This window comes from Ambystoma mexicanum, chromosome 5p (assembly GCF_040938575.1).
Source record: "Ambystoma mexicanum isolate Mex_15411 chromosome 5p, UKY_AmexF1_1, whole genome shotgun sequence".
In the NCBI taxonomy this organism is placed as follows: Eukaryota; Metazoa; Chordata; class Amphibia; order Caudata; family Ambystomatidae; genus Ambystoma; species Ambystoma mexicanum.
The window spans coordinates 836,910,814-837,925,216 of record NC_090930.1 but is presented as its reverse complement, the minus strand read 5'-3'; the positions used below and the strand labels follow the sequence as shown (position 1 = coordinate 837,925,216).

General features: G+C 47.1%; 1 protein-coding gene, 1 long non-coding RNA gene and 1 other non-coding gene across 6 annotated transcripts; 1 reads left to right on the top strand and 2 right to left on the bottom strand.

Moving 5' to 3' along the window:
- Positions 1-106,819: 106,819 nt before the first annotated feature.
- Positions 106,820-109,904, bottom strand: LOC138481234 (uncharacterized). The gene is made up of 2 exons (XR_011274207.1): positions 109,620-109,904; positions 106,820-108,375 (listed from the first exon to the last, which is right to left on the bottom strand). It is a non-coding gene; the product is annotated as an uncharacterized lncRNA (long non-coding RNA).
- A 24,763-nt stretch (positions 109,905-134,667) lies between these two features.
- Positions 134,668-863,076, bottom strand: ANLN (anillin, actin binding protein). Of its 4 annotated transcripts, none has more exons than XM_069613260.1 (24): positions 862,913-863,076; positions 779,383-779,536; positions 739,583-739,870; positions 738,545-738,903; positions 720,108-720,372; positions 694,746-694,930; positions 694,508-694,615; positions 681,473-681,569; positions 638,574-638,696; positions 602,397-602,683; positions 565,480-565,631; positions 527,437-527,578; positions 509,846-509,981; positions 502,374-502,562; positions 464,025-464,151; positions 458,476-458,524; positions 458,336-458,392; positions 351,339-351,374; positions 300,717-300,738; positions 230,900-231,012; positions 222,139-222,225; positions 206,301-206,408; positions 136,184-136,356; positions 134,668-134,939 (listed from the first exon to the last, which is right to left on the bottom strand). In XM_069613260.1, the coding sequence occupies exons 1-24, from the start codon at positions 862,928-862,930 to the stop codon at positions 134,816-134,818; spliced, it is 3,399 nt and encodes a 1,132-aa protein (XP_069469361.1). In that variant the 5' UTR covers positions 862,931-863,076; the 3' UTR covers positions 134,668-134,815. The 4 variants fall into 4 exon arrangements, with proteins under 4 accessions (XP_069469361.1, XP_069469360.1, XP_069469363.1 ...); XM_069613259.1 differs by lacking the exons at positions 134,668-134,939; positions 136,184-136,356 and adding exons at positions 161,417-161,677; positions 162,922-163,094; XM_069613262.1 differs by lacking the exons at positions 134,668-134,939; positions 136,184-136,356; positions 862,913-863,076 and adding exons at positions 161,417-161,677; positions 162,922-163,094; positions 861,823-861,841.
- LOC138481820 (U1 spliceosomal RNA) lies at positions 756,456-756,622 on the top strand. The gene has a single exon (XR_011274430.1). It is a non-coding gene; the product is annotated as a U1 spliceosomal RNA (small nuclear RNA).
- Positions 863,077-1,014,403: the final 151,327 nt, after the last annotated feature.

The following is a 1,014,403-nucleotide window of genomic DNA, read 5'->3' as shown; positions in this document are numbered from 1 at the left end:
CCTCGATCCCAGGCCCCTTCTGCCCGCTCGCTGTCACCTCCTCAGATCCGGAAAGCCCCTGCCGCCCTGTCACCCCAGCCGGCTCGGAAACCTCCCCCGACTCGCTCTCCTTCACCACCGCCGGGCCGAAAGGCCCCTGCCGCCCCGCAGTCAGCAGCCCCCCCAAAGGGCTCGTCGCTGCTGGATCTAGGCACACAGCGAGATCGCTGGCACAACTTCCAGAAGCAGCAGAAACGGAGCCCTGAAGCAGCCGCCAAGCTCTGCTGGATGCCTAGTGAGTATGGGAGGGAGTAGAGGACTGCACCTGCTGACTTGTCCCCACCTCTGTTTAACTTAATGGCCCCTACCAGCCGAACAGTTCCGCCATACCCATACTACTTGCTTGTATGTGCCATTTGCTCAACATTCTTATGTTCCCAGCCCAGAGCAATAGTTTGTCGCCTTTGGCGAAAGTGATACTTTGCGTCCCCAGGTACAGTTAGTTAACATCCCCTATCGAGCATGGCACCTCTTCAATCACCTGTGTTGATGGCTAGCTCACCTTTAGCCATAGGTGCTTATGGCTAGAAGTCCAGCCTGACCTCTTAACCTACACTGGATACTTGCTGCAAAAAAAGTAATAGTGGGCCATGTGCCATCCTTGTTGACATGCCAAAGTTTGCTCCCTGGGTTGGACACCTTTTACTTGGACGTGCCCATTTGTCTTGGGTTTTCCTTTGAGCTCCCACAATTTCTCACTGTAAAGCTTGATTTTTTCCTAAACGTTTCACTTGACGCCATCACTGCTCGGGTCGATTTCTGAGGGTCCAGCATTTCGCGTGTAACATTGTTATTGGCTTTGCTTGTTCGCTTCCAATCTTACTGTTGATTCTCCCCCTTGGCCCCCTTCTCATTTACTCCATGGTGGGTTTCCTAGGTGTCTTCTGTTCACCATATGTTCTGATGTTCTTTCACTTGAACCTGTTAGTATACGTACTTCCTTCATCTTTTGGTCCCATTTGTATGGGCGTTTATATTGCAACATGTATCGCAGGGACTCAGCTACTGTGTTTAGCATCCTAGTCCGAATAATTGCCCTGTTCCACTGTTAGTTGTGTGCTCCGAGGCCTTCTTCGGCTGCCTGTTCAAGTCTGGTTAACGTGCTGCTGCACTCTGGGTTTTGTTTACGAGGGATTTTTTTTGTTTAATAGCACGACCATTAAGAGAGAACGAGGAGGGGGGCACATTAAATAAGGGGTTTGTATTTACACTTGACCTTGCACCTTATCCTGCTATTTCCACCTCCTCCGTGCTGTCTTTAGTACCGGAAACCCCGGGGGGATGCTTTAATCACTGGCTTCCACCCGTCTGTTCTGCCTGCTCAGGCCCGAAGCTCTATGGCTCGGGAATGCTGGCTTATGGCGTGCTTCCTATGGAGAATTCGTTGTACGGTGAGCATAGTTTGACCACAGAAAGACCACAGGAGTGGTCTTACGAGCAAATGTGAAACCCCAAAATTGTTTCAGTAAAGAAATCTGTAGGTCGATTGTGTTTCGATATAATCTGCTCATTCATGTGGACAGTCCAGAAGGGGGCAGACCATCGATTTTGGAGTCCCCTTTGAACACCATACATTGCCAGTATCATACTGTTATTCTGGAGTAGCTTGAAGCTGCACAGGATGATCCAAAACAGCTGCGCAAACCCACTTGTGGACTAGTGACTGCGAAGGGGCATATGTCCTCTTTAAGCCCAGCAACCAGAAATATGAATTCGCGTAAAATGATATAGTCTATGCGAGATGTTACGTAGATATAAAGCTGTTTTTGCAGTGCAGTACACATGCTTGAGGAATCCTGAGGCACAACTGGAGACCGCTGATTTAGGCAGCTAGGGGATACAATGTGGCAAGGCTTCTACGGTTGTCTTTAAAGTGATGTTATATACTCTCCAGTGTCTTCTATGGCACCTACACTGGAAGGTGGAACACTATCTCATCACCCATTAGGGGGTGTCTTTCGTCCCTTCCCACACACAGACGCACTACTCAGCGCCGTTCTAAACCACAAAGCAGTGACCCTTTCCTGGCCTTTATATATTTCCCATGTCAATATATTTACCTGCAGAACCAAGAGTATTACAAGAACACGAAGACCAGTATGCTGTGCGGGTGAAGGCATAAATTAGGTAACACTAGCTACTCTGCAATCGGATTCCCTCCAAGAGCTCTGTTTGAACGGATGTGTCTCAAGTTGAACCAAAACAATGCCATCTATTTCCACAAGAAGCACAGTTGGTAAGATAAAGGCCAAGGGAGAGCAAAAAGCACATAGTGGGGCATGTTTCTTCGTTCCCTGCCTGTTGTGCACCAAAAATCGTGTGTTCATGTGCATTGCTGGATGACCAATCGCCTCCCAACAAAGGTCAACGGCACTACAAACATCTAGGCAGGAACTACATCATTCACCACACATCGCGCTGATTGGAACGCAGCCTAGCCGTTGGAAGGGGTGCGTTATAAACAGGGCAGACCCCTCCCCCGCCAGCATCCTCTGGTTACCAAACAAAGGAGAGGGCTCTCGTCAACCGAGCTTCCCCTGTTTACTTTCGAGACAAAGAGGGTTGAAGGTAGCTTGCTTGTTAAAAAAAGTGAATAGGACAGGATATTGTAACCATTTTTTTCTTTGTGCACTGATGGATTATGCTTTATGAGGCCACTTCCTGTGATGCCATGGTGGGGGGGTGTGGTCAAATGACATCACTTCTGGTGGGGTGTGGTCTAATGACATCACTTCCTGTGATGTCAGTCTTGGGGGCGTGGCACTGTGATGTCACTTCCGATACCTCTGGCATTTTGGTGAAATGACGTCCCTGGCGCAACTTAACCATAACGTCCCTTTAACAACGTTTTTTTGAGTGAATTTTACAGGTTTTTGGTACGTCATTTTATGTATAACGTCTTGTTAATAAAAAAATGTGTACTGAATGTCACTGCTGTAATGAAGAAGCATAACAAACAGTGCCGCTGCCTTGCAAATAAGAAACACACATTTGTCGCTGTACATCTACCGACCCATTTTACCGTTTGTCTCTTTGTTCATTGCGTTTGCAAATTGCCTTATTATCTAATGTACCAAAAAGCAAAGCCACCCGTACACAAAGTATACATTGCGTTAATCGCAACCTTTCACAGTGTAAATAAATGTATACATTTTTTTTCTCATACACTCCAAGTACTGCATATTTCTCAGTAAAATACATAGACGCAATAATATTTGCCCGTAATAGTCTAAATTTGCAAAGCAGTAACGTGTGCTACTAAAAAGGTGGGTTACTGCTTATAAGCCGGGGCAGCTTTGTCGGGTCGGATTAAAAAACAAAATTCTTTTTCAAGATGGCCACCATAGAAAGGGAAGGCGGTTATTTCATACATAGTCCCTCTTCCCTTTCCATGGTAGGCTGCAAAAAGCACAAGTACATGACGTGACGCAGAACCTGTAAATAAACATACAGCGACGTACAACCTAATATCTTACATTTGGAAACAATAGACTGGATTGTAAAAGAAAACAAACATTTTAGAGGTCGTAAAGTAGGTTTATTTAACAACAAACTGTCAGAGATCTTCGGATTAATCCCATTTTCAATGCAATGATAACAATGGTTCAAAGGGCGGCATTACAAATGTTAAAGATGAGGAATACGTTGGTTTTTCCCATACAAATATTATGAGTTCTTGGTTAAAGCAGCCGCTTTGTTTCCACAGTGATTTCCAAGAATGCGTCATAACCTTGAGCCTACATCACCATAAATGATGGGATGTTGCTCCGAGTAACGAGTTCAGCGTACGGACAAAGCGGGCTTAGGGTATCATCCCACATAATTTTTATGGACAGGCAACCGCTCACGAGGAGTTGTATTTGACGTCCGAAAAAGCCCTCACTCGGCATCTGAAAGCCATGGCACGGACAATACGGCAATATGTACCTGGGGGGCATACGTAAAAGAAAGCACGTGTCAGTAACCAACCTCTACCAAAAATATTTTTAAAAAAGACACAAAAAAATTGCCAAAGTAATACAGAAATGTAAGTGTTCAAACATGACATTTTAGTGAAATGTTACTAATGACCATGTGTAACTATAGTAACAGTCTACAAACGCAGAGAATCTGCATGCGCCGTAAGAAAAAAAAAATGGCAACTACACAGAAAGACGTGTGCAGTTATGAAAGCAAAATGAATGGACAATGTAAAAAAAATGACGTCTCGGGATTTGAAACAAGACCACAAGAACGTGCAAACTGATGCAGAAACCTATGAACACAAACATAACGTTGCAAACAATAAACAGTAATGCTAAACAAGGATGAGTGTACTCATACCCTACAAATGCGGAACAAGTGGACTTGGCAATATTACAGGAAAAATGTAACAGCGCAGAAACATAATACGTCAGTTATATTGGCACAATTACATTTTCTGTAATGTAAAAATGAAGCCTGGTTCGCTGCAGAGTGGGCAAAAGTAAACTTACATAATATTTACTGCTTCCATTCTTTTTCAGCGAGTCAGACACCAATGTATTTGCATCAAAGAATCTGCGTAGACTGATATTGCATGTCCCTGACAAACATTTTAAAACATAACCTTATCAATTGCTATTTTTTTCGACCCTTTCATTCCTTGAATTTCTTCTAAGGTTTCCATTTCGCTCAAGGTCAAAAAACAATTGCCCCTTATCCAATCACGCAGGGTGTATTGAGGGTCCAACCAAAAAAGCAACTCATGTGACCTTCACTCAGATGGCACAAAAATTCCTAGTTTGCAACAACATATTGAAATCCAATTATGAGAACCGCTACTCCCATACACCTCCAGAGTTGCTGTTTCCATCAAACAGTGCAGATGGTGGCCTTAGTTTTCAAAACTTAGGACACCAGTCTGACGGCAATATTATTTCAAAAACATTTTAACCCATGCACACTAATTGGTAGTGGAACACTGAACACGAACTTGCATTTAAACGTATGACTTTGGTGACAGGAAAACTCCACTTTTTCAGTTTGTGCTCCCACATTCCATCCCAAACCCCTCAAAGGTGTAACGCTCACCTGACTCCCACGGGGGCGCTGGCCTGGTTCGCGCTGCTGTGACCTTGTCTAAGGTGATGCGCAGGATTCGGAAGACGGACTGGACCGGGCCCTAGATCTGGCTTGTCTGACTCGCAGAAGTATCCTTCTGTAGGTGAGAATAGGGGGTTAACTGTCTGCGGGGTAATGCAATCGGCCTCCCACTTACCCCTCTCACCCTCCTCAAAACCCTTCTGTGCTTCCCCGTAGCGTCTCACCTTGGGGTCTGGAAGGACGAGCTCTCCATCCTGCTTCTGATGCAGGGGTGCATTGGTATCCAGTTACGTCACTGGATTTTCGGATGGGTGAGAACCAAACTTGCTTGGCTTCCAGGTAAGTTTTTCTATAAGTGGTTCCCCTTGTGTCCATGCATTAATGTTCTAATGCTAGTGTCTTTTTCCCCATAGGGGCCGGGGTACGGAATGCTGGGGAACAGGCACCGACCCGAGGTGAGCAGTGAAATCCTTGTGGAAATCAGGTAAGTCTTTAATGAGTGTTTTGGTAATGTCTTTTCATTCACTCATTAACGCTGATGTCTTTTTCCCCTTAGGGGCCGGGGTCCGAAAATGCCTGGATGCGGCGCGGACCCGAAATGAAAAGGGAATGACCCAACAGGTAAGTCTTGACATGGAGTTTTAGCTTCCCTTTTCCCTTCTTTCTCTCACCTTCGTTCTTGTCTTTTTCTCCCTAGACGCGGGGGCGCGACTGCGAATCCGGATGGTCGCTGCTGAACATGGAGGCGCCCTGTAAAGGTGAGTAGAATGCGGCGCTGCAGCGATCGATGCGATGTGCTTTTAAAAATAAATGTCTTCCTTTTCAGGATTGTCGGCGAAATGTCTCTGGGATGCAGATTTAGCAGGTGAGGCCTTTTCCTTCTTCGGTTCTCTTGTTCCCTTCCTTTGCAGGTGATTCAGGATGCTGGCAGGTGTGGCAGAAGTCAAGATGCAGGAGCAGACACGGTGAGCGTCCAGCTGCTAGATGCAGAACAACGTGAAGCACGTGTGGCTGATCGGGTGTGGTTTAAATAGCCTTGGAAGAAGTTCCTAGAATGTGTCCTTCCTCCAATCTGGTATGTATCCTTCCCCGACCACGCCCGGGTGGTAAATGAGTCCCACAGGTAAAGTAGTTCCTTTCAGGCCTCAAGGAGGCCGGGGTTCTGCAGCATGGTCTGCATCAGGTAAGTGCACCCAAACACTTTCATAATGAGCCTGGCGCCCATGGCGCCAGGACTGACGTTTTCTATGAGCCTGGTGCCATAGGCGCCAGGACGCTGTCCAAAGGGCCCCTATAAGGGGTTGCTGGGACCTTCCCCGGGGACTTGATGTCCGCTTTCGGGGACGCAGGGCCTGAGCCGGCTCCCCGGGAGCGGGCATCGTGACAGCACTCCCCCCCAAGGCCCCTCCCAAGGTTGTTCCCTCCGGGGGTTTTGGTTTGTTTGTGAAGAGTCGGTGGAATTTCCTGACTAATCGAGGTGCATGCACATGGTCACTGGGTTCCCACGACCTCTCCTGAGGTCCGTACCCCTTCCAATCAATTAGGTAGAAAAGCTTTGACCTAAACATTTTTGAATCTAAAATGTTCTTCACTTCGAATTCGGGTTCCCCATCTATTTGAATAGGTTCTGGAGGTTTGAGTAGTCGGGTTCCGGGGACCACTGGTTTCAGAAGTGACACATGAAAAACAGGGTGAATTCGCATATTAGCTGGTAAATCAAGTTTAACCGCTACTGGGTTAATTATTTCCGTAATAGAATAAGGTCCCAGATATTTTGGGTTAAAAGTTCGAGGCCCTTTGAGCGGTAAATGTCTGGTAGCTAACCACACTTGATCCCCAATCTGATACGGAGGTGCGTCACTCCGATGTAGGTCAGCATTCTCCTTGTATTTTCTCTTGGCTTGTTCTGAATGCGTGGTTGCCTCTCTGAAGGCTCGGGTAATGGTAGAATGCAGATGTTCTACTGCGGGCACTCCGAGGTTCTGAGGTGAGTCGAGGTTTGAGGTTCGAGGGTGATGTCCAAACAAGGTATAAAAAGGACTATGGCCAGTTCCAGAGTGTACCGAATTATTATATGCGTATTCGGCTATCCAAAGAATGTCTTTCCAGTTGCTTTCAGATTGCTGTAACATACACCGTAAGTACTGCTCAAGGGTCTGATTTGTCCTCTCGGTCTGACCATCGGTCTGAGGGTGGTGACTGGTCGATAATCTTACGTCGATTTGTGCCATTTGACAACATGTGCGCCAGAAGTGGGAAATGAATTGGCTTCCCCGGTCAGAGATTAGTATAGATGGGAATCCATGTAGCCGAACAATATTTTCGAGGAATTCTTTGGCTAGGACAGAAGCTGAAGGTAAACCTTTCAAAGGAATTAAGTGGGCCATTTTGGAAAACAAATCCACAATTACCAGAATGGTATTGTATCCCGAACAAGGAGGCAAGTCCGTAATAAAATCCATTGATAGGGTGTGCCAGGGTGCTGGCGGTATGTCTAGAGGTTGAAGGAGACCGGCTGGTCTTTTCTTTTGACCTTTATTTTGGGCGCAAACACCACAGGACATCACAAAAGATTTAACATCTTTTCGCCAAGAGGGCCACCAGAATTGTCGTTTCACCTTTTCCATTGTCTTGGCAATACCGGGGTGTCCCTCTATTAATGTATCATGATAACCTGAAATAACTAGTTTGTGTAAATCCTTGTGCGGCAGGAATAAGCGTCCTTGGTAATAAGGTAAACCATTATCTATGGTAAAGTCTGATCCCTTTTGTATCCAATCCTGTAGGACTGTAGGGTCCAGGAGTTGTTTCACTCTGACTTGAATGTCTTCAAGCGTCTGTAACGAAGTCATGCCTAGAATTCTCTGTTCGGGAATTATTGGTACTGGTTCTGAGTTTGTATCAGATTCTCCCATTCCAATTCGGGATAAGGCGTCTGCTTTGCCGTTCTTGCAGCCAGGTCGATAGGTAATCACGAAATCAAATTCAGCGAAAAACAAAGTCCATCGGAGCTGCCGTGATGACTGAGCCTTGGCGGTTTTCAAATACTGTAAATTCCGGTGATCAGTGATCACCGTGATGGCATGTCGAGCGCCAAGCAGGTAATGCCGCCAGGCTTTAAAAGCGGGCTTTATGGCTAACAGTTCTTTGTCAGTGATTGCGTAATTAATCTCTGGTGCCGAAAATTTTCTGGACCAAAATGCTACGGGATGCAGTTGGTTGGTTTCAGGATCTCTTTGAGACAGAACTGCTCCCATGGCTAGGCTGGATGCGTCAGTTTCGACGACATACGGGAGATCTGGACGTGGGTGTTTCAATATAGGTGCGGAGGTAAACTTAGCTTTTAAATCCTGGAAGGCCTGCTCGGCTTCTTCAGACCATTCAAAACGTTTATTTTTCCTCAAGAGTGCAGTAATGGGTTGTACTATGCGTGAAAATCCTGGGATAAACCTGCGATAGAAATTGGCAAGGCCGAGCATGCTTTGAACCCCTTTTACAGAGCTAGGTGATGGCCATTTGAGGATGGCATCCACTTTTCTTGAGTCCATTCGGACTCCTTTGGGTGTCAGGATGAAACCAAGAAACTCAACTTCTGTGGTATGGAAAACACATTTCTCCAGTTTAGCAAATAGTTTGTGTTGGCGCAGTTTTTCCAGAACTGCCCTAACGTGTTTTCTGTGATCAGATTCCGAAGAGGAGTACACTAGAATGTCATCGATATAGACGACAACACAAACATCGATGAGTTCCCGAAGGACATCATTCATGAAGAATTGGAAGGCAGCAGGCGCATTGCACAACCCGAAAGGCATTACCTGGTATTCGAATAATCCATATTTTGTACGGAAGGCTGTTTTCCATTCGTCGCCTTCTTTTACTCGCACCAGATGATATGCCCCCCGGAGATCTAACTTGGTGTATATGCAAGCGTCCTTCATCTGGTCAAGGAGTTCAGGAATCAAAGGCAGAGGATAACGGTTTTTAACCGTTATCTGGTTCAATGAGCGGTAATCGATACAAGTTCTAAGGTCGCCTTCTTTTTTAGGCACGAAGAACAAAGCCGAGGATGCCGGGGACTTTGACGGGCGAATAAAACCATTGGCGAGGTATTGATCCAAATATTGTCTCAAATGCAGGTTCTCAGGTTCGGTAAGGGCATAAATCCTGCTACAAGGGGGTTGTGCACCGGGCACCAGATCGATTTGGCAATCGTACGATCGGTGAGGAGGTAACGTGTTGGCCTGTTCCTTTTGGAAGACGTCCTGAAAGTCCTGGTATTCCGGAGGTAATTGCATGGAGGCAGAGGTTACAGATGCTAGATTAATCTTCAGGTTTTCTGGGTAGCATGTTTGTGCACAATCCAGGAAGGTTATTCTCTTAGCTCGCCAATCAATTCGAGGATTATGTGTCTCTAACTAAGGAATTCCAAGAATAACCTGAAACTGTCGAGCCTTGATTACATCAAACACAACTGCCTCCCGATGGCCGTCAGGACCAATAAGAGTCACCCCAGTAGTGGAATGTGTTACCGGTCCAGAGGCAATTTCAGTTCCATCGACTGTGGTGATGACATCTTTGCTGGTTTTAGGACGGAGAGGGAGGTTAATCCTAGAGGCCAATTCATGATCCACACAGTTTCCAATAGCCCCACTATCGATGCATGCCTTTATTGCATGCAACCGCTTAGGCTTTTCTGGATCTACGAGAACCATTGGCACAATGAAATGCGAGGTCTGAGAGTTAGTTTTCAAGCTCGGCAAGCGGACCCCTACGCTTGTCGGGCTGAGTCGTTTCCCGAAACAGAGTCTTCATGGTTTTTATCAGCGGCTCCTACCGCTTTTCGGGGCGGTTTTGCCGGGCAATCTCGTAGAAAGTGTCCAGAGTTCCCACAATAAAGACATAATTTTAACTGCCGCCTCCTTTCACGTTCCTTTTGAGTTAAGGGTTCTTTAACCCCTCCAATTTGCATAGGCTCAGAGACATCAACTCCCTTGGGGTTAGCGTGGGTCTTGACCAACACCCGGGTCTCAAACCTGGACCGATCTGTTTTTCTGTTTTGAAGTCTGTGATCCAATTGGACCACTAAGTCTATATATTCTGTGCATTCTTGGGGCGGATTTACAACTTGGGCCAAGACATCTTTAAGTTCTCCGCGTAGACCTCGATAAAATAACGTGACACTTTTATCCTCTGGCCATCCCGTTTCCACAATTAGTCTATTAAAGGTTGCAATATAGGATAGGAGGTCCTGATTGCCCTGTCGCAGGGATAGAAGTTCGTCATCCAGAGCCTGCCCCTGAGAGTGTCGAGCAAATAACCTTTCCATGCTTGCTTGAAATCCTTGAAAATCACGGAGAATCGGGTCATCTTGAGTAACCAGTGGAACTGACCAATCGGCAGCGCAGCCGCTGAGATATGACAATACAAAGGCTACTTTGGTCTGATCATTAGGGAAGGCCCCAGGTCTGCATAGGAAGTGCAAACGACACTGATTCATGAATAAGGCGAATAGTTTGGGGTCCCCAGCAAAGCGTTCAGGTGGGGCCAGCGGCATGTTTCCAGGTAGATTGATCTGCACAGGGTTACTGGGAACCACAGGAGCGGGGTTCCCTCTGGAACAGGGTAGAGGAGTTTGTCCAGCTTGACCTTGCAAAAGCTGTCTGGCCAGGTCATTAGTTCTTTCCTTTGATATTATTAATTCCCTCTTGAGGGCATTAGTCTCTTGACGAGCGGCATGTACTTCGGCCCGTAATTCCCCCAGTAATTGGGCCAACTGATCAGTCTCAGAAGTTTCCATAGCGCCTGGGTGGGAATTTGTAGGAAGGCTTTGCGTTCTGTAACGCTCACCTAACTCCCACGGGGGCGCTGGCCTGGTTCGCGCTGCTGTGACCTCGTCTAAGGTGATGCGCAGGATTCGGAAGACGGACTGGACCGGGCCCCAGATCTGGCTTGTCTGACTCGCAGAAGTATCCTTCTGTAGGTGAGAATAGGGGGTTAACTGTCTGCGGGGTAATGCAATCGGCCTCCCACTTACCCCTCTCACCCTCCTCAAAACCATTCTGTGCTTCCCCGTAGCGTCTCACCTTAGGGTCTGGAAGGACGAGCTCTCCATCCTGCTTCTGATGCAGGGGTGCGTTGGTATCCAGTTACGTCACTGGATTTTCGGATGGGTGAGAACCAAACTTGCTTGGCTTCCAGGTAAGTTTTTCTATAAGTGGTTCCCCTTGTGTCCATGCATTAATGTTCTAATGCTAGTGTCTTTTTCCCCATAGGGGCCGGGGTACGGAATGCCGGGGAACAGGCACCGACCCGAGGTGAGCAGTGAAATCCTTGTGGAAATCAGGTAAGTCTTTAATGAGTGTTTTGGTAATGTCTTTTCATTCACTCATTAACGCTGATGTCTTTTTCCCCTTAGGGGCCGGGGTCCGAAAATGCCTGGATGCGGCGCAGACCCGAAATGAAAAGGGAATGACCCAACAGGTAAGTCTTGACATGGAGTTTTAGCTTCCCTTTTCCCTTCTTTCTCTCACCTTCGTTGTTGTCTTTTTCTCCCTAGGCGCGGGGCGCGACTGCGAATCCGGATGGTCGCTGCTGAACATGGAGGCGCCCTGTAAAGGTGAGTAGAATGCGGCGCTGCAGCGATCGATGCGATGTGCTTTTAAAAATAAATGTCTTCCTTTTCAGGATTGTCGGCGAAATGTCTCTGGGATGCAGATTTAGCAGGTGAGGCCTTTTCCTTCTTCGGTTCTCTTGTTCCCTTCCTTTGCAGGTGATTCAGGATGCTGGCAGGTGTGGCAGAAGTCAAGATGCAGGAGCAGACACGGTGAGCGTCCAGCTGCTAGATGCAGAACAACGCGAAGCACGTGTGGCTGATCGGGTGTGGTTTAAATAGCCTTGGAAGAAGTTCCTAGAATGTGTCCTTCCTCCAATCTGGTATGTATCCTTCCCCGACCACGCCCGGGTGGTAAATGAGTCCCACAGGTAAAGTAGTTCCTTTCAAGGAGGCCGGGGTTCTGCAGCATGGTCTGCATCAGGTAAGTGCACCCAAACACTTTCATAATGAGCCTGGCGCCCATGGCGCCAGGACTGACGTTTTCTATGAGCCTGGCGCCATAGGCGCCAGGACGCTGTCCAAAGGGACCCTATAAGGGGTTGCTGGGACCTTCCCCGGGGGCTTGATGTCCGCTTTCGGGGACGCAGGGCCTGAGCCGGCTCCCCGGGAGCGGGCATCGTGACAAAAGGTCAGCTTCTGAAGTAGTATTACATAAGTGTGACAAGTGCAATGCTGTCTTGTTTTGTATGTGGTTTTGGCGATGTCCGCGTACACCAAAACATTAATAAAAGATAGCGGGGGACCGAACAAAGCTGACGTACTTGACGCTGTTCCACAACCAAGCATGGAAAGTGCCACATGTTTGCGGGCACAAACTTTTTCCCCTATTCAGTCTAAGGGGAAAAGAGACGTTTTCAGAACCCCCCACCCTTATAATTCACCCCCCGGATTAAAGATCACCAAACATTCCAAAGAACCTTAAAGTGTTCGATATATTTTTTTTGCAAACTTTGATGAGGATTCGTCCAAGGGGAGTACAGTTGTAAGGCACCCAAAAAGTGCTCTTCCTATGGAAACAGCAACTTCACCATAACAACACAGCCACTAATGTGCCTGTGTGATATGCTGCAGTGGTTGTGGGCAGGACCTAGAGATTTGAATATATGTCCATAGATATTTGAATGTATGGGTGTACATTGGCTTATAACTGCACTGCATATAAAGTTGTTTCTGGGTGCATGCCCTTCGCCCATGCACCCAAGACTGTACACCCTCCCCAGAACCATCAGACTACTAAGCTATAGTATGGGTGAATGCATTCCTGTAATATGATGTGGTGATTCTGGGCAGGGCCTAGAGTTTTAGGAGTAAGGCGTACGGCCTGCAGCCATGCACCCAAAACTCTACATCCTGCCCACAACCACCTGAGTGATGTGTGGTAGTACAGTTGTATCCATAGGTGTCGTATGCCTCACTTGTTCTGACCACAGGCTAGACTCCTAGTTGTATGTTCATCGATATTACAATGTGTGGGTGTGCAGTGGCTTTTACCTCCAGTGCTTATAACCTAGTTCTTGGGTGCATGGCCTTAGGCCATGCAACCAAGACTGTACACACTCCCCACAACCATGTAATCGACAATCAATACTACAGGTGTATCCATAGGTATGACATGCTGCGGTGGTTGTGGCCAGGGCCTACAGTCTTGGAAGTATGGCCTTCGGCCTACGGCCATGCATCCAAGACTCTAGGCCCTGGCCACAACCACCGCAGCATGTCACACCCATGGCGGCGTACTTATCAATAACACACCCATAGGCAAAAGAAATGTACTAACATGTACTCAATTTCAATGTTCGCTAACACCACGCGTGTCCTTGGAACAGTTTCAAGGTGCCTGTACAGAGCATGGACTGAAATACTACCCTTATTAGACCCCTCATTTTCTGCAGGTACGAACATCCCGAACAAGGTGGGCATAGAGAATACATAATTAACACCTGCCGCCCAAACAAGTACATTATTTCACACATCTCTTACTCTCTGAACTTTGCCAAGCACTGTAGGACATCAAAGTAGTTTCCGAACAAGCATTTCGCTTGACGAATACATCATTAGCACCTGCCGCCCAAACAAGCACACTATTTAACCCATCTCTTACTCTCTGAACTTTGCCAAGCACTGTAGGACATCAAAGTAGTTTCCGAACCAGCATTTCGCTTGATGAATATATCATTAACACCTGCCGCCCAAACAAGCACACTATTTAACCCATCTCTTACTCTGTGAACCACCCCAACCACTGTAGGAGAGCAAAACAGTTTCCGAAACAGCATTTTGCCTCTGGTGGCGACCGTGCTGTCTTCGGATCCAAGATGTCGGGCGCATCCACACATTCTGATGCACATCAGGCTTGCTGCAGCCAATCGGCGAAGACGTTGCGTGTCCGCGGTCATGACGCCACCCCCTGGCCAATCGGTATCTTGTCCAGGGAGCGAACAGGGAAGTGTGACCGCGGAGCGGACATAGATATCACTAATTTTTTTAGACATATTCTTTGGTCGTTTTAAAGGAAACTACTGGACGGATTGTCACCAAATTTACAAAAGCACACTTTCGGGACCAAGCCCCTGCCGCAAATTTGGTGAAAATCCGTCCAACGGTTTGACCTGTAGGCGTGCGCAAAGTTTTTCACCCATTCAGTCTATGGGAAAAAAGATGTTTTGGGACCCCCCCTATAACTTTTCTCCCCCTGGACCAAACATCACCAAACTTTGCAAGAAAATTCAGAGTGGCACATATACTCTTTCTGCAAGGTTTGGTGAGGATTCGTCCAGGGGGAGCGGAGCTATAAGCCGCCCAAAAAGTGCTCCATACTTTGAGGTGATTTACTTCAGCAGAATGACCCCGTGGGGAAGTAAATGTGTGGATTATTTTAAATATTAGCGGTGCATGAGGGATGGGGAATAGGGGTGGCAGTGAGAGGGGTGGGAGGCCATGGGTGGGTTTGAGGGGGACATCAAAAAATGAAAACAATGCGAAGAAATGCTGACAACGTAAATTACCAGGAAGTAACTGACTTCATTAAAATCACACAGAACCATCCTGACTTCATTATTATTGTTCACAATGCATATAAAGTATGCACAATGAAAGGCTTCCCAAAAAATGTAACCCTCCTTTGTTTCCCTGAATTGGAAGACCAGCCCAGAGCAAGTTATTATTCCCAAGAAGTAAAACTGTAATTAAACATAAGTATGCATCTTTTCCCTTCACTTAAAATCAGCTTTGGAATGCTTTAGTGTGGGGATGTATAGTAATCTACACATAGCTTCTGTTCTGTCAGTAGAATGTTAAAAAGATTACATAGCCCTGCATTCCTTCTCAAGCCTAATGTATGTGTGCTAATTTATTCTAAAGAAAAGATGTACCATGTGCCCATTGGTACTGTGTGGGAAAGCCCTATAATAAGGGCTTCTGATTTCACAAACAAATGTTCAAGACAAGACTATACATTTTTTCAGCCAGGCGGTCATCTGTTACAAGAAAATATTTGTAAATACAGATAATTATTGCATTGTCTGGTGTCCAAATTGTCTGGAGAATGCTTCGGAAAATTACCAGTGATTTCTCTTTGTATTTCAGTTAAATGGCATCTGATCAAATGACATACATTGAGCCCCAAGCTATTTTATCCTCTAATCTCAAGTGATGGGAACTCTTCAATATGTGTCACTAGGGTAGAGAAGGATTAGTTACTACTGCCAGATAAATAACTGGCTTTGTTTTCTACAGAGAAGCTGATTGCTAGCTCCTGTTTCTTAAGTGCATTCCAGCTAGAAGCTTATGTGTGTGCTTAAAAGAGACGTGTTTTAAACTGTTGCACTTAGTAATTTCTATTGTCCATGACTGTATTCATTATTTTTGCATCATTGATTGCTATAGACTCTATAGAAATCAATGATGCAAAAATAATGAATACATTGGAGTGAAGGGGTGAATGTCGACTTTCAGAAAATATACTTAAGTGAAATAGAACATATGTCTGCATACTCGGGTGATTTATGAAACCTAGAATTCCAAGCTGCGCAGGAAATCCATATCCATGTCTATTTAAATCTCTGAGTGATCAGCAATTTTCACAGATAAGCAGTGTGAATCTTAGATCTGATGCTCCATAACGCCTTTAATTAAATGCAAGCCCTTGAAGACTATCGAACATTCCATCCCTGTAGAATCCAAAATATAGTGCAGGGGATAGGTACCTCTTATAATTAGACATGAATACATACGTCTTTAGACCACTGAGCAAGCAGGAGGGCCAAGCTGTCAGGAATGCGGATGGCACGCCAGGTTCGCTAATTCTTCCTGGTTCATACTGACGTTCCGCCCCTTCAGATTCCCATCGTAATATCCACACTCTTGCCCTGCCAAAGATCAGACCTTCTATAACGAAGGTGGCAGTTGCCATGGAAACTAGGGCAGGCACGATAGCTTCTGCACGCACACGTTACATCCCAATCATGTGATCTGTGCTTTCCTTTTTTAACTCCTCCCGAACATTCATTCAATGCTTCTGAATTGTTGAAGTATGTTCTTTTCCTTGCTCTTGTTACCTGACCTAACCTGTGTTATTGAACTACTGCCTGATTTTCTGGACTCCTTTTGCCCGTTACCTTGTTTGGATTTGCTGACTTCCTGGTTGCCCGACTCGGACTGCTTCCCTGGATTTGTTTTTGCTTCCCGTTTATCACCGCACTAAGGAATACTGTTACCGGCTTGCATCATATTAAAACAGACTCCCAGTCAGTTTCCCTGGACCCCGCACTCCTGTTTACATCTCATCCACATTTCACGGAACAGACTTACTGTGGGCTGGATCTACGCTACCTTCTTGTAGCACTACCATCAACATCCACTTGGGCAAACCCAGAAGCTTTCTCCTTGTGTGTGCCCCGTACGACTAGAGACTTCCGCGTACTGTTTGGGTATACCAGGAGCATCCTTGTACTATTGGGTAAAGAAAAGGACTTCCTGCCCTTAGACGTACTCGTGCCGTCGGGAATAGTTCCTGGTCCCATATTGCTTCTGGGGTTTTTGCCATAAGTGGACTATTCTGTAGTGCATCAAGATACTCCCTCCTCAAAACACGGTAAGACCCCCCCAACAAAACCTAACTCAATGCACATCTTGTATATCTGCTAGAATCTGTATCATTTAGTTAATTGTATCCTTGCCTTAGATTTTCCAGATCCATCTCGAGTTCGATTCGATTGCCTTGACTCCCCATCTTAATCCCTGCTGTTCCAGGACTTAACTTTATCTGTTACACAGGCTCCTGTTTGCAAACTCTGTTTTCAGTGTTTAGCTAATTTGCTCGTTTCCTTTCCGGTTCTCTTAGATGATCTGCTGATCGCGTTAGGTCCATTCTTCCAAATAATAGATCCCTTGGTATCGGTTATTTTATCCATACACAGGGTTATATTGTTAGGTAGAATTCGTCGGCTACACTTTGTGGGCAAAACCAAGGCAGATTCTGACACAAGCTAAATGTTTGGACTTTGAATTATCTTATTTTTGTACAGTACATAATAGAGCTGAAAGGGGGGAATTGATTAAGTGCAAATAGCATATCCCTAACCAGTGAGTGAGTCAGATCCCCCTTTCAAGTGTTCCCGAGAAATTAACTGTAATTTTAATACTACAACAAATAAGGTACTGACCATTGCTTGCCATCCATCCTAACTCAAAAGTGAGTGATTTTCAGATTCTTTTCTATTCTGACTTGTCATAAGAACTTGGTTTTAACAACTTGACAAGAATCATTAATAGGCATCCATTTCAAAATTTTGAATGAATATTTTTAAATGCTAGCATAATTATTGCATTTGCCATTTTTTTAGCGAGTGAACATAATTAAACATTTTATTCTGAACAAACGTTTACCTGTACAGCAAGGGGGGGGGGGTTTGTACATGATGATTAACTAGAAAGTTATTTGTCATTTTTATGTGGTGTTGTTTCTGTCTTCCTTACTTTAGTTTCCCTGTATGTGCCGCTTATTTGTATGTATTGTGCATTTTTATATGCATTTTTTCTACTAACACAAGTGTGTGGTACGTTTTCAATTGTTACCTATTTATTCCCTGTTTAACATTACACAAAACTCTCATAAGGTAGCATTCATTATTTTACTATCGGAAATGACCAGATAAAAAATATTTTACTTCTATGGTGCATGCTGCAACCATTGCCTATATGTATGTATGTATGTATGTATGTATGATTAGGTTCCTCTACATACAACACTACAATATAATGAGTTGTTTACAAGAGAACATTCTTTAATACATTAAGTAGTTCATGATAGTTCTCCCATTCACCCCAACATCTTGTTTCCAACATTATAAACTCAATCCCTTGTAAAGGCTGTTTATAAAAATGTATTTCACATGTGATGTCATCAGTGATGTCATCAATGACATTTGTGATGTCATCTTTCATGTCCTGGGTGTTAGTCTTAGCAGTGCACGGTGGTGGCGCGAGTAATGTTTGTTTACTTGTAACCATAACGTACCTTTAACCAAGTTTTTTCAGTAAATTTCATAGGGTTTTATTAGTGCAACTTAACCATAACATCCGTTTAACAAAGTTTTTTCATTGAATTTCACAGGTTTTTACCAGTGCATGCTAATTTCCTACAGCTTACTAATATCATACTTACCCCAATATAACAACATTCTTGTCCAATGTACTAAGTATCACCTTAAAACTCTGCCATTCCCCATCTTCTAGCATCATTTTTAGTACTCTCTACACTTTTGCATCTTATTCTACTGTTTTTGTGTTCGTCGATATACGCGAACGTCTGATGTCATCGCAGACCTTCGCGGCATGATGACGTGTTCGCAAATGCGTCTGCACTTCACGAACAGTCCGTGCTTCGTGAACAGTTCAGAACTGCCTTTTCTACTGATCTAGAAACTTTCAAGCTCAAATTTTACCCTTGCACAGCTCCTATACCTATTCTTACTCAATATCCATTAACAATGTAGCACAGAACACATACTTGGAAGAATATTAGCAAAACTGCTATTCATCTTAAAAATGGCATCAGCTATTGCCATCCCTCCTCCCCAAGAGCCACCACCACCACCAGCTGGAGGACATGGACAACAAAAAAAAAGCATAGTACTTTCAAAGACAATGAAGAGGACCAAGAAGATGAGGTAGAGGAAGTGCCTACCTTTAGCACCCAGAGAGAATCATGGGTGTGGCAGTACTTTAGCACTGTTGGGAATGTACAAAAGGCTACAGCTACCAAAGTGAAATATACCGAGTGCAACACTGTACTCAGCCGCGGACTACCTGGACAGTACTATTATGGGACCACCCACATGCGCTGCCACACCAAATCCAACCACTCCAATGCTCTCAGAAAGGTTGTTCCTTTCTTAGCAAGTAGCAGGCTGACTTCCTCCACTTCATCTTCCTCAACCAATACTGTAACTACACAGCCTACTTCTGTGAGACACAAAATCCCACCAGCTACCTTGCAAGCGATAACAGAGGCTGTTGATCCATATATTTCGAAGACAACAGTACTCTGTATATATTGCAACACCACTCTGCTGGGGGGAGCAATTTCTAAGTGCTTTTGAAGCTGTAATCAAGGAGCATGGGAAACACTTCCCCCCTACCTTGGATGTAACACACACGCAACATATTCCCTTGTCCACCCGCCCCTCGATTTTAGTGGTTGGTGCCTCTTCCCTCATTTCCCTCCCCACCTTAATTTCTGATCTCTCCTGCAAAAAAAAAAGAAAAAGCAAAAGGTTCCTCTAGAAACCACCTTTCAGAGTTAAAAAATAGAACTAAAAGAAATAATCTTATAGACCCCGTCTACTTTACATTTCTCAATAAAGTAGATAGACTCAATAAGATTCTCCAACATTTCCATTAGCACTTTGTGTTATGCTAATGGTAATAATGTGGCATTCATCCCCTGTTGCATATGCTGGAACAGGGAATAACGTCCCAGCAGCTCAATTTATCAGCACAAGTGAAGTGAGGGCGGATAACGAGGGCTCCAGGCGGTTCAAGCCCATGTTCCTAGCCACCTGATTGGCTGGCTACCCCACCCAGGGTGCTAATGGATAATTGTATACTAGAGAAAAATATAAAAGGACAGACTTTTTTTCTGTCACAAATACTTTTCTCTAGCATACAATAAGGACCATGATTGATGGCCCTTTATAACTATCCACAGTCTTCACAGTCCCCTTTCTAGGCCGTGGGTCATTAAAAGACCCGGATGGCACGTGCACACTATTGCACAGGGCAGCCCTTCTACCCTTTTTAATTTTATATTTGTAACACTCCCTCAATGCTTGCTTTCAAACAGTCACACATCCGTCCACCAATCCTTTTCAAAAACTATACATATACCTATATGACAATATTAAGCTTCCACACACCAATTGCCACTTAACAATCTTCTACAAATCGTTTGCATCTGCATTTCAGATGCCAGGGTGGGACGCCACTGGCTAACTACTGGAGGAGAGGAGTCCCAAGTGTGGCATACATTTTATTCATAACATCCCTTTAACAAAGATTTTTCTGTCAATTTAATAGGTTTTTATAAGTGAAAATGTTTCATGATGTTACATCACTGTATATAAGTTATTAATAATTCCTCTTTTCATATATATGAAAGAACTATAAACCTCCTTTAAGAAAAATATTTTTTGCAACACATACTCATGACTGTCCTTATCAGCAGCGCGTGCCGAGGATGGAAATCATTGTTCAATTGCCTACGGCATAAGGCTCCACCAGAATACCTTCCCACTCAAGCTCTTCGCTCCTTCACCTCCAACTCCCTCAGGGTCAGTCGCTTCTCCAAGCAATAAGTTGGGGGGAGAGATCTCTCCTCGGCTGGGGCGTCCCTTTGGAACAGCCTCCATGCCACTCTGAAATTTGAGGAGAACTATCTCTGGTTCCAGCACACCTCAAGACCTTCCTCTTTGCTTCTGCCTTTGCTCTTCCTCTCCCCTATTGATCTGTCTGCTCTGGCACTGTGCACCTGGTTATCCTCGGATTCCGGGCCAAGGTCCCTGTGCACCCACCCACACACCTGCACTGCACCTGACAACCACTGCACTTGGGTATGTATTCTATAACCCTACAGTCCCCTTACTTGCACTTATCAGATACCCCCTGTCTGCGCTTTAAACCGTGCACTTGCCACCTGATGGCTGCACTACCATTTGTTTTGTTTTATTTTATCCCTTGCTCAGCACTTTCTACCTCTTTCCTCCCCCTTGCACTTCCCCCCTTCCCACTCCCCTGCACTTGCCCGTTCTCAACATCACTGGGCCTAGTAAGATTGTTGTTTTGTCCTCCCTTGTTCCCCTCCCCTGCCTTGTCACGCTCTGAAACACTTGTGTATGAGTGCGATACAAATAAAATATCATATCATATCATGATCCCAAACAACCCCTATTATTCACTGCACCTACCTTGCATCCGAGCTCAGTGTCGCTAATAATGTAACCAATGGCCAGTGCTCATAGCTTGCAGCCATGGCCAGTCTCCAAATCCATGGGCATAGGCTTTGGCCATGTCGCATTCCCCAATAAGCAAATCAAAGTACACATTTGCAGAGGGCCAGGCCCATTACCCAGACACCAAATGTATATCACTAGTTGTTCGACTTACAGTCTTACACTTTCGAAAAATAAAACACAATGGGCCTCATTACGACCCTGGCGGAAAGGGGTTTACGCCAGCGCTAACAGCGCCGACCCCTTCCGCCTTACTACGAGGTCCCTTAGCGCCATGGTGATTTTAACGCCTGCTTTTTGCAGGCGTTAAAATCCATGGCGCTAAGGGACCATGGAGTTAATTACGCCACCGTAATTTACGGTGGCGTAATTAACGCCTTCCCCACTCCCATTATGCCCTATGGGGCAAGAATGGGAATGGGGAAGGGTAAAATGGGGATTGGGGACTTACCGCCCCGCCAAGGTCGGAATGGGGCGGTAAGTCCGCCAACCACCATGGCGGAGTTGGCAGCTTAGCGCCATGGACCATGGTGCTTATAGCACCATGGTCCTCCGCCATGGTCGTAATGAGGCCCAATACATATTTACAAAAACATGCTTTCAGGTCCTTGCTTATGCTCGTTGTGCAAGTTTGTTGTTATCTAGCCCACCACTTCAGCTGAAACTGCAAGCAGAATATTTTTTCCATTCAAACATGATGCTTTGGCCATGCCACATGTCCCAATAAGCAAATTACATGTCTCCTTGTTGATGGCCAGGCCCATTGCCCAGACACCAATGTTATGTCACTGTGTTGTGCACTTACATTTTACACTTTTGAAAAAAAATAAAGCACAGGACATATTTGCAAAACCATGCTTTCAAGTTCTTGCTGACCCTCCTTATGCATATTTGCTTCAATCCCATCCAGCACATCAAACTGTACGCACAAGCAGATTTGTTTTGCCATTCAAACCTATCCCAATTTCGAAAAACGTGATCATATACCTGGTTCCTGGTGGCCATGGCCATTTTAACCCCAATGCTTGTCCCTCGTGGTCACGGGCAGTAGCCAGATTGTCCGGGTCATGACCCAGTAAATCTGGCTACTGCCCATGGCGACACCTCAGTCACCCAAGGTATATCCCTTTTTTGGACTTACATTATGATACTTTTCAAAAAATAAAACACAGACATATTTGCAAAATCATGATTTCAGGTCCTTGCCAGTGCTCCTTACACGAGTTTGCTGCAAATCCACACATGTTTTATTTTTTCAAACATGTCAAAAGAGACGTAAATACAATAGTCACATAACTTAGCCCCTACCTGACAAAATCCATTGTACAAACATTCAAGGTTGGGTCTAAAATCTTTCTGAAAACATTTATCCACATTTGTCAAAAGGCAACAAAGTTATAAGCCATCCAAACATGTTGACACCCCGCTCTTGACAAACCCACCAAACTTATTTAGATCTACAATATTTTTGGAAACATCTGTGAAGATTCGTCAAATGGCACCACAGTTATAAGCCTTTAAAATTGTTTGGGACCCCCTCTCTAATTTTGTTCCCTCTTGACAAAACAGCACCACACTTTGCCGAACTATTTGGAGTCAGGTCTAGAATGAAATTCCATAATTTCATGCACTTTCATTGAGTGGCACCAAAGTAAGTTAGAAGCCATCCAAAAACTGCTTTTCACCCACCCTGCAATGCAGAAAGAAGCATACATGCCCCCGAACATCTCAGATGCTCGCGAACATCACAGGACTGCCCCGGAGCCTGTTTGCGGACATCGGAGTTGAAAAGCTACCCATTTTCTGTTTTTTTTTAAGGCCATATCCCATCCCATCCTCATCACCCCTCACCTCTCCAGAGATTATTTTATTAGTTTGACAAGTGCAATGTGTTTTCTAATATATTTTTACCGCAATGTACCCGGACTATTGGTGCAGTCCGCGAATCCAACATGGCAGGCGTTTCCAAAAATCTGTCGCACCTCACGCTTTTCACCATCCAATCAGCGGGCGCATCCAACGTCTGCAACGAAAATGCTAGCATGCCCAGAGTCCCGCCATTAGCTTAGCCCCTGATCTTTTCCAGACCCAGCAACACCCCTGGGAGAAAGTAAAAGCAAGGCATAATTTCCACTGTGAATAAGGATGCCTACAGAAGGGGAGACAAAACTAAATAGAAACACTGGCCTTAAGAAACAAAACACTTTAATCTTGTGAGGTCATCTTATTGAACGCAGAGAGCAGTTCAATTTAGTATTTCCTCAGTTTAGTGGATCTGTTATTTCTGGTCTCAGTCAAAATATAGAGGACAAGAGGTGACTTCCCTTTCAGGAACAATGAGAAGGTCACTTAGTGTATCAGGAATAGTCAGGAGGAGAAATTAGAGTATTCCCAAGCAGTGAATCAGTAAAGAAATGTATCAAAATGAGTTAAGGGAACAAGAGTTACAACACATGATCCAACAGAGACACCACTTAACTCGCATTTATAAACTCTTCAAAGGGATTCGGGATTGATGAACCAGAAGAGCACAGGATAAAAGTCAAAATAGAGGATGCCTCACACCAGGCACTTAAGATGCCTTCTGTTATTTAACATAACAGGGAGACTACATAAGCATGGAAGGGTGTTGTTGGGAAGGAAATTAATATTTCACATCCTCCTAGGTGCTTTAGAATGAGGCGAGTCGCAGATGGACGTGCAATGTACCGGGGGGGGAGAGGGCCATGCTAAGAACCCCTGCACGAACACAATATAGCATGAATTGCAGTTGTATAGACTTAGTGCACGCATATAAAGAGACACCAGTTTGTAGTTATGGTAGACACATTCAGTCCTGTATGGCCGTGTGGTAAACGTAGGCTCGATGGAGAAGCCTGAACAGACCCAAAGCGCTGATGGTAGAAGGACGTGCGCTGCTAATTCCCATAAAAGCTTCCCTTTGTTCCTTAACTTGTTATCCCAAAAAGGAATGTGCCCTGTAAGGCCACGAGACAGCACCAGGCTCCTCGCTGTGAACATTCATCATAGCCAGGCCACCAGCAGACCCCCAACCCCCACCCAACCCACCAGGAGTAATAGCACCCACAGCGGATCCAGTCCAAGACCCCTGAATCCTGTGATAGTAGGTGACCTCAGACTACCAACCATAAAACCAGTGGTCATAAAAGATCTGAACGAACACGTTTATCCCATAATGACACACTTGGTAGTACGAGGTACAGGGAGGAATACATTATAGTATAAAGTGAGGGTGGACGCCTTGGGTGCAGAGTGATATGAACTGAGCAAAGAATGTGTGGGTCAGCATGATCATGTTCCTCCCCCTGTGCCAGTCCCCGAGTTTCCCTGGTGCATGCCATAATGATAGAGTAGCATTATTTTGTAATAGTAACTCTGTAATAGCAACTTACGAGGAGCACGACCTTCAGTCCCTGGTGAGATGAGCCCAGCTGGCCCCACGTGATGGAAGACAGACGGACGAGGCTGGGACCAATCACAGCCTGGCATCCCCTATGGAGCAGGCCCATGTATAGGATCTCACCAACCAGCCATGCAAGTTTTTACTGTAAAGTGATGACGATGTGCTGCTTTATAAGCTTCTGCTTGTACTAATTTTTGGCAGAAAGTCTTGCGCCGCAGAGTTCTTTGCTTGCATTCTTATTTTTGTGCGATTAAAACTTGTTGGGCCTCATTACGACCCAGGCGGTAAGTTACCGCCTGGGCCGTGACTTTACCACCATGGCGTAAACTACGTTTACGCCATGGTGGTTGGCGGACTTACCGCCCCATTCCGACCTTGGCGGGGCGGTAAGTCCCCAATCCCCATTTACCCTTCCCCATTCCCATTTTTGCCCCATAGGGCATAATGGGAGTGGGGAAGGCGTTAATTACGCCACCGTAAATTACGGTGGCGTAATTAACTCCATGGTCACTTAGCGCCATGGTTTTTAACACCTGCTAAAAGCAGGTGTTAAAAGCGCCATGGCGCTAAGGGACCTCGTAATTGGCGGTAAGGGGTCGGCGCAGCTAACGCTGGCGTAAACCCCTTACCGCCAGGGTCGTAATGAGGCCCGTTATCCTTGCAAGAAATCTCTTAGACTTTTTTCCCTAGCAGGTTGTATTCTGTCTGGCATGAGCGTACAGGGACGTGCCTTCAATTGGTGACACCGATCTGATCCCAGCGCCCACATACCTGCAGAGGTGTCCAGGCAGCCTCTCCGGAAGGGCCGTGCCCACCAACATCAACCAGTCCCATAAATGCATACTTCCCAGTGGCTTTACAGGAGCCGTCTTTGCAGTATCCTGTCTGTTCTTTGGAGAGGGGTGCGGCCCCAAGAAGAAGTGCAGACCGGTGTTGTTGGAACCCTGTGAACTGAGGAGTTTCGGGTGAACGCGCACACGTGATTATAGCCTTGCAAGGGATAACAAGTAGGGGACAGATTTATGGGGAAGTGTGAACAAGCAGAGATTGAAATTGGGAGTGTGGCATGCATGTGGCTTGTTTTGTTTTTTGTTTTTATTAATTATTTTTAAGAAGAATAATAAGGAAAGGAAAGATAAGTATGCTCCCCAAGTGAGGGGAGAAGGTGGCACCACAAACATTGTTTAACGAAGAAGAAAAGAGGAAATACATAGGAGCCCTGTATAATTAGAGGGCTCATGCATAGAAGTGATTGTTATTTTAGCTTGTCATTTTAGTTTGTTTTTTCTGTGTATTTTATTGTGTAGTGAAGAAGGCCCAGAAGGGGCATTGTGTGGCGTGTAGTGTGTGTGAGGAGTGTGGTTTGTGTGAGTAAGAGACCAAAAGGAAGAAAGTGATGGGAAAAAGGTGTTCCATTGAGGGAGGGCGTGAAAAGTGAATGCCTCATTACGAGTTTACTGCTACAGTAACAACGGTACCGGTAAGCTTGCCGGTACCGTTGTTAGCGTACCGGTAAACTACGAGTTCTACTCGCAGGTGCCTGTGCAGCCACCAGGTCACCCACTAGCAGAGCATGGCGGTAGCACCGGTACCGTAATTAATGGTACCGGTGCCATCACCTTCCCCATTCCCATTGAGGCCCATTGGGCTCGAATGGGGAAGAATTTTTTCCAGAGCCCAGAAAAGGGCAATTACCGGGTCTGGCAAGGTCATAATGACTCGGTAATTGCCCTTTTCTGGGCTCTGGAAAAAAATGAATACCAGCGGCAGCCGTGCCTGTACTACCACCAGCCTTGTAATGAGGCCCAATGTGTTTTTGACAATACATGAACCTGTGTGGCGCATTAGCACAGGCATAGTACCACCAGTTAGCACACCACAGACGCGACTATGAGGGGAGTAACGCCCATAGAGTGCATGTTTAAGGCCCTGCCGTTGCACTGCGACAAGATCAAAAAATATCCCAACCAGTGAGTGACCAAGACTAGGGGATGGGGATGCCTCGCTCCTGGCCAGAGCATGGCTCCTATGACAGAATAATGCTGGAACACATGTCCATCTTTCTGACAGCAAAGTACAAAGGGAAACAATTACAAAACAGAAGGGAAATATTGAGGGAGAGGGAGAGGTGCGCAATGATAGCAAAGGCGCAGGCCCCAGCAAAGATGGGAAGGCATCGACGGGACATCAGGGAATATATCCTTTAGTAGCCTGTCCCGCAGTAGGATACACAAACCCAACGTATTTGTCAACAAGTTCCAATGTATCAACTCCTGGCGACAGCCCCACTGCCCCATGTGTCTCCCCTCCAGATGTTGCAGCACACGCAGCTGTTAATCCAAGAGACCTAGAAACAGCACTGGCGTTGACACGCACAGAACTGGCCAGACTGCCGGCGGCATGTAACGTAACCAAGGCAGACACGCCAGCGCAGCAGGGGACAGATGAGTGGAAATCAGGAGATTTTTTATTCAGGATAGACAAAGTGCCCTTTAGAAACATACACGTAGAACTTGACGGTGACGCAGACAGCCTGGACTACGAGAATGTTGGTTCCCGGAGGGGAGACGAAGATGAGTGGAGCACATTCGATGAGGTTGAGGACGATGGGGAGGCAGAGTAAGTGCCTCAACGCACCCCTAGAGTAGAGAGCTTATGGGATGGCAGGTTAAGAGAGAGGTTTGGCAGGATGGCAGTAGCAAGGAAAAAGGGAAGTGCGAGGAACGCCAGGAGGAGCAAACTGGAAATGCAAATACCCCAATACACAAGGGCACCAGGAGACCGCACTATGTACCGTGGGCACAGATGGACCAAAACATCCTAATAAAGGCACTTCTGGTCCTTACGGCGGGCACAGAGAAATGGATATACGATTTCAAAAATCAAACAGCAGGAGTATCCCCTAGCAATAGGAGACATGAAAAGCTTGTTGGTGGCTGCTGTCGATCAGGCTGCTGATGTATGGGTTAAGGCAGATTACCCAGGAGTAAACCTGAGCAACGATGCTCATGATGGAGCATCCTTCAATAAAATTAGAGCGAAAGTGTGGGATGCACTGCAGCGAGCATTCCCGAACATGCCAGATTTGCAATCCATTATGCAATGTACAATGGGTGATGATGAAGATGTCGCTCAGTTCATTCTTAAGGTCCAAGATATGTGGAGGGCAGAAACAGGGAATGCATGGGACCAGTCAATACCCTTTTTCTATTTTATAGTTAAACAAGAGCTGCCCAAAGAGGTGCAAAAGGTGCTAGACAAAAATGTGGGGGCCAAGGCGAAATCCAGAGCATAATAGTGCATAATTGTAGAAGAATAAAAGAGCGCAAGAAGGAAATGCTTCAGAGGCGACAGGCAGAGGAAGTGAAACTGGTACATAACAAATTAGCTAAAGTAGCTGTGGTGGCGTCGGGACCAACGTCAACAAAGATAGAGGGAGGATATACCCCTAACTTTACAAACGCCACAATAGCCGCAGTGTGGGCTCAAGGAGGACAAGGACAGTGGGATGAAAACCTGCAAAACCCTGGGCCACAGTGGCAAGGAGGACAACAGTGAGGCAGAGGTGGGTTCAGAGAATCCACGGGAGGAGAATTCAGAGGAATGGGACCCAGAGGAGGAGGAATGGGGTAATGTTGGAACTGTGGGAAGTAGGGGCATTTCTCAAGGGATGCAGGAGCAGACAAGGAATGAGATATAGTTATGGGCAACAGAACTATGCTGCAACACCCCAAACGGCCCCTCAAGGGCGACTCCCAGAATGACCCCAATACCATATGAGATTCACCAGGCTTACACTCAGTTTCCCCCGCACATCCCACGCCCTCTCCCCCTGCGACACCCCCAGCAGGCGATGAAACACTACCCACCTCACACCAACTACCAGCAGGAAGGGAATGTGAAGACCTTCAGCGGTGTGCCCAATGGCACAGTGGCCCCGTTCCAAAGCGCTACAGTGGTGGGGGGTAACCCTTTCTCATTCCCGGGGACAGAGACATATCCTGACTAGGACAGCAATTACAGAGAGCACTTGCGTGTCCAGTACTGTCAATGACCCTCAGTACAGAAGGGGAACCCTTGATGGAGGCAGAGAAACAAACAATTCACCTTTATGGTAGATTCAGGCGATGAGAAATCATGCATCAGTGAAGGTGACTTCCCGCTATCTGGCAAAACTCTGGACATGCAGGGATTCTGTGGGGCTATTTTAACGGTTCCCTATACAAAAGACTTCGATGTAAAGGTGGGAGGAAGGGTAGTACGCATTCCCCTACTACACCGAGAGCTCTCCTGTCAACTTGCTCAGCAGGGATCTGCTTAGCAAGTTGAACATGACAATCTCATTCACAGACAATGGCATTGTCTGCCCCCTGCCAGGTATGTGCGCAATGAGGGCGATGCTCACAATACATACCATGGCACATGATGTAGTGGTGCGAGGCATTCCCGTTGACTCAGGTATGATAATCTATGGCATAACAGTGCTGGTGCAAGCAGTGCCGCAAATTACCAAAGGCTGCAGGAGAGTGCCAACTGATTTCATTTTCAGCCCTGTAGTGTCCCCAGAGTTAGTAGCAGGCACCATAGTGTCCCTAGATCTACGACGACTGTTGGTATCTGCCAAATGAATTGTTGTTCTTGGCACAGACAGGCAGGGGTGCCAGTGGCACACTGTATTGTGCATTTATAACACCGTACCCCTCAAGGAATTGACAGATGCAGATCGTTTTGAATACTATGACAACAATGGGGAGATAATATTTGAGATTTGCATCCCCTGCGAGATTATGGTACAGTACAGAAGAGTGCAGAGTCCCCGGATGGCAATTGTCATGCCACATCCCTTCATCCAGGCTGACTTGGAGTATGTACCAACACAATTGTGGACAACTAACCCACATGACGTAGGACTACTCAATGAAGTGACCGCAGTACGCATTCCTCTAAAGAACGGAGCAGTATTACCCTGAGTGAAACAATACCCAAGGGAGGCAGAAGAAGACACAATACAGGCCTTACTGCACCAAGGGATAATAGTGCTCTCTACCACACCATGCAACACGGTCATATACCCTGTCAAAAAGGCGACGGAGAGTAATTGGAGAATGATACAGGATCTCTGCCCACTTAATGACGTAGTACAAAAAGAATTTCCTTTAGTTCCCAACCCTGCCTCCATTTTGTGCAGCATCCCCAAAGAAGCGGCACACTTCACAGTGGTCAATTTAAAGAACGCTTCTTTTCAATACCATTGCACCCAGACTCACAGTACCTCACAGCATTCATACATGGCGGAAAGCGCTAGGAGCACACTCGGTTGTCCCAAGGGTATTGCGAGAGCCCGAGCATATTCAACAGGATACTGCACAAAAACATAGGTAACATCCATGTGCCCAGCACGGTCATCCAGTATGTGGATGACTTGTTAGTTTGCAGTGACATTGAGCAAAACTGTTGAAAAGACTATTACCCTACTGCAACCGTTAGCTCTCAAGGGGTACAAGGTTGACAAGGCCAAGTTCCAATACTGCCAGCTTGAGGTACTGTACTTAGGACAGCTCATTTCAGCAGATGACAAAAGAATCATATCAGACAGATTAGCGACGGTGCGCTCCACACCCAAGCCAGTGAAAGTAAAGGACATGCATACATTCCTGGGATTATGCAACTACTGCAGGGCATGGATTCTGGACTATGTTGCGTACACAAAACCGCTCTTCGAGGGCTTCAAGGAAGCACAAAAAGGCAACCATAAACTAGAATGGACAGCAGACATGGTACAACATTTCAATGACTACAAAGAAGTGATCTCCACAGCCCCAGTTCTCACCACCCCAGATTACACACAGGAATTTTACATATTTTCACATTCAAATGGCACCCTCATGACTTCGGTGCTGACACAGAAGAGCAAAATAGGCCACAAGCCACTAGCCTACTACAGCAGTATACTAGACTCAGTGATGCAAGGACAGTTCGCATGAGAACAAGCTCTCACTGCAGCTGCCTTCGCCATCGAGAAAAGCTCCACAATTGTAATGGGATGCTCAGTAACATTGTACGTGGAGAACGCAGTGTTTGCGATCTTAGACAGATCAAAGTCCACCCTGACCAGCCAGAGGGCATCGGCATATGAGATTATCATCTCAAGCCTGAACATCCATGTAATGCGATGTAGAACTGTAAAGCGTGCACAAAGACTTGCAACAACATGACTGCGTCACGTATGAGGGCGAAGAGGATGACATCCCCAAAGCAAAAGACAGTGTGCTAGAGGAGGTTGAGGTTCTCTTTGTTGACGGGTCAGTGACAATTGACCAGGACACAGGCCAAAGACATACTGGGGCGGCAGTGGTGTGCTTGGAAGCAGGGGAATATCAAACACTAGTAATGAAAAGACTGCCTATGCACTACTCAGCAGAAGAACTCATAGCACGCATAGAAGAACTTTGTGTATCAAAAGACTGTCATGTGACATCTACTCAGACTCAGCATACATCACCACAATGGTGCATGCTGGTCTCTCGCGTGGAAAAGAAAGGGGCTTCTGACGGGAAGACTGTTCCTCTTTGCAACATGCAGCGTTATTAAACACCCTGATTTCTGCATTAACGGAGTCATCTGTAGTGGCATTCATTTAATTTGCGGCCCATACCAACAATATTGATGAAATCTCTTTAGCCAAAGCAGCAGCATATCTCCCAGTGCCCACACCTGCTGAATACATTCATAATACCCCTTCCACACGAGCAGAAAAGGACCCATACACAGCACTGCCCACAACACAAATAATAGATCTTCAATGTAAAGCACCCCAGGAAGAGAAGGACATTTGGCTCAAATAAGGGTGCACACAATCACCCACTGATCTCCTATGGAGGCAACAATGCACAGACAAAGTAGTAATGCCCATTGAGTTATTACAGATGGCCTTTGAGAAACTACACTACCCCTCTCACAGCTCATAGCATAAAACAACACATTGCAGCAGACATCCAAGAGGACTGGTTTATACCAAACCTCCAGGAATACCTCGCAAAAATTGTCATACAGTGCAGCACATGTCAATTGTTCAGCACTGGAATGACACTATGCATGTTGCGAGGTACTCTGCCCGGCCCCATCGGAACATTCTGTGAGCTCCATATCGACTACGTGGACATGGGTGAGAGATGTAACGGACCACAATATCTCATGTTTGTAGTATGCCCCTTCTCCTGTTGGGTTGAGGCTGGTCCTTGTGCATGCCCGGGTGCCAAATGTGCTGCCAACTTTCTTGTCCATGAGGTATTCCCTCGATGGGGTGGTGTGATGGTTTGAGGTCCAATAATGGCACCCACTTTTTCAATGAGCTCTTCAAAGAGATCACAACACTACCTGGCATTAAACACCGGATGTGCTCAATTTACCACCCCCAAGCAAATAGTATTGTGGAATGAATCAACGGCCCCCTCAAGAGTAAGCTTCCCAAACTTTGCACCACCCTAAAAAAGGACTGGTGCATTGTTTGCCCCTAGCACTGTTCAACTTGCGCACTCAACCAAGTAAAGACCATCACCTCTCACCACACGAAATAGTAACAGGCAGGCGCATGCACACATCATTCGCCCCAGTAAGGAGGACATCAGATGCCCACAGAGCTGCAGCAGTTCTGGGTGAGGAATTCAAGGATTACTTAACAAAGCTAACACGTGCAATCAAATGCGTCTCACAACAAATGGCGCCACCTTGCCCAGACACTACACTAGACACTGCAGAGCAACCTGCTGCAGACGCCTCACCCATCCAACCATTGGTGCCGGGTGAGCTAGCATACGTCAGGAGTTTTGTATGCAAGTGGAGCAACCCTAGGTTCCATGGCCCTTATGAAGTGGTGTTGTCCACCCCTCTCGCAGTAAAGGTGAAAGGGCATCGATATTGGATATACCTCTCAGATGTTTGTAGGGTACCCCCAAACTTCTCCCCAGTATCCTAAACTGAAGAAATGTCTACCTCACACTAATAATGTAACTGCTACCTGAAAATAAACATGCATTGCTGCTAAAAGCATAAGCACTTTAAATCAAAATGAAACACACCTCTTTCTCTCTCTCGTAAGAACATGGAGTGCTCCACATCGAATCATTCATTGCATAGAGATAAAAGTGTTATTAGCTCTAGAAGATTATATTCCTATAATTGTGGCCTGCACTTCACTTCCATACTGTACACCCTACGTATGTTAGGAATTTATTGGGGCTCAGCTTTTATCTGGGCAAGCCATCTAAAAGAGGGAGGGAGGGGGAACATGAATGCAAGTGCATTACTAAACCCAACTGTACTGTCCAATGAAACCAGCAATACAACTGTACATATGTAAAATACTTCCCAAATGAGTAATAATAGTGTCCACAGTGTGTGCATGAGCTGAAAGTTAGAAATACTATTCCCCACGATAAAACATCTTTTTGTAGCACAAATGTTTGGTAACAGTTACATTGTTAGCAGTAGCACATTAACAAGGAGATATGCATCATGCCATGATAGAAAGACAAGACAAGCATGCCCAAATACGACGTTTTTACTCGGAGGCGGCCTCAATCGCTGTTTGTCTTGGCACGATTGTAAGAGGTGCGGCTTGAGTTGAGGACGCGAGGACGCGAGGACGCGAGGACGCGGCACGGAAGACCGTTCTTTGGGTCCTTTCCTCGATAGGAAGTGAGCCCGCCTGCGCTGGTCTCTGTTGCCCTGCGTCCCTCGTTCGAACGTCGCGTTAGCCTGCCTCGGAGGGGTGTGCAGCGGCTGCGGCGGCACAGCATCGCCCACAGGAGGAGGAACGGCTGAACGCACGGGAGGCGCTGGACCCACGGAGCGTCTTGTGTGTGCAGGCTTTGGTGATCTGGACGCATTCCAAACGCGCCGCTGGTCGGGGCCGCAGGCCGCAGGAAGGAAGAGCGACTCCTTATGTAGTGGAGCTGCGGTGGGTAATTTGAGTAGGAGTGAGGTCGCGGAGGTCGCTGAGGGAGTCACATCGTTTATAGTAATTATATTACTAAGCTTACTAAGTGACATTTATTTATTTTAAGCAAACCCTTCCTCTTTTTACCCCCCCTCCCCCCCCCTGTTTTTCGACTCCTCTTACTTTTACACCTAGTTTCCCTCTCTCGGCTCAACCCCACGGTGTTCCCACCACTTGGCGAGGAGTGAGGAGTTTTATAGGGGAGGCTATATCCTGCGTGCTTAACTACTGCCTGAGGGCTTTTCTGAGGGGGGCCACGTATTTGATGCGCCTTGCCAGATTGCTAAAACCAGTTCAGGGCACCTGCTGTAATCTGGCTTTGATTGGGGTGCAGTCGCAACCCGGATTTGATTCGGGGGTAGCCAAATTTAGAATATTGTTCAGTTTATAGGCACCTCGACTTTTGTAATAATCTGAATGGCGCCAGAGAAGAAAACAACACAAAGTAAATACAATCTCCGTAAGGCAAAGAAACATGTGGAGAAGTCACCCCTGACGAATGATGTGATGATAAAAGCCAAAACAAAGAGCAAGGGGAAATCCTCTTCATCTATCCCTATGGGACAGGGAGCCATAACTGGTTTCTTCGTCCCTCTTCCTCCATTAGAAAGCAACTCCACGACCATCGAAGATCCTGTCACAACAGATGATAAGGGAGGCGATCTTATGAGTTCCACTAACTTTGACGATATAGACAATAACTCATTGCTAGACCTGTGTTTAAGTATCCAGCGTGGGATGACTCCCCACATTCTTAGGCCATTGGAAAACACAGGTATGCGACCGGAGAATATCTCTATGACGTCTGTTGATAACTTCATAGGACATGAGGTACCTCTGGGCCGACTGTCAGCCTCCCCTAATTTAGTGATGGTGTCTATGGAAGACGGCCCAGAGGTCGATGAAGGAAATCTCTCTACCTTGTTCCCTGGAGCTAAGGAACTGGCCGAGATCCAATCCTCAGTGGCCTCCCTGCAATTTGCACTTAAAATTCTGCTCCAAATGACGGGTCGAATACTTACAAACACTAATCCATTGCCCAAACCACAAACTGAAGAAAAGAATTATGAAGAAGAAGCGGAGATTAACCTATCGGAGGCCATAGGTATCGCTGTGGAAATAAATACGATACCTGATAAAGACTTGGGAAATGAGGACTTGAATGAGTCAGTCTTCTATTCCCGTAAACAACGTAAGATGGCTAAGAAAGCACAAAAAAACAAGGTAAATATGCCCCAAGGAACTAAAGAAGACAAGATGTCGCATACTGGGGGGCGCTCAAAAAAGGCAAAAAAAAGGGCAGCCAGAGCTAATAAAAAGCTGAGCTCTGGTGAAGGTCGCCTCTGCAGTTGGCTTATCCCTCAACAAGACCCGTACCCAGTCTCACCGTCCAAACATGATCAATCGGTGACGGTGGATTTAACAGATGAAGCAGAAAGAATCCCGACTGTAGAGGAAGTTGAGGACCAGGTAGATGTATGGGAACGATTCGAGGCTGACCTCCATGAGGTAGAGGAAACTCGGCCCAGGCATCCCGACTTGGTACTTCAACCTGTACCAGCCCCGTCTAGCCCGAGCACCTCTACTGGTAGACCTACTAAGGAAGGACTAGAACTCGCAGGGAACAGAATCTGTCTGATCAAAAATCTGTATAAATCCTGGGAACATGGATGGCTGCCACGTTCAGAATTTTTAATTCGGCTGCATTCGGTCCCCGAACTACGCGTTTTGAAGTCAGAGGATTTTCTGTTTGTGGAACCTTTAAAAGGCCCTAACTCCTGTGTGTCTGCAATCCACTGCAAATTTCTATCCACCGCACTGATGCTCAGGAAACATCGTGAAGATCTGAGGGCTGTCGACATCGAGGTGGATGCAGTCTTGGACGAAGCCGACCCAAGTATCGAACTTGCAGTTATAAACGGGCCGGATACATCAGTAGAGTGTCCTTGGATACCTAAAGGAAGGAAAGTGGAGGTTGCTGACGTCCAGCTGGTCTTAAAATGGCTCGCTGAATCTATACCTGAGGTCATACCTAAACATTGAATGCTAACTTTGTTATCTTGGAACACGAGAGGTTTTGCGCATTTATTGTCTCTTGAGGGGTCGGTCAATTTTATAGTAAAACACAGTTTGATATGCCTACAGGAGACTTGGGCAATGGATATCTTATTACTTGATGGTTATGTGAATTATCAATCTTATGCTAAGAAGGGAGACAAAGGTAGACCGTTTGGAGGGCTCTTGATAGGTGTGATCAGCTCTCTGCCCTCGAGGCAGATACACTGTAATGAGTGTGATAACATGCTGGCAGTGGAGGTCGAATATGGAGCACAAGTAGACAAGGGGAGGGTTTTGTTAATAAATATATACAATCCCCCGCGCATGGGAGCTAGTGAATCTATCCAAGACGCACTGCATGAATTACTGGCTTCTTGGTCTGTCTTGCCAGGTAATCAAGCAGTGATAGTCGTGGGCGACTTTAATTGTCGTATCCCTGCTGTGACAGGAAAAAACCCCCAAAATCCCAAGTTAAGAGAGAAACATCTATTAATCCATAATAAAACAGACAGTGAAGGACCTCGTTGGTGTAGGCTGTTCAACGAATGGGATTTGGAAATGTTGAATGGATACACGAATAGTGATTTCCCAGGGAAACACACTTGGTCCAATGGGCTATATAGTAGCACCCTGGATTACATTTTCATGTGCCCTAATATGCTCCTTTTGGTAGAAGACATGTTCGTATCCCCAAATAAATGGAGTGATCATTCAGCTCTCCACTGTACACTAAACTTACAACTGAGAGCTCCCGACAAGTGCAATATGGGCATAGTTCATGTGAACAAATCAGGCTCGTGTATTAGATGGTCGATTAAAAATATTAATCAGGCTGCAATGGCACTCGAATGGGACAAATGGTCAAATCTACCTAGCTTCCAATCCATGTCTATTGAATCCATCGAAAATTGGATAAAAGCCTTCTCTCATACACATGCTTCGGTCCTGCCCAGTAGCATGTATAGACCGGAGGGCGGCCCCTGCTCCTATAATAATAAGATCAGAGATGCTAAAAGGGATTTGAGACGGGAACTACGTATGACCAAAAAAAAGCTAGGACCGTCGGATATATTACGAGTTGCAGCTAGGAAAATTAAAAATAAATATCGATCTATTATCAAAAACATTAAATCGACTGCTAATACCCGGGCTTACCAGAGATTAGTCCATACGATCTGTTCAAAAGACTCCCGTAGTATATGGGCACTGCTGGGGGAAACTAGGGAGTCCCAGAAGAAGCAAATGGTCAATCCAATTAAAGCTGAGTCATGGGTGGAGTTTTTACTTGCCCGTAACTCAAAATTATTCCATGACAAACCGGGCCCTCAGATAACTTTGGCCCCCCTTCCGGCTTTTGATATTTCTTATACGGCCATAATCTCCAAGATAAAGATGCTTAAATCATCCAGAGCCCCAGGACCGAATGGCTTAGCCAATATAGTTATGAAAAAACAACCCGAGTTTTGGGCAAGCCTATTAGCAATACTATTTAAAAAGATAATGGCACAGGGGCAAATTCCAAGTTCATGGCAAACTGCAGTACTGATACCTGTGTTTAAAAAAGGTAATCGCCTAGATCCCACTAATTATCGGCTCCTTTCCATGCTGGACACAACGGGCAAACTGTTTGCCTCTTTACTACTTGATGAATTACAAGCATGGGTAGAGAGGGCAAACATTTTGTCCATTTTCCAGTGTGGATTTAGGAAAGGCTACTCAACGAGTCACAACTTAATGGTCATGAACCTGTTGAGAACCAAAGCGCGCAGCAAAGGTGCACCACCTCTTTATGCCTTATATATTGATTTCAAAGCAGCGTTTGACACCATTCCTAGGGATCTTCTGTGGATTAAACTTAATGGTCTAGGGTGCCCTGTAGGCATCCTGTATTATCTTAAATTGCTCCATCACAACACGTCAGTCAGACTGAAACTAGATCAGGAAGGACACCTGACCGACAAAGTGCTCCAGAACAGGGGGGTGAAACAGGGTTGTGTCACGGCCCCCCTGGTATATAACTTGTATGTCTATGACATACCAGCGGCCATAAAGGCCGCCTCAAATTGCCCACCTAAAATAGGAGAATTGTCATGTACTGTTCTGGCCTACGCAGATGATTTGGTCATTTTTGACCATACAATCAGTGGCCTACGTAGATCGGCTACTGCTCTGTGGGATTATGTGAAACAAAATGGTCTAGTCATCAATTTAGACAAGACTAGGGTATTGCGTTTCACCAACAAAAGAGTATCACGTGTTAGCCTCATGGTGGGTAAGAACATAATTCCCTATGCCCCTCATTATCGTTATATGGGCATCGACTTCGAAGTGAGTGGGGACTATTCCATGTGTAAACATATTCGGACGACGCGAGCAGCTCAGGTTACATCGCTGGTCGCGAACTTTACGAACAAGCAAGGAGGTTTCACTCTATGGGGCACTCGTCAACTATATGTGCAGGTTTTTACTCCCATGATAACTTACGGTCTAGAGGCTCTATTTGACCTTGATCTCAGTTGGCTACAAGTTCTAGAAGGTAAATTCTGGCGGAGGGTCTTGGGGTTGTCCCCTGGAATTCCAATGGCCATCTTGCGACTAGAACTGGGCATACCATCACTAAAAGCCACTGTGATGAAAAAGAGACTAGGGTTCTTTATCAAAATGTGTTGTGGTACAACAAATTCCATACTAACTGCTGTGGACAAGGAATTGTATATAAAACAAAATACTCTATCCCCTGCTTATATAATGTTAAAATATCTTACTGACATAGGATGGAATCATTGTGCAGGGGATTACACCCGGCAAGTCCAGAGAGCCTTGGACAAGCGTATCGATATGTGGGATTGGTTGGAAAATTTTGCCCACCTTAGCACACTGAAAAGCTATGAATTCGTTAAATTCAGGCTGTATACCTATATGAGACCACAAGAATACCTTAATCTGTGCCCGGGCAGAAGATTGCGACGTTTTGTACTACTTCTAAGATTGGGCCAACTCCCGACCCTTTGGGTCACGGGCAGGAGAGACCGATTGCCATTGACATCAAGGACCTGCAGATTGTGCAAAATTAATAAGGTACCTGAGACTGCAAGACATGTCCTGACCCAATGTAGAAGTATGACAAATACAATACATTATCATATGGGAAAATATATACACGATTTTGCTACAATCCCTAAGGCATTATTTTGGCACCACTGCATAAATGCTGAAAATATTCACATTTTTACTGCTTTATATAATACCTGGCTGGTCATAGAGGGAAAGCTGGGTATTAGGATTTGAATTAGCGGTATTTCCGTCTTAGTACGGAGATTGGATCCATATCTCCGGTTCATTGTTAATATTGCCAATTATGGTGAAGCTATGATGCGATTCCCAATAGGGTTGTTGCAGGATGACCTTGGTCGTTTTATAGATCCTTTAGGATATTGGGTTTTTGGGTATGTGTGTCTGGATTAACTATGAGGTATTAGAATGATTGACTGTGCTTAGTCTAGATAGATAGATAGACTTAATAATTCATCATCTATGTATTTATTTATTCACTTATAGATATTTATATTTATAGATATTTTATTTTATTAAGAATGTTAAATTTTAGCTGTGTAACGTTAATCTTATTAATGAATTCTATTGCTATTCATGTGTAAAGTTTATTAGTTAAACTGTAACGCATTAAATAAATAAATAAAAAATACGACGCCTACCATGGCCTAGGCCTGGACGCTATCCAAGACATAAGGCATCTCGAACATTCAAATGCCTGGTATGCTGACATGAGTGCGGTAGGGAGACAAACAACAAACACTAGCTGCTATGTATGTTCATTGATACCGCACACATCAGGGGCACCCAAGTATTTAGTACCACAGGAAGTTCCAGTTATAAAAGGCACAATGCCTAGTTTATCTTGCTCTATGTAGACTAAAAGGCATATTGCAGGCACAAAGCGTGCAACCAGAGCTTGTCGATCCAGATGCCTTGAAATGCAAAACCAACCTGAAGAACCTCAACTGCTCATAACAGCCATATTTAGTGATTGACGGAGAGAAATATGTAAACAAAAGGCAGGAAATGACGTTCAGCTGCCAAGCTGAAGGCTTCCTGCGGTATGAAGAGAAAACAGTGGCATTCATGGGAAGAACATGTGCACAACTATGGACAGAGCACGTCACAAAATTGACATGGATTGCAGGGATGGAAAAGCCAGTGAAAGTGCACAGATAGGAGAACTATGACCTGTGCTTCCACAGCGAAGGAACTGTCTATGTCGGCTCCAACGAGCGATGCAACAGAACATTGCTGATTCCAGACATAAAGAGAGGGACGACAGCACTAATGGAATAGTACTGGGTTTGTGACCAACAAGCGTACTTGCACTCACCACCATCATGGAGGGGCTATTGTTCACCTGCCACCCTACAATCAGCACTAGTAGTCCCAGAAGAACACCTTAAAGGGGGGGCAATTCCTGATGAAGCACCAACAGTTTCCCCAGCAGTAGAAGAACAAAATCCACTGCCACTGCCAGAATTTCGTGTTTCACCCGGCAAGAGCCAATATGACAGACTACGAAAAAAAAAGAGAGCATCGAACTACCTATCAAAAGACTCATCCACACTGCTTGAAGAAATACCCAAAGAATATCGACTGTTTAGCTCTGCAGAGACTTTCTTTGCATTGCTCTTGTTACCCGCATACAGGCATGAGTCAATGCTAAGTGGCTGCAGATCGTACGATGGAAACTGGTCTGGCTGGCGAATGACACAGAGCAAGGGTTCAACGTCATCAAGTCGAGCTGCGTGCCCCAAGGCTGATGACGATGCAGAACCGCTACTTTCTGGATATGCTGACGGTGATGGAAGGAGGCATGTGCAAAAAGATTGGGGATTCAAGTTGCACAAAATCGAGGAAGTGTAGTCACGCATGAGGGCCCCTTGAAGTGGGGTAGGGAGCTGGTAGAGCCCCCACCATAAAAGCAAGAGGTCTGGCTAAGGTGAAATCCCCCACGCGCAAGTAATGGAGGAGTCCAGAAATGTGACAAAATCAGTGCTTTAATAATGACATTTCAGAAAAGTAGGGATGCACACAGACATTTCAAGATTTCCAATGCTCTCAACTGGTTACAGGATTGTCATGGAGTTTTGCTCAGCTGTGACCTCATAAACAAATGATACATTTCACAAACCTAAGGTGGAATAGGATTGGTTAGTATAGTAGGCTGCATATAGAAGATCTATAGGTTTAGTAGTTCCATTGGCTAAACAGTGTATGGTGGCTCCTCCTATGACCACTTCCTAAATGTTGCAAATACTGGGATATCAGGCTAGCGCATTACTATTGGGTCTTGCAACAAAGTGTGAACTAGCGTAGAAGGTGGGTAGCAGTTGGCAAGTGTGGGCTTTCTCAGCCTTGATGCCTTGGAAGGTTACCAGCACATGAGCACAAAGGGGGTGGGGGTGAGAAGGGCCTCAAAGGGCTGCCTTGACCCAATAAGGTTACCACTCTCCGACTCCCCTGGCCACCAGCAAGGACATTCTAGCTTTTAACTTCATGCTTTATTGTGTCTTTTTGTCCCACTGAAATGGATTCTCTGAATAGGCCTTCTCTGCCACTGCAAGTCACGTGTGTAGGGACCGCATTTCGGATTATACTGTTCAGTAATTTACGAGGGTTTTAGTTGGTGGGGACTTGTTCAGGCTGTCTCCTCCTCTATGTCAGGTGTAAGCCGATGAGAACCTGAAAGTTCTGCAACATTTGTTTCTTTGTTTATTCAGATAGAGTTATGTCTCTTGACTGGGATTTGCTTACTGTCTGTACTTTTCCAATGCTGGCTCAAACCTGCCTTTTCATAATGACCTTGGCAATGTGCACTTGGTGTCTGAGCTGCGACTCTTTTGCTGGCTCAGCAAGACTGGATCTTTCTCCCCACAGATGGCTCCCATTCATCTACCATGGCTGTGTCTTCCATCTTTTTTTACATGGCCACTCAGTTTAGTTGCGTTCTACATCAAGCAAGCAGTTATAGGGATTCTTGTGTGATTGGCTTTTCTGCATAAGAGAGATAGGGTTCATGTAACATCTATCTTAGGGATTGTAAGCCTGTTCTTCGTGTCTAAGAGCAGTTTGGCCCAAGTGTCTCAGTAGCTTTGGGCAGGGATGCATGTGTTTCATGTCTAATGCGTGCATGTGTGCGTGTGTTTTCAGTCATGTCGCCACTTCATGATTGTTCCGGTGATGTTCCGGGGTCATCTTCGACTCCACACTCTCCTTCTCTCCTCATATTTCCGACGTCTCTAAGAAGTCACATTACCAGCTGCACCTCCTCAGAGGTATTCTTCCCTTCCTCTCCTTCCCCCAGAAGCTCACTGTCTCCCGAGCCCTGGTTCTCTCAAGGCTGGACTACTGTAATAGCCTCTATCTTAATCTGCCTGCCTCCACTCTCCGCCCTCTGCAACTTATCCAGAACAGAACTGCGAGACTTGTCCTTGGCCTCAAGCCCAGGGACCGTATCTCTCCAGGACTGAAATCTCTTCACTGGCTCCCAGTGGCTGCGAGGATTAAGTTCAAAACCCTCTGCATTGTCCACAAGGCCTTCTGGGGCCTGGGGCCACAATACCTTCAACTCTCTCTTCCTAAATATCTGCCTTCACGAGCCCTTCGCTCATCCGTCTCCAACTCTCTCATGGTCAGCCGCTTCTCGAAGCAACGAGCTGGGGGCAGATCTCTCTCCGCAGCAGGGGCCTCCCTCTGGAACAGCCTTCCTGCCTCCCTGAAACTTGAGGAGAACCATCTCCGGTTCCGGAAGCACCTCAAAACCTTCCTCTTCGCTTCTGCCTTCTCTCTCCCTCTCCCCTGCTAAACCTCCTTAACTCCCCTTCGAAGTCTGCACTTAACCTGCATCTGGGCCACTCTGTGACCTCGGCCCAGGGCCCAGCCACTCTCCACTTGCACTGCCTCCCTGGCTCCCCCTGCACTTCGGGACTGTCACTGCATCCCTACAGCCGCCTTCCCAGCACTTGCTCTGCACTTACCTCGCACTTGCCACCAGCTGGCCCTTTTATTTATTATTTATTATTTTATTACGCTACTTACCCTGTATTGCACTTTCCCCTCCACCTCCTCCCCCTGCACTTCTCCTTTTTCCCATTACCTCTGCACTTGCGCGATCTGAATGACACCTGGCCTAGTAGGATCGTTTGTCTGTCTTCCCCTTGTTTCCCCCCCTCCCTGCCTCGTCGCGCCTTGAAACACTCGTGTATAGGCGCGTTACAAATACCATATCATATCATATCATGTCATCTGGATATGATCTGTACGTCTGTCACCTTGGTGGTATACTGGTGGGCGTGTAGATGCCAGTAGCGATTTACACCGTTCATGTCTGTCACGCCAATGCGGGGGGCCTGGTGGGTTCATACACTCCACCTCTCTAAACCCTCACACCCTGTGTATTGGCAAAAACACAGATTTTTGCCTCTGCATGCCTCTTACAATGTGCTGCCATAATCGGAATTGCCTCCCCCTCTTAGGACCGCTTCATAGCCCTCTAACAGGGTGATTGGACTGTCCACCGTCCCCTCATTGGTCTGAAAGTATTCTGCCCTAGTATTGGACAAGCCGTCCATGAATTCAGGGAAACCCAAATAATATGCGTTGATTCACCACATCGCCATGGGCTTCATCCGTTGGCTTTTGAGATCAATAAGCAGAGGTGAACGGTCCGCAATCCCTCTGACCAAACATTTCACAGAGAGGAGCCTATGGGTCAAGCAGAGTAGGATGACAAAATTATCGATCTGTAACATTGAGGCATTTACCCCAGAGAAAAAGAAAAAAAAAAAAAAGAGTACCCCCGGTCTGATACATGCAACAACCTCCACGTATCCACCAACCAGGTGGCTGCGGTGAAAGATTGCAGCTTTCTGAGGAGAATCGGGTTCCTCATGCCCATGTAGGTCTAATCCAGTCTCAAGTCCATTACCTCATTAAAGTCCCCCCTTACCACCCAAGTATCAGATTGGTCCTGCAGTTTCAATGGCTGAAGGCCATTTAGCAATTCAAGCGTGAGAGGGGGAGGTGTGTAAACCACCACTATGCCCCAGGTCTCCCCCCATAGTTCTCCCTTAAGCAAGATAAAGGACCTGCACTGGTTGGCCGCACTTCTATGAGCCGGAATGGAATCCTCTTGTGTATCAGTATTAATGTGCCCTGTGCCCCCCTCGAGAAGCCCATGTGAAAGGCAGATCTGTAATTAGATCTTCGAAAAAACTTGCTTTCCATTCCCGCCAGTTGAGTTTCAGTAAGGAGTGCAACACCTGGTGTCTGCCTGTTGAGGAACTGTAGTACCAGCCTCTGCTAAATGCCAGAGCACAACCCATTCACATTCCAAATTAGCAAGGAAACTACTCCCTCATGAGTCGTCAAACCAGAGAATTTGCTTCAAGCTTCGCGTAATGCATAGGTTTCTCCCTCCCACCGCGAGCAATCCAGAATACCTTTTCCCTCCGCCCCATCCCATGGAAATACCAAGCAAGGCAACCAAACCAAGTACAACCATCGTAAAAACTTCCCCAACAATCCTCCCATCCTCTATGTCCCACAAAACTACAAGCACCTGTCTCCCCAATGCTGCATCAACCGGATACAGGAAAACCTCTTCAACCATGTGTGGGGTGACCATCATTGAAGCCGATGCAAGCCCCAATCTCCTCCTAGGCACACCAATAGACAGACACCCTCCAGTGTTAAAAAGGAATTAATGTCTCTGGGCTGGTACCATCGCAGTACTGGTGATGCCCCCAATTCCAATTCAGGCCGTGGCCGTTCCCCAGGTGGCTTAGGCCCAGTTGCAGACAAGATCTGTATTTTAAGCCAGATCTGTCCTTGGGGTTGTGAAAAAGGTCCCATGTGCGGGGAAGAGGAGAGGATATTTAACACCCAACAAGATAAGCTTTTTCTTTACTTAGTCAAAACATTGACAAGCCTTCTGGACCTCCCCAGTATAGTCTGGGGAAAACCCTACCCTGCAACACATTGTTAGTGATTAGGACAATGGCCCTTGCCATTTGCAGCAGAGTGTCATGATCCCTGTAATTCAAGAGTCTTGCAATTATTCTGCTGGGGGTGCACCCGGTATTTGCCGGCCAATCGGGACCCTATGAGCCCTTTCTATAGAGAAGAATTTTTAAAGCTTCTTTGGGGTAACCAGGTCCGCCAACCTTTGCTCCAGAAAGAGCTCCATGCTAGTCCCTTACTCTTTTTCCGACATCCCAAGAATGCAGAGGTTGTTGCACCGCAACCTTCCCTCACTGTCTTCTGCTCTTTTTTCCAGGTGAGTAAGCTTCTGCGAAACTGCTGTCAGTTGCTTTTCCACACGCCTTATGGTGTCTTCGGAGTCTGAGATGTGCTGCTTAGCTTCCCCCCACTCTTGAGGCCAATTTCCGCAGGTCATGCCGTAAGAGGGACACCTCTGATGCCAGGCTCTCGATCATCCCTTCCACAGAGTATCTGGATGTGCCAGTGGTGCTTATGATGTCTGTGCGGACAAGTTGCATGTCCGGCACCTCGCCACCTGTGTCTCTCATCAGGGTGTGAGGCGTAGAGGGCATGGGTCTACCTTGTTCTGTAGCCCTGCTTTCTTCACTTTGTCTTTCACCATGTCGTTGTTCCCAACCAACTTGTGGCAGCCTCCCGGCCCTGGTGACTCCTGGCCCCTGTGTCTCTGGCTGTGTCGCAGCGGTGCTGCATGCTGCGTTCATCTGTGGCACTAGGGAGCTACGGCATGCAGCCCTGCCCTTCAACTCTGCTATGCTGATGCCCCACCAGTTTTCTGCCCAACCAGCCCCCAATTGTCAGGAGGGAACTGCGGTATAGTGTGCACCAGAAGCAGGCCAAACAGCAGAGGTCCCCTCACTCAGGGAAAACCAGTGTGTCAGTGCAACTTGTCTGCCATTGGGGACAGGGGGGGGCTTCCACCACCCCAAAAAAGAGTCTGCGCCAGCTAATGCCCTCCAGTGGTGTGTGCTTTACTGTCCTCCTGACTGCACTGCCTTTACTTTGCCGGGGTACTGGTATCTCAGCAAGGGACCCTCCAAAAGCAGCTACACCACACACCAGGCCTCCCCCTGTGCCAGCTGCGCTACCTCCGTCTCTCCAGCATTCTTCAGCTTCATCACCGCAAGTCAGGAGCCGCTATCCACGTTGTTAGACCCCACCGCTGGGAGCGTCTCCCGAGCGCCTGCCGGGTGTCTGTTGTTGGATAAGGCTTCCGCACCCCACAGCCTCTGGAGTTCCCCAGGCTGCTGACACTGCCCACCAGGCACCCTGCACCTCTGTCGTTCCCGCTGTCACTGCTGCGGGCCCGGTTTGTGCCCTTTCTGTCTCTTTGACGCCTGCCATCGAAACAGCTCTGTAGGCACACCGCCAGCCTTGGGCACTTACCAGACTGTCACTGGGCACCTGGTTTGCCAACCTAGCCACAGCGCTGTTGCAGCCCACTCTGGCCACCAATGCCAGCTGCAGTGGCCCACCACCCCCACTGGTCGCACTGTCAAGATGGCGCCCGGCCCAGGTGCTGATCACAGATGTCATTTCAGGGCCTCTGGACCTCGATTCCCGCCGGGATCAGAGTGAAATATAGCCCACACTCTCTGGTTAACGAAAATGTGAAACCAACACCAGGATATGCTGTGGGAGCAGGATTTTAACTGGAGGATAGCAGCGGCTTCAGAGGAGCTGCAGAGATCCGTGTCTATGTCGGCTCCTTGTGCAACAGCACCCTGACAAAACAACCCTTAAAGGAGGTGAGGGGTGGGTTGACAAAAAGAAACAGGCAGACCTAGCAGAATTGTCAAAGATGCTTCTAAAATTATAGTAGCAACATGTGAACCAGGTATTGCTAATAGGTAATGCAGTGACCGTGTGGATTCAAGATGTTACCAATAAAACCCCAACATCCATCAAAGCCGCAGGCAGTTTAGTGGTAATGAACTCATTATTGGAGAAACAATATTTTCCTCCACAACCAGTCCATGTAGCACTCCTATTTTAACCATAAAGAACCCAGTAAGGGATGTATGTAGATTTGTACAAGACTTACAAACAGTAAATGTGGTGGTTCTACCTACATTCCCAATAGTTCCCAACCTGACAGCCGATTGCCATATATTCCTCCATCCACAACGTGTTTCAGAGTGGATGATATATGTTCTGCATTCTTTACTGTACCTGTACACCCAGAAAGTCAATATTCTTTTGCCTTTACTTGAGGTGGTCTCCAGTATACATGTCACCATTCACATGGGTGCACACGAGAGCCACACCCTCTTCCAACACATTTTCAAAAAGGATCTACATGATATTCAAATCCTGGGAGGCCTGGTACTGGTACAATATGTGGGTTATTTACTAACCTCATCGCCTTCTTACAATGCATTTCAGCAGAACATATTAGTAGTATGGCAGAAAAGGTGCATCCAAACTACATTTAGGGTTATACAAAGTGTATTATCTGGGACAAAATGGAGCATCAGGTAGCAGAAGTATGACAGACTCACAAATACAAACATTTTAAAATTTCCCAAGCTGACTACTCTTAGTCAGATGAGGTCCTTTTTGGGGCAAAGCTGTATTACAACCAGGGGATATTAGGTTATGCTACAATGAATCCATTACAAGAAATTACATATCTGCATATGCAAGAAGCCTAACGATTGTCAGAGGCAGCAGAGAACGCTGTTGTAGAAAAAAAAGAAAGACCTGTCAGTGCCCCAGCACTTGGGTTGCCCAATTACCCAAAGCCAATCATTGTATATTGTCAAGAAATGGAGGAATATGCACAGGCGGTAATAATGCAAAATCATAGTGTTAAGTATCGACATATTACTATAGTACAGCATTAGATCCTGAGGCGGCAAGGTTTCCACATTGCCTACAGTCAGTGGTCTCTGCCGCACTAGTTGTGCAAAGCTCAAAGAACATAGTGCTAGGATCACCCCATATTGTGTCAGTGCCACATGCTGCTGCTCAAAACAAAGGAACATTTGTCAGCATCCAAACCCACAAAATAATAGCACATTCTGCAACAATTAACAAATATGAACCTCTCACAATGCCCAGTATTAAATCCAGCCTCACTGTTGCATGCCCGATAGATGGGGAGCCACATTGTTGTGGTAACTACAGCAACACTTACCAGACCACGTCAGAATTTGTTAGGAGTTCTGTTACCAAACTCTGATGAGAAGTATTAAATGGATAGTTCTTGTTTGAGGAATGAGAATGGAGAGCTGAAACCAGGCTATGCATTGTGTATAGCACATGCAGTAATTGAAGGTGGATAGCTCCCAGACGTATATTCGGCACAAATAGCTGAGGTCCCACCTTGACATGGGCGTGGACTAGAGCAAAGTATAAGCAGGTAACTATCTGCACCAATGCCTGCTGCTCATTTGGGATTGTGCACAATGACGGGATGCTTTGAAAAGAAAGCAGTTTCTTGACACCTGCAGACAGAATGATTAAGTCACAGAATGTTATTGCTCATCTTTAATAATTGTTTCCCCAAGAAATAGAGAAGTGCTTTGTGCACCAAGGCCACAGAGATGACGTCAGTCGAGGAAACACCCTTGCAGAGTATACAGCCAGGGAGCCTACCCTTGCCTCCTCAATCCAGGCAAAGAAATGAATCCCATAAAGACAAGTGCAGCCTATTGTTCCACCTTACACAACACTTGATGAGTTAGCAGAAATTCAGGAATCGGCTCGAAACATTGAGAAATCTGCATGGTAGAGAGCATGGTGTTCTCCCCACAATGACGAGCTTTGGCAATTGCATGCAGGTCATTTAGTTGTTCCCAACACGTTCTTGTTTTATTTCACATGCATGCACCATGGTGTGGCGAATGTTGTGAAAAGGGGGATGCTAGCCCAACTAAGTAAGAAATGGAAAGCCCTGGGTTTTTCACAATGCCACCTGTGTTTGCTCTGCCAACAGCAAAATGTGGGCAATGGTGTAAATAAATGTGAAACAGGGAGCACACCCAGCCCCATTGACAACTTTTGAACATGTATAGCATCACTCCATTCAGCTGTCAAAAGTGGCATGCAATAGGTACATTCTTGTCACAATTGATATGTTGTCAAATGTATAGAGGTGATTCCAACACGTAAAGCCACCACACAGGCTGTAGTGAAGGGACGGATACTCGATTGTATCACTCAATTTGATGTGCTAGGGAGTATTAACAGGGGCATCCTACTTCAAGGGGAAATTGATAAAGGAGCTCTTTAAGGTACTTGAAGGTACTGAATATTCAGCAGGAGATCCAGTGCCCTTATCATGGAGGGAAAACATGGGATCCTAAGAAACAAAATGTAAAAACTGGTTGAAGTGGCCAGATGTGCCGACGTTCATTCTGATGAGCATGCAAGGCCCTGTTCACTAGGTTACAGGATTGAGCCCACATGAAATTCTCACTGGCAGACTGATGCATTTTCCACAGGCTCTATCATTGCCTTTGAGCTGAGGCAATGACCAGCTAATGGATGCCTTTTTACTGCAATAATGTCAAGAGGGAATCAAAGTTGTAAAATTAATGTATTGATAGTGCGGGAGGCAGATAGATGGGAGAATGTTATTGTTGAAGGGGCTGGTGGGCGACAAGGGGGGGGTAAACATTGTCAACATTTACACCCCAAATAATGACACTCCACCGTACTTTAAAAACCTGTATACTAAGGTTAGTCTGTACGTAGATGGTACGGTTATAATGGGGGAGATTTTAACTGCACGCTAGATCCCAGGCTGGACAGATCTGATGATAAGGTAACTAGGCCAAACCCTGCAGCAAAGGCCCTAGCTACACTTACACAAGATTTCCATCTGGTGGAGATATGGAGACGGTTTCACTTGCAGCACAGAGGGTACTCTCATTGCTCAGCCCCACATGACTTGCACACCAGGCTAGATTACATATTCACGACCAGTACCTTGGTGGAGGAAATAAAAAGTGTAGAGTAGAAGGCAGCAGTCCTATCAGACCATGCGCCACTGATAGTAACGTGGCGGATCTCACCACCCCGGCCGAGGATACCAACGTGGAGGCCTAGAGCGGAGGCGCTTAAAGACACCATATTTAGAGAAGACTTGAGGAAGGCCATACAGGAATATTTTACATTAAATACTGCAAGTGTCAAGTCGGCGGGCACACTATGGGAAGCATTTAAGGTGGTGACGAGCGGGGAAGCGATCTCGAGGTCAAAAGGATTGCATGGAGGAATTGCAAAACACAGAAAGGGAGATTGAGGATAAAATGCAAGAGGGGGTGGACTCCCCAGGGAATACGGAGGCTATACGACAGCTGCAAGAAAAATGCAAAGCCCACTGGGAGAGGTTGAGCAACATAGACTATAGGAGATACATAGAAAGACAGCATGCAGAAGACGATAAACCGGGTAGACTATTGGCCTGGTTGTGTAACAGAGAGACCCTGAAACAGGTAATTCGAGAGATACACAGGGAGGATGGCGTAGTAGCAGATACCCAGGAAGGAGTGAACGAATGTTTCCATGGATACTATCAGAATTTGTATACAGATAATATTGAGGAAGAAGAAATCGACATAAGTGATGCACTAGAAGAGATAAATCTGCCTAGACTTGAGGAAACAGATAGTGAGAGGTTAGATAAACCCCTTACGCTAGAAGAATTGTAACACAGAATCCAAAATGTGCCCACTAGTAAGGTCCCAGGTGCAGATGGCCTCCCAGGCGAATTTTATAAAACATACATGACTGACCTACTCCCACCATTGTTGGCCATGTTGAATGAAGCATTCGACAGAGGTAAGCTGCCAGAGACCCTCAGGGAAGCGGTCATCATCCCGCTCCTTAAACCAGATAAACCAAGTACTGATTGTAGGTCCTATAGACCACTATCAATGTTAAATCGGGACAGTAAGATCCCTACCGCTGTGATGGCGAATAGACTGAAGCCAATGATCAACTCTTTGATACACCATGATGAAACGGGATATGTCCCCCGTAGGCGAATCTCCAGAGATTACACCATATTAGAGACCAGACAGCAGAGAGCTCTCAGGAATTAGCAATAGTCTCACTAGACGCAGTTAAAGCTTTTGATTCGGTCAAATGGCCGCGGCTGCTGGCGATCTTGGGGAAATACGGGATGGGGCCAGCATACCTGAAGCAGGTTAAATTATTGTACAGCGAGCCGATCGCTAGAGTCCAGACGGGATCGGTTGTTTCAGAATGATGGACACTGGGCAGAGGAACCAGGCAAGGTTGCCCCTGGTCCCCAATGCTATTCATTTTGGCGTTGGGACCTCTACCTGCTTACCTGAGATACCAATATGGAGAGGTGGGCATTAAAACGAAAGGAGGGCAGCACTTGATATCGCAATATGGCAATATGCAGATGACATGCTGTTGTATCTACAATATCCCGAAGAAAATTTGCGGTATTAGACCGATATGCGATACTATCAGGCATAACGGTAAACCCTCAGAAGTCCATAGTGTTTCCCCAAGGCAGATATATGGGAATATCTGCAAAAGGAGTCATCAGTGCTACAGATAGGCTGGGTTGTAGACACCTTTCGATACTTAGGAGTAGACGTCTATCATAAGGTAGAGGACAAGCATAAGAACAATACTGAGAAGGCAGTTAAGAGTATCGAACAGAGCATAGAATTCTGGAAGCGGTTGCCTTTGACCATGATGGGAAGGACGGCAATGCTCAAGATGATAGCATTACCTAGGCTGTTGCACAACTTTGCAAATGTCCCATAGTTGATTCCCAAACGTTTCTTCACTAAAGTACAAAGTATATGTAGGGGTTTCATTTGGCACAACTCCAGAAATAGGATAGCTTTGTGGAAATTACAGAACCCGTATAATCGGGCAGATTGCCTAATTTTGAGGGGAATTACCTAGCTGGTCAGCTTCAATATGTGGTAAGATGGCTATCTGAGGACACCACACCAGAGTCCAGACTGTTGGGCACGGAAAGTGCACCTCATTTCCTGAATGAGGGGATATGGGTGACCAAACCCCCAAAAGGGAGATCGGCATTGTTGGTCCTGTGAAGCAAGATCTGGCACAGAGCATGTATAATGATGGAGAGCCCATTCCCATGCTCCCCGCAAGTCCCTTTGGGACACAGAGGTGTAGATGAACAATTGAGGAAGACCATTAGAGAACATTGGGAACCTGTGGGAGTAACTATAGGAGGACGTGTGGCAGGAAGGAGAAAGGTGGGCGTTTGACAGGCTGAGGGAAGACACAGGATTACACAGTGGGCAGTATATTACATATGCTAGGCTGATCAGGTTAATGAAGACATGGTCGGAGGTAGAACTGGCCCAGCAGTAGATGCTGCTATAGAAATGTTTCAAGCAGCGTCAGAGGGTGGCCATGAGATCTCAAGAATTTATGAAATAATGTTGTCCAAGGTTGGGAAAGATGTGACTCAGATAAGGCAGGACTGGGGGAGCAAGGGGGAGAGATTATAAGTGATGGATTGTGCGAAAGGATGCAGAGATACCACAATAAAGTATCAAGGAATGTTAGATTACAGCAGATTCAGCTATATATTACCCACAGGGCATATATGACCCCCATGAAAATTGGCAAGGGGAGGAGGATGTAGGGATGGTACACATGTTCTGGGCTTGCCCAGAAATAGCGAGATACTGGGAAGACGTGGCGGGCCGGTTAGCTACCAAGGGGATTAGCTTAAAAGTGGACTCCCTATGGGCATTCATGGTGGGGGGCTTTCCAAGACCACGTAAACTTAAGCAGTTGTGGAAACCTGGTGGAGGGATCTCCTGAAATGGGCAAATGCAGAAACGGTGGCCCGGAGGGAGGCGGCATGTAGAGGAGGTGAAGAGGAAGCTGATACGCTGATGGCCTGGCTACACTTGGTTGCATCGCTTACGAGCTCAGGACCTGAAGAACTGGAAATGAACAGCTCCTTAGATAGTCAAGGTGAAGTGAAAGTCAGACCAAGTAGACTGAGGTTGCAGATGACAAGACTCTGGAGGGGAGGGTAGGGAGGGAGGGAAAGTGTAAGTTTGTAATTGTTTGGTTCATGCACCATGTAGGGGTGCACTGTATGTTTGTTGTGGAAATTAATAAAATATATATATTTTAAAAAAGAATGAAAGAAGACTGGTCATATATAGCCGAGATGACGCACCAAAAAGAGATGCCAAGGAAGATATATATAGACCCTATAGAATCTGATCACGAAGTGAAGAGTCAAGTAACATTTCATGTGCGGAATGAAGATTGCACGTGCGGAGAGCAATGAAGAAAATGCAAAACCATTTTAAAATTGTACAGATGCAGTAACGCAAGTAGACCAAGTATATAGAATCTGGATGTTCCACAACGCATTTTAACAAACTTGGACTCTGTGAATAGAAGGGCTGAAAGTGTGGCGCAGTTGAATAAAACAGCTGACGGCGAAGGAAGATTCGGGAAGGCTTGCCTGGTTCAGTGTCAAGAGTCTGGACGGTCAAGAGCCTGGTTATCTACTCGAGGAGATACAATGAACGTGAGAAGCAAGACGTGCTCCTGTTTGAGGTGTAATGGAAAAACACTAGCAGTGCCAGGTTTTATTCATTTAATAGTATTAAAAGCAACGAAGGAGCTCAAAACGTGGTCTCCTGTCACATAGTCAAAGGAAAATAGACTTTGGGATGATCTACACCGAGACCAGAAGATAAGGCCATGCTCACACTCCCTTGTATTCCCAGAGATGAGAGGCTATTGCAAGGCCAAGTTCAAAGACTAATTGACTAGCAGACAGCAGGAGTGATGATGCATGTTGGGGTAATTGGATGGGAAGGCATGGCCAAGCCAACCCTCCAGCACCTGGGTTACCAGCTTGTGTGTGGCTAGCGAGTGGAATATTCCAGAAGGGTACAAGCGTGCTAACCAATTATAGAGGGCAACGTAGCAAGGAGCCCTATAGTTTGAGAAGCCAATAGAAGAACAAGTTACTTACCAACTGGTAACATTCTTTTGACTGGATGTTCCTCCAACATATTCCACATCTTTGACATGTAATGTCCACAGCTGTGCACTTCGGAAACTTTTTCAGCAGAGGGCATCCTGCATCGTTGATGTCTCTCAAAGGCCTCCGTCGAGGGCGACGTCAACAGATGTCATAAATAGGACGCACGGCCCCCATACCTTAGTTTAAGTTTTTTCCCTCAGAACATGTGGCACCAGCCTCATGCCTGCTTGACTGGACATGGCCTTGCGGAAACGGAAGCTGCAATCGCATAGGAAATTCTCCAGAGGGGCAGGCTGGCAGGGCGATGTGGAATACGTTGGAGGAACATCCAGTCGAAGGAACGTTACCAGTTGGTAACTTGTTCTTCAAATGGATTGTATCCTCAAACGTATTCCACATCTTTGACAGACTCCCAAAGCAGTACCAGTAAATGGAGGAGGGAAAAGAATTTAGCATATCCAATCAGATTGCGGAATAAAGAACCGCCTTGCCAAAGGCCATATCCTGACCATGGATTGTATCCAGGGAACAATGCTTAACAAAGGTGTGAAGAGAAGCCCATGTAGTGGCATCGCAAATATTCCTAATAGGAACACCCAGCTAGAGGGCGGTGGAAGCAGCCACGCCTCTAGTGGAATGAGCTTGCAACCCTTCAGGAGGGTCCTTACCCACCAATCAGTAACACTCCGTAATAGTGAGGATAATCCACCTGGACAACGTCTGTTTGGTAACATCCTGGCCCAATCAGTGCCCAGCATATCCTACAAAGAGTTGATCGTCCACTCTGACCCCGGACATCCTAGAAACATAAAAGCTCAGAGCTCTCCTAGGATCCAACCGATGAAGTCGCTCCTCTTCCTTACCAGGATGAGGAGGAAGATAGAAAGATGGGAGAACCACTGTCTGACTCAAATGAAATTCAGATACTACCTTAGGTAGAAAGGAAGGACATACCCGCAGCACAACCTGGTTCTTGGGAAACACAGTAAAGGGTTGCTTAGAGGAAAGTACTTGTGATTTCCCTCACTCTGCGAGCGGAAGTAACCGCAACCAAGAACACAGTCTTGAAGGACAATAAACCCAAAGGACAAGAGTGCAAAGGTTCAAACGGAGCACCCATAAGAAATTTCAAAGCCAAATTTAAATCGGCACCTGGTAAGGAGACGGCGGAAACACCATAGTCAGTCCTGTAAGAAATTGAGAAATCAAAGGAATCTTAAAGTAAGAACATTCTTCAGACAAGCGCTTAAATATAGACAGCGCCGCCAGGTAACCCTTAATGGTACCTACTTGAAGGGCCCCTGTGGGCCACAGAAAGTAAGAAAGACAAAACCATAGGAATGGAGCACTGAAAAGGATCAACATTGTGTCCTCTGCACCAGCCGCAAAACTTACGCCAATGGCAAACCGTACAGAGATTTTGTTGCTGGCCGCCTGGCCGAAAGCAACACCTCCATCACGTCAGTCAGGAGGTCCCAATCCTTGTATCTCAACCTTTCAGATACCAAGCGTAAAGGTTGAGAGTACTGACCTCTGGATGGAGAACCTAACCCCCCCCCTCTCTCTCTCTCGAGCAGATCCTCTCAGTAGGGAAGACGGCGTGGAGGGTAGATGGACATTTCTAGAAGCTCTCCTGGCCCAATCCAGAGCAATGAGGATCATGTGGGAACCTCCATAACACTTGAGGAATGACGGGGACTGGAGGAAATGCGTACAGCAGCGGGAATGATCAATCCACTACGAACACGTCTCCTAAGGCTCCTCTCGAAGGAAATTCCCTTGAGCAGAATCACTTGCACTTCCGGTTGGTACTGGTGGCAAAGAGATCCACTTGTGGGGTTCCCCAAAGGGCGAAGATCTCCTGAAGGACTTCCTGAGCTAATTCTCACTCGTTAGAGACCGTGCTCTGACTGCTCAGAGCGTCAGCTGCCACATTTTCTTCTCTGGCCAGATGAACTGCCGAGATCAAAATTCCCTGCTGGATGGCCCAGAACCAGAGCTGCATTGCCTCTCTGCACAACAGGAGTGACCCTACTCCCCGACCCCTTTTTTTGTTGAGATAATGCATGGCCACGGTGTTGTCCGTCATGATCAGGACGTGCTTCCCCCACACAGACGGCAGAAAAGCCTTCAGAGCTAGTCTGATGGCCCTCAGCCCTAACAGGTTGATGTGGAGTTTGGACTCCGACGGAGACCAATGACCGCTGTCGGTCAAGTCGTCAGCATGAGCGCCCCATCCTGTGAGGGAAGCATCCGTCACTACAGTCACCTCCGGCCACGGTTGCCAAAACGGCTCCCCCTTCATCAAGTTCCGTTCGTTGGCCCACCACAGAAGATCCTGTGAGACCGAGAGTGGAATCTGAACGGGATCCGACATCTTGCCTGAGAACTGCGACCACTGCATCTTAAAGGACCCATTGCAGGGATCTCATACTCAGTCTGGCTTCTGGCACCAGAAAAATGCAGGATGCCATGAGGCTCAGCAACCTTAAGAATTCGAAAGTTGGGAGACCCTGGGCATGTTGAAACTTGTCCACCATCTGCACAATGTGATGAGCCCTCACCTTGGGAAGCGAGCACTTCCCCAAGGACGTGTCTAACACAGCCCGATGTACTGGAGCTGTTGGGAAGGTGTCAGATGCGACTTCTTTGAATTGAGGGAGAAGCCCAGCTTGTGGAGGGAGCCGCAGGTGAGACCGAGGTGATCCAACGTTTGCCCAGGAGAGCGCGCCCGGATCAGCCAGTCATCCAGGTAGGGGTAGACGTGAATCTCCCCCCCCCTCGCCTGAGGTAGACTGCCACCACCACCATTAGCCTGGTGAAGACCCTCGGGCGGAGGTCAATCTGAACAGCAGGACCCGAAACTGAAAGTGCAAGTCTCCAGCCGCAAACCTCAGGTACTTTATGTGCTTGGGATGAATCGGCACATGAAAGTAAGCATCCTTTAGGTCCAGAGACACCAACCAATCCTGAAGTTGAAGGGCCTGGAGGACTTGAGAAAGAGTAACCATCTTGAACTTGTCCTTCCTGAGAAGTTTGTTCAACCAATGCAAGACCAGGATGGGTCTCAATCCCCAGTCGTTCTTGGGGATCAACAAATAAGGGGAATACCATCCCTTGTTCCTCTCCACTACAGGCACCAGTTCTATAGCGCCTTTCTCCAGCAGGGTTAAGATTTCCTGTGCAAGGAGCGGATCTGGAAGCTTCAAAGAGTTTCCCTGGTGGATTGCCCTGAGGCTGCTTTAGGAAGGGAAGACACAAGCCGTGGGCTATGGTATCCAGAACCCACGCATCTGAAGTAACTGCTCGCCACTCTTCGAGATGCCGAGACAGTCTGCCCCCAACCGGCGAACCATGGGACATGGCCGTGTGACTGTTTGGAAGCGGCTGCGGCAGCGCCTGAAGGCAAAGAGGCAGCTGCCGTAGCGGCTTTGGCACCTCTATTTCCCCGACCACCACAGGTACTTTTTCGCTAGTCCTTTTGACTGGTGGCCACGCTCGATCTACCAAAGGAAGAGTAGTAACGAAAAGAACCTCCCTTCCACTGCGGTCCCCAGGGAGAAAAAAGGCACAGGTTGACGTACAGCTGCACTTAAAGATTATGCCACAGCCTTCGAGGTCTGCAACCTCTCAAGGCTCTCGTCAGCCTGGTTGCCAAACAAATGTGCGCCATCAAAGGGCATGTTCAGAAGACCGCTTTGCACATCCCCAGCAAAACCAGACTTCTGCAACCACGCAAATCTGCATAGAACGGTGCTCGCAGCCATCAGTCGGCTAACCCTGTCTGCCGTAGCCAAACCCGACTGAAGGGATTCGCACATAGCATCCTTGCCATCTTGCACAAGAGCCAGGAAGCCATCCCTTTCTTCCCCCTCGGGAATATGCTCAGCCACTAAAGAAACACAGTTCCACAGTGTGTGTGACAACCTTACTAAGGCACAAGTGGAGTTGGCCGATTTCAATGCCATGCTCCCCACAGAAAATACCTTTTGAGCCCAACCGTCGAAGCATTTGTCGTCCCTATCAGGTACGCCACCTGCCTCGAGATGGCTGTGGCCGCCTGAACCACCAAACTCTCAGGAGTGGGGTGAGTGGATAAATAGCTGGGATCACTAACGTAAGGGCGCTACTTTTTTGTCAAAGATTTATTAACAGGCAGAAGAGATTCTGGTGACTGCCAAGCAGCTGCCACCCTTTTCTGTAAGGTGAGATGAAATGGTAACACCGGGTCATAGGACGGACCTAGATCTAAGATGTCCATTAGATCATCCTGCACAAAGTCTTCAGGAAGACTGGACCAGCCGAGATACTCCAAAACCCTAGCCATGAGCCTCCTGTACGAAGACTCAGCATGAGCCCCAGGCTCAGGCCTACCAAATTCCGCTTCCGGAGAAGTGTCCAACCCACTGGCATCATGGAGGGTTTGCCTCAACTCCAACTGATTTGCTCCAGAAAAAATTGGAGCCACATCCAGTTCGCCATGGTCCTCAAAATCAGACCTTTCTTCCTCTTCATATATGTCATCCAGAGGGAGTTGAAACCCTGGCCTGGGGACAGAAGAGGGCCTGGAATCCAATACTGGCCTCACAGACTTCGCCGTAGCCTTCCTAGGAGGATCCACCACATCGGGGTACTCCAATGGCAAATTTTGGGCAAAAATCCCCAAAGGCTTTGACGCAGAGAGCAGGCTTCGGTGCCGACGGCGCCGTGGGCTGATAAGATGGCAAAGCAGCGACAGCGGCTTCGAGCCCTTAGGAGGTTGCTGTGGTCTCGCTGGGGATGAGGACCGAGACCTAGAAGAACGTCTCTTGCGACATTCCGAAACCTTGTCCGAACGGGACCTCGAAGGCTCCCGATGCGAGTCACGTCCCCGAGCCCGAAGGCGTGCGAGCCACGGTATGAGACCAATCCTGCCCGGCTTTGTTAGAAGGCACAACCAGGACCCATGGCCTGCAATTGAAATATCGCTAACATTTGCTCCTTAAAGGCAGTCCATTCCTCCGGAGTCGAGGACCTCGTCGGGCATGCCACTTTCCTCACGGCTCCATCCTCCGAGGAGGACGGGGAAGGTGACCGGTGACGTGAATGCCGCAACGAGGAAGAAGAATGGTGGGAACCACTCCAGGACCGAGAACCCCGGGCCTCCTCCCTACGCAGAGAGTCACCCCTCGAGTCGTCGGTGGACACCCCTTTGGATTTCGACTTGGATTTACGGAACATACTGGTCTTAGAGCCCCTACCTACCTGGAGCTTCCCTTTCCACTCCCGCAAGGCCTTGGCAGTTAGCGACTGGCATTTTGAACAGTCGTGGGTGTCGTGACTCTCACCCAAACACCACAAACAAATGCGATGCGGGTCAGTGATCGACATTTTCGACTTGCAGTCCCGGCAGGTCTTGAAGATAGACCGCGTAGACGGAGGGGTCGAAGAAAAAGACATCTCAACGATTAAACACACAAGGTGTGCCGAGTTTCACGAAGCAACACGTTCGCGGAAAAAACGGAACTGAGGCTACGGGCGCTGTGCATCCCATTTATAACATCCGGTGACGTCACCCTCGACGGAGGCCTTCAAGGGACATCGACCCGACGTCATCAACGCAGGACGCCCTCTGCTGAAAAAGTTTCCGAAGTGCACAGCTGTGGACATTACTTGTCAAAGATGTGGAATACGTTGGCGGACACAATCCATTCGAATGTTGTCTATTACTATGACACGGAAGATGCCTTGCAATAGGCGTGGGCATAACTGTCCACCTGACCTTAGAGATCCAATCACAATCCCATACCCCATAGAAAGTATACTTAGATGTTCCCCTTACGCATATCACATCCCCCGATAGGTTTTCTTATTTTGCTACGTAGTATGACATCAGTGATGACACATTTTTTGTATAAAGTTATGCTTTTCATGTAAATCATTGAGACGAGAGAGATTAAGTGTGCGGCATCCGTTGTACTCCCTGTTTTAAAAAATTGTTATCAAAAAAATATTCCAACTTCCTGAGTCACTCCGATTCTTCATGTATGAGTAAGATCTGCATACCGATCCATCTCAGATACTGTTACCTCGTCTTAAAGGACCCTATGGGTTCAACGATCTATCCCATGTTCGAGGAAATGCCCTAGGGGCGGGGAAATACTGTTTATTGGCGGTTCCTCGACGATCAACCAGAATTCAGGGAAGAGACACATGGGAACTGCAGTGGTAAAAGTAAAGCAGAACAGAAACTGAGATAGTGGCAAGCACACGTTTGGCTTTACAATTTTCAGCCAAGCAGCAGAATTAGTAGCGATTATTGTGGCACTTGAAATACATGAAGATGAGGAAGTAACAGTATATTCTGACTCTGCCTACATGACGTCAACAGTACACGCAGGACTATCACGCTGTAAGAGGTGGGGCTTCCTATGCACAGACAGCATGCCAGATCAACATGCACCACTATTGGACAGGCTCAGAAACTACAGCTTGCATCAGTCATCGCCATGCTAAGGTGCATAGCCCACACTAAAGGGGCAGATTTCATTTCCTGTGCAAAGAAGCCACCGACAGAGGCCAATAAAGTAGCATATTTTCCTGAAATATATGAATTTGACACAGCACCTAATAAATACACAGCAGTGCCTAGCATGTTAATGAACGGCTGCTTTAATAATAATAACCCATAGCACAGATCACTGCAGGGGCGCGCTCCTTCCAGAAGAGCAGAATTTGTGGATGCATTTGGGGTGCACATTGTCCCCCACAGATGCAATGTGGCGGCAGGACAGCACCAGCAAACCAGTTATGCTCCTTGGATTACTTAAAGTAGCATTAGACCAACTGCACTACCCAACACACACAACACGAGAGAGTCTTGCTGACCTGACATCGGAAGAATGGTTTGTGCCCAACTTAACGGAACACTTTGCTGCTTTTATTATAAACTGTACAGTTTGCCAGAAATGTACAGCAGGGCACACACTGCGAACAGTGAGAGGTGCAACCCCATCATACTGGATCCTTCTATCATTTGCATATTGATTATATAGATATGCTCCAAGATTCTAACAGCTACAGATATTTGCCAGTAGTCATGTGTCCTTTCTCTTAATGGATCAAGGCTGGTCCATGCACACATCCTGATGCTACATCTCGTGAGGATAGCTCAGGGGCAACTTGCTCAATTTGGAAGCAAGACCCCATGGAGCAATGCAGGTTCGATCCTCCGATCTGCACTTAGAAACCTCTGGGTATTAAGCGTGTTATAAATAACCAATGACAATTACAAATGCTGCGAATCTCCTTGTATGTGAGGTTTTCCCGAGGTGGGGAGTATGGGAAGTCCGTAGGTCTGACAATGGGCCGCATGTTGTAAATGAAGTTTTTGAGCACATCACAATTCTACCAGGCCTTAAGAATATATATTTCTGTGCTTATCACCCGCAGGCAAGCAGTATTTGTGGGTGCCTCAAGGGCCTTCTCAAAGAACAAATTGCAGAGCTAAAAATGACACTGAAGCAAAGGATGGCTCCATTGCCTACCCATAGCCCTATTTACAGTGCACAATCAGCCGGGCTCAGACCATCACATGATTCCTCAAGAGCGGATGATGGGACGCTGTATGCATATACCTCTTGATCCTCACACTCAAATGCAAACTGATGCCCATAATGCTTCTGATGGGCTTGGTTCTGAAATGCATGAATATCTTGCTGCTAGTGAACAGAGGACAGCACAGGGGCAACGCACTGGTCTTGGAAGCAAGACACGCAGAGCAACAGCGGTTCAAATCCTGGATCCGTGCTTAGAAACAAAACTCAGATATGTATTATGTGCATTATAAAAAAACAATTAAATAAAATAGATATGAAGGTGCGGTTCGCTTATGTCTCAACAGCTTCGAGATCGGCAGAGGCGGTCAAAGAAGAATGAGGAAGACAGCAAACAAATCAATCCATTGACTTTGCTAAAGCCCCCCCCCCGTTCGAGATAAGGTCTTAATAAAGACACTTGTCAGGCACTGGCACAAGCCGTGCTTTGACAGAACTCACTTCATTGAGGTGGTCTCGACCACTGTTGTATGAGTACAGGGCAGTCGAACCTGGCTCCATCCTGGCTCCATTAAACCCTATAAAAGAGATACCCACCGCCCCCCACGCCCCTGCAACTCACTGAATCTGAAAGTGATGAAATGGTGATGCAGACTTGATTGGCTACCAGGAACAAACAGCAACTAGCAGACAGAGAAACACAAACTGTCCTTCCCATAATCAGTAAATGAACAAAATTGAGTGAACAAATTCCCACCCCCCCTGCCGAGGATTTTACCTGCATAAATAAAAAAGATAAGCATTTTCGCAAGGAGGAAAATACAGACATTCAATGTGGTCATTAAAAGTGATACCATTTGCAATTTTCCCTTACATAATAGAGAGTTGTCGTGCTTTGAGAACGAGCAACGTAATGCTTGCCACCCTTCTGGTGGACCCAAAGACTTGTTTTATTTTTTTTTAAAGAGTTCTTCAAACTGTAATTGTGTGTTTTTCTTGTAGAAACCAGCAGCTTAGAAAGAACGTGTAAAATCCAGTGAAAAGAAAAGATGGGTCTTTTCAATTCTGTAAGATATATGCTTTTGGCACGTAAGCCACCTAATACACGTGGCCCTTTGCAACACGTGGGCACATTAGCAGTAATGCTTGCAGCTACATTTTTCGCATTCTGTTGCCCGCATTTTTTATCCTTTTGGAACTGCGAGAATTGGGTCTCTAGAATGTACCCAAGCCAGTGTATAACAAGGTGACCCCCATTCCCATGTTAGATGAAGTAAAAAAGCCAACCCTTTTCTGTTGCCACAGATGAAAAGGCTGAGAAGAAATGTTAAAGAGGACTTCCAGCATATAAACACATACATCACTGATTCTGCCCAGGTGACTAATAACATGTGGTACCAGCACATGAGCCAGGTGGGGACAGTGACATCTGATGAGATCTGCTACGTGTGCTCCTTCATTCCCTATGCCATGAGCACTTCCAGAACATTGGTGGCCACAGAAATACCTGCCCATGATGCACATTGCCTAACACACTTGGCACTCTGCACGATTAGGGGGCAATGTCAAAGAAGATGGGCCACTTTATGATGGATATCAAAATACACATTCCCCTACGAGGATAGCTATATACAAATAAAGTCTAGGAATGATGACCCAAAGATGAAAAATAAAATGATACAATATATATTAGATGGCCCAAATAAAGGAGACGCTACCACAGTAGATCGTAAAATGTTACAATTCTCAAATGTCAAAGGAGAAGAGACACCTGGGGTGCCAGGGTGCTGGGAGAGAACCCAGTTAATATATGGACAGTTATTTATTTCAGTATGATGGGTTTAAGGAATGATGGTGTGCCATCCCCTTCCTCTTGAACATCTTGGATAGAGATGCATATTTAAAAATCCAGAAGCACTTGGAGGAAAACAACTTACTAGGCCTTAGACAATCTGGCTTTAGGCCAAGACATGGAACCGACACAGCACTTCTGGACTTGAAAATCCAGATGGATGAAATGAAGGACAAAGGCAACCTGGTGATCCTGCTGCTGCTAGACTTGTCTGCAGCTTTTGATCTAGTTGACCAACTCCTAACTGGACATCTGGCAGCAGCTCTTTCCACCAACGCCTCAAATTGGATCAAATCCTTCTTATCCAATCGAACCACCAGAGTTTTCTCACACTCAGCCTCAGCAAACCCAATACCGATACTCTGCGGGGTTCCTCAGGTATCCTGCATGTCACCAACGCTATACAATATATTTACAAAGCTCCTCTGCGATCGCCTGGACAACATGGGTGTCATCTACACCAACTATGCAGATGACACTCAGGTCTTCATCTTGCTCACTGGCCGTTACGATGAGGACTCCAAGTTATTTAATGAAATCTACCTAGCAATCCAGGCCTGGATGGCTACCAACAGTCTTTGTCTCAATGACAAAAAGACAGAGCTCCTGTTGGTCAGCACCCAGGATCGCCTTAAACTAGACCAGAGGTATTCAGTCTTTAATATTGATGGGAACATGATCAAAGTCGCCAAGGAAATAAAAACCTTGCAAGTCTATCATGACCCGACTCTGTCCCTAAAGAAACAAATTAGCTCTGTGGCGTCCTCTACAGCCTACATCAACAAATTAATCTACAGTTGTAAACCCTATCTTTCCACTAGCAGCTGCCAGAGCCCTAGCATTGTCAAGAATTGACTATTGCAACACACTTTTCATAGGAACCACTGAACAGAATCTAAATAGACTCCAGGTGTTACAAAATAATTCCTTGATCGCAACACTTAACCTTCCTAGATACAGCCATATCTCAAGTATCAGACGGGAAGCCAACTGGCTGTCAGTTTGCAATAGAATTACTCTTCGCACTCTAGCATTAACACACAAATGCCTGTCTAACACTGCCCCAAATATCTGTCTGATAAATTCAGCATATACCAACCATCTCTGACCACCAGATCTGCTCACACCCATTGCCTCTCAGTACCATGGTTAAACCTAAAAACTGCGGGAGGAGCCAGTTTCCCAGCCCAAGCAGCCAAATGCTGGAACTCCTTGCCTCTCTCCCACAGACTAGAACTAGCCTTCCTTGCATTCAAAACTGGTAAAAACCTGGCTCAACGACAAGTCCCTTCAATGATGCTACTGACCTCTGACACTATGCTCTTTGCCCCCCTAGGTTGTCCCTCCTAGGATCCCCTAACTCGCATGTTTTCACTTGTAATATTTGTCCCCTTACATAACTAACTATTGGTCTCCCCTACTGCTGCTTTCATTTGCAATGCAATGTCGTCAGACCCATCTGTAACATTGGATCTTCTCAACTCGGTCATCTCTTATTTATGCCAGTAACATTTAAGTTTTCCAGCACCCAGTTACCTGAGGGTTTGGAGCAAGATACAAATAATAAACAAAAATACAAATACAAAAATACAAAGCACAAGCACTCCTGTCAGTACCAGTAGAGGTGGTGCAGATGACAAATGATGGATGTCTCACGGAATAGACTAAATATTCCAAATTGCTTGCATGGGTAGAGGATGAAGCAGACCCTCTAACCATAATACCCATGAAAAATGCCACATTATGTTTAAGGAATACAGGCACAGTTGAAAATAGGGTGCAAAGGCATTTTTGAAGTGATGCAGTATAAAAATAGGCACTGCAGTATTGATGGATCAATAATAGGCTTGTGGATCCAGAGCATATATGAAGCTGCCCCAAAACTGTGGAGGTTTATGCTAATTCATGCTGATGAGCATACCCACTCTGGTAGTACCCCCAAAGTGATATCCACATTACAGATGTCCCCAAAATTAATGCACATCTGAGAAGGAAAAGGTCCCTCACCCTCAGACAAACAAAAAGGAGTACCAATTCTCAGAAAAAATGTAAAAGGCATACAACAACATACCAGACTAGCATAAATTGTCCTCTTTACTGCCGGTTCACAAGCTAATATGAATGCCAAATGTCTGAAAATAACCCGCTGGGAGCGGTTACAAAACATTAACACATCAGTGAAAGCCTGTAATGCCATGAATGAAAAGCTGAGAGCAATAAGGCTCATGACTCTTCAAAATAGGTGTATTCTCAATTTAATAGCCATGGAGGGTGGCGTATGTGCAACAATAGGAATGACCTGATGTACATACACTCCTGCTGACAATTAGGAAAATGGGACCCTCACAGAGTCAATTACATTGTTAACAGACCTCCAGACTAAAAGGGTGGAAGAAGTTGGGGATGACTGGCTTTCTTATCAAATTTTCCTGGATCCCCTCCTGGTTGGCTAATGCACTCAAAATATTCATAGCCATACTAGTGTTAGTTCTATTGAGATTCTGCATCATGAGGATAGCCATAAGGCAATGTAACAAGACTGCTAAAAAGGCGGTAGGGATGACAATAGCGATAAACGTGGACCCTAAAATACACAAATGCACACAAACGATGATCTACCTCATATGGACAAAAGACAAAGTCCAATCACCCCTCCAGGATCAAAGTTTTGTTATCCCAGAGACCCTCGTAATTACATAGGACATTGGGTATTCTGCAAACCAGAGAGGCAGCGCTGCTATATGACCTGGAGAGAAAATGAGCATATAAAGAATTCAGGTGACCTGAGGGGGATGACCAAGATATGGACCTGCATGGTGCCTTACTGGGGGGAGGGCCCTAGAGGAGATGTGGTCGAAGACTCTACCAGAGGTGGGAATGTCAAGCGGCAGATCAATGTGTCATTCATGGCATTGGTTCTTCCCCTGCCTCCACATAGTAGAAACGAGAGGAGTACATAATTTATGCCATCTGCCCCTCCCCTGCCTCTATACCGCAAGTACAAGAAGAACAAGTTACTTACCAACTGGTAACATTCTTTCGACTGGATGTTCCTCCAACGTATTCCACATCTTTGACAAGTAATGTCCACAGCTGTGTACTTTGGAAACTTTTTTTGGCAGAGGGCCTCCTGCGTCGCTGGCGTCGGGTCGATGTCCCTCGATGGCCTCCGTCGAGGGCGACATCAACGGATGTTATAGGCCGCATGGCGCCTATAGCCTCAGTTTATGTTTTTGCCTCCATAACGTGTGACATACCCAATGCTTGCTTGACTGCACATAGCCTTGCGGGAACGTAAGCTGCAATAGCATAGGAAATTCTCCAGAAGGGCAGGCTGGGAGGGCGATGTGGAATACGTTGGAGGAACATCCAGTCAAAAGAACGTTACCAGTTGGTAAGCAACTTGTTCTTTGAATGGATTGTGTCCTCCAACGTATTCCACGTCTTTGACAGACTCCCAAAGCAGTACCAGAAAATGGAGGAGGGAAAAGAATTTAGAGTACTCAATCAGACAGCAGAAAAAAGAACCGCCTTACCAAAGGCCATATCTTGACCATGGAGCGTATCCAGGGAGTAATGCTTAAATTGTGGATAGAATCCCATGTGGCGCAATCACAAATATTCCTAATAGGAACTCCCAGCTGCAGGGCTGTGGAAGTAGCCATGCCCCTAGTGGAATAAGCTCGCAACCCTTCAGTAGGGTCCTTGCCCACCAATCAGTAACATTCAGTATGGTGAGGATAATTCACCTGAAAAAGGTCTGTTTGGTAACAGCCTGGCCCAATCGGTATCCAGCATACCCCACAAAGATTTGATCGTCCACTCTGACCCTGGACAAGCTGGAAATATAAAAGCTCAGACCTCTCCTAGGGTCCAACCTATGGAGTCGCGCCTCTTCCTTACAAGGAGGATAGAAAGAAGGAAGAACCACTTTCTGGCTTAAAAGAAACGCAGACACTACCTTAGGTAGAAAGGAAGGACATCCCTCAGTACAACCCTATCCTTGTGGAATACAGTAAAGGGTGGCTTAGATGAAAGTGCCTGCAATTCACTCACTCTACGAGCGGAAGTAACTGCAACCAAGAACACCGTCTTGAAAGACAATAGCTTCAAAGGACAAGAGCGCAAGTTTTCAAATGGAGCACACATCAGGAATTTCAAGACCAAATTTCAGATGCCAAACCGGCAGCTGGAATGGGGACGGCGGGATCACATTAGGGAGCCCTTTAAGAAATTGGGAAATCAAAAGGAATCCTAAAGTTAGAACATTTTTCAGACGAGTGCTTGAAGATTGACAGCGCCGCCAGTTAACCCTTAATGGTACCTACTTGAAGGGCCCTGTGGGCCAAAGAAAGCAAGAGAGATAAAACCATGGGACTGGAACACTGAAAAGGATCAACATTTTGTCCTCTGCACCAGTCGCAAAACATACGCCAATGGCAACGGTACAGGGATTTGGTTGCCAGCCGCCCAGCCGAAAGCAACACTTCCATCACGTCATCCGGGAGGTCCCAACCTTTCAGATACCAAGCGTGAAGGTTGAGAGTCTTGACTTTTTTATGGAGAACCCCGAACCCCCTCGTGCGAGGGTAGATCCTCTCGGTAGGGAAGACGGCATGGCGGACAGATGGACATTTCTAGAAGGTTCGGGTACCACGCTCTCCTGGCCCAATCCGGAGCAATGAGAATCATGTGGGATCCGAAGCTCCTTAACAAATGGGGTAGGACAGGGACCGGAGGAAAGGCGTACAGAAGTGTGAATGACCAATCCACTACGAATGCGTCTCCTAAGGCTCCTCTCAGAGGAAATTCCCTTGAACAATCTATTGCACATCCGGTTGGCACTGGTGGCAAAGATATCCACTTGTGGGGTTCCCCAAAGGGCGGAGATCTCCAGAAGGACTTCCTGAGCCAACTCCCACTCTGGAGAGATCGTGCTCTGCTCACTAAGAGCGTCCATCGCCGCATTGTCCTCTCCGGCCAGATGAACTGCCGAGAGTGAAATTCCCTGCTGGATGGCCCAGAACCAGAGCTGCATTGCCTCGCTGCACAATGGGAGTGACCCTAACCCCCCCTCCTTTTTTTGTTGAGGTAATACATGGCCACTGTGTTGTCTGTCATGATCAGGTCACTCCTCCCCCACAAAGATGGCAGAAAAGCCTTCAGGGCCAGCCTGATGGCCCTCAGCTCTAACAGGCTGATGTGGAGTTTGGACTCCGATGGAGGCCAACGACCGCTGTCAGTCAAGTCATTGGCATGAGCTCCCCATCCTGTGAGGGAAGCATCCGTCACTGGTCACCTCCGTCCACGGTTGCCAAAACGGCTCCCCCTTCATCAGGTTCCCCTTGTTGGCCCACCACAGAAGATCCTGGGAGACAGAGTAGAATCTGAACAGGATTCGACATCTTGCCTGAGAAGTGGGACCACTGCATCTTGAGGACCCATTGCAGGGATCTCATCCTCAGCCTGACCTCTGGCACCAGAAAAATGCAGGATGCCATGAGGTTGAGAAACCTTAAGAATTCGAAAGCCGGGAGATGCTGGGCATGTTGAAACTTGTCCACCATCTGCACAATGTGATGAGCCCTCACCTGGGAAGGTGAGCACTTCCAAGGACGTGTCCAACACAGCCTCGATGTACTGGAGCTGTTGGGAAGGTGTCGGATGCAACTTCTTGAAATTGAGGGAGAAGCCCAGCTTGTGGAGGGAGCAGCAGGTGGGACTGAGATGAACCGCTGCTTGCTTGGAAGAACGCGCACGGATCAACCAGTCATCCAGGTAGGGGTAGACCTGAATCCCCCCCTCGCCTGAGATACGCTGCCACCAACACCATGAGCGTGGTGAAGACCCTCGGGAAGAGGTCAATCCGAATGGCAGGAACCAAAACTGAAAGTGCGAGCTGCCAGCCGCAAACCTCAGGAACTTTGTGCTTTGGATGAATCGGCACATGAAAGTAAGGTATCTAGTCATTGCATTGAATGCCTTACCATAGGAAAAAAAGCATCGAAAAAAAGTTTCAAATGCATTTTTTTTTAAAGGTAAAGGTTTTAATTATAATGGATTTTAAATGTTAAAAAAGGGACCTCCCATTAAAATAAAATGCAATCAATGTTTTTTTTCCTTCGATGCATTTTTTTCTATGGTAAGACATTCAATGGTCTTGCTTTCAATGCAATGACTACAAACCGAAAGTAAGCATCCTGTAGGTCCAGAGACACCAACCAATCCTGGAGATGAAGAGCCTGGAGGACTTGAGAAAGAGTGACCATCTTGAACTTGCCCTTCCTGAGAAGTGTGTTCAACCAACGCGAGTCCAAGATGGGTCTTAATCCCCAGTCCTTCTTTGGAATCAAAAAATATGGGGAATACCATCCCTTGTTCCTCCCCGCTACAGGCACCAGTTCTATAGTGCCTTTCTCCAGCAGGGTCAGGATTTCCTGTACAAGGAGTGGGTCTGGAAGCTTCAAAGAGAGATTCCCCAGTGGATTGTCGCGAGGCCACTTTAGGAAGGGAAGGCAGTAGTCGTGGGCTATTGTATCCAGAATCCACGCATCCGAAGTAATAGTTCACCATTCTTCGAGATGCTGAGACAGTCTGCCCGCAACCAGCAAATCATGGAACATGGCCTCATGATTGTTTTGGAGTGGCTGCGGCAGTGCCTGAGCCGCTTTGGCACCCCTATTTCCCCGACCACCACGGCCTTCGAGGGACATCGACCCAACACCAGTGACGCAGGACGCCCTCTGCCAAAAAAAGTACACAGCTGTGCACATTACATGTCAAAGATGTGGAATACGTTGGAGGACACAATCCATTCTAAACACTATTTACTAAGGCAACCCAACCGACCTCTACCTGGAACAATAGAAGAGATGCATCTGCAAACTTAAAAAGAAATTAACATGCTGTAACTGAAGCTGGTGAGAGCAAGTGACCTCACTGCCTAGTTGACACATGAAGATGCAACAAACATGAAGCAAATATGCTCTCACGATGAAGCAGCACAGACATTAGGTCAAACTTGCATTTAGACATGAATATTACCTGCACCATAAAGACATGAACATAACACTCAATGTACACGCTGAAACGCAAGATGAATATATGCATATACAGCTTGCTAAATGTAAAAATGCAATGGTAACGAGTGGCCATTTTAAATAAAATGGATGGTGAAGCCACGTTTGAGTACATGGGTAGCATTGAAGAGGCCTTGAAGCTGCAACTTGCTGAATTAGCTGACAATACAGATCCGTACAGGCCAGACAGTAGCTGCACCACCCCCTCCAAGGTTACAGTGAAACAGGTGGTTTGGATAGCTCGGAAGAAGAACAGTAGATAATTCCCAAGATTGAGCATAGTTCTCTTAAATTAGGTAAAAGAATAAAGAGCCTCTCAATGCCAAGTAATTAGAAGCTTAATACTGAATGAAGAATAGCTCAAACAGGTCTCTAGTGGCCAGAGAGTGTAGACACTCTTATTAATATGAGCCAAAATCCTAATAAAAGTCAAGCAGAATAATTCAAAACATGGTCTCCTCACACATGAACTATGTTTGAAGAACAGTGTCCATTCATTAAGCTCCATACAGATTAACATCTGCCTCAACTCCCAATATATTCCGAAACGAGATGCGTCAGGCAAGGCCAAGTTCTAAGCTAGATACCCTGGCCTGTTGTCATGGTTACAGGCCAGAGGCATACTTGCAGGCCCTCCTTCTGTGTTGTTCATAGGGATAGGTGGAAGAGACAATCAGGAGTGGCATGGGTTAAGGCTCTGAGAACCCAGAGAATGTCAGTAGGGAAACCCCATCATCCAATCACTGCCAAGGGAACTTCCTGCTTCTCCCAACATGGACAAGAGTTCCCAGCACAAAGCAAGCCGCGTGGTCTAGTCTCTGGGTGTGGTTGCCTATATAAGCCACGGCCAGGGATCAACACACGCTTCGTGTGAATTCTGTTCACATGCTTACCCAGACTTCTCTGCTTACCTGCAGTCCCGTGTGGACTTCTCTGCTTACCTGCAGTCCCATGTGGACTTCACCGCTCCGCTTACCTGCAGTCCCGTGTGGACTTCTCCGTGTACCTGCAGTCCAGTGTGAACTTCTACGCTTACCAGAATTCCTGTGAGGACTTGGCGACCGTTAACCGATAGAGTTCATCTCCGGAGTTGTTTGTCTTCGTCCCACGGCTTACACAGCATACCAGCACCTGAAAAAGAAAGCAAGAACAGGTGATTAAGACCAGCCAGTGTCAGAACTTTATTTTGCTTTCTGCAGCGCGTTAAGATACCGCTCTGAGACCGCTTACAGACACTCGCCTTCAAAGTGCAGTCTTCGTCTGGAACAGCTGTTGGTCCTGCCTTTTGCTTCTTATCTTCCATTCAGTACTTCAGCACCTCCCGGAGCGGACCTAAGAAGAGAGAGAGAGAAGACCAGGTTAGTCCCAGCAAACATTCGCTCAGTACTCTCACCGCATTCAGGCTGCAAATCACGCAGCGCAAGGAACTCTGTGCAACCCAGTGAGGCAACTGGGGATTGAATTTACCTGTTAAACCAAATCCAGTGAGTTAACTGGGTTTCATAACTTACCATTGGCACAAGGAAACCTACCAGTAAGGAAACTGGTCCCGAACTTTAACTGAACTAACACATACCTGAACAACAGCCGTAATAAGCGGCCATCTCCAGCAACTCCCTCCGTATCCCAGGCATTGCACCACTGCAAGAGCAGGATGGAGAGCTCACCTAGTTAAACAGAAAAGTGAGTCATCCCCTGGTTGGGAGGTAGCAACATTCCTGGTTAGTGGGGACTGGATAGAAGGGTGGGGATTTTGGACTACTGCTCTCCGCTTCTCTAAAATATTACCTTTCTTGACAGATTCCCCTTCCAGCAGTAGTGGGCAAGTAGGAATCAAGGGAAGAGCCGGTGGACTCCATCGCTCCTGCAGAGGCTCAGGTAAGCGTGACACCTGTGGCCTAGGAAATCAGGGATGGATTCTTATTTAATTGGAAGACGCAGCTCCTTGATGTTGCTCCCCCTGCCACTAATGTTGCTCATGTGCTGATGACCTGCCAAATATTGAAGGTTGGTAAAACCAATGCCAGCCAATAACAACTCTCAATATGATGCCACTCTAACTGTTACACTAGCCAATAATCTGTTGCTAAGATTATGGGACTCATTACAAGTTCAGCAGGCTGCCGCCAAAGTTGCAAATATTTCCGGCACTCGGGAATGGGCAATTACCGTGGCATTCTGGTCCCGCTGGACCTGGTAATTGTGCATTCCCAGGTGCCAGAAAAAAATGCTCCCCATTCCCATTTGAGCCCTATAGGGCTGAATGGCTATGGGGAGGTCTGATGCACTGGCACCATTCGTGAATGGTGCTGGTGCATCCGACATGGTCTGGCCGCGGGTGCCGGTACACATGCCAGATGAGACCTGGCGGGCATGAAGGCACCCGCGAGCAGAACTCTTAGTTTGCCAGTCCAGTAGAACAAGTTACTCTTACCTCGTAACATTCTTTCGATGGGATGGTCCGACGACGTATTCCATATCTATGACATGTAATCACCATAGCTATGCTGCTTCGGAAAATGTTCGCGTCTGCGTCGAGGACGTTGATACGCTGTCCTCGAGGGCCTCCGTCAAGCCGTCGTCACCGGATGTTATAAGTAGGACGCACAACGCCTGTAGCCTCAGTTGTAGTTTTTTTCCCCAGAACGTGTGGCACCAATCATCTGCCAGTATGACCACAGAAAGCCTTGCAGAAACATAAGCTCTGTAGCGGGGCAGGTAGGGAGCGATATGGAATACGTCAGACCGTCCCATCGAAAGAACGTTACCAGGTAAGAGAGTAACTTGTTCTTCGAGGGGATTGGGTCCTCCGACGTATTCCATATCTATGAAAGACTCCCAAAGCAGTACCAACGTATGGAGGAGGGAAAAAGAATTTAGAATATAGAAATTTAGAATGCCCAATCAAATTGCAGAGTAAAGGACCGCCTTGCCAAAGGCCAGATCCTCCCCATGGATAGAATCTAGGGAGTAGTGTCGTACAAAAGTATGGATCGAAGCCCAAGTGGCTGCTTCACAGATGTTACGAATTTGAACACCCCTCTGCAGGGCAGTAGAGACAGCCATACCACTAGTAGAATGGGCCCGTAAGCCTACCGGAGGGTCCTTACCCGCCAAGCGGTAACATTCAGAATTTGCCAAGATAATCCATCTAGACAAAGTCTGGTTAGTAACAGCTTGTCCCAAACGCCTTCCAGCATAACCAATAAAGAGCTGATCGTCCACTCTGACCCGGGACATGTGTGAAATGTAGAAACTTAAAGCTCTCCTAGGATCCAACCTATAGAGCCTCTCCTCTTCCTTAACAGGATGTGGAGGAGGATGGAATGCCGGAAGAATGACCTTCTGGCTTAAATGAAATTCCGATACCACTTTCGGAAGAAACGAAGGACGGACTCTAAGGACAACCCTGTCCTTATGAAACACCGTGAAGGGTGGTTTAACAGAAAGTGCCTGCAACTCACTCACTCTGCGAGCGGAAGTAACCCCAACTAAAAATACAGTTTTAAAGGTTAACAGTCTCAAAGGACAGGAATGTAAAGGCTCAAATGGAGCACCCATTAGGCATTTCAGAACAAGGTTCAAATCCCAAGCGGGCACCTGGAAAGGTGACAGTGGAAACACATTAGTGAGCCCTTTCAGAAACTGAGAAATTAAAGGAATTTTGAAATAAGAATACTCCTCAGACGAGCGTTTAAATATGGACAGCGCCACCAGGTAACCTTTAATGGTACCCACTTGCAGGCCCTTGTGGGCTAAAGAAAGCAAAAAAGACAGAACCATAGGAATGTCACATGAGAAAGGATCCACATGCTTAACCCTGACCCAGTCACAGAACTTCCGCCAACGGCAATGGGACTTTGTTGCAGGCCGTCTGGCCGAAAGGAACACCTTCATCACGTCTTCGGGGAGGTCCCAATCCTTATACCTCAACCTTTCAGAAGTGAAGCGTGAAGGTTGAGGGATCTGACCTCTGGATGGAGAACCTGACCCCCCTCCCGTGAGAGCAGATCGTCTTGGTAGGGAAGACGACGTGGAGGGCAGATGGACAAGTCTAGAAGGTCCGGGTACCACGTCCTCCGGGCCACGCCTGAGCAATGAGGATCATCTGGGAACCGAACCTCCGCAGCACTTGCGGGATGACGGGGACTGGAGGAAACTCGTACAGCAGTGGGAAGGACCACTCCACCACGAACGCGTCCCCTAAGGCTCCTCTTGGAGGAAATTCCCGCGAGCAGAACCTTTCACACTTCCGGTTGACACTGGAGGCGAAGAGGTCCACTTGTGGGGTCCCCCAAAGGGCAAAGATCTCCAGGAGAATCTCTTGAGCCAGCTCCCACTCGTGAGAGATCGCGCTCTGCCTGCTCAGAGCGTCCGCCGTCTCATTTTCGTCTCTGGCCAGATGAACTGCCGAGATCGAAATTTCCTACTGGATGGCCCAGAACCAGAGCTGCATCGCCTCCCTGCACAGAGGAAGTGACCCTGCCCCCCCTTTTTGTTGAGGTAGTGCACGGCCACTGTGTTGTGTGTCAGAATCAGGACATTCTTCCCTTGCACAGTTGGCAGAAAAGCCTTCAGGGCAAGCCTGACGGCCCTCAGCTCCAACAGATTGATATGGAGTCTGGACTCCGACGGAGACCAACGACTGCTCACTGTCAACTCGTTGGCATGAGCTCCCCATCCCGTGAGGGATGCGTCCGTCACGATCGTCACCCCCGGCCAGGGTAGCCAAAATGGAGCCCCCTTCATCAGATTGCCTTCGACGGCCCACCACAGAAGGTCCTGGGCGACCGAGGGCGGCACCTGAACGGGGTCCGACATCCTGTCGGAGGACTGTGACTACTGCATCTTGAGAGCCCATTGCAGAGATCTCACCCGCAACCTCGCCTCTGGCACCAGAGGAATGCAGGATGCCATGAGGCCGAGCAACCTCAAGGACTCGAATGCTGGGAGACTCTGGGCATGTTGAAACTTGTGCACCATCTGCTGAATGTGATGAGCCCTCACCTGGGGAGGGAAACACTTCCGCAGGGATGTGTCAAGCACTGTTCCGATGTACTGGAGCCGCTGTGTTGGCGTCAAGAGGGACTTCTTTAAGTTGAGGGAGAAGCCCAGCTTGTGACGGGAGTGGCAGGTGACTGACAGATGATCCAGGACTTGCTCGGCAGAGCACGCCCTGATCAACCAATCGTCCAGGTAGGGGTAGATGTGAATTCCCCCTTTCCTGAGATACGCTGCCACCACCACCATGAACTTGGTGAAGACCCTCGGGGTGGGGGTCAATCCGAACAGCAGGACCCGAAACTGAAAGTGCGAGTCGCCAACCGCGAACCTCAGGTACTTCTTGTGCTTGGGATGGATCGGCACATGAAAGTAAGTGTCCTTGAGATCAAGAGACACCAACCAGTCCTGCAGTTGAAGGGCCGGGAGGACTTGAGAAAGAGTAACCATCTTGAACTTGTCCTTCCTGAGGAGCTTGTTCAAACCGCACAAGTCCATGATGGGTCTCAATCCCCAGTCTTTCTTCGAAATCAAAAATAAGGGGAATACCATCCCTTGTTCCTCTCCGCTACAGGCACCAGTTCTATGGCGCATTTCTCCTGCAGGGCTTGTATTTCCTGCGCAAGGAGCGGATCCAGACTCTTCAAAGATATTCCCTGGTGGATTGTCGTGAGGCCTTTGTCGGAAAGGAAGACAGTAGCCGTGGGCTATGATCTCCAGAACCAACACATCTGAAGTAATGGCACACCATTCTACAAGATGCTGCGCCAGCCTTCCCCCAACCGGTGAACCATGGGACATGGCCTCATGACTGAGCTGAAGCGGCTGCGGCATTGCCTGAGGGTAAAGAGGAAACTGCCAGAGTGGCCTTGGCACCTCGAGTACCTTGCCTTCCACCTGCGGTACTCCTACGGTGGCCCCTTTGACTTGCAGCTCCTCTCGATCTACTAAAGGATGAGTAATATCGAAAGGAACCTCCCCTCCATTGCTGTCCCCTAGGACAAAAAGGCGGAGGTTGGCGAACTGCAGCGCTCAACGACTTTGCTGCAGCTTTGGAGGTCTTCAACCTCTCAAGGCTCTCGTCAGCCTTGCTGCCAAAAAGATGTTCACCATCAAAGGGCATGTTGAGGAGCAGGCTTTGCAAATCAGGAGCAAAACCCGACTTCCGCAACCACGCAAATCTGCGTATGACGGTGCTTGCCGCAATGGAGTAGCTGATGCAATCTGCCATGTCCAGACCCGACCGAACGGATTCACACATGGCATCCTTGCCATCCTGAACAAGAGCAAGAAAGCCATCCCGTTCCTCCCCTTTGGGAGTATGAGTGAAACATGCTAAGGCACACACAGAGTTGGCTGCCTGTAAAGCCATACCCCCTGAAGAAAATACTTTCTTCGCCCAGCCATCAAAACTCTTGTCCCCATCAGGAGGGATGGTGGGGTACGAGGTCTGTTTTGCCAGGGCCGTAGCCGCCTGCACCAGCAAACTCTCCGGAGTAGGGTGCGTAGTCAAGTAGCTGGGGTCGCTACTGGCTGGACGATATTTCTTCGGCAAGGACTTGCTCACTGCCGGGAGACTCTCCAGAGCAGTCCAAGCCGCTGCCACCCTTCTCTGCAAGGCCATATGGAATGGCAGTACCGGGTCAGTTGGTGGACCTTGGTCAAGGATATCCGTCAGGTCATCATGCAGAAAATCCACTGGTGGCGCAGACCACCGCAAGTATTCTGTTCCCCTCGACATAAGGCACCGGCACTAGGACTCTGCGTGGGTGCCAGGCTCAGGCCTACCGAAGTCCACCTCCGGAGAGGTGTCCAAACCACTGGCATCGTGCAACGACTGACGCAGGTCTTCAAGCTGGCTATGACCAGACAAAATCTCGTCAGGTACCTCAGCAGGAACCAAACCTTCATCCTCAGACCCTTCATCCACCTCAGAAATATAATCCAGAGGCTGGAATGAGGGCACAGAAAAAGGGACAAAGACACTTTTAGCTTTGGTCAGAGCCTTTCTAGGGGGTTCCACCGTGCCACGGGGTACCTCCGACAAAACAGCCTCGAAAGGCATTGATGGAATCGGCGTCAACGTCGAGCATGGCGCCGACTGCTTCGACACAGTCCTCGAGGGCGGAGCCCCCGAGCATGTCCTTCGACAGCCTGGGCGCCGATGGCTTCCTCAGAGGCAGAGCCTCGAGAGAGTCCCTCAACGACCTCAGTGCCGAAGTCTTCTTCGAAGAGCTCACAGGCTCTGACAGTCTCGAGGGCGTGGAGGACCGGGACCTGGAACGGGCATGTCTAGAGTGACCATCCTTGTCCGACCGGGACCTCAAAAGGCGGCCAGTGATTGTGACGACCGCTCGAGCCCGAAGGCGTGTGAGTGGTGTCTCTAGCACGGTCACGGCCGGCATCTTTCGACGGCGCGGACGGACCGGGGCCCTGCAACTGGAAAATCGCCATCATCTCCTTCCGAAATGAATCCCATTCGGCAGGAGTGGAATGCTTGTTGGGACAAGCAACCCGCCGATGGGTGGAGTCCTCGGACGAGGAAGGTGACCGGTGATGGCGCTTCCGTTAGTGCCTCGAAGAGGAAGAGGAATGGCGGGACCTACTCCGGGACTCAGACCCCCCCCCGGACCTACGACAACAATGCGGAGAGTCGCCCATCGAATCGTCAGTCGAAAGCCCAGTGGATCTCGACTTCCGAGGCTTGGCCATCTTACCAACAGAAAGCTTCTTACGCTCCCGCAAGGCCTTTGACATAAGCAACTGGCAGTCTACACAATCATCCGTGTCGTGGTCCTCAGAGGCACCAGAGGCAGGCGTCGTGCGAGTCAGTCAACGACATCTTGGACCCGCAGTCCCGACACTTCTTAAAACCCGGCGGCGGGGTAGCAAAAGACGAACACATCATGAATCTTCACAAACGAACAGGTTCGAGGAACCGAAAGAACAGAACTCAGAAGAACCGAGGCGCGCCAAGATCTCCGAAGCGAACACGTTCGTGGAAAAAAACGGAACGGAGGCTACGGGTGTCGTGCGTCCTACTTATAACATCCGGTGACGGCGGCTCGACGGAGGCCCTCGAGGACAGCGTATCAACGTTATCGACGCGGGAGCCAAAAATTTTCCAAAGCAGCACAGCTGTGGTGATTACCTGTCATAGATATGGAATACGTCGGAGGACCCAATCCCCTCGAAATAACAGTACCGGCCAGCTTATTGGTACCGTTGTTACCGGACCGGCAAACTTGGAATGAGGCACAAGGTCTTTTTTACTTGTATCAATTTAGGGGTGGTCCAAGGCGGGGCCATCAGATAATTGTATCCAATGAAAAGACTAATCCATACACATTGTATATGAAGACAATTCCCCTAACCAATCTCCCAACCCTGTAGGGTTTTGCAACTAAGATTGCGATGTGGCATCAGCTATGACGCATTTCTCATTTATAACTATTTGTTCTAGATTGGAATCTTTGAGAGCTTTGGCAACCTGGGTGCTTACTGCTGTACCCGTTTTATAAGAATTGTTAATAAAACAAGCCTTTGCCATTTACCTTGACTAATCCAGTCATTGGGTGCTGAACTTGCCGGCCAGTCTGTTCTGCTGGCACAGAGACTTTCCAAGTGCCTTTTCACAGAAGCCTACCACCGCACTTTTTGGTGAGGTGTAAAAGCCTCAATGGAAGAGAACAAAAAGCTTTCTGCGTGGGACGGAAACCACATGCTGTCAGTTCTGAAGGATAACAGAACTCAAGCTCACTCATCAAGTTATGATAGTGACAAGTCAGAGAAAGCTTTATTTGTCTTGCAAGACACATACCAAAAACATCTCTCAGTAATCTGAACTGCTGGCAACAACCTAACCCGCCCTCTAAGTCTCCCACCTTTATAGGTTGCTAGTCAGCTGATTAATTGGAAACCAGACTTCAGAACATTCGAGAATCACACGTCAGGCCTTTCATTGAAGAGGCCCAGTCAACATGTACTAACAGATAATAAAATCATTGTCATGAGAGGTTGTTGATGTGAATATCTGTATGAAGTATTACATGACAAATGTTTTCATTGTGGCTCTAGGGCTATTCCACCCCTTTCATTGAGACAACTGCACTCATCTGTTCAACAGTCCCTTTGCAGGAACCAGAGCTAAACAGTTCCATCAGTTATATGATCCCAAGAGTCCTTAGCTTGCAGAGTGCTTAGATTGCATAAATGTAAGACAGCAGTTTAGAAGGGAGTGCTTTGCGCATGCCCCGAAGGGAGCTTGAAAAAAACAAGCATAGTCTAGAGCAAAATACTGTCTAATGAGAAAAAGGTCCAGTGAAACAGGGGGTTGTTACATTAAGCAAAAGATTGGCATTACAAACATCATGGAAAGAATTCTGTTAGTTATAAGCTATAGAACATTATATTGTTTCACAAGGGGGGGGGGGTCGTTCAACGTATGCTGAGTTCATCTATCAAATCAAAGCAAAGCAATGCAAGGCAGGTTTAGTAACATTAATTTAGAAAAAATTGAATTGTATTTAACTTGATGTCCCTTCATGCCACAATATTTTCCTTAGGCAAAATATTGCTGTGTTTTTAGTTTTACCTGGTGTCCAATGTGTAGGGTGCGAGGACACTTTACAGTTATGAGGAAGCATTGGAGATAGCGATGTGTTTTAACATAGGGGTTTATGAACTGAAATAATCCTGCCATTGCTTCAAGGAGAAATTGAGCCTTGGAAGACTATCATTGTCATACTCTCCCTGAACTTAATTTTGTAGCAGTGATAGGGTCAGTGAAACCAACAGACAAATAATTAAAAGTATTCACTCTCTCTAGCACCAACAAGGGTCTTTAAAGGGAGACGGCATGAAAAGCACCTACACATTTTCTTTACGTGCCCATTTGAAAATACGTGTAACTTTTGAGTATAAAATGTGTCCATTTCACTTTAAGCTGCTTGTATGTTTTTGATCGCTCACATTGGAATATGAATGACAATGATTATGGTACACTCTTACTGAGTCTGAAATCAGCTCCGCTGTAATCACTGTCGCCTCTTTTTAGCCACAGAGCATATGTTGAACATTTGTTTGTTCAGGAGAGCATACCTTTTTGGAGAAAACCCATCTTCTCTTTAAGTGACAACAATGAAAAATTCCACAGGCGAGTACAACTCTGCAGATGGCATTCTGTCACATACATCATATACAATAGAAACACCAGATTTATGGTTCTGCTTGGAAGTGTTTAGGGGTAGTTCAGCCTACAATATTGAGCTATGCACAAGTCTTCCCACTTACGCCTAGGCTCACATTCGGAGAGCTAGATTTTGTAATTGGACTGGAGCACCAGGGACACCAAATTTGCATCAACAAGGGCTCAAACTCTGAACAAGCTTCAAGGCTGGGCTGATACCCTCATATATTTAAAGTACTGATTATTAATCAGGCACACCCCTTTCCTAGTCCACATGCCTTTCACGTTGCTTTATGGACCCTCCAAATGGTTGATCCCGTTTAAAGACTTGAGTTGTCCCTTCCCCACAGGCTACTCCCAGCTCACCCACAACAGAGCTAGCAGAGCAGGTGGTAGAGCCATCCTGCACAACTCGCACCTTACACATCGAGAGACTCACAATAATGACTGAATCCCTGCTAGTTAAATTCCAATCCTCTCCTTTCTCCCTCGGCTTCCTCCTCCTTTACAGACCCCGGGGCTATAACAGCACCTGCCCAGACTCCCCGATATCTCACCCGACTCTCAACGTCCTCTGTAATCTAAACATATGGGTCAAAACCCCCTCCACTCCCATGACGTGTCATCTCATTGACAACATGGAAGCCCTCAATCTGAACCAACTCATATTAGGCCCCACACACATTGCAGGTCACACCTTAGATGTAGTGTACAGCTCGTCCAACCTGCTCACTTCCCCCCCTCTCACCCGCCCGCTTATCTGGACTGATCACTCTGCTATCCCCTTGTCAGCTCTGACTCCTGCACCCCCTTTACCTGCACACACCCCCTGCCGCCTCCCCCAAGATCCCCCTCTGGAACAAGGTAACCATCTGCCTTACTCTTCTCCCTTCCCAATCTCCCCCTCCAGAGAGGAACCCGCTCCCCAGACCTTTTTGACCAACGACTCTCAGATACTCTGTCCCACTTAACCCCCCTCAAGGCACCTGTCCCACCGCACAGGTCCTTCTCCCAGGTGGTCCAGCCCTCACCTCAAATTCCTCAAAACCCTCAACCATTGCCTGGAACGACACTGGCAGACCAACCCTTCCAACCAAAACAAAACCACTCTGGCTAGACAGACGAGAGCATACAGATTAGAAATTAGAAAAGCAAAGCATTCCTTCTACAACTCCCACATCGTCAATACAAACAACCCATGCTAAGAACTCCACAAGATTATCTCAGAGTTCAAGCCACTCCCCCCCCCTCCCTTCTTCCTCCCTGCCTCCCTCTCTCAGGCATTGTGCAACACCATTTCCAACCATTACTTTAACATAGCCATTGAAAGGAACCATACCATCTATGCTAAGCTACCATCCCTGTCCACCCCTATACCATTAGACACCCTGCCGCTGCCCCTAACTCGCACCCTCTTCAGCTCCTTCTCTGCATTCTCCCATCTAGAATTCTCAAGGCTTCTCTTCAATAGCTGCCCCTCAGGTTTCCCAGGTGATCCCTGCCCCCAGTCCTCCTGAAAAACATCATATCCTCCGCCTGTGCAAGCACCCTCACCAGATCTACAATCAACCACTCACTAACAGCTGGGATCTTCCCACCAGCATACAAAACCTCTCAAGTCAAACCACTACTAAAAATAAAAAGCCCTCTTCCCCCCTATTATCGCCCCATCCCCAACAATCGCTTCATAGCCAAATTACTAGATTGCACTGCAAACTCCCAGCAAAGTCTCTTCACCGAATCCCACGCCTTCTTGACCATGCCCAGTCTGGCTTCAGACCCTCCACAGAACTGAATCCTCCCTGGTCTCTATCTGGGACGACCCGAAAAGAGCAGCAGACAGAGCTGCACTGCTCTCATCCTCCTTGACCTCCGAGCAGCATTTGACACGATTAACCACTATTCTCACAGACAGACTCTTTGACCTAGGCATAAGGAACTCCACACTCAGATGGATCTCCTCTTTCCTATCCAACCGCTCCCAAATCACGTCTCTCATCCCTTCTATTCTGCCCCTCCCCCCGCTCAGTCCCCACTAGTGTCACCCAGGGAGCCTCCCTCTCCCCCTCTTCAACCTCTACATTTGGCCCCTCCTCAAGCTAATCCATTCACACCTGTTACAACTATGCTGACAACACTCCTCAAGATTCCCAACACCCCCTCCTCACCCCACCTAGACCTAGCTTATTGTCTCTCAGACATTGACCTATGGATGACGAACAATCATCTGATCATCGACCCTGGAAAAAATGAAAGCCTAATCTGCAGCAAAACAGCTCTCCTTCCTCAACCTATCCCTCGGCCGCATTCATTAGGACCCGTGCCCACTGCATCCCCCTCAGTCGAAAACCTAGGATGCACCTTCAGCTAGGACCTGTCCCTCTCCAGTCACATCATTGCAGTCTCCAGATCGTGCACCTTCCACCACTGCATCCTCAAGTGTATTTTGCGTTATCGCTCCCACCCCCATAGTTTCGGCAGTCATGGCCATCATCCTCTTGTGCCTAGATTACTCTAACTCCCTCTACCTAGGCGCACCTACATATCAACTCAGAAAGCTCCAATAGATTCAAACCTCTGCAGCAAGGCTCCTCTTTGCATTTTCCACCAGAGAACACATCACCCCCACACTCAGGACACTCCACTGGCTACTCATCAGCCGAAGGGCCTCCTTCAAAGTCATGTGCATTACCCACTACGCAATTCAGTAGAGCAGCCCGGAATTCCTCCAAAACAAGCTCACAATCTACCGCCCCACCAGAAGCCTCAGATCAAACTCTGCACATCTCCTGGTAGTGCCTCCTTTCAAGTTCGCCAGTTTAGGAGGTGACTGTTTCTTTGTCCTCGCACCCACTTTCTGGAACTCCCTTCCCCTTGTGCTCCTCCTCATAGAGGTTCACCTGGCCTTCAGGAAAGCCCTCAAAACCATTTCCCCCCTAATCCCCCGACTTCCTGATTACCCACCTCCCCGTATCCACTCCCCACCACTCACACAGTTCATCTTGCAGTCACCCCGCCCACTCCTTCCTCATGTCCCTCAGTCAGCTAATTGCCTCCCCTTTCCTTTCAACCGCTTTGCTCTGCCACCCAACCCTCCTTGTGGGACGGCAAGCACATATGGAGGACTCATGCAGACACTCAAGTAACTTGCACCTGGAATTCATCTAGACAGTAGGACAACTAATGTACTCAAATGGGCTTGGAGGGTGGGCAATGCATTGCACTTGCACCTCAGACCCCTCATTCGTGGTTGGCACTGCATTTAGCTCCAAAGCACAGGTTTGGGAACTTGCTTCGCGCTCTAGAAGAAACTAGGGATGGCAATCTCTCTCTCGAAGGGCGAGTATTATGCATTCTTCTAGCACTTAGATCACATGAACCGTAGCACTGCTCCATGTACATAGATGGAACCAAGAAAGTAGACTTGTTTGTACAGCTAACCCATTTCTCTTCTCGCACTCCACACCTCCTCAACTTAGGGGAAGGAATGGGCTCACTCCACACACCCTGCACTCGTATATAACAAAAACACTATTGCACATCTCCACTGCCATAAGAATGAAACTCCTTTTAATGGCATTAATTCAAAAAAATAGCTTCCCACATAAATCTCCTTAAACACAACCCCCCTGCAGTCCATACTATACCCATGCCGTGCACATACACACTCCATTTAGACATGGGTGACTAGCAGGGCTTGGCCACCCTCGCATAACTTTAATGGCTAAAATGCACACAAGCATAACAGCACCTGCCACATTTGACGACTCTGGTCCCTGAGAGGGCGTTCAACCAAAAGTAAGTTGGGACCTTAATTATGGTGAAAGGCGCTACAACAAATGACAAAATGAATTAATGAATGATTTATGGACCCACAAAATGTTTGATCCGGTATAAAGAGTCGAGTTGTGCCAACATGTCAGTGCTACTGAAAACAGAGCGAGGGCTCTGGCAGAATCTACAAAACATCCACAGTTTTATAAATTACTGTTCTCCCCAGGCCTCGCATCCTTCTGAGACAATATAGGACCGCCTTAATCCCCTTAGTCCCACGCCTCCCACCCGTCGGAGACAACAGCCGGTTGGGAGTATTTCTCTGCAGCCCAGTCCGCCTTGGGGAGGGGTGTGGGAGTATGAAAGTCACATAGGGAAAAACACATTCATAGACATTTGAAAGTTTAACAAGGCTCTCGTATTGAAATCATTGTCCACTCCACTCGCCATCCTACCGGAGACTGGGTGATCTGATCCTCAATGTTCCTCCCGGGTTGCTTGTAGACGCATTGCTGCCAAATTGCACTGCCCTCACTCTCCTCCATAGTTAGCTCCCCACTCAATTGTTTCTCTGCTTCCCTCGCCGCATTGTTCCCTGTAGTTGCTTCCCAAAGCTAGGTGTGCGCTCAATAAATACCCTAATAATCAGAATAATAAATTGAACTTTAGAAATTTATATGCGGTGCTTTGAATGCAGATGAGGTTCACTGCTGTTCTAAAAACCAATTCACTGCTTTTAGTTAAAACCAGGCTGAAATGTGCTGGACATCCTCCAAAGTAGTGTCCACTAGGGGGCTATACAAAACGTGTGCAAGGACTGATGAGGTAAGAAAAGGGGCCGAGTGCTGAGGAGACAAGAAGTAGCATATCAGAAAAGATGTAGAACAGGAACTGCTGAGTGTGGACGGTCATAAAGACGTGCATCGATTCCACTTGTCTGGATGGCCAGTCAAAGACTTGCAGAAGTCTGCAGGGACTGGGCACCTCCTCCTCCTCCTGACATGAATGTGTTTTACTACTCACAGAGAGACTGTGGCCAAATGGATTGCGCAGAACGCAGGTGCAATAAGCCAGTAAAAGCCCACCTTCTCCACAACCATCTGCCACCCTCCCTCAGGGGTTCCCCGTTATAATGTCCATGCTAGCTGCCCCCCCTACTGTGTCCTGCACATATCACCTCCCCCCTCAGTGCTACCCCCAACCACACCAACACTTAACTCTCCACATACCCTCCCCTCTCCACTGCTTCGATCCGCAGGCCATCTGTTATTTCTTTTTCTGCTTAATGAAATTTTGCATGCATGTCTTTTCACAGATGAGATCCTCTCCTCCCAACCGCCCCCCCCCACCGCCACCGACCACCCTGCACACCCACTCCCCCCCACTTTACCGGCAGCAGAACAATTTTCAAAGAGTAGTTGGGCTGGGAGATGGATATCAAAAGATGAGGAATCCGTGGGAGGAAGGAGTCCATTAGAAATATTATTCAATTACTGATCTGCAATATCTGCCTATACAAGAAACCATTTGGATTCAGCAATAAAAAAAATATGGTCGAGACCGCCGACTACGTTAAGGGACAGGAAAGACCATGGTATGCAGCAAGTTTCAATCAGCAACACATGGTTCTGGCTATGGAACACATTTAAGTTGGCAAGGAAACAATCTAGTTATGCAAGAATTGTGCCGCTAGTTTGGCTAAACTACATCAAGGCTGAAGTAAGCAACAACCACATAAAACCCGTAAACATTAAATCTGGCTATTCAACAGGCGATACAATGTATTATACAAACCGAGTGTATCCAACAAATTGGGTTGATACAGCAGCAGATTGGGCTGGCTAAGCAGCACTTTTGGCTGCCTCTGCAGCAGATCAATCTAGCCATGTACAGGTGCTCTGTTAATGCCTTGGATTAGGGATGCAGCAATAGGTCAGGCATTTCCCTACCAGGTATTGCGGATGTGTGTTGGGCATCTTGGGCAGGGGGCAAACAAACAGGTGTCACCCATTGCCTGTGCCCTATGACAGTTGCTGGGGCAAGGCTTCCTGGGGACTGTTTTAATACATTCTGCACACAGGGAATTCACTGCACTGGTCTTAAAACTCAACAACCATCACACCCGACTGATCACTAACCACACCTCATTCAATGGACCACTAAAAACCATCACATCTGCCTCTTGAACTCTGTTCTTGCCATCTGGATCATCAGCACCAAGAGACAACACTAGTGGTCAACATTGTGCTAAAAAAGAAAAAGAATTACTAACATAAATAAAGGAGCAAATATGTCATCACAGCTCCTTCTTGTGCGCCAAGGGTTACCATCTGGTGTGAAAGCCTAAACATTTATGTACCCCCACACCATTGATAAAAGGTGCAGGGACAGAGTGGTCCATGCCAGACTTGTGATTGGAAAAATGTGTCCTGGTAGGGCTGTAACAGAGATCGTCGGCTCCAAAGCCATTTAGAAGAACAAATTGGGAATGTTTTTTCAGATGAATGTTCCTCCCACGTATTCCTCATCTAGATATCTATTCTTCCTGTGGCAACAGGTCTTGGAAACCTTTGACAGCGGTGGCGCCATGTGGTATTGGTGTCAAGCATCCTCTGTGTTGTTGGACACAACCTTGGCGTCGGTACAAATCGATCACACCATGACTGGAGTAGCTCCTCCAACAAACCCTGTGCTCCTGCCACGTTGGGGAATGATTCATTTTGTGAGGTGCCTTACAATACTGAGGGGTAGGCTGGGAGGGTGATCGTAATCTGGGAGAGGAACATCCATCAGAAAGAGCATTACATTTGTTTTTTCTAATGGATTGTGTCCTCCCACAGATTCCACATCTTAGACTCCCATAGTATTGAGGATGTAGGAGGAGTGAACCCTGCAGTAGTCCAGTATGTGTTGTAGGACAGCTGTGCCAAAGCGGGCATCCTAACCAGACATGGTACCCAGGCAGTTGTGTATTGCAGAACTGTGTATGGAAGCTCAGGTTGCAGCCTGACAAATATCCTTTATAGTGATTCCTCTTTGGAGTGCTGATGTAGCAGTCATGCCCCTGTTTGCATGCGCTCTGAAGCCTTCGGGGCTATCTATACATGCCCTAGAATAGCATTTGAAGGTGTATAACATGATGCGTCTAGCGATGGATCGTTTTGTCACCATTTGCCAGTCTGTGGACCAGTGTAGCTAACAAAGAGCTGGTCTTGTAATCTGAGGGTTAATTCTCAGAATGTGTAAAAAAAAAAAGTGCCCTTCTCATATCAAGTCTATGCAGCCTTTCCACCTCCTTGGCAAGACGAGGTGGCGGGTAAATACACCAGTAAGCAAATTGTCGATGACAAACTCAGACACCACCTTAGACAGAAAGGAAGGGCATAACTGGAGCGTTACTGTGCTTTGTAAGACAAGGCCTGCAGCACTCTGACCCTAAGTGCTGTTGTAATTCGGACCAGGAAACCAGTCTTCCAGGTGGGAAGCCTTAAGGGCCATGACTGCATCAGCTCAAATGGTAATGCCATTAGGAATGTTAGCACTAGATTTAAGTGCCACGCTGACACCACAAAAGAGGTTATGGGAGGGGAGGTGTTTGTCAATCATTTTTAGGAATTGTAAAACAAATGGGATTTTGAAGAACTCCTCCAATTGAGGCATTCACTTAAAGATGGATAGCGCTGCCCGATAGCTGTGATCTGTAGTCCTTGCCTGGCCAGGTGCAACAGGAACGACAAGACCTTTGAGGGGGTCACACATAAAAGTATCAATGGTGCCAACTCTGTATCAGTTGCAAAACCTCTTCCAGCGGCAGCAATGCAGAGCCTTTGTTGCCAGCCTTTCTAGAAGGAAAGAGGGACTGACTACATCCACGTAGCAATGAAGGCTGTTCCCTGTTGCCAGGGGACACTGCAATGGAGACGGATTGTGAGGATCCACACCAGAAAATTACACAACAGTCATAGCATCTGAAGAGGGGTGGTCCCTGGAATGACCCTCATGTGCCCTATGCGAATGTCAGCCTGAAGAATGAGAAACGAAAGATGCAACTCACTGTTCAGCCAATCACCAGGCGCACCATTGTATCCCACCTATGCAAAGAAATACTCAGACAACCCTTTAAACAGTATACAATTGATGGCTTTGGGGAGACCGGTGTTGCATCGATGGATCAGGTTGACTGATGACAATGTCCAGCTGCGATGACATCACTAGTGACACCACAACATAGCAGCAATAGTCATGAAGCAAATTTGCATTCCTACACGAAGATACTCAGACATGTGTATACACGAAGAACATGCTTACACCTTCTATAGATGAGGACAGATACATATACATACTGTCAAGTACTTTTCCTTTCCTTTAGCCAAATGCAGAAAAGCAAGAAAGCCAAGCATACATGGACCAAGCTTGCAAACGCTTTAATGCAACTAACCATAAGAAAATACAGGGACGTATAAGGGACCTATAGGGCTCCATCATGACTAACCTCTAAGAAGAGGTTAGACCGCATAGGGAAACCATAGAAGGAAAGTAGAGCATACAGGTGAAACCACAGGCCTCAAATACATGGAGGGAAAAGTGCAGCCCCTGCAGCACGAAGCACAGAGATGGTGTTCGCAGACAAGGGCGGGTGGCAAATTCCTGAGGAGGTAGGCCACCTGAGAAACCGAATAAAAACCTCATAATTGTAGACAGAAAGGCTCAGGTTTTGTGGTCTTCCCACACGTTACCCAGCTGAGCCGAACAATAGCTATTTACTAACGGTGAGAAGAGGCGCTGTTCCCAGCGAAGCAGACAAGATTGATACATGCGTTTTCCACTAAAATCTGCAACCTGCAGGCACTCTCTCCGGCTAGGTGCTCAGACCAGTGGGAACAATGCATACAGTATCTCATTACTTTGAAAAGGTACACCAAGCGCTGTGAACAGAACAGGGCCCCAGGCATGGTGGACCCGCTAGAGCCAATCCAAACTGTCACATTATGGGGTGGTGTAGAATGTTGCACGGCCCAATGGTCTTTGTATGACCCAGCAACAAAGTAATAGATAATTTTGGGGGAAGCCTCAAGAGAAGCCACCTGACATGGGAAGACCAGTGAGAATCCAGATGTATATGGGTTCCATAGGTAGTATGCCCGATCTAACGAAAAGGGGGTTCTTGTAGGTTTTTGGGGATGTGTTAATGCTTGCGCATCACCACGATACAAAACGAGGTGACACAGGCTCAGGCTTTGAGATTGCTGGAGAATTTGTTTCCTGTATGATTCCGTCTATTGGAGAATAAGACAGTACAACTTACCCCATGGCAGAGTTTTCCGTTATTGCCGAGGGGAAGGTTTCGGATGGGCCCTAGATACTCTGCTAATTTGTTGTATTGTTGATGTGAACACCCTCTGTCCTCTGGCATACTATTACTCATCAGTTCGGTAGATTTTCATTTTTCTGTGAAATTCTCCCCACTGAGTCCCTCAGCATTTTTGGTCGACTAGTGGATTTGGGACTGATTCTCCAGAGTGGGAACCTTTTTCAACACACTCATTCTTTGACTCTAATCATGGGAATCCTTTTTACCTCTTTTTGATGGAGTTCAGCTTGCCTCCATCTTTTCTGGCATCTACCTTTTAGTATTGCAGCACACAGCACTCTGTGTAGTGTTGCTGGGACCTCCTTATGCTTCCCTTGTTATTTTACCTGTTCCAACAAACATGGTCTCAATTTTCCAGTAACTTTTAGTTACTGTTCCAAGTTCATCCAACAGGCTTGTGGAAGTGTACCTTTTTGCACAAATTGTTTGGCTGACTTGTCGCAGGCTGCCTTTGCACTGCAGTAAGGGACAGAATTTGCCTAAAATGGTGGCTGTACTTTAAGCCCTGTTCTTGATGACTTGTCCTTTCTTGAGCTTTCTTCTACATGCCTGGGAGGGGCGGTCTTGATGGGTCTTCTGTCTTTGGCAGGCTTCCCTTGAAAAGCCCGCCAAGACTCAGTCCCTGAAAGGATAGGAAATGGGGGAGGTGACCGAAACTCCCCTGGGTCTTTGTCCTGCAGTGTGGCTGCCTGGAACCAGTTTGTGCTGGAAGGCTGGCTTTCCCCACACCCCCAAGTTTGAATGAATGCATGTCTGGTGGGCTCAGCCAGTTTCCCTGCATAAAAGGAAAGGGTCTTAGAGCTGAAACTCTAGTTGACCACTGGAATGAAGGTCCGAAGAGGCATTCGTACCCAGCAACTTCCAGCGACTGCCTCAGCCGTTGAGTGACCACTGAAGACGAGAAGATCTCCTGAAGTCTACTCCCTCACCTGGACTGGTAGGCCTAACCATTCTTAAGACCACCTGCATTTTGCATTGTCCCTCGAAGAGCTGCTACTCTCCCCTCCACCCCCACCCCCACCCCACCCGGGGTTGCCATCTACCAATACCCTGGGACCTGTGCCATTTTACAGTGCATCATCTTGTGATGCGCAATTCCAGCAGAGCTCTTGCGGGCATCCTTCTGGGCCTACAGTGACACTTTCCCGCTTGTAGACCATACACCGAATTGAGGGCCAAGAACTCTGCCGGGCAACAACCGTTGCGCGTCCGAAGCCTGTGAAGGGCACCAAACCGTGCCATGAAGATCCTCTGCTTGGCATCACACTACAAGAGTGCAATCGTCTGATACCTCCAAAGTTCCTTCAGCCACCAAGGCCAAGAAACCCTCACCATGGGGACCAACCCGTGACACTGCATTCTTCATTGAAAAGGTACTTTCCCGCTCCTAGGTACTTAACTGGGGTTTAGTGCATTGTTATTTCATTCCTGGGGGCTGTATTCAATTAATCCTTGCAGCCCTACAGGGCCTACCTTGTGCTACATTGAGGTGGACAACCCATTGTGCTCTACCTTGCCTTGGGACACTTGTCCTTGAAGTAACCCGGCTTTGGAAACTGAATTTCCTTGCTGACTGTTACCAATCTGCAAACAGAGTTTTCTGCTGGACTCTGCTCCTTTGATCCCTGAACTCTTCTTTATTGCCTTGTCTTCCTCAGCCCTTGTCACTGGTGCCCCAGTGTCACCTCTGAGTTTGAGAGACTCACCTAAGATAGGGTTGGACTTCGTAAGATGGGTTACGCTAAAGGTATAACCAAGTTAATGTTTTATATACGTTTGCATATATGTTTTAGGAGGTTGGATTATGTAATTTGTTACCATTACTGTGATTGTGAAATATCTAGCTCTGTGAAAATAAATTGCAATTTTTCTATTATATTGTGTGATGGTACTTACCTTACTTGAATGCTACAAACCTTAGTGTATAAATACCTATGTCTTATATAAGTTCTAATATGCAACGGTTTCCTTGAACTAAGTGTGGCCTCCTCTCTCCTAGATGAAGCATGACTGGCTCAGCCATTGCCATCAAACCTTTGGGTAATTCAGGCTAAACCCAAGGTGTGTAACCCTGTTCACCAAAGGTGGGCTTTCTAAAGTCGGTTCCATGTCATTTCATCGCGGGACGTTTCTTCGCAGGTTTTTTTACCGCAAATTTTTCATCGAAAAAACCCATCAAATTGTTTTTTTTATTTTTGGGGGGTTCCCCTTAACCCCCATTCCATTTCACTTTATATCTATTACCAAAAACCCACATCCCATACACATACATTTTTAACCCGTAAAATCGCAAACAAGTTTAGATATAAATGCGAATTTTGGCAAGACGCGGCTGCATCTGGTCCAGCTGAGAGAAGGGATTGGTGCATGGAAGCTGGTATGGAGGGGACTCTATATGCAGGGCAAAGACGGCTACTTTTAAGATGGTCAACAAATGCTCTTTACTCAGTACAGATTTACCAATATCTAAAGAATCTATAAGTAGTAAGACAGCATTTACCAGTAGGAAAAGAGTTGCCCATTCTGTTTGAGTTCAGTAAATAAAAATAAAAGAAAGTTGGAGCATGAAGTTTTTCAGTCTGGATAAACACTAACCTCAGAAGGGGGCATTGTTTTTCTGGCAAAAGGCCCTGCAACATATAAATAAACAGGTGTCATGGTGCTAGAAGACAGAAGACTTCAACGAAGACCCCCAGCGTTTGGGAAAAGCTGGAAAGCCCTAGAAATTGTGCTATTTAAAATTGCTCACCTTCAAACAGAATATGACCAGCATTGGGAAGAAAAAAAAGCTCAACCTTGATTTACCTTAAAACAAAATAATTAAAAAGTATAACAGACCATGTTAAAAAATACACACACAAACAAAAATTTTAAAAAAACAATGCCATTAAAGGGTGGAGCACGAGTGCCCATTTCTTTAATTGGATAAAATGGAAAAACAAACAGTACGTGAGCTTTTGGGGATTACATTTCTTGTTTTGTTTTTGAAATACCACCAACAGAACATCTGTTCGACAGGTTTGTAAGTGGAAACATTTATAGAGCATTGAAATGTAAGAAAAATCCGCAGCATGAAAATAAAATAACACAGAAGAGCCATTGTATAAAAAGGGAAATAAGGGCATCTCTAGAAAATGTTTTATTAAATGAACACTGATCACTATAATAAGCACTTGTCTGATACAAGGTGCCATCCTGCACTTCATGTTTTAATACCAGCACAGCAGATTCACTCCTTGACCCATCCAAGGTTGCTAATTTAACTAATAACCGCTATTATCACTGTGCTTAGAAGTAAGAGAAAGCTGGCGGAATCGGGCATAAAGTGCTACACAGAAACACAATATTTCTTCATTGAGGAAACTTGGCCACCATAAAAAAGGTTTCTGCAAAACCTTTCGATTGTACGCAAGATAGCAGAAATTAAGTGTTACTCACTGGAGTGACTAACGTACTCCTAGTCCTTGGTCCCCTTTTACTCCATACTGCATCCCTCGCTAGGGACGGGAACGGAACCTTTCTCACCATAAAAATAACTTCCCTTTAAATTAATATGCGGGTGCGGCCTTGGGAGCCACACCTCAGTCTCCTTTGACGCATTGGCTGAATCAGATCGTTGCACAACCCTGCTATTTTAGAGGGAAGGATGATGGGAAGTATGGAGGAAAGAGGACTAGTCACTCCGACGAGTAACAATTACTCCTACGTCCCTTCCGGTTTCCTCCATCCTGCATAGGCGATTACCACCGACTAGAAAGCCCTGGGGAGGAGAGCGAATGTGGATTCTATGCAAACAAATTACGCAGAACCGCCTGCCAAAAGGCAGCGTCAGGCCAAGTGCTGGTATCCAGACAGTAATGCTTGCAGAAGGCTGATGGGGTGGCCCATTTGGCTGCCCTAATCACCTGCCATGGGACATGGCGTTGAAAAGCAACTGATTGCTTGAGCGTGTATATCCCTTGGGACCTCCTTGCGCTGTGCCTTGTATGCCTCGTGAATGGCTGCAACCATCTATCTGGCTATAGATGCCTTAGATGCTTGCGCACCTGGTTTTGATCCTCAGAAGGTGACAGACAAGCCTTAAAGTTCTACCTGGCCAGGACCAAGGACTTCCCTTATTTGACATCAAGACAGTGGAGCAATTTTTCCACCCCCTTTGCTGGATTAGGGAAGAAGATGTTGAGCACAATCTCCTGGTTGAGATGAAGAGAAGACATTTGGGAGGTAGCTAGGATGAGTCTGACGCACCAACTTTTCCCGATGAAATGCATTGTATAGCTCCATAGCCACTAGAGCCTTCATCTCGCTGACTCGGCGCCCCTGGTGGGGCTCACCTCAGCTCACAGTCTTGAGAGCGACTAATCTGATGTCTACTGTAGCCATGGGCTCAAAAGGTTTGTGTACCAGAGCACCGAGTACCACATTAAGGTCCCAGACCGGGTGCGGGCACCTAACCGGTGGGTAAAGTCTTGTTAGCCCCACTAGATGTCTTTTGGCCACTAGGTTGGGTGACCAAAAGGAATACCTGTCAGAGTTCCTGTATGCCCCAATAGCCGCCAGGTATGTCCGACACGTTCACCTGGACCCCTGATCTAGCGAAATAAGCAGAGAATAATGGCACCTGGTCTAGCATGCACGTCAGTGGGTCCGCTCCATTTTCCTTGGCCCAGAAGCAGAATCTGGTCCATTTGCTCTTGTACGATTTCCAGATTGTCCCGAGACTACTGAAGATGTTGAAGCGTTACCTGCTCAGGGACCAAGCTGCTAGGGCTAGTTTCTCCAGGGAGGAGTGGATCTCCGTTCCCCCTTGCTGTACCCGTAGAGCGGTCCAGTGTAAGAGGAATGGGAACCGGAGGTTGGTCCGCAAACTGCAGCAGATCTGAGAACCACGTCTTGGCTGGCCAATGGGGTGCTATTACAATGAGAAGCAGCTGGCGTACTTCCCTGATCTTGCCTAGGACTTTGTGGAGAAGGGGGGTGTTAGGCCCACATTCCATTGAATCTGTAGCGCGTGCCCCATGGAGCCCTGCACCCCCCCCTAGGAGGCGATCCCCTGGCACATCCAGTTGCTCTTCGTCGCAGGTAACTGTTGGGGTGGCCCCACCTGCTGAAAATTTCCGTAAGTACCTTCTTGTTTAACTGCCACTCCTAGTTGACCGAGCCCAGCCGGCAGAGGCGGCCAGCCTCTAGATTTGACTCTCCCGGAAGTGTACAGCAGAGATCCAGATTTCGTATGCAATAGCCCATTCCCAAATGGCTATTGCCAACCTGCAAAGAGGCAGTGATCTGGTGCACTATGCTGTTTGAGGTCATACATGCAGGTAGAGTTGTCCGTCTCAATGCACACTAATCTGCCCTTGATGATGGGAAGGCATGCCTTGAGCGCATGCCAGATAGCCATAAATGCCAACCAGTTGATATGGTTGTGCTGGTTGTCCCTAGAACATGCACAGCATGTCTGCCCAGGGTGCCCTTCCACCCCTGGAGGGAGGAGTCGGTTGTAATGGTTTGATCCGCCATGGGTGGTCTGAAGGGTCTACCCCGCCACGAGGTCAGACTCCTGCCTCCACCACTCCATGTTCTTTTGCAGGTGCGCTGGTATTGTGATCGTTGCCGCCTAAGCTCCAGATTCCTGATTCCAGGAGGCCGAATGTAGCTGTAGCCTGGTGTAGGGAACTGCCAGGAGACAGGCCGCCATCACACCCAATAGGTGCTGGTACCACCATGCCGTGGTCACAGTCCTGCCATTGAGACACCATTTGCCTCTGCTTGTTACACTTAAGACCTAATAATACCAAGGTTTGTGTCAGCTATAGCTGCAACTTCTGGAAGTTGTGCGAGAACCCCAGTTCGTAGAGTGTGCTCATAAGCCTGGCAGCCGAAAACCCGACTTGCTACGGAGACCCTGCTCGGATTAACCAGTCGTTGAGGTATAGGTATTCATGATTGCCCTCTGCCCAGAGCAGAACCCCAACTTCATTCATGAGCCTTGTGAAGACCCTGGGTGCTGAATTCAGGCTGAATGGTAGTACCTTGTATTGTAAATGCAGACTCCTGACACTTTTTTGGAAAGCAGAACCCCAAATGTAAAGTCCTTTGGCTTAAGATAGCATTGCAGTTTATGATCAAATGGTAGAGTGATTACGTGTCTTTTTTGCAGTATCTACATTTGTCATCTTTTTGATCCTGGTTTTTTCTTGTCCATCTCATTTCGTTTGTTTGTAATGCATTTAGCCGCAAACGCAGAAATTGGTCTCGATGATGGCGAGACGAGCATTTGATTAGGTAATTTGGCTGGACATTTAGTCTGTTCAGTGCGTTCCCTGACGGAAGTGTGTTTGAGTTGAATTCTTTTTTCACAGTTCAGAATCCATCCCCACTGTTGAAGGCGTTTGACAAGCTGCGGATGGTGTTGCAAGGAATCAGTTTCGATGTCAGCGCTCATGATTTGATCTACTTTGTTGCTCCATTCTCTTAGTATCTGTGAATTTGCGCTGACTGTGCCTGGATGAAGTATTCTGTAGGCTGGTTCTCCCGGTTGTTCTCTTATTTTGCAGAGGAGTGCGCATGCTTTCCAGAGTGTTGAATCGTATAGAGAATTTATCCCTAGTTCATATCGCAGGCTCATCATCGAGACATATCTTGGTAGTCTTAGGGCTTTACGCCAGAACAGCCCTTCTAGAATGGCCCATACTTTGGAGTTTAGGTTCCATGCACATTCTGCTCCGAATGTAATTGCTGGGAGTACTTTGTTTTGGTAGAATGTTAGTAGTGGACGGGCTGAGAATTTTCCGTATTCGTTATGTAATTTCAGCCCTTGTAGAGCATATGTTTTCATTCGGTTTCGCAGATCTTGATACCATGGCCACTCTCTGATGGACGTGCTGAAAATGATTCCGAGGTAGCGTATTGACATTGTTGTTTCGATTTCCTCGTTTGTCACATGCCATTTAAATTGGTTTGATTTCTGGCCCATCGTGTTATTCATTTTTATGATTTTGGCTGTGTTGATCTCAAGCATGTTTCTTGTGAGATAGGTGTTTAGTTTGGTCAATAAACACTGTAATCCTGTTACTGTCTGGTCAGCCAGAACAATATTGTCTGCGTATGGAATACAATTTAGATCTTGACCATCGATTCTTGGAGGGAAGCACCTTACTTCTTTCAGGTGGATGGGTAAGTCGGAAATGAATAGTTTAAAATAGCAGTGCAGCCAGCGGACATCCTTGTTTGACGCCCTTGGATGTTGGGATTGAGTGTGTTAGGTCTCCATTCTGGTTGGTTCGAATACGAACCGAAGTTTCTTCATGTAGTGCTCTTATCGGGTTCAGTATGTGTGGAGGGCATTTCCATTGTGTACGTTTTTGCCAAAGGAGGTTTCGATTGATTTTGTCGAAAGCTTGCCGCATGTCTACAAATGCTAAGAGGAGGGGTTTCTTGCCTTTTAACGAGCCAAGTTTTAGCAGGTTTAGTAGTAGTAGATTTACTTCAATGCCCACGCCTTTAGTAAAGCCTGTTTGTCGACAGTATGTTTTTTTTGTTTTGCCCAAGCTGACACTTTTTTTTTTGTAAAAAAAAAAAAGGCGAATCATTTCCCGATTGTATCTAGCAAAGCTATCGGTTGGTAGTTTGCAGGGTCGGCTCTTGGTCCCTTTTTGTAAATTGGCACTACCACGGCTGTTCGCCAAGAAGCAGGTATTGCTTGGTTGGTTTCTATTTTTTCAAATAGTATTTCGATAAACTGTGCCCATCGCTCTGGTTCTTTTTTGAGCATCATGTTTGAGATGTTATCAGGGCCCGGGGCTCTTGAATTCTTTAATAGCTTGATTGCATTTGTGATGTTAATACGAGACTCTGCTACATTCCATCGTTCTGTGGGTGTTCCTTGCATAGTTTCCTTTTTGTTATCACCATCGTTAAATAGATAGAAGTAGTATGATTCCCAAAGCTGATGGGGTACTTCGTTAATCACGGCTTGATTGGTCTTGGTGTTGCCAGCGTTCAGAATGGCCCAAATTTCCCTCGAGTTATGTTTTTGGAATAGTTCTAGCATTGTTTCTGCTCGTTCTTGGTCCCTTTGGGTGGAGAACGATTTGACCCAGTTTCGATAGCGTTGTCGTCGATGGCGCAACTGCTCGTCTTGGTTAGGATGATTTGCTTTCTTTTTCTGATGTCTTGTAGAAATGTTTTTTTTTCTTTTAATAACCGATTACTAAATTTATGTAGGTGATAATGGCCGGCTGTCCCTTTCGAGGTTGTTTGCACCATGAATTTGCTTAAAAGTGGTACATAGTTTGAATCTTTTCCGACTGTAAATTGATCAAACCTGGCGGTAAGCTGAGAAATCTGCTGCCCATTGATCCGGAGCCGAGTTCCAGTTGCGGTTGTCCAGACCTCGTTGTCGTATTTGGTCGATGAAGGGTGCTTGCTCATTTGCCATGTCATCTTCAATGGAGAGTGGTCGCTGTCAATGGTTTGAGTCACCTTTAGTTGTGACTTTTTCTAGTAGGTTATGAGAGATCCAGATGTAGTCTAATGTTTACTTTGATTTTGCTGCCAGGTCGTATTGGCCGGTGAATCTCCTTGCGCCTGTCCATTCAGCAGTGTGCAGTTTCGAGTCTTCATGGCCGTCTGCCATAATTTGGCCGCTGCTGATAATTTTTCGAATGTTTTGCGCTTTTGTTTTGACGTTTGGTCATCCATCTCAAACCACGTATTGTTTAGGTCGCCACATATCATTTCGAGATTATTTTCAAGGGTTAGGTGAGTGTCTATTATTGTTATTACAGAATTAATGAATTCAGCAGAGGTGATCATTGCCGAGTTCCAGTAAATGTTTATGAGCAGCATCCGTGTTTTTTTATCAGGTGAATTGTTATGCTGTTCGAGTAGTGTTCCTTGCACAAACAAGTTTGGGTTAAAGGTTTCTTTCACTTGCCAGTGTGCAGAGTGTTTGATCATCGTTAGTAATCCAGAGAAGGGTCTTCCTTTCTTGTTTTTTCCAGCTGGGTTTAATAGAATTGTATAGCCGTCTCTGGTGGGATGTTCTCGCAACCATGTTTCTTGTAGACATGTAGCAAAGTTTCCATCAAGATTTACTGGGAAAGTGTTTAACAGGTGTACAAAGCCTCTTGTGTTCCAGGATATTAAAGTCTGATCCTGAGTAAGACATTCGGTATCTAGCTAATTACGGGCAATTGTATGATATTTTCGTCTTGAGTTTTGCTGTTCTAGATGCTTTTTGTCTTTCTCTAGGCTTGACTTGGATAGATGATCCCTTAGTTGTCTTTGTTCCATTTGAGTCTCTGGGGCAAGATTTCTTTTATGTGCATGGTCGAGTTTGGTGTATTCCTGGGGTTCGATAGAGAGATCAAATCCGAATTGCAGGAGATCATCTTTTGCATCCAGTAGCGTTCTTCTTACGGCCAGAGAGTTGATGTGGAGCAGTACCTGGTCCGAGGTTCTTTCTGTTGCGTATTCCACGATCGATATATCCTCAGAGGTTACTGTGCTCAGCGCGGGAATGCATTTAAGTAGTTTCATGATGTTGCTGCGGTTTAAGTTCACTTCATCGTCTGCGTGGATTTTCTGCAGTCGTAGTTTTATTTGTGTGCAGTTTTTTGAATACTCTTTCCTATAAAATGAGTTTGGTTTTTGCTGCTGTGTTCGTGTTAATTTAGGGTTTAATTTGCAGTTCCTGTTAAATGCACTTTCATTCTGATTTGGTAGTAGTTTGACTTTTTTCGTGTTTAACAGTGGGGTTGGTCCTTGAGGTTTTTTTTTTTCTTCTTCCATTTTAGTTTTTCCGCAATGTCTTCCTTTGTTTTTATGTCTTTTAGAGTTAGATTGTGATCAAGTCCGCACATACTTGTTCCTTCAGTGATCTGATCATTTGAGTATGTGGAGAGATCGCAAAGATCAATAGACAAGGCAGAGGAGGAGAGACTTTACTGACTTTCAGAATCGAGTCGCCGACGTTTTTTTTGGTTCATGTTTTTAGTTACAATTGCAATGGCAGGGATCTTTCCTATGATTGCAGCTGCTTTTGGGCAGGTTGGAGCTTTTTCTTGGGGCTTTGCTCGTTGAAATAGAGCTGTCTTCTTTGGTGTGGTTAGATTACAGATGAAAGATTTGGCTGCTTGACGCAAAGGTTTCCTTGGATTGATTTTATGCGCGTTCGTTGATGGCTTCGTGGTTGGAATTACGGTCTCACTTGTTAGTCCTTTTACATTCCAATATCCTTTTTTTGCTGGGTCCGAAAAGATTCCAAATGAAGATGAGTTGTTTTTTTCAGAAGTATCTGTTTGGATAGCAATCTCATTTGTTTTTTTTTTTCTCGGTAAGGTTGAACTACCGTCTTTTAACCACCCCTCAATCGTGTGGTTTTTTTGAGATATTTCTTGTGGGTGAGGGGTTGGTGGTTTTTGGCAGTTTTGAAAATTTGCTACAACAGTTATTTCTGATGTGGTCGCTGTGTTACTTTGAGAGCAACTATTGGATGGGTTCTGGTCGGTGTTACTTGGAGGTTTCAGTGCTATCGTGACAGTCAGGAAAAAGCCCAGCTGATGGTCTCTGGATTGGTTCCGTGTTTTCATTTGGGCCAGCACCAGGTTTAGGGAATTGTTCTTTATAGGCACAGCTATGGCTGTAGCATTCGGTTTGGGGGTCTTTTCTAATTTCGTTTTGATGCATCCATTTGATGGATTCAAGTAAGGCCGCCATTAGGTCATCTTTAGAAGATTGGTCTTTTAATATCTGTTCTTTCTGGATTGTTTGCCACTGTGTTGATTGTTCTGTCTCCTTAACGATTTTGCAGTGTAGGAGTTGTGTGAATTCGTCAATTGCTGTTATTTTCGAAGTAAGATTTGTCATCAGAATAGTTTGTTCATAGTTTCGAGAAGAGTCTGGTAGAGATTAATGAATGGGCATAACGCCAATGTTGTCGCTGCCAAAACGTTATTGTGAATTTGCATTGCTGCTGCAGTTGAGAGGTTGGGTTTGACTCCAGCCTCGTGGTTATTTTGGCTTTCATTTTCATATGTTTTTCTTCTGTTTTGGCCGTGTTTGGTGTCATTATCGACATAATGTGATTTAGTCGGTACGTCGCAGTGTTCGATGGACCTTGATTCATTCTTTTTCAGATCGAGAGTTTGTTATTGGTGTGCTGGTAGTGGCTTGGTGTCGAGCATCTGGGTTGTGAAGCGATTTTTTCAAGTCGGATGACCATTTTTCTTCGTTCTTTATATTTGCTCTCTTTTGGAAGCTTGCCGTCAGTTTGGCTTCGACATCAAGGTAATTAGATTTTAGTTTTTCCGTCAGCCGTGTGTCTCGAGCCTCATTGGCAAGCTGCCGCTGTGATTCGGATTTTTGTAGACAGTCTTTTTTTTTTTGACCGGATCAGGGGGAGCACTTTGCTTTTTGTCTTCTGTTTTAAGTTGAGTATTGCAGAGCTTCGGTTGATTTGGCTGTTTTGTTAGGTCCTTTATGTTTCGCGCACTGGTCTCTAATTTGATTTTTTCAAGGGACTCTTCGGTGGAAGGTACTGAGTCTGCGATCATAGAGGTGCTCCTGTCTTCGATACACTGGATCTCAGTGATTGCTGGGGCATTGTCTATGGTAGTATTAGCGCCAGATAGTTTGCTGGTTTGACTGGTTGCGTTTAAAAGTTCTAAGTCCGTTACTTCAAATGGAGAATGGAACAGAGCTGTGTTTATTTCTACTGCATCTATATTGAGTGGAGAGAGTTCTGATGTGCAGAAGTCTGATGCTAAGGTTCAAATCTGTGATGGTAAGTAGTTTACATGCTTGTTTCAGGTTTGCTCGTCCTGGACGTTTTACCTTGTTTTTCGCATAAGCCCGCTGCCTTTGCTGCTAAGGTGTAGAGGGAGGGTATCTGAGTTGTCAGTTGTAATTTTCTCCCGGTTACCGGTGATACTTCTGTTTTTTGACGGTTTTTTAATGGTTCATTCTCTATCTGGGTGATGTCTTCACTCTTGAGTTGTTGGGTTACCTTTGCGTTTCTTCCTGGAGATTTAGCCAGTGTCCAGGGGTTTAGTATTCGCCTTTGTTGTAAGGTCTTGCCCCTTGTTTCTGGTCCAGCATCGGATAGTTCCGGGACTTGTGGGCAAACAAGCGCAAATATCTTCATTACAGTGCCACTCGTCGCCGCAGTTTGGTTCACAGGTTAGAGCTATCGGTTTGCACTTGGTCCTTGTACAGACGCGAGTTGAAGAAATGCCTGTTCCACTTTGTGTCGGGGGCGGGATCAAAGAGGAAACACCTCCGCAGTCTCCCGTCTGCTGGTCGCGCCAAACAGCCGCACAACAGCCAGTGGGCTTGACTCCGACGGGCTTAACGTCGCAAGGGTGGTAGCTTCTGTCCTTTCAAGGGTGCCAAAATCACGTGATGAGATCACGTCCCGCTGTGACCACGCCTCCTCCAGGAAGCACGTTGGCGTTTGATTCACGGCAAGAGCCTCAGGCAGCTCGCAGTGCCGGCAGAGGAAGAGCAGCTTCTGTGGGATGTAGCGCGATTCAAAAGTGCTCTTCCAGACAGGTAAGAAAGTGCAACCCCATGACCCGGACCCTGAGGAAGGAGCGAAGGTGCTGCACTATGGGGACATGCAAATATGCGTCTTTCAGATCCAATGAGCACGTCCAGTCTCCTCCACACAGCGTATCCGCTATAAGCGCTAGCGTCGCCATTTTGAACTTCTGCAGAGGTAGGTATAGATTGAGGAAGGAAAGATCCAGGACCACTCGCAGGCCAGCCTAATTCTTTTGAATGGCAAAGATGCCAGAGTAAAAGCTCTGCCCCTGCTGAGGGAGAGGAACCCCCTCCACCGCTTCGCTCTCTACCAGGGAACGAATCTCCGCCAAGAGTGAAGGTGTCCCCATATGTTGGAGGGGGTGGGGGGATGGGGAGTGGCCTAAAGGGAGAGGGAATGAAAGAGGGAGTCTGAAGCCAGAGGAGATTACCGAAATCACCCATAAGTCTGAACCCTGAATGCAAAGCTTGACACTGCAGGGCCAGCCTGCCCCCGATTGGGTTGCTGTGGACCCGAGACAAGCCGTCCTTGCTTTATTTTTGGGTATGAGGCAGATGACCGGGGGAACTGAAAAAAGCCCTTGTGCAAAGATTTGTTTTCGCCTATGTTGGCTGGGTGGCCTGTCCGGTTGCCTGAAACGGCGCTCCTGGAAACCCTGTAACTGCCAAAGGATCGGTCTCTGTCTGATCGAGTGGCATGTGAGAAAGTTTTGGCGGCTGACTTGACGAGAATGGCCAGGGACTTGGTTGTCTGAGCTGCTCTTTTTAAATCTAGCTTCTAGTCCACAGAGTGGACACCGCCCTCAAAGGGTAGGTCTAGGATCCTGTCCCGAACACCAGGATTGAATCTGGTTGCCTTGAGCCATGTCATCCTCCTCATGTCAGTTGCCATACAGATAGCCCTGCTCGCAGTATGTGGGCCACCGTAAACTCCATGATAACCTGTGCCACGTGTTTCACTTCTGCAAGGAGGCCCCCCCCCCTGAAAGAGGCTAGTTTGTCAGCCAGCAAGAAGTCTGCCATCGGTCTCCACAGCTGTTGGTTAGCCACTGCCAGGATGGCGCTGGCTTGCATGAGGTTCAGTCCCGCGTTAGAGTAGACCTTCCCATAGGCCTCAAGCATTTTCTCTTTCTTGCCAAGAAAAGCTGAAGTTGCATTGCTCGTGGTGGAGCTTGGCATTCATAGATGCTGCCGCGATGACTGAAGACTGTGGCTGGGGATGCACCGACAATAGAGTGACTCCCTCCACCTGCCTGAACTTGGCATCCAGCCTGTTATTTGTTGGCTGAGTGGGCTTGAGCCATCCTTCTTCGCAAGGGCCTCCACAGACTTCTGTAAAGCGATGCCCCATCTGGATTCTGCTTTGATGGTGAGCACCTCCGACAGTACCCCCGACTCCGGCAGCTCCCTCTGTGGCTGAGGAATGCCCAGGTAATCGGCTAACCAGGCAATCCTGTCATGGAATACCATCAAAGGTGTGTCCTGCTCCTCATCAGTGTCTTGGTCACCTGTGTTGGAAGGGACACCTAGGTACGCAGGTGATAATTCTGACGGTGAAGAAGGCCCAGGCACTGGGGCTGGAGGTGTAGGCACCACTACCGGAATTGACGGAGGCATGGGCAACGGTGGCAGAGGAGGTAAAGGCTGCACAGGCACCAGCTGGGATAGCAGCGTGGGAGGCAGCATCTGTTGGATTATGCCCTTGAGGATGTCCTCCCCACCCCCCATCTGTGGGGGCCGCACAAAGGTAAAAAACGTGTCCAAAAAACGATCCTTGCAAGCGGGCCGGCTGCGATCCTGCACCAGCTGTGCTAGAGTAAAGGCCTGCTGTCTGCTCCCTCCTTGCAAGTACATGCCCTCATGGTACATTGGCTGACCCGAGAATGTCGGGTATGATGTGGTCCAAGTAACCGGAGACATAGGACCCCAATCTGCCCTGGCCCCAGGCTTGCGCCTTTGCAGTTCACTGTGTTGGCGGGCGTCTGTCTAGGGCGCCATCTTGTCTGCACGTGCCGTTATTTTGGCACTGCCTTCCGCACGTGCCACTGTGGACGACGTGGGCCTGGGCTCGGTTGCATGCCTGGACGCATCAGCGTTACCCCACCCTGCACCTCAGGAGTGGGCCTGGTAGGCAACTGGTCCTCGCCAATAAGTTCTGTCTGCACTGCGTGTAGGCACCCCGTCAGGCGTGTGCCCGGTAGCAGAGCTAAGCCCCTCAGAATATGCCCCGGAACCCGAGCCCATAGCAGTGGTGGAACTGTTAGGGCCCTTAGACCCGTCAGCCATTAAGCCGGTAGCTAAGAGCCTCTGTGTCCTTGTTGCCGGTGCAAAGGTCTGATGTCAGTAGGCTTCCCAGAGAAGGAGTCGCCCCTGTGGGGGCTTTTGAGAGCCCTTACCTTCTTGGTCTTCCTGCATACATATTCCTTAATGCTCTCTGGCAAAGTCCTGGAGAACAACTCTCTCCACCGCGCCAGCCTGCTTCTGGGGGATCGGGGTGTGAGAGCGTTGCACGCTGAGCAGCCTTCCCATCCATGGTCTTCCCCGAGGCACCGGAGGCAAAGCGCGTGCAGATCCGATGTGGGGAAGGAAACGTCACACGACTGACACCTGCTGAAGCCAGCTGCGGTCGACATGCGCCAGGGACATGCGTCGACATGCGAGTGTTCCAAAATACATGAAAAATTTGAAAAGATATTAGGGAAAGAGCATGGAATTACGAGGCTTAAGGACTCACCAAGAAGCGCTGAAAGAGGCCCGTTCTGATCAAAGTAGAAGAGGACTGGGGAAGTGGCGCCAGTGGGCGGAGTTAGGGGAGCGCATGCTCCCAGGGCTGCTCCCAGGGCTGCGCCCAGAGCCTGTAAATTTAAAGAGGGTAAGTGTTCTTTTTTTCTGATAGAAACGTTCTGTTCCCGTCCCTAGAGAGGGACGCCCATACAGGATGGAGGAAAGGGGACAGGACGTAGGAGTATCATCAAAGAAATGCTCCTCGCAGGCTGGCTGGGGACATAAATACCCGTTGCCCGCCTGCACAATGCGACAAAAACGCTTCTGTGTCGCGTGCTTGTCCCATGATTGTCAGGTAAGTTGTGCACCAAGTGACCTGAGGCATAAGTACCCATTCTGACCATGCAGTGGTTTCCTGCCTTATAGGTTCGACGGATGGGCGGGCTTCTGGCTATTGAATTGGCAGGTCTCTGGTCGGGCCGCCATCTTGTCTCTGTGCGCTGCCATTTTGTCTGCACCTTCTGCACGTGGATCCGTGGATGACATGGGCCTGGGTTCAGCCTGTTTGCTGGTATGCATAGGCTCTGTCCCTCCCTGCACCTCAGGCATATGTCTGGTAGGCTGTTGGCCCTCGGCCATGAGGCCGGTAGTGCTGTCTGCATTGCGTTTTGGTGCCCCCTCAGGCCTAGACTTGGTACTAGGGCAAAGCCTCTCAGGACAAGTCCCGGTGTGCGAGCCCCTTGGTTCCTAGACAGCGGGACTGGGAGGATCCTTGGACCCCTCGGCCGAGAGGCGTGTAGCTGCTGTAGCCTCAGTACCCTTCTTGCTGCGGACAGACCCTTCCTCGGCACGTACTCCTTTATGTGCTCCAACGGTGACCCGGAGAACAGCTCCCTCCACCGTTCAAACCAGTTCTTGAGGGACCGGGGAGTGAGCGAGTTGCATGCTGAGCAGCCTTCACATCCGTGGTCTTCTCCCAGGCACTGGAAGCAGAGGGTGTGCAGGTCTGACGCGGGAAAAGAACCGTCATACGACTGGCACTTACTGAAGTCTGCCGCAGACGACATGCACCGGGGACAGGCTGGGGCACCGGTGGACGGTGTATCCCTGGAAGTATTTGTAGTATCTGAAACAGATTTAATAGAATTATTCTACTCTAAACAAAACTATGGGAAAGCACATGGAATTACAGGTCCAGAAGGACTTAACCACGAGCGCTGGTAAAACCGGTCTGCCCCAGTCAACACGGAAAAGAGGACTTCGGTGTGGCATCAATCAGTAGGTGTGGTTAAGGGAGCGCATGCTCCCTAGGCCGCGCTCACACGCGTGTATTAATTTAAAGGGAAAGTGTTATTTTTCTGGTGAAAAATTTTGCTCCCTTCCCTAGCAAGGGACACTCATGCAGGATGGAGGAAAGGGGACGGGGATTAGAATATTGGGGATGCTGGGAGCATTTTTTTAATCTTCCGTTAAAGAAACCAATCCGCATGGTTACCTCAATGTCTGGTGCACAGATGGCCTTCTGCACCAAGTGGAATGAGAAGTGGGGACCAAAGTGGTTTGCGGTTGAAGGTTAAACAAGCCACTGTTCTGTAGGTGAGCATGAAACGTCGGCTGGAGTAAGGGCAGTCAATTCCTAGCAGGTGAGTACTAAGATTGCCCTGGTTTCGGGACTGACCTGTACTCTCAGGTTGAACATGTTTGAGACCACCCTGAAAGAGCAGGATGAGCAGGAAGAATTGAAGGTTGAACTAGCATTTTCCCATCTAAGCACTGAGTTTCAGGTGTTCCCACCGAGCAGGAAGCTCATTTAACAATTTGGGGGACTCATGCTGTCTCAGATTTCAGATTCTTTTGAAACCGGAGTTGTATCCAATTATTTTCAGTAATTTGAAGGGAGCAAAGAACAAAAATGTAAACTATAAAACAAGCACTTTCAAAAGAAGTAAATGTCAACGTAATCGTGCTCCATAAAAGATGAGTGTCAAAACGTTGTGTATTGATTTTTTTTATTTTTGAAGGATACTGAATGGAGAACACTTTGCTAACCATATAAAAACATGAAAAAGACAAAATGTGATAAAGATGCAGGATGACAGGATCCAACATGAAGGCGTGAAGCAGAAGTGATGAGTTACAGTGTTTTAGTGTTCCAAAGAAGAATATAAGAAACCAACACAACATCGCCCCACAAAACTGTGCAAGTAGGAGAACACTGTCCCACCAAAAATCCAAAATGTGAATCCGAAGCAAGCGTTCCACTGCAAATGTTTAACTGGAAGAGGAAGGGTAAGATATTGCAAGTTGTTTTGCTCTTTTCAAAGTAGTTCAAGATCACCACAGACAGATACAAAAAACTCGTATTTACAAACATTTCTATGATACAAATAAAGGGCCAGTAAAGCATTAGCTGGCAATAATAAGTAGCAGCTTTGTAAAAAGAAATTGGATCAATTAAAAATACTGAAATACACATTTGTTCCTAGAGCTCAAGAAGAAATGGCTAATCCATTTCCTGCAACTGATGCAACTAGCAGAGGAATATATTTTGGGTAACAGGAATGGGTTTTGGAGTTCTAAAAATATTACCTTTGGTTGTTTATGCGGAGAAGGTACAGGAACAAAATGCATAACATAAGCAATTAAAATGTGCAACACATTGCATTCAAAAATGTAAATGAACACCTGTAAACCATAAAAAGTGGACACCATGCTTTGCCTTGTCCACAATATCTTATATACAATACTTATTTTCAGTTAAATATTTTAAGGAAAAGGGATCTACATTTATGGATAGTGGCTACTTTGCTTGCGAAACCCTCTCAATACTAGCTTAGTGTTAAGGAAGCCTTCACCGAGCATTTTGTAGCAAACAATACAACTTAATAGCACATATAGTAAAAACCGCTGATTGTTATAATTTTGAAATGAAAAAGTTAGACAAGTCAGTCTTCAACATTCATTATATGAAACAAATGTGACAAACAAGGTGCTCTTTGGAAAATTCATGGATATATATGGCTGTGTTTACGTCTGTAGCATAGAACCTATTAATTGGAAACGAGATGCAATTTGAATTCCAATCCACCATTGCGGGAGGGGGATTCAGCAGTTTCCCCCTATCTTGGACATCATGTACACAAACGTAAATGCATAAAGAAACTTTATAGTTGATGCAATTGATGCATAGGTTCATCTTGCACACCTCTGAGATAGGAAAACATTCAGTAAACAATTCTAATGTCAGGAGGGCAGCAATTACTGCATTCCATCTGGTTTAGAAGGAACTTTACATTGCAGACTCCCACCATGAACATGTACCGAACAAACGGATTGCTTATTCTGTTGCTAAGCAAACATTCGATGCAGAGCAATTTGTAAAGATAATTTCTTTTTGTGCAATAAAAAAATATGTCTCAGTTCTTTAAGGCTTTCCAATAGGTTTATAACAGGAATCCGGTTGCCACATACGAAGATCAACAAGAACTTGGTTCAATTTTTGCATCCAGAAGTTGCGCTCATCTTTTGTGTCAGCAGACAACCAATTTCTGTAAAGGAAAGAAGCACATTTTTACAAAATCATTTATCAACCATTAATAAACTAAAGTCAGTGCAAGAAGTTCAATCTGAATAAAATTCAACATTTGTTGCATTTGCTATGGAATTGTACTGACACACTAAAATGTGTCAGCACACAATGTTAAAACTCTGAAACAAAGTAATGTAACCAGACAATGAATATATCAAACATTTTAATGACACATACTAAAACGTGACAAATCTGTTGCAGTACAAGTGACCCATTCTAAAAGATTTAGCACTTCAGTAACTTGGTCAAAAGGTCTCAACACAAATTAATCAACTTAAAACTGTGGTAGGGTCCCATCAAAAAGCCCTCACCTTTGCCACAAACACCATCTGTTGACTACCTGATCTTCCCACCATTAGACTGATAACACTCAGGGTGGTGCTCCATGAAGAATCACTCTTTAGAATTCCTACACTTATCCATAAATTATTCAGGTCTTGCCACCATCTAACCTTGCTGACTGCATCACTGCACTCCTCTCAAACTGGCTCTTCATGTGCCTACAACCACTTCTCTAAACTTGACCCCATCACAGGAATGCCCATCTTTAGAATTGTTTAAGGCCAGGCTTCAGATCCACCTATTAGACTGTGTAGGGTCATCCCACAGCCCTCTCTGCCCCCAGCATATCCTTCCTAGCTAGCCCTCACACAAATATATTTAAGTATGTATATTACAATATGCCATGGCACTAGGTTTTCATTGTGAGTTATTTATATCTGTTCCTTAATCCGTGTCTCCAGTTCAAATCCCATTACAAAAACACCTTGCCAAGTAGTGACCTTTCAGATAACGAGTCCTTTGTAAAGGCAGCCTAAACAAGGAATTCCCCACTCAACTCTATGCTTAGGTCTAGTATTCCTGTTCAAAGTCACACCCCTATATTCAATAAATAGAAAATGACTATGCTAAACTGATGTAAGGTGTAATACGCTGCTCTTCAGCTGCCAACTCTGCACATTAAGTTTGAGATTTTAAACATCCTACATGTTTATTACTATATTCTGCCCTAAAATATGTTCATGGGGCTTCAAAATTGAGACAAATGCATTTACAAGCCTAAGAATAGAAGACTAGTATTCAGTCATTCGAATCTTCCACAACACTGCAGAAAAAGTATTTAAGGTCAACACTTTCAGACATTTGCAGTTAATCTTGGATATCATACATGAGCAAGTTACTTTTTCAAAGCAATGTACGTACTTGGTGACACAAAGCGTGTCTCTGCATTGACTGACTAGTGTTTCTCGGTCCTCTTCTCTTTGTGGTCGGACTGTAATTAACTCAAATGTATTTGGTCTAGCACAGAATTCTCTGTTAGCAGGTTCAATTTTCCTGTTTGTACAATTGGCTAGATTTATACGCCCAATAGGATTCTGATGGAAAAAAAAAACATTTTTATAAACTTTGAAAAAGGACATTGTTTTACAGACGGTTAAGACACAGCCTTATTCTAGTATGAATAAAACAAAAAGGAAAAATTACTTACCGATATTTTCAATGGATTCTGTTACCACAGAATCCTCACCCAGATAGTTATCCGACCGCCCCCCCCCCCCCCCCAGGCCAGCTGTTATTGGAAAACTTCACCATGGGATTTAATGAAGTTAGACAACTACACTTTCCAACAATCTGCATCTTCTACTCTGGATGAAATTTTGCAGTCTTTATATTGGACTCAATCTCCTATATGATCTTGAGCTGGTAATCTTTTGGGTGTGGTAGGTGCACCTTCAGTGATCTATCGAATAACTCCACCGTCGATACTTTATTCGGAGGATTTTCCCCTTCTGGTAGTGCCTAGATCTTGGTTTCAGGTTTCTGTCCAGAGTGTGAATAAATCTGTGCCTGTAGGTTGCTCTTGTCCTTACTTGTGCACTCCTTCGGGAACTCTGGTAGCCATCTAGCTAGCGACGCTGTCCCTACCATCAGTATGCTCCAGCCATGAAGAAGAGGAAGTAGTACAATAAAGCTACACTACGAGAGCAGAAATACCTATGTACGACAGAAATAAAAGCTTCTTTTGAAAAAGAAAAATCAATTATAGTTGATGGCAACTAATTCAGCAGGCATCATTTAGAAGAGAGCAGTAGAACTGTCCAACAATGACACATTGAAGATTCGTTTTAGCAAGTGTACAGATCCTCAACACCCTCACAAAAGGGAAATTGCATAACACAAGCTATGTTGGAACACATGAAGTGAATGTCTTATGATGCAAGCCTACACTAAGCGGCATTATGCAGCCACATTCACTGTCTCACAAAGAAACTAATGTTGAATGTGTATCTTCAATCAGTAATGTTCTCCTTGAAGGCAACTTGACAATGGGGAAAATTGAAAAGCTTTACAGGAAAATTAAAGCTAACAACGGTTTAGAAGGAGAGATGAAAACAAGAAAAGAAATCAAAAGTGTCATAGAAGAGCTTTAATATATTGGCATTATTTTTGGTAATCCCAAAAGGGTAAATGAACCATGAGTCTCACTGAAAGTAACAGCAGATGCATGCATAAGAAGGATATGGAGAAAAATAGGAAAACCCTTCTTGAAGCAGTTATGATTTTACAGAGAGCCGTACTAACTTGAGAAAAACAGAAATTCAATTGAATTTTAGAAGTGAATTTAGCTGAGATTCCAAAGGAAGTTGTTTTTTTACATGTGGTGCTGTGAAGGACAGATGGATATGAAAAGTAATTCAGAAAAGCGAGATACCACTGTAATGAACAGGGCTCATAAATTGTCAGATGTTTATATATGAAATGCTATCGCCACAGCAAGCTTCCTTCGCAAGTACTTATACCACAAAACATACCCACGACAAGCCCTTGCAAGTGGCAGTTGGACTCACAATGCACACAGCTACCCACAGCAAATTCATCATTAATTTCTGCATAGCCTGGGAGCTTCTATAGATTACGCCAGAGTCCTTCGGTTTGAGACACAGATAGCCACAGAGGTAATAAAACAAATGGATGAGTGTGGAGGATTGTGCGTTCCCTAAGAGTTAGATTGGTCTACTGTGCTGATGACATTGATTTCAAGGATACTCCATATGGTAAAGGAACTTTGCACTGTGCAGTTATGGTGGTCTATCAGTAGAAGGAGGGGTCAGATGTCCTAAACCCAATTGAAATATCAGGACCATCACTTGGATCACTGCAGAAGATTCTGCAGACACTGTCTGAGGTAATGTCTTGCAACATACCCAAAGGGTGGAGACCACAGAATCCTGTAAGACGTCAAGTCACTGATTATACACAGAGGAATAAGGTTATTTTAGATTCCAACAGGCTTCAGGACCTATTTTGGATGATGGCGGAAGTCTTGCCGCTGAGTAATTTTCAAGAATGTTTCGATGACGAGTTGCTGGATACACATTGTAATCTCACTGAAGACACTGAGGCTGATTAATGCGAGACAGTCAGAAGCACTCACTACACTTCTGATTTGGCCAGCCTACAATTCCATTATAAGTGATCCTCCAACTAAAGAAACTAGAGTCTGTACTCCCACTCAGATGCCAGCCCAACAAGCAACAAACAGCTCACATTCAAGTTGGAGAACATCTGTTACTCCAGAATCAAAAACACTTGTAGCATTGGATCTTGGCTGTTTACAAGCCCGTTTTAAAATTAGCTTTGGCCAACCATACAGATAAGGGGTGTATTGGCCACTTTTACTCCCAGAAACTGGGCAAATCCTCAAAAAGAAATATAAGAACTGGGAGTAAAAATACTCCCAACAAAAAAAAAATAGGAAAAAGACATCTAGAGTCTTGCTTCCCTGCTTTCATCCTCACAGCTCCATGGATATGTTTGGATCAGCAGTACACAGTACCACAGGACGAAACTACTAGCTTAACTGCCTGATTGGAAGAGGTAAGCATGTATCTTTTAAAGTGAATGAATAACAAGGTGCAAAGAAATTATTACAAAAACATTTCAGTTTTTCTATTAAAATGTATTTTTACTTGCTTATAGAATACTCTTATTGGGAATAGGATTTATATTTTTACTCCCTAGAAAAATCATTTTACACACAACTTTTAAAAAAATAGGGAGCAAAACACTCCCAAATGTTATCTGGGGCAATGACTATGGCTAAAAAAAAAGGCATGTCAAAGAACTGGATGCTTATACTAGGTGAGCTACACATAATGGCAATGCTTCGAGTTATTGGTTTTTTCCTGGATGGTACAGGCATTGAGGCCACCTTAACTGTACTTTATGATTGCAATGTTGTGTCGAAGATCCTATCGGGGAAGTGCTTAAGGAGAGTAGTTTAAGCACACACGTTGCACTTTTCAAATGCATCATCAATTAATTCTACAAAGAGAATGTTGAAATAAAGGAAAAGACAGAACCTGAGCTTAAGAAGTTACTTAAAAGTTTACAAGTGGATGATTCCCAAGAAACAATCAGTCCATAATTATGTTGCGACAGTTCTGACAAATTTGAATGCGATGGCTAAAATGCAATTATTTGAGGCTAAACAATCTCATGTAAAACCAAGACTCAGAGTTGGTCTTCAGTACATTCATATGGTGGACACAGCACTTTGATTTATCAGAACCGTCGGAACTGCAAACTGGGATTTAAACCTTGTATCAAGTACTTTTTTGCCCTTGTTTTGATAAGTTATGCAAGTATGATAGCATGGTACTTAGCAGAAAAGAAAGATTGAAAGCAAAAACCCAGACTAGTGGAGTGAGTTTCCGAAAGGCAATGGGGAGTAAGCAAGTCAAAAGTACCTTTTGGAGCTTTAGGTTCAGATGAAGCTCTGGATAATCAAAGCAGGGTAATAAAACTACTTGCTGTGGTTAATTTTACTCAAAAGAAATAAGCTCCAGCATGATTCTTTTTAGCCTCTCCTCAGCTGTTCAGGCAAAGAAATTGCAGGAATCACAGATTACAGTCAAAACATCACCACCTAACAGCATCCGAAGGAACACACCAAAAGGAAAATGTTCAACAGATCTAACATGACATTGACCAATCCTGTGAATTATGATGGAAAAGAACTTGATAAAGGCAGTTTTGATGAAAGAATTCAGAAGGACATCAAGAATGCCAGAAAAAGGTTGACAAATGTAGAACAGCTTTAAAGAAGGCTGGATTGAATCAGACAGTTGTAGCCTGTGGGCACCAATGATGAACGAACCTTCAGCTGTGTAAAAGGTGCACGCAGAGTTGAGACAAAAGTAGAAGATACCATAGTGCAGTTGAAAGTGGATCTTTCTTGTTCACACGTTGCCGATTGCTTCAGGAAGTGGTACTGACGTTGATGTACATGAGTAATAAATTCTCTGCAGTACCTCTTTCAATGTTCAACTTAGATGATACAATGATTTAAGCTGTAAACAAGCTGATGAAGATACCGGAAGAACATACAGAGGTTTCTAACACGACAGAGGTCTCTTCATATGTTTCTGAGGACAGATTATCTGCAGGAAAGTAAACATTCAGCAGCTGTCCTTGATGGAATGGCAAAATTGCAAGCACTGCAGAAACAGTCATATGAAGACATGCCATGATCTTGCAATTTAATTTAACAAGAAAATTTAACCTTATTTGCTCAAGTACAATGACTCATTTAGTATTAAATATCTACCTAGAAAATTCACTCAAGAAATCCACATGAAGAAAAAGAGCAGGAAAAGTAACACTGGTTTAGTACAAAATTACAGATCCTACAAATATATATTGAAAATGTTTCCATGACAACCCTCCTATTGCATTCTAAAACTAAAGATGAGTTAACAGCTTACCTCTCAAATAAAGCAATTCTGCATGCAAAGAGGAGAAAAAGAAGTCTGGTAGCCAGCTGGAGCAATGAAGCCACGTCATCAGATAGAAATGATGTTGAGACATTGAAAGCACACATCAGGAGGCAGACACAAAAATAATTCTTCACTCCAATGATGCATCATGTCCTCATGCTACTACCATCCACATGTGTTCACCCGATACCAATGTTTTTGTCCTTTCAATGTTATGGTCACTGTTTTTTTCCAATCTGACAGCATGGTTTATCACAAGAGTTGGAACCAATAGAAGATTTATAGATCTCAAACATGCATGCTCCTGGTTAGGGCCTACAAAAATGCAGGCAATACTAGGCCTTCATGCTCTTTCAGGGTGTGATGTTACCAGGTGCTCTACGAAGAAAGGAAAACTATCTTTCTGGAAATTTTAAGACTTCAGAAAAAGAAATCCTGGAAGACTTAGATGTTTAGGAGAATTTAAGAAGGAAGATGACCAAAAGATAGAGCTATTCATTTGTTAAGTCTACTCGCAAGGAACAAATATTTCGGACATTGGTCAACTGTGGTGGGTGTTCACAAAAAAAAAGATGCAAAGTGAAAATCTGCCACCAACAAGACCCTCTCTAATACCATACATAGCAAGGACTCATTAACAGGTGCTGGAGTCACAACGCGCTGATCAACAGCAGGATCTCCCAGAGCCATCACAATTGAGGTGGGAGAAGACAGATCAATATTCTCCTACTAGGTGTACATTTCCGTGTGCACCACAATCAATCATACAGCTGGTACGGTGTGCATGCGTCAATGGACGGTGTGCTGTGCAATTGAAAAATTCCGAGCTCAGTTACTAAGGTGCACAGAACTAAGTGTGGCGGCAACCAGAGCTATGTGAACGATTTTTTGTAGATGATGAAAATGAATTCCAGGACTCAGACGATGACCTGTAATACCTTAATTTCTATCTTACAGTGTAAATAGCTATTGTAGTTTTAATAAATAGTACATTTCAACAATAAAGTTGCAAATGTTCGTATTTAGTGAGCATACAGTCGAAGGTTTTCGATGAAGTAGCAATAATTTACAAGCCGATTTCTCGGAAACTGGATTTCTAAACTCTGGCCTGGTGGATAGATGTTTAGGAGGCCACCCTTGATAGATGAACAGGGGACGCTTCTGGGAAGATACCAAGACCAAGTCGTGGTAGCTTGGAGAGGAGTCAAGGCTAAATCTCAGGAGGAGTGATGGTGATCAGGGGGCTCCAATTAGCACACAGTGAAACACCAAGAATTACAATTAGAAAGTAGAATACACAAATATACCATTTATTATAGGCCCAATAACCGCACAATGAATAATGAAATGGCCAGTAAAATACCACACAAAAACACTGGATGGATTTTCACCAAATTTGCGGCATTAGCGGCGACTTGGTCCTGAAAGCGTGCTTTTGTTAATTTGGTGTAAATCTGTCCAGTAGTGTTTTTTTTAAACGACCAAAATGTAAGGCAAAAAAATTAATGATATCCATGTCCGGTCCGCAGACTCACTTCCCTGTTCGGTCTGCGGAATGGCCTCTGATTGGCTGTACTGTCCGCAGACTGGCCTCTGATTGGCCAAAAAAATTCACTGACTTTTGCGTGTCCGCGGACATTGGGACGCGGCCGCTGACTGGGTGGTGAGAAAACAAAATGCATCGGTTTTCCTGAAATGCCCGCCATCTTGGATTCAGACTTTTTTGGAGTCTGCGAACACCGCAGTAAAAACATTTTTAAAAAAGCAGCATTTCACTTGTCAAAATCAACAATCTCTGGGGATGTGGGGTGTGATGAGGATTGGATTGGGTATGGCCAAAAGAAGCCAAAAAATGGGTTGTTTCACCCCCCGAAAGGCCGGGAACACTCCAGATGTCCTGGGGCAGTCCTGTGGTGTTCGCGGACACTTCAGATGTCCTAGGACATCTGTATCTATTTCTGCATTACATGTATTTGTATTTAGTTTATTTATAAAGCGCAGCCAGGCCCTGGGGCATATGGGCGCGTAAGGTAGAGCTGGTTACAGGGTTAAACAGAGTTACGTTACAGTTACAGGAAGGATACAGTTACATAAGTATGCAATCAAAACAATACAGTCGGCCAGGTTCCAAAATAGTTACAGGTAGGAGCTGGCGTAATAAACAAGTGCATGCGCAGAAATTAAGCTGTCAGGAGTCCGTGTCATGGAGCCAACATTTCGTGCTATGTTTGAACCGGTTGAATGACGGTTCTGCGCGTAGATGTGGGGGGATGGTGTTCCATAGTTTGGATGCTTGTACCGGGAAGCTAGCTCCACCCGAGTTGAGGAGTTTAAATCTCGGTATGGTCAAGGTGTTAGTTTGGGCTGCTCTAAGAGGTCTCAAGGCGGCGTGTGGTGTGAAGTGGTTAGTGAGGTATGCTGGAGCAAGGTTAGCCCTGACTTTGTGTGTGAGGGCAAGCGTTTTCAGGGATATTCTGTGCTTGACAGGGAGCCAGCGTAGGTTACGTCTGGTCTCAGATATGTGTGCTTTTTTGGGGATGTTCAGGGCAGCTCTAATTGCATTGTTTTGGACTACTTGTAGTTTATTAATATTTTTATGGCTGGTGCCCAAGTAAAGGGCGTTGCAGTAGTCTATTTTGGAAAGGACTAGAGCTCTCGCTAGAGTGATACAGTTGGGTGCGGAGATGAATGGTCTGCATGCAGTAATAAGCTTGCAAGTGTAAGCAGCTGATGACGCTACTGCGTTGGTTTGTTTAGAGAGGGATAAGGTAGCATCAATGTAAATACCAAGGGTTTTAGTGTTATTAGAGACTGAGATGAGATTGCCATCTATGGTAAATGCTTTGAATGAGGGATTGAGATTTTTAAGTTTGGCATGAGTGCCCAAGATAATCAGCTCGGTTTTATCGTCATTGAGACACAAGCCATGGTGTGCCATCCATGCTTGTATAACTGAGTAGATTTCATTGAGGGTCGTACTGTCTATTTCGTAGTCACCCGTGATAGGAAAGAGTATCTGGGTGTCGTCCGCATAGTTGGTATACGTGACACCCAGATAGTCTAGGATATCGAAGAGGGGTTTCGTGAATATATTATAAAGTGTCGGGGACACGCATGAGCCTTGCGGGACACCACAAGGTACTGGGGCCGGCTTGGCGGAATCTGTGGGAGAGAAGACCCTCATGGTTCTGTTCGCCAGGAAGGAACTGATCCATGTCGTGGCTGCATCTGAAAAGTGGGCTGCAGATTTCAGGTGTTGGCAGAGTGTTTGATGGTTAACCAAATCAAACGCTGCTGACAGGTCAAGCAATAAAAGGAGTGCAAGTTTGCCATGGTCTTTCAAGGTTTGGATCTGGGTGGTAAGGTCAATAAGTGCAGTTTCCGTACCGTGTCTTGGTCGGAAGCCCGATTGCCTGAGTCCTAAGAGGTTGTTGGCTTCTAGATAAGCCTGTATTTCTAGGTAGGCTGCTCTGTCCAGTATTTTTAATAGGAAAGGTACAGTCGTTATTGGTCTGTAATTAGATGGGTTAGCTGGGTCAAGCGTAGGTTTTTTGAGGAGTGGAATGACCCAAGCGTCTTTAAGATTGTCAGGAACTATTCCAGATTTGAAAGAGGCATTGATGAGATTGGTAATGAATGGCGCCAGATCGTGTGCAGCTGCTTTAACAATCGGGGCAGGGCAGGCATCGCCTTGGCAGTTTGAAGGTTTCAGCTTCCTGATGATGTTTTCTACTTCCCACGTTGAAAGGGGTGAGAATCTGAAAGGTTTACAAGTCGTTTGGAAGGTTGGAGGTATGTTAGGCAGTTGTTTGTGGTTAGGGTCTACAGATAGCACAGATTTTTTTGCGTTAATTTTGGATTGTAGACAAGCTATTTTATCTAATAAGGCTTTCTGGATGTTGTGGAAAAGCAGTTTTTGGATGGCTTATAACTTTTGCGCGACTCAATGAATGAATGTAATTTTGCTAAGTTTTGTGGGATTCTGTCAAGAGGGGGTAAAATTAGAGAGGGGGTCCCAAAATATTGTAAAGGCATATAAATGTGGTGTCATTTGACGAATCTGCACAACATTTGGCAAAACAATTTTGGATCTAGATATAAATGGTTTGCTAAAGTTTGGTGGGATTTTCTCAAGAGGGGGCAAAATTATAGGGGGGGGGGTCTCAACATTTTTAGATGGCTTATAACTTTGTTGCTATTTGATGAATGTGGACAAAAGTTTTTAGAAAGATTATAGACCCAACCATCAATGTTTGTGTAAAGGCTGAATGGATTTTGTCAAGTGGAGGCCAAGTTATTTGACTATTGTATGTACATACATACATACATCTTGACACTTTTTAAAAAATAAAACATGGGCGGATTTTGAGCAATCTTTAAAAAATAAAACATGGGCGGATTTCGAGCAATCTTGTGAGGAGCATTGCCAAGGACATTAAAGCATGGTTTTGCAAATGTGCCCGTGTTTTATTTTTTGACAAGTGTAATAATGTAGGTACAGACAATAGTCATATACCTTTCGTGACTGAGGTATGGCCTGTGGCCGTGGGCAGTAGCCAGATTGTCTGGGTCATGGCATAAGGTCACGACGCGGACAATCTGGCTACTGGCCATTACCGCTAGGGACGAAAATGTCTACCTGGGACCGGCTATGTGATAGTTATTTGAAGGTAGGATAGGTTTGAAAGGGAAAAAGAGTGCTTGTGGTAATATGTTCATAGGGTTTTGCAGGCTGCCATGGCAAGGGAAGAGGGGCTGTGCACGGAGCACCGCCTTCTCTTTCCATGCTGGCTGTCTTGGAAAATGATTTTCCCTCCTACAGCAGGACACCGCAGGCGTCCCGCTATAGTAAGAAAAAAATCTAGGTTTTAGCACCCTGGGTTCCCGCTTTGGGAACCAGGGGTGCTAATGGCCTTTATCCCCCATTTCAGGGGCTGCAATGGACGATAATGGTCCGTAGCCCTCCTTATTTATTTATAACGCACCAATGCCCGCAGACATCAGGCTGTGTGGTTAAAGTATTTGTTGAGGAAGATGAGGTGGAGGAAGACCGCTTACTACTTGCTGAGAAAGGAACAACCTTTCTGAGAGCATTGCGGTCATTGGATTTGGTGTGGCGGTGCATGGATGTGGTCCCGTAGGAGTACTGTCCAGGTAGTCTGCGACTGAGTTCAAAATTGCACTCAGTGCATTTCACTTTGGTACACTCCCAACAGTAGCAAAGAACTGGCACACCCATGATTCGATATTGGTGCTAGAAGTAGGCACTTCCTCTACCTCATCTACTAGGTCCTCTTCATTGTCTTTGAAAGTACTGTGCTTTTTTTGTTGTGAAGGTCGATAGCAGAAATTAAGTGTTACTCACTGGAGTGACTAACGTACTCCTACTCCTTGGTCCCCTTTTACTCCATACTGCATCCCTCGCTAGGGACAGGAACGGAACCTTTTTCACCATAAAAATAACTTCCCTTTAAATTAATATGCGGGTGCGGCCTTGGGAGCCACACCTCAGTCTCCTTTGACGCATTGGCTGAATCAGATCGTTGCACAACCCTGCTATTTTAGAGGGAAGGGTGATGGGAAGTATGGAGGAAAGTGGACTAGTCACTCCGACGAGTAACAATTACTCCTACGTCCCTTCCGGTTTCCTCCATCCTGCATAGGCGATTACCACCGACTAGAAAGCCCTGGGGAGGAGAGCGAATGTGGATTCTATGCAAACAAATTACACAGAACCGCCTGCCAAAAGGCAGCGTCAGGCCAAGTGCTGGTATCCAGACAGTAATGCTTGCAGAAGGCTGATGGGGTGGCCCATTTGGCTGCCCTAATCACCTGCCATGGGACATGGCGTTGAAAAGCAACTGATTGCTTGAGCGTGCATATCCCTTGGGACCTCCTTGCGCTGTGCCTTGTATGCCTCGTGAATGGCTGCAACCATCTATCTGGCTATAGATGCCTTAGATGCTTGCGCCCCTGGTTTTGATCCTCAGAAGGTGACAGACAAGCCTTAAAGTTCTAGCTGGCCAGGACCAAGGACTTCCCTTATTTGACATCAAGACAGTGGAGCAATTTTTCCACCCCCTTTGCTGGATTAGGGAAGAAGATGGTGAGCACAATCTCCTGGTTGAGATGAAGAGAAGACATTTGGGAGGTACCTAGGATGAGTCTGACGCACCAACTTTTCCCGATGAAATGCATTGTATAGCTCCATAGCCACTAGAGCCTTCATCTCGCTGACTCTGCGCCCCTGGTGGGGCTCACCTCAGCTCACAGTCTTGAGAGCGACTAATCTGATGTCTACTGTAGCCATGGGCTCAAAAGGTTTGTGTACCAGAGCACCGAGTACCACATTAAGGTCCCAGACCGGGTGCGGGCACCTGACCGGTGGGTAAAGTCTTGTTAGCCCCACTAGATGTCTTTTGGCCACTAGGTTGGGTGACCAAAAGGAATACCTGTCAGAGTTCCTGTATGCCCCAATAGCCGCCAGGTATGTCCGACACGTTCACCTGGACCCCTGATCTAGCGAAATAAGCAGAGAATAATGGCACCTGGTCTAGCATGCACGTCAGTGGGTCCGCTCCATTTTCCTTGGCCCAGAAGCAGAATCTGGTCCATTTGCTCTTGTACGATTTCCAGATTGTCCCGAGACTACTGAAGATGTTGAAGCGTTACCTGCTCAGGGACCAAGCTGCTAGGGCTAGTTTCTCCAGGGAGGAGTGGATCTCCGTTCCCCCTTGCTGTACCCGTAGAGCGGTCCAGTGTAAGAGGAATGGGAACCGGAGGTTGGTCCGCAAACTGCAGCAGATCTGAGAACCACGTCTTGGCTGGCCAATGGGGTGCTATTACAATGAGAAGCAGCTGGCGTACTTCCCTGATCTTGCCTAGGACTTTGTGGAGAAGGGGGGTGTTAGGCCCACATTCCATTGAATCTGTAGCGCGTGCCCCATGGAGCCCTGCACCCCCCCTAGGAGGCGATCCCCTGGCACATCCAGTTGCTCTTCGTCGCAGGTAACTGTTGGGGTGGCCCCACCTGCTGAAAATTTCCGTAAGTACCTTCTTGTTTAACTGCCACTCCTAGTTGACCGAGCCCAGCCGGCAGAGGCGGTCAGCCTCTAGATTTGACTCTCCCGGAAGTGTACAGCAGAGATCCAGATTTCGTATGCAATAGCCCATTCCCAAATGGATATTGCCAACCTGCAAAGAGGCAGTGATCTGGTGCACTATGCTGTTTGAGGTCATACATGCAGGTAGAGTTGTCCATCTCAATGCACACTAATCTGCCCTTGATGATGGGAAGGCATGCCTTGAGCGCATGCCAGATAGCCATAAATGCCAACCAGTTGATATGGTTGTGCTGGTTGTCCCTAGAACATGCACAGCATGTCTGCCCAGGGTCCCCTTCCACCCCTGGAGGGAGGAGTCGGTTGTAATGGTTTGATCCGCCATGGGTGGTCTGAAGGGTCTACCCCGCCACGAGGTCAGACTCCTGCCTCCACCACTCCCTGTTCTTTTGCAGGTGCGCTGGTATTGTGATTGTTGCCGCCTAAGATCCAGATTCCTGATTCCAGGAGGCCGAATGTAGCTGTAGCCTGGTGTAGGGAACTGCCAGGAGACAGGCCGCCATCACACCCAATAGGTGCTGGTACCACCATGCCGTGGTCACAGTCCTGCCATTGAGACACCATTTGCCTCTGCTTGTTACACTTAAGACCTAATAATACCAAGGTTTGTGTCAGCTATAGCTGCAACTTCTGGAAGTTGTGCGAGAACCCCAGTTCGTAGAGTGTGCTCATAAGCCTGGCAGCCGAAAACCCGACTTGCTACGGAGACCCTGCTCGGATTAACCAGTCGTTGAGGTATAGGTATTCATGATTGCCCTCTGCCCAGAGCAGAACCACAACTTCATTCATGAGCCTTGTGAAGACCCTGGGTGCTGAATTCAGGCTGAATGGTAGTACCTTGTATTGTAAATGCAGACTCCTGACACTTTTTTGGAAAGCAGAAGCCCAAATGTAAAGTCCTTTGGCTTAAGATAGCATTGCAGTTTATGATCAAATGGTAGAGTGATTACGTGTCTTTTTTGCAGTATCTACATTTGTCATCTTTTTGATCCTGGTTTTTTCTTGTCCATCTCATTTCGTTTGTTTGTAATGCATTTAGCCGCAAACGCAGAAATTGGTCTCGATGATTGCGAGACGAGCATTTGATTAGGTAATTTGGCTGGACATTTAGTCTGTTCAGTGCGTTCCCTGACGGAAGTGTGTTTGAGTTGAATTCTTTTTTCACAGTTCAGAATCCATCCCCACTGTTGAAGGCGTTTGACAAGCTGCGGATGGTGTTGCAAGGAATCAGTTTCGATGTCAGCGCTCATGATTTGATCTACTTTGTTGCTCCATTCTCTTAGTATCTGTGAATTTGCGCTGACTGTGCCTGGATGAAGTATTCTGTAGGCTGGTTCTCCCGGTTGTTCTCTTATTTTGCAGAGGAGTGCGCATGCTTTCCAGAGTGTTGAATCGTATAGAGAATTTATCCCTAGTTCATATCGCAGGCTCATCATCGAGACATATCTTGGTAGTCTTAGGGCTTTACGCCAGAACAGCCCTTCTAGAACGGCCCATACTTTGGAGTTTAGGTTCCATGCACATTCTGCTCCGAATGTAATTGCTGGGAGTACTTTGTTTTGGTAGAATGTTAGTAGTGGACGGGCTGAGAATTTTCCGTATTCGTTATGTAATTTCAGCCCTTGTAGAGCATATGTTTTCATTCGGTTTCGCAGATCTTGATACCATGGCCACTCTCTGATGGACGTGCTGAAAATGATTCCGAGGTAGCGTATTGACATTGTTGTTTCGATTTCCTCGTTTGTCACATGCCATTTAAATTGGTTTGATTTCTGGCCCATCGTGTTATTCATTTTTATGATTTTGGCTGTGTTGATCTCAAGCATGTTTCTTGTGAGATAGGTGTTTAGTTTGGTCAATAAACACTGTAATCCTGTTACTGTCTGGTCAGCCAGAACAATATTGTCTGCGTATGGAATACAATTTAGATCTTGACCATCGATTCTTGGAGGGAAGCACCTTACTTCTTTCAGGTGGATGGGTAAGTCGGAAATGAATAGTTTAAAATAGCAGTGCAGCCAGCGGACATCCTTGTTTGACGCCCTTGGATGTTGGGATTGAGTGTGTTAGGTCTCCATTCTGGTTGGTTCGAATACGAACCGAAGTTTCTTCATGTAGTGCTCTTATCGGGTTCAGTATGTGTGGAGGGCATTTCCATTGTGTACGTTTTTGCCAAAGGAGGTTTCGATTGATTTTGTCGAAAGCTTGCCGCATGTCTACAAATGCTAAGAGGAGGGGTTTCTTGCCTTTTAACGAGCCAAGTTTTAGCAGGTTTAGTAGTAGTAGATTTACTTCAATGCCCACGCCTTTAGTAAAGCCTGTTTGTCGACAGTATGTTTTTTTTGTTTTGCCCAAGCTGACACTTTTTTTTTTTGTTAAAAAAAAAAAGGCGAATCATTTCCCGATTGTATCTAGCAAAGCTATCGGTTGGTAGTTTGCAGGGTCGGCTCTTGGTCCCTTTTTGTAAATTGGCACTACCACGGCTGTTCGCCAAGAAGCAGGTATTGCTTGGTTGGTTTCTATTTTTTCAAATAGTATTTCGATAAACTGTGCCCATCGCTCTGGTTCTTTTTTGAGCATCATGTTTGAGATGTTATCAGGGCCCGGGGCTCTTGAATTCTTTAATAGCTTGATTGCATTTGTGATGTTAATACGAGACTCTGCTACATTCCATCGTTCTGTGGGTGTTCCTTGCATAGTTTCCTTTTTGTTATCACCATCGTTAAATAGATAGAAGTAGTATGATTCCCAAAGCTGGGGGGGTACTTCGTTAATCACGGCTTGATTGGTCTTGGTGTTGCCAGCGTTCAGAATGGCCCAAATTTCCCTCGAGTTATGTTTTTGGAATAGTTCTAGCATTGTTTCTGCTCGTTCTTGGTCCCTTTGGGTGGAGAACGATTTGACCCAGTTTCGATAGCGTTGTCGTCGATGGCGCAACTGCTCGTCTTGGTTAGGATGATTTGCTTTCTTTTTCTGATGTCTTGTAGAAATGTTTTTTTTTCTTTTAATAACCGATTACTAAATTTATGTAGGTGATAATGGCCGGCTGTCCCTTTCGAGGTTGTTTGCACCATGAATTTGCTTAAAAGTGGTACATAGTTTGAATCTTTTCCGACTGTAAATTGATCAAACCTGGCGGTAAGCTGAGAAATCTGCTGCCCATTGATCCGGAGCCGAGTTCCAGTTGCGGTTGTCCAGACCTCGTTGTCGTATTTGGTCGATGAAGGGTGCTTGCTCATTTGCCATGTCATCTTCAATGGAGAGTGGTCGCTGTCAATGGTTTGAGTCACCTTTAGTTGTGACTTTTTCTAGTAGGTTATGAGAGATCCAGATGTAGTCTAATGTTTACTTTGATTTTGCTGCCAGGTTGTATTGGCCGGTGAATCTCCTTGCGCCTGTCCATTCAGCAGTGTGCAGTTTCGAGTCTTCATGGCCGTCTGCCATAATTTGGCCGCTGCTGATAATTTTTCGAATGTTTTGCGCTTTTGTTTTGACGTTTGGTCATCCATCTCAAACCACGTATTGTTTAGGTCGCCACATATCATTTCGAGATTATTTTCAAGGGTTAGGTGAGTGTCTATTATTGTTATTACAGAATTAATGAATTCAGCAGAGGTGATCATTGCCGAGTTCCAGTAAATGTTTATGAGCAGCATCCGTGTTTTTTTATCAGGTGAATTGTTATGCTGTTCGAGTAGTGTTCCTTGCACAAACAAGTTTGGGTTAAAGGTTTCTTTCACTTGCCAGTGTGCAGAGTGTTTGATCATCGTTAGTAATCCAGAGAAGGGTCTTCCTTTCTTGTTTTTTCCAGCTGGGTTTAATAGAATTGTATAGCCGTCTCTGGTGGGATGTTCTCGCAACCATGTTTCTTGTAGACATGTAGCAAAGTTTCCATCAAGATTTACTGGGAAAGTGTTTAACAGGTGTACAAAGCCTCTTGTGTTCCAGGATATTAAAGTCTGATCCTGAGTAAGACATTCGGTATCTAGCTAATTACGGGCAATTGTATGATATTTTCGTCTTGAGTTTTGCTGTTCTAGATGCTTTTTGTCTTTCTCTAGGCTTGACTTGGATAGATGATCCCTTAGTTGTCTTTGTTCCATTTGAGTCTCTGGGGCAAGATTTCTTTTATGTGCATGGTCGAGTTTGGTGTATTCCTGGGGTTCGATAGAGAGATCAAATCCGAATTGCAGGAGATCATCTTTTGCATCCAGTAGCGTTCTTCTTACGGCCAGAGAGTTGATGTGGAGCAGTACCTGGTCCGAGGTTCTTTCTGTTGCGTATTCCACGATCGATATATCCTCAGAGGTTACTGTGCTCAGCGCGGGAATGCATTTAAGTAGTTTCATGATGTTGCTGCGGTTTAAGTTCACTTCATCGTCTGCGTGGATTTTCTGCAGTCGTAGTTTTATTTGTGTGCAGTTTTTTGAATACTCTTTCCTATAAAATGAGTTTGGTTTTTGCTGCTGTGTTCGTGTTAATTTAGGGTTTAATTTGCAGTTCCTGTTAAATGCACTTTCATTCTGATTTGGTAGTAGTTTGACTTTTTTCGTGTTTAACAGTGGGGTTGGTCCTTGAGGTTTTTTTTTTTCTTCTTCCATTTTAGTTTTTCCGCAATGTCTTCCTTTGTTTTTATGTCTTTTAGAGTTAGATTGTGATCAAGTCCGCACATACTTGTTCCTTCAGTGATCTGATCATTTGAGTATGTGGAGAGATCGCAAAGATCAATAGACAAGGCAGAGGAGGAGAGACTTTACTGACTTTCAGAATCGAGTCGCCGACGTTTTTTTTGGTTCATGTTTTTAGTTACAATTGCAATGGCAGGGATCTTTCCTATGATTGCAGCTGCTTTTGGGCAGGTTGGAGCTTTTTCTTGGGGCTTTGCTCGTTGAAATAGAGCTGTCTTCTTTGGTGTGGTTAGATTACAGATGAAAGATTTGGCTGCTTGACGCAAAGGATTCCTTGGATTAATTTTATGCGCGTTCGTTGATGGCTTCGTGGTTGGAATTACGGTCTCACTTGTTAGTCCTTTTACATTCCAATATCCTTTTTTTGCTGGGTCCGAAAAGATTCCAAATGAAGATGAGTTGTTTTTTTCAGAAGTATCTGTTTGGATAGCAATCTCATTTGTTTTTTTTTTTTCTCGGTAAGGTTGAACTACCGTCTTTTAACCACCCCTCAATCGTGTGGTTTTTTTGAGATATTTCTTGTGGGTGAGGGGTTGGTGGTTTTTGGCAGTTTTGAAAATTTGCTACAACAGTTATTTCTGATGTGGTCGCTGTGTTACTTTGAGAGCAACTATTGGATGGGTTCTGGTCGGTGTTACTTGGAGGTTTCAGTGCTATCGTGACAGTCAGGAAAAAGCCCAGCTGATGGTCTCTGGATTGGTTCCGTGTTTTCATTTGGGCCAGCACCAGGTTTAGGGAATTGTTCTTTATAGGCACAGCTATGGCTGTAGCATTCGGTTTGGGGGTCTTTTCTAATTTCGTTTTGATGCATCCATTTGATGGATTCAAGTAAGGCCGCCATTAGGTCATCTTTAGAAGATTGGTCTTTTAATATCTGTTCTTTCTGGATTGTTTGCCACTGTGTTGATTGTTCTGTCTCCTTAACGATTTTGCAGTGTAGGAGTTGTGTGAATTCGTCAATTGCTGTTATTTTCGAAGTAAGATTTGTCATCAGAATAGTTTGTTCATAGTTTCGAGAAGAGTCTGGTAGAGATTAATGAATGGGCATAACGCCAATGTTGTCGCTGCCAAAACGTTATTGTGAATTTGCATTGCTGCTGCAGTTGAGAGGTTGGGTTTGACTCCAGCCTCGTGGTTATTTTGGCTTTCATTTTCATGTTTTTCTTCTGTTTTGGCCGTGTTTGGTGTCATTATCGACATAATGTGATTTAGTCGGTACGTCGCAGTGTTCGATGGACCTTGATTCATTCTTTTTCAGATCGAGAGTTTGTTATTGGTGTGCTGGTAGTGGCTTGGTGTCGAGCATCTGGGTTGTGAAGCGATTTTTTCAAGTCGGATGACCATTTTTCTTCGTTCTTTATATTTGCTCTCTTTTGGAAGCTTGCCGTCAGTTTGGCTTCGACATCAAGGTAATTAGATTTTAGTTTTTCCGTCAGCCGTGTGTCTCGAGCCTCATTGGCAAGCTGCCGCTGTGATTCGGATTTTTGTAGACAGTCTTTTTTTTTTTGACCGGATCAGGGGGAGCACTTTGCTTTTTGTCTTCTGTTTTAAGTTGAGTATTGCAGAGCTTCGGTTGATTTGGCTGTTTTGTTAGGTCCTTTATGTTTCGCGCACTGGTCTCTAATTTGATTTTTTCAAGGGACTCTTCGGTGGAAGGTACTGAGTCTGCGATCATAGAGGTGCTCCTGTCTTCGATACACTGGATCTCAGTGATTGCTGGGGCATTGTCTATGGTAGTATTAGCGCCAGATAGTTTGCTGGTTTGACTGGTTGCGTTTAAAAGTTCTAAGTCCGTTACTTCAAATGGAGAATGGAACAGAGCTGTGTTTATTTCTACTGCATCTATATTGAGTGGAGAGAGTTCTGATGTGCAGAAGTCTGATGCTAAGGTTCAAATCTGTGATGGTAAGTAGTTTACATGCTTGTTTCAGGTTTGCTCGTCCTGGACGTTTTACCTTGTTTTTCGCATAAGCCCGCTGCCTTTGCTGCTAAGGTGTAGAGGGAGGGTATCTGAGTTGTCAGTTGTAATTTTCTCCCGGTTACCGGTGATACTTCTGTTTTTTGACGGTTTTTTAATGGTTCATTCTCTATCTGGGTGATGTCTTCACTCTTGAGTTGTTGGGTTACCTTTGCGTTTCTTCCTGGAGATTTAGCCAGTGTCCAGGGGTTTAGTATTCGCCTTTGTTGTAAGGTCTTGCCCCTTGTTTCTGGTCCAGCATCGGATAGTTCCGGGACTTGTGGGCAAACAAGCGCAAATATCTTCATTACAGTGCCACTCGTCGCCGCAGTTTGGTTCACAGGTTAGAGCTATCGGTTTGCACTTGGTCCTTGTACAGACGCGAGTTGAAGAAATGCCTGTTCCACTTTGTGTCGGGGGCGGGATCAAAGAGGAAACACCTCCGCAGTCTCCCGTCTGCTGGTCGCGCCAAACAGCCGCACAACAGCCAGTGGGCTTGACTCCGACGGGCTTAACGTCGCAAGGGTGGTAGCTTCTGTCCTTTCAAGGGTGCCAAAATCACGTGATGAGATCACGTCCCGCTGTGACCACGCCTCCTCCAGGAAGCACGTTGGCGTTTGATTCACGGCAAGAGCCTCAGGCAGCTCGCAGTGCCGGCAGAGGAAGAGCAGCTTCTGTGGGATGTAGCGCGATTCAAAAGTGCTCTTCCAGACAGGTAAGAAAGTGCAACCCCATGACCCGGACCCTGAGGAAGGAGCGAAGGTGCTGCACTATGGGGACATGCAAATATGCGTCTTTCAGATCCAATGAGCACGTCCAGTCTCCTCCACACAGCGTATCCGCTATAAGCGCTAGCGTCGCCATTTTGAACTTCTGCAGAGGTAGGTATAGATTGAGGAAGGAAAGATCCAGGACCACTCGCAGGCCAGCCTAATTCTTTTGAATGGCAAAGATGCCAGAGTAAAAGCTCTGCCCCTGCTGAGGGAGAGGAACCCCCTCCACCGCTTCGCTCTCTACCAGGGAACGAATCTCCGCCAAGAGTGAAGGTGTCCCCATATGTTGGAGGGGGTGGGGGGATGGGGAGTGGCCTAAAGGGAGAGGGAATGAAAGAGGGAGTCTGAAGCCAGAGGAGATTACCGAAATCACCCATAAGTCTGAACCCTGAATGCAAAGCTTGACACTGCAGGGCCAGCCTGCCCCCGATTGGGTTGCTGTGGACCCGAGACAAGCCGTCCTTGCTTTATTTTTGGGTATGAGGCAGATGACCGGGGGAACTGAAAAAAGCCCTTGTGCAAAGATTTGTTTTCGCCTATGTTGGCTGGGTGGCCTGTCCGGTTGCCTGAAACGGCGCTCCTGGAAACCCTGTAACTGCCAAAGGATCGGTCTCTGTCTGATCGAGTGGCATGTGAGAAAGTTTTGGCGGCTGACTTGACGAGAATGGCCAGGGACTTGGTTGTCTGAGCTGCTCTTTTTAAATCTAGCTTCTAGTCCACAGAGTGGACACCGCCCTCAAAGGGTAGGTCTAGGATCCTGTCCCGAACACCAGGATTGAATCTGGTTGCCTTGAGCCATGTCATCCTCCTCATGTCAGTTGCCATACAGATAGCCCTGCTCGCAGTATGTGGGCCACCGTAAACTCCATGATAACCTGTGCCACGTGTTTCACTTCTGCAAGGAGGCCCCCCCCCCCTGAAAGAGGCTAGTTTGTCAGCCAGCAAGAAGTCTGCCATCGGTCTCCACAGCTGTTGGTTAGCCACTGCCAGGATGGCGCTGGCTTGCATGAGGTTCAGTCCCGCGTTAGAGTAGACCTTCCCATAGGCCTCAAGCATTTTCTCTTTCTTGCCAAGAAAAGCTGAAGTTGCATTGCTCGTGGTGGAGCTTGGCATTCATAGATGCTGCCGCGATGACTGAAGACTGTGGCTGGGGATGCACCGACAATAGAGTGACTCCCTCCACCTGCCTGAACTTGGCATCCAGCCTGTTATTTGTTGGCTGAGTGGGCTTGAGCCATCCTTCTTCGCAAGGGCCTCCACAGACTTCTGTAAAGCGATGCCCCATCTGGATTCTGCTTTGATGGTGAGCACCTCCGACAGTACCCCCGACTCCGGCAGCTCCCTCTGTGGCTGAGGAATGCCCAGGTAATCGGCTAACCAGGCAATCCTGTCATGGAATACCATCAAAGGTGTGTCCTGCTCCTCATCAGTGTCTTGGTCACCTGTGTTGGAAGGGACACCTAGGTACGCAGGTGATAATTCTGACGGTGAAGAAGGCCCAGGCACTGGGGCTGGAGGTGTAGGCACCACTACCGGAATTGACGGAGGCATGGGCAACGGTGGCAGAGGAGGTAAAGGCTGCACAGGCACCAGCTGGGATAGCAGCGTGGGAGGCAGCATCTGTTGGATTATGCCCTTGAGGATGTCCTCCCCACCCCCCATCTGTGGGGGCCGCACAAAGGTAAAAAACGTGTCCAAAAAACGATCCTTGGAAGCGGGCCGGCTGCGATCCTGCACCAGCTGTGCTAGAGTAAAGGCCTGCTGTCTGCTCCCTCCTTGCAAGTACATGCCCTCATGGTACATTGGCTGACCCGAGAATGTCGGGTATGATGTGGTCCAAGTAACCGGAGACATAGGACCCCAATCTGCCCTGGCCCCAGGCTTGCGCCTTTGCAGTTCACTGTGTTGGCGGGCGTCTGTCTAGGGCGCCATCTTGTCTGCACGTGCCGTTATTTTGGCACTGCCTTCCGCACGTGCCACTGTGGACGACGTGGGCCTGGGCTCGGTTGCATGCCTGGACGCATCAGCGTTACCCCACCCTGCACCTCAGGAGTGGGCCTGGTAGGCAACTGGTCCTCGCCAATAAGTTCTGTCTGCACTGCGTGTAGGCACCCCGTCAGGCGTGTGCCTGGTAGCAGAGCTAAGCCCCTCAGAATATGCCCCGGAACCCGAGCCCATAGCAGTGGTGGAACTGTTAGGGCCCTTAGACCCGTCAGCCATTAAGCCGGTAGCTAAGAGCCTCTGTGTCCTTGTTGCCGGTGCAAAGGTCTGATGTCAGTAGGCTTCCCAGAGAAGGAGTCGCCCCTGTGGGGGCTTTTGAGAGCCCTTACCTTCTTGGTCTTCCTGCATACATATTCCTTAATGCTCTCTGGCAAAGTCCTGGAGAACAACTCTCTCCACCGCGCCAGCCTGCTTCTGGGGGATCGGGGTGTGAGCGTTGCACGCTGAGCAGCCTTCCCATCCATGGTCTTCCCCGAGGCACCGGAGGCAAAGCGCGTGCAGATCCGATGTGGGGAAGGAAACGTCACACGACTGACACCTGCTGAAGCCAGCTGAGGTCGACATGCGCCAGGGACATGCGTCGACATGCGAGTGTTCCAAAATACATGAAAAATTTGAAAAGATATTAGGGAAAGAGCATGGAATTACGAGGCTTAAGGACTCACCAAGAAGCGCTGAAAGAGGCCCGTTCTGATCAAAGTAGAAGAGGACTGGGGAAGTGGCGCCAGTGGGCGGAGTTAGGGGAGCGCATGCTCCCAGGGCTGCTCCCAGGGCTGCGCCCAGAGCCTGTAAATTTAAAGAGGGTAAGTGTTCTTTTTTTCTGATAGAAACGTTCTGTTCCCGTCCCTAGAGAGGGACGCCCATACAGGATGGAGGAAAGGGGACAGGACGTAGGAGTATCATCAAAGAAATGCTCCTCGCAGGCTGGCTGGGGACATAAATACCCGTTGCCCGCCTGCACAATGCGACAAAAACGCTTCTGTGTCGCGTGCTTGTCCCATGATTGTCAGGTAAGTTGTGCACCAAGTGACCTGAGGCATAAGTACCCATTCTGACCATGCAGTGGTTTCCTGCCTTATAGGTTCGACGGATGGGCGGGCTTCTGGCTATTGAATTGGCAGGTCTCTGGTCGGGCCGCCATCTTGTCTCTGTGCGCTGCCATTTTGTCTGCACCTTCTGCACGTGGATCCGTGGATGACATGGGCCTGGGTTCAGCCTGTTTGCTGGTATGCATAGGCTCTGTCCCTCCCTGCACCTCAGGCATATGTCTGGTAGGCTGTTGGCCCTCGGCCATGAGGCCGGTAGTGCTGTCTGCATTGCGTTTTGGTGCCCCCTCAGGCCTAGACTTGGTACTAGGGCAAAGCCTCTCAGGACAAGTCCCGGTGTGCGAGCCCCTTGGTTCCTAGACAGCGGGACTGGGAGGATCCTTGGACCCCTCGGCCGAGAGGCGTGTAGCTGCTGTAGCCTCAGTACCCTTCTTGCTGCGGACAGACCCTTCCTCGGCACGTACTCCTTTATGTGCTCCAACGGTGACCCGGAGAACAGCTCCCTCCACCGTTCAAACCAGTTCTTGAGGGACCGGGGAGTGAGCGAGTTGCATGCTGAGCAGCCTTCACATCCGTGGTCTTCTCCCAGGCACTGGAAGCAGAGGGTGTGCAGGTCTGACGCGGGAAAAGAACCGTCATACGACTGGCACTTACTGAAGTCTGCCGCAGACGACATGCACCGGGGACAGGCTGGGGCACCGGTGGACGGTGTATCCCTGGAAGTATTTGTAGTATCTGAAACAGATTTAATAGAATTATTCTACTCTAAACAAAACTATGGGAAAGCACATGGAATTACAGGTCCAGAAGGACTTAACCACGAGCGCTGGTAAAACCGGTCTGCCCCAGTCAACACGGAAAAGAGGACTTCGGTGTGGCATCAATCAGTAGGTGTGGTTAAGGGAGCGCATGCTCCCTAGGCCGCGCTCACACGCGTGTATTAATTTAAAGGGAAAGTGTTATTTTTCTGGTGAAAAATTTTGCTCCCTTCCCTAGCAAGGGACACTCATGCAGGATGGAGGAAAGGGGACGGGGATTAGAATATTGGGGATGCTGGGAGCATTTTTTTAATCTTCCGTTAAAGAAACCAATCCGCATGGTTACCTCAATGTCTGGTGCACAGATGGCCTTCTGCACCAAGTGGAATGAGAAGTGGGGACCAAAGTGGTTTGCGGTTGAAGGTTAAACAAGCCACTGTTCTGTAGGTGAGCATGAAACGTCGGCTGGAGTAAGGGCAGTCAATTCCTAGCAGGTGAGTACTAAGATTGCCCTGGTTTCGGGACTGACCTGTACTCTCAGGTTGAACATGTTTGAGACCACCCTGAAAGAGCAGGATGAGCAGGAAGAATTGAAGGTTGAACTAGCATTTTCCCATCTAAGCACTGAGTTTCAGGTGTTCCCACCGAGCAGGAAGCTCATTTAACAATTTGGGGGACTCATGCTGTCTCAGATTTCAGATTCTTTTGAAACCGGAGTTGTATCCAATTATTTTCAGTAATTTGAAGGGAGCAAAGAACAAAAATGTAAACTATAAAACAAGCACTTTCAAAAGAAGTAAATGTCAACGTAATCGTGCTCCATAAAAGATGAGTGTCAAAACGTTGTGTATTGATTTTTTTTATTTTTGAAGGATACTGAATGGAGAACACTTTGCTAACCATATAAAAACATGAAAAAGACAAAATGTGATAAAGATGCAGGATGACAGGATCCAACATGAAGGCGTGAAGCAGAAGTGATGAGTTACAGTGTTTTAGTGTTCCAAAGAAGAATATAAGAAACCAACACAACATCGCCCCACAAAACTGTGCAAGTAGGAGAACACTGTCCCACCAAAAATCCAAAATGTGAATCCGAAGCAAGCGTTCCACTGCAAATGTTTAACTGGAAGAGGAAGGGTAAGATATTGCAAGTTGTTTTGCTCTTTTCAAAGTAGTTCAAGATCACCACAGACAGATACAAAAAACTCGTATTTACAAACATTTCTATGATACAAATAAAGGGCCAGTAAAGCATTAGCTGGCAATAATAAGTAGCAGCTTTGTAAAAAGAAATTGGATCAATTAAAAATACTGAAATACACATTTGTTCCTAGAGCTCAAGAAGAAATGGCTAATCCATTTCCTGCAACTGATGCAACTAGCAGAGGAATATATTTTGGGTAACAGGAATGGGTTTTGGAGTTCTAAAAATATTACCTTTGGTTGTTTATGCGGAGAAGGTACAGGAACAAAATGCATAACATAAGCAATTAAAATGTGCAACACATTGCATTCAAAAATGTAAATGAACACCTGTAAACCATAAAAAGTGGACACCATGCTTTGCCTTGTCCACAATATCTTATATACAATACTTATTTTCAGTTAAATATTTTAAGGAAAAGGGATCTACATTTATGGATAGTGGCTACTTTGCTTGCGAAACCCTCTCAATACTAGCTTAGTGTTAAGGAAGCCTTCACCGAGCATTTTGTAGCAAACAATACAACTTAATAGCACATATAGTAAAAACCGCTGATTGTTATAATTTTGAAATGAAAAAGTTAGACAAGTCAGTCTTCAACATTCATTATATGAAACAAATGTGACAAACAAGGTGCTCTTTGGAAAATTCATGGATATATATGGCTGTGTTTACGTCTGTAGCATAGAACCTATTAATTGGAAACGAGATGCAATTTGAATTCCAATCCACCATTGCGGGAGGGGGATTCAGCAGTTTCCCCCTATCTTGGACATCATGTACACAAACGTAAATGCATAAAGAAACTTTATAGTTGATGCAATTGATGCATAGGTTCATCTTGCACACCTCTGAGATAGGAAAACATTCAGTAAACAATTCTAATGTCAGGAGGGCAGCAATTACTGCATTCCATCTGGTTTAGAAGGAACTTTACATTGCAGACTCCCACCATGAACATGTACCGAACAAACGGATTGCTTATTCTGTTGCTAAGCAAACATTCGATGCAGAGCAATTTGTAAAGAGAATTTCTTTTTGTGCAATAAAAAAATATGTCTCAGTTCTTTAAGGCTTTCCAATAGGTTTATAACAGGAATCCGGTTGCCACATACGAAGATCAACAAGAACTTGGTTCAATTTTTGCATCCAGAAGTTGCGCTCATCTTTTGTGTCAGCAGACAACCAATTTCTGTAAAGGAAAGAAGCACATTTTTACAAAATCATTTATCAACCATTAATAAACTAAAGTCAGTGCAAGAAGTTCAATCTGAATAAAATTCAACATTTGTTGCATTTGCTATGGAATTGTACTGACACACTAAAATGTGTCAGCACACAATGTTAAAACTCTGAAACAAAGTAATGTAACCAGACAATGAATATATCAAACATTTTAATGACACATACTAAAACGTGACAAATCTGTTGCAGTACAAGTGACCCATTCTAAAAGATTTAGCACTTCAGTAACTTGGTCAAAAGGTCTCAACACAAATTAATCAACTTAAAACTGTGGTAGGGTCCCATCAAAAAGCCCTCACCTTTGCCACAAACACCATCTGTTGACTACCTGATCTTCCCACCATTAGACTGATAACACTCAGGGTGGTGCTCCATGAAGAATCACTCTTTAGAATTCCTACACTTATCCATAAATTATTCAGGTCTTGCCACCATCTAACCTTGCTGACTGCATCACTGCACTCCTCTCAAACTGGCTCTTCATGTGCCTACAACCACTTCTCTAAACTTGACCCCATCACAGGAATGCCCATCTTTAGAATTGTTTAAGGCCAGGCTTCAGATCCACCTATTAGACTGTGTAGGGTCATCTCACAGCCCTCTCTGCCCCCAGCATATCCTTCCTAGCTAGCCCTCACACAAATATATTTAAGTATGTATATTACAATATGCCATGGCACTAGGTTTTCATTGTGAGTTATTTATATCTGTTCCTTAATCCGTGTCTCCAGTTCAAATCCCATTACAAAAACACCTTGCCAAGTAGTGACCTTTCAGATAACGAGTCCTTTGTAAAGGCAGCCTAAACAAGGAATGCCCCACTCAACTCTATGCTTAGGTCTAGTATTCCTGTTCAAAGTCACACCCCTATATTCAATAAATAGAAAATGACTATGCTAAACTGATGTAAGGTGTAATACGCTGCTCTTCAGCTGCCAACTCTGCACATTAAGTTTGAGATTTTAAACATCCTACATGTTTATTACTATATTCTGCCCTAAAATATGTTCATGGGGCTTCAAAATTGAGACAAATGCATTTACAAGCCTAAGAATAGAAGACTAGTATTCAGTCATTCGAATCTTCCACAACACTGCAGAAAAAGTATTTAAGGTCAACACTTTCAGACATTTGCAGTTAATCTTGGATATCATACATGAGCAAGTTACTTTTTCAAAGCAATGTACGTACTTGGTGACACAAAGCGTGTCTCTGCATTGACTGACTAGTGTTTCTCGGTCCTCTTCTCTTTGTGGTCGGACTGTAATTAACTCAAATGTATTTGGTCTAGCACAGAATTCTCTGTTAGCAGGTTCAATTTTCCTGTTTGTACAATTGGCTAGATTTATACGCCCAATAGGATTCTGATGGAAAAAAAAAACATTTTTATAAACTTTGAAAAAGGACATTGTTTTACAGACGGTTAAGACACAGCCTTATTCTAGTATGAATAAAACAAAAAGGAAAAATTACTTACCGATATTTTCAATGGATTCTGTTACCACAGAATCCTCACCCAGATAGTTATCCGACCGCCCCCCCCCCCCCCCAGGCCAGCTGTTATTGGAAAACTTCACCATGGGATTTAATGAAGTTAGACAACTACACTTTCCAACAATCTGCATCTTCTACTCTGGATGAAATTTTGCAGTCTTTATATTGGACTCAATCTCCTATATGATCTTGAGCTGGTAATCTTTTGGGTGTGGTAGGTGCACCTTCAGTGATCTATCGAATAACTCCACCGTCGATACTTTATTCGGAGGATTTTCCCCTTCTGGTAGTGCCTAGATCTTGGTTTCAGGTTTCTGTCCAGAGTGTGAATAAATCTGTGCCTGTAGGTTGCTCTTGTCCTTACTTGTGCACTCCTTCGGGAACTCTGGTAGCCATCTAGCTAGCGACGCTGTCCCTACCATCAGTATGCTCCAGCCATGAAGAAGAGGAAGTAGTACAATAAAGCTACACTACGAGAGCAGAAATACCTATGTACGACAGAAATAAAAGCTTCTTTTGAAAAAGAAAAATCAATTATAGTTGATGGCAACTAATTCAGCAGGCATCATTTAGAAGAGAGCAGTAGAACTGTCCAACAATGACACATTGAAGATTCGTTTTAGCAAGTGTACAGATCCTCAACACCCTCACAAAAGGGAAATTGCATAACACAAGCTATGTTGGAACACATGAAGTGAATGTCTTATGATGCAAGCCTACACTAAGCGGCATTATGCAGCCACATTCACTGTCTCACAAAGAAACTAATGTTGAATGTGTATCTTCAATCAGTAATGTTCTCCTTGAAGGCAACTTGACAATGGGGAAAATTGAAAAGCTTTACAGGAAAATTAAAGCTAACAACGGTTTAGAAGGAGAGATGAAAACAAGAAAAGAAATCAAAAGTGTCATAGAAGAGCTTTAATATATTGGCATTATTTTTGGTAATCCCAAAAGGGTAAATGAACCATGAGTCTCACTGAAAGTAACAGCAGATGCATGCATAAGAAGGATATGGAGAAAAATAGGAAAACCCTTCTTGAAGCAGTTATGATTTTACAGAGAGCCGTACTAACTTGAGAAAAACAGAAATTCAATTGAATTTTAGAAGTGAATTTAGCTGAGATTCCAAAGGAAGTTGTTTTTTTACATGTGGTGCTGTGAAGGACAGATGGATATGAAAAGTAATTCAGAAAAGCGAGATACCACTGTAATGAACAGGGCTCATAAATTGTCAGATGTTTATATATGAAATGCTATCGCCACAGCAAGCTTCCTTCGCAAGTACTTATACCACAAAACATACCCACGACAAGCCCTTGCAAGTGGCAGTTGGACTCACAATGCACACAGCTACCCACAGCAAATTCATCATTAATTTCTGCATAGCCTGGGAGCTTCTATAGATTACGCCAGAGTCCTTCGGTTTGAGACACAGATAGCCACAGAGGTAATAAAACAAATGGATGAGTGTGGAGGATTGTGCGTTCCCTAAGAGTTAGATTGGTCTACTGTGCTGATGACATTGATTTCAAGGATACTCCATATGGTAAAGGAACTTTGCACTGTGCAGTTATGGTGGTCTATCAGTAGAAGGAGGGGTCAGATGTCCTAAACCCAATTGAAATATCAGGACCATCACTTGGATCACTGCAGAAGATTCTGCAGACACTGTCTGAGGTAATGTCTTGCAACATACCCAAAGGGTGGAGACCACAGAATCCTGTAAGACGTCAAGTCACTGATTATACACAGAGGAATAAGGTTATTTTAGATTCCAACAGGCTTCAGGACCTATTTTGGATGATGGCGGAAGTCTTGCCGCTGAGTAATTTTCAAGAATGTTTCGATGACGAGTTGCTGGATACACATTGTAATCTCACTGAAGACACTGAGGCTGATTAATGCGAGACAGTCAGAAGCACTCACTACACTTCTGATTTGGCCAGCCTACAATTCCATTATAAGTGATCCTCCAACTAAAGAAACTAGAGTCTGTACTCCCACTCAGATGCCAGCCCAACAAGCAACAAACAGCTCACATTCAAGTTGGAGAACATCTGTTACTCCAGAATCAAAAACACTTGTAGCATTGGATCTTGGCTGTTTACAAGCCCGTTTTAAAATTAGCTTTGGCCAACCATACAGATAAGGGGTGTATTGGCCACTTTTACTCCCAGAAACTGGGCAAATCCTCAAAAAGAAATATAAGAACTGGGAGTAAAAATACTCCCAACAAAAAAAAAATAGGAAAAAGACATCTAGAGTCTTGCTTCCCTGCTTTCATCCTCACAGCTCCATGGATATGTTTGGATCAGCAGTACACAGTACCACAGGACGAAACTACTAGCTTAACTGCCTGATTGGAAGAGGTAAGCATGTATCTTTTAAAGTGAATGAATAACAAGGTGCAAAGAAATTATTACAAAAACATTTCAGTTTTTCTATTAAAATGTATTTTTACTTGCTTATAGAATACTCTTATTGGGAATAGGATTTATATTTTTACTCCCTAGAAAAATCATTTTACACACAACTTTTAAAAAAATAGGGAGCAAAACACATCCAAATGTTATCTGGGGCAATGACTATGGCTAAAAAAAAAGGCATGTCAAAGAACTGGATGCTTATACTAAGTGAGCTACACATAATGGCAATGCTTCGAGTTATTGGTTTTTTCCTGGATGGTACAGGCATTGAGGCCACCTTAACTGTACTTTATGATTGCAATGTTGTGTCGAAGATCCTATCGGGGAAGTGCTTAAGGAGAGTAGTTTAAGCACACACGTTGCACTTTTCAAATGCATCATCAATTAATTCTACAAAGAGAATGTTGAAATAAAGGAAAAGACAGAACCTGAGCTTAAGAAGTTACTTAAAAGTTTACAAGTGGATGATTCCCAAGAAACAAATCAGTCCATAATTATGTTGCGACAGTTCTGACAAATTTGAATGCGATGGCTAAAATGCAATTATTTGAGGCTAAACAATCTCATGTAAAACCAAGACTCAGAGTTGGTCTTCAGTACATTCATATGGTGGACACAGCACTTTGATTTATCAGAACCGTCGGAACTGCAAACTGGGATTTAAACCTTGTATCAAGTACTTTTTTGCCCTTGTTTTGATAAGTTATGCAAGTATGATAGCATGGTACTTAGCAGAAAAGAAAGATTGAAAGCAAAAACCCAGACTAGTGGAGTGAGTTTCCGAAAGGCAATGGGGAGTAAGCAAGTCAAAAGTACCTTTTGGAGCTTTAGGTTCAGATGAAGCTCTGGATAATCAAAGCAGGGTAATAAAACTACTTGCTGTGGTTAATTTTACTCAAAAGAAATAAGCTCCAGCATGATTCTTTTTAGCCTCTCCTCAGCTGTTCAGGCAAAGAAATTGCAGGAATCACAGATTACAGTCAAAACATCACCACCTAACAGCATCCGAAGGAACACACCAAAAGGAAAATGTTCAACAGATCTAACATGACATTGACCAATCCTGTGAATTATGATGGAAAAGAACTTGATAAAGGCAGTTTTGATGAAAGAATTCAGAAGGACATCAAGAATGCCAGAAAAAGGTTGACAAATGTAGAACAGCTTTAAAGAAGGCTGGATTGAATCAGACAGTTGTAGCCTGTGGGCACCAATGATGAACGAACCTTCAGCTGTGTAAAAGGTGCACGCAGAGTTGAGACAAAAGTAGAAGATACCATAGTGCAGTTGAAAGTGGATCTTTCTTGTTCACACGTTGCCGATTGCTTCAGGAAGTGGTACTGACGTTGATGTACATGAGTAATAAATTCTCTGCAGTACCTCTTTCAATGTTCAACTTAGATGATACAATGATTTAAGCTGTAAACAAGCTGATGAAGATACCGGAAGAACATACAGAGGTTTCTAACACGACAGAGGTCTCTTCATATGTTTCTGAGGACAGATTATCTGCAGGAAAGTAAACATTCAGCAGCTGTCCTTGATGGAATGGCAAAATTGCAAGCACTGCAGAAACAGTCATATGAAGACATGCCATGATCTTGCAATTTAATTTAACAAGAAAATTTAACCTTATTTGCTCAAGTACAATGACTCATTTAGTATTAAATATCTACCTAGAAAATTCACTCAAGAAATCCACATGAAGAAAAAGAGCAGGAAAAGTAACACTGGTTTAGTACAAAATTACAGATCCTACAAATATATATTGAAAATGTTTCCATGACAACCCTCCTATTGCATTCTAAAACTAAAGATGAGTTAACAGCTTACCTCTCAAATAAAGCAATTCTGCATGCAAAGAGGAGAAAAAGAAGTCTGGTAGCCAGCTGGAGCAATGAAGCCACGTCATCAGATAGAAATGATGTTGAGACATTGAAAGCACACATCAGGAGGCAGACACAAAAATAATTCTTCACTCCAATGATGCATCATGTCCTCATGCTACTACCATCCACATGTGTTCACCCGATACCAATGTTTTTGTCCTTTCAATGTTATGGTCACTGTTTTTTTCCAATCTGACAGCATGGTTTATCACAAGAGTTGGAACCAATAGAAGATTTATAGATCTCAAACATGCATGCTCCTGGTTAGGGCCTACAAAAATGCAGGCAATACTAGGCCTTCATGCTCTTTCAGGGTGTGATGTTACCAGGTGCTCTACGAAGAAAGGAAAACTATCTTTCTGGAAATTTTAAGACTTCAGAAAAAGAAATCCTGGAAGACTTAGATGTTTAGGAGAATTTAAGAAGGAAGATGACCAAAAGATAGAGCTATTCATTTGTTAAGTCTACTCGCAAGGAACAAATATTTCGGACATTGGTCAACTGTGGTGGGTGTTCACAAAAAAAAAGATGCAAAGTGAAAATCTGCCACCAACAAGACCCTCTCTAATACCATACATAGCAAGGACTCATTAACAGGTGCTGGAGTCACAACGCGCTGATCAACAGCAGGATCTCCCAGAGCCATCACAATTGAGGTGGGAGAAGACAGATCAATATTCTCCTACTAGGTGTACATTTCCGTGTGCACCACAATCAATCATACAGCTGGTACGGTGTGCATGCGTCAATGGACGGTGTGCTGTGCAATTGAAAAATTCCGAGCTCAGTTACTAAGGTGCACAGAACTAAGTGTGGCGGCAACCAGAGCTATGTGAACGATTTTTTGTAGATGATGAAAATGAATTCCAGGACTCAGACGATGACCTGTAATACCTTAATTTCTATCTTACAGTGTAAATAGCTATTGTAGTTTTAATAAATAGTACATTTCAACAATAAAGTTGCAAATGTTCGTATTTAGTGAGCATACAGTCGAAGGTTTTCGATGAAGTAGCAATAATTTACAAGCCGATTTCTCGGAAACTGGATTTCTAAACTCTGGCCTGGTGGATAGATGTTTAGGAGGCCACCCTTGATAGATGAACAGGGGACGCTTCTGGGAAGATACCAAGACCAAGTCGTGGTAGCTTGGAGAGGAGTCAAGGCTAAATCTCAGGAGGAGTGATGGTGATCAGGGGGCTCCAATTAGCACACAGTGAAACACCAAGAATTACAATTAGAAAGTAGAATACACAAATATACCATTTATTATAGGCCCAATAACCGCACAATGAATAATGAAATGGCCAGTAAAATACCACACAAAAACACTGGATGGATTTTCACCAAATTTGCGGCATTAGCGGCGACTTGGTCCTGAAAGCGTGCTTTTGTTAATTTGGTGTAAATCTGTCCAGTAGTGTTTTTTTTAAACGACCAAAATGTAAGGCAAAAAAATTAATGATATCCATGTCCGGTCCGCAGACTCACTTCCCTGTTCGGTCTGCGGAATGGCCTCTGATTGGCTGTACTGTCCGCAGACTGGCCTCTGATTGGCCAAAAAAATTCACTGACTTTTGCGTGTCCGCGGACATTGGGACGCGGCCGCTGACTGGGTGGTGAGAAAACAAAATGCATCGGTTTTCCTGAAATGCCCGCCATCTTGGATTCAGACTTTTTTGGAGTCTGCGAACACCGCAGTAAAAACATTTTTAAAAAAGCAGCATTTCACTTGTCAAAATCAACAATCTCTGGGGATGTGGGGTGTGATGAGGATTGGATTGGGTATGGCCAAAAGAAGCCAAAAAATGGGTTGTTTCACCCCCCGAAAGGCCGGGAACACTCCAGATGTCCTGGGGCAGTCCTGTGGTGTTCGCGGACACTTCAGATGTCCTAGGACATCTGTATCTATTTCTGCATTACATGTATTTGTATTTAGTTTATTTATAAAGCGCAGCCAGGCCCTGGGGCATATGGGCGCGTAAGGTAGAGCTGGTTACAGGGTTAAACAGAGTTACGTTACAGTTACAGGAAGGATACAGTTACATAAGTATGCAATCAAAACAATACAGTCGGCCAGGTTCCAAAATAGTTACAGGTAGGAGCTGGCGTAATAAACAAGTGCATGCGCAGAAATTAAGCTGTCAGGAGTCCGTGTCATGGAGCCAACATTTCGTGCTATGTTTGAACCGGTTGAATGACGGTTCTGCGCGTAGATGTGGGGGGATGGTGTTCCATAGTTTGGATGCTTGTACCGGGAAGCTAGCTCCACCCGAGTTGAGGAGTTTAAATCTCGGTATGGTCAAGGTGTTAGTTTGGGCTGCTCTAAGAGGTCTCAAGGCGGCGTGTGGTGTGAAGTGGTTAGTGAGGTATGCTGGAGCAAGGTTAGCCCTGACTTTGTGTGTGAGGGCAAGCGTTTTCAGGGATATTCTGTGCTTGACAGGGAGCCAGCGTAGGTTACGTCTGGTCTCAGATATGTGTGCTTTTTTGGGGATGTTCAGGGCAGCTCTAATTGCATTGTTTTGGACTACTTGTAGTTTATTAATATTTTTATGGCTGGTGCCCAAGTAAAGGGCGTTGCAGTAGTCTATTTTGGAAAGGACTAGAGCTCTCGCTAGAGTGATACAGTTGGGTGCGGAGATGAATGGTCTGCATGCAGTAATAAGCTTGCAAGTGTAAGCAGCTGATGACGCTACTGCGTTGGTTTGTTTAGAGAGGGATAAGGTAGCATCAATGTAAATACCAAGGGTTTTAGTGTTATTAGAGACTGAGATGAGATTGCCATCTATGGTAAATGCTTTGAATGAGGGATTGAGATTTTTAAGTTTGGCATGAGTGCCCAAGATAATCAGCTCGGTTTTATCGTCATTGAGACACAAGCCATGGTGTGCCATCCATGCTTGTATAACTGAGTAGATTTCATTGAGGGTCGTACTGTCTATTTCGTAGTCACCCGTGATAGGAAAGAGTATCTGGGTGTCGTCCGCATAGTTGGTATACGTGACACCCAGATAGTCTAGGATATCGAAGAGGGGTTTCGTGAATATATTATAAAGTGTCGGGGACACGCATGAGCCTTGCGGGACACCACAAGGTACTGGGGCCGGCTTGGCGGAATCTGTGGGAGAGAAGACCCTCATGGTTCTGTTCGCCAGGAAGGAACTGATCCATGTCGTGGCTGCATCTGAAAAGTGGGCTGCAGATTTCAGGTGTTGGCAGAGTGTTTGATGGTTAACCAAATCAAACGCTGCTGACAGGTCAAGCAATAAAAGGAGTGCAAGTTTGCCATGGTCTTTCAAGGTTTGGATCTGGGTGGTAAGGTCAATAAGTGCAGTTTCCGTACCGTGTCTTGGTCGGAAGCCCGATTGCCTGAGTCCTAAGAGGTTGTTGGCTTCTAGATAAGCCTGTATTTCTAGGTAGGCTGCTCTGTCCAGTATTTTTAATAGGAAAGGTACAGTCGTTATTGGTCTGTAATTAGATGGGTTAGCTGGGTCAAGCGTAGGTTTTTTGAGGAGTGGAATGACCCAAGCGTCTTTAAGATTGTCAGGAACTATTCCAGATTTGAAAGAGGCATTGATGAGATTGGTAATGAATGGCGCCAGATCGTGTGCAGCTGCTTTAACAATCGGGGCAGGGCAGGCATCGCCTTGGCAGTTTGAAGGTTTCAGCTTCCTGATGATGTTTTCTACTTCCCACGTTGAAAGGGGTGAGAATCTGAAAGGTTTACAAGTCGTTTGGAAGGTTGGAGGTATGTTAGGCAGTTGTTTGTGGTTAGGGTCTACAGATAGCACAGATTTTTTTGCGTTAATTTTGGATTGTAGACAAGCTATTTTATCTAATAAGGCTTTCTGGATGTTGTGGAAAAGCAGTTTTTGGATGGCTTATAACTTTTGCGCGACTCAATGAATGAATGTAATTTTGCTAAGTTTTGTGGGATTCTGTCAAGAGGGGGTAAAATTAGAGAGGGGGTCCCAAAATATTGTAAAGGCATATAAATGTGGTGTCATTTGACGAATCTGCACAACATTTGGCAAAACAATTTTGGATCTAGATATAAATGGTTTGCTAAAGTTTGGTGGGATTTTCTCAAGAGGGGGCAAAATTATAGGGGGGGGGGTCTCAACATTTTTAGATGGCTTATAACTTTGTTGCTATTTGATGAATGTGGACAAAAGTTTTTAGAAAGATTATAGACCCAACCATCAATGTTTGTGTAAAGGCTGAATGGATTTTGTCAAGTGGAGGCCAAGTTATTTGACTATTGTATGTACATACATACATACATCTTGACACTTTTTAAAAAATAAAACATGGGCGGATTTTGAGCAATCTTTAAAAAATAAAACATGGGCGGATTTCGAGCAATCTTGTGAGGAGCATTGCCAAGGACATTAAAGCATGGTTTTGCAAATGTGCCCGTGTTTTATTTTTTGACAAGTGTAATAATGTAGGTACAGACAATAGTCATATACCTTTCGTGACTGAGGTATGGCCTGTGGCCGTGGGCAGTAGCCAGATTGTCTGGGTCATGGCATAAGGTCACGACGCGGACAATCTGGCTACTGGCCATTACCGCTAGGGACGAAAATGTCTACCTGGGACCGGCTATGTGATAGTTATTTGAAGGTAGGATAGGTTTGAAAGGGAAAAAGAGTGCTTGTGGTAATATGTTCATAGGGTTTTGCAGGCTGCCATGGCAAGGGAAGAGGGGCTGTGCACGGAGCACCGCCTTCTCTTTCCATGCTGGCTGTCTTGGAAAATGATTTTCCCTCCTACAGCAGGACACCGCAGGCGTCCCGCTATAGTAAGAAAAAAATCTAGGTTTTAGCACCCTGGGTTCCCGCTTTGGGAACCAGGGGTGCTAATGGCCTTTATCCCCCATTTCAGGGGCTGCAATGGACGATAATGGTCCGTAGCCCTCCTTATTTATTTATAACGCACCAATGCCCGCAGACATCAGGCTGTGTGGTTAAAGTATTTGTTGAGGAAGATGAGGTGGAGGAAGACCGCTTACTACTTGCTGAGAAAGGAACAACCTTTCTGAGAGCATTGCGGTCATTGGATTTGGTGTGGCGGTGCATGGATGTGGTCCCGTAGGAGTACTGTCCAGGTAGTCTGCGACTGAGTTCAAAATTGCACTCAGTGCATTTCACTTTGGTACACTCCCAACAGTAGCAAAGAACTGGCACACCCATGATTCGATATTGGTGCTAGAAGTAGGCACTTCCTCTACCTCATCTACTAGGTCCTCTTCATTGTCTTTGAAAGTACTGTGCTTTTTTTGTTGTGAAGGTCGATAGCAGAAATTAAGTGTTACTCACTGGAGTGACTAACGTACTCCTACTCCTTGGTCCCCTTTTACTCCATACTGCATCCCTCGCTAGGGACAGGAACGGAACCTTTTTCACCATAAAAATAACTTCCCTTTAAATTAATATGCGGGTGCGGCCTTGGGAGCCACACCTCAGTCTCCTTTGACGCATTGGCTGAATCAGATCGTTGCACAACCCTGCTATTTTAGAGGGAAGGGTGATGGGAAGTATGGAGGAAAGTGGACTAGTCACTCCGACGAGTAACAATTACTCCTACGTCCCTTCCGGTTTCCTCCATCCTGCATAGGCGATTACCACCGACTAGAAAGCCCTGGGGAGGAGAGCGAATGTGGATTCTATGCAAACAAATTACGCAGAACCGCCTGCCAAAAGGCAGCGTCAGGCCAAGTGCTGGTATCCAGACAGTAATGCTTGCAGAAGGCTGATGGGGTGGCCCATTTGGCTGCCCTAATCACCTGCCATGGGACATGGCGTTGAAAAGCAACTGATTGCTTGAGCGTGCATATCCCTTGGGACCTCCTTGCGCTGTGCCTTGTATGCCTCGTGAATGGCTGCAACCATCTATCTGGCTATAGATGCCTTAGATGCTTGCGCCCCTGGTTTTGATCCTCAGAAGGTGACAGACAAGCCTTAAAGTTCTAGCTGGCCAGGACCAAGGACTTCCCTTATTTGACATCAAGACAGTGGAGCAATTTTTCCACCCCCTTTGCTGGATTAGGGAAGAAGATGGTGAGCACAATCTCCTGGTTGAGATGAAGAGAAGACATTTGGGAGGTACCTAGGATGAGTCTGACGCACCAACTTTTCCCGATGAAATGCATTGTATAGCTCCATAGCCACTAGAGCCTTCATCTCGCTGACTCGGCGCCCCTGGTGGGGCTCACCTCAGCTCACAGTCTTGAGAGCGACTAATCTGATGTCTACTGTAGCCATGGGCTCAAAAGGTTTGTGTACCAGAGCACCGAGTACCACATTAAGGTCCCAGACCGGGTGCGGGCACCTGACCGGTGGGTAAAGTCTTGTTAGCCCCACTAGATGTCTTTTGGCCACTAGGTTGGGTGACCAAAAGGAATACCTGTCAGAGTTCCTGTATGCCCCAATAGCCGCCAGGTATGTCCGACACGTTCACCTGGACCCCTGATCTAGCGAAATAAGCAGAGAATAATGGCACCTGGTCTAGCATGCACGTCAGTGGGTCCGCTCCATTTTCCTTGGCCCAGAAGCAGAATCTGGTCCATTTGCTCTTGTACGATTTCCAGATTGTCCCGAGACTACTGAAGATGTTGAAGCGTTACCTGCTCAGGGACCAAGCTGCTAGGGCTAGTTTCTCCAGGGAGGAGTGGATCTCCGTTCCCCCTTGCTGTACCCGTAGAGCGGTCCAGTGTAAGAGGAATGGGAACCGGAGGTTGGTCCGCAAACTGCAGCAGATCTGAGAACCACGTCTTGGCTGGCCAATGGGGTGCTATTACAATGAGAAGCAGCTGGCGTACTTCCCTGATCTTGCCTAGGACTTTGTGGAGAAGGGGGGTGTTAGGCCCACATTCCATTGAATCTGTAGCGCGTGCCCCATGGAGCCCTGCACCCCCCCTAGGAGGCGATCCCCTGGCACATCCAGTTGCTCTTCGTCGCAGGTAACTGTTGGGGTGGCCCCACCTGCTGAAAATTTCCGTAAGTACCTTCTTGTTTAACTGCCACTCCTAGTTGACCGAGCCCAGCCGGCAGAGGCGGTCAGCCTCTAGATTTGACTCTCCCGGAAGTGTACAGCAGAGATCCAGATTTCGTATGCAATAGCCCATTCCCAAATGGATATTGCCAACCTGCAAAGAGGCAGTGATCTGGTGCACTATGCTGTTTGAGGTCATACATGCAGGTAGAGTTGTCCATCTCAATGCACACTAATCTGCCCTTGATGATGGGAAGGCATGCCTTGAGCGCATGCCAGATAGCCATAAATGCCAACCAGTTGATATGGTTGTGCTGGTTGTCCCTAGAACATGCACAGCATGTCTGCCCAGGGTCCCCTTCCACCCCTGGAGGGAGGAGTCGGTTGTAATGGTTTGATCCGCCATGGGTGGTCTGAAGGGTCTACCCCGCCACGAGGTCAGACTCCTGCCTCCACCACTCCCTGTTCTTTTGCAGGTGCGCTGGTATTGTGATTGTTGCCGCCTAAGATCCAGATTCCTGATTCCAGGAGGCCGAATGTAGCTGTAGCCTGGTGTAGGGAACTGCCAGGAGACAGGCCGCCATCACACCCAATAGGTGCTGGTACCACCATGCCGTGGTCACAGTCCTGCCATTGAGACACCATTTGCCTCTGCTTGTTACACTTAAGACCTAATAATACCAAGGTTTGTGTCAGCTATAGCTGCAACTTCTGGAAGTTGTGCGAGAACCCCAGTTCGTAGAGTGTGCTCATAAGCCTGGCAGCTGAAAACCCGACTTGCTACGGAGACCCTGCTCGGATTAACCAGTCGTTGAGGTATAGGTATTCATGATTGCCCTCTGCCCAGAGCAGAACCACAACTTCATTCATGAGCCTTGTGAAGACCCTGGGTGCTGAATTCAGGCTGAATGGTAGTACCTTGTATTGTAAATGCAGACTCCTGACACTTTTTTGGAAAGCAGAAGCCCAAATGTAAAGTCCTTTGGCTTAAGATAGCATTGCAGTTTATGATCAAATGGTAGAGTGATTACGTGTCTTTTTTGCAGTATCTACATTTGTCATCTTTTTGATCCTGGTTTTTTCTTGTCCATCTCATTTCGTTTGTTTGTAATGCATTTAGCCGCAAACGCAGAAATTGGTCTCGATGATTGCGAGACGAGCATTTGATTAGGTAATTTGGCTGGACATTTAGTCTGTTCAGTGCGTTCCCTGACGGAAGTGTGTTTGAGTTGAATTCTTTTTTCACAGTTCAGAATCCATCCCCACTGTTGAAGGCGTTTGACAAGCTGCGGATGGTGTTGCAAGGAATCAGTTTCGATGTCAGCGCTCATGATTTGATCTACTTTGTTGCTCCATTCTCTTAGTATCTGTGAATTTGCGCTGACTGTGCCTGGATGAAGTATTCTGTAGGCTGGTTCTCCCGGTTGTTCTCTTATTTTGCAGAGGAGTGCGCATGCTTTCCAGAGTGTTGAATCGTATAGAGAATTTATCCCTAGTTCATATCGCAGGCTCATCATCGAGACATATCTTGGTAGTCGTAGGGCTTTACGCCAGAAGAGCCCTTCTAGAACGGCCCATACTTTGGAGTTTAGGTTCCATGCACATTCTGCTCCGAATGTAATTGCTGGGAGTACTTTGTTTTGGTAGAATGTTAGTAGTGGACGGGCTGAGAATTTTCCGTATTCGTTATGTAATTTCAGCCCTTGTAGAGCATATGTTTTCATTCGGTTTCGCAGATCTTGATACCATGGCCACTCTCTGATGGACGTGCTGAAAATGATTCCGAGGTAGCGTATTGACGTTGTTGTTTCGATTTCCTCGTTTGTCACATGCCATTTAAATTGGTTTGATTTCTGGCCCATCGTGTTATTCATTTTTATGATTTTGGCTGTGTTGATCTCAAGCATGTTTCTTGTGAGATAGGTGTTTAGTTTGGTCAATAAACACTGTAATCCTGTTACTGTCTGGTCAGCCAGAACAATATTGTCTGCGTATGGAATACAATTTAGATCTTGACCATCGATTCTTGGAGGGAAGCACCTTACTTCTTTCAGGTGGATGGGTAAGTCGGAAATGAATAGTTTAAATAGCAGTGCAGCCAGCGGACATCCTTGTTTGACGCTCTTGGATGTTGGGATTGAGTGTGTTAGGTCTCCATTCTGGTTGGTTCGAATACGAAGCGAAGTTTCTTCATGAAGTGCTCTTATCGGGTTCAGTATGTGTGGAGGGCATTTCCATTGTGTACGTTTTTGCCAAAGGAGGTTTCGATTGATTTTGTCGAAAGCTTGCCGCATGTCTACAAATGCTAAGAGGAGGGGTTTCTTGCCTTTTAACGAGCCAAGTTTTAGCAGGTTTAGTAGTAGTAGATTTACTTCAATGCCCACGCCTTTAGTAAAGCCTGTTTGTCGACAGTATGTTTTTTTTGTTTTGCCCAAGCTGAGGTTTTTTTTTTTGTAAAAAAAAAGGCGAATAATTTCCCGATTGTATCTAGCAAAGCTATCGGTTGGTAGTTTGCAGGGTCGGCTCTTGGTCCCTTTTTGTAAATTGGCACTACCACGGCTGTTCGCCAAGAAGCAGGTATTGCTTGGTTGGTTTCTATTTTTTCAAATAGTATTTCGATAAACTGTGCCCATCGCTCTGGTTCTTTTTTGAGCATCATGTTTGAGATGTTATCAGGGCCCGGAGCTCTTTAATTCTTTAATAGCTTGATTGCATTTGTGATGTTAATACGAGACTCTGCTACATTCCATCGTTCTGTGGGTGTTCCTTGCATAGTTTCCTTTTTGTTATCACCATCGTTAAATAGATAGAAGAAGTATGATTCCCAAAGCTGGGGGGGTACTTCGTTAATCACGGCTTGATTGGTCTTGGTGTTGCCAGCGTTCAGAATGGCCCAAATTTCCCTCGAGTTATGTTTTTGGAATAGTTCTAGCATTGTTTCTGCTCGTTCTTGGTCCCTTTGGGTGGAGAACGATTTGACCCAGTTTCGATAGCGTTGTCGTCGATGGCGCAACTGTTCGTCTTGGTTAGGATGATTTGCTTTCTTTTTCTGATGTCTTGTAGAAATGTTTTTTTTTCTTTTAATAACTGATTACTAAATTTATGTAGGTGATAATGGCCGGCTGTCCCTTTTGAGGTTGTTTGCACCATGAATTTGCTTAAAAGTGGTACATAGTTTGAATCTTTTCCGACTGTAAATTGATCAAACCTGGCGGTAAGCTGAGAAATCTGCTGCCCATTGATCCGGAGCAGAGTTCCAGTTGCGTTTGTCCAGACCTCGTTGTCGTATTTGGTCGATGAAGGGTGCTTGCTCATTTGCCATGTCATCTTCAATGGAGAGTGGTCGCTGTCAATGGTTTGAGTCACCTTTAGTTGTGACTTTTTCTAGTAGGTTATGAGAGATCCAGATGTAGTCTAATGTTTACTTTGATTTTGCTGCCAGGTTGTATTGGCCGGTGAATCTCCTTGCGCCTGTCCATTCAGCAGTGTGCAGTTTCGAGTCTTCATGGCCGTCTGCCATAATTTGGCCGCTGCTGATAATTTTTCAAATGTTTTGCGCTTTTGTTTTGACGTTTGGTCATCCATCTCAAACCACGTATTGTTTAGGTCGCCACATATCATTTCGAGATTATTTTCAAGGGTTAGCTGAGTGTCTATTATTGTTATTACAGAATTAATGAATTCAGCAGAGGTGATCATTGCCGAGTTCCAGTAAATATTTATGAGCAGCATCCGTGTTTTTTTATCAGGTGAATTGTTATGCTGTTCGAGTAGTGTTCCTTGCACAAACAAGTTTGGGTTAAAGGTTTCTTTCACTTGCCAGTGTGCAGAGTGTTTGATCATCGTTAGTAATCCAGAGAAGGGTCTTCCTTTCTTGTTTTTTCCAGCTGGGTTTAATAGAATTGTATAGCCGTCTCTGGTGGGATGTTCTCGCAACCATGTTTCTTGTAGACATGTAGCAAAGTTTCCATCAAGATTTACTGGGAAAGTGTTTAACAGGTGTACAAAGCCTCTTGTGTTCCAGGATATTAAAGTCTGATCCTGAGTAAGACATTCGGTATCTAGCTAATTACGGGCGATTGTATGATATTTTCTTCTTGAGTTTTGCTGTTCTAGATGCTTTTTGTCTTTCTCTAGGCTTGACTTGGATAGATGATCCCTTAGTTGTCTTTGTTCCATTTGAGTCTCTGGGGCAAGATTTCTTTCATGTGCATGGGCGAGTTTGGTGTATTCCTGGGGTTCGATAGAGAGATCGAATCCGAATTGCAGGAGATCATCTTTTGCATCCAGTAGCGTTCTTCTTACGGCCAGAGAGTTGATGTGGAGCAGTACCTGGTCCGAGGTTCTTTCTGTTGCGTATTCCACGATCGATATATCCTCAGAGGTTACTGTGCGCAGCGCGGGAATGCATTTAAGTAGTTTCATGATGTTGCTGCGGTTTAAGTTCACTTCATCGTCTGCGTGGATTTTCTGCAGTCGTAGTTTTATTTGTGTGCAGTTTTTTGAATACTCTTTCCTATAAAATGAGTTTGGTTTTTGCTGCTGTGTTCGTGTTAATTTAGGGTTTAATTTGGAGTTCCTGTTAAATGCACTTTCATTCTGATTTGGTAGTAGTTTGACTTTTTTCGTGTTTAACAGTGGGGTTGGTCCTTGAGGTTTTTTTTTTCTTCTTCCATTTTAGTTTTTCCGCAATGTCTTCCTTTGTTTTTATGTCTTTTAGAGTTAGATTGTGATCAAGTCCGCACATACTTGTTCCTTCAGTGATCTGATCATTTGAGTATGTGGAGAGATCGCAAAGATCAATAGACAAGGCAGAGGAGGAGAGACTTTACTGACTTTCAGAATCGAGTCGCCGACGTTTTTTTTGGTTCATGTTTTTAATTGCAATGGCGGGGATCTTTCCTATGATTGCAGCTGCTTTTGGGCAGGTTGGAGCTTTTTCTTGGGGCTTTGCTCGTTGAAATAGAGCTGTCTTCTTTGGTGTGGTTAGATTACAGATGAAAGATTTGGCTGCTTTACGCAAAGGTTTCCTTGGATTGATTTTATGCGCGTTCGTTGATGGCTTCGTGGTTGGAATTACGGTCTCACTTGTTAGTCCTTTTACATTCCAATATCCTTTTTTTGCTGGGTCCGAAAAGATTCCAAATGAAGATGAGTTGTTTTTTTCAGAAGTATCTGTTTGGATAGCAATCTCATTTGTTTTTTTTTTCTCGGTAAGGTTGAACTACCGTCTTTTAACCGCCCCTCAATCGTGTGGTTTTTTTGAGATATTTCTTGTGGGTGAGGGGTTGGTGGTTTTTGGCAGTTTTGAAAATTTGCTAAAACAGTTATTTCTGATGTGGTTGCTGTGTTACTTTGAGAGCAACTATTGGATGGGTTCTGGTCGGTGTTACTTGGAGGTTTCAGTGCTATCGTGACAGTCAGGAAAAAGCCCAGCTGATGGTCTCTGGATTGGTTCCGTGTTTTCATTTGGGCCAGCACCAGGTTTAGGGAATTGTTCTTTATAGGCACAGCTATGGCTGTAGCATTCGGTTTGGGGGTCTTTTCTAATTTCGTTTTGATGCATCCATTTGATGGATTCAAGTAAGGCCGCCATTAGGTCATCTTTAGAAGATTGGTCTTTTAATATCTGTTCTTTCTGGATTGTTTGCCACTGTGTTGATTGTTCTGTCTCCTTAACGATTTTGCAGTGTAGGAGTTGTGTGAATTCGTCAATTGCTGTTATTTTCGAAGTAAGATTTGTCATCAGAATAGTTTGTTCATAGTTTCGAGAAGAGTCTGGTAGAGATTAATGAATGGGCATAACGCCAATGTTGTCGCTGCCAAAACGTTATTGTGAATTTGCATTGCTGCTGCAGTTGAGAGGTTGGGTTTGACTCCAGCCTCGTGGTTATTTTGGCTTTCATTTTCATATGTTTTTCTTCTGTTTTGGCCATGTTTGGTGTCATTATCGACATAATGCGATTTAGTCGGTACGTCGCAGTGTTCTATGGACCTTGATTCATTCTTTTTCAGATCGAGAGTTTGTTATTGGTGTGCTGGTAGTGGCTTGGTGTCGAGCATCTGGGTTGTGAAGCGATTTTTTCAAGTCGGATGACCAATTTTCTTCGTTCTTTATATTTGCTCTCTTTTGGAAGCTTGCCGTCAGTTTGGCTTCGACATCAAGGTAATCAGATTTTAGTTTTTCCGTCAGCCGTGTGTCTCGAGCCTCATTGGCAAGCTGCCGCTGTGATTCGGATTTTTGTAGACAGTCTTTTTTTTTTTTACCGGATCAGGGGGAGCACTTTGCTTTTTGTCTTCTGTTTTAAGTTGAGTATTGCAGAGCTTCGGTTGATTTGGCTGTTTTGTTAGGTCCTTTATGTTTCGCGCACTGGTCTCTAATTTGATTTTTTCAAGGGACTCTTCGGTGGAAGGTACTGAGTCTGCGATCATAGAGGTGCTCCTGTCTTCGATACACTGGATCTCAGTGATTGCTGGGGCATTGTCTATGGTAGTATTAGCGCCAGATAGTTTGCTGGTTTGACTGGTTGCGTTTAAAAGTTCTAAGTCCGTTACTTCAAATGGAGAATGGAACAGAGCTGTGTTTATTTCTACTGCATCTATATTGAGTGGAGAGAGTTCTGATGTGCAGAAGTCTGATGCTAAGGTTCAAATCTGTGATGGTAAGTAGTTTACATGCTTGTTTCAGGTTTGCTCGTCCTGGACGTTTTACCTTGTTTTTCGCATAAGCCCGCTGCCTTTGCTGCTAAGGTGTAGAGGGAGGGTATCTGAGTTGTCAGTTGTAATTTTCTCCCGTTTACCGGTGATACTTCTGTTTTTTGACGGTTTTTTAATGGTTCATTCTCTATCTGAGTGATGTCTTCACTCTTGAGTTGTTGGGTTACCTTTGCGTTTCTTCCTGGAGATTTAGCCAGTGTCCAGGGGTTTAGTATTCGCCTTTGTTGTAAGGTCTTGCCCCTTGTTTGTGGTCCAGCATCGGATAGTTCCGGGACTTGTGGGCAAACAAGCGCAAATATCTTCATTACAGTGCCACTCGTCGCCGCAGTTTGGCTCACAGGTTAGAGCTATCGGTTTGCACTTGGTCCTTGTACAGACGCGAGTTGAAGAAATGCCTGTTCCACTTTGTGTCGGGGGCGGGATCAAAGAGGAAACACCTCCGCAGTCTCCCGTCTGCTGGTCGCGCCAAACAGCCGCACAACAGCCAGTGGGCTTGACTCCGACGGGCTTAACGTCGCAAGGGTGGTAGCTTCTGTCCTTTCAAGGGTGCCAAAATCACGTGATGAGATCACGTCCCGCTGTGACCACGCCTCCTCCAGGAAGCACGTTGGTGTTTGATTCACGGCAAGAGCCTCAGGCAGCTCGCAGTGCCGGCAGAGGAAGAGCAGCTTCTGTGGGATGTAGCTCGATTCAAAAGTGCTCTTCCAGACAGGTAAGGACACACTAGGCGGGCGGCAGCCTCTGTCCTTTAAGGGTGCCAAAATCACGTGATGAGATCACGTGCCGCTGTGACCACGCCTCCTCCAGGAAGCGCGTTGTTGTTTGATTCACGGCAAAAGCCTCAGGCAGCTCGCAATGCCGGCAGAGAAAGAGCAGCTTCTGTGGGATGTAGCTCGATTCAAAAGTGCTCTTCCAGACAGGTATGAAAGTGCAACCCCATGACCCGGACCCTGAGGAAGGAGCGAAGGTGCTGCACTATGGGGACATGCAAATATGCGTCTTTCAGATCCAATGAGCACGTCCAGTCTCCTCCACACAGCGTATCCGCTATAAGCGCTAGCGTCGCCATTTTGAACTTCTGCAGAGGTAGGTATAGATTGAGGAAGGAAAGATCCAGGACCACTCGCAGGCCAGCCTAATTCTTTTGAATGGCAAAGATGCCAGAGTAAAAGCCCTGCCCCTGCTGAGGGAGAGGAACCCCCTCCACCGCTTCGCTCTCCACCAGGGAACGAATCTCCGCCAAGAGTGAAGGTGTCCCCATATGTTGGAGGGGGTGGGGGGGATGGGGAGTGGCCTAAAGGGAGAGGGAATGAAAGAGGGAGTCTGAAGCCAGAGGAGATTACCGAAATCACCCATAAGTCTGAACCCTGAATGCAAAGCTTGACACTGCAGGGCCAGCCTGCCCCCGATTGGGTTGCTGTGGACCCAAGACAAGCCGTCCTTGCTTTATTTTTGGGTATGAGGCAGATGACCGGGGGGAACTGAAAAAAGCCCTTGTGCAAAGATTTGTTTTCGCCTATGTTGGCTGGGTGGCCTGTCCGGTTGCCTGAAACGGCGCTCCTGGAAACCCTGTAACTGCCAAAGGATCGGTCTCTGTCTGATCGAGTGGCATGTGAGAAAGTTTTGGCGGCTGACTTGACGAGAATGGCCATGGACTTGGTTGTCTGAGCTGCTCTTTTTAAATCTAGCTTCTAGTCCACGGAGTGGACACCGCCCTCAAAGGGTAGGTCTAGGATCCTGTCCCGAACACCAGGATTGAATCTGGTTGCCTTGAGCCATGTCATCCTCCTCATGTCAGTTGCCATACAGATAGCCCTGCTCGCAGTATGTGGGCCACCGTAAACTCCATGATAACCTGTGCCACGTGTTTCACTTCTGCAAGGAGCCCCCCCCCCCCTGAAAGAGGCTAATTTGTCAGCCAGCAAGAAGTCTGCCATCGGTCTCCACAGCTGTTGGTTAGCCACTGCCAGGATGGCGCTGGCTTGCATGAGGTTCAGTCCCGCGTTAGAGTAGACCTTCCCATAGGCCTCAAGCATTTTCTCTTTCTTGCCAAGCAAAGCTGAAGTTGCATTGCTCGTGGTGGAGCTTGGCATTCATAGATGCTGCCGCGATGACTGAAGACTGTGGCTGGGGATGCACCGACAATAGAGTGACTCCCTCCACCTGCCTGAACTTGGCATCCAGCCTGTTATTTGTTGGCTGAGTGGGCTTGAGCCATCCTTCTTCGCAAGGGCCTCCACAGACTTCTGTAAAGCGATGCCCCATCTGGATTCTGCTTTGATGGTGAGCACCTCCGACAGTACCCCTGACTCCAGCAGCTCCCTCTGTGGCTGAGGAATGCCCAGGTAATCGGCTAACCAGGCAATCCTGTCATGGAATACCATCGAAGGTGTGTCCTGCTCCTCATCAGTGTCTTGGTCACCTGTGTTGGAAGGGACACCTAGGTACGCAGGTGATAATTCTGACGGTGAAGAAGGCCCAGGCACTGGGGCTGGAGGTGTAGGCACCACTACCGGAATTGACGGAGGCATGGGCAACGGTGGCAGAGGAGGTAAAGGCTGCACAGGCACCAGCTGGGATAGCAGCGTGGGAGGCAGCATCTGTTGGATTATGCCCTTGAGGATGTCCTCCCCACCCCCCATCTGTGGGGGCCGCACAAAGGTAAAAAACGTGTCCAAAAAACGATCCTTGCAAGCGGGCCGGCTGCGATCCTGCACCAGCTGTGCTGGAGTAAAGGCCTGCTGTCTGCTCCCTCCTTGCAAGTACATGCCCTCATGGTACATTGGCTGACCCGAGAATGTCGGGTATGATGTGGTCCAAGTAACCGAAGACATAGGACCCCAATCTGCCCTGGCCCCAGGCTTGCGCCTTTGCAGTTCACTGTGTTGGCGGGCGTCTGTCTAGGGTGCCATCTTGTCTGCACGTGCCGTTATTTTGGCACTGCCTTCCGCACGTGCCACTGTGGACGACGTGGGCTCGGTTGCATGCCTGGACGCATCAGCGTTACCCCACCCTGCACCTCAGGAGTGGGCCTGGTAGGCAACTGGTCCTCGCCAATAAGTTCTGTCTGCACTACATGTAGGCACCCCGTCAGGCGTGTGCCCGGTAGCAGAGCTAAGCCCCTCAGAATATGCCCCGGAACCCGAGCCCATCGGCCCATCAGTGGTGGAACTGTTAGGGCCCTTAGACCCGTCAGCCATTAAGCCGGTAGCTAAGAGCCTCTGTGTCCTTGTTGCCGGTGCAAAGGTCTGATGTCAGTAGGCTTCCCAGAGAAGGAGTCGCCCCTGGGGGGCTTTTGAGAGCCCTTACCTTCTTGGTCTTCCTGCATACATATTCCTTAATGCTCTCTGGCAAAGTCCTGGAGAACAACTCTCTCCACCGCGCCAGCCTGCTTCTGGGGGATCGGGGTGTGAGAGCGTTGCACGCTGAGCAGCCTTCCCATCCATGGTCTTCCCCGAGGCACCGGAGGCAAAGCGCGTGCAGATCCGATGTGGGGAAGGAAACGTCGCACGACTGACACCTGCTGAAGCCAGCTGCGGTCGACATGCGCCGGGGACATGCGAGTGTTCCAAAATACATGAAAAATTTGAAAAGATATTAGGGAAAGCGCATGGAATTACGAGGCTTAAGGTCTCACCAAGAAGCGCTGAAAGAGGCCCGTTCTGATCAAAGTAGAAGAGGACTGGGGAAGTGGCGCCAGTGGGCGGAGTTAGGGGAGCGCATGCTCCCAGGGCTGCGCCCAGAGCCTGTAAATTTAAAGAGGGTAAGTGTTCTTTTTTTCTGATAGAAACGTTCTGTTCCCGTCCCTAGAGAGGGACGCCCATACAGGATGGAGGAAAGGGGACAGGACGTAGGAGTATCATCAAAGAAATGCTCCTTGCAGGCTGGCTGGGGACATAAATACCCGTTGCCCGCCTGCACAATGCGACAAAAATGCTTCTGTGTCGCGTGCTTGTCCCATGATTGTCAGGTAAGTTGTGCACCAAGTGACCTGAGGCATAAGTACCCATTCTGACCATGCAGTGGTTTCCTGCCTTATAGGTTCGACGGATGGGCGGGCTTCTGGCTATTGAATTGGCAGGTTTCTGGTCGGGCCGCCATCTTGTCTCTGTGCGCTGCCATTTTGTCTGCACCTTCTGCACGTGGATCCGTGGATGACATGGGCCTGGGTTCTGCCTGTTTGCTGGTATGCATAGGCTCTGTCCCTCCCTGCACCTCAGGCATATGTCTGGTAGGCTGTTGGCCCTCGGCCATGAGGCCGGTAGTGCTGTCTGCATTGCGTTTTGGTGCCCCCTCAGGCCTAGACTTGGTACTAGGGCAAAGCCTCTCAGGACAAGTCCCGGTGTGCGAGCCCCTTGGTTCCTAGACAGCGGGACTGGGAGGATCCTTGGACCCCTCGGCCGAGAGGCATGTAGCTGCTGTAGCCTCAGTACCCTTCTTGCTGCGGACAGACCCTTCCTCGGCACGTACTCCTTTATGTGCTCCAACGGTGACCCGGAGAACAGCTCCCTCCACCGTTCAAACCAGTTCTTGAGGGACCGGGGAGTGAGCGAGTTGCATGCTGAGCAGCCTTCACATCCGTGGTCTTCTCCCAGGCACTGGAAGCAGAGGGTGTGCAGGTCTGACGCGGGAAAAGAACCGTCATACGACTGGCACTTACTGAAGTCTGCCGCAGACGACATGCACCGGGGACAGGCTGGGGCACCGGTGGACGGTGTATCCCTGGAAGTATTTGTAGTATCTGAAACAGATTTAATAGAATTATTCTACTCTAAACAAAACTATGGGAAAGCACATGGAATTACAGGTCCAGAAGGACTTAACCACGAGCGCTGGTAAAACCGGTCTGCCCCAGTCAACACGGAAAAGAGGACTTCGGTGTGGCATCAATCAGTAGGTGTGGTTAAGGGAGCGCATGCTCCCTAGGCCGCGCTCACACGCGTGTATTAATTTAAAGGGAAAGTGTTATTTTTCTGGTGAAAAATGTTGCTCCCTTCCCTAGCAAGGGACACCCATGCAGGATGGAGGAAAGGGGACGGGGATTAGAATATTGGGGATGCTGGGAGCATTTTTTTAATCTTCCGTTAAAGAAACCAATCCGCATGGTTACCTCAATGTCTGGTGCACAGATGGCCTTCTGCACCAAGTGGAATGAGAAGTGGGGACCAAAGTGGTTTGCGGTTGAAGGTTAAACAAGCCACTGTTCTGTAGGTGAGCATGAAACGTCGGCTGGAGTAAGGGCAGTCAATTCCTAGCAGGTGAGTACTAAGATTGCCCTGGTTTCGGGACTGACCTGTACTCTCAGGTTGAACATGTTTGAGACCACCCTGAAAGAGCAGGATGAGCAGGAAGAATTGAAGGTTGAACTAGCATTTTCCCATCTAAGCACTGAGTTTCAGGTGTTCCCACCGAGCAGGAAGCTCATTTAACAATTTGGGGGACTCATGCTGTCTCAGATTTCAGATTCTTTTGAAACCGGAGTTGTATCCAATTATTTTCAGTAATTTGAAGGGAGCAAAGAACAAAAATGTAAACTATAAAACAAGCACTTTCAAAAGAAGTAAATGTCAACGTAATCGTGCTCCATAAAAGATGAGTGTCAAAACGTGTATTGATTTTTTTTATTTTTGAAGGATACTGAATGGAGAACACTTTGCTAACCATATAAAAACATGAAAAAGACAAAATGTGATAAAGATGCAGGATGACAGGATCCAACATGAAGGCGTGAAGCAGAAGTGATGAGTTACAGTGTTTTAGTGTTCCAAAGAAGAATATAAGAAACCAACACAACATCGCCCCACAAAACTGTGCAAGTAGGAGAACACTGTCCCACCAAAAATCCAAAATGTGAATCCGAAGCAAGCGTTCCACTGCAAATGTTTAACTGGAAGAGGAAGGGTAAGATATTGCAAGTTGTTTTGCTCTTTTCAAAGTAGTTCAAGATCACCACAGACAGATACAAAAAACTCGTATTTACAAACATTTCTATGATACAAATAAAGGGCCAGTAAAGCATTAGCTGGCAATAATAAGTAGCAGCTTTGTAAAAAGAAATTGGATCAATTAAAAATACTGAAATACACATTTGTTCCTAGAGCTCAAGAAGAAATGGCTAATCCATTTCCTGCAACTGATGCAACTAGCAGAGGAATATATTTTGGGTAACAGGAATGGGTTTTGGAGTTCTAAAAATATTACCTTTGGTTGTTTATGCGGAGAAGGTACAGGAACAAAATGCATAACATAAGCAATTAAAATGTGCAACACATTGCATTCAAAAATGTAAATGAACACCTGTAAACCATAAAAAGTGGACACCATGCTTTGCCTTGTCCACAATATCTTATATACAATACTTATTTTCAGTTAAATATTTTAAGGAAAAGGGATCTACATTTATGGATAGTGGCTACTTTGCTTGCGAAACCCTCTCAATACTAGCTTAGTGTTAAGGAAGCCTTCACCGAGCATTTTGTAGCAAACAATACAACTTAATAGCACATATAGTAAAAACCGCTGATTGTTATAATTTTGAAATGAAAAAGTTAGACAAGTCAGTCTTCAACATTCATTATATGAAACAAATGTGACAAACAAGGTGCTCTTTGGAAAATTCATGGATATATATGGCTGTGTTTACGTCTGTAGCATAGAACCCATTAATTGGAAACGAGATGCAATTTGAATTCCAATCCACCATTGCGGGAGGGGGATTCAGCAGTTTCCCTTTATCTTGGACATCATGTACACAAACGTAAATGCATAAAGAAACTTTATAGTTGATGCAATTGATGCATAGGTTCATCTTGCACACCTCTGAGATAGGAAAACATTCAGTAAACAATTCTAATGTCAGGAGGGCAGCAATTACTGCATTCCATCTGGTTTAGAAGAAACTTTACATTGCAGACTCCCACCATGAACATGTACCGAACAAACGGATTGCTTATTCTGTTGCTAAGCAAACATTCGATGCAGAGCAATTTGTAAAGAGAATTTCTTTTTGTGCAATAAAAAAATATGTCTCAGTTCTTTAAGGCTTTCCAATAGGTTTATAACAGGAATCCGGTTGCCACATACGAAGATCAACAAGAACTTGGTTCAATTTTTGCATCCAGAAGTTGCGCTCATCTTTTGTGTCAGCAGACAACCAATTTCTGTAAAGGAAAGAAGCACATTTTTACAAAATCATTTATCAACCATTAATAAACTAAAGTCAGTGCAAGAAGTTCAATCTGAATAAAATTCAACATTTGTTGCATTTGCTATGGAATTGTACTGACGCACTAAAATGTGTCAGCACACAATGTTAAAACTCTGAAACAAAGTAATGTAACCAGACAATGAATATATCAAACATTTTAATGACACATACTAAAACGTGACAAATCTGTTGCAGTACAAGTGACCCATTCTAAAAGATTTAGCACTTCAGTAACTTGGTCAAAAGGTCTCAACACAAATTAATCAACTTAAAACTGTGGTAGGGTCCCATCAAAAAGCCCTCACCTTTGCCACAAACACCATCTGTTGACTACCTGATCTTCCCACCATTAGACTGATAACACTCAGGGTGGTGCTCCATGAAGAATCACTCTTTAGAATTCCTACACTTATCCATAAATTATTCAGGTCTTGCCACCATCTAACCTTGCTGACTGCATCACTGCACTCCTCTCAAACTGGCTCTTCATGTGCCTACAACCACTTCTCTAAACTTGACCCCATCACCGGAATGCCCATCTTTAGAATTGTTTAAGGCCAGGCTTCAGATCCACCTATTAGACTGTGTAGGGTCATCTCACAGCCCTCTCTGCCCCCAGCATATCCTTCCTAGCTAGCCCTCACACAAATATATTTAAGTATGTATATTACAATATGCCATGGCACTAGGTTTTCATTGTGAGTTATTTATATCTGTTCCTTAATCCGTGTCTCCAGTTCAAATCCCATTACAAAAACACCTTGCCAAGTAGTGACCTTTCAGATAACGAGTCCTTTGTAAAGGCAGCCTAAACAAGGAATTCCCCACTCAACTCTATGCTTAGGTCTAGTATTCCTGTTCAAAGTCACACCCCTATATTCAATAAATAGAAAATGACTATGCTAAACTGATGTAAGGTGTAATACGCTGCTCTTCAGCTGCCAACTCTGCACATTAAGTTTGAGATTTTAAACATCCTACATGTTTATTACTATATTCTGCCCTAAAATATGTTCATGGGGCTTCAAAATTGAGACAAATGCATTTACAAGCCTAAGAATAGAAGACTAGTATTCAGTCATTCGAATCTTCCACAACACTGCAGAAAAAGTATTTAAGGTCAACACTTTCAGACATTTGCAGTTAATCTTGGATATCATACATGAGCAAGTTACTTTTTCAAAGCAATGTACGTACTTGGTGACACAAAGCGTGTCTCTGCATTGACTGACTAGTGTTTCTCGGTCCTCTTCTCTTTGTGGTCGGACTGTAATTAACTCAAATGTATTTGGTCTAGCACAGAATTCTCTGTTAGCAGGTTCAATTTTCCTGTTTGTACAATTGGCTAGATTTATACGCCCAATAGGATTCTGATGGAAAAAAAAAAACATTTTTATAAACTTTGAAAAAGGACATTGTTTTACAGACGGTTAAGACACAGCCTTATTCTAGTATGAATAAAACAAAAGGGAAAAATTACTTACCGATAATATTTTCAATGGATTCTGTTACCACAGACTCCTCACCCAGATAGTTATCCGACCGCCCCCCCCCCCCCCCCCCCCCCCCAGGACAGCTGTTATTGGAAAACTTCACCATGGGATTTAATGAAGTTAGACAACTACACTTTCCAACAATCTGCATCTTCTACTCTGGATGAAATTTTGCAGTCTTTATATTGGACTCAATCCCCTATATGATCTTGAGCTGGTAATCTTTTGGGTGTGGTAGGTGCACCTTCAGTGATCTATCGAATAACTCCACCGTCAATACTTTATTCGGAGGATTTTCCCCTTCTGGTAGTGCCTAGATCTTGGTTTCAGGTTTCTGTCCAGAGTGTGAATAAATCTGTGCCTGTAGGTTGCTCTTGTCCTTACTTGTGCACTCCTTCGGGAACTCTGGTAGCCATCTAGCTAGCGACGCTGTCCCTACCATCAGTATGCTCCAGCCATGAAGAAGAGGAAGTAGTACAATAAAGCTACACTACGAGAGCAGAAATACCTATGTACGACAGAAATAAAAGCTTCTTTTGAAAAAGAAAAATCAATTATAGTTGATGGCAACTAATTCAGCAGGCATCATTTAGAAGAGAGCAGTAGAACTGTCCAACAATGACACATTGAAGATTCGTTTTAGCAAGTGTACAGATCCTCAACACCCTCACAAAAGGGAAATTGCATAACACAAGCTATGTTGGAACACATGAAGTGAATGTCTTATGATGCAAGCCTACACTAAGCGGCATTATGCAGCCACATTCACTGTCTCACAAAGAAACTAATGTTGAATGTGTATCTTCAATCAGTAATGTTCTCCTTGAAGGCAACTTGACAATGGGGGAAATTGAAAAGCTTTACAGGAAAATTAAAGCTAACAACGGTTTAGAAGGAGAGATGAAAACAAGAAAAGAAATCAAAAGTGTCATAGAAGAGCTTTAATATATTGGCATTATTTTTGGTAATCCCAAAAGGGTAAATGAACCATGAGTCTCACTGAAAGTAACAGCAGATGCATGCATAAGAAGGATATGGAGAAAAATAGGAAAACCCTTCTTGAAGCAGTTATGATTTTACAGAGAGCCGTACTAACTTGAGAAAAACAGAAATTCAATTGAATTTTAGAAGTGAATTTAGCTGAGATTCCAAAGGAAGTTGTTTTTTTACATGTGGTGCTGTCAAGGACAGATGGATATGAAAAGTAATTCAGAAAAGCGAGATACCACTGTAATGAACAGGGCTCATAAATTGTCAGATGTTTATATATGAAATGCTATCGCCACAGCAAGCTTCCTTCGCAAGTACTTCTACCACAAAACATACCCACGACAAGCCCTTGCAAGTGGCAGTTGGACTCACAATGCACACAGCTACCCACAGCAAATTCATCATTAATTTCTGCATAGCCTGGGAGCTTCTATAGATTACGCCAGAGTCCTTCGGTTTGAGACACAGATAGCCACAGAGGTAATAAAACAAATGGATGAGTGTGGAGGATTGTGCGTTCCCTAAGAGTTAGATTGGTCTACTGTGCTGATGACATTGATTTCAAGGATACTCCATATGGTAAAGGAACTTTGCACTGTGCAGTTATGGTGGTCTATCAGTAGAAGGAGGGGTCAGATGTCCTAAACCCAATTGAAATATCAGGACCATCACTTGGATCACTGCAGAAGATTCTGCAGACACTGTCTGAGGTAATGTCTTGCAACATACCCAAAGGGTGGAGACCACAGAATCCTGTAAGACGTCAAGTCACTGATTATACACAGAGGAATAAGGTTATTTTAGATTCCAACAGGCTTCAGGACCTATTTTGGATGATGGCGGAAGTCTTGCCGTTGAGTAATTTTCAACAATGTTTCGATGACGAGTTGCTGGATACACATTGTAATCTCACTGAAGACACTGAGGCTGATTAATGCGAGACAGTCAGAAGCACTCACTACACTTCTGATTTGGCCAGCCTACAATTCCATTATAAGTGATCCTCCAACTAAAGAAACTAGAGTCTGTACTCCCACTTAGATGCCAGCCCAACAAGCAACAAACAGCTCACATTCAAGTTGGAGAACATCTGTTACTCCAGAATCAAAAACACTTGTAGCATTGGATCTTGGCTGTTTACAAGCCCGTTTTAAAATTAGCTTTGGCCAACCATACAGATAAGGGGTGTATTGGCCACTTTTACTCCCAGAAACTGGGCAAATCCTCAAAAAGAAATATAAGAACTGGGAGTAAAAATACTCCCAACAAAAAAAATAGGAAAAAGACATCTAGAGTCTTGCTTCCCTGCTTTCATCCTCACAGCTCCATGGATATGTTTGGATCAGCAGTACACAGTACCACAGGACGAAACTACTAGCTTAACTGCCTGATTGGAAGAGGTAAGCATGTATCTTTTAAAGTGAATGAATAACAAGGTGCAAAGAAATAAATATTACAAAAACATTTCAGTTTTTCTATTAAAATGTATTTTTACTTGCTTATAGAATACTCTTATTGGGAATAGGATTTATATTTTTACTCCCTAGAAAAATCATTTTACACACAACTTTTAAAAAAATAGGGAGCAAAACACTCCCAAATGTTATCTGGGGCAATGACTATGGCTAAAAAAAAAGGCATGTCAAAGAACTGGATGCTTATACTAGGTGAGCTACACATAATGGCAATGCTTCGAGTTATTGGTTTTTTCCTGGATAGTACAGGCATTGAGGCCACCTTAACTGTACTTTATGATTGCAATGTTGTGTCGAAGATCCTATCGGGGAAGTGCTTAAGGAGAGTAGTTTAAGCACACACGTTGCACTTTTCAAATGCATCATCAATTAATTCTACAAAGAGAATGTTGAAATAAAGGAAAAGACAGAACCTGAGCTTAAGAAGTTACTTAAAAGTTTACAAGTGGATGATTCTCAAGAAACAATCAGTCCATAATTATGTTGCGACCGTTCTGACAAATTTGATTGCGATGGCTAAAATGCAATTATTTGAGGCTAAACAATCTCATGTAAAACCAAGACTCAGAGTTGGTCTTCAGTACATTCATATGGTGGACACAGCACTTTGATTTATCAGAACAGTCGGAACTGCAAACTGGGATTTAAACCTTGTATCAAGTACTTTTTTGCCCTTGTTTTGATAAGTTATGCAAGTATGATAGCATGGTACTTAGCAGAAAAGAAAGATTGAAAGCAAAAACCCAGACTAGTGGAGTGAGTTTCCGAAAGGCAATGGGGAGTAAGCAAGTCAAAAGTACCTTTTGGAGCTTTAGGTTCAGATGAAGCTCTGGATAATCAAAGCAGGGTAATAAAACTACTTGCTGTGGTTAATTTTACTCAAAAGAAATAAGCTCCAGCATGATTCTTTTTAGCCTCTCCTCAGCTGTTCAGGCAAAGAAATTGCAGGAATCACAGATTACAGTCAAAACATCACCACCTAACAGCATCCGAAGGAACACACCAAAAGGAAAATGTTCAACAGATCTAACATGACATTGACCAATCCTGTGAATTATGATGGAAAAGAACTTGATAAAGGCAGTTTTGATGAAAGAATTCAGAAGGACACATCAAGAATGCCAGAAAAAGGTTGACAAATGTAGAACAGCTTTAAAGAAGGCTGGATTGAATCAGACAGTTGTAGCCTGTGGGCTCCAATGAAGAACGAACCTTCAGCTGTGTAAAAGGTGCACGCAGAGTTGAGACAAAAGTAGAAGATACCATAGTGCAGTTGAAAGCGGATCTTTCTTGTTCACACGTTGCCGATTGCTTCAGGAAGTGGTACTGACGTTGATGTACATGAGTAATAAATTCTCTGCAGTACCTCTTTCAATGTTCAACTTAGATGATACAATGATTTAAGCTGTAAACAAGCTGATGAAGATACCGGAAGAACATACAGAGGTTTCTAACACGACAGAGGTCTCTTCATATGTTACTGAGGACAGATTATCTGCAGGAAAGTAAACATTCAGCAGCTGTCCTTGATGGAATGGCAAAATTGCAAGCACTGCAGAAACAGTCATGAAGACATGCCATGATCTTGCAATTTAATTTAACAAGAAAATGTAACCTTATTTGCTCAAGTACAATGACTCATTTAGTATTAAATATCTACCTAGAAAATTCACTCAAGAAATCCACATGAAGAAAAAGAGCAGGAAAAGTAACACTGGTTTAGTACAAAATTACAGATCCTACAAATATATATTGAAAATGTTTCCATGACAACCCTCCTATTGCATTCTAAAACTAAAGACGAGTTAACAGCTTACCTCTCAAATAAAGCAATTCTGCATGCAAAGAGGAGAAAAAGAAGTCTGGTAGCCAGCTGGAGCAATGAAGCCACGTCATCAGATAGAAATGATGTTGAGACATTGAAAGCACACATCAGGAGGCAGACACAAAGAATTCTTCACTCCAATGATGCATCATGTCCTCATGCTACTACCATCCACATGTGTTCACCCGATACCAATGTTTTTGTCCTTTCAATGTTATGGTCACTGTTTTTTTCCAATCTGACAGCATGGTTTATCACAAGAGTTGGAACCAATAGAAGATTTATAGATCTCAAACATGCATGCTCCTGGTTAGGGCCTACAAAAATGCAGGCAATACTAGGCCTTCATGCTCTTTCAGGGTGTGATGTTACCAGGTGCTCTACGAAGAAAGGAAAACTATCTTTCTGGAAATTTTAAGACTTCAGAAAAAGAAATCCTGGAAGACTTAGATGTTTAGGAGAATTTAAGAAGGAAGATGACCAAAAGATAGAGCTATTCATTTGTTAAGTCTACTCGCAAGGAACAAATATTTCGGACATTGGTCAACTGTGGTGGGTGTTCACAAAAAAAAAAGATGCAAAGTGAAAATCTGCCACCAACAAGACCCTCTCTAATACCATACATAGCAAGGACTCATTAACAGGTGCTGGAGTCACAACGCGCTGATCAACAGCAGGATCTCCCAGAGCCATCACAATTGAGGTGGGAGAAGACAGATCAATATTCTCCTACTAGGTGTACATTTCCGTGTGCACCACAATCAATCATACAGCTGGTACGGTGTGCATGCGTCAATGGACGGTGTGCTGTGCAATTGAAAAATTCCGAGCTCAGTTACTAAGGTGCACAGGACTAAGTGTGGCGGCAACCAAGAGCTATGTGAACGATTTTTTGTAGATGATGAAAATGAATTCCAGGACTCAGACGATGACCTGTAATACCTTAATTTCTATCTTACAGTGTAAATAGCTATTGTAGTTTTAATAAATAGTACATTTCAACAATAAAGTTGCAAATGTTCGTATTTAGTGAGCATACAGTCGAAGGTTTTCGATGAAGTAGCAATAATTTACAAGCCGATTTCTCGGAAACTGGATTTCTAAACTCTGGCCTGGTGGATAGATGTTTAGGAGGCCACCCTTGATAGATGAACAGGGGACGCTTCTGGGAAGATACCAAGACCAAGTCGTGGTAGCTTGGAGAGGAGTCAAGGCTAAATCTCAGGAGGCGTGATGGTGATCAGGGGGCTCCAATTAGCACACAGTGAAACACCAAGAATTACAATTAGAAAGTAGAATACACAAATATACCATTTATTATAGGCCCAATAACAGCACAATGAATAATGAAATGGCCAGTAAAATACCACACAAAAACACTGGATGGATTTTCACCAAATTTGCGGCATTAGCGGCGACTTGGTCCTGAAAGCGTGCTTTTGTTAATTTGGTGTAAATCTGTCCAGTAGTGTTTTTTTTAAACGACCAAAATGTAAGGCAAAAAAATTAATGATATCCATGTCCGGTCCGCAGACTCACTTCCCTGTTCGGTCTGCGGAATGGCCTCTGATTGGCTGTACTGTCCGCAGACTGGCCTCTGATTGGCCAAAAAAATTCACTGACTTTTGCGTGTCCGCGGACATTGGGACGCGGCCGCTGACTGGGTGGTGAGAAAACAAAATGCATCGGTTTTCCTGAAATGCCCGCCATCTTGGATTCAGACTTTTTTGGAGTCTGCGAACACCGCAGTAAAAACATTTTTAAAAAAGCAGCATTTCACTTGTCAAAATCAACAATCTCTGGGGATGTGGGGTGTGATGAGGATTGGATTGGGTATGGCCAAAAGAAGCCAAAAAATCGGTTGTTTCACCCCCCGAAAGGCCGGGAACACTCCAGATGTCCTGGGGCAGTCCTGTGGTGTTCGCGGACACTTCAGATGTCCTAGGACATCTGTATCTATTTCTGCATTACATGGTTGGGGAAAAGCAGTTTTTGGATGGCTTATAACTTTTGCGCGACTCAATGAATGAATGTAATTTTGCTACGTTTTGTGGGATTCTGTCAAGAGGGGGTAAAATTAGAGAGGGGGTCCCAAAATATTGTAAAGGCATATAAATGTGGTGTCATTTGACGAATCTGCACAACATTTGGCAAAACAATTTTGGATCTAGATATAAATGGTTTGCTAAAGTTTGGTGGGATTTTCTCAAGAGGGGCAAAATTATAGGGGGGGGTCTCAACATTTTTAGATGGCTTATAACTTTGTTGCTATTTGATGAATGTGGGCAAAAGTTTTTAGAAAGATTATAGACCCAACCATCAATGTTTGTGTAAAGGCTGAATGGAATTTGTCAAGTGGAGGCCAAGTTATTTGACTATTGTATGTACATACATACATCTTGACACTTTTTAAAAAATAAAACATGGGCGGATTTTGAGCAATCTTTAAAAAATAAAACATGGGCGGATTTCGAGCAATCTTGTGAGGAGCATTGCCAAGGACATTAAAGCATGGTTTTGCAAATGTGCCCGTGTTTTAATTTTTGACAAGTGTAATAATGTAGGTACAAACAATAGTCATATACCTTTCGTGACTGAGGTATGGCCTGTGGCCGTGGGCAGTAGCCAGATTGTCTGGGTCATGGCATAAGGTCACGACGCGGACAATCTGGCTACTGGCCATTACCGCTAGGGACGAAAATGTCTACCTGGGACCGGCTATGTGATTTGAAGGTAGGATAGGTTTGAAAGGGAAAAAGAGTGCTTGTGGTAATATGTTCGTAGGGTTTTGCAGGCTGCCATGACATCACAAATATCACTGATGACATTACTGACGACATCACATGTCATTTACTTTTCATACCAGGGGTTGTGAAATTAATACTGGCAAAAAAGTATCAGGGATTATCGGGAAATGTGTAATAAACTACATACTTCATTATGCAATGTAGTGTTCTAAAGAACATTCCATTGCAGTGTTCTTTCTAGTACAGGAACCTACTCATATAGAAATGTAGGTATTGGCTGCAGCATACACCATAGAGTTGCTATATTTGTAAGTTCCCAAAGTTATATATAATAAAACGGTGAATGCTTCTGTATCAGACTTTTCTGTACTGTGAAACATGTATTAAGTAGCTAATAATGCATCACTTACTACATATTTCTAATACACACAAAACAAATAGACTACAGTGCATACAAATATGGGGCTTATATATGGAGAGTAAAGTAAGCAAACAAGAGGCAGTATTATTAGCAACTGTGTATAATCTACATGATTGTATTCACGCACAAAAATGATTGCTGTGTTTCAGGCCTGCTTCCTCCTCTATATATGTACATCATAAGATGCGATTAAATTCTAAGGAAAGTAGTGTAATAACATGTGAGAATAGCAATATCTATAAATGTGATATCCTTTGAAAGATAATTTTGACTGTCAGTAAATAAAACCACCTGGCCTAAATATGGCAGTGAACAGAAAAGAAGGGGCTAGACATGTGATGTCATCAATGATATTTGTGATGTCATCTTTGATGTCCTGGGTGTTAGTCTTAGCAGTGCATGTTGGTGGCGCGAGTTATGGTTGCTTAGCTTACCATAACTGGCGAATTTCAGTGGTTTTTCGATTTTATATTACACAATCACTACTGTCACTGCAATAAAGTTAACTCCACGATACCTGAAAAGAAAGAAGGTGAGGAACTTTGTAGCACTGATAGATTTCAGATATGACAATACTAACTTTAGGAGTCCAGCCCTAAGATGGGCGGGGCCTTGTGCTCAATGCATGCACAATGTTGTGCGTAAAGTTCATAAGTACTTTTTAGGGAGCAGGAAAAAGTTAGAAGGGATGAAACAGGCTCCAAGTGTCAGGTGAGGATCTGTTACTGCAAACAGCTTTCCCGACTTTCAATGAGCTAGAGGCAGCAAGCACTACCTAAGCAAACAGGAAGGCCAGAACTTAGCCCTCAATGAACAAAGGGCCACCGGTAAGGGTCTTCACTTCTCACCACACTTAGTTTATTTTTGGTCCAGAGGTACGATTTCCCGCCCTCTCTTCGCTTTCCAGATGCATAGGCGGTGCGGGTACAGGTCTGTATGGCACAGGAGTTGCTACACTCGATTCAGACAAAAAAAAGCACCGAAGCATCAAGTCCCAGGTGTGAGACAACTAAAGGTATCTCACACGCTAGTCCCCAGGGATCCATGTGTCAGGACACATCGCTATTGGATCCAATTCCTAGGGGTGGACAGTGCAGGAGGATCACCTGGATGGGGGAGGTGCCTCGGGGAGTGGAAGTGGGATACCGACGGGTGAGACTCGGTACCCCCTTCCCTATAACACCTTTTCCCCATCCTACCCTGTAGGATATTCTGAAGTTCTGCCCCCCCCCCCCACTTTCCAACACGAACAATTTCCTACAATGACAAACGGACTAACACCAGAGCCGTTTACCTAACTTGTCCCAACACAAGGTTAGGCAGAGTCAGGCACTTGACAATAACTATGCACACCCGACGGCTCATTCCCTTCCCACAGGGGTAAAAGACAGATCATAAGAGCACAAGACCAGCAAGGCAGAACGCATGAGGAAGCAGCTATTCCGGACCGGCAGTTCAATCGGAGGAGAAAGGCGGATAGACCTGGAGGGATGACGAGGAAGGAATTGCCCTTGCCCTTTTCAACTCAGACCCACAAAGCCTCTTAACAGGAAATCATTAGACAGGAGTTCAGCTGGCGTGTGGTGCGACAGGTGTCAATGGCACACAGGGCCCTCCCGCGCTGATAAAGCGGGGAGAAGCACTTGCCGCCGTGGTGGCGTTCTTGACTCCCGAGACTAGAAACTCAAACAGTTCAGCACAGCCGGTGAGTCGGAGAAAACAGATACAAAAACCTAACGGTGCTGGGCCCAAGGTTGCAGGCGGCAACCTTGTTGAACAAAGAACTTGTGTAAATTGAACATCAAAGAAACCCTAGTAAGAGGTTCAGAAGCAGAGTGGTCAGGCGTCGGAGCGCTCATTCGAAGGACTCAGATTGAAACCCTTTTGGGTCATGTCTTTGAAACTACAAAAACCAAGAGGCCTTAGGAGAAGCTAGTGCAAATTGTTAGTGGTCCTATGAGGGTCGAGCAAAAACCCCTTGTACACTAGAAAGTCATTGATTTGAAGAGGACTCCAAGATTCATGGCTGCAGTTGAAGGAGCAGGGAGAGAACCCAAGGAGGAAGGCCAGAGAGAAGGGAAGCAAGAGGGAGCAGGGGTCCCAATGGGAAGGGATCTGTTTTACAGGCATTGAGGCAGAGATCATTGGAGGCGCAACAGGACTGGATGGAAGAAAGGCAGGCAGGGATGATGGAGGGTGCAAGAGGGTCAGCAGGGAGTCTGAAGAGCTGTGCGTCTTCTGCGTAACACTGGAAGTTGGAGAAGGAGGCGATTAAGCGTGAAAGAAGAGCAAGGTATATGTTAAAGGGCCAGGGGAGAGAATAGAACCCTGGGGGACGCCACAGGTGGAGATGGAAGCAGGAGAGGAGAATGGGCCCAGAATGGCTTGGGAAGAGCGGTTAGTGAGGAAAGAAGACAGCCAGTCCTCTGCCCGCTCCGAGATACCAAGTGTAACGTGGAGCCTTTGTATGAGGATGGAATGATTAGCTGTCAAATGCAGAGGAGAGATCAAGATAGATCAGGACCGCTGGGGAGTTGGAGTCAAGAGAGGCGAGCAGTTCTTCACAGGTGTTCAGAAGAGCAGTTTCTGTGCCTCTGGATGCTCAGAATCCAGATTGATGGTCATGGAGGCCACCAACAAGTTCAGTATGAGAGTTAAGTTAGGGTAAGGCCAGCTTCTCGAGAAGCTTCCCAAGGAAGGGGGTGATGGAAATAGGCTGGCAGGGCAGGTAGGGTCAGAGGAAAGTTCTTTCAGTAGTGGGCGCACAAGGGAGTTCTTTAGGGGAGCAGGGAAAGATCCTGTGGTAACAGAGGGTTTGCAGAACTCCGCGAGAGCAGGGGCAAGAAAGACAGTTATCCTTGATAGTCCTGGATGTGCAAGGGGAGACCTGTTTAGAAGAGACCTTCATGGAGCGGACAACTCGGGTAACTTCCTCGGGAGTGACAGGTGAGAAAGAAGGAAAGGAGGAGTCAGGGGTGTGGGATGGGAGGGAGTGTAGAAGGGGAGGTCAGAATGTCCAGTGTTTTGGTGGCAAAGTGTGAGGCCAATGCATTGTAGAGTGCCTGAGAAGGAGAGGAGACTGCAGTGGGGTTGGCTAGTCCCCTGCAGATTTTGAACAGTTCAGCTGAGTTATTGGATGAGCCGGAGACCCTTGCCTGAACGTGGGCTCTTTTCTTTGCATGGATGGGGAGTCTGTATTGCCTTTGGAGCAGGCGTCAGGCCAGTTTGTCAGAGGGTGAGTCTGAGGTTAGCCACTTCCGTTCTGCTGCCCTGTAATTTCATTTCAGGGCTGCAAGTTGAGTCATACGCTTTGAGGCAGGTTTCAGACGGATCCTCGTGAATAGGGCAAGAATGTCAAGGGTGATGGGGATGGACAGGTGTAGGTTGCTGAGGACTGAGTCAGAGATGGGAGGGTGAGGGGGTAGGTAGATGGAGGTGAAAACAGCCGCAGTCACTCGTTTCATCGGGCGGGTGTCAGGTGAACAAGGTTAGTGCGACTTTGGGGGCAGTAAGGGGGCCCAATGGGAACCAGGTGAGAGGAGAGAGTGGTCGGACCAGGATAGAGGGATTACTAATGGGGGGAGAGAGAGGGCTGAGTGTATGAGGGCATCCAGAGTTGTGTCCAGCTGTGTGGGTTGGCCTAGAAGGGAGAATGGAGAGGGAAAGTGAGGAGCAGAGAACAGTGGATAGAGTGGTTGAGGAGCCAGCAGAGTCCAATTGAACGTTGAAGTCACCCAGGAGGAGAAGGCTAGAAGTGGAAGCAAATAAAGAGCAGAAGTCAGCCCATTCAGAGGGCTATAGGGAGACAGCGCCTGGAGGACGGTAGATGGTAGCAATGGTCAGCGTGGAGGTGGGAGAGGTGACCAACTTGCAGACCTGGCTTTCAAAAGAGGAATAGACCTGGGTAGGTAAGATGAAGGCAGGTACCCACTCGGGGATAATTAAGGCAACCCCCCCTGCCAGTGTGGTGAGGTTGAGGCTTGGAGATCTTGAATCCAGGGGGGAAGCAGTCAAAGGCAGTGACTGAGCTGGCATTGAACCACGTCTTGCTAAGCGTGAGAATGTCTAGGTCAATTACTTCAAGAAGGAGCCAGATGTCGGAGGCGTGTTTGTTGGCTGAGCGGGTGTTCAGAGTCGCCAGGTGGCAGTGGTCAGTGCTTTTAAAGGTTTTCTGAGGTGTGGTACAGAGGTGTGGTAAACCATTCAGAGGGGGGAAGAGAGTAGAAGGGGGGGAGGGGAAGCAGGCGATTCAATGCATTCATTATCAATGCAGCCCAAGTAGGCATACCTTCCAATCATTTAAAATCGAAACCGACTATGTTATTGTAACAGATGCCCCTCAACTACTCCTGCTCTGTCCAGAGGCAGAGAAGGAAAAGTGGACGTTTACAGGTTGGCAGTCGCAGCCTTTACCACCAAGCTCTCAAAGAGGTATAGGTAGATAAGGAGCCAGGTGGGGTTTCTTCGACAAGTCCTGTTCAACTGCAATACAGATGCAGGCCTTTTCTACGCTTTCAGCACTGGGGGTCTCAACTGCTTGGTAAAAAGGGCAGTAAGGTCTTCTTTCGAGGACCTTCAGCCAGGATGTTTAAGCTCGAACTGAGCTTTCTGCCTGAAAGGGGCTGACAATCCAAGGGTCTTCAACACTGTGGTTATCAGTCATTGGAAAGAGGCCTGAGGCTTCCCCAGAGTCCGTTTTAGTGAAATGTCCAATTCCGGGGATGTATCCAAACCGTGGGCTTCCCACAAGTCAGAAGCCAGATCCAACAGTCCTTTACAGTCACCATAAAACTCATCCAAGAAGTTGCTGACCTCTCAAGGAAGTCGTTTTTCCATTCTGAAAGTGATAAAGTCACACTCCTAGAATAATTCTGACATTTTAAGCAACCCCCCTCCCATGGGAAACATGGCATACTCCATTCTTGGTCATTTGTGAGCGTTTAGGAACTTGGAGTTTTATCTTAAGTTACCCAGAGTAATCCAGACCTGGAACCCTTGCTCACTGTGCTTCGAGAGGCAAAGCTTCACCTCACTAATGAGGTACTCTTGTTCAGAGGAGAATTGCCTAGCATTACGGTGCTGGACTGCCAAGTTTGTGGGACCAGATTGATATGCAAATTGATAATTCTCACCTGTGAAAGGTACAGTGGGCTAAAAGGTGGTTGTAGACCCTCCTGGGGTGGGTACCTTCCAGTAGAACAGGTTAGTTGGCTCTGTAAATTCTCAGTAAATAGGCTCCCAGATGTTATTGCAAATACTCCAGAGTACTGGTACAGTTGCATTAGAGTGGGGCAGGTACGGATCCCTTGATGCACAAGTTCAGAGCATGCAGGAGCACAGTGTGACCCTCCCCCATTGGAGCCAGGGCATCTTGGCAAAGATGTCAAGCATCTTCAACCTGAAAGCCTCCTATTCCCCCAGGTTGGAGGGATGAGTGGGAAGCAGTACCTGCAGAGTTGCTTCCTGGGTGTCTCTGGGGTGGTAATTACTCTTCAAAGAGGAAGAGGAATGGTGCCAAAAGGACCTGCTTTGTGAACAAGTGTATGCTTTCGGGTGGGGACAGGTCTACTGTCAAATAGTGTGTGCCCTGCAACCTCAAAAGAGATCTCTAGTCTTCCCTTGTGGAAAAAGGAAAAAGGCCTTTGGCTGGCTGTTCCTGGAGGGACTTCAGATGCTTAGACACGACCCTCAGTTTTGGGTGTCATACTCCTCCCCCAAACAGTATAGACTGATCTTGTGGGGGTTGACCGCAGTCCTCTGCAAATGGCTTATAGCCAGAGAACTTTGCAGTAGTAGGCCTTTCCTCAAAACATAGTGGAGCCCCTGGTTGCTCCAAAGCTTTCGAAGATCAGCTGTGATGGAGATCGAATATGAGAAATCAAATGGAGGAAAATCAATTAGAATTGATGTTATTTATTATCATACTCTGTATTATACATGGGCCTTTGACAGAGTGAAGAGCTGAGCTAGCCCAACCGTGGAATCAGGCCCATGATGCACGGCATTGTTCCGTTTCAAAGCGCAGCATGCTCCCAGCTTGGAGTACGGACTAAGAAATCTTTCGTTTTATATGGATTAGGTGAAAGAAGGAAAAACAGAATATGGATTTTCTGGGACAGGTAAAAGTGTGACACGAACCTAGGAAGAAAAGTAAAGTCTCAAACTCAGTTATTTATCCTGCATAGGCGGCTAGTTAAGGAGCCTTGACAAAGTTGGGAGGTCAATCAACTGCAGTGCGAAAGTAATTGTGACCAAGAAAATCGCATGAAGGGCCATCATTCTCAAAGAGCACCAATACAAAGGCTAAAATGGAGCCTTCATTAAAATGCAGACCAAGGTTCAAATTGACTGTGGTGGAAACGTATTAGATTGCCCTCTCCAATTTAACAGTGGAGGATATTACAGGAGCATCCTACAAGGGTAGAATAGCAACCTAGAACTCAATGCTGCCCATCTGATGGCCTTCTTGGGTCAAGGAAAGGATGAAAAACAACAAGAGGTTACACATGGCAAGGGATTTAGACACTTTCCAATCACACCAACCAGAAATCTTAGATCAACTTCAGGATCAGACAGACTTACCAGCCTTCCTCCGGGTGAAACCAGGAACATCTAGGACCTCGTCAGACCGAATCCAGTACTTGTACCCCAGCTTCTCAGCATCTAAGCAGGAGAGCGCAGACTGCTCAGGCTTCGAGGGCGGACCGGGCTCCTGCCTGGGAAAGTAGCTCCAACCTCACTAGTAGGTGTTTATGAGGATAGCTTTGCATGTCCAGAAATTCCAGGAATAACATACTCCAAACGCATTCCCAGGCAATCAAGAAGAGGATCGACGAGAATCTTTGTGTGCTGAGCGACAGTGGGACCACCCCTAGCCATGGGAATGGTAGATCTGGATAATGTTGATGACAGTCTTGGACTGCAAAGACCTTGCCCCGGCATGTGTCTGGAACTGCCCCAATGAACTGAAGCAACTGAAGAGGTGAGTCGGCCACTTAAGAAGGCAATCCTTTCCCTGCCGAGACAAGTGGCCACCATAGAATAGCTTGATAAAAACCCTGGTGGTTGATGAAAGGCTGAGCAGCAGGACAGAAAACTTGTAATGGATGCTGCCAACTACATGTCTCTGGTAATTTGTGCTTCAGATGGCGCGGCGTATGAAAGTAGGTGCCTGAAGGTCCAAGGACTAAAGAATCAGGCCACGGTGACAATCTTTAGCTTATCGTCGTGCAGGTTCACCAGTTGCAGCTAGGGGAGGAGCCCCCAGAACCCCCGTCTCCATGCACAAATAAATTGCTATCTCCCTTTCCGCTCGCTTGAAGTAGACAGTATTGTATTGTTGCTTTTGCTAGATGCCTTGAAATCTGAGCAAAAGGAAAAGGAGGCTGTAGCCCTGAAAAATGTGAAAGGCTGGAGGTGGCGCTCAGCTACTCTGCGACAAACAGTGACAGGGTCCTATCATCCACAAGGAGAAGATTGAAGGGCTAAACAGGTTTCGGTCTGGAATTGCAGAGGGGAAGAAGGAGGCAGAAATGTTGCTTCTAGGCACACCCCTTTCCATACAGTGGCGAGGGCAACGAGCCTTGGTGCTTGCCTGTAGGGCATTTGACCCCTGCTGCCCTGGACAAATTAAGTCAATGAACCAAAATGACATTCCCAGTTAACCTTGCGGATGGTTGCTGGATGGCCAAACCAAGGGATTTGGCATTAATCTGAGGTACTTTTATTAATTTCTCAAAGGATTAATCAGTTATCCAAAAAGACTGGGACCAGAAGGTGAATTCCAGAAGTTTGTCCTGATAATGTACTGCAAACCGTGAAGGGCAAATAAAGGAACGGCTCTTGAAACCTTTGGGTTACACACTAAGCGTACAAAAAAACACAGTAAGTATTGTCACACAAAAACCTTCTAAAACACACTTTCACCAATCGGAAAATTGCGATGAATTAATTACCAGTGCAATACAGGCTAGTAGTCCAATGCAAGAAAAATAGGTAGAACTCTTCAGAAACAAAACATGAACAGCTTCCCTCAAACATCTAACTTCTAACCTTAAGTTGGTTTGGGGCCTTGTGCCCAAAAGTCACCAGTTCCAAAGTATAACTTCTAAACGTACGTTTAGATAGAAAGAATGCAGTGGGCTGTGGTGGCAATTACTGAAAGTTGCCAAGTGAAATAAAAGTTCAGTAAAGTTCAGGTAAGTACTCAAATCTATCCAACACACTAGGATAGGCCCAGGGAAGGATCCTTAACCCAGCTTTCTCTACCCAAGGTTAGGTCAGAGTGAGTTATGGTCAGGACTTTAAGCCAAATGTTAACCCTACGTGAACAAAGCCCTGTTGCTGTGCGGACCTTTTTCACATCGACAGAAGCTCTGGACGGAACGACTTCTCCCCTTGGGTTAGTGGGACCAACTAACCCCGAGACGAACTCTACTGGACCACCATCCATGACCTGCTGTGCCGCTATGTTGCTGGGAGCCCAATGCCTGGGGTCGAGTGTCAGTAGTCGAGTGCAATGTCTGCCGCAGAACGTATCAGGCTAGAATCTCCAGGAGACTCCCAAGGACCCTCCAGAAGCAGAACTTCCATATCCAGAGTCCCCTCACCAGAGTGCAGGACCGAGGGAGCGAACAGAGTCCAACCGGTGTCTGAGATCCGCATTGGTGCTGTTTGCTAAGCGCTGAAACCGCGAAGTACCGCTGAACTGAAAATAGCCAGTAGCTGCTGACGACCTCCCAAGTACAGAATCCATGCCAGCCCCATGCTGGAGAACAACAGTTACAGGTAAGTAACTTGTTCCTTCTCCAGCATGGGGCCTGGCATGGATTCACATGCTCATGAATACAAGAATACATAGCAGTACACACATGCACAACCACGGGAGGTGGCAAGGCTCAACATCAAGCATTACATAAACTCAACATGAAGCATCTCATACCTCCTCACCAGGCCCACCTTCAGGCGAACAGGTTGCGCAGCACTGCTTGGCCGACTCTGGACTCCTCCCTGGAAACCTGGTCGACGCAGTAGAATCTCGTGAAGGTGTGCGTCAACCTCCACGTAGCAGCCCTGCAGATGTCCAGCAGGGGCACACCAGATAGGTATGCCGTGGTAGCAGCGATCGCTCTGGTCGAATGTGCTCGGACGGCCGGGCAACTGTCTATTTGCCAACCGGTGACAGTGCGTGATGCAGCCGCAGAGCCATCTGGAAATGGAAGCCTTCGAGAGGGCCTTCCCTTAGTTCCCAGGTCCAAAGTTCACAAACAGTTGTGATGTCTTCCGGAAACTCTTTGTGCGGTCCACGTAGAACTTCAGCGCTCTAGCTACATCCAGCGAGTGCAAAGCCCTCTCGGGCGGCAACGGAAAGAAAACTGGTAACACCAAGGGCTCGTTGAGATGGAAGTCAGACGGCACCTTGGGCATGAAGGAGGGGTGCGTCCTCAGCACCATCCTCGTCTCGTGAAAAGTCAGGTATTGAGGCTTGCAGGATAGGGCTTGGATCTCTGCCACTTGTCGTGCAGAGGTGATGGCCACAAGAAAGGCTGTTTTCCACGACAGGAACTTCAATGGTGCCGAATGCAGAGGCTCGAAAGGCGCCCCCCATGACCCTGGTCAGCAGCACGTTGAGCTCCCACGCCGGGGCCGGAGCCGGAGCCTTCACCGGCGGGAATGAATGGAACAGTCCCTTCATAAATTCCTTCACCAGTCGATGAGACCACAGAGATGATCGTCCCGTAGTTCTGGTGTAGCGGGAGATCGCTGCTAGATGTATCTTGATGGAGGCATGAGCTAGCCCCGCCTTGGCCAGCGACAGCAGGTACGGCAGCACTTGAGGGGCCGTAATTCGCAGAGGGTTAATCTGCTGTACATGGCACCAGACAGAGAACCTCTTCCATTTGTGTCTATAGCACTGGAGAGCTAAGGACGCCCTGGCCTTTGCAAGCACCTCCTTGCAGTCCGCCGGGATATCGTACCCTCCAAACTCTAGTGCCGCAGGAGCCAGGCCTGCAAGTTCAGCGACCCCGGGTCGTGATGGAAGATGGCGCCTCCTTCTCTGGAGCGAAGATCTGCGTCCGTCGATAGTTTGACAGGGGGGGGGGAGGCGGGCGGCCGGGGGCTGGGTGGGGAGCTGACAAGTCCGGAAGGTCCGGGAAGCAGATCTGTCTCGGCCACGCCGGTACTACAAGGATTATCCTACCTCTCGAGTTGGTTGACGAGTCGCAGAAGCAACAGAGGGGAGGGGGGGTGTGTGGTTTGAACGCATACAGGAACAGGCCGTCCCAGGGGAACGAGAAAGCATCGCCCATGCTCCTCGGCTGGGGAAACCCGCTGGCGAACCTCTGGCACTTCGCGAACAGGTCAATCTGGGGTTTTCCCCATCGTTGGAAGAGTCGATCCGCTTGATCCTGACGCAGCTCCCACTCGTGGCACGAGCGCAGCTCCCTGCTGAGTGAGTCGGTGATGGTGTTCTTTATTCCTGCCAGATGGAAGGCCACCAGAAACATCCCCTGGGCGGCGGCCCAGTGCCACAGATCCTGGGCCTCCTTGGATGGGGGGGGGGGGGGGATCTGGTGCCTCCCTGCTTCTGGATGTAGAACATTGTGGTGGTGTGGTCGGTGAAGATCCTCACCACTCTGCCCTTGAGGGACGGGAGGAACGAGCTGAGGGCCCAGAACACGGCTTGGAGCTCCAGGATGTTGATGTGGAGTGACCTCACCTCTCCTCCGGGAGCCAAAGGCCTCTTGCGTGGAGATCTCCGGTGTGCGCTCCCCATCCTTTCAGGGAAACGTCTGTCGTCACGGTCTCCTGATGTGCCGGGGTCTGCAAGTCCTTGCCCCCCACGAGATGCGTGTGGGATCCCATCTTCGAAGCTGCCCGTCGCTTGTATCCAACGGGTGTTGAGGAACTCTTGTAGAGGAGGCATCTGCAGCCTGTACAGGCGCACCAGGTAGATGCATGAGGACATCATTCCGAGCAGGGACTTTATGGATCGCACCCTGGCCACGTCTGTGGCCAGCAGGCGCTGTTCCTTGCCCAAGATGGCCTTCGTCCTCTCCTCTGACAGAGAAACCAATCTTGCCACTGTTATCGAGCTTGGCTCCCAGAAACAGCGCGACCTGCAACGGAACCAGGTGGGATTTCCAGTAGATGGAGAATCCCAGATCCGTGAGCAGTTGGACGGCGAGTTCTCTTGTCCTTGCGCGGATGAGCCAATCGTCCAGGTAGGGGTAAACGTGGACCCCTCGCAGGCGCAGCCGCGTCGCCACCGGTGCTAGGCACTTGGTAAATACCCTAGGCGCCAACTTCAATCCGAATGGCAGGGCCTCGAATTGGTAGTGCCGCCCTTGGACTATGAATCTGAGAAACTTTGTGTCCTTTTAGAATGGGGCTGTGGAAGTAAGCATCCTCCAAGTCCAGCGACGATAGGAAGTCGCCTTCCTCCAGCTGTCCCAGTACGTGCTGGAGGGTGACCATCCTGAACTTTTGGACATTGATGTACTTGTTTAACCGATGCAGGTCCAGGATGTGGTGCCAACCGCCTGTCTTTGTGACGAGGAAGTACCTCGAGCATACTCTGGAGCCCCGGAGTCTTTTCGGGACGAGCTCGATGGCACTCTTGAGCATCGCCCTTACTTCTAACAGCAGTTGAGGGACATTATTTTCCTTCCTGGCCACGGGAGAAATGCGGGGGCACTTTAGAAATTCGAGAGTGTGCCCGTGGGCCAGGGCATCCAGCACCCAACGGTCTGTGGAGATGGACTCCCACATGCTGACTAACTTCGAAGGCGGCCTCCCACCGGGGTGCTCAGGTGGGGGCCCGACAATACAGCCGGTTCAGTCCTGCTAGGCGGCGGCCTTGCTGCCTTGGCGACGAGATCCTCCTGACTTGCCGCGTCCTCTGTAGGCCTCCTGCGACAAGTAGTGGGCCGCTTGCCGGTACGTAGAGGAGCCACCGCCGGATCCCTTGGAGTCACCCTGTCTGCCTCCGGCATTCCGAAAGGGCGGCTGTCGTTGCTACAAAACTCCCAAGGTCCGAGCCGTCTCCGTGTCGGTCTTGATGGCCTGAAGTGACTCATCCACTGTTTTTCCAAACAGGTTGTTCCCATTGAAGGGCATGTCCAAAACTCTGGTTTGCACGTCCTGGTGGAAATCTGTTGCCTTCAACAATCCCCGCCGTCTAAGGCAAACACCGTTGCCCAACTGGCGGAACCCGGTGTCAGCCACCGTTATGGCGTGGTACGACACCATCTCACCTTCCTGCAGGATCTCCAGGGCCTCCGCCCTCTTGTCCTCTGGTAGGAAGTCCAGCAGGGGGGCGATCTTGTACCACAGCTGCCTGTCGTAGCGGGCCACAATCACTAGGGTGTTGGCCGCCTTAATTGTCGCCGCAGACGAGATGACTTGTCGTCCCATGGCATCCAGTTTCTTTCCCTCGCCGTCAGGTTGAAGTAGTCGTCCCCGCTGAGACGACCGAATCCGTGGTCGGCTGTGCCCTAAGGCACTAATGCACAAAGGGGTGGAATCCGGGACCACGGTACTAACTCGTACCGATCCCTCTTGGCAGGCGTCGTGGACGGGTTCTTCAGGAGAGCAAGTCCCTCGTCCCAGATATTGTCAATCAACGGCACTGCGAGGACCGTCTTCCTCTTGGCCTCGCGCCGCTGATAAAGGAAGCATTCCTTCTTCTGTTCTTTGGGGCAGAGCTGGAAAAGCTCGGATGCCCTGGCAATCATGGCATGGAAGGAGCCAATTTCGTCGGGCAGGGAGGCCCGAGGGAGTGGTGATGGAAGGCCCATCCCGTCGTCACAACCGTCGTCATCCGTCCCCGTCGTGGCCGAATCTGTTAGTGTCATCCCTCGGATCAGGGGAAGGAGATGAAGGCTGAGCAGGCCACAAGGGCTGGAAAGGCAGGGGGGGGGGTGGAGGGGGGGGGAGGATGGACTCTCCTCCGCTTGTTTGGAGGGCTTCCCGACAGGTCCGGTTCTGCTGGGTCATCCGTTGGGAATAGAGGCAGCCTCGTCCTTATCTCCGTGCATAAGGTTTGGATTGCCATCAAAATGGCCGCCGAGTTGTCCTGAGGCTCGGGCGCTGGCTGTGACGGGCGCAATGGTTGCTCCTCCACGGAGCCTCGTCGGCGCCACCGGTGCTCTCTTCGTCCACCTCCCCGGGGTTCCTCCCGTGGGACCGGACCTCCTCAAACCTGTTAAGGCCCTTGACGACTTCAACCACCTCCGCCTTAGAGGCTGTATCCGTGTCCGTAACGGCCACCGCCCCCCCCTCTTTTTTCCCACCAGGGTCTTCACGGGGGTCTTATCGATGGGCTGAAAAGAGGATTCCCTCCGTGGTGGCAGGGAAGCTCTGGGCCCTGAGATCGCCTCCACTGGGGTAGCCTCCACAGGCTTCGCCAGTGCCGCCGCGACACCCTCTATAGAGGCCTTAGCCGAGTGAATCAAGGCATTCACCACCTTGTGCGCTTGAGGCCTTCACGTTGGGGGGGGGGGGGGTCGGAGGGTCACCGCCTCGCTAGATCGACAGGGGCCTCTCCAGAAGCTTACCCGGGTTCTTGGATTTTCTCTTCCGAGCCAGAGCGTTGGCTCGTGGTTGATTGCGTCAGTGAGAGTGTGCCCTGCCTGGCAGCCGAGGAGCCCTCACATGACTTAGAAGACCGCTCCGACTACTACTTCTCACCTGCAGGGCCCTTCTCCAGCCAGTTGGCGAGGCGGATCCGACGATACCTCAGTCCGTTCGACAAGTTCTTGCAAAATGCACAGTCCATTTCCCCGTGCGTTTTGTCTTAGTGAAGGCAGTAGACATCTCGAATGCTCATCCTCCTTGAAAACATTTTGTAATCCACATCCAGGGCAGTTCTTCAACAGCTTGGATCCTAGTGTCGAGCTTCCCTTGTCCTGGGCCAGGTCCACGAGGTAGGCCTCAGATCTTCTGGAATCCTCCAAGAAGCGTAACTTGATGAAACTTCGCCCTTGAGGGGCGTAGAAAATTCCAAAACGGGTCCCCATTGATCGGAAGTAGAAACGGTGGAGCTTGAGGCTAGATTGACTGAACAAATGAAATTAAACTCTTTGAAAAAACGCAAAATGCAGTAAAAGCTCGACTCCCAACACTTGAACGTGCAGTAAAAATCTGAGGATGGCTGGCAGGTGAGGGGCTTAGGGAGAGGGCTATCATTGGCTGGGGGCAGTATGACCCAGAGACCAGCGATTGGTTACTAAGAAAGACAGATCAGAAACAAAACTGATACTGATTTTTTCTTTACCGAGGATTCCCGGCCTGACGGGGAATATTCATGAGCATGTGAATCCATGCCAGACCCCATGCTGGAGAAGGGTGATATACGGGAGTATTTTGTGACAGGCATTTCAAATTTGTCAACGAAATAATCACGTACATCCCAGCATCGGTGTATAGGGGATATATAGGAGGGGCCCAGTTTCTACACACTTCTGTTGGACTTTGAGAAATGAAGCAGGCTTACTTACATGCTGAAAGATTTGTGCCCTTGCTGCATTTTTAGGGCTAGATAAAGCAATACTAAGTGGACCCAGTGATCTGGGCTTAGTTACGGTATGCATTTTTAGCAGCTGGATGTCCTTCCTTGTTGGGCTTTCACTTATGGGACCATTTTCTGGGCAGTATTATCCCCGCTTACTATTTTGGGGGCCCACGTTTCCTGCTTTGGTGTTGGAAGCTGCCATTGCCTCTGAGTATTTGGACGCAAACATCCTGCATCTGCTCATCTGGGCTACCCTCGGTCAGCCCCACCATCCTGGGCCGTCTGCCTTTGCTCTTCAAGGTGCCAGAACTTGTCTGGATTTTCCCGTCCTCCTTGAGCCACCTCCATAGTTGCCTCCACTTTTGGCTCGAAGGACCATTGTTCTTTTGGCATTTGGAGTCGCTGTTGGACCGGGGTTCATGCCCTTGGGTTACTGTATCCCTTAATACACTTTGCAAAAGAGGAGCTGGGATTACCTGGGTGTTTCCATCTCCCTGAACAGTCAATTCGGGAACCATCACCATGAGAACATCTCTGCAACTTGAGTTAGTTGGTTATTTCTGCTACTTATCCTCAAGGAGTTCCCCATGATCAAAATCGTCTGCAGGTGTGCTTCAACCTATTTATCCAATTGAATTGCATCAGGGTGAAATTCCTGCTTGGTGGCATCTTCTTAGGCTGCTGGGTCTTGAAGCCGGCCCTTGAGCTCCTAAATAGGACTCTTCACTGGTGTCCCCAGAGGTGGGTTACTGTCATCTCTGCAGCCAAGGGGTGGAAATGGCACATACCTTGCTGATCACAATAGCCACAGGACTGCCTTATTGACTTTGCCCTGCATTTTCTACAGAAATACAAGAACTTACCAGAAATGCTTCCAAAAAGGTACTTGTATGTGTACTTACCTGGATGACATTTCCTTGATTCCTGGTGTTATCCATTTTTTTAACAGGTTCCCTGGTTTTTAAATGCTGTTTAAAGTCTTTAACTAAACATTCGTCCATGTTGGTGCCCTCTAGATCTGGTTGCCAAGTTCTGTTTTAGGTCTGAACGTTACTATATAGTGTGCATTTGGATCATTCATGGTGCTGTGTGCTTGAGGGGCATGAAGACTAATCATTGTGTAGCATCGTGGGTACAGATAACTATATAAACCTGCCTTACTCTGTCTTCGTTAACTTGTCTTAACACCAACCTCAGACTATATGTGTAGAGCCTAGCACCAGATGAACAAATTACTGCTCTTTCAGTAATGTTTTCCACAGATTCCTCATCCATGATCTCTCCCAGCGCCCGCTGCTCTTCATAAACCATTCTGCTGCAATGGGGCTCTGTCGGCTGCGCTGATACCTCTATGCACCCTGCGCCAGACAGGATGTCTGGGCCAGTATATATATAGTCGCCGCAACCTGTGACCTTAGTTACACCCTTTTTCTCCAACACTCCAACGCTGAAGCACAGCAGAACTAACATGCACTAGCTACCTTAAGAGGGACAGTTAAGGAGGGCAATGTGGGATCCGTGGGAGGAACATCCATCAGAAAGAACATTACAGAAATGCAAGCAATTTGTTCTTGTAATGGACTCCATCTCATGGATTCCTCATCTATGATACACTCCCAAATCTGTACAATGACTTCTGAAGGACCAGTCTGCCAAAACGAGCATCCCGACCAGACAGAATCCAAGTAGTAATGCTAAGCAAACATTCAATAAGCCCACGTAGCCACTTGGCAAATATCCAGAACAGGCACTCCACGTTGCATTGGTGGCTGCTAGCCCTCTGGTGGAGTGCGCCCTGACACCCGGCAAGATCATAGCAGTCCATGATGCAGAGGAGGCAGAGTCTGCTTGGTAATACAGCCCGGCCAGTTCGTGCCCTCGCATAACCAATGAAAGTTGATCAGTCCTGTTCTCCTCTGTCCGAATGATGAAGCACTGGAGAGACCACACAGTACCACATTCACTCATTGCCAGTTAATTTTTACCATTTGTTTCTCTTGGAAAAACTCCACTGAAAAATATATGGTTTGGGGTTGGGGGTTTGGGGGTGCGGGTTGAGGGAGAAAGTATAAAAGGGGTTCTGGGGGGGGGAATAGTGTAAAATAAATGGGTAACAGGAGTTTGGGGGACCACCCCCCAATAATAAAATACACATTTTGATGAGTTTGAGAAAAAACTAATTCGGTAAACACATTGATAAAAGGTCTGGCGATGCACGAACATAGAACCCACACAGAGGATCCAGACAATGGAAACACTCCTCTGTCTTGGAAGGATGAGGTGGAGGAAAGAAGACTGGTAGATGGTTCTTTTGAGAGAGATGGAAGTCAGAAGGGCGGAGGGTCTAATGCTCAATGTCTCCTTTTCCTTGGAGAAAAGAGAGTAAGGAGAATTAAAAGACAGAGCCTGACGCTCACTCACTAGTCTAAGTCTAAGTCTAATGGAAGTGAGGGTAACCAGTAAAACCACCTTAAGAGTGAGCAGTCTTAATGAATTAAGGTGCTCAAATGGAGCACTTATCGAAAATGACAAACTAAATTTAAATACCAAGACGGGACAATAAACTAGATAGGGGAAACACATTGTAAAGACCCCTCAGGAATTGAATGACCGTGGGGATTGTGTAAAAGGATCCCTGCTCCGGGGTTCTCCAAGACCGAAATGGATGTAAAACAACCCTTTGCTGTACCAATCTGTAGGCCCGTCTGGGCCAAAAGGCAGGAGAAAAATCCAACACAGGAAGTGGAGCAAGTAAAAGGGGCCAGATCCCTCTCGGAGCACTACACCGAACATTTATGCCACCTGCAGGCATACATTGATTGGTGGTGGATTTTCTAGCAGAGAAGAGCACGTCCAGAACATCCTCAGACAAATCCCAATCCTTATACCTCAGCCTTTCAGCAGCTAGACATGAAGGTTCAGGCTGCAGTGGTCCGGATGCAGGACGCTCCCCTCCGAGTGGGGGAGGCGATCCGTTCTCTGCAGAAGACTGCAGATGGCCATGTTTAGCAACTCCAAGTAACATGTTCTCTGGGCCCAGTCTGGAGCAATCAAGATTGTGGACCTGAACAGACAGTATCCTGAGAAAAAGCAGGACAGGGATCAGCGGGAACGCACAGAGCAGATTGAAGTCCATTATGACAGTCAAGGTGTCCCCAGAGCGCCCTGGCGAGGACATTTCCTTGAGTAGAACCATATGAACATCCTGGTCACACTAGAAGCAAGGCAGTCTACCTGGTGAGTACCAGAGTGGGAGAAAATCTCCAGAACTTCCTGGCAGAGCTCCCATTCGGGGGAGGCTGAAGACTGTCTGCTCAATGCATCCACTAGAACAAACTCCTTGCCGACAGCAAAGTGCCAATGTCGGCCACGCTGGTCTCCAGAGCACATAACCTCAATAGCATTGATTCTCTGCATAGAGCCCACTCCACCCTTCTTGTTCAGGTAAACTATGGCTACATTATTGTCCATCAGGACAAATGCTGATCAATTCACAGAGGGGAGGAAAGCCACTAGGGCTAACCTAAATTCCCTCAGCTCCAGCGAACTGATATGCTGTTGGCACTGTGAGAACCACCACATTAAGCTCGTCGAGGTGAGCGCACCAGTGCCATGCATCTGCAACTTTAGTCACTAGTGGCCCAAGTTGACGAAAAAGTATCCACTTCAGATTGTCCCTCACGGACCACCATTGCAGGTCTCCGGACACTCTCAGACCAGTAGAAGGTCCGAAGTTCATCCCTGAAACTGACAACTGTTAGCTTAAAAGCTCCTATAGCGACCCAATGCCAAGAAGGGCCTCTGACACTACCCAAGATGCCAGGAGACCTCGCAAGAGCAGGAAAGCGAAGGCTGGGACAGTCAGAGGTTGGTAAACCTGCACCATCTTGAAAATGTTCACCACCCCCAAACCAGGAGAGTTTTCAAGATTGCACCGATAAATCAAAGCGACTGGGACGTCGAAACCGGAGGCTTGACGTTCAGGGAGAAGTCCACGATGTGCAATAGGCTGCACGTCTGGTGCAGGTGTGCCAACGTGGGATCTGGTGAGCAGGCGTGGACAAGCCGCTCATCAAGACATGAATGTCTTCCCTTCTGAGGCAAGCCGCCACTACTGCTAGCAGCTTAGTGAAAACAATCTTGGGTACTTCCTGTGCTTCTTAAAGATAGCCACATGGAAGTAGGCATTCTGGAGATCGTCATTTATGTCCAGGGTCTGGAGGATCTGGGCCAGAGTGAACATCTTAAACTTGTCTCGCGCAAGTACAAGTTCAGAAGCCGCAGGTCCAGGATGGGCTCAGACCTCTGTCCTTAGCCACCAGAAAGTATGGAGTACCAACCCCGGCTTCGTTCCAAGCAGGGTACCATCTCTATGGCTCCTTTTGCCCGATGGAAGCTGGCGAATCTCCTCCAGAAGGAGATGTTCCAGAGGCAAGGGTTTGTGGCATCGGGGGGCAGGAGGAAAAAGGGAGGCAGTATCCCTGCTGAATAACCTGTGCAACGCAGGTGTCAGAGGTGGTATTTCTCCATTCCTCGCCAAACAGGGACATTCTGCCTTCCGCAGAGTGCGGATGACTGAAGTCCACTTCGGAGAGGCTTACCACTGGAGGCTGCGGAAGGCACACAGGATGTGGAAGCGCCTCCTCTAGGTGCATCCCCGGCCCCTACCCCTGTAGAGACTACGTTGCCCTAGCCTGCGCAATGGTGCTTGGCCTCTACCTCTCTGGGAATAAATGGCGATGGGGTGAAATTCCCTCCCTGCCGGGCTCGCAGGTAGCTCTTGCTGCACTGCAAGTCCCGCGACTTCATGGTAACCTTATAGGCTTGGAATTTCTAGAGCGACTCACCAGCCTTTGTGTTGAACAAGTTCATGCCATCGAAGGGCATGTCCAGAAGTTTCCCTTGGATGTCAGTAGCAAACTGATGTCCTTAGCCAAGAAAAATATGATACGACTGTGCTGGTGGCCATCATCCTTACGAAGCAGTTTGCGCTATCCAAGCCAGACCGCAGAATCTGGCCGGAGGCTTCCATGAGGAGGGCCTCAAAGCCTTCCTGCATTTCCCCTTCAGGGATGTGCTGAAACACCTCAGCCTTAACTGACCACTGGCCAAAGGAAAATGTGGCCAAAGCGCAAGAGGCGTTTACACATCAGAGATCAGGCTCAAAGAGCCAAAAATCTTCATACCCCATGCATTCAATCCCTTGCTCTCCCCGTCAGGGGGCAAAGATGGAAAGGAGGTAATCTTAATGTTTACCGTAGTGGCCTGTACAACCAAACTCTCCAGGGAAGCATGGGCAAAAAGACAGTGTCTGAAGGAGCCCACCTGTGCCACCTGGCTAGGCTGCGGTTCACTGAGAAGTGCAGCTAGTTTGGCCCACATTTCCATCACTGGCCCTCTGCAGCCTGATTGAAAGGCAAAGACTTATTTTAAGGACCCTCATCCAGGATGTCAGTCAGATTGTATTAAACCTTTGTAAAGGAGCAGACAACTCTAAGGTGTCAACCACGTTCGCCATTAGCTGCTGAAAAGCAGCCTATGGCTTGCCCGGGCGCCAGCAGGGATCAGGTCTACCTATAAGGTGTCCAGGCCAATTGCCTCCTGCAAGTCGACCACCAGGTCTGCAAAGTCACCCAGTTGCCTGTAGAATTCCTCTGGGAAGTCTCCAACTTCCATGTGGTTGAATGGCTCCAGCCAAAAGGGACAGCATCCCCTTACGGATCATAAATGTCCTCTAATTGCGACATATAGGCACTTCTGGGGAAAAGGAGGGGTTACAGTAGATTTTAATTTTTGTGTGAAATTCTCTCCACCTTTGAGTTCCCCAGCACTTTTTGCTGGACTCTTGGATTTTTAACCATTTCACCTGAGTGGGTGCAGACCGTTTTCCACACTCCCACATTCTTTTACTCTACCTTTGGGAACCCTTTTTGTTATATCTTTTTGAAGTCATGCTTTCCTCCAACTTTTAGGGCATCTACAATTTATAGTTGCAGCACACAGCACTTTCTGTACAGTGTTGATGGGAGCTCCTTGAGCTGACCTTTCTTTTCCTTGCGATAAGACGTTACCAAGGACAGGGGGACACTTTTCATCCGACCAGACTTATTTTGTGGAATCAGTACCTTATTTGGAGGGCAGAGGGGAGACAATGTATCTCTTTTTACACTTCTACTGTAACTTTCTAGTTAAAGTGACAAGTTTATCTAGATGGCTCCTGGCAGTGGATATTTTCTACCGACTTTTCACATACTTACTTCGCAGGCTGTTGTCGCTGCTGAAGTAAGGTACACATGGATCACCATTATCCTAAAATGGTTAACGTGTTTTTTTTTCACCATCTTATGATGACTTGTCCTTTCCTGTGCCTTTTTCTACCTAGCTGGGTGGGTGAAGTCCTGCTAGGTCCTTTGTCTTTGGCAGGCTTCATTTTGAAAGCCCGCCAAGGATCTAAGCGCCTGAAAGGACAGGAAGTGGGGGGGAAGACACTGAAAGCACCCGCCATCCATGGGCACCGTAGATGTTTTTGCAACTATGCCTACTCCATACTTGGTAAGTGGCACACTACCGATATGCATGGATTATGCCATAATTGTAGATACATTTTAATTATTTTTTTAAGTGGTTTGTTTGTTTTTTTGAAAATGGAGTAGTTTTTCAGTTGCCCACTTATCATTTAACCTTCTCGTGTTGGTTAGAGATACTACTTATCTGACTGGACTTATACTAAACTGAGTTATTAGGTACTATCCCAGAGATCTTTTGACAATGTTTCAAATCATATCTATGATTTAATGTTTTGAAGGTTTGGATGAATTATATGCAAAATACTAAGTTGTACCCTTCTCTACTTTTTTCTAGAAATTGAATTATGAATTGTGAAATATGTTTTTGCCCCTGAAGAAGAGTCTATACTCGAAACGCGTCGGGCCCAAAGATATTGTACAATAAATATTAGGTTTGTTGTCTATATAAATTTTGTGAGCTTGTTATTCATTGTGACTGCTCCACCTATTTAATTGTCTATTGAACTGTGTTATGAAATTCAGTAAAACAAAAAAAACACGAAAATTATTGATCGGCTTTGCAGATATCACAGTGTGCAGGGGACGGGAGTTCCTAAATTGTTTAGGAACAACCACTTTTTGTCCTCCACTTTTCCAACCTAGTTGCCAAGGTTGAGTCTTTTCTCCCCCGCACCTCAAGCTATCTCTAATTCTATAAAGGTTATTCTAAAATTCCCTGATACTCTTGTTAAATTATAGGTGTGCCCCGTGTTTTTGCCCATTTTCTTACAAGACACTGAAACTCCCCAGGTCTTTGTCCTGTAGTGTGTCTGCCTGGAACCAGTTCGAACTGGGAGGTTGGTTGGCTTTTTTTTTTTGGAGACAAGCCACCCCACTTGCCTGAATGAAAGGCTGATGCGGGTGGATCCAGCTGGTTTCCCGCATAAAAGGCAAGGGTCTTGGATCTGAAATTCAGTCAACCACTGTAAAGAATCATCCAGAGGAGGTCTGTAGACACCTCCAATGCCTGCTGAGTAACCACTGGTGCTCCAACCTCCTCTTTTGCCCGATAGGGACAAGTCAGACCAGACGACTACCTCCCTTGGACTGGTGGGCCTAACAAGGTCTGAGACCAACTGCATTTTGAGCTGTCCCACCAAGAACTGCGACCGTCCTGGGCTGCAATCTCCCAATACCATGGGACCTGGGCCAACTTGCTTTGCATCGTCTCCCGAAGTGCAGTTTTTGCTGAAACCTTGTGGGCCTATTGACACTTTCCTGCTCCTAGATGTCTTCTCAACCAAGTTGAAGACTGAGAAACGGAGGGAAGTCGGCCACGTGACAACCATTGCTGAATTGAAGCCTGCGTCGAGTCCCAACGAGTCGGTATCGTGAAGACAGTCTGCTGGGCGTACCATCGCAAGAGGCTGACTGTCTGCTCCTGACAAAAGTTCCTTCTTCAGCCACCAGGTCAAGAAATCCAAACCAGTGCCTGCTGTCTCCTCACACTGGGGGCCCGCCGGTGACAAATCTTTCTTCTTCACTAAGGTACTGTGCAGCTCCCAAGTACTCACCTGGGTGCTGGCTGTGTTCATTTGTGCGATTCCTGAGATAAATTGGGGTGGACAACCAAATCGTAGTCTCCCTGGCCTAGGACATCAGTTCTTGGGGCTACAATCCTTCAGGGAGTCTACCTAACTTCCCTGAAACCTTTTACAAACAACTTAACTTGCCACATACAATAATCTGAACATTTTAACTTGGATAGCGTCAGCCTTCCCTTTGTTCTTCCGCCCACATGCCCTGGTCCCAGAGGGCCCCATCTGACTCAGAGACCCTCAATTCCAGATAAGGACAGACTTCTCAACTCTAGGTTGCTTAAAAGTTAAAACCAATGTTGATCTGCTATTACACTGAATGTTGGTGGATATGATGCTAACTTTAAACTACACTGACTACTTACCTGTGTTCCATCCAAGGTCTACTATTGAAATTGAGGATTGAACGCAAATATCCTATTATATATATGCACAATTGTTTCTAGTTAACTAAAGCCTAGCATGTCGAGTGTTGCCTTAGTATGACATGCATTACTCATCGTAATAGCATTTCTGATGATTGTATCTGCTTAGATTCACATGCTGTGCATATGGGCCAACATCCAGTGGTAACTGCGCAATATTGCATCTGGTCTTTCGGGGACCGAAAGGGGAGGTCGGCATAGGCGTGTCTATAACACTATCCCCATCGTGACGTGTGTAGTACCCAAAATCCCTCACGTGCCGAGGTACCTCCGAATGTATTTTTTCTGCCATGAGGGAGCCCAAGGCTATAGTGAGTGAGTACATATAGAGAGAAAGTAGTAAGACGTCTATGTTCCTTCCACCCCGAGCGGGGATGTAGGGAGGGCGCATGTGAATCCAAGCAGATACAATCATCAGAAATGCTATTACGGTGAGTAATGCATGTCTTCTGATGCTTGTTAATCCGCTTAGAATCACATGCTGTGCATAGACTAGCGAGCAGTACCCGGAGTTGGAGGTGGTTTGTGAGAAGGAACAGTAGAGAAAAGATGTTTTAGTACTGCTTGTCCCACCTGAGAATCAGACCTTGAATGAATGTCTAGGCAATAGTGTTTTTGTAAAGGTGTACAGAACTCCAGGGTGGTGCTTTGCAAATGGACTCAAGGGGAACATTTGCAATGAATGCTATGGATGCCCAAGTGCCTCGAGTAGTGTGATCTAGGCTTGAAGGGCAGTTCTCTCTACGCAAGAGTGTAACAGTGTGATGCATTTGACAATTCACTCTGAGAACGCTGATTTAGAGACAGGATCCCCTCATCTACCAGCTGCCACTGAAACGAAGAATTGTTTAGTCTTCCTTGGTGGTTTAGCTTTTTCCAGGTAAAACTTGACTGCCCTGCGCACGTCTAGAGTGTGAAGGTTCCATCAGCCATGTTAGTAGGGTTCTGGAAGAAAGTGGGTAGTTCGATTGACTGGTTCACATGGAACTTTGAAATGAATTTAGGCGCAAACCTGGGGTGTGTGCGCAGAACTACCTTATCTTTGTGGACTGTAACAAAGGGGTCTAAAACAGACCGCCTGTAGTTCGCTAACTCTTCTGATAGAAGTGATAGCCACTAGGAAGGCTGTCTTTTAAGTCAGATCTTTCAGACTTGCTTTGTGCATAGGCTCGAAGGGAGCTCCCATAAGCCTGGTCATAACCACATTCAGATCCCATCCAGGGGCTGGGTGAGAGATGGGAGGATAAATCCTCTTAAGCCCTTCCATAAAGGCTTTAATTACTGGTATTTTCCACCACAATACTTTTTGATGTGGTGTAGGCGGACAGAGGAGCCAGGTGAACCTTTAGGGAATTGAAGACTAACCCAGAGTCCAACAGGTGGGTTAGATACAACACAATGTGTGAGGGTGAGCAATCAATGGGATTGACGCCCTTGGAATTGCACCAGAAGCGTAGACAAATTTCCCCGACCAAGTTATCCAGAGACCGTTCCCCTTGGATCGGTTCTGGGGGTATCTGGGGGCGTAGTCTTGGCATTGGGCGTTCTGAGTAGCGAACAGGTCGATCTCTGGGAAACCCCATTCTGTGAAGACGTTGGACACAATGTCTTCATGCAGTCGCCATTCGTATTCTTCCGGCAGAGGAAAATCTCTGCTGAGTACGTCTGCCAGAAGATTTAGTTCCCCTGGAACATGTTGGGACAACAGAAACATCTTGTGTTTGAGAGCCCATATCCAAATGTTTTGGGACAGCTTGGATAGCCCTGGAGAGTGAGTGCCCCCCCCTGTTTGTTCAGGTAATACAGTGCTGTAGTGCTGTTGGTTAGGATCAGCACTGTCTTCCCTTGCAGTTGCTCCTGAAAGTCTTTCAATGCTCCGAACACCGCTAGTAGCTCCAGTAAGTTTATATGGTTGGATGCTACTCGAGGGGACCACACTCCGTGTGCTGTCTGCTGAAGCAGGTGAGCCCCCCCCCCCCCCCCACCCCGTGAGAGATGTGTCTATCGTGAGAGTGGCTTCCACTCCAGGGGTGGTGAAGGTCTGCCCCCCACACCCCTCAAGGTTCTCTTGACCACCACTGCAGAGAGAATGAGGGCTGGCGAGACAACCAACAGATCTTCCCATTGTCCGCTGGCCTGACACCACTGGCTGTTGAGCCACTCTTGCATGGGACGCATGCGCAGCCGCGCGTGGCGAACCAAGTATATACATGACGCCATCATCCCTAGCAAACGCATGGCCTTGCGTACCATCACCTCCCGACTGGCTACATATTGAGGAATCCGAGCATGTTCTGAAACCTCTCGCTGGAGGGGAAGACAAGGCCGTCTTCCATCCGAATTAGCGCTCCCAGAAATGGTTTTACTTGGCTGGGGACTAAGCTGGATTTCTTTTCGTTGATTGAAAAACCCAGGCTGAAGAGGAGATCTACTATTTTTTGGGTGTTCGAAAAACAAGAGTCAAACGAGTCCCCCGTAATGAGCCAGTTGTCGAGGTAAGGGTAAACTGGGACCGATAGTCTGCGCAGGTGTGCTGCTGCCACTGCCAGGACTTTGGTAAACACCCTTGGCGCCAAGGCGATGCCGAAGGGGAGTACCTTGAATTGGTAGTGTTTGTCCTGGATCATGAAACTTAGGTATTTTCTGTGCGCTGGCAACATTGAAATATGAAAGTATGCACCTTTCATGTCCAATGTTGCCATGAAGTCCCCCTGTTTCAGCAATGGGATCACCTCCTGCATTGTTACCATGCGAAACGTCTGGGGTTTTATAAACTTGTTCGCTGGGCGCAGATCTAGAACAGGATGCATGGTGAGATCCTTTTTGGGTACAAGGAAGTACACTGAATAAATACCCTTGTTTATCAGAAGAATAGGGACGGCTTCAATGGCGTCCTTTTCCAGCAGTGCTTCCCTCTCTTGGATCAGGATTTCCAGATCGTCCGGTGAAAGGCGCCGTGAGCGCGGCGGTCTGACTGTAGAGGACGGGCGAATTCCACGCAATAACCGTGGGCGACCGTCTTTAAGAGCCACTGGTCGGAAATTATCCCCTCCCATGCCTTGAGGAAAGATGTTAATCGCCCCCGACCTGGGACATGGGAGGGGACCTGTACTTGGTGGTCATTTCTGACCAGAGGCTGTGGCTCCTCTTGGATTGGGGCCTCTGCCTCTACCTTTGCCTCGTTTCTGACCCATTGAGGGGTAGTAAGTAGGGCTTCCGGATGCTTGATGTGTGTTGAAGTTGCCCGCGCCGTAGTTGTTCTGACCGGCACGGGCTTGTCCTCAAAAGGACCGCTGAGAATTATTACCCCTCAGGGAGGAGGGTTTCTGTGTAATCTGGTGCAAAGACCTTATAGTCTTGTGCTCCTTCTTGGCTGTCTCCAACGCTTCATCCACTGCTTTCCCGAAGAGGTTAGTCTCCTCAATGCGTTTATTAATGAGGAAGGCCTGAGTTTTAGGTCTGAAGCCCGATGTACGTAGCCATGCGTGTCTTTTCAGAAGAGTACCTTGTGCAAGAGACCTGCCTGCTGTTTCTGCAGTGTCCCGGGTGTTCACCACATTCTGGTTAACCAGTTTTCCCTCCGAAACAATGGCGAGAAGCTTTGTTCTGGTGGGTCCAGGAACCTCCTGGAGGCCTTCTTGGAGTAAATTCCATTGGCCATCAGCATAGCTTGCTAATAACGTAGTATTAGCAACCCGAATGGTGTATAAAGCTGCTGATGTGACGTTTGCCTAGGGCATATAACCTTTTAGACTCCTTGTCCGGTGGTGTTTCTCCCGTGGCAAGGGGTAGCCCTGCCCTCATCCGGGTAGTAGTCACTACCAGTGAGCCTGGGATGGCATGCCCTTTGATATACAGAGGGTCGGTAGGAGAAGGCCGAAATCATTTTGAGACTCTCGGGTTCACTGCCTGTGTCTGAGCATGTGTGACCAATGAGGGAGCTACCAGTCTCTTAACAGAGTTGAGGGGGATGGATTGACTCGCCGGAGGTTTTTCCTTAATATCCTCCACGAAATCCTGCTCCGGTACCGCCTCTTGAGTGGCAATTTTGAAGAATTCTGCTGTTTTTTTCAACATGGAGTTGAAAGCCATTTGGTCATCCACAGGGGCAGCCTGGCGAGCCGGGCTGGACGGAGGAGAGTCTAGGCACAAAATATCAGAGTCCTGATCTTCCTGTGTCCAAGGGACTTGACCTTCCTGCTGGGTTTCCTCCCAGTTGTCAGTCGTATCCGGTTGATCCTCCTCATAGTTTGAGAAAAGAAGCTTCTTCATTATAGATGTCTCCAAGTATCCGTATGGATCACGTCTTCTTGTTGGAAAACCCGAGACTGATCTACTTGAATTTGGGGTTAGGGTCTACCAGAGCCCTTTTCGGGAGCGGATGATCAGAAGAACTGATAATCCGCTCCAGCCGATCCATACAACCCTCAAATCTTTCTGTAGTCCATTTAGAGGACCCAAACGGGCCTGCGCGAGCAGAAGCAACGTTCTCCGCACCTTGGCGTCGACCTCTAAGGGTGTCAGAGAGGCTCTGGACTATCTACGTAAGCCTCATCGGAATCGGGAATCCAATCCGCCGAAATCTTTTCCGCGGATTGACCCATAACCTTCGGCGGAACCGGAATAAGGCCCACCGCCGCTGCAATTCTTCCGATGCTGCTTTGGACAGTCGATGACTCGTCGTGAGACAAAGGCTCAGATTTGTCGGCAGTAGAAATACTGTCCGCGCCACCAGGAGGCCCAGCGGACGGGTTGCCGGGTAGAGGCCTAGCTGTAGTTTTCAGGCCTGAGGCCTTGGCACTCGAAGAGCCGGGCTCCCGATTTTCGACGCATGTAGGTTTTGGAGTAGCGCCCTTGGTTTGTTTAAATTGCCCAGTCGCCATGCGTTGCTGCGAATGCAGGGAAGGCCTTGGATCAGAGCGATCCGAAGGAACCGGCGAAGACTTCGGCGGCCCCGTTGGCGCTTTCGCCTTTTCGACAAAGGCGTCGAAATTGGCAAAGGAGTTGTGTGCTTGGTGCGATGCGCTTGTACGCCCGCGTCGCCGGGTGTGGTCCATGTAGCAAGACCAGAGTCGAGCATGGAAGGGTCGGGAACGGGCGTGGCGGATCTAGAAGTGTCCGCCTCAAGGTCTATAACATCCGCGTTGGACGTTTGGTCATCCGACGTACCCCCATCACTTTCAGCTGGTGTGGCGGTGGGGGCTCCACGCGTGACATACCCTACGCAGCCCACCGCTTTACACGGCGCTCCTTAAGGGTCTTGGGCCGAAGGAGTTTGCACGCCGCACACCGCTTCTCGTCGTGCTCTAGGGGGAGACAGGCGTTACACGTCCTGTGTTCGTCCTTCCAAGGATATCTGACCCTACACCTAGGGCAGAATCTAAAAAGGAGTCCTTTTTAGGGAAAAGGAGGAAAGACATACTAAACAATATGGCCACCCCGACCCCACTCTCCCTACTGTATAGGTCGGCCAGAGGGCCAGACCACATGGACAATCCGGCCACCGGATCTTAGGCGCCAAAATCCACAGCCGTAGAAGATTCCCCCGTAGTCTTCGTCGAAGATGTATTTAAAGGCGAAGTGACTTAACGGGGAATAAACCGACAATTCAGTAAAGATAAACAATGTCTCTAGTAAGAGCTCTGCTATAGGGCGACCAGTTATCTGGGCGGAAAAAAATAATCTGAGGGACCTCGGCGCGTGAGGGATTTTGGGTACTACACATCACAATAGGGATAGTGTTACAGACATGCCTATGCCGACGTCCCCTTTCGGTCCCCGAAAGACAAGATGCAATACTCCGCGGCTACCACTGGATGTCGGACCATATGCACAGCATGTGATTCTAAGCAGATTAACAAGCATCAGAAATATAATTAACCTTTTTCTATACACCTACAGTGTGCGTTTCCTTGACTGAAAGTGTGCACTGTGGTCTTTGTACTTACCTACAGCCCTTCTCCCTCCTAAACTAAGCCTCGCTGCTCGACCATAGTTACCGAACCTTTTGGGTAGTTCAGGCCAAACCTAAGAGCGAGTCTTCGAAAGTCCTACCACAGGTAGACTTTTGTAAAACTACCTAACAGGAGGAACTCTTTCATGACTCCGGCATCGGTCGACACTGATGGCTAGGGATCAGGAGTCTGACATCCAGAGATGGACCGGTGTGTGCTCCTTTGCCGCAATCTGGTTGCATTCCATTGCAGAGTCCCTGCCAGCTCTTCCAAGAGCAGTGGGATCCATCAGTTTGGCCGAAGTAGTTGGCGCTGAAGCATACAATGCTGTGACCTCTGGCATCTGGGCCTTGGCGTAGGCGTTTAGTATCTTCATCCTGAACGCCTCCCATTCCTCTGGGTAGAGGATGGGGTGGGGGAAAAAAGTACCACTGCAGGGCTTCTTCCTCTCGCCATCCTTGGAGTGGTGGCTGCTCTTCCAAGTCTAAGAAGAATGATGCAGAGACGAACTGCAAGGGGATCTAAACTCTTGTAGTGTTTTATTTTGTCCTTTCAGACTGTTCTCAGTGCCGTGGTCCGCGCGCGGTGACCTCGAACAGGCCCACTTATCACCCTTCAGCTGGTGGGTGGGAGGGACGGGGTGGGTGAGTTCAATGTTATATTTCGTAATCTCGAAACGCCTTTGGGTTTATTGGCACAACATTCAGTCCTGCAGTAAAAGCATATGCACTGTAGGGTTGCAATTGTCCCCCCCAAATCCCCCCCCGCCTCTTCCTGATGCCTGCAATCCATGCAGGGTTTGAACGCTGAAGACCTCAACGGATTCATCATTGTGACTAGTAGAAACCAACATTTGTTAAGATTTAGAGTGAATAAGAATTAAGAGCGAGCAGCGTACATGGAAAAAGAGTGGCTGTATATAGTGGCCCGATGTCATGTCTGGCGCAGGGCACGTAGAGGAGTCAGGCAGAAGTTTCCAAAGCTGGCTATGGGAGATAGAGATCCTAGATGTGGAATCCGTGGGAGGAAGGAGTCCATTACAAAGTGGTCTCACAAGTTAGTAGTAGGGGTGGATTGGATCTGATCTAACAACTGCTAGCAAATACACACACATCTCCAACTAGCCCACATACCATCCTGATAAGCCAGAATACTCTGCCTTGCCAAATACCTTTAGAGATATTAGGCTTCCCTTTTGGTTGGATTGTTTTTTCCACCATTAGGTTAGTTGGTTGCACAACCCTCGGGGGAAGGGGGGCGCGGGGTTTGTGTAAAAATCTCCTGAACACAACCATATCTATTGGCTACTTTTAATCACTGTTTTTGTGTGGTATGATAGGTCATTTATAACCCGCTCAATACCTAGAGGTTCCCAAGCACGGACCCGGGGATCGAACCTGCGGTGCTCTGTGTCTTGCTTCCAAGGCGAGCATGTTGCCCCTGAGCTATAAGCCCTTATGAATCTGGTACTGCAAGTCTCATTTTCTTCAATATTTTGGTGGCTTAGACTGCGACCAAAGGGGCAACAAAGCTCATGACAAAGTTAGTCAGCCCACAGGATGGTTCTGGGACGCTCCCAAAGACTTCCAAGAGCAGGATACTCAAAGAGGGAGTCGAGACTGGCTGTTCCCACCGTTCCATTGGTCAAAGCACCGATGAAGGCCTTCTGGAGATCAGCATAGGGGGCAGAGCTTTGCCGGGACGGTAGTAGAGGACAACGCTGGTTGGCTGCAAAGAGTTATGGGTCTTCAGCAGGATGCTCATCTCCCAGGGGGTCTTCACCCAAACAGCTGACCAATGGCTCTAGGATTTTTGTAAGTCTTGGAAGCAAAACACGGGGTCAAAACCCATTCCAGCGCTTAGCGACCGGTACTAAGCGCATTACAAAGATTAATTTGATGCTTAATATGAGCTGCAGTCGCAACGCAACCCACCTCCCCCTTCCACCAATGGGTAAGGATCTGTACCATTCAAACTAGTAGGGGCGTCCAATCCTAGACAGCACATGGCCATACCTGCCCAGCAACTGACATTTGGCCTGGATGTGGATTAGCAACAGACAGTCCAAGACCCCGAATCAGATCGTACAAGCACACGACAGGTTGCTAAATAAAAATAAAGCGGAGGGTTTGCCTGGGAAAAGGCTTCCCATGCATGACACATCCAGCCCCGAGAAAGCAGGAACAAGGCCAAAGGGCAAGGTGACCAAAGGACAAGACGACATCTCGTTGTACAGCACAGCCATTTTAGAGTATATGGTACTCTAAAAGACATGCTGTAAAATGCAAGATTGCACATGAAATCTAAAAAAAAAAAATGGTTATCGGTTGTACCGATAGCCAAGCCATAAGGATTGATCAGTGCCCCCAAAACAGGTAAGCTTACCAAGGCAAGTAAATCAAAAAGAATTTACTTTCCTCTAAAAATCAGCTTAGGTTTAAAACCACAGCAAAAATGTGGGGGCTCCATAGATGTCCATGGAGGAAAAGCAGCAAAAAGACAATATTACCTAACAGATAGGAACTGGGTATGCCATTTCAGAAGACACTGAAAGAGGCCCATACACAATGGGAAAACCCCACTAAACTTGTGTGATAAATCTGAAACCCCAGGGGGAAAAAACTGGCTGTCAACACTTCCCATCACAACACGCTCTGCCGTGGTGTCAGCTGCCATGGCACAGAGCAGAGGCTCCTCTTCGGTCATTACTGGACCTTCCCCTGTTGGCAAGGAAGAGTAGACCATGAGCATGATCAGGAAAGGGGTTTACCTGAACAGTGCACTACACAGAAGGCAGGCTATTCTGACAATATCGTCAAAGTGCAACCACAAACTAGAGATACGTCTCATACTTCAGGTCTGAACTTTCCCCTCAGTGGCACATTCCTAGTAGGCACTGCAGACGCTAAGCTGGTCGTGAGGGACATGTTAGAGAATGGGTTGGGCATGTGGATACGGCAGCCAGGGGTATGTGCCTGGTACTGGACAAACACTGCTTGGTTGAAGTACACCAAGCTTGTGCCCAAAACATCTTATGTGCTGTACACTTCAATGGAAAACAGCTTTCATTAGATGGTCTAGCAATTAAAGAAAGCTAGCCACCAGCTGTCAGACGGAACAATGAACCCTTGTAGAAGTAATCAGCATTCCTAAAGGAGGACATAGTAAAATCCCAAGGACTTAAAGGATTTCAAGCAGGGAGTTTGGTCAGATTGAGGGGTGGGCACATCACCTCTTACCTCCCAATTGTAGATCCAGTGGAGCAGTAAACTTCTCTTCCCCTTAACCATCTTAGATGAGTGAAAGTCTGAAGATAAGGGTCCCAGAGAATAACTCCACGAAGCAAGGGAAGCCCTTTTTCACCATATATGGAAACTTATTAGACATGATCCCTAGGTGCTTTTGGTTGTCCAAGATTTCCATCCTCTTACTCCACCACACAACAACTTTCAAACCTCTCACAAGAGATTGCCAAGTTGGTGCACACAGGGGAAATCGAGATGGCGAACATCGATGTACAGGAAGGATTCAGTTTTATTTCCTGGACATTCCGAAAGAACAGAGCAGGTCTAACTCCGAGACCTTTCAAATTGAAATCCTATTCTGCAGAAAGAAAAGGTCAAAATGGTCACCCAGTGCAGATTCTGGCCTTTTCCCACAAGGCGGGTCAATGTGTGCAAAAAGATCTCAAAGACACATTTATATGGCCATTTTGCACCCTCATCGCGAATTCCTGAGATTTGCTGCCTGGACTCAATCTTCTGGTTTGCATGCTGCCTGTGGCCTCTGCTCTATACAAAGGGTCTTCACGATGGCAATGGTGTCAGTGATAGCTTTACTCAGGCAAAACTGCACCTTTAAAATATCTAGATGACTGGCTTTCTCAAGCCCCCTAAGCCATAAGGTGTGGTCATCCCTCCAGTGCACCGTAGATTTGATATAATCACTCGGCCCCTGCATGAATGAAAGTTAATTGTCCCAATCGCTCATCCAGAGCAGAGACTGCAGAGATTTGACAGATGTCATTAATCGAATTTAAAACAAAAACCTTTCAGAGGGTACCATACAAAGTTGCGTGAACCAAGTGCTGAAAAGATTGAAATCTAGCAGTAGAGAACATTTGACACTGAAACCTAAAGCAAATAATGTTATGTGAAAACATTCACCTAGGTAAGTAAATATGTGAAGAGATGGATTATGAACAGCCATGGTTGACGAAATTTGTTTTTACAAAATAAAGGTTTCTGATTCCAGAGGATAACATTCAAAGTTTAGCTTGAACATATCTAATCCCAAGAAAGTGATCTCACCACCTTATGGGGATTACCAATGTAAATGGACATTTCAAGTGCCAGCCATGTGGGGCCTACACGTTTACCTTGTGTACACAGAAGCTGAGAATTAATGAAAGGAAGATTAAATTCCATCTCCAAGGGTGTAAACCGCAGGTATGCATTAGGACTATGCAATTTGAAATACATGGGTTTAACGAGGACAATTTTGACTAGGATAAAAGCATTGCTAAATAACCTGTTCCAGGACAGCATCAAAAGGAACTAACTCAACATTTTTGTCTCACATGGACACCGCAAAAGACATATGCAGTGCAATTGATCAAAATCAGGGTTTTCAAACTGACTGGCTTTTAAAATTGCACAAATCTTGGATTTGCTCATTAAAACCATTGAAAAAGGTAGGATTGAATTTGCAGAAATGTTGATATAATGGGAAATTGAATATATGTAACAGCACTATTCTTTCTGGGTGTGCATTTCAATCGGTAAGAGGACCATTGCTTGTGTGATCCTAAATGTCTGACAAATCAAGTACTGAGTTTAACCGTTTTTGCCTGCTTGTACACGGAAGACAAAGTTTGCAGCGAATAAGTAGGCACATACATCAAAATATATATCACCCAAAAGCACTAGTAACCTTTTGAGGTTTCGTAGTCTGTAGACACTCTAGTGTTGGGCCAAAGACTCCAACCACACACACAATTCTAATTAAGAAAATAGCGCTGGCACAGTTGAATAATAAATGTATTATACTGTTAAGAGCACAATCTGTTGCATATGGAGCTAGTGAAGTCCTGGGATTAGGTAAATACGATTAGCTCATGCTCTTAAACATATGATGAAATGTGGGGCAGGTGACTACAGTGCAAAAGGTGAATTGAGACTATTGAAAAAAACTGCCACTCTTTTTTCCAGCCCACTTTTGTTAACTAGGCACTCCGAACAGGATGACTGATGCCTCGGTCAAGTTTAATGCAGCATACCGGAGACATTAATGTGTCACAATACGATATAGTACGCTCACAAGGAGCAGTGATTTTTCTTGTGTGGGTCTGCATGGACTACAATTTAGGTAAAGGTCAGACATGTGTACCTGCATGTTCTTTTGTAGGACAAGACATGCTGTTCCACTGCACACATTGTAAAGGCCAATTGTGCGGCCTGAGGCCACCAAGCAGAAACAGGCAGTCCCGAGTGTAATGGATGGTGCTCGTTACTTTGACCACCTGAGTAAAATAGATTTCACAGGAAGATTAACCCTCTGATTAAGTCATTACTGTTAATGTTTCACTCATCACAATGTGTAAGCCACAACATTGAAGTTTGTAAACGTTTTCATTTTGGGGCACACACAAAACTTCAATGTAAATGAAGATTAAATGTGGAGGATTTTGTTTGATTAGATTTTCGCTCCAACCTGGCAAAAGTGTATTCTTCTTAACGGTCACAAAAAAACATGTTAAACTTATTAACTTAACATAATAGGTGGTTTTCCCAACTGAGCATAATCAAAACAGTGGAGTGGAGAGCTACCATGAATTTTCAGAAACCTATTTTGGCACGTTTGCAAAGGAAACATTTCCTCTTATGCTATTACACAGAATTCTGATTTGGACCTGCTTCTTGTTTTTTTTTTAATGACCCACCAGAACTATGTCAGTTCTCATGTATGTTCCCCAAAGCAGGTAGCATGGTTACCATGACACATGGTACCATAGAAATTCAGGTAATTACATGTGGGTATCCTACCAGTCACCAACTCGCTCAGTAATTTCAATTAATCATTCACAAGTGGGACACAAGATGTGTTGGGACGACAACCCCCCCCCCACCACCACCCCCAGTCCACTCCCCCTCATCCCCACATACTAATCAGATGATTCTTTCTACAGAGGTCCCAGGCGTCAATTTTCAGAGAATACTTGAAATGATGGCTTCAAGCATACTGGTAATAGACCAAGCAAGGCGTTGATTGTGAAGGACTCCAGAGACCTGTTCGAGAGTTGGGGCAGATCAAGTCAACAATCCTTTATGATCAGTCTCACAGCAAGATCACTTAAGGATATTCTTTAAGAATCGTTAGTAGATATAGCCATCAATCAGGCGAATTAGGAGTTTCGTACAAAGTAAATTGCCATCTGTTAAAATTCAAGCTCAATAACCGACAACCTATCGCAAGGAGATGCAATATTGATCTGGATTTCACAATGTCTGATGTTTTGGTCCTAGAAAATACAATGTAAAAATAACCTCTTCGTTACTACATGTGCACAAACATCAACTAAAACTCAAATCTGCAAAATTAATTGTGAAGTACAAAAAACATTCTAACCTTTCGTTTCTCATCATCTGGGTATGTCCAAAAAGAAATGCAGTATCCAGAGAGGACACACCAGCGCCTATGCCAGGCTCCAAACCCACTTACATCTTCAAACATTGTCTGCAGAAAGAAAGCAATTGGTTAACAATCGCATTAAATGCATTGTACTGCAAAAGCATATTCGTGCGAAAATGCAGTTTTCATTAACACAATTTCAGAATGTGAGGCATGGGAATGAAAGGTGGAACCACAGCTTCACAAACCCTCACAATATGTGCATGTGAATCTAGCCACTTTAGTAGAAGGAAAGCTGTGGATCAATGAAATGAGTGGTAGAAGCTAAACCTCATGAGTCATGTTGGTTACCTCTGCAGATTACTCTTCTTTGAAATGTCCAGACTGGGACCTTAGAAAATGCTGAATTACTTGCATGGCGCCAGGTGGTGCCGTCCTTACCCGCAGTGCAGTCCAGAAGTGATGGTGTCCAGGGTCCAAGTGGTGCCACTAGCACCAAGCCCCACAGTTTGCTAAATGCTTCCTGCCACAGGAAGACTGAGCGTGGAGGGCTATCGGATACACAAGAAAACCTGAAAGACACCACAACCAAAGATGTGCTATACCACAGATCTTTATAATAAGGTCTAGAGCCCAAGCGCCAGTGCCTTGAAAAAGAGCAGTCGGCAAAGAGGCCACCTCCTAGATTTCTTGAATAGTAACACTGCCATAGAGCAGCCCTAGCTGCACACATTCTGATTAAAAGCACCAGAGTTCCCTCTGGGGTAACCGTTTGTGTCTGTGGTCTCAGCAAAGTCTGATGCAGGTTATACTCCACCTGAAGATGGTCTGTGTGGACACAGTCACCCCCCTTGGATGGGCTACCAAAGGACACAAACAGTGGTCTGTACATCCAGAATTTGGATTACCTGGCATTATGATTTCTCAAAGCCCTCGTAGGATCAAGTCTGAGAAGCCTTTCTTCTGCCTTCAAAGGTAGCATAGGGAGAAAGGATGCTAGGAGCTATATCACCTGGTTGATGTGAACCTCACTTTTTTCGTTTGCTTTCTACAATAGTGGCACCTTGTCCTTGGTAAAGACAACATAAGGCCAGGCAGCGACAGGACATGAAGCTCACTTAGCTACCTGGCTGCAATAATGTCCATTCAAACCGTGTCCGGTTAAAGGTTCGAATCCAAAAGGATCGAATGACAGAGTCGAGTCAATTTGACCTAAAATAAAAGGGTCGCATTTTTATTTTTTTAAATATATTTTTTTGGGTTTCCGTTTTGGAAAAACAGTTTACCACAAAAAAAGGGGTTGGGGGCCCAAAAAATAAAAATAAAAAATAATAAAAATCGACCCTTTGGTTTTCGGAGTTCGCGGATTCTTCTAGCCGATGTGATGGGTACTAAAAAGGCAACCTTCCATGATAGGAACTTTAGGTCACATCTATGGATGGGCTCATAGGGTGCCTCTATGAGTGCAGACAAAACTGTTTAGGCTCCAAGCGGGTACCGGTTCCGGTATTGGCGGGAACGTACGTAGTAACCCCTCGAGGAAGACTGACCGCTGGATTATTAACTAATTAAGCTTGACTAGGGTTTGTTGTTTATGTGGATATGGCTGACAGGTGTGCTTTAATGAAGGACAAGGAGAGTCCAGTTTTTGCTAGATGTAACAAATATGGTAACACTTGCTCCACAGATGTTGTAAGCGGATGTGTGAAGGCTCACACCATTTAGTGAAGCGGTTCCACTTTTTGACATATGTGGTCTGGGTAGATTGTGCCCTCGACGCTCTAATAATGTCCCAACATTCCGAAGTTAATGTAAGGTTTGGTTCGCTGTTCAGGAACCATGCTTTTGACTGACAGGCTCGCTGGATCGTGTTGGAGGACCTTCTAGTTCCGCTGTGAATAATCACCGATATGCTCTGAGGCGAATGGGTGACTCTTGGGAGAGGAGCAGGAGGGTCGGGTACCAAACCTGCCGAGCCCACTCTGGAGCAATGCGTATCAACTTGCAAGGTTGCTCTTTGATCCTGCTCAGCACTCGTGCTATTAACAGGGTTGTTGGGAATGCGTACAGGAACTGCCCGTCCAAGTTATTGCGAATGCGTCCCCCAGTGATTGGGCCTCCGGGTATCTCGAGGCAAAGAGGGGGCATTTCAAGTTGAAGCTGGTGGCAAAGAGATAGATCTCCGGGTGTCCCTGAATGTGGAAGATCCAACGAGTTGTTTCTTCATCTAATGTCAAGTAATCCCTGCTTAATTTGTGCGCTAGGACATTGTCTATTCCTGGCAGGTGTTCTGCTTTGAAGTGGCCCGTGTGTTGCAACACCCATGCCTAGAGTTTGTGCTTCTCTGGATAGGACATCTGATCTTGTACCTCCCTGCTTGTTTGTGTAATGCATGGAGGTTGTATTGTCGGTCTGTATTGTGACTACCTGTCCTGCTAGTATGGGTAAAAAGGCTTTCAGTACCCAGCTGATTGCTCTGAGCTCCAGGATGTTGATGTGGAGACGAGACTTGTTGGGCAAAGTTTGTATGCAGTACACTCTGGGACAACTACACATAACTAGGACTACAGGTGTAAGCAAAACCAACCTTTGGTATACATCTGTACCACACAGTTTTTGGTAGCGAGCTGAGCAGCCAGGCTGATCTCAAGAGGGAATGTGAGCTTGTAAGGGTGTTACACAAAGGTCTACAATAGCAAGTATTCAGATAGGCACTTACTCAAGGTTTCTTGGTAAAACAATTATTAATTTATTACACAATCATTTAAAAAGCAGTCACTAAATGGAGCAACCAATATCACAAGAAAATATACTACAAAACTGATTACTAAGCAATGGAGCTCCCTTGAAGTCGGAGCCAAATAGCATTGAAGTAGAAGCAAAAAGACACAAGTTGATAAAAACGAATATTACAGTTACTTTAAAACAGTGCAAATAGTTTGAGTTCACCAGAGGAGTCGATTCAATGCAATAGATAGACCAAAGTCAATGGACTAGTGTCTTGTATAAGTAAAAACGGTTCTGGTATTTAAAACGGAAAGGTCTTTGCCACGGTTCTTCTAAGTAGTTCACACAAGAAAGATTTGTATGTCGGGTCACAAGCTGACTAGGCCTGCAAGTTGCCAAAGTTCCACAAACCTTCGCGGCGAGAGGCAAGTTCTCTCGGTCGTGTTTTCACAGTACCTTATATATTGAAGGAAAAGATGCAGCTGAAGACTTCTGTTCCTGCAGATCTCGCTGTTCCCAAGCCTCAGTCGTGGGGACAAGAGGGAGGACGTCGGGGGACTCCTGCACTGCACAGGGACGGATCACAAAGCTGGCAAATTGGCAAATCTTAGATTCCGGTTGCTGTCCTTGAAGCACACAAGCTGGTGTCCCTTCTCCCTGGTTAATCCTAACCAGCTCCGAGAGTGGTATCCAGGTGGCTTACGAGTTGATTGGTCCTACCAACTCAAAGGAAGAAGTCGTCCTTGAAGGGGCTTCTCTGTCGAGGTGAACTTGGCCATTCGGACCTGCAGCAGGGCTCCACTGGGCAAACCAACGGTCCAGTAGTTGCAACAGCCGTCCTCTTCGGTTCTTTCGCTCCAGTGGTCAACTCTGCCTTTCAGTCCAGGAGACTGACCTTTTAAACAGTTTTCTACCATTCATTCCAGCCTAGTTGCCACTCACCCTGAAAGGGGCCCCTAGGGGTCCCTCGCGTTATGGAAACAAGGCATGTCACCACACACGATAGATACGCCAGACACAAGGTTGTATTCCCAAAGCTAGGGTTTATTGCAAAGCAAATCGTCTCAGTTGGCCAACTCGGTCTCACGACCCGTGACGTGCATCTCTAGACCTCGAGGGACGCAAGAGAGTGAATTACGTACATCAGTTACATATATACAAAATGCATATCATACAATCAGCTGTGACATGTTTAACACCCCCTCCCCCCCTTTATTGGGTTTCTTTGAACTCGGTTTGATGATGGACACTTCCGACGAATAGGACACCTTCAAATATCTATTCTAGTAACAATATGCAACCTTGCAAGTGCAGAGACATCTTTTCTTTGTTGAGCAGAACAGTGCTTCTGTTCTTGTAAGCGAGCTACATACGAGGGAAGAGTCACATTCCAGACCTTGCTATCTATGCAGTGCTATTCGTGTCCTGGGAGCCGACACGCTCTACAGGGCTTGGAAAAGGGAGGCCGTAAGAAGAGCATAATTCAAGCCTTTAGCTGCTTTATTCTAACATAGTCTACCATATAACGAGACTGGCTGGCAGCTGTGAAATGATTAAATGCCCTGCGGCTCTGCTTCAAGGCTACATTCGGGAGGGAGCCGGGCATTCCTCTTCGGAGCTGCCTACGTTGTGTTTCAACAAACTCTTGTTAGCCTCACGGCCTTGTCCTTTCACGTTCAGACAACAATGTTAACAGTCGAGCAGTGTAAGCAGAAACGTGCTGCGAAGCAATTTGAACAGAAAGCAATGAGCAATCGTTAGAAAACAAAATGGTGATCCTTGTTACATCAAAATGGCCGTTCATTGGTCAAACTCGGAAACTTGTATTTCTATCGTTACGCACATGAGACGGTTGGCCTTCGGCCACCAAAATGCGTTTGCCGTCCATCGTGAGAGGTGTCCATTTTTCCTAGACCGACAACCGAGCAGGGTGGCTGTCCTTGCCGGACCGTCAGCCAGCCAATCACGCCAGAGTGCATTTGGGTCTCCTAGGAGACTAAGCACATGGAGTTTCGGGCACCTCCCCCACTTCCTGCTCACCCCAGACACTCGGGGCCCAGAGGCAGTCTTCAGTTCTGAAGCCCGCCAAAGGTATAGAAATAAAGGGACCAAACCTGGTTTGGCGCACAGGGACAAACTCTAGAAGGATCTTCCCAAAAAGAAATGGTGAAAAAAGACGACCGGGACCCATTTATACAAAGGGGGCTCAGACGCCATCTTGAGAAACATGGCTCCCGTGATTTTTAGCCATCGGTGTTCGCGGTCGGGAAAAATGGTAGTTTGTTGTAAAACCACTGCCACCAGCCATTTCGATAGAAAAGGGTAGCATTTGACTGCTACATGTGTTTCTAGACACGGGGGATACCAAGTAACCCCTCCAGCATTCTATTTTAAGATAGTGTGTGCTGGGTCTAGGAATTTACAAAGACTAGTAAAGTCAATTTAACTTTACATTCTCTGGGAAACAGTAGTTTATCCCAGAGAAGGTATTTAAACCTTGGGACAGCCTAAAAAGGCTTCCCTGTTTTACTGCACTGAGGGTGCTGTGTAACACACATGAAAAGATGATGCCCATGGAGTGGTCTACAACTCCATAATAAAAGAACACAAGAGTAAAAACCCACATCAAAATACGAGAGTGGGAAAAAGTCTCTCTCCAGGTAAAAAAAAATCAAGCCCTCAAAATCCAGCAAAGTTGATGGGGGTCTCCAAGGTGAAGGGAATTAGCACATTTATGAGAATTCTCCCCAACAAGACTCTTGGGTTGATCATGTGCCATTTGTTTGGAGTTCTGCTAGGTGTGCTCCCCATCCGGATAGGGATGCGTCTGTCCTGAGGAGAAGTGTAGACTTGGGTGCCTGAAATGGCATCCATTGTGTTAGATTTTGTGGAGCTCCCCACCAGTGAAGTGCTTGGTGAAACGCTGGTGGAATATCAGAACATCTTCCCACGACCCATAGGCTTGAGGCCATTGGTGGTCCAGGGTCTCCTGTATTGGCCTCATCCTTAGTCTGCAGTTGGGTATGAGGTAAATACACAAGGACATCATGCCCAGGAGAGACTTTAAGCAACGTACCGTGGCTGTGGCATCGTCGAGAAACCACATTAGTTTTAGCATTGTGGATATTCTGTCTGCAGAGGTTCGCACTCTGAGCAGAACTAAACACCTGCATCCCCAGAGTGCTGTTTTGGCACGCATTGGGCAGGACTTGGTTTCGTTGATGGAAAAACGTACAGTTTTGAGTAAATTTGTTGTCTCTGTGCCCGCTATTGTTGCAAGGTTGTACGAGCGTTCCTTTATTAGCCAGTCTAGGTATGGAAAGACTTCCGTTCCTGTACGTCTGAGATTAGCTGCCACTGGTGCTAGGCATTTGATGAAGAGCGTTGGTGCCAACTTTAGGCTGAAGGGGAGAATGCGCAATTGAAAAAGCCCATTTCCCACTGCGAACCCGAGGAATCTGCTGTGTGTTGGGTGGATGGGGATATGGAGGTACGAGTCTCCCAAATCCAGGGTTGCTAGAAAGTCATTCTTGCTTAGCCATGGTAGCACATTTTGAAGGGACGTCATTTTGAATTTGATGTGCTTGACTAACTTGTTAAGCGCCCTCAAGTCCAATATTGGTCACCACTGGCTGTTCTTTTTCTTGATTAGGAAGAAACAAGAGTAGAAACCTCTTCCTATTTGGTTTACTGGTACTGATTCTATGGCTGCTTTTTTGCAACGGCTTGAGAAATTCCATTTTTAGATGTTTCATCAAATGGATTTTGCGTGGTAGAGGTGGAAGAGAGGGACGTCGGTCTGAGAATTTGATTGTGTGTCCCTCACGTAGGACTTGTTACATCCACTTGCCTGATGTAATGTCTTGCCAACGATGGACGTGTTGGCTTATCCGTCCTACCACTCGGGTGAGACGTGGGAGGTGTGCACATTGATTGTCAGTTTTGTTTAGACTGGGTTTTTGAGTGGCCCGAGCCACGCCTGCCTCTTTGAGAGTTATATCTGGGGGTGGATTGATATTTGTTGTCCTGATACGCACTAGTTTGTGTTCTTTGGCTGTACGCCAGCCTGTTGTATCCCCTATATCTCGCGGTTAGGCAGTGAAACGACCCAAAGGGGCGGTAAGCTTTATCTTTGTCCTTTAGCGAGCTGATAGCTCTGGCTGTGTCAGTGTCTGATTTGATACCTTTTAAATGGTCATCAATTTTTTTGCCAAATAAATCTTGTCCGTCAAAGGGCATATCCAAGATTTGTGTCTGTACTTCTGGCCTAAAATTCGTTGCCTTCATCCAGGCCTGCCTTCTAAGGACTGTTCCATGGGCATGTGTCGAAAACCGGATTCAGCGACATCTACAGCTGCGATCGTGTGATCCAAGGTGGATTCCCCATCAGTGATTATTGATTTTGCCTCCTCCTGAAATTCTGCCAGCAGATGTTTGGCTAGTCGACATACGTAGCCAGAGTTCCCCGTCAAGTCAAGCTGTCATAGCTAAGGCATTAGCTGCCCTGATCGTTAGAGATGCCGATGACCAGACCTTTCTGCCTATGGCCTCGAGTTTGAGGCCTTCTTTGTCTGGTGGCGCAGTTAGTGGTGACGGGGGTTTGTCAACTTCTTTCGCGCTGTGACCGTGATGACTGAGTCGGGTTTGGTGTGTCCCCTTAGGCATAGGGGAGCCATATCCGGAGCCTTCTATCTTTTCTGGTCATGATACCAAGGCGGGTGTTGAGGGGTAGAGAGAATCCTTACCCCTGCGTCCCAAATTGTGTCCAACAGTGGGATAGTTGTGAGAATCCTAGTTTATCTCTGTGCTCGTAGAGCGCAGATTCCCCTTCTTCTGAAGTCACTTGGAAGAGGTCTGCTGCCTTGGCAATTATGGTGTGGAAGGATACTAAATCATCCGGAGGAGAGGTTTACCCTGGGGAACCTGAAGTATCAGGGGAATCAGCCTGGACCACCTCCATTGCTCCCTTCAGGAGAAGGGCATGCAGTTTTTCCAGCAGCTCCCATTCTGGCGGACGTGGAGGGGGGTGGTAGTCTCTCAGAGGGTCTTCTCACAAATGGGAGAGTAACCCCGCCCCACTCGATCAGCTGCAGGGCCCATGCCCCAGAGGCAAGTTCGCTATTTTCCGAAGAACCAGAGATTCTCCCTCCAACTGGCAAAATATGTGGAGACCCCTTAACAAGGCTTATGGGGCGCTGTGGAAGTGGAAAATGCCGTCTCCTGCCTCGCACCACCTCAACCTCTACCTGGTTGTGTGAATCTGCGTTGCCCTTGTTTGGCTTCGGGCACTTGCGCCCTCCTGGGAAAGGCAGAGTATCTCCTGTACCCACTCCCTCTGGATCCAAAAGAGTAGGCTTAGCATGGGGCCTGCTACTGCACCTCCAGTACCAATGACTTGGCTGTGAGTTTAAAGTCCTTACATTTCTCTAGGGACTCGTAGGCTTTGGGGCCAAAAAGATGCTTCCCACCGAAAGCCATGTCGAGCAATTTTGCTTGGACTTTTGTGGAAATATCCAACCCCCCCCTCAGACGCCTACCTGCGCAAGAAAGTAGAAGTGCCCATTGCACAACTCATACAGTCTTCTGCATCCAAACCTGCTTGGAGCACCTGGCACGCCATGTTCTTTCCATCTGCCACTATGTCCAGGAAACCAGCTTTGACTGCCCCTTCAGGGAGATGGTCTGCTGCCTCAGAAATCTTATTCCAGAGAATGTGGGAGAACTTGGAGAAGGCACACGAGGCATTTGCCACCTTAAGAGCCATACTCCCCGAGGCAAAGACCTTTTCTGCCAAGGCGTCGACCTTCAACTCCATGTCGGCTAGAAGGGTCGATATCGAAGGCCTGGACACAACTATTACGGCCTGGACACAACTAACCACTTTGGGTGGTCACCCCTCACCAGCTTATATTTGAGTGAGTTCTGTGTCAACTGCCGGTGTCTAGCACGGATGCAGTGACAAGACGAAGACCTTCTCACTATAGCCGCATTGAATGGAAACACTTGTTCAGTTTGTGGCCACAGTGATGATGCCAGCGACACTGGCTTAGACTGCGCACCGAACACCCCCAACCAACTTTCTCTACGGCCTTGCAGTATTGAGACTTTGGGTATGCGTATGGGGTATAGGACGAGTTGTGAAAACTCAGTGTTTAATCCACTGGCATCCTGAAGGCCCTCCACCAGTTGGAGGAAACCTGCCTGGTCAGTCATAAAATAAGGTATTGGATCCAAGGTCGCACCACATGCCATCGGCAGTAACCCAAATGGAATTGGATCGCCCTCCTCACCAAATATTGACCTCATTGAATCCAAGAAGACCAAACAGGTTTCCAGTACGAAACTACGATCTTGTGGGACTGCGCCAAGAGCCTCTTAGACAGAGGGGCCCGCTGATGGCTTCAGCACAGGGGGAGGTTTTCCTGCTGGGTCTTGCTTGAGGGCGGTCGATCCTTCTTGGCTTATGTTGTGCCGGACAGACAGGGTGCAGTTGGAGCCAAATCGGCCAGCGGTGTCGAGGCCTTCTCAAAAACGTTGAGCTTTTCTGTTTTAAAATCCTCCCACTCCCTCTTAGACGCTTCAGGGTATGACTTGCCATTCTCGTCCGACGAGTCAGAATACAGCCTGCGCCTTCTCTTATTGATGAGGAGTGCTGTGATTCGCTCAGAGTGTGAGCTTTTTTTCATTTTTTTTTTATAGTGATGTCCGTCACAATGTTTTTTCCAAGGAGTCTGATCCTCGGCATCTTGCTTCGATGAGCACAGGAAGAATTTCACAGGGAACAGCTGAGCGCTATTTTCGCCAAGTGGTCCCTCACTGCTTTCGGGTTCATCGAAAGGTAGGAACCACATTGCTCTGTGCCATGCCCTACTCCAAGACACCACAGAGTGCATGGGACATTCTGGAGTTGCAGTCCTTGCAACGTTTGAACCCGGATGGTTTAGGCCCAGACATACTGACGCAGTTATACGATGAGATCGAAAACGAGTGTTACAAATAGTGTGCGGAGCACATGAAAAAAAAGAACTGAGGTATGGGTCATAGTGCATCTTTTTATACACCGCCACGTTTGACCGAGGTATGGCACAGCCGTATACGAGGGGGGAGTCTACTATCGAGAAGCACTAGGCTCCCTGTCGAAAAGTTTACAGAGCAGCTGACGCTGGATAGCCATCTATCAAGACGAGGAATCTGTGGGAGAATGCAGTCCACTGAATTTCCCTTCTATTAAAAAACCTTCACTGGCTCCCTTTGGATGCCAGATTTTTTTTAAATGCCGTTCATCTCTCACGAAGATGTTCATTCCAAAACACCTATTTTCCAGATAAACTGAGGATTTCTCTGCAATTGTTTTGTCTACGGGATGGGAGGTGTTCGTTCCTTTTAGAAGAATTCCCCAATTTATGCAGATCTTGCTCCATTAAGAGATCCTTTTAGGGTGGTTCCCTTTCCCACTGGCATGCTCTTCCTTAAAATTTGCACTCCACTTCCGACTATTTGAAATTTAGCACACTATTGTAGGATTGTTTCTGGAGTAAATATTTTAATTATAGCTTTGTTTTCTGCATGCATATTTATTGCATATGTATATTGTACAGCACCCGGTGGATTTTTGTCTTGTTCGCGCAAGATAAATGGTCCAAATATTTCTTTTTAAATGGCTACCAAAAAGGTACATTTGAAAACCAATGCAAAATATCAGCATGCACCCCAGGTAAAACCAAAACTAGATTCAGCAGCAACAAGTCTACTCCCGAATACAAATGTAAGGGAATATAATCAAAGTAAGGCCAAAATGAGGTGCTTAAAAAGAACCACTGTTGCCTTATGGGTTAACACGGGACCATAAATCAGAAAGGGCTGCAGGTGACTTCACTAGAAGTTCCTGGTGCCACAAAAACAGACTAGACCAAAAACAAGGGGAAAAGCAAAACATTTAAGAATATGGAGGAGCGATAAAAAAGTGGTGGTAACGGAATTACTGCCCCTTTTACCGGTCCACCATATTCAGAGTTTGGCTTTGGGGTGGAGGATTTACCTCCTGCATCATGCTGGAGTTAAATCCCACAACTTTCTGTACCCCCAAAATAAAAAATTATTTGGCAAAATTATCGCCAGTGGCGATTCTGCCAAAGTCCATCCCCTACCAAAATGTGTATTCTGTCAGTGAATCAGACAAGCTCATTATCATGCCTGACGCAGAGGAAAGATGGTATTCCCAAACCAGGGCGCTGAGGGCACAGAAAAAAAAATCATGGCACACTGCTAACGCTATGTAAATACTCTGCTGTAGCGTCATTTAGAAGTCAGACGCATTGCATCCCCAGGTGGCAGGAGTTCCCAATGATCAGCTGGTTCTGCGGAATAGCTCAAGATATATGGTGGGAAGCAATACATTAAAATGTGCACTTTTCCTGAAGCAACGAAAGCTGGAGGAACGGCTAGTGGAACTGGAAAACAAGCTTAAACAATGCTATACGAAAACAACGAACCGAGAACTTAAAGCAAAAAGAGAGCTGGAAATTCACTTAGCATGAAGGGGCCCCTAGGGGACCCTCGCCTAGTGGAAACAAGGCAAATCACCACACACGAACTGATACGCCAGACACGAGGTTGTATTCCCAAAAGCTAGGGTTTATTGCAAAGCAAACTCGGTCTCACGCCCCACGATGTGTGTCTCCAGACCTCGAGGGACGCAAGAGGAGCAAATAACATACATCAGTTACATATATACAAAATGGACATGTTACAATCAGTCATGACATGTTTAACACCGCCCATTGTATAGTTTCCTTGAACTGGGTTTGATGATTGACAATTTCGACGAATATGACACCTTCAAACATCTATTTTAGCAACAATATGCAACATTGCGAGTCTAGAGACATTTCTTTGTTGAACAGAATACAGTGCTTCTGTTCTTGCGAGCAAGCTGCATACGGGGGGAAGTCGCATTCCAGGCCTTGCTATCTCCTATTTGATATTCGTGTCCTGGGAGCCAGCACGCTCTACTGGGCTTAGGAAAGTGGGGCCGTAAGGAAAGCATAATTCAAGCCTTTAACTGTTCCTTTCTAGCATTTCTACCATATTAACGAGACTAGCTGGCATCAGTGAAATGATTAAATGCCATGTTGCTCTCCTCCAAGACTATATGCGGGAGGGGATTGGGCATTCCTCTCTGTGGCTGCCCACGTTATGTTTCAACGAATAACTCCCAGCCTCGCAGCCTTGCTCTTTCGCGTTGAACAACAATGTAACAGTGAAGCAGAATAAGCTGTCGGCTAAGCAGTTTAGAACAAAAAGTAATGAGCAAATGTTAGAACACAAAATGGCGATTCTTGCTACATTAAAATGGCTGCACACAGGTTAAACTTATGAGTCTATTTCTGACGTTTAGTACATGAGACGGTTGGTTTTCGGCCAACACGATACATTTCCATTGATCGTGAGAGGTATCTATTTTTCTAGACTGACAAGCAGACCGGGCCACCAGAACATTAACCTATACTAAACAGTTTTACTATCTTAATAGCAACAAAGCGAACCGGCTCCTAGCACACAAAACTGAAAAAGCTCCAAACCAGGAACCATATCCAAGCCCTGCTTGATAAAAATGGCTCCCTACATCACCTGGACCCAGAAAAGCTCGAGATAATGGTTCAACACCACGAGGAAATCATGGCGGGACCTCCAACTCCAGCCCCTGCTCAATTCTTAGCCCCCATCCCAAAGACACAGCCACCCCCCCTATTGTTTGACCTGGAAGGCTCAATCGCTGCACAGGAAGTCAGTGAAACAATCCGCCATTTGAAGAATACTACACCCAGGCCGGACCTCAAAATTTTATAAGAAGTTTGCTCACCTGTTAGCACCCCATCTGGCAAGCCTGTACAATTCGTTCCTCTCCACCGGCTCCACTACTGCATCCATGAATGAATCCATAACGGTGCTAATCCCGAAACCTGAGAAAGACCTAACGCAATGCGCATCACATAGGCCCATAACTCTACTAAATAACGATGCGAAGATATTCGCCAAAATACTGGCGAACAGGCTTGCTCTGCTCCTCCCAGATCATCCACCCGGAACAAGCAGGCTTCATCCCGGGGCGGGGCACTCAGGATAATTTCCGCAGAACCATCAACATTATAGACTCAGCAAACAGAATGGGCTCGAAGAGGACAGTCCTCTCCCTGGATGCGCACAAGGCATTCGATATGCTGAACTGGGGGTATGTGAAGGAAACCCTACGACACTTTGGCTTTGGCCCAAACTTCATAAAGTGGGTCCTGGCCCTCTACCAAAGTCCCCACACGAGACTGCGCCTGAATGGGGCCAAATCCGGCAAAATCAAAATTACCAGAGGCACGAGACAGGGATGTCCTCTCTCTCCCCCCTTATCTTTGCCCTATCAATGGAGCCATTCGCGGACAGGATCCGATTGAACCCATCGATACACGGGCTCACGGTCAAAAGGGAATCCTATAAAATAGTGCTATACGCGGACGATGTGCCACTCACGCTCACTCTAACGGCAGAATCCATAAGAGCCCTATGGCAAACCCTTGATGAATTCCGTGCAGCCTCGGGGTTCACAGTAAATATCCACAAATCCGTGGCAATGGGCATCAATATCCCAAAGAAGCTCAAGACCACACTGGAAGCCGAGCTCCAGATCCCCTGGGCAAAAAGAAGCATCAGCTACCTAGGAGTCCAGCTACCCAATAAAACTGAGCTGTATAAGAAACTTCCCGGCACTCTTCAGAGAATTGAAAAAAAGACATCGGATGCTGGAGAAACCAAGAAATCTCATGGTTCGGCCGGATCACGGCGATAAAAATGAATCCAACCCCACAGCTGCTGTACTTTGCACAGGCTCTCCCAGTGGCGATCCGGGAAAAGGCTCTACGTAAGCTGCAAAGGGAAATGCTGAACCTCGTCTGGGAAGAAAAGAAGTTGAGGATCCCGAAACACATCATGCTCCAGAGTGCTGCACTGGGAGGCCTAGGGGTCCCAGATGTAGCAAGGTACTGTTTGGCAGCTCAGCTAGCCCCAGCATTCTCCTGGAAGCTTCAAGCCAACCGCCCCCGGTGGCTGCAGCTGGAAGAAGATTGGAGCAAAACCCTGATCGAAGGGCTGCCCCACCACAAAGAACCCAAGGGGACCCAAGACGAGGGCATGCTACCAGCAACAAGGAATACAGTGGCTAGCTGGAGAAAGTCAGCCCGTCTATGGAAATGTAGAAGTACAATGGGACCCCTCACACCAATCTGGACAACCCAGACTTCTCCCCGGGAATCACACCACACCAGTTCGCGGAGTGGAGAGCCGGGGGCCTGGAGACCATGGCAAACATCTTTGAGAATGGCCGTCCACTAAATGTCGAGGAGTGCAAAGTGAAATTTAAGATCTCGGAAACGGAAAGGTTTCGCTACACACAACTGAGACACTGGATGTCGAACGAACAGGAAACAGAAAGCACGGCAGCAGAGAGCTAACGGCATTAGAGCATACTCTGTCAGCAAGCCCCCCGCGAGGGAAAATCTCTACGCTGTACAAAATGCTGACAGAACTGATCCCTCTACTAAAGAGCCATATATGCTAAAATGGGAAGACGATATTGGTAGACCGATTGAACCAGAGGAATGGCAACACATCTGGTCCTACGCACAAAAAAGCTCAAAATGCGTGACAAAAGTGCGTTCAAGGTTTGCTATAGATGGTACCGCACCCCCGAAATCCTAAACAAATGTAATGCAACCTTTCCCGCTCAGTGCTGGAGGGGATGTCCGGACCGGGGAGCCCTCTTCCAGCTCCTTTGTAGCTGCCCAAAAGCCACCCAATTCTGGAAGAAGGTCCTGGACAAGATCAAAGGAATCACTGGATTTACCATACCATGGGACCCAGGAATTGTACTGTTGGGGGCGAATGGAGACGGCCAATTCGCCTCAACAGGCGTTCTGGCGGACCTCTGCTCCCATCTCCTCACAGCCGCCAAAATCTCCATCGCCAGACTTTGGAAAAATCCGGAGGGCCTGTCTACGCAAATGTGGTGGTCCAAGTGCTGGGACATTGTGGCAGCTGAGAAAGTCACGGCCATCAGACTAGGCAATAGGCCCAAATTCGAACGCACTTGGGCCCCCTTCCTGGACTTCGTGCAGCAATTCCCTGGCTTGGCAAGACAGCCCCCGACACTATGCTGGATGGAAACCCAGGACTGAAAAGAACGAGATGGAATAAAAGGGTCGAAATGCGGAAAGGCTCCTGTATATCTCCAAGTCGCTAAAAGCTAAACAGACTAGAGACACTAACCTAGCAAAACCTCTACCGGAGGAACCCATCCTACGCCAAGCTACAAAGGAATACCGAAACTTTGATGCTACACCAACGCTGAATTAAGCAGTCTTCTATCTCTAACTTCAACATAGCTCCTTCTCCCCCCAACCCTCTTCCCTCCTCCCCTCCCCCTAGGCATTTGGGGCTCTATTCTCGATGAAATCTCATGACACATGATGACCCAGTTATGTTCAGTGATGTTTTCTTTTTTGTTGCTCTTTCTTTTTTTCACAAACGCTTTAACAAGTGAGAAACGTATGTAACATTTGAAGCTCTGTATAGCTTGTCAAGCCAAAATAATAATAAAAACAATGTTGGAAAAAAAAAATGTGCACTTTTCAAAATATGAGGTTGGTATCGGGTCAGCGAGAAAATCGAGGCAGCGTTACGAAGAGCGACAAGAGTATTTGATCCAGTCGGGGTCGGGCGAAAACCTGAATGAATGTTCTACAGGAAGGAAACCGCAAAACAAAGTATGGTGCATCCTTCTAAAAATACGAAAGCCCACACTAAACACTAGGTTGGCTTTACCAACTTTCAGCCAAAATGTAAGGATTTTAAGGAGCACAAACACTAGTTTCCGAAATGCTGCTAAACACTGGGGTAAATCACATTTGAGACAAAAATAATGATATAAAGAGACCCAAGAACTCAGCATAGTTTTAAAAAAATATATGCAAATGTCAATTTGTTTAGAAGTACACTGCAAAGTTAAACACATACATTTGCAGACAGTGTGGTCAACCTTGAATATAAAGAAAAAAAAACTCACCAAAAAACCCTTCTCTTCAACGAATGAATCAACTTTACACTTCAGTTTAAGATAAATGTGGCCTTCCAATGGCGATAGAAAGGGAACCTGCAGCAGGAGGCAAAGGTTTTTAAAACTACAATCAAATTGAGAATTACACATTTTTCAAAGTGGCTCTCAATCGGCAAAACATTGATATTTTAATGATCGCTGTACTTTATCTGAAGGTTAAGTTGGCCAATTTGAGTGACAGACAGCAAGCGAGAAAGAGGGAGAATGCAACTACATTCTTGTGCACCATTTGTAAACCTATTACAAGTACAACATTTCGCTCTAAAGAGGTTTTATTTTTCTGTATCCTGTTCATGGGTTGCTTTATCATTTATTATTACCTGCAGGTTTTCTAATGTGGTTGTACATTTAATATTGACGCTAGTCTACGGAGTCAAAGGTGGCTTGAACCCTGATCCAAAGAATCTACAATACGCAGGATGAGAAGCATGCAAAGGGCTATAAAAGATTAGTGCTGGGGTTGATCAAGTTTAAAATGGTATTTCTGAACAATGACAACTGAGCTTTCGCCGCAAATTTTAAAATTTGTAAAAAATTCTCAGCCACCAAACGCACTCTGGAAAACAAAGCAACCCAGATATACCCACGCAGGCACCATACTGTGGCATCCTTTAATGATGCAAACAGTCCATCTCAAATATTTGCACTGGCACTCCCAAATACTCCCCATATACAGCAGGGTAATACAGAATCTGAAAAACACCCAAAAGAACTTTGACTAAATGTAGGAAACACTTCATCTAAGGGATACATTTGCTCTGCAAGTTCCACATCTGTGGGTGACTGCAATTAAAGTGTCCCTTAACCTCTGGGTCAGTAAGGGTGTCGAAAAAGGTAGCCGACAGAAAGGTGGGATATTTGTGGTTAGAGACTTATTCATGAAAAAGAAACAATCACTATCCCCATCTTTAAGAAGGGTTTTCCTGCCTCAAACTAAATCTCAAGTAACAGTCAGAATGTTTGTCCGAATGAAAATCTACTGTACTGTGTCAGAACCGACTTCTAACCCTTCCACTAAAACTAATATTGTACAATAGAAAGTTATTTCTCCAGGTGAATGGGTGGCGTTCCCTCAATATTCTCTTGTAAATACAATGCCAGGGGGAATGACTCCCTTCCCCTAGGCTGCAGCAATCTCATAGAATGACTCCCTTCTCCTGGTGTATGTATGATCTCAAAACTTTCCTCTTGAACACAAATGGCAGGGGGAATGGCTCCCTTCCCCTGGTACCTCGTCCGTGTACTTGACTGGCGTAGATGGTCTCCTGGTGTTTGAGAGTTCTTCTCATTTGGGCTTTGCCTTGGCACGTTTTCACAGAATCAACAAAGTTCCTTATCTCAGGGTCCCAGACCCATGCCTGGTGGTCAGTGGGCTTACCTCGGCCACTGATATGAGGAAGATTTCCCTCAGATGCACTTGTCACTTTAGATTGGGTCCCAGGCCCTCAGAGCACTTGTCCTGGCCTGAAGCAGAGACCTCTCAACTACCCCACACATCCCTACCGGTCCACGCGTGCTTCCCGTTACCTTGTGGGACTTGCTCGCACAGCGCCGGTCTCTCCAAGGACTGGGGTCGGTCTCCTTCCTGCATTCATCGGATTCTGTTCTACTTCTGTGGCGACTCTGCATATTGAGACTTCTTGCAGTCCTGGAGGTCGTGCCACTGTCTCACATTATTGCAGCTGACCTCAGCCCGTCACAGACTCCTCCACGTTCCTGCCGGTGTCCTCTGCAGAACCCTTCACTCAGGTACACCACGTACATTTGAAACTCCTGGGTTCTCCAACCAGGGAGGAAGGCGAAGACCTCAAGTCCTTCGCTTTACTTCCTATGTGGCTCGCTTTGCCCCAATGTAATGTCACCACCTGTTGTCAATGGCTCATTGGTATTCCTTATGCCTTCTGTGAGCCACCTCGTCTCGGTGCCAGGACAGTCAGTAATGCTTATGCTTTCTTCATCCTAGTACTTTTAGTTTTATTCCTGGCACTAGGGAAATACATTAGTTTACTATCAATATATTGGTTGCCAATTGAGAGGGGGCCAAGGCTTGAGAGGGAGCGAGGTTATGTAACATGTTTTACTCACAGTGATCGTCCTTATGCCTAGAGGGGGAGTCCCTCCCACACTAGGGCCTGCACCTCCCTAGCCTCATGGGAAAGGGCCTCCCTTGGGGCAAAGTGATGATACCCAGGGAATCGGCACAGTAAATCAATAGGTTCAGTCAAACTAGAGCGAGAATTAGTGCAAAAAAAAAGGCCCAGCAACACTGAATCTTAATTTCAGGAGGCGGCTGAAATTACAAATGCATTGTAGAGGAAAGCTCCCAGGATGAATGTCCCCCTCAGTGCATCAGTAGCAGAACCTAGACCATTAACTGGAATATTGCACCCTGGTTGAATCATACCTGTCCGCCTTGATGTGAATTCTTTCCCTCAGACAGACCCCCCCCCGTCCCACTCCAATCATTGCAGACTGCTGGCTCCTATCACCTTTCTGTGAAGGATCTAGGGGCTCTTTGTAGTCACTGAAAATGTGGCTGTTATTGGATAGGAGGGTTGGGGGGTAACCCCGCCCCCAAATTGAGTTTTTTCGGCAAAGATAATTCGGCAAAAAACGTAATTTGGGGATGAATTAACAGAGCCCCATTAAGGGAATGAACAAATCAACCAGATTTCTCACTTCACATGTGCCTCAATCGGTTTGGCCCCCTGTACATAGGCCACACCTATCAGCCCCAAACACATGCCCATGGCAGCAGTGTCTTATTGACCTGTTGGTGCCTCCAGCCTGTCGCATGCTGGAATCCTTGCTTCTGTGAGGCCATCCGTAGAGCTTTCTCTTGTTGGTACTAAATAATTTGTTAAGTCTCCTAATCCTCCACACATGCATGCTTTAGGCTTGCAGTTGTGTCCGCCTCCCTCAAATGTCATTAGCTGTTTATGAGCAGTTAACCCCACCCCCCCCACCCGCCCACGATGTACAGCGTCTACTCCCCTTTTCCTGACAGAGTGACTGAAGACTCATGATTGGGATGGTGCTCTACCCTGTTCCACATTCAGCCATTGTATCAGTGGCTTTGGAACTGCATAATAGGCTAAAAACAGCTAGCCTGCCAGAAACCTAAACTTCAAATCCAACCGTTCATTAGTCGACACTCGTTGGATGCTTCCCAGATTTTAAGCCTCTTAACACTTCTAGTTGGAATAAGATTCCCAACCTATGCCTGCTTGGCAGAAAAACAAAAAGAAAACTGGTGCTAGGACCACCCCCATTCAGCTCTAAAAACGTCACGAGATGGGTGGGGCATGGTGTGGGTTGGTGGAGAGACTGCTGTCTGATAGGTGGTGTCATAACGGGGTACTGTAAGAGGAATTGCTTTCCTCACAATAACTCTAAAGAGCTCCCTCATTTGAGGTGGTTGCAAAAGACCTTAATCTTGAAAGTAACAGATACCACCTGGCGCTCAACACAGGATTTGTAGCAGTGCACAGCGCAGTAGCTATCCACCAAGAGTGGCAGTTTGCGAGGGCAATGAGAAAGAACATTACAAGAGGAAAAGTGATTTGTTCTTCTAATTGATTCATTCCTACCACAGACTCTGGATCTATGATAGACTCCAAAAGCAGTAAATAGAGCTGGAGGAGCCAGGAGAGCAAGAGGACACCACCAATACAAGTACATTCTGGAGGACCGCTCTACCAAGGTGAGCATGCTGCCCTGGCTGGGAATCCCAGAGGCTAAAGAAAATTAATGGAGAGACTCAAACAGAATACCCATAAGAAATGTCAAAACTACATTCAAATCCCATGCTGGAACAAACTGGTACGAGTGAAAAATAGTGCACAATTTCCTGCAAAAACTGTAGGAAAAAAAAAGGATGGTGAAGAACAAGCCTTGCTCAGGGGTCCTTTTGAAAATCGTTACTGTTGACAGGTACCCCTTCAGAGTGCCAATCTGCAGGCCTGTCCAGGTCAATCAAAGCAGAAAATCAAACCGAGGTCGATCATTTAAAAAGGATCCAGCACCCTCTCCCAACACCAAGCCGAGAATGTACAACACCTACAGTTATCTATTCAGTTGTTTGGGGGGGGTGGGGGGGGGGGGGGAGGTTTGCAGGGGGGGTAATGGTACCACATTCTTTGAGCCTAGTCCAGAGCTATCGCAAGCACAGCCTCCTGAGAACCAGTGGAATGACAGGGATTGGCGGAATTGCATAAGATGAATGCCCGTTCAATAGTGCATCCACCAGAGCTCCCGGACAAAGACATATCCATGAAGCAGAACAACTCACTTCATGCTCACACTGGATGCGTAGAGGTTCACACTTAAGGAGCCTACCAGCGTGGGAAGACCTTTAGAACTTCCTGGAAGAGCAGCAACTAATGGGAGGCCGAAAATGGTCTGCTCAAATGATCCACAATTATGCTCTCTGCTCTTGGGTGATAAGCTGCAATCTGAGACAAGTCGCTCTCCAGAGCCCAGAAACATAGCCAAATTGCTTCTCTGCGGAGAGGCAAGTACCCTACACCACCTTGCTTGAGGTAATGGATGGCCACTGCTGACCAGCACATTCCTGCCCTGCAGCGAAGGTAGGCAGGCAGCTAGGTCCATCCTGATGGCCCTCAACTCCAAAGGCTCAGAGAGACCACAGACCACTCACTGTCAGATCTTGCAGATTAGCACCCCCGCCTTTTACAGAACGCATCTATGACTGTCAATTGAGGCCAGGGTTGCCGATGCAATGTCCTTAACGAATTGTCGCCCAGGGCCACCATGCCAGTTATCAAGAAACTCTAGCTGAGACCTGCAAAAGGCTGGACAAGTTCCCCTGAAATTGAGACCATAACAGAGAAGCCACTCAAGCAATCTCATTCTTAGTCAAGACTGGCACTACAAGAACACAGGCGGTCATGCAACCCAGCAAGTGTGGGAAGAAAAAGCTGACCAAAGACCAAGCAGTACATCAGGCTGCCCATACAATTCAGGTGTGCAGAACCGTGGTCTGGGGAGCAAGCTCAGACAAAACGGTTGTCCGGATTGGGGAAGTGATGGGGCGAATTTTTAGTTTCTGTGCTAAATCCCTTTAACCTTAGAGAGCCCCAACCCTTTGCTAGAATCTGGGACCTTTCAGATTTTAACCTCCTGAGTGGGCCTTTTTGCCACTCACTCATGCCTTTTCCCCCATCTAAGATTTTGTGTTCCTTATGTTTTAATGGAGTCTGGTAAACTCCATAGGCATCTGCTTTTTATTTAGTGACAAAGAGCACCCTTTGTGCAGTGCCACTAAGTAGTCCCTTGGAGTCCTCTAAATGTTGTAATGCATTTTCTTGTGTGAAGTACAGTTCCCAAGAATAGTAGGACAACTTTTGTCTTACCCATTTCCTTTGTGGGTCCAGCACAAACCACCTTATGTGGAGTGCTTGGGGGTTTCATAGCAACTCCTTACCCCTCTTCTCCTGTTACTTGTTACACTAATTTGAATGGCTGGTGACAGTGGTTTCTTATTTTTTACTACCTTTTGTGCATGTATCTGCAGGCTGATTTCTCAGCTGCAGTACAGCACCCATAAGTGACCATTTTACCAAAATGGCCCCGGTCGTCTTTATTCGCCATTTCTTGTTTGTTAGCTCCTTCTGGGCTTTTACTCCATTTAGATCTGGTTTGAGTCCATTGTGCGTTTTGCCTTCGGCGGGCTAAAGCCCTGAATCCTGCCCTGGCTAAAGTGTGTCTGGGAAGGCAGGAAGTGAGGGAGGAGCTTGAAACTTCACTGGCCTTTGTTTGTAGGTATGCCTGGCTGAAACCAGTTCAAACGGGACGGGTGGCTGTTCTACAGGGCGACCCCCACTTGTGTGATTGACAGCTTAGTGCTGTGAATGAATGAGATTTTGCATATAAGGCAAGGGGTTTAGGACTACAGACAGTCGACCACTGGAACATCAAATCCGAACAAGACGCAGAGATGATGGCAGCACCTTCCAGGACCGCAAAAGGACCAGTGAAGTCTTGCAGCTGTGCTGACCCCGTTTTCCCATTGACATGGTAGTTCCGCAAAGGACTTCCTCCCTTATGCTGGTGTCACCAACTAGCCCCATGACCTGTTTCGTTCTAGGCCAACCTGTGTCGCTGTGACTTTCCTGGGATGCAATTTCCCAATAACCGGGGTACCTGCACCACCAACGAGTGCAACATCTTCCAGAGAACGAATCCGGCCAAACATTTGTGGGCATCTTCTTCCAGAAGCAGGAATTCTTCATACAGAGTCCCCTCACCAGGACAGAGGGACCTCCAATAGGAGCCGTTCGTTCTTTGGCGCTGAGAAAAAAGGTGCCAAAACCACAAAGCCGCTGAACCGAGTGGAATCCATTGCTACAGAGTCCCTTGCGAGAGTGCTGCCGCAGGAGCCCGCCAGATATCCCTCCTTTCGTCACCACGACCAAGGTCCAGGAACAAGGGTCTGCATTGCTGCATCAAGAAGGAAGCCAGCTGGAACATCGGCTTCAATCCTAAAGTACTGTGGGGCTTAACCACCTTTACCCAAATGTAGTGCTTCTAGCTTGTGGAGGGCTCCTTTCTATCTTTTTGAATGACTACAATTAAATAGTGCAGGCCTAACAGCTTGCGCAACTCCTGTAGGCTCACTTGAACGCCTGGATTTTTCTTCACTGAACTACTGAAAGTTCAACTAACTTTTTCTAAGAAGACTGCATCAGAACTGGAACTGTCCCTATTGAGCTTGGCTGGCCTGGCTCCCTAAAGGCATCCCTTCTAAAATAAACGTAGCTGCTCAGCCACTCTACCGACGTGTCTATTACAGGCCTGTTAAAAGTTGGGTCACTAATACCAAGCAGATAAATCTTGTAAAGTCGCGCACCAGTTGGAATCTACAGAATCTTACCCAACAGGGAGACTGGAGTGCTTTCTGTCTGGAGGCAAGCCACAACCACTGCCTGCAGCCCCTGGGTGCAAAAAGGTAGACGGAACTGCAGAATCTTCAATTGGTAGTGGCAAGAACCCACCACAAATCTCAGGTAACTGCAGTGCTTGTGATGAATCAGCACATGGAAGTATGCATCCTGAAGATCCAGTGATACCAACCAGTCTTGCAGATCAAGGGCTTGGAGGAGCTTGTCCTTGTGCATGCACAAATTCAAGAACCTCAGATCAGAGATTTGACACAAGCTCCCGCCCTCCTCCGGAACCAGAAACTAAACAACTGAACACAAGCCCCTGCCAGGTTCCGGATGTAGCACCTGTGCTTTACAACAAGTATGGTCTTGAGGGCTGTGCAACTACATTCAGCGCCAACAGGGACATTTGCACACCCACCCTTCACCCTGCAGGGAAATCATGCATCTTCACAGAGGCTTTGCGCCTGAAGCAAAATGCAGCACCATTGTGGCATGCATACTACCTCTGGGAGTTCTCTAGTCCTCACCCCTGGAGGAACAGCACGGTTGCTGCTTGCCCATGGGGGAGGGCAATTATTAAAGGGAAAGCAGTACTTGTTATAAAAAAACAAACAGAAGTACCACAGTCTCCTAGTCCTGTGGCTAGGCTAAAGGGTGTTTTTTTACTGTTTACAACGGATCCTTCTTTTGGAATACATTTTAACTGGCTTTTTTTTTACCCCTCCCACCCCCCCATTAATCAAAATTGAGGATGTCCATGCTACTCGAAGACCCGAGGTGTCAGTTGACTAGACGTTGTCCCTCTGTGTGAGTGAGCGCTGGTAGCAATCTAACTGGATGGTTATTTCTGAGGACTGGGTAATGTAGTAGCTTGGAACCAGTTGACTGGCATTTACGGATGCATGTCTGATAGCGTGGATTAATTTCACCTGTGTGCATGGGTGTGCTTGGAGGGATGACTTGCCATTGTCTGAACACACCTCAGTTTAAATGATGCTTGGTGTGCGATTGGGTCCATATATACTGCGTCCATATATACTGCGTCCCCAGGGAAATAAAATCAGACTGTTCATTCCCCGCCCAAATTCCTTTAGAGGGTGTAGCGCTGGGCTCAGTGTACCCATGTGTGAACAGCCATTTTAGGACGGACTGGTATTCCCAAGCAACGTAATGCCCAAGAATCAAAATGGCAGCAAGCTGGTGGACTGTAGCAACAAAACAAAAAATAAAATCATCAGTTCCACAATGGCAATCAAAAAGGTACATTGAACAACTAATTGTGGTAAATCTGTTTGCACCCCATGTGAAGCACAAGCTAAATATCTGCCATCAGCCCACTCCCTAAAACCAACGTACGGCCATATAAAAAGCTTTGGGCAAACATGTGGTGCTTAAAATGCACCCTTGTCCCAGTAGACGTATAGGCTACCAATGAACACACTACAACAGGCCAGAGATCCAAACAAATAAAAAGAGGTAAAACCAAAAAGTATAGCGAGTCTGCAAAAAGACAGCAGAACCTTCAAAATGAAACTCTGCCGTAACAGTTGCCATGAGTCATACACCATAGAGAGTGCCAGAATCTCCAAAAATCAACTTGGGGAAAGAAAGCAGTCAAATGAAGGCCAGTTTATCTACAAGAGAAAGGGCAGTATTGACATGCACTCCATGCAGGGGACATATACGTTTTCTAAATAGTACAATAAGAAGAGTCAGACCTGTAAAAAAAAGACAAATTTAAGCCGTTTGCTCATATCAGCAAGAGGTATTTTAACAAGCATTCCCCTCCTACATGAAAATACCTTGTCCAATGCAAATTTGTTGTTTCCAATTGATGACAGCGTGATTTTATGGGATCCAACAAGGACAAAGTTACTGGTTCTCACAGCATTGGGACCACATGGACTGGCCATAGCTGGTATACAGGAAGAGACAAGAGACGGAAGTAAACAAAGGATTGAGGTTTTCATTGTTGTGCAAGACTAAAAACAAGGAGAATAGGTAAAAAGTACACATTTGGAAATACTATGAATTCAGGTAAACTCAACTGCTAAATATAAGCAACGTATCACAATTAAACATTGGCATTAACTGACATGGCATTTAAATCTACAAAACAGCAGGAAATGGCTGCTCAATTAGTCTTAGTTACCTGTAGCTGTAGTTCTCCAGCACTGATCCTTCATTGATTCATATGCTCAAAAAATTCCAATGGTCAGGCTGGGAATTCTCCGTAATCCATGAATGCATAATAGCACGAAAAAGCATTTAACTTAATCAACCCCATTCTGTGTCTTTTACTTCCCTTAGACAATGAGGTGGAGAGGCATACGCTCCAGCATGGGAAGTCGTATTCGATCTTTCAACGCATTGTGTATATGGGAGTACTTGAGCCTAGCTCCCAAAATTACTTTCTGGCTAATTTTGGGTAATGAAAGTATTCTACTTCCATTCAGTCGACAGGATTATCTCCTGCTATGCCACTTCATGTTTATTCTTCTTTCCCCCTACCAAGTCCAACTGACACACCCAATTGTTTAAAGTGAGTGGTCTTTGGACCTCTGAGCAGAACTGTGGTGCTTGTGGGAAAGAAAATGTATATTTGTAGAATTTAGTAACCTTAAACTGATTTCAAACGTTTTTTCTACAGATTTCCTTCATGCGTTAATGGGGTTCCTATGTAACGGCAATTGTGTTAGTCGCAGCCCTATATTGTCATAATTTGAGGTGTGCTTAGTCATCGTCTGAGCAGAATAGGTTTCTGGCAACCCATTGTATAGTGATTAAGATGTCTTCTTGTAATCGCCATTCGTACTCTGCGGGCAGAGGGAAGTCTCTGCCGAGTTCGTCTGCCAGAAGATTGAGTTCCCCTGGTACATGTTGAGATAACAGGAACATGTGTCTGAGAGCACACTTCCAGATGTTCTGGGACAGATTGGACAGTACTGGAGAGTGAGTGCCCCCTTGCTTGTTCAGGTAGTACATGGCTGTGGTGCAGTCTGTAAGGACCAGCACCGTCTTCCCTTGAAGGTGCGTCTGGAAAGCCTTCAGTGCTTTGAAGACCGCCAGTAGTTCCAGCAAGTTTATGTGTTTGGACGCTACACTCCGAGTCCAAACTATGTGTGCAGTCTGATGGGATAGGTGAGCGCCCCATCCCGTGACGGATGAGTCTGTGGTTAGAGTGGCTTCCACTGCGGGGGTGGCGAAAGGTTTCCCAATATGAGGTTTTCCTTCAACCACCACCGCAGCGAGAGAACCAGGGCCTGCGAGACCACCACTAGATCGTCCCATTGTCCGCTGGCCTGACACCACTGGCTGTTGAGTCACTCTTGCATTGGATGCATGCGCAGCCGCGCGTGAGGTACCAAATAAATACATGACCCCCATCATTCCTGGCAATCGCATGGCTTTGCGTACCGTTACCTCTCGACTGGCTACATATTGAGGGATCTGAAACAGCATATTTTGGACCCTCTCGGAGGGAAAGACGAGGCCGACCTTTGTTCGAATTAGAGCCCCTAGGAATTGCTTAACTTGGCTGAAGTCTAGGCTAGACTTCTTCTCGTTGATGGAGAAGCCCAGTTGGAACAAAAGGTCCACAGTCCTTTGGGTATTTGAGAAGCATGTCTCGTAAGAATCCCCTGTTATGAGCCAATCGTCGAGATAAGGGTATACTGGAACGGACAACCTGCGCAGGTGGGCCGCTGCCACTGCCAGTACTTTCATGAACACCCTCGGCGCTGACGCTATGCCGAAGGGTAGCACTTTTAACTGGTAGTGTTTGCCCGCTATCATGAACCGGAGGTATTTTCTGTGCGCTGGCAACATTGAAATATGAAAGTATGCATCTTTCATGTCCAGTGTTGCCATGTAATCCCCCTGTGAGAGCAGGGGTATTACTTCCTGTAAAGTCACCATACGAAATTTTTGAGGTTTTACAAATTTGTTCGCTTGGCGAAGATCTAGTACAGGGCGCATGGTTAAATACTTTTTGGGTACAAGGAAGTACACTGAATAAATACCCTCCTTTACTTGTGATAGAGGCACGACCTCTATTGCTCCTTTTTCTAGTAGCAGTTCGACTTCTTGGAGAAGGATGGCGAGGTGCTCTGGTGATAGGCATCGTCCCCTCGGGGGCCTGAATGTAGGGGACCGATTGACTTCGATGTAGTAACTGTGGGCTACGGTTGAGAGTACCCAGCGGTCTGTGGTTATTCCCTCCCATGCTGGTAGAAATGATGTTATCGGGCACCCGACCGGAGATGCAAGGGAGGGGACCCGGATCTTCGGGTCATTTGGTGTTGGTAGCCGGGGAGCCTATAGGAGTGGGGCCCCGACCTCTTCCCTTGCCACGACGTCGTCCTCTGTTCATATTGTCCGCTGGTTCCCTAAGTGGAGGACCAGTTGCCTGCTGAGGAGCACTGTTGTTGCTGCTGCTGTTGGTGGTTTTGTCGTTGGCCACAAAAAAAGCGTCTGTTGAAGTAACCTCGCTTATTAGGAGGTCTTGTGATTTGGTCTAGAGTCTTTAGGGTATCAAATTCCTTCTTAGCTGTCTCCAGTGCGTCATCCACCGGTTTGAGTCCTCAATTGGTTTGATGAGGGATGCCCGGTTCTCTGGCTTAAAACCAGAGTTCCTGAGCCAGACATGACGCTTGAGAAGTATCCCCTGGACTAAAGACCGGACAGCTGTCTCTGCAGCATCTAGCGTGTTTTTGATGACGCTCTGGTTTACCAGAGTACCTTCTGTCACAGTGGCTAACAAACGGGTTCGTAAGGGTTCAGGGACTTTGAGGCCTTGGTGTAGTTTTCCCCATTGGGCATCAGCGTAGCTTGCCACTAAGGAATTGTTATTGGCAATTCTGGTGGAGAAATCTGCTGAGGATGTAATCCTTTTTCCCAAGGCATAAAGCTTCTTTCCCTCCTTGTCTGGGGGCGCCTCGCTAGTAGATAGCGGAACCCTTTCCCTCTTCCTTGTGGTGGTTACTACCAAGGAATCAGGTATTGAGTGTGAGCCCTAAAATATAAAGGGTCTGACGGTGAGGGACTGAAATCCTTGGGTTCACGCCTCTAACCAAAGCAGGTGTTGAGATGGAATGAGTAGTCTTTTGACTGAGGCAAGAAGGGGAATGGTCTGACTGGTAGGTGGTTTCTCCTTAATTTTTTTCTTCACAAAGTTAATCTCTGGAGAAATTTCCCCTTCATCAATTTCAAAATGTGCTGCTGCCTTACGTAGCAGTGCATTGAAAGTGGGCTGGTCATCCACCAGTGACTGGTTTCTGACCGGTGTAGTTTGAGGAGAGGACAGATCCAGAACATCAGGGTCTGTTGACGCCCCTGGGGACTGCCAAGGCTGTGAGCCACTTATGTCAGGGTCTTCTTCAAAGTCCCCCCCCCAACCATTCCCCTACCCCCCACCCCACCAACCCCCTCCATCAACGACCACCCCCCCGCCCAAGTCTGGGTATTCTTCAAAGCCCTCTACAGGGTCTTGTAGTTCCTCATTATTTAGAAACTCATCGTCCTCTTGGAATTGAGTGTCCTCTTCAGTGAGGTCATATGCATGAATATCCTCTTGAAGTGGGTCATAGAGTCTCGGATATTTGGTCCTAGGGTCTTCATGAATTATCTCCCTTGGCCTCTTGGATGTAACGTGTTCAGGGGTGGACATGAACCTATCTATTTTGTCCATACACGATTGGAATCTTTCTAAAGTCCACTGGGGTAACCCAGAACGGTCTGGAGTCAGAAAGGGGTGCTCTTCCGCCTGTAGCCATCGAGATCTCTCCCATAGCGTGGAGGAAATACTCCCGTCGCCCTCTGAGAACCCTTCTTGTGGGTGCGACACTGGGGGTGTATCTCTAGGTCTTTCTTTCGAGGGGGAGTGTGCGGGTGCAGGGGGTGCGTCCCGACATACCTTCCATTTGTTTAGACGTCTCCCTGGCCTTGTGAACGTGATTCGGCGATTCCTTCACCGTCCGTCTTTGAGCGTCAGTGGAGACTATTCTAGCTAGGCTTTCGACGACTAAACTGTCCGTCGAGGGCTGATCATGCCCGGATTTCGGCGGTGCCGGAACACTTTCGCCGATGGCCGCTCTCTTACGAGGCGTGTTGTCTGGCGTGTTGGTGGTAGCGCCCTTAGTTGTGGAGGGCCCAGTCGGTAGTCGCGCATGCGGCTGCGGGGAGGGCTTGCGACCCTTACGGACGGCGGAGGCTGCCGGTAGATCCGGCGTCTGTTGGCGCTAGGCTTTCTTCGACTTAGTCGAAGGAGTGCCATGGGTTGTGTGTTTAGTTTTTTGCTTTCCATGTGCGTCGGCGTTGCCGGGGTGTGCATCCCCATAAGTAGGGTGTGAGCCGAACCCGTCGGGGCCGGGGACAGACACGGATGAGCGGGAACACCGCCTTAGAGAGGTCAACAACCTCCGATACAGAGGTAGTGTTATCACTGTCCCCCTAGTCACATTCGACGGCGGCGGCGGGTGAGAAATCAGCCTTAGACCTAGAGTAGGCCGCCCACCTCTTGACCCTGCGGTCCTTTAAAGTCTTTGGGCGAAAGTATTTACAGGTCGCAAAGCCGTCCTCATTGTGGTCGTGGGGTAAGCAGCAGTTACACCGCTTATGCTCATTCTTCCACATGATTTTGCCGTTACGAGGGCAAAATCTAAAAGGAGCCCTCTCCATAGCTGAGGATACAAGAGTAAGTGATAACAACCCCGAAGGAAAGGCATTCTATAAAGGAAACAGAAATGTCCCCACAACCCCCGCTCTCCCTACTGTGTAGGCCGGCGAGGCCGGGCCATGTGTTCGGCAGCGCCGATTCGCCTCCTTGAAACCACCGCCGAATCTTGACTCGGCGGGGAAGTAGCTTAGCCGTCGAAGGAGGGCTGGAGGCGTATGTATTTAGCGATAACTGACAAAAAAAAAACGACCAAGAGTAGAATAAATGGTAATGGCAATGTCCCTTACGAGCTCCGCATAAGGCGACCCGTATTCTGGGCGAAAAAAAACAATCTGAGGGACCTCGACGCGTGAGGTATTGTGGGTACACTACACGTCACTATAGGGATAGTACTACAAACACGCCTATGTAGACGTCCCTTTTTCGACTACGAAAAACAAAATGCAATACTTCGCAGTGACCACTGGATGTCGGACTATGCACAGCATGTGATTCTAAGCAGAATAACAAACATCAGAAACTGTTTTCCAGGCCCTTTTGCCACCGCATTGTCCTCGAATACAACATGCCGGCGTTATCGACAACTATTGACGCACAACATGTCACCACACACTGCAGTGCAATCAAAATGTAGACTGTGGCGAACAGGGAAATGGGACGCCGGAGCGGAGGCAGATAGGACTACTTTTATTTGCCACACTGTTACATACAAGAGGCCCAGCCATGAACACAATGCCTTAGGGGCTTGGCACACACAAACCACACCACCATACTCCGATACACCATGGCAGTGTTTCCCAAAAACTTTACGCACAGCACGCTTCTCTCCAGCCAACCACCGGCCATGTCGGCAGCACCGCGTACTGCAAGCCAATGAGCCTTCTGTCCGCGGAGCAAACAGGGAAATGGGTCCATGGAGTCGAGTCAGATATCACTAATTTTTTGAGACGTACATTTTAGTTCTTTGCAACAAAAGTACTGGTCGGATTTCCCCCAAACACAAAAGCACGCCTTCTGGCCCAAGCCCCCGCCGCAAATTTGGTAAAAATCCATGCAGCAGTTCGGGCTGCAGCCGTACGCAAAGTTTTGCCCCTTGAAGTGCGACCTCCACCTATAACTTGGCCCCCAGAACCCACCCCCACCCCCTCGCACGAAACCTCCGTGAACTTGCCGAAGAAATTCAGAGCTGGCCATATACTTTTTTTGCGAAGTTTGGTGAGGATTCCTCCATGGGGAGCAAACTTATAAGCCACTGAAAATGGTCTCCGATTTCATTTAGTTTTAAGATTATTATTTTGTGTTGTCCTTCCCATCAAATTTAACCTTAAAATAAATCAACTGTACCTTTTTTTCTTTAAAGCTATGTTTCATTGCTCAAGGGCGGTTGCAAGTGGGTTTACATGTTTGTGGTGTCAAAAGTAGCATCATGACTAGTTCCTGGCTGTGGTCGAGTTATGGCTCTTTAACAGAATGGCGTAGTTCGGGTTGTCTTAGAAAGAAACAGGAAAATCTTTATTTGGGTATTACACTGCAATCAAAACCTGTAATAACGAACTAGAACATCCCAGTAACCAAACTTTAGTGATATACAATATTTAATCTACAGTCACACCGGGCATGGCTCTGCTGTTCAAAACTTTGACTCGGGCATTTCTCCTACCGCAGATACTTTCCAGTAACCTGATGAGCCCTCCCTCACCCTAGACACGTACTAGGCCACAACACAAGGCTACTTTGACCATGCCAGGGTAGAAGGCCCTGTTCCCAGGAAACCTGAGCCACCCGACAGGCCCTCTGACTACATTGAATAATCTACAGGACACACTGGCCCAGAGGGCATGCTCTTCACTTCTCAAGCCAAGTAGAAACTGCTCTGTTGTGCAGAACCAATCCTCCAACCCTCCCCACCCTGCAATAGCCGAACATCTGGCCTAAGCGCTAGCCTACAGGGCAGGTTTCCGCTAAAAGGAGAAGCAGGCTGAACAGCTTGCTTACCCTTCCTATTCCTTTACACTGCACTATATTTGTTATGTTGTTGGAAGATAGCACCAACCTACTCAACCACCTTGGACTAACCAATAACGTAAAGTCAAAGATGACAGTACAATCAAGGGCATGAGAACTACAATGCAGTTCCTGTTGAGATTTACTTTCTAAATCAGCCCTGTGGACATATTTTGAGAGACCACCCTAATCTGTGGTCTATCCAAACTCCATTAAGGTACATGGTAGTGTGACTGAGCAGTAAGGAGTAGACTTGGGAGAGTGATTGGTGAAGGGTTCCGTTAAGCACACACAGAGCACTCTTATTAAGGCAGAATGTATAAAAACACATTTATTTAGTCCATGAACAACTTTCCAATTAAAAGCCACAGGTAAGCATTACACTTACCATACACTATTATATTACACATGTATTGAGTACTTTGGCTACAAAGCACTACTTTGAAACACAGATCAGCAACAGAACACTGTAGTTTAGCAACGTGAATGAAGAACGAACTAAGTAACCAATAACAAGACATTATATACAAGGAAGAAAGAGGTTAACGCACAAACATGTTTAAAATTGTAAGGTTCTTCTGGCAAGGGGAGGACTTTTAAAGTGCAGAAGACATGGGGCCTAGAGCCATCAGCGTTCCAATTCACAACATAACTATTTGCAGAAAGGTAGCTGTTTTTAATGTGGGCTGAACAAGTGTTTACAAAGCCAACATGCCATTTTTCGTTTCTTTTTTTAAAGTTGAACAATGGAAGGGAATAGTTTCTTACCTGTAACTCCATTTCTCCAGCATTGGTATCTTTCATGGATTCACATGTTTAGAATATTCCCCGTTGACAGACTGGGAACCCTTGGTACACTTATAAAGCCGTTTCACATAGGAAAACTTCCGACACTTGTGTCCTATCTATGTCGTTTTTGGGGTCGCCCACGCATGTCCCACTAGGACGTAGCGTTATAAATGCCCCACAACCGCGGCTCCCTTCAGAGTTCGACCCCTCCAAAGCAGACTGGGGTGAAAACCTAGTTCTACAAGTAGATTGCATTCCGGGGAGGCCCGCGGGCGCATGTGAATCCATGAAAGATACCAATGCTGGAGAAATGGAGTTACAGGTAAGAAACTAGTCCCTTCTCCAGCATTGGATCTTTCATGGATTCACATGCTTAGAATAGAATATACAGCAGTGATCCTGAAAAAGGGAGGTGTGAATGCAATCCGGCACCCTCCTAAGCATACATATACCGAACCATGCTTACGTAAAACTGCCAATTTATAAATACGCCAAAGTACATGCACATCCCTCCCTCTCCCCCCCCTCTATCGCTCTATATACATATGCTAAAATAAGTACAGACCCTTCTTGAAAAGGTCTTACCTTATTGAAACCGATGGTGTAAGACTGCTCTTCCCATTTGTATCTCGTCCGCATGCTGTCGTTCGAGGCAGTAATGGTGGGTAAACGTGTGAGGCACTGACCATGCCGCTGCCTGGCAAATGTCTGCCAGCGAGATTCCTGCCCACAACGCCGAAGACGAAGTTGCCCTCGTGGAATGAGCTTGGACGCCCTTGTAGCGGTTTTCCCGCTTTGGAATGACAGAAGGCAATCGTCGACAAGACCCATCGGGCCAGTCCCTGCTTTGAAACTGCTTTTCCTCTCGCCGACAGACCATATGCAATTAAGAGTTGCTGCGTAGATCTAAGTTGCGGAGTCCGATGAAGGTAAAATCTTAGAGCTCTCTTCACGTCCAAGGTTTGGAGGACTTTTTCCGCAGCCGATGAGGGTCGCGAAAAAGGTAGGCAGGACAATGGATGAGTGTTTATGATAAGCCATAGGAACTTTTGGAATGAAACAAGGATTAGTTGACAGAACCACTTTTTCCTTAAAGAACCTTAGGTACGGCGGGTCTACGGCCAATACTTGCAATTCTGAAAGCCACCTAGCTGATTTTATAGCTATAAAAAAAGCCAATTTCCATGACAAGAACTTCATCGACGATGTGGCCATTGGTTCAAAGGGTGCTTACATTAACCCTGCTAGCACCACATTAAGACTCCACGTTGGTGGAAAACGTTTAACCGGCGGGAATGTTCGGAACAGACCCCTCATGAAGTGTTTCACCAGCCTGTCACTAAACAAGGGAGACTGCTGCCTCCTTCTCGTGAACCTAGAGATGGCCGCCAGGTGTACCTTTATTGATGAAAAAGATAATCTGCTCTTCGCCAGGTGTAGCAGATACAGTAGAAGTTGCTCCGGAATTACCCTTAGAGGTTGCACTCCCGGCTGTCCTTGACACCACGTACAGAACCTTCTCCACTTACACGCGTACGACTTGTTGGTGGAAGGGGCCCGTGCTGCTTGCAGGATTCTCTGACAATCCGACTAAATGCTCAAGGCACCAAATTCCGAAAAGTCCCATGTGTGCTCCCCAGCCCGTCAGGGATGCGTCCGTCACTATGGTTATCCGAAACTCCTGCTCCTGTAGGGGTACCCCTCTGGATAGATTCTGAAAGCTCTGCCACCACTGAAGAGCTAGTAGGAGCTCGTCGTCGGTCAGTTTGTCCGACCAGAGCCCTTGGGCCTGCGGCCACTGGTCCGCCAAAAATTCTTGAACCGGCCTCATGAACAGGCGGCAGTTGCCCACCAGAGGAATGCAGGACGCCATAGCGCCCAGAATCAACACATTTTCTCACTGATAGTCTGGTATTGATTCTCAGACGACCTGCCAATCGATTGAGTTTGGTGAATCTGTCGAGGGATGGCTTCACTAACCCTGACTGGGTCTCGAATTGCGCGCCCAGGATCACCAAGCTTCTCGACAGCAAAGATTTCTCAAAGTTTACCGCAAACCCCAGCCGTTGTAAGAGTTGCATGGTGGCCTGAAACTTGTTTGAGTCGACATAGGGGAGGACCCCCTCACCAACCGTCGTCGAGATACGGGTACACATGATGGCCTTGCCTTCTCAGCCAGGCCGCCACCGGGGCCAAACATTTTGTGAACGTTCTGGGAGAGGATTTCAGTCCAAAACGAAGTACTGTGAACTGGTAGGGAGTCTGTCCTACCACAAACCTTAGGAACTTTCTGTGTCGCCGACACATAGGTATGTGTAAGTATGCGTCCTGCAGGTCCAGAGATGCCAGAAAGTCCCCTTCCTGAACTGATTACTTCCTGGAGCGTGAGCATCTTGAATTTTAGGCTTTTTAACGTCTTGTTGAGATCGCGCAGGTCTAGAATGGGACGCCACTTTCCGTTTGGTTTTTTCACCACAAAGTATTGGGAATAAACCCCTTGACCCTTCTGCGACGACAGGAACCAATTCTATAGCACCTTTTTGTAGCATAAGTGCTACTTCCTGCTGCAACACGCTCAGATGGGGTTGAGCTACAAACGCCGGTGGAATGTGCGGAGGGTTGCTTTTGAATTGCAGGGAATGTCCGTATCTTACTGTGTCCAACACCCACTGATCCGTTGTTATTTGCTCCCATTCGTCGATGTAGCACGATACTCTGCCTCCCAGAACGTTCCGATGCCCGTCATTGCTGGTCCTTGGTCTGCTTATCTCTCGTCGAGGAGTAACCTGTTCTCTTCCTGGGGGTCTTGTTGTCCCGGCGTCGTTTTGCCGCTTGAGAAGCCAGTCTGTATCCCTGGGAGGGTATGCCGGCCTACTGAAGGATCTGTCTCTCGATGCCGAGAATCTGGAGTTTCACGATGCTCCTCTAAAGGGACGAAAAGAACTGAAACTTTGACCACTCTGGAGGGCACCCAAGGAACGAGCCGTGTTCGAGTCCTGCTTCATGCCCTTCAGGGCCTCGTCCACTTCTCGCTGAACAGAAGGTCTCCCTCAAAAGGCATATCCAGCACCTTGTATTGCACCTCTGGTCTAAAGTTGGTGCATTTTAGCCATGCTTGCCTTCGGAGAAACACACCGTTATTCACCCGTTTAAATTCCGATTCTGCGAGGTCCACCGCGATGTTTATGACATGATTGGAGGCCTCTTCACCTTCCCGGACAAGTAACATCGCCGCCTTACGATGTTCTTCCGGAAGATGCTCCAGCATAGGTGCCAGTCGGTGCCACATCTCTGTCGTATCTTGCTAATATAGCCAGAGAGTTGGCCGCTTTCACTGTGGTTGCTCCTACCGACAGCACTTTTTTGCCAAAGGCATCCTGTCTTCTGGCCTCACTTTCAAGGGGTGGGGGGGGGTGTGCACTTATGCTGGGCCCTCTCCTTTCTCGCTGCTGCCACTGACACCACCAAGTCAGGGGCTGGTTGGGAGGACAGACACTTGGGGGTAGCTTCTGGGACCTTACATTTTTTCTCCAGGCGACCTTTTATTGCTGGTTCCCAGAAAGGGTGACTCATGGTCTGTAACCCCTCCTGCCACGCATAATCCAGGATGGGTACCGAGAACACCAACAACCTCTTTCCCATGTGGTCGAAAAGAAAGCAGTCCTTTTTCGCCTCTTCCTGGGCCAACCTGAATTCTGTACACGCTTTGGCCATGATGGCGTGAAATGTCCCTATGTCGTCCGGGGGAGACGGCTGAGCCGGGCTGAGCCGGGCTTTCTAATTCCACCTCAGACTCCCAGGTTGGATCCCTGGAGGGGGAAGTGAGACATCCGATAAGGTTCTCCTGTCAGAGTCCAAATCCGAATCTATTAGTTCTCCCGCCTCGTGGCGTGGAGCGGTCTCCACCCGCTGGCACTGCCGTGGGGGTTGACGGAGGTGGCAGACGAGACGGGCCCGGTTTGTCGATGGCCGACCTGGCCGGAGTTGCTTGAGGTAGCCTCTCAGTGTCTTCAGCAAAGTTTGTAACATGGATAAAACCTCCAGGGACAAGACTGCCTGCGGATTGAGAAGAGGGGTAGCCCCCGGAATGCTGGCTCCCCCAGAGAGGGGCCTGGTAATTCCTCGTAACCAGAGGTCTGCAGGGCCAGCCACTCTCACATCCTCATCTCCTGAGGACACCGACAAGGCCTCTTGCTGCAGTAGGGTCTCCGGAAAAACGGGGTCGAATACTTCTGGTCGCCAGGCCTCTTGCGGGATCTCCGTCGACGAGCCTAAAGCTGGCCCCGTCGTCACCGTCTGCGGCCCAAGAACAGTTGAGACCAATTGTGTCAGTGGCAGAGAAGGGGTCGACGATTGCCCTGCCGTCGACGACAGTCCTGGTCGTGTAGGTCCCTGAGGCGTTTCCGCCCTTTCTGAACTTGACCTACGCTTCTCGACTCGAGGCCGATCTATGGTGATCGCCCGAGGAGGATTTAGACTTTTCCTTTGACTTTCTTCGTCGAATATGAGACTGCTTAGAATGGCTTCTCGATGATTCCTTCTCCGCCGGTCGGGATTTCTTCACCGGGGGTTCCGACGATGTCGAGCAGCGCGGGGCCACTGAAGATTTTGACGCTGAGGCCATGCTGCGCATGGAGCCTACCTCCACTCCATCGTTTAACCATGCCACTAGTCGTCGACTTCGATCTTTAAGAGTCTTCTGGGAGAAGCCCTTACATATGTCGCACTCTGCCGAATGAGGGTGTAGACAATATATGCAATCCATATGCCCGTCCCCCTCATACACCTTCAACCCGCACGTAGCGCACGGGCGGAACATCGCTTTTCCCAACATCAGGACAAAAGTCCAACAGCACAACCTAGACAAAATAGTAGACTACACGAGGTGCTCCCACTACTTTGGAGACGGTTGAAATCTGAAGGGAGCCGCAGGGGGCGGGGCATTTATACTGCTACGTCCTAGTGGGGCATGCGTGGGCGGCCCCCAAAACGACGTAGATGGGACACAAAAGTGTCAGAAGTTTTCCTATGGGAAACGGCTTTATAAGTGTACCAAGGGTTCCCAGTCTGTCGACGGGGAATATTCTAAGCATGTGAATCCATGAAAGATCCAATGCTGGAAAGTAAAATTCTTGAGAAACCCTTTCCCCAAGGCTTCCGCCTTAGAGGAAAGGCTTCCACCTTCCACAGGAAAAGGTGAGACAGGGCAAGCATATCAAGTCCATTAAACCCCATGTGGAAAGTGGGTAGAAAAGGTAGGCTACTCATTCTTGCACTCAGATTCATTCAGGGACCAATTCAGAGGATCCTGAAAACACTGGGCCTCAGTGTCATGGTTCCATTGGAAGGGGTCTAGGTGTCGCTGGGGCAGATATAACAGAAAGCATTGGGATATAGGGCTGGCCCATCAGCGGTTCCCCATCTGGTGAGATGGTTCCTGGTACTGGACAGATGGCCAACCATGTCGACCTCAGAGGACCATTCCCACTCAAGGACATTATGCAGGCGAAGATGATGCATACCCCACCACCAACAAACAGCAGAAGTCAACCATTGTGGTGGAAACAAAGTCGGTCCTGCAAACGCCGTCATTGTGCTGGAGAGTTGCAACTGCAGGAGGAAGCCTTTTGTATTACAAGACTAGGATTTGCAGAATCCCAAGCCCAAACTTAGGACAGTGACCGATGTAGCAAGGTAGACCATGAGGAAACGGTCAGCCCACAGGAAAGTTCTGGGACCGTTAGATTGCTTTCAAGGGCAGGATCTACAAGTAGGAGTTTCTTCTTTCTCTTCCTAAACCCCTGTTTGCATCCTCTTGTTTCTAGTCCTTTGCTCTTCTAGCGCTCAGACACTGGAATTCCCTCCCCTTTCTATTTGCTCTTCTTCCTCTTTTGTATTTTTCTGTCTAATCTTAAATCTCATCTCTTATTTGCTCGCTCTAATAAATGAACTTTGTTCTTCTTCCCTCCACTGGTCTTCCTCACATAGAAAGGTTACATTATCCGGATTGCATCGTTCCCATTTATCTTTCTTTTCTTCTGATTTTATCTGGAATGCATGGCTCACCTTGATTTTACCGTTTTGTTTCGAATCTGCGCTTTTGGTGAAAAGCGCTATATAAAATTACAAAAATACAAATTCCCACTAGTCCACAGGTAGACGCACCAATAAAGGCCTTCTGAAGATCGGTAAAGGAGAAGGGTTTCACCAGGAAGGTTGAAGGAAATCTGTGATTGCTGCGACAAGCTCCGGGTCTTCAGCAAGATGCTCCTCTACCAAGGGGTCTTGAATCCAATAACTCTGAAAAATGGCTGAAGGAGTAGTCATTTAATTCAGGATTCATGCTGACCTCACCCCCCAAGCCCACGAATGGCAAGGATCTGAACCATAATGGGAGGGGCTGTCCGATCATGGACAACCTCTGGCCACCACATCAGCCCAGAAAGAGTAAACTTGGTGCAGATGCGGACTCGACCTCCAAACCTAGCCACAAACATACTGTTACTTTGTCAGGGAAAGTGCTTAACTATTTATGCCACTTCAGGCCCTAAAATAGAAGGAAGGTGGCCAAAATAATTGAGAAACGAGGGATCACAATGCAGATTAGCAGAGACCGTCATAGCAACATTGGTGTCACAGAAATCGGGCAGGACGTCCACAAGAGGTGCAGCATGAACCCCATCACCATAATGCGAAAGCATTTTAAACATAGTGAAAAATTCAAAACTGCCGTAAGCAATGTAAATGTGGGCAGGACCGGAACTAAATTTGATACTGGGATTATTTGCTAACTCCAAGAATATTTTCTAACCCATATTTCTTTTCAAATAGGAATGCATGCCAAGATTATTTTCACCTTTATATTCACATGAGGCACTATTAGTTTATTCCGGTGGCATTGCGTTGCAGGTACTGTAACTCTAACCCAGGCACACCTGGAGCAGAGTGGTTAAAAGCATAAGGCATCCTTGAATACAGCAGTGTTTCCTATTGTTAGTTCAGAACATTTTTCCTCATGTTTTGTAGCTGTGGGCATTTACATATTTTAGGGAGTAAATGTAGCTGAAATGTCACTTATCTGTAGGGCTGGACATAAAAGGTCAGAGAGAAATATTGTATCCATCAAAGTGATCATTACTGTAGCCTAGTTGGAAAAATTACTTCCAGTGTAATGTTCTTTCTGTGGCTCCTCCGTCAGCAGATTCCTCACCTTGATAGAAATCCTCCAGTGCAAGCTATTCTGGTAAACTTTCAACAAGGGTCGAAGTGCAGCTCAACACCGATCACCTTCGACAATCTACTTCCTCGATCCTCAAAATGACTTTGCCGTCCTATAAACCGAGCACACCAGGCCCCAATGGTCTCAGTTCGCCCTCTTCCCCATGCCCAGCAGCTGAAGGAACCAGATGGGGAAAATGTGGAACCCAAAATTCTCAAATCTCTGTAGGTCAGCCTCTCAACAGCCACCGGTTGAAGATCGGGGTTTCGGATGAAGCAACCGGTCGCAATCCACTGCAGGACCAGCTTCTGAAACCGGCATCGAGGCAGACAGATGGCCATCTGGAGAAGATTCAGGTACCATGTTCTCCGACCCCAACCGGAGGCAATCAGAATCATGGAAGACCTGAACAGCCTCGAACACAAAGGAGGGCTGGAATTAGCGAGCCTGAATAGAGGAGTCAGAAATTGCACTCCATCAGAAAAGCACCTCCCATGTCCCCTCTAGGGAATTTCCACTGAACAGAAAAGCTTGCTCTTATTGTTATCAGTAGCAAAAAAGGTCGACTTGATGGGCCCCAAGAATATCTGTGAAAAGCTTCCACTTGTGCGAGACTGAGCCCTGCCCACTCAGGGCATCCACCACCACATTCTCCATCTCAGCTAAATGAGCCACAGAGATCAAGATGGCTTTCTTTTTTGTGCATTGCTTCTCTAGAGGTGGCGTAGAGAATGACCCTACGCCACCTCTCTGGCCATCTCTTGAAGTAATGGATGGCCAGCACATCCCAGCCAAGATTAGGGCACTTTTCCCATGTATACGGGAAGACACAGAATCAACGCAAGTCTGATCACCTGCAGAAGGTTTTATGTGCCAACTGGACTCGACCTGGGGCCAAAGCCTGCTCAGGTTGAGATACCAGAGATGAACACCCCAGCCCGTCAACAACCAGTCTGATCATTTTGACCTTCGCCCATAGCTGCCAGAAGAGCTTTCCCCACATCATAGCCTCCTTGCAAAACAATCACCAATAAGCCTCTGTGACCCTCCTCCAAAAGCAAAGGATGTCCCACATTTCACTGGAAAACTGAGAACATTGTCTGCATAATAGGCACTGGAGTGATCCCCTTCTCAAATGACGCTCTGGCACTAGGAAAATGCAGTATGCAATGGAGGCCCATATGGCGGAGAAAGGCTGATCCTAGAAGCATTCAGGAGTTCTGAAACATTTATACTTTAACAAATGCTCCCGACTCTCCCCGGAGGGGGTAGGTGGTGTTAAACCAACTGCACTTCAGGCAGATTGGACATGGAACTATATGTCCTGAAGGTACAGGGTCACCAACCAGTCCTGCCTCTGCAGAGCCTGAAGAATATCCTTCAACTTCACCATCCTGATTCTGTTGCTCCTCAGGAACTCCTTCAAGTCCCCCAAGCTCTAGGATGGGGCGCTATCTTCCCCTTTTATTTGGAGCCATGCAGTACGAAGAATACATTCCAACAGTCTCCCAAAAAAGAAGGTACCAGCTCCACTAGTCCTATTGTTAGAAGAGAACAAGTTCTTCCAGGCGTGCAGGCCGTTGGCTCAGATGTGAATCCAACAGCAGACGAAGGTCTGATAAAAGGAAGGCAATAGCCCTCCCAAACTAGCTGTAGTACCCAACCGGTGGCCTAGAACTTGAATGGCATGGGATAAGGCCTACAAAGGGGCCAGAGTGAGGCGATGGAACTTCAAAGTGGCTTGGAAGAGGCTGGCGCCAAATGCAGAAGCCATTAAGGTACAGATTTAGGGCACCTCTGCCCAGGCAGACAGACTTTCTTTGGGCCAGTTTGGTAGAGGAAAATTGCCCATCTCAGTATAAATAAAGTGCCTGAATCCTCCGCTCGCGAAACAGGAAAAAATGAAGCATTTTGAGAAGTTGTTTGCTAAACTGCCTAACCAAGCAATTTGACAGTGCTCTTCAACAATCACTTGTCTAGGGATTCACTAGCTTTGATGCCACATATGAAGATCACATCAGACATATCCAATAACTTGGATTGCACATATAGGGCAAAACCAAATTGTCTTAGCCACAAAACCCTGTGTAACACTGAATCCATATATCTCCCGATACACAGTCCACCGAATCCAAACCAGCCTTGCAGCAACGGATACGCTGTGTCCTAGCCACCGGCTAGAAGTCCAAAAAGCCAGTCTTGATCTCTTACTTTGGCAAATGAGTTGAGGCCACTGATGTCAGCAACAGAATGTGAGCCTTTTTAGGCAAGTGCACAGGAGAAGTTCATAAGTCTTAAGGGCCATGCTTCCCTAGGCAAAAAACGTTTTGCTTATTGAACACCCCCCTTTCAACTATTTCTATCCAGAAGCAGCATCAGGGAAGACTAGGCAGATTTGATGTTGGCAGTCGCTGACAGGACCACAAGACCAGGTGAACGATACCTAGAGAGAACAACTTAATCTCTCATGCCGGCTTATATTTCTACATCAGCTCTTTATCAAACACTGTGCGCCAAGGCCGGGGACTGGAATACTTTTATCGTTTCTCCAGAAGTTTGCATTTGGGATGCCTATACCCAAGCACATGTTGCATTTACAAATCCGAGTTTCTAGGGCATTGGTATCTTGTAAATCCATCACCAGGTTAGGAATGCGTTTCTCTTCGCCCACAAAATGTTTTAAGGCAGATTGGCCCAGCAATATGAGAGGTACCAAACCATGAGTCATTCAGTAGCCCTCCTAGTCAAATGGGTTGAATGGACTGAAAATATTTAGCCCTGGAGTTTGGACAAAGCACTAGACCACCTGCGGTCCATTGTCTAAAAGCGCAGCAGAGGCAGGTTAGATCGACAGACATCAGCGCAGAGTTTAACCAAAGAATGGTTTCTTGTCGAAGTGGGAAGGGCTGAGGAGCATGTGGCTGCTTTCTTCCTGGACACCCACCGGGCAAGGAAGGTACAGTGGGTTCAAAGATAGCAGTCGACCTCCAGGCCAATGCCACTCACATCGAGGCTTAGTTCTTAAACTCCTCCCTGTCTTATGCTTTGATGTAATGTATAAGCATCAGAAGAGTACTAACCCTCAACCGGCCCCAGGATCGGAAGGGGGTGCTTCTTACCAGAAGATGAAGAATGGTGCGACTCATGGGAGTGGGTCCATTTCTTATCCTCGTTTCTTCCTCTCCTTTTCAGGAGTAGTACACTCCAGATCTACTACCGAGACCACCCATAAGGAAAGGGATTGTGGGGGCCTAGCAGTTCAAATGGCAGGAACCGCATGTCGTTATCCACCCCAAGACACTACACACATTGTGTGGGTCAGTGGGACATTTTAGCATTGCAGCGATTATATCCAAAAGGTTTGGGAGCACCAAAAACAAATGATCTAGCATTCCCGAGAAAACAGCGATCTGGGTGGGTTGGTGGGTGTGTGCATGTGTGGGGGATAGGGAGAGATTATGCAACATTGTGTGCTCCATTTATGCGACAATGTCATCACATCCCAAATGAAAATCGACCGACGTGATCGGCACCAAGCTATACTTGTCAGGCCCCGGGTCCGTCACTGCTGCAGCGTCTTACCTTGATATAGAACCAGGAGGCCAGCTCCCCACACCATGGTACAGCTTTCCCGGATTAACATGATATGGAGGCAGCTCAAGCGCTGCCCGGGAAAGCTGTGTTGAATACTAGCTGAGCCAGGGTACACCGGTTCTAGATGATGGTATATAGGCAGAGTCATGGCACACCGGTACTCAATTATGCTGAAGGTCCTTCCTTGCTGATACTTTGCAAAGTCGATTAAAGAATTTCACCCACCCCTAAATGTCTAGTCCTGAAACCAAATATACAGAACTTTGATGAAGCCTTACCGCTACCAAACGGTAGGACGGACGGATAAGCAGAGGTTCAAGGTATCCTTCCTTGAGACAGGGATGATGAAACCATAGCTGTATGAGCTAATGGGCTCCTCCTAGCAAAGAAACTAAAGTCTTGGATTGACTTGTGGAAGAGGCGAGCTTGGCGAAAGCTTTGGCAATTACACCCAGGGACTAAAATGGTAACAACTTCTTGGGGTTCACAAGAAGGAACTTGGCTTCTATGCTCCGGCTGATCAATGGGAGTGTGTGGAGTCACCTATATATTGTAGGACAGTTTCTTTTTGCACCTTTGCCTCCATAGACTTATATGGGACCCTATTGTTTTTGCTTGTTTTGAACTCTATTCTAGCTTTTTGAAGGTCAGTGAAACCTTCGGCTTTATTTCACTTGCCTGTTTTGATCATTCTGCTGGGTAAACGGACCAGTCCCCAAGACTGTCAGTACTGATAGACTATTTACGAATGCTTGAATTTTTATAATTGCACACCTCACTTTACAGTTAGGTGCCATTAGGATACTTTGTATCCTCACAACTTATTCTATAATGGCCTTTTGGTTTCTTTGAACATTTGCCCAAGATAAGTTTATGACAGCTGTATGATTTGTACCGTTCTTATGTTATTTTACTTGTGCACTTCTGCATTTACAGTGAATGGCTGCTAAAGGTGCCTAGAATAACACTTTCTCAGGTCAGAAAATGCCTTGTATAGAAATCCCTTTACCGGAGAAAGCTGCGGCTTTCGCGAGCTAAGGAGCTTTATGTGTGAGCCAGAGGAGGTGGCTGGGACGGTCTAGTCCAAATTGCCAAATTCTGGCTCCTGAACATCTGTTGGACAGATGTGGTGACCAGAGGCTGTCCAGGATTGGGCAACATCTGGCTGTTTGAAATGGTTCAGATCATTACCATTGGTGTGCTTGCTCCCAACCTAAATCTTGGATGAAAGGGGGACTCCTGCAACTGTTGTGCAGCTCACCAATGGAGCAAGACTGAACAGCAGCCCGCTGACTACCCCTGCAGCTAACGCGCTTAGACTCCAGCGATTGGCCTGGTGAAGCCCTGCTCATCTGCCTGATCTCAAGATGACCCCTGTTGGTGCTTTGACCCTTGGACTGGTGGGAGCAACTAGTCTCGACCCCTGTTTGGGGATCTGAGCCTTTGGAAGTGTCCTTGGACCAACTGTTGGACTGACCAGCTCTGGGCTACCTTGCTGCAGAGTCGTGCAGAGTCGTTCAGAGTAGAGCCTTGGAATTTTGCAGATCTTAACTTAAGCGACACGTCGCCTGCTACTGCATTTTCAGTCATCTCACTTCAAGGGAAGCTCTGCCGGGACGGATTATTTTTTCAGCTGTGCGGTCGCCTTCCGCTGTCCGACCTTGGTGAAACACTCCCTTAATCCCATGAGGTGTCCTCAAAGGGTGTGCATCGTAGAGGTCTGTATCCTTCATCCTCTTCAACTGGAAGAGATTCCTGTGCACTATGACTGACCAAAAAAAGTCCGGCACCGAAAGTGACATCTGAACCAGCGATCCCTGAGCCTTCCTCACCTAAACCAAGTGCAGAAGACTGCGCAATTACGGATTCCAGAAGACCTGCAGTGATCTAAGAATTTGAGTAAGGGGAGGGTAAGTGAAAATACCTGCATCCGCACCCCCTGCCCCCACTTGTCTCCAATAGGGTAATGTTGGGTGTAAATTCCTCACCCTAACTCACTCTGACCCCTGAAGGTGAAATCTGGGTTAAGGATCCTTTCGTAGGCCTACCCTAGTGAACAGGATTGTATTGAGTAGTACGCACCTGAACTTTACTAAATACTAATCTAACTTTGAAAACTTTCAAAAAGCACTATCGCAGCCCACATAATTTCTGAATAACCTTACCTGAAGATCTACTCTGGAAGTTGTAACTTTGGGTACAAGGCCCAGTACCATCTCAGGGTTGGACTGGTCACTGAAGGAAACTGCTTGCGTTGGTTTTGTCCATTTCCTTGCATCTACACACTCCCCTGAATTGCACTAGTAATTGATTCATATGAAAGTCTATTCTCCTAGTGGTTAATGTGTATATAGGCTATATGGTTGTGAGAGACACGGTATCCAGTTAATATGTTGAAATAAAAATGTAAAATGACAAAAATGTCGAAAAATGTTAGATTTTTTTTCTTCGAATGTATTCTTTTTAAATGTACATGTTTTTTTGTTTGTTTCGCGAGTTAAAAAAAGGGTTAAAAATAAAAAAAACGGGTTTCGGGGGGAATCCCCAATTAAAAAAAAAAAGCGACTTTTTTTCGGTAACATTTTTTCGACATTTTGGCATTCGAAATTATGTAATTTGAAATATTCACTATAAACCATGAGACAATACTTCACTGCAATTTGTATATGCAAAGTATGTAATTGAAGAAATAATAAATAACTTTCTATATACTATTGGTGTTGCTCTGTGTGGACACATTGTAGCCCTAGACCTCTTGCTTTTCCTGGGACTAGGCCTTGGCTCAGCTACCTTACCTTGATTGGATTTTGGCTAAGCTCTCAATGTCTTCCACGTTCATCATAAACAGGGTGGCCTCCAAAATCCTCCCACCAGGGCAGATTTTAGAAATCTATCTCAACTCCTGTAACATCAGGTTGAAAAGAATTATTTTTTAGGTGTGTAGGTGCAAATTACTGCTTCCAAATCAGATATCTGTGGTTACCACAGTGCCTGCAGGTCGATCAACTACATGAGACCAAGCAGACAGTCATGAAAGACCTTCACAGACCATCTTGGTCATCACCTGTATTTTCACCCCGCACAGATTGGACAAGTTGGTGGGCTTAGAAGGCAACAGATCTGGCTGGGAGTAGCAGGTGCTGCAGGGCCACTGGGGCACGCTGCTGAGCCACTGCACACAAGGGCTGGGGGCAGATGCCTCTGTAGTGGAGGCTAGAAATTGAGGCGGCAAAGGACTGGGGAGGAGGCGGCACGAGTTGCAGAATCTTTGGCAGCCTCATCGCAAGACCTAACTGGCCAAGGTAAAATGAATGACGATGTCCCAATGAATTCCTCTTGCACCTATGCCAAGTTTGTCATTCAAAGCCAAGTAGCTAGACTATGTTGGAAAAGACTGTTCAAGTACTTAGCTAGACTAGGCAAGATGTTCTAGGAGTCAAGTAGGTGGTAAAACCGTGAGCAAGGAGAAACCACATTTCCTTGATGGTGTGGGTGTGACCAGTTTGCAGCTGACTTTTGTAGGCAGCGAGAAGCCTAAATCTCCCTTGCTTCACACATTCTTTTGTGAAATGCTCTGGAGGAATTCCTTTCCCACAGGTGAGGAAAGACCTGTATCGTCCAAGAGATCTGTGCCCGGACGGAAGCTGTGCGGGCTCAGAACACTGCCCAGTGCTCCCAAAGGTTCGGCCGATAACACCTCTGACCATTAATAATTAAGTCTTCGGTTTGCATTACTCTGCCATGACGCGAGTATATACTGCAAAGCCGGAGCGTAGTGCCCGTGGACTTCCAGTAAGGGGCGCACAGAGAAAGACAGCATCTGCTAGGGAGGCTCTTCGAAACATTGCCGAACAGAGGCTTTATAGCTAATCCAAACAAGCCACTGGAGGGTTTGAGAAATGAATAGGCCTCTTCATGATCTCTGGAGGAAGTCTGGGATTATACAGATTTGGCAATCCCAGTATTAATCTGCATCACTTGATCATGCCCCTGCAGCACCTTAACCCTGATCAAAATCGGGACACTGCAAAGGTAGAGCTTGGAAAACTCCTTCGAGCATTGACCTAACACTGAATGTGTGCCTTAGAAAGAGGGAAAAGGAAGAATGGTTAGGTTTGAGAAAATGTGCAAGGGACTTCTTGTGCACAAGCCCAGTTTCCTTCACAAGGAGGAAAGACAACAGGACGTAGAAGTACATATTCAAATTGATTTTCTGTGTGCATCTCAATCAATTTCTAGGAGCAATCACCCACAATGGCTTGAGCAGCAACAATTCAAGTTATTGGGCCTCCTGCAAGGAAAAGGGGTGGGCACATGTGAGCTGGCCTCCTTCCTAGATGGGACTACACTAGTTGGGCAAAGCCCTGAACATAGGTCAGTGCCATTAGTAGTAAGACGTTCTTGTATGTGTTGATAAACTGGACAGAGGGGCAACACACAGGATTTTAAGACACAAAGTGTTCACTGTAAGTTTCCTGTATCACTGCAGTGTTTTAGATTTCCCTCCCAGCAAACAATGCAGACAGGCTATATTTTAATATGGAAACCCACAACTAAGCATTTTCGGATTGCTTTTAGAGTTGCTATGGCTCATCCTCAGCCATGAGCAAGACTAGGGTCTAAATTGAGCGCATCATATGGCTCAGTTCGACATTTTAATCACGCTAGTTCTGTTTCTCCTATTTTTAGGAGGCTATTTTTTTTATTCTCCAATGTGGTAAGCATTTATGCCTCACTAAGTTGCCACCCACTAAACTGAAGTTCCACCTTGATATAAATGTTGCTGGGGAGCAGGCTTGGATTCTTTTTGTGTGCTGACTGAGTTGAATAGAATATCAGAGCCTAAACTGTGTGTTAAACGTGGATGGCCCCTGGTTCGAATCAGGAGAAGACTGGCTGTGCGGTTTGTCCTGCCACAAATTCCATAGGAGCTATCCAAGTAGGGACAGCTCGCTGCAGCATTTTGGTAGGTTGCATGCTGTATAAAGTGGTTTCCTTTTGGTTCCCTCCTTTAATGTCACAACCAACTGTTTTGTACTACTAGGTCAGGGATGTCATCACTGCGAAAGCAAAAATGCTGAATCCAAAAATGTCAGATTTCAAAATGCATGTTTCCCCTGAAAATATATGAAGGGCGAGGTGGCTGCGATCGGGAAGGGGGTTTAGGTTAATAAAATAAGGTGAATAGGGGGAATGTGGGTCTTTCCCCCACATATTATTGCAGGGAAATGTTAAAAAAAAGAAATGTCAACTTTCAGAATGTGGCATTATAGATTTGCAGTAATCACAGATTCCCATGCCACAGGCTGTCAAAACAGTTTGAAGAGGTTTGTTGAGCTGTTTGAGGAAAGTGTCACCATCTGGATATTTAACAGATCAGATAGCTCTGTCAGTTGTGCCACATTTTGTTTTAGAATAAATGATTGGGTACTCCCTGATTTTTGTTAACCGGGGGACAATCTGTTGGTGAGGGAGAGTTTGGGCAAATATTGAGAACAAGTAACAGATTGACTACCCCTCTCGAAATGTCCTGTATGTACAACAGGGTCGGGTGTGGAGGGGCTACCTTATTGATAGATAGAACCAACACCTAGGTGAGGGCAGCACTAAGGTTTTCATACAAAATACTCCTCTTTAATAATTCTTCATAAAAAAATGTTAAAAATCAAAATTTGAATATTCTTTAAGCATAACAGTTGGTCATATATGTATGGATAACATAGGAAAAATACATTAGATTTCCCTTTTCGATCGACATATGTTTCGGCCTTTTGAAGTGTACCACCTTTGTCTGGGGAGGTCACTAATTTTAATGTTGGGCCATCTTCAGGACATAGATTAGCGATTCTGGAAGATTAGTTTCGTTCCCCATTAATAGATTCAGTGATCTATAAAAATACATAGAAAATGACAAAGTTTTTTTTTAAAAAGAGACTTAGTGTAAGGCTTGAAAAAAGAGAGCATGTGCTCCATTTCTAATTATTTGAAGGTGATGACTCATTTTATACTTAGAGAATAGAACACCACACCCACCTGTTGTACATATGCTGTACTTTAGGACATCTGAGCTTAAAGTATTGGGTGTTCAATAGTAGAATCCAGTAACTAGTTTCATAGAAAAATAGGGGTAGAGAGGGAACTCGTGAGTGTTCCATCATTCAGTTTTTCACCTGTATTTTTTATTCAAACTGGTTTTAAAGTCGGACAGACAAAAACACGTACAGAAATTGACATATCAGGCTGTGTGTTCTTGTATGGGACTATTTAGTTGGGTGAAAAACACCCTTGTATATCCATCGAGTTGGAGAGGCACTTCGCGGATAATTGCTGTAGAGATGTCTGAACAAAACAGGAAGAAACACAATGTTTCAAAAACCCCGTTTTCTACGTGTTTTTTATAAAGGCCAAAATATGCCATTCATTGTATTAATCTGTTATGTTGAGAGTCCGTTTATAGAGATGAGGAACATCTGTACCATAAAGGTATTCAGACCGTGTTACTCCGTTATTGTGGGCCTTTATCTCGAGGATGAGGAAGCTGAAAAATCATTGCTTACCTGTTGATTTTCTCAGATTATTTAGGTAGGTGAAAACCGCCCTTGTACAGCCTTTAAATTGGAAAGGCAATTTGTGAATAATTTAGGTAGTTATGTCTGAACAAAACAGGAAGAAACACACGGTTTCAAAAACCTGGCTTTCCACGTATTGTTTACAAAAAGGAAAAAAATGTGCAGCTCTTATTGTTACTCAGTTATATTACAAAGTTTGTTTATAAAAAGAACTTTAATGCCGACGAAAGGATTCAGGCAGGGTTGCTCTGCTAATGCGGGCCCTTATATTAGAAAATAGGGAAGCTCGAAACCCGTCACTTATCTGTAGCTCTTCTCATGACAAGGATTTCTCTTTATACACTGGCCGGTGCATCTCGCGGGAGGTTCCTGGGAGCGCTGGGTGCATTGAAATAGTGTTGTATCAGGACACGGGACTTTTGTGGATGTCACGTGACATATTGCGAATATGAATTACAAAATACAAGGCGTTTGCAGTATTTAGAATCTGCAAAGGCCTACACTTTGTGTATGGAAAGCGTTATACATAAACCGCATTTTCTTTAGAAATCTTAGGAAGAAATTGTGCCACGTGACTATCTGTCACGTGACCTCACTGTTTACCATCCGTTTTAATAAAATGTTTTGTCTCGGAATAAAAAATAACCATTTGTATGTTCTAAACAATAATTGGAGCGATTGACGTGCACAACGAAGATGTGTCACGATGGTCGGACAGACATTCTGTGTGTGCATACAAAATGAAATTACTGTAGTGCAGGTAATAGCTGGGTCTCAAAAATAGTTTGTAAATTAAGACCCTAGTTAAAATTTTAAGTGTACACCATGTCAGAGTGATGAACTCGTACCGGTTGAGAGTGCTGTAGTATAAATAGCTGTGTCTTACAAAACGCTTAAGGATAGTCAGGCGTTGTTTATAGTGGGGATAGGTATTTTCTCATCTCTGTCAAGTACTGGATGTTGGAAAAATCAGCTCTAGTGTGATATATGGAAACATTTTTCATAAACACAATACAGTACATAGTGTATAACTGATGGTTATTGGGGATCCTTCAAACAAATCTCGTTATATGACCAAGGAGCGGAGATGGCACGAGTATTGGCACATCAATATGGCTTACATACCTAGTGTTGCTTAACAGCATTTTATTGAGCCTTGGTGCAGAGTATTCAGAAAATAAAGACCAAAAGGTGCACCAATGGTGGCATTGTGTTTTGCGCAGGAGCTCCAAAAGATTATGATGAAATGAGACATAGTATTGTTCTCATCAGTGGTACTGAGGGGCATGTTCAAAACTGAACGTTATTAATTGAATGCACTCCATTCTACAGCGATGTTTAGGCCATGTTTAAATGGTACCAAGATTGTATATCCATTTTTGTTCACATCTTGTGAGGTTGAGGTCCCCGTTACCGCCTCTTGGAGATAGTTTGATGACCTGGATCACACACCAAAGCATGTCTGTACATTTATGCTGTTTCAATGTAAAATGGGCTACTAAAGGTTTATTCTCTATTTTGTTACGAATGCAAGACTTATGCTTGCATATTCTTTGACGAATTTGGCGTTTAGTTTTCCCAATATATACAAGATTACAGAGGCATTTGATGGCATAGACTACCCATTGTGTTAGACAGTTGGTAAAAGTAGTGAGTTGGATTAAAGTGCCTCTTAATGTAATACTTTTCATGGTTGCGGTCTGTGAACATACTGAGCATTTGCGGCAGCGGTGGTGACCTTCAACTGGAGGAAGACCCCACAGAGATGTCTGTGAGGGTCTAACATTGATGGTATTTGGATGTGTGTGTACTAGAGTGTCCTTGATGTTGCTTTGTCTTTTGAAGGCAAAACAGGGTATAGCTGGATTAAAATCCAGCGTTTTGATCATGTGCCACGGTATTAGGATTGTTTTTCTTAGTTGGCTACTGATGGGACTATATGTGCTCACACATGTCATTTTTTTGTCGATGTGAAGGTTCCAAACAAGAGACTCTTGGTATGTAGAGCCGTTTTGTAAGCCCGTTGTACGGTCGCCTTCGGATAGCCTCCATTGTTTAGCCTGGATTTGAATATCTTGCCGTGTTCTTTATACATGTTTGAGAATAGTTTCTGCTGACCATATGGGAGGCCCTCCTTAAGACTACGAGGGTGAAAACTATGAAAGTATGTTTTTATCCGTCGGTTTTCTATAGAGAGTTGTTTCTAAACCTCCTGTTTTCTGTATTTCAATATCTAGGAATGGTATATTACTGGAGCCAGAGTGTATTGTGAATTGAATGGGGGGGTTTTGAAGATTGAGCCATTTGTGAAACAAGGTAAGTTGTTCAGAAGTGCCGCTCCAAATCATGCAGATATCTATATAACGGAGCCATATCTTGATGTAATTTGAATATGGTTGTGTAGAATCATAAATTGATTGTTGTTCTAGGTCGTCCATGTATAGGTTAGCGAGGTCCAGTGCAAATGTTGCTCCCATACTCGTACCTTTCAACTGATTGTAAAAAAAAGACCATTGTACAAAAATACATTTTCTGTTAATGCCAGTCTGATACATTCCAAAATGAATGCAGTTGGAATCTCTGAGAGTGTTGTAGTTCGACCATCAAGTGTTTGGTGAACACCCTTAGACAGTCCTGTTGGGGGATGCTGGTGTATAAGCTCATCACATCTAATCCAACCAAGATGTCAGTTGGGTTAGCATTAATAGTTGCTAGTATTTTTAGCATAGTGGCGGTATCTTTTACATATGTCATCTTTTGATGAAAGGTCTTAAAAAACAATCTGAATAGATGGATAAGGGCTCTAAGACCGAGTTGATGGCTGCCACAATAGGTCTTCCTGGTGGCACTGGTGGTTCTTTGTGTATTTTGGGGAGGATGTACAGGGCAGGTGTTGTTGGATGTTTGTTAATCAAAAATGATTTTTCATCTAGGCCCATCTATCCCTCTTCCACTGCATGTCTCACGAGACTGAGAATTTCTTCTTCGAGTCTAGGTGTAGGATCTCAGTCAAGTTGTTTATATGCGGTTCTGTCATTGAGATGTTTCATGATTTCTGTTTCGTATGCTACCTTCTCCCACAACACTATGCCTCCCCCTTTATCGGTGGGCTTAATTAGAAAAGGGTCATTGTTTTGCAAAGCTTTTAATGCTTCGCTTTCTAATTTAGACAGAAGTTTGAGACCTGTAATCGTTGGTTCTTACCTGTAACTGTTCTCCAGCATGGGTCTGGCATGGATTCACATGCACATGAATATTCCCCGTCAGGCTGGGAATCCTCAGTAAAGAAAAGAAAAAAAATCTGTATCAAGTTTCGTTTCTGATCTTTCTCTTAGTAGTAACCAATCACTGGTCTCTGGGTCATACTGCCCTCTCCCCAAGTCCCGCCCCGGCAACCATCCTCAGATTTGATAGCACGTGAAGTGGCAGTATGACCAAGTGAAGAGCCACAGAGGGGTAGGAGGGAGGGTTCGCATGTGAATCCATGCCAGACCCATGCTGGAGAACAACAATTACAGGTAAGTAACTTGTTCCTTCTCCAGCATGGGGTCTGGCATGGATTCACATGCTCATGAATATAATACATAGCAGTACACACATGCACAACCAGGGGAGGTGGCAGAGGCTCAACATCAAGCATTACATAGACTCAACATTAAGCAACTCTTACCTCCTCACCAGGCCCACCTTCAGGCGAACAGGTTGCGCAGCACTGCTTGGCCTACCCTGGACTCCTCCCTGGAGTCCCGATCGACGCAGTAAAATCTCATGAAGGTGTGCGTCGACCTCCACGTAGCAGCCCTGCAGATGTCCAGCAGGGGCACACCAGACAAGAACGCCGTAGTAGCGGAACTTAAACGGTGCTGAGTGCAGAGGCTCAAATGGCGGCCCCATGAGCCTGGTCAGCAGCACGTTGAGCTCCCACGCCGGGGCCGGAGCCTTCACCTGCGGGAATGATCGGAACAGCCCTTTCATAAATTCCTTAACCGGTCGATGAGACCACAGGGATGATCGTCCCGTAGTTCTGGTGTATAGGGAAAACCCTGCCAGATGGATGTTGATGGAAGCATGAGCTAGCCCCGCCTTAGCCAGCGACAGCAGGTACGGCAGCACTTGAGGGGCCATGATTCACAGAGGGTTAATCTTCTGTGCACAGCACCAGACAGAGAACCTCTGCCACTTGTGTCCGTAGCACGAGAGTTGAGGATGCACTGGCCTTTGCGAGCACCTCCTTGCAATCCGCCGGGATATCGTACCCTCCAAACTCTAGTGCTGCAGGAGCCAGGCCTGCAAGTTCAGCGACTCCGGGTCGTGATGAGGATGGCACCTCCTTCTCTGGAGAGAAGATCTGTGTCCGTTGACTGTCTGGGGGTGAGGGGGGGGCGCTGACAAGTCCAGAAGGTCCGGGAACCAGATCTTTCTCGGCCACGCCGAGGATCATCCTGCACCGGGACCTCGAGTTGGTTGATGAGTCAGCAGCAACTGCAACGGAGGGAACGCATACAGAAACAGGCCGTCCCAGGGGAACGAGAAATCATCGCCCATGCTCCCCGGCTGGGGAAACCTGCTGGCGAACCTCTGGCACTTGGAGTTCGTCGCCGTCGCAAACGGGTCGATCTGGGGTTTGCCCCATCGTTGGAAAAGTCGATCCACTTGATCCCGACGCAGTTCCCACTCGTGGCATGAGCGCAGTTCCGTGCAGAGTGAGTCGGCGATGGTATTCTTTATTCCTGCCAGATGGAAGGGCACCAGAAACATCCCCTGGGCGACGGCTCCGTGCCACAGAACCTGGGCCTCCTTGGACAGGGATGGGGATCTGGTGCCTCCCTGCTTCCAGATGTGGAACATCGTGGTGGTGTTGTCAGTGAAGATCCTCACCACCATGCCCTTGAGGGACGGGAGAAACAACCTGAGGGCCCAGAACACTGCTCGGAGCTCCAGGATGTTGATGTGGAGTGACCTCTCCTCCGGGAGCCAAAGGCCTCTTGCGTGCAATCTCCGGTGTGCGCTCCCCCATCCCTCTAGGGAGGCGTACGTCGTCAGTCTCCTGATGTGGCGGAGTCTGAAAGTCCTGCCCGCCGCGAGAGGCGCGCGGGTGCCCCCCCTCATCGAATCGCTTGGCGGAAAGCCATGTTGAGCGGGATCCTGTCTTCGAAGCTGCCCGTCGCTTGTATCCAACGGGCGTCGAGGAACTCTTGTAGAGGACGCATCCGTAGCATGTACAGGCGCACCAGGTAGATGCATGAGGACATTATTCCGAGCAGGGACTTGATGGATCTCACCTTGGCCACGACCGTGGCCAGCAGGCGCTGCACCTTGCCCAAGATGGCCTTCCTCCTCCGACGGAGAAGCCCATCGTGCCACAGACCTAGGTGGGATTTCGAGTAGTTGGAGAATCCCAGATCCGTGAGCAGTTGGACGGTCTTCGCTGTGTGTTCAACGGCGAGTTCTCTTGTCCTTGCACGGATGAGCCACTTGTCCAGGTAGGGGTAAACGTGGGTCCCCCGCAGGCGCAGCCACGCCGCCACTGGTGCTAGGCGCTTGGCAAATACCCTGGGTGCCGACTTCAATCCGAATGGCAAGGCTTTGAATTGGTAGTGCCGTCCTTGGTCTACGAATCTGAGAAACATTCGGTGTCCTTTTAGAATGGGAATGTGGAAGTAAGCATCCTCCAAGTCCAGCGACGATAGGAAGTCGCCTTCCTCCAGCTGTCCCAGCACGTGCTGGAGGGTGACCATCCTGAACTTTTGGGCCTTGATGCATTTGTTTAACCGAAGCAGGTTCAGGATGGGGCGCCAACCGCCTGTCTTCTTTCTGACGAGGAAGTACCTCAAGTATACTCTAGTCCCGGAGCCTCTTCGGGACGAGCTCGATGGCACTCTTGAGCATCGCCCTTACTTCTAACAGCAGTTAAGGGACACGATTCTCCTTCCTGGTCACAGGAGGAATGCGGGGGCACTTCAGAAATTCGAGAGTGCGCCCGTGGGCCAGAGCATCCAGCACCCAACGGTCTGAGATGGACTCCCACACCCTGGCGAAGTTCGCCAGCCAGCCTCCCACTGGGGTGCTCAGGTGGGGGCCCGACGCTACGGCCGGTTCATTCTTGCTTGGCGGCGGCCTTGCCGCCTTGGCGACAATGACATCCTTTTGACTTGCCGCGTCCTCTGTAGGCCTCCTGCCACGAAGAGCAGGCCCGCTTGGCAGTATGTCGAGGAGCCGCCGCCGGATTCCTTGGAGGCACCCTGTCTGCCTTCGGCGTTCCGAAAGGGCGGCCGTCGTCGTTGCAAAACTCCCAAGGCCCGAGCTGTCTGTGTCGGTCTTGATAGCCTGAAGTGACTCAACCACTGTTTTGGGAAGTCCAGCAGGGGAGCGATCTTGTACCACAGCTCCCTGTCGTAGCGGGCCACAATCGCTAATTGTTGTCGCTGCAGACGAGATGACTCGTCGTCCCATGGCATCCAGTTTATTTCCCTCGCCGTCAGGTGGGGAGGTTGAAGTTGAGGCTGTCGCCCCCGCAGATTTTTTTCTTGGCCGCTGCCGAGACAACCGAATCCGGGGTCGGCTGTGCCCTAAGGCACTAAGGGGTGGAATCGGGGACCCGGTGTCGTGGATGGGTTCTTCAGGAGAGCAAATCCCTCCTCCCAGAGACCGTCAATCAACGGCACTGCGAGGACCGTGTTCCTCTTGGCCTTGCGCCGCTGATAGAGGAAGCCTTCCTTCTTCTGTTCTTCGGGGCAGAGCTGGAAAAGCTCGGATGCCCTGGCAATCGTGGCGTGGAAGGACCCAATTTAGTCAGGCGGGAAGGCCTGAGGGAGTGGTGATGGAAGGCCCATCCCCGTCGTGGTCGTATCTGTTCCAGTATCATCCCTAGGATCAGGGGAAGGAGATGAAGGCTGAGCAGGCTCCAAGGGCTGGAAAGTTGGGGGGCGGGAAGGGGTTGAACTCTCCTCCGCTTGTTTGGAGGGCTTCTCGATGGGCCCGGTTCCGCTGGGTCGTCCGTTGGGTTGGAGGCAACCTCGTCCTCATCTCCGTGCATAAGGTTTGGATTGCCATCAAAATGGCCACCAAGTTGTCCTGAGGCTCGGGCACTAGCTGTGACGGGTGCGATGGTTGCTCCTCCTCCATGGGAGCCTCATCGGTGCCACCGTCGCTCTTCGTACGCCTCCTTGGGGTCCCCCCCCCCGTGGGACCAGACCTCCGGAACCTCCTCGAACATCTTGTTGAGGCCCTTCATGACTTCAACCAGCTCCATCTCAGAGGCTGTAGCCGTGTCCGTAACGGCCACCGCCCACCCCCTTTTTCCACCAGGGTCTTCACAGGGGTTTTATCGATGGGCTGAACAGAGGATTCCCTCCGTGGAGCCAGGGAAACTCTGGGCCCCGAGGTAGTCTCCACTGGGGTAGCCTCCACAGGCTTCGCCAGGGCCGACGCGACTCCCTTGATAGAGGCCATAGCCGGGTGAATAAAGGCCTTCACCACCTTGGGCGTGCTTGAGGCCTTGGGGGGGGGAGGAGGAGGGTGAAGGGTCATCTCCTCACTTCCCTCGGCTGATTCCTTCGAGATCGACCGGGGCTTCTCCAGAAGCTTAGCCGGGTTCTCGGATTTTCTCTTCCCCGAGCCAGAGCGTTGGCTCGTGGTTAATGGCGTCTGTGAAAGTGCCCCCTGCCTGGCAGCCGAGCAGCCCGACCCTTCGGCGCTCCCGGTGCCCGCGGACTTGCTGTGCTTTTCCTGTTGGGCCCCCGTCGCCGGGGTGCCCTCACAGGACTTAGAAGACCTCTTGGACTTCTTCTCACCTGCTGGGCCCTTCTCCAGCCAGCTGGCGAGACGGATCCGACGATCCCTCATAGTCCGTTCCGACAAGTTCTTGCAAAACGCACAGTCCTTTCCCATGTGCGTTTTGTCTTCGTGAAGGCAGTAGAGACATCTCGAATGCTCATTCTCCTTTAAAACATTCTGTAATCCGCATCCAGGGCAGTTCCTGAACAGCTTGGATCCGGGTGTCGAGCTTCCCTTGTCCTGTCCATGTCCACGTGGTAGGCCTCTGATCTTCTGGAATCCTCCAAGAAGCGTAACCCGACAAAAAACTTCACCCTTGAGGGGCGTAGAAAATTCCGACATGGGTCCCCGTTGATCGGAAGTAGAAACTGTGGAGCTTGGGGCTCGATTGACCGAAAAAAATAGATTAAACTTCTTAAAAAACGCAAAACGACGTAAAAGCTCGAGAGCTATAGCACGAGGACTCCCAACACTTGAATGTGCGGTACAAATCTGAGGATGGCTGCCAGTGCAGGGGCTTAGGGAGAGGGCAGTCATTGGCTGGGGGCAGTATGACCCAGAGACCAGTGATTGGTTACTACTAAAAAAGCAAGATCAGAAACTAAACTGATTTTTTCTTTACCGAGGATTCCCAGCCTGACGGCGGGGAATATTCATGAGCATGTGAATCCATGCCAGACCCCATGCTGGAGAAGTGGGATTCCTAAATAAATATTTGAGGCTTATTGTTCTGTAGAATTTTTGTAATTCTACTTCTGTCTGAAAGGATCTTGCCCTGGTAGTCGGGACGAAAGACAGACCTTTTGATAAAACGCTAATCTCTGTTTTTGAAAGTACATACGATGTTAGATTAAAGATTGGAGCCAACATGTTTGTTGAGCTGGCCCTTCCAATTCCTGGTTTGCATGCGGGGGGTGCTAGGGGGGCCTGCATCTGAACCACTGGTCTAAATTTACTCCCACAAATGCCATGGTAAGCCCAGCGATTCTAGCATTTGAACAACGAATATCTCATGAAATCCAGGGAGTTCTAAAAACTAAAAACAGCAAAGAACCACACTAAATTAGAAAGAGAAGCATTAAAAGCTTTGCAAAACAATGACACTTTTCTAATTAAGCCCGCCGATAAAGGGAGAGGCATAGTGTTGTGGGAAAAGGAAGCATACAAAACAGAAGTCATGAAACATCTCAATGACAGAGCCGCATATAAACAACTTGACCGAGATCCTACACCTAGACTCAAAGAAGAAATTCTCAGTCTCATGAGACATGCAGTGGAAGAGGGATGGATAGACGTGGATGAAAAAGCATTTTTGATTAACGAACATCCAACAACACCTGCCCTTTACATCCTTCCCAAAACACACAAAGATCCACTAGTGTCACCAGGAAGACCTATTGTGGCAGCCATCAACTCGGTCTTAGAGCCCTTATCCATCTATTCAGATTGTTTTTTAAGACCTTTCATCAAAAAGATGACGTATGTAAAAGATACCACCACTATGCTAAAAATACTCGCAACTATTAATGCTAACCCAACTGACATCTTGGTTGCATTAGATGTGGTGAGCTTATACACCAGCATCCCCCAACAGGACTGTCTTAGGGTGATGCCCAAATCCTTTTAGATAGTCGAACTACAACACGCCGAGGTTCCAACTGCATTCATTTTGGAATGTATCAGACTGGCATTAACAGAACATTTCTTTTTGTACAATGGTCTTTTTTACAATCAGTTGAAAGGTACGAGTATGGGAGCAACATTTGCACTGGACCTCGCTAACCTATACATGGACGACCTAGAACAACAATCAATTTACGATTCCACACAACCATATTCAAATTACATCAAGATATGGCTCTGTTATATTGATATCTGCATGATTTGGAGCGGCACTTCTGAACAACTTACCTTGTTTCACAAATGGCTCAATCTTCAAAACCCCCACATTCAATTCACAATACACTGACTCTAGTAATATACCATTCCTAGATATTGAAATACAGAAAACAGGAGGTTTAGAAACAACTCTCTATAGAAAACCGACGGATAAAAACGTACTTTTAAACTATCATAGTTTTCACCCTTGTGTTCTTAAGGAGGTCCTCCCATATGGTCAGTTTCTGCAAATTTTCAGAAACGGTTCTCAAATAAACACGTATAAAGAACACAGCAAGATATTAAAATCCAGGCTAAAAGATAGAGGCTATCCGAAGGTGACCGTACAACGGGCTTACAAAACGGCTCTACATACCAATAGTCTCTTGTTTGGAACCTTCACAACAAAATCTGGAAGAAATGACGTGTGAGCACATATAGTCCCATCAGTAGCCAACTAAGAAAAACAATCCTAAAACATTGGCACATGATCAAAACGGAGGATTTTAATCCAGCTATACCCAGTTTTGCCTTCAAAAGACAACGCAACATCAAGGACACTAGTACACACATCCAAATACCATCAATGTTAAACCCTCACAGACATCTCTGTGGGGTCTTCCTCCAGTTGGAGGTTACCACCGTTGCAGCAAATGCTCAGTATGTGCACAGACCGCAACCATGAAAAGTATTACATTAAGAGGCACTGTAATCCAACTCGCTTCTTTTACCAACTGTCTAACACAATGGGTAGTCTATGCCATCAAATGCCCCTGTAATCTTGTATATATTGGGAAAACTAAACGCCAAATTCGTCAAAGAATATGCGAGCTTAAGTCTTGCATTCGTAACAAAATAGAGAATAAACCTTTAGTAGCCCATTTTATATTGAAACGGCATAAATGTACAGACATGCTTTGGTGTGTGATCCAGGTCAAACAATCTCCAAGAGGCGGTAACAGGGACCTCAACCTCACAAGATTTGAACAAAAATGGTTATACAATCTTGGTAAGGTTAAACACGGCCTAAACATCGCCGTAGAATGGAGTGCATTCAATTAATAACGTTCTATTTTGAACAACATGCCCCTCAGTACCACTGATGAGAACAATACTATGTCTCATTTCATAATAATCTTTTGGAGCCCCTGTGCAAAAACACAATGCCACCATTGGTGCACCTTTGCTCTTTATTTTCTGAATACTCTGCACCAAGGCTCAATAAAATGCCGTTAAGCAACACTAGGTATGTAAGCCATATTGATGTGCCAATACTCGTGCCATCTCAGCACCTTGGTCATTTGTTTGAAGGACCCTCAATAACTAGCACTAATACACTATGTACTGTATTGTGTTTATGAAAATGTTTTCCATATATCACACTAGAGCTGATTTTTCAAACATCCAGTACTTGACAGAGATGAGAAAATACCTATCCCCACTATAAACAACGCCTGACTATCATTAAGTGTTTTGTAAGACACAGCTATTATTTATACTACAGCACTCTCACCCGGTACGAGTTCATCACTCTGACATGGTGAACACTTACAATTTTAACTAGGGTCTTAATTTAATAACGATTTTTGAGACACAGCTATTACCTGCACTACGGTAATTTCGCTTTGTATGTACACACAGAATGTCTGTCCGACCATCGTGACGCTTCTTCGTTGTGCACATCAATCACTCTAATTAGGGTTTTGAATATACAAATAATTTTTTCTTCCGAGACAAAAACTAAAATTAAAGCGGATGGTAACCAATGAGGTCACGTGACGACAGATCTAGTCACGTGACACAATGCGATTTATTTTGAATTTCTTCCTAAGATTACTAAAGAAAATGCGGTTTATGTATAACGCTTTTCATACAAAGTGTATGCCTTTGCAGATTCTAAATACTGCAAACGCCTTGTACTTTGTAGTTCATATTCGCAATATGTCACGTGACATCCACAAAGTCACGTATCCTGATACAACACTATTTGAACACAGCAGGCGCTCCCAGGAACCTCGCGTGAGACGCACCGGCCACTGTATAAAAGAGAAATCCTTGTCATGAGAAGACCCATCACTGCGAAGACCCTGTGAAACCAGCTCTACTGTGACAAGACCACACAGACCAAGAAGAATACAAACCCACGACTACATACTCAACCCGAGAAGATGGAGTAATGAGGCTCAAGCCTCGGTATCCAAAAATCACAGCTGATGGATAAAAATCTATCAGCAAGAAGAACAAGCATGAGAAGAGCTACACGCAAGCGACGGGTTTCGAACTTGCCCATTTTCTAATATAAGGGCCCGCATTAACAGAGCAACCCTGCCTGAATCCTTTTGTCGGCATTCAAGTTCTTTTTGTAAACCAACTTTTTAATATAACTGAACAATAAGAGCTGCAAATGTTTTCCTTTTTTGTAAACAATACGTGGAAAACCAGGTTTTTGAAACAGTGTGTTTCTTCCTGTTTTGTTCACAGACATAACTACATCAAATATTCACGAATTGCCTTTCCAACTTAAAGGCTGTACAAGGGCGGTTTTCACCTACCTAAATAATCTACGAGAAAATCAACAGGTAAGCGATGATTTTTCAGCTTCCTCATCCTCGAGATAAAGGCCCACAATAACAGAGTAACACGGTCTGAATACCTTTATGGTACAGATGTGCCTCATTTCTATAAACGGACTCTCAACATAACGGAATACAATGAATGGCATATTTTGGCCTTTATAAAAAACACGTAGAAAACAGGGTTTTTGAAACATTGTGTTTCTTCCTGTTTTGTTCACAGGGTGTTTTTCACCTATTTAAATAGTCCCATACAAGGACACAGCCTTATATGTCAATCTCTGTAAGTGTTTTTGTCTGTCCGACTTTAAAACCAGTTTGAATCAACAATACACTTGAAAAACCTGTGAATGATGGAACACTCACGAGTTCCCTCTCTCCCCCCTATTTTTCTAGGAAACTAGTTACTGGATGCTACTATTGAACACCCAGTACTTTAAGCTCAGATGTCCAAAAGTACAGCATATGAACAACAGGTGGGTGTGGTGTTCGATTCTCCAAGTATAAAATGAGTCATCATCTTCGAATTTAGAAGGGGAGCACATGGCTCTTTTTTCAAGCCTTACAATAAGTCTTTTTTTTTTTAAACTGTCAATTTTTTATGTATTTTTATATATCACTGAATCTATTAATGGGGAACGAAACTAATCTTCCAGAATCACTAATCTATGTCCTGAAGATGGCCCAACATTACAATTAGTGACCACCCCAGACAAAGGTGGTACACTTCAAAAGGTCGAAACATAGGTCGACGGAAAAGGGAAATCTAATGTATTTTTCCTATGTCATCCATGCATATATGACCAACTGTTATACTTAAAGAAGATTCAAATTTTGATTTAACATGTTTTTTATGAAGAATTATTAAAGAGAAATGTATTTTGCATGAAAACCTTAGTGCTCATAACTACCCTCACCTAGGTGTTGGTTCCATCTATCAATAAGGTAGCCCCTCCACACCCGACCCTCTTGTACATACAGGACATTTAGAGAGGGGTAGTCAATCTGTTAGTTGTTCTCAACATTTTGTTTTAGACCATCACCAGATCCAGTAACTTCTCATGGGCTACAGTTCATTATACCGACATACATATTTGCCTCACTGCTTTGCCCACTGTGTATTTGCTACCTTGTGAGCGTTTGTACTGGCATCCATCATAGCTGCAACTTGCCATGCAACTACCCCACGCCCCTCTTATGGAAGTTTAGATTTTCACTGCACGCTTTATACTCTGATACAAGTGCATCCCTACCTAGAACTTTCTCTCCCCCCCCATGGGGGAGGTAGTTTGGTTTACACTTAGCGTAAGCACAACTTTTGTGAGGGTAACACCTTTAATTACCCTTCTACTCCCATCTAGCAGTGTCCCTTTTCATTCGCTGTTATCTCCCAAGTGTATGTTTTTAAAACATTCAACCGCTTACCTCCAAGACTTGCACTGATCCCTCTTTACACAGTGTTGACAATTTGTTTTCTCCTTGTCTATATTTCTATACATCTGTTAAGTGCCCAGGCCCTTAGGCATTAAGGCGCTACACAGACAAGACAATGTGTACTATACAGGAGGGCATAAATAATGGACAACCTACCTAAGCAAATCTAGTTCTTCCTAAAAGCAAGATTATTTTTTTTCCTTTTGCAGGTTATCAGGCAGCTCATTTCAAACTTGAGCAATCAGAATCGGGAAAGAGCGACCATTTCCACTGCTTCTCTTAAAACGTGGTATGAGGAGGCCATGTGTATCAGAAGACCCAAGGTTGCAAGCTGGTTTATAAAGTTGCAGTTTCTCCTTAAAGTAAGACGGCGCATTTCCAAATAAGCATTTGTGATCCAACGTGAGTATCTTAAACTGAACCCAGGCAACAGGGAGCCAGGAGGTCCTTGCGGGCCTCGGATACCGGCTCTCTACGAGCAATATTAGACTGCTCGAACTGCATTCTTTTGGATCTTTTGAAGCTTACCCAGACAATCCTTGCTTGCCCCGCCTAGCAAGGAGTTGCAAAGTCTGGGTAAGACAATGGCTCAAACTAGTTGCAGTTACCGGGGATGGGGGAGGGGGGCAGATCGGTTTCAGAACCCTCAACTCGTAATTGGAATTTTCGACAACATAATTTACATGGGCATCCACATAGTGATGCCGCCATAAAGATAACCAAGGTTTTAACTTCATCGACCACAGAGATGCAGCCTCCACCTATACTAAAACTCTTGTAAACCGGGCTCAATCGTTCTCTGGCCTGTTTTGATCCGTAAATCATAAGTTCAGTCTTGTCAGCATTTAAGCATAGCCATATTTGAGGTCATCCATTCTTTAATGAGCTTGTACATTTTATTCAGGTTCTCCTGATCAGTTTCGTAGTTCCTACTCTGTTCCATAGACAACTGGAAGACATTGGCATAATTTGCGAAGAAAACCCCCAGTTTTGTTTTTCAACACATAGGGCCTTGATATAGATATTGAGCAAAGACCGGGACAGGCAAGCCCCCTTTGGGACTCCACACTAAATTGGAGTAAGGTCGGATGAGGCATCCCTCCAACATACTCTGGAGTTACAGCCACAAAGAAACTACTCCATCCATACTGTGGCCTCCTCTGAGAAACCGCCTGTATCAAGTGTCTTTAACGGCCGTTTATGATCTAGGAGGTCAAAAGCTGCCGATAAATCCAAACGTATCAGCAACCCGACCCACTTAACATGTGGGTACGAAGATCAAGGAGGGCACTCAGTTCCGTGAGCACTACCGGAGCCAGATTGCTTCTTGTGAAGGAGGCCCATGGTCTCCAGATGATGTTGCAGCTGGTTAGTGGCCATTTTTTCAATACATTTCAAGAGAAATAGGTTATTAGTTATTGGCCTAAGGTTGGTATAATCCATTGGGCTTGATTTCCATTTCACTTCTGGTAGGATAAGTGGGGGGCAGTAGGGAAGCCCTCGTCCTCACCACCTGCCATCATGCCTGTTGCCCGTGTTCCAGCATTTAGATCATCTTTCTCTACCTGTGTCCTCTGAGCACAGTATGAGTGCAGTGCACACACATGCTTAGTCTATGTCAGCGAGAGGTGGGTGCGGTATAGTACCTCACCCATTATTGCCTGCAGAGACTTAAGATCAGGAAGCCATTGGGAAATCTATTTTGTCTAGGAGTTGTGGAGCACATTGAACCACCTTGCAGTCCCTCCTTAACCTTCAATTTTTCAACAATTGCTCATCGACAGGAAAGGGTGCATGGCCCTTTAAAAGCCAAGTGCTAAATGCAGCTGGTGTTGGGGACAAGGTGGTACTGTGGATTTAAATATTCATTTAGCTAATGTACATTGTGATTTAAAAAACAAATACCTTACTTTGCAAACCCACCCAAATGTTCTAGAACAGTAAAGAGGCAGCATTTCCATTTATGCTTTATTTTGATGAAAGTCAAAGGTGGTCCCTAAGCGTATACTGGGGAAGTCACTGCTGTAAAATTTACAAATAGACAGCTTGTTAACAGACAAACAAAAAAATAAAGTCGACTATCACAGAAATCACATTTTTATAAACCTCTAATTGTAAATAATGCAACACAACTTCTAAGTGGCACAATAGAAGGGTTGGGGGTGCTAGTGGGCCAATGGAAAATGGTTACCAAAGTGTGAGCTCCAGTGGCATACCAGCAAATTGTTCACCATCCTCCTCCATGATCCTGTAAATGTACCTCTCCCTCGGGCTGCAACGCAATATTATGCCCATTGAACGAAGGAGGTTCATCAGCAATCTGATAGACCGCAGGAGTCCACAATGCTAAGCTCAAGGGACGAGGCAGAAGCAGCAGCTGCGTGGAATCCCCTGCAGCGGTTTGATGCTGGGAAAGAGTATGTGCATGAACGCTGCAAAGGGCTGTGTCCTCAGGGCCGCCAAATTGGCAGCCCAGAGGGTGGGCAACCGAGTCAGCTTATTAACAGTCGAGGCAGACATCCATCTGTCCCTAGAGTGCAAACACTGGAAGAGGGACTCAGCAAAACATACTCTGGGTGAGAACCGCTGGGTAGCGGTCTACTTTGGCTGCCAAGGGTGCAGCTGGCAAACGCATTGGGCCCCCTGAGGATCGGGGGCTCGAAGAGGAGTGTGAACCCTGTTAAGTGAAGTAGTGTAGTTGGTCCATCGATGGACCGCTGGAGGCCATAACTTAAATCTGCTGAACAGTGTATCGTTGAAGTACAGGCGACATGGGAAACCCTGGACGACTTAGCAGTTGAACCAAAGCTCTGGGAAGAGGCTGCAAAGAGACATACCATGGGTGTGCACCTGTTGGGTAGCCCGAAGCGGATTATAGTGGAAGGTTGGGGAGCCCCTTCGGCCTCAGTCATCAGAACACAACCACCAACGAGGATCTGGGGTGGAACGAGATTTGCTGTAGGTGAGAACCTGTTGGGTACGTTTTCCTAAAGTTCCACTGGGAGGTAAGACTTTAGTAAGCTATCCCGGTGGTTTGTAGATCCCCCCCCCCCCTCCCCCTAACTCTTCATATCAGTCTGTACTATTCAAGGACCTTGGTAGTGGGGCAGAGCAGTCAGGCTTACCTTAAGAAGATATGAGCAGTAGCTAAGTACACTGACCCCAGTCAGTAATGCACATCAAAGAAACACTTGCACATAAATGTATTTTAAAATAGATATTTACACAAGAGTCACTGTTAAATACTTCACACAATAAACCAGCAAACATAGGTATACTTTTAAATACTTGCAAAGGGTCACTTCTTAGTTGGTAGTTGCTGAACCCATACAATTATTACAGGAGTATGACAGTTCTATCGGTAATACCGCACAGCCACAAAGTAATACAGTAATTGTATTTCATCTGCATACACATAACAGATGGTGATTTTTGGCAAGGAAAAATGTTGGTTAGTGTTATCCTAGTTGAGCTTCAGTCTCTAGAGGAAGTTCCCCTGCACAGCAAGTCTTTTAAAGTCCAAAATGCAACCCTAGCTAAAAGGCAGTTCTTCGCGACTTACTCTTGAATAGCAGCAGAAGTCAAAAGTTCCTGGGGATACTTTCTAGTCTCTAGGAAAGAAGATGTAACCAACGTTAAAGACACGGTTTAAGGGCTCGCTAAAAGGGACACAAGCAGCGATTTGAGTCGGAGGTAAGAGGGGGTTGCCTTGCACACCTTTGCACTCCAATGAGTGGACTTTCTGGAATAAGGTAAGCACTACCTTTCCCCCACAAAGTACGTCAGGTTAGAAGAAAACTTGTGGTGGATGCTCCGCGATGTTGCAGCTCTGGTCCAGACCTCCGGATTCCTTGTTCGGATTACTGAAGGCAGGACAATTGACGGGATCTCTCAGCAGCAGTCTTGAGGGAGGATCTCTGGCCAGGCTTTCAACAACTTCTCCTGTCACAGTGTGGTTTTGGTGCCTTTTCTGCAGTACCAACAAGGACACGGTTCGTCCGGTTAATCTTCGCTTCCTGCAGTCCCGCACTCGGATGAGAGGGTCTGGGCAAGTTGGATCGGATCTTTTGAGTGTTCTTGAGGACTAAAAGATTTGGGCGGATTCTGCGTTTCCACGATAATGCACTCGAAATGGGCAGCAGGTCTCCTGGTATTGGGGCTTGTAGCTCTTGAAACGCACAGGACCTTGGGAGATGGCTCAAATCAAAGTTAGTCTTAGGACTTGTTCCCACCACAAAAACTGAAGGAGTCCTCTTTGGAGTTCTGCTGTCGCACAGAAAACGGTGTCAGGTCAGCCAGTGGTCGCTTCACAGTATTGCAAAGGGCCTGCAGGCATCTCTGGTCGTCTTCTTCGGTTACTTCAGCTTCCAGTGGTCAACTTGCTTTTCACTCTGGGAGGCTCGCCTTTTATACAGTTCCAGCACACACTCCTCTGCAATCTCTTTACAGAAACGGGGCGTTTGGCTGGCTGACACCCCCCGAACCCACCAGTGGGAGCTGGTGGCAGACAAAGGAAAGGGAGGTGGAAACTCCTCACCCACTTCCTGCCTGCAGACTCTGGAGCCTAGACTGGGAAACCCAAGGGTTCCCGCTAAAGGCAAACACACACAAGCCCAGAATGGTAGAAGACGGGCTAACAAAGAACTAGGATAGTAATGGTGAAAAAAGAAGGGAGGCCCCAAGTTGGTACTTGGGTGCCCCTATTGTGCACTACCGAGGCTATGGACATAGCCTGTGGTACAAAAATGACAGTGTGTAGAACACCTCCACTGCCACCAGCCATAACTAGGAGATTACGTGACTAAAAAGTCACAGGAACAGGGAGAAGGCGATACTAGGTATCCCTTTGGCACTCCACATAAGGTGGTGTGCGCCAATCTCTCAGACTATTAAGTTTTAGGAGAGATATTAAGAATTGCTATCCTTAAGAACTGTAGTTACTCCAGGATAAAGAAGAAAATCTCAAAGGAGGACACTAAGGATCCCCAGCAACACTGCCCATAAGGAGCTGTGTGCTGCAATAGTAAAATACAGATGCCTTTAAGAGTTATGGAGACAAATAGACTCCATAGGATACGTAAAATACAAAGAATAGAGTTCCAAAAGACAGAGCCCAGTAGAATGAATGAGTGGAAAAAGGCTCCACTCATTCAAGAGTTCAGAAAAAGCTCCAGAAGTCCAGCAAAAAGTGCTGGGGTCTCATTCGGAGGGGATGAAGCAAATAAATGACAAATCTCCCTAACAGAACCGTGGAGCAGTGATATTGATTCTGGTGGCCTAAGGTGCGACTGACTAGCGTTACGGGTCCCTAAAGTCGGAGGGCAGGCCGGGCTGAAAAAGAAGAGCTATCCCAGGAGACAACGTGAAGGAGGGAGAGGAGATCAATTTGTATTGAAGTAGTTTGCTTGGCAGAAAAGTGGAGCTCATCCACATCACTTGGTCAGAGGGTGAAATAAGCTAACTTGAGAACGGTTCTTAGAGACTGCTGGAGAGGAGTAGAAGGAATACCGGAAAAAAGAAATGGGGCCACAGACTGCATTACCTATCAACTCAGCAACCAGGTACTGTCCTTTAAAGACCCAGACGTTTTTCACGAGCAAGGGGTGGAGATCGGCATGAAACCTCTTGCGTGGGCAAGCTGGGCGTTTCAAAATGGGGACCACAGGTAAAACATCAAAAGAAGCTTCCCGTGGGTGCAGAAAAAATGCAAAAGAAGTAGTAGAGGAGAGCCATAGGGAGAGGCAGTCAGGAGGGGACTTAGCCCTGTGCACCCCAGCTCCAGAAGTGAAAATGGTGTTTGTAGAATTAGAGACCAGCACTGAAGGGGTGAGCTCCAAGATGGACTCCTGGCTTGCAAGTTTGATCCGACGCAGACACAGCTCAACCAACAAGGGTAGCACCCAGATGAGGCGGAATAGCTAAAATAGAGCAGGAACCAGCTAGTATGAGAGCGATGGTAAAAGCAGTTATGGCCAAAACACAACATTTGGAAGTGAGAACGAGGAGGAACATACATATACTTTGGGAAGCAGAATCCACAGTGCTGAAGAATGTGGAGAAAATTGTTCAAAACAAGCTAAATGACAGATTTGGTTACAATTCCTTCACTTCAATTTTCATAGTTGAGTGCTCATCGAGCCCTCACCACCAAGCCAATCCCTGCCATGCCACTCCAAGTGATCATTTTAACATTGCTTAATTTATAGGGACCGTGAAAATCCTTCATACGACCAGTGAAAAGAGTGCTGCGTGATACTAGGATTCAGTTATTTATCGATCTACCTACATTTTACCAGTGTGGTGCAATCGACAACGCGGTCCTTCAGTGGAGTGAAGATGCAGTTAAGAAAAATGCAACTATAATGCTCAATGATACACAAGTTAAGAGTGATCCATGAAGGGAATACCCATTTCTTTCCATCTCCCTACACGGCAAAGGATGTCCTTCAAAGCATTAAAAAAAAAAAAGAAAAATCAAGCCAGGAACACCAATCCTAAGAAGGGTGAAGATCGGGATGAGGGCGGTACATGAACTGATGGATGTTTCTGCAAATCTAAGCTAAAAACAGAGGATGCGTTGGGAGGAGGATTCAAGGGCTTTTATAGTTTACAAACCCCCGTCTGCCCAGCTTTTGGAGCAAGAAAGGGGCGGGGCGAGGAAGTCCTGTTAGCACAGTGCCACAGGAGAGTGTTTGTCCGTGTTCTTCTACGGGGAAAGTGTCAATGTCTTTTTCCGACATGGGAGGGAGAGTCCTCAATCATGTTGGGGTCTGGTGGGGTTGGAGGGTAAAGAGTGGTAGCAGGGGTAGATCTGTTGATGAAAAGCGATGGATGTCGAATGAGGGCCTGGATTTCAGGGATGCGATCACAGGAAAAAGAATAATGGGTTGGGGTGAGATCATTAAGCGATTTCTAAAGATGGGTTAGAAGATACGGCTGTAATTAAAGTAATGTCATGCAATGTACAGGGCCTAAACCACTATAAAAGCAGAAAGGTGATGCAATACGTAGACAGACACAGGGTGAATATTCCCTTCTTGCAAGATACACATTGCAACTCCACAGTGACACCTAGGATAGGCCTCAAATGAGTCAAACACATCTTTCTCACTGTACACCTACCATGTGAAAAGGGTGGCGATAATGATCCACAAATCTCTGGGGTGCAGGCTAGGTCCGGTGCATAGAGACTCAGAAGGAAAACCCCCGACACTAAGAAGGCGAATCAGTCGCAGAGTAAAACCGGTCAATACATACTCTCGCAACATTGGCTCACCTAAATTCTCTCATGGTCGATCTGCAAAATTGGCTTCATTTGTAGCCACCTAAATAAAGTGTGGAGGTGATGGGGGAAGGGCGTACTTGAACACTTTCAGATCCAAGAATGGATAGGTCCAGTATATCAGAGACACTGGTGGATAACATCAGCTGCACCCTAGAGCAGACAAAGTATATAGTATACTAGCTGTTTGGAGAGAAGAACACCCAAGCGAAAGGGATTACTCCTTTTTCTCATATGTACCTGGTGCTTCCATAAGATGTGACATTTTATTGGTGTGTCAGACTTCTAACATGGGCAAATAATTCGGTCATCCATTTGTGGACTCGATCAGAACACTCTCCAAGTCAGTAGCACATTTCATAAGCCCGTGCTAATCTAGCACAGATAGAGGTTGAAGGTTTAAGCCTAGCACTCTTTTAGGATCAGATTAAGGAAGATGTATCCAATTTCATCAAGGACAATAAAGGATCAATGGCATCACCCTCGGGGAGAAGGGACAAATTCACTGGATTCGTCACACACTTAATTGCTGATGCCAGACACGACCAGAGCTGGTTCTCCAGATCCGGGCTGTAAAACAGGCACTGGAGTGGACACCATTAGAGGTTGATGAGGTCAGCAAACATTGCCAACATTTCAAACAGACGCTTGCAGTTCCATTGTAGGCACTTACAATTACCTGATGAGGGGATGTCTATCAGAGGTTTCTGTCTCTCCTTTTTGTCAAGTTTATTCAAATGTCCGTTTTGAAGCTAGAAGCACTCCTAGAGATCTTTTTTGCAAGTGCACCCATTTCCTGTTAGGAGCCCCTACATATTGTACTGGAGTTTTTGTTCAGCGCTGGCCCTACCCAGGAGGTCTCGGAGTGATTTTACAAAGTGGGAACTATCTTATTTTTACATTTGTATAGAGCACAAACAGCCCATAGGCATCGTGGCGCTGTTACTTGAAGGGAACTTGGTTACAGGGGTTACATGTGGGTTAGTCATAGAACAGTTAGTACATTTATACCTGGATGTCATAGTTCAGGGTACACTTTGCAGGTTAGTATGAAATACAGAAGAACGAGGAGTTGGTTATGCGAATAGTGTGTTACAAAATATTTTCATAACAGGATAGGAAGTTTAGGATAGACAAGTGGGAGCAGGAGAGTTAGAGGGGCTGGATGTGTGTTGAAATCAGTATGTTTTCAGGTTCTTTCTGAAAATGTTGGAGGATGCAGTGCAGATGTAAAGAGACTGGGAGTTCGAGGCTCTGGGTGCCCACAGGATGAATGCTCATTTGTGTGCATGTTAGTTTGCTGAGTGGAATGGGTGGGAGATACTGACTTGCTTGTTTGGTGTTTGTGTGGGTGATGCATTTAAGTTGGTAATGGAAATAAGATGAAGCTTAGTGCTGAATGGCTTAGAAAAATTAATTGTTACTCACCGTAGTGACTAACGTACTTTTAGTCCATAGTCCTCTTTCCTCCCGACTGTATGGGCGTCCCTCGCAAGGACGGGAGACGGAACCTTTTTCACCAGAAAAATCATCTTCCCCTTTAAATTTAGAGGTGCGCAGGGGCGTGGCCCTGGGAGCATGGGCTCGTCTGATTCTGCCCACCGGCACCACTTAGTCCCAATTGATGCGTTGACAATATTCAGAATTGCCTAACGACACCAGTATGATTAGGAGAGAGGATGGTGGGACCTATGGAGGAAAGGGGACTATGGACCAAGATTATGTTAGTCACTACGGTGAGTAAGACAATGCATTACTTACCGTAAAAGCATTTCTGATGGTTGTATCTGCTTAGATTCACATGCTGTGCATAGGTCCGACATCCAGTGGTCACTGCGGAGTATTGCATTTTGTTTTTCGTAGTCGAAAAGGACGTCGACAAGCCGTGTCTGTAACACTATCCCTATAGTGACGTGCGTTGTACCCACAATCCCTCACGCGTCGAGGTCCCTCTGTATTTTTCTGCCCTGAGGGAGCCTTCTAGACGTGAGTGAGTACAGAAAAGAGAAATATATAGAAAAGGATGTCTATGTTCCTTCCATCCGAGCGGGGAGGAAGGGTGGGCGCATGTGAATCTAAGCAGATACAACCATCAGAAATGCTTTTACGGTAAGTAATGCATTGTCTTCTGATGTTTGTTAATCTGCTTAGAATCACATGCTGTGCATAGACTAGCGAGCAGTACCCGGAGTTGGCGGTGGGTTATGAGAAGGAACAGTAGAGAAAAGATGTCTTAATACTGCCTGTCCCACCTGGGAGTCAGATCTAGAGTGTGTATCTAGACAGTAGTGTTTTGTAAAGGTGTGCACAGAACTCCAGGTAGCCGCTTTGCAGATGGACTCAAGGGGAACATTTGCAATGAATGCTATGGAAGCCCCAGTGCCTCGAGTGGAATGTGCTCTTGGCTTGAAGGGTAGTTCCCTCTTAGCAAGAGAGAAACAGAGAGTGATGCATTGCACAATCCATCTAGATATAGTGGACTTTGAAACTGCATCTCCTTCTCTTCCTGCTGCCACCGAGACAAAGAACTGATTAGTCTTTCTCAGTGGTCTGGTTCTTTCCCTGTAGAACATGACAGCTCTGCGTACATCCAGTGTATGCAGACTTTTTTCTCCCAAGCTGGAAGGGTTTTGAAAGAACGTTGGTAGTTCTATTGACTGGTTTACATGAAATTTGGATATGAATTTTGGTGCAAACCTTGGGTGTGTGCGTAGAACCACTTTATCTTTGTGAACTGTTATGAAGGGGTCTAGTACAGAAAGAGCCTGTAGTTCACTTACTCTCCTAATGGAGGTGACAGCTATTAGGAAAGCAGTCTTAAGAGTGAGGTCTTTAAGAGTTGCCTTGTGCATGGGTTCGAAAGAAGGGCCCATGAGTCTTGAAAGTACCACATTTAGGTCCCATCCGGGAGCTGGGTTAGCTATTGGAGGATGTATTCTCTTTACCCCCTCCATGAAGGCCTTGATAACTGGTATCTTCCACCACGACACTTTAAGTTGGGAAGTGGTGTATGCAGAAAGTGCCGCTAGGTGGACTTTAATGGAATTGAACACTAGACCTGAATCCACTAAATGGGTCAAGTATAGGACAATGTTAGTGGGAGAGCAATCAACTGGGTTGATGTTCTTAATTCTACACCAGATGACAAATCTTTTCCACTTGCTAGAACAGTAGTGGCGAGTATTCGGTTTTCTGGATTCCCTGAGGATGTCCATACATCTTTGCGGGAGTTGTAAATGTCCAAATTCTACGATCTCAGGAGCCAGGCTGCTAAGTTCATGGTCTGAGAGCATGGGTGCAGTGTCCTGCCCTTGTCCTGTGACAGCATGTTGTACGGGCAGGGAAGTTTCACTGGGGGAGATAGGGACATCTCCATCAAGTGAGCGAACCATGGCTGCCGGGCCCACATTGGGGCCACTAGTATCATGGTAACCTGCTCGTGGTGCATCTTGTGCACCACCTTGTTGAGAAGGGGAGTCGGGGGAAAGGCGTAAACAAATTTCCCTGACCATTGAATCGACAGACCGTTCCCCTTGGACTGGTTCTGGGGGTACCTGGAGGCGTAACTTTGGCATTGTGAGTTTTCTATAGTTGCGAACAGGTCTATTTCCGGGAATCCCCATTGCGTGAAGACGTCTAAGACGATGTCTTTGTGCAATTGCCATTCGTACTCTTCGGGCAGGGGGAAGTCTCTGCTGAGCTTGTCTGCTAGCAGATTGAGTTCCCCTGGTACATGTTGTGATAGTAGGAACATGTTGTGTTTGAGAGCCCACTTCCATATATTCTGGGACAGCTTGGACAGTCCTGGAGAGTGAGTGCCCCCTTGCTTGTTGAGGTAGTACATGGCTGTGGTGCTGTCTGTGAGGACCATCACTGTCTTTCCTTGTAGGTGTTTCTGAAAGGCTTTTAGTGCTTTGAACACCGCTAGAAGTTCCAGCAGGTTTATATGCTTGGATGCTAAGCTCGGAGTCCACGCTCCGTGAGCAGTCAGATGGGATAGGTGAGCCCCCCATCCCGTGAGGGATGCGTCTGTGGTTAGAGTGGCTTCCACTGCGGGTGTGGCAAAAGTTTTCCCTAACAGGTTTTCTTTTGTCCACCACCGCAGCGAGAGAACTAAGGCCTGCGAGACCACCACTAGATTGTCCCATTGTCCGCTGGCCTGACACCACTGGCTGTTGAGCCACTCCTGCATTGGGCGCATGCGCAGGCGCGTGTGAGGTACCAAATAAATACATGACGCCATCATCCCCAGCAAGCGCATAGCCTTGCGTACCGTCACCTCTTGACCTGCTACATAATGGGGGATCTGAAACAGCATGTTTTGGACTCTCTCGTTGGAGGGGAAGACGAGGCCTTCCTTTGTTTGAATTATAGCCCCTAAAAATTGTTTGACTTGGCTGGGGTCTAAGCTGGACTTCTTTTCGTTGATGGAGAAGCCCAGTTGGTACAAAAGGTTTACGGTCTTTTGGGTATTGGAGAAGCATGTCTTGTAAGAATCCCCGGTTATGAGCCAGTCGTCGAGGTAAGGGTATATTGGGATGGATAGCCTGCGCAGGTGGGCCGCTGCTACTGCCAGTACTTTTGTGAATACCCTCGGTGCAGAAGCTATCCCGAAGGGTAGTACTCTGAATTGGTAGTGTTTGTTCCCTATCTTGAACCTGAGGTATTTCCTGTGTGCTGGCAACATTAAAATATAAAAAGTATGCATCTTTCATGTCTAGCGTTGTCATGTAATCCCCTTGTGATAACAGTGGGATTACTTCCTGCAAGGTCACCATACGAAACTTTTGGGGTTTGACAAAGTTGTTCGCTGGGCGCAGATCTAATACAGGGCGCATGGTTAGGTCCTTTTTGGGTACAAGGAAGTACACTGAATAAATACCTTCTGTTACCTGAGATAGGGGGACAGCTTCTATAGCTTCTTTTTTCAGTAGTTCCTCTACTTCTTGAAGAAGAATGGTGAGGTGTTCCGGTGTTATGCGTTGGTTCCGTGGGGGTCTGTACTTCGGGGAACCGTTGAATTCTATGCAGTATCCGTGGGCTATGGTGGATAGTACCCAGCGGTCTGACGATATTCCCTCCCATGCTGATAGGAACGATGTTAACCGGCCCCCGACCGGTGATGCATGGGAGGGGACCCGAATCTTTGGGTCATTTGTTGGTATTGGGAGCGGAACCTCTGGGGCTGGAGCCGCGACCTCTTCCTCTGCCACGCCGTTGGCCTCTTTGACTGAACTGGGTGCTACCCTGGTTCGAGGGCCAGTTGGTAGCAGAGTAAAATTGTTGTTGGTTCTGCTGCTGGCGTTGGCCACGAAAGGAGCGTCTATTGCCATAGCCGCGTCTGTTAGGGGGCCTAGAAATTTGGTCAAGAGTCTTGATGGTATCAAACTCTTTCTTTGCATGTTCTAGGGACTCATCAACTGCTTTTCCAAACAGATGTGTCTGCTCTATGGGCTTATTTATGAGGGAGGCTTGGGTTTCTGGCTTAAAACCTGAATTGCGTAGCCAGACATGGCGTTTGAGAAGTATTCCCTGAACCAGGGAGCGGCCAGCCGTCTCAGCGGCATCTAGGGAGTTCTTCACGATGCCCTGGTTTACAAGCGTTCCCTCCGATATTACAGCTAACAGGCGTGAACGCAGGGGTTCAGGTGCGTCCTCCGCTTCGTTGCGCAGCTTGCTCCACTGTGCATCTGCGTAGCTAGCTAGTAGGGAATTGTTATTTGCAATTCTAGTAGAGAAGGCGGCGGAGGTCGTGATTCTTTTCCCCAGTGCGTAGAGCTTCTTGCCCTCCTTGTCAGGTGGTGCTTCACTAGTGGATAGTGGTACCCCCGCTCTTTTTCTTGTATTCGTAACTACAAGGGAGTCCGGAATAGAATGTCCTCTGATGTACAAAGGGTCAGAGGATGAAGGGCTGAAGAGCTTTTCTATTCTAGGGTTGACCCCTCTTACTAAGGCTGGATTGGAAAGGGAAGGAGATAATCTTCTCTTAATAGAAGCCAGGAGCGGAATAGACTGGCTAACAGGGGCTTTTTCTTTAATAACTTTTTCTACAAAGTCTATGTCAGGAAGAGTTTCCCCCGTGTCTATCTCAAAATGCGCTGCTGCCTTGCGCAATAGTGCATTGAGTGAAGGTTGGTCATCTATGGGAGAGGAGTTCCCAATATGTGAATCCTTGAGAGGAGAAGGGAGAAAGGCATCAGGGTCTGAGTGCACTGAAGGGGATTGCCAAGGCTGCACTGACGGGGATTGCCAGGGCTGCGAGGTAGCTGTATCTTCTTCAAAAGCTCCTGCAGTAGTGTAAAGATCTTCTTCGAACCCCTCTTCCTCATGTTCTTCCTCTCCACCCAAACACTCCTCATCTTCCTGTAGGTATTCCTCCTCCTCAGTGAGGTCATATACATCTGTGGAAGGGGGAAACAGCCTAGGAATCTTGACTCTAGGGTCCTCCTGGGGCCATTCTCTGTCTTTTGTGAGTGGGTGGGTCTTGGCTTCCCAGAAACCTTTCCATTTTCTCCATGCAAGAATGGAGTCTTTCAAGGGTCTCATGGGGTACCCCTGAATAGTCTAAAGGGGGGAAATCAGTGTTTTCACCCTCAAAACGCTTCGAACGCTCCCACAACGTCGAGGAGAGGTTTCCGTCTCCCTCTGAAAAGCCCTCCGGTAGTTCAGAAGTGCCCTTAGATGAAAGGGGCTGTTCCTGGCTACTTTTGTGCTTTTTCGGCGCGGTATTCGACGTTTGTTTCGTCGTCCGCGTACGTTTGTCTTCGGAGACAATTCTCGCTAGGCTCTCGACAACGAGTTTGTCCGTCGAGGGCTCTGGTGTCGACGTTGCCTGCGTTGCGCGTTGTTCCTCGACGGCCGCTCTATGGAGCGTTACGTCGGATGATTTTGAGGTAGCGCCCGTGTTTGATGAATGCCCAATCGCTGGTCGCGGCTGCGTTTGCGGGTGGGGCTTGAGACCTTTACGGTCTGAGGTAGACGCCGGAGTACCCTGCGTCCCCTTCGGCGCTGATGGATCCTTCGTCCTCGACGAAGAAGAGCCGTGGGTTGTGTGTTTAGTTTTATGGGGTCTATGTGCGTCCTTGTCGCCGGGGTGTTCATCCCCATAAGCAGGGCGTGAGCCGAGCCCGTCGGGGCCGGGGACGGACGTCGAGGAGCGCGAGCGCTCCTTCTGGGGGTTCATGACTTCCGTGACGGACGTCGAGTTATCACCCTCCTCGTCACTTTCTGTAACAGCGGCGGCGGGTGAGGAAACTGACTTCGACATAGCGTAGTCCGCCCACCTCTTAACCTTTCGTTCTTTGAGAGTTCTTGGTTTCAAGAGCTTGCAGGCCGCGCAGCTGTCCTCTTTATGATCGAGGGGCAAGCAACGATTACAGAGCTTGTGTTTATCCTTCCAAGTGTATTTGCCCCTACAGCGTGGGCAAAACTTAAAAGGTGTCCTCTCCATAGCTGAGGCAATAATAGCTGGTGATAACAACCCCAAGGGAAAGATAGGGGAGAAAGAAAGACATTCTCAAAGAGAAGATAAAAGTTCGAACCCCCACTCTCCCTACTGTATGTTGGCCGTCGAGGCCAGGCCACGTGTTCGGCAGCGCCGAAGGATCTCCTCCGCCTCTTCCCCTCCGTCGAGAACTTGTTCGGCGGAGAAACAGCTTCACAGCTAACGTCGAGGGGAGGGATCGTTAACAATATAATAAGTATAATTAAGGACCGAGGTCCGTGGTAAGTATTAGCAATGTCTCTCTAGGAGCTCCGCGAAAGGCGACCAGAAGCTGGGCGGAAAAAAACAATCTGAGGGACCTCGACGTGTGAGGGATTGTGGGTACAACGCACGTCACTATAGGGATAGTGTTACAGACACGGCTTGTCGACGTCCCCTTTTCGACTACGAAAAACAAAATGCAATACTCCACAGTGACCACTGGATGTCGGACCTATGCACAGCATGTGATTCTAAGCAGATTAACAAACATCAGAAATATTTATTACTCTTACGTCCTGTCCCCTTTCCTCCATACCGTATGGGCGATTACAACTGTATTTTTTTAATTTTATTTTTTTTATTTATAGCGCGTGCCAGACCCGAAGTTATCCGGGACTGTAGCCCCTGGGCGGAGAGGAGACCCTCCTTAAGAAAACCGGTTTCTTAGAACCACCTGACTGAAAGCCGCCTCGGACCTAGAGGCGGCGTCCAAACAGTAGTGCTTACAGAAAGCCGAAGGGTTGGCCCAGATAGCCACCCTGCTGATGACCTGCCACAGCACATGCCGTTTGAATCAGATGGCCGCGGCCTTGCCTCTGACCGCATGGGTATGCAAGTTAGCTGGCACCGGCTTGTGCTGCCCCTCATAAGCCTCCTTGATGGCCCCAACCATCCACCTTGCTATGAGGCCTTAGAAGCCTGATAACGAGGTCTTGACCCACCGAAAGTTACAGCCCGGGCGTCTGACTTACGGAAGTCCTTGGTCCGGTCCAGGAAGTATTTCAGAGCGTGTCTGACATCCAGACAGTGCAAGACCCTCTGAGGCTCATCCTTGGGGTCGGCGGAGAATGTGTTTAGGACTATCTCCTAGTTGAGATGGAAGGAGGTGGTCACCTTGGCTAGGAACGCAGGGTGCGTTCGCAGGACCACCTTGTCCTTGTGAAAAGTGGTGTAGGGCTCTGATGCCACCAAAGCCTGAATTGCGGACTCTGCGAGCAGAGGTGTTGCCCACAAGTAGAGCTGTCTTTGTGGTGACCAGCCTGATGTCGGCGGACGCCATTGGCTCGAAAGGTTTGTGCGCCAAGTCGCCCAACACAACATTGAGATCCCACGCAGGGTGTGGTTTCTTTATAGGCGGGTAGAGTCTGCGGGGGCCCGCCAGATGTCACTTGACCACTGGGTTGGAAGAGAAGAGGCCATCCTACGAATTCCTGTAAACCCCTATGGCTGCATAAGTGTGACATGTGTCCACCTGTACGCCGGAGTGGGCGAGGTGTGCTGAGAAGGAAAGCAAGTCGTCCAAGGTGCACCTGAGATGGTAGATCCCCTTAAGAGTCGGCCCAAATGACAGACTATAGACCATTTACTCCTATATTGGCTCCTAGTAGCCTTGCTTCTAGTGCCCTGGATGATCTCTAGGTTAGCTTGAGAGAGGTTCAAGCGTTTCAACGTGACCTGCTCAGGAACCATGCTGCAAAGGCTAGTTTGTGAGGAGCGGGGTGGAGTACCCTGCCCACCTGCTGGGCCAGGAGAGCACCCCGGCCCAGCGGGAGGTGAATGGGTGGCCTGTCCGATAGGCTGAGCAGCTCTGAGAACCACAGTATCGCCGGCCACCATGGAGCCATCAAAATGATGCAGAGGTGACGAGATTCCTTCATCTTGCAGATCACCCTGTGGACCAGGGGTGTGGGCGGAAAGGCGTAAGCCGTCATGTCGTTCCACCGTATCTGAATGCATCAGCCAAGGAGCCGGAGCCCTGCCAGGAGGCAAACTGCCTCCTGGGACAGCAGGAAATGCCAGCAAACAGATCCACTTGGGGATGCCCCCACCTGAGGAAGATCTCCTTCAGTACCAGGTCGTTCAATTGCCACTCGCAATTTTCCACCCCCACTCTGCTGAGCCCCTCAGTCTCCAGGTTGGACTCTCTCGGGAGGTGGACTGCAGTGAGGTAGATTTTTTTCTCCAGTGCCCACTCGCACATGCAGACGGCTAGATTGCACAGTGGAGGGGATCTGGTACCCCCCTGCTTGTTGACATTACATGACGGTGGAGTTGTCAGTCTGGATAAGAACTGCCTTGCCCTCGATGAGGGAGAAAGGTCTTGAGAGCCAGCCAGATGTGAAGTCGAGGGGAATGAGATTTGGAAGTATATTCGCAAGTCATCTGCATATTGGTTGAAATGGCCTTTGTGTTTAAGTGTCTGTCCAAGAGATTCAACAGATAAGTTGGAGGAATAGAGCTAGGGAGGGGCCTGGCGGTACACCATAACTGTTCATTATAGAATTACTGAAACTCATTCTACATAATAGTTACTTCAGATTTCAAAAGACCTTTTACAATCAAATATCCGGCACATCCATGGGCTCTGCTATGGCACCGGTCTATGCAAACTCTTTTATGCATAGATTTGAAACAGAACATGTCCTAGAGAACCAAATATGGTCGAGTAAGATCATATTATGGAAACGATTCATAGACGACATATTTGGAATCTGGTGCGGCACAAGAAGGGAATTGGACAATTTTCTGCTCTACATGAACACAGTACATTCCAAAATCAAATTCACAATGGATGTGGGGGAACCAGATCTCCACTTTTTGGATGTAAGCTTGAAGATCTATGAAGGCAAGATAGTGACCACCATTTATCATAAATCTACAGACGCTAATAATCTCCTACATTTCACCAGCTTTCATCCCAAACCGATGCTAAAAAGTCTCCCCTACAGTCAGATGCTGAGACTGAAAAGGATTATAACAGACCCAGCGGGCTTCGACATTGAATGTACTCAATTGATTGAACGCTTTGAGAAACGGGGTTATCCCCATGATATTTTACAAGATGCCAACGTTAGATCAAATCATCTAACACAGAAAGATCTGTTAGCACCTAAATCTAAAACTAGTTCCACTCCATTGATGTATATTTCTAAATATTCACGTCAAAGTTTCCAAATTGGAAAGTCAATAAGAAAACACTGGTCACTACTACAGAGTGATGAACATCTGAAAGAACTTTTTCCAAGAGCACCAATGATGGCTTTTAAAAGGGGTCGTAACCTTAGGGATAGACTCGTGAAAGCTGAAAGACCTGACAAGGAGAAACAAACATTCCTACAGACTAAAAAAATGGGTACTTTCCCATGTCTTAACTGCACCAATTGCAATAATGTAATTAAGGGAAACACCATCTCTCATCCATCGACTGGCAGGAAGATAAAGATCAGAAGCTTCGCCACCTGTTTAACAGCAGGCGTCATATATGCTTTGAAATGCCCATGTGGTAAATTGTATATTGGACAGACCACGAGGTCCCTAAGAGAACGAATTTCAGAGCACAAGTCTACCATCCGTTGCCTAAATCAGAAATCACCGGTAGCCAGACATTTCATGGAAGCTAAACATATCAGCCAATTGAGATTTCAGGTCGTTGAAGTTGTTAGCAAACCACAGCGAGGTGGTAACTATACAAGATTGTTGGCACAAAGAGAAAAATTCTGGATATACCTTCTAGACACTAAATACCCAAGGGGACTCAATGAGGAAACATCCCTTAACTGCTTTATCTGAGCATTTTTTAACAGTCTAGATATTTTTGTCCTGTAGACCCTGCACCCTATAGTATACACCAACATATTTACTAAGTCTTGGGACATGGGTTGTCAGCAACGATCCAATAATTACCCACCTGATATATGAGATGATCAGTAACATAATGGCTCCCGATTGAACAATAGCCATCTGTTGCACAAATAGCACCAACTATGGGGACGCCACCATTTAAGTAGAGTATCTACGTCATGTTACACAGTTTGTACTCCTAAATGCTCAGTTGCAAGCAAGGATCCATAGTTGAGACCCTTGTCATAAGATGTAATCTACATTGGTATCCCCTAAGGCTAAACATTGAATATGTCACGTACAACTTAGAATGTGAGGACACCTGGTACTCGTAACCAGATGGTTCAGCCAATCACAAAGAATGTGAGGACACCTGGTAGATTTTTTATCAGATGTTTCAGCGAAGTGTAATAAAAGAAATGAATGTTTATGGGGACTCACCTATACTTGAATGCCTTAGTAATGCCACATTGTTTAGCACTATCACGTAAAAAACCATTTGAGAAAATTATTCTGATTTCTATATTTGATCACTATGGGTGAAGCATGGACTTCTTAAAATCATGCTATTGGCATCATCATCCTGTTTCAGTTATTTGATGATGCCACTATGAATTGTTTACATGCTACTTCATTGATTTACTAGTGTTACCCAGACTGCTTAAGATGGCCGCCACATTCTGTTACGATTGGGTTAGTCCGTCTTTGATGTCTCTCCACTGAATTTAGCCCGCTAAATACCAGACTTCTTCTACACGGTCCCTGGTTTCCATGGAGATCGTGCTAACAACGAGCAGAACATTGCCGATTCAATAGAACATCGCGATGGATTAGGTACGCGTTCTTCCAACTTTCTGCACACTCGACTCACGCTATCTATACTTTACTAAGTTCCGCAGGCTTACCTACACTCCATTGTCTTTTCACAGACAACGGCTGGCTTTAGGACTTCGCCGATCAATTTTCACCTGCTCCCCCTGAGATGTTACACGTTTCCCAGAGACTACCACATCATTGAATCGTGCCGCAGAAAGGTATTTTGGCATATCCCGACCAATGTATTTTGGTTTTCACACTTGTATAGCTACATCGAATCACACATGGTGACCTGTACGTGATTACTATTTCATACAGGTCATATCGAGAGTGTCGGAACACCAACCGGCATCAGGAAAATACTTACATCGAGAACTTGGCTCCTCTAATATGCAACCTTTTGACGCACCGCTCACTGTGGGTGGCTTCTCAGCCACAACATTAGACCTCTATAGGTTAGTACACTTTACCTAGAAAATGTTTTTCCTTGTCAAAACAACTTCGTTGGGTGAGTAGCCCGCGTCAACCAGACTCAATTAAATTGTCCTCCTCTGGGTCATCATGTCTGCTAGACTCCCACTAGAGGTGCTAGGGAATGCACTAGACTGATATTCTTTGGAGTTGTTTTCAACTAAAAATATAGCAACCCTGGGTGTACTAAACTGAATTTGAACAATATAGAGCACAATATGTGTATATATTCAATCTGATTGTAGTTATGAAACTGTATTTTATTGATCAATGAAGCTTATATAGACATATACTCTCGTTTGATTGATTGATTTCTTTTTGATCTTCATTTCTATGTACACAATGACTAGACAGTAGATCCACAAAGGCTTCTGAAGAAGAGGAATCTCCTCGAAACGCGTCAAGCCACAGAAAGTGGAATCTCAATCAATCATCTTTACGTTGACATTATAATGTTGTTGTGTTTTTCCTGCCTTGACTACACATTGTTTTATGTATTAATAAATAGGTGCTCATTCCACTTTTGAACACCTAATAAACCAAAACGATTGTCCTTCTGTTCTAAGTTAATAGTCTCGACAAATCATTTTCCTATAGATAGTCTAAAAACAAATATTTTGAATTTTACCTTAAAATATCTACGCCCCTGTTGCGTAGACTTAGAGTGTGCAGGGGACGGGAGGACTCCAACCTTGGGTCCTCTTCCTTTGTTCTGGTACACCATAACTGACTGGGGTGTGGTTGAATCAAAAAGGGGTCATAGAGACAATGTTTGTCCGGCAAGTAAGGAAGGAGGTTAACCAGTAAAGGACAGTGTCCGAGAGTTCCTGTGGGCAAGGATGGCGAGTAGAATTATGTGGTTGACGGTGTCGAAGACTGCAGAGGTCGAGGAATAGCGCAGTGTATCCTTTGTGAGTTTGTGGAGGTTCTAGAGGGTGTGAAGTGTAGCTGTCTCAGTGATGTGCCCAGGTTGAAACCCAGATTGGAAGGGGCCGAATAAGTGGTTTGTGGTGATGTGCTGTTGTAATTGGGTAGTGACGAAGAATTCCGTGATTCTCTCGCGATGTCAGGATAGTGATGGGGCAGTCCTTTTAAGGAAGCATGGGGGTTGGTTGAGAGATTTATTTTGAGGTGAGGGAATATTTGTCCAGTTTTGAGTGCCTAGGGCATAGTGCCATGTGAGAGACTGCAGTTGATAAGGTTGAGCCAGAGGGGAGAAAGGATGGCGATGCTGCAATTGGATGCGGCTTGACACTGGCATGCAGCATGTAAGAAGTGTGCAGGTTTTGTTTGGGCAGCAAGGGTGTAGAGGATGTCTGTCAATGGAGTTGAAACTGCCCCATGTGTTCATATGTTTGGGAGCAGGCACTGGGTGAGCAGAAGGGAGGGCTTGCCAGATGTGTATTTTGGAGTTGTAGTTGTCGTCAATGAGGGTGTTTTATACTCCAGCGGATAGGAGTTTGGACGAGTGGATGGTGGTTTGGAGAGAGATTTGGCAATCCCGAATAGTTTGTGGTGGATTGGAGGTACTGGGTGCCTTTTGCCTTGCTTATGGATATTTTATTTGTTACGGCAGTGTTCTGGTGACGGGACAAGGGTTCTTTTGGCAGGTTTTTTTTTTCTAACCACCACCTGGCCATCTGGTGTCCTGCTTGACAGAGGGACCCGTTGAACCATGCTGGATGGTGGTGGCTGCGAGTTTGACTGTTTTGAGGGGGGCAATTCTGTTGAGTGCTTGTTTGATGATGGTGTTGTTGTAATGGTTAAGGAGAATGAGAGAGGTGTGTTAGTGGAAGAAGGGGTGGTATGAGTGGTGCCAAAGCTGTGTCTAACGGATTTGATTTGTTTGGATGAGGGGTGGCGGAGCAGGGGGGGAGTTGTGTGGTAGGTTGGAGGATTCTGTCTGGTAGAGTGAGCGTCAGGGGCATTGCAAAGTGGTCTGATCACGACACCCAGATTTGATTGTACATGGACAAAGGATTTTGGCTTGAATTCAAAAGGATCTGGGGATTTCCCGGGTGCGGAGGAGGGGTGGGGGGGTTAGAGGGAGGGGGATCTGGGGATGTCTTGAGTTGGTGAGGATACTCTTTAAGATGGGGGAAGTTTCTGGATGGGAACTACCAGGTTTGAAGTAGTCAAAGTAGATATTGATGCAGGGGGAGCTGTGGTTGCTAGTTGTGAAGTTAGTCCAATCCGTGTGGAAGTTGGGATTGAGTGTTGCAGAGAGGGAAAGGAGGTGGCTGTGAGTGCGTTTGCAAGTGAGGGATAGGGCTTCAAGAGAGGTGTATGGGTTGTGTGGGATTGCCAAGTGTGATTAATCCTTGTATATGATGGCAAAACTACAACCTTGTTTATTTAGGTGGTCTCTGGAGGAAGCATGTCAAGGGTAAAATGGGTGAGTGGTGGTGTTTGAGCCATATTTCTGTATAGAAGAATTTCTGGTAAGTGTGTGCTAATGTGATTGTTGCCTTCATGTGTGCGAGCAGGTGCAGAGTGGCAGTTGGGAGGAACACAGGGGTATGCAATTAGTGGTTTCATTGGAGTGCTGTGGTAGAGTTTGATTTGAATCTTGTTTGCATGATTTATTACATTATTCCAGAGATAATTACTCCTAAAACTGGTCCAAGAACATCAGCCAGCATTCACAAGACTGCCTAGCCTTGGAGCCCATGCCCCAACACGCCACACACTATCTTGTCCGGTGCTCAGGGACAACATGCAGAATTCAATGTTGTCTGTAATGGACATCAGTCTTCGACAGTTGGCAGTAATCCCTAGCAACCACCAGAAGCTTTTACTAATTTTGATAAATGTATGTCTATTTAGAATTAGAACAAAGAACAAAGAATTTAAAATTGGGTGACCAATAGCAGAGCCAGCAGTTCAGAGTGCACTTCGAAGACGTGTACCTTTGTCTTTGGCAAAGGAATTGTTGGTCTCAGGGCAGTCAGTAACACATCATGGAGTCCAGTCACTTACAGTGGAAGCCTTGAGGTGTACTCTGGTAGCACTGCAGATATGGATGGGGCCACCAATACATGCAATGCTGACGGGTACAATTGTGCAAACTATTATTTCTTTTTTAATTAGGCTTGTCCCAGACGGCAGGATAGAAATTTCAAAAGATAGACTTTGCTGAGTAAACTATCATGTGTGCATCGCAATGAATAATTGCTACATTATGTAAAAGCTTATTGCGGCAATGACCCCCTCCATCATAGTCACTTTGGTGACTTCACACACCATCAAGAGCGTAGGACATTTTTCCATGTGTGTGTGTAATGCAAGCCTGGATGAATTAAAAAAATTGTTAACATCTCCTGCCTAGAACTCACATAAGCAAAATGACCCTTCATCGTCATTCCTGGCCTCCAACCAATCACAACCACCAAACCAAGTATAGTTGGTCTTATAACAACATTAGAAACTCTATTTTGAAAGGTGGAATGTGGAAAAGTCTTCATGCGAGTCAAGCAGCAGTAACTCATGCAGCCACTACATTAAAGTACACTCCAACTAACAAGAACAATTACAACTGTCAGAATCAGGAAATTGAACCCCTGTAAACTAAAGGACACCTTGGCAGTGGCCCTCGGCTTTCGGGTTCCTAAGGCTCACGAAAGAGACAGCTGCATTCCCAGCAAGACCCGAATGACTTTCACCGGGGAAAAACAGCCAGGCCACCATTAAAAACTAAGTGGAGGAGAACCACAAAGTGAGAAAATGGACTTTCTTCCTTACAAGTCAATTTCAGTATTTTACCAGGCGTTCTTCGTTGTAATGTGTGCACCTTGACAAAACAAAAGCCAATGTTTTTCCCCCATGGTACCATGAACTGGAATCTATAACAGCAAATAATCTGATAAAACAAGTTACTCTTACCTGGTAACGTTTTCGACGGGATGGTCTGACGTATTCCATATCTATGACATGTAATCACCACAGCTGTGCTATTTCGGAAAATCTTGTCCTGCGTCGATGACGTCGATCTCGAGGTCCTCCTCTGACGGCCGACATCACTGGATGTTATAAGTAGGACGCACGACGCCCGTAGCCTCAGTTGTAGTTTTTTCCCAGAACATGTGGCACCAGTCTTCTGCCAGTCTGATACACAAAGCCTTGCGGAAACGTAAGCTGCAATCGCATAAAAAATTCTGTAGTGGGGAAGGTAGGGAGCGAGCGATATGGAATACGTCGTCGGACCATCCCATCGAAAGAACGTTACCAGGTAAGAGAGTAACTTGTTCTCCGAGGGGATTGGGTCCTCCGATGTATTCCATATCTATGACAGAGTACCAATGCAAGGAGGTGGGAAAAGAATTTAGAAAACAGAAATTTAGAATGCCCAATAAAATTGCAGAGTAAAGGACCGCCTTGCCAAAGGCCAGATCCTGCCCACGGATGGAATCGAGGGAGTAGTGACGTACAAAAGTATGTACTAAAGCCCAGGTGGCTGAATCACAGATGTTACGAATAGGAACACCCCTCTGTAGGGCAGTAGAGGCAGCCATACCCCTAGTAGAACGGGCCCGCAAGCCGACCGGTGGGTCCTTACCCGCCAAGCGGTAACACTCAGAGATAGCCAAAATAATCCAGCGAGACAAAGTCTGTTTCGTCACAGCTTGTTCCAGCGTAACCAATGAAGAGTTGATCGTCCACTCTGACCCGGGACATGCGTGAAATATAAAAGCTTAACGCTCTCCTAGGATCAAACCTATGGAGCCTCTCCTCTTCCTTACCAGGATGTGGATGAGGATAAAACGCCGGAAGAACAACCTTCTGGCCTAAATGAAATTCCGACACCACCTTCGGAAGAACGGAAGGATGAACTCTAAGGACAACCCTGTCATTATGAAACACAGTGAAGGGTGGCTTAACTGAAAGTGCCTATAACTAACTCGCTCTGCGAGCGGAAGTGCAACCAAAAATACAGTTTTAAGAGTTGACAGTCTCAAAGGGCATGAATGCAAAGGCTCAAACGGAACACCCATCAGAAACTTGAGAACAAGGTTCAAATCCCAACCGGGCACCTGGAAAGGTGACAGAGGGAACGCATTAGTGAGCCCTTTCAGAAACTGAGAAAATAAAGGAATTTTAAAATGAGAACACTCTTCAGACGAGCGCTTAAATAGGACAGCGCCGCCAGGTAACCTTTAACGGTACCCACTTGCAAGCCCCTGTGGGCCAAAGAAAGCAAAAAAAGACAGAACCATGGGAAAGTCACATGCAAAAGGATCCACATTCTTAACCCTGCACCAGTCGCAGAACTTACGGCAACGGTACAGGGACTTTGTTGCGGGCCGTCTGGCCGAGAGCAACACCTCCATCACATCTTCAGGGAGGTCCCAATCCTTATACCTCAACCTTTCAGAAACCAAGTGTGAAGGTTGAGGGATCTGACCTCTGGATGGAGAACCCGGCTCCCCCCCCCCCTCTCCCGTGAGAGCAGATCGTCTTGGTAGGGAAGACGACGTGGAGGGCAAATGGACAAGTCGAGACGGTCCGGGTACCACGTCCTCCGGGCCCACGCAATGAGGATCATCTGGGAACCGAACCTCTAACCTCCGCAGTACTTGCGGGATGACGCGGACTGGAGGAAACTCGTACAGCAGTGGGAATGACCACTCCACCACAAACGCGCCCTAAAGCTCCTTTTGGAGGAAATTCCTGCGAGCAGAACCTCTCGCACTTCTGGTTGACACTGGAGGCGAAGAGATCCACTTGAGGGGTCCCCCAAAGGGCAAAGATCTCCAGGAGAATCTCCTGAGCCAACTGCCACATGTGAGAGATTGCGCTCTGCCTGCACAGCGCGTCCGCCATCTCGTTTTCGTCTCTGGCCAGATGAACTTCTGAGATCGAAACTTCCTGCTGGATTGCCCAGAACCAGAGCTGCATCGCCTCCCTGCACAGAGGAAGTGACCCTGCCCCCCCTTTTGTTGAGGTAGTGCATGGCCACCGTGTTGTCCATCAGGATCAGGACATTCTTCCCTTGCACAGTCGGCAGAAAAGCCTTCAGGGCTAGCCTGACGGCCCTCAGCTCCAACAGAGTGATATGGAGTCTGGACTCCAACAGACCAACGACCGTCAACTCTTTGGCATGAGCTCCCCATCCCGTGAGGGATGCGTCCGTCACGATCTTCACCGCTGGCCAGGGTAGCCAAAATGGAGCCCCCTTCATCAGATTGTCTTCGACGGCCCACCACAGAAGGTCCTGGGCGACCGTGGACGGCATCTGAAGAGGGTCTGACAACCTGCTGGAGGACCGAGACCACTGAAGCTTGAGTGCCCATTGCAAAGATCTCATCCGCAACCTGGCCTCTGGCACCAAAAGAATGCAGGATGCCATGAGGCCGAGCAATCTCAAGAACTCGAACGCTGGGAGACTCTGGGCAAGCTGAAACTTGTGCACCATCTGCTGAATGTGATGAGCCCTCACCTGGGGAGGGCAACACTGCCCCAGGGATGTGTCGAGCACAGCTCCGATGTACTGGAGCCTCTGAGTTGGTGTCAAATGGGACTTAAGTTGAGGGAGAAGCCCAGCTTGTGAAGGGAGTGGCAGGTAACTGACAGATGATCCAGGACTTGCTCGGGAGAGTGCGCCCTGATTAACCAATCGTCCAGGTAGGGGTAGACGTGAATCCCCCCCTTTCCTGAGGTGCGTTGCCACCACTACCATGAGCTTGGTGAAGACCCTCAGGTCGGAGGTCAATCCGAACGGCAGGACCCGAAACTGAAAGTGCGAGTCGCCAACCGCGAACCTCAGGTACTTCGTGCGCTTTGGATGTATCGGCACATGAAAATAAGCATCCTTGTGGTCGAGAGACACCAACCAGTCCCGAAGTTGAAGGGCCTGGAGGACTTGAGAAAGAGTAACCATCTTGAATTTGTCCTTCCTGAGGAGTTTGTTCAAACCGCTCAAGTCCATGATGGGTCTCAAACCACTGCCTTTCTTGGAAATCAAAAAATAAGGGGAATACCATCCCTTGTTCCTCTCCGCTACAGGCACCAGTTCTATGGCGCCTTTCTCCAGCAGGGATTGAATTTCCTGGGCAGGGAGCGGATCCGGACTCTTCAAAGAGAGATTACCTGGTGGATTGTCTGGAGGCCTCTGCCGGAAAGGAAGACAGTAGCCGTGGGTTATGCTCTCCAGAACCCACATCTGAAGTAATGGCGCGCCACTCTGCAAGATGCTGCGCCAGCGTTCCCCCAACCGGCGAACTATGGGACATGGCCTCATGACTGAGCTGAAGCTTCTGCGGCGTTGCCTGAGGACAAAGAGGCAACAGCCCGAGCGGCCTTGGCATCTCGAGCACCTCGTTTTCCACCTCTGGCACTCCTACGGTGGCCCCTTTGACTTGCAGCTCCTCTCGCTTTACCAAAGGATGAGCAATAAAGAAAGGAACCTCCCCTCCATTGCTGTCCACTAGGACGAAAAGGCAGAGGTTGGCGAACTGCAGCGCCCAACGACTTTGCTGCAGCTTTTGAGGTCTGCAACCTCTCAAGGCTCTCGTCAGCCTTGCTGCCAAAAAGATGTTCCCCGTCAAAGGGCATGTTGAGGAGCCGGGCCTGCACATCAGGCGATAACCCTGACTTCCGCACCCACGCAAACCTGCGTATCACGGTGCTCGCCGCCATGGACTGGCTGACGCAATCTACCATGTCCAAACCCGACTAAACGGCCTCACATAGCATCCTTGCCATCCTGAACCATGGCAAGGAAACCATCCCGTTCGTCCCCTTTGGGAATATGATCAGCCTCTAAGGAAACAGTTCCACAGTGCATGAAACGTGACAAGGCACATACGGAGTTGGCCGCCTGAACCGCCATACCCCCTGAAGAAAACATTTTCTTCGCCCAGCCGTCAAAACGCTTGTCATCCCCATCAGGAGGGATGGTAGGATACAACGCCTGCTTTGCCGGGGTCATAGCCGCCTGCACCACCAAACTCTCCAGAGTGGGGTGCTTGGTCAAGTAGCAGGGGCCTGGGGGAGTAGACCATCCCAAGTACTCTGTGACCCTAGACATAAGGCGCCGGTATGAGGAGTCAGAATTAGTGCCAGGCTCAGGCCTACAAAACTCAACCTCCGGAGAGGTGTCCAGCCCACTGGCATCGTGCAGGGACTGCCGCAGGTCCTCAATCTGGCTCGAGAATCGCTAACATTTTCTCCCGAAGGAAGCCCATTCCTCCGGCGTCGCATGCTTGGTGGGATAAGCCACCCGCCGACGGGCGGAGTCCTCGGATGAGGACGGGGAAGGTGACCGATGACGGCGCTTCCGGGAGTGCCTCAAAGAGGCAGAGGAGTGGCGGGACCGAGACCCACTGGACTTCCGACGTCTATGCGGAGAGTCGCCCCTCGAATCGTCCGTCGAAAGCCCCGCAGACCTTGACATCCATGGCTTGGACACCTTACCTACCGACAACTACTTCTTGCTCTCCCGTTAGGCTTTGGACGTGAGCGACTGGCAGTCGACACAGTCATCCGTGTCATGGGCCTCTCCGAGGCACCAGAGGCAGACTTTGCGCGAGTCCGTCACCGACATCTTGGACCCACAGTCCCTGCACTTCTTAAAGCCCGGACGCGGGGTGGAAGACGAGGTAGACATCTTCACGAAGAATATACTTCACAATACGAACAGGTTCGAAGAACCGAGAAAGAACAGAAACTCCAAAGAGTCGAGGTGCACCGAGATCTCCGAAGCGAACACGTTCGTGGAAAAAACAGAACTGAGGCTACAGGCGTCGTGTGTCCTACTTATAACATCCAGTGACGTCGGCCGTCGGAGGAGGTCCTCGAGGGCGGCGTATCGACGCTGAAGATATTCCGAAGCAGCACAGCTGTGGTGATTACATGTCATAGATACGGAATACGTCGGAGGACCCAATCCCCTCGAAACACCATCTACTGCATCCCCATGTCATCTGATAAGATGCAAGTCATGACCACCCACTCCAATAATGGTGCCAATTGGTGCCAATTGGTGACCAGTGTTCTAAAATAAGACATAACAACCCACCCAGTTGGTCTAGTCTAACATTTCTTAAATATAGACCAAGACCACAAATTATCCTGGACCATAACAAATTCCATCAAGGAAGACATCAAATACTACCTTGTTGCAATGTAGCACCACCAGCTGGAACAGAATTAGGTACTAGGTAGTGCCATGTCAAGAACTGGCGCTGTCATTTGTCGAGCAACTGCTCCTCCAAGAAACCCATTAGTACATACTATACTTTTCACTAAAACGAACATTGCCATACCAAGACCTCTCAATATGGTTGCCCGGGTTGTGCATAATACTGAGCCAGGTTAACAGTAGAAACCATGTAAGGAGCTTGCTATGACATTTCAACCGCTATAATGGAAATAGCATATTTAATGGCCAATCATGCTTACATATCAACATTCACCAATTACACTTCAGTCGACATAGGGACACCACCTCCTCACATTGCTGTTCCATTCAACATTGTTTCTCAGTCCTTCATCCAACATGCCCGTGCACTTTCCCTGAGCAACGTTCTCATGACCGACTCCAAATTAAAGATATTGAAAAATGGGGCTTTACTATCTCGTGACCCGCTTCAAGATCTAATATCTACCCTGACATTTTGCAGCTCTACTCCCAGATTGCTCAAAGGCAAGCATTCCATGAACGTGTGGCCCTTTGGAGATTCCACCAAAAGCACAAACACCTGACCGGATCAATGCTATGGTTTGTCCACAGAGTTTGTCCACAGAGAGACTTCAAACAATTAAAGTTGCCACCTCCAACTTGGTTGGGCAGCAGGTCCCACACCTGTTCCAATACTGCATGTTGAATGCATATTAAGGGCAAGCAGGTTGGCACATCAGGCATGTGTTCACTTTGGCATCTGATCGGCAAACAATTCCTACTTCAGGTCTTCTTCACTGTACTCCACACTGAGGAACATTGTTGGTCTTTGTGTTGATTACCCTGAGCACACAGACACTATTTGGTACATTGTCTTGTTTATACACACTTCTCTCACCTGTATTTTAAGTTGCTACACGATTGTTCTACACTTAACAGACTCGGAACACTTTCAAAGTCAACTGTTGGATTATAAATGAACAATCGAGACTAGAAGGTTTGGCCTATGCAATCAGAAACCCTCCCAACCTAAAACGTAGGTAGACGTGCTACACAATCAAATTAAAAATCACATACCGAGTAAATGTGGGCGTTGATGACCTCCTTTCACTTCACACACGGTTTTAAATTCATATGCATAGAGATTGTGCAGGGCTATACATTGTCCGTCGAGTCATTTACTATATTTTTAGGTTTGGGAACAAGTGGCATCATTCGATGGTACATTTTCGATTGATTGGTTTCCATTTCTGAATCACATCTGGTCACACTCAGTTTTCATCTATCATCAATGTGCCACAAATACATGTTTTCTAAATATTTATTTTGTTGACATTCACGAGCTTAAACCGTTTGATATTTCAAACGTCTGATGGCCATTTTTATTAGCATCAATTTCAGTTTGGGAAATTTAACAGCCCTGTTTCCTGCTTTTTTTTTATTAACCAATTTGAAACTGTTTGAACAAGCATTGGCAAATCCAACAGTCTTGGCTTTTGTATAAGCATACAATATGCATTGCTAGTCACTGCCATAACGGTAATAGTGGGCCATAAGATGGCAACATCTGACTTTGTCAATGCTTGTTTAACAGGAATTCAATACAAGGAACAAGACCACACATTTGTACTAAAGGGAGTGGCTGAAGGCCCATTTGTTGAAGACATTTTGATCACAGATACAATTAAGTCATTAAATATCAGCAAACTACTAAGATCGGCGTTCCCCTTAAACAGAGCCAGGTCAAAGAGATCCAGAGGGGGAATGAGCTGGTATTGTGTGGGTCGGGGTGGTGGTGACAATATGGTCTAGCAAAGCCATGGGTGGGTAAAAAGCCAAACGCCCATACGTTATGTGACCCCATCTTAAATTTCTAAGCCAAACACATTCAGCTTAAAGGCAGCACACATACAGCGCCACCCAATTGCCAGATTTAAAAAGTCAAAATGGGAGCTTAACACGTCCAGCTTGTTCCACATGAAACAGTACACAAGAAAATACAAAGGCTACCAAAGTCAACTATTAACTTACAGATTTCAAATTCAATATGAGAATTGTACCATAATTTAAAGGGAAATATTACATTCTGCGTACCTGGTGTATGCACGTTGCTCTTCTAAAAGAAAAGAAAAACAAACATCACTTCTCTGACAACAAAAACATGTAAATTACAATTGTAGTAGGGAGATGGGACAAAGTTATTCGATATTTATAAAGAACATTGAGTTTTATGTAATATAATTCTCGTGCAGGACGCATTATCCAGCACTTCTTTTCTGCAAGCTTAACTTTAGCAATTTAAAGTACTTTCACATTACAGTTTTTCAGAAACAAAAATGATCTAGTGAATTTCAAAAGTAGGCATTTGCTTTCAAAAAATATATTCAGCACCCCTTGCATAGTCCTCGAATATCACTGATATGCATGGTTTTATTAAGGAATAGATTTGCCACACCTAGCATTAAAAATGCTGGGACACATTTCTCATCAAATGAGCTTCTATCCCAGGATATTAGGTCATTACTTCATTTCTAACACCACCACCACATGCCTCAGCTGATTACAAAAAACAGGAAGTTGGTCAAAAATGTGATTGCAAGACATTAGACATTCAGAAACATTTTACATCTTCAAATCAAAAGGGATTATATCCTTTCCTAGAGAAGATCTAGTCCGCTGCAAGATGCACCTAGGAATCCAATGTACACAAGGTCCCAAAATAGGTGTTTGGGGAATACGGAAAAATACAAAAAGCTTTGAATTTGAAGATTAGGAACATCTTTCTTTTGGCTATCAGAGATGGGGAAACTGTTGAGGAAACGGACATGCAACTCCGTAGCTTCTCAAAAAAACAATGCTATTCCAGACCGTATCAAGAAACTGCCAAAGGCGGTATAGAAACTTTCAAGTACAGTTCATTATATTAACATAACACCACCATGTGCAGTACATCCAAACACATTTACCGATATCCATCCAACCTACATAGATTTACACTAAAGAACTTTATTAAAAGGGCCTAATTGCTACAGCTCAAATTAAGACCCACACATTCACCAGTTCTGGCTCCTAGAGCAAACACACATCTAATGTGCCCACTTGGCTTATCATGGAAGGGTACAGTCAGCTGCTCTGGGAAGCCCAAAAGACACCCAAAATGGTCAATGGCTATGGCCTGATCCCACCCTCCGCTAAGGCACCCTAACTGGCCATGATCAAGGGCCCTTTGCCGAGGGCATGGCAGTCAGATGACAAACCACCCAGAGAGGCCACTGGGACTGACCTCTAGCCACACCCAGTGGACACTGTCCTATTATGGGCACATGAAGCAAAAGAGGCCTCAATGGGCTGGGTCAGCTGGCTTGGAGACAGGCTTTTAGCTATGCTCTAGGCACACCGAGTAGCCAGGGCAGGCTGTCACTGCCAGGGGAATTGCAGTCAGACATGCACATGCCAGTTACAATTTCAACCATTGTGGGAGCACAGGCTAACACTAGCTATGCAGAAAAGATTACCTACACAAAGTGGCCTCTACAAGAGGGCAGTAAACCTCCAGCAATGTTCCCCATAATGACAGAAGGTAACCAGAAGAACGGTAGGTATGGGAAAATCAAAGGAAATTTTAATATAGAGCTAACTTGTCACAGTAGTAGGCATGAAACAAAGTTAGCTTTGAACCCAAATAACTATAAAGATTGTGAAGAGTCTTAAGTTATTTTGGCTCAGGAGAAGAAAGGAAACCGTTCACTTGGGAAAGAAATCGATAAAGGTGGCAAACTAAGAAAAGGCAGAGGAAAACTTGGGTAACAAGAATTATAAAGTGCAAGGAAAATACCACGAGAAGGGGAGAAAATAGATCAATATCCTGAACAATTTAGTGAAGAGACCCTATAATTATGAATGCGACAAAATCCTGTGAGTCAGGAAAAAACTGTTGAGAGAGTGAAAACCCATGAAAGTAGATTCCTTTAAACAGGTACAAGCAAGACCATGACCAAAATCATAAATAAATGGAGAACCAAAGGGAATACGAGAAGAGAAAAAGTGCAAGATCCCAATTGGGGAATTGAAGGTATTAATCCACAAAGTAACGAGAGACTATCTACAGATTGTGCATTAAAGACTGATACTAGCAGTACCCTCAGGAGAAGAAAGTCATTCTCATGATTGAAGTAATTTTTTTCTAAGTGGTAGGGTCAGTTGTCATGTGGACAGCAGACTTGTTACTTTGGACATTCACGACTGACAGACTAGCACTTGAGCATCACTATCTTAATCATCTAAGAGGGGTTTGCCTGCCTCAAACTAATTCTAAAAGATCTGTCATAATGTCCCTCAAAATCAAACTGCTGTTCTGTGTCACAACCCACTTCCATTGCTCGCACTACAACTAAAGATGAATATAATCCAACAGAAAGTTCCTTCCACAGGAGCAGGACTCCCTTCTCCTAGTATTCGGGTGGTATTCAAAAGAATTCTCTTGAAAAAAAAAAGGTTGCCAGAGGGAATGACTGCCTTTTCCCTGGCTTGCGGGTTCCAAACAATCTTTGCACAACTCCATGTTCTGGACCAGGAGAATGCCTCCCTCTCCTGGTACTTGTCTGTACAGTTCACAATAAGACCAGGGGGAATGACTCCTTTCGTTTGGCATCTTTAGAACATGACCCAATGGTTTTTGTGCCGTACTTCGAATGACTCCCTTCTCGTATTTGAAAAGCTCTTTTTCATATCTCAATTTATTGTATGTTTTTCCACTATTTCTCGGTACCAGCAAAGTCCAAAGCCCTCTCTGCTGGTCAATGGACTTTTCTTTGCCACTCCACCAAGGAAGTTCTCCACGGGTTCGCAAATCCCTTGTATTTGATGTCCCAGAGCTTTCTCCGGTGGTCAGTGGACTTCTTGCTGCCACTGCAACAAGGAATTTCTCCCCAGATGCTTGGTTCACTTTTTGAGTATCCAGTAGCTACTTCGTTACTACTGGGACGAGGAACATCCTCCCCGATGCACTACACAGTACTGTTCCCAAATATCCCTAGAGCTGCCACTCTGGTGATGAAAACGATGCAGTGTCCATATTGCCGTCTCACTGTATCCCTACCGGGGTTCCAGTACCTCCCTTTACCTTCTCGTAGGATGCAGCACGTCACCAGTCCTTCCTGGGATGGGGTTCCTTGTCAGTGGTTTCCTATGCTCTTCTCGTCCACGTTAAAGGTCCTGGCGCACCTTTGCGGTCCTCTGCTCCTTACGGTCTTAGCTTCGCTCTGGGACCCGACGGTCCAAGCTGTTGCGATCACGCCACGGTCTACTTTGGCCTTGCAATTGGGTCAGCTCCCTTTAGACAAACAATGAACTCTTGTAGTCTGCCGTCAGCATCCCCTGCACAGCCTTTCTTTCAGGCCTCACTCGTAACTCCTGGGCTCCAGCATGCGCCCAGTTTCCCTGAGATTGGTCTCTTTAGTACCTATTCTCTTTCCTTTTTATCTCTGGGACTCCGCCCTGCACAGGGTCAACAGCTGCAGATGTCTGTGGCATTCCTCATGCCTCCGAAAAGTTTGTTACTCTTTATGGTTCCTGTGTTCTTCCTAGTCGTAGTATGTTCTATTCTGGCAATATCCGATGTGTTACAAAAATACATGGCCTTACTCATGATGAAATGGCTCAGTATGGAAGGGTGGGCTAGAGACTGTTGGGGAGTGACGTGGCTCAACAGGCTGTACCCACGGTGATCGCCCTTGTCCCCAGAGGGGGAGTCCGCTCCCCACGAGGACCTCCCACACCTCACTAGCCTCATGGGAAACGACACCCCCCACACCTGAGAGAAGTGACAACACCTTTGAGAATCATCATACCACCCATAGTAATAGGGAAAGTTAGGCCTATCTTTATTTAAAAAAAACAGTGTAAACTATTTCCTCCAAGTGTCACATTCGGAATTGCTACAGTGCTTGAAGACAAGCTGGTGGCAGCAGTTACCTTTTTACTATTTTTGAATTATTGTTAGTGTGCACATTGATCGCGTCTGGCTACTAAACGTGGTTAGTGCTCTAAAATGTCCGTGCCACGAGATTTTTTGCTAGTCCTTTGGCCATATTGTACTTTGACCTTGTCTTCTCAGATCAGGAAATCTCATTTAAGGTCATGTACCTGCCCAGGAAACCTGCTTTTACAGGCTAGTGTGTGTGGCCTAGGAAGCGGGTAGGACTGTCTGGTTCCCACTCCACATCTGTGGTGCCAGAGAGTCTGGGTGTGCCATGAGTGAAACGCAGAGTGGTCCCCGATTGGACCACTGTTGGTTGATTAGATGGTGCAAATCCTTACCATTGGCGGACTTGGTTCCAGGATTTAGATTAAGATCAGCGTTGGGACACAAGTATCCAGTGTAGAAGAGCAGCTAACTGAAGATCCGTGGACTCCCCACTCCGAAACCCCCCAAAAGTAGCCTGGCATCCCTTGCTGCGCTTGGCCCAGTGAAGTCATGCTGGACTACCTGATCTGCAAAGGCCCTCTGCGGTGCTTCAACCCTTGGACTGGTGGGACCAACTAGTCTCGACTGTCAGGTCCAGCTTCAAAATTACTGCGCAAGTGACTATAGCCCACCAGACCCGACCCCCCGCCTCCAAGCCTGCCGACCCAACAGTCATTGAGTTATAACTATAGAGCTGGAAAACCCAAGGGGAAAGGGGATGTGGAGAAAATAAAAGAGGTTTCCTTCTAGCCCAGGACTTCGGAATCCGACGACCTCACAACTGAATGGCTCCGAAGATTTTCTAAAAGAAATAATTACAAGCATGTTACCATTGATCTGCTACTTTCCCTATTACCTGGTGCTGTTACTTCCCAATATTTTCCCCCGCATACCTGTTGCCAATGCTGAATTGATGATAGGCTATGCAGTGCAGATTATTGAAGTTTTGCTGAATCACTCAATCCTCTTTATTTCTTAGGAAATATTTGTCTAAGTCTAAGAATGATGTCCCAGATTCTGTGACTGCTTCTCTGCCCTCCTTTTACTACTTCTCCAAATATTTATCTCAAAGAGTAGTCTTTTAGAAAAGGATCATCAGTTCATTTACTAAACTCAGTCTATTCTTTTCCTAGAATTTAGCAATCTCAAATGCCCTAAAATCATTGAGCTTTACTGCGTGAGTTCACTATGCAAAAGTCTTAAGATACTTGACAGCTGGCTAAATTACATTTCTTTCCGCCGCCGCGTTCCAAAAAGACATTTTATAAAAACGAAAAAAATATTAACAGCTTACTGGAATCTAAAGTTGCTTTGCGCCGCAGCCACGTACCGAGAAGACTTTTGAAATGTAGTTGCCAGCTGTCTGGAATCAAGAACTCCGTGTCGCAGCCGCGTACCGGGAAGGCGCAGGTTTCTTCAGAAACTGACTAGAATGACGTTGAAAAAGTTCAAGCCCAAAACTATGTTCCGCACATGCGCGCACCTCGAAACCACAGGTCCTTTTCTCTAGCTTGCCCGATGGTAACCTCCTCGCGTTTCCTATTACGGACGCAATAAAAACCTCAATTATTACTAGGTAGTACGCATGCAAGTTATGTGGTTAAATACGATTATTTACAAACTAGCAACGCTTCGTTCCGCTCGCTCTTGTTAGTAACACACAGCAACGTGCTGTTTTCACTTTAACTCCTTGTCTGCTGGCAATATTTACTGGTACCAAAAATAACAGAATTCTAACAGTCCTTTAGCATTTCCTTTTCATTTGCTAACGCTTAACTATATACGCTCAGTAACTCAAAACACAAAGTTAAACTCAATTCTTCTCTGGATTTGATTATCACCATTACTCGCCTCTTCTAAGATTATTTCTTTGGTTTATTGAATTAATATCTTAAACTTTCTGGGGCTATAAAAACTGACCTGCTTTGGTGATGTCGAATGAAAGGCAGTTTAGAATTCTAACAAGAATTCCAAACTACCTCACACCCAGCCACAGCCAATCATTGCTGCTGCAGAGAACCTACATCTTGGCCTGGGGAAACAAAGGCCTCCTGAAAAATACATTAAGGAATCTGTACTGTAAGCCAAACTCATCTCACACCCAATCTCTTTCCCAAGGAACAGTCTAATTCTTAGATAATCCACCCCTCCAAACAGAATGTCTCAACCATGAATAATATGGGGACCTGACATTGACTCCTTCGAGGACCCAGCCATCCTGAGTCTTTGGAAGTGTCCCTGGACCACCCAGTGGACTGACCTGCTCTCCAGCGGGATACTGCGGAAGAATCATCACCATCCTGCGTTAATCGCCAGAACTTAGTTGGTCGCCAACTTGTGGGATACGCCGCCTTACTGCCAAGTTTCAGCTTCCCAGCATGAAGGGATCTTGCTCTGGTAGGACTTCAACCGAGTGCAGTAGCCGTCGCTGGTAAACTCTCCTTCCCCCAGCTGGTGAAGTGTCCTGAAGGTCTGCACTTGTGACTTCTGCATTTCTTCTTCGCAAAGGGTTGCACTTGTGGAACAGACTGAAGAATCCTTGCACCCGCAGCTCCTGGGAACCTTCTACTGGATCCAACAGTGGAAAACCTGCTTCCACCGACCCCTAGTCGACATACCTAGTTCACCTGGGAAAATCAGAGTCAGGGGGCAAGTAATTGCAAAGCATTCACCTCCCCCTGTTCTCCTTGGAATGAACTTGTGTTATTCCATGACATAGCTTTTAGCTAGTCTGATCTAAAAGTTTGTATCTAAAAGTTATGAATATCATTTTACTGACCTGTAACATTGTTGAAATATCTCCTGGAACATTTTCACCACCAAAAGAACTCTTACTACATCTGCCTCCTCTCCCAAGAAGCTTTGTGACTTTTGGGGAAAAAGCCCCATACAACATAGGGATTGAATTTACAAAGTCAGGGCATATTCTTGTGAACTGATTTCATGCTACTCCATCACTACGTACCTTCTTTTAGTTGTCTAAGTTATGGAATGAATTCCTGAAAACCTAACGGTAACTATAGATCTTTGATAATGGAGTATTGTGCAACAGTAATATCTGCTGGTTTCATTTCCTCGTGTGTGTTTTGGGCCTATAAGAGCACTGCTGTGCTTACCTGTCTGAATTGAATTATTGTGTGCTTCACTATGTGCACTCATTGTGGATCACAGACCCCACTCACTATCTCCCGAGACTAAGCCCTGACCACTCTTCGCTTACCTCAATTGTATTTGGCTAACCCCTCAAGAGCGTGTATGTTGACTATAACTAGGTTGCCCTCCTAATATCTGTCCGCCAGGCCAGATTCTATACATCCATCTTAACATCCAATTTAAAGTACTACAGAGAAACCCTGCCCTTTTAAGATAGATTTATGCAGTTTCCTGAACTGCACGGCACCTGCAGCTGAAGAACAGTCATTTTTTAACTCAAGGAACAGAAAGGCTATAATGTTCTTTATTCTGGCCTCTTCGAACAGTTGGTCTTCTAAAGTGGGTGGAAGGAATGTTTATGAAGGTGTTACCCATGAGTGAGGAAATCAATCTCCAGTAATGGTCTTGCTCATGGATTAGTACTTCCTCATAAATTGCACAGATCAGACATGTCCAAACATTTTAGCCACTAGAGAGCGCACTACAGCCCCACACCTGCTCTGGTTATGCCATGGATGGCCTATATGGAACTGCTGCACACCAGGACCTCTATTCTACACAATATTCTATGCACTCAAGAACGGACACAGGATATCGGAACCTTCAGCAGAGAAGGTGGGACAGCGAAGACAAAAGGTTCAAAGAACATTCCTGAAGACCAGTAGTTTGTTCATCTGATGGATTGCATCTTCCTACAGAATCTTCATCTTAAAAAAACTCCCAAAGCAGAACATAACCTGGAGAAGGGATGCTAGCGAGAAAACCCTATAGCAGGAAGCTCTTGAAACAAGCAAGGCAGGTACCTGACAAGGTAAGGAACCCAGGCAATAATGCTTGGCAAACATAGGACTTGTATAAAACCATGGGAATTTGTTTCAGTTTGGGGTTTGATTGTATATACCTATGTTCTGTTACAGTTTGTACAGCCAGTGCCTATATTAATAGTGTATTTAAGATGTAGTTTTTCATTTGAACCTTTTATTAACTATTTTACTGTTATGGAATGAGTTACTTACCTTTAACTCCGGTTCTCCAGCATTGGTACCTTTCCTAGTTTTACATGCTGTGAATATTCCCAGTCAGGCTGGGAATCCTCGGTAACAGCAGTTTAAACGTAAACTGAAAACATTGTGCTCCATTAGTCATTTTGGGTCATACAGCCCACAGCCAATAGGAACACCTTCCTTAACTCCCCCGTCGGCCATCTTCAGATTTGGCAAGTGCACATGAGTGGCAGTACGAGCCAAAAGACGAGCCATGCGGGGTAGGCGGAAGGGTCACAAGTGAATCTATGAACGATGCCAATGCTGGAGAACCGGAGTTACAGGCGAGTAAATTCTTCCTTCTCCAGCATTTGATCCTTCATAGATTCACATGCTGTGAATAGATTACAAAGCAGTATTACAGCAATACATATGGGTGGAGGCAAGCTCCCAGCATAACTTGCCACTGGAGACTTACTAAGCTCATGCAAAAAGGTTCAACAGAACCGACTGGCCTACTCTAGACTCTTCCGAGGAATCTTGGTCAACGGACAGGTGGAAAAGACCGGAACAGCCCACGCAAGAACTCCAGACGGTGGGACCACAGGGATGGCACCCCCGAAGAGCAGTTTGTAGCTGGAGAGTGCCACTAGGTACACCTTAATGGACGAATGTGCCAAGCCAGACTGAGCCAGGGACAATGGATAGGGTAAAAGATCTTGCAGCTGGATAGTCCGAGGTCGCACTTGTAGCACTTCAAGGTGGACAGAGCGCTCGTCTGGGCCAGGACCTCCTGGTATTCTTGCAGAAGGGACAGAGCCCCAAAATCCAAAAACACAGGCTGTCAGAATGAGAGGCCGGTTTGTGTTGAAGCACCGCCCCCTGGTTTCTGGACAGGAACGATTGGTGCGGGCGCAGCTTGATCAGCGCCGCTGACGAAAGGGCAAGGCGGTCGGATTAACAAAACAGTCTCGGCCATGCAGGGACCACTAATATCAGTTTGAACCAATACAGCCTGAAGGTGTGTAGGACTGGGAGGCACCAGAGGAAATGGGGGAGAATGCATACAGAAACTTCCCTTCCCATGGAGACGCAAAGGTGTCCCCCAAGCTTTCTGGGTGGGGAAGCAACTGGCAAAGGTCTTGCAACTACTGTAGTTGTAGGTGGCTAACAGGTCGATCTCCAGTGTGCCCCACATCTGAGACTGGTGAAGCCGATCGTCGTGCATCTCCCACTTCAGCCAGAGTGTCCTGAATCCTCTACAAATGAACGGAATGAGAAACATGCCGTTGAGTAGAGTCCAATGCCACAGGGCTTGTGCCTCCTTGGAAAGCTGTGGGGGTCTCCTTCGTCCCCGCTTGCAGACATAAAACATTGATGTGTCGTCGGTGTAAATCTCAACCACCTTTCCCACCCCCCCCGTAGGGGAAGGAAAGACTTCAGGACCCAAAAAAAAAGCAAAATTGCACACAACTCCAACAGGTTGATGTGCTGGCACTTTTCCTCCTCCGACCAAAGGTCTCTGGTGTTTTGGTCTGGACGGCAGGCATTCCAGCCCTCTAGTGAAGCATCCATCATGACAGTGGCCTCATGGTCTGTTAGCGAGATTTATCATTATTGCACTTCATCCCCTCTCCTAGTGAGACCCCTAGTCCTTTTTGCTGGCCTTCTGGATCTTTTTCTTTTAATCCTGAATGAGTCAAGCCTTTCCACTCATTCATTCTTATGGGCTCTGTCTTCTGGAACTTTATTCTTTGCATTCTACCTGTACTATGGAATCTGTCTGCTCCATAGCTCTTAAAGGCATCTGTGTTTTACTACTGCAGCACATAGCTCCTTATGGGCAGTGTTGCTAGGGACCCTTAGTGTCCTACTTTAAGATTCTTTTTCCTATATCCTTAAGTTAACTACAGATCTTAAGGATAGAGAGGTACTTCGCATCTATCTCTAAACTCTAGTTTGAGAGATTGGCACACGCCACCTTCAGTGGAGTACCAAAAGGATACTTTGTAGCCCCCTTCTCTCTGTTCCTGTTACTTTAGCCACAGACAATCACCTAGTTATGGCTGGTTGCAGTGGACCTGTTTTAGCAACTATTGTGCAGTTTTTATACCGCAGGCTATGTCCATAGCCCCGGTAGTGCACAATAGGGGCACTCAAGTACCAACTTGGGGCCTCCCTGCTTTTTTCACACTTTACTAGCATGGTTTGTTCTTTGTTAGCCCTTCTACCATTCTGGGAGGGGGAGGTCTGTGTGTTTTGCCTTTGGCAGGAACCAGTAGGTGCCTAGGCTCCAGATTGTCTGGCCAGGCAGGAAGTGGGGGAGGAGTCTTCCACCCCCCTGTACTTCACTTGAAAGAGTTACTGAATAGGACCAGCTCCCACAGGTGGGTCTGGCTGCCCTAATTGGCGAGCCAAATGCCCCTTTCTGTAAAATGAAGCAAGGAGCGTGTGCTGGAACTGTATAAAAAGCTGAGGCTTCTGGAGGGTAAAGCAAGTCTACCACAGGAAACAGAAGTAACCGAAGAAGACAACCAGAGACGCCTATGTTGTAATGTAGACTTATAATGTGATGTCACTGGCCAGGAGTGCTTGCTGTCAGAATGTTGATGCATGAATGCAGCTCAGGCGAATGTTGAGTGGATCTGTGGGTGAATGTTCCGAGTGGGTCAAGTGGGGACCTGAGCTGGGATGTTAGGATGGCCGGTGGGTTTACTCCTATGTATGTAGATTCCAATTCCATTCCCTGTCCTGTCCTCCATGTCACTGTATATACCACAAAATTAACAAAATACTGTATATACTGTACATAATGTACAATAAAGCTGTCCTGATCAACCTGAGACTCCAAAGCAGGTCTGTGTGTGCGAGTGCCAGCTTGAATGACCACTGACAGACTTTGTTACAGCCTGTAGAGCCTTTGCAACACAGTGAAGCGACCGCTGCTGTCCTGACCCCGTTTTCTATGCGACAGAGGAGCACTGAATAGGACGACTCCTTCCCTTTGGATGGTGGGAACAACCAGTCCCAAGACGAACATTGAAACAAACCATTTGTCGAGATCCTTAAGTTTCCAGAGCTGCAGAACCGCAATACCAGGAGACCTGCTGCCCATTTCGAGTGCAGCGTTGTGGAAAGGCTAAGTCCATCCAAATCTGTGCTTAGCCCGTAAGGACACTCATTAGATCCGATCCAACTCGCCTAGAGTGTGGAACTACAGGAAACAAAGAAGATTTACCGGACGATCAGTGTCCTTTGTTGATGCTGCTGAAAAGGCACGAAAACCGCAGAGTGAACTAAGAAGTTGCGGAAAGTCGTGCCACAGGTACCCACCTCGAGACTGCGGTTCAAAGACACCATCCATTGTCCTCCCTTTCGTCACCAGATGAAGGCATCCAGAGGTTGGTACCAGAGCGCAGAGGACCAAAAACAAACTTTCCTCAAACTCCAGGTACTGTGGGGAAGAAGGTATTGCTTACCTCATTCCGAAAAGTCGCTCCATAGCATTGGAGTGCACGGAGGTGCCCAGCGCAAGCCCCTCTTACCCCCCTTTTGAGTCCTTTTTTTAGGTCTTGATAGTTGCTAACTTGCTGCTTCAATAACTTTAGCCACTGGAAGAAATCCGCAGGAACTCTTCATTATTCGCCATTTGCCAAGACTTCAAGCCCTCTGCGGGCTGCCTTTAGTTAGGGTTGCGTTTTTGGACAAAGACTTGCCAGGCAAGAAACCGTCTCTAGAACCTTGAACTAAACTCATGTTGCACTAACCACTTCTTTTCCTCCTATTAAGTGACTCCTTTATGTGTTTGCAGAGTATATGCATTACCGTATAACCTGTTGAAATACGCATGAGTGCGCAATTACTGGAAGCAAAAAGGAGATAGAGGCAAGTCTAATAGGATAGGAGAACTGAAAGGGGGAACTGTTTTCAGTAGTTAAAAAACAAATTTAATCATTACAAATTTAACCATCATACATAAAGTTTTTCTACAATAACAAAAACCAAAGCCTAGAGTGATTGCTTATTGGTTAAACACATTTCCAAAATGCCACATCTGTGGTCAGGGTATCATAGCAACCATAGATTGTATACTTTGTAGTCTCCTAGTTTTCAACCACTCTGAGAAAACATAGGATTTTTGCATGAAACTCTGCACTCATTTGCATACATTTTCACTGCATTTTCATTAAACAGTATATTCTCTCAACATGTTTCAGTTCGTAAAAGGCAATAAATCCAGAACATTCATCAGAAGTGAAACCATGATTTTAGTAAAAGCGCTTAGACCAAGCCAGTGTGTAGTGTAGGGATCAACGTGGGATTTCTTATCTTCCTTCTCCTATCAGGCAAAACAAAAATCCTATGTTTCAGCTCTCCTATCCTATCAGACTTGCCTCTAACTCCTTTTTGCTTCACACTGGACACCCCACCCGGAACCAGATAGAGGCAGCACTCAGATATTTGTTTAACAAGTGCACACCCGGGGTTCCTCCTCTATCTCAAAACAATTACTGATTCTACCATAACCTTGTCCTTTCCTTTTAGTGAGCAGTTACCGATTATACCATAACCTTTTCCTTTCCCTTTCTAATGTTGCTACAAATGTAACCGCGAACAAACACAAAAGTGAAAGTGCTGTTTGAAGTGTATTATCTAGTATTCTTAAGTGTTCTACCGTTACCGTCTAAAATATTTAAAGTGATTCTGGTGTAAATTTAATAAACATCTTTTATGTGAATATACATGTAAGTGCTGCTTTGCTGTGCCTGTCTAACTAAGATTCGGAGTACTTACCTACAGCTCACATCTTCCTCTTAAAATAAGCCTGACTGCTCTGCCACACTACCAAGGTCCTGAGCAAGTACAGACTGATACTAAGAGTTGGGGCTCTACAAACCAATGGGATAGCTTACTGCCAGTATGACTTTAGGAAAACTACCCCAACACTGGCCAGGCAACCTCAAGGGGGCGCTTTGCACCAGATGTTCCCTCACTGACCACCAGCAAAGGCTGCGCCTGAAAACCGGTGTCTGAGCAATGCAGTCGTACCAGGAACTGAGGCTTGGATCGAGCGGGCATCCAGGAATTCCTGCACCGGCCACAGGTATAGCCAGTAGTTGAACAGGATCCCCAGCAGAGATTTGTAGTTGTGGACTTGTGTTACCTGAGCGCCATTGAGATAGCGCATCTTTTCCAGAAGAGCCACAACCTTTTCCTCCGAGGGTATGGCGGAGCAGGTTTGGGTGACAAGTCTTGCTCAGAGGTAGTGTCTGCTGCGATCGAACCAGGCACGACTTTGGAAAGTTGATGGAGAAACCAAGTTGCTGTGTATGGTGGTTGCAGTGTGGGCTTCTGCCAGCGGATAGGAGGGTGATATCACCAACCAGTCTAGATACGGGTAGCTGTGAATGCCCCTCCTACGCAGGCCGAAGGCAAGGTCCTTCAATTGATAATGCACTCCTGTCAGCATGAAGGGTAAGTAGCGCCGGCGTGAGCCATGAATAGGGACGCAAAAATAGGCATCCCAGGTCGATCGACACCAAAAAAAAACCTTGTTGCAGCTGGGACAACACTTGCTGCAGTGTGACCATTCAGAACATCTGTGCCTTTAGGAACCGGTTGAGAACCCTTAAATCTAATTTGGGCCTCCAACCCCCTGACTTGCTGTGCAGGGATTGTTTTGTTACCAGGAACTATCAGGAGTAGACTCCTGTGCCCACTTCTTCCTTGGGAACATTCTCCACTGCGCCCTTTAGTTGCAGAGCTCACACCTCCTGTACCAAGAGATGTCAACACTTTTCCGGCTTGTGTGCATGAGGAATGTCGGGTGGAAAGTCCACAAACTCCAATGAGTGGCTCTGCTGTAGGAGCGATAGCACCCATTTGCCGGTTGTGATGTTTGCCCATTCCTCGACAAATCTTGACAGTCCTTCCACTGAGGTGCTGAAGCGGGAGGACCTGGACTCTGGTTGGTCATGTCGGTTTCCCGGATTGGCCCCTAGAATGTGAGGAGACACGGCGCTGCTGCAAGCCCCTGTAGGACTGGGAATTTCTGTACTGGTCCTCCGAGTATGGGCTCTTTTCCAGAAAAAGGACCGGCACCTTTGCTGCAAAGGAGCAAGCGGCTTCTGTGTCCATTTTGATGGACTGTAAGGCCCCATCCACCTTCTTCCCAAAAATGGGAGATCCGTCGAAGGGCATATCCATGACCCTGGACATCTGGCTGAAAATCGGTGGCCTCGAGGCAACCCAGCCTGCATAGAACTGCTCCACTTCCAAGTTGGCGAAACCTAATATCGGCGACGTCCACAGAGACCGCAATGGCATGGTCGGACACAAATTCGCCCTCATGGAAGATGTCCATGGCCTCCAGTTTGTCATCCAGCAGAAACTCTAGCAGGGGAGCCATCTTGTACCACAGTTGGCGATCATAAAGTGCGAGTATAGCTATTGCATTTGCCACATTGAAAGTCGTGAATGCAGTGGTAATGATCTTACCCAAGGCGTAGAGGCGTTTGCCTTCCTTGTCTGGAGGGACATAGCAGGATGATAGGTTAGCCGACCTTTTTTGGGCAGCAGCAGAGACCATGAACTCTGGTATGGGTTGGGTGCAGAGGCAGGCAGCAAGCTCTCTGGGGATGTGTACTTTGTCGAACCAGTCCTTTTCAGACAGTTGCGGGATGCGCCAAGGTGACCAGGCCATCCTCCAACAGCGGGATGGGAACGGATTTCGTGCCCTGCTCTGTGCTGGTACAGCACACTCCTTTCGCTGCTCGTCCGCGCAAGGCCGAACATCTTGGTCGCCCTGGACATGAGTGGAATCTTATCTGCCCCCCCCCCACCTCTTCCCCATCACCTGCCATGAAATCGTCAAATTCGTCAGTGTGGGACGAGTGTGAGGAAACACGTCCTCCAAATGGCACAGACAGGCGTGCACCCCTCCTAGGGGAGGTGGGGGGGGGGGGCAGGGATGTCATCCACCATCCTTGAACGGCCCAGGGACATCTACGTGAGGTCACCTAAGAGGCACCGGAACCAGGGTTGGTGCAGGCAGCCATTGGTGTAAGGTTGCCACCAGAGTGGTTAAAGTAGATAAGATGTCGAATTACATGTTTCTTTTTTGATGCAGCAATAGATCTGGCTGCATTAAAGGCAAACTGTCCTGTGCCTGAGATGAATGCCGAGATAGTAACAGTGGTAGTCTGGTCAGGCTTGCTTAAACCCGCGGGTAACCAGATTGCCTTGTGGGAGACGATGTTCTGCAAGATGGCAATGACGGTAGTGACATGATGGCCTCCTACTGTGCTTCCTCTACACCCTCCGATTGGGAAGGACTTCACTCTGATACAATAGTACCTCCCGGTAGCAAGGACACCCCAAAGTTTGGGAATGGTGCCCGTGGACGAGCGGTCAATGCAGGCACTGCTGGTTTGAGTGTTGGTGACGCTAGTCACAATGGCAGGGGTAACAATAGTATGGGAAGATCCACTCCTCTTCCCACTCACCCACCCCCATCAACGTTGCCGTCGACGAGTGTATAACAGCCGTCGACATCGATGTCGGCGATGTGATCCTCAATGACGTAGTAGTTGTGGTCGCTGATGGGGTGCTGGTGGCCTGCATTGACAGCTTTGGGGTAGACAACCTGGAGGGAGGCTTGGTCGTCTATCATGACGTACTCCCCACCAATCTCGACAAGCCAGCTTTCGACGCTGAATGCGAAGAGTGGCCACCAAATTTCGAAGTGAACTTCAATGACGTTGCTTCCTTGGGGCGATTGAAAAGGCCTTTGCTCTCCTTACCTGCTGACACCCCCTTGGGCACTGACCTTTGGTGATGACCGGATCCTTGTGCGAGGATCTGGGCTCATCGGCGGAGGTTTATTTATGCCTCCTCTTGCTGGTGGCCTGGACTTCATGCAACATAGTCCTCTTACTATAGGTGGTTCTGCTGGGCCGTCCTGCCCTGCCGTAAAGAGGCAGGACTACAATCCGACGCAGAGTCCAGAGCCAGCGTCCTCTAGCTACGCAACGAGACAACGATCCCCAAGCATCTTGTTGGAGAACTGGCAGATTCTGCAGTCTTTGATGACATGGTGAGGATGAAGGCAATAGAGGCAGTCGTCGTGGGGATCCGCTACGTATACATTTTTCAGTCTACAGTGGACACAGGCCTTGAACCGGGTCTTCCTTATGAATTTTTCCATGAGGTAGGCCCAACTGCACAGACGGAACGTCGAAGATTACCAGCGGCGGTAACAGTCTACAGATCTAGCACCGTCGCTGCCAATGCAATTTGTCGAAAAATATAAGTTTTCCATGTGAATGTCAAAATACAAAATTATTCAAAGAAATGTTGGATATGATAATTGTGGACTCCTTACACTAACGTGCGGTAAAAAAATCTGAAGATGGCCCGACAGGTGAGGCGTTAAGGGAGGTGTTCTTACTGGCTGTGGGCAGAATGACCCAAAATGACCACTAGCGGACAAAAGTGACTGACATTTTTTAGTTGAAGTTTAAACTGCTCTATGTTACCGATAATTCCCAGCCCGACGGGGAGTATTCATAGCATGTGAATCTATGAAAGATCCAATGCTGGAGAATATAATATATACACAGAGCACCTGTGTTCCTGGTAATTCTTTACCAGACTATTTTTAATTTTGTGTAGGGCCTTTATGGTTGACACTTTGCAGATTACACCGATTGTGATTTGCAAAATTGTTAGAGCAACTGAATCTAATAATTTGTATGTTGATCTAAAATTTAGAGTGCAGACCCCATCAGTCATCTAGTAAAATAAGCCCAAAGGACTGCAAGTATTTCCTCGATGGCCAGGTCGTAGCATTCAGTAATGCAGGAAAACAACTCACAAACAGGGACTGCTTGATAATAGCCCTGCCAGGCGCAGCACAGTCAAGGTTATCAAAACCTTGTAATTATTCTAAAAGTCCCTTGTCTGAAACACATAGTAAGAAATAGCCCCCTTGGAGCCCACACTGTTGGGCAAGAAATTCATTTCAGTGATAAAACTTCCTGACCTGTGTCAACCCCAGGATTTTTTGATGAACTTTATGATTGGAGTGGGAATCTTTTCCTCCCACTCACCTAGTATTTTACTCTTTATGTGTGACCCTTTTATGCATCTCCATAGAATGTGATTGGAGTTCTAGTTTCCTATAACTTTGGACTGAAATGTACCATGGCAGCAAATGGCAGTTCACCTGCAGTGGCTTCTTCCTTGTAATTCTCTTATTATTTCTTGGGTAAACTACTGTTCCCAAGAGGTAAGGTGGGATTCACATCCACTTTATATTGATTTTAGTGATGCAGCACACCCCCACCTTATGTGGAGTGCCTGGGGGCACTTCCGGTTGACACTGATCGCCAACAGATCTACTTGAGAGGTTTCCCAAAGGGTGAAGATCTCTTGAAGGACTTCCTGAGCTAGATCCCACTAGTGAGAGACTGCGCTCTGTCTCCCCAGACTGTCCGCCGCAGAGTTCTCTCCGGCTAGGTGAACTGCCGATAGAGATTCCTTCTTGTATTGCCCAGAACCAGAGCTGCAGTGCCTCTCTGCACAGTGGTAGTGACCCTACACCCCCTCTCTTGTTGAGGTAGCACATGGCCACTGTGCCGTCTGTCATTATCAGGACATTATTTCTCCGTACAGAGAGCAGAAATGCCTTCAGCGCAACTCCCGATTGCCCTCAGCTCCAAAAGACTGATTTGTAGTTTGGACTCCCACGAAGACCAACGACTGACTACTGTCAGATCGTTGGTGTGGGCTCCCTACCCCGTGAATGGGGAGTCCTTCACTACAATTATCTCGGGCCATGGTTGCAAAAAAGGTTCTCCCTACAGAATATTGTCCTTGCAGACACACGCAGGAGATCCTGTGCGACCCTGTTTGGAACCTGAAGATGGCCTGACATCTTGGCCAACAATTGAGAGACCAATGTGTCCTGAGAGCACATCAAAGGGATCTCATTCTCCGGCAAGCCTCTGGCACAAGAAATGATAAGTTACTCACCGTAGTGACCAACGTACTCTTAGTCCATAGTCCACTTTCCTCCATACTGTATGGGCGTCCATTCCAAGGGACGGGAGACGGAACATTTTTCACCAGAAAAAACCTTCTGCCCCTTTCAATTTAGAGGCGCGCTGGGGTGCGGCCCAGGGAGCATGTGCTACCCTGACTCCACCCTCCGGCGCCACACCTCAGTCCCCCTTGACGCGTCGACAATAGAGTTCACATTGCCCAATGACACCAGGATTATTAGGAGGGCGGTTGGTAGGACGTATGGAGGAAAGGGGACTATGGACTAAGAGCACGTTAGTCACTACAGTGATTAACTTACAATTACTCTTACGTCCCATCCCCCTCCATACTGTATGGGCGATTACAACTGAATGTAGCCCCAGGGTGGATAGGAGACCCTCCTTAAGCAAATGGGTTCCTGAGAACCGCCTGTCCGAAGGTCAAATCAGATCTAGAACCAGCATCCAAACAGTAATGCTTACAGAAAGCCGAGGGGGAGGCCAAAGTGGCCGCCCTGCTTTTGACTTGCCAAGTGACATGGCGCTGGAATGCGATGGCAGTTGCCTTGGCCCTGACTGCGTGGGCATGCATGCATGTTGGCCGGAAGTGGCTTGTGCTGGCCCTCATATGCTTCTTTGAAGGCAGAAACCATCCAGCGGGATATGGAAGCCTTAGAGGCCCGATAGCCTGGTCTTGAGCCTCCGAAAGTGACAAACAGGGCGTCCGACTTGCGGAAGCCCTTGGTCCTGTCCAAGTAAAATTTTAGGGCATGCTAGACATCCAGACAGTGCAGCATTCTGTGCTTCGTCTTTGGGAAAAAATGTCGGAAGGACTATTTCCTCGTTCAAGTGGAACGCAGACGGAACCTTGGCCAGCAATGCCGGCTGCGTCCGCATGACTACCTTGTCCTTGTGAAAGGTGGTATATGGTTCAGAGGCGACCAGCGCCTGGATCTCGTTGCCTCTGCGAGCCAAGGTAAAACCAACTAGTAAGGCTGTCTTAATGGTGACAAGCCTGATGTCCATGGTCCCAAACAAGGTGCAGTCTCTTGACGGGCGGGTAGAGCCTAGCGAGACCCGTCAGATGTTTCTTGACTATAGGGTTGGAGGAGAAGAAAATGCCCTCCTCAGAGTTCCTGTAAGCCCCAATGGCTGCAAGGTATGTGAGGCAGGTGTCCACCTGCACGCCTGAATGAGCGAGATGCGCCGAAAAGGAGATCACGTCGTCCAAAGTGCATGCCCACGGGTCAATTCCCTTGGAGTCTGCGCTGCGGCCATCTTGTTGAGCTGCCTGCGACGTGTTGCTCGGCCCGGCCTCCAAAACTCTTGCGTGTGGATCGCGAGGCCTATCCTGCTCCTCGGGGCTAGTACTGGTAGGCGAGACACCCTCGACCCGGGGGTAGGTAGAGCTGCGTTTAGGCACCCGCTCGGATGTATTGCCGATATTAAGGCGTAGCCTCTCTGGTATGGTGCCGGTAAAAGGGCAGGACCCCTCGGGTGGAGACCCGGTCAAAACCTTCCGGTCCCTCAACACAGCGCCCGGGAGGATCAGACGATCCCTCGACCCGAATCCCGGTAGCTGAAGCAGCCTCAGGGGCATGTGCTGGTCGAAGAACCTGGTCGGTCCCTCCCAAGAGGGAGAGTCCTTGGGAGGGAGTCTCCCTTGCGGGGTGCAATGGAAAATATCGGCCCTATCTTGAGTTTGGATCCATGCTTCATGAAGTTCTTGAGATGCTCTGGAGGAGACCTCTGGAAGAGCTCCCTCCACCTGGCTAGTCTGTTCTTCAGCACCTTGGAGGACAGCGAGTCACACGCCGAACAGTGCCAACCGTGGTCTGAGCCAAGGCAACGTAGGCAAATGGCATGGGGGTCTGAAGTTGGGAAGAGCCTGTTGCAGGATGGACACCTTTAGAAGTCCACATGCACCAGGGAGAAGCGTTACGCTTGAGGACCGAGTACCTGAATGACAAAAAAGACAAGGGAGTATCCGCGCATGAAATTACATGGCCGAAGCCAAACCCAGGAGCGCTGGTGAATTCGGCCCGTTCCTGTCGATGTGGAAAAGGGGGCCGAGGTGTGGCACCGGAGGGCAGAGTCAGGGCAGCGCATGCTCCCTGGGCCGCACCCCCGGGCGCCTCTAAATTTAAAGGGGAAGATGGTTTTTTCTGGTGAAAAAGGTTCCATCTGCCGTCCCTTGGAAGGGGCGCCCAAGCAGTATGAAGGAAAGGGGATGGGACGCAAGAGTAAAATACAGGATGCCAGGAGGCTGAGCAACCCCAAAAACTCAATGGCCAGAAGGCGCTGGGCACTTTAAAATTTGGCGACCATCTGCAGAATGTGTTGAGCCCTCGCCTCGGGTGGCAAGGCTTTTCCCAAGGTTGTATCCTGGACTATTACAATGAACTGGAGTCTTTGAGGTGGTATTATGTGGGACTTCTTGTAATTGAGGGAGAAGCACACTCTAGGGAGAGTGGCAGGTGACGCAGAGATGTTACAGGACTTGTTTGGGAGGACGTGCCCCGATCAGCCAATCTTCCAGGTAGATGTGAATTCCCCCCAACTACACATCTCCCAAGACTCGCTGCCAACGCCGCCATCCACTAGGTGAATACCCTCAGGGTGAAGGTCAGCCCAAACGGCAGGACTCGAACATAATGAGAACCGCCAACTACAAACCTTCAGTACTTTGTGCTTGCGATGGATAGGCACATGAAAGTAAGCATCCTGAAGGTCTAATGATACCATCCAATCCTGCAGCTGAGGGCCTGAAGGATCTGATAAAGAGTTACCATCCTAAATGTATTCTTCCTGAGTAACTTGTTCAAGTTTCTCAAGACCAATCCTCTGTCCTTTTTGGGGATTAGAAAATAGGGAGAGTACCATCCTTCAATCTCGGTCACAGGTACTGGTTCTATAGCACATTTCTCTAGCAGGCTCAATATTTCCTGCACAAGGAACGGATCTGCAACCCTGAAAGAGTGGCTCCCAGGTGACCCTTTTTAGAAAGGGAAGGCAGTAACCCTGGGCTATTGTGTTCATTGGCCACGAATCTGAAGTAATCGCCTGCCATTCTTGCAGATGCAGCAAGAGTCTGCCTCCCACCGGAGTCTTGTGGGCTAAGTCCGCAGAGGTTTTGAGGCGGCTGATGGTAAGGTAGCCAGTGCTTGGGCGGGCTCTGCACCTCTCCCTCATCCATGAGGGAATCTTCTTTGGCCCCCTTTGACTTGCAAATCCTCTCGTTTTTCCAACTGAGTAGAAGGTAAAGGACTTATCCCTCCTAGATGATCCACTGGGATGAGAGGGTTGAGGCTGTCGGATAGCCGCTCTAAGGGACTTGGCCGCTGCATTTGACGTCTGCAGCTTCTGCAGACTTTCATCGGCCTTGCTGCCAAACAGCTGGGCGCCGTCAAATAGCATGGTGAGGAGCCTAGACTGCATGTCCGGTGCAAAACAAGACTTCCTCAACCAAGCATATCTGCGTATCACTGCTTGCTCGATTCCCATAAACTATTACTCTGGACATTGGATGCCTATAAGAATCATCAGCATGTCTGCCAAATCCGGCTTGCCAAACTCCATCTCAGGGGAAGTGTCAACCCCACCAGCAGACGGCACATTTTTACACAAAACCTTTCTTTTGGATTCTTGTGAAATCAGACATTCAGGGACATTAGGTTTGCTTAGATCTAAACCAAATTGGGGTGAATCTTGATCCAAGGGCTCATATTCCTCATAAATTGAGGATAAGGACTATCTTTGGTAATGGCTTTTAAGATTTCTCAATTTCTTTAGGTTTTGAAGGTAAAGGTGTCGATGGCTTTGATAAAGGTGTTGATGACTGACTTTGATGGCGTTGACGCCAAGGGCATCAACATTTGACTACTTCTCATGGATTTTGCCTTTGAAGGGCTTGACCTTCGACTCGGCGTCTTCGACGGTTTCTCATTGTGTCGAGTTGTTGAAGTATCCCGATAGGTCTTCGACTTAGGTTCCAGGCTCGAGGGCGCACATAATTTACTCTTTTGGTCATTTCTTGTCTGCCTTATGCGGCTCGACAGGAGCATGACTTTTCACCTTTTCCTTCGAGGGGGTAGGGGCATCTTTCTTGAAGATTAACATAGCCTGTCTGAAATCCTCCCACTAAGCTGTAGTAGAGGATTTGGTAGCACAGGCTATAGTTCTCTGCAGTGGAACCAGATTAACTGTAAAAGGGCAACCTGTGATGCCTTTTCTTCGATTTCCTCGAAGATGACAAGGAATGGTGTGACCCGCTCCTGGAGCGCGATTGTTTTTTTTATTTCTTCCTTCGAGGAGGGGAATCTCTCGGCTTGTTGGGTGATCTTCTCGATCGTGTCAACACCCCCCCCCCCCCCCCAACTACAAGACTGAGGCCCTCGAAGGACATCGCATCGACACATCGCCCTCAGATGAATGTTTTCTGAAACAGCTGAAGGATATATAGGATGAGGAATACGTGGGAGGACACAATACATTCAAAATGGCTGTTATGCATACATGGGCTCACTCGGAGACCAGCCCTGCACACACTATAGTGGTTTGGCTGATCCGCTTCCTCTCACAGCCCAACAAACAAATGGGTGCCCCTCGTAGCAAATGGAGTAAAGAGACCTAAGGAACAACAAAATAGGGACTGCTACCATTTTTGAAACAGGATTGGTTATTGGTTTTAACCAAGTTGTATCAACTTATCAAAAAATATTAGTTTCATTTGTTTTCATACCCACAATGTATCAAAGACCACTCGAATTAATTAAATGAGCCAAAGGTTTTAATCTTACTCAGGGGAAAAACAAACAACTGGTACAATTAAATCCTACTATTTAAGTAGAGAAAGCAATTAAATGAATGAAGAGTAGTGTTGAAGAAAGGAAAGACCCAGTAGGTTTTGTTTTTAGAAATATCCCTTTGAAATCAGGAAGGGATTCAAATGGACACTATTTGGGAGCAATTATCCCCCCTCCCACCACCCCCATCAGCTAAATTAATGATGGAATGTTTGTGATCCTTCGCTGTTCTGCCGTTATGCGTTTCATTCGTAATAATCATTGTTTGAATTGTATTTTCTGCCCAATTTAAGAATTCATTTGGTCTTTTGTAAAGCACCCAGAAAGTTTTGATCAATTTATGTGCTAGCCTTTTCAAAATATTTAATTCTCAAGAGTATTTACCCATGCCTTTTAGTTTCTGCTTCACTTTTTTTCCTATTTCTGATTTTTGTCGGATATTCTCCCTGGGTCTTTCCCTTCAACACTACTCTGTATTTCGTCATTCAATCGCTTTCTCTACTTAAATAGTGGGTTTTAATTGTACCAGTTCTATTTATATTTTTCAGAGAGTAAGTTTAAAACATTTGGCTCATGTAATACATTTGAGCGGTCTTTATGACACATTGTGGGTATGAAAACAAATAAAACTAATGTGATAATATGTTGACACAAGTAGAAAAAAAAAAAAAACCAAGGACCAATCCAGTATCAACAACGGTAGCAGTCCCTTTTTTGTTGTTTCTCACAGCCTAACCCATAAATTGGGTTGGTTTAAAAAGAAATAAAATGTTTTTAAAAGAAGACTTTAGGGTTAGCCTGATCGATTTGCTACTAAAATGTACTTTGCCAGTTCTGCAAAGGAATGCTGGCTTAGGCCATCTAATGGCGGAATATGTTTATCTAGAGGGGTGGGGGACCTGTGCATTTGTCAATTCTGCTAGTTTAAATCTTAACTGCTGGGAGGTTTTCCACTAGGAAGGGCAGCTGAAGTCTCTGGCAAGTTTGACATTGATGCTGATCTATGTCTCCTTAGCTACATATTCTGATTTCTGGGTGCTGGATGTCCTTCCCGGGCTATTCATCACTGTCCTGGCCTCCTCTCTGGATGTTCTGAAGTGGGACGGTTTCTGGGCCATTTTATCGCAGTTTTATCCTCCTGGTCTTAGTGCCTGAAGGTAGGCAGACTGTCGTCCATAAGGGTGGTGGTACACTATCCCCTGCTCTTCACATGGGCAGTGACGGGTAGCATCCACTGGTGCAGCGGGTCGTGGGACCATTTCTCTGGCTGGCTGCTCAGTTTTGCCATCCAGATCTGCCTGATCTGGTTTCCCAGTCTTCCTGACGCTTTCGAGGACATTTCCTTCACTCCTGGCTTGTGTGTTACACTCTTTGGAAAGCAGATTGCATTATTCTTTTGGGTAGTTGTTGATGCGAGTACCTGGATAACACATTCTGTAACTTGACCTTTGGAAGAAGCTTTGTACTTACCAGGTTGTTGCTGTTTCTGAGCTAAGTCTTTTGAATTGGATGCAGCAATTACTTACCCATGGGTTATTAGTTGGATTTCTTCATCGGGTCTCATCGGTGGTGAGGGACTGAAGATTCCCTACTGCAGTTCAACGCTGACTCTTGGCCCGAATACTGCTTTGCTTGCTTTTTTGTTGTTTAGTCTATGAACTCTTTGTGGGTGTCTCCACTGATGACTTCTGCAGTTGGCTGCATCTATTTCTGCACCTGTGGGGTAGAACACAAACTAACCCAGGATTCAAAATCGAGGGATGCCAAGAGCTATTTAGCCCCTGCTTGTATCCTAGAAGAGCTTGGTTAGCTGCCACAATCAGCTACAAGGGCTTCTTTTGGCTCCCTTGGCCAAATGATACCAAACAAACCCAAGTGAATGTATCTCTGCATTTGGTACAGTGTAAAAATATCCATTGGGACAATCTATAAGGGAGAAAAACTAACTCATTAGGGACTTTAAGTCCCATAACCCTCGAAATACTGGGACGAAGAAGATGGCTAAAGAGGAAGAAGGCTGCAGAGTGCAGCTTGTTAGTGAGAATGACACACACGAGAGAAGGGGAGGCTTAAAACGCCCCCTCAGGTGCAGGCCATGAGTGAGCAGTGTGAGCATTGTAAGCAGCAGAAGTAGAACCTGGAGGAAGGAGAACACGCCAGGGCCACTAACAGTAGCCGGTCCTGAAAGGGTCTTTGCCTCCAGAAGCCTTAATTGCAGAGTCAGCGCAGCGGGAAGTGAAAGCGAGGAAATCAGTCTTCCAACCAGGGTGTGTCTGGTGGCCGGCAACCACCAGAGAACCTCTGGAGTGAAGGAAGCCTGGTTTTCAAGTGGCACAGGCAGCAGCAAACCAAAGGAAGCAGATGGCCAGGTCGCGAGGAGCCATTGAAGCAGAGTAAATGTGAGCGAGCTCCGAGACCTCTGGTGTGCTCAATACAGGGGATTCCAAAGTGGAAAACACTTGCATGTGAGTGAATGCAATACCGAAGGCAATTTTGAATACCGAACTATCAGAAATCTAAGAAAACTAAGAAAACTATTTTTCCAAAACTGTGTTGGAAAGCATGCAAGTTTGTGGAGAACCCAGCAATCAGATGGAACAATACCTTTAAAACCTAATGCATACAAGCCAAAAGAAAGAGCAATCATTGCAATTTAAAACCCACCAGATATTGCCAAAGGCAGGAGGCGACCAAGGAACAAGTTACTTACCTGTAACTGTTGTTCTCCAGCATGGGTCTGGCATGGATTCACATGCTCATGAATATTCCCCGTCGTCAGGCTGGGAATCCTCGGTAAAGAAAAAACCAGTATCAGTTTCGTTTCTGATCTGTCTTTCGCAGTAATAACCAATCACTGGTCTCTGCGTCATACTGACCACAGCCAATGACTGCCCTCTACCTAAGCACCGCCTCTGGCAGCCATCTTCAGATTTGGAAGCACGTGAAGTGGCAGTATGACCAAGTGAAGAGCCGCAGAGGGGTAGGCGGGAGGGTTCGCATGTGAATCCATGCCAGACCCATGCTGGAGAACAACAGTTACAGGTAAGTAACTTGTTCCTTCTCCAGCATGGGGTCTGGCATGGATTCACATGCTCATGAATAAAGAATACATAGCAGTACACACATGCACAACCACGGGAGGTGGCAAAGGCTCAACATTAAGCATCACATCAACTCAACATTAAGCATCTTACCTCCTCACCAGGCTCACCTCAGGCGAACAGGTTGCGCAGCACTGCTTGGCCGACCCTGGACTCCTCCCTGGAATCCCGGTCGACGCAGTAGAATTTCGTGAAGGTGTGCGTCGACCTCCACGTAGCAGCCCTGCATATGTCCAGCAGGGGCACACCAGATAGGAACGCCGTGGTAGCTGCGATCGCTCTGGTGGAATGGGCTCTCGGACGGCCAGGCAGCGGTCGGTTTGCCAACCGGTGACAGTACATGATACAGCCGGAGAGCCATCTGGAGATGGAAGCCTTCGAGAGAGCCTTCCCCTGATTGACAGGTCCAAAGTTCACAAAGAGTTGTGACGTCTTCCGAAAACCTTTCGTGCGGTCCACGTAGAACTTCAGCGCTCTAGCTACATCCAGCGAGTGCAAAGTCCTCTCAGCCGGCGACGAAGGCGACGGGAAGAACACAGGTAACACCAAGGGTTCGTTGAGATGAAAGTCCGACGGTACCTTGGGCATGAAGGAGGGGTGCGTCCTGAGCACTACCCTCGTGTCGTGGAAAGTCAAGTACGGGGCCTTGCAGGAAAGGGCCTGGATCTCTCCCACTCGTCGTGCGGAGGTGATGGCCACGAGAAAAGCTGTTTTCCACGATAGAAACTTCAACGGGGCCGAGTGCAGAGGCTCGAACGGAGGTCCCATGAGTTTGGTCAGTACCACGTTGAGCTCCCACGCCGGGGCCGGAGCCTTCACCGGCGGGAACGATCTGAACAGTCCCTTCATGAACTCTTTCACCAGACGATGAGACCACAAGGACGTCCGGCCCGTGGTTCTGGTGTATCGGGAGATCGCAGCAAGATGAATCTTGATGGACGCGTGTGCCAGACCAGCTTTGGCCAGCGTCAGCAGGTACGGCAGCACTTGGGGAGCCGTAATCCGTAGAGGGTTAATCTTCTGTGCGTAGCACCAGACAGAGAACCTCTTCCATTTGTGTCCGTAGCATTTAAGAGTCGAGGACGCCCTGGCCTTTGCAAGAACCTCTCTGCAATCGGCCGGTATGTCGTATCCTCCAAACTCTAGCGCTGCAGGAGCCAGGCCTGCAAGTTCAGCGACTTCGGGTCGTGGTGGAGGATGGCGCCTCCTTCCCTGGAGAGTAGATCCGCGTCCGCCGGCAGCTTGATTGGCGGGGACGCCGACAAGTCCAGAAGGTCCGGGAACCATATCTGCCTCGGCCACGCAGGTGCGACGAGGATCATCCTGCACCGTGACCTCTTGAGCTGGTTGACGAGCCGGATTAGCAGAGGCAAGGGAGGGAACGCGTAGAGGAACAGGCCCTCCCAGGGGAACGAGAAAGCATCGCCCATGCTCCTCGTCTGGGGAAACCTGCTGGCGAACCTCCGGCACTTGGTGTTCGTCGCCGTCGCGAACAGGTCGATCTGGGGTGTGCCCCACCGTCGGAAGAGGCGATCCACCAGATCCTGCCGTAGTTCCCACTCGTGGCACGAGCGCAGCTCCCTGCTGAGTGAGTCGGCGATGGTGTTTTTTATCCCTGCCAGATGAAACGGCACCAGAAGAATCCCTTGGGCGACGGCCCAATGCCACAGGTCCTGCGCCTCCTTGGACAGCGCTGGGGACCTGGTTCCGCCCTGTTTCCTGATGTAAAACATGGTGGTGGTGTTGTCGGTGAAGATCCTCACCACCTTGCCCTTGAGGGACGGAAGGAAGGACCTGAGGGCCCAAAACACTGCACGGAGCTCCAGGACGTTGATATGCAGGGACTTCTCCGTCGGGAGCCAGAGTCCCCTTGCGTGCAGATTTTCGGTGTGCGCTCCCCACCCTTCTAGGGAGGCATCCGTGGTCACAGTCACCTGGTGGGCTGGGGTCTGGAAGTCCATGCCCGCCGTCAGATGCGCGCGGGTGCCCCACCACCGTATCGCTCGTCGGAAACTCTCGTCGAGCTTGATCCTTTCCTCGAAGCTGCCCGTCGTCTGGATCCAGCGCGCATCCAGGAACTCTTGCAACGGGCGCATCCGGAGCCTGCACATGGGAATGAGGTAGATGCAGGAAGACATCATCCCGAGGAGGGACTTGATGGACCTCACCTTGGCCGCGTCGGCCACCAACATCCGTTGCACCTTGCCCAAGATGGTCCTGGTCCTCTCCTCCGACGGGGAGGCCAGAAGGGACACTGTGTCGAGCCTCGCTCCCAGAAACAGTGCGACTTGCGCGGGCACCAGGTGGGATTTGGCGTAGTTCACGGAGAATCCCAGGTCCGTGAGGAGTTGGACGGTCCTTGCCGTGTGGACCACGGCGAGCTCCCTCGTCTTGGCGCGGATGAGCCAGTCGTCCAGGTAGGGGTAGACGTGAATCCCCTCGCGGCGCAGCTGCGCCGCCACCGGTGCGAGGCACTTGGTGAAAACCCTGGGTGCCGACCGCAGTCCGAAGGGAAGGGCTTTGAACTGGTAATGACGCCCTTGGACCACGAATCTGAGGAATTTTCGGTGCCCCTTTAGGATGGGAATGTGGAAGTAGGCATCCTCCAAATCCAACGACGATAGGAAGTCTCCTTCCTCCAGCTGACCCAGGACGTGCTGGAGGGTGACCATCCGGAACTTCTGCGCCTTGATGAACTTGTTCAGGCGTCGCAGGTCCAGGATGGGGCGCCATCCTCCCGTCTTCTTCTTCACGAGGAAGTAACGCGAGTAGACTCCGGAGCCCCGAAGCCTCTTTGGGACGAGTTCGATGGTGCCCTTTCTGAGCATCGCCTTTACCTCCAGGAGAAGTTGAGGGACGTGAAGTTCTTTCCTGGCCACGGGGGGGACGCGCGGGCACCTTCTTTGAAACTCGAGCGCGTGGCCCCGGGCCAGGGCGTCCAGCACCCAACGGTCGGTGGAGATGGACTCCCACACGCTGACGAAGCCCGCCAGCCGGCCTCCCACCGGGGTGCTTCGGTGGGGGCCCGACCCCACGGCCGGTTCAATCCTGCTTGGACGCGGCCTTGCCGCCTTGGCCTCCTTGGCGACGACGGCGGGGGCCGCCAGACTTGCCTCGTCCTCTGTAGGCCTCTTGCGACGACGAGCGGGCCGCTTGACGGTAGGAAGCGAAACCGCCGCCGGAACCTTTGGAGGCGCCCTTGCCTCCGCCGCTCCGAAAGGGCGTCCGCCGTTGCTGCAGTACTCCAAGGGCCCGGGCCGTCTCAGTATCCGCCTTGATGGCCTGAAGGGAATCGTCCACTGTCTTCCCAAACAGGTTGTTCCCGTCGAAGGGCATGTCCAGGACCCTGGTCTGGACGTCCTGCCGAAAGTCCGTAGCCTTGAGCCATCCGCGACGTCGAAGGCAAACGCCGTTGCCCATCTGGCGGAACCCAGTGTCGGCGATGTCCGTCGCCACGGTGATGGCGTGGTCCGAGGCCACCTCACCTTCCTGCAGGATCTCAAGGGCCTCCGCCCTCTTGTCGTCCGGCAGAAAATCCAGCAGGGGAGCTATCTTGTACCAGAGTTCCCTGTCGTAGCGGGCCACGATAGCCAAGGCGTTGGCCGCTTTAATCGTCGTCGCCGCCGACGAGATGACTCTGCGTCCCATGGCATCCAATTTCTTTCCCTCGCCGTCCGGCGGGGAAGTCGACGTGGAGGCCGCACCCCCCCCCGCTTTCTTCCTGGCTGCCGCGGAGACGACGGAGTCCGGGGTAGGCTGCGCCCGGAGGCATAGGGGGGCCGAGTCCGGGACCCGGTACTTTTTCTCGTACCGGTCTCTTTTCGCTGGCGTCGTGGAAGGGTTCTTGAGGAGAAGCCCTGGTGGGAGGCGACGACGGAAAATCCTCGTCGTATGCCTCGTCGTCCGTACCCGTCGCTGCCGTGTCAGTCCCCGTATCATCCCCTCGGGTGGACGGGGAGGAGGGCTGGACGGGGCGCGACGGTTGAAAAGGAGGCGGTGGATGGATCCTTCTTTTCTTGGTAGGGGGAACACCAGAAGGTCCCGGTTCTGGATCCCCCGACGGGAGAGGTTCCTGTTGTAAAGTAACTTCATACTCTTCTTAAGGTTACTTGATAGTTCTTTATTATATGTTACTTAAGCTGTATAAGAGAAGGACCACCGGGTCCCATCACCCAGGCCCAACTGACAGCATTGGAACTCTGGAGCGAAGCTCATAGCCAAACATTCCATGCACTCACAGTGTTCCAAGCCATCTCATGCTTCCTCAACAAGTAACATCACAACACATCTCCCTTTCTATTGACAATATAAAAAGATGTCCAACGCAGTCAACAAGTAACATCACAACACATCTCCCTTCCTATTGACAATGTAAAAAGATGTCCAACGCAGTCAATATGATGACATCTCTTCCCTTTCCGATGACAACCTGTCAGAGAGATTTTTAACTTGCTCACACCCCTCCTAGACACAGACAACCTTAAAAAAAACGCTGTGCTGGGGGACCTACTGAACATTTCACTTTATGCATACCTCTCCTCACATGACACTACCAGAAAGGACCCATCCCAAGGTAAACTTTAATGGACCCTTCACTAAGGAGAACTATGCTGATGAAGTTTCATCTTTTAGAGATGATGCAACTCAAAACATCTGGGCGACACCCATGACCCCATGATATCGGTCACCCACACACATATGGAAGGATCCTCCCTACCAAAATGTGATACTAACCAAAACACTGGGATTAACCACCTCCTTAAACTTTGACCTACTCAAAAACATTAACTCCTCACACAGTGGGACGCTATCCCTATTGACATTTGGACGCTATCCCTATTCACAGTGGGACGCTATCCCTTCACAATGGGACGCGATCCCCTTCACAGTGGGACGCTATCCCTTCACAATGGGACGCGATCCCCTTCACAGTGGGACTCTATCCCTTCACAATGGGACGCGATCCCCTTCACAGTGGGACTCTATCCCTTCACAATGGGACGCGATCCCCTTAAAAGTGGGACGCTATTCCTCATCCTTGGGACGCTATCCCTTCAAAATGGGACGCTATCCCTTCCTCTGGGACGCTATCCCTATGCGCAGTGGGACGCTATCCCTTCACTATGGGACGCTATCCCTATTCGCAGGGGACGCTATCCCTTCCTATGGGACGCCATCCCTATGCGCAGAGGGACGCTATCCCTATTCACAGTGGGACGCCATCCCTTCACTCTGGGACGCTATCCCTATTCGCAGGGGACGCTATCCCTTACTCTGGGACGCTATCCCTATTCGCAGGGGACGCTATCCCTTCACTCTGAGACCCCATCCCTGCTCATCTTCATCTTCACCCTTTTCACCAAATTTAGGAATGAAATAACCACAACTCCTACAGAGTACAATTATTTTTCTTCAACTCTAAAACGTCTATGCTTCAAACTCAACGTCCATAACATCACACGTACAACCTTAAGTCTATATTCTTCCATGCATCGCATTTTGTAACTCATTTTTACTAAAAGACAATGCAACATTTTAAACATTCCCCTAAAGTATCGTTTCCATTTCTATGTGTCCATGTTGCTATTTGCAACCTAACCTGAAATGCCTCAAAGTGTTACATCTAGCGGCCCGACACCTCACCTGTAACATACATACTTGCATAAATTGTGCACATCTATGAAAGTCCACATGAGTCCATTTTATCCTGAAATGCCTCAAAATGTGTTACATCTACTACATTTTACTTCTCAACCTCACATACTTGCAAACTTCTTCAGACAACACTTTCCCAACTTCACGTGCAGTTCCCACACATACACTGATCATTAAATTCTTAAACTGATCTATGCATGCATGAGACTGCAAATACAACAAAATTTTTAAAGGATACATGTTGGTCACTCGAACTTCTCCCCTGAGTCCAGTGTTCGTGGCAGCGTGATTTGTAATCACGCTGCAGCCACAGGCTTCACGTTATTCTTCCCTTTCATTGTGCCGCTTTAATGTCAACGTTGACAAGGTGCACACACGACGGCCACACTCTTCCGGGCATCCCTGAGGGTTTGCCTCAACGATGGAACTTGCTTCCATGTCGCATCGTGAACTTACTGTTTCCTTCGTGAACATCCCTTTCGCATTTCCGTTTCTATGCCGTTTGTTCCTTCCTCACTCCTTGTCTGCGCATGACCTTAATCGTCTGCACTTCACTGCCGCACTGACAGTCCTGAGCAAACATGTACAGTGCCCCTTTCCTTCACCTGAACTTTTCTCTTTGCCAGGGACGTTTTTCCTTCGTATTGGTGAACGTCATCACGTCAGACGTTTTCCTTAGGTCCTTTACTCTGACACTTATTTCACTGCTCCTCTACAGCACTGCCAGATCGTGTTCGCGAAGATACGAACACGAAATAAACCCGAGGCGCGCAGTCTGCTCACTGAATAGTTTACAGTTATTACGCCACGGCATTCCATTGTTCCGCCAACTCCCGCAACCGTGCTGTTACGTCATCATTATCATATGAGACTTGGGCATGCATAGATCTCCCGTACATCAACGGACCACAGAGTCCACAGGGACCCACTGTTCACAGTACTCACGGTAAAGTGAACATCTTCCCGCTTCACGCTCCATTCTTGGGACCTTTCATTTTATACTCTCCATACCCCGGATTGGGCCAAAACTTGTATCAACAAGTAATATCGGATCCTTCTTCCTCCTGCTGTGATACAGAGGTCGCTCTTGCCCTGGGGACCGGGGCTTCCTCACGCAGCCTGCGCACTTCACTCTGCGCCTCTCAAATGTCAGACTGTCATACAGACCGCCACCTCCATTCATAAAGGCCTCCCTTTGACAGCCCCCACACTATTCCCGCTTGTGGTATGAATGGGGTTTGTTTACTTAATGGCCCAAACGTCCAACAGGAGTTCGTTTACTTCCCAATCTCTTGCTCTTTACTTTACACCTGTTTATACTTCTTCAGGCATTATGCTTCAACTTATGAGGCCTGCGCATCACTAATGGGAGTTGTAGTTATCTTAGGGAGCTTCAATGTTTCTCTTCTTCCGCTCCCTTATTTCTTACTGTCCTTAACTCCTTGCGCAAATAGCCCCCCTGGGTGATGGGACTTACTTGGATGACTGGGGGCAGTGGTCTCTCTGCTTCTTCTGCTGCTCCCCCACCACAGCTCAGCTTACTTCTTATCTTCGTTCTTGGTAATCCTCGTCGCCATTGTTGTAAAGTAACTTCATACTCTTCTTAAGGTTACTTGATAGTTCTTTATTATATGTTACTTAAGCTGTATAAGAGAAGGACCACCGGGTCCCATCACCCAGGCCCAACTGACAGCATTGGAACTCTGGAGCGAAGCTCATAGCCAAACATTCCATGCACTCACAGTGTTCCAAGCCATCTCATGCTTCCTCAACAAGTAACATCACAACAGTTCCTCCGTCGGTAACGGTAGTCTCGTCCTTATCTCGGAGCATAAGGACTGTATAGCCAACAAAATGGCCGCTGAGTTGTCTTGCGGCGCTGGCAGAGGGGAATCCGACGGGCGAGCAGGGGCCCCGTCGGTATCCTCGACGATGTCGTCGTCGTCGTCACCCGCGTCGGGGCCCATTCCGACGGGCTGGTCTTGTTCCACGCCTAGGCCGTGGCTTAAGACCTCGATCAGTTCCTCTTCTGAGGTTGAGGCCGAATCTACGACGACGCCCTGCCCCCCCTTCTTCCCCACGGAGGGTTTCACGGGGGTCCTATCGATGGGCACGAAAGAAGACTCCCTCCGAGGAGGCAGGGAGATTCTGGGCCCCGAGGCCGCCACCACTGGTGCAGCCTCCACAGGCTGGGCCAGGGCCGCCGCGACCGTTTCGATAGAGGGCTTGGTCGAATGGATCAAGGCCTTCACCACCTTAGGTGCGCTCACCGCCTTATCCTTGAGGGAGGGGGCACTGCCACGCTCCTCCTCTGCCTTAGAGCTCGACCGGGGTCTCTCCAGGAGCTTCGCCGGGTGCTCGGCCTTCCTCTTACCCGACCCAGAGCGTTGGCTCGTGGTTGATGGTGCCGGGGAGGGTGCGCCCTGCCTGGCGCCCGTAGAGCCCGACCGTTCGGCGCTCCCGGTGCCAGCGGACTCGCGGTGCTTGGCCTTATGTTGGGCCCCCGTCGCCGGGGCGCCCTCAAAGGTCTTAGAAGACCGCTCAGATTTCTTCTTCTTCTCGCCAGACGGGCTCTTACCCTCCAGCCAGCTGGCGAGACGTTGATGGCGGTCCTTCATGGTCCGTTCCGACATGTTGCCGCAAAACGCACAGTCCTTCTCCACGTGCGTCTTGTCTCCATGAAGGCAGTAAAGGCAGAAAGAGTGTTCGTCCTCCTTGAAGACGTTCTGCAGCTGGCATCCAGGGCAGGCCCTGAACAGCTTTCCGGGCGTCGAGCTTCCCTTCTCCTGGGCCATCTCCGAGACCGGGCCTGAGAAGCTTCTGGAGTCCTCCGAAGTGTAGCTCGACGAAATCTTCACCCTTGAGGGGCACAGATGAATCCGACACGGGTCCCCGTTGATCGGATGTAGGATCGGTGGAGCTTGAGGCTCTTTTGACCGAAAGAATCGAAGTTTTTGTGAAAAAGCGCGAAAAAATAGCACTAACGCTCGAGAGCAATAGCACGAGGATCCCAACACATGAACGTGCGGTAAAAATCTGAAGATGGCTGCCAGAGGCGGTGCTTAGGTAGAGGGCAGTCATTGGCTGTGGTCAGTATGACGCAGAGACCAGTGATTGGTTATTACTGCGAACGACAGATCAGAAACGAAACTGATACTGGTTTTTTCTTTACCGAGGATTCCCAGCCTGACGACGGGGAATATTCATGAGCATGTGAATCCATGCCAGACCCCATGCTGGAGAATGAAAGTTTCAAAGGTTATAAAGTTTATTGCTCGTATTTGAAGAAGCATAACAAAAGCTGGTATAAACCCACATTGCCAAAGCAAAGGTAGAGGCAGAATAAAACCTTATCCATGTCAGTGTTTGGATGCCAACAGTGGGGAAACAAGAGGGGCAGGAAGGCTGCCCTTCTGGGAAAGGTTATTCAGAAGAAGAGCATAACTTGCAGCGGTATTGGAAAGTTCAAAAGAGTACAAAAGAGCAGCTATGTAAATCTTGCTTTCCCTGAAAGTCTGATGTTGTAAAGCAATGAAAACTGCAAAGCTGTAACTGATTCGAACCACAAGAGGGACTTCTTGTTGTGAATTATTGCTTGGGCAGGGGAGTGTACCCGATCAGTGACTCTTTGAAGTAGTAGGCCTATCATGGGAGTAAACCAGTTGGAAGTTGATTAATTGCTGTGACGTGGAGGTAACAAGTTAGTATCACACTTTCATTGCTGAAGAAAGAACTGTATACAACTGTTCTATATCTATATCTTCAGCAATATTAAGTTGTGGCAAAACATCCTGACAAAGAATTTATGTTGCTATTGACAAACTAAGAATATATTCATTATGAGAAGATAATTCTGAATGTATTGCTAGAGGAAGAGAAACAACCTTTTGGATGAACCACTGGAGAATGGGAACTTTGTTGTGAAGATTTTCTGTCGTCAAGTAGGAGTCACAAAGAACAGTGTTGGAACTTTGTTATAAACCAGGATTTTCTCGTTTCTTTTGGGAACTGTGGAGCAGAATCCTGCTTGAATCTGGGGACAGGACTTCACCAAGATTATAAGGAGAGCCTGTCGTCATATTGTGAATTTAACGGTTATTTTCGTGTTGCCTTTGAAATGCCATGCATTACGTTAAGTTACTGTATCTGTGTGTGAGGGACAATATCCTTTGTTAGTGTTTCCTTTCATTTATTGTAGGCAGGTGAATCCTTGTCAGGGTAGGGATAGTGAGGTGTTTATCAAAAAATTTTATTTCATAAAATTGCATCTTTTGAAAAATCTTCACAAGGTTGTCCACCTCAATACTAAGGAGCTGCTTGCAAATCCTGCTTACCCAATTTGAATTTCGAACCCTGCTTACCTGATGAACTTACAACAGCGGCTCTGCCCAATAGATCAGTCAGTCCTGTTGAGTCAGATCGGAAACTATTACAAACTATGTTAAGGAGAATTCTCAGAAATATGTTAATTCACTTCTACCTTAGAGACACCCAGCTCTTTTTGCTGGACTTTAGGACTTTGTATCCCTCATCTAATTTTAATGGGATTTATTTTCCGTTTCTTTTCACTTTGGAGTCTGACAAACTCTATAGGCATCATCTTTACATTGTGGCACAGGGAAGTCTCTTCCCTTCTCTTGGTGAAACTGTTTCCAAGAGCAGTAAAGTGAAATTGACTTTACTTACATTTTGTAACTTTCTAGACCCAGTATATCTTACCATAGGGTGCTGGAGGGGTTACTTAGTATCCCCTTTGTCTAGTTTCTCATGTAAAATGTTTTATGTTACCCATCCTACAGTTAATGGCTGGTGCCAGTGGTTCACTTTTTACTACCATTGTGCGTTTTTACCGCAGGCTGCGTTCGCAGCCACGTTAAGGCCCCCATGGGTGCCCATTGCCCATTTCATCAAAATGGCCCTGGTCTTTTTTCACCATTTGTCGGGAAGGTCCTTGAGATTTACTATGCGTGCCAAACCAGGTTTCGTCTTTGTTCGTTTTGTCTTTGGCTCCAGTATGTCTGGTAGTGGCAGGACTTGAGGGAGGTGCCCAAAACTCCCTGTGTTTAATACCCTTGGTTACAGGAATGCACCCAAAGGTGATTGGCCGGTAGGCTGTCCGGCAAGGACAGTCACCCTGCTGGGTGATTGGCAGCTAGGCTGGAATGAATGGGAGAAACCTGCATAAAAGGTGAGGCTTTTTGGCTTGGAAGGCAGAGTCGACCACTGGACGAAGGAATCCGAAGAACTTGGAAGCGACGCCTGCTCCAACTCCTGGACCGTGTGTCTGCCCGGTGAAGCCCTGCTGCTGTGCTGAAGGTCCAAGTTCGCCTCTATTAGAGAATGCCTTGCAAGGACGACTTCTCCCTTTGAGTTGGTGGGATCAATCAACTCCAAAGTAAGCCAGGCTGGACAACCTATCGAAGCGGGTTGCATTTCCGCTGCTGCTGCTAGAACCGAAGAGCCAGGGGGAGGAACACCAGATTTTGTGCATTGCTTTTAAGTCGGACCCGAGCGCTAGGAAGATCCTCCGGACTTTCCTGTTGCAGGACTGACCAAGTCTGAGCCACCTCAACAGTGTGCTGGAACCAAGAAAAGTCTAAAGTGGTACCCGAGAACCGCAGTGTTGCTATTTGCTGTCAAGACGCGAAGAGCTGAAACACAGAAGAACCGCTGAATTGAAGTTTTCCCATTGCTGCCGCTGACCTGCTCATTGCAGAGCAGGAGTCCTCAGGCGTCCTCCCTCTTGTCCCCTCGAATGAGGCTCAGGAACAGGATCTGCAGAGCTGCACAGCAACAGAAGGCAGCTGGAACCATTTCTTCTAACCAGAGGTACTGTAAAGTCTAAGAGAACTTACCTCTTGTGTACCCTTATTTGCTCTCAGTTGAAACCGGTCTTGGTTACCTTGCAGTCTCGCTAAAGCTTTGCCCCTCACATGCCTCTCAGCTTGTGGCCCTTCAAGTGTTCTATGTTTCACAAACATTTTTAAAAACATTGTGCAAGACTTTTTACCTACCTGCAAAATAAGATCTTCAGCTCCCCTTGACATTGTGCAATTAACATTGGCTGTCCTGGATCCCAGAGAAACTCCTCTTTACCTCCGACTTTGTGCTTTGGCCTTTCCCCCAGGAAAGTGTTAATTTACTCTTCTTTGGAAGGCGTTTAAAAGTACTTAATGGATTATTTGTTAACCTTTGTTTTATTCCTCTATTCTATCTTTTTCACCAAACTCAGTATTGCTCTAAATGTACCAGTGATAAATCAAGATCCACAGTGTCCTAGCTATTTAAGTCACCTGAGGGAGTAGGAAGTGTCCGTTTCCGATCCCCAATTGGTCTCAGCTGATTTAGAGAAACTAAGAGTGTGTTTTGAAGTATATTTAAGTGTTACATGTTTTGCTCCCTTTCTGAAGAAGACTTATATAACTGACAAATAAATTAATAATTGTTTTATCAAGAAACCTTGAGTATAAGTCTTTATTTGGATAACTGCATTGTGAAACTTACATTACTGCTAACATTCACCCCTCTTGAGATGAGCCTGGCTGCTCGACGACACTACCAACGTGTGTAGTTCAGACTTCTAAAAGAGTTTGGGTCCCTATTGCCAGGAGGTCAAGGTTATTGTAGTGCACCCAAAGGTGCATCTTGCCTAACATTCTAAAACGCCTCTACAGTCACTTTCCTACCTACTCCTGAACAATGACATCTCTCCTGGGTCCACCTGCTGGTTCTTTGGTGTTTGAGAATTTAATTGTAGTGGATACCATGCATTTCTTTTCCCCCATGTTTAAATCATTCGTCTTCTACTGCTGATGGAGATGTATTACTACTGATTATTTTGTATATATTCTAGCCTGGAGTGTAATAAAACAATTCAGGTCTTATTTGAACCCTGAGCTCATTCTCACCTCCGATTGACCATCTGGGCATGGTTGGGAAAGTATTGACACTTTATTCTCCTCTGGTTGGAAGATCTAGTAAATGGTCTACATTAGGGTGCAACACGTCTAGTTGCAAAAACACTACCTCAATTCTATACATAGACATTATTTCTTACTCGCCAAGAGTCAATTATCACTAGCTAGTGGTGAATGCACATTTTGGACCCTGGTCTACTTTTGTGTAAGCACTATTACTAGGTCGTAGAGTCTGCAGGTTTACTTTGACAAATCATGGGTTTGCCTTTTGGGTCGTGATCATGAACGTATTAAAGTATTTTTATCACAGCAAAAGGCTCCTATTTCTCCTCACCCATAAGACCAACAGCACAAATTTTACAACCAGGTAACAGTGAGACCTTTATCTTCTATGTCGGAAGGTGCGCTCTTTGGGCCATTTTCTTTTATACTTGGTATGTGTTTTTCTGTTTTTAACCCAAACTACTTATTTGAAGCTATACTTATTCTGTAATGGATTTATTTTTTTATTACATTTTTATTGACGTTTAAAGCAGGAAGGATGCAAAAGGGGAAGAAATAAGGGATAGAAACAAAAAATTAAGAAAAAAGGGGAGAAAAAAATTGCACATGGGTCGATCGATAATAAGGTAATGCATTACATGGACTATCAAACCTTCGGGCTAACCAATTGAAGTGCCATTCCATACAACCGCAGCAATAGACCCACTAGTGATTCTTGCGAATATGTCAGTCACCTTAAATTAACACAAAGGCTGGAATATCACAAGTATAATGAACATTCAGAAAATCATTTTGTTGCACAAAGTCAATAAAACTAGTCTAGTAGGTCTAGTATTTCAGCATCTCCTTCCCATTAGCCACATCGATTTTATCCATAGCTAAACCAAACCACATCTTGCCCAACCTTTCACGTATGTCAGGGGATTCCTTCCTTTTCCAATCATGTACGAGTGTTATTCTGGCCACCACCAGAAGGTGGGAAGTCAGTGTGGCTCCTTTACTTAAGAGTTTATATACTCGCCCCCCCCCCCCCACCCCCTGGGCCTGCATTGCCTAATGGAACTGTCAAGGGATCTAGTGGAGAAGCTACTACCGTAATCTTTTTAATGCGAGAACACTTCTTTCCAGTATTGCTGGATATGCAGACAGGACCACCAAATGTGAGAGCACCCTGGGCTTGCCCGCAACGCCAGCAAGTAAGGGATGTACTAGGGTGTATATGATGGAGGTGCGAGATACCACCACCACAAGAGTTTGTAACCATTTTCTCCTAGTTGTACACAGCGTGACGATTTGGAGGCTCTAGTCCAAATGTTAAACCAAGCTGGATACATTTTAATACCCATGTCTGCCTCCCATTTATCCATATAATTAGTGGTGGACCAAACTGCATCCCATTAGGAAACCTGTGCAGTGCAAGATCTTTCGGACCGGTGGGTCCCCAAATTTAGTGTCTTCCACCCAATGTCATTTTGGGCTTTCCCAATCGAGTGACGTAAATTTAAGTTTTGACGAATCCGAGAGGAGAAAGGGGTACAATGTTCATTCATCAGTTTTTTTGCAGATATTTTCTCTCAATAAAACTCAAACATATGGGGGTCGGTGGTAAGGGTATATAAAGAAGTGCGGGCATAGGGAATAGAGAAACACTAAAAGGGGATGGGGAAGTTTGGGGGGCAAACCACAAATAAAATGGCCAATGGGGATTTTTTTGAGAAAACATTTGACAAAAAAAAAAAAACTAAACACATTGATGGATGAACTTGGAACCAGAGTAAGGGTTATTTTCATTCTTGAAAGGTCAATGCCTGCCCATCGGTAAATAGTTGGATCTATTCTCTTCAGCCCCCACCATCTGCCCATTGTTTAAAGGTGTGGCGGTTAAGGCCTGGCGGGAATGCTGGGTTTCAGAACACTGGAGTGAGCAGGGGGAAGGAATACTATGTTGTATTTCATGCCTGCTCTGTCCCCGATGGCGATTGAGGTTCTACTAGCTGGTAGTACTGAGCTATGGTAACATCTATCCTTTGGAGGATTACAACACCACAAGTATATCTAATCCCCAACAGTGTTCTCGAATAAAGCAAAGTGCTTAACATTCCCGGAAGTCAAAGACTCCAAAAAGGGAGACAACTGGGATGTGTAGTAGTAACCCTCCAAGTCAGGGACTCCAAGCACACCATTAATTCTGTCTGACAACAGTGTGCCACAGAACCCCCTTTTTGTTCTTTGACCTATCCAAATACGTGATCGTAAATCAAGTGTAGTTCTCCTTAGAATTGTCAAGGGGAGAGCTTACATCACGTATAGGAGTCTGGGTAGAGACATCTTTACTGCTGCGTTTCTACCTGTGTTTCTGCTCGACTATTTTGAAGGAGCCTCCTTGGACACCTGTAGCCCCGGGCACCCTATTCTATGGGTGACCCCCCTTGAAAGGCTTGGATTTTCATTATTTTGGTTTTGTGGCAAATCATGTGCCATCTATGTGTCTACTTTTCTCCTTCCTATTCTTTCTACTTCTAGGTCTCGTCCTATCCCATCTACGGCAACCTATCGCACTTCACCGGTGCTACCCCATGCTCGCCTACATAATGCTTCCAATTTGACCTGTCCTCCCATTTCTTCTGATGCTCTTCTTCAATTTTACTTTGGTATCTTAAATGCTGACTATCTGCAATAAATCACATTATATTCCTTAACTCTAAGCTCTAAAGCTCTAATTTCCATTTTCTCAGTTTAACTAAAACTTTCAGGGCCGAAGATAGATCAATTGAGATACCGTTGTCCCTGGCGGTCGCAGTGCATCAGGGATCATTACTGAAACCAGCTTTCCTGCATCTGGTCGACCGTCCTGAGAGTCCTGCACCAGTGCCTGCTGCATTGTTCCACGAGAAGAGCTTGCACACAGCTCCTGGACACAACCACAATTCATCTTGGACCCGAAGCTCCTGGTGCTTCTTCGACCGGAACCAAATGGTGGGAAAACCTACCTCAGGCGACCCTCCAACAACATGCCAAGTCTGGAGAAAAATCAGAGTTGTGATTGGTGGGGCCTCAAGTTATAGTGGTACTTACCTGCTCCCCAATATCTGCCCTCTTAAAAGTTAAATAACTTGAACTGTTTTAACAGCTGTTTGGCTTTGGCAATATACTTGTTGTCGAAAGCCCTGCAAAAGCTGGGAACAGTCTTACTCACGAGAATACATGTTCTGATTTAACCTTCATATCCACAGGACCCTCCCTAAAACTATTCGAAAGTTTGTGAACTTTTGGGCACAAAACCACATAGGGATGGACTTTACAAGTTAGAAATGATATTATATTCCTGTGGACTGTTGGGGTAATATTTATATACTTCAGGTATTCGGGTGGGGGACTGGTGGGAGCGAGTAAACAATGTTGTTTCACACTAACTCACTACTTTTATGTGGAACAAGTTACTTCCCTGTAACCGTTGTTCTCCAGCAAGGGTCTGGCATGGATTCACATGCTCATGAATATTCCCCGTCAGGCTGGGAATCCTCAGTAAAGAAAAAATCAGTATCAGTTTCGTTTCTGATCTGTCTTTCTTAGTAGTAACCAATCACTGATCTCTGGTTCATACTGCCCCCAGCCAATGACTGCCCTCTCCCTAAGCCCCACCTCTAGCAGCCATCCTCAGATTTGGTAGCACGCCAAGTGGCAGTATGACCAAGTGAAGAGCCGCAGAGGGGTAGGCGGGAGGGTTCGCATGTGAATCCATGCCAGACCCATGCTGGAGAACAACAGTTAAGTAACTTGTTCCTTCTCCAGCACGGGGTCTGGCATGGATTCACATGCTCATGAATAAAAGAATACATAGCAGTATACACATGCACAACCACGGGAGGTGGCAACAGGCTCAACATTAAGCAATATAACAACTCAACATTAAGCATCTCTTACCTCCTCACCAGGCTCACCTTAAGCGAACAGGTTGCGCAGCACTGCTTGGCCGACCCTGGACTCCTCCCTGGAGTCCCGATCAAAGCAGTAGAATCTTGTGAAGGTGTGCGTCAACCTCCACGTAGCAGCCCTGCAGATGTCCAGCAGGGGCACACCAGACAGGAACGCCGTGGTAGCAGCGATCGCTCTGGTCCAATGGGCTCTCGGACGGCCGGGCAGCGGTCGGTTTGCCAACCGGTGACAATGCATGATGCAGCCGGAGAGCCATCTGGAAATGGAAGTCTTCGAGAGAGCCTTCCCTCGATTCACAGACCCAAAGTTCACAAACAGTTGTGACGTCTTCCGAAAACACTTCATGCGGTCCACGTAGAACTTCAGCGCTCTCGCTACATCCAGCAAGTGCAAAGTCCTCTCGGCCGGCGTCGAAGGAGACAGGAAGAAAACTGGTAACACCAAGGGCTCGTTGAGGTGGAAGTCCGACGGCACCTTGGGCATGAAGGAGGGGTGCGCCCTCAGCACCACACTCGTGTCATGAAAGGTCAAGTATGGAGGCTTGCAAGATAGGGCCTGAATCTCTCCCACTCGCCGTGCAGTCTCGATGGCCACGAGGAACGCTGTCTTCCATGACAGGAACTTCAAAGGTGCCGAATGCATAGGCTCGAATGGGGCTCCCATGAGCCTGGTCAGCACCACATTAAGCTCCCACGCCGGGGCAGGAGCCTTCACCGGAGGGAATGATCGGAATAGTCCCTTTATAAATTCCTTCACCAGGCGATGAGACCACAAGGACGCTTGTCCCGTAGTCCTGGTATATCGGGAGATGGCAGCCAGATGTATTTTTATGGAGGCGTGAGCCAGTCCAGCTTTGGCCAGCGACAGTAGGTACGGCAGCACTTGAGGGGCCGTAATCCGCAGAGGGTTAATCTTCTGTGCACGGCACCAGACAGAGAACCTCTTCCATTTATGACCGTAACACTTGAGAGTTGAGGATGCCCTGGCCTTTGCAAGAACCTCTCTGCAATCAGCCGGGATATCGTACCCTACAAACTCTAGTGCTGCAGGAGCCAGGCCTGCAAGTTCAGCGACTGTGGGTCGTGATGGAGAATGGCGCCTCCTTCTCTGGAGAGAAGATCCGTGTCCGTCGGCAGCCTAACTGGCGGGGACGTTGACAAGTCCAGAAGGTCCGGGAACCAGATCTGCCTCGGACACACCGGTGCGACGAGGATCATCCTGCACCTGGACTTCTTGAGCTGGTTGATGAGGCGGAGCAGCAAAGGCAATGGAGGGAACGCGTATAGAAACAGGCCGTCCCAAGGGAACGAGAAAGCATCGCCCATGCTCCTCGGCTGTGGGAACCTGCTGGCGAACCTCCGGCACTTGGAGTTCGTCGCTGTCGCGAACAGGTCAATCTGGGGTTTGCCCCATCGTTGGAAGAGTTGATCCACTTGATCCTGGCGCAGTTCCCACTCGTGGCACGAGCCCAGCTCCCTGCTGAGTGAGTCGGCGATGGTGTTTTTTTTATTCCTGCCAGGTGGAAGGGAACCAGAAACATGCCCTGAGCAACGGCCCAGTGCCACAGATCCTGGGCCTCCTTGGATAGGGCTGGGGATCTGGTGCCTCCTTGCTTCTGTATATAGAACATTGTGGTAGTGTTGTCGGTGAAGATCGTCACCACCTTGCCCTTGAGGGATGGAAGGAACGACTTGAGAGCCCAGAACACTGCTCGGAGCTCCACAATGTTGATGTGGAGAGACCTCTCCTCCGGGAGCCAAAGGCCTCTTGCGTGGAGGTCTCCGGTGTGGGCCCCCCCCCCAACCCTCCAGAGAGGTGTCCGTCGTCACCGTCTCCTGAAACACCAGGATTTGAAATTCCGAGCCTGTCGTGAGGTGAGCACGGATGCCCCACCATAAAATCGCCAGACGGGACTCCTCGTCGAGAGGGATCTTGTCCTCGAAACAGCCCGTCGCCTGAAACCAGCGGGCGTTGATGCACTCCTGTAGTGGACGCATCTGAAATCTGCAAAGGGGTACAAGGTAGATGCATGAGGACATCACCACGAGGAGGGACTTGATGGACCTCACCCTGGCCATGTCCGTGGCTAGCAGGCGCCGCACCTTGCCCAGGATGGTCTTGGTCCTCTCCTCTGAAGGGGAGGCCAATCGCCCCACTGTATCGAGCTTCGCTCCCAGAAACAGTGCTATCTGCGATGGAACTAGGTGGGATTTGGGGTAGTTGATGTCAAACCCCAGCTCTGTGAGCAACTGGACGGTCCTCGCAGTGTGTTCGACGGCGCGTTCCCTTGTCCTTGCCCGGATCAGCCAGTCGTCCAGGTAGGCGTAAACGTGGATCCCCTGCAGGCGCAGCTGCGCAGCCACTGGTGCCAGGCACTTGGTGAAAACCCTGGGTGCCGACTTTAATCCGAACGGTAGGGCTCTGAATTGGTAGTGGCGTCCCTGATCCACGAACCTGAGGAACTTCCTGTGCCTTTTCAGAATAGGGATGTGGAAGTAAGCGTCCTCCAGGTCCAAAGACGACAGGAAGTCGCCTTCCTCCAGCTGTCCCAGCACGTGCTGGAGGGTGACCATCCCGAATTTCTGCGCCTTGATGTACTTGTTTAAGCTACGCAGGTCCAGGATGGGGCGCCAACCGCCTGTCTTCTTCCCGACGAGGAAGTACCTTGAGTATACTCCGGAGCCCCGGAGCCTTCTGGGGACGAGCTCGATGGCACCTTTGAGCATCGCCCTTACCTCCAGCAGCAGTTGAGGGACGTGATTTTCATTCCTGGCCACAGGAGGAATGCAAGGGCACTTCTTTAGGAATTCCAGCGAGTGCCCGTTGGCCAGGGTGTCCAACACCCAACGGTCGGTGGAGATGGACTCCCACAAGCTGACGAACTTCGTCAGCCGGCCTCCCACCGGGGTGCTTCGGTGGGGGCCCGACAACACGGCCGGGTCAGTCTTGCTTGGAGGCGGCCCTGCCGCCTTGGCCTCCTTGGCGACGACTGCGGGATCCCCCTTGCTTGCCGCGACCTCTGTTGGCCTCCTGGGAAGAAGAGCGGGCCGCCTGGCGGTAAGTGGAGGAGCCACTGCTGGAACCTTTGGAGGCACCCCGTCTGCCTCCGGAGCTCCGAAATGGCTGGCGCTGTTGAAGCACCGCTAAGGCCCGGCCTGTCTGAGTCGGTCTTGATGGCCTGTAGAGACTCGTCTACCGCCTTACCAAAGAGGTTGTTGCCGTCGAACGGCAGATCCAACACTCTGGTCTGGACATCCTGGCGAAAGTCTGTCACCATGACCCATCCTCGTCGTCGGAGGCAAACTCCGTTGCCCAGTTGGCGAAATCCAGTATCGGCAATGTCCGTTGCCACCGTTATGGCGTGATCCAACGCCACCTCGCCTTCCTGCAGAATTTCTAGGGCCTCCACCCTCTTGTCAGGAAGGAAGTCTAGCAGGGGAGCTATCTTGAAACAGAGCTCCCTGTCATAGCAGGCCACGATCGCTAAGGCATTGGCCGCCTTAATCGTTGTCGCCGCCGAGATGACTCGTCGTCCCATGGAGTCCAACTTCTTGCCCTCGCTGTCCGGCGGGGAAGTGGAAGTTGAAGCCGCCGCACCTGCTGCCTTCTTAGCCGCTGCCGAGACGACAGAGTCCGGCGTGGGCTGGGCCCTGAGGCACAAGGGGGCGGCATCGGGGACTCAGTGCTTCTCGTACCGGTCCCTCTTGGCGGGAGCCGTGGAAGGGTTCTTGAGGACAGCAAGCCCCTCGTTTCAGATGTCGTCGAGCAAAGGCACCGCGAGGGCCGTCTTCCTCTTGGCTTCTCGTCGTTGGTACAGAAACCCTTCCTTTTTTTGTTCAGGGCAGAGCTGGAAGAGCTCGGATGCCCTGGTTATCATGGCGTGTAAAGAGCCAATTTCGTCGGCTGGGGAAGCCCGCGGCGCGGGAGGAGGGTCAGGGGGGGGGGGTTAGGGTGATGACGGGATGTCCGCTGTGTCATCGCCGCCGTCATCGTCCGTCCCCGTCGCTGTGTCCGTCGCTGTATCTCCTCTAGGGTCCGGCGAGGACAAGAGGTCCACAGGTCTCGCAGGCACGAAGGGTGGAGCGGGATGGACTCTCCTCCGCTTGTTCGGAGGGCTTCCCGACGGGGCCGGTTCTGGATCCTCCGTCGGGGTCCGTGGTAATCTCGTCCTTATCTTGGTACATAAGGATTGGATTGCCAACAAAATGGCCGCCGAGCTAACCTGAGGCTCGGGTAATTGCTGCGACGGACGGGATGGCCGTTCCACTGGGCCCTCTACGTCGCCATCGTCGCTATCTTAGATCACGTCAGCGGGGACCGTCCCCTGGGATCGAACCTTCTCGAACCTCTCGTTGAGGCCTATGGACCTCTCGTTGAGGCCCTTCTCGACTTCCACCAGCTCCTCCTCAGAGGCTGATTCAGAGTCTGTAATGGCAACCGCCCCCCCCCCTTTTTCCACCGGGGGTTTCACGGGGGTCTTAACAATGGGCTGGAAAGAGGACTCCCTCCGCGGTTCCAGGGATACTCTGGTCCCAGAGGCCTTTTCCACTGGCGTAGTCTCAGCTGGCTTTGCCAGGGTCGCAGCGACCACTTCGACAGAGGCCTTTGCCGGATGAATCAAAGCCCTCACCACCTTAGGTGCGTCCTGGGCCTTTGCCTTGGGTGGGGGTGGAGGTGGGGGGGGGGGGGGGGTCAGCGCCTCGCTCCCCCTTCGAGATCGACCGGGTCTGCTCCAGCGGCTTACCTGGGTTCTCGGACTTCCTCTTCCCCGAACTAGAGCGCTGGCTCGTGGTCAAACGTGCCAGGGAAGTAGCGCACTGCCTGGCAGCCGAAGAGTCCGACCTTTCGGCGCTTCCGGTGCCCGCGGACTCGCGGTGCTTGGCCTTCTGTTGGGCCCCCATCGCCGGGGCGTCCTCACAGGACTTAGAAGCCCGCTCAGACTTTTTCTTCACCTTCTCACCTGCTGTGCCATTCTCCAGCCAGGCGGCGGGAACGACGATCTTGTTTGTTCCGTTCCAAAAGGTTCTTGCAGAACGCACAGTCCTTCTCCACGTGCGTCTTGTCCTCATGAAGGCAGTAGAGACCACGCAAGTGTTCGTCCTCCTTGAAAACTTTCTGCAATCCACATCCCGGGCAGCACCTTAACAGCTTGGATCCGGGCGTCGAGCTTTCCTTGTCCTGGGCCAGGTCCGTTGAGGTAGGCTGCAGATCTTCCGGAATCCTCCAAGAAGTGTAAACTCGACAAAAACTTCACCCTTGAGGGGCGTAAAAGAATTCCGAAACGGGTCCCCGTTATTGGAAGTAGAAACGGTGGAGCTTGAGGCCCGATTAAACCGAAAAAATTAGAAAATCTCCTGAAAAAGCACGAAAACGCAGCAAAAACGAGAGCTAAAGCACAAGGACTCCCAACACTTGAGCGTGCGCTAAAAATCTGAGGATGGCTGCCAGAGGCGGGTTTAGGGAGAGGGCAGTCATTGGCTGGGGGCAGTATGACCCAGAGATCAGTGATTGGTTACTACTAAGACAGATCAGAAACGAAACCGATACTGATTTTTTCTTTACCGAGGATTCCCAGCCCGGAGAATATTCATGAGCATGTGAATCCATGCCAGACCCCATGCTCGAGAAATGTATTTTACCGTTTAGTATTGTGCGAGTATTTTTGTAAGGAAAGCCTTGATTTCTCAATGTGTTGGAGGCCACCCTATTTGTGATGAATAGGGAAGAAACAGGTTAGCCAGAACCCAATCAAGCTAGCATTCAAGGCTCAAGAAAAGTGAGTGGGCTAGGGCTTCAATGAGTTCACACACAGAAACATTTAATAATTCAAGCTAGACAGCAATTATATAAAAATACATTATTAGTCCTTTAGGTGCAAACTAGACCTATACAAATCGCAAGTGGTATTGTCAATCAAAACCATATTTAACATACATTCACCATTAGAACAGAATTGCATATTAGTTACCAGTGCAATAAAGGCGAGAATAATAATAAATGGCACCAATACAAGAACAGCTTCTCTCGCTCTAATAAAAGTCCAACTATAAGGGGGTCATCATGCCCAAAAATCAAAAGTTCCAGATTATAACTTTTCAGGTGTGTCAAAAAGAAGCGGCGTGCTCATAGTGGTTATTAGTAATGCTTCTAAAAGTTAGGTAAGTATTTTCCCAAAATCAGGTTAGTAACTCACTTTATCCTATTCACTATGAGAGGCCAAGGAAATCCTTAGCCCAGGTTTGACGGCCATAGGGAGTTTGGGGCAAGGACTTTACAGCCCAATGTTATACCCTGGGGAGGGCAACCAAAAACTGATACATTAATTCACCCGCCGACTCAGACTCTTCCAGATATCAAGGCAGGTCTTCCGGAATCGGTCTGGGACAGAAACTTCTGCCTTCGGTTTGAGTGCAGAGGTCACCTATCAGATAAGGAGTTGGTCACGTAGCACAGCCAACAGTTCGTCAGCTTTCAGATGAAGACCATTTAGAACAACTCACGGGACTGATGGTTTGCTCCAATGAAGACGACCACGGTCAGGCGGCGACAGGCAATCATACAGCGATTAAACAGTAGCAGGCCCACACAGCTGTCCATGGAATGAGACAGCTGAAATTGCAAGCACAGGCAAAGATCTACCAGGCTGAAGATCTGACAAGTTCCAAGGCACAACTCGGAATGACTGCAGCAATTTAGCCCAGTTGAGAGCTTGTCAGTCAGGGACATTTCTGAAGACTCCCAAGGCAGAGATCCTCAAGAAGAGTGAGAGACTGGTTGTTCCCACCAGTCCAAGGGTCGAAACACCCAAAAGGGTCTTCTGTGATCAGGCAGAGAAGGGCTTCACCAGGACAAACACTGGACTTGATGCTGGTCAGCTGTAAGGGCTCTTCCTCAGGTCTCCGCCGGGATGCTCTTCTTCGTAGGAGTCTTGGTTCCAACAATGATCTGTACAATAGCTGCAGGCGCCCTCCTTTTATCCAAGATTTAGGCTGCGAACAAGCCCACCAATGACAAGTATCTGCAACATTCACACAGCCAAGGATTGTCCAAACCTGGACAACTACTGGCCATCAAATCCATCCAGCAAGACTTTGGGGCGTCAGAGGATGTGAACTGGGACCGGATAGTGCCTGTCCCATCTGGCTAAACTAACAGCTCACTTGCCTGAGAAAGTAGATGTATTTCCTGGGAATACGAGTTACCATACATGGTATTTCGTGACCCGAGAATGCAGAAAGAAGGCCAAAGAATATGTCCAAACAGCAAGTGAAAATCTCATGGCACAGCCATTTTAGTGAGCTAGCCACCTTTAGTAGCCATTCTCAGTAAATGCGAAAGTGCACAAGAATACAACCATAACAGTATTAATCAGAGCTGCCACCATCTTGTCTTCGGAACACTGACAAAGTAACCAAGAAGGCATCATTTAAAACGTTATACAGATACATATCCTAAATGCATCTCACTGTACAGTGCAAGGTGGTGTGCAATTGTAAAAATACATTAATTCCAAAAGAGACAACGTCTCTCAGTACTGACAGTTTTAGGGACTAGTCAGAATGAGCAAACCAGTAAAGCAGAAGGCTTTACTGACGTCCAAAAGCCAGGACTGGGTTAAAAATAAGAAAAGACTTGAGTCCCATAGGAAGGTGCAAAAATAAAGCCTTTCCTAGCATCCATCAGAGCTACCACTTCGGAATGTTCTGTCTATTGTTCGCTTGGAAATCCTGTGCCACCATTAGGTTAGAGGGTTTTATATCACTCACCAGTAGGACTGTAGAAACATCTCCCTTGCACCTTGTGATAGACATACCATGACGGAATGATGGAATTAGACCACAAAGCTTCAACATTCTGTTCCAGCTGTTCAGGGCAACACAGAACGGACCGGTAGTTCAAAGACAAACCCTACAAACATGTGCAGTCATGTATGGCCATTCCTGGCCTCAAAGGACAAGAAGACTACCAAAAAGCAAGATGACATGCAGAACAGAACACCATTTTCAGTACCCGGTACTAAAAAAAAGAATTGTGAAAAACAAACTGCTGTGCAGTGCAGTGAAAAACAGTAAAAACAACCATAGTTCTGATTGTACATTGACATTTGCAACCTAGAAGATCTAAAACATTTTTTAAAAAAGAGGATACCACTTACAGTTATAGATGTCAGTAATCTTTTTGGTGTAATGGCCTGGAAAGGAAAAAGAAAATGGCAAGTAAATTTAAAAACCTATTGGTTTACTGCTGGGGAGATTTTTCAACAGCCCTCAAGTAAAGGGTACACTAATGGGATAACTGGGTGTTCTCCGGATTGTAGCAAAACTAAATTGTTAACAAAACATTCAAGCTTCATGTGTAGGTGGGCATGGTTTTATAATTCGGTTAATTCCAGACAAACAAAAAACACCCCCCAAACATACTGAACAGGTATATACACCCATTTAATTAGTATTGCATCATGATGTAAAAAACAAGTTGGTATTATATACAGCAACAGTAAAGGGACAAGGAACTGATTCATCCCAACTCCAGGGCAAAAACCTGAATAGGTCCCAGTTCACATATACAAACAATGTCTCCCTTAGTAGTTACTTTAACATTTACTTATCGTTAGGCAGAATTAACGTTTTGGGTATAATACTCCCCATTTGTGAGGTCTCTCCCCAAACCCCCCAGCAATTTTTGTTGGATTGTTACCAGTTCTCCTGAGTGAGTAGGAATCTTTTTCCACACTCAGTCTTTTACTCTACCTTGGGGAACCGTTTACCCCTTTTGTTTGCATTTGTTTGTAGTCATACTTTCCAACTATTAGAAGGCATCTGCAATTTATTATTGCAGCACACAGCACTTTCTGTGCAGTGTTGCTGGGAGCTCCTTCAGCTACTTTTTATCCTAGACGACATATTATGGAATCGGCATACCCCACTTTATGTGGAATGCTGATGGGACAAAATGTATCCTTTTTCCACTTCTCCTGTAAATTTCCAGTTAGTTCATCTGAGTGGTGGTGGCAGTGGATGATCTACCGACTTTTTGTAACTATACACGCAGGCTGCTGTTGCAGCTGCGTTAAGGGACACGTGTCACCATTGACATAAAATGGTGGCTGTACTTTTTTTTAACCAACTCTTGATGATTTGTCCTTTGAGCCTTCTCACACCTACTTGGGTGGGACATGGGGGGGGTGGGGGTGGTCCTGCTGGATCCTGTGTCTTTGGTGGGCTTCCTTGCAAAAGCCTGCGAAGGTTCTCTGCGTGCATGAAAGGACAGGAAGAGCGGGAGGTGAACGAAACTCCCCTGGTCTTTGTCCTGAAGTGTGTGCCTGGACCCAGTTTGAACTGGGAGGCTGGCTGTCCTTTTGGAAAAGCTAGCCAAGAGATTTGCATGAAGGCTTGATTGGTGAATACTGACTGTTTTCCTGCATAAAAAGCGAGGGTCCTGGAGCAGAAAGGCAGAGTCGACCAATGGAAAGAAGAATCCAAAAGGAGGAAGTCTGCAGTTACCTCCAGCAACCGCCAGGGACTGCTGAGTAAGTGCTGATGCGCCAGATGACTCCTGCTCGACGGACGATCCAGACCGTGCATCATCCTCCCTTGAACTGGTGGGCCTAACCAGTCTCGAGAAACTGCATTTTGAGCCATCCCTCGAAGCGCTGCAACTGTTTTGGGCTGCAGTCTTGCAATACCCAGGGACCTGGAACATATTGCTGTGCATCATCTAATAAAGGATGATTTCGGCTGAAACCGCGTGGGCATCCTTCTGGCCCTACATGACTCTTTCCCGCTCTGAGACGCCTGCTATTCCAAGTCGAGACCAAGAAACCGAGGCAAGTCTGCCGCGTACAACTGTCGCTGCTCCAAAGCCTGTGCAGAGTCCCAACACGCCACTACTGTGAGGGCCATCTGCTGGGCAACACATCTTAAGAAGCTCACCGTCAGCTCCTGCCAAATGTTTTCTTCAGCCTGCAGGCCAAGAATCCGAAAAGGAGCGGCTGTCTCCTCACCTTGGGGACATGCCAGTGACATTGCTCTTCACCAGGAAAGGTACTGTCCCGCTCCCAGGTGCTTACCTGGTGTCTTCTGTGTTGATCTGTACTCCTCCTGAGCCACTTTGGTGTGGACAACCTGTAAAGATTTTGTAAAGTCCAAATGATGTGGGACTTCACAAGATCTATCTCTTGGTATTAGGCAATCCCAGGTCTTAATATATGCCTGTACTACACATGCTGGTAGAGTGACCGAGCAGCCAGGCTCATTTTAGGAGGAGAAATATATATATATATATTATATATATATATATATATATATATATATACATACATACACATACATATATATATATATACACACACACAATGGCAATTAAGGATTCTTTAAAAAGGCAGCAACTAACAGTAACATTCAATGGATGATAGAATTCCTTTAAACAAGAACCAATAATCCAGGTGAGTAATTCTTTTCCATGCTATGTTCCAGAACACAGAGTGCCCTCAATCAAGGTAAGTATTGGCACTTATTTTTGTTCACCATGGCAAAATTGGGAGGGAAAATCGTTAAAGTAGAACAGACTTTCAACTTGTTCAATATTAAGTTTCTCCCAGAGGGATGTAGGCAGCCTTTTATTATCCCAGCAATAATAGTGTCAACAATTAAAACCTGTAAGGGAACAACCACTGCTAAAGCCAATAGGGTTCAGAAGAGGAGCCTTTCGGAAACCAGGACAGCCAAAGTCAATGGGACAGTTCCAGCTCTGATGCAGCTTTAACAGACAGGAGCCTTTGAAAAAATAATAAAATAAATAAATCACTGTAGATAAAGGGCAGTCCACTTGATAGAGCACAAGCTGGAAGAGCCCCACAGTACCCGACAAATGAAGAGGTTCCAGATGGAGCCTTATTGAGGCAGTTATGCAGACCCTTATTCCTGGGTTGTGGTGACGAAAGGGAGAACGTCTAGCGGGCTTCTGCAGCAGCACTATGGAGAGGGACACGGCAGCAATGGACTCCACACGATTCAGCAGCTTTGGTGCTTTTTTCTCAGTGCCAAAGAGAAACTAATCGCACTGTGTGTTGTTTCCTCTGTCCTGGACTCTGTTGATGTGAGTGGATGAAGAATTCCTGCTTCTGTAGGTCCTTGAAGGTGCCCACAAAGTGTTGGCCGGTTTCGTTCTCGGGAAGACTATGCACTCGATAGTGATCAGTGGTCCCCAGGCATTGGGATGCTGCAGCCTAGGAAAGTTTCAGCAAGTCGGGGTATGAGCCAAAATGAAGCAGGTCGAGGCTAGTTGGTCCCACCTGTCCAATGGAGGAAGTCGCCCTGCACGTTTCTTCAATGTTGGAAGTAATACTGGGCCAGCACAGCTGCAACGCTTCATCAGTGCTTCTGCGGCCCTAGAGGTAATGCTGGCGTCTCTGCTCCTCTTCATCGGATATGATGCTCCAGTGGTCAACTGCTTGTAGTATCAAAAGCCTTGCCTTTTATGTTAAATCCCAGTCATTCACAGCCCTACAGCTGTCCACACAGGGGGTGGGTTGTCCTCTAGATCATCCACCCGCCCAGTTGGAACTGGTTTCAGCCAGGCATGCCTACAAAGGTCAGTGAAGTTTTGGGCTCCTCACTCACTTCCTGCCTTCCCGGACACACTGGAGCCTTGGCGGGTTTAAAGGCTGAAAACTGCCAAAGACAAAAACGCACAAAGGACTCAAACCTAGCTTAAACCGAGTAAAAGCCCACAAGGAACTAAAACAAGAATTGGTAAAAAAAAAAAAAGACGGCCAGGGCCATTTTGGAAAAATTGCCACCCATGGGTGCTTTACTGCAGCTAAGAAATCTGCCTGCTGCTACCCGGCAGAAAAGGTAGTAAAAAGTAACCACTGCCACCAGCCAAGTCAGTGTAACAAATACACGAGAAGTGGGATAATGAGTTACTATGTAACCCCTCAGCACTCCACATAGGGTGGTGTGTGCTGGACCCTCAAAAGAAAAGGTAAGAAAAACGATCCCACTGTTCTTGGGAACTGTAGTATTTAAACATAAAGAGATGTCCAAGGGACTTCTCAGTGGCACTTCACAGGGGGTGCAGGGTGTCACTATGCAAACAGCAGATGCTTATGAAGTTTACCAGACTCCAACAGTTAAGAATCCTAGTCTGAGAAAAATGAGTGCGAGTGGCAAAAAGGACCACACTCAGAAGGTTAAAAATCAAAAAGATCCAAGATTCTAGCAAAAGAGCCGAGTGTCTAAGGTTAAAGGGAATTAGCACAGAAACTGAAAATTCTCCCCAACATAACCCAATAGTGTGCTCCCAGACCCAAAGGCATCGGTCATTTGGGCTGCAATCTATCAGGGGGTCTTATCCAACCTCCCCCGAACCCGCTTTATACAACTCTAATCATACAGACCTTGAACATGTGTGTGTGGTAAGTCTTAGTGATGCAGGAAAATAGCAATGCTTAAGTATGAAGGATACAATTACCCTAATTTGAAATATAAAATTCATTAACATTCTCAATATAACCTAAAAACGTACTCAAAGATTCTGGGTAAGTAAGAAATGCAATCCATAATGTGATATGTGCTTCCTAAAACATACAGCAATTAATTATACTATCAAGTAATTAACTAAAGCAAGTTTAACCGCATGCATAAACAAAGAGCAATACGTGGGAAGGGCTACAATAGATATACAACAAAAAATACATATACAAGACTAAAAAAATCCAAACTAGTTGTGCTTAATGTTATTTGGTGGTCTGCACAACCTCTGACAAACTATTGATAATCTTATGCCTCCACAACCCTGTAGATGCGAATGCCAAAATTATAACCAGCACAATTGAATCACTAGGATTCTCAACGCATCACCTCACAGACACAAAGGCCGTACAATAGATTGGCTAGCAGACATGAACACTAACATCAGTATCGCCTCCAACCACCCCTGCCCTTGGTCTGACCACAACATCATCTTTTTCTTTCCAAAGTACACCATAGTCAAAGCCCCACCACAACTAGCTCCTACCTCGTATTCCAGAAACCCACACATCACCACCCCAGAGAACATGCTCTGCCCTATCGAAACCATCAGCACTCAGATTGCGATCCTAACCTAATGGTAGAGTTATATAACCAAACTCTGCTTCAAGCGATAGACAAAGTTGCCCCACTAAGTACCAGCAAACCAAAACTTAGAGCGCACTTAAACTGATGGTATACACCAGACTTGAAAATTCTACGGGCCACCAAACTAAATGCTAAGGCCACATGGAAGACCTCACCGTCAATAACCAACAAAAATAAGTTCCTAAACGCAGGGGAAAAAAAAAAACATACAAGCTGGCCATTATCTAAGCAAAGAGCCTCACCTACAACAAACGCATAGCCAAAGCAGACTCAAAACTCTTCTACATCCTGCGTGTGTACTCACATCCCCTGTGCTTCTGGCAGAAAGTTATTACGAAGCAAAATCGCTGAGAAAAAATCAATTTATCCCTCCCAACATCAACCCCCCGACCCATCCCTAAAACTATTCGAATTCAGACCTGTTACAATACAAGTCAAACATTATCCGTTGCCTCAAACCTTCAAGTTGTCAATGCTACTGTACTAGCACCATTCATATCCTCACTCATCAACAATTCTTTTGCACAAGGGGTCGTCCCGAACAACCTGAAAGATGCATTGGTTCTCCCACGTTTAAAAAAAACAGTCTAGACCCCCAACACCCCTACCAATACTGCCCAATCACTACCGTCCCCTTCCTCCTAAAGATCCTAGACAGTGGCCTACCTACAAATACAGGCACATCTGGAACCAAACAAATTCCCCGGTCTATGCCAGTTAGGCTTCCACTTAGGACATGGCACAGAGACAGCACTCCGGGATCTCAAAATCCAAATTGATGAGATTTTAGAGAATGGGAACCTAGCCATCCTGCACCTACTGGACCTATCCGCGGCGTTCGACCTAGTAAATCACCAAATCCTCCGCCAACACCTACCCTCCGCAGCCCAATTCCCCCACCAAGCCATAGCTTTGATGGATTCCTTTCTCTAACCGTACAAGGAGAGTTTTCTCCAATCTAGCGGCAGCCATCCCAGCCCTAGTACTCTGCGGAGTACCAAAAGGCTCATATGTTTCGCCAACACTACACATCTTCACTAAACCCCTATTCGACTTGCTGGACGAAATAGGTATCTCCTATATCAATTCCGCGGATGATGCACAGATCCCCGTGCCCATCACCGGCAACCACACTGAGGACACCCTTTCCATCAATAAGATCGACCAAATCACCCAAGCTTGGATGGTGCAACATGGACTCTGCCTCAATGACGATAAAAAAGAGCTCTTACTGGTAGGAACTGTAAAGACTGTAGGGGGGGGCGGGGGGGTTTAATCTGCACTCCTGACCTCTATATGGCAGAGTAGAAGTACAGAGCACCCCAGTCAAGATTCTCTATTGATTAGTAGAAATGGACGAGCAATCAAGGCTTAGCTCTCAGGAGGTGATGTAGACTGGTTCTTAAGTACAGTGTAGTCCCCAAGCCCCCACAAAGGTATGCCCACACACTATGTTAGTGATAAAACAGTTATTTAAATAAATACGGTTCAAGTTATATACACACACAATAACACGCTTTGTGCTCAGGCAATACTATAATGATAAATGTACAATTTCTATGTAGTACCACAATTACTCTTTGACTCCATTAAAATGCACAAACTGCTGACAGTTTCAAATGGCATATAAATCCATAGCAAAAAGGTATCAGTCATGGACATGGGAGGAAAACAAGTGGGTTAAACAATTGGCAGAATACTCAGCCCGTACCCCTAAGCACAGTTCTGTGTGATGAGCCCCCCCCCCCCCCCCCCAACCTGGGCAACCTGTAAATAATCTATTAAAAGAGCTCAGTTTATATATTGCTTGGCCTTCTTTAAAATGTTCCACTACCCCCAATGTACCTGGTTTAGCAGAGTTCGACGTCGGGTTGTCGACGGATCCTTCTTAAGTGAACTCCCTTTAAGGCAGGAGCCACGGATCGTCGAGATCCCATGAAGAAGGGTGAACTATGTTGTCGAGGCAGCAGCTTTGGTCCTTGTGGTGCTCGTCTACGATCGTTCGTGGACGTCCTGCGAAGATGAGGCGTCCGGTGCACCTCGGCGACAATAGTTTTTTGCCGCAAAGAGTCAATTAAGAACGTACGACCAGCAAGTGCGGCAGGTCGTCGGCAATCAGGACTCGACCACGGCTGGCTTTCGGATCTTCGTCTGCGTCTTTGAGGAGTTTGGGTGGCAGGAAACCCACCAGCGGATTCTCCTTGGTTCGGCGGCGACCTTGACTTTCTCCGGTGGGACAAAGCGGTCGACAGTGATGAGCAAGGGAGTCCTGGATTCAAAGTGTTCTTAGGCAATGGAGCGTTGCAGCTCCGGTCAACAATGTTCGTCGACGGCGGTGGACTTAAATGTCCGGGTGCTTCGTTTCAGATTCCTCAGCCGTCTCAGTCTCCGGTCAGTAGCCTTTCGAGGACTGACTTCCAGGGAGCCTTGGTGAAGGAAAGCTTGTGCACGATGGTCCCTCGTAGCTCGGGAAGAGGTCTCCTAGCCAGATCCTCTGTTGGATCAGTCCTTGAAGGCACAGCAGCTTTTAGATTGCCTCAAAGGAAAGCAGCAGCAATAATTCTTCCGGCTCGGCTTAGAGGTTAAGCATCAATTTTCGACTTCAGCTTCTGAACAATTTCCATCAGTGAGAGGTCCCCAGATATACTGTTCCGTCTCTCATTCACACTGCGGGGCCAAGTTCAGCATCCAATCATTCAGAAGGGCATTTATGCACGCAGCCAATCAGGCTCACAGTGCATTCAGGCCATTCTTCTCCATCCAGACACTCACAACAAGGAATGTGGATTGGGACAAACACCCAGCCAATCAGCACTCCACAGCATTCATACCAGTTTTGGGCAGGGCTGTCTCAGTCATTGTGTCATACACCAGAAACCAGACACCCATAACATGAAATGTAGATTGGTCACACACTCCATCACCTAGGTCTCACCCCAAGGGTGTACCCACAACATACAGTCACTGCTCCAGCCAGTCTGGGCTGGACATCTCCACAATATCATATATGGAACTTCCACCCAACAGCCAGTCAGGGGAAGGGACAGAGTCAGGGCTTCCCAGGTCTTTGGGAAAACAAGGTAACAGGTAATAGAAAGCAAGAGGCCATCTTGTCTCCTATCAGGAATCAACTGATTCCAATGGCAGGGCCTGGGTATCCCCAAAATGGAGTATACTCCGAGCACCTGTCAAATTCAGCATGGAGCCGCAACCAGCCCATACCTTGCTCTGTGGGCCACACACACAGGTGCCCAAAACATACACTAGGTGTACAGGTTTGTACCCCAACCCATGGGTGCCATAAGGCTATCCCATGGGTCTGTTCACCATGACCAAAAAGAGGAAGCGCTGCACTGCCAGGAGTCACACATGGACTCCTGTGCAGAAAACACAGAACCCATGGAGTACAGGACAGGGACAGGGAGGCCTGCCCCTCCAATGCATTTCCAGCATCACAGGGGCCAAACCCAGTCTAAACAAACTGATCAGTGATTACAAATACTTTACCATAGATGTGAACACCATTAACATCCTAAGAAGTGAAACCCCTAGGAGTCCCTCGATTCCTCGCTCTCCCTAACCAGACAAGTTAATGCAACTGCTTCGGCAGCAGCCTACACAGCTAAAGCTCATTAACGCCCGACTACCTTTTCTAACACCCGACAACTGCATCACACTAGCCAGAGCCCTAATACTATCCAAACTAGATTATTGAAATGCCTTAAATCGCAGGATACTCTACCAAATACATGAAAAAAACTACAAATCATACAGAACAATGCCCTTAGAGCAGCACTGAACATCCCTAAAAAACATCTCTGCCGCCAGACGCAATGGCCGCTGGCCCCCAGTCCTCGATCGCATCAAATTCAAGACCATCTCCATCACACACAAGTGCATCACTAACAGCTCCCAAGTACCTTTCCAGCAAAATCAACCAATATCACTTAGCCAGACCTACCCGAGCTATCACTGCCCCACCTCCTCACTACACCCATATTTAATAGAGCTAAAGCAGGCGGCCACAACTTCCCAGTTATGGCGGCCAAACAATGGAACGCCCTACCCTTCTACCCCACCTATATCACCATTATGCTGAAATAGGCCCTCATCTACCATACTAGGCACTGCAACAACCTCTGAGTGTACACAAATAACCTATGCTTCGACTGTACAAATAATCTATGCTCTGAAATGTAACTGCTTGCCTTATGTATGTACCCCTTCTATTTATTGCAACAGCGCCGGATACCTCCAGGTGCGGTGCGCTTTACAAATAGAAATAAAATGAATAGCACATTCCTACCCAGAAGGTTTGTGAATTAAAACCCAACAAATTTCATTCCTAAATAGATGGTCTAAATATGAGGAAATTCTTCAGGGGAAAATCTCGTATGCTGGTGAGAACTTGACCAACTTAAATCACGGGGTAGCGTGGAGCATGTCACTAGACAGCAATCCTCAATATGTTGCAATTTCCCATGACAACAATTTTCCAAAAAACAATATTTGCTGTATAGAGCGTTGCTACCTGCATCATAAGACACAGCTTTTATTAATGCCAGGGTTCGAAATTGCCAGGAGCTGGGAGCCATTTAGCTCCTGGTTATAGCTAAGAGTGAGCCTGGCTAGCTTGAAACCAACAGATACTTTTTACTCCTGTGGCAAATGGTGCCATACAAACCTAGCTATGCAATATTTACTGTGTATGTTTGAGAATGTATATAAAAGGAGAATAAAGAATACACTTAAGGGACATATAGAGCATATTCAATAGTATGAAATTGACAGTTTTGCATCTGGCAAAATGTAGATTTGCTGCGCACTATGTACTAGCTCCTGCCCAACTCATTATGCCCGATACCCAGGAGCTGCTTCTCTCTCCTGGTCAACAAATCCCAATTTCGATCCCTGAATGCTGTTTGTTCATTAAAAAAAAAAGACCATAAATTCACTTATACAAAACATTTTACCTACCTACAACATTAAAGCATCCTGCTGAACTTTTAACAGTGTGACTTTGTTCTTCCACCCATAGGCCCTGGTCACCCAGTGCCCAACTGGCTGAGACTCATCCCCACGGCTGCCTAGAAGTTACTTACTAGTATCCTTGTTGCATTACATTGAATGTTGGTTAAAGAACTGATTTGCTCACCTGAATACTAACATGACTACTTACCTGATTATCTTCTAAAGTCTACCAGTGACTTGAATAATGCTCAACCAATGCCTTATTGTATTACTTACTTGAAATCCTAGTAATGTGTTAGTTGCCTTAGTGTTCATAATAAACCCTATGTTTATAAAATAAAGTACAGTTTATAAATGTATTCTTGACTATATGTGTGCTATGGGCGCTTCGTACTTACCTAAAGCCCTCCACCCTCCTGTACTAAGCCTGGCTGCTATAGCTACTAAACCTTTTAGGAAGCTCAGGCCAAACCAAAGAGTTGGACACCTGCACTCCAAGAGTGAGTCTTCTACATTCCAATCATAGGTGGACGTTAGTAAAACACAAAGTAAACTGTATTGAATCTAGTAAAACCTAATAAATCACCGAAAAAGGTCTCATTCAAGGGAAGGAGAAATTACTTGACAGCAATTTTCTTTGTATTGGTTCTTCTCCAGCAGATTCCTCACTTGATCGATAGCTATCCAGCGTCAGCTGCTCGGAAAACTGACAGGGGAAGTAGTGCTGCTCGATAAACAATGACAACTCCTCGTATACAACTGCACCATTCCTCGATCGGACGCGGCGTCTTATAAAGGATGCTCTACGCCCCCATACCTCAGTTCCCCAGTTCCCCAATTCCTTCAACCCGGGCTCAGCATGCAAGAGGAAACCTGCAGTAATGGGGAAAAAGGTATAGAAACAAACCGCAAACAATTGTTTGTTTACATTATTCTTCCATATCTCAACCTTTGAGACGAAACGAGAAGTAGGGCAATCTAGCCAGCTAACTGCTGCTGCCCAAAACATAGCACTCTGATCCTCATGTCGTTGCACACAGAAATAGGACTACAGAATGCGATTAAGACTATGGATTACCAAGCGGGGAAGACCGAGAGGGCAGGGAGGAATCTGTGGGAGAAGAATCCATAGAAAGAAGATTACTGGTAAGTAATTTCTCCTTCAATGGGGTGCGTTCTCCCACAGATTCCTCATCTTGATAGACTCCCAAAGCAATAAACATGCTGGAGGAGGACTGGAAGTCACACCAAAAAGGTCTGGAGTACCGCCATACAAAAGTGCGCATCTACCCCACGAGCCAAGTCCAAACTAATGCTCAGCGTGTGTCGCAAATACCACACGGCTGAGCAACAGATGTCTCTAAAGGCAATCCCCTCTGGAGAGTTTGCGTAGTAACTGCTCACTCCAAGTAGGATTGCAAAAAAGCAACAATTGGTAATCCTTCCTGAAAAAGCCCGTTTTGGCCTGGGTAAAACTCAGTGCCCTCTTGGGAAACAATCTAAAGCCTCTCCTCGTACCTTTGAGGGATGGGGGGTGGAGGGTAAGGCGCCGTTTGGTCGATGCTCTGGTCCAGAAGAAATTGACACCACGTTTGGCAAAAACCCGGGGTGCACTTTCAGGGAGACCTCATCTTTACAACATTTCAGGATCAGAGGTTTTCTAGAGTGCCTGCAACTCATTGACCCTTTTAGCAGACAAGATTGCCACCAAAAACGCAGTGTTTAAATTGAAGAGTCTGATGGGAGCTGAATGCAAAGGCTCAAACGGAGCGGCCGTCAGAAAGGTGAGCACCAAACTCCGATCCAAATCACGGACCACAAAAGGCAAAAGTGGAAAAGAATTAACCAGGACCTTCAAAAACTGGGCCACCACAGGGATGGTAAAAAAGGAACCTTGATCTGGCGTCCTTTTCAAGAGGCAAAGAGCAGTCTGATACCCCTTCACTGTGCCCAATTGCTGGCCCCATTTGGCTAGTGACAACAAAAGCTCCATCACAGAGTAGGTAGCACACAACATGGGGTCCACTCCCTTTGCCTTGCACCAAGTCACAAACATTCTCCATCTGCACGCATATAATGGCCTAGTGGACGGTATATATGCAGCCAAAAGCACCTCTATCACCTCTTTTTTGAAGTACCATTCTCCATACCTCAGCCTCCCAAGAGCCAAGCATGCAGGCTGAGGGGGTCCAGATGAAGCACAATGCCTCATGACCAAGTCCAGCCTACTAGGAAGCCGGAGACTTGGACATATGCTCAGTTCCAGGAGATCTGGGTGCCACATCCCCCTCACCCAGTCTGGGGCGATCTCCGTAACCATTTGAGAACCCAAGAAATGACTGGAAATCGGCAGGAACGCTAAACAGAGGTCGAAGACCCATTTCACTTAAAAAAGCATTTTCCCCCAATGAGCCACCGCTCCCACCCAAACACCCCACTGGAGGGAAATTCCCACGGGCAAAGCTGTCTGCACTATGTTGTCCACCGTCGCAAACCGATCCATAGCTCGGACAGGTGGGAGACTGAGCGCCTGCCAGCCCATTCTCCACTTCTGTCAGAGGAGTTGCAGAGGCTGAGATGTTCTCTAGCATCCAGAACCATAGCTGCATGGCCTCCCTGCACAAGGGTAGTGACCCAACGCCTCACTGCTGGTTGAGTTAGTGCATGGTCACTGTGTTGTCCGTTAACATCAGAATAGGTTTCCGATGCAGGAAGGGGTGCAAAAGCGGCCAGTGCCAGTTCGACTGCTCACAGGTCCAGCAGATTGATGTGGTAACCTGGTAACCTTTCTCCTTCTGAGAACACTGATCTGGAGAGAGCCACAATGACCTGCACTGCACTACCCCTCCTCCCGCTCCCTGGCCCCTGAACCCTTCAGTAAGGCATTCATAACTAGCTGCTGCTCTGGCCATGGTGCCCTCAAGGGTTCTCCAGCCAAAATGTTCATGTTGCTCCAACAGCCCAGGTCGTTCGCCACAGACCTCGACATCTAGAGCACATCCGACATCTCGCTGAAATACTTAGACCACTGGCTGCGGACAAACTACTAAAGGGATATCATCGCTTGAAGCAATTGTTATAGTGAACAGGGAGCAACTTCTGGGTGTTTAGCCAAACCAATCAAGGTAGCACAGAGTGCCCAAGGCTACATCTCAGGAGAGGGGTCCACAATGAGTCCACACAGTGAAACAGCAAGGATTTCACCAAGTATCAAAAATACTCCATTTTAGGCCCAGAAGAAAGCACTAAGAAAAATGACTAATCGCAGGCAATATTACTAAATAGTAAACACTATAAAAAACAAATACAATCACAAATAGGCAATGCAGAATAATCAATTCACGCCCCCACAATATCCAAACAGGAAGGCAAGTAATTTGATTTAGCACTGCCAGGCCACAGGAACGGCAACCCTAATTTATGAAGTTCAACCCTAAGGTGAGTAAGTTTCAAAGGAGTTTTGAAAGTTGGGAAAAATCTAGGAGGGGTATTCTGTGGAAGGGAAGATGGGTCCAAAAGTCAGATGAAGTTAACTGGTGAATAAGACTCGTTTCTAGCTTTCGGTGAGCTTTAGGGAACAAGTATTGCCAAAACAAAACAGTTTTAAAACTACAAAGTTTTCTGAAACTTTTAAAGGGTGGAGATCGGGGTACCAGGCAGTATGGCGATAACTGGCTCCCAGTTGCTGCAAGGATCAAATTTAAATCCTTCTGCATCATCCTTAACGATGTCTGGGGCCGGGGACCACGCTTTGGACAACTGGCTCTCACTAAATACTCTCCCTCCAGATTGCTATATTCCTCTGGCACCAACTCTGTCAAGCGCTTCGCTAAACAGCAAGCTGGTGGCTGATCTTTCCTCAGCAGGCTCCCTCTTATGGAACAGCCTCCCCCCTTCCTCTTCGTCCTGAGCCAGATCTCCCCAAATTCCAGCAGCTCCTCAAGACCTTCCGTCTTACCACATCCTTCCCTCCTCTGCTAAACACCCACAGTTGCTGAGATTGGTGACCAGGGCCCGTATGTGCCTTACTGGGTCCTGGCCTCCCACACCCAATAGTCTTCAGCCTCTGCCCACTTTCAGCACTTGCCTTAGCACCCACTGGCCTATGCCACCACAGGCCTGCATTTAATTATTCATTGGCAACTGACCTAGTCACTTAAAAGCTGTTCCCTCCTTAGCACTTCCTGCTTTGGTACACCTTGCACTTAACACCCCCCCCCACCCCCACATCCCTCTGCACTCGCACATTATGAACGCACAAGGCCTAGTAGGTCTGCCTTTATCTTTCATTGATCTATTTGCTTTCATTCCCATGTGCCCTCCCCGTTGCACTGTGGGTGCTTTGAAAAAAAGTACTTCATGTATAATCTCCTTACAAATGCACAATAAATAAATTAATTTACCACCCTTACTCAGATTTTTCTTCAGATTTGGCAGGTCGTTGGAGTTGTCAGAGGTTGATTTTCCAGCTGTTGGTTCTGGTCGAAGAGTTCCAGTCGTGTTCAGAAGCTGTGTGTAACCTATTCCAGTAGAACAATGCAGCAGGCACAGATGCAGGACTCCAGGCGGTCGACCCGATGCTGGAAAGCAGCAGGCACAGATGCAGGACTCCAGGCGGTCGACCCGATGCTGGAAAGCCTGTTTCAACGACTGCCCAATTCAATTTAGGGTTGGAATGCAATTTCTGTGGACTGGCAGTGCTAAATCTAATAATTACTTACCATCCCTTTCGGGTATTGTGTTAGGGGTGCAGGGGGTGCTGAATTGATTATTCTGCACTGCCTATTTGTGATTGTATGTGTTTTGTAGTGTTTAGTATTGTGTAATGTTACCCGTTATTAGTCATTTTACTGCGTTTTCAGGGCCTAAAATAGAGTATTTTGGATATATATTTAAGTGTAATCCTTGCTGTTTCACTGTGTGGACTCATTGTGGACCCCTTACCCCACACCTCTCCCGAGATGCACAGCGACAGCAGGGGACACAGATGTTGCAGTTGAAGACAGCCTATTATCTCGACACCCGTGGATGGTAGGACGCCGAAGGTTCACAGGCGGGTTATTTGCTGAACAAGTTAAAGACCCCTTTAGCTTTGAACCGAAATGTTGAACAATTTCTACCGTGGTAGCCCAAACTGGAGTTGCAGCCTAGAGGATGTCCCTGGGACACATTCAAAGACGTCAGCTACCTGAGCCACAAGAAGAAGTCAGGACCAGTTGTTCCCAATGGTCCAGAGGGTTGAAACACTGACGAGAGTCCTCGGAGACCAGTGGCCAGACAGGGACTGGTGCAGCAAGTGTTTGTCAGGCCTCTTCAGGATGCTTCTTTGGATCTTCCTTCTTCTGCACAGCTACTCAGGATACTTGGCTCCTCTTGAGATCGGCTGGAATGTCGGTAGGGCACTTATCCCAAAGTCAGGCGAGTGACCAGACTCCGCCCTCCAAAAGGCAAGATCTGCCCCAAACATGCACACAAGCAGTTGTCCAATCAGGGACAACTGTATATCCGGCTCGTGCATACACTAAGCAAAACCAATAGGTTCAATACTGCTATAAATTCAAGTAAAGAAGCTTATGTAGATTATTCAATAGGTGTACCAAAAAGGTATCACTGAACCATTCAAATTAGGCTACTGTAGTCTCAAAAAGCAATCGAGGTAGTCTCAAGCTAAACACAGTAAACATGTTTTATTTTTTATTTCTTAGTAAAACAACGTAGAGAAAGAATTTTTTTTTTTTTTTAAAACAAATTTTTACATGAATGACCCAAAAAATTAATGAGTAACTAGTCAAAACAGAAACAAAAACAGAAATAATCATCTTATTGTAGAACATCAGACAAAGGATTATGCGAACTGAGTGGTGGCTTAAAACGGAGGCAATACACTCGCATATGGCTTGTATTGAGCCAAAAGACAGATTTCTGGATTTTACGAAATTAAGTTAATCGATATTCTTCATTTATTCATTTAACTGACAGGTCTGCCTACGTGTAAAAAAAAAAAAAGGGATTGTTAATGAAAAAAACAACAAATTAGCTAGACATCTTGAACACGTTTCGGCAAAGAAGCCACCTGTCTGGCAAGTTATTTCAATACATAATTAAAGTTGCCTTCCTCAGGGCGAAATATCCAACAGCTGGACCCTGTGGGGAAGCAGAGAGACAAAAAAATATATATTTGAGTGTGAGAGATAATCTCTTGGTGAGAAACTACCAAAATTGCTTAAAGGTACAGTTGAGAGCCTAAGGGCATAAAAGTTAGTGATGCAAGAGACTGTAGATAAGTAGAGATAACCAGGCGCAGTACTGGTCGAGGACCAGTGCAGGGCATCTGGAAAAATGGGCCCGGGGTAACCCATACCAGTGCTACATCATCAAGGAAGGGGGGTGCTTTGGAGAAACTTTTCTCTAAAGGAAAATATAGAGTTGAAAATACAATTATCAGATTGTTTAATTTATAGAGCAATTACTTCGAAAAACGGTTGCTGAGAAGTTTTCAGAACTAGCTGTCGCTCGAAGTTGCCAAAAGGATTAAATGTTTTGAGGAAAAATTGAGGTGTGCCGATGTGGCGTTCAACAGCACTTTGTGGAATAAATCCTAAATTCAGGGGTTGGCATCAGAGGTTAATCCTGCAAGGAATTGGGTACGTGTAAGTGTATTGGTCACTGAATGTTATGAAGAGGACCAAAATCACGTTGCACCAAGGAAAAATAACAAAATCCTACCTTGAGAGAAGTAATGGGGTCAGCTGAAAGTTTGAAGTGATGCTTGGAGCAGGGAGCAGTGAGACTTGTGCCTTTTCGAACACGGGGAAAAAGTGCAATGAAGGCTTTCTCTTGCTGTGCAGAGAAAAGGAAAAGAGAAAAGCAAAAGAGAAAAGCAAAAAAGTGTTTAAAAAATAGTATTTTGGAAGGCTGCGTCTGGATAGCAGTATGATTCATGGCAGCTCTGACTAACTTGAAAAACGAAGCGGAATGGGCACGGGGCATCAGTTAAACTCATTACCTATATTCTACCTGCCGCTACGTGCGTTGCTGGAATGGTCCGACTCGTCAGAGAGCTCGAAGGCGTATGCAGACGGTGTGCCGCTGCTCAGCCTGAAGGTTCGGAAAGTGAAAGGGGGCGTCCGTCAGTGGGGAGACCTGATAGGCTTGCAGCCGGCGTGCCTCTTAATGTAATGAGCTAGATTGGGTGCTCGCTATCCAGTCTCTTAGGAGTATGCGATCCCCGCGTCTCCGGTATTGAAATCTGATTGGAGGAAGTTGACAAGCCTCCGAAGAGCTGGCGGGTGCGTCATACGACGCGAAGGCTATAAACAAATGCTCGGGGTGGTTAGTCTTAAGGTAATTAGTTGCAATGCTCCTATTGTTGAAAATGGATCTGAAAGTGTGCTGTCAATTTTTAAAAAAAAGGATTGATGAGTGAGAACTCCTAGAAAATAAATCCTAGCAAAGAAACTCCGACAGCGCAGAAAATGGCTGCCAAGTCACGAAAGGGTAAACTAGTATGTAAAGTTTCCGGAAAGCAAGGTAGGCAATTGAATCGGTCGCTGGGCAAGAATTAAATTGAAACAATGTGTGTATTCGGAGAAGTAAAGACAGGTGAACATTGCCAAATGAACATGAATTGTGGCATATGTACACGTAAAAGATATTAGTTGCGGAGTAACTGGCAATAGACAGACCCGACTCCTCATGTAGGGATCATCATTTGTTGTGGTTGCTGATTGTGCCGGCCTTGGCCGTCTGAACTGCTACTACTAGAGTTTAAGAAAGGATACCCAGCGACGTCTTCCTTTGTTCTTTGATTGGGATGCACCCTGTTTTTTGGCAGCCTCAATATATACGTCGGTAGTATATGGGAACATTTTATCCAATTTGAATTCTTGAATATCTGAATTTAACTTTTGTCTTTTTTGTAATAGTGGCAGTCTAAAAGTCTTCAAAAATTTTGTTGGTTTTTTTAAGCTGATCACGGGCGTTAGTGATGGCTGTGTTCTCTAAAAAAAAAAGCTTCTTTTCTTTTTCTAGTTCCTTCTGTATTTCAACACTCAGTCTCTGAGCAGTAGTGATAGTGATTAAGTAATCATTAAGGATCAATCAGGCAAATTGATATGTTCCTTGTACTGTAAAACAAGTGCTCGCAACACCTTGCTGCACTACTCTAGTAACCACCCACGCCATCTCTGTGACAACTTACCTTATGGACAGTTCCTCCGTATCTGCAGGAACCGTTCCAATTTAGATGATTTTTATGAACAATCTGAAAAATTGAGCAGTTGTCTAATTGAAAGAGGTTACCCTAAAGGACTGAGCAACAAAGCCAAAAAGAGGGCACGCTTCACAGACCGAGACGTATTGCTCTCCCCCAACCCTGAGACTGATTCCTTATCAAGCAATGACAGTACTTAAATGACGTGCGTCATAACTCACGGTCCAAAAACATACCAGTTAGAAAAGTGATCACCAAGTACTGGCCGATTGTAAAACTGATCTTACCTGACACCCCACTACCAAGGTTTGCTTTGAAAAGGGCCAAAAATATTCGTGACAAGCTTGTACACTCTGCCTTCAAGAAAGACCCTCCTAGATTGGGACTCTGGGACCTAAGACCAACAGTAGGTCATTTTCCGTGCGGATCATGCTCCGTCTGCCAATTCACAAAGAAACTCAAAGATTTCAAAATTGGGGCCAGAACTTGGACCCCATCATCCATGACAAACTGCAAAACTAAACGCGCAGTATACTGCATCCAATGTCCTTGTGGTCTCTGATATGTTGGCCAAACCGCTCGACCGGTCCATATCAGGATCTCAGAGCACCGGTCTAGAATTCAGTGCCGAACTGAATCTTCACCCCTTGTAAATCATTTTATAGAACTACAGCACTCTGCAATTACATTTTCTGGTGGATTTTAGATTAAGAACACACCGAATGGGTCTCGCCGTCTCTTGCAGAAAGAGGCACGATGGATCCATAGTCTATCCACCCACACTAATGGGTTAAATGAGGAGTTTCTCCCTCGTCTTGAACACTTTTTCTGCCCCTTCTGTTTTCGCTTCAGCCCAGATGATTCTCTTTTATATCATTTAGCCTTGATGATCCCTACATGAGGAGGCAGGCCTTTCTATTGCCAGTTACTCCGCAACTAATATCTTTTACGTGTACATATGCCACAATTCATGTTCATTTGGCAATGTTCACCTGTCTTTACTTCTCCAAATACACACATTGTTTCAATTTAATACTTGCCCAGCGACCGATTCAATTGCCTACCTTGCTTTCCGGAAACTTTACATACTAGTTTACCCTTTCGTGACTTGGCGGCCATTTTCTGCGCTGTCCGACTTTCTTTGCTAGGATTTATTTTCCAGGAGTTCTCACTCATCAATTAAACCTTTTTAAAAAAAAGTTGACAGCACACTTTTAGATCCATTTTCAACAATAGGAGCATTGCAACTAATTACCTTAAGACTAACCGCCCCCGAGCGTTTGTTGATTATAGCCTTTGCGTCGTATGACGCACCCGCCAGCTCTACGGAAGCTTGTCAACTTCCTCCAATCAGATTTCAATACCGGAGACGCGGGGATCGCATACTCCTAAGAGACTGGATAGCGAGCACCCAATCTAGCTCATTACATTAAGAGGCACGCCGGCTGCAAGCCTATCAGGTCTCCCCACTGACGGAGCCCAATAGGAGTAGATTTTGCAGCCACCGCCCCCTTTCACTTTCCGAACCTTCAGGCTGAGCAGCGGCACACCGTCTGCATACGCCTTAGAGCTCTCTGACGAATTGGACCATTCCATCAACGCACGTAGCGGCAGGCAGAATAGAGGTAATGAGTTTTACTGATACCCCGTGCCCATTCCGCTTCGTTTTTCAAGTTAGTCAGAGCTGCCATGAATCATACTGCTATCCAGACGCAGCCTTCCAAAATACTATTTTTTAAACACTTTTTTGCTTTTCTCTTTTCCTTTTCTCTGCACAGCAAGAGAAAGCCTTCATTGCACCTTTTCCCCCCGTGTTCGAAAAGGCACGAGTCACACTGCTCCCTGCTCCAAGCATCACTTCAAACTTTCAGCTGACCCCATTACTTCTCTCAAGGTAGGATTTTGTTATTTTTCCTTGGTGCAACGTGATTTTAGTCCTCTTCATAACATTCAGTGACCAATACACTTACACGTATCTAATTCCTTGCAGGATTAACCTCTGATGCGAACCCCTGAATTTAGGATTCATTCCGCAAAGTGCTGTTGAACGCCACATCGGCACACCAATTTTTCCTCAAAACATTTAATCCTTTTGGCAACTTCGAACGACAGGTAGTTCTGAAAACTTCTCAGCAACCGTTTTTTGAAATAATTGCTCTATAAATTAAACAGGATAATTGTATTTTCAACTCTATATTTTCCTTTAGAGAAAAGTTTCTCCAAAGCACTCCCCTTCCTTGATGATGTAGCACTGCTATGGGTTACCCCGGGCCCATTTTTCCAGACGCCCTGCACCGGTCCTCGACCAGTACTGCGCCTTGTTATCTCTACTTATCCAGTCTCTTGCATCAGTAACTTTTATGCCCTTTGGCTCTCAACTGTACCTCTAAGCAATGTTGGTAGTTTCTCACTAAGAGATTATCTCTAACACTCAAATATATATTTGTGTCTGCTTCCCCACAGGGTCCAGCTGTTGGATATTTCGCCCTGAGGAAGGCAACTTTAATTATGTATTGAAATTACTTACCAGACAGGTGGCTTCTTTGCCGAAACGTGTTCAAGATGTCTAGCTAATTTGTTGTGTTTTTTCATTAACAATCCCTTTTTTTTTTTAACACATACACGTAGGCAGATCTGTCAGTTAAATTAATAAATATTAGAAAATGGATTAACTTAATTTCGTAAAATCCAGAAATCTGTTTTTTGGCTGAATACAAGCCAAAGGCAAGTGTATTGCCTCAGTTTCAAGCCACCACTCAGTTTGCATAATCCTTTGATGTTCTACAATAAGATGATTATTTCTGTTTTTGTTTCTGTTTTGACTACTCAATTTTTGGGTCATTCATGTAAAAATTTGTTTAAAAAAAAAATTCTCTACGCTTTACCAAGAAATAAAAAATAAAACAGGTTTACTGTTTTTAGCTTGAGACTACCTCGATTGCTTTTTGAGTCTACAGTAACCTAATTTGAATGGTTCAGTGATACTTTTTTGGTACACCTATTAAATCTACATAAGCTTCTTTACTTGAATTCATAGCAGTATGGAACCTATTGGTTTTGCTTAGTTTAGAGTCCCTTTCCATTACTGCTTTTTGGGACAGTTCCCGCTCTTTCGTGTTAAATTTGTGCATACACTCTAAACATACTGGTACCAGTATATGGATTGGGACCAGAGTCCCAACACACTTCCCGGGACCCCCCACAAAAGTGGGTTGAACTAGCCTGCTAAAAGCAAGGCTTTCCCAGGCAAATTCATGACCATAAAAGGAAAAACTGACTTGGCAGGGCAGGAAGAAGGCAAAAAGATAAGATGGCCAAGGAAGGAATGAACAAATAAAAACACTTTTTGCACGGCCATGTTGGGAAACTTGCCACTGTTAGTAGCCAAATGCAGTAAACCTGGTAAGGCTAAAGAAAATGACAGTAAAAGTTATGAAAAAGTAACTGCTGCCACCAGTTTGTCCTTAGACACATGTCAAAGTAACAGAAAATCCCTTTGACTGTAGTCAAAGGTAATTCAAAAGAAACCCCATTGCACTGCATTGGAAGATGCATTGTGCAATGTTGAAAAGGTATCCAAAAAAGGTAAAGCCAAAAGACGAAGGGAAACCGTTTTGCAAGAAATCGTCAGTTTCCCCATAGCATTGAGCAAATGGCAGCTAGAGTAAAGCTGAAGGCTTCACTTCACTGTTAAAAGTCAGGATGGTGTGAAATAAAAGCAAATGTTTTGGGAATCCATAGAATATTGAGGGAAAGTTGCTAAAAGAGGAAACTTTCCTAACACTCGCCCCCCAGACTAGGGACAGGGCGAACTAAAACACCCTTGTATGGGCCTCATGTTCAGGTTGGTTATAAATTCTGCACAACCCATCAAGATTGCAATGTTGATCACCTGGCCTATTCTCAATGGTGAAGTCAAAGCCTTGAAGGCTTATGGACCACCTGAGCAACTTAGGATCCTCTCCGTTCATCAACCATTTTAAAATCCGATGCCAGTCTGCACAGTGAAGTGGGTCCCATACAGCTACGGTCTCAACTTTCTAAGGCTCCACCAAATGGAAAAAAAAAATTCTACAGAAGATAATCTGAGCTCTGTCCTTAAGCTGACAGCTGATGAAACAAACTTATGGTCCCTGCCTTTGTCATCTAGCTGTGATAGTACTGCTCCTATTCCAGTATCGGAGGATTCTTTCTACACTTTGAAAAGGTCTCCGATAATCAGGTGCCCTGATAACAGGGGCCTGGCAAAAGGAATCTTTCAGGCCTTGAAAGGCCTTCTCACACTCCTCAGACTAAGTCACCTACTTGTGTTTCTTTGGAGTAGTGAGGAGAGTCAGAGGGGCAGCTATGGTGAAATAGTCTGCCATGACATTTCTCCAATGCCCAGGGAGATCCAAAAAAGCCCTCACCTTGGTTTGGTTAATGGAGGTTGCCCAGTCCTGTACAGGCTGAATCTTGCCCAACCTACCTCAAGCCCAAGGTAGACCACTGAACCCGGACCAATTTGACACTTTGCCTTAATGGTCAGGTGGGACTTCTGAGGAGCCTGCAACACTGTATCTAGGGGTTTCACACGTTCCTTCCAATTAGGACTGAAGACTGCTATATCATCCAGATATGCCATGCAGACATCATCTAAACCATTCAGAGCATGAATAAGCAGCCTCTGAAATGTGGCAGGCACATTTTTCAATCCAAAAGGCGTTACCCTGAACTGATAAAGCGCCCCCCCCTCCCAACTCCCCACGGAGCCCTTGCACCCTACGTGAAAATAAGGCATATATTACACATTTTGAATGACGAAAAGCACATAAAGTACGATTACTAAGGGTTAAACCAATGAGTAAAAGCCAAGAGAAAAGAACCTTAAATGAACGCTGGCGAACAGATGACAGTTGTGACAAACTGTCATTACCTTACAGAACCGAAGGTCAGATCAAACGGAAAAAAGTACACTGCAGCTACTTGATGTAAATACAGGTAATATTATATAAAAATATAGAAATTATAGGCTATGAGAAGATTAATCTGTACATAATATTTAACAAAAATAGTGAAAGGTTGTTTTCGTTACTTCAGATATAAAATGAGCGAGAAAGTGGAATATGTTACGTCTCAGAAAGGAGGAGAACAGTTGATTCATGAGGGATACGTATACAATAAAGAATTAAAAAAACGAAAGAGCATATAGGAAGTGCACAGAATATACAAAAACAAAGTGTACAGGGCGAGTGATAACAGAAAATACAATGGTAAAAATAAAGGGGGAACACAACCATCTACCGGACAGAACCATTATAGTGGTTAAAAAAACAATGAATGAACTGAAAAGGAAAGCTATGGAAAACCCGACTGAGGCCAGCGGGTCTGTGACAGATGGAACGTGCAACAAAATTCCATTGCACGTAGCGGCACAAATGCCAGCGGAAAAACATACAGCGTACCATAAACAGACCAAAACAACAAAAGGAAAATCTACCGCCAGCACCCAGAAATTACGAAGAAATAAGCATACCGGAAATATTTTAACAAAGAAAATTTTCATTACACAACAATACAAGTAAAGGATGAAAAAGTTATAATGTTCACAACAAACAGTAATTTAAGGCAGCTTGGTAAATGTGACATTTGGCAAAGCGACGCCACATTCAAATCGTGCCCACAACCGGTCCAGCTATTTTATAGCGTTCATGGTTCGATTAATAACCATCTAATTCCACTAATCTTCGTTACAGAGGAAATGTACAAAATAGTGTTTGAGAAAATTAAAGAGGTCGTACCTGAAAAAAAAACTACCAATATGATAATGGACTACGAACTGGCACAAATCAAGGCATTCACCGGAATATATAAGGAAACCAGTATACAAGGATGTTTTTCCCATTTTTAACCAAGCAATATGGGCGACTAGGGCTGCACACCAAATACATAGAAGATAGTACCTTCCAACATAATGTAAAAAAATTGTTTGCTTTAGCCTTTGTAAAAGAAGACAAAGTAATTACATTTGATTGACACAGATTACTTAAAAAACAATGAGGAACAGACCACAGATTGAATGGATTACATGGAAAGCACATGGTTAGGACAATTAACGAGAAATCGAACAAGACGACCTAAATATCAGGTATCATGGTCGAACTGCTACAATGCAGTGATTGAAGGAAGGGCAAAAACCAACAATATGTTAGAAGGGTGGCACAACAGGGTTAACAGAAACTTTAAAACCAACAACCCAACATTGTGGCATTTCATAAAAGACTTAATATCAGAACAATCTGCACAGGAATTTAAATTATCCCACAGCATTTCCCTTGAAAACGCACAATTGATAAAGAAATATTGAGACTATGAACAAAGGATTCAAAATATAGTAAAACAGTTTGAAACAGAAGAAACATACAACTATATGGAAGCAATTGCTTATAATTTAAAATGTAAACGTGCTCTCAGTTTGGAAAATCCTCGATACTACATGGAAAATTGAACGTACCCAACAATGCCAATCAGTCCCAAACATAAGTACAAATAATCCACTGAGCATCCTATTAAAAATCCATAGTGCGATCCAGCCAAAGAAAATCACAATCCATAATCCAATCCATGGCCGAAAAGTGAAATCCGGATGTTTAAAATCCAATAATCCAAGTAAAAAATTTAAAAAAAATTTAAAAAATAGTCTGTCCCATGAATCCCACGATAAAATAAATAAAACAAAAAAAGTCCATAGGAAAAACAATCCGTCCGTTCCAGGAATCCCACGATGGAAATACTAAAATAATCCAAAAATAAAAAATCCAGGAAGCAGCAACGAGTACACCCGACCGGAACGAAAGAGCGGAACTAATGGATTTCAAAAATGGCACTTACGTAGACGTAACGCATACGTACAGTTACGTAAAGAACTTGTATGTTAAAGTATGTGTTATACAATTACACCATCTAGTGGTGACAATAAATAGCAGTTAAAACTCAGTTACAACTCACTTATACTACTATTTAATAAATATTTAATATACCACTTACCAAGTATATACTGTTAGTATTTAATAAAATAATATACCACTGTTACTATTTTTATTAATACATCACTATTACTATTTAATATAGCACTTACCTTGCACTTCGAATAATTTCGATTATTTATTCAACATAAACATTTTCTAAATAATATTTGACATTTTGACTTTCGAAAATATAACTGATACCTTGGTGACTGCATTCAGAGCTCTATAGTCCACGCAGAATCTCAGGTAAGAGGTACCTGCTTTTGGAACCAGAACCACAGGACTAGACCAAGGACTACTAGAGGGCTCAATTGCACCAAGATCAACCATTTTGTTGACCTAAGACTTAATGGGGATCTTACTTTATCAGACATCAGCACCCTGATGGGGAACCCAGTCATTCAGGTGGCTTGGATCGCAGGCTGAAACTGGCGATCTCAGCCTGCGTTCCAGGCCCCCCCCCCCCACCAGGCTGGTCGCCCCTGCTGCCATCTTTTCCCCACCCTCCATCCCAGTATAGTTCTTTCACTCCCCCCCCCCCACCCCACACCCACCACATTTCGGCTGCAGCTTCCCCTTGGCGCCCAGAGGCTACCATGGAAAGGAAAGGGACTCCGTATGGAGCCCTGCCTTCCCTTTCCATGGTGGACATCTTGGATTATTTTCCTTTCGCGATCGGGATGCCGCGAAGCGTCCCATTCGCGGCAGGAAAACACTTTTTAAAATAGCCCCGTCCCAGCATTTGGGATGGGTGCTAATGGCATGGCCTAGAAAGGGGAGGTGTGGGGGGTGAACGGCCACTTCGCTGGGGCCTACAACTGCAGGGCCAATACCCTTGTTGCAGCCCTTGTTTGGTAAGCACACTTATCTCCAGTGTCAATGTCATATTTGCACCAAGGTGTCAAACCTGGAGTAAGTGAGAACAAGGACAATATCCACTGGTGAGGTCTGAGATATCTTTAAGTTCAGGGAGAAATCCAAGTCGTGCAGCAGTGAACTGGTCCCCTCCAGATGACTCCTGCTTAGACGATCATGCCTGGATCAGCCAATCGTCTAAGTATGGAAACAGACACCGGCTCTTCCGAGGTGGGCCGCTATGGAATAGTCCAAAAAGACAGATTAAAAGACCGAATTGGGTATTTGGCCGAATTTCAGCCATTCGAAAATACTGAACAGCCGAAAAGTTCCACCAAATCCCCCATTTGGTGGCGGTGGCGTCCCGAACACCCTTGCTCATTAGATTGTGAGTGGGCATTGCGGGGTGTCCCCCGCAGGGGGTACTGAAAAAAAAGAAAAAAAAAGGACCCTGCAGCGACAGTTCCCGATCACGAAGTGAAAGTGAACAGGCGTTGCGGGGACACAGCGAGTCGGCAGCAAGGTAAGTAAGGGGGTGGGTGTGGGGGTGTGGGTCAAGTCGCAAATGTTCTGGGGAGAAAAGACCAAAGTTTATTCGAAAAAATAATCTGTCTTTTCTCCCTCGAACATTTCCATCTCAGGCTTTCAACCCCGTTCCAGCCGCTATTACTGCCATCAGCTTGGTAAAGACCTTCGGGTTGGCGGTCAGGCCCAAAGGGAGCACTTTGAATTGTTAGTGTGCGGCCCCAATGATGAACCTGTGCTCACTGTGGATTGGCACATTAACGTAGGCGTCCTGAAGGTCCAGTAACACCAGCCAGTCCGGGAACTATAGAGACTGGTAATTTCCCTCAACATCACCATTCTGAACTTGTCATTCCTCAGGAATGATGTGATGGAGTCTTACCCATTTCTTGGGAACCAGAAAGTATCAGTACCAACAGCCTGAGCCTACTTCCTCGGCTGGTACTGTCTCTACAGCACCTTTCAAAAGGAGGGCCTGCAGCTCTTCATGTAGCTACTGTTCCAGCTCTTGGAGGTGGGCAGTTGGCGGTCTCTCCGGTGGTATCTTCAAAAACGGGAAAGAGGACCACCACTCAATCAGTTGAAGGACCCAGGCTTCAGAGGTAATTTCTTTCCATTTGGTCAAGAATCTGCAGACTCCCTGCAACCGTTAAAATAGGAGAGACCTCAGAGGTGCTGTGGATGTCAACGCTACAGCAGCAGTCGGCTGGCTCGACCCTCTTCTACCTGGCTGTTGCACACTGTTGCCTTTTGGCCAGAGGAGCTTGTGCTCTTCTGGTAAAGGAGGAGTACCTCCTGTAACACCGTCCTCTGGGCCCTGAGGCAAAAATCTGCCCAGGAGGCTGTTGCTGCACTGCTAATACCAGCGATTTGGCTGTGAGCTTTGAGCCCTTAAATTATTCTAGGGTCTTGTCGCCCTAGGGGCAAAAAAGATGCTCGCAAATACGCAGACCTGGCCAAGACTGTCAAGTGTCCATGGGACAACCCATACAATCAGCCACATACATCCCTGCTTGGAGAGCTTGATAGGCCATTACCTTGACTATATTTGAGAAGCCAGCTTCTACTTCCCCCTCTGGGAAGTGATCAGATACTGAAAATCTGCTGCAGAGAATAGGAGAGAATTTGACGAAAGCACAATTTACAGCCTTAAGAGACATGCTCACCAAGGTGAAGACTTTTTTGTCAAGGCATCTACTTTTCCCGACTGTCGGTGGGCAAGTTTGACATCGAAGACCAACAGTTATGGCCTCCACCACTAACCCATCCGGGTTCGGGTGGCATGTTAAAACTGGAAGGTCTCTTCATGTTGGCTTATACTTCTTTGTAAGCTCTGTGTTGACTGCCAGTGTCGAGCACCGAAGCTGCCACAAGGTGATCACCAAGTGTGCTATAGCCAAATTTAACGGCAAAGCATACTCTGTTTGCAAGACCCGGTCGAGGATGCCCGAGGTCATACTGTGACACCGGCTTAAACAGAGCGCTGAGCCCAAAGGCCACGACAACCTTCGACCACCTTGCGGTGTTGTGCACGCAAGTGCGCTTAGAGGTTCAACTGCTGGAATTCCACATCCAAAGATGTGCCCAGAATGCTGGCATCATGGATGCCCTCCAGCAGTTGAAGTAACCCAGCCTGGTCCGCCATAAAATCTGGCAACGAAACCAGGGACGCACCTCCACCTTTTCCTCCCCCATCCTACTGGCTCAGACCCAAACAGTATCAGGTCGCCTCCTCATAAATCGACCGCATAAAGTCGAAGAACAGGGATCAAGGTTCCTGCACAAAACTGATTTTGCAGGGTCTCTGGTCGAGGGGCTTCTTAGCCCGACGGGGTAGCTGATAGTCCGGCGCAGGAGGAGATTTCTACTCCGGAGTCTTCGAGTGCTTTTGACCCATCTTGGCTGCCTATGTGCAAGACTAACTGGGCACGGTTGAAGCCTTATTAACCTGCCGCATCGAGGCCGAAGCCGTACCGGCCGAGGCCTTCTCAAAAACCTTGAGCATTTAGGTTTTAAAATCCTCGCACTCGCCCCTAGACTATCCCTTCACAAGAAGAGATGCCTCCCCCCTTTCGTATGAAGTCTTGTACGGCTAGGAGTGGCGAGATTTACTATGGGAGTGCAACCACTTTTTAGATTTCTTGTGGCGATGCTACTCTCACTGTTTCATGGGAGTTGGCCCCTCAGTATAGTGCTCAGATTACCTGGGACATGATTTCACAAGGGCTTTAGACAGCGGCCTGCCGATCGCCAGTTTTGATGAGCGTTCCTTCACCGCCTTCGCGTTCATCGCAAGACAAGAACATTGCTCTGTGCCATGCCCGACACCAAGACACCACACGCAGATAGTGTGTGTGGGTCAGTGAGGAACATTTTGGATTTGCAGTGTTTGCAACATTTAAACTCTGACGCTTTAGGCTCCAACATACTGATGCAGTATCTAATTCTAGAATAAAAAACAAGTGTGTTCCGAATAGCATGCAGAGTATGGGGAAAAAGGGAACTGAGGAATGATGGTGTAGTGCATTCTTATATACGACGCTCGATGACACCTACGATAGAGTAATGGTGCAGCCGGCTACAAAGGCGTTGACGAATTCAAGTAGCACTATGCCTCCTGTCGAAAGGTTTTACGAGCAGCTGACGCTGGATAGCCATCTATCAAGAGGAGGAATCTGTGGCAGAATGCAATCCATTGAAAAACGAGAAAAGGTTAATCAATGAGGCCGAATCCCATAGGTCTGCTGGCGTTCTAAGGTAAATTCTGCTTCTATCCTGCAGAAGCATGAGGGGGGGAATCAGCCAGAGAGGACACCAGAAAGGACACCCACTAGATCAGGGCATAATAACTAGCAGGCCAAGAGCTGATTAAAGAGGGAACACAAAGCTTCCCAAAAGTCAATGGAAATCAGCTGTACAGGGGATGGAATGAGGGGGAGCTCAAAAAATCACTACTCCGGACTCAGGGCAGCCCAAATGAAGGAATAAAAAGGAGTATATCATGAAGCCAGGACAAGTACTCCGACGGTGTGGAAGATGACAGCAGGAGAATGGCAACTTTGGGCACCAACTTTCGGTTTGTGAAGTTATGGTTGGTACCTCCGATTTGAGGGAACCTAGAAAGGATCCAGACAACCCAAAGGAGCAACAAGCACAAACACCCTGAAAGGCCAACCCACAAGGTAGAAGCACCAACTTACACCAAGTTTAACAAGAGCACAGACGAACAAGGTCAATGATGCAAGAGGAGAAGGAAGCAAAAGGAAGCCAGGGGCAACAGCAGCAAGGCAGCCATTTTTCATCCAAGAAAGTCTTCAGACTGAAGTGTTTGTCGGACAGGAAAACGCTGTCACGAAGGAGCAGTTCAGCCACCTAAGAGGACCACAAGAAGTTGGAGCACAGGATGGAAATCCACCAGCAGAGAATGAGGGTACAAAGACCAAGCAGCCAGGGTCCTACCACTATGGCCACACCAAGGTCTGCAGCAGCAGTCTTTCAGGAAATCAGGTACACATGAAGAATGCACAGCACCTCCGAGTGACAACATTCACTCAGGGGCCAATCTATGACAACACATTTAAAATGTACCCCTGTGATGGGCTGGACAAAGCTAGCCCACACATCTCATCCATGGGTAGCACAAAAAAAGGTTTTGGAAGTCAGACTGCCAAACACACTGCATGTGGTTTGGGAAGCCCAGTGGACTTTAAACTAGTCTACACAATTTTCTTTTTTTAAACTGGGAGAGCCTTTGTGGGCCGAGGATGAGTCGACATCAGCAGAAATGCAAATTGGGCTATGCTTCATGGACTACAGACAATGGATTTTCAATGGATTGCATTTGCATTCTCCCACAGATTCCTCATCTTGATAGATGGCTATCCAGAGTTAACTGCTCGGAAAAGTTTTCAACGGGAGGTTTAAACCAGTTCAAACTCAGATGGTGCAGGGCTGAACGTGCGGTAAAAATCTGAAGATGGCTGCCAGAGGCGGGGCTTAGGTAGAGGGCAGTCATTGGCTGTGGTCAGTATGACGCAGAGATCAATGATTGGTTACTACTACGAAAGACAGATCAGAAACGAAACTGATACTGGTTTTTTCTTTACCGAGGATTCCCAGCCTGACGACGGGGAATATTCATGAGCATGTGAATCCATGCCAGACCCCATGCTGGAGAATAAAAATGTCCTATCAGCAACATCGGGTGCTTAAAAGGCAACTCTGCCATAGAAGCGATATGTAGTACCATAGAACAAAATACTAAAAACAGTTGTAGTGCCGGGGAGGGAGGTGGGAGACTTCTATTAAAGTCTATTTGACCATAAAAGGAAGCAAGAGATCCTAAAACAAACACAGAAAAATAAAGTTTAGGGGTCCCATAAAAGGGCCAACTGAAGCCCCAAATAAGGCATTCTGCCCCAACGTATATTAGGTTGAGAGCCGGCAAAAAGGGGGTTAAACCTGCAATGAAGTGCTCCATATTCTAAGAGTGCAGGATACTTATGTATTCATCGTAGATACCCAAGGAAGTAACAATACAAGGAACAAGGAACAAGTTACTTACCTGTAACTGTTCTCCAGCATGGGGTCTGGCATGGATTCACATGCTCATGAATAAGGAATAGCAGTACATACACAACCACGGCAGGTGGGAAGGCTCAACAATTACCCTTACCTCCTCACCAGGCTGCGTAGCAATGCTTGGCCCACCCTGGACTCCTCTCTGGAATCCCGGTTGAAGTAGAATCACGTGAAGGTGTGCGCAGACCCCCACATAGAAGTCCTGCAGATGTCCAGCAGGGGAAAACCAGACAGGAACACTGTCATCGCAGCATCCACTCTGGTAGAATGGGCTCTCAGGTAGCCAGGCAGCGGTCGGTTGCCAACCGGTGACAATGAGTGATGCAGCAGGAGAGCCATCTGGAGATGGTACCCCTCCCGTCACCCCCGCCCCCACCCAAGAGCCTTGTCAGAACCACGTTGACTTCCAATGTCGGGGAGGGCGCCTTCACTGGCAGGAATGGTCCTTTAAGGAACTCCTTGACCAGACTCTGAACAAAGCGAAGACCGTCCGAGAGTTGTAGCAGGAGATAGCCACCAGATGCACCTTGATGGAGGCGTGAGCCAGCCCGCCCTGGCCAAGGACAATAATTATGGAAAGACCTGAAGGGCCGTGACCCTCAGAGGGTTGATCCATCTGTGTCGGGCACCACGTTGTGAAGTGCTTCCACTTGTGCATGTAGCACTTCAGAGTCTACGTCGATCTGGCCCTGGCAAGGACCCAAGTATAGCAGATGGTGGGGGTGCACTCTATTTCCTTGTGGTATTTAAAGTAATACAAGGTTTGGGGAGTTAGGTTAATAACTTTCAGGTGCTCCGGGTTAGATCTGTGCTATCAGATCAGGTAAATAGTGTTTAGAAAGGTACCTCGAAAGATGGTCAAACAAGGGCACTCTTAATGCAATTGTTAGATATCCTATTTATACCACACTAGGTAGTTTATTTATGAAAGGTTACATATTGTCAAAGAAATTTACAGAAGTACAATTTCAATTTCCAATGGGAAAAAAAAAAAACAGTAATTACTAACATTACAATGCTAACTAAACAATTCTTTCCAATTGTAGGTGGTGTAACCACTCAATTATTCAACAATGACCCATTAGTAATACATCAGAAGTTACTCACCGTAGTGACCAACGTACTCTTAGTCCATAGTCCCCTTTCCTCCATACTGCCTGGGCGTCCCTGCCAAGGGACGGGAGACGGAACCTTTTTCACCAGAAAAAGCCTTCTTCCCTTTAAAATTTAGAGGCGCGGCCCTGGGATCATGCGCTGCCCTGACTCCGCCCTCCGGCGCCACACGTCAGTCCCCATAGACGCGTCGACAATAGATTTAACATTGCCTAATGACACCAGTTTTATTAGGGGGAGGATGGTGGGATGTATGGAGGAAAGGGTACTATGGACTAACCGTATGTTAGTCACTACAGTGAGTAACTTATAAGGAACAAGTTACTTACCTGTAACTGTTGTTCTCCAGCATGGGTCTGGCATGGATTCACATGCTCATGAATATTCCCCGTCGTCAGGCTGGGAATCCTCGGTAAAGAAAAAACCAGTATCAGTTTCGTTTCTGATCTGTCTTTCGTAGTAACAACCAATCACTGGTCTCTGCGTCATACTGACCACAGCCAATGACTGCCCTCTACCTAAGCACCGCCTCTGGCAGCCATCTTCAGATTTGGAAGCACGTGAAGTGGCAGTATGACCAAGTGAAGAGCCGCAGAGGGGTAGGCGGGAGGGTTCGCATGTGAATCCATGCCAGACCCATGCTGGAGAACAACAGTTACAGGTAAGTAACTTGTTCCTTCTCCAGCATGGGGTCTGGCATGGATTCACATGCTCATGAATAAAGAATACATAGCAGTACACACATGCACAACCACGGGAGGTGGCAAAGGCTCAACATCAAGCATCACATCAACTCAACATTAAGCATCTTACCTCCTCACCAGGCTCACCTCAGGCGAACAGGTTGCGCAGCACTGCTTGGCCGACCCTGGACTCCTCCCTGGAATCCCGGTCGACGCAGTAGAATTTCGTGAAGGTGTGCGTCGACCTCCACGTAGCAGCCCTGCATATGTCCAGCAGGGGCACACCAGATAGGAACGCCGTGGTAGCTGCGATCGCTCTGGTGGAATGGGCTCTCGGACGGCCAGGCAGCGGTCGGTTTGCCAACCGGTGACAGCACATGATACAGCCGGAGAGCCATCTGGAGATGGAAGCCTTCGAGAGAGCCTTCCCCTGATTGACAGGTCCAAAGTTCACAAAGAGTTGTGACGTCTTCCGAAAACCCTTCGTGCGGTCCACGTAGAACTTCAGCGCTCTAGCTAAATCCAGCGAGTGCAAAGTCCTCTCAGCCGGCGACGAAGGCGACGGGAAGAACACAGGTAACACCAAGGGTTCGTTGAGATGGAAGTCCGACGGTACCTTGGGCATGAAGGAGGGGTGCGTCCTGAGCACTACCCTCGTGTCGTGGAAAGTCAAGTACGGGGCCTTGCAGGAAAGGGCCTGGATCTCTCCCACTCGTCGTGCGGAGGGGATGGCCACAAGAAAAGCTGTTTTCCACGATAGAAACTTCAACGGGGCCGAGTGCAGAGGCTCGAACGGAGGTCCCATGAGCTTGGTCAGCACCACGTTGAGCTCCCACGCCGGGGCCGGAGCCTTCACCGGCGGGAACGATCTGAACAGTCCCTTCATGAACTCTTTCACCAGACGATGAGACCACAAGGACGTCCGCCCCGTGGTTCTGGTGTATCGGGAGATCGCAGCAAGATGAATCTTGATGGACGCGTGTGCCAGACCAGCTTTGGCCAGCGTCAGCAGGTACGGCAGTACTTGGGGAGCCGTAATCCGTAGAGGGTTAATCTTCTGTGCGCGGCACCAGACAGAGAACCTCTTCCATTTGTGTCCGTAGCATTTAAGAGTCGAGGACGCCCTGGCCTTTGCAAGAACCTCTCTGCAATCGGCCGGTATGTCGTATCCTCCAAACTCTAGCGCTGCAGGAGCCAGGCCTGCAAGTTCAGCGACTTCGGGTCGTGGTGGAGGATGGCGCCTCCTTCCCTGGAGAGTAGATCCGCGTCCGCCGGCAGCTTGATCGGCGGGGACGCTGACAAGTCCAGCAAGTCCGGGAACCATATCTGCCTCGGCCACGCAGGTGCGACGAGGATCATCCTGCACCGTGACCTCTTGAGCTGGTTGATGAGCCGGATTAGCAGAGGCAAAGGAGGGAACGCGTAGAGGAACAGGCCCTCCCAGGGGAACGAGAAAGCATCGCCCATGCTCCTCGTCTGGGGAAACCTGCTGGCGAACCTCCGGCACTTGGTGTTCGTCGCCGTCGCGAACAGGTCGATCTGGGGTGTGCCCCACCGTCGGAAGAGGCGATCCACCAGATCCTGCCGTAGTTCCCACTCGTGGCACGAGCGCAGCTCCCTGCTGAGTGAGTCGGCGATGGTGTTTTTTATCCCTGCCAGATGAAACGGCACCAGAAAAATCCCTTGGGCGACGGCCCAATGCCACAGGTCCTGCGCCTCCTTGGACAGCGCTGGGGACCTGGTTCCGCCCTGTTTCCTGATGTAAAACATGGTGGTGGTGTTGTCGGTGAAGATCCTCACCACCTTGCCCTTGAGGGACGGAAGGAAGGACCTGAGGGCCCAAAACACTGCACGGAGCTCCAGGACGTTGATATGCAGGGACTTCTCCGTCGGGAGCCAGAGTCCCCTTGCGTGCAGATTTTCGGTGTGCGCTCCCCACCCTTCCAAGGAGGCATCCGTGGTCACAGTCTCCTGGTGGGCTGGGGCCTGGAAGTCCATGCCCGCCGTCAGATGCGCGCGGGTGCCCCACCACCGTATCGCTCGTCGGAAGCTCTCGTCGAGCTTGATCCTTTCCTCGAAGCTGCCCGTCGTCTGGATCCAGCGCGCATCCAGGAATTCTTGCAACGGGCGCATCCGGAGCCTGCACATGGGAATGAGGTAGATGCAGGAAGACATCATCCCGAGGAGGGACTTGATGGACCTCACTTTGGCCGCGTCGGCCACCAACATCCGTTGCACCTTGCCCAAGATGGTCCTGGTCCTCTCCTCCGACGGGGAGGCCAGAAGGGACACTGTGTCGAGCCTCGCTCCCAGAAACAGTGCGACTTGCGCGGGCACCAGGTGGGATTTGGCGTAGTTCACGGAGAATCCCAGGTCCGTGAGGAGTTGGACGGTCCTTGCTGTGTGGACCACGGCGAGCTCCCTCGTCTTGGCGCGGATGAGCCAGTCGTCCAGGTAGGGGTAGACGTGAATCCCCTCGCGGCGCAGCTGCGCCGCCACCGGTGCAAGGCACTTGGTGAATACCCTGGGTGCCGACCGTAGTCCGAAGGGAAGGGCTTTGAACTGGTAATGACGCCCTTGGACCACGAACCTGAGGAATTTCTGGTGCCCCTTTAGGATGGGAATGTGGAAGTAGGCATCCTCCAAATCCAACGACGATAGGAAGTCTCCTTCCTCCAGCTGACCCAGGACGTGCTGGAGGGTGACCATCCGGAACTTCTGCGCCTTGATGAACTTGTTCAGACGTCGCAGGTCTAGGATGGGGCGCCATCCTCCCGTCTTCTTCTTCACGAGGAAGTATCTCGAGTAGACTCCGGAGCCCCTTTGGGACGAGTTCGATGGCGCCCTTCCTGAGCATCGCCTTTACCTCCAGGAGAAGTTGAGGGGCGTGAAGTTCTTTCCTGGCCACGGGGGGGACGCGCGGGCACCTTCTTTGAAACTCGAGCGCGTGGCCCCGGGCCAGGGCGTCCAGCACCCAACGGTCGGTGGAGATGGACTCCCACACGCTGACGAAGCCCGCCAGCCGGCCTCCCACCGGGGTGCTTCGGTGGGGGCCCGACCCCACGGCTGGTTCAATCCTGCTTGGACGCGGCCTTGCCGCCTTGGCGACGACGGCGGGGTCCGCTAGACTTGCCTCGTCCTCTGTAGGCCTCTTGCGACGACGAGCGGGCCGCTTGACGGTAGGAAGCGAAACCGCCGCCGGAACCTTTGGAGGCGCCCTTGCCTCCGCTGCTCCGAAAGGGCGTCCGTCGTTGCTGCAGAACTCCAAGGGCCCGGGCCGTCTCAGTATCCGCCTTGATGGCCTGAAGGGAATCGTCCACTGTCTTCCCAAACAGATTGTTCCCGTCGAAGGGCATGTCCAGGACTCTGGTCTGGACGTCCTGCCGGAAGTCCGTAGCTTTGAGCCATCCACGACGTCGAAGGCAAACGCCGTTGCCCAGCTGGCGGAACCCAGTGTCGGCGATGTCCGTCGCCACGGTGATGGCGTGGTCCGAGGCCACCTCACCTTCCTGCAGGATCTCCAGGGCCTCCGCCCTCTTGTCGTCCGGCAGAAAATCCAGCAGGGGAGCTATCTTGTACCAGAGCTCCCTGTCGTAGCGAGCCACGATAGCCAAGGCGTTGGCCGCTTTAATCGTCGTCGCTGCCGACGAGATGACTCTACGTCCCATAGCATCCAATTTCCTTCCCTCGCCGTCCGGCGGGGAAGTCGATGTGGAGGCCGCACCCCCCCCCGCTTTCTTCCTGGCTGCCGCGGAGACGACGGAATCCGGGGTAGGCTGCGTCCGGAGGCACAGGGGGGCCGTGTCCGGGACCCGGTACTTTTTCTCGTACCGGTCTCTTCTAGCTGGCGTCGTGGAAGGGTTCTTGAGGAGGGAAAGGCCCTCATCCCAAATGTCGTCCAACAGAGGCACTGCGAGGACCGTCTTCCTCTTGGCCTTGCGCCGCTGATAAAGGAAGCCTTCCTTTTTCTTCTCCTCAGGGCAGAGTTGGAAAAGCTCGGAAGCCCTGGAGATCATGGAGTGGAAAGATCTGATCTCGTCGGGCGGAGAAGCCCTGGCGGGAGGCGACGACGGAAAATCCTTGTCGTATGCCTCGTCGTCAGTACCCGTCGCTGCCGTGTCAGTCCCCGTATCATCCCCTCGGGTGGACGGGGAGGAGGGCTGGACGGGGCGCGACGGTTGAAAAGGAGGTGGTGGATGGATCCTTCTTTTCTTGGTAGGGGGAACACCAGAAGGTCCCGGTTCTGGATCCCCCGACGGGAGAGGTTCCTCCGTCGGTAACGGTAGCCTCGTCCTTATCTCGGAGCATAAGGACTGTATGGCCAACAAAATGGCCGCCGAGTTGTCTTGCGGCGCTGGCAGAGGGGAGTCCGACGGGCGAGCAGGGGCCCCGTCGGTATCCTCGACGATGTCGTCGTCGTCACCTGCGTCGGGGTCCATTCCGACGGGCTGGCCTTCTTCCACGCCTAGGCCGTGGCTTAAGACCTCGATCAGCTCCTCTTCTGAGGTTGAGGCCGAATCTACGACGACGCCCTGCCCCCCCTTCTTCCCCACGGAGGGTTTCACGGGGGTCCTATCGATGGGCACAAAAGAAGACTCCCTCCGAGGAGGCAGGGAGATTCTGGGCCCCGAGGTCGCCACCACTGGTGCAGCCTCCACAGGCTGAGCCAGGGCCGCCGCGACCGTTTCGATAGAGGGCTTGGTCGGATGGATCAAGGCCTTCACCACCTTAGGTGCGCTCACCGCCTTATCCTTGAGGGAGGGGGCACTGCCACGCTCCTCCTCTGCCTTAGAGCTCGACCGGGGCCTCTCCAGGAGCTTCGCCGGGTGCTCGGCCTTCCTCTTACCCGACCCAGAGCGTTGGCTCGTGGTTGATGGTGCCGGGGAGGGTGCGCCCTGCCTGGCGCCCGTAGAGCCCGACCGTTCGGCGCTCCCGGTGGCAGCGGACTCGCGGTGCTTAGCCTTATGTTGGGCCCCCGTCGCCGGGGCGCCCTCAAAGGTCTTAGAAGACCGCTCGGATTTCTTCTTCTTCTCGCCAGACGGGCTCTTACCCTCCAGCCAGTTGGCGAGACGTTGATGGCGGTCCTTCATGGTCCGTTCCGACATGTTGCCGCAAAACGCACAGTCCTTCTCCACGTGCGTCTTGTCCTCATGAAGGCAGTAAAGGCAGAAAGAGTGTTCGTCCTCCTTAAAGATGTTCTGCAGCTGGCATCCAGGGCAGACCCTGAACAGCTTTCCGGGCGTCGAGCTTCCCTTCTCCTGGGCCATCTCCGAGACCGGGCCTGAGAAGCTTCTGGAGTCCTCCGAAGTGTAGCTCGACGAAATCTTCACCCTTGAGGGGCACAGACGAATCCGACACGGGTCCCCGTTGATCGGATGTAGGATCGGTGGAGCTTGAGGCTCTTTTGACCGAAAGAATCGAAGTTTTTTGTGAAAAAGCGCGAAAAATAGCACTAACGCTCGAGAGCAATAGCACGAGGATCCCAACACATGAACGTGCGGTAAAAATCTGAAGATGGCTGCCAGAGGCGTGCTTAGGTAGAGGGCAGTCATTGGCTGTGGTCAGTATGACGCAGAGACCAGTGATTGGTTGTTACTACGAAAGACAGATCAGAAACGAAACTGATACTGGTTTTTTCTTTACCGAGGATTCCCATCCTGACGACGGGGAATATTCATGAGCATGTGAATCCATGCCAGACCCCATGCTGGAGAAATACCCTTACTTCCCGTCCCCTTTCCTCCATAGTGCATGGGCGATTACAACTGAATGTAGCCCCAGGGTGGAGAGGAGAACCTCATTAAGCAAATAGGTTCCTGAGAACCACCTGTCCGAAAGCTGCATCAGATCTGGAGCCGGCATCCAAAAAGTTATGCTTTCAGAAAGCATAGGGTGTGGCCCATGTGGCAGCCCTGCTTATGACTTGCCAAGGGACCTTGCGCTGGAATGCGATGGCCGTTGCCTAGGCCCCGACTGCATGGGCGTGCACGTTAGCCGGCAGAGGCATGTGCTGACCCTCGTGTGCTTCCTTGATGGCCGAGACCATCCAGAGAGATATGGAGGCTGGATAGCCTGGTCTTGCACCTCCGAAAGTGACAAACAGGGTTTCTGATTTGCAGAAGCCCTTGGTCCCGTCAAGGTAGAATTTCAGGGCACGCCTGACATCCAGGCAGTGCAGCACTTTCTGTGCCTCGTCCTTGGGATCGGCAAAAACGTAGGAATTACTATTTCCTTGTTCAAATGAAAGGCAGACGGCACCTTAGGCAGAAATGCCGGATGTGTCCGCAGGACTACTTTGTCCCTGTGAAAGGTAGTGAATGGGTCGGAGGCCACCAGCGGCTGGATTTCGCTGACCCTGTGTGCCGAAGTGAGGCTGACTAGTAATGGTTACTAGCCTGATGTCAGCGTAAGCCATAGGTTCAAAAGGTTTGTGCGCAAGAGCGCCCAAGACTATGTTGAGGTCCCAAACAGGATGTGGCCTCCTGATAGGCGGGTAGAGCCTTGCAAGCCCCGTCAAATCTCTTGACAAATCGGATTGGAGGAGAAGACCCCCTCAGAGTACCTGTAAGCCCTGGTGGCTGTGAGCTAAGTGAGGCAGGTGTCCACCTGCACGCCAGACTCTGCGTGGGCTTTAGCTCAGACTTCTTGAGATTGAGCGAAAAGCCCAGATCGTGCAGCGTGTTCATAGGAGCCTGGTGAACTGCTTCCGGGGATGTAGCCCCGACGAGCCAGTCAAGGTATGGGTAGATGTGGAGGGCCGCCAGAGTGATCAGGAGTCTGGTAAAGACCCAAGGAGCAGAGTTGAGGCCAAAAGGAAGGACCTTGTACTGGAAATGGTAGCCCATGATCCTTAACCGTAGGAAGGAACGATGTGGCTGCCATATCTGGACGTGTAGGTATGTGTCCTTCAGATCTAGGGAACACATCGTCTGAGGTCGTCATACTCTGTCGACCTGCGGGTCTGGAGGATCTTGCACCGGTGGAGGAGTCCTGGGAGCCGGAGGCTGAGGTATGGAAACTGGGGCCAAAGGCTGCAGCGGAGGCTGGTTCGGAACCACCTGTGGAATGGGCTGAGGGGCCGGAGCAGATAGAGGCTGCACCAGGGCTGGAGGCGTCGGCATTTGTAGTGCCGCTAGCATAGTAGGGAGGATTTCCCCGACGGCGTCCCTGAGGATCCCCCCCCATTTGATGAGATTTCATAAACCCAAGGAACTTCTGGAAGAAGCCGTCCTCATAGGCTGAAGCTGCTGCATACCCTGCCCGTATGGATGCACAGGGATTCTATCCTGCGCAACTGACGGATAGGCCGTGGGCCACGTACCTGGTTGATGCCAGTCCCACCTTGACACTCACTCTTCGCCGAAAATCTTGCATCTGGTGCGGCGTAGGGCGGGTGCTGATATCCGGCATGGCGGCCCGCTTGTCAAGCTGCCTTCCACGTGCCTTTGTTGTGTTGCTCAGCTCGCTGGGTCCAGCCTTGTCCAGGACTCTGGAGTATGGATCATGAGGCCTACTTTGCTCCTCAGGCCGTGGCACGGTAGGCGTTACGCCCTCGCCCATGGGTCGATAGAGCTGCGTTTAGGCGCAAACTCAGACATTACTGGTATAAGGGTGTGGCCCCTCGGGTGAGAACCCGGTACAAGGACCTTCCGGCCCCTCAACACTGTCACCGGGAGGATCCACGGATCCCTCGGCCTGTGAGCTGGTAGCTGAGGCAGCCTCGGCGCGCGTGCTGGTACAAGAACCTGAGCGGTTCCTCCCGCACGGGCGAGTCCCTGCAAAGGAGTCTCCCTTGCGGGGTGCTACAGAGAATATAGACCCTACCTTGGGCCTGGATCGATGGTAGACGAAGTCTCAAGTCCTACGGAGGAGATTTCTGGAAGAGCTTCCTCCACCTGGCTAGTCTGTTCTTTAGGGACCCTGAGGACAGGGCGCTGCATGTTGTACAAGCTTGCCAACTGTGGTCTGGGCCAAGGCAACATAGGCAGAGGGCGTGGGCGTCTGAAGTTGGAAAGAGTCCGTCGCAGGCTGGACCATGTGAAAGTTGACATGCACCGAGGAAGAGCATGACGCCTGAGGACCGAGTACCTGTAATGATTAAAAAAAAGATAGAAGTATCTGCGCGTGGAATTACATGGCCGAAGCCAAACCCAGGAACGCTGGCGAATTCAGCCCATTCCCGTCGGCACGGAAAAGGGGAATGAGGTGTCGCGCCGAAGTCAGGGCAGCGCATGCACCCAGGGCCGCACCTCTAAATTTAAAGGGGAAGGTTTTTTTTCTGATGAAAAAAGGTTCCGTCTCCCGTCCCTTGGAAGGGACGCCCATGCAGTATGGAGGAAAGGGGACGGGCCGTAAGAGTATTAAAAATGTACATCCAGTTAAGGCAATATTATCAACATTGAATTCGAGTTTACATCATAATACAGGCTATGTGTATATTGTTAATCCTGATATCTCGATAGGGATTGTTGTGGATGCTTGAAATGTGCTGAGAATTCTCAGAATGGGTTCTCCTATCCTTTACTATGCGTTTCGGGCTGTCGCTCCCTTCAGGTAAAGATATCGGAAATTATTGTTCTATTCTGGGAATAGAAAATAAGAATGGTTCTATTGAGGTATATTCACCATGTGTTTGTATTAACTTACTGTTTCTACATAATCAAGAATAAATCAGATCTATGGACTCTAAAGCACTAACCTTAGAACCAGTGGTGAGCTGGGTAACCAAGCTCTTCACATTCTCAGAAATTAATATGCCAGTTCTGTAGGTAAAAACACTGCATTACTATATTATTACCTAATTGGTCTCCAGTGGGACAAGTCGCTAAATGAGTGCTGTGTCCCACAGAGAGACCAATTACACTTTTGTGGTTGTGACATGTTTGATGCATAGGGTCATATTAACTCATCTAACTGGCTGCCTGATTTCCTGCACTGCATTAGGTCTGCTTCTTATGCTGGACCATTCAAGTGAAGGATATGTTGATTCTTAATAGCTGTGAATAATTCTGTGTGTTAGACATGTGGTATTAGTATTTGATAAACTATACTGCCGCACCTCCTCCCGGTGTGATTAGTATCCATCTGTCCGTACCTTTCATAAAGGAACGCTCGTCCTGTTAAATCCGTCAGAAGCTCGTACCCATCGAACTCTAATGCTGCAGTAGCCAGGCCTTCAGTTTCAGCAACCCTGGGTCGTGATACAGGATTGCGCCTCCTCTGGTGAGCAGACCTGCGACAACTGGCAGCTTGACTTCTGGGGACGTCGATAGGCTGAGAAGGTCCGGGGACCAAATCTGCCTCGGCCACACCGGGGCGACGAGGATCATCATGCACCATCACCGTTTGAGTCAAAGTGATGAGTCACAGTAGCAGGGGCAACAGAGGAAACGTGTACAGGAACAGGCCTTCGCACAGGAAGAACACATCCTCCATGCTCTTTCGCTGGTGGAACTTGCTGGCGAATCTCTGGCATTTGGAGTTCATCGCTGTCGCAAACAGGTGGATCAGGAGCCTGCCTCACTTGAGGAAGAGACTGTCCACTTGATCCTGCCGAAGCTCCCACTCGTGGAAAGAGTAGCTCCCTGCTGAGAGAGTCGGCGATGGTGCTCTCAACTCCCACCAGGTGAAAAGAAATGAGGAAAATCCCCTAGGCGACGGCCCAGTGGCACAAATCCTGTGCCACTCTGGAGAGCGCTGGGGACCTAGTGCCCCCCCTACTTCCGGATGTAGAACATTGTGGTGGTATTGTCTGTGAAGACCCTCACCACTTTGCCCTTGATGGGTGGGAGGAACGACTGGAGGGCCCAAAACACTGCCCGCAGCTCCAGGACGTTGATGTGGAGGTCCGTCTCCTCCAGTAGTCACAGGCCTCTGGCGTGGAGACACTTTGTGTGAGCTCCCCAACCCTCCAGGGAAGCGTCCGTGGTGACTGTCTCCTGGTAGGGAGGGCTCTGGAAATCCATGCCCCCGGTAATGTGAAGCGCACACCCCACCACCTTATCGCTCGACAGACCTCGTCGAGGACATCTTGTCGAAGAAGCTTCCGGACACCTGGATCCAACAATCGTCCAGGAACTCCTGAAGAGGTTGCATCCGCAACCTGCAGACTGATCAGGTAGATCCACAACAACATCATGCCGAGCAGCGACTTGATGGTCCTCACCGTGGCGATCTTTAGTGCTAAGAGCTGTCGCACCTTCCCCAGAATGGATGCTATTCTGTCTTCCGAGGGAGCTGCCAGGTAGGAGACAGTGTTGAGGCTGGACCCCAGGAACAGAGCGTCTTGCGATGGACTCAAGCAGGATGTCAGATAGTTTACGGAGAACCCCATATCCGTCAGCAGCCGGACAGTCTTCCCTTTCTGATCGACCGTGATCTCCCTAGACTTGGAACAGATGAGCCAGTCGTCTAGGTATGGGTACGCATGCATTCCTTGTAGGCGCAGATGGGTCGCCACTGGTACCAGGCACTTCGTAAAGACCCTGGGCGCAGACTTCAGTCCGAAGGGAAGGGCCTTGAACTGGTAGTGCTTACCCTGTATGACGAAGCGTAGGAACTTGCAATGTTTTTTGTTAATGGGGACGTGAAAGTACGCATCCTCCAGTTACAGCGACAACAGGAAGTTTCTCTCCTCCAGTTGGCTGAGCATGTGCTGCAAGGTGACCATCCTGAATTTTGGGGACTGGATGTACTTTAGTCTTAGATCGAGAATGGGCCTCCAGCCCCCGGTCTTCTTTTTTACGAAGTAGTATCTTGAGTAAACTCTGGAGCCACAGTCGCGTTTGGAACCAGCTCTAGCCCCCCCCCCCTTTTTAACATGGCCCGAACCTCTAACCGTAGCTGAGGGATGTGTTCCTGCCGGGCTAACGGTGGTTTCCACTGACACTTTGCTGAAACTCCAAAGTGTGTCCGTGTGCGATAGCGTCCAGCACCCATCGATCGGTGGAGAGGGTTTCCCACACACTAAGTTCCCCAGCTGGCCTCCCACCGGGGTGGGGGCCTTGACGTCTTGGGCGGTTCAATCCTGGTTGGAGGCCAGTGTCCCGCCTTGGGAGTCTTGATGACAACGGCCACCTTCGAAGGCCTCGGAATGACCCCTGTAAGCTTCCTGGGTCGTGGAACGGGTGTTACGCTCACCTGGCTCCCACAGAGGCGTCGATCTGGACTGGACTGCTGCGGTCTCCACCAATGTGACGCGTAGGGCCGAGATGACGGACTGGACCACCTAGCTTAGTTTGCTTGGCCCGTAGGAATATTCTTCTGATGATTTGAAAAGATGAGCTCTACATCCTGCATTGAGCGCAGGGGCGCATAGATAACCAGTTGCTTCACTGGCTCGAAGGAATTGGTGAGTTCCAGGACAACATTGACTCCGATATTCCCGGCAAGACGCCGTAAGTATGTAGTGTTTAAGAGTTCAAATGCCCGACTTTCACTCTTGTCCGATTCCTTGCAGGTTGCAGCTTGACCCTACTGAAGAGTTCCTCGTGGCAACCGGTTATGTTCTGGTAAGGATTTGTATTATCCAACACAGTTCGATAAAATAATGTCCATATGTAACCTGTTGCTTTCTCCCTTATTCAGGCGCTGAAAGTATGAAGTCTCGGGGAATAATGCCTCCGGCGGTAAAATCAGGTAAGTCTTTTCTGGTGAGGTGGGTGTCCCTTGTTTCACCTTGCTGTCCTTTTGTTTCCCCTTAGGGGCCGGGGTTCAGCTAGGATGCAGTGGAAGCTGCACAGACCCGTGAAGAATAGTACCCCCGGTGGTAAAATCAGGTAAGTTTATGGGGGGGTATTCCTCTGTATTCCCTTGGCTCAACCTGCTGTTCTCGTCTTCTCCTTAGGTGCCGGAGTGCGGCGGGAACATGCAGGAGGATGCAGTGAACTGTGAAGATGCTGCAAAGGCCGGTGAGTTCAGCGCGGCGCTGCAGCAAGCGAGACGACGCGCATAAAATAACTTCTTTCTTCCAGCTCGAAGGCGCGATGGATCGGGAATTCAGGTAAGGATCAAAAGGTATTGCTCTTGTTCTAACCTTAACCTTTTCTCCTTCTTTCTCCCTTTTTCTAGGAGCTCCAAACTCGAGGCAGGCATGGCAGAAGACTGGATGCAGACTTGCAGGCACGGTGAGCGTTACGCTGCTGGATGCAGAATAACGCGAAGCGTGTGCTGCTCCTAGAGCGTGGTTTAAATAGCCTCCAAAGTAGTATTCCTCCCCAGCCCCACCCGAGTAAAAAAAAAATAGTCCCTAGGTAAAATAGTCCCTTCCAAGCCTCGTTTGGCTTGGAGCTCTTGCAACATGGTCTGAATCAGGTAAGTTTTAATCTATGAGCCTGGCGCCTATGACACCAAGACTGACTCCATATGAGCCTGGCGCCATAGGCGCCAGGACTGCACCCAAATAGCCCCTAGCGGGGGGTTGTTGGGCTTGCTTGGGGTAACTTGATGCCTGCTTCCGGGGTTGCTGGACTTGGTCTGGGTCCCCGGGGGTAGGCATCATGACAAGGGGAGGGTTGGCGGTACAAGGACGATCCTCTGCCAAAACCTTTCGATGATCTGCCCGACTTCCCTCCTGAGGAAGGAAACGACAGACTGTGCTGTTGCAGCAGGCCCACGGCACGGGCCGTCTGTCGGTCATGATGGCCTGCAGTGATTCATTAACGGCCTTTCCAAAGAGATTGTCCCCGAACGGCATGTCTAGGACCCTCGCCAGAACTTCCGGCCTAAAGTTGGTGGCCTTCAACCAGCCACGATGATGGAGACAAACCATGTTCCACATCTGGCGGGACCCAATGTCCAGGGCCACGGAGATGGCATGGTCGGACGCCACCTCGCCCTCCTGAAGCATCTCCAGCGCCTCGACCCTCGGGGAGGAATTTGACTAGCAAGACCATCTTGTACCATAACGCCCGGTTGTACCTGGCCAGGATCTCTAAAGCTTTAGCCGCCTTGACCGGTTTTAGCCACTGATTAGATGACCCTTCTACCCACAGCTTCCAGCTTCTCTTCGCTGCCCGGGGGAACAGAGGCTGAGGATGACAGGTTGGATGACTTCTTCCGTGGAACCTCTGAGACCGGTGATGGCTGTGACCGCAGGCACTTGGGTGCAGACTCCGGCACCTGGTATTTTTTTCTCCAGCCGTGGGCTCAGGTGGGTTTCATATTTTTTTTTGCAGGCCAGGCCCTCATCCCAGACATCGTCCAGGAGGGGCACCGCCAGTATGGTCTTCCTTTTGGCTTCCCGGTGTTGAAAAGGAAGCCCTCCAAGGAAGCCCTCCTTCATCTCCTCCAGCGTGAGCTGGAAGAGTTCCGATGCGCGGACGACTATTGAGTGGAATGAGCCCACTTCGTCTGGGGGAGAAACCCTTGGAGGTGGAGAGATGTCGCTGTGTGTCTGTCGCTGCCGTGTCCATCCCAGTATCCCTAAAGGGGGTGGGTGGGGGGGCGGGGGATTGGAAGCATGTGTGGCATCTGGTGAGTTGGCCTAAGGTGCCGCTGCCTTTTCTTCGGGGGTGGTGGCCCTGGCGTCAACGGGGCCGGTGCCGTCGTCGTATCTTCTCCTGCATCTCTGACACAAGCGTGTGGACAGTCAAAATAATGTCCTGTGACAAATCTCTGGAAGGTGTCCAGGCTCGCTGGGCCCAGCACCCATGTCGTCCTCGCCCCCTTCGGCGACCACCACCTCCTCTTCGTTCCAGTCATCCCCAAAGTCTTCCGAGACCGTGTGGACAGAGCCCATGTCCTCTTCGTCAGGAGAAATATCCGTGCCCTGGAGCACTTCCACCCCTGCCCCCACTTTGTGTTCTGAGGGGTCAGTCTCGGGCTTAGAGACGGCATGCTCTTTTCCAAGGTCTTTTCCACTGGTTTGGCCGAAGCCTCCCGCCTGGGAGATGGTCACTCATGCCACCGTCGGGCACCCTGGACCGGGTTAGCCCCTGAAAGGGTGGCTGCTACCAACTCGATAGTTGAGGACGATTTTGCTTGGATCACCTGGGCCTTCATGGTCAGGCCGGACACCTTACCCTGCGGCTTGGCCTTCTTCGGTTTCTCTAGGAGCTTCCCCAGGGTACCAGACATCCTCTTCGACGAACAACTGAAGGTATGGCTGGAGACTGAGGCAGATAGAGAAGATGAGCACGCCCTGCTAGTCCCGGGTCCCGCTTGCGCGGCGACCCTGGGGAAAATGGACCTGCAGTGCTTGGCCTGGTCCTGGGCCCCCACGGATGGAGCAACATCAAAGGACTAGAAGCCGGCTCTAACTGGCTGGATCTCGGTGTGGCATGCACCGGTGAACCACACGGGGTAGAGGTCTTGGCGTTGAGCCATGCCACCAATCTGCTGTGCCGATCCTTGATGGTGCGCTTGGTAAAGCCACAACAGATCTCGCAATCCTCCTCCTTGTGCGTCATGTGAAGACAATAGAGTCACTGGGAATGCTTGTCCTCCACAAACCCATTCCTCAAACCGCAGCTCGTGCAGAGCTTGAAGAGGGAACCCCCGTCCTCCTCAAACAAGTTCTGGCGTGCGGTCTAGGACCTATGGTCTTCTGGAAACTTCGAAGAAGAAACACTCGACGATTCTGCTGTGAGGGGCGATAAGACACCGGCAAACTGATCCCTGTTAGTCGGATGAAGAAACGATAGAACACACATGCATGATCAAACAAAAATAGGAGAAAAAACGTAGAGAGGCAAGAGCAGAACACGAGGACTCACAAAACGAGACCTGAGGTACAAATCTGAAGATGGCTGCCAGAGGAAGGGCTTCGGGAGAGGGCAGTCATTGGCTGGGGGCAGTACGACCCAGAGCTCAGTGATTGGTTTATAGGACAAAGACAGTTTGTAAGCGAAAGTGAAACTACTTTTACAGAGGATTCCCGGCCTGACTGCAGGGAATATTCATGAGCATGTGAATCCATGCCAGACCCCATGATGGAGAAGGGAAAACACCTGATGTAGCAGGTCCAAAAACTAGTGATCACTGACACATGCAAACTGTTTGGCGAGGCATTGATGAATTGGAACTTTAATGCGAAAACAATAAGAGGAACCATAACACGACAAACAGATGTTTAATTGTGGGTGGTGCAAAGCATTCAATCCTGTCGGGGTGGTAAAAAGGATTCAACAGCGAGGATGGTGGGTTAAGTGATCGTGGGCAGGCATGCCTTTGCAAACCTAAATTTAAAGGGAAGGTTTAAGTTACTTACCTGTAACGCTTGTTCTCCAGCATGGGTCCGGCATGGATTCACAAGAATATTCCCTGTCAGGCAGGAAATCAGTTTCACTTTAGCTTTAAAAACAGAATTCCTCCTCTAAACCAATCGCTGTCCTGTGGGTCATACTGCCCCCCCCCATCTGTGTTAAGCCAAATTCCCTAATTTTAATTCAGAGTCTTAAAGTGCGCCCAACTATTCAGTGCCATTATGCTTGCGTCCCAATGTATTTCGGACTATGTCTATCTTCAGGGCCTAGGGCACTGAGCGTATGGCCATCTAGCGTGGGACTGGCGTGCGAGTCTCAGAGCAGCGTAAATCTTATTGCGTTACATCGAATATTTGTGCCAGAATGTCATCTTGTGTCCAGCTTTCTTAATGCTGTGTACAGTGCTGTACCGCCACTCTAGTCGGGCGCACTTTAAGCCTCTGAATTAAAATTTGGGAATTTGGCTTAACACAGAAATCGTTTGGTCTATTGATTCAGATTAATACTTTGAATATTAAGCACAACTAAACCATTTAATTGAAACTCCACAGGAGAGCTTAACGGGAGCACACCTGGAATCTGATTAATTTCGGACTCTTACTTTTCTCATCTATCGGTAACCTTGTGCCAAGGCCTTAAGGTGTGCTCCGATACTTATACCTCTAAAATTAACAAACATTAAATAACCAGCAGTGCCCACTCTCTATAACTCAGGAACGAGAGATGGACCTTTGCCCCGCAAAGAAACTTGGAGGGAAATCTAGAGAGGAGTTAGCAATTCAATTTATTTTAAATCATGAATGGGCGACACTTTCCGAAATAGGTTGCACGCAATAGTTTGGGGTGGACCTAGTGTACCTGCTGGAAAGGTAGAAACTAACCCAGAACGTTGGCCCATTTGGTCAGGCTTTTACCTTTAGGTATGATGCCTTAAACCAAAGAAGGTGGGACAAACTTTCCTGGATGATGCTGGGCTGCATTTTAGAGGTTAGCGACCACTGCATTTGGATTTATTGTATAATGTGTTACTTACAGCTAGAGGGGGTGAAGTTAAGGGGAACAGGAAGAACCCCCTGGTGTTAATATGTGGTTGGCAAAAGAATCTCAATATGGACAAATGGCTAAGATATTTAAGGGAGGACCGTACATTTCACAGAATCTGTCCACCCTTCCTCGTCTTTGCATCTGAAGACACTAATAGACTGTTGTATCGCAAGCTCTAGGGTTTCAATATTTCAGACTAGTAAAATATACTGTGAAGGCCAGGAACTGATTGTTATCACTCTATGACCTGTATTTGAGCTATTTTGATTTCTTGCCCGTTCAGAAATGGATATGAACTGGTTGGGCGGCGGTGCGGGTGTTTTTGCTCCATATGTATAAGTGAATATGTTGTGGTTCTCCATTAGGTAGGCTTGTGTCTTCACGTAAAAAGAAACACAATATTTGAAGTAAAAAAATAAAATTAATTTTCGATTAAATGTTTTAATGAAGTACAGTCTTTGCCAGATAGAGGTCTATAGAAGATAGACCTACGTTGAACAACCTTTTGTTTTTTAAAAAAATGCAAAATAAAGGATGCATAGTAAATATTGACGAATGAGTGAAACAGGACATTATTGAATCATTAAGGAGCCAACTAGGGGGCCTCAACCCCTACATAACTAAGATGTGAGTTGGAAAGAAGCTGTGCTCATTGCCAAAGCGTAATCTCAAAATAACCAAAGATGATTGCTGTCTCCCAGTAATACAACTCACATTCATGTGGGCTATCATCCAGTGTGTGCCTAAACCGCTTTAGTCTCAGATGGACAATGACCAAGGAGTTCTGGCCTGGAATTGCGTTCCAAAGCAGTATGGTAAGAAAAGGTTGTCTCTGGTCAGACAGAGCAGGCCAGTGCTACTGATGTCAGACAGAACCATCGCCACTTGGAGGATTGGGTGAAACTTCTCCGGGGCTACAATGATCCTTTCCTCGACTATAATTGAAGCTGTAAAGTCGTACACCGTTCTGTTGACAGAAAATATATTTTCTGTCTGGCACCAGATGGACCTAAAGTGGCCCTTTCCAAGTGGCTATCATGCTACTACAATCCAGAAACTGATGCCAAAATGGAGAAGAGGAAATGTGGCTAAAATTGAGACACTAACCATTCTGCACTTACCCACAAACTCCACTTTCAACTACATATCCCACCTTGATCGTTCATCCACATTTAAAAAACAAGAACGGCTAGGCCAGCAGAAACCCTCACAAGTAAAGTACCAGGAGTAAAAAGTAATGGATTGGATATCCCATGGTTGTCCAACTTTGAAAAATACTACATGTGCCTTTTTGTTGTAATAATGGCTAGTTGGTTCTGGGCAAAACATGGCCAAATGATTGCCAGAAGAATTTGGCTGCAATTTGTAATACGTGACTACACAAAATTCTGTTCAGAGTATAACAAATGAGATGCAAATGCAAAATGTAACATCAATCTCAACTATGCAAAGGCATCGTGGGAAATTCCCTTCATTGGAGAAATGCCAAATGATGTCATCCTGGTAACAGTAGCTTGTGTAAAGTTTCACTCCATCAACTTTCTTCACAATGTGTTCCTCTGTTGTGCTCCATCAGATGACTTGCAAAGAAAAATATTCGATCTAGTTTCTTCTCATGCCCCTTCTTCTGGTTTACCCATTTCTTCCACCTTTTTATCTAATCTCCTTGCATTCTCAGTCATCATCCAAGCTTTCTTTGGCCCCTTTTGTAGTCTTCTTTTGATCAAGTCTTTCTTCCCCTCATCTAGTTTCCATCACCCCTTTGTGGTCTCAATCATTCATTCATTCCAGTGTAATACCTGGCATTTGTTCGTCCTTTTTCTTTTGGAGCACAAATGTGCATCTTGGTATTTTGCATCTCACGCTTTTCCAAAGAAATGCTCTTCAACCCATTACTTTGTTATAATAAGCAATCATTAAATATCACTTTCATTTGTGATCAAAAGTATATTTTAATGCAATTATGTGGCACGTTGTCTCAAACTGAAACAGACTAGCGCAAAGTGTCTCCTTTTATAAAGTGCAGTATAGATTATAAAATACTCACCGTGGTGACTAAAGTACTCCTAGTCCATAGTCCCCTTTCCTCCATACTGTATGGGTGTCCCTCACTAGGGACGGGAAACTAACTTTTACACCAGAAAAAAAATTGTCTTCCTTATAAATTTTGATGCACACGGCCCTCGGAGCATGTGCTCCCCTGACTGCACCCACCAGCGCCACTCCTCGGTCCCCTTGGACGCATTGACAATATTAAAATTGCCTAATGACAGGTATTAATATGGTGGGACGTATAGAGGGAAGGGCACTATGGATTAGGACTACGTTAGTCACTATGGTGAGTAACTTCTAACTACTCCTACGTCCTGTCCCCTTTCCTCCATTCTGCATGGGCAATTACAACTGAATGCAGCCCCAGGGAGGAGTGTTGCCCGTCTTAAGAAAAGTTTTTCTAAACTGCTTGACCAAATGCTGTGTCCAACCTGGTGCAGGCATCCAAGCAGTAGTGTTTGCAGAGGGGTTAGCCCACGTAGCCGCCTTGCTGATAGTCTGTCATGAGACGTGTCTTTGGAAAGCTACCGCCGTGGCCTTGGCTCTGATGCTGTGGGAGTGCATGCTTGCTGGTAAAGGCTCGCACTGGCCTTCGTACGCCTCCTTGATGGCCAAAACCATCCACCTTGCTATGGAAGCTTGGGTGGATGGACAGCCTGGTTTTGATTCTCCAAACGTGATGAACAAGGTGCTCCGATTTACAGAAGCTCTTAGTTCCGTCCAGATAAATATCTGGAGCATGCCTGACATCCAGACACTGTAATACCTTCCGAGCCTTATCCTTTGGGTATGCAAAGAACGTTGGGAGTACCATCTACTCGTTTAGGTGAAAGGAGGAAACTACTTTAGGAAGAAAGGCAAGGTGTGTTCCAAGCGCCACCTTGTCAGTGAAATGTTGTATAGGGCTCTGAAGCCACCAGGGCCTGAATTTTGCTGATACAGCGTGCCAAAGTAAGGCCTACCATTAGGGCTGTCTTAATGGTAACCAGCCTTATGTCAGCAGAGGCCATGCGCTCAAAAGGTTTGTGCGGCAGGGCGCAGAGCACCTCGTGAAGGTCCCAGACTGGATGTCGATGTTTTACAGGCAGATATAACCTGGTTAGACCTGCTATGTGTCTATTAACCACCGTATTGAAGGATGAAAAGAGTCACCAGAGTTCTTGTCGGCCCCTATGGCCCCATACGCGAGGCATGTGTCCACCTGCACACCTGAATGAGAAAGATGCCCTGAGAAAGATAGAACATCGTCGAGCAAGCACGTTAGTCGATCAATCTTGTTTCTGGCCAGTGACAGAACCTGGTCCACTTGCTCCTGGGGAGTCACTTCTAGCCCTTTTTAGGATAGTCAAGTTACCTCGCAACAGGTGCAGATGCTTCAGGGCAACCTATCCAGGAACCAAGCTGTGAGGGCCAACTTCTGTGGAGCAGGGTGAACCACTGTGCCCCCATGCTGGGAGAGTAGGTGGGCTGGGCCCACCGGGAGGTGTACCCGGGGCTGATAAGACAGATGGAGTTCCAAGAACCAGGGTCTTGAGGGCCACATGGCGCTATAAGGATGAGCCGAAGGTTCCGAGACCACACTGACCCTGCCAATGACCTTGTGAACCAGAGGATTAGGGGTAAAATCATACACGTTCACGTTGTTCCATGGAATTTGTAATGTGTCAACCAACAAGCCCATGCCCCAGCCACAAGGCAAACGGTGGACAGCTCCTGTTGGCACTGGTGGCAAATAGGTTCACCTGAGGGTGGCCCCACCTGCTGAAGATCCCCTGTAGTACTTCTTCGTTCAACTGCCACTCGTAATTGCTCATCCCCAGCCTAAGCCTGTCCGCTTCCAGGTTGGATTCCATGGGAAGGTGGACCGCTAATGAATGAAAGTTGTTCGACAGTGCCCACTCCCAAATGTCATTCAAAAACCTGCAGAGAGGCAGGGACCTGGTACTGCCCTGCTTGTTGATGTAATACATGCAGGTGGAGCGGTCGGTTTGGATGCAGACCGATATGCTGCTGATCATCGGGAGAAAGGACCTGAGAGCAAGCCAGATGGACATTATCTCGAGCCAGTTGATGTGCACCAGCTGCTCCTGATGAAACCAGACTCCATGGACACTGTGGCTGTCCAGGGTAGCCCCCATTCCTCTAGGGAAGAGTCTGTGGTAATGGTAATCTGTGGTAACGGCTGCCGGAATGGCCTGCCTACAAGCACGTTCGTGTCTGTACACCACCAGACTAAGTCCTGGTGGAGATGCCGTGGCGTGGGGACTGGCTCAGCCTAAGAGCCCTTCTCCAGATTCCAGGAAGCTGATGAATGAAGCTGGAGCCTCATCTTGAGCCTCGAATGCGGCACAGGGAGGGGACATGCTGTCATAATTCCCAGCAGGTGTTGGTACCACCAGGCTGAGGTTACTGCTCTGCTGAGGAAATGCATCGTGGCCTTTGTTTGCTGCAATCTGGTCTGTTGAGAGGGGAAAAGATCCTCTCGGCCCTTGTATCCCATTATAAGACCCAGAAATGTCAGCGAGTGGGCAGGAGCTGTAACTTCGTATAGGGTATGCATGAGAGTGGAAGCCGTGTGATGTACTGCATCCGGGGACCCCGCCCTGACTAGCCAGTCATTGAGGTATGAATAAATGTGGTGGCCTTGCGCCCAGAGTAGAGCTGCCACTGCGTTCATTAGCCGTGTAAAGACCCTCGGGCCGAGTTGAGTCCAAAGGGTAGAACTCTGTACTGAGAGTGAAAACCCATGATCCTGAACTGCAGGAAGGACCGATGGGGATCCCAAATCGGGACGTGCAGGTAAGCATCCTTCAGATCCAGGGAGCACATCCAGTCTCGCCCCACACAAAGTCTCCTCAATGAAGGCTGGGGTAACCATCTTGAAATTTGAGGGGAAGGGAAAGGTTCAAGGAAAAAATGTTCAACAACTCTCAGGCCAACATGGTTCTCGTTTATGGCGAATATCCGGGAATAGAAGCCCCTGCCTCGGTGAGATGCTGGGACTTCCTCCACCGCCTGGCTTGCTACGAGCAAGCGGATTTCTGCCACCAGAGTTGCTGTCCCAATCTGCCAGAGCAGAGTGGAGGAAGGAGGTAAAAGGAATTGGTAGCCGGAAGCCCATGGACACTACTGAGGATCCACGGGTCTGCAAACCTTGGCCGCCAGGAATGTACGTGTAGGGCAAGCCTGCCCCCACCCGAGACTCGTGGATCGGGATGGACCAGTCACAACTTCTTTGCCTCCGAGGCTGGTGCTAAGAAGGGGGACTGGAAAAACCAGCCACCTTGTGTTGCTTGTGCCTGTGTTGGCTCGGGAACCTGTCAGGTTGCCTCGAGTGTCTCTTCTGGAAGCTCTTAAAGCCTCCAAAGGCCCGAGCCTTGTCCGAGCGCTGATGAGCGTGCATGGCATCAGCGTTGGCCTGACGCAGGTGGAGCATGGCATTGGAGTCGTTTTTTTCCAAACAACTCAAATCTTTTCCTCCTTGCACAGGAGTGAGGAAGCGGATGCAGCGGAGGAACACTGCGGTTTGGAATATAGCGATGCTGCTGCTATCACAGTGGAATGTGGCTAGGGGTGCACAGACAATAAGAGAATCCTCTTCTGTCTCCCTGTATTTGTCAGCCAGGCGCTTACTGGTAGGATGGGTGGAGTGTGGCTTCACCCAGCCCTTTTTGGCTAGGGATTCCACATCCTTCTGGAGAGAGATGCCAGTTCTTGTAGGCGGACAAAGCGTTAAGTACTTCGGCCAGGACTTCCATCTTGGTTTGCTTCGCCTGTGGCTGAAGGATGCCTAGGTACTCGGCCAGACCAGACAGCCTCTCATCGAATGCTTTTGCTGACGATGCTGTGCCCAGATCTTCCTCCTGATCCATGTCCGCTGTTGTGGCCTGCAGATCCGGGGGTGTAGGAGTGCTGGGCACGGACAGCTGTGGCTTGCTGATTGGTAGTGCCAGAGGTTTCTGAGGCGGCTGAGCCCAGCGCTGAGCTGCCATGATCGGAGCGGGCGTGAGAGCCAGGGGCTGAGCTGGACCCAAGGAATGGCCACCAGTGGGAGCTTAGGGCCGTACTGGGGGTTGCATGTCCCCCGATTACATCCCCGAGGACGGTACCAATCTGTGATCTCATGAGGGCGAGGAACTTCTCGAAGAACAGATTCTCACAAGCAAGTGGGGCGCCTGTGGGCGTAGGGCCCTGAAGCTGCGGTGTCCTGGGCGGTCCCCGTCTCGCCAAGCTGCGGGATGCGTACCTTGCTTGGTAAGTGGAGGGATAGGACATAGACCAGGTAACAGGCGTTGTCCAATCCCATCTGGATGCACGCTCCGGGGGGGGAGCCCATTTTGTCTTTTTTCTGCCATGTGCTTGGGGCGATGTGAGTGCTAAACTGGGTCCAGTCTACCTGCAGGCTGAATAACGAAGGCTGGGACCTTCCCTGCACCTCAGGTCGAGCGGAGGCGGAGTGCCCTCGGCCATGGTGCCGGTGGTGTTGCGTACAGGCACCCCATCGGACATGGATCCAGTATTAGGGCAAGGCCCCTCGGGTCAGAGCCCGGTAATAGAGCCCTGCAGGCCCCTCAGCGGTAGGACCGGTAGGACCTTTGCGGCCAATCGGGCCGGACGCTGGAGTAGCCTCAGTCTTGTTGCTGGTTTTAGGACCTTGGAGGTCCCTCCCGCTTTAGTGCTTCCCGGTGAAGGAGTCGCCGTTACAGGGTGCAGAGGTGAGCAGAGCACCTACCTTGGGCCTGGTCGTCTTCCTCGTGAATGCTTTGAGGTCCCCTGGAGGTGACCTTTCAAAGGGCTCTCTCCACCTGACCAACTGATTCTTAAGGGTGTGCAGGGTCAAGGCCATGGCACCGGAGGAAGAGTGTATGAAGGTCGGACACAAGAAAGGGACCCTTGCAGGCTGGACACCCGCTGAAAACCACTGTCGTCGACATGCGCCGGAGAGGAGCTTGGCACCAGAGGACAGAGCAGTACCCGGCAATTGGAGAGAAATAAAGAAAGAATATAACTTCTTCCGGGGAAGAGCGCTTGGAATTACAATGCCGGAGGCGTAACCCAAGAGCGCTGGTGAAAGTGGTCCGTTCCCATCGACACGGAAAAGAGGACTGAGGAGTGGCAACGGTGGGCGGTGTCAAGGGAGCGCATGCTCCCAGTGCCAAGCCCTGGCATGCTCCCAGTGCCACGCACCACAGGATTTTTTCTGGTGAAAAAGTTGCGTTTCCCATCCCTAGCGAGGGATGCCCATACAGTATGGAGGAAAGGGGACAGGACATAGGAGTAAGAACAAGCTACACCTTCCAAAAAAGTAAGCACAGATACCAATTGGAATAGCATGGTCTGAAATACAATATTTAAACAACCCAGCATGGAAAAAGTTCAAGATCCCAAACATTCATAAATTGGAAAATCCCTGCAATAGATTTGGCACAATAGCAAACTTGCAAGAAAAATTAAACATAACAGAGGAAAGAGTTACCCTGTGCTCTTTAATAGGTGCACCCCAGCATTCCACCATCAGTGTCCAAATAGTGCTATTCAGAAAAAGGTTTAGTTTGTGAAGTAAAATGTACCCAAATGTGTCCAGAACACTTCTTGCTGCTTTCCAGGAAACACATGCAATTCGTAATTGTTAAGCGTGAATCCCGTTTTGTGCAAATACACACTTTAAGGACCCCAATTTGCAAGCCACCCTTTCAATTTTTGGCAGTCTGCCACAATCCCAAAATGACCACTTTAGCTTCAGTAAGGGCACTGGCGCACACACAACTAAGAGTAACCTGAGAATCATACCAAGGCGAGTATAAATTCCATGAGATGAATCTTTGGAAAGCGCGGAGCACTGCAGAGTTGCTAAACAAGAAAAAAATAATTTTTAAAGTGCCCTGCATTTCTATTGAGAGCTACATTTTAACTTACAGTGCATGACCAAGAAAACCAAACCAAGTTTATGAACCACCTTGAAGGGGGGCAGAGGGGTGGGGCTGTTAAATGCAAGAAAAGTGAATTGCAAATGCTTTACAGAATACCACCTTAAATTTAAGGATTGGAACACGGAATGGCTGCCCATTTCAACAAGGGTTTTAGGGGAGTAGAAAAGATCACTGCATTTAACAAGTCACAAATGTCCTTGCCAAGTAGTAGCCAACCCTGGAAGCTCACCTCTAATTCAGGACCACAGAGCAAAGCATTTAAGGATCTGCAACCTGTTGAGACAGCAAACATCGGAATTCTGCCCTGTTTTTGGAACCAATATTTCTTTCACCCTTTGGTTTTCAAGTATTTCTGGCTTATTTTGCAGTCAAAAGGACCAATATTGAAATCCCATTGCCACTACAGCCCTTTTGAGTACATGTCCTAGGGTAACGCCTGTTGCCACTAGGACAAGGGGGCTTTAAGTACCTCATTTTGGCCATTTTACCAACATAAATTGATTTCAGAGAATAGGCTGGTGGCAGCTGTAGCTTAGGTTTGGCTTCACTAGAAGTGCGGTCAATACTGCAGTAGCTTAACATAGCTTTTTGGGAGCAACTGTATACCAATGTACACCAGCATATTACACCAGTATATTACACCAGTATATTACGATTATATTATGTCTCTAGTAAAACTTTCAGTTGGAGCTTCAATAAACCACTGCATACACTTAACTTCAAGGCGAGACTCGTGTCCCCTTGTAGAGTTTTGGCTTTCGAATATTAATCTTCCATTTGAACGCGCATTTTATATTTCATAGCGCTTCTTGTTTGCATTTTTTAGAGCAATGATCAAACTGCACAAGCAAAAAATTCCCCACTTCCTTGCTTTCTCAGCTTTGTCTAGCCCATGTTGCGCGGTAAGTGTGGGGCATTTTAAGCCTTTGTTTTTAATCTGGCTGTGTATCCGTTTCATTGTTCCAACCACTAGTCTTTACCTTCATTTCAGATATGAATAGAGGGTGTACTTCACCAACGCTGATACATAGTGGGTCTGCCCTATCCCTGCAAAGCTTTATTTTATATTAGTGAGTGGTTTCTTTCCTCACTGGTTTTTGGTGGGGTGATGCATCAATTCACTCAGCTTAATTAGGTTTAGATTTTGCTTTATTTGTTTATTTTTACAACTAAAGGTTACTCACCGTAGTGACTAGAGTACTCATGGTCCCAAGTCCCCCCTTTCTCCATCCTTGTGGGCGTCACCCAACACAGACAGTACAGGAACCTTTTGGCACAGAAGAATTGAGCTTCCCTTTAAATTCAAAGTGCAGCCGGGCGGAGCACTGGCATAGGTGCACCCACTAGACCGGCCGCCTCACCTCAGTCTGCTTTTGAGACATTGGATGTGTGTAAACCTGGCTATACTGTTATTTAACCTCCTGCCGTAACAGCAGGGGATGGAGGGTTGGACATATGGAGGAAAGGGGACTTCGAACTAGGAGTACTCTAGTCCCTAAAGTGAGTAACTTATTACTTGTGCGTCCTGTCCCCCTGCCACAATCCTCGTGGGCGATTCCAATGAAAACACTGTACTGGGTGGCAAATATAAGCTTAACTGAGGGCAAAAAGATTCCTGAGAACTGCCTGTCCGAACTCTGCATCCCTCGTGGAAACAGTGTCCAAGGAGTATCCCTGCAGAAAGTAGAGGGCGTGGTGAAGTCGCCGCCTTACTGATGTCCTCCCAGGAGGCAGGTCTTTGAAATGCTACAGCCGTAGCTTGGGCCCTTACCACTTGCCCATGGCCATGGGCGCTTACGATATGGCCGGAATCATCGAACGAACAAAGGAAGCCTTGGATGCGCTAGTAGCTGGGGCGGAGCCACCGAACTTGACAAGCCGTGCCTCAGATTTCTTGAACGGTTTCGACTGGGAGAGGTAAAACTTGAGCACTCACTGCAAATCCACGGAATGCAGGGTCCTTTCTGCCTACGATTGTACTTGGAGTGAGTCTGAACAAACACTTTGTCCTTGTGGAAGACAGTGAAAGGCTCACACCGATAAGGCCCAAAACTCACTTATCCAAAACGCTGAGGTTAGAGCCACCAGCGGAACCATTTTCAGCATTATCCATTTGATATCAACTGAAGCCAGAGGCTCAAACAGTTTCCGCTGAAGAACAGATAAAACCACGTTCAAGTCCCAAATGGGATGGGCCTGTGTAAGAGCAGACAGTCTTGACAAGCCATTGAGGTGCGCCTTTCCCACTGGATTTGCCACCGAAACAATGAATTCTTGTAGCCTCTTCTGACAGCCAGGTGCAGCAAGTGTTGACCTGGAGTGGGCCAGATGGGCCGAGAACAAGTGGACATAGTTCAAGGAGCAACAGAGGGGTCCACCTTGGCCTCCGGTGCAGAGTGACAGAACCTGGTCCACTTACTTGTGTATTGAGAGCAGGTAGACTGTTTCTTGAGCTCCTGGATAATGTTCCAATTACCTGCAAACAGCTGAGCTGGCTTCAGCCTCAGCTGATCAGGAGCCAGGCTACGAGGGCTAGTTTGCCCAGATCCAGGTGTTCCACTGTTTCTCTGTTGCAGCGTTAGGAAGCCCATGCTGAGGACTGGCCCCCGTGACCCGAGCTACAGAAGATCCAAACCCCCCCCCCCTCGAAGGCCATTGAGGAGCGAAACAGAGCAGCATGCAGCCCATCAAAATCTGGAATTTGCAGGTGGTCCTGTGTATTAACTGAGGGGGCGGGAAGGCATAAGAGCAGAGGTTGTTCAAACATAGATGGAACGTGTCCCCCAGAAAGCCCGGGCCCTTCCCCGGCAATGACACAAATGGGCAGCATTTGGAATTCTCTTGTGATGCAGAGGTCGATCTCCGGGTTGCCCCACCTCTGGAAGAGCGGCAACAGGGAGTTGCTGTGCAGCTCCCACTAGTGTAGGAGCCCCACCTGACTCTTTCCGCATTGCTGTCCCAGGGGAGATTTACAGCTTTGATTCAAATCAAAGACGGAGCCCATCCCCAGATTGTGACTGCCTCCATACAGCGCACCGTAGACCTGGTCCCACCCTGCTTGTTCAGGCAGATCATTGTAGTCGAATTGTCGGTTCTGACCAAGACCGCATGGTCCCTGATTCGAGGTAGAAAGGCTTTGAGTGCTAAGCCCACGGCCCTGAATTCCAAAAGATGTGTGACAACTGGCCTCCATCTTAAACCACGAGCCATTAATAGAATGTGTGCAGGGTCGCCCCTCGCCCCCAATCCTGGAGGGATGAAATCTGTTCCCACTAGCAAGGGATCAAGAGGTGCGAACGGAGCACCCACTGACACATTGCCACCACTTTAAGTCCTGGTGCAGTGTAAGTGGAATAAAAAGCGTCTGCTTGTGATGCCGTCTCCTGGTCCCAGGATGATGCCAGATGAAGCTGAATTACTCATCGAGTCTGGCGTGCTGGATCAGTACGCAAGAGGCCATGAGCCCCAGAAAGTGCTGAAACCACCACGCTGCTGTTGTACAGTTGGTCAAGAAATGGCTAACCGCCTTCCGTGGACCCTTCAACCTTTGGGCTGTAGGGAAGAGACTGCGTGACCTCGTCCCACCCGACGCCTAGAAACAGGAGGCCTTGTGAGGGGCAAATCTGGAACTTCTGATTGAGAAGGTTAGCTGGTGCAGGACATCCACCAATCTCTGGCAAGAGTTAAGCACCCACTCCAGTGACATGGATCTCATCAGCCAATCATCCAGATATGGGTACAGATGGTGGCCCTCCAATCTGAGTAGGCCAGCCATTGCGTTCATAAGTTTAATTAACATGCAGGGGGCTTAGTGGAGGCCAAACGGCAGCACTGTGTATTGGAAATGGTGAGTCACGATTGTGAACTGCAGAAATGTCCTGTGCCATTATAAAATGGGGACATGTAGACCTGCATCTTTTAGGTCTAAAGGACACAGTCTCCAACACATAGTGACTCTGCTATCTGAGCTGATGTAATCATCTGGACACGATCAAGAAGGAGTGAGAGATTGAAGAAATAAATATTCAGAATTAACCGCAAGACCGCTTGTTTGTTCTTGGGTACTGCAACAATTCTGGAATAACAGCCAGAGCCTCTGTACAGAGGGGTCACCGGCTCCAACGCCGGCATAATCCAGAGTTCCCCCATCATCAGGGGGAGAGACCCAATCTGCAGTAGCGGAGGTGAACAAGGGGCAGGGGAAGAAGAGGCGGGCCAAATCCAGTCGATACTGCCGAAAGGATACAGGGATTTGAGAAAAACACTTCCAGCTGCTTACGAACAGAGCCAATCAACCCCCAACAGGAGTGCTGTAGTCCCAGACCCGGCCAGTGGGGAGGAGTGAAAGATAACCCTTGTGGTGCGTTGCTGCTTCCTCCTGGGCGAACTGGGAGACTTGTCCGGTTGGCGGGCCTCCCTATCCTGTAATTCCCTGAACCAGTCAAATGCTCTTGGTTTGTGGTCAGACCCTGCCCTGGGAGAAGTGCTTTGGCCAAGGTTTGGTCAAAATAGACAATAACTTGCCCGTTTGCGTGGACATCATGTTTGTTAGCTTTGCGTCCGTGGACGAGTGGAACAAATCCTAACCATCAAAGGGGAGGTTGAGGATCCTATCCTGGACATCCAAAGAGAACCTGGTTGCATGCAGACAAGCGGCCCTCTGCATTTCCACCCCCACGCACATGCCCCTGCTGCAGATATCGATGTGGGAGACCGATTGACTCCAGGAGGTCTTGACCGACCGTCCTCGCCTCAGCCAAACTGGCTTTAAATAATCACCTTCTTGTCTAGAGGTATGTCTGGGAGCAAATAAGCCAATCTCCCTCCACAGCTTTTCATTAGCCGAGGTGAACATTGGCCTGCCTTCGATGAATCACTGCATTCAGATGCATCTTCATGCCAAACGATCCAAGCAGCTTGTCCTTTTTAGGCAAACAGCTGTTGTGGAAAAAGCGGCTGAGGAGCCAGAAGGCTTATAAGAAAATGGAAGCTGCTGTCACCACTGTGGAGTGCTGCTGATTATGTGCCGCAAGCAGCACCTGAATGCTCTCCTGCTGTCTGAATCGGCCATCCAACCTTTCATTAAGCTGGGACTTTGCACCCAGTTTTTTCAAGACCTTATCTAGGGTAAAAAAGTCCTACTGGGGATACCTTATCTGGTAGCCGATCGAAGGGCCAACACCTCTGCCAGAAGCCCTGGTTCCTGTTGTGCAGGTTGTGGAACGCCTAAATATTCCACCAGGCCTTGAAGCCTGCAAGCCTTGACCGAGGTTGATGTCTCATTCTCCTCATTGTGGTCACCAGCGTCATCTCGGGACTGGGGTGGAGTACCTAGGGGCGCCAGCTTGTAAATCCTGAATTTCCCACTGCTGACAAGACGCCCTGTGGGGCTGAAGCCTGTGTAGGTGGCACCTGGGGCAGCAAGGAGGTGGTAGGCCATTGAGAAACTGACTGAGGGACCGGAACCTCTGGTGGTTGCGGCGGTGGCCCAAGAGGCGGAGGAATTTGCGGGATAACATCCTTTAGGTCCACCACCATTCGCTGCAACCTCATAAGGGCCAGGAACCACTCCAAGAACCTTTCGTCGCAAGCCGCTCCATTGAGTGGAGGGGGAGTGAGTGCTCGGCATTCTAAGGTACTAAGCCCTTGTGCCGGATCATTGCCTCTAGGGACCTATGTTGGGTACCCTAAAGGCTGACTGGTGTAAATGTACCACTGGGGCAAACAGTCATCAGTTGTCTGCAGGCCACCCCTGGAGAGACAGGACTGCTACCCCCCTGCGTGGCCCACTCTGAAGGAGAAGGCGCCACATGCATATTCCTCTCTAGGCCTGCTTACGGTCGCACCGGGCTCTGCTGCATGCTTGGCCGCCATTTTGCAGGCCGACACCACTTCAAGGAATGCACAGGAATCTGGAGTCTGCCGCCAGGTCCGCCGCCGTTGATTTCGTCAGACTCTGCAATGTACATTTTGCACCAACAAAGAAGGGGGTCCAGGAGGCATTGCGCCCTCAGTCGTGTGACTGGTAGTCTTCCCGTGCCAGGAACCGACCTCAGAGAATGCTCCGGAAGGCATCCTAAAACAGTTATTGAACTGGTGGCTTACGCCTGGACTCAGAGCCGAAGGCCGCTTGCATCCCGGTGCTGTAGCAGAGCTAGTTAGCACCTCAGCACGTGCAATGCTGGCTTTTACATCCTCCGGCCTACCACCAGTGCTAGATCCTGAGTGGCCCCTCCCAGCGAGCATCCATGGAAAGGAAGCTCTGTGCTGGGGAGTATTAGTAAACAAATGGCTTACATTCTCATAATGTGAAGATTGTCACAAATTCCTTGAGATGACAAAGATCTCTCTCCAGCGGGATAAGCGATTCTTCAAGGACTGCAGAGCAAGTGCTCTGCACGCTGCGCATGCGCCCCAATGATGATCAGGCCCCAGGAACTCCAGATAAGTGGATGGGGATCCGAAGCAGGAAAGGAACGATCACACAAGGCGAACCTGGTAAAGCCTCCTGCTACCGACATACACAGAAGGAGAGGCACTGAAGGGTCGTGACGAGATTGAAAAAAAGAAAACAGGGAAGCACTAGAAAGTATGCCCACGCAAGCAACCAGGTCCGCTCCAGTCTGAGCAGAAAAACGGACTGAAGTCAGGCACCGGAGGGCAGAGCTAGTGGGCACACCTACGCAAAGGACCACGCCCCCACTCTATACAAAATGTATAGGGGAAGTTCAATTCTTCTCTGCCGAAAGGTTGCGGTACCGTTCATGTGTTGGGACACGCCCACCAGGATGGAGGAAAGGGGACGGGACATAAGAGTACAACGTCCATGTATTTTGGAACTGATGAAGGGGCAATACTATTGAGAGACCAATTAAGGTTGTCTTCATGCACTATTCATGAAGTGCTTTCCCATACGTTGACCCTTGGCATAGTGACCCCTCAAGAATAGGTAATTTATTTATTGCAGGGTTGGCTTGGGGCGTCACTTGATTTTTCCCTTTGTACTGGACACAGTTCTAGAGAGTTCAAATTTTCTTTTACTGTCGCAGAGTAACTTGTTAGTTTATTTTTGGTGTATTGCATTACGTTTGTCTATATTGTCTAGTCATTCATTTGCTTGTCATTTCGTTTTAGCCTTTTCTCTTACTCATTCAAGCAATATCTCAAATTAATAATTTAATTTGCAATTACAGGTCTTGTATTTGTACTACAGAGATTGAATGCAAAATGACATGGAGGTTTGATTAATTCACTTATCAGGGTTGCTGCAGTGTAAGCCTATTGGGTACACAGGAGTGAGAATACAGTTTCTACATTTATAGACAGTAAGAAATGATTCCTGGTGGGAAAAACCTACTTGTTTGTATGATTTCCCCAGTTCACACTGGTGTCAGGGGTTCGCACTTCGGTGTGATAAAGGTTAGGGTAGGTGGCATGCAAAGGTCAACCATGTTGAAAAGCACTCATGCTGTGAGAACACAGTGCCATCAGGGCTAGAGTAACTAATGTACTGAATGGACAAAAGTTGTAATCGTTTAGTGTCCGAGTTTGAAGCCTGCAATTCTTGACTGGTTTTGTACAGACTCCAACGATCTCTCAGCATTGCCTATGCTGGGTAGTGATAGTGAAAGTTGTAATTTAAAACATCTGCAGATCCAAAGGTTGCAGAAACCTGCTGTATTGCATGTGAAGTTCCAGATTGCTATGTGCAAGCCAAGATAGCAATGCGCAAGACCAACTTTCTGTAGTTATCCTACCACTATTTACAATGTTTAACATATGTTGAACCTTCATAAAACAACTTGAAGTAATGGGTAACCCAATACACTGAAGGTGTTAAGACACTGCCTACTAACAGGGTAATAGTAGAAGATGACATACAAAAAAGGCAGTGCCCAAAAAGAGTGCCAAACTCAACAATTTAAAACAAAATGTATTTATACATACACAATCAGCATCACATGTATTGAAGACATTTTTGCACGAATATAAACCTCATTTGCAACCTCTAGTGTACACCCAGATATACAGTATTGAAGTGTCCAAACTACCCTAGAGGAAAACATATCTAGAGTAGAATTTAAGGTAAACACCTCTACCTGATGTCAATATTATAAGGAACAAGTTACTTACCTGTAACTGTTGTTCTCCAGCATGGGTCTGTGTTAGGGAGAATTCTCTGTTTAGGCTGAATTTCCCTACCTAGTGAGTCCCCCAGCAGCTTTGCTGGATTTCTAGGGTTTCTTTTTTTTCTCCTGCCAAGAGTGAGACTCTTTTACCCTCACTCTTGGGCATGTTGAAGTGTGTTTTCTTGGTTAAACCTTGTGTTGCATGGGCTATGGGGTCTTTTACTCCATAGGGCCTCATGTATTTTTGTGATGTGGGTTACACAGCACCCTCTGTGCCGTAACCCAGGGGTGTCCTAGGGACTCCCCAACATAGACTCCATACCCTGGGACTGACTACTGTCTCCCAGGGCATGTAAAGTCACCAAAGACTTTACTAGTCTTAAATCCTGAACAGAACCAGTACAAACCATCATATTGAGGACGTACTGGCTGGGGCAATTCGATTGCCCCAGGGTCTGTTAGTCAAGGGGGCACATCTCCGTCCCCCCTGATCGAGTTTTGGCTGGTGGCAGTGGAAACTACTTTTTATATTCGACCGCGAATATTTTCCTATGGGATTTCCCATTGTTTTAGGCTAACACATTTAATTATTTATTTACGGTAGCCTCAAACATACCGCCGGTTTATATATTTATTATTATAACTCTGGTTGGGATTTTTTTGCCAAAACTTGATTCTAAAATGGCGTTGGCGTTCGCCTCTGTAACTCTGACCCGAAGTGGAGCCCTTTGTCCCACTTTTGGCGGGCTTCTCCACAGAAGCCCTCCAAAGTGGTGCCACTCTGTCTGGGGTACTTAGGAGGGGTGGAGGGGGATTTAGGCACCCTGGACTGAGTTACCTTGGTAACTCAAGTCGCACTCCGTCCTGATTGGCCCAAGTGGTGAGCCGGCCGGCTCACCACTTAGCATGTTTGAGTGACAGCTAGGCTAGGTGAATGTGGGTTTGCTGCATAAAAGCAGGGCTTTGGGGACTGGAACTTCAGAAGTCGCCACAGGACCAAGAATCCGACGAGGGAAGAGCTGAGCCGACCTGCTGCGACGACACCACCCGGTGGAGCCCTGCTGAACCGTCTCACCACTTTTCCCAACGACCGAGGAGAACTCTTAACGGAGTGGCTCCTTCCCTTGACTGGTGGGGACAACCAGTTTTCACCTTCTTTTCGCTTCTTCGAGGTATCTCGTGGCCGTCTTGCCCGTGCCAAGCACCCCGGCAACCGGAATACCACACTTTTACCACAACCGCGAAAGTCGGTACAACCCTTTAACCGGAGGACTCCGCGGCTGGTTTCTTCCCGGGCAGTGCAACGACCTTCTTCTTCTGCTCTTCAGCAAGAACTTCTTCTCCCCTGACCGACGTCGAGCCTTGCTGCCACTGCCTGGAACAACTGCCACCGCTGGAGGATCCTTCCCGTCTAAGGTACCGTGTTCCGCCTGGCTTCCCTTGCCACCGACTGTACGGGGTAGTTTTAGCCCCCGGCTTTCGAACCTGGGAGTGCCTGGGACACCCTGGCTAAACTTTCTAAGCCTCTCTAAACTCCGTCTGAACTCTTTGCAAGACTCTGAATCCCTAATAACGGTGTGATGTTGGGCACATTTTCGCTCTGTCTACTCTAAGAGTGGGCCCTGCCTAGTGACTTTTGCTCACCTGTGACTTTATGCTTCTTTGAGCCTATTGAAAGTGTTCTTGACCTTAGAGTGGTGTGTTTAGCCTATTCCTGCTTTTTCTCTCCCTTCTTTGAACCTACTAGAGTGTCATCTAAAGTTAAGCACTCACCTCTGTTTGAATTATGTGATGTTAACCTAGAGTTGTCTAGATAGGAATAAGGGTTGGGACTGCTTTCCATATAACTGTGTTTGAAGTGTTTTACTATATATTGCTAGAGTGTTTTCAACTTATGTGTTCTTAAAATAAATAACTATATACTTTTGAAACCAAGCTCTGGTCAGTGTTTGCTTGTACTATTGTGTTTGAGTACCTATTGTGTATACTTCGCATACTGCCTAACTCTTCTTGAGGGAAGTCTGACTGCTCAGCCACAGCTACCAGGTAAATCTGGGTGGTACAGACTGCTACCAAGTGGGTTTACTGCTATACCTGTAGTCTTAAATCTTTTGCAGTGTTCCCTAAGGGAACTGCACAGGTTTCTGCCTAACAGTCTGGCATGGATTCATATGCTCATGAATATTCCGACGTCAGGCCGGGAATCCTCGGTATAGAAAAAAATCAGTATCAGTTTCGTTTCTGATCTGTCTTTCTTAGTAGTAACCAATCACTGCTCTCTGGGTCATACTGCCCCCAGCCAATGACTGCCCTCTCCCTAAGCCCCCCCTCTGGCAGCCATCCTCAGATTTGGTAGCACGTAAAGTGGCAGTATGACCAAGTAAAGAGCCGCAGAGGGGTAGGCGGGAGGGTTCGCATGTGAATCCATGCCAGACCCATGCTGGAGAACAACAGTTATAGGCAAGTAACTTGTTCCTTCTCCAGCATGGGGTCTGGCATGGATTCATATGCTCATGAATGAGAGAATACATAGCAGTACACACATGCACAACCACGGGAGGTGGCAACAGGCTCAACATTAAGCAATACAACAACTCAACATTAAGCATCTCTTACCTCCTCACCAGGCTCACCTTAAGCGAACAGGTTGCGCAGCACTGCTTGGCCGACCCTGGACTCTTCCCTGGAGTCCCGATCGACGCAGTAGAATCTTGTGAAGGTGTGCGTCAACCACCACGTCGCAGCCCTGCAGATGTCCAGCAGGGGCACACCAGACAGGAACGCTGTGGGAGCAGCGATCACTCTGGTCGAATGGGCTCTCGGACAGCCGGGCAGCGGTCGTTTTGCCAACCGGTGACAGTGCATGATGCAGCCGGAGAGCCATCTGCAAATGGAAGTCTTCGAGAGAGCCTTCCCTTGATTCATAGTCCCAAAGTTCACAAACAGCTGTGATATCTCCCGAAAACTCTTCGTGCGGTCCACGTAGAAATTCAGCGCTCCAGCTACGTCCAGCGAGTGCAGAGTCCTTTCAGCCGGCAACGAAGGAGACGGGAAGAAAACTGGCAACACCAAGGGTTTGTTGAGGTGGAAGTCCGACGACACCTTGGGCATGAAGGAAGGGTGCGTCCTCAGCACCACCCTCGTGTCGTGAAACGTCAAGTATGGCGGCGTGCAAGATAGGGCCTGGATCTCTCCCACTCGTCGTGCGGAGGTGATGGCCACGAGAAACGCCGTCTTCCACGACAGAAACTTCAACGGTGCCGAATGCATAGGCTCAAATGGGGGCCCCCCATGAGCCTGGTCAGCACCATGTTGAGCTCCCACGCTGGGGCAGGGGCCTTCACCGGCGGGAATGATCCGAACAATCCTTTCATAAATTCCTTCACCAGTCGATGAGACCACAAGGACGCCCGTCCCGTAGTTCTGGTGTATCGTGAGATGGCGGCCAGATGTATCTTGATGGAAGCGTGAGGTAGTCCAGCCTTGGCCAATGACAGTAGGTACGGCAATACTTGAGGGGCCGTAATCCGCAGAGGGTTAATCTTCTGTGCACGGCACCAGACAGAGAACCTCTTCCATTTATGTCCATAGCACTTGCGAGTTGAGGACGCCCTGGCCTTTGCAAGACCCTCTCTGCAGTCGGCCGGGATGTCGTACCCTCCAAACTCTAGTGCTGCAGGAGCCAGGCCTGCAAGTTCAGCGACTCCGGGTTGTGGTGAAGAATGGCGCCTCCTTCTCTGGAGAGAAGATCTGCGTCCGTCGGCAGCTTGACTGTTGTGGACGTTGACAAGTCCAGAAGGTCCGGGAACCAGATCTGTCTCGGCCACGCCAGTGCGACGAGCATCATCCTGCACCGGGACCTCTTGAGCTGGTTGATGAGCCGGAGCAGCAACGGCAGGGTAGGGAACGCATAAAGAAATAGGCCGTCCCAGGGGAACGAGAAAGCATCGCCCATGCTCCTTGGCTGGGGGAACCTGCTGGCGAACCTCCGGCACTTGGAATTCGTCGCCGTCGCAAAGAGATCTATTTGGGGTTCGCCCCATCGACGGAAGAGTCGATCCACTTGATCCTGGTGTAGTTCCCACTCGTGGCACGAGCGCAGCGCTCTGCTGAGTGAGTCGGCGACCGTGTTTTTTATTCCTGCCAGATGAAGGGGCACCAGAAACATCCCTTGGGCGACGGCCCAATGCCACAGATCCTGGGCTTCCTTGGATAGGGCAGGGGATCTGGTTCTGCCCTGCTTCCGGATGTAGAACATCGTGGGTGTTGTCGGTGAAGATCCTCACCACCTTGCCCTTGAGGGACGGAAGAAAAGACCTGAGGGCCCAGAACACTGCGTGGAGCTACAAGATGTTGATGTGGAGTGACTTCTCCTCCGGGAGCCAAAGGCCTCTTGCGTGAAGATCTCCGGAGTGCGCTCCCCAACCTACCAGGGAGGCGTCCGTCGTCACCGTCACCTGGTGAGCTGGGGTCTGAAAGTCCATAGGGAATACAATGGAGAGAGCCCAAATTCCACAAGTGTGGAGTCCTATCTTGTTTTTGGGACTTAAGACTACACAAGACTCGAAAAGATAGGACTTGGTCCTTTATCAACAGTTATCCATTCATCTGAATGCCATCAATTAGTTCAAAAAGTACAAATTTTAATAGAAATTACAAAATTGTCTAAAATACATGATTAGACCCTCTAAAAAGATACATATGTATGTTATAGTGGCGATCTGTCACAGAGATTTAATAAGTGTAGGACACAGCCTTCGGCTTTGAAGAACGAAACACTCGTGTATTGAGTAGTTCCTTTTTCCTTCCTTCTCTCTTCAATTTTTCAAATTTTCTAAGCCCTCCATCCAGACATACCTAATAACTAAGATGTCAGAAGATGGAACACTAGGTTATAGCGATGACTATGCAACGGCACTTATAAATGCCATCTCGATTATTAACAGTGAACTGGGTGATATCCCAGACAAAACAGACGAATGGGATGAAATAATCCAACTTCGCAAAAGATTGATAAGGACAGAATTACATGGTGCCATAATGTTGGAATACCTAAAGAACAAAGCCCTACCACAAGGTTTAACGGTTCCAAATGAGCCATGACTGTTCCTGGACAACACCAAATTTATCCTACAATGGAGCTATATAGCTAACCGTTGCGGGAGAGACTGGCTGATATTAATAAAAGATACAGCCAAAGAAACAGCTAGCAAAATAGAAATCGACCTAAAAAAACTGGAAGATGACATTAAAAAACTGATTGCCTTGGATCTAGTCAAAAAGAGACTAGAAGAGAGAGCAAGAAATTAGATTTTAAACAAATCAACACTAGAAAGAATTCAAAGATTAAAAAAAGATCTGAGTAAATACTCACACGAAAAGGCATATCCCTACACAAAAGAAGGATACAAAACACAGATGGCACAAACACAAAGACCACCACGAAATAACAGACGGGTTAGATTTAGGGCGACATCTTATAGCTCAAGTAACTCAAGTAGCGATCCAGACAACACTAATACAGGTCAAAATCCACCAAACCGTGGAAGAGGAAACCCTAACTACAGACAGAAAAGGGGAACCAGGAATCAAGGGACACGGCCTTTTTTATACCAAGGGCCCAATCGGGGCGCCAATGGAATGGGGACAAGAGATACCGGAGGAGCGGAAATCAATTCTAGTGAACCTCTCCACATACACACCTACCAATATGGAAAAACGGGTCTAGGATTCGTAATTTCGAACAAATATGATCCCTTTCTGTTCCGCAGATTTCTTTAAATTTATGCTTAAAATAAGACTTAAAGAATTTTTTGCCACACGTAACGAAACAAATAGAGAACCCATGATTAACCACTCGGGACTAAAAAATCCCTCTACTTTCTGTCCTCCTCATACACATACTCGCCAGAATCAATTTTTGAAAAAAGAGTTCTGGCGGAAGTAACTAAGTTGGAACAACAAAATATTCCTATGTATCAAAACTTGACCACAAATGAAAGAACAGAGATCGAATCATTAGCTTCCAACGAAAAGATCGTGATCAAAAGAGCAGATAAGGGTGGAGCTATAGTGTTGCTAAACAAGAAAGAATACATAGAAGAATGTCAGACAACTAGAAAATGAGAACTATTACAAGAGATTGTCTGTAGATCCCACAAAAGAACTGGAAAACCTCATTGAAACCAAAACGACCAAAGCTTGTGACAGAGGATGGATTAGCAAACAGGAATGGGCCTTTTTAAACAAAATGGAACCAGCTACACCCAAATTCTACTGTCTACCCAAAATCCATAAAACGCTGATTAAACCACCGGGTACACCCATAGTTTCAGGGATTAATTCTATTCTAGAACCGTTATCTATATGTAGAGAAAATGAGATCCTACCTAAAAGACACCAAAGATGTGATCAACAAATATGAAAACCAACCGTATGACCCCGCTAAAACACTCCTTATAGGTCTAGATATTGTATCCCTATATACTAACATTCCACAACAAGCTACACTTGAAACGATCAGCGAAATTCTACTCAATAGACTTGACAACGACCCAGTACCCAGCTCGTTCATTATGTGGTGTATAGAAATAGCCCTTACACAAAATTATTTCGAGTTTCAAGGCTCTTACTTCCAACAAATAGAAGGGACAGCAATGGGGGCTACGATGGCCCCGAGCCTAGCCAACCTTTTTGTAGAATTCTTCGAGAAAAAACACCTATACACAACAAATCCTTTTGAAGCGCATATTCATTCATGGGCGAGGTATATTGATGATGTCCTATTAATTTGGGCGGGAACAGTATAAAAAGCAGAGGAATTCTTAATCTGGTTAAACAATTGTAATCCACATCTACAATTTACCATGAACATTCAAAAAAACTTCTTTCGACTTCCTAGACCTCACTATTTTCCATGAGAATGGGCGCCTATTGGTCAAACCTTACCATAAAAAGACAGAAAAAAAAATCACTATTACACTACTCCAGCCATCACGTAAAACACGAGAGATAACCTTCCATATGGCCAATTTTTAAGACTCAAGAGAAATAGTAGCCAAAATGCAGACTTTGAAACAGAAGCAAAAAATCTAACGGCCAAATTAAAACAGAGGATACCCTAAAAAACTGATTAAAAAGTCAGCCAAAAGAGCGGCGAACAACAGGAAGCCCTCCTAGAAGTAAAAATTAAACAACCTCAACAAGACATGCTAGTATGTGTCAATACTTTCTCGAATTTGAGTCTGAAAATCAGTCAAATAATCAAAACCCAAAGGAAAATCTTTGAGAAGAGTGAAATAGGGATTCCAGCTCCTCTTTTTGCATACAAAAAATCCAAGACAATTGGGAACAAAGTGAGCAGCAACATTACCGATGCACTAACTGTGCAATGTGTAAAATTAACCTACAAAACCAAACAAATAGACATAGGGCTACCCACACCCTGGAAACAAAAGCTAATGACTAACTGCAACTCTGAATATGTAGTATACATGATTACATGTCCGTGTAATAAACACTACATAGGGAAAACAAACAGGAAGGTTAAAACCAGGATGCTGGAACATAAAAGTTGTTTGAAAAATAAAGTCATCAATGCTCCTCTAGTAAAACATTTTGGAGAAGCACAACACTTATGAAAATTTCAGCTGGACCGTTTTATTAATGGTACAAGGGAGAGATCATAATACAAAAAGCAGAATTCTGCTTGAAAAAGAACTCATTTTTATAACAAAAAGTGATAAAATAGGACTCAATGAGTCTATAGATTGGTTAAAAATCTGATCGTCTCAATTTATGATAATTTTTCGTCTGTCAGTGGCAGAGTTAGAGGATTAAAAAGACTAGAGGTCCTTTAATTATAACAACATTAAAAAAGGACAGCTAGAGAGCTATATTTAGACCTCCTAAAATGGCGGCCGAAACGTAGACACGAACCACAACAAGTGCGAGCTCCTATGAAGTAGGATCGTGCAGAAGGAGCCAATTGCAGCTCCTACAATACACCAGCTCACAGGGATACCATTTCACCCCTCAGCGGCACCATTGGGTATATCAAGAGATCAAGTAAGAGGTAAATCACTACACACGCAGTAACCTGCTCCGAATACTGAGCTAAATAGAAGTAAGATATAACATAGCATTTGATTTGCTAAATTTTAGCTTGAGAACAGCTGTAGAAGGGTTGAACTGCAGCATTTTTCGATCTGTTCGCAGTAACGGAAAACAGGAATCCCTTTATAACTAAAGGACATACTCCCTGTGGTTTGTTTTCAGAAACCACCTGTAGAAGCCGCAAGACAGAAGCTAGAAAACTATTAGCACATCCGCAAAACCCCACGGCAAGGAAAACCACGAAGAGAGCTTTTTGGACTAAACCTAATGGTAAGTGGACAACACGCGACCTTTTCTAAGAGTTTATGCACAATGGAAATGCCACTAAGGTTTCGCCACAATGTTTAGAAATCTATATGAGTACCTACCACTACTGAAAGGATACCACACCTCTTAACTAAATGACCCCTCAAAGGAACTACGACCACCAGAATGCATTGTTTTTTAACCTGAAGGCTGTAAAACTTTCTTGAAAATAAAACATTTATTTGTTTGCAGATTCTGTACGAAGATCCTTCCTCGTAAGAAAATAACGCCCAACCTATGTGGACACATTTTCGCCTGCTAATCAAGAAAGCCTGCACACTAAGAAGACCAGGTAACCAATAGGACCCTGTAGTCTTCTTTGACACTTTTAAAGATGTCGGAAGAAACATAAATTGATTCTTTATCGTTTCTTTATCAACAGTTCCCATCATCTCTAAGAGAAGGCCAGAGGATTCCTAACTTGGGCAAAGCCCACTTGTAACCCCTCACATTGACCACTCCTGAAGAAAGTCCGAAGACCCACATAGAGGACTGAAACATGTCGAGAATTTTTCTGTCAGTCTAATTAATTAAACTGTCTGAGTGAATTGAATATTCCAGTGAAGGGATGTTCTAATTCTAATAATGGAATAGAATTAGAATAGAAGAATAGAAAAGATAACAATGAATAATAATCGTAACTCTAATCTAGAACTACACAACAGGGATTTAATTAGAGATCAATAATTTCAGTATCTCTAAGAAGCTTTTTTAGAATTGATTGTGCATGATGTTTGTCTTTGTTAATACAATACATATGTATCTTTTTAGAGGGTCTAATCATGTATTTTAGACAATTTTGTAATTTCTATTAAAATTTGTACTTTTTGAACTGATTGATGGCATTCAGATGAATGGATAACTGTTGATAAAGGACCAAGTCTGAAAGTCCATGCCCGCCGACAGATGAGTGAGTACCCCACCACCGGATCGCCCGACGGAACGTCTCGTTGAGGGATCCTGTCCTCGAAGCTGCCCCTCGACTGGACCCAGCGGGCGTCGAGGAACTCTTGCAAGGGGCGCATCCGAAGCCTGCAAAGGCGCACCAGATAAATGCAGGAGGACATCATCCCGAGGAGGGACTTGATAGATCTCACCCTGGCCATGTCCGTGGCCAGCAGACGCTGCACCTTGCCCAGAATGGTCCCGGTCCTTTCCTCCGACGGCGAGGCCAGCTGCGCCACTGTGTCGAATTTGGCTCCCAGAAACAGGGCGACTTGCGACGGAACCAGGTGGGATTTTGGAAAGTTGATGGAGAATCCAAGGTCCGTGAGCAGCTGGACGGTCTTCGCAGTGTGCTCCACGCCGAGCTCCCTTGTCCTTGCCCGGATGAGCCAGTCCAGGTAGGGATAGACGTGGATCCCTTGTAGGCGCTTGAACACCCTGGGTGCCGACTTCAATCCGAACGGGAGGGCCTTGAACTGGTAGTGCCGCCCCTGGACCACGAACCTGAGGAACTTTCGGTGTCTTTTTAGAATGGGGATGTGGAAGTACGCATCCTCCAAGTCCGACGATAGGAAATTGCCCTCCTCCAGCTGTCCCAGCATGTGCTGGAGGGTGACCATCCGTAACTTCTGTGCCTTGATGTACTTGTTGTTAAGCAGAAACCTGTGCAGTTCCCTTAGGGAACACTGCAAAAGATTTAGGACTACAGGTGTTAGCAGTAAACCCACTTGGTAGCAGTCTGTACCACCCAGATTTACCTGGTAGCTGTGGCTGAGCAGTCAGACTTCTCTCAAGAAGAGTTAGGCAGTATGCAAAGTATACACAATAGGCACTCAGACCCACCAATACAAGCAAACACTGACCAGAGCTTTGGTATCAAAGTATATAATTATTTATTTAAAAAGACACTTGTTTGAAACACTCCAGCACTCTTGTTGTAAAATATTCTAAACAGTTACTATTGTAATATATACGCTCCTTTTTCCTTATCAGATAAGTCTCAGTAAAACACCACTTATTTTCATACAGAGGTGAGCGCTTAATTAGATGGCACTCCAATAAGTTTGTGAGAAAGGGAGGGGAAAAAAACAGAATATGGAAAGGTACACCACTCTAAGATTCAGGAACACTTAGCAAGGCAGAAGAGCAAAAGTCACTGGTGAGCTATAGTCCAAAGGCTGGGCCCACTCTTAGAGAGAGCAGAGCACAAATGCGCCCAAGATCACAAAGTTACACTAGGTTTAGAAAGTCTTGCAGAGAGTTCAAAAAGAGTTTAGAGAGGCTTAGGAAAGTTTAGCCAGGGTGTCCCAGGCTAACCCAGGTTCGAAAGCCGGGGGCTAAATCTATCCCGTACATTCGGTAGCAAGGGAAGCCTGGTGGGACACTGTACCTTAAGTGGGAAGGATCCTCCAGCGGTGGCAGTTGTTCCTGGCAGTGGGTGCAAGTCGCGTGGTCGTCCAGGGGAAGAGCAGATCTCGACTTGGAGGAAAGATGAAGGTCGTTTCACTACCAGGGAAGAAACCAGCCGCAGAGTTTTCCGTTTAAAGGTGGTACCTTTGTTCGCGGTCGTGGTAAAACGTGATATCCCGGTTGCCGGGGTGCTTGGCACAGGCAAGGCGGCCACGAGGTACATCGGGAAGGCAAAAAGACGGTGAAACTGGTTATCCCCACCAGTCAAAGGAAGAAGACTCTCCGGCGGGAGATCTCCTCTGTCGTTGGGAAAAGTGGTGAGACGGTCCAGCAGGGCTCCACCGGTGGTGGCGTCGTGGCAGGTCGGCTCAGCTTCTCCCTCGTCGGATTCTTGGGTCCTGTGGCGACTTCTGAAGTTCCAGTCCCCAAAGCCCTGCTTTTATGCAGAAAACCCCTATTCACTCAGTCTAGCTGTCACTCAAACATGCTAAGTGGTGAGCCAGCCGGCTCACCACTTGGGCCAATCAGGACGGAGTGCGACTTGAGTTGCCTAGGCAACTCAGTCCAGGGTGCCTAAATCCCCCTCCACCCCTCCTAAGTACCCCAGACAGAGTGGCACCACTTTGGAGGGCTTCTGTGGAGAAGCCCGCCAAGAAGTGGAACAAAGGGCTCGACTTGGGTTGGAGTCACAGAAGAGAACACAAACGCCATTTTAGAATCAAGTTTTGGCAAAAAATACCAACCGGAGAATTAATATTAATTAAATAAACCAGCGGTATGTTCGAGGCTACCGTAAATAATTAAATAAAGATATTAGCCTAAAACAATGAGAAATCCCATAGGAAAATATTCGCGGTTGAATATAAAAAGTAGTATCCACTGCCACCAGCCAAAACTCGATCAGGGGGGACGGAGACGTGCCCCCTCAACTAACAGATCCCGGGGCAATTGAATTGCCCCAGCCAGTACGTCCACAATATGATTGTTTGTACTGGTTCTGTTCAGAATTTAAGACTAGTAAAGTCAATGGTGACTTTACATGCCCAGGGAGACAGTAGTCAGTCCCAGGGTATGGAGTCTGTACTGGGGGGGGGGGGTCACTATGACACCCCTGTGTTACTGCACTGAGGGTGCTGTGTAACACCTCACAACAACACATGAAGCCCTATGGAGTAAAAGACCCCATAGCCCATTAAACACATCTAGATTCAAAGAAACACACTCAAATCATGCCCAAGAGTGAGGGTAAGAGAGTCACTCTTGGCAGGAGAAAAAAATAAACCCCAAAAATCCAGCAAAGCTGCTGGCGGACTCACTAGGTTAGGAAATTCAGCCTAAACACAGAATTCTCCCTAACACTTGTTCAGTCGTCGCAGGTCCAGGATGGGGCGCCATCCTCCTGTCTTTTTTACGAGGAAGTACCTTGAGTAAACTCCGGAGCCCCGAAGCCTCTTTGGGACGAGCTCGATGGCACCCTTCTTGAGCATCGCCCTTACTTCCAACAGTAGTTGAGGGACGTGATTTTCCTTCCTGGCCACGGGTGGAACGCGAGGGCACTTCTTCTGAAACTCGAGGGCGTGCCCTTGGGCCAGGGCATCCAGCACCCAACAGTCGGTGGAGATGGACTCCCATACGCTGACGAACCTCGCCAGCCGGCCTCCCACCGGGGTGCTTCGGCGGGGGCCCCGACCCCACTGTCGGTTCAATCTTGTTTGGAGGCCGCCTTGCTTCCTTGACCTCCGTGTCGACGACGGCCACCACCTGACTTGCCGCGTCCCCTGTAGGCTTCCTGGGACGAAGATCTTGCCGCTTGGCGGTACGTGGAGGAGCCACTGCCGGATCCCTTGGAGGCACGTTGTCTGCCTCCGGAGCTCCGAAAGGACGGTCGTCGTTGTTGGAGCACTCCCAGTGCCCGGACAGTCTCCGTGTCTGTCTTGATGGCCTGAAGGGACTCATCAACCGCCTTTCCAAACAGGTTGTTCCCATCGAAGGACATGTCCAAAACCTTGGTTTGTACGTCCTGGCTGAAATCCGTCACCTTGAGTCATCCTCGTCGTCTCAGGCAAACGCCGTTGCCCAACTGACGGAAACCGGTGTCGGCGATGTCCGTTGCCACCGTGATGGCGTGGTCCGAAGCAATCTCACCTTCCTGTAGGATTTCAAGGGCCTCAGCCCTTTTGGCGCCCGGAAGGAAGTCCAACAGCGGGGCGATTTTGAACCACAACTCCCTGTCGTAGCGGGCTACGATAGCCAGGGCGTTGGCCGCCTTGATAGTAGTTGCTGCGGATGAGATGACCCGTCGTCCCATCGTGTCCAGCTTCCTGCCTTCGCTGTCCGGCGGGGAAGTTGATGTCGAGGCCGATGCCCCCCAAGCTTTCTTCTTTGCCGCCGCAACGACCGAATCCAGGGTAGGTTGCGCCCGAAGGCACAAGGGGGCAGCGTCGGGACCCGGTACTTCTTCTCGTACCAGTCTTTGCCAGCGCCGTGGCAGGGTTCTTGAGGAGGGCGAGCCCCTCATCCCAGATGTCATCAAGAAGTGGTACGGCGAGGACAGTCTTCCTTTTAGCCTCACGCCGTTGGTAAAGGAACCCTTCCTTCTGTTCTGGGCATAGTTGGAAGAGCTCGGATGCCCTGGAAATCATGGCATGAAAGGATCCAATCTCGTCGGGCGGGGATGCCCGGGCAGGAGGCGAGGGGGGACACGTCCCGTCACCTCCATCGTCATCTGTACCTGTCGTAGCCGTGTCCGTTCCTATATCATCCCTGTGGGTAGTAGACCGGGGGGAAGGCAGAGCAGGCCGCAGAGGTGGGGGAGGTGGCGTAGGATGCGTTGTCGTCCTCTTATGCGGTTGACTTTCCGAAGGTCCTGGCTCCGGTTCCCCCGTCGGGTCTGGCTCAGGTACCTCCGTCGGGGGGAAGAGGCAACCTTGTCCTTATCTCCGAGAATAAGGACTGAATCGCTGACAAAATGGCTGCCAAAGTGTCTTGAGGAACCTCGTCGGCGACACCGTCGCTCTCGTCGTCGCCCTTGTCGGGATCCCTCCCGATGGGCTGGGCCTCTTCCACGACTTCGATGAGCTCTTCTTCAGAGGTCCTGTCCGTATCCACGATGGCCACCTGCCCCTCCCCCACCTTTTCCAACGAGGACTTCGTGGGGGTCTTCTCAATGGGCCTGAAAGATGACTCCCTCCGTGATGGCAGGGAGACTCTGGGTCCTGAGGTCGCCTCCACTGGCGTAGCCTCCACTGGCTGAGCCAGGGCCGCTGCGACTTCCTCAATCGAGGTTTTAGCAGGGTGAATTAAGGCCATTGTCACCTTCTGTACGCCTGGGGCCTTCACCTTGGGGGGAGGGTCCGAGCCTCGCTCCCCCTCTGTCGGAATCTTCGAGATCGACCGGGGCCTCTCCAGAAGCTTTGCCGGGTTCTCGGACTTCCTCTTACCCGAGCCAGAGCGTTGGCTCGTGGTTGATGGCGCCGGGGAGGATGCGCCCTGCCTGGCAGCCAAGGAGCCCGACCGTTCGGCGCTCCCGGTGCCCGCAAACCCGCGGTGCTTGGTCTTTTGTTGGGCCCCCGTCGCCGGGGCGCCCTCACAGGACTTGGAAGACCGCTCTGACTTCTTTTTCTTCTTCCAGCCAGTTGGCGAGACGGAGGTGGCGATCCTTCATGGTCCGCTCCGACATGTTCCCACAAAATGCACAGTCCTTCTCCGTGTGCGTCTTGTCCTCATGGAGACAGAGGCATAACGAATGCTCGTCCTCCTTGAAAACATTCTGAAGCTGGCATCCAGGGCAGGTCCTGAACAGCTTCCCGGGCGTCGAGCTTCCTTTCTCCTGGGCCATGTCCGGGGTAGGCCTCGGAACTTCTGGAATCCTCCAAAAGCGTAACTCGATGAAATCTTCACCCTTGAGGGGCGTAGAAAACTCTGAAACGGATCCCCGTTGATCGGATGTAGAAACGGTGGAGCTTGAGGCTCTATTTAACCGAAAAATGAGAAAAATCTCCTGAAAAAGCGCGAAAACGCAGCAAAAGCTCGAGAGCTACAGCACGAGGACTCCCAACACTTGAACGTGCAGTAAAAATCTGAGGATGGCTGCCAGAGGCAGGGCTTAGGGAGAGGGTAGTCATTGGCTGGGGGCAGTATGACCCAGAGACCAGTGATTGGTTACTACTAAGAAAGACAAGACAGAAACGAAACCGATACTGATTTTTTTTCTATACCCAGGATTCCTGGCCTGACGACGGACAATATTCATGAGCATGTGAATCCATGCCAGACCCCATGCTGGAGAAGTACTGATTATACTATTTGTTTTTTGTTGGTAAAAGCGGTCTCCATGCACTACATGATAAAGCTATTCTAAACCAGATGTTCGTCTGTTCTACCCAACAATACTTCCGCGTTCACCACCCAGCGCTGCTTGTTGGGGGATTCAGGTATATAGGGACTCACTTTCTAGACAAATCAATATCCGGCGTGCTGGGTCAAAATCATAACCTTCAACCTTGTTAACACTTCAAGTGCCTCGAACAAAAAGAAAATCTGTTTCGTCTATGAAAGGTATCAAATAAACATTTGCATCTAAAGGCGTTATTTTCTTTTTTGTGGGAACACTTGGTGTTTGTGGTAGTATGTGGTTTGTATGGAGTAGTGCCATCTACATGTTCCCCTAGTTACGCTCTTGTGATACTAATGTACCTTTTAGCTCCTTACATCTATGGCTATTCTAGATGAAGTTTGCCCCTGCTCTTATTTAAAGTGATAGGCATTAGAGACTAGATTGGACCCTGTAAAATAGACATTTAATATGTCTCTTGATGCATGTTGGACTATCCAGATTTATAATTTAGCACAGGCATGGTCATGGAAGAAGGTGTTACTTTTCATTTGGTCACATTTATTGGAGTAAATAAAACAGCATGGTTTTTGTATTGGATGCCTCTTAACATGGTTTGTTTTTTAGTCATGTGTTGATCTACAATCACTTTTGTGGTGTGGGATGCTGCATTGAGAAATCTACTTTGAACAAGTAACGACCACCATTGAAGGCTCCTTAGTTTTACTTTGTGAAGTTGCACCCTGTAGAAGTTTGTTTACATTATTAGAAGAGATGGACTTTTGACCTTATACCCCTGAATAATGTCTGGCATTGATTCTTATAGGACAAACATGTTGGGTGCATGCCATAATCTGTTTAGGCATCTAAGTGCATACACTAATAGTATAAATCGGTACTTCTAATATTTACATCAGTGTTGTCAGGTGTGTAATAAACATACAATTCTACTCGAGACCATCTGTTCTCCTCTCGGGTAGTTTGGATACTGAATACCTGGGTGTACAAAAGAGGTTGCCATTTGTTGCAAATAAGGTGTACATAATGTGTGCAAACGTTTCTTATTCTAAACATTTATTTGTGATGCTAATATGTTTATGAATGCATAAATAGATTGTTGATGTGTTTGTTTGGCATCCTTTCTGGACACTGCCTTTATTGTATGGGACCTTCATAAAAGACATGGTATAGTCAATATGTGCTAGAAGACAGCTTAATCTACAAATGCTTCCAAAAATGTTTCCCTGTGGCTAATAGTCCCCAAACTGATTTATCATATCACTGATGGCATCAGACATGTTCGGAGTGATGTAATTTGTTAAGTGATGTCATTTGTGATGTCATCAGCAAGGTCATCAAAGATGTCATTTGTTGGTTATCAGTGTGCTTGGGGGCTGCGTTAAGGTGGCATAGCTTCCAACAACTGCAGAATTTCAGGGGTTTTGTTACATTAAATCGGCTCCTTAACAGAACTTTAAATAGTTTTTTCATTACATTTCAAAGGTTTTGATCGGTTATACCACGCCCCCCCCCCACCTGTAATTCTGCCTTTTTTTCTGATCGCTTAGGGGAGGTCATATGCTTCGTTATCTGTTCTTCAGCTACACAACATGGGGTTTGTCAAGGATTTAATTTTTTAGTCCAACATATAAGAAAGGATGTATAAGCAAGTACTGGGACGAAGAAGTGTGTGTGTGGTGTTGTAGCAGGGTACTGAGGAGGAATGTTAGAGATTTCCTTTTAGAGTGAAATGCTCTACACCGGAGAGTCCCAGCAATTTTTGGTGGATTTTTATTTTTTTATTATGATTTTTTAATATGAGCGAGTGGAACCCTTTTCCCGCAATCAGTCTTTCACTCTATACTTGGGAACCCCTTTTTCTCTTGGATACTCTTTAATGGAGTTACGATTTCCTCCATGTTTTTGGCATATACCTTTTATTATTGCAGCACGCATCACTTTCTGCAGTGTTGCTGGAAGCGCCCCAAGCTTTTCTTTTTATTTTACCTGGGCTAACTTTAGTTCCCAGGGCAGGGGGCCACCCTTCTGTCCCGCCTGTATTTTATTTTGCGAGATCAGCACAGCCAAAATTATGTGGAGTGCTGAGGGGAAACAGTCTCCTTTTTCTCACTATTTCAGTAACATTAATTAATGTTACAAATTCATCTCACAGGCTGTTGGCAGTGTACCCTTTTGCGTGTACCCTCTAGCACAAGCGGTCTTCACAGCTGCAGCAGGGGTACAGGGGTCACCATTTGCCTAAAATGGTGGCTGTACTTTAAGCTCTGTTCATGACGACTTGTTCTTACTTAATCCTTCCTGAGTGGGGGAGGCGTTGAATGGTCTTTTCTTTGGCGGGCTTCCCTTGGAAAGCCCACCAAGGTCCTCCGAGTGCATGAAAGGACAAAGTGGGGGAGGCAACCAAAACTCCCCTGGTCTTCGTCCTGCAGTTTGCCTGCCTGGAACCAGTTTGAACAGGGAGGCTGGCTGTCCTCCTGGCTAGCCGGCCCCAAGATATGCGCGACAGGCTTGAATGGGGATTGGTGGGCTAAGCAATTTTATTTGCATAAAAGGAGAGGGTCCTGGAGCTGAACCTCAGTTGACCACTGGACTGAAGACCCAAAGAGGAATTCGAAGGAGGACATCGGAACAACTTCAAAGCCACCATCAGGGCCGTTGAGTGACCACTGAATACCCTGACCCCGAATTCCAAGTGACACAGATCTCTTGAAGACTACTTCCTCCCATAGAATGGGGGGACCAACCAGTCTGAAGACCACGTGCAGTTTCTGCATCATCCCACAAAAAGCTGCGACTCTCGAAAGACTGCAAACTCCAAATATCCGGGGGTCCTGTGCCATTTTGCAGTGCAACGTCGTGTGAAGTGTAGATCCGGCTCTCGGGGGCAGCCTTCTGGGCCTGCAGTGACACTTTTCCACTCCTTGAAGTCCCCTCAGCTGAGTCAAAGACCGAGAACTGGAAAAGTCTCCCAGATGACCACCGTTGCTGGACCGAAGCCTGTGAAGGACTCCAACGCATCAGTGCCACGAAGATCCGCTGCTGGGTGTCCCATTGCTCGAGTGCATTCATCTGTTGCCTTCTTCAGCCATCCAGCCAAGAAACCTTAAACGGGGACAACTGTTGCCTCACCTTTGTATGGGAGGATTGGTCCAAGAGACCCCCTCCCCTGCAGCCTCTCCCCCTTGTGAAGTCCATGGCTCGTCGGGGGTCCCCCCCGCCACCAGGGCCCAGGTGGCGGGTGGACCACTGGCTGAAGACATTGACCAAACATGCTGTATTAAGCTAGGCCCTGGAAACCATTTTGTGAAATCAAAATGGCATGAGCCCTGTGCACCACAGCGCGGCCCCCACCCTTGGAGTCTTGCTTGTCCCTGCGGCCGCAGCTCCCTGGCAGATCCGCTGAGAGCCCGTTCCCACGAACAGACAGAAATGAGCTAGCGCTAGATGCAAACACTAACATTCACCTTCTGCAGTGTATCACTGTTCTCAGTATGACCCGGCCAGCAGGGCCGGGGTGGAAAAGAACTGTAAAATGGTCCCCCGACAAAAGCAGAGCCCCCGAATACTAATGAGCAAACTACCTGTGATGAAACTCTTCTCTCCATGACCTTTTGACTAAAACATGTAACCTCCATGAAGACGGCAGAATGTGTGTTTATATGGCATTCTGGTTGAAGTACCCACATCCCCGTAGCTATGCGCAAATGGTAAGTGTCCCGGGGTTTTCATGTTATATGTTTCGCCGAGAAGGATGCACCCCAAGGTCCCATGCCATAACTGAACTAATGCTGCTAGAGTGCAAAGGAAGACAAATTCAACCCCATTGGGAGCTCATGTAAATGGTGCACGAAAATGCACAATATGTATGTCCAAGCTCACCATGTGTCACTGCCATCAGTCTCATTGGCCAGTTGTTCCTGCGTGCTCCACCAACCTTACTACTACCGCGCATGTATAGAAATGTAACAAAATGTTGTGGTTGTTAAATACTTAACATATAGTTAACGCATTTGAAATGGCCATCTAAAAGGCACTAACAATGTAGAAAACATAAGCTTTGAAAAGACTCAATGAGTATTGTACATTATATGAATGTTTATGCCTCTTCCACTTAATCTGCAACGCACGAGGAAAATACCATTGTGGGCATATCCAAGGCCATTCCCCCTTCATCCCCATTGAAGCCTGCCAGACGGAAAGCAGAGGCCTGTGCTGCTCTGCTTCACCTCCCCCAATTCGGCTGGAGCCGCTTAAAACATTCATGTTCCCCCGCAGCTCCCAGGGCCGTGGCCAGCCACCTGAATTATTTACAACCCGGCAGTAAACCCCGGCCATAAACGCAGGCCCGAAGGCGCCCTTTCTTAGGCTCCACGACCCACCAGCTCACCCCAAGTTAATGGCCCCTGTAAAATTAGGACACCCAATATTATGGCAACACTGTAGGAACACATTCATAATGACTTCTAACGGGACATGATAACTTGGACAGCTCGTCCCATGCCCTGAGACCCAACCTCGCGACCTATGATACCCGGTCAACAGGACGATGGTAACCATGTATTGATGTATCACCAAAAGACCCCACTCTAGGTGCATTCCTCCTGTGTTGCATTAACCTGTAGAATAACCTATTGGAAGATTTACCGGGGAAGATAATATTGCAATGTTGAATGAATGCGGTATGCGTGGCCTTAGGGCAGAAAGCCAAGAAAGACGTTCATCACTGACACTGGTCACTGCTGGCACAACACCGCCCGGATGAGCCCAGCTGACCTGCCCGGCCCACGTGGGTAACCAGTGACGTCTACCAACCACGGCAAACCACATCACAGCTGCACCTATAGTTAGTCGTCGCCACCCCACGAACTTGTGCCCCCTATAGTGTGTAGGTTCTTATGACGCATTTTGTAAATATATACGCCTGTCTTTGCTATTGTCAGACAGAGCGCTCTCTGAGTTTGCAGAGTCCTTTGCATGCCCTAATCTGACTTATATAAACTCCTATTAAGCTCACCCACACTTTGTCTTAGCCTTATTCCCATCTTGGGAGAGTCCATTATTGTCTCTCATTGTGGGGAGGATCGTGCTATCTGGGGACGCTCGCCTTCACCTTGGAGACCAACCAGCTGCACCAAGTTCTTCATTGAAACGGTAATATTCCAAGCATTATCCTTGGTCTTGTTGCATTGCTTAGGTGTTCTTGGTGGGCTACAGTTAAGTTGTTACTTGCACCGCCCTCCAGAGTACTCAGAGTCCCCTTGGGATGAACAGCCCATTGTGCTAGAAATTTCTAAAACTATTACCTGCCTGCAAACCTGAAGACTGCCTCGTAGACTGTTAGGTTTGCTGCTTAGCTACCCCTTTCCTCCTCATTTAGCCATTGGTCACTGGATCCCAGTGCCCCTCCCACCCCCCTTTCACTCGTTGTGGCTCATTTTGTATAGGGTTGGACTTTTGAAGAGTGGAACTAAAGTTGCAAGAGTTAATCCAAGTTTGCTTATTAGTAGTTTTCACCAACTTTTGTGTTGCTTTAAATTTGTGATTTAAAGTGTGCAACCTTTACTGTGATTTTTCTGTGTGGATAATGCTTGCAGGACTTATTTCATATATATTAAGGCTTTAGAAAATAATTTTTATATAACGGCTAGTGTGTCTGTTTCCTTGAATCAATTGTATGCTCCAAGTAGTGTGCACCTCAGTACAGCCCTTATCCCTCCTAGACTAAGCCTGACTGCTCATCCATTGCTAACAAACCTTTGGCTGGTTCAGGCTGTCGACTAAGGTGGGCTTCCCCAAGTTCTGTCAGAGTAACTTGTGTAAACTCCCTAACAAAGAAGAGTTAGTTGGGGTAGTGGAAACTATAGAGAGGGAGGTTAGGTAGTGACTGATTAGGAAGAGTAAGGCAGGACAGTGGGTGACTAACTAGAAACAGTGAGGTGGGATGACGGTGACTGACTAGGAAGAGTGAGTTGGTTGTAGTGGAGTACTGTCACGAACAGTGAGTTGGTGGTGGGGTACTCATGAGGAAGAGTGAGGTGAGTTATTGGGGTACTGTGACAAGGAACAGTGAGGGTGAGGTAGTGGGGGATTGATGAGGGATGTGGGGGGATTACATGGATTACCACTGGAAGATTGATGTGGGGGTAAGGACGGATTATTATTGGGTACTGGGATGAAGGAGGTGAATATACTGTGACAAGGAAGAGGAAGGTGGGGTAGTGAGGCACTGACAAAAGAAGCTTAAGATGAGTAAGTGGGGGACTAGCAAGGAAGAATGAGGGGGACTAGTGAAGGACTCCTGAGGAAGGGGCAGTGGGTGACTGTTGAGTGAGTTGGTGGTAGTGGGGGGACTGGCTAGGTAGAGCGAGGGGGTGTAGTGGGAGACTTGTGAAGAAGAGTGAGGTGGGGATAGTGGGGTACTGGGAGAAGGTAGAGGGTTGTGGGGGTAATGCTCGTGATTAGCATTGAAGTACTGTGATGAGCGGTAGGTGTGGTTAGTGGGGGATTGTGACAAGAAAGAGTGAGGTGGGGTGGGGTAGTGGAAGCCTGACTAGGAAGAGTGAGGCAGGAGACTGACAAAGGGATGAGAGGATGACGACATTGATTACTATTGGATACTGGGACGAGGAAAAGAGGTGCAGGGTATCGTACTTTGGAGGTGCACAAAATGAGGGTGGCATTTACTGCGTGCAAGCAGAGCAGAGGTTGCGGGGGTGTTCCCTGCTCTTCCTAGGCGCAGTAATAGGGTACGGGGGTGTCCCCCGCTTACCATTTATTTCGGAAAGCGGGGGGACACGTTAAAAAATAAAGAAAAGAAAAGCACCCTGCGGCGTCAGCTCCAACCCACGTCAGTGGGAGGAGCAGACCCTGCAGGGATCGCAGAGTGCGGGCGGCACAAGCAGAAGTGTGCCGCCCTAAAGGTAATTGGGGTGGGGGGTTTGGGAGGGGTAATGCAGGGCAGGGGAAGCGGGCACAGGGATCCATATGATCACTGCGCCACACCATAACTCCTGTAGGCATTTTCGGGATCGCAGTTGCGGGCGGCGCAGTGATCAGATAGATCCGAGGTGCAGTGATGCAGAGATCTTCAATGCGGACGTCATTAGAAGATAGAGATCTTCATTCCCAAATCACAGGAAAAGCTTGTCCAATTAAAAGAATCCATACATTTTATGTTAATCTAATGAGAACTCCCTGTAATTTATTTTTCATAATAAAACAAGGATTGCTTCATAAGTCGTCTTCAAATGTTCCTATTACAATTAGCAATTACAGTGATTGTCACATCAATAGATGTATTTTTTTTAAACTTTATTATGCTCCACATACCACACAAGGACAAGTAGCTTATAGGTAAGAAGCAAAAAATCACAGTCAACATTCTGTACAGGTAAATACAGGGCAAGGTGCTAGGTACATATGACAAAATTGCCAATTAGGGACAACTTAAGCCAGAGGTAGGGAGGAAGTGGAGGAATCAGACAGTATTAGCAGCAGCCGACACGGAGGAGACAAGAGCGAAATGGAGCCCAGATATCCCAGGGTCGCGATACTAGAGGTTGTTGAGCTGACCATGTCTCCTCCATGTCCGAGGCCCACGTCACGGCGCAAAGCCACTGAGCATGTGTAGGAGCCCCAGGGCGCAGCCAGCATAGCAAAATGCATCGAACAGCTAACAGCATGCACAGACCTGCTAGTTTCCTGTCATTGTGGCCCAAATCAGGAAAATCATGAAAGAAACACCATGGGAGATGGGGTAATCAAGCAAACCAACATGTCGGAAGTTGTGGAAGAGACCTCCTCCCAAAACTGAGAAAGGTGCAGGCAAGACCATAACATATGAATGTAATTCGCTGCATCCGATCCACACCTGGGCAAATGGTCCCTTGACATGTGATTCAATCTAATTGGAGTGTAATGGAACCTATGTAGTACCTTGAATTGAATCAACTAGAAATGAGTTAAAGGAGACGTTGTGAATACGTGCGCACATATTGCTCCAACGCTGGTCCGTCATTTCGATTTCCAGGTCCTCACTCCAATCGTGTTTGAGTTCAAAGGCAGGGGTGATCCTGGTTTGAAGCACAGTGTAAAGTCTGGAGACTTTCCCTCTGAAAGAGCTAGTGTTTAGCAGTTCTGATAATACAGGGTCATCAGGTGGGATTGCAGGGAAGTCCGGGAATCTATTTTTGAGGGAGCGGCAGAGACCTATATGTTGAAGCCAGTTAGAGGGCCTTCTACGCAGGGATAGGGGAAGGTCTGGCCACTCAGTAAAGTTACCCTGACTTAAGACATCTCGGATAGATCTGAACCCCATGGCTGCCCAGCGGAGTTCCACATTCGGGGGAATGGAGGGAGCATCCGGGAGAAAGTTCCATAGGGGGAGATCGCCATGAAAGGGGTGTGGGGCTGTTAGGGAGAATTCTCTGTTAAGGCTAATTTCCCAAACCTAGTGAGTCCCCGAGCAGCCTTGCTGGATTTTTAGGGTTTATTTTTTTCCCCTGCTAAGAGTGAGACTCTTTCTCCCACTCTTAGACATGATTTGAGATATCCTTTGACTTTGTAATGTGTTTTATGGGCTCTTTTATTCCATAGGGTTTCATGTGGTTTTTGGTAAGTGTTACACAGCACCCTCAGTGCAGTAACACAGGGGTCTCATAGTGACCCCCAAACAGACTCCATACCCTGGGACTGACTACTGTCTCCCAGGGCATGTAAGTCACCATTGACTTTACTAGTCTTAAATTGGGAACAGAACCAGTACAAACCATCATATTGTGGAAGTACTGGTAGGGGTAATTAGATTGCCCCAGGGTCTGTTTTTCGAGGGGGCACTGTGCAGTCCCCCCTCGTCGAGTTTCTGGCTGGTGGCAGTGGTTACCACGCGAAATATTCCACCGGAATATTTTCTATGGGATTTTCCCATTCCATTTTAAATGCACCACTTTTTGGTGCAATGTTAAAGATACCGCCGGGTTATTCATTTAATATTTATTCCCTGGTTGGGGCTTTTTGCCAGGACTCTGTTTTAAAATGGCGTTTGTGTTCGCCTCCAACTCCAACCCAAATCGAGCCCTTTGTTCCACTTTTCGGCTGGCTTCTCCACAGAAGCCTCCAAAAGTGGTGCCTCTCTGTCTGGGTCTACAGGATGTGTGGGAGGGGGGTTTAGGCACCCTTGACTGAGTTGCCTCAGCAACTCAGTCGCACTCTTGTGTGATTGGCCCAGTGGTGAGCCGCCCGGCTCACCACTTAGCATGTTTTGAGTGACAGCTAGGACAGACAAATGGGGGTTTTCTGCATAAAAGCAGGGCTTTGGGGACTGGAACTTCAGAAGTCGCCACAGGACCAAAGAATCCGAAGAGGGAGAAGCTGAGCCGACCTGCGACGACACCACCGGTGGAGCCCTGCTGAACCGCCTCACCACTTCTTCCGACAGAGAAGATCTTCATCCGAGGAGTCTTCTTCCTTTGACTGGTGGGGATAACCAGTTTGCCAGTCTTTTCGTCTTCCCGGATCATCTCGCGGCCGCCTTGCCTGTGCCAAGCACCCCGGCAACCGGGATACCACGTTTTACCACTACTGCGAATAAAAGGGTAGTACCTTTTAACCGGAGAACTCCGCAGCTGGTTTCTTCCCTGGCAGTGCAACGACCTTCAGCTTTCCTCCACGTCGAGATCTTCTCTTCCTCTGGACGATGCCGCGACTTGCACCCGCTGCCAGGAACAACTGCCCCCGCTGGAGAATCCTCTCCACTTTCAAGGTACTGTGTCCGCCTGGCCTCCCTCGCAACGGTCTGTGTGGGGTGTCTCTTAAATCCTCAACTTACCACTTGGGTTGGCCCTAGGCTGGCTAACTGAACTTTTCTGAGCTGAACCAATTCCTTTCTGAACTCTCTGCAAGACTTTAAGCCTCAAACTGTGTGATCGTGGACGCATTGGTGTTCCACTCTCTCTAAGATGGAGCCTGGCCTCTGAACTTTTTGCTCACAAGTAGACCAACTTTCCTGACTTGCTGGGTGCTTCTAAAGTATTAGTGTTGTGTGCTTTTCTAATTTCTGCCTTTTCCCTCCCTTTTTTGATAACTTCGCTCACCTCTGTCTGAAAATAAGTGGTGTTAACTAAGACTTGTCCAATAAGGAATAAGGGATGTATGTATATTAATAGTGACTGTTTTGAACTTGCTTACATAATAGTGCTGGAGTGTTTCTATAAGTGTGTCTTTAAATAAATAATTATATACTTTGATACTAAAGCTCTGGTCAGTGTTTGCTTGTGCTACTGTATTTTGGTACCTATCTTGTATACTCTATATACTGTCTAACTCTTCTTGAGAGAAGAGTGGCTGCTCAGCCACAGCTACCAGGTAAATCTGGGTGGTACAGACTGCTACCAATTGGGTTTACTGCCAACACCTGTAGTCTTAAGCCTTTTGCAGTGGTCCCTAAGGGAACTGCACAGGTTTCTGCCTAACAGGGGCGACAGTCAATTTCCTTAGTTTAGTTAAAGCCAATACTGTAGAGCCTACAGGGTCCATGGGTTCGAGCTTAACATGTTGGGAGTAAAGGATTAGGGAGCAGATATCACGGACTCTCACCGCAAACCGCTCAAGTCTGGTGTGTGGCGGGGGATCTGTAGGGACAAACCAATATGAAGCATTGTGCCTGGGCTACTATCCAATAACACTTGAAATTAAGGACATTAAGACCGCCCTTCGACATGGGTGCTGTTAGAGTGTCTAATTTGAGGCGTACCGCCCCAGAGTACCATAGAAATGTATTCACTGTACTACAATGCTTGAAAGAAATCCCTTCCAGGCCAGGGGGGTGTAAACATCAAAGACTGGATTTGAAACAATTTACCCTGAGCCCAGAGATCTCACCAAAGTATATAACAGTCTAGGAGCAGGGCCAAATTGTCCGCAAGGGAAAGAATGAAAAGGAGAGCGTCGTCTACATATAGAGAGATAATCTCAGGTGAACAAACAAGTCTCAGACCCCTATGCGTGTGCTTCTGTCGGATCCCGTCAGCTAGGGGTTCAACGGCGATGGTGAAAATCAGGAGTGAGATGGGGCACCCCTGTCGCGTACCCTGGGCTATCCAGAAGTGAGAGGAGCATCTGTCTTCAGTGCGGACTCTGGCAACAGGGTGGTAATAAAGGGGTTTGACCTAGGCCAGGAACTGGGGTTGCACTTCTCAAGAACCCGCCAGAGATAGCTCCAGGAAACGGAGTCAAACGCCTTCTGCATGTCAAGGGTAGCCGCTGCAGCTTGTGGGGTTGGGTCAATACGGGCTAGGATATTAAATATCCGACACAGGTTAAGGGATGTAGAGTGCCCTGGGATAAAACCAGCCTGGTCTGAATGTATGATGTAGGTCATATATGGGGCCAGTCTCAGAGCTAGCACTTTTGCAAAGATCTTAACATCACAGTTAAGGGAAAGCGGGCAATACGACCCACATTGAGTGGGGGGGGGGGGAGCTTTACCTGGTTTGAGAAGCACCGAGATAATGGCTTCACTGAGAGATGGAGGAAGGACACCCATTCCGCAGGATTCCTCCCATAACGCATGCAGCAGGGGAACCAATCGGGATTTGTATTGCTTGTAAAATTCGACCAGGAGGCCATCAGACCCAGGGGCTTTACCAGAGAACAGGGAGTCTATAGCCTTAGAGACTTCTTCGGGAGTGATGGGCATGTCTACCGCAACCAGAGATTCCCTAGACAGGACAGGGAGTGGGAGGCTGGATAGGTATGCCTCTACCTCCGATGTCGGGACACTGTTGGCATTGGAATAGAGGGATCCATAAATTAATCGGAATTCAGTGTTAATGTCTTGTGACGATAGGGCTAACGTGCCATTAGGATGTTCTATGGCAGGGATATGTGGTGGTGAACCGGTCACCTGGCAGAGAAGCCTGGCCAAGACACGACCAGGGCGCTCTCCCTCCCCATACCTGCAAGCTGTGGTTGTCCAGGAACTTTCGTTCTCGTTCCGCATGACAATGGAATGTGTCGAGTTGCATTCCAATCTCAGAGAGGGTGGCGAGTGAGTGTGAGGGCATATTGAGCCTCAAGAGATGAAAGTTGGTATTCGCTTTTTGCGATCATTACAGATCACCTTCAGGATTCCAGATTGCTATGCCTCCAATATAAGCCTTGAACAGCTCCCAGAGAGTAGCTTGTGTACGGACTGAGCCAGTGTTCAGTGCGAGTCTCCAGTTCAAACCAGAAAGCAACATCTAGTAAAGCATACGGTTTCAACTCCTCCAAGTCCGAGGTGCGTTACCATCGGGGCCCCAATCAATAGAGATCACTGGAGAATGGTCCGAGAATGTTCTGGGGAGAATTGCCAGGTGTGTGATGTTTCTGAGTAGTATGTCTGAGACCAGCCACCGGTTGATTCGGGAATGGGAGTCGTGCACTGAGGAATAGGAGTACGAAAAAGAACTCGGAAACACCATTTTTCCTGGCATCCACTACGCCAACCCGTGATTGAATTTCTAGTATGGTCCTGGCTGCTCTGGTGAGTTGTTTGGGCTTGGAACCAGATCTGTCCACATCCATGTCTATGATCGTATTAAAGTACCCCACCCCAGAGAATAGGGACAAGGGGACACCCAGACAACAGGGCCGATAGGCTTAACTAAAAATCAGGGTCGTCCACATTGGGGCCATATACATGGAGTAGGACAAATTGACGATCTAAAAGGGTTTCAAATAACAGAACATAGCGACCTAGGGTGTCTACATGACCTGACTTGTGTTGGAACTTAAGACTCCTGTGGATTAAGGTCATGACCCCCACCCCGTTGTGAGTAGTCTGTATAGTAGCGTTGGGAACCCCAAGATCTGGCAAACTGTTCACAACCACCAGAACGTGAATGGTTTCCTGTAGAAAAAGCAGTTTCACATTGTGCCGTTCCACATGCAGCTGTAACCTCTGCATCTTGGCACAATTCCCCAACCCCCCCTAACATTCCAACTCATGCAAGTAAAGTTATCAACCATCAGCCCAGTTAGCATATATTTGTGCAATAGGATGTTGAGTTAACTGAAGAAATCTAGGTGCCACAAGGGTGCAGGTAGACCAGTGATTGAAGAACATGTGCCTGGAAATGTTTGAGCTGGTATCATTCGAGAAAAATGCATTCGAAATTGTGACATTCGAAAATGTCACTATAAACCGTTTGAGCTCTCTCGTACCTCACTGCATGTCAAGCAATTTTCATAATAACTCCCTATCCCCCTACCCCCACCCTTCTCCCAAACAGAGGGGCGAACTCCTTAAAAACAACCCGTAAAGTCAAACAGTGGCAACATCGCCTGGGGGCTGTGCAGCAGCTATGAGCGGCAATGCTCCAGGGACTGGACGGACTAGGTATTTTAGTGGTGCTTAGTATCCAAACAAGACATACTAACCGAAGGTGACAAGATGGTGACATTGGACAAGATACCTATTGGAACGAGTTAAACTGTGGGAACAAGAACTTCAAACAGCAAAGTTCGCATACAACAGGAAACGGATTCTATAGGGAGTACTGATGGACCAATCGAATCCGGTACGGTCGCACAGGAGTGGGCGGTCATCCTGGAAAATGTTCATTGATGAATTTGGAGGCCTCATCAGGGCTGGTGAAAAAGTAAGCTTGTTAATGAAGGTTTGCTTCTTCTGCGTTCCCTTTGTCATGGTCCTAGTAGTCGTCACACTGCAATGACAATGTTGCGCACCTGGAGCGGCACGGACACCCAGAGTCGACAGGCACACCCTCAGTAGGTTGCTGCCAGAGATGTGGCAAATCAGTGCCAGTTATTGATAAGTATCCAAACCTATTCCATGGTGGGGTCTTCTGAAAGGTGGAGGCCCGACTATGGGCCACAGAGCTTTGAGGAAGTGATGAGGCAAGCTCGGGAGGGCCAGGTCCGCCCGCCGAATGGAATGGTGATTTTGGAGCCAATCAGAGGCGCACCCAGTATATGCGTGTAATAGGGTACTAGGGTAGGCTAACCTTTGGTGTATCTAGCCTCTAATTGGCATTGAAAGGGGAATCCAAGAGCATTAGTGGCAGATAGGGAGTTTAGAGGGACTCTATGCATGATACGTAGCCTGGTAAACGAGCCCAACAGGGCTCCGAGAATTCTTGAGGAGGTAGGCACGTGCAGTGATGCAATAGAACTGCATTAACTGAGTCACAGGCGGCAGAGTGTATTGTGGGGCCTGGTAGGGTTCTGCTGCATCCAAGAGCTCCAGCAGAGGCAGGGCAATCTCTGATGGGAGCAGGATCATCAGTAGCACTCAAGTAGGTCTGCCGGTGGAAGAGCGGGTTGTGTCCCCCAACGTAAAGAGGCCCACAGAATGTGCTCCAGGCGAGGTAGGGGCCCCGGGGCAGGTTGCTGATGTTATTTGCTGCAGGAGCCCCATGTATATGGCAGACCACAGGATTTCGTCAGTTCCCTGTACATATCAAAAAGGATCAGCTTTGCAGCCCAGACGGTCGCCCTCTCCTCTGCCACCAGAGCAGGAAGAGCCAAGGGGTCGCCATGAGACAACTGAGCAGGGAGCATGCAGGCGAGTGAATGCCTAGAAACAGTTCCGTGGCAGTGGAGCTTGTACACTCTGCCAGCTCCGTGTCTGGTGTTCAATGCACTCCAGTGTCCGGGGGACCAGGGCTCCTCTCCGGGCCTCAGAGGGTAAGGCACCGCCTCCGCAACTCGGGCCGTATCGACCCTAAGAGTCAAGAGGTTGAGTGCCTTAAGTGACAGCAACGGTGATGGCGTAGGTTGTAGCAGCAGCGCTGGCGATCGCCGATGCCGCAGCGTTAACGCCGGCTGCGTGGGAGCCAGGTCGTGGACAGTTGTATGAGGCAGTCAACCCACTAACCAATATAACCTCAAACTCTGCATATTTATCTCACTCGAAAACTCACACAACCATCTCTCGCACCACAAGCCGCACGCACTTAACACTGCAACAACACATAAGCCGGAGCAACAGCACACGCGGACTGACACCGATCCAATACCCGCACCAAAGCTCAGCATCCGGTGTATACCGAGTTGAAGCTGCCAACAGAACACCACTCCTCTCACTATCCTACTCCCTCTTCACCTTTTAACCCACCCCTACCACCCCCCGTTTACAGATCCGCCAGAGCGCCTGGGGACCAATTCCATTGGTGACGGTGCGCGGTACAAATATCTAACATTTAACTCAAACGCCGCTGAGTCGGCTCTCTCTCAGCGAGGGGTTTATTCGGAACAGGGCACCCCTCCCCCAACAGGCTTCCGACGCCATGGAGCTCACGCCTGCAGGGGGCTACCCTTCCTGGAAACAGCACGCGGATTTGTGGGGGTGGGGGAGACTCCGGTCTCCTTTCACACAGCAATATCTTCGTCCAGATGAGCCCCCGCCACCCGCACCACGGCAGCAGTTGCAGGGGGTCTCCCGTGGCCGATTAGACATCACGTTGTATAAAAATAATGGGCACCACCGCGGTTTGTGAAGTGTAGCATTTTCCCCAGGCAGGGGCTCACACTCAAGCGACCATCCTCTGCAAGCGCAACAGCACCCCCACATCTCAATAGATATTTGAGAAGTAAATGTCTTTTGCCAGTCGAAACTAATCTAGCTCTCCAACCTCAGCAAATCACATGAAGAAAACCAGACCACAAAACTTCATAAATCCTCCTCACTTACCCTGTGTCCCCATGCTCAAAACTTGTTTTGGGTACAGGGGCACCCCATTTCTTTTTTTTTTTTTTTTAAGCCTACTTGGCTGATTTATGCTTAACCAAGGAAGGATTTCCTTAGAGCTTGGTGCCCAACTTGCTTCATATTTGGCAAAAATCCATCCAGCAGTACGGGCTGCATGCGTCATTTTCCCAATGGGAAAACCAAGGCACAAAGTGAAAAACGTCCTTTAGACCAGTTATCTTTTCAACCATAACAAAGATTTGCACGAAATTGTCCACTTTAAAATGCCGCCTTTTAATATATACACACACGCACCTATGCACATCTTTCCAAGTATATACAAGTCCACATCTACATATGAAAGTGGAATGATTAGTTTGATCCACTTTCACATTTCAGGTGAAAGGGTTTTTCCAAGCATTTTTAAACCCACCATAACTTTGCAGGTGGTTGTGTATATATATATATATATATTTTTTTTTTATTAAGTCTATTTGGTTTAATGACACGTTCATGGACAAAAATCATAATCCAAACCTAACAAAAAATACATTTAAAAATGGATAAAAAAAGTGCGACCGCAGATAAAAAGTAGTGCACCAGAGAAGATCACTGCATACTACTTATTGGAATAATTTGGTATTTAAACAGCGCATTGATACAAAGCACTTTACATAGCACATATTTACATACATTATTACTTCCATTTTAACTTCTAACCTACTAGGGCCCAAGTCTCTGCCGTCGTATAAGCTCTATTCCAAACCCTGTAACACAGCATTTAATATCACATTTGAGTGTGCACTCGTCACTAAGGACCAGTATTGATCTCCAGCAAAATCTTTCAAACGGCTTGAGAAAAATGCATCTTGTAGAGTGTTGCCAGTTTAATACGGGGCGTAAGTAAATGTATGGCGGTCTAACAAACACTCACAAATTCTACATTTCCTATCCATTAACGCAGTCCAGGCTCCCGTAACCACATGTGTAGGTAGTAAATTAAATCAGAGTAACGTACTGAAGCAGCGCAGTTCTGGTCTATGGTGAAGCATGTATAATGCATAGGTTTTAGCAAAGATTGTCTGGCATATTCCTTGAAAGTTTTCTTTGCATGGAGGGGAGTAAGCTTATTTGCTCGGATATGCTTTATCCATGAATGCTTTCTGGGCAGAAGATCAAGAGCTGTTCAAGCAATCGTCAAGACACCATCCAACCGGGTTGTAAAATGTTATGCAAGAATCTTACAGCCATTTCATGGAATATGATGAAAGCTTCCCTTTTACCTTCCACAGCATGCAAGTAATATATGTTCTTGCAATAGCTGGCTTCTTTTGATTTAATTAACGTTATTAAAGATATTAAGCCAAGCTCCATGCAGATCGCTTCGGTCGGTGTGAATGTGTGGCATTCCAAGATTTCGCTCCACATTTTTCCTTAAAGGACCTTCAACCATTGTAGCTTTTATGTGCATAGGTTTTAAACCCGTACAATATGGCCGGGATGACGGCAATTTGGTAAATGAGAACCATTCCCCTCCACCGAATGTCCACCCTTTACCTGCAGACAGGTATGGCATACATTACTCAGCGTAATTGTATTTCTGGTGCTTGTATCTGCTTAGATTTAAATGCTGTGCATATAGTCTGACATGTAGTGGTAATCGTTGTGTAATGCATCTTTTTTTTTGAAGATCGAAAATGGACGTTGACCTGGACGAGTAACACTATATCTACCGTGACAAGTAGTGTACCCATGATCCATCATGCAGCGAGGACCCGCTCAGTTGTTTCCGTTCTGCCATGAGCCTGAAGAGAATGAGCGAATTAGTACAGAAGAAAAGGTGTAACACGTCTGTTTTCCTTCAAGAGCGGTGGGCGCATGTGAATCCAAGCCGATAAGAGCAACAGAAATGTGATTACAGCGTGTAATGCAAGTCTTCTGATGCTTGTGAACCTGCTTAGAATCACATGCTGTGCATATACTAGCGAACAGTACCAGGAGATGGTGGTGGGATGTGCGAAGGAACAGCAGCAAAGAGGTCTTAACACTGCCTGGCCCACCAGAGAATCATTCTTAGAATGTGTTTCTAAGCAGTAATGTTTAGTAAAGGTGTGACTAGAAGTCCAGGTAGCTGCCTTGCTAATAGAACCTAGAGGCACGTTTTCAATGAAAGCAATAGTAGCCCCTGTGCCTCGAGTAGAATGTGCTCTAGGCGTAAAGGGTAAATCTCTTAGACAGAATAACACATTTGGATCCATTTAACGATCCATTTAGAGAATGCCAACTTAAAGACAGGGTGCCTTTCTGTACCAGAGGCAACAAAGAATTGATCTGTCTGACGGAGCGGTTTTGAATTAAGGTAGTGTACGTCAATGCTCTAACATCTAGTGTATGGAGGCTTCTTTCAGCCGAGTTAGTGGGATTCTGAAAGAAAGTTGGTATTTCAATGGAACTCGGAAATGGATTTAGGTGCAAAGCGTGGGTCTGTTTGTTACTATTCATAAGGACAAAGTGGTCTTGCAAACGGGTCTTGAACTGAGAGACCCTGCAGTTCACCAACTCCCCTAATGAAAATAACAGCCACCAGAAAAGCAGCCTTCTAGGTGAGACCCTTAGGACTAGCTTTATGAATTGGCTCAAAGGAAGTAGCCCTAAGTTTAGAAAGGACAACATTCAAGTCCCATCTGGGAGTTGGATTAGAAATAGGTGGGCAAAGTCTTTTCACCACCACCATGAAAGCCTTGATTACTGGGACTTTCCACGAGGAAATCCTGCTGAGAGGTGATGTAAGCAGAGAGGACCGTAAGGTGGACCTTCAGCAATTTAAAAACTAGTCCCAAGTCTAAGAGGCGAGTAAGGCAAAGGAGTGTGGGTGAACAGTCAATTGGTTTGATGTTCCGAGTTCCACACGAAATGACAAAGCGTTTCGATTTACTGGAAGAACTGTGCATGGTATTTGGTTTCCGTGCCTCTAAGCATGTCCATGGACCTTTGAAACCGTTGGAGATGCCAGGAGCCAGGCTGCCAAGTTGAGTTTGAGGGCAAGGGTGCAGTGTGGTCACCTGATCTTGGGACAGCGTCAGGGAGAATTCTCATTTCCATGCTAATTCCCTTCCACTTTAGAGACCCTCAGCTCTTTTGGTGGTCTTTAGGTCTTTTAATTTTTATCCTGGAGTGAGACCTTTTTCTCTCTCATGTATTTTTGATCTGATTTGGACTGTTTTTGGAGTCTGACAAACTCCATAGGCATCTACTTTTGTATTGAGACACAGCACCTTCAGTGCAGTGACACAGCAGGCATTGGATTTCTCATAAGGTTTAAATACCTTCTCTTGGGTGAACTACTGTTCCCAAGAGAGAGTAAAGTGAAATTGGCTTTTTTCCTATGTAGGTCCAGTACACCCCATTTTATTGTTAGGCAGGATTGTATGTAGTAGCCCTGTGGGAGACTACACCAGCTTTGTCTTCTTGACAATAGGGAACCCAACCTTTGGTATAGGCCTGAACTACACAAGTTGTTAGTGTGACTGAACAGCCAGGCTTATCTCAAGAGCGGTCAATGTGAGCTGTAGGGTTGCAACAGAGTTTCACAATGACAAGTATTCAAACTACACTCATACTCCAAGTTTCTTGAAAAAAGAATTATTAATTTAACAATCAGTTTTAAAATAAACCTTTATTTAGAAGGGAGCAATTGGCAATAAAAATACACTTTGAAAACACTCCTTCAGCTCAATAAAGTAAGTAGATACACTTTTGGGATGGCACACAGCTTTTCCTACACCCTGGGGTGATTTAAATAACAAGGACACTGGAAATTAATATATCACTTTTCACTTACATGTTAATACTGAGGTTGTGGTAAAAAGGAAAGTTAGGGAAGGAAACGATGGTCAACAAGGTTCTCAAACAGGTAAGCACTTTTGAACCCCCCAATGCAATGCAGATTAACCATTTCCCAGCTAATCCAATAAAGGTATGTATGTGTTTTAACTATCCCTCCAAAAAGTCAGAGGTTAGAAGTCTTCAGGTAGCCAGGACAGCCAATGTCAATTGAGCAAAGTCTAGGGGAGCTGAGGCACTTCTTGAAAGCAAGTAAAAAGTCTTGCACAATGTTATCGAGAGTTTGTTGAAAAAAAAAGGAATCACTGTTGGGCGACAAGCTGGGAGGCTTGTGAAGGGTAAAACTGCAAGCAACTCTGCAAAAGGCAGCTAATGCAAGTCTCTACTGAGAGCAAGCATGCTACACAATAAGAGGCAAGTACCCCTTAGTTCACAGTACCTTATGTCTGAAAAAATGGTTCCATCTGGATTCCGTTCCTGTTGTAGTATGGCAGATCCTGTTCCTGGGCCTCATTCCTGGTGACAAGAGGTAGGACGTCTGGGGACTTTCTGCACTACAATTCAAAGGTCAGTGGAAGCAATGGGCAAAGTTCAGATCAGCGGCACTTCACGGATTCAGCTACTCGCCAATAGCACCACCATGGTTCTTGTACACCTTGTGGACTTTCCTTGCTTCAGGGGTCCAGCACTCTTGAGGTGGCTGAGGCTTGGTCAACCCTGCTTTGAAGGAGTCTGGAAGATCTTCTTGGAGCTCGGGTCCGGCTTAAAAACGATGCACTCGATTCTGGTGTTCCTGTCCCCTGGCACTCGGTTCCTGCAGCAGCAATGGAAGTGCAGCCAGCAAAGAGAAGTCGTCCTTTGCAGGGCTTCTCTAGTCAAGGCAAATTGCGGAAGCTCACTGCAGCAGGGCTTCACCAGGCAAACCAACGGTCCAGGAGTTGCAGCAGCAAGCTTCTCTTCGAAATTCTTCGGATTCCATCGGCCAGTGGTCGACTCTAGTCGTTCCCATTCATTTGCATCCTAGCTGTCACTCACAGCAGGGTGGCGGTCCTCCAGCCGGTCAATCACCGTTGGGTGCATTCCTGTAACCAAGGAGACTAAGCACAGGGAGCTTCAGGCACCTCCCTTACTGCATGCCATGCCAGACAGGCTGGAGCCAGAACCCCGCCAAAGAAAATGAACAAAGGGACCAAACCTGGTAAATCTCAAGAAATGGCAAAAAAAGAAGACCAGGGCCATTTTGCCAAAATGGGCACCCGTGGGTGCAATACAGCAGCTGAGGAATCAGTGCGGTAAAAACACACAATAGTAGGAAAAAGTAAACCACTGCCACCATCCATTAATTGTAGAAAGGGTAACATAAAAATGATGAGAAAGTAGACAAAGTGGATACTAAGTAACCCCTCCAGAACTCTATGGAAGATAGTGTGTGCCGGGTCTACCAAGTTACAAAAGGCAAATAAAGTAATTTCACTTTACTGCTCTTGGAAACCATAGTTTATCCAAGAGGAAGTATGTAAACCTTTGGGAAATCTAAAAGTACTTCCCTGTGCCACTGCACTGAAGGTGATGTGTGTACAATGTAAAAAGATGATTGATGCCTATGGAGTTTGTCAGACTCCAAAACCAAAAGAAACAGCAAATGAGCTGGGGGTCTCCAAGATGGAAGGGAATTAGCACATTTCTGAGAATTCTCCCTAACACGTATGTAGAAATACAGGGGGGGTGGAGGGGGGGGCCGGGGGGGGGTACTTCGTAGCCCCTTTTCCTACTTACTCATGTAAAATTTTTATGTTACCCTCACAACATTTAATGGCTGGTGGCAGTGGTTGCATTTTCCTACCATTATGCGTTTTTATCGCAGGCTGAATCCTCAGCTGCAGTAATGCACCCATGGGTGCACAGTTTGTCAAGGACGCCTTGGGATGGTGTATTTCGCCTTGGTTGGGTGAGTATGTGTGCCCCTGTCGCCAGTAGGTAGTCTCTCCGTAGCAGTGCTTTCGGCATGCCTAGTGGGGACGGGGAGTCAGCCAGCTCCACAACTGTGGCAAAGGCCTCCGAACTGGAGTTCTAGCTGCTGGAGGGGTCCTCGTCCACTGCGACAGTAGGGGAGTGGGATTCGGCCTGCATTGTATAGGCAGCCCACCGCTTAGAGCGCCTTTCTTTAAGCGTCTTAGATTTAGAGGCGACAGGCTGCACATTGCCGATTGTCGTGGTCACGAGGCAGTCACTCTCACGATGAGTGTGCCGTCAAGGAAACTTCCAATTACAGAAAGGTGACAAGATTCCTTTATTTTGCAGATCACCCTGTGGACCAGTGGTGTGGGCAGGAAGGCATAGGCCGTCATGCCGTTCCACTGAATCTGAAATGCATCGCCCAGGGAGCCAAGGCTCTGCCCCTGCCATAACGCAAACTGCTGGCACTTCTGGTTGACTCAGGAGGCAAATAGATCCACCTGAGGATGCCCCACCATCTGCTGAAGATCTCCCACAGCACCTGGTCGTTCAATTGCCACTTGTAATGGTCATCTGCCAGCCTGCTGAGCCTGTCCGCCTTAAAGTTTGACTCCCCCGGATGGTGGACGGCCGTGAGGTAGATGAGGTTCTCCAGGGCCCATTCCCACATGCGGACGGCTAGTCTGCACTGGAGGGCAGGGGGTCTGGTACACCCCCTGGTTGCTGACACAGTACATGCTGGTGGAGTACTGTCTGGACGAGGACAACCTTGCCTCCAATGACCAGTTTGAGTGCTAGCCAGATGGCCTTCAGTTTCAGCCATTTGATACGAGACACCTGCTCCTGCCGGGTCCAGACTCCATGGACGCTGTGGCTGTCCAGAGTGGCCCCCAGCCCTCAAGAGAGGAGTCCGTAGTGACGAGCGACCGAATCTCTGCCAATAGAGTTGCTGTCCCAATCTGTGGGAGTGGAAGGAAGACATCGGTAGGTGGTACCCCATGGATACTACACAGACGATCCAGGGGTCTGCAAAATTCTGATGCCAGAACTGTGCATGAAGGGCAAGCCTGCCTCCAACCGGAGACACATGCACCCGAAGGGGAGCATCATGCCTTCTTTCCCTCTGAGGCTGCTACGGAGGAGGGGGACTGGAACAAGCCCTTAACTACCCCCTCTCCGACCATCCTTTTTCATTTGCGCCTGTGTTGATTCGGCGAACGGTCCGGCTGCCTGGAACACCGCTTTTGGAAGCCGCAGAACCCTCGGAACATCCACCCCTTGTCGGAGCATTGGTGTGACTGGGTGTATCCCTTGGGCGTGGCCTTCGCAAGGATAAAGACTTTGCAGTTTGCCAACTGTTTTTCTTTTTATCTAGCTCCTCGTCTGTGGTGGAGTAAAAGAGGTCACCACCCTCGAATGGAAGGTCCAATATGCATTCCTGGACGAATTTAGTAGCCCAGAGCCAGGCCGTCCGCATGTCCGTGGCGATGCACATGGCCTGGCCAGAGGTGTCAATGTGGGCCACGGTCGATTCCATGTCCTGCGCCACCATTTTAGCCTCTGCCAGTCCCGCCTTGAAACGTGACTGGCTCTGTACCGGACGTTCTGGAAGGAAGTTGGCTATTTCTCGCCAAAGCCTCTGCTTAACGGCTGCCGGCATGGCATCCGCGGTGGCCTAACGAAGATGCAGCGAAGCGTAGGAATGAATCTTCTCCTCCTTGCCTAGCAGCGCAGAGGACAAGGTGGCCGAGGACGACTGAGGCTTTGAGTAGAGAGTGTGGTTGAGGGTGGGGCGACAGCAAGAGTGTATCCCCCCCCCCTCCATTTGCCTGTACTTGGCATCCAGGTGTCGATTGACCGGCTTGGCCGTGTGGGGGTTGAGCCACCCCTTTTTAGCCAAAGCAACAACGTCCTTTGGCATCGGGACCCCCCGTTCTAGTCGAGGGGCGTAGAGTGAGGATCTTGGCAGGCACCCCTGCCTCTGGTTGTTGAACTTTGGGCTGAGGAAGGCCCAGGTACTCTGCCAGACCAAGTAGTTTGTGGAAGGCCTTGGCTGAAGATGGTGTGTTGGGGGTCTTCTTCCTCGTCTGTGTCCGGCGCGGTAGGAGTGCTGGGCGCAGAGGGATGAGGTGTGGAGACCGGAGCCGGCGGCTGGTACGGAACTGCCTGAACTGTGGGAGGCAGGGGAGCCGGAATCGAAGGAACCGGTGCAGGCAGCGGTGGCTGCAACAGGGCCTGCGGCGCAGGAGCCATAGGAGGAATGACGATTGGTGCGGGCAGCGGAGCCGGAGGGAGCATGTCCCTGATGGCATCCCTGAGGATGGCCCCCATTTGAGGAGAACTCATGAATGTGAGGAACCTTTCAAAGAACCTGTCCTCGCAGGCCAGTGGGGTGGCAGGTGATATTGACGGGATCACGGGCAGCTGCTGGGGCCAGTGCGTATTCTGTCTAGATGGTTGCAGAGGGATCCTGCCCTGCGCTGCTGATGGATAAGCTGTAGGCCACGTACCTGGTTGACCCCCAGTCCCACCTTGTAACTCGTTCACCCACCTGCACCGTTGCTCGGGGAGGTATCGGAAAAGCAGCCATCTTGTTTGGCACGTCAGCCATCTTGTTCGAACTGCATGCCACGTGCCGAAGTCATGGTGCTTGGCTCACTGGGCCCAGCCTCCTCCAGGACTCTTGACGGTGGAGCATGAGACCTGCCCGGCACCTAAGGCCGAGGCCTGGTAGGCGGGTCGCCCTCAGCGAAGTCGACGGTAGTGCTGTGTGTAGGCAACCCCTCGGCCATATTGCCGGTACATGGGCGTAGTCCCTCAGGTGTACACCCGCTAAAAGAACCTTCTGGTCCCTCAGCACTGTCTTCATGAGGATCTACGGACCCCTCGGCATGGCGGCTGGTAGCTGAATTAGCCTCGGTATTCGTGCTGGTATGTGAACCTGAAAGGTTCCTCCCGCTCAGGCATTTCCTTGGGAAGGTGTCGCCCATGCGGGGTGCGCTGGAAAAGAGCGGCCTTACCTTGGGCCTTGATCGATGCTTGACGAAGTCCTTCAGGTCCAATGGAGGAGACTTCTCTAAGAGCTCCCTCCTCCTAGCCAGTCTATTCTTCAGGGCACACAAAGGGTGTTGCACACGGTACAACCTTCCCATCCGTGGTCAGAGGCAAAGCGCAACGGGATCTTATGTAGAAAGAGTCCCTCGCAGGCTGGACACCTACTGAAGTCGACATACGCCGAGGAGGAGCGTGGCGCCAGAGGACCGAGTACCCTATTGATAAAAGAAGACAAAAAGACAGAAGAAAGTATCCGGGGAATACCGCGTGGTATTACATGGACGAAGCCAAACACAGGAGCACTGGTGGTTCCTGTCGATGTGGAAAAGGGGACCGAGTTGTGGCACCGGAGGGCGGAGTCAGGGGAACGCATGCTCCCAGGGCCGCACGGCACTAAATTTAAAGGGCAAGAAGGTTTTTTTCTGGTGAAAAAGGTTCTGTCTCCCGTCCCTAGGAAGGGACGCTGATGCAATATGGAGGTAAGGGGACGGCACGTAAGACTACATGGGTACACTACACATCACGGTAGTGTCAGACATACCAAGGTCAATGTTCATTTTCTATGTTTGAAATACAAATTCAATACTCCGCAATTACCAATAGATGTTAGACTATATGCACAATATGTGATTATAGGAAATTCACAAGCATCAAAAATAAATATATACACGTTTGTTATGAAAGTGAGATAACTTAATAAAAACAGTATAGAAGAGGCGTTCACTAAAGCAATGCAAAAACTGTACCAGACAAAGTGGGAAAGAAAATGAAAATGATGCACTCTGCCTAATAGGGAAGCCACTTATCTTAAGCAGTACTTCCATATCGGCTAATAAGACCCAGTCTCTCAAAAGGCTCAAGTTACAGTTAAGTAATTGAAAAGAGTGGTTAGGCGGTTGTTTGGGCTGCAGCCAAAAAGAAAGCTGCAGTTGCAAAAGCACACTTTTGGGGCGAAAGGTTTTTGGATAAAATTAGGGACACTCCCATTTGCACCACACTGGGGCTTACTCAGAGGAAGCCAAGGCTAGAACTCCATGACCGACTGCCAGGAAAAGGCAGTGCTATGGAGTGGTCCTTAAGCCCATGCAATCCATATGGGATGTGGGGGCACAAAGCAGTAGATACACTTGGACCAGGACACTAGGTAGTTGAGGAAACCGATAACAAAAGTGATGCTGAAAAAATAGACAAGATAATGCTTCTTGACAATACCATTTTGAAATAAGCAATAGTCTCAGAAATATGGGTAAAATGAAGGGCAAACACAGGCTTATTGAAGGGGATAAAAATGCATGTGCAGAGGCACGGGCTGTGTCCTGTTTCAAAGGGATGGTCCACAAGGATGGCTATACAACTGCACACAGATTGAATGTTAATGAGAGGGAAACACCAAACAGTGCAGCATAGGCTGTGGGACTGGGTAGGGAAAGAGTTAAGTGATTTTCAAGTTATGAGGCAATGCTTGTTGACATTTCAAAATAATTCCAACTGCCACTAGTTCTTTTGAGTATGTTCAACATGAGTTTTGAGTAAGATTTATTTTTTGATGGCGACTGCCAGTAGGACCATCATCCATTTTGTCCCTCGTACAAGTAGATCAGTGTCCTATTTCAGCACACACTGAACCATATAAACTAAACCCACTGACTGGACTAAAAGTAAAATCCGTTATGTAAGTTAAATGCACTGTCAAATTGGAAAGCAATAAAAAGGTCAGACAGATTGCAGTTTCTGAAACATGTTGAAGATGGGTATACCATCTTCATCAAACATCCTTAAAATGTTATCCCATGCTTTTTTACCCATGGAATGAAAAACAGCATGTTAAGGGAATTCTGGTGGTACTAGCCCAGTTGAAGTTTTTTACACATCGCTCCAAATGGAGACGGGGGATAGGCCAAGGTATTTATTAAAGTGGGAAGAATAGAGGATTGGGGGGCGGGTGGGGAGGGCGAGACCGCTTTTTTTTGCTGTGAAATGTGTAAAAAGAAATCTAGCAAATGGGCCTTGAACAAGTTCTCTAGAGGAAACAGAACAATGATGGTTACTCACCTTGGATTTATTAGCCTTTTTTCGCTTGTCAGGGCCAATAACTTCCCTCCTTTGAACCTAACAAAAAAATACAAAGAAAATGTAATCGGCCAGCGTACCGAAAAAGTTGTCTCAGATTTGCGATTAACAAGCATACATACCAAACTGTAAACTTCAATGTTGATTTCAAAGTCACTAGAAACGTCTTCCCTAAAAGAGAAAATTTGCATTTGGAAAGTTAAATGGACAAAAACAAAGAATGTTCAAGGCCATGTGCCACGTTCAGAGGCACCAAGGGTAAATATTACAAATGAACAGGCCTTACCCATTTGGGGCCATTTAAAAAAAAGGGTTGCCGTATACATTTTCACATGCATTTGCAAAGACCCCATAGCAATGGCAGTATACACCAAGATGGTGGAATAGCCAATCAAAAACCACACAGCTTCGCCCCGTGAGAAAACAAGTAGGGCATCACCCAGCAATGCTAATCAATTATGTCTAGAGAACAAAGCCAACAATAGTATAAACTTCCTTTGTCACATCACAAACACATTTTTGTGTTCTGGTCACAGATAGGATGAAGCCTTAGATGAGACTGAGTAACCAAACAAAGACTTGGATCAAAGGAATTATTAGGTGTTTCTAGGACTCCAGGGAACACTGCTTTAACGCCAATGGAATTCTTCCAACTAGTGAGAACCACTGTGTATGGGGAGAATTGCGTTTTTTTAAATAAAAGTACTGCGAGAGAACTTCGGAAAGCCCGCCTTGGGTGAACAGGGTTACACTACTTCGGTTTAGCCTGAACCACACATGGGTTTGGTAGAATGGCGAGCATCCACACTTAGTCTAAGGAGGGAGGAGGGCTGTAGTGAGGTACAAAGAACTCAGATCATACACTTAGTCCAAGAAAACACAGATGCACTTCGAAGTTATATTTAAAAAAAAGTTATCTAATATATACATTAAGGCACAGTGTTGTAACTTTGAAGTCCCGTAAGTACTATAGCACAGTTAAACACTAGAACTCTTGCAATACACTTTGGAGAATAATTCACAGATGTATTCACACTAGAGCAGCTTTTCCGGTAACAAATCACATAGTAAAACCATCTGAAACATATGCAAACTTTGCCAAACTCTTGTTCCAGCCTCTCAAAGAGTCCAACCCTATTTTAGGAGAATTGCACAATGTTTAAATGGACGATAAGCCACCAGTGACCATTGGTAGGGCAGAAAAGGGAGTGGCAAAGTCCAACAGGATCTCTTCTTGGTTTTGCAGGTAAGCAAAAGTTAGGTTTCACAATTCAAGGAACTCAAGAGGTTTCCTTGAAGGGTTGCCCCAAGGACCAGTGTCCTATGGCAGAATTAGAGTACAATGGGTTGTCCACCCCAATGTAACGATTGGAGCCCTGGAGGGGTGCAAAGTACCAGTTACCTACAGCCCAGAGGAACGCCAAATCAACAAAGCAGGCTCTAGGTAAGTTTTACTATGAGGAGGACAGAACCTTTGATTGAAGAAGCAGTTGCTGCATGACTATTCCAGCAGTGAGGCGACAGCAGACCAGGTCACAGGTTTCTCAGTCTTGGTGACGAAAGGGACTTCGGTGGATCTGGCAACAGCTCTCATGCAGACAGATGCCCAGAAAAGGATCTTCACAGTTCTGGCTTGTTGGCGCCTTTTTCAGACTTGGATGAAGGATGGATGTTGCACTGGTAGACTTCTTTTCTCTGTCCTTGTCTCAGGTGAGGGAACTTTGGGGAGCTGGCTCGAGTAACTGCAGGCTTAGGATTCGCACAAAGTTCCAGGTGAATTCCTGCTTCAGTCAACGATGCAGTGATGCAGCACAGATCCCGGTATTGGTGAATTACAGGCTGTAGAGGTTGCAGCTCTTCCAGGGAAGGGCCACATTTTTTTTTGTCTTGGGGGCCGGGGGGGGTTAGGCCCACCAGTCCAAGGGAGGGAAATCCTTGTGTTTGTATCTCCCCTGTTGCTCAGAGGCTGAGGTTGGGACCGCAGTAGTTACTCCACAGGCTCTGGAGGTCTCTAAGTTACTGGCGGGGGCTTTTCGGCTTCTTCAGAATCTTCTGTTCCAGTGGTCGACTGAGTTCGAGCTCCTTGGAATGCATCCAAGAAGATCGGCTGAGTCCATCAATCATGAGCCATGCACCTTATAAGCCGAATGGGTGGGGTGGTTGCCCAATTAGGACAGAAGCCCCCCCCCCCCAGCCTGAAATGGTTTCAGTCAGCCACAAGGCAAGACAAGCAGGGGATTATCGGTAACCCCCACTTCCCGTCCTGCAAGTCACTCGGACTCTGCGCAAGCTTTCCTTAGGAAGCCCGGCGAAGACAAAAAGGGACCCGAGAATCCTTCCTACCAAGAAAGGTAAAAGACGAGATCAGAAAGGACAAGTCATCTTGTTCAGGGTTTAGAAAAGTACAACCACCATTTGGGGTAAATGGCGACCCTTGTATCCGCTGCAAAGACCTGTGACAAAGGTTCATAAAATGTTGTGCAAAAAAGTACACTGCCACCAGCCTGAAAAGAGCTTGTCAGAATAACCAAAATGTTACAGGATTGTCGAGAAAAGGGATGCATTGGATCCCCTCAGCACTTCACATAAGGTGGTGGGTGTGCTGATCTTGCAAAAGAAAATACAGGTAGGACAAAAGGTTTACCAAAGGAAAATAAAGAAATACCAAAGTGGAAGCTCTAGGACCTCCAGCAACACTGCACAGAAAGTGGTGTGTGCTGCTTTAGTAAAATGTAGGAGAACTAGTCAAACATCCAGTAGTCCAGCAAAAGGTGCTGGGGAACTCACGGGTGGAGAGAATTTCACATAAAAAGGGAAATCTACCTTAACACCTACACCATGCAGTATTTATAAAGAGATGGTCAACCAATGGAACATCATTGCCCCAAGCGTGCTTAGGAAGGACAGATAGACACCTATACCCAAATCTGCCTCCCACACCCTTAACAGGCCTCTGACAGTCAGAACTGGAATCAAGCAGGCTAGCACCCCAGTCCTGTTCACCAAAGGTGGGCTTCCCCCCCACCCCCCATGTGCTGCCTTAGACAGTACTTTTGCAAAAGCCCCAGGCAGTAGGATTAGGTGCGTGTTTCATCACTGCCTCCCGTGAGGGAATAAAAGCAGCCCCCTTACCCACTCACATGGTCTACTACCGGAACTGAAACTGATAACCCCCCTCCCCCGCACTCCCCCAGAGCGACTGCACACAAGGAAGGGCCAAGCTTTGCGCAAACCCCTTTGATGCTGCACTGAATCAGCCATGCTTTGCTTCTTCAGACACCAGAAGGAAAAGACCTGGAGCTCCTCCCCCATATCCGGTGAGGACAACTGGATCACCTCTAATGCTCCCGATAAAAGACCTGCATCACGGGACACAGAGGTGGGACCCCATTTTGTTGCCAGAATCCCAAATACTCAGCACAATAAAGAAATGAGATTCTTCAGTCAAGGACATCAGGCAAACACGGGTTCATCCCTCATCTCGAAAGTTAAACAGGATACTTCTGCCCTCTGTTCAATCACACCAACAAATTTGGCTCTGGGTCCTCAATCCATGGCTGGACCCTCCCTGGTGTGTCTGTGGGTGAATCTCAATTTACTTTTCCTAGTGTCTTCTCAAGCCGGCCCTATCCTCAGAAGCCAAATCCTGAGGCGACAAAGGAACCCTGCATCAGTGACGGTTGCTGGTAAGTAGGGTAGGTCACGCTCAGTATTTTTTGTTATCGGGGGGAACCTGTTATAATAGAGCAGAAGCCATACACAGAACAAGTATGAAACACAAACTACCCCAGTCTCCTGTTCTTCAACTTCGTACACACCACCTTGGACTCACATTTCTTGTTATAATGAACAAACATGACCAGATTTAGAAAAACACATTTGTCTTTCACAATTCAATACATAAAAAATACACAACCACTTTTCTTTTTTTCCTCGGGTTCTCATTATTGGCTTTCTTTTTCTACCATCAAATTGAAAAACCATTATACCATTTTCAAAATGGACAATAATTCCCCACTTTTTATACCAAATTATTTTTGTTCAAGAAAATAACATTTCGTCAGGATGATATTTCGACACGTTTCAGCCTATGTTTTTACAGAATGAACCCCATCCTTGGGTGTAGTTTTCACGTTGTTTTAAAGGCCTTCTTCAGGACAGGTGATGAGTTGGATTATACGTAACTAACAGTCGATTATACATCCCGACAGTTGGGAATAGTCAACGAAAGTGTCACGGACTAAATCAGCAAGAAACTCGAAGGAAGAGACGAACGGGTATCCCATTTAAAGGGAAACTGCCTGATTTACAACGACACACGTGATGGGTGCACCTCCACTTCCAGAGTGAGTGACGCATTTGGCTTCAGCTAATGAATGAAAGTTGATGATCAATAGTCCCTGTTCAAAGTCTACTCAAACAAGATACACTATGAAAAAAGGGTTAGAAGACAATTTAGTTTTATATAATCCAACTCATCACCTGTCCTGAAGAAGGCCTTTAAAACAAAGTTGAAGAACCCACCCCAGGACAGAGTTCATTCTGTAAATACATAGGCCGAAAAGCGTCAACATATCATCCTGACGAAATGAATCATTTTCTTGAATAAAGATAATTTGGTATAAAAAGTGGGGAATTATTGTCCATTTTGAAAATGGTATAATGGTTTTTCAATTCGATGGTCGAACATGAAAGCCAGTAATGAGATAACCCGAGAAAAAGAGAAAGAAAAAAGTAGTTGTGCATTTTTTATGTATTGAATAGTGAAAGAGATATACAGATACAGGGCAAAATCCCAAAGTTTTTGTTTTCGGGGAAGCAATTCTCAAAAAGGGACATTAATCAGGCAACAGAAATGGTGCGTCAAGCACAGAGAATTGAAAACCCCTCACTATTAAAACCGGGGGAAAGAGTGAAAGAAAGAAATGTATTATGACGATTATGGGGATGTTAGACACTATTTTTCATTTACTGCAAACACTGTTTGCAGTAAATGGCAAATACAAGTTTCACTGTGCATGCTTGAAAGCATTGCATCAACTAGGAAGTGCGCTTATGACAACATGCACCATTTTTTACAAAAATCAGTGGTACATCTTTTGTCACCAGTCAACTTGGGCCAAGTGGATTTCTCTTAGGTCGAATATGTAAAACTAAGGAACTCGCCCTCCGCGTCTAGTGGGATTTTTAAGAATTTGCAAGGCCTGCACAGGAACAGCAAAACATGATTTAATCTGGTTACAAACTCTTGGAACAATTTCTCTCGCCGATGACCCTCTTGTTCCAGAGGTCTATATCAATTCCTCTTACTACATACACATTACTCAAACAAATGTTTGTTCCTCACAAAAAGTCAACACACCAGTTGTTATTAACTGCAGATATTCGATTACACCGAAATCCATGCTGGGGGGCATTTTATGCAATCCTTAATCCTGGTGGAGACCATGTGCATCTTGAGCGTTAAATGGCTTGTATTGGCGATGCAATGGGGAGTCGACTCTTAATGGACTCAGGAAGGGACGAGCTAAGGACAATATCCACCACTCAAATGGATTTCTCTGTGTGGTAAGCAGCTCATAATCTAGGACTACCACTGTAGCACAGGGGGCAGGATAAACATTATTACAATCCACTGCGACAGAAGATAAAAATCTGATTTCATACTTACACTGTGAAGGTTGTTGAAAACGTGAGTGCATCTCCTTTAACTGAAGTCAAGGAACTGGCAAGTGGTGTTGCTACCATGTTCTCAGCTCCAGATCTGATCACAATTAAGAAGTAGTAATTGGCAGAATCTATGGAGAAATAGAAATTTGTTGTGGAAAAACAAGGTCAGTTTATAAATTAGCAGGCAACTTCACTGAAAATGATAGTGATGGCACATTTTTACCCTTCTTATACATGCAACAGGGTTGGAATACATGAAGTCCATTAAAGCAAGGGGAATTTACATTTTGCTTGGAAAGTAAAGTAGAATCTCACTTAATGTCTTTGGAAGTCAAAGGAGCTGATGCTTTAACAGTGGTTGGTCTGCTCTACATACATCTTCGACTGGTATGTTACATGCTCATTTAAAGGGGGTACTCTGGACATTGTACAAAGTACGTTTTTCTCGTTGCTTATGTTTTGTGACAAGTTGTGCAAGAAACTGGCAAATTTAAATATGGACCCAGTTAAACATATCAATAGTTATAACATTTTGTTAGCTTAGTTCTGCTTTTAAGACATAGTTCTATTTCATGTGAACAAAACGTAAAGCAGATGCAAACTTTCTATACTGTGATCAGGGGCTCGCCAGCATTGCATCTTTCATATGCTCACATGCTGTTGTAAATCTATAAGCAATTCAATAGTGTTTGCTGCTTCATAGTGCACATAATTTGTCATTGGAGTCAAAGGTAATGGGATCAGACTTGTGGAGAAGCAGGACAGCAGAAGAAAAAGGAGCATGCTGAATGGAGTTGGGAACAGAAAACTGGGAAGGCTACAATACAAGAAGCCTAGACAAATATTAGAAAATACCCAATGGGTGACTTGGAACAGATTCTTGAAGATGTAAGCTTTAAGATCCAGCTCCAGTAATTTTAGGCTTCAACAATCACATCATCAACTCTGGTGTTAATTGCAGAACGCACGACTAGCTGGCCATGAGAGGAAGCAGATACAGTCCAAAACAGATGTGGCTTAAGGAGCTCTTCCAAGACTACCAAAAGGTTCCAGAAAGGGCAACAGAATGGTCAGAAGTGGGCAGAATCGCCTGGTCATACATAAGATGAACTCTAGCTAAGCAGGTTCTGGGGGGCAGCATGACCAAACGTAGCATCAGACCCAATGCTAATGTCCATGCAGTAATGTTTGCAGAAGGTCAAGAGAGGCGCCCACGTGGTTGCCTTGTGCCGCAAGGCACATGCCTCTGGAAGGCCACAGCAGCATCAGCCTTCGCCCCAACTGTGTGAGCATGTAGGCCTATAGGAGGGACCGTCCCGTCCCCTGTGTCGTAGGATTCAGAGACCAATCCATCAAGCAACTGAAGCTTCAAAAGCTATTTTCCCTGGTTGTAAACTGTGGCAGGTCAGAAGGTCACAGACTCAGAATTTCCATCTCACTGACATTTTATTAACTAAAATAGATTAATATGCCTAACTTTCCCTGGGATAAGGGACTTCCCTAACTAATGAAACTAACTTTCAACATACCTTCAGCTATCCCTCTGCAAATACCTCCGATCTCGAGCACTCCGCTCCTCTACCTCCAACTCCCTCAGGGTCAGTCGTTTCTCAAAGAAACGAGCTGGGGTAGATCTCAGTCTTCGGCTGGGACCTCCCTGCCACTCTGAAACTTTGAGAACCATCTCCCGTTCCGGAAGCACCTCAAGACCTTCCTCTTTGCTTCTGCCTTCTCCCTTCCTCTCCCCCGCTGATTCTACTCTCCCTCGGCACCATGCACCTGGCCACCCTCTGTCCTCCGGGCCCAGGTACCTGCTCATCTTGCCACCCTCACGCACTGCCTATGGCCACCACTTGCACTGAGGTTTGTATCTGTACCCATAGAGCCCTCCCCTTTTCTTCCTGCACTTTCAGACCTACCCGGCCTGCTGCCTTAAACCCAGTACTTGCTGGCTGCACTCCCATTGTTTGTTGCCTTTTTATTTATTAATCTATTTGTTTTTTCCTCCTCGCTTCGCACCCTCCTTTTTGTTCCCCCTTCCATGCACTTCTCCCCATCCCCCTCTACCCTGCACTTGCGTGTTCTCAATGCCACTGGGCCTAGTAAGATGGTTGTTTTTGTTCTCCCCTGTTCCCATTCCCTTGTCGCGCTCTGAACCACTTGTGTATGAGCGAGATAGAAATAAAATATCAACTAGGGTGCTCGTCAGGGAGTCCAAATGAAGTTCAGACCACCATCCAAAAAAAATAACTGACTCACCCACTATTTAGAATAACTAAGTAACACGAGAAGGACTCCCTTCTCCCGTTATGTGGGTCGTCCACCAAACAGTTCAACCAGGTATTTTCCAACAGTTCTTGGTTTCTTTTTTTATCAAATTGTACAGTGTCGATATAGGGATTTTCAGGCTCTCAACCGTCTGTCGTTTTATTATTCCTTTCCCTTTTGTTTCCTCGTTTAACTCTACACAAGTTGGTCCCTCTCTTTAAATGAGTTTTCTTCCTTCACTTTTCTTAAACTTGTGGTTTCCGCTATACGGAATGTCCACTCTTTACCTTGACTAGAACAAATAGAGTTTGAGTATTGAATTAGTATCCTCGTTTTCTCTTGACACCATTGTCACTCGGGGAAGCGGAGTCATCCCAATAATGATTTCCACTTGTGGCATTTTTAATAATTTATCTTGACTGGGATGAGTAGGAGCGTTCTAGCAACGATTCTCACTATCTTTAAGTACTTGCAATATTTCTGTACATAGACAGTAGGATTCTTGGTCACCCTCCCGGGGCTCCCGTTTTCCCCACATTGCCTCTATTCTTCAGGGAGAACGTCACCTGGGCTCACATGCGACTGGACATTTTCTGTAAGGTTGGCTTCTCGTTACGCTCTGTATTTCAAACTGTCTCTCCGCTCCCTTCTCGTTTGATTGGGTCTGATCTGCCTCGCTGGCAATGATATCAGCGTCATGAAAGGACCTCCAGGCCCACAGCATTGCATTAGCGGTCACACTACCACTCCCTTTTGGCTCGGGACACCATGTGCTCTCATCGGCCTCTTGTCTTCCATTAAGCCAAGCCTTGGGCTCTGTACCCAAAGTGCCGGTCCAGCATTGGAAGCTGTGTGTCCAGTCTCTCCTCGGCAACTCTCGAGAAGCTGATTTGAACTTCCTGGCTTCCCTCCATGAGGTCTCCACCTCATGGTTGTAGGAGGTTGCCATAGGGCTTCCCCTGGAGACTGTCAAAGTCCTTCTTTGCTGGTTTCAGGCTCTGTATTGCTCCCTGGGTTTTCGACGTCCCAGTACTATATGAGTTTTCCATTGCCGGTATCCTGAATGACAATAGCAGGCTGAGGAATTCTCCATCCTATTAGTCAGAAGATATAAGGGAGGGTTAATGAAGTGTGTTTTACGGAGTCATTCTCCTCAGAGGATGAGTCTCTCTGGTGAGTTCTTGCTTGCCTTTTCCACTAGGGAGGGTATTGCATAGCTGGCTCACTTCCTTAGCCTCACAGGGAAAGACTGCCTCCTGGGGAGAAGTTACGGAATCCCGCGATTTGTCACAAACCCCATAAATGTAATAGTCTAACCCGAGGTTTTGGTCTTATACAGACCGAATCTGAGGGATTGGCGAACATCCATCAAGCAACGGTTGCAGGGGTTGGGATGTATTCACATGCTCATGAATAACGAATACACAGCAGTACAACATTACACAAACACGGGAGGTGGCACGTCTCAACAGAAGCAATACATTCTTACCTCCGGAACAGCCTCACTTCAAGCAAACAGGTTGAGCATCACTGCTTGGACAACTCTGGAGTCCTCCCTGGAATCCGTGTCAAAGCAGTAGAACTTCATAAAGGTGTGCTGGGACCTCCACGTGGCAACCCTGCAGATGTCCAGCAGGACACACTAGACTGGAACACCGTTGTCGCAACAATCACTCTGGTGGAGTGGGCTCTATAACGGCCGGGCAGCGGTCGGTTCGCCAACCGCCGACAGTGTGTGATGCAGCCAGAGAGCCACCTTGAAATGGAAGCCTTGGACAAGGGTCTTTGAATGGTTCACAAGACCAAAGTTCCCAAACAGCTGTGAGGTCTACCGAAAACTTTGTGCGCGACACGTAGAACTTCAGGGTGCTAGCAACGTCCAGCGAATGCAAGGCCCATTCCGCCGGCGATGATTTCAGAAAAAAAAAAACAGAACACAAGAGGCTGGTTGAGGTGGAATTTAGACGGAACCTTCGACATGAGCGAGGGATCGGAAATTCGAGGAAAGTCGGGTATGGTTGCATGTTGGATAAGGCCTGGACCTCAACTACCCTACTGGCAGAGGTGATAGCCACCAGGAAAGACATTTTCAACAAGAGGCACTTAATGGGAACGATTGATAGGCTTGAAAGGGGCCCTCCCACCCCCTGAGCCTTGTCAGAACCACATTGAGTTCCCACGCCAGGGCAGGAGCCTTCACTGGCAGGAAAGATCAAAAAAGTCCTTCGAGTAATTCCTTGACGAGTCGATGGAAATAAAGTGAAGATCTTCCTGGAGACCTGGTTTAGCAGGAGATAGCCGCCAGATGTACCATGATTGAGGCGTGCGCCAAGCTGGCCTTGGCCAAGGATATCAAAAATGGAAGGACTTGCGGGGCCATGAGCATCAGACTTCCACTTGGAACCGTAGCACTTCAAAGGCGACCACGCCCTGGCCTTGGCGAGGACCTCCACGCAGTCCGTAGGCAACTGAACCTCCAAACACTAGGGCTGCAGGAGCCAAGTACTCAGGTTCAGCGATCCTGTGTCGCGATGAAGGATTGAGTCTCCTCTGGTGAGAAGATCTAAAACACTGATGGCTTGAATGGAGGCAACGCCAACAGGCTTAGAAGGTCCAGATACCAAATCTGCCTCGGCCACGCGGGGGGCGGTGAGTATCATCTTGCATGGACAAGGAGTGTATTGATGACTTGTAGCAGGAGAGGGAACGGGGGACGTGTACAGGAACAGCCCTTCCCACAGGAAGGCAAATGCATCCCCCAGGCTCCTCAGCTGGTGGAACCTGCTGGCACACTTCTGGCACTTTGAGTTTGCTGCTGCTGCCGCCGCAAACAGATCTGTCTGGGGTCTGCCCCACTTGAACAGGCAGTGCACCTGATCCGGACGAAGCTTCCACTCGTGGCAGGAGCACAGCTCCCTGCTGTGGGAGTCTGCAATGGTGTTCTTGACTCCTGCCAGGTGGAGAGGAGCGAGAACATCCCCCGTCTGATGGCGCATCGCCACAAGTACTGAGCTTCTTTGGAGATCGCCGGGGATCAAGTTCCCCCTAGTCCGTAAAGATACTCACGACGTTGCCTTTCTGAAACGGCAGAAACAGACTTTAGGGCCCAGAACACTGCCCATAGCTCCAGGATGTTGCTATGAAGAGTCTTCTCCTCCAGCAGCCACAGGCCTCTTGCGTGCAGACGTGCAGTGTGTGTGCTCCTCATCCCTCTACGGAGGCGTCTGTTGCAACAGTCTCCTGTTAAGGCAATATTTGAAATCTTGTGCCTTGAGCGTTGTCGGACCGGACGCCCCACCATACTATCGCCTGATGGACCTCGTTGTTGAGAGATCTTGTCCATGAAGCTTCTGTACAACTGTTCCAGCGGGCGTCCAGGAATTCCTGAAGGGGTCACATTTGCAATCTGCAGAGCCGGGCGAGGTAGAGGCAGGACATCATGCCCAGCAACGACTTTATGACCCGCACCATGGTCGTCTTTGTCGACGACAGCCACCGCAACCTTCATAGAGTGGCTGCTATCCTTTACTCACAGGCGAATCCAGGCAAGACACTGTATGGAGTCTGGCGCCTATGAGCAGGATGTTCTGTGATGGCTATAAGCAGGACTTTGGATAGTTGACGGAGAATCCCAATTCCGTTAGTAGCCGGACAGTCGCCTATAGGTGTCCGTCGGCTAGCTCCCGCAAGCGGGTGCGAATCAGCCAGTCGTTCAGGTTTTGGGTATACATGTATGCCCTGTAGGCGTAGATGGGCCGCCACTAGTGCCAGGCATTTCGTGAACACTCTGGGGGCCGACTTCAAGCCGAAAGGTAGGGCCTTGAACTGGTAGTGCTGTCCCTGCACCACGAAATGTAGAAACTTTCAATGTTTCTGGTGAATGGGGATGCAGAAATAGGCGTCCTCCAGGTCCAAGTCTCCTCTTTCCAGTTGATCAAGCACGTGTTGCAACGTGACCATCCTGTCTTGATGCCTGCCCCCGGAAGACCAGACCAGGCCCAGCAGCCCCGGAAGCAGGCATCATGCCACTTGGAGCATGCCCAAAAGCCCCAGTTAGGGGCTGTTTGGGTGCAGTCCTGGCGCCTATGGCGCCAGGCTCATTATTGATAACTTACCTGAAGCAGACCATGCTGCATGAAGACTTAAGCCAAATGAGGCTTAGGAGGGACTATTTTACTGAAGGGACTATTTTGTTACTTGGGTGGGGCTGTGGAAGAATACTTACCTGGATCTTCTTCCAAGGCTATTTAAACCACGCCCGGACAGCCACACGTGCTTCGCGTTATTCTGCTTGCTGCAGCGTAACGCTCACCGTGTTTTCAGCAGCTCGTGTCTTCAGCCACGCCTGCTTCAGTCCTGGGACTCCTGAAACAAGAAAAGGAGGATAAAGGTTAGAACAGGAGTTTTAACTTTAATCCTTACCTGAATCCTGATCCATTTCGCCACGGAACTGAAAGACAGAAGTCTTTGAAGCATCGCTTCGCATTCCTACGGCGCCGCGCTGAACTCACCTGCTTGGCGGTACTTCAGCATTCCATCACGCTCTCTCCATCTCGCGGCCGCCCTCCGACACCTAAGGAGACAAAGACAGCAAGGTGAGCAAGGGGACTCTAAGGCTATACAAGCTACCCCCAAGAACTTACCTGATTTACCACGGGAGGTACTCACCTCATCTCGGGTCGGCGCAGTCAACTCTGCTTCATCGCCGTACCCCGGCCCCTAAGGGGGAAAACCACAATAGACTTACCTGAATCTTACCAAGTGCCATTTGGAAATCTTCGTGTGGATTAATCGGCAACCTGCAAGGAATCGGACAGAGTGAAGATCAGACATTTGAACTCTTATGAACAATTGGACTTTAGAGTCAATACTGGAACTCACCAATTCCTCTACGCCAGGGAAGTAACTGGTCATCAACGCGCCCCTGCGGTCGACGCAGGATGGAGAGCTCATCCTTCCAAACCATCAGGTGAGACTAAGGAGGGGACATCAAGAGTGATCTGTGGGAAGACAACGGGAGTGGGGAAGGTGGGTTGACACTCAATTCCACGGGTGGTTAATTCCTCTTCTCCTTTGCAGAAGAATATTCTTGCGAGCCAGACAAACTATGCTGAGCGGGCCAGTCCAGTCAGTCATCTCGGCGCTACACGTCACGCTGGTGGAAATTGCGGCCCAGTTCCGGTCGACGCCCTCGTGGGAACCAGGTGAGCGTAACATCCTGAATTTTTTGGACTTGGGTATTTGTTCCGGCGCCGTTGGTCTAGGATGGGCCTCCAGCCCCCAGTCTTCCTTCTGACCAGAAAGTTATCTGGAATAGACTTAAAAGCCCCAGAGCCTTTAGGGAACTAGCTCCATCGCCCCTTTTCGTAGCATGGCCCGTACCTTTTCCAGGAGCTGAGGGATGTGCAGCTCCTGCCGGGTAACCAAAGGGATCCACAACTGCATTGAAACTCCAGGGTGTGTCCTTGGGCAAAAGCATTCAGCACCCATTTGTCAGTGATCTTTCTCCACTCGCTGATGAACCTCAGCAGCCAGCCTCCCATCGGGCTGCACAAGTGAGGGCCGGACTTCCCGGTCGGTTCAGGCTAGCTTCGGCGCCAGCATCCTGCTCTGCGGGTGATGATGTCCTCTGCTACCGTAGGTCTGGGAACGGTCTCTGTAGGCTTCCTCGTTGATTTGGAAGGCGGTCAGTACAACGTTGAGAAACTTTTGGAAGAACTGCTCGACTTTCCCCTGGAGGAGCGAAAAGAAGAGCGGTGCTGCTGAAGTGGCCAGGGAACAAAAAAAGTCTCTGAATCCGCTTTGATGGCCTAGAGGGACTAGTAGAGGACCTTGCCAAATATTCTCCCAAGAGCATGTCCAGAGCCTTCGCCTGGACCTCCTGAAGGAAATGTGGGGCTTTCATCCAACCCTTGCAACAAAGGCAGACCATTTGTTAGAACCCAGTGTCAGCAACCTCCAATGCCACGGATGGCGTGATCAGACGCCAGCTCCCCTTCCTGGAAGAGCACGTTTACCTCCTTATCCTCTATCATCGGGGGGAACTCCAGAATCCGCCCCAGCTTGTACCACAACTCCCTGTCATACCTGGCCAGTGCGTTGGCCACCAGGATAGTGGACGCTGCAGTGTAAAACCCTTTTTCCATGGCGTCCATCCTTTTCTGCTCGCTGTCGGAGGGACCGAAGACTGACGGGTTGCCCGACCATTTTCTCATGGCCGTCGATGCCACCGAATCCGGCGATGGCTGTGGAGTCCAGCACCCTATATTTCTTCTCCAGGATATCCAGTTTGGCTGAAGCCGTGCAAGGGTCCTTCATGAGGTCCAGGCCCTCATCCCAAATATCGTCCAGAAAGGCCACCACCATGATAGTCTTCCTCTTGGCCTCTCGTAAAAGAAGCCCTTCTTGGTGTCCTCTGGCACCAGTTGGATTAGCTCGGGGGCTCTGGAGATGGAGTGGAACGATCCAACCTCATCCAGTGGGGACACCCAATGTGGAGATTCACTGTCCGCTGCGACGATATCCTTGTCATGATCCGTCATGGCTGTATCCATCCCTGTACCAGAGTCTGGGTCTGCTGGGGGGAAAAAGGACCCCGACATGGTGGCAGAGGTTGAAATGGGGGCATCTGATGACTCTTCCTCTTCTTCGCTAGAGTCTGATCAGGGACTTTGGGGGGTGGGGGGGCGCACAGGTACCAGAGACGGAGGCATCCTCCTCTGGATCTCCGACACCAAGGTGTGTAGAGTCGTCAGAATATCCAAGGAAATGCCGCTCGGCTGAGCAGGCAGAATAGGAAAACTAGGACCTGCGACGCCGCCGTCCACTTCAATGTCCTCGTGGACTGTATTTAGGAACTCCTGGTTTTCGCCGTCCGTGGACGAGACATCCATGGTTTGAGTCGACAGCCCAGCAGGGCTGTTTCTGGGCCTCCTTGCCCCCACCCCCTTTTCCTCCCCAAGGGTCTTGAACTGGAGCCTGGGCCAATTTCATCTCTTCTGGCGTGCCTGCCTGCAGACTTCGCCAAAGTCACTGCAGCGTTGTTGCGCCTTGGGGGTAGGGATACCTTCTGAGCCTTGAGTACTACCCTAGCAGGATCAGCGCTTTTAAAGGATAGTTCCGGGACTTTTTTTTATTGTCCCTACGGGTCGGCCATGTGTTTGTAAGCATAAATCGGTAGATCGTAGGAAACTTTCCTATGGACCTTACCCGACTTTTCGCCCATTATCGCACTCGAAATCAGCCTCCATTTTGTGATAATCCTATCATTCCGCCGCATCGACCTGGCTCACCTGCCTTTGCGGCACTAAATCAAATCCCCCGCCCCTGAAACAGACTATCAAAACATTCATATTCCCCGCCTCTATCCGTGACGTGACTGAGCTGCGTAGGCAAACGCGCCCAGGCGTCTTCTACGCGACTCCACACAGACCCCGGAAATCAACACAGATCAGCTCACAATACAGCGCACCACAATTCGGAATATGAAACTGTACTTTGAAATCAAACCGCAAGATTGTAAATGTGGTAAAGTACATTTATTTGACATCAAATGTTTAGAGAATATTCAGCGATTTGCATTTTTATTTGCTCATGTTCCAAAAAGTTCGTATTGAGGAACGCGATGGTCCTTTGCTGTACACAGGGTCTTAGAGCATCTCACAATACAGCACCACAATTCGGAATGTGAAACCGTGGTTTAAAAGCAAACGGCAAGATTGTACATTTGGCAAAGTACGTTTATTGGACATCAAATGTTTAGAGAATATTCAGCGATTTGCATTTTTCTTTGCTCTCGATCCAAATTAGTTCGTCTTGAGGGAAGCGATGTTCGTGTGCAGTACACAGGGTGTTGGTTTACGATAAAAATAAGCTCTTCTGTCGCACTGATAATCGCATGGCTGTTCCAACAACGAGGCACTAGGCCACCACAACGGTAGGTATGTTGCATCTAACCGTTAGTACCGCGTAAGGGCATACTTGTACTTGGCGATCGTCCCATAAAATGGTCAGGGTGGTAACGTTGTTCACGCGGAGAAGCAACTGGCGGCTGTAGAAGCCGTCCGCCGGTGTCTGGTACTCGTGACACAGACAGTAGTGAATGATGTACCTAAAAACATAAAAAATGAAATTAGTCTCACCATCAGATCCTTATTAAAATTATTCATTTCATAGCGAGGACAGCGCTACTGGGTGTACACAAGTGTTTAAAGGCGTGGCGAGGCATGGAGGGGGGGGGGAGTGGAGTACAAGGTAAGTAGCATAAAATAAATAAATAGGGCCAGCTGGTGGCAAGTGCAAGGTAAGTGCAGAACAAGTGCTGGGAAGGGGGGGCTGTAGGATACTGAGACAGTCCCCCAGTGCAGGGGTTGACAGGGAGGCAGTGCAGGTGGAGAGTGGAAGGGCCCAGGACCGAGGTCGCAGACAGTGGACCAGTTGTAGCAGGGGAGAGGGAGAGAGAAAGCAGAAGCAAAGAGGAAGGTTTTGAGGTGCTTCAGTAAAAGCAGATGTTTCTCCTCCAGATAGTGCGCGGTAGAAAACACTATGCCACATAGAACGAACAAGTACAACTGAACCCGTCTTTAAAGCCACTGTATAGTAATGAAATTGCGGTATAAACTCATCAAAAGTTACTTACATTATATTTGCATTTTCCATTGTGTCTTTGTGTAGGGCAGACCCGAAACACCACTCCTTCTTTGCCGACGTTACTTCTTCTAATGAACGTGGCTCATCGTTTCGTTTCTGAAATTTTATTCATTATCTTTTCTTAGTCTTTCAGGATGGTCCCGGCCTGTCAAGGTCAAATCACAATAGAACCTTATATTGGGTCGTGGGCCGTTCCGCCACCCGAGCAAAACATCAAAGCAGCTGACCTTCACTTTGAGCGAGCACACATTTCTAGTTAGCTCCAGTTAGTGTAAGGGCATCTTGTCTGCGTGCCTTTTTTTTTATTGTCCCTATGGGTCGGCCATGTGTTTGTAATACGGAAACATTCTATAATTTTTGTAAAAATGATTTATATTACTGTTTGGTTTAATTGCAATGGGCCTGCAACATGAGGAGACTCGAGAGAACAGACAATCGAATTACAATCATTTAAACCGTGATGTGTATTTCTCAATGAGCTCTGCTTTAGGTGGACATGGAACAGAGGCAATGTTGGGTGGCAATGCAGTTGTCCCCTGCATAGGTTCGTTCACCACTCCATGTATGTGCCTATCGAGGACATCTACGATAAGTCTCTCAATAAACTCATATTGCATATCCTCAAACACTGGTTTGATCACCCATTGTTTACTTCTTTTAGTGAAGGCCTTATTGTAGCGAAGCGTCCCTAAAGTTCCGGTCGTCCTACTTTGTTGACGGCCAACATTATGGTTATGTGCCAAGACCGCTAGAAGAGTCCGATTTATCATGCCTTCCATGCCAAAATGCAATCTTTTGGGCCTGTACTTTAGGCACATATTGTGGAACACCTCCAAATCTCCTGTGTGGCAGAATTCCGTGAGTCCCCTCAAATCTCTCGTTATAGTTTTATCAAATACAATCTTTTCAATGGCCTTGTGAGTGGGTGATGAAGGAATCAACCACTTCTTCTTCCGTGCCTCCTCTGTGGACAAATGGCCATGTTCACATTTGTGGAAATGCTCATTTGTCGACCATCGATGTACGTTGCTACAGTGCAACATTACTGACCGCCATTTTTCCAGTAGAATTTCCAACGACCCTTCACATGTTTTTGAGCTCCACCAAAGATGGTTGCTGATTGACTTGGACCACTGTGAAATACCTTGCATATCTTTTTTTTTTCCTGCAGCCGACAATTTTTTATTGATTGATTTTGCAAGATGCCAAACGTCAAATTGGTGATTTATATTTTTGTACTGTTCTCTCATTGTCTTGGCAATTGAAACGTGTCTGTCCGTGGCTATCAGGTCGATCACCATTCCCCGCGATTGTAGTTCTTGCAATGATGCTACAAAGCCAACTTTCTCCATGGCCACTGAGGATGTACTTTGTGACACCTGCACGACCACCGAACTCACAATTTTCTTACTTTCCATGTCCTGAAAGTGGTAGGTGCAGTACTTGGCTGAAAATCCTGGACTGTCGCATTGTCCATCACCGGCTAGCCTGAAGCGTTTGCCCGCGAATGTACTTTCCATTGACATTTTTTCCATTCTCCAAGCTTCGCTGATGGCTGGAAATAGATAATCGGTTTGGTATTTGTAGAACTGACTTTTCGCAATGAAATGGATTCCCACAAACTGAAAGAAATACTGTAACTTTTTAAAACTTGAACCACTAAAAAGTGCGGCCGCTGCACAAAGTAGATTGCCTGCTGGCAGTTGCCCCAGCATGGGTTGTGCAGACCATGCGAACGGATGATATTGTGTACAGGTGGCATGTATTTTAAGGTTAGTGCCTCGAATTGCACGAGTCACATTAATCAATGGCTCCCCACATACTTCCCCACCAACCCAATGCCCACATTTCATCATCATAATAATATCCATCAAACAGCTATCGAATACAATGAATTTGGCCTCTTTCCTTATACTGTCACTCTGCATCCCAGCTGGTTCGGCCTGTAACGTTGAGGACATGTCACTCGCATGAAAGGTACAATCTCTGATATCGTCTTCCGCTATGCTGAGTGATATTGATGGTGTTTCATTGTCGTCCACTTCATTCTCTTCCATTGCAACATCTGTTCCTTGTCGGGAGAAAAAAACAATGTCTTCAACTTTCGCGTGCTCTTATTTTTTGCGGGTGTGGATTCTATGAATTGATCTACGACTGCATCCAAACTACCAGGAGGACATTCACTATCAATGGCTGGTGGTGGTATAGCTCCGTTGTCAATCACTTCATATTCTTCCCATTGGCACGATGCATCTCCAGTCTCAAGTCCCTGCCAAAAGGTTTGACAAGCAACATCTCTCGTTCGCTTCACTGTCTGTGTAGATCTAGTTCTTACACCCACTCGCAACTAGAGGACAGATTAGAAAAGGGATGTTCAGTTTAAACACAACTTACAGTATTGAACTATTGACAGTGAAAGACAACATAATATAGTGAACAGGACACTAACCTTCTTTTGCTTTCTTTTCTTTGAAACTTTCTTTCCTCGAACTTCAACATCTGGACGCTGTTGCTCCGACTCGTGTGTGCATGTCTCCACTTCCTCTCGCGATGCAACGACTATACTTTCATGATAAGCACATCCATCACTCACTGAGGCTCCATCGACTCGCTGAAACATAGAACTTTCATTAGTATGTATAATAATATTGAAAACACAAAATGTACTTGGGGACCAATACCCATACGTACATCTCAATAGCAAAACACGAATGAACGCATTGTGTAGAACATTCAAACGACAATAGTTCACGCATTGTTGATCTAGTTAGATTGAACTGTCAAGATCCATACCTCGGGCTCCGCATAGACTTCCATTGATGATATTATTGAAGATGACGCTTCAGCAACTCCCTGAAACACAGTAATTGCATTAGTATGGTTTTCTATTTTGTTTAAAAGAACAAACTTTCTGCAGGCGTCAACGGCTCATCTAAATAGACCTGCACAAATGATCAGTTGTCTAAAATAAATAATGGATATCTAAATATGATTCGATTTGCTCCATCGTTGGAAGTGTCACCACCCAGAGATCTGCATCAACTACTAGGGGTGATGTTCTTGTTGAAGAAGCTCCGTCAGCTCCCTGAAACATAGTACTTGCGTTAATAAAGAAGGAAGTATAGCGGATGTAATCACGTCATTTGATCTCGCATGATTGATCTGTCAGTATCCATACCTCGAAATGCATAAGAACATCAAGGGACGCTGTAACTGCGGTGCACACTTCTGCAAGCTGTTGCGCCGACCCGTAACTGCATGCTCCCCCTTCCTCTTGGACTAATGCTCCATCGACTCCCTGAAACATAGGACTTTCATTAGTAATGAACACAATATTGAAAAAAGAAGACACATAGGAGGGCGACGACAGAAGGACATACCAATGGCTAAAAACGAAAGAAACATTGTGTGTAACAATCACGCTACAAGAATGCAAGATCTGATGATCTCCATCGATGGAACTGTCCGGAAACGTACCTCGAGCATCTGAGTGACATCTACGGTGTCGTCAATGCGTTGGACTCCTCAGCATCTCCCTGAAAGACAGTACTTGCATTATTTTGGATAACAATAATTATAACTGAAAACAAAGACTAGAGGACGAGTACTGTGGTGTACCATTAGGTAAAATAATTACACGATCAATTAAAACTATTGATTTACATGCCTAAAACAAGTCAGTGTCAGAATAGCTAAGTAAGATTACCCGATAGGCGCTTGAAGTGGCTGATGACTGCAATAACGACACGGATGGAGAATCTTCAGCCTTCATATTGAGTGGATACATAAATGGGGAAATTATTGTTAGCTAATGCTACACACTACCGCAATGCCGAGAGATAAATACGTAAACTTGACTCACCAGTGGAGGGATGTGGACGAATAGAGTGGGAATAGCGGTTGAGAGCAATTTTCGCCTCGCTCGCGGTGTTTTCGTCCTTATTAGCAATGATGTGGAGTACATGTCTGGGCTAAAGTGCCTGCTGCAGATGCGGTATCGATCACCCCTCTTGTCCGCAAAGACTTCTAGGACTCTACTTTCTATCTCAGAGGCTGGATATCCGCAATATCGGACCCATTCTCTTATCTGATCTATTGTCTTAGGGAAAACATGCATTATAGTACCTTCAGATTTGTTATGGGTCTTCGAAGGGCAACCGCCAATGAAACAGGCAGGCATTATGGAAAGTTCTGAAAAGTAAAGATCAACAAATCTCTATGAATACCAATGTGTTAAAACATTAAATGACACATAAAAGGTTCAATGCAAGGTCCGTTTTGGTTCTTGGAACTATACACGTTATTCACATGCGGATAAGTATTTCAATAACTTTCAAAAAATAGAAAAAGTAATTTGACTAAACTCAGAACATGTGACTAGTTCCTTGCATGTACTGTCGTGAACGAAAAGAAAACATGGATGCAATTTGATGACTACTAGCAAATAGATATAAATTAAAAAATTGGACGCAAAATGATTATGGTACATGGACTTACCTTGACGAACAAACAGTTAGATGCAGGGATCAGAGTAGTTTCTTGTCGTAGAACAGGGAGCAGTTCACAGGTTGCAAACTGACGAGTTTGCTCAAAGTGGTCACGGAAGTTCACAGAGACGAAGAGCAGATAACCAGCACCTTCACGGGTTGACTAGCAAAGCGCAAAGAAGTTCTCATTAGAAATATGAAGTGGGTTATAAAGAATTCGAAACAGGGGTGTGTTTGTGAATGAATGACGTGTATATGTCGTGGCATTATGCGGTCTGCAGGGGGCCGTCCAGCGTGAGGGGGGATGCTTGGCAGGAGACACGGGGTCTGTAGGTAGACATGGGAACAACAACCCATGCTCTATAGACCACTTTGAAGTGTACATGGTCTTTGGCACCTCTTGGCCTTTATCGCTCCCTGACAGCTCCACTTGCCAGCACAAGTACCCCGGTGCGAACTGCCTTTGATAGGGCGGGGGGTGGATCGGGGCGGTGGTCGTGCAGACAAGACACAGGAAGACTCGTGAATGGAGACACACTTATGTGGATTGCAGGGGGCCGTCCAGCGTGAGGGGGGATGCTTGGCAGGAGACACGGGGTCTGTAGGTAGACATGGGAACAACAACCCATGCTCTATAGACCACTTTGAAGTGTACATGGTCTTTGGCACCTCTTGGCCTTTATCGCTCCCTGACAGCTCCACTTGCCAGCACAAGTACCCCGGTGCGAACTGCCTTTGATAGGGCGGGGGGTGGATCGGGGCGGTGGTCGTGCAGACAAGACACAGGAAGACTCGTGAATGGAGACACACTTATGTGGATTGCAGGGGGCCGTCCAGCGTGAGGGGGGATGCTTGGCAGGAGACACGGGGTCTGTAGGTAGACATGGGAACAACAACCCATGCTCTATAGACCACTTTGAAGTGTACATGGTCTTTGGCACCTCTTGGCCTTTATCGCTCCCTGACAGCTCCACTTGCCAGCACAAGTACCCCGGTGCGAACTGCCTTTGATAGGGCGGGGGGTGGATCGGGGCGGTGGTCGTGCAGACAAGACACAGGAAGACTCGTGAATGGAGACACACTTATGTGGATTGCAGGGGGCCGTCCAGCGTGAGGGGGGATGCTTGGCAGGAGACACGGGGTCTGTAGGTAGACATGGGAACAACAACCCATGCTCTATAGACCACTTTGAAGTGTACATGGTCTTTGGCACCTCTTGGCCTTTATCGCTCCCCGACAGCTCCACTTGCCAGCACAAGTACCCCGGTGCGAACTGCCTTTGATAGGGCGGGGGGTGGATCGGGGGGGTGGTCGTGCAGACAAGACCAGTTTGCCGCAAGGCCTCACCAAGGAGAGGCCATCTAACTGAATGTAAGAGGATGGCTGCAGGATCTACTACATGGAATGCAGGGGGGTGAGTTTATAAATACCTCACCCTCCCAGGAGAATATACACTAGATTCATTTAAAAAATCAAAACAACCATTGTTAAAATATATGTTGGGCTTTATTTTAGATTTTAATTAAACATAAATAATAAACATTACACATTGTAAAGTTGAGGTTGCAGCACATCGAGGGAAAATCCGCGGTATTGTCCACTGTCACTGGGGAAATGTTGTCTAATGGCAAGTACCGCACAGGCAGGTATTACTCTCCGAACGCGGTGTCCGAGCCTCCCGTGAAGCCACCAAGTGAAGCAACGATAGGCCACCAGCCTGTACCACCTGTGAAAAAAAAAGATGCAAACTGTATTAAACTGACCAAACTTTCTTATCAATGTCGATTCAGGTAACACATGTCATTTTTCTTAGAAAAAAATTATATCTAGAAAATGCACTATATGGAACAAATTTACATGCGTTCGAATGATATGTAAATGTAATTTTATATGTGGGAGACGACCATGAAATAGTGGTGGCATCACTGACATCACAAACAGAGTATACTTACTCGTTACTCGGATTACGCGGACGAACAGTGCCGCGAAGTTCGTGCATAAGCACCATCATCATCCTCAACACGGTCCGTGAGAGGCAGGCTTCCCTGAACTCTGGCAGCTCGGTGATGCATTGCGGACTTTGCTCGCCTTCCTGCAGACTTTGCTCGCTTTCCGAAATGTAGGCCAAGCACCCGGAATTTTCACGGCAGCAGCAGTTCTCCTCCTCAGTTGGCATTAGCTCGCACCGATTGCACGTGCACCAGGTGGAGACGCCGTCCATGCGACATGGTCCAGGCTCTTCATCCGTTGACTGGTCCTCCCAACTGCCGTCCGAATCCCCATCGTTTTCGCGTGCTTGACTTTCCAGTAGTTCTTCCTCGGTGTACTCGGGCTCGTACATATACGGCATTATTGTGGCCATTGTGCGGTAAAGATAGTAAAATAATTTACAGAGATGGTACAGGTGTTCACACGGGCTACAAGCGGCGAAGGTAGCTGACCAGAGCACTGAAACGAGTCACAGAATACTCAAAGTAACACAGAGAGAGGAATGGAATCGAAAATCTGCTGCTGTGTGTTGTGAAACGGTCTGTTTATACTTATTGGGGAAAGAGGCGTCCTGCCATTTCCATGGCAACACGTCAATAGCGGAGGCGCAGCGATTGTTGACACGAGACGTGCTTGAAATGGGCAGTACGCGTCTGCTGATGTCAGGCTCAGGGGCGGGGGATTTGATTTAGTGCCGCAAAGGCAGGTGAGCCAGGTCGATGCAGCGGAATGATAGGATTATCACAAAATGGAGGCTGATTTCGAGTGCGATAATGGGCGAAAAGTCGGGTAAGGTCCATAGGAAAGTTTCCTACGATCTACCGATTTATGCTTACAAACACATGGCCGACCCGTAGGGACAATAAAAAAAAAGTCCCGGAACTATCCTTTAACCGTGCTGGCAGTAGCAGTCTTTGAGACCTGCTTCCACAGCGAACCTGGCACTCAGACTCGCAGCTCTTGGCCTTATCTAGGGCCCCCACAGATGAGGCACCCTCAAAGGACTTATAAGACCGCTCCACAGACCGGCCGGTCCTGGGTGAGGCATGACCCTGCTTGGAGCACAGGTCAGGCCTTGGTGTTAAGCGATGCTGCCAGACTACTACACCTGTCCATTGTCTTCATGGAGAAACCAAGGCATATCTCGCACTCGACCCCACCTGTGGTCCGGGTGAAGGCAGAAGAGGCATTGCAGGTGCTTGTCCTCCACAAACACATTCCGCTGCCACATTTGGCACAGGGCCAGCAGAGTGAAGACCCCCCCCCCCCGCACTCAGTCATGGTCAGAGGGCGTAAAGTAGACCCAAGGTCTTGAAGAATCTTCGACGATCTTCTCCCTGGAGGGGCGCAGAACTTCAGACAACGGATAGCCACTGTTGGCAGATGAAGAAAAGAGCACACAGGCTTCTTTGAAACAAAACTAACTTTTTCCGTCAAAAACAAGAAAAAACATACAAATAGCTCTGATAGCAAACTTGAGGACTCCCAACACTGAAAGCCATTCAGGCCCTATATACGGACACGTCTATAGAAGTTCTGTTGTCAAAAAATAGCTCCATATCAAGGAAAATTAAAACCTCTGTTGGCATAAAGCAATGCTGCACCCTGGCCCCTTTTTTATTTGCATTGTTTCTGGGAGATATGAATGAATCACAAGGATGCATTAGAGCTTTCCAGCCCAAAATGGAAGATGGAGTGATTCCGTGTATAATATATGCGGACGACAGAGTCTTTATAGACTTAACAGCAATTGGGCTATAGCAGAGACGATACATTCAAAGGCTACCTAGATGGAAATGAAGATAAACGTCAAACCAAAAGGTCCTAATACTGAAATGAGAATGCAGCAATCAAAAAGGCCAAAGTCTTCAAATGGTCCATTGATAATCAACAACAATAAGTGGTCAACTCGATTATGTATCTTGAGGCACGGATCAACAAAAATATAAACGAATTAGGCCACTATCTGCTGATCAAGGAGAAATTAATGAAATTGACGAATCAGGCGAGAGCCCTTCACCGCAGATATGGAACATTCTCTTTGATCCCGACTATCACCTTTAATAAACAAAAGGTGGTAGCTGTCCTGACGTATGGAGCCGAGGCCCTCTTAAATCTGAGAATTTGGGGAGTCTGTGAGGTGTTCTTTTGGAGAAAGATACTCAAATTGCCGACTTCTCAGTCAGTGAATACAATAAGGTACGAGCTAAGACTTCAAACCCTATCATCAATGGTTATGTAGAAATCAATCTCCCTCTACCAGAAAAGTATACTGGATTCCCCGCCCACTCCCTTCAAGATCTTAAATAACGGTGGGCTGCCTAAGAACTTGAAGAGATGGAAATCCAGATGTCAAGAATATCTGGAGACATAACATCGAGCCGGAAACATTAAAAGGAAACCCCAACAAGGTTAAAGAGAAGATGCAGGTAATAGACTGGGAGGAAACTTTGGCATTGAAAAGCAAGAACAAACGCTGCACCAATATCATATGGGAATGGAAAGAGCTAAATGTACCACCGGAATACTTGAGAACATTTCCATCGCCCCATTACAGAGACCTAATGATGTGATGCAGACTAAATATTCTAGCCTCATGAAGTACTGTTATTAAGAAAACAGATCAAACTGCATGAGGCATACTGTTGCTACTGTAAAAACAAAGAACAAACACTGCTGGATTGCTCGCCCTTAACTGAGCAATGAAAGAAATATATGGGAGTCAACGTACCATCAGGCGACTTATTGCAGAAGGAAGAGGCCTGGGAGAGATTATTAATGACTGAAAAATGTGGAAGAACGATTGACGCTATGAAATTTATGGAGATACTATTGAAAGAAGGAACTTGAAGTTAGTGGACAAAGACTGGAGAAAGTTCAAATGTATAAGGAAGCACTTCTACATGCCAAAGTTGTATGTTAAAGGTTGAAATATGGTTAACCAATAAAACAAAACAAAAAAAGAAATAGTTACAGGTAAGTAACTTAAACCTTTCGTGTCCATCAGCAATAAACTTCAAGTGTTGGTGTAGCTTTGTGCATGCATGTCTATGTGCTTCAGGTCATGTAGCCCTCACAGGGGGCAGATCTGCCCGTAGGAAGGGGTACACTTGTGTTTACTGGGGGCTCACTAAACCACTAGAGATATTTTTTATAAAAGGAAGGGGGTGGGGGGTCCTCTCCCACCCTGTCCCAAATGGATGGGGCAGGTCATCATTTAGCCCTCCCTAGGGACAGATTGCTAGTGTAATCTGGCAATCTGCCCCTAGGAAGGGGCAATTTACTAGGGCATGGGGGGACACTGGAGCACCAGGGATGTTTTTATAAAAAGGGGGGGGGGGAGGTGTTCCTCTACCCCCAAATGGAAGGGGCATGTAATTTAGCCCTCCCTGGGGAACCCTAGGAAGGGGCAAATGTGTTTTTACTGGGGGCGAGAGTCACTAGACCACCAGGGATGGCTTGAAAGGGGGCGGTGATGGGAGCGCGATAGTTATGATTTGTTTTCGGTGATGGTGAATGTTTATTTAGTTTACAGTTTTTTTTGCGCGAGAAGCAGCTATGTTATGTAAGTAGTTTTTTTTATTCAACGGTTAAGGCCCATTGTCAGTGGAGTGCATGGGGCTGGATTGTTGGTGTGGGCGGAAGTGGGCAGTCTGCAGAGGTATTTTGGTGGGCTGGGACACAACTGCAGGGTCAGGCCACAAATTGCCCCCCCATGCCTCAGAACATTGGTGTTTCCCTGGGAGTGTGTCTCCCATGTGGATTGACCAGCCCCAGGGAGCCACGGCAGGGTCCCCATCCCTCCCCGCAGGGAAAATGAAAAGTTACTCACAATAGTGACTAACGTACTCAGGGATGGAAACTTCTCACCAGAAAAAGTCTGCTTCTGCTTTCAATTTAGAGGCGCGGTGGGTCACGGCCCTGGGAGCATGCCCAGACTCAGCCCACAGGCGCCACTCCTCAGTCCCCATTGACACGTCGACAATATTTACCCGTGCCTAATGACACCAGCTTTAGGGGTGGGGGGAGGGGGGGGGGACTATGGACTAAGAACGTTAGTCACTACGGTGAGTAACTTTTAATTACCCTTACATTCAGTCCCCCTTCGTCCATACTGCATGGGTGATTGCAACTGAATGTAGCCCGAGTGGAGAGGTGACCCTTCGTTAAGAAAACAAGTTCCTTAGTACTGCCTGCGCGAATACAACTTCCAACCTGGCGGTGGCATCCAAACAGTAGTGCTTGCATAAAGCCGAGGGAGTGGCCCACATGGCCGCCCTGCTGATGACCTACCACGGAACGTGTCTCTGCAATGTGACCACCGTGGCCTTGGCTCCGATAGCATGGGCATGCATGTTAGCCGGAAGCGGCTTGTGCTGCCCCTCCTATGCCTCCTTAATAGCTGCGACCTTCCACGTTGCTATGGAGGGCCGATAACTTGGCGTTGACCCGCTGAAGGTGACAAATCGAGCGTCCGACTTGCAGGAGCTCTTTGTTCTGTCAAGATAGAATTTTAGCACTCGCCTGACATCTAAACACCACAGGACCATCTGGCCATCGTCCTTGGGGTCTGCAAAAAAGTCAGAAGTACCATTTCCTCGTTCAGGTGGAATGCCGAAACTACTTTAGGTGAGAACGCGGGGTTCGTCAGAGGACCACCTTGTCATAATGAAAGGTAGTGTATGGCTCAGAGGCCACTAGAGCTTGGATCTCGCTGACACGCCTCACCAATGTCAGACCCCACCAAAAGAGCTGTCTTGATAGTGACCAGCCTAATGTCATCAGACGCCATTGGCTCAGAAGGTTTATGCACCAAGGCGCCCAGCATTATATTGAGGTCCCTCACAGGGTGAGGCTACTTAATAGTGAAACACTTGTGTATAGGCACGTTACAAATGCCATATCATAGGCAGTTAGAGCTCAGTGAGGCCCGTAGATGTCATTTAACCACCGGATTGGCGGAAGAGAAAACAACCTCTTCTGAGTTCCAGTAGGCTACGACGTCCGCTAGATAAGTGCGGCACGTGTCTATCTGCACCCCTGAGTGCTCAAAGTGTGCTGAGAAATATAGTACATCAAGTGAGAGGATCGACCTTAGGTTCCGCCCAGTGGCAAAACCTAGTCCACTTGCTTTGTACTGGCTCCTAGTAGCAGCGCTCCGAGCCCCCTGAATGAGGTCTAGATTTGCCTGGGAGAAGTGCAGATGTTTCAGAGCGACCTGCTCAGGAACCACGCTGTGAGGGCAAACTTCTGCGGGGCAGGATGAATGACTGTGCCCCTGCTGCAATAGGAGATGAGCTGGACCCAGTGGAAGGTGTATTGGAGGCTGGTCCAAAAGGCTGAGTAGCTGAGAACCATGGCCTCACAGGCCACCACGGAACTAGCAGGATTATGCTAAGGTGCAGAGAATCTTATCTTGCAGATCACCTTGTGTACCAGTGGCATGGGCGGGAAGGCATAGGCGTCCATGCTGTTCCACTGTACCTACAATGCATCGCAAAGAGACCCTGTCCCTGTCAGGATGCAACCTGGGGCACTTCCTGTTGAACCAGGTGGCAAAGAGGTCCATCTGTGGATGACCCCATCTGCTGAAAATCTCCTGAAGGACCAGATTGTTCAGCTGCCACTCTTAATTGTCTGTCCCCTGTATGCTGGGCCTGTCCGCCTCCAGGTTCGACTCCCCCGGGAGGTGGATCGCGGTCAGGTGAATGCAGTTTGCCAGGGCCCATTCCCAGATGCTGACCGCCAAGGTGCATAATGGAGGGGACCTGGTGCCACCCTGCTTGTTGAGCTAGCACATGCTGGTGCAGTTGTCTGTCTGAATGAGGATCGTTTTGCTGCTGATGAGGCAGGAAAGCCTTCAGGGCCAGCCAGATGGTCCTCCGTTCCAGCCAATTAATATGGGCCGCCTGTTCCTGAAGAGACCAGACTGCCGTAATACCCAGGATGTGTTGGTACCACCAAGCTGAGGTCATCCCTCTGCTGAGAAAGTGACTTGTTGCCCTCCTGATGGCTGTGATTTTGTCCTCTGATGGAAAGAGACTGTCCTCGTATCCCAGATGAGGCCCAGAAACGGACTTTGAGTCAGTGCCAGCTGAGACTTCTTGAGATTGATAGAGAATCCCAAGTTGTGTAATGTGTTCATGAGGGCGAAGTCTAGTAAAGACCGGTGGGGCTTCATTGAGGCCAAAGGGTAGAACTTTGTACTGGAAATGAAATCGGGACATGTAAGTAAGTGTCCTTCAGATCCAGGGAGCACATCCAGTCTCCCTTGAACAGTGTCTCTGCAATAAGCACTGGAGTAACCATCTTGAGCTTTTGAAGTGGGAGGGAAAGGTTTGGGGTGTAAAAATGTTCCAACTCTCAGGCCAGCCTGGTTCTTCTTGTGTATGGCGCAAATCCTGGAGTAGAAGTCCATACCCCGCTGGGAGGCGGGGACTTCAACTGCCTGGCACTCTACGAGCAATCTAATCTCTGCCAACAGAGTTGCTGTTCCAATCTGTGGGAGGAGGGACCGCAGGCGGTAGCCCGTGGAAGCAAACGATAGGATCCAGGGATCCGCGAACTTCGCATCAATTGTGTGCGTGGAGAGCAAGCCCCCTTCCACCCCCACAACGGAGACACGTGGATCCGCAGGGGAGTGTCATTCCTTCTTTCCCTCCAAGGCTGAGGGGGCCTGAAAAAAGTCCTTATTCGCCACCTTCTGCTACTTGTGGTGGCGTTGGCTCGGAGAGGGGCCGGGCTGTCTGGACTGTCGTTCTTGGAAGCCCCGGAACCCGCCGAAGGCCTGACCCTTGGCGGAACACTGGTGCGTTTGACTGAAAGTCTTGGGCGTGGACTTTGTAAAGATGAATAACTACTTTTCAGTCTGAACTGTCCTTATCCAATTCCTAATCCGTGGAGAAAAGAAAGGTCACTACCCTAAAAAGGAAGGTCCAATATATGTTCCTGGAAAACCGGGTAGAACTTTGTAGCCCGGAACCAGGTCGTCCTTCTCATCTCCGTGGCAATGCAGATGGTAGAGCCTGAGGTATCGATATGCGAGACTGTGGACTCAAAGATGTACTGAGACATCTTCCCTTCAGCCAGCCCGCCTTGAAACTTACCCGACTGTGCACCAGAAGTTCTGGAAGGAAGTCTATTTCCTGCCAAATCCTCTGGTTAACGGCTGCGAGCATGGCATCTGCGCATTTGCTTGACGAAGGTGAAGCGAGGTGTTGGATTTTTTTCATACGCCAAGATCTCCTCCTTGCCTAGCAGTGCCGAGGACAAGGTGGCCGATGAGGATTGCGGCTTAGAGTAGATGGAATACACAGCTATCACTGAGGAGTGTGGGCCCGGGTGTGCCAACAAGAGTATCCCCCTCCAACTGCCTGTACTTGGCGTTGAGGTGCCTGTTGGTGGGCTGCGCTTAGTGGGGTTTCAGCCATCCCTTTTTGGCCAAGGCAACGTCGTCGTCCTGCATCTGAATCCCCGTTCTAGCCGCAAGGCATAGAGTGAGGACTTCGGCCAGGACCCCCGCCTCAGGTTGTTCAACCTCGGGTTGTGGAAGCCCCAAGTATTCAGCCAAACCTGCAAGTCTATCGTGGAAGGCCTTGGCTGACTAGTGTGTCTAGGGGTGGTCCTCCGCATCGGTGTCAACCAGGGGGTCAGACTGGTCTGGCACCGGTGGAGGACTACTGGGAGCCGTTAGTTGAGGTGTGGAGACCAGAGCCTGCTGCTGAACGGCTTGAGCAGTAGGCGGCAGAGGAGCCAGAATCGAAGGAGCCGGCATGGGCAGCTGAGGCGGAGCCTGAGGCGGAATGACTGAGTGCTGGTGGTGGGACTGGTGGAGGCATGTCCCTAATAACATCCCAAAGGATGCAGGTCATCTGAGGAGACCTCATCAGCGCGAGGAACGTCTCAAAAAAACGGTCTTCACAGGCTGCTGAGGTGGCAGGTGATATTGACAGTCACGGCTGGCTGCCGGGGCCTGAGCATACTCTTCCTAGATGGTTGCAGGGAGTACGTGCCTTGTGATGTAGAAGGATAAGCTGAAGGCCACGTACCTGGTGGAAACCAGTCCCACCTGCTCCCTAAAAGGGAGCAGTGTCTGACGAGCAGCCATCTTGTCTGGCGTGGCGGCCATTTTGTTGATACATGCCACGTGCCTGCGTCGTGGTGCATGGCTTGCTGGGAATGGCCACCTCCTGGACTCTTGGTGTTGGATTTTGAGGCCTACCCTGCACCTCAGGACCAGACCTGGTAGGCATAGATCGTGCGGCGAAAGCGCTGGTGGTACTGCATACAGGCGCTCCCTCAGACATATGTCCGGTATTAGGGCGTAGCCCCTCGGGTGGAAACCCGGTAAAAGAACCTTTCGGTCCCTCAGCGCTGTCTGCAGGAGGATCTAGCGACTCCTCGGCCTGGTGGCTGATAGCTGAATGAGCTTCAGTACCTGCGCTGGTGTGAGAACCTGAACAGTACCTCCCATTCAGACATTTCCTAGGAAAGGAAACGCCCTTGCGGGGTACGATGGAATAAAGCGGCCCTGCCTTGGGCCTCGACTTGCGGTTGAGAAGTTCAAGTCCTCTGGAGGAGACTGCTCGAAGAGCTCCCTCCTCTTTGCTAACCTGTTCTTCAGAGCTTGCAGTGTAAGCGCGTCACACGCAGTACAGCCCTCCCAACCACGGTCGAGGCCAAGGTAGCGGAGGCACAGAGCTTGGGGGTCGAATGTGGGGAAAAGCCCATCGCAGGCTGGACACCTGCTGAAGCCCAAGGATTTCGACATGCGCCAGAGGACCGAGTAACTGTTAAAAGATTCGAAGAAAAGACAAAAAGACAGAATCCAGGGAAGAGTGCGTGGAATAACAAGACCGAAGCCAAACCCAGGAGCACTGGTGAAAGTGGTCCGTTCCCGTCGACACGGAAGAGGACTGAGGAGTGGCACCAGTGGGTGGAGTCGGGGGGGCTCCCAGGGCCACGCACCTCCACATTTAAAGGGGAAGAAGAGTTGTTCTGGTGAAAAAGGTTTCGTCTCCCCTCCCTAGAAGGGACGCCCATGCAGTATGGAGGAAAGGGGACGGGACGTAAGAGTAAGCTGTAATGCAGCCCAGCCAGAGCGTCAGACTGGGCTTGAGGACGGTCAAACCACATGGAAGACAGCCACTCATGGCCAGGGATATCGCCCCAACAACCCTGGAGCTCTGGCTGGGTTGCGTTACAGCTTCTCCCTGCGGGAAGGGATGGGGACCCTGCTGTGGCACCCTGGGACTGCCACTGTGCTTGGAGACCGTAAACCCACATGGGAGACGGATGCCCAAGGCCGGGGACATCACCTTCAACCATCTACGAGTTCTGGCTGGGCTGCTTTACAGCTTTTCCCTCAGGGAGGTATTGGCACACTGCTGGGGCAACCACTTACCACCAGAGAAGCTTTTGGCACCCGGAGGCAGACACTGCGCACATTAGAGGAAGGAACAAGTTACTTACCTGTAACTGTTGTTCTCCAGCAAGGGTCTGGCATGGATTCACATGCTCATGAATATTTCCCGTCAGGCTGTGAATCCTCGGTAAAGAAAAAAGAAAAAAAAATCAGTATCAGTTTCGTTTCTGATCTGTCTTTCTTAGTAGTAACCAATCACTGGTCTCTGGGTCATACTGCCCCCAGCCAATGACTGCCCTCTCCCTAAGCCCCGCCCCTGGCAGCCATCCTCAGATTTGGTAGCACGTAAACTGGCAGTATGACCAAGTGAAGAGCCGCAGAGGGGTAGGCGGGAGGGTTCGCATGTGAATCCATGCCAGACCCAAGCTGGAGAACAATTACAGGTAAGTAACTTGTTCCTTCTCCAGCATGGGGTCTGGCATGGATTCACATGCTCATGAATATAAGAATACATAGCAGTACACACATGCACAACCACGGGCGGTGGCAAAGGCTCAACATTAAGCATTACATAGACTCAACATTAAGCAACTGTTACCTCCTCACCAGGCCCACCTTCATGCGAACAGGTTGTGCAGCACTGCCTGGCTGACTCTGGACTCCTCCCTGGAATACCAGTCGACGCAGTAGAATCTCGTGAAGGTGAGAGTCGACCTCCACATAGCAGCCCTGCAGATGTTTGGTGTACCCCTGCTGGACAAGAACACCGTGGTAGCAGCGATCGCTCTGGTCGAATGGGCTCTCGGACGGCCGGGCAACGGTCGGTTTGCCAACCGGTGACAGTGCATGATGCAGCCGGAGAGCCATCTGGAAATGGAAGCCTTCAAGAGAGCCTTCCCTTGGTTCACAGGTCCAAAGTTTACAAATAGCTGTGATGTCTTCCGAAAACTTAGTTCGGTCCACGTATAACTTAAGCGATCTAGCTACATCCAGCGAGTGCAAAGTCCTCTCGGCCGGCAACGAAGGCGACAGAAAGAAAACTGGCAACACCAAGGGCGTGTTAAGATGGAAGTCCGACAGCACCTTGGGCATGAAAGAGGGGTGCGTCCTCAGCACCACCCTCGTATCGTGAAAAGTCAAGTATGGAGGCTTGCAGGATAGGGCCTGAATCTCTCCCACGAGTCGTGCAGAGGTGATTGCCACAAGGAACGCTGTCTTCCACGACAGGAACTTCAACAGAGCCGAATGCAAAGGCTCGAATGGTGGCCCCATGAGCCTGGTCAGCACAACGTTGAGCTCCCACGCCGGGGCTGGAGCCTTCACCGGCAGGAACGATCGGAACAGTCCCTTCATAAATTCCTTCACCAGTCAATGAGACCACAAGGACGGCCATCCTCCAGTTCTGGTGTATCAGGAGATCGCTGCCAGATGCATCTTGATGTAAGCGTGAGCTAATCCAGCTTTGGCCAGCGACAGTAGGTATGGTAGCACTTGAGGTGCCGTAATCCGTAGAGGGTTGATCTTCTGTGCACGGCACCAGAAACAGAACCTCTTCCACTTATGTCCGTAGCACTTGAGTGGAGGACGCCTTAGCCTTTGCAAGAACCTCTCTGCAGTCAGCCGGGATTTCATACCCTCCAAACTCTAGTGCTGCAGGAGCCAGGCCTGCAAGTTCAGCGACTCCGGGTCGTGATGAAGAATGGTGCCTCCCTCTCTAGAGAGAAGATCTGCGTCCGTCGGCAGCTTAACTGGTGGGGACGCTGAGAGGTCCAGAAGGTCCAGGAACCAGATCCGTCTCGGCCACGCCGGTGCGACGAGGATCATCCTGCACTGGGACCTCTTGAGCTGGCTGATGAGTCGAAGCAGCAGCGGCGGCAATGGAGGAAACGCATCCAGGAACAGGCCGTCCCAGGGGAACGAGAAAGCATCGCCCGCTCCTCGGCTGGGGAAACCTGCTGGCGAACCTCTGGCACTTAGTTCGTCACCGTCGCAAACAGGTCGATCTGGGGTATGCCCCATCGTTGGAAGAGCCGATCCACTTGATCCTGACGTAGTTCCCACTCGTGGCACTAGCACAGCTCCCTGCTGAATGAGTCGGCAATGGTGTTTTTTTATTTCTGCAAGATGGAAGGGAACCAGAAACATCTCCTGGGCGACGGCCCAGTGCCACAGATCCTGGGCCTCCTTGGATAAGGCTGGGGATCTGTTGCCACCCTGCTTCCGGATGTAGAACATCGTGGTGGTGTTGTCAGTGAAGATCCTCACGACCTTGCCCTTGAGGGACGGGAGGAACGACTTGAGCGCCCAGAACACGGCGCGGAGCTTCAAGATATTGATGTGGAGGGACCTCTCCTCCGGGAGCCAAAGGCCTCTTGCGTGGAGATCTCCGGTGTGCGCACCCCATTCCTCCAGGGAGGCGTCCGTCGTCACTGTCTCCTGATGTGCCGGGTCTGGAAGTCTGTGCCCGCCGCGAGGTGTGCACGGGTGCCCCACCACTGAATCGCCCGACGGAAAACCTCATTGAGCGAAATCTCGTCTTTGAAGCTGCCCGCCGCTTGCATCCAGCGGGTGTCGAGGAACTCCTGTAGAGGACGCATCCATAGCCTGCACAGGCGCACTAGATAGCTGCATGAGGACATCATTCCGACGAGGGACTTGATGGATCTCACCCTGGCCACATACGTGGCTAGCAGGCGCTGCACCTTGCCTAAGATGGCCTTCGTCCTTTCCTCCGACGGAGATGCCAATTGTTCCACTATCGAGCTTTGTTCACAGAAACAGTGCCACCTGCGACGGAACCTAATGGGATTTCGGGTAGTTGATGGAGAAACCCAGCTCCGTTAGTAAGCGGACGGTCTTCGCCGTGTGCTCGACGGCGAGTTCTCTTGTCCTTGCACGGATGAGCCAGTCGTCCAGGTAGGGGTAGATGTGTATCCCCTGCAGGCGCAGCCGCGCCGCCACTGGTGCTAGGCACTTGAACACCCTGGGTGCCGACTTCAATCCGAATGGCAGAGCTCTGAATTGGTAGTGGCGTCCTTTAACTACGAATCTGAGGAACATTCGGTGTCCTTTTAGGATGGGGATGTGGAAGTAAGCATCCTCCAAGTCCAACGACGATAGGAAGTCACCCTCCTCCAGCTGCCCCAGCACGTGCTGGAGAGTGACCATCCTGAACTTCTGTGCCTTGATGTATTTGTTCAACCGACGTAGGTCCAGGATGGGGCGCCAACCGCCTGTCTTTCTGACGAGGAAGTATCTTGAGTATACTCAAGAGCCCTGGAGCCTCTTGGGGACGGGCTCGATGGCACTCTTGAGCATCGCCTTTACCTCCAACAGCAGTTGAGGGACGTGATTTTCCTTCCTGGCCACGGGAGGAATGCGGGGACACTTCTTTTGGAATTAGAGAGTGCCTGTGGGCCAGGGCATCCAGCACCCAATGGCCGGTGGAGATGGACTCCCACACGCTGATGAACTTCGCCAGCCGGCCTCCCACCGGGGTGCTTCGGTGGGGGCCTGCCGCTACGGCCCGTCCAATCTTGCTTGGAGGCAGTCTTGCCGCCTTGGCCTCCTTGGCAACGACACCGAGATCCTCCTTGCTTGCCGCGACCTCTGTAAGCCTCCTGTGACGAGGAGCGGGACCGCCTGGTGGTACATATAGGAGCCACCGCCTGATCCCTTGGAGGCCCCCTGTCTGCCTCCTGCGCTCCGACAGGGCCGTCGTTGATGAAGGACTCCCAGGGCTCGGGCCGTCTGTCGGCCTTGAGGGCCTGCAGCGATTCATCCACTGTTTTCCCAAACAGGTTGTTGCCGTCGAGCGGCATGTCCAAAACCCTGGTCTGCACGTCCTGACAGATGTCTGTCGCCTTGAGCCAGCCTCGTAGAAGGCAAACACTGTTGCCTAACTGGCGAAACCTGGTGTCGGCAAGGTCCGTTGCCACCGTTATGGCATGGTCCGACACCACGCCACCGTACTGCAGAATCTCCAGGGCCTCCACCCTCTTGTCCTCTGGGAGGAAGTCCAGTAGGGGGGCTATCTTGTACCATAGCTCCCTGTCGTAACAGGCCACAATCGCTAAGGCATTGGCCGCCTTAATTGTCTTCACCGCCGACAAGATGACCCGTCGCCCCATGGCGTCCAATTTCTTACCCTCGCCGTCAGGTGGGGAAGTAGAGGTTGAGGCTGTCGCCCCCCCCCCCTCCGCCGCCTTCTTGGCTGCCGCTGAGACGACCGAATCCGGCGTAGGTTGAGCCCTGAGGCACAAAGGGGCGGCGTCGGGGACCCGGTACTTCTCGTACCTGTTCCTCTTGGCAGGCGTCGACAGGTTCTTCAGGATCGCAAGTACCTCGTCCCAGATATCGTCGAGTAACGGTACCGCGAGGACCGTCTTTGTCTTGGCCTCTCGCCGTTGATAGAGGAAACCCTCCTTCTGTTCCTCAGGGCAGAGCTGGAAGAGCTTGGATGCCCTGGCGATCATGGCGTGAAAGGAGCCAATTTCATCGGGCGGGGAAGCCTGAGGGAGTGGTGATGGAAGGTCCGTCCCGTCGTCACCACCGTCGTTATCAGTCGCCGTGTCATCCCTGGGGTACGGTGAGGGGGATGAGGGCTCCACGGGTCCACATCGCGAATGCTTGTCCTCCTTGAAAACATTTTGTAACCCGCATCCAGGGCAGTTCCTGAATAGCTTGGATCTGGGCGTCGAGCTTCCCTTGTCCTGGGCCATGTCCATGGTAGGCCTCAGATATTCTGGAATCCTCCAAGAAGCTTAACTTGATGAAAACTTCACCCTTGAGGGGCGTAGAAAATTCCGAAACTGGTCCCCGTTGATCGGAAGTAGAACGGTGGAGCGTGAGGCTCGATTTAACCGAAAAATGAGAAAATCTCTGAAAAAAAGAGCGAAAACGCAGTAAAAGCTCGAGAGCTATAGCACAAGGACTCCTAACACTTGAACGTGCGGTAAAAATATGAGGATGGCTGCCAGGGGCGGGGCTTAGGGAGAGGGCAGTCATTGGCTGGGAGCAGTATGACCCAGAGACCAGCGATTGGTTACTAAGAAAGAGATCAGAAACGAAACTGATACCGATTTTTTTTTACCGAGGATTCCCAGCCTGACGACGGGGAATATTCATGAGCATGTGAATCCATGCCAGACCCCATGCTGGAGAAATCTTCTGTGTCAAAGTAGGAAAGAAATAACTAAATGACCAACAGAGAAGGGTCTACGACCCCAACAAGATTTGGGACTAACCAGATTGGCAAAGTGTACGTCAAACTAAAAGCAGTGAGAAATAACTGTGCCAAGCAATACGAGAAGGGAATCATTCTCCCGTTACCGAACCAGGAGATTTGTTAAAATCGCCTCGGAAAGGGAGTCATTTTCCCTGGCCTTTTTGTGAACTGACAAGCAATACCAGGTGAAGGAGGGCATTTTCTTGGCCATGAGCTGAGAATTGTGCTGGAGACCAGGGTAAGGGAGTAATTTCCCCCCTGGTTTTATTGGAAATTGTATATATCTATATCAGGAGAAGGGAGCCATTCTCCTGTACGTGACATTATATAATGACTGGGTGAAACCCGCAAGACAGGGGAAGAGAAACATTTTTTGGACACTCTCCTTTAGTTGAAAGGTGAGGGACAGAAGGAGGTTGTGAAAGAGGACGGTGGAGATTTGACAGACCCTTTAGAATAGATTTTTTTCACAATTGAACTTGATTGGCATTTCAGAAAATACTCTACCAACAATCCATACAATTCTCCTTTAACACGAACAAGCCAGCTGCCCCAAACACCCCCCACCACTGCCCTCCCCCCCAAATACATTAGATACTAATACATTTCTGTATGCTCGCACCAATATTTCCAGCCCCCCCCCCTCAACTCCCTTCCAGGATCCAAACTTCCAAACTCCCCAGATTCTTAAGGGTAACATTCAAAATGAAGGCCATTGGGCCGCCTCTCCCAAGTGGAAACCAGGGCCATAGATTGTGACATGTACCCATCCCTCCAACCAGACCTTGCCGCCTGAAAAATTATTAGGGCTCCACCCCTTCTCTGCATCATTTACCGGCCATACTTCTCAAAAAAGGGCTCCCACTGGCCTTAAATATTGGACCGTGGTTCATCAGGAAGATCGTTTCTGAAACTTCATATCATATATGCCGCTGACCTTTCCCACGCATTCTTTTTCCACGACTGGGCCAAGCAACAGCTAGCTGCCACCAACTTAACCCACACCATATGCAGCTTCACGCTCCTCCTCTAGTTTCACCCCAAAAAGGAGGCACCACGGCGAGAACCCCCTGTGTATCCATCGACCCCTCTAATCCACGATATAACTCGTCTCCAGTAGGCTCACACTTTATGACAGCCCCACTACATATGACCGTAGTCACCGTTCACCTGGTTACACTTCCAGCAATGCGGGTCTGGCCCCCCCCTCCCCATCTTAGCCAGTACTGCCGGGGACAGTGCCACCTGTGTAGCAATTTCAGGGCCTGATGCCTATACTGCAGGCAGGCCGTCGCGTGGGACCCCCTTATAGGGCTTCATCCACGTCTTTCCCCAAATCTTGCCATCATCTATTTCTAGCTGGGAGTGGATCCTGTGTTCTGCAAATAGCATCGTCTTATACAACTGTGCAATAAAACCCTCCTTTTCCCACATTTGACCAGCCGGCTCAACCCTGCCTCATACCAAAGCTGGAAGCCAGCGGTTCCTCGACCCCATTCCACAAAGGCGGGCCCAAATACAACTCAGCTGCAACAGCCACATGGACAGCCGCCTATTTACCCCCCCAACCCCTCACTCCAAAGGGGACCACAGGACTTCTATGACCAGGTGACTCTCCTTGGGATGCGGGACCTCAGCACCCATAGCCATTCCCCCAGGGAAACTGGGGCCAGAACAGCAGTGTCCATTGGCACCCACTGTTTGTCCATGTGTGGGTCCAAATAGTCCACAAATATACGAATTTGGGCGGCCCTGTTGTACGAGAAGAGATCCGGAATCTACCCCCACCCTCCCCTCTTCTGTTAGCATAATCAATGTGCTCTAGACGATCCTATGCTTGGCCCTCGCTCAGGAGGAACCCTATTAGGGCTGCCTTGACATCTTCAAAAAAGGACCTCAGGAGCATTTGGAACAGAAAAACAAGTTACTTACCAACTGGTAAAGTTCGACTGGATGTTCCTCCAACGTATTCCACATCTTTGACAGCTGTGGACATTACATGTCAACGATGTGGAATACGTTCGAGGACCCAATCCATTCGAAGAACAAGTTACTTACCAACTGGTAACGTTCTTTCGACTGGCTGTTCCTCCGCTTTCCACATCGTTGACATGTAATGTCCACAGCTGTCAAAGATGTGGAACACGTTGGAGGGCACAATCCATTTGAAATAGAAATGTGGCTAGTACCACCATTTTAACAGTTCAGGCGCGTCATCCATAAGCCACTGACAATGTAGGCCATCGATTTCCCAAGCCAGATACTACCCTGTATCTTGCTAAACCCTCCAATATGCGTAGGACTGATTGCAGTGGTTTGGTGATGTAGAGCAAGGCATCATCTGCAAAGAGACAGACTTTACAAATTAATCCCCCAATGGAGACCCCCCCACTCCGTATTCCCTCATTTTTCCGCAGCCCCATGGTTCCATCACCAAGGAATAAAGCAACGGAGAAAGCGGACACCCCTGCCTCGCCGTAGCAGGAAGGCCTGCGACGTATCCGCGTTCACCACCACCCCCCCCAGGCCATCGGTTCAGAGTATAGTGCTTTGATCCACCCACCCCATCTCAGGCCCATACCAAAAATTGAGAGAACCTCCCCCATAAAGGCCCAGCTCACCCTGTTAAATGCCTTCTCGCCGTCCAAGGCCAAGAGCAGGGCCCACCCTCCTGTCACTCCCGGAGCGTTGAGGAAGTGCAGTGTCTTGCAGAGATTAACTGCCCCTTGCCTACGTCTGGTCTGCATGTATTAGTCGCGGGAGGCATAACTCCAGGCGCTACGCCAACACACTGGCAAAGATTTTAGTGTCCACATTCAGTAGGGAGATGGGTTGGTATGAAGCACAGTTGACTAGGTCCTTCCCTGGTTTAGGAATGACTGCTATCAAGGCCCGGAGGAACGTCTGCGGTATGGTGCCTTCCCGCACAGTGGAGTTAAACAGCATGGCCAAGGGCGCTGCCAAGAGGGATTGCTACTGTTTGTAGAAGTCTAAGGTGAACCCGTCCTCCCTTTTGGCTTTTGTATGCCCCCCCCACCCCCACTGCAACTCCTCCAACAAGATTTTCTCCTCCAGCACTTCAGCCACCGAAGGTTTAGAGAGCTGCACACCCTTTAGATAGTTACGCACTTCATCCCTTGTCACCTACGCCGACCTGGCATATAAATCCTGATAGTATTCTGCAAACTGGGTTGGAATATCTTCTCCCTCTGCCAAGACCCCATCAGCCCCTCATATCTTATCCACTCTCTCCTCTGCATCCCCTCACCCTGGTTTCCAGGAACGTGCCCACAACGTCCTTTCTCGTAGTACTTTCGTCACGTGAACCTCATCCTCTTCACAACCTCCCCTATTGATCTAGAGTGGAGCTCCTGTATCTTGTCCCTCATCTCTCCCAGGAGTCTCTCCCTATCTGCATCCTTTTGAGTCAGCTGAGCTCTCAATGCTTTAATGTCCTTTCCAAGTATAGCCTCGTTCAAACCCCCTTTACCTTTTCTTCCTTGCCCATTCCACAGAGCAGACCCCTAAAGGTGGCCTTCGCTGCCTCCGAAACCGTGGCAATTCCTACATCCCCGTCATTGTTGGGTACAAAATATGCCTCAATATCCTTCCCCAGGAATTCACACAATAACCAATCTCTTACTAGCGTGTCATTGCACCACCAGCATGGTTAGTATTAGTTTTGAGGCAGGGAAAAACCATGCACCTTTGCGTCAGCTTTCTTCTTCGACACTTTCACCACTCCCAATTTTGTTTCAGCAAAATCATAAACCACAAAGGCAACACAAATTTCAGAGATGCACTACACAAGATCAGTTTATATTGTATTACATTACTATTAATATGGATAAGAACACTCGTTATAGCACTTAGATGAGGGACGAATCTGCAAAGAAGCACTAGATCAAAATGTGTTTATTGTTCAATTTGAAATAATGGAGAACGGTTGGATTGAAGATTGTCGGCGTTTATCGGTTTAAAGCACAGAGTTGACACTTCAAGACCATTGAACGGACATGTTGGCATAATATGCAGGTTTGGATGGGGAGCCAATCAGGGTGGTGTGGGTTGAAACCTGAAGGTGCATGATGAAAGGTAAGGCCGGGGGTGATTGTCTTCATTTTTTTTTTAAATGTCTTTTCATGAATTTAGAGTAACAAATGATAAAATATGTTCAATTAAAAAACACAGTAAAAAACGTGTATACGAAATGCCTTTTGAAGTTTATGGGGCTTTTTGCAAATGTTTAACAGGATTTCACTTTTTAGGGTGCATATTACTGTGATTTACAGCTTTTATCATCTGAAACCTCCACTGAACTTTAATAAGGTCCCCTTTTTAACCAGCTTGGTAAAAAAAATGTTTCAACTCTGCCCCCTGTTGAGTTTTACAAGTCTTCCTCGAGTAGGACTTTAGAAGACTCACTCTTAGGAGTACAGGGCTCCAACTCTTAGGTTTGGCCTGAACTACCCAAACGGTTTGGTAGCTGAAATCAAGCAGCTAGGCTTTGTCTAGGAGGGGGGAAGGGCAGAAGTTGTGTACAAAGACCTTTGAGCACACTTAGGGTCAAGGAAACTGAACACTATAGGAAAGCCTTTTCTTTAGAAGTCCAACCCCGATCTGCAGAGTGGGTGTTGGTACCAGTGAACCTTGGGCAGCTGAACAAAGGAAGGCAGACATTGTCAAAGTTGTCAAATAGAAGAAGCTTTTTCATAACAAGTAATGGAATTGGATTCAAAGGATTCCAGGGCGCTATGTAGGCCACCTGAAGGATATCAGCCTCTAAGGCGGAGGTCCTTAGGCACGGGAGAAGACAGTTGGGTTGTCTACCCCAGCAGGACTAAAAAACCTCAGGAGGAGTGCACAGCAACTCAACAAATGCCCAGGTAAGTACCCAGGAGTGAAACAGTACCTTCTATGATGAAGAACAATGTCACTGACAGGTCCCCAAGTTAAGACAGCAGCTGATGGGGGAACTTTTGGCAGGAGCAGACGGTCAGACTCGATCATAGAGATGCCCAGCAGACTATCTTTGCGGAACCAGGTTTTGGAGGTTCAACACAGGCTTTGTAGCAGCAACGGTTGTCGCCTGGCAGAGTCTTCCTTCTCTCGGTCAACGACTCAGCTGAGGCGACTCCTACGATTGGTTGCGTTCCTGCATAAAAGGCAAGTGTCTTGATGCTGAAGCCAGAGTCGACCGCTGCTTCTCCATCTCTCTGCTGAGCAACAGGGAAGATCCAGAACAGACTACTACCTTCCTTTGACTGGTGGGCCTACCCAGTCTCGAAACCAGCTGCAATTTAAGCCATCCCACGATGAGCTGCGACCTTCCAGGCCTGCAAGATCAGGCCTGGAAGGTTGTGTCTCTGGTGTCTCTGTAGGTCGAGAGATGCTCACAAGATGGCACCCAGAAACGCGCTTGATGAGACGATGCACATTAGCAGTGCCAGAGTATTCTGATATTGCAGGCCTGGAAGGTCGCAGCTCATCATGGGATGGCTTAAACTGCAGCTGGTCTCGAGACTGGTTAGGCCCACCAAAAAGATTAGTGAGAGTGGAAAAAGGTTCCTACTCACTCAGGAGAGTCAGATAAAAATACAATAGTCCAGCCAAAAGTGCTGGGGGACTAACTGGGTGGGGAGAATCGCACACAAGATGGAAATTCTACCATAGACACTCCCCGACTCCCACACTATGGACCCCTGAGTTCTATTGTGTGCTCCCTGGTTTGCCACCCCACCACCCCATATTGATTTCTAGAGATGCCAATGCTTAGGTATAGGGAGATGGGTGGGACTCCAGTGGGGCGAGGGGGTTCACAATGAAGCTACTGCGGGTGGGATGGGGTGGCTGGAATTGAATGAAGGGGAGACTAATCACGACCAGAGTCTGCTTGCGTTCTGCCCACCCAATTGGTTGGCACCTCTCCCTTGAATAATGTTCAGTCTTCACTATTTACAATCTTGAGTGTGTGATCTGTACCTTTTACCAGCTCCTTCCCGTCGTAAGTGTGAAGACAGAGTGCGCTGCCACGTTTACCAGCGAGTTTGAACTACATTGACAGACACCCCTACACACAGGGTGTTTAAAGCCATTGCCAGTGGTATGTGGACATCCCCCAACACTGGCAAAGAACTAGAGATGAGTTTTGGGGCCTAATGATTTAAAGGTTGATCGAGCAAAGCTGTCGAAAAGATATGGGGTGTCAGGCAGTCAACAGTGAACAGCGCTCCAGCAAGACAGTTTTTGCCAGCGCACAGCTCTGTCAGGTTCCGGCCAAATTCCTCCCTGGTTTGCAGTTCCATTAACCCCACCGAGTGACACGTTTAACAAGTAGTGTGAAATCTTAATGTTGCCGTATTTTACCTGGCCTCTGAGAGGCACCGCACACAAAGTCCGCTTTCAATGGCAGTCGCATTTCAGACACTGAGATAACACCACGTGACGGTGCATAGTCATTGGCTGCAGGTATGCCTTTGTTCAGAGCTTTTCTCCCCTGGGGTCCTTCACTCTTCAGTTTGTTGAGCTCCGTAAGTAAAGCCATTCGTTTTTCAGCTGCGAGAGAGACCATAAAAAGGGATTACATTTTACAACATTATCATTTGTCTGTATCGGTGTGGGTCAGGGGGTGTCCATTTAAAGGATCGATTACAAAAGGTTTGAAAGCAAAAGGTGAGAGTCAATAGGATCGAAAAACAAAGGTTTGAATTTATTTTTTTAATTATCCATCTTTTTTTTGGGTTTCCGTGTAGGTAAAAAAAAGTGGGTTTTACTACAAAACCAGGGGTTGGGGCCCCCCCAAAAATTAAAAAATGTGAACCTTTTGTTTTCAGTCCTTTTGATTCGAACCTTTGACCAATAACCGGTCAGAGGTGCAAGGGGCATTTTACACAGGGATAGGAGAACGTACAAAGCGTTTAAGTGTCATTTGCCTATGTATCCACCAATTGACTGCCTGTGGCCATGCGGATCCTTATGGCCATACCACCCACGCCTGCCCCTACCCGTGCCACAAAGCACTCTCCCGGGATCTCGTAGTTCAGTCGTACCACTAAACTTTGTACTCGCCTGTCAGTATTATTACAAAGAAGTCTTATGAGACTAAATGGCTTAATTGGAGCTGTAAATACGCTTCTGCTGTAATACAAATGCCTTAACCAAGTGTACCTTCAGCTACATGGATTTATTAAGGTGTGTCCTTCACTGAAGGCCTGCTTGAAACGAACATTGGCACATCCAACAGTTTTGGATGGTCTCCAAGTATTAGAGCGCATTTGTCAGGAACTGCTTTTATAAGTCATTACTTGCACCATTTTGCAGCTGCTACCATCGAATGCCAGTTGGTACCATTACCGCAGTGTCTGGCAAATAGCTATCCCATGCCAACACAAAATCCCAAGCTGTTTGCATTGCCAATGGTCGTTCCAATATTATTTTCGGTTGTGTCTAAAAGATCTATTTTAATCCAGTTACCAAACTTTAAAATATACATCGTTTAGAATCCCTGCTGGATGGGACATGAAATACATGGACCTGCCGAATCCCTGACAGTAGCTTGCAAGCCTCTTTCAAGTGTGGGACTGGTTGGGGCTTGAATGACTTCAATAATCGGTCAATAATACACGTGCTCAGCACTTAAAGGCATGGTCTAGTAAAAAAATTTATTTAAAAAATAGATGGGCAACATAAAAAAAAAAATACTAGCATACTCTTTTTTTTAAAACTTCCTATGTAAAATTTTGAGCTATTCAAGCTCAAAATTCTCAAAAGCAAGCACATGGGCGCATCCATTTTGTGAAATGGAGGCCCTCCTGTGCTGGCTTTTGCGGCACTAATGAAGGAAAAGCCAGCCAGCTGTACTAAACAAAAGCTACCGCTGGGTGGCTTTCCCTTCATTAGTGCTGTACGCGGAGGACAGGGACCGGAGACCAGAGCAGGAAAGCTGCAGCTGAATCTCGGTAAGTGCTATTTTTTTTTTTATTTTTTTTTAATTTTTTTTTTTTTTAAATAAGCACTAGCTGCGGTTTTTTTTCTAAGTTTTCCGGGCTGGAGGAGCCCGGAAAACTTAGAAATAAAACTGCAGCTTTAAAAACGTATTTATATTTGCGGTCGCTTTTGAAGCGACCGCAAACATAAATACAACATTATTGTGTTGGAAAATCTCTCCCAGAGATTACAAAGAAAGCGCTGCTGAGCCTACGCCATCCAAGGGCGGCACTTTAAACAGAATGGAAGCCTTTTCTGAATCAAACTGTCATTTCCAATCCCTATCCTGGCAAGTAGAATCTCACCACACAAGTATTCCATGTGCCCTTTGTGTCAAACAGAAAACAACTATTCTTGCTTCCGGGGCACTGAATATTGATCAACGGTGGCACTATCAAGCACATACCAGCTCTGGGAATATTGAGAACTTCTCATTCAATGAAAACAAACAATTTTTCATTCACAATAAATCAAACTCAAGCTCCCAGCATGATGTATCCCCAGAAGAACAGCAGGCACCACACACTCATTAAAGTTACTCACTGTCGTGATTAGAGTACTCTGTCCATAGTCCCCTTTCCCCCTCTCCTCGTTGATATTCCCCAATGTCAGAACGGTACCAGAACTTTTGGCAGTAAAAAAAATAAAATTCCCCTTAAATTTAATATAGCGTGCAGGGCACAGCCTCGGCTGTTACCCCGCTGAGACCCTGCCCCTACAGTGCCTCAACTCAGTCCCCCTTGAACACATCAGATGCTACTCATTACCTATAAGCCATTGATTGGCATACTAGCAGGTGAAGGTGGGTAGGACATATGGCGGAAAAGAGACTATGAACTAGGAGTACTCTAGTCACTACAGAGAGCAACTTTAATTACTCATACATCCCATCCCCTTTCCTACATACTTTTGAATGATTCCACTGAACAAGAACATAGGGTGGAGCTGTGACAAGCTGCCTCAGATCTAGGATGAAGTGAAAAGGTTCTACAGAACCGCCGGACCAAACTCTGCATCGGGAGTTGGTGTCCAATGAAAAGTGCTTACAGCAGGCCAACTGAGTGGCCCAAATAGCCACTTTTCTGATGAGATCCCAAAAAGCAGGTCTCTGAAACGCAACAGTCGTGGCATTAGCTCGGACCACATGGGCATGAATCCCCTGAGGAACAGGTTTGCCCATGACAGTGTATGACTCCAAAATGCCCTGAACCATCCAACAGGCGATGGAAGCCTGAGAGCTGGGGAAGGAGCCCCAAAAAGTCACGAAAAATGCCTCAGACTTCCTGAACGATTTCGTCCGAAAAAGGTAACACTTCAGAACCCTCTTGAGGTCCAAGGAATGTAAGGCCCCGTCTGCCTCAAACTGTGGCTTCGGGAAGAACACTGGCAGGCAGATCTGATTCAGATGGAACGGAGACAAGCTTGGGCAAGAAGTTTGGGTGAATGCACAAGATTACTTGTTGTGAAAAGTGGTGAAGGGCTTGCACAAAGACAACACCTGCAGCTCACTAGCCCTGCGCACAGAGGTCAGAATACCACGTTCTCGAAGGCCACTGGGGGGCAGCCAGGAAGCAGCTGCAGCCAACGGAAGCAGGAAACTTGCAGAGGGTCCGCGGGAACGTGTAACACCTGTAGCCGTGCCAACAGATCTGGAAGTGACCCCCGAAACCAACCTGCCCATTAGGCAAACTGGGGGCACTTGGCATTCAGGGGGAATACAAACAAGTCTAGGTCCGCGAACCCTCCCCCACCCCCCAACGCTGGAGCAGTGTGTTCTGCTCACCTGGTCTCTGCAGAGGTGTTGGGGCACAATTGCAGCCCTCCCTGAACTTGAATCACCCCCCCCCCCTTTTCAGGCCTCTCCCTCAGTACACAAGCTGTAAGCAGTGGTAAGTGGTGATACTTATCCTGCGTGGAGATAAGTGTGAGTGCGCCAATCTGCGATTGTTGTACCTCTCGAACCCTTCACCCCAAAGTACGGTCTCTGAGCATTTGCCGGCCCATAAAGCTCACCTGTGAATTATGGAAGATAAGCTCTCCGTCCTGCTACTTCTGGCAGGGGCACGTTGAATGGGATCTAGTTCCTTCACTTATCCCTGATGAGGATTAGTCCAGTCCAGCTGCGACTATGCTTCTCCTTATGATTGCTAAGTCTTTCTTGAGCTCTTGTGATGCTGTTCGTTCTGTTTAATGTCTTTAAATGTTGCTCCTATTTATGCCCGCAATAATGTCCCTCTTCCGTTTTCTTCCCTTAGATGGAAATGCGGCCTCAATGCAGCTGTGAGGCGCGAGACGCAGCCGGATGGAGGATTGATGCTACCGCAATGTTCGACAGCAGGTAATGATGATAATAATGAAAATGTGTGTTATTTATATAGCGACTTAATCCAAAGCGCTTTACAGAGCATATATTTACATACAATATCACCCAACCGAAATTGGTACTCATTTATCGACCTTGGAAGGATGAAAGGCTGCGTTGGCCTTGCAGGGATTCGAAGTTGCGACCTGCAGATCACAGCAGCGAGCGCTCAATCGGTTTAAGGAAAATTGCGAAGTATGGCAAAGCGCAACCTTAAACTGACTGCTTTTTCAACGTCTAACCTGGTCTTCCGTTTTTCCTTGCAGGCGCTACTGTCGACGATGGTGCATGTCATGCTGCGGTGCCAAGATGAAGATTTCGGCGTTCCGGAAAGTGTAAAGATGAATACTTGGTTTGCCGAAGAGATGTACAGGTATGAACAGCTTCCCCCAGTTGGTAAGTATGCTGGCAGGAAGCAGGATGTCCAGGAAGCAGGATCTTCAAAGGCAAGTCTGACCTCAGGCGACGGTGAGCGTTACGCTGCTTGCAAGTGAAGAATAACTCGAAGCGTCTGTCTTGAGGATTGGGGCAGTTTATGTAGCTGAGATCGTGGGCAACGCCCATTAGGGCCGGCTTACCAGCCTCACCCTGCCACTCCTAGAGAGTGAACATGTGCAAAGGCAATCCATTAGCAGCCACACCCAAGAATACACTTGGGGCTGCTTAATGGATGGAATGCTCAAGGTTAATGCATCCTGCTTAATGGATGGAATGTTCAAGGTTAATGCATCTGAAGTACTATGTCCATAAAAGCTTTTTGTTAAATGATGTTCTTGTTTACTTTTGTTCATGAGCCTGGCGCCAAAGGCGCCAGGACAGTGTCCACCCAGGTCTCCTGTGCATGTGACCCCTGCATGCATGTGCCCCCGACTTCATGACCATGACACATGTGAAACTCGCGCTCGTAGGTGTAAACCCCCAAGGGACTCAGCTGATCAGTTTCTACATTGCTGTCCCCCGGCAGGTGGACTGCAGAAATCCAAATCCCCTCAGTCAGGGCCCATTCCCAGATCAAAATCACTTCCACGCAGAGGGGAGGAACAGGTGCCACCCTGCTTGTTCAAATAAACCATAGTAGCATTGTCCGCCCCGACCAGAAACGCCTTGTCCCTGATGAGGGGCAAAAATGCCCCGAGCTCAAGCAGATTGATATGCAGGAGGGCTTCCGTCTTGGATCATGCTCCATGAATCGCATAAACCCACTCCCCCACCCCCCCACCCCCACTCCCCCACCGTCCCCCACCCACCCCCCAGTCGTCCAAGCAAGGGTATAGATGGCCCTCCAAGCGGAGGCGGCCAGCCAATGCATTCATCAATTTCGTGAAGACATGAGGGGCCAGGTTCAGTCCGAAGGGCAGCACCTTGTACTGAAAGTGGTAGGACAATTGTGAACCACAGAAATTTCCGATGCGGTTGATATATGGGTACATGGAGGAATTAATCCTTGAGGTCCAGGGAAAACATCCAATCCCCTGAACACAGACTCAGCTATGTGCGTGGGAGAAATCATCTTGAAGCGTTCCAGCGGTAAGGACAGATTTAGAAGTGACAGGTACAGGACTACCCTCATGCCAGCCTGGTTGTTCTTGAGTACCACAGAAATCCTGGAATAGTAACCGAAGCCCCCATCTACAAGACAAACCGGTTCAATCGCCTGCATCTCCAAGCGCAAAAGGACATGCTGTAAAAGGGCCGGGGACTCGATCTGACAAAGAGGACAGGATGAAGAGGAAGACTGAAGCACATGGAGACTACAGAGAGGATGCAAGGGTTGCTCAAGTGATGCTTCCAGGCGTCCACAAACAGAGTCAAACGGCCCCCCACAGGCGAGCTGTGCTCCCCGACCTTGAAGTCACTGATTCTTGGCTTCCGGGGTAGGGGAGCGGAAAAATCTGCACAACGTCCTCTGCTGCTTCCTCCTGTTGTCGCTGGGCGACTCGCCAGGCCTCCATGTACCACGATCTCGAAAACACCTCAAGCCGGTGAATGTGTGGGGTTTGAACTCAGACCTAGCCTGGGATTCAGGGCATGACTTCCAACCTGGTTTTGTCAGGGTGGCCAAGGACTTGGTTTTTTTCTTTGTCAGTTTGTCATCAGTTGACTAATTAAAAAAGTCCACGCCCTCCAAGGGCAGATCCAGGATCCGCCCCTGTACATCAGACAAATACTTTGTGGTGTGCATCCACGCTGTCCTAATCTCAACCCCAAGGCACAGGCCTCTGCTGGCTGTGTAGATGTGGGAGACCGAAGACTCCATGAGGTCCTGTGCAAAGGCCCGGGCCTCTGCCAAATTGGCCTTGAAGGATACAGGCCTGAGAGGTGAGTGGACAGGGAGGGGGGCAATTATTACTTCAAACCGTTTTGATGCCTTGGCTGGCATGGAGGAACTGGATTGACTACGGCCCTCTGAAGAGGGCATTTCTAAACCCTAGGGGTTTAGAAAAAAATTCCAATCCACGTGACATACGAGGAGGCTGACCTCACGGTCATGGGGGAGCCAGTCCATCCCCCAGAACGTGTCATCACCCTCCTTAGATGTAACATTGCAGGGGTGATGTCAAAATTATATGATGACCTATGACATTTTTCAACAGGAAACAGGGGCAACAGTACCCACCCATTGGGACGTCTACGTCACATTCTCAAATCCAGCACGAAAAAACAAGAGCCCGCTGCTATGGGGGTATGGCAGCCCCGATAATCCTCCTTACATTCTGTTCCCTCTGTGAACATTTATGTCCATACTCTGCAACACAAAGTGCTGACACCTGAGCAGGTCCTCAATTGTTGCTGGTACATTTTTATAACAGCCCACAAGCCTTAGAAACCAACCCGCTGGTGGCTTTTTGCTCTAGATTGCTTGAATCTACAATTCGAAACCTGGTGGCCGAGCACATGGTAGTGGTATTGGGAGGTGATTTTAATGCATAATTGGGCAACAGGATACCTTCTGACATGGCAGATGCGGGCTACTTTGCACGCTCACAGATGTCGGACAATCAGATGTGCTCAAGGGGGTTACAGTGGAATATGTGGTTTTTAGAATGGGGTCTGCGTTCCTTGAACTGACGTATACACTGATGTACCAGGTAAGATTACTTTTGCAAGCACACAGGGCACTTCAACAATCAATCATTTTTGTATGCACACCCAACATGTGCACCCAATTGTGGATTTTGCAGTTGTAGAGAAAATAGCTAGCAACACTTTCCCCTGAGGCTGGTCATAAGACAGGACCATTCCCCCTCCCCACGGTTGCCTACCCACAACTAGACCTATGTGAGGTCAAACAATGCAGCATTTGTAAAGCATTGTCCAAGGGATCCAACCTAAAAGCTGGAGAGCGTGAATAGATTAGCAGCATCTGGTTATTACATTCTTATTCCCAGATAAATCCAATGTCCTGATGCCCAGTATAAAAAGCAATATAATTGCATTTGTGAAACTGAAGATTCAGGATTGAAACTCAGTTACACAGTTCGAATCTTACTTGCAATCAGAAGTAATCTTTCCGCCTCTGCCTCTTCCTGGGAGCCTTTCCCATGGTCCTCATCAGTGCAGCAGTTAAGAGCCTGGCTTGCTTGATGTATCACAGTCTGCTGAAGGTTGATCTCATTATTTAGATCCTAGTACAAAACACAATGTTAGTTACAATCTGATTACTTCTATTGACACTTAAAAATTGAAAGAAACAGTTACTCACGATGCTGACTGACTGCAAGAAAAGTTCTGTTCATTCATGTTGCCTTGATAGTCTAAAAAGTTGTGTGTACTGTTAAAGTGCCAGAAAATGGATGTCTAGAGGGAGGTGTGGGTAGCAGAACAATAGATTGTTCCAAGTTCACGCTGCTTACTAGCCCGAGATAAACAGCACACCCTAGACAATGCCCTTACCAGTTTTGAGGCAGAATACATGCCTCAGTGGCGTGACAATGGTAATTGCTTGCCCAGATACCACACCAGTGAGGGGGGGGGGGGAGCAGCCCAGGTGAATAACACATTGACAGACCCAACAGATAGTGCAAACCTAAAATGTTGTTTGTGAAGCAGGCACACCAGTGACTCTTGAGAGAACTGGGTGCAGAGCATCCTCCCACACACCCAGAAAGCAAGGAGGCACAGGTTTGGGAGCGAAGGCACCAAAAAGGTATCAGGTGCAGATGTCTGGTAGGTGAACAGCTTAAACCGAAGCAGTGCAGGGACGAGAACAAATTAAGGGACATCAGCATCGACATGGCAAGCTGGCAATAATCTTGGATAAAGGGTCCCTGTTGGGAAGGCGTTTCCTCCACACCCTGGGATGTAAAACCATCTGCACAATGCAAGACCGGTTTCAACCAAAATAAAGAACAACCTTTAAGGTGGTAGCTAAGGCACGGCAGTCAGGCTCAACTAATGGAGCGAGGTAGACGAAGTGATTAATAGTTACTAGATAATACACCACACTGCTATAGTAAAAAAAAAAAAAACACTATTATGGTACGAGTGACAGGAGAGGGAGGGGGGGGGGGGGGGTGGAGGGTTGTGACGAGACAGAGGTGGGGGGCAGGAAGAGGGAGGCAGGCGTCCTGGGGGGCCAGGAAGAGGGAGGCAGGCGTCCTGGAGGGGTGGGGGGGTAGGGGGCAGGAAAGGGAGGCAGGTGTCTTTGTGGGGGCGGAGAACAGGAAGAGGGAGGCAGGTGTCCTGGGGCAGTGGTGTTGCAATGATTTATAAAGAAGTTTTAGATTTGTGGAGAGTGCCCACTACCAATCTTGAGAACTGACATTCTCCATATTAAAATCAGAACGGATGCCGAGACCATCAATACGATTCTTGTTTATCATCCCCCATGCCAGACTTTATAAATCAGATGGGATTTTTTTTTGCCTCCTTAAAACCTGGTTCTAAAACCTTACTTTCTGGGGATTTTAATTACTGGTATGCAGATGAGTGACCTAAAAGTTAAGGCCCTTAATGATGCTTTAGCAGATCTGGGATTTATTCAATTTGTGAATATCCCTACTCATTCAAAGAGCAATACGCTGGACTGGTTAACAGGACACAATATTACTGTAGCCAGCCAGAATGCATGTCCCTGGTCTGACCATTTCTTTTTATTCACTTTGAAGTTGCATCAGAAAAATACATTCTGGAGGAAGAAACTGATGACCTCTACAATACGGTGCAGAAATTTAAAGAACATTATGCCAGAAACACTGGATCCATGGCTGGATCCACTGCGTCAGAACTACCTCAATAGACAAAATTACTAAAGTTTACCAATAGACCCTTCAGAAACCGACAAATGCTTTGGCATCCATGGCGCAATAAGAAAATCATTTGAAGGGAGAATAATTTGTGGCTTTCGCTTGACCTGCAAAGGTTAAAGTAAAAAATTAAACCATTATATAACTGGAAAAGATCGCTCAATCGGATAAAGAACTATACAAAATCAGTGTAAAAAGAGTCAAGGCGGCTATTATGGCCAAGAAATCATTTAGATGAGCGGATAGCTACAGCTCAGTCTCAACCTAGGGAGCTTTTTAAAGTTTTAAAAGAGTTAGAAAACCCTAGACAAGACACAAAGATAATTATCAGAAACACTGAATGGTGTAATAAAGTACAAGACCCCCATGGATGGCAAACAAAAATATCAAGGATAGGATTGATCTAAAAAAATGATCATTCCGATTGACTGATAACTCCCCTATTATGCACATGGAGTGGAAACCAGAAGAACAATTTACCTTTAAAGCTATAAGCGTAGCTGAATTGTCCCCAATTATTGATCAATATAAACCCTCTAATTGCAAAGGGGATGTTTGCCCAGCACTGGCAATTGAGGCATGTTCCTCTATATTGATTTCTACATTATACAGATTTGTAAATCATTCAGAGACAGCTGTGTGCCAGGGAGCATTAAAGAATCTTCGATAACTCCTTTGTTGAAGAAACCTTGTCTAGCCACAGGTGATCCTTTGAATTATCGCCCCATCTCAAATTCTCCATTTCTTCTAATATTGGATAGAGTGGCCTACTCAAGTTCTTAACCATCTCAGAAAGCATAACATCTTAAATCAGTGGCAATCCGGATTCAGAGAAGTCAATGCTGTTGCACCTCAAATCCAGGCTACTCTGACACATGGACAATGGAGAACCAACTATGTTGATGCTTCTTGATCTGTCCGCCGCCTTCGACCTGGTGGACCATGGGTTATTGGTCACCAGGTTGGAGGAGATAGCAGGCTTTGCAACCTCAGCGGCGAAATTGGCTACATTTTTCTTGTGTGAATACCAGTACAGGGAGAGCAGTGCTTTGGCAGATGCCAGCCCCAATAAGCTGATCCAAGGAGTACCACAGGGGGCCTGCCTATCTCCTATGTTTTATAACATCTTTACAGTTCCATTTCAGCAGAAAATAGCATTGCGTTTACTAATTACGGCGATGACACTCAATGTGTCATCCCTATGTCTGGCGAATTCGAGGAAGATAAACTTAACATTAATAGGATGTATGGCCTTATACAGAGGTTGATGTGCATTAATGGCCTCTTTAAACACCAGTAAGACAGAGTTGATGTTAGTTGGGACGCAAGCTAAAATCCGCAAGATTGAGACGGATTATGCCCAACTCAGGATCGATGGCTGTATAATCAACAAAAAATAAGGTTAAAACCCCCGGGGTCTATTTTGACAGTAACTTGAATATGAAGGCTCAAGTAAGTAGCCTAGTCTCCACCACCTCCTATTATATCAAGTTACTGGTCCATGCTCGTCTTTCTCTCTAGAGTGTCCAGAAACGTTAGCAAGAACCCTGATGGGATCAAGAATAGAACATTGCAGCAGCCTTTTGATTGGTCTGCCAAAAAAGAAGGTCAATAGACTGCAAGTGGTGCAAAATAATGCGGTTCAAGTCATTATGGATCGTAAGAAAAATTACCATATATCAGATGAACAGCACAGCTCCAGTTTATCGGTCACATCCAAAATACATAATCCGAGATCCAACATCTCTATTCAATTGAAAATCCCTGCATGCAGTTTGGTAGAAAGGTGCAGAAAGGAGCCTTTTATACAGCAGCTCCGGCAATATGGAATAGTCTTCAGCGGAGCATTAGAGAGGAGCCCTCAATATCGCTCTTTAGGAAAAGATTGAAAACATTCCTTTTTAAACGAATCGGTCTTGCCTTATCAGAATAATCCAGTAAAATGGTTCTCTCCTGCATTTTAGGATCTCTTGTTTGTCTGTCTTTGTGTTCTAGCACCCTTAAGCCTCTGGGTCAGTGGCTGTGCTATATAAATTAAATAAAAGTAAAAGGAAGAGGTAGGGGGAGGCAGGTGCACTGGGGGCCCAGGAAGGGGGAGGCAGGCACACTGGGGGCCCAGGAAGGGGGAGGCAGGCGCACATGAAGGTAGGGTAATGAGGAACATGTGTGAGAAATAGTGTGTCAGGAGTAATGGGGTAGTGGGACAAAGAATGAGGGTGTGATGCAACTGATTACTGATGGTTACTGTGAGGAGGCCGTAATGAGGTACTGGGACGAGGAAGAGGGAAGCAGGGTACTGGATTAATACTGTGGTACCCAGATGAAGAGCAAGTCTTGAGTATGGGAGATCTGCGAATGACCTCTTTTGAAACACACATCACAGATTGTGTTCCAGGGAAAGAGTGCCATATTGTATCCATCTTCAATACCATTTTTTCTATCAAAACAATATAGATGACCAGTCAAAAATGCAGGGTTTTGAATTGAGGGGAGATGGGAGATCTTTAGCTCTTAATTGTAGCCTAGTAGAGCCCGATTAGCTCAACACCAAACAGCTACCTTTGGCTCCCCAGGCCAACAGATGCTGAACAAACACCCATGTGACTAACTGCATTTGAAACACTCTAAACATTAGGACACATCTATCCGACATTAAAAGCATAAAAGGAGACTCCCAAGATGGCCACCAGAGGGAGAGCACCTTTAACGACGCTCTCCCGATTCCCCCCCCCCCCCCTCGCCCCGACAGCAAATACGCAGCTATAGTCTTTCCCTCCCCAGACACAGAGCTCGGACCGGTGGAAAAGGCCATCAGGAGGACCAGCCCATTTGAGAATAGCGTTAAAACCTGGAAGACGGTTGAAATCTGAAGGGAGCCGCAGGGGCAGGGCATTTATACGGCCACGTCCTATTGGGGCATGCATGGACAGCCCCAAAAACGACGTGGGCAGGACACAAAAGTGTCGAAGTTTTCCTAGGGAAAAACGGCTTTATAAATGTGCCGAGGGTTCCCAGTCTGACAACGGGGAATATTCTAAGCATGTGAATCCATGAAAGATCCAATGCTGGAGAAGCTGTCATTCGCCACCCCTGTGCAATAGTGGGCACCGCAGGTGAACATGGAGGTGAGTAAGCAGCGTGGCCCCACACCCCCCCCCCTCCCTTCCCAGGAGGTAGCTGCAACCTCCCAACAACCTGTGACGGCTTGGACGAGCCCCGGTTCACCCCGGGCAGGTGATATGCACCCCACTGGGGAGCAGCAGAAAGTTAAGGCAGCCGAGAGGAGGAGCCCTCAGGGACCGCCTGCACACCCATCAGGGAAGGCAGAACGAAGGGCGGCCTGCTCCCACAAGTGAGAGGAGGAGACACACCCCACCCGAGCAATGAGAAGGCGAGGACCCTGGATGAGACAGGGGCCAACCAACGGGATGCGTGCACCCCTGACGATCGGACCCCGGGAGGAGGAGTTTGCGGGCTGCGAGACCGCACCAGGAGCGGGAATACAATGGATCTGAGGGTAAGGTGCAGCCCCATGTCCAGCACGCCCAGGGAGGAGGGGTGTCCCCACAGGAGCTGTAGGAGCATTCTGACAGGAACATCGGCCGCCTAACTGACCAGAACGGGGAGCTCTCCACGTTCTAATGTGGTAGAGGCAAACAGCTGGCCCCTGCTCCTTTGAGCCAGATAAGGCTTGCCGGGGAGCATAATGGCGCAGCTTGCCCCACAAGGGGGAGGATACACATAGGACAATTGCAGTAGAGCGCCCAGGCGGCAAGGCACCCGGACTGAGGTTGGGGGTGTGAGGGGGCGTGATCCGCTGAGCAGACAAGGAAGCAGTGGACCGGGCAGCCCAGAGGAGGGGAGGTGGTGCCCAGCATCAAAGGGAAGCTTACAACTTTCCCTCAACAAGGAGATATATAGCTGAGCGTGACCACCCAAGCACTTCACAGGAGTCAACCCGCATCCCAGACTCCAAGGGGGTAAAGCTCAACCAGCACCACAGGGCGGGGGGGGACATGAAAAGGTGAGACCCCCGGCATGACCAACAAGACCCCCCCGGCCCCCACCGGGCAAAGATGGGGCAGAGGAAGTAAGACTATCAGTCCCGAGAACCACTAGACGAATAGGTGCGACCACCACCTGAAGGGAAAGGGACCTATCAAGACCAAGAAACGAAACCCAGTGGGCCAGAGAGCCACCACCAAAGTCCCAGGGAGGATGTCAAAGAACAAGGGCAAAGACCCTCAGACCACCTTAAAAGGCTCAAGAAGAACTGTGGAGGACCCCATTCAGAAGCTATGGAGGAAAGACACTGGCGCCCAGCCTGAAGAGGAAGGGAGGTCAGAGAGAAAGGGCAGCGACCCCGGAAAGGAAGGGGAGAAGCAGGGCCAACCAATAACTCAAATCTTGAGGATAAAATTGCAGTCAGAGTGGAAAGTCAACTGGACACGATCAGGGTACTGGGCCTCCTCCCTACACGAGGTGATAAGTGACATTGGCAAACTTGAAGACAGGACAGACACTAACAAGACGGCCCTGCAGGAACTGGCCGAGAACGCAAGGAAGACGGAGGACCTAATGGAGAAGCTGGCTACCGCCACCTAGAACGTTACAAATTAAAGCCGAGGACTTCGAGAATAGGTCCAGGAGATCGAATGTGAAGATAAGAGGCCTATCGGAAGACGTACATGACAAAGACCTTAAGGCAGTGGACCGGCAAATATTTGCAGACTTGGAGGTGGGAATTGGGATCCGAATCTGGGGTGGGGAGAGCCCGCAGGGGCCAGTTCTGGTGAAAGGGTTGGGCTCAATAGCAGAGACACCATGTCGGGAGGGGCTAGAGAGATAGATTGAGCCCACCCGGGTGGTGCAGGGGGGTTGAGCGGGGTAGGTTAGAGGGGAGGAGGGAGGGGGTTGCGGGAAGGGTGCCCATCCGATCCACCAAGGGAGAAATAAATAAATCCAGAATCCAAAATGGGGTTGGACAAGGTTAGTAAAATGACCATTATGTCACAATGTCTGGGGCCTCAACTCTCCTTTGAAAAAAGAGGTTTCTACAGAGGTAGAAGCTGGACATCCTGACAATCCAGGAAACTCACACAAGTGAGGGCCACGCACAAGCTTAAAATCCAGTGGTACAATAAAATACTCCAGGCTAATGAGAGCAGGAAGAAAGGGCAGGGGTCCTGCTTGCAATCACATCCTCCCTTGACTTGAGAGCAATGGAATGAGCAAAGGACAATAGTGGACGGTACCTAGCTGCAAGACTAGAATTAGGGGGGTAGGTATACACTATAGCCACCATTTACGCCCCCAACACTGTCCAGAAAAAAAATCATACAGCACAACCTGAAAGGTTTTGCCAAAGGCCCGATCATATGGACAAGGGACTTCAACATGGTCTGGGACCCAGGAGTAGACCGGAGCGCTGGGAGGGAGGGCTGTCCGGGAAGACCCTTAAAAGAGCTGAAAGACAGAATGGAGAGGCTAGCACTTGATGCTTGGAGGGAAAATGGGGACGCAACGCGTTTCACATTCTTCTCCCACGTTTACAGATCCTCGTCGAGGATAGACTATGGGCCTCATTACAACTCAGGCGGTAAGGGGTTTACGGCACCGTAAACAGCGCCGACCCTTACCGCCTGAGTACGAGGTCCCTTAGCGCCATGGAGGTTTTAACACCTGCTTTTAGCAGGTGTTAAAATCCATGGCGCTAAGGGACCATGGAGTTAATTACGCCACCGTAATTTACGGTGGTGTAATTAACGCCTTCCCCACTCCCATTATGCCCTATGGGGCAAAAATGGTAATGGGGAAGGGTAAATGGGGATTGGGGACTTACCGCCCCGCCAAACTCGGAATGGGGCGGTAAGTCCGCCAACCACCATGGCGTAAAAGTAGTTTACGCCATGGTGGTAAAGGTACGACCCAGGCAGTAACTTACCGCCTGGGTCGTAATGAGGCCCTATGTGTGGATCTCAAGGGGCTTACTAGGCTTAGTCACCAAAATGTACGTAGGGGCAATAGCCCCCTCAGATCATGCTCCCATAACAATTACAATTGAGGAGATCCCCCTGGTGGAAATTCCCGTCACAGTCAGAGGGCCCGATAAGGGAGGAGATAAGAAAGGGCATGGAGTAATTTTTCATCTTCAATAGGCCGGTGGACACAAGCCAAAACTTGAGGTGGGATGCCTTCAAGGCAACGATCAGAGGAAAGCTCATTGCAGTCAAGGATAGGAGGGACAGGGAAAAGAGGCAGTTGGAGGTGGAGCTAGAAAACAAACTTAGACAGGGGTCGGGGCCAGCGGCGAGACCAGGAGAGAATATAGGGCCATAAGGGGCCAAGTGGAGGTGCTAAAGTCGAGGAATGCTGAACAAGCACTACTACACCTCAGACATAAATATTACATAAGGCTGACGGGCTGCTGGCCAAGCTCTTAAGGAAAGAGGAAAGGGAGAGAACCGCAACATAAAATTATGTTGAGCGGGGGTGGGGTGCAACGGCGGGGGAGGGGCAGGGGGGGGGGGGAAATCGGAGTTAGCACCGAGCTGTCGGAGATGGAGAATTCAATGAATTTTACCAACAGGAACAAACCCAAGTGTAATACCTGGAAAATATCCACCTGCCATCCTTAACAAATGATGAATCACAAGACCTTGACCAAGCTAAAACGGCCGAGGAGGAGCGCAGAGCAATTAACTTGATGTCCATGAACAAAGCCCCAGGCCCGGACGGCTTTACGACCGACTTCTATAAGCTCTTTAGCGAAGTGTTAATCCCTCACTTAGTCCAACTATTTAATGAGTTTGGGACACAAGGGCGAATAACTCCATCGATGGAAGCTAAGGTAGTACTCCTCCCCAAACCTGAAAATTGCAAGTCCTATAGGCCGATTGCGCTAATACACATCGATGCGAAGATCTTCACGAACATTCTAGCCACTAGGATAGACCTCTTCCTTCCTAAACTGATTGGAACCGACCAATCGGGATTTATACGTGGCAGACAAACTGGTGATAACACCAGAAGGGTATTACACTTAGTTGAAAAGGTGAATATAAAAAAGGTCCCAGCGCTTCTCCTCGCGTTGGATGCAGAGAAAGCGTTTGACAGGGTGGAGTGGAAATTCATATTTGCCACTGAGGAGAATGGGCTTTGGGGAAAATATGCAGGCAATGATGAAGTCTAATTACGCAAACCCAACCCCAAGGCTTTTGATCAATGGGCAATTATCAGGGCCAATCAAGGTGATAAGAAGAACGAAACTGGGCCGTCCCCTCTCCTCCCTGCTTTACGCAATCCACCTGGAACCACTGCTGGCCACACTCTGGGCCGCAGAGGACCTAGCAGGCATTCAGTTTGGCAGCAAGCCCCACAAAGTGGCAGCCTTCACCGAAGACCTCCCGCTAACCATATATCAGACCCGGACGGGTCCCTCGGGGCACTGGAGAGGGAGCTGGGGAACTTTAGAGAAGTCGCCGGGCTAAAAAACTACAAAGTCAGAGGCCCTTAACCAAAGGTTAGAGAGGGGGGGGTAGAGCAGGGGATCAAGAAAGCCTTCCATTATAGCTGGGTGTCCACTGCGATAAAATATCTAGGGATCAACAAAGATATTAAATCAAAGTATGTTGAGATGTATCCACCTTTACACCCTCATTACACAGCTATTACAGGGGTGGAGCCCACTCGGGATTTCATGGCTTGATTCTTCTACCCTGATCCCCTAGTACGGTAGTCGCCTGTCCGTCTCCATTTCCTTCCCACTCTCCCCCTCCCTTTCTTATCTATTTCTTAGCTCTTGCACTATCTGAAATAGTCAGGTCGAGTACAATAGTTAATTTCACATCCTTACTGTTCATTGCCTGCAAGAATGTCATTGTATTTTCCCTTGTTCCCGACCTTGCCTTGACGCGCTTTGAAACAAACTATCATATCATGGCTAGGGAGGATCAATGTGATCAAGATGGTCATACTACCCAAAATTCTATACTATGTCACGGCAATCCCAACGAAAGTCCCAAACCATTCTTCAGAGGGATCCAAAAGCTCATAGGAGACATTTGGAACAATAAAAAAACCCAGAGTGTCAAGAAGTCTGATGCAAATGGCAAGAAATAGGGGGGCCTGAGGGTGCCGGACAGAGCATATTACCTGGCTGCCAACTAAGGGTAATTAGAAACTGACTGAAAGACAACAGAAACAAGGGGGAGGCACTGGTGGCAGGACATCTTGAGACAGTCTTGTGGAAACCCAAGGTAGACCGTCTCAAAAACCTATACAAAAGCATGATAGGAACTCCATTTGCGACGCTTGGGAAGAGATAATAACCGGAGCCAGAATCACGTTCTTCCCATCGCCTTTCACCCCAATCTTTTATAACCCGTAATTTTCCCCTGGGGAGGAAGACGGAAAGTGCTTCAGTAGGTGGGAAGGGGGAAGTTGCCTCAAGTTAAGAGACATGTTTGAGGGAGGGGAAATCAAATCACTCACCCAATGTAAATCAGACTTTTTCCCTGGGGGAGGAAGAGAGATACCGAAACAGGCAACTTTCGGCACTAGGTTCTCCTGCCGGAAAAAAATACTGCAGCACCGAGATCCCTGACACGGAAATACGGGGGATTATAACAATATTGTGGTCACCCTCTACAGGTTTATAAAACAAAACTAGGAAGCAGCGCCGAATAGAAGAGCCTATGGGACGAGGATGTGGGCCGCCATATAGAAGACCGAGTGGGCACAGGTCTGGGAGAACATACTTCTATTCAAATACAAGAATTTTTGACAAAATTATTCTGTCAGTGCCATCTCACCCAGTGGGCCTTGAACAAGTTATTCCCGCAAGCAAAGAAGTACTGTTGGAGGGTATGTGGAGAGATGGGACCCTGGAGACAGGTGTGGTGGGATTGACCCTGAATCAAGGCCTACTGGGACATATCGGAGGCAATAGAGGAAATTATGGGGGTGAGATGCAAGGGGGACTGGTGCGGGGCAATCTTCGGCCTACGAGGACCCATGGAGGACCTTCCCTCGAAAGCGCAGAGGAAAATGTATGTGATACTAATTTTAGCGGCGCCCCTGGTAATCGTTCAGAAGTGGAAGCAGAAGGCCCCACCCATGGAGCATGAATGGGTGAGCAAAATCTGGCAGTTCGCATCCATGGAATAGGTAACCTATTCTCTGCAGGGGATTCAGGCGGACTGGGATCTGGTGATGAACTTCCCCCAAAGAGACTAGAGGAGCATGGTGCCCGAGGAGAATGAAACTGATGGTCTGGTGTGAGGGGAAGAAGGGGAAAGAGCTCTGTCGGCCGGGAGAAAGAAAATTGGGGAGGCCCTAAAGGCGACAAGAGACTTAAACAGGGCAGATGCCCAGACTATACCTAAGCAGGGGATAAAGACATTCTACACTGGGATCGGATGGGTCAACGGGGGTAGGGGGGTTAGTTCTGGTTACCGTTTAAGTATTACTGTGAAAACTAAAAAATGTATGTGGAAAAAGAAAGCATAAGAGGGTAATACATAATCGCAACATTATACATTTGTATCTTATACCAAAGTCAGATTTGCAAAAGGCCATTTACTAGCTCCTCATTGCCCAGTGGTAGCACCTCCTTATTATGTTATTGTGATTTCTACAGTGCACTGCTGCCATTTTCATGGTCTCCAGGCAGATCGGAAAGGGGTTGGATGGGTTGGTTAGGGGGATTAAGAGGGAAAGCACAAGAAAGCTTTGATGTGGGGTTGGTAGCTTCAGTTCAGAAAAACCTGTCACTGTATGCTGGTTTGTTTTTAGTTGATCGACATAACTAAATAGAATTTCAAAGGGCAGAATAATCTACACTTTGTATTGGCTGGTTTACTTGTTCAGATAAAACACTGGCTGTGTAGCCTTTCCATTTGACAGGGCTAGTTTAGGAAGTCCTGACACTTCATAATAGCTTGTCTTCTAAACTATTTTATCTGCTTTGTCAAACAGAGCCTGCCTTTTCTCCCTCAGCCCAACATTAATTTTAAAAATAGCATGCATTATCTGCAATATTCATTGCCTTTTTCTATTCCATTCTAAACCAAATACTTGTGAATATCAAACACGGCATTAGAGTTTAGCTTTTGAAAAACGTTTGCCTCCACTTCAAACAATGCATCATTAGAGATTCATAGGATTGTATTCCAGGGGTCCTCGCTTCAGTGTCAAGTTGTTTTTAAAAAGATTGCACGGATTTACCCTTAACCAGAAAAAGATATCTGCAAGGCGTTGTGACCGACTTGCTTCTGATTTGGCGCAAACCCGTCACCTGGTTTCCACTGTGTGCCTATGCAAAGGAAACACTTCTCTAGGGCACAATGAATAGGACAGTTCAAAAAACAGTTTTCCCATACACAACTTTTGCACCGTTTGTCGAATCAGCCAAACATTTTCCAGCTTGCAGAAACCCTTGTCTGGTAATTTTATATGACATTTTCAACCAGGCCCCTGCCTGATAAAAATACATACACATTTTCTATTTTGTTAGGGCAAGATTAACCTAATGAGCATTGACTCTTCTGAAACAAGTTGGACACACAGCTTCACAGATACTCCTTATATTGGTTTGGTTTAAATCCATGCAATAGTCTTTAAAACGTTTGAGAAGGGTACAGCCTTCCAGTCTCCGAAAAATCTCCCGTGGTGCAATACAGCACTGAGGCATTTCAGAAATGGAAATCTGCCATTTTTCCTTTTTCTATGCATGCGATTCACTCAAATCCCACAGGATGACAACAAATGAACATGGCTGAAAGTGCTATTTGAAAGAGGGAAATAAGTGTTTTTACATCATGTAGTGTTGAGGAGCAGCAAAGAGAACCAAACAGTTAGGTGGGCACTTTGGGGAGGGCTGGAGAGCATGTTTTGAGTCGGACTGTTTGGGTTTTAGCAGAGAATTGCATGCGATTACCAACGCATCACCAAAAAAGTGTGTAACCAGATAGAGGGGGAAGCTGGCTAAAAGAGGGTCAGGAGGAATATACAGTGACAGGAGAGGGGTATTTCAGGAACCCAAAGTGGAAGGTGGGGTGCACATGGAGAGAGGCAGTGAGGATGACAGACGCTTAATTTGGGCATTTACACTTACCACGGTAATCAGAAAATGATGTGTTACTATACCAGTGAAACTATCGCAGAAATGAAAGCAGGGGGAACCAAAAGGTGCATGAGCCAGTGGACTACAGTCTTTTAGCCTACCTGGTACAATGCGAACACTAGACACGACTAAAGGCCATGGCCTCTGGTTAATTGGTGCAACATGGGCAGTGGGATCTGATCATTTACTAGTGGGGGAAATGTGCCACAACCGTAGGTCGTATTGGCCATGCCAATGGGCCAAAAGTCATTTTTCTGGATATGGCTATGATCCGAAATAAAACGCTTGAAATTCAGGGAAAACCTTTGTTAAATGAGCTGATGTACCAAACGATGGCAACAAAACCCATGAGCTTTGGCAGGAAAAGGGACAATTTTGGCTTTAAATGTGGCTCAGCACATGAGATCACAGCAGGTGACAAAAAATTACATTGGGAGACATCTATGGGGGTGATTGAGACAGTCATCACTTCCCACACACGTCTAATTTCATGGGTTTTGTTACAATGAGATGTACAAAGAACCAACTAAGTTATTTCCCAAGTTGTTTAGGACCTGGTCCAATTTCATCCAGCAGTTTACAGTGTGTGGTCTGAAAATAAATTGACTTTTGTCCACGAGAAAATTAATGGGGACTAGGCCGAAAATGTTTTTTCTTACTACCTTTATTTTTCAGTGAATCTTTCCCAGAATTGTCAAAAAAAAAAAATAGATAGCAGCCACTTTGAAGGTTGGCAGCCATCGGTTTACTCCCTGCTCTGTGCTCAGAGAGGCACAGCTCTACCTCACTGATTAGGCACAACAAGGATGAAACGCGTGTATGGGGTTGCTGTTGGTACCATTAGTCAGAAGGGAATTGCCATAGCATTTCGGTGCTGGACTGCCCATGTGGGTGGGACAAAGACCGATATGCAAATGGATATTTCCCCATCTGTGAAAGGTACAGTGAGGAAAAAAAAGCGATGGCTGCTCCAAGTGGGAAAATACCACAGAACAGGTTATCATGCCATGTTCTTTCTGGAGAGGGGCACCTGCTACCTTTTGTGAAAAATCTTTCCCAGAATCGCCAGTTGGGGATGGGGGCAGAAGTGGGGGCAGGGGCATGCGTACCAAGTTGCCTGCAAAATTTCAGCCAAATGTTAAAAGTTCCACTGGTACGTTGAACATGAACGCCTAAGAAACACTTCTCTGATCACATACCTCGGGGCTTCGATAAACAGCATGTGCAATCAACTACGACGGATGGCCCTGAAATCCAGGCTTAAAATCTTGGCTAGACAAGATAGGATTCATAAAAAGTTCCGAAAGTTTCCATCTTACCAGTATTGACGTTATATAATCGGAATGTGGTTCCTTCGTTAACATTTGTGGCAGAGGCGTTTCGTAGAAGATATGGTCTAGCCTGGAAGGGGCATTCTGGAGGAAGATCTTGAACCCATCGAACATTGCTTCTACCGCCTTGAGATATGAACTAGGCCTAGTTTCATTAAAAGCGCGAGTGACGTGGAACTCACTGACACTTTCGGAAAACTAGGGTTCCTTCTCCAGCAGTGCCATATGAAATCTCGAAAATTAATCACTACAGAGCAGATAATGTGCTTATGAAGCAGTGGCTTGACTGCTGTCGCAGCAGACTAGAAAAACTGCAGTCTGATATGGACTAATTGACCAAATTCCCAGGAAAGATTAAAATGAAACTTTGGCAGGGCGATTGGATTAACACCCAAGAGTAAAGAAACTTTCATTGCTGCAGACATTTTAAGAGTAGAAACAAAACCTCAGGGAACACTTCCTAAATATCTTACCAAGGCCCCTAATGGCTGGTACAGAAATCAGTTTCAAATTGGACTTGTACACTACAAATCAACTAATAAAAATCTATGGGAATTCTGAGACGGAGGGCTGTAGATTCTACAGCAAACAGAAAACTTGGTGTCACTAAAAGCATGTCACATTGCTTTGCTGTGGTTTAACTGACTTAAGAATCAGACACATGAGCAAGTTAATTGAAGCCTGCAATACATTGGATGTGAAGGAAATCTGGTCCTTCCAGAACCTTATGGCTACGATTTCTTTGCTGAACTTCTTAAAGGAGGTGTTTGAGCTGCCAATTTGATCCCCTTTGTTTCAAAAGCAACCTTTTCCCCTTTCGTTCCATTCTTTCTTTGGATTCTAGGATTTGATTCCTGAGTCTTTTCTTTCTTTTTACGTGGAAAAATTTGATCTACGATAAAGGTTTGATATAAACTATAAATCATTCAATACAATCTATTTTTTTTAAACAAGTTGCTAGCAATTAATTTTTATTTCCAAAGGTACTCCGTACTCACATTAACTATAGTGCACTGACAGGCACGTATATCACATATACATATATCACACATACATAGACACACCTCTAGTGTATCATCTCAAGTACTTATTTGAACTTTGTATGTGTAACCCTATAAAGTGTATCTGCATAATGTATTCTCTTGGGGAGTCTGCTGGGATTAACTGTGCCTCACAACCATCCAAGAGTGAAGCCGGTCTGCTCTGCCACATCTCGTTAGAGAGTTTGGTATAACTTTTGGTTGGAACCCAGTCTTTCAGTTAGGTCAAATGGTTCCACAAGCCTCACAAGAGGGCTATGGAAAAATCTTCTGAAGAGTGTCCAGCGGAATGATATCTGACAGTTTGACCCGCAAAGCTCTCATGTGTGGGAAGGCTTCATGAGACAACTCCGAGCTTTGGCTTTTGGGGGGTGGGCAGTTGCAAGAAGAAACTCAACCGGTATCAGACAACTCTTGGTGAGCAGGATCTCAGAAGGTCCTGGAGTAAGGTCACACAGGCAGCTCAGAGGAAACTTGGCTGTAAAAACCACTAGAAAAAGAACAGTGGACTGCAGGAGATGGCCATGCAAATAAACAATTAATCAGTTCAAGCAGAGAGACGGAACCGAGGTATGAAGCCAATGTGCGAAGTCATCAAAACTTGTGGGCATATCAAAGCGGCATACAGCCTGTAAGCTTCTGTCAAATTCTCAGTTCTAAGTATTTGTGGTACAGCCAACACCAGCCGTCTGGATTAAGGCACTGGATGTACCAAAAATACACACAATTTAGATAAATATTCTGTGTTCCTTTCTGATGTACAAAGCATGAATTTTAAGTAAACAGATCGAAAAATGACCACTTAAAGCAATAAAAAATTAAACCGGACCATTTCCAAATCTCACAAAAGTAAACTCCTCAATTCCATCATTTAACAGAAAATGGCCGGTGGGTGGTGGGGGGCTGCAGCACTGAGCCAAACAAGATGGCGGCCTCCAGACTGAGTGAAGCTCTGCACCGTGAGGTAAGGCCCCGGACAAAAAGGACTGGTTAACGGTGACGAGAAACCGTGCCAGGGGTTCCAAATATGGATTAAGTAGTAGTGTGGCGGTGGCCACGAGGTTGGATCGATAAGTCCACCCAGAGCCGGGATCATAGCAGTGGTCCATAGTGTCAGGCGCTGCTGAGTGGCGAGGCGGCAGGATCAGCTGGGTTGCACCATGGGTGCGTGCCAAGCGAGTTGGGAGTGGAGCGGCGAAATGGCTGCTGTGGTGCGACACTGAGGACGCTACATCCCAGACTCAAGGCAGGGGTCTGGACCACTGTAGCAAGGTACACCTGCTGCTGCTTGGAAGCCGCCCTCCCAGCCGGGGGGGTTGAGAAGTGAGGATTGCAGTCAGTGTGGCCACCGCTCGGAACGGATTGCAGCAGTCTCAGAGCTGAAGGTGGAGGAGCTCATGCGAGTGGACACTGTGATTAACACTGGTTCTGGGAAACGCAGACAAGTGGCAGTGTGTAGCTCTTGGCAGAGGAGCAATGTGGAGAGAACAATTTGTGCGAAGTGGGGTAGACCGTGCGCGCAGTGGAGCGCTTTTGCCACGGTACGACTGCAACTCTGCAGGTCTGCTTCACCTGGCCATGCTCAGAGTGACCTGGAGTGGGAAAGATTACCTCTTCTGGGACACAGAGGGGGCCGAAAGGTTGATGAAATCCATACCTGTTGCAACACCTCCTGATGGGACAATGGAGACACTGTGGTGCAATTGAAAAAAGGCGTTAAAGATGCATAATAGTCATGTCTTGTTCTTTTCAAGCGCTAGAATGTGTGTTAGAATGTGTGTTGATGGTAGGTCTCCAAAATGTGCTGGTTATCCCCTTCCCCACTGTGTGATTTTTGAAACCTTTGGGCCCTCTGAATTGTACTGTCCCTCCACGGAGCAGATGTTTTCCTCTTGTACCTTTCAGGCTAAGCCTTGGAATTGTTTGAAGACAGCATGGATTGCCAGAGTTTCAGCATGTTGGTTTTCTGCCCCATCCTCCCCCTCAAACCGCCGGGTAACGTAGACTCCAGGACGTTTCCTTATAAGATTCTGAAATTGATCCAGACTGGCTGTAAAATGTGAAAGCTTCCTATTGTTGTGCCTTTGTATTTTTCATACAAGGCTTTTTTTTATTAATACGACTGAAAGACATTGAATGCAACTATTAGATTAAAGGGTAAACAACTAGATTAAAGGGTAAATTGAAAGTAGACCCAGTTTTTAGAAAGGAGACAGAACTCGGGGGATCATGACCAATTTTGCATGAATCCAGACAGGGTGCAGGTGTGTAAATGTTAGTGTGTTTATGTTCCAGTAGTAATCTTTAGAGCAAGTGATTAGGGAGATAAGATACAGTACCTTCATTTTCTGTTTTATATTCACAGAACTTGTTGTTCTTTTTTCTTCCAGTCTTGAATGTACATCTTCCTTGCGAACAATTATTTGTTTAATTTGAGGACGATCCACCTCTTTGAACCTTTGAGACCTGTACGCATCAATGCTAGGTAAAAACAAAGACATGTGTGTGAACAGGTTGGTTCATCATTGCGTTATAAAATGCAAGTACTACCACCAAACACCAAAATAAAAGTCAAAAGGTCCCATAACCTCGCAGAAGCTGCTACTTGAGGATCAACCAACAGGTTCTTGATACAAGGATTCACCAAGCGCTAATACAATGAGATACGGCAATGCATCTTGGAACAAAAAGGAACAAGTTACTTACCTGTAACTGTTGTTCTCCAGCATGGGTCTGGCATGGATTCACATGCTCATGAATATTCCCCGTCAGGCTGTGAATCCTCGGTAAAGAAAAAACCAGTATCAGTTTTGTTTCTGATCTGTCTTTCATAGTAATAACCAATCACTGGTCTCTGCGTCATACTGACCACAGCCAATGACTGCCCTCTACCTAAGCCCCGCCTCTGGCAGCCATCTTCAGATTTGGAAGCACGTGAAGTGGCAGTATGACCAAGTGAAGAGCCGCAGAGGGCTAGGCGGGAGGGTTCGCATGCGAATCCATGCCAGACCCATGCTGGAGAACCACAGTTACAGGTAAGTAACTTGTTCCTTCTCCAGCATGGGGTCTGGCATGGATTCACATGCTCATGAATAAAGAATACATAGCAGTACACACATGCACAACCACGGGAGGTGGCAAAGGCTCAACATTAAGCATTACATCAAACTCAACATTAAGCATCTTACCTCCTCACCAGGCGAACAGGTTGCGCAGCACTGCTTGGCCGACCCTGGACTCCTCCCTGGAATCCCGATCGACGCAGTAGAATTTCGTGAAGGTGTGCGTCGACCTCCACGTAGCAGCCCTGCATATGTCCAGCAGGGGCACACCAGAAAGGAACGCCGTGGTAGCTGCGATCGCTCTGGTGGAATGGGCTCTCGGACGGCCAGGCAGCGGTCGGTTTGCCAACCGATGACAGTACATGATACAGCCGGAGAGCCATCTGGAAATGGAAGCCTTCGAGAGTGCCTTCCCCTGATTGACAGGTCCAAAATTCACAAAGTTGTGACGTCTTCCGAAAACACTTCGTGCGGTCCACGTAGAACTTTAGCGCTCTAGCCACATCCAGCGAGTGCAAAGTCCTCTCAGCCGGCGACGAAGGCGACGGGAAGAACACAGGCAACACCAAGGGTTCGTTGAGGTGGAAGTCCGACGGCACCTTGGGCATGAAGGAGGGGTGCGTCCTGAGCACTACCCTCGTGTCGTGAAAAGTCAAGTACGGGGCCTTGCAGGAAAGGGCCTGGATCTCTCCCACTCGTCGTGCAGAGGTGATGGCCACAAGAAACGCTGTTTTCCACGACAGAAACTTCAACGGGGCCGAGTGCAGAGGCTCGAACGGAGGTCCCATGAGCTTGGTCAGCACCACGTTGAGCTCCCACACCGGGGCCGGAGCCTCGACCGGCGGGAACGATCTGAACAATCCCTTCATGAACTCTTTCACCAGACGATGAGACCACAAGGACGTCCGCCCCGTGGTTCTGGTGTATCGGGAGATCGCAGCAAGATGAATCTTGATGGACGCGTGTGCCAGTCCAGCTTTGGCCAGCGTCAGCAGGTACGGCAGTACTTGGGGAGCCGTAATCCGTAGAGGGTTAATCTTCTGTGCGTGGCACCAGACAGAGAACCTCTTCCATTTGTGTCCGTAGCATTTCAGAGTCGAGGACGCCCTGGCCTTTGCAAGAACCTCTCTGCAGTCGGCCGGTATGTCGTATCCTCCAAACTCTAGCGCTGCAGGAGCCAGGCCTGCAAGTTCAGCGATTTCGGGTCGTGGTGGAGGATGGCGCCTCCTTCCCTGGAGAGTAGATCCGCGTCCACCGGATTGATTGAGGGGGACGCTGACAAGTCCAGAAGGTCCGGGAACCATATCTGCCTCGGCCACGCAGGTGCGACGAGGATCATCCTGCACCGTGACCTCTTGAGCTGGTTGATGAGCCAGATCAGCAGTGGCAAGGGAGGGAACGCGTAAAGGAACAGGCCCTCCCAGGGGAACGAGAAAGCATCGCCTATGCTCCTCGCCTGGGGAAACCTGCTGGCGAACCTCCGGCACTTGGAGTTCGTCGCCGTCGCGAACAGGTCGATCTGGGGTGTGCCCCACCGTCGGAAGAGGAGATCCACTAGATCCTGCCGTAGTTCCCACTCGTGGCACGAGCGCAGCTCCCTGCTGAGTGAGTCGGGATGGTGTTTTTTATCCCTGCTAGATGAAACGGCACCAGAAATATCCTTTGGGCGACGGCCCAATGCCACAGGTCCTGCGCCTCCTTGGACAGTGCTGGGGACCTGGTTCCGCCCGTTTCCTGATGTAAAACATGGTGGTGGTGTTGTCGGTGAAGATGCTCACCACCTTGCCCTTGAGGGACGGAAGGAAGGACCTGAGGGCCCAAAACACTGCACAGAGCTCCAGGACGTTGATATGTAGTGATTTCTCCGTCGGGAGCCAAAGGCCTCTTGCGTGCAGATTTTCGGTGTGCGCTCCCCACCCTTCCAGGGAGGCATCCGTGGTCGCTGTCTCCTGGTGGGCTGGGGTCTGGAAGTCCATGCCCGCCGTCAGATGCGCGCGGGTGCCCCACCACCGGATCGCTCGTCGGAAACTCTCGTCGAGTGTGATCCTTTCCTCGAAGCTGCCCGTCGTTTGGATCCAGCGCGCGTCCAGGAACTCCTGCAATGGGCGCATCCGGAGCCTGCACAGGGGAATGAGGTAGATGCAGGAAGACATCATTCCGAGGAGGGACTTGATGGACCTCACCTTGGCCGCGTCGGCCACCAACATCCGTTGTACCTTGCCCAGGATGGCCCTGGTCCTCTCCTCCGACGGGGAGGCCAGAAGGGACACTGTCGAGCCTCGCTCCCAGAAACAGTGCGTCTTGCGCGGGTACCAGGTGGGATTTGGCGTAGTTCACGGAGAATCCCAGGTCCGTGAGAAGCTGGACGGTCCTTACCGTGTGGTCCACGGCGAGCTCCCTCGTCTTGGCTCGGATGAGCCAGTCGTCCAGGTAGGGGTAGACGTGGATCCCCTCTCGGCGCAGCTGCGCCGCCACCGGTGCAAGGCACTTGGTGAAAACCCTGGGTGCCGACCGTAGTCCGAAGGGGAGGGCTTTGAACTGGTAGTGACGCCCTTGGACCACAAACCTGAGAAATTTTCGGTGCCCCCTTAGGATGGGAATATGGAAGTAGGCATCCTCCAAATCCAACGACGACAGGAAAGCTCCTTCCTCCAGCTGACCCAGGACGTGCTGGAGGGTGACCATCCGGAACTTCTGAGCCTTGATGAACTTGCTCAGACGTCGCAGGTCTAGGATGGGGCGCCATCCTCCCGTCTTCTTCACGAGGAAGTATCTCGAGTAGACTCCGGAGCCCCGAAGCCTCTTTGGGACGAGTTCGATGGCGCCCTTCCTGAGCATCGCCTTTACCTCCAGGAGAAGCTGCGGGACGTGAAGCTCTTTCCTGGCCAAGGGGGGGGACGCGCGGGCACCTTCTTTGAAACTCGAGCGCGTGGCCCCGGGCTAAGGCGTCCAACACCCAACGGTCGGTGGAGATGGACTCCCACACGCTGACGAAGCTCGCCAGGCAGCCTCCCACCGGGGTGCTTCGGTGGGGGCCCGACCCCACGGCCGGTTCAATCCTGTTTCGACGAGGCTTTGCCGCCTTGACCTCCTTGGCGACGACGGCGGGGTCCGCCCGACTTGTCTCGTCCCCTATAGGCCTCCTGAGACGACGAGCGGGCCGCTTGACGATAGGTGGAGAAACCGCCGCCGGAACCTTTGGAGGCGCCCTTGCCTCCGCTGCTCCGAAAGGGCGGCCGTCGTTGTTGCAGAACCCCAAGGGCCTGGGCCGTCTCCGCTTTAATGGCCTGAAGGGAATCGTCCACTGTTTTCCCAAACAGGTTGTTCCCATCGAACGGCATGTCCAGGACTCTGGTCTGTATGTCTTGACGGAAGTCCGTAGCCTTGAGCCATCCACGCCGCCTAAGGCACACGCCGTTGCCCAACTGGCGAAATCCCGTATCGGCGATGTCCGTCGCAATAGTGATGGCGTGGTCCGACGCCACCTCACCTTCCTGTAGGATCTCCAGGGCATCCGCCCTCTTGTCCGGTAGGAAGTCCAGCAGAGGAGCCAGTTTGTACCATAGCTCCCTGTCGTAGCGGGCCACGATAGCCAAGGCGTTGGCCGCCTTAATCGTCGTCGCTGCAGACGAGATGACCCTGCGTCCCATAGAGTCCAATTTCTTTCCCTCGCCGTCCGGCGGGGAAGTCGATGTGGAGGCCGCACCCCCCGCTTTCTTCCTGGCCGCCGCGGAGACGACGGAGTCCGGGGTAGGCTGCGCCCGGAGGCACAGGGGGGCCGCGTCCGGGATCCGGTACTTCTTTTCGTACCGGTCTCTTCTCGCTGGCGTCGTGGAAGGGTTCTTGAGGAGGGCGAGGCCCTCATCCCAAATGTCGTCCATTAGAGGCACTGCGAGGACCGTCTTCCTCTTGGCCTCGCGCCGTTGATAAAGGAATCCTTCCTTTTTCTTCTCCTCAGGGCAGAGTTGGAAAAGATCGGATGCCCTGGCGATCATGGAGTGGAACGATCCAATCTCGTCGGGCGGAGAAGCCCTGGTGGGAGGTGAGGACGGAAGATCCTCGTCGTAGACCTCGTCGTCCGTACCCGTCGCGGCCGTGTCAGTCCCCGTATCATCCCCTCGAGTCGTGGACGGGGAGGAGGGCTGGACGGGGCGCGACGGCTGAAAAGGAGGTGGAGGGTGAATCCTTTTCTTGGGAGGAGGAACGCCAGAAGGTCCCGGTTCTGGGTCCCCCGACGGGAGTGGTTCCTCCGCTGGCAACGGTAGTCTCGTCCTTATCTCCGTGCATAAGGACTGTATAGCCAACAAAATGGCCGCCGAGTTGTCTTGCGGCGCTGGCAGAGGGGAATCCGACGGGCGATCAGGGGCCCCGTCGGCGCCCTCGGCGATGTCGTCGTCACCCGCGTCGGGATCCATCCCGACGGGCCGGTCTTCTTCCACGCCGAGGCTGTGGCTTAAGACCTCGATCAGCTCTTCCTCCGAGGTTGAAGCCGAGTCTACGACGACACCCTGCCCCCCCTTTTTCTTCTCCGCCAGAGATTTCACGGGGGTCCTATCGATGGGCATAAAAGAGGACTCCCTCCGAGGTGGCAGGGAGACTCTGAGCCCCGAGGTCGCCACCACTGGCGTAGCCTCCACAGTCTGAGCCAGGGCCGCCGCGACAGTCTCGATACAGGCCTTTGCCGGATGGAATAAGGCCTTCACCACCTTAGGTGCACTCACCGCCTTATCCTTGAGGGGGGGGGGGGGGGGGGGGGCACACTGCCTCGCTCCCCCTCCGATGGGGCCTTCGAGCTCGACCGGGGCCTCTCCAGGAGCTTTGCCGGGTGCTCAGCCTTCCTCTTACCCGACCCAGAGCGTTGGCTCGTGGTTGATGGTACCGGGGAGGGTGCGCCCTGCCTGGCGCCCGTAGAGCCCGACCGTTCGGCGCTCCTGGTGCCAGCGGACTCGCGGTGCTTGGCCTTGTGTTGGACCCCCGTCGCCGGGGCGTCCTCAAAGGTCTTAGAAGACCGCTCGGATTTCTTCCTCTTCTTCTCGCCGGACGGGCTCTTCCCTTCCAGCCAGTTGGCGAGACGTTGATGGCGGTCCTTCATGGTCCGCTCCGACATGTTGCCGCAAAACGCAAGTCCTTCTCCACGTGCGTCTTGTCCTCATGTAAGCAGTAAAGACAAAAGGAGTGTTCGTCCTCCTTAAAGACGTTCTGCAGCTGGCATCCAGGGCAGACCCTGAACAGCTTTCCGGGCGTCGAGCTTCCCTTCTCCTGGGCCATGTCCGGGACGGGCCTGAGAAAACTTCTGGAGTCCTCCAAAAGCGTAGCTCGACGAAATCTTCACCCTTGAGGGGCGCAGACGAATCCGACACGGGTCTCCGTTGATCGGATGGAGAGTCGGTGGAGCTTGAGGCTCTTTTGACCGAAATAAACGAAGTTTTTGAGAAAAAACGTGAAAAAAATAGCACTAACGCTCGAGAGCAATAGCACGAGGATCCCAACACATGAACGTGCGGTAAAAATCTGAAGATGGCTGCCAGAGGCGGGGTTTAGGTAGAGGGCAGTCATTGGCTGTGGTCAGTATGACGCAGAGACCAGTGATTGGTTATTACTACGAAAGACAGATCAGAAATGTAACTGATACTGGTTTTTTCTTTACCGAGGATTCCCAGCCTGACGGGGAATATTCATGAGCATGTGAATCCATGCCAGACCCCATGCTGGAGAACAAGAGGTAGCTGTGCTGACAACAGAACTAGAACAAAGCAGTCCAGTTAGGAAATGCAAACCTTGTTGTTTCAATATTCACATACTAAAGACGCACCATTTCCAGGAAGAAAATGAGGGGACTCAACGCTATCCCCAGACTACACATCCTCACATTGGCCCTAGGTTCTTTCCTGTACAAGTCAATCCAGTTTGTGTCCCCCGTCACTTTCTTCATATTATTCCTCCACCAGCTAGTGTACTCACCCATACAATCACTAACCTGAAAATACATCCTACTTCGGGACGCCGGCTAAATGAGATGTATTCTCTGCAAATTATTTCTCATAAAAATGAGATGGGTCTAAATTGACCAAAGAAATGCACCTGCTTTATAAATAAAAGTACTGTCTAAAGAGAGTGCAATTAAACACTGATTAACATCAATGCAGGCAAATATAAACTGCCCATTCTAGAATACCTAAAAATCAACATTCCCTTCATTCCATTTTGAAAACAAAACAATCAGATCTTTGGAAAAATCCTGCCAAGTATAATACAGGAAACTGTTCAGCACTACCAAATAAAACTAATCAGAAGAGCAGGTGTGGCTCATGTATCATGTAAAACAATTTAGTTACTCCTGATGAAGCAGATATTCGTCATAGGAATAGTGGACTAGTAGAAAGGTATAATTATGCCCATGTACAACACAACAGACCAACTAAAGTGTTGGTGTATGTGCAAAAATAAATGGTACATATATTTACAGTATTGCATCAAGATTTAAAAAACGCATGAGACAAACCATACACTAAGAACATTACAAATAGTAATGTATTGAAATCATTTTCCTTACGTTGGGGGAGGGCGGTTGTCTGTCCCCGTGCATGTCCCACTCTCCCCTCGGCTTTTCCGAATGAGGATGAGGCCTAGAAGTGCGCAGTAGGGACTCGGGGGTGGGGGCGGTGGGGGGGGGGGGCGGAGGGGGGAGGGGAGGGCGGCGGTATTTCCAATCGACCAGGTTTATTTATATTTATTTAAAGCTTATATAGCGCTTTTGTCCAAAGCTCTGCACAAAGTTAAAAACAACTGTACAAAAACAATCAAAAATAAATAAAATCAAATATCAGTTCTGAAAACAAACAATCATGGACAGTGGAGAAGATGATTTTTCAAGGAGACCCGAAAAAGAGAAGACAGTGATAGATTGAAGAGAGAGGAAGGACGTTCCAATGTAGAGGAGCAATAAGCTGGAAGTAACGAAAGCGAGACGGAGCACAGGTTGTGCGGGGAGCAGTCAACTTAAAAAGACAAGAGCAAAGAGCGAGGAGGAGTATAAAAGGACAGGAGAGCAGCAAGATAGTCTGGAGCTAGTCCATAAAGAGATTTAAAGACTAGACCGAGAAAATGAAATTTAAGTTGGAAATGAAAAGGTAATCATCCAAGAGATGCAAGTGATGCTGATCACGATAGGAGAGAAAACATTAACTGAAAACAAGAATGGTATATAGATTTCAAAAGGAGCGAGACGAGAAGGGAGACCAAAGAGCATAACAGAATAGAAGAGTTGAGAGAAAATAAGAGAAGGAAATCCCAGAAGGAATGTGCCTGCAAGGCCACAAGGGGGTTGAGAGCTCTCTGCGAAAAGCAATTCCACGAGAAGGAGTGCGCGAACCTCCAACATTCCACATCCCAGCTATAGTATAGCACCCAGATGCCCCCATCCCAAGACTCCCAGCATTCCAAGGTACCAAACCCCCAATCAATCAGAAAAGATATGAAAACTGGGATCAGTTGCAGCACGAATCACATCACCTGTGGTGAAGGCGAGGTGCAGGGAGGGATAAAAACAAATCTAAAACGAGGGTGAGAAGCCTTGGTGGGGCGTCAACATATCTGAATCGAGCTATAGTCTGTCAGAAGTGATGGCCTCCAACTACCCCCGCCCCCCCCCCTTAGCCCTTGTCTGCAGTACCAGGTGCACATCCGGTTAGAGATAGTAATTTTTTTTCTGCTAATTATTCGCTGTCTTGTGCCTGATGATGCGTGAGGAGGAGCCCACGTGGAAGATGGACAGAAGAGGCTGGGACCAATGGCCAGGCATCCCCTTTGGAGCAGGTAGCCTATGTACAGGGTCTCGACCAGCCAGCCATTTGGATTTGTACATTACATAATTGCATCACCAATGACAATGCCTGCCTTTATAAATTGTTGCTTGTACTAATTTTGCAAGAGGTGCGCTGGGCCTTCTTCCTAGCGGGTTGTATTTATTGTGGTGCGAGCGTTGAGGGGTCCCTCTACACTTCTTGTGCGCTCCGAGGCCTACGGCGTTTAGCGCATTATACAAATTAAAAAAAAAAATACCTCCAACGGGAGGATACTGATAGACATATGGGTAGATAACAATAGTCCTTTACACATCTTACTTTTTCATTGCAGGTGTATGCTTTTAGCCCTTTAGTCGTCTTCCTGACTTTTTTCCCCTCCCACTTTAACTTCTCCCCCCTCACTTTTGGTCACTTTTCCTTTCACCCGCAGTCTGCATGTCACAGTGGGTGGGAGGAACAAATCACATCCGTTAGGGAGTTTTACAAAAGTCCACCAACAGGTAAGACATTTGAAAACTCGCACTTTGGACACATGGCTCCAACTCTTAGTAAGGCCTGAACCACACAAGTATGTTGGTAGCAACGGCTAAGCAGCCAGGCTCATTTTAGGAGGGAGAAAGGGCTGTAGGTAGTACACAGAACTTATTATGCACATAGGCCAAAGAAACAGACACACCAACAGGTATATGGCCAAACATTTTAGGCAGCAACATGACAGTGATGTCCATTTACTTACATTTTTTGCTGTTGCTCATGTACCGATTGACCCAAGGGGTGGTGATCGCACTTTAAAACTGAGACAGCTTGAAACCAGGTTTATTTTGGACTTTGATTCTAAATATCCTAACGGGCACAATGTGGATGAGGAGTTATATACTTTTGTGGGAACTTAATTATTTTGTTCCTTTATGAATTTGCACAAATTTCCCCCTTTTTATTCTTCTCTTGCTCAGTTTTATTTGATCTTGGTCTTTTGCTATTTGCATACTGCTTCCGGCTCTCTTCTCGTTTGGACTTATTTGTAAAAATGTTTTTTTTGACCTGGCCTGGAATTGTTTATTGATTTTACTCTTATTTTTTATGTCATCCAACTTTTTCCATCGTTTAGTTGGTGAATTTTGGCTGTCTTCCCTAAATTTTTCTTCTGTGTTTAGGGGGTCTGAAGTTAGTGAGTACATGATTATATCTGAACTGTGAAAGTTTGGTGGTCGATTTTGTTCCTCCATGGTATGATTGCTTGTACTTTTTCCATAATAAGCTCCAATACTGTGTCATGCACTTGCACTGTATGATTACTTAACCTTCTTCAACTAGGATATGCTGCTAGAGTGACATGCCTTTGCGCTTTATATAGCAGTTTACAACATGCTTTTATTCTAAAGGCTGTATTCATTGATTGCTACATCCTCAATGAATAATGCACTTGCACTTTATGATTACTTAACCTTTTTAGATTAGGTTATGCTGCTAGAGTGATATGTTTACGATCTATTGCACTTGCACTTTAAATTGCAGCTTGCTACATGTTTCATCACTGAGCATGCATTCACTGACTGTTCTAAAATCCCCCATGAATTGTTTATGCCTACCTTGTTGATTAGGCTACATGGTTAATGTGTTACGTTTACGGTCCAATGCACCAGCACTTTATATTGTAGTTTGCTATATGGTTTTATTGTGCAAGTTACATATAGGTTTGTCCAAGCTGTTTTCTACTCCGGGAGCATATATTACATACTGCCATGGTTAGCGAAGATTTGCACTTGCATTTCATCCTTACACATTTATGTATTTAGACTTGCCTGCCACTGGCATGATTAGCTTTTAGGCGCTTATTGCAAAATATTTGTACCATGTCACAGCTACGGACTCTTTATTAATTCGAATTTTTGCTCATGTGTACTAATTCTTGTACAGCAACGTGTTTTGACATCCACTGTATTGTCTGACTTGTCTTTCTATCAACGTTCCGTTTCAGCATTTATAGTGTGGGATTTTAATGTGCTCTGTATTTTACTGTTGTATCTAAACTTGCACTCTCTATGGTTAAAGCAGCTTCTTGACTACACTCTAAAATGGCCGCTATGGTTTCATGCAAGGTTGTGAGCTTAGGTTGGTTGGCAACATGGAAGAAGGACCAGTTTACAATATTAACTTTCATTTTCAACACGTCCTCCTAACGTGATCAAGCGCTCAGGGAAGCGCGAAACGCGTCGTTAAGGACACTGCCTAGGCGTCCTGTATCGCTTGCTGTGTGGTTTTGCCATTTATTTTGTATTTTTTACCATTCATTAAACTCGATTTTTCCACTTATCTGGATTCGAGTTTTTTTTCATTTGTTGGGATTCACTGACCTCCTGCATGGAGTGCAGGTTTTTTCTATCCTCCATGTGTTTACATATATATATATATATATATATATATATATATATATATATATATACACACACACACACACACACACACACACACACTAGGGTAAAGGTAAGTACTATAACCCAGAATAACCTTAGGCATACCAATCCATTACTCACAGTAAGTAAATCACTGGTAGTACTTTTAGAATGGCAGTTTACAAAGGAAAGTAAAACTTTGGTAATCAACTTTTCAGAACATCTGTTTCAGGTCAAAGTAAATGACCCCAAACCAACATCAGGTAAGTAAATACTTTGCAATCATTCTATAGAAGCCTAACACTTTTGAAATCCATCCCTCTATAGTTAGGCGTGTCAGAGTCAGATTGGAGGGCAAAAACAGGTAAGGCACAGATGTAGAAAAGTTCAAAAAGTTCCATAGGAAGTCTTCTGTAGCAATTAAGTAACAATCTTTGTTGGAAAAGGGTCAGGGACTTCGAAGAAGGCTCTCTGTAGGAACACAAATGTTAAGCCTGGGGTACTGTGTTTGGCCAACTCCCGTACACACGAATCAGCACTCCAGCAACACAAGAGAAACAATTCAGCGCTAGGTAAATTCTACCAAGTGTCTATCAGTGCCTTAGCAGTGAATAAGGGGATGCAGCACGACACCCCCACGATGCTGCAGCAGCAGACCTGTTCACCGGATTCCTGGTTAGGCAGATGAAAGGAGGTACTCTGGAATAGATCTCGCAGCAGCAGCAGAGTAAAGAGGCTCTCCGCAATGGATTCTTCACGGTTCTGTGATTTTGGCTCCTTTTGGGAAGCACCAGTGAAGAACAATTACCGCCCAGTCAATTTGTCTCGATTTCTAGGTCCAGCACTCTGGTGAGGGGGGGCTTCAAGAGGGGGCTTTAAGGAGTGCAATCTTGCCTCTGGCAATCCAGAAGGAGTTGCACCAAAGTTTTGGGAAGATTCAATCTTGGGAAGACTGCACTGCACAGTACCCACAGGTACCAGGGAATTGGTGGTTTGCAGCCCGTGAAGGTCACAGCCTGTCGTGGGATTGATGGAAATGCAGGTCGTCTCAAGACAGATTGATCCCACCATTATAAAAAGGAGAGAGTCGTCCTCTTAAGAGTACTGCTGACGCTTGGAAGAAGGGGCCAAGAAGCAGCAGCGATTACTCAGTGGGCATCTCCGGTCATCTGGAAGCAGCTGCGGACATCGCTTCTTCCATTCCAGGGATCAGCTCATCTTCGGCCTCAGGATTTATGGAGGAACCCCAGCCAATCAGCACCCATGCACCATTCAAAGTCTGGGTGGTGGATGTCCTTTTAGGACTGCCAGCCTCCCCCACCCCCCCCCCTGTTTTAACTGGTTCCAGGCAGGCAGAACAGAAGACAAAGAAGCACAGAGTTTTGGAGTCCTCCCCAGTTTCCTGTCCACAGACACGCTGGAGCCTTTGCAGGTTTCACAAAGGATTCTCAACGTAGACAAAGTAAAAACCAAGACCTTGCCCACGCAGCACAGCAGAAGGACCAAGAAGGGACAAGCAAACAAGAAATGGCAAAAAAGTCGTCACCATTTTGGGGTCAATGATGACCCTTCTGATCACTACCACGCCTGAGAGTACAGCCTGGGAGTAAAAAGTGCACAAACGTAGGTAGGATAAAAGCACTTCCAGTCATTCAGGTTAGCTTGGCACTGTAACCAAAAAGTTACAGGAGCAGTGAAAAAGGGGATACTGTGTAAGCCCTCAGCACACCGCAAATTGTGGTGTGCAGAATTCACAATATAAAAGATGGGAAGGATACAAATATCTCCCTTTAACAGAAAATAAAAAGGGAAGCCCGAAGGGCTCCCAGCAACAGTGCACAAGGAGTGCTGTGTGATGCAAGAGTCAAAAGACTGATGCCATAAAACTTGGAGGAAAGTATTTTATCCAAGCCTGCATCTCTGCGGCTTCTTACACCACAGCTGAACTTTTCAATATCTGCAAGGAACTCGCCAACCCTACTGTAGTTTCCAATTCTCTGCCTTTCCTGGCCCTCTGCACAATGTCTAAAACTCACATCTCATCTGCACTCCCGTCACCCTCACCCACTCTCACGCCTCCCTTGGCCCCACTCTCCCCTCCTACTCTCCTGCTTCTCTACCATAACACCTGGTGAGGTTTCTAGACAAGTCAGCTCTATGAAAGTCTCATCCAAACAGGTGCTCCTCTGCTCCTCCAGAACTATCCTGGACAACATTGACTCCCTTGATCCAGCCTTGGTCAATTTCTGCAATCACCCCTTTGCCACTGGAACCCTCCCCTCACTCCTCAAGCACTCCATTGTGTACCCCCTACTCAAAAAGCCTTCTGCCGACCCTTCCTGTTCGACAAACTATAGCCCTTTCTACAGTACCCCCTTCCTCTCCCAAACTCTTGGAGTAGCTGGCCATCTCCCAGCTTATTTACCACAGTGAATCTGTTGGTTGTCACCACAACCACCAGGACGACTTCAGAGCAGACTTGGCCTCAATTCTAGATCCCAGCTCTCGTTCCATTCCCATCCTTCTTGACCTTTCCTCTGCCTTTGATATGGTAAAACCATGCCACACTGATAAATCAGCTCTGTGATACACTTGGCATCACAGGCCTGGCTCTGGGCTGGTTGGCTCCCTTCCTCTCTGACCGACCTTCCAGGTTCAACTGGGCCCTTTTCTCTCCACCATCTTACTCTCTGCCTGGGGTGCCCCTCAGGGCTCCATCCTCTTGTGTTGGCTTTTCAAAATCTACCCTGGCCCTCTAGCCCATTTGATCTCCATCTCTCCTAACTTCCAGTGTTATGTGGATGACACACAGCTCTCCTTCAAGCTTTCCTCCTCCTTCTCTCTCATTCCTGACCGTCTGCTATTCAGGCATGGTGCACTGCCAATGATCTCTGCCTTAACGCCAATAAGACAGAACCTTCTCATTGGGACCCCTGCTCCCTCTTTCTCGACCCACACTCTAACCTCCCCCTATGGGCCCCTCCCCTCACCATCCTGTGAGGCAAAAATCATTGATGTCATCTTCCTCTCCTCTCCTCACATCATGGACCTTGCCAAGAAGGCCCACTTTAAGCTGTACCTCCTCAGAGGCATTCTCCCTTTCCTCACCTTCTCCCCCCAGAAACTCAATGTCTCCAGATCTCTGGTCCTCTCTGGGCTGGACTACTGAAACAGCCTCTTCCTCAATCTGTCTAACTCCTCCCTTCGACCCCCTCAGTTTATACACGACTGCAAGGCTTATCCTTGACATCAAGACCAGGGACCTGATCTCTCCAGCCTAAATTCTCTTCACTGGCTCCTGGTTGCTCGGAGCATCAAGTTCAGGACAATCTGCATCATCCACAAGGATTTCTGGGGCCTAGGACCCCGCTACATCCAACTCCATCTCCCTAAATACCTCCCTGCTAGAGCCCTTCGGTCATCTAGCTCCAACTCTCTGCAGATCAGACACTTTTCCAAGCAGAGTGAGGGGTAGATCTCCCTCTTCCTAAGGTGCCTCCCTCTGGAATGGCCTCCCATCCAATCTCAAACTTGAGTCAGATATCCGTAAGTTCCGGAAGCTTCTCAAGACCTTCCTTTTCTCTTCATTCCCTCTCCCCCTTCGCTGCTAATGTCCCTGTCTGCCTCCCGACTGGCTGCCTGATTCCTTCAGGTTCTAACCAGGTCCCAGCCCCCCCCCCCCCCCAATCCAGTCTACCGCAGCACTTGGCCTCCCCTGACCACCCCCTCAACCTGCACTTGCCTTTACAGACCCCTCCCTTGCACTGGCCTAGCTGGGCCTGCACCCTTGTAGCCCTTCCAGCCACTTACCTCGCACTTACCTGATGGATTTTCCTGCCCCTGCACTCTGCTTTCCCCTGTCTGTGTCCACCTGGCCTCCCCTGGCACTAGCTTTTCTTACGGCCCTTCCACCCTGACCTCTTTCCCACCTCCGCACTTCTTGTTACTGCACTTGGACGATCCGAATGTCACAAGCCTAGTAGGATTTTCTTTGTCCTTCCTGTTCCCCCTTCCTCTGGTCTTATTGCGCCTCGAAACACATGGTGTATAGGTGCATAATAAATACCCAATAAATAAAATAGGTTGCTGTGTTTATACAAGAAAGCAAAGTAACATGGACTACCTATAGATGCAGGAGAAAAGGCAACCACACCTGGGGTGTCTTGGGAATAGACATAGGAAAGTTCCCACACAGTTCAAGATGCAGATGAGAGACGGCTGCAGTGTGCGACTTGTAGCCACATGCGTAACAGTCCCAGTCCAATGAAGGGGTGGCACAAAACACTGCACCCTGTGAGAAACACAGTGACCAAAAGTAAGACAGACAAGTGATTGCAGTTCAAGGGTGTTTATTGAACAATGAAAATTATATACGGGTTGGAAAAACACCTAATCTAAACCTAAATAGAATTTGGGGACAGACGTCGACCATCAAATGAGAGTAAGGCAGACCTAGTGATGTCAAGTCAATTAAAAAGGCCTATACTAAGAAACCCTGTTTCCAATGCCTTATGCTGAATACAAAAGGTGTTGGGTTAAGTTTTAAGAAAGAAAAAAAATAAGTGTTCTCAAATAAGTTAGGGTGTGGTGGCTTGGGTCTCTTCCCCAAGCTTTTAGCACAGGGCAGGATGGGAGCTTGCAGCACAGTACTATCTCGGGCGTTTCTAGCACGAGACTACCATTCCAATTGTGGAATCTGATAAAATGAGGAGCCTGGAATTGTTATCGTTAGACTCATCATTAGAATCAATAAAGAATCATAAGAGAGAATCAGTACTCTTTGTTAAAGAACCACTACCCATTATTACCCATTGATAGAGAATCATTACTTATTGTTACCCAGTATTATTCCTTTAGGCATGAGGGCATCATGGTTAGCTATCCATTATTGCATTCTGTTTAGTTCTGATTAAGTACATGCAGAAGTAGCATCATTACAGTTATCCATATATTAGACTGCCACTTTGCCATTTGCAATAGAATGACACTTGCAAGTATTTGGAGTGCCATGATTGTGCTTTAGAGACACAGTATATTTGATATGTAGAGAATGATTTGCTATGCATCTATGTTTGCATTATAGCGCTTAGGCTGAGAGAGAAACGTATTGTTTGCATGAGAGCAGAACGAATGAGGCCTGGAAATGACACTATCATATTTGAAAATGCCATGAAGAGCCATTTAGTATGATGACACATGTATGCTTTGTAGAGACACATTGAGAGACTCATGTACGTATGTATGCATGTTGGGTGTGCACTTAGAATGAGTTTGCATTATGGTAGTGCTTGCATTGCGAGAAGAAATCGTAAACGCTAGGAAGCATTTAGCACGAGGCCTATGAGCCATTTCTGAGGGAGACACAGAAGTTTGTGCCTCGGTGTGCGAAGATTGTTTTGAATGAACAGTGTACAAGTATTTGTAAACATTGGCAGAGAGACACAGATAATACGAACCCTTGCCCATTGGAGAAGGCCTGGCTAATCAGTTTGAGCTTGTGCGCCGCGGAGACAAAGGCGGGAGGAAGCGCGACATGGAGTGGGTAGAGAGGAGAGAAGCCTTTTCACACAAGGAGTAGCTTTGAAAACGGGCACTAAGAGAGCATTTCGTAATGCAGAGAGAGCCAACAGTGGAGTGAATGGAATTAGATGGTATTTTACAGGGACCGCACTCAGATGGCCATGAAAGAGATATGATGTCCAATGTCACTTTGACACTGACACAGAACATGCAGTGAAAGTACACGCAAACACAGACTGGCAGGCATTGTTAATACTGACACATTCCCTACTAAGAACGTCTATTCCCTTTGTAAATAACCATAGAAATAAGTGCGTCATTGGAAACTATAACCAGAGGTGAAGAGAAAGGAGAGTAGCTAGTGCGAGGTAGTTGAAGGATTAGCTCCTAGTCCTTGCTGGTTGCTGAGAGTCTGTTGGAGGATGCAGATTCAGTTTGTTCAAGTTAATTGCTGATGGAGTTTGGATGGATGCAGTCCTGAGAATGAGGGAGAGATGTCTTGGTGCAGCAGAATCCGATGGCTTTGGGGCAGAGAGCCTGGCAGAAGCAGTCGTGTGACCGATCTTAAGGGGCCTGCCACCACTGACTTACTGATTGCAGAGAGTAGCGGGAAGAGGAGAGACCTGGCTTGACAAATACAGAGCTGGAGAGGAGAGAGATGCCCAAGCAAATGGGAAGTATGGTTCATGGCTAGACAAACTGATTACATTTAGTGGGGTAATTGTGCTGATGGGTTTAGGAAGGACATGCCATCTGAAGGGGAGGTGCCTGAGCCAAAATGCATGGGGACAATGGTGTGCCATGGAGGTTGGGGACGGGCATCCCTGTCCACCCCCAGAATTACGGCCATGATTAGAATGCAACACCATCTAGTTGTTGGTCAGACACTCGCAAACAGTTTTGAGTTTGGGAATGGGGAGCTCAGACGGATTGTTTTAAAAGAGTTAGTGTGAAGCATGGTGTGGATTGGATAGGAGAGGTTCGATTCTGTATGAAGGAGAAGATTACTGGATGTTTGAGGCTTGCATTAGACTGCATTAGAACCACAGGCTTACATTAGACTGCATTAGAATCACAGGCCTACCACACAGGCTTGCATTAGGAACCTGAAAGGCTTCTAGTTATTGCATGGTAGATTTGCACCAGAAGCATAAAGGGTGCAAATTCAGTATTGGCTAGAGTTTTAGCATTGTTTGAATTATGCTTTGGTATTAGCATAAATGAATGTATTTCATTGTTATAAATTGAATCGATTCATGTGTTTTCTTTGTGTCTTGTGATTCGTGTCCACAGTAGTAAGATAGGTGTATGTTGTTAGAAGTAAGTTAGGAGTAACAGTGCACATAGGGCCTGAGATACGAGAGCAAGGGAGGAAGGGGGGTGTAGGGATTAACCCCCCCCCAGCGATTGTCCAAGATTGTCTGAGACCGGAGCATACTTTAGACGATGGTTAGGGGTTTTTGTTTTCCAGACAAACACAATGGCAGTTCTTAGGGCCATCGATGGCCAAGTCTCGTTTCCTCAGAAAGTCTCTTGCCTTCGGATCTGATGAGTTTCAATGACAAACAAAAGTTCATTTAACAATTGAAAGTTTGCTACGGTGATAACACGTCACCCCTAGGTCCCCCTCGTTTGGGCTGACCCTTGGCAATCATACTCTTCAGATCAAATAGGGTGATGACCTAACCCCTGCGTTCCCCCCTCTTCCAGGCTGACCCTCAATTGTAAACCACAAATCATTAGGTCTTAAACAGTTCCAAAAACTACTGTTTCTTGGGACTCTAGACTCGGTCCCTTCCTGGGATTAGTTTCCCAGTTTTCTTCCCACTGCAGGATTTACTTCACGTTCTCTCAGCTAACTTTCAGATCAAAGTCTTTCGATTGTACAGGGCTTTTGCTCGACCCTCACGTAAGACTACTTCCTCGGGCGGCCTTCCTATGGCCTTCTGGCTCCTATAGTTTCTCAATATGGGGTTCAACCATAGTCTCTCGAATCAGCACCCATGTGATGCCGCTTTCCCTTTGCAACTTCTACCCTTGACAGTTCATTCAAAGTTCATAACTTCTGCTTCAAAAGTTGCCCCTGTGCGATTCTCACTCAACACAACCCGGCTTTTATAGGTTCCTCTCGACTCACCGGTTGTGCTTAACCACTGGGCTTTTGTCTTCTTTGGAGTCAAGGCCGGTACCACAGGCACGGGATCTTGGCTCACCAGCCCTGCATACTGTTGAAATCTGAAGCATGACACTGGGGCCATTGTCTGCGGTCTTAGATTCTCCTCGGTGACGGTTCTGCGGGTCTGGCACGAAAAGGGCAAGGTCTCTTCTCTCCTCGCCACCCTCGCTTCCCGCCGCCTTTCACCTTCTCTTGAACTGCTGCATTGTAGCCGTCTCGATGTGCTGTCTGCCGTGTACGCCTCTCTCGTACTGTGCTCTCTGGCTCCATCTTTTATCCCTGTGGTGAAGGGAAAGGGCTGTAAAATGTGGGATTCTGATCAACTGCCTGACTTTGCCTGACCCAGCTATTGGGACATCTCAGGTAAACGGCTCTTGTGTTAGTCCGTTGCTCGCGGTGGAAAAGGGGGGCGGGCAGTGGATTGTAATGTCCTACATGAGAAGATGGGGAAAAGGTGTTAAATGAAGGTGGATACCACGTCTCACCCGTCGGTGTCCCACTCCCAGATGACCCCCGCCCATCCAGGGGCTCCTCCCTCACTGGTCCACCCCCAGGAACTGGATCCATTAGTGATGGCGGTGTGCTGGCCACCTGGATTGGGATCCCCGGGGACCATCTAGGGAGACACCTTCAGGTTTCTCAACCCAGAGTTAGGGGACCGGGAGGACAGGAACAACTGGATCAGTGTTGGGGAGAATTGTCATTTCTGTGCTAATTCCCTTCCACCTTAGAGACCCCCAGCTCTTTTGCTGAATTTAGGACTTTTTAATTTTAACTCCCGAGTGAGTGGAACCTTTTTTCCTCACTCCCTCCTGTGTTCCCGCCAAACCCCCACAAACCAACCAAACCCCCCCCCCCCCCCCCCACCCGACTAGGATTTTTTATTTTCACTGTTTTTGGAGTCTGACAAACTCCATAGGCATCTGCTTTCTGTATAGTGACACAGCATCCTCAGTGGATGTCTCTTCAGGTTTAAATACCCTTTCTTGGGTAAACTACTGTTCCAAGAATAGTAAGGTAACATTGATCTTCCTTACCTTTTTACTCTGTAGGTCCAGCATACACCATCTTATGTGGAGTGCAGGGGCGTTACCTAGTAGCCCCTTATCCTACTTTCTCATGTAAACATTTTTGTTACACTTATGGCTTTAAATGGCTGGTGGCAGTGGTTTACTTTTTATTACCAGTGTGCATTTTTTACAACAGGCTGTACCCTCGGCTGCAGTACACCACCCATGGAGGACCATTTTGTCAAAATGTTAGTCGTCTTTTTTTTGCAATTTTCTGTTAGTACGGTCTTTCTTGGCTTTTACTCCAAGTTGAGACAGGTTTGAGCCCTTTGTGTGTTGTGCCTTTGGCGGGCTTCAGCCCTGAAGTCCACCCCTGGCTCCAGTGCATCTGAAAGGACAGGAAGTGAGGGCCTGTCCTTTGTCTCTAGGTGTGCCTGAACACAACCAGTCCTGATTGGCTGGCTGTCAGGGAAGGACAGCCACCCTGCTGGGTGACTGACATCCTAGGACTGTGAATGAATGTGAACGAGTTGTAAAGTTAAGGCTCTTGGGACTACAGGCAAAGTCCACCACTGGAAGAAACATCCGAAGAGGAAACCGTGAAGAGAAGCCTGTTGCAACCTCCTGGTCCTCGAAGTGCCCGGTGAAGCCCTACTGGTGTGCGGATCTTTTTCAAATCGACAGGAGCTCCGGACGGAACGACTTCTCCCCTTTGGCTGATGGGCCCAACTAACCCCGAGATGAACTCCACTTTGGTGCAACCCCCCCAACTTGCTGTGCCTGTCCAATGCCAGGGGTCGAGTGTCCATTATCGAGTGCAACATCTGCCATGGAACAAATCCGGCCAAAAGCTCCAGGAGCCTCCCAAGGCCCCTTCAGAAGCAGGAAATCCCAATCCAGAGTACCCTCAACAGAGTCCAGGACCGAGGGGGCAAGGAAAGCCCAACCAAGGATATTCGTTCTCCATCCATGCTGTTTGAAAGGCTCTGAAACCACGAAGAGACCCTGAATCTAAGAAAATCCGTAGCTGTCAAAGTCCTCTATCGAGTACTGCTGCAGGAGCCCGCCAGACATTCGCCCTCTGGTCCCTATGACGAAGACCCAGGAACAAGAGTCTGCTTGGCTGTAGCAAGACAGAATCCAGCTGGAACACTTTCTTCAAACCAGCGGTACTGTGGGGGCTTAGGGCATTTACCTTATTGCCATAAGTCGTGCTTTCTCACTTGAAAAGTGCACTGGCTTAACTTTTTTGAGTCGATCTCAACTCACCTTGCACAGGCTTAACATCTTGCGATACCTCCAGTGATTTTCTTGAACTATCTAACTTTGTGAAAGACTTTATCCAAGAAGTGCATCAGAACTATTGACTTGGTCCAATTGACTTTGGCTGTCATGGCTCCTTAAAGGCACCCAATAGAATCTATTGGCTTTGGCATTGCTGGTCCCTGCAGGTTGCAATTTGAACACTTTTACTGCTGGGAATGGCTTACCTAGATTTCATTAGAGGGTTCAAACTGTTTCACATAAGAAAGTATGTTCTAACCTTTCTATTTTTCTAACCCTTCCTGAAACCAAGAGTCTAAAAAGTAGATTGGTGTTTAAGATAAATGCAATATTATACTTGTTTTTGAAGTCCCTTCAGGGTGTAGGAGATGTGCATTAGCATGCCCAAAGAGTATTCACCAACTTTATTGACTTTGTAAAGTGATTCCGAAGTTTGCTCGACTGTTATAACAATTTCCTACTTTAAGAAAGCTGAACTAAAAGCGTTGTGTAAATAAATATGTATAACTGAAACCTTGAGTGCATTACTTGTATTGACTAATTTAATCTGTACAGCTCTACAGGTCACAGTTGCCCCCTTGAGATAAGCCTGGCTGCTCAGACTACTAACCTATGTACTCCAGACACATACCAAAAGGTGGGTTACCTAATCCCAAGCAGATAAGTCTTGTGCAGTCTCACACAGTGAGACTGCACCAATTCTTACCTAACAATCAGGGTCAAGGACTTGGGGACACCTACACTTGTTTTTGCATTAATTTAAATGGGTTTCATTACAAATAGAGATTACTTACAAAGTAGGCAATAACCGAGATCAGTGGCATTCCTAGTATAAATTCACTTTATATAAGAGCACTGTTGGAGTGAATGACTTACCAGGTGAAGAGGTAAGTAGAAACTCATACAAGTGACAGACTGGAGGACACTACAGTATTTACAATGACAGCATGAGGTCAGTATTTGCATATTTACAAATTACATAGTGTAACCCTTAAACAGCAAGCAGTAAATGTGGGTGGTTGGCTAGTTTGAAAAGGAGGGTGCAGGGATTGGGGTGCTCCTTCCATTATTAGATGAGATTAAACCTTATTTTGAAGAGTTCCACAGAAGAGATAGTTCAGGGAGTGCATTCCAGTTGAGTGGAACAAGTGAGGGGAAAAAGGAGCAAAAGCACAAGAGGCTGGTGTCAGGGGAAAGGAGGGGAAATGGGCCCAAGGTGGTGAACAGTCGAGGAGCAGAGGGAGAGTACAGCAACATGGATTTAGCAAAGAATCGGGTGCAGGACATGGAGTAATACAATAGTAGAAGGAATCTAACTATCACGATTTTCCATAGAGAGCAATGTAGTGTAAGTATGGTACTTTGAGGTGGGAGAGGAGCTGGGTAGGTTGAAAATGGGTGTAGAAAAGTGGAATACTTTGTTGAGGGAAAAAGAGTAGAGGGGTACACCAAGATGTAAGCCTGCCAAGTTGTCCAGTTCACTGAGCACATGAGTTGAGGAGGGTTTTAAATTGAGTAGTGCGAGTTGGGGGTCGATTTTACTAATATATTAAAGATTGAGTGTAGCAGCAAGGAACGGGCCAGAGTTTCAGGTTTCTGTCAAAGACATCACTAAGATTACGAGAGATGATAGAGGAAGTCAGGAATTAGGAGGGGGACATTCGCATTAGAAGCAGGGAGAAAGGACAGTCCTTGAAGAGTTTAGCATGTGCCAGAGCAGAACCATCTATTGGCAGATGGTGGTTAAGCAGTTTGTTATGCGCACAATGATGACATGGGCGAAGGAGGGGGAAGAGTAATATTCAAGTATCGGCAACAAAGAGGAAAGTAGTTGGCGGAGGAAGGCGAGTTACATAGGGTAAAGAGTGGGCCTATGGGAAAGCCTAAAATAGCCATGTGAAACAGTGTCTGGGAGGTGGTACTGGAGTCCTAGGAGATGAAAAATAAATGGAGAGTTAAGACCCCCAGATGAATGTGGTCCTTGAAGCCAAGAAGGGAGTGAAAGAGGCGTGATCCACAGTCTTAAAGGCAGGAGAAAGATTAAGGCTCAGAATGGAGGAGAGGCAAGTGGTGGGAAAGAACTGGCGACATGGATTGGCGTGGCTCTTATGGAGCTGGCTGCAGTGGAAGACCACCAACTACAACCAATAATGTGGTGGAAGGTTTTGAATAAATCTGAACCACTGGCATTGCTCTATGCAACCTTCCACACCAACGATTTTTAGCCCATCTGCGCCATTGCAAAAGGGGTCCAGCCATATGCACATCAGCCAGGTACTGCCACCAATGGGAGCTGCCCAGCCCCAACTCCAAGGCCAGGTCCCTTCTGCACGGAAACAGAAGTAACCCCAGACATGTTTCAGCCTTGTTGGGCCTCGTCAGTGAGGTGCAGCTTGGTGCCCAATGGCGCAGCAAGGGACCCAGGTCTGGGCATACCCTCACAGAGGGAGACAAACTACAACCAAAAAAGTGGTGGGTGGAAGGTTTTGAATTATTCTGAACCACTGGCCCTGTTTTTGGCAACATTCCACCCACCGTCTTTTAGCTTGTATGCAGTGGAAGGAGCCGCTGAATCTCATGTGCACATGTAGGCTTCAGATTGAAGAATGGGTCTTGCTTGCTAACGGTTCCTTAGTGCATTCTGTTCGAAAAAGCAAGGTAAGGGGTCCAGTGCAAGAACCATGGGATTAAAGGGGAGGCATCACCCTGTTTACATGATACCCAGTGAGGCAAGCAGCACAGCATCGATGTAGCAATTGAGGACGACTAAGAAAGGGTCACAGGCATCGCTGGGGAGACAGAGATCCAGCCAGATCAGAGAAGGACCAGAAATGCAAGAAAGCCTCTGCAAAACACCAAAGACGTCTCGCGATAACAGGAATCGGGCATAGTAACAGCAAGTCATTGGTTTAAAGCCAGGCAGCATGGGCTCCCACTACAAATGCCCAGCAACATTTCAGGGGAGCAGTCAGCAAGCATGGCGGTTCCAGAACAAAGGTCTCAGCAATGAGGGCCAGGCCAAAGCAGGAGACAGAAGCTTCTAACAACAGGACCCAACCCAGAAAGAGGGCCCAGAAACAGCAGTGGTAGCCGATCATGCCAGCAGAGCTGCATCTGATCAGCACATTCACATAATTTCTGGCTAAGCAAGCACACCAATCCCAATCATGCAGCACAGAAATGTTTAAAGGCCAGCTGTTAAGCAAGAATTCCTATTTTGGGGAATCTAGGGCCACTTTTTGACCATAGCACCCCTTCTCATTTTTGGTACCTTGGTCTCTTTTGGTGGTTTGAACAGTCTGGTCAATTCGTCCCTTCTCCCCAGAAGGGACCCAGCCCCTGTGAGGCAAGCCTGCTCCACAAGACCCTCCTAAGGTGTCTGGGCATGTGGGGACTCACTGGGAGTGACTCCCCTCTCAGGGACAAGGACTCCCAGACCAGACTAATGTGTCCGAATATAGGGGACTGGAAGAGACCAACTACAGCACCCAGAAATGCTCCTTCCACCCTGTTGGACTCCAGTAATGCTTGAGTTTATCTGAGCATCATGCCAAGGACTCACCCCCTTCGGTCCGCGATGACCTACTTATGCAGAGGGGGAACTGATCGAAGCGGAATCGAATACGCAGGGAGGAGAGACTCCTATGCAGAGACTGACCTTTGCGGAAGAGGCACACTGGACCGCGGAGCCACCAGTGGCATGGGAAGTGAGATGAATGCTACCTGAGCGCTGGATAGATGGCATCCCACCTTACCAGGAACCAAGGGTCAGAGGGAAAAGTGGAGATGGGAAAGCACCAGTTTTCTCTGGTGGCACAACCACGACAGTCGTGGTACGCATGGGTCCTAGTAACCCTCACCGAAACCAGAATTCCAAGAAGGACATGAATCCCCGAGCTCCATATCGGACGGATGTTCACTGCCAAAGGATGCAGCATCAGAGAAGCCAACGCTCCCACGGAGAGACTACCGTCGAGAAATACAAACACTTTGAATCAAGATTAAGAGAAGAGCCTCTACAAGGTTATGGGAGCTTGAGAAATCCAATGGGGCCAGCGGCCTGTGTGAACTTAATTAAAGTGAATGCTAACATTTTAGATCCAAGCAAAGAAGGCCGTCAAGGGTGTGGAAAGTTGCGTAATCTGAGTGGGAAAACACCTCATGTAAAGTTTATACCTGAGAGTAAACAAGTCCACCAAAGAGCCACAAGACTTCGGGGAGTTCGAGAGTGACAGACTTGTTCTCATGCGACTTGGGATAAGAGGAAACATATTGAACAATCTTTATTTTGAGCTAAAGTCAGCAAGACTGAGGTGAACTTTATGAACGGTTGCAAACATTCAAGTAGCAAACTTGGGGACCCCATCGTATTCATCCTATAAAAACTAATATTGACATGCATCGTTAATTTGGTATAGTTTAAGCTATTTCACAGAAATAACATAGTAGCCCACCTGTGCTGCACCATGCATGCTATCATTGTCCCAAAACTACTACTCGCGCATGCCCTATTGGTATTAGGACACCGGACAAGTAACAGATTATACTGAGACAACCCCATCCTGCCACACTCTGGCATGTACCATGGCACCAATAAGGCGCAGTACTTTCACTTCTCTTGCAGAAACTATACCCCAAACTAACCAGTACGACTTTCATGGAACAACAACTACCCTCCCTTCCTAACCTTACCCAGGGACTAGTTAAAACTAACATCCCTTGTCATACAGCACTAAGAAATGGTAGACTGCGCGCCAGCCTGACTAAACTCCATGAACCTCCTGTCAGAGCCACGTTCAACATACGGCCAACATTTACAATGCCCTCTGAACAAACTTACTGTTAACAAAAATACTGCCTTAATCACCTCACCTTCGCCTAAACGTAAAGGTCTTACCCAGAACAAACAACTTCAGAGTGAACACCCCACATCGAACCCACCCAACAAAGATAAAAAGGGCAAACTATCTAACCCTCTGCCTATCAGTAGTACTCCTGACCTCAAGGATGCCCTAATCAATGCCAGCTCACTAGTGGCTCATGCCATCGATATAGCCGACATAATCCAGGCAGAAGAATATGACTTCCGTGCCATAACAGAGTCCTGGCTTCATGCAGCAGCAGGCCCTGCTCTCATGCTCGCAGTCCCAGACAACTATACCATTCTCAGAACGGACAGGGTTGACTCTCGAGGAGGAGGTATAGCATCAATAGCCAAATCCAACCTAAATAAGGGACTGGCCCCCTCACCGGACATTGAATCCTGCGAATTACTGACAGTCAAACTACCCATCTCCAACTCTCAAACGCTAACTATTCATCTTATATATAGATCTCCTGGTCCTATCGGGGCAGTCGAGGAGGATCTCCACCATCCTATCGAACTACGAAAATATCCTCCCAAATACTCCTCCTGGGGGATTTCAATCTGGGATTTAATGATTCTAATGACCAGCATGCGACAGCTACCGCCAATGTGCTTACAGAACTCTGCTTGACCCAAAAAAGCGACTTCACACACTCAGAACAGAGATAGAACATTGGATTGGGCAGCTGAACTCCACTAATGCCTCAATTACTTCCATAACCCCCCCAGTCTTGGACATACCACTCTATTATCGTTTTCACTCGCTGTTAAAATCCCCACCCATCCTCACGAGGCATAAAAAGAACAGAACGGAGGACAAACTCCTACCGTTAATACTACCCACCCATAACTCGCTGCCAGTCTCCAACAACCTTACCATGATAGTTGACGAATATAACCATACCCTGTCCAAAGCACTGGAAAGTATTGGTCCTCTAAAGAGGAGGAAAAGCAAACCTAGAGCCCACCTGACCTCTTGGTTTACCCCACACCTCAAATCACTAAGCTGAAAAAAGAAGATGCAAAGGCATCTTGAGACACCAACCCACCGCCGGAAATAAAACCAACCTTCCCAATATATCGGCTCTATGCAAGAAATATTACTTACCAAACAAGAAACCTATAACCAGATTATCCAAGCAAATTCTAGTACAAAGGAACTCTTTGTGATCTTAAAAGAACTGGAAGCACCCATACCCACTACTGACAATTGTGTCAAGGATAAAATATGGTGCACAAATATACAGAACGCCCTAACAAATTCTCCCTTCTTCAGAACAAGATTGCCGACAAAAAAGCGAACCTAGGCAACTCAGACTCTCCTGCCAGTACCCCTACACATTCCACTAAACCTGCCAAACGATTCAGTTTTGCTAGAGTCTCTACCCTAGAAGTGGAGAAAATCATATCCCTTAAGCCATCTAATTGCCAGGGAGACCTGTGCCCAGCCCAAATCATCAAAGGGGCTGCGAGAGACCTTGCACCTTTTATAACAAACCTTATCAATGCATCCTTCTCATCTGGCACCATATCCAACAACTTAAAGGAATCTTGGGTCCTCCCCCTAATCAAATAACCCCTTGATCCATCTACCCCCACCAACTACAGACCCCTTACAACAGTGCCTTTTCTATTCAAAATTCTTGACCGAGTGGCATACCTCCAGATGCAGGAGTATTTGGAGTCTAATCAGCTCTTGGGTATCCGTCAATCAGGTTTCAGGCCACAACATGGCACTGAAACTGCATCAATTGATCTCAAAACCCGAATCGCTGTACTTAAAGACAAGGGAATCACAGCTTTGCTACTTCTCTTGGACCTCTCAGCGGCCTTTGATTTGGTAGACCATAAAATCTTATGTAATCACCTTGACTCAGCTGCTCATTTCTCTCAGGATGCCATAACTTGGATACAACCCTTTTTGAGAAATCGGAAAACGAGGCTTTTTTCGCCATCAGCAGCGGCAGACCCTATTCCCATTACATGTGTGCCACAGGTGTCCTGTGTCTCACTCACATTGTATAATATATGTAGCAAGCCTTTATTCGTTGATCTGCTGGAGCATTCGGCAGGTTATTCTGAATGAATTAACACACGTGTTTGGTTTTAGCCCTGCTTGTGTTGCCGTCTCCAGACCGCAAGTCAAACTAATATCATAACCACACTGAACAAAGCTACGGCGGTTTTGTAAACATAGTTTGAGTATCACGTAAGCATACCCTTAGAGTTTTACTTTGGGTTTCCACCTTTTTATGAAGTTGTGTGCTATACACGTCTCCCAGATCTTTGGAGTTGGTGGTTAAAAGTGGATTTGTTGTCTCTTTACTACTGCTGGTGCAATGACGTTTAGTAATACCGCTGCAAATAGATGATGCATGTATACTAAATGAAGACATAACACTGTCGGAAATCCAGATTCCACCATTGTGCCTAAGCCCAATTATAAGGTGTCCTGACTCCACTGCAACACAGATCATTTAGAGTGTTTGCAATGGATTCACCTCCACGAAAGCATTCTGGTGCTGGCTCCCTTGCAAAACCAAGATTATTATTTATAAGTGAATGCGTACACCATCGTCTCTTCCTGTGAATCACCCATTTGTCCAGACACCCAGCAAGGGACGGTTTACTGTGGCAACTCGCCGAACGGTGTGAACTCTGCAGTGCGACCATGAATTCAGCGTGCAGCGGACTTCTTACTTTCCTGACAAACGAAAACGAAGGAGGACGTCCTTCAGTGCAACACGGAAGCTGCCTGGAGGCAGTTCCCATTGGCTTCATAGCTTGTGACACACCCCCACTCATCCCTCCCATACACCGTATTTACCCAAGGTGCAGCGCACCTCGAAGGACAGCAAAGGACTGTTTACTGTAAGCGGTTGGCTACACTACGCTAGCTATATCGCAGGAAGGCATCTTCATATTGAATATAGTTTGAGACTAACACGGAAAAAAGGTACCGCTACAATACAGTTGTCAAAAAGTTTGCTTGCTTTTGTAAACAAAAAGTGTAATAATGAAGAGTAAAAAATCTAAACTTCCTATTGTTATGAAAGATCCGCGAGCAGACTTTTTTGCAGCGGTCTCAACGTGCAGAGCAAGTCTAGCGCGGGCAGCTGCGCTGCCACTCCCCCCCCTCACCCCCAAACAGACTGATGAAGAAGAATTACTAGCATGTGTCATTAACTGCTCAAACAATTTGAAAATAAGTGAAGACAAGGTGACCGAAGGGTTACAACTGAATGGCATTTCACAATCCTAGTTTGCTGATCTGACTGACCTACCGCAAAAAGAGGTTTTGAAAGGCTTGTGGAAAGATTTAGTCAGCACTCAAGGGGAAGCCGTTACGATTGAGCAGCTGTATGATGACACACCTAGTGTGTTCAGAACAACTGACAGACACGTTTCAACTTAACGATACTTCGGAATCAGTAGCTACAACTAGAATAGACTCTAATATCGAACTACTACTGGATAAATCAGATAACACTGACATCTGTACTCTGATGGGGATTTTTAACCGCCTAATTTTAAGTGAACTAAAAAGACAAACGGACTTACTAATACAAATTAACATCTGTCCAGCAGGTACCTGCAAAGTTTAACGACATTTTATCCAAAACAGCAGTAAATCCAGTAGTAAAATTATCAACTAGCAAAAGGTCACAGGACATTCCTGTGGATCTGGAAAAAATATCCATACCAATAGTTATTGTAATTGAAGACTCGCAGAAACAGGATAACCCTTTTGAAATAAACCCAGCAAGGACCAAGACATCGGTACTGGCGACTGAACATAGCTCCCCTCCAAGTATTGATAAACTAGGAGGAGAACTAAATCAAAATAAATAAAAAATAAAAACAACCTAATACAGATGGAAAACAAAAAATCTAAGACATCACGCAAATATTTAAGAGATGTCAACTTTAAAAATATGATAGAAGCTGAACGTCAAGACCCGACAGGTCCAGACAATATGAAACACGAAGAAACAGACATTCATGAGGCCTCAAACGTAAGTGGTGTCACACGCAATGAGACTAGACTTAATCAGTACCAGTTACAAGAAGGATATCATGATGCTGAAAACACCATCTCTGAATCCATGAAAAAGGAAACCGAATCTTTAGACATTGCATCACAGCTGACCTCGTTAAAAACCGGAATGGTTGACTTTTTAAATCTTTAAAGCCAATTCCATGATTCCAGTAGCGATGTCTAAATCTAAAAACCCCAAAGTCAAGGCGAATCAGGTTTCGGTAGGAAACGCAGTAGGCCCAATTACAATTTCCGAGGACAACAATGTTAGACAGCTGTCACATTCGAATACAAGCCTTAAGACTAATACATTTACCTCAATTGCATCTGTTACTTCGCGGTCTATTCAGCAGCGAAAAAACAATGATGTTTATGAACATGAACACCCTGGCTTAAAACAAAACACTAGTGATGAAAGAACTAATGACGAAACAATCTCAGTGCGAAATGATATGCGATCCTCAGATAGTGAAATGCACTACTTGAGGATATCAGCAATAATCCTGAGTCTAGCACTAACAAATCCCCTAACGAGATAGAAAATGTTAACTATAAAGGTGAAGATGGGGCCGAATATGAAAGGATTCATAATGAACATGACATTACTAAGATTGTAAGAAAAGTTTTAGAAGGACAAAATAATAAGCAAAATAAAAAAAAATCCATCTGAACCCACAAATACTCATTTAGTAGAGAGAAATACACAAAAAACTTATGAAAACTACAAAGCTGACAATGACCTTCTAGATCTGAAAAATCCGGCTAGGGCTGATTTGCCAAGTCTAATACCACTTTATTTGCTGAGGGTAGAAAGATAACTCTGAATCGTCACTATATTATGTCTTTATTTGCGACGATCCCTGCGCTTGGAGCTGATATCCCCTGCGGAAATTGTTTTGGTAGACTTTATTCATAAAAAAAGATTTGATTATGTTCGATTGGTAATTCCATCAGCGCTGGTTAGAATGTTGCTGCTAAAAGAAGCCGAAACTTTGCAATGTAAAGGTTTTGACATCTACCAATACATTTGTCCTGACTCTAAGCAAGGTAGCAATCATTCTAATCATGGGAGAGAAACACATTCTAAATCAGAAATAACCAAAGCGTCTGAAATGGCTGATGCATGCTCAGATAAGGTGGAATTGAGAGGCTTGACCCTTGCTCTAAAAAACGCAATTGACTCTTTGAAGACTCTGGTTAGGCCACTTTAGCGATAATGGTAAAGCCTCAATAGCATCCTGGAATTCGAGAGGTCACTCAGTTGCTGTATAATACAGAAGTTACTGATTATTTGTGTAAGTTTGATGTGGTTTTTATTCAAGAAACATGGGCTACCACTGAACTGTCCTGGGAGAACTATACTTGGCAGATACCCACTGCTAAAGGTGAAAAAGGAAGACCAATGGGTGGCCTACTCACTGCTTGTAAACTCACTTTGGATCCGGTAAATATAAATGTATGGGTAGACCTAGAGGTTTTATTGGCACTTACTTGTAATATCAGATTAGGAGATACCCATGCTAATGTATGCTTTATTAATGTTTACTGGAACCCTCTTAAATACACAGAAACTCAATTGTTGTTAAACAATGTAACAACTAAAATTGATGATTGGAGGGAATCTATGCCAAACAATTTTGTTCTAATAGCGGGGGATCTAAATGCTGACTGTAACCTGCATAGTTCTGAGGTAGACACGGTGAGAGACTATTGACAACAAACCTAGACCTACGTCAAACAGACGGAGAGGTGCGATTTGGATGAATTTTTTGGAAATTATGGGGTTAACCAAAATATAGAACGATAAACATACATGGCATGCAAGGGATTATGGTTCGATGATAGACTATCTTTTTGTAACTAATGGTTTGGATCGATCAATGTCGCAACTAGCAGTGGTAGAAATGCCTACAAGTGACCATAACCACCTGGCAATAGAAATTCTTCATATAGAAAAGTTATACAAGCTACGATGAAGAAATCATTACTAAAGCAAAAAAATGTACCTCTGCATTGTATAAAGATTGGGGATACACGTCGACTGAAGACAAAGTAAAAAATCTGGCTGCAACCGGCTTTACTAATTGCGATTACACAGAAAATATGTCAAATCAAGGTAACTGACATTAAAAAAAAGCACACATACATGTGTTTGCTAATCAGACTTTAGTCAAGAAAAAAGAGCTGAGAAAAGAAATTAGTAAGCTAAGAAATGGAACCGACTCAATATCGAAGAGAAATAACAAGATTAAAGTCTTAAAACAAGCATATAAAAACTGGCTAATTGCTCGAAAAGTGATTAGAGATCAGGCTGATGGTGAGAAAATTCTGGAAGTGATTAAGACCAAGGATATTTCTAACTTTTGGCTGTTAAACGACACTCTGCGTACGCAAAAAGAGATTCTCTTTACGCAAATCAGTGAATATGTGGAAACACGTTGTAGCCTTATATGAGGTATCCTGCTCTGAAAAACTACGAAAAACGAACATCATACAAAAAAATGAAATGGTTAATTGGGATCTGGACATCTCCTCAAGCTATATATCCAAGTTGATTGGGAAAGCTAAAAAGTCAAGAGCCCCAGGCCCAATCAATCTATCGCGTTTGATTTTGAAAACTGATGTGCTTCTGTGGGGGAAAAATTTGCATTCATTGTTCACTGACATACTTGTTAATAAACTAATCCCAGAATCATGGAGTTTAGCTATTGTTATTCCAATATACAAGGGCCCTAGGACTGCTCCTGAAAGCTATAGGCCTATCGCGATATCTGACCCCAATTACAAGATCTTTACGTCTATTATATTAAAGGACTTGGATGATTGGATAACAGCTGTAAGGCACTTGATATTAAACAAATTGGTTTTAGGAAAAACTTAGGCACTGATTGTGGAGGTCTTGTTCTGAAAAGTTTGCAAACTAAGGCTCTGAAAAAACAAGGCTCTACAATCTTTGTGGCAGCGATGGACCTTTATAAAGCATTCGACCCGTTGGATCGACACTTTATGGGAAACCTTAAGGAACCTACTGATCCCCGCACATCATCTCGAAATATTATGGAATTATACTCCAATACTAAAATAAAAATTAGACTTAACTCAGAAGGGAAGCTCTCTTCTGAACCTTTAATCCCAAATGGGCTGAGGCAAGGTTTCAAATAAGCTGCCACGTTATTCAACCTTTGTGTGTAGAGCTGGTAATGAAAGGTAAAGGATTGATAGCACCCAAACTAGATGGTATCTCTATAGAATGGTTAGCATATGCCGATGATTTTTTACTTTTGGATTGTACCAAGGTTGGTCTGCAGAGACTGAAAACGCTTTCTTACTTTTTATTTCCAGCATTCACTTAAAAATCAATGCAGACAAAACAACTATTATGTGCCTAGGGCCTAGGTAAGACTTGCAAAAATCAGTCACGTTTAACATGGTCTTGTCAAGGGGAAAAAAAAAAAAAAAAGAACAAACACCTGCCAAAAGTCCTTTCAATATCTAGGATATCACTTCTCAGGTAATGGGTCTGTGGCGATTGTGAAAAGACAGCTAGGAACTAAAGCTGACATGATTCTAAGACAGATGCGTAAATTCGACGCCAAATTTGGTAGATTTACGGCTATACCACTAATTTTAAACGATGTCATGTATCCCTAAATTAGTATATGGGCTGGAATTTTATGAACTGGAAAATACCGAACTGATGAAAAAACTAGAAAGTGTAATTTGAAAAGGTGTTTTATATTTTATTCCTAAGAATATACCAATTGAAGTAATCGGATATGAATTCGGTTTGCAATCATTGAAATCCATCATTGTTTGGAAAAATGCTATTATGGAGAAAATGTTCATTGCCCGATGCCAACTCCTATACGTTGGCTGGAAGAGCTGCAACTAATGTTTTTTGTATGAAACAGAGAATACATTGAAGAAATTTTGGTGAACGCAGGAATATCACCAGAGATGTTAGCAAACCATCCTCTAAAAGTAAAACACATTTTGAAATGTAATGACTGGCAACAGACTTGATGCAGTTGCACAATCTAAAAGCGTGAGCCAAGCATATTCGTGCTGGAAATTTAAACCCTGATTGGAGTTCTATTTGGAAAAATATCCATCACGAAACTTCAGAAATTCTTTTGAGATTCCGCTTCGATATTCTTAAAACAAGGTCTTAAAAAGATGGAATGTGTTAAAAGATGAGTGGAGCTGGTGTAGGTACTGCAAAGAAGAAGGGGTGGAAGAAACTCTGCTGCACCTTATTCTGTTATGTCCAGCATTATTGAAATAACGTATACAATATTTTGAACAATTTCTAATACATCTACAATGTGTAAATACAGAATCATTATGGTTTCAGATTCAAAATAACTCAGTCTTGAAATTAATAATTATTGCCTTTTTAGAATTTCTTTTCTCTGTCATGAAATGTTAAACTATGAAATCTTTTTTTAAGCTACGATACGCAGATTTTAGAAATGTTTGATAATGTAATGTTTTTAATCTTAAAATGTGTTTATGTGGTATTTGTGTATTTATCATGTGATTTCTTTTTGTAAAGGTTTAAACAAACCATATACAAATAAATAAATATTCGTTGATCTGGACCTTCTTGGTGTCACCTACACTAACTATGCAGATGACACAGATTCTCATACCGCTTACAGGGGAATATGACAAGGATATGGCCTTGGTAAATAAAATCTACCTCATTCAGGCATGGATGGCTGCCCACGGACTATGACTGAATGATAAGACTGAGCTCCTTATTTTGGGTACTACATCACAGTGGCTAAAGAGGTAGAAACGCTAGGTTTATACCTTGACTTAACATTTGCAAAACATGTCAACACTATGGCCTCGGCCTCTGCAGACACACGCAAGCTGATTAGAGCCGGCAAACCCTTCCTCTCCAAGGTGAGTTGTACAACACTGGCCCGCGCACTAATCCTGTCCAAATTGGATTATTGCAATTCCCTCTATTTAGGCACCAGCAAGCATAGCCTATTGTCAACAGGATCCAAATCCTCCAGAAAAATGCGCTGAGAACGGCTCAAGGTATTGCCAGGAGAGAGCATATCTCAGAGGCTAGAAGAAAAAACAAATGGCTGTCTACTAGTGACAAAATTCTACTCAAAACTGCATCGCTAACACACAAATGTTAGAACGCCGCAGCACCCAGCTATCTTGTGGAAAGAATCAATAGAATAACCTCCAACCGACCCACCAGGACTGTGAATGCTAATTGTTTAGTCGTACCTAGGTTCAAACTGACAAAAACTAGTGGAAGTAGGTTCCCGGTCAAAGCAGCGCAAATATGGATTTCCCTCCCCCCTTCCTTGAGGGCAGATCAAACCTTCCTGGACTTCAGACAAAACCATTAAATGGCTCTACGATAAAGATCAATAATCATCCCCTGACCGTCCCCAGCGTGATTCATTTTATTCTCCACTTACCCCAAATGTACACAGATACTGTATTGTTCCTTATAGACATATTTTTGCCTTGTACATTCTGTAATAAATAAATGTACCAAACTATGTACCACATTTTGGGCATGTATCCATCATGTATATTGTATTGCTCCTGTAAATATCTGTACATTTCCTCTTTAACATGTGTAACTATAATCTGAAAACATTCATGTATCTATCTTTCTGCGCCCCGATACCCTTGGGTCTAGCACGCTTTACAAATAAACAAGTGTTGGTCCAGTTAAAAGTCTAACTGGAGACAGTATGGTGGTTTCCTTTTTGGAGAGTGGTAGGGCAGCTTAGCAATAAGGATTCGGACAGAAGAGTTTATTTGCACTTTGAAAGGCACCCTTAGCTTTACTTTGAAACAGGGAAAATTGTGAATTTTACTTATTTGACTAAAACCATGTTAAACATGTCAGTAAGTCATCCGTCTCTTTCTGGTTCGCTAGTTACGAGAGGTAATTCTCAAGCCCCCTCTGACATTAGGTCTTACCCATCATAAGGAATGTGGTATTGGGTCGCCCGTAAGGGGCGAAGTCCAGGTGTGCATCTCAGGCAGCCCATTTCTGCCTTAGTGTGATGACTAACTGTTTTCGTGAATCTGTTGTTGGTAGCTAGCCTTTCAATTTTGGCTACAAGTCATTTGACTGCATTGGTACCCAATGTACCTTTTTGGTAGCAATTGGGGTACCCATGTTTATTTAAAATCTGCTCCCACCCATTCACAGGGGCATTTAGGTTCTGCTCTGCCCCCAACTCACTCCTGCTGCTGTGTTCCTGGTACTTTGAGGTATAGGTCTGCTATCCCGCTGAAGGAAATTTCCCACCAATTCCTGCTGTTTGGTCAATTTTTGAAGCCTTAACTTGCCAATACTTGCTAAGTGCAGGGGCTTGGCCTTATCCCAGCATCGGTTTTTTGCTGCAAGAAGTCCAGTCAGGAATGTTTGGAAGCTCCAGATGACACCTTACATCTAAACGGGTCCAGCCCAGAGAGGTTGAGAGTTCTGCACTCATCTTTGGTTTGGGACGTTTAAGGGTGCCAGCATGAGACTGTGCTGCTGATTCCGTTTGTCTTGCTGAGAGCTGTTTGTCCCACCCGGGCAACGTCCCTGTAGCAGAATAGAGCCCTTTGTGTGGACACTAAATGCAAAAATGTGCAGCTATGGAAACCGCCACATGAAGATCTGCTCTGCGACCCAATTGCTCAAATCCCAGTCACGTGAAAGCTTGGTCAGCTGACTGAGGGCACCTCTTCGAACATTCTACCCCACTTCCAAGTGAAAGTCTCGAGGTGTCCACAATGCTTAAATAGCAGATGTATGGACATCCTGCAGAGTTAAAGTGACTACTGCGACCTTGCTCAGATAGCGTATGGTACCATAGCAACCCACCAAGACAGACTTGTTTCAGACCAGCAGCAAGAAATCCTTCAAAACAAGGCTAATCATGCGCAACTTTAGGAAATCAAGGTAGATGACATCCTGTGGCCTTCCCAGAGACTATTTACCTCTATAGCGAGAAGGATCCAACCCTGTATTGAAGTTTTAAAACAGATGTTGAACTACAGACATGATTCAGACTTGAGCTTTATTGAGCTCTGTACTGATTAGTTACAGGTTTCAATTTCAGGTAGATACTTAACCAGACAGACACCCACTACATCACCCTCTTTACATTCAGGAAGCTACTCAGACACCACAAGAAGTCAAGGCTGCAGGGCAGGATTCAACACAATACACCAGTTACAAGTGTGAGCAAAAGTCAAAATGAGTGAATTGGGTCCATCAGAATGGTTAGTGGCGGGCGACAACAATTGCAGATCCTGCCAACCTGAGGATTCATCCATATGGACCCAATAATTGACCACTGTGGCCTCACTGACCAGTGGAGAAATCTTGACCGACTGAGAAACAAGGGAGATTTAGAACACCTTGAGGATCAAAGGCCTGAGAAAGATTCCAGCCAGAACACTCATTGCTGCAAAAGCTGCTACGCTGTCCCAGATCATTTAAACCTCCTCACGGGGCAGAAAAGCTTTTCCAGAATGCTGAAAAATTACCCTGGGTTTATGGACTGAACCTTTGCAAGAACGAGTTCTGCCATTTTCACACCTCGCTGAGGCCAAGCTCATAGCAAATGGCTGGTGTACCAATTATGTCAAGTGTTCCTAATGGTATCGCCCCATAATGCTGTCCAGTCATTTGGTATATATATATATATATATATATATATATTTTTTTTTTTCCAGGTTTTCGTTTAGGAAAAAAAGGGGTTTTTAGCAAAAAAAAAGGGGGTTGGGTTGGGGGGACCCCCCCCCCCCCCAAAAAAAAAAAAAAATTAATGTGTAAATACAAAAAAAAAATTCGACCATTTGTCTTTCGACCAAATTGCGTCGACCATTTGTCCCGTCGACCATTTATTTTCGACCAAATGACCTGTAACCCCCCATAATTTCATGGCACAAAATACAGGACACGAAAATGTCAAATTTGTAACTGTGCATTTCCATGCAATTATACGTGGGGGCGGGTTGGGGTAACAATGTATGAGGATTATGGGGGCCATGGAGGATCTTACCCTCCCGCCATATAACTGCTTTGAAATGTGCAGACAAAAATAAGTAATCTGCTTCAGTATTCTTTTTTCTGAGATAATCACATAGATCAATTCTTAACAGCATACAACAAGCACATTCATTTTTAATCTTTCAATGTAAATTTCATATGGAATATTGCTAACAAAATCAAAATGTTACCTATACAGCAAGTTATGGTCTTCAGCAACAGAATCCAAACTGTCTCCTGATGAAGCTCTGGGAACACGGGTCCGCTGGAACTTTCCAAGCCTGGGGCTATGCGATGAAGTGATACTGCTCTCCAATGAAGTCCTTGAAGGGGACATTAAAGCCTAAAACAAAAATACAAAGTTGTGTCAAAAGGAGTACATTTTGCAGCTATATCCTTTGTTGCAGTTCTGCATCAACATCTCAGTCTAGTTCTGAAGGAACGCAATGCCAAGTAGAACAATTAGTGGGTGAATTGCAGTTTTATATAGCTGCTTTGCTAAAGTATTGTTTAGAAATGCATCATAGGTTGCATTGGGTTTAGAAGAACTGCCTGGGTAGCGGAATACAAAATCCCCAGGGATCTGGACAAACATAAGGGCTTGAAGGTAGGGATCAAGAAAAGTTTCTCAGAGGATACTCCTAGAAGTGGAAATGTACTCTAGGCATTAGAACATATCAGGGGGTCTACAACCTTTGGCTCGGCAGACATTTCAGACCAGGGTGAATGTTCATGGCAGTGGTAATCCAAAATTGAAGCGCTGCACATCCCTGCCTTAGATATTTGTAGAAATCACATGCTTAGGTGCCATGTAAGGTCTTTGCATCACAAGTTCTCAATTGACAAATACTTCAAAAGACAACAAATGCCTGCCTTCATAGGCACACTGTAATATGTATATTTGAAGCTCAGTCGAGAGTTTAACTGTAGCACAGGACTTCGTATCATGCTCTTTTCCATCCCCACATCTGGTTTATTACATGCTGGGCAGGGTCACAGTTGTGGTTTGCCAAATCAGAAAGTATGATTCTATACTGTGCAAAGGTATGTGGAAGGGCATTGTGCCTACCAGAGAAGAGCTAGAAGAGAAGAATTACTTACCTGTAATCGGTGCTACATATAACATTTTGAAGTGGGGGTATTTTACTCCCCATTTTTTAAAGTCGTGAGTAAAATGATTTTTTGGGGAGTACAAATGTAAGTCCAATTCCCAATGGGAGCATTATAAGAGTAAAAATATGTTTTAACGGGAATCTCTTTGTAATTAGTCCTTTGTACCTAGTAATTCATACACATTAAACAATACATGTTTACTTATACCGATCAGTCAGTAACAGTAGTTTCTTCCTGGGGTACTACGTGCACTACTGGTCCAAGCATATACATGAAGCTGTGGGGGTGAAGGAAGGGGCACAAGGTCCTACATGTCAGTTTCCTATTTTTTGTTGGGAGTATTTTTACTCTACATTTGTATTTTTGGAGAGTATTTGCCTATTTTTAGGGAATAAAAGTGGCCAATGCACCCCTTATCTGTAGGGCTTCCTATAATACTATTTCTCCAGCCTTGGCATCTTTTACAGATTCAGATGCTTTAATATGCGACTGCCTGATAATTTGTAACATTTCCCATAGGAAAACAATAGACATTGCCAATCAGGCCTGAAAGGCATTCACTCATGTACTCCCTCCATCTCATTTTGGTCCCCTTTGTCCCCAACCAATGAAGTGGCAGGGCTTAAGCTCCACCCCAGGCAGCCAAATTCATATTATAGGGACAAATAGATTGATCACTGCCAGCATATGGAGCAGCATCACCGGGTAGGTCGGCAGGTGCATGTGAATCTATGAAAGACAGCAATGCTGGAGAAATACAGTTACAGGTAAGTAACAGACTTCTCCAGCATTGGATCATTCACAGATCCACATGCTTGAATAGGTTATGTTAACTAGACTTCTTAAGCACAACTATGACGCTAGGGTATTTTGGCGCTATAGAGTTTCAAAGCCAGAGAAAGTAAAACAATAGAATACCAAGCAGTGGACAGATGCCACCTACTTCACTGAAACGCACAGGCCCTTAATAGTACACAACAGAGATAACCCTGAACACCTTATGCATGCCTGAACCTGAAGGGAGGGAAGGAAGAACAAGGTCTGCTTCTGCCTCACAAACTGGTGCCACAGGACTGCTTGCCCGACAGCCGACTCCCTTCTGGAGTCCTCTTCTAGACAATAGTCTTGGAGAACTTCTGTAGCGTGCTGCATGTAGCCGCCCTACAGATGTCCTTCATGGTCACTACCGCCTGGAATGCTGCTGTAGATGCTCTCCCTCTGATCGAATGGGCAGTTGTTGGGATGTATAAGCGGGTTATCCTCAATCTTGTGGCAGTGGGTAATGCAGTTTACCTCCCATTGGGCAAGGACTTGTTTTGAGATGCTCATTCTTGCAACGGCCTGCAAAGGAAATGAATAGCCTGGAAGACGTGTGAAAAGCACGTGGGAGCTACCAATGTAATTTAAGGACTCACAATACATTTAGCGAGTGTAAGGTGTGTTCAGAACTAGAAGTATGATTGCTGAAAAAAGTTGGCAGCACGACGCGCTCGGACAGTCATCTCGGACACCATCTTGGGGAGAACTTCGGGTGTGGTCTGAGGACTACACGATCCTTCAGCAAAACTAAACAGTGGATCCGTAGATAAAGCTTATAGTACGCTGATCCGTCTTGCCGACGTGATCGCCGCCAGGAAGGCGACCTTCCAAGCTTAGATCGCATTTGTGGCTGGGTTTGTATGGGGAAGCCATGAATGCGGTTAATGTGTTAAGATTCTAGCTCGGAGTAGAAGGCAACAGTGGAAAGGAACAAAGCAACCCTGGCATAAAGGTTTTTACTGCAGGATCTAAGACAAAGGCTGTAGTAGCTCCAGGGCCCCTGGCCCCTGTGAGAATCCTGCTTTACCCAAGTGGAGCAGATAAGGTAACCGTTGGCCTACTGTGACCGACAGCAGGTTGAGCTGTAGTGTCGCACACCAGGTTGTAAAGCGTTTCCATTTCCTTGCGCGTCTTGCATGTGGAAGGTTCTCTGGATGCTCGCATATCATTCCAACATTCATCCGACATCGTAAGGTTGGTGTGCTTTTGTTGTTCAGCAACCAAGCCCAGAGAAAGGGCCGCTGGGTCATGGTGCAGTATTTGTATCTGGTCCCTGGGCAACAGGAGGCGTCAGGTTAGGCATCATTAATTGCCAATTGTAGTGGTAGTGGTTAAGGAAGGTCATTTGCATTGAAAAGGCATTTCCTTAATCTAATCATATCAGCCAGCAACTATTGTCCCAACTCATGATGGAGCACTTCCTGTTCAGCAGTGATTGGCTAGCGACTACTGTGATGCTGTTTTGAATCTCTGGAGAGGTTCTGAACTGTATCATCAAGATCATCTTAGGAATCGTCACAGCGCTCAAGAGCTCCAGAGAAAACCAAAGAAACCAGAGAAAAGAAAGCACATCTCCTTAAAGACCATCTTCAGAAAGAGCCAGAGACTAACCTCAGATAAGTGACAGAAAAATCAAAGTTGTTCTAATGGAAATGCTTTAAAACTTAAAAGAAACTGATTGCAAGCTGCATGGACAGTGTTGATATTTTATCTACTCAAAAGAAGTTAAGACATTATCCTCTTACAGTAAAGGATGAAGTGTTAGTTTAGTACTTGTAGTTGTAAATAAGTTAACCTTCTACAGCATTTAATTAGCGCGCGTGCATTAGCATCAAAAGCTAATGTTAAAACAGCCGAAGTTTCGCGTGAAGGTTAGCACAGAGCGTTTTGTTTCCATTGTGCGTCGAGAGTCTCCTTGCATTCGAGGAAAGCACCTAGCTTCATGTCTTGCGTGTCGGATGAAGCTGAGGAAGCAGCGTCGGGCAGATCCAGTTAGTGTGGCGTAGTAAATACCGGACGAGGCGACGAAGCGAGGAATCAGCTGAGGGAAAAGCCGTGTGCGCGGTGAAGGAAAAGCAGTACTAGAGGCCTTTTCCTAGCGGCGAGTCAGTTTATATAAAAGAAATAATTTTTTTTTTTTTTTTTTAAAGTAGGCGTGCGCAAATTCAGTCAAAAAGTAAGGAAGTGAAAGAAAGTTTAATGAACATGCAGATGAGTTAAACTAGAGACTGCATTAGGACTCAGTAAAGAGAGCAGAGGTAGTATCCCCAATACAACAGCGAATAAGAATACACATTTACATTGGTTACTAGAGAGTTATCTTCCTGAGGTTAAGAAGAAGTCACTATGAGCACAGCAGCGTGGGACTGATTACTAATGGCAGCAAGACGAACTCGCAAGTACCTATTAAGCCTCTAAGCTTAAAGCAGAGGTAGTCAGGTAATTGGTGGGTTTAAATAAAAGGACATTTATAATTTCAGTGTAGGTGCAATTTTTGGATGTTAACCAGAGATGTGTTATTTGCAGGTTATCCAGTGTTCCAAGAATTAAGGCGACCCGAGGAATCCTGATCGTCTGTTATTTTCTCCACTTCCCCCTTTCCCCTGATCTGGTCAATCGAGCAGTTGTACATTTGACTGTTGGGGGGGACTGGTTTGGAGGATTGGGTGGGCTGTCTGCTCCTGCAAGATTTCAGCGCTGGGATAATTTGGCAGTTCCGTTGAGTTAGTAACGTTTGATGAGCTCAGACATATGGACGTGGTCAGCAACATCTGTAGGAGAGTCTGGTACCAGACCTGCCTGGACCAGGCCTGTGCTATTGAAATTATCCAAAAAGGCTTTCTCACCCATCGCAGTACACTGGCTAACAAGGGTATTGATTGGAAGGCATATGGGTACTCGCCTGTCCATATCAAAGAGAAGGAATCCCCCAATTAATCATTTTACGGATACCTGGATGCGAAGTTGGGGTGAATTACAAATCGATGTATGGGTGTCAGGATTCCATGATATTTAGCTAGTGGTACACATCTTAAGAATCCATTTAGGTTTTCACGCACATAATTAAAACACTTTCCTTGGAAAAGCACGAGGGGTAATGTGTAGGATTATCTACAGAGTGAATTTAGATTCTGGGAGTTAGTGATGGGGATTATGAAATGTTTCTATGTTTTTTTATGTTTCCTTAACATGGCATTCAGGAAGCCTTCATTTCCCCTGGGCAAGATGGAGGCTCAGTTTCACAGCAGTGATTGGAGGACTGTAGTTGTGAGGTATGAAGTTGGTTTTTAGTCTACTCGTTTGGCACGTGTGCTGATTTGCATAGAGGTTTCCCCTTTCTTTTTCCAGCTCAGAGCCATGAAGAATTGACAATTGGCACCAATTGTTACTCCATCAATTGAAGAACTCAATTGAATAAAATCAAAAAATGAAACCATGATCTTTGTGGACCTCAATTCTTCACGCACCCGAGCTGGAAAATGAAAGGAAACCTCTGTATACAAATCAGCACACGTGCCGAACCAGTAGAAACTAAAAACCAACTTCTCATGAAACATACAACAGGCACCACGAGCACGGGCCTCTAAGTTTCTACCGACTCGCTGCTAGTGCACCTAAAAAAACCTGAGACTTAAGGCGCGGCAACCACGGTTCCTGGTGCTCCTAACATGTAGTTGTGAGTTAGTTTGGAAGTTCGAAACGGCCTTTCATGCGAATCTCTGAAGATACAGGTCGCAGTTTCCAGAGCTCAGCAAATGTTTAAAGGCCTCTAGAAAGATTCAATATTCTGAAGATTATATAAAACACAAACTACAGTGATCATCAGTGAAGCCAGTGTCTTTCCTTAAAGTTGCAGAGAAAACAGATGAAGCAAGCTATGTTATTTGAGTGATCAGTTAACTTAGTTCTGAATGTGTACGGATAGAAAAGGAAAATATTGAACTGTTCCTTGAAAACCGAAACGCATGAGTGCAACTATCGGAACAATGGACATAAAATTTGAGTAAATGCAGTGATCCGCAAGGCAAGCGAGTGCATGTGTGATTTGAACTAGGAAACAGTTGCGTACAGTTTGCGCTGTAACTTATTAACAGCCGCGTGGTTCTTCTTAATGTGTAATATATATTTGTTTTGAAACTAACCGCAGTAGTTGTAAGGAACAAGTTACTTACCTGTAACTGTTCTTTAGCATGGGTCTGGCATGGATTCACATGCTCACGAACTCCCAGTCAGGCTGGGAATCCTCGGTAAAGAAAAAAAATCAGTTTGTTCAGTTTCTGAACGGTCTTTCTACTAATAACCAATCACTGGTCTCTGGGTCATACTGCCCCAGCCAATGACTGCCCTCGACCTAAGCCCCTCCTCTGGCAGCCATCTTCAGATTTGGTAGCACGTAAAGTGGCAGTGGGACCAAGAAAAGAGCCGCAGAGGGGTTGGAGGGAGGTTCGCATGTGAATCCATGCCAGACCCATGCTGGAGAACAACAGTTATAGGCAAGTAACTTGTTCCTTCTCCAGCATGGGGTCTGGCATGGATTCACATGCTCATGAATACAAGAATACATAGCAGTACACACATGCACAACCACAGAAGGTGGTAAGGCTCAACATTAAGCATCTCTTACCTCCTCACCAGGCTCACCTTCAAGCAAACAGGTTGCACAGCACTGCTTGGCCGAGACTGGACTCCTCCCTGGAATCCCGGTCGACAAAGTAGAATTTCGTGAAGGTGTGCGTCAACCTCCATATAGCAGCCCTGCAGGTGTCCAGCAGGGGCACACCAGACAGGAACGCCTTAATAGCAGCGATCGCTCTGGTTGAATGGGCTCTCGGACGGCCGGGCAACGGTCGGTTTGCCAACCGGTGACAGTGCATGATGCAGCCGGAGAGCCATCTGGAAATGGAAGCCTTTGAGAGGGCCTTCCCCTGGTTCACAGTGCCAAAGTTCGCAAACAGCTGCGATGTCTTCCGAAAACTTAGTGCGGTCCACGTACAACTTCAGCGCTCTAGCTACATCCAGCGAGTGCGAAGTCCTCTCAGCCGGCAAAGGCGGCGACGGGAAGAAAACAGGTAACACAAAGGGCTCGTTGAGATAGAAGTCCGACGGCACGTTGGGCATGAAGGAGGGGTGCGTCCTCAGCAATGCCCTAGTCTCGTGGAATGTCAGATACGGAGGCTTACAGGAGAGGGTCTGGATCTCCCCCACTCGTCGTGCGAGTGGGGGAGATCGGAAATAGGAATTTCAGCGGTGCCGAATGCAAAGGCTCGAATGGAGGGCCCATGAGCCTGGTCAGCACCACATTGAGCTCCCACGCCGGGGCCAGAGCCTTCACCGGCGGGAACGAGCAGAACAGTCCTTTCATGAACTCCTTCACCAGGCGGTGGTACCACAGCGGCGACCGCCCTGGAGTTCTGGTGTAGCAGGAGATAGTCGCCAGATGAATTTTGATGGAGGCATGCGCCAGCCCCGCCTTGGCCAGCGACAGCAAGTACAGCAGCACTTGAGGGGCTGTAATCCGTAGAGGGTTGATCTGTGCAGGGCACCAGACAGAGAACCTCTTCCATTTATGTCCATAGCACTTAAGATTCAAGGAGGCCCTGGCCTTGGCAAGTACCTCCTTGCAGTCCGCCGGGATATCGTAGCCTCCGATCTCTAGTTCTGCAGGAGCCAGGCCTGCAGGTTCAGTGATCCTGGGTCGTGATGCAGGATTGCACCTCCTTCCCTGGCGAGAAGATCTGCGTCCGTCGGTAGCTTGACTGGAGGGGACGCCGACATGTCAGGAAGGTCCGAGAACCAAATCTGCCTCGGCCACGCCGGTGCGACTAGGATCATCTTTCACCGGGACCGTCTGAGTTGACTGACAAGTCGCAGAAGCAACGACAACGGCGGGAACACAGAGGAACAGGCCGTCCCAGGGGAAGGAGAATGCATCCCCCATGCTCCCCGGCTAGGGAAACTTGCTGGCGAACCTCCGGCACTTGGTGTTCGTCGCGAACAGATCAATCTGGGGATTGCCCCATCGTCAGAATAGGCGATCCACTTGATCTTGGCGAAGCTCCCACTCGTGGCAAGAGTGTAGCTCCCTGCTGAGTGAGTCTGCAACAGTGTTCTTCACTCCTGCCAGATGAAAGGGTACTAGGAACATCCCTGGGCGATGGGCCAGTGCCACAGATCCTGCGCTTCCTTGGATAGAGCTGGGGATCTGGTGCCTCCCTGCTTCTGGATGTAGAACATTGTGGTGGTGTTGTCGGTGAAGACCCGTACCACTTTGCCCTTGAGGGACAAAAGGAAGGACCCGAGGGCCCAGAACACAGCCCGGAGCTCCAGGACGATGTGCAGCGACCTCTCCTCCGGTAGGCCTCTTGCGTGGAGACCTCCGGTGTGCGTGCCTCATCCCAGAGGCATCTATCGTCACCTGATGCGCTGGGGTCTGGAAGTCCATGCCCGCTGCGAGATGTGTGCGGGTGCCCCTCCACCAGATCGCTTGACGGAAAGTCTCGTTGAGGGAGATCTCGTCTTCGAAGCTTCCTGCCACTTGCATCCAACGGGCATCGAGGAACTCCTGCAGTGGCTGCATCCGCAACCTGCACGAGGTAGATGCATGACATGCCGGGCAGGGACTTGATGGACCTCACCCTGGCAACTTCCATGGTCAACAGCCGTTGTACCTTGCCCAGGATGGCCTTTATCCTCTCAGACGGTGAAGCCAGCCGCGCCTCCGTTTGGAGTCTGGCTCCCAGGAACAGGGCGTCCTGCGATGGCACCCGGCAAGACTTAGCAAAGTTTATCTAGAACCCCAGTTCCGTGAGCAGGCGGACGGTCCTCGCTGTGTGGTCGACAGCGAGATCTCTTGACTTCGCTCAGATGAACCAATAGTCCAGATGGGGTAGACGTGGATCCCCTGTAGGCGCAGCCGCTGGGGCCAGGCACTTGGTGAAGACCCTTGGTGCTGACTTCAAACCGAAGGCCAGTGCCTTGAACTGATAGTGCTGACGTTGGACCACGAAGCGTAGAAACTTTCGATGTCCTTTGTGTATGGGGATGTGAAAGTAGGCATCCTCCAGGTCCAGCGACGACAGGAAGTCCACGTGATGTTCTGTAAAGCAGATTGCTTATTCCGGACGTATTCCAACATGGCCTCACCAGCATACGGCCCATCCAACAACGACAGTCTAGTAGTTTTTTCCCAGGACACTGAGGTCACTTCCTCTCCAGCAATATATCAACAGGAAATGGCAGGAGTCCTACGCGTTTCTACTCATAGGAGTATACAAGCGCTACGTGCGTCAGTTCGTTCAGAATCGGTTTGTCTTTCTATTACGTCTTGAAATACTACTTCTGATGCTCTACTAACCTCTTAACCTTGCCTGTCTATTCGATCCATCCCTATAGATCACGGCGTTAGTACGCCAAGGAATACCCAATCTCGGACGGTTCAAGCCATTCCCCTTGAGCGCAGCTGCAATCTATCTTCTCTCCGGTTCAGCATTCAGGACATACCATTCAGATGAAGGCAGCCTTAATCCGGAGTAGTTCTTCTTCCCAACAGTAAACCTAGGATCCCAATTATTACCTCATTATTCCTCTGACCTACTTTCGTTTCAGGGTGATCACTCTGGCCAGGAAGCATCAGGCATAAAGCCAAACACCTGTGAGCAGCCTACGGGCGGTGTTACTACCTGGTAGGAGTCCTTGTCCGGTTCACCCGCTTATCGTAGAACTGTTTGTTCTACTGGCTGTTCTCTACATCTTACCTTATCTATCCTCTTGTCATACTTCAGCCTCTATTACCAATCTAGGGTGTTCCTTGGAACAGATAGGCAATCTATAACCAGGCAATCTTTACCTTCTATAGCTTGGGGTAAGGCACCAGAGCCCTTACAAGAAATATAACGTTATCAGACAGGTACCCTAGGCTAACCTATAATTCTTCTTACATCTCCTAATTTAGTCCCAGACCAGAGTGACAGACAGATAAGGCGGACCCAAATCCCACGCTTGGTCATCTCGTGGAGATAACGCACCCCAGCAGCTCTCCACTGTTTCCCCCCCCCCCCCATAAGGGTTTCCCTGGGGCCTCCTGGTGATCAAGCCTTTGTGCCAGGCCACGGAGAGGTTCTCAGAGGGATTTCGAACGACAACAGGGAAGCATACATATCCACCCATCCCGTCTGATCAATTTCCAGGATAACAGTTGGACCCAGAACCTTCCTCTCATCTAGTCCAGGTAGGTGGTCCTTTGTTTCTACTTTGTTCATTTCGTGGCAAACCAATATTAGTATAACAGTCCCCTTCTTCCAGTTGTCCCAGCATGTGCTGAACGGTGACCATTCGGAATTTTTGGGATTGTATGCATTTGTTGAGGCAGCAGAGGTCCAAGGTAGACCGCCAGTCTTCTTTCAGACAAGAAAGTACAGAGAGTATACCAGAGCCCCAGAGTCTCTTCGGGACAAGTTCTATCACGCCCTTTGCCAGCATCGCTTGTACCTCCAGCAGTAGCTGTGGAATGTGGTTCTCTCCTGGCCACCGGTGGAAAGTGGGGGCACTTCCTTTGGAACGCCAGAGTGTGACCGTGGGCCAGGGCATCCAGCACCCAACAGTTGGTGGAGAGATTTCCACACGTCGATGAAGTTCACCAGCCAGCCTCCCACTGGGGTGCTCGGTTGGGGGCCCGATGTCACAGCTGGTTCAGTCCTGCTTCGCCGAGGCCTTGCCACCTTGGGCCCCTTAGCGACAACAAAGTCTACCGGCCTTGTTGCGGCCTCTGCAGGCTTCCTGCGACGAAGAGCAGCCGCTGAATCCTTTGGAGGCACCTTGAGACTTGCCTCCGGAGGTCCGAAAGGACGCCTTCGCTGACTGAGCGTACCCACGGCACGGGCCGTTTCGCTGTCTGCCTCGATGGCCTGCAGTGACTGGTCTACTGCCTGGCCGAACAGGTGGTTCCTGTCAAAGGGCGTGTCCAGTACCCTGGTCTGTACGTCCTGATGGAAGTCAGTGGCCCTGAGCCAACCACACCGGCAAATGCTGTTGCCCATCTGGCGAAATACAGTGTCGGCGATGTCCGTGGCTACCGTTATGGCGTAGTCCGAAGCAACCTCGCCCTCTTGCAGGATTTCAAGGGCTTCTTGTCCTCTGGAAGGAAGTCCAGCAGGGAAGCGATTTTAAACCACAGCTCCCCATCGTATCGGGCCACGATAGCGAGAGCGTTGGCCGCCTTGATGGTCGTCGCTGCCGACGAGATGATCCGACATCCCATAGTGTCTAGCTTCTTCCCCTCGCAGTCCGGCTGGGAAGTGGGAGTTTATGCCATCGCCCCAGCAGATTTCTTCTTGGCCGCCGCAGAGACCACCGAGTCAAGGGACGGCTGCGCCCGGAGGCACATAGGAACGGAGTGTGGGACCCAGTACTTCTCGTACTGGTCTATCTTCGCAGGGGCCGTAGATGTGTTCTTCAGAAGGGACAGCCCTTCGTCCCAGATGTCATCCAACAGCGGGATTGAGAGTACGGTCTTCCTCTTAGCCTCCAGTACTTTATAAAGGAATCCCTCCTTCTGCTCTTCGGGGCATAGCTGGAAAAGCTCCAAGGCCCTGGCAATCATGGTGCGAAAGGAGCCGATTTCGTCGGGAGGGGAAGCCCGGGGAGGGGGCGATGGGAGATCTGTTACGTCGTCGCCACCGTCGTCCGTCCCCGTCGCCATCTCAGTCTCATCCCTCGGCGGAAGGGATAGAGGTGAAGGATGGAAGGGTGGTGAAAAGGTAGAAGGCTGGGGGAGGATGGACTCTTCTCCGCTTGGCTGGAGGACTCCCAGACGGTCCAGGCGCCGCTGGATCGTCTGCCGGAGGGAAGGGCAACCTTGTCCTTATCTCTGGGCACAGGGTGTGCAGTGCCAGCAAGATGTCTTCCGACCCGTCGGCCGGCAGTGGCATTGGTTGCGACGGGAGCGTCGGCAGAGGCATGGTGTCCAGTTCATCCTCGATCTGCCATTCTTCATCGGCTCCACCCACGTCCGCCTCGTCAGGATCCTTCCCGTAGGGCCGGACCTCGACGAACCTCTTATCAAGGACTGACTTGAGGCCAGACAGCTCGTCCTCGGAGGAGGTAACTGAGTCAGATATGTCTATCGCATCCCCCTCCCCTCCTTCTCGGCCCGGGGTTTCACAGGGGTCTGTTCGATGGACTGGAAAGACGATTTCCTCTGGGATGGCAGGGAAACACTCCACTGGGGTCACCCCTGTGGGCTTCGCAAAGGGCCGCCACAACTCTCTCAATTGAGGCCTTAGCCGGGTCAATCTGGGCCTTCACGACCTTAGACGCATCCGAGGCCTTCACCGCAGGGGGGGGGGGGGGGTCCGGACGGACATGTTCTTGCAGAACGCACAGTCTTCTTCCACGTGGGACTTGTCAGAGTGCAGGCAGTAGAGGCACCGGGAGTGCTCATCCTCCTTGAAGACTTTCTGTAATCCACATCCTGGGCAGATCATAAACAGCTTGGATCCAAAGGGTGTGGAGTCTTTGTCTTGGGCCATGTCCATGCGGGGTAGGCCTCAAATATCTTCCGGAATCCTCCAAGAAGTGAAATTCAACTAAATTTTGCCCTTGAGGGGCATGGAAATTTGCAAAAACGGGTCCCCGTTATTCGGAAGATGAATCAGTGGAGCTTCAGGCTCAATTTGACTGAAAAAATCAAGAGTAAACTCTTTGAAGAAAAAAAAAAAATGCAATACGCAGTAAAAGCTCGAGAGCTAAGCACAAGGACTCCAAAACTTGAACATGCAGTAAAAATCTGAAGATGGCTGCCAGAGGAGGGGCTTAGGTAGAGGGCAGTCATGGGCTGGGGGGGCAGTATGACCCAGAGACCAGTGATTGGTTATTAGTAGAAAGACAGTTCAGAAACTAAACTGATATTTTCTTTACCAAGGATTCCCATCCCGACGACGGGGAATTCATGAACATGTGAATCCATGCCAGACTCCCATGCTGGAGAACGTTATTAACCAAAGTAAAACTCTGCTTGTTTTCTTTACTTCGTCGCGTGCGCGTATTTCGTTTGGGCTACAATAGAGAAAAGGACTCCAACGAACGTAGCGAACTTGCCGCGCACATAGTCCTTTCAGGAGAAAGGATTTAAATCAGTGTTCAACTGTGAATTTCGCATCGCGGTCAGCTGGAACAGTGAAGATCAACTACGTTAAGCGTGGAATAAAATTCAGTCAAGCATCACAATAGTCTTAAGAGAGATACGAGTCAAACGAAGAAGTGAGTTGCGGCCTGAGTCAGGGTGCGTTAGGCAGAATCCAGTGCAGTTCGCTTAGGGAGCATTACACCAGATTAGGACTACATGCGAGAGCAATAAACCCCTTTTGGTATCAGTGTGTAGCACAAAGATTTAGTTGGTAGCTGTGGCTGAGCAGTCAGACTTATCTCAAGAGGGAGATGAGCAGTATTCAGGGTTTACACAATAGGCCCACTAAGTAGATCTACATTTATTTTATAAACTTCTAATAAAACACATGTATCACAGTCAAGCAAGTTAAGTCAAAGGAAAAATATACAGACTCCCAAGTTGAATTGTAGACCAACTGAACTAGAGTGAAAACTGAGCAAAACAGCACAGTGACAACTACACACAAAAGATCCTCTAACAATTCCTCACAAGGGAGGGAAAGCACAAGTTATATAGGAACAACTTCTTACACACCCTAGCAACACCTCCCATCAGTTTGTGAACCAGTTTAAGCAAGGCAGTGCATCAGTATAGGCAATACTTAAATGAAAACTGAGCAAAATGGCATTTCACAAGGTTTAGAAAGGGGAAGAAAGGGGTAGTTAGAAGAAGGAGGTGCACCAACACAGTTCTCAGTGAGAATCAATCTAAAGAAAGCAGATCTAACAAATGTGTCCAGATTCAGTAGGCCTGTACCAGAGTCAGTGGTACAGGGCAAGGGCCCAGGAGCCAAATGTTCTTGTAGCTGCAGTCAATTCTTTGGATAACGAATTTGAAAAGGTGGTTGCAGAAGTTGAAGAAAATGTTGAGAGGGGGTGGCCGACCCAACAGGTAGGTAAAGGATTTAAAACACCTTTAGTGCTACCACGAAGAAAGGGCGGCCTGGCAGAACAATGTACCTTTAAATGAAGAAGTGGCTCCTGCGGTGGCGGTTGTTCCTGCAGTTTTGGTGATCCAGCAGAGGAAGAGGCTCTCGTCGTGGAGGAAGGTTCGAGTTACTGCACTAGCCAGGGAAGAAACCAGCCGCGGTGCCGCCCGACGAATAAAAAGGTACGCTCCTTTAAATCATGGTCCGGGTGGACTGGTGCCTGGCTATCCGGCCTCCGGGTACAGGGTACGGGAGATACAATCAAAGCAGGTCCGGGAATGCGATTAGCAAACTGGTTGGCCCCACCAGCTCAAGGGAAGAAGGCTCTTGCAGGTGAAGATCTTCTCTCGTCGTGCGGAGAAAAGTGGTGAGACGCTGCAGCAGGGCTTCACCGGTGGTTCAGTCGTTGCAGAGGTCTTAGGCTTCTCTCCTCTTCGGCTTCTTAGTTCCAGTGTCGACATCTTGCTCTTCCAGTCCTCACGACCCTGCTTTTATGCAAAAAGATCCCCATTCATACAGCCTAGCTGTCGCTCACACAGTGGAGTGGTCGTCTTGGCGGGAGACGCTCCAGCCCATCAGGATAGAATGCGACATGGGTTGCAGAGGCAACCCTTTCCAGGGGTCCTACTCCCCCCTCCCACACAATGGACCCACCCCAGACTCGGTGGCGCCGAAAGGAGGGCTTCTCGGGAGAAGCCAGCTAAAAGGACGAACAAAGGATCCCTGACCTGGGTTAGGAGTTTAGAGAAAGAAGTTATATTAAAGTTCTGGCAAATAAAACCTACCGGAGTCAAGTTAATATTAAAATGCACCGGCGGTATGTTAGAGGCTGTCAGAAAAAGTGGTAGCCTCGAACAATGGGAATATCCCATAGGGAAATATTCGCGATCGAATATTTATGGTAGTAACAACTGCCACCAGCCAGAAACTTGAGAGAGGACCTGTATGGTACCCTCTCGAAAATTAACATGGGGGAAAAACTATTAACCCCTTCCAGTACATCCATAGTCGGATGGGTTGTACTGGTTTAGTTCATAGAATTGGACTAGTAAAGTCAATGGGGACTTTACATGCCCTGGGAGACAGTAGTCAGGCCCAGGGTATGGAGTCTATGTTTGGGGGTCGCTACGACACCCCTGTGTAACTGCACGGAGGGTGCTGTGTAACACATGTGAATAAAGATGGTTCCTATGGGGTTGAGAGAGATCCCATTGGCATTAAACACAAAAATAGCCTAGAACACACAGCAAAAATGCCTAGTAGGAAAAAGCCTCACTCTTAGCAGGTAAAAAGAAACAAACCCTTCAAATCCAGCAAAGATGCTGGGGGACTCTATAGGTAAGGGAAATTAGCCATAAAATGAGAATTCTCCCTAACAGGGTGTATGAAGGCAATTAAATAGGTCGGTTCTTAGCATTATGAGATTTAAATGCAGAGTTAGAGACTTTTTCCTGAAGCTACAGCAGCATCAAGCCACGCAAGCAGCAGCTACAAACTCTGTATATACTGCAGATAATGGGTATCAGTATAGACACTGATCAGAACAAAGTTTCTTGAAAGAACGTTTGCAGTTAAATCAAATAAAAGAAAGTCTGAAGAATTTCAGATTCATTAAGTAAAGCCTATCAGCATCAAGGCATAGGCAGCAGGTTATCAGGAAGGAGGTTGGCAGAAATCAGTAAAATCATTGGAATTGTAGTTGAGTTGTTAGTAACATATATATCATTGTCTTTTAGATCATCACAGACACTGAGGCATCCTATCCAGTTCCAAAGGGTGTCGGTGAGAAACAGAAGATCTGCGTTTTTTTATTTTCTCCTTTCCCCTTGGGTTTGCCAGCTTGGTAGTTAGATCTGCTAAAAGACTGTTGGGCAGGCAGACTTGGGGGGTGGGGGAGGCTGGATCTGGTGGGCCAGCATCACTCCTGCAGGAAGTTTCAAAACTGGATTTGACAGTGGGTGACCCCATATTCTGAAAATCTGTTAGATCTCGGTCCAATCGAGCACCCATTAGTGGGACGTGAAGAAGTCTCTGCTCTGTTGGTCTGTCAGAAAGTCGTCCTTCCCCCAGAAGGTGTTCGGATCAGACATGAATGTTCTGTTCGAGCACACACTTCCAGAGTTTCTGCGCCTCCTTAGATCGCAGTGTTGACCTTGTGCCTCCCTGCTTGTTCATATAATGCATTGAGTTTGTGTTCTCCGTTGGTATGGTGACCACCTGGTCCGCCAGAACCAGTTGAAAGGGCTTTGCCCATCGAATGGCTCAGGGTTCCAGTAAATTGATATGCAGGTTTGATTCCTATTGGACCATGTGCCTTTTGCCTGTAAGTCAGATGGGCTCCCCATCCTGACCGATGCATCGTTCCCAAATAGCAGCGTCGAGGTAGGGACATGGAAAGGTAGGCCTTGCTAGAGGTTATGTTAGGCCTGCCACCGATTTAGCGCTTGATGGAAGGGGTGTGGCAGGTGTACAAAATCTTCACACGAGCCCGATGCTTGTGCCCATTTTCAATCCAACTCTTCCTGGATTGATCTCATTCTCAGCCTGCAATTTGGAACCAGTAACATACATGAAATCATGCCCTATAAGAATCGGGGGTGGCGTACTGTGGTAGTGTGTGCAAGAACCAATTGGCTAGCTGCGAGATTGCTTCCATTAGTTCTGCGGATGGTCTCACACGGGAAATGAAGGTATCTAGGTACGCTCCCAACAAGAAAGCGCTTTGTGCTGGCGTGACAACCAATGTTTCGTTGGAGAAGAACAAGTTACTTTCTTACCTGGTAGCGTTCTTTCGATGGGATGGTCCGACAACATATTCCATATCTATGACAGGTAATCACCACAGCTGTGCTGCTTTGGAAAATGTTTCGGCGTCTGCGTCGTCGATACGCAGTCCTCGAGGGCCTCCGTCGAGCAGACGTCACAGGATGTTATAAGTAGGACGCCCAACGCCCGTAGCCTCAGTTGTAGTTTTTTCCCCCAGAACGTGTAGCACCAATCTTCTGCCAGTATGACCACAGAAAGCCTTGCGGAAACATAAGCTGCAATCGCATAAGAAATTCTGTAGCGGGGCAGGCAGGGAGCGATATGGAATAAGTCGTCGGACCATCCCATCGAAAGAACGTTACCAGATAAGAAAGTAACTTGTTCTTCTAGGGTATTGGGCCCTCCGACGTATTCCATATCTATGATAGACTCCCAAAGCAGTACCAACGTATGGAGGAGGAAATAAATTTAGAATATAGAAATTTGGAATGCCTAATCAAATTGCAGAATAGAGGACCGCCTTGCCAAAGGCCAGATCCTGCCCAATGATAGAATCTAGGGAGTAGTGTTGTACAAAGGTATGGACCGAAGCCCATGTGGCTGTTTCACAGATGTTACTAATAGGAACACCCCTCTGCAGGGCAGTAGAGGCAGCCATACCCCTAGTAGAATGGGCCCGTAAACCTACTGGAGGGTCCTTACCCGCCAAGCGGTAACATTCAGAAACTGAAAAGATAATCCATCTAGACAAAGTCTGCTTAGTAACAGCTTTTCCCAAGCGCCTTCCAGCATAACCTATAAAGAGCTGATCGTCCACTCTGACCCGGGACATGCGTGAAATGTAGAAACTTAAAGCTCTCCTAGGATCCAACCTATGGAGCCTCTCCTCTTCCTTACCAGGACGCGCAGGTGGATAAAATGCCAGAAGAATGACCTTCTGGCTTAAATGAAATTCCGACACCACTTTCGGAAGAAAGGAAGGACGAACCCCAAGGACAACCCTGTCCTTATGAAACACCGTGAAGGGTGGCTTATCAGAAAGTGACTGCAACTCACTCTGCAAGCGGAAGTAACCGCAACAAAAAATACAGTTTTAAGGGTCAACAGTCTCAAAGGACAAGAATGTAAAGGCTCAAATGGAGCACCCATTAGGAATTTTAGAAAAAGGTTCAAATCCCAACCGGGCACCTGGAAAGGTGACGGTGGAAACACATTGGTGAGCCCTTTCAGAAACTGAGAAATTAAAGGAATTTTGAAATAAGAACACTCCACAGACGAGCGCTTAAATATGGACAGCGCCGCCAGGTAACCTTTAATGGTACCCACTTGTAGGCCCTTCAGGGCTAACGAAAGCAAAAAAAGACAGCACCACAGGAATGTCACATGAAATAGGGTCCACATTCTTAACCCTGCACCAGTTGCAGAACTTTCTCCAACGGCAACGGTACAGGGACTTTGTTGCAGGCCGTCTGACCAAAAGCAACACCTCCGTCACATCTTCAGGGAGGTCCCAATCCTTATACCTCAACCTTTCAGAAGCCAAGCATGAAGGTTGAGGGATCTGACCTCTGGATGGAGAACCTGACGCCCCCCCCCCTCCCGTAAGAGCAGATCGTCTCGGTAGGGAAGACAGCGTGGAGGGCAGATGGACAAGTCGAGAAGGTCCGGGTACCACGTTCACCGGGCCCATGCCGGCGCAATGAGGATCATCCGGGAACCGAACCTCCGTAACCTCTGCAGCCCTTGCTGGACGACGGGGACTGGAGGAAACTGGTACAGCAGTGGGAAGGACCACTCCACCACAAACGCGTCCCCTAAGGCTCCTTTTGGAGGAAATTCCCGCGAGCAGAACCTTTCGCACTCCGGTTGACACTGGAGGCAAAGAGATCCACTTGTGTGGTCCCCAAAAGGGCAAAGATCTCCAGGAGAATCTCCTGAGCCAGCTGCCACTCGTGAGAGATCGCGCTCTGCCTGCTCAGAGCGTCTGCCGTCTCGATTTCGTCTCTGGCCAGATGCACTGCCGAGAACGAAATGTCCCGCTGGATGGCCCAGAACCAGAGCTGCATCGCCATCCTGCACAGAGAAAGTGAACCTGCACCCCCCCCCCCTTTTTGCTGAGGTAGTGCATGGCCACTGTGCTGTCCGTCAGAATCAGGACATTCTTCCCTCGCAGTCGGCAGAAAAGCCTTCTGGGCAAGCCTGATGGCCCTCAGCTCCAACAGATTGATATGGAGTCTCGACCAGCGACCGCTGACTGTCAACTCATTGGCATGAGCTCCCCATCCCGTGAGGGATGCGTCCGTCACGACCGTCACCTCCGGCCAGGGTAGCAAAAATGGAGCCCACCTCAGATGGTCTTCGACGGCCCACCACAGAAGGTCCTGGGCGACCGAGGGCGGCACCTGAACGGGGTCCAACATCCTGCCGGAGGACTGCAACCACTACATCTTGAGAGCGCATTGCAGAGATCTCATCCGCAACCTGGCCTCTGGCACCAGAAGAATGCAGGATGCCATGAGGCCGAGCAACCTCAAGAACTTGAACGCCGGGAGACTCTGGGCATGTTGAAACTTGTGCACCATCTGCTGAATGTGATGAGCCCTCGCCTGGGAGGGAAACACTGCCCCAGGGACGTGTCGAGCACTACTCCGATGTACTGGAGCCGCTGAGTTGGCATCAAGTGGGACTTTAAGTTGAGGGAGAAGCCCAGCTTGTGAAGGGAGTGGCAGGTAACTGACAGATGATCCAGGACTTGCTCGGGAGAGCACGCCCTGATCAACCAATCGTCCAGCTAGGGGTAGACGTGAATCCCCTTTTCCTGAGATATGCTGCCACCACCACCATGAACTTGGTGAAAGCGATTGAGGCGGAGGTCAATCCAAACGGCAGGACCCGAAACTGAAAGTGCAAGTCACCAACCGCGAACCTCAGGCGGTACTTGTGCTTGGGCTGGATCGGCACCTGAAAGTAAGCGCCCTCGAGGACGAGAGACACTCACCAGTCCTGAAGTTGAAGGGCCTGGAAGACTTGAGAGAAAGTAACCATCTTGAACTTGTCCTTCCTGAGGAGCTTGTTGAAACCATGCTAGTCCATGATGGGTCTCAATCCTCCGTCTTTCTTCGAAATCAAAAAATAAGGGGAATCCATTCATTGTTCCTCTCCGCTACAGGCACCAGTTCTGTGGCGCCTTTCTCCAGCAGGGATGTTATTTCCTGCGCAAAGAGCGGATCCGGACTCTTCAAAAAGAGATTCCCTGGTGGATTGTCGTGAGGCCTCTGCTAGAAAGGAAGACAGTAGCCGTGGGCTATGATCTCCAGAACCCACACATCTGAAGTAATGGAACGCCATTCTACAAGATGATGCGCCAGCCTCCCCCCCACCCAACCGGCGAACCATGTGACATGGCCTCATGACTGAGCTGAAGCGGCTGTGGCATTGCCTGGGGGTAAAGAGGCAACTGCCCGAGTGGCCTTGGCACCTCGAGTACCTTGTTTTCCACCTCTGGTACTCCTAGTGGCCCCTTTGACTTGCAGCTCCTCTCGATCTACCAAAGGATGAGTAATATCGAAAGGAACCTCCCCTCCATTGCTGTCCCCTAACACGAAAAGGTGGAGGTTGGCAAACTGCAGCGCTCAACGACTTTGCTGCAGCTTTGGAGGTCTGCAACCTCTCAAGGCTCTCGTCAGCCTTGCTGCCCAAAAAGATGTACACCAAGACAGGGCATGTTGAGAAGCCGGGCTTGTACATCAGGAGCAAACTCCGACTTCCGCAACCACGAAAATCTGCGAATTACGGTGCTCGCCGCCATGGACCGGCTGATGCAATCTGCCATGTCCAGACCCGACTGAACAGATTTACACATGGCATTCTTGCCATCCTGAACAAGAGCAAGAAAACCATCCTGTTCCTCCCCTTCTGGAATACGTTCAGCCGCCAAAGAGACAATTCCACAGAGTATGAGTGAAACATGCTAAGGCACACACAGAGTTGGCTGCCTGTAAAGCCATACCCCATGAAGAAAACACTTTCTTCGCCCAGCCATCAAAACGCTTGTTGTCCCCATCAGGAGGGATGGTAGGGTACGACGCCTGTTTTGCCTGGGTCGTAGCCGCCTGCACCACCAAACTCTCCGGAGTGGGGTGCGTGGTCAAGTAGCTGGGGTCGCTACTGGCTGGACGGTATTTTTTCAGCAAAGACTTGCTCACTGCCGGGAGACTCTCCGGGGCAGTCCATCCACTGCCACCCTTCTCTGCAAGGCCATATGGAATGGCAGTTCCATGTCAGTTGATGGCCTTGGTCAATGATATCCGTCAGGTCATCCTGCAGAAAATGCACTGGTGGCGCAGACCACCCCAAGTATTCCATCACCCTCGACATAAGGTGCCGGTACGAGGACTCTGCGTGTGTGCCAAGCTCAGGCCTACCGAAGTCAACCTCCGGAGATATGTCCAGACAACTGGCATTGTGCAAAGACTGACGCAGGTCTGACCAGACATGAGTTCGTCAGGAACCTCATCAGGAACCATACCTTCATCAGACCCTTCATCCACCTCAGATGTAATCCAGAGGCTGGCACAAAACCCTGGATGAGGGCACAGAAAAGGCTCAAATACAGGCCTTACTGACTTCTGCAGGGCCTTTCTGAGTTTCCACCGGTCTCTGGGGTACCTCCGATAAAGGCTCCTCAAAAGGCGTCGACAGAATCGGTATCGACGCCGAGCGTGGCGCCGAAGGCATCGACACAGGCCTCGAGGGCAGAGCCCCAAGAGTGTCCTTAGACGGCCTTGGCACCGAAGGCCTCCTTAGAGGTGGAGCTTCGAGAGGTGGAGCTTCGAGAGGTGGAGCTTCGAGAGAGTCCTTCCGACTGCCTCGGCGCCGATGTCTTCTTCGAAGACCTCACAGGCTCCGACGGTCTCGAGGGCATCGAGGACCGGGACCTGGAACGGGCATGGTTAGAGCGATCCACCTTGTCTGACGGGAGCTCGAAGATGCCCGGTGATCGCGACGACCACTCGGGCCCGTGCGAACGTCTCTGGGACGTTCCCGGCTGGCGTCTTTCGACTGCGCGGACGGAACAGAGCCCTGCAACTGAAAAAGATCACCATCATCTCCTTACAAAATGAATCCCATTCCGCAGGAGTGGAATGCTTGTTGGGATAAGCAACCCGCCGATGGGCGGAGTCCTCGGATGAGGACAGAGAAGGCGACCTGTGACTGCGCTCCGTGAGAGCCTTGAAGAGGCAGAGGAATTACCAGGTTACTCAAAGTAGTGACCACCTTACCCCTAGTCCATAGTCCCCTTTCCTCCATACTTATGGAACATCTCTCCGTCCTGTGGGACGGGACCGGAGCACTTTGTAAAAAGCATCCAAGTTTCTTTCAAAAATGTGTCCCTCCTCTCTTTCCTGCACGGGGCCCGGCACGCAGCCGTAAGCCCGCCCACCTTGGCTCTGCATCGCCCATCAGTCCTTTTCTATCGCAGGGTCAAAGACCCATTAGCAATAACAGAGGAACCTTATTAGAGGGGACGGTGGGCGGGCGTATGGAGGAAAGGGGACTATGGACTAGGAGTAAGGTGGTCACTACGGTGAGTAACCTGGTAATACTCCTACGTCCCATCCCCTTTCCTCCATACTTATGGGAGATTCCCAAGCACTCCATACAGGAGCTATGGGTGGATGGAAATACCCCTTACTGAAACAGGTTGTTCAGCACAGCCTTGCCCAACTGAGCGTCAGCTCTACAGCTCATAGAGGCAGTAATGCTTACAGAAAGCAGATGGGGAGGCCCAAGTAGCCGCTTTAGCAATTTACTCCCAGGGAACATACTTCTGAAAAGCAACCGCGGCTGCCTTGCCTCGCACCTGGTGTGCATGGATACCTTCAGGAGGTTTCAGCTTTTGGACGGTGAAAGATTCTGTGATACAGGCAGTAATCCAACTGGAAATGGATGCCTTAGACGCCGGCCTGCCCTGAGGCTTACCGAAGGTCACAAACAGTTGGGAAGAGCTCCGAAGCTCGGAAGTCCTGTCCAGGTAGAACTTAAGAGCTCTTGGGACATCCAGGCAGTGTAGAACCCTTTCCGCCTCCGAGGCAGGGTTCGGAAAAAAGACCGGAAGGGAAATCTACTGATTCAGATGGAATTCGGTCACTACCTTTGGTAGGAAAGCTGGGTTTGTCCGAAGGACTACCTTGTCCTTGTGAAAGACCAAGAAAGGATGCTCCACCGACAATGCCTGGAGCTCACTCACTCTCCTCGCTAACGTAACGGCTACCGGAAAGGACACTTTCAAGGACATTTACTTGAGGTCAACTGTAGCCATTGGCTCAAAGGGTTTATGGCACAGCGCCATCAGGACTACATTTAGGTCCCAAGGCGGGTGCAGACTACGAACCGGAGGGTAGATGCGTGTCAAGCCAGCCAAATGTCTCTTCACCACCGGGTTAGTTAAAGAATAAGAACACCGGTCTGTAGAGAGGTAAGCGGAAATCGCTGAGAGATAAGTCCTGCAAGACAGAGTATGAACCCCTGACTCTGCTAGGGAGGATACGAAGGACAGCACCGTGTCAATCGTTGCCCCCTTCGGGTCCAATTCTTTCTCCAAACACCAATGACAGAACCTGAGCCATTTACTCTTGTATTGGGATCTGGTCGAGGGTTTCCTGGCTGCCTGGATAATCCGCAGACAAACCCAAATGCTCTAGAGACGTGAACTCAGGCACCATGCCGCCAAGTTGAGCGATTGTGGGGAGGGGTACCACATCTGCTGTTCCCCTTGGTGAAGAAGATCGGGAGTTACTGGTAACCTGATCGGCGGACACACCGACAGGTGTTTAAGTTCTGAGAACCAAAACCTGGCCGGCCACCACGGAGCTATCAGTAGAAGAGAACAGTTGACAGAGCTCTTCAACTTCCAAATTGCTCCATGAACTAGGGGAAGAGGCGGGAAGGCGTAAGCTCTCATGTTGTGCCATGGGGTCTCGAGTGCGTCCCCCAGAGAGGAGGCTCCCAGCCCCCCTCTGGAGGCGTACTGAGGAAGCTTCTTGTTTACCGCCGTGGCGAAGAGGTCCACCTCCAGTGCGCCCCAACGCGAGAAAATCCATGAGAGGATCTCCGCCTTCAACTCCCACTCATAGCTGACCACTGTCCGCCGGCTGAGGGCATCCGCAGGGACATTCAACTGGCCTGGGATGTGCACTGTAAGCAGCCAGACCCCATGAAGCACGGCCCACTCCCAAATCTGGATGACAGGTCCACAAGAGGGGGAGACTTTGTTCCCCCTTGCTTGTTTATGTAATACATTGATACAACATTGTCCGTTCTTATGCGGACCACCTGGTTGACAATGAGATGTCTGAACGCCTTGAGCGCCAGAAAAATTGCCAGAAGCTCCAAATGATTTATGTGCAGGAGCTTGTCCTGAGGTGACCAGAGGTCCGAGACCTGAAGAAGATCTAACGTCGCACCCCACCCCAAAAGGGAGGAGTCTGTCGTGATCTTCAACATGGGGGCTGGGTCCTGGAACCCCAAGCCCACTGACAGGTTGCTGAAAGATGACCACCAGTCCAGGTCCACTCATGGAATCCGGAATCATTATCCGCTTGGAATCCGGGTCCATAGCCTGACGCCAGGATCTCCGAAGAGCCATCTGGGTCGTCTCATTTTGAGACGAGCAAGAGGAAGAGCCAGTACACACGAGGCCATGAGGCCCAGAAGCCTCTGGAACCACCAGGCCAACATGCTCTACGACTGCGCAAACATCTGACACGTGGCCAACAGATCCGCCATTCTATCCCCGGTCAGATACACTCGGCAATCGATCGTGTTCCAACGAAAACCCAGGAAAGTCAGGTCCTGTGAGACCGTCATGGAGGATTTCCGCCAGTTCACTGACAGCCCAAGATGGAACAGGAGCTGAAGGAGAGACGGGAGGTTGTCCGCTGCTGCCAACGGACAAGAGCTGCGTAGGAGCCAGTCGTCCAAATAGGGATACACATGGATACCCTGGAGACGAAGATAGGCCGCAATCACTGACATCTTCGTGAAGACACGCGGTGCCGAACTGAGGCCAAAAGGAAGCACCCGAAACTGGAAGTGCTCCTCTCCCAAAGAGAAGCGGAGGTATCTCCTGTGTGGATTCCAAATCAGGATATGCATGTACGCATCCTGAAGATCCACCACGCTGAGCCAATCGTCCATCTGCAAAGAGGAGCGAATCTGGCCGGGCGTTATCTTGAATTTCTCTTGGGGTAGGAAAAGATTGAACTGGGAAAGGTCTAGGATGGTGCGCTGGCCAGCCTGGTTGGGTTTGGGCAACGTAAACAGCCGAGAGTAGAAGCCCTCCCCTCGCTCCCCAAGGGGAACGGGTTCCACAGCTCTGAGGTGCAGAAGTTTCTGAACGTCGGCCTTGAGGGAGGGTGAGCCCGACAGCTGAAAAGGAGGGCTGAGGGGTGGGGTAGGGGGTAAAGGTAAGCTGAAGCCCGCTCGAGCAACTGACAAGACCCATCTGTCTTCTGTGATGGCCTGCCACGCCTCCCAATGAGACGCAATGCATCCTCCCACCGGGGTCTCGTGCGAGCATGGAAAACCCTCATTTGGCAGGCTTATCGGTGGCAGTGCCACCTGAACCTGATGAGGAGGCTGAGGAGCGGGAGAAATACTGCATACGCTGTTGTCTACGGCGGTTATTCCCCGCAGGAGTATCCACTCTGCGAGATTTGCAGTCGAGGAAGCCCCTAAAACTAGAGGAAGGTCGACCTTGCGACAACGGCCTTTGAGACTTGATGGGAGCTTTAACCAGAACAGACAATGATTTAGCCGTCTGAGTGCCATCTTTGGTTTTGGTGAGCTCTACATCAGTAGAAGAGTGAAAAAGCTCCTTACCATCAAATGGAAGGTCCAGAACCTCGTCTTGCACCTCCTTCGAGAACTTAGTGGCATGCAGCCACGCTTGCTGCGAGGTATCTACCCCAAGCATCAGCCCCCGAGTCGAGGTGTCTACGTGATGAGCCGCAGCCTCCAGGAGATCCTGGGCCAAGACCCTGGCATCGGAAAGGCCTCCTCTGAAATCCTCCAACTTCTCGACCAGAATGTGCTCCTCAAACTCTGACAGACCTCTCCACATCCGCATGTTAGCTCCCGCCAAAATCAATTCTGCATTGGCCTGCCTGAGCTGTAAGGCCGAATTGGCAAAGGTTTTCCTCCCTAGGGAGTCCAGGAGCTTGTCCTCCTTTCCCAAGACCTGAGTAGCCTTCGCGGAGGAGGATGCTGCAGGCCTGGGTTGCAACGTAGCCGCAGCCACCACTGTGGAGGAGGGAGGCGGACAAGAGGACAAGGCCATTTCTTCCGATGAATGCAGCCTGTACCTCGCGTCAATCTTTTTATTGACAAAAATTCCTGAGTGTGGCTGTTCCCAAACGCTTCGGATCTCGGCCAGAACGTTTTTCTTCAAGAAGAGGTTGGTACGCTCCAAAGGAGACAAGGTGAACGCCCCAGAAAGCACGCCCTCCTGCGGAGCAGGTGCCTCGGGCACCGGAACATCTAAGAAACTCATGTCCAGCACCCGGTCACGGAAAGCTCTGATAGAGCTGGGAAGGTCCTTGTTGTCCTGATCGCCTTGAGGGTCATCTGACAGATCAGGATCCTGCTGAGCCGTGTCAGGCACTGCCTTGTCCATTGGGGACAATGGTGGCACAGGCGGAAGCGCAGGGGGAGGCACTGCAGGCAAGGGAGGTGCCGGCGGGACCACCGTCGGGACGGGTGGAGCCGGAAGCGCGGGTGGACATATCTCCTTAAAAAGCCCTTTGAAATATTCCCCAATGGGGTCGGTGCGCATAAGCGCTTGAAATTTACCGAAAAAAAGCATCTTCAAGAGATTGTTTCGGAACCTGAGGAGGCCTCTCATGAGGTGGACAAATCTAGGGACGTAACGGAGAAGGGTCCCACACCGGCCCCTCCACCGACGAAGCCACAAATCAAGGGAGCCGCCCCGCGGGCAACGAGACATTGTGCGGAAGAGGCATCCGGGCGTTCCAATCATAAACCGGCTGTTAAGGATGCGCACAAGGGACCTTAGGTTCACCCGAAGGACCGAACCCTACACCAGGGGCCGATGGCGTAGTTGTAGGGGGTAATACCTAAAATGGCCGCCGTGGTCATGGCGGGAACGGCCACCATTTTGTCCTCATCTGAGGGGAACTGCGGCACGTGAGGAAGTGAGGCAGGGGTCCCCGTCGATGGGTCAGGGGGTCTTAATTTTAGCCTTAACGTAAGGAACCTCGGCAGAGCCAGTACTATGAGACGTGGAATGTTTCTGCGACATACCAACCACCAACTGAGCCTTCGAAGGAAGGGCCTCGGCACTGCCGGTAAAAGAAGAAACTTTCTTCTTTGCCCCCTCAATAGATCTGGTGTTACCACAAGAGCGGGAACGGTGCGCTTTCACCGACAGGGCCTTGCCCAGCCGTTGGCATACTTAGCCTCTGTACAAGGGACCTCCGACCTAGGCCCGGTAGAAGCCTTATCGGCACGGGCCTCGAACATCCGTTCGGTAACCTCAAGCCCATCCAAGACCTCGGGGCGCACCCCGGTTTTGTTTGAGGGAAGCCGAAAGAGCGGCCTCAGAGCAAGCTCTGGTACCCCACGACTCGGTAGAACTGGGTCTACAAACAGCCCCCACAGGAGGGGCCTTGGAGCGTACTCCGGTGGACACAGGCCCCTTACGGAGACCCTCGAAGAAAACTCTGGTAGAATTATTAGGCCCGACAGGCACCTCAGGGCGAACCCCGGTAACAGAGCGATCAACGCCCCTCCCGGTTCGAGAGGAACCCGGAAAGGTATCACGCAGCCGGGGTGCTCTGAAAAAGTAAAGAACTTACCGGGCGTTTTGTCTTCTCGTCGATGAACGCCTGAAAATGCAAAGGAGGAGTCCGTCCGAACACCACCTCCCACCGCTCCAACTGACGTTGAAGCGCCCGGACCGAAAGGGAGTCACAGTAAAAACAGGAGTACCAACGGTGTTCCAGACCCAAACACTCTAAACAAAGAGGATGGGGATCCGCCCTCGCGAAGCAACAGTGTCTTAAACTAGATTTTCCAGACTGTTCGTGTCAGACAGACTAGTAAACGAACGCCAGCGAGAGCCAGAGAGGGAAAAAGGGAAGAAAGTCTTCCGAGGATGCAAGTGCGTCCGGCCCCGATCGTGCAGAGAAAAGGACTGATGGGCGATGCGTGGGGCGGAGCCAAGGTGGGCGGGGTTACGGCCGCGTGCCGGGCCCTGCGCAGGAAAGAGGGACACAGTTTTGAAAAAAATGTGGATGCTTTTTACAAAGTGCTCTGGTCCCGTCCCACAGGACAGAGAGATGTCCCATAAGTATGGAGGAAAGGGGACGGGACGTAGGAGTATGGCGGTACCAACTCCGGGACCGAGACCCCCTAGAGCAGTGGTGCACAACTAGTTTTGCCAGAGGGCCAAATGTACCTTACAAGCAATCTACCGGGGGCCAGATTGTGAGGGGTAGCCGGGCGGGGCACGTGGTGAATTTACAACCCCCCCTCAGACATTTATAGTAAGTATGTGGGGGAACAAATGGGCATTTTGAGGTGTACTTCTGGTCTTTATTGCTATTTGTGCTTTCAATTCTGTAGTACACGTTAACAAGCCAGAAGAAAAACTGATTTGGCCCTGGGCTTCAACATGTTATCAATAGTGTGAGAACAGAATCATCCATGCACGCCCAGCAGCAATAACCCAACAGAACTGGCTGTCCTGCAGGTGAAAGAGATGTGCAGATGTGGCTGATGAGTGATCTGCCCACATTGACTACATCATTCTACACGCCACCACAAAACACCTCTGCTTTCAGAAGTACTGCCACAAAAGACTTCAATGCCCACAATCAACATTGCTTGGTCACCGGGGCAATAAAGGAATGTTCTCTTTACAATACTTTTATTTGAAGCATCATGCAAAGGTGGTGTGTACAGGCAATGGAAAGAAAATCTAACCAATATATTTTTTTTTCTATACTGCTTATTACCATGCTTTATAGCACTAGTGTTGATAAAATTGTGTACTAAATTGGAGGGGTGTAAATATTTCCCCCAAATATGCCAGTGTGATGGAGCGTAGCAAGGGAGCCCAAACCAATCAAGAGGTGTTGGGGGTAGCAGGGGGGTCTTCCTCCCCACCACCCCAGGAATAATTTTAAAACGCAAGCACACACAGTGACATACATAATTTAAATTAAAGTACCTTCTGCCTTGGTCCTGATGTTTCCTCCCAGTGCTACAGCTCCTGCGTAGCATAAAAAAGAAGCAAAGAGCTTCCTGGTTCGTGCACATGAACCCAAGAGCCGGAGCGCTGATGACTAAGAGCCCATCTCCCTTTGTATGTGGTAGGAGGCACAGGAGCCCCTCCCTCATACATACACATATGCAGTTCATTAGCCAGCATCCCCAATGGGCCATGCAAGGTTGGGGAAGCAAAATGCCCCTTTTTTACATGGCTCACTGGATAAAATCCAATGAGCTGCAAGACTTATCCTTGGCCTCAACCCCGGGGACCACATCTCTCCAGCCCTAAAATGTCTCCACTGGCTCCTGGTTGCTGCAAGGATTAAATTCAAATCCCTCTGTATCTTCCATAAGGCTTTCGGGGGCTGGGGACCATGGTATCTACAATAGGCTCTCACCAAATACTCTCCCTCCAGATCTCTATGCTGCTCCAGTGCCAACTCTCCGCGTGTCAAGCGCTTCTCTAAACAGCAAGCTGGTGGGCGATCTCTTTCCTCGGCTGACTCCCTACTCTGGAACAGCCTCTCCCTTCCTCTCCGTCTAGAGCCGTGGGTTGGTGCAACCTTGCCCATTATGGAGAAGTGCCACTGGTGCACCGTCAAAGAATGATGTATGCACAGGGTCGGTGTGGATGGAGATGAAATACTGTTGACTTTGAAGTCATGGACATGAACTGCACTGCTGGCAATAGTGATTTTTGAACACATTAATGAACTCAGACAGGTGCTACAGAAGAAAGTTACCGGGGTAACTCAGCAGGTTGAGTGACTTGCTAAGATGTTATATATTTAAAACTGGCTGCAAATCCTATGACTTTGCAATTCCTTATAAAAATAAGTGCTATAAAATGTATGCGGCCAGGGGATATGTTAGGCTGCGAGCTTGCTTATATTCAGGGTGAGGGTGGGGGAATTTTTGCTCACGCAGTGAAAATCAAAAATTGGCACCCATGAACTGAGTTTAATTTCCTGATAACTGCTGTCAGTGCAAAAGAAGCATTTATTTGTGATTACGCAGCTTGAAAAGCATATAGCAGCTTTAGAAATGTATCCTGTGAAAAAACACAAAGGAAGGACAAAAACAGGGTATTTGTGACAGACAAAAAAAAATAAACACATTTCAAAGGAAACAAATGAATGTAAATTCCAGAAGCATGTTTCAGTTTGGAAATGTCTTTTTTTTTTAACCAGTGTAGAGTTGCACATTTGGTAAACTAAAGTGTGCCCACCATGTACATAGCCTGCTTGTATCAGTGATGACCCCCACCCCAGTGATATTCATGGCCCATTGCTTCCCGTGGTGTCCCTTTCAGGCCAGATGAAAGAATACCGGCAGTGCAAATGGAGCCTGCTAGGCGCGAATGATGGATGGGCTAAGGAGCACCTTTAAGGCCCTTGCAAAGAGTACTTTGCCGGAGGAGGGGGGAACGGGCCATCAATTAGAAAGGCAATTACCCCCTCCTGGGACGCCTCGCCTATGCCAGCAACATGTCAGGCTTCAAAGACTTTCATAATGAAGTGCGGCCAGCTTGGTTTTCTTTTGCTTGAAGTGGGCCGCACTTCATTATAAAAGTCCTGTTCTTCAGGGGGCCGCAAAGCACAATACCGCGGGCTGCATATGGCCCACGGGCTGTATGTTGTGCACCCCAGCCCTAGACTACGCCAACGATGCGAAGAGTTGCCCCTCGAATAGTCAGTCGAAAGCCCAGTGGATTTCGACTTCCGGGGCTTGGACACCTTGCAGACGGAACGCTTCTTCTTACGCTCCTGCAAGGCCTTTGATGTTAACGACTGGCACTCGTCACAATCGTCCGTGGCGTGGTCCTCACCGAGGCACCAGAGGCAGGCGTCATGCGGGTCCGTCAGCGACATCTTGGAACCGCAGTCCCCACACTTCTTGAAACCCGGTCGTGGAGTAGAAGACGAAGACATCATGGAAATCTTCACAAGCGAACATAGAACTCAGAAGAACCGAGGCGCGCCGAGATCTCCGAAGCGAACAGGTTTGCGAAAAAAACGGAATCGAGGCTACGGGCGTTGTGCGTCCTACTTATAACATCCGGTGACGTCAGCTCAACGGAAGCCCTCTGTCATGAGCCTTGCCCCTGGCCCTCACTGGAAAGTCAGCCTTCCAGTTAGGGCCAGGTCAAGGGCCTTAAAACCTCATCCAAGACTCTCTTGGAGTCAGTCCTGGCACCAGGCTCATAACCATCATGAAGACCAACATTAGAATGGGACTATTTACTTGGGACTATTTAACTTTGGAGGGGGGGGGGGCAGCCAACATGGAGGCGCTCACACATAGCTCAGTTACAAGGAACTGAGCTATGCGGTCTAGTCTTTTGGGTGTGGCAGGCCTGGGACCATTTTACCTGGACTACTTTACCTGAGACTATTTAAACCACACCCAAACAGTAGAACATGCTTTGCGTTATTCTGCTGTGGGCAGCGTAACGCTCACTGTGTCTAGTTCTTTGATGCCATCTTACCTGAAACCAAGGACCTGCAGAGAGAAAGAACACTACGAAACTTACCTGGAACAGTATTCGGTCTTCAATCCATCGCCGACTTCAGTTCCACTCACCTGAAGATACGAACTCCATCATCCGGCACCGCATGCATCCTGGAATACCATAGCCTGGAAAGATGAGAAAGAAAGACAGCATTAGTAAGCGTTTACTCACGTTTCCTTCCGAATGAAGAAAGCCACACAATTCTTACCTGGGGAGTCATCTCCTGGTCAGTATCATTGCTGGAACATTACGGCGCTCTGCGAAGAACTTCGCAACCTGCAAGGAGAGAAAAGACACAGGTTAGCAATATAAAAGGCGAAACAGCGCCGCGCGTCATGCATTACTCACCGGACAGCATCGCGCACACCACGCTTTCGCCTACCGGCCCATGCTCATCTTCAAACTGCATGACAACTCCAAAATACCTTTCCATACCTAAAAGGAAAGAAGCAAGACATTCGAACTAGGAGGAACGCAAGAACTGCATATAAAGACTGTAAAGCAGCAAACCTACGGAGTCGCAGCAGGCCTGGATTCCCACAGGGGGGCTTGCACCAGTGAAGTAACATGGTCGCTGCTCGACCCCCACATCTACGCACCCCTGCCACAAGGAGCAGGACGGAGAATCCACCTCTTACAATATTAAGAGGAGGAGAAGGCCCATGGGGGATGAAGGAGTTGAGGCCAAGGGAGGTGGGAAAACAGACAATCTGGTATTGAATCCAGCTCTCCTATATTGCAGACCCATCTTTAACCAGAGGCCTTAACAAGGGACCGGGAGCGGGTTCGAGAGTGCAAATCATCCACCCAGGGCTGGGTGGCATCCCCATGGATACCAGGTGAGCCTAACACCCTCGAGGACAGCGTATCGACGTCATCGACGCAGGACACAAACTTTTCTGAAGCAGCACAACTGTGGTGATTACCTGTCATAGATATGGAATACGTCGGAGGACCCAATCCCCTCGAAAGCTAAATTAGTTGTTTCCTTTGACAGCTATGGCTGTTTCTATCTTTGATTTTGCTTTTATGAGCCAATTGGCGAGCTATGGACTTCCACTTCGGCTCTTCTTAGGTGCAGTGCCAATAGGGCAAGACATTTGGTGGTGACCATTAGGCCAACCGTAGACCGAAGGGGAGCATGCAGAATTGGTAATGCTAGTCTCCCACTGTAAACTTCAGGTAGCGTCTGTGCGCTGGATGTATGAAAATATGCATCTTCTAGGTAGATTGGCACCAGAGATTCACCCATTTGAAGCTGTAGTGAGGTCATTTTGAACTTTATGAGCTTCACGTATTTATTTAAAGCGCATAGGTCCAGATCGGGTGCCAACATCTGTTTTTCATGACAAAAAAAAAAAAAAAAGTAGTTGAATACCTTCCTTCTCAGACTGAGGGGTACGGCCTTCTGAAGCATTTGGTCCACTTCCAGCTGGACCATGTGATGGGCACTGCGAGTGCGCAATGGTAAAGCTGGTGGGTGTGTGAGGAACTCTATGGTGTGTCCTTTGCTTACCATCTGTAGCACCCACTTGTCTGAAGTGATCTTTTGCCATTGATGTAGGTGGTGGCTGATCCTCCCAGTGGGGTGCGATGAGGAAGTGTAGTGTACTCAATTTTGCTTTTATGACTGGGTCCTTGCCTGACATGTTCCACACTTGCTTCTCTGTGTTGGGTATCTCATGTAGGACTGCTATCTATTGCACGACTGATTAGCTGAGGGGACCTCAACTCAACTCTGCGTGGAGTATGGTTTGTTGGAAGATCAGAACTTCACTGATCCACCACAAATCTGTCCATTTTCATTCCATTGAGGTGATAGTCCACCTTTTTGTAAAACAATTCTTGGCCATGGAAGAGCACATCAAGGATTTGTGCTCGCACCTCAGGCCTAAAGATTGTAGTCTTCCATCATGCCTGGCATCGAAGTACAGCACCATGCACCATCTGTCTGAACCCCGAGACTGCTGCATCCACTGCAGAGTCTATCATCTGGTATATGTCTGACGTTGATTTGCTGTATAGAGTGTGCTTCATCATGAAATTCAGCTGGCAGGTGATCCATGAACTTGGACATCTTGTGCCACAACTCCCCTGTCATCCCTCTTAGTGAGGGCATTCGCTGTTCTGAAAGTTGAAGTTTGAACAAACAGTGCTGCCTTTGCAATGATTGATTGGAACGAAGCGATGTCATCCGGTGGTGAAGAGCTTCCAGGGGAGTCACGCCTGTTGCTTCTCAATGACAATCCTACCATTCGTCAGTATCCTGTTGGGAATGAGTCTTGAGGAATCTCTCCCTCTTCAGGTTTGTCGGCTTGTGTCTCTGGCTCTGAAAAATCCCTGTATGCAAGGACCATCAACCGGTTCCTGCCAATCAGTAATAGAAGGGATGGCATTGTGCCCCGATGGACCATGGCAGGAAGACGCTTATTTGCATCTGTGATGGGGAGATGCTGCTCTGCCTTTTGGGAGGTACCTCGAGTAGCAGCTGGTGATTGGCCATTATCTCCTATGGTGGCAGTAGCTAAGCGCACCCTTTGAAATATGTCCATGATATTTTTAAGGGACTGCATTAACGAAGGTTGAAAGGGGTCAGAAATGTCTGAGGGTGACTGCCACAGGGGGCTATACTCCTTGGGTACAAATAAGGCTTCCACCAGGACAGGAAATGCTTCCCGAAGAATGTCAGGTAGCTCGACAATTTCCTTGATGTGAGAGGTTAACATAGGACCCTTATGTATGTGGCACTTACAGAGCACGTTTATCACTCTGTTCCATCGACGTGGAAGGTAGTGGTGTTGCTACAATGTGTTATGTGGAGGGCAGGTTAGTCCTGGACGAGCAGCATTGAACCTTTTTCTACCCCATCAACAATATATTTCCTGTTGACTGTTTCCCGGCTATCGACGAAGAGTCTGTAATTGTGGACGAGAGTTTTTTTAATGGTAGTCCTGGACAATGGGTCTCTCGGGGTGGTCTTGGCAAGGGTTTCTTCATAGACAGCGGGTTATCCGTGGACAGGGATTTTCCAATCGACTAAGGAGGACTTAATCAACAATGACTGCTCAAGTTTCAGTGATTGGTCATGTGTGGACAATGCACTCAACAGCAATTTAGCCATGGACAGTGAAATGCCTGGCGTCCAGGGCCTCAACAATTTTTTTAGTGGACGGTCCCCTGGTAATAGTCATGCAGATTGATATGTATTCCTCCAAAATCACATTTTATTGACTTTGTGGACGCTTCAGAAGGGCATCTCGCTTGAACTCTTTCACCCAACTTCCTTGCTTGCTTTTGCAGGTGGTGCAGTCCCTCTTTCCATGGATTAAGGTCTTATCTTGCAAGCATGCTTCTAGGGGTCCTGTGGGAAGTCACAGGAACTGTCTTAACAGATTCCTCATCAGATGAGGCACTCTCCAGATGCAGAAGCAGCCTCCTGTGCCTATCCTGTAGGATCTTGTGTAAAGGACTGATATATGTGCCATCCTGACATATGTGCCATCCTTGAATGTTATGAGGGTAAAGACAAAATGAACTCCTGATGAGGGTCTCCTGCAAATAATCTTTTTGCAGCAACTGAGGCAATACTTGAAGAGTCAAGTCTTCAACTTCGAAGTTCCTTCATTGCCTTATTCTACCATGGCCATGAGGGGAAGCGGGCAGGATTTTCGCTCGACTATTTGGAGATGACAACAAATGTTTACAGAACTGCAAAACAATCCATGTAGAGCAGAGGAAAATTGCTCTACTAGTTAAAGAATTAGAAAAGGACTGAAAAAAAAGACCTGAATTATAAAGACAAAGCTCAAGCTTTGTATTCCCTAGTCACTAGACTGCGGTGAAAAATCTGAAGATGGTTGCCTGGCATGTAAAGCCCTGCCACCTCATTAGTTAGGGCCAAAATGAGGTAGGACTGCACAAGTGAATGCCTTTCAGACTTCATTACCAAAGTACAATACTTTCATTGGGACAATTAACCAGGGATTCCCAGTCTAACAACGTGGAACATTCAAACATGTGACTCTGAAAGATACAATGCTGCAGAAGTATTAGATACCAAAGCTATCGTAAGTACAATGGCAATGTGAACTGTCAAGATTAACCGCGTTCCCCTCACACCTGCAGTGAAAAGGTCTATGATGACCACTCTTCAGTTTATCTTGTAGGGTCCACTGATAAAAACATTGGCTAGAGGAGAGCTTCAACCATAGATGGATACCAATTAAAGGTTCATGCCTTTTTAGAGGTGCATTGTTTTACAGCAAACATTGATGCAAAAGTCCAACAACCATATTTCGATGAGGTACAGATTTTACCCCCAACCCTTTCAACACAATTAGTTGCTCCTGCTATGAACTATGGAGATGGTCCTCGCAGTAACATCTTCCAACCATGACTAAGCCGGGTGTCGGGGACACAAAAATGCTGACTTGAGTAAATAAAGACCATATGCAAGTGTCAGGAGTCAGGACATGGGAACCTTGGAGATAAACTGAAGAGCATTAAGAAGCTAACATTTCTGATAGTCTTCCATCTTGAAATAACAGCACGCACAAACTAGGAATTGATAAACCCATGAAAGCTTTGCCCAGAAACTAACAGGAGACTGACTTTGAATTAACTAGTGGTGGACTATACGACTTTTTGCATTTCTGATGTGAAATTAACACCATGCCATCTAGCTCCCTCTCAGCTCTATGGTTAAGACAGTACACTATCTGCTACTCGAGCTCTTTGCTCCTCCACCTCCCTCGGGGTCAATCGCTTCTCCAAGCAACAAGTTGGTGATAGATCTCTTCCTTCGGCTGGGGCCTCCCTCTGGAACAGCCTCCCTGCCTCTCTGAAACTTGAGAACCATCTCCGGTTCCGGAAGCACATCAAGACGCTCCTCTTTGCTTCTGCCATCTCTCTTCCTTTACCCTGCTGATTTCCTGTCTGATACTGCACTTGTCACCTGGCTACCCTCTGATTTCGGGCCCAGGTCCCTGGCCGCCCAGTTGCACACCCGTACTGCCTCCCGGCAACCCTTGCACTTGGGTCTGTATCGGAAACCCTACAGTCCCTCTACCTGAACTTTTGGACACATGCCACCTGCTGGCTGCACTTGTTTTGATCCCAGGTACAGCACTGCCCCCTTTGCCTTTCCCCTGGCACTTTTCCCCCATCCCCACCCCCCTGCGTGATCTCAATGTCACTTGGCCTAGTAAGACTGTCGTCTGTTCTCCCCTTGTTCCCCCTTCCTTGCCTCGTCGTGACTTGAAACACTGATATGGCATTTGTTAAATGCATATACACATCACTGTGGCCAACAGCCTGTACTTGTGCATTTCCTGAAAAAAACATGATACGAGAAGAGATATATGGTGCCTTCAGTTTTTGGTTTGATAAGGAGCAAACTTACCATATATGCCAGGTCTTTGTAAATGTTCTCCAACCAATATAATGTGACTATTCTTACAAGTGACTACTAAAATTGTCACAATATTTAGGTATGTTATTTTGATAGACTCACCTGTGGACTCGATACACCAACAGTTTCTGCCAGCGGGGCAAGCAGGGACATTGACGAAATGTTTAGTGCATCATCATCTCCATCAACATCCTCCTCCTCCTCCGACACATCCTCTTGTCTCCTCTTATCCTCCTGCATTTCATTTGGGTTTTTTAGGCCTTCACTTAATGGTTTCACGTTTGGTTCATTTTTGACTTCCTCCAAAGCGTCACTAAAAAGGTCATTTATTACAGCTGAACTATTAACCTCATCATCAACACTCATCTCAACTTCATGAATTGCATCATCTGAAAATGGGACAGAAATCAAAATATAAATTAGGCACAATCCTAAAGTACAAAGTCATGTTTTACTTGAAGGGTTCTTGTATGTACACTTTGGGCTTGCTCAGTAAGGACACAATGAGTGGGGCAGCAGTGCGTCACTATACTCAAAAGATGAATGAAGACTTAAACACAAGACTTAGTTTGATAGAGGGACCCCAAGCAAAATTTAAACACATGCATTTAAGCTTGTGAAATGTACAAATGTGTTTATAGTGCCTTTCCAAAATGCTACAAAACAAATATGAAAATGTTTCCATTGAATTTAAAAGCATGCTTTATAGTCTCTGAACAATTGCTGCAAATTAACTTCCCCACATATGATCAAGCGCTCCAATAATGGACAAGATCTGTGAATTACTACATACATGAATACATAATGTGGCAGATTTCGATCCCTGGCCACAATTTTTTCACAAACACCAAAAAGGCAAGGGCTTAGAAGAGGGTTGGGAATGCAGGATTAGGGGCAAAGAAGGTGGTACAATACTAACACAAAGACAACTATAGATCAAAAACTATCAAGTAAAATAAATTAACCTCATCTTGCATTAATAAACATAGCAAGCTTAGTAAACCAATTTTCTGCTAGTTTCAAAGTAGTTTAGAAATAAAAATTAACAAAAGTTGCCACCAATGCCTGGGAATTCTGGAGGAAAATAAAAATTGAAAAGAAAAAACATAATAGGTGGAGGTGGTACGTCCAAGACGTTATATGTAGAACCCTTTGCTACTAGGGAATAGAATTGCAAAAGATTAGGCTTGAATGTCTCAAAAACCTGCTCATTGACGGAAGAGCTACAGAAGGTCGTAAAAAAAACTCAGCAATTGCTCATGAACACACATTTGTATCAACTGAACATTTTTAGGTGAAAGCAAGGCTCATAAACCAAACATTACAAATGTAACATTTGTTTACATTTTCACTTTATTACTCTGAAGAAATCAGAATGCAATCTGGATAAAGCCCAACAAGACAGGATACTTGTAAAGGATATACATGATTAAACTGCCATGGACGACAACTGTGTTCATTAACCATTACTTTGGGGGCTTAAATGTCTGTACCATTGGCCTTCAATTAGTTTGTGAGGAAGGCGGTTACTCAACATTTTTCACCCCACCGAAAACCAGATTACTCATTCTCCTAGACAGGCCCTTGGTAACTGTTCATCTCAAGTCCAGGATGTAAAGACCCAGTGAGCTATGTTCCTAATCAACACATTTTAACAGGTTGTCTTCACCACTCATGTCTTGAAATTGAATATCGCCCTGATGAAGGTTGAGTTCTCTGTTAGGGAGTTTTCCTAAAGGCCTACTGGTAGTAAGACTTCAGTAAGCTATCCCAGTGGTTTGTAGCTCCCAACTCTTAGTATCAGCCTGTTCTAGCACAGGACCTTGCTAGTGTGGCAAATCAGTCAGGCTCATCTTAAGAGGAAGATCTGAGCTGTAGGTAAGTACTCCGAATCTTAGACAGGCAAAGAAAGCAGTATGTACACGTATAGTTATATCAAAGATCTACATGTATTATATTTACACCAGAATCACTTTAAATACTTCAGATGCAAGGGTAAAACACTTAGGAATACTAGATAATACACTTCAAAGGGCACTTTCACTTTTGTGTTTGTTCGCGGTTACATTTGTAGCAACGTTAGAAAGGGAAAAGAAAGTTAGCGCATCAGTCATGCAGTTTTCAACAGGTTATATGGTAATGCATTTACCCTGCAAACACAGAAAAGTCACTTGAAGAGAGGAAAATAAGTGGTTAGTGCAACATGAACTTAGTTGAAGGTCCTAGAGATGGTTTCTTCACTTGGCAAGTCTTAAGTCCAAAAACGCAACCCTCGCCAAAGTCAGTTCGGTGAGGGCTTGAAGTCTTTGCAACCAGCCAATAATGAAGAGCTCCTTCAGATTTCTTCCAGGGCCTAAATTTATTGAAGCAGCAAGTCAACAACCAACAACGTAGATGGAAAAACTGACTCAGAGGGAACACAAGCTGGAGCTTGGGTCAGAGGTAAGAGGAGGTTGCCCTGGACACCTCAAGGTGCACTCCAACGCCCTGGATCGACTTTTTGGAGTCCGGCACCTATGGCACGGCTTTCAGAAACTTCTTGGTTCACTCTGCGGTTTTGCCGCCGTTTCAGCAGCACCAACAGAGGACACGGCTCGCCCAGTCAATCTTCTTTGCTTCCTGCAGTACCACACTCTGGTGAGGGTGTTTGGGCGAGTTGGATCAGATCTCTGAAGTGTCCTTACGGGCTCAGCACAGATTTGGACGGATTCAGCCCTTCTACGACGATGCACTCTGAATGGGACGCAGAACTCCTGGTATTGGGGTTCTGTAGCTCTGGAAACTCCTAGGACCTTGGGAGATGGCTTGTTTCAAAGTTGGTCTTGTAACTGGTTGTTCCCACCAGCCAAACGGAAGGAGTCCTCTTCGGAGCTCCTCTGTTGCATAGAAAACTCGGTCAGGACAGCAGTGGTCGCTTCATGGTGTTGCAAAGGGTCTGCAGGCATCTCTGGTAGTCTGTTACTTCGTTTTCCAGCGGTCGACTTACTTTACACTCCAGAAGCCTCACCTTTGATACAGTTCCAGCACACACTCCTCTGCAATCTATAAGCATTTTACAGAAAAGGGTGTTTGGCTGTCCAATCAGGAAAGCAAGACCCTTTGTGGGAGCTAGTCCGATTCAGGCACTCTGGCAGACAAAGGATAGGGGGGTGGAAGACTCTTCCCCCCCTACATCCTGCCTGCACAGATGCTGGAGCCTAGGCGTTGATGCCTACTGGTTCCCACCAAAGGCAAAAACACACAGACCTCCCCCTCCCAGAAAGATAGAAAAAGGGCTAATAAAGAATAACCACGCTAGTAATGGCAAAAAAAGAAGGGAGACCCCAAGTTGGTACTTGGGTTCCCCTACTGTGCACTACTGAGGCTATGGACATAGCCTGCAGTATAAAATAAATACACAATAGTTGTCAGAACAGGCCCACTGCCACCAGCCATAACTAGGCGATTGTCTATGTGACCACAGTCACAGGAGCAGAGAGAAGGGGATACCAAGTATCCCTTTGGCACTCCACTGAAGGTGGTGTGTGATGCCAATCTCTCAGATTATATAGTTTGGGAGAGATCCCAAGCACCTCTCCATCCTTAAGTACTGTACTTACTGAAGAATATTGCCAAAAAAGTCTTAAAGGAGGACCCAAAGGGTCCCCAGTAACACTTCACATAAGGAGCCGTGTGCTGCAGTTGCAAAATACAGATGCCTTTAAGAGCTATGGAGCAGAAACTCCATAGTACAGGTAGAACACAAAGAACAGAGTTCCAAAAGACAGAGCCCATGAGAATGAATGAGTGGAAAAAGGCTCCACTCATTCAGGAATAGAAAAAGGTCCAGAAGTCCAGCAAAAAGTGCTGGCGGTCTCACTAGGAGAGGTGTTAGGGAGAATTCTCTGAAATGTGATAATTCCCTTCTACCTTAGAGAACCCCAGCTCTTTTCGCTGGAATTTAGGACTTTTAATTTCTAACCTGGAGAGAGTGAGACCTTTTCCCCACTCTCGTGCATTTTTTGTTTAATTTGGACTGGTTCTTTTGACTTTGAAGTCTGACCAACTCCATAGGCATCATCTTTACATTGTGACACACAGCACCTTCAGTGCAGTGGCACAGGGGAAGTCTCTCAGATTCCCCAAAGGTTTAAATACCTTATCTTGATGAAACTACTGTTTCCAAGAGCAGTGAAGTGAAATTGACTACTTCCATTTTGAAACTTTCTAGACCCAGCAGACACTATTTTACCATAGGCTGCTGGAGAGATTACTTAGTATCCCCTTTGTCTAGTTTCTCATGTAACATTTTTAGGTTACCCTTTCTACAATTAATGGCTGGTGGCAGTGGTTCACTTTCTACTACCATTGAGTGTTTGCCGCAGGCTGCAAATTGCAGCTACACTAAAGCACCCATGGGTGCCCATTTTGTCAAAATTGCCCCAGTCTTTTTTCGCCATTTCTTGTTGGAAAGGTCCTTCTTGAGATTTACTATGCGCGCCAAAGCAGGTTTGGTCCCTTTGTTAGTTTGGTCTTTGGCGGGATTCACTGGTGAAGCCCGCCTCTGGCTTAAGCGTGTCTGGCAGGGGGCAGGAAGTGAGGGAGGTGCCTGAAACTCCCTTTGTTTAATCCCCTTGGTTACGGGAATGCACCCAAAGGCGATTGGCCGGCTGGCTGTCCTCGGAGGACAGCCACCCTGCTGTATGATTGACAGCTAGGCTGCGAATGAATGGGAGAAACCTGCATTAAAAAGGCGAGGTCTTTTGCTTGGAAGGCAGAGTCAACCACTGGACGAAGGAATCCGAAGAAGAACTTGGAAGAGCCGCCTGCTGCAAATCCTGGGCAGTTGGTTTGCCCGGTGAAGCCCTGCTGCTGTGCTAAAGCTCCGAATTCACCTCAACTAGAGAAGCCCTGCAAATTACTTCTCCCCTTAGGTTGGTGGGACCAATAGACCCCAAGACAAGCTCATCTGGAAATCCTCTCGGGGCTGGCTCTACTTCCATTGCTGCTGCAGGAACCGATTGCCAGGGAGAGGAACACCAGAATCGAGTGAGTAAGTCGGACCCGAGCTCCAGGAAGATCCCCCGGACTCCCAGGTGGCAGGACTTGACAAAGCCTGAGCACCTCAACAAAGTGCTGGACCCCAGATGCGAGGAAAGTTAATCCAGGTATCCAAGAAGCACGGTGGTGCCATTTGCGAGAGTCGCGAGAAGCTGAAACCGCGAAGTGCCACTAATCTGTTTTTATTAAACCAATTTTTTAACCTTTAATACAATACCAAATCACATCACATTTTATATATACAAATATACATAAACTTAAATTAGTATGGATTGGAAAAGGGGGGGAAGGGATAATTAAACATTTTAAATAAATAAAAAAGGGGGTAAGGGAGGTGGGGGACATAAACCAAGGTCCTATACGAACAGGTGTATGAGAACCACAGTGGTGCTATTGGCGACAGCCACGAGAAGCTGAAACCGCGAAGTGCCGCTGATCTGAAGTTTGCCCATTGCTGCCGCCGACCTTCCATTCGTAGTGCAGTCTCCCCAGACGTCCTCCCTCTTGTCCCCACGACTGAGGCCCAGGAACAACAGGATCTGCAGGCCTACACCAGAACAGAAGCCATCTGGAACCAATTTCTTCTAACCAAAGGAACTGCAAAACTAAGGGGACTTACCTCTTGTTGTGTAGCCTTGCTAGCTTTCAGTTGAGACTTGCCTTGGTTGCTTTTGCAGAGTTGCTTGCAGCTTTGCCCCTCACAAGCCTCCCAGCTTGTGGTCCTACAGCGATTTCATTTTCTACAAAGACTTCTAAAACACTGTGCAAGACTTTTTATTTACCTTCCAGAAGTGCTTCCGTTCACCTAGACTTTTGTTCAATTAACATGGACTGTCCTGGCTCCCTGAAAGACTTCCATCCTCAGACTTAGTGTTTTACCTTTCCCCCAGGAAAGGGTTAATTTACTTTGCATTGGAGGGTTCAAAAGTACTTACCTGCTTAGGAATATTTGTTAACCTTTGTTTTATTCTCTAAAACCTTTTGACACCAAACTCCGTATTGCTCTACATGTACCAGTGATGTATCAATGTCCACAGTGTCCTAGTTATTTAAATCACCTCATGGTGTAGGAAGTGTCTGTGCCATCCCAAAAGGGTATCTGATTTACAGAAACTGAGTGTGCATTTTGTTTGAAATATATTTGTGTTTCATATATATATATATATATATATATATATATATATATATATATATATATATATTGCTCCCTTCTAAAGAAGGCTCATTCAACTGACTGTTTAATAAATACTTGTTTAATCAAGAAACCTTGAATGTAAGAGCTTATTTGAATACTTGTCACTGTGAATCTCTGTAATAACTGTACAGCTCACATTGACCTCTTGAGATAAGCCTGGCTGCTCAGTCACTCTACCAACTTGTGTAGTACCTGCTTATACCAAAGGGTGGGTTAACTATTGCCAAGAGGACAAGGCTGGTGCAGTCTCCCACAGGGTACTGCATACAATTTTTTTAAAACATTTTATTATCATTTTAATACATAATTGTCTCATGTTTTACACTATTCCAAAATAGTAAAAAGAAACAATACATTATGTATACTGTGCGATACAAATTGAGCTGTTCAGTGACATAGCAGCTAACTAAAAGTTAATAAATATGGGAGGTTGTCTTGTTTAACTATCAGTGCTGGGTGGAAATTCCATTTTGCTCAGGCAGGTCGTATGGATGCACATTGCAGCCCATGTGCCTAACAATGCATGTGATCTCATCCCCTTCTATGACCCTTTTCCCCAGGCAATACAAGCCATCTTCCAAAGAATGGTGTAGGGACATTACCCTCAATTCTGTCAGAAGTAATATTTGTTACTTTCCAAACTTCTCCTTAACAGACTGGTGGCAGTTAATCTCTTTTTCATGGATGCAGCATTGGGTGCTGAATTTGTAGTAGAGATATTGCACTTAAAGGGAACATCTACTCAAAATGGCTACCCCTTATGGTATTAATTGATTAGGGAGATGTATCATTTTTATGCTTCATTCCCATCTCCTAGTGAGTAGCCCCCCACCCCCCAGCACCTTCTGCTGGACTTCTGGGCGTTTTTTTAATATCCTGAATGAGTGGAGCCTTTTTCCACTCACGCATTCTTATGTGCTCTATGTTTTGGAACTCTGTTCTCTGTGTTTTACCTTTACTCTTGAGTCTACTTTTCTCCATATCTCTTATAAAGCATCTGTGGTTAAAATTTGCAGCACACAGCTCCTTCTGGGCAGTGTTGCTGGGAACCCTTTTGGTTCTCCTTTGAGATTCTTTCTTCATCCTTACTACTGTTCTAAAGGATAGAGGGATACTTAATTATCCCTCCTAAAACAGTGATTGGCACACCACCTTATGTGGAGTGCCAAGGGAATACTTAGCATCCCCTTTCTCTCTGCTCCTGTCACATTGTAGTCACATAGACAAGCCTCCAGTCAGGGCTGGTGGCAGTGGACGTAGTCTACCAACTATTGTGCTAATTATTTATTAGCATTTTTTTGATCGCAGACTGTATTCACAGTCCCGGTTGTGCACAATAGGGTCACCCATGTACTAACTTTCTTCTTTTGCCATTTCTAGCATGGTTGTTTTGTTAGCCCTTCTGCCGCTCTGGGAGGGGGAGCTATGTGCGTGTGCGTTTTGCTTTTGGTGGGAACCCGGGGGCTGTCCCCGCCTAGGCTCCATGTGTCTGGGCAGGCAGGAAGTTGGGATGGAACCAATGCCCACAGGGGGTCTCTGGCTATCCCGATTGGACAGCCACCCGCCCTTTTATGTAAGCTGCTGAGAGAGATTGCAGAAGAGTGTGAAGCAACCACTGCTTTCCTGACCCAGTTTCATATGCTACCGAAGTAGAAGCACCATAAGTGAATCGTAGTACAATACTTCTTCAAAGGATCAACCAAGTGTAACCAACTGACACTTTGATTCCACTGCCTTCCTACTTTCAGCTTATTCCCTATTAATAGATCAAAACCTGGCTTGTACAAGTTTCTGTCCTTTTTGAACACCAATGTAGGACATTCTTCAGGGGAATGTGTCATGTGTCGAACTTTTAAAATCCTCTTTAGTTGGGGAGAGTACCCTGTTGGTCAAAAGGACACCCTGTTAGTGTTGTTTACAATATTAGTTTCTATTATCATATGAACAAGCCCTTATCCCTAAAAGGGCTATAGCAGTATGTTCATTATTACATACCTCCACTTCCTTATACTGACTCTTGGACCTTTACTGATTCTTGCTGCAGATTCCCAAATCTCTATTGGAATTCTCGCTCTTCTGCCTTATGTTTCTCATCTAGTGTACAATAGATGCATATTACTATAGGTTATCATACGCCATGCCCTATATTCTTCTCTTTAAAAAATGTTAACTACTTGCATCAAAAAGGATGATGCTTACCCAAATTTGGATATTCTCATCCACGTCTTTTGTCTCTTACTTACACCCGGGCTCTCTATTTTCTAATCGGCGAGTGTCACCCTGTAAAACAGTGTCCCGTCTCAGTTTTCCATATAAATCCAACACTGCGGCTCAACTCATTTTTAAATACATTATATCATGTTTGCCATTGTGTGAAAAAAATCACTTTTTTTCAATGGGAGATATATTCTACCCCACTTGGACTCGGTTTTATTCCAAAATATTGGCTTTGAATTCTTCTTTCTTTTTTCAATTTTGATTCTATAAGACACAGCCAAAATGAGGGTTATATTGTGGCTATATGGCTCACTTCAACTTATCTTCTCCCCATGTCACCAGTACCCAGAATCATAGTCCCACTTACTTGAACAAACTTCATATGATTTAGATCTGCTTCAAGACAGTCGTTTGACTCTGGAGGCCGTCACAATCAGATCTCCAACCATATGCGTGTGGTAAAAATGAAAAAGTGACCGCGCATCACGTGACGCGACGCCATGACATCATCGCGTCGCTGCGAACATCTCCGCGGTGACGTCACTGCGCCGGCGCCAAAACTATGCTTCGCGTCTGCAGTCCCTGGTGTTTGTGGGACTTGTAGGTGGAAGCGGGCATGACAAAACATTGCCAATCGTAATCCCACACATTTGTAAAGCCCCTGTTGGGAATAAGCCCAGGTTTGAAATGGGACTATATGGCACTATGGATTAAAATGCCTGACAAACTTTCAACACGCTCGGGGTTAGTAAAACCCCAGGTGGACAAAAAATATGTGCACCCAAAGAAAAAAAATGGGGGGGGGGGGCGGAAGTAGCTTAGGTTAATGAGGGGGAAACTCTTAATTATACAACTCGACTAAGGTACGAGGGAGGAAAAATTAATTAGATGTATACCTCCCTGTATACCTCCCTGTAATCTACACTACATAGTGTTAGTGTGTCTAACCATGTGGACTGCATGTGCAGGACAAAGGTAGATGTACTGACTCCCTTAGATGGTATAGTCTATGCAGGACAAAGATAGATGCACTGACTCCCATAGATGGTATGATCTATGACAGGTTGATTGTTCATAATTCTCATTTCGCCCACTAGCTTGCTGGATGATAAAATATGTGGGAGGTTATGTTCTAATATTTAGGCATTATACCTGGGCTTATTCCCAATAGGGGCTTTACAAAAAAAAAAACAAACGTGTGGGATGATGATCGGCAATGTTTTGTCATGCCCGCTTCCACCTACAAGTTACACAAACACCAGGGACTGCGGACGTGAATCATCGTTTTGGCACCGGCGCAGTGACGTCACCACGGAGACGTTCGCGCCGACGCGCTGACGTCATGGCTTCGCGTGATGCGGTCACTTTTTCGTTTTTACCACACGCATATGGTTGGAGATCTGATTGTGACGGCCTCCAGAGTCAAACGGCTGTCTTGAAGCAGATCTAAATCATATGAAGTTTGGTCAAGTAAGGAACAAGTTACTTACCTGTAACTGTTGTTCTCCAGCATGGGTCTGGCATGGATTCACATGCTCATGAATATTCTCCGTCGTCAGGCTGGGAATCCTCGGTAAAGAAAAAACCAGTATCAGTTTCGTTTCTGATCTGTCTTTCGTAGTAATAACCAATCACTGGTCTCTGCGTCATACTGACCACAGCCAATGACTGCCCTCTACCTAAGCACCGCCTCTGGCAGCCATCTTCAGATTTGGAAGCACGTGAAGTGGCAGTATGACCAAGTGAAGAGCCGCAGAGGGGTAGGCGGGAGGGTTCGCATGTGAATCCATGCCAGACCCATGCTGGAGAACAACAGTTACAGGTAAGTAACTTGTTCCTTCTCCAGCATGGGGTCTGGCATGGATTCACATGCTCATGAATAAAGAAGAACTCAACATTAAGCATCTTACCTCCTCACCAGGCTCACCTCAGGTGAACAGGTTGCGCAGCACTGCTTGGCCGACCCTGGACTCCTCCCTGGAATCCCGATCGACGCAGTAGAACTTCGTGAAGGTGTGCGTCGACCTCCACGTAGCAGCCCTGCATATGTCCAGCAGGGGCACACCAGAAAGGAACGCTGTGGTAGCTGCGATCGCTCTGGTGGAATGGGCTCTCGGACGGCCAGGCAGCGGTCGGTTTGCCAACCGATGACAGTACATGATACAGCCGGAGAGCCATCTGGAAATGGAAGCCTTCGAGAGAGCCTTCCCCTGATTGACAGGTCCAAAGTTCACAAAGAGTTGTGACATCTTCCGAAAACCCTTCGTGCGGTCCACGTAGAACTTCAGCGCTCTAGCTACATCCAGCGAGTGCAAAGTCCTCTCAGCCGGCGACGAAGGCGACGGGAAGAACACAGGTAACACCAAGAGTTCGTTGAGATGGAAGTCCGACGGTACCTTGGGCATGAAGGAGGGGTGCGTCCTGAGCACTACCCTCGTGTCGTGGAAAGTCAAGTACGGGGCCTTGCAGGAAAGGGCCTGGATCTCTCCCACTCGTCGTGCGGAGGTGATGGCCACAAGAAAAGCTGTTTTCCACGATAGAAACTTCAACGGGGCCGAGTGCAGAGGCTCGAACGGAGGTCCCATGAGCTTGGTCAGCACCACGTTGAGCTCCCACGCCGGGGCCGGAGCCTTCACCGGCGGGAACGATCTGAACAGTCCCTTCATGAACTCTTTCACCAGACGATGAGACCACAAGGACGTCCGCCCCGTGGTTCTGGTGTATCGGGAGATCGCAGCAAGATGAATCTTGATGGACGCGTGTGCCAGACCAGCTTTGGCCAGCGTCAGCAGGTACGGCAGTACTTGGGGGGCCGTAATCCGTAGAGGGTTAATCTTCTGTGCGTGGCACCAGACAGAGAACCTCTTCCATTTGTGTCCGTAGCATTTAAGAGTCGAGGACGCCCTGGCCGTTGCAAGAACCCCTCTGCAATCGGCCGGTATGTCGTATCCTCCAAACTCTAGCGCTGCAGGAGCCAGGCCTGCAAGTTCAGCGACTTCGGGTCGTGGTGGAGGATGGCGCCTCCTTCCCTGGAGAGTAGATCCGCGTCCGCCGGCAGCTTGATCGGCGGGGACGCTGACAAGTCCAGAAGGTCCGGGAACCATATCTGCCTCGGCCACGCAGGTGCGACGAGGATCATCCTGCACCGTGACCTCTTGAGCTGGTTGACGAGCCGGATTAGCAGAAGCAAGGGAGGGAACGCGTAGAGGAACAGGCCCTCCCAGGGGAACGAGAAAGCATCGCCCATGCTCCTCGTCTGGGGAAACCTGCTGGCGAACCTCCGGCACTTGGTGTTCGTCGCCGTTGCGAACAGGTCGATCTGGGGTGTGCCCCACCGTCGGAAGAGGCGATCCACCAGATCCTGCCGTAGTTCCCACTCGTGGCACGAGCGCAGCTCCCTGCTGAGTGAGTCGGCGATGGTGTTTTTTATCCCTGCCAGATGAAACGGCACCAGAAAAATCCCTTGGGCGACGGCCCAATGCCACAGGTCCTGCGCCTCCTTGGACAGCGCTGGGGACCTGGTTCCGCCCTGTTTCCTGATGTAAAACATGGTGGTGGTGTTGTCGGTGAAGATCCTCACCACCTTGCCCTTGAGGGACGGAAGGAAGGACCTGAGGGCCCAAAACACTGCACGGAGCTCCAGGACATTGATATGCAGGGACTTCTCCGTCGGGAGCCAGAGTCCCCTTGCGTGCAGATTTTCGGTGTGCGCTCCCCACCCTTCCAGGGAGGCATCCGTGGTCACGGTCTCCTGGTGGGCTGGGGTCTGGAAGTCCATGCCCGCCGTCAAATGCGCGCGGGTGCCCCACCACCGTATCGCTCGTCGGAAACTCTCGTCGAGCTTGATCCTTTCCTCGAAGCTGCCCGTCGCCTGGATCCAGCGCGCATCCAGGAATTCTTGCAACGGGCGCATCCGGAGCCTGCACATGGGAATGAGGTAGATGCAGGAAGACATCATCCCGAGGAGGGACTTGATGGACCTCACTTTGGCCGCGTCGGCCACCAACATCCGTTGCACCTTGCCCAAGATGGTCCTGGTCCTCTCCTCCGACGGGGAGGCCAGAAGGGACACTGTCGAGCCTGGCTCCCAGAAACAGTGCGACTTGCGCGGGCACCAGGTGGGATTTGGCGTAGTTCACGGAGAATCCCAGGTCCGTGAAGAGTTGGACGGTCCTTGCCGTGTGGACCACGGCGAGCTCCCTCGTCTTGGCGCGGATGAGCCAGTCGTCCAGGTAGGGGTAGACGTGAATCCCCTCGCGGCGCAGCTGCGCCGCCACCGGTGCAAGGCACTTGGTGAATACCCTGGGTGCCGACCGTAGTCCGAAGGGAAGGGCTTTGAACTGGTAATGACGCCCTTGGACCACGAATCTGAGGAATTTGCGGTGCCCCTTTAGGATGGGAATGTGGAAGTAGGCATCCTCCAAATCCAACGACGATAGGAAGTCTCCTTCCTCCAGCTGACCCAGGACGTGCTGGAGGGTGACCATCCGGAACTTCTGCGCCTTGATGAACTTGTTCAGACGTCGCAGGTCCAGGATGGGGCGCCATCCTCCCGTCTTCTTCTTCACGAGGAAGTATCTCGAGTAGACTCCGGAGCCCCGAAGCCTCTTTGGGACGAGTTCGATGGCGCCCTTTCTGAGCATCGCCTTTACCTCCAGGAGAAGTTGAGGGACGTGAAGTTCTTTCCTGGCCACGGGGGGGGACGCGCGGGCACCTTCTTTGAAACTCGAGCGCGTGGCCCCGGGCCAGGGCGTCCAGCACCCAACGGTCGGTGGAGATGGACTCCCACACGCTGACGAAGCCCGCCAGCCGGCCTCCCACCGGGGTGCTTCGGTGGGGGCCCGACCCCACGGCCGGTTCAATCCTGCTTGGGCGCGGCCTTGCCGCCTTGACCTCCTTGGCGACGACGGCGGGGTCCGCTAGACTTGCCTCGTCCTCTGTAGGCCTCTTGCGACGACGAGCGGGCCGCTTGACGGTAGGAAGCGAAACCGCCGCCGGAACCTTTGGAGGCGCCCTTGCCTCCGCCGCTCCGAAAGGGCGTCCGTCGTTGCAGGACTCCAAGGGCCCGGGCCATCTCAGTATCCGCCTTGATGGCCTGAAGGGAATCGTCCACTGTCTTCCCAAACAGGTTGTTCCCGTCGAAGGGCATGTCCAGGACTCTGGTCTGGACGTCCTGCCGGAAATCCGTAGCTTTGAGCCATCCACGACGTCGAAGGCAAACGCCGTTGCCCAGCTGGCGGAACCCGGTGTCGGCGATGTCCGTCGCCACGGTGATGGCGTGGTCCGAGGCCACCTCACCTTCCTGCAGGATCTCAAGGGCCTCCGCCCTCTTGTCGTCCGGCAGAAAATCCAGCAGGGGAGCTATCTTGTACCAGAGCTCCCTGTCATAGCGGGCCACGATAGCCAAGGCGTTGGCCGCTTTAATCGTCGTCGCTGGCGACGAGATGACTCTACGTCCCATAGCATCCAATTTCTTTCCCTCGCCGTCCGGCGGGGAAGTCGATGTGGAGGCCGCACCCCCCCCCCGCTTTCTTCCTGGCTGCCGCGGAGACGACGGAGTCCGGGGTAGGCTGCGCCCGGAGGCACAGGGGGGCCGTGTCCGGGACCCGGTACTTTTTCTCGTACCGGTCTCTTCTAGCTGGCGTCGTGGAAGGGTTCTTGAGGAGGGAAAGGCCCTCATCCCAAATGTCGTCCAACAGAGGCACTGAGAGGACCGTCTTCCTCTTGGCCTCGCGCCGCTGATAAAGGAAGCCTTCCTTTTTTTTCTCCTCAGGGCAGAGTTGGAAAAGCTCGGAAGCCCTGGAGATCATGGAGTGGAAAGATCCGATCTCGTCGGGCGGAGAAGCCCTGGTGGGAGGCGACGACGGAAAATCCTCGTCGTATGCCTCGTCGTCCGTACCCGTCGCTGCCGTGTCAGTCCCCGTATCATCCCCTCGGGTGGACGGGGAGGAGGGCTGGAAGGGGCGCGACGGTTGAAAAGGAGGTGGTGGATGGATCCTTCTTTTCTTGGTAGGGGGAACACCAGAAGGTCCCGGTTCTGGATCCCCCGACGGGAGAGGTTCCTCCGTCGGTAACGGTAGCCTCGTCCTTATCTCGGAGCATAAGGACTGTATGGCCAACAAAATGGCCGCCGAGTTGTCTTGCGGCGCTGGCAGAGGGGAATCCGACGGGCGAGCAGGGGCCCCGTCGGTATCCTCGACGATGTCGTCGTCGTCACCTGCGTCGGGGTCCATTCCGACGGGCTGGTCTTCTTCCACGCCTAGGCCGTGGCTTAAGACCTCGATCAGCTCCTCTTCTGAGGCTGAGGCCGAATCTCCGACGACGCCCTGCCCCCCCTTCTTCCCCACGGAGGGTTTCACGGGGGTCCTATCGATGGGCACAAAGGAAGACTCCCTCCGAGGAGGCAGGGAGATTCTGGGCCCTGAGGTCGCCACCACTGGTGCAGCCACCACAGGCTGAGCCAGGGCCGCCGCGACCGTTTCGATAGAGGGCTTGGTCGGATGGATCAAGGCCTTCACCACCTTAGGTGCGCTCACCGCCTTATCCTTGAGGGAGGGGGCACTGCCACGCTCCTCCTCTGCCTTAGAGCTCGACCGGGGCCTCTCCAGGAGCTTCGCCGGGTGCTCGGCCTTCCTCTTACCCGACCCAGAGCGTTGGCTCGTGGTTGATGGTGCCGGGGAGGGTGCGCCCTGCCTGGCGCCCGTAGAGCCCGACCGTTCGGCGCTCCCGGTGCCAGCGGACTTGCGGTGCTTGGCCTTATGTTGGGCCCCCGTCGCCGGGGCGCCCTCAAAGGTCTTAGAAGACCGCTCGGATTTCTTCTTCTTCTCGCCAGACGGGCTCTTACCCTCCAGCCAGTTGGCGAGACGTTGATGGCGGTCCTTCATGGTCCGTTCCGACATGTTGCCGCAAAACGCACAGTCCTTCTCCACGTGCGTCTTGTCCTCATGAAGGCAGTAAAGGCAGAAAGAGTGTTCGTCCTCCTTGAAGACGTTCTGCAGCTGGCATCCAGGGCAGACCCTGAACAGCTTTCCGGGCGTCGAGCTTCCCTTCTCCTGGGCCATCTCCGAGACCGGGCCTGAGAAGCTTCTGGATTCCTCCGAAGTGTAGCTCGACGAAATCTTCACCCTTGAGGGGCACAGATGAATCCGACACGGGTCCCCGTTGATCGGATGTAGGATCGGTGGAGCTTGAGGCTCTTTGACCGAAAGAATCGAAGTTTTTGTGAAAAAAGCGCGAAAAATAGCACTAACGCTCGAGAGCAATAGCACGAGGATCCCAACACATGAACGTGCGGTAAAAATCTGAAGATGGCTGCCAGAGGCGGTGCTTAGGTAGAGGGCAGTCATTGGCTGTGGTCAGTATGACGCAGAGACCAGTGATTGGTTATTACTACGAAAGACAGATCAGAAACGAAACTGATACTGGTTTTTTCTTTACCGAGGATTCCCAGCCTGACGACGGGGAATATTCATGAGCATGTGAATCCATGCCAGACCCCATTCTGGAGAAATGGGACTATGATTCTGGGTACTGGTGACATGGGGAGAAGATAATAAGTTGAAGTGAGCCATATAGCCACAATATAACCCTCATTTTGGCTGTGTCTTATAGAATCAAAATTGAAAAAAGAAAAGAATTCAAAGCCAATATTTTGGAATAAAACCGAGTCCAAGTGGGGTAGAATATATCTCCCATTGAAAAAAGTAAGTGATTTTTTTCACACAATGGCAAACATGATATAATGTATTTAAAAATGAGTTGAGCCGCAGTGTTGGATTTATATGGAAAACTGAGACAGGACTCCGTTTTACAGGGTGACACTCACCGATTAGAAAAGAGAGCCCGGGTGTAAGTAAGAGACAAAATAAGTGGATGAGAATATCCAAATTTGGGTAAGCATCATCCTTTTTGATACAAGTAGTTAACATTTTTTAAAGAGAAGAATATAGGGCATGGCTTATGATAACCTATAGTAATATGCATCTATTATACACTAGATGAGATACATAAGGTGGAAGAGCGAGAATTCCAATAGAGATTTGGGAATCTGCAGCAAGAATCAGTAAAGGTCCAAGAGTCAGTATAAGGAAGTGGGGTATGTAATAATGAACATACTGCTATAGCCCTTTTAGGGATAAGGGCTTGTTCATATGATAATAGAAACGAATATTGTAAACTCAACACTAATAGGGTGTCCTTTTGACCAACGGGGTACTCTCCCCAACTAAAGAAGATTTTAAAAGTTCGACACAAGACACATTCCCCTGAAGAATGTCCTACATTGGTGTTCAAAAAGGACAGAAACTTGTACAAGTCGGGTTTTGATATATTAATAGGGAATAAGCTGAAAGTAGGAAGGCAATGGAATCAAAGTGTCAGTTGGTTACACATGTTTGATCCTTTGAAGTATTGTACTACGATTCACTTATGGTGCTTCTATTTGTGTCGTTTTAGTACTTTGTGTGTTATGTATTATGATTGTGTTTAAGAAAATATGGTAACTGATGATTAATAAAATTTGTGATAATCTTTTGGAAATTTCCACTTGATGTGGGAAGAGTGAAGGGCGATACCTGAATAAGCTATAAGGTCTTTTTGTATATAGAATAGATACTCACAGAGTAAGAAATCTATTTATCCCTAGCTGTGATTTGGAACCGTTTGAGAACAGTCCAGTTTCATATGCGACAGAGGCACTCCAAAGAGGACAACTCCTTCCCTTTGGCTGGTGGGACCAACCAGCCCTGAAACGAACTACAATCCAAGCCATCTCCCGAGGTGCTGTGCCTTTCCAGAGCTGCAGACCGCAAATACAGACCCATTTGTAGTGCAAAGTTTTGCCAACGCCAAATCCGTCCAAGTCTTTGCTGAGCTCCTGGTAAACCTACAGAGACACAATCGACTCATCCAAGTCCCCTCACCAGAGTGCAGGACTCCAGGAATCTAAGAAGATTGACCGGGTGAATCATGTCCTTAATTGGTGCTGCAGAAAAAGGCGCTAAAACCGCAGCCTCACTATAGAAGCTGAAGAAATCAGTGTGAGGTCCTCTCTTGAGACTGCTGTTCAGATAGCCCGATCAGAGTCCTGCCTTTCGTCACCAGACCAAAGAATCCAGAGACAGATCCATCAGTGCTGCGCAGAGGAGAATCCAGCCACGAACATTTCTTCTCACCTAAGGTACTGTGGGTGAAAAGGTATTGCTTACCTTTAACCAAGAAGTCGCTCCCGAGTGTTGAGTGCACAAAGGCGTCCACTCTTACCTCCGACCCAAGCTGTCAGCTTGCGTCCCTTTCGCGCGTCCTTTAACAGGGTCTCCAACTTTGTGTTAATTCTACTAGGATCCTTACCTAGTGACTGAAAAGTATCCACAGGAACTTTTGCTGTTCTGCTGCTTCTTAAGACTTTGAGCCCTCTCCAAACTGACTTTTGCATACAGATCAGACTTTTAAAGCTTTAGTTTGCTGATAAAAAGCTTCTAGAACCTAAGCGCTGCTACTGTTTGACCAACCAACCTTTTTCCTTCCTAAAAGACTATCCTATGTGGTTTTGCCAACTAAATACAATTACTGTATATCTGTCTGTGCGCGGTCATACCAATGATACAGTAGAACTGTCATTCATGTCAAACTAACAATTGAACCACAAAAAACTGCCAACTAATCAGTGGCCATTGAAAAGTATAAGTAATCCTGTGTGTGCTGGTTAAATGATTGAAGTATATTGAGACATTCCTTGTGTAAATATATATTTTAATATAAATGTATTGGTATGAATGTTTCTTTGGACTACTGTACTAAGTGTACTTACCTACAGCTCACATATTCCTCTTACGATGAGCCTGACTGCTCTGCTACTCTACCAAGGTTCGATAAGTAGAACAGACTGATAATAAGAGTTGGGGACCTGTATACCATTGGGATAGTTTTATGAAGTCTTACCTCAAGTGGACTAAAGGAAAACTCCCCTAGCTTCAATAAGCAACAGAGCGCTTTACAGAAACCCTTTGTGTTTAAGTTCTGTTCAAGATGGTATAGCCTTTGCTGGCAGTCCTTCTGCCTTTTCATGTGAGAGGTCTTCCTTCATGCATCTTCACAGGCTTTGCAAGGGAACCCCCAGAAAGGACGACAAGTGTGCGTCAGCTGGCACAAGTGGGAGGGTAGCTTCCCCGAAAATACACATTCCTCCAGGAAGTAACGCTGTTGCTGGGGAGATTCTGGGAGGCTGACTGTCCACCACGTGACAGACATCTCCAAGTTTGAACGTTGCAAATACCCTTATTGGAGGACTGAGCTGACCCAAAGCCTGATTTCTGGAAATAAGCAAGAGCTGGACCCAGTAAGCAAGTCTACCGCTGGAACAGGAAGATATCTGAAGACTGAGGGACACTCATGCTGCAAGTACCAGCATTGGCTGATCCAACACCCGCACTCTTCGGACCTCAAACCTTTACTCTACAAGGGAGATATTTTCAAGGCATCACCTTCTCAGACTGTTGAGCATAACCAGTCAGCTGTCTCTTACCTATATTTCCATTCCCAGGTCGAAGCTTACATATTTGAAATTCACCTGTAAAGCATGGTAGCAACTTTGCTCCACTGAAAGGACTTCTATTCAGCCAGAGTGCTGGTATCTTCATCGGGATCCACAGTGCTCAGCTGCAACGCTGGAACCCAGTTGTGCTCAACAGAACAAGCCTGCCAGGAACCAAAGGCCAACAGCCATGGACGAGACCCGGTTCACGGGTCAATGCAAGGCGTCCATTGGTTGTTCATGATGGTCTCTGCTATGTTGTGGAACCTAGCCAGTGTGCTTCAGCCACCATCTAACATCTACAGAGAACCCAGCGGATCGCTGCCTGTGAAAGCTCTCAAACCTGTGACCAGATGACAGCACCACCCCCAATGAGTGATCCAACTCATAGCCAGCTACTCTGGATCAACTGGGAGCATGTCTACTTCTGTGGGGGCTAATTGGTCTGAAATCCCTTATATCTGAAGAGCAACACGCATCCCCATTGAGCGCAAACCTTTGCTTACATTAGCGCTATCCAGTGCTGACTTGGGTCAGTGGTGGCAGGGTCAGTACTTCCCAAGCAACATCCTCTTTGAACCGAGGAGTGGCTGCTGCTTCCAACACCTACATTTTGATTAAAGCCACTTTAGTCCTATTCCAAAAACCATTTATGGATCGATTCTTGCTTTGTCCGGAACTCTCTAGCAGAGTGGCCTTTGCTAGTGCCACTCACCTGTGACTAAATTAGTTTTTGGGACACCTAGAGACTCTATAGATCGGGATGGGATTTCTTCAGCTTGCTACATAGTTTGGAGATGCTTTATAAAAGAAAGGCCTATGTGCTTATGTTCAAACAACTTTTCCCTGCTTTACTAATTACACTACATTGTGTGATATCTCTGGGCCCCATAGTAGTTAGCATCCCATAGTGGGTGCCAAACTGGTGTGCACAGAACTATTTTTACTTGCCATGAAATGCATAAAGTGTGCTGTAGTGTAACAAATAATTAGAGTATATTTGTACTTGCTTGTATGGTACCTTTTATCATTTTACGTGTTAACTATACAACTGAATAGTATACCCCATCCTTCGTTCAACCTGAATGCTCAGGTTTGCTTCCATCAAGAAAGTGTATAAGGTAGGCTCTGCTTGAGACAACCCTGTTGCCCCAGTTTGGCTTCTGTAATTACTACCTCAGGTATAGACTTTGAAAAACCTCCAAACAGATTAAGAAAATTTCTATTTTGGGAATTCTAGGGTCACTTAACTTTTTGCTTCTTCCTCAAACTCCCGATCTATTTTTGGTGTTCCGCATAAGGCTCCCTGTCCGTTGGGTACTTCTAAAGAACCACATGTGTGCCCAGAATTAATTATATCGCCCTACATTGATGTTCGGGAGCAGGCTGGTGGCAGTAATTTAGTTTTGGCTTCAAAGGTGCAGGCTATTTTACTGCATTAGCAGCCAAATATACATTTTTGGTAGCCATTGAGTTAGCCACAGATTTGTTCAGGCCCTACTCGCAGTCATTTTGTTATTTTTTTTGGCACCAGGTTAAGCTTAAAATGGCCTTTCTGCACCCCAGGGCGCTGGAAAACTGGATTAAGATGGGCTGTTGCTATGAAGTCTAGTGTGGCCCCTACTAGAGGGGCTCTGGCTCCATGGTCCGTATTCCCTGCCCCTACCGGCAACCATGAGTAACAAAGGAACTTCAGATTCTTTTGTGTGCTGGTAACCAGTCTACTTGGCACCAAAGCCTTCCATCTCAGGGCCCATCCGCCCAGATGGGATATGGGACGTTTGTTGCTTCTTGAGCATCTGGATCCTTGCCGAGTTATTGATTTGTGCAACCTCTATTTTGAGTTCCCAACCACACCTAGTCAGACCTAAACTGACAAACATGTGCGCCTGGCGTTCTCGGTCAGAATTCCTTACATCCAGCACTGTGTTCTTGTCCCCAGTTTCCGATTATTCCAGTAGTTTGTTTCACCTGCATAGGTCCCATGGGACCCGGGTTAGTGATATTTTGAGGTCACCTCATCTGTTTACTATTGCTTTGACCTTCATCAACCAGCTCTTTGTGGCCTGGTTCCCTGGGTTGGAACTCTTTTTGGAGCCTTCCCTGGTTTGTTGGCCTTTCTGTTGGACATGTGGGGTAAAGGTGGCTCTCAACTAACCTTTCCCCTAAAAGTGTAGCAGACCAATAACTTTGAAGCTTTAATCTCCAAAGGGACTATGCTCCCAGTCTGGGATGAGGTTGAACTGACACTGGAAGCAAGCAAAGTAGTAATCGGCAAAGGGACCAATAACAAGACAGCAGCAAGACTGCTGAAATCCCAAAGATCCTTTGAAGGGTCAATCCCTGGAGCGTTAAGCTACCGAGTCAACGTGACGAGAGGTATGTCAGCTGGAAGCCAGGGAAGATGCAGACGCTGAGGGTGATAAGTTTGGAGTCTACCCATACCACTTCTTTGATCCGACACCAGAGTGTCTCTACACCCCCTGATCCAGATTGCACTCCTAGGCAACCTAAACCCTACCCTAAGTGTTCCTGTTGAGTCTATGCCCGATCCTGTAAAAATCGCCACTACTACACTGGACATGGTAGAGGAACCCTTACCTGTTCCTCCACTGGAAGATAGAGACCCTGACTTGGCACAGAGTGCAAAGCCAGGTCAGGAGGAAACCCTAGAAGAGGCCCCAGCTGCTCTCCGTCATACAACCAGGGAGAGCAGGCCTGTTATGAAGTTTATGATTCACCAGGGGCCCAGTGGGAAGTTCCCTTTGTCCGTTACTCTGAACCGTCAGTTCCTCCCTTCTTCATAGCAGGTTCCTGGGGGTTCAGGAGTACTGTAGGAGATGCCAGAGATTCAGGGTACTGGATGGCAGCCAGTGGCCTGCCCATCTAAATCATGGCTTGACAAATTCACAGAGCAGGCAAAGGCTATTTTCAGGGCCAAGGATAGTTTAAAGCAGGGTGGGCATGTAACCACATTCTGGGCGAGATTAAAAAAAGAAAAAAGGGGGCTACGGAAAAGCCACGTCAGGGATGCTTCGAAACAAGTGAAAGAAATTGGAATAAAGGCCCCCCTGCTCGTGAGGTATCATTAAACTAAAAGACGAACCAGTTACCCAGCGTCACCAGTTTAACCCTCAACAAGGATGGTTTGGTTTTGTTTGTTTTATTTGTATTTATATAGCGCACAACAGCCCGACGACATTGTGGCACTTGTTACAGTACAGAGCTTAGTTACATAGTCATGAGGCATGCATTTGTTACATAATGAGCAGTTTGAGTAAGGATTATATATATATATATATATATATATATATATATATATATATATATATATATATATATACACACACAAGGTTACACTATAGTTATATTACATTTGTGTTTATATTACAATATACATGATAGGGGTAGAAGAGTGAGGTCACCTCACTCTGTCCATCACTGCCGCTGCCCCGGCCTGAATAGTGGCGCTACTCTGACAAGCAGGGAAGTGCCCAAAATCAACATCGCCTCCCCAGCGTCCCTCTAGTCTCCACCTGGCTCCGGGGCACTCAAAATACCAGCGCTCCACACAGAAGGCAGCGAAATGGGTCTTGAACCGAGAGCGCCTTCAGTTCACTTGCCCTCCCCAATTGAAGTAATAGCTACCAGAAAAGCAGTCTTATAGGTGAGAACCTTAAAACTAGCTTTGTGCATTGGTTCAAAAGCGGGGCCCATAAATTTAGTAAGGACAACATTTAATTCCCTTCCAGAAGTTGGATTAGAAATAGGCAGGTGAAGTATTGTCACCCCTTCCATGAAAGCCTTAATTACAGGGACGTTCCACCAGGAACCCTTGCTTTGAGAGGTGGTGCAAGCAGAAACTGCGGCAAGGTGATGTTTTAGGGAGTTAAAAACTAGTCTCGTGTCTACAAGAGTTAAGTAAAGGAGTGTGTGTGAGTGAACAATCAATTGGGTTGATGTTACAAGTACCACACCAAAATGACTAAGTGTCTCCATTTACTGAAATAACAGTGTCTGGTATTTGGTTTACTTGCCTCTTTAAGAATGTCCATACATCTTTCAGGCAGTTGAAGACACCCATACTATGACCTCACGAGTCAAGCTGCGAGTTTGAGAGCATGGGTACAGCATTGTCGCTTCATCCAGGGACAGCATGTTGCTGGGTCAAGGCAGTCTAACTGGAGGGCAAAGTGACATGTCATGAGATGAGAACCAAGGCGGACAGGCCCACATTGGTGCCATCAGGATTAGTGTAACTTGTTCCTGGTGCATCTCGTGAATTATCCTGTTGAGGAGCGGAGTTGGGTGGGTAGAGGGGGTTGGGGGATCAGGGGTGCGTAAGCAAACCTCCCTGACCATTTGAGCCAGAGACCGTTCCCCTTGGACATCTTTTGAGGATAGGCGTAGTCTGGGCATTGTGCGTTCTCCAGTGTTCCAAAGGTCAAGCTCTGGATGCCCTCATTCTGCAAAGACGTGCAAAACATGTTCAGGCAAACACCACTTGTGTTCAACGGGTAGTTGAATGTCTCTGCTGAGCACATTGTTAGGCAGAAACCTGTGCAGTTCCCTTAGGGACCACTGCAAAAAGTTTAAGACTACATGTGTTAGCAGTAAACCCAATTGGTAGCAGTCTGTACCCCCCAGATTTACCTGGTAGCTGTGGCTGAGCAGTCAGACTTCTCTCAAGAAGAGTTAGGCAGTATATAGGGTATACACATTAGGTACAAAAATACAATAGCACAAGCAAACATTGACCAGAGCTTTGGTATAAAAGTATATAATTATTTAAAAACACACTTGTACAAATACACTGGCACTAATATGTCAAGCAAGTTCAAACACAGTCACTAGAAATATATACACCTCCCTAATTATTCGACAAGTCTTAGGAAAAGAACGCCACTTCTTTTCAACAGAGGCGAGCGCTTAACCAAGACGGCACTCCAATAATTATTTAAAAAGGGAGAGAAAAGGCAGAAATAGGAAAACACACAATACCAACACTTTTAAAGAACCACAGCAAGTCAAGAAAGGCAGGGACTACTGTAGAGCAAATAGTTCAAGGCCAGGCCCACTCTTGGAGAGCAAGGCGGAATGTGCCCAAGATCACAGTTGAAGTACACAAAAGTCTTTGCAGATAGTTCAAAAGGAGTTGGATCAGTTCAGAAAAGTTAATTAACAGGTCCGAGGTCACCCCAGGAGAGTCAAGGATTTACGGGACACCTTGAACAGTCTATTGCAAGGGAGACCAGGCGGGGGACAGTACCTGAAATGGTGAGAAAGCTCCAGCGGGGCAGTTGTTCCTGGCAGCGGGTGCAAGTCAGTGCTTTGTCCAGGGGAAGAGAAGATCTCGACGTGGAAGAAAGCTGGAGGTCGTTGCACTGCCAGGGAAGAAACCAGCCGGGGAGTTTCCCGGTTAAAAAGGTACCACCCTTTTATTCGCGGTAGTGGTGAAGCGTGGCTATACGGCCGCCGGGGTGCTCGTCACGGGCGATTCGACCACGAGACGATCCAGGAAGGCGAAAAGAGGGCGAACTGTTTAACCCCACCAGCTCAAAGGAAGAAGACTCTCCTGGAAGAAGATCTTCTGTCGTTGGGAAGTGGTGAGTCGGTTCAGCAGGGCTCCACCGGTGGTGTCGTCGTTGCAGGTCGGCTCAGCTTCTCCCTCTTCGGATTCTTTAGGTCCTGTGGCGACTTCTGAAGTTCCAGCCCCCAAAGCCCTGCTTTTATGCAGAAAACCCCCATTCATCAGTCCAAGCTGTCACTCAAACATGCTAAGTGGTGAGCCGAGCGGCTCACCACTGGGCCAATCACACAAGAGTGCGACTTGAGTTGCCGAGGCAACTCAGTCCAGGGTGCCTATTCCTCCCCTCCCACACATCCTGTAGACCCAGATAGAGTGGCACCACTTTTGGAGGCTTCTGTGCAGAAGCCCGCCAAAAGTGGAACAAAGGGCTCGACTTGGTTTGGAGTTACAGAGGCGAACACAAACGCCATTTTAAAACAGAGTCCTGGCAAAAAGACCCAACCGGGGAATAAATATTAAATAAATAACCCAGCGGTATCTTTAACATTGCACCAAAAAAGTGGTGCGTTTAAAATTAATGGGAAAATCCCATAGGAAATATTCCGGTGGAATATTTCACGTGGTAACCACTGCCACCAGCCAGAAACTCGACAAGGGGGGGGACTGGACAGTGCCCCATTGAAAAACAGACCCAGGGGCAATCGAATTACCCCTACCAGTACTTTCACAATATGATGGTTTGTGCTGGTTCTGTTCACAATTTAAGACTAGTAAAGTCAATGGTGACTTTACCTGCCCTGGGAGACAGTAGTCAGTCCCAGGGTATGGAGTCTATGTTTGGGGGCCACTATGACACCCCTGCGCTACTCGACTGAGGGTGCTGTGTAACACTTACCAAAAACACATGAAGCCCTATGGGGTCAAAGAGCCCATAAAACACACTACAAAGTCAAAGGACATTCTCAAATCATGCCTAAGAGTGGGAGAAAAAGAGTCTCACTCTTAGCAGGAGAAAAAAAATAAACCCCAAAAATCCAGCAAAGCTGCTGGGGGACTCACTAGGTTTGGGAAATTAGCCTATACAGAGAATTCTCCCTAACACACATCTTTAAGAAGATTGTGTTCTCCTGGAACGTGTTGTGACAGGAGGAACATATGTTTGAGTGCCCACTTAGAAATGCTTTGTGCCAGCTTGGAAAGAATACCTCCTTGCTTGTTTAAGTAAAACATGGCCGTGGTGCTGTCTGTTAAGACTAGAACGGTCTTCACTTATAGTTGAAAAGCTTTCAGGGCTTTGAACACTGCTAGGAGCTCTAACAGGTTGATGTTATTGTTTAATATTTGTATTGCGCGCCAAACCCAGAGGTAGCTGGGAGCCTGAGAGACTTAGCAGTTACATACATACAGTAAGTGCCAGCACGTTACAATCCAGTGCAATAGAACAGTATTGGACCCTGGTTACATGTGGGTCAGGACGGGTAACATACAGGTGTAGAATAGGGAGGACATAGGGTTACAGAAATCAATAATTGGGAATGGCAGGTTACAGGGATAGACTTCTTAGTGGGGAGACTTGTTGCTCAACCAATTCTTTATGTTGGCTTTAAAGGAGAGGAAGGACGGTTCTTGTCTGAGGGAGATGGGGATGGAGTTCCATCGTTTCGCGGCTTGTACTGGGAAGCTAACTCCTCTGGCTGTTTTTAGATTGAATCTTGGTACCGTCAGATTGTGGGAATGAGTAGATCTGGTAATGCGTGTATGTTGGTGTTTGCAGATTTTGTCTGCCTGGTATTTTGGGGCCGAGTTTGTGAGGCATTTGTGGGTGATGGCTAAGGTGCGTAGAGTGATTCTATCACGGATGGGTAGCCAGTTAGCGTTCTTTCTATGTGTGGAGAAGTGGCAGGTTCTGGGGAGGTGGAGGGCTGCTCTTAGAGTTCTTCTGAAGTACCTGAAGTTTGTTCAGGTTGTATTCAGCAGAACCCAGGAAGAGAGTGTTGCAGTAATCGAGTTTAGATAGAGCAAGTGCTCTAGCCAATGTTATTCAGCTGCTTGTGGATAGGAAGGGTTTACAGCTGTAGATCAGTTTGTTGGTGTAGGCCGTGGATGAAGCCACGCTGTTTACCTGTTATTTGAGCGACAGAGTTGCATCAAGGTAGACCCCCAATGTTTTTATTTCTTTGAATACATTGATAATGTTGGCATCAATGATGATGAGCATCTAGTATTGAGTTTATTCAAGCATGCCTGGGTATCCACGATCATCAACTCAGTCTTGTCGTCATTAAGACAGACTGTTGGTAGCCACCCAAGCTTGAATCTCGAGGTAGATGCTGTTTAAGAGAGTCGTGGTCGTAGCAGCCAGTGAGGGGGATGAGGACTTGTGTCATCTGCATAGTTGGTGTAGATGACACCAAAGTTATCCAGGCGGTTGAAGAATAGCTTCGTAAAAATATTATAGAGGGTGAGCGACACGGAACCCTGTGGGACGCCGCAAGTATTGGTGTAAGGTCGGTTGAGGCCGATTGGGAAAAGACTGGTGGTTCTGTTGGAAAGGAAGGATTTCACCCAATTTGACGCATTAGTGAAAAAGGCTGCTGCTGTGGTCAGATGTTTGGTAAGGATTTGATGGTCGACAAGATGCGTTTGCTCACTATGGATTGTGACCATGTGCCGTGCGCAGCAAGGATGCATCTGTGGTGAAAGTGGCAATACAGATTTTCCTCAACAAGAAGAGTCCACATTCAAGCTCGTGCCTCTGTGGCATCTACCAACTCTGCCAAACTCTAAAATCTGCAAGGAGCTGGCTAACCCTGCTGCAGTCTACCTCTCCTGTTGCCTTCCAGGCTCTTTGCAATGCCCTTGCCCCTCACTATCTCAAAAACCCAGGACATCCTGTCCACCCCTCTCCCTACTCTCCCCTCCCCTCTCAGTCAGTCAGTGCTTGCTGACCCTCGTTCAGCCACCCCGCATCCTCCTCCTCGTCCTTTCTCCCCTGATGAGGTCGCTAGATAAGACCGATCTATGAAAGCCTCGTCAAAACCGGTTGATCCCTGTTCCTCTAAAACCATGAAGGACCACATTGACACCCTCGCTCCGGCCCTTGCTGATTTTTGCAACCACTCCTTTGCCTCAGGATCCTTCCCCCTCCCCTCTGAAGCCCTCTCTTGTGCATCCTCTTCTCAAGAAACCCACAGCTGATCCTTCTTGTCCGGCTAACTATTGCCCAATTTCCATTACTCCCTTTCTGGGCAAACTCCTGGAAAAGTTGGCCATCTCTCAGCTTGACCTTCATTCCAATTCTGTTGGCTGTCTCCATGACCACCAGTCTGGCTTCAGAGCTGCCAGCATCACGGAAACTGCTCTCCTGAACATCCGTGAAGATCTGCTCTCCAACCTGGTCCAACATTCCCTCTGTCCTCATCCTCCTCAATCTCCCTTCAACACAGTCAAACATATCAACCTGCTCAACCGTCTCCGCGATAACCTGGGCATCACTGATCAGGCTCTGGCCTGGCTGATCTCTTTCCTCTCGGATCGACCCTCCCGGTCCAACTTGCTTCCTTACCATCATCCATCTTCCTCTCTACCCGTGGTGTTCCCCAGGGGTCTAACTTCTCGCCCTGGATTTTCAACCAATAACTGGCAACTTTCACCCACTGCATTGCCATTTTCTGCTCAAATTTCCAGTGCTACGCTGACAACTCATTTTCAGGCTGGCCTCGGCCACCTCCTCTCCCTCTCTCACCTCCGATTGCCTAACTGCCATTCAAGCTTGGTTTGCCGCCAATGATCTTTGTTTGAATGCCAGCAAGACGGAGATCCTCCTCACCTTCACCATCCTTTCCCCTCACTCTGGCCGGCCTACCTCCATGCCACTCATACTTGAGAACCATCTCCGGAAGCACCTCAAGACCTTCCTCTTTGCTTCTGCCTTCGCTCCCCCTCCCCCCTGCTGATCTGTTCTCTCTTGGCACTGTGCACCAGGCCACCCCTCTGTCCTCCGGGCCCAGGTACCTGCTCACCCTGCCACCCTGCCACCCTCCGGCACTGCCTCCATGCACTGGAGTCTGTATCTCTAGCAATACAGTCCCCCCACCCCCCTTTTTCTTCCTGCACTTATCAGACCTACCCTGTCTGCCGCCTTAAACCCAGCACTTGCCAATTGCTGGCTGCACTAATACCGTTTGTTGCCTTTATTATTTAATTATTATTCATGTTTCTCCTTTGCTCCGCACTTTCCACTTCTCCCCCTTCTATGCACTTTTCGCCTCCCCCTCTCCCGTGCACTTGCGCATTCTCAATGTCACTGGGCCTAGTAAGATCGTTGTTTTGTTCTCCCCCGTTCCACCCCCTTGCCGTGTCGCGCTCTGAAATACTTGTGTACGAGCATGCTAGAAATAAAACATCAAAAAGTGGCCTCTACTGCAGGGGTGGTGAACGCTTTCACTTTTAGAAGGTTTACCGTTGTCCACCACTGGAGTGATGGAACAAGGGCTTTTGAGACAACCACTAGCAAGCATTTTTCTGGCACCACATGCCAGTCTGCGCAAGCATAGGATGCATGTGCAGACTGGCATGTGGTACCAGAAAAATCCAGATGTCATCATTCCTAATAGCTGAATGGCTCTCTGTACTGTTATCTGACGAGCAGCTACATATTGAGGCATTTGGAATTACATGTTCTGGACCCTCTCATAAGGTAAGACAAGGCCATCTTCTGTTCGAATAAGGGTGCCCAGTAATTGTTTTACTTAGCTGGAGACAAGGCACTACTTTTCGTTGATAGTGAACCCCAATTGAAAGAGTAGGACTACAGTCTTTTGGGGCTTCTGTAGACACACCTGAAGCGGGTCTCCTGTTATGAGCCCGTCGTCTAGATAAAGGTACACTGTAACGGACTGTCTGCGTTAGTGAGCTACTGCCACTACCAGAACATTGGGAAAAACTTTTGGGACTGTGGCAAGGCAGAAGGGGAGTACGTTGATAGTGAGTGTCCCATCTTGAACCTTAGGTATTTTCTGTGTGCTGGCAACACTGAAGTATTAAAGTATGCATATTTCATATCCAAAGTTATGTAATACCTGCGCTTCAGAAGTGGAACTCCTGCAGAGTTGTCATCCTGAACCTTTGAGGCTTGACATACTTGTTTTCGGGACAAAGATCTAATACAGTGCGCATGGTTAGATCCGTTTTGGGTACAAGGATGTGCATTGAATAGACACCCTGGTTTACATGATTATCTGGGACGAGTTCTATTGCTCCCTTTTGCAGCAGGGCCTCCACACAATGTAGGGTGATATTAACCCAGTGGGACCAAATGGGGATGCTTAGTGTAGCAGAGAGCCAGATAGGCTACCATGGGGTCATAACTCTAAAAGGATTTCCGTTGAACTTTAGAAGTCCGCCGACCACAAAAAAAGTTTGAGTCTCCAAAAACCTCAAGCTGAAAAAGAAAAAAGTTTAGGGGTCCATAAAAAGATGGCAGAAGCAGGAAACATTTTATTCTGCCCTAAAGCTGACAAACAAGCTTACATCAGTTGTGATGACTGGGCACATACTCTGCGTCCGTTTCAGCTTCTAGATCATGACAGATAAGAAATGATGTGTTACTCACCGTAGTGACTAACGTATTCTTAGTCCCCTTTCCTCCATACTGCATGAGCGTCTCTTCCAAGGGACGGAAGACGGAACCTTTTACACCAGAAAAAAAAACGTCCACTTTAAATTTAAAGGCGCGCTGGGGTGTGGCCCTGGGAGCATGCGCTGCCCTGACACCACCCACCGGCACCACACCTCAGTCCCCATTGACGCGTCGACAATAGATTTAACATTGCCTAATGACACCAGTATTAGGGGGAGGATGGTGGGACGTATGGAGGAAAGGGGACTAAGTATGTTAGTCACTACGATGAGTAACTTATATCTCTTACGTCCCACCCCCTTACTGCATGGGCGAATACAACTGAATGTAGCCCCAGGGTGGAGAGGAGACCCTCCTTATACAAATAGGTTCCTGAGACCCGCCTGTCCCAAAGCTACATCAGATCTAGAGCTGGCATCCAAACAGTAATGTTTGCAGAAAGCCGAGGGAGTGGCCCAAGTGGCCGCCCTGCTTATGACTTGCCAAGGGACATGGTGCTGGAATGCAATGGCCGTTACCTTGGCCCTGACTGCGTGGGCATGCATGTTGACCAGAAGCGGCTTGTGCTGGCCCTCATATGCTTCTGTGATGGCCGAGACTATCCAGAGGAATATGGATAGCCTGGTTTTAAGCCTCCGAAAGTGAAACAGGGTGTCAGATTTGCAGAAGCCCTTGGTCCTGTCCAAGTAGTATTTCAGGGCATGCCCGACATCCAGGCAGTGCAGCACTCTGTGCTTCGTCCTTAGGATCGGCAAAGAACGTAGGAAAGACTATTTCATCGTTCAAGTGGAAAGCAGACGGCACCTTGGGCAGAAATGCTGGGTGTGTCCGCAGGACTACTTTGTTCCTGTGAAGGGTAGTATATGGTTCCGAGGCGACCAGCGCCTGGATTTCGCTGACTCTACGAGCCGAGGTGAGGTGAGGTGAGGCAGGCAAGTTAGGCTGTCTTGATGGTGATCAGCCTGATGTCTGCGGATGCCAGTGGCGCAAACGGTTTGTGCGCAGGGCGCCCAAGACTATGTTAAGGTCCCACACATGGTGCGGGCTCTTGATGGGAGGGAAGAGCCTTGTGAGCCCTGACAAATGTTTGGCGATCGGATTGGAGGAGAAGATCCCCCCTCCTCCGAGTTCCTGTAAACCCTGATGGCTGTGAGTTATGTACGGCAGGTGTCCACCTGCACACCAGAGTGGGCGAGGAGCGCCGAGGAGGAGAGAACGTCGTTCAAAGTACATGCTAGTGGGGAGGTTGGGGGGGGGGGTCGATTTACTTGGAGTCTGTGGCAGAACCAGGTCCATTTACTTTCATACTGGGCCCTGGTAGCCTTGCTCCTTGCACCCTTTATGATGTCCAGATCAGCCTGGGAGAGGCTGAGGTGCCGCAGCATAACCTGCTCAGGCACCATGCTGTGAGGGCTAGTTTCTGAGGCGCGGGATGGATGACACTGCCCCCCTGCTGCACCAGATGATGTGCTGGGCCCGTCAGGAGGTGAATCTACAGCATCGCCGAGAGCAGCTCTGAAAACCATGGCCTGGCCGGCCACCATGGAGCCATTTTAATGTTGAGCTAGCAAGACCTCTTGATCTTGCAAATCACTCTGTAAATCAGTGGCGTGGGCAGGAAGGCATAAGCCGTCATGCCGTTCCACTGAAGCCGAAATGAGTCGCCCAGGGAGCTGGGGCTCTGTCCCTGCCAGGAGGTGAACTGAGGGCACTTCTTGTTGTGCCAGGTGGCAAAGAGATACACCTGGGGATGACCCCACCTGTTGATCTGAGTAACAAGGTCATTTAGCTGCCACTAGTAACTGTCCGCTCCCAACCTGCTGAGCATGTCCGCCTACAGGTTGGATATCCCCCGGGAGGTGGACTGCTGTGAGGTAGATGTCGTTTTCCAGGGCCCACTCCCACATGGTGATTGCCAGTCTGCAGAAAGGAGGGGATCTGGTGCCTCCCTGCTTGTTGTCGTAGTACATGCTGGTCGAGTTGTCTGGATGAGGACAACCTTGCCCCTGAGAAGTGGTAGGAATGCTCTGAGCGCTAGCCAGATGGCGTTCAGCTCTAACTAATTGATGTGGTATTCCTGCTCCTGTCGAGTTCAGGTGCCGTGGACCGAGAGCTCGTCCAGGGTGGCTCCCCAGCCCTCGAGTGAGGAATCTGTGGTGATGGTGGCCTGTTGGGTGGGCGGCCAAAAGGGCTTGCCCGTCCTTAGGTTGCAGTCCCTGGACCACCATGTTACGTCCGGGTGGAGCGATGGAGGAACGTTGATCAACTCTGATTGAAAACCCCGCTCCCGGTTTCATGAGACCGCGAAGTGCAGTTGAATCCTCCTCATCCTCAATCCTGTGTGTGGAACGGCTAATAGGACCGCCGCCAAGAGACCCAGGAGATGATGGTACCACCATGATGAGGTGACCTCTCAGCTGAGGAAGTGGGTGGTGGCCCTCTTGATGGCAGAGATCGTGTGCCCCGACGGAACTATCCTCTCGGAGCACGTGCCCCAGATGAGGCCCAAGAATGTCAGATTCTGCATGGGTTGCAGCTGCGACTTATTGAGATTGAGCGAGAAGCCCAGATCGTTAAGTGTGTTCATAAGGGCATGGGAAGAGTGGTGAACCGCTTCCAGAGATGTAGCCCCGACGAGCCAGTCATCGAGATATGGGTAGATGTGGAGGCTCTGCGCTCTGAGGAGGGCAGCCACTGTATTTATTCATCAGCCTGGTAAAGACCATGGGGGCCGAGTTGAGGCCAAAGGGGAGGACCTTGTATTGGAAATGGTAGCCCATGATCCTGAACTGTAGGAAAGAACGATGGGGCTGCCAAATCGGGACGTGTAGGTACAAGTCCTTCAGATCCAGGTAGCTGGGAGGCTGGGACTTCCTCCACTGCCAGGCTCTCTACGAGCGACCGGATCTCTGCAAGAAGAGTTGCTGTCCCAACTTGAGGAAGTGGAGGTGAGGAGGGAGGAGAGGCTGGGATGGGATGGGTAGATGGTACCCCGTGGATACTACAGAGAAGATCCAGGGGTCCGCGAAATTCTGGCGCCAGAAATGTGCATGGAGAGCATGCCTGCCTCCCACTGGAGACACGTGTACCCTGAGGGGCGTGTCATGTCTTTCTCTCAAAGGCTGTCGCGGAGGGGACGGGACAGTGACTGGAAAAAGCCCTTACTACTCCCCCCCCCCCCCCTCAACCCCCTTTTTGTTGCTTGCGCCAGTGTTGAGACGGCAAACGGTAAGGCTGCCTGGATCTGCGTTCCTGGAAGTCTCGGAACCCTCAGTAGGTACGCTCCCCTGTCGGAGCACTGCTGTGACTGGGTGTACAACTTGGGCGTGGTCTTTGTTAAAATGGATAAAGACTTGGCCGTTTGTGAGCCGTTTTTATTTTTGTTCAGCTCCGTGGTGGAGTGGAAGAGGTCCCCCCACCCCCAAACCGAACAGAAGATCTAATATGCGTTCCTGGACGTCCGGGTTCAATTTCGTTGCCCGGAGCCAAGCGGTCCTTCTGGCCATGCCATCTGTATTGCCACGGACATGAGAGGTGACAATATGGGCCACAGTGGATTCCATGAGGTCCTGCGCCACCAGCTGGGCCTCAGCCAGTCCGGCCTTGAAACGTGATTGGCTCTGCGCAGGCAGTTTCGGGAGGAAGTCCGCAATTAACCACCATAACCTTTGGTTAGCGGCCGCCAGCATGGCATCGGCGTTGGCCTGACGAAGATGCAAGGATGCGTTGGAATACAGCTTCAACTCGTACGCCTCCAAGATAGTCTCCTCCTCGCCTAGTAGCGTTACAGCCGAGGAGGCTGAGGTCGACTGAGGCTTGGAGTATAGTAAGGCCGCAGCGATCACAGAGGAGTGTGGCTGAGGATGGGCCAATAGCAAGTGTGTATCCCCTCCATCTGCCTGTACTTGGTGTCTAGCCGTCGATTGACCAGCTGGACAGAGCGGGTCTTGAGCCAACCCTTTTTGGCCAGGGAGACTACATCGGTCTGCAGTGGAATTACTGTTTTGGCAGAGGGGCTTTGCGTGAGGACTTCAGCCAGAACCCCGCCTCTGCCAGCTGCTCAACCGCGGGATGGGGTAGGCCTAGGTACTCCGCCAGCCCTGCAAGACGTTCGTGGAAGGCCCTGGCTGATGATGGCGCGTCAGGATCCTCCTCATCCGTATCCTGTACGCCAGGAGGATTCTGCGTAGGTGGAGGAGTAGCGGGAGCCGAAGGCTGAGGTACGGGGACCGGCGGCAGAGGCCGGTACGGAACCACCTGAGGAATCTGCTGGGGAGCCGGAGGCATAGGCTGCGCTGGGACCGGAGGAGGAGCCTGTGGTGCCAGTAGCATTGTAGGGAACATGTCCCTGAAGCCGTCCCCGAGGATAACCCCCATCTGAGGTGACATCATGAGCCTGAGGAACTTCTCGAAGAACCCCTCTTCAAAGGCCGGAGAGGTGGAAGGGGATAGCGATGGGGTAGCGGGAGGCTGCTGCAGCCGGTGCCTACCCTGCCCATAAGGACGTAGTGGGAACCTGCCCTGCGCAAATGAAGGATAGGCTGTAGGCCATGTACCTGGTTGAGGCCAGTCCCACCTGGACACTCGTTCTTTGCCAAACTCCTGGAATGGTGTTGGACGGGTGCCGATGTCTGGCGCGGCGGCCATTTTGTTGAGCTGCATGTGTCGTGTTGCTCGGCTCGCAGGGCCCAGCCTGCTCCAAAACCGAGTGTGGATCGCAAGGCCTACCCTGCTCCTAGAGACTAGGCCCGGTAGGTGTGACACCGTCGGCCCATGGGCCGGTAGAGCTGCGTTTAGGCGCCCCCTCAGCAGTATTGTCGGTTCTATGGCATGGCCCCTGGGACATAATGCTGGTAAAAGGGTGGAGCCCCTCGGGTGGCGACCTGGTCAAAGATCCTTCCGGTCCCTCAGCACTGTCACCAGTAGCTGGAGCAGCCTTGGTGCGCGTGCTGTTACAAGGACCTGAGCGGTCCCTCCTGCACGGGTGAGTCCTTGGGAAGGAGTCTCCCTTGTGGGGTGCGATGGAAAATAGAGGCCCTACCTTGGGCTGGCTCAATGTTTCATGAAGTTCTTAAGGTCCTCTGGAGGAGACTTCTGGAAGAGCTCCCTCCACCTGGCTAGTCTATTCTTCAGCGATTTCGATGACAGGGCATCACACGCTGTACAAGCTTGCCAACCGTGGTCTGGGCAAGGGAAAGTAGGCAGAGGTTGTGGGGGTCTGAAGTTTGGAGGAGCCTGTTGCAGGATGGACACCTGCTGAACCCTGAGGAATTCGACATGCGCCGGAGGACTGAGTACCTGAATCATAAGAAAAACAAAAAAGAGAAGCATCCGCGTGTGGAATTAAGTGGCTGAAGCCAAACCCATGAGCGCTGGTGAATTTGGCCCGTTCCCGTCGATGCGGAAAACGGGACTAAGGTGTGGCGCTGGAGGGCGGAGGTGGGCAGCACATGCCCCCCAGGGCCGCACCGCCGCGCGCCTCTAAATTTAAAGGGGAAGAAGGTTTTTTTTCTGGTGAAAAAGGTTCCGTCTCCCCGCCCTAGGAAGGGATGCCCATGCAGCATGGAGGAAAGGGGACGGGACGTAAGAGTATGGTATGCTATATGCACCCAACACTGAACTATGGAAGGTGAAGGTTGTCCATTAACGTGCACTGAATACATTTGATGTTTTTGTGAAGGAGAAATTAAAAAAGATGGGAGAGGAAGTATCTGAAGAAAATAGGCAGTGGTTTGCACAAGATCAAATAATTTTGTTATAGTACCAAAAACAAGAGGATTAGGGTCAATATATTCTGGTAAGAAAGGTTGTGTGCCTCGTGTGTGTTCAGTGAAAATGAAGGTGATCCGATTTAACGCAGCACACCCTTTGAAATTCAGCTAAGTAGGAAGTGATGACCATCTTAACTCGGCGCACCACACCCCAATAGAAGTTCGCAGATGTCATCACGAATCCCGTCTGTTCTATTATATATGTGCTCATGGGCTTTGCCACAGGGGTGGGTGCGAGAGAGACAGTTTAGATGGTCACTTCCTCACAACCACTGAGTTTCAAGGGTATTCATGGTTTGTTGAAAATGTGTGGTGGCAGATTTTGCAGCGCTGTAAAAAACGATCAATACATACCAAGCGGTTTTACTGGAGTAGGGTTTTTCTCAGGGGCTTCTGCCAACTGCATCCGCTGCTTTGGAGACTGCATAATTTTTGGTGTCGTAGCAGAGTCCTTTTCCACACTTGCTGTGGAAATACCTAAAAGTATCCAGAGTTAAAACACAAGTGAATGTACTGTACAAAATTAATGTCGTTGATAGGGGACTAAATCTAAACATTTTTAAAACACTATTTCCATGCTCAAAAATATTTTGGTTTGTTCCATAAGAAGAGAGTTCCTTGAAGAGTTATTGAAAATGCTTAAAACTATTTTAACATGGTATCAATCCTATTGTTCTAATAAGATAACTTCTTTGCAAACTTTAAAACAAACTGAGCTAGATCTAGGAGATATATATGATGTGCCTGTTCACAAGTGTTTATAGGCGCGACAAGGAGGTGGCAACAAAGGGGGGGACAAAACGATCTTACTAGGCCTTGTGTCATTCAGACCACGCATGTGCTGAGAAAAGAGAAGGGGCGAAGAACCAGGGGGGAGGGGAACAGGGAAGTGTAGTTACCTTACAAGTGCAGCCAGTGGGTGGCTCATAAGTGCAGAGAGAAGGGACTGTAGGGTTGCACATACAGACCCTTAAGTGCTGGGGAGCCCGGAGGTAGTGTGAGGGCAACTGGACATGCAGGAGCCTGGGTCAGAGTTCAGAGGGGGACCAGGTGACCAGTGCGCCGAGCAGTCAGGTGGATCAGCAGGGGAGAGGAAGAGAGAAAGTGGAAGTGAAAAGGAAGATCTTGAGTTGCTTCCGGAACCAGAGGTGGTTTTGCTCAAGTTTGAGAGGTAGGGAGGCCCCAGAAGAGGAGCTAGATCTGCCCCCAACTCTCTGCTTGGAGAAGCGTCGGACCCTCAGAGTTGGAGGTGGAAGAGAAAGTTGGAGGTAGAGCAGTCCCAGACCCCAGAAAGCCTTGTGGACGATGCAGAGGGTCTTGAACTTGATCCTTACTGCCACAGGGAGCCAGTGAAGAGATTTCAGAGCTGGAACACAATCCCTGGGCTTGAGGCCAAGGACAAGTCTCGCAGTCCTGTTTTGGATAAGTTGTGAAGGTTGAAGATTAGCGGCAGGAACATTTAGAAAGAGGCTGTTGCAATAGTCCAGCCTAGAGAGGACCAGAGTTCTGGACACTGACTTCTGGGGGAAGTGAGAAAAGGAATACCACCTCTGAGGAAGTCCAGCTGATAGAGAAGTCAGATGCGAGGAGAGAAGGAGAGTGTGAAGTCGAAGATGACACCAAGGTTCTTAGCCTCACAGGAAGGAGCAGGAAGAGGGCCCAGAGTGGGCTGCCGAGAGGAAAGTAGGAAACAAGTTACTTACCTGTAACCGTTTGGCCTTTGTGGTCCTCCCAGACGCCTTGTCCTGCTTGGCTTTCTCCTTACGGGCGGATCAGAGCCTCGGTCCCCTTTGGCCTTCTCCGTCACCTTCGGATTCTCTGTGACCTTGGGATTCTCCTTGGCCACCTTGAGTTTGCCCGGATGGTCCCACTTCCTCTTGAACGAAGATCCTGAGCGTTGACTGGAGACTGAAGTCGCTGAGACGTCAGACGCGCCCTGGCCGCTGAGGAGCCCGCCGCAATGGCAGTCCCGGCGGCATTGGACATGCGGTGCTTGGCCTTTTGTTGGACCCCCAAGGGAGGGGCGCCCTCAAAAAGGACGTAGAAGCCCACTCAGCTTTGCCGGATCCGGGAAAGGCGTGCCCCTGGGACCCACCCAGTGCAGAGACCTTGGTCTGCAGCCACTCATTCAGCTGCTTTCGCCAATCCTTCAACGTTCGTGACGAGAGGTCACGGCAAAATGCACAATCTTCCTTCTTGTGCATCGGGTACAGGCAGTAGAGGCACTGGGAATGTTTAATCGACCATAAAATCATTGCGCAGACCGCAGTTGGTACAAAGGTTGAAAAGAGGAGGAATCCTTCTCGTCCACCATGATCCACGAGGTGTAGGCCTTGAAGAATCTTCTGGTAGCCTCCACGAAGAAACTCTACGAAATCCGCCCTTGAGGGGTGCTGAAGAATCCAAAAAACAGGTCCTCATTAATCGGAAGGTTGATCGATGGAGCACAGGTGCTCGATTGACCATTAACACTCTTCCAAAAAAGCGAAAACGCAGACAATAAGCTTGAGAGCTAAGCACGAGGACTCCAAACACTTGAACGTGCGGTAAAAATCTGAGGATGGCTGCCAGAGGAGGGGCATAGGTAGAGGACATTCATTGGCTGGGGCAGTATGACCAAGAGCTCAGTGATTGGTTGTTAGGAGAAAGTTCAGAAATTAAACAAACTGATTTTTTACCAAGGATTCCCAGCCTGACGGGGAATATTCATGAGCATGTGAGACCATGCCAGACCCCATGCTAGAGAAGGAGCTGGTGTACCAATGAGGAGGATCTCAATCTTACTGGCATTAATGTAGAGATCACTGGCGGCACACCATTCCTGAATTGTGGCCAGTCGGGTATGAGAGAAGAAGCAGAGTTGGCTGAGGGGAGATTGAAAGAGCTGAGTGTCATCCCCATAACATTGAAAATTGGAACAAAGTAGCGATGCAGTGGGCAGGAGGTGCCAGGTAGTGGTTAAAGAGCCAGGGAGAGATGTTAGACCCCTGCGGAACACCACAAGTGGAGAGATAGAAGAGGAAAGACCTCAGATGGACACGAGAGGGTCGGTCAGCAAGAAAGGAGGTCAACCAGGCCAGGGCCCGATTAGTAATACCCAGGTTGTCACAGAGGCGATTGAGCAAGATGGCATGGTACGGTGTCAAAAGCAGAGCACAGATGGAAGAGTATGAGGACAGAAGGGAGATTGGAGTCCAGATTGGAGAGAAAGTATTCACAGGTATTCAGGAGAGCAGTTAGCCAGATTGGTGGTCATGGAGGCAACCAACATATTCAGTATGTAGATTAAGCAGAGAGATGGCCAGCCTTTCCAAGAGTTTGCCCAGGAAAGGAGTGATATTTAGCCAGAGATGACAGATCAGCTGAGGGCTTCTATAGAAGGTGGGTGTTTCTTTCCCCTTTCTTTCCTCTAGACGACTTCTCTCAGGTTGCTGGATATCTCACAAGGACCTGTTGCTTGACGTCACAGTTCCTTTATCCTATCAGCTTGGTATAATCTGCTACCAAGTGTAGGATTTCTTTTCCTTAGTAATCCTGGGGTTTGTGACCCTCTTCATTCACCAATCAAGTGGGTGCAGATCCCAGACTAGCAATACTTTACACAGCGTGGTTGACTTCCCTTTGGACTTTAAACTTTCGCTTCACATATGGGTGCGAATGCCAGACATCAGTTTGGTTCACTATCCTGCCAAATATGCAACTGTCTTACTTTCTTCAGGGTCCCCGACCCTCTCTCTTCCTTTTGAGTCCCAAACCCTCTTTCTCTTGGATGTGGGTCCCAGACTCGCATCTTTGCTTCGTATGCGATTGGTTCACTCTCCTGCCAAGTATACAACTGTCTCTCCTTTGATTCAGGAGAGGAACCCCGGCAGAAGAGCAGTAGCACTGTTCATTTTTACAATGCTTAATACTTTTCTTGGTGCCCAATAAGGTCCTGGTGTAACTAAGCAAAGACTTCCTAGTGATTTAATAGTTTGAGGCGACTTGAATTATCCTGTGAAATCCTAGTGACACACAGGGATCGACTAAATGTGTAGCTTAGAAGAGCTGATAAACTGAGCAAAGACTGCTACCCAGAAATACTTTTGGCTACAAGACAACTGGTGCAACAGGAATAAAGAATGTAACATCACTCCAGTTTTAGACATGTGACACCAATCAATACACAATCAATACACAAGTCATTCAAAAGGTCAAAATGGGATTAATTAATTTCAATAATATATAATTATGCAAAATGATTAACAAGGGAGTAATGTGGACTAAACTAGCCAGGAATGGTCGACTAGCCCAAGCAAAGTGAAGTATTTCACACCAAGGGACTGGTGCCATTGCAGGTTGGCCCGCCACCCTGCAGTGGCCATTAATGCAATTAGCAACCAGCAAGAGCAAGTTGCCTGTGGCAGAGCGTGATAAATTGGCGTCTGCCGTGCAGGAGTACAAGGATGAGTAGAGGCTAAAGTGCCACTCAGCCTGCATACTCCTACAAGCCAAGAGCCAACAGGCACAGCTACCTTTTTTATGATAATGTGGGGCGAGGGAAGGCTATACTGTCGAGGTGTGAATTTAAAGCAATAGCATCCCAAACAGCAAAGTATAACAGTCCAAAATAAAGAAATGCCAATGAAGGTTCTATGCAGTAATAACTAAATGGAAAATACTGCAAAAACATCAGCCATGTAGAAAAATCAATAAAAAGGGATTCTTATGACCTAGCCAGTCTCTTGGGCCCAAAATGGACTACGGACTGGGGGTGCAGTTATTAGGCAATAACTTGTACAGTGTCTTGGCAGTTTGACAAGGAACCAGGCTTCTCTGTGCGGTTCGAGTCAGTTCAAGATTCAGCAGAAGCGGTGGTCCAGTGGCGAACAGAGGTGGACAGGCTGTTCAAGACCAAGGGTCAAAGCAAGCTCAAGCAATGCAGATAGTGGATGTCAGCAGGTTCGATGGTCTAGGTTCAATGGCAGACATGGTGATTATAGGAAACGCAGGCAATTCTTTCGAAGAATGCAGTCGGAGAGAACACCAGAACAGGTTTGATCGTAGACCATGAAAAGGCTGGTGGTTCGACCGGCTGTTCTGGCAATGCGAGTGCAGCGGTACTGCTGTATTTGAGGAGAAGCAAAAAAATGTGCTTGAGCTGGCGCTATGCAGCAGCCTACTTCTTTCAACAGGCGCAACTGTGGTTTGAAAGGCGGGGAGTGCCAAAAAGGAAGCTCTGAAGGAACCCGTTGGTTCAAACTGGGTCAAGGAAGCTCAAATCACAGTTCCCGATTCGATGGCGCAATTGCAGGAATCCTAGCGGTCTTGGCACTCAGGAGCTCCGAGTGACACTCCATGGTGTCACGGAGAAGGGGAGTCCTTTTTCTCAGGCTCCCAAACACAAGGGAGGCTGCCACATTTTCAGGGTATCCTTTCGCACAGAGGTCCTGGCAGCAAGGTGGCTGGCAGAGATGCAAGTCTTGATCCAACAGCAGGGTCACTCCAATGATCCCGGGTGATGGTTAGGGGACAGAGATTGCCTCTGCCTTGGAATACATGCCTTCATCTCACACCTCGGGGGGGGGGGGGCTTTATAAATGACTGCTTTCCCAACGGGTTCCAACTAAATCTTCATGAAGTTTTGAAGTCCAGAAAGTATTGCAGTGGTGGGAACCACTTTTAAAGGCAAGAGTCTACAGACGATTGCTCAAAAGCAAGCCTGTTTTAATCATCCAATCCCTGTCCTTGGAACAAGTGGACTTTGCCTTCTGACATCACACCCAAACTACTTTGTGCTACAGGAAGTGAAGGGGACAGGATGGAAAGATAGAAGCAGACACAAGCAAGATGGTGGCACCTACCTCCAGCTTTAAAGAGCTCCCTTGGTCTACACTTTGCTATAGAATAAAAGTCCCATTTGGTATGCAGCACCCTAGTAACCTCAGTTACTCCTTTTTGTGAATGGGTGTGCCCTTTAATTGCAATTCCTAGGACAGCTTCCTGTGGAGTGACTGTCAGGCAAGGGTGTTACCTGCCCTCACAAAGGAACAAAGATGAAACCCACAAGGCTACATTCTTACTGGTTGCAGCAAGGACTGCCTGTATGGCGGGGTGGAGGAATAAACAACCGATCCGCAGCTGAACTGGGCTTACACATACAATATCAAATTGATATTTACAGTTTAATGTGCCATAAGGACAGCACACAGTTGTGTACTTTTTTTTAAACAGGGGCCCTTCGCTGTCACTGCAGCTGTCAAATGGGCATCCCTTTCCATCTGAACCTGATCTGAACCACTGGAGAAGAGATGCTGCAAATCAGGCTGCTAATTCAGCTTCACCAAGGTGTACACTACTGTGGTTTTGGCATGGAGCTTATAAAAAGGGGAATCTGGTTAGCAGATTACCATTTCTGAGATGGAATTACTTGCATCATTTTATTAATGAATATAAAAATCAAAATAGCCAGCGCTTCTACACCCTTACCAGATGGCGGTTCCTCAGCAAGATTAGAATGGTGCAGAAGAGAAAAGGCTAGTAGTATGCCAAGCCATCATTTAGCAGGCAGCAGGTGGACAGGCAAGACATGCTAGGAGGGGCAAGAGGACCCGCACCAAGTCTGCAGCAGGTTTTCTTGGAACAGTGAAAAGCAATGCCAGGTCACCCGGAGCAGTGCTACAAAGATGCCAAAGATGGCAGGGAAGATGGCAGCCGCAGTAGAATGCCTGTGGACAAGGAATTTTCAGCATTACTGAATCCATGCATCCTGTTTGGCTGAGGCACAAAGAATTTAAAAATAAAACATACGTCCATGTAGCTCTCGTTCTCCAGCCTGAGAATTTCTTTTACCATTACAATACCAATAATCTCAACGTAATCCCTTTATATGCTATGCACCATTTAGGTCCATACGACCCCCAACAATGAGGTGGCCAGCTTAAGCCTATGAAAGATAACACTGAAAAACTAGCGCTGTATATCAAGTACTTCTTCTCCAACATTGGATCCTTTACAGAATCACAAGCTTCCAAAGCGGTAAACATTTTCAACTTTAGAAAAAACAAGTGTTGTAATAAGGCTTGACCCCTACTACCATCTAAGCCCAGGTGGTCTCCAACTCTAGGCAATAGAACTTTATGAACATGTACATAACCCATGCTGATGCAGGACAGAAACCCTGATCAGGATGTCGGTGTGGAAAAGGTACCAATGCCTGAAGGCAGCCATGCTCCCTCAGAGTAGCCGAGGGCACATATGGTGTCCAATGTGTGACGGGCCTTCTCTGCAGATGGGGACTGGTCCTGGATTAAAATTGGTAGTGAAACGGTCTGGTGTGGAAATCAGAAACTACCTTTGAAAGTTGCCTGGTTGAGTCTTAGGCCCCATTCTGACACAAGGAAGTTTAAGAAAAGGTTCCTCGATGTGAAGGCTAATGTCACCAAGTCACCTAGTTTAGTTTGGCCGCTCTGAAGGCTGTGTTCCATGATCACATTTTCCATTCGGACCTATGCAGGAAGCTTCAATAGCCCTGTTGATTTCCTGAGTAACTCCATGTACGGAAAAAGGCAGATCAAGCTGCGGCAGGCCTTTCAGATATTGACTAAAGAAACCCCCGCCCCAGGTGTACTATGACATCACTGATAGGTGAACACTTCGATGGTCTTAGGCCCTTTTTTTTTACAAAATGGGAAGATTCAGAAGCAATTTATTTGCATCAACTGCAGCAGGCTGCAAGTCCACCACTTAAATTGATTGATGTGCTGTGACAGAGCTTGGGTTTCTATCAGTACTTAAAACATTCTTCAGCTAGGCATACATCCCGACACTGCCTCCGCTCCGCTACCACACTGTCAGTGACAAAGATTTTGGATGGTGCTGGTGGGAGAGTCTGACCTTCCTCTTGCAAGACAGTTTGGATTGCAAGACAGTTTGTAAAGAAGTGGCCCAGAATTAAAATTGAGCTTTTATATCGTGCTTCATGCTGGAGACCAGTATCTGGTCACAGGACTGAGTTTCCAGCCCATGATGCTCTGTGTTGTCTTACGTCCAGGACACATATGATGCCCCCGAGCTATCCTATAGGGCCATCATTAAGTGTTGATGGATATTGTGGAAACCTGTGACCCACTATTGTGAACAAGCCATAATTGAGAATCATTGTACGGCCAGTGGACGGAAGCCAGACACCAACCCAGTTAGAGGCATAGGCAGAAAAGGCTACATAAATGTTCTCAACCAGGGAAGTTAAAATGCTTCTGAAACCCTACCCCAGCAACTGGCCCAACTCTGAGGTGGTAAACTCTGTTCATCACTACAAAATCGACCGATGTTCAGCCAACCTGGAGCCAAGTCCTTCACCTCACATGTTAATCTGCATATTGCTTCTCAGCATTTCAACCAGGGATTCACCATCACCGAGTTAGTCTAGAAGAATGTTTTAGCTGTGGCCAATATCTCAATTTCAAAATAGCTGGGACTCTACAGATAGTTGCAAGAACATGGCACCTCTGTTTACCCACACAAAAAAAGTGGTGGGGTCTGTGTCCAGGCCGTTATCCTATTAAACAGGTCTATGTTCGTTTGCAGACTTGTTTTTCTCCAATTAAATCTTTTCAAACAAAATTGCATCAAAATAAACTCCTCTGTGTTTTATTGTTTCTATTTCAGGGGTTCCCCCTTCCCTACACTGTTTAACGGGAACTTGAGCTATTTAAGGGCTACCGCCCAACGCGTGATGAGGCCCGGTGTACCTGCAATTGCCATTTCGGAACGATGTGAAACTTCCACTCTAATACCACATCTTCCTAGTCTCAATTTGTCAAGCTACCTGGGTTATTGGAAAGGCCCTTCAGCCCGCCCCCCCCCCCCATCTTGGCCTTGGCCAATGAGGTACCAGGCCTATGCACAGCAACATAATCCACTGGTATCCATTTGAAATACCTCACCATGCCGGATCTTTTGACAGAATTCTCCGAACTTCGATAAGAGAAGGTACTGATGGACTTTAGACTGAAATACTTGAAAATGAGCAGTCCTACCGAGCTCTCAACAAAGACATCTCCTTTGTATGTAGGTCAGATTTCTATACATTGGAGAGGCCAGGCTGTCGAAATAGATGCAGCACTAATCGCTCAGCTCCGAGCTTGGTTGAAAGAATGCACGCCAAAAATAGTCCACTTAGGGGTAGACTTGCACGCCATGCAGCAAATAGAGGCAGGCATTTGGTGAAGACTTGTGGAGCCATGCAAATGGCAAGACCTTGAACTGGAAGTGATACAAAAGGTACAACCAACATTTTGTATTTTCTGCGCCTGCTAGCAGTATACAGAAATAAGAGTCCTCTTAAAGCAATTGTTTCTGAAGTCTTCTCGCCCAAGGAATTGTAGCGCCTTCTGCAGGGTTATCATACAAAAGGAATATTGTATTCATTGATCAAGACTGCACAGGTCTATGAAATCTCTCAAGATACTCAAAAAAAGGAAAGATCCTAGAGTGCCTCAGTCAGAGGATCATCAACCCTGTTTTTGGAGGTTTAATACCTCTTGCCATAAGGCACGGCAGATCTGATCCAATGCTTTGGGCATAGGTTTTCTGGAGAATTCCAGGGTGTGACCAGATCCAAGTACTTGCCCGACAAGGCAAAGGGGGGTGGGGGGGGGCTAACCACAATCAAAATGAAACCCACAAAACATCTCCAGGTCACGATCAAGCAACAGCCTCGCTCTGTCCTTTCATCCAGCGTCTGTCTCAAAGCAGGAGCTCTGATGCCCTCCATCAAACTGCCTGGCCTTGTGCATGAAGAACGTACACTGCACCACTGGATTGGGCCACGAGATACCCCTCAGATGAACTTTGTCCAGTACGCAGGCATTCCTGCAACCAGACACCACAGTAAAGGGCTCCCAAGTAAAGGTCAGTGTTTGGCCCAAAACCTGGATTAATTCCCCCTTCACCCCGCGAACCTCCCCTTTACGATTGACCTGCATCACCACCTGTGCAGGTGGTACGAAGACTGTACACCATTTCCCTAACCTACAAGCAGCACTACAGATAAGCCGCTAAACATCAATTTACTCCCTAAAAACAGGCACAATCACCCAAAAATAGGGAGAAAAATTCTCCAATAGTAAACTGCGTGCAAATCGAAGCCTGCCCCATTTCCACTCACACCCCCAAAATACATTTCTGATCATTGTTACCAGAAGCGAAGAGGTGTTCATATTCGTACCAGATGTGAAACAATGCATATTTTCATTTGCATGAATGAGAAGTGGAAAGGTGTGGATTACAATGGTAATTTGAAATCTGTTTACACATCTATTGATTTAAAAGGGGCATTACTTGAAAGAGAAAGAGGATGGCTACACCAATTTCAAAACTATCTCATAGTGGAGTGACTGAGCACAAGCTCTCTCCAAACTAATATGCCCTAAAAATATTGACCTAGTTACCATAACAGTCCTAGATTATATAACAATTCAATTTATTGGTTCATATATTCAATCAATTCATTGAAACCTATAGTCACAAAGCGAGTCGTCACTCGATACAATAACACTTACACAAGCTAAAAATGTATCAACAGTTACACAATACAAAAGACACAATGGTGATATTGTAAACTTCAACATATCCGCTATCCACCATTACAGAGTAACCCGTATGGAATTGTTTTAAATGAAATCTGGACAATCATGCACTATTGAGTGTGGCGTCGTTGACTGAAGCGGCTTTGTGAATGAAGCAGAAGACTTGTATAACGTGCAATGCAAGGTTTGAATCCAATGTTGTATGTGTGATGCATACTTCCTTAAGCACAAAGTCTTGAAGAAATGAATATCCATTGAACATCCCCCTGATGAATGTTCGACCAGCGTGGTATGCAAGAACAGAAACATGTTGAGATTCTAATATCAAGACATTTTAGGAGTGAAGTTTACAATATCATTGTGTCTTTTGTATGGTGTAAATGTCGATACATTTTGATCTTGTGTAAGTGTTAATTTATCGAGTGACGACTCGTTTTGTGACTATGGGTTTTAATGAATTGAATATACGAACTAATACATTATTATCTATATGACTGTTATGGTAACTAGCTCCATTTTTTCAGGACAATTAGTTTGGAGAGAGCTTGTGCTCAGTCACCCACTATGAGATTGGTGCATCTCGTTTTTTGTGTATATGCTTCAAACGCACATAGTCTACAAGTAGTCTGTCCTTTCATCCACTATGTTTTTCAACCAACTAAAATTTTACTACTGTCATTACTTCTTCAATCCCACCCTCGGGAAACCATGCTGGCTCCTCCTCGCTCCCATGCCATCCCTTTCTGCTGCACCTTCTTTCTCCCCACCCACCCTTACACTGCTTCAGACCTACTCAACTTATCCCAGTGAAGTGGCACCCATCCCGAGCTCAGCCTGTTGACCCATTTGCTTCGCAGACTAGCAAGGAACATTCAACTTTCAATTGCTCCGATCTCTCCTCCATCTAACTTCCATTGTGGAACCCTTCCTGCCAATGTCAAGGTATCTACTTTCTCAGCGAACTGCAACAAGCCCTTGGCTAATACCAACAATGCAGCCAACTATTGGGCCATTTCACACCTTCCTCACTGGTATAAAATCCTTGAATAACTCAAGGATATCATCATATGTTGGCACCAACTAGCTCCAACAGCCTCCATTCTATATTTAGTTACAGTCCCTCTACAGCAGAGGTCTGCAATCTTTGGCTCTCCAAATCTTTTGGTCTACAACTCCCATGAACCCTGGTCAGCACAGTCAATGGGGAGGGATAACAGGAGTTATAGTCCGAAACAACTGGAGAGCTGCCTGTTGTAGAACACTTATCTACAGAAATTGCCCTCATCCATGTCTCAAATTGTATGACCTCGGTTGATCATAAACTGCTGTGTTCTTATCGTTTACGACCTCTTTGCTCCCTTTATTACTCCCACTCTCCTTCTGGCCTTCTCAGACATTGGCATCCAGGGCACAGAGTATAGCTTCCCACCGTTCCGATCAAGTGTTACCCATTTCCTGGAACACTGTACATTCTCACCAAATCTCCGTACCCATCTGTGTCCCACAACGCTGCATTTCCAGCCAAATAATCTTCACCCTTTATAACATCTCCCATTACCCCTTCGTGGACAACAGACAGGTCTTTTCCTTTCGTTCTGACATCGCCAATCGGTCACTGGATGGCACTTCATTTTTGGAAGAGCAGCATAAAACCAAGTAATCCAAGTCTCAGCCTCCAATGACTCATCTTTTCTCACCCATTCATTCCTGCCAGATATTCTCAAGCCCTCCAAGACACGCAAGCTTAGAGTCCTTTTTGCACAGATCTCAACCCTCATTAATACTGCAGATGGTGTACCCGTTACGCTCACCTGGCTCCCACAGGGGCATCGGTCGGAGCCGGACTGTGGCAGCCTCCACCCACGTGATGCGTAGTGCAGCGATGACTGACTGGATCTGCCCTCCTTATCTTGTCTACTTGACCCATAGAAATATGGATTTAGCCACTTGTGGATTCAAGTGATAGCTCCCCACTGTCCTCCCCACTAATCACCTCTGTGCCCTCTCAGCAATCTCACCTTATATTCTTGTAGGATGAGCCCGAAGCACGCAGGGGCGCGTTTATGACCAGTTGATGACCAGTTACTTCATTGGCCTGAAGATATTGGAAGAGTTGTAGACGAATCCTGACTCCAAAAGGTCCTGGCAAAGAGCCGTATATAGTTCGTAAGAGTTCAAAATGTCTGGAATTCACTCCTGCCCAATTCCTCTTTTAGCTTGCAACTTTGACCCAATAAGAAGATGGACTGCTGAAAGCGCTCCGGTAAAAGTCTGTTACCCAACACTCTCCGGTAAATAATTCCAAGGGTTAAACTTGCTGCCTTCTCTTTTTCTTACAGGTGTGGCATAAGAAGATGTGGCGTGCTGATGAATAATACCTCTGGCGGTAAAATTAGGTAAGCATATGGCGGCTAAAGAGATTGTCTGTCTGTTCTCTCTGCTCACCTGGTTTCTTGTCCCCCTTAGGTGCCGGGATTCGGCGATGTAAAGATGGAGACAGCGCCTGATCGAAGAAATGCTGCATGGAGCGGTGAGTATAGCGCGGTGCTGCTGCTGCGATGTGACACTTAAAACAAAATCTTTCCTCTGGTTTGAAGATGCGATGAATCCGAAATCTGGTAGGAAATCAGGTAATACTCTTGTTCTAACCTTTGCTTCTTTCCTTCTTTCTAGGTGCTCCAGGTTCGAGGCGGGCGTGGCAGAAGGCTGGATGCTGCTGCTGGCACGGTGAACATTACGCTGCTGGATGCAGAATAACGCGAAGCGTGTGCTGCTCTTCGGGCGTGGTTTAAATAACCTCCAAAGTAGTCCCAGGTAAGTATTCCTACCCAACCACACCAGAGTAACAAAATAGTCCCCAAGGTAAAGTAGTCCCTTCTAGGCCTCACATGGGTTTGGATCTTCTTGCAGCATGGTCTGCATCAGGTAAGTGTGCACCTATGAGCCTGGCGCTTATGGCGCCAGGACTGATGTCCCATATGAGCCTGGCGCCAGGACTGAACCCAGACAGCCCCTAACAGGGGTTGCTGGGTTTTCTCAAGGCAACATGCCTGCTCCCGGGGCTGATGGACGTGGTCTGGATGCCCGGGGGTATGCATCATGACAGCACCAATTGTGCCTTTGATGAAAGAAGCATGAATTTTGCCACACTTTTAAACCACAACCTAATGACCATTTTTGGCTACAAGGCCATCTCAGATTTTTCTGGTTACAAAGCTGCCAGCTTTTATTTTTAAAAATGGTGACTAGCTGTCATTTAGGTAACTTAATTTCAGTAGATATTCATTGTTCAATCATATACGTGGTCGTGTAATGCCTACTGTACACTTTAGAAGTATAAATGAAGCCTAGTAGTAAATGTTCTTTTCCATAATTTATAGCAGAATATATAAGGAACAAGTTACTTACCTGTAACTGTTGTTCTCCAGCATGGGTCTGGCATGGATTCACATGCTCATGAATATTCCCCGTCGTCAGGCTGGGAATCCTCGGTAAAGAAAAAAATCAGTATCAGTTTCGTTTCTGATCTGTCTTTCGTAGTAGTAACCAATCACTGATCTCTGCGTCATACTGACCACAGCCAATGACTGCCCTCTACCTAAGCCCCGCCTCTGGCAGCCATCTTCAGATTTGGTAGCACGTGAAGTGGCAGTATGACCAAGTGAAGAGCCGCAGAGGTGTAGGCGGGAGGGTTCGCATGTGAATCCATGCCAGACCCATGCTGGAGAACAGTTACAGGTAAGTAACTTGTTCCTTCTCCAGCTTGGGGTCTGGCATGGATTCACATGCTCATGAATATAAGAATAAATAGCAGTACACACATGCACAACCACGGGGGGGTGGCAAAAGGCTCAACATTAAGCAATACAAAAAAACTCAACATTAAGCATCTCTTACCTCATCACCAGGCTCACCTTAAGCGAACAGGTTGCGCAGCACTGCTTGGCCGACCCTGGACTCCTCCCTGGAATCCCGATCGACGCAGTAGAATCTCGTGAAGGTGTGCGTCGACCTCCACGTGGCAGCCCTGCAGATGTCCAGCAGGGGCACACCAGATAAGAACGCTGTAGTAGCAGCGATCGCTCTGGTCGAATGGGCTCTCGGACGGCCTGGCAGCGGTCGGTTAGCCAACCGGTGACAGTGCATGATGCAGGCGGAGAGCCATCTGGAAATAGAAGACTTCGAGAGAGCCTTCCCTTGATTCACAAGTCCAAAGTTGACGAACAGCTGTGATGTCCTCCGGAAACTCTTCGTGCGGTCCACGTAGAACTTCAGCGCTCTAGCCACATCCAGCGAGTGCAAAGTCCTCTTGGCCGGCGACGAAGGTGACGGGAAGAAAACAGGTAACACCAAGGGCTTGTTAAGATGGAAGTCCGACGGCACCTTGGGCATAAAGGAGGGGTGCGTCCTAAGCACCACCCTCGAGGCATGGAAAGTCAGGTACGGTGCTTTGCAGGATAGGGCCTGGATCTCTCCCACTCGTCGTGCGGAGGTAATGGCCACCAGGAACACAGTCTTCCACGACACAAACTTCATCGGTGCGGAGTGCATCGGCTCGAATGGGGGCCCCGTGAGCCTGGTCAGCACCACGTTAAGTTCCCACGCCGGGGCTGGGGCCTTCACCGGCGGGAACGACCGGAACAGTCCTTTCATAAACTCTTTTACCAGTCGATGGGACCACAGGGACGTCCGTCCTGTGGTTCTGGTATATCTGGAGATCGCCGCCAGATGAATCTTAATGGAGGCATGGGCTAGCCCAGCCTTTGCCAGCGATAGCGGGTACGGCAGCACTTGAGGGGCCGTAATCCGTAGGGGGTTGCTCTTCTGTGCTCGGCACCAGATAGAGAACCTCTTCCACTTATGACCGTAGCATTTGAGAGTCGAGGACACCCTGGCCTTTGCAAGAACCTCTCTGCAATCGGCCGGTATATCGTAGCCTCCAAACTCTAGCGCTGCAGGAGCCAAGCCTGCAGGTTCAACGACGCTGGGTCGTGGTGGAAGATGGCGCCTCCTTCTCTGGAGAGAAGGTCCGCGTCCGCCGACAGCTTGATGGGAGGGGACGTTGACAAGTCCAGAAGGTCCGGGTGCTTCGGTGGGGGCCCGAGACCACGGCCGGGTCAGTCCTGTTTGGAGGTGGTGGCCTTGCCGCCCTGGCCACCTTGCCGACGGCGGCGAGGCGCTCCCTGCTTGCCGCGACCCCTGTAGGCCTCCTGAGACGAGGAGCGTGCCGCCTGGCGGTAGGACGAGCCACCGCTGGATCCCTTGGAGGCACCCCGTCTGCCTCCGGAGCTCCGAAAGGGCCGTCGTTGCTGAAGGGCTCCTAGGGCGCGGGCCGTCTCCGTGTCCGTTTTTATGGCTTGGAGGGATTCTTCCACCGCCTTCCCGAACAAGTTGCTGCCGTCGAACAGCATGTCCAACATCCTGGTCTGGACGTCCTGACGGAAGTCGGTCGCCCGGAGCCAACCCTGTCGTCGTAGGCAAACACCGTTGCCCAGCTGGCGGAACCCGGTATCGGCAATATCGGTTGCCACCGTTATGGCGTGGTCCGACACCACCTCACCCTCTTGCAGTATTTCCAGGGCCTCGCACCTCGTGTCGTCCGGCAGGAAGTCCAATATGGGGGCCAGCTTAAACCAGAGCTCTGTCGTAACGGGCCACGATCGCCAGGGTGTTGGCCGCTTTGATCGTCGTCGCCGCCGACGACGAAATGACCCGCCGCCCAATGGCGTCCAACTTTTCCCTCGCCGTCCGGCAGGGAATTCGACGAGGCTCCTGACCCAGCCGCTTTCTTCTTCGCCGCCGACGAGACGACAGAGTCTGGCGTTGGCTGGGCCCCGAGGCACAGGGGAGCGGTTTCGGGGACCCGGTACTTCTCGTACCGGTCCCGTTTGGCCGGTGCCGTGGAGGGGTTCTTGAGAACCGACAGGCCCTCCTCCCAGATGTCATCGATTAGGGGCACCGAGATGACCGTCTTCCTCTTGGCCTCCCGGCGCTGATGCGCTGATAGAGGAAACCTTCCTTTTTCTGCTCCTCCGGGCAGAGCTGGAACAATTCGGACGCCCTGGCGATCATGGCGTGGAATGAGCCAATCTCGTTGGGCGGCGAGGCCCGTGCGACGGGAGACCCGTTCCGTCGTTGCCGTCACCCTCAGAACCCGTCGTCGAGCCCAACGCACCGTCATCTCCTGACTCGTGGGAGGATGAGGAGGGAACTGTAGGGCTTACGGGGGCGAGCGGAGGAGAGGGTTGGGTCCTCCGACGTTTGTTCTGAGGACTTCCCGACGGGCCAGGTTGCGGGTCCTCCGGCCTGGGCCATGGGAATCTCGTCCTTATCTCAGAGCAGAAGGACTGGATGGCAGACAAAATGGCCGCCGAGCCATCCTGAGGCCTAGGATCCGGCTGCGCCGGAAGGGAAGGCCGCTCTTCCTCACTCACCATTGTCGTCTTCCTCGGTTATCTCCCGAGGATCTTCCTGACGGGATCGAACCTTCTCGAATTGGACTTCGAGGTTCCTCACGGCTTCGGTCAGTTCCTCCTCCGAGGCTGACTCCGAGCTCGAGGAGGGCACCGTGCCCCCCCTCGCTTCTTCCATCATGGCGGCCACGACGATGGGCTGAAAAGAGGATTTCCCTCCTTGGCGGCAGGGAAACTCTAGTCCCGGAGGCGGTCTCTGCTGGCGGTGTCTCTGCCGGCTTGGCCAGAGTCGCCGCGATAGCCTCGATAGAGGCCCTCGCCTGCTGGGTAGGGGCCTTCACCACCTTAGGTGCGTCCCGGGCCTTCTCCTTCGGGGGAGGGGCGACGCCTCGCTCCCCCTCTTCCGAGATCAGACAGGGCTTCTCCCGAAGCTTACCCGGGGTCTCAGACTTTCTCTTCCCCGAACCGGAGCGTTGGCTCGTGGTTGACGGTGCCGGGGAAGGTGCGCCCTGCCTGGCGACCGAAGAGCCCGACCTTTCGGCGCTCCCGGAGCCAGCGGACTCGCGGCGCTTGGCCTGGTGTTGGCCCCCGTCGCCGGGGCGCCCGCACAGGACTTAGAAGCCCGCTCGGACCCTTTCTTCTTCTCACCCGTCGAGCCCTTCTCCAACCAGCTTGCGAGACGGGATCGACGGTCCCTCATGGTCCGCTCCGACGTTCTTGCAGAACTGGCAGTCCTTCTCTACATGAGTCTTGTCCCCATGAAGACAGTAGAGGCATCGCGAATGTTCGTCTTCCGTAAACACATTTTGCTGCCCGCATCCAGGGCAGTTGCGAAACAGCTTGGGTCCGGGCGACAAACTCGCATCCTGGGCCATCTCGAAGTAGGCTGCGAATCTTCTGGAATCCTCCAAGAAGTTGATTCGACGAAATCTTCACCCTTGAGGGGCGTAGGAAAATCCTGCAACGGGTAGCCGTTAACGGGAGTAGAAACGGTGAAGCTTGAGGCTCGATTAACCAAAAAAAATGTGAAAATTCACCTGAAAAAGCGCGAAACACGCAGTAAAAGCTCAAGAGCTAAGCACGAAGACTCCCAACACTTGAACGTGCGGTAAAAATCTGAAGATGGCTGCCAGAGGCGGGGCTTAGGTAGAGGGCAGTCATTGGCCGTGGTCAGTATGACGCAGAGATCAGCGATTGGTTACTACTACGAAAGACAGATCAGAAACGAAACTGATACTGATTTTTTCTTTACCGAGGAGTCCCAGCCTGACGACGGGGAATATTCATGAGCATGTGAATCCATGCCAGACCCCATGCTGGAGAAATGTATTGATTGATAGTCCTAGTAGAAAAGCAAAACCATTAACGATGGTGGTTTATGCAATGCAAATACAGTGGGCATCATTACAAGGTTGACGCTCCGGTAATAATACCGATAAGGCATTACCGTAGGGTGAGACTGCCCCAGCAAATTCCACCAGTGCAGGCAGTGGTTCCCAGCAGGAAGCCACCAATCCCTTGCATAAGGGTCAGTCCATTCAACTTAACCCCAGCACAGATCCACACCATGTACTGCCTGGACAGGGACACAATCACCACCATAGTGGATCTAATACATGAAGACTTGGTCAGCCTGATCAACATCCACAGCGCCATCCCCCCTCTGCTGAAGGTGGCGTTTGTGATCCACTTCCTGGCCACAAGCACCTACCAGCACACAGTGGGCCAGCTGCATGGCATCTCGCAACCATGTTTCTCCGGTGTGCTAAACCAAGTGCTGGATGCACTCCTAAAGCATGCAAGGGACTACATATCCCTACCACTTACAGAACAGGAGGTGAATGACACCAAAATATAAATGTCATGCACTGGCAGGCATGCCCAATGTCATTGGTGCCCCCGACTGCACCCACGTGGAGTTGGTATCCCACATGCCGTGGAGGTGGTGTACCGCAATCGGAAGCTATACCACTCCAATGTGCAGATGGTGTGTGATGGCAGCAAGATGATAACACATTGCTGTGCCAGATACCCAGGATCCACGCATGATGCAATGGTGCTGCAGAACTCCTCGCTACCCGGCTATATGGAACGAGATGCTGCCCGACGTGCCTGGCTGCTGGGTGACTCTGCCCTCTGGCCCATGGGAGTGTCCTCAATGGGGTGTTTGGACACTGTCCATGCTGGCAAATACTCTGCCCATAATCATTCAAATAAGATGCATGTGACAGACAATGGAGGCTGACATACTCTGCCGCACACCAATGTGTGAATGTCAGACACGCCAGACAACAGAGAAAATAGCGATAGACCTGCAGAAATTGGAAGAGATCAAAAAGATAGTCCCCATTGAACGATATAAAAAGAGACTAGACGAACTCATGAACAAAATGAAAATATTCAAGGAAGACCTTACGAAAGAACGATTCAGAAGGTTGAAAAATGATATTCAACAATTTACACATGAAAAAGCCTTTGCGTATACGCAAGAAAACTATTTCAAAGAAAAAGATGACCTAGGAGCATCTCGAAACCAAAGCAAGGGCAAAAGAAGAGTAAGGTTCAGAGGTACATTGTATAGCTCAAGCGAAGATAGTGCAGGAGAAGGAACTAGTACAGGAAGAAGAGGACGTAATTCCGAATTCAATTCAGGCAGACGGGGATATAGAGGAGCACAGGGCGGTGCGAGAAGGAATGGCAACAGAGGAAATCCTAACATACAACATTTTTTAGGTCGGGACCAACAGGAATGGGACCCGGACCAAAGAGTCACACGCAGTATGAAAGCACTGTGGTAAACCTTTCCGAATACCACCTTAGCCAAATTGAGACTCAAACATTGGAAAAAGGACTTGGTTTTATGACCACTAATTAACATAACCGGTTTAAGTTTAGGGAAGAGCTAGCGGAATTTATGAGGAAAATACACCTCAAACAATATTTTGAAGACAAAGTGAATTCCACTGAAATAGATAGTGGATTACACAATAAATCAAACTTTTGTCCCCCAATACACTCAGACTGCGGAAGCTCGAGTTTTTGAAAATAGGGTATTACAAGAACTTGCTGTATTAGAGAAAGATACAGAAAAAAAAAAATTCCAAAATCTAAGTCAAGAAGAGAAGATCACACTAAAGGGACTGCTATTTAATGACTCCATTATAATACGAAAAGCTGACAAGTGAGGAGCCACCGTTATCCTTAATAGAAAAGATTACATCGAGGAATGTATGAGACAACTAGGAGATGGCCAAAGTTATCAGCGATTAAATGAGAATCCCACACAAAAATTGGAAGCAATGATCCATCTGAAAAAAACAAAAGCGGAGGAAAGGAGATGGATCACAAAGGAAGAAGCAGAATTCCTACGAACAGACAAACCGAGGATACCGCAATTTTATATTCTCCCGAAAATGTACAAAACCGTAGCTAGACCTCCAGGGAGACCAATTGTGTCAGGTTGTGATTCGGTGTTAGAACCTTTATCAAGATTCGCGGACCACTTTATGCAACCAATGGTCAGAAAGATGTCCTCCTTCATTAAAGACACCACACAAACTATAAAGTAGAAGGGAGACCATTCAACCCAGTTGAAGAAATTCTGATATGCCTAGATGTGTTATCTTTGTACACTAATACCACAGAGGGCCTCGCTTGAGATCTTGGAAGAAAGACTACTGATGGGGAATAGAAATACCGAAACCCCAGTCTCTTTCATACTTTGGTGTGCTGAAATAGCACTAACGGAAAACTATTTCCATTTTAACAGATGCTATTATAAACAAACACAGGGAACGGCAATAGGGGCTACACTAGCCCCGAGCATCGCAAACCTATATATGGAGGCCTTCGAAATAAGTGTGATCTATGGTGACAACAACCCTTTCAGAAATAATATCCAGGTCTGGAAGAGGTACATAGGCGATGTTGTACTAATTTGGAAGGGCGAGGAGAGTGAAGCAATTTCTTTCTTCAAATGGCTGAATGAACAAAATCAACATCTAAAGTTTACTGAAAATTACAGCAGAAAGTGAATTTCCTGGATATAACAAAAGTTGACAAAGGAGAACTTTGTTAAACCATATAAAAAGCCAACTGATCGCAATGCATTATTGCATTACACCAGTTTCCACCCGAACCACACACGGGATAACTTGCCTTTTGGGCAGTTTTTGCAGTTGAAGAAAAACAGCACGAACAGAGAAGACTATAGAGAAGGGGCCAATAAATTGAGAAAAAACCTGCATGAAAGAGGCTACCCCAATAAATTGATAAAACGAGCAATGAAGAGGGCCGACAACAACCATCGGGAAGCCATACTCGAACAACAGGTATCAAAAGAAAAAAAAAGAAAAATTGGTCTTTGTCAACACATACAGCAATCTGTCAAACCGGATTAGGAAAATCATATACCGAAACTGGACGATTATGGAAAAAGGAAAAAGCCCACTGGAGAAACCGCTGATAGCCTTCCGAAAAAGTAAGACTGAAGGACCAAATAATGCATAATGATAAAGCAACACAAATTCCAACCAACACTGACAGAGTATTGGGGAATGAGAGCACCAGAGGGACATGTACCGTGTGGCAGCTGCATGTGCTGCCCACAAACAAATCAACCCAAATAGATCTAGGACTGAGGAACAAGTGGAAACAGAAAGCACCAACTAACTGCAACTCCAAATTTGTGGTATATGTGATATGGTGCCCCTGTAAAAAAAATCTATATAGGGAAGACTGAAATAAAAATAAAAACCAGGATAACGGAACATAAGAGTTGCACAAGGAACAGAATTCATTCTGCACCTATGGTAGGACATTTCATCGAAATGATCCACAAAGCAGAAGAATTAAAGTGGTCTGTGGTTTATCAGGTTAAAGAGAGTAATGACAAACATCGACAGGAAGAAACTTTTGACAAAGGAAAAAGAACTAATCTTCCTAACTAAATGCTGTGGCCTCAATGAAAGAATTGAGTGATACAGTATGGATCAATGAGGATAGATGTGACAACATCTACTGCACAAAAACACGCATTAAACCACAAAGATTTTTGTTTCCAGAAAGCAAACGAGAAAATGCTATTGAAATTAACCTATCCAGCTCCGCAGCAGTATACAACGTTTAAATATTGAAAAAACATAGAACAATTGTTGGGCATAACATTGCGGGATCATGAAATAAGAGCCTTACTTGTGGTGCAGGATAGACCGTGCCAGAGAGAAAAAACAAACACGGAGCAATGAAGGTAAGAAAAAAGGACCTTCAACTACAGTACGATGACGTGACGGGAAGCCATTGGACTAATGGAACCACGCCTATCAAAAACAATGTAGAAAAGAACACGGAAATAGCCACAAGCCGGAAAGAAGAACTAACTGCGATGCGGGCGAGCACTTCCGTATGTGGAAAGAAAGATGACAGAAGCCAGTAGGAGTGAGATAACACTGGCAGCGACCCGCGAGGTAGACGGACCAAGCCATCGAGACAGAAGGTAAGCAAAGCATTTGAAATGGTGAATGCTAGATTTTAGGAGGGTCACACAAGAGAGCGGAACGTTTCAGTTCAAAAATACGCTTTTTTTACTTCGGTAGATACCCGCGCTTAGAAAACTAAGAAGCCGTCTAAAAGATCACGTGGGAACCCGGGGCGATCGAGGTCATAACTATTGACTAAGTATTACATACCAAATAGTTTATGAATAGGAAGTAGCTACAATAAGGATGTAGAAGATTAAATGTAACACTGTCTACATGGTTTACCCTGACTCCATTAGAATAAAAGGAGGTATCCACCTGGAATAAAGACTTTTGAGGAATCAGGATAAGCTGAGAACTGTAAATGCAGCGGATTTAAAAATGAGAACACCTATTTTAAGGTATATATTCTAGAGCTATGTAGATCAGGCTGTGCTTATCACACATAGGACATGAATTATTGGTCCAACGGTGAGCGACTGTAATTGACACCCTTGTAGTTATATGTGTTACAACAGGTGAACACAAAGGTACCCAGAGAGAGATACCTGGATGGATAAAAAATAAACAACTTGCATGCTAAAGCTAGAAGGTAAATGGTGTACCTTCATAGTAGTGTGGTTTGTTGTTTTGGGAAAATACTTTAACAATACCCTATTGAAGAACAGGGGAATTATGGTTAAAAATAAAGGAGGGTAGGTTACCAGGTTAATGGTACACCACCTTATGAAATGCTGTATCGTGATAATGTCCTCTACCAAGTCATGCATGATTTTGCCAAATGACTGAAAGAATAGTCTCTTTCATGGTAAATTGTATACCCTAAATGCAGTAATAAAACTACATAGAAGTTGGCTTAATAATTCAATCCATTCTTCATACACTTGCTTCTCACAGATACCTTCTTTTGGAATTCTGGCCCAGAAATGAAACAGATGCGAGTCGAACACATGAGCCTTGACCAAGAAGGGTAACGAACACAAGAAGACCTAATGGTCGCCACATAACAGACTGTTATACAAAAATTAACCCCTGAAGAATTTCCTGGAATTGCGAGAATCTATAAAGGAAAGAAACATGTTGGGTAGTGTGGATTGTAGAATGAAAGGATGTATGATTGACATAAGTGTGAATAGTAGAACACTACATTGGGGAATCTAGAATACCCAGTGAAGACAGTAGAGGACACAAAAAGTAAATTAAAAAACTGAAAAAAACTTGCCCTCTACTGATGAACTATTTAACAGCAGAGATAGGCATGAGATAACAGTGTTATGTAGGTTGTCTGTGGTCAACGATGCCAAAAATAGTGGAAAATGTGCAATAATTGAATCTAGACAAAAGTGCAATGTTTTGTATTCAAGATAATTATGAATGTATTTTTAGTGATGTTTTTATTGAGGATAAATTGATATTTTTGATACAAAAACTGTTTGGAAAAAGTATGTTGTAATCTAATGAGTTAAACAGCATGCAAGACTAAGTCAGAAGAAGGTGCTGGAGAAGCAAGCGACCCTTTAAGCATTAGTGTGGTATTTTTAGTCCTTGACGTTTTGAGGGTTGTCTTAAAGAGGTCCAGATAAATATTCCCTCTAGTCTCTCAAAGTTGTATATATGAATGTCAGACTCACAATCAGCGCACACCCCTGACCATGTCCACTGGACATCACCTGACCGTACCCACAGCACCACAATGCACCATCATGCAGTCACAAAGCTGACTACACATGACCACATCGAAGCACATCGTAGGTTATGCATCCATGACTGCGCAGTACGAGTTCCCACTCTGGGAAATCCCCAGTCACTGCCCCATACCCAACAGTAACACTGCATAACACCATAGCAACATGTGCAGATGAATACAAATGGGAAAACACACGTGACAAGGATGCCTCAAATTGGACCCATCAAGTAGTGAACAGCACCTACATAGGCACGATTGGTGCAGGAATCAGCCACAGCACATGACGACCAACATGCAAGTCGACACCCTGCATCATCCAAGGAACACATCCCTACACTGGCGGACCCTACCAACAATCACATTGCGACTAGTGTGAAGACGTCGAGGGACACGTGCATGGCGTCAACTGTTATCCAAAAGCATGATGGTCTAAACAAGCTGTATCATGTTGGGCATCAGTCTAACGCATCAAACATTGGCCAACATGCATTTGGTCTCATCCCCTGCCACACAACCCTCAGATGGGAGTACATCATGGACCTTGCCACTCCATCTGGGTGGTAGGTGATTCCAATGTCAAGGCCCCCCAAGTCGTGTACGTCACCCAAGACCAGCACCATGGATTGCCAAGTTGTGTACAGGGCAGATGTAAAGTCTAACTGCCATTGATTATCTACTGGATATGAGCATGAACGAGGTACACAAATGGAATTGAAGAAATACCCTTGCACATACCTTATTGTGCTCCCATGCAGGTGATGGTGGCTATCCCCTGAAGTCGTGGCTCCTCACCCCCGTCAGGAATCCGCAGAACAGGCACGAATAGGACTTCAATCGTGCCCATACATGCACTCGTGTGGTATTAGAGCAGAACGTCGGCCTGTTGAAGGCACTGTTTTGCTGCCTCAGCAGGTTGGGTGGTGCACTAATTTACGGGCCTGAGAAAGTGGGCAAGATCATGGTATGTGCCATGCTGCATAAACTGTGCATCTGGCGGCACCAGCCACCACCAGGTGAATTTGAGGAAGGAGAAGATGTTGCGCATCGGCCAGGCCGCGATGTACATGAGGGGCGTGGTGTGCGCCAATCAGTGATAGACCATCGTTTCTGATGCCCTGGGATGCAGAGAGTGCTATGGAAGTGGGACCCTAGGCAGTGATTGGGAGAGTATGGGCACTGGGTTTGGGGAAAAATGGGCACTGTACAGTGTCATGCAATAAACTGACACACGCTGAAGCAGCACTGTTCAGTCATGTGAATCTTTCTTCACAACGGGTGTATTGAACAGATGGTATTTTCAAAATGAATGAACCTCCACCCCCCCACACACACACACACCCCCTCCCCCGCCCCCCCCCCCCCCCCCAACACCCCCCCACAGCCCTTTCCCACACAGCCCTTTCCCCCCGCCCTCCGCCCTCAGCCTAACACCCCCTCCCCCCAAATCAAGAGCACAACATGTGTCAAGATGCACTGACAATCAACACGTGCAGGGTACCCCTGCTACTGCCGCCACCTTTACGATGGAGGGGGGTTGCATGTCGGTGCGCCGCATGGTGCGCAGGGACCTGCACACAGGGCTGGTCTGTGTAGAGCCGGCAGGCGTGGTAGTCTAGGAAGTGGATGGATGTGGCTCAGATGCAGCAGGATGCTGCTGTCAGGATCCCATGGCATATTTCCACATTGTTAAAGAGACATTACACTAGAAAATGTTCATTTTAGAAATTTCATCATCACATATATATATATATATATATATATATATATATATATATATATATATATATGGGTGAGTGAAGTTTGAGTGTTAGTTCTGAATTTAACATCTTATTTTTTACCTAAAATTCCTTAATGTTAAACTATGCAGGAAGTGTCTAATTTCCCAAGCCAAAATGGTGGCTCTGTTCCATAACAGTGATTGGAGGAATAGTGCTGTGAGGTAGCTTGGAACTTTCATCAAGATTCTAAACTGCCTTTCATTCCAGTTCCCAAAGAGAAATGTTGTAGAAACTATAGCTCCCTAGATATTTAGTTTTAAGAAGTTTTACAATTCCTTTTTGAGTAATTCCTAGATGGTAACTCTACAGAAAGATATCTTCAAGAAGAAGTCATCATTATATACAAGAATATTTACAGATGAAGCAAGCTAAGTCGTTCTATCTGAAAAGTTCATCTTTTTGACTGAACTCCACTATGAGTTATTAACAAGGAAACTAATATCTGCATTTTGGTTTATGATTTGAAAAGAACTATTATTTGCAATGCGCAAGTTTGGAGAACGAAATTTAACATTGCGTTATTTTTTCTTGCGACTTCGTGTTAGCGTATTATTGTATTGCGTAGGTTTTATTTTCAGTAGTGTTTAATTCGATTCGGTTTTCTTAGTATTTTCGCAGTATTTTCGCAGTATTTTCGCAGTATTTTCGCAGTATTTTCGCAGTATTTTCGCAGTATTTTCGCAGTATTTTCGCAGTATTTTCGCAGTATTTTCTTGTTACTCGCGCGACTCGTTTATTTTTGAGTAAACGGTAATTGAGTTAGAGTAAGGGACCCGCGTATGTCTGTTGCGTGTGTCCCAATAGTATTGATTTACTTCCTGGTTTGGCGTCTGGTCGTTTCTAGTGACGTAGTGGACGTTGTTTGAAAAAAACTCTATAATACTCAGTGTTCTAGTTTTAAATAGTTGAGTTTATATTGTGGAGAGTTTTTTCTGGGTTTCCAGTATGTACTAGGGCGCGGTTATATTTTTTGCTTCGTGTCATCATTTTTCTCTAGTCTGTTCTGTTTGCGGGTAACGTCGCGTCCTGCAGACAAGTTATTTTTTTTGTTCTCAGTGCTCTATAGTGATCCTGTATCTAAAGAACTTGAGAAGTTTACAAAGTTGAATAAAATTACACACGGATACATTATTCCTCAAGAATTACAATACATAGAAAGCAGCAGGTTTCTACAAAGAAGAACTTTAATTATTTCATGAATTTTAAGAACTATAATTGAACTATTTCGTCAAAGCAATTTCAATTCAGATTTTCAGCAACACTTAAGTCAAGAAAAACTGCCAAGGTTCTATTAACAATTGAAATATTATATAATATTTGAAGACTTAATGAAAAGTGTATCATAAAATTGATGCCTATCAGCAATCAAGCATAGGCAGCAGGTAAAGAGAAAATAAGGTTTAAAATTATATATATATATATATATATATATATATATATATATATATATATATATATATATATATATATATATATATATATATATATATATATAAATACACTATATTCAGAGTAGAGTATTTTTAACCCGTATATTCTTGTTTTTAGATTTTCACAGACACAGCTTAATGATGAAAACTAAATCAATTCAGCAATAAAGAAAAAGCATCTACAGAGTCAGAGTAGCTGAAAACCAAGAATCAGGGAGCCAGTGTCCAGTGTCTTGAGAGCCAGTGAAGATCTGCAGTTGTTATTTTATCCTCTATCCCCCTTTCCCCTTGGGTTTGCCGGTTTGGTAATTTTAATTATTAAGGATTGAGCTGGCATATCAAGGGGGTCTGGCGGGCCAGCATCACTCCTGCAAGAAGATAAAGACAGTCTGACAGCTGCTGCTCCATTGTGTTGGCTCAGATACTGGAGAGAATGGCCACAGTTGCAACACCCTCATGGACCCGCTTTGAATTCCGATTTACAGTCTGGATGATGGCCACAGTGTTCCCTTTCTCATCGCCTAGTGTGTTGCCTCCCCATCGGCAACATATTGCTTCACAAGTGCATGCATGGACTCTTGACAGCCCTCCATCCTCGACAAACGTCCCTCGAGGTCCCGTATTGCGGGCAAAGTGGATGTTTGCATGGCTGGTGTGGACGTGCGCAAGACAGTGGAGACTACTCCCCTGGCTGCCCTGGCCTTCAGGGTCATGCTGAGGGGTGCCCTATGTTGTGTCCTGTGGCTGGGGCGTTTGTCCACCATCCCCCAAAATGCTGCCTCCTTCATAGGAAGAACCAAGAAGACTGACAGATTGACTACCACTCTCTAGATGTCCCTTTAGTGGAAATCAGGCCAGATGATGGAAATCTACTGGGTCGTTTAGTAGATTCACCACCTATCTTAAATTTAGACACATTTGTATTGCAACAATGCTTTAGTAACAATTCCCTTTCTTTTTCTTTTTTTTCTTTTTTTTTTTTAAAACAGTGTAAAAACATTTCATATTCAACTCACACCACTTTCATACAACAATGGGGTAATTGGATCTTGAATTTACTTTTCTTTTGTCTCACATCTATCATTTATGTGGAAGAGATAAGGAAACAAACACTATGGATCCCTAACTGGTCCACATGTTTCGGCCCCTCTTGCCTGTACTACACCCTCTCAAGTGTGGTCACTCAAATTAATTTTCCACATAAATGAAACCTTCTCTTATATTCTTTTTTTCTGTAGCTGTGCTGGACGGCGCAGGTCTGCGCAAAACACTACATCAGCCTGCTCCACTAGCGTATCAGCGAGCATATTCAGCTCATTGTCGTTGAAACTAAGTTTTCGCAAACGCGCTGAACCTTTCTTGGCGACTTGACATTGTCCACCAGTAGGAATTGGGATGTTGGTTGCTCAGCTTCTGTCTGCGGAGGATTGCAATGGATTGTGTTTTTAAATATGGCTGCCGATGCATTTCCTGTTCCGGCGCAATGACGTTTCTTCCGGTGCCAGTAATGGCGGTACCGTTATTAAGGGTGCCAACGGTGGCAGGGAAGGTTTCAATGCATTCCTTGATGCTGCTATAGGGGGGTGGTGCACTTTACCGGCAAGGCGGTGCATCTGTTACCAGCATGCAGGGATGCGCGTGCACGCAGACTCAATCTTATGTTTGCGGAGCGGGTACTGCACGGACACGTTCAAACCGGCATGCCGGTAATGACGTATTTTTACCGCCTACGTCGTAATGAGGCCCAGTGTCTTATATTGCTGCTTTGTAGATTACTGTTCTTTATTGGATGAATATTGATACGATTCCTCAACAGATTATTGGTAATCACCCACCCTTACTTCAGTCAGTACATAGAGCGCCACATGTACAAAGAGCACTACACTGTAGGGCAGCCTGCCTACTTTTGCACTGTGGTGTGCAGCCTTTCTTGTAGCCACATCGTAAGAGTTGCCCGCAAGCTTGTGTAGCCTCTGGTAGGGATGTCCAGGATATTTCCCATCCACCTTCATCCCTCTTCCACGAACCCCCTCACCCCCCCGATCACTTTGCGATGAAAATTAAAGTTACTCCTAGTCCAAAGTACCCTTTACTCCATCCTTGTGAGTCCCTCAACATGGGGACGGTAGTAGAACCTTTGGCAGCGAAGCATCCCCTTTAAATTTAGTATAGAGTGGGGCGCGGGCCTCGGCCGTGGCAACGACCCAGCAAGGCCCCGACCTCCAGCGCCTCACCTCGGTCCCTTTGAAAACATCTATGCTTAGATAGCTGGCTACTCATTACCTATAAGCCATAGGAATGCCAGTGGTGGAAGGCAGGTGGGATGTATCAAGGAAAGGGGACTAGGAATACTGTATTCACTGCAGTGACTAACTTTAATTACTCATACCTTCCGTCCACTTTACTCCATCCTTGTGGGTGATTCCACCGAAAAAGAATATAGGGTGGAACTGACAACCGGCCTCATTTCTAGGATGAAGCAAAAAGGTTCTTCAGAACTGCCTTACCAAACTGTGCATCGCGGCTGGCCCTGGTGTCCAGCCACCAGTGCCTACAGAAGGCAGACTGAGTAGCCCATGTAGCTGCCTTGCTAATGACATCCCAAGAAGCAGGTCTCTGAAACGCAGCAGCCATGGCCTTAGCTCTGACCACATGGTCATGAATCCCCTTACGAACAGGTTTGCCAATGGCCGTCTACGCCTGCGAAATAGACGGACCCATCCAACGGGCGATGGAAGCCTTGGAAGTCAAAGCTGGGGGAGGAGCCCCCAAAAGCCAGGAACAATGCCTGACTTCCTGAAGGATTTCGCCAGAGCAAGATAAAACTTAAGAACCCTCTTGATGTCCAAGAAATGTAGGGCCCTCGCTGACTCAGGCAGGCAGATTTCCTGATTCAAATGGAACGGAGACACCACCTTAGGCAAGAGGTTCGGGTGAGTGTGAAAGATGACCTTGTCATTGTGAAAAGCGGTGAAGGGCTTCCAACACATGCAGCTCACTAACCCTACGTGCAGAGATGAGAGCCACCAATAAAACCGCCTTTAGCATCACCAAGCAGATGTCCACAGCGGCCATCGGCTGGAAAGTCTTGTGTTGCAAAGCTGCTAGAACCACATTCAGGCCAGATGCGGCCAATGCACTGGGGGGAAAAAAGCCTAGACAACCCCTTAAGGTGGGCCTTAACCACTGGGTTGTGGCTGCCTAAAAAACCTTCACAAGGCTATTCTTGTAAATCCTGAATGCCGCCAAATATGTGCGGCAAGCATCCAGCTGAACTCCAGACCGAGGCAGGGTCCAGACCCTTTATGCGAGTCCAATGCAAGACCTTAGTCCATTTGACTTATACTGGAGCAGAGGTCAAGGGCCTCCTGGCCTACGAAATATTGTTCCAATTGTGATCTGAAAATTTAGCATGCTGAAGCCTCAGCTGATCAGGAACCAGGCCATGTTTGGCTGGATCTGGATGTTCCACTGCCCCGTCCTGCTGTGTCAGGAAGCCCCTGCTGGGGATCGGAAGATGTATGGGACCCTGGGAGCACAACTGCAGCAGATCCGAAAACCAGTTTCGAAGGCCAGTGGTGGACAGCCAGGATGAGGCTGCAGCCCGCAGAAGCCCAAAACTCTGAGGGTCTGCTGGAGAAGAGGGGTGGGAACACATTTGCAGCCCTGGCAACAGATCTGGAAGGCATCTCCCAGTGACCCTCGACCTACCATGGAGGCAAACTTTGCATTCGGGGGGGGGTGCGCAAACAAGTCCAGTTCCGCAAGCTCCCCTTCCCCAATGCTGGAACATGGGCAACAAGGAGTAGTTGAACCCCAAGCGACTCCGCTGATCCGCTTCTGCATTGCTGTCCCCCCCAGCAGGTGAACTGCCAAAATCCAAATCCCCTCCGTCAGGGCCCACACCCTGATCAAAACCACCTCCATGCAGTGGAGAGGTGGGTGGGAGGGGGATGCCACCCTGCTTGTTCAGGTAAAACATAGAATTGTCCATCCTGACCAGAACCAACGTGTCCCTTATAAGGGGCAAAAATACTTTGAGGGCCAGGCCCACTTCCCTGTGCTTGAGCAGACAGTATGTAGGAGGGCTTCCGTCCTGGACCATGCACCAAGAATCGCATAGCCTCTCCCCCTCCCGACTCCCCCCTCCCCAAGAGTAGCCTTCCAGCCTGAAAGAGAGAAGTCAGTCGTCACCAGAAGGGTAGGCCCCCCGTCAGGTGAAGGGGGCTCACACTGAAACATTGCCGTCCATTAGCCACCAGTGAAGATCGGGCCCACTTCCTCCGGTTGAGGGAATACCACAGAAGATTAAGGATATCTGGCAGGCGTGCACCACCCGCCCTCAACAGCCAGTCGTCCAATTAAGGGTATAGAGGATGGCCCTCCAAGAGAAGGCCCACCATTGCGTTCAATTTCATGAAGGCACGAGGGGCCGAGTTCAGGCCAAACGGCAGCGCCTTGTACTGAAAGTTCATATGGGCACATGCAGGAATACATCCTCGAGGTCCAAGGAATACATCCAGTCCCCTGCACACAGACTCCACTATGTGCGCGGGGTAATCATCTTGAGGGGTTCCAGCGGTTAGGACAGATTTAGAACGGACGGTCCAGGACTACCCTCCAGCCACCCTGACGAAGAGGAGAGTATGGAAGAGGCATAGGAAGTGGAAGCCCGAAGCCTGTGGAGACTACTGAGAGGATCCACAGGTTTGCTTAAGGCACACTTCCAAGTGTCTTGGAACAGAGCCAGGGGCAGGCATTGGAGGCCAGTAGGGATGCAAAAACAAAATAGTTCCGGGAAATAAAAAATGAAAAGCAAACTCCTGAGCTTGCGGAGGAAGGTCTGATCCAGTCAGTGTGGAAGAGGGGATAGACCAATTGCCACAGGGCGGGGCTATGGCAGCCTGGCCACGCCTGTAGCCGTGCCTACATTTGCCTGAAATTTAAAGGGGAAATGCTCAAAAAAGGTTCTGGTCCCGTCCCTTGGGAGGGACGCCCATTCAGTATTGAGGAAAAGGATGCAAAGTAGGAGTAAGATGCAGTAAAACCATACATTCATTCAATGCAATCAAGTATTTTACTTTGACTAGAGTGGAATGAAATACATTGAAGAGTCATTTAAAAATCAAGGGTGCGGGGGGCGTGGCCAACCGGCGACCGATGAAGACGTGAGCCCGTGGAGCTCCCGAAGCCGCCAGCTACATCCTGAAATATCCTACGAATCTGGGCAAATATAGCCCTAAAAAAGTTCCTCAAGGGTGGCGGAAACCCAGTAGGAACAATATCTGCAACTGGTGCTAATTCCGAAGCGTCAATCCCGAGATATCGGCAGTTGGAGAGAGAGAGGCGGTCGGCGCCAAGACGAAATCAAAATGGCCGACGGCGACACATCATAGTCCCACGGGCAGCCCTGACTATCGTTGCTGACCGAAAAGAGCAACCACCTCCCCGCTCCCCGGGGCCCTCGCTGGGCTAGCTATCCTCCGGGAAGATATCCCAGCTACGCCGAGGCCTACGACACCACCGTATCTTGGGAGACCAGCACTACAGGCCTAAGCTGAGCGGGCGCTCCAATCTCTTGTAGAGCGCCTGCCGCCAACAGCAGCGACCGCTGCGACGACGAAAGGAACCGGAGAGCGGCACGCGGCAAAACCGGTAAGGAGAGGGGGAAGGAAGGGAGGCGACCTCCTGAGACACCGAAGCACAGCAGACGGCACCCCGGATTGTCCGTCCGCCAGCCCGTCTCCACCCCCCCCCACCCCTACTACGAAGAACAGCCAGGGGGAACGCACGTGCATTATTCTCCCCACACACCAGAAATGGGCAAAGAAAGGCTTAGAAGAACTGGAACCCAGAACACAATGGAGCAATATACAACGTCTGCCCCGACACCTGTGGCTCAGAGCAGAACTGTCGAAGCACCAGAGCCAGAGCCCGAGGACGACATATCCCTTAGAGACGTGATGAACGCTATCTCCAATTCTCGATCCGCCATGGAAGTCAAAATGGATAGCATTTGCACAGAGGTCTCCCTGCTGCGCCATGATCTGCAGAAACTATCATCCCGTACAGGGGAGGCGGAAACGCGCATATCAGTGGCGGAGGACACTATAAGAAGCATGGGTCAACAAGTGAATGCCGCACTAGACCGCATTAAGACACTGGAAGAGAGGATGGAAGAAGGAGAAGGCCGATCGAGAAGGAATAATATCCGAATCCTCGGCCTGCCGGAGAAAGAAGAAGGACCCAGCATGGAGCTGTTCCTCGAACAATGGTTCGCCGATCTATTCGCTCCCAAATCCCTCTCAAACTTTTTCTCAATCGAACGGGCACACCGGATACCGACTGGCAGACCAATTCCCGGAGCACCACCACGAGCGGTGATAGCCAAGATCCTAAATTACAGGGACCGAGATGCGATTCTCCACATGGCAAGGACGAAAGGGGCCATGACATATAACGGCTCCCGGATAGCCCTCTTCCCTGACTTTACCAAAGAAGTACAAAGAGCAAGGCAATCCTTTGACACTCTCAAAAAGCGACTTCAAGGGCTGAATGTGAAATACGGCTTGCTATTCCCAGCTCAGCTGAAAATCTACCACAAAGGCACTACTGTGCACTTCACGGATCCAAAAGAGGCATGGAGCTGGGCGGAACGCAACCTAGAAGGCGAGTGGGGCCCATGGAGACGGCAGGAAAACCGAAGAAACAGACCTCGACCAAACAGGCCGCCAAATGAACAGCCACAGCAACAAATGGAAGAATTACCACAAAATGCCGATGAGTAAACATGACCGACAGATCATTGCATGTAACGCTCTCCGCAACTGAACAATCGGAGGCACAAGCTGGAACAAATACTACACAGAATGGCTGGCGGCTGCGATAAACCACACCACGCAAGCCACCCCCCCGATTGCAACCGCAACAGAACGAAACTTGCAATCACCCGCCGTGGTACCTCCAACCCACGGCGTCCAATACAATACCCAGACTCTCCACTACGGCGCCTCCAACGCCACAGTGACTAGAGACACCCCAAGTTCAACGGTTTGATTAAGTTTGGTTGTGTGGGCGACAGATGCTTCAGTTGGGGAAGGAGTATGGGGAGGGGGGAGAGTTGGGACTTGTTCGCGTTATTTGTTGGCAACAAGGAAAGCACGGCTCAGACAAGCACTTTGAGATGGGAAGAAAACAGGGCAGTCCAAACACCCATAGCGCGGGATTCCCCTCGCCTAAACTGCTATCACTGACACGGACATTCAAACAGGACAAGGAATGAGTGCGAAAGAGCCAAATACCAAAAAACTTAATATCATGACATGGAACGTCAATGGCCTGGGAAACTGCATCAAAAGAAGACTGGTAACACAATACCTGAATCGTCACAACCCAGACATAGCACTGCTAACCGAGACGCATTTAGCTGGCACACGGTGCCAATTCTTCAAAAGAACCAAATACCGTACAGCAATACATGCAGGTTTTTCAATGGGCTCGAGAGGTGTGCTAATACTAATAAACAAGAGAATCCCTATTGAGATATCCAACATAACCCTGGATACCGGAGGAAGATTTGTCTTCATAAAAGGATCGCTATGGAATCAAACCATTGCCATACTGGCGATCTATGCTCCCCCGGCGCTTATAACTGCCTTTCTCGACGACATCACACCGATCATAGCCAACAACACTGCAGATATACTAGTAGTAGGTGGAGATTTCAATGACGTAATGGACGTCAACTTAGACCGCACACATATAAGAGGGAGAAACCCAGCGATACCAACTAAAATAGCCACCTTCGCTACAGCAATGGGACTGAAGGATGCATGGAGAGATCTGCATCCGACGGAGAAACAATACTCTTTCCATTCGGGAGCACACGCATCGTTGTCTAGACTAGACTACTTCTTCCTCCCTGGCGAAGACATACACAAGGTAAGGGAGGCAACGCTACACCCCAGAGGGATCTCAGACCACTCGCCGCTGATGATCCTACTCGAAACAGAAAGACCCATGCCCCCACTGACTTGGCGCCTGAATTCATATTATCTAGGATTCACAGAGTTAGTGGGAAAAATTCAGGAAGCCACTGCCTCATATTTTGAATTAAATCAGGACTCGATAGACGACCAAGGAACCATATGGGAGGCGTACAAGGCAACACTGAGAGGTGAAATACTGAGTTGGACTGCTGCTCACAAAAAAGCGCACAGGAAGGAGGTTGAAGACGCTGAAACAGAGGTCAGAAATGTCGAAATGCAATATATAAATACAGGCGCTCCAGACGACAACAGAACCCTGCAAGCGGCACAAAAGAAGCTGCATAATATCACACTCACCTGTGCGAAACAAGCACATAGAGCTATGCGCACTAGACTATACGAGACGGGAGACAAAGCCGGCAAGATGCTGGCGTGGTTGGAGAAAAGAGAGGAGGGGCAGCGCCAGATAAGATGTATAACCACCATGAAAGCTGAACGGACCTGGACTGATTCGGCCATTGCTGAAACCTTCGCAGAGTACTATGAGACACTATACGCCTCCCCGACGACTGCAGTGGATCCCAGCATCCTAGATACACTCACCATACCACACCTAAGTGATACGCAAAGGATGAGCTTAGAAACAGAAATCACAGAGGAAGAACTATCAACAGCCCTATCCCAACTCCAAAATGGTAAAACCCCAGGGCCTAACGGCTTCCCAGTGGAGGCTTGGAAAAAGATTGGCAATGAACAAATTGTACCATATATGCATAAAATGTTCCTGTATGCCAAAGAAAGAGGAACCCTACCCCCGGACCTGAGAAATGCCACCATAGTGGTGATTCATAAGGAAGGCAAACCAGCAGACATATGCAGCTCTTACAGGCCGATTTCACTTATAAATATAGAAACCAAAATACTAGCCAAGATTTTGGCTAACAGACTCCAGACAGTCATACACACTCTTATCCACCCAGACCAATGTGGCTTCATGCCGCAGAGATCCACACGCATGAACATCCATAGACTGCACGCCGCCATTGAAAAGTCCAACGTTACGGGAGTCACTAGCACTCCTCACGATTGACTTCGAAAAAGCCTTCGATTCAGTCCACTGGGGGGCCTTGTGGTGCATCATGGGTAGGATGGGGTTGGGTGAGCAATTCATAGGCTGGGTCAAGTTGCTCTACAATACACCGACAGCTGAGATAAGGGTGAACGGATGGACCTCACGCACCATTAATTTGGGTAAAGGGACCAGGCAGGGGTGTCCCCTCTCGGCGATGCTATTTGCACTGGCAATTGAGCCCCTGGCAATAATGCTGAGAGACTCACAGTTGTGGAGGGGGTTCCAATGGACCCGGGACTGGGAGGATAGAGTTTCCCTCTATGCCGATGATCTACTGATCTATATGAGTGACCCACCAGTGTCATACCCCATCGTTACCCAAATATTAAACAGCTATGGAGCATTTAGTGGTCTACGAGTAAACTATAGCAAATCCATTCTATTTCCGATCCAAGGAACTGATGCGACAGCTCTATGCAATTGTCCATACAGAATAGAAACCGAGCAGATTAAATACCTTGGGGTACAGGTTACGACGGACCTCAAGCAATATGTATCCCAAAACCTACACCCAATCAGAGATAGATTCGCAAACGACGTGAAACACTGGATGACCCTCCCTCTCACCCTATTAGGAAGGGCAGCAATGTTTAAAATGCTCGCTCTACCCCGATTCGTATATATCCTCCAAAACGCTCCACTGTATGTACCCAAAATAGAATTCCACAAAACAGACGAGATTCTCAGAAAGCTCCTCTGGGGTGGAGGACACCCCCGGATCGCACTAAAAACCCTGCAACGCTCCGTATGGGAAGGAGGTATAGGACTCCCCCACCTACAAACATACTATTGGGCAGCCCAGATGCCAATAATAAATGACATCCTGCATAACAACCCTGAATTACCACACATTAAAGCGGATAGCCAGATGGTTATGGGGCTCTCCCCACTAGAGACCCTCTACCATAGCAAGGTACGCATGATCCCCAACACAATTAGAGCACACAGAACGCAAATATGGCGAGACGCACACAAGCATCTAGGATGGGATGGGAAGCTCACGTTGGCACAGCCCCTATGGCGTAATAGGCGATTACCAGAGCTGGGTAAACTGCCGAAATGGGCGGCCTGGGAGGCAGCTGGAATAACGAGGCTAGCAGACATAATTCAAAACGGAGTGATAATGTCATTCCAGACCCTGAGGGACAAATTCAACCTATCCCCCACAGAACACTTTCATTACAGACAAATGCATCATGCACTTACCACATGTGCGATAGACCTACCGAATATTCCAGATTGCACACCAATTGAGAGGAACATTGTGGTAGAACGTATCGACAGCAAAATAACCTCCATAATGTACAATGCAATAGCCTCTTTCGCCACAACGGAACTTACAGATCTGAAAGCAAAATGGGAAAGAGATGTGGGGCCAATACAACCGGAAGAATGGACCAAAGCACTCATGTACCCAAGGGAAGTCGCCATGTCGGCTAGAATCAGATTGATCCAACTTAAAATCCTACATAGGGTATACTATCCAAGAGAAGCCCTACACCAATGGGGGAGAGCAACTGACCCCAACTGTCTAAGATGCCAACAGGCGAGGGGGTCCTTTTTTCACATCTTGTGGGAGTGCCCACGAATACAGATCTTCTGGCAGAAATGTTGTGACAGATTGTCAGCGGTCATGGGCCAACGAATACCCATGGACCCCAAACTGCTGTTGCTTGGGATGGATGACGACTTAGATATTTCCCGATTTGAGAGACTCATGTTGGCAACTACCACAGGACTCGTAAAGAGGAATCTGGCCCAACTCTGGGGCTCATCCTTATCCCCACAATACGACCAATGGATAACAGACGTGGACATCTGTGTGCAAATGGAAATGAGAATATACACCACCAGAGGATGCCCAGGGAAAGCACGCAAGATCTGGCAAAAATGGGAAGACACATAGTATGTTGTGAGTTCATGTATAGATTCCATAGACGTTTGGACTCCCGTGGAGACCCATCTGCATCATGTATAATTTGGATGACCTGCAACTTATTATATGAGGGACTTGATAATTTGACACTTGCAATGTGTACGAAGAGCCGTGCTTAGAGAATGCTTGTATACCCGATCGATTTGAGCGGGTTCTTTGTTCTTGATTTGTATGTTTATGTTTATAAAATGAATAAAACTTGTTATAAAAAAAAAAAATCAAGGGTGCAAGCTAGAAATCCATCTGTTGGCCTATAAAAAGTAATGAAATCCAAAATGGATACATGAAAAGGGACTAGAGGCAAGTAAGTACATCTAAAGACATTTCTGGAGAGTTTCAGATAAGGGCTTCAAAGTACCACAGCAAAAAAGGCAGTCCGTTAGCAGTGGCGCGGTTGTGGGACCACTGCTGAGTCTCACCTCGTGCAAAGACATTAGCAACCCACTCCAGGGGACAGCAAAGACCACCTGATATGATACACAGCAAGGCTGGTGACCCAGCATCCGCAGAAAGATGCGGACAACCATGAATCAACGCCCTGTACAAGTCGATGGATTAAGTGAGTTGAAGTATGCCTGCAAAAATAGAACATGGGGACCTCACTGGAGTCCCATACTCACATTAGTTCTAGAAAAGGCAGTACTTGTATGATGAAACAACTAGATAGTAACAGCTATTATTTTTCAGGGCGATTTAATATCTGGTCAGCCAGCAGCTTTAACTACCAGAGCAACAATGACCCCCAATGGCCAAATATAACATTTGCCTTTCCTTGGAGGTGGACCCATCAACCAGAACTATAAAATGGCGAAGGTGGTTCCAGGACAACGGAGAAAGCAGATAAACCAGTTCTGGTAGCTTGAAGGACGAAAGAAGAAAGCCCAAAAGGCAGAAGATGCTCCCAAAGAAGACTCAGTGATGCAACAAAGCAAGGCGAACAAGGGCACGAGGCAGGATTGTGGTATCTCAATACATAAGGCGGAAGAAGCATCACACACAGACAGGGCATCCAGGTATTAAAAACTGAAAGCAGCAGTACAAAAGCCCTCAATATCTGTCCCAGCACTGGAAGAGCGGTGGGGTGTGGAGGGCAGGGGGGCAGGCCCAGGGAGGACATCCAAATATCTGAACCAGATCTTAGCCGAGAACTCAGCATCCAGCCAACATGAACAGATCTGGTTCTAAAACTGCAGCAGAGGCCCAAATTGTGAAATGTCCTCTAGAAAGTAAAAGCCTGCTTCTCTTCTGGAGTTCAGAAGGCACAGAGCGCAAGGACAGAGGACGCAAGGACACACAAACACACAAAGGGGTTTCAAAGAAATTATATAATTTATTGAGCATGGACCTACCTTCAAGAAGCAATTAAGTGCTTTGGAAAACCAATCAGGTTGATCCCAAACAAAGGCAAACTCCAAGGACCACCCCATAGGAGTGATGGCCTGCCCGGGTATTGTATAGATTTTCCTTTGTGTGTGAAACTCTTTCCAACTTTGTGAGTCCCACAGCATTTCTGCTGTAATATTGGAATTTTGGACACTGAGTGTAGAACGGTTCCCACACTCAATCATCAAGTCAGTCATTCTTTTACTATAACCTTGGGAACCTTTTTTGCCTCTTTTTAATGGAATTATGCTTTGTTTTCTGGCATCTACAGTTTATTATTGCAGTACTTTCTGTGCAGTGTTGCCGGAAGCTCCTTGAGCTTTCCTTTTTGCTTTGCCTGTGTTAACAAAGCTGGGTGTGGGGGCGGGGGGGAGGGGAGGGGGGGTAAGAGGGGTGCACCCTTTTGCCACTCCTGTATTTTATTTTGTGAGATCAGCACTCCCCACCCTATGTGGAGTGTTGAGGGGAACATAGTCTCCCTTTCCTCGCTGTTCCAGTAACTTTTAGTCACTGTTACAAGTTCATCTGACAGGCTGGTGGCAGCATACCTTTTTGTGGACTCTTTTCACACGCTACATTTGCAGCTGCAGTAAGGGACACAGGGGTCAGAATTTGCCAAAAACGGTGGCTGTACTTTTCTAAGCCCTATTCATGATCACTTTTTATTACTGGAGCCTTTTTCTACCTGCCTTGGGGGGGGGGGGGGGGGGGGGGAAAGGGTACCATTAGTTAGAATAACTTGTCCCCTACCATGTTGAACTGGTCATTGCACCCGAGAGACCGTACCTTCATTTTTTTCCCGCTTCACGAAACTGTACGGAACTTGGACGAACATTTGGGCACAAGGCCACATACATTTTTGGGATGGACTTCTGAAGCTAGGATTGTAACTCTGTGGACCTGTAGTGCGTATACTAATCTGTACCTTCCTTTTCAGGGGTTTGATATGTATTTTGCCCTACTGCAGTGATTGTATATTATTAGTATTGTGTGATAGTGTTACCTGTTCGTAGTCATTTTTCACTGTGTAATATGGCCATAAGTAAAGCATTATTTTGTACACCCTATTGTCCAAGTGTTTTCCTTAACTGTTTTCACTGTGTGTGCTCGTTGTGGACACCTTACAAGCTCACCACCGCTTGAGACTTAGCCTAAACCACTCGCCATGCTACCTTGAACTGGTTTGGCTACAGCTCACAGAGTTGTCCCAGTCTCAGTACTAGGTTGGCCATCTATACACCTGTACACCAGGCCACAGTATAGAACAATCAGTCCTAACAGACATCACCAATGGGACAAAGAGGTCTCAACCAATAGCCATGGGACAAAATTCCCACACTGCCTCCACTCCAGAAGGCCCTCAAAGCTATTGTGATATGATAGTTATGATATAATAGTTTATTTATATAGCGCCTATACACAATGTGTTTCAAAGCGCTTCAAGGCATGGGAGGAACAAGGGGAAAATACAATGACATTTTTACAGGCCATGAACAGTAAGGATGTGAAATTAACTATCATACTCTGACAACATTTCAGATAGTGCAAGAGCTAAGACCTAGATAAGGGAGAGGGAGACTGGGAAGGAAATGGAAACAGACAGGCGACTACCGTAATGGGCCAGACGACATTTCTGGTACAGCCGGAGAAAAACAAAAAGGTTAGGGACAGGGGTGCAGAAAGGGAGGAACAAAACAAGCGACTATCGTACTAGGCCTGTCGACATTTCAGATAGTCCTGGGGGCCGGGGGGAAAAAAATCAAGTAAGGGGAAGGGGGAGGGGAGGAGGGAAAGGGACCGACGAGGTTGCCATCATACTAGATCCAGGGACAATTCTGATAGAGCAAGTGCATAGAAGAAAGTAAGGGGAGGAGGGGAGGAGATGGGAAAAGGGAGAAAGGGAGAGGAGGCGCGAAAACAGAGTAAACAGTCAAAAAGAGTGGCTAACGTGGGTCATTAAGAACGCTCGTAACGCTTAATACGACTAACTGGGGTAGACATCGATAAGATCTTTATGGCCCTGAGGTCAACTAATCAGTCACGCAGCCCTGCAGGCCAGTGTTCACGACGGCCCTAATCGTATATTTATTATTTTATTAAAAGTACAATGTTAATTAAAATTGCGCCGAACTTGCCGCGCCAAATCAGCCTGCGCCGAACTGCTCCGATCCACAAGTCCTAGTGTTACTTAAATGTGTGAACCACTATCGCAACAGAATTTTCTTTTGTAAACAGTAATCGGCATGAGGCCCATCGCCTCACAAGTCGAAGCTTAGCTACATGAGAGTGGGTCAAAGACTGTGTGAAACTGGCTTCACCTTTAGGGTGGCTTCTCTGAACCCCCTGCCAGAGAAACTTACCCAACAGAGGGTTATGCAGATCTGAAACACCAAAGTGGATGGAGGTTTCCACTTTGGGAACTAGAAGCAACAACTGTCCAAATCCAGAAATGAACCATCTACCAATCTGATGGCTAAACTAGTATTGGTAAAGTGCTTATTACAGAACCCCACTTTTAATCATATTGGCATTTTCCGGTTCCACTTCACCCATCTGTGTCCATACATCACAATGCAGAGGCCAGGGTAATAGTTTGAACAGGTTTTCCAGGTTTTGCCAGCATTTAAATGCAAGAATGTACAAATATTAGAGCCAAAGAGGCTGAAGCAATGGGGTATTGTATAGGTGTATTTTAGAGGGAGAATGCTGTGTGCATAAGTATTGTGTTTAAGCAAGGCTTTCCCTTCTATCTCACTAGACTTGGGTGCAATAACTGACTGTGTTGCCCTCTACTAGCGCAGCCAGTGCCTTCCGCTTGTAGCCCCTTAAATCTGGCACTTTAATTCTGCTGTACCAGTTTCCCCAGAAAACCTGGCTCCACATGGAGTACTGAACAGGATCAAATCCCTTGCATGGTCACGACTACTGGGGGGGATAGGCATGCTTTACTAGATGCTTTGGCTAAGTAAGCACATGATTGGTCCCCGCAGTAAAACCATGAAATTCCCACAACATTGTGTCACCAGGGGAGCAGATATGCCCCTGCCCTTCACCCCAAGAGAACATGCAAACTTTACTCACAAGGGCTCCCGCGTGAGAAAAGTATGGCTGTGCGGGAGAAATGGCAGGTCTAGGACTTAGACTAAACTACTTAGTTTCAGGATAAACTGGTGTTACGCAATTTTCTACCTAGAGTGGGGAGGGTGCCGTCGTCGAGTGGGCAGCTTCCCCAGCCCCAGAATCTCTTGGTCGTCCCCAACAGGTCTAAGATATGTAACTATCACACCATACTGCAAGGGCCTATGAATCAGTTCAACACAATGCTGGAGAAACCCCCATAAAATAATAAATACAAATAAACAGAAGAAATACTGTTGAAAACTGCCCTCCCCCACCCCCTTCCCCAAGGAGGATCAGATCAATATGAAAAAACGAATTCAATGCATTTCTTGTCTTACCTGAAGAGTGCGATTTTGCAGAGGTGACCTCTTGATTTGTGTCAATTACCTCATCCAATCTGGCAGGAGTATTATTTAACGCAACAGATGGACTATTCTGAAGAATGAAAATGGAGGAAAATTAGTACATTTCTTTAGGCAGTTGATACAAATCGAACTACATTCAAAGTCTACCAATGGATCTAGCACAATTCTAATAAATCAACAATCTATCCCTCCCCTCAACTTAAACAAATTAGAGATGGAACCTGCAATAGTATAAAAAACAAACTTTTGCCGAATACCTCTTGAAACAAAGCAAATGCTGGTTACCATCAACATGAAGCATTACTAAACTCCAGTCTTTCCTACATTGTGAACAGGGGATTTAGATCTAGCAGGATGAACAGAGCCTTGTTGCACAATCATTCTTACCAGATATGCACCTGCTGGCCCACCCCTCTCGCTTAACCCATCCGTCCACAGCTAGGCAGCAATTACTCATCAATCCATTTTACTTCTTGTTTGCAGACTATGGCTATAGATCCTCACTAGGCCCCACAATTAAAACAGACTTCAGTTTCTCTTTGTATCAGTACCTTTAGTTTGACCCCCACTAGAGCATAGCCTGTAGCACTTTCCTCTAGAAGAATTGTGTAGGACAAATTCAAATAGTATCCATGTACAGGATTTCAAGAGAAGCAGCTGGAGAAAAACCATTATATTTCACCACCGTCTAGCAATGTTTTCTCAAACCATACAGGGAGCCCACACAATCCCAGGGTGGCTGTGTCCCACCTGTCTACCATCAAACTGGGTAAAACCAAAATTTCCCCTCGCAGGGGCGGTTCTGAACGGTTCACTTTGAGAAATTCATCAATGTATTTCAACTGAGCACCCGAGCATATCTGCTTTCTGTTTAGATTTATTTTGGGGGTGAGCAGCACTTTTGCCTAACATGCTTCTTATTTCATGTGGGCTGCATTGGTGAGTCCCTATGGTTACAGCGTAGGGAAGGTCTCCCTTTGTTTTTCACCATTATATTTACAGTGCAGCAAAAGCCACCTTTCAGTGAAGTACTTCAGGGACACTGCCTCTTATTTTTCTTTAAAAACCAAGTAGTTTGTGAGTTCTATTCAACAAGCTAGTTACAATGAATTTTGCTTCCCAGTCTCCCCCCCCCCAGCCTCCCAATTCACAGCCATGCACCTTCATTTTTTTACATTTTCTTTTTACTGCACTAGTTCCTTTGAGCATCATACACTCCAAGTGGCTCTTCGCTGTGGTGAAGTCGCATTCTTTGAGCCATCTTTCCGCCATCTCGGGTCAGAAATTACCAAATAAAAGCATGCACTTTTGCAGCAATCCAGCTTTGGACAGCTGGTCAGTGAGTTGAGTGTGAATTGGCAGAAATAGGTAATACGCACTGTCAGGTCACAACCCACACTTCAACCAAGGTATATCCTCTTGTTGGGAAGATTAAGGTGGTAGGCTGTTCCAGATAAGATAACCTCCACCTCCAAGAATGTTGCAGGTCCCTCCAATAGGTGGACCTGGGAACCACTCAGGCCAAAATGTGAACTTGGCCAAGCGAACCATTGTGTTTCAGACCTCTCCCTTCAAATCAACTGGGAAGGCCAGACTCTGGTGCCTTCTCACTCTGAACTAGTGGGATCAAGTATTCTGAAGCCGTGCTCGGCAGTCAATGCCATTTCAAGGCTGGAGTCATCACTGTCTGCATTTGGCTAGCACATGACTGGAATTGGACTAAGCATTGTGCAGGCCCCTTCGTACCTAGTCACTGGAAACTTTGTGACACCCTCCATGCTCTGCAGGGAACGCAACAAAATGCTGCTCCTGTCTCACCACGAGGCAAGGCCTGCTGGATCCTGAAGTTGTACCTTGCTGCGTTTGAGGGCAGTCCGATCTGTCCAGAGTCACTCAGAAGTCTGCTGCATTCTCCTGCTCCGGAGTGGCACCTCCCCAGTTATTGGGACCAAATAAGAGAAGTCCTCACCTGTCCTGGGGTCTCTGCCACAGCCAGACCAAACAGTCACTGGAAGAATCAAACCCACCGCCTGAGATTCTCCGACAGCGAAGCCTATGGTGAATGTAGCTGTCCCCACAGTTTGCCCGTCCGGTGGAGTCCAGTGCTGCAAGTAGGAACCTAGGGGGCGGGGGTGGGATGTAGCGACACCTTATATCTTTACCTGCCCCCATTGCAATAGATGTGCATTGGGCATAAGGCCCTCAAGGTGAAAGTAGCCACCTTATCACCCGCACAGGTAGTGGAGCCTGGGTCAGGAGTCCTTCATTCACCTAGGGCTCCTGCACTGGTCGTCTAATCCCTCCATAAGTGGAGGACCAGCTGGAATTCTGCTACAGTGACTTTCTACAAGAATCTTCTTGTAATACATCCAACCATAACAAACCTGGAGATGAACTTCAAAAGCGATGCTCATGTTGTCAAAGTATTTGTAGCCTGCCTAAAGCTTGTGAAACAGTTCTTAAACAACCTTCTCCCTACTTTAGCCATTTGCAGTGGCATTTGTAATCTAAAGTGGTAGATAACCCAATTTGCTGTTACCAAACTGATATACGTTTGAGAGTTGCATCTGTATAAGTAGTGTACTGATTTAACAGATTGCCTTTGTCTACCGAATAGCATATGGTTCCTTAACAGACTTTGCTCTTGTCACATGTACTTCACATCAAACACACCTCCTCCCGAGTCTAAGACTAACTGCTCAGCTATGCTACCATAGAAAATGTTGTCAAGACTTAAGTATAAAAGGATTGCACTTAAGATGGCTTCTGAGCACCCCTTCTAAAAATAAGTTCTGAAAACTTCTCTTCATGGAGGGTAACGCTGGTGTTCTTTACAGAGTGTTCTTTCTGCCCTCCAATTCAAAGAACTGTGGGGATTGTGCCATGACATGCCATGGTCACTCACTCGAGGGCTACCATGGTCTGGCCCAGAGAGTCGGGGCTTTCATCTGTCAGCAGTACAAGGGTAATCTACTGGTTCTACAAAGCTTCTGCAGGTATAGTTGGTGAGCCTAGCCTCCGAGACACGCTCGTGTGCGCGCATAGGAACAAATGCTAGCTCTAGGTTTTTTTTTTTTGAGCTACCGACAGCCTCAAAAGAATAACCGTTTTAACTACCTCCACAACTCATGCTCGGAGACTGCAAAATGAACTGTTTGGCCCAACTCAGACACTGGATTTCTATTCCAAGGGGAGGAGAACCAATGCAGACTGGAATTCAAAAACCTGCCCACAAACCCCTCAGGCAAGTTGACCCCCCCCCCCCCCAACCTCTTCTGTGTTCTTTTTCTACCAGTCTACTAGCCTTCTCCAGACAGATTATCTAACCTGTGTATTAACCCCCGCTACTTGGGTCTGGCATCCAATCTATATGCGTCAATCGGGTCGCTCTCAGCCTAGAGTTTCGTAAAGATTTTGTCAAAGTTTCAATGGTTAAATGACAACCCACCACAACATATTCATGAAACCCTGGGGCCAATCCACCTGCTCAGATTTCCATTTTTACTAGCAGAGGAGACATTGCCATGTTGCAATTGACCCTTCAGCAGAACCTTCTCTGAAGTCCCCAATGCTCACGGAGACCCCTCCACACCTTCTCCCACTGTCTGCAGCCCCTTCACTGGATACAGTATCTGTAGCCGTTAGGGAGATATTGTGCTTCATGTCCCCCCCCCCCCCCTCCTAATGAGACACCCAGCATGTTTTGCTGGACTACTGGACCTTTATCCTTTAATCCTGAATTAGTGGAGCCTTTTTCCACCCATTCATTCTTATGGGCCATGTCTTTTGGAACTATTCTTTGTATTCTACCTGTACTATGGAGTCAGTCTGCTCCATAGCTCTTAAAGGCATCTATATTTTGCCACTGCAGCACAGAGCTCCTTATGGGCAGTGTTGCGGGGACGCTTTGGGTCCTCCCTTATGATTAGTTTTCCTATATCCTTAAGTTAACTACAGTTCTTAAGGATAGTATCTCTCCCAAAACTCTATAGTCAGAGATTGGCACAGACCACCTTCAATGGAGTGCCAAAGGGATACTTAGTATCCCCCTTCTCTCATCTCTGGTGACTAGTCACAGACGATCACCTAGTTGTGGCTGGTGGCAGTGGAGTGTTCTACCAATTATTTTATATTTTTTATACAGCATGTTATGACCATAGCCTCAGTAGGGCACAATAGGGGCACCCCTTCAGTCGCCATTACTAGCGTGGTTGTTCTTGGTTCGCCCTTCTACCATTCTGGGAGGGAGAGGTCTGTGTAGGTTTTGGCGGGAAATTATAAATTACTCACTGTAGTGATTAACGTACTCCTAGTCCATAGTCCCCATTCCTCCATACTGTAATGGCATCCCTCACTAGCAACGGGAGTTAACCGTTTTCACCAGAAAAAAAAAAAATCTTCCCCTTTAAATGTAGAGGCACGGCCCTGGGAGCATGCGCTCCCCTGACTCTGCCCACAGGCGCCACTCCTCAGTCCCCATTGACTTGTAAACAATATTACCATTGCCTAATGACACCAGTTTTATTAGGGGGGGTGATGGCGGGACATATGGTGGAAAGGGGACTATGGACTAGGAGTACGTTAGTCACTATGGTGAGTAATTTATAATTACTCCTATGTCCTGTCCCCTTTCCTCCATACTGTATGGGCGATTGCAAATTAATGTAACCCTGGGGTGGAGAGGTGACCCTTCTTAAGAAAACAAGTTCCTTAATCCGGCCTGTCCGAAAGCCGCGTCTGACCTCGAGCCGGCATCCACACAGTAGTGCTTGCAGAAGGCAAGGAATGGCCCACATGGCTGCCCTGCTGATGACCTGCCATGGAACATGCCTCTGGAAAGCAACTGCCGTGGCCATGGCTCCGATGGCGTGGGCATGCAGGTGTGACGAAGTGGCTTGAGGGACCCCTCAAAGGCCTCCTTAATGGCCAAAACCATCCACCTTGCAGTGGAGGCCTTAAAAGCCTAATATCTAGGCTTCGACCCTCAGAAGGGTAACAAAGAGCCTCAGATTTGCGGAAGCTCATGGATCAACTGAGGTCGAATTTTAGAGCACACCTAACAGCCATCCAGACAATGCAGGACCGTCTGAGCGTCGTACTTGGGTCCACGAAAAAAGTGGGTAGCACCATTTCCCAATTTAGATGGAACGAAGAGACTACTTTAGGGAGGGACACGTGATGCGTTTAAGGACCACCTTGACCCTACAAAAGGTAGTATAAGGCTCAGAAGCCACAGGAGCTTGGATTTCGCTGACCAGGCATGCAGACTCATAGGGTTTGTGTGCCAAGGGGCCCAGCACTATGTTGAGGTCCCACACTGGGTGTGGCTTCTTGATAGGCGAGTAGAGGCTGGTGAGGCCCGCCAAATGTCTTAACCACTGGATTGGAGGAAGAGAAAACATCCTCAGAGTTCCGATAGCCGCCAGATAGGTGCAGCAGGTGTCTATTTGCACCCCGAGTGGGCAAGGTGTGCAGAGAAGGATAGCATGTTGTTCAAGTAAGCAGATGAACCTCCTTAGACACAGCCCAGTGGCAAAACCTAGACCACTTGCTTTTGTACTGGCTCCTAGTAGCATTGTTCCTAGAACTCTACATGATGTCTAGGTTAGCCGATGAAAGCCGGAGGTGCCTCAATGTAACCTATTCAGGAACAACGCTGCAAGGGCCACCTTTTGCGGGCTGTGTGGATAACCGTACCCCCCCTGCTGCAATAGATGAGCTGGGCCCAATGGAAGGAGAATCAGGAGGCTGGTCCGACAGGCTGAGCAGCTCCGCAAACCATGGTCTTGCCGGCCACCACAGAGCTATCAGAATTATACTGCGTTGTCGGGACACTTGCAGATAACCTTGTGTCCAGGGGAGTGGGAGGAAATGCATATGCGTTCATGCGGTTTCAATGTGACTAACGCCTCGCGCACGGGAGCCTTTGCCCTGTCAGGACGCAAACTGAGGGCACTTCCTGTTGTACCAGGTGGCGAAGATATCCACCTGGGGTCCCCCATCTGTTGAAGATCCCTTGAAGGACCTGATCGTTCAGCTGCCATTCGTAATTTTTCGCACCCAACCTGCTCAGTCTGTCCACCGCCAGGTTTGACTCCCCCGGGAGAGGAATCGCCGACAGGTATATGTTGTTCCCCAGAGCCCACTCCCAAATGATGACCGCCAGGGTGCATAAAGGAGACATGGTGCCACCCTGCTTGTTGATTTATTAGATGCTGGTGGAATCGTCCGTTTGAATGAGGATCGTCTTGCAACTGATAAGCGGCAGGAAGGCTTTGAGAGAGAGAGCCAGATCACTTTCAGCTCCAGCCAATTGACATGAGCCTCCTGTTCCTGAAGAGACCAAACTCAATGGACGCTGTGGTTGTCCAGGGTGGCTCCCCCAACCCTCCAAAGAATCATCCTTGGCGATGGTAAGCTGTGCTGCGGTCTGCCTATCCTCAAGTTGAAGTCTGTGCTCCACCAGACAAGGTCCTGGTGGAGGAAGGAATGATGCCGAATTCTGCCTGGGAACCCCGCTCCCGATTCATGAGGCTGCGAAGTGCAGCTGTATTTCATTTTGAGCCTTGTGTAAGGCACTGCCAGTAGACATGCCGCCATGACACCCAAGAGGTGATGGTACCACCATGCGGCGGTCACCGCTCTGCTGAGAAAATGACCCGTGGCCCTCTTGATGACTGCGATCTTGTCCTCAGAGGGGAAAAACTCTCGGCATTCGTGTCCCAGAGGAGGCCCAGGAACGCCAAACCCTGCGTCAATTAGAGAATTCAAGTAGCGCAAATGAGATCGTATGATACACTAATGCAAGATAACAAAACATTTAAGCAATCAACGAAGCACTATGATAAACACACAGACACAAGAGGCCCATCACGCTGACGTATTGACCAAACTCAATATACTGAACAGTGCTCCGCCAGAAAAGACTTGCTGGAAATGCCATTTTTCGTGGATCTGCAGCGGAAAGTTGAACCCTATAAGAGTGAGATTGAAATGCTTTAGGGGGGGGAAAAAAAAAAAGACCACCTAATCTTAAATAGGACAAACATCCTACGTCTAAATGCATGCCACAACAAAACTACAGCATATTCGTTCTCAAGACATAGAATTCCCTTTTGAAGACGAAACTGATACAGTTGAAGTGCAATTTAACAATCAAAGGATACACGACCAAGTAATGTCATGCTGTGAGCAATTTTGAACTCTGGGCTTTCAGTGCTTAATAGAAGACAGACTTCCAACAAAAGGAAATGAATTCACCAATCCAACACCATATTCGATCTACTAAGGTGAGCGCACAACTGACGATCAACACATCGCAGAACTCTTCTACCTCAAACTCCGGAGCGAGATTTAACTCAAGTGACTAAAGACAAGAAAGGAATAACGAAAGACAGGACCAAAACAATTAGAGTACATCACAGAAGAGAGACTATACGACAGAACCAGCAACATTAACAATTACAATCTACATCAAGCCGTACATTATCGCTGTGCTTATGTAATACGAGGGGCTCAACCTACCTCTTTGAAAACAACAATTGTCATTTACAGACTTTTGACATAATATGTTTGCGGGTGATGTGGTTAACACTTCAACCTACTTGCAATGTATAGAATACTTTGATCAATCCTGCAATTACAAGACCAAAGGGTCGCCCCCTCAGATGGATTACTAACTCTCGTTAAAGCTGAAGCAAACATAAAAATGGTCAAATCATATAACCCGATCTCCATCAAAATTACTATGCTGAAGCCCACAACGAAAGTGAAACACAAAGCTAAATATAACGAAGAAACAACAAAGGAATAGCCCTAATAAATCTCTATTGCAGCACAGCTGCAATCCAAGAAATGTCCATCATTGGCACAGTTCTAACACAGATTGGTGAGCTACAGATGACACCCAACCATCTAGACGTTATAATAGAATACTGAGCCCCTACAGTCAGGCGCATTTCTGTATGAGGCTTCCCCCCCCCAACCTGGGCCGCCTGTAGATATATCGTACAAGCCCAGTCCATATATTGTCCGTTAAGGTCTTTTCTACTATAGTACTGCAACCCAATGTACCTTCCGTTGTAGAGTTCTTAGTCAGCCCTTCTTGAGTGCGCTCCCGTTCAAGCGGGAGCCACGGGTCAAACTTCCGAGATGAAGGAAAAAAAGGTGAACGGTGGTCATTGAGGGAGCAGCTTCGACCTTCGCGGTGCTCGTTGACAAAAGCTTGTGAATGTCCTGTGAAGAGGTGTGCGGTGCACCTCGGCGACGAATGCTCATTATCGCAAAGAGTTAGTGAAGAACTTTGGCCCAGCAAGGGTGTCGGGACGTCAGCGTCTGGCGTCAGCGAACGGGAAGTGACCACAGCTGGCTTCAGTAGCTTCGACTGCGTCCAAGGTCTTCGGGTGGCGGGAAACCCACCGGCGGATTTTCCTTGGTCGTCAGCGGCCTCGACTTTCTCCGGCAGGACAAAAGCGGTTGACTAGGATGAGCAAGGGAGTCCTTGGATCAATGTTCTTAGGCAAAGGGAGCATGGCGGCTCTGGTTGGCGATGGCAGTCGTGGACGGCTGTCTGGTGCTTCTCTTCGTTTTCATCGGCGGTCCCCTTCTCCGGTTGGCAGCCTTTCATAGGTCTACCAGGGAGCTTTGGCAAAGATCAGCTAGTGCATGATGGTAGCTCGGGGAGAGGTCTCCTAGCCAGGTCCTCTGGGATCAGTTCCTTGAAGGCACAGCAGCTTTCAGATTAGTGAAGGACAGCAGCAGCAGTTCTTCCAGTGGGCTTCAAATTTAAGCAGTTACAATGTCAGTTTCTACTTCAGCTTCTGAACAATTTCTAGCAGTGAGAGGCCCCCAGATATACTGTTGATCTCCCATTCACTCTGCTGGGTCACTCAGGCAACCAATCATTCAGAAGGGCAGTCAATCGGGCGCACGGTGCATTCGGGCCATTCTTCTCCATCCAGACACTAACACAGAATGTGGATTCGGACAAGTACTCTGCCATTCAGCACGACACACTGCATTCATACCAGTTTCGGGCAGGGATGTCTCAGTCATTGTGTCAAACACCAGATATTAGACAGCCATAACAAAGAATACGTATTCGTCACACTCCATTCACCCAGGTCCCACCCCTCAGGCAAACCCACAACATGCAGTCATTGGGAAGGCTCCAGCCAGTCTGACCTGGACTTCCCCACAACACCATATGGAACTTCCAACAGCCAGTCAGGGGGAAGGGACAGAGTCAGGGCTTCCCAGGACTTTAGTAAAAGAAGGTAACAGGTGATGGAAAGCAAGAGGTCACAGGGGCCATCTTGTTTCCCTATCAGGAATCCACCGATTCCAATAACAGGGCCTGGGCATCCCAAAATGGAGGATGCGCAGGGCCTCTGTCAATTCAGCACAGAGCTGCCACCAGCCTGTACCCTGCTCTGTGGGCCACACACAGGTGCCCAACAACATACACTAGGAGTACAGGGTCGTACTCACTCATGGGTGCCATAATGGTATCCCAAAGGTCTGTTCACCAAACCAAATACAGGAAGAGCTGCACCGCCAGGAGTCCCACGTGAACTCCTGCTCAGAAAACCAGTCCAAACCCATGATAAAAAGCAATAAAGGACAAGGATTCAGAGGCCCTGTCCCTCTGATGCATTTCCAGCATCACAGACACATGAGAGAACCCCCAATGATACAAATACAATAATTGGTACCTGTCAATGGGTCTGACTCGCAAGTAACATCATTAAAGGCCACATTCCTCGATACAAAAATCACTGACAAAGCAAAATTGGAATACCCATGGTTACTCATACCATACAGGTGCAACAAGGGAATCATACAATTGCACAAGGCAAAACATCCTCATGCATACAACACTCAGATTACACAAAAGAAATAAAGAGCTGAGAATTAACATAAAAGCTGTTAGAACCATAAACCTAGAACACCGGTCAAGAAGCATAAACCAGCTAAAACAATACAGAAATTGGGTTGAAAACAACCAAGCACAGATAACTCAAAACGATTCGGAGAAGATGCTTAAAGCACTAAACCAAAGGAACTAAGACCTTTGGAAACTAATCGATGTTAAGATCACACTACCAAATTGATTTCTGGCGTAACAGAAGAAGCATGGATAGCTCCTTTTTCAACTCTGTACTGCAACCAAAATGAAACAAGAAGACGATCAACCACCCTTATCATGGGAACTGAACTGGGACCGAAACGACATCTTAAATCAAATTCCACATCTAAATGGCTCAAAAGCACCAGGCCCATATGGACTAAGCAACGCAACTATGAAAAAGAACCCAGAACAGAGGGCAGATATTTGCTTCCACCTTTTCAAAATTGCAAATACCCATGCAAAAGTACTAAAACATGGAAAACCGCAATATTAATTCCTATCCACAAGCAAGGCAACAGAAACTTACCCTCAAACTACCGACCTATTGCCTTGCTAGATCCATTAGGCAAAAGATGCATTTATTTATTCATTTATAAAGCGCCCAAAGGCAGCTAGGCGCTGGTACAAACTTATGAAGATGCTTACAGGTATTTGGTGCATAACGTTATCGTTACATAATTACATTTTACAAATGACAATATACATTTATATACAAGTATTGCAGGTATTGAGCTAGTACTTAAGAATCTATTGAGGGATGTCTGTCCTGCAGAGTAAGGTTTTTTCTAAAAGACCAGAAGGAGATGTCATTTGAGGTAAGTGGGGAGGGTGTTCCACAATTTGTGTGCTATAGTAGGGAAACTTGCTCCTCCGGCTTTTGTGTTCTATACTTAGGGGTGAGGAGGAGATTGGTGTACTGGGAGTGGGTTGGTCTGTTAGATTGGGCTTTACAGATGAGGTTACGGAGGTATAATGGTGCCTTATTTGCAATACATTTGTGAGCAAGCGTGAGGACTTTGAAATTAATTCTGTCCTGGGCGGGGAGCTGGTGGATCTTCCTCCTGATGGTGGAAATGTGTTTGTGTCTAGGAATGTTTAATGCCGCTCTGATGTTGTTTTGAACAATCTGCAATTTATTTACATTTCTTGAGCTGGTTCCTGCAAATAGTGAGTTGCAGTAGTCTATCCTGAATATCATCAAGGCTCTGGCCAGAGTGATAGAGTTATCGGAGGAGAGGAACCGTCTACTAGTCCTTATCAATTTGGCAGTGTAGGCTGCAAACAGACGACCGCGTTGACCTGTCTATTTAAGGTGAGAGTGGAGTCGATACATACCAAGTGTTTATTAAATTAGCAAATTTTATGGTATTACCATCGATGTTGAAGGATTTGTATATTTGAGGGAGGATACTGGGTTTAATTTTGTTACCAATGAAGATGAGCTCAGTCTTCTCGTCATTAAGACAATTCATTAAGCACCATCCATGCCTGGATGGCCAGGTATATCTTATTTAAGTTTCTGGAATCAGTGTCATAGCATCCAGTGATGGGTATGAGTATTTGCGTATCGTACGCATAGTTTGTATACGTAATACCCATATTATCTAGTTTATCGAATAGGAGTTTAGTGAAGGTATTGTATATAGTCGGTGACACGCAAGAGCCTTTCGGTACGTCACAGGGACTGGAGGGGCTGCCGAATTGTCAGAGAAGACCCTCATGGTTCGATTGGTAAGGAATTACTTAATCCATTTGATAGAGTCTGCTGAGAATTGGGAGGCAGTCTCTAGGTGTTGGCAAAGAATATCATGATTGACCAGATCAAAGGCTGTGAAGAGGAACTTGACCAATTGGACATCTCAGAACAATCTCTTTCATCAATGACAAACTGGATTTACAAAGAATGTCGGCACAAATATAAACTTGATAATGCTGAACATGCTGAAACAAGAAGCATTCAGATTGAAAACTCGCTGCTAAGCAATCTTTGTGGACCTACAACAAGCTTTCGACTCTGTAAATCGGCACAAGTTATGGGACAAATTGAGATCATGGAAATGCCCTAAATACATATTAGATCCCATAATTGCACTTTATTCCCAAACAACTATAAAGGTGCAACTGTCACCAGGGAGCTATGTCATCAGAAATCTTGCCAAAGAACGGACTCAAACAGGGGTGTCCTCTGGCAGCCACGTTGTTTGTTCTGTACATATCAGACCCAAGTACAAGTGAAGTAGCCACAACCGGAGACCCTCCAAAACTGATCAAAATCCCTTACATGCTATTTGCAGAGGACATTGTCCTCCTGGACTAGACATACATTGGCCTGCAGAAGAGAGTAACAGCATTTGTACAACACACAGAAAGAAACAGAATAAATAATTTTAAAAAACACAGAAGTGAAGGCGTTAACATGCCGACCCAAGAATAAAGAAAAACCTTTAGCAATATTCATAAAGGAAGAAACAGTGAAATACGGTGTATGGTTAAATCAGTCCGAAATTGACACAAGATGGGCAGAACATCTTAAAACAAAAGCCTTATTCATAGCACGTTAAGTGCTTGCAATTGATAAGAAATATGGGAAATGTTCACTTAAGCCTGTGTTGACTTTCTATCGTCAAAAGGTTGTACCCATCTTGAGCGCTGTTTCGCTTCCATACGTCAACATATCTCCCCAAATTTGGTCCCAACTGGAAGCTACGTATTAGAAGAAAATCTTATTACCGGCGGCTTAACAGATCTCACGAATAAGATATATGAGTTGGCCCTACAATCGTTAGAAACAATAGTCATCTGGAAGCATTTAAACCTATGTAGGAAAATACTCACCACAGACAAGATTCCGCCAATTGACATCCTGCGTGAAAAGCCATCAGCTTCAAATGACAACAACCAGATGGGGGAAAACCTGCACACAACTAATGGAGAACGCAGAAATAACTGCTGAGCAGACCCCATGCTGGACAAAAATACCTTCAACACTTTCAGTACTGCACTTCCTTTGACCCCTAATGAGAAAATGTCAAAGCGAACATGAACCTGGCCACTTGCAGCAATTACTGTTTTATGAAAGTGTACAAGCAACTTCTTACCATTTTAGATTCTGCCAATTTGCTTCGTAGATTATCGCCTTTATCAGCAGGCCAGACACTGCCCTTCTCAAAACGTCCACGGATTGATGCCAGTTCCCTTTCACGTTCCTTTAATTTAAAAAAAATAAATGTAAAAAAAAGTACAAAAATCAGTTTTTAACAAGGTCAAATGTATATTCGTAAAAAAACATCACAGTAAATCTCAGCAGGGTGCATACAAATGTATACCGGGCCATACCTGCTTGTGTTGCTGCGCTAAACTAGCAGTACTGGATGCTCCATTGTGCTTCTGCAACCTTTCTTGAAGGATCTTTGTGTTTGGGGTTACGGTAGGGGTTTTGGGGACTCCTGCAATTGGAGCAGGACTATGCACCTGAAGCCGTTCTCCAAAACGTTCCACAAAAGACTTCACTGTTGTCCCACCTGAAATAATATGAAATACCTTGGGTAATGAAAACATTCTTTCTTTGCAAGTTATTAAAAACTTAGATTCATTTTTTTTTGGTGTTGATTTGCTAAATGAGAACAAGTCTTCTGAATGAGTCCTTGGTTGGAATTGTCAATTTCTGTCCTCCAGCTGACCCTTTTCTCCAAAAAGTGAAAGTGCCTAAGTAATTGAAACAAACATAGCGCTTACATATTTGGTCGTTTTCTTCCTGATGCATACAGTATTCCTCCAAGTGATTGCTCATTACTTAAGATCTACAGGACGCAATGCAGCCTGGAAACTACATCCAGCAGGGTGGGCCACATCATTTGAATTGGACTATGGTCCACATCACTGGTGCATTTAAGCAACATAAGATGCAAACAGCATATGTACTGGTCCGTGCATTTCCTTTTACCGCTGTTTCTACCCAATTCCCCTTGTTTACAAATGCAAAGGAATGGTTGAGCTACCAACAGCAGGAAGGCACAAGTTTTGATGAGGAATATGTGGGAATAAACCATAGATATCCATCTGAAAGAGCATTACACAAGCTAGGTAACTGGCTCCAATGGATACCTACGTCACAGACTCTTCACCTCTTTAGAGACTGATTTAGACATATGAAAGATAAAAACGTACAAGGAATCCATCTCGGATGCAAAAATAACCAAAAAGCCCACTTTGTGTTCAAAGATGTAGTGGACAAGACTGCAACGGCTGAAAAAGTATCACCATCAGACTGTCCATGACAAAAAGGGCCAGCAGAGTAATTTTAACTGTAAAACTGAAGAAATAGAATAAGCTGCCTCCTCCTGAACACTGCTGAAAACAGAGCGCTGACCGGTGGTCCATAAATGTAGCAATGAAGAATCCGGCCCAAGAGAAAATTCCAAAACCACCATGTGACATTAGCAAGCCTATGCCCTTCTTATAGCACCAAGAAGTAAACCTACGCAACATACAAGAATAAAGTACTTGGTTCTGTACCATCAAAAGAACTTCCATGGACAAAGAAATCAGTTTTGAGATCACTGAATATCAAGAGTCAAAACTGGCTCAAACTGGGATGAAAAAACATTCTGGCTTTCTGCAGAAGGTTGACGAATCTTCCAATGTAGGGGTTCACATAACCCATTGACACAAAAGCCAAAGAAAATCAAATAGCATGTCTCATGGGATCAGTCTAAACACAGTTTAAGAATAAGTCATTTACTTTTGAGTCAATAAATGAGCACCCTCATGTATGGACTTCTTTGGCCAACTAGAAATCTAGAAAGCAATTTTGGAAAAAAAATATACTTTATTACAAATCCTGCAATCACACAAGTGTAAAATTTAGATCACATTACTTTGCATGCCGCACTTGTAGTGGCACAATATTAAATAGTAAAGAATTATAAAGCATAACTTGAAACACTAACCAATCAAGTAACAGTTTCAAACAAAGCAAAACAAGTAGAGTCACACGTTAATGGACAACAAATCAAAAATATACATTTCAACAAACAAACAAAAAAACTAATTAACAAAAACACGCGAGGAAAAAACTGCTAATCAAATCAAAAAAGTCCAGAGAAAGTATTAGTTTAGAGACAATGCTCCTTGATTGGGGCCCATGTCTTTCTCAGCACTGCAAGTTAGTTTTGACAGAATGTCCTAAGATTGCGTAGCCATAGTCTCTTCAGGAAACAAAATTTGGTGCATTATCTACAATGTTCCAAGAAAGCTCATTAATACAAATGACAGACTACGTTCAGCAGAAGATTGGTCTTCTGCAATTTTCACACTGCATATATTTTCACACTGCATATAAATGTCACTGGAGGGGAAATGACAAAAATTGTAAGAGGCCCAAAATTGTATTAATAAATGTTTGAAATATAGTCAGTGCCAATAAACCTTTTTTCCTGCACCAGTGTGGAAAGTAAATGCCATTGCCCGCAATATCCTTCTTAATGTGGAATGACACACTGGTCCGTATTGACATTATTCTACTGCAGGTGAATAATCACTAATTAACATGTAATTTTCAGGCTCTAACAGTGTGCAAACAAGTGCATTATAGCACATAATCCTTATGGATATGAATACAAGTGCAAAGTATTCCGAGTGCCTCACACATGACCCTGTCAAGAGGGGATGGGGACCCCCCCCCTTTCAACGAGCAGTCAGAGGCCAAACAGGGTGTTGACCAGAGCCAGTCCTTCCCCAGAGGTAGCAATTGTGAGTAAGCAGAGTCAGTCCAGGTCGCTTTTATCTATACTTACATGTTTGAAATGAACACCGCATTTTCTTGTCCAATGCCTGTCCTGCACAAGGAAGGTGTAAGTAATTTGTGGGATGTCAAGTTAGGAGAAGGACCACCAAGAGACCAGGGGAAGGAAGGACGGTGGAGGAGAATTGCTCAAGTTGAGGTATTGGCTGGTGTGAGAAAGTGGTACTTGGGTTTTGAATGTGCGTGCAAGAAGTGTTGGAAAGCAGGAAGTGGATGAGAAGATACCGGAAGGAGTGAAAGGAGAAGAACTGTGGAAGACTCTGCAGCATAATGTGAGGGGAATGGCAGCAGAGTGTAGCAGTGGTGTTGAGGGAGGAGGGAGTATGATTGCTGTAGAGAGGGGATAATAGTACTAGTGTGGTGAGAGGGCAGTGTACAATTGGTGCAGAAGAGGTAGTATTGCTGGTGCAGAGAAGGGGCAGGGGAGTAGTGCTGGTGCAAAGAAGGGGCAGGGTGTAGTGCTGGTGAGGGAGGAGAATAGTAGTCATGTATGATTGGAGGTTGCAAGGAGGAACATTCGGGGGACAGATGCAAGAGGTGAGAGACCGTGGAAAGGAGAGAGGGAAAGACTAGAACATCAGGCTGATCAGTACAAGGGTGTGAAAGAACAATTGAAGATGCAGTGTCTAAAAGGGATTCATATATCAGAAAGCTTTGATCAGGGAACACCCAGATTGTTCCCACAGGTAGATGGAGAGAAAGGGTCTTTGCCTTCCAGCCAGACAGCACCTTAGATGATAGGGGTTTCTTATCACAAGAGACCATACTGTGATTGATTGATGCTAGGGCTAGGAAGGGAACTTGCCCGCACTAGACTAGCGAGAGGTGGAAAGCCCTTAGTGAACCACTTTCCAAACCGGCAAATAAACACCCTTCAACTGTCAAAGTTGTGTGTTCTTGGGGCCATCTGTAATAGTACTACTCTCCTAAAAAGGACAATCAATTAAGGTCCAAATATTCAACCAAGAAAATTCTTAGGTCCCTGCATATAAATTAATTAAAAAGGAGAGGTAATGAGTTTACGGAGGACTGCAAGAAGAAAACTGCCTGGTCTTGTTTAAAATGAAACTTCTCACAATGTCCTGTTAATGCACTGCACTTGGGAAGTGAAGTGAGCTGTACCCTCTCACTTTCTCCTTCGAGAATACAATGTATGGAGACTTTCCCCCAAAGAGCCGGGAGCTCACTCACATACCTAGCAGAGGTATGGCAATGGGGAAGATTACCTTAAGGGTGAGCAACCTTAAAGAAAAATAAAGGGGCTGAAATGGGGCCACCATCAAGAAAGTCAACACAATGCAAGTCTTGCCACAGGACATGGGGAAAACAGACCTCTTTCTCTACACCAAGACAAAATGATATGACACTTATGACGAAAGAGACATGGTAGTAGGCCTCCAGAGAGGAGTATAACCAGGATGTCTTCTGACAAATCTCATAACCAAGCCGACCGGCATGAAATTTGAAAGGGCTAGGGTTCAGGTGGAGGAACAGACCACCCTCTCCTCCCGATTGAATAAGCAGTTCACCCGCACCGCAAAGTGTCGAGGTGGACAGATTAACATGTCTACTGGGAGTTGAAGAGAGACCCAGGAGACCAAAGCAAGGAGTCAAGTGGCCAACTAGGTTGAACTATTGTTAAAAAAAGGTGATGGCTAAAGGGAGAGAAGGTGGTAAAGATGTAGGCACTATGGAGCTTCAAGGGAGAGAGGATAGTAACCAAAAGAGACAAATAAGGTGCACAGAAGTGTGAAGAAGCTGAGGCGCTGAGAAATATCAGGAAGGTGGAACTCTGAGGAGGGTAGGAGCAACAAAGCTAATAGCAGCATACAGGTTATTATGGTTAATAACAAAGGCAAACAGTGGGTACTTAGAAGAACATTGGCAAGAGACTACAGATGGGCAAAAAGATGAGATCAGGAGAGTACTGAGAAGACCCAAAGTGGTGATGGTGGGAGGGATGGTATAGGCAAATGTAAGAGTGGTGGAAGAAAATGGGCTCAAAGGAGTAATGAAGCAGACAAAGTAGTGAGTGGCAAGAGCAAAGATCAGTTATCGTCATAAAAGGATAGAGAACTACAAGAGAGTTTATATAAAGATTCAGGAAATTGTCCTCTTGACCAGACATATGATCAGGTAACACCAAGCTGGCAGACAAAAAAGGCACAGATAAGTAAAGGGGTGCCTGAGAAAGTAACCTACCGGCCCAAGGGGATTGGATCTCAGAGATTAGGTCTAGGTACAGTAGTTTGATACAGTCTCATCCTGCCAGGCTCCCTGGTTCACATTTAGGAATGTGGGCTGCACCATCATCGCTATTCAGGCACCTTATTCCTTTGCTAGGCAAGCATTACAATTGCATTAAAAGGCTAAAAAAGCAGATAGTTGGGAATCTGGAGAAAGACATCAACCACAGCCCACTAAGAGTAGGTCATAGAAGAGAAAGGCAAGTCATCCCAGTGAAATCAGAACTCACCTGGAATTGGCAAAGCCCCCAGAAGAAGCAAAATCCTGAATCCAGAGACATTGTTGTAAGGATGGAGATCCACAGCAACCATCAGCTGGTGGAAAACGTTCACAGTCAAACTAATAGCAACATTTCAGTGGTGCTTTAATCTTAGCCAGTTTAGTATTTTGACCCCGCACTGCAAAGGATCCCCAACTCAAGTTTGTCTGGTCCTTTGCTCTGCATCACAGATGTGACAGTTACCTATGGTGTAACTGTTAGGACAGTTTCTCTAAAGTGCAACTAAGGGCTTCATAAAACCATATCTGAGGCAGTAAAAAACTCCACTCTTAGTATAAGGCTGTACCACCTGAGAATGTGGTAGCATGGACAGAGCAGCCAGGCTTATTTTAGGAGGGAGAGAGGGCTGCAGCTTGGTACTAAGAAATTGTAGCATACATATGGTCCAAAGAAACACTGAAACACAATGTATTGTAGAAATCATGAACATAAATACATGAAGGCCAAGATTAATTTTGGAAAGTGAAAAAGGTAAGCATTCATAATGACATATATAAATACAATTATAAAAACCAACTAATAGTATACAAACCAAAGTATAACCGTGTTAAGAATAGCAATCAACAGTTCAGCGTCAATCAAACCTACAATTATACATTCAGGATAGCAGTCTGCTGTTCTTGGGGAATAAACCCAGGTTAGTTATTTTTAGAATACCTTAAGTAATTCAAGGGCAGCAGGCCCCATTGGTCAGAAGATAAACAGAGATGTTCAACTATAGAAACACGCGATTAGACAAACAGTGCTATAAGGATATCTTGCGACATATGTAACTTTAGTGTATCATGAAGTGATAGAGTCACACATCAATGTTACTTTTAAGAACAGCTCAAAGGGAGTAACTCTTATACTTTCTAGAGGGGCCTTAATCTAATCTACTCACTGTAAACTATTAGTGCACTAAGCAATTCAGGGAAAGCAAAACTCCATTACCGTTTCAGAAGAGTCACAGCTGTTCAAGGTCAGTATAACCTATTGGTATATAAACGTATTACCCCATTTCGATTACAGGAACAGAAAGTTTAACCAATGATGTGTTGCAAAGGTGTAGAATACAATGCTGGAATAAGAACGCAACTATTTTAGAAGTGCTCTAGAGCAGTTCTGCAAAGGTATAACCCAGTTATACCATTTCTGAAAGGCACAATGTATTTCAAGATAAGCACTTAAGAATGGCAGTCAGCAATTCAGAGGTAAGTATTAACTACAAGTGTTTTAGAAATGCACTGAAGCAGATCAGAGATAGCAAACCCCAAATGGTACACGCTAAGAGCACAGTTGTTCAAGATAGGTAAACCCTACTGGTTAGCTTTTCCACTCAGTTTAAGAATAATAAAATAGTACCAACACCATTACTTTTAGGAAGAGTGGAACACTATTCAAAGTAAGAAAAGCAACTTCTATTCTTTTTAAAAGGAGCAATCAGCAACTTAAGTAATAACCTTGGCAATACTTTGTAACTCATTCCATTTCAGAGATACAGTTACAAAACTAACCCCTTTACAAGTAAGTATTTTTACACTTGTAATTCAAGACAGAATCCTTATAATCAAAGTCCTTCCCTATTCTATAGCATGAGTTCTCAGAGGCAGAATAGGGACCCTAGTGGTCTAGGAGCCAGCTGTAGGCAGGTCAGGATAGGGTGCAGTTGCAGTAGAGTTCCAGAGGATATCTTATTCACCAAGTAGGTATTAGCTTTACAGTTAGTAAAAGGTGTTCAGGAACTTCATAGAAGACTTCATATATGCGTTCCAGCATTAGGCCCGGTTGAACGTTCCGGGCAAGCTACCAAACAAATCACCCACTCAGCCTCACAGGACTCACACAAGACCTAAAGTACGTATTACCCAAGCCAACACAGTACCTGAGCAGAAAAGAAGAGCTGAGTGGATGCCTTCAGAATGCAGCAGCACAGGATCTGGTCCTTGGGTTCTTGTTCTAGAGACTGAAGAAATGGACACTGAAGGAAAACTGGCGGCAGTCATCGGCAGGGGAAGACTTCCTACAAAGGATTCTTTACAGCTTCTTGCGGCTCTGGGGATTTGGCACCCTTTTACAGATACCTGATCAACAAATAATCGCTGGTCAGATTCTCTTCACTCCCTCAGTCTTTGGTGAGGGGACTTCAGGGATTTGAATCGTGTCCCTGGAGGTCCAGCAGGAATTCAAAGTTTCAGACGAAATCTGACTTCGGAAGACCATGCACCACACACTGGCTCGAGGTCCCCTGAATTGGCGGTTTGCAGCCCAGCAAGGTCACAGAACATCAAGGGATGGCTCAGTTTGCTGGTCATCTCAAGACTAGTGGACCTCACCAGCCTCTGGGTAGGAGTCGTCGCGTTTGAGACCCCCAGGTCACTTGAATGGAAGGGTTACTTTAGGCTCCGGTTTCACAGCAGGCTCTCTGATCACTAGAAATGGTTGGAGCCGTTGTTTCTTCAGCTTCCTCTTCGGATTTGGTTCCAGTGGTCGACTTGTCAGCAGCTTCCAGGCTCCGAGTATTTATCAGGAACTACAGCACAACTTCTGCAAACTCTCTGAAGTTTACAGAAAGGGTCAGTCTGGCTGTCCAATCAGGGCAGCCAGTCCCCACAGTAGGAACTGGTTCCTTTCAGGCAAGGTGAAAGACAAGAGGCTACAGAGGTTTTTACTCCTCCCTCCATGCCTTCTCGGACACACAATTTCTAATTTCTGCCGGTTAGAAATGTATCAGGTTTATGCCCACTTCCCCCTCTCCTAGTGAGCACTCCCTCCCCTGCACGCCATCCCAAGCACTTTTTGCTGGACATTTTATCTTTGTGCTCCTTCAAGAACAAGGGGAGCCTTTTCCCCCTCATTCACTCGTACTTGCTCCAACTATGGGTACTTTGTTCTTTATGTTTTAACTTCTGTTATGGAGTCTTGCTTTCCTCCATACACCTTAAATGCATCAGTGTTACACTATTGCAGCACACAGCACCCCATGTACAGTGTTGCTGGGGACCCTTTGGGTACTCGTTTCATAGTCTTTCATTCCTCCCCCCCCCCCCCCCAAGAACTACTGTTCTGAAGGAAAGAGGCATACCTTGTTAAACCTTTGAGAGATTAGCACACACACACCACCTAATGTGGAGTGCTAAGGGGATATCTAGTATTCCCCCCTTCTCTCTGCTCCTATGACTTTTTGGTCACAGTGATAACCCTAAAGTTATGGCTGGTGGCAGTGGACATGTTGTACTATGTTCTACCAACTTTTGTACTGTTTTCTACCGCAGCCTGTATTCACAGCCTCAGTTATGCACAGAAGGGTCAATATGTTCTAACATGGAGGCTCCTTTTTTTCACCATTTCTGTGTGGCTGTCCTTTGTTAGCCCTTCTACCATTCTGGGAGGGGGAGGTATGCATGTATGTGCCTTTTGCGGGAACCCTTTGGGTCTACGCCTTGGCTCCAGTGTGTCTGAGGACAGGCTGCAGTGGAGGAGTTTGACACTCCCCTGTCCTTTGTCTGCTGATGTGCCTGAATGAACCAGTTCCCACTGGGGGCTGGCTGTCCCGATTTTACAGCCACCCACACCTTTCTATAAACTGCAGGGAGAGTTTGCAGAGGAGTTAATATGAAAATTGAATTTAAAAAAAGGTGAGGTTTCTGCAGCAACAGTCAAGTCAACCACTGGAACAGAAGATCTGAAGCTGAAGACAACCAGAGACGCCTGCAGACACTTCCAGTAACCGTGAAACGACCACTGCTGTCCTGACCATTTTCTTATTGACGGAGGAGATACAAGGATGCCTCCTTCCCTTTGACTGGTGGAACCAACCAGCACCAAAACGGACCAATGATCGAGCCATCCCGTGAGATGTGACCTTCCAGGGTTGCAAACTGCAAATTCCATGGGACCGCCGACCCACTTGCAGTGCAAAGTCTTTGCATGAACGGATCCTCCCAGAACTTTGTTGACTTCCAGAGGCACGATACCACTCATCCACATCCCCTCACCAGAATGCAGGACTGCAGAAAAGAGGACGATCGACCAGGCGGTAAACGTTCATTGTTGGAATTAAGGCACCAAAACCGCGTACCGACATAGGAGACAGAAGAAATCCACGCTGGGGACCTTTCGCATAACTGCTGCTGTGACCCCCCTTCAGATTCCTCCCTTCCATCACCAGACCAAGAATCAGTAGACTGGGTCCGTCACTGCTGCAAAGAAAAGAATCCAGCAGCATTTTCTTCAACCACCCATAGGTACTGTGGGGCTCAAGGTAGAACTTACCCATATCGGAATAATCGCTCTAGTGCATCTGGAGTGCGTTACAAGGTGTTAGGTGTCCAACCATACCTATGGTCCAGGCTTAACAGCTTGTGCTCTTTTAGGGAGTCCTTTGCAGGGTCCTTATAAATTGTGTTATCCTACTAAGGTATTTTATTTATTTACCTTGGAAGGTTGCCTTTTCTGCAGCTGCATAAGACTTACTCCCCACCGATTTTGATGAACTCTTGAATAGTTAGGAATTGGACTGCTAAAGCATTAGGCGATTTCAAAAGTGTTGCTAGAATGTAAATTACTGCTAACATTGTTGAATAACCTTCCTTTTCCATCCTCCAAACTGTAATTTTGTAAATTAATGTGAAAATTATGTACAAATATTGTAGGCACTTTGTAAATAAAGGAACACAAGTTTTCTAATGAGCTGGCTGTGCACATGTTTGAAGACAGCTTGGGTTGCAGAAAACAATGCCCTGGTTTGGTTTAAACCGTTCAAACGTGTTCGTGAAGCAGGCCCCAGTGAGTTAAATTAGCCAAAGCGACAGCTGCATGGAGTAAGCCAAAACCTTGCCCTGTGTTCACAATTAAACCTGTGATTTAATGACCTACAATGAAACAATGTGTACTGAATGTATAAAGCTGTTTATTCTCAAAAAGAGTTCAGAGAGAAGGAGGCTCAGATGAAGCAAATTGCATATCATGCTGAGCCCGCTTAAGCGAAAAACTTTCTCTGGTGGGGCTGTTCATTTAAATTTGCTTATTGACACAGGCGAGTATGGTGAAAAACACTGCACACATAACGAAACAGTCATTTCACTGTAACAAAGGTGGGTCCGCACCAACAGTATAACCGTCATTTTCTGTATCAATTGTAAGCGTGAGCAAATATTATTGAAGCAGTCACCTATGAATAGTGCTGCTAATATTTCCTGTGTGTTGGTTAGTCTAAAATAGTATTTACCTACATTGCCTTGTGCATATAAAATAAATGCCTTTTATTATAACTTCCAGTGTTTAAGAGTTCCTTTTGGCTAATGTATGGACAGGGTTCATTGTACTTACCTACAGCTCAAATCCTGCTCAAAAGATAAGCCTGGCTGCTCTGCCATTCTACCAATCCTTCTGGTAGTACAAACTTCTACTACGAGTTGGGCACATGTATACCAAGGGATACTTTTACAGAGTCTTGCCTCCAGGTGGACTTTAGGAAAACGCCCCAACACTGCCGAAGACGAAACTTCAGCCAAGATCTTTCCTGCCTAGGGTGGCAGAAGACTCTCTCAAAAAGAGCTAACGAGAAATGGCAAAAGAGCAAGAGCCCACCATTCTAGCAGAATGGGGACCTCCTGTGCATTGCTGCAGCTCATTTGACATTGCACGTAATAATGACAAAGTAAAAAAAGTAGTTTCACTCCCACCAGCCATTCAAGTTAAATTGCAATTGTAACAAAAAAGATATCATGTAAGAAAGGTGATACTTTGCATCTCCTTGGCACTCCATATAAAGTGGGGTGTGCTGACTTACTAAAATAAATGTAAAGGGGATGGGAATTCCACTTTACTTCTTGGAAAGGAACAGGTTACTTACCTAGAACTGTTCTCCAGCATGGGTCTGGCATGGATTCACATGCTCATGAATATTCCCCGTCAGGATGGGAATCCTTGGTAAAGAAAAAATAAGTTTGTTTTGTTTCTGAACTGTCTTTCTCCTAATAACCAATCACTGGTCTATAGGTCATACTATCCCCAGCCAATGACTGCCCTCTACCCAAGCCCCTCCTCTGGCAGCCATCTTCAGATTTGGTAGCACTTAAAGTGGCAGTAGGACCAAGAGAAGAGCCGCAGAGGGGTAGGCAGGAGGGTTTGCATGTGAATCCATACCAGACCCATGCTGGAGAACAACAGTTACAGGTAAGTAACTTGTTCCTTCTCCAGTATGGGGTCTGGCATGGATTCACATCCTCATGAATAAAATACATAGCAGTACACACATGCAACCACTGGGAGGTGACAAGGATCAACATTAAGCATTTCAACAACTCAACATTAAGAATCTCTTACCTCCTCACCAGGCTCACCTTCAGGCAAACAGGTTGTGCAGAACTGCTTGGCTGACTCTGGACTCCTCCCTGGAATCCCGGTCGATGCAGTAGAATTTGTGTGTGTCGACCTCCACATAGCAGCCCTGTAGATGTCCAGCAGGGGCACACCAGACAGGAACGCCGTAGTTGCAGCGATCGCTCTGGTCGAATGGGGTCTCGGACGGCCAGGCAACAGGTCCGTTTGCCAACCGGCGACAGTGCATGATGCAGCCGGAGAGCCACCTGGAAATGGAAGCCTTGGAGAGGGCCTTCCCTTGGTTTACAGGGCCAAAGTTCACAAACAGCTGTGAGGTCTCCGAAAACTTTGTGCTGTCCACGTAGAAATTCAGCGCTCTAGCCACATCCAGCGAGTGCGAAGTACTCTCAGCCGGCGAAGGGACGAAAACAGGTAACACCAAGGGCTCGTTGAGATGGAAGTCCGACAGCACTTTGGGCATGAAGGAGGAGTGCGTCCTCAGCACGACCCTGGTTGCGTGGAATGTCAAGTACAGAGGGTTACAGGAGAGGGCCTGGATCTCTCCCAATAGTCGTGCGGAGGTGATGGCCACCAGAAATGCAGTCTTCCACAAAAGGAATTTCAGAGGCGCCGAATGCAGAGGCTCGAATGGAGGAACCATGAGCCTAGTCAGTACCACACTGAGCTCCCATGCCGGGGCCAGAGCCTTCATCAGCAGGAACGAGCGAAAAGTCCCTTCATGAACTCCTTAACCAGGCGATGCGACCACAGCGACGATCGCCCTGGAGTTCTGGTGTAGCAGGAGATAGCCGCCAGATAGATCTTGATAGAGGCGTGCACCAGCCCCGCCTTGGCCAGTGACAAAGTACAGCAGCACTTGAGGGGCCGTAATCCGTATATTTGCCTTGGCCACGCTGGTGCGACGAGATCATCCTGCACCGGTACCGTCTGAGTTGACTGATGAGTCGTAGGAGCAATGGCAACAGTGGGAACGCATAGAGAAACAGGCCGTCACAGGGGAATTAACGCATTCCCATGCTGGCGAACCTCTGGCACTTGGTGTTCGTCGCAAACAGATCGATCTGGGGTATTGTCCCATCGTCGAAACAGTAGATCCACCTGATCCTGCCGAAGCTCCCACTCGTGGCCAGAGCGCATCTCCCTGCTGAGTGAGTCAGCGACAGTTCTTCACTCCTGCCAGATGAAAGGGTACCAGGAACATCCTCTGGGCGACGGCCCATTGCCATAGGTCCAGCGCTTCCTTGGAGCGAGCTGGGGATATGGTGCCCCCCCCCCCTGCTTCCGGGTGTAGAACATCGTGGTGGTGTTGTCGGTGAAGACCCGCACCACCTTGCCCTTGAGGGCCCAAAACATGGCTCAGAGCTTCGGGATGTTGATGTGCAACGACTTCTCCTCTGGGAGCCACAGGCCTCTTGCGTGGAGATTTCCGGTATGTGCACCCCATCCTTCCAGGGAGGCGTCCATCGTCACAGCCTCCTCATGCGCTGGGGTTTGAAAGTCCATGCCTGCCGCGAGATGCGGACACCCCACCACCGAATCGCTCGACGGAATGTATCGCCGAGGGCGATCTTGTCCTCTAAGCTTCCTGCCACTTACATCCAACAGGCGTCGAGGAACTCTTCCAACGGCCGCATCCGCAGCCTGCACTGCCGAACGAGGTAAATTCAGGACGACATCATGCCGAGCAGGGACTTGATGGACCTCACCCTGGCAACTTCCATGGTCAGCCGTTGTACCTTGTCCAGGATGGCTTTCATCCTTTCCTCTGACGGTGAAGCTAGGCACGTCACCGTGTGGAGTCTGGCTCCCAGGAACCGAGCGCCCTGTGATGGCTCCAAGCAGGACTTCGCATAGTTAATCGAGAACCCCAGTTCCGTGAGCAGGCGGACGGTCTTCGCTGTTTGCTTGATGGCGAGTTCCCTTGACTTTGCTCGGACGAGCCAATCGTCCAGATAGGGGTAGACATGGATCCCCTGCAGGAGCAGCCGCAAAGCCCCCTGGAGCCAGACACTGGGTGAACACCCTTGGGGCCGACTTCAACCCGAAGGGAAGGGCCTTGAATTGATAGTGCCGCCCTTGGATCACGAAGCGCAGAAACTTCGATGCCCCTTGTGAATGGGGATGTGGAAATAGGCATCCTCCATGTCCAGCGACGACAGGAAGTAGCCTTCCTCTGGTTGTCCCAGCACGTGCTGAAGGTCGACCATCGGAACTTCTGGGATTTTATGTATTTGTTGAGGCGGTGGAGGTCTAGGATCAGCCACCAGCCACCGGTCTTCTTTCGGACGAGGAAGTACCGCGAGTATACTCCGGAGCCTCTATGGGACGAGTTCTATCGCGCCCTTCTTCAGCATTGCTCGTACCTCTAGAAGCAGCTGCGGAATGTGGTTCTTTCCTGGCCACAGGTGGGAAACCGCGACACTTCCCTTGGAACTCCAGTGTGTGTCCGTGGGCCAGGGCATCCAGCACCCAACAGTCGGTGGAGATGGACTTCCACACGCCGATGAAGTTCGCCAGCCGGCGGCCCGACATCACGGCCGTTTCAGTCCTGCTTCGCCAAGGCCTTGCCCCCTGGCAACGAAGACGACGTCTTCCAGCCTTGTTGCAGCCGCTCTAGGCCTCCTGGGGCCAAGAACATGCCGCTTGGAGGTATGAGAAGGAGCTACCGCCGAATCCTTTGGGGGCACCCTGTGACTTGCCTGCAGAGGACCGAAAGGACGGCCGTCGTTGGAGTGTGCCCAAGGCACGGGCAGTCTCGGTGTCTGCCTTGATGGCCTGTAGCGACTCGTCCACCGCTTTGTCGAACAAGTTGTCCCCCCTCGATGGGCATGTCCAGTACCCTCGCCTGTACGTCCTGACGAAAGTCGGTGGCCCTGAGCCAACCATGCCGGCGAAGGCAAACGCTGTTGCCCATGTGGCAGAAACCGATGTCGGCGATGTCCGTAACCACTGATGGCATGGTCCGAAGCCACCTCACCTTCTTGCAAGATAGTCATCCAGGAGGAGATCCAGGAAGGGGGCGATTTTAAACCACAGCTCCCCGTAGCGGGCCACGATAGCGAGAGCGTTGGCCACCTTAATGCTAGTCACCGCCGACGAGATGACCCCGACGTCCACTGGCGTCCAGCTACTTCCCCTCGCCGTCTGGCGGGAGAGTGGGAGTCTATGCCGTCGACCCTGCAGCTTTCTTCCTGGCCGCCGCGGAGACCGAGTCTGGGGAGGACTGTGCTCTGAGGCACATCGGTGCAGAGTCTGGAACCCAGGATTTCTTCTCATACCAGTCTCTTCGCCAGGGCGGAGGATGGGTTCTTCAGGAGGGACAGCCCTTCGTCCCAGATGTCGTCCAACAGCGGGACCGAGAGCACAATCTTCCTCTTGGCCTCGTCGCTGATAAAGGAACCCCTCCTCATTCTGCTCTTCAGGGCGCAGCTAAAAAAGCTCAGGCACTAGCGATCACGGCTTGGAACGAGCCAATTTCATTGGGCGGAGAAGCCCGGGGTGGCGGGAGATGCGTTCTCTCATCGCCGCTGTCGTCGTCCGTCTGTCGCCTCCGTCTCGTCCCTCGGCGGAGGGGATGGAGGTGAAGGATGGCAGGGTGGGGGTGGATGGACTCGCCTCCACTTGGATGGAGGCTCCCCTGACGGTCAAGGTGCAGCCGGATCACCCATATTTCTGAGCACAGGGTGTGCAGGGCTAGTAAGATGTCCTCTGACCTGTCAGTCGGTGGTGGCAGAGGTTGCATCGGCAGTGGCGTGGTGTCCTCCGGTTCCTCACCGTCCTGCCGCTCCTTGTCTGTTCCCTTCTCGCTTTCCACGGCCACCTCGTCTGGGTCCTTCCCGTAGGACCTGACCTCTGCGAATTTCTGGTCAAGGACTGCCTTAAGGCCCGCAAGCTCATCCTCGGTTGAGTTATCGGAATTCCCCCCACCCCCTTTTCTCGGCCAGAGGCTTCACGGGGATCTTCGATGGGCAGGAAAGAAGATTCCCGCCGGGTGGGCAGGGGAATCTCTTGGCTTCGGGTCGTCTCCACTGGGGCCGCATCTGCGGTCTTCGCCAGGGACGCTACTACTCCCTCAATCTAAGCCTTAGCCTGGTGAATCTGGGCCTTCACAACCATAGGCGCGTCTGAGGCCTTCACCGTGGGGGTGGGGGGGGGGGGGTGTCAACGCCTCACTCCCCCTTGGCTTTCTCCATCAGAGTCGACAGCCTTCTCGCAAAGCTTACCCGAATTCTCAGATTTCCTTTTTGTCGAGCCGGAGCGTTGGCTCATGGTTGACGGCATTGGCGATGCTGCGAGCGGCCTGGCTGCCAAGGAACCCGTACCAACAACACTCCCGGTGCCTGCGGACTCGCAGTGCATTGCCGTATGTTGGGTCCGGGTCGCCGGAGCGCCCTCAAAAGGTCTTAGAAGACCGCTCAGACTTTCTCTTGGGAGAAGTACGTTGCTGGGCTCACCTGCCGCCGGGTTCCTTGACTCTAGCCAGTTAGCGAGCCGCTGGTGACCATCCTTTATGGTACGGGAGGACATTTCCTTGCAGAACGCACAGGCCTCCTCCACGTGAGATTTGTCGGAGTGTAGGCAGTAAAGGCACCGTGTGTGCCCATCCTCCTTGAAGACGTTCTGTAGTCCACATCCTGGGCCGATCTGAAACAGAGGCGTCGAGTCTCCTTGGTCTTCCGCCATGACCACGCAGGGTAGGCCTTGATGATCTTCTGGAATCCTCCAAGAAGTGAAGTTCGATGAAACTTTGCCCTCGAGGGGCGTAGAAGCTTCCAAAAACGGGTCCCCGTTAAACGGATGAATCGCTGGAGCTCGAGTCTCAACTGACTGAAAAAAGTAGAGAAAATTCTCAGAAAAAACAATACGCAGTAAAAGCTCGAGAGCTATAGCACGAGGACTCCCAACACTTGGAACATGCGGTAAAAATCTGTAGATTGCTGCCAGAGGGGCTTAAGTAGAGGACAGTCATTGGCTGGGGGCAATAGGCCCCAGAGACCAGTGATTGGTTATTAGGAGAAAAACCGGTCAGAAACTAAACTGAAACCGATTTTTTCTTTACCGAGGATTCCCAGCCTGACGACGGGGAATATTCACGAGCATGTGAATCCATGCCAGACCACATACTGGAGAACAGTAGTTCACCCAAGAACTGTTAAGAGAAATGAAAAAAGGGAAGCCCACAGGGGGAACCCAGCCTAAGCCCAAATGTTGTAGGGAACTATAAATCCAAGCACATAGTGGAGAGACATAAAAGTCAGTCATAAAAAGAGTAAAAGACTAGGTGAGAAGGGAAAAAGATTCCCACTCACCTAGGGACAAGGAAAAATCACCAAGTCCAAGCAAAACGTTATGGGGTTGACACAGGTCAGGATAATGTATCACTAAAATGAATATCTTACCTAACTAACCGAAACCACAACCCTTCCTATTGTGTTTGTCCTTTAATAGTTTATGGGAAGAAGCTCTGCAGTGTTACCAGCTACCTAAAAGTATCTCAAAGTAATTTCTTACCTTTGACCATCAGTAATTGAACAGGGATTATGTAAGGAATTTTAAAGGTTAGTGGTAGAATTTTAAAAGCGGTTTACATTTTTAAAGGTGAGCTTTACTTTAACCAACATACTCTCCCACTTCAATGAAAATCACTTATGTTGACAAATAATACTGTATTTGGTAAAGGTGTTGTTGGTGTAATATATATATATATATATATATATAAATAAAAGAGAGATATCACACACACAGGTGAGGTGATGGGACCATGAACAAAAGATCCATTCACAGAAGCAGGATCGGAAGGAACACAGGTCTTGAGTTTGCACAGAATTTCATAGATTAGAGTTGGGGCTAACCGTGCACGCTACCAACAGTTGGTGTCACTTCTTAGGGAAAATGTTCTGTTTGTGCCAATTCTCTTTAGCCTGAGACCCCCAGCACTTTATTTTAATCTGAGTGAGTGGAACTTTCTACCACTCGCTCATTGTTTTTCTCCGACTAGGATATTTATTTTTGGACTGTTTCATGGAGTCTGGTAAATTTAATAGGTTTAATAGCGGTATATGCGTTTTGCTTTGCGACACCCAGCACCCTCTGCAGTGTCACCGAGGAGTCCATTGGACTTCTTTATGTTTAAATACATTCTCTTGCGAGAACTACAGTTCCCAAGAGTAGGAAGTCTTATTTACCTTTTCTTTTGTGGGTCCAGCGCACACCACCTTATGTTGGGTGCTGCAGGGCTTCATTGCAACTCCTTTTCCCACTCCTCAAGTACATTTTTGTTACACCAAATAAACTTAAATGGCTGGTGGCAGCGGTTAATTTTACTACCTTTTGTGCAGGTTATTTGCAGGATGTTCTCAGCTGCAGTACAGCACCAATGAGTGACCATGTTTTACAAAATGCTCCCCCGCCCCAGTCTTTTTTTTGGCCATTTTTAGTTGGTCAGCTCCTTCAGGGCTCTTCGTCTATCAATCCATGTAGATTTAAGTCCTTTGTGAGTTTGGCCTTTGGCAAAGTTCAGCCCTGAAGCCCGTCCAGGTTCCGGTGTGTCCGGGAAGGCAGGAACTGAGGCAGGGTCCCGAAACTCCATTGTCTTTAGGTGTTTCTGGCTGAAACCAGTTCTAAATAGGAGGCTGGCTGTCCTGCAAGACAGCCAACCCCTAGGTGATTGACAGCTGAATGGGAGTGGATTTGTATTTTTATTTATTGTGCATTTGTAAGGCACTTCTACATCAAGTAAATTGTGTTCAAAGTGCCCACAGGGCAACAAGTAGGGGACATGGAGGATGAAGAACAAATACAACAGTGAAAGATAGAGGCGGCCCTACTAGGCCTTGTGAGCATTCGGAAAGTGCAAGTGCAGGGAGAGAGGGATGAGAGAGTCGGAGTTTTGAGGGGGGGGATAAGTGCTCAATGTATCAAGAGCTAGAGAGTGAGCAGCTGTAAGTGCCTAGGTGGAGTGGTCAGCCACAAATAAATAACTGCAGGCCTGTGGTGACATAGGCCAGTGGGTGCCAAGGCAAATTGCTGGGGCGGGGTTGATGCGGTAGGCCAGAACCTGGGAGGACACATAAGGGCCCTGGTCACCAATCTAGGCAATTGTGGGATTTAAACAGAGGAGTGAGGGAGGAAGGGAACAAGGTAGTGAAGAGGAGAGTCTTGAGGAGCTTCCAGAATTTGAGGAGATCCGGCTCAAGGCGAAGGGGGAGGCTATTCCATAGGAGGGAGCCTGCTGAGGAGAGAGATCAGCCACCAGCTCGCTGTTTAGCGAAGCACTTAACACACAGAGTCGGTGCCGGAGGAGCATAAAGATCTGGAGGAGTATTTAGTGATAGCAAGTTGTAGATGGGTGTGGTCCTCAGCCCCAAGTGGCCTTGTGGATGATGCAGAGGATTATGAACTTGATCCTTGCAGCAACTGGGAGCCAGTGGAGAGTTTGTAAGGCTGCAGAGATGCAGTCCCTGGGCTTGAGCTAAGGAGAAGTTGTGCAGCCCTATTCTGGATTAGCTTGACTGGTCATAGAGAAGAGGGTAGATTAAGGAAAAATCTATTGCAGTAGTCTAGCCTAGAGGGAACCAGAGTTCTAGAGACTTTGAGCTTCTGGGGGAAGCGTGAGGAAAGGAAGAATTCCTTTGAGGAGGTGGAGTTGAAAGTGGGACTTCTTGGCAAGGTCCTGAATGTGAGGGATGAGGGAAAGAGCGGAGTCAAGGAGGACGCCAAGATTTCTGGCTTCAGATCAAGGGAAAGAGCCCCCCATAGAAGATGGTCAGAGTGAGGGAGCAGTAGTCCCAATAAGGATCACAGTCTTGCTTGCGTTAAGGCAGAGATCAATGGAAGTACACCCGGATTGGATGGCAGATTGGCAGTCAGGAATAATGGAGGAAGTAAGAAAAGGATCAGAGGGAAGCTTGAAGAAGAGTTGTGCGTCATCTGCATAACACTGGGAGTTTGGGGGGGGGGTGGAAATTAGTGTGCAAGTTGAGCAAGGTAGTTGTTAAAGAGCCAGGGAGAGAGGTTGGAAACGCTGGAGGTGGAGAGGAGGTGTGGAGGAGAAGGAGCCCAGAATAACCTGGGACAGTCACTGAAAAAGGAGGCCAGCCAGTCCAGCACCCGCTTTGAGATACCAAGGGTATTGTGGAGTCGTTTTATGAGGATGAGTGGTTGAACGTATCAAATCAGGAGAGATCAAGTAGAATGTGGACAGCTGGAAAGTTGGCATCAAGAGATGCGAGCAGGTTCTAAGGGGTGTTTAGAAGAGCAGTTTGTGCCTCTGGGCGCTCAGAATCCAGATGAATGGTGGTGGAGGCAACCAGCAAGTTCAGTGTGCTGGGTAAGTTGGGGAAGACCAGCTCCTTCGGGAGTTTCCCAAAGGAAGGGGGTGATGGATATGGGGCGGTCATGGAAGAATGGAGACCGTAATTGAGGAGTCCAGATGGATGTTAAAATCACCCCCGAGGAGTTTGGTGGTGGTGGTAGTGAGGAGAGCGGAGGTGAAAAATCAGCCCATTCAGAGGGGAACAGGGTGGTAGAGCCAGGTGGCCATTAGATGGTGGCAATGGTCAGTGAGGAAATAGCAGAGATGACCAACTTGCAAACCAGGCTCTCGAAGGAGGAGTAAGGCTGGGTGGGTATGAGGGAAGAAAGAACCCACTGAGGGAAGATTAGAGAAACCCCAACGCCTGCACGGTCAGGGCGAAGTTTGGAGATCTTATAGCCATCAAGAAGAATGGAGTAAAAAGCATTGACTGAGGTGGCCTTGAACAACGTCTCAGTAAGAGTAAGGATATCTAGGTCAAGGTCTTCAAGAAGGAGGCAGATGTCAGCAGAGTGCTTGATGGCAGAACGAGCATAAATTGTGGCGAGATACAGGAGATCTCCACCTTTGAAGGTTTTCCGAATAGGGGTACAGGGGCGTGGTACACCAGTCGAGGGCAGGGGGGCAGAGAGAGAGAGAGGATGAAGGAGTAGCATGAGCGTGGAGAAAGTTAATGAGGGACGGCAGGCGACCGTCAAAAGTAGGCTGGGTTGAGGACCCTGAACCAAGATAGTGCCAATGTGATGGACATTAATGATACACTTGGATGATGTGAAGCCCACCAAGAGGACATTAAGTGCCATTAATGGGTGAGGATGTAAGAGGAGAGAGCGTGTAGAGATGAGGAGTACATAGATCTGGAGAGGGGACAGAGAAGAGTCGGTCAGTAAAGATCTGTCTGGGAGTTGGCTTACTTGGGTGTCTGCGATAGGCAGGCCAGGGTATCTAAGCTTTTTCTTCCAGACTTTGTGAGAGGGAGGATAGGTGATAGTATAGCAGTTAGAAAAGATAAGGGAGATGGTGAGTGCCATAGTGGTGGAGGAGGAAAGAGGGGTGGCACAGCACAAACTCACCAGGTAGCCTAGTACCCAAGGAAACCAAGAGGCATATGCACTGGAATAGCAATCAAAGCACATAAAACATATGTAGTGCACCTATTCGATTTTTTTAAGTAAGGCACTCTAAACACAAAAAATTAAATTAGCAGTACAGGTGTAATGGCTTCAAGCATATAATGGGAGGATTTTTGGACTACAGGCAGAGTCAACCACTGGAACAAGGAATCCTAAGAAGACGAGCAGAAACGCCAGCAGCATCTTCAACAGCTGCAGAGATCAAGAAGTTTCATCGACAGGGAAGACCCGCCACGGACGACTTCCTCCCTTAGGCTGGTGGGACCAACTAGCCTCAGGACCTTCATTTTGGGTCATCCCCCGACATCCTGTGACTTTCCTGGGCTGCAAAAGACCAATACTTGAGATACCTGGACCATTAGAGTGTGTTGTCTTCCGAAGATCGAATCAGGCTGAAACTTTGCAGGCAACTGCGTGGACCTCCCGGAATCCAACTGGCACTTTTAGCTTCTTCTTGGTGCTAAGAAAAAAGGCACCAAAACCACAAAGAGCCACCAGAGTGAGCTGAATGCTATGCTGCCAGCACCTTCTCCAGAGTGCTGCCGCAGAAGTCCCTCACAGGTCCCTCCTTTTGTCACCACGGCTAAGGAACAGGAATCAGGGTCTGCATCTTTGCACCAAGAAGGCAGCCAGCTACATTTTTATCTTCGCTCTTACGGAACTGTGGGGCATGGGTTGCACTTACCTTGGGCCATTTTCGGTGCTCCATTGCTTGGGAAGTGCCTTTTTCTTCAATTTGGAGTTGACCTCAACTCCACTGTACAGACCTTGCAGCTTGTGTGCTATCAGGAAGGCTCCTCTTGAGCACCTGCGTTTTCTCCAAGAAACACTGACTGGGCACATAACTCTTATCTGAAGATCTTCATCACAACTGGTACTGTTCCACTTTACTGTGACTTTGCTTGTTTCCCAAAGGTCAATCTTCTTGATCCTACTGGCTTTGGCAATGCTGGTTCCTCGATAAACTAATTGCGAACAATTTTTTTAGTAAGGAAACCGACTGCCTAAATACCTCTGGGAGTGTTTAAATTTACCAGTTGCAGGCTGTGTTATGTCCAACCATAACTTCTCTCCTAAACTGAGTTTTGCAAAGGTGATACAAATACAATTTCTGACCTCAACTGAAGTCACTCTGTGTGCTGGATAAGAAAGTATATGAAAAGTTACTCCCCTGCATTACGGTTCCATCTATAATCTTACTCCATTTTTCAATGTTATTGTTAGTTGCTGCATTTTAGATTTGCATGTGCCTTGTGTATATATAAATAAATATACTTTAATATAAGTGTGTTCATGAATCCTTACTGATTTCCTTGTACTGCTCTACAGCTCACATTACTCCCTTCTAAGGTGAGCCTGGCTGTTCAGTCACAGTGCCAACTTGTGTAGTACAGGCCTATTAAGTGTTGGGTCCCTAATACCAAGAGATATGTCTTGCAGTCCAAATCCAGTTGAACTTTACAAAACTTACCGAACATCACAGAACCTTACTTAAGCAGTAAAAACCTCTCAAGTTGCATATCCCGGTCAGAAGGCACAAAATCAAGAGCACCTGGCTCCGAGAAGGGAGGCAAACTGAAAGTGCTGTTGTAAAGACAGGTTTCACAGAGCCGATGCCAATGGAGCCTGGTGACTATGATTTAGGTCCCAAAAGAGGCATTGATGAAAGGCCAGTTTCAAGACCAGGCTAAGATGGCTTGGCAGGCAGAAGTCAGATGTAGTAGACATATGGACCTTAGCCTGCACTGACCAACCAAGAAGCAGCAGACCGAGAAGCAGGTTGTCCTGTCAGGGAAGGTAGACTGTGCTGAAATAAAAAAGTGGACCACAAAATGCATCCCACTTCACTGTACAATTTGTGGTGGGGCAGTGCAGTCTCTGCCTTCCATCCAAGGAGAAGCATATGCATCTTAAGACCAGGTAGCAAAGGTACAGGAAATAGTAGCACTTAAAGAATAAGATTACGTATGAAGGGAAGAAGACTACCATTTGGATCTGGACCTCTTCCTTTTCATCTTTTCTCAAACAGAGCATTCCAGAATCAGAACCATGCATGTCGACCATGGCTCTTGCAGAACTGAGCATCGACCAATGGGAGCTTTAAAGGTTCTAGACCATCATGGGCCTGGATATCAGTTTCAGGAGACTACCTTCCTCCCACAGATGCCTAATCATTGAAAACGGTCTGTAGGATCTAGTTTATAAAGTGACAACAAAATCTGTGTTTCGATAGTTCTTCCCAGTTTGATACATGCACCGACATGACACTTGTAAAAGGAGGTTTCCTGATCTGGTATCCATGTTCTAGGCGTGAATAATCTGGGTCAAGAGAGCAAAATCTAGACCCATGTGAAACTCCGCTCTGGAATGGATACACGACAAACCTCCAACATACTAGAAAATATTCAATAGAGTTATTAATTTCAAGATGCAGGAATCTTACTTTGAAGATTTCAGCTACATAATGGAGGAATTCTCAACTATATCTGTAAACTTCATAACCACAGCCTAAACAACGATACTTCCTTTCTCAATAATGCTCAACTCTCCAGAGACTCCATTAATCTCCAATTTACTCTCTTCCTTCATTAAAACCCACACAACTCAAACTAGTCTCCATTCACATGCTTCTTTTGTACTTCCTGCCTCAATCATTGATCATCCCTCTGCCTACTAGGTCCATAGAAGGACACACTACAAAACATGACTGCTGCAAATAATCCATTAAATATAATTTCTACGCCATTTTTAGTTGTGACTATTCCAAGGCACCTTAGCGTCACTTACAAACTGATCAATTTCATTGGCTTACAGCTAGGTAGGACTGCCTGTGGTGCTATACACAGACACTGCTCTTAGCAATGCCAATCCCTGTGTCCATTCCAATCCACTACATGCACCTCCCTGCTTAAAACACACCCTTCTGGGATGTCCGATCTGGTGTGATGACACAATAACACTGCTGCATTGAGCCAGTCAATGTTATTTCCAAGCAGTCAATCGCTCAGTTTTATCTCAACTGTAAACGAGCTCATGGTGTAATACAACTGCCATAACCAACTGTACATTGATATAAAAGCTGTGTGTGTTTTCTATTGCTTGCACTGAATTCCTGTTAAAAACAACCATTGGCAGAGCCAACAGTTATGGGTTGTGTATAGGTATTAGATATCAGGCACTGACATCCGAGTAGGTACTTCCATTTTCCAGCTATTGATATGTAGTACCATCATGAAGTGCCTGGCAAATGCATGTCCCACACCTACACAAAAGGTCAAAACGGTTAGCTTTGCCGATGCTGGTTAACAGTGTTCAATTCTGGAGCTAAAAGTATGCATGTCAGAGCATATGCCCAGGCATGTAACATTACAAATTAAAAGCCAATTAATAAACCCAATTAATAGGAAGGTTTGTTTTGCGCCAACCCTACCAAGGGGGCTTGGAGCGCCTTACAAAGTTCAAAGGTCAGAAGTAAAATGAGTTTGACTTTCATTTCTTTTAATACGACTATGGTACCTTAATCTGAAGCATTAAAAACAATAAACAGGTCCACGATTTCACAATTGTTCATCTCTTTTAAAGAAGTATTTTTAATCTCAACTTACCCCTTTTGAATCAATTAAAGCTACTATGAATACAGTTAAAAAACGTTGTCAGGATTTGAAAACCACTTCTGAAATCCGACTTCCAGTGAAGCAGGGATCGGAAATTACCTAGGAGGGTCAGGCTTTAGGCATGGAATAACAAACCAAATACCATGGGAAACCGCCAAGTGTCAATTCGAAGCCATGGTATTGCAAGCGTTGTAGCTGCCCTTCATCACTTTGGCAACCCCTGCAAGTGCATTCTAGATCTAGTTTTTAATACAGGGGCTCACTGAATGCTCGGTCAACAAAATCTGGCATGCTTGAGCACGTTTGGCCTTAACAAGCACCAAGATCAAACCCATTGCCACCAATTACCCAGGCACTTTCCTTAGTGCTCAGTAGGCTATCTCGGGGTAGGAGATGAAGGACTATACATTAGAGCGATCCGGTTGTGGTGGCTGAAAGGCCACACGTAAAGGCCTGAACAGCGCAAGTCTGTATTTCACTGAGCATAGTCAGTCCATTCCTTTCATTTGGGGAGCTGCAGCATCCAGGCACCTTGAGGTGGGGGGACAGAAACCAGACAGGCCCACTAAGGGTTTTCATTAAACTGGAGCGAATGTCACTGCCTGCACAGCAAACAAGTAAATCTGAAACAAAATGGCACCATTTCCATATGTGGTCGGTGAATGAAAAGACCACCAAAATGTGTGGAAATAAAAGAGGTGCACCTTTAAGTATCTGCTCTTCAGCCCTTCCACGCCAAACTACTCACTGCTAACCTACTTCACCACACTTGGCACCCTTGCACAAAACTTCCCACTCTCAAACCCAAACTCACTGCAGCAGCTGGGGAGGGTAAATTTAACTCCTTGTTCAATTGAATGGATTAAAAGACTAAATAGAATAGCGGGTTTAGGCACCCGAGAATGTGTTTTTGAGGGGGCAAATCACATACACAAAAAGAATGGAACTCGTATTTCATGGTACAGAATTGTAGCCTTTACCTGGAGTTGTAGTCTTGTTTCCCTGTTGAGCGCCAGTTCTTTTCAGGATTTCATCCTGGGGTGTTGCATGATATGTCGACGTTGATTTTGCTGTAAGTTTACATCGCTCAACTGGACTGCAGGTATTCACATTCAAGGAAGCGATGGCTTGTGCTTTTGACTCGTCCCCCTTTTTGGGGCTGGATGGTATCGCGCTAGCCAGTGAAACTACTTGTGGTTTGAGTGCCTGGATTTGTTTAGCAGCTGTGGTTGAACTAGCATGACCCTAAAGAAGGGGGGGGGGGGTGGGAGAAAGAAAAAAAAATATTCAAAGAAGAGAACGCCATTTCCTGTTAGATGCAATATGGCGTCATTTCCACACAAACATTCTTATCTGATGCAGCTTGCGGCATCTCCAGTGTTCCCTTTGCACTTAACGTCGGTACACAGACTGGCCCTCTCCTACCCAACAGACTTGCATTAGCTTGGCTTTCAAAGCCATGTAAACGAGTAAAGATTGTTAACACGTGAGGTAAGCCCAAGACAACAACAATTGCAAACCAAACCATAACCTGAAGCAATTAAGAGAATTGAAATCGCCCAAGTTATTTCTGCATTAATTCTACGAAAGACCAACATGTGTAACCAAATCTGCTCATGAGCTTTCAAGGGAGAGACATGAAAAAGGTTACTTGCTTGCATTAATGGTTAAAATAAAAGTGCAGGCATTCGGCACCAAGTTGAATGGCATTTGCCATCACCCAGCACCATGGTAGCATCTTGGAAAACCTGTTTGGTGGCAACAATAAAGGCCCCGTTAACACCATCGGTCTTCGAACGTAATGAGCATCCGACTTTCCTTCGGGAGGGAACTATTTAGGCCTAAATAAGAGGACCATAGTAGATTTAGCACAAAGTTACAGATTATAGAAAAATTGTCTTCATGGCGATTCTGGTACTTAGTCCTTGCTCTCCCTCCTTCACAACTGGTAGGGGCATGACAAATATTCTCCAAAAGAAAGGTGAGTATTTCTGAGCACGGTTACCCTCCCCCTCATCACCGACCGTCAGTCCACAGTTCCAACATGTTTTCACAATTCATTCGGTCACAAACTATGCGCTGAAATGTCGGAGTTGTGAAGGAGTGAAAACAATGACCAAGAGGACCGGAATCACAATGGAATTTCTTCCAAACTCTTGCATACTATCCCTCCTTACTTTTCAACTGGTTGGGAATCTGAACATACTAAAGCGGTTTAGCGATTGCCCCCTCCGCTCATATTTCAAATATTTCTTTAAGCTCTTAAGATATGCAGTAGGCCTGCGAGAGGGATAGCTCACAAAGTGTGCATATAGCAACATCCCTAACAAATAATTTGTACATGGAACCTTCCCAAATATGCGTAATTTTTAATGTCTTAGCAAGGCATATATTAGTTTCCCAAAATTGATTACAGTTTGCCAATTAAGACTTTGATTAGCAAAGAAACCCATTTCATTAGCAATATTGTACAGACATGCTTAACGCTACCAGAGGTTACTTGTACCATACAAATAAACAATGCAGCAGTTGTGTACCGCTGAAGTAAGACATTAGTGAGGTCAGATCTGGCAAGTTCTTTAAAATTCCACTAGCCCTGCAGGTCGAGTAACTTAGCACTCGACCGAAGAGAAATGCATTAGACCCATGGCAACGGATGACAACACGTTTAGATGCGCTTTCTGCAAATGGTACATGTCACCACAATCCCACTTTCGTTTGGCACACCGCTGCCATGCAGAGGCCAGCCCTGCACAATAAAACTTATTTAGTTAAATTCTTATAAAGCGCTGCATGCCCAGGGCCTCTGAGCGCACAAAAAGACAGGACAAGACAAAAATAAATAAAATAAAAAAGCATAACAAAAGTCATACCAGATTAGTCAGCAGTAGAAAAAGAGAACCATTAGTCTGGACTGAGGTTGAAGAGATACGTTTATATTGCTGGCAAGACGCATAGAGGCAGGAAGAGCATTCCAAAGAGGTACCTGAACGTAAAAGCTGGTTTTACCAAAGCGGGCTAGTTAATCTTGGCTGGACAAATGTGGATGCCATAGAGGAATGATGTTAAGCTTAGCACTATCAGACAGATAAACCGGACATGAATGAAGGAGGCATTTATAAGATAGTGTCAGGATTTTGTGTGCAATCCTTTGCTTAATGGGAAGCCAATGTAGAGCTTTCCTTCATAGAGAGACATGTGCTCGGCCCACGTTATTTTGGGTAACTTGCAGAGCTCGAATGTTAAGACCAGTAGTACCTGCCAACAAGCTGTTACAATAATCGAGTCTGGAGTTAATCAGCAATACACAGCAAGGTGCAGTTTTCAGGAGTGATGAAGGGGTGAATATAGTGTATACGTTTGGTAATGAGACCGCATGTGGAGCGGATGTAAGACACGAGGCTTTATAGATAGTTTTGTCCAGAACTACTCCCACATTTTAACCTTCTTAGAAACGAGAATAGAATGGCGCTCAATTGGAAAGTTGAAGTACTCTGGCGCTAGCTTTCTCAGACCTGCTTTAGAAGCAACAATCAGAAGTTCAGTCTTTTTGCAGTTGAGTGCTAGTGAGTTACAGGCCAACCAAACCTGGATGGCATTGTAGATGATATTTAGGGCACAAAGATCTTGCTCGTAATGCCCACTGAGCGGAAGAACAACCTGGGTGTCATCGGCATAGTTGGTATATCGGACACCCAGGGTGTCTAACAGGTCGAGCAGGGGCCAGATATATATATATATTAAACAAGAGCGGAGGCAAGTAGAGGCTTGCAAAAAAATTGTAAAGTTTAAATAAAGGTTTCATCATCCCCTGCAAATGGTACTGGGCCATCTTAAAATCTACTAAACTATGTGAGGGGGTGAAAATACTTTGCAATCCCTGGATGAATGCATGTAAAAGGTTAGCTGCATGAATGGACAGAAATAGATATGAAAAAAAGGCTCTGAAAACATTTTGGCCAGCTGTCTACTGCAGTTGGTCATATATAATGTAATCATAATCCTAGAGCAAGTGAGCTCTGAATGCCAACTATATTGATGGCAGTGCAGTAGATCTACAGATGTACAGACTGGATGAACTAGTGATCACTGCTATGGACAAACTACTCGGTCTATTCCTTATAGAGAGGAAAGGCATTAGGAGACTGAGCAGAGTGGATGGTGTAGCAGGCAGACCACTGGAAAAACGAGTTGAGATATTGTAGTTAGTTGCCATCTCACTTTCAGGGTAGCTGGTATAAAGCAACAGGATAAGACACAATGTCAAGGAGTGCGGGATCAGCTTGTGAGAGGAGCACCAGTTCCAAGCTGCATGAACCAACAGGTTACAGAAACTAGGCTTGACATCAAAAGCATTTACCTAGGTTCACCCCAATTAAAATAGTCATTTTGTTTGTTTAAATATACTCAAAATACCTACTTTTATAATAAAAATTGTAATCATTCCTAGCTCGACTGATCTGGGCAGATACAATGCCCCAGAGACTCACGTGAGGCTCAGACATTGTCGTATTGGGAAGGGGGTATTTCCTATTGTCCGATGACCCAAATCTACCATGTTCTACTATGATACGGTCCCTCATTCCAAGCGCAGTACACGTAGCTTTGCAAAGAGCAAAGGCTACCCTAATTAAAACAGATAATGGCTAGGTGGGGGATTGAGCACACCACAGAAGATGGTTAGCGCATTTCACACTGCAATACTGTCCTCATGCTACAGCTGTATATCATTTTTTTTTAAATGAAAACTTACTTCGCCACCCATTTCCAATGAATATATTCTTTGAGATAATTGGGGGAGTGGGGAGCTCATTTGAAAAATGTATGCAGTGCTGACTAGACTAGTATATTTCAGGTTGAGGGCCCATTTCGAAATGGTTAAATGTATTCATCCATTTGTAAAGAAATGTGTGGACGTCGACTGCCATAATTGATTTATGGTAGAGTGCGCAGCGAGACAACGGTCCTTCCATCTTGCCCAGAAGCGCCAGCTAAGGAGAAGTTATTGGCATTTGTCAACATGACGTGCGATTTCCAAGGTGTGCAGAACGGTGGAAGACAAAGACAGGCGAGTACAGCCAAGTAAGAAGTACGGGAGAATATATTGGGGCATTAAATGGAAGAGTCTAGCTGGAAATACATTTGTGAACAGACGATGCATCAATAAATTATAAGCCTGGTGTAACACATTTCAAGTTCATTCACACTGTATATTACACTCTTAGGAAAACATGTAAATTTGACCCCAGAGCTCCGGAGGGCTTGTCGCACACAAACAGGACCATGCAGCCATCAAACATGTGGCTTGGTTTTGTGGATCTATGGCCAGAGTCTGGTCCATTGATGTGGCCTGTCAGATTGTGGGGCAGGTCATTCCACTGTCACCGTTTGTGTTTCTTGAACTATATCCGAGATTTTCCTAAGAGACATTGCCGGTTTCTTGCCAGAACATTATTATTGTTTAAACAGCAAGTGGCTGATGGATAGTGGTCCACTACCTATCCATCACATGACTGTTGGTTTAAAGATCTATTTTGGTGTAACAGCCAGGAGGATGTATATAGAAAACTAGTCACGTTTACTTCACATCCTAAAGTTTAGGCATTAAGTCGTATTCACTAAGCTAAAGATACGTTCCTACACAAAAGAGTCAAACAGTCATGATTGGTCGATTACTGAAGAGTTTTGTAAGGCTTACTCATTGGTTTGATATGGTGTTAGGATATTTTAATTCTGAAGTAGCAAGGGAGGTCAGAGCATTTCATCGAATGTTGATGCGTGGTTTAGCTGGCGTTCAAGATGCAGAAAAATGAATTATGGATATGTGAAGATGGTTTAATAGTTTCTACATAATTCATAGTACCAAATACATTATAAAGGTTTAAGGGCTATTGATTTCTAGTGTAGAGAAATATGGCTTCATGCGAAGGAAAAACATATGCAAACTTGAACTTCTCTGGTGCAGGAAGAAAAGAAACAGAAGACATGGCTTCAGTTATGCCCAAAGACTCTGGAACCTCAACATCAGACTCACCCCCTCCCTTCTACATTTCAGGAAGAAACTGAAGGCACTCCTCTTCCAAGGAATGGCTTCTCCCCAACACCTAGGTCTACACATCCTCCCCTCCCTACCCTACCCGAGACTTGGTGATCTCATCCCCACTGTCATGTATGATGCCCAGCTTCCGATTTGTAATCACTGTCCAGATATGTTTTTTTTTCTTCTTTTGTGTACTCCTTGTCAATTATAAAATGTAACAGTCTTTTAAAAAAATAATTTAAAAAAAATAAAGAGAAAAAAACGAAGTAAAAGTATCTCTATTCCCCTGCTCAGTACTCTCCGGTAGTCCCAACAGAAAAGTGTCTGCGCGAGCCGTCTTCCAAACCGTTGAGCTTTACGGCTCGTCACTTAACCTCCTTTTGAATCTGCACAAAATCTGCTATGTGTTCCACGACCAGTAGTTCCGTTTGCGTCTCTTTTCCGCAGTTCATCCATATCTTGCAGAAATTGCCTAACAGACTGGTAATCAGTCCCTTTTATCCATGATCTGCTCATTACCCTCAAAGATGAGCGGATTAAAGTATTGCCATCTGTTGGTACAAAACTTGCATTGTGGGGTCCCTCTATGCAGACTTCTTTTATCATTGAGGTTAAGGTTTCCTCAATCGGGTCCCTAGCCGCCTTCTCAGGTTTACGTCCCGCCTTTGCCTCACAAAGAACCGCACTGACTGAGATCCAGTATGCAGTGTTCCTTTACCAGCAACAAGCACTAGGACTAAAAAAAAAATAAATAATAAAGCAGAGGAATACATACCTTAGGTATACATACATTTTAGTCATGGTGCAAAATTTGCATTAGCCATTGGCTAGTGATAATGGACTCTTGGTGAGTAAGAAATGGTGTGGTCTGTTCCCTCTGAGGTGTGTGTGACTTTATGGTGTGATATTAGCTTGAAACATTGCACCCCGATATATAATTCAATTGTCACATGTATGGGTGGTCATTCCTCATTCCTTCTGTGGGATATCTCAACCCACTCATCCAAGCCCTGCAACATCACTAGGCATTTCTGGCAGCAGAAACATAATGGCCACTGGAAAGCATGCTGCTCGCCAGAAATCACCAGAAAATGCGCAGTGAAAACCTGTAAGATAGGCTGCCATCCACTTTTGCCCATCTTAGTGAGCACCGGAGACCACTGCCGAAACCCTGCCTTTGGCTGCTCACAGAAGAAAATCTCTGCCAAGGAATACAGAGCTGTCTCAAAAATCTGTTTTAATTTGGGGTCAAATTTGCTAAAATCATGGCCACAAACCACCTAAAAAGATCTAACCTCCTTGTTGGGTGTTCCACATTATACTGCAAGAATCCACATAAATCCAATGTCAGAAAGAATCATGTGTTATTAGAACAGAATCCACTTTTAAAGATATTTGATGGAAAGACAGCTGTCAACTGGGTGTAGTACCGTTACTCGCCTCTGTCAGGTGCTGGCGATTTATAATTCTGACAGGAGAGCTGTGTTTCAGAAGTTAAATATGCCAAAGAAGAGAACTCCATCAAAATGCCATATAGAGTGCCACAGTGATTTCATTGTTGAAAGACTTGATTTAAAGATATGTTGCTTATTGTGAGTTTATAAATGTATTTTCTTACAAGGAACTATGTTGCAATTGACTAGAAGGTCATCTGATTTAGTTCAAACTTCAAGAGGCCTTCTATTCATGGGAACCCTTCACACCTTATCCCTAGACAAAGAAGCTTCCTTCTGCCCTTGGCCAAGAGATTGACAGACTGGTGTGAACAGGAACTAGCCAAGGCACCCTGGCATGTTGCTCTCAGTCAAGACAATGGGGGCTTTGGGATGAATAGGAATAGGCTGATTTGGGTGGTCAACAACTGCTCTGGGAGAGACGGGACATGTGACCTCTGAGGCAGCCAGATCTAGGGGTGGAGACAAACCATTGTGGATCCAGGTAGCCCAGCAAATATATGTTTTATAAAATTGCATATAACAAATTTTACCAAGCTGACAAAAATATGAAACTTTGGGATTCTTAAAATGAAAAATTCACCCACAATTTAAGACCAAGCTGGACGCTGTGTGATGTTCTAAGACCAAACCCTGGAATTATTAATATTGCAGCTGCAGTGTTTTTGCTATGAACATAGGAATTTACAGGAATGTGCCCAGAGAGTATATGTATGTTTGTGTACAATTTGGTGCAGAACCAACATTGGGAAACCCACCAAAAGCGCGAATAAGTTGTCATTTCTGAACTAAAGCTCTTAGGAAGATCAGAATTGGACAAGAAGGTACCTTATGTAATGTGTGATGTGTATATGTATTATGAACAACTTGTGTATCTGGGAAATATGTTTTTTGGGTAAAATTGATTCTCTGTAAAAACAAAGGGGAGGGATTTCACTTAAGCCATAAACATGACACCGGGTGACACGCTGATACTTTCTCCAGTCAGGGGGCAGAGAATCCTCTAACCTATCAAATCCTTAGGGGGTTGGGCATAGAGAATCAGCCTACCCACCCACTTTGGAACAGATAAACTCTTTTTTCCACTACTCACCGATTCCTGCGAAGCACTCTGCCATACCAGATCCAGACAGACTCCAGATCCAGAGACCAGAACTCTAGAACCTTAAAGCAGAGAGGCCTAAACCAAAAGCTGAACTCTTGTCAGCAGGCCTGTAGAATCTAGCAACCTGATTCTCACATTCAACAGCCGGGCTGAGCTGTTCTATTCTAGCCAAGAACCCTGTGCTAGAACCAAGGTCCAGACCCAGAAAGCAGTGCTGTAATCCAAGTCCCGTCAGATCCAGTTCAAGAGGCCGCAGACCGCTGTGCAGTGCTGAACGCAGAACCCAGAGGGCCTGCGACCTGTCCGGTGGCGAGAGTGAAGCCAAACCCCTTGACCAGATCTTTGACGAGGCCAATTCCATTCCAAAGCTAGAATGAGTATCTAGTCTAGAACAGTCCATAACCAATCTTAGTTTAAAGTAATCCTCTTCCAACCATTTTAACCTGCCCAGAACTGCATTATAGAATCTTGTGTCCATCCTGTTGATTTCAAATCTGTGAAGCGCATCTGTCATTTCTGAAATCTTGATTTTATTTCTGCAAAAACTACCTTCACAAAAACATCGGTAACTTTTGAACCGCACGTCCTAGAAGAGAAATGTATAGTTTTTCTGTAATCGCGAATTACGCACGCTGAAAAATTGCTGCGAATTGCAATTTGGCTCAATTTCATTTTCTGTCAAAATAGCTGCTCCTTGTTCTCAATTGCTGAAATTCGTTTTCAATTTGATAATCAGTCATGAATCATTGCTGGTGTTGACCTGAACCAATCTCAAGTAACTATCACTCATCCTGAAACTCTTTTGTGAATTAAAATCAATTTAGCATATTTTCACTTTCACTGCAATCACATTCAAAAGTATTTTTGCCCGTTTTAAAATCATACCAGTTTCTCTAAGCTTGCTGGGGGAACTGGGATTGAACTGCATTCTTGATGGTCTTCCTGAAACCTGTGTGCCCTCATTTCCATCTCTTCATATTGCATACGATTTTTAGCAGTAGCTATAAGAACTTGTGACAAACCAGTGGTATTGTTGGTATTGTAGGGACAATAAAAAATGTATGAGAACATATCACTGTCAAATACTTACTGAATGCTTATTTAAAAAAAAGTTGAATCAAAAAACATTAAATGGGACAAATTTGACCTGGGATTGACGTACAATCTTACATTCTGATGAGAGCCCAATGGAGAATTGTTGTATGGGTGGCACTGCTTGGATTTACTGACCGACTGCAGTGAGAGATGCCCACTGGTTTTTGGTGACAGTTAAAAACTAAAATAAAAATTATACAAGGAAGCCAAATGAGAGCACATGTTGAAGAACCCTGGTTACATGGCACAGGTACAGCAGCTTCGCGAACATGTGACTCTTTGGATTTGGGATGAGTTTCATAGGTTGCTGCGCAAGGATGTAAATGCAAAAATCGGCCCCCAAACCCTAGAATCGGTAGGGCAACAAATTCCTCAGCCCAGGGTAAAGCAACCTCCAGAGGAGATCATAATGGCGTGAGATTGGGTCAGGAAAATCAGATTTTAGGAAAGTTTTGCATCCCTCACACGGTTTGATGTTTAAGATCTGCTGTATACTGTCTGCACACAACATTGCTATGGACAGTTTAGAGGTTGGTGTATCGTTTAAATTTACATTTCTCACAAGCCTTTCAAAAGCAGCCCACTTTCCTACCTACCTACTCTGACTACCCACAGAAGAATAAAGTACACCCCATTTATCAGATAAAGGGATAGCCGACTATATTGCATTCCAGATCCTTTGAACAGGGGCTCAGATTTTGTGCCGCTGTTGCCACTACAGCCAAATGCGTACAATGACCCCACTCAGGTCCATTCTCCTAAGAGGGAGAAATTGTGCTACAAAAGAAAACTTTACAGTCAAGTGATGTCAGTCTACCTGGTCTAAGCAGTAGAGGATGCTGAGATTTGAAAAAAAAAGGTCAAAACCTGCACTAAATTGAAGCCTTAAAAAAATAAAAATTGTCTATCATGGATTCGGTATGGGAGAATAGTGTATTTTAATCGGAATAGGATGAAATGTTCGAGTTAAAATAACCGACCAAGCCAAAAGACCTAAAACACATCACAAAAAGTTCCAACTACCAAAAGTTCGAACTTTTTGTGGTATGTGTTACGGTGGGGCCGGTATGGGGCTGGGGGGTGTCACCCGCAACACTCCGCTCACTACAGTGAGCGGGGGTTGCAGGGGACACCCCCACACCCTCCGCCCGAACAAAAATAATGGGGGCTGTGGAAGGGGTGTCCCCCGCAACACCCAGCTCACTACACAGTATAGTGAGTGGGGGTTGCGGGGGGAGGGGGGGGGGGGGGAGGACTCCCCCGTAGCTCACCCAAGAAAAAGTTTTAAAAATACATTTTAAAAAAAGGGGGGGGGCCCTGCAGCACCAGTTCCCGATCACGGAAGTGAAAGGGAACCGCTGCTGGAGGGACACAGCACGTCTAAAGGAAATGCAAGTAGGGTGTGGGGTGTGAGTTGAGGGTGCGAGTGAGGAAATCTGCGTGATTTGTAATGGAAATGTATGCATTACAAAATGTTCGTACATTTCCCATGCAAACATTTCCCATGCAAACTTTTCCGTCGTGGGAAAATCAGCCACGGATAAATCACGCAGATCCTATTAATCTCTGGAAGGAAGTACTAGACAGTTTGGTTCGGGTAAGTTCACATGTACAGAGGGAGGAAATCCCACTGGCTCCCACCAACCAGGCACTCAGGGGAACACAGGGCACCCCAACATTCCACAAATTCCACAATCTTACATCTCACAACATCACAGCCCATTAGGGGATTGCATACATACTATAGACTAATTCTACTCCTACACACAGGCACCGCACAGAGCAGGCACCACACCCCTCTGATCTGTACACTACAAGTTCAAAGAGGCTAATGGGATATAGTGCAGCAGTAATCTCCTCCACTATTAAAATTGCCAAAGGCCTGTGTGGCAGCGCTAAGCAAGAAATGTTCTCTTTTTCAAATAATTGCAAGCCAGAAGTAAGCAGGGTGATATTTTCATTGAGCTAGCTATATCCTGTCTGGCAAAAACCAGTATGTGTTAAAAGACAGTGCTGCAATTCCCGTCCTAAAAAGTACTGCACAATTACAGTATTGCTGCTGTAAAACACGATAGTCTCCATTTTTCAGTAAAGTTTTAGTTGGTCTGTATCTCATTTTGTTGGGGGAAAGTGCATCACATTGATGAAGACTTTTGAAAATGTACATGATCACACGACCAAACGCTTTTGATGACAACAATAGTCATGTGACTTGCTGGTTGCATACATCTGTACAACTGGTGCTCAACCCATGAGCCAATCTCCAAACTCTGACAGTCTCAGTGCCCCAGGCCAAGTCTCCACTGGAGTGTTTGACCTACCGCCCCCACACCCACTCACCTGCACACCTCCTTGCTCACATTCAGGTCCCAGAAGTACTTCTTGTCAATCGCGAGCATATGGGCAATTTATTTTAAAAGGGAAGCATGAATAGCCTAGTTCCCTTAAGAAAAATGTTTTAAATAAGAATCGGAGCCCCCAGATGGCAGCTCTAAATGCTAATAGAGATAAATATTGCTGTCATGGAAGCGCAGGACTAAATGCTGCACTTGTTCTTACCCGACTCGGGCTAGAGAACGAGTAGTGGGGCCCTGCCCGTCTCTCCCCCCAAAAATGGTTATTAGCGCTGTATTGATAGTTGATATCAATGACCAGCAATGTCTGCCTGAAGTTGGCAATTGCCCGGCCTGCCGCAAAACCATACTATGTGCCTGGTCTCCGGCTATAACTTTACTTGAACACTTTGATTTTATGAAACTTCTTACACAGCAAATTATGGGTGAAGCATACGATATAAAGGACACTGCCCTGTGCACCACGGACTGCAACCAGCGGCACAGAGCCTTGCACTGACAACATTTCAGAGCCTTATCATATATAACCTTTTACATACACTCCTCTCACCAACGTCTTTCTTCAGAAATGGTGTATTTTGGCAAATTCTATGCTTTGGGTACAAATCATGTTTGATGACATTTAAACATTAGTACAAATTGGTAATAAAATAAGTTTGCTAATCAAGAAATCTTTAATTCGCAAATTCTGCTAATCAAATTTTCTTTTAAAGCCAAGTTATGTCTTGCAGCCACTCAATCAACCAGGACCCATGCAGGGCACACGGCAGACACACTCGCACCACTACCCAGAGAAGGAACTACCACACAGTAGGGGCAAGGGAGAGTAACAGGCCTATCAAGACAAGCAGGAGAGGACTGAAGGAAAAAAACAGAAGAAATCCAACTACCAAAATACATTTCCACAAACTTCAACCAAAGGAGTCCATGCTGGGCCGGTCAAATCCAGCAAACAGTCTCCAGCACACCCAAAGTCTGCCCCACCCGAGACCACACACCCTCAAGTGTCTGCCACCACGACATTCAGGAGCCAAACATGTGGAGATGCCACCCCGAACCACCATGGGTCATCCCCAGGTTGTAAAAGTCACCGGTATCCAGTCAATATTTCGAAAACATTTCGAAATGCCATTTTCTCGAAAACAAAATGGCAAAAAAAAAAATTTCAAGTGGTTCTTTTTTTTATTTTTGTTTGGTTACTGAAAAAAAGTATCAATTAAAAAAAAACGGAGGATAGGGGGGAAATCCCCCTGGCTCCCCCCCCCCCATTTCAAAAATAAAATAAACCATTCCAAAAAATTCGGCAAAATTGTGTCGAGAAAATGGCATTTCGAAAAAGTCACTATAAACCAAAGCCACCACAACCAATAAAACTAACCCATCCAGCCAACATGGTGGCAGAAGCAAGCGGCTGCAAAGGGCAGACAGACAAGAAAGTGTTGGGAAGGAGACACGCTCTTCCCGTACCCACAGGTGCTTTACACGAGGGCCGAGGGCAAAGGCCTACACAGGGACTGTAGGAGACCAGGGGGAAGGAGGGTGTTGCACGATCATAACATTCCATGCTACATAGCTTCAGTGCATACGCACAAATAAATGCCATGCGAGAATAACACTCCATTTTAGATAAATCATATTGACACAAGGCCTAAAACGCAGCACGGCAGCCAACTTCTCCAAACTGAGGCTGTGATCATAAGAATGAAACCAGGTTGTATCCCAGGCAGTGATGAGAAAGGCCATCACACTGCGCAGTCCCATAAACCCTTCAGTGTTCTAAAATATTGCTGCTGTGCCCTGGGAAGAATGTGCCCTGCAAGGCCACAAGGAGGGTTGCCCGTCCCTGCCCGATACAATCTCACAAGAAACAGGGCGCGGGTCTCCGACACCACCAGTCCCAATCTTAAATTATAGCACCCAAATGTCCTAGCCCCAAGACCCCTAAATACCAAGGTGTCAGCCAGACCACTGATCGTAAAACTGTTAGACAAGTTAGTAAGGGCATCCCATCCAGCAATTTACAAGTCAGCAGCACCTTCCCTATGTCACATGATTTCAACTAAGGGAATGTCAACTGTAGGTGATAGTGAAGGTAAGAGCAGCCAACCAAGAAGTGTAACTGCAAGGACTAATCGCGGACAACTGCACAGCATGTACAGCAACCACCTACCCTGTAGCAGACAGGGAAGCCACACCACAAGCAAGAGGAAACACTCCTTGGCCCACATCGCCCAGTAGCCCTTCTTCCCGATAAGAAAACATCAACATGGCAAGAGGAAGTAAATGGGTCAGAAACTGATGAATGCTCAGGTACAGAAGGACAGAAGTTCTAGGAGAAGCAACACAAAGCTAGGACCACACACACATTTGCATAAGGGAACCAAGGTAAAAACTAACAAGAAGGCAAGGTAGGACAGCAATCGCTCCAGTGCTACGCATGGTCTACATGACAAAACTGTAGCTGGCAGGCACACACGAGAACCTAAACGAAGAACCTGAAATACCTTAGGAGAAATACACAACCTGAAAGAGGGCAGCGACAAGCACCCCACAGAAAGGAATATTGAAATACATTTAGGGAATTTTACTCAGCCTGATGAGCCAAAAAAAGAATGCAGTGAAGAACGTGAACTTTTAATCCCCCCCCCCTTTTTTTTTAGGAATACGCAACACACCCACTTGAAACTTGTGCGCAGAAGCATTGCTCGAATGTAATCACTTCATATATTGATATGGGGCACACAATATCTGGGGCTGCATCACAGCGACGCCGCCTCCAACTCCAGGAAGATTTTTTCGTCATATGGTTTGATATGACTGCAAATCCTGTCTTTACTTTAAAAATAAAAAATAAAAATCAATGACCTGCTACTTTGATGTCCTGGCCCAACCGGACACCGCACATGCCCATCCTGACATCAATAGCCAAGCCCAATGCTGAGGGCATGCGCCTCGTGCGGCTTTCTTAGGCTGTGCTTTAGCACTGCTGTGGAGGCGAGGAATGAAATACACGCTAAGTTTTATATTGCAAGATGTACGCAATCACCGGGCCAGCGCTCCCGGCCCGTGCCGACTTCATTCTGGTGAGGGACAGCCAAGCATACACTCCTGTGCCAGGCCTCACTAGCTTAATGGCCACTTCGCACACCCTTCACCATGACTCTTGGGAACCCCGCAGCTCCTGTCGGCATGGGCTCCCGCAGCCCATTCTGCTTCCAGCGGTACCCAACTTGCCACAGCAGGGTTTTAGCTCTTGGGGGCGTGAAGGCTAGTGAGCATACAATGCTGCGAGTGGGGAAGGGGCTCCAGGCGCTGGCTGCTCCCCCCACCACAGCACAGAAGGATTGATGGAGTTTATTGGACCAGCAGATCCAGACACCTCACCAGTTTTGTAGTAAGCTCATTAAGAAGGTTCTATGGAAGGAGGTCCATAAGATAAGGGGTCAAGCCACGTGTTTCATACAGACTAGCACTATTCCTTACCACGCACAGAAGGAGCAGATTCCCACAGGTAGATCACAAGTTAAGCACTGGCCCAACTTATGAGGCAACCTGCACTTTGCAAGTTCCAAGCCTGGCATGGGTTGGGACGACCCCGCCTTCATCCCTCAAGGAGGTCCATAAGGTTGAGTACCATTAAACTTGGTAATGAGAATACCCAAAATGATAGTCCTTAGAAGTTGGAGGAATCCGACATGAAGCACTGTAGAAAATGTGCCATTACTTCATCCCAGAGTGTTCCATAGATTATCAAGAAACCGCTTTGGATACCTGGAGTTTGCTGCACCTGGGCTACTTTTATTAGATGTACAGTCCTTTCCTGGCTCCCACAGACCTGAACCAGTGTCCCATACCTCTTCCCCTCCCCTATAATGTATTTGTTTGCTTGATAGGTGCTTATACAGCAAGTAAAATACTGTTTCAAGGCGCACAAAGGGCGAGGGGAGGGAACAAGGGAGTGAAATACATTACAACACAATATTTAATAGAAGCAGTGAAGGGAAAAGGAAGAAAGGCCAACACTTTTGAATATACAGAACGTGCAAGTGCAGCACGTAAGAGGGCAGAGGGTTTAAGTGCTGGGGAGTCCGAGCTCATAGGCAAGCCGATATGAAGTGCTTGGGTTGTTGAGTGCTACACGGCCTGGGCCACTTTGGGAGCAAGTGTGACCCTCCAGGGTGAAGGGTGTGCCAAGGCAAGTGCTGAGGGTAGAGAGGAGCTGGGTCGATTGGGTGTGGGAGTTCAGGGGTCCCGAGGATGCACAAGGGCCCCAGACACCAATCACAGCAACTGTGGGATTAGCAGGAGAAGAATAGAAGGGAAGGAGGTGGTCAAGTTTTGAGGAGTTTTTCGCAATTTAGGAAAGTCCTGCTCAAGGTGCAGATGCAGGGGGAGGCTGTCCCATAGGAGGGAGCCAGCTGAGGAAAGCAATCTACCACCTACCCTCCGTTTCGCAAAACGCTTTACACACAGAATTGGTGCAGCAACCGGGAGCCAGTGAAGACTTGCAGGAGAGATCCGGTCACTGAGCTCAAGGCCAAGGATAAGTCTTGCTGCCATATTCTGGATTAGCTGAAGGGGTTTCCGGGTGAAAAGAGGGTAGATTCAGGAGGAGACTATTGCAATAGTCAAGCCTAGAGAGAACCAGGGCTCTGGTAACATTGAGCCTCTGGGGGAAAGTGAGAAAAGTGAGAATTCCTTTGAGAAGTAAGAGCTGAAAGTGGAACTTCTTGGCAATGTCCTGAGTGTGAGGGAGGAAGGAAGGAGAGAGGGGAGTCAAAGAGGACTCCACGGTTTCTGGTTTCAGACGAATGAACAGGAGGAGAGCCCAAGGAAGGCGGCCAGAGTGAAGAGGTCCAGAGGGGAAGGATCTCAGTTTCACAGACGTTGAGGCAGAGATCGTTGGAGGTGCACCAGTACTGTAAGGCAAGCAGTCAGGGATGATGGAGGGTGCAGAGGGTCAGCAGGAAGTTTGAAAAAGCTGTGCGTTGTCTGCGTAACACTGGAAGTTGGAAGAGAGGAGGTGTGCAAGCTGAACAAGGTAGATGTTAAAGCCAAGGAGAGAGGATAGAAACCCTGGGGGACATCAAAGGTGGAGAAGGAAGTAGGAGGCATCGAACTAAGGCATCTCTACATTGCCATCGAAATTCAAAAAAGGGACACTCCTCAGCACAAATACTAGAAGTCTGACTTTTCACCCGGTCCTTTCTCAGTTTTCTTCATTGTGCACGTTTCCAATCCTCCTTACCCTTTCACAATTAATGGGGAAGGGGGAGAAAGCACACTATTCTTTTCACTCCACCCCCCTCCCCAACCTTCTGAGCAGGGGTGGAAAACAGTCTGCTCTGAAGGCCTTGCTCTGAAATTCTCAGGACAACACCTTTAAATGGCATCTTTTCACAAAAGCCTCATAGGATTTCTTTGGGCAAACGTGAGGGTTGTCTACGTATCTCTTTCCTGTCCAGTATTGCACCTACAGGTGAAGATCTCCAAGTTTCGTATCATAAACACTGATAGCTGGATATAGCACATAATAGCGATGCAACGAATTCCAGTGTGAACAGAATGATACATTACCACACTTCGATTTCAATAGGATTTCCATTTGGTGCTTACGAGTGGTGCCAGCGAGGTCCGCCGAAGCCAGATTTACCCTCGGGCCTTTCCAGCATTCACTTAGGCAAGCGAAAATCCATACACCAGTAACAGCAATTGCCTGAAGAGTTAACTGCATGTCCTCAAAGCTTTCCCAAGTAGTGCCCCGATTTGGAAGGAATATTTCATAACTATTGAATGGTGGTAATCAGAGTTGGCAAGCTGAATGAATGGTCATCGTCATTTCACTAACCCATGAGAGCTGTCGGAGTTTGCCAGAGTAAAAGAATTCTGCACGTGTAGCAAGTCTACGGGAACACTGAGTTGAGACACTTGGAGCCAAGCTTTGGTCCACCATACTTAATGCCTGCCAACATGAATTAGCTTCTCCCTCTCACTAGGACAGTGCCTCTCAAGGTAGGTCACTGGACAAAAAGTTGCCCAGAGGAGAGGCATAATGAAATCACAGAACCAGGGCCCCTGTGTAAAAGACAGACAAGCCTCCAATGCTTTGCCAGTTGTGAGAAAATGCATCTGCATGCGGTCCCCCAAAAAAGGTGCAGATTATGTACAAATAGTGTGACGAAAAATATGTCCACCCCATGAAAGCTCATAAAATGCAAAGGTTATCCAGTACTTCAACCAGGAAATCGACTGCATGCTTATGTTGCAAGACTGCGTACTAGCAAAAACAAACCAACTTTAGATTCAAAAATTCAAAGCAAACATGGTGAAAAATGTCACTGATATGGAGTTGCCAACAAACGACGTGCATTTCTCAACGATGTCCAGCAATCGGATTCATTTTTGCCATGGTTTTTTCACTAAGAAATTAACTGCATCACACTACAGTTTGTATACCAAACCCTAAACATGAAATTAAGGTGCGGTCCTTCATATCAAGAATAAGCGTGAGGAATCATCCCAAGCAAGAATGCCCCCACGCATGCATTTAGAACACTTGAGATTGTAAACATGCAAATAAAATTCAAGGACTGCTAAACAGACAGAGGGTGGGGGGGGGTTCTACCACATGCACTGGGAACGGACCATGGATAGCCTACCACATTAATAGAACAGTCCATCAAGCAGCCACTTTGGTTGCTTCCACCAAAATCTGACAAATACTTCAGTCAAGAGCGAGGCAAAGACCATTCTCCAACAGGACTTCGCGACCAATAACAGCCACGTGCCCTTATGGCATATGTGGCATCTTTAGCCAGCCATGGCTTTGCAGCCTGCAGCACGCTTTCCAGTATAAAGGTAGGGGCCTACACCTGCAAGCATGGAGGGTGTTGCACTAGCCACACCTAACCTACAACCAATCTCCCTCCCAGCGAGTGGAAAGCTGCAGCTCTCGTTTATCAATTGTTACACTAGAATTTGTTTCATCTTCTTAGTACATATAGATTCAATCGGCCTGAAACAACACTTTATGAACACAATTAAAGAGCGCAGCTCAAAAATCAGGACCTCATGACCTTTCATTGGATGTTTCAAAATTATGCATTTAAACACAGAGATAAAGATGACCAGCAGTTTGATTAAATTACAAAAATGCAAAGTGGAATTATTACCGAGGACCCAATAAATAAACGCGTTACCAACAATGAAAGCTGCATGTTGTGCAAAATGCTAGTAGCCCTCGTTACCATGCACATCCTAAAAAAACTTCTAATTTAAATTTGCATTTCACAAATCCTTAAACCTTAACCCGCATCCGTTATAAAACATGGATTCCTTTCCATGCACAAGGAAGCATGTCCATAGTCACCTGCGTGCTCGCGAGGTCCTGGTTATCCGCGCATGCCTTCACCGCCTTGTGAGGAAGTGTCGCAGCTTCCTGACGGACACTGTGGCTATTGATGCCGGCAGATTCCCCACTTGCAGAGGGCACTTTTGATAAACAAGCAGTGCCTGTGCCAGGCTGTTCCGGGGCATGGCTGGGATTTACATATGGATGAGTGAGGTCATCTTCCCAGGAGCTGATGGTGGCGGCGAGGTTGGCCAATCGGCCCCTGCGTCCTACTGGCGGGTTGGAAGAAAGCAGGGAAACAGCCGGCGGCTTGGGCGGCGAAAGAACAGGTGCTCTGGGCAGGACGGGGGAGACTTGGCAGCTTTCAGGTGAACTGCCTAAAATACAACAATACAAGGGTGAAGGTTAGGGAGTCGAACTTTAAAAACAAGGCCACCACAAACACTATCGCATTTCACGCCAAAACATTTTTTTAAAAAATAAAAACCAAAGCCATTAGAAGATTAAAGCAAATAAAAGGGACGAGGAAATTATTCCAATTACCCACGTTAGGACAAAGCTTGCCCAATAGATGTCTATGCATTTATAGGCGGTACATGACCCAAGACGAAGGATAAAAAGGAACGTGTACTGCCATGAAGGGCGCACATGAAAACAATGGTGGAAACTTTCCGAATCTTTTTGGAGGGGCTGATGAGCACAATGAATGCCCCCCACCCCCCCAACATTCAAATCCTTAAACTTTTCTTCTTTGGTTTTGGCGCTTTTGATCGATGTTGGATGCGCCCGTTAGTTACTACCTAAAAACAAATGCACACACAAACGCTTCCCCTAAATTGGGCTAAATGGAAAAGGTAACGCTTTTTATGAGCGCATACTCCAACAGGGAACTTGTAAGAAAACATTTTTTGGAGCTAGACAAACGAAAATAAACTTAAAATAACGTTCACAAAACTACAGAACAAAATTGAAAAGGTATGTGTACATGTATATTCGTTCCCCAGCTGGCCTTCGAAGCACAACTCCGTCAGAGTGATGGAGATCTAAAATGCATACCGTTTCCATCCCAGTAACGTCGCTGGCTCGCCAATTTCTGCATGCGCAGTTTCACGTTAGAGCCTCCGGGGGTTTCACATTGGGCGGCTGGCGCTTCCGGTCTAGGATGGTGGCTGTCGCCTGTGGGAGTCTTGTTGGCCGCTGTCCCTCGTGCTGGGGAGACCATATCTGCCGTCCCCGGTCTGGCCGAAGGAGGGCTTAACGGCCGTCTATTTTCTGAGCTCGCAACCGCTGGTTCCTTGTCGGAGCATCGCCTTTTTGATGGGGATGGTTTGGTAGAGGGTTTCACTGAAAAAAAATTAAACGGATTCGCACAATAAATTAAAAGCATCAACACTGTGCAAGGACAGGGACACGGTCTCCTAGATGCATCCGGGAGAAAATTGCAAAGAGTGGCGAGTTTTTAGTACCAGACTAGGTACAACAACATCATCTCAAACAATCAAAAAGCTCCGGCATGGGCACCATAGCTGTAATCAGACAGGTTGTTAGAAGTATTACCTACTGTAGTTAACTGGCGCTTCAGTCTTGACCTCCAGAGCCCCACCAATAAAAGACAAACCAGAGATTCAGAAGTGGTTTCTTAGGAAGTGCTGTAGTTGGTGAGACATCACGGACCATACACAGGAGTGGAAAAAAGTAAATTAAGGCAGCTTCCAAACAGGAGGGCAGGACTGGGCTTCTGCTCCCAAGGAAGCAAGCCATGGTCAAAATCCCACCTTTAAACAGTTAAATGTTCCCATATCAACGTACAGCTTTCCCAAATAAAGAAAATGGCCGTTTAGGCTTAGGGGTGTAAGTAGAGAGGCTTTGCACGCAGTTTTTTTTTTTTTTGTACGTATGGTTTTCTACATGCCTTGGCACACCAAGACACTGGGGAAGGCACAAAGTCTTGCCAAATTGCACACTAGACTAGGGTATTAAGAACAGGAATACGGGTTACTAGGTAGATGTGCGCCGGGGTGAATTGGTTAGTATTGCTATAGAATTTGAGATGTGAACAAGGTTTTTTTTTTTGGGGGGGGGGGGGGGTGAGTTGACTGTCGCAATTTAAAGGAACTATAGGTAAAAGGGTGTTGGTAACCATGACAAATTGGGAAACAAAAAGTCTAGGTTTTAATCTAGTTGCTACTTCAAACAAATGAGATTATGGGGACAGCAAGTCAGTTTTCTGCTCAAATAGGAAGATCTTGAAAAGATCTTCAACGCCTACTGTAGATTCTCACTTCTTCCACTTATGACTTTTATAGGGTAAAAGTAATTCCATCACTGCTTTATGGACAGGAACTTTGCCATCTAGCTAGACGTATTGGTGGGGATGGAATTGAAGCTATACTCTAGAAAAAGGGAAGTACCCTTCCCAAGTGTGTCCAGATTGTTGGTTTACCAGTAAACTGCTGGTTTAATTGGAAAGTTTTTTTAAATACAACTATATCGACCCCATGGGGGAATTCGATTTTCATTGACTTAAAAGAAAGTACAAAGAAAAATGGTTTAGGCCCTTAGAAGAAAAAACAATCCAATGCAAACAGTTTCAGAGTATATATATATGAGAAATCTACACATCCAATTTCAAGAAAATCTCTTGAACAAAGCTCAGTAGAGCCAAGGATACCTTTCCTCCCCATCTTAAAATACGCCACCTCTCGTGTGGAGGTGTGAGCTCAAAGTTCTCAAAGTGTTTCCCCAGCCATTTTTCTCTGTAGGCTGAAAAAGCAACACAATTTATTACCAAGTGCTCCAAAGACCTCCTGACCACAAGAGCGACAGACAACAGTCCGTTCTTCACTCTTTAGTCCTTCTTCCAAGTACCTCCCTCGTCGGCAGAAGGTTTAGGCGGAATCTCAGAAAAAGCCGTCTTTCCTGGTAGGAAGGAAATTTCTCTAGGTATGGAAGCACTGTACCTCGACTATAATGTTCTTCCTTGCCCACAGTGATAGACGGAAAGGCACAAAGCCTATCCATCGTAGCAACCCAGTCTCAATCTAGAAGTTTTTTTCTTTACTCTGGTTGGGTTTTGCATTAGGTTGTCTATACTTTGAGCAATCGTATCTAAAATACCTTTGCAGGTTGTCTGCCATGCATTTAGGGCTGGAATTGATCCTCCAGACAGTGCTTCATTTATAGCTAGAAATCCACTTCTTTCCGGCGGGTCCAGACATTTGCTGTACAATGATAATGATTTCCAAACCATTGCGCTGTTAAGTGAGGTGAGCCCCAGTTCTTTTCTGACACTTTCAATCGGGATAGAAGACGGTAGTCTCAAAACGCTTTTCCAAAAGAGACTTTCCAAGAGGCGCCACACCTCTGGGGCAAGAAAGAAGTTGGCCTCGGCCGCATAAGTCAAGGTGAGAGATACTTTTAATTTATAGAAATCCATGAGTGGGCGAAATGAAAAGGAGCAATAGCGTCGCTTGAATAAGAGGGCTTGAGAAGCCAGATTCTTAGCTTTGCTTTTTAACCTTGCGACTCCTGGCTCATCTCGAATACTATCATTTAAGATGATTCCTAGGTAGACCATTGAAGAGACCACAAGAATGATTTCTCCTGTTAAATGCCATCTAAATTGTTTAGCTGTTGGATGTTCCTAGGCCCAGAATTTTCGATTTGTTGGGGTTTATAATGAGGCCATTTTCCTGGACATACTGGTCTAGTGATTTCAACTGTCTTTGTAAGCCTAGGGCAGTCTGGTCCAGTAGAAGATCGTCGGCAAACAGCAGCCTGCCCACTGGAGTCCCAGCAATCTTAAGTGGAAAACTTCTTACTGGTCCAAAAGCCTCCTCCATGTCCGATATAAATAGACTAAACACAGCAGGAGCCAAACGGCAGCCCTGTTTCAACCTGTTGTTGGAGGTGACATTATTTGAGAGTGTTTCTTTTCTGTCCAATCTGATTCTAAGCGTTGTTCCTTTGTGAAGAGCCTCCAATGGTTCTCTCAAATTGTTCGGACAACCCCACTTCCTCAGTTTGGACCACAAAAGGTTGCGTCAACAGAGTCAAATGCCTGTTCAAGGTCTATAGATACAATGTAGATGGTTTTGTATTTCTTTTCCTTAACCATACATTTAAGGAGGTTTATAAGTAGAATGTTCAAGGAAGTCTCAATACCTTTCCGAAAACCTGACTGCCAAGGGTCTTGATGAAGTTTGCCGACTCCAATCGTTCAGGTGTCTTAGGACCACTGCGGCAAATATTTTCCCCACGACATCGAAGAGGGCGATCGGTCTGTAATTCAAAGGATCAGCCCGATCGCCCTTCTTGAATATCGAGACAATTATGGACTTGGTCCAAGAATGAGGTATCTTTGTAAGAGACTATGTTGTTGAACAGAGATGACATAAAAAAGGGACAATTTTTCCGGGTCACTCTTAAGGATGTCATTTGTTAGACCATCTGGCCCAGCAGCCCTTGAGGAGTTTGAGCTGTTGATAAGGTCTATAATATCCTGTATTTCAAATTTGAGGTCCCATGGTTTGTCAGCAGATAGATGTTTTTGTGGTTCGGAGAATTCGGAGATTTTCCCCGTAGAGTAAAGCTTCAGGAAGTGTTCCTCCCAGACCTTAGCTGGTATTGGGTTGCCGGTTTTTGACTCGACTGACGTGGATAAGTCATTTATCAGTTTCCAAATGCCAGAGATATTTTTACTGATGACTAGATGTATCATCTTCTGGCTATCTTGTTGTGCCAACTGGTATTTGTGTTGACAGAGCCAGTTTCTGTAGGCGTTTGATGTTTTTATACAGAGATAGGTCATCCAGTGATTGCGAAGTTTTGAATCGCCTCCTAGCCATATGGACGCTTCTTTTTTTTAGCCGCAACTTGATGGTCGTAGATGTGTCTGGTGGTTGAAGTACCACCCTTTGTCGATTCCTTTGCGTCGAATACCTTTAGTACATCGTTGTAGTCAATGAGGTTTATCGAATGATCTTGATTGTCCGATTTTAACTTCAATAGAGTGTCCAATAATACACTTAGGTCTTTTTTTTAAAAATAATTCTGAGTCGGTTACCAGCCGGAACCAATTCCAGGTGGTGATCAGGTAAGTGCGTGTCCGGTAGGACATGGTGTTCAGCCCAGTCCTCGCATACGAGCTCCAAGAGGTTGTGGTCACTCTGCTTGGACCACTGTCAACGATGTGATCTTTCCCATCAGCTGCTCTGTTGCAAAGATAATCCAACGTACTCAGTTGATTTGCACGTTTCCAAGTTGGTGCTGCTGTTTGATCTCCCCGCACACTACCATTGATCATCTGAATGTTTCGATATCCACCCCTCTTAGCATGTTTTTGTGTGCGTAAATACAAGGGACTCGATTTTGTTCCCCTTTTTGTCAAAACATTCCATATTGAAATCACAGCAAAGTAGGACCTCTAATTTAGGACACTTGATCCTGGCATCGTCTATAGCCTTTAGTAACACATCCTTGAAGTTATCCTCCAGTATTTCCAAGGGTCTCCAATATACGTTACATATGAGCACCTTTTGTTCCGTTAAATCATCCAAACCCTTGGCGAATGTTTGAACCATGGTCAGTTGTATCCACGGATTTTGATTTGTGGATGAGAGCACCTTTAATCCACTTGTGCGTTTTATGCCCAGTAAAAGGCCCGAACTCGGTCTCCCTTTGGGACCTTTCACGGCTGGATTTAACAAGAGTTCGAACCCATCAAGAAGTGGAAGATTACATAACCATGTTTCTTGTAGACAAAACAGATCGTATTTGGTTAGATCCACTGCATGGTTTCCTAACAAATGTGTTAACCCCCTAGTATTCCAACTCATTATGGTTTTTTTGTTCCTTTGAAGAAGTTCTTTGAAGGACTCTAGGGGGGATCTGGCTGGCATTACAATTTATATGCAAGACCCCCCGCCAGCCAACTCCAGTCCTCCTGGCTGCTCCCACAGATTTCCTCCCCCTTTTCCGAGAAGGTACATGTTGAGGCCCCACTGGTGTCCGCTAATGTTTCCCCCTGTACCCTTAGCGCGACATGCGCAACTTGAACCTGCTCTTGTTTTGAAGTAGTATTTCTAGAACTTCCTGCAGCCTGGTCCTGGTCTTTAATGCTTTCATAGTTAGAATGCTGTACCTCCACCAACTCCTTAAGCAAAAAGCCACAGAGGTTTAATTTAGGGCCAGGGTTTAGGAGTGCACATCTAGTCTTCCATTCCCCCATATGCAGAATCACGCTGTCATGTCGCCGATCATTGTGGGTTTCAATCCATTCAATGTCTTTAGATTTTAATAGGTCGGATGAGCATAGGGAGTACAAAAGTCTCATGACGTTTGCCCCATACATGGTCAAATTATCGTCATAGCCCAGTGTTCTCTCCAGTAACAATTTAAAGGGTCCCCTAATGGTATTTGTCTCAGATCCTTTATCGACGTTTTCATTTTTGGGCTGTATTCGGGTTTTCTGCCCAATGCTCAATAAATGAATACAAATTTGTGGCTGAAAAGTAAATAAGTAACGATTCTGTTCATCAGCTAGTGTGGATCTCCGTTGCATTTTAGTCAGCTTACAAAACAATTCATAAAAAGGACTTGTAGGGACTAGAATATAAGAACAGTTACATGGAATAACTTTGCAACTAATCTCCAAACAAAAGAAAAAATCTAATTTCTATAATGTATAATCTAATTTGTCAGTCAAACAAGTTAATTTGGATTTCAAAAATCCATCTAACACAAGAAAAAGAAAAACATCACATAAATGTAATTACAATTCATTGTCCCATGCAAACTGTAATAAATCAAGAGTTACTGAGATGGAAAAAAGAAACAACCATAAGGCCCCTATTCCATCCTGGGTTCTCCCTTTACAGAGGCCTGTCCACCATGACGTTTGTCCGAGCTCGACCCAGAGGAGTGATGTTTGCGCCAGAAAGGGAGGGTAACCTCAACGTTGCCCTTGTGGGGCACCCAGTCTCTATATTAAAATGTGGACTGATTAGGATCCCACTAAGTAGCTTTCGAGCTCCCTCAGTATTTCCCATGACCTCTTTTGCCACTCTGCAGTCCCAGAAATCCAAATCCACAATGTCACCAGACTATTTGCCCACGCTTTGTACTCTGCTGCAACCCACAATAGATTCTCTATACACAGAAGCACAACCTCTTGTGGATCGTAGCCAATGTAAGCTTTTGTTTAAGTGGGCATCCCTTGATTCCAATGAATCCCTGGCCAGTTTGGGTACCCCATGAAGATACACAGTAACAGGTCTTGGCCGGCATTGAGGAAGAGGCTTGGATGAGGCCCCCCCCCCCCTACACCATGGGACATATGTGCTCTCCCCCCCCCCCCTTGGTTGTGGGATTTTGGGCCCTCCCTTCGTGAGGCCCAGTCTCGTAGGGGGGTGTGCCTGGCATTGAATTTAGGTCCCCTGTGTGGTACTCTGCTCTCACCATCCCTTGCACTGGAGTTTGTAGCGATTGCCGGTTCCAAAGTCCCTGGCACCCGGCTATGACATACAATTTCAGTTTTAGGGGTTGCTGGTCTCAGGGTATCCTTCCCCCTTCCCCCCCCCCCCAAGGGTGTTCCTTAGATGCTTCAGGGTAACCCTTGCACACAATTGGGGTTTTGTATTGCTCCTCCTCCCCTCCCCCTCCCCCTCCCTGCATTCACTCCCGAGATTCTATAAGGGATAAAAGCAACTTTCACATTGCTGCTAGTTCCACCAGCACTTGGTTGCACTGACAGTTGCACCCCCTGGATGTATGGGCACCCCCTGCTGGATAGTCAGTAGCCGTTTCTACGATGGTACCAATTCCACCACATTGTGGCTTAGTGACCCTGAGCGGAGAAAGGCGGAGATAGGAACTAGCTCAGGAGCTCGAAGGATCCACTAGCTCACTACATGAGCTTCGAGAGCAGGAGGAGAGGGTAAGCGTGGATGGATCCAGAGACCAGCCATCCACAATCGGTAGAGGGTCTGACATGAAAATCGGTAAAGCCACATCCATGCCAGAGCCAGATTTGCATCCAGGTGCCAGACTGCGATCCAGAGCTGGAATAAACACTGGGCTGGATTGTAGACAACTGATGGCAAAAACTTCGGGCCTAACAAATTCCTCCTCCATCCCCTCCGCCCGGTATAGGATTGGCCAGGTATGGAAAACATAGATGAAGGGCTGGATATTGAGATGGGAGTCCGGTGCTCTACTGCCACTCCAGTGGGGAGTGGGCAAACAGCGGACCGCCCCCACCGGGCCCTCCCAAAATGGACCATTCACCAGTGCCGTCTTCAGATATTAATGCTTCCTTATTTGCCTCCTTACTGGCTGTGCCCACCCCTACCCCATGTTTCTCAAACAAACCACCCTGAGCACCCGTAATAGGACTTCTGCAAGCCCCTCCATCAGCCCCTTCATATGAGCTGTCGTAATCAGTTTTACTGTTCCTTCGGTGTGGATGGACTTCTGCTCTCAGCACGAGAGGGGCTGGGACGCTGGTTGGAGACACTCCCCCAGGTGCGATGCTGGCGTGCGCAGAGTCCGGGATGGGGGCCCTCGCCTTGACTGGCCCTCCCAATTGTCTCCGTCTTTTGACGGTCAGGCGTTTTCGTACAGAAACATGCCTGGATTCTTGGGAGGCGGGCTCGGGGCAGGGGAGAGGTGGAGTAAAAGGCACAATGGCAGATGGTGCCCTTGGTGCCGTATGGCTGTTAAGAGACCATAGAGATTTGAGCAGGTACATGACATACTGTCAAGGACTGAGGACCAAGACGTCCAACGTACCCCAATCTCCGTTGCCAATTGTCACAGAACAGTCAATCCCCGAGCACTTACTTGCTCCACATCCAGCAGCCCTCCGACAGTCCTCCCACTGCAGACGCTGAACACCTGCGGTGCCAAACACTGCACCCTTGCCTCACTGCAGGCTTCACCGCTGCGGGGCCCCAGTGAAGTTTGAGCCTGGGGGCGTGGCCTGAGAAGCAGGAAGCAAGCTGGAGATCCGGGGAGGCCAAACACCGCGCCCTTACCCCGCCGAAGTTCAATATGCTCTGATCCCCTTTTGGAAGGTTGACATGCAATTACATGTTGCACAGTACACCTGTATGTCAGTACCTTCCCGTTACCTTCTCCTGCCCCAGTCCCTTCTGCAGTCAGCATTAAAGCAGAAAAGAGCCTTTCAGAATGTATGGAGGAAGCAGGACTTTGGATTACCGTATTCACTACATTAAAATTACTCCCATGTTCCAAACCCTACTTCATTGCTTGGTAGTTTGCCTGAAGCATGGAAGGAAGAGTGAGCATGGCAATACAGCTGTGAACTGCGCATTCCGCCAAAACATGCTTACAACAGTCTCAATGAACCCTACATCTGCCCAAAAACTGGGGTTGAGAGATTAGTTTCGACAGAAGACAGTAAGTACTCCAGGATGCACCCGAACAGATAAGCTCCAGCAGGACCAGCCACAGCAAGGTCATAGAACTGTCCAGATTCTGAGCCGTGTGCACACATTCCCTTGGGGGGCTGCAGGGAAATAAGAGGGGCAGTTTCCTTACCCTATAGCACTTGAGAATGAAGGAGAGAATTCATCCAAGAATTTAAGCTTTTATTATTTCTTTTTATAAAAAGAAAAAGAATAAATCACACATTGGGTATCTGTTTGGGATGGCGGAGGAACAAGTAATCGAGGTAGAATTTTAAGGCACTAGACACTTAAGATTATAGAACGGATCCTTTCAGGTTAATCAGAGCAGTCTACGGGAAAACACACAGATTAAGCTCATGATTCACGTGGCCATATATGACCTGGGAAACTGTAAAGAATGCTCCTGAGCAGAGGTCGGAGTTCACAAACCAAACTGGCAGGCAGAAGAAATTTGCCACATTTCCACCTAGATCTGCTGATGCCAGGGGCTCAAATGCTTTTGGGCCACTGCCATCAGAAACATGTTACGTCCAAAAAAAGGGGAGGGTGGGGGAATTGTCCCTCCCACTGAAGAGGAGAACTGCATCTCAAAGCATGCATGGGAATCTTTCCATTATGAGCTGTGGTGAACCAGCCCACAAGTCATTGCCCAAAATTCAGTGTCTAATAAGAGAAGCAGGGTGATGAGTTTTGAGAGAGAATTCAAGTAAGAGTAAAAGCAGACCGAATAGGTAAGAATATTCCACATTCTAGAAGCAAAGGGGAAGAAAGAACGACTGGACTGGAAAGAGAGGGCAAGGGATTGCCAACAGGAAGAACAAGGACTGAAGAGTGAACCTATAAGAGAAAAGAGATAACGTGAGCTAAACCAGGCCTACATTAAAAAATATATGTTAAATAATAGTCATGGAAAGAAAGCAATCCAAGCAAGGCTACGGAAAGCAAAGTAGAACGGGATGGGAGCAGAAATAAAATTAACTAGAGTTCAATGAGCATAGGCTGGAAGGACAAGAAGTGAGGAGCAATAGTCAGAGCAAAAATTATGAAGAGAACGAGTCTTGCACGAACACAGTAAGAAAAAGGCAGGCCTTGCTTTCAATTTTATAACACCTGCAAAACGAGGGAGCTGAAGAAAAGAAATGAGGGCTTAAGAAAGGAGCTGAAGAGTTCAAGCATAGGAGGGAAAACATCAGGAGAAAAATGAATACAAAAGGAGAAGGGACAGCCGAAAGGTAGGCCATACTTTACCCCTTAAATACATTGGGATACCCCTGATCACAACCACACCAGAGAAAATGCACCCCTCTAGGGAATTAAGGCCCAGAGTTTATCTTGCAAGAGATAAACCATTTAATCTGTACAGAAGTGAGGACTGGCAAAGGACTCTGCTCCAGAGCAGAATATTCTGTCCCTCAACCGCTCCCAGGTCCTGAAGACTGGTGCTGGGCCTGGAGCTTAAACACTGACTTGGTTACTGGATACCGGCAGAGCTCATCCAAAACTGTTCTTGCCATACAAAGGATGCTGTAGTCTCCAGTGTTGCATGGCCAGGTTTACATTTAGACCAACCTGCTTAACATACTACTGCTGATTCTGCAAGAATACACCGTAGCTCTTGTTTAGCTTGGTTAGCATAATTTGCTATGTTATAAACATTCATACATAAACATCTTCCCGCCATACTCTCAACACTTCAGATAAAATATTTTGAGTGGTCAAGTCATTTTCATAAAAACCCATATTTTTTACATAACATTTCATTGTGTGCATGAGCACGTACATTCTCCTATTCTTAGTCTGCATGGGCTTTTGATGAACAGAAACAGCTGCTCAGCCACTGTTCTCTGCCAGCCGGCCTGTAGTCTACTTTTAGCACAGGCTGCATTCACTGTGTGCTTTGAGCAAAGCCAACTACAATTTAACAGTTTTACAAATATATCCATCTCGATATATTTGCACCTTATATTTCGATCCCAACTATGTTTATTTAGCGACCCTCCTCCCCCCCGCTGGACTCTTGTAGTGCTTGGAAAACAGTTAACCGAACTCTTCCCTAATTCTAAAGCGCTTAGGAAGTTTGGGACTGAAGGAAAGCATTAGGCTCCTTCCCAACACAACTATGAGGAGAAGCAGCAGGACATTTTCCGTCTTGAGATCGAGAGAATAAGCAAGTATCAGAACTGATACGAGGACAGTTAGAACTATGAAGGAAGAGAAATCAAGATTTGGGAGTCATCGACCTAGAAATAACAATTAAAGTCGAAAGATCAGCAACTGAATGAAGGGGGGATAGAATAGAGAAAAATAGCCAAACAGGAAGATTGGGGAAAGGTAGAATGGTCACCAGCTCAAGGTTCAGAATAAGCGATTAGTAAATTAGGAAGAATTCAAAGGAGAGCCTAACCAGACCTAGCGAGAGAAGGATGGAGCACAGAACAGAGAGATCCCCTTATCAAAAGATGCAGTTAGCCCGAAAGCAGACGAGGATTGCTTAGAACAACAAAAGGGCTTGAGAACTTTAGTGATATGCAAGAAGATTCAGTAGAGCATGCAGGACACAAGACATATTGAAGTGAGGGTTGCGGAGTGGAGTTTGTCTCAAGGTGAAGGGATATGCACTGCATGTTCAAGGAGTTTATAAAAAAAGGTAAGAGTGATAATTCATGGGGTGAAAAGAGATAAGAAATGGCAAAATAGTATGGAAAGACTAGATGGGCACAAAGAGTTGGGAGACCAGATTACGTTACTCACCGTAGTGACCAACCTACTCCTAATCCATAGTCCCCTCCCACCCCCCTCCTCCATACTTGAAGGACATTCCATCCTCGGGACGGGGCCAGAGCACTTTTTAAAGCCTCAAAAATATTCTCCTTACATTTCTACGCGGCACCAGCAAGTGTCATTAGCCTCAGCTTCCCAGCATATCATGCTTCAGTCCTTTTCTATCGCCAAGGTCGGAAGACATTAGCAATAAGAGGGAACTTATTAGCACGGAAAGGCGGGCGGGCGTGTGAAGGAGCGAGGAGGGGGACTAGGAGTATGTTAGTCACTACGGTGAGTAAGCTTGCTTTACGTCTACATCCCGTCCCCTTTCCTCCTTACTTGTGGGAAATTCACAAGCACTGAACTAAAACTGGGTGGATGGAAAATCTGGGAAACGGAGGCCTTAGATGCCTGTACTCCTTTTAGATTCCCAAAGATAACAGATGAGACGAGCTTCTGTCCAACTAAAACTTGAGAGCCCTTCTAATGTCCAAGTTGTGAAGGACCCACTCAGCGCCAGACGCAGGTCCGGAAAAAAAGACTTCTAAGGAGATACTGATTAAGATGAAATTTCAACAACTTGAGATAGAAAAGAGGGGCGAGTGTGAAGCACATGTATTTATGGAATGCTAGAACAGGCTTTTCAATGGAAAAGAGCCTGCAGCACTCGTATCCTTGTGGCCGACATAATGGCAACCAGAAAACCCACCTTACAGGTGAGGAGTTTCAATTCCACTGTTGCCAGGGGTTCAGAAAGGTTTGTGACACAGTGTATTGAGCACCACATTGGAGGACCAATTTAGGGTGAGGTGGGTTGATGGGTGGGATAAGGTGAAGCCCACCAGCAAAATGCCCAACCACCACCGGATTTGTGAGCGTGACTGAACAAGCATCTGTGTTAAGGTAAGCACCAATCACGCACAAGTATGTTAGACATGAGACAATAGGAATGCCTGTAGATGCAAGATCCTAAATAAAGGAAAAGAACAGTCTATAGACACCTGATTAGCTGCCTTTCTAGGCACCACTAAGAAACAAAGCCACCTGCTCCTGTACCGAGCTCGCGTGGAAGGCTTTCGCGCAGCATGGATGATGCGCAGGTCGTCCTCCGAGAGATGGAACTGAGCTAGGGACCTGCACTAAGGAACCATGCCGAAGGATTGTGGGGCAGGATGCAAGACCAGTTTGATCTGGTGTAGAAGATTATGTTGAAGCTTCGAGAACCAGAACCTTGCTGGCCACCAAGGAGCTATGAAAATTAGAGAGCAGCTGTGCAAGCTCCATTTCAACAGCACCTGATGAATCGAGGGAAGGCAAACGCAAACCTGCCGTTCCACGAAATCTCCAGCGCATCCCCAAGCAATCCCCGACTGTCCCTGGAAGCATAGCATGGAAGTTTCTTGTTGGAGGGTGCAGCAAACAAGTCCACAGTTGGGAGTCCACCACTGAGAATTCCCACTTTTAGTTTGCTACCAACCGGCAGCTGAGAGTCTGCCTGTATATTCTCTAGACCCAGGATATGTTCTGGACTGCCGATTACCAAATCTGAATGGCCAAGTCCATTAGCAGCAAAGCTCTGGTGCCCTGCCCTCCCCCGCCCTGCTTGTTCACATAGAACATTGCCACAGAGTTTGTCTGAATCCGAACCATTGGAGGGCAGGAAAGCCTTCAGGGCCAGAAAAAGGGCCAAAAGCTTGAGGACAGGGATAGGGCGTTCTCGATCCAGAGGAGACCGTAGATCGAAAACTTCCAGATGGTTCAACGTTGCCCCCATCCAAGTAAGGTTGAATCAGTTAATGTGACCTTCGCTGACAGATCCCAAAAGGGAGTCCACACCACCAGTTTGAGAAGTCTGGCACCATTGGAGATCGGGAATCAGGTCCCGAAATCCCTGGAATTAAAATGGGAGTCTGGATCCGTTTCATCTGAGCGTTAAGTCTTATTTTCAACCTCGCCAGAGGGAAGGCCAAGGCACAAGCGGCCATGAGCCCTAGGAGACGCTGAAACCACCACGCCCGACCAGTGGGTGGAATTGAGGAACACAGAGCACATCTGCAATAAGTCCCTCATCCTGTCGCCGGTCAGAAAGACCCAGTCACTGAATGGGGGTCCAGCGACAAACTAAGAAAATCAGGTCCTGTGCTACCTACCGTCATTGATGAGGTTCTCCAGTTCACTGGCAATCCCAGAAAAGTAAAGCAGATGGAGAAGCAAGTGCAAGCGAGCCGCTGCTTTACAGGGACAGTGGCTCCAAAGGAGCCAGACGTCCAAATAGAGATAGACTAACTTTTATTCTGAGGAACGATGCGATTACAGCCGTCATCTTCGTAAAGACTCGCAGCGCTGGGCTCAACCCGAAGGGGAGGACTGTTAAAAATGATCGGCCCACACCAAAATAAATATGAATTTGGGGTGTTGACACCAAAATCGGTATATGCAGATACGCATCTTGAAGCGCCACTACGCAGAGTCAATCGCCCTTCAAGAGGGAGGACGGATTTGCGTGGGCGTTCTTGAATCTTTCTTGTGGAATGTACATTTTCAAATCAGACGGGTCAAAGATAATGTTCAGGCCAGCCTGGTTGGGCTTTGGCACTGTAAAAATAGGTGAACAAAACCCCCATGCCCTGTTCTGGCAGAAGAACATGTTCTACCACGTTCGAATCCAGAAACTTCTGAACTTCGGCACAGAGCGAGTGGGACCCTGTCTGATGCAAAGGTGGACGGGATGGAGGGAATCGTCTGAAGGGGCAGACGACGCAACACCAAACGGGCGACTGACAAGACCCCCAATCGGTTTGTTGTGATGGTCCTCAAAGCCAAGGAGATACGCGCCTCCCCACCGCAATGACATGGGACCATCATTTGGCAGATCTATCCATCTGCGGAGTGGGTAGTAGACCCAGCAGAAGAGGTCAAGGAGTGGGAGAAAAAACATCACGAGCGGAAATCCAGCTTCTGGGAAAAAGATGCTCTGGTTGTTGGAGGCTTTGCAAGGACTGAGAAAGATTTTTCTAGTAAAGTACTAGTCTTAGTCTTTGCCAGCTCATCGTCGGAGAAACTATGAATTAGCTCCTTGCCCTCAAAGGGGAGGTCAAGGACGACCTCCTGAACCTCCTTTGAAAACGTGGTCGCGTGAAGCCATGCCTGGCTAATCATATCAACATCAATCATGAGGCCACGCGCAGAGGTATCTATATGATGCGCTGCTACCTCCAGCAAATCCTGGCATCTGACAAGCCGGTCCGGAAACAGTCAAGACGATCCTAGGAATTAATTTTCAAACTCCGACAACCCTCTCCATAACAAGGTTAGCTGTCGCCAGGACTGCCTTAATTTGCTGGACACAGGTGAAGACCGGCTTTCGCAAAACCATTCTTCCCTACCCCTTCTAGAACCATGTCCCCCTTGTGATACAGAGGAGGAAGAATGAAAATTTACACTGGAGAGTCGCTGCCGCGACAGCAGTGGAAGAAGAAAGCAGACACACAGCCAAAGGAATCTCTTCAGAAGGCCGATGCTTGTACTTGGCGTCAATCCTCTTGTTAATGTGATGGCCTGTATGGGGTTTTTCTCACTTTGCAGGCCTCTGCCAGAATGTCCTTTTGCAAGAAAAGACCTGAACCCTTGTGACTTGCGCTTACGGGCCCCCATCCCCCAATCCGCAAAGATCTGGGCCTGGCTTCTAGACCTGAACACCTTGAGGGCCCAGACAAAATGGCCAACACAGGCCGAGGCGCCATTTTGTGACCCTCTGAAATTTTAGGAGCCATGGAATGAAGATTAGCACCTTCGAAGGATCCTTGGCAGAGCCAGTACTGAGACTTTGATCAGCAGTGTGTCCGACTTTATCACTACTTAGCTAGGCCGGTTTAATGTTTGCCATCCGAGGTTCCCCTCCTAGGGGATAATCTGGTCCCTTTAGACCAGGGTTGTCCAACAAGCGGCCCGCGGGCCACAATGCGGCCCTCCAAGCAGTTCGCGCAGCCCGCAAGCTCAAAAGGTAAAGAAATAAAACGAACTTCCTCGGGTGACCCCACGATCACCCGAGGAAATTAGTCCTCGGCCACCAACCCAGCTAATTTATTTATTTCTGCAATGTTGGTCGGATCCGACATACATTGCAGAAATGGTTGTGGAGTTACAGTTCTCAGCAACGACCCGGTTAATTTATTTATGAAATGTTTGTCGGATATCCGTCAAACATTGAATAAATAAATACATTAACTGGGTTGTGGCTTCCGGGAGGGCTAGGGCTAGGCCAGCGCCTGCCTTCTCACCCTCACTTAGCGGGGTTCCAGAACGGGCCCAAACCCTGTACTCTTGCTTGAAACTCATACTGCCTCTGCACAGGCAATGCACCTCTCTGCAGCTCTTCCCCTGTGCACCCTTCTCTGTGCACCACCCTCTACTCAGGCAATACACCTTTTGCTGCAGCTCTCTCCCCTTGTGCACCTTTTTTGCACCACTCCTCTGTGCACCACTCAGATCAGCCAGTGAACCCTCCTCTGCAGCCTTCTCCCTGCACACCACTCTCCTCTGTGTATCACTCTCTTCGCCGCCTGTGCACCGCTCTACATTCCTCTTCCCTGCACACTGCACTCTTCTGGGCATCACTCTCTTCTCAGCAAATGCAGCTGACCTTGCAGATCTATACCTTGCACATCCTTCTGTGCACCACTCTGCTCTGTTCACCACTACCCGCTCAATCAATGTACCCCTCTTTGCATCCCTCTCTCAGGCACACCACTTCTCATACAATGCACCTCCTTACAGCTGTCTCTCTGCATACCGTTCTTTTCATTACTCTCCTCTGTGCACTACTTTCTGCTCAGACAATGCACCTCAGTTTGCAGCCTTCTGTGCTGCACGAGGTTCTACACACCACTGACCCCTATCTGTCATCCCAGAGTTTGGTGCAAGAGGCACTTCCCCCGATTTACTGTGTGCACTAGTTTCTGGGCAGCTCTGTCTTTTTTGCCCTGCTCTTTGCACCTCACCCGTCAGTGCACCACTCTGTGCACTTCTCTCATGTATGTATTGCTCTGCATCTCTCCCCCTCTGCTGTACACCCCGCCCTCCCACAGTTTATTTGTTTATAGTCCTTTATAGCGCCGAGGACCCTAGAATTTTATAGCGCTAGGTAGAGATATAGCAAGTCATCAGAGGCTTAAACACATTAATTTAAATAGGTGTGGAAAAGGTACGTTTAAAAAGGTTTTATAAAGAAAGGTAAAACTAGTTTGTGCTTTTAAAAGTGGGCATTCGGGGTTCCCAAATGCATGGAGCTTTAGATGCAAGTGTTTTAACCCTTTCACCCCCCCAACCCCTCCCCTTGAAGGTTGTGCAGAATTTATTTGTGCAGAATTTATTTTGCTGCAGTCAAGCTCCGAGCAGCTCATCGGGCCCACAGCCCTGGTTTATTGGTGAAAGAAATAAAGTAAGGTGTGCAAGTGGTTACACACAGAGCCCCTCGTCTTGCGGCAAATTAATTTTGCTGCAGTCAAGTGGGACAGCGCTGAGCAGCTCAGGTCCACAGCATTCACTGGAGAGGTCAAGTGTGCAGGCCTCCAACCCCAGACCTGTGCGCCCCATGATATCAGGTGCCTGCTCAGAGCTTCCGTGGAGGGGATGGGGTGGGGGGTTGGAGAGGGGCAGGTCTGGGTCTGCCTTCTCACCCTCGCTTAGCAGGGCTTCCAGAACGGGCCCAAACCCTGCCCTCTTGCTTGCAACTCATACTTACCTGGGAGGGGAGAATCTGTGATCACAAAGGCAGATCTCCCAGGGTGGGCGAGGCTCACCCACTGCGCATTGGATTTGCGGACCCCTGCTATGTCCCCAAATGCGGGATACTCCACTACATTATTTCTGGTAGTGGGGTCAGTGTTCGCGCTTTCCCCTGATTTATTGGTCAAAGAAAGAAAAGGTAAAGTGTGCACTAGGCCTGCTAGGTTGGTTGCACAGAGCCCCTGGTCTTGTGGCAGAGATTGAGCGCACTGCCAGTGCGTGCCCACGCGCTGCTCTACCAATGCGTGCCCACGCGCTGCACTACCAATGCGTGCCCACACGCTGCACTACCAATGCGTGCCCACACGCTGAATCCCACAGGGGTTCGCTGGTGGGCCCATGAGAATTCCCAATAGCGATGCCGATATTCAGCTTGTTAGAAAGAAAAAGTGGAAAACTGTTGTGGGGTCAATGCAACTTAATAGGAGAATATCACAAGCAACTAACCTTTGATCACCGCCCGTACACCAAAAGCTATCTTTGGGACTGCATGCCTATCACTGCCTGTGATGCTATTGTGTCAGGTCACACAATATCGCTTTTTCATATACTGCTTTGGGTGAGGTGGTTTACTTTTGGCTCACCGGCCCACTGGACGACAAAACGTTAATGCTTCGGCCCTATATCTAAAAAGGTTGGACAAGCCCACTTTAGACCCTAACTGGGGAGCCTCGACCTTGCTGGTGCTTCTTTTAATCCCTTGAGAGCCTCATGAGTGACCCCAGTGCGTTTAGCCCGATGGAGAACCTCGGAAGCGACCTGGTACACAAAGCCCCCCAGAGTGGGAACCTCGGAGGAAACTCGGGAATCCAGATTAAACCCCACTTGGGGTACCTCAGGGCAAACCCTGGTAAGGCTACACCTGATGCAACTCCAACACCAGATGACCACTGGAAGGAGTCACCCGGGTGAGGTGCCCTAAAAAGAAGAGTACTTACCGGATGTTTCTTCTTTTATTCAATGAAAATCCGAAGATATACCGGAGGCGTGGAGTGGAAGACTTCCTCCCACCTGACAAGCCTTCTCTGAAGGGTGCGGACCGAAAGGGAGTCGCAATAGAAGCAGGTGTCCTACCGATGGCCTGAGCCCAGGCACTCGAGACAAAGAATGTGAGGATCCGCCGCCACGTAGTCTCATCCGCAGGAGGAACGCAAGGTTAATCCTTTAGGCAGCGGCGTAAGAAAAGACTGACGCAGAACCGGAGCAAGAAGACATTGAAGGACCATTTGGGGAAAAATAAACCCAATGATGCAAGTGCATCCGACCCCGAACGCACAGAGAAAAGGACTGAAGGGCGATGCGCTGTGTGGGGCTCAAGAAGTTGGGGCTAATGCCACATGTCATAGCCCCTGGTAAAAAATAAATAGGACAATATTTTTGATGCTACAAAAAGTGCTTCGGTCCATTCACGAAGGACGGAGTGTCCCACAAGTATGGAGGAAAGGGGACAGGACATGAGTAAGGAAGAAAACGAGACTACACTAAAGAGACAAAGGCAGATGGAAAAGCATCAAGAGGGGTTAGCAATTAGATTGGTTCTTTGGAGCAGGAGGCTCAGCGAAACCTCAAAGGGGGTAAAGCAGGTAAAAGGAATAAACAGAAGGAACAGCAAGCAGGGGAGAAAAGTGACAATTAAGTTTGTCATTCAAATTCTCTGGGGTAGATGAAGAGGGAATGTGTTCCCTGGCAGCAGAATGCCTGCTCTCTGCATAAAGAATCCCTGGCCTTCCTCAGCTAGGGAGTTGGGGGGGAATCCTCTATTGCAATCAGGGGGAGCAACGCATGTACATCTTCCTGCAAAGCAAAGACAATTTGGCTGCGAGGAGAAAGGGTGGTTGGGGGGGGGGGGCTCTACCCTGTGGAGACCATGGTCCAGGCATCCTGTGCAAAGTAAATCAATGTGAAACAGGCTCCCCCCACACACTGATCCTAATGGCAACCTTTTTGCCTTGGAAGCTACAAGAGGCCTTAGCGGTCTTCTACCTCTTTCTGGGCAGAGACCTTCAAGTGCAGTACTGCCCGTCTAATGCTGCCTGTGCTACTTAATTTTTCTCTGCATTGGAGATCGTGCTTGAAGTCTTGCATCGCTCCTGTCCATTGCCATACTGCGAGCTGCAGTGTCAATCAGCTGCTGACTCCAAATGAGCACTGCCTAGCATTCACTATGCCAGAGTGCAAGTCTTTGTCCTGGGCCAATAACCCAAACCCCCCCAATGACTTTTGATAATTTAACATTATGTGCCTGGTGTAGGTGCAACAAACTATTAGCATGTGGCCTCTTCCAAACCTCTGTTGCCACCTTAACCACACCATCCTGAAAGGAAACCTTGTCCTCTTAGTACCAAACATGGAGAAACAGAGCTCAACATAACAAGAGCTTTAGATTAGCAGCAAGCAGACCCTGTAAATCCTAGCTGGTGTGAAAAAAAAAGAAAGAAAAGCACACCATCGTGCAGGAAACTTCAGGATCATCCCCTTGATCCATTCACTGATGGATTGCAGATCATTTTGCCCAGGTACTGCAAGGAAAAAAAATATGTAATAACAGTCAGACAAAATGCTTTATTCTGCAATTTTGCCATTAGCAACACTAAACTAAAAATGGCGAGATGTTGAGAGGCAGCAAAGAAACTAATGCTGCAGGAGCCACCCGGAAAAAGGAGGAAATGAAGGTGTACTGCTTGATTAGGTCCATAATGAGGCCCCTAAAGTTAAACCTTTTGAAAGTGAGATTACAGGAAAGCTTAAACAAGTGTGTCCCAGAATGACATACATTACACACCGTAATCGTATTTCTGGTGCTTGTATCTGCTTAGATACACATGCTGTGCATTTTGTCCGACATCCAGTGGTAATCACGTAGTATTGCATCTTTCTTACGAAGATCAAAAAGGAACGTTGACATGGGCAGGACTAATGCTATCCCTAACTTGACGTTTAAGTGTACCCAAAATCCTTCACGTGTCGAGGTCCCACTGGTTTTTGTTCTGCCGTGAGGGAGACTTCTAGAATGCGCGAGTGAGCACAGAAGAAAATAAGGTGGAAGAGGTCTTTGTTCCTTCTCCAAGAGGGGAGGAAGGGTGGGTGCATGTGAATCTAAGCAGATACAAGCACAAGAAATAAGATCACAGCAAGTAATGTATGTCTTGTAAATCTTCTTAGAATCACATGCTGTGCATAGATTAGCGAGCAGTAACAGGAGATGGTGGTGGGATGTGTGAAAGAACAGAAGCAAAGAGATGTCTTAGCACTGCTTGTCCCACATGAGAATCAGACTGTGTGGGTCTAAGCAGTACTGTTGAGTGAACGTGTAAACAACTCCAGGTACTGCTTTGCCAATATAATCAAGAGGAATATTTCCAATAAAGGCTATAGTAGCTCCTGTGCCTCGAGTAGAATGTGCTCTAGGGGTAAAGGGTAAATCTATTTTCCCAAGAGAAAATCAGTGTGATGCCTTCACCAATCCATCTAGATATGGCAGAGTTCAAGACAAGGTTCACCTTCATTATCAGCAGCAACAGAAGCAAATAGGTTTGTCTTTCTTGGTGTTTTTTCTTTTTTTTTTTTAATTAAGGTAATACATCACTGCTCTAACATCTAGTGTATGAAGACTTCTTCCAGCTGAGTTAGTAGGATGCTGGGAAAAAGTTGGAAGGTCGATGGATTGTTCACATGGAATTTAGAAATTGAGGCGCGAAGTGTGGGCGTGTACGTAGTACCGCTTTGTCCTTATGAATGGTTACAAATGGGTCTTGAACGGAGAGAACCTGCAGTTCCTCATCTCTCCAGTCAATTGCCACTAGGAAGGCAGTCTTATAACCAGATGACAAAACCTTCCACTTATTGGAGTAACAATGTCTCGTGTTAGGCTTCCATGCTTCTTTAAGAATTTCCCTACATCTTTGAGGTAGTTGGAGGTGCCCGAACTTATTTCAGGAACAAAGCTGCTAGGTTGAGTGTTTGAGGGCACAGGTGAAGTGTCTTCCCTTGGTCCTGTGACAGCTTGTTGTATGGTCAAGGCAGTTTCCTCGGTGGGGAGACTGACATTCTCATCAGATGAGGTAACCATGGCGGTCAAGCCTACATTGGTGCCACCAGGATCAGCATGACTTGTTCCGGATGAATCTTGTGAACTATACTGTTGAGTAGGGGGAATGGGGGATGGGGGGGGGGGGGGGGGAGTAGGGGAATGAGGGGCGGGGGGGGGGACACATAGGCAAATCTCCCTGACTAGGTTATCCAGAGACCGCCCCCTTTGGACTATTTGACGGTACCTGGAGGCGTAGTAAGGCATTGTGCTTTCTCCGATGTCTGGATGACCCCATTCTGCAAAAACGTGTAGAATGCATTCTTGCAATCGCCATTCGTGCTCTACAGGTAGATGCAAGTCTCCGCTGAGTACATCTGCCAGAGGATCGTGTTCCCCTGGAACGCGGTGATAGAAAATATTTTTGAGTGCCCATTTCCAAATATTCAGAGACAGTTTAGACACCACTGGAGAGTGAGTGCCCCCTTGTTTGTTCAGGTAATACATGGCTGTCGAGCTGTCTAGTACTAGAATGGTCTTCCCCTGTAGGTGTGTTTGAAAAACTTTCAGGGCTTTGAATACCACAAGAAGTTCTAACAGATTGATATGTTTGGTTGCTACTGATGGAGACCAAATGCTGCGTCTGTTTCAGGCGGTGTGCTCCCCATCCTGACGGGGATGTCCTTGGGGAGTTTGGCTTCTACTGTGTGGGTGGTGAAGTTTACCCTTTCAGGAGGTTCTCCTTCGAACCGCCACTGCAGCAACTGAACAAGGGCCGTCAAGACAACCACTAGATTGTCCCACAAACCGCTTCCCTGACACCATTGGCTCAAGAGCCATTCCTGCATACGGCGCATGCGCAGACGGGCGTGTGTAACCAGAAAGAAGCAGGCTGCCATCATCCCCAGCAGACACATGGCTTTCTGCACGCTTACTCGATGACTGGCTACATACCGAGGGATCTGGAACAGGTTTTGAACCCTTTCGTTACAAAAGACCAATAGTTCTCAGGCTGGGGAACAAATAACTAGAGAAAAATATAGACTGTTGGCAAACCAGATAATGTTTCACTTGGAAAGAGACAGACTTGCAGCCACAGATCTCAAGATTCCCATATCCGGATAAGGAAACCGGACACTGCCTGATCATTTTTAGTAGTTTTTTCCAGTCTAAAGCAAGCTCTTCAAACCTTTTCATACTTTACAATCGGAGTGGCTGCATCAGAGGAGGAAAAGCTTTATTCACATGTAGGACATTTTCCAAAAAAATGCTAACTGTAGTCACTTCCATTTCATACTTGGAGAACACTTCAGCTGATCAAGGACCTGGGACTTCAGTAAACAAAGTCCCAGCTGCTTATGTTGGGTACGATGATCGATTCAGAAGGAAGCATGCATCTCTTGCAAGAGGCTCAAAAGATGTTATGGCTGCAAGCATCATCAAGACGTAGTGGCATCTCTACTCGGTTAGACGAATCATGCATTTTACGAATCCTACAAGCGAGCGGGCTGCACATGCACCCGCAACAGAAATGCCTGAAGTTCAGTGGCAGGAAGAAGCCTGTCAATAGGAGGATAAAAGTTACCCAGACATAGAAAACTATTTAAGTCTCTTTACTGGTTGGCGACAAGTTATGTTGGAAGCTCTGTTTGGCCTTCACCCAGGAAGAAGAGACCATAGGGATAGATACATCCCTCTTATGGTGAGATCATCTTTCAGCCAGGATTCATGGTTCTTGCCAGTGCAGGTATATCAACCTGTAGGAGTTTCCATGGATCCATGTAGCCTTTAAATACTCTCCCCCTCAGATTCAGCGCAATTCAATACTAATGCAGACTGACAACTTGACCACTGTACAACTAGCAGGTTGGGATACGGTTGAGGGTTCGAGGGAGAGTGACCCATAACAAGGGCGATTATCTTGGGAGCAGTACACCTTCAGGATAAGAAAATTGAAGAGCAGACACTGAACTAAAATCTGGTTGAAGAGCATGAATTGGAGTTAGCATCTTTGAAGAATGGCGGCACCCAACTATACACCTTTAGTGCTACGGTGAACATAAAAAGGACCATACTCCACAAGGTTTTACTAACGCAGGTCCTTGGGCGCGGTCTCCAGAAGGGCACACTATTTATGCCCTTCACCCCCCCCCACCTGCCTCTGATCCCACAAAATAAAAGTGAAAAACGAAAATGAAGCAGTCTCAGGCGACAATTGGCCCCCTTGCTCTTTAATGCCTCTATAGCAGATTTGCGTAGCTCCTTCGCAGAAATGAATACCTATCCTCCAATAATGGGAACCTTTTCTATCCTGTACCTCTTGTATGCGAACAATTTGGCTTTGTTGGACTACACTCGCATAGGTCTCCAGAAAGCATTGTTGGCGGCTAATGATCATTTCAAGTGCGTGGGCCTAGAAATTACTGTTGCAAAATCTAAAATTCTTGTTTTAAATAAAGAATGAAGTAAACAAACAAGGAAATTTCATTGGTCGTTGAAGGGACAGAAATTGGATACGTCCAATGTTTTTTGGCGATATTAATGGGGATAGTTTTTGGGGTAAATGGAGCAGTGGTTGTAGGGGTGTCCCCCGCAGGTTTAATGGGTTAATCTTACCGCATAAATATGGCGCCATTCTTGTATGGCGATATTTTTGCGGGCCTTTATTAACACATGGAACCGATTTGTGTCCCTAATAAACTTAATTAACAATGGTTGCCTAGTAACACTTCAGTAATGCAATCTCTCAGTTAAGAGAATTAGACTTGCCCTGAGCTCTCACCCTCTGGCGAGGCAAAAAACCTCAGGGTCATCTTCAACTCCATTCTCTCGTTCTCTCCACACATCACAGACATCTCTAAAAAGTCCAATTTCCAACTGCATCTCCTCAGAGGTATTCTACCTTTCCTCACCTTCCCACCAGAAGCTCACTGTCTCCAGAGCCCTGGTTCTCACTAGGCTTGACGATTAACAGCCTCTTTCTCAATCTACCTAACTCTACCCTCTGCAACTCATCCAAAACAGGACCGCAAGACTTATCCATGGCCTCAAGCCTAGGGACCGCATCTCTGGCTTACAAATCCCTCCACTGGCTCCCTGTAGCTGCAAGAATCAAGTTCAGGATCCTCTGCATTGTCCACAAGGCCTTATGTGGCCAGGCCCTGTACTATGTCCAACGCTCTCCTCCCAAGTACCTTCCTTCCAGATTCGTCTACCTCCAATTCTCTAACGGGCAAGTCACTTCCCCAAGCAGAGACTGGGTGGTACATTTCTTTCCTCTGCAGGTGCCTCCCTCTGGAATGGCCTCCCTGCCACTCTCCGCCTTCAGCCGGACCTCGAGTTCCGGAAGCTCATCAAGACCTTCCTTTTCTCTGCCTCCCCCTAACCTATGCCTGCCGCCCCCCACCCAATCCCTAGCACTTGTCAGGCACTCCTGCACTGCCGCCTGCCTTGCACTTCCTGGGCATGTTCCCCTTGGAAGCCCTGCCTTCCTGCACTTAACCCAGGGCACTGTTCCATTGGGTGCACTTCTCCCCCATCCTCCCCACTGCAATTTGTGTCTGCACACTTGCACGATCTAAATTATACTAGGCCTAGTAAGAGTTTGTCTTGTTCCCTTCCATTTTCCGCCTCCCTCCTTGGTTGCACCTTGCAATACATCTGTATAGGCGCTTTATATATAGCCAATCAATCAAATATGGTCGATTTTCATTCCTCCCTGTACTAACATTTGACCATTTAAAAGAATATTCCTAGTGTTATACATGGTGCTGAAGTGACAAAGGCTAAGGGGGCCTGGTTGCAGTTTGAGGGCAAGCTTTTTTGAAAGGTGCTCAAGTTGCCACAGGGCACCCCTTTGCCGGCAATGAGACACATACTAGGCATTATATCAAGCCAGGATCAACTGGAGAAGTGCAACTACATAGAAGCCTACTTGTCCCCCCAGGTGGCTCTTTGCAGAGTTGCAGTGCTTACTGTTGGTAGAGGCTGCTAACCTCTCTTCAAATGGGCTGAAAAATGTACTATGAAAATGTACTACGATTATGGCAGGGTGTGGTGTTTGAGGAAATGCTTGTGTGTAGACCAAACACAGCCAGAACGTGCCCGGTTGATTTGGATTGAGAATAGGAGGTTGTTGGGTTTGTGCACTTTATCTATGATAGAAGAAGTAGTGGGGGGAATGAATGAAATACCCCAGTAAAATAAGTATGCACACGTGGCTCTCCCTGAAGCCAAATGTATTTGCCACATGCAAGAAAAAGGGGCTAGAGAAAATATTCTAAAATGCGAGAGGTTATGTCGGCTTTGTCATAGGGCAATTGAAACCCTCCGTCACTTGGTAATGGCATGTTGTAAACTTGCTATTCTGCGTGATAACACAATAGGAAGGTTTTTGTCTATTACAAGACTTGAAGGCACTGGAGAAATATGGCATACCTTGCTTGCTTAGTGATCCACCAGTGTCTATGATGATTGAAGCTCTAAGATGGTTTTTTTAGAGATGGTTTTTCCGGACCAATTGGCCTATTGAAGTAAATCATGGGGGCTTGGAGGGAGGAATAAATAAACAAGTGGATTTTAATTGTGAAATAGCCTCTAATGATTTATATCCTGATCTTCGTCTGTATCTGGGTTTTAAAATTGTAGGATTAATTAGGAATTTTGTGGTGTGATGTAATATTTTTCTTTGGATTCATCATTTTTATGAACTGACGAATTGAATGGTTTTGTTTTTATATGAATTGTTCTTCAGGTTTATTATCGGCATTGTGTGTTCTTAAATATATTTTGTGTGAAAAGTGTCTCTTGTTGTTTAACAAACAATAAATAATGAAACAAAAAAAAATAAGAAGAAAAAAAAAAAAAAAAAAATACTGCAGCGTAACCAAGCAGAATCTGACAAAAATGTGAGGCAGCTTCTTGTATCAAATTCTTGCCTGATCTTAACCACCTGGCTCGTGAGGTCGTACTTTTGGATTGCATTAACTTTCTGAAAGAAGCCAAATGGCCAGCCATTGGAGCATATCACAGCATCAAGCGGAAAAAGATTCTGCATTTATTATGGGCAGAGAAATGTGGGTCCATGGATACGTGAAGAAAATAAGGTACTGCCTTATTAACTATTTGTCTAGAAGTTGCTCACAAAACATACGCTTTATAGATCCAGCCAAAAGGGCCGTATTGAGACTTAGTACCCGGTGAGAGTCAAGCAGAATGCAACACGCATTCTGATTGGCTCTCGCCGGGTCCTTAACCGGCCGAGAATCCTTCGATTCTCGGCCAGGACTCCAGCTGCCTTGTCCTCTGTGGGTGGGCGTGGCAGCCCCTCAGCCAATGAGGAGGCTCGAAGCGGGGCCATCCCCGCTCCGAGCCTCCCCACGGCTGAGAGGCTGCCTCCGCCCCCCGCTGGGGACTCAGATCCATGTCTCGCAGCAGCACCTCCAGGATCAGACAGTGCACCACACCGAGAGCCTGCCAGCAACACATACCAGGAGACTCGCGCAGCAACCTCGCCACTAGTTAATTCTTTAGCTATATGAAATCTAAGCCATACAGTCTTATATAGCGCAAAATAATCGACCAATGGGGAGATGCCATTTAACAACCCTGGGACAATAACCTGCAAACGGTTGATCTTTCAAATACTTCTAAAAAAAAAGTAAGAGAAGCCCTTCCCAGGCCTCCAACTACAAAGGTACACAAAGTCCTGTCTGATTGAGGTGTTCACTCCAATAACGAGGCTTGCTCTACCTGGGGAGCAGAACATAGTATTTGCCCAAGTTGGTGAGTTCCCCATTCAACCTAGATTTACAGCATTATACTTGGAATATAGAGATTACACTGACCACTGGAGTCAGTGAAATATCCTTGTGAAATACTGATGGCCTGTGAGAACACAAAGCCTATAAAAAAAGTGAGTCCTCAACACCCACCCGCCCGTCCTTTCTCAAAATCTTTTGAATATCCATGCAAATCAGACACTATTGCATCCTGTTTAACAAACAGAACACGTTTGATGCAGTGTTGAAATATCTGTAGATAATTAAGGCAGTAGGGAAGACTAAACCACTGTGCATTACAGGTCCTTCATCTTCCGAAAAATCATTCCAGAGGCACTGTTGGCTGCATTGTTCACTGCTGCAACAAACGGGTAGTTTGCCCTCTTCCAAGTAGACCAAAGGCTCACTCCGCCAGAGGTAAAGCAGCTACTGCTGCCTTACTGAGACACACCACAGTGCAGATATTTGCAACACAGCAATGTGGAGGTCTATTCACAATTTCAGAAAACATTGTCTTGCTTCAGATGTCACGGAAGACATGGGCGTATGACATGGGGGGGCAGAGGGAGTAAATCCACCCACAATTGTAAGCAGGGGGGATATGTCATTTACCCTTCCCCAATCAAAATCTAGGCGAGGGAAAGTGGGGGTGTTCATTTTTCCCCCCAAGTGAAGTGATGAAGCAGCAGGGCAGTGTTAAGTAAAATGAGGGCTGGACTGTAAGCAAACATCCAGGCCAGCCTGGGTGGTTCGCTCATCGTCCAACTAGCTGCAGCGTGCTGCCTGGTGCACAGCACATCATTATTTTCTGTCCGGGTTCACGTGTCTGCAAATTTGAGGGACAATGCACACATATTGTGTAAAGTGCCATCTATGGTCGACACAAGAGGGTGTACAAAGGAGTAGGGAGAGTGCACACATGGTGTGTGTGGTGCTCATTTTGTTTATGGTGGGGAATGATGCACACAATGTGAGCAGCAGGGTGGCGCACACAAGGCATCTGCATAGCTAGAGAGGTAGGTCTGATGCATAATGTCTGTATAGAATTGTAGGTAAGGTGCAGGTACATTGTGGCAGTCGTATATATTTGGTGTCTGCATGAATGTAGGTATCTGGCTGGAAGATAGCTCAGAGGGTTGCATACTCGCTGCTGAAATCTGTAGGTCGCAAGCTGGAATCCCTGCAAGGCCAACTCAGTCTTTCATTCTTCCAAGGTGCATCGATGAGTACCAACTTCTGTTGGTGATCGCAAGTAATTGCATGAAAATGATCTATGTGCAGCTCTTGGACAGAAAATATTATCTTTGTATTGTGAGCAGCATAGGGATGGGGCATTTGATTTGTGAATCGTGGTAGGTATGATGCACACATTGCAAGTGCACACAACAATATGGTGCACTTTGTGTCTTGCAGAGCAGTTGGTGTGCTGCCCACATAGTGTATGTACAGACACTGTGTGGGGAATCGTAGGTATGGTGCACATGATTGTTCAGAGAGCTCTTTGTACCAATCACATAGGATCCAGCAGAGGTGAGCACAGTTCACAATAAGGAGTAGGAATCGTGCTCAAGGTGCAGTGGGTCGAATGCATACGTTATGTGCCGTGAAATAGGTTTGTGCACCCGATGTAGATCGCACAGATGATAGTGTGTGTAGAACTGTAGTTGTGGTGCAAAAGGGGCGTTTAAATCTGTTGATATGTTGTACCAGTGTGTGCAGAGCGATAAGCTTTAGGTAAACGTGTGTGAAAAGCAGTTTGTATGGGGCACACATTGTTTGTGCAGACATTTTGGAATACCTGTTTTTTTAGAGCTACGAAGGCTTTGGCACTCGGCTAGCCTAGCTTGCTTTATGTGGGTTTGAATATGGGTTGATTTGCATTTGTAGCAAATTCCCAAAGGTATGTCCTGTCCCCTGTCAGATTGTATGGGTCTCCTATGCCCCTGACGGAAGACTCAGATTTCCTAAGGCGGCTTGTCCCACCCATTTGGTGAACTTCAATTCGCATACTGTGCTATCTGAACAGCTGTAAATGCCATAACGTTCCATTTTAGGGGCTGAAGCTTGCAATTCTACTGTACATGTATGATGCTCTATAAAGATCCTATGATGCACACCATCCCAGACCGGCCTCTGTACATACAAATTATCATGCCGAATACAGCCCCCAGTCTTGGGGGGGGGGGGGGGGCTGGGGAGCACACATCCAGCCGACAAAGGCGGCCACCTCTTCTCACATACACGAAGAGGGACAAGGGATAGTCCTGTGACCCACTCCAGGTTGTTGAGGTGTAATAAATAAAGGATACAAAATGTAGCCAGCCCTCTAAAGTGGATTCCATCCGGTGGAACCATATTATGCAAGTAAAACAAGTCTAGCCACATGACTAAGCAAGAAGGGGCACCTTCTTTGTTACACAACACTCCAAAGAATGGGTCATAAATACTCTTAAGGCAGAGCACAAAAAAACGGCGCTACACTCGGTCAGGCTTTGCTTATCCTGCCAGCAAGTCTTAAGCCAAAGCCTAAAATCCAGAAAAGCCAGCAAAAGAGTATAGGGGGATACCACAAAAAAAAATAAAAAATAAATAAAGAGCGGCCACCAGGGGGCACAGAGATCAGAATGCTCTCTGTGAGCTCCGTAACCAGCACCCAAGAAGATGGAATGAGCCCCCATCTTTTGGAACCCCCCCCCGCTGAACAAATACGGGATCTCGCCTGTGAACATCCCTCCCACCCAGAGGAAAAATCCAGATGAAAATCGGCCTTCCACGGCCTCAGAAAACGCAAGAAAAATCGGGGTCTCCGAGGCACGTGGAAATCGAAACCAACTGCGTGTGTCTGACCGTTGAAAAGCCCGGAAGGCGTGTGTTCGGCTCCCGGAGTGCAACACCCTCACACGAGGACATGCGATCAGCCGACCGACCCCGGTGAGCGCGAATAAGTGCTGCAAGAAGGCGTGAACTGCGGATTGCAAACATACCAATTTGTGACGGAGTGACATTGGGGAAGACCGCCGAGTGGTGCCCTCAGAGATCTGCAACTTTCCGAGTGAACCCAACGGCTGAGTTGTCCAGGCCCCCAAAGAAAGGTGCACGAACTCCACCAGAGACGGACTTCATAACCGGAACAGACAGGGGACAGTGCCTACCATCCCTCGGAGCAGACTACCTAGCATGACTCCCCGCTTGCCCACGACACCACCCCAGGTCCGCACAAGAACCTACGCTGCCCCATCCACACACTACCCCGCAACCCAACTCGAGGGAGTGGGCCGTCATCCACCTAGATCGAGTGAGGCGTGGATTATTACAGCGCACTCAGCTTCTACCCACGCCCACCATCGGCGATCTGTATGATTACTAAGCATAAACTAGCTCACTTTGCCTACATTGCCACCTTGCCTACAACCGCTGGTGCCAAGATGGCGAACTGCGCCACTACAGGAGACCTGGCTGCAGCCACGAAAGGAGACATAGCCGCCCTACTGGGGGAGATTAAGAACCTGGGAACAAATATATGTGGCAAAATAGATAGGATCACTCAATGGCTTGATAGCATGGAGGACAGACAATCAGGCCTCCATTGACACACTGGAAGGGCAACTCGACCAAAGAATGACGTAACTGGGACGACGTGAATACGAGTTTAGTTTAAAGCTCGATGATTTGGAGAACAGAGAAAGGAGGAATAATGTACGAATTTTTGGTATACCGGAGAGAGGGGGGAAACGGAAGCGGACCTTAAGGAGACACTTCACAACAAACTTCTGACAATGGATGATGAGGTGGATGAACCGGTAACCGAACGAATTCATAGGGCAGGAGGCCCAGCGAGTGGACCGCACTCAGTCCTTGCCCGATTTCACCGATTCAGGGACAAAGCTAGAATTCCTGATAAAGCCAGAATGAGCGAGAAGATTACGCTATGCGGAGCACAAATCTCGATTTACCAGGATCTCTCCTCCTTGACCCTAGCCCTCAGGAAAATGTGCGGACCTCTAACAAAGATGCTCAAGGGAAAGAACGTTCGATATAGATGGGGTTACCCCTTCTCCCTCACATTCCAATACGAGAGGGCCAGATTCAGACTCCGATCGGAGAATGAGAAAATCGTGCATATCTGACCTCTTAGGGTCACAAGGAGAAGAGGCGAGCCAAGAAGCGACAAATAAGGAAGGAAGAGAATGGAGACTCCAAGGCCCCCGGAGAAAGAGTAAAGGGGTCGCGAAAATTCAGGAGGGGCACTCTCTCCTCAGAAAGGGACAACCGACACCAGATGATACCGGTAAGACAATTCCAATCAAAATATGTCAATAGTGTGATATGGATGCACAAGCGCACATACATTCCCTGAACTCTAATGAAGATAATTAGGGGGGGGGGGGGACCACCAGGGGGCTCACTCTGGACAACGACGACTTATTCTGGTCAAGGGGCGTGAAGTAACGACCCCCGGAAGTGGTCCGATGTCGACCTGGGACAACCGACTGGGCTCGACCGGACGCCATCAATTAGGAAGGAGAAAGGAGAGGGGCGGAGGGGGAGGGAAAAGTGAAGGAAACAAAGAAGGTCAGAGCAGCAAACATAATGAACCACAACAGCCAAATCAGCGTGCGGCTCGTGAGCATAGCGCATTGCCGAGTGTATACAAAGAGACAACTCCCAGCAAGAAAGAACTATGGCTATGAACGTTAATATAAGGGAACCGGTCTCCTTAAGGGTTGGAACACTCAATGTTAAAGGGCTCAACTCACCGACGAAACGGTCTCTTGTAGCCAGAGAATTTCGTAGAAGCGGACTAGATATTCTTCTACTCCAGGAAACAAAATACACAAAAGGAGAACGACGGATTCTTGGAAAACGAGTGGGAACTGAATTTTGGGGCTCGGGCCCACTCAGAAAGGGAGGGGTGGGAATCCTCATTAGAAAAGGCGTAGATTTTGTGATGACCAAGGCATGGTCAGACGTAGAAGGACGAGCAATGCTAGTGAATGGGCAACTAGGTAATCTGAACGTCACAATTGCCACCTTGAATGCTCCGAACACAGGCCAGTCTAGATTTCTCTCCAGAACAATCCTCAAGATACTACTTGAAGCCACCGGGCACATCATCTTGGTGGGGGGGGGGGGGGGGGGATTTTAACCAATGGGCGAACCCGGCCACAGACCGGAATCCTGGGAACCCTACCACTACTCATCGCAATAGACCTGAACCAACCGAACTAGCTAATATGATGGAACTGTACAACATGGTAGACACATGGAGAGCTCTTCATCCGGAAGAACAAGGCTACACTTTCTATTCCGCTCCCCATAATACGTACACCCGTATAGATTACATGCATCTCTCCAGAGAGCTCTCTGAAGTAACATCACAGGCAAAGATAACCCCGATTACTTGGTCCGACCACGACATGGTCCTTACAGACATCTAGTGGGCCGACCTACCTAAAAATAGTGGGAAATGGTGCTGCAACGAGAGCCTTTGGAGGGATGTCGTTTTCAGAACTGAAATGGAGACAGAAATCTCAGAATTCTTCAAAACAAACGACAATGGAGAGGTACCCAAAGAAACAGTGTGGGAGGCCGGGAAGGCCACCTGGAGAGGGATCTTGATAAGGGAAGGCTCATCAAAGAAGAGAGAACGTAACCTTATTGAACAAAGGCTCCAAATTGAAATCTCCCAATTAGAACGCACACCCAAAATAGGCGAAGTGGATCCTCAGAAGATGAACAAAGCCAGAGAGAAAAGAAACTAACTGAAACTATTGGAGCATGAAAAGGTTGTGCGTAAACTAAGATTTTTAAAACAAAAATTCTACGAGAAGGGCGTTAAGGCCGACGCACTTCTCGCTGCCAGGCTGCGAGAACAAAGAGCGGAGCGAAGAGTATTAGAAATTAAAAGCGATATCTCCCCCACATCACATGCCCGCACCACCATCCCAGAACATTTTGCCGACTTTTATGAAACGTTATATTCTTCTGAGGTAGACCCTGAACGATCACAGAGTCCTATCTGTCCTCAATAGATGTACCCCGTATTCCTGACTTAGAGGTCGAATCATTAAAATCCACTATTACGGAACTGGAGGTCCAAGCCGCCATAAAAAGACTAACATTGGGCAAGTCCCCGGGCGAAGACGGCTACACCGCCGGATTTTATAAAACTTTCATCACCGCGCTGGCCCCCTTCCTAACACTCCTCTTTAATGAAATAATAGACACAGGGAAACCCCCAGACTTTTACCAAGGCATTGATCTCTGTTATCCCCAAGGCTGGGAGGGATTCTACGAAATGTTCCTCGTACCGCCCCATCTCTCTACTCAACCTTGACGCAAAGATATACACCAGAATCTTGGCAGCGAGACTCGAAACCCTCATCCCTCAACTTATACACTCCGATCAGGTTGGGTTCATACTGGGCAGACAAGATGCAGACACAATCCGCAAAACCTTACACCTGAACCACGCATCCCAGACCATGGAGAATGACCCGGCCCCGCTTTCCATCGACGTGGAAAAGGCCTTCGATAGGGTGGAATGGGGTTTCTTGAGGCAGTACTCCGAAAAGGTGGGAATGGGCACTAGATTTAGAAGAGCGATACACGCAGTTTATACAGACCCCAAGGCATCCATATTTGCGAACGGGGAATACTCACGATGGTTCAACCTGCAGCGGGGGACCCGACAAGGATGCCCCCTTTCAGCGATTCTCTTTGCCCTCCCCTTAGAACCCCTGGCAATCGCAATAAGGGTGGACCCTACACTAAAAAAGGTATTCGGCTCGGGACAACAGAATACAAAATTGCCCTCTACACAGATGACATCCTCCTCCACATCACAAATCCCTCTGTCTCCATCCCCCGGGCTCTCTGCATGACAGAAGAATATGGTAAACTCTCTGGGTTCAAAATAAATAAAAAAAAGTCCACACTTTTTCCCCTCCAAGGTCGAAAAGATGAGAATGCCATCAAATTCTCCCCATTCGGTCTCAATATCGAACATTCACAACTACAATACTTGGGGATACAACTAACGAAGAATCTAAGTGACCTATTTGAAGCAAACTTCCCTCCCCTATTGAAACAATTTAGGTTAGACTTGACAAGATGGGATAAGCTCACAATATCCTGGCTAGGCCGGCTTAATGCAATTAAGATGGTATCCCTGCCCCGGTTCCTATATCCTTTTAAGCAATACCCATTAGGATTCCAAAAAACTTTTTTACTGAGATCAAAAGGGTCATGCTCCAATTCCTATGGCAATGGAAAGAAGCCAGAATTCCATATAAGACTCTAACGCTCCCAAAAGATAAAGGTGGGGTTGGGCTTCCCAATTTTCAAAAATATTACGAGGCCGCCCAATTTAGGGTATTGATTCCACACCACCGTAACCAAACAGACACCTGTGGGTCAATATGGACAACCATTACTTTACACCAGCTACAGTATCTGAATGGTCATGGGCGCCTAAAAAAGAATCTGTAGAAAACTCAAAGACCACCCGATACTAATGACCATCTGGGACATCTGGACACATGGCAAAAACATGCAAAACATTACTACCTGGCCGGCTCCCCTCAGCCACTTGTGGTCCCCAGGAATCAACAACCACATCCCAGGAGTCGAAAGGTTCCAATCATGGTTTGAGGCTGGATTGGAGAGAGTAGGGCAATTGCAACGGAAAGACTCCTTCATTTCACTCCCTGAACTAACCGAAGCTCTTGGAATAGGCCCATTATCCACCTTTCAATACTTGCAGATCAAAGGGGTTTTGACAAGAGCCATGTGGAAACCCAAATTAATGAGAGAACTCACACCTTTTGAGAAAATACTGGACTCAAGAACTGTAATGAAAGGCCTAATCTCTGATATGTACAAAACATTGATAGAAGGGGAGGGGGCGAACACGGACTCATTGAAAAGCAGATGGGAAGACAGATTCCGAACAGTTCACTCCAGACCTATGGGATACCATATGCCAGGCTGCCACACGAATTCCATTTCGAATCAATACAAACTCCATGCAAACAAATTATTAGATAGATGGCAATATGATCCAGTCAGATTATCTAAAATGTTTCAGACTACGAGCCTGGATGCGAAAACAGAGGAGACTACTGGCACATGTGGTGGGGATGTCCTAAAATACAAGTGTTCTGGTCAGAGGTCCTGGGCTGGATCAAAGAAGTCAATGGTATTGACAGAACACCTACACCCTACCTCATATTGTTTGGCCTTGAGAAAGATGACTGGGTCAAGATCAAGGATCTAGCACCACAATTGCTATTAGCCGCTAGAGCAACACTAGTAATGAGGTGGAAATCGCCCAGAAATCCCACGGAAAATGAAAATAATATATGCATAATGGAACATATAACAGCGTCGTTACATGGAAAACTACCTCAGACTGAAATCTTATGGATGGAATATAAAAGTATATACCTGCCCACCGGTTTATCTCATAACAATGCCCCTACCACGACAATGGAGGAACAAGAATTGACCTAGGCAACGTATGAGTTGAACTCTCCAACTGACACTCTCATAGCCAACGCAATTCCGACATTTAACACCGACGCTGCTCGCCACACGATGAATGCTGCTCGACCTGCAATACAGGTCAAGATCAGGGGGGAGGAGGGGGGCAAGGTCATGTTTGTGCACGAATCCCAAGTATGAAGGTGTTTGCAGGATAGACACTAAATACGCCGAATTTTAGGGGTTCGCTTTTCCATCATGAGAAAGTTAATTGTATACTTAAATGTATCTTTTCTTTGCATGACTTGTATCTGTAAAAACTAATAAAACCAAATTTACAAAAAAAAGAAAGCCTTGTCCCAAACAATTTAACAACCTCGAGGTCATAGCATCCCAATACACTGACAAAAGGGAGATCAACAGTTTTACCACTCGCTCTGGGTCTCTAGCATGATGTGATTTTGGAGCCCATGTCTGAATGTCAACCAACAGGGAGAAAATGTCAAATAAATGCCTTCTCGTTTGCTCACTTAAAATACTGATGTTATTTTATGTCTGGACTAGGATTCTTGCCTAGAGAAGAAAGTCATGCTTTTAAGGCAAGGAAATGGGTAGCTGCTCTAGGACATTTGTTTGCAGCATAACAAACACCCTGAATGGTTCAGAGTTTAAGCACTCAAGGTACCAACTGGACCAATCTGTACGTAAAAGGACCATCAATGGCAAATTACAGATCTGAAGGAACAAGAACATAAGAGGTGGCTGATGACCAGACTGAATCTTTAGTTACAGCAAAAAATATTCACCCCAACCCATCTCTAGTTGGGAATCTGGACACTGTATTGCTGCCTGAAGCGAGAGGCAAAGCACAACCAAGATCATCCACATTCAGAAGCTTGCCAGGGGCACTAGCCCAACATAAAATCCCATCAATTCTCCAGCATGGGTCTGGCATGGATTAACATGCAAACCCTCCCTCTGTGGCTCTTCTTGGTCATACTGCCACTTTACATGCTTACCAATCTGAAAATGGCTGCCAGAGGCGGGGCTTAGCGAGAGGACGGTCATTGGATGGGGGCAGTATGACCCAGAGGACAGTGTTTGGTTTAGAGGAGAAATACAGTTTAAGTGATTTTTCTTTTACAGAGGATGCCCAGCCTGACTAGGAATATTCATGAGCATTTGAATACATGCCAGACCCATGCAGAAGAAGAATCATTACAGGTAAGTAACTTAAAACCTTATTTTTCATCTGGGCATCACCCTAAACTATACTGCAAAGCCTATGTCTCAACAGCAGTAATCTCAAAATAGTTACAAGGTTCGAAATTGAGGGGAGCGGTGAGCTATTTAGCTCCTGCTTGTAGCCTAGAAGAGCCTGGTTAGCATGACACCAACAGCTACCAGGAACTACTTTTGGCTCACCAGGCTAACTGATGCCAAGCAAACACACCTAGGTGAATTCAACTCTGTATTTGAGACAATTTACCAGTAACCATTATGGCACATCTTTACAAAATGTAGAATATAAGGGGCCATAAATCTCTTATGCAGAAGTTAGATTTGCGGAACAATGTGTGATGGCTTCTCCTTGCTTAGTGTTAGCTCCTGGTTAATGCTGGATACCCAGAAGCTGCTTTTAGGTCCCGCTAATCCAACCTTCATTTTGATCCCTGAGATAACATTTCCATCCCTTACTTTCAACATGCCCATTTGGCCAAACTCTGAATCATTTGCCCTCAAATATGTGCTTCATATTGCTATACCATACTGGGCTGCTTTGGATCAATAGTTACAAGTAATTAATTTAAACCTTCGCCAGCATGGGGTCTGGCATGGATTCACATGCTCATGAATAACGATTACACAGCAGTACAACATTGCACAACCACAGGAGGTGGCGAGGCTCCACAGAAGCAATTACTCTTACCTCTAGAACAGACTGAACTCAAGCGAACAAGTTGTGTAACACTGCCTGGCCGACTCTGTACTCCTCCCTGGAATCCCCGCCGACGCAGCATAACTTCGTGAAGGGGTGCGTGGACCACAGGGGCACCCAAGAAAGGAACGCTGTTGTCACAGCGATCGCTCTGGTGGAGTGGGCTCTCGTCGGCCCAACAGCCGCCGATTCGCCACCTCGAAATGGAAGCCTTGGGTAAGGCCTTCCCATGGTTGGCAGGACCAACGTTCAAACAATTTAGAGGTCTTCAGAAAAAACTGGGCGCGTCATGTAGACCTTCAAGACACAAGCAACGTCCAGCGAGTGCAAGGCCCTCTCCGCCTGCAAATGTTTCGTGAAGAAAACCGGCAACATTAAAGGCTTGTTGAGGTGGAATTCCGACGAAACTGTCGGCATGAGACGGGTGTGTACGCAGTACAACCCTCTATTCGTGAAAAGTCAGGTACGGTTGCTTGAAGGATAGGACCTGGATCTCCCCCACATATCTAAAAGAGGTGATGGCCAAAAGGAAAGCCGTATTTCAAGAGAAACTGGAGTGGGGCCTGTAGCATAGGCTCGAAAGGTGCCTCTCCTCCCCCCACCTCCCATGAGCCATATTGAGTTTCCACACCGGGGCAGGAGCCCTCACAGGCGGGAATGATCGGAACAGTCCCTTGAGAAACTCCTTGACAAGACTGGGACCACAGCAAGGGTCTTCCTGGGGATCTGGTGTAGCGTGAGGTGGCCGCCAGATGCACCATGATGGATGTGTGCGCCAGCCCAGCTTTCGCCAAGGACAGCAAGTATGGAACAATCTGTGGCGCGTGACCCTTAGAAGGGTAATCTTCGATCAGCACCATGTAAGCAAAGCACTTCCACTTAGGGCCGTAGCACTTCAGAGTCGACGATGTCCTGGTCTTGGCAAGGACTTCCCTGCAGTCCACTGGTAACTCATAACCTCCAAACTCTAAGGCTGCAGGAGCCATGCCTACAGGTTCAGTGATCCTGGTTTGAGATGAAGGATTGCACCTCCTTCTATGCCTAGCAGGTCCGGAAACACAGTAACTTGACTGGAGGCGATGCCGATAGGCTGAGAAGGTCTGGATAGCAAATCTGCCGCGGCCACGCCAGGGCAATAAGTATCATCTTGCATGGACACGGAGTGTGTTGATGACATGTAACAGGAGAGGGACCGTGTACAGAAACGAACCTTCCCATAAGGAAGGAAAACACGTCCACCAAAGCACCTCGGATGGTGGAACCTGCTGGCAAACATCTAGCATTTGGACTTCACCGCCGTAGCGAAGAGATCGATCGGGGGGGTCTGCCCCATTTGACAGACAGGCGGTCCACCTGATCCTGACCAAGTTGCCATTTGTGGCAAAAGCGCAGTTCCCTGCTGAGCGAGTCTGCGAAGGTGTTCTTGACGCCTGCCAGATGGAGCGGGACGAGCAACATACCCTGCCAGATGGCCCAGTGCCACTAGTCCTGCGCTTCCTTGGAGAGCGCCAGGGAACGAGTGCCCCCCCTGGCTTCCGGACGTAGAACATGGTGCTAGTGTGGTCCGTGAAGATTCTCACCACCTTGCCCTTCAGAGAAGGTAGGAAAGACTAGTTCCAGGATGATGTGCAGATCCCTCTGCTCCGGGAGCCACAGGCTTCGTCCGGTGTGGCTCCCCAACCTTCCAGAGAGGGGTCCGTGTTGAAAGTCTCCTGGTATTGCAGGGTTTGAAAACCAGTCCCCTGGGCGATGTAGCAGTGCACCCCCACCATTGTTATCGCCCACCGGAACTCCTCGTGGAGATGGATCTTGTCCGCGAAACTCCCAGACATTTTTATCCAACGTGCATCCAAGAATTCCATGCAATTCACAAAAGAGTGAAACACTTTTATAACAGGGAAGAACAGTGGACAACTACTGCAGCAGAATTAGATGGAAGGCTTAACAGACCAACCTTCGGAGTTTTTTTTTTTTTTACTGAAATTTGCGTTTTGGATAGAGGGTAAGAGGGGAGCTTAGCATTAAATAAATTTTGAGATCATGCAACTACCAGTTAAAAAAAATAATCTATTTGTCCCAAGAATGGGGGCCAGTGCCAGTCATTCAGACAAATGGAAGGGACCCAATCTCCACCATTCTACCATTCAGCCACTGTCTGGTGCGTTCGTTGGGTAGGAATTTTGGTTTGAGCTTTAACTTAAGGGCATCTTAGTAGTTTATGCCAATTCCCAATGAAAACTAGACATTTGGAGAACATGTCAAGATTGATAGGGTCAAAGCAAAAAACAAAGGTGAGCGTCTTAGTATTGCAAAGGCGATGTTCTTTTATTGGTTTGTATCTCTCCTGGACTATGGTGGTGGGGAGATTGCGGGATTGGGATGCTCCAGGTTCTGCAATGAGACCGGCACGAAATGGTACAGAACGAAAATGTGGCACTGCTTAAGGTGCACCAATTTTGAAAAACGGCCATTCACTATTGATGCACATATTGCATCTTTCGCCCTGTGTCACAGATCAAATCAACCATTCGAGGTGAAGCGTCATTTTAGCTTTTGCCTGCAATGGATGTCAGGAGGCCGCTCATTTCGAATCATTCAGAATGAAAATCTATCAATGTACAAGAGTTCACTGAAGTGAGCCTTACCTTCCTCAGCAGGCACAAGAGGAAGGTGGTTAGTTTCTGCAAGAGGTTCTCTTGTTCTTTTGTTCTGCAAGGTGGTGCGAGCTGCCGCTGTGGGCCGATCAGCAATTTTCTTCTGTAAATTCTCTCTCCTGGCTCTTGTTCGTTCAAGCATTTTCTACGTTAAATCATGGGAACAGTCAATCAGTACAAGTTCATTGTTCATGACATATTACATTCACTTCTAAACACTTCTGCATATTGCTTTCCACATGGATTAAAAGCTTGATAGGTTTTCATTAGAGCACAATACAGACTTTTCATAGGCACTTGCTGCATACACATGTGGAATGATGCGCTGATGCGGGGGGGGGGGTTGAACTCCTTGTGTACAATTTCTGATCAAATGGGGAGGGGCGGAAACGTTTTGGACAAAAATACACATTTAAAATATCCCACCATTGCAAAAGGATCGTTAGGAGAATTATACAATGCTGTTGAAACTGGTCATGCCAATATTCTAAACAGGCGCAAAGGGAGTGTACACAATCCAGGATTCAAAAGTGTTTAAGATGCGTCATTTGGTTGTAGTGATGGGGAACTAAAGAAAGCAGTAGCATGGACAATCTACTACTAGTCATTCTGCAATAAAAGAACTAAATGGCGGGAAACTTAAAATAAATATATTTTTTTTTATATATAAACAATTTGTTTTAAAAGAGTCCAATTACTTTGATAGTGCAATCACACTAGCCAAGGTAGAGCAGATCCCATGAAACCACACCTCACAGGGCCTGTAATCATTGGATTGCGACTTGGTAAACATAGCAAGTGAAAAACTATGCTTCAAAAGACAATATAACCAGTCCAGGTAACTACTGTCAAATATTCTGCAATACTTTATAGACCATGGTGAAAGCTAAAAGCTACAGAAATTCAACGACATTCAAGACAATACAGATCGTGTACTGCAAAATGCTCAAGAAAACAGGTCAACAAAAATGGAAATCTTGATCAGATTAGGGAAAGTAGATGTAAATATCAGTGGCGTTGCCATGATAAGATGGCAAATGATCAACAATATTCTTTCCCTTGGGCAGATTTGAAGCTAGCGAGCATGTAATTACCAGTTTGCATTCTGGCAAGTCATTAAATTATCTCTTATCCAGTTAGCAGAGCCTCCCTGGCAGTTTCAATTATGCACACAATTGTGCACACCATGACCGATTCAGTATACCCATTTAGCAAATTTTTAAAGTTGGCATAATGTAAACTAGCAGATTCCACTTTTCTTTAAGCGCCACAACGTTGCTGGTTGCCATCACAGTCTGGCCTTAACTGCCCTCTGCCAGGTTTCATCTTGCTACAGGTTCTAGAGAATGGAGATGAATCCTTCCCAGGCCGGTCTAAGGCAGAGTCAGTGGACAAAGCCTTAAAGACTTTGCATTAACTCACAGGCTGTTTGCCACTGCCTTGCAGGCGGACAAGGCTGAACTGCCAAGAAACTGGTTTATAGCAGAGATTGCTCGTCATATCACCGGGGCAATAGCCCATTTTGCACTGGACATAATGCTAGAGAGCAGGGACCACATTTGTTCTGGTAGTAATGCCAGTGAAGTCGCCATATGCACCTGGGGTCTGCAACATAATATCTGGGTTTGCATCACTGAAAGCACCAGCAAAATTGCTGCGCTCATGCCAGCCTTCGGAAAGAAGAAAGTGAGTTAATATAAGATCATTTATGTGCGTAGCCCCATCACAAGGGTCAAATAGGTCTGGTCTTAACCCAAATGCAATAACATTTGCATCAGTACTGGAACTACCAATCGTGTAAATCTGGTTGCTGTGTTCACTCCGACACAATCTCACAACAGTTTATTTCCCAGTTTGCCCAGGAAATGTCAGATCACAAGGCAGGTAAGGACACCATGCGTCAAGACATGGATCAGGTTATGAACGTTCATGACATGCGATTCCCAGTAAGCTCCCCATGTTAAGCCTATTCCTAGCAGGAACCCAGTTCAACATTGCCTAAAAGCTTGGCATCGCCAATAAGTTTAGTTTCCACTGTTCGCCTGCACCCACATCACTTCACCCCCGCGGCTAAATCCTCCCCCCCCATCACACCCGAGGAGGTCGTGTCCATGAAATAATAATCCCCTCCTCCCTCCTCTTCTTGGTGTGCTGCAAATAAACTCTGCCACAAGATCATCCTCATTGGGACCCCTGTCCCAGCTTTCCCAACTCACTGGCCAGCCTCCCTTGGCCCTGCGCCCCCCACATGCTAGTGAGGCCAAAAATCTGGGTGTCATTTTCGACTGCACTCTCTCCTCCTCTTCTCACATCTCAGACAAAGTCCATTACCAGCTGCACCTCCTCAGAAGTATTCTACATTTTCTCACCTTCCCCCAAAGGCTCACCCACTCCAGAGCCCTGGTTCTCTCTAGGCTGGACTACTACAACAGCCTCCTTCATACCTCTACTGTCTGTCCGCTATAACTCATCCAGAACAGAACCGCAAGACTTATCCTTGACCAAGCCCAGGGACCACATCTCTCTGGCACTGAAATTCCTCCCCTGGTCCCTGTGCCTGCTAGGATCAAGTTTAAGACCTTCTACATAGTCCACAAGGCTTTCTAGGGCCAGGGCCCACAATACGTACAATGCTCTCTTCCTAAATACTCACCTTCTAGAGCCCTCCGCTCGTCCTCCAACTCTTTGCAGGTGAGCCGTTTTTCCCCCCCAAGCAGAGATTGGGGGGTGGGGTAGATGTAGATATCTCACTCACTCACTTGCCCCTGGGCCTCTGCACTACGCTCAGAACTATTGCACTTTCTGCATACATTCCATGCGATGGGTAACCTCTCTGCACTTAACCTAGGGTCCTGCTGGACGCACTTGTTGCCCCAATGCCCCCTCCCTTGCACGTCCATCTGTACATTTGCGTGACCTGAAGTTACTAGGCGTAGTAAGTTCCGTCTTGTCCCACTTTGTCTCCCCTCCCTGATCTGGTTGTGCCTGAAACACTTACATACACTTGCACTAGTTGAAATGCCGTCAGGCCTAGTATGCTAGTTGCTTTCTAGTTAGATCATTCGGAAACCTCAAGGCCCAAGAATAACTACTGTATTCCCTACTACTGTAACATTTTCTCCTTCATTAAGCCCTTAAGTGCCAAGTAGGAGCTATCTCGTCCTTGGCACTGGGGAGGTAATCCCAAGGACGAGATGCCTCGTCCTTGGCACTTAAAGGGTTAAATCCGTACCAGATATCACAGAGAGCAAGCGGACACTGCAGAGACATTTGTGCAGCTCAAACTGAAAAAGAGCATACACCCAACAGAAAATACTGACAAGCACTGCAAGGGCCTTTTCACAAACTCTGACACAAGCACCTTAGATTGCCCACAGGGCATTATAAACAAACTCCAGATCTACACTATGTGGGGAAAGTGTTGGATAATGGGAGAAAAAAAAAATGTTTCCCCGACAAGGAGCACATACACCCCGAGGACGGTGGAGCCCTTGACATGTCTAACTCTTTACAATAAAAGATGCTATACAGTGAGCTATGAGCAATTTGAAAGCTGCCGGCCACAAGGTGTGCCTCCATAAAGAGCAACTTTGTTTGAGGACTTGATCCTTAGTAGTAAAGGTAGAATTTCAGATTTGGACCAGATTATTCAGAGTCCTTGGACACCCGCCCACCCAAAGGACAGATTATGAAAGAACACTTGAATGGAAATCTCCCGCTTAATATGGACATCAGAAACCATTTTATCAAGAGAGAAAAAAATAAAAATAAAATGGTGTACATTACAACTTTAAGAGAAAAAGGGTCTGCAAACTTAACTATGGAAAAAGCTTGGAGTGCACTGACTCTAAACAGACAGGACTCCCACCAGAAACGCTGTCCTCCACGCTACTAGGCTCACCCAGGTGAAAGGTCCAAAAGGCTTGCACTACATGCAGTACCAGGAGGGATTAGGACTTCACTGATGGGAACAGCCTCAGCCTTCCCTCCCCAAAGACCCTCGAAAGCTGTTTCACCTCTGCATTAGTTCTAGAAAATATTCCATGTTCTTGTAAACCACCACCGGCGACAGGTAAAAACAGCATGCTTCCAGATATTCTGAAGATTCCAAGTCAGATTTCGAAAGAACTGGTTCCAGAGCACATTTTGCTTCCGGTTGATGCACCAATGGCGAAACCGTGTCCATTGACTCATACTGGGTCCCTCATACAGGGTCAATGATTAAAAGGATAATCTCCAAGTTTCCCCTAGACAATCCTAAACACCCCAGGATCACTTCCTCCAGAACCAGGCCGATAATTGAAGAGATTCAAGGCAAGGATGCCAAATCCACCCACACCTGTGGCACAAAGTCCAGCCACAGGAGCAGGACTGGAGAGGTCCGAAAAGCAGAACTTAGCTGACCACAGGGAGCACCATCAGAATCAGACCCAGACTACCTGATCGTCTAGAGTACCTTGGGAATGAGAGGAAAGGGCGGAAAAACACAAAGGGTCATCCCCTCCCAAACAAATTGTCTATAGAGTTCCTGTTACTGCCCAGGAGGGAGGCAAACAGGGGACACTTTGCATTGCTGGCAGTAGCAAAAGCATCGGAGAAAAAGCCCCACCTTGCGGACAGGTCTTGCACAAAGTGTGCAAAGGTCCCACTTGTGGACTGACCGCCAGCCTGCAGAGGGCATCAGATTCTAGTTTGTTTCCCCAGAATATGGTAGGATTGTACATGAATCTGTTAAATTGCCTACTACCGCAGTTCCACTTTCAGTTCAACAAACTGGGGACACCTGGTCACGCCCTGCTCGTTCATGCAGAACATCGTAGTCTGAAAGTATACGCAATTCGATAGGCAGGAAGGCTTTCAAGGTATTGGAAATGGCCTTTAGATCCATGACATTACTAGAGCAAATACTGGTCTGAATGCAAGGCATCAATTAGTTTTGAAAAATTGATGGGCAGAGTTTAAGTGTTCTTGAGTAGCAACAACTAATTATTGGCAATTTTTTAATATCAGAGGTTATTGGTACCCAAGACATAAAATGAGCAACACTATATAATGTTTGTGTACTGCTGAAGTAAGACATTAACGAGACACAGAGGTGAACTGCATGAATGGACACAAATGGATGTTAAACTCTGAAAAATGTTTTAATTGCAAGGCTCTGTGCAGTGAGTGTTGCACATGGCAGGGTCTCATTGTATTCTTGACCCATCATTTGCTGATTAAGGAGAAGTTTCATGAATCAAAACCAAACATGTTGAAGGAAATTCATAGCCTGAGTCTAAGTAGGTAGTATGGTGTTGCAGCACTTTTTTTATTGTAGTATTAAATACAATTTCCGGTGGATGGCAGCGCCACTAGCGGCCCTCAAGCCTGTCAGGTAGGATCAAGTGTAGCATTCCAGCCCTGCATGGCCATTAAAGCGGTATCTATCGCTATTGACAATCCGAGCCGCCATCTGTGGTGCAGATACAGGTTTGTTTTTTTAAGATAACCAGGCTTTGCACAATTCCTGCTTCCCCTCAAAAAGAAACTACACATACGTACACGACTGGAAATAACTTTCCAGAAACTGAAAGTGAGCCAGGAGGTGTGCAAGTGAGTGGAGGAGGGTTGGGCAGGGGGGGGGGGGGGGAGTTGAGTTGATGTGTGGCCCTCCAGTGGAGGTTCAGCCATTTGGCAGCACCTCCAGGGACAGGATGAAGGTTGGGCAGATGTGCAGCAGGCTGGCATGAAAGGCAGGCTCCTACTTGCAGATTCTGGATTGGCCAGCTCTCTCCCACAGGGCCGAATATACAACGCAATCAATAGTAGAGCAACTACAGTGTATGGTATTGCAGTAAATGTAAAGACTGGATGAAAGTATTGATCACTACTTTGCGTAAGCCTCTAGTCAGCTTTGTGTAGGAGGAGAAAAATAAGCAGAATGGATGGTGTAGCAGGCAGAGAAGTGGACAAATAAAACGGAATACTGTAGTTTCCAGACATCTCACTTTCAAGGTATCTGGTATAAAGCAAGAGGATGCTAAAATAGAAGGTCAAGGAGTTTGGGACCAGCGCATGGGTTGAGCACCAGTTGCACAGATCTATGCAACCAGTAGGTCACAGAACTAGGTTTACCATAAACGCATTTGGCAGTGTGATAATGCACACTTATCAATATGATGCATCTTCCCAAACATAATTAAATATAGTTCACCTTATGACCTGTTACTGAAAAAATAGTGGAGTAATGCAGTGTTTTACAGAAGCAATACTGTAATGTAACAACTTACTTTTTTTTTAATGGAATTGCAGGACTGTCTTTTAAACATATACCCAGCGGTCTTTGTCAAACGGGATATAGTTAACTTGAAGTGTTGTCACGATTACTGCTGGTTTGCAGTTATTTAAATAAGAATGTGTTTTGTCTAGCACTCTCACACTGGGCGTTGGACTTTTGTGATTGGAGGGGAGTATTACTGCTGCACTCTTCCACACCCGCCCCACAACCCCTCAGTCCCCACTTTGAACGATTAGTGAACAGTAAAAAAAGATGGTAGAGAGCCCCGAGATCCAGAGAGGAATGCACAGTGAGCAGCGCTTTCCTTGAACAGGGTAATTTAAATAGCAGGTTGTGCTACACATTTGTCAATTTAAGTAGCAAACCTAAAGAATTGCATGGCAAATTGCTATGCAACAATGCTTATTTTAATGCCTTGGAATACCATAAATCATGCGGCCTGCAGCTCAACCAGAATTGTACCCAGGGTGAAAGGCCAGGAGAGGGATGGGGCTCTGAAAATACCACTCCCCTTGCATATTTGGCGAGGTCACTCAACACCTCAGTTCGAGGTATAAAGGAGAACCACTGACTAGGGATGAAATACTTGAGAACAGACACGGTAGCTAAAGCATAGGGCCCTGCTCATCTGGAGCCTGGTGTGCTGCAGACCTGATGCAGGAGGCCACGAGCCACAGCAGTCTCCAGAACCATGATGCTGTGGTCGCCAAACTGGTCAAAAATACAGGGCAAGTCAAGAGAACATCCTGTATCCTCTCCATTGGAAAAACCCTAGCTAGGCGAGTGCCCCAAACAAAGCCAATGAACATCAGTCTCTCAACCAGTGTCAAGGAAGGCATTGCTGGGTTCAATAGGCAATCCAAGGTGAAAAATCAAATCAAACTGGACTCGGAAAGAAAACTCCACCTCCGGACTACGGGGGGTTTAAGAACAAGGGGCAGATATCACTGGTGCAGTTCCCAAATGGGCATGTGCAGAGAAGCCTTCAGCTCCACTGCACCACAATCTTCTTGATAGAGAGCAGAAATTATCCACGCTGGTGTGAGAATCTTGAACTAAAGTTTAGAAAGTGTTGAAGACAGGTCAAGGATGGTGCACAGGCCAAACAGCCTGGAAAAATGACATGTTCCCCCACGGGAGGGTGGGGAGGGGAGGGCTACTTCCTCCATTGCCTTGAGTTCAGGAGCTCCAGGACCTTGGAGGATAAACAACACGTTGAGCTGCAGCAGTGTATTGGGGGAGGGGGGGGGGAATATACCCACATGGAAAACAAACCTACAGGCCAGAGGACATTTCACTCCTTTGCACCAAATATGAGGAAATCCACCCCCACATGGAGATGAATGACAGCCAACAAGCCAGTTATTGTATGCTTAGGTTCTGCAGTGGGCAGTGGGTGGGAGCAAGGCCCTTTTAAGAAACCCTGCAGTTACAGTCGCGCAACCCTGCAGGCCAGGGCTCCCGACGGGCCAATGTCTAGATTTATAATTTGGTTGAATTAAAATTGCAATATTAAACTTGCGCCACGCCAAACCCGCTCCTGCGGCAAAACATCAGTGCCAAATTGGCCGGAGGTACCGAAATGTCCTGTTCCGTTCAATTTGACGAATAACCAAAAAAAAAACAAACAAAAAAAAAATGCAGCTTTTGGGTACCTGGTTGGGTACCACTGATTTGTTCCTAGGCTGAAGCACAATCCACCTGTCCCGCTTCTCTAGGAAGCACTCGAATCCCCAAAAACAAACGACCTGCCTTCCCAAGACATTTGTGAGAAGGACTTTAGCATATTGGCCTGCAAAAGCTAGTCAGTGAAGGAGTTTAGTATGTCAATGCTTGCGAAAGGGAAGTCTATAATCGTGTTCAACTCTTCTGAAAGAACACTCCCGTAGGTTGGCATGCCTCGTGTCAATTACTACAGTCACCCCCCCACCGCCCCATCACCCCGGCTGACGTAGCCATGTGGTCAGCCCCCGACTGCAAAAGGTTCTGCAAAACCAGTTTGGCCTCTACAAAGCATGCTAGTCAGCCAGCAGAAAGCTGTCTCAATCAGGAAGATGCTACCACAATCTCCGTTTGCCCACTGCCAACAAGGCAGAACCATTGGCTTGCCCAAGCTTTGAGGCCGAGTTTTTACACCTTCCGGCCATAGATGCTGAGAAGCCTATCCACTTTCCCCAAAAGAGGCCATAGAGGTGGCCAAGGACCTAAATTGGTGGGTGGCCACAGCCATCTGAGGGTGAGAAGAGGGACACGCAGATTCAGAAAACCATGTCAATACTCCATTTAACCACCGCGCTAAAGGCGCTAGAGTGGACATTGACCAAGAGAGAAGGGGGAGTGGGGAGGTGGCGGGGGGGGGGGGGGGGGGATGTGCATTTTTTGCTATCCTCCCCTTCTTCACTCTTACCAAATGTCCTACTTTAATGATCATCTTCTTTCAATGTCCTTCCACTACTCCTGGACTTTCCTTAATCATCATGTGCATACCTCCCCTTTACTCATCGAGTCCACCCAATACGGACACAACATCGAACTCAACTTCCTACCTCGCATCACCTCAAATGGTGAAGCTCCAGTCATCCTGTCAAGAAACATGATGCTTCCTCCAGAAGCTTTAGCATTGCTAACAACCAAATTGCAGTGTCAGATTGCATCAAAACATTGGGTGTTCATCTAGACATAGAATTGAACATGAAGGCCCATGTATCCCATACTCACTCTTCTTGTGCTTATGTAGTGAGGCTATTGAACCAAATCAGACCTTATCTATTCATCAAAAACAGATCCATTCTCGACTCTGCCCTGGTGAACTAAAGACTATGGTTTCAACAGCCCATTATCAATAACAGACAAGGCTAACATTCAATCCCTACAGACAGCCCAGAACGTTGCAGTGCGTGCAGTTTTCGGGCTGCATAGACAGGGCCATGTAGTATAGCAGGGCCCTACATTGGCTACCTGTTAAACATAGGTAGCTACACAAGATCCCATCATTAACCAACAAGTGCTGGACATTGATTGCACCTTTGTACTTGACAAAACAACTGTACCATGGATCCCTCTTCCCGTTCTCTGCGATCTAGTGATGGCAATAAACTAACAACCTTGGTTTAAATTTGCATAGTTTGGTAGTATCCCAGTGCAGGCTCCCAAATAAGGGAATGTGCTTCTGTTGGCAATAAGATTCGCCACCTCACTTTCTGCCTTTAAGAGGGTGATCAAAACATACCTATTCAATCAATAACCAGGTTTCTTACTGGTGTCCCGGGTCCTTGGATTTTGTCCCGTTTCCGGTTTCCTTTTGTTATATGTGAGCCCTGAGGCCCATGGAAATAAAATAAAGGATCCAACACTCCAATCTCTTCTTCCGTTTTACCCACATCCATTTCTATTGTCTCCAGTTATACTCTGTTCAGTCTCTCCAACTCCACATTAGATTAAGGATGATGGTTCGATGTCGAACTCCATTTTAATCCCTTCTCCTTGGCATATTTCACCATCTCTTTACTCCTAAACTGTGGTCCACTATCACTCACCATCCCTTTAGGGTACCCTTCCCTCCAAAACATGTGTGCCAGGAATGCAATTAGGTTACCAAGTAAACGTTACCATCTTCCCTTCGGGTTAGTTTAAAAAAAAAAAGCCAACATAACAATAAGAAACTTTAACCTCTGTCCAAAAACAGGGTAAGGAACCAAAATGTAAATTCCCACTAGTTCCTATATTCCTTACGGCAGTTCCATGTGCACATCCTCCTGTTTAACAATCTTCATAATTGTATCTAATATTACTACATGGCCAACAATTCCTCACCACAAACATGTCCATCCCTGGCTACCAATACTAATCCTCAATTTTTCCCTTTAGGGCCAGTAGCGCCTGGGTGCCTCGCATGCGCATAATACCAGCTCCGCCCCTCAATGAGGCACCAACACGTCAGCCACTTTATTCTTCACCACATGTACATACTCTATTACATAATCAAATTCCTGAGCTTTGTAGACTTAACCGGGCCAAACCTCACCAATGGCTTATGATCCGTCTTCACAACAAACAGCTAAGCCGAGAAAGGACCTCAATTCCTCTTTGTTGCGTGGACATGGTACATCCCTGATCGCGGTCATCGCTCCCATCTTCACTTTATAGCCATTACTCTTTATTAGAACATGTTCCAAATATTCCACCTCGGACCCCAAAACTATTTCAATGCCAGTCTCCAAAGTCTTTACACTTCACGTAACCTTGTATCATGTTCATCTGTTCATTTACTGGTTATAAAAATGTCATCTTGATAGGCCATTGCTCCATCAATCCCCTTCAGTAGATAGGTCATTGTCCTCTGGCAAAGTGCCACAAACGCCAATCCAGAAGGAATCCTGGGATATCTAAAAATTCCAAATGGCGTAATAAATAAGGTAAGCTTCTTAAAATCCTGTCAACTTTATTTTATGATAAGCCGCAGAGAAGTCCAGCGTCGTAAACACGCTCACCCTATTCATGCAACTCAACATTTCTAAAATATGAGGCAACAGGTATTAATCAGAATGTTCCTATTCAGTTCGTGCAGGTCCCAGTACATGCACAATTTCTCGGATAAGTACTTCTAGTATAGGGCTCACCCACGCAGCTGACTACTGGTTCTATTATTCCTTCACAAATTAATCGGATTTTTTCTTTGCCTCTCGCCCTCAAGGCGAGAAGTATGTTCCTACCTTTGTGCACCATTGGTTGAGCCCATTCACCTTCACCATTAGTCTACCCTTTCAGACAACCTATCACTGTGCATTCTATTTCATTTGCAGACTTGGTACAGGCTCCACCAATGTGGGATCAGGCTTCACTTCCGACAACGCTTTGTCTCGCCACCCTAGAACATCCACACCTCTTTGAAATGCCAACTTTCACCACAGCCAATCTGCTTCTGAATTCAGTCAATGCTCGAAAATACCCCATTATTGGTATTTTGGTGCCTTCAAACCCCCCTTGCGTTCACTTAATCTTCACTCCAGCTTCCTCCAATTGCCTTACTTTCTTGGATGTTCTGATCATATACGATCTACAATCATAACATCTAATATGGCAAATAGCCGTCTACCATCATTGATGTTGGCATGTTCTCAATACGTACAACACAACTAGGGCATTTCATTTCGCTGCCTGCATCTGTCCTGCGCACTATTACCCTTCCTTCGTCCAAATTCCTCCTCGTGCACCCAGGCTACTTTCTTTTTCCAACACAATTGCAAAATGTCCTTTCGTGCTACACAATGATGAAGTCTGACAGCGACAGACAGCTTTTAGAAGATGCATAGTGTCCTGTCCTTGCACATCTGTAATGTTTGATTCACTCTTGCTCCTGGGTACATTCCCTTTTCTTTTCTGCGTTAGGTGCAAACTGCAACTTATATCTTCTACCTTCCTTGGATTTTTTTTCTCCTCGTTCTATGTTGCTTGCCCACAAGTTTCACTTGCAGGGTGACGGTACCCAATTGTGCCTGGTTCTGCACCTCCCTTTTATTCTCCTCTTTGATCACCTTCGCACAAAGCCCTGTGTGCTCCACTTTTTCTTCGTAATTACCATTGTTTCCTCCAGAGTGCGATTCCCCACTCATCCACAAGCGTTCTTGGATCACTGCATTTTTTTTTTTTATACATAATAATCTGGCTGCAAATAAATTCCTCTCATGTGATCCCGGCCCCAAACTTGCATGATGTTGCAAGGATGTGCAAGGCTCGTTTGTTGAAAGTTACTTTGGCACTCATTGGTTCCCCGTTCGCAACAAACGCCCCTCTACGTTGACAGGCAGGACAAGTATCCATCTTTTGGGGGGAGGCGGAGGGTCGGGTCAGTCTCCAGTTTTCAGGTATTCAAAATTTTGGAAGCATTTTAGCACCAAATTGCAACTTCAAATACCCTTGTTAACATGATGCAAACTTCTACCAGGAGAGACATGAGACGCCCCAGGGTCACCAATGCTGTACTAATATGGCCATCAGCATCTCTCAAACTGTCTAAATGTATTCTTTTTTAAACTTTAAAAATAAAAAACAAAGTCATAATTAAAGGACTAAAAGTTGGCAAACCTTAAATCCAGTTTCCTGTAATCGCTGGCTCCTTCTCCCCAAATAGCTTGTGCTGGCTGGGCGATCCCCGACACCAGTAGCTGCAGTTAAGCCCTTGCTGAAATGCCTGTTCATCTCAGAAACAAGGTTCTCCACGATTTATTATTCAATCCATTGAATTCTAAACACAACACAATGACAGTGCAAGTGCAGTCCAGCAAAAAGGCACAAGGAATGTTATGTGCAGGTACTCAGTTCAGTAATCCATCAACCCTTTGCCCAATCGCTTCATCCTAAACAAAAACAAAATGAACCCTGGCACTTTAGGTGCTGTATCAGATTTACATTCCAACCCGTTGGCAATTCATCCGCAGTGTTAATCATTCTTTTACTAGCATACAAACGACCAAAACAAGTTCAGAACATAGGTGATTACCAAATCCTCACGGTGGTTAGGAGTCTGCAGGGAATATGCACGCCACAGTACACCTGCTGTTAAAACTACTTTGCCCTACCGGCTGTAGACCTACAGACCAAAATAGTAGGTTCGAACTACATTGGCCATCAGGCTCGGACCATGGCTTACAAAACCCTTCCATTATCAGGGATCAAACCTACTACATTCCTTCCACGGCTTAAGCTCGTCATCTTTTGGCCATCAAATCGACTGGATTCTTACCTACGTTTAACTTAAATACTAAATACCCCCCATTCAGTTCATACCACTGGTACCCCCCCGTCCCCAACTACCTCACTTCTACCAATCCAAAGATTCACCATGCTCTTACCAAAACGTATATACCATGCCCTATTGAAGCTAGAAACAGACTGCGTACTAGACTAACTAGACTTTATGAGCCAACGACTAGCACCCTAGCCAAAATTGGTCCTCCTATGCTAGGGAATCAACCAGAACACCAAGTCTAATACTAGGATAAAAAATAATGCCACAACCACCAAAGCACCAACAATAAAGTAAGTCAGGGCAAACCTATTGCCCATCTGACTAACACTAATAACCCAAATATCAAGAGCGCGTTAATCAACGCTAGATCACTGGTGGCGCATGCCACAGATGGCAGACTTGATCACGGCCGATAACCTTGACTTCCTAGCAATAACTGAGTCATGGCTACATGCAGCTGCGGCCCCGCCCCCTTACTTGCAGTACCCGACAATTACAATATCATAAGAGCAGACAGAGTTGACTCTAGAGGCGGAGGCATCGCCTTCATTGCTAAGTCTAACTTAGCTGGTGAGGGGGGCTATTCTCACAAGTCTAGCCAACTACTCGCAGTTAAATGACTTATCACCAAGTCCCGTACTTTAACAGCTCATCTACAGACCACCTGGACCCATCGGTTTATTAGAAGAAAACACATCCATAATACTTTCCTCCCAAATACTACTGCTTGGGGACCTCAACCTTGGTTTTAACGTCCCAATGACCAACAAGCTCTAGCAGGGTCTAATGTGCTTACTGAACTGGGGTTCATCCAAAGGACTATCACTGGACAAGGTTACACCACAGGTTATCCCTACCCACTACTCACTGCTGGATTCTGCAGATCCAGACATCCTAGGAGAGGCTTACAACGCCACGATGACTGAAGCCCTAAACGTAATTGCCCCTCTTAAAATGTGGAAAAAGTAAACCTAGAGCTCCCTTAAACTCTTGGTTCACTCCTCAACTAAAATCCGAGAGTGGAAAAAATTAAACTGGAAGTCCACTGGAGACATTTACCCACTGAGGCAAATGCAAACAATATTGCCGCTTCATACAAAAAAAATATATAAAATACGTACCAAAAAAGGAAACCTACAACGATAGGATTAACAAAGCTAGTTCAAGTACTAATGGAGCTCTTTACTATTTTAAGAGAAAAGGAAGCACCATACCTCCGACAGACAATTGCTTGGAGGATAAACTCTTGTGTACCAATATCAAGAATGCCTTAACGAACAAAATTGCCCTTCTTCAGAATAAGATTGCAGACAAAAGAGCTAACCTACCTAAGGTACTTATGCCAGAACCCCAGCTCACACTATTAAACCACCTCACCGTTTCAGATTCTCCCAAGTCTCCATCCATGAGGTGGAAAAAATTGCCTCCCTCAAACAGTCAAGATGTCAGGGAGATAGCTGACCAGCACAGATAATTTAAGATGCTGCTAGAGACTAGGCGCCTTTTATCTCCAAATTAATCAATGCTTCATTCGCATCTGGTACTGTTCCTAGCAACCTAAAGAAATCATGGGTCCTACCCTTCCTAAAAATAAAAAATAAAAATCTTTTAAAAACCCACAAATCTCTGGACCCCCACCATTCCTACCAACTATAGGCCGATTACAACTGTACCGTTCCTACTCCAGGTATTAGACAAAGTAGCCTACATCCAGATACAGGAGTACATAGAAACTAATCACCTCCTAGGAATCAGCCAATCTGGCTTTGTGCCACAACACGGCTCCTGATACTTGGAACTGCAGCCAACCTGAACAAACTTAATACAAAATACACCTTCAATATCGATGGGAATAATATTAAAGTGGTTAAACCGGTAAAAACCCTTGGCTTCTACCTTTATTCAGCCCTTACACTAAATAAGCAAGTCGGCGCCATGGCCTATGCTACAGCATATACCTGTAAACTGATCAGGGCCTGCAAACCCTTTCTAAAGAAAGTTGTATTATCTTGGCTAGAGCCCTCGTCCTCTCTAAGTTGGATTATTGCAATGCATTGTACCTGGGTGTGAATAAGTGCATTGCTAATAAAAATCCAAATCCTACAGAACAGTGCACTTAGAACCGCACCCAGGAGAGCGCACATTTCGGGGCTGAGGAGCCAGAACAAATGGCTCTCCATTAATGACAGAATCCTGCTCAAAACTGTCTCGCTAACCCACAAATGTCTCAATAAAGCTGCCCCACTTTCCTTGCGGAGAGAATTTTCTAAAAAATCCTCTTCACGCCCCACTAGGTCAGTCAACTCATTCAGCCTGGTTGTTCCCAGATTCAAACTTTTTTTTTTTAAAAAGCAGGGGGGTGGATGGGCCAGACAGCAGGTTCCCTCTCATGACGGCGCAGTTCTGGAATGCCCTCCCTCCTTCTCTGAGAGCGGACCAACCCTTCTCTAACTTTAGATGAAATATCATAAATTGGCTCCTAGCAAAGGAACTCCGACACACCCAGGATAGTCTAAGCCATGTTAGATTGCTGCTATATGACTCTCCTGGCGCTGTAACCATTGCCTCGGACTGTTAAACGTGTGATTTTCATCTGTATCCTTTGCTTTATCTTGCATATTATCATGTATGTGCTCATTGTATTATCTTGTAAAATAACTATTGCAATCTATGCCTAAAGTATACGTGTAACGTTCTGTAAATGCGCCCAGATTCCTTTTGGTTTGGTGCGCCATATAAATCAATAAACATATTTGCAAACTTTTTTTCAACAGACCGTTTTGTTTCAATCTTATTCACGTAGCACTTCACATTCAAGCATTCAATTTGCGGTACATCATCCCATTTCGGCAGGACCCTTTGGGAACGACCAGTCCGGCGCAGGGATCTTTATCTTTTGGCACCAGCATGTTCCGGCGCGGCAGAACAAATGTTTTAGGACCTTTTTTTTATTTTTTTAATAACTGGCGTGGTCTCTAACCCTGCCTGCAGTACTGCCAGACCAACAAGCTAACCATTCAAATTAGGGGTGTACCGAACTTCGGCTTCAAGTAAGTATTCGGCTGAATTCCGGCTGATAAAAAGCTATTCGGCTCCGGCCGAATAGTTTCTTGCTATTCGGCTCTTGCCGAAAACTTTGACATTCTCATTTGAATACAATGCTACATGAACTCAGAAAGGCAAAGATAGACTACAGTATGCAAAACTGAATAGAATTAGGCCAGACAAATTGCTATCACACAGCTGAAAAATATCTTATATTGCAATCTGCTCTTTAGGGCATATTTTGATACAGATTCTTAGACAAAAAAGGTGCTCATCTTTTATACTTAGCCTGCAACAATACCGGAGCATTTTTTCTTCTGGCGAATGTTTATATGCAATGTGCACTTTTTTCAGTTGGAAAAAACAAAGAAATGTGCATAGATACTTTCAGTTCCCGTCATGTCACTTCCCATTGCGTACGTCATAGTCCCCCCTTTTCTTAAGGACTTGAGTCCTGAGTTTAACATTATCTGATATTTTATCAAGAATTATAAGTTGCATATGTTTGTGTATTGGCGAGAAAGCGTGGCTAGGAGAAGTGAAAAGTGAGCAGCATTTGGTTGGGTGGGGTGAATAGTTGTGAGATGGGAGTTCATGCATTTCAGATTTCCTCTTGACTGTGTCCTGCATGAGCCGACATGAACCATTTTATATATTTATATGTGAGCTGCAAAGAAGTTTCGAAACTCGACCGCATCGACTTTTCAACTGGATAGAGAATGCAAAGCATCTGATTCACAAAGGCAGTCCTTTTGCATTTGTGAAGCCTCCTACTTTAACTGGCAATAAATATGCAACAATCTTCTGTACATTCTGTCCCTTCATTTTGGTTAAATCTGCTTTATTGCAGGCTTTAATACTTTAAATAAATATGCTGCATTAATTACAATGAAGAGAAATAAAAGTATAGAATGCATTTAAAATGGTGCTTTGTTTTTTTTATAAGTGTGTTTTTTGAAGTTTGGCACATGATTTATTAAATAAAGCACCTATTCGGCTTCATATTCGGCTTCGGCCGAATAGTTGACAAACTATTCGGTATTCGGCCGAATACTAAATATGCTATTCGGTACAGCCCTATTTCAAATGCCCCAGGTTACTTTTGTTAACGTGGGTCATTCAGACTACGTCATGCTTCAGATAAGTAACTGTTGCAGATGAACGCGTTAAGATCTCTATGGCCTTGCAGTTACAGTTCAGTCGCGCAACCCTGCAGGCCAGTGTTCCCGATGGTCCAATGTCTAGATTTGTGTTTTGGTTTGATTAAAATTGCAATATTAAACTTGCGCCGCGTCAAACCCGCTCCTGCGGCAAAACATCTGTGCCAAATTGGCCAGAGGTACCAAAATTTCCTGTTCCGTTCAATTTGACGAATAACCCAAAAAAAAAAAAAAAGCAGCAGCGCACTCTGCTATCCGTCACAACACGGATTTCCAGGCTACACAAACAAGAACGGTTCTTTATTACAGCTATGAGCACTAGAGGGCGGCATAGGCTCACAAAGTGGAAAATCCAGAAGCATTGTGAAGGGCAGCAAGTGCTGCCCTAGCCAGTCATACAAATGGTTTAAAAAAAATTCCCATACTCTTGTAGTACAACTACTCCATCTCACAAAAAGTGCAGCATTTCAACGCCCCACATAAATCAGAAGTTAAACACCTGCCTTGTTTTAGATCACATCCTTCAAAAGCTTTAATAAACTGTGGCAAAATGTTTAACTTATTTATTTGTAAAAATTATACAAAGAAAGCAGATCAGCAAAATAAACAATATTAAAACAGTGAAATACCATACAAAACATTATATGCATAACCAGCAAAGAGCTAGTATAAATTCATGAAATAATCCCAAATCTTTCCATGCAATTTTAATTTCCCTTGTACATCATCCTCTCCATAACTGCAAGACCACACATCCCCTCACTCCAATCCTCAACAGCAGGTGCAGTCCGAGCCTTCCAGCCCCGCAACACCAACTTCTTGCCCCAACCAGCACCACGGAGCAGAAAGTTCTTCCGAGAAACAGAGATCCTCAAGTATCTCACCACCTCCCAAAATCATTGTCATGAAGTCCAGATCAACATCCATATCCAAAACACGCTAACAGATGCCACACTGTGGCAAAATGTTGCTGTCCACACTTTGGTGCGGTAGAGGGGTCTCATCTTTTAGTCCTGTTACAAAAACTACAGCAAAAAAAAAAAAAATTTAAAAAAATCCAACACTAAGCACATGTCCCCTCCCAAAAACGTTTCTGCATCGTCATACTACTGCAGCTGCTAGGCAGGATAATGTCGAAGTTCCGGAAGTCCCGCCCCCTCCAACCTTCAGAGCATGCAGCGTAACCCTGCCCACAGGCCAAAGAAGTTAACAGCTAGTCCGATTTTGGAAGCACTGGGGGACCCACATGGATGGCCCATAGTAGTATAGTCCAGCACTTTATTGCTTAACCAATTCCTTAAACAAGAAAAAAAATATGATACTGACACACAGTTATAATACTGGTCTGGCAACTCTTGTCCTATATGTAGGTCAAAGTAAGGCAATGCACAGTGACCTCCAAACTGCGATAAATTGGAGACTAACGCATTCTCCATGTTGGCCAATGGAAACAGACATTTCATCCAAACAATGGACATGTCTGCGCAAACTCTAAAGCCATCAACTATTTCAAGCAGCAAAAGGGACACCGTCTAGGGTTCAGTATCAACATATAAGGCAACGATGTGCTCTCTGCAGCCACCCCCATCCTGGTAGTTCCTTCCACACGCCGTGGGCTTCCATTCAATAGCTTCCCTCTAGCAGCTAGAGTCGTTTGGTGTGAGAGAAGCCAACCCACATGTGGCACGCGCCACAACGACAGCCAACTTGGCCTGGAAGCCCTTTGAGTCAATAACACAGGATCGCTTTTGGCCATGCTGTGAGCTTCACATATTGCTTTTCCAATTAGAGTTTCCAAACTTACTTTGTAGGGGAGGGTCATGCCAAGGTAGATACATTCACGCACGTGTGTCCTTGAACATGCACCCATCTAGTGGTAATCATGGCCCTTTCTAGTACCCAAAGTACATCTGATTTCAGATTGCAATCACGTTCAGTTGCTGTGCGCTTCCCCTGGCTTATGAGGAGTAAACCAATAACCCATTAGTTTAGTGGAAGGGGGTGGGTGTATCCTGTGCTGCTCCATGGATATTTGTGAGCAGGTCATGTGTATTCACGTTAACCAGGGCAGGCACCAGCAAACAGCCTGGGATTTACTCCACCGTTTCCTGCAAACATACAATGTTAGATCCTTCAGTCCAATTGGACCTGTGAAATGGTCTCATTTGAAAGCTCATGAATGAGCAAAGACAGGCGGGTGAAGAATTTGGGGAGAGGATGGTTGATGGCTGCAATTAGTGTCCACCTGAGCAAGGCAGAGGATAGATCCAAAAGTCGGCGCAGATTGAGACCCGCCACGTATTTTTTTTTTTTTATAAAATGTGTTTGGAGAAGGGAGCATAAATTGTGCCTTAGGATGCATTCCTGTTAACCACACTTGCAATTTGACAAATAACACTTTGGAGAAGAGATTACATGTCATGCACCCTGGTGGCGTATAGTATGTGGCTGGTTGCATTGGTTAAATGGATGGACTGCATCAGACTGTGGAACCGACTAGCCTGGGGATTCCAGGTGGGACCCACAGGATGGGAGCCCTTATTAGAAAGATGCCTCTCTACACCTCTCCCGTTTTATCTTTCTAACTTGCTTTCTGAACAATAAAGCAGTCTTAACTTCCACCTACCCGACTCCAGCGTGCTTCCTAACTTACCAGGGTGGCTGGTTACCACATGCCTCCTTACTGATCTCTTTTCAGATGCAAGGAATACATTCTGCAGCACCCAAAACTATCATTTTCGGTTGAACAGCTACTACTCTTTGGGGTAAATAAAGTAAATTCCAGGCCGATGCTGGACCAAAACACAAGCTTTTGATGAGGGGCACTTTTACAGAAACTCTACAGATACAGATCACGACCTAAGAAGACGCTCTGCAAACATCTTGGGACAGGAGGGTGTTGGACAACAAGGACCCTGCTTTTTCCCTTAAAGCAAATGAACAAAATGGGCAGTTTGAAGCACGGCTGATGGCCTGCTCTCGCTGGAGGGAGGGGGGGGGGTGGGGGGGTAGTCTAACAGCAGCAGTGAGACAGGTCTGCAAAAAGAACCGGTGTGTAGAGTGCAAGAGCAGGATTATACAGAAATCTGGGAATCCAATTTTGAAAATAAACTGCCCATCTGCGCCCAATTGCTCTAGACCCCGCCCAAGACCATTGAACAGCCCCTGCGTCTAGAGGTAAGGGGGAAGGAACAGAGCTACTCGAGCAGTCTGTAAATGTTGGCCGATTGATGGTAGAATCTCAGCTGATCTGAAGGTTTTTACAGCCTGTGAAGCATGGCTTTCTACTCCTCCCCTTCTCTCGATTTAGAGGCACAAGAAAGCAACCGTTAGTGGTTGATGCCTGATAAAACTGCAATAAGCATAAAAACAAAAAATCTACATGTTGCGGATTTCTTTTAGCAGACACAAAACCACACTTGAGGGTTTGTTTTGCTTGACTAGTTTAGTTTGGTGTAAGCTATACGTAGGACTTTGCCTGAAAGTTTACTTCATATTAGTATGGATGCCAACAACAAGAGTTACTAATTACAAGAGACTGATTGGCGGTCTACATTTACCACTAAAGCAAATCATCTTTTAAAATATGCCTATACAGACCTTCAACTCACAGGGCTATTGCTCCTATGCAAAATGCATCATGCTGCTCTGGCAAGTAGGTCAGATTTCTAAATTTGTGGGCTTGTACGCTGCACCATCCGTGCATCTTCCCAGGAAGTCCATATCCCCCGATTTACCAGCCACTTAACGGCCACACCCTAAAAACCTGCTCATCCTTGCAGAAAAGTTCAAAAAATTAACGAGCACATAAAGCCCGCAACCTGCTTACACCCACCCTGCCCCACAGATATATGTTTGGACAGTGGTACCAGCAGAGCATGGCCAGAGGAACGAGTTCCGAGATTAATGCCTTGTTTGAAACGGAACTTTCTGGTAAAAAAGTATTTAAATGTATTTAATGTGCATGAAAGACACGACGTAGTCTGGATTACATAAAGACACCATTTGAGATTAAAAGCAACGCCACAAAACACTACTCCGAATTTCAAAACAATGGTAACCGAGTACTCTAACTTGCAATACGTGCTAGTATTTCAGCACGAGCAACCCAAACGCTGAGGAAGTATCTGTTAGAATGCCTTCCTCTTCCTCGTATGGCGATTTAGGAGGACGAGGGCCGGGCGTGGCCAGCGCGCATGCCGTAAGGACAGACCTCCACGGAGCTCCGTCCGCGATCCTGTGAATATCACTTAACTTTCGCTGAACCCAGGTCTACGAGACGAACGGAGGCCAGAATACTGTGGGGGAACCGATTGCCAGCACTCGGCAACAACTCTGGGTGGAATCGGAGTCCGAAAGGCGGAGAACGGAAAGCCCGAACTCGAGTCCCCTGGGATTCCAAGATGGCGGCGCCCGCCGCGGAATAGGAAAAGGCCAGCCTCTGCCCCCTGGGTCATACCACGAACCGTTGCGGCTGGGGGCGGCCGCTGTGGAGGAGCCTGCCGACGACGAACATCTGAGAGCAGGGGCCGGCGCAGGAGACTGCTGCGGAGGTAGGAGAAACCGCGGCACGGGCGTGGCCGGGAGGAGGTCGCATCTGCCGCGGACGCCGGAGCAGGGAACACGGAGCAATTCCGGCGGTGCGAGGGCGAGACCAGCCGCCGGGAATAGAACGAAAGGCGGCGGGCCCCTTACTAACGCTGGAAGCGGGATCGGGTCCCCTCCACAGCACTCCCTAACGGGACCACCCGCAATTGCCTCACACGGCCTCAGCAGCCTGGCGGAGCGAGGCTCGGCCGGCCCTGGGGCCCAACACTGACTCCTGCAAAGAGGACTGGTCTGAATCTGCGGGGGCCCGATCGCCCTAGAGGCGGCCTGATACGCGGGAAGACCCGCGGGACGAAGACCCCAGCGGACTGGACCCACTCGCACCACTAAGGCCCGAAGGAGAGAAGGGTGACAAATATTCTGACTAGTGGTGGGAAGACACCTACATGCCGATACCCCCATTGGAAAACCGGCAGGAATCAGAAAATACTGGACACAACCTGTGGCCCCGGGCCTATCTGCACCACAACGACTCCCAGAGCAGGGCCCCCCATGCAACCTGAACCTAATTGCGGGAAAACACCAGTAGCCAGAAACAACCGAATACCTGAGGTTGGGTCCCTGGGACCAAAGCTCCCTAGTAGCCCACACGAAAATTTCAATACAGGGGTCGCCGACGGATTCCCACTCTGCAGGGGGCAGCACTTACAGAACATTAGTCAGGAGATGTCTCCCCCCAGGACCAAACCGAAACTGGTCACGATGGACTCCTTCACGACGGTCAGACCCCAAAGGCAGTCAACACAACAAGACCGAGAAACCCCCGAAGACCCGCCCCAACAGGAGGAAGACCTTAAACACACGCAAGTCCTCCAAGCAATAGCTGCCCTCCGCACATCACTCGAGGGACGGCTCGAAGAGGTGAAATCTGACATGCAACTTATGCGGCAGGACGCCCGCAACCTAACAGAAAGGGTCACGGTGACAGACTGCCTTGCAGGAAAATGTTGAGAACACCCGAGACTTGGAGATGACGGTTAGAGATTTGGAACAAAAGGTAGCAAGGCTAGAAGCCCGCTCTGAGGACGCAGAAGGTCGAGCGCGCCGTAATAACATTCGTATACTGGGGGTCCCTGAAGATCTGGAAGGCCCGGACCCGACGACCTTTATCGAAATGCTGCTACAGCAAGAAATAGGGGCGGCAAAACTCTCCCAGGGGTTCTCCGTCGAAAGGGCCCACAGGTCTCTCCAGAGACGTCCCCCACCTGGATCGCATCCACGGCCAATTATAGCAAAGATCTTAAATTTCAGAGACCGCGAAATCATACTGCGGTTCTCCAGAGAAGGCGGGGAGATAAAAAGAAATGGCTCCACAATAGTCATTTACCCAGACTACACCCCTGCAGTACAGCGAGCCAGAAACTCTTATATTCCAATAAAAGCCCGGCTGAGAAAGCTCAACTTGAAATATATGCTCTTATACCCGTCCCGGCTCAAGATTCTATATAAGGGGAAAGCAACGCTCCTGGAGACCCCAGCCGCGGCTAATATGTGGCTTGAGCATAACAACCTGGCGGATGACAAGGAGGATCCACCGAATTCGGATCGGGGATGACTACCCACCCCCGGGTGCATGCGGGCAAAGGGCAATCCCTGCAGCAAATAGAAGGGATGCTACACGAATCGTAGACGAACGAACCATCATGAAAGACCTACTACTAATCTCGCTACATCGGACGCGAGACCCGAGGAGCACATAAGCGGCGGACAAACAACCCACCCCACCAACAAAGGTGTAAGCTGTTTGCTCACACACAACCTGATCCGGAAGGCCAGGAGTGGCCTGGAAGGCTCAGGAGCCCCTGAGCGCTGCAAGTTTAAAGCAGCTGCTAGGGTCAGTTTGGAAAGTTTTGTTTGGTTTTCTTCCCATTTAACACAATGGGATCTACACAAGTTCAAGAATCTCCAACCTGCGAAAGACCTGGGGCCGGAACGAGAGGGCAGGCGGGGAGAAGTCCAGGACGAGATGGCGGGACATGTGAGGACAACAGGGGGCGGACAACTGTGAGTGTGACTCAATTACCCTGTAATGGCGGCTAAAATAAATATAAAGATACTGACCTGGAATGTGAGAGGCTTGGGATCATACCTACGCCGAAATAGAGTAAAGTCCTATTTGAACAGAAAGAAAGTACAGATAGCGTTACTCCAAGAGACACACTGCACGGCTGAATCCTTAGCGAGGCTAAGTGAACACTGGGGAGGCCAGGGGGTCGGATCTTCGTATTCCAGGTATGCGAGAGGGGTATATACTTGGATTCACCCACAACTCCCTTTCCGGGTAACTAAGTCCGAGTCTGACCCAGAGGGAAGATTTGTAATAATATGGGGCAGGCAATCAGATATTTGTATAGTGAATTCTTATCTCCCCAACACTAACATCCCATCACACCTAAACTCCATGTACACTAAGATTGCGCTAAATAGGCATGAAATCCTTTTCTGGGGGGGAGATTTCAACTGTGTCCATGATCCAATACTTGATAGGTCCTTCCCGCACCCGAAAGGGCCCTCAGCAGCTACTACAGCCCTCACTCTATTAGTCAATAGGTTACACTTGGCGGATACCTGGAGGGAGTGTCACCCTGATGTTCGGGGGTATTCATATTTCTCCTCTCCACACGGTCTCCACACCAGACTGGACTATGTTTTTATAAGTAATGAACACCTTTCACAGATAGAAGAAGCTCAATATCTGGGCAGAACCATTTCTGACCACTCGCCTCCTCTGGTGGGCTGGAATCACACTGGCCCCAGACCTCCTATCCCAATGTGGAGAATGCCGATAGATGCCCTGGGTGACCCGACATTTAGGGCGGACCTACACGAATTCATAGAAAACTTCATAGAAAGAAACACTGGAAGCGTAGACCGCTTAAGTACAATGTGGGACGCCCTGAAAGTAGTGACGAGAGGAGAAATAATAGCAAAGGCAGGGGGCATTAAGAGACAATTTAGAGGCGACCTGGCCCGCTGGGAGCAGGAAATAGAACAATTAGAAGCAGCCCCGGTCGACACAGAACAAAGGGAGGACAACCTCAGAGCACTTAGAACTAACTCTACCTTGGCATGGAATAGGCTCGCCAAATTTGATTATGACACCAAAACTAATAGAATACACGCGGAGGCTGACAAACCAGGCAGAATGCTCGCCTGGCTCTGCAAGAAAGAACATCCCAGACACACAATCACTAGAGTACAGACTGAAGAGGGGGGGGATAGCACAGACACAACAATCTATTAACGAAACGTTTAAGGGCTTCTACGAACACCTTTACTCTCATGACGACCAGGTCCCCCTAGAAAAAATCATGGACACCCTTGAAGAGATAGGACTCCCCAGGATGCCCCCAGAACAAGCAGAGGTCCTAGATGCAGATATCACAACAGAGGAAATCACGGAAGCTATTAGTTCACTAGCCACTTGCAAGACGCCTGGGAGCGATGGCCTGCCCACGGAGTTTTATAAGACGTATGAGCCTACACTAACGCCCCTGCTACACGAGGTCTTTCGGGAAACATATGAGACAGGGATATTACCTGATAGCATGAGAGAGACCCTCCTGATCCAGATTATTAAGCCCAATAAACCCACTGATAGATGCGACTCTTACCGCCCGATAGCAATGCTTAACTATGACGTGAAAATCCTGACAACAGTGTTAGCAAATAGACTGGCCAGAATCATAGGGGAAGTAGTACATGAGGACCAATGCGGCTTCATACCAGCCCGAAACACAACCATGAATTTGCGCCGAGTGCAGCATGTCATCGCCCAAACTGTAGATAGCACAGAAGCGTTCGCACTGCTGTCCCTGGACGCCATCAAGGCGTTCGATTCGATCTTTTGGGAATGGCTGCTGGCGGTTCTGGAAGGGTTTGGTTTTGGCCCTAGGTTCATTAGGTGGATCAAGATACTTTACACGAAACCTAGAGCCAGAGTAAAAACTGGGAAGCATATATCGGAGGTCTGGAACATATGCAGAGGAACCAGACAGGGTTGCCCCCTCTCTCCCATGCTCTACGTATTGGGCCTGGAACCCATTGCTATCTATTTTCGAAAGCAATTTTTTGATGCTGGGATCAGGCTGGGAGACATTGACCACATCATTTCTCTTTACGCGGACGACGTCCTATTATTTGTCAGGGACCCATACTATAATGTGCCCACGATGCTGGAGGTCCTAGATAATTTTGCGAAGGTCTCTGGAATAAAATTCAGCAGAGCCAAATCCTGCCTCTTCCCCCTGGCAAATCTTAAGGGAAAGGAAGCATCGGAGCTTCCTTCGGTGGGAATAAGGTGGGAACACACCTCGTTCAAATACTTAAGCATACACATAATGCACTCCCCGGAACAAATGCATGAGCGCAACACTAAAGCTGCTCTCCCGGCCTTGAGGAAATCTATGGCCTTCTGGGCGAAACTCCCCCTATCCATGATGGGCAGAGCCTCAATAACTAAAATGATTGTCCTTCCCAGATTCTTGTATGGATTTCAGAACGTACACTTCTACATCAAAGCGCCCTTCTTTCGCCTACTGGAAAGTATGCTGAGAGACTTCCTATGGGGGAAGGGAAGACGAAAGATTGCGCTTGCCACGTTGTCACTACCGTACACTCAGGGGGGAATCCAACTCCCAAACTTTGAAAAGTACTTCCTAGCAGCGCAGCTTGGCTTTGTCACCAAGTGGCTAGCAGACGATGCCACATCGGAGACGCCACTCCTGCAGCCACTGGTCTCCCCGTTATATATGAAAGAACTTCCCTGGGCCCCCACCCATTTGACAAGAAACACCCCCCTACTGGTCTCCCTTGGACGCAAAATCTGGCATAGGGCTGAATCCCTTGCACACGTCAAACACCAATACTCCCCGAACATACCGCTTGTCTCAGACCTATGCAAATCCCCCGCGGATCTGCAACACCTCAGGCACTGGGAACGGAAGGGGATTTACTCATGGGGGGACTTCTACACGGAGGGGGAGTTCATGGAATTTGAAACACTTCAAGAACAAAATGATGTCCACCCTGGCCAGTTTCTATGGTACCAAAAATTAAGATCCACGGCACGCACCAGATGGTCGACATGGCCGGAGGAACCAGACACGAACCCCCTGATTACGCTACTATATGAACTAGGAGAAGGAGGGAGACCGGTGTCTCAGATCTACGGCCACCTAAATGACACCCCCAATCCACGCAGTGCTGGGCTAAAATCCAGATGGGAAGCAGACATAGGCCGAGAAGTAACGGATGGGTAATGGGAAAGGGCCCTCATATTTCCTAAAACAGTGTCCAGAAATCACAGATTTAGACAAATACAATTGAACCTTCTGCATCGAACATACCTAACCCCATCCAGGCTGGCCAAACTCTATAACACTCAAACCCCTGATTGCACCTGGTGCGAAATGGACAATGCGGACCTGTTGCACATGTTCTGGCGGTGTGCTAAGACACAATCACTGTGGTCTTTTGTACAGCAGATAAGCGAATCTCTGGGGCTGACCAGATATGAATGGACTCCTGCGGAGTGCCTACTCGGCACGTACCCCAGACCAGCAAAGCTAAAACACCTTAGTAGATTAATGGACATTATGTGTATTCTGGCTAAGAGGACAATTGCAATGTCCTGGAAGAAACCATCGGGACCACAACAGAAAATCTGGCACAGAGAACTGAAACGATGGGTGCAAGCCGAAACGAAAGCCTGGGAAGAAAGTGTAGCTAGATCCACAGATGCCTCGAGTGTGACCCTAGATGCCTGGAGAGGACTCACAGACCCCTTGTTTTACCCCTCGGACGATAAGCCCCCATGAGTCAGCACAAACCCGCAATAGGAAGTCCCACGGACAGGAGTGGAATCCTCGAGGAAGCCCAACCATAACTTCATGCGAGCCCTGCTAAAGGAAGTCCCCTCACCCCCCGAAACTCCCAATCCCCCCCGGTGTCCCACCTGGCACCGGCTTCTCAAGAAGCAGACATTTGGAGATAGTTAAAGTTTCTATGTTAAGTTATGTTAAGTTGTAAATGTTAATAACCTGAGACGCAATCTGATTTATTGTTTGGTGGAAGATTTGACAATTTTCTTGTGTTTATAACAAATAACAAATGCCAATAAACAGATTTAAAAATAAATTAGGAGGACGAGGGAGTGAGGGGTTGTGATGAAAAGGAAGGCCTGTGGCTGCTGAAGAAATTTGCTGGACAGATGAGCCTCTGTGAGGCCTTGTCCCACCTCCCCCAAGCAGTGGCATTGCTGCTCATGGTGGAGTTAGATTTGTAGCACATTAACTTTAAGCCACTATGCAGTAAACGTCTTCTACAGTTATCTTATGTGGCATTTATATAGCGCTCCATTTATCATTGGTAGGACCTCAAAGCGCTGGTAGGTTGAAACGCCCTCGGGCCCGTAGTCCTGTCAGTAGAGAGTAGGGTGTTGCTGTGTGCTTGGGTGCACCTGTTAGGTGTGCAGTTGTTGTATTTGCCTGATGGTAGCTGCATCCTAGCATTAGGTGTGGTGGTATTTATGTCGGTTGAATGTGTGCAAGACTGGGTTCTGGCTGCGTTAGGACGAGGGACGCTTATGTGAGAAGCTAGGCCGGTTTGTCATGGGCTACATCTGCGATTTATGGGAGTGATGAGGTGCTCATGGGGTGATGTTCGTATGCTAGCAGCTAGGCCGAATTGATCGAGGGGTAAAGCTGCATTATAATTGTGTGATGGTGTAGAGTAGAGAGTAAGCATAGTGATATGGGATGTGAGTGTTTGCGTGGATTTATGAACAGATGTTTGATGTGAAACAGGCAAACAGGAGTAGAGCCTGTTACACAAGTGCGGGCGAGCAGAAACACAGTAATATCTCAGGGTACTTTCTAGATGTGAAACGATACAGCGAGAGCAGATTTGATAGAATTTAGTCCAGTTTCCCGTTAAGACTAATTCTAATAGGTGTGACGTAGGCCAGCATTTCAGTGTTTGGATAGTTTGCAATGTGGTAGAGTTTTCTGGGTAGAGTAGTTGCTCAACGCACCTTTATACAAATGCCTAAATGTATAATACCAAATAGACACATGCATGCCACCAGTTCGCATGGAGAGTCACAAGTACGTCATGTTAACTGTCAAGCTAGAAGGCTCTTAAAAGCTACAACCAGGAGCGCCATTTCTCCCAGTAGTTTCGATCCTTTATTTCGCGGCTCGCCCTGCGGACCGCTCATTTGTGTCGATCAGCTGGAGCGCTTTCGTCCCTTGCGGAATTGGAGACACAGAGCATTCTCAAGGCGTATTTTATAGCTCCTGTTAGCTGTGAATAGTACGGGAGGGAGCAAACACTAGGCAGGACAAGATGCCAACCAAGGGCTGCAGCAACAGAAGTAGCAAGGAGGACCGTACACACATCCCCTGCCGAAACAAGCGCTCACAATAGGCAATAGGGAGCACTGCCCAAAGCAACTGTGGAGTACGCCATGATCCCACCCAGCCCTGGATAATGCCTGGGGGCATAATTAAACCCACCAGTCTGGGGCTAGACAGGGGGGTGGGACACAAGCCCACCTAGCCTTGCATCCCACCAGAGTCCCCCAGGACATGCTGCAGTGGCACAAGAAATTACCCCAGGCTTTCTCACCAGGCAGGTCAAGCGGTTGTGGAGAGAATTGTACTAATAACATTGATCAAATGCACCAAGTGGAGATATATAGGAGGAGGGGTATTTGGCTATGGCAACTAGAGCAGCAACATTGAAATCGAGACTTCCCAGCTTAACCAAACGTGGGCTGCTCTATTGCAACAATTTGAAATTGAATCAGTTTCCAACATGAATAGGTTTGGGACAGCCATCAGTTTGTTGATGTTTTTTTGTAGGCGACCTATAAAATGCCATGGGATCTCTGGGCATTCTATTAAATGGATTGATCATAAAAACAGTAACAAGCTAGCAATGAATTAGCAATGAACATAATAAGGAATCTTTGTACTGCATAAATGTTTGATAGACCACAAGTTGGTAACATTGAGCAACAATAAGAATACAAAACACAATCTTAATTTGAAACCATGAATGTCACCATGAAGTTAATCACAGCATGTAATATGTCCAATACAAACTGGGGAGATTGACGAACAAACAATAGGAAATAGAAAAGGAGTATGAATCATTGGGAATCCAGGCATTTTTGTGACAGGAATTTTGCTGAAGCGCTTTACTTCAACAGAATTCTGCCCCCCCCCCCCCCCCAAAAATTAAAACTCATCGAATTGTATAGGCAGGTAAGGAGTTACAACGAGTGGGGAGGGGCAGTGTAGGGAAAGGCAACCCCACCCCCCCCAACCCACAAAAATAAAATCTATAATGTATATATTTCTTTTGTGAGTTTCGGCAAAATTACTGTCGGAAAAATCATACCAAATCATTTTCTAAAAAAAAATATGTTTATTTGTGTTTATCAAATTTCTTTGACTTTACAAAAATGGTTCACGTGTAGATAGCTGTTTGAATCCACCTCTGAGGGATTTTTCTTTTGCGTGGCGTAATTTGTCTTTCTGAAGTGTTTCGAGTCCTGGCATTTTAGTCAGTGTTCAACTGGGTTTTCCGAGCCAAGACAGTTTGCTGGAGCCGCTTCTAGAATCTTTGCTGCCGCGATTGTCCAGCTGGTTTTGTTTCCACTTATAAGTCTGTTCCACCTGGTCTCTTCACGTAGCTCAAAAGGTTTTGGTAGCGGAGTTAAATAGGTTTCCCTCAGAACAGTGGTTTTCGGACATTTTGTTAAGAGATGGCGGACTGTTTCAGTTTGTGAGGGGTCTTTGCAGAGTCTGCAAATCATTTAATACATTCTAAATAAGAAATATGCGCTTTGTAGTTGTGTGCATGGTCTATTAGGTATTTAGCAAAAATGCTCCATACATAGTTCATTTAGCGATACCATTAGTAGAAAAAGCATGCCCTTTTTCGATACTGTGATTAGAACAAACCAAGTTCCCAAACACATTAGAAGATAAAGTGTTAGAATGTTTCTATCAGATGAAATGAAAGCCAATACAAATAAAACGATAAAAGCTAGGAGAGGATAGTGCATGTATGGATGAACAAGCGTGCCAATCATTAAATTGGTGGTCGGTCAAAATACCGAAAATAAAATCTCGAATTGCAAAAAGCACGAAACAAAAATCTCGAAAAAAAAAATATCGAATTTTTTATTTATTTATTTATATGTGTTTTTGGGGTCAGGTAAGTAAAAAAAAAAAGGGGTAAAATAAAAAAAATTGAAAAAAGGGGGGTTGGGGGGAACCCCCCCATTTTGAAAAAAAAACGCATTGAAAAAAAAATTCGATATTTTTTTTTCCGAGATTTTAAATTCGTGCTTTTTGTTTGAGATTTTGACTATAAACCCATTAAATTGCATAAGGCAGGCTGCAAATGTGCACTCGCCATTGGCGAGTAATAATTAAGAGTGGGGCAAGTAAGGATTTGGGTGCATGGGAGCTGTCCTGCACTGTGCGCAGCCCATTGCTAATTAAAGAGATTCGCCTGGGAGCAGTGTCAGCTAATTGACAAGCAGTCGCTCTCAGCGGGAGGCCTGGCGCTACTGCATGGTGCCAGCCTGCCTGCATCACGAGCCCCCAGTTAAAGAAATTCCGGACGCCCCAGCCATTCCAAAGCACTGAAGGCAAGTTCACTTGATTACATGTCTTAAGACTGGAAGTGTTTTAGTGTGAAGGGAGCCATGCAGGGTGTGACGGGTGACAGTAATGAGTGTTATAAGAGGACAACCAAAAGGTAAGGTGGAAAAATGTTGGCCACAAGCTTTATTGTACATGAGCTATGGTGCGAAAGAAAAACCAACCAACCATAATAAAACTTAATGAAAACAAGATCAGGTGAGCGGGGACCCTACTCCCACGTAGGGCCAACTCGAGGCTGATCCCTGCCGCCCTTCATACAAAAAGCTGCGACGTTGGGTGGACCCAGTATGTGAGCTGTGTCTGGTGCATCTTTGACTTTGCAGTTGACAACCTCTGCATTCTTGTTTTTTTCCATGCAAACTGGAGGTCTTTGCCTTTCATCCACTGTTTGTCTTTCCACACTTTGAGGCATGCGTAGACCTCATCGCCCTTATGACTCACTTGTGATGTTGCCCACTGATTTTTTTATCCTCTGAGGTGGATTCTGGAGCTTGGCTTGCCTTCCACCCATTTCCAGTTTTGGGGGGTGGGTTATTTTCCTTGTACCCTTTGTGGGGATAAGTTTTGCCTTTTCCCACTGTGTGTAGGCATCCTTTTTGCTCACTGATCCACTTGTGGTACAGCCCCTAGTGAGGCGCAATTCATTTTCATCCTCAGGTGGGTTCTAGAGCTTGCATTCAACATAATCGGTGTTGGGCATTGCCCTTGCCATGTCCTTCGGGGAGGCATTTGCCCTTCCCCACTGTTGTGGTCCTTTCCCCTCGCTTTGAGGCATATGTTGGCATTCCTTTAGCTCTTATGACCCACTTGTGATATGGCTCCTTGAGAGGCGCTATTGATTTTTTTTAATCCTCCGAGGAGAGTTCGGGAGCTTTGGTTTGCTTTCAACAGGCCTTTTGGGGCTTGTCCTTTTCTTGCACCACTTGTACAGGGCGTTTTGCCTTTTCCCCACTGTATGTAGGCATTTCTTTTGCTCTCTAATCCACTTGGGATATGTCCCCTTGTGAGGCGCTATTAATTTTTATCCTCAGGTGGGTTCGAGCTTCGGCTTGCATCAAAATGGATTCTAGTTTTGGGGATTGCCCTTCCCATGCATTTTGACTTTCTCCCCTGCCGTGCGCCTTTATGCCTCGTTCAGAGGCACGTGTCGTCATTCCTTATTCGCCATGATTCACTTGGGATTTGGCCCCTGTGTGAGGCTTTATTAGTTCTCATCCTCTGTGGTAGATTCTTGAGCTCTGCCTTTCATCAACTTAGTTCGATTTTAGCAGCCTGTCCTTTGTTTTTGGTCATTTACTATTTGTTTTATGAGGCGTTTGTCTTTTAGGTCATCTGCTGCCTTTTCTTCCTTGGTGGGCGATTCCTGGGCAACCTGGATATTTTATTAGATTGAGTTCTATGATAACTTCTTTAGTTTGCCTATTCCTGTGACCCCCCCTATGTCCTTTAATTTGGCGCCTGTTCTAGCTAGAGAGTTTTTCTATTTTACCATTAGTTCCTGTCCTATTTGATTCCAGATTATACGTCAATATTACCACTATTTAGCGGGAGGGAGGTTTACATTTTTTTTAAAAAAAAAACATTTTAAAAAACTGTCCTGCAGCTCCCGTCACTGCCAGGACAGGGGAACAGATGGCTGGGGGCTACCTTGCCGGCCTTATAGGCAAAAACTGGCCTGAGCCTTTGATGCATCAACAGCCTGTGGTCTCTGCGTCCTTCCGGATGGGGGTCCCAGGGGGGGGAGGGTCTTTGATGCAAGGTGTCAGGGACTACCTGTTGTCACCTGCCCTGCCCCTGTCACCTCCTCACCGTTTTGGGCACCCATAGGTCTGGGTCCCTTTTGTGCTGCGACCTGGTGGCCCACGCCCAACACCTGCATGGTAAGTGGGCCAGCACCTAAAAGGTGCTGCCCGCATCCGGTCCCACCTCCCAGCTTATGCCCCTGGGCCTTCCAGTTCCACAGGGCCCATGTCTATTGGAAGTGGATGTAGGGCGGTGGCTGTAAACGTACCATCTATCACGCATGAACTGGAAGAGAGCGCCGAGATGCCTGAACTTCAAGCCAAGCTTCCCTCCCGTTTAAGTGCTCCTTCACCCGCAGGGCACTGATGCCAAGGCAATGCTCCTCTGAGTTTGAAGGTGAGGGCGGCACACAAAATAATCAAATTGACAAAAGTACAAGGTGTCACTTCATTCTGAAACAGGAGCATTGTAAATCGCACCTCCTCCTCATGATCAGCTTCCAACAAACACGGCACCCCTGAACCACACACATACTGAGCCCGCAAAGTACACCCGCCTTGGTGTCCGAATACAAGGCCCCGTAATAGGAGCAGCAGATATCCAGTTTGGCCTTTTCACACTTTATTAACACGAAGCAATAGATAGTGCTGTCAGTTCACGAGCCAACATATCGTTGGCTAGAGCAACGGTGCCGATGGGTGCGGGGACTGGGTCAAAGGCTGCTCGTATAAATATGAATATTTCAAATAACAATTGTCCGTTTAGTGGACATGCGATACATTCTGTATCCAGACTAACCCGACCGCCAGTAGCACCCCTTACCTGCAAATCGTGGATGAAGTGTAGGGATTATTTTGGGTGAGCATGTGGCAGAAAGAGATACTGTTGAGCTGGGTACGAGAGGTCTGTACTTGCAGAGGGGCAGCGATGCTAGCTAGCCATCATCACCCACTGCACAAGCTGTCCCAGTCATGACAGGTCACTGTAACAGAAGGTGGGAGTGCATGGCGCTCAGAAATTAGCCCCTCTGCAATCACATCTCAAATCAGCGCAACTGCCACCTGCATTGTGCTCGTCATTTCCGAGGTAGAAACCTCCCATCGCTGGTCTAGCTCTTGCCATCTCCAAGCATTGGGAGCTATCCACGTGTACTCCCATCAAGTCGAGTACATTTTCCACTGCCGCTTTGTAATCACTCGTCTTCCATCACTGTTGCACTGTATTCGTCTCTGCACCTAAAGCAAAGCACAAGCACCCTTCCCTCCCCACCACACAAAAAAACGAATCTGGCAGTCGGTCAAAGTACACCAAGTGCATACTAAAAGGCCCAGATGTGTGTGCGTTTGTACGAAACCGTCCTGCCTGCTTCACTGGTTATCGCCGCTAGAGGGAGGTGTTGCATTATGCATACAAAATAAGGCATCAAATTCATCTTCCTGGAGAACAAAAAGTGCATTGGATACAACATAAACCGCATACTTCAAGAATATATATACATTATATTTTTTAACAAATGCATTTGATTAAGCTTGACTTCTAAACAAATAAATTACTTTTTTCAATGTACTTATGTATTATGTGATTGTACTATATTAGATCAATATTATTCATCTACGTTTGAAAGTTTGACTTCCATTTACTGTACGATCTCTTGTCTACTTAGAATCATGCTGCAAGTGAATCAATTCTCCATATGTACTATGAACTTTCAACAGACTGATATTTACGTGGAGGAGTAGTAACCGCAAAATAAAAGGAGCAAGATCCTTCACAATTTCTTTCCATTAACATACATTACGTTAAAATGCACATAATATATTCACACTCTGAAAAGTCTACCTTTACGTACATTAGCCCATGTATACAGGCGTTTCCACTAATCTTGTAATCGGTCACCTCCCCAGCGAGAAGGCTAATGACGTTATTTATATAGCGCCTTAATCCAAGTGCCCCCCTCCTCATCACGGAGGATTGTGTAATCGACTTGCTCAAGCCCTTGTATTTATGAATATGTGCCGACTTCTTCCTTCGCCCTTCCTTCAAGCAGGAGCATGGAATAAACAAGACATCACAACGAGAGAAACATTTAAGGAAGCAGAAACAAAGAACAAGAAGTAAAAGGATTAGCGGAAGTAAAAGCAAGGTAAGAACAAAGCAGAACGTAAAAAGGAAGAAAGATGGAGTAAGAAAGAGGGAGAGCTTAGGAGTGTCTGTCAAGGGGAGAATGAAAGGCTTGAGAGCAACAGACAAGGGGAAGAGACAAAACGAGAGCGAATGCACAAGTCAGAGAGAGCTCTCAGGAGGAATGGTAAGTGGGAGTAACACAAGGAATCCTCAGATGATAGCAATTCAAAGGCGGGGTGTTAAAGGCAGTGTCTGGCACATGAACTAAACCGTCACTGCAGGCGAGTGGCTGGACACTAGGGCTGCCTTACCCTAAACGCTCACAGAGCGGCCAGGCGCCTCCCGGCAGGACTGCATCTCAAAACCACCTTTATTCCGATATTCTTAGGATAGCCAGAGAAGCTGTGGGGCACATCATAAGGGGAATGGGATGTTGCAGTGCCACCACCTCACGTTTCCCTTTGGCTGCTGCTCACCCAACCAGACTAGGAGGGCTGCAGCGTGTGATCTGTATGAGGATGAAATAAAGGATGAACTTGCACAAGACCTTTACTTTTCTTCTTTCGTCCCCTTTCGCACCCCCTCCACTTTACTCCTACCCTTTTAAAAGCAGCTAGCTCCCCAAGTGTCCTCTTCCTTCATGGGACCGCTGATCCTGTGTGGTTTAATTAACCCGCCGACAAACTAATGCAGCAGGAAGGGGAAAAGCATCAAGTGCAGTTTCTGGTTTAAAGAAGGCAACCCATATTATAGCCAAATCCTCTTGGCTGATATGGCTATTGTTTTGCAGCGAGCACATTTTATTTCTGTAAAATGGTCAACATTTACAAACGTTTTAGAACGTTGGTGTTGCTCTCAAAGGCACATAATATTCTGAAGAGTAATCTTGGCAAAAGACCTTGGAACAAACAAGCTCAGTATTGCAGAAATAACTTCACTGCCTCATATCGACCCAGTCCCCCCCCCCCTAAAATGTTTGCATTTGAAACAGCAATCTGTAAACTACGGTGACCGACATATAACGCCTCAAAAATGACAGCAGTTAAGGCTGCGATGTCCTCACGATTTAACTTCTGGAATGTAGTTTACATGGAAGTGGCAAAATAAATAACGATCCTGGGTCACTTCGCCTTGCAATATAAATGTGCAACAAGAAAGTTTCACTTTTTATATAGCCCTTCATTGATCCTGCTTCTAAGCACTATACGGTTAGGCAATTTATTTGTGCTCAAATTATCAACCTCGGGAGAACGGCTGAGTCGGCCCTTCCTTGTAACATGCCGGCTGGCTCCATGACTGATGCGCGCAATTATCTTGGTGAGCCATCTTTACTTCTGATTTGATATTAAGGCGGAGTAAGGTAAGCTTGATGTAAAATAAAATCCTTGGTTTGGGATACATTGGCAGCGACTGGAGTAGAATAACATGGTTTCCAAATATGTTCCCAAATATCAAGAGAAAGCTGAAAATTCCACTCTCCCATTGATTCACAATAATATTATTAGATAACGTTATTCAGTTTCATTCAAAATGTAGAGTTTTAGTAGAGAAATTATTCATTAACATTTGTGGGGTGGGGGGGGGGTTCTAAAATTATCCAAAACTTTTGCAACAGAATGAATAAGAAAACGATGAAAGTTGAGATCAGAGGCCTCAACGTTGAATTGCAAGCATAATTGTGGAAAAGGGATATCAAAGTAAATAAACAAAAGCCTGTGTACACGGGCCTAAGCGCATAAAGAAAGAAATCTTAAGAGCGTTAATATAGGCGTTACATTTTCATGTAATTTAAATTTTAAAAAATAAAGAATTACAAAAACAGTAGACATGAGATCACAATATAAAGTAAAATATATGTTTTAAACTTAATGAAGAATCCTATTGATAATACCAAGAAATTTTACATTGAATAATTACATAATACATGTACATGATATGGACAAGTTATTTATAACGCGCCAGTACACAAGTATTCCTAGGCCCGACAAAACAAGGAAGGGAAGACGGGAGGCCAAGACAAACGATCTTACTAGGCCTTGTGTCATTCAGATCGTGCAAGTGTGAGAACGAGAAGTGCAAGGGTAAGGGGAGGAGAAAATAGGTCATAATGGTGCAGCCTGGGCAGCGCTCTGGGTAGGGCAAGAAGAGCAAGGGACCATAGGGTTACAGTTACAGCCCCTAAGTGCGCGGTAGGCCTAGAGGCAGTGCAAGGGTGACCGATCAAGAGCCTGGTAACCAGTGAGACAGAGGGCAGCAAAGCAACCAGCCAGGTAGGTAGGTCAGCAGGGGAGGGAGAGAGAACTCGGGTGGTCCAGCTCAAGTTTGAAAAGAAAAAGCAATAAAAAAAAAGAAGAGGAAAGGAAAAAAGGAGGGAGACCCCCCCACTCTTTGCCTGGAGAAGAGTCTAACCCTTAGAGAGTTGGAGGTAGCTCAGCGAAGGGCTCGAGGAGGAAGGCATTTTGGAAGAGTGCATTGGATGTAGTGCAGCCCCCCGGCGCTAGAAAGGAATTGTCCAATTTGACTGAAATTAGGCTGTATGAAATCATCAAATTCGGTCAACTGGGCCATACAGTTCCAATATAGCGAACAAGGGTTGCAGGGGTGTGTCCCCCCTCTCCCCGTGGTCGCTATAATGGAAATGGGGGTGGCAGGGTTGACCCCCACTTCTGGTACATTAGAGAGAAAGGGACCCTGCAGCGTCAGTTCTGACCTGCATTGCAGGGACGGAACAGACGCCGCAGGGTCAGATGGAAAATGGACACTGAAAGGTAAGTGTGGGGGGTGGGGGGGCATGGATTGGTACGATTTTGCCCGGGGCAAAATGGAGTTTGCAGCCAAATTGACTAGTCAATTTGGCCAGAAACAGTTAGGCCACAGTGAAATCATACCAATCCCCCAGAAAGCCTTGTGGACAATGCAAAGGGTCTTGAATGTATTCCTTGTAAGCGCCAAAGGAGTGATTTCAGTGCTGGAGAGAGGCCAAGGATAAGTCTTGCAGTCCTGTTCTGGATTAGTTGCAGAGGGCAGAGAGTACAGGAAGGCAGATTGAGAAAGAGGTGGTTGCAGTAGTCCAGCCTAGAGAACCAGGGATCTGGAGACACTGAGCTTCTGGGGGGAAGGTGAGAACGGGAAGAGTCCCTTTGAGGACGTGCAGCTGCTAGTGGGACTTCTTGGCAACGTCTGAGATGTGAGGAAAGCAGGAGGAAGGGTCCCAATCAGAAGGATCTCAGTCTTACTGGCATTAAGGCAGAGATCATTGGAGGTGCACCAATCCTGAATCGCAGATAGACAGTCGGGAATGAATGAGAGAGGAGCTTCAAGGAATGCAGAGTGTCATCCGCATATCACTGAAAGTTAGAGGAGAAGGTAGAGATCAGGTGGGCGGGGAGGAAAGAAAGAGAAAAAGAGAGAAGCACCCGCCTCAACAGTGTCACTTCCTAATTAACTGGAATACATGCATCCTGTAAGTGCACCAGCAGTGATGGAAGGCTGCTTTGCAGCGAGCAGCACTCCAAGCTGCCACCGGGGATTTCATTAATAACTTGAGGCTTAAAGTTACACTTCTCTTCTTCCGGTTAGCGTCACACTAATAGCGTATAAGCACTCGCTAGGCTAGCGTTGCTCTGATTAATATGCCGGGCGGTCTCTACATGGTGAAAACAGGTATGCCTAGTTGTGTGGTTGTAACGCGTGCCTCAGTTTCACTTAAATCTACTCCTCAAAAGCCATCACCTGCTAATGTGAGCCAAAGAACATTGTCTAACCAGTCCACTCCTTTGCCCGATAAGATTTGTGACTTTTATCATCCACGTTCCGAAATGTGGGGGCAAAGGCGAGGATTCACACCTGCCGTCATCGGTCAATCCTACTTGTGTCATGGAAGTAAAATTTATTCCAAATAACTCTCTAACGGATGCACAGATCATTTCCGCTGTAGGTGTTCCTTTAGCAGCTCCTCAGAGAATTACCTGTTGATTTAGCCAGTCAGGTGGATACACAAAGTGTGCCCCCGCTCGCTTCTCCTAATAACATCTTAATGCCAAGGAAGAGTATTGTTAATCCGGTACGTGATGTGTGCGAGGCGGTTCCGTCAGCCCTGTTGATTGCCGAGTCTGTGGGGAATGATCCGTCTGTTAGAGTGCCAGCCTGTTTCTCACCAATCACCAATGCACCTCTTAGTAACGATAGTTGTCAATCTCAGAGCATGTTTGAGCAATTGAGGCACGATGCTTCCCACCTCTCCGTATCATTTTCACACCCCATGCCACGTAGACCACAACCCCAGTCTTGCCTTCCACAAGTGTCATCTGTAGCTTCCATTCCTTTGAATGCTCAAGTTGCCTTATTAGAAATCACGTTAAATGCTATGAATTTAACTAGTCTCTCGCTCACCAAATTGGTTGAGACATTAGATGCAAAAATATTTATTCCTTCAATCCAAGCAGATCGAGAACATAGTTGCTTGGATGCATAATTCTGATAAAAAGCATGGAGCGGCCAGTGAGCCCCACTTGATCTATGCAGACAAGTCGTGCTATGTATACATAAAGTAGCGTGAAGTTCCTGATTTAAGTAAATCTTGCTGGGCCACTTTATTACCTGCCCCAAGTGTTTTGCCTACATTCACCTCAATAATACAGCCACGCACAGAATGTAGCATGAACGGTGCGGCCTTGCCCATAGTCAATCCACTTACAATGAACTCAGTTGAAACTTTAAAGACCTACCATCTAAGCTGCCTATAAATACAGCAAAAGTATCAATATCTAAGCCAGCTGTTTTATTTAATATGTTTCAGTCCAACTCCAAAACTGACACCCAGGGTGATTTACCTAAGGGAAAAAAAGACCAAGAACCCCAACAAAAAAAAAAATTGCCTTCACGATCTAAATCTAGCTTCAAACAGTTTGCGAGAAGCTTGCAACCTGTCGTCATAACTTCTACGCGCATGAGCAACACAGTCCTTAGTAAATACAAACAGCTTGCTCGAAAAAAGCGCAAGGTTCCCTCTGCAGATGTGAAAACTACTCTCCCTTGAACGACTCAATTTCAGCTATGGGTAAAAGTGAGGGGAAGAATTGTTAAAAGTCTAAACCGCTCGCGTTTGCTAACCAAGACTCTGCTAAAGTCAGTCAGAATTCCGATACCATAAAGAGCAACGGTATCTTAAAGGTCAATGGCATTCGTCTGCACATTAGAGCAGAGATTCAAAAGTCCACAGAAGATTCTCAGCTCAAAACAAGTGTGCAGTCAATTACTCCTAATCTCACAACCTCTCATAGGAGTACTAACATAGCGATGCTGTTCTTGAGATAAACAATTCTGTTATTCAGAATAAAACACTGTTTCATCAAGATTCCATGCTTATTAGCCAACATGTTGACACACAATTTAAGCAACCACATAAATACCATAGTTTTTTAAAATACCGACCGGCACCCTATCCCTCACATGATTGGATTAGAACTAGCGTGTTGGCTATTTTTGACGAAATTGGTATACAGGATGTTACATCTGCAGATATTAACCAAGTAGGATTTTTGAATGACGATCTGTCTGTAACGAGATTTTGGTGGGCTTCAAACGTGGTGAGAAATGTGATCTGGCAAGCGAGAATACTTTGGGGTTTGTCCTAGCACAGGACCCCTCTCAATTTAAAAGGTGAGCAAGATGGCAAACAACAGATGACAAAAAGGTAAATACCCATTAGGCAGTCCAAAATGTATAATCATGTGGAAAACCAAGTAGATCTCCCAAAGAAAGGCAGGCTCATCTTCATGAAAATAGAACTTTGATGATGTAACTATCCGAGACAAAAAGAGTCAAAGGTAGTGTCCCTTGCGCATTTGAAAACCTGTGGGTCATCCCATTTATTTGGGATGAGTGCTGAGGTTATTTCATCTTTCGATATAATAGCAATGCAGGAAACGTGGCCAGTGTAGAATAACCATAACATTGCCCTTCAAGCTAATATCAGCCTCTAAAGGACGTCCCTCGTCAGGGATACTGGTAGCTGTTGATAGTAATAAAGGTTATGAGATTCATCATTTACAGATGGTCAGAATCATACATCATGGTGGTGTGATTGCTTTAATTCATAGTTATCGAAATCCGATGGGCTTATCTGACGAAAAATATTTGGGGACTTAAAAGAACTGTTAAATACATCCGCACAAATGCCTGAAATTACCAACACTATTCGAGTTGGCGATTTAAATCTACAGTGTTTACGCCAAATAAAGCAAAAAAATAAAAAGAAATAAACACTTCTACATGCCTAAGGTGGTTGTCACTTATAAAGGAACGTCAACTATTACTGTTTAATGGCTCTCTCGTCAGTGACACCCCCCCCCGCCGCCGCCCCCCTCCTCCTCCCCCCCCCCCCGCCGCCCACCCCCCTCTCCCCCCCCAGAGCACTTGGCGTAGAGCCAAGAGTCAATCCATCATTGATTACATTTTTGCAGACAAGAACACCTTCAATCAGGCAACAAGATTTGAGGTAATTTAACAGGCTCACCGTGACCAGGAATTGTTATCTTACAGTGGTCCTGTGAAACGGTAATACAAAAATCCTCACATAACTGCTATCAACCCATCCTGACCATTAAGAACTCGAAAACTCGCTTTCATTGGAAAGAGCAAATTTTGTCTCCATTTAATAGTAATGTCATGTGCGAGTCCACCCAAGCTATGCGGTTAGAGGAGCCATATGCTTCCATCTTGCAGTTATACAAGTTCCATTCTTCTTCGGCATCTCGTTATTATTATCAATCTAAACATGTATTTGATCCTCACGTTCAAAGTAAAACTGCATTACGCAAACAGAAAAAACTGGCGCTACAGCTTCCTGCATCTGAAATATTGAAAACTAATCAAACATTAACATATAAATATAACTGGTTGCGGTCGCATAAAGCGCGTTTACTCCAATGTGATGGCAAAGCCATATTGAATGCTATGCACAACACAAATACAGCCCAGAATTGATCTTTGGACATGGCCACGCATTCTAAACAATTACCAGTACAAATTAATGGGGTCCCCAGAGTGCAAATGGGTTACATTCTAAGATGTATCAGTACCCTGGCATCCATTCACCATCAAATGCTATCAGAAATTCGAGTTTCGCAGAACTGCAAATATTGGAAGACATTCGATATTTTATTGAAAAAAAATCAAGCAGTTCTAGGGCGCCTGGCCCTGATGGATTGACCAACATGATGTTCAAGCAACATCCCCAGTTATGGGCCAGAATACTCTAATATCTTCCAGCAAATATCGAAATCTAATGTCAAATCTTGGTACTGTTCAGTAATTGTGCCCATTTTCAAGAAGGGTGATCGATCTTGTCCGAATTACAGACCGATCGCCCTTCTTGTTGCTCTGGGGAAAAATGTTCTAGTTTCATTTTAAGAGATTTTATTCAAATGGGCCATCAAGCACTCTAAGCAAGACACTTATCAAACTGGGTTTATAGCAGGAATGGGGACCTCCATTCACCTGCTAACAATTACATCAATCATTTTGCACCCTTGAACAGGTATTTTGTTTTTGTTGACTGGCGTGCAGCTTCCGATTCGGTGTCTAGAGAACTTGAAAAGCTGCTCCGTGCAGGTTGTCCTATGTATATTGTAGCTTTGATCAAGGCACTACATAAACGCTAAAATCAGATTAAATGTACAAGGGAGTTTGTCATTTTATATGGATACGAGCAGAGGGCTGAGACAGGGCTGTATCCTTGCCTCGGGCCTTTAATTTTTTTATTTCTAATATTCTAGAGGCGTTCGTTGACATAACATCTGATGCCCCTAAAATAGCTGCTCAATCTATTCCCGCATTATTGTATGCAGATGTGGTTTTAATTTCAAAAACACTGCAGGGCCTTCAACGTCTGCTAGATGCTTTCGCAGTATTTATCCAGAAAAATGTGCTTACTATCAATCTAGACAAAACTAAAGTTATGATTTGCAGTAGACTTAAAAAGCGCAGTAGGAAAAAAATTCACATGGGCTATAAAGGGTAAAGAACTGGAATGTGTTCATCAATACTTAGTTGGGTGTTCCCATTGCTGATTATAATGATAAAGTGCATTTGGCTTCCTTGGAAGCCAAAGTAAGCATGTTTAATTCTCAAGTAAGTATCATCCAAAATAAACATGGAATATTTTCATTGACACCCGCACTTGCGTTTCATCTACAAAAGGCGATGCCGGTTTTATTGTATGGTTCTGAGCCAAAGAACACGATATCTTAATTGGCATGGACCAAATTGGAGGAGACTAGTCTAACTGCCTAATTGTGTTCCTGTTTGCCTGGATTAGGAACGATCTGTATACAAGATATTTATGGCAAATTATTGCATCATTTAGAAAATGTATTTTGGCCTCAGAATCTACGATGCCGATAAGTATATTGTCCAGACACTTTTTTCATCCAAAGATTTGTTTATGCGACTTGGTAGTTCAAGCCCTAGCAGATGTGGATGTCTCGCTTAATGATTTATTGCAGAATCCTGCCAGGGTGAAAACAAAATTATTTCAGAATGACTGGATAAAAACCAGAGAGAAATGCATGCATTAGCGAGACTTTAGGGATAACCCCTTCCAACATAAAAGGTTTAGCACCCGTGAACCTTATTTGAAAAAAAACCTCCTTCACGGTTACACAGAGCACATTTTTTGCGGCTGAGGTTCAATTTATGGGCAACTAAGGATATACAGGCTAAACACAATTATTCTGCCGCAAGATAACATCTGTCGTCTTTGTAAAGTTCCTGAGCAGGCTGAAACCTTACAACACCTACTAATTGGCTGCAGGGCTTTAAGATCTTTTCACATTTATGATCTCAAAACATCAGTACGAGAGTATAGGGATCTGTCTGCAGCACTGTTACGGCAATTGATATTTTGGGGAAACATCAAGATTTGGGGGTATTGCTTTTCTGCATGCATTAATATTGAAAGAAACAAATATAGATAGCTGAACAATGAATGCACACAGATAATTAAGGAATGTGGAGGTTTTATCTTGAACATTTTGTTGGAATCATAAAACAAAAATGCTGTTAAGTTCAAGATTTGTGATATCCGCCAAACTTCGGAGCGATGGTTGTAATAGAAATAATCTTAATGGTTTTTTATTGAAATGCAGCATTTCAACTCGTTTGTTGATGTAAAAAGAAATCATTCCATCAATTATTTTGAGTGTAAATTTTGATGAAGATTTACTTGTATTTTTATAGTTTTTCTCTTTTAGTTGTACATGTTTAAATTCTTTTTTGCATGTGATAAATATTATAAAGTTGATGTAAATCAGCTAAATCAATTAAAAAAAAAATTTAAAAAAAAAAAATCAGAAAGACGAAGACAGAAAGACAAAGACAGAAAGACCTGGTTGGGGCGGTCCAAGAGAAAGGAGGTCAGCCACTCCAGGTCCTGATCCTCGATACCCACGTTCTCACGGAGTCGTTTAATCAAGATGGTGTGGTTGACCCGTGTCTAAAGCAGAAGAAAGAGGATGAGGACAGAAGGAATGCCGGAATCAAGGTTGAGAGCAGATCTTCACGGGTGTTCAGTAGAGCAATTCCCGTGCATCTGAAGCCAAACCGATGGTAATGGAGACAACCAACATATTCGGTGTTGAGAGTATGCTTGGAGATGGCTAGCTTGTCCGAGAGTTTGTCCAGGAAAGGGGTGATGGAGATTGGGCGACAGCTTTCCAGGCAGGTAGGATCGACATACTGCTTCTTGAGTAGGGTTGTGCACAAGGGAGTGCTTAAAGAGAGGGGAAAACTTCCAGTGGTGAACGAGTGATTACAGAAATCGGCCAGGGATGGAGCAAGGGTGTCAATATGGTCCTTGATGGTTCTGGAGGAGCAGGGGAGCACCTGTTTAGATGACACTTCATAGATCGGACTTGTCTAGAAACCTTATCGGGTGTTGTCAGAGAGAGAAAGAGGAGGAGAGGGAAAGATGGCCAAAGGGGCGGGCCGAGAGAGGAAGAGGGAGTAAGAGGAAGAAGATGGAGGACAGGATGTCCTAGTTTTAGCAGAGAAGTGAGAGGCCAGAGCCGTACAAAGGTCCTGGGAAGGAACAGGAGAGGCAGAGACGGATTGGCCAGTTTCTTGCAGATTTGAAAGTGTCGGCCATGTTAGAAGCCGCAGAGCCGCACAGACGCATGCTTAAACTAGGCCAGATGTGCTTAGCCGTAAAGGTGTTCTATAGCGCATGGATGTTTGGACATGCCAGTGTCCACGCTAGTGGTGCGAGCTATACGTGCCTAGGCTGCGAGATTGCTTATTTGTTCAGGTCTAGAATTGAGAATCTTGTAGCGATGGGCCTAGGTTTCATATTGTAGCCAGTATCAGTGCATAATAAACAGGGACAGAGTCAAAACCTAGATTAGAGGATCCTTTGAGTTGCTTTCATTTATTGTCCCTCATAACTCAGTCTTCAGGGCCCATAATGCCTGGTAAGGCCCTCACTGCAGGTCTATAAAGCTATACGATTATGAATACATTTACTGAAACCTATATTTAAATTATATTCCTTTGAAAACAATGTTTTTTGTAAAAATGTTATCACTGTTAGGTAATAGCTTTCCTCATTTGGAGCCTTGAAGTAGCTTAAATTTAGACATTAGATGATGTACGAACAAAAGCAAGACATTGCAACAAAGTTGTCCGTGACTAAACACTGGCTCTGAAAGGAATATTCCAACTAATTGATTCCTAAGGCAACAGCTCCCTCTAGTGGTGACACCAGGCGAAGCGGGCAGACACCAGGCGAAGCGGGCAGTCTCTAATGCATCAGACAAACATATCTGGCCTTTTATTGTAAGATGATTATTTCACTGGAGTACGACAAGAATGATCGGGTCAAGTTTAATGGGGTATATCTATCTATTGTACCAAATTGGTTCTATTTGAACAAAGCAAGTCACTAGAAGTTTCCTACCGAGACCCACCCCTCCCCCGAGTAGTCTAAAAATGGTATAAAGAAACGTGATATTTAGCCACTGTGATGTTAAGAGAAAATGGGAAAGGCTGAGTGAAGCTATTAATTGAATTTCAATCTTAACCCATGTAGGACAATGAATTCAAGTTCATAGTGAAGGGACGTTACCATTATAAATGCTCCACGATACGTTAGAAAACAAAAGAAAAAAAAAAGAAAAATCAGGAAATGGAAGACCCCCAAACGGTTTGGAAAGACAGTTTATTTGATGCAATCCTTTGAGTTGTTCCCTAAACTATCAAGTTCTTTGAAGAATGAAGCGGGGAAGGTTACAGATATCCATGATAAAATATAGAACTACAGGGATAAGTGTTATTTTAATGGAATCAGGGCAACCCCACCAGGATAGGATTAACAGGAGCCATCTTGAAATCATATCTTTTCCTTAGGGAACTATTTAAAGTAATGAAAAATATAAATTAAATAAAAGTCCATAGGTGCCCCTCTGCGAGAACAAACACAGCTAAATTACCTGTTCTTTGGTAAGGTACCCACTCGAGAGTCACAGCCTCACTCTAGCTCACTGTACCTTTCACAGATGGGAAGTATCCATTTGCAGGTTAGTCTTTGTCCGGCCCACATGGGCAGTCCAGCACCGAAATGCTATGGCAATTCCCTTCTGAACAAGAGTACCAACAGCAAACACTTGTGTAATAGGTGTGTTATAAATGCCATATCATAACACCATACACCTGTTTCAGCCTTGTTGGGCCTCATCGGTGAGGTGGAGCTGTGCCTCTGAGCACACTGAGTAAGGGGTCCACGCCTGGATGACCCTAGGAAACTAAGGTGTGTATTAGGCTTTTTTTGTTTGTTTGTTTTTTTTTTTAAACGCACAGAAATCTTGGCGCTTTTAATTCTTCCTTGCGTGCCACTTTCACACGTTATTTATGGCAGCAGCCCCATAAATCAAGGAGCTCACTGGCGACAGCCTGGCAAGCAGCAGCTTGCAAATCCACTCTAATTTAGTAATCCACACAGTTCCTTGAAAAAAGACACTGGGATGAGTTCTGGTATGTTTAAGTGTTTTAGAATCATTAACAGAGGAGAGTCCTATCAAGATAAATACAAATTTGTATTTTGTTCACTTTGTTTAACTGCCTGCATTTTGTAGTTTATAGCGTTATTCAAGCATCTTGGTTCATGAATATGGTTTTCACTTTGCTTTAGTACACAGGTAGTATATAAAATGCAGATTGGCTTAAACAAGGGCTGTATTTCTGCCTCATTTTCCTCGGTCTTAATCCGTTTTAATAGAGGCAGCGCAGTTGCAGCAGCATTGGTATTTCATACTTTGTTTCCTTTTCATCACAGAAGTCCAATTGCATAGCTCGGCATGTGGTCTGAACTTCAACTCCCTTTCCGACCACCCACCATAAGCAGGTATTATGGGTACAGGTAGAGGAAGCAGTGCTATATCTTTTTCAGTGGCACAGATCGTACACGTACCTGTCAACAGGGCTGGTATATATTTCAGGCAAATTAGCCCAATTTATCAACGGAGCTGCTATACGCATGTCATGGCACAATGCCAAATATTCACAGCAGGGCTGATTGTATCATGCCCACATTTCTTAGCAGCACTGCTATGCATTGGGACAGTACCTTTCTTAGCAGAGATGCGGTTAAGAAAGCACAAACGCGTTGGGATTTTTTGCAGCAAGCTAAAGTACTGAGCAAGAACAGTGTCTGAGCTCTTCCCACCACCCTTCGACAGTGTGAGAAGATGGCATTGCGGTCATACTTAAATCCCTTCTACTGGGCTTCCGCTTTCAAAACCTCTGCTTCTCCCATGTCCGATTACTGAGTCTCACTGCCAAACATCTTGCACATTTCAAAGCCTTGTTCTGAATCTCCCGAATAATGTAGGATAGTCCAAACAGGCTTAGACCTTTTGGCAAGCCATTTATGTCCGGCAAGCCTCACATGGAACTTCCAATGCCCTTGCCGTATGTGCCTTTCAGTGTCAACAGCCTGTTGGGAAAGGCAGCTCAGTGGGTCAATAACTCTGCTGCAGAGATTGTGTAACCTGTTAACTCGGCCTCAACAGGATTTGAACTAATGAGTCTGCATCAGAGATCTGCATTCAAGATGCAGGTAACATTGTAACAGAGTGGACTTAACTCTCGATTTATCAAAAAGACTACTAAATGTTCAGTGATTCAGAACTCTTTCAGGATGCTTTACTTGTAACGGCTCACACCACACACTTCAGAAGGGCTGCTAGACCTGTGATGGCTCAGAACAGACATCTCATCTGGGCTGCTGTGCTTGTAATGGCACAGAGGAAGCACACCCCCAGGAGGACGACTATACTTTAATGGCTCAGAACACAAGTCATGTGGGCTCTTCTACTTGTAATGGCATAGAGTGTTGGTAAAGCATCTGCATTCAAGCAAGCACTGCATCTGATCAGACAAACCTCCAACTCTAGGATTGCCAGCCTAATGGCCAAAAGGTTTGCTTACATCAAAGAAGGTTTGCACATATTTAAAAAGGAGCACCCAATGTTAAAGCTGCACTCGATTTTTCAATAGAAAAGGCATTTTCAGCTTTTTGGATATTTATTGGTGCTATGTTAAAAGACAAACAGAGAAACAGGAGAGGAAGAAAAACTCTGAACCTAAGCAATACAGGAGAACAAAGGGGTGGCGGGGGCGCGAAACAGCAGCACATACTAGACAATCCAAAATAGGATTTGGGCAACAGGAAGAGAGCAATGAGCTACATGATAGGGCAACAAAGAAAGTGAGAAGGGCACAGTAAATAGGACAAACACACGATAGGCGTGAGGGATAGAAGCTGAGCAAAAAAGAAATTTAGAGACAAAATAAAAACACAGATCAATAGGTGCGAAGAGATGGAAATAGAAAAGCAAGACTAGAGAAGGGCAGGCCAATAACATGACAGGCAGTGCAAGAACGATAATCAAAATGATTAGCAACCGAGAAAAATCAAAAAACAGATATAGTCAAGTAATGACATGGAAGAGGAGTTTTATCAACCGATACGAGATATAGGAGGGAAACAGGAACAATAGAATGCAAAGATGGGAGCTCCAGAGTGACAGAGAAACAGACCGCAATATGTGGCATTGCATCACTTAAGGGTGAGAGGCAGAGCGTCAAAGCGGGACACCGGGGAAAGCAAAGGGAAGGAGCGATGGAGCAAAAACATGGAGTGGCTGTCAAGCAGCTAGTGCCAAACAGCAACAGTGGAGCTGAGAGGCAGAGTGAGGAACTTCATTCATGGATCACCCGATGTAACTAGCTGCCATCTGTAGTAGCTGTCAGAGTTTGTGCCCAAATAGGAGGATGAAGCTGAGTAGTATGCATCTACAAGGTTGTGTGGGGAAAATGTTTTCCACAGGTGCAATAAATTATATAGAATCACTTTGAAACAGCTATTTTTTTTTACTAATGTTTTCGAACAAAGTTTTAATTCTATGCACAAATTGGATAGTCGGACACTTTTTACTCTTGCGAAGGAGGAAACTCTTGAAATTGAATTTAGTCTCCAATTCCAAAAATTGGGAGAAACATACTCTCTCACTTCAAAATCCTATCTGGAGCACTGGGCTCATCCATTTTCAGACCTGGCCACAGTCTTTAGTCTTTCAGTAAAAAGTAAAAACTATAAAAAGTAACTGCTGCCACCAAATTCTTCCAGGCGCAAGCGTACAATCAAAATATTCTTATAGGGTGTCTAGGACTATTAAAAAAACAAAAAGACCCCAGCGCACAGTACTGAAGGTACACTGTGCACTGTTAAAACGTTACCAAGAAATGGCAACATAGTGAAAAGACTAAGGGAAACAGTTTATCACTACTGACAGTCTGAAGGACGTGTCAGGCTGGGCTCCACTGGTAAAGTCAAGATAGGATAGCCAAACAAAAGCAAAAAGTTTGGGGGGGTCCATAAATGGAGGGAAAATTGCACATAAATAAAATCTTTCCTAACAAAGGAAATACCCAGAGCTTTAGCAAGCCATTTTTCTAGAAATGTGATCAGGTTGTTTTCTCAGGGATTCCATAAAAAACGAAAGGGATCCCTTCTATTTCCATCTTCTAGTGCAGTAACATCGGTTTCCAGTTGAGAAATTCTCTAATGCAGATTTTCTAGACCTAACAAAAGAGACGTTCAGTCTCTCAGAACCTTCCAGAAACAATTTCAGTTTAATTTTTAAAGTGAAAATCTTCTTGCATGGTTAATGAACGAGAGTCTAACAGATATAGATGAACTAATGTTAGAAAATTTACTTAGAATTTTGTCCATGCTCAGGTTTAAAGAGAACAAATCATTAGAGGATTAAGTTTACACTATTCCTCCTTAACATCCATCATGTTGAATATAAAATAAACCAGTTAATAAAAAACAGTTGTATTGATGGAGTACTTAAATGCAGAAGAAATGAAATTCCGAGTAAGGTGATATAGTTTTCTTTATGGGCAGTAGGTGCCTATACAGAGTATGCCCCCGCAACCAAACTAGAAAGCCCAAGCATCGGTGTAATGCTTAGAACAGTAACCAACTCTCCAGCTCCCTTAGACCAAAGATATATCATCTGCTCCACATGAACCTCCGTTATTGAATTCTCTGCCTCGGCGCAACCAGCAAAGCGGGAACTGTCAGGAGGTGAGATAAAGCTCTGTGGTATATCGCTGCAGAGCCGTGTCGGCGCTGCACTTCAATCAAGTAGGGAAAACAACCTAGGAGATTGCCTATTGTCTAGAAAGAAAACCATTATCACATAGCTCTCTCTGCTGTATTTAATATGCTTTGCTCCGCGTTCGATTATTTCATATTTTGTATATTATAGGGCTATCTTGCGGGCTGCTGGACACTCCCACCCGAGAGAATCATTTGTATTACAGATCCTAACAAAGCACATTTAAAGAATCCACACAACCAACCTGCCACAGCAGCGCACTGTACATACCCACAGTGTCCCTAGCAGTGCATGTACATTACCTCGGCAACCCTACCCTACAGCCACAATGGAACCTGGCCTTGGCTGTGCTAACTGGGCATACTGGAATCATAGATTACAATGTTTTCTGGACAGAATGAGAACTGGATTTAAGGAGACACTGAATGGAATGCAGCATTACTGAGCATAATGAAATTGGTCACTCTGTTACAACTGGAAATAGGAGTATCTGACCTTTCTGAACTAAGTAGGCAAAGTAAAACACGGCATTGATGTCCTAATCTAGCATAAATTAATCTGGTTGTGCTATGTTAATTTGGCATAGCATACCATGGTTATTAGCCAACTAGATATACAAGAATCTGGCACAGCTCTGCTAACTGCGACAAATGTATCAGTACCTGGATATTGAACAGCAAAAAGGTGCACATTCAGATTGATAGCAATACTTGGTAATAGTGAGAATCCTTGGGATGTGTGTTCCAAAACCTTAAAATGGTGTGAATACCTGGCTCTTTGACAGAAATACCCATTATAGAATAGCAATAACTTGTATTAAGCCTTTATATAGCGCAAATTTGCCATTTGTACGGCCTCAATGAGCTTTGTGGTTGGAATGCCCTTAGGTATCAAAGTCTATGTGTGGGAGAATCTAAAGAGTGACGGTTTGGGCCAGAGCTTCTGTGTGCGGGTCAATCACAGCATAGAGGACAAGAAGATTTCAAGAGGAGGAAGGAAAGAGACAGGTTTTGAGGGCCTTTCCGATTGACAGGTGATTGTCAATGTTGCAGATGTGGAAGGGCAGAGTTCCAGTCTGGTGCAGCTGTAATGCGGGCCACTAGGAGGGATGCTGTGCCAGATTAAAGTATCCTGTCTTGGAGGAATTCCAGGCCAGTGTTGTGAATGGCACGGTGGGTGATTCACACGGCTTTAAAAAAGGTTGTCGACTAATAGGGAGCCAGTGCAGGTTTTGAAATTGAGATTCAATTGGCAGGAGCCGAAATCAGCTGTTGGGTAGGCATCACCCTGTAGGCAGGCGCTACCACCGGGGAACCAGGAGCTACCAGAAATTCTCCATTTCCTTTTGCCCATTTTTAAAAAAAATTGTATAATGGATGTGTTCTTCTTTATTAACATTCTCAAATACTCAAAAGTTAAGGTCACATTTACCGGTTTGGAAAGCACCCGATGGCCCTAGGAGCCAAACGTAGCTCCTGGCAGCTGCTGGTTTCAAGCTAACTAGGCTCTACTATGCTAGAGGCAGGAGCTAAATAGCTCCCAGCTCCTCAATTTTGAACCCTGCAGTGTAGGATTGTTAATGTGGGCATGTGTTCTCTGGGAGGGAGGCCAATGAGCAGGCCGGCTGCAGAGTTTGGGATTCTTTACAGTTGCCTTAGCTAGAACAACGGTGCATCTAGATAAGAGCAGTTTGCATAGTCTAAGCAGGAGAGGATTATGGTAGAGAACGGTGAGGTATGGAAAGATACGCCCGAGGATGTGTAGGTAGCAGAAACAGATTCTCGGATTTTAAAGGATGATCTGGGTATCGTCTGTGTAGTTGTAGCAGGTGGAATTGTGGTAGCGGATGAGTGTGGGGAGTGGGTTCAGATACATATTGAAGAGGCGGGGAAGAGGGACCCCTTTCGGTACTGGGTGGGATGCAGAGGTAAAAGGATGCTAGAGAACTAGAACCGCTTAGGTCACTGACAAATTATGGTGCTTCTGGTATCCCCTGCCAACACCAAACTTAAAATATATCAGCCGAAACTAGTGGCTTTGTCACTGCTGGTTTGCACTCACGTTTGCCTGAGGTTGTAATTTTAAACTTCTGAGCATCTTCGTGGAGGACTTCCTTTTTGGAATTTGGCCAGTAGATCCTTGGAGCCGCTATACTAATTACAAATCTTTTAGTCGTGACCAAGAACGCGCTGTTTACATTCCATTGCTAGTCACTAAAGAAGTGTACATCACCATGGGGCACACACAGGATTCGTACTCCACGCCCTCCATTCTTTAAAGCCTCTGCACAACACATCCTCACATCCACCGTCCACATCATTCTCCCGACCTCTCCCCTTCAGACCCCCCTCTTCAAGCCACAGTCCCTCACAGCCCTCCAGCTTTGCCTCCCCATCCATAAAACTCCAGTCAAGCATTTGCTCTTCCTCCATCTGCCCCATGCAGACTACCCAATGTCCCTCACTTTACATCTTGGGCACTGTTCGCCACCCACGACTTTGTGCCATTGTGCTTCACGGAGCAGTCTTGCCCATACACAAGTCTTGCCCATACACAAGTACCCATCTCATTTCAGTTTCTCACATATGACCACCCTTCTGCACATCTTGCCCGTTTACCTTTTTTTCTCTCCACACGCCACAGCTGGTTTGGGGTGAGGGTACAATTTGCCATTTTCCCTGAAACGGTACTGTCCCTGTAAAACCACCACGGTGGCGGCTGGCGCAATAGAAAAGCTTTAAAAAACTTAACGATGTAGAGCATCCCAAACCTATTCGCTTTGTCAACGGTTTTATTTATTTGGTTGAAAGCTGCCCTCTCACATCGCACCCAAGCCGAAAATTCAACCGCTCAAATGAAACCTCCCTGACCCAGACGCATGCTGGAACACTTCCCAGAATGTGAAACCTCCACAGTGCTTCCGACTCTACATCTACGACAGTGGAATTTGGCCCGATAGTAATCTCTCTCCAGCACGACGACCATGTAAGGCAACGATCCCGGGAGTGCTTTGCACACACCACAAGAAACGGCTTTTCTGTTCATTGCAGCAGTTGCTGCATTTTCTTTTTAAAGTTCATCTGAATTTGAAACCAGACCGTCCATTGTTGAGCTCTTACATCTTGCCTGAAAGTATAGAATAAAACATTTCCCCCATTAACAAATCACCCTGAATAGTTAAACTGCTACAGGAGATACAAAAATACATCCTTCAATGCTAAACTACTACGCGACCATAGCACGTGAACCAACAAAGCAATACATAAAGGGGAAAAGCCGAGAGGGCATGAACACAGGAATTCAAAGTTACATTTCAACTGTGCTAATATGTACTGTTACTTAAGTGCATTGCAAGCGCAGAGCTGCACAGGCTACTACTTTAGGAGCCAGAGCCATGTAGATTAGTTAGGCCTCCTTGGATATGCAAATTAAATATACGGTTAGATGCAACTAGCAAGTTAAATATTGAAAGCAACATTTCTAAGTAACCAGAATGGTTTCTGCCAACTGATCAAGCAAACGGTTCAAACATTGAGGCGTATCCATAAAGAGATTCTCATGCCCATTCTGAATCCTGGCTCACCCTCCCCCCGCAGCGCGGCCAGTGCTCAGATGCTCCAACCCAACTATATCTGTTTCATGTGTAATTTTCCCTCCGGTTGTTAAAAAAATAAATAAATGTAAAAAAATTCTAAAAGAAAAATTGGCGAGTAATTGCAACCCTAACCAATGGCCCCTAGCGCATCCATTTTTTTTAACACACACACACGTGACCCCTGAGGGCCAATCTCCTTTCCACTGCGAACTAGCAAACTATGCCCAAGTCTGGGAACCTGCTCTGCCCCGTTGGGGAGACCCTCCATGAATAGTGGGAACTTGTTCTGCATAACCTCACCCACCTTCCTGAGCCGCTACAGCCCCTACAAAAGACCCCGTTTCACCCATCTGCACCATCACGTGCGCCAGCATCACAAGTACATTTGAGCACTAGGCTCCCCTCATTTTAGGGATTGGACTGCCTTTCAGTTAGGCTCGTGTTTGATGCTGAACTGCCTAAAGACTATTTGCACTACCTGCTTCCTTCCCTTTTTAGGTTGTGGACCCATTTTGTGCATTAACCCTTTAGGCCCCGAAGTATTACTGTGAGATTCAACACAAAATCAAAGGCCTTGAAATACAAATCACTCCCGTTCAGGTGTGATATAATTGTTCTTTACTCTGTTTGCTCACTGAGGTCTTTCAGTCACCCTCACCCCTCCTGAGACATAGTCTTGACCGCTGCCAATGCTAACTTGATGTTCTGGCTTGTCCAGAAGGTTAACCTGTTCCAAGAAACTAGGCTGGCCTTCTGAACCTCTGCCCACCAGGTCAGAGTTTAGAAATCCACCCTTAACAATCACACATCACAAAACCTGCCAATTAGCAGAAGCCGCAGCCATTAAGTCACAACGTCTGCACTCATCACTAGCCATTGGTGAGAAGGAAACTGCACGTAGAGATCAATTCAAGGAGGCTGAGAGAGGGGTAAGGGACTGAAATGGGGGTGAGGGGGGGTCGATGCGCAAGTGTAAGCCACCCACTAGGTGGCGCAACCCCTGCAAGTCGTAACTAGGCGATCCCAGATGGTTCACTCAGCTACCGGGCCCCTACATAAGGGAAACTCTCCCCGTACCAACTCGAATCCCAAGGGGGTGAAGAGACGCAAGGAATACATTTTAGGAATCCTACTGTACCTCATCATCCCGTTCAGTCACAACTTGCTGTGCATCACCAAGTAGGCCATCCCAATACCAGACTTCATTTCTATATTGATGTTGCATGCTCCGTCCCTCCACGACGACGACCATGCCCAATTAGGAGCTTGAAATTTCCTTCCATTAATGCAGCCCCTGCATCATATTCAGCCTTCGTATGTCACAACTGCCCAATTACTCTAAGATTACACAACTGTGCCCCACATATTGCTCCCATTCCTCCCCAACTAAAGCTTAAGTCACTACAAAAGGTGTGAAAAATAAGTCATTATACAATACCTAGTAGCTTTCCTGAAAGCTTCACCATTAGACTGCTTCTAGTGGCACTGTGTGATGAAAATACTGTTTTTTCTACAGGAGTACAACAGGAATGAGAAGTGACTGAAGTGACTAAAATGCCTACCCATCCCTAGACTAACCAGGAAACAAATGTGGACTCCCCAGTAGCAATCGGCTAGTGAGAATGGAGTCCCGGCGAGTAAGAAATGGTGTGCCGTTTCCATATGTATAATGGAGTTGGTTTATCCCTGCTACTACATCACTAATACAAAAGGCACAGTGAGAAAAAGCAGTGGCTGCGAACTCTCGTGGTTAATAACCACTGAACAAGCAATCAAGGCTTGTTCTATCGAGAGAGGGGCGCCCGCTACCTTTGCAAACCATACTACATCACTAAACCAAAGATATAAACAAGGAACAACCAAATAGTATACCTCCTTCACCTCTTAAGTTAGTGCAGATAGAAGACATGCTATACTCTTAGAAGGGGGTTGCGAGCTAGCAACAGTACCAACCAAAACAGCATTAGTACAATGGATCCAAAATAAAAAATGTCCATTCAAACCACATTAATAAATACATACAACTAATCAACCACCAAGCACCAGCTCTGGCAAAAGAAACGGAGAATGCATACTTTGAAGAGCAAAGGGGGCACGCCGATTCAAGACAGAGGCGCAGGGCTGGCACAGTTCAGCAGCAGTGTTATTAAAAAGAGTATACTTTACAAAAAGATAGAATGTGGGGGGAGGCGAGGTCAGTACCTATTGCCCTCAAAAGTGGGTCAGGTGGCAGGGACCCACTCACAGTACCTTTGGAACTGGCTCTTGACAACTGTAAACCAAAGTAACCCATAGATCACAGGTCCCAAGCCCATCCCTTCAGAAGATGGGCCATTTCCCGTTTTGGGAAAAATAAGACACCTATTCAAACAGATATCGGGGGGCGGGGGGGGGGGTCGGTGTGCCTGTCCAGGATTCAAGCCAGACAAGCTTAATCCACATAGCCCTGCCATGGAGAAGGTGCTGGTCTAGTCTGACTGACAACTGCTTTGCGGCTGTATAACCTTCGGACTTCAAGAAATGCCAAGACAGGCAGGGATTATCTTTAGAGTTTGTGCCACCCAGCCGCTTTGAGACAGTTATGCTTTTGTGGAAACTGGAGGAAAAAGGCCAACACCAAACAAAAAAAAAAAAAAAAAACTAAAAGCGTCGGTTATACTACCCTCACAGGGGTGCATTGCACAGGCGGACCTCTGCAAACACTGCAAATGTGCTTGGTACAAAGCATCCCCCTCCTGAACGTACCACAGTCTCAAAAAACCCTTCAGCAAATTAAACTTCTGCGACTTCCCAGTCTAGACTCGCACTTTGCCCCTGCGCATATATTCACCCTGCCAAATGTCACAAGCTCACATCGCAGAGCCAACAAAGGAGGCGGATTCAACATACAAATGACTACTCTGCAAAATGCCCAATCATTAGAAAGAAATCTTGGTGGCACTCCAATCCAGCTCACAAAGGAAGCGCTGGTGGATAACATTGCATCACTCTTGAAACGCACTACCCACCCGGACCTCTGCACAGTATGGAAAACCTGTTTTGTGGCACTCCTTTCCAGACTTTGCCACAACGCCTTCTTGGACTCTGACAAGAGACAATCTTGTTGGGGGAACACTGGCCTCACAGTAACTAAAAAAGGTTTCATTAGCAGGCGCTTACAACAGCTTCTTGGCGTCACACATTATCCAGGAATGCTCTCTGTGAAAGGGTTTCATTTTTGACTCCGAAAACAAAAAGCACCAGAAGCAGAGTAGGATAAGGATAATTGGGTAAGCAACAGGCTCCCACACTGGCCACTGTGAGGGGTCCGAAACATGAGACCGACACACATTTGTAGTTTTCCATTTATTAAAATAAAGAGGGGTGATATAAATGCCTATCCTAACGAGAATAGTTTTCGTTTGTGACAGGAACAAATAAAGAGCCCATAGTGTCCAAATGTAACTGACCCTCATACTAAGACATATAACCAAAGTGTACCAGGTAAATGTATCTGAAGGTTTGGCTGCCGCCCTGTAATTACATCACCTATTTATAGTTATGTCGTTTATCTCATGATGCATATCTTAAGCCCACCCTCTTAGCAGCCACCCTCTTTAGCAGAATACCCGGCGTACTGCGTCGCGTGTTTTTAAAATCAATTCCCGGTGCAGCCTTTGTCTGTGGCTTAGAATAAAGATTTTCCATAATAACTTACTAGAAAGTCTGAATTCTATTAAAGACACGGAGGCGAGTATTAGGCTTCTCTTTCGTTATTAAACACAGTAAAGCAAGCTCAGCGGCAAGGTATTTTTGTGCACCGAGTATAACATGGGTAATGCATAGAAAAAAAAAGGTGCACTAAACATACAACATAACAAGTATATCATAACAATATGTCCATGAGTTTCTGAACGGAGACAAAAACTCATTTCCCAGAGTTCATAAAGGAGTCACTAACACGTGACCCAGTCCTCCAATCGGTATCCAGACCCCTTCATAAACAGTCCTGAACATGATGCAACTTCCTCTTTCAAGGCAGAGAACTTTGGCTGTCCATGCATCGTCGAACTGCCGATCATGCAGACTTATCAGTAGGCGCTGGCGAAAAAGGATAAAGAGTAAAAAATTACTTCATGTATATTACAACCCTAGTTCCCTTATCAGGGTCAGAGAATACATTTAATCGAGTTATTCTGGCAGAAAAACAACATATTCTAAGTTCTTAACAATTCATGGTAATATATTTAGTCACAATTAGGCGTGATACACAGCATTATTTTCTCGTTGGGTGAGATAATGCTCGCCTAGAATTAAGATTTTCTAGTAAGTTATGGAAAATCTTTAATCTATGTCAAGACCGAGGCTCGTATTATGCTCGTTTAAAGCTTACGAGCCACAATAGATGCCGGCTGATCGACCGGTTTCAGGTAGAATGGTTTAAAAACGGATTTGCTTGCCCAGTCTGCCAGCCTCAGATGTCCTCTAGGCGAACTCCGGCCTGAAAAGCTTTGGAGGCCATGGCTCCTCTCACTGAGTGAGCTCCGAAGTGCTTGAGTTAGTGTCCAGCGCACCCAGCGTGCTAAGGTTGGCGCGGAAACTGGTTTGTGCGGTTTCCGCATCAGTAGTTGCCCGTTAGGGGAGGCCCTAAAAACCTTCAGGCATTTAACCAGGCAAAGCTTGGGTTGGTCCCTGAAGGCAGGGTAAGAGATCTCCCTAGTTACATTTTGTCCTTCTGTGTATATGGAATACAATGCCGTCAGGAGAAAAGGTCCTACCCGCTAGATGGAGGGCTCCGACGTCGGAGACTCTCCAGCAGGAGACTAAGCAGAGTAAGGTAGTAGGTTTACCAACTAGGGCCGTACATGATAGCTCCTCATTATGTGGCCAAGACAGGAACAGATTCAATACTTCTGCATCCCAAAGTTTGTTGTAGCGGGACGGGGGTGGGACTGTAAGTCTGACGCCATTTAGTAATCTGCAGACGAGATGGTGTTCTCCTGCCGGCACTCCAACAAGGTCATGACCAGCAGAGATTGCTGAACGATATGCGTTCACTGTCCTGTAGGCAGCCTTCTTTCTACTCGAAACGCTAAGAAATTCAGGATCTCCTCTACAGGTGCTGAAACTGGATGCAAGCCTTTCCTTCGGCACCAGGTGCCCCAAGAGTTGGAATACCTCTTAAGGGTGTTAGGAGCCAAGCTTTCCTCGATGAGGCTGATCGCCCTGCGGGACATGCTGGGGACTCTCCATCTTGACCTGAAATCCTCCATGCCGCTAGGGTCAGAGAACCGCTGAGAAGGGGATGCCTCTGCCCCGATGGATCTAGTAGGAGATCCAGAAATTGGGGTAGTAGAATTGGAGAATCCGAGGAAAGTTCCAGAAGAACTTGATACCAGGTCCGAGAGGTCCAGACCAGTGCTAGGAGGACTACATTTGAAGGCTCCAGACGGGCCTTCGCCAGGGTCCTCGCTATCATGGTGAATGGGGGAAAGGCATAGAGTATCCCCTGGGACCATTGTTGCAGAAAAGCGTCTGTTGCTGCTGCTGCTGGATCCGGTCTCCAGCTGAAAAACACTGGTAGCTGGGTATTGAGTCTGGAGGGAAAGAGATCTATGGACATCGTACTCCAAATCTCCTGGAGGAAGACTTCTCCGTCGAGCCTCCAGTCGCTGTAATCTGTGGATTGACGAGAGCACCAGTCCGCTACCACTTTTGTGAGGCTGGGAAGATATTCCGCTGTAACTGAGATCCGATGTTCTAGACAGAAGTGCCAGAAATCCTTGGCTGATTCTGCTAGAGGCCTCGATTTGGTGCCACCCAGATGGTTGATGCATCTTACTGCGGAAATGTCAATTTTTAGCAAGAACAGCAACTCGCTCTGCCTCTGGCAAAGGAGCATACTGAAAATGAGACCGCCAGAAGCTCTAGGCAGTTGATATGTAGGTCCAGCTCTTGAGGAGACCAAGTTCCTCCTGTGGCTATGGAGCCGCATCTCGCTCCCCAACCGGAGCAACTGGCATCTGACTCAATGCCGTTATCTTTGGCGGATCCGAAAACGGCTCCGCCATTCCAGGATTCCATGTGAGTGAGCCACCAGTTGAGCTCTGTCCTCGCTTGAGGAGATAAACAGCCATTCTTACTCTCAACCTGACATTAAGTGCTGGCCCTTCCATCTTTGTAATTCTCGATAGTGTAGGGGGCCGGGAAATATTGCCTGAATGGAGGAGGATAGTAACCCCTATCACTCTTGCTAGTTCTCGGAGAGAGAACAGGTTCTTCTGCAAGAGCCTGCGTATTTCCCTTTTGGTGGAGTGGATCTTGGCTGATGGGAGTCGGAGTTGAGAGTTCTGAGTGTCCACTGCGAACCCCAGAAATTCCATGTTCTTGGATGGAAGACGTTTATGAGAAAGCTGAGGCTGTGTAGTAAGTTTATGGCTAGTCTGGTCTGTTTTTGAACTAGTTCTTGCAACTGAGCCATAAAGATGATGTTGTCTAGATAAATTATAAGACAAACACCTTTGTTCTCTTAGATGAGCTACTACAGGCCTTAGAAGTTTGGTGAAAACCCAAGGCGCTGAAGAGAGCCTGAAAGGCAGACTTGTGACCTCCCAATCTCAATTTCTCCGTGAGAATCTCAGATAACTTGTGTGCCTGATGAATCAGCACTGCAAGGTAAGCGTCTTTCAAGTATAGCCGCATGAGCCAATCGTTCGGTCGCAGGAGGTCACCGAGCATGTGTATACCTTCCATTTTGAAATGGCGGTAAATGATGAATGCGTTGAGAGCTTTGAGGTTTATTACTGGACGCACCTTTTGTTTCCTGCGTACCAGGAATATGGGACTGAAGAAACCTCCCTGACTTAGGGGCGAATCGCTTGCTTCTGATATAGACTGCCTCTCGCTGTCTAAAGCGATTTGATCTGTTTGGGACATTACTATAGGAGTAGGGCGACATGTCTAAATGGGTTGCTCGAAATACTCTAGGCGCAGACCTCGAGCTGTGTCCCTCACCCAGGTATCTCCCGATAAGGTATCCCAAGCATTTGCAAACATAGTTAACCTCCCTCCTAAAAGGTGTTTGTGGCGCTGCTATAAGTACACTGACCTGTAGATTGTTGTAGGGCTGGGTGTCTAGCCGCTCTTCTCCAGGGACGCCCTCTTCCACGACCTCTTGAGGGAAAGAATGTGTCGGAGCGTTCTTGCCAGGTGTTATGCTGGCCTCTGGAATGTTGAGGTATCTTGAAGAAATAACAGCTGGAGAAACAACCTCTTCCTCGTCCCGCCCTGGAGAAAATTTTGGTTGCGAAGACTCTTGGAGACCTGCGCTTTATCCAAAGCTGTGAAGGTCCCGACGAACTTAGCCATCTCCTTCATGAAAAGATCTCTGAAAAGCAGACCTTGTGCTGTAGGACCTGACTGTCTGCTAATTCATTCAGTTTGGCATCTATTTTATATAGAATGCCTTTCCGACGTTCCGTTGAGATAGTACAACTAGCATTTCCTAACAGGCAAATAGCCCATTGAACCCAACCAGAGAGGATCACTGGGTAAATGGGGTCAGATGAGCTGATGGCTGCTTCCGCTAGGTCAGAAATCTTGGCTAGTGGACCTGCCACGTCCAGTACTTTGTCCTGACAGGACTTCCAGGCACGGTCTATGCCTTTTCTCATGTCTTTCACATTTTTACCCAAGAAGGTGATCATCTTTGAATCTAGCTCCCGAGTTAGAGCTACCTTGTCCGCAATATCTGGACGTGGGCATTCTGCTAGAGTCTGGCCCTGACCAGTCAGTGGATCTGGGATGCATTAGATCTTCCAGCGTGAACATCCCCTGTGCAGGAGACTTGTTCCCGGTTGTGTTCTTGGGGATGGGGTCTGCCACAATCAGAGCTGGAGGGCTTTGAACCCTCTATTTGAAATTCATCCTCCGATGAGGAGTGGGAATAATCAGCGTCGTAAACGTCCTTGTTCGGGTCCTCTTCCGTGCCCTGTCCACAGCTTAAAAAAAAAATAATAATAAAGAATAATTCTTCCAAAAGAACATGAGTAATTTGTTCACCCTCCGGGCTCGAGCGTCCATTTCCCCTGTTTTCTTGTTCGGGTTAAGAGGGTTCATCATGGGAAGGGTTACCTTCCTATTCATAAAGGCTTGCTTTAGCCTGGAGAAGGCGTCCGATACGGCAGCTGTGGCATTATTTGGCTGGCTCAGGAGGGGAGTTCCCTCTTATGTGCTCTTCCACAGTATCTATTCTAGGCGTTGTTGAATGGGAAGGAGTAGATCGGTTACTGCTTTTTTTTATGCTGGTCTCCACTGAAGATCCCAGCACCTTTTGTAAGCGGTTAGCTATTGCCACCTCATCGATATAGCAGTGATCTCGCACATTCTCAGACCAAGCCTAATCGGATTGGGAGAGTACTGCGCTGCGATGGTACAATTTAAAAGCACCTTACTCACTTTATTTTTCCTTTCCTGGATCTGGACACCGTCTCTCTAGCCCAGTAATAATAGTTCAGCTTGTCAAGTGTCCTTGAAGGTCAGCTGAAACATGAGGTCTTCTTCCTCCTCTTTTTTAATGCAAGTCTGATATAAAATATTCATTAAGGATCACTTCTGTGAGAAGTCAGTCTTTATAGCAAATGAAATAATCAAACTCGCCCCTTGTGAAGATTCCGGCTCTTGCGTCCGCATAACCCGTTATAATATTAACGGTCATGCGCACTCGAGCGCCGGGATCTTGAGGAAAGGACCGCGGGGAGCAGGAGCTCCCCTGGCGGTCTGCGGCGGTTTTGCAGGCCTCCGAAAGGCCACGCCAGCCTCCACGGGCTTACTGATAAAAAGCCCAATGAATTTGGAAGCGGGCGCGAGTCGCGGAGGGGCCCACCACCACGGGCTTCTGATCAGCTGTTTGGAAAGCTGATCGCTCACGACACGTATACGAACAAACGCATGCCGCATCGCCTGACGTTTATCTCCGGCGCCAGCAGGAGGTAGGTGGCGTCGGAAAGCAACGGATTATAGTTACACAAACGATTATTATTAATGCGGTCAAAGACAAAATGACATTGAAATTATGTCACAGCAATTTAAGTAAAAAATCAACATGAACAATTAGAAAAAACACTTGATATAGTTCTAAACATGAATGTACTTATCTCTTGCTATGAGCAGCAAAGAAAGAGGAAGTTAACATCATGTTCAGGACTGTTTATGAAGGGATCTAGATACCGATAGGAGTCAGACTCCTGAGTTTTTTCTCCTTTCAGAAACTCATGGACATATTATTGTGTTATGATATACACTTGTTATGTTGTATGTTTAGTGCACCTTTTTTTCTATGCATTACCCATGTTATACTCTGCACAAAAATACCTTGCTACTGAGCTTTTACTGTGTTTAATAAAGAAAGGAGAAGCATAATAAGAGCCTCCGGTCTTGACATAGAATACCTGTGTCCTTTCCCGTGTAGCTGCCCCCGCCGTTCTTTACTCTCACAGTTGGTAGGTGTGTCCCTGTCTGGCACTGAATTAGTACCTTTAATACACTTATGAAACAAACTATAGAAGAGACAAGTTAGTGGAAGTATATCACATATGAAGTGTTAGGCGGTGGGGGAGTGTACATCGTTTGGGCATTTGTAGTTGGGGAATTTACAGTAAATACTTGTGCTTAACATACCCAGTTATTTCAAAATTGTGGTGGATGGGACAAGATGAATAGGTGGTGGTCTAAGTTTTGTGGTTGAGGAGGGAAAAGGTGAAGTTAAGCATGCAGTAATGGTAAGGTGGCAATGTTCTGTGGTTGAGGTCAAGGGGGGTGAGGTTATTTCAATGGGTGGGTGAAGATATAGTGGGGGCAGGCAGGGTGAATGGATAAGAAGGAGTATGTAATAAGTGAGGTATCGAGAGATGAGGCAATTGGTGGGGACGAGCTAGGTTTCAATGGAGGGTGGGTGAGGCAGGTTGTTGGTGATGTGGGGGCGAGGTGGTTGGGTCCTTACCACCACCCTCTTAACACGCCCGAAACTTCAGGAGGAGGAGTTTTTAGTGGGGTGGGTCCTACCATCACAGGCTGAGTGGTGACAGTAAACTTACTTGCATGAGTGGGACCCCCCCCTTCCTGTTCCCTAGTGAGCACGTTATAGGAACTAGTGTCAAATTAGTAGCAAAATAAGCACACTTGGCCAGTGACGGTACCGAAAAACATGATAGAATATCAATGCAAAACGCACATGTCTATTGATACTAGCCAACAGGGTAATGCTGGGATTGTGGTGTGGAGTCTGCTTGGTCAATTGCTGGAACACGTGCATGGGTGAGTGTCTTTGAGGTGTTTGTGGGCAGTTAGAGGACGAGCCCTAAGAAACAATAAAACTTTTATTTTTTCCTTTTTTTTTTTTTTTAAAAAAGAGAAAGTAAAAAACACAGGCCCTGAATTTGCTGCTCCGTTTAGCCGAACCGGACTAAAATACTTAGCTTTAAAAAAAAAAAAAAAAAAAAAAAGCAAAAATGTTTTTATGAAGAAAAAAAAAACAAGCAATGAGACTTCTGCTCTTTCAAAAGTGCAAAAGATTTCTTGCAGAAGTTACTGGGTGGCCTGCTGGGCAAGGCATACAAAACAACGACCAGAAAGACATCCTACCTCCCACCCTAAGCAACACCAAATACAGTTTACACAATGAAAACGTACACAACCTCAAGAGATGGGCTAACCATCAACACCAACAAAATTATCCATACACACCTTCAACACCACTAAACACTACAAAAACAATTTACGTTACAAATTGGAGCACACAACCACTGCTCCTGACAACTTGAAATATCTAAACCCAAGTGTGCAGAATATTAGAACATGCCCCCAACCAGGCAACAAGCTTTGTGAGAACCATTTCTCGCTTGTCAGCAATTAAAGGGTTCTGATGAACACACACACACACACACACACACACACACACACACACACACACACACACTAATCAAACAAATTAAATGTAGCAGAGTTTGAACGACTGGGAACACACTTTCCGCCTAGATGTTGAAAGATGAAAAGGGCAGGCTATCTACTGAACACATTGAAAACACAGATCTTGGACCTGAAGCACAGAGGCACAAAGGGATTGGCCCCAAGGGCAAACTACTTGTCAAGGGAAGCTCAGATCAGGGCTGTTAAGCGGCTTCACTTCAACACTACAGCTAAGTCAATGCCTAGTCTGGGATGCGGAGGGAAACCCTTATTGATATATCTTTAGGTCCAGTTCATGTACTCTGGATGACAACCCTTATATAACACCCCTCTCTTAGAATCCCCCTGACCCCACTGAGCCAAGAGGTAGGTCTGTTTTGCAAATTTAAAAGTTTTATTTGAGGAATGTAACAAGATATATCTATCACACTTTTATAATAAATTAATATTTGATAGTACACAGACATATGATGTGGATCCACAATGGGTAATGTTACCGTGGTACACTTGATTACTTAGGAGTAGTATAGAGGATGAGGTTGCTGAAAATGCTTTATGGTTTCAAGGAAATGCAAGGTGGAATAAAATGCAGTACAGCAAATAAACTTGATATGATTTCAACCAACAACAATGTAATCACTTTTTCTCTGGCAATTCACTCCCCCCGCCCCCTTTATACAATATAAGGAGATGGAAAGGAGAGCACACAGTCTTCAAGAATCCCAACAAATCACACTTGATAATGCAATACACAGTTCCAGTACCCCCAGCAAGCTTAGAGAAAACAGGTATGAGTTTTAAACACAGGCGAATTACTTTAATGTGGTTTGCAAGGAAGTGAAAAGGTGCTAAATTTGCTTTTAATTCCCTCTAGAGGTTCATGGTAGGTGATGGCTACTTTATATTAGTTCAGGCTCACTTTAACAATACTCTATGAATGATTAGCAGATTGCAAACGAATTTTAGCAAAGAGAAAGAATGGAGCTGCTATTTTTGGCAAGTGGAGAAATTGAGCCAAAATCGCAAATTGTGGTAAATTTCGCGAGTGCGTAAATCGCGATTGCGGAAAAAGTATATGGAGTAGGAATTCGACGATGACACGATTTCTAGGAGGCAGTTCTACTTAGGTTAAAATGGTTAAAATAGTTTGAATTAGATTATTTTAACTAAGAGATTGGTTCTGCACAGTTCTGCTAGGTACTCACAATATAAATTTGAAATAGGCCTCGTCGCGGATCTGGTCAACACATCCGGCGGCGGTTCTGTCTGCTCGGCGGGTCAATCAGGCACCGGTTCTGCTCACAGCGATCCGGATTTCTGGTTCTGCTCACAGCGGTCTGGGTCTGGTCTGCGGTTCCGGCAAAAGTTCTTGGCAAAGAATTCAAACAGCTCGCCCGGCTGTTGAATAGTTTGCAAATGATTTTAAGGATGCTGAGGCCTGCTGAGAAGAGTTCTCAGTTTGTGGGTTTAGGCCCTTGCTTTAGGTTCTGAAATAGACTTCCAAGCCAGACAGAGACCAGAACTTTAAGTGTTGGATCTCTGGATGTGAAGTCGTCGGTCAGCACGCTCCGCAGCAAATGGAATTGAATGTCTCTACCTGTCCCAGCAGTCTCTTTTTATGGGTTTTAAAAAGTGGGTGGAGAGGCTAGCATCACTAAGCCTGCCCCTCTCTTGATTTGATAGGTCAATAGATTCTTTGGTCCCCGATTTGGGAAGGGATGGTGTGTCAGAGTGATGTCATTTTTATGACCTGCAGAAATGACACTGCCCTGGTCAATGTGCACACAAATCTATTCCTGATCCAAATACATATTTCCCAGGTACACAGTTGTTTGACATCACATATTACTAAAAGATAGGCGTTTCTAGGAGCTTGCATTCAAAGATGGCAACTTTCGATTTTAGTGGTTTTGCAACATTGGTTTTTCATCAAAAATTATACAAAAAGGTACATTTCCCTTCCACATATATCCCAGTAACTTTCCATGTCTCTAGCCTAAATACAGTGTCTACAATATTCATAATTAGCAGGGTTTTGCCCCAGAACATGGTACAAATAGAGTTTGGACTCAAATCGTGAGGGCATTTTTCAAACTAAGACTCAAAGTTGTACATTCCTGTCATTTGGTTACAATAAGTTATCACTGTTTCTATAAAATATATATCTGTTGCAATTCAACTCCCCAAAGTGTTTGGGTCCGCCTCCAGAAGTCTGGGTGGGTCAGTGATCACATGTCTCTCCTTGCTGGCAGAGGGCTGTTGACAGGAAACACTCAAAATTAACATACCCCATTCAACAGAAAGGGGCTATTGTCTCTCTCCTCCAGGCTGAAGGGGAAACCCCCTCCCTCTCTCTCACTCAGAAGGGCCATGTGATATCCTGCCTCCTGTGGCGAGTCTCGCCTCTTGGCATCTGGGAACAGCAGGTGGCTAAGATTTTTTAATTAACCAACAGGCCTTTGAAGTCCAGTTGACTCAGGTCCCTTTGTCAGCCAATTCTCCTTAGACCGCTAGCGCCGCCTTGGGGAATTTGTTGGTACTGCATCCATTTTTGAGTTGTCTTGAATTTGACAGGAGATTTTTGCTATTATTTTGATAGGCATCCTTACATTAGAGTGGTGATGTGGAACCCCCCACAAGAAGGTTGTATCTTTGGAGTGGTCTTGTGCCAACTGCGCAGTTCTCCTGGACTCTGGGATGGAATGATGGGCGGCGGCAGCTGGGTCAAAACCCTTCACAGGGCCTCGATCTTCTAAATCTAAAGACATTTAACATCTCCGCTTCCTGCTATTTCTCATATTTGATATAGCAATACTTCGTCTGGTAACCAGTTCACTTCTAAGCATACTTAAATAAAGAGGTCAAATATAGCCAATGCAGATAGGGACCGATATTGGGCCCGGGATCCAAAAAGGTTAACATAATTCAAGTTATAAACTACTGGCCAGCCATTAAAAGTCACTTTACACATCAAGCCTACACACCATTTCATACTTGCCAAGAATCAATTATCGTTCGCCATTGGCAAGTGCACATTTTGCACCTTGCTAAAAACCTGCCCAATTACGACATTGTTGCTCTTTCAGGGGCTGTGATGTGGGCTTTCTTCACAAGGCAATTTAGAGACGTGAATTTGAAATTAAATGATTTTGGGATTCCTTTTGAAATTACATCCCAATGAAGAAATTGCCTTGAACTACCTTGCCAGTTTACTGACCTCTTCTTTACTTGAAGGGGGACTATTTCAGTGATCGATCATTTGTGGGACATTTTTCTAGGGGAAGATTTTGCAGGGCTGCTTGAAACTTAGAGACGCAAGTTTATTCACATTTCAACATTGGAATAAACCGATGCTGCCTTTTCCTTCTACTACAAGTTAGGCCCCTACCCAACATCCAGCTCTTGCAGATCCTGAAGCGCTAAGAAACCATGGAGCTGGCAGAAGATGTGCTATACAGGTCGTAATAATATGGCAAAGCAGAGGATAGCAGTGGAGTGTTAGATCAAGCAACCATGTAAGCATTACCAGTACTTTCCACGCCTCGGTTAGGCTGTAGGAGGAGGAGGAGGAGGAGGAGGGGGGGGGGGGGGGGGGGGCAGATTAGGGGGACAGATGACGCACACCTCAAAACCAGCACAGTGCGCGCCCCCACCCCGCCTCCATTTCTTTGAATGGAATCAGAGCCGAGGTAGGCCAGACAGAAAATAAAGCAGACCATGACGATTTAGCACCCCCCCCAATCCCTACTGCCCCCAGCCCCACCCCAAGCGCACACAGGTCTGCCCTACTACCAGGGGCGTAGGCAGTCTGATCTTAGGGGCAAGTAAGAAAATAAGCCTGTTTCCAACAGGAACCTACCCCCCAGATGCACTCCTGAGGGACCAATCCCAAAGCGATTCAGAAAGTTGTCATAAACAGGTGTGAACATTCAAATGCAAGACAAATGTAATACATGGAGAAAAATGCGCGTTCTAAACTTCACACTTGAAACAATTTAGGAAAGAAATGGTCTGCACTTTCAGATGTACATGAAGTAAGGAAACCTTCAAGCAAATTACAATCACTTAATGGGAGACTTTATATTTCAGGTGAAAGGTTTTAGTTTTCAAACCCAGCATATACACACTTTAGGCTTACAGAAGTTGGTGAATGAATTTAAGAGAAAAATTTAATTTAGAGCAAAAAGCAGTACAACAGCTATGAAAAACGGACATTGCATCTGAAATGCGTCAGCGATTTAAAATCTCTAGGACTGAACACGCCTTGTTTAACTGCTTGGTGCTTCAAGAATGTTCACCTTGATTGGTACACTTTTTTGTTTTGCTAGAGCAAGTGAATTTAATTTGCTTGAAGGTTTCCTTTACCTGCATGTACATCTGAAACTGCAAGAAAAACAATTTTCCCCAAATTGTTTTTTATGTGAGTCAAGTCTGAAGTTTAAAACGCGCATTCAAGCTGTGCTTTTCAACTTCTTTTCAACAGTCAGACCAGGAACTCCCAAAACACCAACAGCCCCAGGGCTCTCTCTGCAGTTAGGTTTACTCTGTTAATGTCGGCTTGTAAAACATTTTTTTTTAAAAACGGTTTGAGCACTTATATACAACAAGTTGCATTTCACTTTTCTGCTGGAGCTGGCATCAGCTTGGATGATTCAAAGATGTCCCCTCATCTCTGAGGGCTGCCAGAGGCACAACAGGGGAGAGAGCCATTCTCCCTACAGAAATCCAGACACCCAGCAGGCCTGCTATTTTATGAAAGCCATTAGGATCGTTGTCCTGGTGTACAGGGGGAAATGTTTCAGAGCAAGAAAGGTTCTACACCTTACAGGAAAGTTTCCAGAAGGGGGTAGAGCCACCTTTCCAAAGCATAACATTAGCAGTACTGCATAGTAATTTGTTATGTAGTTCTGTAGGTTTACTAATTAAATTGACACTTGTGTAGCACAACTGACGATCTAATATATCCTGTTCAATGAAAAAACAGCTCATCCTGCATTCCTCTTACCCTCATGGCTCTCCCCAATCTCTCCTCCGTTCAAAGAGGCTAATGAAAATAGAGCACAGCAGTACTCCTCTCCTCCACGCTTAGAAGTGACAAAGGTCTGCTGGAGAGAGCCAATTAAGAAATGTTGTTAATCTTCAAATAATTGCAAACCAGAACTATTCAGGTTGATAAGCTGACTACAATCTGTTGTAGAAAGACCAATACTTGTTTAAAAAAAAAAACCTTTACAAAAACGTATGTTGTCACATAATGCAGGATACTGTAAAACACAGCATTGTCTAAATGTTTTTCAGAAAAGTTCAGTGTACCGAAATCTCAGTGTCTACTAGGTTTCATTTTGTATGGCAGGGTAGATCATATTGGCTAGCACGAGTGAAAGTGTGCATGATCACACACAAATGCCTTGATGGAAAGCCTAGTTCCGAGACCTACGTATTGCATACAACTGTGCAGCTGGTGCTCAACCCATGAGCGGATCCCAAACTCCTGGACATTCTATCCGCAAACTACAATAATCCACCTAGTTTTCCCAGTTCTCTGCCTGCTATGCCAGCCACTCTGCTTACTCTCGTACATAAAGAATACACAAAGCCAATTGGATGTTTACATAATGTAGCGATCCATGGTTAGTCTCCAGAGTTCGTTTTGCTCCAAAACTAGGATTGCATTAAAGGTTAGCACCTGGAGAGAGAGCTAGCCAATCAGGAGGCTGGGAATGCAAGCAGAATCTGCAAGAAGCTGCCTGCATTTCATGCCGGCCCGATGTGCCTTTGCCCAGCCTTCACCTTGGAGGCTGTACCTACCGAGTCTCCACTGGCATGCCTCACCTCGACCCCTCCTGCTCCACCAGAGCTCGCCAGCAATCCCCTCCCCCCCCCCCCCACCTGTAAATCATTCCTTCCATTTGCAGACACATGCATAATTTCTTTATGGGAAGCATACATTGTGCAAAGCCTGGGTCCCTTAAAAGAAAGCAAAAAAGTATACTCGGCACCTCAGACTGCTGTGCTTGTACTACCTGGGTCAGGTCTGAGGGCCGTTACCAAACCTGCCCCTCCACAAAAGTGGCATTTAACGCTAAATTGAAAAGAGTGGGTATCAATGACAGGCAAGGGCCATCGTGTCCACTTCAAGTGGACAATTATCCTGCCTGCTGCAATACCATACAATGTACTTGGTCTCCAGCTAGGACTTTCCTTTAACAGACTTTCCTTTAACATTGGGAACGTTTTGACTTATAAAACTGCTGCTCACACAGCAAATGTTGGGACAAACATACAGGACCTTTCCCTGGGCAACACCAAGCGCACACAGCTTCACGGCGCCTTGCACTGAAAACTGTTTTCAAAGCCTTTTTATCATTTATTTGCGTCCATTCATGCAGCTAACGTTACATTTTATAGACACTCATCTCACTAATGGGTCACTTCCGTAGTGCACGAATATTTTGTATTAGTGCTCACTGTATGTCTTGGGCACACTACAACATTGCTAATCAAATAAGTATGTTTGCTAATCAAGAACATATTAACCAGAAAAGTCTGCTAATCAATTTTTGAACAAATGTATGCATCGTTTCCCCCAAGAGCAAAGTGGGCAGCAATCAGGACTTTCAGGGAACCTGAGGGGGGAAATAATTGGTCAATAGGTTGTTGACTGTTCCAGGTGATGGACCTGCGACCCCATGCAGGGCTCATCCATGGAATATTGCCTTAGTTCCTCCCCCCCCCCGCCCCCCCCCCCCAAGTCTCTGCAAGTGACTCCCTTTCAGCCAGTTGGAGGAAGGGGGAAAATAGGGGATGAGGAGCCAGCATTTCTTATTGCTATTATCTCTGACAATAGGGTGGGAAAATTAAGGGGGTGCGGGGGGTTGGTGTGACCCCTGCCTTCCTCCCAAATTGAGGTTTCATAGAAAGTCATTCTTCGAGAATCCCTCGTCCCCAGAAGAGGAAGCCTGCCACTATCTTGATGTAAAATATGCCACAGAAATACTTAACTCTTGGTGAATTTGGGCCATCGGCTGCCAGTGAGAAAACACTCTGTGGTGCCCATCAGCCAATGGACCGAACAGTCATGTCAACAGCATACGTAGCGGCTGGTCCGCCTCTACCAAACGAAGTGTAGTGGGCATTACACGGTCGTATATTTGAAATATATTATATTCTATTACAGTACATTTGCTGTACAAATATGACAATTTGATTCATCCCAGCAGTCTTGTATTGCACAACAAAGAAAGCAAATTGAGCAACCATACACCACAGGGAACACCGAAACAGTGGAAGCCCGTTGTCAGAGCCCAGTTATAACACAAATTATTTTCTTCCCTTGTTCTCAATGAAAGTTGCAATACTTTTTTGTATTGCACAAATGTCCAAGAAAATGCGTTTCCTCTAGAGGACAGAGGGAAACCAATTCAGATCTAAGATCCTTCGTCCATGGGAGGGTTGCTTTAGGATCACGATATGCAGTTCGAGTAACATAGGGTTTGCAGAGACTTTGCATGATATACCTTTTACAACAGCCACTTTTAAGAGATATACCTCTGTCACCCTTTACGGTAACATGGGAAGGCAGTACTCTCAAGAGGGGTGTTATTCAGTAGTTACCCATACAGCAAAGCTAAACAGTCCAATAAAGGAATGTCAAATCAAGGTTCTATAAAAAAAATTACATACTTTAATTAAAAACACACAATATGCAAGTATAACTAAATAAAAATCATTAGACAAAGCCACCACTATGGAAAGAACACAGAATAAGCACGGATACCTAAATGCAACAATCCCGAGTTATTAGGGGTGAAAAGGCATGTAAAATCCACAATGTTGTTTAAAAGGATATGTTCTTGGGGGCAAAATGACCCAACCAGTCTAGGGCCCAAAGATAGACCAAGCAGTCAATATCTTGCTGCGGCGAATACCGAGCCTCAGAGCAATTTGAAGGTGCCATTCGAACAATGCAGGTTGGAGCACTCACCAGGATCAAGCAGATTCCATTCCAGGTTTTAACCTCTGGGTAGGGTCGGGGAGTGATGTTCCCATAGCTCAAAGCAGTGAACCTGATGCTTGTTGTGTGGTTCGAGGAAGCGGCAGTTTGAGGTCAAGCCAGGTAGATTTATTAGTGAGACTGCTGGTTCGAGTCAGAGAGTGACACTCCAGCAGTTGAAGTCAGTGTCTGGCAGAAGTAGTTGGAGGCGAGCAGGTGACAGGCTCTGCAAGGTTCAATGTAGCTTCAATCTAGTTCAAGATCCAAGCCCACTGGTTTGAAGAGTTCAGCGACTGCCAAAAAGGCAGCACCAGCCGGTACTGTGGTTTGAGATGTGGAAACCAGTTCAAAAACCAACAAGGTCCTGGGTACGCAGACAGGCATATGGTTTCCAAACAACAGTTCACCCCACAGTGGTCCATGGGGATGGTTAAAAAAAAAAAAACAGAGCCTCTGCCTTGGAACATAGTCTTCAACACACCAACCAAAGGAGGCGTGGTCGATCCCTCATCTTAAAAGGCAAATTCCCAAAGATCATCGGACTAAAGCTAGCCTGCTTTAGGGGTCCTATCCCGGTTCTTAAAGCAAGCAGACATTGCCTTCTGACATCACACCCCAAAGTGCTTGGTGCTAAAGAAAGTGCAGGTGAAGGAAGGAACAATAGAAGCAGAGAGAACAAAGATGGTGGAACCTTCGTGCAGCTGTAAAAATCTCCCCCTGTGTACATTAACCTAGCCCCTTTTTAATAGGATAAAAGCCCCTTTTGGTGTACAACACCCTGCTGCGAGGCCAAGCCTTTTGCAAATGGGTGTGGCATTTGAATCCTGTTCCCAAGACAGCTTCCTGTGGAGGGGCTGCCTCTCTGGGGAGGGTGTTCCTGCCCTCACAAAAGAACAAAGGGGCAAGCTCCATGCCCTGGCAACTCTTGCCACTAGTCATAAAGACAGCCCGTTGGGGGGAGAATACAGAAAACCCTTCCACAGCTGACCAGGGCTCACAGGGCTGGCACATGGTGGGATATCAAATTGACGTGGCTTGGATAACAGATATGCTGCCCAGCATACCTAAACTCAGGTTTGCCTTATATTTAAAGTGTTGTGCCACCAGGACAACACACTCAAAATTATGCCTTTGGAACAGAGGTGCATATCATGTTGCAGCCCCTGCAATGCAGAGACTTGGCTGTTACCGCAGCTGTCAAATGGGCATGACATCCTCAGAACCTGCTCTGTGCCACAGGAGAGCAGGCGCTGCAGATCAGTCTACTGATGCAGCAGGGCACAAATGTGCATTATGCTTTTGGCTTGGTGCTTATGAATGGGGAATCTGAGCAATTACCCTTTCAGAGATGGAATACCTGCATCATTTTATTAATTCATAGAAACCAAAAGAAACACGACTACCTCCTTGCCAGATTGCAATTCCTCACAGTAGGAGTAATGAAGAATGCCAGTAAGTTACCAGAGCCCTCCCCCAGCACCTATTTGAAACAAAGATACACAATACTATATATTTTAATTATACAGCTTTTTTTTTAATTGAAGAACGCCGTTACTTACATCTAAATTAATAACAAAGAAGTCAATAACAGCACAACATTAGACCTATGGTAAGGTGCCTTTACATAAGACCATTGTATGAGTTGCGTATAAAACGGGTGGTTAAGAGTAGACACGTATACCAGGGACAGAATCACAAGCTTTTAAAAATTGACAGCCAGAGGTCAGTATTTACACCTTTACAAATTACATAGAAGTCCCAAGGGCAGAATGCGAGCGAAGTTGGTTTGGTGGTTAATTGGGATCGAAAGGTGCAAGAGTTTATGGGGCTACACTCCCAATAGTCTCTGGTATGCAGATGCTAGGGACGCACATCCTGCACGCTACATTTAGATGCGCAATCTTATTGAGAATAGTTCCCCCAATTTAACAAAACAAGCATATGAATTTAGTTAAACAACATTTTGTTTCCAAATTGTTAACTTTTAATAAAGTTAAAAAAAATATATTTATCATTCGGCTGTAAGCTTAAGAGTCGTTGGAGGCGCACTTCTCAATCCAGAAAGGAAAATCAGGAAACCAAATTCGAAAAATATTCCACTTTATTTAAAGTTCCATAAAATTATCGAACATTCTCATGGCGAAAAAAAATCATCAGAAAACACGCACATTGTGGTTCTCCCAAGGTGACTGGCGCATATTAGATGGAGTTTACGCTTTTTGCGGTCTTCCGCCCACTTGTACACAACTAATGACCCAAACGTTGTGGGTTAAAATACCCCATGTGACATAATTAGCCATAGAAAGGGAACTACCCCATTTGTCTGTGTGAAACTGTCGGCCATTTTTGAACGGGTCTATTTGATAAATTACTTTTTCGAGCCCATGCTGCTGCACGGTATTCCATATAAATGCTCTTTTATCTCGTAATATACAACTTAATAGCAATGGAGTAAATTTAACTCAATTACCGTGTGGTGCCCGTAATTAGTACACAATCTAAACATTTTAGCATAGTGCTCGCCGCCGTTCCACAAATGTAAAGTGCAGAGTACGGAGTATGCAAATGCATATACTTGTCACAGAGCATTATTAAAGATCGTATCCATTTCTAAGGTGCAAAGTGCTAACGATGGTACAATCCTGCTTGGCAGGTCTAAAGTGCATATTTATAAGAAAGTGGTAGCCAGCCAACAGGAGAAACAAAAAATAAATAGGACCACCTACATAAACGTAGTATTGTTTTTTCTACAACTCATCTTCACCTTCATATTAATTTGAGGGGAAAAAAAAAATATATAAAAAGGAGGGAGGCGGTAGGAGCACATGTTCAGATCCCGGCGATTGCGCTACTGGGAATTAGTCCCAAAGGAACACTAATATTATTTCGATAGCGACTATCACTTCAGCAGGATGAACCCAAATACTTAACACCCGGAGATAACCCATGTGTAGCATGGCAAGATCTCACATTGTAGCCATACAGGGGGCTACAGGTCAAATGCTCAGAGCTATCAGAAGGTAATAAGCCATGCACAACATCCCAGGAGAAGGTATACGATCTGCTGGGCCTCCCATCCACTTTATTGATTTTGCATGATCAGAAGATCATGCAGCCGACCATATTAAGGCCATGCATCACGGAACGTGCCACAATTAACCTATTTGTATCCACTGGATTCGTAAAGACTGGAAGGCTTCTTAGTTCGAAGGAGTTTTGAGAGCCATCCGGGTATAGCATTTGCAAGCCCTGGGGAAAGCCCCAGAACCGAGAAGGCAAAACAAGAGCCTGTTGTGGTTGCACATCTGAACCAGAACCTGTTATGGGCTTGTAGCCAAGGCGGTTGACTAGAAGAGAATATGGTCAGTTTCACAAGTACACAGGCAGGCAGGCACGCTTGGGAAAGCGCCCCGCTCCCCACCCCCCAACACCACTGAGGACAGACATTCCTGTTGGTACCCGATAAGTTGGACCTTAGGATCCAGTTGGAGAGAATCACATGCCCTGGGAGTAACCAACAACGGCTACAGATCCCAGAAAGGCGGCTCCTCTTCCAAACTAACTGTTGAGACCAAAAAAGTAAACCTTCTGGGTACATTTGTTAGACCTGAATGAACTGAAAGACACTTCAATGTAAAACAAACCCGAAATCTTGTTTAGATTAGGGAACAGTACATTCTACTAAAACCTTACAGTCCTCTTAGCCTAAAACACACACTAATTTTAGTCTTCCAGGACTCAAAATGTGCACTCACCACTAGCCAATAGAAAGTGAAAAATTGTGTACATGTGGAGAACTGATGGGACGAGACAATGAGCCTGGCGGAGTAGCTTGCACCTGGAAAGGTTTGCCCCCCCCCCCCCCTCTGACTCCCCACCCCCCAAAACTCCTCTACCATGTCAACACAAAAGATTAGAGTATTCAGTTAAAGGTTTAGCTGAAATCCCCATAATTCCTGCAGGAGTTTCACATCCTAAGTGACTTCTGTCAATTCACTGGTGTATGTTTAATGACGGCATCAACAAATGTTTCTTGAATTGTTCACTCTCCAGCAAAAGGGCATTACAAATGGCATTGACACTTTTGCAGCAGATTGAGAATATTTGCAAGGGTTCTATGTGGTTTCATCGAAGTAAATTACTTAGTTGTAACTCACTTTTATGCATTTCATCATGTATTAGTTTTCATTATAAAAAAAGGGGGTGGTTCCCACATACTCCGCTGTCCACCGCCCCTACCGTTCACACTATACATATATAAATTACTTGCCCACAAAGTAAATGCAAATAATTTAATTACAATTAAACAAACACCATTCACAAGAACATGTGCTGCAGATCAAATGGTAATAGGAACAAGATGAATCTTTTAGGTACAATTTTCCTCCAAAAGTATTTATATACATTTTTTTTAAAATAGTTAAAAAAAAATTACACAAAGGATTGGTGTCCTTTTGTCCACTGTGACCCGAAAATAACCTTCTCAACACCCCCCCGCCTCGCCTCCCCCCTCTTTTCTGTTCGAAATGTTTGCCAACAGGTAGCACAAACACAACCATACCTGCAAAAACCAAAGAGGCCAGGCATTGTCAGCAAATATTACATGTTGCAAAAGGTGAGCGAGATTAGAGGGGTGTCCTTTCGAAAACAAACAGGCATATTGTCCTCAAAAGCAGTTGATTTAAGTTCTACAGCATGGAGGAGGCACACTGTGATAAATTGCATCATGACAAAATTATAAAGTTTACCCAAAAGACAGAAAGCAACTATCAAACAAGATGCCCATGGAGAAGTCAGTTGCTACAGAAGTCCACAGTATATGCCTCTTCACTGCTGTCTGCTTATCAGAGGAAAAAAACATTGGCACGGCTAACAGTTTTGGCTCGTAGGAAAGGCATTGGGCAGGCACCATCATGGCGTTACTTAGTGTCTGGCAACAGCTGGAAATCAGTGAATGCCTGGGTGCACAATGTCAGTGCCCGTCAAATGCCTACCCAATACCTGTACACAAACCAAAACGAACGGCTTTGCCAGTGCTTTATTGAATGCAACAGTAAGCATTGGTTAAAACTACCTGCATTAGGTCGTCTCAACCAAACATGTGTTTAGAGGTGTGGGGAGACATCCCATATATCCCCTGCCCCCCCACACCACCCCCCGAATAACAGGATAAAAGAAGCGTGCAGGAGCAACCAAAGTAACTTAAAATGAGTTGACCAACTGATGGTTTTAAACATGTAGATCTGCATAAATAAATGAGGACACTGTTTATAAATCAAGTGACTGACAGCAAACTTGGTTATGACATTACCACAGCACCTCACTTACCGCTGCAATTAAAGTACACTCTCAAAACAAGGCATAAAATAAAGCAGTCGCATAGCAATTCTATAGGTTTGCTAATTAAATTGCCATTTGTGTAGCACAGCTCAAATGACATTCCCCTCTTTCCCTCAGGGCTCCCTCCACACTATCTGTTCACTGCAAGCGCAAAGAGGCTAATGGGAGATGAAATTGCCAAAGCCCTGTGTGGGAGTGCAAGGCAATAAACATTTGCTCTTTTTCAAAATAATTACAAACAATAAGCTGCATTATACTTTTTACTAAGCCAACTATATCCGGTCTGGCAAAGACCAGCATTTATGAGTGTTACATAATGCATAATTACAGTATTGCAACACTGCAGTGTCTACATGTTTTTTCAGTCAAGTTTAAGTAATTGTACATACATCTCAGTGTCAACTATATTTCAATTTGTGAACACTTTTCAAAGTGTACATGATCAAATGCTTTTAATGGCAAACCAATTTATGTGGCCTGATGGTTGCATAATCTGTGCAACTGTTTCTCAGCCTATGAGCGGATCTCAAATTCTTTGTCAACATATCGTTCAACCCCTTGCTTTATACCAGCTGCCCTGAAAGTGAGATGGCCGCAAAACTACAATATTCCACCTAGTTTGCCCAGTTCCCTACCTGCTACAACATCCACTCTCCTTAGTCGCTTACTTTAGTTTCTCGTCCATAATACACAAAGCTAACTAGAAATGTAAGCAAAGTAATGATCAATAGTTCCATCCAGTATGTAAAGCTACAGATCTACTGCTCCGAGTGCGAATAGCGATAAATATCACTTTCATGGATGTGCAGGGCTGGAATGCTGCGCTTGTGCTTACCCGACTCAGGCTTCTGGACCGGTAGAGGCCCTACCCTCCTCCTGAAAATGGTAATTAACACTATATTGAAAACAATGGATATTGTCCTTTGTTAGAGATAGTCATATTGCCTTTTACCATAATTATGGTCACAAAGCGATTTTGGTTGACCACCCTCAGAAGGACCAAAGTCCAAACATTTGGGAGGAGGTGCTATCATGCAAGTATTTCAGCCATTAAAGTTGTGCGAGGGTGGCCAAGGACTATGATAGTCACCCATTTCTAGACGAAGTGTGTATGGGTGCACCAGAGGAATACTATGGGCTAAGAGGGTGTGGGGAATTGTGTTTAAGGAGAGAGTTGAGTTATGTGGAAGGCCCTCTTCCTGCTCCCACCTGTAAGGCTAAAAACCTCGGGGTCATATTCGACTCAACACTCTCCTTCTCTCCTCACATCTCTGACATCTCTAAGAAGTCACACTACCAGCTGCACCTCCTCAGAGGTATTCTTCCTCTCCTCTCCTTCCCCCAGAAGCACACAGTCTCCAGAGCTCTGGTTCTCTCTAAGCTGGACTATTGCAACAGCCTCTATCTTAATCTGCCTGCCTCTACTCTCCGCCATCTGCAACTTATCCAAAACAGGACTGCGAGACTTGTACTTGGCCTCAAGCCCAGGGATCGTATCTCTCCAGAACTGAAATCTCTGCACTAGCTCCCAGTGGCTGCCAGGATTAATTTAAAAACCCTCTGCATTATCCACAAGGCCTTCTGGGGCCTGGGACCGCATTACCTTCAACTCTCTTCCTAAATACCTTCCTTCTCGGGCTCTTCGCTCATATGCCTCCAACTCCCTCAGGGTCAGCCGCTTCTCCAAGCAACGAGTTGGTGGTCGATCTCTCTCCTCGGCTGGGGCCTCCCTCTGGAACAGCCTTCCTGCCTCCCTGAAACTTGAGGAGAACCATCTCCGGAAGAACCTCAAAACGTTCCTCTTTGCTTCCGCTTTCTCTGCCTCTCTCCCCTGCTGATATTCCCTACTGATTCGGCACTGGTTACCTGGCCACCCTTTCTGATCTTGGGGCCAGGTCCTGCCGTTTGCTCTCCTGCCCTGCCTCCCTGGCAACCCCCTGCCCTTGGGGACTGATTCTGTATCCCATCAGTCCCTTACCAGCACTTATGTCTGCTCTTACGTTGCACTTGCCACCTTCAGGCTATTATTTATCGTATTTATTCTTCTTTCCCCATGTACTGCACTTTTCCCCTTTCCCTGGCACTTCTTCCCTTTCTCCCTACCCTCGCACTTGCGCGATCTGAACGACACCTGGCCTCCCTCGCCTCGTCGGGCCTTGAAACACTTGTGTATAGGCGCGTTATAAATGCCATATATCAAGCTACAGTTTGAATTTTTGTTGTAAAAGTAGCTTCATTCTTATGGTAAAGGTGATGTGCAATTGTGTTTGTGTGGAAATGTCCCGTCATATCAATGATAGGCAAGGCTATCTTGTCCACCTGAAGTTGACAATTACCCTTCTAGCCTCAAAGCCATACGTCGTCTCAGGCTAAGACTTTCTTTGAACATTGTGAACTTTCTGGTTTTATGAAACTTCTGAACATCTCCTTGCACAGCAAATGAAGGGTCAAGCATACAATTTGAAGGACACTGCCCTGTGCAACACTGACTGCACCCAGATGTATTCCGAGCTTTTTTTATCATATCCATTTTTTTGTATCCATTCATGCAGCTAACCTTTACATTTTACAGACACTCATCGCACTAATGTAATTTCAGAGGTACAAAGAAATGCTGTATTCTTGCTAATTTTATGTCTTGATACAAATAACTTCAGGTGACACTTAACATATCAGTACCAAATTGCTAATCAAAAAAAGTGTGCTAATCAAGAAAATTTTAATGAGCAAATTCTGCTATCAATTTCTGAAAGCTAATGTATGCCTTACAAGAGACTGCTTAGAAATAACACTGGTAGGTCCTATAGAGCATCACAGGTAATTTTTATTGTGAAAGTAACTCAAATATACCCCATGGAGGGGTCCGAAATTGCTCTGAGCCATTTACCTCCCGCTTCTCTCCTAAGAGAGCCTGCTCATCTTAAAACCAACAGTTACCAAGACCTACATTTGGCTCCAGGCTCCCTGGTACCTTACACGCACGCATTTGTGACATTACGATTCTTTGAAAAACAATTAGGACACATCTAAATATAGTGGATCATACATAATGGGCAAAAAGTTAAAGTGTACCTCTCACAGGGTGCAAAATGTGCACTTGCCACTGGCTAGTAATATATGGCGTAGTGTACATGCATAGAATTGCAGTGGCGGGGGAGCTTTTTTTTGTGCCTGGCTTGTAGCTTGCAACTTGAACTTATGCCCCCTGCATCTCATGTGTAAATTAGATTTGCAGAGTGCTGTGTACCCAAGAGCTGGTTTTAGCTCCTGCTCATTTAATCTTAATTTCGAACCCTGCACATGAATGGTCATAGGAAGGGAAGTCAATTTCAAGTTTGCTGGGTTATACCTAAATAGCATGCATCTCCCTGTCTGAGACAAGCACCAGTGCCCAGAGCACCTGTATACTCAGCACGCCTAGCCACATAGGGATTAGCAGGGCCAGTCAGTGGATGAATGGATGTGGAAAAAAATAAAACACTCACACACAAGGTTCTCCTCACATCTCCCTCCTGTCAGTAGTACTTCAATGTAATACTTCGGTTTAAACGCCACCTAATAGCCAAAACTAAAAAGGTCTGTACACCTGCAACATAAATGTTCAGGTTAACACAAAACCTTTGTCAGCGTTCCATCCAAGTTGCAAACTTAAAATACTTCACTTTTTAGAATATTGTATTCTAAAAGAACAGAAAACATGATTAAGCCACTAGTGCAAGGCTAAGCGAAAAATCAAGTTACATTTCGGTGAAACAATTGGATGGACTGATCAGATATTTCCAACCGGTGTTGCAACAAATTGTGATCCAATTCAGTATTTCCTTGCGAAATGGCTTACAAAGAATAAACTGTGTGCACTCTTTATAGTTGACAAACTACCCTTTTAATTCATTGAAGATATTCCGATAACAGAAAGCTCTTATATTGGTTCGTTTCTGTTGAGTGTCTTCTGTCCAGCCGGTGGTAATCAATAAATGGTACGTCCATTTGACTATTTGGAGCAACAGTAAGCAAAAGCTTTTGTCAAAGGGTTTTTCAAATAAAGGATTTTGAAATATTAAAACAGCACCAAGACGCCGCATAAAATACTACATTTTGATTTGGGAGGGGCTCCAAACGGGAGACCTCTGAGCCACTGCAAGGACTCACTGGGACGGGGGAACAATTAGTTCGAATCTCGGTACATCTATGAATACAGGCGCACACAAAGCCGGCGAAAGGTCCACGCGCTCTGCTAATCATAAAAGGTATATGATGCTGGGATAAATACGTAGAATGTGAAAGGAACTCTGGACAATGCCACGCCCGCCCCGCACAAGGTGGCTATCGCTCTAGGGTTTAAGAATCAATAACTAGAATGGGGGGCCTGCTCTCAGTAAAAGGTAGCGTGATGGCAAATAAATCTAACTCACTGATATGAGTAGCTTTTCATAGTGGTGACAGTACAGATAGCCACTGCAAAGCACAACACAACACACATTATCAAGCTGCAACTCTGGGGAAAAAGACAGTTCCGTGCAGGCATCCGGAATTGAAAGGGACTGATCGCTCTAAATATATATTCTCGCCACGTACCTCTGTGAAGGGATCCATGCTTAGAAGATGCTCGGCCTGTGTCTACGATCTGGCAGTGCAGGAGAGGCTGTGTTCTCTTCCGCAGAACGTTCAAATTTGAATTTCAGCGCCGTCGTGATATGCGCATGCGCGTCCTACCCCATTGCCAGCATAGGTACAGACTTGTCTCGGCTGTCACTTGGTAGGCATGATTTCCCTAAAGGGGCGGGCTTTCTTAGTTGACGTCGCACGCAAGCCAAACGGAAGACAGGAAAGTCAACCACGACCAAGTCCTGGAAACGACAGTGGCTTCCTGTTTTCGTCCTGTTTTTTCCACTTAGTTATGTTGCCGATAGCCATGAAACCATCTTGTATTTTAGCTAACAATAACAGAACGTATCAACCTGCGCCGGTAAAGTATCGCGTATTTACAGTTAAACGAATTAAAATTACGACCAAAGCAAAACGCTTTCATTATACGAATTACTCAAATACACTTAGCATTTTTGTGGGTTAATTCTAAATAAATGACACAGGCTGCGGATGGGCAGTTTATTTATTACAATACAGAAATCAGTTTCCAATTACGTCTATGTCCTCAAAAATGACAGCGAAGTGTGAACTCATGCATCCATTCCATGTCAGAAGTCACGTGTCCTTCCAGTGTTGCCAGTCAGATCGGAAGGACAAAATAAGCCGAATGCCCCTTCAAAACAAGCTCACCCCTATGCAAATAACCTGAAAAAACAATCCTACACTTAAAACAGTGTGGTTAGGTCTCAAAAGTAAGAAACATAACACTATAAAGCAAGAATACATACTGATTAATAACTTTAATGTCAAGGACGCTAATTATTGCAACAGGGATCTTTTATGGGTGCTGTAACGTGTTAATAACATGAATATCAATACAAAGATTTCAAAATAAGTAACACAAAAATACATAGAACAAAAAGCTTTTATTATAATTAAGTTTTTATGATAATTAGTGTTTTGCCTTTCCATATCTTGTATGTATGGGATTTATAAAAAGGCATTGTTCACGTTTGCTGTCCTTGGATTTTCTGGTATAATAAATTAGGAATCATCTTGCTGTAGTTGACAACTTTATTTGTCAAGGTGATAACTTGGATCTGTGTAAAACTACAGAAGGCAAAAGTCAGACTGCCAAAAGACTGACTTTTTTTTTCTTTTTTTTCAATTTTTCCGCAAATATATATGTGGAGGGAGACCCTCCCACAGCCCCCCAACTTACCCGTATATATTTTTATTAACTTTACCCCCCCCCCATATATATATATCTGCAGAGAAATGGGGGTCAGACTTTTGGCGGTCTGACTTTTGCCCTCAGTCATTTTGTCCTATTCCAATAACTTACAATTAACTGAGAACAGGGTTCCTTGAATGTCCATGAGCAAATAAGTCAATAGCATAACTCTCAACCATTTGTGTTGCAAAAGCGGGTGAAATCCCCCGATTTTGTTTTTGGTGGGTGAGAGCCCATTGGAATGAATGGGCGTGCTGGAGACTTGGCAGGTGAGTCAGCCCTTTACAAAGCGGGTGACACCCGCCAAAAGCGTGTGAGTTGAGAGCTATGCAATAGGGTGTTTGACAACAGAGTCCAGGCTGCCCACAGGCACAGGTGCAGTCTTGTGCCTCTGAGGAGGGGCGCCGGGACCACAACCTCACAGCTCCCACCCTTTTGCGTCACCAAGGTGGGTGAAAACACCCAATTTTCTTTTTGAAAGGTGAGCACCCATAGACATGAATTGGCATATGAGGGACTTGGCGGGTGATTCTGCTGCTTGCAAGGTGGGTGACACCCGCCAAAAGCGGGTGAGTTGAGAGCTATGCGATCTGCTCCGAAGCTCTGGCGCCTCTGGAATGCCACATTTGCACCTTTCGCAGCGCTCTGTGGCTCTCGCGAGATTAAGCAACTGCGTAATCTCGCAAGGTCCCTACACGCCTCTCTTTGATAACCAAGCAAAGTTTATTCCATTAGAAAGTCATCATACTTCACCGGTCTTCTGTGCTCTCTTCTCAGATGATCTTCCTTCCTACACCCAGTGTCCTGTGCTTGACTCTCTTCTTAGGATGTTTCTGTCGCCTCTCTTTCAGTCGCTCTGTGATTTCTCTCACAGATGTTTCTGGTTCTCGCTCTCTAGTGGCATCTCGTTCAGCGCTTCTACAAGTGGTGCTTTCCTCTTGGGTTCATTCCGTTGTGCAATGCTTCTCAAACATTGCCACTCGCTCCATGTTCCACGTGCGACCATCCTCTGTGCGAATGTGATTCATCCCCCTGTGGATGACCTTTATGGGTTGACTGAACGTTGAACCTTTCGTTTAGATTTAACACGGTAGGTATATTTTAATCCAGTCGCCTTCTTTGACTTCACAACTCTTGGTCATTCTTCTCTTATCACTTCATCTCTTCATGTATGCTTTGCTGTTTTCTAACCTCCACACTACTTCTGCCATGTCTACTTCGTCATCTTCTTTTACTCTGGCCAACCACAGTGGTACCAGTGTGGATGCTGCTCTCCTCCCCCTCAGCATTGGAAATGGCGACACTTGGATGATGCCGTTGGGGGTTAATCTGTGGGCCACAACGGCCTCCTTGACTGTTTTGAGGGTAACCATACCTAAAGCAGTTGCCAAATGGATGGCCCCTTTGATGAACCTATTTGCCCTCTCCACTAGACTATTTGCCTGGGGATGGTACTGCTTTATGTTATGTTTGTGCAGGAATGGCTTCATTTCCTGTGAAACTAGTTGCACTCAATTGTCCATGACTAAGTCTTTGGGGAGGTCTTCCCTCTGAAAAATGGATGTGAGGACTTCTATGACAGTGGCTGTGGTAATATTGGTGACAAACTCTACTTCTACCCCTTTTGACAGGTAGTCTACCATCAATATACCATGACAATGCTCCGGGGCCATTGCCTCCACAGGTCCTATGAAGTCCAGCCCCACTTTGTGCCACACCGTTTCTGGGATCTCCTTGGGAATCCTCGGGGCTTGTCTGGTCTTCTTTGTCACTGTTGAGACACTCGTGGCATCTCTCAATCATGGAACATATTTCCTGGTCCAGGGCAGGCCACCAGTACGCTTCTCTTACCCGTCGCCGTGTCATGGTGTTTCCTAAATGCCCTGAGTGAGCCCTGCACAGGATGACTCTTCTCAATACTACCAGCGGTATTACTTGGTCCCCCTTGATGAACAATCCTTCCACCTCCGAGATTTCATCCACCACTTTCCAATATGGCCTCATGCCTTCCGGTATGGCCCTTTCTTCTGACCATCCGCTCCTGACCCACTCTCTTAAGTCTCACCATGGTGGGGTCTTTTCCATCCTCTTCATTCCAGTGTCCTTCACTCAACTCCAGAAATTCAGGAACTCTGAGGTCTTGAATGGACGCTACTATGCATTCATCTTGCAGAAAAGTGGTGGCCACCTCGTTGTTCCCCGATAACCTCGACATGCAGTCAGCCTGGACATTTCTCCAAATGGCTATGTGGGTTATTTCAAATGTGTATTCCTGGAGTTTGGCCGCAATACGTGCCAACCAGGGCTTTGACAACTTTGTCCTCTCTCAACTGAGCATATGAATGAGGGGCTTATGGTCGGTGACCAGTTTGAACTTAGTGCGCCATACGTATACATGCATGCTAACATTTTGGATCCCCTGGGACAGAGAATCTGTCACAGAAAGTGGGAGAATTGAAGCATCCCTTTTAATTGCACAGGAGATAAAATTATTTTAGGCAGGAGAACAAAATTGCAACCTTTTTATTGAAAAACCAGGAGTCTCTGTTGTAGCGCCCAGCAGTATGGGACCTGCTTCAGGAGGGCCCCACTGGGAAGGCCCACTGCCTTACACGCAGCGGGGTCGCTGCACTAAAAAGCATACCTCAGGCAGGAGTCTGATGGGAGTGACTTGCGAGCGGGACGCCACTCGCCTCTTTACTAAGAGAATCACACGGTGTGTGACACGTGTGCATAACACGTGATGATGCACGAGCCCAGAAGGGGCTTCAGTTACAACATCCCATGCCAGGGGTATAAAACGAAACAACACACATAAGGTTACCCATGGTCCATTAGACTCAGTAACCATATGCAACATTTACATTATGACAAGGAGGCGGTCACTGACATTCACGTATACAGCCGTTCTGGTCGGTCGGTTGATCAAAGGGTTGCTCGCCTTAGAAGGATTTTAATATACTGGGAAGAATACATACATCAGGAGTGTAATGACCTATTACTGTCAGTGTTCGAAGTGGGCAGGAGTGGTTGGGAGTGGTGCTCCTCTACTTTAAAAAAAAAAGTTTTACTGTATTTAAAAAAAAAATGTTCTGGACTAGTTTCCTTTTAAAATAAAAGTGTAGGAAGAAGTCACAACTTGCACTTCAGTGCACTGCACTGAACATTCCCTTAAACAGTAGGTGTGTTTGTTTGGGGGTTTGATGTGCATGGGGGGTGGGGGGTGATGGGGTTTGTGGGGTCCTGGGGCAGGCCAGCAGGGAACACAGTTCCACTACTTTTGCGTACACTTCGACCACTGATTACTGTGCCCATTTTAAGCATACAGGAAGATGCAGTTTAACCGTGTATCATTGCTCACAGACATCAAGGGATAATATATTAATGGCTAATAAGTACATTTTGCCTTTTACTCTCGTTCGCTCCTTGTCATTGTGGTGAGGCAGGAAAAGCCACAACTGGGTACACTGGGGGCCACGTCTGCTGGGTGTCCAGTTGAGTCAACAGGGCCGGTGCTTATGCAAACAAACTCAATTCACTAGTTTCTAAATGATGTACTAATTCATACCTGGGAGCGCGCTCCCCTGGCTACACCCAGAGTACCGGGGGCCCCATCTGCTCCGTGTGCCACCTGCAGTTAGTGCAATGGCCTGTCCCTTCAGCGGAGACGTGCTAGTTGCTGACAGCAGTGCTGCAAGCTGCTCATTCAGTTCTGCTAGGAATATCCTGCGACAAGGCCGACAGCATCTCGCTACATAATTGGCCCCCCAAGGGATTCCAGACCTGGTACAGCCAGGCCACACAAGCACCCTCTCAGCAGAGGACTGCAGCCATGGGGAGCCGAGTCCTTATAGGGCCCCTTGTCGGGAGATGGTGGTGTCCTTTAGCGGGGACAGCTGATGGCTCTGCCTGGTTTCTTCCCCTGACCACAAAAGTGATGGGTGGAAGGTTTCGAATGAATCTAAACCACTGGCAATTGCTCTGGGCAACCTTCCACACCACCGTTTTTTAGCCCGTCTGCGCCATTGCAAAAGGGGAGCAGCCATGTGCAAATCAGTCAGCAGCTGCCGCCAACGAAGGTAGTAGCCCGGCCCGAACTGCTAGGCCAGGTCCCCTCTGCACAGAAAACCAAGCAACCGCAGACATGTCTCGGCCTTGTTGGACCTCCTCAGTGAGGTGCAGCCTGGTTCCCTGTGGCGCAGTGAGCAAGGGACCCACGTCTGGGCATACCCTCCCTCACAAGGAGAAACAAACTGACCACAAAAGTGATGGGTGGAAGGTTTCGAATGAATCTAAACCACTGGCAATTGCTCTGGGCAACCTTCCACACCACCGTTTTTTAGCCCGTCTGCGCCATTGCAAAAGGGGACCAGCCATGTGCAAATCAGTCGGCAGCTGCCGCCACCGAAGGTAACAGCCCAGCCCGAACTGCTAGGCTAGGTCCCCTCTGCACAGAAAACCAAGCAACCCCAGACATGTTTCAGCCTTGTTGGACCTCCTCAGTGAGGTGCAGCCTGGTTCCCTGTGGCGCAGCGAGCAGGCAGGAAGTTCTTTTCTTCATGTGGCTGCGGCCGCACCTTCCTTCCACCAGGCGGATTTCCTCTCCTTGCTACGGCAGAGTCTGCGCTGCATCCTTTTCTCTCCTCAGTGGGGAGCAATTTAACCACGAATGCAGTGGCAGCACCATCTCTGCCGGGCTCTCTCCAGGCAGGACACACATATTTATTTAGGCAGCGATCACCGCTGCAGATGCCCCGCACCCCCAGGCGGGAGATATTCCAGCTAAAGCGGCGGATGCCGCGCCTCTTTCCTTCTCCCCCCAGATGGAAGTCAGAACACGTTAGGCACTTTGTGTTTCCATCCAGTCAAGAGTGATCGTTGTGGGATAGGGGCATGCTGCAGGCCGCGGGTGTCTCTAAAGAAGGGTTGACTGCAGGTGGTGGTTAAAACCGCAATGACAGGGCAGCAGACTTGCCGCCAAGCTCCGTCCAGGCTCCCCCAGGCAGGTGCCGTCGCAGGCAGCTGTCTGGGACGCACTATTGGCAAGCTCCCCATGCAGGAGTAATTCTTTGGTTGCATGCCGGGGAGGCCGGCAGATCTCTGGTATACCGGGGAGGCTTGCAGATATGTTGCAAGCCGGGGAGGCCGGCACGTCAGATGCACACCTGGTGCCAGCGGCATCACACATGTCGGCGAGGCCAATGATGGGAGGGGCTCACTGACCCTGTTGTGCCATGCTCCAGCTGCAGGCAGGAGTGAGCTTTACAAGGTGCCAGTGAGGCTGGCATCCTGGCAGGGGCAAGGCTGCACCCCCTTTTGGCCAGATGCAAACTCCCCATGTGGAAGAGAGCTTCTCCACTCTGCTTGCGTGCCAGGGATGGCCTAGCCCATCCATGTTCGGGATCGGCGGGTCGCCGAATCCCACCTTCATCACCAGATGTTGTAGGGCCCAGGGGTACCGGGCCCTGCTTCAGAAGGGCCCACTGGGCAGTCCCACTGCCTTACATGCAGCGCTGGCGCTGCGCTAAATAAAATGCCAAAGGCAGGAGTCTGATGGGATTAACTGACGGGCAGGAAGTTGTTTGCCTCTTTATTAAGAGGATCACATGGTGTGTGCCACGTGTGCATTACAGGTGATTGTGCACAAGCCCAGGAGGGGCTTCAGCTACAAAAGCCTCCAGCCTAAATCGAGAGAGATGGTCTAATGACATGGGTCTGCCTGGCAGTTATGCAAGGAACATACATGTCAACCCAACTGATTTAGCCTGAAGAGGACTCCTGATTTTTCAATAAAACATATTGCTATTTTTAACTTCTCCCGCATAAAATATTTCTAACCCCAATGCAATCCTAGTAGCAAATTAATTTGTGCCATTTTCCATGGCAGAATCTCCCTCTGAGGTGCTTCAGAATGTTAGCATGTATTGCAAAGAAGCCAAGGATCAGAGGGATGAGGGAGTCGAGAAGCTATGATGGACCAGAGTTGAGCGACTCCTCAGGGAATCAAGAACCAGTTGGGCGGCAGACCAGAGAAGCTGTAGGGACGTTGCGAGATTACGCAGTTGAGTAATCTCATGAGATTTCGTGTGTGTGGCACAGAGAGCTGCGAAAGGCGCGAGCGCGGCATTCCAGAGGCGCCAGAGCTCCGGAGCAGGTCATGCTCCCGGCGCTCCTCCTTATCAGAGGCACAAGACTGCACCTGTGCCTGCGGCCAGCCGGGACACTATTGTCCATCACCCTATTGATTTAATTGCTCATGGACATTCAAGGAACCTTGGTATGTTAACAGACCACACCAACAGCAGGAAAGTGCAGGAGAAATTTATTTTGTAGAAGGAACTACATCTGGAAAAGGCCATCTAGATTGTGAGGGCTGAGGAAGAAACCGCAGGGCGACGGAAAGGGTATGCAGACAGCTCTGGCCCAGCAGAGGTCCAGGGGATCACCTTTAGGAACAAGAAGGAGAAAACAAGCGACTGACGCAAGAGAAGGGAAGTGGGGATGGAAGGAACCACTAAAGTGTCACAGATGCACCAGTACCAAACACTTAGCCAACGACAGACAATGTCCAGCAAGAGACAAGGAATGCTCTGTGTGCAAGAAAATCAGACACTTTTCACTGGTATGCAGATGGCAAAATAAGAAAGTTACGTACATTAATGCTGAACACAACGTAGCAGGGGAATACTCTTCCGAAGTGTTAATGGTTAACAGCTCACGAGCCAGCAGGGAAAAGCCCCACTGCGCTATCAGAGTGAACGGCATGGAGACAAGAGTCATGGCTGTCTCAGGCTACGACCTGACCATACTGCCTCTACGCACCTACAAAGAAATGATGGGCACTGAAACGATTGAAGTCCTCAGCACACGCCCTCCCCCCACTATATTCGGTGGTGCATCAGTTGACCTACTAGGGTATATCAATGGAACAGTGGAGTTCAAGGGAAGAGAGACCACCACGAAAGTATACTTCACACATAAAGGCCCAGCAGTCCTAGGGTGGGACGACCAAGCCAAGCTCAAGATCAAGTTAGATCCCAGCACGGAAGATCAAGTTTTAACAGTCAACACAGGAGGAGTGCCGGTAGTGAAAGAAGACTTTCCCAAACTGTTCTCAGAAGGGACAGGGAAAATCAAGAACTTTGTACACAAGATAATGCTCAAAGCAAATGCAGTCCCTGTTAAGCATAAAGTACGACCAGTGCGACTGCCAGGGACATACTTAGAACCAAGCTCAACAAAATGGTGAAGGAGGGCTCCATATAAGAGGTGGAAGCCTCAGAGTGGCTGAGCCCCATCGTTCTTATCAAGAAGCAAAACCCACACGATTTGAGAGCCTGCATAGACCTGCGCAGCCTCAATTTGGAGGTCATTTCAGATAGCTACCCCCTCCCCAGCATAAATGAACCTATCGTCATGATGAAGGAAGCCTGGGTGTTTTCCAAGCTGGATATGAGGGATGCATATCAGCAGATTCATCTTCAAAAAGAATCCAAACCACTCACAGCGTTCATCACCCCGTTTGGCACGTACCAGTTCACAAAGATGCCCTTTTGGTTTGTCGTCCGCAGCCTCTGCGTTCCAGCGCATGATGGACATACTACTGCGCAACATAGGAACTGTGTCCTACTTCCAGGACGATATACTGGTCTATGCCGCAGATGAACACACCTATGATGTCACTCTCAAAAAGGAAAGGTCCTCACCGAACTACAAGATGCTGGAGTCAAGTTGAGATACGAAAAGTGTGTTCTGAGGGCAAAAGTGGTTGAATATCTGGGTTACAAGATTTCCTCCCGGGGTATAAACCCCAAGCAAAATCTGGTGCAAGCCATTGTTGAGGCTCTGGAGCCAACCAACAAGGAGGAAGTGAGGTTGTTTCTAGGACTTGAAGAATATTACACCAAGTTCATCGCCAATTTTTCTGAAATCAAGCCACTGAGGAGTCTACTAAAAAAGGGGCAGGGTTCACTTGGTTGGAGGCCCAGAAGAAAGCTGTAGAGAATATAAAGGGATCGATAGTGGAAGCACTGTGCCTACAGCCGTTTAATCCAGCGTGGAACACAGTCATCACCACAGATGCCAGTGCGTGTGGTTTAGGTGCCGTACTCACCCAGAAGAAAGGAGATACTGAAAACGTAAATTACAAAAACATCAATTCTAAGTCTACATTATAATCAGCACCGTGAGCCAGTCTGTCCATTACCCACTTAATGCTGGGACGGGCATTTGTGTTCCTCCGATTATAAGTATTGGTGTAAAAGCCTACCAGCATGTAAAGTGAAAATTCAGCAGTGACAGGTGGTCTAGCACCAGTTGGAAAATTATATGAGACCATTAACGATACATTGAAGGACCACACTTCAATATTAGCATCTGTAAACTCGAAGCTGACCCACTTGGAAGGATACATTCTGGCCCTCGAATCGTGGAAGGCTAGTACAAGAAACCAAGGAACACAAAAGGATAAAATAGATCAAGGAAAGAACGACGTGTTTCAATTTAAGAAAAAATCAATGAATAACAGCACTCAAACTATACTGACGAAAACAAGTGAGACCAGTAACAGAAAAGAGCCACAAAAAGCACTAGAAAAGCATATCGAGAGACCAGCACAAAAGTGCAACAAAGACAAACCCAAGGGAGACACACGAGAATCAACCAGTTTAAAAAAACATATGAACCCAAGAGACAAGCTGAATGAAACTGAGACATTGACAAAAAGTGAAAGGAAAGCCGATCACTTCAAAATTCCACAAGAACTGGAAAATTCCAACATACAACAGGCCCCGAAGAAAGCGGAAAAAACAACCAAAACAAATGAACTAATGACAAAATGGATAACCATCACAGACAAAAAACCAACTAAGAAAGAAAACAGTAACATTCAGAAAAATCAAAAGGGAGAACTCAATCCGGAGCTAGATGAGAGTACGATTGATATATCTAACATCAGCACTTACTCAATCGAAAATTCTGAGTCTGAAATACCTCGCTCTATGGCAAAAAAAAGAAAGGTATCATTTGCGGAAAATGAACCACCAACACAAAACCGAAGGGCAAATCAATATAAAAGACAAATGAGAAATGCAGAACAAAAAAGAGAAAATTTAGAGGATTCAGAACACAAAAAAGATCGGATCACCCCAGAAAGAAAAACGCTGTTCCGTCTATCAAAAACAAAGCTAAACAAATATGATTACAGACAAGGAGCCAATGAGGAAGATCATCCAAAGTACAGCAAACGAATGTTCGAAAATGAGAGACAAGAAGAAAAAACAAAAAAGAAGTGATAGACGATATCAACAAACTTACTTGACCCCCATAGGACAAAAGGGCAAGGCAAGCGAGATAAGAACACGAAGAAGTTGGCTATCGAGACATATAACAGTAGAAGAAGAGATAAGAGAAACAGGTCTAATCAAAGACCCTCGGACCAGCCCTTACAGCAAAATCGAACTAGAAATTCAGCGATATTTACTCGCAAAAGTAACTCGACCCGAACACTAAAACTAGAAAAAAGATCCAGCTCAGAAGGAAAAATCATCCTGAATAGAAGAGCCATGTTGAAGCTCCTGGACAAACTCACAAATGGAAATCAAATCAAAAGCATAGACATAAACATAGTAGAATTTGCGCATAAAGGACGGACAGACAGCATCTTTCTACATATTATGTCCCAATCTGTAAAAAAACTCATGCTTCAGATGACAAAAGAATTTTCGAATCGGGGTTATCTCCTGCGAGAAACGACACTAGAAGAGAGAGGACAAAAGATCCAAAAAACGAACAAAACAAAACAAAGGCACAGTTATGAAGACAAAAAAAGTGAAACCAAGGACTGGATAAAGAATACTCCGAACAGAAAGTATAACCTGAAAGAAAAAAGAAAATACCCTTCAAGCCCGATGAATTATGAACATACGAGAAAAGCAGACAGAGAAACAATCAGTAAACTTAAGGGTTCAAGCTCGACAGAAATTATGAAAGAAACAAGAAAAGAAAAATCAAGAGAAGATCACCACATTAAAAGACATTGGAACGACGATGATGAGGACACAGAAAAAACCAAAACCAGAAAAATAAATGGCCCAATCAGGCCGCAGGAGGGTACAGGAAAAGAAAAAAACACTGTGAGAGAAACAACCTCAACCCAGAACCGATTAGATCTAGCGGAAAAAAGCTCAAAAAGATGGGCATGGCTCCCTCATGCGCTGACACGCTATACTGGAAAATAGCAGACAAAGGGCTTCCCTTCAGGTGAAGAAAGGGATCAAACAAAGATGGCAAATGCTCTATGCAACAAAGAGCAAACAATCACTATCGGATCATGGAATACTAGAGGCCACATCCATCTGACAGAACCCGGCGAGATAAACCTAGGCGGATTCGACCTACTAAACCTACAAGAAACTTCGCTGCAGTTGCCGCCCAGCATGGACGGTTACGAGATCCAACTGTCTCCTGCCCAGAAAGGCGAAAAAGGTCGCCCTACATCGGGCCTTCTAACGGCCGTCCGTACGGGCGGATCGCTTCAAATAGTCCACAACCTGGTATCAGACACACTAATCCAAGCGACTGTCCTAGAATGGGCAAAAGAAGAAAACGCAACAAGAAAAAAGAACAAAGATCTTATCCTGTTGCTGAACATCTATTGGAACCCGGCCATAATCCATACGTCCGCTTTCTTAAACGAGATAGAAAAAATATTAACTTTGGCTACAACAACATTCGACGTGGACCACATTCTAATATGTGGAGATTTGAAATCGACTTGCCCAATGGTAGACGATGTAAAAACTCTAGGAAATAAAACAAACCCCTGCTCAAAATCAACAGCAAGAGGCCTCGCATGGGCGGAGCTGATGGAATCCCGCGATTTGTATAATCTAAATTCCCTGGAAACAACCAGACCTAGAATTCCAACCTGGAAGGGGGACGGAAATGCAAGCACCATCGACTACATCTTTGTATCCCGGGATTTATATCAACAAATCAAAAGCTTTGAGGTAATAGTATCCACCCGGAGTGACCACAACTTACTCAAAGCGACATGGCATGCCAACAAACCCCCGCAACTCAACATGTCAACCAAGATGGCTATAAACGCCCAAGGAAACCGACTACAAATCACAAAAGATGGCATTGCCTCGATCACAGAGACCTACAAACAAAAAGAGATAGGAGGTAACAACAACAACACATTGAAAAACCTGGACTACTGCCCGCTGCTCACCCCTTACCTACATCCTAGGCATGTAAGGAAAACAGAAAAAAACCATCGTCACAAATACAACGAGGAAATTCACTCAAAGAAATCTGAGTTACGAAAATCATTAAGGAAAGCCAAAAAATACCCCACACAGTTAAACTTAGACTCTGCAAACAAACAAAAAAGAAAGTACAAATCGTGGCTTCAAACAATCCGAAGAAAATTGTACCAAGAAGACGCAGAGACCATGCTTAGAGCAGTCTGCAAAAGGAACTCGAACGACTTTTGGACTCTACTATCAGGTCCAGCAAAAACAAGTACTAACAATGTCCATGAAGACATATGGCTAAAACACTTCACAAACTTATTTGAAGAACCAGAGACATCGGAAAAAAGATCACCAAAACCCGCAAAAAGTAAATGGATGGCATGTACGGAGGAAGAGATTCGAAAGAAAATCCGTAAATTAAATAACTCCCGTGCACCAGGTCCGGATGGGATCACAAACTTACACCTCAAACAAGAGGTGGAAACTTGGGCCCCGTTAATAGCCAAAATCTTTAAAAGATGTAGGACAACACAATCTATCCCGGCTACATGGCAAACAGCTAACATCGTTCCAATTTACAAAAAGGGGCTGAAGGATGACCCAGGAAATTACAGACCTATCACCCAACTGGACGTGCTGGGCAAACTCTTCGGATCCCTGGTGCTAGAGAAACTCCAAGACTGGCAGAAAATGGCAAAGACAGCAGATCCACTGCAAACAGGCTTTGAAAAAAATCTAGGCACCACGGTCAACATTATGATGATCAGTATTCTGAAGGCCAGAGTCTTCGAGGGCTACCCAGCAATTTTCATAGCTTCGATCGACCTGGTACAAGCCTTCGACCGTGTAAACAGGAGAAAACTATGGAGCAAACTGGAAAAACAAAGGTGCCCAACTTCACTCCTCAACCCTATCAAAGCGCTGTATAGTAACACCTCAATCAGAGATCGCCTAAACGAAGCTGGGCTACTATCAGAAAGTATACAAACAGCAAGAGGAGTCAAACAAGGATGCCCTCTAGCTCAGGCCCTCTATAAGGCGTACATGGCTGACATAGTGGATGCAGAAATTGACACACGCTCCTTTCCTCCAAAAATAGGAGAGTCGAAAGTGACAAGACTGCTCTATGCGGACGATATCCTTCTGCTGGATTAAACACCAATCGGACTGCAGCGTCAACTAGACAGTCTTGTAAGCTATTTGAAAAAGAACGATTTAGATCTGAACACTGCAAAAACTAAAATTATGATCTTGGAAAAATCATCTAGGCCAACTAAAAGATCACAATGGTTTTCTAACTCAGAGAAGCTGGAGACAGTGAAAACCTTCACATACTTAGGAGTGAAAATATCTCGCAGCCAAATAGAACTATCGATGCAAGAACAGCTTATCCTAAAGATGAAAACATTGGCTGCACAAGCAACACTCTTTGAAAGAAAATTTGGAAAATTCACCATCCTCCCAGTACTAAAATTCTTCAAAGCCAAAGTCACTCCAGCACTAACCTATGGGGCTGAAGCAATGCCACATCTTCCTCCTACACTGTGGACAAAATTGGAAGGCGCTTTTTGGCGCAAAGTCTTACGACTACCCAATTCAACCCCAACAGCAGTAATCCGAAGAGAACTATGTCTTCAATCACTGGAATCAGTAGTAGTCAGAAACGGTGTCTTGTTCCTGGGAAGAATTCTAAGAACTCCACGGCCTACTATTCTGGACATCATCTACCAAGAAATGACAAACCAAAAAAACAACATGATGACAAAATGGTACAAAAACCTACTATATCAGTCAGAAAAAATTGGATGTTCGGAATGGGAGATAGAACGCACCCCAGAGAAAATCAAGAAAAAATTAAAAATCCATGATTGGATCGAGACCTTGGAAAAAGCAGAGACGCACACATCACAGAGTCATTATACAATCAACATACAAAGGATAGACGAGACAAGGAATTAGTTAAAACAATTCCCGGACAAACCTCTGTGTATAATCTTCCTGAGAGCATGTCTGAACATTCTAAAGACGAAAGAAATTTTATACCTCAGAAAACAGGTTCAAGATAAAAACTGTTGGTACTGTGACACCCTAGAAATCGAAACAGTGCGACACTTACTTCTTCACTGTCCGGGTACAAACAGTCTCAGAACGACCTACTTACGATCACACAAAATGAAACATCTTACCACCAGTGACGAAGATTGGTGGAATATGCTAATGAGCGGAGAATCCTCAACATTGACAATAGCAACAGCCAAATTCTTCGAAGGTCTAAAACTGGAAGAAAAACTAAGCCGAGAGTAAACAAAGAAAAACAAAAAACAAGGATTTTAAAGAAATAAACACAGAAAGGGGAGAATTTTAATTTCACCAAATCATGGACTCACAATGGAAACGTCCGAAAAACACTCGCCAACAGAAAGATTTTGTAAAAATTGTAAAACAATTAAATGCAACAAAAAAAAAAAAGTGAAAATTCAGGACTGGCTCATGGTGTCATGCACCACATGGGCCAACTTGCCAGATGTGCTCTTGTGAGTTGCTCCTCTGGTCTGTTGCCCCTCTAGTCCTTGTCTCCCTGATGTGTCGCTCTCCTATGGTCCCGGCTCATATGGTACTCTCTGGCCATTGGTTCTCTTGTGAGTTGCTCGTCTGGTCCATCACACCTCTAATCCTTGGCTCCCTGATGAGTCACTCTCCTCTGGTAAATTGCCCCCCTAGTCATTGGTTCCCTGAGGAGTCACCGTCCTGTGGTCAGTCACCCCTCTGGTCCTTGGTTCTCTGGTCCATCGCCCATCTGTCATTGGCTCCCTTCTAAGTTGTTCCTCTGGTCCATCATTTTTCTGGTGCTTGGCACGTGGTTTGTGACTGGTTTTGTCAGTTAATGGTGCATGTCCAGCTGCATTGTGCAATAATCCCATGTAAGACTGAGTGGTGCTACTGTTGGAGTGTCTTTGAGGTCAGTGCGGAGTCAGTAGGGTGGCAACAGTGGCATAGTGTCACCTAATTTAGCAACACTTAACCTAACATTACACAATATAGCATAAAAAGGCATATTGTCCAAACAGAAACAAGTTGGCCCAGTTGTCAGGTGATCCGTTGATCCAAGACTCCAGCATCTTGTAGTATGGTGAAAATCATTGTGCATCCCACCCTAACCAACAACACATCCTTACACAATGGAATGCACACCACCTGAAGACACGTGTCCACACTAAATTTGCCTAAATAGCACACTACCACAGATACACCAACATAACTCTCCACACTCCTTAAACACCACTCTGACAGACACCACAGGGTGAAAGAAGGGTGTTCGAGTAGCAGTGGGAGGAAGAGAGTAGTAAAGAGGCAAAAGAGTGGAGGTGGGAATAGGAGAGTAGCAGTGTTATGTTATGTTATTTGGCATTTGTATTGTGCCTACTGTCTTTGGTATGGCCTCGGAGCGCTGTGAGGAGGAACGCCCTATGGAAGACCGTAGTCGGAGATGTGAGTAAGGATATCTAAAATGCATGTGTGCCATTTTAGCCAGCACAAAGGTAGGTAGGGAGTGGCTAGGTCCCTAGTTGCAGCCCATAGATAACAGGTGAGTGGATGGGTGCCGTGACAGATTGTCAGGGGAAAAGGAGAGTCAAGGAGACTGTTTATGTGAACATCTGGACCAAATTATTTGTGGGACTCAGCTGTATTCCATTGGAGGTGCTGATATGTGTTTGGGCAGGTGAGCGGTTATTGCAGGTATATGGCGGAGATTATGTTATGTTGATTTATACCACACACCGCTGCCATTTGCATGGTCTACAGGCACTCACGTGGCTATGTAAGAAAAGTAGATAGGGTTGGTTAGTGAAGGTGAGAGGGATAGAACAGAGATTGTGCTCATCTGTTGATCCGTGCAGAACCAGCAAAAATCTGTGTGTGTGAGCTCTCTAGGTGGGCTTTGTTATGTACATCGGGCTTGTTTCCCGAAGGGCGGCGTTCAGTCTCTGAGTTGTTTGTTGTCTGCAGATATTGGGTTTGTAGCATAATTAGAGAGAGATGTGTGGTTTGCATAATTTTGGTATGCTGTTTCAATAGCCCCCTGGGCATGTGTAGTGCGTGTGAGGTGTGAGGGTGTGGAAAAGAGCAGGGGGTCGTACGTCGGCTCCTCGTAACCTCATAGTCACAACATTCAGATGTGGGGAAACCTAACAGTGACAGGATTCAAATGTGGGGAAACCACACAGTAGCAAACTTCCAATAAGGTGAAACCACACAGTAGCACATTCAGAGGTGGTGAATGCCCCCACGTCCCCCCAGTAGAAACATTCAAATGTGATGAGACCTCACTGCAGCATAATGCAAATGTTGTGAAATCTCACAGTAGCAAAATTCATGTGGTGAAACCCCAGAAGTAGCAAGATTAATGTTTGGTGAAATCCCCAGCAGTAGCAAGGTTCAAGTGTGGTGAAATCCGCACAGAAGAACATTCAGATGTGGTGAAACCCCAGCAGTAGCAATTCAGATGTGGTGAAACCCCCAGAAGTAGCAAGGTTCAAATGTGGCGTAAACCCCACAGTAGTGAGATTCAGATGTGGTGAAAACCGAAGCAGTAGCAAAATTCAAATGTGGTGAGACCTCACAGTAGCAAAATTAAAATGTGATGAAACCCCGAAGTAGCAAAATTCAGAGGTGGTGAAAACTCTAGCATCAGCAAACTCAAATTTCGGAGATTTCATTTTTGACCGCTTTTATTTGCTCCTGTGCTCTTGAGTGTTCTCTTGTTGAATGTTCCACCAGCAGCTCCATCATAACCCTTGAGCTTGTATTAATATTATCGTCCCATCTTTCTGCTGAATCGCTGCATTCAGTATTGTTGAAATCCAGAAAAATCACTCCAACGGAGAGCGCAGAGTGCGCAGATTTACCGCCAATTTACACTTGATTTTCAACTGCACCACTCCGCTTCAAAACACTTAACCCATCCAAGATAGCAGAATACCTATTGACCAGGGACAAGCAGACTGCAGCACTATTCCTGCCAAGAGGAAGTACAACCCATGCTTTTTAAGCATTCAAGCTGGTAAAAGAAGATTTGCGACACAAATTCCTGAAACCTGAAAGACTTTCCAAAAAGGAAATTAATAAATACTGGGAAAAGGTGACTATGCAAAACTATTTACAAAATGACAAGTTTCCCAGAGGACTATCCATTCTGGTTTTTCCAGATTTCAACAATACTGCGATTTAGCAGGAAAATCGGAAGATAATCTTAATACAAGCTCGAAGGTTATGAGGGTGCAACATGCGACAAGAGAACACTCAAGAGCACAGGAGCATATAGAAGCTGTCAAAAATGAAATCTCAAAAATGCGAGCCTTAGAAACAACGAAAAAGAAAAGCTATCACACCATGTACGAGATTCTTAAAGAATATAATGATGATGTCAAAGTTTAAAAGAGGAGCATTATTGTGCTGCTTTAAATATATTGTAAGTGGACTCCTATTTGCTAGGTAATGAACCATGAGGAGGGGTTTCACAGTACCCATAATTAAATCTAGCAAATAGGCAGAGTAATTGCAGGTCATGGAGGGGTCTACCGACTTCCCAATCCTGGATGCTTTTTGTGGCCATGCATGGTAATGGGCAGAGTCAAGAAGTCCAATGACAAGCACACATTTATGCTAAAAAAATTGCGACAACCGCCTTTAAGTATTACTTTGCCTAAAAACAAACCCAAAGTCGCTTGTAATAGGCATATTTAGCAACAATGGTCCCTTATTTATGTGTTGGCACTCGTGCCACATATGCATTTTCTGGCCACTATGAACACCCGAGGGCCCACCCAGTCTCAGGGCGTCCTCCAGAGTACCAGCGAGGTCACTGCATTCCCCGTTTCCTCCAGAAAAGTCTACATTTTTCTGTATCTAGTTGAAATCATAGTATTGATACTTCACTAGAAATTTTCCTACTCTTCTTGGACGGTCTCTTTATCATTTTCAGACTTGTGGTTGGCAGGTTCACATGCCATTTCTTCCAGAGAAGATGTTCAAGTCCCTTGAACCTCGTCTTCTGGTCATTCTGAATGATCCACATGTCAATGCACATGGGGAGTTTGCCCTGACCATGACTTTTGTTGCTCTGTCCAAATTCAGTCGAGTTTTCTGCTTGCTCTGACTTGTCCTCGCCAGCTTCTCAAGGTAGTTCTATGGAAACCAGCCTGGGGTTTGTCCTTCTGTTCTGTGATACAGGGCAACTATTTCCAGGTTATACATGTGTTGGTCTTCTGTGATAATGTGGTTGGTTTGTATGGGATTCAGACTTTGGGGAGTGCTGTATTTGGATGTGCTGGGGAGTCTATGTGGTTATTTTTGATCTTGAACCTTCCTCATGTTGTAGGGAAGTTGCCTGGTGCTCTCTACATTCTATATCCATCACAGGATAACATCTTTGGAAATTGATTTTTCTTCCCTAATTTTTGTCAGCACTTGAGTAATCGGCATGGAACAGGCTCTTCTCCCTCTCATCAGAAAATGGGAGACCACTGTTACCGAATTCGGTGAGAGTCTGTGTACCGACACAACTTCTATGGCCCTTTAAGATGAGTCCATGTTGGAAGCAGCTACAAGCTGTAGACAGCAATTTATGAACCTATTGTCTCAACTTGGCCACCAGCCTCATTGGGTATAGTACAGAGCCACTTTGCACTGCGTAATTCTACAGGCATGAAGGTATTCTTTCATCTCATTGATTACTATGATTTCTAATTGTTAATCACTGCTTCCTTTAGGATCCATTGCCTGTGAAATGTTTCCTTCAAGATGTTCATCACAGTGGTTGTGCGAATGCTGAATACGAATATCAGCTTTATTTGATTTTGAGAGGTAGTCACGAGGACAACCCCATATATGTGCTTGTCGCACATATTGTCCAAGGCAAGGGTCTGCAACATGCCACTCTCCAGATGTTTTGGACTACAAATAATCCCTCACCATGTCCTATGCTGTTTATGGCTGATGGTAGTTTTAGTCCAAAACATCTGGAGAGCCAAATGTTGCAGACCCCTGTCTGAGGCGCCAATACAATCAAGCCATGCCTTTTTCCATGAGGCAAGTGGTGTCTCTACACACATGAGGGCAGTTCTAGACTATTCTGGTGATATCCCGGTGCATCTGAAGCCACCAGTAGGCTTCCCTAATCCCTTTCTTGTAGGGGAGCTACCAAGATTCCCTGGTCAGATACATTTCTACCCATCACTGTGGGTGGAATTATCTTATTATTGCGGAACAGCATATCATCCATTATGGTAAGTTCCAGTGTCACTTGGCGGTACGGATGCAGGATCGGAGGAAGACATCTCCCGTCTTGTCATCCGTTTGTCACTTATTGATTTATTGTTTTATTCAGTTGTTCTCTGGGCATTCATTTTTGTACAGATGCAATGACTCTTCACCAATAGGTGAGGTGCTCTCTCTGCAAGTGTTGCTTCTATGCACCTGTAGTGTACTTGAAGGAGAGACGAGGACACTAGTAAGTGGCAGGATTTTTTAATCCTTATAATTCACCTCACAGTCCTGGGATGGGCCCCCTTTCACCATCCTGCCACCAGCCTGAATCTCTGCTCACCAGCATTCTAGTTGATGGCAGGTGCCCAGAGAACCACTGTGACCATGTGCAGAATGCTACATCACCCGCTAAACAAGGCAAACATAATATGCATATAATAAACAAGACATGTTGATGTCACTAAAGAAAACACAACTAATTAATAGCAATTACATCTCAGGAATAACAACAACGAGTGAAAAATGTGATGGTAGCTGTGGATTGGGGAGTGTTGCATGAAAGGCATCCTGTCAATTGGAAGCAATTCCGTCTAACCAATAATCACATAGGTGCTGCAGAATTCTTTTGCATCTGATGGGTCATTGCCATTGAGAGGCCTGACACTCACTCTCCAGGTGACACCACAGTCACGGTGGCATCTTCCACATCAGGATCTGTGCCGCTAAGACTACTTACCTCATTAGGATCCTTAGACCAGATTTCCTCTGCACATGCCTTCCACACACACCCATTACCCAAGAATGGTCTGGCTTGGTTTGGACTTCATCACTCTACCAATATTCCAAATACTGCTGTCCTGAATCCTTATGTCACTGGGAAAGACTTCAAGATCCTTTCAGGATAATCAAACTTCAAAAGCCTTTCCTGCTATCTACAACATGGAATGTGTTTGTCAAAACCATGCTTATATTTAATCTGGACCAAGGCTTTCTGTTCACTCCACGTGGCATCATCGACCAACTTGGTGGAAACCACCTAATTCACACAGGCAGTATTGAGGAGGGAATTGACATCCCACCCTCTCAGAAGACTTCATATGATACATCATAGCAGGACGTACTTCTGGCATAACTATATTATTTTGAAGTGCCTATTCCATAGTCGCCTTGACAACCTGATTAAATCTCTCAACCAAGCAGTTACTTTCTGGATGGTATGTGCTAAACTTCCAATTGAAGCCTTTCCTCTTGGCATACTCAGTCACCTCTGCACTCTTAAATTGTGGGCCATTGTCACTAAAAACATCCTCAGGGCACCCTTGCCTCCTAAAAATGCTATCCATGAAATCTACCACACTCCGACCAGTGACATGTTCAACAGTTGTCACTGCTGGCCCCTTTGAAAAATAATCTATCATTACTATTAAGGACATTGTGATTAATCCGATGGTATCATCACTTCTTTCCCAGCAATTACCTCCTCTCATGTGGTCAGGGGGCATCAGCCGCTACCTGATCCTGACCCCGAGGGTGGTTATATGAGGGAGATTCACATGGGGGCAGACCACTTCCAGGGGAGGGTTATGGTATCACCAGGTGAGGCATGGTATTCCCCTTTCCTTTCGGAAGACACCTCTAATACCCCATGCTCTAATTGCTTGTTGTAAGGCATTCCATCGTGCACCCATAGAGAGTAGTAAAAACCCTTTTGTTACAGTCTAAAGGCCAACTCTCAAAATCTAACTGGCCTTGTAAAATGATACAAGACACCTTTGTTAAATCCACATACTCTTCCTCCTAACGTAGCTTGCCCTTTAAACCTATTGCAAACATTCATACAATGGTTTCAGGAAGCGACTACTACACCCACAGTCACCACAACACTGTGACGAGGAAGAGGAGCAGAGTAATGCAGAGTATGGGAATCCACAAGCACAAGCAGTGCTCTTGTGGCAGTGAGTGCACACCTGTGCCCGGGACATTTAAATTGCCCAAACAAGAAACGAGAGGGTGTGGCCGACAGGAGCAGGTTGCCCCTTTCCATGCAGAGAGACGTCTGTGGAGCCAACAGGCTCAGGGAACTGAAGGGAGAAGGCAGTGGGAAACAGGTGACTTTCGGCGAGAACATCAGAAGCCAGTGGAAGGCTCTTGGGCGTTCACTAGTGTCGGAGAGCAGTACTTTACTCATCGGAATCCCATGCAAAGCAGAGAAGAGCAGTGGAAGCCTCATGAAGCAGGAAAGCAGTGGAGAAACGGAATGGTTGTGAAGCAGAAAGCAGGAGTAGACCGTCACTGGAAGACCGCGAAAGAGATAAGAAATGCCATCAATAACCGGCATGAGGTGTGTGGCTGGTTTTGTCCGTTTTGTCATCAATAACGGGGGAGTCCACGAAGGGACAGAGGGAATACCGGGGCATCTTATTAGCAAGCATGCCAAACTGACAGAACTATACATAACGTAGCCAAAAGAGAGAAAGTAAAGGAACGGTTGAGGAAACCGGAGGGAGAAAGACAGAAAGAGCAGTTTTCTAAAAGGAGAGACTTTCACGTTTGTCCATGCATGCTTCAAGCAAATGACAGAGATGCTAAAGAGTCTATATATCAGCTGAATAGTTATAACAGTTCAATCATTAATGAAAACAACCAATATGTAAACTTTCATATATTTCAGGTGCCCTGGGACATATCTCTAGCTACAGAGTCTGTTTTTACCCTCCAATCCAAAATCAAATGCTGGAAGCATTTCAAAAAAAGGTCCTTAATGAAATTACCAAAATCTCATTTAAAAAGAGAAAAATAGGAAATGTAACTAGACATAGACAAGAGGCCCTGTTAAGACTTTGGGACAACCCTGAGATCATTCTAAAGCCTGCAGATAAAGGAGGAGCATTAGCTATCCTGGATCGAGAGAAATATAGATACGAAATTGAGAAACAACTAGCTGATCAAGAGCCATAGATGTAAATTCCTTAGGACCAACAGAACACTTCTGAGCCATTATCAAATCATTGTTGGATGAAGCGGAGCAGAATGAGTGGATTACCTAGAAGACAAAATCCTTTTTGATCAAATTACATCCAATGATGCCTGTAATATATGTCCTACCCAAGATCCATACAAATTTGAATGTACCACCAGGGAGACCAATAATAGCAGCCACAGAGTCTATTGAACAATTAGTGCAGTATGTTGATAAGGTTATTCAACCATTGATCCAATCTTCTAGAACATGTTTAAACGTTACACATAGAATATTGTATACAGTTATTTACAGTCCTAGTCTGGACCTTCCGTTTCGGCTTTATCTAATAGATACTGTTTGTACCTGGCCCATATATTTCTGGGTCTGGAGGTGGGCAGCACTGAGTCTATATAAAGCTCTTCCGTGTCGTTTGTCCATAACATGTCTTTGTCCCAATCCGCCTTGGTTGGGGGTGTCGCACTTTTCCACTTCATTAATGTTGCTCTTTTGGCGATGAGCAAGCTTAGATTCAATAGTTTACGCCAAGTTGGATTAATTTTCCCCACCGCTCCCAACAAACATTGTCACGACTCTCCTACCATGGAAACTCACGGCTCGCCTGCCATGGAGATTATGGAGTAACTAGAGGAAGGACTACTCCCTGAGAACGCTGAACGCGGTCTAGACGTTTGATGCTTGCCGGCCATGTCTCCATGAACAATAGAGGAAGGACTAGTTTTCCCAGGAGTGCCTTGCGCACTGAAGTAAATTCGGCCTTTATATTCCAGGAAGCGACTAACGCATTCGCGTTGCAACTTCCAGTGCTACGGAAGGTAATCCAGCGCTCCTGTGTGTGTGTACTCTTTTGCCGCTCCCAAACGGCATACCCTTCGCCTCTGCCGTTCTCAGACGGCTTGTAATCCTTGTGCCTTCTACTTTACCTACCTCTTGTATTCCCCTTCTTCCCCGTGCACGCTTGTTCTTTCCTACGCGAGGTGCACACCACGCTACCTTTCCTTTTCACCTCCAGTCTCTGAGTTTCCATCTGTCCTGTAATTCAAGCATTCAGATCTTCTCCCGGAGTTATCACGGAACACTTCATCAACTACATGGTGCATTCTGGGATTCGTAGTCCACTCAGCCATAACCATCTGCCAGGGTTTTTCGGCAAAGCTTTTCCCTGGCCTGGAGTGGGCTCCCCGGGGTCCCTGCTGCCAGGCAAGCTGCATCTCTGGCAAAGTGGCTTCCGGTGGAGCTCACTCCCATCACTCCAAACAGGGGAAAAGGACGTGTATGAAGCCCAGCGGTAATTGGAGACAGAGAAGGAAAGAGCTATCTTCGGACGACTCTGTGGACACAGATACAGCCGATACCTCTACCTTAAAGGCATCAGGTGAGGAGGGGGTTGGTGAAGATATTAAAGATCAGACAGAACCTGAGAGATTGCAACGCCAAACGACAATGGCCTCCCTAGAACAATACCAAGAAATGGTAAACGCTATTCAAGCCTTGACAGCTGAAGTACAGTCTCTAAGAGCGGATAATACTACATTGCAGCAACAGATCCAACAGGTGGGACAACAGGCTCCAGAGCGGGATGATATCAGAGGAGAACTGCCTCCCCTTCCTCTGTCATGTGGGAAATATGATGGGGACCCAAAGAAGATAAAGGAATTTTTGGACGCCTGCACCATTCAATTTACCTTTCGTCCTAGAACCTACGAACTAGACAGAACGAAGGTCGGGTTCCTAATATCCAATCTAACAGGCAATGCCCTCGCATGGGCCACACCTTTAGTCACTACTTCGGACCCGGTCCTTACCAGTTACGACCCATTTGTGCAAAGACTGCGAGAGAGGTTCGAGAGACTGGAAGTCTTATATTCCACCTTCGAAAACATGCTCGACATATGACAAGGATCATCTGATGTCCAGACTTACGTTATGAGATTTCAAAGGATAGCAGCAGAGGTAGGATGGCCCGAAACTGCTCAACAGACTATATTCTGAAGAGGACTCCATGAATATATAAAAGACGTGCTGGCGAGAGTAGCCAGACCTACTACTTTCCAAGACCTGGTCTCTTTGGTCTTACAAATAGAGTACCATATGGTGGAAAGAAAGGCAGTGAGGAGAAGACCACGCACCTTCGTACCGGGACCAAGCCCTCCCTCGGTGTCTGAAAAGGGATCCACGGAAGAGCCTATGCAGATTGGAGCCACAAGAGGACCACTCTCTACCAGCGAACGAAAAAGAAGAAAGGACCTTGGCTTGTGTATGTATTGTGGACCAGACAGCCATTTATTTAGGGTTTGTCCAGAAGTACCCCCCAGAAGGCAGGGAAACGAAAGACCCCAACCTTAAACAGGGAAAAGGAAGGGGTGAATACCACAAATCCCTGTCGTAAGACACAGCCTCCGATGTTGGACTGCTGCAGTCTTATGATGATCAAGGTACTGATAGAATGGGATCCAAAGGGTTCTGTGGAATGCATAGCCATGTTGGACTGTGGAGCAGCAGGCAATTATGTGGACGACAAGTGGGCGAAGGAACATCTAATACCCAGACGCCCAAAGATTAGGTCCATACCGGTGGAAGGAGTCGATGGTACTCCACTCACTTCAGGTCCCATTAGCCACGAAACACAGGAACTGAAGATAAGGATGGCTAACCATCAGGAATACCTTACCTTTGATCTGATCAGGGCAGCACATTTTCCAGTTATACTGGGAATTCCCTGGTTAAGGAAGCATAATCCTCACATCGACTGGAGTTTGAACACAGTAGACTTCAGAGCACAATACTGTGATCAACATTGTTTGACTAAGGAGATCTCCCCGGTCATTCAAGCAACACTACATCCTTCCTTCAGCGTCAACATGATACCAGCCCCATATAGGGAATTCATGGATGTGTTCACAGACGCCCAACCACGTCTTTTGCCCCCACACCGTAAGGAAGATTGTAAGATTGATCTGATACCGGAAGCAGTTGTTGTCATAAATCTCCCCCCGTCTCACCTGTGATCGGGATCTCCCTTGTTCGGCCGCAGGACTCTTCCTGTGGGTGGTTCGGGTCTTGAATAGGCTCGCCCGAGCCTCGCCAGGTTGCAGAGCGCGTTCAGAGTTCCGGGAAGTTCGTGGTTCCAGGGTGTCCAGGATTAGCGATAACAAGCAATGTAGGGGGGAAGTCCAGGAACAGGAAAAAAGGTAAGGAAGGAAGTAAGAGGATCAAGGAAGCAAATGTAGAGAGCAACACACGTCGGGTCACTATCGAAGATAGCGTTGAGACGCGCGGACCCGCAGGGGCATGACCAATTTATAGTACGTGCTACGACGTGAAAGCTAGTGCGTAGCACGGAGCTTGGTACGGCCATGTTGGGAGGAACAAGGAGTACAAGCCCTTCGTGACAATGACCATGAGGTCCAGAAAGGGATATTTCGCCGGGTCATGACAGCATGCCCCCTCCGAAGACTGGTTCCTCCAGGCTTGCCTGGGTGAATAAGATGGAATCTTCGGAGCAAACGAGGGGTCTTTAAATTAGAAACTGGTTCCCATGTTCTCTCGCTAGGGGGGTAGCCTTTCCACTCGACCAGATATTGTAATCGACCCCTTCTATACCTGGAATCACATATCCTGGACACCTCATATTCCAACTGGTCGTTCACAACAACAGGTGTGGGTTTGAAGGGTTTTCGAGTAGAACTAACGTAGTGTTTCAACAGGGAAGTATGGAAGACTGGATGTATCTTCTTCCAGGAATCCGGGAGCTTAAGTCGGAAGGAGACAGGATTGATGATCTCCTTTATAGAAAATGGACCATAATAGCGAGGAGCCAATTTGTTTGGTCGTAGATGTCGAGGTAACAGTTTTGAGGCTAGCCAGACTTGATCGCCAACTGAATAGGAAGGTGATGGTCTTCTCTTAGAGTCCGCATATCTTTTGGTTCGAGTCTGGGCCTGTTCTAACTGATCCTTGGCCTCTCTTTGTAAGTCGATCAGCGTCTGAATCCAAGAGTCAAGGGTAGGTACCGGAGTAGATTCTGGAAGAACTGATGGTAAAACAGACGGATGATAACCTTGACTGCAATAGAAAGGGCTGATCTTGAGAGCTGAATGATCTGAGTTATTGTAGGAGAATTCGGCTAAAGGTATAAGGAGAGACCAATTGTCTTGAACCTTGGTGGCAAAACAACAAAGATATTGTTCCAGGGTTTGATTTACTCGTTCCGTTGCCCCATTGGTTTGTGGATGATAGCCTGAAGAAAGGGCACGTTGGATTCCTAGAACACGACAGAGATGTTTCCAGAATTGTGAAATATATTGAGGTCCCCGATCCGAAATAATCTTGGAAGGGAGGCAAGGATTATGAAAATATGTTCCAGGAAAATTCCAGCAAGTTCTGAGGAAGATGGTAGTTTATACAATGGTGTAAAATGAGCTAGATGAGTGAACAAGTCAGTGGTTACCATGATGGTTGTATATCCTCGGGAAGGTGGTAATTCAACAATGAAGTCAGTGGCAATAACTTCCCAGGGTCTGGTTGGCAACGTAGGTTGTAGAAGCAGACCCGCCGGTCTCTGATTATCGTATTTGTTCTGACTACAAATTGCACAGGTCTTGATATATTGAACTACACTGGACTTCATCCCTGGCCACCAGAACTGTCTTTTTATAAGACGGAAGGTGTTGGTTACCCCTCGATGGCCGGAGTGAAGAGTATCATGGCATAGATTCATTACCTTCTGTTGAAGTTCTTTTGTCGGAATGACCACTGAATTGTTCTTGAATAAATATCCTTCCTTGATTGTCAAACGCCAGGGATTTTTCTCGGATATGTCCTGCCAGAGTTCAGATGATTGAGTCTGTACTCTGATTTCTTCCAGGAGATTGATCGCTTGAGCTACAAAGATTGTAGGTGGAAACATTTTAGGATAGATCTTATCCTCCAAGGGAACGTAGTCGGGACGCCGAGAAAGGGCATCGGCAATCATGTTTTGCGGTCCAGGAAAATGTGAGATTTGAAATTGATATTGAGCAAAGAAGTAGGCCTATCCAGCTTGTCTACTGTTCCTGCACTCCATGGATTGTAGGACCTGAAGATTTCGATGATCAGTACGGACTTGAACTGGATATTTAGCAGCCAGGAGTAGATGTCTCCATTCAGTGAAGGCATGATGAATGGCCAATAACTCCTTCTCCAGAACTGAGTAGTGAGTCTCATTGGTAGTCAGGGTCCGTGAAAGGTAAGCAATGGGATGTTCCAACTTATCATCGGATTCTTGTTTTAAAACTGCTCCTATGGCGTAATTGGAGGCATCTGTTTCCACTAGGAAAGGACGATTTATGTCAGGTTGGGCCAGGATGGGGGCCTGAGTGAATTCTTTTTTCAAGCGTTGGAATGCCTTGTCTTGTGGTATAGACCAGTTGAATGGAACGTCTTTCTTCAGGAGATTAACAATGGGTTGAACAATCTCGGAAAAGGTAGGAATGAATTTCCGGTAGAAGTTGGCAAGCCCCAGGAAGGACTGTATTTGCTTTACAGATGTTGGGGCGGGCCAAGCCAGTATGGCCTTCACCTTTGAAGGATCCATACTAATTCCTTCTGAACTAAGGACAACCCCCAGATAGTGAACTGATGTAACATGAAACAAACATTTTTTTGGTTTGGCTAAGAGTTGATTTTCACGGAGACGTTGAAGTACTGCCTTTACATGTTCTTCATGTTTCAAGGAATCCTTTGAGAAGATCAATATGTCATCCAGGTAGACGATAACATTGAGAAATAACATGTCGGAGAACACCCTATCCATAAAACGCTGGAAGACTGCGGGAGCATTAGTCAGACCAAAGGGCATGACTAGGTATTCAAAGTGACCAAAGGGTGTTCTAAAGGCTGTTTTCCATTCGTCTCCTTCCCGGATATGGATCAAATGGTAAGCACCTCGGAGATCCAGTTTCGTGAATATCACTGCACCTCTCACAGCTTCAAGGATATCCGAGATCAGGGGTAGTGGGTATCTGTCTTTCAGGGTGTGTTGATTTAGGCCCCGATAATCCAGGCAAGGTCTGAGCTCTTTGGTATCCTTTTTAGGAACGAAGAACAATGAAGCACCAGCTGGTGATTTTGAAGGTCTTATGGTGCCATTCTCAAGATTAGTGTCTAGGTATTCCCAGAGGGCTCTCTTTTCTGGTTCTGAAAGGATAAACATCCTGCCAAAGGGAATCACTGCTGAGGGTTCAGTATCTATGGCACAGTCTTCGGGTCTATGTGGAGGTAAGGCTTGAACGATGGCAGTAGAGAATACATCAGCATACCCTTGATAGATCTCTGGAACTTGTACAATATTCGAAACCATGAGTGGTGTCTCTGGACACCTTGGTGGACTTTTAGGGGCTGTGACTGAGGTATCCAGGTTTAAACAATGGTTCATACAGAACTCCGAGCCCAGGAATAAGGATCCGGCCGTCCAGTTGATATATGGATTGTGCCTTTGTAACCAGGGCATGCCCAAAACCAAGGGGTAATGGGCTGATTTTATAATGTTAAACACAATTCTTTCTTGATGATGATTTATGGAAAGATGGATCTCCCTTGTTTGCAGACTTATGGGTCCTGAGGAAAGAGGTCTTCCGTCAATCGCTTCCACTGGCTGTGAAAAACATCTTGCTTCATACGGAATGTTATGACTTCTGACCCAATCTTGATCAATGAAGACTCCCATTGCTCCGCAATCCACCAAGGCCAGTATGGGGTAGACCTTGTCCTTGGATGGCGATACAAAGGCCTGTAATATCACCAATTTGTTTTGTCCAGGAGAGTTCAAGGATGGAATTGATGTGGAGCAAACATCGCTCTCCCGAAACCTTGCTCCATTTAGGATCGGGAGCTGGCATTTCCCGAGCGTCGGGGAGGAGCCAGAGGACATTCTTTAACTAGATGTTTATCTGAGGCACAATACATGCATAAGCCTGTGTGTATTCTTCTTAACCTTTCCTGCGGGGAAATTGGTCCACGAAAGGCTCCAAGTTGCATGGGTTCAGAATCAGTACTCGGACTCTTGGCAGATTCTGTCCTTGTAGTATTCTCTAGGGAGTATCTTTGAATTGATACTTTATTCTTTTTCTTTTCGGCCTTTCTTTCTTGGATTCTAAAGTCTATTTGCATAGACAAGTCCAGGAGTGCCTGGAATGAACTAGGACGGGCCACCCTGGCTAGCTCGTCCTTAATCTCTTCATTTAGACCTCTGCGAAATAAAGTAAAACTGGCTTCCAGGGGCCAGTCCGCCTCTTTGGCTAGCTGTTTGAATCTGGTAACATAGGTCAACATGTCTTGGGATTCTTGTTGGAAGTCAAGTAGCTTTTCTTGAGCACTGTGAACCAGCTCTGGTCGTTCGAACATGGTCTTGAGTTCCGCGATGAACCCTTCATAATCATCCAGGAGAGCATCCCCTGAATTGAGTAATGGAGTGGCCCATATAAGGGCATTACCGGAAAGATGCAATATTATGAAGCCCACCTTAGCCCTAGGAGTTGTGAAATAGTAGGGCTTAAAGGTAAAATGTACCAAACAAGAATCCAGGAATCCACGTAAGGTCTTTGTTGAACCGTCGTATTTATCAACCACTCCTCCCAATAATACGTTGTCCTTGTTCGCGGAGTCGCGTGACAAGACGAGCTGTTTTAGCGCCGCATTCTCGACTTTTAAATTCTGCATCTCTGTGGAAAGTTCTTGCATTCCGCGCATCAGGTCCTGAATAGCATTCTCCATGGTAGAATCCGTATTGATCGTTCGGCGTCTCAAACTGTCATAAATCTCCCCCCGTCTCACCTGTGATCGGGATCTCCCTTGTTCGGCCGCAGGACTCTTCCTGTGGGTGGTTCGGGTCTTGAATAGGCTCGCCTGAGCCTCGTCAGGTTGCAGAGCGCGTTCAGAGTTCCGGGAAGTTTGTGGTTCCAGGGTGTCCAGAATTAGCGATAACAAGCAATGTAGGGGGGAAGTCCAGGAACAGGAAAAAAGGTAAGGAAGGAAGTAAGAGGATCAAGGAAGCAAATGTAGAGAGCAACACATGTCGGGTCACTATCGAAGATAGCGTTGAGACGCGCGGACCCGCAGGGACGTGACCAATTTATAGTACGTGCTACGACGTGAAAGCTAGTGCGTAGCACGGAGCTTGGTACGGCCATGTTGGGAGGAACAAGGTGTACAAGCCCTTCGTGACAATGACCATGAGGTCCAGAAAGGGCAATTTCGCCGGGTCATGACAGTTGTACCTGTCGGTAGAATGCTCCCACTTTCTATACCCGAAAAAGAAGCTCTGAAAGAGTATCTCGCAATCAACTTGGAAAATGGGCTCATTAGAGAGTCGACTTCTTCAGCAGGAGCTTCACTATTCTTAATTTCCGAAAAAGGTACAACAGAACTACGTCCCTGTATAGATTACAGAGGTTTAAACAGCCTTACAGTGCGAGACAGATATCCTATGCCTTTGATGAAGGATATCATTGAAGCCGTCCAGGGTGCTCGGGTGTTCACTAAGTTGGACTTGAGAGGGGCATATCACATTTTGAGACTCTGCGAAGGAGATGAATGGAAGACCGCGTTCTGGATGCCACTAGGACACTACGAATACAGAGTAATGCCCTTTGGGCTTGTCAATGCACCAGCACAATTCCAAAGATTCATGGACAACCTTTTTTCAGACATGATCTATTCCTCAGTAGTCTTTTACCTGGACGACATCCTCGTCTTCTCTACCACTTTTGTCGGAACATCCCATCTTGGTTACAGAAGTTTTACAACGCTTAAGAAAAAACTGTCTGCTAGCTAAACCTGAAAAATTTGTGTTTGAGGCATCCACTGTACCGTATCTAGGTTTCATATTATCCGCAGATAACATACAGATGGACCTAGCCTATACTAATGCGATTACCAACTGGCCAGCACCCTCCAATGTCAAAGGGATCCAACGATTCCTAGGACTAGTGAACTTTTATAGAAAGTTCATCCCTAATTTCTCTGAGATTATTCTATCTATCACCAATCTTTTGAAGAAAAATTTATCCTCCCTGTACCTTGTGTTATAAAGGATGTATTTAGGCGACAAGGTAAAGGAGTTGCACATACTTAGTTAGATCTTTTATGGCCAGGGGTTTTACGAGGTGGGCTAGGGTCATTCACTATGTTAGGGTGTGGGGATCAGGTCAGTAGTGTGGGCCATGGCTCTGGGTAGGCTGGGTGGGGGTTAGAGGCCTGCTGGTGGCTTGGCTGTGATGAATGGGCGCTGCGAGGAGCCTGGTGTTGTCTCACAGCCTTGCAGGGTGCATTCCTCCCAGTGATACTAAGTAATTGCAACAATGGAGGGACAAGGGTACGCTTCCGTGAGAACTGGTTATGCGAACGCATCCTGTCTTGATGATCTGGGCCTAGCCGAGTCCTTTCATGGAGCTAAGAGTTGTGCAGCGCGGCCATTCAAGACTATGGGCCTCATTCTGAGATTAGAGGTAGCCATGGCGCTATTTGCACCATGGCTGCCTCCAATACCGGGTCTGGCACTGGTCTGGTTCAATGGGGACTTACCGGTGCATTCCGACCCTGGAGGGACCGGTAAATCCCCATTGAACCAACCATTCCCCACTCCCATTTGAGCCCACATAGGGCTCAATGAGAATGGGGAGGGCTCTAATAACGGGCTTGCGAATAGCAGGCCCGTTATTAGCGCCCTGGTCCCTTAGCGGGACCCGTATAGGACGTGTGGTCAGACCACACGTCCTTTATGGTTCCCACTAAGGGACCTCGGAATTGGGCGGTAAGGGATTACCAGCACCGGTCTTCTTACCGGTGCCCGGTATCCCTTACCGCTCAACTTGTAATGACCCCCTATGCATCAGCCATAATTACAAAATGCCGTTTCTTTCTATGCGCATTCTAGGGTTATGCATCTATTGTTTACGCTATATTATATCCAGCACGGTCCTCTCCCCCCCCCCTTGTACACTACAAGATTTCATATGGATTGAAGCACCTATGGGGGTGGGATAAACTCATTTCCATTCCAACATATGCTTCACTCCGATTTGCAGGCACCCCTGAGCTGGGTTCACATTTGCCAATTACACAGTTCACTTTGCTTTCTCACAATGCAGGATTCTCTCTCGTTAGCTTTCCCCTTGGCATCCCGCTGTTGGGTTCACATAGCCATTCTAACACAGTTCATGATTTTCTAATACATTTCATGATTCGCTCATCTCATCAGAAAGCGGGGTTCCCTTCCCCTAGCTTTCTCTTGGCATCCCTCTGTTGGGTTTACACTTGCCTTAGTTCACAATTTTACAACCTTATTAAAAAGCGGGGGTTCCCTTCCCTTAGCTTTCTCTTGGCATCCCTACGTCGGGTTCACACTTGCCTTAGTTCACAATTTTACAACCTTTTTAGAAAGCGGGGGTTCCCTTCCACTAGCTTTCTCTTGGAATCCCTCTGTTGGGTTCACACTTGCCACATTTCACATGGCAGTTCCTTTAGAACGCTTCAGTTTTCCCTTTTACCTAATTCCTGATCTGAGACCCAAGTCAGGCTTTCCTTTAAGCCCCCAGCCAGGCTTCCCTTTACTTTTCTTCTTGTCAATGCGTCAGAGACTTTCGATTGTACAAGGGGTTTGACTCGACCCTTGTATGACCCCTCTAACTCCTCACACCGGCCTCTCCTAAGGCCTCTTGGTATTTGTAGTTTCAACAAAGGGGACCAGCTAGAGTCCTTCGAATGAGCGCCTACATGGCGCCGAACAACTCTGCTGCTGGTCCTTATCTGGCTTTTCTTAAAAGTTCAATCACATAGAAGTTCTTTGTTCAATTAATGTTGCCATTTGCAATCTTGGGCTCAACACAGTCCGGTTTACTAACGAGTCTCCCTGACTCACCGGCTGTGCTGAACTCGTTGGCTTCTCTTTTGCCGCGGGTATCAAGGACGGTACCACAGCGGCAATCGCTTCTCCCCGCCCTGGCTATCAGTGCGGGAGGGTCCCATGTACCGTTGACATCTGTCGCACCATTCGCCAGCTGTAGTTCCCAGTCTTATGATTCTTTTCTTGAAGGCTTTGCAGGTCTGGTTGAAAAGGGCAAGGGTACTTCCCTCCTTGTCGTCCTTTCAGGTCTCGCCGCCTTTCTCCTCCATTTGAACTGCCGTCTTGGAATTACTGCTTCCTCGTGCGTTTGGCCTTGCTCGAAGTGTGCTTTCGGGCTCTGCCTTTTATCCCTGTGGGGAAGAAAAAGGGCTGTCAGGTGTGTATAATTATTGGCAATTGCCTGATTCTGCCTGACCCTTGTGTTGGGACATGTCAGGTAAACGGCTCTGGTGTTAATCCATTGTTTGTCACTGTGTAGGAAAGTGTTCATGTTAGAAAAGGGCGGGGGTAGAGTATCTAAATATCCTACGGGGAAGAATGGGGAAAAGGTGTCATAAGGAAGGGGACACCGCATCTCACCCTTTGGTGTCCCATTTCCACTCCCGAGGACCTCTCATCCAGGTCTTCCTCCCCCAATGGTCCACCCTCAGGAACTGGATCCAATAGCGATGGCGGTGTCCTGGCCACCTGGACGACAGATCTCTGGGGACTAATAAGTGAGACACCTTCAGGTTTCTCAGGTACCCTTCCCCTATGCAAGGTGGTTATGTTCTTTGTCCAGGTTCCCGGTTGTTAAGACCTGGAAGAGAACAGGGATGAGAGCTGTCCAGGAACTATTCCACTGATTGGTTTTGGCTGGTGTAGGTAGAGGTGGAGTGGTTATAACGGCCTCTTTACAATAACCTATGAATTGGGTTTCAAGGGCTGTTTTGGGTTTCTTAGGTTCAGAGTTTTCCCAGTCCCATATTGGAAAGTTTTGGGAGTAGTAGTTCGCCTACCAGGATCTCTGGGGTAGAAAAGCTCCAAAGGGAGGCAGAGATTCTTGTAAGAGAGTAGAGAAGGTGGGAAAGTCCTGACCCAGAACAACTTCTTCGGGAGCCCAGGAATTATGGCTGATGATATTTCATGGGATTCTCCCCTAATTTCAGTGTGTACAGGTATTTTGGTATATACTTCATTATCTCCATGTACACATTTCACTCTAACTAGGGCTGCGCTGTCTAGGTCTTTAGTTGTAACCAAATCGACCCATATATCGATTTGCTTACTACCTGAGTCGATCAATTCCCTTACTTGCCTTCCATTCACCCAAGCCTTTTCATATGTGAAATCGGTAGGATTCTGACATAAACAGATGCTAAAGGTCTCTAGCTCTTCCTCGGGTTCTTCCCAAGTAAGCAGCCTATTTCCATAGGTTCGTCCTTCATATTCTTTTGACAGTGCCTGGCTAAATGTCCTGTTTCTCTACAGGAAAAACAGACCGGAGGAGGTGGTCTGCTTCATTTTAATTCCTCCCTTCTGCTTTCATCCTTGGCCTTTACATCAGTTTTCCTGATATCTACTCTCTCTTTCATGGCATCCCTTTCTTGATCCTATGTGACCCCCCCTTGTTTATCTATTCCCGAGGTTGAGGTCGATGGACGTGCTTATGATCCTTCCGTTCTTCCCATCGAGGGGCCAAGTGGAAGTGTTTAGCTGCATCCGAGTGGTTTTGTGCAGTCTCAATAGCCATAGCTAGGGGAGGTCCATTTAACTGACTAACATATTTTTGCAAAAAAGGGGGTAAGGAATTAGTAAATTGTTCTAGGGTAATCATCTCCATCAGTTCTTCTCAGGATGTGTTATTAATCTATAGGACTACCTTGTTTTTGACACGTTCACCCAGTTCTAAAGGAGTTTCTCCCAGGGTGAACCTAATGGCTCGTAATTTCTGCTGATAAAAATTGCATGTCTGTCCCACTCTTTTTAATAACCCTTCCTTGATGGATAGAAAGGTGGCTCCCTGTGCAAGGTTAAGTAGTTGATAGGAAGTTTGTAGTTCGCCTTTCAACAAAAGACCCAAATAGTATCTTTTAAGGTTCTCTTCCCATCCCAGTTGTTCGGCCAGGCGTTCAAAGTTTAAAAAATAAATTCCTAAATCTTCGCCTTCAAGATATGGTTGAAGTATACCATGTGGTAGTAAGGGTCTCGCATGAAACTCAATTAACCTAGTTACATATTCTTGGAGTCTATTTTCGGCCTGCATCTGATGGGCCACCAACTGGGCAATGACATTGGCTAGGTCGGCCATTTCTTCTGGGGGTGTAAGGGTTCCTTCTGTGGTAAATGATAAGTCAGGATGGTGGAACTTGGGTCCCCCTTCCCCACGTTTTTAGCATGGTACAAGGTGGGACACTTAAGCACAGCACACTCCTGGGCCTCGCCAACACAAGATTACAGTTTGTTTCCAAAATATCAGGGCCTTCTGTGGCCAAGTCTCTTTCACACAAAGGGCCTCATTACATGGATGGCGGAGAACCATGGCGCTATTAGCGCCATGGTTCATGCCGGTAAAATACCGGCACCGCCTTGGCGGAAAGGGGAATTACCGCCCCATTCCAATGTTTGCGTGCCGGTAATTCCCCCTTCCACCATTGCCCTTCCCCATTCCCATTTTTGCCCCATAGGGCATAATGGGAAAGGGGGAGGCGCTAATTACGGTATCGCAAATTGCGGTACCGTAATTAGCTCCCTGGGTCCCTTTGCGGTTGGTTTTTAACGCCTGCAAAAAGCAGGTGTTAAATTCCCCAACCCGCAAAGGGACCTCGTAGTAAGGCGGTAAGGATTTACCGGTACTGGTAAAATACCGGTACCGGTAAATCCTTACCACCATCCGTGTAATGAGGCCCAAAGTCTCTTGCCCCAGAGGACCTGATGGTTTCAATTAACAAACAAAAAAAGTTCCTTCAATAAATCTCCATGGGGCGATTACTCTCCGCCTTAGGATCCCCTCTGCCGGGCTCCGATCCCTCATACAATGTGGGCCTCCCAGAGTCAGGTTGACTACGGCCTTTCATTAACAATGTAACATTCCAGAGTTTCAATGGCTTTTTAAATAACCATTCACTGTGGACAACCCTCAGCTGGGTTCACTCTTGTCGATACAATGTTCACAGGTGTATTATGTGAGGCAAGTCCCTGTTTATGCTCACACCAGAATGAATACCACCCTCTAGGGTAATAGGCCAAAAGATAGCTTGTAAGTATAACAAGGTTTAATTGTACAGAATACAAAATATCACCAAAGGACTCTGCTGCTCGAGAACGTTCTGCCTCCATTTAGAACAATGAGCGGTTTCAAAAGGGCAATCGCGCCACTCTTATACAGTACAAACTGGCATCACTGATTGGTGAGACTATATACATGGGCCTGCTCCATAGGGGATGTGAGGCTACAATTGGTTCCCTTCTCCGCCGTCTGCCAGTTCTCACGTGGGTCAACTGGGCTCATCTCTCCGCGGAGTGAAGGTCAGGTCTCTCATAAGTTACATTGTAAAAACTGTTATTACATGCTAAGCCTACTACTACATCACCATGGCATGACCCTGGGAGGCTTAGGGCTAGTGCCAGGGGGAAGGGAGGAAGAAATAGAGTCCCACTGACCCACACATTCTGTTCTTTGTTGATACCGCTCCTCTTGCACCCAAGGCTTCGTTTTGATCTAAAATGTATCCTCCCTGCACCTCTTGTTACAACGGATGTATTTATGCGATGAGGTGAAGCAGTTGCACATGCTTAGATCTTTTATGGCCAGGGGGTTTACGAGGTGGGCTAGTGCTGTTCACTATCTTAGAATGCATGGGTGTGGGGACCAGGTCAGTGGTGTGGGCCATGGCTCTGGGTAGGCTGGTAGGGGTTAGAGCCCTGCTGGCAGCTTGGCTGTGATGAATTGGTGCTGCGAGGAGCCTGGTGTTGTCTCACAGCCTTGCAGGGTGCATTCCTCCCAGTGATACTAAGTAATTGCAACAATGGAGGGACAAGGGGCCGCTTCCATGAGAACTGGTTATGCACATACATCCATGATCTGGGCCTAGTCGAGTCCTTTCATGGAGCTAAGAGTTGTGCAGGGTGGCCATGCAAGACTATGCATCCGCCATAATTACAAAATGATGTTTTTTTTTCCTTTGCGCATACTAGGGTTATGCATCTATCGTTCGCAATATATATAATATCTGTGCCGAGTTTCATAGCACGGTCCTCTCCCCCCTTGTATACTACGCGATTTCATATGGGATTCGCTTCATCTTAAAGCGCCTAAGGGGGTGGGATAAACTCATTTCCATTCCAACATTCCCCCCTTTCGTTACTTCTACAGTAACACATTTTTCCCCATAGTTGCGTTCATTTTCTTATCTCACTGCTTTCTCATTGGCGGGTGTTTCCTTTATCGGCATCCAGGCCCTACACACATCTCAAGCTTTCTCCTGCTCGCGCATACTCCTCGGGTGTGCGCGTCATATAAATGCAACCCCCATCCCCTGCCAGGTCAACCTATACTTCTTTGTAATTCTCAGGGTCAGGGGGAGGAACAATGGTTGTGTGATACAATCGGTCAACTATATCTCCCACAGGGATAGGGACCATGTGTGGAATGGGGTGATTAGTCTGCACTTCTCATTCCTTTGTATTACGAGGTACTTTAAGACCGCCAATAGAAACCATCATCATTGCATTATTAGGTACTGCTTTGGCACAACACTGGAGACCCAACTGGCACGTGCAGAAAATCACCAGAACGAACATGATGATGAGCACCATCATCTTCACCAATGTTCTGAGCCAGGATGGAACCCAGCTGACTGCCAGCGAGAACCAATCTTCTTCTTCTTGAACACCAGCTTCCTTTTTCATCTTCACCCCTAGCTCATGTACTGCAGCAATGACGTGTGATAATGTCCCCTTTTCAGCCTTTTTTCGTAAGGTATGAATGTGCAATATGAACTCCCGATCTTTTTGCAAACACCCCTTCTATCGCTGTCAGCAGGTCCAGCAAATGCCGGTCCTGCATCGTCATCAACCTGAGGGCACGCAGCTCCACTCTTATGACGCTGAAACGTTGCTCAGTATCATTAGCCAATTGGATCAGCTCCCAGCAAACGATCTGGAGCCATTTGACGTTTGCTCGTACATGTATACTGAGTATTACGGATGTGAAAAACGTCTCTGCGGATGTGTTGAGCTTGTACTCATCAGGTATATGTGCAAGCAGATCAGATGAGTCTGTTGATATGTAATTTGATGCTCTTTTTCTTCTTCGCAGTTGATCATACGGTTCTTTCTCAGGAAGGATGCGAAAGTCTGGTGGTGACACTGTGGGTGCTTCATCAGGCATTGGCCCCCCTTTCAGGTGTTCTTCTGATACTACTAACAGAGCTGAGTGCAGCATAGCTAGCAAACAATAGCCCCTCCAGGAGGGTGCGAGGTGCAAATACGCTTGTTGGCCACCCACCCAGTAGTAGTCCATCTGCACAGTGGTCTCCTTCTTGAGGTCTGGAATTAGCATGGTTCGGTTACATCGTTCGTTTGAGCAGACAGAAATAATTCCTTCACTGAAAAAGCACAATTCACAAGTCTTTTCTTGGTGCACCTTTACTGGCTTCTCTAGTGCTGCAATCCAGGTCATTTTTGTGACGTGCTCTGTCCATGCTTGTGCGCAGGTTTGTTCCATGAGTGCCAGAGTCTTTTCTGAAAACCCTAAAGGTCCTTCAGCTTTGCCCGTGAGAGTGGTTGCCACTTGTTGTTAATGTATTTCGCGTCTTTCGATAACCAGGTATGGTTGTTTCAGACAGTTGGTGTTGGTCGAACTCGTTTTGCATTTCTAGGCATCTGGATCAACAAGTTCGAGGTGGATGTTGCGTGCCTGGAAAGTGCCTCAGATCCTACATAGCGCAAGATGAATTAGGCATTGTGCCTTTATGATTGGTACTTCTTGCGGTACTAAAACCTTGGATGCCCCAGATACGTGCAGTATTAAGGAACATACATAGCAAATGATATTAGCTGTTCTCCATCCCACTACACTCATGTTGGAAAACCAACTAGTTGGAGTGCTCGTGATGACGGATATCTTCAACTTCATCCAGACCTAGGTCATGGTATGCATCCTATTTGGATTTACGTGCTTGTCTTTTTATTTTATTGTCTTGTAATATGTGTCTTTTCACCACTCTGTTCTTGCTGTTTGTGATATTTACACTATTATTTGTGCTACGTAAACGGTTTTTAACATTTGGAAGTACTACTTCAAACATTTTACTTGTGCACACAGTCATGCGGGTATTGCTGTCATTTGTAGGGGTTATGTTATACGTAGACATGGATACATTTGCTTGATCAGTTAAATTAAAGGGTATGCTTTCTTTCAGACTTTCATTCAGGTTTAGGATTGGGGTCAATTCAGTTAAATTAGAGGGTGTACTTTCATTCCAGTTCCCAGAGGCCCGTCCTCCCCTTCTTTTAGATTTCCAGCCCAGATAAAAGATGCTCCCCCAATATAAACATAAAAATTGTGAAGAAAATGGCCGTCAAGTGTAGGTTGCAATTATATGAATACATTCTCATGCTACTAATAACATTTCTATAATTAGACAGAGAACAGCTTGACGTTGAAGTCTTCATCATTGTAGTACACGTAGTGGGGAAAAAACAGGTCAGATAAAGGGATGGAAGGGTATGGGTATTTAGGGTAAGCATGGATAAAATGGGGTGGGCATAAGGAGGAAGGAAAGGGGGGGAGAGAGAGTGAGAGAGAGAGAGTTTACATTTCTCAGTAGCTAATGCTGTTAGCAGCAATGCATATTTGGTTATCTTTTGTACATGCACTTATATAGTCAGCATTGAGCTACACAAACTGAGATAGACTTGTTGTATTACTCTTGTGTCATTGGTGCGGAATTGCGTGGAGCCCTGCAAACATCTGACAAGTGTTTCCAATATCGGAGCCCCTTCACCTTTACTGCGACAGGGGTGGAAACATAATCTCGTAGGGCCCATGGAACCTGGGATTGTTCCATTTTCTGACAAAGCTTCTGACATACATCAGCTCCCCCGGCAACATTGGTTGGGTGGATGCTGGGTCAGTTTGCGAATATGCTATGTTTTGTGTATCCTCTGGTTGTAGTGGTGCCATCTGTCATGACACACACATGATCGCCCGTGTTAGGTGTGTCAAGTACTGCTTGAATTCCTCTCCCAGAACTACTACTGCTCTATGAGCATCTGATGCCCTCCTTACAGCTGAGATGGGTGTTTGCATGTGTCTTCCTGTCACATTTTCATGGGGGGAGAGGTGGTGGTCTTTACTAGGCCGTGTACGCAAATTGTACAGGGCCAGGGGTAGGCAATAAACCCAGTCTTTCTTCAGGGTGTTGCACAATTTGGAGAGCCGGCTTTTCAATAGGCCGTTGATCTGTTCCACCAACCCATTTGCTTGTGGGTGGTAAATCAAACACATGTGTTGCTTTATACCCAATAGTGCTGTGATCTCTTTGAAGAGTTCATTGAAAAAATGGGTGCTGTTGTCAGACCTCAAAATGTCACACACTCCCCGTCGGGGGAAAACCTTGTGTACAAGGAATCCTGCAGCACACTTGGCATCTGGGTGGGTGCATGGAGGAGCCTCAACCCACCTTGAGAATGGACATAACACCACAATGAGGTATCGTGCCCCATTGCATCTTTGCCCCATGTCTGCATAATCAATATGCAGCTCCCAAAATGGTCCAATGGGTTGGGGCAGGGTGCCTCACAATGTTCTGAGTGTCATCCCTGTACTAAACACTTGGCAGGTGGTACATTGAACAACCATTGTTGAGAGGTGTTCTTGAAGATTAGGAATAAACCAGTCTTCCTGGATGTCTGCTGTAATGTGTTGCTTGGAGCTGTGAGAAGCATTATGCAACGGCTCAAAGGCTCTGCATAATAATTCCATGGGCATCACTACTTTCCCTGTGCTTTACTGCCTCCATAAAAGGTCAGTTGGCGATTGCACACACCCTCGTTTGAACCAAATGTCGTGCTCTTCTTGCGGTGCCCCGCACTGTAGCTCTATTATTTGTGCGATAGGGAGGGCTATGTATGCATCTGTTTCTGACCTTGTCGTAACTACTGCAACAACATATTCAGTCGATGTGGGCACTGGGAGGTATGGTGCAGCTTTTGCTGCTGCATCGGACACTGCGTTCCCGAACAAGATTTCGTCATTGTTGTTGGTGTGTGCTGTGCAGTTAATGACCGCAAAGGCGTAAATCAGTGTGTTGAGCAGGGCGGCATGCTGCACTGGTGAGCCATCTGTCCGCCTGAAGCCCCTCCTTCCCCAGCATGAAAGACCTGCATGCACCATTATGGTGACATTAGCAGAATCTGAATAGATGGTGACAGAACACCCCCTGGACTCCAGAAGGGCCTCAATGAGTGCTACAAGTTCCGCTGCTTGGGCCGAGTAACGCATGGGCAACTTTTTCATTACAAGTGTCTCATAGTAATTTTCCTCTAGACGTACCACTGCAGTCCCAACATGTCTCTGCCCCTTATCTTGGTCAATTGACGCTGACCAGTCAACAAAAAATATTTTGCCCTCTTCCAGGAGGCTGTCTTTGGCTTTGGGAATATCGTCTTCCTCGCCTTCATAATTTGCACAGTCATGCTGTTGCAAATCTTCGGCGATGCATGGTTGTATGAGGAATGTGGCTGGGTTCACTGTTTTACACCTTACAACGTGGATGTGTGGGATTGATAGTATAATCTCATAGGCAGATGCTCGTTGGGTGGTGAGGATGGACTTTGGGCGATCCAAGATCGCAAATAACGAATGCTCTACCTACAGTATTACTGAGCACCCCATTACAATTGTGGAACTCTTTTCGATTGCAAAGGCTGCAGCAGCAAGAGCCTGTTCGCATGCAAACTACCCCTGCATCACAGAGTCGAGTGTGCCACTGTAATAGGCCAGAGGCTTGTGGCCCATTGCGCTCTTTTGTGTGAGTACTGCTGTCATCAGTGTGCCATTTGAGTGTGAGAATATGCCAAATTCCTGTGTGTAATCTGGAGTGGCGAGGACGGGGGCTGTCGATATCACTTCCTTTAAGTCATTGAAACTCTCAACCACAGCTGTGGTCCATTCTCTCTTACTGTTCACCTTTTGTGCTTCCTTGAGACCCATTAAGAGTGGCCTTGTGTATGCTGCTTAGTCAAGAATCCATGTCTTACAATAATTGCACAATCCTAAACATTTCTGCATGTCCTTTACTTTGAGTGGCTTGGGAGTTGCATGCACTGTTGCTGCCCTGTCAGGGATGATCCTTTTTACATCTGCAGAAATAAGCTGCCTTAGGTACAGTACTTCCAGTTGGCAGTACTGGAGCTTTGCCTTATCTACCTTGTACCCCTTACGTGCTAACAGTTGTAATAGGGCCATGGAGTCTCTGCAGCAATTTTGCTCACTGTCACTGCACAGCAGAGAATCATCAATGTATTGAATTATCATGCTGGGTACGTGGATGTTACCTAAGTCTTTGTGTAGGATCCTATTGAATATTCTGGGGCTTTCGCAGTACCTTTGAGGCAAACGACTATGTTTGTAGCGCTTTCCACCAAGGGTAAATGTTGTGAGGTACTTTGAGTCTGGGTGCACTGGAACTGAGAAGAAGGCATTCTTCAAGTCCACAAATGTGAAATGTGTTGCTTCTTTGGGGTGCTGCACAAAATGGACGCCGGGTTGGGGACAAGTGGAAACTCCTTCTGCACTACGTCATTAAGTGGGCAGAGATCCTGGATCATCCTCCAACTGCCCCCTGTTGCCTTTTTGATAGGGTATATCGCTGTGTTGCATAGTAAGGTAGAGGGTACTATGATCCCTTGGTGTAACAAGGCTTCCCTGGACAATGGGTATTGCTTTACCCGGGGTAGTACTGCCCCTGCCTTAAGTATGATTCTTACAGGGGTAACTTCTTTTAACATCCCTACATCATGTGGGTTGGTTGTCCATAAGTGTGTGGGAACATGTTGGAAGTCTGCCTGGTTAGAATGGGGGTGGTGCAGTCACAGCCATGAGGGGGCTCTGAACTCTTTGGTACTGCACCATTACCTAACAGGGTATGCACATTTCGAGGATGCTCTCCCCGTCATTGTTGTCATCTTCAAAAAGCTCTGCATCGGTCATTTCTTTGAGGGGCATGGTGGGATCTATACATAACATGGTGTGCCACTGGCATCTGTGGGGGTCAGTCCCTAACACTAACATTCTTTTAGCTGACACTACTAAGCCCTCTAGGTCCAGGGAGAGTATCATTTCTGCAACTAGCTCTGGCGACACCACAGATCGAAAAATGAAATCAGTGGGTACTCTCCAGCAGGTTCTGGTAATCTGGGGGACTGCTCGCACTAGCAATGTAATGCCATAGAGGAACATGTCAGGGTTTACTGGAATGCCTCTTACCGCTACATCACGTTCTATAGCGTGTATCATGAGCATTGCCCTCATTGAACACATGCCTGGTGTGGCGCAGACGATACCACGGTCTGTGAATGAGATCGTCATGTTCAACTTACTTAGCAGATCCCTACCGAGCAAGTTGACAGGAGAACTCTCAGAGTTTAAGAGGGGGGCCCTTACGACCTTCCCTCCCACTTTTACTTCTAAATCTTTTGTGTAAGGAACCGTTAAAACAGCCCCAGAGAATCCCTGCGCGTCGAGAGTTTTTCTTGATACCGGGAAGTCACCTTCACTGATACATGACTTTTTCACTCCTGAGACAACCATAAATATGAATTGTTTGTTCCCTATCTCTGCCACCATCAACGGCTCCTCTTCTGGATTCAGGATCATTGACAGGACTGGACATGCAAGCGCTCTCTGTGGGCTGTCCTAGTCAGAGTATGTGTCTGTCCCAGGGAATGAAAAAGGGTTTCCTCCTATCACTGAAGTGCCTTTAAACAGGCCCACTATACCATTAGGTGCCGTGCCGAAAGTGTTATTGTTCTCCGCTTGCTGTGGGCTGGGGTGGGGCTGGTAAGTCTGTACTGCCTGCTGCTGGTGGTGTTGGTTACAGGGCCGGGAATCTGTGGAGGTAGCTGTCTGTAAGACTGGTGAATCTCATATGGTATCAAAGTCATTCTGGGAGGCAGCACTTGGGGGTTCCCTTGGTGTGGACCATAATACTGCTGCTGATTGTAGTTGTATCCCCCTTCCTGCCTGCTCCGGCACTCTCTTGAAAAATGCCCCCATCTCTTGCATGTCCAACATTGCCCTGGACCCCATCCTCTTGGCCCTGGGCCCCCAAATCCACCTCCCCCCCTTGAATCCCAGAACCCACCTATTCCTCGCTGCTGCCCTCCCTGCCCCTGTGGTCCTGAGAATTGTGGGTTGCCTCCGCACTGTCCTTATCCTCCTCCAACCCACACTGCCGCTATTGTTGCATTTGTCATGTTAGGGGTGTACCCTTCCTTCTCAGCCTGTCCTTTTCAAACACATACATCCATTTGCTAGCCCCCGCCGTGAGTTGTGGGAGTGCCTTAAGGAGGTTATTTTTGTCCATTTGTGCCCAGGGTACATAGTGAGGTCTTCCTGCTCCCTTGTGTATCAATGGCATTTTCATTTTCATTTTGCCTTCTCTGGCTTTAGCCACACTTCCCTTTTTCCTTGCTAACGCTATCCTGCCAAATCTCTCCCTCAATCTTCCGTCACACATACTTTCTAATCTTGAGGTGGGCTGGGGTGCTTGTTCTCCGTCCCCTTCCCCATCGTCCTCCGTCTGATCAAAGTCAGTCCAATATTCTTCGTCTCTTCTTCGGGACCCCAAATTCTCAAGTTGTCTGTTTCTCTGTCATCCTCTACGTCAACGGTTCTTATGGGGGCACTATCTATTCTGAATAGGAAGTCGCCCGATGTTCACTTGTCCCCCGCTGGTTGTGCTGGTGTCCCTATTGGTGGCACCCGTGTATCTATCTTGGTGGCATTGCATGCGACCCTCAGCCTTGCTAGTTCTGTCTGTGTGGATGCTAGTGCTACTTCCAGGTCTCTTGCGCTCACCCCAGCATGGGCAGTAACTTCTGGGGATGAGACAAATGGTGGAGGTGGGGCTTTGCCTGGTGTTGCTACCATCATGCCTGCCGATCCATATTTTGGGTTGGTATACCCTTCCGCTGTGCGAGTTGTTAGGGGATATATACCTTTTTTTCCCTTCTACCTTCTTCTCGTTTTCCCCTTTGTCTGTCTAATTGCTACTGTCGCGTGTCACCCTCTCCCCCTTAGGATCCTCTGTGTCCTCAAACATTTTCCAGATGTTCAATACTTCCCTTCTATTCTGCAACGGTCTCCCCTTGTATATCGTTGTCAGGTATGTGGACATATGTTCCAACATGCTTCTGTCAAAAGAGCCATGGTCTGGCTAGGAGTGGGGCATTCCCCCCCCTTTAGTCTCAGTCACCCGTTATGATATTTCTTAATTTTTTCACAATATAGGGGCAGGGACTTTCATATGTGGTCTTGGGGTGTCTCTACCCCCATTGTCGTGTCTCTCTGGTGTCTTGACTGCAGGAGTGCACCCATGCCACTGTGCCACAATTAAACAGTAGTGCATTCAGTTCAATGGATATGCAGTTCAGTTTCGTTTCTAATATATCTTAATACCGTCAACAAGTTTCACAGATCAAAAATCATCAATTCACTTTCCTCCACCTCACTATCCCTCAACAGAGCTTTTTACACACGTACCTCACGCTCTCCTGATACACTCACACACACACCACACTCGCCCCTCCTGGGCCTCCTCTTTATACTTTAATACACCAACAAATAAAACTAAAATAACAAGCTAAAACAACAACCACTACTATTCCCGAGCTCTCTAATTATGCAGAGCACCTATATTTATCCTTTGATTTTTCCCGCACTGGTCGAGTGCAAGTGGCGCCACCTTCCCCCGTTACTCAGGGGGGCTCCCTCTATTCCATTTTCCTTTACATTAATATCCTTAAAAATGTATAATAATAACAAGCCAAAAAATCAACACACTCTGCTTACATGCCACATTCCTAATTTCAGTCACCGCGTGTTCACACTATGCACACTGCTCCATATACCCAACCCCACTTTGTTATGCCTTGCAGGCTATACTCATGTGTGTGTGTTCTCCCGAAGGCCTCCATTCACAGGGTTCCATAACCGGCCTGCACCTCTCCTTGGAACCGCACCCCGCTGCAAAGAGCATGCAGGATTCTGCAAAGAAGGCTCCCATAAGGCCACTCAGTGTACGCGTTTTGGGATTGGTTGCTGTAGGTGGGCACGGCCCTTCTGGAGAGGACGCCTGGATACCTCCCCAGGTACGGGGCGATGGGATCACGTCGGCAGGGTCACCAAATGAAGGTAAGTCCATGTTTACGTTCACGCCAGAATGAATACAACCCTCTAGAGAAATAGACCAAGAGATAGCTTGCAAGGATAACAAGGTTTAATTTTACAGAATACAAAATAGCAGCAAAGGACTCTGCTGCTCGAGAACATTCTGCCCGCATTTAATACTATCAGTGGTTTCAAAAGGGCAAACGCGTCACTTGTATACAGTACAAACTGGCATCACTGATTGGTGAGACTATATACATGGGCCTGCTCTATAGGGGATGCCAGGCTACAATTGGTTCCCTTCTCCGCTGTCTGTCAGTTCCCACATGGGTCAGCTGGGCTCATCTCTCTGTGGTTTGAAGGGTTCATAGTGATAATACCGAATTTAAAAATCTCGAAAACCAAAATCTCGAATACAAAAGGCCGAAAAATAAAATATCGAATTTTTTTTTCAATGTGTTTTTTTTCAAAATGGGGGGGTTCCCCCCCAACCCCCCTTTTTTTCATTATTTTTTTATTTTACCCCTTTTTTTTACTTACCTGACCCCAAAAACATATATAAATAAATAAATAAAAAATTCGATATTTTTTTTTCGATATTTTATTTTTCGGCCTTTATGTATTCGAGATTTTGTTTTCGAGATTTTGACTGACCACCGGTTTGAAGGTCAGGTCTCTCATAAGTTACATTGTAAAAACTGTTATTACATGCTAAGCCTACAACTAGTACTACATTACCATGGCATGCAACTGGGAGGCTTAGGGCTAGTGGGGCTAGTGCCAGGGGGAAGGGAGGAAGAAATACAGTTACACTGACCCACATATTCTGTGCTTTGTTGATACAGCTCCTCTCGCACCCAAAGCTTCCACCCTCGTTTTCATTTATAATTTATCCTCCCTGTACCTTGTGTTATAAAGGATGTATTTAGGCGACGAGGTAAAGGAGTTGCACATACTTAGTTAGATCTTTTATGGCCAGGGGCTTTGCGAGGTGGGCTAGGGTCATTCACTATGTTAGGGTGTGGGGATCAGGTCAGTAGTGTGGGCCATGGCTCTGGGTAGGCTGGGTGGGGGTTAGAGGCCTGCTGGTGGCTTGGCTGTGATGAATGGGCGCTGCGAGGAGCCTGGTGTTGTCTCACAGCCTTGCAGGGTGCATTCCTCCCAGTGATACTAAGTAATTGCAACAATGGAGGGACAAGGGTCCGCTTCCGTGAGAACTGGTTATGCGAACGCATCCTGTCTTGATGATCTGGGCCTAGCCGAGTCCTTTCATGGAGCTAAGAGTTGTGCAGCGCGGCCATTCAAGACTATGGGCCTCATTCTGAGATTAGAGGTAGCCATGGCGCTATTTGCACCATGGCTGCCTCCAATACCGGGTCTGGCACTGGTCTGGTTCAATGGGGACTTACCGGTGCATTCCGACCCTGGAGGGACCGGTAAATCCCCATTGAACCAACTATTCCCCATTCCCATTTGAGCCCACATAGGGCTCAATGGGAATGGGGAGGGCTCTAATAACGGGCTTGCGAATAGCAGGCCCGTTATTAGCGCCCTGGTCCCTTAGCGGGACCCGTAAAGGACGAGTGGTCAGACCACACGTCCTTTATGGTTCCCGCTAAGGGACCTCGGAATTGGGCGGTAAGGGATTACCGGTACCGGTCTCCTTACCGGTGCCCGATATCCCTTACCGCTCAACTTGTAATGACCCCCTATGCATCAGCCATAATTACAAAATGGCGTTTCTTTCTATGCGCATTCTAGGGTTTATTCATCTATTGTTTGCGCTATATTATATCCAGCACGGTCCTCTCCCCCCCCCTTGTACACTACAAGATTTCATATGGATTTAAGCACCTATGGGGGTGGGATAAACTCATTTCCATTCCAACATATGCTTCACTCCAATTTGCAGGCATCCCTGAGCTGGGTTCACATTTGCCAATTACACAGTTCACTTTGCTTTCTCACAATGCAGGATTCACTCTCGTTAGCTTTCCCCTTGGCATCCCGCTGTCGGGTTCACATAGCCATTCTAACACAGTTCATGATTTTCTAATACATTTTATGATTTGCTCATCTCATCAGAAAGCAGGGGTTCCCTTCCTCTAGCTTTCTCTTGGCATCTCTCTGTCGGGTTCACACTTGCCTTAGTTCACAATTTCACAACCTTATTAGAAAGCAGGGGTTTCCTTCACCTAGCTTTCTCTTGGCATCCCTCCATCGGGTTCACACTTGCCTTAGTTCAAAATTTCACAACCTTTTTAGAAAGTGGGGGTTCCCTTCCTCTAGCATTCCCTTGACATCCCTCTGATTGGTTCACACTTGCCACAATTCACACAGCAGTTCCTTTAGACCCCTTAGGTTCTTCCTTTTACCTAAGTCTGGATCTCAGCCCCCAGTCAGGCTTTCCTTTAAGCCCCCAGCCAGGCTTCCCTTTACTTTTCTTCTTGTCAATGCATCAGAGACTTTCGTTTGTACAAGGGGTTTGACTTGACCGTTGTATGACCCCTCTGACTCCTCACGCCGGCCTCTCCTAGGGCCTCTTGGTTTTTCGTATTTTCAACAAAGGGGACCAGCCAGAGTCCTTTGAATGAGCGCCTATGTGGCGCCAGACCACTCTGCTGCTGGCTTCACTGGCTTTTCTTAAAAGTTCAATCACATACAAGTTATTTATTCAATTAATGCTGCTGTTTGTAACCTTGGGCTCAACACAGTCCGGGTTACTATCACCTCTCCCCGACTCACTGGCTGTGCTGAACTCGTTGGCTTCTCTTTTGCCGCGACGGCAAGCGCTTCGCCCCACCCTGCCTATCAGTGCGGGAGGGCCCCATGTACCGTTGACTTCTGTCGCACCATTCGTCAGCTGTAGTTCCCAGTCTTATGATTCTTTTCTTGGATACAGTACCAAATTACATCACCCAATGCCTATGACTCCATATGCTGGCATAGTTTTCTCTTTTCATTGTAGTGAAACAACAGATCCAGGAGAAGAGCACCCACGAGACAGAGAACACTCAGTGCCCTATGCAAAGCTTTCTAAACACTCCAGTGTAGAGAGAGAGCTAATGGGAAGAGAGACAGAATCCCCCATCATAAGTCCTACGTGACCGGCGTACAGGCAGCACCACGGAAGGGGAAGCAACAGAGGCAGGAGCTGGAGCTCCTACGTGTTGGTTACCAAAGCTGTGCACCGCACGCTAGTCTCAGCCTGCCTGCGGAGGAGACAGAGGGATCACCAGGCATATGCAATAAGCTGCTCCCAGCCAATGACTGGACTTAATTTAGGGCTGGCCAGCCAGACCCCTCTAAACGAACTGGGACAATGTATAATCGCCATTGTTGTTCTCTGACAGCCCGGGTGGGAAAGGTTCTATGTCTATGGGTCACAAACAAAAGTTCACACCTGCGATTGCAGCACAAAAGGCTGCAATTCCGCAGGTGTGACATTTTGTGTGTGACCATCTCCTGGTCCATGTCAGATAGCCCCCCCCCGAAAACCCCAGCCACTACGCGGAACTCTGTGCACCCTCCACCACGTACCTAATGTGTGCTCTGGATTCCAGCTGCCTGCTTACCTCCCCGCTTGCAGTCTGTGTGCCGCGGCACTGGAAACCTGGGGCACGGCACGCTTTTGAGCAGAACCTTCTGTGACTCGGGCTTCCGGTGCCACAGCACACAGACAGCAAGTGGTGGGAAAGGGGGGCAGGGCTTAAGGCAACTATATGAATCCATTGCTGTATGTAACACCTCATGTGTAGGGAAGACAGGGCCAGAATGGCAAGATATAGCACAACAACCAGAAGATAGGGAGGGGATTAAAAGCAACCCTGAGAAGCAGGAAGTTGTGGGTTGTTTGGATGAGGTCAGAGGAGAAGGAGGTGGTAGGCCAAGAGATCTGCAGGACGAAGGATGGTGGAGTGGATTGTGGAGACAGTTTTTGGAACAGGTGAGTCATTGGTTAGTGAGTGCAAGTGGTAATGCTTGTGAGTATGCATGAGTGCCAAGTGTGTTTGGGAGAGGGAGTGAGTGTGAAGTGCTTGTGTGAGTGAAAGGAGGATGTTTTAATAGAAGGTGGGGTGGAGTAGTAGTATAAAGGAGGGAGTCTTGGTGTATAGTAGGGAGTAGTGTGAAGCAGGGAGTGGTAGTATTGAAGAGCGATTATTAGTATGGCGTAGGGAGCAGAAGTGTGGAGGAGGGGCTAGTGGGGAAGGAAATAATAATATCAAAGGGTGGAGGCAAGGCTTAGCAAGAGTGAGAGACATCTGAGGGACAGAGGAGGAGGATGCAAGGAGTAGAGGATCAGAAGGGAGTGGAGCTGACGAGAGGAGAGTAGTTAGAGAAGAACACCAAGAAGTAAGAGGGCCAGGAGTACATGGGCATGATAGGAAGGAGACCGAATCAGGTAGTGTGTCTGAGAGGCACAATCCATCATCCCTTTCTCACTTGATAGTGTAGGGTCAGTTTAGGAAGTCCTTCAGGGAGATTAGACATTTGGCCTTTAGGTTATCCACTGTAGCCTAAGAAAACCTAGCCAGTAGGGGGTCAGTCTTCTGTATGTATGTATATATATATATATATATATCCCTCGGGGGCCTGCAACTGCATCCCGTTACAGTGGTAAACTGGCTTCTTCCATGGGGCCTGGTTCAATGGCCATATCAGGGACGACACTGACGGCATGTCCACGCCTCTTCCCCCTCCAGTCCCCATGCACATGCATGGGTGTAAAGTGCTATATAAAAATCAAATAAACACAAATACATACAGCGGCTCTTACTGTCCATGCAATCCATCACCTGGTTTTGACGCACCACGTCTTGCCACGTTACCCGGAACTAGCCGCATTTAAGGAACATTCTCTATGGAAACCGTGCTCCCCAACTGTCTTTTCACTCACGGTGAGTGGCGTTCTAACTCTTTGATCTATTTCTTATGTTTCCAGACTTCAGCTTGTTATTATTAGATTGTCTTGGCTCCCCCTGTTGGTTGCTTTTTTGGTGTACTCTAACTTCCTTATGAACCCCTTGCTTCTGTCTCTGGACTGCCTCTTGGATTCCCTTATCTTCTGTGTAACTTTGGAGTTGTGTCTTACCTGGAACCCAACCTTGCTTCTACCTCTGGATTGCTTACGTGTGATCGGTACTGGGTTCTTCTACTGGATTTGTTTTCCCTTGATTCCTGTATTTTGTCTCCCCTAGTTTCGTCCTCGTGCCATTAGGGTCAGGTCCCTGCCTTGTCATCTGTGGACGTTTTTCACCCATTGACATCTGCATTGGGCGGGCATCTCTCATCTAGGGACTGGCATCAACTGGTAGGAATTCTAATAGTGTATCAGACTTTTGACCTCCGCAATCATGTAGGGGGGGACTACAAGGGGAACGTGGAAGGTCTTACCTGCACTCAGGGTTTCCAGCAGTGAATAGCTTAACTGTGTTTCCCTGTTTTTTTTTCTCCCTTGCAGCTCCCGCTGGTTCCTGATGTATTCCTCCCTTTTCGCCTGAGCCCGTGGCCTTGCAATAATGTATTCTGCAATTTGCAGGCAGCGCTCTCAGGTGGAAAGTCTCCCCGGATTGGGGACCGCTGTCCTTTGCTTTACCAGCAGGGGCAGAGGTGCTTGCAAGGTCCTTCAGTTCATGCCAATATATTAACCTGGGGAATAGGGATGCCTGGGCTAGGGTGGATTGGTGCATTGTAGACGAGAGAGAAGTATTTCGTAAGGCCCTGAAAAAACAAATACAAACCTTTGAACCACCTCTGAGATTCAGAGTATTAATTGAGCCATCTGTAACAGAAGTTTGGTTAGTATAATTAAAGATTCTGTTTATATTGAACCTTTCTTAGACATTCTTTTATTTTGCTATATTTGTATTTTCTCATAGGAAAAGGGTTGGACTTGCTCAAAAAGTGTAATATGAGGCCACTTTGAAAATTATTTGCAGGCCCTCTTTTGATTCTCAGTCCACCCCTGCCTGCACGCTAGCGGTTTTCAATCTGATTGCCATAATAGAACCACATCGGATTGCTGTACCTCGTCGAAACAACTCGACCGGTTTGAGATACTGGCCCTCATTAGGACCCTGGCGGAGTGGGTTTCCGCCAGCGCTAATCGCGGCGGACCCGTCCGCCGTACTACGAGTTCCCTTAGCGCCATGGAGGTTTTCTCCGCCTGGTTTTACCGGGCGGAGAAAACCATGGCGCTAAGGGACCTCGTTGTTAATTACGCCGCCGTACTTTTCGGCGGCGTAATTAACTCCTTCCCCACTCCCATTATACCCTATGGGGCAAGAATGGGAATGGGGAAGGGTAAAATGGGGATTGGGGATTTACCGCTCCGCCAAGGTCGGCATGGGGTGGTAAATCCGCCAACCCCCATGGCGCTATCGGCGGCTTTCCGCCATGCTCCGCGGTGCATTTAGCACCGCGGATTCCGCCTGGGTCGTAATGAGGGCCACTGACTCGACCATTGCCTGCCTGTTTTTCACCTGATTCGAGCTGATCACTGCTACAGGGCCGCCTCGCATCGGTGGATGCTCTCAAGATAACTTGGCTTTCTTAACGCACTTGATCCATTGGGAACCACTGACTCAACCACTTGATGCTGGCCCACTCCATTTTCAAGGACCTTTAAGCTGTTGAGCCTCAAGAACAAGCCTACAAAGTATTTGTAGCTGTTTGGACCCCCTCTCCTGCCTTACAAGCCTGTGGCAAGCCAGAAGGAGGACTCGGACCAAAGAATTCGATTCACCAGATGTATTTAACTCAAAGAAAAAAAGCCTCTCTAACCCTACTGCTAAAAGGGGAGTTCCCTTCCTATTAAATTATAATAAGGTGCTTGTCAAAAGTCAAAATAGGAAAAGGTGTCCTCTGTCCAAACCTAACTTCCAAACTGCCCCTATCACTTACGAAAACACAAAATAAAGTTGAGCAGAATATCCTGCCTTCAAGGTTTTCGTTTTCAACTTTTCCCACAGCTCCCAGGGCTTCCTCCTGGCTTTTTATCCAAGGTTTTGTCAAAGTTCAAAACAAAAAGAATCCCTCCACTTTACAGCCAATGTCTCAACATCCTGAAAAGATTCAATGCCTAAGGTGTAGCAGCTGGAGGGATACCTCCTTTATACCGCTATACCACTTGAGCAGCTTTGCCCTTATAAGGTTCACGTTATCTTCCTCTCTGTATTTCCCTTGGTTCTGTTTTTCACTTGTCTTATTACGCACCTCACGCTTCATTGGGTTTCTTGACCCCAATGTCTCTATTATTATCTCCCTGGGATCTTGGCAACTTCCTGGCACATTTATCCCATTTGATTCTTGGTAGTATCTGTAAGCCATTTGGCTAGCTTCAGCACTTGGGTGTCTGGGATTCATGTGATCCTCACTGTTACTTAGTTCCTTCTTTCTATTTGGGCTTTTCTGCCCCTTTTGTGGGTGCAAGGATATTCTCCCTTCTTCCCCTCTTGTTCTCTGGCTTCTTTGCCTCCCTCCACAGTGAGCATCCCAGGTACCTGCTTCTTCGTGGTGTTTGCTCCAGCAAGGTGGCGTCCATTCAACAGTGGTGGTGTTCTCGCTGCTGTTCTGCTCTTCGCGTCTGGGCACAAAAGTGCTCTGTGGCCTGCTTGCCACAGCGTTTCTCAGCTGTTCATTCTCTTCGCATTGCAAGCAAAGGACTTGTTCCTGCCTCATGATCTGGACTCAGCGTAGTTCCTTGGGCCCCGGGCCCACCACGTTATCCCTGTGGTAATGCCTCTGGAAGTTTCTGCATGGCCGTGGTTTCTCCAACCCTGCATGGCTCTTGGTCTCGCCGGATTCATCTCCTTCCTCCTTCTCTATCCTTCCTTGCCACAGCTGACTTTGCTGTGCAGTGCGGTCCCGCCCCTCGGTGACAACTTCACATTAGGCGCTCGCCTCTGTGTAGCGTTTCCTCTCCTCCTCCATTCAAGGGCCATTGCGCCTTATTCTCCCTGCAGGAACCCATAGGGGTTGGGGGGATCATTGCTGTGCAGTTGCCAAGTCAACGAAGAAACTAGCATTGTCTTGAGCCAAACGAATAATGTGGCTTTATGTACTCGTTCCATGGGTGGGCTGTGCCTGTTTCATCTTTATAATTGGGAACACTGCAGTTTAGTAATGGTGTGGGGCTAAGTGGGAGTTTTATACATCACTCATCTATGTACTCCTGCAGAGCCGTAGTCATTTCAGCACACTGATGGCCGCCGTTGGGATCTAGTACAGACTGTCCCTCAGCTTATTTCAGCTAAATTAAAAGAACTGTATATCCAATGTTAGAAACATTGTCAGGAGATTTTTTGCACAATGAAATTGAACATTGATTTATGAAGGGCTTGAAATCCAGCAGCCTTTGCGATCTATGCCAGGTAAATTGCCTCCCCCATTGCAGTAAGGCTAGAAAACTCGAAATGCGTAATAGCCTCCAAGCATTTGAGGAAGCAAGAATGAATGAGGAGATCCAGGGGACGAGTAGTGACCTTGAGCACCAAAACCAAATACCCATGCCAGTGGGACAGTGGTACTGAATGGGACACCAACAGCGATAGCTGTTCCAGGCATTCTCCTCAATGTGTGGATGGCTTGGTTGCCCACAGATCCCTCTTTTCAGTTACGTCCTAATCTTCAGTTAGGTTCCAATTCCCAGCCATGTACAAGGATAGTCTATGGGGCTGACCTGGCTGCTAGAAAGTTCGTTCCAAAACAGAGGAGGATCGCCCTAGCAGGGCAAAGCCAGAGACACGAGGCACAGAAATATAAAAACCGGGTGATGCTAGAGTTGCACAAGCTGGGGCTTGTGGAGAAGAGGAAGACCCATAGTCAGCCTTCTGAGTGGGAGGGATGTGTTTCAAGCAATGGCACCCAAGAAAAGCCTGAGCGCCATATCACAAGAACGTATTCAGTGACATGAGGTGTGAAAAGACAAGTTTGACTGGTTTGAGGTGCTGAACTTGGCCTTCCATCTCCCGGAGGTGGAAGAAGGATCGTGGGGTGCAGGCCTGATGAGCCTCTTACTGACTCCGGGCATAGAAGTCATTTTGTTGGCTCCCAAGGAGAGGCCCAATTATTCTAAAAGATATTTAAAAAACCTGAACAATATCTGAGGAGTTTTAGAGAACTCACAAAAAGGGAATCAAATTTATGTGGCATTTACACATATGTCTCTAAAGTATCTGAGTGGGTGAGTGACTTGAAACAAATTTAACACGTTTGAAGGAATGTATAATTTGGTTGCATGTGAGCATAGTCTTAAACATTGTGAGGCAAGTTACACCAGCATCAAGTGCACACGAATATCACAGACCCTAAGGAGCTTGAAAAGGCTGCTGACCGGTATGTGAGACTCACGTCAAGAAAAAGGCTCAGGCAAGCACACCCAATGCAGAAGATAAAGCTTCTAACAAGAATAAACACAAGGAGGTTAGGGACCTGGCTTCTTCTCAGCTGTTTGTTCTCTTCGTCGAAGGCCCCCAAAAGTGATATGGGAAATCCAGGCCACATGCCTAAGCATATTCCACAGAAAAGAAAATTGATGGTACCCCTAACATTGAGGCACCAACACCCTCAACACGCAAAGTTTGATTTCTTTATGGGGGCTTGACCCATAGAACGGGTGATCTGGACTGTGAAGGCAGACCCAAACAGACCGTAGTCAGTGTTGGTCTCATGGAAGAGGGCATAGTAAATGTGGGCATCCTAGCAGAAGAACTCCCCCTAGGCCAGGGAGTGGGTGAATGTTCCTTAGTTTCTCTTGAGTGGGAAAGGTACCAGGTCCCCAGAGTAGGCCCCATATCCTGCAAATACTGAGAGATTTTAGGAGCATGTCTTCATTAATGAGGACAAATCTATCAATCTGCGTGACACAGCTGCTAGTGTCACAGCTGTCAGGCGACAGTGGGTGCAAGAAGGGCAGATCATCAGGGGCCAGACTGTTTCGTCTGGGGGTTTGACAGCCTCAGCCAATGCCCTATGGCAATGGTAGTGTTTAGCTGGAGGGGAGGAACTCCCAAGCGCTGCATAGCAGTTAAAGTCTCCATTCCTGAGGCATGTCTGTTGGGTCATGACCTTCCTGCTCCCAAGATAATGAAGCGGTTACTACAGCGAGATCCCTGGAAGCTGCCAGAGAAGAAGCCCTTAAGGCCATGGGCCCCAAGGTTCTTCCTGCTAGAGAGTGTGAGAGACCGCAGACACTGCTAGTTCCTAGTCCAGTTCCCAAGTCCATTGTGGCTCCAGCAGCGAATGGCCCATTGTATTAACATAGGATTCAGTGATCACACGGTTTCCTACTGATATAGAAAATGAAACTAATAAGGACACAGCAACCTCAGACATCAGTGGCCTGCCTGATCGGAGGGAGTTGTCTTCAGCTGGAAGCCTAATTCAGCCTTTTTATTTACCAGGCACAGAGAGAGACTATCTCACTCTGTCAGTTTTGCAAAAGCAGGCAGAGGAACAGGCTGGGTTGTCCCAGGGTAATGAGCCCTAAATATTCGGATGCAGGGGCAACCAGAGATTGGTTGCTCCCCGATGCCACAGGGGGTTCCTACTGGCAGGTCACTTAGGAGTGACCAAGAGAGCTGGTGTAAAAATCAAGGATTATGTGTGTTCCTGGCACACTTGCCAAGCATCAGGTAAGTCAGTGTGGCACAGGGCCCCTTAATACCACTACCAGTGGCTGGGCAGCCTTTACAAAGAATAAGGATGGACATCGTGGTTCATGTGAATCCCCAAACTACATCAGGTAACCAGTGCAATTTGGTAGTGGTAGACAATGACAGACAGTACCCTGAACCAGTCCCCTGGAGGGAATCAAAGCCCCCGGTTGCAAAGTTTCTGATAGGGATGTTCTCTCATGTGGGGTTACCCATAAAAGTCATTTCTGACCGGGGCTCCAAGTTGATATCTGTGTATATGGAGACAACTTGGGGGTGTGTATTGACTTACAAGTTCTCTACAGATTTCCATCCTTTTACAAAGGACTTGTGGAGAGATTCAACACGATTTTGAAAAGGCATAATAGGTGGATTGGAAGAGCATGTCATGAGAAAATCAGATGTTTTCCTGCCATGTCTTCTGCCTGCCTACAGAGAGGTGCCACAGACCGAATTACGGTTCAGTTCCTTTGGTCTTTGATCTGTCCATCCTGTTTGGGGTCCTCAAAGTGGTGCAACAATGATGCGGGGTGAGGGTTCATCTCTGAAATCCTTTCATGTCATCTTTCAGAAACCTCATTACAGCAGGGATGACTTGGTGTTGACTCTGGTCGACTGATGAAGAGTCTGAAGATGAGACTGATCCCCTCCCAGATTTGTAATACACAGGAGGTAATTTTACAAGAAAACAAAATTGCAAGCAGGGGGTCGCCAACTCTTGCACCTATGTACTGTTGGGTCCCCTTAGGCACTTTAAAAAACAGAGCATAAAAGCAGAGCAGAGCAAACTCACTGCCTGCAAACTACGCTTTAAAATGATTCCAATGAAATCAACCTGTCCATTAGCAGGTGCTAAACCAAGGTGTATTCCATTTGAATCTTTGGTTTAACGCCTGCTTGAAAACCAAAGTGTTCTTCTGAGTAGGATGCTATTTCCACTTTGCTGCTCTCCTACACCTCAGAATCGCATTAGAATTAGCTGGAGTCGAAAATTAAAGCATAAAAGAAATTTTACGCTTTCATTTTCCACACTGCTCACTACAAAATAACCCCGACAAAAGCCACAGATGGATCTATTGAGGCGGTACAAATCTCCTCTGTAGTGAAATGATAGGCCATTTTGTGTGTCGGTTCTCAATGACTCCAGGTCGCACAGACTGGTGTATTCGTGATAATAACACTGGAGACTGTAAGCCGGTAGAATTCACCGAATGGCTGACAAGGCGAGGGACAGCACTGAAGAGGAAGCCTCCTCGATGCTGGCCCTTGGGGGGTCATTGAACTGTTCCATAGTCCTCGAGCTAGCCTTCTAGTGCTGGTTCCTAAAAGGTCCAACAATAGAACAGCAGAAGTTTGCTTCTGTCTGGACTACAGAGGGCTCACTTCTGTAACCAAGACAGATGCACACCCCATACCCTGTGCAGATGAACTCGTTGATAAATGGGTGCTGCCACGTGGCTGGGTACTAACTAGCAGGCTTGCCTGCCTCACAAGGCAAAGGAGAGGTAAGAATTGTCCTTACCAGAGGGGCACTACCATTACACTGTCATGCCATGTGGGTTAATAAATGCTGGTGACACCTTTCAGAGAATGGTAACCCAGTTCCTATATGGTTTAGAAAAATTCGGCATTGCCTATATGGATGATGTTTCAGTATTCAGCAAAACCTGGGTAGACCATATTTCTTATCTGAAACAAGTTGTACAAGCCGTGCAGAATACTAGCTTAACTATCAAGGCTTCAAAGTGCCAGTTAATGCAGGGTCCTGTGACTTATCTAGGACACCAACTGAGTGGCAATAAAAAACAGCCTCTTCAGGCTAAAGTGCAAGTGGTCTAAGATTGGGACAGTCCTAGCACTCAGGCCCAGTTGATAGCATTCCTTGGTCTCACTGGGTGTTACCAGTCTTTTATTATGGGGTATGGGACCATTGCCCTTCCCTTAAATGATTTGACATCAAAGAAAAATCCAAAGAAAGTCATTTGGAATCCTGCCTGCCAAACAGTTTTTCAAAACCTAAAAGATGGTTTGTGCTGGGCCCTACTTCAAAAAATCCGATATTATGGTCAGGAATTTATTATCGAGACAGATGCTGGAGATTTTGGAATTGGAACATTTTTAGCAAGCCTAAACTCAGAAGGGGTTCAATGGCCTGTTGCCTATGACTAAAAAAAATGAGCGAGAAACTGGCCCACAATTGAAAAAGAGGCATTTTCTGTGGTTGGGACTAGGTGCAAGTTGAAACCCTACATTTCTGGGTCTCACTTTACAGCCCAAACAGACCACCGACCTCTCTGGTGGTTAATGGCGAGGCTTGGGGTTGGGGAGGCAATCCAAAGCCTTTGAATTGAGCCATATCCTTTCAGGGACTGGATATAGATATACAGAATAAGCCTAGATCTCAGCACTCCAATGCAGACGGGCTGAGTAGAAACGCCTTGATGATGAGCCAGACCCTTAGAAGGGCGTTGCCCAACTATTTTTGAATAATATACTTTTCTTCCACCAGTTCTTGTTCTCTAGTTTCAGTGGTAACTAACCTCATGCTCCTGGGGCTGTTTATCTCAATGTGTAATCAACCTTTGAACTGAATGTATTCCCTTGCAGGGTCCAGGAACTGCATTGATGAAAACATGTTGAGGACAAAGACTGATGTGTAATGGACATTTCTCTTCTGTGAAAGGGATAGTGAGCTAAAGAATTTGGTTGAGACTCTTCTGCGGTATAGGTCGGTAGAGTGGGACTCCCAGGACCCCCCTTGTTTGTGCAACCTTTGATGCAGCAGCATAAAAAGCCACCATGAAATGTATAGTCTTTTTCTGAACGTCGAGTGACATTGTTATTGTGGCATTTCAAATATTATACAGATTGTGAAATTGTTGCCTCATATGATGGCGTTTTTCCATAAAACATATCTGGCCCATCCATTTACTAAGAAATTCACCATTTATCTCGAATCTCTGTTCTGCAGAAAATATGTGTATTCGTTGGTGAGTGATAAGGCGTGTTGCAGGTTGGTGTGTATATATGGGCTTACCTCTAAAATTGCCCTCATTGTGAAAGCTATCATCTGGCCCAGACTAAGGTTGCCCCTCCCAACAAGCCCAAAGCCTTCCATAGACTTCACTGGGATCATCCAGGCAGGTCTAATCCTTCAAACAAGCATTGGCAAATAAGCCAACAGTTAGGCATTTGCATATGCATTAGATATTCATTTGCCAGATATTTGACAAACGCTGCCATTGTCTCCTCAGGCATAACCCATTTTAAAAAACGTTCTAAATTGGTGTTTTATATTGCGCTTTATGCCAGACTCCAACCTGTAAATGCAGACCTGGTATTGAACCCATGCCGTTCAGCATTGTCTTGTTTTGAAAACTAGCACGTTGTCCCTGAACAATCCACCGGGCCCATCAGGCAGCTGTTGCTTTGTAATGGATGTTGTGGGTTGAATAATGGTGGGTGTGTGTGTGTTAGCGGAGCAGTCCATTTTTGGTGGGTTTTCTGTCCCATTTTATGGAACCTGTGTTAGGTCAGACATAGGAAAAGAACAACAGGACAATTTTGATTCAATGTTCCTATCTCTATGGTGGAAGTTCCTTATTCTACAAAGTAACAAACAGTGCTTGTCAGGATGTCATACAAACACAACTAGTCCTCTGTACAAACCTATCCTTATCCAACTGGCCGTACCACTATGTAACAGAAAGACAAACTTGGCCTAGAAAAGTGGTTCTTCTTCCCCTTTCTTGGCTTCTGCTGGTTGGTGCGTGAGCCCCTGTTATGACTGGACTTGAGTATGTGATGACTGAGCCTGAGTGTGTGCAGAGTGAATGATGTCAGTGTCTGAGTGATCTCATGTGTGGAATGTTGGTTGAGGTGGAATGTTGCCTAGTGTGAGTGTTCCACCTAAAGGCAGTTGGAAACCATGTAGTCTGGGTGGTAGGAGCCAGTGGGCTTCCTCCCTGCTCCTGTTTTGTGCTGACAACTCATGCACCTATTTGATGTAACTAAATAAAGTAGCCTGAAGAAGTTCCTATCATAACAGCCCCTCCCCAACTAATATCTCTTGAGAACGTGTCTCTCTCTTGAACTCTCAGGTTCTTGGCTTTGTATACAGTTGTTCAAACGGTATTACCCAAATTGACCTTTTACAATTGACCTTTTGCACAACTGACCTAATTATAGTGGCCCTAATTGACTTTCTGCCCAATTGACCTTTATATTGTTTTAGTTATTTTATATATGTATTGGGTTGGTTTTGGATTATAAATAATATAAGGGTATTGGGTTGGGAGTTGCAGGGGGTTTTGGATTGGGTGGAGGTTTGCAGGGGGTTTCCCCCCGCATATATGTCTTAATTGACCTTCTAAATTAGGTCAATTCTCCCGAGGTCAATTCTCCCGAGGTCAATTGTCAAAAGGTCAATTAGTATACAACCGTTCAAACAACACAGTGTGTTCCTGAAGTTTCTCACAAAATCCAAATTAAATAAATGTTACTCTTAACCCAGTAGGCTTCAGCTTTCTTATACAGTTCCAACAAATTACCAGTTAATTTTATGTAACAAGAGCACAAAGGATAAACTCCTTGGCTATTCAACAACAAGTGGCTCAACTCTGATAGTTTGCCTTTTAACTAACCAACTTGACCTTGTAAGTCTTTTAATTTTTCTTCCCCTGTTCTTGGTCCACCCTTCCAAGGTGATTTGATATCAAACAGGCTATACATGTCAATGGTCCTACTAGAATCGAGTGAGTCTACTTCATATAACTGCTTATTATTCTCCAGCCAAAGTGTGTGCCTGCGTGTTGTAACCCAAACTGGGCTCAGACATTTTGGGATAAAGGTTCCTTCTTGAAGGATGCATCTTTCAGTTCTAACCCTTGTGGTTGTTTCTGCTTCTTTTAGGTGCTTGTCACCACTCCTGGGATATAGATTTTGGGATCAGCTCCTCAGGGAGGTTTGCTTACTCTTTGGTTTCTAGTAGCCCCCTCCTGGGTCTTATCTTGAGAAAAGTGCCTTTTATATACAACCCTTGTTGTTGTTTCTGCTTCTTTCAGGCTTTCGGTCACCCCTCCTAGGGTGTATGCTTTGGGTTTAGCCTTTCGAGGCAGTTTGCTTACACTTTGTAATCTAGTAGGCCCTTCCTTGGTAATGAGGAAAGTGTCTTTTATTCACAACCCTCTTGGTTGTTTCTGCTTCTCTTAAGTACGTCGTCACCCGTCCTGGGACATAGGTTTTGGGTTCAGCCCCTCGTGGAGGTGTGCTTACTCTTTGGTTTGTAGTAGCTCCCTCTCGGGGCTTAGCTTGAGGAATACATCTTTTATCCACAGCCCCTTTGGTTATTTCTATTACTTTAAGGTTTTTGGTCACCCCTCTCAGGGTATGGGCTCTGAGTTCAGCCCTTCCGTGTTTGGTTTACTCTTCAATTACTAGTAGCCCTGTTCTGGGCCTCATCTCCCCTCACCCCCCTTTTGGGCCTTTCTTTCAATTTTGGTGTGTTTTAAGGCCCACCGGGTCCCCTTTGTATTCGTTCCGCTGTGTTCTCAGAAGACGGTTGCTCTTTCTGGGTGGTGTGAGAGGCTCATGGTATCAAAAGTATGACAGACACAAGGATTGCAAGTTTTCAAAACCTTTATGTGAATATTTGGATGGGGGTAGAAAACTCCTATCTAGCCCTATATCTAAGATGGGAGTAGTCTCGACCATCAAATCAAAGAAAATGCAGTCCTTGTCAGTCTATTTTAAAAAGAAAATCAAATTGTATTAGCATTTTATAACATAGAGAAGAGCATCATAAACAATAAACACCTCTCACAACAGGACATGTCCTGATCAAAATATTCCTTGTCCCCCCTGCCTTGACCCCCCTTCCCTCTCCAGCACACTGCCTTTAGTACAACATATAACAATTAGAGGAAACTGCATATCCCTTCCATTCCCATCCTGGTTCCTACCGAAACACCAGTTAGCTGCCATATTTAGTGAAACAAGGTACCCACATCTCTTCAACCCTAACCCTGGACTCATTAGGAATAGTTGTATAGAATCCATTTCATAGATCCCCCTGACTTTCTGTAGCCATTCCTTCTCCGTGGGGTTTCTATCCCTTTTCCAGAATTGTGCCACATAACACCTAGCCGTGACCAACAGGGTGTGGGACATGTGATTTGCCCGATCTTCCCCCTCATCATCCTCATCATCCTCCCACACCCCGAACAAAAGCCTGCAGGGTGATTGACTTCGTGAGATTCCATCGATCCCCTCAATCCATGAAAGGACCTCTCCCCAATAAGTCTGTATATGGGTGCATCCCCACCACATGTGGTAGTAATCTGCGCCGGGACGCCGGCCCCTCCAGCATCTTGAGTCTTTCCCTGGGTACATCTTGGCTAAGAGGGCGAGGGGGGGGCGACAGTGCTACCAATGTAAGATTTTGATCACCTGGGTTCTATATTGGAGGGAGGGCGTGGATTGTGTGATCCTTCTACACATTGTGAACCATAAGGCATCCAATATTTCTTGCTGCAAGTCCTTGGCCCATCGCTCCCTAACTTTTGGACCCCGGGAAGTCTCTGACCTCAGGAGCACTTTATATAGATTCGCTATACAGACCTTTGTGTCTCTACTCTGTAAAAGCAACGACTCGAAGGTCGTAAGGTCTCTTCGTAAATTGTTCCCCCATCGCAAGTCATTGAGAGCTCCCTTCAGCTGCAGATAACGAAACAGGGAGAGGTCATCAATTTGGAGGCACTCCTCCAAAGCTTTGATAGGCAGGAATTCCCCCTTGTCCCACATCTGGCCTGCTCTACTCAGGCCCGCCTCATACCATTCCTGAAACTGGAGGGGCTCGCGATTAAGTTCCTTAACAGGGTGCCCCAAATACAGCTCAGGGGAGAGGGCCAGGTCGTAATCCACTGCATACTACCCCCTTCTTTCCAGGTCATCCATAGCACTTCGAGCAGCAGTTGCTGCGGTACCCTACGCGGGATCTCCTTCTGGGGCACCCATAGCCATTTGCCCAGAGGGACCGGTATAAGATCGAATTGTCCATTGGCATCTATTGTTTCTCAGAATGCAGCTCTAGGTGGTCGCTAAATCTGGGAGCCCCCCACCCCTTCCTTCCTTCGAAAGTGTGAGTGCCATGCAGTCTATTCTGGGTCTCTTTTCAGAAGCTTACGTTTAACCATCACTAGAAAAGCTGAGGGGGCTACCACCTGGAGCATTTGAAACAAAAATAAAAATTTAGGGAGGATTACCATTTTAATAGAGTTAAGTCTGGCCATCCAGGACAGGTTAAGCCTGGTCCAGTGTCTAGATCCACCTTAACCTTTCCCCATAGGGGGGGGGGGGGAGTTTCTACTGAACAGATTACCAAGATCTTGTGGGATCTCCACCCCTAGGTAGCGGAACCCATCCCCCTTACAATGAAGCCCAGTCCCTTCACATAATCTTCAATCCGATCTCTGTCCGGTCCCACCGGGTGAGCCACTGATTTACTAAGATTCACCTTAAACCCTGATCGTTGTCCGTACCTTTCCAATCTCTCCACTAGTCTCGGGAGGGATACCTGAGGTTGTGTTATGTATAAAAGGGCATCATCTGCGATTAGACTCAATTTGTACTCCCCCTCCTCCCACCTGGACCCCCCAGATTTGGTTGTTCGCCCTAATGTCTATCGCCCATGGTTCCATCACCAGGGCATATAGGAGGGATGACAGGGGGCAGCCCTGCCTAGTTCCCCTTCCTAGCCCAATCAGCTGTGACTCCTCCCCATTCACTACCACTTTTGCCCTAGGTCTCGAGTATAGGGCTGATACCCAGCTTGCCCATTTCTCTCCCATTCCAACTGATTCCAGAACTCCCCGCAAAAACGACCAACTGACACAGTCAAAAGCCTTCAGGCATCGAGAGATAGGATCAAAGCCTCTTGTTCTTTGGCCGTGGGCGAGTGTAGCACATGGAGGGTTTTACGGAGGTTGTCTGCCCCCGGCCTATTCCTAATGAAACCCGTCTGATCGGGTTGGATCAGTTTCGGAAGATATCTCTCTAATTTGGTCGCCAATACACGTGCAAAGAGCTTGGCATCAACAATGAGGAGTGAGATGTGCCTATATGCCTGACTTTGCATGGGTTCTTTCCCTGGCTTTGGTATCACTACTATTCTTGCCTACAGAAAGGAGGGGGGCACTTTGCCTGTGTCACTAATGGCGTTAAAGACCCTTGCCAGCGGTCCTGCCAGCAGCTCTTGAAATTGTTTGTAAAAATCGGCAGTGTTCCCATCCTCCCCTGGGGCTTTCCCCGCGTTCAATTTCCCTATAGCTAACACTACCTCCTCTGCCGTAACATTGGCCTCCAAGACCGCAATTTCCTCTGGGCTGAGCTTCGGGATTGCCAGGCTCTCGAGATATGTTCTAACCGCATGATCTCCTGATTCGGGAACTCTCCTATATAATGCTTCATAGTAATCCGCAAAGCATTCAAGGATCCCTTCCTGTGGACCAACCAGTCCCCCATCTTTGCCCCTAATCTTTAAAACCTGCTTGTCCCCTCTACTACTCTGGGCCCTATTAGCCAGCAGCGACCCCACTCAATCTCCTTTCTCATAATATTGTTGTTTAGTGTACCTCATTTATTTGACTACCTTGCCTATTAGTGTGGCATGTAGAGCCTGTCTCTTGTCCCGGCTATCATGTAACAGACCCACCCTGTCCCCAGTGCCCCCATTCAGGTTTGCCCTGAGCCCTCGTATTTCCCCTCGTAGCCTCTTCTCAATGAGCCCTCTCTCTGTCGCTTTTTCTGTGCCCATTCTGCTATCAGCAGGCCCTGTATCGTGGCTTTGGCAGCGTCCCATATCTTTTTGCGGTGGACTTCCCCTGTATCCTTGACCTAAAAAAATGAGCGAATCTCCTGTCCCAAGAAGTCTCTAAAGACTGGGTCCCTAAGCAAGACATCATTACAACGCCTTCCTGGGGTAACCCTTCTTTTTGCCTCAACTTGCCAAGATGCCATGATTAACTCGTGGTCCGACCACATGGCCGTCTCTATCTTCGGGAGGTGATGTCATTCGTCTGCTCCCTTGGGATCAATAGAAGGTCTATCCTAGTATAAGTTAAGTGGGGGGAGAGAAAAGAAAGTATAGCCGCCCGCTCGAGGGTGTGATGCCCTCCAAACGTCAACCCAAAAGTGATCCTCCAGGAGGTTAGCAAAATCTCTATTCTCTTTCACTGTTTGCTTGTTCGCTCCTCCTCTCTCTGGCCACCAGTCCAGCCCCGGGTTGGCCACCATGTTAAAATCCCCCTACTAGCATGTGTCCCTGCCCCCATTCCTCTAGTGCCACAAAGATCTTTCTCAGAAAAGGGAGCAGGCCTACGTTGGGTGCGTACACAGTAGCTAGGTAAACATACCTCCATCCACCTGACACGTAAGCACCAGGAATCTCCCCCCAAGTCTCCTGTGGCCTGGAGCTCCTTCATATGGAAGGATCTTGCCAACACAATTCCCACTCCTTCCTTTTTATGGTCCTTATTAAAGGCCCAAAACATTTGCCCCACCACCCACTTCCGCAGTGGTCATTCCATCCCCTGTTTAAAATATGTTTCTTGCAAAAACAGAATGGATAGTTGAAGGGTCCGGAACATATTATATGTCAATGACCATTTGTTTGGGGAGTTCAGTCGCTTGAGGGTAAGTGTTGCAACCATCAGCTCAACCATGTCCTTTTCTGGGAAATGTCCTTATATCGGGAACCTTCGCCCCTCCTGGGAACCCAGCGCCCTGCTGCCCCCCTGTGTGTGCCAGACCCCCATCCAGCCTCCCCCCTCCCAACCACTATGCCCCCCCCCGATTGTCCTCCCTACCCCTCAACAACAACCGTATAACCAAACCATAAACACTCAGGGCATATAGCCCAACTGAGTAGAGACACCTGGATTTCCCAGGTCAGCAGGGAATGTGAAAGCCTGCGGTCAGCCATGCCTCCTCTTCCCCAACGAGCAGGCAAACATGAGGGACAAGAGCCTCACTCAATGCACAACCACAGGGTTATTTTGTCAATATTTATGAATTTATTTTCATTTCACTTCGGCAGTGGTAACTGCTGCATTCTTGACTTTCTAGCACGTCTCGAGCTCCCCCCTCTACTGCGTTCCTTAGGTTGGGCAAATGCACTTTTGAAACATTCTCGCAGTTGCCGCTGGCTTTCCCTCTCTGGCTGCACTTCCTCACTCTGCAATTCCTCAAGGAGGGTATCCGCATCCTCACCCTGATGTAGGACATAGTTCTCCCCCTCGAGCTTAATTGCAAGGGCGAAGGGGAAGCGCCAACGATATTTAACCCCCTTTTCCTGGAGCCATCTCGTGAGGGGTCTACATTTACAGAGCAGGTCCAGGGTGTAGGGTGTAGGTCCAGGTCTTGGAAAATCCTCAACTGGGCTCCTTCCAATTCTATCGTGCCCAGCTCACGTGCCTGTTGGAGGATTTCTTCCTTGTCGCTATGCTAGTGGCACTTTGCCACCACTGAGCACGGTCCATTACCAGACCCTGCACCCCTGTGAACCCTGTCAAATTTGATTTCCCTCTCAGATGAGGCCCCCAGTGGTTTGCGCAACAGTCGCATCAGGGACTTCTTCAGATATTGCTGCGTTCTTGTGTCTCTCCCAAAGACGAAACACGTCAGCCATTGATATTGGACTCCCTGATGTGCCGTGCCAGAATATTCTTTTGTTAATTAAAAACCTTGTTTTTACAAGATATTGTCTATGCATATTGCTTGATAATATTGATGCACCACAACATAGTACTGTTCCCAATTTGATATTACTGCCTTTCATTGAATCATGAATCGCCTCTTTGGCGTTTGTGGATAGTGTGCAGGGGACGGGAGGATTCCGTATTTGGATGCTTTTTTCCTCTTATTTATAGTTGGGCCTTGTGCCAAGGCCTTTTTCCTCCCCTGCACCTTTAAATCCTTGAAACCCGTGTTGCTGGTCCATGAATAAATTTTGTTTATACAAAGGGTGTGCACCCATTACTCTACCAGAGAACGCCCAAATGCACACATTGTTCCTTATTTCCCTGTTCTCAATGTCATCCACCTTGCACCACACCTCTTTGTCCCTGCGTTCAAGTTTCCACTATATCGGCTGAGCTTTGTGTGTGTTCCAGGGCTTCCACCCGATCCTCCACTTTTGTGACTCGCTGTGAGAGCCCCCATTGAGCCCTGGACCTATGCTCAGAATGCTCGCAGCCCCATAACAACAGCATGGATGTCCTGGTGTATGCCATCCAGGTCCCCTAGCTCCAGTGCAGCCCTAGCCTCCCCCTCCATATAGCCTTCCTCAGCTGTGCACAGCTCAGCGTCCCTGCTTTACTCTCGCCCTCAGGTGCCAGGTGTGGGGACCTCCCTTGCCGCTCAGGATGGCAAGCTTATTTCACTCACGTCTTTCCTGCCCCCCGCCCCCTGCTCCTCACCTCTCACGGGCCCTTCCTGGGCTTGTGTGCCTTCCAGGTTCTTGCCGGAGTACGCATAGGTATATCGCTGTGTTGCAAGTACCCCAGGCACCAACCTTCAGTGGGCCTCAGTGACCCTCCAGTCTTTCCAGGCAGGCCGCCCCTGCCCTAGAGTCACCACTGGGCCTGGGTCACTTCGAGCCCTCCTTGCGAGCTCCTGTCCACTGTGTTATTATGGTGGGGGAGGGCCTCCGGTTCTTCCGAGCCCTTTCCTCTGTTTCTCCCTTTCTTTCTTACTGAGCCGAAGCGCCACTTCAGCTCAACCTGTGTAAGGGGGGGGACTGCACCGCCCTTCAGTCCTGAGGCCTCTCTGCCACTCACTCATATGCCCCTCAGAAAGCCGGAGCCACACCTGCAGGCTCCTCCGCCACATGCGGTATGTGCCCTTCAGTGTGCCTGAAGCCGCTCGTCTTCGCCGGTCCGGGACGCAACCTGTCCCTCGCAGCACAGGTTCCGATCAGGGTCTTGGATCCGAGTGCACGTCTCTCCCGTTCTCTGCAGACCCTCCAGGTGTCAGGAACGCTCAAGAACGCACACGCTCGAGCGCGCAACATACTCCAGACTCACTGCGCTCACAGGGGAAGTCCTTGCATGCCGGTTCCTGCACCCCGGGGACATAGGGCACAATGAGGGTTGCGAGACTGGCGTCTAGCGTGGCACCTGCCCTCAAGATGGTGGCCCACCCGGCGCTAGTCAGGCATCACAAGGATGGCGACCTGAAAGTGCCACAAATCACTTCCGGTCCGCTGCTATTTAAGGGTCTAGAAAGACTTTCACTGTGTCTTTGCTAAGACGTACGTTATTATAGTTTTAGGTCAATTTAGGAAAACTCTAGGTTTTCATAGTTAGGTATAATTCGGCATACCATTTTGTTTAAGTATATTACAGAAGGGAGGGGAGAGGAGACCCAACTCAAAATATAGTGTTCTTACCCAGAGACTACTATCTGGGGATCAGAGACTGCCTTTTTCTTTCCAAACAATCCTGCTTTCATCACTTTCTCTTCACGGTCCTGTCTGCCTTCAACCAAGGTAAGACTATATCTGTATGTTCACTTCCAGTGTTGATTGGTGTACCCTTTGTTCCCTTCTCCCATTTACTCTTGCATTTCTCGCCCCAGCCTGGTGTGGAATCCTATCTACCCAACCACTGCCTGGTTCCCAAGATCTCCTCCAATATCCTGACCCAGTGACATATTACCAGGCAGGCAGACCGTGTTCCGCTGGTGATCTCTGTGTTTACCATCTTCGCAGGGATCATTAACCTAACCCGGTAGTCTGTTCATTCTCACCAGTACCGACCCTGCTAAAGACACCTTCGGTTCTAGCACTGCGCTTCCTCACTTGCTTGTTGGGTTTGCCTTTATAACCAAATGGCAAGATCAAGTGCGGAGCTTCACTCTCACATGGCCATCTTTCACCGCGCCCCCTGGTGGTCTCCCCTAGTCAGTCTTTAGTCAAATAAAAGTGGCCTATACTAAAAAAAAACGAATGCCTGCCCTTACTCTAATATAATGAATGTGAAGAGTGAAATGTAAATGCACAAAAGGAAAAGTCAGTGTTCAAATTATATGTCAGTATTGCTGAGCAAAGTCTCTTCTCCACGTTTGACCTCACAGGGTAAGGTGGCCCACTTAGGCTGTGTGACACACACACTGGCTCTAAACACTCAGGATGCAGTTCAGATCATAGATCAGGACCCACTTGGCCTTCCATGACAAAGTTACTTGGTTTCAGTTCAATTCACCGTTCAACACAGATCTCCCTCGGCCGGGCTCGGACCTCTCAATTTACAGTTCAGGGTGGTTCGCTTTCCCAAGTACAACTACAGTCTCAAATCAGCACAGGTCTCCCTCAGTCGAGCTCGGACCTTTCAATCACAATGGGCTCCCTTCCCCAAGCTTTATTCACATTCCAGGTCTCCCTCAGTCAGGCTCGGACCTTTCCCTAATGTCGAAGACTTTCGATTGTGCAAGGATTTTTCACAGACCTCTGCAGGACCACTTCGACATTCAACTTCATTACACGTTGCTCTTCTACCCCAATGACTCTTGGGTCTCTTAGTTTCATACACAAAAGTTCAACAAAATCCCTTTTCATCCAGGTTTCCCTCTGCCGGGCTAGAACCTAGTAATCAAACGTATTTCAAAACAACAGTTTTAAAGTTCAGCATTACTTTGCTTTCTTAGCTGTTTTCTCACACTACAAGTCCCAGAATGCCGTTGCTCTTGGGCACTTCTCTTTTCTGGATTTTTAAATCTTGCTGTTTCCCAAAACTACAAGTCCCAGAATGCAATGGCACCTCTTTCATTAAACTTATGCCTCCTTCCCCCGTTCCAGCCACTGTGAGAAACCTGAGGTTATTCTCCCAAGTAGACCTCGGGAGCCCCTTATTCAGGTAGCCAGGGATGGGCTGGCACTCTCAAATCCCAACCCTGGGGGTGGACGAGCGAGGGGGGATCACCTGGGTAGGGGATCCCGGGGTTATGCTTGGGGAAATATCCAAGGTGAGACGCAGTATTATGCTGAAGAAAGGGATGAGGAAGACAAGCTTCCTGAAGCTTTTCTAGGTTGCACCAACTCAACCTCCCTTTCACTCAAAAGATCTCCCTTACCCCAATCCCACGAACCCTCCGTATCTAATAGATACCCTAGGAGCCCAATCCCTGTTGCCCTCAAAACCTACAACTCCCAGAATCCTTGTTTTCCTGCTTTCCACTCAAATACTCCCCATCCTTCGTCTCCACATCCTTCTGGTTACTCTTTTCCGAACACCCAGTCTACTAGGACAAAACACTACCATTCCCACAATCCCCCTTGTTTATTTCAAGATAGTAAACCCAGTCATTCCCGTCTGTCTCACAAATCCTATCAGTTTCTCCCTTCTAAGTTTATCAAACCCCCTGGTACAAACACTAGAATTCCCTATAACAACTCTTCCCCTTCGTGTGATGCAGAAAACTTGGAAACATCTCCCCTTTTCCGACACAAGCACTTTTCTGCACCATAGAAGACAACAGACTAACCACCAAGCTGTGTACCTGACATGTCCCAATACAAGGGTCAGGCAAAGTCAGGCTATTAACCAGAATTACACACACACCTGACGGCCCTTTCCCTTTCCCACAGTTGCACAAGACCAGCAAGGCAAGCTGCTTGACATAAGAGCTAACTCAGTACGGCAGTTCAAGAGGAGGAGAAAGACGGCGCAGACCGAGGGGGTGACAAGGAGAGAAGTGACTTTGCCCTTTCCGAGCCAGGCCTATGAAACCTCTGAAAACAGAAACATAAGAACGCAAACGAAGGCCAGCGTGTGTTGTAGCAGATGTCCACTGTACGCGAGACACTCCTCTGCTGATAACCAAGCTGGGGAAGGACGTTGGTCTCGGTGGTGCCAACCTTGACTCCAAGGATAAAGAAAGGTAAGCGGCTCATCACAGCTGGTGAGTCGAGGGAAGAATCGATAAGAAATCGAACTGTGTTGACCAAAAAGTAGCCAATGGATGAACTTTGAGAAGCTAAAGAGGGGGAAACCAGCAACAGAGGAGAGGAGGCCGGCACTATGTGGGTGCTCCGGCAGGAAACTCTGGGTGATCACCCGATGGTAGAAAAACTACCGTAACCAAAAGCCCTTGGGAAGGGGCCAAAAGAGGTCAAAGTGGTCATACAGGGGTCTTGTAAAATCCTCTATCTTTGACCGGCAGATTGTGAAAGCTAAGGGAAGTGAATCCTGCATGGTAAAAAGTTCATACATGAACTGTATATCGGAAATGTCAACGAGAGTGAACCCAGCAGAGGGAGTTAGACAACGAGGGGAAAAGCTCGAAAGTACAGTTTAAAAGGACATTTAGACTCGTGAAAGTTAGAGGTATTGGAAGACCAGGGGAAGGGAATTGTCCCACTTGTTAAGTGGGTCCGAGCCCGGTCGAGGGAGATCCAGGGGTGAAAAGTCATCACCCAAAGTTCATTGAGAAAGGAACTGTTCAATTGAATGGTTGAAAACGATACGTGAGGGGTCGGCACCCGGAAGAAGGGGACCCAGGGTTGAAGCCATCACCCAACGTGAACTGTGGAAAATAACTTTTTGTTTGTGGTTGTTTGTTGGATATATCAGGCCTTGAAGGCAAGAGACCTTTTAATGCAAAGAGTCTTTAATATCAAAGAACCTGAAAGCTGGAACAGAACTGTCGGCTCGTGCTGAGAAAGCTTGAGCGTGTACTGTGCTAGCTGAAACGGAACAGTAGGCTTGTGCTGAGGAAGTTCGGGCGTGTGCTGTGCTCCAAGGTCTCACCTTGTCCTGTGCTGAAAACGTGTGGAACGGAGACCCCTGGCAATCACATCCTGACTCATTATTTGGAACACTTCTTTTCTTTATTGAAACCCTATCCCACACGCTTTCTATAATTAGTTGTAAGGAATTGCCAATAGGTTTTTCTTAGTAAAGGCCCTTTTATGTTGACCCAACACCACTAGGATTGCCTTAATTTTCATTTGATGGTTGGCGCTTGCTACCATCTTAGGTTTAGGTTTAGCTTAGGCATTTTTCCACCCTGCATTCATTGTTCAATAAACACCCTTGAACTGTGATCACTTGTGTCTGTCTTTACTGTTGCCACCATGAGTTCCTTACACCACCCACATGCTTACCAGGTTCCCCTCTTCCTCTGGTCATGAGACTCACCCGGGTAGCGCAGTGCTGATGAGCAACTCCCTGGGATTTCTCGGTTGAGGTCAGGGTCTTACCACCTGCCCCTCAAGCACCTTGGCTTCCCTTCACATGCCCAGGGGAAACAAGTATTTCAGTGGACACAGACAGCAGGCTGTAGTCTTCCTTCTTTGGCCCTTGGGAGACACAGTTTCTCAGCTGCGCTGTAACCCCACACAGGCACTGGGTCAGCCCCTCGCCCTTCCGTTCTCCTCTGGACACTCACCACAGCTTCCTCTGCTCTTTCCTGCTTCTGCACACTCCAGGTCCTCTCTACAGTTCCAGCTCGCTTAAAATGCTGTTTCTGACCGCTGCCTTTATACTCCCAGCCAGAGTTAAGAGAAGTCAGGTGTGTCTGGCTATGCTTGATTGCCTGACCCTGCCTGACATTATTAGTGGGCCAAAATGGAGCCTGCCCATAGGAATTCATGGTACATTGGATCCTATGGGTAATCTTTCCTCCTATATGTTGTTTCTTCCTCGTCTCAGTACTTAGACAAGCAAGTGAAAAATAGGGATTGTGGGAGTTGTAGTGTCTTATAGGGATAATACTGTCAGGAAAAGAAGGATAGTGTTCTGCAAAGGTCGAGGGAGAGTAGAATGGTGGATATTGGGAAAGAGGAAGAGAACACTGCTTTTCACCTTTGGGCTTCCTCTTTCTACTCCCCAAGGATCCCCTACTCAGATGATCCTCCTGCACTTGTGCACCTCCAGGGTCTGTATCCAAAGGCGATGGCCGTGCCCTGGCCACCTGAGCCGAGGATCCAAGGGAAGAAAATGTGAGGATGCCCTCTGGTTTCTCACAGTGGGATAGTTCAATACAATTAGAGTTGTATGGGTTTCTGGATTATGTCTCCTCCCCTATAACTATTAACACATCTCGAGCAGAATCAGTTTTATTTAAACAAATTATACCTGCTGCTTTAGTCCTTAACGCTACTTACATGTCCCTATAAAGAGAATCTCTCTGTCCCTGGAATTAGCTGTCCCTAGTTGGGCGCTGCAGTCCAGTACCCAAAGCAAGGGCCAGTGGTCTTGTTTCCGCTATGACATAGATTGGCTCAGGGTGATGACCTGATCCACCTGTCTCATAGCAATAGTTATATGAGCTTGGTTATAGGACATCCTTTCTTTTAGAAACATAGCAGAAACAAGACCACTGGCCCTTGCCTTGGGTACTGGACCGCATATGTGATTTTATGATAAGTCACACTAAGTGGCAGCAACACAATTAAAGAGGATTGTTTTTTTTTTTTTTAAATTTTTTATTTTGAAAATAAACAATACAAACCAAACTTGCAGCATTAATTACAATAGACTCGTAAACATCAATTAACACTCGTTACTGCACCCCAATTCCCCCCCCGCTCAAGAGCTTGTCAACATTTCGTTTCTGTATCCACTGCGTGTGGCTGGGTATCGCTTCCTTCCGAAGCTGCAGGGTCCACTACCGTGCCAAACAGTCCTGTAATTAACATCCTCCAAGCCGTCAGGTTACCTACATCTTCCTCCCCGCAATTGCTACATGCCTCCTGCCATACCACCGTTTCAGCCTCCGCCCATTTTTGCAATTCCCGCCACCATACCTGTATCCGCGGCTTGTGGCATTGCTTCCAGCTCATGGCTATCCTTCTTTTAGCAAGCACATATGCCAGGTCACTCAGTTCCCCAAGGTGTTTAGTGTTCCGTGGTCTGGGAAACCCTCCCAGCAGGCAGGCCCAGGCCGTATCTATGTGTAGCGGGACCCCTTTGTCTGCTAGTTTCCGTGCCACTTCCCCCCCAAAAAGCTTCGATCACTGGGCAAGACCAGAACATGTGTGTCATATCTGCATCTTCCTCATCGCATTTCGGACATGCTTGTCTTCCTGCGTTCGCAAACTTAGATATTCTTTTCGGTGTCATATAGGCTCTATGTGTTATGTATAGCTGTATTTGCTGCAATCTAGCATTTCTGGACACTTTCTTATGGTATTCCATGGCCCGTTCCCACATCCCATCGGTCAACTGCGCCCCCACCTCCGCTTCCCAGTCCAGCCTCAATTCCATCAAGTCCTTCCCCACCCGGGTCATCACCACCTCGTATAATCTAGAGATCTCGTGCCCTCCCTCCGATATGTCATATATCGTTCCAATTAGAGCGTCTGGTTCTTCCGCCAGCACAGTCTCCGGCCAGGTTTTACGGATAGTCTGCACCAGCCTAAGATACGTAACATATTGGCCCCCATGCAACCCTGTCTCTTCTCCCAGGTCTTCGAATTCTTTAATAGCCCCTTCTTGCCATATATCTCCCAATGTGGCCAGCCCAACCGATTCCCAATAGGTCCTGATTATCATCCTAAGCTGGCTGTCTCCCTTAGTTAAGGCAACTAGCGGCACCTGTGGGGAACACGGGCACGGGCTCTCCATCAATTGGCATGCTCTGTGCCACATCTTCCACCCAAGCAACAGCATACTCGGGCGTTCATTCAGTTCAAGTCTAGGAACCCAGATGATCTCTTTTAGGTAAAACGGGGCGCAGTCCTGCCCAAACAGCCTAGATTCAGGAGTTTCTTCATCAGAAAGCCATTTGGTTACATATTGCAATTGGCTGGCTACATAATAGGCCTCAAAGTTCGGCAGCTTGATGCCCCCTCTATCATGGAAGTTCTGTAGCTTCCATAGCGCCACTCTATTGCGGGTGCCGTGCCACAGGAAGTCCCTACACATGCTGTTTAGTTTGGCAAAGAACTTCTTGGGTATCAGGTGTGGTATATTACTGAAGAAATGCAACAGCCTAGGCAGGACCACCATCTTGAGCATCGCCCCCCGCCCCATCATCGCCAGCGGCAGCTTCTCCCAAAACTTCATATTCGTGCGGATTTTCTTCACAGCCACCTCGGTATTGTGCAAGTGTTCCCCCTCCACAGTATGATATACATCTATTCCGAGGTAGCGGAAAGAATCAGCTGCCCAAGGCACGGACAACACTGGCAATCGTTGCAGAGGGACTCCTGTGTAGCTCCCCAATGGAAACATGCTCGATTTTTGGGGGTTTACCGCTATGCCGGACAGTTCCGCATACTTTTCCATGACCTCTAAAATATACTGGAGATTTTCCTCCGGATATTTCAAATACAGTAACAAATAGTCAGCATATAGGGATATTAGGTGTTTCTCTCCCCCCACTTCAATGCCAACCAAGTCATATTGTTGTCTGAGGTACACTGCTAAGGGCTCCAGGGCGAGAATATATAACATCGGGGACCAGGGGCACCCTTGTCTAGTGCCTCTACTGAGTTGCCACCTCTTAGATATCACTGATCCCGTGTGTACTCTGGCCAGTGGTTCGCTGTACAACAATTCCGCCCACCTAACATAACACGGCCCCATCCCGTATTCTTCCAGGGCCGCCAGCAACCATGGCCACCTCACCGAATCAAAAGCCTTGACTGCATCTAGGAACACCACCACCATTTCCTCATCGCTTCTGTTCCCCTCTTCAATCACCCGGTGGAGTCGCCTGTGGTTGTGAGTTATATTTCTATTGGGGACATAGCCTGTCTGATCCGGGTGTATCAATTTACTGATGACCCTTCGTAGCCTATTAGCCAGGACCGCCGTCAGGATCTTGCTGTCCTGGTTCAACATTGACAGCGGCCTATACGAGCCGCAGCAATGCCCTGGCTTGTTGGGCTTGGGGAGCGGTACGATTAGTGCTTCTCTAAGCGTATCCGGTAGCCGACCCTTCTCAAAAGACTCATTAAACATCTCTAGCATAGGGGGGAGTACCTCTGCCCTATATACTTTATAAAACTCGCCCGGGAATCCGTCCGTGCCCGGGGTCTTGCAGGTGGGCAGCTGTTTCACCACCTCCTCTAGTTCATCCAGGGTAATAGGTGCGTCTAGTTCCTCCCTTTCTTCATCACTAATCTAAGGTTGTTCCATGTCTTTCAATGTTTCTCTAATCTCCTCCTGATTTTCCCCTCCTCTGTCCTCATATAGTATTCTATAATAGTCAAAAAATGCCTCATTGACTCCTTCCTGGGTGTCAACCACCTCCCCGTCCTCTCTAGTTATTATCCTAATCGGGGGCCTGGGGGTTTCGCTCTTATATAACCACGCCAATAAGCGGCCAGTTTTGTCCCCACCTGCATGTTGCCTCTCGACATATTTTTTGTAGTTAAGGTTGCAGAGCCTTTCCCAAAGCTCCGCACACCTCTGCTGCAGCTCGAGTACAAGTTCCGCGTCCCCTCCTGCCCTGTCGCTTTCGCGCTCCAGTTGATTCTCCGCCTTCTCTAGTTCCATTAGGACCCCACCCTGCAGGCCTTTTGACTTAGAAATGGCAGTACCCCGCAACACAACCTTAAAAGCCTCCCAGAGTGTACTCGCTGAATCCACACTGCCCGTGTTCACCTCAAAGTACTGCAAGATCGCATCCCTGATGTCTTCCCTGAAGACTGAGTCTCTAAGCGCCTCCGCACGGAGGCGCCACGTCGGTATCCGCGCCCTAGGGCGACAGTACTGCCAGGTCAGCACCAGGGGCGAGTGGTCCGACAGGACCCTTGCTCTATATTCTATTTGGGTGGTCTCTATCACCACATCTGGCGTGGCAAAAAAATAATCCAACCTCGTATGTAAGTGCTGCGGAGCAGAGTAGTGAGAGTACTGCGTGTCATTAGGGTGTTTCAGTCTCCAAACATCCGCCAGCCCAAAGTCCTCTAGTAATGCCTGTAATCCCCTGGCCGCCGGGGTGGGCCGATCAATCTTCTCATCAGACCTGTCTGCCTTTGGGTCGAGCACGCAGTTGAAGTCCCCTCCCCAAATAACCGCTCCCCCCACACACGCGCCCAGGTGAGTACATAGGGTTCTGAAATACGTGGCAGTGTTTTGGTTGGGGGCATATGTATTTATAATGCACACCTCCCTATTCTCTACCAAGGCCCTCAGCATGACCAGCCTGCCCTCCGTGTCCACCACCTCCTGTATGAGTCGGAGCGGAACATGCGGTGCCACCCAGATCAGCACTCCCCTAGCATAGGCAGAGTACGGAGAGCCCACTACTGTGCCTCTCCACTTTTTCCCCACCAGTTCCAATTTTTGTTGGGTCAGGTGTGTTTCCTGCAGCAGCGCAATATCAATCCTCTGTCTTTTAAGGTACATCATGACCTTGTTCCTTTTTAAATAGCTGTTAAGTCCCCTGACATTCCATGTTACGATCTTAAGGTCTCCCATGGCTCATGAGTATCTTCTTGCTTCCCATGTAGCGACTCCCCTTTGCCCACGTGATACAGATAGCATCTCGTTCTAGTAGCTTCTCGTACCAGCTCAAACCCCCTTTAACTATGTACATAGCAAAACCCCAACTTCCCTCCCCTCCCCCCCTGTCCCTTCCCCAACATCACACACCCCAACTGCTGCCCAGCTCCAGCCTCGGAGCTCAGGCACCCCCACATCTAGCCCTGCAAGCACCGACCGATGCACAGAGCTCAGTAGGGTGAGGTCGCCCTAATGGCCACCCAACTAAAACTATCGTGGGGTAAAGAGAGTCGTTCCGTAAGGCTCCCGTTAAGTCAACATTAACCACAGTGCTTATGACAAATAGTGCAATCATCTGACCTTCTCTACCGAAGGCTGCGCAAACAACTATATTCAAGTCCCACGTGCCACGCCATCTTGCGACGCCATCTTCATGCCTCCCGTATCTCTTCCGAGCTCTTTCTCGTCCGAACTTCTGACTCCTGGGGGCATCCTTGTGCATCAAGCCATCCCATGGCATCCTCTGGGGTCTCAAAGAACAGAGTTTTATGTTCATGAATGACTTTCAATTTTGCGGGATAAAGTAACATATATTTGTGGCCCGCCTCCCTCAATCTCCGCTTTACTGACCCAAAATTCATGCGGCTACGCTGTACAGTCAGGGTATAATCCGGGTAAGCCGTGATGTTTGCCGCTCCTCGTGTGATCGTTCCTCCCTTACGAAAGTGTTCCAGTATCCTCTCCCGGTCGCGGAAATTGAGAATTTTGGCGATCATAGGCCTAGGCGGGTTCCCCGGCGGCGGCCTCCTCGTTAGGGCTCTGTGTGCCCTTTCTACTGCAAATCCTTGGGATAGGGCTCCTCCGGGTATCTCTTGTAATAACATGGATTCAATGAATTCCGTAGGATCACGGCCCTCCATCCCCTCCGGCAGGCCCACGATGCGGATGTTATTGCGACGGGCCCGTCCTTCCACCTCCTCCGCTCTGCTCTCCAGGTTGCCCACTCTTTGTATCAGGGCGTGCAATTCGGCTTTATGGGAGGCGCAATCCGCAGTATTCGGGCGACTTCCTTCTCAAGGGACTCCGTGCGCTCCGCCAAGGCCCTGACATCCTGTCGGAGTAGGTTAACGTCCTCTTGAACCTCTCTGACCTTGAGGTCCAGCGCCGTTTTTAGTTCGGTGACGGCCAGTTCGAGCTTAGATTCCCAGGCCGCCCTTAGGTCCGCAATCGCCGCCAGGATTTCTTGGTTGGCGCCTGAAGTCATTGTGCCGCTCGCAGCCAGCTTGTCCCTGCTCTTGGTGATGTCCTGACCCGGGGACGTCTTAGTGAAGTCGTCCAGGGTGAGCTGTTTCACCTTCGGCCTCACCGTCCTATTCGACATGACCCAGGGAACCTGTAGTTTGCTCAAGTGACAAATGTGCACGCAGTGCGCCGCCTCCGCTCGGTCACCGTGCGGCTCACTTCTTCCTTTGTTTCGGACCCTGGTCGGCCATTTTGTGTCGTCCTTCGTCTCCGGTGTTCTTTATCTCATCCGCACCGATCTCCGCCGCCGTCACTCCTGCACCATCCAGAAGTTCACCATGCGTAGCCCAATCATTTGCACACCGGCATGTGTTTTGTCAGTGGTCGGCGGTCCGTTTTAACGCACTTATTTGCCCGGATCGTTGCAGGATCTCGGGAGCTCCTCCAGAACGCGTCCTCTTACATGGCTCTCGTAGCCATGCCCCCTTAAAGAGGATTGTTGACTCCCACACGGTGTGCACCATTTTTGAGTATCAGGAAAGTAGTGAGTTAGGATAGGGCAAGCTCTCTGCTGTCCCCTCACCTAGATAGGCAACGCACCAGCGCCCAACTAGGGACAGCTAATTTCAGGGACAGAGAGATTCTCTTTATAGGGACATGTAAGTAGCGTTTAGGACTAAAGCAGTAGGTATCATTTGTTTAAATAAAACTGATTCTGCTTGAGATGTGTTAATTATTATTCTCACAGTGGGAACCATCCTTTTTGGTTCTCTGGCTTCCTCCTTCTTTGCTCGGTTGCTTTAGTTCAGCCACATTGGTCTGTCGCTTCGGTCACAGTGCAGTCTCTTTCTCTCTTTCCTTGACCCCGGGTATGGAAATCCCCAGCATTGCTGGAATCGACAGAGCTGCATCGGCCAAATATGTATTGTGGTCCTGCCTCCAGGTGATCTCGGCTCTGCACGGCAGCAGCAGCTCCTGCTCTGTGCCATCTCCCTGGTGCTGCTCCCTTCCCGGTGGGCGTCCTCTTCCGCCGCAGCTATGCTTCCCTTCAGGTAAGAGGCCTGTGCCTTATATGCAGTGCCTGGGAATGAGAGATAGAGTTCCATTGGTCATGTACCTTTAGGTTAAAATTCAGCATTTTGTAAAGGGCCCACTTCATTATCAATGTCATCAACTCGTATGTATACAACAATCCTGTTGGACATGGGGGTTAATGGAGATGGTATAGATTGCTTCACTCTGAATCCTTGTCCCCCAAAGGGGGGGCACCCCAGTGAGATCCCACATGCCCAATCCCCTACGGAGTGTTTTGCGTAGCAGGCTAGTCACAAAAGGGGCGGCTCCCATGCGGGAAGAAGGAACACATTTCCTGGATTCATCACAGACCCCTCATTTTTTCCTTTTCCTTTTAGGTTTTACTGGATCTGTGACCTTGCTTTTGAGGTCAGAGGGACTTCTACAGAAATCCCCATGCAATTGCAACCCTTTTTTTGATGTGTTGTCCAATGGAAGCCCATGTTACTCCTAGGACAGGGGTGCATTTTAAGGACGCTATCAGGGCCCTAGGGTGATTGTATCTCCTTTGTTGTACACTTGTGTTGCTGAGTAGGCTCAGGTGACAGCTGTAATATAGTTTTGGCTTCCTCAGGAGTGCAGTCCGTTGTACACATTATTAACAAAGTGCTAAATTGAAAATGAAGAGGCAAACTGAAGACCTAGTCAAACCATTAGAACCAAACATTAAAATACTCACCACAAGTAATGTAATGTAAAATGGTCTTGTATAGCTAATTTCTGTCATTTTACTAGCGTCGCTGCATGTGGCCCTGCAAGAGAAGAGGGAGGGGTGGGTAGTTGGATAGAGAGAAAGTTAGATGGGAAACCTGTGGTGCCAAGACCTGCAGGCTGAAAGTAACTGAGTCCTGAGTTTTGGTGTGATTCTTGGTGGTTAGTGGTGTGTGCAAACAGAGGGAATTGCCCCAAGGTTGATCAGCTGAAGTCTGCACCTACAACCTGATTAGCTGCTGATGTTCAGGGGAAGCTAGTGGGGAGTGCTTATAGGGCTAGAGTGGTGAGCAATGGCATTGCTTCGCTAATGCAGTATGTCTGTAAGCAGATCGCCGCCATGCGTGATGGCTAAGGTGTAGTGTAAGGTGGATAGAGATGAAGATGTACGTTTGTCAGTAAGGGAAGCAGAGTGGAATGGGTTAGTGAGAAAGAACCTTTAGGATTGAGATTATGTTGGTGTCTTTTCGTTTTCTTTGGTGTAACCTTTTAGTGTTGGCTATTAGGTGTTGCTTGTGACACTTATTAGCCGAAACTACTGCATTGGAGTATATATAGGGACGAATGACATATGAGGAGGGACACAAAGTCTGTAGGTGTTGTTTGATTATGTACCCACCCATTTCCTGTCTATGGGCGTGCTGAACCCTATGGCCATTCCCACCCATTCCTGCCCCAGCCTGCTGGAAACACTCCTCATGGGAACTCTTTGAGCTTGCTTTAATCAAGCCCTACAAAAACACTAATAAAAGACCCCAAGGAGATTGGCACACGGGTACTCCTGGTACCAATATCTTCCAAAAAACACACAAACCTGTGTGCACCGAAAGGTAAAACTGCAAAATCAGTAATACATATATTCGGCAGTTATAATGTGTCACATACACAGGAATATCACATTTTTAGTTCATCATATAAACAACTTTAATTCAACAATTACACAACTAAAATCCATCATCTAAAATGTTTCTCTAATATCTCAACCCTTTCTTTGTTTAATAAAAAACAACAATGGACTGCAACAGATGTGAAAATTGGTGTCTAATTCCACAATCCCAACCACTCGCCACACTTCACTCCCTCTTAACCATTCTTTAATTAATGTGCTTAGTGCAAAAGTCTCATACAGTATATGCATATCATATAATATCACAATATCAGACAAGTCTCCTTGGTGACACATTGTTGTAACTTATTAATCACCTAGGAGAAGCATACCACTGTTATAGACAATTCTAAAATATACGCATCAATAAACATTCCAAAACCAGCCTGCCCAACGTGTTTTGTTCCTAATTGGCTGGGTGATAAATCACTGGAACTTCTTCAGGGCTTCTATGTTTATTTACTACACAGTAGGGCATTCGCTAATCTTCAGTGGCCCATTTCACTCCGCTCATTATATAATCTCGGAAAGCCACATCTAGGTAACAATGGTTGCTTCTCAATCCAATTGCACCCCTATCCACTCTTTAATTTTGTCTTTTGAGTAGACAGTGTCCTTTGGTCAGTCTGGGATTCACAGTATATTCCCTATAAACAAAAACAATAACAACCCTTTGTACCATAGAGCTTATAAATCACTCTACACTGAAACCGAATAAATATTAGTTCATAATGAATCTGTCTGAAAAATGCAGTAACATTTTAGAGCAATCTGATTGCTCTTCAGAGATGCTGATCCAAAATCCAGTTAAAGCTAAAGATTTATTGAAACAAATGGATTGGATCAGGACGATAACAAAGATGTGAGAGGCAAAATGATCCTCCTCTTGGTCGGAGCATAATAAGCCTAGAGCAACTATTCCAGTTTATCTGCAGAAAGGTATCAACCGTAGGGTTAGAATGGAGTTCCTGAGATTTCGGTTAAACTTGGCTTTAACCCTGGAAATTCAGCATATTAGAGACCCGATCTCTTTTCCATCAAATCTATGTATATATGTGAAGAGGGGGCAAAACAAACTGTGGCTCATTTATTATCAGAATGCCCAGGGACTTGGTTGATTAGACAGAAGAGGTTAAAAAGATTTGTCAATGACCCGAGAATGTTAAACTCAAAGATGTTTTGGCAAAGGCTGTGTCAGGCTAAAAACACTCTAGGGGAGTTAAGAGGATTGTTAGCCCTATTCCTAGCACATCCTCAAAGGTTTTAGGCGAAGCCTTGAGCAAGAAACATAACAGCGCTAAGGGGCTTATCTGTTCCCTTTCCAGAGTGAGTCACGATACCTAGAGCACCAATCAAAATCTACAAATCAGACTCCAACCAGATTTACAAAAAAAAATATATAATTTATACATTTTCTGTAAACAATATTAAAAATGTGTTTACAATGTCAACAAATGTTTAAAAATTAAACACCCAGATCTCTGGAGAAAGTACAAGTACAAAAAGCAGGCACCCGTAAAGGTTATGAGGTAAACTGGCAGAGTGAACACCAAAAAAATAACTAAATAAGTTGTGTGTGAACCAAGAGTAATCCAGATGTAAGATCGCTCTGAAGTAGTTTTGTGCAAATACCACCAAAATCAACTTATTCATACACTACATTCATTCCAATTTCAATTCAAACATACTCATTCTCTCATTGCATTCCCAACATGTTTCTTTCTGATTGTGTGTGTGAACAGCATAAACAGAAATTCATCAGGGGTAGTCTGCCATCTACCAAATCTATTACAACCAAAGATAGTTATTTATCAGGGTACAATTCCTCTAACAATCTCAACATTGGTTTCTAATTAATATCCACTCAGAGGGAGAGTAAACAAAACGCGCAAAAACCACAGTACATACTATCAAAGGGAATTAGGATAAATGGAATATCTAGAGTGTATACGTTTAGGCAATTGTGAACAAGGTGTACAACTCACCACTTTTTCATAAGTGGATTCTTCCGGGAGCAAGCCAAAATTTAGTCTCAAGGTTCTCAAGTTGGGGGCGTGGCTTGGACGGCTATGTAAAGGGACGTGCTCTCGTGGAGCTCCACTGATCCTACAATGATCCTGGAGGAGAAGTGTGTGCACGGGAACCGGCCAGCACTGAAAAATAATGCCCATGCGTGTGAAGATGATGGCTACATTCGCTGAAACTTTGATGCGAGTGGAGGGTGAGGACACTGAGTTATACTCGTCTGCGAGCCGCGGGCCCCGGATCGGCGAGTGGAACCGGATGGCGGCAGGGACAAAGAGGACAACAGGGGTCACGAGATGTAGGTCCTGTAAAGCCCCTGCATCGATCTCCAAGACCAGCGATTAGAAGCAGACCGCGGCACTTGCCCGAAATGCGCTGTTGCTTCACACTGGCAATCAACGCTGGGCCCGCAGCGTAATCGGATCGAGCGCCAGCGGAACCCAGGAGGATTCATTGTGGCAGCGTACCAATTAGGTGGCCGCGGATCCTGGGGCCGACGCGAACGAGCGGGCGGTGGTGGCTGCAGTTTTCCACAGCGAAGCATCGGCGCAGGCCAGTGGTTGAGGCCGACGCGAGACAATTGCTGATCCCCGGCACTTGAGGTGGCCCCTCTGGGCCTGGGCATTGTGGGCCGGATGGCCTTGTGATCGCGGAAGAGGGGGAACAAAGGGAGTGCGGCGAATAGGTGAGCGCCCTCGAGCACTGGCCACAGTAGGAACACGGCAGAGACCGGGCCACGACACCAAGAGGGTACGAGCACAGGGCAGGAGACAGCCCACTCCGGGCGCGAGAGAAGAGACAAGTACATACAAGTACATGCTTGGCCTGCTGAGAGTGGTCCGTGACCACACAGACCTTTGTGCGGAGGGAGGCACGGCAGGCCCTCGGCCCTGTTAACATAGCAGGATGTCCTCTAAAGTGGTTAGACCCAGGATCCGACAGTCCACGATGGAGACCTACGCCAGGTCGCCCCCAGAAGCGGAGGGGGGCAAGAGCAAGGAGACCCCCACGGCGACGGCGGAAACACCGGGCATGATCCAGGAGGTGCTGGCAGCAATCGCAGACTTAAAGGTGGCCTGGGAGACTAAGCTGGGCCAGGCAATGAAAGAGCTGCAGGAGGGCCTGGACCTCAAGATCGGAGCGGTCCAGGAGGAGGTGAACCTGCTGAGACAGGACGTGCGAACGATTGCGGAGCGCACTGGGGCTTTGGAGAAGGAGATGGCCCCGAACACGGAGGTGTGCGCCGCACATGGAAAGGAGCTCCATGCCCTTGTGCAACGGGTCGGCAATCTGGAGGACAGATCTGAGCAAGCAGAAGGGCGCGCCAGACGCAATAACATCCGTATAGTGGGCCTGCCGGAAGGTATGGAAGGGTCAAACCCCACAGAATACGTGGAATCCATGCTTTTACAGGAAATAACAGGCGGGGTGCTGACCCAGGGGTTCGCGGTTGAAAGGGCCCAGAGGGCCTTGACAAGGAGACCGCCCCCTGGAGCCCCCCCGCAGCCGCTGATTGCAAAGATCCTGAACTATCGGGATCGGGAGAAGATCCTTGATTTTTTTCGGAGGGGAGGAACGATCGAAAAGGGTTCCGCAAAAATCACGGCCTACCCGGACTATACGCTGCTTGTAGAGTGTAGTAGGATGAACTTTGGATCGGTGAAAAGGAGGCTGAGGGAAGCAGGCCATTGCTACATGTTGCTTTACCCAGCCAAGCTGAAAGTGTTTTATAAGAACAGATCCCTTTTTTTCGAGACGCCGACCGAGGCAATGGACTGGCTGGACATGCAGGGCCGACCTCAAGAACCGGATGTCCAGATGGGGGCTGCAGGAGATAAGTAGCAGACGGCTGTGGCACCTAGGGTGACATGGCCAAGACATTGGGACTTGATTATAGAGTTGTATTAAGCTGGTGGGGAGTGTGTTGTAGTATCAACTGGCTGGACCCGCTGGACGCACCAATCCTAAAATAGACGACTAGGAGCTCCTGGGAGGCATCCCTTGTACCCAATAGTAATATACTTAGTTAGGTTACTGTTAGACCGGTGACGCCCCGCGGGGTCCTAGTCCTCGGCGACGGGACAGGACCAGACGCGGGTGGGCCTGAGATCCAGGGATGGAGCTGGGCATTTGTTGGGGTAGGGCAGGGTGGGGGGAGGGGCTGGGTTGTGTGCAGTGGATGGGAGTTGGGGAACAGGGAGGGGGGAAACTGTTGAGGGGGAGAGGGGGAGAGCCGGAAAACAAACCATCAAGGGAAGCATTGAAGGGAGCGGTGGGTTGGGAACAAACCGAGTAGATGGCATCGGGTAACCTCAGAATTGTGACCTGGAATGTATGGGGCCTTAACAGCTATCTGAAACGTAACAAAGTGATGCTGTATCTAAAAAGGATGCACATTGATGTGGCCCTGTTGCAGGAGACTCACCTCACAAGGGAGAAGTTGGAGGTTGTCAGGCGAAAATGGAGGGGACATGTTGTGGGGGCCACGTATTCTGCGTACGCTAGAGGGGTTATCACTTGGGTGGCGCTGCACGTGCCGCTCCAGGTGCTTAGCTCAACGGTAGACCCAGAGGGCAGAATGGTGGCGGTGACAGGACTCCTGGAGAACAGGGAAGTGCATATCATAAATTTGTACGCCCCCAACCATGATACAGCGGCTTATTTCAGGTCCCTTTATAGCAAAATTAGCCCCCTGGTTGGGGGTGCGGTGGTGTGTGGAGGGGACTTTAATTGCACCCTGAATCCCAAAATGGATAGGTCAGTCGACAAAGCGGGGAAGCCGGCGGCCAAAGCACTGGGGACATTGTTAAAAGATCTAGACCTAGAAGACGTGTGGAGAAGGTTGCATCCAATGGATAGGCAATACTCGCACTATGCAGCACCACATGACCTGCACACGAGGCTAGATTATGTGTTCGTAGCGGCTGAGATAGCGGGAGAAATGGTGGGAGCGGAATACAAGGCCCGGGTACTATCTGACCACTCGCCTTTGGTGGTAGAGTGGCGACACCAACCCCCCAGAGCGCGGACCCCGACATGGAGACTTAGGACTGAGGCATTACAAGATGAGGGGTTCCGGGAGGACTTGAGGGAGGCCATCGAGGAATATTTTGATATAAACATGGGCAGCGTGCGCTCGGTTGGAACAGTATGGGAGGCCTTCAAGGTGGTGGTGCGTGGAGTAGCCATTTCGAAATCTAAAGGGCTCCAGCGGGGGCATTGAAAGGGAACTTCAGGAAACGGAAAGGGAGCTGGAGGTCCTCACGAGACATGAGGATTCTGCCCGGAAGAATAGCGATAAGATAAAAGACCTACAGTTAACCTGCAGTGGACTCTGGGATAGGTTATGTAGATTAAGTTACAAGAAATATACGGCGAGGCTACATGCAGGGGGCGATAAGCCGGGCAGATTGCTGGCCTGGCTGTACAAGAGCGAGACCCCCCGCACAGTGATCAGCGAGATAAGGGATGAGGAAGGTCGCATCTGTAATACCCAGGAGGGGGTGAACGAGGAGTTCCTCAAGTTTTACAGACACTTATATGAGGACACAGGGGAGGACAGGAGCCAAGACATACTGGACACGTTAGAGGACATAGAGCTGCCCACCCTGGACGAACCAGAACGCGCGGAACTGGACGCCCCTATCACCTCGGGAGAGCTGGAGGTGGTGATTCAACATTTGCCCACGTGTAAGGCATCCGGGACGGACGGGTTGCCTAGCGAGTTTTACAAGACATACAAACAGGAGCTGCTTCAGCCACTGCTTGCTATGTTCAACGAGGCCTATGAGCAGGGGGAACTGCCATTGTCCCTTCGCGAGGCGATGATCATCCCACTCCTAAAACCAGGCAAGCCGGCTGCGGAGTGTGGGTCTTACAGACTCTTGTCCATGCTGAATCAGGACAGCAAAATACTTACGGCAGTGCTGGCCAATAGGCTGAAGAGGGTGATCGGTAAGCTGATACACCCAGACCAGACGGGATATGTCCCCGGCAGGAACATCACAGATAACCATAGGAGGCTACACCACATCATTGACCACACTGAGGAAGATACGGGTGAGCTGGCCATCGTGTCGCTAGACGCGGTCAAAGCCTTTGACTCGGTGCGATGGCCCTGGTTGAAAGCAGCCCTAAGGGGATACGGAATGGGACCTGGGTATATCAGGTGGGTCCAGTTGTTATACAGCACCCCGGTGGCAAGAGTTAAAACAGGATCCATAATCTCAGATACCTGGCAACTCAGCAGGGGGACCAGACAGGGATGCCCCTGGTCGCCCATGCTATACATTCTGGCATTAGAGCCGCTGGCAATATGTCTGAGGCAACAATACGGGGAGGTGGGGATTAGTACAGTAAGTGGCAGACACCTGGTATCGCTGTACGCAGATGACATGCTCCTTTATCTGCGCTATCCGGAGGAGAACTTGCAGTGTGTGCTAGAGGTGATGGACCGATATGCCACCCTCTCGGGCATATCGGTGAACCCTAGGAAGTCTAGTCTGTTCCCCTTGGGTAGATACAAGAATGTCCCGTTACAGAGGCTGCCTAGCCTGCCGATACCATGGCAGACTGAGACATTTAGGTATTTGGGAGTAAATATTTACCACAGGATCGAGGCGGAGCACCAACATAATACAGAGAAAGCAATAGAGCGGGTCAAGAACAGCATGGTGTTTTGGTCCAGATTGCCCCTGACCATGATGGGGAGAGTGGCCTTGCTTAAGATGGTGGTCCTGCCCAGACTCCTGCACTTCTTTGTGAATGTCCCGTTTTTGATTCCCAGGAGCCTGTTTGTGAGACTTCATAGCGTGTGCAGGGGCTTCATATGGGGTAACTCCGGGAACAGAGTGGCCCTGTGGAAACTCCAGAACCCATGTGACAAGGGGGGCATAGGCCTGCCAAATTTTGAGTTTTATTATCTGGCGGGGCAGCTGCTGTATGTGGCCAGGTGGCTATCGACTGAAGACTCGGCAGAAGCCAGGCTTCTGCCGGAAGACTCGGCCCCATACTTTTTGAATGAAGTGGCGTGGTTACAAAAGAACAAACTGGTGGGAAGAGGGCGACTGTTGAGGCTGGGCTGGGAGGTTTGGCGCAGAATGTGGAGAATGATGGGTGACATAGAGCCGTTCTCTCAGCAGGCCCCGCCGGTGGCACTATGCGGGAACGACTCACAACTGTTCGAAGCGGTCCGTAGATATTGGGAACCGGTGGGCCTGGCCACCCTTGGGGACATATGGCAGGAAGGGGAGGCATTGAAATTTCAGAGGTTGCAAGAAGAGACAGGGGTGCATAGAGGCCAGTATATAACCTACGCTAGGCTCATGAAACGGGTAAGGGAGAGATGGCTGGAGACAGTGCTAACGGATGACCCTGATGCCTCCCTGGAAACGATGTATGATGTTTCGGAGGGCGGGCACGAGATATCTAGAATATACAAGCTTCTAAGAGCAAAGGTAGTGAAGGAGCTGCTTCAATTGAGGCAGGACTGGGAGGGGGAAGTAGGAGGACCCATGACAGATGGGCAATGGGAGAGAGCCCAAAGGTACCATAAAAAGGTATCCCGGAATGCGAGACTCCAACAACTCCAATTGTATGTCACTCACAGGGCTTATTTGACTCCCCGGAAAATTGCAAGGTTTGGGGGCTCGGCTACGCAGAAATGTACCAGGTGTGGGGAGGTGGAAGCGGGGCTGCTACACATGTTCTGGACTTGCCCGGAGGTGCACAGATTTTGGAATGAGATTAAAACTAAATTGGCTGGTGGTGGAGTGGAGCTGGACGTGGGATCAGCTTGGCCATGCATGCTCGGGATTTTTCCCAGGCCACGGGATTTAAAGCACATAAGCAAAATGAAGGATTTAGCCTACATCCTGGCCAAGCGCAGGATCGCAATGGGTTGGAAGGCAGCCCACAGACCCAAGGTGGAGCTATGGTGGACGGACCTCCTCAGATGGGCGGAGGCGGAATCCGTAGTTTGGTTTGAAGCGGTTACTAAGGGGGGAGAGGAGGAAGTAGGGCCCTTGTTGGCCCGGCGGCAATTGGTGACCTCTATGGCAAACCCTCACCAAGACAATAACGAATCAGAGGACTCTGATGAGTGCACAAGCACTTTGATACCTGATAATGCTCCCATAGATGACGTGAGTGTGCCGGCTCTAGTTTGTGGGGTGGGAGGGGGGGAGGACAGAGAGTTATACTGTATAATGTGATGGTTTGTTGCTGATTATGTACGTCCTAAACAGTTGTAATGTGTGTCATTTTGTTTGGTTTTATTGAAAATAAAAATAAATTAAAAAAAAAAAAGGTTCTCAAGTTCCTTGGTCATGCGTATTATGCAACAGTCACCAGTTAGAAGGAACTTTCTTTACTTCAATCATTTCTCGTGATCGTTAACCATCCAATTGCTATCAGTGCTTAGACTGTAAAAAGCGAGAGAAAACACAAGTGGAGGTTTGTTTAAAATATGTTCAAATGTAACTTGAACACTAATGGTCATGTGTGTTTTTTTAGGGCTTACCATTTATTGAGCGTGTAGAGTCAAGAGGATGGTAAGTCCAATGCCTTCGGGTCTCACAAGATCGGACCATGTCACGTTCTGTCGGAAAATAAATGGTACGAAAATTACAGCCCCTTAACGTTTCAAACAAACGTTGACCGTTGCTGGGATTATGGTACCTGATGGTTGCCTGTGTAGTGAGGAAGCACAAAGGGGCGGAAGTATATTTAGTTACGACGGCCCGTAATAGAAAAGACCCCCATTTGGGTTTCTTATTATCCCGGGCCTTTATTTATATTAATACTTGGATGGAGACCGACTTACTTGCGTGAGGCTTGTCCTTGAGGGTATGTATAACGATGGACCGTAGCTGGATCAGGTCTGTGGAGACGAGGCAGGTTGACGCGTATGTTTGTACATTTGATGGTTGACTCTTTACTTAATCGTACTTGGGACTGCAAGCTACCGTCATATCTGGAAAGCGAAATAGGGGCGGTTAACTTCTAGGGGCGTATAGAGATCGAAGAGAAACCCTTTTCGGTAACGATAAAGCTTCCCGATTCTTCGGCTTGCTGGAATAGCGTCGTCTTCCAGTTTCCTCTGTCAGTGCTCCCGTTTTTTGCCGAACTCTTGAAGGAGTCACATGATCTTATACAATGCTACGTACGTCTCTCAACGCCGTACGAGCCCTGTGATTGGTGCATGAGTGACAGGGACGAAGTTCCTTTTAAGTCGTGATGTTGTGTGTTTGTTTACCACCTATACCGTACGCGTGAGGTTGGTGTCTCATGTTAGAAGGTAAATAAACTTTTACAGAACTGTAAATGCATAACGGTAGGTCATGTTCAAGCAGCGCATTATACCGTGGGAGTTTCTTGATGTTATTGTCTCCATTGTTTTACTTTGCTTTAGACCCGGAAGTTTCTGATATGTTTACATGTTCCAATCCATTTTTTCATTTAGACCAGTGATGGAACTTTTTGTTAGAAAAATAAGTTGTTGTTCTTTCTTCAAGAGAATCGTTCTGTCTTTGTTGACATCCATGCTTGGTATTAGTTTGTAGATTACTGTCCATCTAAAATCTTCTGGTGAGTGTTGTTGTTCCAACCAATGATCAACCATTGGCGCGTTTTCAGTCCGGTTTTTAAGGCAGCTCTTGTGCTCTCCACTGCAGAGTTTTACTTTCCGGTCTGTTTTGCCAATATACACTTTATTGCAGGGGCACCATACTGCGTAAATAACCAAAGTCGAATTGCAATTGGTATGCAGTTTTTGCTTCCGTTGTGATCGCAATCCTATATCCACTTCTGTGCTTTTGGAAGTGTATTTGCAGTACACGCAATGTCCACATGGGGGATGTCCTTCAATTTGTGGAAGGCCCCACTGCTGAGTCAAGCTCATCGATTGTAGGGGTTTTAGTGTAACGTCATTCCTTGTGACTTGCTCTTTTAAGTTTTTGCTGCGTTTGATTGCAACTATGGGTTTTGGAACCGGTAAGTCTCCTTTTTCCAGAATAGGCCAATTTCTCAAGATCATTTTCTTAATGTCGTTAGACATATTGCTGAAGGTATTTACAAAGATTAGTTTTGGATCTTTTTTGGCTTCTGAGTGTTCTTTGTATTCCAGTAGGGAATCACTGTTGTTGTTGTTGGTGCGTTTGAGCGCCTTCCTAACTACATTTTTTGGATAACCTCTTTGGAGTAGCTTGGATTCCATCTTGCCAGCTTCTTCTGTAAAGTCATTTTTTCTCGAGCTATTTTATTTCTTTTGAGCCTCAGGAATTGGCCTAAAGGAAGATTATCCCTTACATGTTTATGATGAGAGCTGCTATAATGTAGCAGAGAGTTCTTATCTGTAGGTTTGTTATATGGTTTCAGAAAGATGCATTTTTTGATGGGATCCACCATGATTGTAATGTCCAGAAATTCAAGTTTGGTAGAGCTGAAATTAGAAGTAAATCTGAGGTACCTATCTTGAGTATTGATCCAGATGAGAAATTCCTCAAGTGCCACTGCTGGACCCTGCCACATTATGAGGATGTCGTTAATGTACCTTCGCCAGGTCCGCACGTATTTTGAGAAAGGATTAGACGTGTGCATAATTTTGTTTGTTTCAAAGGCTTCCATGTACAAATTGGCTACGCTTGGGGCTAAGGTGGCACCCATAGCAGTGCCATGTATTTGTTGAAAAGAATCCCCATTACAATGGAAATAGTTCTCAACTAAGCTAATTTCTGCACACCATAGAATGAAAGAAACCGGTGTGGAACCTACTTGGTGGTCAGTGAGAAGATTTTCTTCCTGCATATCGATTGAAGCTCTCTGCGGAATACTTGTATATAGCGCTACTACATCCAACCCTAGTAGGATTTCAGTGGTAGGGTCAAAGGGCATTTCTTCCATTTCCTTAATTATCTGTGTGGTATCTTGAACAAACGATGCCATCTTACGGACCATGGGTTGAAGAATGGCATCAGCAAATTTGGACATGGGTTCCAGTACGGAATTGACTCCTGAGTCGATCGGTCGACCCGGTGGTTTAACCATTGATTTATGTATTTAAGGAAGCGTGTAGAACTGCGGTATACGCGGTTTATCCTTTACCAGGCAATCAGCCTCCTTCTTGGTAATCCATCCTCTTTGTTCCGCTTTCTCGACTTTCGTTTTTATTATACTCTGCAATTTAGATGTTGGGTCGCTGTCTAGATGTTTGTAACAACTGAGAGCCAGGACTTGTCTATTGCATTCAATGATATAGTCTTCACGGTTAAATAGGACAATGGTACCCCTATCCACTCTTTAATTTTGTCTTCTGAGTAGACAGTAGGCCTCATTACGAGTCGGCCGGAAAATCCGGCACAATTACCGGCATGGCGGGAAGTGCGTGTCCGTGCCCTCGAGAACCCGCTACCAGCAGCCGATCACGAGTGCGCAAGCACGCGCGTCCCCCCATGCCGGTAGTGGAAAAACCGCCATCCCGTTAACGTCCCACCACCCCCCTTATACCGAAATTGTGGCTTGCGTCCACGCCATAACTGCCTTCAATGAACCCCTAAACACCGGCACGGTAACTCCGGCACGGAATAACCGTGTTCGCAAAACCGGACCCGGAAATTACGTCATCGCGCTGGAACGGGAAATGGGCCGGCGGCCATCTTTAACAACACAATCCATTGCAATCCTCCACAACCAACACTCCTCCCGTGTCGTAGTGTGTCAGAGGAGCATCATCATGTCCAAGGCCAGCAGGAAATCCACACAGAGGAAGAGGAAGCAGCGTTTCTCGGACGCTGAGCTCACCATGCTCACCAACACACTGGAAGAGCATGCGGATGTAATACGCAGCACAGACCTAAAGCATGCGGCCCAAACCCGCAAAAAAGAGGTCTGGCTTGAGGTAGCTCAGAGGGTGACAGCAGTTGGGTGCGCCCCAAGGAGTGTGCGTGACTGCCGGAAACGGTGGGACGACCTCCGCCTCTGTGTCCGGAGGATCATGTCTGAGAACCGGAGAGCCGCAATGGCGACAGGCAGTGGCCCACACTCCCCAGTCCAATTGAAGCCATGGGAGGAGACGGCAAGTGGCTTCATTGACCCCGAAACCATTGAGGGGATCGGAGATCAGGAGGTCGGCGCAGCAATCACCACAGAGGAAGGTGAGTGTACCATCACAACCACGTATCACGACACATGACGTGGCCCAACTGGGGAAGTTAGAGTGGGCAAGGTGATGCATCAACATATCCATAGAATAATCATTGTCACTCCCTGCACCACATGGACGCTGAGTGATGACCCCAATCCCAACAGAGGTTCCACATGACCCAACCATGCCCATGCACCCACCACACAGAGACCAAACTAATGCTACCCCACCAGCCATGCATTGATTCCCCACATACCCCCTCAGTACACCTAAAGCAACAAACCAGAAATGAAATGATGGCTGAATGCGTGAACATATCCCACCGCAATTCAACATAGCTGCCATTTGACAACATCACTGATGACCTGCATCTCTTCTATCCCCCAGGCACCGATGATGAAGGTGGACCACTGGACAGGGGTGCGAGCACGTCCAGTGCACGCAAGGGGACCAGGGACACCCCAACACAACCGGCCAAGGAAAAGACACCTGCCAAAGCCAATGTGCCACGCAAGGCACCAACCCTGCAGGGGACACCTGCACCCACTGCCCAACAACAAAGAACCACAACAGTGGTAGCCCTGCCGCCAGCCAACAGGGACATGGTGTCCACAGAGGTGGAGGAAGAATCAGACATGATGCCTGGCACACCCACCCCAAGCCACATTGCCAGCCCCCAACCTCTAGCGGAGTCTGAGTGCCTCGATAATCCGTGTCTACATGATTCCGACCTCGGGGAATCAGACAATGCGCTGTTTGAGGACAGTGCCCCGGAGGATGGCTCCGCACAGGCCCCTTCCTCCACTCTGCCTTCCTCCACTCTGCCTTCCTCCACTCTGCCTTCCTCCACCCTGCCAGCAACCTGCAGACCTGCGGACGACACCTCATTTGATGCCCGCCTGACAAGGGTCGAGGCCCGGCAGGAGTACATGCTCCAGATCATGTGCCAGCAGGTGGAAGCAGGCAATGAGGCCATGAGTGCCATCGAAAGGGCAATAGCAGCCAATACTGCAGCAGTGGAGGCATCCACGCGTGCCGTCCAGGAGTGCATGAGGACACTCACGGAGGCCATCCTTGCAGGTAACGCTCCGATGCAGCGGCCACACCTTCACACAGACAGTCGATTGACAATAGACTCCTCCGCAACTACTAGCCCTAACACCTCGGCGCAATCCAGTCCGGTGCGTCACATAAGGAGGTGCGCATTACAGTCGGCCATGGCACCACCCGACACTAAAGTCCGAAAGAAGTGAATGCACGGACAATGACATTGTGGCAAAACACATTGAGGAAGGGAGCACTGTCCGTTGCACACATGGGGACACTTTGCATCTGTGGGGTGGGAGAGGGAGTTAACAGGGGTGTTTTGAGGGCTTGTGGGGTGGGAGAGGGAGTTTGTTGGGGAATTGTGGGAGGGGGGAGTGGGCACAGTTTTGCACTTTCATATAATACACAAGTTTTCTGGAGAACAATCCATGGCTGAACATTGTTATTATTGGTGTGCATCCATTTAATGTATTACGGTGTTCAATGTCCAAATTAAACATTCCCTTTGTGCATGTTCACATTGGCCCAGTGTCTAACTGACAAAAGTCATTCATGGTCCCTGTATCTTAAAAGTATTCGTCAATTAGTGCTTGGCGTACAGCATGGCCGTCCCGTGCATCACGTACTGGCAGTGGGGCTCCTTCACCTCCGTCTCCATCCCCTTCATCCTCACCCGGGCCATGCATGTCAATGTCAGGTGGCAGTGGTACATTCCTTCGGACGCACATGTTGTGCAGCATGACACAGGCCATGGTGATCTTTGCCACCTTCTCAGGCCTATATAGGAGTGCCCAACCAGACTTGCTTAGGCAGCGGAACCGCGCCTTCAACAGGCCAAAGGCCTGCTCAATCACAACACAGGTACGAGTGTGCACACGATTGTACTCCTCTTCATGGCTGTTCTGCGGGATCCGCACAGGGGTAAGTAGCCATGGCCTCAAGAGATATCCTCCATCACCTGCAAGCAGATACAAATAGGTGTGTGTCACTCTGAACTGACACCTTCAGGGAGCACGGTCATGGCAGCAGCTAATAGGTGTGAGCATGCACATGTCCCTGTACGTGTACCAAATAGTCACCAATATGGAATGTATACTGTAAAGAGGTGTGGAACACTGGATGGGGTTGAATAGATGATGCAGGGTGTAATCATGCATGCTGAGGCAGATGTGCTGTGGCAGTGCGACAATGTTTAGCCTCCAATTCATGCTGTATACTCTTTACTATGCATGGTCACACAGGCCGCATTGGCACAGTTGCCATCCTATTCAGTCATGCATTGCTTGCCATCACCATGGTGCCCCGGTTGTGCCTCTTACTTGTTGTCTTCCATTTGAATTATTTGTGATATGTGGCCCAGTGATGTGTCATTTTCCGTTTGGCTGTGTCAGGTGAGGAGTGTTTAGCTCTGCATTCATTCTCCACTCACTGGCTATTGCCACCCAGGTAAACTATCCCCCCCCCTTTCCCACCCAGATGTACTATCCCCCCCCTTCTGCATCCGCACACATGAGTACCCCACAGCATGGCCATGGGCCTGTTGTGCAACTCACCGAGCAGCCAGGCACGTGGTCTAGCATGTCGCTCCATGTGACAGGGTAGCGTGGAGTTGCGCAGTACCATGGCATCATGTGTGGATCCAGGAAATCGGGCGCAGCAATGGGTGATGATCTTGCTGGAGTCACATACCATTTGCACATTGATGGAGTGGTATTGCTTGCGATTGCGGTACACCGCCTCTATGGCATGGGGGACTACCAATTCCACATGGGTGCAGTCGATGGCACTGACACAATTGGGCATGCCTGCCAGTGCATGGAAGCCTACTTTGGTTTCGGCTATCTCCTGGGCAGTCCGTGGTAGGGATATGTGGGTGCTTGCGTGCTTCAGGAGGGCATCCAGCACTTGGTTCAGCATGCGTGAGAATAGTGGTTGTGAAATGCCATGCAGCTGGCCCACTGTGTGTTGGTAGGTGCCTGTGGCCAGGAAGTGTAGCACAGACACCACCTTCAGTAGTGGGGGGATGGCAGTGCGTATTTGTATGTGGCTGGCAATGTCGTTGTGTATCATGTCCACTATGGTGGTGATGGTGTCACGGTCCAACCGGTACAGGGTGTGGATCTGCTCAGGGGTTGGGTTGAATGGGCTGGGTCTGGTGCGAGGGATTGGTGGCTGCCTACGAGGCGCTGGTGGCTGGGCTGGTGGTAATTGCTGGGCCTGTCTCACCCTCCTTCTCCTCCTGCGTCTCCTCTGTGCTGCCTGTTCTTGCAGCTGTAGTTGTTGTTGCTGTAGTTGTAGCAGTATAGGCATGTCCTCCAGCGCCATGATTGCAAATGCTAGTGGTAGCATTTTGGTGTAAGAAGGGGTGTGGTGTGTGGGTGTGCTCCTTTTGTACTGGGCCACTCTGCATTGCCTACACCTGTGGGGGGGATGTGGTGTGTGGGTGTGCTCAGTTCATACTGGCACAGCCTCCTTTGACTCCACCTGTGGGGATTGTGTGCACCTGTGGCAGCTGCCTTGTATCTTGGCTGCTGTTTGCGGGTGGTCCGCGATGCCTGTTTTTCCGGCATCATGCAGCCCGTTATTTCCGTGTTCGCGATGCCGGTATTTGCATGTTTGCGTGGGTTGTGATTGCCCCCTATTACCGGCATGCCGGTATTTACTACCCGAAGAGGCGCGTATACGCGCCTATGCCGCTATTAACGGCACCGTAGATAACGGTGCCGTTAATGCCGGGTTTGCGGGTCAGAATGCTACGGGACGTTAAATGATGCCGGTATTTACATACCGGCATCATTTTTCCCTTACCGGCATGACTCGTAATGAGGCCCAGTGTCCTTTGGTCAGTCGGGGATTCACAGTATATTCCCTATAAACAAAAACAATGACAACCCTTTGTACCATAGAGCTTATAAATCACTCTACACTGAAACTGAATAACTATTCGTTCCTAATGATTCTGTCTGAAAAATGCAGTAACATTTTTGAGCAATCTGATTGCTCTTCGGAGATTATGATCCAAAATCCAGTTAAAGCTAAAGATTTATTAAAACAAGTGGATTGGATCATGATGATAACAAAGATGAGAGAGGCAAAATGATCCTCCTCTTGGTCGGAGCATAATAAGCCTAGAGCAACCATTCCAACTTATCTGCAGAAAGGTATCAACCGTAGGGTTAGAATGGAGTGCCTGAGATTTCGGTTAAACTTGGCTTTAACCCTGGAAATTCAGCATATTAGAGACCCGATCTCTTTTCCATCACATCTATGTAATATATGTGAAGAGGGGGCAAAACAAACTGTGTCTCATTTATTATCAGAATGCTCAGGGACTTGGTTGATTAGACAGAAGAGGTTAAAAAGATTTGTCCATGACCCGAGAATGTTAAACTCAAAGAGGTTTTGGCAAAGGCTGTGTCAGGGGCAGGAAACATTTCTTACAGCGGAAGTGGTAGCTGTGCTAAAAGAACTAAATTTATTTCGAAATTGAATTTAGTGCAATTTGATTATGTGGATGAATTTCTGAAAATGATGCTCAAGATGATACTATTTATATTTCCTTGCTGCCTTACTTGTTTTGGATGTTTTTAGTGAAAATGTTGTATTATGTTGTTTTTCATTTCTGTGTAAAAAGTTAAAATGTTGACTAATATGCACAATAAAAAGATTTAAAAAATAAATCACTCTACATATGTCAAACACTTTTGTGCCTCCAATTGTTATCAATGTATAGTATGCACAAACATGGAACACACCCTTCACTTACGGGTGTTCCACTTGCACTCACCATCACCGCACCCTTACTCAGTGCAGCAAGCCAGTATCACCCCCGATCTTCTAATAACCCTTTTTGCCATACTTATACTCTGTGCCACGTTGTGCCTTAATCTGTAGCACACTCGGCCCCTTGGGATCACCTCTTGTTGTCATGCTTGTAATCATATTTTTGATAACATGCTCTAATGGCTTACTCTTATCTCATGTCCAAGGAATCATCGATGGAAAACTGCATCCTCCATTGAGTTGCTGTGTTTTCTGTTATCATGGGGACCATAAGACCTTTTATTCCTAACATCTGTATCTCTGTTCGCAGAACGCTGAACAGTGTACTCACCCTCAAATCACTATCAATGTGAATCTTTCTATGTTATAGCCATCAGTTCTTATATCCGGTTTCTCTGTGCTGCGTTGTCATAGATTCCTTCGACAACTGTGGAAAACAAACTAGCATCATCTGTTACGGCAAAGCCTACCTATTTGTGACTAATCTATATTAAATGTAAGGCATAACTTTCATGTTTAAATCCGCACACTTACCTTTACCATTACTACCTAGTAGCAATTACTACTCGCTCAAATCCGGTGTCTGTAATGCTCTATCACAATGTGCCTGTGAAAGCCAGACACTGTATTACATTTCTCGGATCAAGTTGGCTTCCTGTGACGTTGCCGACGTGCGTCGTCTCTCGCACTCCAAGCTTTGTGGTTAATGTAGTGTATGTGATTGATCTCTCACTGCTCACATTTACCAGTTTATCGCAAAATGTCTTCACATGAAGCAGCGAACTGCACAGTCTTCCTGTTTCACTAATCATAGGATTCACAATCCTATCTTGCACCGCATAAAAGAGCCCTCTACGTTGTCTCTCTACAGAGTGCTATCAATAATTTCTGCCCATCTTCTAGGAAGTTGACACTACCCATTCGTGACGCCTGCGGGCTAACTCCTTAGTTCTCATCCGGCTTTCAGATGTAAAATGACTCCAAACAATATCACTCGCTTCATATAGAGTCCTCAATGATTTTTCTCTGCTAATTATGATAAAGGGGTTATTTTCATATCCTGGGCAGCAGCCCATTCGTCACACATAAGGACTACCTATTATGTTTAATTCCAGCTCACAAATTCTGCATACTACATTCAATGTTTCAACTCTAGAGCTCTCTATATATTATAGTATTGATACCTGCTTAATTGCATCCCAATATGGCATCACCTCTATTCATTTTACAGGAGTTAAAACAGACTGCAGTTATAAGGTTTATCACAGACCACTGGGAATCCCATCAGTATAGCCATCTGCACACTATTCTGTTCCAATACTGTCTGATTCACATAAAAGAAATGCTGCTGTTATTCTCTCTCTCATAGCCACTCGTAGCCATTCAATACTCTCATGAAGTCCTCGCAGATTGCTCTTAGTTATGAAAATGAATTCTTGTTCTTTCCTGAAGAGTCTTTCTCTATCTCCTCTTTCTTCTCTTCCAGGTGTCAATTTATAGACAATTGTCCACTGAATCTCTTCTGGTTTATGATCATGCTCAGCAAAATGTTTCACTAGCGAGGCATTCTCAACCCTTTTTCGTGTACAGCTTTTATGCTTGGTGATCCTTATACATATTTTTCTTTCTGGTTTTCCAATGTATAACATAACTTGGAAGGACACCATATCGCATAGATGACCATACTACTGTTACAGTTGGTAAGGGTATTTTGTTGCCACATCGTCTACAACCCTAGATCACATGCTGTACTCCTTTTTGTTAATGTACAGCATCTACAATTACCTCAGGGTGAGTGCCCTTTAGATTTGTCTATTCCCCAAATCTCTGGTAAAATCCTCTCTTTCTGTGGGGGCAATCGTATATCGTCTCTTGTCAGTCTGTCTTCCAAGTTTCTGCTTTTTTTAAAGCAAAGATTGGTGGGTTTAGGCTTGTATTCTCTTTCCCAAACATCCTCCAATGTTTAATAACCATTCTCTTAATCTTGTCCGACAAGTTGCTAAAGGTGCTGACAAAAACTAGATTCTCTGTACTTTTCATTTTAGGTCAATACTCTAACAGAGCTTCATGATTATTATTCGTTGCTCTCCGATATGCTTGTCTCACTATACTCTTGGGATATCCCCATTGGAGCAATTTAGCCTTTAGCTTAATGGATTCTTGCTCATATAGTTTGATACTCAAGCTATTCCGTCGTAATCTCAGGTATTTGCAAAATGGCAAGTAGTTACGAGTATGCCTGGTATGGAAACTGTTAAACCTAAGGATGGCATTTCTATCTGTGGGTTTATGAAAAGGTTTAACCCACAGATTGTGTGTGACTTCATCATAGAAAATGGTTACGTCCAAGAAATGTGTTTCAATCTCACAACAGTGTGTCACCAATGGGACTTGTCTGATACTGTGATAATATATGATATGCGCATACTGTATGAGACTTTTGCACTAAGTACTTTATTAATGAATGGTTGAGAGTGAGTGAAGTGTGGTGAGTGGTTGTGATTGTGGAATTAGACACCAATTTTCACATCTGTTGCAGTCCATTGTTGTTTTCTATGAAACACAGAAAGGGTTGAGATATTAGAGAAATATTTTAGATGATGGAGTTTTGTTGTGTAATTGTTGAATTAAAGTTGTTTATATGATGAACTAAAAATGTGACATTCCTGTGTATGTGACACATTATAACTGTCGAATATATGTATAACTGATTTGTCAGTTTTACCTTTAGGTGCACACGGGTTTGTGCGTTTTTCAATCAAGTCTTACCATCAGGCTTTGCATTCTAAAGTGCCTGCAGTGTTTGTTCAAAGCAGTCTTCTGAAAGTTTATAATGACTTAATTGGAGTTGTAAATACTCTACTAGTGTAATAAAAATGTCTTACCAGGCCTGCCTTCAGCCACTCGATTTATAAGCACTGTGTGTCCTTCACTGAAGTCTTGTTAAAATCAAACATTGGCAAAGCCATTGAAGTCTTATTTAAGACAAGCATTGGCAAAGCCAACATTTTTTACTTGTGCATACGTTCTAACCTTTTGCTAGCCTCTGCTATTAGATGCCCAGGTACGTGCACCAGTTTGCTCTGGCTACCAACAATGTGACTTTAACACCACTACGGCTGTACCTGGCAAGTGCCTTTCCCATGCCTACCGTGAAGGCACCATGAAGTAAGACACAGACAACAGATTCAAATTTCTAAATAAAAGGTTTCATTTTCCTTAAAGGTCAGGATGGAGTAAGGCCTAACTTGCCCTATACTAAGGTGGGATTTCCCTACCTAAAGAAAAATAAGAATAGTGTGGGTCAGTAAGTTCAACTCAAATGTCTGTCTGTGTCCAAAGCCTAGACTTGCCCTCACAACTAAATATATGCACTGTGTAGTGATATCAGCAGCAAAGAAAGTGTTAAAAACAAATTTCCGAGCTTCTTCCAGCTCCTGGTTATACTCAGCTTCACCTTAACCAAGTTCAGAACAGTTGCAAAAAGCCCCGGGGTTGCCTTCCCCAAGAGTTCAACACACCTCAAAAGGTCTTGGGATTCCCTTCCCCAAGAAGCCACCTTTTTCAGCTACAAAATGATAATCAGTTCAAATCTCCTGGCTTTCAAAACAGTTCCAATTCAACTCCTTAGTCTTCCAGGCTTTTTAATAGTTCATATGGGTTGCTCTTTGTCTGCCTTTCTCATGCATCATGCAACCGTTGCACACTATTCATCCAACCCCACTTATACAGCCCTTTCTTGACCTTCTCCGGGTTATCCCTTAACACTCTGCTGTCGAGGCCTATGTGACTTAACATAGATTCACAAATGACTTATTTTTCCCAGAAATGTATCCCCATTATACAATTCATCCATTCTTAGTTTTAAAGCGAGACTCATGACCATATATAAGTTATCAATGTTAGATGATATGATTTTTTGATAAAGAGACAGGCTTTGCCATTATGCTCTGGCCTTTAATGAGAGGAGGACCAGCTCGTATCTCATGGCGGCTACCGAGACACAATTGAGGACCCTCAAATCTCGTCTCCACATTGTACCCTCAATTGTGTCCAGCCATGTATTTAGTTTGTCATTCCATAACACTAAGCCGTATGTAAGCTTTGGGACCACCTTCCATTCATAAAATTGGATTCCCGCTTTAATCAAAAATCTTCCAAATCTTTTATCTACTTGTAATGATTGATTGGTCAGAGTCTTCGCCTTCATACCAAGAAGGGCTTGTGTTTCCTTCATTTGCGGTTTTGAGGTGAAGTGTAAGCCCAAAAAAGTTAAGCGTGTCACTCCTCCCACTGGTTGATCATCGAGCTTCCATTTGCTCAAACTAGGCTTCCCTCCCTGTGAGAGTTACAGAATTTTAGTTTTTGATGGATTTATTTTGAGCCCATTGGTGTTTGCATATTTGGAAAAGGAACTCAACAGCCTCCTCATTCCAACTTGAGAACGATCGAAGTCGTTGGCATATGATAGCTACGTGGTTTTTACCGCCCCCAGCTTGGGGGGAGTCAGACCTGCTGAATCATGATCTGCCCCAATGGGGGGTGGCCAAGCGGCAATGGAGATGGCCGGATAGGTGAGGAGCTTTGAGAGCAGAGAATTTGTCCTATATACATGAACGCTTAAATACCAGAATTCTATCTTCACTGCATCATATATTAACATTACCCATTGCGGAGTGGTGCTGGTAATGTTGTCGAGCGAGTTTCATCGTCCGAAGATTGTATACCTCTCCTGTCAGTACTGACAGCCGCAACGCTCAACGGCACCTGCATTTCTGGAGCAGCTTCGCTGCATTGGTATTCAGCTTCGACTAGTCACGGGTGTGCTGGAGGTTTGGCAAGAGATGTTTTAGGCGCCTGCTTCGGTTGCCCTTCTGTGATTCTGTGCGACTCCGACGGTGAGGCTGGTGCGGTCTGCTCGGCTGGTGTCAGGGGCGAGGCCTGAAGCATTGGCTTTGAGTGATGAGATATACCGAACTTCTAGTCAGCTGATGCGGCCTTCACGTTGTGTTATCCCGCTTCCTTAAGGATATCTGATTCAAACACAACAAAGGTTGTAAGTGAATATGAGATGTTTGTAGTGGAATCCCACATTTTATACACGCGGGCCTGTTTATAAGAATGATACCTACCTGCTAAACATTTTTAAAACAGACTTTTTTGAATTCACACACTTGGTCTAACTGGAAACACTTTTTGGATAATGAGTAAGGTCATTTTAATATATAAGCATTCCTTAATGTGAGGAACACTGATTTTTGGTGGAATATTTACTCTGAGGCCAAAAGAAATATTGATATATATATAACTTCTGCATGTCTAAGTAATATAATTCACTCAGAGAAAATAAGTGCATTTTTCATATACAGTACCGCAACGCTGCAGTATATTGTTATTGTTTAATGGTACAAATGAAATTCCCAATACCACTCTCCAACTTCTTTAAGCTCCCTTAAACCTACATTCATTTTATTTATTGTCTTTACCCTCTAAAGCTTACTCAACGTTGGGCACCATAAGCACCTTGAATTACTAATAATGTTGGTGCATTACTACAGCTAACAATCACTTCATCTCATTATTTACCTTTGAGTGTTTTTTAAAATGGCGGATACTGCAAGAATATCCCCGTTGTCTGACAATGCTCCATTCAACTCGTGTATAGAAAGAATTCTTGAGGAACTAGGAAATATTCGCTCATCCATCTCCACACTTGACTCTCGCTCATCCTCCATACAAGAAGCGATCTAAGGCTTCAAGAATGATATTAAAACCTTCTCAGCTAGACTTGATGAAGCGGAAGAAAGAATAGGTTTTATGAAGGATAGATTAGAGGGTTTGTAGAGTATGTAAGTAAAAATGGTGCAATTAGAAAATTAAGTTACAGAGTTGGAGGATAGAAAACAGAAGGGACAACCTCCACTTTTACGGAATTCCGGAAAAGATGGAAGGAGATGACCCGATCAACTTTCCTACAAACTGGATCCCCTCAGTTCTAGGAATAACCTTTTCACCTCCTCTGGAACTGCAACGCGCATATAGGATCCGTCCACGTTCATCCAACAGCAACGACTCACCGAGACCATTCATTGCTTGCTTTTTTCGTCACCAACAAGCTCGCCAAATTCTAAACTCAGCTAAGAAGAAATCTCCTTTACTCTTCCAGAGTAACAGAATGTTCATATCACCAGACTTTTCCAGGAGTACTCAAGCAAAAAGGAAGAGATTCTTAGATATGAGACCCCTTTTAAAATACCTCAACATAAGATATGGCTTGCTGAACCCTGCAAGGATGATTATTACCATCCCAGATGGCCCCACCGAAGAATTTACGGACCCAACCGACCTTCCAAATCTACTCCTAGAGCTTCAATCTTCTCCGATGGATGTATCTACCCCGAGTCATCTGGATAACACTACAAAACTGGACCCTCCATTCCCTTCGGTATCCAACAAATTACCCAGGAACCAGCACATCAAATACACTCCCAAACGCAGCAGATCAACTTCATCAATTCCACTTGAAATTCCGTTGACCTCAACCCATTTAAGAGACAGGTCAAGATCTCCTATAAAAGCTACAGATATCACTCTCTCAAACCCATAAACGTGTCTAATCTTTCAAATACAGTCGATACATAAACTTTTCTTCAGAGTTGCAACGCCTTCTTGCATAATCAAAATTTAACACCTGTTCGGTGTTACTTTTAGAGATTATCAACTTAGTTCATGATGCTTTCATTTGAATTGCTATCTAATTCTCTGGCTCTTGCCCTTCTTCGCCTGTGCTCTCCATATTTCCGTACTTTGTTATCCCTCATGTCTTTCTTGCTTACTTGCTTTCTAACTATCCTTATCTGTACCGTTTTCATATCACTTGCTCATACTTATTTTTTCAAATCGTACGTGTTTACATCTCTTTATCATTTTCTATATTGTTGTCTTCCCTCACTGATGTTCTTCCTCATGTTCTCCACAATTACTATTAGATTTAGCAATGTTTACTCCATTGATGTTGTTATACCATTTGAAGGTTATTTATGGCTGCATGTTTATCTTTTCTCTCGCCATACCTCATACTTTTCAGATGTCAATATCTTTTCTCTAATATTCCGATGGCGATAAAACGTCTCACTTGGAATGTTAAAGGAGTGAGACACCCTATCAAACTTTCAAAAATTATTACTCAACTTGCCAAACAAAAATCTGACATAATTTGCCTCCAGGAAACTCATTTTAGTACTGACATTGATAACTGTAAAATTAGAGCTGCTTGGATTAGCCACACACTTTATTCCAATGCATTAGACAAGAAAGGGGGAGTTTCCATTCTAATTAATAAACGATTGAAGTTCACACTAGTTAATGAAAAAAAGGACCCATAAGGCCTATGGATTATCATAGACGCTGTTATAAATAATCTACCAGTCACAATTGTTAATGTCTATGGCCCCAAACCCCCTAACCCAATGTTTTGGTCCAGCTTACTAATTAAACTATCACACAAGAACCCTGATAAATGTATCCTCTGTGGAGATATGAACCAGATTTATGACTTTATTCTTGATCGGAAATCCTCATCAAATTTCATTAATTGCAAATCTCGAAACAATTTCCTAAATTTATATAAAAAATCTAAATTTAATTGATTCTTGGTGCTTCTGTCACCCTGAGATTAAAGACTACACGTTTTATTCCCAATCTCATCTGTCCTTTTCTAGATTAGATTACATTTTTGTTAATTCTTCCTTAACTTCATCTATCTTAAACTCTGAAATTGGCCCAATTACCGTATCAGATCACTCACATTGTTTCCACCACTATTGAATGGACCCCCACCTCTAATCTCTCACCTAGATGGAAATTCCATTCATATCTTCTTAAAGATCAATCCTTTATTGACAAAATCAATTTGTTTATCAAATAATTTTTCTTTAATAATCACCCCAAACACACTTCCATGCACAAAAACTGGGATGCCTTCAAAGCTTCCCTTCAGGGTTTTATAATTCAATATGTTGCTATCAAAAAACAACTATCTGAATCCTTACATAATACCCTTTTATCTTCTATTAAAAGCCTTGAACAATCAAATTACACTAATCCAGACCTCAATATCATGAAAGAGCTATTAATTAAATGTATTGAATTTAATAAGATTTACACTGACAAAGTTGCTAACTCCATTCTTAGGTCCAGAACCAAACTACATTATGCATCCAACAAAGCAGGTAAAATGTTAGCATCTTATTTAAAGAAGAAAAAATAAAAATCCACCATAACTCATATTATTTCCCCCGAAGATAACAGATTACCTAAACCTAAAAACGTTAATGATGCTTTTTCTTGATTTGTATTCTAAATTATATTCTTCTGATTCCTCCATCAATTCCGATGAAATTAATTCTTTTCAAATCTAATACAAAGAAAAATCCCCTTGACCAGTCAGAAATATCTTATTTTGATAATCCCATCACCCTTGATGAAATAAAACGAGCTATATTGGACCTCAAATCCAATAAAGCCACAGGCCCAGATGGATTTTCCTCTGATTTCTATAAAACTTTTATGGACTTCATTGCTCCTAAACTTTTAGAACTATATGCTTATTTGAATGAAATTGGACAAAGCCCTGGATCATTTAGAACATTCTAATCTCCAAGCCTGATAAAGATCCTTCCATAATTAAAAATTATAGACCCATTTCCCTCATTAATTTGGACTCTAAGATTCTAGCTAAAATATTTGCTAAACGATTGGAATTGCTCCTCCCCAAACATATTCACCCTGATCAATCTGGATTTATCAAAGGTCGCTTTGCATTGTCCAACTCTAGACGTCTATTTAACACTCTGTTTTATTCCCAAAATTCACAAGATCCCCTCGCCCTCATTTCCCTGGACGCTGAAAAAGCTTTTGATCGGGTATCATGGACGTTCATGTTCCACTCTTTAGCTTGGCATTGCCTCCCTCCTTCATTAGTTTAATTACAATTCCCTACTCTTCTCCTACTACTCATATCCCCATCAATAACTCTCTCTCCCCTTCTTTTCATATAGAAAGAGGAACTAGGCAAGGATGTCCCCAATCTCCCTTACTATTCAATTTATCCCTAGAGCCCCTTCTCCAAAGTATTAGAATGAATTAAAATGAATGCTCACATCAAAGGCATTTTAATAAATAATATTGAAATTATGCATATGCAGATGATACCCTAATATATCTCTCTGAACCTACCCTATAAATTCACCACTTACTTAAAATGATGAATAATGTCTCTATTGTTTCTGGATACAAACAAAAACTTGATGAATCCGAATTCATGCCTCTAACCAATTCTTGTAATCCTACCAATACCTCTCTATCTGGCATTTCTTGGCAACCCTCCCACATTAAATATCTCGGGCTTTACATAGCTAAAGACACTTTTCCTTTCTTGGTGGGGATGCCTAGACACTATTAAAATGATGATCAGTACCATTATTCTATACTCACTTTCGATGATTCCCACCATGATTCATACCTCTTTCTATAAAAAACTTGATTTCCTACTTCTTAAATTTCTTTGGAATCAAAAATTCCTACGCATAGCCATCAATAAATGAAGACTTCCTAAATCCTTAGGAGGTGTAAAATTCCCTAACTTCCAACTATATCACAAAGCATTTATGCTAAAACAATTAGGGCCTCATTACGAGAATGGAGGTAATGAAAATAGGAAGGCGGAATGGTATTACCGGCATCGTTAATGGGTCCGGGCCATTACGACCCGACAACCCACCAATACCGCCACCACCCGTACCGTGCCCCTTCATACCGGCTTGTGCGCGTACACGCACCCCTTCGTGGAGGAAATACCGGGATGTTGGTAATAGGAGGACATCACAAGTAACGCGGGCATGCACTTACCGGCATCCCGAAGGTGGTCAATAGGGCCTGTACGATGGCGTTAATACAGGCATCGCGGACCACCCGTAAAAAGCAACCTGCAGTGAAGGCAACTGCCACAGGTGCACACAATCACCACAGGTGGAGTCAATGGAGCCTGTCCCAGCATAAAAGGAGTACACCCACACACCACACCCCTTCCCACACCAAAATGATACCACTAGCTGTTGCAATCATGGGGCTTGAGGACATGCCTGTACTACTACAACTACAGCAACAACAGCAACTACAACAACAACTACAGCAGCAACAACGGGCAGCACAGAGGAGACACAGGAGGAGAAGGAGGGTGAGACAGGCCCAGCAATTACCACCAGTGCAGCCAGTAGTACCTCGTAGGCAGCCACCAATCCCTCGCATCAGACCCAGTCCATTCAATCTAACCCCTGAGGAGATCCACCCCCTGTACCGGTTGGACCGGGCCACCATCACCACCATAGTGGACATGATACATGACGACATCGTCAGCCTCATTGAAATACGCACTGCCATCCCCCCGCTACTAAAGGGGGTGTCTTGCGCAGAGTCAGTCTGCGTCGGTCCATTGGAAATTTCACCCTGAGAGGAGCTGCAGCAATGTGTTTCTCTACGTGATTACTATTTATGTACTGCCGCTTTAAGGCTTCCAGTGGGCTGGGCCTATAAATCTTCAGCTCACGTGCGGAGCGTGCGCGGAGTCGTACGCAGAGTCAGTCTGCGTCAGTCCGTGACTGGTAGCGACCTGCCCACAATGACTGCACAAACAGAAAATGGTGGGCCACATACACGTAGGAAAACCATCCAACAACGTCGGATGCAAAACCCCTGGAACGCCCTAAAGGCCGACTCACTTCCTGAAACTGCAAAGGTAAGCGCTGCTAAACGTGTTCGACATCCAATTGAACTAGCTTCTCCTATTGACTCTTCGTCTGATCTATCATCAGTTTCAGCATTATTGCCCATCTCATCACTGGAATTGTGTGCTGTCAACTCTCCCCCTCTAAAATCACCATTACGTAAATCAACATCCATGCTTGCACCCTGCAAGGTAATAGACGATAGGGGTGAGAAGATCAATGCTTCCCTATCTGGCAGCAGTGACACCGCTCTTGACCAGGCCTTACCGCTTCCAGAAGTGAACACTTGTCAGCTTGCGGGAGCCGGCGAATCGAATAAACCCACCCGCGCAGAGGTTGTTGTTTTCTCCGAAGTTCCCGCTGAGCGCAAACCAATTATCGCGTCTGCTAATGATTCTATGCACCTTGAAACTCTGCCCCCACGTCACTTATTAACACTGACTGATCTACCTCCTGTAGTTGTAAGCCCATCAGGTTTGTCTCTATCAGCCAACTGTAGAAAAACGGATCTTAACTTGCTTACCTCGGCAACGGTTGATGAATTTTTCTCTCCCTTCGACTGCACCGACACAGAGTTAATGGAAGCCTCTCAAGACGGTGACGAAAACACGATTATCAACAGGAGTGCGTACACCTCTGATCAAAACACACGTGAATCTCAGTGCCCAAACAACAAAGTTGCAATTGGCTGTGACACTGAAACTGACACCACAAACTCTCATGATGCCAGCTGCAGTGGGCATGAAATGAATAACTCCCGATCCCTGGAATGCGATGCAACTGAAAAGCCACTAAGGAAACATCAAAATGTTACCACCTTACCACAGCCACCCTCCACAGAGCCTCAAAATCGACCGTGCATGTCAAAGCTTTCTCAGTCATGTTCTCCGACCAATCCTGCTACGGCTTCTGACCCTCAAAATATTTCCCAACATGATGCTGGCTTGGAAAACCTGTCTTTGCACGCAAGTGATAATTTACGTAATTTACGTAATCTAAGACTGACCTTTCTTTGCCCTAGTGCGAACCCAGTCGACGGTAAAATCCCTCGAGGTTCGGCAAGTCTTAGCGTGAATGAAATTCACCCGAATACACGCGTGCACACAAATCATAAAGACATTGTCAGCACACCCAGGAGGGTAAGTTCACGCACTAAAGTTGTACAGCCACCGCGTGACAGTCTAGCCCTGCCAGCCGCGAATACCTCTGGTCTCAGCGATGTTCACTTTGACTCTGTAAATAACTCACAGTCAAGCACCACCGAAAAATCTGACTCTAAATCCAAACCAAGTCTCTCGTCCGCAGCAGCGATGCAAATCTATAATAATGTCCTGGCCGCCTCTTCAACTGCATTGCTACCATTCCTAAAAATGTATGAATCACTTCATGAAGCTTTCAAAGATCAGACTTCCATAATCATCACCTTAAAAGAAAAGATGGACAAATTTGAAGCTGTGACCAATTTTTTACAAACCCAGTTATCTCGGGAGGCTGAACAGACCTTGCGATGGCAAGAGCGGCTAAGTGACCTTGTCGCACGGCACCATTGCCAAAATGACACTATCAGACTGTCTCCTTGAAGCCGTAAAGTGGATGCGCCACTCAACACAAACGATGAAATCAAATTTGGCGCCAGTGAAGGATCCACCAATGCCGGCTGTCGATGCCAACATAATGCCTCCACTAAAATCATCAGTCCCTGCGACTGATTCTACGTCCTCCCTTGACTGTGCAAACAACCCACAATCATCTGTTATTTCCCTTGTGAGCGAGCATACCGACAAAGGCACTTGCGGTCCAATTGACCAAGTCGGAATAATTAACTTGGACACAGAGCCTCAGGACGACACTTCCAATTCTACATCAAAGGAACAATCAAAATGCTCACCTCCACTTGCCATTTCATCGAATCCAACGGTTTCCTTCGGCATCTTTGGTGGTCCTGCCAAATCAATAGTGGTCACCTCTAATCTGGTTAAAAAATCCCAGCAAAAAAGGCACTCAACGATGGCTCCCTGGCAGGCACGAAAGAACCTAAAAATCGTCAACAGAAAATGAGGCAAAAAAAATACATCAGAAATGTTATGCCTCCGGCAAAACCAGGGCTAATCTCCCGGTCCGAATTGCCAACTTCTTGCGCCCAAAATGGTATTCTGTTGGAAGACATTTTGGTTCCAAAACATCCAAACTCAGCGGCGCCTGCAAAAAAAAGACAACGCCTGGAATCAGACCAAGAAAGTCTTGTGAGCAAGTTATCAGGAGCTGAGATCGATCTTTGTGATCTCTCAACATATTCAGATGGTTCTCTCACTGACCATCAAAACGGTCAATCTTACACTTTCCCTAAAGTCTCTGGTGCGGCACCTTTGTCTAATTCTAAACCAGAACCATGGCGGAATAAGAACCTGGACCACAGAATGAAAGATCCCGAACGAGGACCGAAAACACCTGGGCTCCTGAATCCTAAGCAACCGAGACTTCAGTCACAAAAACAACCTCGGTTCACTTCACGAGTCCACGCTGCCGCGAAAACTGGACCTGGAAACCCAAAAATTGCAAACTCCGCTTACAAAATGTTCATCACGAAGACTGCGACCTAAGCTTGAATCGCTACAACGTGATGACATTTTTTACTTGTATTCCATCACTCCGCACCATTCGATCCAAAGATATTCGAATCGTAGAGTATGCTACGGAGAAATACTGTGACCAAGTCCTTTTACACAGAACTTCAGCCTCGGGTAAAAACACCATTCTGAATGCCGCAGAAGACCTGTTGGTCTTTGGGTTCGACATTTCTGTCGAACTGTTATGCTCCAGGTCCAACTTGCTGCTATCAAGACCAAGAAGTAGTCTCCAAGGAAGTAACGAACAACGACGTGCTGATCTTCGTCAAGCAATCTCAATTCCAAATAACACAAGGCCACTTTCCACCCAGGCGCAAAAAAGTGTCAACCGACACGCTGCAGGATTTCAGCGTTAGCCACCAGTCATCCCAGCTGAATGCAAACGGGAATTCTTATCTTGGAATACCCGGGGATTTACCCACCTATTTAACTCCTGCGATCTTCAATTGGATAAAGTATCCATCATCTGTCTCCAAGAGACATGGCTAACCGACCCACCAATCAGAGACGGCTTTGTTTCCTTATTAAATCCAGCCATCAAAAGCCCCATGGGGCGTCCATCGTCCGGACTCCTGATGCTGATCAAAATCAATCCTTGGTGGAGTCTCGTAGAATCATTCAATCCGAATCCATTTGTGCAAGGAGCTTTATTAAAAACTGCCGAAACAAGAACCTCCGTGGGAAAACATCTGTTAGTCCTGAACGGATACTGGTATCCAAGCAAAATAAGTACAAGGACCTTCATAGACACGGTCACAATAATCATCGAAAAGGCACTTCTGAATTACAAAAACCTGACAATAATATGTGCCGGTGATTTGAATTGTACCTGGTTCAACTATGACTCCAGCGCTATAAATTATAAATTGTTGCCAGTTGACGATCTATCCACACGGAGCCATCAGTAGAGTCTCTCTCTTGGAAACCGCAATTGCATGATGGCAAATGGAAAAGTTCCAGGAGATCAACCACCGCGACCAACCTGGTCAAATCAAAAGGCACACTCAATAATTGACTATTTCTGGGTCTCATGTAATTTACTCGAGGAGGAGACAACCTTGACAATAACTGAGATGCTATTCAGCGATCAAAATCTTCTGCGTCTATCCTGTATCGTGGAATGGCAAACAGACTGTAACCAATACAAATCCTTTATCTCTGTCAACGCGGGAGGAAACCATCTGCGGATTAACGGACCAAAAATCGAGAAAATAGGCCAAAAATTCCTCCACGATACAGCCTTGTCGGTGAACTATGCTCCTTTATTATACGACTTTGTCACCCCAAAATTCCATCTTTGAAAATTGGGTATAAAGTACAAACACATATCTTCTGTGACACTGTCGCAAGCAAAAAAGGCCATGAGACGCGATATTCGCGCCATAAAAAAATCCAGCGCCGCGATTAGTAACAATATGTCGATTAAAAAAAAAAAACGGCAGCGGCGTCAGACATATCGTAACTGTCTCAAATCTCAAAGAATAATAATCGAGCAAGACCAAGCTGAGGTCCTAATGAAGGAACTGATAACAAAGAATTCCCATGAAATCTGGGCAATCCTGAATACAGGCAATGTCCGTCACTCTTCCATGACGTCAAACGTAATTGACGCCAGAAAATTGGAACAATACTTCTCAAACCTCTTTAGCGATTCATCCCTGGAAACATCAACAGTCTCCGATCTCGGCTTGACTTCATGGGATCTAAGTATCAATAAAGAGGATATTGAGTCAGCAATACGAGCCCTAAAAAGATCACATGCCGCAGGTCCGGACCTAATTTCTAACATGATGCTCAAGGAAAATGTGGAACAATGGGCAACGTTCATCGAAATGCTGTTCTTGCGATTGTCTGCATCGACGTCGATCCCAGATTCTTGGCGTGAAGCGATTATTGTGCCAATATATAAAAAGGGCAATCGGGCTGACCCAGTCAACTACCGCCCGATTGCCCTGTTGGACACAATAGGAAAAATCCTCGCCTCGTTTCTGTGCCAAAAACTAGCAACATGGTCTGTGTCTAACCACATCTTTGACATCAGACAAACTGGTTTCACCAGAGGCGTTGGTGTGGAAGTCAATCTATTTCTACTAAATTTACTAAAGCTGGAAACCCTTAAGGAAAAGATCCATCTTTACTCGGCCTTCATCGATCTGAGGGGTGTCTTCGACAGCATCAATCGAGACAAATTGTGGCAAAAATTGAACAACTGGAACTGTCCCCGCAATTTAATCGATCCTATAAAAGCTCTTCACTCTCAAACTTCCATTCGCATCAGGCTGAATGATCATGGCGCTCTATCAAGCCAAATACCTACAACCAAAGGAGTAAAACAAGGGTGTCCGTTGGCAGCCAAACTCTTCAAAATGTTCATTTGTGATCTACCAGAGTTCAGAAGAAACGTACGATGCTTTCCACCAAAAGTAAATCAGAATGAAATCGGTTGTATAATCTATGCCGACGACGTGGTGCTCCTGGACCGTACCCAAATTGGTCTCCAGCGGCAGTTAGCAAATTTACAAGTATATCTAAGTATCAATGACCTGACATTGAACATCGAAAAGACAAAGATCGTCATAATAGGCCAACGAGAATCCAAAAAACTGAAAGCTTTCTCATGGAGAGTCGATGGGAAAGATCTTGGGATTGTCAATTCCATTTGTTGCCTGGGAATCACGTTTAACAAGTCCTTACACGAACACCACTGGAAACTCGACATAGAAAATAGAATGATACAACTTACCATCCAAGCTAGGCTGCTGAACAGAAATTATGGCAAATTCACCCTCACTCCTGTTTTAACCTTTTACGCCTTAAAGGTTGTCCCAGCAATCACCTTTGGGTCAGAAGCCGGGTGGAACATTGACATCCCATTTTGGCAGAAGATGGAAGGGATCTTCTGGCGGCGAGTCCTGAGGCTACCTTCATACATCTCGATGGTCCAGATAAGATACGAACTGTCCTTCAACTCGCTCCACACTTGTGTCCTGTGGAAATCATTAATGGCATTGCGCAAGATGTGTCTGACTCCTGTGGCACCAGCATTTCAAATCTTTTGCACACAACCAGGCCAGAGATCATCGAAGCTCCTAGAAGAGTGGAAGGAGATGATGGTCTCAACTCTAGCTGCTGCCCATCTAAATTTGAATGACTTGATCATGCGCCCTCAAGTTACAAAAAAGAAGTTCGAACTTTGGTGCTGGATCCAGAACACCGACCATCGTCACCAAATGCCGACTACTCTTGACTCTGGACCTGGCGCCCATAAATAAAATGTGCCAAGCACGTATTTAATAAATTGTCCCTCTCGTCATCATCGGGACCAATTTTTGAGACTTCGCTTAAACGCGCTCAAAACAAAAGAGATGCTGTGGCGACGACACATCAGCGAAGGAAATGATAATACGTGTTGGTTTTGTAAAAGTGATACAGAAACAACAGAACACCTTCTAACAAAGTGCAAGCGGCTTATAGCACAACAGACACAGCATCTAAGTGAATTTATGCCTGCAGCAGAAGGAAATCGAGACTGGTGGTCGTATGCCAGTGCTGGCCACTGCATTAAATTGAGTTGTGCTGTAGTTGACTTTTTAGACTCACTAAGGCTCGATGAATTGTGATTGTCTAGTGGCATGCATACCCACGTGGGTGTTTAACACCCTTTTCTTTTTGTATATGGATTTTTGTGAATACTGAAAGGATGAATATCAACTTGTAACAAAAGCTTGAGGTCTCAATGTTCACATTGAGTCTTATCAGGCTGAGGTTTCAAATAAAAAAAATAAAGGTGGTGTCTGTGCTCCACTTCCTGGCCACAAGCACCTACCAGCACACAGTGGGCCAGCTGCATGGTATATCACAACCACTCTTTTCACGCATGCTGACCCAAGTGCTGGATGCCCTCCTGAAGCACGCTAGCACCCACATATCCCTACCACGGACTGCCCAGGATATTGCCGACACCAAAGTAGGCTTCAATGCACTGGCAGGCATGCCCAATTGCGTTGGTGCCCTCGACTGCACCCATGTTGAATTGGTAGTCCCTAATGCCATGGAGGCGGTGTACCGCAATCGCAAGCAATACCACTCCATCAATGTGCAGATGGTATGTGACTCCAACAAGATCATCGCACATTGTTGTGCCCGATATCCCGGATCGACACATGATTCCATGGTGCTGCGTAACTCCGAGCTACCCCGTCACATGGAGCGACATGCTGGGCGACGTGCCTGGCTGCTTGGTGAGTTGCCTGACTGGCCCATGGCAGTGCATTGGGGTCGTGATGTGGGTGGATGCATACTCCACCTGGGTGGGAATGGGCGGTGAGTGGACAATGCACTCAGAGCTAAACACTTCTGACCTGAACTCCCAACCCGAACATGACACATCATTGCCACACATTGGGCCAATGCCGTACAACAATGACAACATGTAAGACGCACAACCAGGCCACCATGGGTCTGTCAACCGATGCATGACTGAACATGATTCCAACTGTGCCAATGTGGCTAGTGTGATTAGGCACATTGTAGCATACACTGCAATCATGGGAGGCAAGACATTGTTCCGCATCCACAGTACATCCGCATCAGCATGCAAGTTAACACATTACATCATCTGTACAACACCATCCAGACTAGCAGACCATATTGCAGTACACAATGCATCCAAATAACCTTTGTGCATACATACAGGGACCCGTGCATGTCAACAGCAAATAGCTGCGGCCATGGCTGTGAATCCTGAAGGTGCTGCTCAGAATGACTCACACAGACCTCTCTGTACTCCCATGCAGGTGATGGAGGATATCCCTTGAAGCCATGGCTACTTACCCCCGTGCGGAACCCGCGGAACAGCCATGAAGAGGAGTACAATCAGGTTCATACCCGTACCCGTGTTGTGATTGAGCAGACCTTTGGCCTGTTGAAGGCGCGATTACGCTGCCTAAGCAGGTCTGGTGGAGCACTCCTTTATAGGCCTGAGAAGGTGGCAAAGATCACCATGGCCTGTGTCATGCTGCACAACATGTGCGTCCGGAGAAATGTACCTCTGCCACCTGACATTGACATGCATGCACCGGGTGAGGATGATGAGGATGAAGATGGAGGAGAAGCAGCACCCCTGCCAGTACGTGATGCACAAGATGGCCGTGCTGTATGCCAATCACTGATTGACGAATACTTCTGACCCACAGGGACGTTGATGGATATGTGTCAGTACTACACTGAACACTGGGTCCATGTGGACATGCACACAGGGAATGTGGGGAGTTGGGCACTGTGCACTGTCATGAATAAAATGAATACACACGAAATTAACAATGTCCAGGCATTGAATGATTTTGTACACAACGGGTGTATTAATGTAAGCTACAGAAAAGTACCTCACCCTTCCACCACACGCATGGCCTCCCCCCACCCCCCAACACACCAAAACTCCCCATACCCCCAATGAACTCCCCATACCCCCAATGAACACCCCCTTATTCCCCTACACACCACCGACACCTCCTCCCCCACTCCCATTGTTGTCCCACACTATTTTCATGCTTTCTTTGTGTCCGGGGGCAGCATTTCCGACTGCCTCGCACTATGCCTTGTCTGTCGCACAGGGCTGGAGAGTGCAGAGGATGCGGGTGTGGTGGATGTGGTGGATGCCGTAGTGATTGCACGGCTGGCGCCGGTTGTTGCTGCTGCATGTGTTGCAGTATTGCAGTCAGGACCTGCGTGACGGCACCCAGAATGTCGCGCATCATTACCGCAGAGGCTTTTATGGTGGCAGTGTTCCCTGCAATGGCCTGCGCAATCTCTCGCCTTGTGTCCTCACTCTCAGCCACATATTGCCGAACAAGTTTCAGCATAGAGTCCTGCCTTGCCTCCACCCTTGATAGCCGTGTCCCAAAGTCAGTGGAAGCAGAAGAGGTTGAGGGTGCTGCGGTCGGGCGTCCAATTGCAGGGCTGGCTCCGGGGGTGGTGCTGGGGTCGGAACTGTGGAGTGCAGGATCCGCAATGCTGCTGGAGGGTGTGGCCTGAGTGTGGGGTTGAGGGGTGGACAGGGGGCTTGGGGTGTGTGGACATGCCACATGGATTAGGCCTTCCTCGTCCACATACTCCTCCGCTCCAATGTCGATGTCGCTCAGTGGGGCTGTGGCTGCTGCCTCGCCCACGGAACTTGTTGCAGCAGAATGGGTGCCACTGGCCTCCCTTACATAGCCTGTGCACTCGCTCTGGCTTGCAGTGTGGGCTGCGAGGTTGCCCTGGAGGTGGTTTTGCCAGTGGCAGTTGTTTTGGCCCGGGACGTGGATGCCCTTGTGACTGGATATTCACTGCCATCTTCTCCATCAGTGCCTGGGGGGGTAGAAGTGATGCAGGGCATCAGTCATGGTGTTACATGCAAGATGCATTATATGGGGCTGTGGAGATTTTCATTTATCATGCATTCATATCTTACAGGTGTGTTACACAGGGTAGCTTGAAGGGGGGCATTTTGTCATTTGTCGTGACGTCTCAATTCAGGAATGCTGCATGGCAGGTGGCATGCCGTTGTATTGGGGTTTGTGTGATGTATGACATGGGAATGGTCCCTGTGTGTTGGCTGTCTGTTGGTAATGGGATTGGCACTCAGCATGCATTTCAGTGTCGCAGGGTTTGGGCCTCCATCTGGACATGGATATGTTGATGTGTGTGTGTTGGGACTGGCATTGCCTTGCCTAGGCTCTATTCCAGATCACTTGTGCTACGTCATGGTTTGCCCTACTGGGGTCTGCAGGGTCACTCACCTCCATCTCCAGATGTTGCGGCACCCGTCTCCCTCTCCCCGAAGCCCTCGATAGACTCCATCTGGATGAAAGTACTACATGTCTCCTCCCAGTGCATTAGTTTGGTCGGGGAGTGGGCACCCCCTCCTGTGGCCATGGCCTCCCTCCAATTGCTGGCCAGGATGTTGCAGACCCAAAGGCAGAGGTCATCCCACCTTTTCTTGCAGTGTTTGTCCGTGGGGTGGTGCCGACTGCATATACCTTGCAGGCTACCTCCTCCGATATCTCCTTCTTCCTCTGCTGCGCCTCCCTTTTGAGGTTATGGGTGTTTATCTCCTCAGCATGGGCAGCAAGGGTGCCCGCCAACATGTTAAGTTCCTGATCAGAGAAACGCTTCTTGCGCAGGCGGGGGTTGGATTTTCTGGTTGCCTTAGACATATTGATTTGAAAGGCCCTGGTCTCTCCTGTGCAACACTGGTGGTTTGGGAGGATTGCAATGGATTGTGTTTTTAAAGATGGCCGCTAGTGCATTTCCCGTTCCGACGTGATGACGTTACTTCCGGGTCCGGTATTATGAGCCCGGTATTAGCATGATGTTATTACCGGGTCGGTATTAAAGGGTGCCTCCTAGCCGGAGGCGGTATCGGTGGGTCCCGTGATGGCGCTATCAGGGGATTGGAGAGCCTTTAGCGGCATGGCGGTATGGCCATTACCGGCATGGGGGTTCGCGCGTGCTCGCGCACTCGTAATCAGCCGCTATTAGCGGCGTCAAACGAGCACGGACCCGCTATTTCCTCCATGCCGGTAATGACCCCGTTTTTAGCGCACTTCTCGTAATGAGGCCCTCAATCTTATTCAAACAATATGAACCCCACCCTGTTAATGCTCCCTTACGGATAAAAGTTGAAATTGGTCATGTACATCCCCTCTCCATTTCTCATTTCTTGATTACTTCCTCCTGGCCTAACATCACCTCTTTTCCCTCTTTACATTTCTTTACAATTATATGGAAAAAAACTCCCAGATAACTCTTTTTCAAAAACTAATCCTGAGAACAGCTATCTTTGGTTCAATAAACAAAACTCTACCAAACTCAATTGCACCATTATACACAGATGGTACTCTTCAGGCATTAAATTTGTCAAACAGTTAGTCCACAACTCATCTATAGTCCCTTTTTTGAATATCTGCTCATGTTATAATATTCCCATATCTGATCTCCCCTTCTACTCATCTTTAATCAAAACAATTTCTAAGTCATTGTGCCTCATTACGACCCGGGCGGTAAGGGATTACCGGTACCGGTAAGGGCACCGGTACCGGTAATCCCTTACCGCTCAATTCTGAGGTCCCTTTGCGGGTCCTCCCTTAACGGCTGGTTTTACCAGCCATTAATGACGGGACCCGCAAAGGGACTTTGGAGGTAATAACGGTACCGCAATTTGCGCCTTCCCCATTCCCATTGAGCCCTATGGGGGCTCCTATGGGAGCCCTATGGGGGCTCAATGGGAATGGGGAAGGGCCATGGTGAATGGGGAATTACCGCCCCCGCAAACCTTGAAATGGGGCGGTAATTCCACCATTCACCGTGGCGGAATCAGTAGTTTACCGGTGGCAACCATGGCGCAAATATCGCCATGGTTACCACCCGGGTTGTAATGAGGCCCATTATCTACCTTTAACCAAAAATCCCCTGGTCCTCTCTTTAATGCACTAATCAATAATTCATCTACTAAGGCAGCCAAACTTTACTTGATTATAAATGAATACCCATCTTCCAAGCCTCCAAACCTTAATATTATGAGACAATGGGAAATGGATTGGGATCTGAGAATATCCTATGATCAATGGACCAAAATATGGAAGATTTGTCAGTCCACTTCTCCTGCTGCCAACCTTACACAAACTTACCTTTTCATTCTTCACTGTGCCTTCTTCACTCTGATACATATTGCCAAAACTGTGGATAGTTACTCTGATAAATGTTGGTCTTGTTATGAACCCAATGCAGATTTTATTCACTTAATATACAATTGTAAATTTGTTCATGCATTTTAGTCCAAAGATTGGTCACATATGCAATCAATCTTTCATTTAACAGAACCGTTAACTTTGGCCAACCTTATGACTGGCACTGATGCCAATCCGGTTGCAAGACAGGTAGATTCACCAATGTTGTTCAACCTGTTGATTAATATTGTTTGTCAAAACATTACATGTAATTGGAAAGATACTACTAATTTAGCTCTTAATATTTGGTGGAATTCTATCTGTTCAATACATGGTATAGAAACATTTCATGCTGGTACTTTTGATTGTTTACATAAATTTGACAAAAAATGGAATGTATTCTTGGAATATCTCAATGCTTATATATAACGGACATTATCCCATGCCCTTACCCGCTCCTTACCTATTGTTCTGTGTCCTGTCTTCTTGTCGCTATTCCCCTAATGTCGTATTGTTATGTTATTTTATTCAATTAATTGTCAACGTTGCATTTATGGATTTTATTATTAGAGCCTTCAACATATTCTGAATTATGTATATACATTTTTGGTACATCAAACTGTTACTGTTTAAAATGATTAACAGTTCTTTGTATTATCTGCCTTTTTAATACTTTAATAAAAATATTTAAACCTAAGATCTGCCCCAATGTCTGAGACATATAAATTATAGTTGCAGGGAGCCAACATACATCCCCAGTCCTGGAGATGTCATACGCTGCCCAATCCTCAAGATGTCATAATACGAGGGCTGCAAAATTGTTGCTTTCTACGTCCAACAGGGAGTTGGGCCTATAGTTTCTCGGGTCCCATTTGTCACCTGTCTTGAAAATAGGTACTACATAAGTGGACTTCCAAGACTCCGGGAACAAGCCGCTGTCCATTATGCTAGAGAACAAGAAGGAAAGGACCACTGACCATGTGTTGAGGTTGTTCATAAGAAGTTTATCGTAAATCCACTTGGTCCCGGGGCCCCTGAGGGTTTTGACTTCTTGATCATTGTCCTTATTGAATCTGGATCCACTTCAAGATTGTATTTAAAGGGTATGCCTTGTGTCTGATCGTTCTTTACACTCTCTGGTTTGGCTGAGCTCGAGAGTACAGTAATTCAAAAAGATGATTACCCACACCCTCTCTGACACAGCATTCAGCTGGATAATGGACAGAAAATGTTGAGCATGCCTTCAGCATCTCTTTGTTCTAGGGTTGCTCTATAACGTTTACAAATGTTTCTATACCTTTGTTTCAATACTCAGGATTTGTTGTGTTTCTCTAGTTGATCACCCTCACTTTTCTCTATCTGTCTCAAACGTTTTCGCCGTGCCCTTCTCTTAGTCACCAAGTGCTCATTATATTTATGGGTTTGGGAGGTGTTTCCTTCCTTCTCTGGTGTTTCCCCTCAGTAAGGATCATCTGGGCATAATTTTGTAGGGTTTCTGAATACGTCTGGACTCCAAAACACTCCCTTTTCCTCTGATATTATGTGGCTGACCTCATCCTCGACATACTTTGATTGAATCTGGCCATGTTCCCCATTGACCATTTCACTCTGTTTCCTCCACTATTCGCAGTGAGGTCTTTTAATGAACTGGACGCCACGGCAGTATTACTTATATCAAACTTTGTGCATACCATGCTGTGATCACTCCAGGTATTCGGGACCAATTCAAAGCCTGCACAATCATTGAAGAGCGTATTATCTGCAAAGACATAGTCAAGTACTGAAGTACTGGTTCCTCTCTGCCATGTATACATAGGCTTCCCAACACTATATCAAACTTATTTATCATTTGCAAACCCAAAGACATCATTGATGCCATCCATTTTAACCCTGCTGATGCTTTGAAATTAAGTGGGATGGGGTAAATAAAAACATTGCAAATGTCATCCCTTAGAAGGGAGTCTGGGCAATCAGAGTGTAGGTCCCCTACCACCAATACAAGGCCTCCTCGTTTGACACTTTCCAGGTCAGGAGACACTCTTCAATTTGGCTTAGGTAAACGTCCAAGTCTCTCGCCCCCATGCCATTAAATGTTCATTAAAAGAAAGTTTGATAGTGGATTTTTGTTATTTAGTTCTACCGCCAAGATCCCAAAGGGCATGCTATGAATCAGCTCGACCCCCAATCCCTGGCCTGTGCGGATTGCGGTCATTAATCCACCAGAGGACCTTCCCACCTCACCAGCCATCGCTGCTTGAAAAAACATCTCATAACCATCTATAACAGGACAAACAGACAGCCAAGTTTCCTGGAGGAATATACATGAGTTAAAAGTCAGTCGATCCCAGGCCTCTATGTTCCCATGCAAGTGAACAAAGCCTCAGGATTTCCATGAAACAAGACTCAACCTCATTTCTGATAGCCCTGCCCCCTTAATCTTGTCATTTATTTGACTGATACTCGTTGGCCTGCATTAGTACTGCAGTTGCGGCATTACACCATTGTCCATGGGCCCTGCAGAAAGCACCTTCAACAAAGTCAACGGGGCCCGTGTAGACCCTTTCCCCGTCATTCCTGTAACCACCATTTGCCCGATCATTGAGGACATTTTTGGGGACCCAACATTTTCCAAAAATGTGGGAGCTCTATAGTGAGCATGAACAGGGCATGTGTTTGGTGCTGCTGTTAATACTTTTCTTTTCCGAGCACAATTGCCTGGCATTTCGATGCTGCGCTGTCCTTGCAGGCAGGACTGGACTGATGTACAAATGATATTTCTCCTCTTGTATGACACATAGAGCTACAGCATGGTTCTAGACCCTCATGAATTGGCAGCGTCCTATACAGCATGCTATTTGGACTTGTCGTTCTGAGCAGAGGTGCCGGCATACTTTGGGCAAACATAAAAGATACCAATTGCGCTTTGTTTAGCTACTCTTAACCAGGATACAGTTCTAGTTTCAGTTTCCCTACTGACCCTACCTGTATGTGATACTCAAACAGTGCTAAGAGCACCATCCTTTAATAATAAGTATTCTCTGCACTATATATTCTGTTTTTTATGGGGTTTCTACCAACAAGCTCCTTAAATTCCCAAGCTAGGGTTAGGTATTACTAAATATTTTATTTACATTGAACTTTTCTACAGAACTTGTGTTATTTTATCTTTGCAGTGGAGAACTAGAAGCCCAGATGCCACATGAAACTCAAGCTGAGACTGCTTTGGCGCCATTACCCTAGGGCACAGGCCACCAATGAAATATAGTAGTGGCTGGGTGGTATAATATGACTAAACACTTTTACGGTAGGAGGTTTCCACATGTGACGTTTTTTGCTTCAGGGTGGAGGAGGAGGACAAGAGTGAACTGTCCTATAGGGAACTCTGAAAACTCCCTGGTGGACCTCAGTAATATGGGCCTGTTCTGTGTGAGTGCCCTGGTTTTCTGTTTCTCTTTTCCCTCTGTCTCATGCACCCCAACCCTTCCTTCCAGCTCTCCTTATCCCCCACATCCCCTTGAAGTAAAGAATTTGTTACAAAGTTTCCACGGTGTTATTCCTTACTCGTAACAAATGTTATGTCAGTTTGTTTATTATGTTTAACTACCTTCTGATCCACATATAGGGGCATATGTGCTTTACAATACACTATATATCTCGGAAAAATCTGCTGATAAGGTTTTTTTTACACATAAGATCATCTGCAGTGGAAAAAACTCTCTTAGCTGCACGAGATGAGCTACTATCCTATGGCTTCGAAGTACAATCTGAGAGAAGTCCAAATCACTCTGTCCAAAGTAATGAGGCACATTCAAGAAACGACCACCGACGTGAAGAACTGGGGAGTCACTTCTCTATGAAAGAGCGTGGATCTGGAACAAAATTCGCTCAGAAAGACTCTGTTGAAAACACAAGACGAGTTGCATCTCAGAAAAACCAACAAGCATAACCATCAGTAAAAACAGGTGAAGAGAGTTGTGGGATACTCTCTTGGAATACCAGAGGTTTCTACCATTTATTCAACGATTTTCCGACTTCTCTAACAAATAAATGTATTATTTGTTTTCAAGAGACGTGGCTCCGAGAGACCCCGTCAAAAGATGGGTATACCATTGTTCTAAATAAAGCAGGGAAGAATCAGCCTGGGAGACCTTTCTCCGGTATGATTACAATGGTAAACAATGCTTATGGTTGGGAGTTAGTCCAAACATTTATGCCGAATCTTTCAGTACTTGGCTCACAACTGCAGTTAAAACCAAGGGAAAATTAACTCACTCCACAATTATTGATCATCAATTTATATTGGAACCCGGTGATGATTTCATCAGCAAGTTTCATTAAAACAGTGATGGCAATTATTGATCCATGCTTAACATCTTGCCTTGATACTACAATTCTAATATGTGGAGACTTTAACTTCTCATGGTTTGAAGTTTCACCCCGAAACAGGACGCAATCTACTATGGCACCAACTAGAGGCGATAAATGGATGGATGCCATGAAATCAAGAAATTGTGAGATGGTCAATGGCTCCATCCATGGGGATATCCCCCAAGATCCACCTGGCAAAGAGATAAAAGTCAAAAAACATTAGACTACATTTGGATCTCTTCCTCATTCTGGCCGAAAGTAGAAAGAATGTCCATAATTAAAACATCTGTAAGCGATCACAGCATACTGGAATTGATCTGTATAATAGAACGATGTCCAACATCGACTCAGTACAGCTGTCCACTGGAGGTGAATGAGGGAATGAACCGTATGCGTATCAAAGATTATCACATAAGTCAGTTGAGTGACGGTCTTAAAAATGACACAACGGGGGTCATTCCGAGTTGGGTGGTAAGGTAAAAACGATGCCGGTAAAGGACTACCGGCATCGTTTCCCGTTACGTCCCATTCTGACCCACCAGACCGTTATTTACGGCGGCGTAAAGTACGAGGCCTTAAATAGCGGTTTAGTGGCACGCGCCCGACACGCCATGCCGAAATTAGCGGCATGGCGTAAACCGGAGCTGATCCCAAGTAAAGCGGACATGGAAAAAACGGCCTCCACAAGACCACAAAATACCTTACCGCCATGGAGTAAATACCGGCATCGCCGAGAAGGTGTAAAGAACCCTGAGCAGTGTTTCCAAGAGGAACAGGTGCACTCAATCAGCACAGGTGGAGGCAATGGAGTCTGGCACAGCGCAAAAGGAGCACACCCACACACCACACCCCCTCCCACACCAAGATGATACCAATTGTAGCAGCATTCCTGGAGCTGGAGGCCCTGCTTGCAAGGCAGCAACTACAACAACAGCAACAACAACAACCACAGCCCCCACCACAGAGGATACACAGGAGGAGAAGGAGGGTGAGACAGGCCCAGCATGCCCTACCGGTGCAGCCACCATTACCACGCCGGCAACCCCCAATCCCCCGCATCAGAGCCACCCCCTTCAACCTCACACCAGAGCAGATCCACACCCTGTACCGGCTTGACCGGGACACCATTACCACCATAGTGGAACTGATACATGACGATATAGTGAGCCGCATAGAAATCAGCACTGCCATCCCCCCTCTACTGAAGGTAGTGTCTGTGCTCCACTTCCTTGCCACAGGCACCTACCAGCATACAGTGGGGCACATGCATGGCATTTCACAGCCCATATTTTCCCGGATACTCAACCAAGTGCTGATTGCCCTCCTCAACCACACAAGGGACTACATATCCCTACCCCAGACTCCCCAGGAGATATATGACACCAAAGTTGCCTTCCATGCACTGGCAGGCATGCCAAATTGCATAGGTGCCCTCGACTGCACCCACGTTGAATTGGTGGTCCTGCATGCCATGGAGGTGCCGTATCGCAACCGCAAGCAATACCACTCCATCAACGTCTAGATGGTGTGTAATGCCAGTAAAGCCATCACACATTGCAATGCCCGATACCCCGGATCAACTCATGACTCCTTGGTCCTGCGGAACTCAACACTACCACGCTACATGGAGCGACATGCTGGACGACGTGCTTGGCTGCTTGGTGAGTAACCTGAATGGGCCATGGCAGTGCATTGGGGCTGTGAGTAGGTTGTCTGCATACTCCACCTGGGTGGGAAAGAGGGGGGATGCATAGTCCACCTGTGTGGGAAAGGGGGGGATGCATACTCCACCTGGGTGGGAAAGGGGGGGATGCATACTCCACCTGGGTGGGAAAGGGGGGGGATACATACTCCACCTGGGTGGGAATGTCCACGCCAGTGCACGATGTTCACCTCACAGCACACTGTGCCCCAAGGCAAGTGACACGGCACATGACCACATAACCACACAGTGATGAATTTGAGCCGACACCTAACACTACATGACTAACAGGAAACCTGGCCAGATACCACAACACATGCACCACTCATCGGCAGACCTTACACACCGTAGCGGAATCCTGCACCATGCAGTGCAATAGCACCATGTCGCTGACTCCTGCGTCTCAACACACAGGACAGTCATTCCTGGGAGTGCATAGAAGTGAGTCTAACAGGGATCCTACAGCGTGTCACTGGTCCTGCACCCCCATAGGATTGCTGCAAGTCCCCATGGTAGGGATCCGTGCAGAATGACGAGTATGCTACCAACTACAGCCAACACCCCTTTTCACTAAGTCTCGCGCAAGACATCAATGAATGCAGTCCAACACTGCTGCATGCATGTACGATGCACATGCAACAAGACGTGAGTGCACACCATGACCCATCAGGGAGAAGCTACCCCTCCATCATTCCATTGCACATGACACATAGCCGGGCCAGTAATGGGGTGACTGTATCCTGGGACATGTGTGTATGGCCAGTAATCACCTGCGGCCATGTAAGACTAGTACAATTCTCCACCATGAATGCACAAACACTTAGCTTCATTCCACTCTCATGTAGGTGATGCTGGATACCCTTTGAAGCCGTGGCTCATGACCCCGGTCCGCAACCCACAGAACAAGCACGAGGAGGACTACAATAGATCCCATACCCGTACACGGGTGGTGATAGAGCAGACCTTCGGCCTGTTGAAGGCACAATTTCGTTGCCTCAGCCGGTCGGGTGGGGCACTCATCTACAGCCACGAGAAGGTGTCCAAGATCACCATGGCATGTGTAATGCTGCACAACATGTGCATCCGTTGGAACGTGCCACTGCCCCCTGACGTGGAACTGCTACTACCAGATGATGATGAGGGGGAGGAGGAAGGAATGGCAGGACAGCATCACGGTGCCGATGCACAGGAGGGACGTTCCGTGCGGCAATCATTGATCGGACAATATTTCTGACTCACAAGTCAGCTGAGGGTGTGAGGATGACAGGACATTGGGCACTGGGTGTGGGGATACATGTACACCATGCACTGTGCGACATTAAAAGACACATGCACAATGATCAATGTCCACTCTGTTTTTTAGGGATGATCAACCAGTGTATTGAATAATAATGTACAAACGTGTACAACAAAACCTCCACCCTCATCCCCCTCTGCCTCCCCCCCAACTCCCACACACACCCTCACCCCCCTCTCCCCCAACTCCCACACACACCCTCATCCCCCTCCCCCTCCCCCCCAACTCCCACACACACCCTCACCCCCCTTCACCTCCCCCCACAACAACCCCACAATAGTCCCATCAGTGCAACATAGGCCACATGTGTGTGGCAGTATGGTCAATGTGCACTTCCACAGCCAGGGGGATCCATGTTGTGGCGGCGCAATGTACGCAGTGACCGACGGACAGGGCTGGTCTGCGTGGAGGAGCTTTGGGAGGATGGGTACTCCCACTGGGGCTGCGGTCTGGGGGGTGCTGCCTCCAGGGCATCTGCGATCCGGCCCAGCACCTCACAGAGCCGGTTTGTGCTCGCAGTGATCACCTCGCCCAGAGCCTGAAGGTCATTGTGCCACTCCGACCTAGATTCACGGTTGTCCCGGATAAAGTCCTCAATCAGGCCCGTGAGGTGCTGGGAGCGCACTGCATCCATGGCCGGTGTGGCCGATGTGCTTGGCAGGCTTGGTATTGAGCCTGCAGCCCTTTCGGGACTTTCTGCAGGGGAGGTGAATCCAGGACAGGCAGGTGGTACTCCTTGGCCTGTGAGCCCTGGGGTGTCACTCTCCCCGGAGTCACTGTGTGCCACCTGGCTGTATGATGGAGTGTCTGGGCTATGTCCAATGTCATTGGGGTCCTCCACGTTGGACACGGAAATTAATGTTGAGCTATCTGGCACATCGAGGAGGCACATGGCAGCATTCTTCCCTGCCACACTGGACTCCTCAGAGTGCACCGTGGGGCATGTCTCCGGCGGCATGTCTCCGGCGGCACTGCAGGCATGGGTAGGGGTGCGGGTGGGGGTTGTGCACCCTCCATGGGGGTTGCTGGAGCAGGTGGTGTTGCATGTGTTTTCTTCCTGCTTGCAGGTATACGTGTCCCCTGGCTCTGCCCCTGGAGGTACTGGGCTGGGTGGCTTCCTGGTCCTCACTTTCATGCCCGCTGCCTGCGAGGGGGAAGAGAGAGACGGCATGAGCAATGATTTGGGGGTCAGCATTTCTTCAAGCCTATGGTATAACAATGGGATTGCAGCGTTTTGTTGACATTTGGGTGATGAGTGGGACAGTGATCTGGGCTTGGTTGGAAAATGCATGCAGATGTCTGGGTCACTCATGTTGGTGGAGTACTGTGGTGACTCACATTGACAGCCTCTTTGTGTGGTATGGCCAATATGGGTTGCAGCCTTGCACCCGACATCAGCCTGGGTCCCACTTGTTACGGCATGATTTCATTGGGGGGTGGGGGGGTTTCCCATACATGATGTGACAGCTTGCTCAGCCCTTGGCGGTGCCTTACATTAGGAATGCATTTACTGTCTTGACTCATGACACTCACCTCCATCAGCGGATGACGGAGCACCGCACTCCATTTCGCCAACCCCTTCTATGGCTTCTGTGCCCATCATGTCCGCAAACGTTTGCTCCCAGGGCATCATCTTGATGGGAGAAGCTGGGCCTCCTCCTGTCTCCAGGGCCTGACTTCGGTTGGCCGATAGGATGGCCCGCACCCTGAGACGGAGGTCATCCCACCGTTTCCTGCAGTCCTTCGTGGTGCGGGGGGTGCTTCCTACGGTGCTCACCCTCTGTGCAACCAAGTCCCAGATCTCCTTCTTCCTGATGACGGTGGGCCTACGCATGTCACTGCTGAATACTATCTCAGCATGTTCGTGCAGAGTGTCCACCAGGACCTGGAGCTCGTCCTGTGTAAAGCGCTCCTTCGGCATGATGCTGGGCTATTTTCCTGATCCAAATATGCCTCCGGGTCCTGTATGAAGAGGATGGCAATGGATTGTGTTTTTAAAAATGGCCGCCGTGCTCCTTCCCGTTCCTGTGCGATGACGTAATTTCCGTATCCGTTAATTAGCGGTGACCATAATTTACGGTATCCGTAAATTACGGTCACCGCTAATTACGGATGGCGGTGTTGTAAAGAACGTCTCGCTTCATGCCGCTAAGGGGTTTAACGTGCCCTTTAGCAGTATGCCGCTAGGTGATTTACCGGCATGGCGGAAAGCTTGTGCCCGGGAGGTCGGAATAGCCTGTAAATAGAGGCGTGGTACCAGATCGGACTCGCTCTTTCCGCCATGCCGGTAAAAATCAATACTTACCGCCAACCTCGGAATGAGGCCCAACATCCAGTTTCGAAAAAGTAAATTATGCACCATTGCTAATTCAATTTGGAACCAAAAGAAAAACAACAAATACGTTTCAGCTACAACAGAAAAAATATGTGTATTGTGCCCAGGTAAACCAGCAAAAGAAACAATTGCATAAAAACATTAGACTAATTAAAAGGAAACACAGCAATATCTTTGATAGAAAAGAGAACATTAAGAATTGCAAAATGAAGTATCGAAATTGGTTAAAATCCTTCAAAATAATAAGAGATCAAGAACGGGCAGAAACTACGCTTGGTCTTATTATCCAGAGTAAATCAAGAGACATTTGGAAGATATTAAACAATAATCATACCCAAGATTCAAGTCTGATAAACGGCATCTCTATGTCAACTTGGGAACAACATTTCAGGAAAGTTTTTGAAGACACTTCAGTACAGGGCATCGTAGAGCCTATGATGTCAACCGTCCCTTGGGATGTATTTGAATCCAGAGCCAATATCATCGCACTTATAAAACAGCTAAAGAACTCTCGTGCTGCAGGCCCTGATGGGCTAACAAACATTTTATTAAAAGAGAAAAAGGAGCTTTGGGCCGATTTCATCGTAGACCTATTTAAAGTAATTGCTGTAGCTAAGTTGATTCCGAGCTCATGGAGGGCGGCGGTTATTGTGCCAATTTTCAAGAAGGGCAATAGGGATAATCCTGCCAACTATCGCCCTATTGCCCTCTTGGATATAATAGGCAAAATCTTTGCCACATGTTTACAACAAAAACTTACCAAATGGGCATCCTCTAACAATCTACTTGATAAATGGCAAACAGGCTTTACTAAAGATGTTGGAACAGAAGTTAATCTTCTTATAGTGAATATACTAAAGCTGGAAACAATGAAAAACAAAGGAAAAATCTTTGTAGCTTTCATAGATATGCGTCAAGTGTTTGACCGAATCAATCGAACAACTTTATGGAACAAACTAACGGCATGGTCATGTCTCCTGAATATTCTCCACGCACTTATGGCTCTTCATACTGAACCTCAATAAAAGTTTGCATCGATAATAAAGGCACTTTGACGAATGAGATTCCAACTTTTCAAGGGGTGAAGCAAGGCTGTCCGCTAGCAGCGCTACTGTTCAAGCTATATATTGCTGACTTACCTGAGGTGTTTGTGAACATTCGCTGTTTTCCACCAAAATTGAACAAACAACCAATTAGTTATGCAATATATGCCGATGACATTGTTTTATTCGACCAAACAGAAATCGGCCTACAATGGCTCCTACAGGCGTTGGTTATCTATCTACAAGCTAATGATCTTGAAATCAACGCCGGGAAATCAAAGATAATGTCATTTGGCACAGCTCAAAAATTATCAGTTAAGAGCTTCAGATGGTTAGCAGCAGGAGAAAAGATTGATTCTGTTCAAACTATACGATATCTGGGAATTCAAATAAATAATTAAATCAGAGAACAGGCCTGGATTACAGATCTGAAGCATCGCATGACATCATTTACTCTGCATGGTAAACGCTTACATAATGAATATGGCAAATTCACTCTGATTCCAATTATGACCTTTTATCGTCAGAAAGTTATCCCTGCTCTAACATACGGGGCGGAGGCAGGTTTGAATATTGATAACCGCATCTGGGCAGTTCTAGAAGGCCAATTCTGGAGAGGAGTATTGGCTCCTCCAATCTATGTTTCCATTGTGGCGATAAGGTACGAACTAGGTTTGGACCACTTAGCTGGCTTGATCCTATGGAAATCTATCGCCCTGCTACGCAAAATAAACCTTAATACTGTGGCACCGGCTTGTGAAATACTGAAAGAATCGGGTGAAACAGGCATCTTAGACATCTGGGCCACGAAAATCAGAAAGCTATTAGAAGTTACCGATATCTCTTGGGATACTGTTTGCAATACTCCTCAGATTGCTAAAAAGAAACTCAGACGTTGGTATTGGATAAAAAACAGCGAACTGCGTGAGGCTATACCATCATCACTTAATCTAGGTATGACCTGCAATAACCTAGATAGGTTACCTAAATATCTAACAAGATTTACGTCAAGATCTTACCGCAACAAATGTTTAAGGCTTCGGCTTAACCTATATAAAACCAAAGAGATGATGCACTTGAGACATCACAAAGAAATAACACACAATAGAGGTAGGTTCTGTAAAAATGAATCAGAATCTCTCAAACATCTAGTTTGTGAATGTGGATATGTGGCCACCCAGCGATCATTTTTTCTTCAAGACCTAACATCGACCCTTCAGCAAACTGAACATTTGTGGTACTCTCTAATAGCTGGAAATAATGTTAGATTAACTTGTGCCTTGGTAAATTTTCTTGAAAACATCTTAGAAGAAGACTCTTGTTAAAAAAAAAAGGGACCTTATTGTGGAAGAGCTTAAATTGAATCTAATGATGAATTTACGATGATGATCTTAGAAGAAAAAAATAGGATGAAGAAGATGTCTTTATTTTTGTAATTAAAGTTGTGTAAATAACTAATTGTTATAATAAAAAATAAAAAAAAAAAAGTAAAATACACTATTTGGATCAATGTTTTCCCAGATGTTCTTGTGGGAGAATGCCCTAAGCGGGGGTTTGTTTGTTTGTTTTGTTTTAATATTTATAATGGGTGCCAGACCCGAAGGTATCAGGGTGCAGAAGGCAAAAGAGGGTTGTTCAGCTTTGGTTACATTGTACTTGCTCACACGTGATATATGGAACTTTGAAAAACATTTCCAGGGATACTTTTGGTTCACATTCCACCGCTACAGGGGGCTACAAATGAGTTGTTCGGTGCAGCAGAGCTACTGGTGCTCCCACTGCAGTGCCCCACCAGTCTCGGCTTGACATGGGTGGGACCAGTGATCGAAGTGAGCGGGAATGGTCCGGATCGGTGTTCCACTGCTTTTATTTGTATCTATTTACCATTCGTCTACTTTTTAAGACCATATTCACCATTCTATATAGAGGGTTTGTCCACTCATGTCCCTGTGCAAGTGTAAAGTTGACATAGGAGCCCTAGTTACTAGTCACTTAGACTATATAATGTCGCGGATGCACCACCTTGTCACATGTTGCATGTTCCACTGCTAAGTTCGGTACACTTTTAGCACTGGGTGATACGTTTACATAATGCCCTCGTTTTGGTGTTCCTGTTCATTTTGCTCAATTTTCCTGTCTTTGGAAAACCATGCTAGGCTGGCAGCTCTCAAAAACATTAAGAGGGTAATTCATAGAATGCAGCGCACAAGTGGCGCACATGGCTGGCGCACAGTGTGCGCGTGCGAATTTCGGCACCAGCCGCGTGCGCTAAATTTCCATTTCCGCGCACAGCGTATTGATGGATTTTAGCTTCCAAAACCAGCTGTGGCGCAGAGTGGCGCAGCGACCCTGCAGCAGCACCAGTTACGCCCCCAACCATTCCCTGTGCGCCATGCACAGCGCACAAATCCCGTACATGGCGCACAGGCCCCCAACCATGAAAACGCCTGTAAAACTCCCCACGCACCCCTCTGAATACACGTACCCCGCTGCACAGGGAGTGTCACACGCGATTGGAGCGGGGTACGTGTATAACAGGGGTTCGCGGGAAGTTTCAGACGCGAGATGCCCTGTGCGAGTGGGGTACGTGGTACGTGTGCCAGGGGGATCCATGTTGTGGCGGCGCAATGTACGCAGTGACCGATGGACAGGGCTGGTCTGCGTGGAGGAGCTTTGGGAGGGTGGGTACTCCCACTGGGGCTGTGGTCTGGGGGGTGCTGCCTCCAGGGCATCTGCGATCTGGCCCAGCACCTCACAGAGCCGGTTTGTGCTCGCAGTGATCACCTCGCCCAGAGTCTGAAGGTCATTGTGCCACTCCGACCTAGATTCACGGTTGTCCCGGATAAAGTCCTCAATCAGGCCCGTGAGGTGCTGGGAGCGCACTGCATCCATGGCCGGTGTGGCCGATGTGCTTGGCAGGCTTGGTATTGAGCCTGCAGCCCTTTCGGGACTTTCTGCAGGGGAGGTGGATCCAGGACAGGCAGGTGGTACTCCTTGGCCTATGAGCCCTGGGGTTTCACTCTCCCCGGAGTCGCTGTGTGCCACCTGGCTGTATGATGGAGTGTCTGGGCTATGTCCAATGTCATTGGGGTCCTCCACGTTGGACACGAAATTAATTTTGGGCTATCTGGCACATCGAGGAGGCACATGGCAGCATTCTCCCCTGCCACACTGGACTCCTCAGAGTGCACCGTGGGGCATGTCTCCGGCGGCACTGCAGGCATGGGTAGGGGTGCGGGTGGGGGTTGTGCACCCTCCATGGGGGTTGCTGGAGCAGGTGGTGTTGCATGTGTTTTCTTCCTGCTTGCAGGTATACGTGTCCCCTGGCTCTGCCCCTGGAGGTACTGGGCTGGGTGGCTTCCTGGTCCTCACTTTCATGCCCGCTGCCTGTGGGGGGGAAGAGAGAGACGGCATGAGCAATGATTTGGGGGTCAGCATTTCTTCAAGCCTATGGTATCACAATGGGATTGCAGCGTTTTGTTGACATTTGGGTGGTGAGTGGGACAGTGATCTGGGCTTGGATGGAAAATGCATGCAGATGTCTGGGTCACTCATGTTGGCGGAGTACTGTGGTGACTCACATTGACAGCCTCTTTGTGTGGTATGGCCAATATGGGTTGCAGCCTTGCACCCGACATCAGCCTGGGTCCCACTTGTTACGGCATGATTTCATTGGGGGTGGGGGTTCCCATACATGATGTGACAGCTTGCCCAGCCCTTGGCGGTGCCTTACAGAAGGAATGCATTTACTGTCTTGACTCATGACACTCACCTCCATCAGCGGATGACGGAGCACCGCACTCCATTTCGCCAACCCCTTCTATGGCTTCTGTGCCCATCATGTCCGCACACGTTTGCTCCCAGGGCATCATCTTGATGGGAGAAGCTGGGCCTCCTCCTGTCTCCAGGGCCTGACTTCGGTTGGCCGATAGGATGGCCCGCACCCTGAGACGGAGGTCATCCCACCGTTTCCTGTAGTCCTTCGTGGTGCGGGGGGTGTTTCCTACGGCGCTCACCCTCTGTGCAACCAAGTCCCAGATCTCCTTCTTCCTGACGACGGTGGGCCTACGCATGTCACTGTTGAATACTATCTCAGTATGTTCATGCAGAGTGTCCACCAGGACCTGGAGCTCGTCCTGTGTAAAGCGCTCCTTCCTTATGCGGGCGGCACCCTTTTTCAGTGCTTTCGGCATGATGCTGGTCTCTAATGGCTATTTTCCCGATCCATATATGCCTCTGGGTCCTGTATGAAGAGGATGGCAATGGATTGTGTTTTTAAAGATGGCCGCCGTGCTCCTTCCCGTTCCTGTGCAATGACGTAATTTCCGTATCTGTTAATTAGCGGTGACCGTAATTTACGGTATCGTTAAATTACGGTCACCGCTAATTACGGACGGCGAAGCTTCGATGGCGGTGTTGTAAAGAACGTCTCGCTTCATGCCGTTAAGGGGTTTAACGGGCCCTTTAGCGGTATGCCGCTAGGTGATTTACCGGCATGGCGGAAAGCTCGTGCCCGCGAGGTCGGAATAGCCTGTAAATAGCGGCGTGGTACCAGATCGGACTCGCTCTTTCCGCCATGCCGGTAAAAACCAATACTTACCGCCAACCTCGGAATGAGGCCCAACATCCAGTTTGGAAAAAGTAAATTATGCACCATTGCTAATTCAATTTGGAACCAAAAGAAAAACAACAAATAAGTTTCAGCTACAACAGAAAAAATATGTGTATAGTGCCCAAGTAAACCAGCAAAAGAAACAATTGCATAAAAACATTAGACTAATTAAAAGGAAACACAGCAATATCTTCGATAGAAAAGAGAACATTAAGAATTGCAAAATGAAGTATCGAAATTGGTTAAAATCCTTCAAAATAATAAGAGATCAAGAACGGGCAGAAACTATGCTTGGTCTTATTATCCAGCGTAAATCAAGAGACATTTGGAAGATATTAAACAATAATCAGACCCAAGATTCAAGTCTGATAAACGGCATCTCTATGTCAACTTGGGAACAACATTTCAGGAAAGTTTTTGAAGACACTTCAGTACAGGGCATCGTAGAGCCTATGATGTCAACCGTCCCTTGGGATGTATGTGAATCCAGAGCCAATATCATTGCACTTATAAAACAGCTAAAGAACTCTCGTGCTGCAGGCCCTGATGGGCTAACAAACATTTTATTAAAAGAGAAAAAGGAGCTTTGGGCCGATTTCATCGTAGACCTATTTAAAGTAATTGCCGTAGCTAAGTTGATTCCGAGCTCATGGAGGGCGGCGGTTATTGTGCCAATTTTCAAGAAGGGCAATAGGGATAATCCTGCCAACTATCGCCCTATTGCCCTCTTGGATACAATAGGCAAAATCTTAGCCACATGTTTACAACAAAAACTTACCAAATGGGCATCCTCTAACAATCTACTTGATAAATGGCAAACAGACTTTACTAAAGATGTTGGAACAGAAGTTAATCTTCTTATAGTGAATATACTAAAGCTGGAAACAATGAAAAACAAAGGAAAAATCTTTGTAGCTTTCATAGATATGCGTCAAGCGTTTGACCGAATCAATCAAACAACTTTATGGAACAAACTAAAGGCATGGTCATGTCTCCTGAATATTCTCCACCCACTTATGGCTCTTCATACTGAACCTCAATAAAAGTTTGCATCGATAATAAAGGTACTTTGACGAATGAGATTCCAACTTTTCAAGGGGTGAAGCAAGGCTGTCCGCTAACAGCGCTACTGTTCAAGCTATATATTGCTGACTTACCTGAGGTGTTTGTGAACATTCGCTGTTTTCCACCAAAATTGAATAAACAACCAATTAGTTATGCAATATATGCCGATGACATTGTTCTATTCAACCAAACAGAAATCGGCCTACAATGGCTCCTACAGGCGTTGGTTATCTATCTACAAGCTAATGATCTTGAAATCAACGCCGGGAAATCAAAGATAATGTCATTTGGCACAGCTCAAAAATTATCAGTTAAGAGCTTCAGATGGTTAGCAGCAGGAGAAAAGATTGATTCTGTTCAAACTATACGATATCTGGGAATTCAAATAAATAATTAAATCAGAGAACAGGCCTGGATTACAGATCTGAAGTATCGCATGACATCATTTACTCTGCAAGGTAAACGCTTACATAATGAATATGGCAAATTCACTCTGATTCCAATTATGACCTTTTATCGTCAGAAAGTTAGCCCTGCTCTAACATACGGGGCGGAGGCAGGTTTGAATATTGATAACCGCATCTGGGCAGTTCTAGAAGGCCAATTCTGGAGAGGAGTATTGGCTCCTCCAATCTATGTTTCCATTGTGGCGATAAGGTACGAACTAGGTTTGGACCACTTAGCTGGCTTGATCCTATGGAAATCTATCGCCCTGCTACGCAAAATAAACCTTAATACTGTGGCACCGGCTTGTGAAATACTGAAAGAATCGGGTGAAACAGGCATCTTAGACATCTGGGCCACGAAAATCAGAAAGCTATTAGAAGTTACCGATATCTCTTGGGATACTGTTTGGAATACTCCTCAGATTGCTAAAAAGAAACTCAGACGTTGGTATTGGATAAAAAACAGCGAACTGCGTGAGGGTATGCCATCATCACTTAATCTAGGTATGACCTGCAATAACCTAGATAAGTTACCTAAATATCTAACAAGATTTCCGTCAAGATCTTACCGCAATAAATTTTTAAGGCTTCGGCTTAACCTATATAAAACCAAAGAGATGATGCACTTGAGACATCACAAAGAAATAACACACAATAGAGGTAGGTTCTGTAAAAATGAATCAGAATCTCTCAAATATCTAGTTTGTGAATGTGGATATGTGGCCACCCAGCGATAATTTTTTCTTCAAGACCTAACATCGACCCTTCAGAAAACTGAACATTTGTGGTACTCTCTAACAGCTGGAAATAATGTTAGATTAACTTGTGCCTTGGTAAATTTTCTTGAAAACATCTTAGAAGAAGACTCTTGTTAAAAAAAAAAGGACCTTATTGTGGAAGAGCTTAAATTGAATCTAATGATGAATTTACGAAGATGATCTTAGAAGAAAAGAATAGGATGAAGAAGATGTCTTTATTTTTGTAATTAAAGTTGTGTAAATAACTAATTGTTATAATAAAAAATAAAAAAAATAAAAGAAAATACACTGTTTGGATCAATGTTTTCCCAGATGTTCTTGTGGGAGAATGCCCTAAGCGGGGGTTTGTTTGTTTGTTTTGTTTTAATATTTATAATGGGTGCCAGACCCGAAGGTATCAGGGTGCAGAAGGCAAAAGAGGGTTGTTCAGCTTTGGTTACATTGTACTTGCTCACACGTGATATATGGAACTTTGAAAAACATTTCCAGGGATACTTTTGGTTCACATTCCACCGCTACAGGGGGCTACAAATGAGTTGTTTGTTTGTTTGTTTTATTTCTAATGCGCTCCAGACCCATAGGTAGAAGGGCGCAGCAGGTAGGATAATGCGAAGTTGTTCGGTGCAGCAGAGCTACTGGTGCTCCCACTGCAGTGCCCCACCAGTCTCGGCTTGACATGGGTGGGACCAGTGATCGAAGTCAGCGGGAATGGTCCGGAGCGGTGTTCCACTGCTTTTATTTGTATCTATTTACCATTCCTCTACTTTTTAAGACCATAGTCACCATTCTATATAGAGGGTTTGTCCACTCATGTCCTTGTGCAAGTGTAAAGTTGACATAGGAGCCCTAGTTACTAGTCACTTAGATTATATAATGTCGCGGATGCACCACCTTGTCACATGTTGCATGTTCCACTGCTAAGTTCGGTACACTTTTAGCACTGGGTGATACGTTTACAGAATGCCCTCGTTTTGGTGTTCCTGTTCATTTTGCTCAATTTTCCTGTCTTTGGAAAACCATGCTAGGCTGGCAGCTCTCAAAACATTAACAGCGCACAAGTGGCGCACGTGGGTGGCGCACAGTGTGCGCGTGCGAATTTCGGCACCAGCCGCGTGCGCTAAATTTCCATTTCCGCGCACAGCGTATTGATGGATTTTAGCTTCCAAAACCAGCTGTGGCGCAGAGTGGCGCAGCGACCCTGCAGCAGCACCAATTACGCCTCCAACCATTCCCTGTGCGCCATGCACAGCGCACAAATCCCGTACATGGCGCACAGGCCCCCAACCACGGAAACGCCTGTAAAACTCCCCGCGCACCCCTCCGAATACACGTACCCCGCTGCACGGGAAGTGTCACACCCGATTGGAGCGGGGTACGTGTATAACGGGTTCGCGGGAAGTTTCACACGCGAAATGCCCTGTGCGAGTGGGGTACGTGTATTCCTGGGGTGCACGGGAAGTTACACACGTGAAATGCCATGTGTGAGTGGGGTACGTGTATTCCTAGGATGTGCGGGAAGTTTCACACGCGTTTGGAGCAGGGTATGTGTATTTTGGGGGTGCGCGGGAAGTTTCACATGCGAAATGCCCTGCGCGAGTGGGGTACCTGTATTCCTGGGGTGTGCGGGACGTTTCACACGCGATAGGCCCTGGGCGAGTGGGGTACGTGTATTCCTGGGGTGCGCGGGAAGTTACACAAGCAAAATGCCCTGTGCGAGTGGGGTACGTGTATTCCTGGGGTGTGTGGGAAGTTTCACACGTGTTAGGCCCTGTGCGAGTGGGGTACGTGTATTCCTGGGGTGCGCGGGAAGTTACACACGCGAAATGCCCTGTGCGAGTGGGGTACGTGTATTCCTGGGGTGCGTGGGAAGTTTCACACACGATTGGAGCGGGGTATGTGTATTTCGGGGGTGCGTGGGAAGTTTCACACGCGAAATGCCCTGTGCGAGTGGGGTACGTATATTCCTGGAGTGCGCCGGAAGTTTCACACGCGATTAGAGCGGGGTATGTGTATTTCAGGGGTGCGCGGGAAGTTTCACACGCAAAATGCCCTGTGCGAGTAGGGTATGTGTATTCCTGGGGTGCGCGGGTAGTTTCACACGCGATAGGCCCTGTGCGAGTGGGGTACATGTATTCCTGGGGTGTGCGGGAAGTGTCACACGTGATTGGAGCGGGGTACATGATTTATGGGGGTGCGCAGGGAGTCCTACACGTGAATTGGCAGTGTGGGTCCTCTCAGGTGTTCCCTCTACACCCTCCATGGCCCCTGCAGGCAGCCCACACCACAGGGGACTACCCTGCACCCCTGGTCATGTCCTGCAGGCAGCCCATCCACCATGGGCATGCCCCCCAGCCAAGCCACATGTCACCTTACACTGGTAATCACCAACTCATGTTCCCCAGCACCCCCACCCCCAGCAGTCAGGGGCACCTGCCAGCAGGCCCCCACTCATGTCCCACTCATGTCCCCCAGCACCCCACAGCAGTCAGGGGCACCTGCCAGCAGGCCCCCACTCATGTCCCACTCATGTCCCACAGCACCCCCACCCCCCAGCAGTCAGGGGCACCTGCCAGCAGGCCCCCACTCATGTCCCCCAGCACCCCCACCCCCCAGCAGTCAGGGGCACCTGCCAGCAGGCCACCACTCATGTCCCACAGCACCCCACCCCCCAGCAGTCGGGGGCACCTGCCAGCAGGGCCCCACTCATGTCCCCCAGCACCCCCACCCCCCAGCAGTCGGGGGCACCTGCCAGCAGGCCCCCACTCATGTCCCCCAGCACCCCCACCCCCCAGCAGTCGGGGGCACCTGCCAGCAGGCCCCCAGACATGTCCCCCAGCACCCCCACCCCCCAGCAGTCAGGGGCACCTGCCAGCAGGCCCCCACTCATGTCCCACTCATGTCCCCCAGCACCCCCAGCAGTCAGGGGCACCTGCCAGCAGGCCCCCACTCATGTCCCACTCATGTCCCCCAGCCCCCCCCCACCCCCCAGCAGTCAGGGGCACCGGCCAGCAGGCCCCCACTCATGTCCCACTCATGTCCCCCAGCACCCCCAGCAATCAGGGGCACCTGCCAGAAGGCCCCCACTCATGTCCCCCAGCACCCCCAGCCCCCAGCAGTCAGGGGCACCTGCCACTAGGCCCCCACTCATGTCCCCCAGCACCCCCACCCCCCAGCAGTCAGGGGCACCTGCCAGCAGGCCCCCACTCATGTCCCACTCATGTCCCCCAGCACCCCCACCCCCCAGCAGTCAGGGGCACCCACCTGCCAGCAGGCCCCCACTCATGTCCCACTCAGGTCCCCCAGCACCCCCACCCCCCAGTAATCAGGGGCACCTGCCAGTAGGCCCCCACTCATGTCCCCCAGCACCCCCACCCCCAGCAGTCAGGGGCACCTGCCAGCAGGCCCCCACTCATGTCCCACTCATGTCCCCCAGCACCCCCACCCACGGCATTAAAGCGGCACCTGCCAGCAGGCCGCCACTCATGTCCCCCAGCACCCCCACCCCCCAGCAGTCAGGGGCACCTGCCAGCAGGCCCCCACTCATGTCCCATTCATGTCCCCCAGGACCCCCTACACCCCAGCAGTCAGGGGCACCTGCCAGCAGGCCCCCCACTCATGTCCCCAGCACCCCCACCCCCCAGCAGTCAGGGGTACCTGCCAGCAGGCCCCCACTCATGTCCCCCAGCACCCCCACCCCCTAGCAGTCAGTGGCACCTGCCAGCAGGCCCCCACTCACGTCCCACTAATGTCCCCCAGCACCCCCACTCCCCAGCAGTAAGGGGCATCTGCCAGCAGGCCCCCACTCATATCCCACACCCCCTCCACCCCCCAGCAGTCAGGGGCACCTGCCAGCAGGCCCCCACTCATGTACCCCAGCACCCCCACCCCCCAGCAGTCAGGGGCTCCTGCCAGCAGGCCCCCACTCATGTCCCCCAGCACCCCCACCCCCCAGCAGTCAGCGGCACCTGCCAGCAGGCCCCCATTCATGTCCCCCAGCACCCCCACCCCCAGCAGTCAGCGGCACCTGCCAGCAGGCCCCCACTCATGTCCCACTCATGTCCCCCAGCACCCCCACCCCCCAGCAGTCAGGGGCACCCACCTGCCAGCAGGCCCCCACTCATGTCCCACTCATGTCCCCCAGCACCCCCACCCCCCAGTAATCAGGGGCACCTGCCAGTAGGCCCCCACTCATGTCCCCCAGCACCCCCACCCCCAGCAGTCAGGGGCACCTGCCAGCAGGCCCCCACTCATGTCCCACTCATGTCCCCCAGCACCCCCACCCACGGCATTAAAGCGGCACCTGCCAGCAGGCCGCCACTCATGTCCCCCAGCACCCCCACCCCCCAGCAGTCAGGGGCACCTGCCAGCAGGCCCCCACTCATGTCCCATTCATGTCCCCCAGGACCCCCTACACCCCAGCAGTCAGGGGCACCTGCCAGCAGGCCCCCCACTCATGTCCCCAGCACCCCCACCCCCCAGCAGTCAGGGGTACCTGCCAGCAGGCCCCCACTCATGTCCCCCAGCACCCCCACCCCCTAGCAGTCAGTGGCACCTGCCAGCAGGCCCCCACTCACGTCCCACTAATGTCCCCCAGCACCCCCACTCCCCAGCAGTCAGGGGCATCTGCCAGCAGGCCCCCACTCATATCCCACACCCCCTCCACCCCCCAGCAGTCAGGGGCACCTGCCAGCAGGCCCCCACTCATGTACCCCAGCACCCCCACCCCCCAGCAGTCAGGGGCTCCTGCCAGCAGGCCCCCACTCATGTCCCCCAGCACCCCCACCCCCCAGCAGTCAGCGGCACCTGCCAGCAGGCCCCCATTCATGTCCCCCAGCACCCCCACCCCCAGCAGTCAGCGGCACCTGCCAGCAGGCCCCCACTCATGTCCCACTCATGTCCCCCAGCACCCACGTCATGACGATCCTCAATCATGGGCCTCATGGCCACCCACACCACACCCCACGCCACCCCAGCCCAAAGACCCAAACAAGTATTGCATCCACCCACAGAGAAATGGCCATTACATGATACAAGCCGAATGGCAAGTATGTACATGAACACATGTCCGTCACACACACACAATGGGTGCAAGTGAAAGTGAAAACCCATATCATGACATGCATGAAACCAATGAGAGAATACCATACATCGAAGTATGAAACAAAAATGTATTGAACACATCATGAATGTAAGGAAAAAAACAAAAATCAATAATGGGAATAAGAAATAAAATGCAGCATGTCCGGAAAAAAATAAAAAATATGAAATCAGAATCCAAAGAAATTCAAATGAAAATTTGTCCAAAGTCTCAGTCCAACAAAGCAAATCCAAGGGAAAAAAAATATATGAAATCCATTGCGCCATGGTGAAATTAAAATCAAAACGAGAAACATCCACTGTTCAACTATATACAAATCACCAATCCAGGGTCCATGAGCCCAACAAATGAAATGAAACCTACAAAAAACCCTACCTAATAATGAACTATATACAAAAATGTGGTGCATTGTCCGAGCGGCCCAAAATAAACAAAAACAGAAAGGAAACCTAACACTAACTATTTACAATGGCAGCGGGCTAGTCCGACGGCTCACTTTTTGATGTCCCGGACCAGGGCATCATCGAACTCCCGCTCAATGTCCTGGAGGCGTCCCTCTTCCATGGCCCCGAGGGTTCGCAGGGACGATGACATGTTCACCTCCAACTCCCTGCAAATTGCCTCGAGGCACTCGGCCCGCCTCAGGGCCCTCGCGCATGGAGTTCTCCGCCCTGACCATTGTGAGCCGTGCCTCTTCCGCCCGCTGCCGCTCTGCATCTATGGCCTGGCCCAACCGCTGCCACACGGAAGACACTTGAAATCCAGGGTCCTCCTGCCCTATGGCCGATGCCTGCCCCTCCGATGTTGAAGGCCCCGAGCCATCATTGCTCCCACCATGTTGCTGCTGCTGTGCCTGTGCCTGCGCCCTGGCTCTTGCTAACTGCATGTCCTCCTCCGGCTGGGAGGCAGTTGTCGTGGTGGCCACCCCTGCTGGACGTCCGACTCCCGACTGTGGCAGGGATGTGTCCTCCACCAACCTGGCCACTGGGTCAGGGGCAGCTCCACACGGTACCCAGGTGACACATGGGTGGGAAGATGGCATGGAGGACGACTGGCGCGTAGAGGGTTCAGGTGAGGAGGGGGTCGCAAGAAGGTCCAGCACACAGAGGAATCCAGCACCGGTGACCCGTCCCAGTAGGTCAACGTGGTCAAAGAGGCATGCAAGACGACGTGCAGTCTCTCCACGAAAAGACTGCAGGTCACCTCGCATGCCCCGTTGACGCAACGCTATCCCTCTCAGGACCGGCTCAACACAGTCCCAGATAGCCACGTCCGCAGGGAGAGGAAGGCCAGTTGTTGTGCGCTGATCCCCTCCCTGAAAACGGGTCTGGACATAGGCATCCCTGCTGGTGCCAGATGATGCAGTGACAAGATCAGGGACAGGATTACACACAGGCACCTCCGCGGCTGCCTGTGCTGCCTCCTGTCCCTGCTCCTGCACTGCACCACTAGCACCAGTGGAATCCCCACCTCCAGACCCCGTGTGTGTCCCTTCCGTGGCCTCCTCCTCCACCAAACCCCCCACCAACCTGGATGACTCCATGCCATCTTCCTCCATTGGACCCTGTGGGGTCTCAGCTGCCCCTTCTGCTGCCGAGGAGTCCACCTCCGACCTCTGCCTCTTGGACCTACCCTCAGCAGCTGCGGCCTGGGACGCGGCCCCAGACTCCTCACTCCCCGATGAGATGACAATCTGGGAGGGGAGCCGGGCCTTGCGTCTCCGGCTGGTGGTGCGATCCCTGCCGCTGTGCTCCACAGCACCCTCTCCGCCCTCTTCATCAGTTGACGCTGCAGACAGGGAGAGATAAAACACAGACATCAGGGCACTGTACAATGGACTGATACACACATGACAGTTGCACATGAGTGGCAGTGTCAAACTTCAGACATGGCATCACACTCCACATGTCATTTCAACTCACACACATGAGCATTTCCACTGCAATATTGCACCAGGCAGCAACATCCATACACATACAACAGCATGAGCAGCCGAAGGTGAGCCTGACATCATATGAAACACAGGGAGTGCACTAGACATGCACACACTCCACCACACTTACATGCATGTCTACATCTCCTCCAACTGTCGCAGTGATGCGATTGCCATACATGTCACTTCTGGAATTCAGCCTTCTACATATCAGTGTCACGTGCATCCATGTTGCATCACAGTTGCACATTTGTCAAATACACACACATGCACACAGTGCCGATACATGCAGCAGGAACCACCATCCATGTGTGACACCACAACCATGCCAACGTACATACACAGAAATTCAAACATGTGTGCTACCACACCTGCATTTGCACAGCATGCTTACCAACACATACACCATCGATGTGTCTCACACCTAAGAGGACTCACATGTGGCAGCCTCACGCCCCTGTTCATACACATCCCTACATGGCCCTACGAAAACACATGTGCAACCTGCACACTACTGGCACACCACCACACGCACAGCGTCCAATCAGTATGCATGTACACTTACCGCTCGACTCCAGACGGGTCTGCATCTCAAGGACCTGGACATGGAGCGCTGGGCATATGTGTTCCAGGAGCCTCATCTGGTGGTCGGACAGGTGGCGCCGGCGTCCCTTGGCATCCGCTGCCTTCAAGAGGCGCCAGGCCTTGTCCTGGCCTTGTCTTGGTCCTGGACCTGAAGTCCTCCCAGCGCTTCTTGACATAGTGTAAGTCGCGGACTGCCACCCCCCTCTGCGTTGATGGCAGTCACGATGTCCATCCAGATCCAGGTCCGTCCTTCATTGTCGGCACGCGAACTTCCAAAGAGGGCATCAGACTGCCCCAGGACTTGCTCCACCAGGACACCAACTTCCCTGGCACTGAAGCTGGTGGTCTTCTGCCTCTCTGGCTGGGGGTTGCCGGTGGTGCCAGATGGTGTTGTGCCCGACATGGCAACCCCAGAGGCAGGAGTGGGTGGGCAACTGGGTCCTGGGGCTGGGCTGTGGAGCGATGGTATCCCAGTCGGGAGTCTTCGGTTCCAGCAGGGGTGGTCACAGCAACTGCACCCCTGGCTGACGTGCAGGCAGCAAATAGCAGGGCATGTGGGCAGCAGGCTGTCAGGCAGCAGCAGATGGCAGGTGGGAGCGTGCTCGGGGCTCTGGGGGGCAGTAATTTGGCCTTCTGGGCAGGAGCGTGGTCTTCCGTGTGTTGTTGCGTGGCCAGCTTGATACAGAGTGATTTGACACGTGAAAATCTTGCACGTCAGCGTGTAATTCGAGGAAAGGCCCTTCGCGCGTGAGCGCGTCAGCACACGTACGCGGTTTCATTGGACCAAAGGCCCTTAGCGCGTAAGCGCTTCTGTGACGTGACTCACGCGATTGTTTCCCTCGTGATGTGGGCATAGTGGTTCAGCGCGCGTGAAAAAACTGCATGCCCACGTGTGGATGCGTGTAATCAGAGGAAAGGGCCTACGCGCGTAAGTGACGTGACGCGCGAGGGCGTTTCCATCAACACGGGTGCATGTTCATCGTACACGTCCAAAAACTGCACGTCCGAGTGTCAACTCGTGTAATTGGAGGAAAGGGCTTTAGTGCAAACACGCGTAAGTGACGCTGTATGTGTGGGCTGCTTTAAAAGGTACGTGTAGGACCCCATTCCCTTGTACGTGCTTTTCGTGGCGAGCGAGTGGGTGAATTCTGTACTTCTTGTCGGTTCACACGCGATTACTTCACAGCGTTTCAAGTTTGTACTCCCTGTTACCTCTGACAGCGTTCTTTATTTTTTTTGGGCCTGTTTCCTCAAACAGCATTCACTTCTTCTTTTGTCCTGTCTCCTCAGACAGCGTACAGTTCTTCTTTTGGCAGGGGTGTTGCCTACGCGCACATGCGTGTTTTTTTCACGTTCTTTTTCCAGGCAGACGGTGAGTCGCGCACGCATTTACCAACTGTGCTTGCCCCGAATGTGTCTCGTACCCCTTCAGAGGTCATTGTAGGCTGCGTGTAACATGCGTACACTTGTTTTTGTGTTTCTGGGTGCCACAGCGTAGTGCGGGTTCATTTTTCCACGTACGTGGTCTACGAGGGGTTGCGTGCACGTTACTTTTTGTTTTTGGGGTGCCTGTGCTTTGCGTGACCCGTCATCTTCCCCCAGGGGTCACAGACAGCCTTGATAGAGCACTAGGGTACGAATTCCATCTAGTACCCTACCCCTTTCCCCCCCAATTGCCCAGGACAATTGTTTACTGCAACTCCCATACTCACATCAGTGCCCTGGTTGGGAGGCGACCTAGCGGTAAGGGAGGCAAAGGTGGCCGACCTCTAAAAGGTGGGCGTGGTGGGCGCGGTAGGGGACGTAGCCAGGATTTGCAGGGTGCCTCTAGACCCCCATGTGTGGAGGACCAATCAGGGACACCCATGCCCCCCCCCATGGTTGAGGGAAACGTGGCTGACACCATCCCAGCTCAACCCTTGTTGGACCAGCCCATTGTGGCACCTGAGCCGGCACAGGATGACTCCCAGGCTGACTTCCAGGTCAGCAAGTCTAAGCCACGTGTGTCGGTGCAAGTTGGTGTCACCAGGCCACGTGGATCTGGGGCAGCGATGTCATCTGCTGCCCCAAGTAGGCAGGGTGGGGAGGCTGCAGGGGCAGCTGCAGCTCTATCCACCCCAGCTCTGAGTCTCCCAGCCGGGACAGTGTCGGTCCTGGTCCATCAAACTGAAGTTGCCCCTGCCAACATCACACTTCAGCCAATGCCTGCACCAAGACCTATGATCATTGTGCCTTCGCACACTCCCAGTACCCAGACCACCTGCGCTTCTGCCCCTACTGACCAGAGCGGCGCAAGCCACTCAGGCTCTGCTCCACCTTTGAAGAAGAGGAAGAAGGGTGCTCTGGCACTACAGGCTGAGACCCCAGACACGGCTACACAGTCCGGCACGTCAAGGAAGCCTAGCTTTAATGACCCCGAACTTGATGCACTTGTGAGCTATGTGTCGGCACATAGCCGCGAAATGTTGGTGACTGCAGGGTGCAAGACCACACCTGGTCAACGTAGGGCACACTGGCAGACCATCGCGGACCACATAAGTGCCTTTGGATTTGTGAGGCGCACAGCTAATGATTGCTACAAGCTGTGGAATGACCTGAAACGCAGAGCAAAGAACAAGCTGGCCTCAAATCATGCCGCTACTCTGGTGACTGGCGGTGGGTCTCCACAAGAGGACAACAAACTCACTGAACATGAGTCTGTTGCTGGGACCTTCGTCACAGAGGAACAGATCCAAGGTGTGGGAGATCTACCCGATTACGAGGTATTGTCCGGTGAGTGCCCACGCGTGTGTGTGTAATCCATGTGTATGCTGTTTGGGTGACCGGTTCTGATTGAGTGCCAGGTGAGGGTGTGTACTCCTGAGTGTTATGGGTCACCCATTTGCTTCCTCCCATACATACACGTGCTTTGGATTTGGGTATGACTGTATCCCTTCTGCCCACAGTTGCCAATTAGGCCCACATTAGTGCACTTTACCTTGAACTGTCATCTTGCAACTACATTATTCAGATTTTTTAAGTGTTCATTCAGGCTGATTGTTTCCACTCTCCAATTTTTGCTAGGCATTATTCTGCCCTATTGCAACATATGTGATATGCTTCGGTCATTGTTTACAGCCCACACTGGGCCACTATTTTTACCTGGTTATGTTAATGATTACACCATTCAGGCCGATGGAGTATTGGGCTGCAGACATTTTTTGTTAGGGCCTGTTTGCATGTGGAAGATGACAAATGTTTCCTGTGATGTTAAAGTGACCAACCATTGATCAGCCCACAATGACTGTGTTATTGGACACTGGATGTGTTTCAGTGTGTGGCACATGCATATTTTGCAACACTATTCAGCATCAATCTTCGCATCATGTCGATGTGACATGGATGTGTGACAATACTCATTCACTGACATATTGCTGTAGTTTTGTAATTTACCGTGGTTATGCTACATGACATCTGTGTGGTGGCATGTGTCAAGTATGTGTATTGGACGTGCCACTCACAGCCTGATGTGTGATGCCATTGCTACCCAACATGCTGCAAATGTGTTGCTTTTCCATCTTGCTCTCCCCAGTGTCTACTTTTTTGACTCCACTTCCAACTCTTTGACAGTGCATGCATGGCAGGGTTATAGTCATGTGGGACATGTGTAAATCATGTACTGGATCTCTGGCTTGTCACGGCCTATGTGTGTGCTATGGTGCTCATGCCTGTTTCCATTTGTTGTCTTTCATGTTTTTGTAGGTGATGACGCACTTGGTGCTGTTGAGGTTGAGGAGATGGTGCAGACCCAGGAGGAATCTCAGGCACGACCGGGCACCAGTGGGGGACGTGGTGTGGTGGTGGGTGAAAACCCAATGTTACTGCAGACCATACTGTCGAGGGGTATCTCTAGGTGCATTTCCCCAGACCTCTATTCAGGTGCTGAGTCGGATGATGAGACTTATGTGCCGTCGCAGGTGTTTCTGGCAGGGATTCTGTTCTGTCCAACCCACCTGGACCAGGGATAGAACCCTCTATGGGGATGTCAGTGTTGGTAGGTCCGCCTTTGGTGGTTACGGATGCAGGGTCACACTCCACAGCATCTGATCCTGTTCCTGGGCC

Bases quoted from the DNA above. Each gene is read 5' to 3' on its own strand.
- ANLN (XM_069613260.1), bottom strand. The intron at 527,579-565,479 runs GTAACATTTTGA...GTTTTTACCTAG, and splicing joins GACCATAACTTGCTGTATAG to CATTGATGCGTACAGGTCTC. The intron at 134,940-136,183 runs GTACGTACATTG...TTTCCTTTACAG, and splicing joins GACACGCTTTGTGTCACCAA to AAATTGGTTGTCTGCTGACA.